Here is a 1153433-nt window from a genome sequence, read left to right as displayed (position 1 = left end):
AATTTATAAATAATTTTTTTAAATTTATCAGTTGTAATTTCTAATAAGATATCTACATAAACCAAAGCTCTTTGAGGTCCTCAATAATTTGAAAGAGTAAAAGGAGGGTCCTGAGATCATTTTGCATTCTTGGTGGGAAGGGTGGGAAACCCAGGTGCCTGCCCTCGCACTTTGGCAGCCAAAGCTGCCCTTGGAGGCTACCTGTACAGATGCTTTCATTAACCACTCCAGACCATCTAGGGCAGGCACATGACCTAAGCTGGGCCAACTGGACTTTCTCTTCTGGAGTTTTAATTCTCAAATGAAATGAAACCATGACAGAAGATATTCATTCTACTTTTTGAGACGATCTGGAGTTTCCTGGTTCCTCTCTCTTCTAAGTCTGATTTCTCCAGCCCTCTTTTCCATCCTATGAAGTACCTTATAGCAGGACAAAGCATTTCTTTTTCCCCCTCCCGATTTTAGCCAGCACAGGATTCTGTGGCTTGCTACCCAGAATATTCAGTGATATATTAATTTCTCGTTTTACCTTGGAAATGGCTTCCTTTGTGTTTTCTCCGTGCAGAAGTTCTGCTTTTTACATCTAATCCTTTGTGTCTTCATTCTGAAAGCTTTGTTCTTTGCCTCAGGGCAGTGACCAAGAGAGTTGCAGCCTGCTCCTCTAGTCAATCTTTTTTTTTTTTTTTTTTTGCGGTACGCGGGCCTCTCACTGCTGTGGCCTCTCCCGTTGCGGAGCACAGGCTCCGGACGCGCAGGCTCAGCGGCCACGGCTTATGGGCCCGGCCGCTCCGCGGCATGTGGGATCCTCCCAGACCGGGGCAGGAACCCACGTCCCCTGCATCGGCAGGCAGACTCTCAACCACTACGCCACCAGGGAAGCCCCTCTCTAGTCAATCTTAACGAGTGGGATCCAGGCTAAAAAACAACCAGTGTTGGTGAGAAACATGGCTGCTAAGGCATTTCCTGTTCATCACGGTTAAATTCTTCTTCACCTGGAGGAGCCCAGGCCATTTCCTGTTTAGCCAATTAAAGCCCGTTGTTCTGTTTTAATTTGAAGTATGTGGAAACATTCTGAAAACTAAAAGAGCCTCTAAAAACAACATGATGTTTTGTTGTTATCATTATTATTATTATACAGTAAATGCAGAATCAATGGAACCTCCTGGAATCAGAAAACCAGAATTATTGTTCTAACTTTTCAACTCACTCAAGGTATGTCATCGAACAAGGACTAGATGGTCTCAGGAGCCCTTCCAGCCCTAAAGTTGTATAATTTAAAGTTTAGCAGAGCATCACTAGCTATCACTTCCCTCTCCACACCTCCCTAAACAAAAAATCAATACCACCTTTTCCTAGCGGCACTGCTGGGTAGTTAATAGGTCCACGCAGAGTCCCAAACCTGAGCAAAGTGCCCTCACTTCTCTGAGTGTCAATTTTCTCATCTGAAAAATGGGAATGATGATATCAAGGCATTGTTTTGTGGATAATGAGGTAGCGTGCATAACCCATTTAACACAGCCTGTAATAGAACAAATGCTTAATGAAGCCTATCCACAATGTACTATAGCTACAGCAGAACGTAATCTCCACGGATTAGTCATCCTGTCACTGAATACATTTTTGCAGACAGCTTGCTATTTCTTCTTCTGTAATTCTAAATGCAAGTTACCTACAACTCGGAAAGAGTTAGGCTAAATTTATCACTTTGCATAGAATCAGCAAAAACAGTAATAGGATGTACTGTCAGTGAGTAATGGCATGTATTTGTAAAGGATCAGAGTTTCTTGCAAAGAAATGGAAGGATTCAGAAGCCCATCTAGAAAAACGCCTTTGCTGCTGAAAACTGATCTGTTTGCGAACCTTCAGTCCATCACTTCACTGAGAGGTGGCTCAGGAAACAAACCAAGAGAGCATCATGGGCAAACAGCTCACATTCAAAAGGAGCTGCCTCTTTGTCTTTCTTGTCCCCTGTTATGGACTCAATTGAGTAGCCCTGCCCTCCCCCACAGATTCATATGTTGAATCCCTAAGCCCCAGCATTTCAGAATGTAAATATATTTGGAGATAAGGTCTTTAAAGAGGTAATTAAATTAAAGTGAGGTCTTTAGGGGGAGCCTAGTCCAATATAACTGGTGTCCTTACAAGAAGAGGAAATCTGGACACAGACATGTACACAGAGGAAAGACCACATAAAGACAGAAGAAGATTGCCATCAAGGAGTGAGGCCTCAGAAGAAATCACCTCTGCCAACCAGCTCCTGATCTTGAACTTCCAGCCTCCACAACTGTGTGAAAATAAATCTCTGTTGTCTAAGCTAGCCAGTCTGTGGTTTTTGTTATGGCAGCCCTAACAGACTAATACAATCCCTAAGGCCTAGAAAAGTGTCTGGCACACAGTAGGTGTTTAATAATTATTTGTTAAATGAATACAAGAGTAAATGGAACAGTTGGCAGCCAACATCCAGGTTTTAAAGAAAGCTAATCCCAGACCATGTCCAGCTACACTAGATATTTATTTACAGCCAGCAGAAAACAGCCACACAGGCAGGTCTGGAAGTTCAGCCAACTTCCAGCTCTATCCTTCCTGAGACTCAGAAGTTACTTTGCACAAAAAGTCTCCGGGGCAAAGGTAACATTATTCCAGCAGAAGAATCTGTCTAGCATCCACTGGAGTCAGGACCAGGGCAATCTGGGAATCAAGAACATAAAAAGAAGCAGCTGCTTCTCATCTCTGAAGCAAAAGATGCCAATTTTATTGTCACGTCACTGAGTCTTGTCCAACTAGAAACCTCTCAAACTATTTGGAAGCACCCATGGGCATCAATGGAAATGCAACATGAGAGCAGTCAACTTTGATGACTCCCAAAAGCACCACAGCTTAACTGGTAGCTTGCCATCTTTTCTAAAAGTCTCCATTCCTTTTCTTTTTCCCTCTCATGGATGTGGATCCTGAGGCTAGTATGGTGAAGCAATCTGCCTAGGTCCTAAATTAGTGAGCGGCGGTATCAATTAAGCTGCTTTCACAGGCAAATAAAAGCAGCAATGATTCAAGCAGCTGTAAACAATTAGGAAATTTACTGGTTCACAGAACTGCAAGTCCAGAAGTGATATATAATTTAGGATTACTCTATCTAGATGCCCCAAAGTATGCTCAAGGATTCAGATTCCTTCTGTCAGCCATTCATGGTTTCAGTGTTACCCTAAAGATAGTTCCTTTCATGGTCATGAGAGGGTGGCTCCTTATTTCACATTTAGTAGTCAAAAAGAATCACTTTAAGAAACTGTCCCTAAAGGGTAAGCAAGAACGTTTTTAGAATTCCCAGCAGACTTCACCTCATTTCTCAGTGGCCCAGTTTGGGTTCACATGATCAACCAGTTCTTGGCAAAGGAGGATAGGATTGTCTTAAGCCAACCAGGCATATTCCTAAACCAGAAAAATGCTGCTTTCTTAAGGAGGAAGGCAGAAAGTATGCGAGATAGGCAATCAACAATGTCCACGAGGGTGACCCAACTGGAGTTTGAACAAGGTCTATCTCATATGAATGGCTATGCTCATTCCTGTCTACCATGTTACTTCTTATCTGAAAAAACTTTAAAACTTACTAGCCAAGTAAATGAAAAAATGGTTTCCCATTGTTAAACAACTTTTTTCTTACACAAGAATGGCAGCATGGTTTCTTTAGTGAATTTCTCACTATTAAAAGAGGCTACAGTATAGAAAGTTCTGATTTTCCTAGAACTTTCAAGAATAACTCAAGATCCTTCTGTATAAAAACCATCTCCTCCCTTGCCCCAACCTTTCGTACATTAAATGTAATTGGGGCGACTCTAGAACACTAGAAGCCACTATTTTATTACAAAGAGTATTTTGCTGCTCATTAAAGTAGATACAGTACACTTAAGGAAAGCTCAGTAAATTATCGGCCCGGGTTCTCAGGAGGAGACCATCATGACTGCCAACCTCGTGCTCTGACCTGAGGGGCATCCCTGGGGGGTGTGGTGGGGGCATGCTGGGGAAGCTCTAGATCCTTCCTCCAGAAGTCTTGGCACTGGAGGCTGCTTTCTTTGAACCCAGCACTCCAGGAAACTGATCCTGATTGTTTGGCTCAGACAATCATGACCCTCTTTAGAGTTTGCAGCAGCTGACAGCAAGTGAGACAAATGAAGAAATTAGAACCATACGCAGGCTTCACCAAACCTTGAGCCCCAGCCCAGAAGGGCCCACTGAGAGAATCCCACATACAACGCACAGCACTTGAGCACCTATCATATCAGGTTAGTCTCAAAAGTGTGGGCTTCCATAGAGCAGCGGAACACGGCTCAGGAAGGAGAAGGGGGCAAAGTCCCCCAAAAGATAAAGGTGCCACAAGCAATCCCAAATCCAGACGAGAACCTAAATCCCAATTCCACCCTCAAAGCAGCGTCTTCCCCTCAGTTCTTTTATTCTATGAATGGCTTCACCATCTGCCCATCACTCAAGCTTGAAGCCTCACAGTCAGGATGAGGGAGTCCTGTCTCTCGTCCTCCATTCCTAGTCAGCTGTCAAGACCTGTCAGTTCTATCTCCTTGACACCTCTTCTTTCTGCCTCTTCCTCTTCATTCTATTTGCTGTCACCCTAATTCAGACCCTCATTAACTCTTGCTTGGATTACTGAAATGGCCTCATAACTGGTCTATCCACCTGCCATCTCTCTGCTGTCCGAACCACTCTCCTGATTGCTGAATTGCTATTCAGACAGCACAGTTCCAATTTTGTCACATCCCTGCTTGAAAGACGTCAGTGAGTCTTCTTTTCCTACAAAAATAAACCCCAACCCCTATCCTAGCATTTGAGATCCTCGGTGTTCTGACATCCCCAACTTCATCTTCTATCCCTCCTCTGTTTACAATCATTCATGCAGGGCTTCTCAGGATTGCTCAAGCATGCTTCCCATTTCCCTCTCCAGCCGCTACCCAGGAATCAGCCTGTACCTGGAACCCTTCAAATTCCCATTTCCAGCTGCCATCCACCCTCTGAGATCCAGCTCCCATGCCAAGGCCTTTGAGGTCACACTTACCAGTTGTGACCTTGCCATCCTCTGAAAATCCAGAAGGCGTTACCTTTCTCTTATTGCATTCACACTTCTATTTTTCAAATATAAGCCATAGTTTTCCCATTGTATTCAACTCGTTTATTCATTAATTCAACAAATATTTATTGAGTAGACTATTACTGTTGCTATAGACACTAGGGATACAAGAATGAATGCACAGAATAGGCAAAAACCCTGCTTAGAGGTTACATTTTATTAGAGGGGAAAATAATAATATTAAAAAGAGAAATCTGTAATATATTAAATAGTGGTGAGTGGTAAAGAGGAATGATAAAGCAGGGAACCCTTCACAGGAAGGGTTTGACATTTTAGGTACAGTTGTCAGGAAAGCACCAACTATGATGGTGACTTGAGTGAAATTCTGAAAGAAGTGAGGGAACCAACCATGCAGATATCTTGGGAGGAGAGCACGCAAGGCAGAAGGAACAGAAAATGCAAAGCCCTTGAAGCAGAAATTTGCCTGGTATGTTCAAAGAAAAGAGATGAGACATGAATGGAATGAATCAAGGCTGAGTAACAGAGTGTCCCTGAATACAAAGATTGTGTTTGAAGGAAAAGATGGACATACAGTAGAATCTCCCTCCAAAGTAGACATGAAACGGTATTGACTGAATTAATGAATATCTTCATTCATTTTTTCATTTTTATGCTTACACATGGACTCTTCTTTTTTTCCTTAAGAATTCTCATTACTTCTTTTCATGCAGGCCTACAGGAAATCAGCTTCCTCAGTTTTTTATTTGTGCTGAAATGTCTATTTCATTTTCACGTATAAAGGATATTTTTTTCAGGGTTAAGTATTCTACGTTGCCATCATTTTCTTTCAGAGACTTAAATATTCTTTCCATTGCATTCTGGCTTCTGTGCTTTCTGTTAAAAAGTCAGCTGATTACCTAATTGAAGTGATATTGAAGTTTGATCCTTTCGACTCTGGATGCTTTTCAGATTCTCTCTTTTTCTTGTTTTTTTCAGAAGCTTATCCTGAAGTGTCTAGATGTGCTTTTCTTTATATTTGTTCTGCTTGGGATTCATATACATTCTTGCATCTTTGGGTTGATATCAATTATCCATTTTGGGAAATCCTTAACCACTTTCTCTTCAGATATTGTGATGCTCATTTTTTACCTCTCCTTTTCTTGTAAGATGGCAATTATACATATATTTGGTGTTTTTATTGTCTCTCATGTCTTTTATGCTCTTTCCCATACTTTACATTTTTGTTTCTCTCCACTCTCAATCTGAGGTTTTCTATTTACTTATATTTTCCAGTTTACTAATCTCTTCACCTATGCTCAATCAGCTGCTAAATTAATTTTTTAAATTCTTAAATTCAGTTATTGTGTTCTTTGGTTTTATAGTTTCCATTTGATCCTTTTTTTAAAATAGATTTCGGGATTTTGGTGAAAGTTTCCATATTGTCATTTATTTTCTTGAACACATTAATGCCAGTTATTTTAAAGTCTATATCTGACTAGTTCCAATTTTGGATCACCTGTATTTCTGTCCTATTAGTCATTTTTCTCTGTGTCCTATTTTGGATAGGACTTACAATGTTTGATTGAATGCCAGATATTGCATATGAAAAACTGTAAATACTTTGGATGATGTTATTTTCCTGCAGAGATGATGTTACTCACCCAGTCATATGGCAGGTAGCCAAATAGGACATGTTTCCATTAATTATTGCTGCTAAACAAAACCACTCCAAAAGTAAGTTGCATAAGAAAACAAGAATTTATCATGTTCATGATTCTTGGGGCCAGAAATTCAGGCAGAATCCAGCAGGGATACCTAACATCTGTTCCATGCTGTCTAGGGTCATAGCTGTGGTGGTTCAGATAGCTGGAGATGATTGAGATAATCAAATAGAACCATATGTCTGGGGTCTCTGTTCTTCTCCATGTGGTATCTGCTAGGGAGCTGGCTCCTTTACTGACATGTTTGTTCCCTGGGCTGGGATAGCTGGTATAGATGAGAGTAGCTGGAATCACTTTCCACACATTGTGGTATCAAGGTAGTAGGACATCTTGAGAAGCAACTGGCTTCCCAAAGAGTGGGCATGCCAGTAGAGAACATTCCAAAAGGCCCAGGTGGAAGGTACAATACTATTTTGTCTTAGCCTCAGAAGTCCCAGAGAGGGACTTCCCTAGTGGTCCAGTGGGTAAGTCTCTGTACTCCCAATGCAGAGGGCCTGGGTTCGATCCCTGGTCGGGGAACTAGATCCCACATGCATGCCGCTACTAAGAAGTCCGCATGCCACAACTAAAAAAAAAAAAAAAAAATCCCACATGGCCCAAAGAAGATCCCACGTGCTACAACAAAGACCTGGCGTGGCCAAAATAAATAAACAAATAAAAATAAATCTTAAAAAAAAAAAGTCCCAGAGAGTCACTTGTATCTTTGCATCAATTGACGGAGCAGTTTCAAGGACAGAAGAGTGGTGAAATTGGTGAAGTAGACTGTCTCAGTCCCATTAGCAGTCTCAAATCTAGATTTCAGACTTCGACAGTCTTCTCGGTTTCTGTTTGCCTTTAGTCCTAGGGTCTAGCACTTCAGGGGTCCTAACTAAGAATTTGGGATATTTAAGAGGCCCGTCTTCCTTCACTGTGCCTGGATTATAATCTGTGTCCCCTCAGTACTGAGAGGCTACCAAAACTTGGTTTTCATCCTGTGAATTTCATTCAGTTTATTACCTACTGTCTTCTCCCTTCAGCATCTTAACTTCAGATTCTTATTGTCTCAAGTCATGACTGCCTTCATGGTCCAAACCTGATTTTTTTCTCTTTAACACCATGAGATTTCCAAGAGCTCTGCCAGATCTCTGCTTCTTTTGGCATTTCTCTACCCAGCTTCTCAGCCCCTTACCCTGCAAAGCTTCATGAATAGGCAAATGCTCCCCAGGGAAAAGTGGGGCACAGAATTATTGTGCTTACCTCATTCAGTTTCCCTTTCCTCTCAATCTAGGCCCCTCACCAATTTTTTTGAAACAGATTTTTTGTGTTTTTCTAGTTGTCTTGATGGTAGGTTTGGGCCACTACCAGCTATACCACCATAGAGAGAAGGGAAGTCCATAGACTTTTATTTGAATGAAGTGTCCTGGTTCACCACTCGTACCGGTGTATGTTATGTTCCTGATTATCCTATTCTCCTATCTTCTGACATATTTTCATAACATGGAATCTTCTTGTGCTTTTACCCACTCTTCAGTTTTGACATGGACCACAATATCTCTGGTCCACCAAGACCATGATGTCCCTTGTGCATGATATGGACACTGTCTATGCTTCTTCTGACCTCCCCAAACAAATACCTTGCTAGGAGACATCTAGTCCCCAGCCTTAAGTTAAGATAGAGATTCCTTCATAGCGCACCATGGTAGTGAGCAGGATGAGGGTATAAGCCACCATTAGTGTCCTTCACATCCCACCCATGGAGGTAGAAAACAATGAAACGTGTCCCAGACTTATCTAGAAGACTGCTTTGTGCTCTTATACTCTGATTCATAATTCACTGCATGGCTTTAAGGTTGCTGCTTTGCGTAACTACCAAAACAGAAAAAAATCTAACCTGTCTAATAATAATGAATTGAGTTTTAAAAATCCCATCCATACTCACCCCTTCCTCTCTCCAGAGTACAGTAATTTTTGTTCTAGGTTGCTAAATATATCAACTGATGAACCACTACCCATCTGGTGGTATGAAAAGGAAAGTAAATGTAAAAAACAGAAGAGGCAAAAGAGCCTCAGCTTCCTGCTTCACCTGTTAGCATTCTTCCCTGAGTGCTAGGCTTGCCAAGATTGATGTCAGATGCAGCCTCAGAACTCTTCTCGTTAACAGAAAAGCATCAGGGCCTCAGAGAAGAAAGTCTTTCCTTAGTGACACCTCCTGCAGCCAGATCCAGTTAATGTGTGTGTGTATGTGTGTGTACTAGTGGTTTGGTAGATGAGAAAGAACTTTCTGATGATTTTTAAATTAAGTTTTGTAGCTTAAGGGCTTTTTCTAGAAGAGGGTAAGACTTAAGTTAGTCAAGGGTTAGTGCTAATGGACACTTCACAAATAATATTTGAATGAATGAGTGTGAATAAATGAATGACTAGTAGAGCTATGCGTGCCCCCTTTAATGGAAATCAAAACACAAAACAAAACATCAGTTCTCCCAAGACTAGCACAGAAAGGAGACCGTCCGGTTGGGGAGTGTGGGAGGGTGGAGAATATCCATTTTAACCTTTTGTCCTAGTTGTAGAGTCTGCCTTTGATTTCTCACAGCATGGTAGAAACAAGGGCCAGTATGATTAGAAATGATTTTCCTGAAGTTGGGGGACAACAGAAGAAAAGTGAAAGAAGCATGAGATTAGGTATTCTGATTGGCAAGACACAGTGTTCCCTCTGCTTTCAAAAGTTAACATTAACACATGATCCTCACCAAAAAAGTGCTTCCAACTACCTACTCTGCTTCCATGTTATAAAGGGCATTTTTAACCACTGCTACCTGAATTTATCTTCCCAAGTCTTCCAAATTCTTCCCAGATATTCAGTCAACAAACATTCATTGAATGCTAACTCTGGGTCGGCACTATCTAATGACTAGTTGACAAAATGACAAAGACACCCTCCCTGCTCTCACCTATCTCCCCAACTTGTGCCAGACAGGCACCTAAACAGAAAAGTCCAGCCTAGCATGGTATGTGCTAAGAAAGAAATATGCACAGGATGCTATGATAGAACAGGTGAAGAGGACCCAATACACTTTGGGAATGGGACTAGGGAGAATGGATCAGAAATTCTGGAGGAAGGATTGGCTGAGTTCCATCTTAAAACATCAATGAATAATCACCTGATATAGGTTGGAGAAGGAAAGAAAATAGGATCCCAGGCAACAGGCACAGCATGAGCAAAGGTAAAGAGGTTAAATACAGCAAAACATGTGAATGTAGCTATAAACAGGTCACTTTGCTTTAAAAAAAAAAAAAAGAGGAAACTTGAAAGGACACAACAGGCTTAAGGGGTAAGGGGGTCTTGGGAGACCTAGAAAGCCACGTAAAGGAGTCTCACCTCAATCAGGTATTCGAGAATCATTGAGTGCTTGCAGGCAGCAGAGAGATGTTATCAGACATATTATTTAGATGATCCACTCCACATATCAATACATTTTGGGGGGGTATATATGCATTTCTCTAAGAAATTGGCCCATAGCTTTCATCAGATTCTGAAAGGCATCAATGATGCAAAAGGATTATGGACACTGGTATAAGAAGTAATACTAAATATGAACATGCATCAGAAATGTGTGATCATATTTTAAAATATTCAGATGATAGGACTCACCCCATGCTTACTGAATCAGACTCTGGACATGGGCTTAGAAATCCATGTATATTTTAAAATCTCCTTTATTAGTGCTGATAGGCAGATAAATTCAAGAGCCACTGGTCAGGTCTATGAGGGCTAGACCTTCACTTTTGCCTACCGAGGACTCATCCATATGCTTCCATTTTCTGTTTCCTGTCACTTAGTCACAACATAAGTGACCTCACCCCTCAAGAGAGGTCCTAACTCCACATAAGAATGTGGCCTTACTCTTGAAGATTACAATATAGTAAACATAATTGAATAATTTTCATGCAAGAGCCATGACCCACCTTGAGTAATGCAATGGAGTTATCCTCCTGAGTGACCTGTGACCCATGCTAATTAGCAAAGGGTACTCAGCTTTTCAGTGACCAACTTGGGAGTAGTTTTAAGCATCCATTTCTAAGGTGTTCACCTAAATAACATGAGGACAGTTGTTATTGTAATTAAAGATTCAGGCATATAGTGCAGAGTCACTGAGTTTAAGCAGCTTGAGGCTGTATTTTTATAGACACTATAAGTAGATGGGTGAGGAAAAAAAGGGGCCTCAAAATAAAGTATTTAGACAATGTTATGCAAAAAATAGCTGAAGGAATTTGTTTCTGCCAATATCTCGAAGCTATAAATAAGGAGTTAGGAAGCAAAAAGAAGAAACTAGGGTGTAATGCTTCTGAAAGGTGCTTAGCTTAAAGAGATTTTTTTCTTCAAAAAAAATATCTACATAGGTCGTAGATATAATATTCAGTGAAAAATCGGAATGTTCTCTTCCTTACCTAAGGCAGGGGGTGGAATACATACTCATTTATTGGAAAAACTAGGTTTACATCCATTCATAGATAGTCTAAGATAGAGCTAGGCCAATGGTTTGGGATCATGAAGAAAAACACATTTTTTTCCACATCTACCAAAAGTACAAATGTCTACTACCCTGTAGCCCTGATCTCTCTTCCCATCTTCAGGAGCAGTTTCACACACCATGACCATGCAGGCAATTATTTCTACCAAGTGGTTCATGGCATGAATCATATTCTTGGTAATGTCTACACACTGATTGATCCCTTGACACAGAGTGGCTTGGATTTAGAGGTGGGTTCATTTTCCCACTAAATTCCCCAGGCCAATGAATTCAACCCCATTTTAGGACCACAGGAAATTGATAATTTTCATCAGCCATTGGCACTCCCACCAGTTTGGATAGCAAACAGTAGCAGAAGGTCTGGTGGGATTTGACATACTATAGTTAGTGGAAATGTTGTATAAACTGGAAGATGAAATGTTCTTACAAAACTGTAATCCAACATTTGGAAAGACCACTTAAGAAACATGACCATCTTAATGAAAATTTTTTAAAAATTAAAAAAAATAAACATGACCATCTTCATCGAAAACAGAAAAGTCTCAAAAATAGAGCCAAGAGGAGCCTCAGGAAACATGACAACTAAATGTAATGTGGTGTCCTTGATGTGATCCTAGGGTAAAAAAGAGACACTAGGTAAAAAAGAAATCTGTAATGTATGGGTTTTCGTTAATGGTAATGTGGTAATGTATCAATGTTGGTTGCATACAATGCAAGGTGTGAACTGGATTTGGGATGTATGGGAACTCTCCTTACTAACCTTCTCCCTTTTTTCTTTTATAAATCTAAAGCTATTATAGAAAAATACTAGTAAGAAACATGACCATCTTCTTTAGTAGTAAAAGGTAGGTTTTTGGCGCTGTAAATTTCTACGGCCTTGAGAATTTAGAAAAACATTTCTCATCCTGGTATCAGTGGAAACCCAGGAGTCCATGGATAGCCTCCAGGGAATCCATGAAACTCCCACCTCCATGAAACACTTTTATAGTACATCAAATATTGTGTGCATATATATATATATATATATATACACACATACATACACACACACACACATATATATACACATATATATGTGTGTGTGTGTGTATGTATGTGTATATATATATATATATATATATATATATATATATATATATGCCATAGATCATAACTTTGATGGAATCTCAAAGGCATCTGAGACCCCAAATAGTTGAAAACAATTGCCTTCTCATCCCATAGTAGGATAAAACCTACATTTCTAAGTCCCAAATGTCTTACTATGGTGCACTCACTCTAATTTTTGTAAAGGTGCTGCTTTGTCTTCTTACTGGCTAATATTTGAGGTCCCCATTAGCCAGGGTTGGAATCTTTGCATGTTTTTTTAATTATTTTCAAAACTGTGTTTCTCTTATTGTTAGTGAATTTGCATATACTTAACATTTTTTAAAAACTGAGGTATAAATAACATAAAATAAAATTCACAAATATTAGGTATACATTTCCTTGGCTTTTGAAAAGTATACACACTGATATACCCACCTCCCAAATCAAGGTATAGAAAGATTTCCATTACTCCAGGGAGTTTCCTCATAATGCTTCTAGATACTTCTCACCTGTTCCCCAACCCAGAGGCAACCACTATTCTTACCACCATATATTAGTTTTGCCTATTTCAAACTTGACAGAAATATTTTCCTAATGGTGCCTTTTCATGAACAGAAACTTCCAATTTTGATGAAGACCAATTTTTTTTATAATTAGTAATTTTTTTAATCCCCAGAAATTTTTGCTGTATCAATTTACATTCCCACCAACACTGCAGGAGGGTTCCCTTTTCTCCACCAACACTGCAGGAGGGTTCCCTTTTCTCCACACCCTCTCCAGAATTTGTTGTTTGTAGATTTTTTGATGATGGCCATTCTGACTGGTGTGAGGTGACACCTCATTGTAGTTTTGATTTGCATTTCTCTAATGATTAGTGATGTTGAGCATCTTTTCATGTGTTTATTAGCAATCTGTATATCTTCTTTGGAGAAATGTCTGTTTAGGTCTTCTGCCCATTTTTCGATTTGGGTTTTTTGTTTTTTTGATATTGAGCTGCATGAGTTGCTTGTAAATTTTGGAGATTAATCCTTTGTCAATTGCTTCATTTGCAAATATTTTCTCCCATTCTGAGGGTTGTCTTTTCATCTTATGTTTTCCTTTGCTGTGCAAAAGCTTTGAAGTTTCATTAGGTCCCATTTGTTTATTTTTGTTTTTATTTCCATTTCTCTAGGAAGTGGGTCAAAAAGGATCTTGCTGTGATTTATGTCATAGAGTGTTCTGCCTATGTTTTCCTCAAAGAGTTTTATAGTGTCTGGCCTTACATTTAGGTCTTTAATCCATTTTGAGTTTATCTTTCTGTATGGTGTTAGGGAGTGTTCAAATTTCATTCTTTTACATGTAGCTGTCCAGTTTTCCCAGCACCACTTATTGAACAGGCTGTCTTTTCTCCATTGTATATTCTTGCTTCATTTATCAAAAATAAGGTGACCATATGTGCGTGGGTTTATCTCTGGGCTTTCTATCCTGTTCCATTGATCTATATTTCTGTTTTTTGTGCCAGTACCATACTGTCTTGATTACTGTAGCTTTGTAGTATAGTCTAAAGTCCAGGAGCCTGATTCCTCCAGCTCTGTTTTTCTTTCTCGAGATTGCTTTGGCTATTCGGGCTCTTTTGTGTTTCCATACAAATTGTGAAATTTTTTGTTTTAGTTCTGTGAAAAATGCCAGTGGTAGTTTGATAGGGATTGCATTGAATCTGTAGATTGCTTTGGGTAGTAGAGTCATTTTCACAGTGTTGATTCTTCCAATCCAAGAACATGGTAAATCTCTCCATCTGTTTGTATCATCTTTAATTTCTTTCATCAGTGTCTTATAGTTTTCTGCATTAGGTCTTTTGTCTCCTTAGGTAGGTTTATTCCTAGGTATTTTATTCTTTTTGTTGCAATGGTAAATGGGAGTGTTTCCTTAATTTCTCTTTCAGATTTCTCATCATTAGTGTATAGGAATGCAAGGGATTTCTGTGCATTAATTTTGTATCCCACTACTTTACCAAATTCATTGATTAGCTCTAGAGGCTTTCTGGTGGCATCTTTAGGATTCTCTATGTATAGTATCATGTCATCTGCAAACAGTGACAGCTTTACTTCTTCTTTTCTGATTTGGATTCCTTTTATTTCTTTTTCTTCTCTGATTGCTGTGGATAAAACTTTCAAAACTATGTTGAATAATAGTGATGAGAGTGGACAACTTTGTCTTGTTCCTATCTTAGAGGAAATGGTTTCAGTTTTTCACCATTGAGAATGATGTTGCCTGTGGGTTTGTCATATATGCCCTTCATTAAGTTGAGGTAAGTTCCCTCTATGCCTACTTTCTGGAGGGTTTTCATCATAAATGGGTTTTTATCATAGATGCAAAAGCTTTTTCTGCATCTATTGAATGATCATATGGTTTTTCTCCTTCAATTTGTTAATATGGTGTATCATATTGATTGATTTGCATATACTGAAGAATCCTTGCATTCCTGGCAGATAAACCCCACTTGATCATGGTGTATGATCATTTTAATGTGCTGTTGGATTCTGTTTGCTAGTATTTTGTTGAGGATTTTTGCAACTATGTTCATCAGCGATATTGGCCTGTTGTTTTCTTTTTTTGTGGCATCTTTGTCTGGTTTTGGTATCAAGGTGATGGTGGCCTCGTAGAATGAGTTTGGGGGTACTCCTCCCTCTGCTTAATTTTGGAGGACTTTGAGAAGGATAGGTGTTAGCTCTTCTCTAAATGTTTGACAGAATTCGCCTGTGAAGCCATCTGGTCCTGGGCTTTGGTTTGTTGGAAGATTTTTAATCACAGTCTCAATTTCAGTGCTTGTGATTGGTCTGTTTATATTTTCTATTTCTTCCTAGTTCAGTCTCAGAAGGTTTTGCTTTTCTAAGAATTTGTCCAATTCTTCCAGGTTGTCCATTTTATCGGCATATAGTTTCTTGTAGTGATCTCTCATGATCCTTTGTATTTCTGCAGTGTCAGTTGTTACTTCTCCTTTTTCATTTCTAATTCTATTGACTTGAGTATTCTCTCTTTTTTTCTTGATGAGTCTGGCTAATTGTTCATCAATTTTTTATTATATTCTCAAAGAACCATCTTTTAGTTTTATTGATCTTTGCTACTGTTTCCTTCATTTCTTTTTCATTGATTTCTGATCTGATCTTTATGATTTCTTTCCTTCTGCTAACTTTGGGGTGTTTTGTTCTTCTTTCTCTAATTGCTTTAGGTGTAAGGTTAGGTTGTTTGAGATGTTTCTTGTTTCTTGAGGTAGGACTGTATTGCTATAAACTTCCCTCTTAGAAGTGCTTTTGCTGCACCCCATAGGTTTTGGGTGGTCATGTTTTCACTGTCATTTGTTTCTAGGTATTTCTTGATTTCCTGTTTGATTTCTTCAGTGATCTCTTGGTTAGTTAGTACTGTATTGTTTAGCCTCCATGTGTTTATATTTTTTACAGATTTTCCCCTGTAATTGATATCTAGTCTCATGGCGTTGTGGTCGGAAAAGACTGTTGATATGATTTCAATTTTCTCAAATTTACCGAGGTTTGATTTGTGACCCAAGATATGATCTATCCTGAAGAATGTTCCATGAGCACTTGAGAAGAAAGTGTATTCTGTTGTTTTTGGATGGAATGTCCTATATATATCAATTTAGTCCATCTTGTTTAATGTATCATTTAAAGCTTGTGTTTCCTTATTTATTTTCGTTTTGGATGATCTGTCCACTGGTGAAAGTGGGGTGTTAAATCCCCTACTATGATTGTGTTACTGTCAATTTCCCCTTTATGGCTGTTAGCTTTTGCCTTATGTATTGAGGTGCTCCTATGTTGGGTGCATAAATATTTACAATTGTTTTATTTTCTTCTTGGATTGATCCCTTGATCATTATGTACTGTCCTTCTTTGTCTCTTGTAGTAGTCTTTACTTTCAAGCCTATTTTGTCTCATATGAGAATTGCTACTCCAGCTCTCTTTTGATTTCCATTTGCATGGAATATATTTTTCCATCCCCTCACTTTCAGTCTGTATGTGTCCCTAGGTCTGAAGTGGGTCTCTTGTAGACAGCATATATACAGATCTTGATTTTATATCCATTCAGCCAGTCTATGTGTTTTGGTTGGAACATTTAATCCATTTACATTTAAGGTAGTTATCGATATGTATGTTCCCATTACCATTTTCCTAGTTGTTTTGGGTTTGTTATTGTAGGTAGGTCTTTCCTTCTCTTGTGTCTCCTGCCTAGAGAAGTTCCTTTTGCATTTGTTATAAGGTGGTTTGGTAGTGCTGAATTCTCTTAGCTTTTGCTTGTCTGTAAAGGTTTTAATTTCTCTGTCGCATCTGAATGAGATCCTTGCTGGGTAGTCATCTTGGTTGTAGGTTTTTCCGTTTCATCACTTTAAATATGTCCTGCCGCTCCCTTCTGGTTTGCAGAGTTTCTGCAGAAAAATCAGCTGTTAAGCTTATGGGGATTCCCTTGTATGTTATTTGTTGTTTTTCCCTTGTTGCTTTTAATATTTTTTCTTTGTATTTAATTTTTGATAGTTTGATTAATATGTGTCTTGGCATGTTTCTCCTTGGATTTATCCTGTATGGGACTCTCTGTGCTTCCCAGACTTGATTGACTATTTCCTTTCCCATATTAGGGGAGTTTTCGACTGTGATCTCTTCAAATATTTTTCAGTCCCTTTCTTTTTCTCTTCTTCTGGGACCCCTATAATTCGAATGTTGGTGCATTTAATATTGTCCCAGAGGTCTCTGAGACTGTCCTCAATTCATTTTTTTTTTTATTCTTCTCTGTGGTAGTTATTTCCACCATGTTATCCTCCAGGTCATTTATCCGTTCTTCTGCTTCAGTTATTCTGCTATTGATTCCTTCTAAAGAATTTTTAATTTCATTTATTGTGTTGTTCATCATTGTTTGTTTGCTCTTTGGTTCTTCTAGGTCCTTGTTAAACGTTTCTTGTATTTTCTCCATTCTCTTTCCAAGATTTTGGATCATCTTCAGTATCATTACTCTGAATTCTTTTTCAGGTACGCTACCTATTTCCTCTTTATTTGTTTGGTCTAACGGGTTTTCACCTTGCTCCTTCATCTGCTGAGTGTTTCTCTGTCTTCTCATTTTGCTTAACATACTGTGTTTGGGGGTCTCCTTTTCGCAGGCTGCAGGTTTGTAGTTCACATTGTTTTTGGTGTCTGTCCCCAACGGCTAAGGTTGGTTCAGTGGGTTGTGTAGGCTTCCTGGTGGAGGGGACTGGTGCCTGTGTTCTGGTGGATGAGGCTGGATCTTGTCTTTCTGGTGGGCAGGTCCATGTCTGGTGGTGTGTTTTGGGGTGTCTGTGACCTTATTATCATTTTAGGCAGCCTCTCTGCTAACGGTTAGGGTTGTGTTCCTGTCTTGCTAGTTGTTTGGCATAGGGTGTCCTGCACTGTAGCTTGCTGGTCATTGAGTTGATCTGGGTCTTAGAGCTGAGATGGAGATTTCTGGGAGAGCTTTCACCATTTAATATTCTGTGGAGCCGGGAGGCCTCTGGTGGACCAATGTCCTGAACTCAGCTCTCCCACCTCAGAGGCACAGGACTGACCACTGGCCAGAGCACTAAGACCCTGTCAGCCACATGGCTCAGAAGAAAATTGAGAAAAAAAGAAAGAAAGAAAGAAAGAAAGAAAGAAAGGGAAAGAGAGAAAGGGAGAAAGGGAGAAAGAAGAAAGAAAGAAAGAAAGAAAGAAAGAAAGAAAGAAAGAAAGAAAGAAAGAAAAGAAAGGAAGGAAGAAAGAAAGAAAGAAAGTTATTAAAATAAAAAATAAAAGGAATTATTAAAAATAAAAAAATTAAAAATAAGAAAGAAAGAAAGAAAAAGAAGAGAGCAACCAAACCAAAAAACAAATTCACCAATGATAACAAGCACTAAAAACTATACGAAAAAAAACAGACAGACAGAACCCTAGGAAAAATGGTAAAAACAAAGCTATACAGACAAAATCATACAAAGGTGCATACACACACACTCACAAAAAGAGAAAAAGGACTATATCTATCTATCTATCTATCTATCTATCTATATATATATATAAAGGAAGACAGCAACCAAATCAATAAACAAATCTACCAGTGGTAATAAACTGTAAATACTAAACTAAGATAAACATAAAACCAGAAACAAATTATATGTAGAAAGCAAACCCCAAGTCTACAGTTGCTCCCAAAGTCCACCACCTCAATTTTGGGATGATTCGTTGTGTATTCAGGTATTCCACAGATGCAGGGTACATCAAGTTGATTGTGGAGATTTAATCCACTGCTCTTGAGACTGCTGGGAGAGATTTCCCTTTCTCTTCTTTGTTCGCACAGCTCCAGGCCCCTTTGGATTTGGACCCACCTCTGCGTGTAGGTTGCCTGAGGGCATCTGTTCTTTGCTTAGACAGGACGGGGTTAAAGGAGCAGCTGATTCGGGGGCTCTGGCTCACTCAGGCTGGGGGAAGGGAGGGGTACGGATGCAGGGCGAGCCTGAGGTGGCAGAGGCCGGCGTGACGTTGCACCAGCCCGAGGCGCACCGTGCCTTCTCCCGGGGAAGTTGTCCCTGGATCCCGGGACCCTGGCAGTGGCGGGCTGCACAGGCTCCCAGGAGGGGAGGTGTGGATAGTGACCTGTGCTCGCACACAGGCTTCTTGGTGGCTGCAGCAGCAGCCTTAGCACTTTATGCCCGTCTCTGGGGTCCGCGCTGTTAGCCGTGGCTCGCGCCAGTCTCTGGAGCTCCTTTAGGCAGTGCTCTGAATCCCCTCTCCTTATGCACCCAGAAACAATGGTCTCTTGCCTTCTTAGGCAGTTTTAGACTTTTTCCCGGACTCCCTCCCGGCTAGCCCCCTTCAGGCTATGTTCACGCCGCCAACCCCAGTCCTCTCCCTGCGATCCGACTGAAGCCCGAGCCTCAGCTCCCAGTCCCCTCCTCCCAGCCCCCTCCCGCCCCGGCGGCCGAGCAGACAAGCCTCTCGGGCTGGTGAGTGCCAGTCGGCACAGATCCTCTGTGCAGGAATCTCTCCGCTTTGCCCTCTGCACCCGTTGCTGTGCTCTCCTCTGCGGCTCCAAAGCTTCCCCCCCTCCGCCACCCACAGTCTCCGCCCACGAAGGGGCTTCTAGTGTGTGGAAACCTTTCCTCCTTCACGGCTCCCTCCCACTGGTGCAGGTCCCGTCCCTACTCTTTCGTCTCTGTTTTTTCTTTTTCCTTTTGCCCTACCCAGGTATGTGGGGAGTTTCTTGCCTTTTGGGAGGTCTGAGGTCTTCTGCCAGCGTTCAGTAGGTGTTCTGTAGGAGTTGTTCCACATGTCGATGTACTTCTGATGTATTTATGGGCAGGAAGGTGATCTCCGTATCTTACTCCTCTGCCATCTTGAAGGTCTCTCTCTCCAATCTTTTCTTAAATGCTGTTGATTTTGATATGTTGACCTTCCCTCCCACCAGCTTTATTGAGATATAAGTGACATATAACACTGCGTAAGTTTAAGGTGTATAATATAATGATTTGATGTATGTAATATATTGCAAAATGATTACCATAATAAGGTTAGTTAACACATCCCTCACCTCACATAGTTACAATTTGTGTGTGTGTGTGTGTGTGTGTGTGTGTGTGTGATGGGAACTTTTAAGATCTACTTTCTTAGCAACCTTCAAATATAAAATACAGTATTATTAGCTATAGTCCCCATGGTGTACATTACATCTCCAGAACTTATTTATCTTATAACTGGAAGTTTTTACCTTTGACTACTTTTCCCCATTTCCCTACCTTGCAGCCACCTCTCTATTGTCTATTTCTATGAGTTTGTTTTTTTCTTTAGATTTGACACGTAAGTGAGATCATACAGTATGTGTCTTACTCTGACTTATTTCAGTGAACATAATGCCCTCAAAGTTCATCTATGTTGTTGCTAAGGCTGAATAATATTCCATTATATATAATATCTATACAGAGGGACAGACAGATACAGATATATAGATATATATTTCATTTTCTTTATCCATTCATCCATTATTAGACACAGTTGTTTCCATATCTTGGCTAATGTAATTAATGCTACAGTGAACATGGGGGTGCAGATATTTCTTTATGATAGTTGATTTCATTTCCTTCAGAAATAGACTCAAAAGTGAGATTGCTGGATAATACGTTAGTTCTATTTTTAATGTTTTGAGGACCTATACTGTAGATTGAGGTCTGCAGCTGCAGTTGCCCACCATTTCAAGATAAAAGAATTGAGTGTAAGGACCACTGTAAAAAAAGAAAAGAAAATTCGTAAAGCTATCACTGCAGCTATGCCAGCAGGTGTGAAAACCTTGCACTTTTTATGAAATATCTTTTTATCTCGTATTGAAAATGCAGCTTTTCTGTAGGTGCAGGATTGCTATAAGAAAGGCATACCTATAGACTCAACACAATCTGAGAAAAAACAAAGTCATTACATGGTAACTTAAAGCAAAATGGAAGGCGAAGGATCTAAAGCTGGAGAATTTAACGCCAGCAAAGGATGGTTTTAGAAAGAGGTTTGGCTTTAAAAAAAAAAAATCAAGACAGGAGAAGCAGCCTCTGCCAACAGAGAGGTAACAGACCAATTCCCTGACGCCGTGAAGAAAATCAGTGAGGAGAAAGGATATCTGCCTGAACAGGTTTTTAATGCAGATGAAAGTGCCCTGTTCTGGAAAAAAAATGCCACAAAGGACATTGATTAGTAAGGAAGAGAAGTGAGCACCAGGATTTAAGACAGGAAGGAATAAGAGAAGTCTACTGTTTTGTGCAAATGCAGTTGTGTTTATAATCAGGACTGCCCTTACTTATAAAGCTGCTAAACCCCAAGCCTTGAAGGGAAAAGGTAAACACCAGCTGTCACTCTTTTGGTTGTACAAGAAGGCCTGGATGAGAAAACTTTTTCTGGGTTGGTTTCATCGATGTTTGTCCCTGAGGTCAGGAAGTACCTTGCCAGTAACAGATTGACTTTTAAAGTTCTTTAATACTGGACAATGCAACTGGCTGCCCAGAACCCCATGAGTTCAACACCGAAGATGTTGAAGTGGCCTACTTTGCCCAAGGTCTCTAATTCAGCCTCTAGATCGGGGGTCATAAGGAGCTTTGAGGCTCATTTCACACAGTACTCTATGGAAAGGATGGTCAACGTTATGAAAGAGAACCGTGGTAGAGAGAACATCATGCAGGTCTGGAAGGTTTACACCACTGAATATGCCATAGTTACTATAGAAAAAGCTGTGAAAGCCATCAAACCTGAAATAATAAATTCCTGCCAGAGAAAACTGTGTCCAGATGTTGTGCATGACTTCACAGAATTTACAACAGAGCCAGTTGAGGAAATCAGGAAAGAGATTGTAGATGTGGCAAAGGGGGGTTGGGGGTGTGTAAAGGGTTTAAAGATATGGATCTTGGAGAAATTCAAGAGCTAACAGACATCACACCAGAGGAATGAACAGAAGTCAACGTGGTGGAGATGGGCACTTCCAAACCAGAGCCAGATGATGAGGAAGAAGATGCAGAAGAAGCAAAGGACAGAGGAGACAAATGGACATTTAGACAATCCAGCAGGAGGGTTCTGGTTATTCAAGACTGCTTCTGACTTCTTTTATGACACGGACCCTCCCATGATACGGCACTGAAATGAAATCAGATGGTGGAAGAAGGACTGGTACTATCTAGAAACATTTTTAGTCAAATGAAAAAGTAAAGAAGTCAGACAGAAATTAGGACGTATTTCCATAGAGTTACATGGAGTGTGCCTGCCTCTCCTTTCCCCCCTTCTGCTCCTGAATCTCCTCCACCTCTGCCACCACTGAGACAGCAAGACCAACCCCTTCTCTTCCTCCTTCTCCTCAGCCCACCCTTGTCTCTGGTGAAGAGACAAGGATGAAGACCTTTATGATGATCCACCTCTACTTCACGAGTAGTAAATAATTATCACATCATACAGTTAATAAACGTATTTGTTTGTGTGTGTGTGGATGTCTTCAGGTGAAAATCTAACAACTGTTCAGCAAGAACTGTATGAAGTGTTTCTGCATCATCATCATCATGCCTAAGTATCCATGTAGAACATATGTGCAACACTTGTATTGAAGTGTGTGTGTGTATATATACTTAAAAAAAAAGAAAAACACTTACCTGTGATGATAGGGTGATACGTAGTTTCTCCAATTTTGAGAGAGAAGCATACTGTACAGTAAGGTGATTCTCTGAAAGCCAAGTTATAAGGCAGTAAGAAAACTAACATATTAATTTTATATTAAATATCACTTACCTTATGTCTATGCAAGGATCTGCGGAGTTGCCTTGCGCTTGGTGGGGATCCCGTGAACCTGAGGGAGATTTTTCTTAACTTTCTTGTCTCGCCTCTAGCCTTTGGTTGGCCACTGCCATGCACTCAGTGGAGGTTCAGTGGATCTGGAAGGGGGCTCTCTGTGTACTTCAGGAGGGATCTCTCTCAGCTCCCCTGCTTTTCCCTCCTACCCTCAGTGGGCCACTGCCGTGCACTCTTATGGTTTTCTACATCTCAGGATGGAAGGGATTCACTCAGTGTTCCTGCCCTTTCCTTAGATATTGGTGGGCCACTACCTTCTACCCAGTGAAGATCCAGTGTGCCTTAAGGGGATTTCTCTCAATCCTTCTGTTCTGCATTCAGCATTCAGTTTCCTGCTACATACAACTGGTGAGGATCTCATGGTAAAGAATTGGTAGATGGGCACAAATCAACATGTGACTGGGCCACCTAGGAATTTGAACCCCTCATACCAGCCCACACATGGCCACTAAAAGTTTATGAGCAGCACACCTGGTTTCTCCTTACCCCACTCTCTGATGGAGTAACATTCTGGTCTTGCTAGAGTGCAAGCAGCCATGGGATACTCTTCTTCTGGGAACGGATGATCTCTTCCTAAGATTTAGTTCATTTAACTTTCTTTGCATCTTCATCTCTCTGTCAGGCTTTAAATTACTAGGATATTGTAGCTTATTGGACTTGTACTCATTGCAAAGATGAGTGTGACAATCTTTTGCAACTTTCTACATCCTAACCAGAAATGGAAGTTAATTTTTCCATTTCAAAGTCTTTAGAGTCAGATCTTTCCTACAGATTTTGAAAAGCACATGCTTTCTGCTACCCTCTGCAGTAGAATCAGATATGATCCTCAATCCCAGTGTTTTGCACTGAAACTTCTGCATTAGGAGCAAAGAAAATGCGACTCAAGGGAACTATTATTATTACTTACTCACTTACGTACTTTACTTTTTGCTGGGAATACATGCTGTTAGCCAAGCAGTCATCCTGAACTGAACCAACCAAATCTTTGTGTTATGATGATATCTTTCACACAGGTCTAGGCTCTCGCTTTTCCCTCTGTACATACTTCAGATGGAAGGTGTTTAGGTCCATGTCCCTTCATAAGTAGTGCCCTTTCTACTCTTTTCTGTTAAATTGCTACTTATTTCTTAAGATCTCACTTAAATGCACATCTTCAATGAAGTCTCCCTCGAGATATGCTAAACGACTACTCTGCAACACATCTACCCTTTCTATATTGTTAGTGTGATCCTTACTGAAGTATATTATGCACATAATGCTAAAGGAAAGATGGTACCTCCTTTTTTTTTAAAGATTTTTTGATGTGGACCATTTTAAGCTTTTTATTGAATTTGTCACAATATTGCTTCTGTTTTATGTTTTGGCTTTTTGGTCGTGAGGTATGTGGGATCTTAGCTCCCAGACCAGGGATTGAACCCACATCCCCTGCATTGGGAGGCAAAGTCTTAACCACTGGACTGAAGGGGAAGTCCTGGTACCTCCTTCTTAAAAGTGCCAATACATGGTCTGGAACTGGGTCTCAATGACCTGACAGGTACATAACTCCCCTGGAGTCAGGATAAAGGGTGGGATCAGTGTCATACAAATCATAGAACCTAAGAGGGAAAGAGGGCTGTGTTCCCCTAAAGAAAAACAAGCTGATACTGGAAGAGAAGACTCATCAGCTGCCAGGGAGAATGATATTTAAAATGCTTTTTATTAAAACTTAATTGATGTGGATATTGCCAGAAGGAAGAAGACAATATTTGAGAAGGAAGCTTTATTTTAACTCCCTATTTCAACCTAAAGACAAGATATAAGGCACATGTCATCTACAACAAGTTTTTCCAACATCCAACAAGAGGGCTAGTACCAATACATTTGTCCCTCCAGAAGAATAATATTCAACTTTTTTTTTAACCACTGAAGATGACCCTTCTATTTTGCCTCCATGGACCCCATTTTAAAAAACATTTTAGCTGCCAAATTGCAATTATTATGATTTTTTTCTAGATAGCTTTTTATTGGGTTAATTGAAATTTTCTTTCAGTAGCCATTATCATATATTGAAATATCTTGTGAATATGCAGCAAACATCTCTAAAATGTTTATAACATTTGATTTGCCAATTTTATGTCTATGATTTATCCTAAAATAATGGTCATGGGTGTGAACAAAGATTTATCTTTAAGAATATATACCACAGCATGGATCACATTGATCAAATGATGATTACAATATTTACCACATAATTGTAAGAAACTTAATACCTAAATATCCAACAGTTAGGAATTAGGTAAAAAAAAAAAATGGAATAGTCATTCAATGGAGTTCTATGCATCCATTACAATTTGATTGTTCGAGATGATTTAATGTGTGGAAATATGTTCACTATATATTAACTTTTTAAAAGCATGTTATGAAACAATATGTATATATGGATCTTTGTGGAACAGTTAAAATAGCCTCCAAGTCCCCTCTTCATAGTTTAACTTTTTTCATTTACTCTAAGATGGAATGATCTGGTCCTATCTGATTAAATATACATTTTAAGTTGGTTTCACAAGTAAATTTAGCCAAGGAAACCAGGTTATTCGCAGTTCAGTTTGGAACAGAAATCCAAACTTGGCAAATAATTTACATATTGGCAAGAGCATGTTTTCTTTCTTAATATAATTGAAGCCACCAGGAAAAAAAACGATAATAATTGGCACCCAAACTTCATTTTTGTCCTGAGCTACCTCAACTATATTCCATTAAATGAGAATAAAAAAGATCCCTCAAAGTTCAGCCAGAAAATTAAAACTCAACTTTGCATAATTTCCACTGATGGATTGCCCATTCCTGGATGCTAGGATGATTTCATGATGACAGACATTAAAACACAATTGCAATTGAAAACAAGGGGTGCCTGTGACACTAGAAAAACAAGTTTGTTAGTATTAACATCCTAAACATTAAACTAAGAATGTTTCCTCTTGAACAGGCTAAGGAAAAGATTCCTAAAATAAACCATTTTGGAAAAATATTGACTAATAATAATAGCTAAGAGTTATATACTTCTTATTATATACCGTGTGCTATTTTAAGAACGTCTTATTGATTAACTCATTTACTCCTCATGAGAACCCGATAAGGTATAGACCAGTACTATTCTGAGGAAATCAAGGCAGAGAGGAATGGTAATTTCTGTAAGGTCACAGAACTACCAAGAGGCAGAATCAGGATTCAAACCCAGGTAGTTAGCTGTGTTCCAAAACTATGACCTTACATAGCACACTTGGGCAGTTCATCTAAGTGAGATCAAAAGGAAATAAAAACCTTGAATCCACTGCAGTAGGGACGTGTCTTCACTGTATCCTCCAAAGCACAGTTGAGCCTCAAACAGTAGGCAACGTAGCCTAATTTGTTCCCCCTATGTTCTGAGTTCCTGCAAATCAGAGAGTCAGTACAATGTTAGGGGAGACCAATGCAGAATGACTCAGGTGTCCACAAATAACTTCTGGTTTTCTCTTGTCATGAGTAGACCTGGTGGAAATGCTCAGATGATAAAGCAACACCATCTTTGATTTATCAAGTAGGTTTGCTCAAGGTATTTTTGCACCCTATGGCATTTGTTGAAACATCTGTGAGGCTGGGTTGGACTGAATTTAAAAGCTGCTTCTCATTTGTCCTCACACTTGGGAATGAGTTTACACCATCATCCGTCACATTGTGAGGCCAGATTGTACAAAGCAGCACTGTCACAACCAAGTTCCAGTTCGGAACCTGGGACTTGGCAAACTTCTTTCTGTGCCTCCTCTGATGATGGCCCTTAGACATGCCTTGTCTGACTTCAGCCTGACTTCTTTCTCTCTTGCTTGGGAACAAGAAGTAGGATTTTTTCATCGTCATTCCTTCGGATGCACATAGAACAGTGCTCTATATACAGTAGTTGCTCAGAAACTATTTGTCAATTAATATTCTGAAGTCACCATTTTAGCCACCATTCAGATGGACAAACTAAAATATTGAACATATAACCTGACTGATGTCTTAAAACAAATCAACACCCCCAAGCGCAATTGGGCATTTGCTTCTCTGCAGATACGTGAAGCTGGTGACTGATATCCTTTCTCTAAAAATGTCCAAAGAAAGAGGGTTGAAGGAAGGGGAGGAGAGCCCCCAAAAGGAGGGAGGATAGGGTGGAATGAGGTTTTTTACTGTCATAAAATCTTACTACAGCGGTCCTGAGTCAGGGAGCTGCATTCACGCCTGGAGCCATTTGTAAATTCTTTTGAGAAATGCCAGTCTAATAAATGCTTTGCCAGCCAGTAATTCATGAGCCCTATGCAGCAGTTGAAACCAAAGGGGGTAATGGCCACAGCTGTCAGGCTCCAGATGCTCTGGGGCCTGGCCCTGCCACGTTGTCCCAGCGTCCATGTGGAGGAACGCTGAGAACTGGGCATATCACCACTTTTCACCCTGGCCTGCTTGCAACCATACCAGCTGCATGTGGCCTGGGAGATGGCTGCTGCTGGCAACACCATGTTCCCCAGGAGGCTGAGTGCTGGGCTGCAGCCAGGCTGCAAGAGTTGGACCTCCACCCAGCGCACGTGGTCCAACCTCATCTTCCAAACTCCCCCAGAATCTCCACACGAGCTTTGTGTTCCCCAGCACATCGAATCCTCCTTAGAACTGACATCTTTCTGTAGTCAACAGAAAAGATGAAATGAAAACCACGCAGATGAAAAGTCATGTTATTTATTAATAATGTCTCTCTTTTTTTTTTCTTCTATAAATTGGAAGGAAAAATTCTTTGGTGACACTCTCTATAAAACAATCTATCTTGGATGGTAAAACCCAGACATAAAGTTACACAGGTCAGTGAAGTAAATCAAGATCTATGGCTTTGTATTTTCTCACAGGCTCTCTCACCCACACACACACTTCAGGGCTTAATTGCACTAACTCATTAATTGTCTGTAACAAATGGGGAAAACACTTCAGAAAAGACCTGTGGTGATACTACAAAAACATTGGCAACATATTAGAAAACTGTCCCAAATGTACATCGTATACAAAATAAGGTATACTTTTTTTTCTTTACAACTTGTCACCTAAAATAGTTCCAGTTTTCCATATCTTTCTTCCACCCCTCAACATATCCTATACATATTTTTTCTCTCAAAATAAATATACAAGGTTCATTACATGGTAACCAGGTCATCTGCATGGCCCTAATTTTAGTAATAATTACAACCAAAAGGAAAGGGATGTATTCCTATAAGAGGAGAACAGAGAACTACTGCAGAAATCAAATGGCCTTTGAGGCCTAAAAGGCAAATCATTACAAAAATAGAGTGACGGAAAGGCTAGCTTGACTTGATTTTAAACAAGGGTGAGACCCTGCTAATCTGCCGGCTTTCTTGATGGTTCCCACTCATTTCTTTTCCAGAGGATATTACAGCCTCCCTCACCTATTTAATTGGGCAAAATCTGGGTAGCTCATCTAGGTTCTTGATAAGGAACATCCTGGAACTTTATATTAGTGACAACTACAGTCAATCCCTGCTAAGTAAAAATCATGGAAATAAAAATCCTTTGATTTTTGGAAAGGGGGAAAAGGGGAGATGGTTTTCAGGAGTCACCTTTATTATCAAGAATATATTGTAGGGACTTCCCTTGTGGTCCGGTGGCTAAGACTCTGCACTCCCAATGTAGGGGGCCTGGGTTAGAGCCCTGGTCAGGCAACTGGATCCCACATGCTGCAACTAAGGTTTGCATGCCACAACTAAAGACCCCACATGCTGCAACTACAGATCCCACAGGCCGCAACTAAGACCCAGCATGACCAAAAAAAAAAAAAAAGACGATACTGTAAATAGCAGCTTTTCTAGCCACAGCTTCTGGACAGTGTTGCTGAATTGATGGGTGAGATGGTGTTCTTAGGATGCTCGATCCCATTCTTTTAAAGTAGGATTGGAGTCAAGGAGTAATTGACTGTGTACTTGCTGAAGTTCTAAGACAGAAGGAGGCAAGTTCGGCACAGTCTGGTATTAATACTTTTCACTGAGAACTCAAGTCAGAACAACTATGTCCCCTTCAGTCACGCCTGAGAGAATGAGGCCAGCAGTGAAAGCTTTCTTGGTTAAATCTGGCCAAGAATGACGAAGCCACCAGAAAGGTTCTTGTCCATCCTCACTGCCAATGGAAACAAGGTAAAGGAATTCAGCAACGGAAGCCCTCATGTACTGGCTGTGCATCGATGATCTTAACTATTAGAAGACAGGACATTCTAATTTGAGAGTTCATGGTAGTAACTGGTCCTTTTTAAAATTGGAGCTCTCAGAGACCTAAGGGAACATAAGACACTTTCAGGTCTGGGAAGTTTGCCTCGGCTTTTGCATCCATAATTCAGCTGGTCCAGCAAGTCTTATTCAGATTCTAAGCTGGTGGCCTGCCTTCTCCTTACTCCCACCCTTTAAACAGGTTTGATTAATATTTCTTTACTTCTTAAATCAAGAGCTCTCCCCGCCCCCAATAGTATCTAGATCTATTCACATTCATTCAGCTCACCCCTGATAATTAAAGTTCAGTAGCCTTTATGAAAGGCTACCAGCATAATATCCCTTCAAGTACCCAGGTTTCCAGAATCGTTAAAATAAAGGCTAACATAGCCTACTATAAATGAAAAACAAAAATCACTCCAAAATAAAAATGGAAGGAAGCAATCGAGATTGATCCTTCTTTGAGCACCATTCGGAACAAGAAAAAATTAACGTGTAATGCACATAAAATTCCACCTAGCGGATATTCCACTTCTTCTGAAGCATCCTATTGCAAAGTGTGTCAATATGATATGTCCAGGTAGGCCTACCTAGCTAGGTTATCTTTTGTGACATGACTACAATGATTATTTCATGGATTTTTCTCTACAGCCTCAATTTTGGGTCATTTTGTTGTTTTCAACAAAGGTGATATGGTTCATGTATATGTAAACTTGATTTGTATAAGCCTTTTTGCATGAACACCTAAGTCAGCTTTAAAAAAATTGTTTTTAAGATCATATGTCCTAATGTGGAGCTGGAAAAAGGTATTGTGTGGAAATCATAAGTGGCCGAGTCCTCTATGGAATTTCTGCATTAAATTCATTACGTGGTTGGCAGGCACTGTACTCTCTGGTCTTGGCTTCTTCCCAGTTCATGTTGGCTGACTTCGGGACTCCTGGTTATCTTTGAAGTTGACTGAGATATAACTCCTGACGTCCTACAGAGATGGCTATGATTTGTCAACTTGCTGCAGTGAAATACAACTCTTGCCTAAGTGAATTAAAATTACATCTTACTGTTGGGCCTTGCTGACTTGCTAAGCATTGTTCTATTCCCAGATGTAGCTTCAAAATGGGAAAAGAACATACTGGCCAGCATTCCAAAGAGATGTGCTCTGAGAATGACATAAAATAAAACTGTGGAGATTTCAAGTGGCTGAAAAGTATGTCAGACCCTGTTCTCATTTATAATTACCATTTTTTTTCTTTCCCACATAACATACATTGTTTGTGGAGAATATGCCCTGTGAGTTTTGTGACAGTAAATCGGGCAAAACAGTTCCCTGAATCCATTCATGTGACTGACTGGTACAATGAAGGACACAGATCTGCAAGTCAAGACAACATGAGTTGTAAGTCGGCTTGGGGGTCATTTAACAAAAACATCACATTCATTTTTGCAAAGGAGAAAGATACAAGAATAATTTGGCAAATGTAAAGAATTAAATACAAATTTGCAAAGGCCAGATGAATAAGGATTAACTGCTAACCCTTTAAGTTGCTGAGTGTTGCAACTTAAATGGCATGAAACCTATTTGGGCATTTTATAGAAGGAAACGAGTGCAAGCACCATGGACCTAAGAATTATTTTTCAAAAAATACTTGAGATAGTCAAATCCACTTAGCAGAAAATGTCACATGTATGAGAGTGGGCTAAGGCTGGGTCAAATTGGATAAGAGAGAGATTCAGGGAGCTCTTCTGAGTCACCAGGCTGCAGAGAAAAGCCTGTCTTTCATTGAAGTTCATTGCCTGTGCACCACTCACAACACAGAATCAGGACACGTGGGCTCTGGTCCTTGCTGTCACTAGGTAGCATATTGAGTCACCTCTCCAGTGCTCAAAGCTCTCTCCCTCCTTGCATTCTCTTTGAAAGTTCCTTTCTCACTTCCAGATGTCTACAAAACAAGGATGAGTTAAAGTCTCCTGGATTTACGGTTTCCACTGACCTAAGCCAGGCACTTGAACATAATTCTGTGATGAGACTTTTTTCTAACCCAATGCTGGAAACACATTTATGAGATGCATGAGAGTTTAGGGGTTAAAAAAAAAAATTAAAGTGCTTCTTGTTTATTCAACATAAGAGGACCCAATAATGTCTTTCTCTTCTTTATTCTTTCTTGCCTCTTCCAAGTAGAAGCAAGCATTTAATCTCAGAAGTCTCCATCTTTTATAATGGAGTTAAGGGATATATATATTTTTTTCAGTTTGTAATTGCAATTTTATAATGATCAGAAGCTCAAAGCAGCATTTCCAGGGATAGAAATGTTCTTTTTAACAAGAAGCACGACTAAACTACAGATTCTACAGATTTAAAAATTAAAATGAAATAAAACAGTATTCACATTTGTTTCTGATTATTTTGTTTGCCAGATTCTTGCTCAAAACACTGTTTGGCTAAAAGTGGTATCAGGGTCCCAACGGTGAGATACACCCTCCGTTTACGTCTCAGCAATCCTCAAATTCAGTGGTGGGAGTTTCAACATTATTACTTCTTCTTCAATAGAGAAGCTCCTGAAACGAGGTTTTCACAACCATGAAAAGAGCTTGTCTTGTGACTCCTGCTGAGCCAACGATATACTCATTCTTCCTTTGCCTTGAAACCAAAGCCTTTCCCCAGCCCTAGGCAGACGTATGTCAGTGGTTGAATGTGTAATCTAACCCATGCCTGTGAAAAGCACTAGGTTACTATTGTGGGTCAATACTTCCATCTCACTAATATGCTGGTGGATTGTTTGCATGGTTCCTTGTGTAAACTGAACACTTCTTAATTACACTAGTATTTTCTTGGTACTAACTTCCCGCAACCCTGCAATGAAAAAGATGATCATCTTTATCTCAAACATAAAGTTTTCAGTTAGAACTGTCTACCTGGAGGTCATTACACTTATTCTCATGCAGCAACATTTTAGAGATAAAAGTTCAAGTGGATCTGCAAATTCAAAAGGGAAAACAATTTGCTCTGGCAAAGCTGAGTCATGAACTTGTCTCAGTTATGCTTGGCTATTTCTTGACATGGGGTAGAGTGACTTATGGTTTTTTCCATGAAGTCCGAGCTTTTCGAAACTGCGGGGCACCCCGCGTGACCGACGGCGATGCTGTCTGTGGAAGAGGAGCAGCAGCTTTGAAATATTCACAACCAACACAATTTTGATTAAAGAAAGAACTCTGGTTTTTAATAGTTTTGATCATTAAAAAAGTTTAAACCTGCATAGCAATCATTTCAAAAATAATTATTTAATGTTCCATAATTAAACTGTACACAACCTAGTCTTGGGACGTAGAAGCCAGTGAGGTGAGGCTGGAGCAGTCCTGTGCAGTCCCACGAGTCAGGAGTAGAGTTTCCATTGGCCTTTTTATTTTCCTTTATTTTCTTTTTTTGTCACTTTGATCATCTTAGTTTATTTGGATACTTGGCACAATCTAGCTCCGCTGCTGGGCGGATGTGCACGGGGAAGAGAGAGCCGCTGACCCCAACCTCTGGCCCTTCTTGCTCCCCTCCCCCGACTCGGCCAGGTTCCTCAAAGTCGCTCGATGTCTCGGTATTTCTTCCGCAGAATAGAGACCTGGTCTTTAAAGAGGACGGGGTCGAGCCTCATCTGAGAGTGGATCAGCGGCATGTAGCCAAACCAGCTGGCAAACGTATTCATGCAGCTCTGTCGCTGGGCAAAGTGGTCAGGGTCAGCCCAGCGGGAAGCCCGAGAGGTCTGGGGAAAGGGAGACAAAGAAGGAAGACGATGAGACAGGTGCCAGGTGAGATGCACACACGGCCGGAAACGAAGTCAGGCTTACGGGCACACAGTAGGGCTCAGGGTCTGGCCTGGCCACCACGCGGCCCCATCCACGTGCCTGGTGAAGATGCAAGCATGGATCCAGATTTTCAGCCTCGCCAGAAGATTTTCCCGAGACCTGCCACGTTTCCCAGTGCCCCAAACATACAAAGATCCATAGGGACTGACACATTCTCTGGTCCGTGAAGGACCTACCAACTGAATCGCAACTGCTGTGGTCACTAAACATAAAACTTTTCTTTGCACTTGGGAGCAAATGCGATGACTAATAACGTATTTATGGTTTCACAGATAATTTTCTGAAACCCCCCTGTTAATTTGGTTGATTCTGAGTAAGTAGAAAGATGGCTGCCGTCTCTTCAGCTCTCCATGTTGACCCTAAGGTTGGTTAAATATTTTTAGACCATTTAAATGACTGACATTGATTTAAAAGAATGCCTTAAGTGACTTGAGTGCTGAAATTTAAATAGATCAACTAAGCATAATGTCTTTAAAATCGTGTTTTTATGAAACAAGGAAAAGGTGGGCTGCCCAATTATGTCAAAAAACCCCCACAAACTCATTTATGTCAATAGGCCACTGTTGAATGGTGTGTGTGTGTGTGTGTGTGTGTGTGTGTGTGTGTGTGTAATGTGTTTGCATCCTCATGCATTGTTAGAAAATACTTTCACAGGAAGGTATGTTTTGCTGTGAGAATCACTCAGAGTCACTTTAAAACCACAAGTGTCAATATGCTTGAAAGAAAGCATCAAAGGTAAATACAAATGTCAAGTTATCTTGGAGCAGCAGAACAACAAACAAAACACTATTTGTAAAGTGTTTTCATGAGCTCATTTGAGCCTCACAGCAACCTGGCCGAGTTATCTACCCAGGTAATAACATCTCCACCGTACAGATGAGGAAGCAGGTTCAAGGAAGTTAAAACTGTTTGTTCAGGGCTAGAAAGGGGCAGAACTCAGGTTTCATTCTTTGCCTTTTGTACTAGAGGAACTCTGCTTGGTAAATCAGAGAGAGTATCAAATTAAGCTGACCAGTTGAGTCCATATCAGAGCCGAAAGTCCCAAAGGTACGTCCACTTTTCTCCTGATTTGGGATGAGCCTGCAGGCCATTTCTGATTGGCCCACTTATTCCCAAAGGGCTAGACCCACTACATCCCGGTGAGTGCTCACATCCGCAGAGGGAAACACTGTCAAGAGCCTAAGCTCATTCTTATTCTCTTACAAATGAAAAAAAAAAAAGAGTCCAAGTGAATCATTCAAGTCTCTTTTTTGCCTCTTGATTTTAACATTTTGGGTCAACCAACATATTACAGAAGATATCTTTCCTGTGTTATAAAGGCATAATTTTAGAGCACGATATCCATTTACTTCACCAGTCACACAAACATTCAATAAACTAGTGTATATGATGGGAAGAAGGGGGCAAATAGAGCATATATCTAGCTAGATACGTCTAGTTAGACCTAAGCCTAAATTTAGATTTGTTCCAAAAGATGTGTAAAGTCACTAGAAATATTGGTTTGGTAGAATTAGGCAAATCTATGAAAAGAGTAAAAAACCAACCCCTAAGAAACCATACGTTATGAGTTCCACCCCTAATTTGTGTATAACCTCAGGGGAGTCCAGAGGACTCTGAGTTAACAATATTAAACGAATGGTGTAGCTTTAAATGAGATAATAAATATGAATATGCATGGGTACTCAATACATTTTGCTTGAATTTGAAAAGTCTTTTGGTGTTAAAAATGACAAATTCTTGTAAATCCTCTCGCCTGTCCTTTTAGTAGTTAGAGGGGAATAGAATTTTCCACTAGATTCTTTGCTTTGTCCAGTACCTAGTACCTAGACTGTACATATTTGGTAAATATTAAATTATTAAATTTTATAAACTTAAAATCCTGTAAATTTTTTGCTTTTACTAAATTCGGTGAATGAAAAACCATCAATTGTGTTAACATGAGGCCTGGTAACATTTTCCTCTGCAAAAGCTGGATTTATATGTGATTTTCAATAACTGTTAGAACAAGGTACATGGAAAAGCCCCCAAATTGAATTGATATAACTACATAAGTATGTCCTTTTAGGTTGACTCAAATCCTGCTGGATTCTCCATGATTTCACTTGGGTAGATCTAAATGGCCTTATGGTTTTTGATTTTGTACATAGAGTACTGGGCTCTGTCCAAGATGAATAAAAGGACCTTGGGGTGTAGAAGAATAAATAGTGGAAGAAACAGAGGCCGGGATTCAACTCCAAGTTGTCTCTAATCCTGGGTGACTTCTGGCAATATGCTTAAATTCTCTGGGTCCTAGTTTTCTTACTTGTAAAAAGAGAAAGTTAGATTATATTTCGCTGAAAGTATTTTTAGTAGTAATCGTTTGTGACTCAACACTGTATTTTACTTTGGCAAACGCTTTCATACGCCTGACCTCAACGCTGTGAGGTAGATGTCACCATTTCCATTTTAAAGATGAGACAATTGAGTTTCGGAAGGTAACTGACTTGCCTACAGCAACTAAGTGCTGGCTCTAGAACTGAAAATCAAGTACTATGACTCCTCATCTGCCTCCACAATGCACATCCAACTCAAGAGCAACCATTAGAAGGCTGTGTTGAGAGCATTATTAGCTATTCACTCAATAAAACACCTAAAATAAACTTGCATAAATTCTCTTTAGGTCTTTAACTCTGGAGAAGAGACGTCTTTCTTATGCCACCTGGTAGGTCACATGAGCACTTTTATTTTTTTATTCAACTTTTATTGAAGTATACATGTTGTGTTAGTTTCAGGTGTACAGCAAAGTGATTCAGTTATACAGATATATATTCTTTTTTAGATTCTTTTCCATTATAGGTTATTACAAGATATTGAGTATTGTTCCCTGTGCTAGACAGTAGGTCCTTGTTGTTTACCTATTTTATATATAGTAGTGTGTATATCTGTTAATCCTGAACTCCTAATTTATCTCTCCCCACACCCACTATCCCCTTTGGTAACCATAGTTTGTTTTCTATGTCTGTGAGTCTACTGCTGTTTTGTAAATAAGTTCATTTGTATCATTTTTTAAGATTCCACATATAAGCAATATTATATGATATTTGTCTTTCTCTGTCTGCCTTACTTCACTTAGTATGATAATCCCTAGGTCCATCCATGTTGCTGCAAATGGCATTATTTCATTCATTTTCATGGCTAATATTCCATTGCATATATATATATACAATGTCACATCTTCTTTATCCATTCATCTGTCGACGGACACTTAGATTGCTTGCATGTCTTGGCTTTTGTAAACAGTGCTGCTATGAACATTGGGGTACATGGGTATTTTTGATTTAGAGTTTTCTCTGGATGTATGCCCAGGAATGAGACTGCTGGATCATATGGTAACTCTATTTTTAGTTTTTTAAGGAAACTCCATACTTTTCTCCATAGTGACTGCACCAATTTAGACAGCTCTTATACTCTGGACATAAAGATACTCTTGACTTACATCTTCCCAATTACCCACATCCAAACATACACTCCCTCAGAGCTTTTGGATGTGGTTTGTTTCCTGATATCTTCTCATTATGCTTCCTAGAGGAACAGTGAGTCCTCATTACCTCAGACTGAGTCACCAGTGAGCAAAGCAAGGGGGGAGAGTTCTCCTTCTCTTACCTGCCCCATCATTGTCTCCTTATACTGTTTCTTCTGGGTCACTTTGATTGGAGGCAATTTTGTCACAGCAGACACCAGGAAATTCATGAGTATGTCCTCACAGTTGGCCAGTTGGTCCACCATGTTCTTCAGGCTGGCTGGCAGGTAATGGGTGTAAAGGTAGTGATAATATCTGTACAAACCAAAGACAGGTTTCAGCAGGGGCCATCATTATAAAATAACAGGTGGTCCTCTTTGACCAAAACCACATACTCATTCTTTGAATCCTTAAACATATCATGGTTGATGATGATGATGACAACTGTCATTTATATGGTGTATACTCTATACCAGGTAATGTTCTAAAGTACTTTACAAGAAATGCCTCATCTAATCCTTATAAGAAACCTATGATGTAGGTACTAGTATTATCCCTGTTTTACAGATAAGGAAACAAGGTACAGAGAAACACACAGATGGAGCTATTGCTTGCCCAGGCTAATTTTAATATCAGGCTGGTTGGTTAGAAACCGAATACTCAGATGGCAAGAGAAGTTACTTACACGTGATCCACATATCATTACAAGTTGCTTTACAATTTTAATTATTGGTTTAATCAGAACTGTATTCAATACTATCCCATAACTCTGAGTTCAACAGTATAACCATTTCATTTTTTCTGGCCTGGAAGCCATGTGTTTCAACACTGTTAGAGCAAAACCCCAATCAACCTGGTGGTCAATCATTATGGAGAACCCACAATTTATTTGAATTATTTCTCACCCTAGTATTTTTTTGGAGGCATATATAGCATATATTTATTGGAAAAATCATTTGAATGGATTTGATTCACTGAATGGTGGTGGCGGGAAGAAAGAGGTGGAGTCTTGAGATCAAGATTCAGTCACCCTAAATGCTTATACCTTGTGCATTTCCAACTCCATCCTTGAGAGGACAGGAGTCTCTATTTTTTACTAAAGAAGACCAGGTTAAGATTGGTGTGTTCACCTTACTAAGGAGGGGATTTCAATAATGATTGAGTCAGGAACATTAGCCTTCTACATTCATGAATTTGGCCATCTTACCTGAGTCTCCTAGCTTTAAAGACCAAATCTATGCAAACAGCTCCCAAATTTATATCTCCATCCCTGACTTTTTCAACACACTCTTTTAAATGTCCCTACATGCCCAAGACTGAACTCCTGTATTTTCCCTAATACCTACTCCATCTACGCCTTTCCCCAGCTCTGCTGATGGCTTACTACTCTATACTTCTAGCTCTTCAGGTCAAAAACCCTAAGAGTCATCAAACTCTGTACCCAATCTGTCAGGACATCATGCTGGAGCATCTTCAAAATATGCCCACAATCTGATCACTACCTTCCCACCTCTGTTGCTCACTTCATGACCCAGGCTCCATCATCTCTTGCCTAGATAATGTCAGTCACCTCCTAATAAGTCTCCCTGCTTTTCCCCTGGCCCCGTTATAGTCTATCCTCACCACAGCCTTCACAGTAGATGCCTAAAACATAAGAAGGACTGCTCTGCTCACACCCCTGCACTGGCTCCCCACGTAACTTAGAAGACGGTCAAGTGCTCATGATGGAAAGCCGGGTCCTGCATCCAGGATCCCATGACCTCTCTCACCTGCTTGCCCCTCACTCCACACTGGTCACATCAGTCTTCTGGATATTCCTCCAGCATCCTGTCTCAGGGCATCCTTTCACACTGTTCCCCACGCCAGAGCACTCCTCCTACAGGTATTCTCCTGGCTGACTTCCTTTCTCCTTTCAAGTCTCCACTCAAATCTCAGCCGTTCACCCCCAACCTGCTCCTTCTCCACCTTTGCCCTGCTCTGCTTTGTCTTATCTCCTAATATATATATATATTTTTTTTTTTTTTTCTTTTTTTTTTTGTGGTATGCGGGCCTCTCACTGTTGTGGCCTCTCCCGTTGCGGAGCACAGGCTCCGGACGCGCAGGCCCAGCGGCCATGGCCCACGGGCCCAGCCGCTCCGCGGCACATGGGATCCTCCCAGACCGGGGCACGAACCCGTATCCCCTGCATCGGCAGGCGGACTCTCAACCACTGCGCCACCAGGGAGGCCCTATATATATTTTTTAATTTATTTATTTTATTTATTTTTGGCTGCGTTGGGTCTTTGTTGCTGCACGCTGGCTTTCTCTAGTTGCAGCGAGTGGGGGCTACTCTTCATTGAGGAGCATGGGCTCTAGGCACGCACGTCTCAGTAGTTGTGGCTCGCGGGCTCTAGAGCGCAGGCTCAGTAGTTGCAGCGCACGGGATTAGTTGCTCCACTCCATGTGGGATCTTCCTGGACCAGGGCTCAAACCCGTGTCCCCTGCATTGGCAGGCGGATTCTTAACCACTGCACCACCAGGGAAGCCCCTCTCTTAATATATTATAGAATTATTATGTATATTGCCTCTCCCCTTGTTAGAACACAAAACCTGTATGGGCAGATAATTTTTTTCCTGTTTTACTCAGCGGTAAATCCTAAGCACCTAGAACAGTGTTGGAGGTGCTCAGTTAAGCGTTTACTTTGTTGTTCTTCTACACAGTCACTCAATACACCCTGAGTACGTCTCCACACCTCAGAGTCACTGAAGATGCTGCTCTACCATAGTTTCTAAAGATGCCATAAGCCAAGAGGTTTTACTGATTTCAAAGATACACGTTGGCCACATCAACAGAATTGAAATGGGGATTTTCCAAACTAATTTCCATTAAGGTTGTTAACAAGATTTGGCCCAAGTTCCCATCTCTGCAGCAGCCAGAAACTAATATAAAAAGCAATACAGGACTTCCGGGTAAGATGGCGGAAGAGTAAGACGCGGAGATCACCTTCCTCCCCACGGATACACCAGAAATACAGCTACACGTGGAACAACTCCTACAGAACACCTACTGAACGCTGGCAGAAGACCCCAGACCTCCCAAAAGGCAAGAAACTCCCCACATACCTGGGTAGGGCAAAGCGGAGAGATCCCCACACAGAGGATCAGTGCCGAGCGGCACTCACCAGCCCGAGAGGCTTGTCTGCTCGCCCGCCGGGGCGCGCAGCGCTGGAAGCTGAGGCTCGGGCTTCGGTCAGAGCGCAGGGAGAGGACTGGGGCTGGCGGCGAGAACTCAGCCTGAAGGGGGCTAATGTGCCACAGCTAGCCGGGAGGGAGTCCGGGAAAACTCTGGAGCTGCCGAAGAGGCAAGAGACTTTTTCTTCCCTCTTGGTTTCCTGGTGCGCGAGGAGAGGGGATTAAGAGTGCTGCTTAAAGGGGCTCCACAGACGGGCGCGAGTCGCGACTGAAAGCGCGGAGCCCAGTGACAGGCGTGGGACGCTGGGGCTGCTGCTGCCGCCGCCAAGAAGCCTGTGTGCGAGCGCAGGTCACTGCCCACACCGCCCTTCCGGGAGCCTGTGCAGCCCGCCACTGCCGGGGTCCCGGGATCCAGGGGCGGCTTCCCTGGGAGAACGCACGGTGCGCCTCGGGCTGGTGCAACGTCACGCCGACCTCTGCCGCTGCAGGCTCGCCCCACACTCCGTGCCCCTCCCTCCCGCCCGGCCTGAGTGAGCCAGAATCCCCGAAGAGGCTGCTCCTTTAACCCTGTCCTGCCTGAGCGAAGAACAGACGCCCTCTGGCGACCTACACGCAGAGGCGGGGCCAAATCCAAAGCTGAGACCCAGGAGCTGTGAGAACAAAGAAGAGAAAGGGAAACCTCTCCCAGCAGCCTCAGAAGCAGCGGATTAAAGCTCCACAATCAACTTGATGTACCCTGCATCTGTGGAATACATGAATAGACAACACATCATCCCAAATTGAGGAGCCAGGAGTCAGTGCTGTGCCTCTGAGGTGGGAGAGCCAACTTCAGGACACTGGTCCACAAGAGACCTCCCAGCTCCACATAATATCAAACGGCAAAAATCTTCCAGAGATCTCCATCTCAACACCAGCACCCAGCTTCACTCAACGACCAACAAGCTACAGTGCTGGACACCCTAAGCCAAACAACTAGCAAGACAGGAACACAACGCCACCCATTAGCAGAGAGGTGGCCTAAACTCATAAAAAGTCTGCAGACACCCCAAAACACACCACCAGACGTGGACCTGCCCACCAGAAAGACAAGATCCAGCCTCATCCACCAGAACACAGGCACTAGTCCCCTCCACCAGGAAGCCTACACAACCCACTAAACCAACCTTAGCCACTGGGGACAGACACCAAAAACAACGGGAACTACGAACCGGCAGCCTGCAAAAAGGAGACCCCAAACACAGTAACATAAGCAAAATGAGAAGACAGAAAAACACACAGCAGGAGAAGGAGCAAGATAAAAACCCACCAGATCTAACAAATGAAGAGGTAATAGGCAGTCTACCTGAAAAAGAATTCAGAATAATGATGGTAAAGATGATCCAAGATTCTATTTCCCAGATCCAAAATCTTGGAAATAGAATAGACAAAATGCAAGAAACAGTTAACAAGGACCTAGAAGAACTAAAGATGAATCAAGCATCGATTAAAAACACAATACATGAAATAAAAAATACTCTAGATGGGATCAATAGCAGAATAACTGAGGCAGAAGAACGGATAAGTGAGGTGGAAGATAAAATAGTGGAAATAACTGCTGCAGAGCAAAATAAAGAAAAAAGAATGAAACGAACAGAGGACAGTCTCAGAGACCTCTGGGACAACATTAAACGCACCAACATTCGAATTATAGGGGTTCCAGAAGAAGAAGAGAAAAAGAAAGGGACTGAGAAAATATTTGAAGAGATTATAGTTGAAAACTTCCCTAATATGGGAAAGGAAATAGTTAATCAAGTCCAGGAGGCACAGAGAGTCCCATACAGAATAAATCCAAGGAGAAATACGCCAAGACACATATTAATCAAACTGTCAAAAATTAAACACAAAGAAATCATATTAAAAGCAGCAAGGCAAAAACAACAAATAACACACAAGGGAATCCCCATCAGGATAACAGCTGATCTCTCAGCAGAAACTCTACAAGCCAGAAGGGAGTGGCAGGACATAATTAAAGTGATGAAGGAGAAAAACCTGCAACCAAGATTACTCTACCCAGCAAGGATCTCATTCAGATTTGATGGAGAAATTAAAACGTTTACAGACAAGCAAAAGCTGAGAGAGTTCAGCACCACCAAACCAGCTTTACAACAAATGCTAAAGGAACTTCTCTAGGCAAGAAACACAACAGAAGGAAAATACCCACAATAACGAACCCAAAACAATTAAGAAAATGGGAACAGGAACATACATATCAATAATTACCTTAAATGTAAATGGACTAAATGCTCCCACCAAAAGACACAGAGTGGCTGAATGGATACAAAAACAAGACCCATATATATGCTGTCTACAAGAGACCCGCTTCAGACCTAGAGACACATACAGACTGAAAGTAAGGGGATGGAAAAAGATATTCCATGCAAATGGAAACCAAAAGAAAGCTGGAGTCGCAATTCTCATATCAGACAAAATAGACTTTAAAATAAAGACTACTAGAAGAGACAAAGAAGGACACTACATAATGATCAAGGGATCGATCCAAGAAGAAGATATAACAATTGTAAATATTTATGCACCCAACATAGGAGCACCTCAATACATAAGGCAAATACTAAGAGCCATAAAAGGAGAAATTGACAGTAACACACTCATAGTAGGGGACTTTAACACCCCCCACTTTCACCAATGGACAGATCATCCAAAATGAAAATAAATAAGGAAACACAAGCTTTAAATGATACATTAAACAAGATGGACTTAATTGATATTTATAGGACATTCCATCCAAAAACAACAGAATACACATTTTTCTCAAGAGCTCATGGAACATTCTCCAGGATAGATCATATCTTGGGTCACAAATCAAGCCTTGGTAAATTTAAGAAAATTGAAATTGTATCAAGTATCTTTTCCGACCACAATGCTATGAGACTAGATATCAATTACAGGAAAAGATCTGTAAAAAATACAAACACATGGAGGCTAAACAATACACTACTTAATAACGAAGTGATCACTGAAGAAATCAAAGAGGAAATTAAAAAATACCTAGAAACAAATGACAATGGAGACACGACGACCCAAAACCTATGGGATGCAGCAAAAGCAGTTCTAAGAGGGAAGTTTATAGCAATACAATCCCACCTTAAGAAACAGGAAACATCTCGAATAAACAACCTAACCTTACACCTAAAGCAATTAGAGAAAGAAGAACAAAAACATCCCAAAGTTAGCAGAAGGAAAGAAATCATAAAAATCAGATCAGAAATAAATGAAAAAGAAATGAAGGAAACGATAGCAAAGATCAATAAAACTAAAAGCTGGTTCTTTGAGAAGATAAACAAAATTGATAAACCATTAGCCAGACTCATCAAGAAAAAAAGGGAGAAGACTCAAATCAGTAGAATTAGAAATGAAAAAGGAGAAGTAACAACTGACACTGCAGAAATACAAAAGATCATGAGAGATTACTATAAGCAACTCTATGCCAATAAAATGGACAACCTGGAAGAAATGGACAAATTCTTAGAAATGCACAACCTGCCAAGACTGAATCAGGAAGAAATAGAAAATATGAATAGACCAATCACAAGCACTGAAATTGAAACTGTGATAAAAAATCTTCCAACAAACAAAAGCCCAGGACCAGATGGCTTCACAGGCGAATTCTATCAAGCATTTAGAAGAGCTAACACCTATCCTTCTCAAACTCTTCCAAAATATAGCAGAGGGAGGAACACTCCCAAACTCATTCTACGAGGCCACCATCACCTTGATACCAAAACCAGACAAGGATGTCACAAAGAAAGAAAACTACAGGCCAATATCACTGATGAACATAGATGCAAAAATCCTCAACAAAATACTAGCAAACAGAATCCAACAGCACATTAAAAGGATCATACACCATGATCAAGTGGGGTTTATTCCAGGAATGCAAGGATTCTTCAATATATGCAAATCAATCAACGTGATACACCATATTAACAAATTGAAGGAGAAAAACCATATGATCATCTCAATCGATAAAGAGAAAGCTTTCGACAAAATTCAACACCCATTTATGATAAAAACCCTGCAGAAAGTAGGCATAGAGGGAACTTTCCTCAACATAATAAAGGCCATATATGACAAACCCACAGCCAGCATCGTCCTCAATGGTGAAAAACTGAAACCATTTCCACTAAGATCAGGAACAAGACAAGGTTGCCCACTCTCACCACTCTTATTCAACATAGTTTTGGAAGTTTTAGCCACAGCAATCAGAGAAGAAAAGGAAATAAAAGGAATCCAAATCGGAAAAGAAGAAGTAAAGCTGTCACTGTTTGCAGATGACATGATACTATACATAGAGAATCCTAAAGATGCTACCAGAAAACTACTAGAGTTAATCAATGAATTTGGTAAAGTTGCAGGATACAAAATTAATGCACAGAAATCTCTGGCATTCCTATATACTAATGATGAAAAATCTGAAAGTGAAATCAAGGAAACACTCCCATTTACCACTGCAACAAAAAGAATAAAATATCTAGGAATAAACCTACCTAAGGAGACAAAAGACCTGTATGCAGAAAATTATAAGACACTGATGAAAGAAATTAAAGATGATACAAATAGATGGAGAGATGTACCATGTTCTTGGATTGGAAGAATCAACATTGTGAAAATGACTCTACTACCCAAAGCAATCTACAGATTCAATGCAATCCCTATCAAACTACCACTGGCATTTTTCACAGAACTAGAACAAAAAATTTCACAATTTGTATGGAAACACAAAAGACCCCGAATAGCCAAAGCAAACTTGAGAACGAAAAATGGAGCTGGAGGAATCAGGCTCCCTGACTTCAGACTATACTACAAAGCTACAGTAATCAAGACAGTATGGTACTGGCACAAAAACAGAAAGATAGATCAATGGAACAGGATAGAAAGCCCAGAGTTAAACCCACGGACATATGGTCACCTTATCTTTGATAAAGGAGGCAGGACTATACAGTGGAGAAAGGACAGTCTCTTCAATAAGTGGTGCTGGGAAAACTGGATAGGGACATGTAAAAGTATGAGATTAGATCACTCCCTAACACCATACACAAAAATAAGCTCAAAATGGATTAAAGACCTAAATGTAAGGCCAGACACTATCAAACTCTTAGAGGAAAACATAGGCAGAACACTCTATGACATAAATCAGAGCAAGATCCTTTTTGACCCACCTCCTTGAGAAATGGAAATAAAGACAAAAATAAACACATGGGACCTAATGAAACTTAAAAGCTTTTGCACAGCAAAGGAAACCATAAACAAGACCAAAAGACAACCCTCAGAATGGGAGAAAATATTTGCAAATGAAGCAACTGACAAAGGATTAATCTCCAAAATTTATAAACAGCTCATGCAGCTCAATAACAAAAAAACAAACAACCCAATCCAAAAATGGGCAGAAGACCTAAATAGACATTTCTCCACAGAAGATATACAGACTGCCAACAAACACATGAAAGGATGCTCAACATCTTTACTCATTAGAGAAATGCAAATCAAAACTACAATGAGATATCATCTCACACCAGTCAGAATGGCCATCATCAAAAAATCTAGACACAATAAATGCTGGAGAGGGTGTGGAAAAAAGGGAACACTCTTGCACTGCTGGTGGGAATGTGAATTGGTACAGCCGCTATGGAGAATGGTATGGAGGTTCCTTAAAAAACTACAAATAGAACTACCATATGACCCAGCAATCCCACTACTGGGCATATACCCCGAGAAAACCATAATTCAAAAAGAGACATGTACCAATATGTTCATAGCAGCCCTATTTACAATAGCCCGGAGATGGAAACAACCTAAGTGTCCATCATCGGATGAATGGATAAAGAAGATGTGGCACATATATACAATGGAATATTACTCAGCCATAAAAAGAAATGAAATTGAGCTATTTGTAATGAGGTGGATAGACCTAGAGTCTGTCATACAGAGTGAAGTAAGTCAGAAAGAGAAAGACAAATACTGTATGCTAACACATATATATGGAATTTAAGAAAAAAAAAATGTCATGAAGAACATAGGGGTAAGACAGGAATAAAGACACAGACGTACTAGAGAATGGACTTGAGGATATGGGGAGGGGGAAGGGTAAGCTGTGACAAAGTGAAAGAGCGGCATGGACATATATACACTACCAAACGTGAGGTAGATAGCTAGTGGGAAGCAGCCGCATAGCACAGGGAGATCAGCTTGGTGCTTTGTGACCGCCTGGAGGGGTGGGATAGGGAGGGTGGGAGGGAGACGCAAAAGGGAGGGGATATGGAAACATATGTATATGTATAACTGATTAAATTTGTTATAAGGCAAAAAATTAAAAAAAAAAAAAATAAAAAAAAAAAAAAAAAAAAAAAAGCAATATAAGATGACGTCCAAACTCCTCACTTGTGGTAAAGAGCAGCTCCCGTCAACACCATGGAGTAGTCGTTCGTCCACTTGGACGTGTAGCCCCACCGCTCCTTCGAGTTGTCCCAGAAATGGCTGCGTGCAGGGTACCCTACAATCCTCTCGGGGAAGCTCTGCCACACGGTGAACGCAAAATCCACCTGCAGGCAGAACACAAGCCAAACAAGCAATCAACGGTGTTAACAAATGTCAACAAAACATCACCTTCCCCCTGCTAATTCGTAATGTGAAATCCCGGGACTGTTGCGAAACATTAATTCCATGTCTTCATCAGCAAATTAAACTGACTGCTTGACATTTGGCCCCATAATTATGCACATTTTAATGTTTTCTGTTAAAGAAACTTCAGATTAGTGTGGAAATGAAAGAAGGAAAAAAAATACTTTGGTGGATATGTCCTTTAGAAATCCAGTCTACCCAAGCTAAAAAGTCAAAAAATCAGTTGCTTCCCCCACAACCTCCAAAAGATAAGTGACCACTGATTGATGGGAGGCATAAATGCATCTGTTTTATAAATAGGAGCAGATTTTCTATATACATCTACAGTATGAATATAGAGCATACATCATCACCAGCACACAGCAAAGCCAGAGTGACAAATCAAAGCATCCACTTAAGAGCCAGAGAAAAGATGTTTAAAAAGCACGCAGGTTCTAACAGGAATACAAAGCAGATATCATCAAGAACAGTAATTCAGGCCTCTCAGGTGTGAAGATGCTCAGTGCATCTTAGAAAACACATCCATAGTGAAAAATCACTAGGAATAAGTAGGGACAGGCCAAGATTATTTTTAAAGGAAATGCAGTGAAATGATTTCCTAATGCTCAAAATAACCCAAAGCAGGTACTTCTGAACCTGCTACAAACTAACCTGTGTAATTAGCAAATAGTCTGTTTTCAAATGTATAAACTCACTTTTGACTTTCTATGATTCTTTGATGAATGACACATAAAACAACATACAGAAAGTAAAAACAAAACAAACCCCCCCAAAAAAACCCAGTAACAGCAAACCACCATATAATGGTCATAATTGTGTAATGCTTATAATACAACAGGCATGGTTGTAAGAACTTACATATTTTAACTCATTTCATCCTCACTGTAACCCTGTGAAGTAGGTCATTTTAGAGTGTCCAGTTTACAGAGAGGGAAGCTAAGGATATGGAGGTTCAAATAATTTTTCTGAGTTAGTAAGTGGCAGAGTCAAGATCTGAACCCAAGCCATCTGGTTTCAGATTTGGTGTGTACTGTTATCACAGCTTCCCTTCTAGCTCTGTTGCTACAGTGTTGAAAACAATTTATCTTATACAGGTTACACACGCACCCAACAACCTTTGCCCTATCTCTTCTTGATAAGCAATGCAAACGGAATTTTCATTTATTCCACAGATATTTCAAGTCTTGGCACTGTGATGGTGGCTGGGTGGCTGAGTGATGTTGGCAAGTCCAGTTCCTGACCTCCCAGGGGTTCAAAAGCAGAGCAAATAACTGTGCGCAATAGCCCAAAGGTGGAAACAACCCAAATGCCATCAACTCATCAATAAATAAACCAAACATGGTATATCCATTCAATGGAATATTATTCAGCTATAAAAAGGAATGAAACACTGATGCGTATGCATGCCACGACATGGACAGACCTTGAAAACATTATGCTGAGTGAAAGAAGCCACACACAAAAGGCCCCATATTGTGTGATTCCACTTACAACAAGTGTCCAGGATACACAAATCCATAGACACGGAAAACAGATGGGTGGTTCCAAAGGATAGGGACTGGCTGATGAATGGATACAGGGTTTCCTTTTTGGGTAAAGAAAATGTTTCAGAGTGAAGTAGAGGTCATAAGCATACAACACTGTGAAGGTATTAAATGCCACTGAATCGTACACTTGAAGATGGTTAATTTTATGCTATGTGCATCTTACCTCCATTACAAGACAAAGCAAATAAGCCTAGATCAGTATTTCCCAAGCTTTCACCATATGCATAACCATCATCGCTCCTTTTCCCACATTCCCACCACATATTCGATAACTTAGTTAATATTTTTCTTTAAACAGTGTACTCTTTTTTTTTTTTTTTAAGCCTCATCCTAGGTAAACATGTCAGTGAAATCCTAGGTTTGGGAAGCACTGGCCTGGGTGATCTGGAAGGGTCCTTTTATCTCTGAATTCTTGGGGCTTAGTTAGAAGACATGATTTTTGTAAACAGCCATGAATTTAAATTTTTATGGAGATTTAGTTTGGTGCCCTGACTCAAGATAAGAAAGCCTTAACAATATAGCTTTTTCCCCAAAGCTATAATACCTGGGGGGAAAAAAGTAGGGTGTTGGGACACACATTAAGGAAGGTGGTGGGGTAAGGGGCGTCTCAAAGTTAAAAGATAGCAGGGGAGTGGACGGTATTTGCCAAAAAACTGAAAGTAGGTCGTGATAACCTGCACATCATCACTGGCGTTCAATACTAATGGTGCCAACTGATGGGATAGTACATTATGCAGCCCGTCGTCAAAGAATCAGCCTGGCTGTCAGCACTCTCTGGCGTTTTCCATTATCCTCTGAAAAGGAGACGCATACACCGATGGGGTGTTTTCATCACATGAATTCCTTACTATCTCAAAGCCATTTCAAGTCATTTCAAAGCAACTCAAAAGTAAATTCCAATAAAACTACGATTCTTGCGATAGTTCTGCTTTCACGCAGCTCATTAACACATCAAAGGAGGCAAAGGTCAGCTTATGGCCTCTTCTCTTAAAAACTAACATCGGTTTTCTTTTGAGACTTTGAAGCAACCCAGATAAATGTAAATAACTATAAACCAACTCTATCTAATACCCTTTATAAGACACTGTTTAAAAATCTATCCTTAATACTACAGAGAGGCATTTAAACAAGCTAAGAATCCTTAGAGAGGAAATAAAATGAAACAACATCTATTCACCTAAAAAAAAAGAGAAAAGAGAAACCCTTGTCCTCCACGTCAGGCAACACGACTGCTCCACTGTTCAGCCAGAAAAGTAAACAAACCAGACGGCCAGCCTCTTAAATTTCCATCAACCCACACTGACTTCTAATTGCCCCACAGACAGCACAAGTTCTTCCCAGCATGCACTGAGAGGCTGCAATTGCTATTCTCTGAAAAGAAATTCACCAGCACGCGGCTACATCACAGCAGCTGAAGGTTATTTCACCGTGGGACAGACAGAAACAAATCTGAGGGTGAGATCAATTGCTCTATGCCCAGCGGAAGATGAGAGAGCCATCAATGCTTCAGGTCATAGGGTAACGATTCAGGTATATGCTGTAGTCTTGACTATACGTTTCACGTGGCAACGTGCTGCCTTTCCTCTGTTTGCTCTCCGGGATCCACTCTCCGATCTTTTTGCCACGCCCCACGCCTGAGACAATGGAACTCTGTGGACGGCATAACCTGGCCATCCTTGCCAGCTGGTGGCCGACTGGGTTAGGTCAATGGGAGTTGCTGGCAGGAACATGGAGGTGGGACAGAGAGAGGACAGTATTTCTCCCCTGCTCCCCACCCCAGCTTTGGCCCCAGAGTTCTGGTAGGTGCCACACCCCTCCATGGTCATAGCTCTTGTAGGGCAGCTTCTTCTCCCTAGTTCCCCCTCTCAGGGACACCAGAAACACTGTTGCCTTCCTTCACTTCTTCAGGCCTAGAAGTAGGAGCTGCTTCCAGCTCGTGCCACTCCCCAGGTGCCTCTCCCTCTCCTGTGACTTCCTTTAACCCCACTCACCTCCCTAAGTCATACTAAATCCCTTCATTGGAGTCACCTGATTTGAACTGTTTGCTGCCAGGACTCTGGCGGCTACAGGCAGGAACTGTGGAATCAAAGTACCTGGCAGAGACCAGAACAAAGACATCCCTCAATAAATACTTGTTGAATGAATTTGCTCCGGGGATGCCAGCCTCCATTGCAGGAAGCAGGAGAAAAACGCAGGCTGGAGCGACCCGTTCCTTGTCTTCCACTGCAGTCATTCCCTCTGAACGTTAAGCATCTCCCCCCTTCCCCCCACCGCTTTCTCCTGCCGACTCACACGTGACACAACTGGCTGTGTGCTCACACTTTAATCTGCGCAGCACGCACCCCTCAACATCACTCATTCACCAAGTATTTATAGAGCTTTGGCTGCATAGAAAGCCTTTGACCAAGGGGAGGCCCAGGGCATTTTGTCCTGGGGTGATTTTGGTTGCCCTTACACAGAACGTCTGCTCATCTCCATTTGATGGAAACCGGAAGCATCCATGGAATTTGAAGAGACACAGAGACCGCTAGCCCAAGCTACCATGAGTCCTGGCTATGTGGGCAGCAAGCCATTAGAATCAGACTGGCATCCAGGAAAACGCCTGCTGGTTAAGTGTCGACATTTAAATTGAAAAGAAAATGATTATGAATAAAAAGGAATAAAAGAAGGGGACCAGGATAAGTAGCTAAGTCTCCAAGCTTTTTAGCAGCTACCATGAATAATGTATTTGCGATCTACTACATTTTTGTGTAACTGTCTTTGGTCCCCTCTACGGTTTTAAGTGCGGTTTCAGAGATCAATACTCATTCGAGTTGTAAAAATTGGTTTTCTAGCATAGCTATCTTTCCTCTTCTCTCCCTCCCCCTCACACATTGCTCTGTGCAATCTTATTTTTGGCACAAATACCTGAACATCTGAAATAGCAGGGATCTCCATCTCAGCCTTCAAGTGAAACCGTTTGCTCTCGTGTGGGTTGATGAAAATGCACACTTCCAACCAAGATGGAAAAGCTGCCTTTAGAACCCAGAATAGTGTTCCCCAACAGAGTCAACACACGCCCACACAGGCGTTAGAAGAATCAGGAAAGATGGGCTCCCAGAGCGTGGTTTCAAGAAAATGCTACACAGGTGCCCCTGCCCGCCTCCCCTGGGTCCCACTGCACACCTGCCTGCACCTGCACTGTTTAAAAACAAACAAACAAACAAAAAACAAAAGGAGGGCAGGATGGAGGGGTGAGGTGAGGCACAGCCTTGCAAATGAGGAAGCGATTAGCAGAGGAAACAAAGGGGAAAATGCTCTCATCAGGGTGCCAGGTGGCGGCAAGGTGCTCACAGGAACCGGGTTGATTCAAACCGACTCTGCAGGAAGTTTTGAAAACCGTTTTGGGCTTGGCCAAGGCAAGGGCAAAAGAGACGCCGCCGGCACCTTGGGGTTTGAGGCGACTGCCCGCAGGGTCCTCCGCCCCTCCTTGCTGAGGCTGCTTACCTCCGTGGTTGAAAGCACAGTGTCCTCGTCAAGGCTGAGCACGGCGTCTGTGATGATGTTGTCATAGGGCAGAAAACGGCTGCTCATAACCTGGGAGGCGGGGGAAAGCAGGCAGGAGGGAAGGAATCGGGGAGAAGAGAGGTAAATGGATAGTCTTGTTTTCAGGAAAAGTTCCCCCATCGTCATCTTCACAAAGGATGCTCCACCACCATGTCACCTCTCAACATAGAAGGCTTCCATTTCCCATCTGTGGAGACTCATTTGGTTCTACCATTACTGGGCACCTACTGTGTACAGACACCTTGCTAGTCGAAGGGAGTACAGAGGTGAGTAAGATACATTCTCTGTCTTGGAGGAGTTCATAGTCTGCAGGGAGACCAAGATGACCAAGAGAACAAGACGCGAATGATCAGTGCTCGCCTGATACGAGAAATGCCGGGAGACCAGAGGATGCAGCAACCAGCTGCTTGGAAGAGCAACGAAAGCCTCAGAGTCACGTTGAATCAGGACCCTGATGGCTAGGAATCCACTGGGGATAAATAGAAATGAGGCCTAAAAGACAGAGGGCTCAGTAGATGCAAAGGCACAGAGGGGAGAGCCAGCCCTCTGAGGCCAGGGAAGAGTGGATGGACGGAGCAGTGATTCCAAGTGTGGGACACACACCACTGGAAGGCCAGGTCATTTTAGGAGGTGCAGAGACAAACATATAAAAATTCTACTCTTGGGCTTCCCTGGTGGCGCAGTGGTTGAGAGTCCGCCTGCTGATGCAGGGGACACGGGTTCGTGCCCCAGGTCTGGGAAGATCCCACATGCCGCGGACCGGCTGGGCCCATGAGCCATGGCCGCTGAGCCTGCGCATCCGGAGCCTGTGCTCCGCAATGGGAGAGGCCACAACAGTGAGAGGCCCGCGTATCGAAAAATAAAAAAAAATTCTACTCTTTATTAATTTTAGCTCAGAGAAGCAAAAATATATACACATATATATTAGTAGCTATAGCAATAAAAGGTACTAGTAGAGTCATTCAAAAATAGTTTCATTAAAGTGAAAAGTAAGCTGATTTAAAGAAAAATACTAAACAATAGAACACATGGTCCATGGGTTTAGGAAAATTGTGAAGGTTATATAAAGTTTGGGCAGCACCAGGATAAGGCATGGTGAGGTGAGTGTACGTGTGTGTGTGTGTCTGTGTGGGTGTGGGTGTGGGTGGTGAGGGTTTGGGGGATGAGGGGATCAGTTGAAACACTGAGACCGAAGAGACTACCCTATGACAGTCCCAGCATGAACTTCTGTGTTGACGTTTCTGTAGAATACCTAATAAGACTGATGATATAAGAATAACTAACATTTTTTAAAACATTTACTCCGTGTCAGGGAATGTTCCAAGTTCTTATTTATTTATTTAGGCTGTGCCGGGTCCTAGTTGCAGCACGCAGGATCTTCATTTTGCGCCACGCGGGATCTAGTTCCCCGACCAGGGATCGCACCTGGGCCCCCTGTATTGGGAGCGCGGAGTCCTACCCACTGGACCACCAGGGAAGTCCCGGAAATGTTCCGAGTTCTTTATGTACATCATCTCATCTCATCTGTGTAACCACCCCGTTTTATAGGGGAGACAACTAAGGTACAGAAAGCTTGTGTCTTGCTTCGGATGGACCCACCGGCACGCCATCCCAGATGGTGTGAGTCTACAGAGCACGTCAGCCCTGTGCTGTACCTGTCTCGGGGCCGAAAGGACCTCAAGACTGACTGTGGGCACACATGGCAGTCTCCCATTCACCACTTCCTCTGGAGGGTACATTAACTGTCGTGCATCCTCTCTCAATTCCTACGCGGAGACTGAGAGAGGAGACACTTGCCATCAACTTTCAAGGCACAAAGGCCAGGGAATGAAGCAGCTGGATGCTAGAGACAAAGGGAAAAGGGAGGCACTTAGCCCGGCTGCCAAGGCTCACAAATCTAAGGACCCCTCCCCACAGCCCCCCAAAGAAGCCCAAGCTATATCTATATCGGGGAGCCAGCTTATCCGCAAGCCTCATCTCAGATTTGGTTTACATGCCGGAGAAGCTACTGGAGGGCTCACATCATTAAAGGGTGGAAAATGCCCCCTAGAACCCATCTGTGGGAGCTCAAGGGATACACCTACACTCCCGGCTCTGCTCCTACACATCTGCCACCTGGGTCAAGTGGTTTTTTCTCTCTCTCTGTCTTCCAAACTAAAATACAAAAGCGATCAGCAACCCCCTATACACAGGGCTCAGAAATCTCAGCCTGAAGCAATTCTCCTGACACTGTTTACATGTCCACTAACTAAGGCAGAAGTTATTAGTTGCCAGCTTAGCGATGCCCTGACCTTTCCCTTGTTAAGCCTACAGGGGAGAGCTGCAGAGACAAGGCCTATAAATTCAAAATAGAATTTTCCAGCCAAAGCAGCAAACACATCAATTTTAAACTCAAGGCTAGACATGGAAATTTAAAATGCGGAAGGAGGAGGACATATGACTTCTTTCCCCGTTATGGGCCCAACCACTGGGTTTAAAAGGATCCATTTCCTTTTTCTGAACTTGCTTCATCAATAAGAGTTAAGAGCCCATAAGTCAGCCACTTCTAAATCTAGTGTAGAAACTAGAGGCTCTCTTTCAAATACCCTGCCTCAGCTACGTTCCAAAAGTTCAGTGGATTAGCATGAAAGGAGCCAATGTACTTACAAAGTCAATCCTGAGGGAGCTGGGTTTTCCTTGTTAGCTCACTTAAGAAATACTTAGCTACCATGTAACAGCCCAAACTCTTCTAGAATGAACAAACACAACGAGGAAATGACCTAGGCTCAAGAAGTTCCCTGTCTCGTAGGGAAGATAAGAAATGTTCATAAGTAATAATACAAAGCACAATAAGAGCTGACATTTTTCAAGCACCTACCATGTGCATCCACACTCCTAAGCAGCAATACATTTACATGTACAGTGTCAAACCATTTGATCCTTTTAGCTAACCTGTTAGGTGTTATGATTTCTTCCATTTACTGAAGGAGGGATTGAGGCACACAGAATGAAATAACTTGCCTTAGGTCACATAGAGGAAGTCTGACCCCAAAGCCCATAATACAAACCATCACTTTACAATGCCCCCCGCCCAGAAGAGGAGCTGACATTTACTGAATCCTGAGTGTATAACAGGTACAGGGCTGAGCACCTGTGATGCAGTATCTCATTTCATCATCAAAATGGGCCCAAGTCTTAGCCCAGGTGCCCTAGAATAGAGAGTCTAAGGCAAGACTTAAGTGCAAATGCTTTACCAGGTGGTGCAGTCCCAATGAGGGAAAAGGAACCACATGACCCACTGGATTCATTGGTGAAGGTGAAGTCTAGGACTCAACGAATGGCCAGAAGCCCAGACATAAATACGGCTGGGAGAATGGGAGGTATCTTATAAGACACACCTGATAAAGCCTACAAGAAAGGTACTATTATTATCATCATCATCTTAGAAATAAAGAAACTGGGATGACTAGCTGGGAATGAGAGTATAAAATCAATCAATGAGTCTGTGCATAAAAATGCAATACTAACCATAGGAGTCAGAATGGCTCCCAGTCGGTCGGTCCGAATGGATCCTATTTGAATATCCTGACATATTCAGAGAGAGACTTATCTACCAGAAGGAGATCTAGTCACCCATGGAAGCATAAAAAAAACAAATAATTTCCAAGTTCAAAGTGAAGAGAACCCATCTGAACACTGTTCAGGGCCTCAGGCATTGGAACTGGGGAGACAGATATGTGGGGTTATAGGCAGGAGATTTTTCTGTGCCAGTCCCTTTTGTGAAACCATACCTATTGGTGAGATGAATTCATAAGGGTAAGACCGATGCCAACAGGCACGTGATTATTCTCATTAAGTGCTTACCAATCAGCTCTCTGATAACATAGCTTGACTCCAGTCCTATGAAGGCTGTGACTGTATCTGTCACACTCACCACTGCATTTCCTCATGTTACCCAGCACACAGTAGGCAGCTTACACTGGAACTCAATAGATAATGCATGGATCACCTTGTCCACGCACGTGACCGTTACAGTTCTCAGTGCATCCTGTTGAACTATATGAAATGGCCACTTGTAGCCACCCAAACGATGATTTCAAATGGTGCAATCTAATACCTTGGTCATTCTTATTCTGGCTCAAAGAGGGTTTACTTAGTGTGAGACAATCTCTCATGACCTAACTCTGGGGACTGACGGAGGAAGTCTCTTAGATGACAATTTCAGTGTCATTTAATAGAGACTAATTTCCTCACAGTGGATAAGATCTACAAGAAAGCCACCAGCAGAAGCTTGAGAAAAAAGAATTCACCTCTGGCAGCAAAGAGTGGAAGATATTTCAAAGAGGAGGGCGCGGGCTTCCCTGGTGGCGCAGTGGTTGAGAGTCCGCCTGCCGAGGATCCCTCGTGCAGAGGAGCGGCTGGGCCCGTGAGCCATGACCGCTGAGCCTGCGCGTCCGGAGCCTGTGCTCCGCAACGGGAGAGGCCACAACAGTGAGAGGCCCGCGTACCGCAAAAAAAAAACCAAAGAGGAGGGAGCATGTGAACCAGGGCTTAAAGAATATATGGGAATTTCAATAACAGAAATGAACAGTTGAGGAAGGATGGTCAAGACTCATAGCAAATGGGAAAGACAACACTTAGGGGTAGGAAGGGACACAGTGCTGTTAACTGTGATGAAATCCATAGAGGAAAAGCAATGAGAGAGAAGACTGGGAAGGCCGGCTGAGGCCAGATTATACACAGCCTCTGATGTTAATTGAAAGCATTAGCAAAAAGACTCCCTTAAGGGCCATGAGATGATTAAGAAGATCATTCTGTTCTAGGCAAAATGAACTGCAGGAGGGAAGCAGGGGCCAGCTAGGCAGCCAGCACCCCTGAGAGTCTCTGATGGACACCTCAAAACAAAAGTAAGGTGGAAATGTCCTTTTTAAGATAAATGTTACGAAGAACCACTATTCTCAAAGACACAACCGACTCAGATTAATCAGCTGAGCAAACGTGATGCATCACCACCACCATCAGCAGCCTCATCTTCAACCTCATCACGTCCAGAAAGATTATCACTGCCAGGCCCTGAATTTATTTACTCCTCATAGTAACCCATGTGGTATGTGTTATTATTTCCATTTTGTAGATGATGAAACTGAGGCTCAGAGAAGGAAGGTATAGTCAGGGTCACATATCTTCTAAAGAGTTAGTATTAGGACCCAATTCAAAAGCCTACAGCTGTCACTATGGAAAACAGTATGGAGGTTTCTTAAAAAACTAAAAATATAGCTGCCATATGATCCAGCAATCCCACTCCTGGGCATATATCCAGATGAAACTGTAATTCAAAAGGATACATGCATCTCTATGTTCATAGCAGCACTATTCACAATAGCCAAGACATGGAAAAAACCTAAATGTCCATCAACACATGACTGGATAAAGATGTGATACACGTGTGCACGCGTGTGTGCACACACACACACACAATGGAATACTACTCAGCCATTAAAAAGAATGAAATAATGCCATTTGCAGCAATATGGATGGACCTAGAGGTTATCATACTAAGTGAAGTCAGTCAGAAAGAAGAAAACAAATACCATATGATAACACTTACAAGTGGGATCTAAAATATGACACACGGACTTCCCTGGTGGCGCAGTGGTTAAGAATCCGCCTGCCAATGCAGGGGACACGGGTTTGATCCCTGGTCCCGGAAGATCCCACATGCCACAGAGAAACTAAGCCCGTGCGCCACAACTACTGAGCCTGCGCTCTGGAGCCCACGAGCCACAACTACGGAGCCTGTGTGCCACAACTACTGAAGCCTGCGCTCTAGAGCCCATGCTCCACAACAAGAGAGAAGCCACCGCAGTGAGAAGCCTGCACACCGCAACGAAGAGTAGCCCCCGCTTGCCGCAACTAGAGAAAGCCCACGTGTAGCAACAAAGACCCAACACAACCAAAGATAAATAAATAAATATCTTTAAAAAACTTTAAAAAAAAAGGACACAAATGAACTTATCTACAAAACAGAAATAGACTCACAGACATAGAGAACAGACTTGTAGTTGCCAAGAGGGAGGGAGGTAGAGGAGGGAAGGAATGGGAGTTTGGGATTAGCACATGCAAACTATTATTTATAGGATGGATAAACAACAAGGTCCTACTGTATAGCACAGGGAACTATATTCAATTTCTGTGATAAACCATAATGGAAAAGAATATGAAAAAGAATATATTTATGTATAGTTGAGTCATGTTGCTGTACAGTAGTAATTAAAACATTGTAAATCAACTAGACTTCAATAAAATAAAAAAAAAATAGCCTATGGCTGTCAAAGCAGAGGACATTCAGAGACAGGTCTGGTTTTGGAAAAACAGTCCAGGCCAGCACTTCCCAGGAGGAAGACGGCTAAGACCAACACCCATGGTGCCCCACTGAAGACACAAAGATTCCACACTGATTCCACAGTGAAGTCCCCTCTGGTCCTACCTTGCTTTCTCCTTCAATCACGATGACAGGCACGGCAGTGGCAGGCCAGCGGTGTTTGGCTGGGAGAGGCTTGTCACAATTCCATAGAACTATGATCTGAAAGGGACAGGGGGTCATGAGATGGCTTGGTAAGGCTAGATTTACATAGGCCTCCAACCCAAAGTTTCTTCTTACAGACAGAGAGAGAGGAGATGGGGATATAAACAAGGCAGGATGGCAGACCTCAAAACTGAATTTAAAGTGAGTCCACTCCACTCTGTACACCTGAAACTAACACAAGATTGTAAATCAACTATCCTCCAATAAAAATTAAAAAAATAAAAGCGAGTCCACTCCTATACAACCCTCAGAACCCCCTCACTCTTAACAACCAAAGAGAGGGGACAAAAGGAGTAACTTAAGGAAAACTGTGTCAAGGGGGTAGGACAAAGCTGGGGAGGAAAGAAGTCATTTCAGGGTTGCTGGTTTTTAACAAATTGTTTTCCTGAATTCTGATGTGTTATGATGACGAGTAAGATAACAACCCTGATCCAACTGAATAAAAATGCACACTGAACGTGTGCTATGCATTCACGCTACACCAGGCAACATGGGAGAAAGAAGAGAATTCAAGATAGGACTGGCGTGAGCTCATGTTCTGGATTCTCCAGGATGGCTGCTGATTTCCTGTGATCCTGTGATTTCCAATAAAAACGACATTTAGCTCCAAAATGCATACTTCCACGTGATTCCATTCTTTTGTCGTGTGTAAACCTTCTTGTGTAATTTACAATTCAGAAGAACCACCATTAAGAGTACGAGAGCGATACTAATTTGGAAAACATTATTACCATAGGTATCATCTTCCTTTCCCAATTTTATAATTAGTCACGGTGGCCGTGAAAGAAAAGTTGACGCCTCCTGACACCAACGAATTGGTTTCTGCTGTGGAAACTTAGTTTTCTGTGGCCTTTCTGATGTTCCTTTATCACTGACACGTAAAAATGAAATAATGTGCCTATGTATTCTTTTTTTTTTTTTTTTTTTTTTGCTGTACGTGGGCCTCTCACTGCTGTGGCCTCTCCCGTTGCGGAGCACAGGCTCCGGACGCACAGGCCCAGCGGCCATGGCTCACGGGCCCAGCCGCTCCGCGGCACATGGGATCCTCCCAGACCGGGGCACGAACCCGTATCCCCTGCATCGGCAGGCGGACTCTCAACCACTGCGCCACCAGGGAGGCCCGCCTATGTATTCTTTAAAGAGTGTATTGGTATATATCGGGTTGGCCAAAAAGTCCGCTCAGGTCTTTCCGAAAGATGTTAGAAGAACCCAGATGAACTTTTGGGCCAACCTAATATTTAACTTTATCCCAGGGCCAAGATCTCTTTGTAACCCACCCCTTACCTGTACCAGATTTCACTTCCAAGAACCTCTAAGCTGATGAAAAGGGCGTAACGAGGCGTGACAAAGGAAAGGGGAGTAACGGGGCCCGACGTGAGAGGAGTCCCCGGGGGGTCACAGTGTGTAGCCAGGAAGGAAGGGGGAGGGCTGGGGGTCTCTGGTCCACTGAGCAGGAGGGGGCAGGCACCATGGTCAACACCGCCACTCACCTGAGCACAGTACTGGGATCTGGCTGCAGCCACAAGGAGTTTCAACACTGGCTGGGACTGAGAGACCAGGGGGGTCACCGCGTGGATGACTGCAGTGAATTTGGAGGGGGGCTTTAAACCTGAAACAGAAAGGGCAGAGAGGCCTGATGAAGCACTGAAAAACAAGACTTAGGAAATTAGTCCTCTCTGCTCCACCGCCCCGCCCTGGAGCTGATGTTCCCTTCTAGTGTATTTTTCCTCTGCCTCTTGTGTCCTGACCGAACAAAAACAAGGTGAAAAGCTCCTAGTTAACTGCTGCCTGAGTCTAGGGAGCTGGATGATTTACAGTTCAATGCCCATTTCCAGATTCTTCCTTTGATAGTCGTTTCCTTCCTCCCTTGGGGATGCATCTTTGATCTCCCTTCTGCTTCTTAGGCACCCAAAGTCTAATTACGCACACACGCCACTACTCACCACTCTCTACCCAAGAAGGGGTCTAACTCTAGTTACTTACGTCTTAGGATGGATTTTTGTAAACGTGCTCTCTCTTCCAGGATATTTGCATCTGTCTTACTCTTAATTGTATAGTTAAGGGGTTTTTGCCTGATGGATACTATTTCAGATAATAACTAGCAAGTGGTAAAGGTTAAAAGAACAACATCCAGAGCGTGAGTGTCTATGTCTGAAGCTCAGGTCCACCACTGAAGGGTGGTGGGGTCCTGGAAAAAGTACTTAACCCTCTGTGCTTCCACAGCTGTGAGATGGGGCTGATAGCAACAGTATCAAAGTTATAGAGTTGTTATGAGCATTAAATTAAATGAGTTAATGCACACAGAGCACTTAGAACGGGACCTGCAGACAGCAAGTACTCAGCACGAGCTTCCCGCTATCAGAATCACCATCACCACTGTGTCAGAGTAGAAGCTGCTCTACGCCCAAGAATCTCTTCTTTGTGTACCAGTGACACAGCCTAGAGGAAAAGTATGTGCTCCAGACCTCTGCCAACTGTGCGCTCTAAGGCCCGAGATGGAAAGGTACTATAAATGTACAAAAGAACAACTGCCACCAAAGAGAAAGCAGTGAGATGGCTTCTCCCGCAAAATGAGTTTTTCCATGAGAACCCACTAAGAAATTGGAGACAGGTTAAAAAGGCTCCTAAGGGCTTCCCTGGTGGCGCAGTGGTTGGGAGTCCGCCTGCCGATGCAGGGGACGCGGGTTCGTGTCCCAGTCCGGGAAGATCCCACATGCCGCGGAGCGGCTGGGCCTGTGAGCCATGGCCGCTGAGCCTGCACGTCCGGAGCCTGTGCTCCACAACGGGAGAGGCCACAACAGTGAGAGGCCCGCGTACCGCAAAAAAAAAAAAAAAAAAAAAGGCTCCTAAAACTTCATTAGTGTAGAGCCACTAATTTCACATTTTAGTACTTTAAAGATGAACAAGACAGTGCAGGGACATTCAAGTTAAGCTTGGGTAGTGACTGGATAAAGGTAAGAATCAGACTATATATATCTCAAAGGATTATACGAACATTTTGCAGGGCAAATTATACCATCCGACTAGTACTTTAATTGCATGTTAGAAAGAAGCTAGCTTTCCCACTATCTAGATACACATTCAAGGCTTTGCCAAGTAAGAAGAATAAATATGATGGAGGGAGTTCCCTTTTTTAGCAGTAAGGACAAGTCAGTGCTTTAAGACTTTCCTCTAACAGTTTAAGAAGCATCAATTACACACTTCTAATGTGCTAACTCTGCTAACTCCACACAAAAATCAGGAGTCTTTTTGCCATATCGACCTGAAAGATGCTTTATTATCCCAGGGTTTCTCAAATTTGGAACTATGAATGAGGAGAAGTGTCCAAGAGGTTACTAACACCAGAGCGAACGGGGCTCCAAATACGTCTATATCTATGGTGGTAACGGCCTTTTGCAAAGCTTCGTCCCCTCTGCTAGTTCCCTTTTCCCCATAATGACTAGACTAAAAGCTGCTTGAGAACAGGGCTTGTATCTTCTTTGACTTTTTATTTCTACCACCTAGCATTGCATTAACATGGCCCAGAAGAGGAGCATAATAAATGTTGAATGAAATGACTACGTTTCTCCCCTATTATATATTCTTAAATCATTTTCCTTTCCGTTTATTAGTTTGATTTTTCTTTGGTCTGAGACAGAGAAGTTGGGATTGTGGAGAAAAAAAAAAAGTAGGGAGAGCTCTCCTAGCTCCATTTTATATAAGATGCGACTTAAAATTATAGTGAACCCATTGTCATGTTCAAAATGATCTGTAATTTGGGAAGCCTATTTCTCAAAAAGAAATGACTCTGCTAAATGTAAAGTACAGCGGCTCAGGTAAGAAAGGAGTTTTTCACTTTGCAATGCTCTGCTGGATTTATAATTCTTGACCTTGATACACCGTTTAGGACAGGGCTCTAGAAAGCAGTCTCCAACACAGGATGTTACAAAGACACTGCGCTGGAATCGAAAAATCAAGGGACTTTAGTTCTGGATGACACCTGGCGGGTAAACCAGAATAGCTCCCTGGAAGGCACTCACTTACCTAAATTAGCATAGTAGTAAGGGAAATCTCCCAGATAAGATGAATACTGTGGTAGGACGAACAATCCTCCAGGATGTTTGTTCCATATTAAACTGTTACGGGATATGTGCTTGAATATTCTGTCCTGAATAATCTAGAAAATGAAAACATGGCACATGGTGAGAGGAGACTGACAGTATCAGATGAGGAACACAGTCAATCCAAATTTGAGGGCTGATGGCACTCAAAGTAGTGAGTCTCCTCCCCCACCCCCAACCTGATTCTTCACTGAAACAACCCGATTCTTCACTGATTCTGACACAGAGCGACAGAGCAATGGAAAAGAGTGAGAGAGAGAGAGAGAGAGAGAAAGAGATGAATAATGGCTAATCCAGTTTCCTAATTAAACTGCAGTTTCACCATAAATTCTATCTTGTCTTTCTATAATAAGTCCACGCTCATGTCAAATTAGAGTGTGTAGAGAGTGTCCCTGATGGCTGAGATGTAGCAGTGCTTCCAGAGCCACATCAGGAAGATCTGTTCTCAGGACACAGAGACGTCCATATAGAGACTGAGCTGGGAGCATATGGAAGGCACGGCACATTCCCGAAGCAGCTGAGGTTTTGATCTGTTCCTTTAATTCAGGAGGCAGATTTATTTGCTTGACATATCTTATTGTCCTTTCAAATTCAAGTGTAGGACTTTGGGGTACTAGTTAGCTGAAGTTTTTCTACCTTTCATCTCAAAAAGTAGTGACTTAACAATTGCTCAAAACATCCGACATAACAGGACAAGCACCATGGCATATGGAGAGTAATGACAGCCAAGCTAGTTCATTAGCTTCTTTGGACTTGAAGACCTTGCAGATCATTAAATTCTACATTTAGAGTCAAACATTCTCCCATCCCGAATCATTTGTCAGATGAATGTGATTAGTCCACTTTACAGTGGACTTTCAAACTCTTGTAATTATACCATCCACTCATTAAGATATGATTTGGCAAATAATTAACTTGATACAGAATTTCATGTTTTCAGCAATTTTTTTGTACTTAAAAAAAAAAAGCCTGGCATATATCTTTAGAGATTTAAAACCTAAATCATCATTTTCCAGGTCCCCATTTAATGCAATGTGATTTTAAGTACAGACCATTTTAAATGGAGTTGTATTATTTGCTAAGGTTATTACCACCCTCATCTCATCCCACATGGTGACTAGACAAGTAATAAAATCAGCTGCATTTATCTTTGCAAACCTTATTGTGTTTATATTTCTTAATGAGAGAGAAGGAAGCAAGGAGGAAATGTAGAAGAACTCAAATATCTTAGTTCAATGATTTCTGCATTTTCTCTTTTCCCCAGATCAAAACTGCTCATTTTATATGGATTGGCAGAGGTTTCTAATTAGGGGAAGATTTTAGGAACCTTGCTCAAGTGTTAATGTTTGCTCTTTGTGGTTCAACAGAAATGTGTTAAAATTGTTAAAATTGTCTAGGCATTAATTGTAAGAAAATTGTCATGGTTGTGAAGGGTTTTTACATGGCTAGCAATTTCACTTTGTACACCATTTATTCCAGTTTTTAATTATTTGTACCTTCCAATTCTACTGTCTACTTATTTTCCTTTATAGGTTTTCATTTAGATCCTCCCTTTTTTTGCTTTCCAAATTTATGTCTCTTCTAGCATGTGGTTGCTTAAATAAGTTTGGATATCAAGACACAGAAAACATTGACAATGGATGGTGTCATAAATCCGACTTACATACAAGTGACATGGAACTCAGAGATGTCACAAATTGGGTCCCTATTCACTTTGGGTCTCTGGGTGGTGTGATTCTCAATGTCATTGACTCTTTTTGATTCAGTATCACAACATTTCATCTTTTTGAAGTCAAGTATATGATAAGTTATAGTATTCCTCTGAAGTATCAAAAAGCATTTTATATTCTCTTCAAACAGGGCAATATCAGCAGAGGTATAAGAGCAATAGCAAATGTTGAATTTAACTCAGGTCAAGCAATTGGCCACCTTTATGACTTACTATCCTCATACGTAATAAGCAGTAAAATATCACATTAATTATAACAACGTTTCAGAATCTGTTAGGAAAAGTTGCCTAAATCTTCATACTTAAGACTTGATTTTTTAAAAAAATCTCATTCCTGTGTTCATTTTCTAGGCATGGATTTTTCCATTTCTATTTTTACACAGCTATACTATCACAGATATTATATATTATAGATCTTTCCATACTATTAATAGCATTCATGGTTTACTTATCCTAAATGTCCAATAGTGCAATTACTTCCATGCAAAGCAATGAACATATTTATGAGTTAAAACTTTCCACATTTAGGACCAATGCTTTAGGATTTTGTCAAAGGGTATGAACACTTTAAAGGCTGTTCATATGTATTACCAAATGTCTTTCTGAAAGGTTGATATCAATTTGCCTTACCAAAAGATTGACAGAGTATGGATCTCATTTCACCAAATAGAAAGGTCATTTTGTCCCTCTCCTAATGTCCAATTCTCCCTATTGCTACACTGGACAGCTCCCAGGAGCCTTTCAGGGCCCTTAGTACTCACTCTCAAATGCTGTGAACAAAGACATCATATTGAAACGTTGGACACTATAAAGAAAATCAACACATACATACACGCAAACACAGGCACAAAAAATTTACACAAAATTTTTTTCCTTACAGCCCCAAATGGCACCCTCAATAAGGCTGATATTTCTTATTAACACGAATTCAAAGGGAAGAATGACAGGCTCCTTATTTTTCATTTTTATGTGCCATCTATTTTTAAAATAATGGACAATTGATTATAGGTTCCAGTCATTCTAGGTGGCCTTGACTCTGTCTTTTTTTTTTTTTTTTTTTTTTTTTTTGCGGTACGCGGGCCTCTCACTGCTGTGGCCTCTCCCGTGGCGGAGCACAGGCTCCGGACGCACAGGCCCAGCGGCCATGGCTCACAGGCCCAGCCGCTCCGCGGCATGTGGGATCTTCCCAGACCGGGGCACGAACCCGTGTCCCCTGCATCGGCAGGCGGATTCTCAACCACTGCACCACCAGGGAAGCCCTGACTCTGTCTTTTGACCAATACACTGTTGCCTAATACATGCAGCACTACCATATGCCACCTCATTCCAAACCAAAGCAAAATCTCCTATTTCTATTCTCTCACTGATTTTAAACTTTCATTATACAATAGCATCGATAATACTACGGTCTGAATGTGCGTATGGTTAGATAAGTGAAGAGAGAAACAGAGAACCCTTCATAAAAGTTGCCTAAATCTTCATACTTAAGACGATTTTTTAAAAAAAATCTCATTCCTGTGTTCATTTTCTAGGCATGGATTTTTCCATTTCTATTTTTACACAGCTATACTATCACAGATATTATATATTATAGAGCTTTCCATATTATTATTAGCATTCATGGTTTACTTATCCTAAATGTCCAACAATAGTGCAATTATTTCCATGCAAAGCATGGAGCTGTTTTCATATGTCATTACAATTGCAGGCCGTTTTCTTTTGCTCAGCCTGATTCTGACTGAGCTCCTAAGGTTCAATCCTTAGTACCAGGTTACTGTTGTGCAGTATTCTGACAAATAATGGAATCCAAGAACACTGTCTTTGCAGTATTTGATCATTGTCTCTATCATTACTTCTCAATTTGCACCAAAAAATGAGCTCCGAAGAGCCTAGCTCTTATTAAATAGCTCCTTAATTCCAAGAAGCAGAATTAGGAAGCTTCAAGCAGACTAGAAATACTAGGCAAATCTCAAGTAGGAGAGAGTGCAGCAGAGTTGAATGTACTAACAACTTGACCCTGGCGTTGGAAAGAAAGAGGTGTCCTGTTTCCAATGGTATCTAAGCACTACCTACAACTCTAAGGCTCATAATCACCAAAGAGCAAGTAATTCCCTTCCTGTGACTCAGAATACATCAGGTAAGGAAGAAAGAGTCTCCGGGTAGAGCACCCCCAAAGCAAGGGATCTTCAAATGTATGTTGTCCAAGGGTAATGCTGCATTACCCTGACCATAGGCACTCCAGCAGGAACTGAAGGACATATTATCTCAAGTAGGAATTTCTGATTTGTGATAGTTAACTCATTCTTATGAACATATTGACTGTTTATCTGGGTATGTGGATGGCATTTTCTGCTATTTTTCTCTGCTTTTCTGTTTACATTGGATCCTGGGGTAATCTAAGCTCTGGATTAAAAAGGGAAACTGGATGGTATCTCTCATGCAATTCAGTTGAGAGGTCAAATTGTTAAAATCCAATATTGGAACTATATGAGGAGTTTTTGTCAGTTGCAATAAATTTGAATGAAGTACATGGTTAGAATGTTCTAAAAACAACTGTGCTGCAGGCCGCGTGGGTCCTTGGGGGCATAGGAGGGTGTTTGCCCCACCCACTTGGGCCTGGGGAGCCTGCTGAGCTCCCAGGCCGTTCCCGTGCCCTCCAAGGTTCCCCCTGCCCCCAGCCACATTGGTCCTGGGGGCATAGGAGGGAGGCCAGGGGAGATCAGGAGAGGTAGGCAGGAGGGGCCAACTGGGATCGGAGGAGCGGGAGAGGAGAGAAGGGCGTTTGCCCCGCCCACTCAAGCCCAGGAAGCCTGCTGGGCTCCCAGGTGAGGTCCCCTGTCCTCTGAGACCAGGGTGGGGGGCACAGCTAGGCCCCCTCTGTTCCTTCAGCCTAAGCCCAACTTCTCACAGGCCCCAGGGCCTTTTCCAGCCCTATGGGTACTGAGCATTGGCCCCACCCACCACCCAAACCTCACCCTTGCTTAGGCCCCACCCTCCACAACCAAGGCTTCCCCCAACTTTTTTTCCCCCTCCTCCTCTTTTTCACTATTGTGGTACTACTGTACCTTTCGGTTGTTGATTCACCTATATTTTTATTTTCATACGCTTTCTAACATATCTGTTAGTTTCCTAGTCTAATTTTATTTTTTATTTTGTTATGTTCTCCTTTTTTTTTTTTTTTTTGCCACCCCACAAGGCTTGCAGGATCTTGGTTCACAAGCAGGGGATTGAGCCAAAGCTCCTGCGGTGGGAGCTCTGAGTCCAAACCACTGGACTAACAGAGAACCTCAGACCTCAGGGAATATTCATCGGACTGAGGTCTCACAGAGGTCCTCATCTCAGCATCAAGACCCAGCTCTACCCAACAGCCTACAAACTCCAGTGTTGGAATCCACAGGCCAAACAACCAATGAGACAGGAACACAATCCCACTCCAAAAAAAAAAAAAAAAAAAGAGAGAGAGAGAGAGAGGGGGCAAAAAAATATGTCACAGATGAAGGAGCAAGGTAAAAACCTACAAGACCAAATAAATGAAGAGGAAATAGGCAATCTACCTGAAAAAGACTCCAGAGTAATGATAGTAAAGATGATAAGGATCTCGGAAATAGAATGGAGGCATGGATTGAGAAAATACAAGAAATGTTTAACAAAGATATAGAAGAACTAAAGAACAAACAAACAGAGATCAACAACACCATAACTGAAATGAAAAATACACTAGAAGGAATCAATAACAGAATAACTGAGGCAGAACAAATAAGTGAGCTGGAAGATAAAATGGTGGAAATAACTGCCAAGGAGCAGAATAAAGAAAAAAGAATGAAAAGAATTGAAGACAATCTCAGAGACATCTGGGACAATGCTAAAAGCACCAACATTCAAATTATAGGGGCCCCAGAAGAAAAAGAAAGGGTCTGAGAAAATATTTGAAGAGATTATAGTTGAAAACTCCCCTAACATGGGAAAGGAAATAGTCACCCAAGTCCAGGAAGCACAGAGTCCCATACAGGACAGGTTTCCTAGGACAAACCCTAGGAAAAACACACCAAGACACATATTAATCAAACTAACAAAAATTAAATTTAAAGGAAAAATATTAAAAGCAGCAAGGGAAAAACAAAAAATAACATACAAAGGAATCCCCATAAGGTTATCAGCTGATTTTTCAGCAGAAACTCGGCAGGCCAGAAGGGAGTGGCAGGATATACTTAAAGTGATGAAAGAGAAAAAACTACAACCAAGATTACTCTACCCAGCAAGGATCTCATTTAGATTCGACAGAGAACTCAAAAGCTTTTCAGACAAGCAAAAGTTAAGAGAATTCAGCACCACTAAACCAGCTTTACAAAAAATGCTAAAGACACTTCTCTAGGTGGGAAACACAAGAGAAGAAGAAGACCCACAAAAACAAACCCAAAACAATTAAGAAAATGGTAATAGGAACATACATATCGATAATAACCTTGAATGTAAATAGATTAAATGCCCTAACCAAAAGACACAGACTGACTGAATGGATACAAAAACAAGACCAATATATATGCTGTCTACAAGAGACTCACTTCAGACCTAGGGACACATACAGACTGAAACTGAAGGGATGGAAAAAGATATTCCATGCAAATGGAAACCAAAAGAAGGCTGGAGTAGCAATTCTCGTATCAGATAAAATAGACTTTAAAATAAAGACTCTTACAAGAGATAAGGAGGGACACTACACAGTGATCAAGGGATCAATCCAAGAAGAAGATATAACAATTATAAATGTTTATGCACCCAACATAGGAGCACCTCAATACATAAGGCAAATGCTAACAACCATGAAAGGAGAAATCAACAGTAACACAATAATAGTAGGGGACTTTAACACCCCACTTACACCAATGGACAGATCATCCAAACAGAAAATAAATACGGAAACACATACTTTAAATGACATAATAGAACAGATAGATTTAACTGATATTTACAGAATTTCCACCCAAAAGTGGCAGAATACACTTTCTTCTCAAATGCACACGGAACATTCTCCAGGACACATCACATCTTGGGTCACACATCAAGCCTCGGAAAATTTAAGAAAATTGAAATCATATCAAGCATCTTCTCTGACCACAACACTGTGAGACTAGAAATCAATTACAGGAAAAAAAACTGTAAAAAACACAAATACATGGAGGCTAAACACTGCACTACTAAATAATCAAGAGATCACTGAAGAAAACAAAGAAGAAATTAAAAAATACCTAGAAACAAATGAAAATGAAAACACGACGACCCAAATGCATGGGACGCAGCAAAAGCAGTTTTGCTTTTGAGGGAATTTTATAGCAATTCAATCTCACCTCAAGAAACAAGAAAAATCTCAAATAAACAATCTAATCCTACATTTAAAACAACTAGAGAAAGAAGAACAAAGAAAACCCAAAGTCAGTAGAAAGAAAGAAATCATAAAGATCAGAGCAGAAATAAATGAAATAGAAATGAAGTAAACAATAGCAAAGATCAATAAAACTAAAAGCTGGTTCTTTGAGAAGATAAAAAAATTGATAAACCCTTAGCCAGACTCATCAAGAAAAAAAAGAGAGAGGATGCAAATCAATAAAGTTAGAAATGAAAAAGGAGAAATCGCAACTGACACCACAGAAATACAAAGGATTATAAGAGACTACAAACAACTATATGGCAATAAAATGGACAACCACGAAGAAATGGACAAATTCTTGGAAACGTACGATTTTCCAAGACTGAACCAGGAAGAATCAGAAAATATAATCAGAACTATGACAAGTAATGAAATTGAAACCGTAATTTAAAATCTTCCAACAAACAAAAGTCCAGGACCAGATGGCTTCACAGGAAAATTCTATCAAACATTTAGAGAAGAGCTAACACCGATCTTTCTCAAACTCTTCCAAAAAATTGCAGAGGGAGAAACACTACCAACTTCATTCTACGAAGCCACCATCACCCTGATACCAAAACCAGAAAAAGATATCACAAAAAAAGAAAATTACAGACCAATATCACTGATGAACATAGATGCAAAAATCCTGAACAAAATACCAGCAGACAGAATCCAACAACACAGTAAAAGGATCATACACCATGATCAAGTGGGATTTATCCCAAGGATTCTTCAATATATGCAAATCAATCAATGTGATATACCACATTAACAAATTAAGGTATAAAAACCATATGATCATCTCAATAGATGCAGAGAAAGCTTCTGACAAAATTAATTCCCCATTTATGATAAAAACTCTCCAGAAAACGGGCATATAGGGAACCTACCTCAACATAATAAAGGCCATATATGACAAACTCACAGCAAACATCATACCCAATGGTGAAAAACTGAAAACATTTCTGCTAAGATCAGGAACAAGATAAGGATGACCGCTCTCGCCACTATTATTCAACATAGTTTTGGAAGTCCTAGCCATGGCAATTAGAGAAGAAAAAGAAATAAAAGGAATACAAATTAGAAAAGAAGAAGTAAAACTTTCACTGTTTGCAGATGACATAATACTATACACAGAGAATCCTAAAGATGCCACCAGAAAACTATTAGAGCTAATCAATGAATTTGGTAAAGTTGCAGGATATAAAATTAATGCACAGGAATCTCTTGCATTCCTATACACTAATGATAAAAAATCTGAAAGAGAAATTAAGGACACACTCCCATTTACCACTGCAACAAAAAGAATAAAATACCTAGGAATAAACCTACCTAGGGAGACAAAAGACCTGTATGCAGAAAACTATAAGACACTGATGAAAGAAATTAAAGATGATACAAACAGATGGAGAGATATACCATGTTCTTGGATTGGAAGAATCAATATTGTGAAAATGACTATACTACCCAAAGCAATCTACAGATCCGATGCAATCCCTATCAAACTACCAATGGCATTTTTTACAGAACTAGAACAAAAAATCTTAAAATTTGTATGGAGACACAAAAGACCCCGCATAGCCAAAGTAGTGTTGAGGAAAAAAAACGGAGCTGGAGGAATCAGACTCCCTGAGTTCAGACTATACTACAAAGCTACAGTAATCAAGACAATATGGTACTGGAACAAAAACAGAAATACAGATCAATGGAACAGGATAGAAAGCCCAGAGATAAACCCACACCCCTATGGTCAACTAATCTATGACAAAGGAGGCAAGGATATACAATGGAAAAAAGACAGCCTCTTCAATAACTGCTGCTGGGAAAACTGGACAGCTACATGTAAAAGAATGAAATTAGAACACACCCTAACACCATACACAGAAATAAACTCAAAATGGATTAGAGACCTAATGTAAGACTGGACACTATAAAACTCTTAGAGGAAAATATAGGAAGAACACTCTTTGACATAAATCACAGCAAGATCTTTTTTGATCCACCTCCTAGAGTAATGGAAATAAAACAAAAATAAACAAATGGGACCTAATGAAACTTAAAAGCTTTTGCAAAGCAAAGGAAACTACAAACAAGACAAAAAGACAACCCTCAGAATGGGAGAAGATATTTGCAAGCGAATCAACTGACAAAGGATTAATCTCTAAAATATATAAGCAGCTCATGCAGCTCAATATTAAAAAAACGAACAACCCAATCATAAATGGGCAGAAGACCTAAATAGACATTTCTCCAAAGAAGACATGCAGATGGCCAAGAAGCACATGAAAAGCTGCTCAACATCACTAATTATTAGAGAAATGCAAACCAAAACTACAATGAGGTATCACCTCACACCAGTTAGAATGGGCATCCTCAGAAAATCTAGAAACAACAAATGCTGGAGAAGGTGTGGAGAAAAGGGAACCCTCCTGCAGTGTTGGTGGAAATGTAAATTGATACAGCCACTATGTAGAACAGTATGGAGGTTCCTTAAAAAACTAAAAATACAATTACCATATGACCCAGCAATCCCACTACTGGGCATATACCCAGAGAAAACCATAATTCAAAAAGACACATGCACCCCAATGTTCATTGCAGCCCTATTCACAATAGCCAGGTCATGGAAGCAACTTAAATGTCCACTGACAGACGAATGGATAAAGAAGATGTGGTGCATATATACAATGGAATATTACTCAGCCATAAAAAGGAACAAAATTGGGTCATTTGTAGAGACGTGGATTGATCTAGAGACTGTCATACAGAGTGAAGTAAGTCAGAAAGAGAAAAACAAATATCGTATATTAATGCATACATGTGGAACCTAGAAAAATGGTACAGATGAACCGGTTTGCAGGGCAGAAATAGAGACACAGAGGTAGAGAACAAACGTATGAACACCAAGGTGGGAAAGTGGCGGAGGGGTGTGGTGGGATGAATTGTGAGAGTGGGATTGACATATATACACTAATATGTATACAGTGGTTAACTAATAAGAACCTGCTGTATAAAAAAAATAAATAAAATTAAATTAAAAAATTAAAAAAAAAAGAGAGAGAGAGAGAGAGAGACATGTAGCACAATGTTCACTGCAGCACTATTTACAATAGCCAGGACATGGACGCAATCTAAGTGTCCGTCAATAGATGAATAGCTAAAGAAGATGTGGCAGATGTATACAGTGGAATATTACTCAGCCATAAAAAGAAATGAAATTGAGTTATTTGTAGTGAGGTGGATGGACCTTGAGTCTGTCATACAGAGTGAAGTAAGTCAGAAGGAGAAAAACAAATACCGTATGCTAACACATATATATGGAATCTAAAAAAAAAAAATGGTTCTGAAGAACCTAGGGGCAGGAGAGGAATAAAGACACAGATGTAGAGAATGGACTTGAGGACACAGGGAGGGGGAAGGGTAAGCTGGGACAAAGTGAGAGAGTGGCATGGACATATATACACTACCAAATGTAAAACAGATAGCTAGTGGGAAGCAGCCGCATAGCACAGGGAGATTAGCTCGATGCTTTGTGATGACCTAGAGGGGTGGGATAGGGAGGGTGGGAGGGAGGCTCAAGAGGGAGGGGATATGGGGACATACGTATGCGTATGGCTGATTCACTTTGTTGTACAACAGAAACTAACACAGTATTGTGAAGCAATTATACTCCAATAAAGATCTATTAAGAAAAAAAAAAAACAAACCAAAAAAACTGTGTCTCTAAAGAACTGCATGGCTCAAATCGAAGGGGAAGGCGGCTTTCCAGGCACAGAGATGAAAGCAGCTTGACTTAAGATCCTATGCTGATGAATATAACACATCCAACTGTTATTATAAGATAATTGAGTACTGCTAACTTAATAGGCAAGAGACCAGAGCTATGCAATAAACCATATTCAAAAGAAATGTAATTAATGAGATACCATCTTTCATCTGGCGAATTAACAAAGCTGTGTATGTGTGTGTTTTAATTATGATTCTGAAGGCTGACAAGGATACAGTAAGAGAGGGTGTCCCCCAGATGGCCTGTGAGAATCTAGATTGATTCAACCTCTTTGAAGAGTAATTTGGCAATACCTAACATGAGTCTTAGTCATGCCTGGACTCTTGGGTTGAGTAATCTCATTTCAAGGACTCCATCTAAAGAAATAAAGACATAGTCTAAGATACATGTAGAAGGGCATTGGTTGGATAAAGATATCTCTATCTCTAAAAAAGAAATAATTAGAAACAACATTAATAGTCAACCATAGCAGATTGGTTAAATAAATAGAGGTTCACTAGGGATGAAATATAGGGTGAAAAAATGTGGTCTGGGTGTATGGCCAAAGATGCATAAAAGTGGCATGTGAAAACACTGAGGAAAGAATAACTCAAGAAATATATCAGGGGAATTCCCTGGCAGTCCAGTGGTTAGGACTCTGTGCTCTCACTGCTGAGGGCCTGGATTCAATCCCTGGTCTGGGAACTAAGATCCCATAAGCTGTGTGGTATGGCAAAAAAAAAAAAAAAAAAAAAAGGAAATGTATTGGAGCAACTGCAGGAAAATTTGTCAAAAAAAAAAAAGTTTAGCTTTTTCAACACACACCATATATAAAAGTAAATTGGATTAAACAGTTAAATGTAAAAACTTAACCATGAAAGTACTAGAAAATACTAATGTGTATGTGTGTTGCACATAAATAAAATTATGGGTCAAAAAGTCCTTTCTAAACAGTAGCAAATGGAAAAGCTGCAGATGAAAAGATTCCCCATGATAAACAAAACAGAAAGCCTACCACAAATTGGGGGAAAATATTTGCTACAAAAGAATCAAAGGTTAATCTTTTAAAATCTAATAAGCTCTTAAAAATTAATGAGAAAAGTGGGACAACCTTGTGGCCATTTCTATTTCTTTCTTTGTGAGCTGCCTGAGCAAGAAACATACAAAAAATATTCATTCTTACTAAGATCTCAAGAAAATAATGATTTATCATTTTTAAGGACATAATGTCCAATATGGTGAAAGTGAAAAAAATAAATATAATTAAAATAGGTTCTCTCATATAAGCTGGATGGAATATAAATTAGTTGAATTCTATTGCAGGAAAATTGACAGTTCATATTCGAAATCTTAGCATTTGGCATATTGTTTGAACCAGGACTTTGAATTCAAGGAATTTATCCTAAGGAAGTAATCTTGAATCTGCACAACAACTTGGCATTGAGGCTATTAGCTTCAATGATGTATATAATAATGAAAAACCAGAAACAATTTTAATAGCCTCAAACTGGGGATTACTTAACAGAATAAAGTGACATCATGAATGGAATATTATATAGCCATTAAAATAATTGTAGAAAAATCTAATGAGATACTAGGAATAATTATTAAGCAGAAAAAACAGGTTATAAACTAAGTATAGAAAGACTCCTCTTTAAATTAAAAATGACAACATATTTATGCACTTGCATAGAAAAAAATGAATATGTATGTGTTTATGTGTGTGTATATATGTCAATAGTGATTTGTATGGGTAGATTATTTTATTTTTGTGCTATAAGTATTTTCTATTATTTTCTAAAAGGAATATGCACTTCTATGATAAAAAGCACTCATTCTAAAAAGCAAACAAACAAACAAAACCCCCAAACAAGTGACATTCAACTTTCCTTAAGAAGGGCCTAGGAAGGGTCTTAGACGGAAGACAGGATCAAAGAAAAGGTTTGAATTTATTACATATTCAAATCTGCTGCTATGTACAGAAGTAAAAACCCAATCAATTTTCATTGAGGAGAGTGCTTTTGGAGGAATAAGAGAAATTTGCTTGTAATAAGGAAGCCCTTGGAAGGCATTCTACCCTGTCCCCTTTCATGGGGGGACCTGGGTCCTAAACAGCCCTTTTCAATTAGTTCCAGGATGAAAACGACACACCCCATTTACAAGAGGACACTGTGATAGAGCCTGGCCCCACAAAAGCAGGAGGCCCAGGCTAGGCTCAGGGTAGGTAAGCCCCACAGTGTGCCTGGGGTATGACCAGAGTTGGCTCTGGTACCCAGGATGGCAAGACAACAGCAATGGCACAAAACAAGATGACTTCAGTTTTCTTGGTATTTTTCAGACTTAGCATAGTGTATACTCCCAATTACATTAGCTTCTGGAGCAGTAATAACTTTTCCAAAGAAAATATTTCAAAAGTGAGGCCACAAATGCCCCTACTTCACGTGGCGGACACCTCAGAATCACCTTGATGCTGTGCTTCACCTGAGGACCTCTGCTCTCCCTCCTGTAATTCATGAGCGTGCAGATCCAGAAATCTTTTCTCAGCTCTTTGTGCTACTTTGGTGTAGCCTCAGGCCAATGCTATCTGCTCTACTTCCAAAGGTTTTAATCACCTCCATGCTTCCCTTTCCTTTTTCCTCCTGCCTTAAAAAAGGCAACTCGAAGATGGGCACCCATCTGTCTAGAATCGTTTCTGATCTCGTAAAGTTTAACACTTTCTGTACCAGATGGGTGTAATCCTGATTTTCTTCTTAACACATCCTTGCAGCAATGATGCTCATTGGGTTGCATAGGTCTTGAGAATAAATTTGGCTGTATCCTAATGCCATTGGACTATAGTACCCAGTAAACTATTCATATGTTTAGAACGGGAGAAGATTTTCCCCTACTTGGTCACTATCTGTTTCCTAAGTGGGCTCCAGAAATATGCCTTCAAAGGGTGCCACTGAGTGTGAATGACAGGAGGACAGTCATTAGCTACCTGTCTCTGAAATGATGTAAGACAGAGCCCATCTCTGTGTCAAGGAGTGTAATTTCTCCTATGTCAGCTTTCCTCATTGGAGTTTGTCAAGAATGGAGGTCTTCGCTTGGGCGCGGCAGAGCAGGTAAAAAGGGGTTAACTGACACATTCAAGTATAGAAGGTTCGGTTTCGCCCCATTTGACCAATTACACGTCACTAACAGCAAAAGAGAAGGCTGACAGAAACAGATAAAGGACCTTTATTCAAGACCAAGAACCAAGTGGTCTCACTTACCTCTAGTGTAGTTAATACAATCTTCTCAACTGAAGAAAAATAAGCCTCCCACAAGAATTGTGTCTGCTGTCTAAGTGCTAGGATTTTATCCTGATGAATAGACCTGATTGTAGAAGGAATCTGTAACACAAGGTGAACACATAATAACTATAACCGGAAAACAGTAAGATGCCATTTGATAAAAAAATAACCCACTTAGATTAGGCTTTTATTCTTCATCGCATTCAGCTTCTAGCATACAGATCTACTAAAAATCACCAACCCCTAAATTGAAAGGCCCTTCAGAGGTGTCAGCTACAAACAGCACTTACTGGGAATCAGCTTTAAGGACCTCAAATGCACGAGAGTTAGAGCTCGCTTCTAAGATTTGGTAGCAGCTTATCAGTTGCTTAGGGTGTTCCTATAGTAGTCTTTGCTGTTTTTTCTTCTCAGATTCCCACACATCCTTCATCCTGCCCATGGACAGCCAAATTCTACAGAGAAGGAGCTACAGCCTTGCAGCAAGGCTGAGAGACATCACCCCCCAAGCACTTCTAAGACACACCACGCCAGGGACTACAAATGATCTACAAAAAGCCTTTTTAGGGAAGGTCTCTGAGTCTCTCCATTTAATATGCAGCTGGGGTAGTCATTTCTATGTGCATGTATCTCCTACCTCTCCCTGAGAGCTTTCTGCTCCCCAGACTTCTCTTTTTGGCTCCAGCACTCACCCCAAACTAACACAATCTGTCATACAAGTTTAACCAGCACTGCTCTCTACCAGGCTGCACAATTTTAAAGGGGGGATCTGTGCCCTGTCCATCCTGCTACACATTTTATAGCTAGGAGAGTGGCTTTTATGTATAGGTACACCTCAGAGATACTGTGTGTTCAGTTCCAGACCACCACAATAAAACAAATGTCACAATAAAGCGAGTCACACAAAGTTTGTTTGGTTTCCCAGTGCATATAAAAGTTATGTTTACACTATAGTTTATTAAGCATGCAATAGCATAATGTCTAAAAACACAATGTAAGTACCTTAGTTAAAAATACTTATTACTAAAAAAACCCCACTAACCATCATCTGACAACACAGGGTTGACACAAACCTTCCATTTGTTAAAAAAAAAAAAAAAAAGCATCTACGAAGCATAAAATAAGCGAGGTATGCCTGTAGCAGTTATTCAATAAATAGAAGTGGAATTGAACATGGCCATCTGAAGCCACAAAAGGGACATCATTATTTTCACTAGCAGTATACCTCAGTGGTTAAGCACAGGAACATGGGAGTTAGACCACAGTGGGAGTCTTGCCTCTGCCATTTATTTACTGGCCCTGCTTCCTTGGACAAGTTACATGATCTCTCAAAGATTTCATTTCTTCACTTATAAGATGGGGATATAGTACTGACATCATAAGGGTGTTATGAAGATCACATAAGTGCTTCGCACAATGCCTAGCACATGGGAAGCTTTATTAACAAAGTAATTATTACCACTACTATTATTATTGACTTAAGGGTGATGATATTCAAAGACAGACCAATTGCTTAATGTCTGCATGTGAACTTGCTTGGGTCTGGAGCCCTGAAATGTACTTCCTGGGTGTCTGGTGAGTCTCCTTGGTTTGCTCCCTATCTTCACCTATAGCCCAAAGGCTATTTCATTTATGGAGTCTATACTTAGGGGAGATGCCTTGTGATTAGCAACTGTCCTTTTGTGCTCACCTCTTTCTGCATGCTTGCCTCCCTAATGTGTAATTAATCAGACAGGCATGCAAGCCTGGACTAAAGCAGGAATGCTCCGTTAGCTGCTTTAGTAAGAAAGTTACCCATGGCATTGTGACTAAGACTACATCTGAATTTCCAGTGGTGGCGAAGGAAGAGGAGCTTTTTTTTTTTTTTTTTGCAGTACACGGGCCTCTCACTGTTGTGGCCTCTCCCGTTGTGGAGCACAGGCTCCGGATGCGCAGGCTCAGCGGCCGTGGCTCACGGGCCCAGCCGCTCCGCGGCATGTGGGATCTTCCCAGACCGGGGCACGAACCCGTGTCCCCTGCATCAGCAGGCGGACTCTTAACCACTGCGCCAACAGGGAAGCCCAGGAGCATATTTTCTGATTCAAGACCACACTTACGGGAAGCCACAGAACTGCTTCACAGTATCTACATAAGGACAAGTTCACTTGCTTTGGCAATGTCCAGAAGCAGATACTAAATCTGCAGCCCCAAAGTGTGTATCTGGATTCCCAACACTGAAGCAACATGGAGGCAACAGGTAAAGGAGAAACATTAGCCTGAAACCAGAGCTCAAGGTCAAGTGGAAATAAAGTATTCTTGAAGAAGGTAGAGAAACCATTCAGATCATGGATCCTTCCTAAGCCAAAGAACATTTATTTTTATTTACTGAGAAAATTACTCAGATTGCCCAAGAAAGACTAGAAAAAAATTACCCTCCTCAATTTTCATAATCATGCCCTCTTCTGAATGTCAGTGGTATTTTCTAAGAGTCATACAGGTAGACTGTTTCATCATGATCATGAGGAACCAGTCCATCAGAAAAATGTCAAAAGCTATCATCACTATGTGCTCTCCAGCAAACTGAGTAGGCTGTGGTTATGAAGGCAGAAAGGGATAGCACAGATAAGCCTACCAAGACAACCCCTCTCTTCTATTAGCCACATCTTGATGTTACAACCTCAAGTGAAATATATCCTACCCATTTGTGCATATGATACAAGTGTCTGACAGCACTCTTCCAAGTGCTCTGGAAGATAATTCCAATTGATTAAAAAGACAGAGTTCCAAATTTTAATGGCATTTGGCTACCAGTTCTTAATCTGCTTGTCCCGAGAGACAGGTATGGGAAAGTGATAAATTAATTCCAATTTGGCCGGATTGTTCAAAGTTGCAGTGAAGTCTTAATAAAAGGTCATGCATGGTAACGGAACTAATGGAATCTACCAAGATAGATATAGGAAAGCAACAGTAAGCTCTCTTGGTGACATGACAAGAATATATGCAAATAAAAATACCTGTGCTGTTCTAAAACAGGAAATGAAAAATGGTAACATAACAAAAACATTTTGCAGAGCAGATATTTGGGCTGGGTGCCAGTTCTTTAAAACCACTGTCAATGACAGTGCAGTCATCATTCAATATGGAGGCAGCTGTGCAAAGACAGACTGCATATGAGAGAGGAAAACGCCAGCAAGTTTGAGTAGGTGCAGAAAGAAAAACAAAATCTCCAGCATCAAGCCAAAATGTTGCCTCAGAAGGTGAAATGCTTCTGGGGAATCAACTCTGCTGAAATGGTAAAGACCAGACAACCACAATTCAGTATCCTGGAACACACTCTGTTCTCAAAGACAAACTCCCAACTTAGTCACATCAAATTCACAGGAGCACTGGTACATAAATGGAGAAATTATGGCTGGTATCTTCTATTCCCTTTCTTTCCTAAATTTCCTTTAATAAGCATGCATTATTTTTTAAAAATCATAAGAGGAAGGAAAAAGGCAACATGGAAAAGAACCACATCTATCACTTTTGTTTGGCCTGTCATGAGTGAATATTTTAGGCACACATCATCTCTGTGTGGGGAGAACTCTACTAGATCACGTGTCCTCCTCTTGCTTCTGAGATCCCAGGGGCCTTGGAAATCACAGATCTGAGTACCAGACACAAGGCATGTTTTAAGAGCTGCATTCAGCTTGGCTTGACTAATTCATGGCCTTCTTGGTTACAGATATTCCACTGTTACTTTAGGGAGAGTACTGAGTTATTTCACCAGCCAGTTAGCAGACTGGCCAGCAGCACAGAAGTAGAATCAATGATAGAGTTAGAAACTGAATTTCCTGAATATCGAAAAAAGGACATTAAAAAATATCATTTTACAAATATTTGTAGTAGTTCAAGATAAAGTACAATGCCATGAAATAAAAGCATTTAAATATTCCATCATTTTAGAAAAAAGAGTATGGCAATTTATGTTTGAAGCTAAAACATTTTTGCACAAAGGGTCTTTAGAAATCCTCAGTGACTGACTATTCCTGCCCCAGTATTTTTCTGTGAGTATCATATTCACCTTCCCAGGCAGCTCTTGAGAAGTTTAAACTTTTATTAGGCATCCTTGTGGAAGATTGGTTGATGTATATGTGTGGATTTATTTCTTAGCTCTGTATTCTGGTCCATTAGTCTATATATCTGTCTTTATGCCGGTACCATACTGTTTTGATGACTGGAGCTTTATAATATATTTTGAAATTAGGGACTATAATGCCTTGGTTTTGTTCTTTTTCCTCAAGATTGATTTGGCTATTTGGGATCTTTTCTGGCTCCATATGGATTTTAGAGCTGTTTTTCTATTTCTGTAAAAAACAAATGCCATTAGGATTTTGGCAGAAATTGCCTTCAATCTGTGGATCACGTTGGGCAATACGGATATTTTAATAATTAGTAAGCCTTAATTCTGCAATAGAAGACAACATGGATGAACCTTGAGGACATTATACTAAGTGAAATAAACCAGTCACAGAAAGACAAATAATTCATGAGTCCACTTATAAGAGATATCTAAAATAATCAAATTCATAGAATTAAAGAGTAGAATGGTGGTGACCAGGGGTTGGGGGACGGGAAGTGAGAAATTACTAGTAAGTGGGCATAAAGCTTCAGTTAAGCAAGCTGAATAAGCTTTCGAGACCTGCTGTAGCACATTGTACCTACACTCAACCATGAGTACATGTCAAAATTTGTTAAACGAGTAGATTTCATATTACATGTTCTTACAACAATAAAATTAAATGGGAAAAATCTAAATGGCCAAAAATACATTTTAAAAAACATACATTTTCATTTGAGGCTGCTCTTTTAAATATACATCTTAAAGGTAACACTCACTCACGTACCCAGACTAGATCATTTGAGCAATGATAACACTAATTATAAGAATCAGCCCTAGAGACCTCTCTCTTTCTGAAAATTAATCTGAAGGCAGATACGGAATTGGGAAAGGAGTACAAAGTGGCGACAGGATGGTACAAAAACTCTCTGGTATAATTTCTAAACATTTTGAATATTGAGGGGGGGTAGATACACACCTCTTCTCAGTATCAAAGTTCAGTATGGTCTACCTGCAACTTCTCCTTCTCTGAATATATTCCCTGGACCTGAGCAGATTGTGTGTTGGGAAGTGAACGATGTCATGTTAAATGACTTCATATTCACCATGACACAGGCAATTTTCTCCTGATAAAATTTCTTTTACAGAGCTGACCTTGTGGATTCATCTTCTTTGAAAGTTTGGACAGGGGCAACAATAATCCACTGATCTGTTGAAGGCCACCACCACCCCTTCCTTACCTGTAATAACAATCTCTCATCACCTATGACGGCAGCTTGGTTCCAATTAATCACTTCAGAGAATGGCAACTCCCATCCATTGCTGAGCATCACAGGGACACAGGCAGCCTGTGCAAAGAAGGGGACTTCGTGAGTGTAAGGAATATGGCAGCAGGAACCCTTCCAATCAGAGGTGAAATTGGTACAAATTCAATTACTGGCATGAATCCTGGACTGCTGAGGTCAGAAGAAAAGTGGGCTTTTATGAATTATCAAGTCACATGAAGTCTGTCTGTATCCAGCTGAGATTTTACTATTTGCAAGTCTTGCCCTAGAATGCGAAAACCCCATTTCTATTCTTTTTTTTTTTTTTTTTTTTTTTTTGCGGTACACGGGCCTCTCACTGTTGTGGCCTCTCCCGTTGCGGAGCACAGGCTCCAGACGCGCAGGCTCAGCGGCCATGGCTCACGGGCCCAGCCGCTCCACGGCATGTGGGATCCCCCCAGACCAGGGCATGAACCCGTGTCCCCTGCATCGGCAGGCGGACTCTCAACCACTGCACCACCAAGGAAGCCCCATTTCTATTCTTGTACATGGTTTGGCTGACCTTACCTCTATGGAGGCAACTGGCCTCCGTTGAAGAAGTTTTATTGACGTAACAAAATCGTTCACCAATAAAATCCTAGCATAAACCCCACCTTGAACATGAACAGCCTTGTCAGTATAACTGCCACAGCCCACTTGCAAAGTGGTTCACCCCAATGTCCTGAGCAACAAAGAACAGCTCGGCATTCCTGATAAAGCGTTTTGTGGACTAAACTGTTACAGGGTGCTCACCTTTCCCTAGCCATGTAAACATCTGAACTTTGTTCCCTTCAGTGTGGAGGGATCCCAACCTCTGTCGTACCAATTTACTACCCACACAGTGACCTAAGAGCCGAGAAACCCCAGGCTAATGACAAAATTCTGGTTGCAAATAACTCAGAATCCAAAGCAGAGAACAATTTGCTCCATGCGACGTCCCAAGAGGCTAGGGGAATGTCAGGAATGGGATGTTTCATAGAATGTGCCAGAAAAGACTTTCAAGAGAAGGAAGCTCTCCTGTCAGAGGACACGACAGAATGCTGGCCGTTAAGAAGCACTGCGACAGAAGCACAGGTTCAGCCGGGGCAGAGGACAGAGGAAGAAAGGACACGGTAGCAAGGGGTCCAGGAGCTGAGAGAGGGGGAGGGCATGCTTTCTCGCCAACAAGGAAGGCTGGTTGCAACTTCCAGGTGGGAAGTGTGGAGCACTGTCTCAGCAGGTGAAGGCATTTCTGCAAAGTGAAGGTTAATAGCAGAGACCCAGCAGCTCCAGAACCTCTGAATTTCAGAGCCTGGGAGGAGCTGGGCTGAGTGACTGCCTCTACCTTGCAGGGTACCACGCTCAGCATTTAGAGGAACTGAGTGACGACTGAGATGGGGACAGGACCGACGATTTTGCTCTTGGGAAATACCACCCATCAGCCATTTTCATTGCTTTGAGACTGGCTTCCAGGAGGAGGGCTGAGTCTCCGTGGAGCCCAGGTCGGCTGCCTGTTTGTAAACACTTCTCTGAAGAACCCACCCTCCCTTGAGACTCCCGTCGGATCTCCTCATGTCCAAAGGCAGGGAGTAAATCCTCCCCCCGCTCCCCCCACTCATAAAATTGTTGCAGGTTTTCTTGGGAAAAAAGATTTCAGGTGTTCAAGGCAAACCACACATTCGGCTTAGACCCCAGGAGAAGTGCTGCGGTTAAACTCCGCCCCAGTCTGACGTTGAGTCCTCAGCCCTGTTCTGGGGAGGATCAGGGTCTCTTACCTGCAGAGCCTCCAGGAACCTGAAAGACCCAAGCCTGCGACCACGAGGAACCAGACAGAAAGTGGCATTGTGCAGCATTTCCCGATAATCATACCTAGAAAAAGAGGAGGGGCCATCAGCAAACAAAGACGCGTTAGGAATGGGGCAGGGGAGACGGTCGGGGGGAGGGATGAATCAACACACCTGGGGTGGGTGCACACCTGCCAGAAATTACCCAGAGCAACTCGGGTGATACACAGGCAAGTCTCACTTTTCCAGGGCGGGAGGTGGGCAGGGTTGTTGCATGAAGGAGAAGAAATGTGAACCATCACATTGGACAAAGCAATTAGGGCCTTTTGCAAACAGTACGTAAAAGACAAGTCTGATGGTCCCAGCAAAATTTTGGCTTGCCCAGCCTTTGCTTCCCAAATCAGATTTTTGTGTCGGATAAAAATAGGTTGCCCCCATAAGCTTAGAAAGTACTCACCGCTAGTTGTTCTTTTTTAATGCCATGTCATTCAGTAAAACGAAGGCTGCTCTTGTTTCCTACCCCATGAACCCATGCTACTAAAACCTACTCAGGAAACCTCCATTCCAAGCACAAAACATTTAGTTTCTCCTTCATGGCGGAGTTTCTACTTTTAACCAAGAACAAACATTTGGTCACCCCAGACAAACACTCCTGTATAAGAATGGTTGGCATGGGGCTCCCCTGGTGGTGCAGTGGGTGAGACTCTGCCTGCCGATGCAGGGGACACAGGTTTGTGCCCCGGTCCGGGAAGATCCCACATGCCGCGGAGCGGCTGGGCCGGTGAGCCATGGCCGCTGAGCCTGCGCATCCGGAGCCTGTGCTCCGCAACGGGAGGGGCCACAACAGTGAGAGGCCCGCGTACCGCAAAAAAAAAAAAAAAAAAAAAAAAAAAAGAATGGTTGGCATGGAGGTGAGAGAGAAGGAGCCAGCCCAAGAAATGGGGAAAGAGGAATAACAGGAAAAAAAAAAAAAACAAAAAAAAAACCCAAAACGGTGGGGCCTGTGGGAACCTGGGCAGCAGAAGAGATGATTCTTTCCTCAAACACCATTTAGTTGTATCACACTGTTTCTACACGTGAAAAAATGCAAAATGTAATATGAATGTCACCTGTCTCTTTATACCGGTGAAGTACAGGAAAGGTAACAAGCATCTCATTTTATTCAGGGCTAGCACTTTAAAAATGATTTCCAGGGACTTCCCTGGCAGTCCAGTGCTTAAGACTCTGCACTCCCAATGTAGGGTACACGAGTTCAATCCCTGGTCAAGGAACTCAGATCCCACGGGCCGCACAGCATGGCCAAATTAATTAATTAAACTAGAAATCTGTTAAAAATAAATAAATGAATATAAATAAAAATGATTTCCACAAATACATTCCTAAACACACAGCTGAAATTTCATTTGGAACTTAAGAAAACTTGGGAAACTGGAGATGGCTCAGGTCCTGTGAAGGCCCAGTTTCTCAGAGCCAGGATGAAATCACTCTCCTTTTTCAAGAGCCTCCCAGGCTCGGCAGACAGGTGACTTTGACAGTAGCATATGTCACCAGCACTTTCTGACTCTAATAGTCTAATTTAATCATAGCCTGAAGGCATTGGATTCTTCCCTCCTCTTTTGGGGATACTGATATATACATTTATATTTTTCAAGTCCACATCTATTTTTATATTCTCACACAAAGTAGGCATATGTGAATAAGCCAATTTTCGATTATAAACCCATCATTAAGAAGAGACATCATGCAAAGGACCATTTACTTAAACAAGCGTGTACAACTAATTTGCACAAGGAAAGGTCACCGTGAATGGATTATCTCCATTGAGAGTAAAATTAAAAAAAAAAAAAAGAAAAAAAAAAAACCCTTGCTACATTAATTAAACTGCAAAATAGACCTCAAAGTAGAAAACATTTTTAAGAGGGCTCAAATCTAGCTAAATGAAAATAATAATAAATTATGATAGTAATGGCTTCTCTTCCTTACCAAACATAGGGAAATAATTGACAAGTATCTTCAAGTTCAACTGTTGATAATGTCTGAATATCTACCTAATCAGTGGAGAAGAGTGAAATACGTACATACACAAAATATATATGTATAAAGTTTAAACTGAAACTTTTTTTAATATAAAAAGGTCAAATATACTTGAGGCTACAGCAAAGTTTAATAAATGCCCAGAATAGAAAGCCCTGAGGGGCCAGAACAGAAGGCCCCACCTCCTTATCATTAGGCTGCTAAAATGTAAAACCCTATTAATGTGCTGGATTGTAGCAAGTTTCAAAGTTGCCAGTTGCAAATTTTACTTTAGGGAAGGAGTGGGCAAGAGGAAAGGCAGAAAACTTGTAGGAAAAATTCAAATGACAATTATTCAAGCTGTTGATTTTTAAGTGGTTGTATAGGAAGATTTGCTGATGTAGTGAATAAAGCTTCATGATTGAAACTTGTGTTCATTCACGTAATAGGTAACAGAAGATGGGGGACAATCATTCTTGCTGGAATCAGGAACCCACTAGGTAAGCTGTGAGATTAAGAACAAAATGATGGGCTCTCTGGGCCTCAGTTTCCTCATCTGCAAAATGAGTCAGTTGGACAAGATGCCTAAAGATGGTTTTGAACATTCCATTCTTTATGTTATCATTTTTAGGTAAGAAAGAAGAATGTCCCTTTGAGTGTATCCCACTGCTCCAAAAGTTTCCATAACTACTGTAGGTATGTATGTATGTGTGTATATGTGTCTACAGAAATCTGCTCGTGTACACAATGTGTAATGTGTGTATTTATACTGACACACAAAGACATACAGAAACATAATCACTCATAACCTGAAACAATGATTTTTGGATTTCTAATCATGCTCAACCCATGAACCAGCCTCATTCTTGGGCTCTAGTGACAGTGAGCCTATGAATTACTGTGTACTACAATGGAAGAAGTAATGATGCCTGCAAAGAGGACAATCTTTCTAATTGAATCACGTATGTATTTGGTACCCTACCACTCAGCTCTCTGATGTTCTCCCACGCCCCACGTCTACCTCCTTCTAGGCGCTTAAATTTGTTCATTTATTCAATCATTCTTTTAAGAAATACTATGTTCCAGGCACTGTTCTAGTCTTGCAGATGTTGTGTAGAGAAGATGCTTCTTCAGCTGCTAGATCTACCAAAGACTCATCGGATAACTAGAAAAGACTGATGAGGACTTCAGGTGTAACATCTCCTGAGGGCATTTGTATTAAGTACACTGTGGAAGCCTGGCCTTCCAGAATGACACACTAAGGAATTCTGAGGACACTCTTCCCAGCAAAACAATTTAACAGGTACAAATTATAAGAGCATTCATTGAAAGTTTCTGGAAATTGTCCTAAGGTCATGATGACAAACGGAAAAACATTCGTTCAAGAAAATCTACCAAATCTCAGCAAGAACTGAGAATGTCTGGAGCCTCTGAGCCGAGATCTGTTCCATCACCAACCCCCATCAGCTCTGCCTAATAGAAGTTCTAACATAGGTGAGTACAGCTGAGAAGACCGGTCTCCCTCTACCCCCAGCTCCTATAGAGAAAGTGAAAATACAACCTATAGGAGAGAGAAAATATTTGCAAATCATAAATCTGACAAGGGACTTTTATCCAGAAAAGGTAAAGAACTCTTACAACCCAACAATCAAAAGACAAATAATCCAATTTAAAAACAGGCAAACGGGGGCTTCTCTGGTGGCACAGTGGTTAAGAATCCGCCTGCCAATGCAGGGAACACGGGTTCGAGCCCTGGTCCAGGAAGATCCCACATGCCGCAGAACAACTAAGCCCACGAGCCACAACTACTGAGCCCACGTGCCTAGAGCCCATGCTCCACAAGAGAAGTCACCACAATGAGAAGCCCGTGCACTGCAACGAAGAGTAGCCCCCGCTCACCGCAACTAGAGAAAAGCCTGCACACAGCAACAAAGACCCAACGCAGTCAAAATAAATAAATTTATAAAAACAGGCAAAGGATGTGAACAGACATTGTTCCAAAGAAAATATACAAAGTGCCAATAAGCACATGAAAAGATACTTAACCATTAGTCTTTAGGGAAATGCAAATCAAAACAACAAAATATCACTTTACAGCAAGTAGGATGGCTATAATCAAAAGGACACATGACAACACGTGCTGATGTGGCTGCAGAGACATTGGAACACTTGTATATTGCTGGTGGGATGGTAAAATGGGGCGGCCACATTGGAAAATGGTTTGGCAGTTTCTTTTAGAACTAAAAGTGGGCTTAGCACCCAGCAATTGCACCCTTGGGCATTTATCCCAGAGAAATGAAAACTTATTTTCACGCAGAAACTTGTCCACAAATGTTCACAGCAGCTTTATCCTTAATAGCCCCAAACTGGAAACTATCCAAATATCCTTCAATGGGTGAATCATTCAACCAACTGTGGTACATGTATAGCTTAGAATACTTCTTAGCAATAAAAGGAAATGAACTACTGATACACACAACAACCTCAAGAAAATTATCCTAAGTGAAAAAGCCAATCCCAAAACGACATATTCTGAATTAGTCCATTTATAGTGTTCATGAAATAACATAATTACAGAGATGGAGAACAGGTTGGTGGTAACCAGTGGATAGGGACTGGGGAAAAAGATGGGGAGACGACAGGTCAAGTGAGGGGGACAGTCTTTTTAGAGACTAATTCTTCCCTATGACTTAAGCTTAGAAATATAGATCACATCAAAATCATAAACTTCTTAAAAAAAAGAAACAACAAACATATGAGATCCTAAGCAAGAAGGTAAGTAGATGAGGGAGGCAACTAATCTCAGAGAACTTTCAGCTTTATTAATAATGGTTTTGTTACCCTTTTCAGATGGCCATTAAGTCCCCCGCTGTATAGGTGATGACACAGAAGACAGAACAGTTTCCATAAACTACTTCAATGAAAAATGCAATAAAAATAACATGACCCTGTATTTAACCTAGAAACCAAACCCGTTCTACGGCCGAAATAATTCACTACAACAACCTTAAATTTGTAGTGAATAATGTACGGGATACACCCCATTTAAAATGGGCCATACAATAATGCATAATTAAAGCCCTTCCCCTCCATATGAAACTTTTTGGGGGGGGCTGAAAGCAATTCAGTGCAACCAGCATATGGGTGGAGGGCGATGTGGCATTAGCACTGGGGTCCTCAAAGTACACTCTTCCAACTAGTAGCATCATCTGGAAAATTGGTAGAAATGTACATTCTCAGCCTCACCCAGGCCTGCTGAATCAGAAACCCTGGGGGAAGGGCCCAGAATTCTGCGTTTTAACAAGCCCTCCAGATAATTAAGATACACCCTAAATTCTGAGAACCACTGGCACGGTGGTTAAGAGCTTAATGATTAAAAGCTTAGTGGTTAAGCAGCTTTAGACCCAGCCAAACCTGGGTCCCAACCTTACCTTGGCTATTCATAAGCTAAATGATCTTGGGAAAGTTTTTTTTTTTTTTTTTTTTTTGTGGTACGCAGGCCTCTCACCACCGTGGCCTCTCCCATTGCGGAGCACAGGCTCCGGACGCACAGGCTCAGCAGCCATGGCTCACGGGCCCAGCCGCTCCGCGGCATGTGGGATCTTCCCGGACCGGGGCACGAACCCGTGTCCCCTGCACCGGCAGGCGGACTCTCAACCACTGTGCCACCAGGGAAGCCCTTGGGAAAGTTTTTAATTTGTCTAGATCTTAGTTTCCTGGTTGGCAAAATGGGGATAATACTTCTACTGTGAGGATTAAATGATACATTTTAACTAAGCCTGGGCACATTATAAGTAATCCATAAATGGTAGCTATGATTGGAAGGGAGGTGACCGAATATAATGGAAAATACAGCCAGTTTAAGTAGGAAAACCTGGGATGAAGAACTTGGCTTCTGGACCTACCACTTTCTGTGTGCCCCTGTGCAGACTGTTTAGCTTCTCTGGGCCTCAAAGATGTGAAGAGTAAATGAGATTGCGTGCATACAGTAGAAACTGCAAGGCACTGCGTGATCGTAAATTTTTGTATAAACTACAGCGGTTCAAGAGGAATACAAACGTTTCAAAAACGTAACAAACAAACGGAAGAGGAACGGATTCCCCAAGACAGAGCCAGGGAGACGTGTAGAGCAGACCCTTGAAAATAAAATGAAAACAGAAGCTGTGAATCACAACAGCAGTTTCTAATTGAAAGGATTTTGCCTTATTATCAAACACTCCATAGCCACGGACGATGCTGGTGCAGTGTGCCCACGGGTCCCGCTGTGCTTCCCACAGTTCCTTGGTAGGCTCAGTTCCATGTGAGCCTGCTTTCTGCTAATCAGAGGATAGGGAAGACGTGAGCCAGGCCCTCCTCCCTGTAGCCACACAATTCTAGTCTCCCCCTGATGCTGCTACAGTTTGTCTCACGTATTGATTTATAAAGTGAACATCTACAGCTGATATGCTCCCTCTCAGCCCCCATCCTCATAAGTACTTAATCTTCTTTGCTTACCCCCAGGTTAGAATCACATCCCTGAAGAAAAAAACAAAGAATGCAAAAACAACTTCTGACTGTTGTAGCTGCACAAAGTGCTCTGGGATAAGGGAAATAAAATAGCTTCCTTGGCACCTCCTCTGTGTTTTCTTTCATTCATTCAACAAACATTAGTTGAATGCCTAATGCCTAGTACCATGTGTCAAATACTGTTCAAGGAACTGATGGTCCAGGGAGAAGGCAGATGTGTTATCAAACGATTGTCATTCGGTGAGGGAAATGGGAGGATGGAGGCAAGGGCTGGGAGTTATGTAGAAAAGGGAAACAACAGGCACAGCTTGGCTTTGGTGGGGAAAGTGAGAAGCAGGGATGCTTCTTGGAGGACGGGAGATTCTGAGCTAATATTAAAGGAAGAGCGAGAATCAGTCCAGCAAAGAGCTGTGAGGAGGCGATGGGCATCTCTGGGGGTAGAGGTAGCAGAGCAGGAACAGACACACCAAGGTGAGACACACTGCCCAGAGTCTGGGGTGCCCCAGACGGGGAGGAGAGATGAGGCTGCTGGCACAGGCAGCGTCCCCCTGGGAGGATCTCCTGGACCTCAGACATGACCCTGTGCAGGTGGTCATGAGTCCCTGAAGGGCTCAAGCAGAAGAGTGACATGTCACCAAAGGAAAGCTCAGTACTTGATACAAGTCAACTTCACAGGCAGACATGAAGTTCACACCGCCCGATAACCTTGCCAACGTAGGTCACAGCTGTGGAGCCACCAGGGCTCCAGCTCCAGGCTTTCTGATTCTAAAGGGCCTTTGCTCTGTACTACATGATACCGTCTCCTCGGCAGCTCACACAAATGGAATGTCTGAAAGTTATGTTTCTTACATGGTGAAGTCCTAAACCTTTCACCTACTTTCAGGCATTGGCAACAAAAGGCTAGCATTTAAAAGGACTCTTTCTCCCCTACTCAAAACTCCACCCCATGTCACACCAGGAGTTCAGTCCAAGACGGTGCTCTGGTATTTAATATCTATGTTGCCTTTCTTGGACTATCACAGATTTGACGCTTAAAATTTCAATTATTTTTGAGAAAACCCCAAAATCCATAGCATGTAATAAAATGAAATTGGCCCAAGGCACAGATTTGAACTGAGAAAACCAGGAGTGGGAGCCAATCTTTTGGCTGGAAAATGGGTCCATTGGCCACCATTCTATCTCTATTTGTTGTTTTGTAAATTACACACAGAAAAGTATAGGCCCCAGTGGTTTTTGTGAATTCACGGGATTCACTGAGCCTCAGTTTCTTCACGCCACCTGCTCATACAGCGTCTGCGCCCACGAATGAGCTACTCTATGTTCCGGAGTCAGGGAAATGCAGATGGATTATCCTAGTGTGTGGCGCTGGTGACCATAGTGACTGCAGACTCAGGGACTCAGTAGCTCCCAGCGGGAAGGCCCTCGCTATTTGGAGATGGTGAGATTCCGAACACAGGCCACTCTGCCCTGAGCACTGCCGGCTGCTCGAACCTCTGGGGCACCCGGTCAGGCCAAGGATCAGGAAATGATTTCTTTGTGGTGCTCCTCTGAATGACCCTGCCGATCCCAAGCTGTCCACCCTTTCACACTTCCTGGCTTTCCACTTAAGACCATCTTCTTTTTATGCCCATTTAAAATCCATTTCAATATCGGGAAGGGAGGGAGGAACAGTGCGTGGGCTCTGGCTGGGGCGGGAGGCCCCAGGGGAGGTACTGACTCTTTCGCACACATCATCTCATTTAAGCCTCACAGCCACCCCAGGAGGTGGATATGGTTATATCTGCTTTTCACAGGGAAGAAGAAAGAGTTGGCTGGATCCTTGGAATCAAACACTGCGTCTGAACACACTGGATCATAATCCCATATCAAGTCTAAACTCCCCCACCCCATCTCTACCCTAAACATCCACTGACAGCTAAGAAGTGTAAGCCTGGACCAGGTGGTAACCCTCACCTGCACATATTAATGAACTTAACATGTACCAGGTACACCATGCAGAAGACCACGTCGGTTCCTGCCCATTGCATAGCAGCTCAATGGCTAATATGTAAAAGCAAGTGACAAAAATAGGACAGCCATTAATGATAGCAATTATAATAATCATCCCCCCAATGATTACATGTTTCCCATGGGTGGGGCAACAACCCGTGTTCATTCCTGCCCTTTCTCTCTACAACCACACATGAAGGGGCCCCATTTTACAGATGATGAAGTTGAGTAGCAGAGTTGTACTTTGTGGGGCTTGTACCAGAAGGGCTCTGTTGTCTCCCAGAGCTGCCTCGAAGGAAGGAGTAACTTCCCCAGAAAAGGGGAAAATGAAAGATTTTGAATATATTGTGCCAGGGAACATGAACCTCAGGAAGCGATCGGAACGAGGCGAGATTTTGGAGCACCGGCTTTTCTGCTCGGCAATACCAAATTTCAAAGTGCTCTGAGATAAACGCAATTCCAGAACGTGTGGGTCTAAATTCTCTGGTTGGAAATAAAGCATTTCTGAAAGTGCTAAATAAGGGGCTCTCTGGGTACAGTGGGGGAAAGGGAAGGGAGTGACAATTAAGGAGCCAGCAGCAGCCGTGACCTCAGATGGATAAATGGGTCCACAAGAGGCACACCAAGGTCCTGACTGCAGGACCTAAATGTCTGGGAAAGACCCGAGGGCAACTGGGAAGCCCAAGGTCATTATCTTACCATTAACCTTTCACCAGGCTCTGCGCCACGAAGACAAGCCAGCCAAGTGCAGGGGGGCCAGGAAGTGTGGACTGAAGCTGCAGGGCCAGCAGCGTGGGGTGTCAAGCCTCGACGGTGACTCCTCGGGGACAGGCCGAGTCCCAGGGAGCAGCCTGTGGACAGGGTACTTCCCCACACACCCTTCTTCCCTTCCACCCCAGAGGAAACCTTCCCCGATCCCTAAGTCTTACCCAGAGACCCTCTTGCTGCTCACATGGCACCCAGGATTCCCTGTCTACTACTCCCTCTGGATCCAGTTGCCCATTTTCTTGTTTCCCTTCCACTGGGCTCCAGGAGGGAGGACCATGGTCCTACTTTCTGCTGAACCAACACCTACCCCCAGGGCCTGGCCTGCAGGAGCCACTCAAAACGTAGGTATGAAATAGATGAAAAGTGCTCAGTGTCCCCTGGTTTGCAGGGGGGCGGGAGGGGCTGTAGAAACAATAGAGACACAAAGAAGAGCCATGAGCCCTTCATTACAACCATCTCTGCTTAGCTAATAACAATACGTGTGGCTCTTGATTATGCCAGCCCTTCCTAGGATGATCTTCACTCCTGTGTTTAGGCTGAGCCCAGCTGACTTAGAGCATGGAAAAGAGTGTCTTTTATATATAGCGCCTTCCTTTTGTACATTTTGTATCCCTTCTCTGTCTTTATTTCCAAAGGCCTGGCATCTTGTTAAAGGTTCTGTCCTCTGCACACTGATGAAGGTGGGGGGGGGAATGTGTGTTTCACCAGCCCTGCTAAACAGCATTATTTGCAAATCAAGTTAAATGTATGCACAGCACTATTCAAACTGAACTGTCTCCTGGCTTTCCCCCACGTCTGAGCTAAAAGAAAATAAAACCGGAGAACCTCTTCCTGGCTTCTGCCATGATAAACACTGCATCGGTGCAAAGGCGAAGACTCCTCATCCCCCAAAGAAAACTGGGCTCACCCCAATGTTCTGACCCCTCCCCTTCTTGAGCCAAGACATTCTTCCCTGCACAGCCAGCCTGGGTCAGCACTGGGATTAGGAGGATGTTTGGAATTCTTGCTGGGCTGTTCCCCTCACCAGAGTAGACACTGCGTAGGGGCCATCCGGTGTTGAACCTCACATACCCTGCATTCTTGGTCAGTGCTGAAGCCTTTCATCTGCTCCTTGCACTTAAGTGATTATAAAATACCTTGAGAATCCAATTACACACAGCTAAGGAAATGATGCTGGTTTCAGCTACCCTCACTTCCCATCTCCTTTCCTACCTTTGCCATTCCTGGGCTCCACCTTCTGACTTTGACAGTCAGGGCCAACGCATCTCTGGGCCTTCTGCACTGAACAAGCAAACGAGACCTCAGAAATGTGCATAGGCAGCGATGGCCCGTCCTCAAAATTTACAGGACACCAACATAATATGAAAGCTGCATGAAGCTAGTTGTCTATAGAAAGTTTAATCTCTCCCACCTGGGTATGTGAGTATATAATTGTACAGGTGCATACGTGCCTCCATGAGACATCAAAATCTGTTATGATGAACAATCTGATGCCACATATGGCTTACTGACCAGATCAGCCTCCATGAAGGGTTTGGTCACTGGAGATTGGGAAAGCCCGTAAGTCTAGATTCTGCCATTTCCTTTGGCAGAACCACAACAGTGCCCTGGGAGAAAGAGTCTGTGACACTGAGTCACCTCTGCCTCTCCTCCAGCCAGCTCTGCTCAGCACTGTTCACCTTGAGAAGCAGCTAAGCAGCTAGCCAACTCCTAGGTGGCCTCATTTTGGGAAGAGGTTGTGGGACGGAGGGATAATTTAAGCATCTGATGGGAGAGAGGTAGACCAGATGGCTCTTAAGATGCCTTCCTGCCCTGATATTTATTTGCTGGATAAGTGAAAGTTGAGCAGCTCCTATGTGCCAAGTGACGCACTGAGCGCTGGGGAAACAAAGATGCAGAAGCCCCCCAGGAGCTGCCCCCTACTGGGTTTTGTAATCCCATGGGAACCAGAGTCTCCTTATGCCCCTACTTCCTGTATCTCTTTAATTCTACTCCTCCTTTGGGTTTCCACGTGAGCAGGGCAACAGGAAGCATACTCTCGTTCTTAATAGTTTCAGGTCAGAATAGGTTCAGTCTTATCCCCCTAAAATCCATTTTCCATAAAGCAAACAAAGATACCATTAAGACGTCACTCCCAGGCTGAAAACCCTCCACCGACTCCGCATGGCACTTAGAACAATACCCATGTCCCTTGCCCTGGCCGACAGGGCTCCCTGAGAACTGGCTTCTGCCGACAGCTCTGACTGCTCCTCTCCTCACTCACCGTCTACAGCTACACTGTCCTTCTCTCCGTTTCTAGAAACATCACACACATCACCGTCTCATGGACTTGTACTTGCCGTGTCCTCTCCCTGGAATTTTTCTTCCCCCAGATCTACCTCAAGATGCACATCAGCCTTGAGACAAACAGTCCTTCCTCAGAGAGGCCCTCGCAGACCAGCCTATGTTCCCAGCACTCACTGTCCCAATTCCCCATTGCGTCTCTGTCCTAGGATTTACCACTGTCTGAATTCACGCACATGTTTGTCTTTCTGGCCAACTGTTCCTATTCACTGCTGTGACCCCAGCCGCTAGACTTGTGCTTGGACCATAGTCATTTTTTAAGCAATAGTTGTTGAATGGATGCCAGATCTCCTTATTCCTCAGTGAATAATGCCTGTGAGGTCATAAAGTGTCCAAAAACGCTGGCCACATTCACAAGGGTAAATCTGTAGGACAAGTTTCTAAAAGGATATAGGACAAGTTCTCTCTCATCTTTGCTTTATGCAATATCAGCCTGATGTCTCTGGTTAACATTAAGATTCATCAACTTCTCCAAATGCCATCTGCTATGAAAGCAAGATCCCATTAAAAATGTCTTTAGAAAAAAATTTTTTTTAAAAAGGAATGTCTTTAAGAGATGTTTATGTAGAGTGATAGGATGAAGCCTACATAAAGTAACACCTAGAAAATATAGGTTCTGGTCTTGACTTTGTCACTGTTTGATTTTAAGCAAGTTATACTCTGGTTCTGAATCCATGCTTATTTATAAAATGGGACAAACATACTAGTCTTGCCTACCTAATAATGAAGTCTACTGAGATGTAATGAAACAGTATAGATGAGAGTATTATGCAAATTAAAGCACATATGAGTATCAATAAGGATTAAGCAAGCATATTTTTGGAATGGCCTTTGTACATATGAGGCATAATGTAGAGGATGTCAACGGCCTGTTTCTTTTTCTTCTTTTTGAGTCTCAAATTGTTATGTCCTCTCTCCCAAATCCATTCAATGCTTCAGAAGTGCAGATCATTTTCCAAAAGAAGCATCTGGAACAGCTAATTTGTTGCCAAAGCCAGTGATGAAACACACATGATCCTGTGGGGCTGAAAGGCCTGCCATGATTCCCAGTTTTCCACTGTGTTAGTTTTCAGCTATTAACCACTCTGTTTTCAGGTGATGAATTTGGAATGAAGATGGCTCAGAACTCTTGGCTACAGGGCCCTTAAAGAGACAGCAATTCTGTCACATGGAACGTCTTGTTGCTTGGTTTCCATTAAGGAATCTTGGCTTTTAAATAAACTGTCAAGTAAAACTTGGCATCAAAACACAAAGTGGTAACCTCCTTTGCAGAGGAGCTGACAGCTCAGCTGTGTGTCAGATGGATAGCTGCTAAGGGTCAGCTCCAAAGGCGACTGCGTCCGCTCTGGAAGGGAGAGGGTACCACAAACTGCCTTCCTCAGGATTAAGTTAAAGCAAAATTTAGGGATGATCTTAATGGAAAGTGGACTCAGTAACACCAATTGACCATATTCCTCTCCACGAGCGCTGGTTTTGGAATTATAAAAGTTTTTGAGGTGCGAAAACATAATTGGAAAACTTTTTTTCCTTGCTTAAAGGGCTAATTGATTTCACAGGTGTTTAATTATCATTTGCTGTGAGATAATACCTTGTAGTGCCATAAAAAAATGGATTTAATTTTCGAGTGCTTGCAAAACCATTGCCAAAGCCAAGTTAGAGCTAAAGCTAGATAATTATTCTATAAATCAAACACAGTGACTCCTTTCTTTGAAATTTTTAATACTTGGGGATAATGATATCTGACAACCTTGAAACTAACACGAAAAGGATTTTCCTGCCAAGTGCCAAAAAGCAACCATTGGAGCATTGCAGGCAGTTTGGTTCATTAATGGTGACTCAGGCAACCTCAGGACCCTGCCTGTGGGCTTCCGAAACATGCCAAGGTTTAAGGCATTGGTGTGTGTCAAGACACAGTACTCTCTACCAAGATCAAATGGCCAGACGTCCAAATAAGGTCTACAGCAAAACAGAAAAGAAATCCAAAACCACCCTTCGCACAAAAACTGCCTAAAAGCCACTGTAACTCTCTGAGCCCAAACTCAGAGCCCTGGAATGTGGAAAGTAGAGGTTTTACAACTTGATCAATAAATACCTTCCTATGTTAGGCTTAAGGCACAACACTTGTGCTTTCTGTAATAATAAGGGAGAGAAATCATGAAATCAAAAGAATGTTAACAGCTGGAAGGTACCACAAAGATCGCCCAGCACAAACACCCAAATGAAGAAAGCAAAGCCAGGAGAAGTCAAGTAACTCGTCCAAGATGACACCACCAGGGGCAGAAGCAAGATAAAAAGGACTGTTCTGAGAAGCAGAACAAGGAAGAAAGAGCCTAAAAATGGATTTGGAGTCCCATTCTCATCCAAAATCTAAAAATAAAAGAAGGAAACTTTTTTAAAGGCAAAAAGAAAAAAAAAAAAAAAACAGGTTTCTTTCTGTAAGAGGAGTGGCTATTTCTCCAACAGAGCCCAGTTTCCGTGGAAGTGCTTCAGCTGCCTTAAATAACCGTATGGGGATTTTAGTTGGTGCCACGTTTCAGATTTTTCTTTCCTCCAACTTTTATTCAGAAGCTGTTGAAGTCATAACATGTTCCATTAGATTAAGTGTGCCTAAATGATTTAAGAAAGCTGGGCAAGCTGGCTGGGTGCACACACACAGTCAGCATTATTTACTTTATTTAATGCCCGTGTATAGAGTGTGTGCACCGCCCAGATCACTCACTGTACAGCATGGATTTTCAGGCAATTTGAGTTGGCCTTTACAGGTTAAGGTAATATAAGGCAAGATGCAGTATAACTGGTGCCATTCCTGGACACTGTACTTTGGTCCTCCTAGTAAAAACCTAAGCCAAAGGCATGCTGGCAGAAAAGGCAGGGGAAAATGTGGGTCCCAGAATAGTCTGAAAGGGATAGGATGGAAAAGCATTCATAGGGACTGGCTTGGGATTGCAATGGAAACTCCTGCAATCAAGAAAAATGGTGATAATAATTATAGCTAACATTTATTGGGCTTATTGCACACCCAACATTCTGCAAAGCACTTTACGTCTGTTTGGCCATTTGCTCTTCCAAAAACCCTGTGAAGTAGGTAACATTATGTCTCCTACTTTATAGAAGAGGAAATTGAAGATTATACCTAATTTATCTAAACGTACTTAATTAGTAGGCAGGTGGGATTTGAACTCAGGCATTCTGACTGCAGGGCCCAAATTATTATATATTATAGCACGCACACTGCCTCCTTTCTATAATGCTTCATGGAGATGTCCCAGGGACCAGCCAGTGAGCTCCGTCTTGAGGGACACCATGAGAACCACTATGGAATCTACTGGACTGATTTATGATCTTCTAACCAGAGATATGCCTGGTATATCTCTGAGCCGGATCTTTTATCCAGCTCAGAATCAGAAAGGATAACCTTCCCGAGGTCAGCCCACATTTAAAGTATTACTCCCAGGTCCTAAGGAGTAGGTAGAACAGGTGAGAAACAAATTGCTGCTCATAAAATATTTGCAAATACCCTGAGAAATGCAAGAACATATAATGCTACAAATATTTGGTCTGCAAGAAGGTACTTATTTAGGGAACTAGATTGAAAGATGAAATCAGTAGCCCTCCATGCCATAAAAAAAAAATTGCTGTTCATTTGCTATATTTTATCCCAGACAAGACCACTTTTGAACACAGAAGCCTTAAGCCCTCTTTCTAAGAAGTTATATAATTTTTACTTTCCCAGTCCATTGTGGGGCTTTGGCACCAAGAACTATACCATGCCTTGTAGTTATCTTAGAAGCTTGAGTGGAGCCTGTACTACATGTGTGGGTCCCTGAGGCCACATGAATAGGACAGGGAAGAGAGAAATCCTGTCAGAGACACTGGCGTTTCATCCACTCACTTGTGTACCCATCCAGCCAGCCATCCACCCATCGAACAATAACATTTATTGTGAACCTATAAGTACCAGGCATGCTACTGTCAGGAGTGGGGAATTCAATGGTGAGCAAAAATAAGAATAGTAACTTTAATGATGATGATGATGATGTTTCTTTACCTTATGCAATTGACAGTCTTTTTTGGGAGACTGATATTAAATAATTAACCATCATAAAATCAACAGCTGTGGTGAGTGTTCCAAGGAGAGACTAGTCGTCCTATGGGAGCACATGAAAGAGGAAGTTGACCTAGTCAGGAGAGGGGGACTAAGCTGAGGCCTAAAGGATAAGTGTCGGTCAAGCAGGACTGGGGTGGAGATGAATTACTGCGAGCGGTGTTGATGACAAACTGTCAAAGACCATCAAGAAATGGAAAATACCTTTGAGCCAGCAAAGTACACACACCACAACTAATTGTTCCAACAAGTGCAACACAGACGAAATCCATTGGATGGTACGTAAAACACACGTTGGGGCTGCTGGCTGCCTGGACAAATGAGTATTCAAGCCTGGATGTCTGGACAGATACTCACTTTCTGTTGAGCACGCTGACCATATTATTAGCACCCCAGATTCCACACACCTGCCGAGCAGTAGCTGACTGCAGCAGACCTTAACCCACGGTACAGGTAGGAAAGCTGCGGCAGGAAAGAGGCTTGACATCTTGATTGGAGCTAAGCAAAGATTCTCAGGATCATGCCAGTTCATTTCACCTGCTCTGCCCTCCACCCCCAGGACCTGCCAACTCACCTGTTTCAGACTTATTTATGAGCCCTTTTTCCTGTTGTCTCAACATCCTACAGGCTCAGCAGAGATGGTGCTGAATCCCTAAATGATCACATTTTCACAGTAATTAAAAGCCAAATTCCCCAACTCCCTAAATGCAACGAGCAGCTTGAATGCCTGTGTTTTGCCCTAACACTGAACATCTCTAAGGTGAAGGAAAAGCCTGAGAGAAAGGAATGAAATGACTTAATTGCCGAAAGAGGCAGCCTTGGGATGCGGTAGAAGGGGCCCAAGAGGAAAGGAAGCTGGAGCTTCTGTCGGGACGACCTGCTCAGGAGCACCCAGGAGCCCTGGCTCCAGCCCGTCCTCAAGTGCCGACCACTGTGCTGGCCCGGGACCCACTGGCCCGAGAGACCCTGAGAGGGCATCTCTCTGCCACAATGATGAGTCCTTCCTGCTGAATTTAATAGTTTTTAAGGCGAGAGGGGTGAACGAGGCAATTTCAGTTATTAAGGCATTAGTTTGGATTGGAGCCCGGAACAAAAGAAAAGCCACAACTGGGTTCACCCAACAAAGACACTGTTTCCATCCATCTGCCTCTTAGACTAATTTAGGGATTACAGCGCTTGCCCACAACCTCCGACAAAGCAAACTCAAGATCGTATATCGAGGCCAGACCAGAGCAAACCACTGCCACCTGTATCTTGAAGGCTGCTAATTCCTCAGAAAATACATTAGAAGAAAAAGTTGGAGGAAAAATATACATGTATATATATTTAAATATCACAAAACACATTTCCATTCTTTAAATCATAGTCTCTCCTAGAAGAAAGCTGACGTGAGAGTCCAAGGAAGGGCTCTTAGTAAAAAACATAAAATATACTTATAAAATAGTACCTTCACATGTAGAAATAACAATAATGATAACGCTATAACAACTGCCACAATTTTTAGCACACTCATATGCTAAGCCCTGTGCTAAGTACTTTACATACAGCATCACCATCTCAGGGTCACAATCTGAGGTTAATACTATTATCCCCATTTCATAACTGAGCACGGAAGCTGAAAGAGTTCCAATAATTTGCCCAGAGTCACACAGCCAGCAGAGAAGGACAATTAAAATCCAAACATGGTCTGTCTGCTCCTGAGGTATGAGAAGCTGCCGGGCTTCACTGGCATTTTGTTCTGGCAGTTCTTGATGTCTTAAGAAGAGGCATAGATGAGATCTTTCAAAGTATTGAGAACTGAAGATATTTCAGTGCTCATTCCAATGGGTAATTCAAATAAAGTACCACTAGACCTTAACATACAGAATTGACATGTATGCAGACATTTAAGTGGCTGACTTCTAGGCTTTTCGGATTGTTATATTCCAGATAAGTTAATGCATTCATAGTCTGCCTTTCACTTCTGTTCTGATAGGGTGCTAGGTACATGTGCTCAGTTGTCTGAAATCATCCTGAATGGAGAAAAGCCAAATTAAGCTGCAGGTCCATCCAGTTTACTTGTCACTGGGAAATCCTCTAGTTGTAAATAACTCAGTGATCAAACATACAGGCACAAAACCCAGCTACCTGTTCACAGCCTTCCCCTTGGGAGGCTGAGTGGAAACTCTGTGGAATAATAGTGAGGAAGAATAAATTAGCAGCTACTTAATTTTTTTTTAAAGAAAAAAAACCCCTGTAATTGAGAGTGATTGACCTTAAAATTTAAATCGAATTAAGACGGTATCATCTTCTTCTTGCTACTTCTGATGTTGAAATTTGGAGGGGGTGGTGAGGGGAGATTCTTTTGGATGGAGATGCTAGATGAATCCTTGTAAAGCAGCACATTACAGCTATACCCACCTGAATTCATGTTCAGACATCTGCATCCCCAACACAATAGCAGCGGAAAAGCAGCAGAATGAAAGAAGTGCTACCCACTTAGCGCTCAGCCCAGGGACCTGCTGGGCACCCTTTGCTAAATCTACTTACAAGTGAATTCATAATTCACACAAGGTATCCAGGCATGGAAGCTAAGACATAAATCATTTATTGACAAAGGGACCATTTGTCATTTTAAAATAATTATGTTTCTTTAAGCAGAGTGACAAATTCCATCTTCCCCAATTTACTTATTGAGCCTTACAGGCAATGTAAGTCCCGACTTGTGTGTGTGTGTGTGTGTGTGTGTGAGAGAGAGAGAGAGAGAGAGAGAGAGAGAGAGAGAGAGAGAGAGGACCACAAGGAGATTCTGTTTTCTCCCTGAAACTTTTATCTTAAGAACCCACGATCCCTAAGGGCAGACTGAAAAATGGGTGTGGTGCCCACATCTCCTTCAGTTGTCTTGCAGAGAAGGTATTCTCTACATGCTGCAAATTTGGTCAGGATAATATTCACAAGGAACAACTAAACAGTGAACACTGATGTTAAACTACAGATTTTAACCTTTGGACACAAGTGTGAAACCCTTCCCTTCAAACTTGCAAAACCCACACAACAGAATGTGTGTCATCCTGATGCAAATTTAGACACTAGAGATGCAAAATGTGTGCTCCACAAGCAAACCATGCTTTACCATTAATTCTCTTGCCAGCAGGATAATAACATGTGGTAGAAACCCCAGTCTCAGCTGCTTTTAAAGAGACTGGAGGCAAGTATTCACGGCACAGGGCATCACCGCCCATTAAGGATGTAGCCACCCGATTCAACCAGTAGATGGGGCACGTCCACATGCCAAGGGTCCCCACTCAACTCCCCTGATCAGGAGGAACAGGTCCTGGTTCCTCCTCCTTAGCTCCCAACCAGATGGTCAAAATGATACCAAAGAGGGAAAAGGAGACCCTATCTCATCTCTAAAAGAGCCCTTTGATTATTTCCCTGACTTCTCTTTCACTTTTATTACAATATAAACAAAAGGGGTAGTGACTACTGAGATGGAGGGCGGGGGGAAGGGAGTTGGAGTTGGCCAGCTCAGAAGAAATGCACTGCCCACAGCGCCTTGGATATAATCTAAAAAAGCTCATCAGTCGGCCAGTCACTTACTTTGGAGCCATATTTACTGAGTGCCTACCATGTGCCGGCCCTGCACTGGGCAGGCTGCTGGGTCTACACTGGTGACTCACTCAGAAATGAGATGTGCTCCATGGAGTTCATCATCTACCGTGGGATACAGACCCTGAAGAAATGCAAATGGTCATGTGTAGCTATAAACCCTGATGGGGGCTAAGGAACAGGGAGCATTAGAGTGACTATGGGTAGGAGGTCAAAACTGAGTCAAGGTTGGGTGGTCAGGGAAGCCCTCTCTGAAGAAGCAACACGGACATGGCCTGAGAGCTGAAGAGAAGGCAGCTTCCTAAAGGGGGTGTAGGAAGAACAGTTCTGGAAGGGGGATGCGTTTGTGCAGAGCTCCAATGTGGAACCTTCCTGACACACTCAAGGAACAAGGGAAACGGAGCCAGTCTGGGTGGGGTGGAGTGGGGTGGAGGGGCAAGTGGTGGTAGAGGAAGGAAGGTAAATGACACAACCAAAGGCATTTTTCTGACAGGGCAGTGGGTGGTCCCGGTTGTGATCATACTCATATACTACACACACACACACACACACACACACACACACACACTTATATAGTGCTTCATTTTCCAGGTGCTATTTCAAATCCCTTACATATATAAACTCCATCTACTTCTCAAAGTAACCCTAAAAAGTAAGCACTATTACTAACATCCCCTCTTCAGAGACGAGGAAACAGAAGCACAGAGAGGTTAAGTGACTTGCCCACAGTCACGCAGCTACTTCTGTGCCAGAGCCTAGATTGGAACCCAAGGCATCTGACTCCAAAGTGCATACTCTTAGCTTCTATACTCTAATGATTCTCAGAAGCATCATTTTATTGTGATATTTCTGTATGACTACATATATTTTGCTATGAGTATGATAAGACTGGGCTTTTTTTTTTTCCTTTTGTATTTTTGGGTTTTTTTGGTTTTGCTGGCAGGGAGGACTGACGTGGCCCCAATAAGAAATCTACAACTTGGCAATGAATATACGGCCAGACAGACTTATCATATCCTGATAATCAAGCACAATTGTGTACCCCGACTCCTGCCAGATGCCAGCTTCCTCTCGAGTCTGGGTTCTGTACACAGGCTCCCCAAAGGACTGTAAATCAGTGGCGCTAGATATCTCCACAAAGTTTCAAACAGATGTTCACCCAGTGCTTACTCGCCCAGGCTCCAGATGGCTCCGGATTCTGGCTTCTTCCTCCCGCAGACCCTCAAATCACAGTTCAGACAATGTCAGTAAGGCAGGCTGAAGAAGGATGAAAGAAGTGGATCTAGTGGAGTTCTTTAAGAAGCCCCGTAGAACCCGGCCCGGCGGTATTTCATGCATGCACAGGAGGAGTCGTAACCTGAGGCAGCATAAATCACTGCCAGCCTTTACGACCTGGATACAATTTTCCGAATGATGAAGTTGTCATAGGTGTTGCGGAAGAAGTTTGTGCTGCCAGTCAGCCTGGGTCTGTAACAATTTATGCCAACCTCTTCCATAGGCAACCAGTTGCAGAGAATTTTACTACACTGGCACAATAGCAAGAGGATTCCATACCTACCCATCCTCTCAAAAGGGAGAGGAGTAATGCTGAAAAATGTGTTCCACCAAAATGTTTAAAAAAAACAAAAAATCCTTAAGAACATGTTTCAACCCTACCGCAAAAAACACAAAAAGCAGGAAAATTTTTAATTCCATTCTTTCTCAGTCCAAGGAACAGGTTTACATGCTTTGCTTTCTCCCTCAATTAAAAGTATCCCTGACATTATCTAGTAATTGATGCAAATGGATGATAAGAAAGCCCAGAGGACAGCGCTGGGTTGCCAAGCCTTGCAGGTTTTCTTTAGGGCAGTCTGTAGAGATTCCCTACTTTCCTCGCACTTCTCCAGAGACAAGGACTTTTCAGAAGACTAGAAGCTGGGGCTTCTCTTACAGATTTCATGCCTCTAGCATTAATTATTCATCTGCATAGAAGCTGAATTACCATGATGGAAGCCCAAACGAACATCTGAGAGCCAGCCTGAGTGCCTGAGATGTGCTGGTCCGCCCCATGCAAACCTTTGTGGAGTCTGTTGGAATCCCTTGTAAATTTCACTTCCTATTTATGTGACTTTTCATGGAGGCCAAGAGGCTCAAATCAAATCTCTCTCTATCCTCAAGCAGTGGTAGACAGGAGCCTATCAGATCATTTTCCTTTCAGTGGTGTCTAGGCTTTGTGATGACTGAGCAAGAAAAACATCTAATGGGCTTACTCAGAAATGACTTCTTTCTGTCTTGTACTTTACGAAAACTTTCTTTCATCCCTCTTGGACCCTAGGAGGATGAGTATTTCATACCCATTGTTCCCTATCTACCACATTCTACAGACAGAGATAATTAAACGTAAGATTATTTATTTCTGACTGTCAAAACTCACAGCAAGGCTTATGAGGAACACGCATTCGAAATTCATCCTATCTAGAAATGACGGCACTAATGGTATAAATCGTGTAAATAACCAGGTGTCTGCACACACTGAATGTCTATAAATGCACTTGGGCTGACAAATGTTTACACTGGATTATACGCTTTAATTTACCCTCCGTTGCCGGGGATGAGGGGGTGGGCAATGTCACATTAATAAAGGAAGGGGGTATTATGGGACTTCATTACAAGGAAGTTTCCCTTCCTTATGTAAAACCCAAATGCACCAGAAGTTAAGTAATTTAAAACTGAAAACTAAAAACATGTTATTTAAATATAAAATATATACTTTTCATTTAAGCAGAGAGCCTAGGGTGAGGATGGTTGATTAAAAAACTGAGGCCCAGGGACGTTAAGTGATTGCTCAAGGTCACACAGCTGGTGAGGATCACAGCCAGGATTCAGTCCAGCTCCAGAACTCAGAATTAACTGCTACCGAGTGCCCCTGCTTGCCCAGCTCACCGACGGAACAGAACACTGACCGAATGGAGGACTGCTATCAATCTTACGGCCCCTTAGAAATGCCCAGAGGGCTCCCCTGGTGGCGCAGTGGTTGAGAGTCCACCTGCCGATGCAGGGGACACGGGTTCGTGCCCCGGTCTGGGAGGATCCCACATGCCGCGGAGCGGCTGGGCCCGTGAGCCATGGCCGCTGAGCCTGTGCGTCCGGAGCCTGTGCTGCGCAGCGGGAGAGCCCACAGCAGTGAGAGGCCCGCGTACCGCAAAAAAAAAAAAAAAGAAATGCCCAGAAAATCAACTGAGCCCAGAGGTGGTCAGTGCTTGCTTGGTAAAGCCACCTTTCAGGTGTAAAGGATAATTATTTATTCAAACCCCAGCTATCAATCAAAGTTACATACACCCGTATTTTGATCCGTTTTGGAGGGTATTTCTCAATAGTACATGATTAGCCATTCTTGGAAATGATTCTGTGGGCTGGTAGAAGTTTTTGTGGGACAGTAGATCTTTCTGAAACTATTTCTAGGCTGTATGAATCTTTGTCTGGGAATTTGTTTCCCTGGCCTTCCAAAACATGAATTGCATTTTTGTTTTGTTCACAGATAACTTTTTTTCTTAGTACCCTTGGCAATGAAACCTACTCTGAAAATACAAATGACCCTGAAAATGTCCCAAGGGCATTCAGTTTACTTTCCTTACCTCGAGTCCACTCCTTCTTTCAAAAAGAAAGCTTGGGGAAATTTAGAGCCCAGAAAAATGGGTGGACAAAATGATGTTATTTAAAAGCAAAATCATTCCAGTGCCGTGTGTGTGTGTGTGTGTGTGTGTGTGTGTGTGTGTATGTGTGTGGTGGTAGGAGAGAGGAGGGCGAGTTGAAATGGGGGGTGGGCTGGGTTGAGGGAAATGTCCATCTCCATGGGCAATTCAACTTGGGGGCTCCATGGAGACAAACCAATTAGTATGGATTGTCAAAGTGTTTTGTATGAATTGGCTACCTGCCCATTATGAATTGGAATGGGATTAACTAGCTCATTCCAAACACTCCACCGAACAGCAAATGGTCATATGATAATGATTTCCAGTCACTAACACCCTGGCTGGATTGGAGACTTGGGAGTTTTACCTGTAACAATCTTCAGAGAGACTCATTCCTCCAAACCTACCCACTTTCCCTAAACACATCTTTTTCTTTTTTTTCCCCTCTCCTAGCTTTTATTTTTTAAAAAGTCCTCTTGCTAATTGGGAGGCTGTATGTTCTTCTGCACATAAACATACCTATTAACCAACCAACCCAGTAATAAGCAATTTGTATGCTCTAATATATAAATGTGTCGGTCCCCTCTACTTATGGTCTTCAAAGCCCCATGGTGAAACACAGGACCACCCACTTTGCAAGTTTAATTCCACCCGAGGTTCTAGAACCAGTCTACCTCTGAGAGAGAAGGCCTGAGCAGCTTGGATTCAAGATTCAGGGATTCAGCACATGACCGATGCCATTCGCCCCTTTAATTATTTGTCTCAACTTCTTATAACTGGACTTTTCCCTTGTTCCAGACACCAAGTCCATACTTTATCTTCCCGGCGGAGGTACTTGGCTCCAAGGACTATCACTAGCCAATAGCATCTCTGCCCACACTCTTCTCCAGGCAAATGGGGCCCTAGACTACAGTGAACAGCCTCATGGAAAAGAGCCCAAGGTGGATTTCAGCCCAAACATACGTGGCATCTGTGGGTTCCAACACCGGGTAATTGTTGCATCCTTCCCTGCATCCATTTCCCCTCTGGGGAGCTACCCACTCACTTTGGCATGGATGGGACTGATCTCCACTCGCAGCCTTAAGGCAGCATGTGATGTAAGTGTAAGCCACCAGGGGAAGCACAGGAGCCGAGCGGGAACCATGGTAGTTCCCATGGTAGTGGGAACCAGTACAGTGGTAGCAGCTGGACTGACCATTGCTGCTGCAGGATTTGCAGGCTGTTACGCTTTGCAAGCCATGAAGCATTATGGAGCCTCAAGTAAAACTAGTTTTTCGAAGTCTACCAAAATCTGCCTTCAGTGGTGGCTATTACAGAGGTGGGTTTGAACCCAAAATGACAAAACGGGAAGCAGCATTAGTACTAGGTATAAGCCCTACTGCCAATAAGGGAAAAATAAGAGATGCTCATAGACGAATTATGCTTTTAAATCACCCAGACAAGGGAGGATCTCCTTATATAGCAGCCAAATCAATGAAGCTAAAGATTTACTAGAAGGTCAAGCTAAAAAATGAAGTAAATATATGATGATTTTTAAGTTCTTACTCATTTATGTATATGAGTACCAGCTTTTTATAATAAAATGCCTCAAAGCTACACATTTTAAAAATTAGCATAAGCTAAATCAAAGCCTAGGTATAAATTTGAGGATTTAAAATCAGATTATAGAATATTTGTAGGTCAATACTCAATAATTATGGATAAATGCATGCCATTTGAAGTGTTGTTTATTACTCATTTGTCAAATAATTTGGTACCTATTTCAAGATAAAGTGAACAAGATAGTCTCTTCCTGAAGGAATCCCCAATCTGATGGGAGACTGATTAACTGACAGTTAAAATACAATGTGATAAATATGATGGAATTAGCACAGGCTGTTATAGTAGGGGCTCATCTCATTGGGAGAGAAGGCTGTTCAAGGTACAGAGGACACCCCCAGCCACTTAGAACCTTGAACTTAAAAGTGAATTTAGCCACAACTTAACCCAAGAAATTGATCTAGCTATGTATTTATCACTTTGTCAGTGATAAATCTGAACTGTTTCAGATTCCATACATTAAAAACTGTAACAGTATGATAAAAAAAAAAAAAAAGTGTAAGACGACAGCACATTCCCCAGGCCACAGTTTTTTTACGTAAGGCCTGGGAACCACTTAAGCCAAAATGGCTGCTTCCTCTGGCTACGTTCTTTTAATCAATGTGATAGTCTATGCGACGTAGGCAGTTAAAAACCATCTATCCCCTTCCACACATCCTCACTACCAAGTGGTACGTTACAATAAAAACATGTTCCAGGGCAAATTCTAGAGTCCTGCCAAAATTCTAGCCCAAGAAGCAGGGCCTGATACTGGGGTCAGACGGCGTTAAAGCTCTGCCGACAGGTGTGCTCCACTCGCCTGCACCTGTCCTGGGGCCCTCAAGACTTCCCCAGTGCCAAGTACCTGCCAAAAAAGCTCACTTTTTGCACAACTCTGTGCTCCCTGCTGTGTGGGGTCTGCCTGCCGGGCTGGACTTCCTGCCAGCACTCGCAGGCTCCCGCCCAGCGTCCACCCCACTCCAGTGGGTAAGGCTTCCCTCCAGGCCCAGACCCTTCCGTCTGCTCCGTGAACCCTGGTTAACCCGTCTGTGCCTGCTTCCACACCCAGAATGGGGAAGACCTTGAGGAAAGGAACGCGGTCTGCCAATCCACAGTGTTCGTATAGAAATGCCAATAGGTGAAGAAGCTGGGTCTTGCCCATAAACAGCAGTTCGTCTCTTCAACTCAGAGGACTGGAAGGATGAGTTACAAGCTCACCTCCAAGTCAGGGCTGGCTAAAGGGCAGTTCAGGTCCTGGAGTAAAGGACGTATGCGGATATTCTGGTCTCAAGTGTTTGATGGAGTCAATTACCAGAAACTTTTGAAATCCTTCAAAACATATACCTCCCACTGGTAAACCATGCCTGGAAATTACAATAAAACAAACAGTAAATTTGGGGGTTTTTTTCATGGAAATATTGGCTTTTACTGAAGGACAGCTTAGCAAGAACAAAGTCCATTTTCAAAATAACATTTCATTTTATGGTATCTCTATCTCAGTGTTGAACATTAATACCAGTATATAGGTTTTGGATTTAAAAATAATCCTATTTGATAAAGAAATTGTTTCTGTTTGGAAAAGGAAGGTAGAGTTTAAATTATTTTCCCACAAAGATTCATTTTCCCTCACACTAAAAATACGTGTGTATATATATATATATTTTCTTTTTTTTCTCCTTGAAATAAGGTTATGGTAGGTGAATAGTGCTTTTTTTTGTGGAGGGGGGGTACGCGGGCCTCTCACTGTTGTGGCCTCTCCCGCTGCGGAGCACAGGCTTCGGACGCGCAGGCCCAGCCGCTCCGCAGCATGTGGGATCTTCCCGGACCGGAGCACGAACCCATGTCCCCTGCATCGGCAGGCGGACTCTCAACCACTGCGCCACCAGGGAAGCCCGAGTAGTGTTTTTAATAATGTTGTTCTGAGAAAATCAGATCAAATATAATAATCCTTTAGACTATGAACTAATTTTTTAAGATTTAGGGAAAAAACCCATTTACCATGGGATATAAAGCAAGGAAATACTATAAAGTGATACTACTACCCCTATTACAGGAAGCAATGGACCCCAAGCTTGAAACAGTACTAATTTCGAATGAGAATATCATTTCTTATCATTTCTGTACTTTTAAGACTTTGTCTCTTATTTAAAAAAAAAAGTAACAGGTTTAGGACATGAAAAAACTTCATTTAAAGATGACCCAACTATTCATAAGTTATTTTTGTGATAGTTCACTTTTCTTAACATGTAAGCAAAACTAAAAGTGAAGCAATTTGTTGTGATAATGCAACATATCTGTCAAATCTCAGGGTAAAATGGGATGCACAGTCTTATTAAAAATCCATCTTGGGGAATTCCCTGGCAGTTCAGTGGTTAAGACTGGGCGCTTTCACTGCTGTGGGTCTGGGTTCGATCCCTGATTGGGGAACTAAGATCCCACAAGCAGCTCGGCATGGCCAAAAAAAAAAAAAAATCCATCTTGGACCCCTAAGCTTCCCCTCTGATTTTCCAGGTGTGGCTCTTTTATTTGAACATCTGAGAACTGCTCCATTGGTGCATCTGCTCACATTCAACATTTGTTGTCAGTCTGTTCTTTGCAAGGGACTCTTCTAGGTATAGGTGACACAAAGGTGTCCTCTGGGAGCTGACAATTGATGTAACAAGCGGGCATCAAATCGAAAGAGGGAGGAGAGGCTTAATACTGATATTTCCATCTTGAATACACCATTTGTTTCCAAATTCTAGCACCTTGCCCAGTGGTCGACACCGGCTCCCAGAGAATGGCTCCTGCCGACAATGAGTTCATGTAACTAGGAACACATGGCTCACCCATAACCAACCTTTAACTCGACATTTATTCTCCTGTCCTGCAAGTTGCTCCAGAGTGTGGGCTGCCTCTTCCCACTGCAAGTGCCAGGAGATACACAAACCAAATTCACCGTTCCACAAAGCAGCAAGAGATCACTGAAAGCAGGGACAGTGTCATTCTCTTTTGTGAAGAGAAAAAGCATCCATCTTAGGACCCAGTGGGTCCACCATAAAAGCTTCATTAAATAAATGAACAGAGGGACAAAATGGAATCTACTCCAATGATCCAATTAGAAACGTCACGTTAGTATTATGTGCAGTATTAACGGAAATGCCAACTGAGTTTCCATTCTACAAAAGGGTGAAGCAACAGAGGGGAAAAAAAGGGAAAAGGACAAATACCAGCTGCTTTTGAACTCCAAGGCTTGAGCTCAAGCTCTAGCTTCTTTACGGTATTTTCATAGGCACGGCCCGTGTCTTACAGAAGTATTTAGAAGTATTCCCTAATTTGTCCTCCTTTAGTTTGTAACTGGATTCCCATATGGTTTCCTGACATAATCAAGAAAGCATCAGCTCCAATAGTGTTTTATTTTATAGTACAGTTATTTGAACAGAGGACCACTTCTGAATATGCCCCTGTCACAATTAACTCCAAGGCAGGAATGTAGTACCACTGCTTTATGTGTAAATGCATATATTGGAATACTCTGGATAGGATAGGATCAAGTGACAGGACAGCTCTTCCTTCAGAAAGCTCCGTAAGAAGCCCTCATCCTCAGGTCTGTGAGGGGCTTTTGCACAAATCTGTTTCGGATCAGTCCCTCAGAGATGTCTAAAATCTAATTAACCAATTAATTTGCAAATATATTCTAATGTATTCAAGGGAGATTTTCTTGGGTGTTAAATTATCTGACAGTGAACCATATGCAGTACACAAGAGCAGGACCTCCCTGAAATAGCACAGGTTACCCCAATGCAAGAATGACTATGCATACTCTGTCTGGTCCACACAAATTTCTATCCCCTAATGAGAAAATGAGTTGGCATTTCCTCCATCCTGATTAGTTTGTGTACACTTTGGTGAAGCATTGCTAAATGCAATTGTGAGGCAGTCTCCACTGGGGTAGGGCTAGGGTGGGCACAGTTGCCTGGGGCTGAGAAATTGGAGAAAGAGGATAATATGGGTAATGTGTTTATCTTACTCTGTTTTCCTGGGGTGGGTGAACGGAGGTTTAAGTTATAGGAAAAATACCCTCTGTCATACTGGGAATGACTAACTGTTGGTAATTTGCATGCAGAGCTCTATTCTCTAACAAAGCAGCCACAGCAGGTAACATGGTTTACTCAGACAATGAACTTGTAATTTACTGAACTTGTGGATTAAAAAAAAAAAAAAAAAAGATGTTCTTAATTGCTACCTTGTGACATTTTGTTCAGCTCAATGACTGTATAGCTACAGATAAGAATTGAGAATAACACTATCAAATGTTACCAGGATTACCCAATTTACAAAATGAAGAGTATCTCAGATGCACATATCGTTACTCAAAAATATGGAGTGTGGATTTTAATATGTTTACCATGAGATGTTTGGATAGCTGCTAATTGCGCAGCATTAAAAGAAAAGCTGGGTGAGCTTGTTGTTAATGTTATTGGTATTTTATTCAAAAGATAATTATTTTTAATACTAGCAGTAAGGAAATGAAAGAAGTGGCAATATCATGCGACGCAGTCTGGTATCTAATTTATATACTAGAAATTCTTCTATTTGCACAATTTCTAAGATCTCTAAAAACCTGCAAATCAAATAATGGGCAAAGAGAGAAAAACTAAAAGGAAATGCATGTCCAGTTTAGGGATCAGGAAGCCAAGATGGAATTTTATATAACAGATTCTGAATTTTCTACAACAAGAATTAGGGAGAAGTTAGAGGGAGGGCTTCAGAGTTCTTAGAAGAGACACTTCAGTTGGTGAGTTCAAAACAGTTCCCTAAAAGAGTGATCTGTGAATGCAAAACTCTTTTTGAAGGGAAAACTATAATTTCCACTAAAATTGGGAGTTAAGGAACTGGAAAAAATAGCAAGCACAGTTAGGACCAATACTGATCTCTCTTCTCTCTCTCTCTCTCTCTCGCTTGTAAGGAGAAAACTAACGGGATATTTACAGATGTGCCAATAGGATCAGAGTGATTCTTGACACTCATACAGAGAACAGCTCAGCAATATTCAAAAGAGATTCATTTGGTATTTCTGGTTTGCATATCTGGTTTGTTTCTTTGTTTAGCATGCCACCAAAACTTAGCACACCTAGACTATCTTCCTTCATCCTGAAAGACAGGTAGCATGGCACATAGAAGGTTACATACAAGTGGCCTGGGAGAATTTCTCAGGTATCTCCTTTGCTTGAGACACTTTTTTTTTTTTTTTTTTGCGGTACATGGACCTCTCACTGTTTTGGCCTCTCCCGTTGCGGAGCACAGGCTCTGGACGCACAGGCTCAGCGGCCATGGCTCACAGGCCCAGCCGCTCTGCGGCATGTGGGATCTTCCCAGACCGGGGCATGAACCCATGTCCCCTGCATCGGCAGGTGGACTCTCAACCACTGCACCACCAGGGAAGCCCTGCTTGAGACACCTTAATCCTCTTCACCCTTGTCAACCTCAACCTCAGCATTAATTTAAGTGTAAGTCAGTCAGTGAGTAAATTTGGATATAATGAGTCAGTCCAGCTTGTGAGAAATTCCTAAATTTTGAATAATCACTTCTTTTAAATAAGAACTGAGCAGAGAGGTACAAAATGGTTTTGATAGATTATTGAATAATGCATGATGTGAATGGATATATACTGTCGAGTTTGTGTGACAATTTCATTTTTCAATGCTGTTCCCACTACAGCCTTAAAAGAAGAACCCTATCCTTATTCCCCAATTATCCTGGGCAGTCAGCTAAATGAGCTCTCGTATGGTCCCACCAACTGATCTGCTGACTTTCTTATTCACGTGTCCATAAACATGTAAGCAGTCCTTCACTGACAACATGAACTTCAAAAAAGTCTCTCATCCCAAAGAGGGGACCCTCCTACCTACACTGTTGGTGGAAATGTAAATTGGTGGAGCCACTATGGAAAACAGTATGAAGGTTCCTCAAAAAACTAAAAATAGAACTACCATACGACCCGGCAATCCCACTCCTGGGCATATATCCAGAGAAAACTACAATTTGAAAAGATACATGCACCTCAATGCTCACAGCAGCACGATTTACAATAGCCAGGACATGAAAACAACCTAAATGTCCATTGACAGAAGAATGGATAAGGAAGATGGGGTACACATATACAATGGAATATTACTCAGCCATAAAAAAGAATGAAATAATGCCATTTGCAGCAACATGGATGGACCTAGAGATTGTCATACTGAGTGAAGTAAGTCAGACAGACTTACTAATAATACAAATACAAATATCATATGATACTGCTTTTATGTAGAATCTAAAATATGACTTAAAGAACTTATCTAAAAAGAACTTATCTATGAAACAGAAACAGACTCACAGACATAGAAAACAGGCTTGTGGTTGCCAAGGGGGAGGGCTGGACTGGGAGTCTGGGATTAGTAGATGCAAACTATTATATACAGGATGGATAAACAACAAGGTCCTATTGTATAGCACAGGGAACTATATGCAATATCTTGAAATAAACAATAATGGAAAAGAAAAAAAAAGGTCTCTCATCCAAATGGGTTCCAATATGACGATCACAGAAACTAATAAATATCAATACATTCCTTCTCCATCGGTCCCGAGTGTCACATCACAGATTCAGGTGACTGCATTTTAAAATTTACTTTACCCAGTTTTTAACATTGCTTTATTTCCTGAATTCCTTCTTTCCAACGGTCCAGTAGGAGATCTGACAGCAGGGTCAGCCAGCTGTTCTCTTCCCTACGTATGGAAGCTACTAGAGGGAAAGATTTTTAAGCTGCAGTTTTGTGGAAAAAAGACTGTTAAGATGTTGGTCAGGTTTCTTATGCATGAGACATCTAAAGACACTGTCAATAGGAATAGCTGTACTCTTCCCTATGCTTTGCTATTAAGGCTGGGAATCAGCCGCCTCGGATGTTTAGCTAGGGTTAGGGAACAGAGGAGGAAGAAACCTCAGTCAGTATCTGGCCCCTCCAGCCTCTTGCTTCTCAAGCAACAGCTGTGATTTCAGAGCCCTGATGGCTCATTCCACATGCATAACTGTTTTAGGCAATGTTCCAACTGTGTTCTAGTAACTTGCCAGGGTCATCCTTTTATTTGCTATATTTCCATGATGCTTAAGTGAGCAAAACAATCAGTTGCCAAGTCCTGCCTTTAGGGGAGAGGAGTTGAAGGGAGCAGAAAACAGGACAGGGAAGGATATCATAGGACACTGGGAAAACATGGGATCCCAGAACCCGGGACTCCAGGATTCCTGCTCAGCAAACGCCCTCCGGCCCTTCCGCCCGCACAGAAGTGCACAGTGGCCGTGGGCTCTGCTACAGCAGGTTGAATCCGGCCTTAAAGTCAAACCTCCCAGGCAGTGAGAAGGGCAACTGGCTTGTGTAAAGAGAGATGTCAAAGACGGTAAGCACCTACCTGAAGCTTTCTTTAGAACAAAAACAATTAAATTCATGCAGTGAAGATTCTGAGCACCTACTGGTGCCAGGCACTATGCCATCTCGGCCCACCAACAGAGATGAATGATATTCCTGCCTTGTCCTAGAGGAGTTAAGAGTCCAACCATCTACCTGTTAATCAGACAGTAACAATAAAGGGTGATTAAGTCCTATATGCCGGAAATGTACTCAGGGCCCATCAGGTGCTTTGAGAAGGAGAAGCATCTAATTCATGGCAGTGGCGGGTGGGTGGGTGGGGAATGTCTGTATCCGGCAGAAGTGACACTTGAAGTTTAAAAAATGACAGGATTATTGGGACAGAGGCAGGCAGAATATGCACGTGCAGGGAGACATGTGGAAGGAGAGTGCAAAAAGAGCACAAGAAAAGTGAGGACTTTGCAGCAGAAACAGGTAGAAGCAATGAGCAGTTTATCTCAGAAACATTCAAATTCATTTTAAGATTTTAGACCCTAGACCCATAGGCTAGGGATGGATTCTTTAAAAATGCCCTACACAGATGGCATTCCAATGGGAATTTTGAGAAATGCATCCCAGTCCTTGTCTTGTTGCTAGAGTTTAGATTGTTTGCCATTTTGTAACCGAGCAGGACCCTATGGGGCCTTCCCAGGACGGACCCTTCCCCCATATCCTCTGCTTTAGCTCCTCTCTGAAGGACCTAGATAATAGTATCTGATGCACATTTCCTGAGTTGTTTTACAGATGCTAAACTCACCACCAAATGGAAGAAGTTAACTACTTGATGACCACTGGAGCCTAAGGATAGATAATGTTAACCCCTGTGACACCTCCCTGTCACCTCACCATCAACCAATCAGAGAATTGTGCGCGAACTGATCACACACCCTACGACCCCACCCCCACCCCCCTCACCTGGCCTTTAAAAATGCCTCCCTGAAATCCATCAAGGAGTTCACGTGTTTTGAGCACTAGCTGCCCTGGACTCCTGGATTGGTGCCCTGGAATGAAGGCTGCATTTTCCTTCACCACAACCCGGTGTCAGTAGATTGGCTGTACTGTGCACAAGCAAGCAGACTCAAGTTTGGTCCAGTAACAATTTCTTAAAGAGAATTTTCTATCTGCTAGTAGAAGTAAGGGCATGGGTTAAATAATAATAATGAAAATAATAATGATGAATGTGGGTCATGTTAAATTGCGAAAGATTTTAACATTTGGCACTTTCTCTCTGGGTCTTTTTCCCTGATATAGAACCCAATAGGTAGTAAAATACTAAACTCTGCCACAAAATTAAACAATTACTGGTCACCAGTAATCTTGGAGATGCTTTTATCAGTTTGTCATTCATTCTTCATTCAACAACTATTTATTGAACATGTATTAAGTCCCAGGCACTGTTCTAAGGTATCAGATCTATAGCAGTAAAGAATAGCAACAAAAACTGTAAAGGAATATCACAAGCAAACATTCACAGAGAAGGGAGCTCCTAGGCTGTGGGAAAGAGGATAACATTGAAATAAGAAAACTACACGGCCAGTCAGTAGTCTACTTTGCTATATATAGACGCTCCGCGTGTGCCACAAACTAACCAAGGCCCTGGGTATGTCACAGAGGCTGGGTTTAACCAGCCCTAATGACCCAGTGAATAGAAGACCCTGGATCTTAATTACAGAGCCTCTTTTGTGGCTTGTTCTCCTTTTAGTCACTTCCCCTTTGCTCAGAGCAGACTTCACTGTTTGCAATCACCAGAGGCCAGTGTAGCTGAACCTGCTAGGCCTTCCTGGCCTCCTAGGGGAAGGTCAGTGAATTAATGAGGAACTAGATGTAGAGGGGCAAAGTTGGACCCACTGTCCCAAACAAAGCCCCACGGAGGGGACGGGAGGGGAGGGGAGGAGAAGCAGGCCGTGGCCAAGTCGACACAGAACCTCTGCAGGATGTGGAGGGCTCACTGGCCACATTCTATAAAACCAAGACTTGCTGTTCTCACTACAACGCAACTACAGCTAAGCTGAGGTGAGAAAAAATAATTAGGTCCCCAATCTGCATTAAAACATTTTTGCAGGATTCTGTTCTTGAAGTGGAAAACTGTTCCCACAAGGTCTATTTTTAACCGGTTTATTTTAAAGAGATCAGAAAACCTTTTCGTGTTGAAATTTCTCAGTGGGCAATTTTACAGTAATGCTACCTAAATCCAGCCTGACAATGACAAAGCAGAGGAAATGAGTAAATGTGCTAAGTGTGCAGAAATACCCTCACCCTGAAATCAGGACAGGGCTCAGAGAGGCCATGAATACAATATGGTGATGTGTTTCATTTCTGGTCCAGTTCAGTTATCGGAATACTGAAGAAGTTAAGCAGAATCTCCTATTTTGGGAAGCTACTAGTTCATAATCAACTTTTTCATTTAAACTACAAGTTAACTTTTCCCCCCAAAGGAGGCAAAGGTAGCATTTCAAGTAATTGATGACACCTTGGTTATAATAAACTGGGGTCATACCCCTAGTGATTTAATCTTGTGGTATCAGTTAATTTACTAAGAGAAATATTTAACCTATTAACCAGAATCTGATTTTCTATTAGAGGCACAGAAACATAGTTCAGGAATGTGATTATCCTGACTATATGCTTCACTAAAAAAATCAAAAGAGGAACCCACTGGAAATAAATCATATTGTTCATTCATTCACCAAATATTCAGTAAGCATCTACTGTGTGCCAGGCACTTGAGATACACCATTGAAAACAAACTCTGGCTCGCAAGGAGGCTTTATTCTAATTAATGATGGACAAGCTACTTGTGATTCAGTTTAAAGACTCTCAAAGGGCAAATTTGAGGAGAATCAGGGAAGGGGAAAGAGGATTTTGAAAACTGTAGACAGAAAAATCCATTGTTCTGAAGGTAATTGGCCCAGAGCCCTCCATTCCTCTCACAGTCACACAAGTGAAGGTTTACAATCTTTCAGTGAATCCATTTTAGAACCAGAGAAGTATGAACAGGCACTAGAGTATGGAAAGTGTGGGATGCCAGTCAGCTTGGCTAAGCTATGCTGCAGTAACAAACGACCCCAGCACCTAGATCAATGGCTTTCAACAACATGGCCAAGGGCCGTCAGCTGAGGGCTGTGTTCCATGCCTTCACTAGGCGACCCAGGCAGCTTGCCTCTAGGATGCTGTTACTGCCTTCAGGTCAGAAGGAACAATGACAATGGTGGAATCATTCAATGGCTCTTAAAGCTTTTCCTCATAAGTGGCACAGGGGACTTGAGCTCACATTTCATTGGCCAAAACAGCTAACACAGCTAGAGGTCAACAGAGCAAGAGTATATTATTATCGCACAGGCAGGAGTGGCTAACAAAGCGATCAGTGATGGGTTGGTTGTAGCATTCATGAGTGTAGCTGGCGACTCAGAAAGACGTAGAAAATATTTGCAGCCCTTCAATTTTCCCAAACTTGTGATTACTACTAAATGGTGACCAAATCTTCTAAAAGGAAATAACTCCCTTTCACATCATAATTCCTCACCAGACCAGAGGCACACAGATTGTAGAATGAAACAAAAACAGACCCTGGAGAAGTTGGAGGAGACTCATTTTTCCTTCTTTGGTTAGATGTCAAACAATTTCTTTTCCCCCTCAATTATTCCTTTCCACATGAAGGAAAAGGAACTCAAGAAATTACAGTGTGAAAGATGGCATTTTACTTTGCAGCTAGTAAATTCTTCCTGAGATCCATGTGATACTTTACATGGACATGTGGAAGGCGACAGGGCTGGGAGACACAGACCTCTTGAATTTTCATTCTGCAGCAATTAAATGGAATTATAACACGGGAAAGACATACCTTAGCAATTCAAAAGGGCATCCTAGGCCTTCCAGTTTCTTAGCAACACAAGAAATAAAAACTTCAGTATTCGGTATTCAGCCACACTGGTTCATACTCAGCATTAAAATTTTTGATGCTGATTTCAGTTCCTGTGAGGCTTGGCAATGGTGATTCTATGACACTAAAGAAATCTAAGGTTGTCTTTTAAAAAAAAAAAAAAAAAAAAAAAAACCTCTCTGAAAGTGAGAATGAGCAAGTTCAAGAGCATGTACAACCTAGAGCTAAGGGATATTTCATAGTTTTTCCTAAGAAACACAAAACAGAACTAGAAATGGTTCATTTCAGTCTCTGGTCACTCCTGAAAAGATGTGGTCCTAAATAAGATTTGAGTTGATATCATTTTACCTACCTTGGAAACAGAGAGCCTATCACTTATTAAAAATTCATAAGCCATATAGGTGTTCACTGGACAATTCATCCAACTTTTCTATGTGTTTGAAAATTTATAAGTGTTAATTTATAAATAAAATGTTAGGGGGAAAATTGTAAGTAGGCCTAGAACTGAATCAGCTTTTGAACTCCAAAAGCAACATTCTCTATATAGAATCATGAATGAAATCCCCTTGCTATGTAGGAATCTGATAAGTTCTCTAACTTAAACCATTAATACTATTCTACGAGCCAAGTCTGACCATGCATGTATTCATAATGTATGCAGCCATCCATCCAAAGAGCATTTTGAGTCACAGCATGTACCTAGAACCATGCTCACCTGTTCTAGGTTCCTTTGCCAAAAGTCAACATGCCTAGCTACCAAGTCAGTGAATGGCCAATTCACCAAAGATAGCATACTAAGTGAACAATTTTCTGCATTCACCAAATTTCTAAACAACTTGTTTCTTTAAGCTATTTATGGAGCCTGCAGTAGTTTTGACATGATGGGATGGGGTGATCTCCAAAACTTTAGATTTCTGAAGTTGGTGACACATTTCCATCTTGTCTTCATAGCATTAAAGGAATGGTCAATTCATCAAAAGCTACAGATGATTTAGTTTTCTTGTGGATGTTTAATATCTAGGAATTATATTCCATAGTTACTAACCATTATTAATAACGAACTAGTAAAAAAATGTGTTTTTTAAAATATTGCTTTGTTTTGACTCTTACATGATGAGTCTTTTTGTTTGCTGGTTATATTGACATCTTAAACTCTTTAGGAGTCTTTTACCTAATGAACCTAAGCTTTCAAGTTGTGAATTTTTTGTTTTGAATGAGGTGAGGCCTTTAGGAACATATCTTCTGCATAAAATATAACTACCTAGTGGAAATTAAATGCAGATTACTAGAATGTACACCCAACAAGGGCAAGAATATTATGGTCTAGTTTAGGGGTAGTGAACTATGGGTCACATGTTACCTGTTTTTATAAATCAAGTTTCATTAGAACACAGCTAATAGTCATTTATATGCTGCTATGGCTACTGCTGTGCAAAAGTAAATAAATTTTAAAAAAAGGCATAGTTGAAGAGCTGTAATAGGAATAGTAAGTCCTGCAAAGCCTAAAATATTTGTTATCTGCACTTCAAAGAAAAAGTTTGCAATGGCAGGTCTAGTTCTTTACTGTATCCATAGCTTCTGAAGCAATGCCTGGCTCATTTGGGGGAATTCCATAAATACTAGTTGAATGAATGAATGAATGACTTGGTTTTTAATGCAGGCTGGCCAGTCTTTACCACTCATTTCAATGTTCACTGTCTCATAGCCTCATGGGCTGGTAAGAGAGGCTGGTTCTTCATGGTGATACAGAAGTGAAGCAGGATGAGTCAACTGGGAGAGCAAACCACTTCTGTGGTTCCAGGACAGAGGCCAACCCTAATGCAGAGGATTGGTTTGTAGCAACGTAGAAACCAACCCACATTTCTGCAAAGACTATATTGGGGAACTCCAAACACAACTCAGCTGTCTGGTCTCTAAGAACCCAAGTCACTGCTTGTCATTAAGAAAAGAGAAGAAAATGTTGGTTGGCCAATATTTCTTTCCCCTTCTGAAGGTTGGCGGTGATTCTGTGGTTGAAGTGATGAGCAGCCCTAAAAAGAGGGAAACCACAAAACCATGCCCAGTGCTTCTCCCAAACTGTAGTTGCTGCTGCAGACAAAAAATACAGGTCTTCTTCCAGAGATTCCCTGGTATTGTCCTGGCATAAAGGAGCCTCCCCAAACATTATTCCGATGAGATATACTATTAAGAAATCAAGCAGTGATAAATCTAATGGGAATTGTTTGCCAGGTAACACTTAACCTCAAGACCTAAGCCTATGAAGGAAACTGTAACAAGACAAACCCAAATAAGTTGGATTTATATTGTCGTTATTTAGCTTATTTTAAATGGCTAGTGGCAGGTTTGTTTGTCTGTTTGTTTGTGGGGGCAGGGGGGAAGGCAATATCTAGCAGGCTGCTTTAATTTCCTATTGTCTTAATGTCACGGATATTAAGACCTTCCACCCTAATCAATACCCAGTTCCACCAACTCCCAATGAGCCTCAGTAAAATCCCCAGAGTAGAAAAAAGGACATGGATCATTACTTTGCAGCTTCAGAGGTTCTGTAAGCCAACTCATTTCCTCTGAAGCAGGGTTACTCAATCAGTCCTTTGTGCCTGTCAGTGTGCTAGGTGCTCTGGGTATAAAAATACGATATGGCATTACACATTATAATTTTTAAAGAGGTTTTGCCATCTGGGAAATATCAAGAAATAAAGCAATAAAGATAAAAACACTCAATATTCAGTGAAGGGTTCTAACCCAGTTAACCCACTCCGAAGTCATGCATGTTATCTTCAATCACTATATATATATAGATAGATAGATAGATAGATAGATAGATAGATAGATAGATAATTTTTAAGGGGTGTTTACTGATGTGATTTTGAATTTTCCTTTTAAGTACTAGAAATATTTCAAAGTGGTCCTGGGTACCCAGCATTTAGAAAAAACAAAAATCAACTCAAGGTTTCATTTGTTTGGCATCAGCTCATAGTCAACTTCCACTTCCTTTATAAACTTCTTTGTGGCTTTTGTGCCACAACTCCTGAGATTACAACTCACTTACAGATAATCCCAGGAACTGCTCTTCACCAGACAGTGCTTATCCTCAGTGACCCTGGATGGTGCTGCCAGTGAAAGCAACAATAAAAGCTCATCAAAATCATCACAGCCGTGAAACACCCATTGGCAATTCTGTATGGCTGGAGCTGATGCTTGAGTCAATTCAGTCCCTCTTCTTGTGAGGACCTAAAGGGCTAGGATAGGGAGGGTGAGAGGGAGGCTCAAGAGGGAGGGGATATGGGGATATATGTATGCATATGGCTGATTCACTTTGTTGTACAGCAGAAACTAACACAGTATTGTGAAGCAATTATACTCCAATAAAGATCTATTAAAAAAATAATAAAGGTACTTCTATTGATACCACTTCTCTTCCTAGCTTTCTGAGATCCTTTGTTACCTTGACAGTACACAACTAGACAAACCCAAACTAGAGCTATCCTCAGGAAAGTCCCCTAGCTAAGCAATGGTTTCAGTGGAGTACACCCTGGAGAGGTCTTTTGAAGGGCGGGGAGCTATGTGAACGGCTTTATGTGGTTGTCTTTTCAGAGACCACAGACCAGCTGCAGTCTAGGCCAGATGCTACTTTCACAGCGTTAGCAGGTAAACTGCAGTCAGACTAGAATGTTAAAATTTTGAATTACACAGGGTAGTTTCTCTGTAAGATGACATCAAAGTTTTCATGCCATAAAGGTGCAAATCTGCTTCTGTCTTCACAACTGTGAGCTTTACAGCCTCTCAGCCAGCTTAGGAGTAGCACTGGGGATTCTGAGAGGGTTGGAGGGAGGAAGGAAATCTTTGCTCTGTGTCTTCAGAGAGACTCAGGAGCTTCTGCTCATGGAAGTAGAGGTTAATAAGTGACTCTAATTGAAAAATGGCCATATACTTGAAACAAGATTCTGCTCTGAAAATTCCTTAAATCTGTTTAAGCATGAAGCGAACAAAACTAAATATTAGCATACCTCCCTCCCTCTTCTCCACCCCATTCCTTAGCATCACTCCTTGTTCCATAGCAGGTAACAGGAAGACAAAGAGGAGTCTCACATCCCCAAGAGCCCCCAAAGAAAAATGATGGGGGGGAACGGATCAGCAAGTGCCTCTTTGGTGTCGTTGCTTGGTAAAGAATGAAATCAGCTGCAAGTCAAGTCTACCCCCAGCCTGCATAGCTGTTGGCATTTGTGCCTACTTGGAGGCAGCAGAGGTAGATGAGTGTTTTTCTTAGATGCAGTCATCAACGCCAGATGTATTGATACAAGGGGCAGTCAGCTTCATACCACCTGTATTAAGCACATCTTTATGCTGGTACTTTTGGCATCTGGGACCTGGCGGACACTGGAGGGATTGCCCCTCCCAGAGCTAGCTAATTCCTAGAGACAGTAAAACAATCAGCCCAGAACCCACACCTCCAACGGCCTCCTCTATTAGGCTCTTACACCCTATGCCACTAGTCCCGGGCCCTAATCACTCCAGGGCCAGGTACCAGACAACTAGAGATAGCGCATATGCTCTGGAGTTGGCTGAAATTATTCAAACTAGCCAATCCTAAGCCTGTTTACTCTGACTCACCCCTTCCTTCCCATAAAACCACAACAAAAAACTCCTGTCCGGGTTTCCCCCTTGTTCCCTCTCCCTCCTAACCAACTCGGGTGCTTCCCCACATGGCCCTGAGTGGCAAGGCATGTCCCCACCCCTTGGGGATTGTCAATAACAAATTATCTTTTCAACAGCAATCATCTCCTGATCTGTGGGTCTCACCGTACCCGAATAATAATAAAACCTACATCTGAAAACACCACCCAAAGATGAACAGCCACTAATTACAGTAAACACACACAGCCAGTTCACATCATGCTTCAAAATTACAATTGTGTCATTAATGTATACCAGCCTGCACATTTTCCTTTAATTAGCATGCTGGACATGGCCCCACCCCCAAATTCTCTGTTCTCTCTACTGCACTGAACTGAAACTACCTGAATTCCACTAACACTTAAATATTCACCTGCTGGGTTGCTTTATTAAATAAGCACTCAGGAGCGGTGTCTGTTGGGGAAGGTGGTAGGTGTGGCACCAAGCTATATGCTGTATGATTAATAAAAAAGAAACTTGCCCTTACATCCATTCTTCTCTCCAGCTTTCCACAGTGACAACATGGCTCAATTTCCCTTGATTAGCACAAGGATTTAGATTCACTTTTCAAAAAGTGCTAATCAGCTTCAGCTTAAACAGATCGAAATGCAACACAGAAGGGGCTTCCCAGTTAATATGGGGCCTGCTGAGGTTTTTTTTCCCTTGAGTGCTACATGAGAGATGAATCTAAAAACACAGCTACAGATAGGGGATTTTGAAAGCTACCCGAAGTTCAGAAAATGGTGTCACGGAACAGACTACACATCAATATACTCTTCAGACTGAAGAGTTAGCTGATGTAATGACCCACTTGGTCCTTAATCCAGTGCTGGGAATGGTAGAATGAACTTAAAATTTTGAGTCCATTGGACCTGGTTTCAAATACCAGTTGAAAGTTGCGTGACTATGTACACATTCAACTGTGTGACCTCTCTTGAGTCTCAGCTTTTATGTTACATGATGGATCTAATATACACCTCATGAGGCTGTTATGAGAGGATTATATTTGTTAAATACTAGGCATTTAATATAGAGATTTTTTTCTAAATGGCAACATTCTATGTAAAATTATAACTTTCAAGTGAGCTGGCTTCAGAATAAACTTCCTTTGATGTGTCAGCGATTAAACCCTTTTGGGTATAGAACCAAATGGACGACCTTATACTGCACTGAATTCAGTGTGCTGGTGAATGCCAGTCACTAGAGTTTCAGTGTTAGTTTCTTTCCATCTCAGTGTGAGCTCTAGTAGAAATACCACCCAAGTGACTTGTCAGTCAATATGATTCCACAAATATTTGGTGGCTACCGATTGTGTCCTCCATATAAGAATGAGTGGAAGCATTCCTACCCTCAAAGACAAAGCAGCTAGGCTGTTGACTTAGTACACATTTACTAAGCCAGCACCATGCGGAAGGATGTGACGGATTCACCTGCAAATTGGCTGAGCACAAAAAAAAATGTCAAATTCCGAAGGAAAGTTATCCCTAGAGACAGAAACTATATTTATCCAGTCACTGGGCAAGACCCTGTAGATACACCTAGATCACTGCCTTTTGCTGTCTTCTCATTCTGTGTTCAAGCTGACCAAGCCAATTATGTTCATCTCACTTCCCAGTTTCAGAAGGTGGGCTTCTTACATGCTCACCTGGATTAAATGGGCAAAATTAACTCAAGGGTTTCAATATTTCTACTTAGAAACACCATATGATATAGGATAGAGGTTAAAACTCTGACGGTTAAAAAAAAAAAAAAAAAAGCTTAGGATCTGAAGTTGCTTCACCAGAGTTTAAATCCCAGTTTTGCAACTTACTAGTTTGTGACTTTGAGTATGTTCATTAATCTCTGTGCCTCCACTACACACTTATAAAATAGGAATGAAATAAATCACTGGAAGCACGCTACCGATAACACAAAAAATATAATATTTGCTTAACTGTTCAACCAAGAAAGCTTCCTTTTCATGAAAAGCGATCAGCTTTGTCTTACCTTTGTAATGCATACGAAATACTGTTACGTTTATTTTCCAGGGCATACCTTAACTTTCTAAGACACCTATTGGCTAATAATTCTTTAGATAGAGCTATAGGCTCATTCAGAATGATATTGATATGACTCACAGATGTTTCTTTATCTTGCCTCTACTAAGAAAGACCATGTTACATTCAATCTTCCAGAAATATTGTAAGGACTTACCGCCAAGCAGAACATGATTTCAGGGACATATCCAATCCCTTTCTTATTCATTTCATTCAATAATTTCTTTCTCATTGCTCAACTGACTTCTCTTTTTGATTAAATATCCACAATTTGAAGGATAGTGTCAAAAAATTGATAATAAGACTATTCTACACAAATATAATGCCACTTCTCAGAATACTTATTTTTAAGAGTACTAAAAGCAAAAATTCTGCAGACTTGTGATACCTAGATAAACATATTAAGTTAGTAGAAATACATGTCAAGTCATTTTCATGGCGGTTATCATTTTATGCTGTAATGAACTATCTCAAGATTACAGTGATAATAAAAATAGATGATGTAATAATAGATTAAATAATACAATTACATTCATATAGATTCATGATCCTTGTAGATGGAGAGAGCATGAGTCTCAGAGCTTTTAGTTGCTTAACAGCTTGGGAAATAGTTTGAAGAAGGTTATATTGGATTGGCCAAAAAGTTCATTTGGGTTTTTCTGTAACATCTTCTGGAAAAACCCGAACGAACTTTTTGGCCAGCCCAATATAATATTTCTCATTCTGCAAGATCCTAAAGGCCATCACCACATATAGTCACACCACCATATTTATATATTCTAAAGGGCAGTATGGGTTAGTTAAGGGTGCTTTAAATGGTCTAGAGAAAACTGAATGCTTGCTGGAACCCAAGGTACCTAGCCCCTCTTTGTTCTCAGGCCTTAGCTAAATGCCCTTGAACTATGGCTTCTAAGGAAGACGGAAGCTGATGTCTCTCTTTACAGTGGACTCTGTTTGGTTTCCCTTTTTCTCTGCTTATCCAAGCTCTGTCTTTCTATCAGGGCCTGCTCAAGTCCCAACTCTTCCTCTTTGCCTTCCTTGACTGCCTTGGACCCTGATATCATGTTTTGCTTAAATTCTGGTACCATCTGTTGTCACTTAGCATTTGCTTACCTTCTGTTCCCTAAACTACTAGGTAATTCAGGCTGCCTAAGCCCATTCTCTTTCCACTATCAATGACCCAATCCATCTCCAGAAAAATGTATGCAAAGAATACTTTGCATTCAACTGTCCTGTATTATAGAATGCAATGTGCCAAAAATATGAAATCATCTTTAGGTCTAACTGCCTAAGAAAGTTCAAGCAACGTCACCATGCCGCTTGAGAACATACAATGCCCAGACTATTCAATTACTCTGCCAACTCGGAAAAAACCTACAGCTAGACTCTGTTACATAATGTACAATTTTTATATAACAAAATAGTGATTTCTCTTAGAGGACTGTTTGAAATAACTTTCAAAGAATATATGATTTAAAATATGAATAAGGGCTTCCCTGGTGGCACAATGGTTGAGAGTCCACCTGCCGATGCAGGGGACACGGGTTCGTGCCCCAGTCCGGGAAGATCCCACATGCCGCGGAGCGGCTGGGCCCGTGAGCCGTGGCCGCTGAGCCTGCGCGTCCGGAGCCTGTGCTCCGCAACGGGAGAGGCCACAACAGTGAGAGGCCCGCGTACCGCAAAAAAAAAAAAAAAAAAAAAAAAAGAATGAGAAACACTGTCTCACCAAATTTACTATGAAATTTGGGATGCATCTTTTACACTAACAGGTACTATATGCTGTTCACAAAAAGTATCTTATTTCAGTCTCTTCTGTGCTGACTTACACAGAGTAGAGATTCATTACATAGTTGTTAAGTATACACCAAAAGCCTGAGTTATTTGCCAGTGATAACGTAAAGTGTGAATGATCAAGAGTAGTTGATTTTGCCTTCCACAGGACCTTTGGTACTATCTAAAAACATTTTTGGTTGTCACAACTGGGTGATGGGAGGGTGTTATTGGCATCCATGGGATAGAGGCCAGGGATGCTGCCAAACATCCTACAATGCACAGGGCAGCCCCCATAACAACAAATTATCCAACCCAATATGTCAATAGTGTCAAGGTTGAGAAAACCCTGTCCCTACCTTTGCCTGAGATTATGGATATTAAACTCATAGGAGGCCAGGTATTGTTGACTTTACAACTGACACGGTATCCTGAGAGCTCCATAATAATGAAGCGAGTGTGTAACTTATCAGTGAGGACCAGAGAGTATAGTGAAGTTTAGAGTAAGCTGGGTATACCCAAGGTTTAGGTCTTTCCATTATTCAGTTAATTACAACAGCCCCTCACGTCCACCAATGAAGCTGAAGGTGTGAACAAGTTCAAGGTAACAGGTCCTCCACTATCTCATCCTGTCCCATAAGATCCAAAGATTCTATCTAAGCATTAAACTTCTTTTTCTTTTTATACAGATTTTCTTTTTGTTTCACTGCAGGCACTACTACAGAAAACTGATAGCCCTTAGCTTGAAAGAGAACCAGACATCACAGAGGGCAGTTATTGTTTCCTCCTTACCCACAGCTCTCCTTCCTCCAAGCTCCACCCAACGCCATGCTGCACACACATCCTGACCTCACGCCCACAACCTCTTCTATTCCCAGACTCCATCAAGTTTCTCAGGAAGATTTAGCTACTTGGTGCTTATTTGCCCACCAACCGAAGTAAAGAAATTTCCATCCTCACCATCTTTCTTGAGCTCTGTACACACCAAAAATCCCTACTTTCTTTTGAAAAGAGGTTGCTTCTCCTAATTAGAGTCAGCTTTGCTAATAAAAATGACGCTAAGGCATTACCAGCAATGCTAAAAGAGGCAGCACTTAAGCAGGTCAGTAGGGGTTTTCCTAAACAATTTGATTACAACTTTAACTGCTCTAAGACACATGTAAAAGTCTTATCATTAAATTTAAATAGCCTGATGATATGCTGAACAAGATGATGAGAATGGCAAATAAATTGCTGTAATCTGCCACACTGTCACTTACCCTGCTCTTCAGCAGCTGTAATTGACTAATAGGATAATAAGGTGGCAGTTTACAAATCTGAAAGCTATACTCCTTTGCTGGAAATGCCCTTGAGGGAAAAAAAAAGGCTCCAAGTCAGGAAGACAGAGTGGGTGTGATCCACATCATGGCCCTGGATTCAATATATTTAAAGATGCTTCTCATACGAAGTCAAAAGACGTCGCTGAGCACTCTTGTATGTAGCAGAAGCACCAAATGCCACAGTGTCTATTTTGCTTTTCACCAATCCAGAGATAGAAAAATATTCAGAAGGGCTTTCCCCCATCCTAGGGACCCTGGCTGAAGGCACTGTCCTGAGCAGGAGTGAGGGGCGGGAGAGGCCTTCTTGGCACAAGTTCACTGATGGCAGAGGCTGACCCCTGACAGTGCCTTCTGGTTCCAGTTTAATCATCTCCTGAGCTTTGGACGCTCAGTGGAAGATCCCAGTAACCTCAAAACTGCACAGCCCACTACTAAGTGAGGCCCCAGGACTTGTCAACAAGGTCTCAAATGCACCCACCTAGGAAAATGCCCAAAGTAAGTGACTTTTTTTTTTTTTTGGAGCAGAGGAAGTTTTATTGCAGGGCCAAGCAAGGAGTATGGGTAGCTCGTGGTCAAAAAAACACGAACCCAAAGTAAGTGATCTTATAAGGATACTTTTGATGGGAGGATTCTGGCCAGCAAAAGCCAGCTTAAGTCTGGTAAGAAAATTACTTCTACTACCACTCCCACTTCTACTACGGCTATTCAGAGAATACGTGTCAACTGGGAGACAGTGAGGAAAAGAAGCGTTAGGAGATGACATCAGACATCATCTTGTAGGCCAGGGAGAGGATGTGACACTACTGTGAGTGAGATGGGAAGCCATTAAGGATTGTGAGCAAAGGATGGGAAAGAGCTAACTTATCTTTGAAAAGGTTTCCTCTGGTGGCTGCTGGGTGGAGAAGAATTGGTAGTGGGCCAAAGGTGGTGGAAGAAGCAGGGAGGATAATTAGGCGGCTGCTGTGGTCTGAATGTCTGTGTCCCCCCAGAATTTTTGTTGCAATCCTAATGCTCAATGTGGTGGTATTTGGAGGTGGGGTTTTTGAAAGTTGAATAAGGTCAAGAGGGCAGAGCCCTCATGAATGAGATGAATGCCTTTGTAAAGAGGCCCAGGAGCTCCCTGGCCCCTTCTGCCACGTGAGGACACAGCAAGGAGCCTGTGAGTCAGAAGAGGGCCCTCACCCAACCGTGCTGGCACCCCGACCTCCAACTTTCAGCCCCTGGAACTGTGAGAAATAAACGTTTGTTGTTAAGAAGCCGCCCAGTATGTGGTATTTTATTCTGGCAGCCCAAACGCACTAAGAGGCCACTGCAAGGGTCACGTGAGAGGTGACCATGGCTGAGACGCGGAAGGAAGCCGTGGAGATAAGAAGTGGATGGATTCTGGATGTCTCCCAAAGCTACAACAAACAGGATGTTCTGGTGAGTTAGATGTGGTTTATGAGAGAAAGAAAGGAGTCAAGAACAAGATCAAGGTTTTTGGCCTGAGCAAATTAAGAGAGAGCTGACTGGCTTTTTTACTGAGATGGGAAGACAGCAGAAGTGGCACATCTGGGAGGGTGAACAGGGGCTTGGCTGGAGCCGTGTTATTCCAAAATATAATCTTCTATGTTCATTATTTATTTATTTATTTGGCTACTAGGCTTTTTCAAACTCTTTTCCCATTTAGGTTATTACAGAGTATTGAGCAGAGTTCCCTGTGCTATACAGCAGGTCCTTGTTGGTTATCTATTTTAAATAGGGCAGTACATGTACATGTCGATCCCAATCTATCCCTACCCCCGACCCTTCCCTACTGGTAAGCGTAAGTTCGTTCTCTAAGTCTGTGAGTCTGTTTCTGTTGTTGTTGTTGTTTTTATTTGCTGTGCCACACAGCTTGTGGGATCTTAGTTCCCCGACTAGGGATCAAACCCAGGCCCATGGCAGTGAAAGCGCCGAGTCTTAACCACTGGACCGCCAGGGAAGTCTCATAATCTTCTATGTTTGAAACTGTGTTCCCTGCTTCATTTCTGGACATTCCTGGAATAGTATCTGACACATTAGTGCCACATTTATACACACACACATATGCATATATACCTATGTGTAGATATTTATATGTATGTATAGGTATTTGTCTGTCTGTACTGAAAATGAGCATGGGTTGATGGATGGTTGACATACTCTTCTTTCCTCTTTCGTTGAGGGGGTCATTTCTTTCAGAACAAAAATGTCTATGATATACCATCTTTCTTATCTATGTGAACTTTCTGCTAAATAAGTAAGAGCAGAAGTCTGATGAAGTAAAAGGAAAAACATTAGCGTTTTCTAATCTTTCGAGAGAGGCAGCACAGAAAAGCCACTTGGACAGAAGCAAAGGTCTCTGAGAACCACCAAAGCCATGTTGTTCATACCACGGGGTTAGATCCACCTGTTCCATGCCAAGGCCATATGGGACGCTTCCAGGGAGAATGGCACGAAGAAACAAAAGGTCTCTGGAATCCTCTGGGGGTTGCTGGGTGCAAATGGAATTTGGGCAGTGAGGCAAGAAGCTTCCAGGCTGACCTCCCTGGGGTACAGCAACATCAATTCAAGAGACTGGCACTCACGCGGGCCGATCAATTCCTACAGCGCTGCCTCACATCTGAGCCTGTCCCTAATCCCTGGTGCCTTCTGTTCTCACCTCAGCATGGAACTAACCACACTTCGAAGCCGTAAACCTCTCACCACGCTGCTGTACTTCTGGTTCACGTTTGCTGAAAGCAGACAGTGAGCAGTAAATGCCTCTCGGACTCCCTCCCTCCATGGCGGGTGGGCTGGAGTTCTGGATGAGGCTGGCGGGAAGGAGAGCAAAGCAATCGATTGCAGCACACGGTTACCAATTCTATCTCTTTTCCACATCCATCCAGAGGGACAAACACAAAGACGACAGCCCTATCTGTACTTACAGTCCTAATACTGCCTGCCGCCTTCATTCCCACCCCCAAGTCCTTTGTAAGTAATACAGGAGAAATACGTTCCTGTCTGGATGAATGTAAAGTGACTCTGAGTTAGTTATCCTTCCCACCATGACCAGGGCCCTGTTTCAAAGCACAGACCGGACAATGTATGTGTCTCCTCCCCAAGGCTGCCACTTCTGTCTCTCGTCGTTAAAGAGACCTCGGCTGATCCTGACTGGGGCAAACTAAATGCATTATAAGAAAAACGCTCCAAATGATGCTGCCTGTTTTATCATGGTGTCCAGTTTAATCCCCGCACCGCATCTGGGGAGGGGAGAGGACCGCCAAGGGAAGCGACAGGAAGCCACGGAGAAAGGAGCTAAAAATAAACATGGAAATGTGTAAACGGGAGCGTTTAACTGAATCTAAACAGGAAGACTGGATCAACCAGTGAATGCAATGTCTAGAAGCTTCGTGGGCTTGCTGTATCAAATTGGCAAAACCTCTGGGCGGGTGAACTAATCCTCTGTTGACGGGAAATCTGAGATGATCAAAATGGTTGTAAACCAAGGAAGGCTGTGAAGTTACAGGGAGTGATTTGTTGTTGTTGTTGTTTTGGCCACGCAACATGGCATGTGAGATCTTAGTTCCCCAACCAGGGATGGAATCCGTGCCCCCGCAGTGGGATCGTGGAGTCTTAACCACTGGACCCCCAGGGAAGTCCCACAGGGAGCGATTTGATAACGTCCTGGCTGGCTTGGCTCGGCTCTCATAGAGACCTGTGTGGAGGTTTATCTGTGATTTGGGAAAAACACCCCACAATCTCCCTAAATATCAGATGTTGTCTATGGACATAAACCAGTCATGATGACAAGAGTTATACAAAGGCTCCCATGTTTTGGTTAACACATATTGTAATCACCGCTATCGTTACTGAGTGCCTGCCCCTGGCCAGGCATTAGTCTAGGGCGGAAAGAATCAAGCCAATCTGACTGGCATGGCCAATGCAATCAGATTACAAAATGTAGTGGGCCCAGCAGAGTCCACTCACAGCCAGAGCAAAACAGAAGTGGTTTCCAGCACTCAACAATCAACCAGTAAACAACTTCACGCAAGACTGGAGGGATGTCCTTAAGACCCATTCCGGTCTTAGTGTTATATGAAAATGTTAGTGTCCGTTAACTACCTTCCAATAATAATGCAAATTACAGCAAATAATGAGAATGTTTACCCACCACTCTAATAGGGACTGGTATTTCAGAGTCTCCCGGAATAACGGAGGCAACAAGAAATCTCCCGAGTCTGGCTGCTTTGTCTTTTCTTCTTTTCCTGCTGACCCACTTCAAAGCTTTCAGGCTGGAAACACTAATCAAGTTCTTGTTTGCTCGAGTCAGTCACGCTCCTTTTGCTTCCTGTCTGGCGCCTCCACTCGCACCCGAAGTAATGCTCATTGCCTCTACACTTACACCTGTAGGGGTTCACACGGACATGCCGAGACACAGCTGTTTACACTACCCTGGGCTGCCTGTCTTACAGATCCCATGGGTTCCAGCCAGACATTAGATGGGCACTTGGGTAAAGCAGTAAGATTTTAAAGTATGAGGAGGGTCCTGCGTTTATATTGTATCTGGAACATCCACAAGAATTGGTAACACTTGTTGGGCTTTATAAGAAAATTCATATTCCAAGGGTTTAAATGGAAAGTCACATTCACGCACGCACACACTATGCAGGAATGTATGTGCGTGTGAGCACACACAGCCACGCCAGTAAGAGTGCACATTTTTAAAAATTTGCACCCCCCAAAAAAATCCCAGATCACTTTGTAATGCAAATAACCATCTCATATTTTATGACAAAGTCTTCTCGTTAGGATATTAACATCTAAGCATCTTTGATGCGTATGATCACACACCTACAACTCTCTGACACATATTTGATGCTAAAATTCAGATTCAGAGAAGGGGTTAAAAAATGGCTGAAGCGAAAAGAAAAGACAAACAAACAAACAGAAACACCTCGGGATATGGGAGAGAGTATACGTGGAGCAAAAGGAGAAAGCCAGCTGGTTAGCTGGCCTTTTAAAAGGTATCAGGGAATTAGGCTCAAGGCCATTAATCCTACAGTTTTCACTCCTATGCCAACTCTCACCGCTTACATTACCAAGCCGCCATCCAGATTAAAAAACGGTTTTCCACAAGGATTTCTGCTGCCCCAGGAACCCTCCTCTCTACCCTCCCCGCCTGCTGTTCCTCACACAGCAGCAGAGTGGAATCCAAAAGAAAACGTTTTATGCCGAGGGATGAGGATGAACTCTGTGCAGCACTTCCTCCCTCCTCTGGTCTCAGCCCACTAGTTCCTGCCCCCGTCCCCTTCGAGGACGATGTTCCATCTCCTCCCTGCTCCAGGAGTGCCCTCACTTGCCAGCTCTTCCAGCCCTGCTGGGCCACCACATTATACTTTCTCGACGGGGAAGAGACTAAGGTTGTGTTTCTACGGCACCAAAGCAGCAGCCAGTTAAAAAAAGTTCAGCCGGGACTAGGTGTTCTCTCCACGGTAGACAAAACTAGCTGCATGTGGCTTTTTTGCCTGTCACCTACAGCCTGTCAGAAACCCCCAATAGCGAAACGAGAAGATTAAACCATATCCAGCAGGGCACAGAGCACATGTATCACCCACCTGAGTGGAGCTGATTTCAAAAGTAGCTGGTCACCAGGTAACAGGGTGTGGTGACCTTACGTGCTACATCCATCACATTCCAAGAGTGTCATCTTGGCCAGTCGCCTGGTATTTTTAAGCCTCAAGTTCGCTACTCTTTGAATGTAAGAAGCTACCTCCTAGGGTGGTTGTAAGAATAATATTGAGCGTGGGGCTTGGCACAAAGGAAATGGTCTCTGAGTGGCTACTGCTGTTGATATACCCATTTTATAGGTGAAAAGGAAAGTCATTTACCCAGGAAGCCAATCCAAGAATGGGCTCCCAAATTTGTCTCGACTCCAAAGCACAACATCCTATTGTCTCCCCATGAAGCCATATCGTGAGGAGAAAGACCAAAAGTGGAGGTATCTAGGTTTTACAGCCAAAGTTTCAGATGGGCCAAGTACACGCAAGCGGCTTCCATGATTCCATTCTGGAGTCTCTCCTCTGATTTCCTTCTCAGAAGCAATGTGTGGGGAGCCAGTTCTTTGGAGGAAGTGCCTCCCTAGGGGATACCAGGCACACTGTCCCAGACAAAAAGCCATCTTGAGGATGTTCTCAACATTTGCTCTATTTTCTAGTTGCAGTCTTGCAAATTTGTTGGCCAGAAGGGGTTAGGGACTTTAAAGCCATGGAAATGCTGAATTCAATAGAGGTGGCTCGGAAATGCAGTCTGTTTAACAGAATCTTAGTGTCCTCACATTTGGAGGTGTGATTTTAATCACATCTTTTTTGATTCTGCTATTGTTAAGTTATGCCTCTATGTCAAGTTGAATTCGAATTCCCTCCCTCTCTGCCACCTTTGTGGGTTTCATAAAACGTGTGAACGGTTGAAGGCCGCATGAAGCTCTGTAAGTTAGAACGTTCAACATCCTGAAAAGCATGTTACAGGCCTTTCCAGACAGAGCTGGATTGAAGGGAGGAAAAAGAAAAAAAAAAAACAAACAGGCAAATGTAAGCATGAATTCCAATTCTGTTTGTTATCTTGCAGCAATTTGTTTATGGTAGATGATTTCCACATTACCTACTAAACTCAGTCTGTAGAAGTAAAATAAAAATGAATGAATACTGCTCTCCCAAGCTTAGAAAATGATACCAATCAGGTCGGTAAATAGTCAGGAAACTACAGTGTTGCCAATTCCTGATTTGTTTTGATTCAAGAAACTGGCCCCCAAATGCTTTCTTTTCCTACCCTCCAAATCTGTAGGTGGAGAAAAATGAAGTGATTGATAATAAAGCTTTTACTATTGTTTAAAAAAAACCACACAATTTGAATAAAAGCCCATTTACTCTCCTATTTTTTTGGACTACATTTATTCCATCTGAGAAGCACACGTTTACACTGGAGAGAAGATGGTCTTCAGAATAAGCACTTACTGGGATGAAATTTACATTCTCTGTCTAAACACACAACACCCGCCCCATACACACTTATTTTAAACTGACAGTGAGATATGTTGTACTCACATTTGCAAACACTAAAAAGCAAGTTTTTGAAAGAACAGTTTTGCATCTGTAGAAGCTGGCAGAAATAGAATTTTCTAATGCTAGCTTTAAGATTTTGGGAAACATAATAGAAAATTGACCTATTTTAATAATAAAGCATTCATAGCATATCTTCCTGTATTTAAGAGTCAGCTCAGTCTCAGCCTATCACTGGAAAGGAGTGCGATCTGGGTGCATAAATAATTAGGCAGTCTCAGAATGAGTCTGCAGCTGCTCTAAGATGAGCTTGCTGACGTGTTCACAGGGCATCAGTTTCTCTTAGAAGTTGCTTTCGAAAGGATCAGCTGGGGTTCCTACTGGGTTAAAACACAAGTGTTCTGAGGCAGCGTGTGTTCAATAGCTACATAAGTCAATTAATCCAATCTAGAGGGATGGGGGAGACCAAAGATGATGTCTCAGAGGTAACACAGGCCCGTGTTTTGAAGAAGCAGCAAGATAAATGCAACCAACATAAAATCAAAGCTTATCAGCTGTCGGGGTTTTGTAGTTGATGCCTCCTTTTGGGGTTAGAGAATCAGAAAAGCATATGTCTGAGGAGAATGGTCCTCCCTACGTGGCAATTTGAGCATAGAACACTCTATGTCAAAATATCTTACCTTGTACTCTGGGTGCACTCCCTAAGACACAGTCTAAATTCAAACTGGAGTTACAAGAAGAAGAAAGCCCTTAAATGCACTGGTGAAGTTCAGGTCAATCACAGCAAAATGGACCGAGTTTCCCGCTCCATGATAGGTGTTGGCGTAAGAGATGGATGCACCATGATGACTCCAGGAAGGTCCTCGCTGTCATGGGGCTCAAGTCTTATCAGGATAAGCCAACACATAACCCATTCATTTCTACCCAATGTGGTGGGCGCTTTGAGAGATGTGTTCTATGGGAGCAGGAGGGGGAGGAAGTCCCACCTGGAGATGAAGGAAGATGGCCAGAGATGACACCTGAGTTAGGCACTGGTTTTGAAGCACCCAGCTAGGCAGAACAATGTTTGCTGTCATTCTCCAAAGGCACAGGATTCGATAAATGGTGTATACTTTTCACACATAAAAAGCATATGAGGAAGCTCTTTTTTTTTTTTTTTTTTGATACGCGGGCCTCTCACTGTTGTGGCCTCTCCCGTTGTGGAGCACAGGCTTCGGACGCGCAGGCTCAGCGGCCATGGCTCACGGGCCCAGCCACTCAGCGGCATGTGGGATCTTCCCGGACCGGGGCACGAACCCCTGTCCCCTGCATCGGCAGGCATACTCTCAACCACTGCGCCACCAGGGAAGCCCAGCTCTTTGTTTTTAAAAGCAAGTTCAAAACAACTGCATTGTATTGTTATTGTCTGGCAGAGAATACCTGGGCATGGTTGTTTACTGAGTTCATTCCAATTCAAGACACAGAATGCCTGGGATACAGGGCTGAGCGTTGTGGCTGATGCCATGAAATTCATTGTTGTAGGCTGGTTTTCCCCACAAGTCTAATTCTGGGGTAGGAATCTATTCTACCCTGCAATCACTCCCATTACTGACAAACAGGGAAAACCACCATATATTGCTGACTTGCAGCAGCCAAGGTGAATGACCTCAATCGCAGACGCCTAGGTTAGCTGGAGAGCCAACCTCCATGACACGGTCTGCTGTTTCCAAGGCCCCTGCTCTCACAATCCCTGTGTGATTCCTTTCCGCAACAGATTTGATAGCTCCTAGAGCGAGGGGTTAGGAAAAGCAGATGAAAAATAAACGTTTATATTAGTATGAACTAGTAGCTACCATTTATTGGTAGTTACTTTTCCTCGAGCCATTGTTGCTTTAGGAAGTAGGTAATACCTTCCCCAGATTTACTGATGAGGTCCAGAGGTTAAGTTAACACATTCAGGACATAGAGCCAATGAGCAGAATATCCATGGTTCCAGCACAAGTCTGTCTGACCTCAAAGCCTCCTATGCCATTGGCAGCATCCTCTGATTCCTACCAAGGCAGACGCTGTGTAAACTCTGCAACGACTCAGTCCTGTGTGGAAGCCCAGAGGACCCAGTAAGAAGTCTCAGTGAAGCCAGAATTCTGATCTGCAATAAATGAGATCTAGCAGGGTTGGGTCCAGCATTCTCCAGGGCACTGCTTAGCAAGACCAGAGCATTGATTTTTAGAGTACCTGGCCATGCACTGTTATGATAATTTAGCTCCCCAGCAAAGGAGATGGCAAAACATATCGAGAAAACACTAAAATAGCCTGCTACAGCCTCCAGTCACCCTACCGCAAAGGCGAGGGGAGAGACCCCATGGGTGAAACAGTGCATTTTGCATCTTCCCCCACTCATGTTTTCCTTTCTCCTCTATTACGGTCAAGGACCCTCTCAGCTTCTTGATTTAGCACACAAATCTTTAAATAGAGTCCTTGTTATTGCCAGACAGGGAGAGGGACCTTACAGATACACTCCACAATCTGGGTGCAGGGGATCTCTTTCTTTAACCCCTTAGGTGTTCCTTGATTTTCCCATCAAATCTCTAAACGTATAAAGGAAAGTCCATTTTTTAACTCTACAAACAAGAGAGATGGATCCAGAATCAGTGTACATCACTACTGAGATACACAATCTTCACTGTCATAAATCATTCATTCATTCCATCCATATTTATTTAAGCTCTTAATATGAACATGACACTGTGTTTGTCTAGAAACCATGCCCTGCACAAAGAAAGCATCAAACCATGTATCTTTTCTTCCGATATTCACCTATTTGGGGAGTGTTTTATTATGTTCAGGTATATTTGAAGGCTCAAACTAAAGAGAAGAAGCAGTAGGAAGTTGTCAAGGCAAAAACTCCTGTACTCCTGAAGAGATTAAGGAACAGACCAGGGGAAGAGAGAGGGTGTTAATTTAGCTCCAAGGATTCCCCAGACACCAACAGAACACACTCCCCTGATGAGCCCAAACTCCCTGATGAGTGATGGGATGAAAGCAAATATTCTCATTTTTCACTTTAAAAACTATGTTTATTATGAATATATTAGAGCATCTTAGAAATTTCCCAGATCACCCCCGAGTTAGAATTGACCCTCAAAAAACATGGAAACAAAGATTTATCACGGATTCAACTAAACATGAATCAAAATGGCATCCTTGAAAGGAGTCATACAGTGTAAAAAATTATTTTCAATCCCCAACGACCTGTACTGAAACTCTCTTCTCCTCCTCCTTGTTGGACACTTGCTTGCACAGAGAAGTCAGTCTTACAAACTTGACATAAGACAGTCTTTGTCAAAATACCAAATTAAATGGCACCTCTCATCAATAATCTAAAGACAGGCTCAATCCCAACATGTAAGTATTCCTGGGTTTGGAAAGGCATGAGAAGGAACTAAAAATAATAAAGGAGACTCTCACCTCAAAAAAAGTCAAACTGTAAGAGTTGTTCTAATCACAGAAGTTGTAAACAAATTCTTAAATAATGCCCTTCTCTTGAACTGCATTTGTATCATTCAAAGGGCATTTAAAATACTTCCTAGGGACATGGGTTACTCCAGGGACAGTAATTGACCTGAGGTTCTTAGAATTTGTTTTTTAAACTAACTATGACACAAAGAAAGCTGATTTATCTTGTTCATATCTCTTCAGGAACTTCTGGTTCTAAGAAAACCAGTTGCATCAGCTTTAAGCCAACAGTATAACTAAACAAGCCTGCAAAGACAGGCTCTTACAGAGATCTGGAAACGTGAGAATAGCTTCTCAAAATATGAGACTGTGTCCTATTTCCAGGACTGCAATTATCTGGAATCGGAGTTCTTATTCTAAAAAAGAAAGGGAGGCAAAAAACCAGTTCCTGTAACAAACCTGGTGTGTCTAGGCCCTTTTTCGCTAATTTAGTTTTATTTTTAGTCATGCAAACTTAGTTTAGCAAAGAGTGAAGGTAAAAGCAGGCAGCTATGATGCATTTTAAAGAAAAATGGATGAGTGTAAAGAAATCTACCATTTACTAGGTTGTATGTAACTTTGCAGAAGTCACTTAACATCTTTGAATTTTAGTGTCTTTGTATGCAAAATGGGTATATCTGTGAAGACTGACATGGATATATTCTTTAAAATATCACAGTGCCTGGTACATTCTAGGTATATGAGAAAGTGGCTTGAATAGAATTAAATCAGCACTCAACATTGCTGGCACTTCTCATGTTCCTTCTCTATAGCTGATGTGATTCCCAAAAGACCGGCATCATCCCCTCCAGCCCACCAGGTGGTTTCAAGGATGTCCTTTGGGACAAAGTTCTGTGATCAAGAAGTTCAAGGGAACACTTTAGCCTGGAGGAAATGGGTGGGGAGGAGAGGCAGAGGAGAGGGGACTAGGAGAAATGGGGAAGAGGAGAAGAGGAAGAGGGAGGGAGGGAGGGAGGAAGAGGAAACGTGCAAAAATGAATTCTCTTATGGTCAATTTCCACTCACTTTATTTATTTATTTATTTATTTATTTTATTATTATTATTTTTTTCTGTACGCGGGCCTTTCACTGTTGTGGCCTCTCCCATTGCGGAGCACAGGCTCCGGACGCGCAGGCTCAGTGGCCATGGCCCACGGGCCCAGCCGCCCCACAGCATGTGGGATCTTCCCGGGCCGGGGCACGAACCCGTGTGCCCTGCATTGGCAGGCAGACTCTCAACCACTGCGCCACCAGGGAAGCCCTCCACTCACTTTAAATAAGTGAAATGCACTCAGTTCCTCTAGGTAGTGGTTATAAGGGGTTCACTTTGTGAAAACTGGTCAGGTTGAACATTTATGATTTGTGGACTTTTTTGGTATGCATATTATGCTTCATTAAAAATGCTTACTTTAAATGTCTTTCAAAAAGAACTATAAGAACATGCTATCTCCTAGCTCTGGGCAAAGGAGAAATTAAATAAAAAGGCCCACAAATATAGCACTTGATCAAAGTGCACTTGTAAGAACTCTGGGGAACAGAAGCCAGAATTCAAGTGCAAAAAAGACCTAGATGCTAATCCAGCTCTGCTGGGTGACCTTAGGCAAATTAGCATTTCTGAGCCTCTGTCTTCTCTTCTGTACAATAGAGCTAACAATGAGTTCCTTAAAAAGGCCTGCAGGTATGAATTGGTAGACATTTCCTTCCCTATTCCTACCTACTCCACTCCGAAAAATCCTCCAGGCCAGAGTCCAAACCAAGTCTTGTCATCTTAAGATGGTACCTGACATATGGTGGACCACTTAATAAATCACTGATGAAAAGGGGACTGATAACCAGTTTCTTATCTTCTAGGGACCTATAGTCTAGAACAAAGTAGCAAGAAGAAGAAAACCATGCAAACAATCCATTTCTAAGGCCCTCTACCAGCTGGTGGCTCCCATTTTCTACAAATCACAATCTTTCCAAATAGGCTGGAGTCCTCACATTGCTCTGAAAAGGCTACACTTCGTGCTCACTACCTTTGCTTTTATAAAACCATCTCTCCCTGCAGGAATGGCTTCCCCTTTGCCATTCTTTATTATCTCTGATTCTCCTGACTCTCTTCCTAATTCTTTCAGCAGTTATTATTATCTGACCATTCCCCACCATTCAGTGTCTTACCTTTCAATTTAACTTTGCATATTTGTTTTCTTCACAGCATGTAGCACGTGGTAAGAGCTCAACAAAGATTAAATTCTGATTGACTTAATTCTTGGACTTGATTTAATTTTGAAACATTGGTTCAGAACCCATCTAAATAGTGGTTTATACTAAATCCCTGCTTAGTCTCATGTCAGAGGAGTATATAAACCAGGAATGGCAAAACAAACGACAAGACTGATGCCTGTGACAGACATAAGAAACAGACTTCTTTCCCATTGAATTCAAAAGTCCTCAGAATCCTTCTCAACACAGCGTTCAGTAAGCCACTACCAATTAACATGAGTTGCCATCCGTTAAAATCCATTAGTCATCCCCAGGGATAAATATTCTCCCAAACGACAGCTCTCCAAGATCTTATAACCTCAAAGCACATTTCCAAAATCTGTTCTATCACATGCACTATTTCCTATGTAATTCTTTAGAGCCCCGAACATTCATATTTTGTGTGTTAAGCTTTATACATTTTATACATACAACTGATATACCTCAAAACCAAAAAAAAAAAAAAAAAAAAAAAAAAGATAAAAAAACACATGGGGGCTTCCCTGGTGGCGCAGTGGTTGGGAGCCTGCCTGCCGATGCAGGGGGCGCGGGTTCGTGCCCCGGTCTGGGAGGATCCCACGTGCCGCGGAGCGGCTGGGCCCGTGAGCCATGGCCGTTGAGCCTGCGCGTCCAGAGCCTATGCTCCACAACGGGAGAGGCCACAACAGTGCGAGGCCCACATACCGCAAAAAAAAAAAAAAAACAAAACACATGGGCATCTGAAAAATTAATGAATGGTAAATATTTTACTGGGAAAACACCTGTCTCCTTGGGAAAGAACAGTGTACATATGTTTTATATCTATTTTAAGGAGAATGATGGTGATGTTAGGTGTCAGATCTATTAGATCAGAAGGCAAGGGTCATGTCACACAGGTCTTACCTGAACTCACAAACCCATCCTATATTATCTGGCTAATACAGAACTATTATTATCCAAAATCTGGAGAGTTCCAAGTGCAGGAAACAGAGAAAGAAAGAGAGACTGCTTGTTTTAGCACATCTCCTTCATACCTCAGTATGATGACAACCCAGACCATGCCTGACCCTGCACATTCCCCCATAACAGCCCTGAATTCTCTGTTAAAGGACATAGCATTCCTCACGGAATTCTTTCTTGACATCCTCCACCCTGCACACTCACCCTCACACAATTCTCAGATCAAACAAGGCGGCCTTAGTAAATCAAATGCTTTCAACATAGGCAAGTCTACCAATATCCAGATTCTTGCCCAAACACAAGCAGGTAACAGTGAATTGTTGGCCTTTTAATAGCTAAAACAATCAGTCCATGTAAGGGTTTAGCAATTTTCACCATCAACAAATTTTTCAAGCTTTTGAACACCATAAAATGCTTGCTCTAGGTCGTGTGCAAGAGTCGTGTGCAAATAGTTGGGGAACAATCCACAAAGCCTCTGTCTGTTTCAGGATGGTGCCCATATCTGATAATAAGAGTGTTTCCTGCCCATCCTCTGACTTTTGTTGTTACTGGGAACACCATTACCTTAAAATAACATTCTGTAATCGCTTACTGCTGAGCACACTGGCACTTTCAGTAGTGACACTTAAAAATGAAAAGCTCTATTAATTATTAATAATGGAAAATGAGATACTCTGAATGAGAAATATTCTCTCGCTTTGCTGTTTTCAGTAGCCAGTCATTCTACCGTATTACATATGAATTAATAAAATGTGCTGTGAAGTTTACTGTCATACCACACTTCATTTGGTAAAAATCCATCCTAGGTCTTCTTGATGAAATTCACATTTTAAAAACAAATGAGGGCTTCCCTGGTGGCACAGTGGTTGAGAATCTGCCTGCTAATGCAGGGGACACGGGTTCGAACCCTGGTCTGGGAGGATCCCACATGCCGCAGAGCAACTAGGCCCGTGAGCCACAACTACTGAGCCTGTGCGTCTGGAGCCTGTGCTCTGCAACAAGAAAGACCGCGATAGTGAGAGGCCCGCGCACCGCGATGAAGAGTGGCCCCTGCTCGCCGCAACTAGAGAAAGCCCACGCACAGAAACGAAGACCCAATACAGCATAAATAAATAAATTAATTAATTAAAAACAAAAAAACAAAAAAACAAAAAAAAACAAATGAACTGGGAAGTATTTCTCCACTATTAGGAAGCTCTCACTTTTTAAAGCAAACTAAAGCTTGCTGATCAACCTGTTAGTAAGTTCTGGTATTTATAAGCCTATAAAATACACCAGTTGCCTATGGGTTTTTCACATTTGAACAGTAAGATAGCATTAGCTAGAAAACATTTTGGAAGAAGGTATATACCTACTTCCTCATCATCTGTAACATCAAGGGACAATCTTACCAACATGGATTACATTTCTTTTTCTGAAATATGGTCTAAACTTTAAATAAATTACTTTTTGGTTAATATTAGCCAAACAATGTTTCCACTGATTTAGACAACATTTATATGGTATCCACTAAATACTGTGCACCGAAAAGTCTCTTTAAGCAAATAAATGTTATCAATAATATGGAATTAAGGGGAATGATATTTGTTCTCTTAAGAGAACTACTTTCCAAAACTGAAAAAAAAAAAACATATTTAAAGCCACTGTACATCTCTTACAAATCAGTTTCTTAAAAAACTCATTATATAGGGCTTCCCTGGTGGCGCAGTGGTTGAGAGTCCGCCTGCCGATGCAGGGGACATGGGTTCGTGCCCTGGCCCGGGAGGATCCCACATGCCGCGGAGCAGCTGGGCCCGTGAGCCATGGCCGCTGAGCCTGCGCAGCCGGAGCCTGTGCTCCGCAACGGGAGAGGCCCCAGCAGTGAGAGGCCCGCATACCACAAAAAAAAAAAAAAAAAAAAAAAATCATTATATAATAGGGTCAGACAAGAATAATAACTTAGAATTAGTTAGGTAAAGGAAACTGTGGCCTAAAGAGCTATTTACTGCCCCAATTCACAAATAGCTTAGTTGGTGACAAAGAGGAGCAGTCAATGCCCAGGCTTCCTGGGTCCATATCTGGCCCTGCTTTTCAAGGAACTCTTGCTCGGCCTAAATTTGGTTGTTTGGTGAACTTGAAATAAATATAAAACCAAGTTGGAACAAAAGCCAAAAAGCCTTTTTAGAACCTATTCATCACTCATCCAATTCACTAAATGAAACTAGTACCGTGCCTGCTGCTCCACAAGCAGGATCAAATATATTTATGTTTATAATTTCTTAAAGACGTCGGTTCACCTTTTATTGCCTACTACCTGATCTCCTGAAATACCAGCGTTCTCATCAGTAAATGGATTGATACCATTACAAGGATACTCTGCTAGAAGCCGTTGTTGCTGTTGCTTTTCGTAAATGAAACGGATAGTTTTACATTTCTAATGGCATCTGAATGGCCTGATTTGGCATTTCTTAATGTCCTACTCGGTGTAGAATAGGTCACGCTAACACGTTTTGTTCATTCCTAGTCATGACAGCAGGTTTATCTACAGCAGCCTCTGTAATTCGTACCAAATGAGTTGGGTAAGGAAACTTCATAAAAGCAAAAACACATTTTTAATAAAAGCCTGCTCGGTTCTCAAATCAAACAGGTCTCCATCTAGATCTAACAACATAAAGCGTAGCCAGGGGTGCGGCACAGGTCTTAGAAAGGAAGCCGCCGTCCTTTTGTTTCAGGCTGGTGAACCCAGGGGTGCCGTCAGCACTTCCGTTCTTTTGATCTGCTGGTAAAGGCCCTTTCACAGCCCCTCAGGGGCCCCTCCAAAGACAATAGAGTAATAGCAGAGTTGTGAAAAGTAATAGAAATGTATTTAAACCTTGGCATTTTATTATCCTTTAAAGACTCTATAGTTCTACTCCAAATGTTTGGGAAAGAGGTATCTTCTAACACCTTTGTGGGAAGGGGTGGATTTCTCATTGAAGGGGACCCACCAAAGGCCAAGTGGCAGACATGACTTTGATTTAAAGGCCTTTGAAATGCTCATCTTTTTTGCTCTCTGTCCCTTACACTGTTCAAGTTAAACAGGGGGAAAAAAAAAAAGGAGGTGCAGGTTTAACAAAGCCCTACTGTGGTGCTGGCCAGGGAGATCTCCAATAAATTCCTGTTGACCAGGTGACCCAGGAAAGATGCTTCTCACAGGCTCCAGAAGAAAGGGAAGGACAGGTTTCTTCTTCCTGTAACCATAGCTCTCAGAAAATGTACTCACTCGGTCCACAGATACTTATTGAGCTATTTCTCAGATGCCAGGCACAGTTCCGGACCTAAGGGATACAGCTGTATCCTTACAGGATGAGGTCCTTACTCTCAAGAAGCTCACATTCTACTGGGGACAGCAATTCAGGGAAGACTTACTAAAGCACATTGAACATATCAAGGTCAGTTTATGATTAGGAGAGACAGCAATGCTTATTGTCTAGCTAATATTTTATCATTAAAATCACAGATTATCATGATTATCACAGATATAAAATCACAGATTATCACACATATAATCACAGATTATCACAGGAAAAATCAAAATGGAATCAATAATTTTCAAGAGCAGGCCCGTGACGTGGGAGGAAGAATGCGCTTGGAGTGTTTCAGGAAGAGGGACCAGTGTGGCTAGAAAATCATGAAGGCGGTGTGGGAAGAGTGGAGATGAGGTGGGGAAGGCAGGCTGAGGTCAGGTCTCTGAGGGCCTTGTCGACACAGTAACGTGACTAGATTTAATTCCAACTGTGAAGGGAAAACTCTGGAGATTTTAAGCAAGGTAACCACAGGACAACAAGGTGAGACTAGGGTTCTCCCCTAACCATCTGTGTGTCCCTAGCACATCCCCTTACTCCTCTGCCCTCCGTTTCTTTATGGTCAAGACAAGAGTCGTTGGAGAAAACTATCAGAAGTCCCTTTGCTTGTTCCTTCTGTGACCATTAAGCTTTTAAGAACTGAATCACTAGCCAAATCCTGACATTTACTGCAGAGAGAAATTCCAACCACATAATATACCATACATTGAAAATGTCTCATACTGGGATGCTAAATGAAAATTTTAACTACAGTTGGATAATGTTGACTATTAAACAAGTTAGTGATAAGGACTGAAAAGGAGCATTAAAATGAATAACCACTGTCAATGTCATGAGCAATAAGGAAAGACTGAGGACAGTCACTGATTGGCGGAGACTAAAAATACATTAAGACTAAAGACAGTGTGGGATCCGGGACTGGATCCAGGAACAAAGAGAGAAGGAGGGGGAGGGGGCTGGAGTTGATGGAAGGACTTCCCTGGTGGTCCAGTGGTAAAGAATCCACCTTCCAATGCAGGGGATGCAGGTTCGACCCCTGGTCGGGGAACTAAGATCCCACATGCCCCAGGGCAGCTAAGCCTGCGTGGTCACAACTACTGAGCTCACACGCCTCAATGACAGAGCCCGTGTGATGCAAACTACAGAGCCCACACGCTCTGGAGCCCGGGCACCACAACTAGAGAGAAGCCCAAGTGCTGCAAGGAGGAGCCCTGCATGCCTCAACGAAGATCCCGCATGCCGCAGCTAAGACCCGATGCAGCCACAAAAAGCAAAACAAAACAACAACAACAAAACGGATGGAATCCAAATAGTCTGTAGCTTAATTAATAGTATTGTACCAATGCTAAGTTCTTTGAATAATTACACTACGGTTACATAGTATGTTAACTTCAGGGAACGCTGGGTGAAGGATACACTATTTTTGGAACTTTTCTCTAAGTATAAAATTATTTCAAAATAAAAAGTTAAAAAAGGAAAGGCTGATTTGCAGTCCTATTCTTGATGGTGACTTATGTCTCAAAAACTTATTTTTATTTCATATGTTTATAACTTGAGCCTGTTAATCATTTAGAAAGAAAAACAATATCACAGTTGGATGCTCCATTCATTTGTCATCATTCGTACATTGTCACCATTTCTGTGATCATTTCCCTTTCCTGGAAAGTCCTCCTAGAGAAAGTTTAAAAATGGATTTATTTACGAGATGTCCAGGATGGGGCCTAATACGTGTTTCCCACGACAAGCATAATCTGCATGCCATTTCCTCTAAGGAGGGTGTCTCCACAGTGGATTAAATGCCTTGCCAGACTCATATCATTTTCACAAGCCCCAGAAAGACCTCACAAGTCAAGTCTTGGGAGGTCAAGATGAACTGCTGATGAAGATAAAATCACTCCCAGGAGAAAGAAATATCAGAACGAGAGTGTATTCCACTAGTTGGCCACCTCCTCCTGTGACCCATTTGTCTACTAACAGGCTCTCTTTCCTCTCCAGAACTCCAGGGAAGACGGTCCACCTGGTGTGGGATCTGACCACAGCTTCCAAAGACAACACACTCACTCTGAGAGCCTGAGACGGCGATAAACACATCCACTTCTGCTTTCTTGCTACTTGGAATTACAGCCCGGCAATAGATACGTTGAATGACTGTGCCAGCAAGGGAGAAAAGTCAGGAAATACAGAGAGGGAGGAAGAGGAATTGGTGGAGGTCAATAAAAGGAAATAAACTGAACTGAGAACCAACTATGTGAGAGCCCAGCCAGTCTCTGCTTCATGTATGTTACACAGTTCAACTACCACTACAACCTTCTCAAGTATCATTGTCCTCATTTTATTGATGAGATGTCGGGGGCTTGGAAAAGTCTAGCTGCATGACCAAGTGTTTTGACTCTCCGTTGAGAACTCTTTCTGCAAGATCATGGCAAGATTCACAAGACCCTGGACTAGTGAAACAATACAGTCCATGAGTGCTCTGGTGTGTGTTTGAGAAATAACTTTGCTGCTAGGTGCATGTAAATGCAACCAGAAACAGCCTCGTGAGGCCTACTTCAATCTGTGACAAGTCAGGCTACAGGGATGGAAGGTACTGGAAGGGACCGGGGAAGAGCTTGGACTCTGGAGTCAAGCTGCCCGAGGCTGATTTCTGACTCCAAGACTCACTGGCTGAGTGACTCCGGCCAAGTCACTTGTCCTCTCTAAACCTCACCTTCCTTTTCTCTACAATGGGCGCCCCAGTAGTGCTCATCTCTGGTTGCAAGAGGGTGCTCAGGCCACTGCCTAGCACACGGTAAGTTCTTTATAATTATTAAGTTCTGTCATGGTTGAATTTCCCCCCTGTGTAATCAAACCAACAGCAGGAAAAGATCAGAGAACAGATAAGCCTTAAATAAGACTTAGACATGGGCCAAGCCTTCGCATTCCCTGGTAAATGGTGGGGCAGTCAGGAAGCATGTTCCACTGACCATCAAAGAACATGATCATCCACCCACAATAACATGAGAGATGAAACTTACTCAGTCTGGGTGGCCTGTTCAGACTCCCCATCCAAGGAGTAATTGAGTCTAAAGACCACAAATGAAGCACTTAGGAGGACAAAAGTCTACAGCTCTAAGAGGGAAGAACTAAATCGGACTCCAGGTTCGATCTGTTTCTTTGACTTTAACCTTTACTTTTCGTTGCTTCTATTGTTATAATCATTCGTAATGGCCTGCCTCAGGGTACCCTGCCCCTCGGCCTGAATGTTAAACTAAATGTCTCTGTTCAGCTCACAGGGAGACAATCTGACCCCACCCACCTGTGGAAGGCTACAAGAAATAAGAAATCAACACATCCCCTCCCCGAAGCTGGCCATTCCAGGGGATATTTTCAAAACTTACGGCCTTTTGACTTTACTTCCTCATCTCCTCCCCGCTCTGTGCTGTAAAAGAAACTGGCCTCCAAACGCTGATACGATGGTTTATGGGAGACACCAGTCTGCCACCTTCCCTGTCCGCTGCCTTTCTGAATAAAGTTGTATTCCTTGCCTCAACACCTCGTCTCCAATTCATTGGCCTGTCCTGCGGCGAGCAGAGTGAGCCTGAACTTGGTAACCCAACTACCATCAACAGAAAGCAGTAAACACTCAACAGCCCTAAGCCAATCAAGAGCCAAGAGCAAATAAAGAAACTTCTTAGAAAACTGGCCTTGGGGAGAAGGCAAATGGTGGGTCCAAATTTTACATTTCTCCTATACTTTTGGGGGGAGCTTGTACACAGCACTCTCTTTAACATCTCTTTCTTCTTCAGAACTCAGTAAAGAGTATCAGGATCTAGTTAGGTTCCAGGATACCCAGCGTCCCTCAGATTGAATCCAAGTAGGACCCTGCAGAGCCTTCCTGGGTACAAGCCCCACTGTGTCCCCTGCTTCTAGTTTGGCCTTCCCTGGATTTCCAAAGAACAGACCAAAGCAGTTATTGATTAGAACAATAGAGTCACAGGCCTCCTGGTTCTTCCTGAAGGGATATAGATAACAATCTGATGAGTATCTTTGAGTTGTTCTATAGAAACTAAGACCCCCAGCCAGTGGAGGATAGTGATCACACACTGACCACAAGCAGGTAGACCCCAGACCAGCTGGAATCAGAAGGTTGCTAACTGAAATTCCAGAAACATCACCCTGTTACCTCATTACCAACCAATCACAAAACTCCAGGGGCTGATCGTGCACCCTGTGACCCTCACCCCTAATGTTGCCTTTAAAAACCCTTGCCGGAAAGCCATCAGAGAGTTCAGGTCTTTTGAGCATTAGCTGCTCGTTCCCCTTGCTTGGTGCCCTGCAAATAAACGCTGTACTTCCCTTCATCACAACCCAGTGTCAGTAGACTGGCTTTGCTGTGTGGAAGATGAATGGACACAACTCTGGTTGGTAACAAGATTTCCATCTGTGCTGGTTGGCACAAATACGGTTTTAATACCACGTTATTACACCTTGTTTTAGTACTCAGTTTGATGTCTTATACAGAGCAAGCACTCAGTAAATCTTGTGGGTCCGACAAATAGTATTATTTTATTTTTTAAAGACAATGACAATCTGCAATACCAACATACCTTTCTCACTGGGAACTACTACTAAGTGTTTAAAAATAACTAAAACTAATAAGTGTTTAGTTATTTTGAGGATACCTCTATAGAAATGCAGAAGAGAAGAGAAAAGGAGAAGGAGGAGAAGGGTAGGGGGAGGAAGAGGAGAAGGAGGAAGAAGAGGAGAGAGGAAGAAGAAGGTTGTTTTTTTTTTGGCTGCGCTGGGTCTTTGTTGCTGCGTGCAGGCTTTCTCTAGTTGCGGTGAGTGGGGGCTACACTTTGTTGCAGTGCGTGGGCTTCTCCTTGCGGTAGCTTCTCTTGTTGCAGAGCACGGGCTCAAGGCACGCCGGCTTCAGTAGTTGCAGCACACAGGCTCAGTAGTTGTGGCTCGCGAGCTCTAGTTGCTCTGTGGCATGTGGGTTCTTCCCAGACCAGGGATTGAACCTGTGTCCCCTGCATTGGAAGGTGGATTCTTTTTTTCTTTTTCTTTTTTTAAACAGTGGACCTCACGAAAACTTGTTATTTTCCAATTTTTATTTTTTATTTTATTTATTTATTTATTTATTTATTATTTTTGGCTGCGTTGGGTCTTCATTGCTGTGCACAGGTTTTCTCTAGTTGCAGCGAGTGGGGGTTACTCTTCGTTGCAGCGCGCAGGCTTCTCATTGCAGTGGCTTCTCGTTGCGGAGCACCGGCTCTAGGCCCGCAGGCTTCAGTAGCTGTGGCTCGTGGGCTCTAGAGTGCAGGCTCAGTGTTGTGGCACACAGGCTGAGTTGCTCCACAGCATATGGGATCTTCCTGGACCAGGGCTCGAACCAGTGTCTCCTGCATTGGCAGGTGGATTCTTAACCATTGCGCCAACAGGGAAGTCCCAAGAGGGTTGTTTTTTAAACACACGAAAAAGAAACAAAGATTAATGAAGATAAAATGGTATAATAGAAATAGAGACAGATCAGGCTCCTTGATCAACAGTGGCACCATGTTGCAAGAGAGAGACAAAGACCGAAACTAAGAATCCTTCCCTAGGAATGGTTCAGCCCTACACAATGCAGAATACTGCACAGAAAACCTTATAGGACTGTATGTCATCACCATTAGAGATTACCTCTAAGAGTAATCTAAAGAGATCACCTCTTCCAGATCCACAGATTTCCCCTTTAAAATTGTATATTTTGGGGCTTCCCTGGTGGCACAGTGGTGGAGAGTCCACCTGCCGATGCAGGGGACACGGGTTCGTGCCCCGGTCCGGGAAGATCCCACATGCCACGGAGTGGCTGGGTCCGTGAGCCGCTGAGCCTGCGCGTCCGGAGCCTGTGCTCTGCAACGGGAGAGGCCACAACAGTGAGAGGCCCGCTTACGGCAAAAAAAAAAAAAAAAAAAAAAAAAAATTGTATATTTTGGGACCAAAGGAGGGGGCAGGAAAACTTTTGCTTTTTACTTTATTCTTTTCTTTACTCTTTCATTTGTTTATTTTAACGATCAAGTAGTACTTTTGTGTTTAAAACTTAACTAAAATTTTATATTTAAAAATAATTAAAAAGAAAAAGTGATCTTCCTTTAAGGCTAGATGAGCTCTTGAAAGTGATTAATTTCAGTGGCTTCATTTACTGAGGAGAAAACTGGGGACTTAAGAGAGAACAAGCTGGGGCTAGGATGCAGGCCTCCTAATCTTGGGCTCCGTATTCTCTCAGCTTCCTGTCCACATGGACACCCTCGCGGTGCTGGGTCGCAGAGGCCAAGGTGGAATAGCAAAGTGTAATGAGTTTATTCTGGTTAGACTGGATCCTGACCCCAACTAGTGAATCACTTGTCACTGTACAACATGGCCACCAGAAAGTATATAAATATAGTGTCCCAAGTCAAGTCCGATCTTAAGAAAAATTCCTTCCCAGAATGTATATAAAGACCCAAACTGGTATTTCTATTGCTAATAACATAGTGAAAACTATGAGATAAGTTCCGGATAATTACAGCCACAGCAAAAGAACTAAGAGAGATAATAATAAGTGTAGGTGGTAGAGTTCAAGCTGGTAAACTCAGTATTTGTTAGAAGATGTCAGGTCATCCAAGGGAACCCCTGCCCACATAAGGGTCCTGGCCTCCCTTGCTTGCTTGTTCCCTCACCAGGAGTTAACACCAAACCAGAGGGAATATCTCGGTAACTACAGCTTGGGCTCACTTCCAGTCCCAGGGGCCTCAGCACATGATGGACATTCAGGATCTCTCTCTCAGATGTTTCCACTATGCAGGGACTCTGGGCAAAATCTCCACTTCTTAAACCACATGGAGGATCCTTTTGGCTGTTGCCATGAGTTGAGTATAAAATCCATACTGGAGACCCCTCACCCAACACAGCCCCTTTTCTGAAGGACACCAAAGAGATCCCTACATAATCTGGCCCTAAACTGGTTCCCAGCCAATTGATATATCAAAGCCAACAGTATAGCAAATCACTATTTGAGATAAGGCCTGAAATATTCCATTTTGGCTGAATGGAAAACCTAAAGCAGAGATGCTGTGGGCTGTGTCAAAGCCAGTTGTTTTTTGTTTTGTTTTGTTTTGTTTTTTGCGGTACGTGGGCCTATCACTGTTGTGGCCTCTCCCATTGCAGAGCACAGGCTCCGGAAGCACAGGCCCAGCGGCCATGGCTCACGGGCCCAGCCGCTCTGCGGCATGTGGGATCTTCCCGGACCGGGGCACGAACCCGTGTCCCCTGCATCGGCAGGTGGACTCTCAACCACTGCGCCACCAGGGAAGCCCCAAAGCCAGTTTTATAGCCAAAAACCACTGTCTTCTGTGGATTTCTTTGATAGAAATGGCTTTTTTTGGCATTTTACTTTTTTCATGGAAAAGATGTTATTCTGGAGGGACTGAATGATACTACGTCTTGACACAGGAAAGTTATTTATACATAAATTACAGTAACTTTACCCATGTTAACGAGGCTGTCATCCTCTTGTGTGATTTACGGCAATCTTGTAATAGAAAAGCTTCATTTCCTTGACACTTGGGTGGTAATGGGACCGATAATTCCATGCTGCGAATGTTTTCTCCTCTCTTCAACTGGAGGTGTGTTAAAATCTAGAGTGCAGTTTTAGGTCAGAGTAATTCTGATACCTGTCTCCAGGGCCTGGAGCGTCAGCACACGTGCACGTATACACACACATACACACACACACACACACAAAGACACAAAGACACAGAGTTACATCCATTACCCAGGAAACCCAGCTAGGCCTCTTCTTTCTTTTTCTTTAAGAGATTTATAATTCTCAGGATAGAGGCCTGCAACTTAGCTTTTGGAATGACAATATATACATAGTTAAAATGGCATGACAAGGTAGAGAGAAGTCTAAAATGACAGGACTAAAGCTGGAAACGGCACTTTTAACAAAAATTCAGATTTCTGTCTAACTCTTATGAACAACATTGTTTAAGAGAAAACTATTTCAGAGCATAATGGCTAAGAGGGAATACAAATAATTCAAGAACATCTATCAAAATCAAATCCTCTCTCTCTGGACATCACCAACATAGTAATATTAGTAATTGTACTGATGGCAAGGAACTAAAAGGAGAAGAAAAGGATTTTCATAAGCTACCACGCTGTAAAGACTTCTTTTCATAAGTAGCTTCCTACTGCTACCATCATTTTTTATCTTTATCCTAATACTCCTAGGAAAATCTAAAAGCCTACCTATGCTTCTTTAATATTTTCTTTGTTAAGATGCCTTCATAAAATTCTCACCCCAAATTTTGGAGGTGGATGGTCTAATACTCATTTAACAGAGCTAATGGGATAGCCTCAGAGACTCAAAGCTCTCCTTGGACCTGGCACGATTAACATATTTGCACATTCTCATGAGCATATAATACCAATGTCGCTTCTGTCTGTCCAGCAGAATGGGCTCTAGTAGGTAGAAAAGAGAGAACAGGCGATGAGGGTATGCCTGGACAAGCAATCATACATTCCACCCCAGAGGTATCCTCCTGGGGGCATTGTAGGTGTACAGCACCTAAGTTCCCTCATTTCTCTTCCTCACTCACTGCCACTCACTAACTTGGCAGGCAATGAGTGCCGAACATGCTCTGAGCCCTTGCAGACATGCACAGACGACCACAGCCTGGTCAGCACAGTGTGAGGATCTGGCAGCAAGGATCTTGCCCTAGTGAACGTTAGTGTGGGGGTCCTGAGCCCTTTCCAGGATGCTCCTTAAGCCACCAGCGAACACTGCTATCTGCCAAATGACTTCCTTTCTGAGCACCAGAACCTCCTGGAACACAGCTTTTAAACAGCCTGAGATGGTGGAACACAAGAGACTTCCCTATGCTAAATGTGAAGTTGGTATTTCCTATTTGCCAGCAAGCTTACTTCTTAGGATGTATATTATACTCAACTTTCTAAAATTTCACAGTGTGTTCTTTCATTCCACGACAGTGAGCGTCTGCCCTGCATCACGCACAGTTCCAGGTCCTAGAAGTAACATTAGGCACACTATCGGTTTCTGCCCCCAAATAGCTCCATCTATCTTCAAAATAGCTCCATCTATCTTCACCTAGAAATACGGTCCAGTGTATACAGTAACGACCATGCCGCACAGGTATAAGGAATGTGCTAGTCTCCAATGATGGCCTCCATCAATTCCTCCCTTCCCTGAATACATATGCTGACTTTCCCTTCTGAAATAAAGTCTATTACCCCTCCTAGTGAATCTGGGTGGCCCTGTGACTTGCTCTACCCAGCAGAACTGCTGCAAATATGACACCGTCTGTTTTGAGTGTAGCCCGTAGGTGGCCTGGCACTTCTGCTTTTGCTCTCTGGGAATCTGCCTCAGGGGATTCAGCTGTCATGTTGTAAGGAAGACCAAGTTCTCCTGCTGGAGAGAAAGGCTGCGTGGAGGTGAACCAAGGTGCCCCAGCTGAGCTACCAGTTAAACACAGATGAGTGACCCCGGCTGACACCCCTTGAAGTAGATGAACAATCCAGTCAAGGCAGAGGATTCTGAGAAGTTATAAATTGTTCTTTCAAGCTACTAGGTTTAGGAGCATCTTATTACTCATGTGAATAACCCCTGACATAATACATTAGGTACACTGTGGAAGTAGAATATGAGAATAATATCCATCCTTAAGTGAACCATCTAAAAATCTTGAGGGAAAACAAATCTGCAGGTTTGCTAAATTCAGTGCAGATACTTCTACTGTGGAGAAGACCCTTGTTTTTGCCCTGCATGTGCTTGGAGAACCAAGAATTCAACTTCATAGAAAAATAATAAAATACAAGAACTTCTCTTGACTTTCATGCTCATTAAAGTGAAAATTAAGAAGATGACACCTAAAAATGTCATGAAGAACCTAGGGGTAAAACAGGAATAAAGACACAGAGCTACTTGAGAATGGACTTGAGGATATGGGGAGGGGGAAGGGTAAGCTGTGACAAAGCGAGAGAGAGGCATGGACATATGTACACTACCAAACGAGAGAGAGGCATGGACATATGTACACTACCAAACGAGAGAGAGGCATGGACATATGTACACTACCAAACGTAAGGTAGATAGCTAGTGGGAAGCAGCCGCATAGCACAGGGAGATCAGCTCGGTGCTTTGTGACCACCTAGAGGGGTGGGATAGGGAGGGTGGGAGACGCAAGAGGGAAGGGATATGGGAACAGATGTATATGTATAACTGATTCACTCTGTTATAAAGCAGAAATTAACACACCATTGTGAAGCAATTATACTCTAATAAAGTTGTAAAAAAAAAAAAAGAATTTTAAGCCCCTGAAAAAAAAAAAAGATGACACCTGACCTTTAAAGAAATAACCACTTAATATGTATTTCAAATCCAAATTCTGAATCATGTTAAAATGACTCGCTCTATGTTATTTAGAAGGTCAGCTAATATGATCGTTTATAAACAATGAATGTAGGTTTTGCATATTTACTACGTGTCAAGAAGTGATTTTTAAATCCTGGTTTATTTTTCTCAGATTAAAATGAGGCAAGATCACTCCACCTAATGCTGACAGTGAACACGGTGGGGGTGACGAGGGAGGAGAAGACACTGGGGCCCCGAGGTGAATGGGTGAAGGGGAGACGGAGAGAAAACAGAAGAGGGAAAAATCTAATTTCTATTTTTTAACAGCATCAGCGAGATTTTAACAGCAAAATTAATCACCAATTACTAACACATTCCTAAATCCTAGAGTGTTCTTTCCCTGCATCATCTCCCAAGCACGGGCCAGCTTTTCACTTAACAAAGAAAACACTACAGAAAATAATCATCATACAAAGTCTCCTGGGAAGTAAGAGGGACCACTGCTTTCTTGTTCCTTATTGCAGTTCGCGTTTCCAGCATGATTTCATATACCCCAAATGCCTTTACTTTACATTAGTCACTCTTTCCAAATGCCTGAGGAAGTAGGGTCAGCATTATTATCTTAGGGTTACTTGCAGGAGGAGGAAACAGACCTATGGCTATTAAGATGACTTGTCCACGGCTGTCCTGGGGTACCAGAAGTGGCTGGTTCAGAATAGAGCCCACTTTGCCCCTCCACAAGATTAAGCAACACCCCACCTTTAGCATGACTCTATAGGGCGCCCCCCCCATCCCTACATCATATAAGATGTAACATTTGGAACAAACATGTATCTTCTAATTTGTGGAACTCAGGATCACAGTAACAATAAAGGTCATCCTTTAAAGTGTTATATCACAAAGGTGATTTCTATTTTCCCTTCTCTGTTCAAAAAATGCACTTACACCTTATGAAGTAACATCCTGGTTGAGGTACATTTCCTGATGATAATGACCACTAAAGACAAAGCCCAGGAAGCAGCAACCCCTCTGACCAGTGTCCTTAACTACACAGGAGCAGCTACTCAAAAAGCCTTGCTCTTTCACAGTAAATACTAAGAGCTGTTCCTCTTATCTGAGGATTCTGGTGCACCTCACAGACACTACTCATTAAGTCTCACGAGGCTGCTCTATGAGACGCATAAAGGAGCATCCCATTCACAGTGGGAGAGAACAGCAACTCGTTGTTATATACTTGACAGGGTAACAACAATTTCACTGGAGGATGTCATTATGAACATTACCTAGAAATCTCTCATCTGGATGCCTTTGTCCGAGCATCACTCCCCTCACTGGTAAAATGAGAATAATAACGCCCATTTGGCCAACTTCATGGGGTTAGAGTGAAGATCAAATGAAAGAACAGACGTAAAGGTGCCGAGTGAACTCTGATGTTTGGACAAATCAAAGCATTATTTCTATCATCTAAACCAAACCTAGATTTCAAGCAGAAAATGCCATCTCCAAACACTGTGCCCTAGACAGGAAGCCTTTCCTCCAAACAGCTTGGGCATTATTTATACCAATGCGAATCCTATTTCTAAGTCTGTGATCACAGTCCTATAGGGTACAGAAGATGAAGAAGAGAAAGCAAAATGAGAGTCAGAGCACACAGACACAACAATTAGCCTTGATTGGAATGTTTGCATATACTCAACATTCCAAAAAGTTTGTTCATCTGCCTGGAAAACATTCACGTTCAAAGAAACCGAACTATATGCTCAAACTCCGTATAGGATTATCTCCCTTTATTCAGATCTGTTTTCTTTTCTTTTTTTTTTTTAACCCCAGTTATAAAAATTGCAGCTTCAAGAGTTTCACTTAAAGCCCTGTAAGAACTGCAAATGTTCAACTGTCAATTGGATTTGCTGCTGGAGGAGATAATCCATTTGGTTCAAAGGCAGCAACTCCTGGAAAGGAGACATGTCTTCCGGAAACTCACAGGTGACCTAAACCAGACAGCCCTTAGCACTTCCATACCCAGCACTCCTACCTGCAATTCCCAAGGTCTCCCTTCCTAAAGAAAGGAGATGCCTCCATCCATTTGAAGAGGTCAACTGATTTCTAACATCAATTAATAGCAATTAAAAGAACAGAGGGGCATGATGTTGTTACTAGAGTTGGTAGGTCGCCAAGTTTCAGTTTCATTTAGAAACTTTTGCTAAGTAACTTTCCATGAGCATGAAAGTTATGGTGGACAGCTACCTCTTTGGCTGCTCCAATAACTGATCCCCTTGACTATGATCGAGGAATTCTCCACTGTGAGAATCTTTGGGATGGGGGCAAGTTTGCTTTTCTTTATGGAAGCAGGAGAAGGCCAGCTTCTCTCTCCCCTTGCCTTCCTTGGCCAGGTAGGGTTAGAAACAGAACCTACCTAAGGTGGCCAATCAGGTGGAGCTTTCAGGAACCAGTGGTGGCACAACCTAGCACCCAGTGTGTCTCGGCCGTCTCTGAGAAGGACATAGTCAAGTTTCCAACCAGTATTCCAAGTCCTCACCACCCTGTCAATGTTGTGAATAGTCCAGTATTCCTCAATAATTTCTTTTTCTGGTGAATTCGCCCACAGTCAGTTTCTATGGTTTGCTGCAAAGAATCTTCACTGGACTTTCCAGAGGATAAAGAGGCAACATTTGCTAAGGCTAATGCTAGATGGAGCTTTGGATTATCAATATGTTTAATTGACATAGAGAAGCAACAGGGAGTGTAAGGATGACCCCTTCTCTGCTCCCTCCCCCAGGTATGATCTGAAATAAAATTTGACTCAATTGGTAGTTCGGGCATGAAGCACCCCATTAGAAAGATTCTGATGTTGCATCTTGGGGGCTCAGAGGGAATGAGTTCGACAGTCAATCAGTGGTAGGGGCCATGTAAGAGGAAGAAGGAAAATGTAGGGAGTTGCATTCGCCATCACTGATGTCCTGGAAAGTACTCCCAGAGTGGGAGTTAAAACAGCTAGATTCTGGTCCCAGCACTGCCTAACTTGTACTCAAAGGAGGCTCTGGGATCAGAGGAACTGACATCCCATGGGAGTATGTCAGAAATGCAGAATTTTAGACTCTACCTTAAATCTACTGAACCACAACGTGCATTTTAAGAAAATAACGAGGCAATTCATATATAGACTGCTTTGGCCACAATTCTTTTCTCTATTTCTACTGTATTAGTGACATACTTATTGAATGCCCCCTCTGTGCATGGCACTGGGCTACAGCTACTTCAAGAAACTGATCAATCCCATCTATAGCTCACAGATAATTAAGAGATTTACTTTGTATGTCATCAGCTACCCTCCAGAGTAGTATACTGGGGCGGAGGGGTGGGAGGTATTTTTGGCTGCTATAAAAGCCAACGGGAGGGCTTCCCTGGTGGCGCAGTGGTTGAGAGTCCGCCTGCCGATGCAGGGGACACGGGTTCGTGCCCCGGTCCAGGAAGATCCCACATGCCGTGGAGCGGCTGGGCCCGTGGGCCATGGCCGCTGAGCCTGCGCATCCGGAGCCTGTGCTCTGCAACGGGAGAGCCACAACAGTGAGAGGCCCACGTACCGCAAAAAAAAAAAAAAAAAAAGCCAATGGGAGCGATGCTAAATGAGTGGAATCCCTTTAGGTTGTATCATTAACAGAAGCTAAAAGGAAATTATCTGCTTACACCTTTATGCAACATCTTCCAAATCTTCTGAGCACAAAGACAATCAGCAGCTGTCAGTAATTACGGTGCCATGTGGGTACTACTGACCTCACACTGGCCTCCATGGTTACATCATGTGCTTCAGAGAAAAATAATTAACACTACAGGCCAAAACAGAGTAAGTAGGAAATCCAGAGAAATACATTGTCTTCTACACAACAGACTTAGAGGGAAGAGAAGCAGGGGGGGAGGGAAAAATCTGGTCCCGTATGGTTCAGAAGGACACGAAACCTAACCCAAGTTTGATAAAGATTAGGCAAAAGTAACATCACTTTATTCTGCATATTGGAGTCTGCCAGTTCAAAGGGGATTTTAGTATCAGAGCTAGGAGTTATTAACAAAGCATATAAGTAAATGGCTCTTAAAATGTATCCAATTTTTGATATGTAATGGGCTTATTAAAGGATGCCTAAATCTCAGCAACCTATTTCCTTAATAAACTCACAAGTAGGTGTTCTGTTAGTTTTTGACTCTTAAATGATTTTCATTATAAATATAGAGACATGTTCCCATGGAGGAAAATATCCCAGAAGATAGATCTGAAATCTTTTAGGTAAGAAGGGACTACGTTAATGCCATCCCAATGCCACAGTGGATAGCTTTAGACTAGAAAATGAGAATGTTTTTGAAATGTTTTACGATGCCACCCCCCTCCCCCCAAGCTATATTCTACAGATTTCCCCACATGACAGAAGGCTCTAAGAGCTATGAGGACAGGAGCTATATCTGTCTTATTTGTCACTCTTTCCATGGCATTTAATATAATGCTTGGCACCTAAGTGTTGAAAGAATGAATGGCTCAATGAACAAAACAAAACATAACAAACCCACAACTTATTATCGCAAGGGGAGACTTGATGTTGTATTTCAAAGCTGGAGAAGTTTGCAGAGAAGAGTATCATTTCTCCAAAAGACAAATGGTACCATAACCTTGCAGCCTTTTCCAGTTACAGAAGGCACATGACTCCAGGTCTATGAGAATACATCTGAGGTAGTTTGGTAGCTTAAAAACAAGACACTGCTTTCAGCCCTAGTATCCTGCAATAGCCACGTCACATGTTGTTTCTTTGAGCTTCTTCATTTCAAAGTTAAGGAACCTGAGACCCAGAAGGTTAAGTGATCTGCCTCAGGTCTTGGTCAAGTTCACAGAGGAGCCTGGACTAGACCCCATCGTGGCTGCTGCTGGTTCCATCTTCTTTTCACTCCAGCATGTTGATGCCCTCACTCTAAGAGGCAACTGTGAGCCTCTTCATAGGAAGAGTTTATAACCTCGGTACAATCCCAGTGCAACTGTCAGGGCAAACTTCGACCTCTTTCTTTAGATCACTTGGGTAGTAGAACTTCTCTTTCTCTATTTAAAGTATTTTAGAGACATCTTTTGGTCCCCAAATGGATGAAAACTGACCATTGCTTTATGGTTTGTGATCCTAGGGATTAGAACTCAGGTGAGTTCTTTTGAAGATGGACCAGGTAAAACCCCAGACAGGGCCTCCACTTCAATGCCCACCTAACTGACTGCTCTTCAGACAAGTTTCCCCTACTTTCTTGTAGACGCCATTTCATCATTCAAGCTTCATCACTAATGCAGAGAGTCACAGCTAGGTGCAGGGATGGGGGGGGTGGTGCCTGAGGATGGAATCCACAGAAAGTCATTAATTGCCAAAATTACCGAGTAAATTCAAACACCTAAATACATCAGCTCATAAATACAGCTGGCCTCTACAAAAAATTGGGGTGGGGGGCAGGGGAGAGAATGAGGGGTCACTGAAGCCAAGGGGACAATATAGAAGGTCAAACAGAATGAGGAAAAGCAAGGGGGTGGATAGTCCAATTCCACAGATTTAGAAGATCCACACCCAACAAAAATACTTACAGACTAGGCTTTGCCAATAAACATCTTTATTTACCTTCTATTTGGATGGATTTCTAAATTTTCCTAGAGTCCGAGTTATTGAAAATAACTGCACTGCTGATGTCTCTTGGTTAAAGACCTGCCAAAAATTCTAGAAGAACACAAGCAACTAAAGCCCTGAATGTCATAACGTATTTCATCAATCTCACCTCAGAGGCTTTACCAACACGCAAAATTCCAGCTGTTTACATGTACAATTTATAACTCTTTCAATGAGCCCTCTTTTGGATTCTCTGCCATGTGGGAGATGTCATAACGATATGATAACAACCTTCCCCTTCATGAGAACACATTTATAAAATCACACAAAAGAAATGCAGAGCTACAAACACTGGAGGCCTGTAAATTTCACTCCCAGACTTTCTTAGCTCTCCCTCGTCTGGCTATTATCTTCCATGAAGTCCCAACTGGCAACAAAAACACTGATGTGTGTTGCATCCAAAAGGTTTCAAACAAAACCAACACAAATCCATCGCATTGTTTTAGGGGTCTTCTCTCTTCTACTGCTCGGTTTTCCTGCTGAGCAGTTCAGGGAAAGGCTCAACTTAATCCTCACGTTCACCATATTAAATGTGACCCTGAATTCTTTAAGCTGGATTTTTAAAACGCATTTCTCTGCAAAAAGTGCTCTCTGAAAAAACAAATCACAATTTCTTCTTACAAGTAAACATGGCATTCACTGCATTCAACAAACTTATCATGCCAGGTATCCACCTGGGAGAAATCATAAATTAAGTAAACTGTAATCCCTGTCTCAGGGAGTTTATCCTCTCACAAGGGAAGATGGGCAGAGGGAACAGTGTCGTTTAAAACAATGATTATAGTCATAATAACAAAAAGAATGTATACATTGTGGAACAGTGGAGTATCCTCTTAATCTGCTTACGAAAGGGGAAGATACTTCTGTCTGTCATCGGATTCATTGCAGGGAGAGCTCTCTTCAGGAGCGTGTGGCCTGGGCGATGACACAGAAAGTCCTGTGCTCTCGGAAGGGTCCCGGGCTTGGTTTAATGCTCTGCTGTGCCTTAAAACGCGTAAGAATTTTTGAACAAGGAGCCTGCATTTTCATTTTGTGCTAGACCCTGTAAATTATGTAGTTGGTCCTGCTTGCAGGCTAAGACCTGCAAACATGTGTCTCTCTCTCTTACGAACAGCTCCCTTTCATACGAGCCGCAGCGGTCAAATGACAGAAGGCATGTCTGGGGCAGAACAGGGCATGTTATTTGTTCCGTGGAGCCTCCAGTGGAGAAGGCAACTTCCTCCTATGGAACAGGCTTGATATGAATGCCGCTGCTGATCTGAACTGAGTGGGCCTAGCCCTTATCATAAATGTCGTAGACCTCCGGAGTTGACAGAGAACCTCTAGGACCGTGGCCTCATTTTGGAGGTGAAAAGCCAGACGTTGGGGTGACTCATCAAAGAATGAACAGTTAGTTCCAGGAAGACAGGATAAAACCAAGGCCGCTGGATGAGAACTGTTGAACTGCCTGGCACACTGCTGGCAAGTAGTAAATATCTGGCTGAACACGTGTGTGTATGCATGCATGAATGAAGGAGCAAACAAAAAAGGCAAGAGAATAAATTATTTCTCAGGAGGCACAGAATCTAAAAATTCGGATGTTTCCTTTACTCAAACTTTCTTGAAAATCTTGTGTTGTTGTCTTTTTTTTTTTTTTTTTTTTTTTAATCTTTCAAGGAAGGAATGCCTCTCTGGAAAAATACCGAACAGGGACTGTAAAATAACAATGATGATAATAAGAGTAATAACATTTATTTAGAACACAATTGAGGGAGGCAGAGAGATCTCGCTGACAACCGGCTCAGATCTCACATCCAACAGAATTTAGCAGTAAGTCTCCTCGCCTGGTAACCTTCAAATACGTGAAACCTCAGGCCAGGGCCTGAGTGTCTGCCGGACGTGACAAGAGAAGCGTGTGCTCTTGACACATTGGTCGATATTTCAAAAATAAAACGATTAAACCAATGCGTTACAGAGGAGGAATTTTTTTTTTTTCCTTTTTGTGGTACGCGGGCCTCTCACTGCTGTGGCTCTCCCGTTGCAGAGCACAGGCTCCGGACGCGCAGGCTCAGCGGCCATGGCTCACGGGCCCAGCCGCTCCACTGCATGTGGGATCTTCCTGGACCGGGGCACGAACCCGCGTCCCCTGCATCGGCAGGCGGACTCCCAACCACTGTGCCACCAGGGAAGCCCAGGAATTTTTTTTTTAAGAGAAAAGTCCAAGTGATACCATTTCTTTATGAAGCAAGCACTTGTGACGTTGACTAAAATGAGCGTGAAAAGGCCAAGGACTTTGAGTTATGCTCCCATTAAAACAACCCAAAAAGCCCAAGGCCAATTCAAAAACTGAAATAGCTGAGCCCCAGGTCGATTAAAGAAGCTTCCTTCGTGGTGGGTCACTTGAGCAAAGTCTGAATCCTTCCTGTTCCTTGGCTTCATCAGTTGGGGTCCTCGTGGACGCCTATACCTTGTACATCACCGGGAAGAGGAAATGAGCTCATACATATGCAGTGCATGGAAGAGCGCTGGGTATACAGTAAGTGCTCAATACATGTTGTCTGTTTATGAGGTAAGCCCGGCCAAGTAGTGTTCCGTATTGTAGTGCCTCTGATGCTGAGCTCAAGAGAGAGTTCCTTCAAAGAAGGTGGAGAAACACACACGTAGTGGAGACACCAGACACAAGCTCAAAAAAGATGATCTACAGGCAGGTGACCTAAACCTAAGACGCATCCCTTTCTCTGAGCACCTCCCCCGATCACTCCATGAACAAAATAGGAATATGAGCACCTACTCCATGCTATGCAATGTGGAAGATGCCAGGGGGCACAGCAATAAACCATACACATTGTCCTCCCACTGTCATGCTCACAGACTAGCCAGTAAAGCAGTTAGTAGACATGGAGTGGGAGTATTTGCTTAGTATTTGCTGAATGAATGAACTGATGGAAAATAATGACCAAAACTAAAAGACCAGTCAAAGAATTATAAGTAGGCTTAAATGGATTTTTCTGGTAAGATTCATGCCAGATTCCTCAGAACTGCTCCTGTCAGGGTCAGAGGGGGCGAGGTTGAAGCAAGTGCACCAGAGATGAAGATCTGTCCAGCAATTCCTAACTGCAAAGCTTGGACAGCCGTATGCTTCTTTTAAGATGGGTCTCTATCTGTAGCTACGTGTTTGATAGGAGTGTGGAAAGCTGGCCAAATGGGGGATCTTATCCTTAATCCGGAAGTGCAAGACTGCCTGTCACTCACTGTCACCCCCACCAGTGGGCCAGTCAACATTTTTCTTGAGGTGCTCACACACCCAGAGGAAGAGACGAAGCACCAAATGAAAGGTGGGGGGTCGGAGGGAACCATGAGTGACAACCATCATTTCTCCCCAGGCTATGAAGACAGATTTGGGCAACCGAACGCAATTAATTCTTTTACCCATATGTTCAAAAGAGTAGAACCTTTATCCACACAATCAAGGTGTCAAAGACCACACAGACATCTTCATTTGGAAAATGGGTAGACTTATCTCTGAAGAGACACATTTGGTCCACCCACCAACCAAAAATCACTTCCAAAAATGGATTAGGGCTAGAAGATATGGGAGAAGAGAAGAGAATATGATGGCAAAATGTCTATCAAGTTTTTTGTTTTTATCTTTTTTTTTTTTTTTTTTGCTGTATGCGGGCCTCTCACTGTTGTGGCCTCTCCTGTTGTGGCGCACAGGCTCCGGACGCGCAGGCTCAGCAGCCATGGCTCACGGGCCCAGCCGCTCCGCGGCATGTGGGATCTTCCCGGACCGGGGCACGAACCCATGTTCCCTGCATCGGCAGGCGGACTCTCAACCACTGCACCACCAGGGAAGTCCATGTCTATCAAGTTTTAAAGATATATTTCTATATTTATATAAGCAAATGACAAGTTGACAAAGTGTTCTCCAACAATCAAGCAGACTAATATATGGATGCATTTCCTGGACACACAGCAGAGGAGACATGTTTAGGAACTGGGTAGACTGAGATATTAGGAATTGATAAATCTTTAAAGCTACATTGAAATATATGGGGGGGGGTGGCTGTCATGTGCATTGTGTAAGGGAGGGAAGGAGCTGAGGAGGGTGGGAAGGAGAGAGAGAAAAACCAAACGCCCAGGAGTGGTTAGCAGCTAGATATTAAGATGAATTTTACCAAGTTTACTGGTCTTTCAGAAACAAACAAACAAAGGTATAGAGAGGCTGAAGACATCTATTTTCAAAAATATGCTTCTAAAGGAGCCTGACCCTGGATGTATCAGTGAAGAACGGCTACATGCTGCAAAATCCCATCCCTTTGTCATACCTCTTCCTTTATTGGGACATCAGAGCAATATTGAATAATAGTATTCACCCCTCAAGGTTTCCTTGGAGGATGAAGTCAGAATCCCAAAGCTCTACATCACCCCATCTGGGTCCTAGATTTTTGACCACTTGAAATGCTCTGTAGCTAGTTTGTAAACTGGAGCATTGAATCTCAAACTTAAGTAATATGGACCACATTTGAAGAAGGAAATGCCCATGTGGAAAATGCATTAAGTAAATGCATTCCCTTAAATCATTTTTATTGAAATGTTACTCCTTATACACAAATACAAGATATTAAAAACCAAAGAAATTTTAATTATTTTCATTTGAAATCATGTTTTGCTAAAACGTGATTGGTCTATGGTGAGTTTTACAGTAGAAAAACAGAGCTCTGGTTGGGTTCTGTATTTAAGGTTTTTGGGGTGCTTTAACTTCCTTTTACATAAGCAGTTTTTGTTGAAGACAAAACTTCAAAAGAACAAAAGGAACTTCAAAGTTTTGTTGGCAGGCTCAAGATAATCAGACTTCAACTTCCTCAAATGTAGACCAGAAATCATGCTGATTTTTCTGAGCAGTCACTTGGGTAAATCTGAAGAGGTGTTTTGTTCAGATGAAGATAAGGCTAGTTTTGAGGCATTGAAAGATGCATTAAATGGTAGCTAATCCAATTACTGAGTCTGGGAGCAGAGGGAAAAAAGCTACAGCAGACACCAGCTAAGACTGCTTCTAAGAAATGAGGCAAGCTGCTACGTAAAAATGGGAATCCCACTCGTAACACATACATGGTACTGACTGCCTGGATTCAACTGTACAAAATAAACATAAATAGTTATGAAATCCACAGCTTTGCTCAGTCCTAGGAGCATCATGATGACCCAGAAAATGCTTTTATGACTGTCCTCAGATTATGATCAAAATGAAAAAATGAAATAAAGGAACTTGGGATCACATACGTGGACACCCAAAATCCAGTATGTGAGACCGAGAGCTGGGGCAACAGCACAGAGAGGCTGAGGAATTTGTTCAAGGACACTCAGCAGGTTTACAAAACTAATACTCCTAACACTCTTCCCCTCCCCTCGCTCACTCAACCCCAAGCACACTGGCCTTCCCGCTGTTCCCTGACTATACCACTCTCTTGTCTGCCTCAGGGCCTTTGCACTGGCTGTCCTCCCTCAGTTGGTATGTTCTTCTTCAAACTTCACAAGAGTGGCACCATTCTACACTCATGTTCCACCTCAAAAGCCCCACTCAGAGAGGCCTCCTGGCCTTAGTAGATCTAATCACTTTCTAGCACATCATAAACCTATTTTAATTTTCTGTATAGCCTTCATTACTCAGGTATTTTTTGGAATTTTGGATTTTATTTTATTTATTTTTTTTTATACAGCAGGTCCTTACTCAGGTATATTTTAATCTAAGCATTGGCTAGTTTATTTATTCTCTGTCTACAGAATATAAGCCCCGTGAGAGCTGGGCCCTTCTTGGTCTTATTTACAGCTGTGTCCCATGTGCCTAGACCAGGTGTGACCCATTGTAAGTAATCAATGAACACTTGTTAAATGAACAAATGAAGGAAGGACTGCATGGCACAGGGCATAGAAAGATGATACACCTACCCCTTCTATTCAACTCTGCCCACAACCCCATCCTAAACGTGTCACATCACACTTCTCATTTTGTTTTCAAATGACCAAGTGCAGACTCCCGCTCAGAGGCTCGGTGGGGAGGGGGGGTCCCCACCACCTGGCCTTGGCTCCCCCTGGAGCTGCCCCCTTTCCAGTGCCATGGACCCCCCACTTCCTGGCTCCAATTCTGAGAACCTCTGCCACAATCCTGCCAGCAACACTGCCTCTCCTGACTGGGATTCTGGACAAAGGTTATCTTGTCCATCCAGAACAGTCTGTGCTTTCTCCAACATGCATTGCTGCAGCACAGCATCTTGCAACCGCTTCTGTCTGGGACACACCTGTGCCCTTTCAGAGCCCTCTCCCCACCCCCCGACACAGGAAGAGCAGGATCGTGGGGGGGCTTGTTTTGTTTTCCTCCATCTGTTTGCCCAAAGCGAATAACATCTTTAAAAAAAAAAAAAAAGCTCTTCTACTTGCCTTCAGGAAGAGCAAGGAAGAATGGGTCTAGAGAAGCGGAGGGACAGGGCGGAACGAAGCTGGCTTTCTAAGAGAAGGAGGAGGCAGGCAAGCCCCAGCCGCTAATAAGGAGAGACGGAAGAGCCTGGGGAGCTGCTCAGGTGCAGGAAGAGGTCCCCAGGGCTTCAGTGGAGACCAGGAAGCGACTGCCCAATACGCTTCAGTGGGGACGCTCTGGAGGCAGCGCTCACTTGGGAAATCCCCTCCAAGGAATGTCACACTCCACGTCCCTTCCGTCTCATCTTGATGACCCTCTTTGCCTTGTCTATCTCTTCAAAGGGCTCATGCCTTTCAGCTTCTGGCTACAGAATGAAAGCTGGTAGGCTTTCAGCGAGTAAGCCAGCTGGGCGCTTAGAAAACCCAGAGCTCCACAGGGGAAAGGCAGGTGTGGGGAGAGATAAACGAGGAGTTTGGGATTAACATATACACACTATTACATATAAAACAGATAAACAACAAGGACCTGCTGTGTAGCACAGGGAACTATATTCAGTATCTTGTAATAACCTATAATGGAAAAGAATCTGAAAGAATATATATCTGTATAACTGAATCACTTTGCTGTACATCTGAAACTAGCACAACATTGTAAATCAACTATACTTGAAAGAAAGAAAGAAAGAAAGAAAGAAAAGGAAAGGGAAGGAAAAGGAAGGAAAGGAGGAAGAAAGAAAACCCAGAGGTCTTCCCCACTACAGCTCCCTCTGCAAGTAAAAGGGTACTCGAATCAAGCGCTGAGGGACGAGACAGTGGTCTGCATGCTTTTACTTATTTTGTTGTTAATTTTTAAGACACAGAACCTTTTCCTCCACAAAAATGTTAGAACTCAAGATATAAAACCAACTAAGAGCAGAGGTTGGGAGCTGCAAAGCCACTCCAGTCCCTTCCTCCTGACTCGATCCTACACATGCATCTAACCTAGAGATTCCTGAGGATTCAGCAGAACACAGCTTGCAAAGCATCGTTAGGGAGAAAGCCTAGGAGCTTTGTTATCAAAACAGATCTGGGCTTGAAAATCCACTTTGTTGCTTACTGAACTCTGGCTGCCTCAGTTTCTTCATCTCTAAAATGAAGGCCTGCGAACCTCCTAGGACTGTGATGAGAATTAGATAGTCCTGGGCGTTAGGGAGACCCACCCCCTGGGGCGGCTCTCAGGAAACACCGCAGCAGTTGTAAGGGCAGGGGGCCAACGCGTCACTGCCACCGTTAGGCCCCCCGTTTCTACTCACTTGTTCTTCCATTCCCCAAACCCAAGTGTTTCTTCTGCACAAAATCCTGTTTAGTCACGTATCACTCCTACAACCCCGGGGCACCCAAACTCTGCTGTCTTGAATATCTCAATGCAAATATGTATTTTGGTAACTCACAGCTTTATATTTTTTAATGTTTAGACCTCTGCAACAGTCTCTTAACACAGGAAATCACAGGTACAGAGAGAACCTGAGTTGTCAAAATACTAGGTTGTAAACTTTTAGGGCAGGTATTTAATATTTAATGAAAACCAACCTCTACGGTTCAATGCTATGTTCAAAGCCCCCTGTTTCCAGTTTACAGAACACCAGGTGGAGGGGAATGAATGAACCGCTGTTATCAACTCTTGCCTCAGACAACAGAAGGGCTAAGGAAAGAGAGGGCTTGTTCTTTCTTCAGTTCAGCCCATCACCCCACAAAAACTGTGTATTTGGAAAACTGTGCGCCCATATTTGTTCAGGTAGAATGGTAGCCTGACTCGGCAACGTAATTCCACTGAGACTTGTGCGAGGGAAACAAAATGGATGGTTGGTTGATGCGGGGAGGGGATTACCTTCAGGACTGGAATTTCCCTGATTGCCTTCTGCTTGGAGTATCTTCTCAACTAATGCCTCCAATGGAGAGTGGATCCAGAATCTCCAAATCACACTGCCACAGATGCCATATGGATTTACTTGGGATTCCTCACATCCCAGCCACCTTGCTAGCCTACTAAACCTCCACTGATAAAGAAGAAACTCCAATGGAGAAATAAACCTCCATCTGGTCCACAATGACCAAATCTAGAGAAAACCAAGCTCATCCCAAAAAAGGCAACCCAGAGCCCTGACATCACGGTGATTTACAAACAAGACACAACAACAAGAAACGCCACTTTAGAACTGTCGACCTTCTCAGTTCTTTTTCTGTGAGATAGTCAATTTTCTTTATTGTTTAAACTGCTTGGAGTCGGACACTCTCTTGCGTGTGGCCCAAAGCGTTCCAATACACTCACTTGAGCCAGCGTCTGCCACACAGATCAATAAACAGCACCTTGACTGCAGTTATGACTACGATCTTCCTCCATCTCTTTCTCTGCTTCCTTCCCCCACTGCAGCTCCCTCACCCGACATCCCACCAGAAACACCCCGTTTAGCTCATTCAAAACACTTTTTAAAAAATTTATGCTTCTTTGGCGGTTTTTTTTCCTAGAGCCGCTGCGTGTATTTAATATGATTAACAGCTTTAGTCATTAAACAGCACTCTCTTTAAGAGGATTGCACGAGATTACCCTCAGGGTCTTGGGCTGAAATCACTGCACAGACTTGGCTGTACACAGCCAAGGTAATGGAAGTTCATCATAATGTAACAACTCCACTCAGTACTTAAAATAGTCGACGACACAATCCATAAAAATATTCTTCCTAAACTAATCAAATCATTAAAATGTCAACTTCCACGGCAGACACTCCGCGGCGTGCAGGCCCCTGGCCCAGAGTCAATGCAAATGCAATCTTGCTGAACCGTCCTGATTTATGAAGCCTGTGTTTCTTCACGCTGCCCCCTCCCTGTGGCTCAACTCTGCCTGCCTGAGTGTAGCCGTCCCAGCAAGCAAATCAATGGGCTGGAGGCCAGAAGCCACCAAGCTAAGCCAGCTCTTGTCAAGCGGCTCCCTCACTAGCTGTTCCCGCACAAGAAAGGCTATAAGGTTTCCCCCCATACTCAACGGGCTTCAAAGCATTCTGCCATTTGTTTAAAATCTGAGGCTGAGACGAAAAACAACTCTTATGCACTCTGTGCCAGACTGAGCACTGCAGAGAGAGAGAGAGAGAAACACACATGGCTTGTGGTCTATAGTTTATTAACAGAGCCTGATTAGGACAATTGCTTCCTAGGGGCTCAGTAATCAGCCTTGTATTTTCAAGGCTCTCTATTGCAGCACTGCTTACTCTAGTCAGAGATTGCCTATTTCAGAGATTGACTCTCTGAAACAATACTGATCAAAATAAACAGCTGGTTTAGTGGTCCTTCTCTTCTGGAATGACAGTACCAGAAACCTCCACAGGAAACATCTCCCTTGCTTCACGCCAATGCAAACCCAATGCTTAACATTTGCACGCTGCCTCTATGGATATCCAAAATAATTTCTGGACTGTGGTGCCGTGCAGACTGGTTGCCCTCGGCCACCTGGGGCTCCTTAAATTAAATTAATTAAAATTAAAGAAAATTAAAAACTCAGTTTCTTCATCAGACCAGCCATATATCAAGTGCTGGGTAGCCCCGTGTGACTTACAGCAGGTGTGCTGGACAGTGCAGATTTTGGGAGCAGGCCCAACCTCTGGAAATCCTCTATCTGTTTCAAGGAGGTACACTCAGAATTATTTTTATTTCACAATAAAATAAATTTGGACCCACTGTCCACTGGCATCCTTTAACCTAAATGAATGTTAACGCATGAACACAAAAAAGTAATTCAAGATCTAGAGATCAAAGAAATTTGGGAAATATTTATTGAGGTCTCATTATCTGCAAGGTCCTGGACTCTGCCTATTTTACAGCTTCAGCTCCCAGAGAAACCCATCAAGTATTCATCAGTACTACCCAAGTCCAAACTATTTGCTAATTCCCAAAAAAACTATCCCCTCATTTTTTTTTTCAGGCTGTTTCTTCTCATTGGAAGCCTCTCTTGCCTGTGAGAAGTCAAGGCCTCACTAAAACAAAACCTATTCTATGGACCGCTCCATAGGAATTAGCCCATCAATAATAATAGCCATAAAAATACTGATAATATTTATCAATTCTGCCAGGCTACATACTTTACAAGGATAATCTTATTTAATCCATACAAACTACCCTGTGAGGCAGGTACTATCGTTATTTCCATTTGACAGATGGAAAAAAGTGAAGCCAAGAAAATTAAACTACTTGCCCAAAGTCCCAACGCTAATAATAACGGAGCTGGGATATGACCTCCGGGCACTTGAACTTCAGACTAAATTCTTCACCAATACCCTAAACGCTTCCTTCCTTGTGGTACCTATCTCAAAATTCCTCTTATTATTGCAAGTTGTGTACATACCCGTCTCAGTCCCATCTCCTTCCCTGAATCATAAATTCCTCAAATGCAAAAACCACATCTTACTCATTGTTCCCCTACCCAGCACACAAGAAATGGAACACAAGGAAGAAAAAATTGTGCAGTAAGTGAATGAAGGGAGGAATGTTTCCATTTGACTACTGGATTGTGAATGCAACTTTCAGAATCTAGTTCTAAACTACAAAGTGGTATCCCTTTTCCATCGCCAGAAATGATTCTTGGGTTGGCCAAAGATGTCTCAGCTGTCCTCTGAACAATTTCCACGGTTGCACCAATAAGCCACGACATTCTATGAACGACACGTGCCAGGATTTACCAACTGCCAGATTCTGGGTGCCAGCCCGAGTGGCATCCAAGACATGATGCTTATTTCAACTTCATCTCCCTGGGGGCCCAGCCCAGGCAGGGAGCAGATGACAGCAGGCTACCTGCCTGGGCTGACGAGGGAGATGAGGTCGGGTGACATTCACGGGGGCAGGAGGAAGAAAACACGAGCCCAGAAAGAAAACTTAGATCGGGTTGTAAAACCTCAATGGCTATGGAATTTTGGGGAGAAAAGAACAGCAAGCCGAGCTAGCATTCCTGGAATGGAGAACTGGAGAAATAGTCCCTTGGGGTCAAAGCACGAGGCAGCCTGGAAGAATGTTCCAGGTCATTTCAATTCAGATGACCTTTACTAAACACCTACAGAGGGACAGTCTTGGGGTCTGGGGAGCAGCCCTTTAAAGGTGAATTAAAACATACTGTGTCTTCAAGAAGAAACCCATTAGTCTAGCAGGGAGCCCCACATTAAGCCAACCCACAGTGATACAAGGTGGATCTTGATAAGGCTTCTAATGAGGCATAAAGAAAAAACAGAGATGGTAGATAACATCATTAGTTCAGAATGAGGACTTCTGAGCTGGGGAACACTTCACGCAGGTAGAATCTGTCTGGGTCTTGAAGCATCAATAGGAGTTTGATTGGCAGGTACAGTTGAAGCTTCTGGTGGTCTGATCAGATCCCCTTTATGTTGGGCCCGTATAGTCATCCCTGTGCTGTGAGTATAGGCTGCTAATGAATGTCCACATCCCTGCCTGCACCCCTGGACAGTCTCTCTCCCTTGTCTGCTGTATAGGTGGTATACAGGTGAATATCAAATGCCCTGGTAGGAAGTCTGGATTTTTATTATGCGGAATGCAAAGCCACTGTCAAGTTTTAGAGAAGGAGAGGGAAATTGGTGTCTAACTTGCCAAGTTTGAATGCTGAGACTTGGCCACTATTACCTAAGGAAGGGAGAAAAGAAAGACCTTGGGCTGGGCTCATCATTTAAAAAAAACTGGTGGTCTGGGCAAACTCCAGGAAGGCTGGATCTAGGATAGCGGCAACGGGACCAGGAAACAGGTTGGATTCTTAAGGGTCAGCTGCGGAAACAGCAACATGCCTTGCAAACTAGTCACTACGGTGGCAGTAAGCTAAGGCCTTCACCACACACAGTGCAGACAGGGCTGATCATAAACGACCCTTTTTCAGCCCAAAGCCATACGGCCCTCCTAAGAGGGCTGGCACAGAAGGGCTCTGTTTGTCTCCATTTCACACCCTCGTACGAAATCCTCCCTTACTGCAGAATGGGTCATTCAGAAGGCTTCACACACAAAACTCACTGTCCCCTTTCTTCAAGGGACCCCTCATTTGACAATGAAAACACAGGGTAGAAATCACAAGGTCAAGTCTCCTGCCACCTGATGTATGACACAGGTAAGAAAGGTCACAGCGGCTGAAGAGTCTCAGTCCTCCCCTGCCCTGTCACTCACACTGCTAACGCCACCCCCGTCACACCCACTAGCTCTGCCTGCCATTTACTCTGCCAGGCACTGTGCTGATCCTACAACCCCAAATCCTCCCATTCAATACCTATCATCCTAGTTCCAGATGGGACACCTGAGGCTCACAGAGAGTAAATCGACTGTTCAGCCGGTCAGGACACAAACGCAGGGCAAACTGTTCCACAGCCCATCATCTTTCCACCTCCTCATTGCTATCCAAACTTACTAATTTTAACACGGAGGACACATTGATCCCTTAAACCCCAAGGGCTCACCTCTTTAAAACTCAGCTCAAGGTTCACTCCTTCTACTAAGTCTTTAGCCCAAGTGAATCACACTTTTCTCTTCATCTTCCCTGTGCACTTGTGTCCAGACCATAATCGTACTACCTGTACACTTGAGGCATTTATTCATTTACTATAACTCTCCTGGGTCTCTTCCCTATGAGACTGTAATGGCACGGGTCAGACCCAGCCCACGTCTTTTATATCGCCAGCGCCTAGCACGGTGGCTGATATGAGTAAATGATAAGAAGACTTGTACACTTAAAAATCCACCAAGTTCTGCTGATGTAACAAAATTTACATTTGCTAAAATGTCAGATGGCTTGGGGTCTACTCCTAGCCCTGGGCATATAGCAGTCAAGTGATCCTGGGAAAATATGGAGCATCCCCAGATCCGCGGATCATTAGCAAATGAGTTTACTGGGTTAGAAACTCTCTGGTAGTTACAAAGATCCTTTCCAATCTATAGTCGATATACACATTTATGTTAAAACAAAACGGTCCATATGTAATTCTCTAGCAGCTCTCTTCAATGTGTGAAATATTCATGGAGTAAGGAAGCATTTATCCAGGCAATTTTTAAAAATGGTCTTGCCTAAATCTTTCATACAAACATGATATTCTGCCCTGAACCATCCAGATTTAAACTATGAATACCCCGACATGCCACTGGAACTGCTTTGCAGATATAGCTCTCTTACTCCATCTTTATTTAAAGGTAGAGGTAAAAAAATTCTCCGTTGCTCTTAATGTTCTAATACTAAAGTAGAAACCGTCTTCTCTCAAGTTACATTGGTTAAATACATGTAACGACAACATTGAAATATTCACTAGAAACGTACCTTCTTTATGGCAACCAATCCCTAAATAGCCCCCAAAGTAAGGCTTCCTATTTCTGAAGAACCAAGGGATCTGCTGTACTTGGGTTTTCTTTTTCTCCTGTTTCCAGAGTATCATACTATGCCCAGAATATTCTCTTTCCTGGAAGATCACCTCCTTGTCATCAGAAAATTCTGCCAAGATTTACGACCAACAGGGAAAATAGATTGAATATGTAAAAGAGTTCTTATAAAATAAGAAAGATAGAGCCACAATAATAGAAAATTAGGCAAAGGACATCAGGAGGCCCTTCGCAAAAGAAAAAACGTGCATATGGTAAATAAATATAGGAAAAGATGTGCAATCTCACTAGTAATCACACACATACAAATTAAAGCAAGGGAGCTTTTTCAGTCTAACAAATAGGCAAGAATTTTTTTTTTTCCTTAAGCTAACTACCTGATACCAGCAAGGGTCGGGGTAAACAGAAATTTATAAACTGCTGGAAAGAAAGTGAATCGGGAGGTCATTTGTGGAGAAATAGCCAAGGAGGTGCATAAAAAAATGGCTCTGTTTATTATAATCCCAGCATCGATTATAGCAATGCATACCTCAAATAACCAAATGACCAACAATAAGTACTTTGATAAATTCTAGTTCATCTATGCCAAGGAATACTACATAGCCACATACCAAAAAAAAGTTTATAGATGTATATTTAATAGAATGGAAAACTATGGTAGACTGTTGGGTCAAAGAAGCTAGGAAGCAGTGATTCTCGCAAAAGAAAGTACTCGTGTGCACGAGCCCACGTACAGTGTATGTATCTGCATATGGGCACACATATCACAATCAACAGGAATATCTGAGCGATAAAATGATAAGTGATTTTTATTTTTACCATTGATATTTACTACATGTGTAATAACATATTTGGTTTCTAATTTGCCTTGTGAAATAACCTCTCATGGACCAGTAACTGGATAGCTAGGGTGTGATATCCCCATATTATTGACAGAGATAACAAAACCAGCAATGGTATCACCATTCTCTGGGCCAGGCCTACGGGCAGGGCTCTAAAACAGATCATCTCGTTTATTGTCCCCACTTGATTGATAAGGAAACCGAGGCGTGGAGAGGTCATGATGAGGCATGTTGGCAAAGTGAGACATGGGTGCCAGCGGTCCCAATCCCTGTATTTCACCTTTCCTCAATCAAATCATCACCCTCCCTCTGGGACCTCCGATAGCCCTTAGAGACCCTGGAGATTTTCCCAAGCTGGACTCCACGGCTTCCCCTCAGAGGCCATTTGGACAGAGGGGGCCACATTTAATGGATCTGGGGGACCCCATCCTCCTCTTTTAGATGTTGGGCTTTCCCAGAAGATTCCAGCGTCACAGAATATTTGGCAAGTGTCAGTCGATGTATAAGATCCCCATGTCATGTCTGAAGAAACGAATCGAATATTAAAAAGTGTGACTGGGTTTTAGAGGGAGCCCAGTTTAATCTGGACCTGTTTGCGAGGCACATTTGATTCGCCTCTCTCTGTTTCCCCTTTGGCATTAAAGTGCAAGTAATGATTTTTTTACTTGACATCAGTGCTCTGAGCAAGAACCAGTAAAAGGGAATGCAAAACACCAGAACACAGGAATGCCATACAGAAGTGCTGTGCGGTGCTCAATCCCAGCACTCTCATTGCCCCCTGGGGCCTGTGCCTGAAGCCGGTCACACAGGAGGTTGGTACAGACAGGCCAGGGCCTGCAGAGACACAACCAGGAACCCGAAGAACCCACAGGAGCCGGCACGTAACTTGGAATCATAAGGGAAGCAGACGAAAAGCTTCGTCAACAAAAACAGCCGAGCCCTGGCACGAGGACCAGGAGCAGGCCTGCAGCTTGTCTCAGCAAACAGGCATGGATCCAGGGGAGGGTGGGAGGCCTAGGGCTTTTTAATTATTAACGTCTTGTGTTCCCATGTGGACTCCGCCATTGGCCCTTAGGCCACCTGGCATGGTCCTGAGGGAGTTTCCCTCCTCCTCTTTGGGGAAAGTGAAACTTATACTGGGGAATAAAAAAGAATTGACTTCTGGTCCCTCCTTGAGAATGCTTCCTTCTTCCACATTGCTTTTCACAGGGGACACAGTGGATGCTTTTGAAGCCAATTTCAGGACGTTTATGGGACGTATTTTTCAGAAGTACACACAAGGCTACCTGAGCCAAGCACTGTTATAAAGGAACCTCCTAAGCTTTACGCAGGGATCTGTTCTGTCTTGTTTAAAAGGACCATAATAAGTGATTAATTCCCCTTAGGATGTGCAGGAGAGGAAAAGGTAGACATGATTATACACACAATGCACATAAACTAGGAAATAAGCCACTCATAATGGGTAAATACACTTGCATGCCAGCGATAGAGGGGTAAAATGTTCTGCATTCAGTGGCCTAAAGATCTCTCAGTTAGTTCAGGGTTTAAACAGATAAATTATACTTGATATTTTTCCAGAGTCACCCTTTTCTTTCATTCGATTTCTTGTGAGATAATGTTCATAGGAAAAATACACAACTGCACCTTATAATTTTCAACAATCAGCCACTATGAGTTAAACGCCATCACCTCTATTTAGAAGGGAACGTTTCTCTCTTGAGCACTGGCACAGTCAATTGTCTTAGGAAAGCACAAATCATCACTAAGTTCTGAGACTTTCTGGAAGGTGATGACACGTTTACCACAAACCTCCACATGATGTTTTCAAGATCCTCCACGAAGCAGTGTGTTAGGTTCCCAGGTCGTCGTGTCTTGATCATTAACTTCAATTGCATTTTGCCTGCTATGTGAGAAGCACTGCCCGAAAAACAATCATGATAAATAGAAAAGGAGTGAGCGCCCCCATTCTTAAGGAGCACGAAGTCCACTGGGGGAGACAAGATGAACCAGCAAGAACACAACCCCTACTGGAACCATAAAAGCAAGTAATTACGTCTGAGTAATTAGCCTAAGTCGTGCTAGGAAGGCAGCAATTATCTTAGTTTCACTTCGGAGGGTAACCAGAGTCCCCATTCCTCCCTTCCTGGGCCTCTCATTTGAAGAGGACTTTTCCCAGCCGCCCTCAGTAGAACAAACAATTGGAGGCTGTTTTTCTGTCCCCCGGTGATGTCTGAGGGAATACCTCCACCCTCTGCTTCCCTTGCCCTGTAATCAATCAGCCAGCACTCTAAGATCCTGGGGAGCCATGTGTTTTATCAGATCCGACCTGCTTCCAAAAAGGATTTAAGGTAGCTTACGACAAAAACTCAGATGCCCGGGGCATTTTTTAAAAAAGAAAAGAATAAAAAGAGATATCTAAGTATGTATATGGTAAGAGGAGAAAGAAGAGAAAGATGCTCTGAACTAGTGACAAACGGGTTGGTCTTTCTGGGAAGCACCAAATTTGGTTGAAAGCATTCTGGCAGCCACAGTGGGGTGGGGAAAAAAAAAATCATTCCACTTTTCCTTGCCTAAAAAACAGAAGCTGTAACAGTTTATGAGACGCAACTTTGGTTAACCTTAAATGACAGAGAACAAAGTCAACAAATGTCCACGTCGCTCAAGCAGCAGCTTTGAATTCCTACCTTTTCGGATCGTGGACTCTAGTGAGAATCTAAGCAAAGTTCTAGACTCCTTCCCCACAGAAGCTCATAATCATATGATTTTTCATATACTCTCAGGGTTCCAAGGACACAGACTGAATACTTGCTATGGGAGTTCTCTAACACTTAAATTCACGTAAGAAATGCTCAATATTTATTCTTCACTGAATGCATAAAAGGGCCCTTGAAGCCAGACATGTTGAAGTAACCCTGTGATAAATGTTTTCTTCCACCTGCCATGTCTAGCCAACAATAGTTTATAACCATAAATCAGAATCGCTCTGCTTGAAAGGAGCCTTAGTAAAACCCGAATAATTGGTCTTGATCTTGTTTTTCCCCCTTCTTTATCTTGGGACTTGCTTGCACTCATATGCTGCGATGTTTTTCCTGTTTAATCTACTTATGTTTTTGAGTTGCTGGTTTTGAATTATTGGCTCCCACATATTCTGCATCTTAAATTCTCCTAATTTACTGTGTAATGAAAACACCCATGCACATTTGTTCTCAATTAATACAGACAAATTATTCCCCAGTGGAAGACAACTCCACTACAACTTGGAACTGGAAGACCAGATACGCCTGAATTTTAAACACTGTCTAACGGCACTAATATACTTTGTTGAGTGTTTAAGAGATAGGTTAATGTATCCTTGGGAGATAAAGATCCCAAACTCTCATTCTCACCCAGAATGAGATGATTGTGCAAATTCCCAATCAATTTCCCAATTCATATTATCTTAAATGTCAGCAATTTATATACAAGACCATCCTCAGAAGAAAGAGAAAATTAATCTGGATAAAAGAGAAGTTAGTCGGGCCTGGTTGAACAATATTTAGGTTGAATAACAAATATCCATTTGAAGTCAGCAGATCCATCATAAGTCTACATACTTATAGCTTAAGAAATATTTGAGAGCACCTGAAAAATCACAGCGACCCAAAGAGACAACTGACATATTTATAACTTGAGGGTAAATCTAATGTCAGTACCTGTTTTTTTTAATTGTGTATGTATTTTATACAAATATATACACACACATATATAATTGGTATATATGCACTATATATATACATATATATATGTATATATATATATTTTTATATATGAATGACAGAATTATCAAGGTAGACAAACCTGAATATTTGGAAATTATTCTCTTGGGCTTGCTTATGAATCATTTGTGAAAAAAATTACAAATTGAGATTAAACTATTTTATACATAAGTAATAACACCATAGAAAGTGCCCAATAATATAAAATTCATACTAGGTTATATGGTAAAGATTTCAACCTGGTAAGAAAGAATTCTTTACTAATTAAGACTTTGGGGGGATGTTTGGAAAAGAGAAGAAGTAGTAGTAACAGTTACTTATTCTTGAGGATCTGCTGATCTGAGAAACTGTGTTAAGTACTGTACTTAAAATACGTCTTTAAGTCCAACCAACATCACGATCCCAATGGGAAATAAAAATATGTCCATTGTGTAGACAAGGTAACTGGGGTTCAGGGAGGGGACACCAGATGGCACCTAAGTATCTTTCTAAAATTTCTACCAAGGAAATCTCTAATAGGCTCGCCATACACTCTACATGTCCTTGGAGAGGCCACAGGCCTTCCAACCAGCAGGTCATTCACATCCCTGGTTCTAAGCCCACCGGTTGTAAAGGCCAAATGGGGGTTTACACCAAGGACTTTGTTCAGGGTTCAATACACTTTAATTACATCAGATAATGCCTGCTGTTCCCATTTTTCCCAGAAATGGGGGCATGAGTCCAATTCCTGTTTATTTAAGCTCCTGTCTCAATGAGCCTTCACTGTGTCAAAACATCACAACACAACAGCTAAACGCAAGTGGCCACAATAGGAACAAAACTGGCTGGGGCCAGCAGCACGTCTCAAGTCTGAATTGTCCCTTTGAAGCTTACATCAGCTTAACCTGATAGAACCAGGGATGAGCACACTGGAGTAAGAAATGGTTTGAAAAGACAGACACAGAAAAAGGCAAAAAAAAAAAAAATCAGTATATTGGAACTTTAAATGGATGGCCTATGAATTGTGCTCAAAGATAATATACAAATTCACCTTGACTGTTTTAGTAGAAACCATCCCAGAGCTTTTAACCAGACAGGAGCATAGCTTTTCTCATATGTTTAATAGGAGAGTTTTACTGGCTCTTTCCACTGTATCCATGGAGAAACAAAAATGGAAGACGAAAAAATGTGGGTTTTTTTTAACTTTTAAACAAAGGGGGCAATTGTATTTGGGGGGAGAAATCGAATGTTAGACCTTAATTAAGGGTCAATTAAATCAATATCAGAAATAATAGTATCAGTACACATAAAAAGATGACTCCTAGTTTAAAACATCTAATCTTATTTGAGATTATTTCCCTATGGAAACCTTTCCTGAGGGTTAAGCAGTCCCTCTGTAAAGGCAAAAAACAGAAGAGGTAACATTTTAGAGTATCATTAATGACCGATCATTTTAAGGGAAGAACCGCAATGCCTTGGCAACCATAGGAATGGAAATCTTTCTGAAATGATTTGCATGTTTCCCTCCTTCCACAGCCCTCCTTCACAGTCCCTCTTCCATATGTTACACAAACCAATTTAAAATGTTTAGTGTCTGTAGGCAAACTGATAACAGTGCCGTGGGCCTCCGGTTTCTGTGTTTTCCTCAAAAGAAATTTCATCCTTTGTGATTCAGTAACCTAGCACCTACTGTGACATGTACGTTGGATCGATTCTTTTATTCTTTTGTTCATTCATTCATAGGCACTAGACCCTTGGAGTATAGAGAAGAATGGGCCAGGGCTCTGCCCTCACAGGGGATACCTACTGCCTATGGAAAAAAGACATGCAGCAAAAACCCGTGGAATGATGACTGTAAGAGACAGTGCAAATGGCAACCCGCAAGCCATTCTTCTGCCTACTCCTGATTTCTTTCAATTATGCTCTTTATATAGGCCACTTCCTCTGCTGACAGTGCACTTAGTAGATGACTAGGGTCTACATCAGAGATCTCCCAATTACAGCCCAGGGCCTGTTTTGGAACAGCCTGCAAGCTAAGAATGATTTTCACGCTTTTTAAATGGTTGGGGGAAACAAAAATCAAAAGAAGAAGAATATACGAAATTCAAATTTCAGTGTTCAGAAACAGTTTTATTGGAACATAGCCATGCTCCTTCGTTTACGTGTTATCTGTGGCTATCTTCATGCAGCAAGGGCAGAATTGAAATAGTTTTGACAGAAAACATTTGGCCCACGAGACCAAACACATTTACTACGTGGCTTATTAAAGAAAAAAGTTTGCTGACCCCTGATCTAGATGGCTTGGACCTTATCTAAGATAAGAGTAAATTAATCAATATCAGAAATTATTAGTTTAATTATTAGAACTCATAAAAGTGGGACTCGCAGTGGCTTCCGATGGAGTGTATGTGGTAATCATCCTAGAACAAATATCCCCCATAAGTCAATCTTAAATAACCCTTAAAAAAAATATCCATCACCACATTTTGTCTTGGAGAAGTAGCACAAGCATTAGTTGTATAGATTATAAAATATGAGATACGAAAACGTTATTTGAATACAAAATTAGTGTCATATTACCTTTACAATATAGTTGGTTCACACCTGCAGCACCTATTCAGCAAACATTTACAGAATAAGTACTTCATTCCAGATACTCCGCTAAAGAGTAAGGATAGAAGATGAGGTTGACACAGTTCCTTAAAGGAATTTATAATTTATCAGGAAAACAAAGCCAACTCAAAAAAAAAGTGGGTGAGAAGATGCTGTACAATAAAGCCTCAGGATCCTTTTCCCTCATTTCAATTCTGCATTGGCTGAGATCTTCCTTGGTGGTCCAGTGGTAAAGAGTCCGCCTTACAACGCAGGGGACGCGGGTTCGATCCCTGGTCAGGGAACTTAGGTCCCACCTGTCGCGGGGCAACTAAGCCCGCACGCCACAACTACTAAGGTCGTGCGCCTCAACTAGAGCCCACGTGCCACAAACGATGGAGCCCACGAGCTCTAGGAACCCGCGGGCCACAACTACAGAGCCCACGTGCCCTGGAGCCTGCACGCCACAACTAGAGAGAGAAAACCCGAAAGCCACAACTAGAGAGGAGTCCGCATGCCACAACGAAAGATCCCACGTGCTCCAGCTAAGACCCAACGCAGCCAAAAATAAAGAAAATAAATCAGTCTTTAAAAAAAATTCTGCACTGGCTGAAATGAGGTAAGCCACTGAAGGCAGATCTGTCTGCACCAAAGAGGTTCATCAATTTTACAGTAATATAAAGGTTATCCCTCAGCTGACATATCACAAGCCATATTTAGTCAATGACTGAATAACACAGTTAGAAAACCAAGGATGTAATCGCTTCTAATTCTGGCAAGGATGTGTGTATTTTAATTAATTTGCCTTTCTTCTTGTCACTCACTTTTCCCACTGTGTCCCAAATAACAATTCCTTCTTGTTTCCCAGGACATCCAGGGATTTGTAGACTATGGTCTTATACTGAGTTCTAACCCAGCTGGCCCTACAGCTGTCACTTAGCCCAGCTATACAAATACATGTACTGCTGCTTTACTCCACCCTCATAAAACCATCCAACTAGCAAAACTGGGCCCGGGTCCCCAGGTTATGGGGAGAAATGGTCATTCTGCTCCCATGATTCTGTGAAAGGTGTTTTCCAGTGCTGTGAACCCCCAAAAAGCTTGCAACCTAATCAATGCCCTGGGTTCCCGGCTGCCTGCTCTCTCTAGCTCCTCCTGGCTGAAATCCATCCTGTGGCCCATACTTCTGGTGACAATGGATCCTGGAAGCCCTGAATGCTCACGGCTCAATGTGACAAATGACCAGCCCCAAATGATGCAGATGAAGGAAGTCTTTGCTTCCAGTTCAGACTAGTTCGTTATGCAGCCATGTAGTGGGTCATTCCCTGCACTGGTTTATCACCATTTTTTAATTCAACATGTATTACAACACTGATGGACTGTAATGCTTTCATTATTTTAATAGTAACAGCTACCACTCATTGAATGTTTATTTTGTGACTGGACCTCTCTTAGGTGCTTTAGAGTATTAACTCATTTGAGTCTCATAAACATCCCATTAAGAACCACTGTTGTCCTCATTTTACAACTGAGGAAACTGAGGCTGAGGTTGGCATCTTCATGATCACCCCAACATCCATTTCTGGCCTCCATCCTCCTTTCTAGAAGAATTCCCACTGTGTGTCTACTCTTATCCCCAGGCCATGTGCTTTGGGGGAGACTAACTCAGCTCCAGCTCTGACTCCCCTCAGAGTATGGCTCGCGGCTGGGTGAGCCTGTCATGGTGCTGCTCTTCCGCTTTCCAGTGAGGGAAGTCTGTTAAGGGGCTCCAGGAATGGTCTCCTTGCTCCTAAGAGGAGAACCAAGGAGGAAACTTCCAGAAGTTGCCACGTCCTGATGAGAATCAGCTTGTGACCAAAACAGGTGTGCTGAGATGGCCACATGGAAAAATGTAAAGTACCTAGAATCCTAGGATATGCCTGAGCCACAGAATGATGAGAATCAGCTTGTGACCAAAACAGGTGTGCTGAGACGGCCACATGGAAAAATGTAAAGTACCTAGAATCCTAGGATATGCCTGAGCCACAGAATGACCTGTACTTCCTGTTAGGGAGATTAATATCCATCCTCACCAAATGATACAGACACTGAATAGACCAGAGGGTCAAACGCAGGCCTGAATCTGGAGCCTTACTTTAAAGCCCACCACAGTGCTCATCGGGGTTATAATTCAAAACTCCATCACCATTCTGCACACTCCCTGCATCTGGGAACTCCTGAAAACAAATGTGCTGCCAATAGCGTACCACTGCCCAACCCAGCCTCCCCTGGAAGCACAATCCATCCCGAGGGTATCCTGGACATGGCCAGTTCTCTTGTTATATATAATCAACAATACTCGAAGAAGATGGAGTCCTAAAATAACAAACGCAAAAGTGGCGAATTCAGAAGCACATCACAATAATGTTAGAATATCTGCTGTTTATAGATAATCTGAACCCCCCTGCATCTCTTTTAAGTGTGCTTATTAATAGATAATGATGCTACAGAAAAAGGTCCCAAAATGACAAGCATGGATTTTTTTAAATAGCAAAACAGAGAGTAAAAATAGTATTTCCTCACTACTGCTGAGAGACCCCAACTACCATCCCGTGAGCAGGCACAAAGGATTGCAAGGAAGTATTTTTTTTTTTTGTTCCCAGATTGAGAGTTCATTGAGGGCTCAGAACACTAGATAAAAAGAAGACCCACTCCAGAGCCTGTCATCATGACATTTCAGGTCACTAGGAACCAAGAACAGATTCTGAAAGTTCCCAGCATCAAAGTCAATGGTTGTCAAGGGAAGTTCAATAAAAATAATCCCATTAGAATGGCTTCAGACTCTCAACAGCAATGCTGGAGACTAGAAGTCAACAGAGAAATAACTTCAAAATTCTGAGGGAAGTTATTTCCAATCTAGAATTCTATATCCAGCAGTCTAGTGTGAGGGTAGATTATAACCTTTTCAGACATGAACGTCTCAAAATATTTCTGTCCCATACATCGTATCAGGAAGAAACTGGAAGATGCATTCCATCAAATTGAAGGGATAAACCAAGTGATCTAGGAAATGGGAAGTCACAGGACGGCAGGTCTAGAGAGCAGCTAGTCTGCGTGGGAGCAAAGCAATGGAAGGTTCTGGGACGTGGGCCTCTAACAAAGAGGTGGACTTAATGAATTTTTCTGATGTATTTGAAATATTAAAGGAGAGTTACGCTTATGGGAGGGAGTCTGGGAATGGACCAGTGATTGAAAACTAAGCAAACTGAGGCAATTATTAACTCTAGTAATAAATTATATTAGGGAGAAATTATAATAAATTTAAAAGTCACAGGTAAATAGTATTTACAGAATTATAATAATACAGAACACTTATCTAACCAAAAATGATGATATATCTAAACTAGGCAGATGGGCACCAGGGGAAAGAAAGGTCTTAGTCAATTCAGGCTGCCATAACAAAATACATAGATTGCATGGCTTAAATAATAGGAATTTATTTCCCACAGTTCTGGAAGCTGCAAGTCCAAGATGAAGGTGTCAGCAAGGTAGATTTCATTCTGAGGCCTCCTCTCTTGGCTTGTACACAGCGACCATCTAGCTCTGTGCTCACATAACCTCTTCTTTTTTAAAAAAAATAAAATAAATTTATTTATTTATTTATTGGCTGTGTTGATTCTTCCTTGCTGCGTGTGGGCTTTTCTCTAGTTGCAGCGAGCAGGGGCTACTCTTTGTTGCAGTGCGTGGGCTTCTCACCGCGGTGGCTTTTCTTGTTGCAGAGTGCGGACTCTAGGCGCACAGGCTTCAGTAGTTGCAGCACGTGGGCTCAGTAGTTGTGGCTCACGGGCTTTGTTGCTCCATGGCATGTGGGATCTTCCCGGACCAGGGCTCAAACCCGTGTCCCCTGCATTGGCAGGCGGATTCTTAACCACTGCGCCACCAAGGAAGCCCCACATACTCTCTTCTTTTTGCAGGTGTGGGAGCAAGGAAGTATTTTAAAACAGAGAAAAGGGTTACCTTTGCTTTCTCACCTTCAGATTCTAAAGTGGGAGGCAACTGCATTCCAAGCTAGGGTTCCTTACCAATGGGCATCAATATACACGCATACGGAGAAAGACAAGAGAGAAAGAAGAGGGTCCGGGAGCAGAAATACACTGAAGAGCGGTCTCACAACACCCGCCTCCCTGGGGCAGGCACCACTGGCTGAGAATTTGAAACTGTTGGCCACATTTAACCCTACAACCAACACAATTTCCACCCTGACAAATGCAGTGGCAAGCTTGAAACACGCTGTTTCCCTTTTCTCAGGCTGTAACAACACAGTCATAATTTGCGTTTTAACGTCAACCACCTGACAGTTCTGGAAAAGCGGTTCTCTCTGCTTTGTGTCTCAGCGACAACAGTGTGTTAACAGTCACAAAGACTTATACCCAGAGTGCAGAGTACGAAAAGCAGAAGATCCCAGGCGTGCACGTCTTAAGAGTATTCTGCATCACTCCATTACTGCTAATGTTTTCCGAAGACTGCTAAGATGCCAGGATGAAAGCGGAGGAACTGGTTAAATCCACTACTTCTGAAAAAATTGCACTCTTCAACCAACAACATAGTGCCACTAAGTTAAATCGATGCCAGGGCCTTTTTTTTTTTTTTTTTTTTTTTTTTGCTGTACGCGGGTCTCTCACTGTTGTGGCCTCTCCCATTGTGGAGCACAGGCTCCGGATGTGTAGGCCCAGTAGCCATGGCTCAGGGGCCCAGCTGCTCCGTGGCATATGGTATCTTCCCAGACCGGGGCATGAACCCGTGTCCCCCACATCGGCAGGCAGACTCTCAACCACTGAGCCACCAGGGAAGCCCAAGGGCCTCTTGATAAAAAGCCAGTAACTCCTTCAATGCCAATGAGTTCGTGCTGCCCCCTGCCCAGAAGAGAAAGGCTGCTCTTCCTCAGCTGCAGGTCTTTCCCTACAGGGCCTTACAGGGTAGACAGACCTTGAACCTTGAAATGGGAAACGAGGTACCCTTGGCACAAGCTTGGCCCTGCCCTGTGGAAGTCACTTCCACTCACTTGGCTTTAGTTTCCTCCCCCAGAAGATCAGGGATCCAGTTCACTCTTACCAATCCGTGACTCTGGTATGGACCATTACCAAAGCTGTGGAATGAAAAATCCAGACCTTTATTGAAAGGGTAAAGGGGACAATTCTTAATAGCCACCATGCAATGTCTTAATTGGGACTGTGTCTTACTGTAAAATTGTGCCTGCAGGGTCCTACTCTTGTCTGAAAAGGATGGAGGACTTGACCTAGACAGGTATGTGCATGTGTGTTTAGGAATGAGGGGTGAGGGTGTTACAGAAATGCAGATTCCTCAAGGTCCCCCCAGGTAAGTCTTTAAGACAGCAAAGCCCTGTTTTGCTTATATACTCACAGACATTTTAATGGCGCACTACAGAATTTCAGGAAATGTGAGAATATCTGTACTTCTTTTTAAAATTTTTAATGGAGGTTATGGGGTGGAGGGAAAGAAAAAGGTTCATTCTTTTCCTTCTCCTTTGCCCAGTCTTTAAAGAAGATAAAAATACTCATTTCCAGCTCAACATCAAAAGCATATCTGTGCAGTTCAAGATACTTAACTGTGTTTCTGTTGAAATGGGCTTCTTTAGAATAACGCCTTTAGATATTGAAATGATCTTATCTTAACCGACTATTACAGTCAGCTCATTCTAAAAATAAGAACTAGTAAATGTGGAGCTCGGTGGTGATTTTGGAGAGCAGGGGAAGGGAACAGCTTCTAATTCCTTTAACAAGACCAACCACTACCTCAAGAGTTCCTGGTAACACGTTTCTTAATAGATGCACTTCATTTTCAAAAGTTTAGAGACATTAAAATGGGGACTAAGTTAAAGTAGAGGGGAGGCATCCCTCAAGCCTTTTCTCAAGTGAAAAGTTCTTTGTGAGCAATATCCCAGGCTCATAGGAAAACATCCAGATTTTCAAGTACACAGGAGAAGGAGTGGAGGAAAGTGAGAAGCAGTACTGGGGTGTGTGGATAGGGCTCAGGAAATGAAATACAGAGAGATGTCTTCACAGTTCTCTACATGACCCTAAACTTCCTACAAAGAACCTGACTTCCAAAAAGAACCAAACCTGTGTCAACTGTGTGTCTCACACTTGAATTAAACACAGATCACTGCCCATCATCTCCAAGAGTTAGATAGTGGAGAAACATCGATACCGAATCCACAAAAGCCAAAACAAAACTCGGTCATCAAAATAGTTTCTGAATCAAATCTGGACTAAACACTCATATTTCCTTGTATTTAAATCAGTAATTCTAATATAATTATCAGACTGCTTACCTGCTTTCCAAATTAAAACAATAAAAATAAACTAAACTCTAAAAATATTATATCAGAGCAACACAATAATCTTTGAGTTCATTGGTTAGCAAATATTCACTGAGCATTTAACTATGTACCTACAGGCTCTAGCTTTAGTCCCTGCAAGTAGAACTGAACCCCTTTTTTTAATTTGCCCAGTCAAAAATAAATAATTTACTGGAGTTTAAATTATTCAGTTAAAAATAGATCCAAAGATCCACTTTTCTTCCTAAATACACCATTCATTTCCCTTCACAAGTCTTGCACTTACTATCTCTGGCTTCTCTGTTAAACATCCTCATATTAGTCCACGTGGAAGTCTCTTCTCTGAAGCCACCAAGAACCAGAAACAGGATGAGTTCATCTGAACTCTTTTGTTCCCCCATTACTGCCTTTTATCCAAGGGTCTAGTTCTAACTATACTATCAGCCGGGGCCTATCAGCCACAAGGCTCCAGATGAATGCTGAGGACGTCTAACGTTTGACACCTCCTCCAATTAGCACCTCTTTGCACCCGGGAAACAGACTGTGCCTGGAGTGAGGGCATGATGGCTGAAGACGGGCTCATGCCTGGGAAAGTTGCTCTCACTGGGGAAAGCCATCAGGGGGCAGGCCATTTTCCTGGAGGAGACACAGAACTCTCGTGCCTGTACACAAGCCTGCCCGGGCTCCTGCCTCCTTCCCTGGCCTCGCCTCTACCCATCATGGCTTTGGGCATGGAGTATCCATCACTCCGCTCTGCTTTAGCCTCCCACCAATAAAGATGTTGCGGGCTTCCCTGGTGGCACAGTGGTTGAGAGTCCACCTGCCGATGCAGGGGACACGGGTTCGTGTCCCGGTCCGGGAAGATCCCACATGCCGCAGAGCGGCTGGGCCCGTGAGCCATGGCCGCTGAGCCTGCGCATCCGGAGACTGTGCTCCGCAATGGGAGAGGCCACAACAGTGAGAGGCCCGCGTACCGCAAAAAAATGTTGCATCCTCTGTGCTTTTGCTAGCTAGTGTTCCATACCAGATGTGGCCTCAAGCTATAGCCATGGGGCGGGGCCCTACGTAGGGAGGGGGGAATGGAACGGAGGCAGTTACCTACACCATCCTCACATCTTCACTGCTGTCATCACCATCACCTGTGGATGCGATGCTGATTAAACACCTTTCATTATCTTCCTTAAACTCCCAACCACCCTCTTGCAAAGATTCTTCATCTCCATTTCACAGGTGAGACGCTAGAGGTCATAGAGAGCAAGGGAAAGAAGGAGGTTGAACTCCTATGTGTCTGATTCCAGAGCCCAAGCTCATAATGGATGAATCACAGTGTTTTTCATAATACAGTTGTCCAGACCACCCTGAATCAGGCCCCGGAGGCTGGTGTTCGAGGTTAGGAGCCACACTGAAGAAGGCTGAATGTCTGGCTAAGTTCCTCTCCCACCTCTGCCCCAGAAGCCCAGTTTCGCTACTTACTTTCTCTATAACCACGGTTAGGTTACTTAACCTCTCAAAGCTTCCACCTGACCTCACAGGGTTGTTAGGACCAGTCCGTTCGATAGAAGACTACATTTAGCACATCAGTACACATGAGAAATACCTGATAAAATACAAAACGTAACTTATGGATTAATTTGCAAATTGAATAGAACTGGGATTTTTCATGGTAAAACTGAAAGCTATTTTGTACAAGTAATCTAAACGCACCCACAAACATTCTACCCTCACGACGCCTTTACTTTCTTCAAAAACTTACAAAAAGCTCCAAACCTAATGGACCCTTCCGGCTTTTACTCACCTAGACCCAACACAAATTACTGACCGCCATCACCATCTCATCTTACAGGTACTCAACTGACGTGAGATAGAAAAGGAAACGAGAGAAAAGAGTGAATCTTAGGAAACGGTTCTGTGTCTTTCGTACATCGTCATGAGTATGTGGATCTGGGCAGTGAGGAACTTTCACCATGCATAATAGATGGAGAAAAATGCGAAGGCGGGTGTCTAAAACTAAACTCGTTTAATTACAATTTGATTTCGACTGAATCGACTGCCCGAGGCGGCCATCTTGGAGACGTGACAACGAGCATCCCAGATGCCGTGCCAGCCAAGGATGTCGAAGCAGGGACATTAGACATTTAATTTTGGATACCGCTGCTTGTGAGAGGCCTGCGGCAAACTATGCAAGTGTTAGTGCGCCAAAGGGCTACGGCGGATTCTTTGCTCTTTCAAATAATAATGAAGAAGACTTCCACAGTGGTGAAATCTGCCTGGGACGTTCTATGCTCCGCCCTGGCCCTGGTGATTCTAGCAGTGAGAGAAACCAAACAAGGTGCAAGACTCTGCCTGACACTCACAAACTTTTTTTTTTTTTTAATGGGGAAATAGTCTTTTCTGTGGTACTGAAGACACTCCAACTTTGACCAAATTTCAGGGCATTTAGTTGTCCAAAGCATTTCTTGATTTTGAAGCAGATGTCAAGGAAGGAGCATATGGAGTTGTGGGGAAAAAAAAAAAACCCTAGCATACAGGCCTGAGGATAAATAGTTATCTCTGATATTAATCACTGACTTCAATATGCTTCGCAATTAAGATTTATAGTGAATTTAAGCAAACCCAGCATAGAGAAATCTGGATGTACCAAAAGAATCATTATGAGAGGAGCTGACATGTTATGAGTCTATACCTGTGAATTCCTAAAAGCTTTTAAAATGAGTTTTTCAAATTGGATGCTACTTGCAAACATGCAACCTACATGCACTTATTGCAAAATATCACATATAAAGAGATTCTTCAGTAATCTTCTGTTGGGAACAAATATTGTTGCGGAAAATAAGCGTCAGTCTTGCACCTGAAGGATGGCTAGAACTTTCTCGGGAGTGTATCCAAGAGAAACTGCAGGTTCCCTACAGCAAGATGTACCTGGACTAGTACCTTTACGTGGTAGGACCTCAGCCTTAAAGGGGTCTTAGCGATCAATCTCCTAACTCTTTGTGTGAACTATGAATTTCCCACTAAGTATCATCCAGAAGTTAGGGATGCAAAATCTGTCTTGGTGAGATCTCAGATATTCATTAGGAATGATCAGCGCAGAGGGGAAAAAAGCTAGCAAGGTAATCATTTCCTTCTGTCCGTTGCCTCGAAGTTTGTCCATTTATATAGTGTCACGTCAAAGTCCTTATTTGTCAGTTTTGGTCACTTCTTTCTCCCTCAATCAATTACCAGGTCATCTTGGTCAGAGGATCAGCTTCCTGAATTGAAAGAACTACCACCTCCTGGTAGAAGAAGGTACTGCAGGCCACACAGTGGCTCTACTAAGCCATTATCCATTTGGAATACTCTTCTTTCTAGGAATCTACGCTATGAAAAGCAGAAACTGCTTGCGTTGCTTCTGTGAATGTGGCGAATCAAATTTAGCCACTGCTAACTACTTTATTCCCAAGAGTACGAGGTGTGTGGATGTTTATCCCCAAATATAAATTCATTTTATTATATGCAACCCATCTCCCCTCCCCACCCCTGGGGAGTCAGGTTCATTCGATGAAAGTTTCAATAATTTTGACGAAATGGTTATGCTGATTAAAGCTGGTGAAAGCTATTAAACATGGAATATTAATTTTAAGTACAAACCATTGTGCATGCTCCAAGAACCTGCTCTGGGGAACTAGAGTGCTCCTTATCATTTGTTTACTTATATACTTTAAATACTTCCCCTCTCTCCTTTTAATTTACATTATCTTTGAAGATAGCAATGTAAAGCAAAGATAAGCTTCCATCTAGACAACCCTCCCAGTTGATCAGAAATCCAGAATTAGTAGAATTCCAATCAAGTGCTTATAATTCTTGTCTGCTAAGTGTTTATAAGGCTCCCCTGAGGACAGCTATCACACTGGCTTCTAAACTACTGTATGTGAAAAAGAAAGAAAAAATAACTACCATAATCATACAATCTTGGAGAAGGTAGAACATTGGGTGCCAAGAAAGTGAAGAACTGTCCAGTGGGGCAACAAGGAGATAGTCAAAGCTGATTCTATAAAATGCCAATTATTAAGACTGGGAGGCTGAGTTACACAGACCTTTAGTATGATCATAACAAACACTGCCCTGTACAACAAATTTTATATTGCTTTCCTTTCCTCCTCCCAGAAAGGTGTGTATGTGTGGAAGTTTTGGGGGCAGGGGGTAGAGGGTGAGGGAATAGATGTTAGTTCACCAAAACAGGATTTGTACTTTGCCTTCTGATTTAATTCTTCTTTCCAAATGCAATGAAAGGAGGCAAAGGACCCCTTAAAGGATCCCAAACCCCTCCATTCAGGCAGGGTGTGAATTTCACACAAATAGAAATCTTGGTTTTACTCACTGGTACATTCCAGGTGCCTAGGAGAACGTCTCCTGGCACAGAGTGGACATTTAATAAGTACTTGTTGGATAAACAAATGAAGCAAAAGGAAGAGCCAAAAATAAATGATTTCACGCTAACTAACTCTCAGTACCCTTCATGTCGGGCTTGAGATATGGGGTGTTTGAGAGTTAACCAGACCACGGAAAGATCAACAGGCACATCCTCTGGACCTTGAGGATAAAGGTAAAACATGGTCCAAATGACGTGCTGCTTTCTTCAGTCTTGAGTACAGAATGATTTCGTAGTGCATTACATAATGTCTGATGTCCTAGGCATCAGTCAGCAGCGTCAGAACATTAAAGATCACGCAGGCTGGGCCTCCCTGGTGGTGCAGTGGTTGAGAGTCCGCCTGCCAATGCAGGGGACGCGGGTTCGTGCCCCGGTCCGGGAAGATCCCACATGCCACGGAGCGGCTGGGCCCATGAGCCATGGTCGCTGAGCCTGCACGTCCGGAGGCTGTGCTCCGCAACGGGAGAGGCCACAACAGTGAGAGGCCCCGTGTACCGCAAAAAAAAAAAAAAAAAAAAAGATCACGCAGGCTGATTGCTACTGTTCAATTAACAACCTGGAACCAAATGGTGAGGCCCATTTGAGGACTCCCTTAGCAGAAGAGCACTAAATATCTCCATTCAGTTCTTTAATGGATACATGAAAAACAAGGGGACATTCATTCTAAAGACCACCAAAAATGATGCTGGCATTTTCGGGTCAGAAGCCTCTGGTTAAATAAATAGTCTCAAGGTCTTGCAGATTGATAATCATGCAATTCGGAAGCCCACATACAACCTTTGGAACTTAAAGGATAGTTTTCTAATACATATGGAGCAAGAATCTTTTTCTTCCTCTTCCCTTCCACTTATTCTCAAGTTAGATAGAAACTGTGAAAGCGCTACCACGTTGCCAGCTATGTAACTGGATCAATAAATATTAATCAGTGAATCTCTTGAACTTTTTCTCTAATACCCCAAAAGAAGTTACTTTTTTAGAATTAAAAAAAAAAAGGACTTTCTGTAACTAGTTAATTTTTAACCCTCAGTATGTGTTAACTATTCACACAGATAGTTCAGATATACGGAGTAACTAGAAACTTCGCCAACCATGAACAAAAAGGGCAATGTCCAAATTTTCTATTGGAGGAATAACCAAGAAAATTATTTCTTCTTCACCGAGAACAGGTCTGTGGCAGGAAAATCTTCGCAGAAATCACCTATTTTGCTAGCCAAATCATCATGAACAGGTCTATTTCATATTAATTCTCTCCAAAAGGTAAAAAGTAATGATCCAGTGGGTGGCGTTGAGAATTCTCCATACCAGCACATTTGTCAACTTCATATCATCCTCACCGTCAGTTCCACAAAGCAGCATCCAATTCCAACACGGAATGAGATTTCTGCCTTATATATACTACATGTGTTCAGAATTCCAAAGTTTAAAAAATCTCCCCTTGTTATTCAGACTATTTTCAATCAGTCATAGCCCCAACTGACACGATATGACATCTAATATTAATTTATCACTACTATACAATAAACATGTCTCACTAAGTGCTTTACTTACATGATCTCATTTAATCTTTACCACAAGGTATATTATATTAACAGCCTCATTTTGCTGATAAAGAAACTGAGGGTCAGAGAAGTTAAGTAACATGGCGGAAGCCATGCAGCTAGTGAGTATGTGGACTGGATTTCAACTTTGGCATTTGTCTGATTTCTGAAGTCAGGCTTTTGACTACTCTCATATACTAAGGCTAACATATGCCTTTCCCTTCTTACATAAGACATTTATTCTTTCCTGTATTTAATCAAATCTGAAATATACCAACTCCATTGCTATTTAAATGCAAACAAATCATTCTCTATTTGGATCAAGGGAAAGACTAAAACAGTAACTTTTCTTTAAGACTGAGGATAATATCCACTGATAATTTTAATGATAAAATCTATTTTTCTTTTCCTTATCTCTTTTTCATTTTTCAACCTAATACAGTTCACTTTGTCCCCTTAAATAAGGTGTTCTACCACTATTGGGAAACCAATTTTCTCTCCAGACTTTATTGCAATATTATCAGGAAACTGGCTACTTAAACAGCAGGTAATCTTTTATTTCATGCATAATTACCGTGCACTACATTTTGATTTGATCCTAATGGCCCTAAGTACATTTTAAACAAACCCTCAACCTGCCCAGATGAAAAACATTTTGCTTCCTCTGTTGCACTTGTGTGGCAATGATAATTAACGCATCTCGGGAAATTCGAGCTACATCTGATTAAATCATAACACACCATAAAGGTCTTTACAAATAATCCTTTGAAGAAACCAGCTGAGAAAATCATGAAAAGAAGAATTATGAGAAAGGAAGCTCATTACAGTTTTGTGCCTGGCACTTAAAGGTGACCCTGCCAAGGTGAGTGTTTTGAATTCAGTTAACTTTCCCAGAATGCACCTGAATGTCTGAGGGAGGAGGGCTGACTGGGTGACCAACTCTTCACTCACAAACTCCACATTTCTGTTCAGGGACCAGCTCCTATTGTTACGTCTTTGGGCCAACAGCCAATGAAATGCTGCCCTTTCCTCAGACCAAAAACTTAAGAAACATCAGTTATTAAATTAAAAACAAACTAACAAAGAACGACCCTTTCAGAAAAGGAGACCTCTTCAGGCTTCCATGCTTAAAATTTCAACGTGGTTACCTTGGGGTAATATGATCAAAATGGAAACATCATAAAATATAGATAGGAACTGAACAAACCAAATTTGGCGGGGGGAGGGGGGGAGCCTAACCCAGAAATTAAGCCTAGATGTTCCTGCCAAAGTTCAAAAGTCAAGTAGGATGAACACTTAGATAATTCAATAACGGACTGACTACTATTGTTATGGTTCTTGCTGATTATAACCACCACCACAACAGCCACTGCACTTGTCAGTTACTGAGCGCCTACTCATGCAGTCTGCTACTTAATCTCCAAAACATCACTGAGAGTTACTATTAACTCATACAGAGTGAACTAAGGCAGAGTGGTGGTAAGCAACCTCCCCAAGATGATCCAAGGAGCAACAAGCATCATTGCTGGGGTTCAAACGCAACCTGCCTCATCCCAAAGCACATGCTCCTAATTAAACACAACCTGTTCCGCCTTATGTAAAGCAATAAATATTTGACTATACACTACCTACCGTATACAGCTGTGCTCAGTAATCTGGATGGAGCATCACTATAATATTGAGCACAGAAGGCGCTCAATAACATTATGTGGAAAGAATAAATATGTACTCCTTCTCGTGCCCAAAACTATTAAGCAAAAATAGGTTCTATACCATGATGGTGTACAAAGAAAGAAGGAAAATGCAAAAAGCAGACCTGGTGCAAAAGTGTTTACCATCTTTCTCCGGCAGATACGACTCTTACAAATGAAACAGTTAGGGAACAAAACAAAGCAGCCACATTTACTACGGAAGGCCTTGGGGCAGGGTCCAAGCCTTCTAGGAGAAGCCCCATGATTTGGGATCCAAAGTGAAATGCAAACAAGCAGGATTTTGTTGCAAACAAGCAGGATTTTGTCTCCTCCCCACGGACCCCCAACCAAGAAGTATCTTTCGCACTATTCTATGAGAACTCATAAATAATAAACAAGTACATTTTACTCAGGGATGTTTCTTAACTGAATTGAACAGTTTTCCAAAGCAATCTCTTCCACCTTTTGTTCGTCCAGAATTGTCTGGCAATCGGTGTGTTCAGTCCTACAAACTCAAAATGTCAGCCATCGTGCGAGACCTTCCTCATGACATAAAGTGAAATGCCTCACGTTAAAATATGCACAGAAATCCCAGAAACACCAATTCTCTTCCTTCTGAGCCCACGGTGAAATTCCAGCTTAATCTTTATGGAAGTGTTTTAATATATAGTTTAAGAAATCACCTGCAAATACTGAAAAATCCATGAAAATCTTGCCTAAATTATGCATGCTTGCGAGTCCCCACCCTTCATATGTTGTGACAGACCCAGGCTGTATGGGGCTCTGTGTGTGTGTGTGGGTGTGTGTGTGCGTGTGTGTGTGATGGAAACCTTTTTAGCTATAGCTTATTGAATCTTTCCACCTCCTACAGAGAACTCTGAAGAAATGCACAGTTTTTTTCAACATTCAAATGAGTGTGAATCAGAATGGTTGTTCTCCCAGGACTCATCTTTTATGTGGAGTGTAGGGTCACTGACAGGATTGAAATGGATCCAAGTTTCCTTGATTAGCTGATTTTTAAAAGGCTGGAAGCAGCGAGCTACAGTGTGGAGAAAGAACTGGTCCTAGTCTCTGCTTTACTGCAAACAAGCCAGGAGAATTTTAACCATTACTTAAACCCCCCAAACCACAATTTCCTTTTGTGTCAAATGAGGAGATAGAGCCAGACGTTCTTCAGGCAGAATTCACGTACTAGTTGCCTGCAGACAGACTGGTTCAGCCATGCCTATCCCTAAGACCTTTTTATACTGCAGCGCTATAAAGAGGTTGTATCCCAGAGCTCGCAAATTTGGGGCGCAACAGAAATTCCCAGAGTGCTTATACCTGGGCTCCACCCTCAGAACTTGGGATCCACTTGGTTGGAGGCAGGGCCCAGGAATCAGCATTTCAGCAAAGGCCCCACATGATTTCAAGGTGTGTGGTCCACGGACCACACTTTGGGAAAGAGTGGGTTAAAAGGAACGAAATTGAGTTATTTGTAGTGAGGTGGATGGACCTAGAGACTGTCATACAGAGTGAAGTAAGTCAGAAAGAGAAAAACAAATACCATATGCTAACACACATATATGGAATCTAAAAACAAACAAAAAAGTTCGGAAGAACCTAGGGGCAGGACAGGAATAAAGATGCAGACGTAGAGAATGGACTTGAGGACACGGGAGGGGGAAGGGTAAACTGGGACGAAGTGAGAGAGTGGCATGGACTTATATATACACTACCAAATGTAAAACAGATAGCTAGTGGGAAGCAGCCACAGAGCACAGGGAGATCAGCTCGGTGCTTTGTGACCACCTAGAGGGGTGGGATAGGGAGGGTGGGAGGGAGGGAGACGCAAGAGGGAAGAGATATGGGAACATATGTATATGTATAACTGATTCACTTTGTTATAAAGCAGAAACTAACACATCATTGTAAAGCAATTATACTCCAATAAAGATGTTTAAAAAAAGGGGGGGTGGTTTAGTTGAAATTCTTCATGATCTGGGTGCATACATCATGATTTAGCAATTACAGACCTGGCTGAGATTGATCAAAAATTCCTTGCAAGTCAGATTTAAGTGAAGTGAGAACGCATACGAGAGAGGGCACACGCAGAGGATTATACTTGGAGAACAAGGGCTCCAATTCTGCCACTTTCTGTAACTTATAAGCAGTGTAATCCTGGGTTATCTCAGTTTTTCCAACTAAAAAAAATAAAGGTGGTAAGGCTTCTCTCATAGGATTCTAGGAAGGAAGGATGAGGAAACTTGAGGGATTACCTAGTGTGGTTCCGGGTTAAGAGAAGGTCCTCAAACCCTGTTACGTCCTCTCCTGCCCCAACTCCCTCCAGAGGCACTGCGCTGCAGGGACCTGGCCTGTCCCAGCCACCCACGTGTCCGCCCAGCTTGCCCTCAGCTCCCAGAAACAGCAGAAGGATCTTAATTCATCTCGTTTCCAAAGTGAGTAGCCTGCAACCCACCTGCGCTTATTTCAAACCAGACCACTTCACTCACTATAGAAATTCAAAGGAAAATGCATCTCTTCCACCCCTCCCACAAACACTACTCCATCTCCTCTGCCCCCAGAGCCTGAGTCACTGGGGAACATTCCTGGAGTGGAAATTACAGTGATAAATTTTGGCCAACCCGTAAAACACAGCAGGGGTCCAAAGTCACAGAATAGTTCCTGAGGCATGTTTCCTGATCCAGATCATACCAGGGCATACCCTTCTCGGAGTTAAGGGGATCACAGAAACCTAAAGGGAGAAAGGCAGTTCTGAGGATACATTAGAGAAAAGGTCTATTTATATTCAAAGGATATCAGTCTTTGAGTTTATGTATCAATGAAGATTAAATCCAGAGTTTATAAGCTTTTCATGATTATTAATGGTTTAACTGCAAGGAAGTAAAGAAGCCATTCGATTAATATCAGTGATGAAGAGCTAAAGAAGGTGCAGCATCCTCCCTCCCCCGCCCTCCATTCCAGAGAAGCCCACTGAATGACTGGCGGTCCTGTAGATTGTAGATGCCTAATAATCACCTGGGTTTGACTCTTTCTGCAAATGCTACCCCCTTTCTTGGATTTTTTTTTTTCCCCAATAAGCCATCCTTGAGGTCTGTGCCAATATGTTCAGAATCACCAAGAGGACCGTTCATAACGTATGACAACTTGAACAACAGAAAAATGAAATCGAGTTTGGCACTGGTAGAGGCTCCTAGATTTCCAGAGAATCCACTGTGCCAGATGCACAATATTTTATAACCTCTGCCCATTTATTTTGCAGAGCAATAAACATTTTAGAGGAATATGTACTGGTTTTTTTTACACTTGAAAAGCAAATCTGTGGCAAGGGTGCCGGACACAAAATTAGTAAGTAATAGGTAGACACAGGAAAGGTCAATTGCTGGGAGAGAATATAGGAAACCGCTCTCGCTCAGATGGTAGGAGGAGGTGAAGGCATGCCAGGAGAGCAAGTTCATTACAGTCTAAGTGCCTTTTTTCCGTTCTGGGGTGGGCAGCACACTCTCACACAACAAACACGTATACGCATATTATAGTGGCAAATGCACAATCAAATGCCGATAACTTTTCTTCAATAGTTTTCATATGTTTCACCGGAAGCCAAAGAAAGATTCTGAAAACCAAAAACAGACGTGTTCCGACGTTGCCTTAAGGCTGAACAGTATTTTTTTTTTTTTTTTTTTTTTTTTTTTGTGGTACGTGGGCCTCTCACTGCTGTGGCCTCTCCCATTATGGAGCACAGGCTCTGGACGCGCAGGCTCAGCGGCCATGGCTCACGGGCCCAGCCACTCCGCGACATGTGGGATCTTCCCGGACCGGGGCACGAACCCGTGTCCCCTGCATCGGCAGGCGGACTCTCAACCACTGCGCCACCAGGGACGCCCTGAACAGTATTTTCAGACGCAAACTCTGTGGCAGTGTTTGGGGAACTTGTAGGGACACCGTAAAATATTTTCTTTCCATGAGAAATTAAGTGCTGGTGCTTCTGCACTGAAGTGTGAAATCTCTCTGGACACTTCTCCTTGAGTCAGTGTGGACATCCTCAGGAAACCGATGCCCACACAGGATACAAGATAAAATGACAGGGGAGTGAAAATCGCCAGTAAGCCCCTCCCTTTCCACTGCAACTGCCATATTGGAAACCCTCGTGGCTCGGAGGGCACTGGTTGATCCTAACGTGGTTCTAAGCCAAACTGTATGAGAATATGTAATGGGTGTGGATAAATAGGTGAAAACTATGGCATCTTTCATCTTTCCATCCCCAAATGTGCTTATGGCTATCTGCAAATCAATGGTTGTTATGCTAGTTTAATATGGGGCCTTTACACCCTGTCTACAAATACCTCTGAAAAAAAAAGATACAAGCAAAAACTGATTTTCGAACCTAATTACTCATAGGCACGTGGCATATGTGGTTTTATTTAAGCCACATTAAAGATAACTCACATGAACTATTGGAACAGTGGAAACAAATAAGTTACCCGACAGGACCCTAAGTAAGCTTTTAGACCGGTGTAGACCAGCTCCAGTTGTTTAGTCCCTCATTAAATAAAGTCTTTACCTAAAGATGAAAAGTTGATCATCCTTCCTTTCCCCTCCCAACTCACTGGGCCACAAAACTATTCCCATCTTCAAAAACAACTGGCATTGATTAACTAAATACATGAGAGATAACAGATCAGATCTACATTGACACTAGGAAGGCTTTTGGTTTATTTTTGCTCACATGTCATAGGAGTCAATGAACTCAAAATATACAGCTGGAGGCAAGGCATTTAACTGATGGTTGCCTGAGCTGGGCTAGCTTCTTTGACTCTCCGGATGCCACCTCCAGCCTTCCCGAACCCTTTTCTCTGTCCTGCTATCCTCCCCCACCTTTCCCCATCTGCTCCGTGGCTTCATGGATCTGCCTTTCTGTTACTCCAATTTGGCTGACATCACAGACAACCATCACCATGATGTGGCTTTCACTTCTCGATGCTATCTCCCAGATGACCCTTGATTCCATGGTCTAAAAGCCAGTTTCACCAAATCCAGGGCTACTTATAATGTTACAAGAATAGATTTCTTCTTCCAAAAGCACTTGGGCTTGTTATAAGGCACATCCACTAACTCTCATCATACACAATGATCCAATTTTGACATAAAATCTCTAAAATAGAAACTTGGTTAAAAGCTGAAAGTGAACCTCAACCTTAGGAGGTTATAGATGTATCCCAGTGATAAGTGCTTTTTACACACAACTGGCCTCTGGGTATTGATTTCTGAGTTCTGAGGCACGCACAGTGTTTGAATGTTCTCAGTAGTGGTAAGTCTTAAACCTTCTGAAGACAGACTGTTTTGCTTTGGAATGAGCCAAAAGCATCCAGGAGACAAATCTGGTGAGTATCCAGCTGGGGAATACCATTTGGGTCAAAGCTATAAAGTATCAAGAGTGATTTTCTGGTATGGTTTGAAAATTAGCTCTGAAAGTCATTCCAAAAGAGGCATTCCAGAAATGTATATTGCAATAGCATCATCAATGGAATAGAACATGTTTTATCCCCTAAATTGGCTACTAGATGGATAATACTATTTCATGCCTCCACTCCTTTAAACATGCTATTTGGTCCCTTTGCCTGGAATACAAGCCCTTGACTCCACCCTATTTCCCCCAAATATCTAAATGTTTCTCTTCCTTCAAAATCTACTCTAGGAAGCTCTCTCCGAGTCTCAGTCTGACTCAGATGCCCTACATACATCCATGCTCCCATGGTGCCACCCTCTCTGCCTCCATCCCCTCCCACACTCCCATCCTCCCCTGTAACATGCAAAGCAATATTTAAAGGACATGAAAAGCACTGGTTTCCTTTTCTGCCCCCCACTACCAAACTGTCAGCTCCTTACAAATAATGGCTATATTTTTGGGTACCTGACAGTGTGATGGCTTCACATGGTGCTCCATAAATGCCCGCTGCCCAAATACATCCATTTGAAAACCTCCTCACTTTAGTTTTAGTTTCACCTCATGTAATTTGGCAAACTTGTCATCTGTAGTTCAGTGTCAAGCCAGGAGTAATTTTACAAGAAAGACTCTGACAGTGTTGCCCCTGAACCCATATGTTACTATTTTTTCAAAAATAATCTGAATGCTAGAAAAGAGAAAAAGGCTAATAAAGAAAATAATAACATGAGCTTAAAACAGTGGGCTCGGGGTTAAAACACACACACACACACACACACACACACACACAAACCCGAATTCATCTTCAAAATGGCATTGGTAACTTGGAGAAATAGTTTCTGCAAGAGTCTCAAGCAAAAAAATATTCAGACCTTTATCAGAGCTATTTTTCAACTCATAGAAAAAGATACCCCATAAGGCTTACTATGAAGCATAATTCTCAGTATCAAATTCAATCTCTCCCATTAAGAATCTCATGTGAATCACCTACTACTATTCCTCTTGTAGCTATAGAGCCAACAGAAATCAGTGTTTGCATCAAAAGATATGTGTAAGGATGCTTATACAAACTTAATTCATAAATAGCCTCAAACTGGAAACAACCAGAATGTTCATCCATAGTAGCAGTGGGCAAACACACTGTGGGATATTCATACAATGGAATACTGCGCAACAAGTACAAAGAACGAACCACAGTAAACACAACTTCATGGATGAATCCCCACAGACACAATGCTGAGTTATTGAAGTCAGACCGAAAAGGTATGAAGATACATACAGTAAGATTCCATTTGTATGAAATCTAAAAACTTAGGATTTGGCACTTTATGTAAGTTTATACTTCGATGAAGGTTTACATAAGTATAAGTTTGTTTAACAAACTCAAATGGGAGACTTTACCCTAAAATAACACAGTAGGAGAAGGGCTGGCAGAAGAGGGAGTTGATAAGAGCTCCTGGTGGAGGTAAGGAGAGAAGCATGGGGAGCCTCTTGGGTGAGCTGAGTGGTGCCATCCGAAAAGGCGATGTCAGGGCATTGGTATCTCAGGCCTGGTCTCTGAAGGAAGAGTGGCCCCAGATATTGAGGTTCTAGTGTTTGCATCGCTCGGCAGAATCTTTTGGAACTGGTCACTCATGGAACTCACCGTTACATAGTACATTAAGGTTTCAGAGGACTCTTTATCCTGAGATTTTTCATATAGATGATCATATATCCAAGTGCCCCTTCAGTATGGCAAAGTAGTAAAAGAAAGTGCTAGTGGGAAAAGAAATTTCTTGACGCTGAGATGAAGTTCGAATGAGTTAGTTAATTTGAGAGGTAAAGATGACGTGGGGCTCACAACAGACCACAAGCCATTTTACGTCTGTAAATCTGATACAAAGAACACATAAAAAAGGGGCAAGGAGTTGATGGTAGAAGGGGTAGAATAGTCCTTGCCTGAAATGAAACACTCAGTTGGGTTTTGGGTCCTTTCAGTCATTGACTGGCCTTGGTCATATGGAGGATCAAGGGAGAGGTCTGAGATCCATGTAAACATCTCTGTACTCAACATTCAAGATCAATGGCCTGGTAGGTACATAACAAAGGAGACAAATTTAAGGACCCAAACAGTGAAGCTAGTCCCTAGGTTTTCTTTCTTCAGCAAACTTAGCTCCCCTTAAGCTATACATAACCCAGGCATTTAACTGAAGAGTTAGCGAGGACGTAGGCAGAGCTGATAGGGTTTCATTTCAAGGAAAAGAATTCCTGACACGATAATTAGTAATTAATAGTGAAGTTGCCTAAACTCAGTATCTAGGATCTTTAAAGGAGTATCTGTTTGGATGAAGGGGGCAGAACACATACCCAAAATCCACTCCGTCCCATGACGTTAGGAGCCTCTCTGCTGATGACAGGTGTAGGTACACTGTACCTTACTTCATGGGCAATGTCGCCAGATTTGATAACAATACAGGACGCCCAGTGAAGTGTGAATGTCTGGCAACCCCTTGCTTACCTATTTCTGAACGACCACATCTGGCTCCAACTAAAACCACATCATTATGCTCACATTTTACATGTATACTTATTCTAAGTGGTTACAAAATAAAAACTGAGTAGTGAGTTAATGACTTTTTCCCATCCCCTTCAGCCAGTACATCACCCCTTTGGAATTTTAATGCAAATGCTAGGACACAAGAAAGAATCTAGAGGTCACATTCCATATGTAAAAGTACTTCTTATCTGGAAGTTTCTTCCTTAAAAAAAAGAGTCACGGGCCTCCCTGGTGGCGCAGTGGTTGAGAGTCCGCCTGCCAATGCAGGGGATACGGGTTCGTGCCCCGGTCTGGGAGGATCCCATATGCCGCGGAGCGGCTGGGCCCGTGAGCCATGGCCGCTGGGCCTGCGCGTCCGGAGCCTGTGCTCCGCAACGGGAGAGGCCACAACAGTGAGAGGCCCGCATACCGCAAAAAAAAAAAAAAAAAAAAAAAAAAAAAAAAAAAAAAAGAGTCACAATTTATCTAAACGAATGAGGGAAAAAAAACAGACTGGGTTTCTGTATGAGGACGTGGTAGGCGGAGTGGGGAGAGGTTTCCTCCTCTGGATGACATATACAGGAAGGATCAACTAAACATTCCCAGGACATCCCAGAAAGGTTCATCTGTCTTCAAGTGTGTTGTAGCTGCATGATTCACACTTTCAGTTTTGACCCACTGGTACTTGTTTGAAAGCAGTGATTACCCCCTAGAAAAGAGAGATTCTGGAAAGGCTCGGTTTTGTTTGGGGTCTACCTAACACTACCACGACTGGTCTAAAACTAACACTAACATCCACAGATGGTGACACAGTGCTGTGCAATCAACCAAGCCACTTCGGGTCTGATGATCCCTCTCCTTTGATTTTCACACCAATCTGCGATGGAGGCAGGATCAGTGTTGTTATTACCATTTTCCACACAAAGAAACAGAAGACCAGAGCTGACAGTTCTGCTGCGGGTAACCAGCAGAGCTCGGCATGAACCCTGTGTTAATTACTCCAAGAGACATGACTTTTCCCCCGTCTCATGCAACCGTCCCCCAGGCCCTTAGCCCCAAGAGGAAGACAGTACTATGTTGGGTTAAAAACCAATTGGGGGCTTCCCTGGTGGCGCAGTGGTTGAGAGTCCACCTGCCAATGCAGGGGACGCAGGTTCGTGCCCCTGTCCGGGAGGATCCCACATGCCGCGGAGCGGCTGGGCCCGTGGGCCATGGCCGCTGGGCCTGCGCGTCCGGAGCCTGTGCTCCGCAACGGGAGAGGCCACAACAGTGAGAGGCCCGCGTAATGCAAAAAAAAAAAAAAAAAAAAAAAACAATTGGGATGGGCTTCCCTGTTGGCGCAGTGGTTGAGAGTCCGCCTGCCGATGCAAGGGACACGGGTTCGTGCCCCGGTCTGGGAAGATCCCACATACAGCGGAGCGGCTGGGCCCGTAAGCCATGGCCGCTGGGCCTGCGCGTCCGGAGCCAGTGCTCCGCAACGGGAGAGGCCCGCATACCGCAAAAAAAAAAAAAAAAACAAAACACAAATGGGATCATTTAGTCTCCAAGAGTCCCATCCACTATTTATTTGTCTTCATTATTGATAACAATGGCACATTATTATGATAACTGGAGGCGGAGGGGGGGTGGGGAACAGTCATGGTAAGGCAGGTAGCAAAAGTTCTAGAACTGAGTCCACTTCTTGAAGAATATTTAAAAAGAACAGGGACTTCCCTGGTGGCGCAGTGGTTAAGAATCCGCCTGCCAATGCAGGGGAGAGGGGTTCGAGCCCTGGTCCAGGAAGATCCCACAGCCTGTGCGCCACAACTACTGAGCCTGCCCTCTAGAGCCACAACCACTGAGCCCACGCACTGCAACTATGGAAGCCCCTGCACCTAGAGCCCGTGCTCCACAACAAGAGAAGCCACTGCAATGAGAAGCCCGTGCACCACAACGAAGAGTAGCCCCCGCTCGCCCCAACTAGAGAAAGCCCACGCGCAGCAACGAAGACCCAACGCGGCCAAAAAAAAAAAAAAAGAAAAACGTACTCTAGCCAGTGGAAGCCCCCAGAGTATCCTGGTAGAAAGATACTGAAAAAAGGAATAACAAAAACATGACAAAGACAGCTCCCCTCCACAGTTTAATAACTAGACCAGGCAACACACAGTTAACACTAAATGCATAATCTCCACCACAGAATGTTCCAGATTTTGATCCTAATCTCTATCTTTGAATGGATAAAGGGACTCTTTTCACCTTTCCAAAGCTCTGTAATAGAACAGTGCCATGGGGAAACATACATACAAAACAACATTTATTTGGACCATTGTACCTTTAGTGAGTGACATACAAAAGCTAGAAAATAAATTCCCATTTAACTAAATTGTTTCATTCTATATATGTCTATGTCCCAATATTCCCCCCATCCCTCCCCCAAGCCCCATGGGTTAATGCAGGTGTTTTCAGTGACGCATTGGGACAAAAGTCTTTACTATGAAACTTGTAGATACCAGGGACAAGGTAGCAAAGCTGTAATGAAGAGACCCCCATGGTGTAAATGACTGGTTTCCCATCTAAGATAGCTTGGGTATGTTATTAATTCATGGTGAGCCAACACTCCATACCAATGTCCAGAGGGCTCAAGATACTCCTCACAGAATTCTAGATTGCTAGATTCTGCCTTGACTGATGAAAGGCAACTGTCTCACCAGCCTACTCTCATTTTTCCTGCGACGGTAACAGAGGAAGAGGGCAGGGCAACGGAGAAACGGTGGAGGAGGGAAATGACCTGGGGTTCCTCCTGGTCCTTCCCCCTCACCTCTCCCCCTTCCCCACTCTCAGGATGCAATCCACTTCCAACTCCTGCTGAGTCTTCCTGCTGAGTCCATCCCCATCTGCCACTGCTGTCGCTTCCCACTTCCTGTCCCCGTCACTGCTCTCCTGTCCTGCACAAAGAGCCGTCTAACTGGCCTTCCAGCCTGCTCCTTCCCTTCTACAGACCACTCTCCAAAAAAGCAAGCAGAGAGGGGTTTTTTGATTGAATTAAATATTGAGGTTGTTTTGAATGTTTTTATTTTATTTTCTTTCATTTATTTATCTTTTATACAGCAGGTTCTTCTTAGTTATCTATTTTATACATATCAGTGTATACATGTCAATCCCCATCTCCCAGTTCATCCCACCACCACCACCACCACTCCCGCCACCTTCCCCCCTTGGCGTCCATACGTTTGTTTGCAGAGAGATTTTTTTAAATTAATTAATTTATTTATTGATGGCTGTGTTGGGTCTTCGTTTCTGTGCGAGGGTTTTCTCTAGTTGTGGCGAGCGGGGGCCACTCTTCATCGTGGTGCGCGGGCCTCTCACGGTCGCGGCCTCTCTTGTTGTGGAGCACAGGCTCCAGACGCGCAGGCTCAGTAGTCGTGGTGCACAGGCCTAGTTGCTCTGTGGCACGTGGGATCTTACCAGACCAGGGCTCGAACCCGTGTCCCCTGCATCGGCAGGCAGATTCTCAACCACTGCACCACCAGGGAAGCCCCTGAGAGATTTTTTTTAATGCACAACAGAGCATGGATACATCCCCTGTTGTATAACCTTCAATGGCTCCCATGCACGCTGACGCTAAAGTAAAACCTCCTTGAAGATCCTGTGCAAGGAAGCCCAGCTTACCTCCCCATCCCCATCCGGTGACACCCTCTAGTGATCACCGTCCCAGCCACTCCATTGGAGGTCTCTGACTACCCCAAGCTCCTTCCTAACCCAGGCTTTGCCCGTGTTTTCCCCCACTGGGAATATTCTTCCCCTAACTCTTCAGAGGTCGACTCATCCTGAATTCCCAGCTCTGCTTAAACGCCAGTCCTCTCAGAGGCACATTTTAGTGTCACTGTTCTTCCCCCAGTGTCCGTTGCTAGCGCTTTTCATATCACGACACCGGTGAGTTTCTTGGGTATCACAGCAGAATTTCTAATGAGAAGGTTACAGTGTCCGATTACTAGGTTTAAATTCCAATTTAAGATGATTGGTATTTTCTAGCTCCCCCAGGAGAGCACGAGCTCCATGAAAGCTGAGATAGTGGTATTTTTCACCAGTGTTTCACTGCGAACCTAGCCCGGTTCCTGGGACATGGTGAAGCCCTCCCCAAATTTTAGGCCATACAAAGCCAACTACTGAGCACCTATTTCACTTTGGGGAAGACCTTCAGAGATGGGGGTTCTTTAACCAACGTGCACATTGATCCCACCGCTAAAATCTTCACTACAAACCGTACACACGGCTTTCCTGTTTCCTCTGTTTTCCACCATTGGGCCCTCTACCAACTTAATACATGGAAATCCCACTCGGAAACTTTGCTCAACAACAACTCTTCTCATTATGTTTTTCCTGTCCTCTGGGTTCTGGCCCACTGGTCTGTGTTTTAACCCAGAGGGTCTTTCATTAAGGAAGGTTGGTTTTTTCCAGGGTGAGTTCTTGAGTGGAAACTTCGCTCTGGTTTTCCAACACTGTTTTCACAGCAGAGGCTGCTCTCCTCTCTCTTGTCAACAAAAAGGCCAAACCACAGTCCCCAGACAGCAGGACAAACACACACTCCTGCCGGGAGGGCAGCCCCATGCGGCGTGTGCACCAGGGGCGGTAGTGGCCCGAGGGAGCAGGCGGCTGCTTTCCTGTGACTGCGCTGTCATTCATGCAAAAGCCAGCCAGCCCGCGAATGCCTTCAGGGCTTCCTTTCAAAAGGGTCACTTGCGTGAGTGTATTGACTGCACTAACACAGCTTCTCGCGTAAAGATGCTTCACTCACGTCTCAGGAAAGAGACCTCATTTTATGCAAACCCACTTTAAAATCTGCCTTTATAGGAAAACATCTGTGGACATCACAATCTTCAACCAAGGCTCTCTCTTTACATGAAACCAGCAGCCCTGGGAACTTTAAGCACTTTATTTTTTTAAGACTATGAATTCCAACTCTACTCATTCAGAAACTACAGTCTTCAGACAGGAGGAGGGCTGGAGCTAATCTCTGTACTGTCTATGAAGAAAGGATAATGCATGAATAAGGCTGTTCCAAGAATAAATAAAACACTTGGCAGAAACTATTTTTAGGGCTCCTCTTGTACTTTGGAGCTACCCATTAATTTATAAACACTTGATTACTAATTACCAAAACTTTCAATCTATTCATTTAGCCAGGACCCAACGGAGCAAGGCAATCAACTCTGAGCTTGATCCCATCAGCTGTGTATGTTGGTGACTTGGACCTAAAAGAAGTACTTTCCTTCAGAAGGCAAACTGCATTTCATTTTTTAAAGTTTAGTTTAGTTTTTTTTTTTTCAGACTTAATCTGAATGAGATTTCCCTCTGCATTAGTTTTCTATTGCCACTGTAATAAATTACCATAAATGTGGCGGCTTAAAAGAACCAATTTATCAGCATGTAGTCCTGTAGGTCAGAAGTTCGGCCCTGGCCTGTGTCTTCTCTGCTGAGGGTCTCACCAGATGTCAGTTGGGCTACCTTCTCATCTGGAGCCTGGGGTCTGCTTCCAAGCACAAATGGCTGTGGCAGAATTCACTTCCTTGTGGTTATAGGACTGAGGTCCCCCCTTCCTTGCTGGCCATCAGTCAGGGGCCATTTTCAGCCACTAGCAGCCAGGCCATCTGCATTTCTTGCCACACTGAGAGGGGCATTTCTTGTCCCCTACACCACCTACTCCCTATCTTCAAAGCCAGCAAAGAAGAAGCTCCCTCAGGTTGAACCCCTGTCATGGCATGAATCCTATCTTGAAGAAATGTCCAGTCCCTGTTTAAGGGCTCATCTGATTAGGTCATATTCACTACCAATAATTTCCCTGTCTTAAGGTCAACTCTTTAGGACCTTAATTACGTCTGCACTTATCTTTTCAGAGCAGCGCCTCCATTAATGTTTGATTAGATAACTAGGATGAGATAGGTATATACTGGGGTGTGGAAATCTTGGGGGCCATTTTAGGGTTCTGCCTAACCCCACTTATTCAAAAGTTATGATGCTTTTCACAAGATGAAAAACAAACTTAAATTTGCTCCCCAGTCAGCACCATTCTCCTGCTCTTGACTTAAGTGTTCTTGACACTTCAACAAGGCCAATAAAATAGTTTTAAGACACCATTCCCCCCATCAACCCACCGCAAACAAGATTTGTAGTCTCTTTGAAGGCAGCTGACAAAGCCTGTCTCTCTTTTCTATTCTCCACATAAGTAACACCAGTCAGGATGGCGAAGAAGGAGGAATGACTATCAGCCTTAACTATCACAATAAAAAATACCAGAAAACTCCAAATGTCAACATGCAAACTCGGTAATAGTAGACCCCATGGCACATGCGTGTTCTAAACATCTCCTAGCAGTTATAACACCCTCCCTTCCCCTCAAAAAAACCAGAGACAGTCCTACTACAAAACATATTCAACATTATAGCCGTTAAAAAAATTTAACACCATTTTAATAAGACCTTTTAGAGGAATCTAATGATTTAATGTATGTGTTTACTGCAAAAGGCTACACAAATAGATGTGTTATTTTTTTCAGAGCTAATATATTTAAGCAGAGGTATTCTGAGTCATGATGATACATCCCGCCTGGTTCTCCATACTCCGAATTTATCTATCTTTATTCCGTATATGGTGTCTGTCTGTCTTCTCTGGCTCCCCTCCTACTGTTACTTTCAGAGAGAATGTAATTGAGAAATGGAAAACTCAAAAACCCACTAGTCACCATGCAATGACTGAGCCCCTATTATGTGCCAGGCCCTGGTCTCGGTGGTAGGGATAGATTAATTCACATAATAGATTACTACCCTACTTTTATGGAGCCCATGTTCTAATGGGAAAGACAAATAATAAGCAAGTAGTAATTAGGAAAAAGGCAGGGGTAGTGGCAGCAGGGGCTGGAGATGTTGTTTTAGATGTGCTCTCCCCACGCTTCCCTTTTCCTGTGCACACAGCTGCCCTTTCAGTCTCCCTGCCCCATGGTACCAGGGAGAAGGCCTCTAGCAGGCACTGATCTTGCCTGTGAATGCCCTGTAATTCAGTCCCTAAATTAGGGAGGCTTCCCCACACAGAGCACAGGCACAGTACAATATTCACAGATCTCTCTATTGGTGGAGATCTCTAGAAATAAGACCCCAGGAATAGAAAGCGTTTCCGGTGTGGCAAAATCGTCCAAAGAGAAAACACATTACAAGTGCGTCTACGCATTCAGAATGCTCTAAGGATACAGGGATCCTAGACCTTCAGGGAAATGGGCGAATGGGAAAAAAACTGAGGTCATTTGAAGGAAAACATTAGAAGAACTTTAGCTGAAAAAATAAACAAACTCGTTCATGAGCTACTTTTCCTAACTTTATAAACTATGTAAAGATGAAGGGATGGGGTTGTAGCCACACTGGTTACATTTGTTTTATGTAAGTCAAAATTTATGTCACATGAGATGACATCAATTGTTGGTGCCTTGGCTAATTTGTCATTTTTATGATTGAAACAAATCTCAAATGTTAGAGTCGACTCACAAATCACTTTTCTATGATATTGGAATAAGTTCTATTGGAATCAGACTACTCTTCCTCAGCTTGAACAACAGAATTTGAAGCCATGTCCTAATTTCAGTGATTCTGGACCGGGGATTTATTCTTTTCCAGAAACTACTGTAGGCTTGTCTTGCTGAAAAAGGAGAGTGGTGGCTCCTGAGTTTAGGCTACTCCTTTCATAGTGGTACTAAACCCTTTAGGACTCTTCGTAACCCTAAGTATTCTAAGTGAAAATAAAAAAGGAACCAATCAATAGTCGAGTCAATATCCCACACCAGCTGCAGGAATAACAGGGTAGCAAGGACTTTCTGTGATGCATAAAACAAACCCTACAATTAGGTATGTACACATGTACACACACACACACACCTTTCTCAAAGCCTCTTCTTTCTGCCCTTGATACAAGGCCTAGAAATGGGTCTTTCTCTGTGCCCTGCGTGCCACTTTTCTACAAAGTGCAAACTTCCTGGTGTCCCTGGCTCACCTCAAAAATGTCTGTCTTTACCTCTCCCTTTATGGAGAATAACTTTAGGACTAAAAACAGAAGTCCATGAATCCAGGACACACTGGAAGTATAGTCTCTACGTGGCCATGTCTCTCCAGTATTGTGCGATCCATACCCAATACTTGAGTGGAGAGGAAACTCTCATGAAAGATGGGATACTAGTTTCAGAGAAAGTTGTACATTGATCATAGGCTCGTCTTCTGAAAACTGGCCACAAATTTTTATGATCAACAGCTGGTAAAATGCATCCCAACGACATGGAAACATCTGGCAAACGGTTAATGGGACAATCAGTCACAAATCTTGAAGTTGCCACAAACAGACCAAACTTGCAAATGTTTAGGATGCAAGACCACTATATTTTTAAAGTACTCTTTCATAAAGATTAGGCTTTGGATTTTCAATGTGATCACAACTCAAGTAAAGCTAAAACCAACAAAACTGCTTTCAGAAATGCAATTTTGAGCGGGTTTGGGGCACAAAGAACACTTTCTTTTTTTAAGGTTTCAGAACCTGAGATGCAAGGATAAAATGTTAGTCACAACCTCTCCTCACCTATCCCATTCTAAATAATAGTCTCTAATAAACTTAAAGTCTATACATATTGAATATCTCTTTCTACCTTAAGTGATGTATGAGGTGGTTTTTTTAGCAAATTCCTCCCTGGAGTTGGAAGCAATAGGAATCTGAAGTAAGAAAGAACTATGAATGGAATGATTGATTTTTATCGTCAAGCCTCCTTGGGTTGGTCCTATTTTGATGGCCAACTTTTCTCAGACACTAACCTGAAACCACTAAGAGTTAAAAAGAAAAAAAGACCTTCAGTGACCTCCACACGTGGGGAAAACCCCAACTTCTCCATCTCTTTACACAGCCTCCCAAGAAGCAGATTGGTGGTCAGGGGGGTGAGGGAGGACAGTGGCGTCAATCTGCACAGGTGCTAGCCCTTTAGCAGAAACTGTTCCAGGTGCTGGCCCAGGACAGCACAAGCATCTCGTGCACACGAAGAAGCACAGCAGGTAAAGGTTTACAAGGCAAGCAGGGCCAAACCCCAGAGTCTGATTTACCAAAGTGAACAAAAGGGAATCTTCCTTAAAATAACTTCCTCAGGGGACTTCCTGGGCGGTCCAGTGGTTAATACTTCGCCTTCCAATGCAGGGGGTGGGGGTTTGATCCCTGGTTGGGGAGCTAAGATCCCACATGCCTTGCGGCCAAAAAACCAAAACCATAAAACAGAAGCAATATTGTAACAAACTCAATAAAGACTTTTAAAATGGTCCATATCAAAAAAAATGCCATTGAGGCATATTTAAAAATAATAACTTCCTCAGGGCGGACACTTAAGTCAAAATCTGAGCCAAATTCCAGGCTTTAATGTAAGTTAAAATTCAATTTTAAAATATTTCATGTTTAACTTGTTACTTTTTATATAACAGGAGGTCATCCAGGACTCATTTTAAACTAAGAAGTTTCATTGACGGAACAGCACTTACTTAAGGGAGACTTTAAAGAGGGGAAGGACAAGAGCTGGGGATCCGGGTTCAGATACCGGCTCTTTCATCAGTATTTGAGCAAACTGCTAAAATCCTCTATGCCTCAGTTTATTCACCAATAAGACAAGTCTATAACTAGGATCTATCCGACATGGTTATTGCATGTAAAACACTGAGCAGCATCACATAATAAATCTACAACAAATAGTAGCTCCCATGACGACTCCAAAACCAAAATCAAATTTTCTGAATGAGAGCTTCTCGAAGTTTAGAGTATACAAGGCAGGCACGGAGAGCCCATCAGTAAGTGTGGATTCCGGGGCCCAGCCCCGGTGATGCTGACTCAGGAGATCGGGGCAGGCGAACAGGAGTCTGCAGGTCTAACAAGGATCCCAGGGGGTTCTGTCCCCAAAGATACTCAGGCCACACAGAGACAGGCTGCTCTCCGGGGAGATGGTGGCAGCTGCCGGGAACTGGGAAAAGGCAGGACGACCAGACAGAGGGACACCAGTGCAGGCCTGAGGCTGCCCTCCTCCCCACTCTCCGTTGCTCACTTCCAGCCCCACCACAGAGTCAGGAGCAGTCCCTCCAGAGGTGGCTGCAGGGACAAGCGGCCACCCAGAGGCAGGAGAGGGGCTCCCCCCACCCCCGAAAACCAATGCGAGGCGCTTGCTCGCATATAACTCCCTCAGTAACGGCGAAAAAAGGACAGGCATTTTTGTTTAACATCCTTATTGGAGTATAGTTGCTTTACAAGGGTGTGTTCGTTTCTGCTGTAGAACAAAGTGAATCAGGTATACGTATACACATGTTCCCATATCTCCTCCCTCTTGCGCCTCCCTCCCACCCTCCCTATCCCACCCCTCTAGGTGGTCACAGAGCACCGAGCTGATCTCCCTGTGCTATGTGGCTGCTCCCCACTAGCTATCTATTTTACATTTGGTAGTGTATATAAGACATGCATTTTTAACCACTACAACTCTGAAGTAAGTTTACCATGATCTCCCTTTTACAGAGGAGAAAAATGAAAGTTTTAAAGAGAAGTTAAATAACAAACCACAGCAGAGGCAAGACCTGGCAGGTTCCATTGGATCTACCGCCAAACTATAGACAAAGAGCCCATCTCCCCTGCTCCCACCTAGCTCTAAGCAGCATTACTAGGGTCCGGAGAACATCAAAAACCTCCTAAGGGGTCTCCCCGCTTCCGCTCCCCTCTCCCGGTCTTATTTATTCATGTTGGTTCATTTTGGCTTCCATGTTTGTTGTCTATCTGCCCCCACTAGACTATACAATCCCAGAGAACAAAGAGCCGGCTCTATCCAGTTCATCCCTGTGGCCCCAGACCTCAGAACAGAGCCTGACACACTCATTCAATAGTGCTTTTGAACTGGCCAACTCCAAAGCCCATTCTGTTCGGTGACCATTCCTCTTGTGTGGAAGAACCACTTAAAGAAGCCCTGTTGAGCAGTACTTACAAACCGCCAAGTCACCCACTCAACCACTCGAAAGAGAAAAGTCCAATCAGGAAGTCAGCGACCAGCATCAAGAGTCATCAGTCTGGGTGAGAGTTGTCTACTCACATTTGCAGTGCCCAAAAACAAGAGACGCCAGGCCCTGCCAGAAGACGAATGATGTTTTCCCACCTCCACAGCTCACGTGACACCAATGATGTTACAAATTAAACACATATGCGCAAGGGAAAAATGGGGAAAAAAAATCAAAGGGCCCCCCTTGGAAACCAGGTGGGGTCTCCCTCTCTTTCTGTAGAGAAAGTAATATTTTCCTGCCCTTTAAGATGGTAACAATTAAGAAGAGGAGAGCGCTTCTGTTTCAAGACAACACATAAGAAACAACAGGCTTTATTTTAAACAAATTCCAGAGAACTGAGACCACCTGACAGCTGGACACAGCATCCATCCAATCAGATTTAACCATAAAGGCTGGAAAAGGAAAAGTAGACTCCTCAGCAGAGGAGACATCTTGACACATTCCAGCCTCCTAGAAAGTGAGTGTTTATACATATTCACCTAAATATATGCTTCCTCTGACAGCAAAATGCTCAGTAGCTGTTGTACCAATTCCAGCAGCTAGTTCTGCAATACTAAGATGGCGGAACTTGAGTTAGATCTACAGAGCCAGCCCTGGAGGATAGAGGATCCATTTGTGTCTTTGCTGCCCACAGCCTGATTGCCTAGAGGTCTGGGGCACACTAACATGCTTTATCACCTCCCCTTTTCTCATCTCTCATTTTGTGGGATAACATGACTCCTGAGTGACTACCCAATTTGACTTGTTCTGGACGCAATGAACTGCATGGAGAAAAAATTCTGGAAATCGCTTCAGAGGCCATTTTTATCCAACCTGCAATGTGAAAGTGGCCCTCAGGTGTTGAAAGGCTCTAGAGGTGATGTCAGATTAATAACCACCACTCCAACACAAGGGTCCATCCTGGTCAGGAGTTAGACTCACACTTTCTCTAAATGTCACTCCAAATATGTGTGAATGATGTTTATTAGGCCTATTTTACAGATGGGAAAACCGAGGCACCAAGAAGTTAAATGATCGACCCAAGGTCCAAACACAGGATGGGAGAAGGTTTCAACTTCAGTTCTTCCAGACCTCAGTGTCTTCAACGTACAGACAGGTTCTTCAAGCCTTCTCTTAGTAAGACTCACTAAATCTTGAGTCTAATAAAGAGATGGTTTGGCCCATCAGAGAGGAGGGACTGAGCCAGAAGACCATTATCAGGGTCAACGGCCCAGTCTGCCCCCCCAGCCACCCAACGTGACACTTAAGTCCCACTACGAGGAAGCAGTTGTAAGCTCTGACTTGCCTGTTATTCCTACTCAGAAAGAAAGGATGGTGGCTGGTGCAAAACTTTTGGCAAAGACAAGTGTCTTACCTATAATACATGTTGGCAGCTGCCCAGAGCAACTCCTCCCTCCTCTAGAGTTTCATCTCCTCACTTCCCTCCAACAGCAGCTAAGGTAAACCTGGCTGAGGTCTCTCAGGAAGGAAAGTCTTATAGAAGTGCAAAGAATTATGGCCCCAGCTTCAGAAGCCTCCCAAACACATTATAAACTTTTCCTTATGCTATTGTGGATATGAAGGTGTGCATTAAACATTCAGGAGAGCCGCTCTGGGTACATAATTAGGGAGAGCAAATATTTGTTCAAGTCAGCCTCAGTGGGACCTCCTCTTTTTGAATAACTACAGAAAAATTGTTTTAAGTAGATAGATCCAGGATACAAAGGCTTGGCCCCAAATCTTCCCCTAGCCCTGATGACTCCACTCCTCAGAGACCCAGGAATCTTTTTTTTTTTTTTTTTTTTTGGCGGTACACAGGCCTCTCACTGTTGTGGCCTGTCCCGTTGCGGAGCACAGGCTCCGGACGCGCAGGCTCAGCGGCCATGGCTCCCGGGCCCAGCCGCTCCACGGCATGTGGGATCTTCCCAGACCGGGGCATGAACCCGTGTCCCCTGCATCGGCAGGCGGACTCTCAACCTCTGCGCCACCGGGGAAGCCCCCAGGGATCTTTTTAACAAAGAGGAGGCATCCAGGACTCATGCACTAGCCCTGCATTTTTTCCCCAGGCCTTTGGATCATCCCGCTTCCTGCAGAGCCACCGTTGACACTCTTCACCGTCACCTACGCTGCAGACCCTTTGTCTCCTGACAAGATAATTAGTACTAGCCAGATAACCACTAATGCAGAGGAATTGGAGATGGCGCTCATTCCAAGGTAGTGGGGCTGCCATGACAATGAGCCTGGATGGACGTGGGGACAGACAGCTGTAGACCCAGTGTCTGCAAGTCTCTTCTGCCCGGAATTCTTTCTTATCACACAATGGTGATATTGTCAAGCAGAAAAACACTTTTTGCTACTTGACTGTCATATCATAAAGCTCAGTATTTCAACTTCACAATAGACAGCATCTTGCTGATTTCACTTCAGACGAGTGGCGAAAATACTTCCCTCCAACCAGAGGGGGACATGCCAAGATCAGAAACCAAATTACTTTTATTCTTGGGGAGACAGATGTTTTCTACAGATAACTCGTTGGACAATTTTTAAAGAGGGGGGGGAAGAGCAAGAGGAGGAAATATTTCTCTTTCATTTTCATATTTCTTGCTTTTCCCTTCCTTTAGTAACTCACTTGATTAAATGAACAGGGTGCTATGATCTGCTCGATTTGTCTCCTGCTGGCTGACTAAGTTATTTAAAAAAAAAAAAAAACTTGGAGAAAGAAGTATGCATGCACTCGCATGCAAGTCTATACAAGGAGAGAGAAAAGAGAGAATAATCACTGATACAGGAAACACCAGCATTTCTCCAACTACAAGAACTAATCCAGACCACTCAGAAAGTCAGTAGCAAAGGCACGGTACTGTGGAGGTATAAAGTCTCACCCTTTCCTAGGAGAGAAAAGAAAAAGCTACATTGAGGCCTTCAAGAACTAATCCAGACCACTCAGAAAGTCAGTAGCAAAGGCACGGTACTGTGGAGGTATAAAGTCTCACCCTTTCCTAGGAGAGAAAAGAAAAAGCTACATTGAGGCCTTCGGTGCAGGTGCCTGCTAGCTGTTACAGCCCTGGGCTCAAGCAGCTAAAACTGTCCAAAGCAGACACCTGTGCCTCTGGCCTGTAGGGCATACAATCTAGCCAGGCCAGCCCAGATATTTCTGGACTTGAAGAGTTAATGAACAATGCACACACAGAGAAGGAAAGACTGGACGATCAGACTCACAGCACAAAAGCAGATTTTCAACTCTGCAGAACTCCAGAAGATGGATAGATTCACTGCCTATAATAGACATTAAATTTATCAGCTATTGTGGCAGAAAGTGTCATGGCTTAAAGCAGTATTTCCCAAAGCATTTCATAGAATACATTAGAAAGAGAAACAGGGATCAAATATATTTGGCCCTGAAGCCTTATCTGGAGACTCAAAATCCATAATAGCATATTTAAGGCTGAGAAAACTTCAGAAAGAACCTGCGTAATTGCAATTAACCTGGCTTTCCCCAAACTTCTTTGGCTACTGAATCTACTACCAATACCCTGGTTATCTTGCAGAGAAGCTATAGGGAAAATGAGTGTCATGACTGGCCTGGTGGCCCTATCCCTCCATTCCCATCCCAAGCCTTCAGTCTGCTAATGGCACCCCACTAGCATTGCTTCTTTCCATGGATTGCTGCTAGAGGAAAGACTTGACTCCTAAGGTAAGATACTGTTCAAAAACTAGAAAGTTAGAAAGCTTCCATGCTCACCTCATCAAATACCATTTTTAAAACAGACCCTATGACTGTGTTGCCCGTTGGGGTAGCCACTAGCCCTATGTGGCTATTTACATGAAATTAAATGAAAGTTAAAAATTGAGCTCCTCGGTTGCCCTAGCCACATTTCAAGTATTCCATATCCACATGTGGCTAGTGGTTACCATGCACATTTAGAACATTTTCATTGCAGAAAGTTCTATCGGAGAATGTTACTCTAGAAGGACCAACAAATCACAGGTTTCAAAGTAAAAGAGCAGGTTTCGAAAATCTTCAATTAAAAGACTCTAGATCAGACTTTATTTAAAAGAAATGACTGAACACAACCCAGCCTTATCCCTGGAGCAATAAGCTATTTTAGTCAATCTAGATCCACAGAGCTAGCTAGTCTAACTTGCTAAAGATAAACACTCCCTTCCCAGTATTTCATACATCTGGTAGTGACAGAGATATTTCTAACCCAGTTGACAGTCAGATGCAATCAGTTACAGCCAGAGCATTTTTCTACCAGTTTAAAAAGAACACCCAGCAAATGGTCTGAATCCTAAATCTGAACACTACTGAACATCAGCTGTTTGGACATTCATATTCAATTAAGTGAATTTTGCACAGCGTTAAGAAATAGTCACAGGTCCAGAAAAGCGCTACGCAGAACAGGAGATAGAGAAGGAGAGTCTAAGACCTGTGGCCAAAGTAACAGAGGCCAACTCGGAGAAAGTGCCTTAGCCCAGGCTTGGGTTCTAACCAGCCCTTTTGCTCTTCCACCCACTTAAATATTTCACCCTCATTTTTGAGATCTTAAAAATAGATGGAGCTTTTATTCTGGTCAATCAGCACAGTTAATGGTTTTCCACACCCCAGCACTTTTTGACATCAGACTCTAACCCACTCTAGCTCAGCTCCCCAGCAGGGGCCAATCAATATTTCCTTTCAATGCTGACCATGTGTTCAGGCATCTTTGTTCCTCTCTCAGAGCCAGACCTTCTTTAGAAAAGCCGGCATGGTATGAGGATTCTCTTATCCAATCCATGTTTCCTGCTGACAGACAACTTGTTGGTAATTCATCAATGATACCCCCTTGGGCTTATGGATTTTTCTGGATTGGTGACCTGCTGGGTGTGTGGCTGGTTCTCAATATGCATGGTGTGGTTTGGGACACACACAAGGGAAATGAACGACGTGGTTGGTAGGGCAACTGTACAGTCTTCTTTCTTGATCAAGCACTGTAGAGTTGAGGCATCCCCAGGAAAAGCTTAGCTTTTCGCCTTTCAGATTTTCAATATGCTTGTCCTTTTGCCTAAATTACTGGTCTCTCTCTGGCAAACTCCTTAGTCAGTCTAGCATGACTTTAAGATCCAGTTTCCATGTTGCTTCTTCAAAGAGACTCCTATGTGTCTCAGCGAATCTTCTCTACTTCCTACACGTTATCATGACACATTTCACACTGCCTTGGAAACACCTATGAGTGCCTTCCCCACTCACCCCTTCCACTTTGTTATAAGCTTCATTACTTTCAACTGCCATCTCCCCTAAGAAACATAATACAGGCGCAGAGTAGGCACTCAATGTCTGCTGTATGAATAAATGAGTGAATGTACTGGGTACCTGGAACACCAGTGGCAGATTACACTTAAGAGAATATTTCCAGAATAGCAATATTTCCAGTCCTAAGGCTCTTCCAGAACCTTGCCACTTGTCATCAATAAATGGAGTCTATTGCCCCTCCTCTTGAACCTGGATGGGACTTTGTAAGTACCTGGATGACTATAACGTGGCGGAAGCAACACTGTCTACTCCACTGGTAGGTTCCCTGGCTCCTTCTCTTAAGAAGCTCACCCTTGGAAACTAGCCACCGTGTGATGAGGAAGAGGAGACTACGCGGAGAAATCACACAGAGGTATTCCAATGGAGACAACCCCACCCAACTAAATTCTCAACTACTGGCTAGTGGCTACCATATTGGATAGTACATATCTATCCCTAGCTACATAAACAAGCCTTCAGATTTGTACTGTTCAATATGGTAGCCACGAGCCACCAGTGGCTATGTACATCTAAATTAACTAAATTAAAATTTTAATTCCATAGTGCACTAGCCACATTTCAAGTGCTCAATAGTCATGTGTGGCTAGTGGTTGCCATACTGGACAGTGGAGATATAGAATCTTTCTATCACTGCGGAAAGTTCTATGAGACAGCACTGTTTGAGATGATTCCAGCCCCAGCATTTGAGCTCTTCAGCTGAGGCCCCATATATCAAGGAACAAAGATAAGTCATCTCTGGTCTGCCTCGTCTTAATGTTTGACCCACAGAATCCGTCAACATAATAAACGGCTGTTTATGCCAGTGCATTTTGGAGTAATTTGTGTTGCAGTCATAGTTACTGGAAAAACAGTCTTTCTTCTTAGAACTTCTGAAACCCTTGGCAAAACTCCATTACTCCTGCATTTCTTAACGCAGGACTGAAAAGGGGAAAGAGAAAAGCAACAGGTAAGGAGCCAACAGTCATTGTTGAAATGACTTATTGTAACATAACTGAACACTGAGTCTCTGTCACTGACCCTCAGCCTGTTCTGAGCAGAGCGGTTAACATTTTGTACGAGAAGCAGCTAAAATTTCCAGCAACCTCTGCAACCTCTTCTGGCTGCAGACCTGCACACTTGCACTCTGGCACACTTCTCTGTGGTCACATCCTGCTCTTGCACACACCCAGAGATTAGGATGCTGAAATGCCTTCAGTTGGCTCTCCACAGCCTGGATTTAGGCACTGGTCCTTCCCGGTGTGTATGGTGGTCATTTGCGGTTTTTTGGGTTTTTTTGGTTTTTTTTTTCAAATCAGCATAGCCCCATGGGATGGGATAATCCCCTTCCCAACATGACCAACTAGGATACACCGATAGATTATACGTAGATATCTACGCCCACCTTTGTTCAAGAAGGATCTGCAGTTTACCATAAATGCACAGATACAATAAAGCCATATTCATTAATACAGATCAAGGTAGATACACTTTTCCTGTTAAGGGCCTGAGCCATAGTCTGCCAACCCCTTATACCAACGAAAAAACAAAGGGTTAATGCCATTACCTCAAACAGAAATTGCTTTGGGAAAGCGATCAAGAAAAATGAAAACAAACAAACTGGCTGAACTGACATACATGTTTTCCATCATTCAGTAGAGGCAGAGAATAGTAAACAGCCTATTCTGGCCTTTGAAAGCATTAGCTCAGATTAGATTGTTCTGATTATCATTTATAAGTTAGTAAGCGCAATTCCTGTTCCATTAATATCCCAATGCAGATGAAGCCACAAAATTACAAAGCCCTTTCCCCTCAGGTGGCAAGTCTATAAAAAGAAAAACTGTTTGGATGGTTATTGGGTTAATCAACTGTCCAGACTGTTTTTACCAGAGACAAGGGAAACCTTAGGGTTAGGTGAGAACTTTGACAGGTGATCTGGGGCCAACCCAATGTCCTCACTTTGCCCTCACTTTGAGCTCATGGTCTTCACCCAAAGGTACACACTGGCCAATCTGTGAATACAGCCATCCCAGCCTGATGCTGTTTCCGGGACATCCTAGTGGCCTGTGTGATCGCACAGGATCCAAAGTCACAAAACAAAATGCGCAGGAAGCACTGTTTAGCTCATAGTTCTGTACTCGTCTGGCTCTTTCCCACGGTAAAGCTTATGCCCTCCACGGATGGCTGTTCTCAAGACCCAAACTTAAAATTTTAAAAATGCAGTTACAGTGGTTCTCCTCCTTCCATGCAAGGAGCTCCCCAGAATGTAGACTTGCATCAGTGAGTCTTCCCAAGTTGCACAGAATCTCACCTCCCGCCTCGGTTTCCCTCACCAAGCCTTTCCCGGGCCATTTGGCACACTGTCAAGGTGGCATTATTCCAGAAGGCTGTTCAAAGGATACACACACACTGCCATCCTGAAAGGCCCTGCTTGGTAAAGCCCACTCTTTATGACTGCTGAGTTTGGATTCCACAAACAGCTCTTAAAAAGAGATAATAAGCTATTCCCTTAACAAGCTAATAAGCAACTGTCAGCCAGGATGGGTGTTTGTCACTCCCCATCTCCCACTCCCTTGCCCTGAACCCCTGTGGTTTAATACAAAGCTCTGTTTCCCCAGGGCTCAACTCTATTCCCCAAGGAGCTCCCAGGACCCCCCCCCATCCCCACTGACGTCATCCTGCCTGGGCAGCCCTTCCCTGTAGCATCCTCTGTGACTGGTAGTCTTGTGCTTTTGCAAAGCATCTTCCTTGAGAGCGGAAACCCACGGCCATTCATGCATATGGTAAATTCTGCATCTTTAGGGAGGGAGTTTGTTCCCGTTGGTAGAATCCTGCTGATCTTGCAAATAAGAACCATAAACACGAAAGCGGTGCCCTTCACACAGATACAAGACAGCTGAACATGGGGGAAGGCTCCTAGGCCTTAGTTACCAAAGGCTAACTGGTGAAACCCCAAGTCAGTCCCAATGAGCCCATTTTCATGAAACTGAAGCAGAAAGATGACAGGCACAGAAGTCAGCACTGCATTCCAATCCCAGTCCCACTACCCCCTAACAGGGTGGCCTTGCCCATTATCAGCCAAACCGCTCTCTTCACTTGTTAAAAGGAAGGTAATATGACTAACACCCCAAGGGTTCTGAGAAAGCAGGGTACATCTGTCTTGCACAAAACAATGCCCGAGACATAGCACGTCCTAGGGAAATATTCATTCACTTCCTCCTCATCCTTTCAGAAATTCCGGAATGAGAGGCTGCCACACAGATTTTGAAGGAGAACGTGAAAAACCGACAGTAACCCAACAGTATCATTATTTATAAAGTTGGTTGTTCTACTTCAGCGTTTCACAGAATTATTAATAAATAACAGAGCGCCTCACTCTAGCGCTGAAAATAACCAGATTCTGCACAAAACGGTCCCCACAACCTGAAAGGATGAAAATGTCATCAAATTAGGCCCAACCAACAAGCAAGTCAATATTTGATTCCCACTTTAAAGAGGGATGATGCTGGGTAAACTGGTATGAGATGGCCCACAATTTAACCCCTACACATGGACCGTGTAGGGACAGGAGCTGCAGACGGTACAGGAGGTCACAAAGCTGGGTAACCCCAGCCTGGCACGCCTTCTTAACCCAGACTCACACTATTTATCGTTCTTGCACATTCATTAAATGTGATTAAACAGTCGAATCTAAAATATATCTGTGCTTTAGTTTTAGATCCTCTTTTGAACTCCTAACGCCATTCGGATCAACCCTCCCACACACAAAACATATCCTTCACTTGCTAAAAATTTCCACTCTAAGGCAAGTGGTTAGAAAAACACATGCATCTCAAATGTTGTGAGGCTCACACCAGCCTAATCCTCAATGCTATTTCAATTCAAAGAACCAAAGTGAAAGGATTAGTTCATGGGGCGGTAGGCGGGGGGCGCCACTAGGTTTTACGCTTTCGGGCCTTTTCATCTGGATTCCTATTGTTTTCCTTGCTCCAGCCTTCCTGCCTCAGTCAATAGTTCACCCAAATAGTACTTTTGACCTCTAGGAAGAAAAAGGAAAAGAAATGTTCTTTAAAAACTTCATAAAATTTTTTTATTTTTCACAGCCAGAACATAAACCTCAGAGCTGAGCTTCAGAACGCAACGTAAAGCTAAAAGGAGATTTTCACTACATATTTCTTTTATATATATAATATATTTTAACAGAGTTTTATTTTTTTCCTGAATAATGCACCTCTGGGGTTCCATACTCATCCAAGCACATGCAAACTGTGTTTGTATCTCATCAAATGTTACCTGAATCTCTCCTGTCCTTCCCTCGTTCAATGCCAAATGATACTTTCAAAAGAGAGAAAATTATAAATAGGTTTGTGTGTGTAAAGAGAGATGATAGAGAGATAGAGTTATTATAGAAGTGACGGAGAGATGTAGATAGATAGATGATATATAGATGACTGATAGATAGGTGATAGATAGACGGATAGATGGATAGATAGACAGACAGACAGAAAGAATCGGTACATCAGCCTCGGAAACGTGAACCGTTACATCCCACCCAGCAAAACCTTGCAGTGAATTTGGATGTACCAACAGAGGTTTCAAAGTGAACAATTCCTGTCTGCCTTGAGGATGGCTGAGTCAAAAACTGCTCATCATCATGGACGTGTCCTTTCTCCCAGGACCAAACAAGCCGAAATTCTGGCAGACACGCGGATGCCTAGAGCTGCTAACATCGAGTCCGTTTGCACATCTGTCTGTGTAAACAGAAGTGGCCCGAGGTGATCTCTTGTCTTCCTGGCTCAGAGGCAATGTCTTAGCCGGTGTAGCCAGGCGCTGTTTAACTTCTGATTGGTCAATAACATGCCCCAGCAAGCAATAAATACGCCCTGACCCTGCAGCTGCCTTTCGCACGACACGCATCATTGATCTTCCGGGGCCTTGGAAAACAGCCAATCTGAATAAAAGCTAAGCAGAGGCCAAGTGCCATTTTCCAACGCCTCCTTACAATTCCTTAGTAACTGTAACTAGAAATAGAGCACTTGGCAAGTCATCGTATCATGGATGTTGGAGTTAGATTATTATCTCCAAGGAGGGGAAGGTCGGGGAGAGGAGAGAAGGAGAGACAGACTGACAGAGTCTATACACACAAAGAAGGCGATCTGACCCCCACACAGCAAAATCCCCCAGTCTACGGACTAAAAAGTGGGAGCTCAGCATATCCTAGAGAAGGGGCTCAGAAAGGACGGGTTAAGGAAGAAGAAACAGAACACACAACCCCCCAGACAACAGAGGCGAAAACAAAACAAAAAGTGGAGAAACACACAACAGGCCCAAGATGAACAAACTATATCTTTTACTAAACACTTTTTAAAAAAAGTTTGTCTCCCTCAGCTAGAATGCAAACCCCACAAAGGGAGGGATTCGCGAGCACGTGTGTACATATGTGTGCATATGTGTACGCACATGCATGTATGTATGTGTGTGCGTGTGCGTTTTACTGTTGCATCTCCAGGACCTGGTGCATAGTAAAAGTGAAATAACTATTTCTCTGTTTGTTTGTTTGGTTGGTTGGTTGGTTTTTTTTGCGGTACGCGGGCCTCTCACTGTTGCGGCCTCTCCCGTTGCGGAGCACAGGCTCCGGACGCGCAGGCCCAGCGTCCATGGCTCACGGGCCCAGCCGCTCTGCGGCATGTGGGATCCTCCCGGACCGGGGCACGAACCCGTGTCCCCTGCATCAGCAGGCGGACTCTCAACCACTGCGCCACCAGGGAAGCCCTGAAATAACTATTTCTTGAATGAATTGGCAAATACAGGCAAGAAAAGACAGGGTGGGCAGAATTAAAGCAAACAAGGAAACTGGTTTTGTCTGGGGAAGAAGGAGCGCCGACCTCCACAGTTTTCAGCCATGAAAGGAAGGAACCTGAACGTGAAGCACAGTGTAGACAGCCAGCTAAGCTCGGCCCACTGCTCAGTCCCTCCACCACTTTTGCAATCACTATTCTTGGTCCTTGCATCTGGGGTTCCTTGTTCCTGGCTATTCTAACCACCACCATGGCTGTGAACTTCCCTTACATCACAAACCCAGGAAATTCCTCTTGATTTAATCTCAAGCAAGTCACCCCCTTGCCTGGATGCAATGAGTTCACCCACATTCTCCAAGTAATATGCAATCTACAGTATTTATTGCTCCAGAGATGTGAGGATTGTAGACAACAATCTCGCCTAAGGAGTTAGGGTATTTTGATTTATGGGATCTGAGATCAGAATTTTTCATTCACCACAATACTGAGAGCTGCGGCCACTTCCTGAGCACCTCCTAGGCCACCACACTCTGCAGGTCCTTTACCAAACACTATCTGTTCACTCCCCACACAGACCCTGAAAGACGATATTATTATCCCACTTTTAGACAGAGTGGAGGAGACAAAGCCCTAAAACAAATGTGATTTGCATAAGATCCTAGAGCTGGAGTGGTGGAGTCAAAGCTTAAGGTCAAAGCCTACGGTTCCCCCCCCCCCAAGGTCGGCTGTCTTTTGAAAGCCAGGGGTTTGGGTACAAGTGGCTGTCCCAGCCTCACAGACCATCAAGCACTGAATAATACTTCTCGTGATGGAAGGGTATCCCAGACTTGTTTGTAGCTAGGAAGACTCTTGGAGATTAGTCTAATGCCCTCCCATGAAGGCTCAGGAAAGGGAGCCCCAGAGGGTGCTCATTCCCAGCATCTGTGCCCACCAGTTTCTTGGCTCTAGATCCCAAGCTCTTTCTGCTACAACCGAGCAATGCAGGCAAAAGCATCTCAACAATGATAGAAGCAGCAGCCGCCAACTATGCTCTAATAAGCATGGGCCAGACTCGGTCCTAAGTATTTTTCACACATAAGCCTGACTTCACAGTAATTCCATGGCATATGAATTTTTTATTCTCTAGGTTTTACAGAGGAGAAAACCGAAGCAATAAGTGGCCAAATAAATGAATGATCTAAGGTCACACAAACTGGTAAATGATAGAACCAGGCTTTTTTTTGAGTGAAATTTTCTTGATTTTAACACATTTTATTTTTGTTTTTTACAAACTCAGTCATTCTAAACAAAGCAAATAAAATTCACTGTCCAAGTTTTATCCTTTATCATTTCACGTTCTGAGACAAACTGATACTTTAGGTCAGCCGTTCTCCCTCAGGGGATTTGTGAAGTCAAAGCTATTTTCACAATATACCAGACCTTATTTTTGTTAAAATGTACTGTGTTCATCGTTGCTATCTAGATGAATTGACAAATATGTACTTAATGATTTTTACAGTTCACATTTTCAACATGGTAAACACTGAGGGTTATAACCCACAGAAACAAAAGCTCTGCAGAGACTCCAGTAAGCCCAAAAGTATAAAGAAGGCTGGAGACCAGAGAAGTCTGAGATTCAATGGTGTAAAACAAACTGCTCTTATTTCCTTGTAAAAGAAAAGCATCAGCATAATTGTCTTCCTCTGTCAGTACTGCTCCTAGTATAGATTCAACTACTCATATTAATTAACTTTAGTCAGGCTAACTAACTTCTATTTCACAGAGAAAACTGAGGAGTAGGGATGACAAACTGAGAACTGTCTGATATACTCAAGCATTTGGCAGAAGATTAAAGCTGTGAGCCAACGTAACAATCTCTATAGCTACACATCCCTTTTTCATCTTCTTAAAGTGATAGAGCCAGGATTTAAATCCGGCAGGCTGGTCCTGAGCTGAGCCCAGGGTCTTCACCACTAGACCTATTGCCTTTGAAGATACTGGTCCTCTCTGCATCTTTTCTTCTATACTACGTGTAAGTGAAGATTGTAGGCTGAGTGCAAACTCGTCAATGGGTAAAGAAGCATCCAGAAAAACAGCACACCCTACGTTTCTTCGTTCGTGGCAGAGAACCTCCACCTTACAGATTTAGTGGCTAATACACAGCACAAATGAATATGCTCCAAATGATTATCACCATACAATGGCCTATGACAGATCTCCCTCAAGCAGCCATCTCTAACTGACAGCATACAACATCACATCCCTTTTACGCTGTAGGTAAGAACACAGTTAAAATAACGTTAACAGGTACTTATTGAGGTGTAGCCTTTGTACAGGTGCTTAAATCCTTTCAGGTGTGTACAGAGTGGTTCCCCATTAAAGATTATAGGACTATGAAAAGCAATTTTTTTTCCCCCCTGCGGTACATGGGCCTCTCACTGTTGTGGCCTCTCCCGTTGCAGAGCACAGGCTCCAGACGTGCAGGCTCAGTGGCCATGGCTCACGGGCCCAGCCGCTCCGCGGCATGTGGGATCTTCCCGGACCGGGGCACAAACCCGTGTCCCCTGCATCAGCAGGCAGGCTCTCAACCACTGCGCCACCAGGGAAGCCCTGGAAAGCAATTTGTTATGCCTCTTAACATCTCTCCTACTTTTTAGCCATGTGCTACAACTCCCAGACCAGTTCGTGCCTTGCAAGGAATGAGCCTTGTACAAGTTGTGGTCTGATTAACCCCAGGAACTTTCCACCAGTTCTGAAACAATGTCAACAATGGCGGTGGGTGGGGGTCCCTCCACCTTTCCTGCTTCTGTTTGGAATCAAATATGTTAGAATCATTAACATCTCAGCTGCAGAGAACCTCAGAATTCATATAGACCTCTGTAGTCTGCAAGTACCTACAACTAAAACAACTAAAAGGGTGTAGTGTCTGGATTCAGAAAACCTGGGACCAGATGCCAGCTCTGCCCTTGTGGGATGTCACCTTCCTTTGTCAGAGCTGTGCCAAGTTTTGGTAAAATGGATATGATACCTATTGCCAGAAGTGCTAGGTGTCTCAAAAAAAAAAAATAATGGGAGACAATCGCGGTTCAATGGAAGAAAATATTAGAAAAGAGTCAGATGATCTGAGTTCAACTTTCATGTTCTCCTAACCCACATCAATGTGCAACATGGGGTGATGCCATTTAACCCGAGTCTCGGTTTCATCCTCTGCAAAAAATGATGCACATTGTTTTAAGAGTTGCTTTGGGAAGAAAGAGACTAAAACCCACTTCTCCTCAGGTCAAGTCAATGCCATTTAGATTACAGCTGGCCTTGAAGTTTGTGGTCTGAGGCAAACTAGAGAGCACATGCCCCATTAAAGGGGCCCCACACAAACGAACTCATCTACAAAACAGAAACAGACTTACAGGCGTAGAGAACAGACTTGTGGTTACCAAGGGCGGGCTGAGGAGGGGAGGGATGGATTGGGAGTCTGGGGGTTAGTAGATGCAAATTATTACATACAGAATGGATAAAAACAAGGTCCTACTGTATAGCACAGGGAACTATATCCAATATCCTGGGATAAACCATACGGAAAAGAATACAAAAAAGAATGTGTATATGTGTATAACTAAGTCACTTTGCTAGACAGCAGAAATTAACAGAGCACTGTAAATCAACTATACTTCAATAAAAAATAAATTTTAAAATAGTAAAGGTGCCCCAGAAGATTACTGCCACAGCGAACTGCAAGCCCAGGGCTGGTAAGCCTTCCAATTTTTCTACCTAAGCACTGAATCCAGATTTCTACGTGAAATCTCCCAATTATTAGAGTTTGCAATTAATTCAATTTTTTAAAATACTGAACAGACATAGAAAACTTGTCTGCAGGTTACAGAAGAATCGCAGCACATTCTGAGGATAACAGCACTAAACAACCTCAGGAGATCCTGAGCATCATTTTTTTTTCTTTTTTTTTTTTGCATTACGCGGGCCTCTCACTGTTGTGGCCTCTCCCGTTGAGGAGCACAGGCTCCGGACGTGCAGGCTCAGCGGCCATGGCTCATGGGCCCAGCCGCTCCGTGGCATGTGGGATCTTCCCGGACCGGGCCACGAACCCGTGTCCCCTGCATAGGCAGGCGGACTCTCAACCACTGCGCCACCAGGGAAGCCCCCGAGCATCTTTGATAATTTAGATTAAAACTGCCCCCCCACTCAAGGAAAACACCCCCATGCAAATCAATACTCAGAAAAGTTTGCCCCCAGTTCCCTGGAGCTGCGTAAACCCCCCAAAGCCCATCCACGTCCCCCCAGGTTAGGACAGCATTTTTCCAGGGTTCTGACTCTTGCCCAAACAATCTAGAGCAGAAAAGCCAGACTAAAGGACTCCCCAGTCTTACTCTTAAAAATAAAGCCTCAAAGGACTAAAGAATAATTCCAGAGAAGCGTTCATTTTAGAAAACACTAGCAAGAGAATCTCATAATTTAAGATTAAACATTTTAAAGCATCACTAACTCATCACTGAGCCCTCAAATTAACCCGGTAAAGTGTATTTTTGTAATTTGCTCCAATGAATTGAACTTCATTTGCCCAGGTTCCTTTTCTAATAATAGATGCAAAGGGTCCACAGAGACAGAATGTAAAAGCCTTCAGTGGGCTTTAGAATCAACCAATCCGCATGTCAGAGCTGGGCCTTCAGGTATCAACTGTTTCTCATAAGCCTCAGTTTCTCACCCGTGAACGGTGCTAATAACAACTACCATGCAAGAGTTGGTAGAATTAAATCATGTATGGCAAGTGCTTGGGTCAAAAAACATTTGTGGGGCTTCCCTGGTGGCGCAGTGGTTGAGAGTCCGCCTGCCGATGCAGGGCACACGGGTTCATGCCCCGGTCTGGGAAGACCCACATGCCGCGGAGCGGCTGGGCCCGTGAGCCATGGCTGCTGAGCCTGCGCGTCCGGAGCCTGTGCTCCGCAACGGGAGAGGCCACAACAGTGAGAGGCCCACGTACCGCAAAAAAAAAAAAAAAAAAAAAGAACCATTTGTGATGGTTGTCACTTTGCTGTTGTTTTAACTACAGGCTGAGCTGGTTCATTTATGTTTTGCCCATAATAGTGCTGTTGAAATTTTTATTATTATTTTTACATTTATTTAGGTAATCATGAATAGAAAATGTATTCACATGGTTCAAAAATATCCAAGTATAGCGGGAAAAAAATTCCTTTCCAATTGTGTCTCTCATCTGCCAGTCTGGCCCCTTCCCACCATGGAGAATCACTACCATTCGTCTCTTGGATATTAGAAAAAATATGTCATCTTCCCTCCAACCAATCCCATGACAATTATAGCATATTACACTCTAGATACAGACTTACTTGTTTTCACTTACTGTATCATGGAGATTTCTACAAACGAATACATGATGATATTCAATACCATTTTTCTATGACTACACAGTATTCCACGGTATAAATGAAGCACTTATATACTTACTGAGACACACATTGAATAGGTTATTTCCAATCTTCTGTTGTTAAAAACAAAAGTATAGTTAAAAAAAAAAAAGTTGTTTTAGTCAAGTTACTTAATTTCTTCCTGCCTCCACTGTCTTGTTTAGAAACGGAGACACTATTAATCCCACCTCACGGAGTTGTTTTAAGAATGAAATGAATTTAAAATGTACAAAATCCTTCGTTCCTGAAATCAGGTAAGGGCTCAGCAAGTGTGGCTTTTCTTAATCACATAGGTCATCTCATACCCATGTAAGTATATCTGTAGGATAAATTCCAGTAGTGGAGTTACCAGGACATTTAAAAGGAAAAGGGGAAGGGATGTTAATGGTGCAAATCCCAGAAGACTGGCGAAATCAACATGAGAAATGAGGTGTCCACTGACTTCGCGGGGGGGAGAAAAAAGCCAAAGGTTACAACAGGGACTTCAGAAGTCTACAAGTCTTTTCTGGGGAAAGTGGCTCTTGAACTGCTTTGGGAGAATAACCTCACCTCTCAGATTCTAAAGTCTTCTCTGTTCTTCTCATAAACCACCAAAGTGTCCTGGAAATGCCCGATTCTTGGCAGCCAAGCTACTTTTCCCAGATTACCTCTCAATCCAAGAGGAAACATAAAAAACTTGGCCAAGATCACCTGTCCCTATTTTCAGTACTGGAAAATGAGGCTGTAGGAGTTTGGTGGCTCTGGGCCACAGAGTTCAAGAAAAGGACATGGAGAAAGAGTGAGTCACAGCAAGTAATGGCCAGACACCGGCCAACATCTGCAAGCTCAGCAGCTGCAATGTATACTGTCTACACCAACACGGGGTCCACAGCTGCCTGCACAAAAAGCACATTTAGTCCAACACAAAGGGAGGGACAGGGTGAAGAGAATGTCAAGTTCTAGAAGTTACAGGCAGGCTTCAGAGCTACTGAAGGCAAACCCCTGAACAGGAGAAGCTACACGAGGGAGAGGTTAGAACAACCTTTGCTCCGTTGTGTTTTCCATCTGCCTAACAAAAGATGGATGTCAGGGGCTTCCCTGGGGGCGCAGTGGTTGAGAGTCCACCTGCCGATGCAGGGGACACGGGTTCGTGCCCCAGTCCGGGAGGATCCCACATGCCGCGGAGCGGCTGGGCCCGTGAGCCATGGCCGCTGAGCCTGCGCGTCCGGAGCCTGTGCTCCGCAACGGGAGAGGCCACAACAGTGAGAGGCCCACATACCGCAAAAAACAAAAACAAAAACAAACAAAAAAACATGGATATCAGGGCTTCCAGTGGGCAGGATCCGTGTATATTTGCAGACTTGGCTTCCTTTACTCCACCTCTTGCCCGCCCTGCCCCCAACCTCTACTTCACCTCCCCCCAGATCTCACCAAAATAACAAGGGAAAAACAGCACTTGGACCACCAGCTGGGAAGAATTCCAACTTCAGCTGCTGACAAAGAAAACCAACATAAATTCTGTTTGAATGTGTTACACAGACATCCTGAAATCCATCTCACCTAGTTAAAAGGAGGAGCTTTAGAGCAGTTACTCCTGACATTACACTGAGGACCATCAGGAGGGTATTTGCAGAGCCCATCAGCTTGCAAGGAGCCTTCCATTACCTTGGGCTGAAGGCATCAATTCTCACGAACAATGGAGGTGCCTCCAAGTGTTCTCGCAGGCTCTATGGAACCTCATGAAAGTTTTAAGAACTCTCTCAGCTCACATCTCACTTCTTCTCACCCTGTCGCATCTCAGGCTTCAGTTCCTCTTGTTTCCAGAAGCTACTTCCACGGCCAACTCTCACGGTGCCAAGGCTTACAATAACACCCCGATGGAAGAGGCACGTTGATGAAAGCTTTCTGTGGGGTAATTCAATTCTGCCCAGTAATACGATGCTGGGAGGACAAGGTAGAGGAAGGGAGAGAGGAGGGGTCAGGAAAAGTGAGAGCCATAAAGATGCACGAAAGAAAATGTATGCACCATGGGGGACAGACTTACCCGCCCAGTGATGGCTATTTGTCATTTCAGCATGGCAGCCACTCACCACAAGAAAGTGTTATGATGCTCAAGCATCACCTCCTCAGAGAGGCCCTCACTGGCCACCATAGCCAAATACCCTCGGATTCCTTCTCCCCACCTGCTTTGTGTTCAACATGCTACCTGACATTAAAAGTACACTCCCCCCAGGCTTCCCTGGTGGCGCAGTGGTTGAGAGTCCGCCTGCCGATGCAGGGGACACGGGTTCGTGCCCCGGTCTGGGAAGATCCCACACGCCGCGGAGCGGCTGGGCCCGTGAACCATGGCTGCTGAGCCTGCGCGTCCGGAGCCTGTGCTTCGCAACGGGAGAGGCCACAACAGTGAGAGGCCCACATACCACAAAAAAAAAAAACAAACAAACAAAAAACAAAAGTACACTCCCCCTGATCTGCCTATTCACCGTGCCCCTGCCTAGTATGGACGCCACGGAGGGGCATGAACCGTGCCTGTCCCATTCATACTCTATCTCCAGCGGCTCGAAGACTGCCAGGAACAGAGGAGGTGCCCAGAAACATTCATGATTGAACAGCTGAAATTAGACGACAGCTATTTTATTAATTTTAAAAACTGTCTATACAAGGAAACAGATTCTCCCCTGAAGCCTCCAGAAGGAAAGAGCCTTGCTGACACTTTGCATTTAGAGTTCTGACCCCCAGAACTGTAAGAGAATATATTTGTATTGTTTTTTAAAAAATTAAAGATTAAAATTAAAAAACTGCCTATAAAGTGAAACTTCTATAAATCAAAACCCATTTTCCCACTGCCATATTATGGTGTGGAGAGGGGGGAAAAAAAGCACTGAGCCAATCCTGGGGTCAAGTCAGCCTGGCCTTTCATGTGAGATATTTCACTTAATTCCCAGGACTCTCTGAGATAAGCATTATTCACACTGTTGCAGATCAGGAAAACTGGGGTTCTGAGTAGCTAAGACAACTTATCCCAAATTACATAAGTGGAAGGTGACATTTCTTGTCTGATTCCAAAATTCCCTGTGCCTCTTACCTCCCACTTTCCCCCTTTTCTGGCTCAGAAGGCTTTTGTTTGCGTTTCAAGGGATCCGGTTTCCCTCTGCCAAGCTTCCGAGACACACAGTTAATATTCACTTAAGGATAAATTCCAAACTGCATCTATGATCTCACTATTTTAAGGAACCCTTTTAATCACTTCAGAAAATGGGAAGAGTCTGTTTTTATAAATGATTCGGGAAGGGAGGACGTGTGTCGTCTTTAGAGTACCAGACAGGACAAGAGAACATCAGCCGCTGGCAGCCCTGGTGCAAAGGGAGATGCTCACGGACGCAGAAGCGGGGCACAGGGGACCGCTTCAAAGACCTGCTCTCCGTCTCCACATTTCTCCTCACACAACTGCCACCACAAACATTATTTCTTGTCTTTAAAGCGCTTCGTTATCATTTACCAATAAAGGAAAACTCATAGATGTAAGTTTTCAAAAACTCTGGCCAAAAGCAGGGAACCATTATTGAAGTGCATGCCAGATGCTGGTTTTAATTCCAAAGCAACCCTGCAATCATCAAGCGTTATTAAGAAGGCTTGCTGGAAGCTTCTGCTGCACACAGAAGACATATGACAGTGTTTCTCCTGGGCTAAGGTCTTATTCCTGAAGAAGTCGTTGTGACCTCCCGGTGTGCCACAGGTATCAAAAGGCACTTGGGGAACGACCCTGCTTCTGGGGAGCTACTATGTCTAAAGCTAGAGGGAGTAAGCTGCTGGTGCCTGCATGTTCAGTCCTGAGTCCTTTGCTAGCACATCGGGCGGGGCCCACAGCATCCTTCAGGGCTGTGGGCTTCCCGAGCCCAGAGAACAGATTCCTACAAGGCCACTTGACAAGGCAGTCTGCAGTGGAAGAACTGTGCCCAGCTGGAAACTCTAGCTTTGGTGGCAGCACAGGGCAATTAAGAACAGGGCTTGTAGGGTAGAGCCAGCTGGCTGAAATCCCAGCTCTGTATGTCACCACTGTTATACCTGGGGCTTCGTGCATCACTTCTCTATCAGCCTCCTCATCTCTAAAATGGGAAGATAAGAATTACTACCTCACAGGGCAGCCTGTAAGAATGATGTATATAAACTGCCTGCCAAGTAACAAGCACTCAATCTAATATTAACCAAAAAAATAATAACTATTTTTCTCACAAAAGTTTTATCCCAGGAGCTATTTTTTTTTAACTTACCCTTATTGCTCTGACTTCAATTTTACCCCAAATAAAAGCCTTTTCCTAAATCTGATGTTGGCAGGCTGGTGGCCTGATTCTTTCTAGCATCGCTAAGAAGGTACCTGACCCTGGTTCTTACTCTTGTCTCTAAAATTACCCTGGTTCTTATTCTTATCTCTAAAATTGTGGGTGAAGAAAGTATAAGCCATCTCTTTGTGCTCACTGGTTTGAGACAGACCCTATTCTCACCTGAGTTAGGCCTTACTGACCTAGGAAGAGAGAACTAGAGTAGATAAGCCATTCACTAGACCCAAAGAGAAAAGCAGAGAACATTTGATAGTAGGGTAGGATATGGCACTTAGAAAGGAGGGAATGGACTTGGAGTCAGAAGTCAGGAGAGTGTGAGCCTACAACCTAAAACCCACGAGCCACATACAGGGTTGCCAGTTTAGCAAATAAAAATACCGGATGCCTAGTTAAATGTGAATCTCAGATAAACAACGTGTTTTTTAGTATAACAATACCCACTAATTTTTAAAGTATAAGTATATCCCATTAAATTTTTAGTATATCTCAAGGACTTTATGGGCCATACTAAAAATATTCATTGTTTATCTGAAATTCAGATTTAACTGGCCATCCTGTATTTTATCTAGCAATTCTAGCCAAATAAAGATCTTGAATCTACCTGATGTAGTAAAAAGGTCATGGATTTTGGAGTTAAACAGAGCTGTGTGTGAATCCCAGCTCGACCACAAACTAAATGTGTAATCCCGGCAAGTTATTTGAACTACCCTACTCTCACATTCCATATCTGTAAATGGCAATGCTAACACCTCACAGGGCTGTTCTATAATGTACATGAAATAAAGATAATGACAATAACTACTAATATGGCTGCTGCTTCACTGATTAAGTGCTCAACCAATGTTAGTTTTCTTTGCTCTTTGAGCCTCAAGTCTTTCCCTCCATAAAATGGGCTTAAGGGTGTTGGTAATAGAATTCATATATATTTTCTGGTAAGAATGATACTTTAGCCTTCCTCCCACAGATCTCCAGAAATCTTAATAACTAATTTTGGGGCGCTTGACAAAATATCCCCTTTCCCACTCAACAAAAGTAACTTTTGGTCCGCCTGGTTGTGATAAATGTATTTGATGGGAAATTGTCTTGAGTTTCTTCTCAGAAGTTCCCATATTCTCCCCCTCACATCCCCTAAACCAGTATTTCTTTAAAATGTGGTGTGAGAACGTCAGTAGAAGAAACACCAGTGGTTACGAAGGACTTTCCTGGGTCCCAAATACAGTCCTACCAAATCAGAGTTTCTGGGGCGGACCCAAAAAGCAACCTTCCTAACAGCCCTCTTGGGTGATTCTTAAACACACTGAAGTTTGGGCACCATCGCCCCAAAACCTCAACCCTGAGCCTAGGAGCTCTACCAGCAGATTCACCTTTCCCAAAGTTTACATGCTCAAGGAAAATTAACGGGCCCTGAATATTCCATGAAGGAGGGCAATGGAACATTCTAGAATGATACAGGAATGGAATTTTCAAAGCTTTTATATGAGGAGCAAATCAGCTCATCTAACACTCTGTTTTGGAGTATTTATGTCAAATTGACATTCTAATTTCAAAACCATATATAAAACTCTATTCGATTATTTAGCACTGTACAGATTTTACATAACTCTTGAAGTTACTGACTCAATTCATTTTCCTTCAGTCTACGAGACAGATTAATCTAAACTGAATTAAGACAGGCAACCAGAAGTAATGTCACCGTGGCCAGTAAAGAGTCTTTAAACTGCTGGATCAGTAAGCTGCTTAGGGTCCTGGAGAGAATCAGATGCCACATCTGCTCAGCTGTCGTGTGCTTTCAAGAAAAGGATTTAGAAACCGTGTTCGTCCACAATGACAAAAACTCAAGAGAAGGGGTGATGCTTAACCCAAGCTTTTGCTTTTAGCGCTTCCCCCCCCAAAAGAGAGACGATGAAGGTGACTAAGGTACCAATATTTCAAGTTATCTCAAAATGAATAAATGCTTCCACATTACTGTAATGTAACACTTCCAATAATTCAAAAACAAATATTTCTAAAATACCCTAAATTATCCCTGACATCAGGTTGCTTAGGGTGGAGCAGAGAATGAAAATAAAGAAACAATTATAAGATATGCTAAGAAGTATTAAAACGAGGGAGTTGCGGTATCAAAAGGGACAGCAAAGCCGGACGCTGGGGAAAAGGAATATCACAGAAGATTTCCCCGGGGAAGGTGATGTCTAAACCAAGAGGGAGGGAAAAGTAGGTGTTATGGGTTGAAATGAGTCCCCCAGAAAGATGCTGAAGTCCTAACTCCAGTACTTCAGAAAGCGATCTGTTCAGAAACAAGGTTGTTAGAGATATAATTCGTTAAAATGAGATCATACTAGGGTAGGTTGGGCCCTTAATCCAATATGACTGGAGTCCTTTCAAGAAGAGGAAAAAGACAGAGAGAGGAGAATGCCATGTGAAGGCAAAGAGACACAAGACACAGAGGGAAGATATCCATGTGAAAATCATACAAACCAAGGACACCTGGAGATACTAGAAAGACACGAGAAAAGAAGCCTAGAGGCTTCAGAAGGAACATGGCCCTGCCAACACCTTAACTCTGGACTTCCAGCCTCCAGACCTATAGGAGAACAAATGTCTGTTGCTTAAAGTGTGTGATACTTTATTATGACAACCCTAGGAAACTAATAAAGTAGGAGTGAGCCAAAGGGGATGGACGGGCTCCTGGCAGGGACAACAACAAAGGTAAGACATGGAGGTAAAGGAGAAGATGGCCTTAGTTCCAAGGGATCACAGGAATTCAGCTTGGTGGGGGGAAGCAAAGGCAGGCAGTGGCTGGAGGACACTGCCTGGGGCAGTAAAGTCCATCTTCTGCGCTGTGTCACACCAATCAGAAGGCTCCACTCTAAGGATTAAACCCAACCTCCAGGAGGGTGCACAAGAAGCATGAAAATGCTGCCAGTAAAAATTAACCGACAACTATAAAACACCACCAAGATGGAAGTGTGCTCTCAAAAATCATCAGTACTGGAGCTTCCCTGGTGGTGCAGTGGTTAAGAATCTGCCTCCCAATGCAGGAGACACGGGTTTGAGCCCTGGTCCGGGAAGATCCCACATGCCGCAGAGCAACTAAGCCCATGTGCCACAACTACTGAGTCTGCGCTCTAGAGCCTGTGAGCCACAACTACTGAGCCCGTGTGCCACAACTACTGAAGCCCGCACGCCTAGAGCCCATGCTCCACAACAAGAGAAGCCACCGCAATGAAAAGCCTGTGCACCTCAACAAAGAGTAGCCTCCGCTCGCCACAACTAGAGAAAGCCCACGTGCAGCAATGAAGACCCAACGCAGCCAAAAATAAATAAATAAAATAAATTTTTTTTAATAAAAACAAAATCATCAGTATTTACTGCTGGTAAAAGCAAGTTTTCAACACAATCACAAAACCTGAAGTGAGTGACTGGAAGAGACACAGCAGCCTTTCAGGGTTCTGTCTCTTTATCTGGGTGCTGGTTCCACAGATGAGTTCACTTCGTGAAAAATCATGAAGATGAGTCCCTGTGACTTGTGAACTTCTCTGTATGCATGGTATGTTTATAAAATTTCCAATGAAAGAGGGAAAATGCAATACATAGCATCCTGTTCCCCCAGATGGACTGGTATGATCCTATTTATAAGGACAAGATGTCCACCATCTTGACCTTAAGTTACTTCTATCCGTTTGTCTCCTTGAATCCAAATCTCATCACCTTAGGATAAATTTTAAACCTCCAAGACATTACTAAGTAAAATAGCCTCCACTCTCCTTACACATTATCCTCTCTTTTGTAGGCTAATTAAAGAGCATGTCTTGGCTGGCCTGGGTAAATAATAGAATATTACTTCATATTTAAACAACAGATCTCACTTTCGAAAGGTTTCGTCTCTTGCAAAACCTCAGGTTTTAGATGCAATGGAAGCGTTATTTGATACGTGTTTTTACCTGGGTTGCTAAAGTAAACAGTAATAAAGCCAAAATTGGGTCCTTAAGAAAGCTGAGGTCAGGGCCAAAGATTCAGGATTCTGCCTCTATCCCCACTCACCTGGATGGCAAGCAAACACCCTCACCATTGCTTTAGAAAGTAGATGAAAAATACTTAAACTGAGCCTGCAGTTTAATGAACAAAACAGGTATCAGCTAGAAAACCTCCTAATTGGAAGATTACATTTCTAGTTATAACCCCAAAATGTCTTTTGCAAATTACCAAAGCAACTCAAATCTGCACAATCTTAATTTAAAGCAACATAATTTGAGACCGCGAGGAATCTAATTGCCAGCTAAGCGACTGTTTCCAACCATAATTGGCTTCACACAACCCTGCACACAATAGTGTACACACATGCCTAAACCACCGGAGGTGGGAGGCCTCTGGACTAAGCACAGGGCTGCCAAAAGAATCTTTGGAAGAATGCAACAAAAGGAATGATCACTCGCACATCATTTTCCACGCATTGGCTTAGAGCAATTTCACCTTCCAGAATGCTTCCCTGAAATGTCAAAAAGGAAATTAGTGCAGTTCGTTGCACAAGGAATTTTTTTCTTCTTGCAACTCATGTCCACGCTTCTTGGAAATTCTCAACAACTTGTAGCAGAACATTATGATATACACATATACCAATACAGACAAATCAGTTGAATAATGTCCCCCGAAACACATACGCTTCAACCCCAGTACCTTAGAATGTGATCTTATTTGGAAATAGGGTCATTGTAGATGTAATTAGTTAGGTTGGGATGAGGTCATACTGGAGCAGGGGGAGCTCTTAATTCAATGTGACTACTGTCCTTATAAAGAAGAGGAAATTTGGACATGGACACACACACACACACACACACACACACACAACACCATGTTAAGATGAAGGCAAAGATTGGGGCAATGCTTCAATAAGCCAAGAAACACCAAAGATTGCCAGCAAACCACCAGAAGCTAAGTGAAACATATGAAACTGATTCTCTCTAACAGCCCGCAGAAGGAACCCTGCTAACACCTTGATCTTGGACATCTGGCCTCCAGAACGGTGAGGTCTATGTTGTTCACGCCATCAAGTTTATGAATCCTGCTACGGCAGCCCTAACAAACTAACACAATGTACGTCTACCAAATTTTTAGCTAAAAATCTTCGTGTGCCCGTGTCCTATTTGTCTGTGCACGTATATAGTTACCCACCCGTGAATAACCTTAAGATTACTAACCTCTTGGTTGTCTGATGTGCAACAGTTGTGGGTATATGAGGTTAATCACAGGACCCGGGAAGTTCTGACTCACAATTCCCAAAGGCTAAAGTTCCAAATGTTGTCATGCAGCCCTGAATTCACTTCAGCTCTGGGAAACCTCAAATCCCAAAGAGAAACATGATCTGGTATTCTCTCGCTTCTTTCCAATACAGATGCAGGTATAATTTAATAATAGTGCCCTGCTTCCCAAGTGCAATTAAAAATGGCCTTCATTACTCCTCTGAATGTGTTTTATAATACTGCAATCCATGGTTCAATAAAAAAGCAACTACTGTACCTATCATGGCAAAGCTATGAAAAGTGATCAATGTGCCTTTGGTAGCTCCAGAGGCAGAGGGAAAAAAAAAGAGACTTAAAGAAATATATACAAAATAATCTAGTCCAATGTGAGTGGCTTTAGAAATCCATGTTTCTTCATTTCTGAAACCTATGATTTCCCTGACTTTAATTAATTCCTTTCTCTTTCACTTAGGAAGGAGTAAGGTCAGGCAGTAACAAAAAAGAGGAGACGGAAATGGGAGAAATAGATTCAAATGTCTATACAGAGGGGGCCCCAAGTCTTGAGTACATGTAACTCCAAGGAGTTCTCTGAACTGCTATGCTCAAAAAAAAAAAAAAGCGTATGTGCATGTGTGTGTGTGTGTGTGTGTGTGTGTCTGTGTCTGTGTGGAGAAAGAGAGAGAGAGAGAGAGAGGAAGAAAAAGAATGTGAATCAGAGACATGCTGGTCAGAAGAGGAATAATGATTAATACGACTAACCCAGCATTAAATTGTTAGCAGAACCGCAAGTAAATGGTGGGTTCTACTGCAGGAAAGATTCATTTCTGTAATTATTCATCCAGCATCCCCTGGACCCAGAAAAGGACTCCCTACATCTTCATAGGGATGGAATGGTCATCTCCCAGGCCTTAAGGTCCCCAGAGTCTTTATCTTTCTTTGCCCCATCCCCAACCATTCTTAACAAGGTGATCTGAACAGGCTGAAGGTTTCTGTGTGCCAGGCACTATTTTAAGTACTGGATATGAAATATTGTTAACATCCCCTTTTTAGATGTGCAAAGGTTAAACAACTTCCCCAAATTACTTACCCTGGTTAGTAAGTGGCACAGCCAGGACTGGAACCCAGGCATCCAGGTTCCAGGTTCTGCTCTCTTCACCACCACCACCACTGCTTTCTAGTAAACAGTGGTTAAATAACCAAAAGCCATACATCCAATGCTTGAGGAATGCTTTTTATAGTCTCGTGTTTCAGACCTCTGACTAGTCCAACGTGGAAAAGCTACTGCAGTAACGCCAGCTAGTCAACCCAGTTCATCAATTTGGGGGGTTATTCACAGTCTCTGCTTCTCTTCCACCTCTACTGGCACTTATTATTTTAGTGTTCTCCCAACGGCTTCAGGAAAAAAAAAACACTTATTTTGTTTTTATAAAGGAAGAAAACCTAAAATCTCTATTTGGGGCTTTATTTGTAATCCTTATAAACCCGCTTGTCTGGAGAGAATCTTAATAAAATTTTATTTGGAGATATTCAACAGATGCAATCATCTGGTCTCAGTTCCTACAGCCACAGAAAATGGAAACATTTCGCTCTAACTATTGAGTTTACTGACACTGTTAGAGATTCTATTTACAAATCTCCCCCCTTGCTAGATTTAGAAAGAGACAGCTCGAGGTCTTTTCTCTATACAACTTTGCTTTTAACTTTTGTGTTACATTTTGATCCAGACCTAGTTATTGATGGAGGTGTCCAAGGCAGAGGTGGTTTTAAAAGCAGAGTGAAATTGGAGCTGTTTTAATTGTGTTATCTAAAACACACTGCAGATGCTATGATAATCCTCTACAAAACAATGCTTGGCGTTATTATCTGATCAAAGATACAAATATAGAGCATCTTCAAATTTTCAGCTACCCAGCATCATACAAAGGAACGAGGGCAGGCTAAGCCTGGCTGTCACAGTCTTCTTTGATTAAAACACAGCATATGTCCTTCAGCATTAAGCACTGTCTGAGGTTATTTCGGGAGCGTGCCTGATCGAATAGTATTATATTATGGGTTAGCATGGCTGAGGGGCAAGAGACCTGGATTCGTGAGTCATAGAATCTGGGTGTTCTTAGGTCCTCACTTTGCTGTCTCGGTGACCTTCCAAGCCACTTAGCCTCTCTGCACCATAGCTCCCTTGCCTAGAAAACAGGGATGGTAATACCTACCCTCCTTCTGACTTGAGGGGGTAGTTCCACAGATCAAATAAGGCAATATATGTAAAAAGTACTTTGCAAAACGTTCAGCATCAGAGTTATTACTGAGCCATGTGGGGAAGACAGAGTTAAACCAAATCTACACCCTTTAATGTAGCCTAACTTTTCAGTGATAAATTGCTGTACATTTTACAGCTTCCAGTATATTTCTGTATGTTAGAACACTATTTATGAGTTCATTTCAAAGCTTTCTAATTTCAGTTAGACTCGGTGGAAAGCTTACACATTAAAATTTCTCTATAAATCATTTATTGTGAAAATATGAACTTTCATTAAAAAATTTTTTTAAGAGGGAGGCTTTAATTGGTAAGGACTGCCTAACTATACACTTTGGGTTGCTTCTAGGAACATATTTTTCATATGGAGGGCAGTTAATAAGGTATCACAAAGGTTTTGTTATGACCACTAAAATATGAGATCTTTAGGTGTCTCTCCCCAAAGTCTTATGAAACTACTTCCAACCAGAAAACCCTCATTGGGTTAAAGTTATTTGGTAGCTAAGTTATAAGATATATATATATCTAATCTCTCTTTTGGACTAAACGTTTAGCTAATAATTGTCAGGAAGTTTTCGACATGAAAAATTTATGACAAATAAAATTTCTCTGTTAGAAGTTCAGGTACTGAGATATGAACACAGTCAAATGGACACTTCTGGAAGATGGCCAATTTTAAGAACATAAAAATTGTCACCCTGAGTCAGACCAAAAGTCTCGTTTCTATCAGACTGTATGGCATCAAATGGCAGACAATGGCATCAAAAATATACTTGTACAACAGAATTGTTTGCCCATGCGATGATGGACTCAGAGGCTGGGGTGTTGCCTGGATGTTGCCTGGATGTTGAGAAGCCATCAATGGGCTTTGCCTAAATCATCCCTGAACACACGCCCTGGCATTTCAGACGGCACAGGTACTTGGGATAATGAGCTTGATATGTCTGCTACCCAGTGGGCAAAGCCATTCCATTTCCCTTTATTTGAACTAAAACTACCTCCTTCCAGTTTAAAGAGGTGCCCTTTCGTTCCAGCATCCTGGGACTTGGTAAGAAAGTCCACGTTCCACCTGCCCATACCCTACAGATTTCCCTTTATCCTACCACTCTCCTCCTACTGCTCTCAAGTCCTCATCTTTGTGCTCTTTACTTTATCTGGAAACCACATCATCCTCTTGATCACTTTAGTTGCCCTGATCAACCCATTTTAATGAATGTAGAGAGAGATCTGGGTTTTCCACCTGAAATCAAATAGACACTTGGCTGAAAACCAAGAATTTCCATAAACCTCCCAACTCATAAAATTCCAGGTAAACTGACCATCAGTGAAACCTCAGTCACGGCTTTCATATTAGGTACAGATTGTGTTACCTAAGGGCAATAACTTCTTTGGTATCTGTGAAGCTGATATATATGAATATATTGATATAATGGGGGAAACAGAAAGAAAGAAGAATGGAGGAGGAATATAGAAAAAAGGATACATGCTTAAGTTCCCCTAAGATTAGCTCCCAAGGTTAACCCAACAGTGTCTGTAATTGTTGCTCATTACTTCAATAAGTTCAGAGATTTATTACTTTCTGGAATGCAGCTGGGTAGATTAAAAGAAACAACTAATTACTTTTCATGGCTGAAAGAGTGTCCTATCATTTATGGAGGTAAACACCTGGGGGAAACAGTGAGGGTCAAATACTTTGAACCCTGGATCATTCATAGCATGAGGCTTGGCACCCAGGCATATTTTGATATGTGAGAACTGTATCAAAAGTCAAAAGGCAAATGAACGAAGGGAAGGAAAAGAGGAACAGATGGGTAGGGGATTCAATATGTCGCTTCCATCTGGTGTCACAAACCAAGTCATAAGCCGCACGAAATTTCAGGGTAAGGTCCCATTATTTCCTGGAAAGTAACTGAATGTGACATAAGTGTTTGACATGTTTCATAAAAGATCAAAATAGTTTCGCTACTTAGGATGAGTTGAGGTTAGGTTGGCATTTGTGATCAGCTAAGGAAAAAGGAAGTTGGTGGGCAATAAGGCAAATAAGGAGAAACTTCCTTAAGAGAGATTTTCAGGCACTTCAAATACAGTAACAAACAAGCAATGGGCTACATTATAAATAGCTCAAGAACGCTTATTAAGAAGGAATGTTCCTGACCATTGGCAATTAAGTACGGTGCTGCCACAATCCACACCATGGGAGATAGCAACAAATAAGTCTTCCCTGGCTGGCGTAGAAGAAAGCTCAGTCAGCAGAAGGGGAGCTTCAGATAGGAATGCCTTGACTCCCTTGACCATTTGAGATGCAAGAAGTGGACCGATGTAAATGTAAACTGAATCGCAGCCTACGAGGAAAATAGGATGGTCAACCTTCAAAAATGAATGAGCACCAAATCCAGATGCAGAGCGGTACCTAAAAATTCATCACTCCAACTCTGCCCCAAATGCTCCCTATATTTTCTGTCTTTTTTCAAGACAAAAGATTAAAACTCAAGAGTTAGAGGAAAAAACTAAAAAGGAAAAAAGTGATGGTAAATTTGAAAGAAAAAGTGGCTGTAGCGTAAGTAATACAGATCTCCAGTAGCTTATCAGACTCAAGACTTCAGCAAAGAAACAGAGCGGCTCATTCATGATGATGCCAGCTCCGGAATTCGCAGTGCCATTTCTTCCTCTCTGCCTGCATGTTTGTTCATCGTCCCATTGCGGCTCCATACCAGGTACTAAGCACTTAACTTGTGCCAGATGTTAGGAACACAGGTATCTGACATGAGGCTCACCTTCAGTGGACCAGAAGTCCAGCATGGAAGTCACTCCTTTCCCTCCTCGTCTCTCTAATCTACCCTGTCTTATTTTCTGGATGCCTCATTAAGAAATGACAACGTGGAAGAATTTTCCAAATAAAAACAGGGGTGTAAATACCCTATTTAACCACCGTGGTTTTTCTTGACTGCTTTATGATCAACCTTTCTAGGATAGCTGACTTCTTAGGAATTGGTTAGAAGCAAAAAAAAAAAAAAAAGAAAGTGCCTAGCAGTCTACAGATAAAAAATGTGTTTGATAGTAAAGTGCAACTGTTTTCCAGAAGGCAGCATTTCCTTCCTACCCAAAGGAAGCTTCCACCTCATACATTCATCCATCCAGTCAGCCATGTTTGTCATTCATTATCCATTCATGCAACCGTGATCTATGGCGATTCTACGACATATGTTTCAGGCAAAGCACAGGCTCTAGGGATAAAAGGACTTGAAAAAAAGGAAGAGAGGGAGGGAGGGAGGAAGGAAGGAAAGCAAAGCAAAGCTTCCCGTCTTCATGGAACTTGGAGTTTAACAGAAGAGGAAAGATGTTATTCAAATAGTCATACAAATATAGGATTTTAAAGTTCTGATGCATGCTACAAATGAACAGGCCAGGAAACTATGCAGCACAGAGCAGGGTAACTGGGCTCATGTGAGGGAGCGGGGAAGGCTTCTGTTTGAGGGACTAACAGAAGAACAGGGGGTGTGTCTGGAGAACCGAGAAAGAGGAAGACTGGTGATAATGAGCTGGAGAGTCAGAGGGGAACCAGGTCACACGGGGCATGTCCTTGCAGGACATAAGGAGGCTGCCTTTCATCTAAATAAGCAGGAGGGGGACGACAGATATTAATATGTTTTAAACAGTACCATGAGAAGTCCAGATTTATGAGTTCAAACTTTATCTTGATGTTTGTACATGTATGAGCGTTTCTATGTATGTGTATTAATGAATCCTTGTATGTGCATGCAATATCTCTAAAAGGATACAAAAGAAACTGATATTAGTGATTGCTTCTGGGGAAGGAAACTGAGAAACTATAAGCTAGGGTAAAAGAAAGGCTTCTTTGTCATTGTACCCTGGGGACAGAGTGGGAAGGAAAAGAAGTCAGTTGCTATAAATATTTTTCACTGAATTACAAAGAGGCACAGGACTGAGGTGGGCAAACGTAAAACAAAATAAAATGAAATAAAATAGAAAATAAAATTAAATTAAAAATAGCCAACAACAACAAAATCAACTCCACATCCGAAGGGACCAGATCCATCACTGACTGATGTTTGCTGCCTTAACTATGAATAGAACGGCAAAGTGCAGAAGCAGATTTCTAGGTTGTGAAAGCAGCCAAGGACCTGAAGAGCTGACATTCCAGCCAAAGAATGTTGTGGAATAAAAACAAAAACAAAATAAACCAACACCAGGTTTAAGATAACGGAAAGAGCTTGATACTATCTATGCAAGCCCCACTCAGATGTGCCTTGAAAGACGTCTGAGGGAAAAGCTTAGAAACTTTCTCTGAGGTGCTACTTTCAACAGCTTTTACCCTCTGGACCAGAAAAGACCCAAATAAGCAAAATAGGAGGCACGGTAAATGCAGGCAGAAGACTGTAAAAGGAGAGCGAGGAGATGGGTTTGCAAGGTCAGCAAGTCACTGAGCGGCTAAATGATGAGGCTGTGAACCTCCAGCAGAGCAGTTTGGGGCTCAGAAAACAAAACGTGGTAAAGGAGCCTTGTTTTTTTCTTTCTCCCATTGTAGTTGCTGTTTTCCCAGAAGTACGACTTCAATCAAAGTTTTGACAATTATGAAACATGTCAGCCGATAGTGAGAATTCATCAAATGTGCCATAAATGACAAGACATGAGAAGCCGAATCCTGAAACTGGATGGGCTTCCAAAGTCCCTGACAATCACCGCCATAAATCATCCAGGCACATCAATCTTTGGCTGGAAGAAGTTTTCAGAGAACAAAAAATGCAAGACAAAAGCACATGCCAAAAAGAGGTGCCACACTCTGGACGGGAAAGGATGACACGTTAGGGTCAGGATTGTCTCGTGAATCACAGAGGTTACAGTGACGCAGAGGCTAAGAGCGACCACTCGTCCCCGTCACCGTAATGAAAATACATGCAGGTCTCCACCTGTGCGCAACAGGCACGGGGACCCCTTGTAGCCAAGCCCTACAATCTTCTCGGGATCCACGCTGGCTCTGCTAAGAGGATTCAGCCTCCAGCTCAGAGAGGATGCCCACTCCCCTGTCCAGGACACCCTCAGTGCTCAGTTGAAGTGAGGACTGGAGGAGAAAACAGGACAGCCACCGTATTTATTTCATTAGCACCCCAAGATGAAAAGTTTGGGCTGTTACTTTTTATTTACTCAGTCTATAGTATAATCTTGAAAAAGACTTTCAAAGGTAACAATCTCTTCTAGACTCTTCTCTTTCAACTCTGCTTTTATTTCTTTGAATGCAATTAAACACAACAAACCTGCCTCCTACTTATAGGTTTTTAAAGTATGTATTGAAACTGTCAAATTTTCAAAAGGGTAAAAATAAACTTCTGAGATCTCTCCTTGAAGGACACAATACATTCATCCTCCCCCTCATCTTAAGGCGTCTAACCCGTGTTAAGCCACTAGGGAAGAATGCCTCGAAGAGTAGCAGCATCTTGACTTTCATTTGATTTCCAGCTCTGCCATAAATGCTGTTACAGTCAACTTAATTGTTGGCGGGGGAGGGGGGGTCTTTTATCTTTGGGGGGAACATGGTGAGAGCTACTAAAGACAACAGTTAGCCGCTGATTCATCGGATTCTTGGGCTACGTCTAACACCTTCAACAGCCCATTAGTCACACATTCTAGACAGTGCCTTTTCTAAGCCCAAGAGAGTTTATCTGGAACACAGAGAACAAGATCTTCTCAGGCATCAGATTGCCCAAGTAATGACCCAATGCAAGCCACAGGAATCTGGGTTACCAAAAAAAGGCACTTCCAGCCCCAGAGAGTAGGTCATAAACTGACTTTTTAATAATATTTTTTAAAGAGAGAAACTACAAGCACTACTCAGGGGTGGTATTTTGAAAGAACCTCGAGTATAAAGAATAGATTTACAGTGATGCATCCCCTGGGTCCGTCTGTCTCATCAGAAAATTAAGAAAGGGCAGGTATCTATCTTCCTCACACTTAAAGAGTTTACAAAGTGGTTTTTCATATCCTACATTATCTCATGGAATGCTCATAACAGTCCTAACAAAGTAGCTACATTCTACAAATGTCGAAGAACTGAAGTTCAGTGAATTGAATGGCTCTGGTTCAGGTAAGGGACACAGTCAGCCTCAAGCCCAAGTCTTCTGATTTATCCACATCCTCTTCTCCTTCTACAAGTGCTTGCTTTCAGTATCGGCTTACATGAAATGTAGATCCAAAAGGCAAGCATACAAGGTTTGACCGTACAAGGTTTCTGCTGAGCTGCCACCTTCTGAGAAGCACTTGCCACGGCATTCTGAGCCCTTAGCAATTATCTGAAAAAACCACCTGCCCCATCAGCAGTCACCGTGTCCCCACACTGACACAAAGTCTCCAATCTCCAACCACCCGTACTTAGTCTAAAAAAATTTCCCAATGCATTATCAGCACTCAGATCAGTTCTCGCTCACTTAAACATAGTAGCCAAACATGGCAAAACTGCAAGAGCTGAATTTGCAGTCATCCTCAGCTCCCTTCCTGGCTCTCTTGGGAATTATTACCTTTTATTAGTGCAGTCTCAGAGTTTACAGTTACCAACAATATGCAATTAACAATACATATTAGCCAGGCTGTTTGATGCTTGAGCTTACTTTTCCATTAATAGAAACACTGCAGTTTCTAAATGAATTATAGTTGGAATTCGTGGTTGCCAAAGTGAGTTTTCACCTACAAGTGAAAGTTTTACAACCAATTATACAGCTGTAAGGGGAGAATAAGAGGGAGAGTTGTGGCCCCAACCCTCAAAGGCCCTTGTGGTGAGGACAACATCTAAAGCACGAAAAGTCTACAAAAATGGACAGATGGTGGCTGCCCCAATGCTCGGGCCCTGAAGCAGCCGCTTTCCTCCCAGAGCTACCAATACTCCACTCATGGCCCAGAGCTGCTCAGACAAAGGGCAAGGTCGCATCTGGCCTCGAGGAAAAAGAAATCCTTAATAAAAGCACACTTCCAGGTTAACTGGGAGAGTACCAGGAATCACCAGAAAACTGACGCATGAGTGAATTCTCAATGGAAAATCTAACATGCTCCATTCACCAGATGCTGTGCTTTTTACAGAACATAGGAATCTGCCTACTTTATTTAGGGGGGGAGTCTGAAAACCTAGGGTCTTCCAATTTTCCTAAATGAGAGAAGAGCTTAAAATATTTATTTCCCTATATATATGGCTGGTTGGTGGATAAATCAACTACAAGAAGGAAAAAAGAAAAAGAAAGTTAAGGCATAAAGCTATGTGTTATAAAGTAAGATGAACTCACCATAATATATACATCAATATTCATTAAAAATCAAAATACATTCAGGCCATGTCAGACAGACGGTATGTGCTAAGCAATATCCAAAAAGCTTTATGAAGCCAGTTTTGGAGTTTAAAATAATAAACTTTTATAGAGATGCATTTGTAGATTCAACACTCATGAGTATAAAAAATACAACTTCAACAAGGAATCCTCTTCCAAGGGCAATGACGTATACAGATAATTTGTGATGGCAAAGGTGGACTCAGGTAAAGCTGCATTCAAGGCCTGGCACTCCTTCACACATGAGTTGCGAGACCACCACGGAGTAACTGATTCCTCTAAGGGGCAGTTTTTCCATCTCACAAATGAGACTCTTGACAGTGCTAAATTCCTGTATTATACCATGTGGCCCAAAGTAAATGCCGAATAAATCCCACTGATTACTCATCTGGGGATAAACTTGACTTGAACATCCTAAGACAAGGAGCCAGTAGCAGTGATCCTTAGCAAGTCAACATGCCCAACGTCTCTCCCTGCTCTTGACAAATTCCACCCGGTACTACCTTCAGCTGAAAAGTAGAGCTCTCAGAGTGCAGGGCAACCTACTGCCTGTTCCTTATTGATTTTGAGCACAAATATTTTCCCACAAGTACTTGTTTACTCCCCCCTCCCAGGTTAAATTACAAGTTCAACCAAACTCTTGAAACATATCATTTAAATTTCACTGAACAATTTTGGACTCCACGCAATGTGGGTGGCCTAAATTCTGCACACTGTCAAAACTTAAGAATGATGTTTATCCAGAAAATTCCCAGGGATATTTCCTCATGAAAGTTGCCAAAGTATTTAGCTCTCAGTCTGATAATGATCAGATTTAAATCCGGGCTTTTCTCTCTGAGACCCTTAGAACATCTTCCTCATGTTATCACCCTCAAATAAAATAACTACAGTGTGGTTCAGGCAAGTCAAAGATGTTGTGAGAAGGATTTTCTTTTGCTCTGTGTTGTCCCATACTCACAGAAGCTAAGGATGTAAAAACCTGGGCAGGGCAGATTCAATATGCTGAGAGAAAATGGGAAAAGAAACACTGAAGTGACAAATACATAGCAGGATTCAGAAAAGTGTTTATACCATATAAACAATAATTAAACCAGGGAGGTGCAAGTATTCTCTTGTCAGGAATATCCTCATCTAGATCCCAGGTCTATAGTTTAGAAAGAGAGATTAGAGGGTTCTCTGGGTCTTGGATTCTGTTTCTAGAAAGTATAACTCCTCTTTCCTCCTCTCCCTCTCCCCAACTAAAGGGAGAGCAGGGGGATGAAAACACAGAAGGAGGAGCAAAAAAGAGATACCTGACCACTTTCACTTTTCAATTTGTAAACATCCTTCAAGGCGACCAAAGGCTTCCCTTCTCCCCACGGCATTTGTACCCATGGAGGAGGATGTATATTCTCCTGGATTTGCATCTTCAAGTGGTGCAGGGGGCATAACTAGCCAGCACTGGTCAGTATGAATATCGATGGATGAGGAAGGTCCAAGGGTAGCATAGCTGAGAGCCTAGGGACAAGGATGGACTGGAAAGGTCCTGCCCAGTCTAAATGGGGAACAGGCAGAGGAGGAAACAGCAGCTACGCAGCTCCAGCTAATGGCTGATGAGTAAGAATCTGGGCCTGGAGTTGCCACAGTTGCTAACTTTTCGTCCAATAAAAGATAGACATTTAGATTTTTTTATATGCAAAATTTCAGTAAGGCAGCAAATAATTCAAAGTTAAAAGGCTTTAGAGCCAATAATACTCCTCTGTGGACAGCCCGTCTATGACTTTTGAACTATAGTGCCTACCCGCCTCCCCCCCCCCCCCCGACTAGAATCATCTTCATCGGACCACCCAGGGTGTAAATAAGAATTTATTTTTTATACCTCTCCATACCTGACCCTCAAAGAGATGTGAAAAGTCTGTCTCACATAAGGTTAAATTAATCTTCCTCCCTTCCTTCCTTTTCCTTTATTCACGTATGAACCCTTTTTTGCTGGGGGCGGTAAGAAGAATGAGGATCTACTGTCTTCACAACTCTCAAGTATACAATACACGACAATTAACTATGGTCACCATGCTGCACGTGAGATCCCCAGAACTTATTCATCTTATAACTGAAAGATTCTCCCTGTTGACCTGTATCTCTTCATTTCCCCCCCAGCCAGCCCCTGATAACCAAAATTCTATGTACTGCTTCTATGAGTATGACTTATTTAGAGTCTGTGTATAATGATACCATACACTATTTGTCTTTCTCCATCTAGATTATTTCACTTACCGTAATACCCTCAAGGTTTATCTATGTTGTTGCAAATTACAGGATTTCTTTCTTTTTCATGGCTGAATGATATTCCATTGTATATACAGACCACATTTTTACCATTCATCCACTAATGGACACTAAGGTTGTTTCCACATCTTGGCTATGATGAAAAATGCTGCCACAAACATAGGAGTGTTGACATCTCTTTCAGAAACTGATTTCATTTCCTTTGGGTATATAACCAGAACTGGGATTGTTGAGTCACATGATAGTTCTGTTTTTCATTTTTGAGAAACATCCATACTGGCTGTATTCCATAATGGCAGTACGAACTTATATCCCACCAAGAGCGCACAAGGGTTCCCTTTCCTTAAGGTTAAATTTCAACGTGACCTTTGACGCTTCCTTAGGATTCAGGGCTGTGCTGAAGATGACGGTTAAATTTTCAGAAATTTTACACAAGATGATTGTTGTGATATTAGTAGCTTTAAACTGACCAAGATGGGAGTATTGGCACCACTCAAACTGGCAACAGTACAAATTAGGGCTCCTCCTCAACCTTAAAGCCAAGTTTTGAACAAAGACCAGCCACCACTGCTTATGATGTTCTACCTAAGGGGCCACAGTCTTCAAGTGACTGGCTGAGCAAGGAGGTTGAGGATAAAATAAAAGTACCAAGTTAAATGGAATACTGATATTAAATAAAGTAAACCGTTGGGTTTCCTTTAATTCAGTGGTCCTCAAAGCACAGTTTCTGGAGCAGCAGCAGCAACATCTCCTGTGAACTTGTTAGAAATGCAAAATCTCAGGCTCCACCCAAGACCTAGTGAATCAGAAATTTCAGAAATTTCAGGGCGAGGCCCAGCAACCTGTTGTAAGAAGCCCTCCAGGTGATTCTGGCGCCTGCTGCAGTTTGAGAACCACTGCTTTCGGACAATACAGATTTGTTTCAGGGTCTGTGCTCACTTTCATGACTCTAAGAATATAAGTATCTTTAAAATCCCATCAAAGTTTCATAGTGTCTTTCATAGACAATGAGAATTTAACTGTTAAGCTAGGATGAAATTGTATTCCCTGGTATATAATTTAATTAATAACGAGGCATCAGGTGTAAAATTTGCTCTCAAGTGACAATTCTATGTACACTCCTTTCCACTTCAATGTCTTTAATTACGAAACATATCACTTTAGAAAAATACAGCACAAATTCAGTTTTCAGCTTATTACAAGAAAGTTTAAGGCAGGGGTTGCTACCCATCTGGCTGTCAAGAGTCCTTCCAGAGGTTAAGTAACTTTAGGTATTTGTACCCACTGCAATTTACCAAATACCTGCCCACTTCTTGTTCTTTTATAACAGACCAGTCTACGTATTTGTAAAGACTGCCTGGTTGCTGTAACATATGAGGTTGAGACTTTTGCATTCAGGACTATCCCAATCCTTCTGCTGTTTGTAAATTCAGTATTTTTTTCCTGTTGTCCCGTACTCAGAAATCTTTTGTAACAAAAAGCAATGTTAAAATGGTATTAGTGATCATACTACATGATCTGTGCCAATAATGTTCAGGTCTTTGTGTCAAGAACATTACCAAAATGTGTATATTCAGATTCAGGGCGTGGCTTCTGCCTCTGAGTAACTCTTCCTTGATTCAGTTTCTCATTTGTTGAAAGAAAAGTTTGTATCTGATTACCTTCTAAATCAATTCCAGTTTCTACGATTCTACACAAAATGCATGTATTAGCAAACTCCATATGCAAGCTGGGTAGGTGCTGAGTTGAACCAACACTCTATAATTTTAATCACTGACAGTTACAAAAGAGGTGGAGAGAATCTAAAGATTAATTGGGAATAAGAGGCAAACTAAGTATAATAGTAATAATACAAATAATAAGGCATGAGCAGAGGAAAGTTTACTCCAGTAAGATTTATGCAATATCCACTATAATGGATGTAAGACTCAGATTATTCCGATGTTAGAATATTACACCCACAATGTACTGGGTTGTTCTTCTAAACAGTGCATTTTTAAAGCAGCAGTTCTTCATGTACTTTGTTAATTCTTGATACAGTTTCTGGAAGTGACCTAGTTTAATTTCAAATCCCTTTGGAATCTTGCTGTGAGTGATTCTGAGACAATCCCCCAAAGGTACTATCGTTCTTTTCAAGGAAGCTTTGCATCAGGGACATGTTTCCTTGGTTACCAGCATCACAAGCATATGTGCCATTTCAAACACTTCCTTCCAGCTATCTTAAGACAACATTTCTGGAACCTGAGCAGAGTCTATCTTCTCCTCAAAGAGAAGAGTTATAAAGGTCGACAGCAGCTCTCAGAGTTCTAGATGGTGGGCTGCCTGGGGCTACGTTTTTAGGCACAGAAACAACAGCAGCCCTGACAATGATGGAGAAGCAAAAGGGCATTTAGATCACACAGATATGAATGTGACAGTGCCTCGGCTTCACATACACTCCCAAAGTCACTGCAGTCCTGATGACATGCAGATTCACAGAACAGAGTGGCACTGGACAGAATTCTCCCTGGGTTCCCGATGGGGTCTACGTTTCCAGGCTGCTGTGACATTCAGGATAACTACCAATACGCATAGGGGACTGCGCCAAGGACCCCTCTGATCCTATCCTTGCCACGGGCTCCAGAGGCGGGAGAAATAATTCCACCAACGGCCAAAGCATGACACTCATCATGCTCTGTTTGGACACAGGGAACTCACTGCTGAGAGAGCAGAGATCCAGCTGCCACCAGAAAAGTGGAGATAGAAACCAGTCCCCGCCCGCCAGCCATAATCCTTAGCAGCAAAGAGTGAGTTTATAAAGCTAAAAAGCTTTCAAGTTTTAATGAAAAAGCTAAGTTAGAAATTATAAACTACACCATATGCTTTGGGAAACATGGTTTCTGGCAATATATTTAGCATCATGTTAAAATAGTGTTACAAAAGGGACTTAACAGAAACAGAGCATGAATTTTGGAGGAGGAAGGAAAGAATAGAAAGGGAAGGGACATTTTTTGAATACCAACGCTGGGCAGGTTAGAACTGAGCTCGGGTGTTCATCCAGAGTGTAACTTAATCCTCAAACCGTTCCGTGCAACGTGTATTGCTATCCCCACTTGCAAACGGGAGGCTAGAGCCCAGAGGCCCTAAGTCACCTCCAAGAGTCTGTGAGTGGCAGCACTGGGAAGTAAACCGTGTCTGAAGCCATGAAAAGTCAGTGTGTTTTCCAAAACCACACTATTGAGAATCTGCCACAAATCCACTGACAATACAGCTATTGTAAATTTCAAACATAAATTTGCCTTTTTTTTAAGCTCAAACTTTGTAAACGAGAATACAGTGCTTGTCATTTCTTCCTACTCTAGAATATTTAGAGGAATAAATAGAAAAAAAATTTATTTCCAAATGGAAATGCCCTCCAGAAGACAAATGAATGATTTCGGATAGAACGTCTACGAACTCAATTCAAACACACACACACACACACACACACCCCCAGCAGCAAATCCAAAACTCATAATAGTCACAGTTTTTCAGTGCAACATTTTAAAATGTATCCTCATCAGAAACATGATTTCTTTCACCACATAGCTATGGGAATGACCATAGCTGGAATCGAAACTGAACACTTCTCTAAATTCGTAAACATTCTGTATTTGGATTTCGTTCAAGTTTTAAAACAAAAACAAAAAAGTTGACGTGATAGCTCCTTTAGGAATTTTCTACTTTTTCAGCATGAGAAGTTAAATTTGATGAATTCATGAGAACAGATCCTATAACCTCTTTGTGACCTAGGGAGAACTTACCCACCCCTCTCCACTACCACAATCTGAGTGTAGCCCTTATCTCATTAAGCCTTACAAACCAAAGCACTTAAGCAGTTATGACCCATTTTACTATTGTTTCTCTTGCCTCCCTTACTCTGTCTCTTTTTTTTTTTTTTTTGTCTCTGCGGCTTCCAAATCCATATTCTTAAATCCCAACTCACTCCTAAATTCCACTTTCACAATTCCAGAAGGCTAATAGACATTTTCATCCCCACATCCCCCCTGGGCACTTTGAAGCTGACATGTCTCCAACCATATGATCTGCCACCAAATTCCTAAGTGTCCTTAATGACACCACGGCCCAGCCAGTTAACCCAGCCAGAAACCGCAGAGGTCCCGTCCCTCTGATTCCCTCCATCTTTTTCACTCCTCCACGGCCTTTCCATTCCACTGTCTACATATCTCTCGGTGGTCTCCCCTTTTCTGCATCCTCCCATGCCTTCGTTTAGAGCCTCATTCATCTCCTGCCTGGGATACTGAAATGGCATCACATCTTGTCTCTAAGTTGGAGGCTTTCCCCACTGCATTCCATCCTATCTACCACCAGAGATATAACTCTAAATCACTCTTCTGATTCACCAGACACTCTACAACAGTAATTTCATTGGAGTTGCACAGGGTAGAATTATGGGAACATTTCCTTTGGGGATCAATTTATTATATAATGTTTCCATTTTTAATGGACAAATATTACTTTTGTGATCACCAATAAGGACAAAAAATGTACACACTGAATAAGGGACTGGGTCCACAATGAAGTTAAAACTCTTGGGCCTTACCACCTCACACCAGGAAGAATGGCCATCATCAAAAAATCTACAAACAATAAATGCTGGAGAGGGTGTGGAGTAAAGGGAACCCTCTTGCACTGTTGGTGGGAATGTAAGTTGATACAGCCACTATGGAGAACAGTATGGAGGTTCCTCAAAAAACTAAAAATAGAACTACCATATGACCCAGCAATCCCACTGCTGGGCATATACCCTGAGAAAACCATAATTCAAAAAGAGTCATGTACCACCATTTCACTGCAGCTCTATTTACAATAGCCAGGACATGGAAGCAACCTAAGTGTCCATCGACAGATGAATGAATAAAGAAGATGTGGCACATGTATACAATGGAATATTACTCAGCCATAAAAAGAAACAAAATTGAGTTATTTGTAGCGAGGTGGATGGACCTAGAGACTGTCATACAGAGTGAAGTAAGTCAGAAGAGAAAAGCAAATAACATACGCTAACACATATACATGGAATCTAAAATAAATAAATAAATAAAATGGTCACGAACAACCTAGCGGTAAGACAGGAATAAAGCCGCAGACATTAGAGAATGGACTTGAGGACATGGGGAGGGGGAAGGGTAAGCTGGGATGAAGTGAGAGTGTCATGGACATATATACACTACCAAATGTAAAACAGATGGCTAGTGGGAAGCAGCCACATAGCACAGGGAGATAATCTCGGTGCTTTGTGACCACCTAGAGGGGTGGGATAGGGAGGGTGGGAGAGGCACAAGAGGGAGGAGATATGGGGATATATGTATATGGATAGCTGATTCACTTTGTCATACAGCAGAAACTAACACACCATTGTAAAGCAATTATACTCCAATAAAGACGTTAAAAAAACCAACTCTTGAGCCTTGAACACAAGGCCCTTAACGCTGTGTCTGTCAATTACCTCCTGGGGTTCATCTTCCCCACTCCACCACCCACAGCCCTGAGGCACACGCCCGCTTCTCCAGGGCTCTTTTGAACTTGCGAGACTTTACTGACTCGGCTCCCTATTCCTGCAATACCTCTCAAGTGAACTTTTATCTTATTCCCTCTTCTTAACTTCCTGTGTGTCCCAAATCTGCTTTATCACAGCCAGACCAAGTCCATCAGAATCTGGGGGAAAAACCTCGCAATCCAAATTTTGCTCCCCACGTGATGCTTATATTCAAGCAAGAGTAGGAAACAATGGCCTCCAAAAATGCTCACGAGAACTTGGGAAAGGGAATTTAAATTCCTATCTCAGCATCACTTTACAGGTCAAATTTCCTAACTTTATGATCAATACAGGTGGCTCTCTTCAGAATTTTCTCCAGAATAACCTGAGTAAAATGCCTGTGTGGAACAACCCCCGCTGACCTCAGGATGCACAGGTGTGTGTTAGGTAAACGCATGAGAGGTGGCCATGAGCTTGCATAGGCACACACGTGAACACACACGTGCACACACATCTCAAGACCAAAAGGTCTGCCCTCAAGCACCTTACGATTTTCAGATGAAAAGATGCTTAAAAGCATCCCCTCTTACAGCAAACCAGAAAAAGGAAATCTGTGTTTATTTTCTCTTACACACGCATACTTTAATGATTTGACTGCTCCTAGGCAGCCTGCGCACATATTATTGAGTGTGCTCTACCCAATTTTACACATTAGTTAAAATCAAATATGAGTTCTCCACTGAAAACTGAAAGGCCCAAAATCTATTCTCTTCTCCGTAACCAACTGGCTAAATATCCTTGGATGAGTTAGTTTTTATTTAGTCTTTCAATTTTACTCCTTTGAAAGAATTCCAGATCTCTCATTATATTGAGAAGAGATTTTAAAGGAAGTAAAAAAAAAATAAGCTGGAAAAGCAGAATTTGAGTTCTGGGTCCCCAAATCACTTTGTTTTAATGAAGAAGAAGGATAGATAAATCCTAACAGTATTTAAAACATATAATATGTAAAAAAATGAAACAAACAAAAACCTTGCTGAATAACGACAAATTACAAAAAGAACGACTTACATTGGAGGCTTATTTGTTCCCTTAATGGATTAAATATGAATTCAGTTTAAACATATAAATAAATTCAGTTTAAAATAACAGATGTGGAAAACAAACTTATGGTTACCAAGGGCGGGGGTATAAATTGGGAGATTGAGACTGACATATACACACTACTATATATAAAATAGATAACTAATAAGAACCTACTGTATAGCACAGGGAACTCTACTCAATACTCTGTAATGACCTATATGGGAAAAGAATCTAAAAAAGAGTGGATATATGTATATGTATAACTGATTCACTTTGCTGTACAGCAGAAACTAACATAACATGCAAATCAACTATAATCCAATAAAAATTAATTTTAAAACTTCAGTTTAATAAAAAGTCAACAGCTATCTGCATATTTGTGGAGTGCTTCATTTGTGCCAGGGCCTGTGCATGATGCCCTAGAAGGGGCTGAACCAGCACGTCAGGCTGGGGGAGGGGTGGAACTCAGAGCTCACCACATCCAGCTGCCCTCTCTGTGTCTGACTCTCTTATTTCAACACAGCCTCCAGGACTTCCCCCTGCTAGCAGCTGAATTAAACCCGGTAGTTTGAGTTTTCATTTATGATCAGCCACATCCCCTTCTTCCAAAGCTGTATTCACCGAGGACTTACCTGTACATAGGATACCTAACACTCATAAGAGCACTGACCTTTTACTGAGCATTGGCTGTGCCCAGGACCCTGTGCTTGTCTTTACTCCTTTTGACAACTCTGCAGGGCAGAGATTACTTCTCCTTATTGCTGAGAGGACATCTAAGAAGTAAAGCTGAGATTTGAAGCTAGCATTGTCTCATTTTAAGCCATTACACTTTGTTTTGTCCACATGGGCTGCTATATCAGAATGCCATTGATTGGGTGGCTTATAACAGTGGACATTTACCTCCCACAGTTCTGGAGAATGGGAAGTCCAAAATCGAAGTTCTAGAGGGGTTCAGTGTCTGGTGAGAACCCACTTTATGGTTCATATACAGCTGTGCTCTTGCTGTGTCCTCACATAAGCAAAGAGGCAAGGGATCTCTCTGGGGTCTCTTTTATAAGTGCACTAATCCCATTAACAAGTGATCCACCCTCATGACCTAATCACCTTGCAAAGCCACACCTCCAAGTACTATCCCACTGGGAATTAGGTTTCAACATGAAATTTGGGGGGGGCACACGTTTATAGTACTCTTCTTTGAACTATACCAAAATGATCCTAGCACATCTGCCCACTCACTGCCCCCATCCATTTCAGAAAAGGACCCTTTGAACACTGACCATGACCTGAACATGCAGTTCCCCCATCTTAGCCTCCTTCCTTTGAAAGGGACCATTTGTTCCTTGCATAGAACTTGCTATAGTCTGAAATGATCTTGATAATTTATTAAATTATCTATCTTCTCTACACACAAACATACACACACACAGAGCAAGACGAAGAATGAAGGCCCCTTTAGGGCAGTGATTTTGAATGCCTAGTTCACTCTCCTATATCTCACTATCTGGAAGGCTGGGCTCAATAAATACGTGTAGAGATGAATAAATAACTCATCAGGCTTTGTGGCATTATCTCATTCCAAACGGTGGAAGTGTGTTTATATATATATATTTTGTTTTTTAATGTACGTTGGGCTAGATATGCTCAGATAGTTTACGTGCTAATTCTTTCTTTCACTCTAAGGTTAAGCCTATATTCTGTTTCCACATTAAGAACTAGGTAGTACAAAGAAAAGGCCACCAACTGGTAATATCAAGTCAAAATGCCAGAAAAAATGAGAATTTTTAAAGTAAATGATGATGAACTGTTTTCACTGAACACCCAAGCAGGCACCAGTAATTCACATGAATTCTGAGTGAAGGTGAAAGAGTTTGAAACTTCCTTCAGTTGGGCTGGTGAGATGGGACACTGACTAAGCAGGCTTGACGGTCTTTTTCCAAAAATAAATGAACACACCAAAAACACAAAACCCCTCAAGTAGGAAGGCAGATAATAGCACTTCTGCTATTGTTGTTTACTATGTTAGCATTTTCATTTTGCATTTTCATCCTGAAGTGTGGTTACATTTCAAAAATCCTGCGAAAGCACAACAGCCCCCAAAATGCATAGTCTACTAATACTGAAACTGCTATTTGATGAAGAAGCTTTCTGGTTCATGAAAATCTCAAATGAGAAGTAGAAAGAGCCAATGCTTGACCTCTGAAACCCTCCTTCTCGTTATGGTGAGAAACCAGATTTTGGTGTGTGTTTGTTTTTATCATTATTTTTAACAAATTGCTCTATAGTCAAAAAAACCCTGCTGGCCTAATCACCAGTTCTCAAACCACAGATTCACACAAACCCTTATAGCAAGTGTCTCTTCCTACAAATGTCTTCGTTGCCCAGAGATGGGAACCCCAAGTGTTATTAACGTGATGGAGGGTTGTAGCAAACTATCTTTATGTATCTTTATGAAACTACCTGTTGGTTACCTTGGGAGATGGGGGTAGGAGGAGATGGTGGGCACGTGTGTTGGAGTTACTGATTATTTCAAACATCTTCCCTTCATCACCTCCTTCCCTTTGTCTATGTTTTGCTTTGTTTCCATAAATTGGATCACAAGCCTACTGGACCAGGGCCACATTCAACTCTTATCAATGGAGGCTTCCTTTTGGGTTTCCTTCGAGATCACCCATATTATGGTGTTCTTTCAGATCCAGGACCACAGAAGAGCCTGTGAGGCAGCCATCCAGAGTCCAGCCCTTCTCTCCTCCAAGCTCTTGTAGCTTCAGTTAAAGTTCTTCCCACATTCTGCCCCATTTCCATGAGTTTTACCTCCTCCAGCAGACAAGAAGCTCATTTCTCACAGTACACAGGACAAGGCCTGAGAAAACGTCTGTGGATGGAATGGCCTGTCCTTGTTCAATAAGGAGCAACAGCCATTGTTGACATGAGTTCTGGCGGCTGAGCTCCTAAATTTCCAACTGTAGGGCATGTCCAGACTCAGGCCTGACCCAGACTCTAGGAGAGGGTTCAGGCTCCAAGCCACAAGTTTCCCAATCTGTCAGCTTTGGAGTCAGGTTATTGCAGGGAACCCCGTTCTTGTGCAAAAGCAAGCATTGTCAGTAGATGGACATTAGGAAAAGTGCACACACACGTTGTTGCAAATGTATAAAAAATGAAGCCATTTCTAAACAGTACCTGATTTATTCTAACTTCTTTATCCACATCAAATTAAAGAATGACCAAAAGTATCTGTGCGAGGCATTCCACAGCTAGAACATTAAAAAGGAGACCTCAAGTCTGAAAAACATTGCAATTTCCTCCTTTAGGCAGAAGGGAGGTGGTATGGTGCAGGGTGAAGAATCCAGACTTTGAAATAATTCAGTAACGGTCTCTAATTCCTACACAGAACCAGTATGACTTGGTCAAATTATGTCTGCCCTCAATTAATCTTTTCAAAATCCAGCACCTACTGTGTGCCAGGAAGCTTTCTAGGCATGGGAGATACAGCAAGGAACAAAACAGATAAAGTCCCTGCCTCAAAACAATAGGGTAGGGATTAAAATAGCACCTATCTCATTGGACTATTATAAGAATTCCATACCAAGTACTACAGGTGAAGCCCTTAGAACAGGGTCTGGCACATGAATCATGCTCCCTCAGTGAATAGTAGCTGTTATTTAAAGCAGGAAATGTCAATTTCTACAAGCTGTAGGAAGTATGCTGGATGTATTTAAAAAAAAAAAAAAAAAAAAAAAAGGATACATTGGCCAAATGTCACGTCTGGCACCACTGAACCCAGGGTTGGGTGAGGAGATCTGGCCGGCTGCATGGATGAGGCCTGTCCTCTCTCTTTCCCCAGTGTTTGCCCTGTTAAAAAACTTACTTTCCCCATTAAGGGTGGGGACACCCCTACGGTCTTTGATACTTAGGGCACAAGAAGAAATTCTGAGAAATTGTGGTCCCTGCATCACCAAACATCCAAAAGTCATCTGCAAAGGTGCTCTGGGTATGTGTATCAATGACCCTTCTCTTGAGCCTTTCACTCCAATCCCAAAGGGCTTGTAAGTGTCCTCCAAATCTGCCGTGTTCTTTAAATCCACCATGCCTTTGCCCAGCTCTTCCTGTGATGAGGTATGCACTTCCCTGTTCTCCATGCCTTGATATACCTGGTTTAATTCCAGCCATCCTTGAAGACCAAGTTCATACAAGCACATCTGAAGACTTCCTGAACCACAAGACAGACAGTTGGTTCTCTCACCTCTTCCCATCTGATAACTTATCACAGCCCCACCTACTGCATTATTCTCACTTGGTTCAGGTCCATTCTGTCATTAGACTACTCTGCTCAAATGCTCAATATCAAATTTAGGGCAAAGGGCCCACCTCAAATATTTCTTTTGCTCACTTATTCAGAAAATATGTATTGAGCTCTGACTCTATGGCACACTCGGTTCCAGTATGCCGGGTATATGGTAATATCCCCAAAGGCCTGGCCTATGGAACTGCCATCCTAGTGGAGAAACTGTTCCTCACCCCTCTTTGCCCATCACCCTTCTCACCAGATCACCCTGACCACCCACAACAAGAATTCCAGGCATGAGTACCAGTTGTGTGTGGCATGTTTTCATGAATAAATAAATCACCCTCACTTTTAGGTTCTTTGAAGTGTGAAGCAAACCCAATGCCTAGAGCCATGACTGTTCCCCTGGGCTGTCACCATAAAGTCTCACCCTCTACATCACTGCCTTGGTGATTTGGTGCCATTTTTAAAACAAGGGGACACTTTATCCGTCAAAAATCAAACTCAGTGCCTGTAGGGCACAGGGAAGAATTATTGCATAGCAAAGAGATGTTCCCAGACAAGATGAACTACACTCACAAGGGTCCCATCCAGATTTTTCTTCTCGAAGCTTCCACTGGTTAACACCATCGGATAGGACTTTTTTTCTCACACTGAATTCCCTTGGTACCTTTACATGGCCCCCCTGCATCACACAAGCCTTCACTTATTTATTTACTTATTTCACTTATTTACATACTGCTTCAGCATTGTGCCCGGCTCTTTCACACATGTGTGTATGTCTCTTGCAACTCCACTGGGGGCTCCACGATTACAGAAACGCCCTCTGCAGTCACGACACCTCCCACAATGTGAACATACAGCAGGTGCTCAATAAGTGCTTGTCACATTTCATACTGAGAAATTATTCCTTACACCTCAGCTATCATGGGGGAGAGGAAGCCCAACTCTACACCCCAAAAAATAGGTAAAAGTCTAACTCACTTCCAAAAAGGGAATGACAAAATTTCCAAGAAGGAAAACCATCCAAAGAATAAACAACATTGGCCACGTGGAGCTTTCCACGATCTCATCAACTTTTTCTAGTCTGTTAAAAGCCAACATATCACTAGTTTACATCTGTTCCTCGTGGAGTTGTTGTGATTTCACATGGCCCTTCAAAAATTGTGCTTCACTGGTCTCTCCTTCTTACCTTAAAATAATTGCAATCAAGCCTCAGGATTAGTGTATAATGCGGACTGAAAGGGACTGTTTTTATTTTTCCCCCGCCTTTAACTAACATTTCCTATGTCCTTACTATGTTTAGCAACTCTGCAAAACTACTTGTGTGATCTCATTTAACATCAAAATAACCCCCATGAAGCGGTTCTTCTACTGATCCCATTTTACAGCTGATACTATGGAGACTCAGAGAGGTTAAGTCACAGCTGAGAACTGTCCAATCAAACCAAGAACTGCTGGCCCTAGAGCTCACATACTATGCCAGGCATCAGAAAACTCTGGCCTGAGGAGCAAATCCAGCCTACCACATGTATTTGTAAACAAAGTTTTACTGGAACATGGCAAAGCTCATTTGTTTATATACTGTCTATGGCTGCTTTCATATACCAACAGCAGAGCTGAGCACTTACGACACAGGCTCGATGGCCCACAAAGCCTAAAATATTTACTATCTGGCACTCTGCAGAACAAGTTTGCCAACCCCTGGTCCAGGCTACATTGGCAAAGATAAAATGTTTAAGTCATAGCAATCTCCTAAAAGTCTCAACACGTAGTTCACAAAGTACAGAGCTTGCAATAAAAACGGAAGCTTTCCAATGACCTTAAAAATCTCGAGCGGGAACAGTCTTTGCGAGTCATCTGCCTTCTGTTTCTGAATGATAAGTTGAGCCTGGCATTAGTAAATGCCTTATGACTCCAACTCCCATTTAGAAATAAATATACTCGGAGTATCAGAAGTATTTATTGCTTGCAGAACTGTCTGGTAACAAGGAAACTGCCCCATCGGCCAAAGAGCAACAGAAGATTTATCCATTCCCTATGCAAAGTAGTATACTTAGACCTACACAAACTACGATAAGGAAGCACAAGTTCAACATAAAGGACAGATGGGATGCTAGTAGTGGGATGAACCTTTCTTCATGCAAGATCTTAAACCAGCAGAAGTTAGACAGAGAGAGAGTCTACATTATCCCCAAACATGCAATCACAGCATGAACAAAATAACGTGGAACGTGGCACTGCTTTGCTTGTGATGAAGGCTGTAATGTAACTCTGCCAGGAACCTCATTCACCATCCTTTTCCCCTTACCAATCAGCCTCTCACCCTGTGCTGTCTGACTGTGAATGTCACCGTTGGGACTGGAAGCTCAGTCCCTCTCTCCCCATCCACCACATGTAATGCATATCTCAGTCCTTGTACCAAAAGCCATCCCTTCTTTCTATTTCTGCTGCCTTCCGGCTTAGATATCCTTTTATTATTTTTTTTTTTAGCCAAGCCAGGGTCCTGGGGTCCTATCGCATCCTACTCTGGTTCCTACTGGGTTGCAAGTTATCTTCTAGAACTGTGTCCAGTTTCCCATTCACGCATCTTCCTGACTCCTCACGGGCTACCAAATGAAGGCAAATTCTTGACCCTGTGAATTCAAGGACTAATAGATAAAGTTTAGTGACCTACTATGCATGCTTTAGGCCCATCAGTAGAAAGCTAAGGCCAGCTGGAAAGCTTAAAGTGATGCACAGGAAAAAATATATTAAAAATTAAAAACTAAAATAAAGCGATGCAGAGAGCTGGTAGTTCACGCTGACTGAGCTTTCACCCTGGGCCGGTCAGCTGTGTGCACTCCACAGGCAGAAACTGACCCTGCCTCCCATCAAAGGACTGGAATATCCACTGTGTGAACGAGGGCAGGGGGACTGGGGGGCAGCGGTAAGTGACGGGGCAGGAATTCAAACCAAGGCGACAGAGGGACTTCCCTGGCAGTCCAGTGGTTAGGACTCCGCACTTCCAATGCAGGGACACCAGTTCGAGCCCTGGTCAGGGAACTAAGATCACATGCCGCATGGCACGGCCAAAAAAAAAACCAAAACCCAAGGCAGCAGACTACAAAGGTCACCCCTCACTCCACGGCCCCCTGCCTCTGCCACCTCTAAATTCCTTAATACTTTGTACTCCTCTGAAGTGACTTTTAGAAAAATTAAACCTAGAATTACATTTATATACTTCCCTTCCAAAATTGAAAACTCCTGGAGGGTAGTGGTCTAGTTTTATTAATCTGTGGACCTCCTCACATACCCAGCCTGGTACCCAGCTGGAGCTACATGCGGAACAAAGGGATATTCCCTCCTCCAGGAAGTCTAATGGGTGAATCAAAAAGAAAAGATCACTTAGAAAATCCATCAACAGAATACCCTCAAGAGGTCTTTCTTTGTGGTTTGTTTATACCCCAACATATATTCCCCAGGACTTCCTGAAAATAATTTTGAGGAAACAAAAAACCATGAAAAATTAGCTGCCAGATTTGGAATGGTGAGTTTCTGTGGAGGAGGAAAAACTAAAGGAACAGGCACATAGAGCGACTAGATGTCCTAAGGAGAGGAATTCATTTCACTCCAAAATGGGCTAAAGCCACTGCTCTCAACCCTGGTGGCACACTAGAATCGCCTGGGGAAGTTTTGAAAGTTCGGAGAGCTGGGCCAGTCTCAGACCAAGCAAATCCAACTCTCCGGGAGTAGACCCCGGTTATCTGTGGTTTTTAAAGCTCTCCAGGGAGGTCCAATGTGCAGCCGAAGTAAAAACTGCTGGAGTGAAGGGAGTTTCATGGGAATCCTGGCTCCATAATTGCAAATTATGTGACCTGGAACAAGCCATTCCCCACCCATCCTTTTTCTTCAACCCCGAACAATCCCTTAACCAGCTACAGGACCTCAACTCAGATTCCCCTCATTTACCTCATTGTAACATGAGGGCTAGTACTTAACCCTCGTGCGGTTATTGTCGGCACTGAATGAGGATACATCAGACTTCTCAGAACAGCGCCCAGAACACGGAAGGCACTTAATAAGTGTTAGCTATTTTAATCAGCAAAGGTATAAAGGGTTTACAATACAGTCGGCCCTCCATATCCTCGGGTTCTGCATCCGTGGATTCAACCAACTGAGGATCGAAAATATGTGAAAATTTAAAAATTCCAGAAAGTTCCAAAAAGCAAAACTTGAACTTGCCATGCACCGGGCAACTATTTTCATAGCATTTACCTTGTACTTATAACTACGTACATAGTATTTATATTGTGTTCAATATTTTAAGTAATCTAGAGATGATTTAAAGTATACAGGAGGACGTGCATAGGTTATATGCTAACACGACACCACTTTATATAAAGGACTCAAGCATCCGCAGATTTTGGTATGCAAAGGAGTCCCACAGATACTGAGGGATGGCTGTACCTATCTCACAAGCTGAGGACTAACTACAAAGGATTTGATATTTTAAAAATGCTTAATAAATGTTATTCTCTTTTCCCATTCTTAATTCCACTCACAATTATCTCTGAATACCTGATCTAACTTGGGGGCCCCGAGTATAGAGAAACCTAGCTCCCCAGCACTCACCTAGGGTTGCCAGATAAAAGACAGGGGCATATTCAATATGATCAAATATAATAAATACAATTAAAAAATCATTCGCTGTTTATCTGAAATTCAAATTTACCTAGCTACACTCTATTTTTATTCATTAAATACTACATTCACCTGTTATTGAAATTTAGGCTAAAATTGAGGTGGGGAAGCAGAGTCTAGTCCATGGAGACACACACACACATGCAAAAAAATTCAGTACCTTGAACCTTTACTGCTTCACTCCCTAGTAGCCAAAAGACACGTTACTACAATATATGAGCAACAAGCCAGCTCCCCTACATCGGGCAAGTTAATGCATTGTTCAGATGAACAAAATGCAGGAGGAAACTATTCAAAGGCAAATGACAGCCACAAGGGAGAAAGCTTTCCCAAACTGACCCCTCTGTTGTTTTTTCTTAATAATTTTTTAGTTTTTATTTTTATTTATTTTTGGCTGCATTGGGTCTTTGTTGCTGCACTCAGGCTTTCTCTAGTTGCGGCGAGCGGGGGCTACTCTTCGTCGCGGTGCACGGGCTTCTCATTGCGGTGGCTTCTCGTTGCGGTGGCTTCTCGTTGCAGAGCACAGGCTCTAGGAGCGCAGGCTTCAGTAGTTGTGGCACGCAGGCTCAGTAGTTGTGGCACGCAGGCTCTAGAGTGCAGGCTCAGTAGTTGTGGTGCACGGGCTTAGTTGCTCCGCGGCCTGTGGGATCTTCCCAGACCAGGGCTCGAACCAGTGTCCCCTGCATTGGCCTGCGGATTCTTAACCACTGAGCCACCAGGGAAGCCCTGACCCCCTCTATTTTGCAGTCACTTATCTTACCCATCAATCAAGTGAACTGCAGATATGAAGAGAAACTCTAGCCTCCTGGTGGAACACACTGCAACCATCCCACAGGGCAAAAGCTTAATTATAAATTATTTAGCCTGTAAATGATGCAATATCAAAACCCAAAGCCATGTTATGGACTTTGAGAGTTCTGTGCAATACAGACCTCTAATGTGTCACATGTTTTGTTTTATGTTTTATTTGTTTTAACCCTCCCTTTTAAAAAAGCTAAGTTTATTTTACTTTTTCAAAGCACGTTTCTTCTATGAGAAAAAAAACAGAAAAAACAGACCCACCAGAAAACAACATTCTTGAAACCCATTTCACAAGGTATTTATTTTGAATTCCCAGAGCAAAGTCTCTGGGGAAATGTTAAGTTCTGAACTATGTCCACTATAATATTGGTGGATATGGAAGAAACTAAAGATTAAAATACTACACAAGAAGTTAAGAAGCATTAAGCGCCAATGAGTCAGCTAGTTCTGTAAGAAATGAATTAAATCAGTCACTAGATTGCTCATTGATGATCAGAAACAGCGAAAGCTCTCCTGCAAAGGCATGATTTCCAGTTCACTTGGCTAATCCCATCTGAACAAGGATTCAAGGAATGAATATTATTTATCCAATGGCAAGCTGCACAAATTAATCACACCCAAGCACCATGCTGGCAGCCTAACACAATAATTTCAGACCATCATCATAAGCCAATAACAAGAACAAAAGCTCTGTTATCCATCCCCCCCCCCAAAATGGCAAGTATCAAAAGGTTTAAATTATACCCCCTTAACCTCTTTACAGACAGCTAATTAGGACGGTAGGTCACATGAAAATAACTTTCAAAGAAGAGAAAGATAGAAAGGTAGAAGTTAATTTTTATTAACAGTAAGAAAAGTAAAAGGTCAAATGGACACATCATTCACCAGTCCGGACAAAATTCACATTAAAAGCCAAACTGTAATGAGCACATAGCGTCAGCTTTACACCCAGTTTACTTAGGTGAGTTACCACATATCCTAATAACCTAAATGAGTTCGATACAATCTGATTCAATTTTTTTTTTCTACAAACAGTAGTAAAACTAACTTTTCCCTGGACAACCAGCAAGATTCAGACAGCGACCCATGGGATCCAGAAGCCAGCGGTTGGCAAAGTTCTGACTTCGCAAGGTGGCTAATAATACATTGTACAGAGACAGCACAGAGGGAAAGAAGGCCAGGAGGACAAGAAATGCCCCATGAATGATGCCCCGCATCCCTGGCGCAGCTGACTTGAATGCTGCTCTTATGAGGCTGCCAGCTTTGAAAGTAAAAGGGGGGTTAAAATATGTATAACTTAAGCCAGAAAGAAGGGAGTTCTCTGTCTGCTGTGCTCGCTAAGAGACAGAGGAAGACACTGCCAAAGAACCTTCATCTTCACGTGGGGCAGCTTTGTATTCCTTTTGGCCCACGGAGATACAGTTTATAAGGCAACCACATCGGCTTAACATGAAGTGTGTTAACTGGAAAAAAACACAGCTGGTAGGTGGAGGAGGCCACGTGAGCACAAAGGGGGCTCCCTGGCGTCCATAGAGGAGACACTGGGCTCCAGGGCTCAGCATGTCACTGTCCCGTGCGAAACTCCCCTCTGGAAACCAATGCTCTAAGTTCCCCTATACCAGTGCTTCCCCTCACGTTCCACCGACTGGAGGATGCCTGGCAAGCTTTCCTTTCATTCAAGGTCAAGACCAATTCTGTATACCTATTCACTTCCAGGTAAAATGCATTTCGCTGCCCTCATGGGCTGAACACCACCAGTTTTGTGGAGGAAAGAAAGACGCTGCTGAATAAAAGAAGGAGGAGGGTGGGAGTGAGAAATGCTGTTGCTAACTCTCCAGCTACTGTCAGGATTGGAAAAGGGTATTTTCGGCTACCGTTCTGTTAACAGGTGACTTGGGGTAAGAAAATGAGCTTGAAAAATTGGTAACACTGAAGGGGAAAGGCACAAGCACCAGACTGAGTATCTGTGAGGCATACATATATACACACAAAAATATTATATATATTATTATATGTAATATAGCTATATGTAGTTTATATATATTATACATAACATTATATCTATTATACTAATAGATGTAGATATATAATATTACAGATTATTCCACTTCACCTATACATATATAGTATATTTACATAAAGTATTATATATGATAGTTATATATATCACGTATTATTTTATATATAATATATATCATATATAATATATATTATTTTATACACACACACACACACACTTTACACTCATTATCTCATTTCATCTTTACCAAAACCCTCTGAAGTAGAACAATCTGTAGTTTTATTGGGTTGGCCAAAGAGTTGGTTCAGGTTTTTCCAAAAGATGTTACAGAAAACCCGAACCAACTTTTTGGCCAACCCAATACCTTTGAGGAAAGCAAGGCATGGACTCCATCCTGCCTGCCTCTAAAGCTTGTGCTCTTTCTCTTACTGACGGTTCTCAATTTTCAATCTGCCTCCACACCAGGGGCAGGCACTCTTCCATGAAGAGACAGAGAGTAAACATTCTAGGCCGTGCTGACCGTGAAGTCTCTGTTGCAAGGACTCCTCTCTACCACTGTCCGGGGAGATCTGCCAGAGAAAACAAGTCAAGGAATGTGCATGCCTGGGTTCCAGTTAACCTCTATGTATGGACACTGCCGTTGGAATTGCAGGTAACTTTCACATGTCACAAAACGTTTTTCTTCTCTTGATTATTTTAACCATTTCATAATGTGAAAGTCATTCTCAGGCCACAGGCCATCGTTTGCCAGCCGTGCTCTACAGCATTCATAGATAACATCTGGAATCATTTCGGAGAAGATAAAGAGAAAGTGAGATTATACTGCCCTAAGACTTAGATGAGAGAATCGGGGGAAGATGTCCTGTGTTGTTTAACGTTGTTGAAAACCTCATTCCCACGTCAAGTGTCTTCTCCACCACACCACACAGAGAGAATGTAAAAAAACCCCAGCCGTGGACACTGGCAGAGAAAGGGTAATCCACACATGCAGATATAGGGATGTTTAATTAAAATGAACTCAGTTCATATACTAGCGTACAATTTCGAAATTCACCCTTTTTTTTTTAAATCTCTGAAGAATCCTATACATTCAGTTTGCTTCCGGGGCACAATTGCCTCTCCATCGTGATTCTGATGGGAAAAGAAGACTGAATAAAACCAGCTGAAAATCACAAAAGTAAGAGATGATTTGGTTGAGCAGGGAAAACAAAGTAGAGAGAAGATCATGTGACTGGGCAGGAAACCAAAGGCGACCCTGGCCAGAGATTAGCAAGCTTTATTACACTACGTCTAACAAATTTCCAAGTTAGCAAGGACAGGTTGATTTCCTAGTTTTAGAGTGTGGAGGTAACTTACCAACTAATCGATGTATTTCCTCCCATGATTTTTCACAAAAACAGAGTTCTGCTGGCTAGTTGCTGCAGATAAACCTAGTCAGCTATAAACAGTACACTAGCAATATCAGTAAGATCAATCATGCACTAAATTGCTCCTGAAAATATACTGTCTCTTCCGCCTTTATTTCTCCGCATGGCTGGCCTGCTGGTTTCTGCTATGCATTCCCAACATAAAGTGTAACCACGTTTTGAAGTCAGACATGGCCTTGCCATTGGCCTTTGGAAAGGCGGTTACCATACCGCATGCTTCCTGAAAAGTAAATGTATGCTAGCGGGTGGGAGCATTTCAAAGTGTCAGAAACAATTGTGAGGGGAATAGAAGAAATGAGACTTTGAAGCGAGGAGTCTTTGCCCTCTCTGTGTCTTTCTAGAACAAGGTCATATGTGAATCATGTCAACTAACCCTTAGCATCATCCAACCTTTAACAATGGGAAAAGAGGGAAAAGAATCTAAAAAGGAGCAGATATATGTATATGTATAACTGATTCACTTTGTTGTACAGCAGAACCTAACACAACATTGTAAATCAACTAGACTCGATAAAAAATTTTTTTGAATAAAAAATAAAGAAACAATGAGAAAAGGATTTGCAAGTGAACATGATTAAGGCTACTCCCCAGAACCCAGAGACTAAGGTACCACAAAATGTTAGCCAGTAGGGAATATGGTCAATTTTTATTCTTTGTCAATCAGATTGAAATGATTGGGAAAGACTGTCCAAGAAAAATCCTCAGGACATTCCCTCCTGATACTCGGATTCTGATTTTTTTAATTTTTGCACTTTTTACTTTCAATCAATAGGTCTGAACAACAAGACAGGGACAAAGATTTAGCTTTTATTTCAGTATCTGCTATTCAATTTTTTTCTTTTGGGGTTGCTTGTACTTCTACAGTTTTTCTCCTCTGATTCAGCCCTAACCCCAATAAACTCAACAAGCACATCAAATGAACCTGAATTCCTGGGAGGATTTTGCATACTTTGAAGACAACTGGGCTCACATAAGCATTGTACTCACAGAATGCTATGTGTTAGGCCCCAGAACAAGCTTCAACTCTTTGAGGTTAAAATAAAAAAATCTTTAAACCCCATTTAACATTCACCTCTCCAAAGGAAGTACTGAGCCAAAAGATTCTCACTTTGTTTTGGAACATTTTAAATGATGTCCCAACGCAGTTTAGATTCATGAGATTAGGCGAGTAAAGAAAGTTAATAAGAAGCAGCAAATGTTATTAAATAGTCTCTATTTAGGACAGAGGAGGCCGATCTGTCTGTAATGAAGGCTACACAAGAGCTTAAAAATAATCTGCCTTCCCCCGGGGGGGACATTAGTCCAGGGCTAGGGTACCTCCTTTGTGTTTGGAATCTGAGGAATTTGGGAGAGAACCCTGGACCGTCGCAGTAGTGGGGGAGCCTTCTTTGAATGTGGCTACAATGGGGCCAGCTGCCATTCATGACCTTGATAAGCCACTGCATCCGTCATCCTGCCAGGCTCCATGCTTCTCTCGTGTCGCTGGGATGGCGGGGAGGAAGTTCTCATTTGTTGAAGCCTGACACATCCCTAATAGCATTTCCTAAGCAGCCTCTAACACAACAGTTATAAAAGCAGCAGAAAGCTCTGGCTGGGAAATGGTCCCAGAAGGCAATCTGGCCATCACACAGGGTCTCCACTGTCACCGAAAAGTTGGAATGGAGGCCCTTTCCGAGCCCTTTCATGATCTGCTTTTGTATCTGCAAAGGTCTTCCTTCAGTTCCTAGAAGAAGGAGATTTCCCTGAGGCCAAGGCCACGCCCAGAAGTTCCTTTCCAGGGCACAGCCACTCACCTCAAGGACAGCCATCGTGCCCTAGACATTATTTTCTGCTCTGCTGAAGGACACCTGGCTCTTACAAAATAACACAAGGATCTCTCCATGGGTTCAGGGAGGAAGAATCAGCGTGGAGACAAAGTACCGTTTTCCACATTTATCTTGCAAGGCCTTCTTTTCACACTAATTTCTTAACTGGTCTTTTCAAGAGATGGACACTTTAAAAATCAGCTCAAGACGGCTAGAGACAGGAAGACATCATTGTCTTCCCATAGGGGGCTTTCACAGTCTTTTGAATAACAGAAGAAGTGCTAAGCTGTTTTCTTCAAGCAAATAATTCATGGTTTCAGTTACAATTTATTTATTCTCACAACCACCCGATTGGAAGGTACTATAATTGCCCTCATTTTACAGATTAGGGAACTGAGGCACAAATAGGTTATTTGCCAAAGGCCCTGCAGCTTGTAAGTGATGGAGCCAGGATCTGAATCCGTTCTGACTCCTGATCAACGCTCTGAACCACTCTACTTTGCTAAACCAGCTATAATGGTTTATTCTATTACTGTACAAGTTCCAATCCTTCCTCCCTTCCAACACGAAAAAGAAAATATCATCTTCAATGAAGCCTGGTCTAACCATTAGCACAGTGGTCCTCAGTGGGCCCTGGGGATACATGACAGCCTGGAGATATTTGTGATTGTCATGACTGGGTAGGGGCCGGAGTTCTACTGGCAGCTAGTAGGTAGGGACCAGGGTGGGAGAGGGGGGCTGCTGCTAAACAGCCTACAGTGTATAAGGCAGCTCCTACAACAAAGAACTGCCCAGACCAAAATGCCAATAATTGCAACAGTCAGATAAGAACCCTCGTGACACACATCTTTCTTCTCCCCATTCCTTTTCTTCACCATAGCCTTTAAGTCTGTATGCTATTTGCACCCAAAACTATCTAGGAAAACATCTCTCTTAGCAAGCAGGCTTTCGTGCTCTTCCCACCCCAGCCCCCCAAAACTGATTCATCTAGGGCCATTTCTGCATTTTTACTCTGCTCATTCCTCTTGTCTAACTCCTGTACAGGCTTCAAAAGCTACTTCTTTTCCATCCAGCTTGTGGGATCTTAGTTCCCTGACCAGGGATCAAACCTGGGGCCCCCTGCAGTGTACACACGGAGTCCTAACCACTGGACCACCAGGGAATTTCCATCAAAAGCTATTTCAGGGCTTCCCTGGTGGCGCAGTGGTTGAGAGTCCGCCTGCAGATGCAGGGGACACAGGTTCGTGCCCCAGTTCGGGAAGATCCCATGTGCCGCGGAGTGGCTGGGCCCATGAGCCATGGCCGCTGAGCCTTCGCGTCCAGAGCCTGTGCTCCACAACGGGAGAGGCCACAACAGGGTGAGGCCCGCGTACCGCAAAAAAAAAAAAAAAAAAAAAGCTATTTCAAGTGAAGTTCTGCCTGAGAAGACAAACCCACAGCAACTCTTTCCTTCCCCTAGATTTTGCACCTCCGGTTTCCAAGTTACAATGCACCACCAGCTCATAGGGTTGATAATAATGATCGCTGCCATCGCACTCCTACCACGTGCCCCAGACTTCGAACAAACGTTTGATATATATTTAGATACATATAAGATAACCCTGAAATAAAGATACCGTTATCTCTGTTTTCTCCACAACTAAAACTGAAGCTAAGAGAAGTTAAGGGAGTTCAAAGGCTTCATCCTAAAGAAGTAAAATGGGCTCCTCCACTGGAAGCGCGAGCAGGCTTTCGTGCTCTTTCGAGCTCTTTCGAGCTCCTTCGGGCTCTTCTTCCTTCTACTTCGCCATTCTCTTTACTTTCCCCTATTGCATGTATTTTTAACAGCTTTATGGAGGTGTAATTGACATACCATAAACTGCACATATTTAAATTGAACACTTTGGAAAGTTTGACATATATACCTGCTCATGAAATCAACTCCAAAATCAAGTTAATGATCTATCCTTCACCCTGGAAAGTTTCTTCCCAATCATCTCTTTACCATCACCCCCAGCCACTCCCAGGCAACCGCTGATCTACTTTTTGTCATTATAACTTAATTTGCATTTCCCAGCGTTTTATATAAATGGCATCATATGGCACATACACTCTTTTTTTCCTCTGGCTTCTTTTATTCAGCATAATATTTTGAGAAGCATCCATGTTAGTGTGTATCAATAGTTCATTCTCTCCTATTGCTGGATATTATTCCCTTGTATGGATATGCCACAGTCTCCCCATCCAAATGTTGAGGGGCATTGTGCTGTGACTAGTTTAGGGTTACTACAAATCAAGTTGCCACAAACATCTGTGTATAAGTTTCCATTCTCTTTTAAATTCATCTGCATCCAGAGAAAAACTTTGCCAGATCATAAAATCGTATTAAATTTTGAACCCTTTTTCTAGCATAAAGAAATGGAGATGAGAAACAAAACTGTGCTCTCTTACTGACTGCATGTTGCAGAAATAGCTAGGAACTTGTTCTTACAGGTAGATGGCCTCTCTTGTCATTTGGACCCATCCCTTAGTAATAATTTAACCTTATTTCTCTTTCCTGATGTATAAAATTGAGATAAAAGGATTTCCTTCATAGGGCTGCTGTAAAGATTAAATGATGATGATAATTACATATAATCGTAACCCTGCACCCAATGTATGGTAAGTAGTCAATAAATATGGGATAAGATTACTGTTAATATGAGTATCTATCGCAAAAAATGACTAAGCCTCATCTCACCTTCAAATAGGAATTCTTATTATTTCTGCCAAATTTCTCTAGACTGATTTTACCTTAAGTGATCACTCTACCACTTCCAAGTGGTAGACAGCAAACAAAAGACGATCTAACACAGTGCTTCTCAAACCTTTTATAAACCATGTCTCCTTTGGGGGAAAAAATACATATTTAATAAAACTCTCAGAAGAACTGACACTTTGTGCCTAAAAACACATCCAATGGAAGCCTTTTTCCCAGGTCTAGTAGGACAGTGAGAACATGTTGCAACCTTCAAACAAGTAGCTCTCTGTGAGTCACCTGATTATTCACTCATCAGCGAGGAGGAAATGAATGGATTTAGCGAAACCCACCTAGCCCCTAGGAAGACTGTGATAAATGCTCCTTGCTACTTATTTACTTAGCCCGCCCCCCCTCCCCCGATCTACCCAGCCCCTACCATCCACCCCTTGTACCTGTACGTGTGCAGGCAAGTCTAAAAAAGGAGTGTTCGGAAGAGAGGCAGTTGGCTCCAGGTGAAGAAGAAACACGTTCTGTGATTTGAGCCTGGGTGTGCATCTGCCAGGAAGCCAGGAAAGGATCCTGCTCTGGGCAGTCTGGCCCAGACAGACAGTAAGCTTCCCACAAAGAGAGGACAGGCACCTAATTCAACATCGATGTCATCCGAAAAAATATGGTAGGATAGGGCAGATTGTCAAGGAGTTCTATTAGAGAAGAGGGCCTGGAGGGGGATGTTATGTGAGTTTCCAACCTCAGCTGGGAACGTAGCGCCTGGTGGGCTTGGCGGCTGGAGAGCTCAGGAGGCCAACTCAGTCAGCCTGGAGGAGAACAGCTCCTTACATGAAAAGTCAATTATGCCCTATTACCAAACAGCCCTGGAGGTGCGACTTAGTTTCCCCCAAACCGGCTCTGGGATTTGGAGCAAGAACATCCTCAAGGACACTCTTCTTTTTTTTTGTCTTTTCTTTTCTTTAATTTTTATTGGAGTATAGATGATTTAAAATGTTGTGTTAGTTTCAGGTGTACAGCAAAGTGACTTAGTTATACATATACATATATCCACTCTTTTTTAGATTCTTTTCCCATGTAGGCCATTACAGAGTATTGAGTAGAGTTCCCTGGGCTATACAGTAGGTCCTTATTAGTTATCTATTTTATATATAGTAGTGTGTATATGTCAATCCTAAGCTTCCAATTTATCCCTTCCCCCACCTTACCCCCTGGTAACCATAAGTTTGTTTTCTACATCTGTAACTCTATTTCTGTTTTGTAGGATGCTCTTCTTTCTGATTACAGCGTGTAGAAGGCTACGGGAACCACTTAATGCATACGCAGCAGACTAGTCTCTTCTCCCAGTATATCTCCACCCCAAAGCCCTGCCTTCTCTAAACAACCTCTCCTGACACCATGCCTACATTCCCAGTTCGTGCTCCCATCACAACATCTAAGGCCTCTCAGAGCATTTATCATAGCAATAAGTGTATATATTTATCTGTATAATATTTGTATAATCATGTGATTACTGTCTGTCCCCCAGCTGCACTGTAAGCTTTGCTCACCACTAAACCTTTAGAACTCAGCTCAGTTCCTAAGGCATATAATAGATGCTCAATAAAAATGTGGTAAATTAATGAATGTAATGGGTTGAATTCACAACTTCCATTCTTTTGTTCTGCACCTGAGCCATGACAATTAGGCACTCTTCCCACTGAGTACCTAGGACGGCCAAGCACCCAGGTCAGTGCCCAGAACACGGAGGAGTTCACTACATCTCTGGTCTCTTGAAATAATCTAAAATGATCTGCACCTGAGCAAACCACTATCTCTACCCAGAATGTTCAGTGGCTTTGGGAGAATATTCAGTGAAGATAACCTCTCTCTCTACACTTCTACATCACATAACCCCACACACTCACACATACAGACATCAACACACTCCAGAAACATCCAACAACAGGAGGAAAGATGGATTTTGGTCATTTTTGCGGCAAGCAAAACTGGCAAAAAAGCATCTACCAAATTGGAAGTAGGTGATAAGGGAAGAGTCTAGCTGCAGTTATAGGAAATAAGGAGGGAAAACTTGTTGCTGTGCACTAGGTATCTTCCAAATTAATGTTCTAAGGTTTGAAAGCAATTTATCTTATCTTGTTCAGCAGTCATCCTAACTATCAGTCGAGAAGTAGAAGTAGCCAACTTTTCAATAAGAAGCTGAAGTATCACCTAAAAGCAGCCCACACTTTGGCAAAAATTGCCAGCTTCAGCCATAAACTTACAAACGTGCTTCCCTTGACTGCAAAGATGTAATTCTCTAACAACAAGTCTGTAGTCAGACAAAGCGTGGACAAATTAGGTAGCAGGAGTTCTCATTTATCCTCACATCTCCTCATATGGAGAGAAACCAATTATCTCACTGAATGGTTGAAAAGAGGCTGACATCTACGACTGTTTTGAGTTTATTTTGCGTGAGAATTTCTAGAACTATCATTTCTCTCTAAAGAGGATTATTATATCTACCTGATACAGAATACTTTTAACAGAAGATGGTCAAAGACCCATAAAAGTTTCCATTGAAAAGCTTCTGATATATGTGTTTATAGCAGGATATAGATTAGATAAATATACTGCATATATATTCAGATAGATAAATATATAGATAAGTATATGGGTAGGGACCAACATGAATAGAAATAGATATTGATGGATGGATGAATGGATTGACTAACTGACTGACAGGCAAGTAGACAAAACTAAGAGGTCGGAAATTTATGTGTATTGGCCCAAGGCAAAAGTGAATTCAGCCTGCCTCAACCTAACCTCCAAAGTTTCTGTCTTTCTCCCCTCTGCTTCTCTGCATCATGGCCCCAAATACCCCTCTTTCCTCCAAGCCACCAGACTAAAATTCTCCAGGAAGATCAGATAAAACAACCTTCATGTACACACAAGTGGCTCATAAAATGCTGGAAGGATCCTAAACAGAAACATACCTACTTTGGCCTGGCCAAAGCGGGAATCCCTAAACCTGGTATTTCTGTCCCATGTTTCAGAGCCACTAGGCTTTTAAGGGCAGAGGAGAGAACTCAGCAGTTCTCAGTAACAGAGTTCTAAGGATGCAGTCATTCTTAGTCACAGAGGATGCTGACAGTACTGCGGTCAACTTGGTTGACTGGGAGCTCCAGTTTGATAGAATACCCTTCCCCCTATGGTCCAGTTACAGCTGGCCGTATGACGAGCTTGTGTGAGATCTGAAAAGTAGAAATGAAGTCCGGTCCATGACTCTGAGGAAGTCGACGGACAGATGGAAGGTGCCTGGTGGGGCCCGGCTTGTTCTTGCTTCTGCTCTCACACCCTTGTCTTCCCAGTTAATGGCCCTGCTGAGCAACAGTGGCCCCAGCACATCACTAGGCACCTGACTGCAGACCACTGAGATGGCAACTACACGGACACAGAGGCAATGGCTTTTAGAGAACCCTCTTGGGCTTCCCTCTTATGATCCCTTTTTGAGACCAGGTAGAACTTTCTCTAAACCCTCTGACTACCCACCACAAGGCCTTCACTGCCCCCCAGTTCCTCTCGTATTTGAGAAAGGGCCAATTTCTATTAAAAAATTCCTTAATCCCCTAACACTGACCATGGTTCTGCTTCTTTGTCTGAAACTTGTTTGATAAATAGGATAATACAAAGAAGAGACCTCAGCCCACAGCCCCTGTGCCAACTACTGATCCACTTATGAAATCACGTGCAATCTCATGCACCTGGGACACAGGGACCAAAAAACTATTCATTAAAAAACATGTTTCGGGCGGAAGAGTAAGACGCGGAGACCACCTTCCTCCCCACAGTTATACCAGAAATACAGCTACACATGGAACAACTCCTACAGAACATCTACTGAACGCTGGCAGAAGACCTCAGACCTCCCAAAAGGCAAGAAACTCCCCACGTACCTGGGTAAGGCAAAGCGGAGAGATTCCTGCACAGAGGACCGGTGCGAACCGGCACTCACCAGCCGGAGAGGCTTGTCTGCTCGCCTGCCGGGGCGGGCGGGGCTGGGAGCTGAGGCTCCAGCTTCGGTCAGAGCGCAGGGAGAGGACTGGGGCTGGCGGCGAGAACTCAGCGTGAAGGGGGCTATTACTAACAGCTAGCCGGGAGGGAGTCCGGGAAAAGTCTGGAGCTGCCGAAGAGGCAAGAGACTTTTTCTTCCCCCTTTCTTTCCTGGTGCGCGAGGAGAGGGGATTAAGAGTGCCACGTAAAGGAGCTCCAGAGACAGGCGCGACCCGTGGCTAAAGGCGCGGACCACGGAGACGGGCGTGGGACGCTGGGGCTGCTGCTGCCGCCGCCAAGAGGCCTGTGTGCGAGCGCAGGTCACTGTCCACGCCCCCGTTCCGGGGAGCCTGTGCAGCCCGCCACTGCCGGGGTCCAGGGAACCAGGGACGGCTTCCCCGGGAGAACGCATGGCGCACATCGGGCTGGTGCAACGTCACGCCGGCCTCTGCCGCGGCAGGCTCGCCCCGCCTCCGCGCCCCTCCCCCCCGCGCCCCGCCCCCCCCCGCGACCTGAGTGAGCCAGAGTCCCCGAAGGGGCTGCTCCTTTAACCCTGTCCTGTCTGAGCGAAGAACAGACGCCCTCCGGTGACCTACATGCAAAGGCGGGGCCAAATCCAAAGCTGAGACACAGGAGCTGTGAGAACGAAGAAGAGAAAGGGAAATCTCTCCCAGCAACGTCAGAAGCAGCGGATTAAAGCGCCACAATCAACTTGATGTACCCTGCACCTGTGCAATACATGAATAGACAACAAATCATCCCAAATTGAGGAGCCAGGAGTCAGTGCTGTGCCTCTGAGGTGCGAGAGCCAACTTCAGGACACTGGTCCACAAGAGACCTCCCAGCTCCACATAATATCAAACAGCGAAAATCTTCCAGAGATCTCCATCTCAACACCAGCACCCAGCGTCACTCAATGACCAGCAAGCTACAGTGCTGGACACCCTATGCCAAACAACTAGCAAGACAGGAACACAACGCCACCCATTAGCAGAGAGGCTGCCTAAAATCATAAAAAGTCCACAGACACCCCAAAACACACCACCATACGTGGACCTGCCCACCAGAAAGATAAGATCCAGCCTCATCCACCAGAACACAGGCACTAGTCCCCTCCACCAGGAAGCCTACACAACACACTGAACCAACCTTAGCCACTGGGGACAGACACCAAAAACAACGGGAACTACGAACCTGCAGCCTGCAAAAAGGAGACCCCAAACACAGTAAGATAAGCAAAATGAGAAGACAGAAAAACACACAGCAGGAGAAGGAGCAAGATAAAAACCCACCAAGACCTAACAAATGAAGAGGAAATAGACAGTCTACCTGAAAAAGAATTCAGAATAATGATATTAAAGATGATCCAAAATCTTGGAAATAGAATAGACAAAATGCAAGAAACAGTCAACAAGGACCTAGAAGAACTAAACATGAATCAAGCAACGATTAGAAACACAATAAATGAAATTTAAAATACTCTAGATGGGATCAATAGCAGAATAACTGAGGCAGAACTGATAAGTGACGTGAAAGATAAAATAGTGGAAATAACTACCGCAGAGCAGAAGAAAGAAAAAAAGAATGAAAAGAACTGAGGACAGTCTCAGAAACCTCTGGGTCAACATTAAACGCACCAACATTCAAATTATAGGGGTTCCAGAAGAAGAAGAGAAAAAGAAAGGGACTGAGAAAATATTTGAGGAGATTATAGTTGAAAACTTCCGTAATATGGGAAAGGAAGTAGTTAATCAAGTCCAGGAGGCACAGAGAGTCCCATACAGGATAAATCCAAGGAGAAATACGCCAAGACACATATTAATCAAACTGTCAAAAATTAAATACAAAGAAAACATATTAAAAGCAGCAAGGGAAAAACAACAAATAACACACAAGGGAATCCCCAAAAGGTTAACAGCTGACCTTTCAGCAGAAACTCTGCAAGCCAGAAGGGACTGGCAGGACATAATTAAAGTGATGAAGGAGAAAAACCTGCAACCAAGATTACTCTACCCAGCAAGGATCTCATTCAGATTTGATGGAGAAAATAAAACCTTTACAGACAAGCAAAAGCTGAGAGAGTTCAGCACCACCAAACCAGCTTTACAACAAATGCTAAAGGAACTTCTCTAGGCAAGAAACACAACAGAAGGAAAAGACCTACAATAACGAACCCAAAACAATTAAGAAAATGGGAATAGGAACATACATATCGACAATTACCTTAAATGTAAATGGACTAAATGCTCCCACCAAAAGACACAGATTGGCTGAAGGGATACAAAAACAAGACGCATATATATGCTGTCTACAAGAGACCCACTTCAGACCTAGAGACACATACAGACTGAAAGTAAGGGGATGGGAAAAGATATTCCATGCAAATGGAAACCAAAAGAAAGCTGGAGTAGCAATTCTCATATCAGACAAAATAGACTTTAAAATAAAGACTACTAGAAGAGACAAAGAAGGACACTACATAATGATCAAGGGATTGATCCAAGAAGAAGATATAACAATTGTAAATATTTATGCACCCAACATAGGAGCACCTCAATACATAAGGCAAATACTAACAGCCATAAAAGGGGAAATCGACAGTAACACAATCATAGTAGGGGACTTTAACACCCCACTTTCACCAATGGACAGATCATCCAAAATGAAAATAAATAAGGAAACACAAGCTTCAAATGATACATTAAACAAGATGGACTTAATTGATATTTATAGGACATTCCATCCAAAAACAACAGAATACACATTTTTCTCAAGTGCTCATGGAACATTCTCCAGGATAGATCATATCTTGGGTCACAAATCAAGCCTTGGTAAATTTAAGAAAATTGAAATTGTATCAAGTATCTTTTCCAACCACAATGCTATGAGACTTCATATCAATTACAGGAAAAGATCTGTAAAAAATACAAACACATGGAGGCTAAACAATACACTACTTAATAACGAAGTGATCACTGAAGAAATCAAAGAGGAAATTAAAAAATACCTAGAAACAAATGACAATGGAGACACGACGACCCAAAACCTATGGGATGCAGCAAAAGCAGTTCTAAGAGGGAAGTTTATAGCAATACAATCCCACCTTAAGAAACAGGAAACAGGGCCTCCCTGGTGGCGCAGTGGTTGAGAGTCCGCCTGCCGATGCAGGGGATGCGGGTTCGTGCCCCGGTCTGGGAGGATCCCATATGCCGTGGAGCGGCTGGGCCCGTGAGCCATGGCCGCTGGGCCTGCGCGTCCGGAGCCTGTGCTCCGCAACGGGAGAGGCCACAACGGTGAGAGGCCCGCATACCGCAAAAAGAAAAAAAAAAAAAAAGTAACAGGAAACATCTCAAATAAACAACCTAAACTTGCACCTAAAGCAATTAGAGAAAGAAGAACAAAAACACCCCAAAGTTAGCAGAAGGAAAGAAATCATAAAAATCAGATCAGAAATAAATGAAAAAGAAATGAAGGAAACGATAGCAAAGATCAATAAAACTAAAAGCTGGTTCTTTGAGAAGATAAACAAAATTGATAAACCATTAGCCAGACTCATCAAGAAAAAAAGGGAGAAGACTCAAATCAATAGAATTAGAAATGAAAAAGGAGAAGCACAACTGACACTGCAGAAATACAAAAGATCATGAGAGATTACTACAAGCAACTCTATGCCAATAAAATGGACAACCTGGAAGAAATGGACAAATTCTTAGAAAAACACAACCTGCCAAGACTGAATCAGGAAGAAATAGAAAATATGAACAGACCAATCACAAGCACTGAAATTGAAACTGTGATAAAAAATCTTCCAACAAACAAAAGCCCAGGACCAGATGTCTTCACAGGCGAATTCTATCAAACATTTAGAGAAGAGCTAACACCTATCCTTCTCAAACTCTTCAAAAATATATCAGAGGGAGGAACACTCCCAAACTCATTCTACGAGGCCACCATCACCTTGATACCAAAGCCAGACAAGGATGTCACAAAGAAAGAAAACTACAGGCCAATATCACTGATGAACATAGATGCAAAAATCCTCAACAAAATACTAGCAAACAGAATCCAACTGCACACTAAAAGGGTTATACACCATGATCAAGTGGGGTTTATCCCAAGAATGCAAGGATTCTTCAAAATACGCAAATCAATCAATGTGATACACCATATTAACAAACTGAAGGAAAATACCATATGATCATCTCAATGGATGCAGAAAAATCTTTTGACAAAATTCATCCATTTATGATAAAAACCCTCCAGAAAGTAGGCACAGAGGGAACTTTCTTCAACATAATAAAGGCCATATATGACAAACCCACAGCCAACATCGTCCTCAATGATGAAAAAGTGAAACCATTTCCTCTAAGATCAAGAAAAAGACAAGGTTGCCCACTCTCACCACTCTTATTCAACATAGTTTTGGAAGTTCTAGCCACAGCAATCAGAGAAGAAAAGGAAATAAAAGGAATCCAAATCGGAAAAGAAGAAGTAAAGCTGTCACTGTTTGCAGATGACATGATACTATACATAGAGAATCCTAAAGATGCCACCAGAAAACTACTAGAGCTAATCAATGAATTTGGTAAAGTAGCAGGATACAAAATTAATGCACAGAAATCACTGGCATTCTTATATACTAATGATGAAAAATCTGAAAGTGAAATTAAGAAAACACTCCCATTTACCATTGCAACAAAAAGAATAAAATATCCTGGAATAAACCTACCTAAGGAGACAAAAGACCTGTATGCAGAAAATTATAAGACACTGATGAAAGAAATTAAAGATGATACAAATAGATGGAGAGATATACCATGTTCTTGGATTGGAAGAATCAACATTGTGAAAATGACTCTACTACCCAAAGCAATCTACAGATTCAATGCAATCCCTGTCAAACTACCACTGGCATTTTTCACAGAACTACAACAAAAAATTTCACAATTTGTATGGAAACACAAAAGACCCCGAATAGCCAAAGCAATCTTGAGAACGAAAAATGGAGCTGGAGGAATCAGGCTCCCTGACTTCAGACTATACTACAAAGCTACAGTAATCAAGGCAGTATGGTACTGGCACAAAAACAGAAAGATAGATCAATGGAACAGGATAGAAAGCCCAGAGATAAACCCACACACATATGGTCACCTTATCTTTGATAAAGGAGGCGGAATGTACAGTGGAGAAAGGACAGCCTCTTCTAAGTGGTGCTGGGAAAACTGGACAGGGACATATAAAGGTATGAGATTAGATCACTCCCTAACACCATACATAAAAATAAGCTCAAAATGGATTAAAGACCTAAATGTAAGGCCAGACACTATCAAACTCTTAGAGGAAAACATAGGCAGAACACTCTATGACATAAATCACAGCAAGATCCTTTTTTGACCCACCTCCTAGAGAAATGGAAATAAAGGCAAAAATAAACACATGGGACCTAATGAAACTTAAAAGCTTCTGCACAGCAAAGGACACCATAAACAAGACCAAAAGACAACCCTCAGAATGGGAGAAAATATTTGCAAATGAAGCAACTGACAAAGGATTAATCTCCAAAATTTATAAGCAGCTCATGCAGCTCAATAACAAAAAAACAAACAACCCAGTCCAAAAATAGGCAGAAGACCTAAATAGACATTTCTCCACAGAAGATATACAGACTGCCAACAAACACATGAAAGAATGCTCAACATCTTTAATCATTAGAGAAATGCAAATCAAAACTACAATGAGATATCATCTCACACCAGTCAGAATGGCCATCATCAAAAAATCTAGAAACAATAAATGCTAGAGAGGGTGTGGAAAACAGGGAACACTCTTGCACTGCTGGTGGGAATGTGAATTGGTACAGCCACTATGGAGAACAGTATGGAGGTTCCTCAAAAAACTACAAATAGAACTACCATATGACCCAGCAATCCCAGTATTGGGAATATACCCTGAGAAAACCATAATTCAAAAAGAGTCATGTACCACCATGTTCATAGCAGCCCTATTTACAATAGCCCGGAGATGGAAACAACCTAAGTGTCCATCATCGGATGAATGGATAAAGAAGATGTGGCACATATATACAATGGAATATTACTCAGCCATAAAAAGAAACGAAACTGAGCTATTTGTAATGAGGTGGATAGACCTAGAGTCTGTCATACAGAGTGAAGTAAGTCAGAAAGAGAAAGACAAATACCGTATGCTAACACATATATATGGAATTTAAGAAGAAAAAAAATGTCATGAAGAACCTAGGGGTAAGACAGGAATAAAGACACAGACCTACTAGAGAATGGACTTGAGGATATGGGGAGGGGGAAGGGTAAGCTGTGACAAAGCGAAAGAGAGGCATGGACATATATACACTACCAAATGTAAGGTAGATAGCTAGTGGGAAGCAGCCGCATAGCACAGGGAGATCAGCTCGGTGCTTTGTGACCGCCTGGAGGGGTGGGATAGGGAGGGTGGGAGGGAGACGCAACAGGGAGGGGATATGGGGACATATGTATATGTATAACTGATTCATTTTGTTATAAAGCAGAAACTAACACACCATTATTAAGCAATTATACTCCAATAAAGATGTAAAAAAAAAAAAAAAAGTTTCTACAGCCCCACACATATGACCCATCCAAACACTAGAACCATACTGAACCCCTGCAGATCTTCACAGAGTAACGTCATCATCCCCGATGGCTCTCTACCAGGCACCAAGTGCCCCGAGACAGCTAGGTTTCTAATATTTTGCACCTCAACAACTCTTGAGTAATAACGCATAAGTGACTTCCTTCTTACGAATTGTTCCTACCCAAAAGATACATCTTTCTCACGTTCCATTTAGTCAAGTACCAATAAGTCCATTTATCAACATGTCTTAAACCAGTGGTCACAAAGTGGGTTCCTGCAAGCTGATTCTGGCCCACAGGAATGTTTGGTTGGGCCCTCCGACTTTTTCAAATGGTTGAATTGGTTCCAATTTTTGGAACTTGGGAGATTCCCCCTAAAATTCCACATTTCCAACCTCTCCTTGAAAGACCTGATGATCCTGTCCCCCTCCTGCCCCAGCCCCACTTTCCTGCAGGGCTGCCATCTCACTTCCCACCCTGCACTCCACTCACAGCACCTGCTAGGGCCTTGAGAACATTCCAGATTGCAGCCACCGACCTGTATTCTTAAGAAGCCAGTACTCATGGGCCTCGGAGCTCAAAGAGGTAACCTTTATACGATGTTTGAGTTTTCTCAGTTGTTTCACCCTAGGATGTTTCTCAGTTGGTGACTTATGGTTTTGAGTAGTCTCTGCAGAAAGGGCCATGTACCTTTTGGGTTGCTGGGAAGGCCTACAGTTTCCAGGCCCTAGTATAGCATAGCCCTCATGTCAAAGGAGAGGTGATTAAGAGGTACATACCTTGAGCAATTAAGGGGCTGTATCAACACATCCAAGAACAAGATGTACCACCACCCAGCTCAGCTGCTGCAGGTGAAAATCACACCGTCAGAGTCTGTGAAGCACGTCTGCTATTCTTCACGGAGGAGAGCCATTTGAGGAAGATATACGTATATCTGCTTGTTATTATTAAAAATACTGCCTAGTATCATTTTCTCTTTCTTTACGTCATAAGAGGGTGAAAGGAAAAGCAGAAATGGCTACACAACAGATGTTCTCAAGTGAAAGTGATTTGCAGGCAAGATGCCTGAGCCTGAAAGGAGAAAGCAGTGGTACTGCAGACACACACAGAAACTCCACAAAAAAGTCCGTTTCTGCAAACTGTGGCCGGCAAACTGGGGGTAATCTACCTCCCTCCTCGCTGCCATGGCTGCCTCATCTAAAATCAGTCATTATAAGAGCACTGCAGTAAGAATGAATTAAACCCTGCCTGCAAAGCACCTGGCAGAGGGGCTGGCACACACATTCAATAGAGGCTCAGATTACTGTTATTGTTTTATTATTATCAACAAAGACAATTCATGCCAAAATCAAAAGCACGTTCAACCAAAGCAGGGGATTCCTTGGCAGCCACTCCAGTGAAACAGAGACGTTTATAAATCAAGAATCTTTAAGCTGGGGGTTGTATGCGATGCAATTTGGAAATTGTTTGTGTTTGGTTCATGAGTAACCAGCAGATACATCTCCTAGAAAATGTGCTAATAAAACTATCCATCTGTGTAGAATCATGGTGTGGTTCATTACACACCTAAACCCATTTCATAACCCTCAAGGTTCAATACCCCAAGCTTTCTACCCAAATGTTCAAACATAAAATAAGGTAAATTCGCCAGGACTGCCTCAGCTCATTGTGGGGTGAGGGGCAGGATTGGCGAGGTCTCTGGGGTAGTGTGAAAAGCTAAGAGGGAGCAAGCTAAGTAAGATACTGATATGTTTAGTTGATCAGCCGAATAACATTCCAAGGTTTTAAAAGCACAGGCTGGTTTCTAGCAAAAAGTCCAATAAACTGAGGTGTTCATCTACATAGATTTGGAGATCAAATAGTATTTCCATTCTGTCTCCCTCAGGATAAATTAGTAGTAACAAGGACATTATCCCCATTTTACAGGACAAAAATCTGATCAAATGCTTTGATTGGATTTTAAGATTTCAAAACTCCCAAGTGTTATTACCTTGATAATGAAAGGAAAAAAAATTCCACAGGAAACATGGAGAAGAAAAAATAACTTGTAATGGTAGAGCTTTATTAAAAAAAATTTTTTTTTCATTTAAAAAACAACAACAACAAAAAACAATTCTCAGGTAGCATTCATTCATTCTTAGAGGTTAACTGAAGAGACAGCTACACACATTCATTGAATTTTTTCTAGCTTCCTGGTCATGATGGTCTCTACATCTCCACAATCCTTCCGTGGTTGACACAGAGTAAACTTGGAGTTGCTAAACTACTCCATTGAAGGTCATTCACTGACTTGCTCAATATTCAGGCAGAGGTCTAATATGGGTCAAGCCCTGGCAGGCCTACAGTTCCAACATTAGCTGTATTTGCAGGAGGGAGGCCGACTTATAGACACAAACTTCCAACACAGAGCGAGTCACGCTTTACAAAACGCTCCCTCAAGGGCTCAGGAAGCAGAGGAGGAACTGACCAGGTCAGCCTTACCTGGGGCATGACCTCAACACTCAACAAAGTGAGGACATTTGACCTAAGTCTACATGAATCATCAGAATGTTACCAGCTGGTAAAAGGTGGGGATTTTTCAGGGCATTCAAAGCAGAAAGAATAGCATGTTACCAGCCCAGGGATGTGAGACATTCATGAGTAATAGAAGTAAAGGCGACCTGGGAAGAATGGGGCCAATTTAGAAAGAACCATTCCTCAAAGTTTGATTTTTTTTTCCTACAGGAAAGGGCCAGGCACAGAAAGCTTTTAAATAAGGAGCTGGCCTAATTGGACCAGTGTTTTCAGGAAGGAAGTTACTATATGTGGATTGAAGAAAGCAGGGAAACTGTATGCTAGATTGTGAAAAATAAGAATGTACAATTTACGCTGCTTACCATTTTTCTGTTACTTACCCATCCCCTCCAGGCCTAACCACCCCATAGCTATTACTAGGTTACTATAAATTCATAAACTCAAAATAATATGGATGCCTAGCTTTCTGGAACATCAAGGGTGCATGCAAATCTAGAAAACAGAAGCAGAAAATGTCTCATCTCTATCTTACAGGAAAAATTCAATGCTAACATTTGACCAATGATGGCTTCTATAGAGTTTTGGGGTTTTTTGTTTTTTTGCTTTTTTTAATTTCAGTTACTTTGAAAACTTGCCATCACTGACAAGCACAGATTAGGTAGATTTTCTTTTTTTCTCTGAAACAGACTAAAGATGGTAGAGATTAAGCAACTGGCAGTTATAGTAAAAAAAAAAAAAAAAAAAATCAAGTTCCCTTTTAAAACAAAGAAGTGCTTATCTGCTTAGTAACTATAGTGTTAATCAAGGCAATCACACATCATTCAAAATGATCACAAACCGGTATTTTCCACTGCAGTACATGGAGGGTTTTGTATGAAAGGTATACACCTCAACAAGGCTTACAATGTTCAATGAAAGCAGCTACTTAGTTATTTTTCTACCTGTCACAAAAGTGGATGAGGCATTTCCTAAGCTGAAGTGCTAATCATACCATAACAGTTTGGACAGATTTGAAACAAGGCAACTGCTGTGACCACCAAGTTCACTACATTTGCTGATGTTCCCACCACAGGCAGATAGATGTTTTGCTCTTCTGGGTCTTGAAAACAAATTGCTTGACTTTTCTGTGGGAAGATGGAGGAGGCTGTTTAACCAAGACAGACTAAAAACCCTCTTACAGATAACCCTGCAGTATTCGCTACAAATTCTGGCCTTCAGTTTCCCACTGGCCTCCCTTGTGAGACCACAAGCCCAATTCAGGAGACCATTTTGCTGCAGATTTTACTTGAAGGATTTACTTCTCAGTTCTTACATTACTATTATTACATGGAGACAAACAGCATACACTTAAAAAGCCCGAGCTACAAGCTTTTAAATATGATTTAAAATATGCCTGCAGACGGAGTCTTTGAAAAGACTCTCAATTCCCCAGGATTCAAAGAATAACATTCCAGAGACTCTGTAAAGTGGATGCAAGGAGCTAAATGGTAGCAACCAACAGACCAGAAAGACCAGGACCACCATGATTTCACAAAGTTGTGTCCATTCTCTATTTCTTCTCCAGCTTCAAGTCAGAATATTTTTAAGAGTTTGAATTCACAGTCTTCACCAAATAGATCTGAGAATCTGGTATGTGTTATAAAACTGCATACTGTGTTAAGGCATTCAGCGGGGGGAAAAAAAGAACCTTGACATTTGAACTTACTCCTTGGGGATTTGCTAAAAAAAAAAAAAAAAAAAAAAAAGGTGGTTTTAAACACACATTTTGCAAGCCAAGCACAGCCGAAGATAAGTTTTTAAGAATTCGAGCATATTGGTGTATAGAGAAAATTAGGAAGATAAAATTTGGTGGGTGGGCCTTTTTTAATACTCCTCTTGTCCCAATTCTTCCAACTGGACGGTGGAGCTGCAGAAAGGGGCTGAAGCCCTTGCTCTATCACTAAACATCCACCTGACCTTGGACATGGGACTGAAATCTCTCTAGGTCTCGCCTGTCACATTGGGAGAGAAGGAAAGCTCATAAGAAGGAGGTGAGAGGAAACTGGACTGAAAGATTCTAAAGACCACACTAGGTCTACATCTAGTTCTAATAAGCTTACTGTCCTGAACTGTCTTAAAAGTTTTTCTCCACCACATCCGTTTGAAAATTAGATAATTTTATGGATGTGCTAATCACCTACCTGCAGATGGAGCTGAACTTTCTGAAAAAGTTTTAAAACTAAAACCTAATACCGTAGATGCTCTGCCATCTAATATTTGTTGGACAACTGTCTGCTCATAAATGATGAAGCCACGTGGGGAAATTGTAACTGCCACCTCTAAGTCTCTGGTACTTTGTTTTACGACACAGTCATGAGAATTCTCTCCCTCCGCGCATGACCTTGAGAAATCTCCTCCTTCACTGACTTTGGGTTTAGCCAGGTGACTTGCTTGGACCCAAAGAATGTAGTGGAAATGACATCGTAAGACTTTCAAGCCTAAGCTGTGAGAAGCTTGCAGATTCCACTCGTTACGCTCTTGGGACATTGCTGCCACGTGGACCAGTCGGAGGCTTTCCTCCTGGAGTCTGTATACTCCTACCAGCACAATGTCTGGCTCACAGCAAGTGTTCATGAAAATGGCAGTTCTGACTTAAGATGTAGTTTACACTAGATGGAAGAAGCAAGGAACAAAAAGAGAATGAAACAGGCCACACTAGCAGGATGAACTGGCCAGTGTGGACCCAGCACATCACTGAGCCTAGTCTTAAACTAAACTATGCCCATCACAGCTAAGGAAATCGGACCGAGACAAAGGGGTTTCATCTCAGACTGCGGCAGCAATCTGATCAATACTAATTGGAAATTATGGGCATTATCCTCCCCCAATTACTAAAATTGCAAAGCAACTATCCGGAGATCTTATCTCAGCAGGGATAAGGCCAGTTACATGCTGGCTGCTTTTCAGAAATTGCACGTTAAATCAGAGACCTTATCCTGACATGGGCTACTTCTGCTAAACTCTCTTTAGCTTGCTACCATTTGTGTTGATCACAATGTTATCATGAGCCCCATGCTGTAAGCATTGCAGGGCTGGATCAACAGAGTGACAACTATGAAAAGGAAGTGAATCATTTCTTTCCTCAGTGTGGAAGGTGAGCGTAAATCACCAGCTACAAGAAGTAGCCACCGAGACTTGTTTGCAGAGCATTTTCTGTAACCATAACAATGGCGACTACAACTTTCTGACTACCTGAGATGCACCCCCCCCCATGTATTCCCATCTGTAGAAACACACTCTCATTTCATCTTTATAGAGACTTTCATGGAGCTATCAATTTCATTTTGTAGCTAAGCAAATAGGTTCGGCAAAGTTGCATGGGGCTGGACCCCAGGTCTGGCTGACTCCAAAGTCTGGGTTCTTAACGCGGTCAGCCTCTTCCTGGCATCTTGAAAGAAAGCTCAAAAAGGTAGATGCACTTCTGAAATCGTACCTGTCTTAGAGAAAGATCATACTGGTTTTTATCCACATGTTATATAGTTTGGATAATGCAGTAACATTAAAGATAAACAGAAACTAGAACTGATAAACTTGCATAACACCTGTATCTGAAAAAAAAATTGCCTCTTTTATAGGTGGCAGAATGTGTTCCAAAAACATGTTATTCCTAGTGCATTTGCCTGAACACCAACAGACACTGCTTATAAAACAATTTTTTAAATAATCTTGAATGGTAAATATTTTTGATATTCCATGGACAAGAAAGAGATTTGTCTCAAACTTCCTAGAAGAGTTGTTTGCATTATTACTATTACTATTATTGTTTTGCTGTTGTTATTTGTTCAGTCCAAGCCAAAACTGTAAGAAGCCTTGCAGCTTCCACTCCTGCCCTCTTGGGACACTGCCACCATGTAAACAAGGCCAAGATAGCCTGCTGGGAAGGACTCCCCACGGATGCCCCCCGCCAGCACTCTATTTGGTTCCTAGCAGGTATCCACTAAATGGCAGTTCTTACTCAGAGAAACACAGGTTGGAGTCGCTGGAAGAAGCAAACAGTGTGATGAAACGAGAGAATGAGAAAGGACACACGAGTGGGATGGAAGTAAGCCACGGAGATCTCCCCATGGGAGATCTTGCCCAGGACTTGCCTTGGTCAGGATGTTGTAGCTTAGGTGAACTTACCACGTGTAACACTTTACACAAAGCAAGGCAGCAACCCATCATCACTTTCAGCTTAAGGTTTCTTCAAACAGAACCAAAGGGCAGCCTCACACCTGTGACCACAGCATCAGTCCCTAACAGCTGCCTGCTCAAGTGATGTTCAGCCCAGTTCCCATCTGTTCCTGTTTTGTCATTCTGATTCTATTTCCTCCTCTCTGGACTGGCTATCTCAGAACTCCTGCTGGAGGCCCATCTCGCAAACCTAGCACCCTTTCCCACTTGCAAATCATAAAATTCTCCTGTGTAGCTGAAAAGGGAGTGAAAATTACACTTCGGCAAAGTCCAGGCGGTAGAGTGAGAATCTGGAAGGACTACAGGTTGGGAGTTAGTGGAGACAGACAGGAAAAGAGGTATGGAGAAATCAAACGGACACCAAGAACGGACAACCTACGGCCAAGTTCACTGTCAGGAAAAAACTTCACAGAAGGGTTGAAAGATTCTTTGTAGCGATGTCACAGGCGTTTTTGAAAGGGTTATTTTAATCTACCACTCTGTACCATGCACAGGACTTGGAAATGATAAGACCCAGGATGAAAGCCTACCTCTGGTGATAATGTAATAATTCAATGATCTTTCCCTACAGGTTAGCTATGATCCAAGCCCACTACAAAGGTTTGTACTATATTAGCTAATTTAATTCTCACAAGAACCTTATGAACTAGATGATAGCCTTACATATCTGTTATACCCATGAGAATGTAGCTTTAAAGGAAAAACATGATCATTTACATACTGTCACTTTTGTCAAAAGTAGATGTATCTGGGGGGCTTCCCTGGTGGTGCAGTGGTTGAGAGTCCGCCTGCTGATGCAGGGGACACGGGTTCGTGCCCCGGTCTGGGAAGATCCCACATGCCACGGAGCGGCTAGGCCCGTGAGCCATGGCCGCTGAGCCTGCGTGTCCGGAGCCTGTGCTCTGCAGCAGGAGAGGCCACAGCAGTGAGAGGCCTGCGTACCGCAAAAAAAAAAAAAAAAAAAAAAAAAAATCTACCAAGATATTGGAAGTTCTCTCTCTCCTTAGGATTTTTGTTTATATAATCAATCCCCTCAAATCAATCAGTGCTTGGCATAAGGATATTTTAAAGCAAATGTAACTTAAAATTACTTTTCTTTTAGAAATCTTAGAAAGTGAGATTAACTGGGGATTACCCAAGAGTTTGAAAAATCAAAACTGAAAATAACTGATTTAAGAAAAAATGAAACTGATCTCTGAAGAAAGCCATACTATCGGGGAAAGATTCCATTTTTGGATTCCAGTATCAATACAGATATAAATAATCTCTTAAACTTCAGGACTTAAGTCCAGACTAACTCTTTTATGGCTGCTAAGTGCAAATTCATTGGAATCATATTTTATCATGTACAAATAATATATTGGAACCACAAGAATGGTACCTATCAATGCAGTTAAGTGGAGAAAAAGACACAAAGGCTGGAACTTTCTGGTAATCTCCCTTGACGTAAATTAAACTGAAATTACTTACTGCAAATGGAGGCTAAGTGTAACTGTTCTCTCCAAACCAGCTAGAAAAGGGATCTCAAGAGGTCCAAGCACTAAAAAGGGCAAAAAGACTTTACGTAAAATATCCAATCTAAATATAAAACCATATAAAATATTAAGCATGTGATTTGAATGTTCCTGAGGCTGTTTGAAAACCTCCATTTGAGATCTGACCCTTTCAGACTAAATGCTAATTTATTTGCTTTGAAGTAGCTTTTATGAACAAAACTGCCTCTCATGTTAGTCATCTAAGTGGGTGTTGCCAACATACTTAAGGTGCAAAATTTTAATACATAAAAGTAGTGTCAATAAAAAGTGACTTCAGTCTGCCAAAGATCCCGTCCGTCACTCAATTCCTATAAATTGGTAGGTAGTGCATTTTGCAGTATCTGTCAGCATTCCCATCTTTAGGATGGAATAAATAATTGAAGAATAAATAACTGTGCCAGAGCTTGGTCTCAGGGGCCATGTTTATAGATTGCCATCTGATGATAGTACCTTCCTTGAGACAATGTATTCATATGGGGTAAAATTATAGTTCTTTGTGTGCGTTGACACACTGTGATGGTACAACGTCCCTTACTATCGTCTGGATTACAAGGCAGGAATTAACGATAAGGTGAGTTTTTACTGTTAAAGTCTCCAAGACAGAAAGAGACAGCTTTGTTTGCTTGTGTTTTCCCAAGAAAAATAAGTCAGGTGGTGACGATTACCATCACAAATGGTGGAAGGTAAGGCTAAGAGAAGGACTGTTTTGATGAACAAATGATGACTCAGGCTAAGAATAACTCCATTGGCAAATGACACGGCTTCTGCCCGCTACAGGAACGCTTCTGATCCCTGTCCTATTCTGTCCTTCCATCCGTTCATTCCACAAATATTCCACAGAGGACTAATATTGTACTTGGTACTGGGGTTTAAAACCTTATCAAGACGGACATGTTCCTTTTCTCTACAATTCTAACAGGTCTCTTTGGGTGGAGCGTGTGATAATGATATTCTTATCATTGCTTTTAATAAACAACAGTTCCCATTCCTTGAGCATCTGTTGAATAGAAGGTATTTAAATCCGGAGAACAATCCTGCCCCATTTTACAACTAAGAAGCTCTGACAGGTGAAGCAACATGCCCAAGGTCCTACCTACACAGGTAAGTAGGTAAAAAGAAGCCAGGATTAAAAATTCAGGGTCTCGGGCTTCCCTGGTGGCACAGTGGTTAAGAATCCGCCTGCCAGTGCAGGGGACACGGGTGCGAGCCCTGGTCCGGGAAGATCCCACATGCCGCGGAGCAACTAAGCCCGTGCACCACAACTACTAAGCCTGCGCTCTACAGCCCATGAGCCACAACTACTGAGCCCAAGTGCTGCAACTACTGAAGCCTGCGCGCCTAGAGCCCGTGCTCCGCAACGAGAAGCCACCGCAATGAGAAGCCCGCGCACCGCAATGAAGAGTAGCCCCCACTCACCGCAACTAGAGAAAGCCCGTGCACAGCAACGAAGACCCAACGCAGCCAAAAATAAATAAATAAATAAATACTTCCCCCCAAAAATATATATATATATATATAAATTCAGGCCCTCGCCCAGAATGCAACCCCGCCTGTCGCCACCTACCCTCCTAGCAAAAAGGAGGAAGGAATTAATCAGAGCTCGCTTTGGGCAGGTATGAGCCTCCCCACCTTGGTTTCCTCAGCCATAAAATGAAGTCAAGAAGCATATCCACCTCCAAGGTGTGTGGAGATCAAATGAGTTGAGACCCGTTAAGTTCTTAGACCAATTTCCTGACATAAGTAAGTACTCAGAACACGTTAACCGTTATCATTGCTTCAGGAAAGCAGAAAAGCTTCAATGGCAGTGAACAGCCTCAGAATAGAGAAGAGACGCTTGCATGAAACAGTTCTAAAATTCGTTCAAGACATCAGAAATCACATCCTATGCATGAGGGAAGGGATGTGGGAACAGATGTATACGTATGACTGATTCACTTTGTTATAAAGCAGAAACTAATAAAAAAAATAAAAAATAAAAAAAAATAAAAAATAAAAAGAAATCACATCCTATAATTTTTTTCCCATTCCACAACGCCTATAATCTGCTCTTCATCATTTAGCATTTATTCTATATTGCTTTACATTGTTACCTAATTGTCTGACCCAGCAAGACTCTCACTTACACCAAGGAAGAGACCCCTTTTGTTTCTCTCCCGCCTCCCTGGTCCCCGGTGACCAGACCCTCAGCACTTCCTGACATCACATTAATTATTATTTGCAGTGAAGAGTCAATTATGGAAAACAGAACGGGAAGAGATCAAAAGCAATGTGGAAATTGGTTTATTCTAGAGATGGATCTGGCTATACATGTTTTCTGTTCATCCAGCCTAATCATACCAACATCTGTTCCCAAGCATGTCAAGATTTGAGCAAGGCATCTGAAAAGATCTTTCCAGTCAGCCTCATAGCGTGATAAAGAAACGGAGAGGAAAACACTTAATGGAACACTAACCCAAAGGGACCTACTAATGGGCCTATGTCAACTCAAGGCAAGAAAGGCTACAGAGATGAACTGAAGGGCTCCTACCTGCCATTGCTCTGTCAACATCGCCATCAAAGACCTGAGTGGTATGTTGACTAAACTGGAGGGAAGCCTGAAGCTGAGAAAGAGGAAATGGATGGATTTCAGGGGCAGAATCCAAAATTATCTCATCAGACGGAATTTGGGGGCTTATCTATTTAGAAGAAATTTAATCTAGAAATGTATGTAGTTAAGTCCACCAAACAGGAAAGAAGTGGATATGTTTAATTAGTAGTCCTTGTAGAAGTCTTTCAGAGATTTTAGTTGATTACAACTACACTATGAATTAGTGAGCTAAGGTTACCTGCAAGCTAACTGATTCAAATTTTAGGTTACCCGAAGAGAAAAGAAGCAATACTCCCATCAATTAAGCACGAGGTGGTAGGCGTTCATCAGAGATAGATAAGCACTTAAGATCCAAGATCTAGTAAAAATAATTCATTCAAGAGAGAGGGAACCACTCATATCCAAGGCCTGTCATATGTTTTTCTAGCTTTTGCAGATGAATAAGCTCCCAGAAGGTAAATCTTACTAGAGTTCCCATTCAGTTCCTCCATGTGCATTCATATGGTTGATGCACTGAATTCATCAGGTAACAATTACCAGGAGTCTCCTCCTTGGAAGGCAAACAGAATGATTCCATAGGAGCCTAAGGGCAGACTAACACAGACTCCTAAAGCATTTGCTTCGTAACCTTCTCTAAACTGCAGCAAATTTTTCTCACTCTGTAAGAAACAACCCCTGGATATCCTAAAATAAAGTTGACTTACACACAGGCCTGGTTCCACTGTGAGATTTACAAGAAGTTTCACTGGGAAAACTAAAAGATAAATTAGCTATCACTCGGAACACTGTATTTGCGGTGATGTTACATCTTTTAATAGTGTCTGCAGTTAAAAGTACGAGGAGGCACAGTGAGTTTTTACTGTTAGACACAGAGGAAGTGGGAGAGGTATGATGACCAGCGAAATACTCTGCCTTCTGGACCAGGAAGAAAGATTACTTTTGTGGTTTTATAAAATGTGCTTAGTGGGTAAAATCACATCAAAAAGAACCAAGATTAAAGTCTGATCCAACAGGTAGAAGGAAGGAGAGGAGAGGCCCAGGATACATGGAAAAAGTGAAAAACCAAAAAGTGAAAGTCTGAAGCCAATAAAGAAAAATCTACATTCATACTCTTCAGCTTTTTAACCAATGCAAAAAAAAGAAAAAGCTATATTTGTACATGTAAAGGATAAATAGAATCTAGCTCAGTCCCTCTAACATTATTCCATTCTACTAAAAATTAATTAAATGGGAAAGATTTAGAACCCATATGAATTTTTGAGACCACAAGGAGGAATTTCAGAAAAATGAGTCAATGTGTATAATGACATTAATTATAACATATAGCTGATATTTATTGAGCAACTACCATAGTCAAATACTACATTAAACATTTTGTATGGATTTCCTGGTCCAATCTTTCAAGCAACCCTTTAGGGCAGGTACCTGGAGATGGGGCATTCAGACAGGCCTGACTTCACTGGGAGGGAGAAGGGGCTCCAGTGCCCTTAACCTTCCCCTGCAGAGAAGGATTTAATACTTCAGTTCCCTCCGACAGATCCTCGCCTTTGCGAGCCTCTCATTCCCCGGGCCCAGGAGGAGATAAAGCATAAAGGAAAAAGGGGAAGGGAAGGAGGGTGGGACGGGGTGAGAACCAAATGGGGAAATGCCCTGAGTAAACGCTGGCATCAGGGCAGGAAGGGAAGGAAGGTAGACGGATGAGACACGATCTAAGCCACCAGTAGGAAAAGTGCATTTTTCTGAGATAACCACAAAGTTCAGAGGTTGCTCTAGACACGGTAAATCTTTTAGCGTCTTCAAAAGTCATTTTCTGTCCCAGACATTCAGCCTTTTTGCTGTTGCAAAGAGAAAAAGACCAGCGACCCGTGCAAGTGTCAGGAATGCATCCAAGGGAGCCCCAGCGAAGTTGCAGGGCAGCTATTGTGCTTCAGTGAAGTTCAAAGGAAAAGACCGGCCGGGGGTACTAGGGGGCGGCTGGTCTGCAGCGGGAGAGGAGGACGCAGGAGACCTGGCGGAAGCAGAGCCCTGCGCACGCCGGTCCCCGCGCCACCCAAGCCACCGAGAAACGGACAGCAATTCCAGCGGGGAAAGGAGACCGAAAGAGAACAAGGAGGGAGAACCGGTGCAGAAAAAGAAAAAAAAAGAAAGAAAGAAAACCAGTCCTTGCCTTATGGAGTCAAGGCTTTGAATTGAGAGAGCCCAGTGCCACTTTGGGATCGGGCCAGGGGTGTGAGGCTGAGATATTTACATTGCTCCTGGCTGGCAAAAGAGACGGGCAAGTCGGGGCGGGGGGCTGGGAAAGAAAGAAAAAAAAAACAAACTGTGCTCTCTATTACATATTCATGACAGCAGCTTTGCTAAGACTAATGGAAAGCATATAAATCCCTTTACAACTTTGTTAAATGCAAAAAAAGATGGATGAGGGTCACAGCATGCTCTGGGGCAAATTGGGAGGAATATGAAAATCTGGACCACAGGAGGTTGGGCTTCTCGGGGAGAGGAGAGCTGGCTAGGCGTTTTATTTCGACCCATTCCAGTAGGTGTGTATACCAGTCCCATTCATTTCCAGTGACTACAATAAAACACGACTGGGATAGTGCGGTTTCAACTTCCCCACACTCTTAAAGGGCATTTTTTTTCCTCCTAAAAGTTTTTTTTTTCCTCTCAAATATAATGGCATGGTTAACATTTGACAGATGTTACTATTTTAAGTTAGGCTTAAACTCAGGTCCCAATTCTTGTAACAGATCATCTATCTTGACCAAGAACATGGAGCTCCAATCATCTTTATCTGCAACATCTTTCCAGGGGCATCTGCAAAAGAATCTTTCACAAAGCACCCAAAGTCTTAGGCTCTGAGACACCAGGCTGTGCAGTGTTTGCATCTGACAAAGGAAAGAGCCAGGGAATTCTAACTTGAATCAAGACTTGGCTGGACCCAAGCGTCTGTACTTTTAGGAACCTCAGTTGTGTTGAGTCTCTACTCTAAAGTTTCCGCCATACGAAAGGAAAAGAAGCCAATCCATACATCTTAAGGAAGCCTCAGGAGTACACTGGGAGGCATGGGAATGTTTATAATGAGGGGATGCTGTATACTAAGTAACAGTACTAAGGACCCAAGTTTCTCGATATTTAAACAAAGTTCCTTTGAAGAAGGAGTTGGTATTTGTACTGTATGTGGCAATTATTCTGTATTCTTTTACATTTTATACACTGAAAAGAGAAAATAAATACAACCAGCATTATGCTTTAGGTTGGGGGTAGATTTATATATCTCCACTGTCATAATTCAGGATCAAGGGAAGCATATTTCTGAAACAAAACATAAAATCATTCCAAAAGATTCCCGTAGAAAAGTCACCAGTTGATAATACAAGAATTGTAAGATCCCTAAATCCACAAAACACAAACTTGGCTGCTTTTAAATGTAAATGTTAGGTATCCTGCTTTCAAGAACAAATTTCACTTTCTCCTTTACATTCCCCTTCTAGAAGGGAAAGGAAATGGTGTCAATGGTGGAGTTTTGAACACCATCCACTGTAATCACTTTGGACTTTCATGCCAGAGAAGGTAGATATGATTGGCTGCTTTGGATGAATTTTAACAACAAATGTAAACATAAAGAGTTTTCAGCATGTCCCTCTCTTTCTCTGTTACTTTCAAAGGCTTTGTATGCACTTCCATTATCACTCAGTAATTATTCCTCCTGTGAATGTGTCTGTCTCAACCTCTCTCCCCACAGCATACTCTCCATCTTTGAGCATTTGGAGGCCAAAAGCTGTGTTATTCACCCTCATGCCCAAGAGCAGTTTGAATGCCTTGTAGATCCTGCAGGAGGCCCAATCCCTGGCACAGAGTAAGTGCTCAAAAAACATGAGCTACTATTATTATAAAGAAGTGTCTGATGAACGAATGTCCAATAGAATTTTTAGGAGCTAGAGATGCCTCTCTTTTAGAAAAATTAATTATTTCCTGAAATTACTTTTATCTTGCAATTAGATTACAAAAGTGACTGTGCAACCAAATGGAAATTATACTGTAGTTTTTGACTTCCTATAGGCAGGAAGTCAACAATTATTAATAGGAAAATTAAAATAGAATAATAATAAAAATAATTAAAGACTTCATATAGATTTCACTCTGGGGGTTGTTTCTATTAAAATGTTTGGAAAGAATGTTCCAATTTTCCCCCTTTTAAAACTAGAGAGAAGGGAAGGGAGACGAAAAAATCCGTTTCCAGACAGAATTTTCAATTAAAGAAACAACACCTAGAAAAGTCCAAGGCATCACAGTTAAATAAACAGGTTCATTTTTCTTCCAAAAAGTGCATTTTCAATTTTATTTTGAAAAATAATATAAACAAGTGATTCCGATGATGTCTGGAATTCCTAAGAGGCAATAAACTGTCTTTCAAGGTAGTATGTTAGGAATGTGAAGGGTTGTGCCATACAAGAAAAAGGTCACCCATGAGCAGTGAGCTTCCAGCTTCAGGCTTTCACAAGTTGTCCACAACTGCCACCAGGCTCTGCACAATCCCCTAGGGCCCAGCTCAGAGGTTTCCCTATCGAAGATTCAGCTGAGACCACGCTGGACAAAATCCCACCAAATGGGGACGAAATGCATAAAGCCATAGGGCCCAGTAATGCCGTTGTAGATGGAGCTCTATAAACTTTAAGAGCAAAAATAATGAATCCTTACTCATTATTTTTACTTACTATTCAAGACTCTGTCCTGGGAGATCCTTAGAGGCAGGGTTACCTTGTTGTATTTAACCACTGTAGCCCTAGTGCAAGGCATGGCATAGTGAAGCTGCTCAATAACACAGAACTAATGACCAAAGCAAAAGAAATCACAAAATCAAGCAGAATTCAGCAGAAGACTTAGGTCTTAGTTATGCTGAAAAGCAATAAAACCATAATTAACATAGAGACTCTAGTAATAAATAGCAAACAAAGTGATAATAAATTTACTTCACAATTTAAAAAAATAATAGGGTCACTTTTCTAGCTAGTATCTCTGTTAGGTCCATACCTGAGAAAAAATTCCATATATTTTTGTTAAGAACTCAGCACTGTCACATTAGCAACAATTAAAATCTGTACCTATAGCCTATAATCTGATTTCACTTGTGTTTTCTTTAAAAATTAGAACACGGACAAATACCAAAATGTTTCTGTCATAAACTGAGTGTTCATTCTATGCACTACTCGCAACATATTTATAGATTACTTTTAAGTCATCATATTTTGCATTTCTTTATAGTTTTATCACCCAAGGATGCTTCCCAAATCACCCAAGACATGATTTTGTCTTGCCCATTTTTAAAAACAAAATTTGTCACATCTTTTAAGTCCTTTTGACTCTACAAGTTTCCCTTCAAACCCTTTCTGATCTTACTATTTATCTGTTGAAGGATGAGGGGCATTTGATTAAATTTTTAATTTTTAAATTTTCATAATAAGCCTTCCTAAGTCAAGACCATTTTAGAAAAAAAAAAATCTCAGTCCCAAAGGTCGTTATGGAAGGCATTTTACATAATAAATAAGTCATTTTTCTAAAAATGGAGAGTGAAGAAGAACGTAAAGTGAACAAATAGTGACCTCTGGTTACAATACACATCATATCAAACCATGTTGGAAAAATTTAAATCACTCCTTCTCATAAATAGGAAATGCTGAGTGATGGATGTGTTTAGCTTTTTTAAAAATTAAGAATAGGAAAACCAAGCATGATACATTTCCCAATGCATAGAAAAAAACAACTCAGGAGTGAAGTGAAGGACACACTGAAACATGGATTAGACTCTGAGAACATAAAGAATAGTCCAAATGTATTCAATTCAATGTTAAGAACCTACTATGTGCAAAAATTTGCTGCTAAAACAAGAGTTAAGATCTTAAATTCCATGAAGAAAATTTTTAGTTATGCTAAAAGCACACACACACTTACTGATTCATATTTTTGCTATAAAAGTTGTCATATACTATAAAAATGCTACTAAAAACTTGTCCCTCGGAGTCAAGATTTTTCATGAGCAGAATGAACACCATTAGATGTATTGAAGAATCAGGGGAATACTCAAGTCATTCAAAAAAAAAACCACTTTCATCAAATCCAATTTTGCACAGGAAAAATAATTTTATGGGTATTAAAAGCAACATACTGAAAACCTAGGGAAATCTGACCTCCCCATCTTAAAAAACAAAGAACTATAATCCAAAGAAATTGAGCAAATGAAAGATACTAATTTTTCCATCATGTCCACAAGTCTGATGCTAATTTCCCTCTGTGCCTTAAGAGTATTAATTCCTTGAATAAAACTTTTGGTAAAGCGCAGAATTCCTTTTGATGTCAAAAAAGCAGAAAGTTCAAAGGTTACCCTGCCACTGAACATTATGACTCATCAAAAATCTGAACAGGAAACCCATTTCTGAACTTAGCCATACGAGGGATTGCAATCCCAAAGGGAGAGCCGCTGGTCATTGTTTGGCCCGCTGGTGGTTTTGTACTTTACTTAAGGATTTATTCAGAAGGGTGACAATCACCAAGGAGAAACATTCTTTCGGATACAAAGAATCGTAGCCATTTCTTCTAACACTTCCCCCCCACTCACTAATTACTTTCTCAACATTCTGGAAGGCTAAAAGGGTCTAGTCGAGTTGAATAGCCCTGGGATTTAGCCCACATTATAGTCTCTCTTGTACTTTACACCCTTCCAAAAATTAAAAAAGTAAAATAAAGCATGAGCCACATTGGGTATGGGGTTGGGGGGCAGTCAGAGGGGAGTGGGCACAACAAGATTTACATGGAAATAAAAAATTACTTCAGGGGCCTCCCTGGTGGCGCAGTGGTTGAGAGTCCGCCTGCCGATGCAGGGGATACGGGTTCGTGCCCCGGTCTGGGAGGATCCCATATGCCGCGGAGCGGCTGGGCCCGTGAGCCATGGCCGCTGGGCCTGCGCATCCGGAGCCTGTGCTCCGCAACGGGGGAGGCCACAACAGTGAGAGGCCCGCATACCGCAAAAAGAAAAAAAAAAAAAAATTACTTCAGCAGACAGGAAGAAGAGAAATGGCTAATTATATAAAAAATAGTTCCATTTACAAAAGGTTACCAGGGCCCATAAACTCAGCGAAGCCAGGTTTTGGCAGAAAGTGATTCATTCGTTTATTCAATGAACATTCACTACTGCTTTCAGGCACCCCACAAGGCACTAGGTAAAAAGATAAAAGTGGTCTCTGTCCACAAGGAGCTAGAGGATTAATAGGAAAAAGAGAGGACTAAACAGATGATTTTAATGTAATTATAATACTGCACCAAAAGGGCTAGGAGAAGCAGCAAAAGTAGGGTGCTATGGAACCCCAAAGAGAGGGGTCTCGAACCCAGTATGGATGAACAGAGGAAGGCAAGAAGCACTTTCTCAGGGGTGCTGCTATAGCTGAGTCTTGAAAGAGATAAAGGTGAGAAAAAATTAGGTTGGGGTGAGGCAAGTGGCAGAGGCTACAGCAGGCCGTGGAAACAGCAAATGCTATGATCTGAATTGGAAACATGAATATCAGTGCCTATTCGGCAGATAGCCACCAAAGCAATGCAGAAAATCGTATGGAGGATGTCACCACTGGTTCAAATCATCTGTGCTTCCTCAGTTATTCAGCTGACAAATGTCACTCACCTGTCAATGCCATTTATCAATGAGAACTTCACGCCATCCTGAAATGTGATCAAATAGCTGCTTCCCTGAAGTACTGGGTTGGCCAAAAAGTTCGTTCAGGTTATCCTGTAAGATGGTATGGCAAAACCCGAATGAACTTTTTGGCCAAGCCAATAGTCATACATTTTTTAAGCACTGGGACATCTATTATCTAACATCACTTTTTAGATACAATATATCAAGTCTAAGTTAACAGATGAATTTTTTAAATAATTGCCTTTTCTTTTACCTCCCTATAAACTGGATCTGCTATCAGCGAAACACACTGAAGTTCCCTTGAAGGCCTGATGGAGACTGAAACATTAGTCTTTAAGGGGAGATTGGTTTTAATCAAATACTTGCCCTTTTTTTTTATCACTTGTTTAAATGGTATTCTGCAGGCCTCGGGCATAATCAAAAAGGATGAATTTTCCTCTGAAGGTACTTTTAAAACTCAATGATAATACCTTCAAAAGTGCAGGGATTTCTGCCCCCAAAAGAACCTGAGCAATGGAAAACTTAAAACTATATTCTTAAATATATAAAAATCATACCTGATATGTAATAATAGGGGCTGGAAAAGGGGTTGAGGTCAAATGCAGAAGTTCATACAATCCCAATGAGCTGTGTAATACCCAGGAAAACGAGGCAGAATTCATTAGGGCACATCCTCCTTTACAAAATACAGAACAGCCTCATACTATGGGATACACAATAGCCCACTGAGGAGCCATAGATTTGGATTCTTTTTTCTTTTAAATTTATTTTAGGCTACACTGGGTCTTCGTTGCTGCATGCGGGCTTTCTCCAGATACCGTGAGCAGGGGCAACTCTTCTTTGCGGTGCACGGGCTTCTCATTGTGGTGGCTTTTCTTACTGAGGAGCCTGGGCTCTAGGCGCACGGACTTCAGTAGTTGTGGCACACGGGGTCAGTAGTTGTGGCTCACGGGCTCTGGAGCGCAGGCTCAGTAGTTGTGGCACACGGGCTTAGTTGCGCCACAGCATGTGTGATCTTTCCGGACCAGGGATCGAACCCATATACCCTGCATTGGCAGATGGATTCTTAATCACTGCGCCACCAGGGAAGACCATAGATTTGAATTCTAATTCTGGCTCTTCCACTAATTAATACATCATCTCTAGGTCTCAGCTTCCTCACAGTCTTACTCTTCAATAGGTAGATGAGACCACTTGTCTTTTTTGGGGGGGGGGGTTCTAAAATTAAATTGATAATAATAGTAGTTGAGTTGGAGCAAGAGCCGGCGACAGTGAGTGCATGGGAGGAGAGGAGCTTCAAGATGGCGGACGAGTAAGACGCGGAGATCACCTTCCTCCCCACAAATACATCAGAAATACATCGACATGTGGAACAACTCCTACAGAACACCCACTGAACTCTGGTAGAAGACCTCAGACCTCCCAAAAGGCAAGAAACTCCCCCACGTACACAGGTAGGGCAAAAGGAAAAAGAATAAACAGAGACAAAAGTATAGGGACGGGACCTGCACCAGGGGGAGGGAGCCGTGAAGGAGGAAAGGTTTCCACACACTAGAAGCCCCTTCGCTGGTGGAGACTGCGGGTGGCGGAGGGGGGAAGCTTCGGAGCCGCGGCGGAGAGCACAGTAACAGGGGTGCGGCGGGCAAAGAAGAGAGATTCCCGCACAGAGGATCGGTGCCGACCGACACTCACCAGCCCCAGAGGCTTGTCTGCTCGCCTGCCCGCCTGCCGGGGCGGGCGGGGCTGGGAGCTGAAGCTCGGGCTTAGGTCAGAGCGCAGGGAGAGGACTGGCGGCGTGAACACAGCCTGAAGGGGCTAGTGCGCCACAGATAGCCGGGAGGGAGTCCGGGAAAAGTCTGGAGCTGCCGAAGAGGCAAGAGACTTTTTCTTTCCTCTTTGTTTCGTGGTGCGCGAGGAGAGGGGATTAACAGCGCCGCTTAAAGGAGCTCCAGAGACAGGCGCCAGCGGCGGCTAAAAGCGCGGACCCCAGAGACGGGCATGAGACGCTAAGGCTGCTGCTGCCGCCACCAAGAAGCCTGTGTGCGAGCACAGGTCACTATCCACACCTCCCCTCCCGGGAGTCTGTGCAGCCCGCCACTGCCAGGGTCCCGTGATCCAGGGACAACTTACCCAAGAGAAAGCACGGCGCGCCTCAGGCTGGTGCAACGTCACGCCGGCCTCTGCCGCCGCAGGCTCAACCCGCATCCGTTCCCATCCCTCCCACAAGCCTGAGTGAGCCAGAGTCCCCTAATCAGCTGCTCCTTTAACCCCGTCCTGTCTGAGCGAAGAACAGACGCCCTCAGGCGACCTACACGCAGAGGCGGGGCCAAACCCAAAGCTGAACCGGGGAGCTGTGCGAGCAAAGAAGAGAAAGGGAAATCCCTCCCAGCAGCCTCAGGTGCAGCGGATTAAATCTCCACAGTCAACTTGATGTACCCTGCATCTGTGGAATACACGAATAGACAACGAATCATCCCAAATTGAGGAGGTGGACTTTAGGAGCAACAATATATATTTTTTTTTTTCCTTTTTCTCTTTTTTTTTTTTTTTTTTTTTTTTGCTGTACGCGGGCCTCTCACTGTTGTGGCCTCTCCCGTTGCGGAGCACAGGCTCCGGACGCACAGGCTCAGCGGCCATGGCCCACGGGCCCAGCCGCTCCGCGGCATATGGGATCCTCCCAGACCGGGGCACGAACCCGTATCCCCTGCATCGGCAGGCGGACTCTCAACCACTGCGCCACCAGGGAGGCCCCCTTTTTCTCTTTTTTGTGAGTGTGTATGTGTATGCTTCTGTGTGTGACTTTGTCTGTATAGCTTTGCTTTTACCATTTGTCCTACGGTTCTCTCTGTCTGGTGTTTTGTTTATTTGTTTGTTTGTTTTAGTATAGTTTTTAGCGCTTGTTATCACAGGTGGATTTGTTTCTTGATTTGGTTGCTCTCTTCTTTTTTTTTATTACTTTAAAAAATTATTAATATTTATTTTTTGTTTTAATAACTTTATTTTATTTTATTTTTTATTCTTCTTTCTTTCTTTTCTCCTTTTTATTCTGAGCCGTGTGGATCACAGGCTCTGGTACTCCAGCCAGCTGTCACAGCTGTGCCTCTGAGCTGGGAGAGCCAAGTTCAGGACACCGGACCACAAGAGACCTCCCAGCTCCATGTAATATCAAACAGTGAAAATCTCCTAGAGATCTCCATCTCAACGCCAAGACAGAGCTCCACTCAATGACCAGCAAGCTCCAGTGCTGGACACCCTATGCCAAACAATGAGCAAGAAAGGAATACAACCCCATTCATTAGCAGAGAGGCTGCCTAAAATCATAATAAGGCCACAGACAGCCCACAAACACACCACCAGATGTGGACCTGCCCACCAGAAAGACAAGATCCAGCCTCATCCACCAGAACACAGGCACTAGTCCCCTCCACCAGGAAGCCTACACAACTCACTGAACCAAACTTAGGCACTGGGGGCAGACACCAAAATCAACGGGAACTACGAACCTGCTGCCTACAAAAAAGAGACCCCAAACACAGTAAATTAAGCAAAATGAGAAGACAGAGAATCACACAGCAGATAAAGGAGCAAGGTAAAAAGCCACCAGACCTAACAAATGAAGAGGAAATAGGCATTCTACCTGAAAAAGAATTCAAAATGATAGTAAAGATGATCCAAAATCTTGGAAATACAATGGAGAATACAAGAAACGTTTAACAAGGACCTAGAAGAACTAAAGAGCAAACAAACAGTGATGAACAACACAATAAATGAAATTAAAAATTCTCTAGAAGGGATCAACAGCAGAATAACTGAGGCAGAAGAACGGTAAGTGACCTGGAAGATAAAATACTGGAAATAATTACCACAGAGCACAATAAAGAAAAAAAAAAAGAAAAGAATTGAGGACAGTCTCAGTGACATCTGGGACAACATTGAATGCACCAACATTCGAATTATAGGGCTCCCAGAAGAAGAAGAGAAAAAGAAAGGGACTGAGAAAATATTTCAAGAGCTTATAGGTGAAAACTTCCCTAATATGGGAAAGGAAATAGTTAATCAAATCCGTGAAGCACAGAAAGTCCCATACAGGATAAATCCAAGGAAAAGCATGTCAAGACACACATTAATCAAACTATCATAAATTAAATACAAAGAAAAAATATTAAAAGCAGAAAGGGAAAAACAACAAATAACATACAAGGGAATCCCCATAAGGTTAACAGCTGATCTTTTAGCAGAAACTCTGCAAGCCAGAAGGGAGTGACAGGACATACTTAAAGTGATGAAAGGGAAAAAACCTACAACCAAGATTACTCTACCCAGCAAGGATCTCATTCAGATTTGACGGAGAAGTTAAAACGTTTACAGACAAGCCAAAGCTAACAGAGTTCAGCACCACCAACCCAGCTTTACAACAAATGCTAAAGGAACTTCTCTAGGCAGGAACACAAGAGAAGGAAAAGACCTACAATAACAAACCCAAAACAATTAAGAAAATGGTAATAGGAACATACATAACGATAACTACCTTAAATTTAAATGGAAAAATGATCCAACCAAAAGACACAGACTGGCTGAATGGATACAAAAACAAGACCCATGTATATGCTGTCTACAAGAGACCCACTTCAAACCTAGGGACACATACAGACTGAGAGGGGATGGAAAAAGATATTCCATGCAAATGGTAATCAAAAGAAAACTAGACTAGCAATTCTCATATCAGACAAAATAGACTTTAAAACAAAGACTATTACAAGAGACAAAGAAGGACACTACATAATGATCAAGGATCAATCCAAGAAAAAGATGTAACAGTAGTAAATATTTATGCACCCAACATAGGAGCACCTCAGTACATAAGGCAAATACTAACAGCCATAAAAGGGGAAATCGACAGTAACACAATCATAGTAGGGGACTTACACACCCCACTTTCACCAATGGACAGATCATCCAAAATGAAAACAAGTAAGGAAACACAAGCTTTAAATGATACATTAAACAAGATGGACTTAATTGATATTTATAGGACATTCCATCCAAAAACAACAGAATACACTTTCTTCTCAAGTGCTCATGGAACATTCTCTAGGATAGATCATATCTTGGGTCACAAATCAAGCCTTGGTAAATTTAAGAAAATTGAAATCGTATCAAGTATCTTTTCTGACCACAATGCTATGAGACTAGATATCAATTACAGGAAAAAATCTGTAAAAAATACAAACACATGGAGGCTAAACAATACACTACTTAATAACCAAGAGATCACTGAAAATATCAAAGAGGAAATCAAAAAATACCTAGAAACAAATGACAATGAAAACACTATGGCCCAAAACCTATGGTATGCAGCAAAAGCAGTTCTAAGAGGGAAGTTTATAGCAATACAATCCTACCTTGGGAAACAAGAAACATCTCAAATAAACAACCTAACCTTACACCTAAAGCAATTAGAGAAAGAAAAACAAAAAAAACCCGAAGTTAGCAGAAGGAAAGAAATCATAAAGATCAGACCAGAAATAAATGAAAAAGAAATGAAGGAAACTACAGCAAAGATCAATAAAACAAAAAGCTGGTTCTTTGAGAAGATAAACAAAATTGATAAACCATTAGCCACACTCAAGAAAAAAAGGGAGAAGACTCAAATCTATAGAATTAGAAATGAAAAAGGAAAAGTTAACAACTGACACTGCAGAAATACAAAGGATCATGAGAGATTACTACAAGCAACTATATGCCAATAAAATGGACAATCTGGAAGAAATGGACAAATTCTTAGAAATGCACAACCTTCCAAGACTGAACCAGGAAAAAACAGAAAATATAAGCAGACCAATCACAAGCACTGAAATTGAAACTGTGATTAAATATCTTCCAACAAACAAAAGCCCAGGGGCTTTCCTAGTGGCGCAGTGGTTGAGAGTCCGCCTGCCGATGCAGGGGACACGGGTTTGTGCCCCGGTCCGGGAAGATCCCACGTGCTGTGGAGCAGCTAGGCCCATGAGCCATGGCCGCTGGGCCTGTGCGTCCGGAGCCTGTGCTCCGCAACGGGAGAGGCCACAACAGTGAGAGGCTCGTGTACTGCAAAAAAAAAGAAAAAAAAAAGCCCAGGACCAGATGGCTTCACAGGCGAATTCTATCAAACATTTAGAGAAGACCTAACACCTGTCCTTCTCAAACTTTTCCAAAATGTAGCACATGGAGGAAAACTCCCAAACTCATTCTATGAGGCCACCATCACCCTTATACCAGAACCAGACAAAGATGTCACAAAGAAAGAAAACTACAGGCCAATATCACTGATGAACATAGCTGCAAAACTCCTCAACAAAATACTAGCAAACAGAATCCAACAGCACATTAAAAGGATCATACCCCATGATCAAGTGGGGTTTATCCCAGGAATGCAAGGATTCTTCAATATAGGCAAATCTATCAACGTGATACACCATATTAACAAATTGAAGGAGAAAAACCATATGATCATCTCAATAGATACAGAGAAAGCTTTTGACAAAATTCAACACCCATTTATGATAAAAACCCTCCAGAAAGTAGGCACAGAGAGAACTTACCTCAACATAATAAAGGCCATATATGACAAACCCACAGCCAACATCATTCTCAGTGGTGAAAAACTGAAACCATTTCCTCTAAGTTCAGGAACAAGACACGGTTGTCCACTCTCACCACTATTATTCAACATAGTATTGGAAGTTTTAGCCACAGCAATCAGAGAAGAAAAAGTAATAAAAGGAATCCAAACCGGAAAAGAAGAAGTAAAGCTGTCACTGTTTGCAGATGACATGATACTATACATAGGGAATCCTAAAGATGCTACCAGAAAACTACTAGAGCTAATCAATGAATTTGGTAAAGTGGCAGGATACAAAATTAATGCACAGAAATCTCTGGCATTCTTATACACTAATGATGAAAAATCTGAAAGTGAAATTAAGAAAACACTCCCATTTACCACTGCAACAAAACGAATAAAATATCTAGGAATAAACCTACCTAAGGAGACAAAAGACCTATATGCAGAAAATTATAAGACACTGATGAAAGAAATTAAAGATGATACAAATAGATGGACAGATATACCATGTTCTTGGATTGGAAGAATCAATATTGTGAAAATGACTCTACTACCCAAAGCAATCTACAGATTCAATGCAATCCCTATCAAACTACCACTGGCATTTTTCACAGAACTACAACAAAAAATTTCACAATTTGTATGGAAAGAAAAAAGACCCCGAATAGCCAAAGCAATCTTGAGAAAGAAAAACAGAGCTGGAGGAATCAGGCTCCCTGACTTCAGACTCTACTACAAAGCTACAGTAATCAAGACAGTATGGTACTGGCACAAAAACAGAAATATAGACCAATGGAACATGATAGAAAGCCCAGAGATAAATATGGTCACCTTATCTTTGATAAAGGAGGCAAGAATATACAATGGAGAAAAGACAGCCTCCTCAATAAGTGGTGCTGGGAAAACTGGACAGCTACATGTAAAAGAATGAAATTAGAACACTTCCTAACACCATACACAAAAATAAACTCAAAATGGATTAAAGACCTAAATATAAGGCCAGATACTATCAAACTCTTTGAGGAAAACATAGGCAGAACACTGTAGGACATGAATCACAGCAAGACCCTTTTTGACCCACCTCCTGGAGAAATGGAAATAAAAATAAAAATAAACAAATGGGACCTAATGAAACTTAAAAGCTTTTGCACAGCAAAGAAAACCATAAACAAGACGAAAAGACAACCCTCAGAATGGGAGAAAATATTTGCCAATGCAGCAACTGACAAAAGAGTAATCTCCAAAATTTACAAGCAGCTCATGCAGCTCAATATCAAAAAAACAAACAACCCAATCCAAAAATGGGCAGAAGACCTAAGTTGACATTTCTCCAAAGAAGATATACAGACTGCCAACAAACACATGAAAGGATGCTTAACATCATTAATCATTAGAGAAATGCAAATCAAAACTACACTGAGATATCATCTCACACCAGTCAGAATGGCCATCATCAAAAAATCTACAAACAATAAATGCGGGAGAGGGTGTGGAGAAAAGGGAACCCTCTTGCATTGTTGGTGGGAATGTAAATTGATACAGCCACTATGGAGAACAGTATGGACATTCCTTAAAAAACTAAAAATACAACTACCATATGACCCAGCAATCCCAGTATTGGGCATATACCCTGAGAAAACCATAATTCAAAAAAGTCATGTACCACAATGTTCACTGCAGCTCTATTTACAATAGCCAGGACATGGAAGCAACCTAAGTGTCCATCAACAGATGAACAGATAAAGAAGATGTGGCACATATATACAATGGAATATTACTCAGCCATAAAAAGAAACGAAATTGAGTTATTTGTAGTGAGGTGGATGGACCTAGAGTCTGTCATACAGAGTGAAGTAAGTCAGAAAGAGAAAGACAAATACCATATGCTAACACATATATATGGAATTTAAGGAAAAAAATGTCATGAAGAACCTAGGGGTAAGACAGGAATAAAGACACAGACCTACTAGAGAATGGACTTGAGGATATGGGGAGGGGGAAGGGTAAGCTGGGACTAAGTGAGAGAGTGGCATGGACATATATACACTACCAAATGTAAAATAGACAGCTAGTGGGAAGCAGCCACGTAGCACAGGGAGATCAGCTCCCTGTGCTTTGTGACCACCTAGAGGGGTGGGATAGGGAGGGAGCGAGATGCAAGAGGGAAGAGATATGGGGATATATGTATATGTATAACTGATTCACTTTGTTATACAGCAGAAGCTAACACACCATTGTAAAGCAGTTATACTCCAATAAAGATGTTAAAAAATTTAAAAAGTAGTTAATATTTAGGGGGCACTTATCCTGTGCCAGGCACTGTGCTAAACGCTTTCCATTCTGTATCTCATTTAATCTCACAAAGCAATGATAATAAAACATATACTATTATAGAATCCCATTTTACCAATAAGGAAATGGGGCGGGGGGCGGCGGTGGGAGGTGGGATATTCTTAGATAGTTAAGTGACATGAACAAAAGATGCCAGGTCAGAATCTTTACTACACCATTTGATATCCAACACGCTTAACCACTAAACTCAAGCCTTAAAGTTCTAAGTGATACAGGTAATCAGATTCCAACTGATTTTTAAAACACATCATTTTCCTAAGAAAGGAACATTTTTGCAGTTTTTTACATAAGATTGACAAATACAAAATTCAGTGTTCTTTTGGAGTAAAAAGGTTCTAACCCAAAATTTCCCACAAAACTCACTTGGTTTTATCGCCAAGCAGATTTCTTCTACACAGGTATCTGCTTATAAAGCCTAGCGCGCTTTGGAGCACACCACCGGATGGTCCTCTAGGATGCCCTGCCTTCATCCCCATTGTCTCCAGATGAAAATAGGTATTGGGGGGGGGGGGCTTTCCCCTCATGAAGTGTTTTCATCAATCAGCCAAAGTAGGGAGTGAGGGAGCGAGCATCTAAGTGACTGTGGCTCTTCCCTGACAGTCTTTGCACTCCTGGGTCCCAGGAGGAGAAAAACGGAAAGGAGCTTACAAAGAAATCACAACTGTCATGTAATGAATTGACGCAGGCGTGCTTTTAATAGCCCCCATTTAATTGTACAGTGATATCTTTTGCACAAGCCCTCCCACCACTAATGTATTAACAATCTCTTACTCTGTCCTGGGGGATTCCAACTGCTCCATTTTCTCCCCTTTCAGCCCAGCCTCTACACTACTTGCCTTCCTCTTAACACTGTCACAAAAGCTGAGAACAAAACAAAACATTACAGGATTCCAGCCAGGTATTCCTTAGGTGTATTAAATGATGTCATTAACTTCCAGGGGAAGGGGGTAGTTCTTGAAAAGAGGAGTGTGATTAATAGCATAAAAATGATAGAGGGCTGCCATCATAGTCCTGGGGACAAGAAATGTTAATTTTCAGTTATTTTAAAACTATAACATCATCAAGTCCATTATAGAGAAATGAGGGCTATATCTGACCTCAGACTAAGGCAAGTGGATGGCTTTTCTCACGCGAAAGAACATGACAGGCCCCAAATAGCAAAATGCATTAAAAATAGTGAATGTCTTAACGGAATCCTGTTGTGTCCAGGGGTGTGTTTATTTCTAAACCTTCACATCATGCCCCATAATACAATGCAAAAAAGGACAATCTCATGTGGTAAGTCTCACCATTGTCCTAAGAAGCATTGTTCTTCACACCCGGCAGAAAAATATGTTTCTAAAACTAGACGCCATGAGAAGACGTCTTAAGATTACAACTAGAAATCTTCTGACTTTATTATTTGAAACATTCTACATTTTTTCCCAATAAGACCTATCTGCTCTTTCTCAATCATACCAATATGAATAAAACTCTCCAGAAAGAAAACCATTATAAAGTCATAGTAAGACTGAGTATGCTAAAACAGGGATCTTTTGTCAGAGGCCTATGGCTTCTTTTAGCAAGGAAAAGATGGGCTAATTTTTTAAAATGTGGGTGTCAATATTCTCTTCAACCAAAAAGTTCCAAACTTACAGAAAATGCAGTGCAAGACACCATTTGCAGCTAAATGTAATTACAATACTGCATAATGAGCTGACCACATTTTTAAAAATCCAGCTTCAAATAACTTTCTCACAAGTTGTCCCTATCCACATCGCCAGTGACATGTTTGCTGGTTCTCCCAACTTCATTTTCATTTCATTCCAAAGTTCTTCTGAAATTGAAAGCAGAGAACAAAGAATTAAGTTGGTGGTGAGGGAAGGAAACCTGAAATCTCAGAAGAGTGAGGTTAGCACTAATGATTAAACTTCTCATCCAATCAGTGTTTTAATCTGTGTTACCAGGATATGCAATGGAGTACAGTACTTATGGCTCAAGAAATTTTTGTACCTCCTAGAGCTGAATGGCAAGACCAATCAGTAGTAGAACTGGTGGAATTTGGCAGATGGAGAGAAAGACTTTCTCCCTTACAGTAAGTATATAATTTGATAAAATTCCTTGTGGTATAAAACAATGCCTTTAGGCTAAACTCTGAACTTGAGTCATCTAAGAACCAAGTTTGAAATTTAAAGACTTCTGAATGAGCCTGGCACACAAAAAGCACCTTGCATCCATCTCCCTGACCTGACTATAGGCTCAAAGACCGTGGGGATCAGATCTTTGTTCAGCAGTTCAACAACCAAGCAAGAAACTAAACTGGGCATGTTAAACAGAATTCAGCCATCGTCAAGGCTGCCTGACAGAGCATCAGGGTCACGGGTGAAACCTTCAAGACACAGACGCCCAGAGTCCAGCTCCTTGAGATGCTGAAATCCTTGCACATCAGTATTTTGCAAAGTCCCTGGATGACTCTGAAAGCACAGCCCAGGCTGAGACCTGGGGTGTGGTGTTAGTTACGCGTCCAGGTTCCAGAGTCCAATCTGAGCTGGGGTCAAATGCTAACCCTGCCTTATTCTTTGAGTGACTCTGGGCAAATCATTTAACAAGTCTAAGCCTCACTGTCCTGTAAAATAGAGACTGGCCTAATATATACCATGCGGAGCCTTTGCAAGGATTAGATGAGATGGTGTGTGTTAAGCACAGTTCCCTCCCGATGATACACACTTAGCGTTTAATCCATGTCAGGTATTTAGGCTGGGGGCCCAAAGGACAGGGCCTTCTACAATCCACATTGCACCACAATAGATGTTAATTGAAAGGAACTGAGATGACATTCTATCGCTAACGAAGTGTGGGTGTTTCAACCACTAGGCATTATGCATCAACCACTAGCACGCCTCATGCAAAGATCTTGGAACAAATTGGTGAAGGGTTAGGAGAAAATGTGTTTTGAAAGAGGTGAGTATATCCGACTTACATCTTCAAGTTAACAAAACGACACTTGGAGGTCAAGTTTATACAGTATGGAGACACGGATGCTGAGGCTATTAAAATAACCTATTAGCTTAAATCCTTGGTGACAGTTCTCTCTCCCAAGGAAACAATGGGAGGAAGGGTGAAGAAAAAGGGTAACACCTTCAGAATTGGGACACTACTGTGTGTCACCATTTTATTATTAAAGTCATACACCATAGCTTAACTATGACACCATGACAGTCTACACTTTGAGCATCAGTCAGAAGCTTCATCGGAAAGTTCATGTTTCCTTTATATTTATGGTATTCAAAGGGTTTTTCTCTCTTCTCTCCTCCCCCTCGCCTCCCGCCTTTCTTTCTTTCTTCTTGGTATTCTTACCTGAGAACATATTACATTCACAGCCGAGTGGAAGACAACACCATTTCTACAACAGAAGTCACAGGGAAAAATAATTTGCTTAACAGACATTCACTTTCCTGCAAACTTTAATGAAAGGCATCTATTATATAATTGGGAAATAAAAGACACATGCTCACATACACTTATGTACACTGTGTTACTCAGGTGTGTATGTGACTTCACTAAGGCAAAAAGCAGTGTTTTTACTTAAATAAAATGAATCTTTTCTGTTGCAAAGCATTTAAAACGAAAAGGCTTATCTGTCCTGCATTTTCACCGCCAACAAATTTGGGGTCACTCTATATCTCCCCTGATAATCTATTTTAAAGGAACAGTTCAATCACCAGAAAAATAAAAGAATAAAATTCCTTAGATGAATTTGACTTGTAAATAAGGAAAGCTATTAAATGCTTAGTGTGTGTTTGGAGTCTATCATAAACACTATAAATAATCGCAGAATGTACAGCTCATCTGGCTCTACCCAGTGAGACTGCATTATTTTGTAAGGAACAATGCCATATCTGGCAAATTCTCTGGCACCTAACCCTTATCTCTTTAAAAATAAAATAAAAGGTGGGAGGAGTGAGGCTGTCAATCATTAAAGAGTCTAAGAACTTAAGCAACTCTTGTATAATGATTATATATTGTTCATTACATGGCTAGTTACGGTTATCAATTACCTAAAATTTTGTGAAAGCACAGACCAAATTTTTTTCACACCATCAGTATTTTTACAGAGTTGGAAGCCTCTTTAGGTAAACCATTTTAAGAGCCAGAGTACAGAAATAATCCATCCTGAAAATGCCTCCTATTCTAAGCTCCTGGCATAAAGCTACTGTGTCCAGTGATTTCGTATTAGGGCCTTCCACACATAAAGGAAATGCTCTGAATCCTAAGGACTAATTGCACATCCGCAGACTTCCCCTTTCCACAGAGCTTTTTAATTGGGTACTTTAAGTTGCCAAGTATGTTCAAAAATGGTATTTCAAATAAGCACACAAAGTAACTGCCGATCTAGAATTGGAATATTCAGCCTCCCTTTGGATGAGAAACTGATGCTCTTATTTTAAGCTATTCATTCTCCAGTAGATGACAACCGAGAAACCAAGTATAAAGTCTATTTAATTCACCCGCACTCACAATAATATGAATGTTTCAGTATCATTTCAGTGCCAAAAGGTAAGGTAAAAAAGGGTTAGAAGTCTAGAATTAGAAATCATTACTCAAGCTGGATATAAGTGTATGTACTATATAATAGATATATGTATTTTATTACTTCCTGTAAGCAATTAGTTTAATAATAGACAGAATGGGATAACTATTTAGGGGCTTAATTTTGTGGTAGACTCAGTTATTTCTGAAGCCTCCCTTCTCCAATAAAACCCTGGGCTTTGACTCAAAAGAAAAGGGTCGATATCACATACAAGACTCTGCAGCATCACACAACCACATAAAACTGTCACTGTGAAATACTGCGCTGCATGATTTTGTTACTGCTTCTTTTATTCTTGCAGCAATGGACACACAACCTCAGAGGATGAATTCACCACTTCAAGGCTCACGCCCAGCAGTGGATAGGAACAATAAAAACAGTCTTGGGAACAGGAGCCCCCAGGGATATAGGCACTACCATCCAATCTGACAGCAAATCCACCTCTGAATTAATAATTTTTATACTTCCCAAAATCTGAGGGTTTTTTTCTCAGACAGGAGTACTCCTCCGTTCCTAGAAAGAAGCCCAACCCTGAAATTAAATCCAATGCTGCAAAATCATTGAGCAAATTCCTTTCATCAGATATTCGTATACTGAAGCTAGCACTTTAGCTTCAGATATTTTTTTTCTTGATGTGGACCATTTTTAAAGTCTTTATTTAATTTGTTACAATATTGCTTCTGTTTTATGTTTGGGTTTGTTTGTTTTTTTTGGCCACCAGGTATGTAGGATCTTAGCTCCCGACCAGGGACCGAACCTGCACCCCCTGCATTGGAAGGCAAAGTCTTAACCACTGGACCACCAGGGAAGTCCCTTAGCTTCAGATTATAACTACAGTTTTCAAAATAATTATCAGGCATTGGCAGGGGTCTTTACCCAAAGATCAGAAAATCTGCAAACCCTCTCAAAATGTATGCAAAAGTTTGACGTGCATTTTTTTGAAAGGAAGGTTTTAGAATCTACAGAGTGGTCTGTGACCTGAAAAAAAAACCAACACCTGATATAACATTGTTTCTTTAATGATGGGGAAAAAAATAATAAATATAGCTATACCAATTGAACAGACTATCAAACAGGAAGTGAATATTTCCTAATATTCAGACCAATGTGTTTACCTAGAGAGAAAACTAGGTAAACTAGGTAAACACATGACAAACTTTTGTCATCCACACTATAACAGAAAAAAAAATGTGTTTAATAAAAGATAAGTTGGATTCATGTGTTTAATTGGGAAGCTTTTGTTCTTATTGTTGTTATGTATTAATGTACAAAGGGATTCTTTATTGTATGAGTAGAATTTTAAAAGCTGGTAGAAACAAGCCCATTCTCAGGCTTATAAAACAAGCCTTTACAGATAATTATGTTTCATTACTCTTCATTTTATGGGGATTGTATTATACAAAGCAAATACCAGATGCCTATTTGTTTTATTCATTTCAGGGAAAAAAGAAATCATACAAGTACCTCTGCGAATAGAACTGCTTTTAATTAAACACAATGTACAAGGAGCACATAAAAATTAATATTGTTTGAAGCCAGCAGGTAGAAAGTAAATGCATCGAAAAGCAACTGCAGAAGAGCCCCCTCCCCCGCTTTGCTGAGCTGAGAAAGAAAACATTCCCCGGCTTCTTACTTGGGAGTTGAAATCAGCAAGAGATACTAGAGCAAAGTCATTCATAGGCTTGTTTGGGTAAATTAAAGCCAATGTTCACGGAAACATAAAACCTGGAGGTGAAGGGGGGAAAATGGCACCTGTATTAAACCAGACCCCACATTAGCCCTCCTTTTTGAAATCAGGCAGGTCTACTCTAAACCATTTGGATACAGCTGTTGAGATGGAATGAACCAGGTTCATTTCTGCTCCATCAGAAAAATGCAAAGTGATTTTCAGCACGGTTCTGACTTAATCTACAAACACCACAGAAGGACATGTCAAACAGTGGCTGCTATCTGATTAATACAGCCATGCTTAAGAAAAAAAAAAAAAGTGGAGAAGACAGAGAAAAGGACAGTCAAACTAAAATTTGACAGTTTCTTCCTGACCCCAAGACATAAATCATATCTGTTTAACTGTCAGTTCTAATCAGAAAGTGAAAATTCAGCATGTAGCATTTTAGTCCCACAATGAGAAAATTTTAACTTTTTTTTCCATTTGCTTTTGCTTTGTTTGCTTTTGATCAAATCAGAGTAAGACCCACTCTCTACCCTGGTCCCAGACTTTGATATCATCTAACCAGTTATGATTTGTACTCACTTGAGCCAAGAGAAAATAAACAGACATTTTGAAAGCACTATGTGAAGTAGTGCTAGAAACCTTTTCCAAATCACACTTATTTAAGGGGTCACACCCCAAATTTCACTGTCTGCAATTCTGAATCTCAGAGCAGTCCTCATTCTGGGAAAGCTTTCCTTTATTCTTTTACACGAGACTTACGTCTTTTCGGTTAATGGACTTTGGTCCTTTAGTTAAATTGACAAACTAAACTGTGTATTATTTTTATATTTAAAAAAGCAATTAAAATCCTAAGGCTTTTTAACCTTTAAAATAGATTTTTAAACAGGTATGGACAACTGAGAAAACAGAACATTTAAACTAGTTATCCCCCCCAAAAAAACTCATTATGTTAAAAGTATACTTAGTATACTCCTTTTTCTCAGACCAAGAATGGAGGGTGAATATACAGAAAGACAGACTGTGATCAGGAGTCAAATGCCACATTTTATACTCTACTGTAACCTAATCAAAGAATTATTTTCACAACGGAATACCTTACAGCTGTTAAAAGGAGGGAGAGATTTATAGGTACTGACATGGCACAATGCTTGATATATAATTCAGTGATTAAAAAAAGAAATTACAAAGGAGGAGATATGTGTGTGTGTATAAAATAATCCTATTTTCAAGAAAATAAATAATATGTCACCTGCCTAGAGGAAAAGAAATATACACTCAACCGTTCAAGATGATATATGAGTGTGTTACAGGTAAGTTTCACTTTCTATAACGTTTGAACTTTGAACAACGCTCAAATATTATTTCTGCAATCTGCAATCACACACAAAAAAATTTCCCAAACGTTCACTGGACTATGGTTTACGCTGTACCCTTGGGTGGCTCTCTCTTAAAAGTTAAATGTAAACTCGAGCTTCTGAGATAAGAACCCTTAAGAGCTAGAACAGCTTGATGTGAATGGCAGCAGGAGGGGTGACGTAGGGTTAGGGAATCGGGGAACAGGAAGAGAGTGTGTGTGTGTGTGCACGTGCACACATGTGCACACAAGTGAACACAGCCTTCACAGGGGGGGAGGGAGGGTTACTGAAAAAAGACTGACTGAAAGGAAGCAGCAGAGTGTAGGGCGGGGTGTCTGAGACTGCAGGGGGGGCTTTTGTGGACAGCCACAAAGAAAGGCCTCTGATGGTCCCTTGTTAACAGCTAGAGAGTACCCAGGAAAAAGAGGTATGTAAAATCCACCCTCGTCAAGTGGGAGTGCGAGGTGCCAGGAGCTGCCCTGCAGAGACGTAAGTGGCAACAGAAGGCCTGTAAAAAAGAACGAAGTAGCCTAAGGATGAACCCTGGAAGCTGCAGCCCACCTGTGGGAAACTGCCCCTGGTGGATGAGGCCACAGAACTGTATCCCTGGGCCTCCTCTGTATGGTCCCTGCTATGGGATTAGATTCCAGGAAAGCTGATGGCAGTGGGGACTGAGGTTCTGGTCCTGGTCCCAGGGCCCAGGACAGTTGGTCCCTTTCTTGGAGGGGGCAGTCGAAACCCCAAAGGCGTGAGCAGAGGGCTCTTTTCTCTGTGGAGCTGCCTGGAGAGTCCGCCACACGTCTCCACAAGGACTTCACTCTCTTGGGCTGCCCTCCAGGAGGAAGTGAGCTTTGAAGCAATAGAAACTATACCTGGCCAAGAACTGAGGCCTTAGACAATAGAGTGCAGTTCAAGGTCCATAAAGCAGGCTTTTCGGGATACTACAGAATTATGACCGGGAACCTACTCATAGCTCAAATGACAGTCAAAGGCACGAGTTATTTCAAAGCTGCAAATCGTCGCCTGATTTTGGTGAATCTCTAACTTTATTCCTATTATATTGAACCTCAAGTGGTTGGCGGGGGGAGGAAAGTCTTGTAAACTTATTTTTTCTATTCAACAGCCCCTGTGGGTTGCTTATTCCAAACAAAATGAAAGAAGTCTATTAAGTTCCAAAAGTCTTTCTCTCTGCACTTACAGGCCACTGTGACCAAAAGACACTCATTCGACAAATATTTCTAGAGGGGCTACTGTATGCTCAGTGTTGTGCTAATACCAGGGAAACAGATAAAAAACAAATACACAAGTCTTGAGATAAGACTTATGGATTTAAGTCCAAGTAGAACGTAAAGTATGAAACATCCAAATAACTTTGTGATCAAAAGATGTTTGGAGTCAAATGGCAGCGAAAGAGCCTATCAGGTATTTTTCCACCATGAAACGAGGTGTTATGTACTTTGATCCCAGTAAATTTTTTGGTCTGGCCCCTTGATCTACATTTGAAAAAGACAGATACTAAAGGAAACTAAAACTAAAACACCAAAAACTAAAAAATTTCTTAAAAGATGAAAAATTCCAGAATATGCCATAGTCTTACCTCCATCTGTTTGGGTTCTGGAATTTTTAAACCAAAGAAAGGACTACAATGGGCTACCCAAATGCAGTAAGATTTAACAAAACACCTATCAATCCAACTACTGCAGTGGGGGGTGAGCTCTGGGGTACAGAGGAGAATGAACCAGCTATACCCAGGAATACACCTAGAGAGACAAAAACTAAATAATTATAATGCAAGATCTTAGAATGATCTAAGATTGAAAACTGTCCCAATCTAAATTCCAGAATCTCCCCAGGTCCTAAATGACAGGACATAAGGAGGCCCCTCAAAGCTTACAGACACCTAAAATTATACAGGGTGAGAGAATAGAGGGGGGGAAAGAAACTTCACAGAGTCCATCCACACATGATGGAAACAAGCCCTTAGATTACCATCTCATCTGCTGTGTGTGGATAGAGCAATGCTTAATCCAGGCTTCTGCTGATGAGCCTGGTGATAACCAGGGAATGCCCTGGGCTGGCTGATTTATGCTCCACTATCTGAAAAATCACTAGGCCACTTTTATACCCGCAAGGGGAATTCAAATGACAGGCTTCAAATGACAGGTCTTACACCAGTCCTGAATCAAGGAGCAAACTGAGAAAGCTCCCAAGTCACGGTACCTGGGAATTCCAAAAGCAAATATTTCAGACTTTAATAAGAGACATGTCAAAAAATCCAATTAATTCACCTCATCTAATTAAATGAGTTAATTGGAAATACGATACGGTACTTTTATCTCAACTGCTACCTGAATCTGCAAGTCAGCTTATGGGAAGAAAGAGGGGCAATTTTTATTTGGGGAGGAAGAAATGAGACGACAAGGAGACGGGGACAAAAAAAAAAAAGCATCTGATTCTTGGCAGAAAACAATATCCAACACTGACACAGTAATGTTCCCAGAAAAAAAAAAAGCATTTTGAATATTTCCTCCACCTACAAATAAATACAGGCCTAGTGTCGCTACTGTACGTAAAATACACAACTGCTTGCTGTCCGCAGTCAAGCAATATCATGTTTGAGATTATGGTAGAAGGTCTCACTTGACTTACACTTAATGAACTGTTCCCTAGAGTCTCTTTTGCAAAAGCTGTTAGGGAACACTCTATATGATTCTGTGATTTACGCCAAGGATATAATCCTGTTCTAACATGCTTTTGGGTCGGGGGAATGTGGTAAAGTGCCAAGGGACAGGATGCGACCCGCAGTGTATCTCCATAACAGCAAGGCTTGCTCCAGTGTGGAATCCAGTAGGAATCAGATCACATCTGGATTTGGTGGCAGAAACGGTTATTACAGAACAGCTCTCACAACGTGTTCGTTCCTAACTGCAGCTGTGTCTCCCGAGAGCAAGAATGAAAATATAAATTACAATGTGTCTGAAACCTCCCATATCTTCAGAACACAGGCTAAAATCTCCCTAACGTTAACCCGGACTGCTGTTAGACGTTTATCATCAAGGGGAGGTAACACACTGCTTCAACTTAGCATGCAGAAAGGGTCCAGAGGTCTGGGTCCTGCTGCAGCTGATAATGCCCGTCCTAAAAAAAAGCCATCAATTGTTAACAGTCATGCAAATTGCAGAAAGTAGAAAGTTATTCACTGTTATCGCTTTCCGATTTGCTAAGTACCCCATCGTGATGGGATCGCTCTTTCGCCTCCTTGCATTGAGAGAGAAGAAAAAAATCGTATTATCTTCTCTGTCTCATGCAGGTTTAGCTCAGAAAGTCATTTCAGGTGATGCCACTGGCACATCTGCCACTGTTTTAATGTTTTTTCAAGAGGCAGGAACAAGGAGACCCACGTGACTGCTCAGCTTCTCGGAACAGGTGGGAAACATGATATGTACTTTGGTAAAAGGAAAAAAAATGTTTTAAAGACATAAAGTCATATTAATAATTTGCACCCCCAGTGGAACAACTTCTGGGAAATGAAAATCTATCACATTTTGGCAACAGTTACAACAGGTGGTTGGAATTCTGAGCACTTGCCAAACCACCTTGAACTTTTATATGACTAGCAAGCTAATGTATCACACTGTACATTATAGTTATAATGAGCTGTAAACAGATAGGTCCAATGGAAGAAATGAAATGAAAACAATGATAAAGAGACACAAATGGTAAATCTGAAATTGGACAAGACTAACGGGGTTTAATGGAACAGGAAGATTAATGACAGTAACAATGGTTATTGCCTGAGTACTTACTATGTACCAAGCACCGTTCTAAGCATCTTACACGTAATATCATTCACTTAATCTTCACAGTAACAACCCTACGAAATAGGAGTTATTATTATCCCCATTTTATAAGTGAAGAAATGGAAGCAAAGAAGTAAGGTGCCCAGCTAGGGGCAGAGCCACCATTCACGTTCAAGCCCCTAGTTTCCAGAGCCTGGGTGCATGACCTCCGTGCCATACTTGGCTGGAAGTCAAGAGATATGTGCTCCATTCCCTGTTCTGTTGAAACCAGCTATACGACCTTGGGCAAACTGCCCAGCTTCCCTGGATCTCTACTTCCTTATCTATATAATACAAGAGTTACACTAGACCGTTAAGGTCACTTCCATGACCTTATTTCTCCTCCCTCCAGATAAAACTGACACCATGATAGCATGATTGAACACCAGGCTCCTTCTCAGACAAAGGACAGATGCATAGACATACACATGTGTGCACAGACCTGACAGCCCCAATTGGTGATGAGTTCACAGGACTCTGTGCAGGAAAACCAGTTAAGAGAAACTGAGGCCACGGAGGCTCAAAGAGTCACCAACACCCCCTAGAATAGCTACTTCACTTGGAATTTAAGGGTGCTCAATCTCTGAGCTTATTTTTATAGAAACTTAAGATTTATTCTGACAGTGTTATTTACAGTAGCCAAGACATGGCAACAACCTAAATATCCATCAATGGATGAACAGATAAAGGAAATATGGTATATATACACAATGGAATATTATTCAGCCTTAAGAAAGAAGGAAATCTCGCCATTTGGGACAAGACAGATCTTGAGGGTATTATGCTAAGTGAAATAAGTCAGACAGAGAAAGACAAACACCATCTGAACACCACTTACGAATCCAAAAAAGAACCCCCAAACTCACAGACACAGAGAAGAGATTGGTGGTTGCCAGAAGCGGGGTGGGGGTGTGTGTGTCTGGGGAGTCAACAGGTGAAGGTGGTCAAAAGGTACAAACTTCCAGTTATGAGATTAATAGTCCTAGAGATGTAATGGTGTCTATAATTAACAAGAGAGTAAGTCTTCAAAATTCTCATCACAAGAAAAAAAATTTGTAAAAATGTGTGGACATTAACTAAACTTATTGTGGTAATCACGTTACAACATATACATATTGCTAATATATATTTACATATCACTTGCAATATGTATATATAAAATATTTTACAATATATCTATATATAACATATCATCATTTGGCAATATATATGAGATATATATGTATATATAAAATCATTATGATGTATACCTAAAACTAATACAATGTTATATGTCAATTATACCTCAATTTTTAAAAAAAATTTATTTTGATACCGAATCCTTTTTGCCCTCATTTATCCTACTTGGGTCACTCCTTAGACAAAGCTAAGTCTAAAATAAGTGCAGCGGCTTCCCTGGTGGCGCAGTGGTTAAGAATCCGCCTGCCAACACAGGGGACACGGGTTCGAGCCCTGGTCCAGGAAGATCCCACAGGCCGCGGAGCAACTAAGCCCGGGCACCACAACTACTGAGCCTGCGCTCCAGAGCCCACGAGCCACAACTACTTTAGCCTGCAGGCCTAGAGCCCGTGCTCGGCAACAAGAGAAGCCACCGCAATGAGAAGCCTGCGCACCGCAACGAAGAGTAGCCTGGCTCCCCGCAACTAGAGAAAGTCCGCGGGCAGCAACGAAGACCCAACGCAGCCATAAATAAATAAATAAATAAATTTATAAAAAAAATAAAATAAGTGCAGGAAAATACTACTCTTTCTTTGAACTGCAGTAAACATTGAGGTACTTAAATTTTATCTTCATATAAAATACTGTTCAATTTTTTAAAAACATGTAATATAACTCTACAATCTAAATACAGAAAATATTATACATTTCCAGTCTTTGAATCAGTAAAAGACTGACTGCCCTACATTTACAGGTTTGCAACATTACACTTGCATACTTAAAAATGCAGTTATCATAAAAGGTATTGCTTAAAGGCAGCTTTTTTAATGCAGTGTGAATTTTAAAGGAGCACGTAGCATATAAGAAATGGTGTTTTCAAGAAAAATTTATTCTCTGCCTCTCAGTAAAGCTAAAGTATTTCGGTATTAGATCCCCTCTGATTAGATTTTCAGATTGGTTCAGATATACAGACCTAGAAATCATTTTGGAAAATGACCTTACCAAGCTTCGTAAAAACATAAAACATAATTCATACTTAATCAAGTGTCATACGATTGCCACCAAATCTGAATCCATTTTTAAGACCTACTAGGAAGTCAAGTAATTGGGATCCAGTGCATTCTCCTTTTTAATCTATACACCTTGAATACGTTTATGGAATATCCATACAATTCCACAAGCTAACTGACACAAACAAGCCAGGAGATTTTAAGTGCAGGAAATGAAGGCCAATGGGAGAAACAACTGAACACCTTCCCTTTGCTTTTTTTCCCCTTTGCTTTTTAATTAAATGATAAATCTCAATATGAATTCATTAGAAGCCTGATAGCTCAATTAAGTTATGTTACTATATACTCTGGGGCAATGCTTCAATATCAGTTAACAGAGTTGGGATGTAACCTGAGCAGGAAATGTAAGCCAAAAGTTATATTTGACCTACCATTTGGGAGAAAAATTGCAATTAAGGGGGCACAAAAAGTCCCAATATCTACAGACTGTTAAAATTAAATGACAAAAAGACCATAATGGTTTCTCCTGTAGCAATACATTCTTTAGATTCACAGTATGCAGTAAAGCCTGTCAGTTCATTTTAATTTGGTTTTACCGATATCATATCCAACAGAACAGGAAAAAAAGAAAAAGAAAGAAAAGAAACTACCTTGGGAGAAAAGAAAAAAAAAAAAGGTTATTGGAAGAAACATCCACTTTGAAAATGAAAAGAAACTCTGGGTAAATCAGCAAAAGATGAACTTGGAGGAAACACGGGAAGGCCTGGGCTGTAAACCAAAGACAGTGACATCTACAGAACCCATACTTTGTATAGTCAACAGTATTTCGATCGGCTAAATAAATGTAATTTTTTTTTCATTTATCCAGCAAAAACTGAGTGCCCAGTATGGGTGGGTCAGGCATGGTGCTAGGCTGTGAAGACACAGCAGTGAGTGAGTTCAATGTCACTTTCCCCACAGAGCCTTCCTCCCCCCCCCCGTATTTAAACTGTAACCCCCCCATTCCCATTCTCACTGTGCATCCACATCACCTGGTGAGCTATTTAAAAACCTGAACTTCATCCCCAGAGTCTGATTGGCCAGGAGTAGGGCCCATGCCCCATTTCCAGAAGCTCCCCAGGTTGAGACCCACTGCCTTCACCCCTTTCCATATACTGCTTTTCTTCCCAGCATCAAACACCTTCTAACACAAGCCATAACTGACATGGTAAAAGCCTCCAGTCATTAGACTGGGACCATCTTGGGGCAGGGATGTGTGTCTGTTTGGTTCACTGTTGAATCCCCAGTGCCTGGAAAGAGTAGGTGCTTCATAAGTATCTGTTGAGTAAATTTAATGAAAAACAACATGAATTCTCCCCTCAGGGCCCATACAATTACTGAGGAGAGAGAAAAACAGAGAGTTAAATAAATGGAAAAAACCACAGCCGTGGCAAGTATTAACTGTTCTATAAGGGCCCATTAACAGGAGAATTGTGACCAAGTCTGGGGCATCAAGGAAGTGACACTGGAAGAAATGAAATGAAGCTGGGGGACAGTTTTCTGAGAGAGAGAAGAGGGCATGTGGGGAAAGGGAGGAGGAGGAGGAGTGAGGCTCTGCCAAGGCGTTGGGGATGCAGAGGCAGGTAGAGCTGGACCAACCCCACCTTCGTATCATATGAATGAATTAGGAGAAGCCTCCAGGGTGAGTTCAACTAGGATAGTGGCGTGGTCCTATTTTTATCAGTGGTGCTGTGGACGACTTCCACCAATCTGTCAAGGTGCTGGAATATATATAGGACATGTGAAATCCATTCCAGATCTCTACCCATCAGTTCCCATCCTGGGCATCCCTAGAAATGCAGAAAAAGCAGGACATGCGCCACAACATACCTACCAGGGCAGCCTCTAAGCAACAGACTAGACGCTCCTCCTTCCCTTAGGGACGCCTCCCCCGCTCTAATTCCCAGCCTCCATATTCCACACCTGGGGCCACTCTTTCCCGGAGCCCAGGGCCCAAGTCATCTGGAGCACTAGTCCGTCCAGAATCACTAGTGTCACAGGCCCACATGACAATACCAGAAAACTTTATATTTCTCATTAAAGTATTGATATGAATTATAAAACCCCAGAAATCTGAGTTAGCCACAAATACCAGAACTCTGATGCAAACTCCAAGGATGCAGCTACCCCTTGTATCCGGAGCCCTCGGGGAACTTGCTAAGCTTGGTAGATAAGCTTTCAAACGGAGAGCTTATCTTAGGGGCACCAAAGTATTTTTAGTTTAACCATAGGGCTCAAAAAAGTTATAAAGTTCATTATTTGTTCCTCTACTTTCTTAAACAAAGGCCAGCATACATAAGAGACGGCTCACGGTCAGCGCTGTACCGTGGTATAGTTTATCAAATATTTACAGAAGCTCTGGTTGGTGACAGGCGTGCTATTAGGGTGGCGGGACTCAAAGGCATGCTTCTGGGGAGTCCGCAGGGCACACTCGGGCTCTGGGCCAGCTGCTCTTAAATTGCAGTGCTGGGGCTTCCCTGGTGGCACAGTGGTTGAGAGTCCGCCTGCCGATGCAGGGGACGCGGGGTCGTGCCCCGGTCCGGGAGGATCCCACATGCCGCGGAGCGGCCGGGCCCATAAGCCGTGGCCGCTGAGCCTGTGCGTCCGGAGCCTGTGCTCCGCAACGGGAGAGGCCACAGCAGTGAGAGGCCCGCGTACCGCAAAAAAAAAAAAAAAAATGCAGTGCTTCTTTACTTCTTCTGGGTGTTACACTTTATCACTTCCTGGCCTGCTTCCTTCCATTTGGGTGGCCAACCGTCCCTTCTTCCCAGCTCTGCCTGCAAGAGTCTCTCTTCTTTTTTTTTTTTTTTTTTTTTGCGGTACGTGGGCCTCTCACTGTTGTGGCCTCTCCCGTTGCAGAGCACAGGCTCCGGACGCGCAGGCCCAGCGGCCATGGCTCACGGGCCCAGCCGCTCCACGGCATGTGGGATCTTCCCGAACCAGGGCACGAACCCGCGTCCCCTGCATCGGCAGGCGGACTCTCAACCACTGCGCCACCAGGGAAGCCCAAGAATCCCTCTCTCTTTAAATTGACTGCTTTGAATCTGCTGTGGGCTGAGAAACCAGATTACCACGCTGGTTAGAACGGTCTCTCCTCCAGTAAGATTAAATAAATTCTAGGTGAGAAACACAAGTGATACCCTATAAATCAATCACACTATTCTTTACGTGTGTGGGGTCTTCAAGACATCAGTTCCAGCTGTGCAGAAGCAGTACGATGCCGTGGTGAAGAACACAGGTTCAGAAGTCAGACGACCCTCGGTTTGTGTCCCAGCTGTGTGCTCTTAGGCAAGTCACTTTTAAAGATTCTCTGAACTTCGTTCTGCATCTCAAATGAGTATCTTCCTGCTAGGGTGGACGTACAGATTAAAGAAGATACTGCCCGTTACCCAGCACACATTACACTCTCAAGAAATATTAGTTGCTATCATCTTCATCAACCGGGCTCAAATATGTCAGTGCCAACAGGATATGGCTTAACAGTGCCTGCCACAGGCAACTTCCCCTAACCACAGTCCCATTTCAGGAAGCAACTTTAGGCTGTTCTTTGCAAAAGGATGGCCACCAATTCAATCAAGAATGACAATGTGACAGGGCAGTCTTTCAACTGATGAGGTCACCACGAGACCCAGAGACGTGGCCTGATAGGAATGGCTCTCCCCTGAAGGAGTAAGGATCCCCAGTAAAGCCAATCAGGCTGGTTTCCTCCAGGCCTGCAGGAGAGAATTCAGGAAAGACTGGCCAGTAGTTGGCAGACACACCCCGCGACAGAGGTGCCAGTCTGGGGAGAGATGAAGGTCCAGAGCGGGAAGAAAGGAGCAGACCCAAGTTATTGTGCTGGGTCCTGAGAACTTACTGGAACAGTTCAGGTCCAGTTTTTGTTCCATGTCCCTTCACAATAAATCCTGTGACTTACGGTGGCCTGAGTGATATTCTGCTCTTTGCAACCCAAGGGCCTGTCGAACCAGCCCATTCATACGAGGTAGCCTTCCAAAGATCACCCTCAACCGATGAGGCACAGAAGTCACTTGCAAAAGCAATAACCTGCATTCCTAGAGCAGTCATCCAGGGAACTTGGGGGATGCAGAGTCAAGGCAGTGCCTGACTGCCCCAGAGACCACCCTGCACCTACTCCCACCTTTGCCCCAGGCCACCTGCAAGCTCCAAGGCCCCATCTAGGTCTTTCCACAGCCCACAGAAATAATGGCTAGCCTTCCAGGGCATCTACCACAATTTTCTGGGGAGTAAGTATCAAGAAAGAGGTGAGCAGTTATTTCTGTGGCTTAGTAAAGAGCCAAGTTATGAAACTAAGCAAACCTCTGTGGTTGATTAGAAAATGGCAGGAAGGTGATTTTTAATAAACACCACCACCTTGTAGAGCACATCAGTGTTTACAAGGCTTTGCATTACAAGCAGTTACCCACTCTACCTCCTTTCAATCTTACAATGACCCTGTGAGGTGTTATGATCCCCACTTACAGAGTGGAAAATGGGGCTGAAAGGTTGAGCACCTAGTCCAGGAATGTGTGTGGGTCAGTGACTTCCCTGGTCCAGGGTCACTGCCCTCTCCTAAAGGGCTTCACAGAAGACAAGAGGGTGCACAAAACGAGGAAGTGTTTCTCCACAAATCTCACTGCTGCTCAAAGCAATTACAATGGGAAGAAAGTCTAACTAGGCGTAAATGGTTTGGTTCACTTTGTTTCCTGTCTTGGTTTTTTGTTTATTTGGGGGTTTTTTTCTTTTTTTTTTTTTTTGGCCACTCAGCAAGGCTTGTGGGACTTTAGTTCCCACACCAGGGATTGAACCTGGGCCCTTGGCAGTGAAAGCGCCAGGGAATTCCCTCTGTCTTGGGTTTTTTTTGTTTGTTTGTTTTTGTTTTTTTATCCCATCAGACAAATGGGTTTCTCCTGGCTAGGGAATTTTTTTTTTTTTTACATCTTTATTGGGGCTTCCCTGGTGGAGCAGTTTTATTGGAGTATAATTGCTTTACAATGGTGTGTTAATTTCTGCTTTATAACAAAGTGAATCAGTTATCACTTAGAATAGTACCTTATTTGCACTTAAAATCCCAGACCTGACCTGGATGCCCCAGAGGTAAAGCCACTTGTCTCAATTCACCTCCAAAGGACCAGACTCAACAGCCAAAGAGAAAAGAGAGGAGGGCTTTGAGCAGCTGACACAATTAACTTACAAAACTGACACCTACCCAGGTTAGGCCCACAGATTCTGAGATCCCAGGAGAGGCTGCAGAAGGCAGGGAGGAAGCGGTCTGCTCAGTAAGAGACACAGGGAGGTTTCTGGCTCCAGCAAAAATGAAACTTCAAAGGGAACGGAGCTGTGGGAACTTCAAAGACCCCCTCCCCCACCCACCCCCGACGCAGGACCAATTAACACCTACAGATGTTTATCTAAGCAGTCATTTCATGCCGGCTACTTCGCTAAATGGGTGCTCAGACTCACCTCAAAAATTGCTATTCCTCCAAAATGGATTGGTGGGGGGGGGGGGTCAGGAGAGAGGAAGTGCTGTGTTTTCTGAGAGAGAGACCTTAGTCAAGAAGAAAACAAATCCTCAATACAGTGAAATTCATCACAGACTTATGTATAATAAAAGAAAAGATGGGAAACAAATCTCTTACTAAGAAAATGCAAATCAACTACGGTACAGCCATGAGTTACTAAAAAGAACCGTGCAGCCATTAAAAATCCTACTTTAGTATTTTAATAGGATTTTCCTCTTTAGTAGGAGAGGAAGAGGCTCTGAGATAATGTTAAGAAAAAAGCAACATGCAAAAAATACACTTAAAGTCGGACTTTAACTTTATAAAACCGACAGACTAGAACGGCCAGGAGTTTGTTTTGTTCACTCCCGGAGGCCCCAGCTCCAACACCTATGTGTCTGGCACAAATAAGACACTTAAGGAAAATGTGTCAAATTCATTATTTACTATTAATTAAATAATAACTAACATATCTATACAAGGTACGTGGATATGCAGACATAGAATGACATAATCAACCGCAGAGGTGTATATGTGAGTTATAACAGGCCAACTACTGAAGTTTAATAATAGTGGTTAGCTCTCACTGTCAGGACTAGAGAAGAAATTTCTTTTCATATTCATCTCTTTTGCATTTTCCTAATTTTCTGCAGAGGCTCTGTACAGTTTTTATAATTTTTTAACCACTGTTTTTCTACAGGGAGCCTCAGGGCCTGGGAGCAGTGGTATGCTACACTCCAGAAACCTGGCCCGTTTTGTCAGAAATGGAATCTTCCAGTGAGTCTCCCATTTCTACAGGGTCACACCTTATACCTGGGGCAAAGGTCACTCCTGCACCACCTCATGGGTTCACTGACATCTAGTACAGGGCAAACCCTGCAAGGTGCTATCAGGAGGGCAAAGGTCACACATGATTCACTTCCTCACTTTTCTGAGAAGAAATCTAGGGGGAAATGAAAGGCAGAATCTACATAGTCAAAGTTATAAGGTTCCCTGAACGGAAGAGATGAAGGAGTTCGATACTTAAGTGTCAACTCAGGGCTGTCTTAATCACATCTCTTAGCCAGATTTTTTCCTTGGGAAGCATGTTTATAAAGGAAAGCAGTAGAGGAAAAAAAAAAAAGATATGACGTACAAACACCCAAATCACACTAAACTCACTGATAACAAAACTGTGAACAGGTAGAAATTTTGTTTGATTCTTTAAGGTGGTAACATTTTTTAGAGGAAAGAGCATTGTCTTTGACATCCAAGATGCCTGGTTTGAACACCACCATTTCCTCGCCAGATGTGACCGTGGCTCCTAACTTTACCCTCTCCAGGCCTGCACTCCTATCTGTAAAGTGGGGATTTTACACACTGTTGTCGACGAAAGGCTTAAATGAGCTAATAAAGGTGACTTCAGATAAGACACTGGACAAATATCTTGCAGTTTTGAGGGAGTCCCTGTGCATTAAAGGAACTTGGGCACAGACGGAAGAGCTTTGAAGGAAAACCAATCGGTCATTAAGCTCATGGTGTTCACATCCAAACACGAACACTCTCAGGAGACTGCAGTATCTAGTGACCGCTGAGCCTGACGGGTTCCCTCCGGAGAGGCTGTGTGGGAAAGTGACGGTCATGAGGGAGCAGCGGGCCTCAGAGAAAGGAGAGGAATGGGAACCAGGAAACCTGGACTGTAGCCTCCGCTCAGCCACTTACAAGCTGTGCAGCCTTGACAATCCACCTCACCAGAGCTGGCCTCAGCTTACAAACCTGTAAAATGGCCTGACGAGACACCTGGCAAGGTGGCTGTGAGCAGAGCAGCCGGGCCCTACCAAACACAACCTTTGGTGTGACCTTAGTGTACTCAAGGTCATTGTCAGCAGGTGTTTCTAACAGCCGGTTCTGGGGAGGCACATCCACAGGCCTTTGGACAAAGAGAACAAGCACCACCTGAGGGTGTGACAGCTCCCCTTTTGGCCAAGTCGGTGCCACCCAAAGCTGCTGTTCACAGTCGGGGGACCAATGGTGGCCTCCCACTGGTGGGGCCTGCCCAAGCCTTCATAGCAAGCCATCCTCTGAAGGACAAAATCCTACAGGCTCCCAGCTCAGGTCACAGATTCCACTTTCACCTGTCATTTTTTGAACTAGACTCAATCAACTTGCAAACGTCCCTAGAAGTAGCCCACGAAACCTCAACCTTTAGGGATTCCTTTAAATGAGGCTCTCAGGAGCCCTCCAGAAAGCAAGTTCAGAGAAGGTGAGAAACTTGGGGGCGGGAGGGGCACAGAAAGAATTAGAACCTCAGTGCAAGAAGACACATTGCTGACTTCAAAATTTGTCTAGGGCTGGCCCTAGCTTTATTTTAAAACAGTGCTTGGGCTTCCCTGGTGGCTCAGTGGTTAAGAATCTGCCTGCCAGTGCAGGGGACATGGGTTTGAGCCCTGGTCCGGGAAGATCCCACATGCCACGGAGCAACTAAGCCCGTGTGCCACAACTATTGAGCCTGCGCTCTAGAGCCCGCGAGCCATAACTACTGAAGTCTGCATGCCACAACTACTGAAGCCTGCGTGCCACAACTACTGAAGCCTGCGTGCCACAACTACTGAAGCCCGTGCGCCACAACTACTGAAGCCCGCGCGCCTAGAGTCTGTGCTCCGCAACAAGAGAGGCCACCGCAATGAGAAGCCCGCGCGCCGCAACAAAGAGTAGCCCCCGTTCGCCACAACTAGAGAAAGCCCACGCACAGCCACAAAGACCCAACGCAGCCAAAAATAAATAAATGAAAAAAAAAAAAAGAGCACATATGTGTGTTAAAAAAAAAAAAAGCTGTGCTTATGTGGTTTATTTTAGAAATGCTTTTGTGCTATCAAACACCTGTGGGGAAAAAAGTGCTAATATTTTACATTTAAGACCTGAGAAGCACTATTTCCAACTTTCATTCCTCCAAGGCTCCCTGTTGGATCACAAACTCGCTCAAGGTGTCTGGGAATATAGTTCAGGAAAATGGGGAATCAATACATCATCATTTACTTGTGCACATTTTCTTTTTGCTATATAAATGCATCTGAATTCAGCTTAACATTCAGTGAATTCACAGCCTATTCCCAAAATTCACTGGAGCCAAACTGAAAAGTGCCCAAAACTCCTACTTAGACTAAACAGCACCGGGGACCTCCACCTTAGCTGGCAATGAAAAGAAATATGTAAGCCCTAGAGCAAAAGTTCTCAAGTCTGACGATGCCCTTAGTAGCGGCTGTGTGTCAACCCCTAAAACTAGATGACAAATTATGCATATATGTGCTTTCTTTTTTCACAAAGTTGGTCCAAAGTCTTTATCAGCTTCCCAAATGATTCCAAGAGAAATCCCATAAGAAACACCATCAATAAGGACCTTTCAGTGGCTGGAGAGCTTTCAGGTGTGTCTGTAATTAAAGATGGAATACTGTAGGTCAAGGAGAAAAAGTCAGAAGGCCTGCTTTCTAGGGCTACCCCTGCTACTAAACAGTTTTCTGACCTTCAGCAAATCCCTTTAACAGTCTATCCCTCAGTTTCCACATCTGTAAAATGAGGACGTTTGGAAGTTGTATGATCACTTACCTTCAAGACCCTTAAAAACACAAGGATTGTGAGGTACAGCTTCAACAAACACAGGAGAAGGTGTCCAAAAGGCCTGCACAGAATCCTGCCTGTTCCCAGAAGAGCTGCTTAAAATATTCTCCACCGCTTTCCTCAAAGGGGTCAAAGATAGAAGCCACCTCTCATTTCCTTCTTTTTCTTCTATTTCAGAAAGTCAAATTTGAAGTTTCACAATAATGCCCTTTGAAGGGATCTGCACTATGAAGTTCATGCAAAAATACAGTAATTCTGTAAGGCTGCGTAAGAAGCTCAAAAGATGCAAAATAGAATTTCTCTAAAGCCTTACTACAAATCATGTGATTACTGTAGCAACTTATTTTAGCCAGTGTCATCTACATCTGTTAATATATGTAACTGATGAAAATTAATTATGGGTGTCATAAAAATGGATGTTTTAATATAATCCTGGAAGTCTGGGTCGAAAATATTGCTCTATTTCAAGAGAAAAGTCTTTTCCTTCATTCCATGCAGTTCTTCTATACCTTTAGTAGTAAATGTCTGATTTTCACAAAAGTGAAGTTGAAACAGAAGTCTTCAACTAAACATTTATTGTCATATAAGGCTAAATTTCGCTAAAAGCAACTTTTTTTTAGTTGATACACTTGTACATATTCTATAGTATTGTAACTCAGCCATGATACCATAAATTTTCAATCTAATTATCAGACCCCCTAAGTCCAAAGCAAAGTTATATGTGGTTGCTTGTGGCAGCAAATTAAACGGAAGGCTTTTCATAGGCACTTGCTAATAAAGAAAAGAAGTAGATGAAAACTGATCCTGTTTTTATAAGCCATTATCAAATGAACGCTTAGAGAACCCTAAAGCAGTCGAAAACCCATTCCACCAAAGGATAAACTAAGGTTCAAGGTGATGAATCAAAAGTCACACCATGAGACAGTATGAGAAGTCAAACTTAGATGACTTCTATAGACCTAACTGTAATATCCTCCGCTAAAACCCTGGGAAGAGATTAGCATTTGATTGAAGGAGTTCTGCATCTGACACACACACAGCTGACTTACAGAAAACATCAGTATAAGTAGCAAAGTATAGTAGTTGTGCTTACTTCAGAGCACAAGACAGGCTGCCTGCTAGGTGAGCATTCTCACCACATTTCAGAGCTCATTCATTCTTCATATCTTCCAAAGTCAAGGGCAAAGGCAAACATGTTTGCAAGCACCATTTCTCAGAGATAAAGCGTTCAGATAACCCAGAGAGAGGAAGGAGTTAAAACTCCAGGTCAAGCAGGCCGATGAATATAAACGTTCTGCAACACCATCCCGTCCTATGAAACAAGGTTAGAGCTGTAAAGTATAAAATCCAGAAGTGACTCTGAAAGAAATCCCTGCTCAGGAGAAAGAGGTAACTTGCTTTCCTCACTAAATGCCACTCTTCAGATGAGACTCAGTCCTGAGGGCCTGACCCCTTGTGGTCTTTAAACATAAACCAGAACAAGGGCGTGGGTGTCTGATTTCTTGAGGCAACGACAAAGAGGGCAAAAATTAGTGAAATTTAATTAGCAAAAATTAAAGGTTCTTGGAAACCAACCCCTCCTTCCCTTATTGCCAAAAATCTCTAGAAAAACCTTCCGCAGAGAATGCAGATGATTTATTTTGGGACTAGGAGAGTAAAGCAGATATGACTGTTGTATCGGATTGAGGGTGTTTCCCAAATAAATGTATAATTCAGATTTCTTAAGATCTCCCCTCCAGTTCCTTTAGAGGAGTGAAGACCATCATGATCCTTCTACAAAATTCGGTGAGACTGCTTTAGAAGACAATGAAAGGTCAGACTTCATCTCGAGTTACTCCACCATAAACCAGACAAAGAAATTCCTCAAAGGCTATGAGCATTTTTTTCTTACAAGCACCCACAGGAATAGGTCGATGTAAATGTCGTGTAAACAAAGCGTTCATTACTAACCACAGTTTGTTTCTTTTGTGAGAAAATTTTAATCCATGGCAACTGCACCCAACATTCACACATAACTGCCCTCAAAGCAGAGGAAAATTTAGATTCATAATTGACCCTACAGCCTCGGGCTTTGCTTATGCTCGAAAAGCAAGAGGTGTTGGGGTTTGGGGAATCCCAGTGTTTGATACTTTCTCCTTCACTGTCTATGATCAAGTACAGGAGGACTTGAATTTCTCTTCCAATCACTCCTACAGAGGCCCAAGTGTCTGAGGAAATCCACAGACAACAATCAAACCTTTCATTTCAGGGTCCTTTCCTCACCATGCCCCTTCCTGTTCCCATCGGTTCTGCAAAGCGTTTCCCCTATTCTGCATTTCATGAATCAATTGCAAAATCCGCCAACCTCTGCCAGCTCCTCTTGTACTCAGCTGAGAGGCTCCCCTTCCTCCCTGGGTAGCACAAGGCTGCTCTGGTTTTTAACTGGCGTAACGTGGAAATGCACTGTGGAAGCTCACTAACTCTTTCACAGCCAGACAGAAGTGAGAGAGTCTGGGGCTCCCACCCCATCGACGAGAAAACGGACCCTCCAAGCTCAGGTTAAAGCCGATTCGTAGAAACTAGCTTTGACCCCAAGCCCAGTGTGTCAGTTACTGTCACTGGGAAGGAAAAGGAAGAGTGAGAAGGTCTACAAAGTCTCCAACTCAGTTACTTAGCAACTGGACAAAACTTGCTTCACTCCAGAGGGTAAAGAGGCATCTCACAGCGCATTCAGAGAGTAACAGTCTCCGATTTACATGCAAATTGATAAAGACAAAAGGGAAAGGGAAATCTAAATTAGCAACTGGAGTTTACAGCAGAGGGGCTGAGGCCCAGATTTTTTAAAAACAGCTTCTCCTAGGGAGGCAGGATATATACATGCCAACAAACACACATGAATGAATGCATGCATGCATGCACGCATGCAAGATCACAGGCCCTAACCAGTTTACAGTCTCCCTTCATAAAAGTCAATGCCACCTGGGAGTAGGAAAGAGGCAGGCGCAGAAAGTTTAGTAGCTGAAATTAAAGGACTTCCACTGCTAACACAAATTTAAGGTTTGCGGAAAGATGACAATTGAAGGGTGGGAAAATTCCGGGGAAAGCTGCTCCCCCTGCTCGTGAGAAAAGCAAATAAAGCATCAATCTTGGGGTAAGGTTCCCGGACTGTGGGTGGATTCAAAGCCTCTCGGGTCCCTAGACCCTCACAAACACCCTCCTGGATCCACTGGTGAAGTGCAGTTTCCAAACTCAGATCAAACCCACACCCTTCATAGAACACACATCACTCTGAAGGTTTTCCAAGCAAGAGGGAAACATGGTCACCTACTTGGCCCAGGAAAGTGCTCCAGGATTTTCCGTTAGCCCAAGGAGCTCAAACTCTGGGTCCTCAGCTCCAAGCTACACATCAGAAGCAGGCTGCTCAGTCCCAGGCTCAGAGCAAAAGGAAGAGGACCCGAGGAGGGGGGGGGGGGTCCCCTGCCCCACCCCCATCTCCCAACTTCACACCTGGACCAGGTAGGCAGGGCCCAGGGCTGACCCGCTGAGGCCCATCAGCTAAGCCACTTACTTCTCATACTCAGTGTTGTCTCTGTCACAGCGAGAATCCTTGTGCTTTTGCCAGTCTTTGCCATGCTTGCAGGTGGTGAGAAGCACGACGTCTTCCCCATTATGGACGTGATATAAGGCATTCCTGGTGTCTGACCCTATCCCTGTCAGGTACCTCTTCCCCTTGAAGACTAGCATGTACTTCCTGAGAGGAGGGATAGTGTTAAACTTCAAAAACCCCCTCTCCCCTCCTGTCCTGGGATGATCCTTAGAAAAGAGGGGAATAGAAACATCAAAGTTGGGTCGGAAGTTTTCAGTACTGATGCTGGCTTTGGCCAGCATCGCCTGGCCGATGTCAAACCCCACATCCTCGGTGTAGTCAGGCCAAGTGCCAGAATATAAATTAAAAATTAAATGATTCCTACCACTGTTCCACAAGTGGAGACTCTGCACTTTGGATCTCAAATTGTGCACATACTGAGGTGACAACTGGTCTCTGTCTAAAGTATCCAGACTCAGGACAAAGAGGCACGCCTGGCTGGGGTCCGAGGTGTAGAACCTGGAGCCCTCGATGGCCGCTAGAATGTTTTGGTAACTTTCGGCGATTTTCTCCCCTTTTTGCTGCGGGTATACGTAGACTTTGAAGCCGTTTTTCTTGCAAAGGGTGAAATCGAAGCAGGACTCCATGCGGCACTTCTTGCCTTTGTAGATGCTCGAGTTGGCGTCTCGCTTCTGCCGTGGGGAAATGTGCACACTGGAATCCTCGTTTTCCAATTGATCCCAAGGAACGAAGGGGCGCAGAGCGTCCGGGAAGCGGGGCCAGAAATGATCCGGACTCGGGTGGTGCAAGCCATTCCGACGGCTGTGCTCCTCTCTCCGGCTGTGGCTTCTCGATGCCCTAAACTGCAAGCCTCCGAAATAAAACAAAAGGGCGAGACAAGAGCCAGCTGAGAGCAGGATGAAATAGCGTTTTTTGGCCTGCATGTGTCCTGCCTGGGTCAAGAGGATTGTAAATAAACACAAGAATCACCCAAGTTTCCCAATCAACACTTTCAGCTCCAGTCCGCCATCTTCCCGCCTGTAAAGACTTCAAACTCTCCGCTCCCACCTTCTCTGGATGCCTTTCCCCAAGCCGTGGACTGATCCAGCGCATGTGGGCGATTTCTTTAACTTTCTCCCCTTCGGTCTTTCATCTTTGGGTTGCACAATAGACGGGAGAGAGCGGGGCTGAATATTTCGCACCCAGGGCGGGCGAGCAGCGGACTGTAATTCTCTTGCATGCAACAAGACGGAGGAAAAGAAAGAGAGGGGGGAAAAAAAGCTCCCGATGCCCAATCAATGACAAGACGAAGTGATTTCCTTGCCTCTCGGATTCCTCTCGGCGCCGTGGAAAACGAGCCCCGGGAAAGCAACTTCAACTCATCCACACTCCGGCGCAGAACACTCCGGTTCCAACAAGTCAGCCGATCTCCGGGTTCAGCCGGCTAGTGCATCTTGCAGCTGGGGCGCCGTAACCTCACAAATCCCTGCATCTCTCTTTATTCCCTTCTGCAGTGGCTCCGAGACTCCGGCGGTGTTTACTCCTGCGCTCGCGGGGCCGGCCCCCGGGACGCGCGGCAGCCCGGCAGAAGGCGGCGGCGCTGGGAGACGGCGGCGGCGCTGGGTGACGGCGGCGGCGCGTCCTCCCCGCGGGCAGTGCCGGCCCCGAGCGGCGCTTCCCAGGCCCCCGCGCGGTTGCTGCCGACCGCCGCGTTCGGTCGCCGAATGTTACCCGGTTCTGAATGTTACACTTACACATTCCATTCCCGACACGACAGCGCTGACCTCATCCATCCACGCAGCCCTCGCTGCCATTGGCCGAGCGTCACGTCCGGGGGGGGCGGTGCTTCCGCTGCGCCCATTCATAACCCCCGGCCACCGGCAGAGGCGCCGGCGCGGCGCTGGGGGTGCGGGCGGCGTGTGGGCCACGGGGCGTCTCTGCTGGGGCCCGGCGGGCGGAGCGGGGGGCGGCCCAGTGCGAGCCCCGTGGCCCCTCGGCTCGTCCCGGCCGGGACTCCGGCCTGGGCCGCACCGCCTCCTACTGCTGCGCCGGGAACCAGCGCCTCCCAGAGACGCCCGCTGGCGGGGAACCGGGGACTGGCCGGCGCTTCCCGGGCCCCGCTGCCCTGGGCGCCCTCGAGAATCCCGTCTCCTCGGCTGCCTGTCGGCAACGCCTCCCCGAGCGGGCGGCTGGGAGTGTTCGGGTTCCTGGGGAAGGATGCTCGAAAATTGGAGCAGTGGGGCGAGCCCAAGGGATGCGGGAGGAAAGAAAGACTTTATAGAAAGCGACCGCGGACCTTACGGATGCATCTCCCCGCCCACCTTCGACTCTCTGAGGCCCCCAATTTTTCCTTTTTACAAAACATCAAAACAGGTCCCTTATTCCCTACATAGCCCATCCTTTTTCTCTCTCTCTCTCTTTCCCCAAGGAGACACCTCAAGCCCCAAGAATAAAGAGGAAATATTACAATCAAGAGGAATCATTACAATCCTTCCTGTCTGCCGGTGCCCTGAGAAGACACCTATCCCAGATCCTCTAACTTTCCGCGCATCCTTCCCTCGCTTCCCGAAGCCCCTTGTCTGTTCTGTAGAAAGCTTCCAAGAGCTCAGTCACAGCGGAAGAAAAGAGATTTTCTAATAGCTGAGGAGAACTCTGTTAATTTAAGCTTTTCCCAGCACCTGGTGATGTTATTCTCTTCTGGGCGTGGTGGGGTGGTGGTTTTTAAGGAGCTGTCTCTTAGGGATGGATGACTAGTAGGACTGCCAGCTGTCCCAGCTGTAGATGAGAAACTTGAGGCAGGAAATGACCTTCTTTACCATTAGTACAAGATGGTTGGTCCGCCCTTCAACTGCCCTACCACACCCCAGCCCCAAGCTCCCCGCAGGGAGCCTCACTGGACAAATCAGATAAAGAGCTGGAGTCCTCTAAAGGTCTTCCAAGACCACAAAGATGTGCTCACTCCCAAACAGTATTTCTGGTCCAAACCAAGCTCTCTGGCCTCAGAGCCTGAATTCTGCTCTACGGAGAACACCTCCCACCCTTTTCCCCAGCCTAAGTCACGGGGGCCTGGCCAAGCTGGACAAACAGTTGCCTAGGGCAGCAAGCTGTTTAGTGATTGTTTATTATGGGAGTGACTGAGAGCTAGGGACAGACACTTCCCAGCTCTCCCCAGGCTGCAAAAACCTCCAGTGGGTGTGGACAAAGGGCATGGTTATAACAAGGCAGGGTGAAATGATCAAGTGGAAAATTTTAGACATTTGTTGTTTCAGATTTGTTTTTAATAAAGGGGAGAAGGGGCCTGGGTGGGACATCACTGTACATTCCTGAAGTCTCTCCCTATCTCTGGCCTGCCAAAGATGAGGTAGCTTTTCCAGATTTGACTTGTACCCCCTGCACAATTTGGACAGGCCTGGGACAGAAATGAGATTTCAGTCATCTTCCAAATGCAATGACAATGATGCAGATAAATGCAGTGATTGAAACCACATGTGACCCAGCCCCCCCCCCCCCCCCGCAGCCTGGGGTGCTGAGAGCAGCCATGCAAGGCAGGGGTCCTTCTGTTGAGATCAGGGTGCAGATTTTCTCAGCCCTATGGAATGGGGCTGTAGGGATTGCAGCCCCTCTATATCCTGACAGTTGTCCTGTGTGATCTTAGTGGGAGGCAGCTACTGCCCTTGCTCTTTTGCATCTCTTTCTGCTTCGACACATTTTTTTCTTGTCTTGCCTAACCACTACTGATTCCCTCATCCCACACCCCAGGGATACCCAGCCCTACCGTCACATTCCATAGTGGTATATACTGTGAGAAAAACGTTGGTACTGAAAATGAGAGAAACTTTGGATTCAGACCCCAGATCTGTCATTCACTAGTGCCTTGGGCATGTGGTTTAATCTCACTGAATTTCAGTTTCTCGTTTAAAAGGTCAGAATAATAATATTTTTCTGAATCTGGAAACTGTAAATTGCTCTACATGTGTAACATTTTTTGCCTAAGTTCCACATTTCAAAAGCCAACTGGAGGGCCTCCCTGGTGGCGCAGTGGTTGAGAGTCCGCCTGCCGATGCAGGGGATACGGGTTCGTGCCCCGGTCTGGGAGGATCCCATATGCCGCGGAGCGGCTGGGCCCGTGAGCCATGGCCGCTGGGCCTGCGCGTCCGGAGCCTGTGCTCCGCAACGGGAGAGGCCACAACAGTGAGAGGCCCGCATACCGCAAAAAAAAAAAAAAAAAAAAAAAAAAAAAAAAGCCAACTGGAATCTTAAGTAGCCCCTTATGGAAAAGAATCTTAAAAAACAAGAAAAAGTGGGTATACGTATATGTATAACTAATTCACTTTGCTGTACACCTGAAACTAACACAACATTGTAAATCAACTATACTCCAACAAAAATGTTTGTTAAAAATCGTCTTATCGGGCCTCCCTGGTGGCGCAGTGGTTGAGAGTCCGTCTGCCGATGCAGGGGAAACGGGTTCGTGCCCCGGTCTGGGAGGATTCCATATGCCGCGGAGCGGCTGGGCCCGTGAGCCATGGCCGCTGGGCCTGCGCATCCGGAGCCTGTGCTCCGCAACGGGAGAGGCCACAACAGTGAGAGGCCCGCATACCGCAAAAAAAAAAAAAAAAAAAAATCATCTTATCCACAAATCCCCAACATGCCTCAACAAAATGAATGCCCCTTTTCTCTATTACTCTGCCCATTTATTCATTCTTCTATTACTGCCCTTATTGCATTAGAATTATTATTTATATGTCTATCCCTCATCTAGACTATGAACTCAACAGAAGTATGATCTGTATGTCTTATTCAGATTTTTGTCCCGAGCACCTAACCTGATGCCTGGAACAAAGTAGATGCTTCAATAAATGTGACTGCAAATGTGGGGGGGCGGGGAGTAGCCCCCTATGATGGCATCATATTGCATCTCCCTCTGTTTTATTTTCTCCTGAGCCCTTCTCATTAGCTGAAATCCTTTGTTTGTTTGCTGTCTGTATTTCTTCACTGTAAAAGGAGCTCCCTAAGAACAGGACCCCTATCTGTCTTTCTCACTCCTGAATCCCCAAAGCCTATGGTAGTTCTGGCACTTAGGTGGCGCTCAGTCAATGATTTGAATGATGAATGAATTACTAAAACTCTACTTCACCTCAGCACCTGAACATGCTTGAAGAGAAAGCCCTCCATCGTAGTCTCTCAAAGCAGGACTGAGTCTCTTGTTCAAGGTAGAACTATTACAAACCAGGCAAATCAGTCCATCGTAAATCCTTTAACAACGTATGTCAGATCATGTAATTCCTCTGGTCAAAGCCCTCAAGGGATCCCTATCTCAGAATATGAGCCAAAACCCTCACAAGGCCCTGTAAGGTCCTACAGGATCTTCCCTAACTGCCCCCACCTCTACTCACCAGACCCCTTTCACCTCATTTCCTGCCAATAACTCTCTCCCTCCATCCCAATCTACTCACTCTTCTCCAACTAGGCTGGTTTCCTTGCTGTTTCTTATACATGCCAAACATGCCCCTGCCTCAGGGCCTTTGCACATGCTCATCTCGGCTAGTATGCACCCCGGTAGCCACACTACATACTCCCTCCCTTTTTTAAAGTCTCTTCTCAATACCACCTTACAGCTGAGGGCAGCTTTGACCTTCCTAAATAAAGTAGCAAGTCCTCCCCAGTTTTCCTAACCCCTCAATTGCTTTATTTTTTATCCTTAACACTAATTGACACCTGTATACTATATATTGACTTGTCATTTTATCATTTACCTGTGCATCTAGAATGTGAGCTCCATGAGGCAAGGACATGGATTTTTAGTTCACTGCTATATTCCCAGCACCTATGACAGGGCCCATCACTAAATAAGTATTTGTTGAGCTAATTAATTATTTGATCCAATTGTCTGTAGGGCAAATGGAGAATATTCAAGGCTAGAGTTCTAGTATCACACACACACACACACACACACACACACACACAAAGCTAAAGCTATCCCAGTGATTCAAGCCTTGCTTAATTTCCTCTTTCAGGAATAATTTTTCCCCAGGGCTGACTAAAGTCCTGAAAGCAGCATGGCACACATGAAACCCAGAAGATGTGGATTCTCATCCTGGCTCTGCCACTTACTTTGTAACCTTGAATGAGTCACTTCTCCCTAAGTTTTGGATTCTTATCGGTAAAATCAATAGTAACTGTAATATAATGTATATTGTGCTCAGTTCACTGGGTTACTGTGAGAATTAAATGAGCACAAATGGATAATGGATGAGAAAGCCCTTTGCAGTCCACAATGTATATGGCAAATGTAAGATTTGATTGTCACACTCCTGGACAATTATGGACACTGGTGCATGAGATCATGTTTGCAAGTCAACAGCATTACATACATGAAATATCACCCACCAAACACTCAGCACTTTCCAGATGCTTTATAGACTCTGGAATGGTCACTGACTATTATACACAAACAGGAAAAGGGAAGAAGGGAAACTCACCAATGGACAAAAAGCAAAGAAGACTTTTTTTTTATAATGCATGAGGTACAAATGCTTTTCAAGGGTCTATAATTATATCTGCTGTAGGAAAAAATAATTGACTCCAAAATGTAAAAACAAACTAAAATATTGAAATTAAAAAATGCTTAAATTCTCTAAAATGTAACTTCAGGTTGACTGTCAAGGCAACCCAATTATCATAAAGTTATACATAATTTTTATTTGACGTGGGCACATTTTAATGTGTTGGTGATGTGTGCTGGGTGGGGTCTCTAACAGTAAACATTCCAGGTTCCCAGAAAGGTTGGGAAAGTCTGCTGGGTATGCGCTGATTGGTTATAGGAGGTGGGAAAAGACAAGCAGGCCAAGGAAAATTAAGGCATCGTGGAGGAGTGGAGAGATTCCCAGCCAGGACGGGAGCCCGGGTTCCAGTTCCTTCTCTGCCTGGAACTCAAGGAAACCCAGAGTAGGTGGTTTCTGAATGCCAGGTCTTAAGTGTTTCATCTGAAGAATACAGAGCAGGACTTGGTGATACCTTTCCACTTGAAACAGTCAAGGCTGCCCTGTGTAGACCAAGGGCATAGAAGAGAGAGGGGAGTCCCTTAGGAGGGAGGAATGGGGAACTCCACTGAGAAGGGAAGGAAAAATGGAGTGGACGTGAGAGGCTCTTTCAGGCCTCCTGCCGCCTGCCTGGTAGGGCAGCCAAGCAGGAAAACTAACCAAGGGTGAAACAAGGGCAATTTTAGTGAGGATGTGTCAAATCCCGAGCCAGGTGCTTTGTACACATTGTCTCTGAGACCCTCCCAAGGTTCCTAGGACACAAGTACTATCCCTATCTCCTATTGCAAATGAGGAAATGAAAACTCAATCCTGGGAAGGGGCTCCCTGCAATTCATTCATTCATTCATTCATTCATTCCTTGAATGAATATTTATTAAGCAGCTACCCTGTGTAAGGTGTGGTGCCAGGCACTAAGGGTATTTGTCTATAGTCCTTTGTCATTTACAAAGCATTTTCATGAGAGGAATTTTGCTTGAGCATCATCAGAACTCTGTGAGTTAGGAAGAGGGTATTATCCCTATTTAGCTAGTGAGAACGTAAGGCTCTAGTTCGGGCTCTCTCAGCTGGGGGACTGTTACTATTTTGCTGAGCATTAATTCTTTATTGCAGGGGCATGGGCTGTGCATTGTAGGATGTTTAGCCACATCCCTGGCCTCTACCCATTAGGTACTAATAGCACCCCCCGCTCTCACCTGCATCGGCAGTTGACACTAAAACATCTCCAGACATTGCTAAATGCCTCTCCGAGACAAAACCACCCCTTGTTGGGTGACCCATTATCCCAATTAAATGATTTACCCAAGGTCAGCTGATCTCCAAGTGGAGAACTTAGAATTTGAGCCTCATCTTCCGACTCCATGCCAAGGCTTTGCCCCAACACTGCAGCTGCCTTTAGATAATCTAACTGATCTCCCTTCTGCAAGACAAGCAGATCAAAAAACCTCATAGGCATTCATTTAACAAACTTTTATGAAGAACTTCATATGTGCAAGGCAATACGCTAGGCACTTGGAATCTGCAGTATAAAAAATAGGTGGGGTGTCTGCTCTCATTCTACTGGGGGAGACAATAAAATAGCAAGTAAATAAATAAGCAAGATAATTTGAGATAATTCTAAGGAGAACATAATGGATAATTTAATGGCATAGATTAAGATGAGGAAGAGCAAAGAGGCTCACTTTAAATGGGATAGTCGAGGGCTTCCCTGGTGGTGCAGTGGTTGAGAGTCCGCCTGCCGATGCAGGGGACGCGGGTTCGTGCCCAGGTCTGGGAAGATCCCACATGCCGCGGAGCGGCTGGGCCCGTGAGCCATGGCCGCTGAGCCTGCGCGTCCGGAGCCTCTGCTCTGCCACGGGAGAGGCCACGACAGTGAGAGGCCCGCGTACCACAACAAAAAAAAAAAAAAAAAAATGGGTTGGTCGAGAGGGATAAATCAGGAGCTTGGGATGAACACACACACTACTATATATGAGACAGATAACCAACAAGGACCTACTGTGTTATAGCACAGGGAACTCTACTCAGTATTCTGTGATAACCTATATGAGAAAAGAATCTAAAAAAGAATGAATATATGTATAACTGCATCACTTTGCTGTACACCTGAAACTAACACAACATTGTAAATCAACCATACTCCAATAAAATAAAAAAAAAATTTTAAATAGGATAGTAGGTGAGGAGGTAACATTTTGGCTGATTCCAACTGACGAGGAAAGAGCCTTGGGAAGAGTATACCAAGCAAAGTGTCTGGCCAGTACCCAGGTCCTGAGGCAGAAGTGAGTCTATTTTCAGCAGGCATTAGAATCACTAGATGGGTTGGTTCAAACACAGATTGTTGGGGCCCATCCCCAGAGTTTCTTTTTTTTTTTTTTGCGGTACACGGGCCTCTCACTGTTGTGGCCTCTCCCGTTGTGGAGCACAGGCTCCGGACGCACAGGCCCCACGGCCATGGCTCACGGGCCCAGCCGCTCCACGGCATGTGGGATCTTCCCAGACTGGGGCACGAACCCGTGTCCCCTGCATCGGCAGGCGGACTCTCAACCACTGCGCCACCAGGGAAGCCCCCCAGAGTTTCTGATTCAGTAGAGTTAGGGTGTGGCCCAGGAATTTGCATTTCTAACCACTTCCCAGAGGAGGCTGATACTGCGGATCTAGGGACCACGCTTTGAGAACCACTAAGTTAGTGCATCAGCGGAAAGGCTACTGTTTCTGGAGTGTGCTGAGTGCAGGGAAGAGGAGCAGTAAGGAGGTCAGAGAAGTTGCAGGAACTTTAGCATGTCCTGGCACTGCAGGCCAGGCACAGTATTGGGATTTTATTTTTGGAGGGGTGGATAAGCTTTGGAGGATTTTAAGCAGGGGAGTGATATGATCTGATTTCCATTTTTTTTTTTTTTTTTTCCGTACGCGGGCCTCTCACTGTTGTGGCCTCTCCCGTTGCGGAGCACAGGCTCCGGATGCGCAGGCCCAGCGGCCATGGCTCACGGGCCCAGCCGCTCCGCGGCATATGGGATCCTCCCAGACCGGGGCACGAACCCGTATCCCCTGCATCGGCAGGCGGACTCTCAACCACTGCGCCACCAGGGAGGCCCCTGATTTCCATTTTTAACAGCTCCCTCTAGCTGATAGTAGGGCAAAAGCGGAAGCAGGGAGTCAAGTTTATATATCTATAACATATTTTTGAAAGTCTTTATTCCTTACGGTAACAACTGTTGTAAGCCAGGATAGCAAGCCAGGAGAGAAGGGGAACGTTAAGTCCTGTTTTCATGATACAGAAACAATGACAATCAGAGTCAAGCCCATAAGCCTAATCGCTGGACAATTAGCCTGTGATTGCTAAGTAGGCAAGATAGCCTGCCTTAGTATTTATCAAAACTGCACATTTAAATTGAAAATTTTCTCCACGATCTTAACTCTAGTGCTTGATATAGTCCAAGTCATATATATTTATATTTAGCAGTTTCGTCCATGTGTGTTTCACAACTTGGAACTGGCAGCTATTTTCAGTGATAGGACATCCTCTTGCTGGTGAGTGTTTTCTGAGGAACAAATGGTGACAAAGGAGTTGCCCTTATCTCAGTCTGGATGCCATCCTAGGAGCCTTATAAAAGTTTTACTCACCCCTGGTGGAAGGCACAGATGCTCTACCTTGCTGGCTCGTCTTGGTAGCTTCTGTTTTCTCCCAAGACTTTCATTCCTTTAACAATTCATGTGCTGCACAGCCCAAACTCCAGGAGGAGAAACAGACATGGAAAGAAAGAATCACAATAAAAATGGCTCCAGGGTATAATTTAGAGGAGGAAGTTGATAAATTTGTGTGGGTCCCTATTAACATTTGTACATCCATTTATAGATGAGTAACTGAGAGAAAGTGAGAAATGGAAATGTCAACTATTGAAGGTGATGAAATCAAGAAGATACCCACAATTCAAGCCAATTTTCCCCATTAGATTGTAACATTCTTTGTTATGCAATAGTCTGTCAACATTCTCTTCACTACAAAAAAAAAAAAATTCAACTCCTGATAACCATTAGAATCAAGTTTGTCTTCTATCTAACAATTGAAAAATTTGTATCCTCTGACACTTCTATGCTACTCATGGCGCATAATTATTGATGATTGCAGTGGTAACCGAGAGAGACCCTGTAGGATCTTAAGGTAACTGCCAACTCACTCGAGGAAGGTTAAATTATGTCCAGTTCTATTTCAGTGATTTAAATGCATATCATGATTGTCAAAATCATTTAAAGTTGGTGGTCCATGTATAGTATATGGGGTAACTTGTAATTAGCATGGTCATAATATGGACTATAAAGCTAGCTATTTGAGTGATGCTCCAAGGTCATTCTTTGGTCAAATTTCCTCTATTTCTATGAATCCTGGATTCTTGAGGTCTTAAGAGGAAGTCTCCAAGCCAGTTTCAGGGAGCCTGTAGCCTTTCTAAATAGGTAAAAATACATACATACATCTACCAAAGTCTGCATGGCTGGGGACTGCCCTCTGACCTAGATAAACCATCATTCTGAAAACTTGCCATCTAAACAAAGAAAATCATTCCTCAAATTATACACGGTACATAATGTTAGGTCCACCCCAGTATATCAACCTCTGAGCAATTCTACCTCTACTTCCGTCTCTTCAGACACTTTAATTCTTCATTTCCCAGAGACTGACCCCATTGTAGAAGTGCAGACAGCTCAGGAACGTTAACAAAAAAGGTATGAAGAAGACGCATATTTAAATATATTTCAATATATTTATATGTAAATTTCAGCATAGGCTTTGTCTCTTTGAAAATCTGAATATTTAAATGTCACAAAAGCAAAAGCAGACTAAAAATATACATTCTGGCTTTAATTAAGCCTTGAGAAGGGAATTGCCCATAGAAGCATATTCTCACTTTCCCTAATTGTTCTCTTCTACTGGGAAGGAGCCTCCCCTTGCTGCTGGGCCAATAATTCCTCATCACACAGGAAAAACGCTGACTTTAGTCCCGTTTAAGAGTGGATAAGCCTGGTTCCTTTCTTGTTCTTTTAGGCCTGTGGAGGCTTGTTGTTGATGGGAACCCCCAGCCAAAGATTGCTCCAGGTGCAAGGCAGCCGGCCCTGCTGTTTTGTAAAACTGCCCCTCCCACCTAGTTACAGCCCCTCACCACCACCCCAACAGACAGCTTCTCCATCTAAGCTGAGATCTGACCTGTCACCTGCTCCTTGGCTTTTCTGATCTTGGAATCCTTGCAAGAGGAACTGCCAATTGCTGTAAATTACAAGCTACCTTGACGAAGAGAATGCTAATCCTTTGGGGGCTTAGGAAGAGACCACCAATCTTGTTTCTGAGGGTGAGAACACTCACATCCATTGGAAGTGGTGGGACACTCCACTGCCGTCCTGACCACCTTTCTTCTGAACAACAGGGGACCCCTGGGAAGAGGGAAGGGCCCCCGTGAATGACCTACAGCTGGTCCATCGCCCAGCTCCCATTTCATGGACATCCTCTCTTAAGAAACCTTTCTGATATTTCCCTGTCTGGTCTAGTGTTGTCATGGTGTTATATAGCAGTTCAGCTATGTACATTTCTATTTGTGCAGAATATTCACCTAATGAGCTGCATTCCATTGGGGGCAGGAGGGTAGAGTGGTTAAACTCAGGAGCTTTGGAACCTGACCACCTGGGTTCAGTCATGATTCATCTGCACCACACTGGCTGTGACTTAAGGCAAGTTAATCAAGGGCTCTAAGACTCAGTTTCCCCATCTGCTCTCCCAGATGATAATAGCCACTTCAGATGTATATGAAATAATGCACATAAAACATTGAATAGAGTACCCGGGACCTAGGAGGGGGTACTTAGTACATGTCAAATGGTACAATGGCCTCCTACTCTCCATCCCTTCCCAGTTCTCCAGCAGCCCCTTAGAATTAAAGTGACTTGGTTTCACATTCTCTTTTTCAGCAGTTTTGTCTTCCAGAATTTGAATTAATGTCCTTCATGATTAAGATTGGCATTTCAGCAAATCATGCTGAAGTGTTACAGTGGCTGTGAAGGGACATGTCCATTCATCCATTTATCCATCAATAACGAATATTTATTGAATGCCTACTATGTCCCAGGGAGGGCACTGGGGGTGTGCCATGTGAATACAACAGGCCAACTGTTAGCCCGGAGAGACCGTGAAGGCTGCCCAGGGAGACACACAGTAAATGAACTGATTAAGTGCGTTCCAGAATCTAGTGCTGTCCAGGATATGGAAAGTGCATTGAAATGGAGATGCTATTTAAATAGAGTGACCAGGAAGACCCCCCTGGGGAGGCATGTGAGCAGAGACATGAAGGATTAGATGGAGCCTGTGCTGCAGGGAGGAGGTGGGGGAGGAAGCTTTCAGGCGGGAGGAAGAGCAGATGCCAGCGAACCAAGCTGCCTTACTAGGAGCAGAAAACAGGACCGAGTGGCTAGCGTCTTGTGAACAAGACACCAGCTCCTGTCTTAGGAGGCTGTTGGTGGTGATAGGTTTGCCAGTTTCCCACATAAAAAGGAAGACACTGAGACTAAGAAAAAGTAAGGTGAGACATTGAGGGCAATCAAGCCCATATCCTCCAATTACCGCATTTATTAAGCCTCTCCTTAATGCCTCCATGGACGGGCTCCAGAAGTCAAGCTCAGCATTTTAACCTTTTATTGTGTTTATTCTTTTCTATGCCCATCTCCTAGGATGACAGTCCCAGGGGAAGTGAACTATGTCTTATACATCTTCGTAACTCCAGGATCTAGCACAATGCCTCACCCTTAGTTGGTGCCTTAATAAATGTTTGTCGAAGGAATGAATCGTCACTAAATGTATTCTACTCGATGTTGTCAGGCAATACACTAAGTGCTTTAAATATATTAATTCAACTAATCCTCTTTACACTACCTAAAGGTATGTACTACCATTAGTGACATTTTACAGAAGAAATGAAGGCACAGAGAGGTTAAGTAACCTGCTCAAGCTCTTACAGCTGGGACGTAGTTGAGCTAGGATTGGAACCCAGACAGCCTGGCTCCAAAGCCCTCACTCTTAATTTAGTCACACGCAGTGCTTCTCAAACTACCTTGCATGAACATCACCTGGAAAACATGTTAAAATACACATTCCAGGACCCCACGAGCAGAGTTTCCAATTCAGTAGTCCTGTTAGTTATCTATTGCTGTGTAACAAATTAACCCAAGATTAGAGGCTTAAAACAGCAAACATTTATCATCTCCCAGTTTCTGTGAGTCAGTAACAATCAAGTTCTCTGGCTCAGAGTATTTCATAGGCTCCAATCAAGATGTGGGGGGCTGGTATTTCAAGGCTTAACTGGGGGAGACACAGTTCCCTGCTCACTCATGTGGTTGTTGGTGGACCTCAGGTCTTCACTGGCTACTGACCAGAGACATCAGTTTCTTGCCCCATGGGCCTCTCCAAAAGGGTGCTCACAATATGGCAGCTGGCTCCCTTCATAGCAAGTGAGTGAGTGACAGAGCTCATCCAAGACTGTAGCCAAGTCTTTCTGTAACCTCATCTAGGAAGTGACATCCCTTTGCCTAGTCTTAGAGATTGCCTACAGAGGGAGTATGGGGTGGGACCCAAGAATTTATATGTCTACCAAGTACTCAAGTGATGTTGATGCTGCCAGTAGAGGACCACACTTTGAGTAGCACCAGTACACTAGAGTGGAAGGAAGGTGGGGAGAGAAGGAGGGAGGAAGGAAAGAAGGAAAGGAAGAAGGGAGGGAGGAAGGGAAGATGAAGGAAGGACAGAAGGAAGGAAGGAAGGACAGAAGGAAGGAAGGAAGGATGGAAGGAAGGAAGGAAGGAAGAAGGGAGGGAGGGAGGAAGGGAGGGAGAAAGGGAGGAAGGAAGGGAGGAAGGAAGGAAGGAAGGAAGGGAGGGAGGGAGGGAGGAAGGGAGGGAGAAAGGGAGGAAGGGAGGAAGGGAGGAAGGGAGGAAGGAAGGAAGGAAGGGAGGGAGGAAGGAAGGGAGGAAGGAGGGAGGGAGGGAAGATGAAGGAAGGAAGGAAGGACAGAAGGAAGGAAGGATGGATGGAAGGAAGGGAGGGAGGAAGGAAGGGAGGAGGGGAGGGGGGAAGGGAGGAAGGAAGGAAGAAGGAAGGGAGGGAGGAAGGGAGGAAGAAGGGAGGGAGGGAGGAAGGGAGGGAGGGAGGGAGGAAGGAAGAAGGGAGGGAGGGAGGAAGGGAGGGAGGGAGGGAGGGAGGAAGGGAGGAAGAAGGGGGGAAGGGAGGGAGGGAGGAAGAGAGGGAGGAAGGGAGGAAGGGAGGGAGGGAGGGAGGGAGGAAGAAGGGGGGAAGGGAGGGAGGGAGGAAGAGAGGGAGGAAGGGAGGAAGGGAGGGAGGAAGAAGGGGGGAAGGGAGGGAGGGAGGAAGGGAGGGAGGGAGGAAGGAAGAAAGAAGGAAACAAAGGAACCAGCGAACACTATCTTTGACTGGATCATATATTACAGTGACACAGGGCCTTCTCCCACCCTGGCCCATCCTCACTGCCACCTGTATGCCCTAGGCGCCTGTCAAAAACTGTCAAGAAGGTAACAATGAACCTAGAAAACCACATGTCCACTCTGTCACTCCTTGGAAAAGGATGGCTTGGACCAAAGTGGATAAATCCTTGTCTTCCACTTCCCGTAACTCTCATCTACAGGAGATACAAAATATTTCCCGGATGGCCCCCAACCCTGCCTAGTGAGTTCCAGCCTCACAGAGCAAAGAGGGGCCATTTTGAGAAATTCTCTTTCCAGCTTCCTGCTTTCGAGAAGGTATAGTAAAGAGGAATGAACTTCAAGTGCTTTTCCTGATGAAATTAAACAGGACCCTCCAGTTGGTCTTCCCTTGGAGCTACTTCTCTGCCCTTGCTTCCCCTTCCCAACCACTGGCTGCGCTGGACCCCCTGCTGCCTGGTAGGGGGGAGGGGGAGGGGAGGGGGAGGGGCGGCTCCGGAATGCTGGCCCCAGCTCTCGCTCTCACTGGCAACTCCAGAAACTTCGTGCAGCACACTTCCCCTTCCCCGCCTGGAAGGAGGAGTGTTTGCTAGCTGAACAGCTGCTCAGGGTACAGGGAGGCGAATGTTACTAAATATATGTTCTCATTGTACATTGGTGTGTCAAGAAAAATTCTCTCTCCATGTTCTCCACTTGGGTGTTCTTTAAAAAAAAAAACTCCTTAAGGGTACAGTGCACCCCTTAACTCCTGTCCCCACCCCCTGACTGAAGAATCCAACTGCTGCCTAATTCATTTTTCTCCCCACACCCTTAAAATAAATGCCCCCTTGTCACATTCTGACACCTTCTGGTACATTCCACCAGTCCCACTACACAAACCACTTGGGTCTCTGGGTCTCTTAGCCTTCCAGGCTTCTTTCCAACACCAGTCTTTCTCAGGGTGGAACTCGGGGTAACATGCTTGAGATTGCCAGGGAAGAAGTCTCTTTAAAATGGAGGCGGGGGCTTCCCTGGTGGCGCAGTGGTTGGGAGTCCACCTGCCGATGCGGGGGACACGGGTTCGTGCCCCAGTCCGGGAAGATCCCACATTCCGCGGAGCGACTGGGCCCGTGAGCCATGGCCACAGAGCCTGCACGTCCGGAGCCTGTACTCCGCAACGGGAGAGGCCACAACAGTGAGAGGCCCACGTACCGCAAAAAAAATAAATAAATAAATAAAAAATGGAGGCGGGTTATCCGTGGTGTTAGTGCCGTCTGTCCTTTCTGTCCAAATCATAAATCAATTTCCAGAAAACTATAAACGTATTATATGTACTACACGTGTGTGTGTGTGCTGACGTAGGGCCTTGAATCAGATCATTAATATTATGTTGATTGAGCTGTTTCTATGAGGAAGCCCAGTTACTGATTTTTTTTTTTTTTGCGGTACGCGGGCCTCTCACTGCTGTGGCCTCTCCCGTTGCGGAGCACAGGCTCTGGACGCGCAGGCTCAGTGGCCATGGCTCACGGGCCCAGCCGCTCCGCGGCATGTGGGATCCCCCCAGACCGGGGCACGAACCCGCATCCCCAGCACCGGCAGGCGGACTCCCAACCACTGAGCCACGAGGGAAGCCCCCAGTTACTGATTTGAATGTAGCCCTGAGATCCTCCCCTTAATTGAAAAGAAAGTGACTTGCACCAGTTGGTCTTTTAAGCTAAGGTGGGAAATTGATTTTCAAATATATGAGGCCCAGGCTCCTGAATATTCTCTTAGCCGCCAATATGGAATTGACTTAGTCCCACAATTGTTCCCACTCTTCCCTTCAAACCAGTCCTTACCTCTTCTTTCCTTTACTCACATTGGAAGCCAGAATTCCCCTGCCTACCCAGCACATACCTGAATGCAAAAAATTTTTGTTGAATGAATGGCTAACTGGATAAAGCCATATTCTCAAGAAAAACTAATTAAAATAAAATGGAGTAGATATATGGTTTATGCTGTCTTGCTTTAAGACCAACTCATTTACTGAAATCTGACCAAAAATGGATCACTTCAGCAATGTTTACTCATGCTGTGGATGGAATCTGTTTTGAACGAAAGGCTCCGTTTATTGAATCCCCTCCATGTGAAGTTAATCATTTCATCTGACACCACACATTCCTGTCCATGTCTCTGTAGTAATGTTGCTCCCATCTTATTTCAACTGTTGATTTAGACAGTAGAAGTCTCAGAAGGACTGTTAACTTCATAAGGACACGGCTGATCTATTTTTCACCTGTTTCCTAGACACCTAGCACAGTACCTGACACACTGTTAAGTGCTCATAAAATTCATGTGGAATGAGTGAAGGAAGGAGTGAGTGGATCCCTAATTTAATGTAATGTACATTTACCAAGAGGTTTGGGAAGAAAAAAGAAAAAATTTAAGTTAACGGTTTGGATACAAATACATCTTGAAAATCAATCAGCTTGATAAATCATCTTCAAAATGATACAGGCCAATAGGAGAATGGGATTTTCGTTACAATAAGTTGATTTTCATTCACTTTTCAGTGCTGCTTATAATCAGGAAAAGGAGGCACACATCTAGAATTGCTATCTTATTTCTGTAAGCCCATTTGCCTTATTCTCAATAGGTTTACTACTGTCGAGGTCTCATTTTCAAGACTAACCCCTTCACCCAAGTATTCAATTTACTTGGCTCTAGGGAGAGGTCATTAACTATCCCAGAATGAGTGTCCTTACAGTAATGAAGCGGCCCCATGTCCAAGCAGCCGACATCAAGTTCTGCAACTCAGTCATCTTTTTGGCCCCTTCCCAAGTCTCCTGAAGGGGTAGGGCTTGGAGGCAACCTGCTGAGGCACAAGGCTGTAGGTACATGTGTGCTTCTTCTGGCTTCATGGCCAATATCATCAATAAACTATTTCCCACTTTAAACCTCTTAAAGGTTTCTTTTGTTGGAGACATGACAAGATGAAATTTACTATAAAACTACACTGCCAAAGAAAACCAGTTTTACCCTTTAAAACCTGGAATGATTGTTTCCTCCAACAACTCTGAGGTCTGAGAGTGATTGAGCAGCATTGATATCACCCATGGGAGAAAAGGGAGCCTTTATCTCCTCTTCCTCTTTCTCTTCCAACTACTGATATGTGTCTAGCCACCAACAATGTGAACACACTTCACTGGCAGAAGGGATCTACATTTCTATATATTTCTTGTCCTCCTGCAGGGACTACTTCAGTGACCTACAGGCAAACAGTAAATGATATATCTTTTAAAGTTTCTAATTTTGTGGCTGAAATGATTATAAAGAGCAACCTTTAAAAAGCAGATTAACAAAATATAATAATAGCAGGGGAGGGATTATACTTTTTCTTTCTTTGGCTAGTTTCTGATGTAAGGGACAGCACACTCAAACTCAAAGTGGTTTAAATAAAATGTCTTATCATTAGCTTCTCACTTAACGAGTAGTCTAGAAATTGGCTTTGGTTGGTGAAGCAGGTCAGCAATATCAATAAGAATCCAAGGGGAAGGGAGAGAAAAACAACTAATCACATACAAAGGAAACCCCATAGGAGTTTCAGCTGATTTTTCAGCAGAAACTTTACAGGCCAGAGGGAGTGGCAGCATATATTTAAAGTATTAAAAGGAAAAAACTTATAACCTACAATCCTCTATCAGGTAAGGTTTTCATTCAGAATTGAAAGAGAGATCAAGAGTTTCCCAGAGAAGCAAAAACTAAAGGAGTTCATCACCACTAAACTGGCCTTACAAGAAATGTTAAAGAGACTTCTTTAAGTAGAAAAGAAAAGGCCACAACTAGAAATAAGAAAATATACAAAAGGGAAAAATCTCACTGGTAAAGGCAAATATATAGTGAAAGTAGTGGATCAGCTTCTTAAAAACCTAGTATGAAGGTTAAAAGACAAAAGTAGTACAGTCAACTATAACTACAAGTAATTAAGGGATACACAAAATAAAAAATATAAAATGTGACATCCAAAACATGAAACATTGTGGGGGGTAGTAAAAATATAATGCTTTTAGAATGTCTTCAAACTTAAGCAAATACCAGCTTAAAATTGAAGACTATATATACAGTTGATATATATGAACCTCAAGGTAACCACAAACCAAAAACCTACAAAGGATACATAAAAAATGTACGTACAAAACTCAAGACTCCATCAAAAAACAAATAAATTAACTCAGTAAAGTTGCAGGACACAAAATAAATATATAGAAATCTTTTGCATTTCTGTATGCTAACTACAAACTATCAGAAAGAGAAATGAAGACAACAATCCCATTTACAATTTTATCAAAAAGAATAAGATGTCTAGGAATAAATTTAACCAAGGCAGTGAAAGACCTGTACTCTGAAAACTATAAGACATTGAGGAAAGAAATTGAAGATGACAAAAATATATGGAAAGATACATCATGCTCATGGGTTGGAAGAATTAATATTGTTAAAATATCCATACTACTCAAAGCCATCTACATATTCAGTGCAATTCCTATCAAAATACCAATAGCGGGCCTCCCTGGTGGCGCAGTGGTTGAGGGTCCGCCTGCCGATGCAGGGGATATGGGTTCGTGCCCCGGTCTGGGAGGATCCCATATGCCGCGGAGCGGCTGGGCCCGTGAGCCATGGCCGCTGGGCCTGCGCGTCCGGAGCCTGTGCTCCGCAACGGGAGAGGCCACAACAGTGAGAGGCCCGCATACCGCAAAAAGAAAAAAAAAAAAAAAAAATACCAATAGCATTTTTTTCACAAAAGTAGAACAAATAATCCTAAAATTTATATAGAACCACAAAAGGCCCCAGATAGCCAATGCAATCTTGAGAAAGAAGAAAAAAAACTGGAGGTATCATGCTCACAGACTTGAAACTATACTACAAAGCTATAGTAATCAAAACAGTTTAGCACTGACAAAAAAACAAAACACATAGCTCAATGGAACAGAAGAGAAAGCCCAGAAATAAACCCATGCACCTGTGGTCAGTTAATTTATGACAAAGGAGGCAAGAATATACTATGGGGAAAAGATAGTCCCTTCAATAAGTTGTGGTGGGAAAACTGGACAGCTACATGCAAATAAATGATATTGGGCCACTTTCTTACACCATATACAAAAATAACTTCAAGATGGATTCAAGACTTAAATGTAAGACGTGAAACCATAAAACCCCTGGAAGAACACAAAAGCAGTATGTTCTCTGACATCAGTGTTAACAATATTTTTTTTGAATATGCCTCCTCCGGCAAGGGCAACAAAAGCAAAAATAAGTAGGACTACTTCCAACTAAAAAGCTTTTGCCCAGTGAAGGAAACTATCAACAAAATGAAAAGGCAATGTACTGAATGGGAGAAAATATTTGCAAATGATATATCTGATAAGGTGTTGATATCCAAAATATGTTAGGAACTCATACAACTCAATATCAAAAACAAACAACTGGAGTAAAAAATAGGCAGAAGATCTGGAGACATTTTCCCAAGAAGACATACAAATGACCAACGGCACTTGAAAAGGTGCTCAGCACCACTAATCATCAGGGAAACACAAGTCAAAACCACAATGAAATATCACCTCACACTTGTCAGAACAGCTATCATCAAAAAGACAAGAAACAACACGTGTTCGTGAGGATGTGGAGAAAAGGGAACACCTGTGCCCTGTTGGTTGAAATGTAAATTGGTGCAGCCACTATGGAAAACAGTATAGAGGTTCCTCAAATATCTGAAAATAGAACTAACATATGACCCAGCAATTTCACTTCTTGGGTATTTATTTGAAGAAAATGAAAACACTAATTTGGAAAGATTTATGTACCCCTATGCTAATTGCAGCACTATTTACAATAGCCAAGTTATGGAAGAAATGCTTGTCCATTGATAGATGAATGGATAAAGAAGATGTGATATATATGTATATATGTGTGAGGACCTGTAGGGTATTATGCTGAGTGAAAAACGTCAGAGAAAAGTAAATACCATATGATTTCACTTACATGTGGAATGTAAAAAACAAAACAAACAAAACAGAACAGAAATAGAATCACAGATACAGAGAACAAACTGGTAGTTGCCACAGGGGAGGGAGGTTGGGGGACAGATGAAAGAGGTGAAGGGGATTAAGAGGTACAAACATCCAGTTAATAAAATAAATAAGTCATGGGGATGTAATGTACACATAGGGAATATAGTCAGTACTGTGGTGATTTCATAATGTATAAAAATGTTAAGTCACTATGTTGTACACCTGAAACTAATAGAATCCTGTATGTTAATTATAACTCAATTAAAAAAAAAAGAATCCAGGGTTTCTCCAGCTCCCAATTTGCCATCTTTAATGTGTTGGTAAAGTCTGCAATAATGCCACAGTATGGCTACACCAGCTCTAGGCATTTTGTTCTCACATAACCCAACCAAAAGCAGAAAGAAAGAGGAGCCACAACAGTTTCTGTCTGTGCCACTCTCTTTCTTATTAAAGAGGAAAATTACCCAGAACACCCCCTCCCCAGCATTCTCTTTACATTTCATTGACCAGAAGTGGGTCAATGTTACCAATCACCAGCATAAGAGAATACAATGACCCTGGTTGTATTAGTCTGGGTTCTCCAGAGAAATGGAATCAATAGAGAAAAAGAATATATATGTGTATATAATTATATATATATATTTATATATAAAGAGATTTATCATAAGGAATTGGCTCACGTGATTATGGAAGCTGACAAATCCCAAGCTCTGCAGTCAGCAAGCTGGAGGCCCAGGAGAGCTAATGGTATAAGATCCAGTCTGAGTCCAAGTCTAAGTCTGAAGGCAGAAGACCAATGTCCCAGCTCTAAAATAGGCAGAGAGAGAGAATTTTCTTTTACACTGCCTCTTTGATCTAGGCAGGCCATCACTGGACTGGATGAGGCCCAACCACACTGAGGAGGACAATCTGCTTTACTAAATCAACTGATTCAAGTGTTAAATCTCATTCAGAAACACCCTTATAGACATACCCAGTTGAACCAAATATCTGGGCACCCCATGGCCCAGTCAAGTTGACACAAAATTAACCATCACAGCAGCTTAGACTAAGAATAATCCAACAGAGCTGAGCCTACTTTTCCTAGCATGTCCCTGCTCAATGGACAAACAAAATTTGGATTGTGTTAACAAGAAAGAAAGGTGGGATATTGGACAGGCCACAGATAGTTTATTTTGCAGTTGTTTATGTGCTTATGAAAATTAAGCTTTTAAAAGTGGGTTAATAGACACCAAGGGGGGAAAGTGGCGGGGTGGGGGTGGTGGTGGGATGAATTGGGAGATTGGGATTGTCATGTATACACTAATATGTATAAAATGGATAACTAATAAGAACGTGCTGTATAAAAAATAAATAAAATAAAATTCAAAACTAAATAAAAAAAAAAAGTGGGTTAACCACAAACCCCAAACAAGTTTGGATGACAGTCGTATGACTGTCTCTCTGGGACATCATAAAACAAGATATATATTATTGTAGAAAATTCAGAAAGTGTGGATAAGCAAAAAGATGATAAAAATGAACTGATATTCCATTATCAAGTGACCACCAGTGTTAAAATTTCCTTGCATACACTTCCAACATTTTTCCATTCATATTAACACATCTTTAAAGAAAAGTGAGAGCATATTGAACAATACTATTTTGCAATTGAAATCCTCTCCTACACTGTACTTCACACAGTTCTCCATATTGACCTATACAGCTGTACTGCATGATTTTTTTTCTTTTTTTGCTTATATAGTTGTTCCACATTTTGCATAAGCAATCCCTTATTGGACATTTAACTTATGAAGATGTTTCTACATAAAAAGGGACCCTGTGGTTCAGAACTTTGCAATATTCAGAGTTTCTCATACTCTGGTGAAGGCTCCCCATTTATAGCAGTGACCCTGGTTCCAGCAACTGGGGAATGCACAATTCTAGAGTGTTCTTTCAATTTCTTTGAATACCTTCTTCCTTAGTGTGACATTATCAGTTGTGTGTGAACTGCTCCTATCCTCAACTAAAGTTTCCAGAGCATTAATAGGATTGAAGACCCATTCCCTACAACTGCTCCATACCAACTCTTGAGGCAATGGCAGGGGAACCTGGCAAAATGCAATACTGTTAGCAGGGCTCATAGCGAGTTTCTAGAACAGGTACTTCTAGAAACCTGGATGGCATCCTCTGAGCCCCAAATTACAAATGGCTAGTCCAACACTTGCTACATTCAACAGCTCTTCAGGGCTACTTTCTGGAACCACCCTAAATTCTCCCCTTCCATCACAACCATTGGAGCCAAATGTAGTTTTTAATCCTAGGAGCTGTAGTGGATAGATTTACTTAGACATATTTTCATTACCAAGACTATAGTTAACGTTTGGGTGATTCCATAATGTGACCACCTATCAGGTCAGTATGTATTTATTATGTATTTTGAGGTGAGAGAGATTACCTGTCATGCATAGCATACATTACATTAGTTAATTGGAACTGTACAATTTTATCTGAATAATTTCCACTTTGACAAAATTGGCATTTTCATCACCTATTTATTACATTCTCTCTTTCTTATGTTCTTACTTCTCTTTCTAAGATTTCTTATGAATATTAAAATAGGGTCATAGAAGTCAAGCACCTAGCTCAGTGCCCCATGTAGAAAGCACTCAGTAAAGGATATTTCCCTTTCCTTTGCTGCTTTTGTATGATGTTATAGTTTACAAAGCATTTTGATGTACATCATTTGTTTGGTCTTCTTGACCCTGAGAGGGAGGTGACACACTCTAAATCCATTCCATATATGAGAAAGTATTTAAATCTAGCTGCGTCAGTCCTACTTCCTTTTTTAGATCACAAATTATTTCAAGACAAATACCTTCCCTGTATATCTTTCTTTCAAATAGCTCAACAAGTGAGGGTTCAATGAATGACACATGGCAACCGTGAGACTGTTTTTTCCTATTGAAATCCACCTTAAAAGGGGGTGGCCGTTGCTTTTTGCCTCCAGAAATTTTGCTGCTGATAGAAAAAGACAAAGTACCCTTTCTAATGTGAATTTATGGAATGAATGTCTGCCCATAAAAAATTATTCTCCAGCTTGGAGCAATTAAAGTGGTCTCTCTCCTCTCCAAATTAATGTAATTAATACTACAGTCCTGGTTGTTTATCATGTCTTGATAATATCATAAGGGAATGAAAATATTGGCTCTTTTATCCCTTTAAATAGCTGAGATAAAACTGTTGGAGCTCTAATGTTACAACAGCTGTTTCTCATGTCCCAGAATATAATTGGTTGGTACTGAGGTTACTAAATTGTAAGAAATTGACTTTGGTTTTATGCTTGCCTACTTCTGGAGAAGGGAGAGATGGGAAATGTTAGCTTTCTCTTGTAATGAAAAGACAAAACCTTCCCCAATGAAATGGCAGCTTCCGGGTCTCATCTGTACAATTTTCTTGACTAACGTACTGTCTTTGGGTTTGCTGGATAACACGGCTGGGAAAGCAGGACCATTCTAGCTTTCCTCGTAATTGGCTCGCAACCCAACACAGCTGGTCAAAATGCATCAGGGCTTTCCCACGAGGGCCTCTTTCTGGAAGTAATTGTAAAGTGGTCCGGTCTCCCACGGCAAACTCAGTGTGGGATTTGAGATCATAATGATCCCAAATAATGTGTAGAAGGGCGATTATTTTATCTGAATATCTTTATTGCTTAGGGACATCATTCTCAAAGTGTTGTCCCTGGATCAGTACTATCAGCATCACCTAGGAACGTGCAGATTCCCAGGCCCACCCTAGACCTATTGAATCAGAAACTCTGGAAGGGGGTGGGTCCAGCAATCTATGGTTTAACAAGCTTTCCACGTGATTCTGATACACACTAAACTGAAACCCACTGGCTTAGAGTATAACCAGGTTTTCCTGGTTTGTGACAGCCCCCCACCAGCTTATTTATCCCTTAACCTCCATCAGCGTCTCAAGGTATGGAGCACACTCCTTTATACCAACGTCCCGAGAGCAAGCTCAGTCCCTCACTCACTGTCGCTCTCATTTCCTTGTTAACTTCTGGAGTCGCAGGGCCCTGCCTCTCAATGTTTACTGGACACACGAATCATAGGGAGATCTTGTTAAAATGCAGATTCTGATTCAGCATGGTGAGAGTGGGGCCTGAGATCCTGCATTTCCAACAAACCCCCCCAGTGACGGTGCTGCTGGTCCAGAGACCACACAGAAATGACTGGCGAAGTGATTGGAGGAGCTGGCAGTCTAATTGTGAAATCAAGTATACACAGGAACAAACTAGAAACAATCCTGAAGGACTTGCCAGCTGGTCAGTACAAAGTAAGAGATCTGAGCAGTGAATATTATAAGAGTTTGTCAGCTTGGGCCTTGAAGGAGCTTGGACAAGGATCTTTCTTCCCATTGCAGAAAGGTTCTTCGTATCTGCTTTCTTCCTCCGTGTGTCCCTGGGACCCTCCTTCCTCCTCCTTCCTCTCCTGCCACACGACACCCTCCTCCTTCCTTTCCCTCCCCCTCCCCACCCCCACTCTGTTCACCTGCCAGGTCCTTTCAAACTGAAGCTGGCTTCTCTGTTGATGCTCACATCAGTTCTCAGGAACTGAAGGGCCTGTCCCAGTACCAAAACTATGGAACGGATCTAATGGGAAAGTCACAAGGTGAAACTTAAGGGGAAGACCGAACTTTACTACCGAGAGAACTTTTTCCAGTTGCAAATCCAGATGCTCACCATTGAGTTCTGATTTCCCTGGTGTTCTCGATCCAATGAGGTATAGCTTCTCCATCCTTTAGGCTCTCCCCTTAGATTGGAAAGAAATCAAGTATGTGTTGGATTTTTCCAGCAGCTTCCAGACTGGCAAGTTTCCTTTAACCTTTGAAAGTTAATTTGAGGTTTCCATTTGAGAAAACCTGGTGGTTTGCACAGCTGATGTCATTGCTCCTGGATCTGGCTCCGATAGCCCATCTGCGACTATGTAAATTGGGGGAGGGGGAGTCACTTTGATGCCTGCTGTGAAATAATGGCAGGAGACTTGAGGAGATGTGAAATGTAAAGTAAAAGTGTGATCAGTTAGCAAAGAAGAAAACCCAGGGCTTCCTGTTTGAACAAATTCCTCGACAGTTTCTTTCTGCCTCCTCTCCTCCATTTCTTTGGTAATAAGGGTTCTTCCTCCACCAGAATGTGCATCCCCACTTCCAGTAGTGCTTGTCATTGCCCTATAGACTTTGCGTTATGCAGATGGTAGGAGAAGCATCAGCTTAAATGGAAGAACAGAGGTTCTCCCTCTGTGCTGTTTCTTATGCTCTACAAACTAGCACAGTGCCATCCAACAAATATTAAGAATACACATGAGGGAATCAAAACTACAATGAGGTACCACTTCACACTGGTCAGAATGGTCATCATTAAAAAGTCTACAAATAACAAATGCTGGAGAGAGTGTGGAGAAAAAGGGACCCCCCCACACACACTGTTAGTGGGAATGTAAATAGGTACAGCCACTATGGAGAACAGTATGGAGATTCCTAAAAAAAACTAAAAATAGAGTTGCCATATGATCCAGCAATCCCACTCCTGGGCGTATATCCAGACAAAGCTGTAATTCAAAAAGATACGTGCACCCCAGTGTTCATCGCAGCCCTATTTACAATAGCCAAGACATGGAAACAACCTAAATGTCCAATGACAGATGAGTAAAGAAGATGTGGTACATATACTCAATGGAATATTACTCAGCCATAAAAAAGAATGAAATAATGCCATTTGCAGCAACATAGATGGAACTAGAGATTATCATACTGAGTGAAGTAAGTCAGAAAGACAAAGACAAATACCATATGATATCACTTAAATGTGGAATCTAAAATTTGACACAAATGAACTTACTTATGAAACAGAAACAGACTCACAGACATAGAGAACAGCCTTGTTTTGAAGGGAGAGGAGAGGTGGAGGAGGAATGGATTGGGAGTTTGGGATTAGCAGATGCAAACTACTCTATAGAGAATGGATAAACAACAAGGTCCTACTGTATAGCACAGGGAACAATGTTCAATATCCTGTGATAAACCATAATGGAGAAGAATATGAAAAAGAATGTATATATATATATATATATATATAACATTTTTCTGTACAGCAGAAATTAACACAACATAATAAATCGACTATACTTCTATAAATGTTTTTTAAGTTTAAAAAAAGAATACACATGAGGGGTAGCTGCAGAAGTAGTAGAGAGCATTTCTCTTGCCCTTGGAGCTAATTTTTTTTTTCTTTTTGTGGAATGAAGATTAGAGAGGAAAGTTAAGTATCAACATTAGGCAAAATGAATCAACAAGAAGAGGTATGGGACAGATACCTTCTTGGAATGGAGGAATCAGAGACAGGGTGAGAATGGAGGTGAAAGTTGAGCCTTGAATGATAAGGAAGGAGGCAGCATGGAGGGGTGATAAGAACATGGGTCTTAGAAGGTGTTTCCTGACTACCCAATAGCAAATGAGTGACTTAGGCCGGCTACAGTCAATGAATATCCAAGTGAGATGGTGTATAGCAGTACGTCGTAGGTCAGGAAATAAGCGCAGGAAATAGAAACCACCCTAGGTATTTCAGGCAGAATAGGACTTCAAGTAGGGAAATAAGTGGGTACAAAATTGCAGGAAGGACAGCAGGAACTGAAAACAGGGGCCACCCCTAGGCTTCAGGGCTTCTCTTGCAGCTGCCACCTCCAGTTCAGGAAGCTGCAGGAGAGCACTTTCACCATCACAGCTGCTCCACAGCCTCAAATCTCATTCCCAGACCAGCTTCCCTGGTCACTGCATGAACTCCCATTTGATGATCGTGTGCATCACCCAATGCCAGCCCTGAAGAGGATGGTACTTCTCCCTTCCACTTTCTAATCTCACAAGAGTACCTCTCATTGACCGATCCTACATTGCAAGTAGACTTAACAACAAAGAGAGACTGGGGAATGTAGTTTTTAGCTTTCTGCCCATGTGACAGAAGGTAAACTGGAGATAGAGGTGGTAGACAGGGAGGCTAACACTATCTAGTGTAAGTAGTGGAGTGCAGAGAATCAACAAATGCTAGTCTGCATTAGAGGAACAAGTCATGTTGGGTGAAATCAGCCCAGAGATTGGTGTCAGGGTTTTGGCAGATAGAAAATATTTCCTTTAAGCTGAAGGGAACTCCAGTGATAGAAGGAAAGGACCATCACAAGAAACTAGCAGAGAAGGAAACAGAACTGCATATTTCTCCCGTTCATCCAATGAAAACTAACAATAGTTTTCCTTTCTCTCTGGCTAGGATAGTGAAAATAATATCACAGCTTGCTCATTCCCTGAAGCTGGACCCCACATCTTTCTCCTGCTTACCCCCAGAAAGGCTGAAGCCCGTTTCCATTAGCGCTCTTCCAGGCTCTATCAGCTGGGACTTTCCCCTTCCTGCTCAGCCCCCTAGGGAGATAAGCACATTTTCCAGCAGCTCTGGAGTCATGGCTGCTTACAGAGACTGTGCCAATCTAAACAAGTCCAGCTGGAAGGCACTGCTTCCAAGCTTTCCTCCCCCCTTCCCTCCACCCAGCTGAAACCACAGGGGCTTTGGAAACTCATGCCCAGCAGAAGCAAGAGAAGCAAGTCTCATTTCCCTAGGGAAGAGCACAGAGCTATCAGAATGGCCCTGGTTCTGTTCTTTCAAAAACTTGAACACCTTGAAAATAGCACGAGAAGTAGAAGAATAAACAATAACTGAAGTGGAAGAATAGATAGTATTGATACACGATACTGTAAAATGAGAGTGCAGCCAGAATGTTTTCACTCTTTCACCTCAACCTACCCTCCGAAATCAGGGAATTTGTCTTACGTATTGCTGCTTCCTTGTGCCCAGATCAGTATCTGGAATGTAATGGGCAAGACTCTTGTTGAGATGGAGGGCGTTGTTTTGCAGAGAGGTTAGCGCTCAGCAAATATTCTGGCACTTAGAATTTGCTCCCCTGAATTCTGTAGCCTCTTTTGCAGTTTGGTTGGTCTCTATGATTAGTTCTGGCCAATAGGCTGTGAGTGGAAATGACATCTGTCGTGCCTGGGCCAGGGCAGTTAAATCCTCTGAGCTTTCTCCATCTTTCTTTTCCTTCCCTGCCGCAATCTTGGAAACCATGTCTTGATCCAATGCAGAAAAACTCTGACCCTCTGAGTCACTGGAGGCCTCCCCCTGCCTCACTGATCTGTATCAGATTTAACATGAGTGGGAAATAAAGTTTTACTGGGCTAACTTACTGAGGTTTCAGAGCTTATCTGTTATTGAAGCATAGCCTAGACTATTTTAACTAATAGACATTGAGTCATTCATACGTTAATTCGACAGATATAATTGAGCGCTCCAGAGTGTTAGTCACAGGGGCAAGAGGACATTTAGAGATTGGCATAAAAGATAAGAAGCTATAGAAGCAAATTCTGAGATTGTGAAATTCAAGAGATGTCATCAACACTTACCTGACTCAGGCTTTATGAAAGTCTTAGGATTTCAGTAGCTATCTGTATAATGGAATAGAAATACTTAGTAATTTGAGACCGCCATATGCTGAAAGAAGACTCAAAAATGAAAACAACTTTTCTACATCTTTATGTACCTTACATTTTACAAAGGCTGTCACATGCATGATCCCACTAGATTCTTCTCCATAATCCTGTGAGGATAGCAGGTTAAGTGTTATTGTTCCTATTTTACCATGGTGAAAAATGAAGCTTAGACAAGGGAGGGCCAGATAGCTCATTTGTGACAGAATCTAGTCTCAAACAAAGGTCTTCAGCTTTGAAGTCGATGTTCTACATACCAAACTGCATCCCTATAGACACTCTGATATTTAACTTTTCATTATGCAAAACTACAAGTGCAGAAACTGAGATGTAGGTTAAGGGGACAGGAATGAGGTCCAAAGAACTCTGGTGATAGTTTTTTTTTTTTTTAACATCTTTATTGGAGTATAATTGCTTTACAATGGTGTGTTACTTTCTGCTTTATAACAAAGTGAATCAGTTATACATATACATATGTTCCTATATCTCCTCCCTCTTGCATCTCCCTCCCTTCCACCCTCCCTATCCCACTCCTCTAGGTGGTCACAGACCACCTAGCTGATCTTCCTGTGCTATGTGGCTGCTTCCCACTAGCTATCTATTCTACGTTTGGTAGTGTATGTATGTCCATGCCTCTCTCTCACTTTGTCCCAGCTTACCCTTCCCCCTCCCCATATCCTCAAGTCCATTCTCTAGTAGGTCTGTGTCTTTATTCCCGTCTTACCACTAAACCATAATTCAAAAAGAGTCATGTACCAAAATGTTCATTGCAGTTCTATTTACAATAGCCAGGACATGGAAGCAACCTAAGTGTCCATTAACAGATGAATGGATAAAGAAGATGTGGCACATGTATACAATGGAATATTACTCAGCCACAAAAAGAAACGAAATTGAGTTATTTGTAGTGAGGTGGATGGACCTAGAGTCTGTCATACAGAGTGAAGTAAGTCAGAAAGAGAAAAACAAATACTGTATGCTAACACATATATATGGAATCAAAGAAAAAAAAAGGTCTGGTGATAGTTTTGATGTAAAGAGTAAGAACGTTAGTTCTGATTCAGTGAGTAATAGAAACCATATGGATCGTAAATGGAGCATCTTCATAGTTAATTTATCTTTGCTAAGCTACCTGACTCCATGAAAACTATTAAGGATGTGAGCAAGAGAGAAAGACCAGATTTGGACATTCAGATGTAGAGAACCAAGCCCAGGGAGCAGAATAAAGGAGGGCTAGGAAGAGTCATGGTCCTGGTCATCCTTTATGAAGTTTCTAGAAAATTTTGGAAAATAGCCTCTCCCTGGGACAATTCTCAGTGGCGTAAGTCTTAGGATGACAACTCCAGCTCCTCTTACCATGAAACAATGCCTCTTTAGGCTAAGCAGCTGATAGCCACACTAATCTGGTACCCCCAACTAACGATTCTCACTACATATTTGAAAGTTTTAGAAACACATGAAAATGGTGGCACCCAATTAGGAAATTTTTTTGCAGGTCAGCCTCAGAGGGAGGCCATGCATCTCTTCCAGGTCCTTGAACCTCTTATTCCCACTGCCAAAATTAACAAATGCTAGAAGCAGACTCTGACTATTCAACAATGGATAATCCATGAACTGAAAGGACATTAACCTTTTAAGAATCAACCTCAGCATTAATTCTGCATCTAAATCCTACTTTTATCTCTGTGCGGAGTCTATTTCAGCAACTTTGCTTATATTCCTCTAGAAGTTTCCTCTTGCCTTATATCATCTAATGCCTCTCAATCTTTTAAATCCTAACTCAAGTTTCTCTTCTAGAAACCTTCTCCTGACCATCCCTGCCCACTAAAGACCATACATTTATCCATTCAATTCATATCTATTGAGTGCTTGCTTTATTGGATAAACTGTGCTAGGTGCTAAGATCCCTATGGTAAGTTGGATAGTTTACATCCATGGGCTGGATTCCAGACCAGGGTGTTTGCTTCCTGCTCTCTGTTTCTACAACAAATTCAGTCACTCCTATATTGCCCCTTACTGCTGACATGAATTCTTGGCTACCTTTGCACAGGTAAGTTCTTTGATGGCATGGACCATTCCTGTCTTGTACATTTCTGATTTCTGCAGTGCCAGGCAAAGAAGTAGGCTGCTTGATGAATATACCTATTGATGTATATAAGTGACTAATATTATCTAGTGTCACATAGCTTGTAGGGGAGAGACAGAGAGAGAAGAGAGTGAGGGAAGAACAGGCATGTTGCAACTTGGTCTGCCTAGAGCACAGATCCAGAGATTTGTTAGAATGATGAATAATCTATCACAGGCAACCAGCACCTGATTATTGCCAATCTGATTAAGGAAGTATGATGGGGAACGGGGAACCTCTTCTGGTTGAATAAATTACCTTATACTACTTGTTTAAGCTTACCCATAGACATGACACTATGAAACTCATGGCATTTTTAAAAAACGAATTCCCAAAGATTGACTTGAGTTGTATGTTTTGGGAGCATGCTCAAGACCTGTGATTATCTGCACATCTGATATGGGGAATTACCTGGGCTGGGCAAAACCAACAGACACACAGTACCTGAGAGTTGCAAATCCTCTTCCTTTTAGATAATGTGCTTTCAGAACTTCTTATCTACAGAATTAGTTATATAGGATCCCAAGTCAATTTGCATAACATTTTTTTCCACAAAAGTAAAAAACATTTGACTATGGAATGAAGGTTATTTTTAAAGCCAGAAGAGAACTTTAGGGTTAAACTCATCCCAAACCCTCATTTCACACATAAGGAAACTGAAGCATAAATAACCTAAATGTCTCACCAAAGACCAAACAATCGATTGGTATCAGAAGCTGAATAAAAATGTAGAACTTGGACTTCCCTGGAGGTCCAGTGGTTGGGACACTGTGCTTCCATTGCAGGGAGCATGGGTTCAATCCTGGTTGGGGAATTAGGATCCCGCATGCTGTGTGGTATGGCCAAAAAATAGAATGGAGAACAGTATGGAGGTTCCTTAAAAAATACAAATAGAACTACCATATGACCCAGCGATCCCACTACTGGGCATATACCCTGAGAAAACCATAATTCAAAAAGAGTCATGTACCAAAATGTTCATTGCAGCTCTATTTACAATAGCCCGGAGATGGAAACAACCTAAGTGTCCATCATTGGATGAATGGATAAAGAAGATGTGGCACATATATACAATGGAATATTACTCAGCCATAAAAAGAACCGAAATTGAGTTATTTGTAGTGAGGTGGGTGGACCTACAGACTGTCATACAGAGTGAAGTAAGTCAGAAAGAGAAAAACAAATACTGTATGCTAACACATATATATGGAATTTAAGAAAAAAAATGTCATGAAGAACCTAGGGGTAAGACAGGAATAAAGACACAGACCTACTAGAGAATGGACTTGAGGATATGGGGAGGGGGAAGGGTAAGCTGGGACAAAGCAAGAGAGTGGCATGGACATATATACACTACCAAACGTAAAATAGATAGCTAGTGGGAAGCAGCCGCATAGCACAGGGAGATCAGCTCCGTGGTCTGTGACCACCTAGAGGTGTGGGATAGGGAGGGTGGGAGGGAGGGAGATGCAAGAGGGAAGAGATATGGGAACATATGTATATGTATAACTGATTCACTTCGTTATAAAGCAGAAAGTAACACACCATTGTAAAGCAATTATACTCCAATAAAGATGTAAAAAAAAAAAAAAGAATAAAAAATAGAAAAAAAAATGTGATGCTCACCTGTGCCCTTTATATGACATATCACAGTGTCCTATGTCAGGAAGTAGTGCCTGCTGGCAAAGTGTGCCTTCTCTCTGTAATTATCAATACCCAGGCTGATAGAGGTCAGTGGTGTACTTCTAGAAATGTGGAGTATAGACTTCAAAGAATCTATAGCAAGGAGGGTCCAAATCAGACCTATTAAGAATTCATCTCCAACTTCCCAGAGAGGGGAAAGGTGAGAGTGGGCCAAACAGAGAGGAAAGGATGTAGAGTTGAGAAAACGGGACAATATCCTGAAGTGCTATAGGAGACAGAAGGCAGGAAATCATGGGGAGGACCAAGGTCTATGCACAGCCATTTCCCAGATCCCCTGGTCTAGATTAGAGACCCTTGTTTAAATGTCCCCTTGTGTTTGCTTCCTGTGACTGATATAAAAAATTATCACAAACTTGCTGGCTGAAAACAACAGAAGTGTGTTCTCACAGTTCTAGAGGCCAGATGCCCAAACTGTTGGCAGTGTCCATTCAGGGCCCACCCAGATAACCCAGTGTTGTCTCTTCATTTCAAGATCCTCGGCCTAATCACATCCGCAAAGACACTTTTTTTCCAAATAAAGTCACATTCACAGACACCAGGGATTTGACATGGACGTCTTTGGGGAGGGAGGCAGTTTGTGGACCACCACACCCCTTCACTTGGTTAATTATTATTATTTATTTTTTATGAATTTACTTATTTAGTTAGTTTTATTTTTGGCTGCATTGGGTCTTCATTGCTGCACACGGGCTTTCTCTAGTTGCAGCGAGCGGGGGCTACTCTTTGTTGCAGTGAGCAGGCTTCCCATTGCGGTGGCTTCTCTTGTTGCAGAGCATGGGCTCTAGGCACACGGGCTCAGTAGTTGTGGCTCGCAGGCTCAGTAGTTGTGGCGCACGGGCTTAGTTGCTCCGCGGCATGTGGGATCTTCCCGGACCAGGGCTCGAACCCGTGTCCCCTGCACTGGCAGGAGGATTCTTAACTACTGCGCCACCAGGGAAGTCCCTGGTTAATTATTTTTGATAACCTCCACCCCCACTGTGAGGGTCCAGGAGGACCTAAGCCTTAAGTCTTGTCTGCTTTATTCACCATTGCTTCCAAAGCACCTGGCATAGTAGATATTTGATAAGTGTTTGGGGAATAAAAGGAAGGAGGGAGGGAAGGAAGGAAGGAAGGAAGAAAGGAAGGAAGGAAGGAAGGGAGGGAGGAAGGAGGGAGGAAGGAAGGAAAAATCAGAAGAGGAAGGGGTGAGCAAAGAAGGGAAAGAGGGAAGAAGGAAGATGGGGGGCGGGGAAGGAGAGAGTGAGAGCAGAGAGAGAGAAAGGAGAAGAGAGGAAATATCTCCAAATCTCACCAATTCTTTTTTTTTTTTTTTTTTTTTTTTTTGCGGTACGCAGGCCTCTCACTGTTGTGGTCTCTCCCGCTGCGGAGCACAGGCTCTGGACGCGCAGGCTCAGCAGCCATGGCTCACGGGCCCAGCCGCTCTGCGGTATGTGGGATCTTCCCGGACCGGGGCACGAACCCGTGTCCCCTGCATCGGCAGGCGGACTCTCAACCACTGCGCCACCAGGGAAGCCCCTCACCAATTCTTATGAGACGTAGTTAAAGGTGAGAAAAACAAGGAAGAGTTTTAGAAGGTGAACGTCAAAATTAGTAAGTGATGAAGCTTGAATTTCAATTGAGGTATTTGAAATCCATTGTTTTCCAGTACAAAGCAGCTCTTGTAGATGCTAGGGGTTAGGTTAGGGTGGGAGGGATTGGATACACAGAAGTGCGCGGCATGCTTGCCCAGAAGCAGTCCACAATCTACTGGGAGACTAGGTCCTTCATGCAGATGGTAGTGTGACAGGTACCAAATAAAGAGGGCCCAGGTTTTGAAAAACTTTTAATGCCTTCGGATTTTATTTTATAGAGCAACCTTTAGACAAGGTTTCTAGGCATAAGCAGTAATATTTAAAATTTGCTATTTTGATAGTAAACAATAATTTTATAGCTATTGTGTAACTTCGAGTCCAAATATCTATTATGACTCATACTCAACTACATTAGCCCATGGGATTCTCTTAAGGGGTAAATTATATATTTGGCATAAATCCAACCACTGGAAAATACCCACCTCAAAATGCACAATTATGTCATTCCTACAATGCATTTCATGGATGAAATGGAGTCTTCAAATCAGAATGTTCTTGAATGTTGACTGGCATCTGTGAATTATATAAGATCAACACATCATTCAATGTTAACCAGTATCTTGAGCATTCATTCGTTCATTCATTCATTCAATTATTCCATGATTATTTTTTTGAGATCCCATTGTGACTTGCTCTGGGAGCTAGAGATACAGTTTGACAAGAATATGGTCCTTGCCTTTAAAAAGCTCATAGTCTGTGTTAGTCGGGTTCTCTAGAAAGCAGTCGCAGTGACAAATGTAGGGGTGCAAGAGGTTGACTGGACAGTAATACCGTGAGAGTTAAAGGGTGAGGAGACAGGACTGGGAAGGGAAAGCCTTCAGCCCAAAGAGCAGGTGTGACATCTGTGAAGGGAAAGAGGGAAGAAGTATGGTGAGGCAGAGAGCGCCTGAGACCACCATGCAGGTCTGACAACGCTGGCCAACTGGAAGACTGCCCGCTAAAGGAGTCCGGGTTGGCCCTCGTACTGCTATTATGCGCAGTCATTGGCTGGGGCTGCCAGAAAACGTCATGGTCTCAGCTTGAAAGCTGGGGCAGATCTTGAAGGCATTAACAGCTGGAGGCTGTCAGCTAACTGCACTCCTCCCGGTTAAACAGCAAGTTCTTTCCTGAAGGGGGATCAAAGTGACGCAGTCTCATGGCTGCCACATAATGTGATGAGAGGGAAGGCAAATAAACAGGTAATTCAGATCCAGTAAGGGTAATGACAGGGTGCCATGGGAGCTTAAAGATGGAGCACGGAAGTTGGACTTGGGAACAGAAAAACTTCCAAGAAGATGTAGTTTTTTGGTATTTTTTTAACATCTTTATTGCAGTATAACTGCTTTACAATGGTGTGTTAGCTTCTGCTGTATAACAAAGTGAATCAGCCATACATATACATATATACCCGTATCTCCTCCCTTTTGAGTCTCCCTCCCTCCCACCCTCCCTATCCCATCCCTCTAGGTGGTCACAAAGCACCGAGCTGATCTCCCTGTGCTATGTGGCTGCTTCCCACTAGCTATCTATTTTACATTTGGTAGTGCATATATGTCCATGCCACTCTCTCACTTCGTCCCAGGTTCCCCTTCCCCCTCCCCGTGTCCTCAAGTCCATTCTCTAGGTCTGCGGCTTTATTCCTGTCCTGCCTCTAGGTTCTTCAGAACCTTTTTTTTTTTTTTCATTCTATATATATGCATTAGCATATGGTATTTGTTTTTCCCTTTCTGACTTACTTCACTCTGTATGACAGTCTCTAGGTCCATCCACCTCACTACACATAACTCAATTTTGTTTCTTTTTATGGCTGAGTACTATTCCAATTTATATATGTGCCACATCTTCTTTATCCATGCATCTGTCGATGGACACTTAGGTTGCTTACATGTCCTGGTTATTGTAAATAGAGCTGCAATGAACATTGTGATTCATGACTCTTTTTTTTTAACATTTTTATTGGAGTATAATTGCTTTAAAATGGTGTGTTAGTTTCTGCTTTATAACAAAGTGAATCAGCTATACATATACATATATCCCCATATCTCTTCCCTCTTGCGTCTCCCTCCCTCCCACCCTCCCTATCCCACCCCTCTAGGTGGTCATAAAGCACCGAGCTGATCTCCCTGTGCTATGCGGCTGCTTCCCACTATCTATCGGTTTTACATTTGGTAGTGTATATGTGTCCATGTCACTCTCTCACTTCATCTCAGCTTACCCTTCCCTGTCCCCGTGTCCTCAAGTCCATTCTCTAGTAGGTCTGTGCCTTTATTGCCTTCCTGCCCCTAGGCTCATGACCTTTTTTTTTAGAGTCCATATGTTTTTTGTTTTTTGTTTTTTTTTGCGGTACGCGGGCCTCTCACTATTGTGGCCTCTCCCGTTGCAGAGCACAGGCTCCGGATGTGCAGGCTCAGCGGCCATGGCTCACGGGCCCAGCCACTCCGCGGCATGTGGGATCTTCCCGGACCGGGGCACGAACCTGTGTCCCCTGCATCGGCAGGTGGACTCTCAAACACTGCGCCACCAGGGAAGCCCTAGAGTCCATATGTATGTGTTAGCATATGGTAGTTGTTTTTTTCTTTCTGACTTACTTTGCTCTGTATGACAGACTCTAGGTCCATCTACCTCACTACAAATAACTCAATTTCATTTCTCTTTATGGCTGAGTAATATTCCATTGTATATGTGCCACATCTTATATATCGATTCATCTGTCGATGGAAACTTAGGTTACTTCCATGTCCTGGCTATTGTAAACAGAGCTGCAATGAACATTGTGGTACATGACTCTTTTTAAATTATGGTTTTCTCAGGGTATATGCTCAGTAGTGGGATTGCTCAGTCATATGGTAGTTCTAATTTTAGTTTTTTAAGGAACCTCCATACTGTTCTCCATACTGGCTGTATCAATGTGCATTCCCACCTACAGTGCAAGAGGGTTCCCTTTTCTCCACACCCTCTCCAGCATTTATTGTTTGTAGATTTTTTGATAATGGCCATTCTGATGGTGTGAGGTGTGACCTCACTGTAGTTTTGATTTGCATTTCTCTAATGATTAGTGATGTTGAGCATGCTTTCATGTGTGTGTTGGCAATCTGTATATCTTCTTTGGAGAAATATCTATTTAGGTCTTCTGCCCATTTTGGATTAGGTTGTTTGTTTTCTTGGTATTGAGCTGCATGAGCTGCTTGTATATTTTGGAGATTAATCCTTTGTCTGTTGCTTCATTTGCAAATATTTTCTCCCATTCTGAGGGCTGCCTTTTCATCTTGTTTATGGTTTCCTTTGCAGTGCAAAAGGTTTCAAGTTTCATTAGGTCCCATTTGTTTATTTTTGTTTTTATTTCCATTTCTCTAGGAGGTGGGTCAAAAAAGGATCTTGCTGTGATTTATGTTGTACAGTGTTCTGCCTATGTTTTCCTCTAAGAGTTTGATAGTGTCTGGCCTTACATTTAGGTCTTTAATACATTTTAAATTTATTTTTGTGTATGGTGTTAGGGAGTGTTCTAATTTCATTCTTTTACATGTAGCTGTCCACTTTTCCCACCACCACTTATTGAAGAGGCTTCCATTGTATATTCTTGCCTCCTTTATCAAAAATAAAGTGACCATATGTGGGATCTCTGGGATTTCTGTCCTGTTCCATTGATCTATATTTCTGTTTTTTGTGCCAACACCATACAGTCTTGATTACTGTAGCTTTGTAGTATAGTCTGATCTGGGAGCCTGATTCCTCCAGCTCCATTTTTCTCTCTCAGGATTGCTTTGGCTATTCGGGGTCTTTTGTGTTTCCACACAAATTGTGAAGTTTTTTGTTCTAGTTCTGTGAAAAATGCCATTGGTAGTTTGATAGGGATTGCATTGAATCTGTAGATTGCTTTGGGAAGTATAGTCATTTTCACAATGTTGATTCTTCCAGTCCAAGAACATGGTATATCTCTCCATCTATTTGTATCATCTTTAATTTCTTTCATCAGTGTCTTGTAGTTTTCTGTGTACAGGTCTTTTCTCTCCTTAGGTAGGTTTATTCCTAGGTATTTTATTCTTTTTGTTGCAATGGTAAATGGGAATATTTCCTTAATTTCTCTTTCAGATTTTTCATCATTAGTGTATAGGAATGCAAGGGATTTCTGTGCATTAATTTTGTATCCTGCTACTTTACCGAATTCATTGATTAGCTCTAGTAGTTTTCTGATAGCATCTTTAGGATTCTTTATGTATAGTATCATATCATCTTCAAACAGTGACAATTTTACTTCTTCTTTTCTGATTTGGATTCCTTTTATTTCTTTTTCTTCTCTGATTGCTGTGGCTAAAACTTCCAGAACTATGTTGAATAATAGTGGTGAGAGCGGGCAACCTTGTCTTGTTCTTGATCTTTGTGGAAATGGTTTCAGTTTTTCACCATTCAGAATGATGTTGGCTGTAGGTTTGTCATATATGGCTTTTATTATGTTGAGGTAATTTCCCTCTATGCCTACATTCTGGAGGGTGTTTATCATAAATGGGTGCTGAATTTTGTCAAAAGCTATTTCTGCATCTATTGAGATGATCATATGATTTTTCTCCTTCCATTTGTTAATACTGTGTATCACATTTTGCATTTAGCCCCATGATCTATTTTTAGTTAATATATTTTTATGTATAATGTGAGGTATGAACTGAAGTTCATTATTTATTTTTTACAAACTGCCAATTATTCTAGCATCATTTTAAAAAAGACTATCATTCTCAATGGAATCACCTTTCCCCCTTCATTGTAAATCAACTGACCATATAGGTATATTTCTGGACTCTATCGTATACCACTGGTCTATGTGTCCATTTTGCTACCAATACCACACTGTTTTGGTGGCTTACCTTAGTAATTCTCAACTGGAAGTGATCTTGCTCCTCCAGGGAAAAATTGCACACCTGAAATTTCTTGCTTGACTTCTTCCCTTTCCTGTCCTACTTTCTCCACTTCCTTCCTGGTTTGTCCTGGGAACACAAATTAATAAGTCATTCACACAAATTCCTTATCTCTGAGTCTTTTGGGGGGAGCCTAACCTAAGACATGAAAACAGTACAGCACCCAGAACATTGTTATTACTCAATAAACGTTAGCTATTATGAGTATTGTTAATTTTCCTCACCTTTTACAAAAGTGAGAAATTACACCGTTTTGCAGTTTTCCTTTGGGCAGGAAATACTAAATGGTATTACTAATAATAATACCTTATGGTATTATTTAACTATCTTTGCATAATATTTATACTTAGTAAGTCACTAAGTATTACTATCTTTGATTAGTATTACAAGAGTGGTGTGTCTTCATTCTAACTACCTAATGTGTCTGTCTTTAACTTTTGAAATCTTAAATCTAGATTACACAAATCATGATTTCAGCATAAGGACTACAAAAATAAACAAAGAACAACCATTGACAACCTAGAGAGATCATGGCAAAAACAAAATACAGATTAAGACTTTGAAGTATCAAGAATCAATGCCAAAGATACAAGATGGGGAGTCCCATGTGTGGCTGGGAAATCCAAGGAGACAACAGACCCTCTATAACTGTGCAATGGAAGCCAATCCAACCTTAAGGTGTCTGACCTGGCACCTTCTCAAAGACCCAAGAATAAAGGGATTATACTTAGCACCAGTTCAGATGTAAAGATCATTCCAATTTTGGTCTTTACAACCTAGAAGAGATATAACAAAGTAGAAAAGGTTCAGAAAAGAGCAAAGAAACACGTAATTGGTAAGTTGAACCTCTGAGGAAAGGTTAAATGAGTTTGGATTGTTTACCCAGAGAAAGAAAGGCTGAAGGTCTACTTAATATCTGTCTTGAAGAATTTAAAGTTGGTATCTGACCAGATAGTTTACATCTGCAGAAAAGTAAATGAACTCCCCCCAGCCTGCTGTGTAAATAATTTGAGTTAGGATGGAATAAGAAATTGAGATTCAAAATAACAAGAACTTCTTGATTCGGGAGTAATTAAGGTTTGCAAAAATCCACTACTAGTAGTGGAATTTCTTTTCCTAGTGATCTGTGAAACACAGGCACATTGCCATTCATGAGCATAAATGGATGTTTTTTGAATGGTGGCTGAAAACCCATGAAGGGTCCCATCACTAATGTGACTAGATCGGTTTAATCTCATCTGTGGTTGCACCATCTGCTGTTCAGACCAGCATTTGATCAGCTGGGGGCTCTGCCAGCCTCCCTCAACCTTAGGCGGGCTGAAGAGAAGCTGAGAGGATCACCACCCTTAACCATATTTTTCACTTACTGGCTGTATCAGTTAGTTTTCACTGCATAACAAAATACACCAAAACCCAGTGGTGTAAAATAATTATTTATTTCCTCATGTGGGTTTGGGTGGCTTGGCTTCAAGCTGTGGCTGCTGCATTGGCTCTGCTTCATAAATGTTCTCTGTAGAACCTGCATGAAGGGCAAATAGCAACCCAGGGGAAAGCACTCCTGATGGTGATAGGTGAAGTACAAAAGGGCAAGCAAGCCCCACTGCACAAGCACATTTCAAACCCTTGCTTACATCATATTTACTAACATGTCATTGGTCAAACTCAAAGCCAAGGAAAGGAAAGTACATTGTGTCTTTTGTGGGAGGCACTGCAAAGATACAAGATCAAGGGTATGGATATAGCAAGGAGTAAAGTATCGGAGCCAATAATCTTATCTACATCCTCCTTGCATTGGCTGAACTAAGCTTCATTCCTCATATTGGCCATAGAAATGACCTTGTCCCTTGATATTGCTTTAGAAGGGGGATGACTAGAGGCCACGCCATGAGCTAAGGATTACTCTAGGCTAGAGTGGTATCTCTATCTTTCCCCGTCCTCCAAATCCCCCCGCAGCAGAAATTCATCCACCTCCTATATTTTTAATCTGGATTAATGATATCACAATCTACCCAGTCATCCAATTCAGAAACCCAAACTTCAACGTTGATCCTCCTTTTTCTTCATCCTTCATACAATTTGTTTTAAGTCCCTTTAATCTACATCTGAAATGACATACCCTCCCACTCTCTCTGCTACCTTCCTCACTGAGATGTTCATAGTCTCTCATTTGGATTACTGCAGTGACCCTAATTGGTCCACCTATCACTGTTCTTCACCATCTTGGTCCACCTACTCTACTGCAGTCAATTTCCTTTGAAAAAAGGAAATTAGGTCATGTCAAAACCTGCTTAGGCAAAAGTCAAAGGACAGATTTTTTTTTAAAGGACAAATTCCAAAATCTCTACCATGACATTCAAGGACCTCGAAAATCTTGCTCCATCTCCAGCTTTATCTCATCTCAATCTACCTGTACTCCAGTCACACCCGGGGACCACACATTCTTTAACCATGCCAGTCACTTCAACAAATTACTCTATTTGTCTCTGCTAGTCCCTATGTTTGGAATGCCCTTCCATACATCCTCTGCCAGACCAAAATTTCTAACTATTATCATCAAACATCATTGTCATTTCAGAATTCATCACTTTCTTCTCTGTGTTCCCATGGTGCTTTGTTCATCATGTCATCCCACTACAGACTTCACATAAACGTGCATGTATCGATTACTCACAAAAACTCCAGGAAGAAAGAAGTGCATCAATAACTCCCGCACAATGCAGAACACTTTTCAGAAAGCACTTAGCCTGGAAGCTGTTCTTTCCCTTCCTGAGACCTGGGGTGTTCTACAGAACCCCTCACATCACTAAATTTCAGTACTGACAAGGAATCTATGTGGCTGGAACAGACAGTAATGCAGAGCGGACACTGGAGAATAGTGAGTATCCTACAGTCCAGCACAACACACGTTTGGGCAACAGCAAATTAGGAACAACAAAAGCTTGGATTGTAGTGAAATATAGTGAAGTCTTAAGTGAAGACTTAAGACTTGAACCTTGAGAGCAATGACAGAAAAAGAGAATAATTTTCTGTAACAGTATGTCAGCCTTGGAATAAAAAACTAAGCAAATGGTCTAGCATGGGACCAGTTTTAGGCCCACCGAAGGGACTGAGCAGACAGATATAGAACCTGGAAATAAGCTGAAAAGAACTAGACCCCACCATGATGGTGACATCCCTTTGGGTAACACTGTTAGCAAGACTGCTCATACTCTAATTAAATTTTAATTAGCTCTGCATACTAGGTATGGCTTAGTTATTAAACTTTAATACTGCATATACATGTATAATCAACATGCATATATTTAATTAGTACCTATTTAGTAAATTACATCGAATCTATTTTAAGTTGTGGGTCCAACCTGACTACTTAATCCTTTTCATTGATTTTTATTAAGTCCTGGGTAGAAAACTGTTGAATTTTACCAAAGTTAGAATGGACTCAACTCTAAATTAAAATAAGAACCTAACGGTTAGAGCACACAGGCCAGATACATCATTACAGGGGTGGCTGAACAACGGTTTTCTTGTTGGGGAGGCCACATGTAATGATAGTTCCTAATACAGTATCTTAAAGTTCTTTATAGTTCAATTTAGTTATGAGAGCTGCAAAACCAGGCATCACATTGTATCCACTGTAGACCCTAGTGCGGTGTCTGGCACACCATATGTACTCAGCCAGTGCTCACTGATCTAAATTGTATTGGTACCAGAAGGATGCCCACTGATGCTCCCTGGTCTGGGATGAAAATGGATGTGCTTCAGGGAGGGTGATGCTAGGCTCCTCCTTGGACCAAAGCCTTAGGGAGTTGCTATATTGCTACAATGGAGCACGGTGTGGGGAGGGTGCATATGGCAGAGAATTCATTACTTTTTCATAACATACCTTAGCACATTTCTAGTCTGTCTAGCTTCTGGGAGGATGAATAATGAAAAGGAAATGGTACGTGTCCGAATCAGCAATGTCCATGCACACAGAGTTGAATAAAGGGAAGCAGCCTGGAATATTTATTCTGGTTTTAGATATTTTTTTCCTTTGCATTCTTTAGTTAATCCACCTAGCTGAGCGAAATTATGTGTCACAAGCATAGAAGTAAATTGAAGCATTTCTATACTGCGCCAAATACTTTTTGTGTCATATAGCATACTTTTTCCGCATAATATATAGCGCTAATACATGATTTATTTTCTGCCTTATGTAATGAATAATCTCAAAGTCACTATCCTGTTTTAGTGGAAGGCAGGGGGAGCTATAAAATGGGACTAAACTGGCATGGAATTAGCTGAGGAATCCGCTGTATCAGTCATTCTAGCTCAAGCAGGGTCGCTCTGCAGCTCAGTAACCATAAAAAGACCCATTGATAGCAACTCCGTTCATGGCAGTGGCACTTTACGCAGCAATAATAATAACATACAGTCACTTACACCAAGCCCAAGCAAAAAGTTTGTGGTATAAGATAACATCAGATTGTATCAGTGTGAACATTTGGCCTAATATCTCTTGCTTGGACCCAAAAGTCAGCCAACTTGCTTTAAGATGTGAATACCATTTTCTGTGGGTGGAAGGACAGAGCTGAGATTTCCTTTTGTGTTTCAGGGGTTTGTTGGAGGAACACTGGCTAGCAAGGATCCACATGGGCCAGAGCCCTGGATGTTTTGAAAAGGCTCTAGGGATGTACTAGAAAAAGAAACTCTTGTACTCAGTATTTTTTAAGTAGCTGAAAGTAAATTAAAAACAAATACTACTGGGCCTCCCTGGTGGCGCAGTGGTTGAGAGTCCGCCTGCCGATGCAGGGGATACGGGTTCGTGCCCCGGTCTGGGAGGATCCCATATGCCGCGGAGCGGCTGGGCCCGTGAGCCATGGCCGCTGGGCCTGCGCATCCGGAGCCTGTGCTCCGCAACGGGAGAGGCCACAACAGTGAGAGGCCCGCATACCGCAAAAAGAAAAAAAAAAAAAAAAAAAAAAACAAATACTACTATACTTATCAGTTCCTACATTCCCCAGGATATCCAGATTTGAGTGTATAATTCAATTTAAGAAGACTTTATTGTGCACCCATCATGTACAAAGGCACTGTGCTAGACATTCATGGAAATACAGAGATAAAATTACCATACAGAAGAGGGAGCTTACTATAAAATGTGGCGAAATGCTGGGGAAGACATGAAAAATGCTTTGCTAGAGAGTTCTGAGTAGAGTGGCAGAATACCCAGTGGAGAGAAGGAACAAAGATTCAAATAGCCATTGGTCATTTGCTCTTTACAGGCATCAATATTTGACATGAATAAATAATATATTTTGTCAGATAAGCTATGAGAGATAAGTATGGTTGTTTTATTTATTTTTCTTTTGCGGTACGCGGGCCTCTCACTGTTGTCGCCTCTGCCGTTGCAGAGCACAGGCTCCAGACGCGCAGGCTCAGCGGCCATGGCTCACGGGCCCAGCCGCTCCACGGCATGTGGGATCTTCCTGGACCGGGGCACGAACCCATGTCCCCTGCATCGGCAGGTGGACTCTCAACCACTGCGCCACCAGGGAAGCCCAAGATCAGTATGGTTTTTAATCTACAGAAAGGGGAAGAAGAGGACATTCCAGATGGAGGAAAAAATATAGGCGATGACACAGCAGCAAGAAAATTCACTTTAATACTGGGGAAAAGCATGGTTTTGTATGATTGGAAGAGGTTTCATAGAGCAGGCATGGCTAGGTACACTGAAGTCATGTTTCGTCAGGACTACAAAGTCAAGATGAGAAACATATTTAATTCAGGAATAGCAATCAAAATTAGTAAAAGATGTGATTTGAATAGGACATTGGGAAGATGAATGTATTCTTGGAGTGAAGTACATGGCTTTGGACCAGAGAGACTTGGCCTCCAATATTAGTTCCACGAGTTATAAACGGAATGATTCTGTGCATGTAACTTAATCTCTCTAAATCCCAGATCATTCATTAGTAAAATGGTGATAATAAGTCCACCTTGAATGTACAAATCCATGGACCTGAAGAACGCCAACTCCAGAGTAAAGCTACCTTAAGCGAGGGAAGGTTGGAAATTGGTCTGAAGAAGATACAAAGGGAATTGGTCTGAAGAAGATACAAAGGGAATTTTAGCTTTTGCTGAAGAAAATACGGCAAAAGATTAGCACTGTCAATCCTAGGTGTTGAGAACATTTACATTACTATCAACTGTTCTAAATGCTTGAAATACTTCATAAGTAAATAAGCCCAACTTACAGCCATGGTTGCTGGACATAATACTTATCAAGTGTGTGACACAAGTCCTGGCATAGAGCAAGGTTTCATAAATGAAAGCTATTTTATTGTTGTTTTTACAATGTTATAATGAGGTCGGTGGAATAGAAAATATAGAATGAAAGAGAAGAGAATAAAATCTGTAGAAAAAAATCATGGGGCATGGAGGACTTCCACTTATAGCCAAGATGGAATAACAGGGACTAGATTTGTCTTCCTACTTAAAACAACTGAAAAAATGGGCACATATATGACACATAGTTTTTCAAGGCAGTGGACATGAGACACTGAAGGGCAGTGTTCTCAGAAAGATGGGAGACAAATGAGGTGAACCCTATGATGGCCCCAGTATATTGCTTGGAGAGAGTTTCCAGGCTTTGGAACAGGAAAGGAAAAAGAACTCAGGAGGACCCCAGTGGTCTTCCTGAGTTGAGGAGACAAAGATGAGGGTACAGGGCGATCAAGCCCCCAAAGCTCTCGAGTTTTCATGGGAGAATACATGAGAAGAGAGAACCCTGAGGGTCTGTAGAGGATATCTCTTGCATATTCAGCTGAGTAATGATCACTACCCAAGGCTGAGAAAAGAGCCATCCAAGAGGATCAAAGGAAACGGTCCTGAAGATCTCTCACAGGGCCAGGAAGATTGCGTGCTCACACCAGCAAGAGCAGAAAATGTCATAATTCACAAGGCATAAAGCAGAGTACTCAGAAGGGCTTTACTTCTCTAATGGAGAAAAATTAATCCTGGATTAAGTGTTGCTCTGTTTTTCTGCCAAACAAAGCTTTACAGCAAGACCCAAAAGAATGAAACCGTTTCCAATTTCCAAGTAACTTAACTGTAATCCAGAACAAAGCTCACAAATATTTATGGGAATATAAAAAGAAACAGAACCCAACAAGGTAAAACTCACAATATTTAGAGATTAATCTAACAAAGGATGAATACCTGCATACTGAAAATGATAAAAGGCTGCTGTGGTTCATTTAAGCAGACATGATAAATGAAGAGATATACTCTGCCTGTGGATCTGAAGGGTTGGCATTACAATACATCTATTTCCTCCAAGGTGGTCTTATAGATTCAATACAATCCCAGTCAAAATCCATAAAATTTGTATGGAAATTCAATGGACTGGCTTAGGGCCTGTGCAGATGGGGAGAGGCAGCATGTGGAAAGGAGGGCCTCTGGACTGTGGAGTTCTGGAGTTTGGAGCCCTTTCTCCAGGATAGATTACTGGAAGTGGGATGGCAGGGTCAAAACAGAACAATTAGGGCTTCCCTGGTGGCGTAGTGGTTGAGAGTCCACCTGCCAATGCAGGGGACACGGGTTTGTGCCCCGGTCCAGGAAGATCCCACATGCCATGGAGCGGCTGGGCCCGTGAGCCATGGCCACTGAGCCTGCGCGTCTGGAGCCTGTGCTCCACAACGGGAGAGGCCACAACAGTGAGAGGCCCGCGTACCGCAAAAAAAAAAAAAAAAAAAAAAGAGAATAATTAAAACATGCCCTGAGCAGAAGCAAGAAGAACTACAATCCTGCAGCCTGTGGAACAAAAACCACATTCACAGAAAGATAGACAAGATGAAAAGGCAGAGGGCTATGTACCAGATGAAGGAACAAGATAAAACCCCACAAAAACAACTAAATGAAGTGGAGATAGGCAACCTTCCAGAAAAAGAATTCAGAATAATGATAGTGAAGATGATCCAGGACCTTGGAAAAAGAATGGAGGCAACAGAGGTCGAGAAGATGCAAGAAATGTTTAACAAAGACCTAGAAGAATTAAAGAACAAACAAACAGAGATGAACAATACAATAACTGAAATGAAAAATACACTACAAGGAATCAATAGCAGAAAACCTGAGGCAGAAGAACGGATAAGTGACCTGGAAGACAGAATGGTGGAATTCACTGCTGCAGAACAGAATAAAGAAAAAAGAATGAAAAGAAATGAAGACAGCCTAAGAGACCTCTGGGACAACATTAAACACAACATTCGTATTATACGGGTCCCAGAAGGAAAAGAGAGAGAGAAAGGACCAGAGAAAATATTTGAAGAGATTATAGTCGAAAACTCCCCTAACATGGGAAAGGAAATAGCCACCGAAGTCCGGGAAGCGCACAGAGTCCCATACAGGATAAACCCAAGAAGAAACACGCCGAGACACATAGTAATCAAATTGGCAAAAATTAAAGACAAAGAAAAATTATTGAAAGCAGCAAGGGAAAAATGACAAATAACGTACAAGCGAACTCCCATAAGGTTCACAGCTGATTTCTCAGCAGAAACTCTACAAGCCAGAAGGGAGTGGCATGATATACTTAAAGTGATGACAGAGAAGAACCTACAACCAAGATTACTCTACCCGGCAAGGATCTCATTCAGATTCAATGGAGAAATCAAAAGCTTTACCGACAAGGAAAAGCTAAGAGAATTCAGCACCACCAAACCAGCTCTACAACAAATGCTAAAGGAACTTTTCTAAGTGGGAAACACAAGAGAAGAAGAGGACCTACAAAAACAAACCCAAAACAATTAAGAAAATGGTCAAAGGAACATACATATCGATAATTACCTTAAACGGGAATGGATTAAATGCTCTAACCAAAAGACACAGGCTCACTGAATGGATACAAAACCAAGACCCATATATATGCTGTCTACAAGAGACCCACTTCAGACCCAGGGACACATTCAGGCTGAAAGTGAGGGGATGGAAAAAGATATTCCATGCAAATGGAAATCAAAAGAAAGCTGGAGTAGCAATACTCATATCAGATAAAATGGACTTTAAAATAAAGAATGTTACAAGAGACAAGGTGAGACACTACATAATGATCAAGGGATCAATCCAAGAAGAAGATATAACAATTATAAATATAAATGCACCCAACATAGGAGCACCTCAATACATAAGGCAACTGCTAACAGCTATAAAAGAGGAAATCGACACTAACACAATAGTGGGGGACTTTAACACCTCACTTACACCAATGGACAGATCATCCAAACAGAAAATAAATAAGGAAACAGAAGCTTTAAGTGACACAGTAGACCAGACAGACTTAATTGATATTTATAGGACGATCCATCCCAAAACAGCAGGTAACACTTTCTTCTCAAGTGCACGCGGAACATTCTCCAGGATAGATCACATCTTGGGTCACAAATCAAGCCTCAGTAAATTTAAGAAAATTGAAATCATATCAAGCATCTTTTCTGACCACAACACTATGAGATTAGAAACGAATTACAGGGAAAAAAATGTAAAAAACACAAACACATGGAAGCAAACAATACGTTACTAAATAACCAAGAGATCACTGAAGAAATCAAGAGGAAATAAAAAAATACCTGGAGACAAATGACAATGAAAACAGGACGAGCCAAAACCTGTGGGATGCAGCAAAACCAGTTCTAAGAGGGAAGTTTATAGCTATACAAGCCTACCTTAAGAAACAAGAAAAATCTCAAATAAACAATCTAACCTTACACCTAAAGGAACTAGTGAAAGAAGAACAAACAAAACCCAAAGTTAGCAGAAGGAAAGAAATCATAAAGATCAGAGCAGAAGTAAATGAAATAGAAACAAAGAAAACAATAGCAAAGATCAATAAAACTAAAAGCTGGTTCTTTGAGAAGATAAACAAAATTGATAAACCATTAGACAGACTCATCAAGAAAAAGAGGGAGAGGACTCAAATCAATAAAATTAGAAATGAAAAAGGAGAAGTTACAAAAGACACCGCAGAAATACAAGGCATCCTAAGAGACCACTACAAGCAACTCTATGCCAATAAAATGGACAACCTGGAGGAAATGGACAAATTCTTAGAAAGGTATAACCTTCCAAGACTGAACCAAGAAGTAATAGAAAATATGAACAGACCAATCACAAGTAATGAAATTGAAACTGTGATTAAAAATCTTCCAACAAACAAAAGTCCACGACCAGATGGCTTCACAGGTGAATTCTAACAAACATTTAGAGAAGAGCTAACACCCATCCTTCTCAAACTCTTCCAAAAAATTGCAGAGGAAGGAACACTCCCAAACTCATTCTATGAGGCCACCATCACCTTGATACCAAAACCAGACAAAGATACTACAAAAAAAAAGGAAATTACAGACCAATATCACTGATGAATATAGATGCAAAAATCCCAAACAAAATACTAGCAAACAGATTCCAACAACACATTAAAAGGATCATACACCATGATCAAGTGGGGTTTATCCTAGGGATGCAAGGATTCTTCAATATACGCAAATCAATCAATGTGATACACCACATTAACAAACTGAAGAATAAAAAACATATGATCATCTCAATAGATGCAGAAAAAGCTTTTGACAAAATTCAACACCCATTTATGATAAAAAGTTTCCAGAAAGTGGGCATAGAGGGAACCTACCTCAATATAATAAATACCATATGTGACAAACCCACAGCAAACATCATTCTCAATGGTGAAAAACTGAAACCATTTCCTCTAAGATCAGGAACAAGACAAGGATGTCCACTCTCACCACTACTATTCAACATAGTTTTGGAAGTCCTAGCCATGGTAATCAGAGAAGAAAAAGAAATAAAAGGAATCCAAATTGGAAAAGAAGAGGTAAAACTGTCACTGTTTGAAGATGACATGATACTATACATAGAGAATCCTAAAGATGCTACCAGAAAACTATGAGAGCTAATCAATGAATTTGGTAAAGTAGCAGGATACAAAATTAATGCACAGAAATCTCTTGCATTCCTGTACACTAATGATGAAAAATCTGAAAGAGAAATTAAGGACATACTCCCGTTTACCACTGCAATAAAAAGAATAAAATACCTAGGAATAAACCTACCTAGGGAGACAAAAGACCTGTACGCAGAAAACTATAAGACACCGATGAAAGAAATTAAAGATGATACCAACAGATGGAGAGATGTACCATGTTCTTGGATTGGAAGAATCAATATTGTGAAAATGACTATACTACCCAAAGCAATCTACAGATTCAATGCAATCTCTATAAAATTACCAATGGTATTTTTTACGGAACCAGAACACAAAATCTTAAAATTTGTATGGAGACACAAAAGACCCCGAATAGCAAAAGCAGTCTTAAGGGAAAAAAACGGAGCTGGAGGAATCAGACTCCCTGACTTCAGACTATACTACAAAGCTACAGTAATCAAGACAATATGGTACTGGCACAAAAAGAAAAACATAGATCAATGGAATAAGATAGAAAGCCCAGAGATAAACCCACGCACCTACGGTCAACTAATCTATGACAAAGGAGGCAAGGATATACAATGGAGAAAAGACAGTCTCTTCAATAACTGGTGCTGGGACAACTGGACAGCTACATGTAAAAGAATGAAATTAGAACACTCCCTAACACCATACAGAAAAATAAAATCAAAATGGATTAGAGACCGAAATGTAAGACCGGACACTATAAAACTCTCAGAGGGGGCTTCCCTGGTGGCACAGTGGTTGACAGTCTGCCTGCTGATGCAGGGGACGCAGGTTCGTGCCCTGGTCCGGGAAGATCCCACATGCTGCGGAGCGGCTGGGCCGGTGAGCCATGGCCGCTGAGCCTGCGCGTCCGGAGCCTGTGCTCCGCAATGGGAGAGGCCTCAACAGTGAGAGGCCTGAGTACCACAAAAAACAAAACAAAAACAAAAACAGAACTCTTAGAGGAAAACATAGGAAGAACACTCTTTGACATAAATCACAGCAAGATATTTTTTGATCCACCTCTTAGAGTAATGGAAATAAAAACAAAAATAAACAAATGGGACCGAATGAAACTTCAAAGCTTTTGCACAGCAAAGGAAACCATAAACAAGACGAAAAGACAACCCTCAGAATGGGAGACAATATTTGCAAACGAATCAATGGACAAAGGATTAATCTCTAAAATATATAAACAGATCATGCATCGCAAAATTAAAAAAACAAACAACTCAATTGAAAAATGGGCAGAAGACCTAAATAGACATTTCTCCAAAGATATACAGATTGCCAACAAACACATGAAAGGATGCTCAACATCACTAATTATTAGAGAAATGCAAATAAAAATTACAATGAGGTATCACCTCACACCAGTTAGAATAGGCGTCATCAGAAAATCTACAAACAACAAATGCTGGAGAGGGTGTGGAGAAAAGGGAACCCTCTTGCACTGTTGGTGGGAATGTAAATTGATACAGCCACTATGGAGAACAGTATGGAGGTCCCTTAAAAAACTAAAAATAGAATTACCATATGATCCAGCAATCCCACTACTGGGCATATACCCAGAGAAAACCATAATTCAAAAAGACACATGCACCCCAATGTTCATTGCAGCACTATTTATAATAGCCAGGTCATGGAAGCAACCTAAATGCCCATCAACAGACGAATGGATAAAGAAGATGTGGCACATATATACAATGGGATATTACTCAGCCATAAAAAGGAATGATATTGGGTCATTTGTTGAGACATGGATGGATCTAGAGACTGTCATACAGAGTGAAGTAAGTCAGAAAGAGAAAAACAAATATCGTATATTAACACATATACGTGGAACCTAGAAAAATGGTACAGATGAACCACTTTGCAGGGCGGAAATTGAGACACAGATGCAGAGAGCAAACGTATGGACACCAAGGGGGCAAAGCAGCAGGGGGTGGTGGTGGTGGTGTGATGAATTGGGAGACTGGGATTGACATGTATACACTGATGTGTGTAAAATGGATGACTAATAAGAACCTGCTGTATAAAAAATAAATAAAATAAAAATTTTTTAAAAATGAGGAATAAATGCCTCAAAAAAAAAAAAAAAAAGAAATTCAATAGACCTAGAATAACCAATTCTTTCAAAATGAAGAACAAACTTTACACTTCCTGGTCTGAAGACTTATGAAGTTACAATAATCAAGATAGTGTCAAATTGACATCCTTGTAGACAGATTGATCAATGGTACAAAATAAAGGGTCTAGAAACCAAAAAAAGAGAGATCCACACATGTATGGTGAATTGATTTCAATACAGCAGTGAAAGAGTTTTGTCAGAGTTTCCAGCAAATGGTGTGGAACAACATACCATCCACATGCAAAAGAAAAAAAGGAATTTTGATCTATATCTCAAGCTATATACAAAAACTGACTGAGTATAGATCGTAGACTTAAATGTGAAGCCTGTAACTATACCACTTCAGGAAGGAAACACAGGAGAAAATCTTTTCCACCTGGGTTTAGGCAACAATTTCTTAGATACAATACCAAAAGCATGATCCATAAAAGAAAAAAGTAAATTGGATTTCATCAACATTATGAGCTTCTCTTCAAAAGACAGCATGATGAGAATGAAAAGACAAGTCATAGACTGGGAGAAAATATTTGCAGATCATATAGCTCCCAAAGGGCTTGTATTCAGAATATATATAAAGAGCCCTCAAAATGTAATAATAATAATAATAAATTTGTTTAACAAATAAATTAACATTTTAGCCAAAGATTAAACAGATGCTTCACAAAAGAACACAATGGCAAATAATCACAGGAAAAGATCAATATCATTCTAAAATGTGCAAAATAAGCTTTAGTGATAGAAAGCAGATAGTTATCTGGGGTGCGGAGGACAGAGACACTTGGGAAGGAGAGCCTGAGGCAATTTTTATGCGTTATGGTTCTGTTCACTATTTTGTGTGTTTCACTGAATATACATATGTCAAAATTTATCAAGTTAGACACTTTAGGTGTAGCTTATTGTACCTCAGTGAAGGCATTGCATAATTATAGGGAATGTGCTCTTATTGGCAGGAAAAGAAAGGAAGAAAACAAAGATGACTCCCAGAAAATGTCAAGGTTTCAACCTTGGGTGACTCCATAAAAGAGAAGGGCGGAGAAGAAACAGATTGGTAGAGGATAATGATTTCATTTGGGACATGTTGACTTTGAAATCCTGATAGGGATATACAGGTGGACTATATAGGTGGAATCTAGGTCTAGACTTTTGGAGAGTCTTGGGCAGCAGATAAGGATGGCAGAGACCCTTTAAAAAAGTGATTATTGGATTCCTGAAAATGGATAAGATTTCTAAGGGAAAATGGAAGTGCATGGAACTTTGAGGAATTTCTACAAATACAGGGTAGAGGATGAGAAAAGAATAAAAGTGACATGAAAGCAATGGTTGGTAAGGTAGGAAATGTAGTAGGAAACGCAGTATTAAGCGAGGTCACAAATTCAAGGCCTGAGAGGGATTCAAAGATTTAATGGTCTCTAGTATCAACCACATCATTAAAGTTGAGGAAGATGAGGACTGAGAAAAAGTTGTAGGTTATCAGTGTCTGAGTTTAAAAAACAAAACCAGAAGAAAACCAAAAAACCCTGCTTGGATGGGATACTAGAGACAGAAGCCTGCTTTTGAGGGGTTAAATACTGAATGGGCCTAAATAAACAGGTATGTATAACCTCCATTATTTTTTTTATTTTTATTATTTTTATTAATTAATTAATTTTTTTTGCGGTACACAGGCCTCTCACTGTTGTGCCTCTTCCATTGTGCAGCACAGGCTCCGGACGCGCAGGCTCAGCGGCCATGGCTCACGGGCCCAGCCACTCCGTGGCATGTGGGATCTTCCCGGACCGGGGCACGAACCCGTGTGCCCTGCATCGGCAGGCGGACTCTCAACCACTGCGCCACCAGGGAAGCCCAACCTCCATTATTTTTAAGAATATAGATGGCAAGTAATTTGTGGAGATGCAGGGTCAATGTAAGCAGTTTTTTCCTAGAGTTTGGATAAAGTGAGCATGTTTTAGAGGGGGGAGAAAGCAGCAGAAGGAGAGATGGTAGATATAAACCAAGACAAGATACTACACAGTGTTTCTCATAATTGGCTACAATCAGAACCACCTGGGAGAGCTTTGAAGACACACTGATGCCTTGATGAGTCAAATCAGAATATCTGGGTGGAGCAAAACCCAAGTGGCTTGAGTCATCTCAAGCCAGGGAGCAAGAGTATGGCTAGGAGATAGGATGAGGGGAAAGGGTTTTCCCTTCCAGTGTTACATGGCCTCTCTTGGCCTGGGAAGCCAAGGGCTCTTCTTCATGTAAGGAGGAGGAGGGAGAGGAGACACTTTCTATAGCTCTTACCTTCTCAGCTTCCACATATAATTATTATTTGGGGTCAAGTTCAATGCAGGGAAATGTGAGCCCTTCAAAGAGAAAGTGTAATTTTAAGGCATCTCATTTTGTCCTTTCTCTGGATTCTGAAGGTCATGCCAGCCAGTTTCTGCTTTAACTGTAACAAAGTTAGAGCCAACAGGGAGGCCCAGCCATCCACCACGGTCAGGGGTCACCCCAAGCAATGAAACTGTGCAGCTCACACTCGTCCCTTCTCTCCAGCTTGCAGAGGGTCAGGCTGTCTTGTCTTGCCTTAAAAACCCCGGGCTACTGCGCATGTTTTGATCTTTCCGGTTTTGAGTGATTTTTAAGCTCTTCCAACACTGTAAGCTGATACTTTTTTGTTGTTGGCAGGTGACTGCTGCCTTGCAGAGATGCAGAACAGGATGGGGAAGGGGTGTGGGCTTTAACTAAGGCTAGAGTTCAAGCCTGTGTTCTACCTCTTACAAGCTGTGGGCAAGTGTTTTAATTTCTCCAAGCCTAGTTCTAGGTCTTTATCTATAAAATTAGAAATAAATAATGCCTAGTTTTGTGTTTGTGCATATATGAAAATTAGAGACTTTCTATCATCTATTTATCTATCATCTATCTATCCCCTAATGGAGGATTTGAAGCATAGTGACATCGTGGGTACATTAAATACTAGCTGTTTTTATTATCCTCTTTCGTGTTTTGAAATTTACTTAAAATCTCTAGACCAGTAGTTCTCAAAATGTGCTCCCCAAATCAGAAATATCACTATCACCTGGGAACACATTAGAAATGCAGATTACCTTACTCAGACCTACTGGGTCTGAAACTCTGTGGGTGAGACCCAGGGATCTGTGTCTAACCAAGTTCTCCAGGTGGTTCTGATGCATACACTAAAGTATGAGAACCACTCTTCTAGATTATCGGGCTTGCAAAAGTAAATGGGTAATGAAAGGGGTGGGGCTTGTCCTTGGGCTTTGGAATTCTCAGCTGTGCTTTAGACAGCTGAGGTCTCTGCCTTATAGAACCAGCAATAATACACACGACACTACATAATTCTTAATTGTTAACCTGGCATTGATTGAGTACTTGCTTTAGGCCAGGCATAGGTTTTACCCAGTGGATTTTAATGCCTTTTGTGATTTTCTGATTGTTTCCCTTGCATTACCTATATTTCCAAACTGACTTCCCTGCTCTCAGAGGGCAGGGTCTTACACAGCATTCGCATATGTCATTGGGCCAAATACATTATTGCCACCTGCTAGCTAACTGATAGGGTCTGGGGGACTTTTTGTCTTTTTCAGAAATGGGAAAGTTCTGAATAATAAATCAATTACTTTTTCCTTTTATGTTTTGAAGCATGATAATAAGTGACACAGTCGAGTTCAGTTTTTTTTTTTTTTTTTAACCTTTATCCTCTCCATCCTCCTCCTAAATCCTTCCTCTCTATTGACCTTTGGGTTTGTCCTTGAAAGATGTCCACTGGTGTAGTATCTTGGTTTCTGGGTTGGTACGTTGGGTTTCTCAACTTCATCCGATTTCAGTTCCGTGCAATAAATAATAGCCATTTTAGCTAGAATTTTAGCTATGAATAGCTTCTCTCCTCATTACTTCATCTTATATTTATTGCTTAAAATGATAGATTGAAAGTCATCACCTAGCAACTGGCACATTTTTCTCTTGTGGTCTAGTTACTTGTAATGATTGACTATTGCGATTGCTTCACTGGCTCGTCCTGGTCAAAAATGGATATAACGGGTCTATAAATAGAGGTCCATTTACATACTCATAGGATTATCAGTGCAACTTACTGAAATGAGTTCATTTGTACAAAATACTTTGTCTCTCAATTTATTTCTATCATCTTCAAAAGGAGTAGCCGCTTCAAGCCTATGTAGGATTTTATACTTACAGTACTTTATTAGTTCTGTTATCTCAAACCCCCGATCTCTCGTTGGAGACTGGCTTTTGTGTCTCTGTGCAGAAAGCAACTGAAAACTGAAAGCAAGAAAGAAGACAAAAATTTTTATATCGCTTCATGTTCATTTCTCGTATAGCACTCTGTCACAAAAAATTAATGCTTTGTACTTTAAAAGAGCCTTTCATCGCAAAACCTCAAAGAACCTTATAAATAAGTAAGCATATTATCTACATTTACAGGTTGGAAATGATGCACAAAGCTGTTAAAAGTGCATTGTGCATCATAGCCAAACTGAGGAAGAAGCTCCTTTTAATTAAATGCATATAAAATTAGTTGATTTGGTGTTTTAAAATATTTATGCTAGGTTCCACTATGCCTCAACAGACCGTGGATATTAACAAAATTACAATAATGGTAAGCCCAAATTTCTCTGGTCCTTCCTTCTATATAATTCAAGATCTCAGCTTCCTGTAAATCCCCTTGTGTGTATCTGGGGGTCCCCAGGGGGAATCCCTTCTGTCTCATGGACCAATGGCTTCCTCTCTTTCACTGAGCATCACTTTCCAATCAGGTGTCAGAATGCAGTTCTCCCCCATTGCCCTTCCAGAAACCTTCATAGAGTTAACTCCGCCTCCTAGGTGCCTGAGTTGCACAGTGTCCAGTGACCTTCAGTGACATGGGAAAGAAGGCCCTCTTCCCTTTGTGTCATATTCTGTTAGGAGGCAGCCCAAGGCAGGGCATCAGGAGCACTAGTGTTTTATAAGTGGCTTTGCTTCTCAAGGGAAGCAGTTGTATCACTTCTTACTTTTCCCCATGCAGAGCTGGGCTCAGAGATGTGGCCTGATGACAAACATCACGTTGGACTCAGAACCTTGCATCTTCCGTGGTCTTATCTGATGTTGAGGTTCTATAAAAATGTTATGTTCAACCACAGAGCCCCAAGGCCTGACTGAATTAGGTCAGGTCCTGGAGAATAGGAACTGCTTTTCTCTTGCCCACGGATCAGCCTCCCTGACTCCACAGCTGGGTGGATGTGGAGAGGCAGAGATTTGAATCTAGCATAGAACCTCAGCATCAGACAGGCTGGGCTGTGACCCGCATGGGTCAAGACAGCAAGAGCAACCTACACTCACATCAGAACACACACAAAAATGTGAACATCATCTGAGCCACAAACACGGCCACGAATCATTTTAATTAGAGGAGCGGGATGCTATGAGGAAGTGTGGCAAGTCTATGATTGAGTATCTGAATAAATCTTATCTGGAATGAGGGAGCAAAGGCGTGAGGCTGTAGATACAGAAGTTTTGCCTCACTTCCCGACAGCATCCAACGCAGAGCAAAGCCTCTCCCTTCTTCAGTGCTTCCCCAAATTACCCACCACTAGCCCAAATCTTAGAAATAAATCCTTTCTGACATCCCCTTACTATGACTCCCCAAGGTTCTCTAGGGTGTGCATTCTTGTCCACTCCAATGAGCAATAAACCCAATTGATCAATTACAGCTGTGTTCCTGGAGGTCTTTGGCTGGAGGACATTGACACCCAAGTGGACACAATGGGCTCCCTTGCCCTTTGGCATTTGGTTGGGTTTGACCAATGGGAGGAACCCGTAGAAGATGGAAGTTAAGAGGAAAATGAGGTCAGGGTATTTATTCCCCCAATACCCTCCCTCTTCACCTGGAGTCCTCTCAGTGACCACACAGTCTCGCCCTGAGACATTGCACCAGATCTTGCTGGTTTCCCTAAGCTCTGGCCACACCTTTGTATATAGCATCTGTATTAAAAATTCTTCAACTATTCAATTTGAGAGTGCTGTCAATTTTTTGCTGGATTCTTACTGGATCCTCCTCTTTACACTCTGACCCTTTTCTCTTAGGATGTGTTCTTCCCGAGATACATTTTAGTTCTCTTGCAAATAGACCTCTGGCTCGCCTGCTTCACCAGTTTGCCTGGTACATCCCAGATAGGGCAGGATCATGCTCTGAGAAGTTATCCTTTTGGCTGCTCCATCATGCTCAATTAATAGGTTTAGGAAGGACCTTCAGAAATTATTAAATTTCAAGATCAGCAGACTGGCAGGTCTTTCCTTTCTTTTTCTGACTGCTAGGTCAGAAAACTGCACACCAGTTGTGAAAATCAAGCCCCAGAGGAAAAAAATTAGGATTATGAAGACATCCATATGTAGAATAAACCCATTTTCACTATGGAAAAAAATACAAAGAATATTAAGCAAACCCATCAATGGCTCCAACCATGGATTACCTAAGAGAACAATCAACCTTAATGAACACATTCAAAAATCTTAAGCATTTTAACACTTTTTTCCCTTCTTTTTTAACATCTTTATTGGCGTATAATTGCTTTACAATGTTGTGTTAGTTTCTGCTGTATAACAAAGTGAATCAGCTATATGTATACATATATCCCCATATCTCCTCCCTCTTGCGTCTCCCTTCCACCCTCCCTATCCCACCCCTCTAGGTGGTCACAAAGTACTGAGCTGATCTCCCTGTGCTATGCAGCTGCTTCCCACTAGCTATCTAGTTTACATTTGGTAGTGTATATATGTCCATGCCACTCTCTCACTTCGTCCCAGCTTCCCCTTCCCCCTCCCCATGTCCTTAAGTCCATTCTCTGTATGTGTCTTTATTCCTGTCCTGTCCCTAGGTTCTTCAGAACCATTTTTTTTTTTTAGATTCCATATATATGTGTTAGCATACGGTATTTGTTTTTCACTTTCTGACTTACTTCACTCTGTATGACAGTCTCTAGGTCCATCCACCTCACTACAAATAACTCAATTTCATTTCTTTTTATGGCTGAGTAATATTCCATTGTATATATGTGCCACATCTTCTTTATCCATTCAACTGTCAATGGACACTTAGGTTGCTTCCATGTCCTGGCTATTGTATATAGAGCTGCAATGAACATTGTGGTACATGAATCTTTTTGAGTTATGGTTTTCTCAGGGTATATGCCCAGTAGTGGGATTGCTCAGTCATATGGTAGTTCTAATTTTAGTTTTTTAAGGAACCTCCATACTGTTCTCCATAGTGGCTGTATCAAGTTACATTCCCACCAACAGTGCAAGAGGGTTCCCTTTTCTCCACACCCTCTCCAGCATTTATTGTTTGTAGATTTTTTGATGATGGCCATTCTGACTGGTATGAGGTGATACCTCACTGTACTTTTGACTTGCATTTCTCTAATGATTAGTGATGTTGAGCATCCTTTCATGTGTTTGTTGGCAATCTGTATATCTTCTTCGGAGAAATGTCTATTAAGGTCTTCTGCCCATTTTTGGATTGGGTTGTTTTTTCTTTTTGAAACCAGTAACAGACTGACTATAAAGCTCAGAGTACACAGTAGACAAATTTCCTTTCAAGGAAGCTACTCCAGGAGGAAATGCAGATCCTGGCACAGTATTTTGAGTTTCAGCATGCTATTTCTTCTCCTTGTGACTTAGTTTGGCTTTATAATTGTTTTATCAAAAATGATACACTTTCTTTTTAAATATGTGATTCTAAAAAGCTTTCCTGCAGATGCAGTTGTTTCCAAATTACATGTTGGGGCTACATCTCTTTGCTCCTGTGGGAATACATCTTCACTCCCATAATGTAAGTCAGTATGAAAATAAGATTTGCTTAAAGGAAATTGTTTTACAGCCATGCTTCAGGAACATGTGGAGTCCATTAGTCAGACACAGCAATGTTATCAGAAGAATCCTGTGACCCCAAGGGCTCTTTCAGGGAGACCTAGGGATAGTTCTCGATGGCTTTAGAAGAGGCAATATGTACAGTTCTTGAAACATTTTAATTGTCATTTTAAAAGGATGAGGAAGACAATAAAAGGAATTCCCTACTTCTGTGTGTTACTTCCAGGACTCAGCTGCATTTTAAATAAACACATATATTATCTAATTAAAATAAACACATATATTATAGAGATTAAATTTTTGCATGAATTTAAAGATTAAACATGGGGCCTTCAACGAAATTTCAGGTTTGTAGTGGGTTGTTTGGCCATGCTCTCAGACCCTGAGGGAACATTTAGACTTTTATATCTGCTATTAGGTAATATCTACAAGTTATACCTGTTTTACAGAGCGTGATCAGTTCATCTGGGATTTGGAAATGGTCAAGTGACTTACTAGTTGTGTAAGGCAAGTTATTTGACCCCTCCAAGCCTCAGGTTTCTCATCTGGGGAAACAAGTATACACTGAGCTTAAAATCTTCTTGTGAAGATTAAATGCTACACATGCTGAAAGAGTTTAGCACAGTTCTGGGCCCAATATATCCCACTATTACTTTTCTTATAATTATTGCAGGTATTGTTAATCTAATATTTTGATTTAAAAACTAATATTCCTTAGAAAACATGGAGGGGACTTAAAGTGATCTTTAGGATGTCATATTCTATGGGTTGATGTATACTTTGCAAATTCTCTTTTCTAGAAATACATCAGATATTTCCAAAACAATAAAACAGATCAATTTAATTAATTATCACTTTTGGAGGAGTATTTAAGGCATGTTAATACAAAAATAAACCCAACCCTTACATTTCTGGTTAATTGAGATACCACTTCATACCCACTAGGATGACTATAATGAAAAATTCACACAATAACAAGCATTGGTGAAGGCACGGAGAGACTGCAACTCTCACGTGTTGCTAATGGGAAGGTAAAATTGTTCAGCCACTTTGGAAAACAGTCTAGCAGATCCTCAAAAAGTTAAACATATAGTTACTATATGACCCAGCAATTTCAATCCTTGGTATATACCCAAGAGAAATAGAAACGTATATCCACCCAAAAACTTGTGGATGAATGTTTCAAACAGTGTTATTCATAATAGTCAAAAGTGGAAACAACCCAAATGTCCACCAGCTGATGAGTGGATAAATAAAATGTTGTATATATATACAATGAAATATTTGGCAATAAAAATGGAGTGCTGATACCCACTACAACATGAATGAACTTTGAGAGCATTCTCCTAGGTGAAAGAAGTCAGTTATAAAAGATCATATATTGCATAATTTCATTCATATGAAATGTCCAGGACAGGAACATGTGTAGAGATAGAAAGTAGATTAGTAGTTGTAAGGGGCCGGGGGAAGAGGAGATTTGGAGTGAGAGGGGAGTGACTACTGATGGGTGCAGAGTTCCTTTTCTGGGTGATGAAAATGGTCTAAAATTAGGTTGTGGTAGGTGGTTACATAGCCCTGTGAATATATTTTAAGACATTGAATTGTGTACTTAAAATAGGTAAGTTAAATGGTATATTTAAAATGGTATATCAATTGTATCTTTTTTGCGGTACGCGGGCCTCTCACTGTTGTGGCCTCTCCCATTGTGGAGCACAGGCTCCGGATGCGCAGGCTCAGCGGCCATGGCTCACGGGCCCAGCCGCTCCGCGGCATGTGGGATCTTCCTGGACTGGGGCACGAACCCGCGTCCCCTGCATCGGCAGGCGGACCCTCAACCACTGCGCCACCAGGGAAGCCCATATCAATTGTATCTTAATAAGGCTTTTTAAAAAAGAAAGGAAAAAGCTCCCAAACAGATCTTGAATGTAGACTTTCTAGTCAGATTCCTCAACATAGGTTTCTAAAATAGAAAATGTATATTTGATCGTTGCATTGGTTTAGCGTAGCATTATACTGTACAACCAAGTCTGCAAGCCTGTTTGAACAAGTTGGAGACCGCTGAAAATTTGGATGGGCATGTAATGACCTGAGTTGAACCTTGATCAAAAGGCATTCTAGTCTAACTAGTGGTACCACTGGATTTTTAAAGTTTGAACTTCACTCCATATTAATGTTATTGTATATGATTACAAGTTCTGGGTGGATATATGTTTCTATTTCTCTTGGGTATATACCAAGTGTCAGCTCTTAGGAGTTAGGCTTTCTGTTCCTTATTTAAGATAGAAATGATGCTTTTCAACCAGCTCCCTTTTCCTACCAGACAAGTGGTATGGTATCGACTCGTAGTTAAAAGTGCAACCTCCTTAAGTGAACAACACTACGCCTGGCACTGCTCAAAACTTTTTTTCCAGTTTTTGCTGTTCAAGTATCGACTGAAACAGGCCTCTGTGCAGCTTACATGGTGTTAGGCATTGTCAGGGTGCAATGTTAGAGCTCTGGGCCACCCGCTGTAATGGGTTGCCTGTCTTTATGCAGGTGCAGGTGCCGAAGGGCAAGCTGGTGGATGAAGGAACAGAAGTACTTGCCTTAAAGGACCCAGAGGCTTAGCTCAAACCCAGGGCCCCTAGGACCTCCATCTCAACGACAAAATAAGTTGTCATGGTGCATTACAAGGCTCTATCTTTTAGAGAAGTCATCTGTTTTCTGTGATAGACTATTTTGGGATGTGATATTGACATATATATGTGTATATGCATACATATGAATATATAACTCATTTGGCAATTAAAAATGCTGCCTGTTGGTAATTGTAATAGCTTTAGATGGTTTGATGTATAGTGAAAAGGGTAAATTATTTTGAGTCAGGGAAATGGATTTCAAATCTGAGCTCTGCCAGTTAAAAGTGTTGGACCTCCTCTGTCAACAGGCTAATCATTTTACCTGTCTTGTAGGATTTACCTGAGGGTTTCAATGGGGCAGTGTTTGCCAAAGTGACTTTATGAAATGAAAGGAGCCCTCACAGTCATCTTGGTGGTATGGGGACTGTCTAAGGTCCCCCCTGAGACTGAAATCTCCTTGTTTTTGTGGCTCCCCAGGGATGATTGTGGACACTCAAGTCAGATTTGCTGATCTTTTGGCTGTTTGGGGGCCCTTTGATTATTGGGGGGTTGGAGGTGGTCAAGGCACCTGTCCTTGACTCACCCCTAAGGAGCCTGGGATATGGCATGGGTTGAGGGTATCTGAATGGGTTGTTCATTTAACAGCTCTTAACTGAATGCTACTTCGGTCTAGGTGCTTGGGATACAGTGGTTTACCAGACGGACAAAACTGCTCCCAGGAGCTTACATTCTAATGGAAAAAGAAGATCTAATAATCGATTAAATAAATAAATACATAATTTCAGAGAATTGAGAAAATAAATATAAAAATGAAGATAAAATAAAGATAAAAAGATAGAAATTAGGTATGGAGACTATATTCTCCTTTTATTTTGAACAATTTCAAATCTACAGAAAAGCTGAAAATGACTATTCAATTCACACCCATTTTCTCCTTGCCTAAATGCAGCAATTATTAACATTATGCCACACTTACTCTCTCCCTCCTCTACATGTGCACATCTTTGTATGTATGATATACACGTACGTATATACGTGGTCCTTGGTGTTGAACCATTTAGGGTAAGTTATAGACATCATGAAACTATCTCTAAATAGTCCAGCAAATATCTCCCAAGAATAGGATACTACCTGTATAACCACAAGGCCATTAGGACTCTCAAAATTTTTAATCCTATACAATAACGTTAATATGGAGTGAAGTTCAAAACTTCCTCAATCGCTGTTCCTCCCCGCCGGCACCCCCTAACTTTTTGTTTGTTTTCTCAACAAAACAGAAGGTTGAGAAATAGTTATGTGATGATCTGGTATGTGAGCCTTCTAGGCATGGAGAACAGCAAGGCAAGAGGCCCTTCCAGAAGCCCAGGTGGTGGATATTCATACAGGTTTATATGCTGCCATCTGGTGTAACCACACTGCCATACACTTTTCTCAAAACCTCTCATCCACCTGTTCCTACACTGAATTCAAACTCTTATAAATGTGAAAACTTGAAGCCATCACACGGAAGCACTTCCTGTCAGTCTGCAATCTAGGTTTGACCATGCAGGTGTGTTCAGGCAATTCCATGAATCTTTTCTTATTTTTTTATCTCCTTATTTTATAAAAATAAGTGGAAGCAATCAATATTCCGAGACTAGAGTTAAGACCTGTAATCTCCATCAGGATATAATGTAGTTAAGACCTGAATTGATACTAATAATGTCAAAGTGGTCAATCTTATTTTAAGCCAAACAATTCCATGTTCCATTGAGAAGGAAGAGAAGAAAATTTAAGATCATATACACAGTTATAGAACTGTTTCCTGAAAAAGTGAAGAGCAGTTAAGAATGCCATACTACTTTTTCACTCTTCTGGAAAGATGTACCAACTCACAGGGCCTACCACACGATTTTTCAAACAGTTAAGATTTTTTACACATTTCTCATATTGAATTAGTCAGGGTAACTAATGCTAAGTGCCACAGCAGACAACTCCTGAAATCTTGGCTTATGCAATACAGTTCTATTTCTTGCTCATGTAAAGTCTGATGCAGGTGGAGCATCTCTTTGTAGCCTCACCCTCTGACATGTGGCCTTGGGTGCCCAGCAGAGGACAGAAGGAGCCACCCTCAGCTGGACTCAGCTCTGAGCAGCCTTACGGACTGGGCAGTAGCGATCGGCCTCTATGTCAGCCCCCTTCTCTGTGGCTCCTGTGGGGAGGCTGGGCGCTGAAATGGCCCTTTGGACAGGGTGTCAGCCCGCTCTGTCAGACTGCTGTGCTCTGCATCTATTGCTCTTTCTCTTAGGATCAGTTGAGGAACGGGAATCCCCCTCCCCTTCTTACTCATGGCTGCTGGCAGGGAGAGACTGGCTGGAAATTCTTACCACTCGCATTTGTTTTTGTGGCACTTGAGCTATAGAAGGTGAGGGACAAAGGTTTTGAGTCATACAGACCTAAATGGCAGAGATAGTTAATACGCACAAACGTCCATGTGCATGTCCCACCCCCCCGGGTCAGTCCCTATCCATGGGCAGAGCCAGGGGACTCCTCCTGGTTAGTGAGTAATGGCTGTGAGCATTCCTCTTCCTCTGCTCTATAGGCCTGGAATCCAGGTCTTTCAGATACTAGAAACCACACTGTCAGCCTGGGTCCCTGGGGACTGTGACGAGTACTGCAGGAAGCAACCTGAGGTAGGCATGTAGGGTAAGTAAAAATTACTGTTTTGGTGCACTAAGCTGTTAGCATTTCAGATTTTACGACTAAGGCAGGGCTTACAACTTCATCTTGGCTCTGCCATTTGTTATTTTTGGCCTCCATTTTCTCCTCTGTAAAGTGGGGATAATATTACCTACTGCAGAGACTGTCTGGTATATGTGTCTGACCTGCATCCATTCCATCTGGGCAATGTTCCTCATCCTCCCACTCTGTGAGAGTCTTGTGGAACTGTCAATTCAGGCCAGCCAATTAGAGGGCTACATTCTCCTGGATACACAGACTGGGACAAGGGGTAGGTAAGTGACCCCAAAATGAGTCCACTTGGAGGACAGGCTTGGATAAGACAGGGTCTCTTTCTGTGTAAGCCTGGAGCTGTGAGATGCCATTTTTCCCCCTCAGAGAAGAAAGCAGATGTTGAGTAGAAAGTGGATACTGAGAAAGGTCCATCTAGCCCTGAACTTTTCAATACATCACCCAGTCAATCAATCAATCTCTTTCTCTCCTCTTTTCCCTTAAGGTAGTTTGAGTTGAACTTTAGTCACTTGCAACGGAAAGAGTCCTGATCAATGTCCCTACCTTGGAGAGTTATCACAAGGACTAAATATACAGTATCTTAAAGAGCCTGCCATATTACAAGCGCTCCAAACATGACTGCTGTCATGACTGAGGTTGGTTGCTAGGGGGCTCCAGTCACGAGCACATTATCTTGCTTATTCCTTATTCTCGGTCCTGCAGAACTGATGAGCTCATGAATTTGGGCCCCATAGAATTGTTTCCACCTGGTCACTCATAGTTGCTGTGCCCTTTGCTGCCTTTGAGGGACATGATAAGCTGCTATGTGAAAACCTTTATTGCATATGTTATAGGGACATTTTCTATGGCTTCACTCAGGGTCCTACCTAAAAAGATGCCTTAAGAAATTTTTCTCAGACTCATGTGGGAAGGAAAACTTGACATCCCCCAAGGTTGTCCTTCTCCAGTTTCTTCACTCTTATCATCAGAAAAGACTGAACTCATACTCCCAGGGGTTGGAGGCATAACCCTAAGCAAAGTGAGCACAATTTCTTTTGTTTTATGTTAAAAATTCATCTGACTTTTGTATACTTCTCCACTAGACATCCATGTTTATCTTTATGGTAGTTGTAAATCTTGTAGCAGGTTACTGTGATTGCCTCCAATGTTGACATGAAATTTATGGTTTCTCTTTAATAATGATGGTCAAAGTAGATAGGCTACAACCTACATCCTTGTCTTAATCTTCTAATTGCTGTACAATTTCTCTGGTTCTGATTTTAGTTTATTTATAGCCTTCTATTTTATGGTACATTTTCTTGTGAATTGCCTCAACTACTTTGTGGATATAAATGGGTTATGAATAAGTAAAAGCATTAATATAAACATAAAAAAAGAACTGACAAGCTTGAAATGATACCATATGAGGACACAGGATGTATACTTGGTTTCCTACAAATAGACATCTTACCCCCAACCTCAGCTGAACTGAACAATACATTGAACAAAAAGAAGGTGTGTAACATTTTAACAGAAACAGCACAAAACCCAGCATAGCTAATATTCTTGTTATCCACAGAAAATCAAAAGTCCTAATTTGAAGAGAATACATTAATACCGATTTTGGTGGACAGATGTTGGAATCAGCATTTGAAAGAGCATGTCTATTTGCTTCCTCTTTTTACCAAAGGCAATAAAGAAAAATATTTTTAACAGAAGTGCTCATTGTATTTTCAACTTCACACATTGGGACAGAAACTGTGCAATAGCCGTATCTTTAGGACATAGATCCAAAACTAAGTTAGCCGGTCTTTTAGACACCCTTAGAAGAACTGAGAGGCTCAAAACTGCAGCATGAGAGCTACAGATCTAATGCCTATTAATTTCCCTGTCTCCCCTCCTGAACAACAGTCTCCATGAGGACTGGACCTTGTCTGCACAATTTCCTGGTGTATTCCCAGGGCCTACAATGGCACTTCCCATGGGAGACACCCAGTAACTACTTGTGGAATGAGTCATGACTGTCTCCCCTCTTCCTGTGAGAGGAAATTTGTGTACTGAAGGCCAAGTCATTGCTGGCTCCATTTCTTCTGCTATCATCTCTTCTTCACCAATTAAATTCTGTATCATTACTTAAGGGAAGAGTTCTTAAAATGGGATGGGGTTCAGAAGGTCCTTGAACCCACTGAAAATGTATGTAAAGATTTGTATGTTGGGTACATGTTTGGACAAGAGCATCCATAGTTTTCAGGAGTTTCAAAAGTACTTCTGACTTTGAAGGTGTCAAGGACAGTTGATGCTAGGGATTAGTCATTTAGTACATACTCAGTTAATGTGCATAGTACATGCTCAATTAATGTGTGTATAGTCTAATGTGAGATTTTGTGTTTCCCAGTCAGAAACAGCTGAGTCAGCTGTGTGATCTGATCTAAGAAGTTAATCCCTTTAAATTCTCTTAATTTTTTCACCTGTGAAACGGGAATAATAATATCTAACAGAATATTGTGAGGATTAAGTGAGGTAACATAAAGAATACTTGACCCACGGCAAGCACTAAGTTATTAGAGCTATTGCTCTTGCTAGTCAATCAACTAAATTGTATTTCAGAGACTTATTATCACATACTCATGAGGACTGATTCTCATGCTATCAATTTCTGTTCTCCAAAATGAAACAAAATATATAAACAACTTTAAAAATATTATTCTAGTTCCATGCACCATGGAATGATTTTGGAATGTCATGGAGACAAATACAAAGGGAAAACAAGGGCAGGGATTCATCCCTCTTGTCCAGGTTGAGAGAGGAAGTCAAGGTGGCCAAAAGGGGAATCAGGGCTTTGTTAGAAACATTTCCAGTTTCTTCTTCTTTCCCTCCCACCCTCATCTCTATCACTGTACACATGCACACGTACACACCAACACACTTTCAGAAATATCATCTCCTGAGAGTTAGTGTACATCTTATGAGTCCTTCTTTAAAATATAGTTCTGGATTCAGCCTCTCTCTAACTCCCCTAATTTAATTTTTGAACAGAATGTCATCAAAGGAAGAATATCAAAAGCATCAAGTTTGATACCACTTATTATTTTTTTCAAATTCTTTGAATGACTGCTTTTTTTCCCTAGTTCCCATTGTGTCCAAGAATAATTTTTTAAAAGATTTCTGGCTTAACCAATAAAAATCAACACCTGTTCGTGTCAGTGAGGTTACCAACTGTGGTCTATGTGCTTGTGTGATTGCTCAAATCGTGGTCCAAGTTTTTGTTTCCTTTGAAAATCTCCTGTAACACTTGCGAGACAAAAACAAGTAAGATAAAAAGTCTTCTTTAGTCTTAAGAATGAAAATAAGGTACAGTGGAGTGAAGCTTCTAGATTTTTAAATGTGTGCATGTTTTTTTAAAAGCGAAGTTGGAGATAAGGGGGTACAAAGTTATAATTGGACTTAAAATGTTGTGCTACAAAATGATGTTGGAGCCCATCTATTCCAAACCCTTAATATTTCAAAACAGAAAATTAAAATCCAGAGATATGTGAGACTTGGCCAAACTCACATTACTGTCTCTCCCTCTCCCATCATGGCTAGTGGCAGGCCTAGGATGTGATAGCCTCATAGGTTGACTATGTAGTGGTTGCTACGTAATTAATTAATAGAAATCAGCAAATTTGTTTTTAGCCCATTTTCTGGCCCTTAGACCTTTATCACCTTCTAGGGGGCTCATCTTTTGCATCACTTATTTCTTGAGGGACTTTATACTCACCTGGTTGAGACAACATATTATCACCAAGCTAATGATTGATTGAGAACAGCATTTCCAAAAGTTCTTGTTCTATGAGGCATTAGTTAGTATTCTCTGGGGGAAAATAGTTGATGCTTGAATGAATTTTGAAAATGCTGTACTGAATAAATATATATAACTATAACCTACAAGCCTTTTCAGAAGTTTTAATACGCTAATGTGTATCATGTGTGTCTAGGAGTGGGGTAAATATATCATGTTTTCAGAGCTTACTTGACATGGAACATTCTTGCACCTCTCCTGAATCCCAGCATCAGAGAATGAGTGAGGCTTAAGTATTATCCTTCCAGAGATATTTAGACTTCCCTAAGGGATTCTTATCACCTATTTTTTGCTGAGCTCCTTATTTCTGTATCTTAGGATGTAAGATCTTTAAGGGAGGGAAAACGTCCTTCATCTCTAAGTCACCAACACTTAACGCAATACCACGCACAGATCCTGGTACCTAGAACAAACAGCACGAGATCCATCTAATGATTGCTCAATGAATAAACAAAAACGATTTCAAGCCCCATACAGCTTACTTTCTGGAGGTAGAATTTGAGCCATCAATGACAAGCAACCACATCACCCATGTGTTACTCTTCATTTTTTTGGATCATCTATTCCACAGTTCTGGGGCAAGACTTATTAAGAAACATTAATAAGGAAAATTATTAAGAAAACATATTGTATTGTCACAACCTTTTCCCTCCTTTGCTCACTAAAGAAAAGCTAATGTTTACTAGCTTTTGTGACGTAGAATCAGGGCAATAGGCATAGAAAAGCAGAGCTGGAAAAGCAAAAATGGGAAAATTACATGGAGAAGGACTAAGATTTAGTCGAGAAGAATGGAAATGGAAGGAAAGAGGGTGTCATGTGAGACGAGAACCAGAAGAGTCTGGTGGCTGGGAGATTTCTTGGTTGGCGGGCAGAAGGGAACGATTTGGTCTACGGAAGGGAAGCAGTTGTCTTTGGATGGATGATGAGGGTGGCATAAACAGGAAGAAGGACTTTGAAGGTATTTTCTGTACAGCACATACCCACACCCTGTCACACTTGCTGCTTTGGAGGTTTCATGAAGGGCAAAATAAAATCTGGAGATGTTTTTGTATATATTTTTATTCCCCTCTTGGACTTTCCTCTAGCGATTGGGCAACGGGAGACCTAATCCTATTAGGGTTACACTAACAAAAGGACAGAGACATGAGAGAAAAACAGGAACCGATCAAGTTTTCCATTTCTCATGAGACAGGGGACATCTTCACGTGTGAAACAACTAGACACAGTTCTCATTGTCCACTCCCACTTTATATCTCCCCCGTTGCTTACAAAAACAGAAGAACATGGTTGCCCTTATTAAATCTTATTCTTTTAGTTGATTTTATCCATATATACAAAATCATGAAAGGCAAGGAAAAGCTAGTTTACAGTGTACATATATCTATATGCCATAAAAATAGATTTATGTGAAAGAGAAAGTATTAACAATCCTAATGATTTCATAATCACCATAAGAAACCTCAACGGTGGACAGCTTTCTTTGGAACAAAAGATCTAGCACTGCAGAGTCCATTTACTAGGTCCCATGGAGGGATTTTACACAGTTCTGAATCATCTTAGGTCAACACATACTTTTGATGGTAAACTTCTCATGACATCACCATCCTTGATCCAAATATGGCCACCACGTTTACCCAGGCAAGTATGAGTTCCCAAAGCACTGAGATGGCAAGAAAGCTTTCTCTGGACCTACTTCTGGCTTGGGTTACCTAAAGCTGCCTAGGTAACCTGCTACCGAGAGCTTTCATCCACCTCTGAAGACACATCTGGCTTTAGTCTTTATTACGATGAGTTCATTTGCTTAACAAAGAGTTCGTGGCAGTTGCTAGGCTCAGTAGGAGGAAGGGGAACAAGGTGGGAAGAACAGGGCACCAAGTTTAATTTGGTTCACCTAACATTTGTTGAGCAGCTATTACGTACCAAGAGATGATGATACAAATACAAATAAGATGAGGGTCCTACCCTACAGAGAGGGAAAAGAAAGGAGAAGGGTAAAAGGGGTTAAGAGAGAGAGAGACAAATGAGAAAAGGGAGAGGGGAGGAGATGAGATAGAGGCAGAGGAAGGTCAGGTAGAGAAAGATAAAGAGAAGCACACAGAAAGGGAGTGCTAAGTTAAAGGCAGAGAAATGACAGAGGAAATGATGAAAAAGAGATAGAAAAAGAAAAAATAGCCAGAAATGATCCAAGAAAAGTCAAGACAAAGAGAATGTGGGGTTTGTAGGGCTCTAGTTTTACATCTTCTAAAGAGGTTCACTGACAAAGAAACTTGCCCCGTTTTCCATGTTCTAAACTTGTATGAATAGAAAGTGGGAGAAAATTGTACTTTTAGAGTTACAAGGTGTGTAGACAGATTTAGAAGGTTTATACAGTGAGCCAGTAAACTAAACTAAAAGGTTCTCACAGGTTTTGCTTTTGGAAACCTTTTCTGGGGGGAAAAAAAAACACCCGAATCCCCCAAAACTAGATTCATTGTAAACATGTAATTTAAAAGGGCAGTGGGTGTTTCCCTTCTTTTTCATGCAATTTACACATGCCTTTTCCTCTCTGGGAAGGAAGCATTTCTCTATTACCAGTTGAGGCAATTCATCATATTCAGCAAAGTCACAGTGGTTGTAAGTACTCATTATGATGTCTCCTTGAGACAAGGAAGGGTGAAAATGGTAGTTTAGAGCAGAAAATAATGGTCTACTGTTTATATTTGGTGCATCATATTACTCAGTGGATTTTTTTTTTTTGGAGAAAAAAATGTTGGTGTGTTTCAAATACGTGGTTGAGAGTGGAGTATACCCAGATGTTTGCTGAACTAAAGAGCGGCTCACTAATCCTGAATCCCTCAGGCAGGTGTTACTTGAAAGCATCCCAATTGATAAAATACAGATAGCTGACACTTGGTCATCACCTGAGAGACAGAGATGGAGGTGATGGGAAATCCATCAATCATGCTATGATAAGCACCTAAGACTCTCTCGGGGTGAGAGCAGGTTGGAGGGCCAAGATCTGTTGTCCCATCTCTTTCCAGGGTGTTACCAAATCTATGGAGGGAGAGAACTGTGTCTTTTGCCTAGCTGTGCTCAACACTAAAGAGTTCAATGGTAATAGCCATCATGCTGGTGGGATTTGGTGTTGGGGGAATTCTGTGTGCTGGGAGCTGGAGAGAGGCCACCAATTCATTCCACATATATTATTTCTCCAGGAAACACAGCATAATTGAGGACAATTTTCCACCATGAATTGCATCATTAGCTAACACAGGGAAAGTGAAATGCTGTTAACTTTCTTTTTTCTTCTGACAAGCTGATGAGCTGAAGAAAATAGAAAAGTTTAATGTAATTTTTTCCCAAGGATATATGTTGAAAATCAGAATCAAAACACTTTTACACGGTAATAGAAATCCCACATTTTAATACATTGCCATGCACGTAAGGAATCAAGTAATGCTGAATACAAAATAGTCAAATATACAAAATGATAAAGCAGATTTTCAAGACTGATAGAGATCATGCTCACAGATACAAGGGGGCAAAAATCTGTACAGTTTCATTTCTATCAATTTAAAAAGAAACATGCCCCTCCCCCAAAAGTCTTTTTGAGCACAACCCAAAACGCAAGGAAACATTAAAAGAAAATGTAAAGGAGACCCAAAGGGAATTGGCAAGTTGATAGCTGCTTAAGATATGGAAACTGGTAGTTCAAAATTGCGGTGTGCAATAATTCTTATGTTTAGAGAAAAAAAGTTTCTAAACATTGTATGCCCTGGGGACACAGGGAACTAAAATGAACATCCAACAGAAAAGGCACTCTTATTTTACTACATAACGAGCTTGTGTCCTCCTTAAGTCTAGTCTTGGGAATTTTTCTAGGGTGCATAGAGAAAAAACCCACAGTTGTGGGCAATGAATAAGGAAAATACTTATTTAATTAACCACTGTTAGGGGACTAAGAATTCAGACTGCTGGTTTAACTACTCACTTAAGGAAGCTATAAAAATGTCTACCCTCTACATAGGCTTTTGTGTTATGAAATGTGCTTTTATAGCCATGTTTGTTAGTGTCTGTAAAACAGTGAACCTTTTTTTTTCTTGTTCAGATTTTTTCCCCTCGTATGCAATCAAGAGCACTGGTTTTATATTCAATTCACATTGTGTGATTTTTCTTCCTCTTTCTTTCTAGCACAAAGACCAATGTACAGAAGCTCATAAAGGAAGTTCAATGTGGCTCTCTGCTTCCCGTGACCTTCAATTTGTCAACTTCATTGGTCTTCTTCAACCCGGGGATTGGCAATCTTCACCTGCACTAAGCCCAGCCCAAACTTCTCTCTCTCAGCTTGGTCACAGTGCTCTAAACCTTTGGAAGGTGGAGATAAATGGACATCCTAGCCATGGGCTCTTCAGACCAGCCCCCAGGTATTGTGTGTACATACGAAGTGTTTGAGTTACCTTCACCTTTTCTATAAGTTGTACAAAAACAAATACTTAAGTTCCTTCCTTAGCATCATTCCTTCAAATAAAGTAATTTTGTACACCCCAAAAAAGGTTGATTGATACTTTATCATTTTACTTTTTAAAATCCCAGAATGGACTTTCAGTAATAATAGCTATAGGGAAAGGCATAAAATAAGGGGAAGGACTCACTGATAAAAGCCCATATCCCCGTTCACCATGATGAATACGCAGATATTGGTGGTACAGGACAGTTTCTCCGCTTAGCTCGTTTTGGCCTCCAAACAACCCTGTCTGCTAAGATGGAACAGGTAGCATCCCAAATGGATGAGCAGAGGCCCAGAGAGATGGGCAATTTCTCTTGAGTGAAAGTATTTTTGAACTCAAAACATCTTCCCCTTTATCAGAGCAGTGCCAGTCTCCACAGAGCCCTAAGAATAACTCAAGTACAGAAACCACAACAGATCAACATTTTCTTTTCTCAGGTACTTTTGACTGCTAATATGTAATTGTGTTACGATACTGATATTTTCTAAAATTTTGTGTACGGCTATTTAATTTGGTGCCTAATGATATTAAATAGTCGGATTAACTGGACCTACAGTAAGTATGATGTAGTGACACAAGAGTTTTAGTGGAATTCGTTTCAAAACATTTGTGCTGGTTTGGCTTTTCAGCAGACTAGTTGCTTCCGTGCCAATCACAACTGAGACTTACAGGGCAAAGTCAAGAACCTGGCATTATTCAGCTCTCTGTAATGTGAACTTTCACGAGCTAAACAGAGGTCTCCTCAAATATGGCCTTGTAAGGATAGCATTTTTCTACTGGTGAAGGAAATGTAGTGGTGGAGGAATCATTCAGAGCCCTAGAGAGGCTTCCAATTTCCTTTGAGTGAATTTAAGCAAGTGGAATCCTGACTACCCCAAGTGGGGGTCAACACTCACTGAAGAGGCTACTGCTTCTAGAAAGAGAGGGTGACGTGAGGTGAGAGTGGAATTATAATGAAAAAGACAAAGGTTCCAGTGTTCAAATATGAATACTCCCCTGCCCCCCCATTTCTCTTTAAATTTTCCACCTATAAACAGGGGCTTTTTGATGTGAAAGTGAACCTGGTTATGTACTTCAAAACCTCTGCAGCTGGTACGCAGGGAAACATTTTTGGTCTCCTCTCAAATGCATCAAATGGGAACTAGGTATAGACATTGTCGAAAGCTGCAACAGAGTTAGTGGGTAGCTCCCAATGCAAACATATAAATGTAGTTGATTGTGTTAACAAAAAACATACTGAAAATACATATAAAGAATTAGAATTGATCTAGGGAATCATATCATCAAGGACCAAGGTGGTACTCAAGTCAAATCACAGTTTTGGAATTATGCTTGAATAGGGAGTCTATTCAGAGCTTCAAAAGGTGTCTTTATGACATTTGTGCTATTTGAGAGGGAGGCCAGGCTGACCTCTGGGGAGATGCGAGAAGACCAATGTCAGCTGGTGGAATGGAACAGGAGCAACCACCAAGGTGTTTAATGGCCAGTGATTTTTCTTCAAGGTTATGTCACAAAATCAGTTCCCCCACCCTGAGAGAAGTAATGATCTAAATAATAAGAGTCTCATTTTAGAATTTTCTTGGAGTAAAGCATTTGAGTACATTTTCAGAGAAAATGGGCGTCAGTGGTGGTGAATAGATATGACCACACAAAACAGGTCTGTGTGCTTTGGCACGTCAACCCAGCTTCGAATTCCACGTGTAGTAGCTGTGTGTGTGCTGATATGCCAGGGCCACGTGAAAGCAGCCTGTTTATTTCCTTTGATCCAAATGATTGAAATTTAAAAGGCTATAAACAGTGCAGAAGGCAACCAGCAGGGTCTTCGGTGCCTTGAAGATTTCAGGTGTTAGTATCTCCTATGTTGGCTTAATTTAACAGTCTCCTTGTTTATGTCAGACGGCTGCTTCTATCAGTGCACTTCAGGCAAAAAGGCCTGGGTTTAAGAGCCTTTCTAAGGCTCTGTAAATGTTTGAGGTTTGGAAAACAACAACAAAACAAGCAATGAAACAATGAAACCCCTGAACCACTGGCTCCCCAGTATGAAAAGGATATTGTATAATCAGACTTAATGTTTAAGTATCCGTAACAATGTCAACCAGTCACCTGCAATTCAATGCAAGTCATACGGTTACCTTGAAATTTTATGAGGTGTATGTTGTTGGTGCCTTCGAGTGCTTGATATAATTGTGGAAGGAGGCTCTGAAGTAAGAATGCTTGTAGCTCTGCAAGGTTTTAAGACAGCCCTACATGGAATGGAAGCTTCAGATTTACAAGGCCTTCTATACCCCTTTTCTGCTGTGCTGTGGAAGTAATTTCTCAGTCAGTGCTGCTGCCCAGGAGGTCTAAAACCAGCCCCATACTCAATGGCACTTCTCCTCTATATTTGTCACGGGCCGATTTTCACTCTAAAAATGTTAGATCGTAGTGCTTGACCCACTGCCCAGAATTTTCCCTGCAGGGCCAAGATGATAGGCAGAAGAAAACCAGGATACCATCCTCCTAGCCATCCTCCCAAATGAGAATCTCCGGGGAAGGCTCTATTTTGTTCTTTTTGAGGGCTGGTGTAACCTCCCTGTGCACTTGGCTAATTTCTCCTCAAGCTTCCCACAGGTGGTTCACCTTCAAAAGAAGCCTCCTTGTCTCCTTACTAGAGTTACGTCACCAGAGCAAAATAATGGAAACACAGCTCCCTGACCTTAAAGCTGTGCTGTGGAGCCAGGAATCATTCACACTGATAAAGCAGAATTCATGATAGTTCTCTGGCTACAGGATTAGATGTACATCTAAGGAGACCAAGGGGCAGGACCCACTTGTCTTTGAAACCGAGTCCCCAGCTGTGCCCTGAGCTGTTGCATCTCCTGGGCTGTGCTCCCTCCCGATCTCATGCCCCTTGTTTTGATTAGCGGCACTGACCGGCCACCCCGTGGAGATGAGATTCCCTGTCCCAGTGTTGTCTGGGCACCAAGCTTTCACCATGATCAAACTTAAGAAGGAATTCTCAGTCAGTCCTGGGGAAAAAAGGTGATGCCTATGTTTCGCTGTTTGAGTTCTTTATAGAATACTTGAAATCTACCCAAGGAACTATGTGAAAAGAAGAAAGAGATTAAAAGAAAAAAGAATACAAAACAATGCAAGAAAATAAAGTGGAAGGGGTTGTGGGAGAGGTGAATAAAAACAGCCTTTAAGGCAGAAAGGAATTGATGTCATTTTCAAAGGTTAGGTTTTTAAAAAGAGACTACGGCAGCTTTAGGTCTAGTTGTCAAGTAACAAAATTACTCTAAAGAACGTAGAGGAAAATATCACAAAGAATGAAGCTGCTAATGCACTGGAAGAGGAGGTTTTGGGAAAACGAAAGTGCTAAGGGGGTCTTGAAAACTTTTCTTCTGTGAGACTTCTATTGTTCCTATCCAAAATCAATTATGTGACATTTGCAGACAAAGAAAGCATTTGCAAGTAACAAGGGGGTACATCCACTAGAGGTTTTAATCCTCCGTTTATATTCTCACGTCAGGTTGATAATTCCTTTTCCCCTTGAAGTTTAAAAATGAGGCAGAATTCCCTCAGAATGAAGGACTATTAGCCTTTGGGCAACTGAGAAGTGACCCTGGAGGGGACCCGGGTTATTTCCCCATAATCGGGAGGTGGAATCGATGCTGTGGTTACACACTTCACAGAGCCTGAGCAGGGAAGTGAAGATGCCATTACCCACAAGAAAGCTGATAGGGTCTCTGTCCCCCTAGGTATGTCTTAAAACTACTCAAGTGATTTGATTTTTACCCTAGCAGAACCACCGATGCTCTGAGTATTTAAATTCACTTCTGGAGCTGGAACAAACTTATCCCCTTGGCAACCAAGAGAGTCTAATAATTATTCGTTTCTGTTCCTTCCCAAGACTGCCTTTCCTGTGCAAGTGAGGGGCCCAGCCTTTTAATAAAAAGATTCAGCACAGGTTCAAGTAAAAGGAAAAATAAATGCATCAACAGTTTAGAGCCCTTAGACATCAAAGCATTTATCCCTTACCTCCCCATCTCCTGCTTCCTACTAAACAAAACTCACCACAGCCATCTCTGAGGTTCTGGGAGTAAAATGTCCTACACACATCTTGGCAAGAAGGTTCAGCACAGCAGGAAATAACCATGGGTCATTGTGGGTCAACACAGAACAAAGAATCCCAAGGCTGTGAAGGAAATCGTTTCTCCATTTTGTTGGTTTAGCTCATGACTGCTCAGATTTTATGCCACCACGTTTCCAAAACTATGCCCCCAGATGATTTCAAACAGAGGTTGACAGTTTGGAAAACAGTAGTTCATATGCAAATATGTGGTACGTGCCAGGAATTAAGGCATTTTTAGAGAAGCCATCTTCAATGGGGCTCTTTCATTGTCTCCATCTTTGCCCTTTCCTATCTCCATGTTTACCCATCATCTTTAAATAATTGTCCAGCACACTTTTGACTCAAAAAAAAAAAAAAGCTAGGAAACTCTACTTATTTAATGGTTTGTAACATATTTTGCAAAAGCCAAAGTCAGTAAGGATGAACCACCACCATTTCATGAACATCTATCTGCACCACAAAGCATGTCCAGTTTTCCAAGAGTGTTAACAGTTGTTCTCAGAATGTCCCTGGCTAAACGAACTCATTCCCAGATAATATCTCAGCACCTGGCAGTAGTTCTTTTGAATTCATCAGGCCCGATTTTGTGTCCCTGGGACTAGCTATAGAATTGGGGCTTCAGAGAATCCAGCATGATGATGAATTGCTGTTTCTGCATAAAGGATGGGAATATAGGTGACCAGGGTGGATATCAATCAACTGAAAGTTGCTTTGGGTAGCTCCTACCAGCTAAATCTGGGTGCTGGGAGGGTTGGCTGTACACGATGCGTGCAAATACATGGCCTGACACTGTCCACTACCTCTTTCTCTGCTGTCCACTTCCTCAGGCAAGGGAACTGTGCATGTCCATTTCCCCATGTTGCTCTGGCAGGGGATGAATGCTGTCTGAATTCAGTTTTCATTGTGGAAAAGGTGGGGTGGGGATAGTGTTTGGAAGGAGGAGATATCATAAGGGCAGGGAGAGTCTACCTTGTACACTGTTGTTGCCCCAGCTCAATGCTTGGCACATAGCAGATGCTCAATAAACACTTGCTGAATAAAGAAGGGAAGAAACGAAAGATTGGAGGGAGCTCTGGAATTGGAACCGAACCTCAGGAGATGGACAGTGGAGACTGAGGTGTCCAGAGGTGTTGGCAGCCAGGGTTTGACTTCCTAATTCTGGATTTGTAAAGAATTACGGTCTGCTGGGGGCCTGATGGTGCCTATGCCGACCCATCAGAGGGCGAGATTTGGTGGCGACTGGAGCTTCTCTGAGTTCCCTCTTGGAAGCCCCCTTCTTTGGCACTACAGCCCGCAGGCTTGTGGTGAGTCATCCTGCTGGGTGAAGCACCCAAATCACATTTGGATCTCTCTTTCCTTCCCTGTCAAGTTTCCAAATCTCAGGTGGGGTAGTTTTCTAATGGGCTGTGCATTTCCTGATACCCCCAGGCGAGGCAAGATGTGGGGAGAACAGACAATGAGTGTGTGTCTGGTGACCCTCTAAAATGCCAAGCTTGCTTGGGCTGGCAGGCTCCCAGGGTTGTTACATGTATTTAAAGAAAAGTCTCCGACGTCTGCCGGTCTCAGGCTGGGACTGTGGGCACACAGAACTTACTTGGCTGAGTTTTTGATTCAGTCAACTTTACATTTTCAGGAAAAAAAAATGCTAAAGCATGATGTAGGGTCAATCAATATGGACATTTCTCTAATTCTTAAAGACAAGCAATAGCTGGGTTGACTGGTTTCCCAGGACTGTGCTTTGCTGTAAAACATAGTACAAAAAAATTAGTTATGGGTATAATCCCAGAAAGGATTAAAAAGGACTAGTAGGTTCTCTTCTGAGGAAGAAACCTAGTGTGGGGTTGGAACCTCTTGCTTCTCTAGACATGCAGGGGGTCACTTGCTGTTTTTTCTCTTCAAAGAATTGTGATCAGAACTTGACCTAGAGAGGTTTCCAAAGTGTTAAAGGCAGACCACACCCCGGGAAACTGCATTCTGCTGTCTTTACCACCAATGCACCTATGCTAAGATTAAAATATGGCCACACCCCCATTTTGGTTTTTTGGAAGGAACTCTTCTATAGAATGAGAGATTACATACATTGGCCAAATAGAAGCCTCCTGTGTTTGAGTGTGTGTATGTGCTCGTGGTAAGTTGTGCCCAGGTAAGAGGAAACTAGAGCTAAATGATCACCATTCCCCAGGCCCACCTTTACCTCCCTTTGCTGCTGTAAGAAATCCAGTTGTTCAGTAAAGTGTCAAGAGGTTAAGTCTAACAGTATTGTGGCCATATTTACCAATCTACCACAAACGATGGAGTATATGCTAGGAGTGGAACCTCATCTTGGACAGTCTGAGCCAGAAACAGGACAAGATTTATAAGAAAGAAGAAAAGACTTGTTTTCTTACATGTACTGAACATGCTGATTCATTTTGGTATAGGGGGTTCTCATGTAAAGTGCTTAAGAGTCGGACAGAATACCTTTAGATGTCACAACTAACACAATCGAGACATGTTTACATTCCTACCAGGGCATAATATTGTGAACACTTCCACTGAGATTGCAGAACTGCTGAAATTTTTTTCCTAACGCATCATGCCGTCTGCGCACATAATAAAATAATCCAGTAGTTGCCATGCTAAAACGGGACTTCTAGTGAAGGGCACAGACAGCTCCCCAAAGGGAGCTTGAGTTATGCACAGTGATGAAAACTGGAAGCAGTTTTCCAGCTAATGGTCTGCCAATGACCACTTGGAGCAAGTTGGCACTGTATATTATGCACCTCATTTAAAAATCCATAGCAAACTAAGGTTTTCCAAAGCCCATAATCTTGACTGAATGGGTGTTTTTTCAGTTAATCTGGTTAATCTGTCAATGCTCCAAGGATATCTTCTGGCAGTGCCATGAGTTGTTAGTCTTTCTGTGAGGAACAGGCCATGTTCATATCGACTGGCAGGACAGCAGCTTGGAAGGCTAACCGCGTTTATGGAGAACCCTCAGTTGAGGCTGCAAGAGGAAAAAGAAGAAAACACGATGAACTATTTCTGTATATTCCCATATACTGGTATGTAGCAATAATCAGATTCAAACAAACCTTAACATCCTTAGGTCAAAGAGAAGGTGCTATTGGAGGTAACGGTGACTCAACTTCAAGATGAACTTATGGTGGCTTGTATTCTTGGAACGTCCTTCCTTTTTTTTTTTTTTTTTTTTTTTTTTTTGCAGAGCGTGGAAGATATCCATCTCAGGGATAGGAGAAGTTGCACGGAAGGAAGGGGAAAACTGGATCCCTGGAACTGGCATTCAGCCCTATGACAGGGCTGTGGTTTGGGAAACCATGTCATACATTATGGGGTTCCATGCATTTACTTGATCTGGAACAAGATCAGACTGGGAATGGTGTGGAAGCATTTTGGGGTGAGGGTATAGTGTGTGTGGGGGTTCATTCTTCATTAAGAAGCTTTCCCAGGATAAAACCTAGAAAAACATATTGGAAGCAGTATGGGTGGAGGTCCTGAGTTTGCTATACTTGAATGGCAACCCTGCTTCTGACCTTGGGAATGCTGGTACAGATACATTTGTCTAATTTTTCCAACTTTATTTTCTAATTTCCTTTCACTTAATCTCAGTATTCCCTACAGATCCTTATACACAGGTCCTCATTCATTAGTTAATAAAAGAGCACAACTGAATATTTTGCTCAGAAAGATTATCAATATGAGCTTTCTTTAATACACAGAACTATTGGGCAATGGAGAGTAAGCAAGAGTTCTTGATGTTAAAAAAAAAAATTTACCTAGGTTTTAAAACTGGCTTTTTAAAACACGAGAGAATGCACAATTTATAAGCAAATGTTTCATTAAACTTACTATTTTTGAGACAATACAAAAACAAGAGTAAGGTGCTATTTAAGTGCATTCAATATACAATAATATACACTACTGATAAGGTAATGAAAGTAGAATACTAATATATTGCTGATAGCATTGTAAACTGGAAAAATAATGTCTATTTATTTAAAAACTATTAAAAATTCACATTCATTGACTCAGTGTTCCCATTCTTGGAGTGCATTCTAAAGGAATATTCTAAAAAAAATGAAAGAAGCTATATGCACAAATATGCAACCCAGAGGTTATTTATAATAGTGGAAAAATTAGAAGACAACCTGTTTCCTACTGTTGAAAGCTTAGGGTAAGTAAATTATGGTGCATTAACAAGATGGATGATTACATGGCCATTAAAGTAATAATTATGATGATTATGTAGCAACATAATGAACAGTGAACAGTTATGATATACTACAATACAAAACTTACACATATGTATAGAAAAGAAATGTAAGGGAAAGGTGAAGGCTTTAGGATTTTTATTATTGTTGTCATAATGTTTTACACAAGAACAACAAAAGTTAGGTTCACAAGGGTGCAGCTTTGACCCATAGGCATTGACCAACTAAAGCATCCACAGTTAGTTTCATTCACTAATACTACTAAGAAAATAAATATTTATAATTTCATTAAGAAATAACAGTCCAGTATTATTAAAGGGGATTAGAAACTGACACAAGTAAAAGTCTTTTATCCAAGCCAACCTGTAAAAGCGAAGTACAGCTGGAATAACAGATTTCTAGAAATCTGATACCGTATACTATCACCCAGACTTTGCTAAAATCAGCTCTGGAAAATGTGTGAAAAGAATTATTAAAAATAACCTAAATTTAAAAAGTAAAATTCAAAAGTGAATAATGATAATAAAGAGTAAACACCAATTAATTACTCTACTTTGGATCCTGAGTCAGGAGTTGATGACTAGGTTTATCACAGCTGCTATTTCTCCAAACTACCATGTCTTCCACATGAGCCTCTAAGGCTGATGGAAAGCAGATGTGGGGCTTCCCTGGTGGCGCAGTGGTTGAGAGTCCGCCTGCCGATGCAGGGGACATGGGCTCGTGCCCCGGTCCGGGAAGATCCCACATGCCGTGGAGCAGCTGGGCCCGTGAGCCATGGCCACCGAGCCTGCGCGTCTGGAGCCTGTGCTCCGCAACGGAGGGCCCACAACAGTGAGAGGCCCGCGTACCGCAAAAAAAAAAAAAGAAAGCAGATGTGTCTAACTTTAGCATACAATAAGATTTATAGCCATAGACATGAGTTGAGCCTATTAGGCCTTAAAGGTTTTTCACCTGTGGCTCCCCAGTACGGTTCTTGGGATAGGTAGAATATCCCCATTTTGTGGATGAGGAAATTGAGGCCCAGGAGTATTATTTGCCCAAGGTCACACTGCTAGTGAAGGTCAAATCTGTACTCAGACCTAGGTCTGTCCCATTCTAGTGACATATAGGAGTGACAGGGACAAGTATATCAAGTATTCAGAGTATTTCCCATTCTCCTATCTTCTAACTAGGATTCTGTGGTTATCCACAAGCCCAATCAGCACAACAAAGGGCCCTAGTGGGCAGGAAAAAAAGCTGGTGGCTAAATTAATTTATATTAGAAAGATGGAGATATTAGAAAGAACAGAGATACTCCTACAAGACTTGAATACACGCAGGAGGAGAGGCCACAGAGAGACAAACTGGGGGTTTGTAGAGTGACATAGGAGATTTGGGGTGATGGCTGCCACATGTGTGGGCCCTTTGGAAGAGGGATGGCCCAAGAGAAGAGTACGGATGGCATAATACTACCTTGACCCATCTTTCCACGGAATCAGTATTCATTGCTCTTGGATGCTTTTGCAGTTATTTATGTTTCCTTTGAATGTGTCACCAGGTTGAGTTGGGCTTTATGTGGGATCAAGAGGCCCCTGTTTACTCAGGTTGTATGTGCAGGGATGTGCCTAGTATAAGGCTTGGACCATTGTCTTTCTGTCACGTGTACAGTGATGGCTCTGCCTTTATCGCTTGGCTAGAGATTTTTGTTATGTGTAACAGGAATCAAGCCTTCAGGTATGTAAAAGCTACATGAGGTCAAAATGTAAAAATGGCAGTTTGTATTAGATGGCTGTGGCTCTTTATAGTTTTGTTTTGTTTTTAGAATTGAGGTATAGTTGATTTACAATACTGTGTTAATTTCAGGTGTACAGCATAGTGATTCCGTTTTTTTTTTTTTTTTTGCAGATTATATTCCATTATAGGTTACTACAAAATTTTGAGTATAATACCCTGGCTCTATATAGTAAATCCTCATTGCTTACTTATTTTATGTATAGTAGTTTGTATCTGTTCATTCCATATTCCTGACTTGTCCCTTCCCCCGACTTCTCTCCCCTTGGTAACCATAAATTTGTTTCCTACGTCTGTGAATCTGTTTGTTTTGTATATACACTCATTTGTATTATTTCTTAGATTTCACATATAAGTGATATCATATAGTATTTGTCTTTGTCTTATTTCACTAAACATTATATTCTCTGGGTCCATCCATGTTGCTGCAAATGGCAATATTTCATTCTTTTTTATGGCTGAGGAATATTACATTGTACATATATACCACATCTTCTTAAACCAGCTGTCTGTTGACGGGTACTTGCGTTGCTTCCAAGTCTTGGCTATTATAAATACTGCTGCTATGAACATTGGGGTGTATGTATCTTTTTGAATTAGAGTTTTCTTTTTTTCTGGATATATACCCAGGAGCGGGATTGCTGGATCATATGGTAGACCTCTTTTAATTTTTTTTAAAGGAAACTCCATGTTCTTTTCCATAGTGGCTGCACCAATTTACATTTTCACCCACAGTGTAAGAGGGTTCCCCTTTCTCCACATTCTCTCCAGCATTTAGTATTTATAGACTTTTTGATGATAGCCATTCTGACAAATGTGAGGTGATACTTCATTGTAGTTTTGCATTTCTCTAATAATTAGCAATGTTGAGCATCTTTTCATGTGCCTGTTGGCCATCTGTATGAATTCTTTAGAGAAATGTTTATTTAGCCCTTCTATCCATTTTTTGATTGGGTTTTTTTTTTGATATTGAGTTGTATGAGCTGTTTGTATATTTTGGATATTAACCCCTGTTGGTTGCATCATTTGCAAATATTTTCTGCCATTCCGTAGATTGTCTTTTGGTTTTGTTGATGGTTTCCTTTGCTGTGCAAAAGCATTTAAGTTTGACAAGCTCCCATTTGTTTACTTCTGCTTTTATTTCTTTTGGAGACTGATCTAAGAAAATATTGCTACGATTTATGTCAAAGAATCTTTCACCTATGTTCTCTTCTAGGAGTTTTATGGTGTCATGTCTTACATTTAGGTCTTTAACTCAGTTTGAGTTTATTTTTGTACATGGTGTGAGGGAATGTTCTAATTTCATTTTTTTACACACAGCTGTCCAGCTTTCCCAACACCACTTGTTAAAGAGATTTCCTTTTCTCCATTGTATATTCTTGCCTCCTCTGTTGAAGATTAATTGACTGTATGTGCATGGGTTTATTTCTGGGCTCTCTATTCTGTTCTGTTGATCTATGTTTTTGTGTCAATGCCATGCTGCTTTGATTACTGTAGCTCTGTAGTATACAGCAAGCCTGTATACTGAAGCCTGAAAGGGTTATACCTCCAGCTTTGTTCTTTTTTGTTAGGATTGCTTTAGCAATTCTAGGTCTTTTGTGGTTCCATATAAATTTTAGGATTATTTGTTCTAGTTCTGTGAAAAATGGGGTGTGTTGATAGAATTTGCATTCAGTTTGTAGATTGCTTTGGGTAGTATGGCCATTTTAACAATATTAATTCTTCTAATCCAAGAGCATGGACATCTTTCCACTTCTTTGTATCATCTACAATTTCCTTCATCAATATTTTATAGTTTTCACCACATAGGTCTTTTGCCTCCTTGGTTAAGTTTATTCCTAGGTAGTTTATTCTTTTTGATGTGATTTTAAATGGGATTAGTTTTTACTTTCTCTGGTATTTCATTATTAGTGTATAAAAACACAGCATCTTTGTATATTAATCTAGTATCCCAATACCTTGCTGAAATCATTTATTAGTTCTAATAGTTTTTGTGTGGAGACTTTAGGGTTCTCTGTTTAGAGTATCAAGTCATCTGCAAATAGTGAGAGTTTAACCTCTTCCCTTACAATCTGGATACCTTTTCTTTCTTTCCTTCTTTCCTTCCTCCCTTCTTTCCTTCCTTCCTTCCTTCCTTCCTTCTTTCTTTCTTGTCTGACTGCTGTGCCTATGATTTCCAAAATTATGTTAAATAGAAGTGGCAAGAGTTGGCATTCTTGTCTTGTTGCTGAATTTAGCAGGAAGTCTTTCAGGTGTTCACTGTTAGGTATTATGTTGGTCATGGGTTTGTTGTAAATGGTAGATGGCTCTGGCCCTTTAAAGGGGGAAAAGTGTGATCTTTGAGATGGCACAATTTTTGAGTTCCATCCTCTGGGCTCCACCATCCCAGACTCCCTCTATCTCCTCATATGTACTAGGTTATTTGCAGTCTTTGCTCAGCCTTTCCTCCTGCCTAGGATGCCTTGTTTGTACATCCTGGAACAGTAGTGAACACCTACTCCTCTGTTTGTCAAGATTACTTCAAGCATCACATTCTTTATGAAGCCTTCTCTCTCGAAACAGCTGACAGCTTACCCTTGGATGCCAGCAAGGAATCGTAAATGTTTACCACCAAACCCACCATAAACACTTTATTTTAATGTATCCATCTCTCCTCCTAAAGTTTTTGAGGGTGGTACCATGTCTTACTGTTATATGTCTTCCTAATGCAAAGTGCAGTGCCATGTATACAGAAAGTGCTTAGTAAATAGTTGTGAAATAATGAAGAAAGCAGTGATGCTGGAGAAGGAGAGATTTTTCTCTTTTTCAGGGCTTAATTCAATACCTAATTTTAGTTGAGATTTAATCCTGTAGTCAGGTCTGCATATAGAGAGAGGACTGCTCCTGTTTCTTTCTCTACATCTAAGGACTACTCAAGGGACATGTGCATCCTGGAACTGGCCGTGTATGGATTTGCAGCTAACAGTAAAAAAAAAAAAAAGCTCTTTCTCAAATCTTTTTTCAACATTACTAGTTTAGGCATTCTGGGAACCAATCACATCTTTAGTCTAACAGCATCAGGGTCCAGGATGAGTAGGGCAACATTAGGGTCCAGTGATTAAGGATTGTGGGTTCTGGAATCAGGTGGATCTGGTTGATATCCCAGGCTCACCACTTACCAGCTACATGTTGTTGAAAACATGAATTTCTTCAAACCTCAACATCTTCACCTTTAAAATGGCGATAATTATCCCCACCTCACTTGGTTGCTGTAATGATGAAATAGGCTCATAGAAAAAATGCTTTGCATGGTGTTTGGCAGATAGTCAATATCTGCTAAGTGATGGCTTCTTATTTTTATTACTGCCCAAACGTCCCAAAATTCCCTAGAGAAACTAGAGATACAAAGAGGTCAATGTACTAATGCCACAGCTGGGGGCCAGGAAGCAGAAACAACACAGTCCCGAGGCCAAGCCTTTGCCCCCTCCAGCGATGGATAACACTCCTCTTGCCTGCCAAGGCCACAGTCAAGGCACGCTGGCCTCCACTCTCACACAGATTAGTGCAGACGCCAACAGACAGTTCCGTGATAAGAAGAGTTCACACCAGACAATTCAAAGGCAGGAATAAGCTGGCCTGGGAGGCGAAGGCCAGCTTGGGAGAGGATTCATGAACAGACCTGGGACTGAGCGTGTCCAGTGCCACCTCCCCTCACTCCAGTCGCCGGAGTGTGTTTGGGAAAGAAGAAAAGATAGTGTGTGCAGGCAGCCCCGTCCCTCAGGGGTTAAGAGAAGAAAGAAGACCTCATCTCTTAAGAGGGTTGTTTAGCGTCTTCCATTCCAACAGAAGGGCCATATCTTCTGTCTGAAAGTGTCTTTCACGTGCCTTGTGGTTGAGGACTTCAGGGTAGGCCTGAATGCACTCTGACAATTCATAGCAGGGGTGAGATGCACATTCCAAAGGGGTGAGACCCACAGTCACTTCCACATAACAGTCAATAAGAAGCAGAACTAACATTTATTGAGCAGCTATGATGGCCAACTAAGGTTCTACAGGCAGTCACTCATGAGTCCTGACTGCCATCTTTGAGGCCTGAATTGCACTATCCTCATAACACACCTGGAAAACATGAGGCTAAGTTCATTAAATTGCCACAGCCATCCTGCTGGAATGCCCAGAGCTGAGACTGGAACACAGATCTGTTCTCACCACAGTGCTTTCCTGACTCAATAGGAAACATGTGTTAGGAAAGCAAGTTCCTAAACTCCAACAGGAATGTGGGAGACAAAGCAAGTAGCTGTTTGTATAAAAGAAAGCTCATCAAGTGTGAACCTAAATACAACGTGCCCTAAGTAAGAAGTTTGACCTAGAGAAAGCTAGTACATTTCTATCTAACAGTCTAAAAGCTGTTCTATGTTTAGAGCAGTGGTTCTCAACTGGGTGCAATTTTGCCCCCATCTGGCAATGTCAGGAGACATTTCTGGTTGTCACAGCTTGGGGGTACTACTACCGGCATCTAGTGGGTAGAGGCCAGGGACCCTGCAAAACATCCTGGAATGCATAGGACAGACCCGCACTTCAAAGAATTAACCAGCTCAAATGTCAATAATGCTGAGGTTGGTTTAGAGGGTAGAGGTCCTTGGTTATCTTCCATTCCTGGTTGTGAGCCAAATATATCACTCCCAAAATAGGCCAAGATAAAACCAACTTAAGTGTGCCTCTTGTGTATACAGGAAATAAGGCTAATTTCAAATCTCACTCCCCTCTTCTCTTCATCATTTGCTCATTTTATTTGATTTTATATTCAATGTAATCAAAACCTCTAATACTAAATCATTTCTAACTTTTAGAACCCTCACAGGCATACCATTATACGAATCAAGATGGAATGATTTAAACAGGTACGCTCAATTAATTAATCAGTATGTATGGAAGAAGTTAGGAGACAAAAGAAGGACAAAGGAGGATTTATGTGGCGATAAGACTGAACTCTGCGAACCAGCCCTTTGGTGGGAGAAGTCACAGTGTTCTCAGTTGCACTGGTTTCACTGCTGCCACTACCGGCCCTCTTGATAGTTTGGTGGGGGCAGGGGGTGGGGGTGGGGGCGGGTGAGTGTTTGAATGTGACTGAGAAATCAACGCTACCCCTGACTGCATGAAGATGGAAGTCAGAATCTCAGGCAAGATGGGTGTCAGGGTGGCAGAGAACTTGGGTTAAGGACAATAAAACAGATGACGCATGCAAACTAGTCTGTAACGTCTCATAACCCCTCGGAAACTGGAAACCGCAATGACCCTGTGATGGCTGATTTTATGTGTCAACGTGACTGGGCCATGGAGCGGCCAGAGAGTTGATTAAACATTATTCTGGGTGTGTCGGGGAGGGTGTTTCGGGATGAGATGAACATTTGAATCAGTAGGTGGAGTAAAGCAGACTGTCCTCCCTGATGTGGGTGGGCCCAAGCCAGTCAGGTGAAGGCCTGCGTAGAATAAAGGCTGCGTAAGGGAGAACTCACTCTCTATGCCTGTCTTTGAGTTGGGACATCGGTCCTCTCCTGCCTTTGGACTTGGATTTGGACTTGAACTGACATTTCTGCTGTTAGCTCTCCTGGGTCTCCGGCTTGCTGACTACAGATCTTGGGCCTTCCCAGCCTCCAACACTGTGTGAGTTGCTCCTTATAATTATCTATCATCTATCTATCTATCTATCTATCTATCATCTCTCTAGATAGATAGATCGATAGATACATCTCCTACTGGAGACCAGTATCTCCTATTGGTTCTGTTTCTCTGGATAACACCAACTAACTCAGTCTACAGACCACGAGGACCATAACAATATGCACTATTACTAACCAAGTACTACGTGCTGAGCACCATGCTCAGAGCCTGTCTGTTTTGCAGCAACCCAAGGACGTAGATCCCGCGACCTCACTCTACAGGTGAACAAAGTCAGGCTCGGGGAGATAAAGGAACTTAGACAGGCTGCAGTCTTCAGGCCAGGCTGTGACCCTCAATCTGGTTATGACATGTCAGGGGCCTGTTGATTCCACAAGTGCTAAGAAGACACAGGAGGTCCCAAGGCCCCATGGGAAGATTTTCAGGCAATCATTTATACCCAGGTTGGGTAGGAAGGCTTTGGCCTCCATCTCCCACCTTCTCGGCCCTGCATTTTATTGTTTCAATTAGAATGTAATGGGCTTCTGACACTATAAGTGGAGTCTTTCTGGAGCTGGCTTTGCTGTCCTGATCGGCTTGGGCGGCTGCCTCTCTCTAGGGGATTTGTGGGTTCATGAGATGAGTGAAACTGGACACACACACACACACATACACTGAGAGACAGAGAAAGAATGCATTTGTGTGCAAGCTGCCCCTTTTCTTTTCCTCAGCCCTAGGGGGGGAAAATAAAACAACCCACGGACACTGTATTCGTCCCCTTCCTGTTCTACTACAAATGAAACTGCTAGTCTACAGTCTACACTATGAGGCTCAAAAACCTCTCAGAAATCGACTCTGGTTCCTGTGGGTTGAGTCTCTGGATTCCAGAGTTTTAAGAACTTGGCCATTTCGGTCTGAGGTTCTCAAAATTGACTGCATCAGACTCATCTCAAGGAGTTAAAAATTTTTATTTTGCCCAGCCTCTCTCCATTTCCACTGATTCAGAGTGTCCAGGGGGAGGTCTAGAAATCTCTGTGTTTAACAAGTGGCTCAGTGATTCTCACAAAGCCAGCTTGGCACAAATACGTGGGTACACCTACATCTTTTCCCCAGGACTTAAATAGTAGTTATCTGTCCTTCAGACAGAGAAAAGTGTGCAGACTGCGGGGGAAATTTGCTTTACAGTCTTGTTCACTTCATGAAATAAAATACCAAGAGTCCTGGATATGATATAGTGCAGTGATCCAAATACTGGGTTTTAGAGTGAGGCCGACAGGAGTGGCAAGACCCGAGCAAGCCATCCAACCCATTCAAAGCCTCGGGTCCATCATCCCAATATTGTTTAGTTTCTATAGGCTGATTCATGCATCAATTAATCAAAGAGGTAAGCAATATTTATTCCATTGAGCATTTACTAAGATGCTCCCCATTGCCTTGGGGGCTGCAAGGCTTGGAGAGTTTCATATTATTTTATTTTTTTTATACAGTAGGTGCTTATTAGTTATCTATTTTATACACATTAGTGTATATATGTCAATCCCAATCTCCCAATTCATTCCCCCCCCGCTCCACCACTTTCCCCCTTTGGTGTCCATACGTTTGTTTTCTACATCTGTGTCTCTATTTCTGCCCTGCAAACCGGTTCATCTGTACCATGTAAATTTGCATTTCTAACAAGCTTGCAAGGGACACCCATGTCGCTAGTCTGAGGACCACTCTTTAAGCATCACTGCTCCTAACCCCAAGCTTCTTCAGGCAAAGAGTATGGCTTATTCTTCTCTTTCTGTACTTGTGTGGTAAAAGCCTAGAATAGCAAAGGGGTTCTTGAAATCTTTGTTGAATGAATGAATGAATGTATGACAAACCTACATGCATGAGGTTAGCAGTTTATCTTAAAGTAAGGGCAGAATTTCTTTGGGGGCCATAGTACTGTTCTCGAATGAGAATGGATTTAGGAATTTCAGTGTATGCAAGCATCTGAACTCTATAAATTCTCTGTGATAATTCAAGACACCTATTGACCTCAGTCTCAGAGCATGATTTCTCCCAGGAAAATGGCAAAACCTCACCCAGCTTTAGGGTCAACTTGAACTAGGAGCCTGCTGACAACAGTGGCTGCCACCTTGCACCACATGAATATGAGATGATGCATTTCTGGGAGAAAGTATCGTAGGCCAGATGCTCTCAGCAGGGATGCGTTTGTATAGCCTATTAGTCAGAGGTAACCCCAGTGATTCCATTCTCTGCACTGGACAGAGGCAAGCTTCTCAAGTTATTAAATTCTAATAGCCACTCTAAAGGCTCACAGAACCTTCCAGAAGAAAACTCTGTCCACTGGCACAAATGACAATGAATCTCATGAGAGGGCATGAAAACCTTGACGCTTAATTCAAGTTGCCACTGAAATTCCCCTCCATCTCCACAGTGTCAGACCGGCTGGCAGATCGTATTCTGAGGAATGGTTTCCTAATTCCTCTCACTGCTTCTGTACCCCACCTGACTCAATTACAAAGCAAGGCACCTTTCATGTTTGTCGACTGAATGAATAAATCAAGTTCCTTTTCCTTTTTTTTTTTTTTAAAGCTCACCTCTACCCCACTTTGTCTTTCTATTTAATCTTACTTTCATCTCAAGGGCCTCTCTGTTGACCAATCCAATAGCTTCTCCACTAGAAAAATGTTCTCTAAGATTCACTTCTTTAGAAAAAGTATGTTCACAAAAATTCTCCATATCCTGCAGCTTTTCCAAGAAAAAGAGAAAAGCCTACTTTTTAAGGCATATACAAGATATACTTAGTGTTTCTCCTTTTGCATGGCGAGTCTCAAGGGGCTAACGTGCCTCTTTCTGAAATAAAGCTACACAAGCTACATAAATATGAACAAATAATGCCGGGGACAATGACGGATTTCACCATACAGAGTCTTAAGAGGGGAAGGGTATTTTAGAATAGTGCTTCTCAAATTTTAATGTGCCTAGGAGTCACTTGGGTATCTTGTTAAAATGCAGATCATGCAGGCCTCACAAGCTCTCAGGTGATATCAGTGCTGCTGGTCTGTGCACCCCACTTTGAGTAGCAAGGCTGTAGAGTTCCTTCATCTAGAGCAGCGCCGTCCAATGGAGCTTTCTGCAATGATGGAAATGTTCTAGATCTGCTTTGTCCAATATGGCAGCCATTAGCCACATGTGGCTATTTTGAGCACTTGACATGTGGCTAGTGTCTCCAGAAAATTAATTTTAAATTTTATTTGATTTTAATTCATTTAAATTTAAATGGTCACATCTATGTAGTGGCTACCATACTAGACAGCTGCTTTGCAGCACTGGAAACTGAGACTGAAAGAGTTAGTTAAAAGAGTTTCAGAAAGAAGAAAGCTGAAAAGCAAGGCAAAGCCACAATCCTTAAACCCACACTGTAAATTTATTCTGATTCCCACCCTCCTCCCTTTCTGCTCTCTGTAGGGAGGGTTCAAGGCTTCCCCTCTGTTTTCCATCATGTTCCCAGAATCTCTCTCTAAACAAAATAGTCATTAGGAAAGGCTTTATAAATGTTCTAAAGTGCAGGAGATTATCTCGTTTACATAAACTCTTCTAAGTTGGCAAAAACAAGCAAGACGTCTTAGGAGAAATAGTTCTTTTGTTAGGGGCCCTTTCACCCTGGGGTATGTCTAGCAGAATTCTGAAGACAGGCTCCAAGGTTATTTCTTTGCTGTGTTTTGGCCCTTTGGCCTGGAACACAGGAACAAATGCAAACAGTCCCAGGCATTCTAGAAAAGTTCAAAAGGAAGGAGAGCTCAGTTCACCTTGAGTTCCCTCAAATGAGAAAATGCTGAGGGTGGGGAAAGGGTAGGATTTCATTTTGTCTGAACTGGATTTGTCAGCTCTCAGCATGTTACAATCTACATTAGAGTTAAAGAGGTTTGAGGATCTTCCCTGGGCTGGTGAGTACTAATTTCCATTGAGGAAAAAGTTACGAGGCTTGGATATCTTAATGATAACAGATAAGTTCTCTGTGCTGGCAGAGCTGCAAAGCATGTTGCTATGAAACTGTATGGATTGGGCTATTTCTTTTGCGTATACGGTTTCCCCTTAAAGAATCCACTTGGCATGAGTTGCAAACCTGCTTGGGGACCCTTGTGATTAATTACTTGAACTGGCTGGTGGCCATCAGCAGAATCTTGCAATTTACCAAGTTCTACACAGAATTATGAAACTGAAGGTTTAATGGGATTTCAGGTACTAGAGCCCAGATGTCCAGGACTATGATGTTTGAAAGTATATGGCTCACAAGGCTATAGGGCTTAAACCTTATTTATTTTTTGCTTAGTGAATTTCCCTCTTTCCACCTTTATGTCATCTTGGACCAGTCACATGCTAAAGTCCTCATCTTGACATACTGCATCTAGAGAAGACATTCACGTACCCACACCTGTAGCCAGTAGCCTGGAGACACGCGTGAGCCCCACCTTCCTGTCCAGGATCTTGGGATTACGTTTTAGCCAAGTATATAGTAATTATATAGTAATTATATAGCCAAGTATATAGTATATAGTAATTAACAGCCCTAGCTCCACCTTGCTGCTGTGCTAGAGCTTAACTTCCAGATTGCTTTCACGCATTCAATTGTACTTTATTCTATCAGGGTCCAGGAGAAATGGGCTGGCACAGGTGTTATCATCTCCATTTGGATGAGGAAACTAAGGTACACAGAAGAGAAGGGATAATAATAGTTAATATTTGTGGAACCCTTACGTGCCAAGAAGTACTGTTCCCATGGGGTTTCTGTGCATCATTTCCTTTAAACCTTATAACACCTTTGAGGTTGATATGATTATCAACTCTACTTTGCAACCCAGAAAACTAAGGCGTACAGCGATGGGGTCACACTGCTGAGAACTGATGGAGCCAGGACGAAAGCTGGTACTCTGGCTCAGGTACGATGTGCTACCTCCTCCCAAGGAAGTATCATTGGCATCACAGATGAGACCTGGAGTCTGCTGGTGCTAATGGAGCATCCATTGAACATCATTCGCAAGACAGAAGACAAATTCCAGGCACATTTTTCTAACAAGAAGTGCCCTATATTCTTCTTCCCTGTTCTCCTCCAGAGCAATGCCACCTCTTGAATGTTCTGAGGCGAGAAGGGGGATTCGGTTGAACGGCACCCATTCAAGAAGAACACTTGGCCTAATATTCCCCGCCCTTTACGATCACACTTCAGCCCATCCCTGCAGACTTATCCACCCTGCATTCCAGTCACAGTAACGGATGGAATTTGTCCTATCCTGCCTTTCCTTTGTTTACATGGTCCCTACTTCCTTCCTCATCCTCCAGCTCCTATTCTTTCTTTCTTTTTTTTTTTTTTTTTGCGGTACGCGGGCCTCTCACTGTTGTGGCCTCTCCTGTTGCGGAGCACAGGCTCCGGACGCGCAGGCTCAGCGGCCACGGCTCACGGGCCCAGCCGCTCCGCAGCATGTGGGATCTTCCCGGACCGGGGCGTGAACCCGTGTCCCCTGCATCGGCAGGTGGACTCTCAACCACTGCGCCACCAGGGAAGTCCTATTCTCCCTTTCTTACCAGGCCAGCCACAGGCCACTTCAACAAGGCTTTATATATTCCCATAAAGCATCTCTCTCCCTGTTCAGAACCTCTGCAAGACTTTGTTGAATGAATGAGCAAATGAAATGAACAACACTTTTTGATCACTGTACCAGGCATATGCAAAATACCAGCGATATAAAGATGAATGGCCCTTGTCATTGCCCTCAGGAAGTTTCCCGTCTATGGAGAGATCTGTACACAGGAAAACCACTATCACATAACGTCCTGCATGACATTACAGAAGGAAGGGTGCTCATCACTGTTTACAGATATAGCTGGGAATCCTGCCCAAGCCTCACCCGCCCTCCTGGTTAGGGAAACTTCATGTGCGAAGGGCTTGTATTTTATGCATCTTTGTTTAGCCCCAAGCACTCAGCACTCTCTAAACTGAGCAACTATATGATGCCTAATAAAGGCCCGTCAGAGAAGCGCTGGAGTCTCTCTCACTAGGTAGGAGGGGTCTAGAAACCTTCTCTTCTTCTGTCTTTTCAGTGGAAATGCAGAAGAGGGAAGCAGGCCCTTGCTGCCCCCCATGGCGGTCCCACAATGGTGCTGGCCCAGACAGGATGGGGGCAGAGGAAGCTGCCGGTGTGTCCTTAGGGTCAGTGAGCAGCAGTGGCCCAAGCCATAGCTCTCGTCTGTAAGGGGCCAAGGGATGTTTAATGTACTGCCTTAAAATTATCATTTGGGCAAGTCTTCCTAAAACCTACTTCTGTCTTCAAGAGTTGGGAAATTGTTCTTCTTTAAAAATCACTATTTCAGAGCAGTTATTCTGATTACTTATTATGTGACCTCTTATAAAACTCTGTGCACAAATAAGCTTTTTTATTAGTTACTATTCTCAAAAGGATTGTGAGGGAATCACGGGCAGGGGCCCAGCCCCTTGAAAATCTCTCTAGAAAGTTGGAGTTTGCTTTGGGGGTACTGCAGCAACACTGCATTCGTATTTGTAACGTTTATTGGAGATAGGGTGGGTGGAATGGCTGTTATCGCACAACATTTCATATCTTTCCAGAACCACCAACCTGTACTGCCCTACAATTTTAAGGAATCACTATGGGATAATGAAAGTAAGTGATTCTTCTACTCAGTAGTTTTAAGACTGGTCAAGTTATTTAACCTCTCTGAGCCACAGCTTCCTCATCTGTAAAAGGAGGGAATTCATGTGTGGTTTACAGATGTTTTTGTGAGAACTACTATATTTCATTGAATCCAAAATGCAATTTTTTTAAAGTACCACTGAGAAAGGAAAAAAACCCACTGCTCATGGAACTATGAGACAATGCTTTTTTGGACAGTCCCGCACAAGGCATGATATTAGCCTTTAGTTTCTTTGAGATTTCTTTCATTGGCTCTGAAGAACCTGGCAATTTCTCTGACTTTAGGTACAAGCTTCATGTATGATGGGCAATCCTTTTGCATGCATCCTAGTAATAAAATCAACACACCTTCATCTTCTTGTGGTATCTTTCTATAGGTAGTGTAAATCTCATGATTGCTGCTTTTTAAAAATATATGAAATTGAGGTCATTCTTCCAATCAAACATTTGCCTCGCTAATGGTGCTCTATTTCTGTGACTTTGAGCATTAGGGATAAATTTTTGCTTCAATGCCAAATTATACTGTAATATTTCTGAAGACATTTTAAAATACCAATTAAACTCAACAGGTGAAGTACTAGTAGTATATGTAACTTGAGTGAAGTGATGAAAATATGAACAGTCACAGCCAAATTCATGCACCCAAGACTGCCATATGACTTACAGTGATTACAGTGTAAAATGTTCAATTCAGAAATGTTAAAATATAAAAAAATAGTACATCTCAGAAGCAGTGAAATACAGTAAATAAAAGAACATATATTAGGGGTCTTGTGCCTACTAGATGCTCAACAAATCTCAAATACCTGTTCATTTAATAATGGAGAATGGTGGGCTTCCCTGGTGGCTCAGTGGTTGAGAGTCCGCCTGCCGATGCAGGGGACACGGGTTCGTGCCCCGGTCCGGGAAGATCCCACATGCCGCGGAGCGGCTGGGCCCGTGAGCCATGGCTGCTGAGCCTGCACGTCCGGAGCCTGTGCTCCATGACAGGAGAGGCCACAACAGTGAGAGGCCCGCGTACCGCAAAAAAAAAAAAAAAAAAAAGGAGAATGGTGAATCTCAAAAGAGTGCAGGGAAGTTGAACCTCATATGGTTGCAAAGGATAAAATACTGGATTGAAATCTGACTCTTTTTGGATAAAATTTACATTTCAGAAACTACAAAACCATGAATGATCTCCATAGAAATCAAAGTACTTTTCCAGGAACAATGTGAGAGATGGCTGCAAATTCTTGTCATGGCCCCTCTTCCTACCTCCCGTTGGGGTCTTTTTTCCTACGTCTTTGAATCTGGGCCAGGTCTGTGACTGCTTTGTCTAATAGCATACGGCAGAAATGGCACTGGACCAGTTCTGGGCCTAATCTTTAGGAGAATTGGGAACTTCTGCTTCTTCCTCCTTAGAACCCAGCTGCCATGCTATGAGTAGGCCAAGGAGCTACATGGAGAGGCCCACGCAGAGGAGAACTGAGGCTCTCAGCTGAACCTCAGCTGAGCGAGCAGCCAACTGCCTTGACTAACTTGCTAGTCATTTGAGTGTGCCATCTTGGATGTGGATCTCAGCCCCAGCTGATAGCACGTGGGGAGAAAAGACAAGTTCCCTGCTGAGTCTTGCCCAAATTGCAAAATCATAGCCAAGTAATGACTATTGTTGTTTTGGGCCTCTAAAATATGGGGCAGTTTTTTATGCAGCAATAGATAATCAAACTTCACTACCTTGTTAATTTTCACAGATGCTCTGAGCAAGATCTATTCAAGAACCTTAAAGAAGCAGGATGTGGAAGTGAATCTAGATCTTCTGACTCTTGGACTGAGGCCCTTGAATAATTATTCTATACACTGAGGTTATCAGGGCACAGCAGGGCTTGTAGGGCTCTGACTGTCTTACTCGTTAGTTCTCATCTGACTATATGATGAGAGGGGTATAGGACTTAAAATTCAATTCAACGTCTTTATTCTCAAAATTTGTAGATCATAAATGATTTTTTTTTTTTTTTTTGCGGTACGCAGGCCCCTCACTGCTGCGGCCTCTCCCACTGCGGGGCACAGGCTCCGGACGCTCAGGCCCAGTGGCCACGGCTCACGGGCCCAGCCGCTCCGTGGCATGCGGGATCCCCCCGGACCGGGGCACGAGCCCACGTCCCCTGCATTGGCAGGCAGACTCCCAACCACTGTGCCACCAGGGAAGCCCCCATAAATGAAATTTTAAACACAGTCCTTTCCCTTCACTCTTAAGGAGTTCTTTCCATCACTGGAAATCCTTAAAAGAGTTGAGTTCTGGTGGGTTCAGGAAAAAAATAGAGAAGAATTAAAAAGCACTCAAGAGGGGGAATGTTTCAGTATCTCCCCCCTCCCCACACAATCTAAAACCTTACTTGGAATTTGAGAGTGGAGTTCGTGAATTAGATACAAATGTGTTTGTGATATTCCCAAGTTTTTTTAGATATCTGGTGGTGGCCTCAAGGAATAATATCCTAGTGGAAACAAGCAAGAGTCATGGGGACTCATTCATCTCAGTCATGGATTATTCAGAATGGAATCCCAAGATGACACAGATTACCTTGTTGACAGACTAACACACACGGAGTAGAATCAGTCAGTCCTTGTGTCAGAAAGGCTTCACGTTGAGATAGAAGTCTGGCTGACCACAATGTTACTTTAAGCAGCAACCAAGTATATTTCACACTGCTGTTCACTTTCTATGCTAGGACATCAAGATCTTTTGTCTTAACATGTAGCAGCCTGTGTGCCGAGGCTGGCTATGGTGTCTGCAACATGTTAGAACTGATGGTAAGAGTGTGTGCCCTTAGTAGAGACATCTGCAGTGCCATCTTCAGCTAAAGAGGCTTAAGGAGACAGATCTTCTTTGTTTCAGGGAAACTCCAAATATCACTGAAGCAGGAAGCTTTTAATAGACATACATGAAGGATGTTACTACCACAGGATGTTAGAAATATGCTACTACCATATGGGTGTTAGAAACTTGGTGTTTATTTTGGAAATCAAGAAGGGGAAGGAAAGTAAACTTAGTGTTGAATTCAATATAAATTGCTGGTATTTATCTTTGCTTTAAAGCTATAGCGCTCATGAAATTGTGATTCTTTCCTATGACTTGCTGGTTGATGACAAAGCTACCATTTCTTAATGAAATCAGTTGTGTAGGAGACAGTGCCTCACAGCATACGAACAGAATAAGTTAGAGAAGTGTAGAAAGTGCAGTGGAACAATGGCTGGAGATGGAGGTGGAGGTTTGATAGGAACACCACTCAGATGAGAGGTCACACAAGAGGTCAGGCTGTTACTGCAGTTGTTAGAAGTAAAGAGAACTTATCTGAAGCACTAAAAAAACCTGAATAAGAATGATCAAGCTAGGGGCTTCCCTGGTGGCATATGGTTGAGAATCTGCCTGCTAATGCAGGGGACACAGGTTCGAGCCCTGGTCTGGGAGGATCCCACATGCCGCGGAGCAACTAGGCCTGTGAGCCACAACTACTGAGCCTGCGCGTCTGGAGCCTGTGCTCCGCAACAAGAGAGGCCGCGATAGTGAGAGGCCCATGCACCGTGATGAAGAGTGGCCCTCGCTTGCCACAACTAGAGAAAGCCCTCGCACAGAAACAAAGACCCAACACAGCCAAAATAAATAAATAAAATTAGTAAACGCCTACCCTCAACATCTTCTTAAAAACAAAAGAATGATCAAGCTAGAGAAGTATTACTTCTCTACACATGAAAAATCTTTCTGTTATTTTTTATATAAACCAAGTTACAGCCAAATTCCTGTATTTCAAAAGTTAGCATTTGGCAAGTTCAATAATCTAGAACAGGTGTCGGAAAACTAGCACACCCATAAGGCAAATCCAGCCCACTACCTGTTTTTATAAATCAAGTTTCATTGGAACATGGCTGTGCCCATTCGTTTATGTATTGTCCACGGCTGCTTTTAAATTACAGTGGAAGCGCTGAGTTGTTGCTACAGAGATCGTATAACTCACCAAACCTAAAATATTTGCTATGGCTCTTCACACAAAAAAGTTTGCTGACTCCTGATGTAGAATACCAAAATAAATTCAGTATTAGTGAAAAGGCTTTAAGAAGATTATATACGGCAAGGAAAATAGCTGTTACCAAGTGGCCTCTACTGCATGGATATACATGAAATACCCTTTCATCCTCATTCAGACAAGTTCCATGAAGTAAGCAGGATAGAAAGCAGCGAGGACCCACAGATGGTACCATTTAGTAGGAGCTGGTAGAGGGCTGAAGAAACAAAAAGTACTGCATTGCAGCAGTCGGGGGCCATTTAGCATAGGGACACATGTACCGTAGCTTAATAAACTTATTAAGACATCTATTTAATGCTTAAAGGAGGAAGTTTCAATCATCTCCCAAACTTTTAAGTATTGGAGCTTATTCTGAATGTTTCTTGATAAATGCAATATCAGCCATGTATGAATGTGGTGTGAGACTTCAGGAAACCAGTGATATGAGTTTCTGTGCATAACGAGTAGTATATGTAACTATTCCTTCACTGTATACACCCCCTACATCAGTTTTTCATTTCCAGTGCCTGTGCTCAGCATTCATCTCTTAGACCCTGTGATAGTTTTATTCTTCTGCTCTAACCTATTCCAAATGCCCTTACCGCATGAGTCTCCCCTGCAGAACTACCTGTCTTGTTCATCAGCACACGCCAAAGGAATATCCACTATGGGCAAGAGATTGTGCTAGATTCTGAAGGGGACTCAGAGCTGGGTAAGATGGTTTTTGCCCACAAAGTGCTTCAAATATTAGGGAGGAAAGACAATATACTTGTACAGTTGACCCTTGACCAACATGGGTTTGAACTTATATGTGGATTTTTTCAATAAATAATACAGTCAGCCCTCTATATCCGCAGGTCTTGCATCTGAGGATATGGAGGGCCAACTATGGAACTTGAGCATCTGAGGAGTTTGCTATCCGTGGCAGGTCCTGGAACCAATCCCCCACAGATACCAAGGGATGGCTATGGAAAAATAAGAGTATAAGATATTAGTTGATGCAAAAAAAAAAAAAGTGATCGCTGTTGCATAAATTGGTCCTGAGAGGGTGGAATTTGAACCAGGCCTTGAAAGAAAGGGGAAAAAGGCGGAAAGGGCATTGTAGGATGTTAGCAATGCCCAACTGCATTCAAGGACTCTCTGGGGCTCCACTTTCCTCACAATGTAAGTTCCAGGGTAGGAGGCTGTATCCGGGGTTCTCTGTAATCACTACACATCCCATCCGTGCCTTCCACAACATCCCTCACAAATAAACTCTCCTCTGATTTTGGGGCACGCTGTTCTAATACCTAGAAAAGCTTTCTGTCCCCTCATGCTTATCTGAACTCTATTTATGAGTTGAGGTCCAGCTTCTCCATGGGGCCTCACCCCATGGGGCTCTATTCCATGGGGCTTGGACACACATGGTCCTCTGTGCAGGACTAGCATACAGCTCACACCAAACACAGCTCACGGCCCACGTTCTGCAAGACCAAAGTTGGTCTCTCTTCAACGGCACAAGTGTACCAATTACAGACTTGGGTGTTAAATTGCTATAGAGTGCGCCTAAGTGCTTATCCTCAAGTTCCTGACTTATTCCACTGTACATCAGTAATACACAATTCACAGCCTGGCCCTGGTCTGCAGCCCACACTTTAAATAGCACTGCTCTGGCGTAACTTCATCTCTTCTCATGAATCTTTAAAGCACTTATCATCCTTTTTAGGGTCTGAAAACTGGTGGCATGTAGGCCAAACTTTAATTAATTGCTGACACGCAAACATGAAGAGATTTATACTTCTTTGAAAAACTGGTAGTCGTGGCCTCATTGTCCCGTATTCTCAAATGACAATAATTGGCTGGAGCTGAGTGGAGCTGCCTCCTTAGGTGCGCCATGAACACTCCAGTTTTCCAGAGTGCCCATCACACTTCTGACTATTCTCAGGACAGTGCACCTCTCTCTTTCCTGTGTTTGCCTGAGCCCTGCAGGAATTTGTGTTGGCCACACTGCTCCATGATGTGCATTTTGCCACTTTAGTTCTATTATTGCATGCTCTAATTGCTTGCTGTGTGTTTGTCTTGTGTCCCCATCTAGATGCAAATTCCTGGAGGGGAGAGACTGCGCCCTGTATCTCTTCTCAAGTCTCTCTCAGTAGATAGCACAGTGCTATGTACACAATGAGCATGTGCTTAATACTTTTAGAAAAACTGAACGAAGGCATGATCTATTCTGCCTAGATTATAAATCTAAAGTACAAATCCTAAATCAAATATACAAGGTAGGGCTTCCCTGGTGGCGCAATGGTTGAGAGTCTGCCTGCCGATGCAGGGGACGAGGGTTCGTGCCCCGGTCCGGGAAGATCCCACATGCCACGGAGCGGCTGGGCCCGTGAGCCATGGCCACTGAGCCTGCACGTCTGGAGCCTGTGCTCCGTGACGGGAGAGGCCACAACAGTGAGAGGCCTGCGTACAGCAAAAAAACAAACAAACAAATATACAAGGTAATTTTGTTAACACTCTCTGGTGGAGTAAAGGCAGCTACATACTCTTTGACACTTTCTCTCAATGAGAGATGGGCATCTATTTCCCCTTCTCTTGAATCTGGGTTGGCCTCCAGCTGCTTTGAACAGTGGAGAATGGGATGATGATGCTATGTCAGGTCTAGGACTGGCCCGTAAGAGGCGGGCAGCTTGGTCTGTTGAGAAGTCTCACCGCCCTACAGGAGAGACCACGTGGAAAAGTCTTGAGAATCTATAGAAAGGGGAAGGGCCCAGCTGAGCCAAGTCTTCCAGCCATCCCTGCCAAAGCGTCCGGAAAGCGAGTAAATCTATCTTGGACCAGCCCTGCCACCAGATGAATGTCACATAGGAACCACATTCAATGCCATGTGAGGCTGAAAAGTCACCTAGCTGAGCCTTGCTCCAATTCCCAACCCTGAGAAGTGTGAGATATAATGAAATGGTAGTTGTTTTAAGCCACTAAGTTTGGGTGTAGTTTGTTACATAGGAACAAAGAAATGAAACAGAATCATCCCCATTTCTACTGTTCATCTGACAGCATCCTAATATTCAGAATTCAAGTCCTTATCTTTTGAAAACTGTGGCATACATTAAAAGTGCTAATGCTTGTCTGGCACTCTGAGTAAATGGTGGAGGCGACTCATGGCTGGAGGGAGCGGACTGGGAGTTCTGCTGTTGAGAGAACCAGTGTTTCCTGATGTACACACCACTTGGAGTGGGCACTTGGTTATATGTAATTCCACTGTCACATCCTTCAGTAATGGACACGGTGAGTGATATCTTCTTCTCTGAAGCAATTCCACTGGGCTATTAATTTTTTATTTTATATTTTAGAATGATATCTATCCATTATTTTGATCTACATAAATAATCTGGCCATGATTTTGTATTTTACGACTTTGTCTAATAGGCTAACAGTCTGTGACCATCAGATTGTGGAATATGAAATTTGAGAGCCTCTAAGAAATGTTTCCTTTCAGTTGCCAGATCCTAGAAATCTAAGGGTCCTTAAGAAGTGTACATTTTAATTTATTTTTTAACTTGTTGGTCACGACATGCAACATAAGGGATCTTAGTTCGCCCACCAGGGATGGAACACACACACCCTGCATTGGAATCATGGAGTCCTAACCACTGGACCACCAGGGAAGTCCCAAGAAGTGTACATTTTAAATAAAATCTTAACTCCTTCCCAAGAGCCCATTTTTAGTTCATCAAGACATTTTTCTTCTACCATTCTTATCGTGTTGTAAAATCAGTTTCTCAAAGAACTCATTCTCAACTATTCTCATGAGTTTCCCAATTTCCTGTTGCAAACCCTGGGAACCAATTGGCAATACTCATGATTCAAGCACAGAGAGACAAGATCTAGACTTGGCAGAGATTGGAAAGGTAATGGAAACAGTTGACAGTTAATTCATCCATTCCTGGTAATTTACCCCCATTAAACAAACAGATCAAAGCCTTCCCAAAGAACACCTTTTCTGTATTTTGATATGGTCACTTCGCAATCATGTAAGCAGTGATTATGCAAATATGCAAAGCCTGTTCTTATGCCAGAGGTTTAAAAAGCAGGAGGGGTAGGAACATATTGTACACAAAGAAGAGGTGACACATTGAATATGATGATATAAAGACCTCTGGAATTATTTGCATACGATTTCCTACAAAAACCCCAAACCAAGAGGGAAAACTTCCTGAAGTTAAATTGAGGTCAAAGAAGTGCTCATGGGAAATTAGAGACTCACAGTGAGAAGAAATAAACGAACAAAATATTTTTGTCTCCCTTACAATGTATTTATGGTCTGGCTTATGCAATAACAGAAACATCAGTTCAAACCTATACTAACTAAAACAATTTCTGCCCACAAGTGGTTCAGAGTCTGGTGGGGAAGGAGGTAGACAGAGAAAGTAACTAACTATATTCCAATGCGAGACGTTCTATGAGTGGTGTAGAAAACATAAGGAATAATTAATTGCATCCAGGGGGTGGGAAGAGGTGTTTAAGCTGAGGCTGAAGCGTGAGTAGGCTATCTCCTTATACAGCTAGAGGAACAGCATTACAGGAAGAGAGTTTTGCTTAAGCCAAGCTATGGAAGAATGAAAGAACAGAGTTGTTTCCAGAAGGGCAAGATGTGAACACGATATCAGATATGGCTTAGTCATAGGATGGGTTAATTGAGTGAGGGGTGGCTTGCAACCTCATCTGATATTTGGAGCTGAATCATGAAGAGACATGTATGCCTGGCTAATGTGTTTGGATTTTATCATGTAGGCAATGGGTAGTTATGTACCTTTTTAAAGCAGAGGGTGTGCCATGATCATATTTATGGTTCAGAAACAGCATTCTTTACTGGCACTGCTGACAGGATGATCACGTTTTTGCCTTCGTAGCAATTGTCATAGCTGCTCTTTTACATCTGTTGGAGTGACTATTTGGTTACAACTAATTAGAGAACAGAGTGCCATGCAAACAAGGTCCATGTTTGCTTTTGCTCAGGACGCTCTCCCTAGCATCAAGTGCAGTGCCTGGTACATAGCACAGGTTCAGTGATGACGTCGAATGAATCAAACTATTGAATATTAATGCAGGCCAAGCAAAAGACGACAAAGGCCTGAATCAGGGCAGTACCAGGGACAACAGGTAAGAGAGAAGAGCTTTGACAGACATTTAAAAAATGAAAATCCTGGAGTAACTCTAAGAAATATGGCAGGAGAAAGGAGGGGAAATCAAGGGAGACTCCAAACTTACTAAGGTGGCTAATTGGGGTAGAACAGTTATTAAATAAGCAGGGGGAATCAGGACCTTCAAGATGGAGGAGGAGTGAGATGTGGAGATCACCTTCGTCCCCACAAATACATGAAAAATACATCTACACGTGGAACAACTCCTACAGAACACCTACTGAACGCTGGCAGAAGACCTCAGACCTCCCCAAAGGCAAGAAACTCCCCACGTACCTAGGTAGGGCAAAAGAAAAAAGAATAAACAGAGACAAAAGTATAGGGACGGGACCTGCACCAGTGGGAGGGAGCCGTGAAGGAGGAAAGGTTTCCACACACTAGAAGCCCCTTCGCGGGCGGAGACTGCAGGTGGCGGAGGGGGAGAGCTTCGGAGTAGCGGAGGAGAGCACAGAGACAGGGGTGCAGAGGGCAAAGCGGAGAGATTCCCGCACAGAGGATCGATGCCCTCAGGCACACACCAGCCCGAGGGGCTTGTCTGCTCACCCGCCGGGGCGGGTGAGGCTGGGAGCTGAGGCTCGGGCTTCGGTTGGATCCCAGGGAGAGGACTGGGGTTGGCGGCGTGAACACAGCCTGCAGGGGGTTAGTGCACACGGCAGGCCGGGAGGGAGTCCGGGGAAAAGTCTGGAGCTGCCGAAGAGGCAAGAGACCACTGTTTCAGGGTGCTCCAGGAGAGGGGATTCAGAGTACCACCTAAACAAGCTCCAGAGATGGGTGCGAGCCGCGGCTATCAGCGCGGACACCAGAGACGGGCATGAGATGCTAAGGCCGCTGCTGCCGCCACCAAGAAGCCTGTGTGCGAGCACAGGTCACTATCCACACCTCCCCTCCCAGGAGCCTGTGCAGCCCGCCAATGCCAGGGTCCCATTATCCAGGGACAACTTCCCCAGGAGAACAAGGCGTGCCTCAGGCTGTTGCAACATCACGCTGACCTCTGCCCCCACAGGCTCGCCCCGCACTCCGTACCCCTCCCTCCCCCCGGCATGAGTGAGCCAGAGCTCCCGAATTAGCGGCTCCTTTAACCCTGTCCTGTCTGAGCGGGAACAGATGCCCTCAGGCGACCTACACGCAGAGGCAGGTCCAAATCCAAAGCTGAACCCGGGGAGCTGTGCGAGCAAAGAAGAGAAAGGGAAACTCTCCCAGCAGCCTCAGAAGCAGCAGATTAAAGCTCCACAATCAACTTGATGTACCCTGCATCTGTGGAATACATGAATAGACAACGAATCATCCCAAATTGAGGAGGTGGACTTTGGGAGCAACTGTAGACTTGGGGTTTGCTGTATGTGACTGGCTAGTTTCGATTTTTATGTTTATTTTAGTATAGTTTTTAGTGCTTGTTATCATTGGTGGATTTGTTTATTGGTTTGGTTGCTTTTTTAAAAAAATTATTTAAAAATTTTATTTTAATATATTTATTAATTTTAATAACTTTATATTATGTTATTTTCTTTTCTTTTTTTCTTTTTTTTCCTCCCTTTTCTTCTGAGCCGTGTGGCTGACAGGGTCTTGGTGCTCTGGCCAGGTGTCAGGCCTGAGCCTCTGAGGTGGGAGAGTCAAGTTCAGGACACTGGACCACCGGAGACCTCCCGGCCCCACGTAATATCAATTGGCAAGAGCTCTCCCAGAGACCTCTGTCTCAATGCTAAGACCCAGCTCCACTCAACGACCAGCAAGCTCCAGTGCTGGACACCCCAAGCCAAACAACTAGCAAGACAGGAACACAACCCCACACGTTAGCAGAGAGGCTGCCTAAAATCATAATAAGGTCACAGACACCCCAAAACACACCACCAGATGCAGTCCTGCCCACCAGAAAGACAAGATCCAGCCTCATCCACCAGAACACAGGCACCAGTCCCCCCAACCAGGAAGCCTACACAACTCACTAAACCAACTATACCCACTGGGGGCACACACCAAAAACAATGGGAACCACGAACCTGCACCCTGCGAAAAGATCACAAACACAGTGAGTTAAGCACAATGAGAAGACACAGAACTATGCAGCAGATGAAGGAGCAAGGCAAAAAACCCACCAGACCAAACAAATGAAGAGGAAATAGGCATTCTACCTGAAAAAGAATTCAGAGTAATGAGAGTAAAGATGACCCAAAATCTTGGAAATAGAATGGAGAAAATACAAGACACATTTCACAAGGGCCTAGAAGAACTAAAGAGCAAACAAACAATGATGAACAGCACAATAAATGAAACTAAAAATCCTCTAGAAGGAATCAATAGCAGAATAACTGAGGCAGAAGAACGGATAAGTGACCTGGAAGATAAAATAGTGGAAATAACTACTGCACAGCAGAATAAAGAAAAAAGAATGAAAAGAATTGAGGACAGTCTCAGAGACATCTGGGTCAAAATTAAATGCACCAACATTCGAATTAAAGGGGTCCCAGGAGAAGAAGAGGAAAAGAAAGGGACTGAGAAAATATTTGATGAGATTATAGTTAAAAACTTCCCTAATAAGGGAAACAAAATAGTCAATCAAGTCCAGGAAGCGCAGAGAATCCCATACAGGATAAATCCAAGGAGAAACATGCCAAGACACATATTAATCAAACTATCAAAAATTAAATACAAAGAAAAAATATTAAAAGCAGCAAGGGAAAGGCAGCAAATAACATACAAGGGGATCCCCATAAGGTTAACAGCTGATTTCTAGCAGAAACTCTGCAAGCCAGAAGGGTGTGGCAGGACATATTTAAACTGATGAAAGGGAAAAAACTACAACCAAGATGACTCTACCCAGCAAGGATCTCATTCAGATTTGACGGAGAAATTAAAACCTTTAGAGACAAGCAAAAGCTAAGAGAATTCAGCACCACCAAGCCAGCTTTACAGCAAATGCTAAAGAAAGTTCTCTAAGCAGGAAACACAAGAGAAGGAAAAGACCTACAATAACAAACCCAAAACAATTAAGAAAATGGTAAAAGGAACATACATATCTATAATTAACTTAAATGTAAATGGATTAAATGCTCCAAACAAAAGACACAGACTGGCTGAATGGATACAAAAACAAGACCTGTATATATGCTGTCTACAAGAGACCCACTTCATACCTAGGGACACATACAGACTGAAAGTGAGGGGATGGAAAAAGATATTCCATGCAAATGGAAATCAAAAGAAAGCAGCAGTGGCAATTCTCATATGAGACAAAATAGACTTTAAAATAAAGACTATTACAAGTGACACACTAGAACACTACATAATGATCAAGGGATCAATCCAAGAAGATATAACAATTGTAAATATTTATGCACCCAACATAGGAGCACCTCAATACATAAGGCAAATGATAACAGCCATAAAAGGGGAAATCGACAGTAACACAATAATAGTACAGGATGTTAACACCCTACTTTCACCAATGGACAGATCATCCAAAATGAAATAAGGAAACACAGGCTTTAAATGACACATTAAACAGGATGGACTTAATTGGTATTTATAGGACATTCCATTCAAAAACAACAGACTACACTTTCTTCTCAAGTGCTCATGGAACATTCTCCAGGATAGATCATACGTTGGGTCACAAACCAAGCCTTGGTAAATTTGAGAAAATTGAGATCGTATCAAGTACCTTTTCCGACCACAACACTATGAGACTAGACATCAATTACAGGAAAAAATCCGTAAAAAATAGAAACACAGGGAGGATAAACAGTGCACTATTAAATAACGAAGAGATCACTGAAGAAATCAAAGAGGAAATCAAAAAATACCTAGAAACAAATGACAATGAAAACACGATGGCCCAAAACCTATGGGATACAGCAAAAGCAGTTCTAAGAGGGAAGTTTGTGGAAATATAATCCTACCTTAGGAAACAAGAAACATCTCAAATAAAAAAACTTAACCTTACACCTAAAGCAATTAGAGAAAGAAGAACAAAAAAACCCCCAAAGTTAGCAGAAGGAAAGAAATCATAAAGATCAGATCAGAAATAAATGAAAAAGAAATGAAGGAAACGATAGCAAAGATGAATAAAACAAAGCTGGTTCTTTGGGAAGATAAACAAAATTGATAAAACACTGGCCATTTTCATCAAGAAAAAAAGGCAAAAGACTCAAGTCAACAGAATTAGAAATGAAAAAGGAAAAGTAACAACTGACACTGCAGAAATACAAAGGATCATGAGAGATTACTACAAGCAACTATGTGCCAATAAAATGGACAACCTGGAAGAAATGGACAAACTCTTAGAAAAGCACAACCTTCTGAGACTGAGCCAGGAAGAAATAGAAAATATAAACAGACCAATCACAAGCACTGACATTGAAACTGTGATTAAAAATCTTCCAACAAACAAAAGCCCAGGACCAGATGCCTTCACAGGCGAATTCTACCAAACATTTAGAGAAGAGCTAACACCTAGCCTTCTCAAACTCTTCCAAAATATAGCAGACGGAGGAACACTCCCAAACGCATTCTACAAGGCCACCATCACCCTGATACCAAAACCAGATAAAGATGTCACAAAGAAAGAAAACTACAGGCCAATATCACTGAGGAACATAGATGCAACAGTCCTCAACAAAATCCGAGCAAACAGAATCCAACAGCACACTAAAAGGATCATACACCATGATCAAGTGGGGTTTATCCCAAGAATGCAAGGATTCTTCAATATATGCAAATCAATCAATGTGATACACCTTATTAACAAACTGAAGGAAAAAAACCATATGATCATCTCAATGGATGCAGAAAAAACTTTTGACAAAATTCAACACCCATTTATGATAAAAACCCTCCAGAAAGCAGGAACAGAGGGAACTTACCTCAACATAACAAAGGCCATATATGACAAACCCACAGCCAACATTGTTCTCAATGGGGAAAAATTGAAACCATTTCCACTGGGATCAGGAACAAGACAAGGTTGCCCATTCTCACCACTACTATTCAACATAGTTTTGAAAGTTTTAGCCACAGCAGTCAGAGAAGAAAAAGAAATAAAAGGAATCCAAATCGGAAAAAAAGAAGTAAAACTGTCACTGTTTGCAGATGACATGATACTATACATAGAGTCCTAAAGATGCTACCAGAAAACTATTAGAGCTAATAGATGAATTTGGTAAAGTAGCAGGATACAAAATTAATGCACAGAAATCTCTTGCGTTCCTATACACTAATGATGAAAAATCTGAAAGAGAAATTAAGGAAACACTCCCATTTACCATTGCAACAAAAAGAATAAAATATCTAGGAATAAATCTACCTAAGGAGAAAAAAGACCTGTATGCAGAAAACTATAAGACACCGATGAAAGAAATTAAAGATGATACAAATAGATGGAGAGATATACCATGTTCTTGGATTGGAAGAATCAACACATTGTGAAAATGACTCTACTACCCAAAGCAATCTACAGATTCAATGCAATCCCTATGAAACTACCAATGGCAGTTTTCACAGAAGTAGAACAAAAAATTTCACAAGTTGCATGGAAACACAAAAGACCCCGAATAGCCAAAGCAATCTTGAGAGAGAAAAATAGAGCTCGAGGAATCAGGCTCCCTGACTTCAGACTTTACCAGAAAGCTACAGTAATCAAGACAATATGGTACTGGCACAAAAACAGAAAGATAGATCAATGGAACAGGATAGAAAGCCCACTGATAAACCCATGCACATATGGTCACCTTATCTTTGATAAAGGAGGCAAGAATATGCAATGGAGAAAAGAAAGCCTGTTCAATAAATGGTGCTGGGAAAACTGGACAGCTACATGTAAAAGAATGAAATGAGAACACTCCCTAACACCATACACAAAAATAAATTCAAAATGGATTAAAGACCTAAATGTAAGGCCAGACACTATCAAACTCTTAGAGGAAAACATAGGGAGAACACTCTATGACATAAATCAGAGCAAGATCTGTTTTGACCCACTCATAGAGAATAGGAAATAAAAACAAAAATAGATAAATGGGACCTAATGAAACTTAAAAGCTTTTGCACAGCAAAGGAAACCATAAACAGGACGGAAAGACAACCCTTAGAATGGGAGAAAATATTTGCAAATGAAGCAACTGACAAAGGATTATTCTCCAAATATACAAGCAGCTCATACAGCTCAATATCAAAAAAACAAACAACCCAATCCATAAATGGGCAGAAGACCTAGATAGACGTTTCTCCAAAGAAGATATACAGATTGCCAACAAACACATGAAAGGATACTCAACGCCACTAATTGTTAGAGAAATGCAAATCAAAACTACAATGAGGTATCACCTCACACCAGTCAGAATGGCCATCATCAAAAAATCTACAAACAATAAATGCTGGAGAGGGTGTGGAGAAAAGGGAACCCTCTTACACTGTTGGTGGGCATGTAAATTGATACAGCCAGTATGGAGAACAGTATGGAGGTTCCTTAAAAAACTAAAAATAGAACTATCATATGACCCAGCAATCCCACTCGTGGGCATACACCCTGAGAAAACCATAATTCAAAAAGAGTCATGTAACACAATATTCCTTGCAGCTGTATTTACAACAGCCAGGACATGGAAGCAACCTAAGTGTCCATCAACAGATGAATGGATAAAGAAGATGTGCCAAATGTATATAATGGAATATTACTAGGCCATAAAAAGAAATGAAATTCAGTTATTTTTGATGAGGTGGATGGACCTAGAGTCAGACATACAGAGTGAAGTAAGTCAGAAGAGAAAAATCAATACCATATGCTAACACATATATATGGAATCTGAAACAAAAAAAAGTTCTGAAGAACCTAGGGGCAGGACAGGAATAAAGACGCAAATGTAGCGAATGGACTTGAGGACACAGGAGGGGGAAGGGTAAGCTGGGATGAAGTGAGAGAGTGGCATGGACATATATACACTACCAAATGTAAAATAGATAGCTAGTGGGAAGCAGCTGCATAGCACAGGGAGATCAGCTCGTTGCTTTGTGACCACCTAGAGAAGTGGGATAGGCAGGGTGGGAGGGAGATGCAAGAGGGAGGGGATATGGGGATATATGTATACGTATAGCTGATTCACTTTGTTATACAGCAGAAACTAACATAAAATTGTAAAGGTATTATACTCCAATAAAGATGTTAAAAAAAATAAGCAGGGGGAAGAGGAATGGGCTTTTTTTTGTTTTTTCTGCGAAGTGAAGATAATGAATTTGGTTCTCACCATGTATTTGAGAAGGCTCCAGGACATCCAGGTGGAGATATCACGTGGGCAGGAGGCAGAATGTCATAGTGGAAAACACTGAGAAGCCAGCGGATTTGGGCTTTGTCATTTACCAGCTATGTGACCTAGAGCATGTCATCAGCATCTCTTAACTCAGGTTTCTAGCTTATGAAATGGAGGTGGTAAGAATCTCTGCTATAACTAACTCAGGATGATTTTATACTAAGCTAAAATTTAAAAATGCATGAGAAAATGTATTTTTAAAAATGTATTTTTAAAGGATAGAGAGCTTTATGAGGACTCATTATTATTATCATTACCCTGAAAGACTGTAGTGCACCCCTTAATAGAGCTTGGTACTAGTCAATTCAACATCATAGCTTTAATGTCTATGGGCCACTTGAGTTGTTAAACTACAAATAAGTCCCTCTCTTTTGGCCAACAGCCTTGTGAATGGGTGTGACAGCGGAGTAGTCTAGGCACATTATCAGTAGTGGAAGAGCCTCTCTCCCTATGTCTTCTACTGAGAGTGACATATTCCACTTTAAAGCGGATGAGGAGATGTTACTATGAGGATTAGGAGGTGTGCTCTGTTGCTGGTAATGAAAAAACAACTCATGCTCAAATATATAGATTCTCCTGACAGGCTCTGGATTCTTTAGTGTTTTTTCAGAAAGTCAAACACACATCTCTTATTTTAACACAGCCTTACTTCTAAAGCTGCCACTTTCTTCTTCAGCCAGCATCCAGGACTTCACCCCTTCACATCCCAGGCCCATGGATTCAATATCTGGTTCAAGGAGGGGTGAATCACTCCTATGCTACTTACTGTAGCTACTGGATTTCCCCTAGAAGACACTGACCCACTGAGTATCCAAGAGCTGAAAACATCTCAGCATTTTGATTTTAGGTCAGTTCTAAGGTCCTGTAAGAGTCTGGTGGAGAGGAACAGAAACAGTCCTCTGTTCAGATGACTGACTCCAAGACTCCTAAAACCAGACACTCTTATGTGGAGGTACGTTTGTTGGAGATGGTCTTCTATCTGGCTCCTGTCCCCAAAATGAACTTTAAGCATGGATTCCTTGTGGGATGGAAAAGTTGAGTCTCTGAGAACAATCAATAGGGCTATATCTGTTACCTGTCTCAAGTCCTTTGATGTGATATAAAAGCAATAATGTGCCTGAGAATGAACTCATAAACAGTTATTCACTTTATAGCATAATAAAAGTACGGCAAGATTGAACTGGGATTTAGGCAAAGAATTGGGCTGGCAGTAAGGAGATCTGGTTTTTCTTGCCAACTTGCTCACTGTGTCATCTTTAGTAAATCACCAGGTGGCTCCTGACCTCAGTTTTTCTGCCAGCAAAACATGAATAGGATTGGCACGGTATAGTAGGTAAACAGGGAACAATAACAATTGCAATATGTAGTGAAAGCTTACTATGCACTAGGCTCTCTTCGTGAGCTTAGGATACATCAATGAACAGAACAGAAAAAAAGAATTTTTGCATTCATGGAACTCATATTCTAGTGAGGACAAAGACAATAGACAATACACATAATAGGTAAATTATTTTGTATGTGGGAAATTGATAGGTGCTATATTAAAGGAAAACAGTGTGGTTAAGGTGGATTTGGAGCCAGAGAGTAGATGGGAGTGTTACAGGCTCTGGAAAGGTCTGGATTGTACCTCTGGCTACTGACTCCCCACATTCATAATACGTAAATAGTAATGTACTCAGATCATAGGTTGTCGTGATGATTCAGTGAAGTAAGGGAAGAAAAAGCACTTAGAATTCAAATGTTACTATTATTATCTTTAATGTCTAATCTCAAATACTTTGATTCTGGAATCCAGATTCTCAGATAACAAGCGCTATAGGGACAAAGGGCAATATTTTAAAATTACAAAGAAAACCAAAGATATAGTTTAGCCCAGGTGGTTTTCTTCAAGATATGGCCAATTATGGGAATAAAAGCGATGCTTGCTGAAACAGGAGTATCTCTAAGGTTCACACAGGACAGACATCTGCAGGCTAAGGCTACAGTTTTAGTTAGTTGCAGGAGTAAAAACAAAGCAAAATAAAACAAAACAAAACAAAAAAGGATTTATCCACTTTAAAACAAAGCTTTAAAATTTTATAACAGGCCTAATGAGACTCCAGAGGCTCTTTGGAGAACGACACACCTGAACAATAATCAGAAAAGGTAAAATTGCCTCCTCTGGGTATTGACATGAACAGATTTGCCTTTTTCTTTGTCATGCCAGGAACAGAGCGCTTCTGGCAGAGGTGTGAATTTCAGTGCATCATCCCAGAACTGCTGACCTCTGTGGGAACTGTTTCAGTCCTTTGATGTTACTTATTGTTGAGCAAACAGTATTTCTGGCACTAAAAACATTTTGGGTTTATATCTGTTTCCATTAATCTTTATCCAATGGCATTATCATTGCTCACCTGTTACAGATATTTCTCAACTGAGACTTCTTGAAAGGGCAGAGGATTGGAGAGAGCACATACTGAAACGACCAAAAGATTTTGTGGCTTCCCCCCTGCCCTTTGCTTACAGAGGTCACAAAATCACTCATGGGAGAAGACTTTTTTTAAATTAGAAAACAGTAAAAGTAGTTCTCCTTGGTCTTCGTCCTGTATTAGGTGAACGGTACACATCTGGAGGCTAATACTACCAAAACCCAGGCCTCCCTCTCTCTCTCTCCCTCCTTCCTTCCTTCCTTCCCTCTCTCCATCCTTCCCCATATGTTAAGTGTTTGTTATGTTCCAGGTGCTATGCAGGCACAGACGTAAAACCTAAGAGCTCATAATTCCAGGGAGAACCCTCTACCTCTGAACATGAGGCTGGGTTGTCCAGAACCTAAAAGAAGGTCACTCTATTAACCTGACAGAGAACTTGGCCCAGCTTCCGAAATGCCACCAGGAAAGTTGTGCTGCCAGGGCTTTTGTGGCTGCCAGAGAGGATCCTGGAGCAAACCTGGGAGGGAGTGGGCCTGGTGCCCTGCTGGGGGCAGCAGGATCACTAAGTTCAATAACTGCTTGCAGGGGAATAGGGTTAATGGGCCAGAACCTTCCTGGAGCTCAACTAAATCCCCCAAAGAGCATGTTAAGTGAGTTAGGAAAGTTTATTTCCACTCAGCAAAACTTCCTACAGGAAGGGACTCCTGAGAAGCAAGTTGGGCCCAGATATGCAAGGAGTACATCTTCAGAAGCTCCTGTCTGCAATGAGCTTCCAGTTCAAGTCATACGTGTCAAGTGCCAAGTGCGGGGGGCGGGTTACTCAGAGCTTGACCTCTAGCTCACTAAAACACTGAAGCAGGTCTGTAAGAAGAGATGATAAGATTGAATGCAGAGAAGTAACTTGGCTAAGGATGCACTGAATTACAGCCTGTTTAGTCTCCAGAGTAACTCTGATCACCTCTTCAGACTTTCTCGGAACTGGGTCTCCAGATACAGACTTGACTCAGCCAAATTTCTGGGTCCCAGTAGTCATATGTGTGCAGTAAGAAGACAGAAGAGTTCACATATAAGGAATGCTTACTCTGGGTCCGGCGCTGTCCAAAGTGCTGGTGCATACGAAGTACTTTGTATTCATTATCTCATTTAATCCTCACGTACCATCTGTATAGGAGGCACCATCATTGTCCTCACTTAACACGTGAAGACACTGAGGAATAAGGAATTTCCAGAAGAATTCATACACTTGAGAACCTGATGAAACAGGATTCAAGTCTTGGCTCTCTGAAGACTGTACTATTGTCACTACACTGCTGCCTGGGACAAGCCCTCTCCCTTCTGCGTATAATGATGACTGACACCAAATAAATACTTCAGCAATGAAAATTCTAGCAGAATATGGATAAGTAAGTAGGGTAGAAGATCTAAACCAAAAGCATCAGAAGAATTCTGTCTTCATCAGAAAGAAAGCCCTCCGTTGACAGCAAGCTGGCTTCTTGTATGTTTCTTTAAATCTCAACCTTGAAAGACCTTCCATCCTTCCATCCATCCATCCATCCATCCACCCACATATCCAACTATTCAATAAATATTTACAGAGGATCCACTCTATGCTTTGTACTGTGTAAGTTGCTGGGGATATAAAGTATATCACAGTCCTTGCGCTCAAGAAAGTCATCATGGGGGTGGGGGGAGAAGTCTTATAAAAAAGTAATTAGAATCCAGTGATATCCATGTTGTAACTGAGGTAGAAGCAACATTCTATGGCCAGCTTGGGGAAGTCAAGAACTTCTAGAGGGGGTGACCTATAAGCTGAGAATAAGAGCTGCTTAGAAGAATGTGATAGCTTTGAATGTGTGTGTGTGTGTGTGTGTGTGTGTGTGTGTAAAAACTGAGGAATAGTGAGAGGGTAAATCAGTGGAACATTCCAGAACTGGTAGCATTAGGAGTGGAAGTCAATGAACTAGGAATTAGAAGAACTTGGGTTTTCCTCCTGGGCCTGGTATACATGAAGTATGACAATGGGTAAGTCACTATGCCTTTCTGAGACTTATTTCCCTCATATATTAGACAAGAATATTGATGTATGGTTTACCTCACACTCACAGGGATATGACTGAACATTTATGAAGCTTTAAGAACATCTTATTAATACAAATTATTATCATAAATGAATTTATCCTCTCCATTCCTCAACGGTCCCTCACCATATAAGGACAGGTCTCAATCTTAAGTGAAAGAAGAGTGACCCATGGCCAACAAATAAGACTTAAGAAAAATGTACCTCCTGTACCAGGAGATGTCCAGATTTTTTTCTCCTTGACTCCTTTATGTCTTCCCAAAGTCTACACTATACCTTATCATTAACTAGGGGTCATTTTGCTTTTTACATTTGGCCTTTTCTCCCTTTCCTCACTTCACACTGGACTTTTAGACCAGCCCTTCCTACTTCCCCCGGTACCATTTTCATTATTTTTGTTCCTATGGTGTTGACTATGATGACTAAAGGCTGAAAATCTACAACAAACTCCAGGAACTTAATGAGTTAACCTGGGGTGGGTTCGGACTCAACTGAACATATCAGGATGAAAGCATTCAGAAAATAAACTCCATATCCTCTCTCTGGTTTCCCCTTCATTACAGACACGAGTACATCTAGGGTTGCCCTATGGGAGGACTTCCCTGGAATAAGAGAATATGCACAGCTGCCCTCCTATGCCAGTAATGACTGGCATCTGAAGTTCAGAGCTGAAGCTCAATTACCTACATTTATTGCATCAGATGCTTCTATCCCTACGAGTTACGGGGTACAGAAACACTACACCTCCTCCTGGGATGAAATCTGTCTGTGAGAGGAGAAATATGAATTTGCCAGGTAGGAAAGGAATTAGGAAAAAAAAAAAAGAAAACTGAGAGTAACTGGTCTGGAAAACAAGTGTTCTGTAATGGTTACATTGACATATCTGAAAAGCTGCTAAGGAGGCGGAGGATAACGATGCTGATGGTGGCCTCTGTCTAATGAGGGCCTCTGTGGGCCAGGCACTACGCTAAGCACTTTACTTGAAATAATCACTCAGTCCTCACAACAACCCTATGACATAGATACTATTCTTGTCACAGTTTTAGAGATGAGGAATACAGAGGCTAAATGACTTACCCAAGGGACTGCAGCTAGTAAGTGATGGAAGCAGGATTCTAACCCAGACAGAAGTGTCAGACACATGGCCTCCTAGACCAGCTACACATCAAGATCATTTGGGGGAGCGATTCAAACTACTGGTTCCTGAACAACCCAGAGGATATATGGAATCAGAATTTCTGGGGATGCCATCTGGGACTACGTAGTTTCCTAAAAGCGTCCCTGGCACTTCTGATGTACAGCCAGGTTTGAGCCCCTCTGGAAGACACATGCTTTGTATGACCTGAAGGGACGGATACCAATACTGGGATAGTGCAAGGAGCCAGGTTTTGGCTCAACGGAAGACAGGAGTTTCTAACAGGGATGACCTGAAGATGGCAGGTGCCGCTTTGGGAGTGAGTGTGCTTCCTCTGTAGTGGGACTGAACGATCACTCAGCCAGCACAATATAAACATGGTGATATTTAAGTCATTTCCAATCTCAATAGTCTACGATTTCCAATCACTCATTCATTCAACTGATATTCATTGAACATAAACTGCAATCCTCCTCTGGTATCCGTGCGGGATTGGTTCCAGGACCCCTGAAGATACCCAAATCCATGGATGTTCAAGTCCCTTAGAGAAAATGGTATAGTACAGTCAGCCCTCCATATCAGCAGGTGGTTGAATTCACAGATGTGGAACCAATGAATATGGAGGGGCTACTGTCTATGTTGGGTACTGTGCCAGGCACTGTCATTCTACTAGTAAAAACTGAAGGCAATCTAGGTTTTCACTTGCCTCTCTGACCATTGGTAGTTTATAGCTTTTTAATTTGAAGTAGCTGTGAGAAGGTGGTCCTGTACCACAGCTCAGAATACATTAAGGAGATGTCTTTTGCCCTCAGTTTTTTCACTCATGGATACATTTATTTGTTTAGCAACTACTTATTGATTGGCTACTTACCCACCCAAATTTGTGTTCTTCCTTCTACATACCTTTTATCGGGAGTAGCTGCCCAGCCAGAGACTACATGTCCTAGTGCCCCTTGCAATTCTGTGTGGTGAGGTGACTAAGTTCTTTCCACTAGACCGCTAACAACAATGATGTACACACCTCTAGCCCAGGTCCATAAAAGCCTCCCATGAGGCACTCCTTCACGCTCCTTTTCCTTTTGGTGGGTTGTATGGAGAAAACCTCCAGGGAGTCTTTGAAAGCCACTTATTGATGATGGCAGAATCTCTGTTGGCCTGGGTTGCTGAATGATTGCATGGATGAGGGCCATCCTGCCTACCTGACAAACCTGCCTAGGACCATTATCCTTGCAAGAATAAAAGTTTACGGTGCTGGAGCTTTCATACATTTCTTTGGTTGATGTGTTACAGCAATTAGCCTACCTTTATACAGGTCTGTGAACATGACAGACTTAGTTCTGTGTCTCAGGATTTGCAGCTGTTTGGGGGAGACAAACTACAGTCAAGGTGTGAAAGGTAAGCTCCCCACAGTAGCACATAACAAGGGCATCTAAGCCATCATCCTGGGGGATCAGAGAAATGCCATCCAAGTTGAGACTTGGAGGGTAAATCGAAGTTCATCAGAAGAGGAGAGAGGAAGGGTGTTCCCATCAGAGCAAAGCCCAGGGCAAGAAAGACCATGGTGTGTTTGAGGAAATGGAACAGGTTCAGTAGGACTGCAGAGGGTCAGAGGACAAAGTTGGGGAGTGGAAAGGTATGTTGCTAGACGATTCAGGTCATCTGCCAGATCGGCAGAAGAAAAGAAGCATGTCGTGTCCCTTCTGAATGCTGGGCTCAGAGGTCCCAACTTCATGGCAGGAACACCTTCCAAGGCAGTCTGTGCTGTAAAGTTCCCCCTTCTCATTCCTGCTCAGTGTGAAAGCAGGAAGGTGTCTGCATGGATGCGTGTGCATGCATGTGCATGAATGTTGGGGTTGAGAAGGGGAGGCAAAGAGAAAGAAGAGGAATACAGTTGATTCAGTCATTTTTGAACTGAGTCATATCAGAGACCCAACAGAGGGGAGAATGTTGCCTCTCAGGGTGTTGCCCCTGATGCTGGATGAAGGCCACGGCACAGGGAGATTTGTGCGGGTGGGATCACCAGCTATGGCAGGCTTGACAGAAATGAAGAGTACCAGCTCAAGTCCAGTTTAAACAGACAATATCGAAACCCTGCCAGGAATAATCTGAGCAATATTTTGCAAACTTTAATAACACCTCAGAGAAACTGATCAGAGCATTTGGCTTGGTCATGCATTATTGCTTAGCAGGACCCATGTAATGGCAGAGAGGAATACATCTATTTTTTTCCCCATTCTCAAAGAATAATATTTTTTCTTCCTCCCAAACATAGAGGAATTTGGTGAAGTCTAAATGTATTTGTTTTGTTCCTTATTTCAACTTCTCTATAAACTACCCATAGGGTTTTCGCACCTACTGTTAAGGTAGTCGGTTTATTGCCTGCAGTATCATCTCTTATTGGAAACTGTATTCTAGAAACTGGAACTTTCTTTGGTTGGAACCTTAATTTGTAGCTTTGATGTCCACTTGCTAGGCACTGACCATGAGAATTAGGCGGAAGGTTTTCTGGCTATGCGAGTAGTGGGAGGGTTCCATATATTATTCCCTCGGGGGACAAGAGACACTGACAGCTTTCTGGATCCATGTTGCAGAAAGAGTACGAGATGGTTTTGGAATCTGAAATAAGGTGAAATCCCAGATCTACAACTCGTGAACTGGGTGACTTTGAAGAAGTGGCTTAAGCACTCCAGGCCTCAGTTTTCCCTCACCTGCAGAATAAGGATGTCCCTAAGCTCCCAGGTAAATTAGAAAGATCAGATAAGGTAAAGAGTGTCAAATGCCTGGGATCGTACCTGCCTTTTGGGAGAATCCTATCAAATGGCATGTCCCATCCTCTTCTTCCTCCTCCAAAAGGCAGAGAGGAGAGGTTGTGAGGCCCTGGACAGCGCACAAAGGCTGTTTCCAGGTTACCATATGAAGCGGGTGGCAGGGAGGTGGGTTTGTTCAATGTTAAGGTGCATCCCCTAGGGAGAGGGGTATCTGAAGAGTCCAAAGGACAAGTCAGACTCAAGTAAATAAGAGCCTTCTAGAGATTGCAAGCTAGTTTTTAATAGAACCAGGTCCCTTGGCAGCGTTGCTTGAATTTGGCTCAACTTCAGGACAAATTTGGCCTCACTTTGGGAATAATATTAAAGAAAGATGGGCTGAGATATTTTTATCCTAAATATATTTTATGAAGAAAACAGAACTAGGAAAAAACTGGTGGGGGAGGAGGTCAGAGAGAATTATTTTCCTTTAGGTGGGACTGGTGGTTCCCGATTGTTTTGGATGAGTAGTCTATACATGAAAGGGACTGGAACATTCTTTCTCACTCATTAGTCCTTACTGGGATTCTGTTTCCTTAAAAGGGCTTCCCTGACTACCCCTCTCCCCAAAGGAAGCATTGTCTACCTCCTTACCTTACTTTTGTTTGTCATAACATTTATCATCCTCTGAATTTACACATATTGATTTGGTTTTGTGCTCATAACTTGTCTCCCCTAGTGAAATGGACCTGTGATGGCAGGTTCTGTACCTCACTTGTTATAGTGCACGATGCCTGATACAGAAATACTTACTGAATGAAGAAATGAACAATGTGATACATATTGTGTATCGTGATTGCTGCTTTTATTTTTCAAGGTTAGTAAAAACAAAATTTAATTATTGCTATTAAATAAAACATTAAAAATAGATAATTCCTCCACAAATATAGTCCTTTTTTCTTGGTTTATAAGTACTTTAGAAGCAGAATTGATTTTTGCCCACTTTTTCTTACATTAGTATCCACAAAAAGTTCAGTGTTTGGCCAATGAATTCCAAGTGATGTTTAGATAAATCCACATACGTTGTAGATTCATCCCATTTCTTAGTAGTCAGAAGCTATTATCCAAATAAGCTGTCATTTCTACCATCATTTCCCTTAAAATCTCCTCAACTGTCTCAGATATATAAACCTTACATTTTAGGGTCGGTAAGATGTCACTCTCAGCCTATTAACAAATAACGAATGTATTATAAACACTTTAAATAAATGTGATTACCACAAATCTACTTTTTCACATGTGTCCTGGTGTCCGTAGGGTTTAAACATTTTGATGAAGGAAGAATCGTTTCTCATCAGGCAATCAAATGTGAGTCTCACTACAAAATGAAAGGGATCTTAGCAGCGGGAACGATACGGCTTCATAAGATACTTTATACTTCAGAGTAAAACTCATTCTACTCTCAGTTGTTGGGGTCACATGTGAAGAGTGGATGGGGGAGGGGGGAGGGCGCACAGGCACAAGGACAGCATGACTAGTACTGAATGCCGTGACAGTCCACCTGGGAAACAGGCAAACAAACACCCAGGATTCACAACTCATCTGGGACTCTCGCCATCCCCTGTAAGGTGGGATGTGTTGTGCCCCCCACTAAGACATTCCCTCCTTTATGCTCTGCAAAAAGGACCAAGAGGAGTCTCTTCTGGGAAGACAATGTAACAGCAACTGCAGGCCTCTGACTCTGGAGGAGGCATCCTCTGCTGTGGACTACATGACCCACTACAGACGAATCCCTTCCAGCCTCTACAAACTCAGTAGCAATAGGGCCTACCTTCCAGGGTTGCTGTGACAGGAAATAAGCTGATGATACAGTGCCAGGCACTTATTTAAGTCCTCAACCAATGAATGTTAGCAGTTACGAAAAGCTCTGCGTGGTGACTAATTCATACCCTTAATCGATTCCTCCACAAATTCCTCACTGCAACAAAATCTGTTTTATTACAAAATTGAAGTACAAAAGCCCCACTGAGCAGCCGTGTCCCATTGGCGAGAGAGTCCTAGCAAAGACGAGGGGAGGTGGCAGACCCGCGCCTTCACAGCATTACAGCGATTATACCCTGCATTATTAAACTCCGTGGTGTCCAGCTCAACTGGCGAAATAACAAGAATTAAATACAGCCTAAATAGTAGCACTTTCCCTCATCCGTGAAAGAGTGGCACTTGACAATGAAGCTCTCTAGCTAAACTAACGAGTGCGAGGCCTAAATTTGGGATGGGGCAATTCTGAAAGAGTTGATCACTGCATCTAAGATTATGTGTGTTCTTATGAACTGTTGAAACGGATGAAATAAATATAAAATGGTAGATTATTATTAAAGACACAATTATGGGAAAAACCTTGCCTGGGCTGCCTTAGAATGGTTCCGCATCGCTGCATGAAAAGGTTATTGAGAAGCGCTCGCAACTCATGCCCACAAATGGCACCACAAACCATATCCATCTTCTGTAAGAGATATGGCATACTGAATAGAACAATTTCCTTCATTACCAAGTTTGATCCTTAAGATGAAAAGACAGATTTTAGGAGGCTGGGACCCTCCGTTATGCCTCAGTTGGATAAAAAACAAAAACAACAAGACAACAACAGTGGTTCACAGCACAGAGCCAACAGGGAGACCATGCAAAGCGATAATGCAACAGTCAGAAATTTACCTTCTTGGTTTCTAATCAGTTTCTGAGAAGGTCAGAGGGCAGAGCAGATTAGCATTTGTGCTTTGACATAAGACAGACCCCAGAGCTATGCCACTTTTAACCTGTGTATTTTCAGACATTTTCTTGCCTACCCTAAGCCATGCTTTCCCCGTCAGTAAATTTAGGATGGTAGTCATAGAACCTTCTGCATAGGGTTGGTGTGAGCCTCTGGGTTAAATGTTTAGATGAATTATTCCATTTAATCCTCGTGCTAACTCCACTATAAGTGTTCTGTAAATGGTAGCCACTTTCCATAATTCCATTCTGCCTCTGCAAGTTGAAAATTTTGTGGTCTTGGGCAAATGACTTAACTCCTAGGTATAGCTGTCTCTTCATATGGAAAAAGACGATGACTAATGCTTGTATCTACCTAACTGAATTGCTGGAAGAAATAAGTTATGTACAGTGTGCTTATCAGACATATGGTAAGCCTTCCACATGTTAGATGTTATCATTGTTACTACTATGAATACTGCAAGTATTTTAAGAATCAATGAAGCCCATAAAAGAGGGGTTGGGGGAACAAACTTTCCTGGGTTGTGGTCCTAAGAGCTGGGTTGTGTGGTACAAGTGATCCGATGGGAGCCCTGGACTTCCTGTTTGTCCCTCCAGCCCCATCTAGGGTCCATGGCTGTGCCAAGAGGAGCCAGCTGAGGTGACATCACAACAGCACTCAGAACCTCTCTCCTCTGGAGGAGCTGGAGGGCGGGAAGAAAGAGGCAGAGGCTGGACACTGTTTGCTAAGGTCTCCAATTTTGTAGGACCTTGACTGGGACTTGTGATGTTATTGCTCAATAAAGTATTTTTGTCACTATTAAAATCACACAAATATAACAATTAAATATCAATATTAAAAAAAAAAACCAGCAGGGCTTCCCTGGTGGCTCAGTGGTCAAGAATCCACCTGCCAATGCAGGGGACATGGGTTCGAGCCCTGGTGCGGGAAGATCCCACATGCAGCCCGTGCACTACAACTACAGGGCCTGTGCTCTAGAGCCTGCGAGCTGCAACTACTGAGCCCGCGCGCCTAGAGCCTGTGCTCCACAACAAGAGAGGCCACCCAATGAGAGGCCCATGCACCGCAGCAAAGAGTGGCCCCCGCTCGCCGCAACTCCAGAAAGCCCGCTCACAGCAACGAAGACCCAATGCAGCCAGAAATAAAAATGAATAAATTCATTTAAAAAAAGCCAGCAAAATATTGGTAACTATGTCTTGGTTTTGTTTTGTTTTTTCTTCTCCCTGACTCTCTTCTTCCTTTCCTCCCTCTGTTCCAATATACTGGGAGCTTCAAAGAAAAGAAGTAGCCAAGGCCTTTCTCAAATTCTGATGGGGCTTGAGACCACCTTTTTTTGTTTAATCAAAGTTTTCCTTGGCCAGGATTTGAGCTGCCTGCATCTGTGATTTGGTGATTTGCACCCCTCCCCACCATCAGAAAACTAAGTAGTAAATGAGCTCTCCAGTGAGACACATATTGGTTCAAATCCCAGCTCTGAAAACGCTAGCTTTGGCTGTTTCCTCACCTATAAAATGGGGGTAATAATAATACCCTGATCACAGGACCACTGAGAAAGTCACAGGAGATTAAGCATCTGATATCTTAGCAGTGCTTGGCACACAGTAAAGGATCGTACATGCTAGCCAGTATTATTTGTCTCAAGCTTTAGCATTCCAGCATCAGAATGTACTCTAGCCAGTTAGGATTTTCCTTTCTTTTTTTTTGTTGTTGTGGTAAAATATAAATAACATAAAATTTATCATTTTGACTATTTTTAAATGTATCCTTCAGTGGCATTAAGTACATTCACATTGTCGTGCAGCCATCAGTTCCTCTTATGTTGGGGGTAAGGCCCCTGAGACTCTGAATCACATCTGATGACTTGCCCAAAGTCACACTGAGTCCTGGAACCTATTATCTCCCATCCCTTCAGAGTTCCCTAGATTTTGGAAGGATCTCTTCTTCCTCTCATGCGGAACCAAGTTTTAGAATGAACAACAAAGTTGGGCATAGAATTAGAGCATTCATTCCATCATAACATTTATTCCATAAATATTTATTTGAGCATCTACCATGGAAAGGACACATGCAAGAAATCTGGCAAGAGTTCTCAGTTATAACAGAATCTCCCTATAACAGCCCTACTGGTATCTGGTTGGTAGTAAGTTTTTGTTCTATAAATGAGGCCATGGAAATCCAGAGAGTGTTGGTAACTTACACAAGTCCACACAGTTGGTAAATAGTGAAGATGAAATCTAATACTAGGGGAATATACCTCCAAGATATTTTGGGTGAATATGGTGACAGGGCTTGTTAAGTTTTTTTAGGGGTAAGAATTTTTTTCCTTGAGCCATAATAACACAATAGTAACATAGTGCAGTACATTTTTTGTTACCATGGGGAGAAGAAACAGACTCTCCTGTGAATTAAAGGTACCTGAAGTGAAAGAGGAATTAGGTCTCATGTTCACAGACTGAGAAGATTCTTGAATCATCACATCAGGGTATTCTTATGCCTTGGGGATGGGAATGTTGATGGTGGTGTATAATTTGTTACACAGGAATGGATAACTCATACAAATTTTGAGAGCATAGAAATTCATCTTTGGAGTCAGATAGTTCTAAGATTTGCATTCCAGTTTGACCAGTTAGTTTTGTAGCCTTGGGCAACTTATTCCACATCTCTAAGCTTCAATTTCCTCATCCACAAAATGGAGATAATAATAGTACTTATGCCTGAGTTTTCTTTTTTTTTTTCTCTTCCCAGAGTAGATAAAGTGATGCTTGTTAAACACAGTCCTTGGCACATGGTAAGCCATCAGTATTTAGGAGTTATAATTATTATTGCTATGATAATTTTTTAGAGCTCATTGGGCAAATATTTGACATACTGATTCTTCTTAAAATACCGACTATAAGCCTTTGTCAGTTGGATTATGCAGAAGGAGTCTTTTTAGGAGGAAGACAGGCTCAGAGGACACAGGTTTTGCCTGCTATTGCCTGTGGTGCCGAAAGACATGCCAAGATTAAAAAGCCCTAACCAACCAGCAGCCAACCGAGCTTTTCTCTCCTTGTCCACAAAATGCTGATGAACAACATTTTGTAATGTCATTAAAATTACACTGAAGAGTGAGTCCTCCATCACCCCACCATTCAATCACTTTTTCCTTCGCCAGTGGGAGCCAAGTGCTCAGCTTTACCTTCCCCTACAAACAATCACCTGGCCTCCAGCTCCTGAGACCCAACCCTGGGATGGGTTACTCACTGATTTTAGGGGCCAGAATCCAATATTTCTCTCGAACTTGTCTCTTTATGGTCTGCACGGAGGTCAACAGGAGCTACACATTCATTTTCTAAAAAGATATTTTCTGATGTGAGAATGGCTAGACACTTTTGCCTGCTTCCCATTCTTTATGTCCAAGTTTCTGTTCTTTTTGGCCCAATGGTTCATTCCATCGCTAACCTAAGGGCATGTTTAGAAGATGACTCACCGTGAAAACCACAATTTTCTGCAGTCACCACCTTCCGAACAAGACTCATTAAGGAAACTTATCTCCCACAGCAGGGTTCAGAGATGAGTGACCCCTGCCCACATTGATACCCCTGCCTTTTTTTTTGAGAAGAAGACCATTTGGCTCACTTCTTAGACAAAAATGATAGGTCACTCCAGACTTATGAAAATACACGTTTTGATGTGACCTTTCATCAGGTGGTGAACAACTTTCTCATGGAGAAGTTTAAGATGACTGCATTTTGTTGGAAACAATCTTGACTCTTTTTTTTTTTTTGCGGTACGCGGGCCTCTCCCTGTTGCGGCCTCTCCCGTTGCGGAGCACAGGCTCCAGACGCGCAGGCCCAGCGGCCATGGCTCACGGGCCCAGCCGCTCCGCGGCAGGTGGGATCTTCCCGGACCGGGGCAAGAACCCGTGTCCCCTGCATCGGCAGGCGGACTCCCAACCACTGCGCCACCAGGGAACCCAATCTTGACTCTTAATAAGCCCTATGGGGAGATATTACTAGGGAAGAAGAGACTTGACTGTTGATCTTGGCTTGGCCACTGGTTAGCTATGTGAACTTGGGCAGATCACTACATCTCTGTGAGTCAATTCAGTTTCTTCATTCATTAAATGGGGAGAATAAATACCTGTTTCACCTAGTTTTCATGGTTTTTATAAAGATCAAATGATATATATATATATATTAACATATGCCATATATATATATGGCAACACGTAAAGATTCCAAAACAGTGTTAAATGAAGAAAAGAAACTATGGAGTTTATAACACTATCATTTGTATGAATTACAAATATTCACACTGAAAACAATAGTATATATTAATTATATGTCAAACGCACTGCAGTTTTTGCTTAAGTGGGTGGGGATAGAAAATGAAATTGAAAAAAAAAAAAGAGAAGAAAACCCCACAACTGTCCCTTGAAAGAATTGAAAAAATTGTGTGCCACGAGCCAAGTAGTACAGTTAACTCAACCCTGTGCAGCTGAGGTCCAGAAAGAAAACCTGCAAGCCCAAACTCTGATTCATTTTTGTAAAAACTATATATCCAGATGTACGTATACGCCTTAAAGATCAAAAGCATTGCAATGAAATTTTACAGTGGTTATTGCTGGGTGCTGGACTGGGACATGACTTTTATTTTCTTCTTTTGCTTATCTGTATATTCTAGACTTTCTAGACAATGGACATTTACTCCTTTTGTACAAAGGAAAGCAACTTTACTTAAAAGTCCTAAAGACATGTGTCATGTTTGCCTAGCTTAGTAACCTGTACACATGCCCACGGTGTGGAGCTTTGAAGTCTTGTGTCTCTGAAAGATGACCTGCAGTTCTTGTTTCTGGTTGTGCTTCTCATGAAAACGGAGAGGGGTAAAACTTTAAAGAGCTGAGCACTTGGCAGTCGTATTTACCAAGAGAAAGAATTCTGCATGGAGACAGAGAGAGAACAGCACACTGGGCAGTGATTTTCTTTCACTGGCTCCCCAAGAAACTCAAGCGTATATGGTTAAAAATATTGTCTCTAAGAGCCACTGGCTTTATTCCCCTGTTAGAAATCCATCAGCAAGGGACACGTGAAATATCTGCCCTCCTCCCATTCAGGTATCAAATGAAGCTATTGACTTTTGTTTTCAATCACTGGGATTTGAGAGCATTTGCAGTCCTTTCCATGGGGTGGCCCTTTCTGTACATTTTGCAGGGAAAAAAATCCATTCACACTTATATATAAGATGAGTGTGTTATGAATAATGATTATTGACAGCAGGCATTAGAATTCCTCTGAGGGAGGGAACAATCCTTGTTCGATAAAAATTGTTGATGAGCTCTACAGGGTAGAAGGAGACTAGTAGTTAAAACCACAAAAGTGGGTGATAAAATATCCTGAAGGAGATAGTGAGAGAAATTCTGTTTTGTTCCACAAAGTATAGCAAAAACTCAGAAAGGAGAAAAGAAAATATATAGAAAGGAGCCGAGAGGAGGTATAAAGGTCTGAAGAAATAACCAGATAATAGCCTGGCATGGGGTTTTATAAACAGGGATGTCCAATGATAAATCTGAAGCTGTCTGAGGTCTACGAAGAACTTCTCTTCCCTGCCTCACATTTTAGGTAAGGTTTATTTCTGGAGATAGGAGATGAGGTTGAGTTTTATATCAGGGAGGCCGCAAGTGAGGAAGCAAGAGCACAAAGTTCGAAGCACCCCAAGGACACTTGAAACTCCTTAGACTCCACAGCTGTCCTGACTTTCACACCCACCCTAGCTGGATCTTCAGAGTGACCACAGATGGCAAGCTGTTTATCTTCTGCTTCACCAGGAAAACAAACCCAGGGCATGCCCAAATAGGAGGACAACTTCCTTTGGGGGGAACGGGACTAGTTACCAAAGATTACTAAGGAGTCTCAAGTTTCTGCTCTTAAGACACTGTGAGGCCAGAGGAGCTTTCAGAAGAGCTTCTCCAGTAACAGTGAGCAGCTTTAACTGCCTGGATCCCCTGTAGATTATTATTATAGAGCTTAAAATACTAGGCACAGCAATAATGCACTCTGGATGCTAAGGGAGAGGGGGAAAATGACATCTACTGTCCCAGCCACGTTACATAGCTCATCTTATTTAACCCTTATTATGATCCTGGGAGGTGAGTAGTATTATCCCCTCACTTTACACAGGAGGGAGCTGAGCTCAGAGAGGTTAAATCACTTGCCCAACATTTCACAGAGTTAAGAAGTGATGGGACCAGGATTTGACCCCGTCCTGTTTGCAAAGTCTAGTCTCTCTACTCTGTTATCCTTTCTTCTGAAGGAATAATCAAAAGCTATACAGCAGCTGCCTTCTGGGAATACTTAATAAAAAAGGACTGACTGACAAAACCATTCTCTTTTGATGTTTCCATAATTTCTGGTGATATGTTCGTGCACTTATCACAGAATCTTCAACTTGTAAGGGAAGCCTCAGAGAGCCTCTAAACAGGGAGATCTTTTTGGGATTGGGGTGGGTGTGAGTGGGGTTTAAGCTGAATTTTGGTTGAGAAAAAAATAACCCAGGCTAAGGGCAGTGGGAATCCACTTTAGGCAGAAGAATTCACACAGGGGAAGGGTGAGAAGTGGCTGGAGGAGGCAGCCAGTGTGGAGGAGGAATCGGCAGAGCTAAAGAAGGGAGCACGGACAAAGGTGGGCGTGGCTATCCATGTGTTTTCACTTCCAGGCAGGCTCAATTCCCTTCAGCTAAGCAAGTGTGAATTTATCATCTGCTCTGCATGTACCAAGCACTGTGCTACATGCTGGGAACCCAAAGATGAATATGGTAAGAGGTGCATGACCAGTAGGAGCTTGGTCTAATCAGAAAGTAGAGTGGATACTGTTGGTGGCCTCCAAAGTATCCTTTATCCCTTCCCCCTTCCCACAAGGACATGAACTTTCCAGTCTTGGAGTCTCAGCCAGGTATCACATTCCCATCTCCTTTGTACTCATGATTGGTTTAGGGATGGCACCAGTCTTTCACTGATTCAACCAGAGAAAGCTCAGAGCTTTTGTCTTCTCATGAGGGGAAGAGAAGTTCTTTCTTCCAATCTGGATATCCATGGGGAAACTTGTACTAGGAATTGTGGCAATCATTCTGATACCATGAGGGATTAGTCTGAAGGAAAAGCCAGGATGATACGGTCAAGAGAAACAGAAAAGTAAAGCCCAATGATCCCATGAACCTCTGGATCAAACTCCACCTGAAAGCTGTATACCTCTTTTCATTTATGTGAACCCATATAATCCAATCTGAGTTGGATTTTCTGTAACATGCAGTAAAAACAATCCTTTAAGGAGATATAAAAATAGATCATTCCAATATCAAGTGGTGAGTGATATAATAAAAATATAAACAGAGTGATGTCGGATTTTAGTGGAGAGGCAGTGACCCCAACTCTGGGATACAGGGAAGGATTTCTGAGGAAATGATAATTTAACTGAGCCTTGAAGGATGAACTAGAATTAGGTGGGGAAGGAGTTTCAGGTAGAGGGGACAGCATGAGAACAGGCACAAAGGCACAAACTACATGATGCTTGTGGGGAACTTCAAACAGTTTGGTATTACTAGATGATAAAGGGCAAAGCTTGGCTGGCTGGCAGTGTGACGGGGGAGAACTTTGGGTGTCACTCAGTAGGTGAAAAGGAGACAAGGTTTTAGGAAGGGGAGTGATGTGTCCAGATTTACATGTGGCTATAAAGTGGAGGAGACAATTTAAGGAGGCAGGGAACTCGGTTAGCGGGGAGTAATTCATTCACATCCACTCATTCTGCCAAACGGTGGTAGGCACTCACATACAATGAACGATAATTACGGAAAACATAGTCCCTGTCCTTCAGGAACTTACTGTTGGCTGAAATTATTACAGAAGTTCAGGTAAGAGCTGGTAGGAGGCAGAATAGGACAGTGTTTCTGGAGATGGACAAGGACGTTTCACCAGTGGAAGACATGACATTTATATCCAGTGGGAACTGTGCTTACCCTAAATATGGCCTAACTTCAAATGATTAATTTTTTTCCTACACGGAAAGCTATTATTCCACTTTTTGTTCATAATACAGGAATCACATGGTGTGAGTTCTACAGTAAATATTTCTATCTTGATTACTCCACATGGAATCCTGTTCTTACTTTTGGCTAATCTCGTATGAACCTTGGCTCCAACTATGAAGAAAGGAAACAACTGTTAGCCCAGGATCAGACTGGTGGCCAACACTGATGGATTGGTGGTTGCTGCCAGAGGGTGGTGTTGAGAAGAATGATGCCTCGGATTGAGTTTTGATGTCTGCCCTGGGCATGGGCAGGATCTGATGGCAATCATGACTGTTTATTTGCTAATCTGGCCTTAGCCCACTCTTTGTTTTGGCCACTATTTGATAAAATGATTAGTGAGTAGGTGACTTTTTTTTTAAACATCAGAAGGTGTACACCCTCTTCTAAAAAATAAGTACAACACATGTAAGCCAATTAAAATATGATCGGTGCTAAATGACAAAAAGCCCCAGAAAGCTGTCTTATTAAAACACTCTTTTAAATTAATATATACTTCTCCTTAAAATACTCAACTCACTAAAATAAATCCATTTTAAGATAAATACAGCTGTGAGTACCTCTTTATTCATGAGAATCTCTTCACGTTCAAGGATCATTTGCTGAATGGAATTGCCCCTGTTGTCAAAATACTACTTGAACTGACAATTATTTCATTTTCTTAAATAAAAAGGAATAGATATGTATATATGTATATACACACACACATAACTTCCTTCCGCTGCAGTTCCTATTCTCCTAAATCACTTTAGATACTCTATACAATAGTACCTTGTGAAAGATTTTGTATTCTAGAAATTAAGAAAGATAATTCAAATAAGGGTAGCCTCTCCCTAACAAAAGACATGCAGTAATTCCAAGATTTCTTTCTTTTTCTTTCTTTTTTTTTTTTGGTCACGCGGGGTCTTTGTTGCTGCACACGGGCTTTCTCTAGTTGTGGCGAGACGGGCTACTCATCGTTGCGAGGTGCGGGCTTCAGTAGTTGCAGCTCAGTAGTTGTGGCGCACAAGCTTAGTTGCTCCGTGGCATGTGGGATCTTCCTGGACCAGGATCGAACCCATGTCCCCTGCACTGGCAGGCGGATGCTTAACCACTGTGCCACCAGGGATTTCTGTGTATTGTCTGTAAGATACTAGGTTCCCTTTGCTCTTACCTTAAGCAGCAGCTTAGTCCCTTAGAATGATCTGAGATGAAGTGTAGACTTTCAATAGGATTATTTTTCAAGGATACCATGAACTTCTGATGGAGTCACGGGTAGAAGGCATTAGAGGCATGGCGTGCTGTGGATCTCATCATTAACTGGGTGACTGGGGGCAGGCAGTGGCCTCTAGGTGACGAGGGTGATTCCACACTCCAGGTTTGGGGAGGAGGGGCTTGATGGAGGATAAGCTGAGCAAAACTCTCCTCCAGTCTCTTAGCTGAGGCTGAGTTCTGGGCCTTTGGGACAGGAGGCTGACTGGGAACTCCCCGGATCACATGAGGAGGGTGTGTGTGTGGCTGGGCGGAGCACTCCAGAGCGTGCCAGCACAGGACCCAACGGTCTGAGCCCTGGGACTTAGAGTAAGGAGGCTGAGGGAAGGCGGAAATAGCATGGAGACGGCATGCCCTGTGTTTGAATCCTGGCTCATCAAATATTGCCTTAAGCAAGTTATTAAACTCTTTTGAGACTCACTTCCCTCACACTGAGAATGGGAAAAATCAGAGGGTTACATAAGGATGAGATAGAATATTTTATATCAAGTGCCTGAAACAGTATTTGCCATGCAGTGGGCACTCAACCAACGAGAACAAGCTAAGCTTGTTCAGTTTGGTGAATACTCGCCCCCCACCCAAATATTCCAAGGCTTAGAGCACATAAAACAAAGAGATCAAAATTCAGTCAATCAACTGTGTTTTCCTGCCAAGCTGGGCCAAGCTCTAGAGAGTCAAAGACAGGGTCTGTCCTCCCCAGCCCTACAATATTTACCACGTGCCAAGTACTGACTTAAGGACTTCTCACTCAATCCTCACAAGCCTATTATTATGGTCATCGTTTAAAATGCATAAAACTTAAGATTCACAGAGGTTGAGTAACTTGTCTGAGATTGCAGAGCTTAACCCTACCGTAGAACTGCCTCTTCTTTGCTGTCACAGATAAACGCACAGGGTCTGACTGGGCCAGGGGCAGGCTGGGGTGGTCAGGTGGTGGTGGCTCAGTGGCAGAAACCAGGAAGGGCTTCATGGAGGATGTGATCTAGGATTATTCCTTAAAGCCTTTGAGTTTGGTCTTAAAATTATGCCCGATGCAGGTGCATTTTGCAGCAGTGGTTAAGAAGCTGGGCAGCCACATATAACACAGAGGGCCACTAGGTGCTGTGAATGACAGCAGGGTCCCCGCTGCTGCGACCAGGGCATCAAAACTAGCCTTTCTCTGGTTATTAATAAGGCGATTCTCTGACTTGAAACGAGGTGGCAGAAGCAATCTTGCACCTGAAGGCTTCTTGCCTGTCGAGTGTTCGCTAGATCGTTGTACCCCCTGCCCCCCTTCTCTGTGAGCACTGAAAACCTCTTGCTTTTTTGGTTACTCCTGCTTTAGAAGTTCTATCCCCAACTCCTTTCTCGGAATGGAAATTTAATCTTCAAAACTGTTCTGCACTGCTGGCCCCGGAATTAAAAGCAAGCACCTTCAATGGAGAAATTAAATTTATTTGATATACCTGTACATGTATAAAATTGGATCCAGCATCCATTTGGTTTGCAGGCTCACAGAAAATGCTTTAGGCTATACTCTGAACTTAATACCTAATTCGCAGCTGAAAGGGGGCCAACCTCAAAGACCCTGTCTCCCACTGATACCCAGCAAGGTGATCATTAGCTGAGAGAGGGCATCATTTTCTGGCAGGGCTTCTCCCTATGTGTGCGGTGGAATCGACAGCCAAGGAGCCTTCCTTGGGGAACTAAATATTCAGTTGACTGAATTTTCATTAAAAAAAAAAGAAAGTGATACCTGGGGGAAAGATACTTCAATTATAAATATCTATTTTTCATTTTACAGTCTCCTTTCTGAAGCTTCTAGTCACGCCCTGCCTGGGCGTGGCAGAGGGCAGACCTGAGGTTTGCATTTGCATATGTCTTGGCTTTAAGAGGAGGCGGAGTACAATAAAGTTTGTCCCTTTCAATCCTCTCCATGTTCTGCAATTTTGCTGCTACGGTAACTGTCATTGTGTTTTCCTCTCTAAATTCATTGAGGACATTTATGTATCTACTCATGAAGACTGGGGGAAATGGACAGCGAACGGGGTCAGTGCTGGTGGCTGGGGGGCTTGTATTGATCCTTGGAGGACCAGGATGGAGACAGGGGTTCCATCTGATGATCTGGTCTGATTCCCTCCTGTTACAGATACGGCCTCCCCCGACGTTCCACAAAGGCTGGCTGGCTTGTGCAACGTCCCACAGCTTGCTCTGGGCAGAGCTAGGAGTCACCTGTCTTTTCTCTTTGCCCAGGGCCGTGTTCCTCTACCTGGACCAGCCGTCATCCAATCTCCCTGTCCAGTCCAGTACCCTTCTCGCTGCCTCTATTGGTTCTTTCTGCTCCTTCTCCTTTTCCCTCTCTCGATTTTCTCATGTTTCTTTCTCCTTCCCTCCCTCCTTTCTTGAACGTTTTTCTTTTCTTTCACTTTCCCCTCTTTTCTCTCCCTTCCTCCTTCTTCAACACCCTCTCCCTCTCCCTCCCCCATCCTGCCCCTCCTTCCTTTCTTTTACCAAATGCTGACTGACTGCTTAAAATGGGTTAGTGCAGGCTTCCCTGGTGGCGCAGTGGTTGAGAGTCCGCCTGCCGATGCAGGGGACGCGGGTTCGTGCCCCGGTCCGGGAAGATCCCACGTGCCACGGAGCGGCTAGGCCCGTGAGCCATGGCCGCTGAGCCTGCGTGTCCGGAGCCTGTGCTCTGCAACGGGAGAGGCCACAGCAGTGAGAGGCCCGCGTACCGCCAAAAAAAAAAAAAAAAAAAAAAAAAAAGGGTTAGCGACTGGACGGGGCACTGGGACCACACTGGTAGCCCAAGCAGCCCCATCCCCCATGGAGCTGGAATCTGAGCCTTCAGAGTTACAAGGCATGTCCCGGCTTTACCCTCTGTGGGACCCTGGCTGTTCTGCCCATCTCCACAGGAGTCCTGGGCCTGTGGGAATTCCTGCAGAATGTGGCAACGGGGTGAGGAGAGTGTGGCAGCGCTGTTGAGAAGTGAAGAGGGATGCCATGCAGTGAGAAGCTGAGCACAGACATGTCGTGGGCAACTTTGATGGGGGACAGCTGGCAGCCACTGGAGAGGTAAGAGAGCCCCTGGCCACTGCAGCTGCTTTGGTGAGAGACGGAACACTGCCTGGACATTTCTTTGTGAACCAACTACAGATAACACACATCCAGATGTACCCAATCTTTTGTCCAAACTAGTTGGGTGTGGTTGGTATTTCAGTGAGAAACCTTGTGGAAAGGCAGAGAACTATGAGCTCTCCCTCTTCATGGATGTACAACCCCGGGCAAGCCACGTGCAAGTTAATCTTATGTGTCAATTTGATAGGGTCACACGAGGTACCCAGATATTTGATTAAACTCTATTTCTGGGTGTGTCGGGGAGGGCGTTTCTGGATGAGATGAACATTTGAATCAGTGGGCTGAGTAAAGCAGAATGCCCTCCCCGGTGTGGGTGGGCCTCAGCTAATCTACCAAAGGCCTGAGTGAGAAAGAATTCTCTCTCTCTCTGCCTGTCTTTGAGCTGGGACATCGGGCTTCTCCTGCTTTTGGACTCCAGCCTTGGACTGAATCATCTCTCATGGTTCTCAGCCTTTTGGACTTAGACTGGAACTTCACCATCGGCTCTCCTGTGCCTGCAGTTTGCAGACAACAGATCTTGAACTTCTCAGCTTCCATAATTGTGTGGCTCAGCTCCTTACAGTTTGTATGTATGTATGTATGTATGTATATGTATCCATCCACGCACGATCTGTTTTTCTCTCTCTTTTTTCTATGGGTTCTGTTTCTCTGTTTTTCTAGAGAACCCAGACTAACACATCATATTTCTAAGTTCTGAGTTACAGAGCTCAGTTTGCTCAAGGCCAAAATGGGAATCGTGGCAAGACATATTTTGTATCATTTCTGTGCAAAAGGTTAAATAAATTTTCAACAGTCAATTATAAACTATCATGTTCTGCATCATGATTTTTAAATAGAATGTCCTACTTGTTTTTGTATTTATGAAGACATATCTTTGTATCTTATGGCCTAGCAAGTTGCCTTGTAAACAGTTGGTCCCCAATTTGTCTTTGGCAGCCTTGCTGGTGACAGCACGTATTTGGGGAAGTTTATGTTCCTGATGTCACTGCTGCTGAGATGAGAACATGTAATAGTGACGTATTCTCTGTGCCTCACATAATCCCTGACATTTAGCATGTGTTCAGTTAGTTAATGAACAAATGAATTAACCAACTAACCTATCCCACAACCAAGGCCAGGCCCCAGAAAAGGAAGATAAACTGACCAATGTGTATAACACTAATAGGCGACAGAGAGGTGATTCACATGAAATCAAAACCCACTTATACTTAATTCCAAAACATTTATCAAGTATCTGCTATGCACCAAGAAGAAAATGCCCAGAATGGGAAATACAATACTTGGGCTTATAGTTTATAACTATCCTTTCTGTTAAAAAGTTCTTACATTTCAATCCTGTGGAAAGGTTCTACCGTATCCAAGAAAATTGTCTCAAACACTTTTTAGAAATAGGTGACGTTTAAACAATGACAGCCGCCACCATCATAACGATAATAATGCTTAAACCATAGTCTCCTGCAAATGAAACAGATTCCATCTATGGGAAAGCTGGCCATACCTGTTGTGGATAAAAGATGAAAGACGTACAGGAGGCTGGTGGGAATGGGGGCCAGAAACCACTCATTTGAGAATGTAACTTAAGTTTTAAAAAATCATTCTAGTCAATCCCCTATGTGTCAAGTGTTAGGCTGCAGTGACTATTTCCACCCTGGGGTCTTTCAGGCCAGGATTGCCAGAGGGTGAAGGACGGTTGCAGAAATGGCAGTGACGGAACACTCCACCCTTCCAATCGCCGTTATTACTGCTAACGCTGCAGCCTCCTTGTTGGAAACAAGAAGGTTCCAGAGACTATGATTCATGCTGCATGGGAAGAGGCAGTGAGCTATGTGGGAAGGGATTTAAGTAATACCCCCTATGTCATCATCCGCCTTGCCACACCAGGCTCTTTGGAGGCAGTAATTAATAACACGTTTCTAAATTGTTTCCATTCCCTCTGTCCTGGGGGCTTGCTCCTTCCTCCCTCTCCCGGCCCCATTTCTTCCCATGACAAATGAGTCATCAGAGTCCCTCTGCTTCCTACATGCTCACACCACATAACAAGCTTTTCAAACACACCGGTGCCCAGTGCAGAGCCTTGCTGTTCCTCAAACTTTCCAGCACACAGCTCAGGACTTGTCTTTCCTTAGTCTCCTTGGCCTGTGTTTTTCCATCTTTCTAGGGCTCCTCTCAGACTCTGAGATCTGCCCTCTGTTCCTCTCCCAGATTGATTTCGGAGGCTGTGATTGACAATGGATGGTTCGTTTCCCCTGTCCATGCTCATCCCCTCCCCCAAACTGATATCTCCTGGGGATGGTCCTAGGGACCAGGTAGCTCTATGCCGTCCCTTTGGTTTCTCAAATTTCTTCCCAATGCCTTCCGAAACATTTTCTCAATTCTAATTATCATGATGTGGCACAATTTGGTTGAGTCGAACGGTGCCTTTGGAATCGTGACACCCGCAAAAAACGTTAAATTAGTAAGCTCACAGAATCACCTTCAAGTTGATCGCTTAAACTCATCATTGTGATGAAACCAATACAGATGGGGGAATGGGCTTCAGAAGGAGGAAAAACCAAATACCCCTGAAGCTTTAAAGAGACAGGTGTGTGCCATCTCCTTTATTTCTCATTTTCCTAAGAATTATAATTTGTGCTCCATTCCCATGGTTAAAAAAAAAATTTTAAAAAGATTTCCAAAAAGAGAAAAAAATAATAAAATGAAGTTACCCTAAATCTTATCTTCCAGGAAAAGCTATTGTTAACCATTGAAGATCCATTCTTTCAGAATTTTTCTGGATATAGTGGATACAAGATAAATAAGTAACTGTACACATACACATATATTTAATTATATACAGAACTTATTCTTCATAACTAGTGTACACATATGTGGTTACAAGTTATAAATGAGTTATACTTTAACAACTTTTCACATTTGCCATGAGAAGATATTTCCTAAATGAAACTATTCCTGTTGTTCCGTTTTCTAGGCTAGACCTCAAAAGTTAATTTATCCTATGAAGCATAAGAAGTTTAGAATAAAATGGACAAAACAGAAAACCTGTTTTCCAATTTTAGTTTTGCCAGTCCCAAATAAGGTCTTGTGACGGGTCAAGTTTCAGGCCAAAGTGTGCAAGACTAATAGGTATGAAGCACCCATCTCCCCATCTTTAAAATAAAGATAATAATTCAGATCTCAAAGGCTTGTAAAAATTCTCCTAAGTCACTTATATGAAAATGGCCAGCCCCCCATTATCCCATCTTTAAAATAAAAATACTAATTCAATATCCCAAAGGCTTGTAAAAATTCTCTTAAATCACATACATAAAAGTGACCCGCGCCTATCAAGTACTCAATAAATAATTACAAAATGTGCAGCAGGACCTCCTTAACTCAATATATTTGCATAAGAGATGTTCTTTTTAGCCCCAGAACCTACTGCCCAATGAATCTTTTAGGATACTTTGGATTCAAGCAGAATGCAGGAATTCAACCCAGAATTCCGCAATAGCCTGGCTCCCACCTTTGTCTAAGTCCCTTCATCCCTCATTTCCTAACAGGTCACTAATGCTGAGCCCTGCCTGAGCTGAACTCATCTCACACCACCCTCCTGTTTGCTCAGACTCCAGACACACCGGCCTCAAGAAACGACTGCAGATCCCGTGCAATCACCTCATTCGAAAAGGCCCTTTGCTGCTCTTTGTCGTGAATGTAGCCAAAACAAAGCTAAGTACCCACCGTGTTCCAAAGTCACCCATGTAATTCCTGCTCTGTTCTGGGGAGGCTAAATGCCAGAGAAGTGATATCTTTCACCCAGAGCAGCCCATGACTTAACCAGGTGCCTTCTGCCAGAAATATGGCCAAAAGTCACTATGATAAAAAGAACCAGGGCTTCCCTGGTGGCACAGTGGTTAAGAATCCATCTGCCCATGCAGGGACCTCAGGTTCGAGCCCTGGTCCTGGAAGATCCCACATGCTGTGGAGCAACTAAGCCCGTTCACCGCAACTACTGAGCCTGTGCTCTAGAGCCCGCGAGCCACAACTACTGAGGCCCGCACGCCTAGAGCCCATGCTCTGCAACAAGAGAAGCCACCGCAATGAGAAGCCCGCACACTGCAATGAAGAGTAGCCCCTGCTTGCTGCAACTAGAGAAAGCCTGTGTGCCAGCAACGAAGACTCAATGCAGCCAAAAATAAAATAAGTAAATAAATTTATTAAAAAAAAAAAAAGAACCATTAACCCAGCCCAATTAACCAGTGACCTTTCTGAAATACCGAGACTGCAGAACCCAAGAGATACACAGAGACCTTTTCTGACTAATGTTGCCTTTTTGAAAATACAAATAGGTTGTTACTGTGTTCTAAGAATTTCTTTATCTTTCAAGGACTGGCTATTTTCTTGTCTCTGGCCAGGTCAGACTGTCTTCACTTCTTCAACAGAACTCCTCACTGAAATGATCAGATGAAGTCTCCAAGTATAAATCACAGCATCCCTGGATTCATTCCGTACAGGGGACGATGCTCAGGGGTTAGCTCGGATTGTAGGCCATGCCCTGAGGGTGATCTTGCTATCAGCTTGATCTCATGTTTCGCAGTCCCAGGTGGATACTGCTCAGTCTTGGCCTCCTTTCTCAAGGGTCTGGCTGGTCCAGAATCACCATCTGGAAACCTGTCACCCATGGGGAATGTTAAGACCAGACATGACCTTGTGAGAATGCATCGAGTCAAATGTCAATTTTCTCCCCGTGTTCAGAGTCTTTTGGACACTGATCCCGTTTTTATTATGTACAGAGCCACTTCTAAATGAAATGCTTTCCTCTGACCTTGCCTACCATTCAGCTAAGAGTTCCCCGACAGGTTGCTTTATTCTGGTGTGAGGGATTTTTCCTTGCTACAGCGGACAGAAATAGCCTAACTACCTGGGCAAGCAGCTATTAGAGATCCCTGAAAGCCTATTCACTGGGGCCAGGCGGACGAGGAGTCTGAACCTTTCTTCCTGTCCAGTGAAACACACAAGCATTTGCAACTGAGGAAAGAAAAGGAGGTGAATTCGCCCTGTGAGCTGGAATCAACTGGGCCATTCCCAGCCTGCAAACTTAAAAGAGAACCACGGCAGAACAGGAAACGGAATGCTGTTTAGTCATTTTATTTCCCCCCCCTCTGGGACTACTGCACTTCTCTCTTTATCTGTGACATGAAAGATCAGCCTGTGCTTTCATTACAAACCACTTTCCTCATCTGGAGTTTTCTTTTCTTTTTCTTTTTTTGAATTTTATTATTTTTTTTTATACAGCAGGTTCTTATTAGTTGTCTATTTTATACATATTAGCATAGGATGTTTGAAGTCTTTATCTTTGGCTTGTCCCACCTTACATGAGTTTTCGTCATACTGACAACTGGGAAGCGAGGTTATAGCCATGTGACTCATTCCTGTGTTTCCCTCCACAAACTTTTTTTGAGCACCTACGACATGCCTGGCACCATGTCAGTATACTAGGTGCTAACTAACACAAGAGACTTATTTTATTTAAAATATCAAAGAACATTTTATTGGCTGACATTACACCAGGCTATGTGCAGCCTCACAGATGACATAGATGATATATGACCCCCTCGTATAATTTCTAAATTGAAGCAAGAGTGAGGAGGGTGGTGAGAAAGTAAAAAACGAATTGTCCTCTGAAATGTTCGTACCCAGTTGGCAGGAATGTTTGAACTATTATCAGACATTTCATCCTAAATCAGGATGTGGGAAAGTTGATGTTGGCAATATCATGGCCATATTAATAACAGTCGTGATGACACCACATGACCTGGCAGGTGTCCCCAAGAGGAGGAGGAGCATTGAGAAGTGAGGGTTTAAGAAGGCCTCTGTAAGGCTCAAATAGACCAAGTCCATCTGCCAGGCTCCTGTACACCCAAACTCAGGAAATGAGTTGATTCTCATTTTAGATGCATTCTATGAAATCTGGCTGGTCACTTTTAAAATCCTAAGCAGATCAGAAATAGCAAATTAGTACACTTCGATGCTTACAGGAAAATGACAGCTGTCAGCCTCACAGGGAGAAAGGGAGGGAAAACTAAAAGGATAAAATGCAGACACAAGGTCTACAAAAATACTGCAGACTAGGGATGCGGGGACATAGTTCTACCATGTCTTATTAAAGATGTGATGATTGTTACAGCCAGTACTCTAGTGGAAGAACCCAGGAGCCCATGTTTAACAGGCCAGGGATGTAATCAATGTATTTGAGGAAGAGTTCCATCTAGAATGGTTAAGATTGAAAAAAAAAAAAAGCTTAATGCAGTGGTTCTTAACCAGGGGATGATTTGGCTCTCTGGGGGACACCTGGCAAAGTCTAGAGACATTTTTAGTTGTTGCAATTGGCTGTGGCGGTGGGGTGGGGAGAGTGCCAGTGGCCAATAAGTAGAGGTCAGAGATGCTGTAAAAACATCCTATAATGCACAGGACAAGCACCCCGCCGCCATCACACACAGAAGGATATTCTGGCCCCAAATGTACGTAGTGGTGAGACTGAGAAACCCTTGTTTAATACAACAAATTCAATTATTTGAAAAATTCACTTATGTGGCCCATCTCAGTCGCTAGTGATGCAGGAAAAGGAGGCACCGCTGCATGTTATCTGTCAAGTTCTTTAGACCTGTCAAGGCAGCTTTGATCTTCACAGTAATCTTATGAGATAGCTGAGGGAGCTGGCACAGCTTCCACTTTAGAGACAAGAGAGCTGAGAAACAGGAGGATAAATGATGCTCCCGGTGAGGTGATGAACAGATGTCCTGACTCCTCATCTTGTGCTTGTTGCACACAACCACTGCTCTTTAGATCTACTTATTTCTAGAACAGAAAGGGAGAATCAAAGTAGTACCACTTGCTAATATGTATCAAATTTAATTTTAATAAGTCAAAACAAAGTCACGGGACGTAGGTTCACATACAACAGTTCTTCTGTTCCCTTGCTCATTCGTTCTCCAAAAGCTTGTTGAGTGAGGTACAGGTGTCAAGCACTGTTCTAGGGCTGCACACACAGTGGTGAACAAAACAGACACCTCTCGTGAAGCTGGCAGGTCACAAGCATCTTACACTTGCTCACTAAACATGTTGTGGTGAGTCTGGATAATATTCTCCAGCAATCCCAACAAAGCCTCACAAAATCCCAATTCCTTTCCCCATGTCTTATACACCTTGCGCTGGAGTCACGCTGATGATTTCTAAACAAGCTTTGTATATCTATGTGCCTTTTCCTCTTCTTCCTCCTGCCCCTGTCATCCAGCAAACGCGTACTCATTCTTTGAGATCCAGAATAAATGTTCCCTAGTAGCAGAGCTAGCAGCTGTGTCCTCTGGGCTCTCATATTATTCTGTAGGTTTCAGTATCATGTTAATTACTATGAGTACTGAAACTTACCTGTTTGTGTGTTAGCCTTCTACCCTTAGACTGAGTACCTTGAGGGAGGTCACAGTCGTGCTGGATTCTTCCCTTTGCCCGTTCCAGTGCCTTCTCCACCCTGCTCTGTGACCTGGGAGACTGACCTCTGTGAACTACACCCGTGAGCTCCCTTCCCCTCTGGCTTCAGGAGGGATCTTCCGATGGGTAGCACCAGCAGGAGTTTCAGGGGGCAGGAGAGGAGTGACCTTGGAGTTTATCTTCTTCAGCTCCCTCCCCAGCAGGCCATTCTGAATCGGCTATAGCTCACTGCATCTCCCAGGGAAGGCTCAGTCATACTGGCCTCTCTCCAGATTCCAGGACTCACCCTTGTTCACTGAGGCCAAGGGGTGGTAATGGCTCCCCACTGTCACGATGCCCCGGGTACTGCACCATCCCTTGCAACTTTATCTAAACCCAGTCCATACATTCGCAATTAGCCCTTTTTCAAAACTCTCCTAAAATTCTAGAATTTAATTGAGCTATTTCTCCCCTTTTATAATAGTCTTACTCATTTTAGAATCCTAGGGTCTAACAGGTACCTGGCTCAAAGAAGATGCTCAATAGATGTTTGCTAAGCGTGTAAATGAAGGAATACAGATGTTACCAAAAATTTACTGTCAGTCTTAGAATTTTTTATTTATCAGAAAAGCTGCTCTCATCAAAGGCTTCACTTTCTTCAGAAGCAGAGAATTAGTTTTTGAACTTGACTAGGCACAGTACCACTTATTAGCACTGCTGTTCTTTGTCATTTTCAACTTTACAGGAAACAGAAACGAGGTGACGTCTATATTCTCCCCAGAGCATCCAACAATCCTTCCTCTGAATTCTTCATTACTAACCTCAAACACAAAACAAAATCAAAGCATGAAATTTGTGTCCTAACCAACAAGCCCTGGTCAGAAAGTTTCTACCTCTGAGGATACACATGATGACAGCTGAGTAGACAAGAGAGGGAAAAGTAAATGAATTCAACGAGCCTCTCACATTTCAGCAAAAGTTTTCACCCAAAGTGAATATGACACATTAAATGAGCACCAGCCTCAAAGACCTTCTTTTGGAGCTTCATTGGTAGCTGTGTTTTCTAAGTTAGCAAGTGCCTGCTGTTAATGTGAAAATCGGTTTCAACTTTATTTGGCATCCCAGAAAACACATTATTTTTTGTAGCTATTATCCGTATTTAGCCTTTACCATGCTGTCAGTGACTTGGAGAGTTAATGGTAATTATAGCTTTGACCATTTAAATATAAAGCTTTTGCAGTAAGTGAGAGGTCTTATACTGCAAACTTTTCAAAGGTTATCTTTATGACAATACTACAAAACAGGTATTATCCTGCCATTCTATGGACGGCAAAGCTGAGCCTGGGGCAGGCTGCCTGTAGAGGTGGAATCTGAATCCAAGAACACGGACTCAGAAGTCATGGGTAGAAACTGTCTTTCTCTGAATAAAAGCCACTCGCCCTTAGTATCAAAGAGAGACATGTGGATATAGGTACTTTTGACGTTTCAATCCACCAGTCTGTGCAGGGAGACCAAGTCCCTTAGTTCTGAGAGTGGGTTTGGGATGATAAAAAGGAAGAGGTAAGGAGAAAAAGACTTTAAAAACATTTTTAATTTAAAAAGTCTACAAATAATAAATGCTGGAGAGGGTGTGGAGAAAAAAGAACCCTCCTACACTGTTGGTGGGAATGTAAATTGGTGCAGCCACTATGGAAAACAGTATGGAGGTTCCTTAAAAAACTAGAAATAGAATTACCATACGACCCAGCAATCCCACTCTTGGGCATATATCCAGAGAAAACCATAATTCAAAAAGATACATGTGCCCCAATGTTCATAGTAGCACTATTTACAATAGCCAAGACATGGAAGCAAACTAAATGCCCACTGACAGATGAATGGATAAAGAAGATGTAGTATATATACAATAGAATATTACTCAGCCATAAAAAAGAATGAAATAATGCCATTTGCAGCAACTTGGATGGACCCAAAGATTATCATACTAAGTGAAGTCAGACGGAGAAAGACAAATATATGATACCACTTACATGTGGAATCTAAAAAAATGATACAAATGAACTTATTTACAAAACAGAAATAGACTCATAGACATAGAAAACAGACCTGTGGTTACCAAAGGGGATACCAGGGTGGGGAGGGGAGAGATAAATTAGGAGTTTGGAATTAACATATACACTTTACTATATATAAAATAAACAACAAGGACCTATTGTACAGCACAGGGGACTCTACTCAATATCTTGTAATAACCTATAATGGAAGAGAATCTAAAAAAGAATAAATATATATATATGTATAGCTGAATCACTTTGTTGTACACTTGAAACTAACACAATATTGTAAATTATAATTCAAAAAAAATTTTTTTTTACAAATTTCCAAAGGCAACATTTGTCCATGGCAGTAAAACCCCATTTATATTTCTGTTAATAGTCTAAGAATCTTCCCCTCCAAGGGAGAGAAAGCCTAAGGCCCACACTGACTTGACTGTCTCTTTAAATGTTACCCAGCACCTAATATATTACAAAGACACTACACTGCAGAACAGATGGAAGAGCATAAAGCAGATGCAGATCTGAAGTCTAAATAGAGATGAACAATTCTTTGGTTAACAACAAGAAAATGAGGTGGTGGCACAGACAACATGGAAAAGAAGCAGTTTATACCAGAGAGAAATTACTGGGAAACGCACACATTATCACAACTGAACAGAGGAAAAAGATTATATCTTAGCATTTGAAATGACATCCCCTTATGTCTTCCTGGTGTACAAAATAGGCTTCCATGGGATACTCAGGAGGAAAGTGGAAGGAAATCTTCCTCCAGAAGCACAGGCTCAGTAGTTGTGGCTCACGGGCCTAGTTGCTCTGCAGCATGTGGGATCTTCCCACACCAGGGTTCAAACCCGTGTCCCTTGCATTAGCAGGCAGATTCTCAACCACTGTGCCACCAGGGAAGCCCTTTTTTTTTTTTTTTGGCTGTGTTCCAATAAAACTTTAAAGCCATGGGTAGGTAAAATGGTTGTATACAAACTACCGGGGTTTCAGGGGACTTCTAGAATTGTGTTCAGTTATTATGAGTATTTTCCATACCAGAGGGAGGCACCCAAATAATCTTAACCAAAGATTAGATGAAGAAGAGATGTGATTTCTCCCGACCAGTTTTTAACTTAATTAGTTTCATTTTAATAATTTTAAAACATTTACTGTATGGACATTGCCAAATGTATATAAAAGTGGTGAGAACAGTACTATGAACCTACATGAACTAAAACCCAGTTTCAATAAACATCAATGTCTGCCATTCTTGTTTCATCTCTTATTCCCTCTCCACTTATTTTTCTTGGTATTGTAAAGCAGTCTTGATAAAGTGCTTTTTTCTTAGTTTCCTTATGAAAGGTGCCTACTTCCTATAGTTGATTCTGGGAAGAACACTTGTCAATTCTTAAGCACAGAATCCTTCAAAAGGAAAGTACTAGTCAACCAATGATCATTTTAATTCTTACATGTGGACACGTAAAAACAATGGCAGAGGGTGTGGAAAGATGAGACTCTTACTGTCAATGCAAGAGCAGAACAAACCCGGGCAGGAAAATTGGTGCTTTTAGGCCTCTGGCATTGTTTTAAGTATTAGCTATTGGGAAATGTGAAACCCTTCAGATATGCGTTTAACTGAAGTCACAGAATTCTGTTCTGAGGCACAGAGACATGCATCGCAGAAAAAAAACAACAACAGTGAATCAATCCACATGTTTCAGGGCTGGCTTTTTATTGCAGTATTATCCTAAATACAACCAAAAGATGTGTATGGGGGGGAAGATACAGCTGCTAGCTTCTAGGAAGTTAAGACTTCCAGAGTGCGGACAGTGCAACTGCAGGAGAAAGACCCCAGCAACCATAAAGTGGAGCACGTGTGAAAATGCAAGGCAAGAATTGTACATGTAAATGCTTAGGAGATGCAGAATAACTGGTCCCACTCGGAGGCACACCAGCGAGGTGGAGAGCAGGGGCTCAGCCGCTGAGACAGGGGAGATGGGAACGGAGCTGGTGCACTCAGTCAAGGCGCTGACAGTAAACGCATAAACAACCCTTAAAAGGCTTGCGGGAAGTGAAAATGCACCGACCACTCCTTTCCTAAGCCCTGAGGAGATGGTTTTCATCATGTAATTTGAGACTTCCTGTACTTTGTGAAAGGTGAAGCCATCTTCTACTGCAGTGGAAAGAGTCCTACTTTCTGTTGTTTCCTAACGTAAGTTTCAATTTTATTTTCGGTTTAAGTCCAACTTTCTTGCTTTGTTAAGAACACCTGCAAAACTCATGATCTTTTTTTTTTTTTAACATCTTCATTGGAGTATAATTGCTTTACTATGGTGTGTTAGTTTCTGCTTTATAACAAAGTGAATCAGTTATACGTATACATATGTTCCCATATCCCTTCCCTCTTGCGTCTCCCTCCCTCCCACCCTCCCCATCCCACCCCTCTAGGTGGTCACAAAGCACCGAGCTGATCTCCCTGTGCTATGCAGCTGCTTCCCACTAGCTATCGGTTTTACATTTGGTAGTGTATATATGTCCATGCCACTCTCTCACTTTGTCCCAGCTTACCCTTCCCCCTCCCTGTATCCTCAAGTCCATTCACTAGTAGGTCTGCGTCTTTATTCCCGTCTTACCCCTAGGTTCTTCATGACCTTTTTTTTTTCTTCTTAGATTCCATATATATGTGTTCAACACTATCTTCTTATGTGTTAGAGTTAGCTCTCTATCCATAAGGCAAACGGTTCCTTGTTCCCACCCCTGTAGCTTCTGTTCTATTGGCGCCCTTGCCACCCTTTGAGGTGTCTCTAATACAGGCACTGACACGTCCTCCTCCACCTCCTGTTCCTCCCAACTTCCACTAAAGGGTACGCTCAAATCCTGGGCTTCTGGCCTTGTTTTACAAAAGTTTCCTCACGTTTCAATTTAGTGACATAAATAATCATATTGGAGTAGTCTTTTGGTTTCTAAAGCCAAAAAGGGGAGACAAAATTGTCTTTAGAGAAAATATTCTGCAAGCCCTGGTGGCCCATCACAGAGTCTTCAAGACATTCCTAGCTGGTTGTTTTCCAGAGCTGGTTAGCATCAGCGCTAGAGTGAAGAGAATATGTTGCCATATACACAGGAGTGAAACAGGTGAAGGCAGAAGGCCAGGAGAAGACGGAAAATGAAGTAAAAGTATGAGAGTGAGAACGGGAGTATCTGATACTGTGACACGGGCATCCGCATTGCTTTACACGTGTCCCCAGAGAGGTTCTGGGACACACCAAAGCTTACCTTCCGCTCAGCTTTTCCCACCTGGTGGGAGAATTGCTGGAGAAGGGGATGATGGAGAAATTGTGTGGACCCGACGGCTTCACAAGGTGAGGACTTAAACTGAGACCTAACTGTCCTTTGTAGAAAAGAAAGGACCACCGACAGAATAAGGTTAATTCCGCAAGTACCTCCCATGACTTCTCCTATACTGCTCCTCACATGGCCACTGTTTAAGTTTTATCACCCTGCTAAGGGCAGGGCTCAGGTAATGCAGCTCCGTTACTTCCGATGGTGACCACCCGAGGGAGTGGAAATGTCCTGCAAGGAGGTATTATCAAAATGAGACTGTCCTGAATTTAGTTATCCTGGCACTCTCATCACTACTAAACTTGCTAAGTATTCCCAGCTCTCCTTCGGACTTGGCCATCTTCAAAATGTCCACAACATTGGCTCATTGATGAGGACTTGGCCAGACAACTCCAGGTGGCTAATTGGTAAAGCAATATCTCAAAAAGGATTTGTCTTTAAATCATGGGCATTTGACATTTTTATGTAGGTTTTAAGAGATATTAAATACATTTTCACCAGACATCCATTGAAGCCATATGGCAGCCTTGAATAAGTAGTACAAATTGGGCATAACAGAGCATCATTTATTGAAGAATGGCAAGACATACTGTTAAGGGCACATTTTACAAGTTGGGGCTAGAAACTCAGGAGTCTAGGCAGTAGAGAAGACTACTTCTACTCAGTCCCTTTAAGGAGGGGCTGAGGACAATACAAGGGCAGACAGAATCCAAAGAGCAGGGAGAGAAAGAGTTTCGAAACCAATGCTCCAGATTCCAAGAGGAAAATCAAAGACATAAAAGAGTGTAATGACTGTATGTCCTTGCTTTCACCCAGTACATCAGCTGGAACTAGAGGCCCTCTCTTTGGGTTCATTCAGTCATTTAATTCAACACTTACTTAGAATCTATTAATAGAGCAAGTCATACGGATCAGACCCGTAACAGGTTCATGGACACTTAAGTGCTCCGTGAATGGGCATCCGGGACTCTCTGATTCTCCTAAAGTGTATGTAAAATCTGTACAGAGGAATTTTTCTTAAGAGCATGTTCCACAGCTTTAATGAGATTGAAATCCTTGTGACTGAAAAAAGGTTCAGAACCATGGAGCTCCCTGTCCGAGACTGTAAGACATCATACAGTGCAAGGCACTGAGGTGAGAGTGACTGCCCCGTCCCCTGCCACAGCCTTTAAAGTAAAAGGCATAGACCCTGTTTATTCTGAAGAAAGTGGCTAAGGAGACCATAAACTCCAGAGAATTCTTCCAGTCTTACAATGCTTTGATTCTAAGAAAATAATTTTTACTATCTGTAAGATCAAAAAATGTCCTAAAGAAACACAACCACAAGGGGAAGATAAATAAAAGCCATTAGAAATGAGATGTTCTGAGAAGGCTGAGGCCATCTGGTTCCTATTATTCCTAAGTGAGGATACATCATTTCACGAGCTTGAGACAGAGGTATCACGTCACCAGCACGTGGACAGAGTGGTTTGCTGGGAAAGACGCAGAAACGGGGAGAAGAACGTTCTCTGTTCATCCTCACCTCTGGCTGTTGAGACAAAACTCTCATTTGGCTTTTCAGCGCATACTTCCATCCTATTTTTGTTAATGAGTTTGAAATCTATATGTAATGTATAGATATTAAATCAAAGTTATCTAGGCCTAATTTTAAAGAATTGAGTAGCTCTACAAGGTCTATAAAAAAGAAAAATCCGGGCTTCCCTGGTGGCGCAGTGGTTGAGAGTCCGCCTGCCGATGCAGGGGACACGGGTTCGTGCCCCGGTCCGGGAGGATCCCACATGCCACGGAGCAGCTGGGCCCGCGAGCCATGGCCGCTGAGCCTGCGTGCCCGGAGCCTGTGCTCCGCAACGGGAGAGACCACAACAGTGAGAGGCCCGCGTATCTCAAAAAAAAAAAAAAAAAAAAAAAAATCCTACAATATCCCTCCTTCCTAACTCCTCCGTCCCCCAACTGATTATTTTGGCATTTATTGGGTTGGCCAAAAAGTTCATTCGGGTTTTTCCAGACCACATTATAGAAAAACCTGAACAAACTTTTTGGCCAACCCAATACCTGGCTATCTCTAAATGATATACTTACATTGCTACTGAAATTTTCCCCAAACTTTAAAAATGTCCATTTCCCACTATGAACACAGAGGACTTCTTAACTCTCCTCCCTCCCGCCACTTCTATCACCCTTGCTATCCTTCCCATCACCCCTCCAACCCCATATAGGAATTTTCACTCAATCAATATTCAGTGTTTACATTACAACACTATTTAATGCCATCCAAAACTGAGGATGGAGTATGTCACAGTTCCTTTCCTGCACGACTACTGTTTTCCCGAAAGGTAGCAATTATCTTGTTTTTCAGTTCGTTTGGTTTTTCTAAACACTTGTCACTAACTCAGCCCCAAACTGTTCACCACTGGTCTAAATACCCTCTGAAGATGTTTCATACTTCAGGTATTCTGTCAATTTCCTCTTCTGGAGAAGCTGCTCCTGGATCTTTGCTCTCACCTGTGTCTGGTGTACCCCATTCCCAGAGACTGTTTTACCCTTTTCAGGAATAAAGCTTCAGTCATTGGCCAGGGCAGGGGTGTGAGAGTCTCCTGCATACAACGAGTTGGAGAGGGGATCTGGGGATCTGATTATTTTCCAGACTTTACATTGATCTTCTTTAATTTAGCTCAGATATGAATATCTTGCTCTGCTAATATATTTACCACGTGACCATCTGCTTTCCAGCTTCCCAAATTTGTGTTCTGTCATCTTCCCTTTGTTTTTCATGACGGGATCCATTTAAGCCCTTAACGCTTTTCTTCACTGATGGTTGTTTGTTTGTTTGTTGTTTTGTAAGCAGGAAACAAATGTAGAAGTGTATATTCGCTCTGCTGCCACTGTTTATGAGTGTTTTATTTTTTTTATTTTTTTAATTTTTTGTGGTACACGGGCCTCTCACTGTTGTGGCCTCTCCTGTTGCGGAGCACAGGCTCTGGACGCACAGGCCCAGTGGCCATGGCTCACGGCCCCAGCTGCTCCGCGGCATGTGGGATCTTCCCAGACCAGGGCACGAACCTGTGTCCCCTGCATCGGCAGGCGGACTCTCAACCACTGCGCCACCAGGGAGGCCCTATGAGTGTTTTAGAAATCAATATTGATTTGCCTGAGAGCCCAGGCAAATATTTTAAGTAGGCAGTTCATCAATAGCTATTTGTAAGACAATAACCAACATATGCTTATCTGTAACTTATAGGTGAAGAAGATGAGGCCCATCCTGCTTCAAGTAAGTCATTTGCTGGACTGATATAAATATTGAACACGTTATGCCCCAGTCCCCTTTTCACTTAACCTTCCTAATTTTAGGTTTCTGTAGAGCATTGCCTTCTTGAAAGTCTATGGCTGCTGTCAGGTCCCAAATACCTGAGAATTGCCTCAGGCAATCGATACCTCTGTCATGCTCTATTACAGCTGATCAATATGGACAAGGATGCAATGAGGTGGAAGCAAGATGTTTTATTCAATCAAGTTTTGGGTCTCTTTCATTGACCCCAGTACTTTGGTAGTGTTTACAAAACTTTTATACTCTCATCTGGTTTATTTCAGCTAGCACAGTTGTTTTCTTTGCATGAAACACCTGCACATCCTTCAGAGTTTCAGAGTCAGTTCATCAGCATGAATAGGTCTGGATCCTAGACTCATCTCTGCCCTTGTTTGTGTGATCTGAGGTAAATACTATCACGATAGGCATCTCTCATCTATGTAACGGGAGCTGTTAAGACTCACTGGTCAGCTGGGGTCAGCAGACATATTTAACATGGTTGGCACAATCAAGAAATTTTTTTTTTTTGGAATATGATTGTCTTTAGTGGTGGTTGGGGGTGGGGAAAGAATGCCACAGTTTTCTGTAGTAATCACTACTTCTACTATGGTAACATCACCAGGCTGCTTCACAAATTCCTATGAATTTTCCGCTCCCTAAATGTACTTGAGGTTTTTTTTTTTTTTTTCCAGTACGCGGGCCTCTCACTGTTGCGGCCTCTCCCGTTGCGGAGCACAGGCTCCGGACGCTTAGGCTCAGCAGCCATAGCTCACGGGCCCAGCCTCTCCGCAGCATGTGGGATCTTCCCAGACTGGGGCACGAACCCGTGTCCCCTGCATCGGCAGGTGGACTCTCAACCACTGCGCCACCAGGGAAGCCCTACTTGAGGTTTTTTACACCATGGCTGTTCTCTCATATCCCCTTTAGCGCTAACCTCCTTTGAGTTTATGGACACTGCAAATAATGTTAGCCAAAATACCCCAGAATCCTGGGGACAGCAGAGGTAGACTAGCTGTACAGCCACCTAAAATCAGCAGGACTACGTTAAGAAATAAAGCAACCTTCCTCTCCTTCAATATGTTTGTGGGTTTTTCTTTGATCAATGCCCAAGAACTAGCTGGTTCCTCTTTCTATATATTTCCATTTCCTGAATGGACATTAGTGTCAGAGATATCATTACCACCCACTATCTCTTCTCCTATCTCACTCTATGTGTTTGCCATATTTAGATTATGAGTACCCAGAGGGTAGGATGTTCTCGTTTGAGTTTTTTCATCTTCCTTTTCTAAATGTTTATTTGGATTACAATTTTTTTGCATTGTACACACAACACATTAAATGGAAACATTCCTCACTTTTATTTGGTCTCTTTTCAAGAGGTTAGGGAGTCACAGAACTCACTGTGTGCTGAATTAGTACTTTCTGGAGTTTGGCCATTAAAAGGAAAATTAATGACACATATGAGAGAGTCTTTCTTAGCAGTCTCTGCACATCCTTGACAATCTTCTAGAGCATACACTTGATCTTATAATCCAAAAGACAACAACAGTGACGTATTTCTTGGATTAAAGAGAGGAAGAACACATTGCAAAGGAACAGAGAACAAACAAGGATAAAGAAAAGATAAATTATACAATCAGCAGGCCAAGGGGTCATTGCATCAGCTGAATGTAATTATTAGGTAAATGGGATCACAGGCGTTTAAAGTTCAAACCAAATGGAGCAGGGGTAAGTTATCACATCTCTAATTATCAGACTGAGAAACCCTGATTCATTGGTTGGAATTCTGAGAGTTGGCCTGAATGCAAGGAAAAGAGTGTGAAAGAGTGCAATAAACATAATTTTTGAAGATCTCTTATGTCATTTGTGTAGTAGCCGTTTTTATATGTTTCCTCATTAAATTTTATTTCAGGGGAAGACCCTGTGATGACTGACGGGACAAAGAAGATGATCAATTAATCAGCCTGAGCGATGAGGTTCCTCCAGGAAGGCCCTGTGATGAACTTTGATACCAGGTAATGGTCATTGTGAAACAGACGTTAATATATGGCCTTTAAAGGAATCCAGTAAACATCCAGGACCCCCCAACAACAAACTGTAGTAAGCAATGCAGATACACAGATGGGAAAATAGAGAACCTGCCTCAAGGAATGTGTCCTATTGAAATAGGGCTGAGCATCATGAAAACGGGTATAGCCTTGTCTCCAGAAGGTCGTCATCAAAGTGAAATGAACAAGGCCTGGATCCACGACACTAAGAGTGGCTGTGATGTATGCAAGGCTTATAGTGCACCCAACATTTTCCTGGAACTCTCCATAAACTATTCCATTTCATAACAACAATCAATAATAGTTAATATTTATTTAGTACTTACTAAATTCCAGGCTGATATCATCTTGCTTAATTCTCACCCCCATGGTCTGAGGCAGGTATTATATTTTCTGCCTTGCAGATGAGGAAGTACCTTAGGGAAGTTAAGGAATTTGTAAATGACCGAATGAGCATGTAGGTATGAATACTGCATGACATGGATCTATGGTTGTAAGAAATGAAAGTGTGGATTTAGAAGAATGTGAAGAAAAATAAAGCAGGAGAGTTTGGCCACAGACCAAGTAAACACAAAGGACAGTGGTTAAATGATTACTGTGTGAGGCTGCTTGCACATGAAGTTGGCACTCTTCCAGAATTGATGTCTTTGATGGAGTAACAGGCCCCTATATCAAAGAAGAATGTGTATTCCACCCACATTCATAAGGATTTTTTTGTTTTATACATTATGAAATATACTACAGACAGTATAAAATGTAGAGTCTAATAATAACAAACACCTGTGTACCTCTTAGCAGCTTAAGATACAGAAAACTGTGCACAAACCCTTCCCTGAGCTCATCTCCTGTGCTCCCCTCAGATGTAACCAAGATTCTGAATTTTGTGTTATTTCCTTATTTTTCTTTAGAGTTTATGTATGTATTTTGTACACACTGTGATATTTAAAATAGATAACCAACAAAGACCTACTGTATAGCACAGGGCACTCTGCTCAATATCCTGTAATAACCTAAATGGGAAAAGAATTTGAAAAAGAATAGATACATGTATATATATAACTGAATCACTTTGCTGTATACCTGAAACTATCACAACATTGTTAATCAACTACGCTCCAATATAAAATAAAAATTTTTTTTAAATTAACAAAAAAGAATAGTGTTTAGCACATAAAAAAACATAAAGTTTGCCCATTTATAAACTTTAAGGACATTTCATATAAATGGAATGATACTATATACGTATTTTTCTGTGATTAGCCTTTTTGTTCAATACTATTTATCCACGTGGACACAAACAGATAATAAGATCCACTGGTTTTCCTACTGTGATAGGCAGACATTATATGAAGATGCCAAGATTGGTTTATCCATTCTAAGTCAAAGGATAATTGGGTAATTTCCAGTTTTATGCTATTAAATTCAAAGCTGTTTTGAACATTCTGGTGCATGTCTCTTGGTATACAAATTATTCACTAGGCCACACTTCTCTAGACTAGAACCTCCAAAGCTGTTTTGAATACGTATAGTGATAGCTAGCCTCCTCATTTTGTTCCTGGTTTTAAAGGGGTTTCTGAAAGTATTTCACCATTGAATATGATGTTCGCCGTAAGTTTTTTGTAGATATACTTCATTAGGTTAAGAAAATTCCATTCGTTTCCTAGTTTGCTGAGAATTTTTATCATGAATGGTTGTAAAATTTTACTGAATGATTTTTTGATACGTATTGAGACGACATATGATTTTCTCCAGTCAGCTGATACGATGAATTACATTAATTTTCTAATAATGGACTAACCTTGCTTCCAGGGGTAAACCAAATTTATGATACATCATTTTAAAATCCATTGCTTAATTTGGTTTGCTAATGTTCTTTTTACCTGTTAATATTCTAGATATTTGAATTGTGTATAATTTTATTATCTTATACTGTCTGTGTCAAGTTTTGGATCCACGGCTAATACTGGCCTTGTAGAATAAGTTTGGGATTATTCCCTCTTTTACTATTGTCTAAAACAGTTTATGTATTTCGGAATTGGATATTTGGCATAACTCATATGTAAAACCTTCTGGTCTAGTGATTTCCAGTAGAAAAAAAATTTAATTACTGATTTTATTTCTCTCATGATAGGATCATTCAGATTTTCCATTTTTTCTCAAATGAGTCTTGATTATTTATATGTATTTTTAGATTGTCCATTTTACCTAAATTTTCAACTTTATCTGCATAAAGTAGTTTATAATTTTGCCTTATCTAATTAACTTCTTGTGCATTTGTAACTACAGACTTTATATCCATTATGTTGTTTATTTGTGCAATTTTGTGTGTGTGATCAATCTCATTAATTCATTATAATTTTCAAAAAGTAATGGTGTTTCTATTTGTGTTTTCAATTTCATTGGTTTTTGTTATCTTAATTTTTCCCCCCGTATCTCTGGGTTTACTCTGCTGCTCTTTTTCAAATTTTTCAGTTGATGACTCACTCAGTACATTTTTTCCTCTAATATAAGCATTTAAGGCTATAAATTTCTCTTTAAGTATTGCTTTAGCTTCTTGTCACATATTTTCTGAAGTATTACTTATATTATCACCTAATTTACACAGTTTCCATTATGATTTATTCTTTGATCCATAGGTAATTTATAAGTGGGTTTTAAAACTTCCATACATATGCATTTATCTTTTTATGACTGATTTGTTTATATTCTGTGTGATCAAATGGATTCTTTAACATTTGTTGAGACTTTCTTTATGCCCTAGAATATGATTAATTTTTATGAATTTTCTGTGTCTCCCTCAAAGGAATTTCTACTCTCCAGTTGTCAGAAGACTGTTCTATATATGTCCTTGAGGTCAAGCTTATTCATTGTGTTGTTCTAGTTTTCTATATTCTACTATAGGACTTCCTGGTGGCACAGTGGTTAAGAATCTGCCTGCCAACGCAGGGGACACGGGTCCCCTGGTCCTGGAAGATCCCACATGCTGTGGAGCAACTAAGCCTGTGCGCCACAGCTACTAAGCCTATGCTCTAGAGTCCATGAGCCACAACTAATGAGTCAGTGTGCCACAACTACTGAAGCCCGTGTGCCCTAGAGCCCGCGTGCTGCAACTACTGAAGCCCACACACTTAGAGCCTGTGCTCCACAACAAGAGAAGCCACTGCAATGAGAAGCTCGCACACCACAACAAAGAGTAGCCCCCGCTCACTGCAACTAGAGAAAGCCTACACGCAGCAATGAAGAACCAATAGCAGCCAAAAAATAAATAAAATTTAGAAAAATAGTAAAAATTCCCTACTATGATGTGGAGTCGTGTATTTCTCACTGTAATTCTATAGACTTGTCTTTACAATTTGAAGCTATACTATTTATTACAGATAAATTCAACACTATTACAGTTTCCTGAAGAATGTTAACTTTTAAGAAAATTCAGTACACCTCCTTATCTCTAGCATAATGTTTTTCGGCTTTAATTCTGTTTTTGTTTGATATTATTATTATATTAATGAAAGCTTCCTTTAGGTTAATGTTTGCCTGGAATACCTTTTTCTCACCTTTACTTTCAACCATTCTGTGTCTCTTCTAAACAACACATAGCTGGATTTTGTCTGATAGTGTGTGTATGTGTGTTAATCTAGTTTGACAATTACTGTCTTTTTAGTAGGGAAGGATAATACAATTGCATTGATTTTGGTTACTGAAATAACTGGATATATTTCCACAACTTTATTTTGTGGCATCTGTTCCACTATTTCTATACTTCTATTATTACTTTTCCTTCTTGACTTCTTGAGGATTTTTGACGTTTTTCTCTCTCTTTGCAGTTGTTCTTCCACAAGTTTAGAAATCAGACTACATGCAATCTCCATCACTTGGAGTCATAGAAAGCAAGTCTTCTGTGGCGTGGGTTTTATTTTTCCTAATTCGCTTACTGAGAATGTCACCCTTTGGACTCCTGGGTTTTTGTGTTTTTGTGAAGGACATCTGATGCAACCTCCCAACCTGCTCAGAGTCCAGGTTTAAACTCCTGTCCATCTCTCTTCACATGTGCAAAGCTCTAAAACTTAGACCATAAATGCCAGCTTCAGGATTTGCTTACCCCTGTGAAGTAGAGCTTTCTGGATGTTCTTAACTTTGTATCTCTATATCTATCTGCCTATCTATGGAGATCTATCTGCCTATCTATGGATCTATCAATCTATCATCATCTAGCATGCTTAAGTGCAAACTGGGAGGGTTTTTCTCTAAATAGCTGGTCATTCGTCTTGCTAGAAATGAAAGACCATGCTTTGGTTCTTATGCATTCATTTCCTTATGTTGTTTTGACAGGTTTATGCAGGCCTGGGACAATGGGGAAAAAGTAACATATTTGTTTTGTATGTCTCCTATAAAATTTGCAGAATTCTACTCTCAGATGATATTATTCAGAGATCAAGGAAACAAAAAAGATTAACCCTAATAAAATGCTTTCCCTTCTACTATGTATATTATTTTCCTATACTCACTTTATTTAATCTTTATAATGACTCCACGAAAGAGTTATTGTTATCCTTGTTTTATACATGAGACCACATTTTCAGACTACTAAATTACTGAATTGGGATTCAAACTCTTGCTTATTGAATTCCAGAGTCCATGCCCTTTATCCTGACTCCTGCTGCTTTTCCTCAAGTAAAGAGCTCTGAGGGATTCTTTCCAGAGCTGGTAAAAACAATTCTGGTTAGTTCTTCACTGGTAATTTTCATAGCAAACAATGCAGCTATTTACCCAGCGTTGGTTAGAACTCTGCTAATTGCTAGCACTCATTCTATTAGCAAACATGGTATTTATTGACTCCAGAAAGAGACCAGATTGTGGGAACACATAAACGTGATAACATAAACAAATGCTGTCAAAGCAAACCTTTCTTTGGGTCCTAACGTCAAGCAACTTTTATTTTTAATTGCCATTTTTACTTTTGACCAAGTATCTCATATTTCATACTCTACAAACCTCTGCGAGTAATTAAGCCTTGCGTGAAAACCTCCTGATGTTGGTTCACATTCTCATTCTCATTAAATACAACGTATTTGTTCATGCAAGAGCCCATGTAGCCCTTCAAGCTAAGCCTAAAGTACTACTGGAAGCAACCTTGCCAAAATGGATGACCCAAGAATGCCACAGATAAGTTAATCTTATTTAATCTCTCTGCTTTATCACTGCGGAATTTACCACGGGCAAAGGGTTGAGCAAAAGGCTCCCTCTCGCTGTCTTTCCACAGGTCCCCCTTTCCCTAGCTGAACTTGAATGTCTAAAGTGGATCCAAGAGAGCTCCAGCATGTGGGCAGCATAGAAAACAAACCATAAAGATGGTACATGGGTCCATTTTCATTGGTCACTGGCTGCCTTACCAGTGGAAGAGAACCATTTCTACTTAAAACCAGGTTGAAAGCAACATCTCCAGAAACAGCTTACTCTCAAGCCGTACGGGAAGGGGTTAAAGTTTGGATCACTATAATTTAGAGTCAGCGACCACAAATGCAAAACTAAGTCGGGCAAGTTTTCTATTCTGAGGCTTCATACATGACCAAAGAGACGAACATGGCAGTATAAAGTGAAGGGAGGCAAAGGTGCATTGTTTCCATTACATGTAGCCACGTGTATCTGCAAAGTGGCTCATGAGATGTTGTCACAGTCTAGGATATAAAAGGATCTAAATCCTTCCTTGTGCAAGGTTTGCCCCCAAATACAATTTAGAGAAAGCAAGGTACTAGCATGTTCTCCCAGTGGGTAGCTCCAGCTCTCTTATTAAAATGAAATGGGTGTGTTTACGGAATCTGGGCATTCAGGAAAAAAATTAGGCAATTCTGTGTAATTTTCCCCAAAGAGTTGAAATTGAACGAAAATCAACTGCACATCTGGGTCTGGGGCTGCTTCAGCCTCCAATGCAAAAATGAAGATGAATTCCAAGTGATCAAAAAGCTCAAAAGTGCTCACCCCGGACAATTTTTTCCCTCCTTGGGATGGAAAGCATAACAACTGTTTTTCTGAAACATAAATTACAATCAGCTGGTGTTATTTTTATTATTTTAAGACCTTCTACTGATTAGACCAATGGCTCTTTATTACTAATTGAATACACATGAAAAGAAAAAATCCTAACACCTTCCCATGCTTTTAACTGGAACGGAAATCTAGACCAAATGGGGGTATGCCCTTGTGTATTTTAATATTAGACAACAATCATATATTAGCAGCTTCTCATTAATGCTTATGATTAACAGTAATAAGAAATGGTTACAGGAGAAGTGATGCAAACACTATATCTTTTTAAATGATTTTAACCACTCACTTCTGGTTCACATTTGAATTATGCTTTGAACTGTAGCCAAGACTAGGGCTGTTGTATACAAAACTGAAATGGTTAATTCTCCCACCACTTCCTTGTTCTGACATTGTGGGGCGCATTGTCAGTGCTTTATATACCTAAGGGGGAATATGTAAAAAGTCTGTTTTAACACCGTCATCTGGACATGCGTATCTGATGCATTTTGCTGATTTCCATGCAGCAGAACTCTGTTTTCCTCGTGTGTCTGAGATTTCTGTGTCTTTTTTGGGGCAGCTAAGGGGAGGTGGGCAGTTTGGTGCTGTGGGATTCGCTTCACCAAAGAAGTGGTTGGTTAAGCAGACACGCTGAGCACAGACAACCGCATATGTAAACGCACAGACACACGTGACTTAACCTTGGCAAATTTCTTGTCTGCAAATGATTTCCTTCTAAATGACACTACTGAGATTCTGAGTTGACCTTTGTACGTTCTCTCCACGTGCACAGGGGACTGGCCCATCTTGTCATTTTCATGATGGCGACGGGAGGAACAAAATAAATGCTTGTAGGCTTTATTCTGCCTCGAGTGCCCAGATCAACCACGAAATCAATAGCCACAACATTTTCTTTAGCTGAGCAAGGAATTCCAAAAGCAAATCCCTGTGTAAATGACAGCACAATGTCCTCATTCTTAGTCAAAATATACCTTTCAGTTCAGTTGTTAGGGTGTCATGGCAAATGCAAAGCATTTTCCTAGTGCCATTTTGTAGCCGAGCCACTCAGAGAGGAGCACAGCCCCTCAAAGTGCGCTGAGCTCATCTCTGATTAGCTGCACTGGCCACTCTGTGCTACAAGAGCAGGGATAAACTTGAGTTTGGGATAGAATCAAGGACAAAATTATCATCATTCATGCCTCCCGCTGATTTCACATTACAGGCCTCAACAGAAATATGGCGAAGGTAGTCAGGATGCTGCTGTCGGTATTTAATGACCCAGAGGGGATTGTGACTCTGCACGATCAGACTTAGGAGAAAGAGAAAGCTGTAGGTCTGCTCCCAAAAGCCAGCTCCAAGCAGCAGCAGAAGGGAAAGAAAAGGCTCAAGCATTCTTCAGAAACGAGAAGAAACCAGTTTGAACCTAGCTTCTAGGGAACACACATACATGGTGACAGGAGGTTATTTTCTCATTAGGCAACTGAGACTCATCTCGACTGTATTACTATATACGTATCGTGCCTCAAGCACTCTGGTGGGGAGGTTCTGTAGAAATAAGAGTTCTTAGTAATTGCCGGCTCTGTCAGCCAACCGCACAGCGGCAGGTCGCTCCATGCTTTTAGTTTCAGCAGCAGAGGTGCACATTCTGGGGCCCCAAGCAGACACTGCAAGCCTGCCCTCCTTTGTCCTATGTTAGTGATCGCATCCTAATCATATTCTTAGCAGCATCTTATGTTTACCTGGGCACCTTATATTGTTCAAACTCAACATATTCTCTAAATTCAGTTTCAGAAACAGGCAGCGGTGGTAGTGGCGCAAATATCAGAATTTCTCTCACAAATGTGGAAAGTGAGGCACAGATTTTTTTTAGGGCCAAGGAAGCGGGTAATTCTAGAATTGAAAGGGTCCTAAGGGAACTCATTTCAGCCTCTAATTTCACAGATTAGGAAACTGAATGAGAACGATCCCATGGTAAGTTAGTAAGAGAGAGAGAACTGAGGCTCCACAAAGACTTGGAATCCAGTGCTCTTTTAAAATGCAGCATCCTATCCTAGCTAAAATAACACACTGTCTTAATTACTATAGGTCTATAATAGTCTTGATATCTGATATCAGCTTTGTTCTCTTTCTTAAGAGCGCCTTGGCTACTCTTGGTGCTTTACATTTCCCTGTGAATTTTAGAATCACACCTCAAGTTCCACAGCGAAATCTCCTGGAATTTTGATTGGTATTGTGTTAAAACTATAAATTAATTTAGGAAAAATTATATCTTTACTATTTTAGGTTTCCCAATCCAAGAACAGGTCACATCAATCAATGTATTTATGGTTCTTTCATTCCTCACAATAATATTTAGTAGCTTCTCGTCCATTTTTAGTTAAGTTTCTTCCCAGGTATGTGATATTCTTTGATGCTGTTGTAAATGGTGTCATTTTTCAAATTTCATTTTCTATTTGGTTATTGCTAGTGTATAGAAAAAATTAACTCTTGTACATCTAACTTGTTTCTCACAATCGTATTAAATGCATTTACTGACTCCAAAAAAAATAAAATAAAATAAAATGCAGCATCACACATGGCCAGAGGGGTGGTCTCCTGCTTTCAAGGGCCTTCCTGTGTGCAGTGGCTGTGGAGCTAGGGATACAAATGCTACGTGACAGTGACTCCATCTTGCTTGCCATTTTATTGTCAATTCCTAGCATAGAACCTACTCTGTGATACGTACACAATACATATTAGGTGAATGAATAAGTGTCTTCTAATAGACCCTAGGCATTTTTAGGAATAGATTGCTGACGTTTGGCATACAGGCAGAGAGAGAAAAGGGGATGTGTAATCTACATGCCAGTCGTCTCTGTAAATACAATACACCTAGAAATAGTTTAGAAACCTGCGTTGGGGGGCCGGGGGTTCTGAATCAGGCCATGAAACAAGCTGGCAGAGTTCTGAGTAGCTTCAATCATCTTAAATGTAGACTCCCTCAGGCTGACTCAGTAGACCCCTTACTGAGTATGATTCCTGGGATGGTTAAAAACCCTTCCCCAATTTCTAAACCCACATCTCCTCTACCCTCCCCAAATGTGCTCATCATCCATTTTTTTCTACATGAAAGGCTATGGTTCTCACCGGGGGGTCATTTCAAACTACATCTCCTCTCTCACCATCTAGTAGAGAAAGCCACTGTTACATACAGGAATTGTATCCTTCAGGTGCTTTTGGCAGAAACAAGGTCAATACCACTGAAGAAAGACTTTAATGACTCTGTTTTAAGGCAAGTTATCTGGAGATGGGGGTAAGCAACTGGAGCTGAGTGATATTAGGATGGTAACAGCTTGATTTGCCTTGATTACAGTTCATCAGGTCCTTTCACTTCCATTTTCTTATCTGACCATCTTGACCCTATGGTATAAGTAAAAACAACTTTCCTTTTTTCAGAGTGGAAATCAAGGTTTGGAGTGGCTACATCACATGCTCAAGGTCAGACATCTAGGAGAAACTTGCACTCAGGGCTTCTAATACTAAGTCCACTGTTCTTCCCATTTTTCTAAGGACGTGAAGTCCAAGGCAGGCAAAGGCTCTCTCTCCCTTTGATCTCTCCTATGTAGGCTAGTGCAGGTTGTCTGCTGAGCAGGTTAAAAGCTGGGCCCCGGCAGCTGTCTCTTTCTTCTATCAGCTCAAGAACTTTCATCCAAAGAATGAGAAACTTCTGTGTAAACCCAACCTGTCAGTCTCCTAAAATTTATTTCTCTTGTCTTTCACACATACGATATTTTGCTCGAAGCCTACAGAAATTGGCGAAGTTGAAATTCCAATTAACCCTGGCAGTAAGTGCTGTAACTATAGGGGAGTCTTTATTCTTTATGAAATGAGAATGAACCTCAAATGTTATTGGAATCTGCCGAAACTAGAGAGGGTTCAGGATCTGGATGCTTTAGTCGACACCACCCAGTCATTCCCTCTAGAAATTCAAGGAAGAGGTGCAGGTTTTCAAAGCAAATATGACTGTTTTTTTATCACGCAGGTTATTTTCATTAGCTATGGTTCTCTGCAATATTTTCATTTCATTTTTACATCAGCCAGATACATATTTTTATTTTTTTCTTTTTCCTTTAGGCATATCATTTCAGGCCAAATTAGGCATCAGCTAGAAGGAGCTGGACAATTGCTCCATATTTAATTGGATGGATTAAATATACAAACAAAAATTTCACTGGGCGCAGATGTATCACAATTAAAACCTAGTTCTAAGTGTGGCTGCATGTGGAATTTCACTTTATCTTGATACTCGGCCAGGAGTCATGGAGAAAAATACACAGTACTCCTTCTCTGGTACTTTACTTTTAGAGATAATGTTATCTTTGGGTAAAGTAAGATATTGCTTTCCAGACGCATTTAGAACTTATTCCTGATGTCAGAACCACACCAGGTATGCAAAGGATACAAAATCCAAAGTAAAAGATCCTTATTCTCTAGGTGTTTATGAGCTAGTTTGGGAAGGGTAGATACATAGCCCAAATATTCTATTCCTATGTCCATACTTATGAAAGATGCTGCTAACCCATCACTGCATTCTCCTCACAGACTCCACAAGCAGCCTTGTAATCTTTGTCTAATCAGCCACACCCAATCCGAATTGACATGTGAGATGAAGCCCACTGGCTACACCTGAACTAACTGGTGAGAGGAAGCTAAAGACAAGAGTAAGAACCACCAAGCACGGAACTCTAGGGAAGGGAGGTACATCTTAGACTCCAGTGATGAGCCTTCTGTAAAGAGAAAGGGTTTCCCCTGGGTCTCCTTAGTATGGCTAGAGCTTGGAGAGATGGAGGGAAAGAGAATGAATAAAGACTTCAAATAGCCAATGTATAAATAGAGGAGATGAATATGGAATACAGACATAAATATGGAATAGGGCTTGCCCTGGGGTTGGAGAGTAGGGTTCTATTCTCATTATCTGGGAGTTTGATTCAGAAAATTCCCCTATTCCTGAATGTTTCTGTTCATAAACTGTAAGCATGGAGACACAGTGCTTTCGGATCTGTAGATGCCTGCTGGCACCCTAAAATAAAACGTATCACATTCTGGAAGGTGTGGGAGCTCAGTTTCAAAGAACAAAGATGACTATGAGTCATAGATTTCATGTCAAGAAAATGGGTAAAATAAAGGTGACTTTAAAAGACTGCCAAATCTTCTGTCCACCAAGCTTATAAAATGAAGCCTTTCCAAATATACTCCTTTAGATTCATTATGGTCAACACTGATGATCATTTTTTGCCCCTCTTTATGATAAAATGAAGAAAGCTCCAGGTTTCTTGTCCTTCTTAAGGACAGATGAAACAATAAGCCAGTCTCTCTGTGTTTTACAGTTGCGGTGTGTACCTGGTTTGAGGCAGAACTGCCTAGGATGATCTCATAACTACCCTTCAAGCAATATGATTCCATAAAATTTCACACTGAATTGGACAAGGAGCAGCATATCCTGTTTTGAACATCTGCACAATTAGATTGACAAGGGAGTGATTCTGATTGCCTGATGTATCCCTGTTCCCTCCAATCTTCATCCGTAAGGAATCCGAGAAAGTCCCTCTTACTCTATCTAGACAAAAATGGAGGGGACTTCGTTGGTGGAGTAGTGATTAAGAATCCGCCTGCCAGTGCAGGGGACATAGGTTCGAGCCCTGGTCAGCAAGATCCCACATGCCACAGAGCAACTAAGCCCGTGTGCCACAACTACTGAGCCTGCGCTCTAGAGCCTGTGTGCCACAACTACTGAAGCCCACGCGCTGAGAGCCCGTGCTCCACAACAAGAGAAGCCACTGCAATGAGAAGCCCGCGTACCGCAACAAAGAGTAGCCTCATCTCTCTGCAACTAGAGAAAGCCCGTGCACAGCAATGAAGACCCAACGCAGCCAAAAATAAATAAATAAATATGTATATTAAAAAAAATGGAACATCAAGGCTGACTGGAAATGATGGTATAAAATTCATTAAATTCTCTTCCATTGCCAGAGGTGACATATGGATACTCACATCATTGTTTTCTAGAAAACAGGCTATAGGAGAATCTTGGAGAAGCAGTGGATAAAAATTCATCTGTTGTTGGGAACTACATGACCCCAGGCAGAGATAAATGATCTGGCCCAAGTTCCCTCTAACTGCCATCTGGGTGCAGAGTCTGGGTTATGTGGTACCATATCCTGTTATATTCAGGCAGGCTCCTCCTGATTTCCTATTCAGTTTCTCTGCTCTTAGCCATGTTTGTTCAGGAATGGTCACAGGAAAGAGCCTGGAATATTGGTTGCATGGGTGGACTTCTGGACTGGATCTCCCAACTCAGAGTGGTTTGTAAATCCATTTTGTCCAAATTATGCTGTGGGCACTCATGAGTCTTGAATCAACCTTCCTTGAGAAATCTCCTAGTCCCCATGTTATAGTGGTCATACTAAATTTGGGGAGGACACAGATTTTTTAAAAAAGCAGTAGGTAAGCAGAAAAAGCCATAGAGCAGCTTGAAGGTTTGTTGTATTTAATGACCTCTGAATGTTGCCATTAAAAAAAAAAAAAAGAAACCAATGCTATTTTCTCAGGTTACTGCAGCATCAACAGATTTTCCTGAAACCCTTTTCCCTATTCTATGGCCATCCTTCCAAAAAAGACCCACTAATTTGGAATGGCATGCTTGAAAAGCTGTCCTATCACTGATGATGTGGCATAGTGGAAGTGGCCAGTCTTGGGAGACAACAGAGCTTAGTTTCGATACCAGATCTGCCTGTTTCTAACTACATGTCAGTAAACAATCTGCTTAAACTTGTTCAGCCTTGGCTTTCGTGTAAGCTGGTAATAAAAATTTACCAACGTCACAGAGTTACTGCAGAGACTGAATGGGACCTAGTCCCATATATGGCACAGAGTGGATGTATAAATTGATAGCTATTACGATTAGAAAAATCTGATCCTGTGACAACCCTTGTCTGATACTTGGTGAAGGACACACCATGGCTGGTTGTATAAATGTAGTGCCTGAGTTCAGTGGGTTGGGGGGAAGCATATGTTAGAAAGCTGTGTTGGACTCTTCTGAGTGAGATGCAGTTAGGGAGGGCAATTTTCTTGTCTTTTTTGGGGCCTTTTCGTCTCTGAATGTGGTTTCCTGTTTCTCATCAACCCCTCTGCTGAAAACCATCCAACCTTTTTTTTTCTTTCCAGTATCTTTAAGAAAAATAATAAAGGCTTACACTACCACACCCTTCTTCCACTGAGTCTGAGAGCATGTTCTTCCATTGCCCCTGAGGTGATGTGTCCGAAGCTGGCAGGGTTCTCCTGCTCCTTTTACCTGGGAAGCCAGAGTGGTGGGACCAGGAAGCTGTGAGTAAGAAGAGGATGGATCCAAGGAGGAAGGAAGAAAGCATGAGAGTCAGTTGGATTTGTGACTCTTGATCAACATCTATGCACCGAAAGAACTGGATAGATTCCGTTGAACTTTGGACAAGTCAGACCAAGGATCCACAGTCTAAGTGCCCTTCATAACATCTACACTTAGAATCAAAATTTGCTTTTTCTGGTGGATATGCCATCAGGATATTCCAATCTGTACCCACCATGTTGAATATAGCTAGGAAGGTAGCCTTGTCTCATGTACTTGAAAGAGCTCACTCAAGCCCTTACTTACTTACCTGGTACTTACTATCTCTATGACCTGACTTTTTTTTTTTTCCCTCAGCTGTAATACTGAGTTGTTCTGTGGATTAATTAGGATACTACATGTGAAGCATTTCAGTGCCTAGAATATAAGGAACGATCAGCAAACTTAGTACTTGGAAACCAAGAAACTAGGAAGAATGTTGTCTAAACCAACAATAAAATGAAAAACGAGAAGTCAGAGCAAAGAGCTAAGGTCAGTACAAGGAAAGAGTTTCCCGATGAAGACAGTTGGGATGGTGCTGGGAGTCAGAGGGAAACCCCGAAGGGGACATTCATCACCTCTCCCTCCTGACCAAACACCTGGCACCCCGATTTTATTAACCTGTTTTACTCATGATACTAATTTGTAATGAAGAGCACAAGAAGAGAGAACTAGGGGAAAAGAGACACTTATGAGGCACATCTGTAGTGGTTTTCCTTGTTTGATGACTTGGTTTTCTGTTATTGTTGTTTACCTCTTTTACTGTTTGCTTTCCTTATTGTCCAAGAGAGATATTCAGAAAGTGTAGGCCTGTGTGAAATCATGACTGGGTGGGCTTTCAAGAACTTGCTCGTTCATGGGAAAGCCCCTCATAAATCATACGGCCTGTACAGTCACATTCCTCCCAACATTCACCTGGCTTTGGCCCATAGGGTAGAAAACTATCATGGAAAACTGTCACTTTTCCAGATTCACTTAAATGCCACGTTCTTGGTAGAAACGAGTTTTCCATTAAAAACAACACTGTCACAAGAAGCCAAGGACTGACTGTCCTAAAGACCAAGTTTGGGCCTCTGAGCAGCAGTACATTTTCTTATCATGAAAAAAATGGAAATGATTATAGGTGATGCTAATAATTATAGCTACTAAAATGACGTCAGCTCCTGTGCGAAAAATTTTATAGCTGTTATCTTTAATCCTCCAAACAATGCTGCAAGGTAGATATTATCTCCCTTTAAAAAATGCGAAAATTGAGGCTTAGCGACATTAATTAACATGCAAAGGTCACAGTTAGCTTCTAGTAGTGCTGGTCCACAGGACACTTTTCTTTGCCATCTGCCTGTGATGACCTTCAGAAAGTCAGATATTTTCCAAGTTATGAAAATTCAGATTTTCATTGCTTTGGACCCTCTTCCCCACCAATGTTTTTTTTTTTTCTTTTTCCTTCCAGAATTGACACTTGCAACCATTGGGGACTAGAGCTCTAAGGCAGTGATTTCAGATTTCTTGAAGACCATCATAAACTAAAATTAGCTCATAATAATTAGCAAGAAACAAATGCTTCTTAAAAAAGCGTCCATTCACTTAAAATGATTTTTAATTTTATAATGACTAGTATATAATCATAGCAGAATAGAGCTATTTAGTTAGAAAAAATAACTTCAAAGATGAGAGCCCATTTAGTGTTTATTTGCTCTAGGGTTCTAATTACTTTGAAAACTACCAAAACTTTGTATATGATCACTAATAGCATTCAATAGCAGCTTTGAGGGAAACAGAACCAATCTTTTTTTTTTTTCCAAGCTCCATTAACATGGAGGAAATCAATAATAAATGATAAATACCAGAGGCACGTATTCACTATGTCATTATTATTTTCCTGCTCTGTTGCCGGTTCAGGTCTCTTTTGCCAGGAAAATGAAAAATAACACCAAACTTGTCTTCCTGGTCATTTTCCAAATGAGGCCAACAAAACGGGACTTGAGGAACACTAATCGTGGTATTGTTTTTGTGTACTCTATCAGCAAATCCTGGTAGCTTCAATTTGGTTTCATTACATTTCCAATCTATGCGTGTGTCAATTCATCTTCTTTTTTGCCATAGTTAAGATTTATGCACTTTATTAATCACCTCGCGACAGTCGTATCAGCGGTTTCATTTAGCAGAGTAAACCAGTCAAACCCCGGCAGACTTCTGCGGGTATCACATGGCAAAGTCTGGATTCCTAGCAACTTGAATTACTCTTGCCAATATGAGATTTTTCAGAGCCATCCATCTTAAGGCCATTTAATATATCACATCTGCCTCTGCTCTTTTCCTAATTGATAAGTTGAAAGAGAGACACCCACTAGATCTTGCAAATGTCTCCACGAAGCAGCCTTGGGACAGAGGTTCCTCAGCAGCAGCACCTTAAAATGGTAGTTTGTTAAACGTTCTGTTTTCCAAATGTAATTTAAATGATATGAGGGGGACTTCCCTGGTGGCGCAGTGGTTAAGAGTCCGCCTGCCAATGCAGGGGACACGGGTTCGAGCCCTGGTCTGGGAAGATCCTACATGCCACAGAGCAACTAAGCCTGTGTGCCACAACTACTGAGCCTGTGCTCCAGAGCCTGCAAGCCACATCTACTGAAGCCCGTGCGCCACAACTACTGAAGCCCGCGCGCCTAGAGCCCGTGCTGCGCAACGAGAAGCCACCGCAATGAGAAGCCTGAGCACAGCAACGAAGAGTAGCCCCCGCTCGCCGCCAACTAGAGAAAGCCTACGCACAGCAATGAAGACCCAACGCAGCCAAAAATAAACAAAAAGTTAAATGATGTGAGGGGCCTAGGTGGCATCCAGGGATCCCACATTTTCCAAAGAGCTTCCATAAGCAACGGCAACCTTTCATGCATTCACTGCATGCTCAGGTGGTCTAAAAAGATGATATTGCCAGGTGTGATGGTCCAGTCATGCACTATGGCTTCCTAGCTTACAGTAGTGCTAACCAGATTCAGGGGTTCCTAAGTGGCTGTCACCGACTGTAATTCTTCGCCACGCTGTATTTTTTTTTTTTTCTTTTTGCGGTATGCGGGCCTCTCACTGTTGTGGCCTCTCCCGTTGCGGAGCACAGGCTCCGGATGCGCAGGCCCAGCGGCCATGGCTCACGGGCCCAGCCGCTCCGCGGCATATGGGATCCTCCCAGACCGGGGCACGAACCCGTATCCCCTGCATCGGCAGGCGGACTCTCAACCACTGCGCCACCAGGGAGGCCCCACGCTGTATTTTTAATGTTATCACTTTTCTAATGCCAACTCCACTCTCCCTAAAATTCTGAAAGGACACAGTTCTCAACATATTTAGTATGGACTCAAATCATATTCACACACTCTTGATTAAGTCCCAAGAGCACGTCTGAGTTGCTTATCAGCTTGCTTGGAGATACAGAGTACAGAGCTGGATTCCAAATGTAGCTCTCAGCAGAAAGAAGCAATCTTAACATAATTAGTCATTGAAGAGAGGTGTCTTCTGAGTTTTTCTAGGTCTTACTGTTAATTTGATCACACAGAAGGGTTTGTGGGGGGCATGTCTCAAACTAAATGACTCAAATAAGGAAGATTCAATGACTTGAAAGTTCTTACAGTGGATCAGCTAAGTAAAAATTGTGGCCCTTATATTATAGCATGGCACACGGGACCAAAAATCAAAAACGACCAATTTGATATTAAGAAAATTTAATGAGAAGGCCAGAGAAGAAAATGGGTTACTACAGTGCAATTTCTACAGACTTTCCAAGGCAGTTGTGCTTCCAAAATCTTGGAATTAATAGCACACAAAATTCCTCAGCCTCACAAGTTTATAAAGCAGCAGGGTGTTTAGCAAAGAGAGGGCTAGACTGAAAATCAAGAGACCTGTAGTTTAGCTTTGACCTTGTACTAAACTGTACAGCTTAGGCTGAGCCATTAAGCCTGCCATACAACAAAGGGACTGGAACAGACTGGTGCCTACCAGTCACCCTCAAAAGTGGCAGTGGGCCTCCTTGCCCTATTTTTGCTTTTCAGAAAAAGCCTAACAGAAATCATACATTTATCCATGATAAGATAACACAGGAAAATTTAAATGTTACATTTATCTGATTTTTCTTTTATATTGGGTTGGCCAAACATCTTACTGAAAAACACGAACGAACTTTCTGGCCAATCCAATATCAGCTGAAAGAGGGAACACTAGGTATTCCATGCTAATGCAATACTTTAATTGGAGGATCATGTTTTTACTTAGTGGGAAATCAAGTTAATTGCTACTTAATAAGTGCAAATTGTAAAGGGAATCTTTCAAAAAGTAAAACTCACAGGGAAAAATAAGTTTTAATAGAAACTTGATGGTGGCCAGTTTAGAAATGGTTTCACAAAAATCCCTTCCAGCTCAGGATTTCTATTACTACAAATCTGTAGAGATTAAAAAAAAAATTTTTTTTTTTAGTTCTTTCCATGTCTTTCGACTTTCAGCACAGAACGTTTTTTATTTACTAAATCTGTGGCTTTATAACTCCTTTCCCATTCAGTTCTATACATACCTGCAGTGAGAGCATTTTAACCAAACCTCACAATTTCCTTGGCTTACACACTCCTTGCTTCACTGGCCTAATTATTTTAATAAGCGGCTTAACTGAAATGCTGGCTTACATTTATATTTCAATTTAATTGTGTACAGGTCCTAGTACAATGAAAACCTTGAAAGTCTTCCCTATTTGTGACAGTGTTTTACTGCGTCTAGCTGTTAGGGACACTAATAAAGTAACTTCATTTTATTTCTATGCATACATCTTTTCTTTCCTTTTTTCTTGCTTTTTTTTTTTTTTTTTTTTTTGGATTAACAATGGAGAGGTCCCAAAGTTCTATCATTTTGGCTGTCTAGATGAAAAGAGAATCTCCATCCAGGCCTGCAGGAGAGCCTAGATCTGGCTGGCGAGAATGAAAAAACTAGCAGCATTCCTTGGGTCAGCCATATGGCTCGGGGTGCCTGGGTATCCCTACTCTTTTTGTTCCCGCCATTTAGCAATTTTCTCAAACAGGAACAAAACAGGAAGTGGAAAAAAGAATGACATGGAAAGTCACTTACTAATCCTACTCCCTGGGGAACGGAAAACAGAATTCCCCTCATGGTCTAATTATTCTTTGGTATCTTTAATGAAACCAAATCATGAGAGTTTCCAGTGTCTGGCTGATGTTTCAGAGGCCTGATTTCCACGTGTCCTTGGCTCTGAAAGGAAATATCTGCTAACTTCCTGAAGTCTCCTTATTATCATCTATTACCATTTAGTTCCCAGAAAAAATCTTTGTCATTTTTCTAAAATGGAAGGAAAAATCTAGAGGAACAAAAATGATCTCTGTAAACTGTCATGTGTTTTCGCTTGCTTGAAACCGAAATAGCGTGACTTCAGCATTTGGTTTCGGAGCCACTGGCTCTTTGGTGACCACTTGGTAGGCACGTAGCAATCTTAAGCATGACCCCGCTTACCAAGCAAAAGTGAACATACATGTCTCTTTTCACCCACGCTCCTGCATGTAGGTCTATAAAAGAAGAAAAACGCTATAGAGAGATGCTTTAGATACTGAATTCTATTGCCTACTATAAACTGCGGCATACCAGAATCAGGGGATTTTGGTAAATCCGTTAAAACACATTCTGGAATCCTTGGCTCGCAAGCCGTATTTACAGAGTCACAGAAAAAACAGCAAGAATACCATAATAGCTACTTCTATTCTGCACTACTATTAGGCCAGGCTAGACTTCAATCTTCATTCCATTGAAAAAACACAAAAAACCAAACCCTTACAAATTGGGCATTATTTCATTTTACTTATGCAGGGTTTGAAACTCAGAAACATTAAGCACCTTCCCCAAGACCACACAGGTGCCAATGGCAGAGCCCAGCTGAACGTTTTCCAGGTACCTTAAGGATTTTGCAGACCCATTCCCCTCATTTTACATACGAGATGCTGAAATCTAGCCATAAGGTATTTAGACACGGTAAAATAGTCTGAAATGTTAAGGATTTGTATACATCCAACTCTGATGATTCATGATAACTGAAGAGAATGTTACTTTGATGGTTAGCTTCTCGTGGGCCAGAAAAAAAGTCTGTTTTGCTCACCTTAGTGGTGGCACAGACTAGGCATTTAATCAATATTTGTGAATGAAAAGACAATGTATACAACTGAAAACAGAAAATATAGAAGTCAATTTATATTTGGTTTGGAAATACATGTTCTTCTTAGCAGATTTATCCTCTTAGGAAATTATAACTTCTTCAGGGTTACCACAGCCAGTTTGCTCTTTTTCCTTTCCTTTTCTTTTTCTTTTTTTTTTAACACTTTAGTGAAAATCAGAGCCAGATGTGTGCTGCTAGAAGCCAGATGAAGATGTGAAATGCAAAACACCCCCATGTGCAGTGAGATTATAGGTCCCAACTGTGATATTTTCTGGGGCCCTGGGGCTCCAAGCCCTCTCCTCCAAGCAATCCCAACTCCCTTCATAACCACTGTATTGGCCCACTCGGGTCTCCATGCTGGATGGGATGCGGCAGGGAGGATGGAAGGGGTGTCGGATGCCAGTGGGAGAAATGACGTGCCTGCCCCTCGCTACGTCTTCACACACAAGCCAGCTCTGTCAGACTATTCTCCCGCTCGATTTCCTTGGCATTGAAGGCACATCTCAAATCTGATCGTAAACTCCCACTAGAGGAAGCTGCAGCGCAACCTACTCAGTTGAACAGAACTGGCCCCCAATCTGGGGCATCCTGCCTGCTCAATCTGAGGGCAGCCTGCTTTCATGTCAGACACATCTGCCTGCCAGGTTAGGTGGGGAAGATGCTTGCTCAGCAGTGAGGCATGAGCTGACATTCAGGGACTTGAGCAGAACCTGCTGTGCAACGTTGGAGAGGAAAGCTCTTCCTTCCAGACTGACAGCCAGCAATACCATTTTCTTGTTCGGTGAATGCAAATCTTTTCATTTCTACCCCAAAGCGTGGGAGCCTGGCTATACATTTTGACTCTCCCCTGAGCTGAGCAGGCTGAAAAGACTGACATGGGTTTAACAGACATGATCAACTTAGGTGGGCACTGTAGTTGGCAAATGGAACGTAAAGTTAATTGTTTCACTAGCGGAAGAAGAGATTCAGAGGTTTTCTTTGCTGGTAGAGCTGAGTGTGTTTCAGGCACAGTGATGCTTGGCTGAAATTACCAGTAGTTCCGTGTCAGGAGGGCCTGTTTCTGAAAGGTTTTTTCCAATGTGACATTAATAATTTATGAATAGGCCAGTACACAAAACTGTATCTGTAAGAAGAACTGAGGGGTAAGATAAACAGGAACTTAACTTCTTAATAAAAGGTGAAGGATGAAAAAGACCAAAAAAAAAAAAAAAAAAGCACTTGTGGGTAATATGTGGAGTATAAATATTATCTTGTATCTACCATCAATAATCAGAAAAAAAGAAAAGAATCATGTAGGATCATGCCATAAAAGGTGACGCTTTGTGTGTTCTTTCTCCTCTGATCTGCTGTGAGCATCTGGTTGGATCTGAGTACATTAAATCTGATTAAAGTTTGTTTTTTACAATTGTTTAGACTCATCTAGTTAAGGAAGGCTGGGATGCATTCTATTCTATCTTGTGTATTGTCAACAGAATTGTCAGTGAAGTTTGGAATGTGGGATCTTTATTATGTAATTATGTGAGAGAGAAAGAGGGAGAACCCAGTTTTAGTTTGCAGTTTTGGCAGTTGGAAAAAATAAAACAGACTTTTTATTTTTTACTTGAAAATTGGGCCAACTGGGCATACACGTCATCTAGACACAAAAGAAATGGAGTTTGTCTCGGTCAGTTTTTGGCATATTGATTCGCTTAGACTTCTCCATCAATTAGATACAACATAACGTGAAATAAAGAGAGAATTGGATTCCTCTAATCAGCTGAATTACAAGGTTAGAGTTCTAAATTATTGCTTTGTTGTTGGAGCAGCAAATTATTGGTGAAAGGATATTTTTACTTTTATGCATCCATTTAATCTCTGTTTATATGCTTTTCTAATAGCTATCAGAAAAATGCTGTGATGCAAATATATGTTGCAATTAAATATATACAGATTACATTTTTTCATCATTCTAAATCTTAGAGAAGCTTTGAAGCTCTGAAATTACCAACACTCCACTTGCTGGAAAATAAAACCATGTCCAAACCACACAATCAAATCCCAAATCCCAAATGGATAACAAAGGTGCATAATTCCACATATGAAAGTATCAGATGTTAGAAACTCAATTTAGTATTATAAATCCACATCAATTTTTATTAAATAACAACCTAAGTAAGAAAATAAATGTAAAATCCTAGCATACAACGGACTACTTACTAATGGTAACCCCAGCCGTCATTTATTGAACATTTACCAAGCAGTTCACACCAGGATAGGCGCTAAGGGGAGGGGGGCTACCCACTGAAATAGAAGACCAAGTTCTGGCTCTTAATGAACTCAAGATATAGGTAACAAAAGGAAAGAAAGAGGGAAAAAATGACCATAACTGGGAATTTCTATGGGCCAGACATTAGGCAGTTACACATATACGTTTTATCCTCAAAATAAACCTACCAGGTAGGTGTCACCAAGCCCTTATTGCTGGTAAGGGTCAGTGTGTCTCTCCCTCATCACATAGCAAAGAGCTACAAAGACCTTATCTCCAGCTTCATCTCTCAACACTCTCCACCCCTCTCTGAGCTTCCTGGCACTTGTTTTTTCTCTGTTTCTCCAATGCATTTTCATCTTTGAATTTGTGTTCAGAATGCCTCCTTTGCCATATGAGGTTGAAATACCCCTTCCTCAGAGAAGGAAGCCATCCTTGAACACCCAGGCCAGGTAAGCCTGTTACACGACTGGCACTTAAAATCTGTTAATTCCCTATTTATTTGTAGGAACATTTGATTAATGTCTCTCTCTCTCTCTCCCTCCCTCTCTCTCTCTCTCTCTCTCTCTCTCTCTCTCTCACTAGACTGTAAATTCCCTGACGGCACAGAGCCAAAGTTTAGAAGTGAAGCTTGCCCTTTTTCTAATGCCATTCAGCCTCTATCGTGTATTTGTCACCTGCATTATTCAAAAGCATTTGCCATCTTGTGCTGTATAACAAAAGAAGGTAAACAAAGCTTGGGTCTTGATGCCCAATTGTGAAGTGTTGGTTTGTTCATTCATTCATTGGTATTTTCATCATGTATTCATTTAGTCAATAAATATTTGTTGACCACCTAGTCTGTGCTAGGAACTCTTCTAGCTGCCTGGAATACAACGATGAATAAAACAGAAAAAAATCCTTAGGATGAATGACATTTAGTCAAAAATATGCTTGGTCTACAATCTTGATCCAGTTTCTAAGTGTCTGCTACGTATAAGACTATGTGTATAAGGTTGCATGACAGACTGACATGCAGACTAATGGACAACTTTTAATTCATATAAATACGTTAAATATGAAGTCTATAAAATGATGAGGTGGATGTAGTGAGAAGCCTTCCATAATAGATATAGTCAAACGACTGCGGTGGCTTTCAAGAGCCACGTATTTATTCTGTTCATGTTCTCGTGGCTCCACAGGTAACTGGAATGCCTATTTGACAGTTCCTGTCATGGATGGTTTAAAACCACAAAAGAAAACTGAGGTTATCACCATGCAGTTGCTCTGCAATTTGTCCGTAACTTGATGATATAACTAACTGGTCCTAAGAATATCCAAGGAAAAATAACTCAGACTCTGATGGTCATTCCAAAAGAAGAATTACCCAAATGTTTAAGCCATGGCCATGTCACTGGTATAAGGAAACCACCTTCTAAAGGGACAGATGTCACAGGGACAGCCAAACGAAGAAATACAAAAGGACCGTAAATCAGACAGGAGAGTAATTCAACCTTATCAGTAAGATAAATGCAGATAAAAGTTGCTTGTCATTTTAAAGCTAATTAGAAAATATTTAAAAGGAAAAAGAAATACCTAGTTTGTAGAGGCTTTTTCAGGAAGGTAAATGTTTTACATTTTTGATGGGAGGGTAAATTTTTATAAATTTTCAGAAGGGCAGTTTGTTCATATGTGTATGTAATATGAATTCTTTAAAGTGTTCATACACCTTTTTGAGTGCATAACTTCACTTGGGAAAAAATAAAATAATTTTTATAATATGTTTATTTTTAATTGTAATAATACACAACCAGAAAAAGTCAAATGCAGTGCTTATAACTGACAAAAGCATTCTGCCCACTGCTGCCCATCTAGTGAACTTCCTTCCTGTCAGACACAACCACTTTTAATATTTTAGCTCTTTCTTGTAGTATTTACATCAACTGTTCATACACTTATACCAAGGGATTCCCTTGCAAAGAACCTAGAAATAGATTTTTGGTAGATCTAGAAATATTACCAGGTATGTGCAGCCTGTCATTATTTATAATAATAAGAAAATCAGAAGCAACATTCGCTTGGATTATTTGAATAAATGATGGCCTAAATGTGCAACAGAATAGTAGGTAGCCGGGTATATTTAAATGACATGGCAATAAAATAAACATAAAAGAAATTATCTTTAGATAGAGGCTGGTACTCTTCTGAATTTCCACATTCTCTTCAATAAATGTATGATTACTTATCAACAGAACAATGAACACCATTTTAAAAGGTGAAACTTCTATATTCTGTAATCTAGAGGCTTTGATTTCATGTAAGGTAGTGTGGGGTAGTATGCCAGGAAAGGGTTGAGGGAAGTGCAGTTATCATAAGGTATAATTGGGAAAAATCTTTGCTTTTGGTTCACTTCTGTGTGAAGGAGACATTAATAGGGGCAATGATATAACATTTGCATGAAAAAGGAAGAGAGTTTGACTAGAGTCTACTTTAGTCATGGAGTGTGCTGTGTGTGGAGGTCTGGACAGGAGAACTGACAAATATATGGGGTACCAGAGCCTGGCAGATACCCAAGTAGGCAAGTGGTCAAATTCTTCAAGGTTGGTGGGACAGGAAGGGGTCATGCACATCCAGGCAGAGTCCAGAGAAAGGGGTGGGTCAGATTCAGCAAAGTATCACCAGCAATGGGGTAAAGGAACAGGGATCATCTGGGAGGGTCTCGAGGCTTATAACCACGATGAAAGATGTGGGTCACTCAGGGCCCATCAACCTTAACTGTGAAGATGCTTAAGGGGAAACTATGCCCCAGTCAAGTCAGTAAGCCAGAGAGAAAAAGACGAATATCATATGATATTGCTTATATGTGGAATCTAATTTTTAAAAATGACACAAATGAACTTATACAGAAAACAGAAATAGACCCACAGACATAGAAAACAAACTTATGGTCACCAAAGGGGAAAGCGGGGGAGGGAAAAATTAGAAGTTTGGGATTAACGTATACGCACTACTATATATACAATAACCAACAAGGACCTACTGTATAGCACAGGGAACTATCCTCAATATTTTGTAATAACCTATAAGGGAAAAGAATCTCAAAAAGAATAGACATGTATATGTGTGTGTGTTTCTATATACCTATATCTATATAACTGAATCACTTTGCTCTATACCTGAAACTAACACAACATTGTAAACCAACTATTCTTTAATTAAAAGAAAGTTTTCATGAAAAAAAAAAAGAAATTATGGGATGACTTCACTGGCAGAACAAGGTAGAGGAGGAACAGAGGCAGACAAGGAAGAGCTGCCCAGTCATGTGCTTTGAATGAGAGGAAAAGGGCCTTGGTCTCATTCAACATGAAGTAAAGGCTGTGTGCGTAGAACCATTTTGAGAGTGTAAGAATAGTGATTGAGTTCAAGGAGCTGGCAGTTGGAAAAGTTCAGATGAAAGATCATCACCCCAAAATGTACCAAAGTGGCTTTAGGAGATGTTCTGAAAGATGAGCAACAATCTCTTTGTAGCCTACAGATATGTGGCTCTAAGCTAAGTACATATAAGTCAATTTAAATAGATTTTTTTTTTTTTTGGATGGGGAAGCGTAGATTGATTCAATCTCTCAAATTTGCATAGTAAAAGTTGCCTCAGAGCTGGGCAACTGGTTCATCTCATGACCACGTGGAAGTCATGTATATCAGGGTGAGTTAGGCAATGCTGCCCTGAAACTCAATGACTTGATATAAATAACAAAGGATTATTCTTCTTTCATATGACAGCTTTACGTGAGTAAGGCAGCTTTCCTCCATCACAAACTCACAGATCTAGGGACCCTCCATCTCGGCAGGCTACCATCTTGAATACAAAGCCTCCACTGTTGCCCAGGGAAGGGGCGAGAGAGAGTGGAGCACGACGCAGGGAGCTGTGTGGCCCAATTTGGAGGTGGCATATACATGCCACTGGGCCGGACCTAGTCATTTGGTCTTAATGTAAGTATAAGCACAGCTGGGAAATGTAGTGTTTTTGTGTGCTCAGGAGGAGAACTGGGATAGAGGTGGTTCTCAACATCTGGTCCCAGATCAACAGAATCAGAATCAACTGGGATTTTGTTAGAAAGGAAAATTCACAGGCTCCACTGAAGACCGACCGAATCAGTAGTTCAGCAATCAGTGTTTCGACCAGCTCTTCAGGTGATTCTGATGCACACTGAAGTTGGAGAATCACTGGGGGAGGGGATCATGTAGTCAGTCTCTTTCACACCTTTTTTTGGACTACCTACTATGCATTTATTTTTCTAAAATTGGGGTATAGTTGGTCTACAATGCTGTGTTACTTTCTGCTGTATAACAAAGTGAATCAGCTATAATGTATACATATATCCCCTACCTCTTGGGCCTCCCACACCCCCCATCCCAGCCATCTAGATCACCACAGAGCACTGAGCTCCCTGTACTACACAGCAGGTTCCCACTAGCTATCTGTTTTACAGATATAAAAATATCTGTAATATATATATTACAGATATATATACATATATAACAGATATATATACATATCTGTTATACAGATATGTATATATGTCAATCTCAGTCTCCCAGTTCATCCCACCTCCCCCGCCACCCCATCTCCACACGTCCATTCTCTACGTCTGCATCTCTATTCCTGCCCTGCATATAGGCTCACCTGTACCATTTCTCTAGATTCCACATACACACGTTAGGAAAACTGGACAGCTACATGTAAAAGAATGAAGTTAGAACACTCCCTAACACCATACACAAAAATAAACTGAAAATGGATTAAATACCTAAATGTAAGATGGGACACTATAAAGCTCTTAGAGGAAAACATAGGAAGAACCCTCTTTCAGCCTTTTTGGCCAATTTTTAAATGTTACAGATTACAGATAAACAGTGCATCTTCATAGAATCGTGTATGACTCTGAGCATTTATACACTTACTCTGGTGGGAATTAAACTTACAGTTTCTACAATGTGCAAATTTAAACATATCTTACCAATTATCAACTTAATACAGTAACACAGAATGTTTATGAAGAACAGCATGTGTTTGTGAGCATTCTTTTACGGAGTCAAATAAGTTTATGCACTTCTAGGCAGACATTTATTTACTTGAAGGTTAAAACATGCCTGACAATGGTTGAACCATTTGCAGAAACTCAAAACAAACAAGCCAGAGTAGAAATGCTAATGACAAATTCGAGGCAGGATCAGATAGACTGACATGGGAATGAAACCCTGGGACCAAAATGACATGAAAACCTTGAAGAGAAAGAGAAAGTTTGGAAATGCAAAGAGTGAAATGTGGTGGGACCATGGGATGTGAAGAATTAGCAAAAAGCTGTAATCGAGGTGGAGGACCCTTACCATGTGAAATGGGTTCCAAGTGTGAACACTGCCACGAGTGAAGAAAATGAATAAAAATACGGAAAGCTGTGATGGAAGTGGTTCTCTTGACCCACTGACGGAAACACTTCCTGTGTTATTAAAATGCTCACTGGGGGTGTGTCATTCAAAGCGGAAAGCTACAGATACAAAAGCAGCTCAGTCATCTTCCACCCATAAACGTACCCCAGTAGGAATCACTGACCAGTATTTAATCTCAGATACCTATAAGATGCTTCAAAAGGTGGAATACTGGATTCATTAAGTGTGGTATCTTAGAACAATGAGATTGTTCATTTGTTTAGAATAAACATATGCATAAACTAACTGCATTCATATTTCATTAAAACTTTTAAGACCTGCTAGAAATGCCATGATGAGTATAGATATTTTATCTTTTAACCAGTTTATAAATTATAAAAGCAATGCACGCTCATGGACAAAAATGATTCAAACAGATGGTTACTGAATGAAAAGGAAACACTCTCCTCCACGTTTCTACACTGCCTAGACATAACCATTGCCACTAGTTCCTTATGTTATCTTTAGAGAATTTTTCTACAGGTAGGGAGTCCTTGACCTGTATTTTAGGAGCATCTCATTTAAAATAGGTACCTTAGGGACTTCTCTGGCATCACAGTGGTTAAGAATCTGCCTGCCAACGCAGGGGACATGCGTTCGATCCCTGGTCCAGGAAGATGCCACATGCCACGGAGCAACTAAGCCCGCGTGCCACAACTACTGAGCCTGAACTCTAGAGCCCATGAGCCACAACTACTGAGCCATTGTGCCACAACTACTGAAGCTCGTGTGCCTAGAGCCCTGCTCTGCAACAAGAGAAGCCACCACAATGAGAAGCACACGTACCACAACAGAGTAGACTCCACTCACCGCAACTAGAGAAAGCCCACGTGCAGCAATGAAGACGCAACGCAGCCAAAAATAAATAAATAAAATTTATGGAAAAAAAAAAAGGTACCTTAGCTGTCAAAAAGAAGGCAAAGACAACACATGCAGAAAATGAAAAACTGAGAAAATTTTTAAGCTTAAATTTTTAAAAACGGAGAAAATTTTTAAAAGCTTAAACGAAGACCAAGAATAAAATAAGTATATGAATACACAAATGTTGGAACATGGTAAAGCTCTTCACAACATTTTCTAGTGCCATAGATTTGAGCGTTTTTGCTGGGGTGGATTCAAAGGGCAAAGGACCAAAGGGTGAAAAATTAAACATCTATATTATTCATGGAAGCCAGAGGAGGGGAAAATGAATGACCTCCAAGGAAGAAGTGGGACCATCCTCAGTTGTTAAATTTCTCAGGTCACATCTTGTAATGTAAATGGTGGCATCTTGAATCTGTAGCCACGTTCATCTAGTCCTTTGCACCTTTATTTATTTTTAATTTTTATTTATTTTTTTTGAGACAAACATTATTTATTAAAGAATCTAGCTGAAAAGATAGCAATTCACCAATTCCTCTATGATCCTCATGTTATGCATAGGCATCACTCTTCAAACTTTCCAAATGGCAGATGCCCAGATCCGACTCTCCAAACTAAAGAAATCAAAATCTCAGGGAGGGACCCTGACGTGTTCATTTTTAGAAAGCTCCACAGATGCTTCTTTCTAATGGGCAACCAGGATGGAGAGCTAGCATCTTAGATACTTGAAAATCTATCCCTGGATTAAATCTGAATGATGACTATGTACATGTTACATGCTTACAACAAAAGCAGACAATATATACAGCTACACATAACACACCCACATCACAACTGGTTTTGGTGGATCACAGGATGTCATGTTATAGGCCTGCATTGAGGGCATCTTAAAAAAAACACCCCATGAAATCCACTGCCATATTTAGTATGGACTCAGTAGGGATGTTAATTAAGAAGTTAACAAGTTATCTGGTGTCTCCTTATGAGAAATCAGAGGAGGACTTTTGAGGCCTCAGAACTAGTTGTACTTTCGCAGAGAAAGTGATATATTTTTCTGTTTTAGACATCATGAATCAGGTAACTACTCCTATCCTCTCCTGTACTTTGGCTCCTACAACAAAGTTCGAACTCCACTTTGTGGCCCGGGGCTAGTCCATCTACAGGGTCTCATGCCACACATTTTGCGGACTAACCCCATTCCTTTTTCCACTGTACCTTTTAATTCTCGTCTTTCCTTTTCCTATTCTTCTTTCATTAAAAAAAATATGTTGGGCTTCCCTGGTGGTGCAGTGGTTGAGAATCTGCCTGCCAATGCAGGGGACACGGGTTCGAGCCCTGGTCTGGGAAGATCCCACATGCCACGGAGCAACTAGGCCCGTGAGTCACAACTACTGAGCCCGCGCATCCGGAGCCTGTGCTCCGCAACCAGAGAGGCCGCGATAGTGAGAGGCCCGCGCACCGCGATGAAGAGTGGTCCCCGCTTGCCACAACTAGGGGAAGCCCTCGCACAGAAACAAAGACTCAACACAGCAAAAATAAATAAATTAATAAACTCCTACTCACAACATCTTCTTAAAAAAAAAAAATGTTGTGGGAAACAGCGGAGCCCGCGGAAGGCGGTGCCGACGGCCCTGTGAGAGCGAAGTGGCCGTGTGGCCACCATATGCCGGTGGCCCAAACATGGGCGACAACGGCTGCAAAGCTCGCGGCCTGCGGCCCTTCACCTCGGGGGTCGGGGGCGGCGGCCCGGAGGCGGCTGTCGCCGAGCAAGCTTTGGTCGTGCCCCCCTTCGGAGTCACGCGCCGCCACGGCTCCATGTTCTATGCCGAGGATGGGGATCTGGCTCACGAGTTCTATGAGTAGACAGTGGTCACCAAGAACAGGCAGAAGCAGGCCAAGCGGAGGCGGGTGCATGAGAACCTGATTCCTCAGGGCATCGGAAGCTGGATACCCCCTCGCATCCACGTGGATTTCCCTGCGATCCTCTATGAGGTTGGGGGTGAACCTGGGGGGTGGCAGGTATAAACACCTCCTGGCCCCAGCAAGAACCCCCCAGGCTCCAGGTGTGGCTTCCATCGAGGAACCTAGGCTGGGCCCACAACCCTGAATAAACTCCCCTGGCCCGGAACCTTCAACGGTGAGCAGGGCCGCCCTACAGTGCTGGTTGGGTGTTGGTTTGTATGTGGACAGGAGTTGGCCGGTGGCCGGCGAGGGCTGACGGCGGAGTTCCCAGTCCCCCTTCCCCAGCAATCCCTCTGAGGGGCATGGCAGGGCATGTGCTGGTCGGGAACGCCTGGCTCCTGTGCCCTTGCCTGGCCTGCTTTCTTGCAAGCTTGCTCAGGGCCCAGCGCTGCTGGAGGCTACAGCGCTTTACAAGCAAGGTCTGCCTTCTTCCAGCCCCAGGGTGTGGGAGCTGTACACAGTGGGAACTGCCTTTCCTTCTCGTTGGAGCATTTCAGCCATTTGCTACCTCAATTCCTCCTGTGTTGGTCCGAAGCTGGAGGCAGAACAAGCCTGATTCTTCCTGCCTACCTGCCCGTCTGTTTCCCCCTCACCCCCAGATGGATGGACAGGCTGTTAATAGGTGTGGGAGGCTTCTCCCTCTACCCCAGGCTGGGCTCATCCCTCCCCACTGCAACTAGCTGTTGGCCCCCACCCCAACTGAGAGGGCACAGGATGGGGACCAGGAAGGGCTCTGGATGCCTGTGCCTACGGGGCATTGCCGCATCCCACCTACCATGTCCAACCCCCCTTGCCCTTACACATCTGCGACCCTGTGGTAGGGACAGCACCCTAGGGCTGCTGCCAGTAGCTCTGAGGAGCCCAGCACCCCTTGCCCTACAGCATACCCATCCCTTCAGGATCAGTAAGAGAAAAGCACTGGAGCCCCTGGGTAGGGACCAAAAGGAGAGAACAATCATAAAGGAATACTTAAAACGTGAACACTTGTAAACAGTCCAGTCCATGATGTTGGGGGCAGAGTCTGATTTCTACAGAGAAAGGACTTTTGAAAAGAATTCCTTACCGTGCAAACTCTATGTTTTAAGCGTGTGAGGAATGGCTTGGGGAAGGGTAGCCCTCAATCGAGGAAGGCTGTTGTGTTATTTGTTCAATAAAATTACTTGTAGACCCTGGCCATGTAGCTCTCAGTATATGTTTTTCTTTTGCTTGCGAGCACACTTGAGGCAGGATTTCTCAACGGGTAATAACTCATGTCTTTTGATGGCACTGCCTGATTTTGCATCACTGTCATGCAACCTCTGCACATGTCTTCCAGTTCGGAGTGGAGGGCCTAACTTGTCCATCTTACCTACGCGAGGGGCTGCTATCCCTTTATGGGAGGAAGACAAGGTCTGAAGTTTGTTTCCCAAAGAGCAGCTAACTGAAGACGCTTTACCCGAAGGAACACCTACAACCGTTTTGCTAGTGCCACTTGGCTGTGGTAATCGTGAAGATCCTGATGAGGCGGTTAAAGGAGAACTGGACTTTTTAAGTGCAGGTGGCTTACACTGTGTCCAAGAAGTGGAGTTTCCTTTGGTATCAGTACAAAATTGGCCTTTATTACTAATATGCGCTGCTTGTTCTTTACAGAAATTTATATGTCTATCAGCTGCATTTTCATTAAATCTCCTCTGGCAATATGGACACCGAATATAATCAGGATCATAAAAAGGTGGAGGAGGGGAGGAAGTGTGCCACCCTCTTTAAGGGCCTGACCGAGGCCTTTAGCTGCTCTTATGGTGGCAGTGAACTCTTCATGCTTTCTTCTCCAATGAGATGGCTCCTTTGGTGGTTCAGGCCTGGGTTTAAGAGGCTTTACTGGTGGAATATCCATTCCTTTAGCTCTTTGTCTGCTTGAATCAAAAGTCTTCCGTTTTTTAGTGGCAGTTTTCTGGCAAATAGGTCCATGTTGTTGTTGCTGTTGTTTTTTTGCTGTACGCGGGCCTCTCACTGTTGTGGCCTCTCCCGTTGCGGAGCACAGGCTCCGGATGTGCAGGCTCAGCGGCCATGGCTCACGGGCCCAGACGCTCCGCGGCATGTGGGATCTTCCCGGACCGGGGCACGAACCCGTGTCCCCCGCATCGGCAGGCGGACTCTCAACCACTGCACCACCAGGGAAGCCCCATGTTTTTTTAATGCCACTGGAAAGGATGTTCTTCCACAAATCTCGCAAGGTAACAGTTCTCCAACTTGGACACTTCCATTCCAGTGACTCCATAGCGCCACCGCCTCAGGCTCCGCCAGACTCCTCCGGCAGCACCCACTGCCGCCGCCCAGCTCCGGCCCTAGCCTCCTTTATTTATTTATAATGTATTTATTGAGTCTCTACTGTGTAACATTAGCTCTGATCTCAAAGGGCTTATGAGAGAAAACACAACGAGCATAGATGAAACATTTGGAGAGTAAGAGGTGGTATATAAAAAGAGATAAATTGAATATAATCAAGTGATAGCCTGCATAGTGCCCTGAGCAACACAATTAAATTCAAGCCATAATCCACGTTCTGATTTTAAAAGTTTCCTACAATTTCTCACTTTCCACTGTAACTAATACCTGGAGTTCAGTAATGTAATTTATCAATGACTATATTTCCATTCTCAAAGAGAACTCTGTTGTTCTTGAAATGCGTGTATGTGTATATGGATGCATACTTAAAAATACCTGTTTGGTTTTGGGGGAGGGAGGGTGGATTTGATTGCATCTAGTGATTGACTCTTCAAATTTAATACCTCTGGGAAAACATGCCACAGGATCATAACACCTAGAGACAGAAGCCTGAAAAGTCAACTAGGTCAATCCCTTGCCACCAGGTAGGATGGAACTTCTGACCGATTACCTAGCCAAAAAGTTATGGTATACATAACCATACATCTTTTACATATTTTCTTCCTGCATATATTGAATCAAAGAACAACCAGGCCTCTGGTATTGGAGCATTATAAAGCCATATGTGACGCTCACTAATACAAAATGCCTGGAAGGAAACTAAGTTAATACATACGGCAGTAAATTTACAAATGAAGGCTCATCCATCATCAAAGACCCAGAATGTGCACTGCCATGACATAAAAAAGAACTTATGAGAAATATCTGTTTTCATTTGTGCATCATTCCCCTCAACACAAGCAACTAAGAGAAAGACATGTGTGCATTTCCTGGACTTGATCTGGGGCATGCAACACATTTTACGAAGGGATTAAAGGGCCCGAGGTCTTTTACACAAGACTATTATGCCAATTCCATGTCAGAGACAACTTATATTGTGGAGTCTTCAAAAGAAAACTACGTATGCATGATGCCAAAGCCATAAATATTATTGGAGGTTCTTAAAAAAAAATTACATGTAAGGGACAAAATAGAAGACAGCTCTGGAATGGAATCTTGTGGTTCTACTCCAAACGCTGGATGATTTCCTCTTCCAGGAGAAAGAACATGCAGCTCATCCTCCATTACCCCACATATCTGATTCGAGGAGATATTGACAAGAGAGTTTTTACAAGAATTCTATGATTCACAAAGTCAACGAGGAAACAGAATCCTCCCATGCCTTTGACGTTGGCAGTACCTTCTTAGGATCTCAAAAAGAAAGTTTCTTTCCCTTCCAATTTTGACCTTTTCTATTTGGCAGATGTTAATTTTTTTTTTTTTCTGCCTGTGTTTCTAATGGAGCTTGAAATTTACACGGCTTTTTGTTTACCTCCTAATTTGTGTACCGCCATCATCAACATTATCAGCATAGGTCTGGGAATAGGGTTTATTTACTGCTTCTGTTGAGCCAGCAAATGGAGCAATGCAGAAAGGACTGTTCTGCTCATCCCATTTCAGTGTAGAGTCTCCTTCCAGTCACAGAAACAGCCTTTACTGAGCAGCCAATAACCTTCCTGGGTGCAAAAGTCAACAACCATCTTCTGTGCTTGTTCTTGATGACATTTCTGAGCTGTTTTAGACATAGTCGAGTATATCCTGACCCCTTGACCCCCCTCCTTGTTAACAGGTAACCCAGAAACTGAACTTCTCCCCCATTCATTTCCCTTCTTCAAAGAATCCCTTGTAGGCTATCTGGGTTCTCACTTCTTTTCCTACTCCTTTGTGAGATTACCTATTTCCAAGTCTTCAGATGCTCCATATATATATATATACATACATACAGAGAGAGAGAGAGAGAGAGAGAGAGACTGAAAGGGAGGTGACATCCAATTCTGTAAACCTCTGATTTTGCCTTGGCCTTTTCATTGGGTTATGCTTACTCTTCATGACCATATCAATTTCAGGTTAGGAAAAGGGGGAAATAACATTTCTCCCCCCAAGAAAGTATTATTGAAACTTCACAACACATCTTGAAAACAGAGTTTTGATTTTGGTTTTGAAGTCTTCCTGGTCTTTGGATCCCCCTGTTTTGTCCATTAGTCGGCTTCTATTGCTTGATTACCAACATTCATACCTTCCACATAAAGGGTTCTGCAATCAGGAAATACATTTGGGAAGTAGAGGGATCCTCATTATTTTTATGCTTCACCTTAAATTTTTAATTTACTATTTAAACTATTTTTCAATGTAAAATTCGGGGCATTAAATACATTTACAATGTTGTGGCACCACGAGCACTATCCATTTCCAGAACTTTTTCATCATCCCAAACAGAAGCTTTGTACCCATTAAACAATAACTCTCCATTGTCCTCCAACTCCCAGCTCCAGGTAACATCTACTTTTTGTCACCATGAATTTGCCTATTCTAGGTACCTCATATAAGTGGAATAATACAGTATTTGTTCGTTTGTGTCTGGCTTATTTCACTTGGTATAATGTTTTCAAGGTTCATCCAGGTTGTAGCATGTATCAGAAATTCATCCCTTTTTATGACTAAATAATATTCAGTTTTATGTACATACCACATTCTGTTTACCCATTCACCTGATGATGCACATTTAGGTTCTTTGCACTTTTGGGCAATTGTGAACAACGCTGTTGTGAACACTGCTGTACTAAGATCTGTTTAAGTCCCTGCTTTCAACAGAAGGACACTTTTGTTTTGCAAAGTTTTCATCCAGAAAAAAATGTCTAGCCAGGTCTCAATTATTAGTAATTTATCCTGGTCCACAAGTTGGATTTGGTGCTGCTCTAGTCACCTGTTTGCTTTCAGATCCATACTTTCCTCTTCTTTGCCTACTCTGTTTGCATGAAACTACATTTCCCAGATGTCCCTGCCCTCTGGCTTCCAGGCAGTTTTAGCCAGTGTAAGGCACTAGAAGGAGACTCAGGGGCAGAAGAAGGGAAAGGCCAGCGTATTTCTTCCTGGATCACTTTGCTACTGGTGGCATCTAGGGCAGGGACTGCATCTCCTGGCTCTAGCTCCCACTGGAATGGCCGACTGGGGTTCCGAGTTCTGCCAACCAACCCTGACTTCTAAACTCTGTCTCCTCGTTTATCCCTCCAGCCCCAGGGAAGGTAGAAGCTTCCCACTGCTGTTAACCTCTGGGTTGTCTCATTTTTGCACTTGTGCTGCAAATTGTCTTAAGTTTTCTCTTCTAAATATACCAGGAGTGGTTTCTGGGTCCCTGTATGGAACCTGAATGATAACCATTCCATTGGGAAAAGAAGTCCAAAGTTTCTCAGGATGCAGAACCGATGGCAGTGACTCTTAGCTGTCCTCAATGTATCATCCATTTAGTAGTATATTGTTTCCAAGCTAGACCTGTAGTTTGGTGCGGCCATGTGAATAAGTTCTGGCCAACTGATGTAATCAGATGTGTTGTGTGGCAGATTCTAAACCTTCTTTAGAAGTCAGCTGCTCCATACTCTTTTACCTTCTTCCCCCTTTCCTGCGGTTTGGAACATGGATGTGACAACTGGCATTCCATCCTGGAACATGAGGACGTGGGCCACATTTGGGGGAGAGCAGGACCCAAAGCCAGAGAAGCCTGAGTCCTCGAGAACTCTGTGGAGAAAAACTGCCATCCCAGGCCTCCTCTGCCTGCCTCTAGTTTTACATGAGAAGCAAATAAAATTCTCTCTTGTCTAAGCTCCTGCTCCTTCCAATCTCTCTATCGCAGCCAATCTGAGATCTAACCAATTCAAGACCCAAACCATGAGCTCAGTGTCTGTCCCGAACTGCTGATTCATTTCCCTATACTTTTCCTTAACAAACGAAAGCAAGGTCCTAGATCCTCTGGTCTTATTCTGAGTTTTGGCCTCTTCCTGTTTATACTCAGAATTGACCTATTCTCAACCACAAAGCTTTTTATTCTCTTTAACAGCTTCTGCTTTGCTTATTAAATTTTCTCTGAAAGGTAGGGGTCAGAGGCAGCTACTTACCAAGCCCATATCCAACCTAGAAAATGATTAGAGTCTGGATGTTAGAGAATTTTTAATTAAAAACCTGGGAACATTGTTCCTCGGGTATTAATAAAGCCAGCAAAATGGAGAATCAGCATGGCCTAATGCTGCAAGACAGACCGTTAGTGTCCTGGTCTCAGAGCCCTCTTCCCAGAGCTGATGGGCTGGAACTATACCTAATGGCTGCCAAGCACAGATAAATCTCACCTCTACTTCACCCAAGTGGGCGTCAATTAGAAATATGGACTTCTAGGATGGTGGTTCCCAAACTTCATTGTGCATGAAAATCACTTGGGGAAACTTATCCGAAATGAAGATTCCCACCCTTCTGCTCAGGATTCAGTTGGACTGGGGTGGGGGCCATGAACCTGCGTGATGAAAAGGACCCCAGGTGTCTCTAAGGCACATGGTCTATGGACCACACTAGGAGAGACCATGCTCCTGGGAAATACATGAAGACTATAAAACAGCCACAAGTGCAGAGAACTGTCATCAGCTGGGGGTGGGGCTGGAGCACATTCAATGATGCCTCCCACGTCCCAGGAGCTCTGGCAGGCATTTTCGAGATGTCGTCTAGTTTATGCTCTGATAACCTGCATAACTATCGTTATGACACTTGTTTTGCAGTGAGCACCCCGAGGTGCAGAGAAATTAAGCAACTTGCCTAAAGTTACAAAGTGGATTCAAAGCTGGGTGTGCGTGTGGGGGTTGGATCTAGTCTACCAATTCCTCTAGGTTTGCTCAGCACCCTTCCCCATCATGCTCCGCACTCCTAGACACCGACCTGCATGGACGGCACCACAGGGCCCTCTGCCCTCTGGCTTCCAGTTGGGCTGGGTCCTGCCAATGGGAAGTGCTGGGAGAAGACTAGGGGGAGAGAGGAGAGGGAGTTCAGGGTATTGATTCCCCAGCTGCCCTCACTGCGGGTCTCCAGGGTTGCATCCTTTGACCAAAGGCCACAGCTCTTGTCAGTGGCTCTTGCCACACGACTGTCCCCTTCTAAGTTCCTGTAACTATTCCGTCTTCTTGCCTTTTCCAGCCTAAGGCTGATAACTGGTACCCTCCCTCTCTTTCTGTCTAATTAGGATGGGTGAGTTTGTTGAGGGCAGGGTCTGTATCTTTTTTATCTTTTTACCCCGTGTCTAGAATAGTGCCTGTTTACATAGTAGAAAAATTTTAGTGCATGTTGACATGAATAAGCACTTTACTAGTCCAACAATGTGCTAAATATTCTCTAACTAGTAACTCATTTAATTCTTGTTATTTATTTATTTTCTTTTTTTGAGAACCAATGTTTTTTTTAAAAAAGAAAGCTATTGGATGTTTGTCCCAGAAAAATGAAAATGTTTATTCGCGCAGAAGTCTGTACACTAATGTTCACAGCAGCTTTATCGATATTTGCAATAGCCCAAGACTGGAAACAAGCCACATATACTTCATTGACTATAAAGTTAAACGAATTGTGGGACAACCATCTATGGTGTATGAGTCAGTGATAAAAGGGAACAAACTCTTCATACGTGGCAACAAGTCAGAAAAAAGCCCATCTCAAAAGGTTATATATATATACTCTGTGATTCCATGTAAGTAATATTCTTGAGGTAACTAAATTATAGAGATGGAGGAAAAATCAGAGATTGCCAGGGGTTAGGGGTGGGCAGTGGAGGCAGATGTGGCTATAAAAGTGTAGTACAGGGGACCCTGTGCTGATGCAACAGCTCTGTATCTTGATTGCAGTAGTGGTAACACAAAGCCACACCTGTGATAAAATCTCTCTCTCTCACACACACACACACACACACACACACGAGTGCTTGTAAAACTAATGGATTGTATAATACCAATGTCCGTTTCCTAGTTTTGATATTGTATTATGGTTATGCAAGGTGTTAGCATTGTGGGGTGCTGGGTAAAGGGTACACAGGACCTCCTTGTACATTTTTCTGCCACTTTCTCTGAATTGATAATTATTTCAAAATAAAAGGTCAAAAAAATGAAAGCTGGTATATTTCATTTCTTCATGTTTCCATTGGCAATAGAGTCCCACTATCCTACTTTTAAAATGGCATTTAGATTTTATTTTATTCTATAGAAAGTATGAATTAAAATAGTGTAGTAGATGCAGAGAAAAAGGTATAGAAGATGTCAAGCCTTTATCTGTTCCTGTCAATTTTAAGTTAAGGGGGGTCATGAGAGCTGGAATAGGGACATTTGAAGATGTCTGGAATTATACTTTCTTTTATATTTATTTCAGCAAGATTAAAGACAAACCCACCTACTTAGGAAACTTCACCTTTAGTCTCTTTCAAATAAAAATTCAGAATTATTCACCAATACGGGATCCCCTCTTTTCTTCCTCTTTCCCTCCCTTCCTCCCTTCCTCCCTTTCTTTTTTTTTTTTTTTTTTTTTCGGTACGCGGGCCTCTCACTGTTGTGGCCTCTCCCTTTGCGGAGCACAGGCTCCAGACACACAGGCTTAGCAGCCATGGCTCACGGGCCCAGCCGCTCCGCGGCATGTGGGATCTTCCCAGATCGGGGCACGAACCCGTGTCCCCTGCGTCGGCAGGCAGACTCTCAACCACTGCGCCACCAGGGAAGCCCCTTCCTTTCTTTATATGTATACATACACACACATTCACACACATATGTGTGTAGTGTATTCATTCATATAGTAGTAAAAAAAAAGCCACATTCGAAACCAAGAATACTAAATTAGTGTCAGGAGTGAAAATCTTTATGAATTTGAGCATTTGTTCTTCCCATCAAATCATATGCACCAGGGGTAAATATTTCAGACTTAGCAAAAAAATGCAATAGATGTGGTTGCTAGAGATGTTCCTTAAAAAGGTAAGTTGATCTTTCTACTTCACCTCTACCCCCAGCCACTGCCTTCTGCCTGGAGGAGCCATGTTGCTCTTCGAAATCACTTCTTATACATCCTGTCTGCTATCCCAAATAGTTCCAATATAACATGATTTCTATTAAAAAAAAGAGAATAAATTCATTAATTTCTTGATAAATGTAAAGCACTTTCCAGTTGCCGACAGAGTCTCTGCAGGTCAGTACCTGCAGGAAAGGAGAAGGGCTGGTCTCACATTTCCATCTTGGAGGAATTCCATCACCACCACCTCAGCTGCTGTTCTGTGCTTGGCCATGTGGAGAAATATAAGTGGTGTCAAGCCAGAATAGCCTCTCTCAACTTGTAAATTAGCAGATTACCAGCAGATCATCTGATTTTCCTCCCTGCTGTTCTCTCACCTGCATGCCAGCAGTGTTTTGAAGTAATATGTCAATACAGGGGCGTAAAGTGATTTATGTTCTACATAAATTTCTAGTTGGGGGTGTAGATGTTTATGACAGAAAGGATCTCCCTTAAATCCACAGCAGACATGTAACAGGAAGGAAATCTCTTAAATACCTCTGTTAATGGTTTGGTACCGGTGGCTCTTGATAAAGGGCCAATTACAGTTTTGAGATCTGTGTGATAGAATCTACTCTCTGTGGTTGCAAATTTTAACTTCTTTCTGTGGTCGTGTCCTACCAATTTGGTTCAGTCAAATCAAGATAAGATTGGGCTTCCCTGGTGGTGCAGTGGTTGAGAGTCCGCCTGCCGATGCAGGGGACACGGGTTCGTACCCCGGTCCGGGAAGATCCCACATGCCGCGGAGCGGCTGGGCCCGTGAGCCATGGTCGCTGAGCCTGCGCGTCCGGAGCCTGTGCTCCGCAACAAGAGAGGCCGTGATAGTGAGAGGCCCGCGTACCGCAAAAAAAAAAAAAAAAAAAAAAAAAGATAAGATTCCTTCGTAGTAAAATGGGAATATTATTACTTCATTTAATACCAAACTAAGGTAACTAAGTTTCCCTGCACTAATTCTGTGTCCGTCTGTGAGTCCAGTTAATGAAGAGCAGGAGTTGTGACATTAGCACAGCCTTTGAACCGAGCTCTGATTCTCACTGGGTGTGTCACCTCGGGAATCTGGATAAATGTTTTAAAATAGTTATTTTGCAATGAACCTCAATGTACGTTAAATGTCATCAGAAGGTTAGGAAAAGTCCTTCCAGAAGCCTCCCATTGGAGATGATGGGGCAAAAGCAAACGTGCACGGCCCAGCTATGGGGGAGGGTCTGAGGAAGGGAAAATTGCTGCACCCCCAAATGAACAGCCACTGCTCTTGGGGCTGTAAGACATCTCCAGAGGAGTCAACATCCCCTGAGAGGTATTATTATCAGGGTTCACCCTGAGAGCTGCGGCCCCAACATCAGAATCAAGAGATCTAACTTCTTAGAGATCTCTGGTAACATCTCCTTTTTGGTGTGGGTTACTCTCAAAATGCTGGGGCAGGTGTGGGAGAGACAGCCAAATTTCAAAAATTAAATGAAGGCACTGGCATTGCCAACTTACCTTTCTGCCTAAGGATGTAAAAACAAGCAAGCAAAAATTCTAGATCTAGTAAACATGGTCTGAGAATGAAGTTTTCTGTGAAGATGACAGATGCCACATCCCAAAGGGAGATGCCACGAGCCTTGCACATACCACACAAGGTTTGCAAAAGAGGTGTGAAGCCAGTTTCATTATCTTGACCCCTCAGTCATACCAAGAGCATATAAAGGTTGAGAGCATATGCTTAAAGATTTCTTTAAAACAAAATATCAAGTGTTGGTGAGGATATGGAACAACCAGAACTCTTATACACTCCTGGAGGGAGGGTTTATTATTAAAACCACTTTGAGACACTGGAAGAATCTACTAAGGCTGAATATATATGTACAGACTGAATTGTATTCCTCACCCCCAAATTCATACACTGAAGTCCTAACCCTTAGTATGTCGGAAGGTGACCATATTTGGAGATGGGATCTTAAAGAGGTAATTTAGTTAAAATGAGGTCATTAGGGTGGGCCCTAATCTATTATGATGGGTATCCTTATAAGGAGAGGAAATTTGGACAGTGACATACAAAAGGAAGCCCGTGAGAGAATACAGGGAAAAGACAGACATCTCCAAGCCATGAAGGAGGTCTCAGAGGAAACCAGCACTACTGATACCTTGATCTCAGACTTCTAGCTTCCAGAACTGTGAGAAAATAAGTGCTGTTGTTTAAGCCAGCCAGTATTTGGTACCTTGTTATGGTAGCCCTAGCAAACTAATACAGTCTACCTTACCCTACTCAGCAAATCCACCCCTAATATGTACCAATGGAAATGTATAGTTTTGTTCACCCAAATATGTCTGATATAATCTAGAACAGAACTTTTTACAGAGTAGCCGCAAACCGGAAACTACCCAAATACTCATGAACTGCAGAATGCAGAAATAAATTGTGATATGTTCACATGTTGACCAATTTAGAGAAATGAGAATAAACCATCTAAACCTGCAGACAACAATATGGATGAATCATCCGCACGTATAATGTTGAATGAAGAAGTCACACACAAAGAGTACATAATGAATGATTCTATTTATATGATGAACAAAAACAGATGATGCTATTCTTTACCATTAGACTTGAGAATTGTGTTACCCCTTGGGCAGGGGTAGCCACTGGAAGGGAGCATAGGGAAGGCTTCTGGGAATACAAGTCATGTCTTATTTCTTGGTCTTTTCTATATGTATATGGTCTTTTCAATCAAAAAGTTTTAGAAGGAGTTTTTCTATAAAAAAAGATGGGCACGAGTCCCTGGCATTCTAATTTGCCTCTCTTTGCTTGGGGGGAGAGAAAGGAGGGGCTGCTTTCTGATTCCAAGTCTAGAGAGGAGGCTTCAAGGAACTTTCAAACAACTTGACATATGTCTCTAGGAGCTCGCCGGACAAAGTAAGATAGCTAAAGAGCCAGAACCTGCGGTGTGCTAACGTTAACTGCTCTGCTGGCAGACTGAACAAAAGATTTTAATGGTAGAGACAGTCTGCCCTCATTTGTCTGTGCAAGGACTGGATCAGCATTTCCCCTGGATCAGATCTGGGCTATCCTGAGCGAGAGAGCTGGTGTGGAAGAGCTAAGATCTCCTCCAAGAGGCCACTTAAACAGGGAAAACACAACTCAAGCCAAGAAGCTGATGTGCTGCTGAACTACTGTGGCGTGAAGACACGTAAACTCGTGGAAGGACACAGATGCATTTGCTCTCATCAAAAGGAACGTAGATGAGTCACCTCCATCAGTGGGGGTGGTAGGGTGGTGTCCTCAGAAGAACCATCCAAGAGTAAACACTTCTCAACCCTCAAGAGCAAGGGTGGGCTTATGACAGTATTTGTCACGTAAGAACTTTCTCGACCACCATGCCTTCCTCACCCTGTTCTCATTGGAAAAAGGTTAGAAACCCCTAGCCAGCAAGGGAAGAAGTTGTATGTGACATTGGGCAGAGGAACGTGGCCTATTTCTTCAACACGTTCCACACTGGGAAAGAGAGGAAAACCATTAAAATTGGAATTTTAAGTCATAACTCAGCTATCAGACTCCTGGTAGAAGTGGTGGGCCCGGGAAAGATAGTTAAAAGTCACAGAGCAAATCCAGAAAGTTCTCATCACAAGAGAAAAAAATTGTAACTATGTGTGGTCATAGATGTTAACCAGACTTTGGTGATCCTTTCACACTAGAGACATGTATTTATTCATGTTGGACACCTGAAACTAATGTAATGTCATATGTCAATTATATCTCAATAAAATAAAAACCACAGCATAATTTTCAAGGGGGTCATAAATTAATATACTCATAAAACTTATACCTGGAACATTTATTTATGTCCCAGCAGTACACATCATCCTTGGGCTCTATCAACCCAACCTCCTCAATAATGGACCAATAGGAACTACTGGTTCAGTAGAAGTAGGAGTGAGTGAGGGGAAGCAATTGAGGGAAACCCTAAGGGTTTTAGTTTGGGTGATCAGAAGAGACTGATGTCCATAAACAAAATGCAGATGCAGGAGAAAAAAGCAGGTTTGGTGGTGGAGGCAATAGAGGAGTTCATCTTTTTTTTTTTTTTAATTGCGGTACGCGGGCCTCTCACTGTTGTGGCCTCTCCCGTTGCGGAGCACAGACTCCGGACGAGCAGGCTCAGCGGCCATGGCTCACGGGCCCAGCCGCTCCGCGGCATGTGGGATCTTCCTGGACCGGGGCACGAACCCGTGTCCCCTGCATCGGCAGGTGGACTCCCAACCACTGCGCCACCAGGGAAGCCCAGGAGTTCATCTTTGATGTGCTGAGTTTGAGGTACCTCTGGGCTATGGTGGTGAAAGTTATCTTTGGACAGCTGGGAACTCAGACATGAAGCTTAGAAGTGGCTGGACTTGGAATCATCAGTGTACAGGCGGCAGTTGATGTCTTAGGAGTAAATGTGGTTTCCCAAGAAGAACATTAGGAACAGTATTTTCTGAGGAGTGGTTAGCAGAGTAGTCAGTAAAGGCACTTGCAAAGTAGGCAAGGAAAAGAAAAGGGTGATTTTCCTGAAGCTGAAGCAAGAGAGTGTCCCCCTGAAGAAAAATGAGATCAACAGTGGCAAAATTCTACAGATTTCAGGGAGAAAAGATACTGAAAAGTATTTGTTAAACCTCAGAGGACTCCAGTGATCTTAGAGTTACCATCTTGTGAAAAGAAGTTGGGTGCGAAAGCCAGAAAACAGTGGACTGTGGAACAAATGAGACGTGAGAAAGTACAATCCATATGGACTGTTCTAGAAATCTAGTTACATAGGGAAGGAGGCCAGAAGTTTAAACACAGAAAGGGTCAGGGGAAGGGGTCCTTCCCTTTTTTGTGCCAAAGTCTCCTTTGGCAGTCTAGTGAAGCCTATGACCCTTCTCAAGAATGTTTTTAAATGCAAAAGGGAAAATATGTAAGATTACAAAATAATCAAGTTATATTAAAAAACACATACCAAAAGCTCTTAAAATTTTATGATAGAAGTATACAGGTGTTTCTTTATCGATGCTTTAAACGGTAGGATTTACTGGCAAGAATAATAACTACCATAATTTGAAAGTGGTGATGAGCGCAAATGATATTTCAAGGTATCTTCAACGAACTGCTATGTGATTAAAAATTACCTGTGATTCTAGTGACAAAGTCACAAGAACTGCTAAGAGTAGTGAGCTTTTGTACTTAGAGTCATAATAGAAAGAAATGTTACATTTCAGTAAAAATAAAATTAAGTGTAATTCGTATATTGAATTCAGCATAAAATTAAGTGTAATTTTATTTGATTGAAATATATTTCATATATAATATTTATTCTACATAAAAATAATATATATTATGTATCTCCAACTTCATCAGCCCCACTGAATTCTAGCCAAGGTTCCCTTGGAGGAGGGAGGGATCCAGAGACCTCAGGTTAAGAGCCTTTTACTAAGGGAAGAGAGGTATTTTTGTTTTAAAGGAGAGAAATTTTGTTTATGATAGAGTGGAAGGTTTTAAGTCTTGCTCTGGCAGTATGGCAGGATAATGCAGTGAAGTAGGGATGGGCTCTGGAACTAGACTCCTTGAGTTTAAATCTTGGCCCCCTGTTTATTAGCTGTGTGCCATTAGGCTAGTTATTCAACCATTTAACTTCTTTATACCTCAGTTTCCTTATCTGTAAAATGGGGATGATAAATAGTAACCCACCTCACAGGTTGTTGTGAGAGTTGCGTAAGAACACTTTGGCCAGTATTACCTTGACCACCTTCCACTCACTCAGTATCCCTTGGCTAAAGGGACACCTTCGGTTCTCTGAAAGCGCAACATTCTTCCTCGCTCAGAACCACTGCATATACTGTTTTTCTGTCTGGAAGGTTCTCCCCACTGTTCTCAGCATGACCGACTCCTCATCCTTTGGGATTCAGTTTAAATGTTACCTCCTTAGAAAGGCTTTTCCAGAAGCCATCTCTGGAATAGAACTCCCACCATTTCTCTGTCTCCCAGCAGCCTTTGTCCCAATTTGTAATCGTTTTGGTTAGTTGTTGTCTATAATGAGCTCCATAATGGCTGGAGTTGTGTCTCCCTCGATCCTCTCTCTAGCCCCTGTCCCTACCACATAATAAGCTCTCCATAAATATTCATTAAATGATCCACCAGCCAGGGAGCAACTGAAGATACAAAGGAGATCCTCAGCTATATTCATGCTTGTGGACTGTGCTTCAGTTTTCGATGTGGGTATGTATTTTTTTAGTCTGTTCTCAGTCTTGTCCTGGAGCTGGTGGAAAGCCAGACATATTGCTTGCATTAAAATGTTTATAAGGCAGCATTTAGTCTTTCTTCTAACACTAGGAAGATCCCCTCTCTGGTCAAGGCTGAACCAAATTAAACAAGAGAAGAATACCAGATTCTGCGCTGTGCTATGACAGTTCATGTTCACAAAGTTGGTGCACAGGACAGCCACGGGCAATTCTTTCACCGAGCCAGTCTTTTGCTATCACTCTAATTTTAGGCAATGTGAAGTGATGAAAGAGATATTGATCTAGCATTCAGGAGCCAGATCTCTAGTTCTGATAGTTCATGCTTAACTGGGTGATTTTAAGCACATCAACCTCTTTGAGCCTTCGTTCTTTCGTCTAACAAATGGCAATTTAAAAATATCTGCTGTGGCACAGACTGTTAGCTATGCCCCCAAACCCATTCTTCCCTTTACTCTGAGTACAAGCCTAGATGACAATTCCAAACTACCCCTGAGGCTGGTGTGGTTATGTGATTAAGCTCTTGCCAACAGAATATAAGCACAAGTGATATTTGTCACCTCTGTTTCTTGCTCAAGGCCCTTTACTTCCAGGTGGGAATGGAAAGGACTGGAGTAGTAACAAAAATGGTATATCTTAAGGACAGACAGCAGAACTGCTGACAGCCTGGGCCCCTAAATGACTGTGTGGAACAGAAACACCTCCCGACTTGCAGTCTTCAGCTAGGACTGTTAAATAAGAGAGAACTAAGCCACTAACTCTTTGGAATATATTTGTTACAGCAACTAGTGTTTCTGTAACACACATGTCCTACCTACTTTACAGAATTGTGAAAGATAGTAGTTCTCATGTATAAGGAAGAGCTTAGGGAGGTAGAAAGTGCTATAAAAATTTGTCGTCATCAATATTTTCTTCCAGCTTTTTTGAAATATAGATGACACATAGCATTGTGTAAGTTCAAGGTATACAACGTGATGATTTGATACATGTATATATTGCAAATCATTTTATTAACACAGAGAAAACAAGTGCATATTAGAGTGCCTGACCTATAGTAGATATTTAAGGTTTACCTGTTGAACAAGTAAATGAACATCTTGCTGATGAAAAGCTTGAGATTAAAAAAAAGAGACTATACAACACAAGAGCATGGGAAAGGTATTTGTTTGCTCAGGGAAAACTTTCAATTGATTCACTTGAGCTCACACAAGTAAAGCAAAAACCTCCTGGATATGTACTTTTTTTCAAGAAGGTTGCTTTTCTTTTTAATACTTGTTCCATCAAAAATAATTATAAGATATTAAAGGACATTTTGCAACAAGGAAAATATGCCCTTATTCACACCACCGTAACACACTCTTTCATTTTCACCCACTGGCTTAGAACTTTTATCTACATGTCAATTTTTCATAGTTGTAAATCTGTTTCTTCTTCTTATTTTTATTTTTTATTTATTTTTTTTTTTTTGCGGTATGCGGGCCTCCCACTGCTGCGGCCTCCCCCGTTGCGGAGCACAGGCTCCGGACGCGCAGGCTCAGCGGCCATGGCTCACAGGCCCAGCCGCTCCGCGGCACATGGGATCCTCCCAGACCGGGGCACGAACCCGTATCCCCTGCATCGGCAGGCGGACTCTCAACCACTGCGCCACCAGGGAGGCCCCTTCTTATTTTTAAAAGAAATTTTAATTTGTACTTGGTAAGGAAAGCACAGGTTTGGTAATTCTCCACAAGTGATTCCAACAAAGAACCACCTAATATTTCTAACAGTTCCAATTTAATTTTGCCAAGGGGTTCCATTCTTATTAAAAAGCCTAACAGGGAGAGGAGGTGATTTTCATAAGAAAGTACACAGGGGTGTTAGTTCTCACTACAATTAGGGTGATAAGGTTACAAATGTCACCATCTTTCTACTTCGTTTTAAAAGCTTATCTTGTGGGTCTTACAAAAATTAAATGAAGGGCAAATGAGTATATATGGATCTTATTTAAGGATAACAATGAATTCAGTGATGAATTCCACAAATGTTTCTTGAGTGCCCACTATGTGTCAGGGAGAATGTGGACCATACTGACACAGTCTCTACCACTGAAAAGGTTAAAGTATGGATGAAAGACAAGAAGACACATTTCGGTGAGCTCAGAGGAAGGGTGAGGCCATTTTCTGGAGGAAATGAGACCTGACGTCTGGCTGGAAGCTAGGCAGGCAAATGGGGAGAAGGAGGTCCAGGTTCGCTAGACACATGGACCATAATGAATGATGCTCACGAGACTGCAGGTTATTCTACCGCACTGGACACTAACAGAGCACACTGAGGGCGAACGGATGAGAAGGGAGAAGTAAGCAGAGGTCAGATCGTGAAGAGGACAAAAGCTTCGTCAGAGCAGTGCTGGTGTTTGTTCAGCTCTGCCTAGGGCAGCACTTGGCACATACAAACATGCATACGTTCCATCTGTATTTGTGGAATGAATTAAGCCACATTATGTTATGCAGTTGACCATGACTGGTCATAGTCATTGGACTCTGGTTTCAAAGGGAGAGTAGTACACCCAGGTGGGAAGGGACAGCTAGTCTCGAGAGAGAGAGACAGAGACTGCATCTATGTTGGCCCTTACTGCCATGCTGGGTATGCCACAGGACCACTGCTCGCTTCTCAGTGCTGGGACCCTGCTTCATTTTTGTTGGTCCTGAACTGCCTGATGCTAAACAGCAGGGGTGAGGCACACTGAACCCTAATCTGAGAAATGCCTCCTTATTTCACCTTCATCTTTCGATGGCAATGGGAATGCCACCAATGTAGCCTCTTAGGACATGCTTGCGAAGCAAATGCATAAATGCCATTTCCAACTCCTATTCCTAGAAGCAGGGAATAAGGGTGGGTGGGAGAGAGATGGGGAAGTCACAGAAGAAAGAAGGGAAGGTTGAGGAGAGAGACTGAAGACTTCTAATTGTTTCTTTTTTCTTTTCTTAAATATCCTCAAGGTTTTAATTAATTAATTTACTTATTTTGGGCTGCGCTGGGTCTTTGTTGCTGCCCGCGGGCTTTCTCTAGTTGTGGCGAGCGGGGGCTACTCTTCATTGCGGTGCGCGGGCTTCTCACTGCGGTGGCTTCTCTTTGTTGCGGAGCACGGGCTTCAGTGCTTGTGCGGGCTTCAGTAGTTGTGGCTCGCAGGCTCTAGAGCGCAGGCTCAGTAGTTGTGGCGCATGGACTTAGATGCTCCGCGGCATGTGGAATCTTCTCAGACAGGGGATGGAACCCGTGTCCCCTGAATTGGCAGGTGGATTCTTAACCACTGTGCCTCCAGGGAAGTCCCCTAATTGTTTCTTTATCCTTGATTCTAGTCTTTATTTTTTGAAACTCCTCTTAGTTGAAACTGAGCATTAATGATGTAAATTAACCAGAAATCTTAGTCTCTAGGGAGATGAATGGATTAATAAACCAGATCTAGCAATACTGAATTATTTGTAGGCAAACACTGATTTGACGAATGAGAGCCCAGCAGGGTGGCTGACTTTGGAAACATTTTGCTACTGCTCTGCTGGGCATGCTGAGAATGCATGATGCTGGCTGACTCCATGGGGGTAGCGCATGGATTCAGCTGCTGAAGAGCGAGGTGAAATTAAAGAGAGAATGAAATGTGTGATCTGATTTAATCACATCTGCTGCTTCAATTTCTCAATAACAGCACCCTGCTCCACTGTGTCAAATCGGAGAATGAAAAGCAATATATATATATATATATATGAATCATAGCTAGAAGATGGATTAACTCTCTAATGCCTGCCAATCCATTTCAGGAATCTAAAATGCAAATGACAACTGAGTTTTTCTTATAAAGAATTTGGGAGCAATTATTCCTGGACCTGGATCGGCATAAAATTACCATAAACTGAGGAGTAAGCAATGAAATGTCACCTCCTAAAAGAGACCAAAACCTCAGGACCCAGGCTAGGGGATGGCTTGGGGAACATTATGTATTTTATGTTTTTTTTTTTTTTTTTTTTTTTTTTTTTGCGGTACGCGGGCCCCTCACTGCTGTGGCCTCTCCCGTTGCGGAGCACAGCCTCTGGACTCGCAGGCTCAGCGGCCATGGCTCACGGGCCCAGCTGCTCCGCGGCATGTGGCATCTTCCCGGACCGGGGCATGAACCCGCGTCCCCTGCATCGGCAGGCGGACTCTCAACCACTGCGCCACCAGGGAAGCCCTATTATGTATTTTAATACCCAGGTCATCCTCTGCTTCTCTTCTGATAACTGAATGAATGCATGCTTCGTGTTGCTTCAGATTTCTAGTAGGATGACAGCCACCAAGTACAAGACCCAATTCAGCCTCTTTTAGGAATGCACATTTGTGAGGAGTTTAAAAGTTATAAATCTGTACTGGAGTTGATATTTAGTGGAAATCATCCTCCCATCCCCAACCTGCCCTCTCACAAAGGAGCTGCTACTTTAGGGCCTCTGGGCTCTATACCGAGTATCAAACACAATACACAACGTCATTCTGCAGGACCTGCATGTTTCCCTGGCTAGTCAGATACTTTATGGCAGCGAGGTCCTAAAGGTTAGTAAGGGGATTCATCTAATGTAAAATCGTTATTGTGGTTAAATGTTCCACTTTTCTGGTGTGGGGAGATGCCTTCTACATGATTCCATTTAGCAGCAGAAGATAAATGCTTAGGTCTAATTAGCTTCCCATAGGCAGTTTTACATCCCATTTACAGTGAAGCAAATCAAAGATGAAAACAACTTAGACAATAGCTATTTTGGTCCCTTCCATAGAGTAAGCAGGCAGTGGCGTGCAAACATGCACACGGGTGATCCCCAAAGATGCACAGCTAGTTCAGAGAAGATTCACTTCAAAAGACAGACTCAGGGCCTCCCTGGTGGCGCAGTGGTTGAGAGTCCGCCTGCCGATGCAGGGGACACGGGTTCGTGCCCCGGTCTGGGAAGATCCCACATGCCGAGGAGCGGCTGGGCCCGTGAGCCATGGCCGCTGGGCCTGCGCGTCCGGAGCCTGTGCTCCGCAACGGGAGAGGCCACAACAGTGAGAGGCCCGCATACCGCAAAAACAAAAACAAAAACAAAAAAAAAAAAAAAAAAAAAGACAGACTCAGTGAAGGGCATTTTGTAGGGAAGACATGAACAGACAGTCCAGAATTCTAATGTAATCAATTGTTCAGAAGCATGGACTTTTGATATATTTTTTTAAAAATGACCTCCTAAAAAGTAATTTCTACTGCTAGAGATCTGAGTAACCGAAAGTTCTCCTCGTTCCTCTTTTGCTTCTGAAAACCCAGAGTGTGTTAGCCATCTTGGTAGCATTTATAACACAGTCTACTGTAATCCTCTGATCTCATCTCCTAAGACTGGAGGCCTCTCGAGGGCAGAAAGCCTGGCTTGCTCATCTTTGTCATCCATTTCCAAACATATGGTGTAGTACCTCCATGGCACAGGTATGCAACAAACAGGTGTGAACTGCACCATTCGCCACTTCAGGCAGCCTCACTCTGGAGAGCAGTCAGTTATTTCCCAGTTTATGGAAGAACAAGGGATAAATGCCACTGGAAGGAGGGAAAGGTTGGTGGGCAATCAAGTGAAGTTATATTAAAATTAATTTTCTGATTTTAAAAAGATCCGCTGAATGGGCCCTTTACAGACCTTGAGTGAGAATTTATAAACACAAGATGTTGATTTAAAACAAAGGCCCATTCATTTTGCCACGTGGTACATTTCTTTAGCACCCTGAAGAGCTGGAGCAGTCTTAGGGGTTCCTGGCCCTGACCTTTTGTTGTCTGATTGGCAAGGGTGGGCTGTGGTAGGAGTCCCTGGGCTGCTTCAAGATCCTGGCACCTCCTATTCAGAAGACGGATCTTCAACTTGAAAAGCTGTGAATGCCAGAGATGTCTTTTAAGGTGTGCCAGATCTATTTTCAATTTCCAATATGTAGAGTGAGAGTGACATATTTTTATCCATTTAAAGAGCCTTATGGAAACTATAGACTTACAAACAAGTCTATAATAATATAGGAGATAATTAGTATATGTTAATCATCCCCGATTATATTTTAGCTTAAGATAAGCTGGTCTGCGCTCTTTACCCTCTTTTTAGTAGACAAAGCAACGGATATGACGATGCCTCGCCTCTTCTTGAAACCTTGCGGAGACTTGTCCTTACTTTTAGAATAAAACCAAAATCCTGACCACGGCCCTGCAAAGTGCGTGGCTCTCCATCCTTGGCTACTGTCCACCTGGCTCACTAGGCCCTTCTGCTAATTTCTTCAGTTTACCAAGTTCCTCCCAGACTCTGGGCTCTTCCTACAGGCTGTACCTCTATTGTGTTGCCCTTCTCCCCGCTTCTTTGCTTGGTTAACTTGTTTATCATTTGGGGTTCAGATGACTGGCCACTCCCTTACGAAATCCTTTCCCTCACCCTGTAGTCTCGGTTCCCCTCTGTACACACACTATCACATAGGCACTTCTTCACAACTGTCATTTCATAGCTATTTGTGCAATTCTTTCTTTAATGCCCACCTTCTGTCCTATATTTTAAGTGTCAGGGTAGCAGTGAAAAGGTACGCCTCGTTCATTGTTGTGTCCTTAGCACCTGGTCCAGCACATAATAGGTGCTCAATAAATAATTACTGAATGACAAAGTATCTTTCAACTAGCGCTGACTATAGACTTGAAGCATCCGGCATTGCAGTGGAGTGTATGGGGGTGGGCTCTGGACTCTGAAATCAGCTTCAGTAAGAGGGACAAGTCATTTCAACGCCCTGAGGCTTGTTGTCCTCATCTGGAATCATAATGACATGGACGCTACCTCTGAAGAAAGTGAATACACGCAGTGCAGCTTGACAATGACGCTCTGCACTGTTCACAGTCACACTACTGTTAATATTGCTCTGTGTATGGCTCTAGCCATGCTTCCTATTTCTGGGGAAAAGTCTCACATGAAAGCAAGCTTCCGACCTTCCTCCTTTCAGAAATCTAAAGAGAAGCAGGAGTAGGGAAAAGCCTAACTTTAGTGCTGAACCAGGTCACCTAATAAAGCCATTTACAAGCATCCAGAAACCTCAAACTGAGGGAAGACGTACAAATTCTCATTCTGAGAGTGGAGCACAGTTGTTTGGTGACAAGTAAGAGGAAGGCATTTTGGGAAAGTCAAATAACATCGCTAAATCGGGAGGCCGGGCTCCATGGGTGGGTGGGGGGAAGGAACTGGGCCCCACACGGAGTCCCCTTCCCCACTGTGGACACAGCGCCCTCTAGGGCCACAGCTGGGGGAAAGCGAGGACAGTTGAATGGTTACCCTTCGCTAGTTTTTCTCTTACATGGCTTATTTTTACTTTTAATTTTTTTAAAATTGTGAAGTGTCATTCATAAAAAGAAGTTATGAAAATTGTTGTGATTAGATTTCACATATCATTGAATTAAAACTTCAGATGCATTAAAACTTCAGATGTATAATTATTTGACATATCATTGAATTAAAACTTTAGATGTATTAAAACTTCAGATGTATAATTATTTGTATAATGTATAATTTGTATAATGTATAATTATTTAAATTATACATTTAAATATATAATATATATATATAATATATAATTATTTTAAACCATTGTCATTAAAAATTAATATTACTATTAAAAATAACAGTAAAGCAAATACCAATGCATCAGCTACTGATCTTAGCAAGTAGAATGTTAGCAGGACCTTCGAATGTCTGGAGGGCATTTTCCTGATTCCATCCCCTCCCTTCCACCTGTGAGCATCACTATCCGGTACTTGTGTTCACTGTTAACTTGCTTTTTAAGAAAATACCTCTACCACCTATGTATATATCTCTAGTCTAAGTAACGTATTGCTTAGCTTTGCCTGTTTGGAAATGGATGTGAGCGGACCATACTGAATGTCTTCTGTCGGACTCTTGCTCAACTTTGTTTCTGACATTTGTTCACACTGATGCATGTGGCTAATTAAGATTTACTTTCCATTGTACAAACGTACCGCAATTTATTAACCATAACCGCAGAGGGATTGTGGGCTTATTTCCAGTTTGGGGCTATTACTTGAGTTTTTTGTGGACTGACTCTGACATCTAGGGGAGAGGTTCCGGAGGCAGGGCAGTCTGCTGGAAGTAGAGAGACTCATTTTTACGCAACCATGTGGAATATGCAGTGTGGGAAAATAATGCACATGGCCCAACCACACAGAACTCCTGTGAAGTGGGGATGTTCTCTAACCCAACTGTCACCAACGTGGTCATTCATGAAGAAATAGGACGAACACTCTGGAACTAGACAGGCTACTGCTCCAACTCATGTAAATTCCATCCAGCTCACAGGGATACACAATTCATGTGAAATACGAGATGCAGCCACACGAGGTACACAGAATAGTGGGTAGAGTGAAGTGTACCCAAGATACGGAGAGACGGGTCTTGATGCAAGAGTCCCCAGGCTGAGTCTACATGCTGAGAGTCCTCAGCATGTAGGAAATGCTGAGTAAGGCAAAGCTCTCCTGCTGGGTCTACTCAAGAAACTGGCTACTCTCCATTCTCCTGAGGCTACTGAATGACAAAACTTATTATGTAAATGCATATCACGCAGCCCTCAAATTAATAAGAGTGCCTGGGAATGCAGAGAAGTCACCCAAGGCACCAATGAAGAGTAAGTTATCAAATAGGCTCCCAACAAGGAATTAAAAGAAAAGGTTCTACACCACAGACTATAAATACAATATAAACCCAAGGAAATAAACATATGAGAAAATAGTAGACTTTGGAAAAAATTTGCCATAAGAGAAAGACAAAAGTTTAAGAGAGTAACTACTTTGTATTCTCAAGGTAATTACTCAAAATACAAACTTGCTAAAAAGAGAGGTCATGAGGCAACAAATGGAAATAAAAAGGGATTTTATGAAAAGAATACAAGGAAGCAAATAATTCTATTGCAGAATTTAAAACTGCTAAAAAGCAGTGAAGAGGAGAATTGTTCCTGAATTAAATGGAATTAGACTAATGAAATAGGACAGTGGTTCCAAACCTAGATGATCACAGAAATATGGTGTGGGGGGGAAGCAGGTACTTAAAATATATACTCCTAGGGTTAAATATAGGAGATTTTGATTCAGTGGGCCTTGGGTGAAGCTAAGAAATCTGTACTTCTAAAATTCCCTGAAGTGATTCAGAAAATCAATCTGGTTTAGAAACTATTAAGGTGAGTGCAAACTTGAGACACTCACCCAGAATTCAGAGAGAGAAAAAAAGCAAGTGAAAATGACTAAAGAGAAAAAGATGGACTGGAATCATGGACACAGTATATGTAGCATATGCATAATGGGAGTAAATGAGGAAGCAATCGGAACCATTGCAAGAGAACCAATTTCAAAAACGTAAATTGCCCTAAACAGAGTGAAAAATACAATCTACAGAATGGGAAAAAATATTTGTAAACCATGTATCTGATAGGGGTTAATAGCCAAAACATAAAGAACTCATACAACTCAGTAAGAAAAAACGCAAATAACCCAATTTAAAAATGGGCCAAGGATCTGAAAAGACATTTCTCCAAGGAAGATATATGAAAGGCTAAAAGGTACATGGGAAGCTGCTCAGCATCACTAGTCATTAGGGAAATGCAAATCAAAACCACAATGAGATATCACCTCACACCTGTTAGAATGGCCACCATCAAAAAGACAAGAGAGGGCTTCCCTGGTGGCGCAGTGGTTGAGAGTCCGCCTGCCGATGCAGGGGACATGGGTTCGGGCCCCGGTCCGGGAAGATCCCACATGCCACGGAGTGGCTGGGCCCGTGAGCCATGGCTGCTGAGCCTGTGCGTCCGGAGCCTGTGCTCCGCAACGGGAGAGGCCACAACAGTGAGAGGCCTGCGTACCGCCAAAAAAAAAAAAAAAAAAGATAACAAATATTAGTGTGGATATGAAGAAAAGGGAATCCTTGTAAATAATGGGGGGGGGCTGTAAATTGGGACAGTCGCTATGTGGAAAACAGTATAAAGGATCCTCAAAAAATTAAAAATAAAACTACCATATGATCCAGCAATTCCACTTCTGGGAAAATACTCAAAGGTAACAAAAACACTAACTAGAAAAGATATCTACACCTCCATGTTCACAGCAGCATCATTTACAAAAGCCAAGACATGGAAATGACCTAAGTATCCATTGATGGATGAAGGGATAAAGAAGTTGTGGTATATATAAACAATGGAATATTATTCTGCCATAAAAAGCAAGGAAATCCTAACATTTGCAATAACAGAGATGGATCTTGAAGACACTATGTGAAGTGAAATAGTCACACAGAGAAAGACAAATACTCTATGATCCTACTTATATGTAGAATCAACCCCCCCCCAAAAAAACAGAGAAAGAGATCAGAATTGTGGTCACCAGAGGCAGAGGGGGGAAAGGGGGTGGAGAATTGGAGGAAGGTGGTCAAAAGGTACAAGCCTGCAGTTATAAGATAAGTAAGTACTAGGGATGTCATGTACAACATGATGATTATAGCTAACACTGCTGTGTGATATACAGGAAAGTTAAGAGAGTAAATCCTAAGCATTCTCACCACAAGGAGAATTTTTTTATTCTTTTCTTCTTTCTTTTTATTGTATCTATATGAGAAGGTGGATGTTTGCTGAACCAATTGTGGAAATCATTTACAATGTATGTACATCAAACCATCATGCTGTATGCCTTAAACTTATATAGTGATGTATGTCAATTGTTTCTCAATAAAACTAAAAAAAGATAAGCTAGAAAAAGGATAATAAAATGGATAAATGCAAACCAAAAAAATGGATACTGAAGAAAAATCACTCTGAAATGAGAGAAAAAAAATCACTGAAGTTTTACTGTGGACTTTCTGAAAACTGATAAATATTTAGATCCACTGAATATCAAGTCTAAAGAAGGAAACTTTCCCAAATCCAGGAAAAAGAAATAGATCCTGTATAAAAGAAAAAATATATCAGTCTAATTTGTCTATGTGGTTTTCAGGGAGAATGGTTACGCTATGCTTCCCAAATTCTATCATCAGTAATAAATGAAGGCAAGGAGAAGACATTTTCAGCTGGGAAAGGGCTTTAGAATGCTGATGTGTTCTGTACGGTAACTGAGATGAACCAACAATACGGGTGTTGAGGAATGTAAACACTGTTAAATAGCGTTGTTTCTAAGGAGAATGTAAACGCTATCTCATTCTTGAAACAAGAGGTCCGATCATGTGACAATGAACAATTTAACTATTGCAGGGACTTCCCTGGTGGTGCAGTGGTTAAGAATCTGCCTGCCAATGCAGGGGACACAGGTTCGATCCCTGGTCCGGGAAGATCCCACATGCCGCGGAGCAACTAAGCCTGTGCGCCACAACTAGTGAGCCCACACGCGTAGAGCCCGTGCTCCACAACAAGAGAAGCCACCGCAATAAGAAGCCCGTGCACTGCAACAAAGAGTAGCCCCCGCTTGCTGCAACTAGAGAAAGCCCGCGTGCAGCAACGAAGACCCAATGCAACCAAAAATAAAACCAAAACCAAAAAAAAACCCAAAAAAACAATTTAACTATTGCAGACTGAGGTAAAAATCTAAAGTAGAATAACAGAAACTGGGGGAAGGGGTGGTGTGTATCCGGAGCTGGAGGAAGGAAAGCGTGGGCACTTTTCATCTGTACGTGGGGTGAGTAAGTAGATATTATTTCATTTTTGACATTAATAATGTGAGAAACAGAGGTTTAGAACATAGCTTTTAAACATGTGTCAATATTATTTAAAAATTTGATAGTAATGATCAAAAGAACTTTAAACAAGTACCATACCTTCCAAATTCCTGGAGTAGAATGCATGGGGGGGAGGAATCAAAGATAAACTCATAACGTAGAGCAAAACTAGGCACATCCATTTAAAAAAGGAAAAAAGGAGGAACAAAAGGGACCCCCAAAATGGAAGTCAGACGTAAGCTAAGAGAACAGAACAAAATAATCGACTTTTATAATCATACATATTTCTGAAAGTCTGAAAGTCTATGCACCAAAAGGTTAACAGTTGTTCCTGCATGGTGTGTTTAGAGTAACTTTAACTTTAAAATTTTTGACTAACTAAATTTAAAAAAAATTTTCTGGCAGCAATTACATCTATGTGATGAAAAATAAAACATACACCGAAAATTCCTCTTCATTCATCTGAATGAACACTGATCACGGAGGACCTCATTAAAACTAGATATGACCAGCCTAGCTGCCATGGCTGAGATTGGCATTTGCTGTGATTGTGTGACTTGTTTCACTAATCTGACTCATTTCCCCAAACAGGATGCACAGGTGGTGTGTTCATTTATTTAGTCACAACACTAATTAATTTTACCATTGTGCTCTTCCCTGGTTTTCTCAACATAACCACTGCAATGGTAGGAAAGCACCCTTGGGTGTTGCTTGTGTGCGTGTGCAGAAGGTGTGGGACCGTGGCTCCTAGCCCAGTGAGACTGGGTCCTCAGCTGTGGGTCACTCCCTGTAAGGATGTGAGGGCTCACTGGTGACCGTTCAGCCCCTTCGCACCACACGCTTCTATGTGCCCTCCAGCTTCAGCTCTTATAATTGCCCCAGCACAAACCTCAAATTCCAGCCACACTGAGCAAGTCATTTCTCGAATCTTGCTGCCATGCCTGGACTGCTTTGCCACATTAGGGGAAAATGAAGGGCCACTCCTAAGGGTCCACGGCCCCTCTGCCTATCCCCTGATTCACCTCGTGTATTGTGACTGCTTTAGTCATCTGCTGAGGAAACGTCTGTCTCACCACGTGGATGCCTGCTGCCAGGGAAGTATGGTGTTTGCCTTCCCGCATTAGCACCGGGCCTACAAAGTAGAAAGTGCTCAACAGACACTGCTGCATGGGGAGCTTCTCTGAGCTGCTTTACTTCAGCTCCCAGCCCCGCCTCTTCCCTTGCTCACACCTCTCTCTTCTCGGTGGGAGAGATCCTGAAACCCAGTCCCCCTAAAACTGAGTGCCCTCCATCTGAAACTTTATTCCTTTTCTTGTCCTGCCCCTGTTCCCCTCAGGACTGAGGAGCATGAAAGAAAAGGGGGACTGAAACCGAGCAGGACCCTGTTGGGGGCTTCCTGGATACAAGCCCCTCCACTTCCCACGCTGCTTGTTTGCCATTCTCTTGAGTTCCAAAGAACAGACTCAAGCAGTTAATGATTAGAACAACAGAATCACAGGCCTCCTAGTTCCTCCTGAAGGGATAAAGATAACAATCTGATGCATATCTCTGAGTCCTTCTACAAAAACTAAGACACCCACCCCTCAGCTGGTGGAGGATGGTGACCACATGCTGACGAGCACAAAGGCCCCAGGCTGGTTGGAATGACCGACATTCCTGAAATGCACCCTGTTAGCTCACCACCAACCAATCAGAAAAATGTCCAGGGGCAGTTCCCGCACCCTGTGACCTCACCCCTAATGCTGCCTTTAAAAACCCTTGTCTGAAAACCAGCGGGACTTTGGGTCTTTTGAGCATTAACTGCCCGATCTCCTTGTTTGGTAAATACATGTTGTACATTCCTTCACCGCAACCCAGTGTCGGTAGATTGGTGAGTGAAGCCAAGTCCGGTTAGGTAACAATTTTAGGGTCTAAGAGGCAGCGTCTGGCAAACCTTGTTCTCTGAGCTTCTGAGCTCCACAGGGACACTCTCTCCTGGAGGAGCACAGATGAGATTTTTATGCAATGAAATCAGCTGGCGAGAGTTCAACGGCATGGCTGCTGTGCTCTGTGGCCGGCTCCACCCTCACTGAAGAGCCTAGCTACTTTGTCCTTCCTTCTCATTCACCTCCTACCCAAAGTCCCACCACTCTCCAGAAAGAAGCTGGCACCAGGCTTGTTCAGTTTTCTGTATCATGATCCCAAGTGAGTCTCCCCTGAAAGAGAGGGGATGTTCGCAAAGACCTGATGTTGACGTTGAATATTCCCAAGTTGAAGAATTTCCTCACCCAGCCCTATCTTTTACAATATGATCAAGCAATAATCCTTTTGTTTTACAAATTTACAAACAAAGGACAAAAAAGAGTGTCTTATTTTCAGGCTGGGTCAGGAGAGTATTGAATACAGTAGGATCTCACTTACAAAGCGTTAGAGTCACTAGGAGTCCAAGAGACCCTCTGAAGAACTGGGGTTTATGCATTTCGCCTTCCTCCCACCTCCTCTCTGATCACTGGTCCCCTCGATCTCCACTAGGTCACCTCTACTCCAGTCACACTGTACTCAGAGTCCAAACAGCCCATCACTGTGCCTCTTGTATGTGTGTGTCCCTCCCTTCATGCCCACCCTGCAAAACAACAGTCATCTTTCTAGATGTTGCCCAAATGCCAACTGTTCGGCAAAGCACTCTTGAATGACTTTGCCCACAGTTAGACATATAAACACAGTACTGGGGCAGCTCTTAGTATTATGTCATTGCATGAGAAGTTATCTGTTTCTACATCTTCATTTATGTTTTTATTCAACTAGATATTGGGTAAGTGGCACGGGTGGGTGAGCTCTTTGAGGATGGAGCCTGTGTCTGTCATCCCTGGGACCTTAGATCTCAGCTCTGCACCTGCGTAAGTTATGAGCACAATAACTCTTTGGTGCATAAAAAATGATGGAAAGATAAAGCCCAGCTCTTTGATATTCAGGAATGACTATGCTCATTTTACAACAGAGAGGTGCCCGCCTTTGTGTCTAAGATAGGTAAGGAAGATACCACAGTTTCTTTCTTTTTTTTAATAGATTGCTCTTACTATCAGGAAGTTCTTCTCATATCTAATCTGAATTGCACCTCCCATAATTCAAGCTTCCCCTTGATCCTCCCTTGCTTTGAAAATGACAAAATGTTGCTCTTCACCACTCTTCTGATATTTGAAAATTATTCTAAAATTTTCTCAGCTAGTTCCAACTAACAAAAAAATGTGGTGTTGAGAATCTCAATTAACTTTATTCCTATGGAGGCCAGTTTCAAGGCTATATATCTTTTATAGATATTTTCTCCTGGGGACTGTTGAAGGCCTTTGCATCACATGCCACAGTTGCAGGACCAGAAGCTTCCTAGGCCTGGTAAAGGCACAGCCTTGGCTAGAGGAAGAGAGACTTCCTGGATCTAAGAAGAGTGTACATCCCCTGTCTCAAAGACCCTTTACCTATTGTGACACTTTTTTTTTTCTTTTTAAGTTTTTATTGAATTTGTTACAATATTGCTTCTGTTTAATGTTTTGGTTTTTTGGCCCCGAGGCATGTGGGATCTTAGCTCCCTGACCAGGGATCGAACCTGCACCCCCTGCATTGGAAGGCGAAGTCTTAACCATGAGGGAAGCCCCTTGTGTGACATTCTTGATGTGGCTCAGCTACGACCTCTGTAGCTGTCTTGTCCACTTGCATCCAGGCTTTTCCTCACCTTCCATTTGTGCACGTGACTCTGTGTCTCTCTACTGTGACACGTTTCCATACTCTCCTAATACCCAGGGGTTTGAGGTTGGTTTTCCAAGGAATTGTCCTTCTGCAATATCTGAGGGGCTGGCCACAAATTACTTTGTCCTGAGTCCCAAATATAACGTCAAATAGTACCTGGCAAAAGATTTTCAGGAACTACGAACTGTCCCACAACTTAGTGTATTAGGGGTTGAAATGTGTCTCCCCCAGATTCACATATCGATTCACAGACTCACAATCCTCATCAAGTCAGAGTGTGAGACCTGATTTGGTGGTGTCGATGGAATGATGTAAGATGAGATCAAATTGGAGTAGCATGGTCCCCTCAGCCAATACGACTGGTGTCCTTATAAAAGGGGAAGATTGGGCAGAGAGAGAGAGGCATGTGAAGACGGGAGTTATCCTGCCATACAAGAAACTACGAGAAGGTAGGAGAGAAGCCTGAACAGGCCCTTCCCTAATGCCTTCATGTGGCGATTTCTGTTGTTCTAAGCTATCCAGTTTTTGGCACTTTGTTACTGCAGCCCTAGTAAACTAACACAAAATGCGATATACTACCTGATTTCTTAGTTTATCTGGCTGTTCTGAAGGGGGCAAGCACGTTTCCCTTTAAAGTTTGTGTCAAGTCTTCAAGTTACATCACACTAATTACTCCCCTAGGGAATGATTAGACATTTGACATTGTCCTCTGCACTGAGGCAGAGAACACTAAGAATGCAGCAGCATGAGAGATTACTACACGCACCTATATGCCAATAAAATGGACAACCTGGAAGAAATGGACAAATTCTTAGAAAAGCAAAACTTTCCGAGACTGAACCAGGAAGAAACAGAAAATATAAACAGAACAACCACAAGCATTGAAATTGAAACTGTGATTAAAAATCTTCCAACAAACAAAAGTCCAGGACCAGATGACTTCACAGGCAAATTCTATCAAAAATTTAGAGAAGAACTAACACCTATCCTTCTCAAACTCTTCCAAAATATAGCAGAGGGAGGAACACTCCCAAACTCATTCTACGAGACCACCATCACCCTGATACCAAAACCAGACAAGGATGTCACAAAGAAAGAAAACTACAGGCCAATATCACTGATGAACACAGATGCAAATATCCTCAACAAAATACTAGCAAACAGAATCCAACAGCACACTAAAAGGATCATACACCATGATCAAGTGGGATTTATCCTAGGGATGCAAGGATTCTTCAGTATATGCAAATCAATCAATATGATACACCATATTAACAAATTGAAAGAGAAAAACCATATGATCATCTCAATAGATGCAGAAAAAGCTTTCGACAAAATTCAACACCCATTTATGATAAAAATCCTCCAGACAGTAGGCATAGAGGGAACTTACCTCAACATAATAAAGGCCATATATGACAAACCCACAGCCAACATCATTCTCAATGGTGAAAAACTGAAACCATTTCCATTCAACTTAGTTTTGGAATTTTTAGCCACAGAAATCAGAGAAGAAAAAGAAATAAAAGAAATCCAAATCAGAAAAGAAGAAGTAAAACTGTCACTGTTTCCAGATGACATGATACTATACATAAAGAATCCTAAAGATGCTACCAGAAAACTACTAGAGCTAATCAATGAATTTGGTAAAGTAGCAGGATACAAAACTAATGCACAGAAGTCTCTTTCATCCCTATACACTAATGATGAAAAATCTGAAAGAGAAATTAAAGAAACACTCCCATTTACCATTGCAACAAAAAGAATAAAATATCTAGGAATAAACCTACCTAAGGAGACAAAAGACCTGTATGCAGAAAATTATAAGACACTGATGAAAGAAGATAAAAATGATACAAACAGATGGAGAGATACACCATGTTCTTCTATTGGAAGAATCAACATTGTGAAAATGACTATAGTATCCAAAGCAACCTACAGATTCAATGCAATCCCTACCAAACTACCAATGGCATTTTTCACAGAACTAGAATAAAAAATTTCACCATTGGTATGGATTTTCCTTCTGGGGAAGGTAATTAAGCATCAGGATAAGTTAGCAAAGAAAGCTGGCTACCATCATTTTCTTGAAGGCTTAACAATGGACACACAGTTATCTTGTATGGGTAGGTTGTGCATCGTTTTTCCTGAAGTCATTAGCATGGTCAATACGATCTTTCAAAGTTCTTTTGGGGTCTATTATGTTTATGGTCATAGAACAGTCTTCATGAATGGAAGAAGAAGGAACCTTATGCTTCAGGAATTTTATCCATGTAGTCCTCATTTGAGAGTTCAGCTCTCTGGACTAAGGGACAAGACTACGCAACCAAGCGGGTCCCTAGTAATTGCTGGCTTGGGACCAGTAATCCACGTCATATGCCAGTTCTGCTTTTACACACCAGTGTCTCTTCCATGCTTTGAGTCCCAAGGTATTGAGTGATTTCAGACCCTGTTAGAGGCAGGGAGACCAAGCATGCTATCCTGACATGCTTTCATTAACCTTATTTCACCTTCTAGGCACCTCCTGAAGATTAAGCGATAAAACTTTTTATTCACTTAAGAACACACTGCCCATCTGAAGACAGGAATCATGGGCCATGAGATTCTAGATTTAAATGAAATCACAGGGATAGTGGATAACACCAGAAACACTCATCACAGTTAAGAGCAGTGCAAAACTAATGTACAGATTATAGGAAGGTGGCAAAACTTAAGAGAAACAAAACTAGCAAGCAGGCTCTGCTTTCAGGAATATATAAAGTTCTTCCCCCTTTGAAAGTGGATCTCCTCAGCCAGAATTGGATGAGGTGCATAGTCAGTGATTAGTAATCACAAGCTAATCACCACTTACTAGGAACATTTTCTGTAGCTGCTATTTAATTTTTAAAAAATCTTTATTTTTTATAGTTGTACCTTATTACCAAGGCAGTGAGTTTGTTTACTTTGGATTCCAGTGATGGGATGATGAAAAAGCTACTCTTTAAAAAAGACAATGACCCTTGATAAAGATGACATTTTCTCCTCAAAGCATTAAGACACTGACATTTTTAAATTGTGAGGAATGGGAGAGAAGTTGGGTTGCATTGTTGTTGCTTTTACCTTTTCTTATGGGATTTCTACTTGAAGGAGCTCAGAGTCTATTGAACACAGAAAGTTAACTACTGGTTAGGTATTTCACCAAGTTCTACTTGACAAACAGAAAGTCATTTCCACCTGTGGAGCGCGGCCTCCCCAGCTAGAACACAGCTCTACTGCTTGGAAACTGACCAGAGCGCGCCCCCCGCCCCCCCATCCCCCCCCCCCCGCATCGCTCCCCAGCAATTTCCTGACATCCTTGTGGTCTTGCTATTTAACACAAACAAAAAGAAATCTTTCAAAGCCCCAAAGCATGGTAATCAAGGCTCTGTACAATGTTGATTGTATCAATATACTGACACTGATACTCAATCTCTCCAGTTGAATAAAGAACCAGAAGCCACTTATCTTTAAACAAAAGTGTTCACCTCCCCTCTCTCCTACTTCCCCAAAGTCCTCAATTATAAAGAAAGAAAAAGGAAAAAAAAAAAAAAAAAAGCACAAACTGACACTTTGCCAAAGTTACTTGGGGTGGAAAAAAAAGATAATTCCTCAAAGCCCACATGGGTCAGGCTGATGAAAATCAGGGACTTCCTCACCTCTCTTAAAAAGCAGAACAGAACTCTGGTGTTTGCCCTGAAACCTTTCAGCTCTGGCTGCTGCTTTGAGGGGTGGCGGCCATGGCGTGGCCTTGCAGCCGTCTCTGCAGTCCATGCAAGCTGACACTGATGGAACCATGCGTCAGTGGTCCTGTTCCTGCTTTTCTGATGGGTCCCTGAGGGGCTTCTGAGTAACTGTGCCCGGCCTTCCACAGCTCTGATGGGACGTCCCTCCCTTTCCCCTCTTCATGCCAAGGTTAAGACCTGAGCACGGGGAGGGTGCCTCTTCAGGGGGGGTGGTTTGCAGCCCCCTGCCCTATCCTGGGCTCCTCTGAAGGATGTTTCCCTGAAGCCTGTCGTTCCACCGCGTTATGGGTGTGAACAGCGGCTCGACACAGACAAAATGATGTTTCTGAATAAAAGAATGTGCTACCCAGGAGGCATAACCAGTATTTAATTTGCTGCCTGTGTTCGATAGACTGTGAGCTCCTCAAGGGCAGGGACTACATCTCATTTGTCTTTGTAGCCTTGGAGACTAACACACGTTCACTTGTTCATTCATTTACTCCACAACTATTTACTAAGAGCAAGAGGTACCAGATGAGAAAGGCACAGGCCTCCACAAAGAATTAGACATTTCTTTTGCCCCACAGGTTGGACTGCCATGGAATCCGTATACTTTCTAATATGTTACAAGAGACAAAAATACACACTCAAAATAAATAATACAAAAGCAGAGCTATCTTCCTCCTAGGCTCACTGAATGTCAAAGATGAATGGGACCTGCTTTTATAGATAAGGGAGGAGGAGCTGACCAATCCCTGATCTTATGCTGTCGTCACCTTGAGGAAGGTGGTCTGTGGAAGATAAAGCACTTCACGTAGACATTTCCATTGCTCCCTGCAGCCCTCCTGCCCTCAGAACCCAATTTTTTCACACACACACACACACACACATTTATTTATTTTTAGTATTCTAATTTTCAAAAGTTCACATAATTCAAGGGTCTCCAGATAGGTTTAAATATGGATTGTGAACCCACATACCTACAGGAGTCAAAATGTAAAACAATTTGAGAAAGTAAACCAGGGGAAAGAATGGAGGCCAGAACAGAGCAAACTAGAAACACATGCTCTTGTTTCAGTTCTCTAGACCGAATTGATGGCTTAAAGCAAGGATTTTTCTTTTGCTTATGCTTTTGTTGGATGGGAACTCATCAAGAGCTCAGCTGGGTGGCCCATCTTTGATCCATGTGACGTCCCGTCATGGGGATGGAGGATGCATTTCCAAGATGGCTTCCTCAGTCATGTGTCTGGCACCCAGGTGTTCCTTGACCTTTGTCTTTCTCCCCATGATGTCTCTTCTAGGGCGTCTTCTTGTGGCTTGGGCTTCTCACAGCATGGTGAGCTCAGGGCAGTTGAACTTGTTATATGGTGGTGCACCTCCCTGAACAAGTGTCTCAAGAGACAGGAAGTAGATGCTGCCAGTTTCTGCCACATTATACTGGTCAGGGCAGTCACTCAGCCTTCTAGGGGAGGATACCCTGACACCACCTCTCCATAGGAGGAATGTTAAAGAATTTACAAATGTCTTTAGTGTGCCTTAGTCTGTTTCAAAGACCAGCCACTGGGTATCAGCTTGTTGCATTGGGGGACTGTGGTCCCACATGAAATATTTTTAAAAATTTAAGTAGAAGATGGAATAAATATTTTAAAATGTTGGCAATTAATTCAAATTTTCTGAAAAACTCTGTGTGTCAAACACGCACATTTGCAGATTCTGGCCGTGCCCACCAGTATGTACCCTGGGCTTAATGCACTAAACAAAATTCTTATAAAGGAGTTTTAGGAAAATACTGACATGTATTTTCTGCCTATAACTGAAAATGAAGATCTTAAGAGCGTTTTACCATCTTTGACAACAGAATTTTACTGAAAACACACCAGTAGGTAAATAACAGATCTTTCTATATAACTCTATCATGACCGACAAGAGAAAACTGAATGTCTCCTATTTTGAGAATTCCCTTCTCCCATTTCTATCTTGGCTGAATCACAGTTTGATAAAATATATGGTGATTTCCATTTCTTGTTGAATTTGACTGAGAACTAGAAACACAAGATGATGATACTGACCTCATGCCCCAAAGGAAAACAAAGAGAAGCTCAGAAACTAAATAAAAAGTCACTGATATAAACAGTCTAATCTCCACATTAGTACTTTTTAAACTTTAGTGACCGAATCACCTTCTGAGTCAGAAGAACTAGGCGATGTCCCGAGACTCAGCATTTTGAATCAAAACTCCAGATGATTCTGATGTAGATGGCCCCTATACTACATTGCTGGTACTCAATTACAGGGGCAGGTTTTGAGAGAGAGAGCAAAACTGGGCACAGGGCTTCCCTGGTGGCGCAGTGGTTGAGAGTCTGCCTGCCGATGCAGGGGACACGGGTTCGTGCCCCAGTCTGGGAAGATCCCACATGCCGCGGAGCGGCTGGGCCTGTGAGCCATGGCCGCTGAGCCTATGCATCCGGAGACTGTGCTCCGCAACGGGAGAGGCCACAACAGTGAGAGGCCCGTGTACCGCAAAAAAAAAAAAAAAAAAACTGGGCACAGCTGAAGTATGAATCATGCCTCCTTTTATGATTTGGTGGCCATGGTAGTAATGGAATTGGGCTCCATCTCCCGACTCAGTGAAGAAGATGTGCTAGGAGTAGCAGATTGGGTTTCTAAGCCTGGTTTTGCATTAGCCAGTTGATTGAGCTCAGGGAAGTCACTCCCCTTCTCACAGCCTCCGTTTCCTCTTCTGTATGATGAGAGGGAGCGACCCGGGGAATAACAATGGCCAGCACAACTACTCACATCCCAGGCCTGAGGTGAAGCCCACTCACACAGGCCACCTTGCTCTCCGCTCTGCCCTGGCCTGGCCTCCCAGTCCTCATCCACTCAGCCACATCCAACAGAATGGAGCTGACACCTGGGGTGAGACCAGTTCTGTAGCCCTGGCAGAGGATCCCTGTGGCCTCCTCCTGCTTGGGAGGCATATTACGGTTTGGGAGGGGAAATCAGGTGAAAAAGAAACCAGGAAAGGTAGTTTTGGAGGAAGGAGAAGAGTTTTAGGGGCAGGAATTGTCCGGAAATAGAAACGTGCAATCTGAGAAAGGTGGAGGTGGGTGTGGGGAGCAAACAGCCTGCCAGCCAGTCTTAGGCCCATCCTGGTTCTCACCGTGATGGAAGTCTAGGGGTAGCTGTCTTTAGCAAATCCCAGTGGCTATACTGCAGGACAGCTGGCTTCAGGAAGGGCAGGGCTGGGATAAGGGTGAGCAAGATTGTGGGTCGACACATACATGAACCTGGGAGTGAGGGTCTCCCTTACATTTTGCACCAGGCCTCTCATTTGCCTCACCCCAGTCCCAGCCCTGAAAAGGCTGTATTAGGGTGCTGGAGTTACAAGCTTGCTGTGAAGTTGTCACCTCTACCACAGACCCCTGGGGCAGAGTGGGAGTGGGTCTTGTAGAAGGGGAAATGCAGACAGATCAGCCCAGACTCCGCCAGGACTTCCAAGGATTTGATTTACTGAAGGGCGTTTGGTGTTAAGGGGAAAGGCTTTGGGTCTGTGTTGGGTTAGCTGTGCAACTTTGGTCAAGTTACTTAACCTCTTTAAGTCTCAGTTTTAAAATCTTTCAAGGGGCTTCCCTGGTGGTGCAGTGGTTAAGAATCTGCCTGCCAATGCAGGCGATATGGGTTTGAGCCCTGGTCCAGGAAGATCCCACATGCTGCAGAGCAACTAAGCCCGTGAGCCACACCTACCGGGCCTGAGCTCTAGAGCCCGTGAGCCACAACTACTGAGCCCATGTGCCACAACTACTGAAGCCCATGCGCCTAGAGCCCATGCTCCGCAACAAGAGAAGCCACTGCAATGAGAAGGCCCCGCTTGCTGCAACTGGAGAAAGCCCACGCACAGCAACGAAGACCCAACACAGCTAAAAATAAATAAATAGATAAATTTATAAAAAAATAAACATAAAATCTTTCAAATGAGAGTAAGATCACCTTCTCGGCAGGAATGCTGTGAAAATGGAGACTGCATACATGGCACCTGGCACACTGTATTCTGTCATGACGTGGAAAGTCTTCCCTTTTTTCCAGCCTCCATTCCACATGGAGTGACTGTCAGGAAACACAACAAACTAGGGACAGCAACCTTCATGCCAAAAATGGATGTGGAAATGCACGTCCTTGGGCAGAGGAAGCCTGGCAGGTCTTGACACGCACTGTTGACTTTCTGAGTCTCTACTGCTTTCTCTTTTAACTCCTCCTATCTTGCTAAGGTTGGACCTGATGGAAGGTGGAGGTACAATGCCAGGATCTTGCCCACCAGGAAAAATCTCCCAGTGCTGCTCTGAGGCCAAAGTTCCAGGAAAAACCATGACAAACTCTTGTGTCACAGGCCTGCTTAGTGAGAATTATAGCTACTATGTACTTACAGGATTAGCACGTGCTTGGCCCTGTGCTAGGCTATGAACATTACCCACCTCAGCCCTTACAACTCGGTCGGAGAGATATGACTATTCCCAGTTTACAGATGAGTGAATAGAGATGAATATGGCTCTCGACTGTAGAAATGGGCTAGGAATTGAGCCTTTTCCTGAGTTCTTAACCACTATTTACTATTGAAGATTCATCACTCTGGAAATGCAGAAAACCCAAGAAGAGTTCATGATTCTCAGACTGTTAAGAGATGCAGAGAGGAATTAGCACTGGTGTGTGAAAAATATAACACTGCGAAGCAGCTCAGACAGACAGTGAGCTCCTTGGGGGCAGGGACTCCTCTTCGTAGGAGCTCAACCACTGTGGGTCTGGATGTATAAGCAGATAAAATAATCATGTAGGCTACAGACAGAGATACTGTTGGGAACTCAAGGTTCAGGGAGGTCCACAGTGGTGCAATGGAGAAGGCCAGCTTCATGGAGGACAGAGTAAGGCCTGAGCTGGGATTTGGAGACGTCAGAAAGAGCAAGAAGGATACAAGAAACACATAAAGAAACACATAAACGGCGGCAGGATCCAGCATGAACCTAAGGTACTGAGACCATGAGGATGACGAACTGTTTAGTCAACTTGGCAAGTAGCCAGTTAAACCAACTAATAACTGGCTGGTTCTGGCTGTAAGACTGTATGTTATCTGGAAACAGGTCAACCATGGCTGTGAGAACAAGGTCAAAGGCAAACAATGCAGGCTGGTCCAGACATACAATGTAGGGAAGTGAGCTGGAGCAGGCTGGGCTGCAGGAAGTACACCCATGGCAGAGGATATGCAAATATAACTTAGAGCAGCTGTGAAAAACACAAGGAGGACGAGTCAGCCATGAAGAATGTGCAGGAGGAAGACCAGGGAAGGGGCTGGAAGGAACACACACTGGGGCTGACTCACCCTCTTCATCTGGTTTTTCATGCACCATAGCAGCCTACCTGCTCTCAGGGGACGCTTGGTGCATCTGTTTATTCTCTACAGTGAACTTAAGGAAGTCGTATTTACTAAGGGATAAGCCACAGGCTCGGCCACGAGGCTCAAAAACCTCCCTTTAGTAGAGTTGTCTAACTAGATACATGAAAAATTCCCTATGCACATATGTAATTTTATATAATACATTTTCATACAAATGTTAATATAATGTAATATAAAATTATATAAATAATTTTATCCTGGGCTAAAGAGCTAAGTCTAAAAAAATGGAAGAACATGAAAGATGGTTCTATCTTGAAGCTATTGGTTCCATCCTTACCCTTGCCACCCAACTGTGCCAAGAGTGTGATGAAATAGTACCAGCCAGTTCTGCTCTGCCACTGTTTAATTAATCTGTGTATTCCCACCAGGAAGGAAATGATTACTTGGTAATGACCTCCACATGGGCCTCAGGAACCCTAACATTTTCCACCAAGAAGCCCAGAGTGGTGATGTTGGGTGATCTCTGCCTCTAAGTTGTGGGACTGAACAGCTCATCCTTGCCCACACTGTACGCTGTAGAACCCCAGTAAGCCACATGGCATTAAAAGGCATCATGAAGAAGAGGGTTTTCTGGTTGTGACGGGAGGTCCTAAAGAATATCCCAGGTTTGCTGATTCACTGGGGGGACCAACAGGACTCAACGTACAGCTGTGCTCACAGCTAAGATTTATCCCATCACAGCAAAAGGATGCAGAGCAAGATCTGCAAAGGGAAAGGCCCCTGGGGTGAAGTCTGGAGGAAACCAGGCACTAGCTTCCGAGCATCCTCTCCCCTTGGAGTCACACAGGATGCTTTTAATTCCTCCAGCCATGAACTGTGAACCATGTGTGAAATGCTCTCTACCAGGGAAGCTCATTAGAGGCTCACCGCCTAAGGTTTCTCATCAGGGGCTGGTCACACAGGCATCCTTGGCTCGGCAGGTACCAAATTTCTAGATTCCCGGAAAGAAAGCAAGTGTTTAACATAAATGGTATTGTTTGGACAAATGGTTTAGGCACATGGGCCCTTCTGATCAGGGGGTTGTGGGGACTCTCCAGAAATCCAGTAGGGGCCAACCTCACAAGCCGGACCTTCTAAGAAAAGCAGTCTCAGTCCTGTTATGCTAATTTTTTCCCATACAATAGTCTATTAAGTCTAGAAAACTGTGTGCCATGGCCACCTCTGGGAGATTAATAACACACATTAGCACATGAAAGTGCTTTGAGAAGTACTATAGTATAAAAGACTGTTTTTAAATTTTAACCAACAGTTCCCAACCCTATTTGATCATTATCCTTTAAAAAAATACAGTACTTATCACATCCCTTTGGATACTAGCATTCTGCAGAATATGATTTGGGAAATCCTGGGCTAAGTGTGTGAACTTGCATTACTTCTCTGGCCTCAGCTTTCACCAGCTATTAAACACACTAATAACAACAGCCGGCACTTACATTGCTCTTACTGTGTGTAAAGAGTTTTTTATACAATAACTCAATCAAATAAGAGGTTGGACAAGGTAGCCTCTAAGCAGGGTAAAGCGGCACAGTTGGGGGAAACAGTGCAGACACTGAATTACTCAATGAGATCATTTCCTGGCTTTGCCAGTTACCAGCTGTATGACAAGTTCCTTAACCTTGGTGTGCCTTGGTTTCTTTATCTGTGAAATGAGAAAGTGCTTAATACACAGGGAGTGCTACACATGGGCTTGTTGACATATATATTTGTTTAAGTAAATGAAATTCTTTCCAGCTCAAGCAGTCTTGATCCTTTGCTCCATGCCACGAACCACGGACGGGCACAGACAACAGACTCTTGTGGCTTCAGAGACTAAGGGATCGGACAGTAGGATGAGGGTGGCCTGAGGAAACCAGGAGGGTCCCAGGTGGAGCTTGTTCCAGGTCCTAGGGAGCCATGACACCCAAGGCCAGTCAAAGACAAGGCCCACGCCAGGGAGTAGACGCAGACCACCACCAGCCAAGAGGCACTATTTCCTTGGAGTCTAGGACTGAGGCCAACAACTGTAAATAAAGCAAGACTCCAAACAGCCTTCAGTTAAACCTGGTGATTTTATCCATATGGTTGAAGAAAGGCACCTCGCAAGAAAATCCCCTCTGAATCAAGACTCAGACAGATCTACATGGTAGAAAAAAGAACAGGGAAGGATGCTAAATTGAAAAATGACAAACTGCCACCAAGAAAAAGCTAATTTTTAATATGCCTCATCACTTCTTTTTTCTCCCTTCTCAAGCTATCTTCAGTTGAGGAATGTTCTATATAACTGAATAATCCTTCATTGAGACATACGACGACTTAGCAGTGTCATTCTGGAACGTGAAGGACAGCGATACATTCTGTAGTGAGTCGACAGACACAGGTGGGTATAGAGAGTGTGGGGGGAGAAGACCCCTCAGTGCACCTGGGTGTGCTAACGCTGCTGCCTAAATAAAGAACTGTGCAAGGCCTTGGTAAAGAAATTAGATTATTATCTCTCTGAGGCAATCCTAGGTCTGTCATACCCCTGATTGTTTTCACAGGTAATTCCTTGTGGCCATTTTCCTAGGACTCATCTCTTTTTTGAAGTCAGAATCTAGAACATTCCATATACTTTCACTGTGCCATCCATGCCTCTCCATCCCTAACTAACACTGAGCTGAGTGCTTGCCTCACCATACAGGTTCAAAAAACATGTGTTGAATAAACGAAGCCATTCGTTCACAGATCCTTCTGTTTTAAATATCCAGCGTTTGCCTCCTTACCTAGCAATACCTGACGTGTCAAAGCCTGTTTCTCTCTGAATCCTGCCTGCCTCATTCGGGCAGGCAGTACCGATTCTAACAAGACTAGCACTTTGTGGGTAATAATAAGAGTGACCACTGTAGGAGCCTTTACTTTGTTTCAGGTGCTGCTCTAGCATCTTTACATATATCAACTCTTTATACAATCACCTATCAGGTAGGTCCTTTTATGCCCTTGCTTTTGCAGGTGCAGGGCGATGAAGCCCAGAGGTGAAAGGAACGTGCCCAAGCTTCCATAGCTAGGATGTGCAGATGCCTCTTCTCCAGCTGCCTCAGTCACAACCTCATAGTATTGAATATTTAGCATCCTGTTGTGCCTTATGGTCTAACCATTCACGGGTCCACAACAGTGCTAGCCTGGGAGCTAGCCTGGGATGCAGCAGGGGTGTTCCTCACACAATTCCTCAAACAATCCATAGAACAGGTAGAAAAACCTACAACAATGCAACTCAAACACTGAAAAAATAAAGCCAAGGGTTTTGTGGTCAGACAGATCTGGGTTGAGTTCCAAATTCTAACCTTGTCACCTTGGCCATGTCATTTCTGTCTCTCAGAGTATCAGTTTTCTCTCCATAAAATGGGAATTGTGGAACCTATTTGATGGTGCTCGTGAGAATTAAATGAGTTAAAGAACATGAAGTGTTCATTCAAGTGCCTAGCACAGAGCTTAATTAATACTGATACTCATCTAAAGGTTCATTTGATAACCATATAGCCTAAGATTTGCCTGAAGTCTAGTGGGTATTCTACATTATGTCTCAATTTGGGGATCCAATGCAATAGGACCCACACAGAAAGGCTAATTGTACTTTGTTTGCCTCAGAATGGATCTTCTTACTTCCAGGATGCAAGCTTTGTAAAATATGCATAAGTTGGTGTCTAGATTCTTAAACGTGGTACCAAAATAGCCATATTCACTATGGGAAACCTGCCTGCCTCTTACGAGCTAGCCCTTCCGTGGTTTACTTTTCTTGCTGTCATTCCTAGTTCTGATATTTTACTTCAGTTTCTTTAATCACATCCCATCATCTCCCTGACATCTCTCTGTGAAAATCTCGTATGTCAAGAACATAACCTGTTCTTTCTTGCCACATAGGAAAGAAGTCTTCAAAGCTCACTTCTTCCCCTCTGGCTTCATCTTCATGAGCTATATGCTTCTTCCTCTAAATATTAATACAAAAAAAGATTTTAATTTGGTAACTTTATATCCCTGTCATTGATTAAGTACAATGGAGGCATCAACCACATAACAACTGTGGTCAACACCTTTTAGGGTGTCTGTCTGCCTCACAATGACCCCAAGGGATATCTCTGGACAGTGAGGGGGACACATTACAGCCCTGCTGCTGGCTGTTGTTGACTGGATCCAAGCTGGGCCAATCAGAGTTCCTGTCCAGAGGATAAGGAATTGGGTTGGGAAGGGGCAGAGAATAATTGGGAGCAGAAAGGTGAGAACCGGAGAGCACTTGGGAGAGTTCTGAGGGCTCTGGCCACAGTCAGTGAACTCAAAAGGGGTGAGACAACACCTGCCAGTCTGTGGCTTGAGTTGTAGAGAGACTGTATAGAAAATGAAGTAGCTAGAAAAGGAGAAACGAGAGGTCCTGCTGCCTTTTTGCTCTGAAGCCTGTCAGAGACTTCTTCCCTGTGCGTATCAGGAACACCTCACCAAGCCCTGTTGTTTTGCAGAAGCCAACTTCAGCTTTCTGTTCTTTTTTTTTTTATTTGGTTGTGCCGGGTCTTAGTTGCGGCAGGTGGGCTCCTTTCTTGTGGCTCCAAGGCTCCTTAGTTGTGGCTCGCCAGCTCCTTAGTTGTGGCACATGGGATCCTTAGTTGTGGCATGCATGTGGGATCTAGTTCCCTGACCAGGGATCGAACCTGGGCCCCCTGCGTTGGGAGCGCAAAGTCTCATCCACTGCACCACCAAGAAGTCCCCAGCTTTCTGTTCTTTGAAACCACAAGAATCCTAAATCACCTAATGGCAAAACTGACTACAATTCGGGTTATGAACAATAATCCTTATGTGCATTCAACACTGTATACACATTTACGAACTGCTTATTATTATTAACATCTACTACAAGCAAGTACTAGAGCAAAGCTGCTGAAGCATCCATCCGAAGAACTAATAATTGGGTAGCAGCTGGAGGTTAAAAAGCAAGCCAGGGAAAGGGAGTGGATTTCCTGAAATGATGACTAATATGAGAAGTCATCAGATCACTGGCGATGATTCCATTTACAAGAGTCCATCAAGGTCGGATGATTATAGATCAGGAGGACAGTAGTGGGGAGTGTTTTCTTATCAGGAAAGAATAAAACAATGAAACAGATGAATTGCTGTTTTTAAGATGAAGATTACAAGAGCACAAAATACTGGCTCTGCTCAGGTAGTTCCGAAAAAAGAAATGGCTACTGTCTCCGTGGTTCCTAAGAAATATGCTTCACTCTTACAGATGCCAATAAAGCATTATGCAACCGTCAATTTAATAAGGAAGTGCCACCAAAGATTCATATTTAACAGAGGCCAAATGTAATAGACAATGGGGAAAGGTGGGGACCTGAATTAACTAACCATGTTTGAGGAAATAATTGAGGCAATAAAAAGATTAATAGGAAATCAGGCCATTCTCCAGGACCTAAGGGATTCTCAGTGGCATGTTTTAAAAGAAGAGCATTTTATTAACTCATCCCATTTTTAATGCACTAAGAAATGTAACTCAGGTCCCTGTCATCACTGCAGAAATGGGTACTGTATATAGTGAGACTCAAGTTAACTGCAGAGCTAGTGAATGACTGATAAAAAAGACATGGTCACATACTGCTCTCTGCTCAGTGTAGCCCTGCAGATATCTCAAGAACAACAGAACATTGTTCCAGATCAGAAAAATGCAGTAATTATGTTGCTTTAGAAAATCTGGAAAACCGAGGAGAGTGCAAAGAAGAAAATAAAAAGCACCCTCAAACCACCATCCAGAGATACCACTGTTAAAATATTGGTGTATTTCTTTTTTTTCCCCGTAAGTATGAATAATACACATTTATATGTTTACTGAATATACACTAAAAATAACATTTTAAACTTCTTGTATACGCTATTCTCATATTCTTTGCTTAATGTCTAGTGAGAATTTTCTCGTCATTGCATATAATTTCAATGCTGCACCACATTCAACTGTATGGTTTTTTCATAATTTAACCAACATATTAGATATTTATATAGTTCCCACCTTACCATTTGCTATGGACTAAATATTTGTATTGCCCCCAAAGTCATATGCTGAAGCTCTAATCCCCAATATGAAGGTATTAGGAAGTGGGGCCTCTGGGAGGAAATTAGGTCATGAGGGTGGAGCCCTCAGGAATGGGATTAGTGCCCTTATAACATGAGACATGAGAGAGCTTGCTTTCTCCTTCTCTCTCCCACTTATACTACTGCTACCCCCCCACACCCCCAATCATGCAAGGACACAGCAAGGAAGCACCTGTCTGCAAACCAGGAGGAGAGTTCTCACCAGGAACGGAATCAGCTAGCAACTTGGTCTTGGACTTCCCAGCCTCCAGAATTGTGAGAAGTAAATTTCTGTTGTTTATGTCACCCAGCCTACGGTATTTTTGTTTTAGCAGCACTAACTAAGACACTACTTTTTTAAACATTAAGAAAAAGAGAGTTGTTTATTTCTACCTCCTTTCCCCGCCCCTGCTCCATGATCCATTCTCGCCTTTTTCTGTCCAGCTCTGATGGGAGGCTGACTCCTGTGGACTGCGTTACCTGTGATCTCATGCCATCTTGCTCCTGGCTGCCTTTCTCTACTGAGAGGCACCAGCAGGGGGCAGCAGGCAAGAGGTTTCACTATCCTCTCGTTCTCTCCCTGCTTGGACTGGATGGTTCTGCACAGCCTACACCTCTCTGCTACTGTGTCTCCAGGCAGCTAACCCCTCTCCCATGGCTCCGGCTCTCCACAGACTCTGTGGATACAGTCTCTCCCTTTGCTCCCTCTGGCTTCTGCTGTTGTTAGCCTCTGGGTGACTAAACAACCCTTGTGGGTTCCTTTAACCTCTGCTATGTAATCGCTTCTTAATTATCTTTAGATTCTCACTGGATTTGTATTGAAAGTTTCGATGAACACCTGGTACACTCTATGGTATAACTCTATGGAATTCATTTATTCATAAAAAGCATAACAAAATCAATACTATGCAACCCTATTCCAAATATGGGAGGTTTAATGCAGGTAAAATACTCATACCAAACTTGTGAAATAGAGGAATGGTCTAGATTCTAGAAACTTCTTCCCTGACACTTTCAGAAAGTCTCACTCATCTAACTTCCCTCAGTGCTCTTCCCTCTGTAATGTTCACAAAGTGCACACTTTCCCCTTCCTCAAAGCCTCTGTTCATGCTGTTGCCCTAGATGGAGTGGTCCTCCAGTTTCCTCCTTACTTCTAAGATCAGGCTGCAGTCCTACCTCCTTCCTGAGTTCTTGGAGCCCACAGCCATCTCTCCTTAGATATACTGGAGCTGCACCGTTCATTATGGTAGCCAGTAGCCACATATGGCTGCTTAAATGTAAATTAAAATGAAATTAGAAACTCAGCCCCTGAGTCACACTAACCACATTTCAAGTGTTCAATAGTCACAGGTGGTCAGTGGCTACTGTACTGAGCAGTGCAGAGCTAGAATATTTCCATCATTTCAGAAAGTTCTACTGGACAGAGCTGTTCTAGAGCACCTAATTATGTACGATTCCAATGAGTATCAAATCATAAATACTCTTGTATTGTTCTCCAGTTGCAGAGTCAATGAAAAACAAGGAAGAGTCTTCGTTCTGAGTCCAAACAGTGCTGGCCACACAGGAGATGCTTAGCGGATACACATGCTGACCTAGGTAATGACCATGACTATTTCTCAGTAGAACATTAAAACACAAGAAACATTAAAACACATTCCACTCCATTAATAATGGAAGCAAGGGTATAACAATGGTAGAGAATGGACAATTTGCTGGTAGTTGTGGTAGGGATTCTTCTAGTCCCACAATAATACAGTAAGTCCCCTACATACGAACGAATTCCATTCTGAGAGCACGTTCATAAGTCCAATTTGTTCCTAAGTCCAACAAAGTTAGCCTAGGTACCCAACTAACACAATTGGCTATATAGTACCATACTGTAATAGGTTTATAATAATTTTCACACAAATCATACATAAAAACAAAAAAATAAAGAAAACATTTTTAATCTTACAGTGCAGTACCTTGGAAAGTACAGTAGTACCAGCTACATCACCACTGCTTGTACTCTTGCTTCTGGACATCCTGGACTTGAAAAAAAGATACTGTACTACCGTACTCCATACAGTACTGTACAGTAAAGTACACAAAAGCACAAGCACGTGTAGAGGATGCACGCACCTGACAATGTACGCCAGACACGGGAACTAACTTACGTGACTGGACATGCGAACACACGTTCACATCTTTGAAAGTTGGCAACTTGAAGGTTCGTATGTAGGGTGCTTACTGTAAAGGCAAAAACTCTGTTTTATAAAATGTCCTCCTTATGTACTCATGAAGAACCTCGAAACATTAGGAATGATGCTTTAACACGGTATATATCCTGATCCAGTGAAATCATCAAAAGGACCCAAATGCACAGCTGTCTATAGAAGCTTCTATACCATCCTCCAGACTTGTTCACAGACAATGAAAACCTGTCTTTAGGTGTCGGTACACTAAGGACTGTCATTCCGGTTGACAAAGAAACTGGCCTCTGTCAGAAGCAATGTAATGGCAGTGATAAAGCTATATATCTTATACGATGCCCTCTTGCTCATCTCGCTGGCTTGAGATGACTACAGAATTTTTAACAGGAATTCAGTGTTTGGCTGATTGGAATAGCCTTATAAAACACATACTTCATCCTTTTACTAATCTCTGGAAAGAATGTGTTCTTAGATGTGGATCTGCTTCCTGTCTACCATTTATTCAGATCCATGACAAATCTTTGCAAAAATCTCTCTCTGAATCGTAGAGCCACTCTATGAGCTAGATATTTTTGTTCTCATTCGATAGCAGAGAAAACTTACTTTCAGAGAGGATGTGACATGTGCCTCATAGGTGGGGAGGGACAGAGCTGGGATCACAACCTAGGCTCTTTGACTCTGAGGCTCGTTCTTTGGGTCACCTTGTGATAGTTTATCCTAATATCGACAAAAGTAATGCTGGGAGCGGGGAGCTGGCAGAGGACAGGGTGTGGTGTACAGCCTCACAATGTCGCTTTGTGATCTCTCTCCTCAGTACAGCCTCTTGTCCCTCTCAAAGCCTTTTCTGATCTTCATTTGAACAACCTTCATCAAAAGAGACCCGGGATGGGCGACCCAGTGAGGGAAGCACACCCAGGACATTGGAGCCTATCCCTGCAGCTCTCTCTCTTTTTTAGAAAAATAAATTTATTTATTTATTTTTGGCTGTGTTGGGTCTTCATTGCTGCATGGGGGCTTGTTGTGGTGCGCAGGCTTCTTCTCATTGTGGTGGCTTCTCTTGTTGCGGAGCATGGGCTCTAGGCGCGTGGGCTTCAGGAGCTGTGGCTTGCGGACTCTAGAGCAAAGGCTCGGTAGTTGTGGCCCAAGGGCTTAGGTGCTCCACGGCATGTGGGATCTTCCCGGACCAGGGCTCGAACCCGTGTCCCCTGCATTGGCAGGCGGATTCTTAACCACTGCGCCACCAGGGAAGTCCCCTGCAGCTCTCTTATTTGACATAAGACAAGACCTACTGTAAGTAAAGGTCAGGACTGCTTCCTGTTCAGGTGACTGCACCCCCCAACCCCCTCCCCAGCACCTTTGATACACATACTCTCATGATTCCTAAACCTGCATGTTCTGTGCCGAGCCTTCAGTGGAGCTCCATACTCAAGACACTGGACTGCTTTCTTCCATGTTTCAAAGGCACCTCAAACTTAACGTGTTCCAAACTGACCTCTTCACTTCCCAGTCCAGCCTCTGTCTCACACTCCCCCTTGCAGGCTCCTCCACCTGTGTAGCAGCTCAGACCAGCAGCCTGGACTCACCCTGGATTTCCTCTTGTCCACACCCAATCCATCACCAAGGCCTGTTGATCTTAACCGCAAACAGAGCCACCCTGTTGTCCCTGTTCAGTGGCCACCACCCCAGTTGTAACCATCACCTGTTCTCACCAGGATTTCTGCAAGTCACTGACCTTCCCAGTTCCATCCCTGCCCTCGTCCAATCCATTTTCCACACAGCTGCCTGCATGATCTTTCAAAAATGTAAATGAGACCTCATCACTCCTCTGCTTAAAATCCTTTAATGGCTTCTCATTACACTTATTGAAACTCTATTCCAAATCCTGACTGTGGCTCTGAGGCCCTGCAAGATCTGGCCCTTGCTGTGTCCAGGCCACGTGACTTTCCCTTGAGGTCCAACCTGTGATCTGTGTTCAGTTCCCAAGTAATGCTCACATCTTGTGTGCTCCAGAGTCTAGCACACGCTTTTCCATCAGCCTGCTTGTTCTTCCCTTACTCTTGACCTAGCGACCCTGATTTCTCCTTCTTGTCACCACTTAAATGTCACCGTTACGCCCCAGTCTAACTTAGAGCCTCTCTTTGCATTTTCAATTTTTCCTTCATTACCCTTGACACAACTTTACAGTACACACACACACACACACACACCCCTCATTTCCTGTGGATAGGACCCCAGGGAGGGATGTGCTAACTGAACAATGCTGCAGGGGGCAGTGCAGTACAGCTCCTTTGGAGATGCCTTGCTGGCACTGGACAATGGCAGCCACCCTTCCAAATCTAACGAAGTCTCATGTAACTTTTGCCGTAGATTGTTTCCAACAACCAGTGGCCAACTTTGTGATATTCCTACTGGCTTTCATTAGGTCCAGATAATTCGTAATTTCCTGCTAATCTTTATCCTTTGCTTCTTTGAAAGCAAATTTGAGTCCCTACAGAAAGCAAATCTGAAACCTTGAAAACAAATGTGAGTCTCTATAGAACTTGAAGTTTTACACCTGTGAAGATGTACTTTTTTGTTTTTGTTTTTTTTGCTTCAGTTCCAACACTCTCCCTTGCATGCCTTTTCTTTCTGTCATTATAGTGAAAACTGGTCACCAGATGATAAAATAAGTGGCAAGAAGAGAGGCCAAAGCAGGATAACTATAACAAAGGGAGGACAATTACCTTAGAATATGAAGAAAGACTGCTGATTGGTTGAAAATATTCCAGAGTAGTAGTCCCACGTTAACGGGCTGCGTGTACACTAAGGTGTGGTGTAGCAGCCCACTGGATGACAGAGTGGGGACGTGCTCAGAGAAAGGATAAAATACAGGTTAGTAATACTATATGGATAGTTATAGGTCTAAACAATCTTTTTAAAGGAAACATTTAAGAAAGAAGTAGTTATAATGAATCAGTGCCTTAGGGGGTTGCATTAAATGAGATGTGACTATATTTATATGCAGGTCTCTTTCTTTCCTCACATTTACTTCCCCCCCCCCCACCAGGTTCTAAAAATCACCTAGGGCAGGGACCGTTTCTACTCTGTTCCCAACTGTAACTCTAGTACCTGGCATGGAACTTGGCACAAACGAATGACGAAATATATTCACAGGGTAGCCACAGTTACAGCTACACACTGAGCATGGTGTCTAAGAACAGGGCTTTGGAGAGAGCCTGGGTTCAAACCCTCGCTCTGTCACTTCTTAAATTGTGTGACCTGGTTTAAGTCTCTTCAATTCTCCAAGCCTCAGTTATTTTATCTGATGAACAGGGATAATAATAGCTCTCATCTCATACAGTTGTTGGAAGGATATAATGACAGTGTAAATGGAGTGCTTAGAACAGAGCTGATACATAATAAACATAATGAGTGATATATTTTAGAATATTCATTGGGCTGAAGGATCCTTGAAGGCAGACACTGTCTTGGGCCTAGTACAGTACCTAGCATATACTAATGTGCTCAGTGAATGTATATCCAATGGAATACTCTATGAGCTGCCCTTATAAGGTCTGGGATGGAGTTCCTAAGCTGAAGCCATTCTCCTACCTTTGGAGACACCCAATCACCTTTTCCTCTCTACCTGGGCAGTGGGATTTCCACCATGGTAAACACTTTCCACACCTGAATCAAGGGACAAAGAAGTCAACTCTTTCCCAGGCTTTTCTTTCCAAGCCCAGGGCTTGAATAGGATAGGCTCCCCAGAGTCTAAGTAATAATTATTTCAATTATCTTTACTGTCATGGCACTTTGTATCTACCAGGAACTATTTTAAGGATGAGGAAACTCAAGTATTGGCAATTCTTAACCCCAGTGCTGGGTTAACTCAAGGGACCGGTTGGGTCCCAGTGCAACTGTCTTTCACAGTAAAAACTGCCAAGCCGTCATAAGTTCAGCTCTTATTACGCTGCAGAGAAGAAAACAAAAGAATGACTTAAAGATTAAAATTGTGCCTATTCCATTATGGAGTAACTTGTTAAGCTGTTGGAAACTCAACGTTCAAGCCCTTTAAACCCAGTTTTGTCTCCAGACCATTTAAGATAAAAAGCAAAACCCCCAAAACTCCAGGTGGAGTCAAAGTCTGTTTGTACTGCAGAAGTGAAAATGGCAACGTGTGTTATGAGGGACATGGTTTTTTAGCACAGAGCATTTTGCCACAAAGGGCGGGTGATTAAGGAATTCATATCTGTGGTTGTGAGATCACCAGAAAGTCTAAATAAAAGTCTATGGGCCTCTCCCTCCCTCTCTCTCTCTCTTAAAAAAAAAAAAAAAAGTCTACGGAGGTCAGGTGGGCATCACCGTCCTTTTCTATCCTCTCAGTGAGGTGGAGAACTGCTTTAACTGCACTTGTTTCTTCTTGGAAGAATTCAAGGTGGCATTTACCCCTTTCAGGTGTTCTAGAAAAGCGGATTAGAACTCCTAAGAACCAGTGCGTCAGCCTTCTGGAAAGGGAACATGATTCGCTCATGCCAAAAAGACTCTGGTGAGTCTTTTGTAGCCGCCCTACTTGTCCAGTTCCAAGGATTGCACTGTTTATCACTGAGTCCTAACACCTAGCCTGACACATAGTAGGTACTCAACAGAAGTTGTTGAATGAGTGAATGAATAAGTATGTTCATTCCATTTTCATACCCTAAAGCACCTATTATAATGTTAGACACAGTCTATACTCAGTAGGTAATCTGTCCAAAAATCTGACGGGAAAGATTGGGTAGCATTTACACCTTGCACTGTCCATTAGCATTTTGAAAAGGCAAGTAAAGACACACAGGTGGTTAAAACATTACCTCTGGCACTTTCTTAAGGTCTGAAGGGACTGTGGTGATGGGTATTCCTCACTTTCCTGCCCTAGCACACACAGACACATGTGTGTGCACAGACATACTCAAATATGGATCCCTCGAAGACCTCGACACGAAAAAACAACTATGTGCGCATTTGCTAATCCTGGCTTTGTTTATACAAACTCTATGGGGAGGAGTAATTATTCATGAGCCTTTTAAACAGATATAAGAGACATTTTTCAGTTCATTCTGAAAAATGTGATGAGCCCAAGACCCTGCTAAGAAATTCCAGCCTGAAGAACGAGATAAATAAATATAAATGAATTCATTTGACTGAGTGACATGTTCATTTAATTAAACCAGAAAATCATCTCTAAAAATGATTGTCCCTGACAAAGAAGCAGAAACTGGTCTTTAATTAATAAATTTCTAACAGTTCTTCTGTGGGCAGAGAGGGGTCTCCAGTGAAAAAGTAAGTGGGTAGTGGGGAGAAGTTGGGGAGAAAAAAAGAGGGAAAGGGAGAGAGGAAGCAGAAAAGCTAATGCATATCTAAAATTCAGAACTAGAAAGAAAATTACAGGCCATTTATTTACACCTAAATATATGTCAAATCCTGCTAGATCAAAATTACTATAGTAAAACTCTTTGTGTAACAAAACAAATATCCAAGCCTCAGGAGAGGATCAATTAATTTAAAAAAATACAAAATAGGGCCTCCCTGGTGGCGCAGTGGTTGAGAGTCCGCCTGCCGATGCAGGGGATACGGGTTCGTGCCCCGGTCTGGGAGGATCCCATATGCCGCGGAGCGGCTGGACCCGTGAGCCGTGGCCGCTGGGCCTGCGCGTCCGGAGCCTGTGCTCCGCAACGGGGGAGGCCACAACAGTGAGAGGCCCGCATACCGCAAAAAAAAAAAAAAAAAAAAAAAAAAAAAATACAAAATAATTTTAAGTCAGTGAAACTTATTCTACCATCATTTCATCTCTTCCTCCCTTCCATGGTGTGGTCTGAATTTTAGGGACACAAATAACAAAAATCAAATTTCCCAATACTTAGAGGAATAAATACCTACATATGTAGTTTACAGTAAACACGATTCATGACAACCAACCAACGTGATAGGAAAGGGATGAACTGAAAAGTATAGTCAAATGCTTCTCATATGTTTTCAGACTCTCCGTTTACTACCCTCATCAATGTTTAACGGTTTTTACTGCTAAACATCCGTTTCACTTCTCTGGCGTAACTTGGAAAGAGTGAGCCTTCAGATGTGTAAATCAAAGCCCCATCACGTCTTACATAGCAGACACTTGAAACCTTGAGGTCACTGTTAATAATTTTCCGTGCACTCATTTATGCCAAATCAATTTCAATTAAATCAATTAAAATGGCAACTAGCGAAATTTCACGTCATTGATCTAACAAGATTAAGATGACTCAGGATATTTGGGGGCATCAGGAAATGCTGGGCTGGCATCTCTGCTTCATTATGATGTCAAGTTGGGAGATAAACAAATTTGATTTCTTAGTGCCCCCAGATCTCAGGTACGCAGGAGGTAGCCCAGCAAAACCACACACCTCCCATTCCTAGCAGCCCCAACTAATGGAAAATGGGGGGTGGGCAGTGATAACTATGTGTCATAAGCAAGCTATTAAGAGAAATCTTTTATTTGAACAGTCTCAAGTGTTAACATTTAAAAATGCACCGGGTTTGGCTTCCCAGGTGGCGCAGTGGTTGAGAGTCCGCCTGCCAATGCAGGGGACACGGGTTTGTGCCCCGGTCCGGGAAGATCCCACATGCCGCAGAGTGGCTAGGCCCGTGAGCCATGGCTGCTGAGCCTGTGCTCCGCAACAGGAGAGGCCACAACAGTGAGAGGCCCGCGTGCGTACCGCAAAAAAAAAAAAAAAAAAAAAAGCATTGGCATCAAGAGTTTTTTATACAAGAAAAAATTGCATCTTTGAAAGAAGAGATACTTCACAGCAGGCAGGTAGGCTGGAAAGAAACGGCATTGGTTTTGAAGACAACTAGTTATCTTACCCACTGTGGTGATTAATTTTATGTGTCAACTTGACTGAGCCATGGGGTGCTCAGGTATTTGGCAAATGTTATTTTCAGTGTGTCTCTGAGGGTGTTTTTTGGATGAGATTAACGTTTGAATAGATAGACGAATAAAGCAGATTGCCCTCCCCAGTGTGGGTGGGCCTCAACCAATCAGTCAAAGGCTTGCACAGAACAAAAAGGCTGATCCTCCCTCAAATAAAAGGGAACCTCTCCTGCCTGACTGCCTTGAGCTGGGACATTGTGTTTTTTCCCTGCTTTTGGACTTGAACAGAAACACTTGTTCTTGGGTGTTCAGCCTGCCAGTTTTGGGATTGGAACTATATCGTTGGCTCTCCTGGGTCTCCAGCTTGTTGGCTGCAAATCTTGGGACTTCTTAGCCCCCATAATCATGTGAGCCAATTCCTTATCATCAGTCAGTCAGTCAGTCAATCAGGCAGTCAATCCATCTCTCTCTCCCCCTCCCTCTCTGCCCCTGCTGATATATATACCTCCTATACAATATTATATATCTATCTCCTATTGGTTATGTTTCTCTGAAGAACCCTGTGCACCCACTTTTTAATTGTGTGGCACTGCAGTTCTCTGGGCCTCAGTTTCTTTACCGTAGAATGGGGTTCATGATCTTTACCTTGCAAAATTACTCTATGGACTAAATATGGAATTTAAAATGCCAACTGTGCAAACAGGTGCACAATCAATATTAGCTCCAAGGTTCCCCTTTGTGATAAACTGGTAACCTGTGCCTCTGTACAGAAATAAAAACAGTATCTAACACTAATATTAGGTATTCATGATTTTGAAAATGGCTGCCAAACGATGAAACCTCCATGATTTCCAATATGAATACCTAAACTGTTCTTGGTGGAGCTGAAGCAAGTACTTTTCTGCCTCTCCTCCCCTCTTCTAGCTTTACTGGAGGTCCTGCCATGATAGCTTTGCCCTGATACCTGCTACGTGCAGGAAATAGTGGAGGCTCTGTGTAAAGTACCTTCTTTGTTGCCCTGTGGGATTGACTGCCCAGGAGAACTTGTTTCATTTCACCCGGGGAACTGTAGATGCAGGATTTCAGTGGTGTTGTCTCCTGAGAACTGCAGATAAAGGGCCACATGGGCTCCATTCCATTTTGGGCTTTAAGATGAGATACCCTCATGCACTCCAAGGGCTGAAGCCTCCCTCTGAGTTCACATGGTTACGACAAGCAAACTCATTAAGCCCAAAGGGAGTTTTACTCTGATGCTACAAGAGGGATGAGTACCTGGTGTACTGTGTGTGCTGAATCTACACAGTGTTGGGTCATGGCCCTCAAGCTTTCATAAGCGTAAGAGTCACCTGGGGATGAAGTTGTTTAAAATACTGACGCCTGGGCTCGAGAGCCTAACTTGACAGTTCCAAGGTAAGGTCCAGAAATCTACATTCTGAAGAAGCATGCCCCCAAAAATTCTGCTGCAGGGGCGTCATGGATTTGAGGAGGCAGACTGTGGTGCAGACGAGTGAAGGATGCTACTTTACAACCTTCTCATTCACTGGGTCTCGATCTACCATCCCAGGTTGCCTGGGCTCTTGAGTTGACTTCTCTCCATCCCCAACTGCCACCACCCTCACTCAGGCTGTCATCATCTTCTGCACAGATTAATGCAGCAACTTCCTGACTGGAGGTCTGGCCCCCTGTTTTTCCTTCTCCAGTGCATCTTCTCTTCTTTTGATACAAAAATCTGATCAGGATAGTGTCTGGTCCCAAACTCTTCAGTATCTCCCCACTGTCTCTAAATCCCTTAAGGAGAGCAACCAAACAAGGCATTCATATCACCACTGGGTCCCCTTCCAGCCTCACTTCCTGCTGGCTTGCTTCCCTTCTTACTCACTCCCCACCCTCTAATCATACCAGCCGTCCTCGTGTTCCTGGAACGCACCAAGCTTCCTTCTCAACCTTGACCTGAGAACAGGCTGTTCCCTCCCACCGGGACATCTTCCCAAGCCCCACTTGCCCTAGTTAATGCCTCTTCCTCTTTTGGATCTCAGCTTCCTGAGGGAGGTTTTCCTGATCCCTCAGAGTCAGGGAATTCCCTCTGCTTACTCACACCCCAAAGTGTAATTAACATCCCCTTTCACATCACTCATCATGTTACTATGATTCTTTCTTTGATGAGTGCCTGCCCCATTAAAACACAAAATCCATGTATGTGAAAACCAGGTCTGTCTTGCTTACTGAATTTCACAAACATCCGGTAAAGATGGACACATGGCAGGCACTCAGTAGTAAATCTATGATTTGTTAGTAAATATACTTTAATGGCCTGGTATACCTCTCCAAAGCTTTTATCATCTTGGCAATTTTATATCTGCTCTATGATTAAAGAGAAAATAAACACACCCTGCTAACTATAGCACCTAGCTTAGTTCGGAGGTCACTTACTCTTGGAAACTTTCCTGATACATTCCTTCTTTTCTTTTCTTTTTTTTTTTTTTACCATCTTTACTGTAGTATAATTGCTTTACAATGTTGCGTTAGTTTGTGCTGTATAACAAAGTGAATCAGCTATACATGAAAGGATGCTCAACATCACTAATCATTAGAGAGATGCAAATCAAAACTACAATGAGGTATCACCTCACACCAGTCAGAATGGCCATCTACAAACAATAAATGCTGGAGAGGGTGTGGAGAAAAGGGAACCCTCTTGCACTGTTGGTGGGAATGTAAATTGATACAGCCACTATGGAGAACATTATGGAGGTCCCTTAAAAAAACATTCCTTCTAAATCAGTTGACCTTCCTACATGATTCTAGAATTCTACACTTAACCTCTGTTACTCCTCATGTCTCTTTCACTTGGCTTCAAAGTCAAGGAATGTCACATTCATCCCTGTATCCCTAACACATAGCATATACTGCTGGGTACCTGGTAAAATCTCAATAAACATTTTTTAGATGAATTACTGAATGATTATTGCTACTATAAAGGGATAAAGAAACAAAAAAGGGATATGGGGCTTCCCTGGTGGCGCAGTGGTTGAGAGTCTGCCTGCTGATGCAGGGGACACAGGTTCGTGCCCCGGTCTGGGAAGATCCCACATGCCGTGGAGCAGCTGGGCCCATGAGCCATGGCCACTGGGCCTGTGCGTCCGGAGCCTGTGCTCCTCAATGGGAGAGGCCACAACAGTGAGAGGCCCACATACCACAAAAAAAAAAAAAAAAAAAAAAAAGGGATATGAAGAATGGATGGGTTATTTCAGAGATGAACTGAAGATTTTAATTCTTGGCTGGGCCATTCATAGTACAGTGTATGTATGTGGTGCCTTCTAGAATTGGCATGTAGAAACTTGGATGCAAGGAGAACCTCGAACATCTACACTATGTGGAACTTTACTCCAGGCACCGAGAATTAGTGGCCCCAAAGAAAAAAGCCACATAGAAAGTAGATCATGTACAATCTTAAGGACAGAAATTCTAAAGCACATAGATGGCACATTTCTCTATTTCTTCTTAGAAAAGCCAAAACAGCTCACTGCATCCTTGAAAATGGCTTTGATTTTCTCTCATCAGGTCCACATGCCATTGTCTTACTACAACGGCCTTTCTAAAGGCCCATAGGAAATTTGAATACCACAGAGCCAAGATTTCAGGGTCTAAACATACCCCAAAGAAATGAACCAATGTCAGTTGTGGAAAACCCATATATCATCTTTCTTCAGTGCAATATCAGTCATTGAAGATTCTCCAAATCCATAGTCAAACCACAAGGTGACATACAATGCAATTTCATGGCCATCTTGAATTGTCCAAACAAGAAACATCAAATATATACATGTTTTTGGCTGTGCCACATGGCTTGTGGGATCTTAGTTCCTCAACCAGGGATTGAACCTAGGCCCTCGGCAGTGAAATCGTGGAGTCCTAATCACTGGACCGCCAGGGAATTCCCTCAAATATATTTTAAATTTCATCTAGTACATTTAATGAAAAGACATCAATGGTAAAGAATTTCAAGGTTGGTGATTTCTGCAGAGGCAGACATGAAGCATTTGGAGTCTTTGTGGTGCCCTTACGGGAACTCTTCACCATGCAAAAGATGCATTAAAACATTGAGTTGTGAAGAAGTAATGACAAGGATAATTCCTGATAGAGCATGTCCAAATTAGAAAGATGTGTGAACACTTCTACCATACGCTAGTTAGAGGGACCATCGCAATACTCGGAATAAGCAGGTTGTTTCTCAGCCATGAAGACTGCAACAGATTAAAGGCAAGGGTTCACTTCAAGCCTCATTTCAAACAAAACACCTTCTTGAATGAACTGGACACAATGGACTCAAGAATGAAAATGAAATAGGAATGGATGCTAGCTAGGGTGTACCTGTCACAATGCTAACTCCTATTAATGAACTGATGTGTGAGCTTAATACTCCCCCAAAGAAGTCTGTGTTTACAAGCTTTATATTTAAAGACCTAAGTCTTTAAATATAAAGCTCATACCAAGGAGAATTTTTCTGAAGGCTCAAAGACCTGATAAAATTAGAAATATTCCTAGCCGCGAAATCTGTGTAATAGCGTGTGAAGACTTGGAAATGTATTGCGGGTAAAGCCCAAGAAGGTAGCAGGTTGAAGAAATGCTGTCTTGGAGGCAACTGGGAAAGGACATAATCAAATAACGCTGAGTGAAAAAGTGTCAGTGAAAGACCCCAGTGACAGAAGAATAATTTGCACACAATCCTATAAAATTATGAATCCAACGTCCTCACCCATTGTGAGCCCCTGGGCAATTAACTGGGCTTCAGGAGAAAAGGTTCATTCTACAGTCACTTGGCCGTGTCACTCAGGAGAACATTGAAGACTTCAAAATATTAGGCCAAACAACTCAAGGTAGGTGGGGTGGCTTATATATTTAAGAGCCCTTGCCAAAGGTTTACCCATTTAAGAGCCACTGCCATTGTTTTTACTCGTCAATACAAAAAGATCACAAAGGAATAAAAGATACTTTTGGCAATTCTGCTCATGGATAATGCAAAATGGCTTTGTAGTCCCTCTCGTTTATTACAAATCCATTTAAAAATTATACTGCAAGCACTGTTTTGAGAAGATGACGTTGAAAATGAAATAGAGCTGGTAAATAAGAGAAAAGGGCAACAATTACATTTAAATCAGCAAAATACATTTAAACAGAGGATCCACTCTCTGTGGGACACTGTACTAGGAGGTAGGAGAGCACAGCAACATCAGAAGACAGCTGTGGTTGCCCATGATCTGCAGGGGAGACAAAGAGACTGCAGCCCCCATGCTCTTGGACAAGCTCCTCCTCCTGCCTCCTGCCAGCTCATGTCCATCTGTCAACACTTTTATCCCTCAAGATCTAGTTCATGAGCTACACCTTCCGCAAGTTTTCCTTCCGAGTCTCCCCCCATTCCCAGATGAGGTTAAGTTCCAGTTCTGTGCCACCACTCTACACCTAGGCATCTCTACCACGGCATTGATATCCTATCCCTACTGCTAGATTGAGTGTTCCTTTTTATCCTTAGTACCTACCACAGAGCCTGTTGCTCACTGGATGGAAGACCAAATAGATACTCAACAGACACGGCGTAATGAAGAGACTATTAGTGTGAACAAAGTGCTTAGTGATGAAGAAGAGGGAATGATCGGTTCTGCCTGAGAGATAAGGTAAGGCTTCTCAGAAGAGGTCGTATCTCACCACGGCTTGGTCCTTTCATGAGTTTTGTTATACCATACTCATAACAGCTCTGTGAAATAGATCCTATCCCCCTTTTTACAACTAAGGAATCTCCATCTCCAACAAGTAACTTGCCCAAAGTTAATACATCTACGAAATGCCTTAGAATGGATTCCTATGGAATGCTAAAGCATTTGGATTGTATTCCGTAGGCAACTGGGAGCCATCAAATGCTTTTAGGAGGGAAATAACATTGTCAGAAATATATTTAAATTAACTCTGGCAATCGAAGTGGGAAGTTAATTAAAGGAGACTGAATGGGGCCGAGCAGAGACTGGAGGTCAAATAAGAACTAGTAGGTTATGCTAATGGCCTGGGAAGGAGCCAAAGAGGGATGATTGAACACAGTGGCAAGGATGGGGATGAGATGGGGAATGACTGGAAAGCCATTGTACACGCAGAATTCAGAGGGTTTGGTCACTGATTACACATGAGTAGGTGGGGAAAGGAGTGACTCTAAGCCTTCTTCATTTAGGTGATGGTGTGAGGAAGGCATTAATAACCTTGAAAAGTAACATAGGGAGAAGAATTGGCTGGGGAGATGGTGAAAAAGACGATGGGGTTGACTTTGGATATTTTAAATTTGAGATGTCTGTGGAATATTCAGAGGTTCATATCTTTTAAGCTTCATAGAGGTCTAAGATGTATTTGAAAGTAACTTTGAAGTAGGGGATGGTTAAAGCGATGGGAGTGGGGGAGACTCTTCAGAGAGCATGCAAAATAAGAAGAGCTGAGAGGACCCATCCCCAGGGGGCATCAACATTTGGGGAGTGGTAGAGGAAGGCGGCAAGCCACCTGCCCGAGGAGGAGCCACTAGAAACAGACGGGGAGAACCAAGAGAGTCATTACCACACTCATGGAAGAGATGAACACCAAGGAGGAAAAGCTTAAGGCTCTCCAATGATGAAGCAGAAAAGCCAAGTATGAAGAGAACTGATATGTGAGCATCAGATCTGTAACACCAGTGGCACAGCTGCATAAAAGATGTGGAGGAGCCTGGAAATTAAATAGTGTAATTTGAGAGATACTGGAAAGGGCCATCAGACATACCTCATGAACGCATAAGAGGGAATCCGACTGGCTCATGTTTTCTCTCCCAGGAGCTGCAATTATTATTAGATTTTCTTCCTCAGAAGAGAGACAAAGGAAGCATTTCTCACTGACAATTGGGGAAAACCATATCCTACTGCCTGTACATTGATGCTAGAATTTTTAAATTGAATTAATGAGTGAACTGTAAACACACTTGACCTAAACTTACCTTGAGACAATTTATTAGTAACTCCCAGGAAAGCAGGGCCCTCTTAAAATAATGGTGGCTCTAAGAAGTGCTAGGTAGGACATCTGCAAAGATGCAGTGATTTTCAGAAAATCTCCAGTATTTTTATATGTATTAAAGCCAGTCTCTAATGCTGTTATTCTATTGTTATTATCCTAAGAATACTGGCCTGGCAGTTTCTTATGAAGTTTAACGTATACTTATGATTCATCCCAGCAATCCCACTTCTAGGTACTTAGCTAATGAATGAAAACTGATGTTTATACAAACCTGTATGTGAATGCTTCTAGTAGTGTTCTTAGTAGTTGCCAATAAACTGTGGTATATCAAACCAATTCAATACTGAACAGTAAGCAAGAATGAACAAGTGACACACACCCTCAGCTTTGTTAAGTCTCAATGCATCATAGCAAGTGAGAGCAGCCAGACTTCATGATTCCCTTTATATGACATTCTGGAAAAGGCAAAACTAAAGGAACAGAAAACACATCGGTGGCTTCCAGAGGCTGGAGGTAATGAGAGGGGTTGATAACAAAGGGGTACCAGGGAGAGTATTTTTTGGAGTTATGAAACTGTTATATCTTGACGGTGGTGGTGGTTATACAACTGTATGCATTTGTTAAAACTTGCAGAACTGTACACTAAAAATAGTGAATTTTACTGTATGTAAATTATACCTTAATAAAAACAATGAGAGAAAAGAATACCAGCCTGGGAATTAAGAGATTGGGACCTAGCTTCAGTTATGCCAATGACTAGCTGTGTAACCACAGACTATCCTCTAACCTTCTTTGGGTCTTGGTGCCCAAAACTGTAAAGTGAGATTGGAAACTTTCTCAAAGAGTCTATTGCTGTGTTCTACAAAGACTTTCTTCTTTAAGCAAGGTGGTGGACCAGATGGCCTGTTTCAATTCAGATGGCCTACTTCAGTTGCTGAAGTATCATTGTGAGGGTGACTGGACTAAAATACTCAATCTGTACACATGGTTCTGAAAAGCCTTCTTGGGTTAGAAAATAGTGTTTCTAATTTGTGTCGTGGAGCTTTGGAAAAGTCCATCTGGTCATGTAATTCTCAACTAAAATTTTATACATATATTTGGACAATGTGGAAACAGCCCTTTGGGAAACACTAATGTTTAATGAGCTATAACTGGCCTTGGTAAACAATCATACTCTTCTTTTTTTCATTTTGTAGGCACTAATTAAAAAAGGCCTTTGAAGATGGCAGCATTTACTATCTTCGTTTGCCTTACCCTCCAGTTGGAACACTGTTTTCTACTGCTTACATTTACCCAACCCTCAGAGTTACTATTACATTTTTACACTATCCACGCATTTGTAGCCAAGAAAGACACTGAAAATGACACCCGAGGAGTGGTGCCATACTATAGTGTCCCTGGGGTTGAGGGAATAGTATACAGCTCAAAAGGGAAGATACTAAGAATAAAACAATAATCTTGATGATGATAACAAAAAGTTTACATTTTTGACCCTGTGAAGCAAGGGTCCACAAACTTTGGACTAGAAATTGTGTTTGTAAATAAAGTTTTATTGGTACACTACTATGCCAGTTCATTTAAGATTGTCTGTGGTTGTTCTCCCATGATGCGGTGGTTACAACAGACACTCTATGGCCTACAAAGACTAAAATACTTACTATCTAGCTTTTTACAGAATAAGTCCACCAACCCACTTTCACAGAGTATACCATGAACTATGCTATATAGTTTCCACATAAAATCTCGTGTAATCATCACATCATTGCTATGAAATAGGAATTGCTCATTTGGCAGATCAGAGGTGATGAAGTGTAATGGATAAAAGTTTGCTGTGAAGTCAGACAGACCTGTACTATGCTTTTTTACTAGTTGTCTGATATTGGGTCTGTTAATTAAATTCTCCATCCTCAGTTTCCCCATATGTAAATTGAGGCTAACAACAGTACTGATCATGGTAGGGTAAATGTCAGGAGTTGATGTGACAGCTAGTGCACTGCTTTGCATACAGTAAACACATTATACTCATCAGCTATATGAGAAATAGCTTTCAGTATCCCTGGGTGTTTTTCTTCCTAGAAATATCCAGTATTAAAGAGGTAAGGATGCCCCGCATATGCTCGATTATGGAGTAATTTGACAGACGCCAAAATAATTTGCACCACTTCTGTGTGTTCCACAAGGCACCTTTTTCCCCTGTCTCTCATGAGCTAAGCAGAAGGAAAGTATAATAATGACGTTTCCAGCTCTGTACTGCATTTCCCAAAAGACAGCTGGAGGTACCCTGACATGGCTGAATTTCCTGCAGGAATGTGCAAGCAAGTAAGACCACCAGATGGACATCCTGGCCACTCCACAGACAGGACACAGAAGACCAAAAGGCTGAATGAAGGAAGAACTACCTCAAAGGCACAGAAGGGAACAACAGTAAAGCAGGGCTAAACACTGATGATGTTGCTTGTAAATGTCAGGTAGTTACAGGGCCACTGTGAATAAAGGCAGGGAAATCAGAGGCCAGCATTTTAGCTGAAGGATGGTTCTGGCTTTAGATAATGAGCTGTTTCAGGAATTTTTCTCATGATTCATTGACAGTGCCTATAAACTGATGTATTTACTATGAATCCACCATATACATTTTTTCAAACACCTTATAGTTTTTGTCTTTGGTCGGTATCCAGAAGGAGGAGAGCAAGAAAAAGGAGGGCAGAGACTTCACCTTCCCCATGTTCAGATAACCCATAGGGGCTGGCTAGAGCTCTCCTAGTCCATTTGTGACTATCTTGGCCGTATTACTGTCATTGGGCTCCTGGCAACTGAGTGACAATGACTGGTGTAGAATGAAAAGTTTAAGACAAGTTTTAAAACATCAATTAAAAGTTGGAAAATTAGCCTTAATTATCTATTAGCTTATCTCTTCTAGAAACGCAGTAGAATGAGCTTTCAGATGGGTGTATCTAATTTGGAGGTCTGATTACAAACTGAGGTAACTGATTTGATGTGTGTATAATTTCTACAACCAAAAGAATGTTGTTTCCTTGAGAGGCGATTTCAGAGTTCATTTGTTTCATTTTGGAGTTGATTTCCAAGTTTGTGGTAGGTTCTTCTGAATGCCTCTAGTGGGGATAAATAAGACTTCATCCTTTGAGGATGGGGTTCCTCTTTGGAAATGGCAGCCTGATATTTAGCTTTAGATCTTGTAAATAAAGTGGGTAATCAAGCATGGAGAAACATGGTGGGTCCAAGATAAAGATTGGAAAAAACGAATCACTCAATTAAAAAATGAGTAAAGGATCTGAGTAGATGTTTACCCACAGACGATACAAAATGGTCAATAAGCACTTGAAAAGGTGTTAAACATCATTAGCCATCAGGGAAATGAAAATCAAAATCACAGCAACATACCACTTTACACATATTAGAATGGTTATAATAAAAAAGACAGACAATAACAAGTGTTGGCAAGGATGTGGAGAAATTGAGACCCTCATACACTGCTTGTGGGAATATAAAATGGTACAGCTGCCGTGGAAAACTGTCTGGCAGCTCCTGTAACTTACACTGGGAGTTGCCATATGACTCAGTAATTCCATGCCCAGGTATATAACCAAGAGAAATGAAAACAGGTCCACAGAAAAACGTACATTCAAAATAGCATTATTAATAAAAACCAAGATTCAGAAACAATACAAATGTCCAACTGATGAATGGATAAGTAAAATGTGGTACATTCATATGATGAAATACAATTTGGCAATAAAAAGAAATGAAATACTGACACATGCTTACAACATGAGTAAACCTTAGAACCAATATTCTAAGTGAAACTAGCCAATTGCAAAATACCACATATTGAATGATTCCATTCATAGGAAATGTCTAGAATAGGCGAATAGACAGAAAGTAGATTAGTGGTTTCTAAGGGCTGGTAGTTGTGGGGGGCCTTGGGAGGAAATGGGGAATGACTGTTAAAGGGTACTGGGTTTCTTTCTGGGGGTGATGAAAATGTTTTAAAATTAATTGTGGTGACGGTTGCACAACTCTGTGACAATAGTAAAAATCACTGAATTTACACTTTGAGGAAACTGTATATTCTGTGAATTACTGCTCAATAAACGATATTATAAAAATAAAGCTTTCATATAAATTAATGAGGTTGATTTAATTTTGTGGCTTCTATTACTGATAGCTAACTATGTCCTGTACTTACTGTCACACTGCACTGAGTGATGTATATATTTGAGCTCGTTTAACTCTTACAGCATCCCTATGAGGTGAGTAGATTTGCTGATCTCACTTTTCAGAGTACAGGAAACTGGAACACAGACAAATTAAGTAACTTCCCTGAAATAACACAGCAGTAAGTGCTGGGGCTGAGATTTAAAATTCAGGCCTGATGCTAAAATTCATTCTTTCTCCTTATTTCTTTTAAAACATTTTACTCTTTTAAATAGTTAACACACACATATTTCAAGACACAAAGTGACTTAAAAAGCATATGTCCTCTATCCATCTTCTTCTCAGTCCCATAGGTAGAGTTTGTATTAGCTTCTTGTGCATCAGCATTTTCTTATGTAAACAAAGCACATGCAGATATACATTACTATTTCTCCCTCTCTCATTCGCAAATGCAGTATACTCTCTACCCTGTTCTGTACCTTGTTTTTTCCACTTCACCTGGCACCTCAGAGATCCTTCCATATTACTATTCTTCATTCTTGCATTTATAACTTCCAAGTATACTCCAGTGACTGGATGTACCATAACTCATTTAGCTGGTCTCCTAACGATGGACACTTAGGTTTTTCCTAAACTTTTGTGATTCAGTTAAAGCTCTGAAATTGCCTCCAAAAGTGTAAGAAGGAAACACATAAGAAATAAAATCATTTGTGAAATAAGTCCCTTTCCTCAAAAACTGGCTACTTTGAAGGCAACAACCCTCATTTAAATGTACTAGTTGGAAAATATTTCTTAAAAACAAATAAAATTTAATTGAATTACACCAGAGTCACAGTCCTATGTGAGCTGGGAAAGAAAATGTATCTCTAGAGACCGGAGAGGTGAGTTACACTCTTTAAGGGGAAAGCTCATGGATTTCTGAAAACTAAGTAACATTCTAAGACACTTGTTTTTAACTTATTTAGCATATTATTTCCACTGATTAATATTTTCCAAGATGAGGAATCAAATATTCAATACCGAATCACATATCACCCCCTGGTACATTTCCATATGATATGTATGTTAAGCCATTCAGTTCACTTGGGTGGAATGGAGTTACAATTCTTATAATAGCAAACCTAGACCCAAAATCTTTTAAGACTACTCCAGCTGTCTTCAGAACTTCTATTATCAGGCACAACAACGACTTGTCAATTTTTGTTTCACTTTTTTAAAAAAGAAACCAACACTTCAATAAGGCAATAGATTTTCAAAAGCTGTCTGACATGAAATGAGTTTGAACATTAACATGGAAAGGACAAGCAATAAAAAAAGGTAGTATGAGTGCAGACAAAATATCCAAGAGCTAGAGAATGTGATCTCTTCTAAAGGGAATGGAATGAAAGAGTTCTAAAGGCACGGCTTTTCAAAGCTAAAGAAAATGACAACAACTGAATTGAAAAGGCTGAACTTAGCATTATCTTCCCAAAACACAAACATATACTTAGCTTAATAGAGTTGAGTACTATCTCAGGAAAAATCTTATATATTATGAATCTAGGGCAATGAAAGCTGTAGAAAATGATTTTGCAAAGCAAACACACTGCGGGCTGACAGTAGCAGAGGGGAAAAAAAAAGTCCAAAGTGCATGGGATGAGTTCAGGTCTCATTCTATGTATCACCACGGGAGGAAAACAAAAGAACTGAGGAAACCCCAGACGTTAAATAGAACAGGTCAGAACGACGCTTGTGACTGAAGCTTAAAAAATGTGAATGCATTTTCTGATTATAACCGTAATATGGATTTATAGTAGAAGATTTGGAACATTTTAAAAAATATAAAGAAAACAGTTAAAATCACCCACAATCTCACCACCCAAAGAGAACCATTATCAAAATACTGGCAAAACCATTTTCATCCCCTTTTCGGTGTGCATATAAAAATATGTTCTTTGTACAAAATTGGGCTCATATTATAAATAACATTTTATACATGGCCTTTCCCCCCTACTTGCTATTACTTCTTGAGTACTTTCCCATGTTGTCATATATTCCTTGAAGATATAATTCCAATGACTATATTAGATTGTATCTTCTGAATTCAAACAGAATTATCTGATTCTCTCCATATTGCTGAACATCTAAGCTGTTTCTCATTTTTCAGTTTTATAAATAGCACCGCAATGGACATTCTTGTGATAAACCTTTAAATCTCTGTTTACTTATTAAAAGAACTTAAAAGTATATCAGTACGTCAGATTCACATTGGAGTCACTCAGTGTATCTGTATCTGTAAATTTACCATTGGAAGTCTCTGGAGATCAATGCAAACAATGTCTATCAAATAAACAATATATTTTCATATCACTCGAAGTCTATATTTATCCTTCTAGAACAGTCATCTTTCAGGCAGTACATTACTTCCTCCAGGCAAACAGACTATTAATTGGTTAATCTAAATGCAATAACATGAAATTTGGCTGATCCAGATTTCTCCAATATCAGTATGCATGCAATTAACAGTAGTCTGCAGATGGAAAAATAACCAAGGCTCTCAAAAATATATATTTTATCATCCTTTCATTTAAAATGGTGGACAATGGGCATTAAAATAAAACAAATAAAGGGTTATAGTTAATGGAGGTTGACAGCAACCAAATCTTACCTAGACACATAACCTATAGTGTAACTTAAGGCTTTCTTCAAGATCCAGCTTTATTCTGTCACTTCCAGTTACAGGGCTTTTAAGTGATTTCAACATATTGAAATTATTAATGATTCTTGTTTAGAACTATATGGTTATAATAAATACTGCAGTTTTAAATTCCCTATAGTCTGTTTAAAAAACTATTCTATTTTTAAGATGATAAATAGGGTTCTCAAAATTTCTAGAGTGTGTGTGTAAACATATATATATATATATATACACACGCACACACACACACACAGACAGACACATACCTCTAAAATGTTTTTCTCTCAGTGAAAAGTGAAGTAAAGCAAAACACAACTAAAAAATCCCACTTATACCATGGCCATATGAACTATGGAATCACTCAAATTCCAAGGCCCCCTCAAAACCGGTAGTCAGACTAAAATAGCTGGGGCTGCACTGTACAGTTGTGAAGGCTGCACACTGTACAACTCTAGGTGGTGCCATCGTATACTGATGTATGTAACTGGTACTCTGGGGGTTGTACAGTGCACAGCCTATATAGCTGAATGTGATGACCTTGAAATTAGCTCAGATAATTGTTTGCTTATCCATTACTTATCTGTACATCCTTCCCCCTAGTGAGCTAAGAAAAAGAGAAGTTTTAGGAGGGAAGTGGCCTTTAAATCTGTATACTTTTTTTTTAATGAAAGAAAATTCTGCAAAAAACCCAAAACAAAACAAGCCAGTTTTTCCCTAGCTCCCTTCTGTCACGACGGTAAGGGTTTCTTTCCTCCCATCTCCCCTTCCATCCACCCACTAGGCAGCAGCAGGATACCTTGTGTGAGTAACTGCAGGTTTCTGACTTCTTCTCGCACCTTCAGCTGGAGCACCTGTTGCAAGATGTGCTGCCGGAGGCTCTCCTGGGCAATCCCCATTCGCTCAAGCTTTTTGTCTGTAAGTCTCAGCAGGGCTCGCCCTGCAGGGTTTCAAGAAATAAGAGGAAAAGCAAATGAACAATGGCTGGAAAAGGATTTCCATCTTCCTCTGGGCTGATCCTGCCATAACAGAAGTTTCCATCTAAACACAGACACTTTAGAATAGAGGGTCCTCCATTATGCCTGCTGACTGGAATGGATAGGCAGGATGGAAAAAATCCACAACTTTCAAAAAAGAACTTCAATTTTTATCTAATATTGGCAATCCCCAACTGACTCAGACATTGAGTTAAGTAAATCAGCAACATTTTAACCTGGGTATTTGGGTCACAGATTGCATGTTTCCATAGAAACAATGCTCTCTGTTGGGTGATGGGTTCTGAGGCTCGCCCATAAGAGCCCATGTCACTGATAAGCCAGCTGAAGACTTAGATGCTCTAACTGTGGTTACAGATAAACTCCGGCACCGTTTAACCACATTACAATAATGTTTCTGTGAAACATGCATTTGAAGGTCCAGTTTTAATTGGCAGGCACCCACCTCCCCTGCTACACCCGTGGTGCTAGGCTGGAGTTCCATCTTTGGCTGGTGGGAGCTACGCCTTAACCCAATCACTGGCCTAAGGCAAAAGTTCCAGCAGGGCTGAGCGTGGGCAAAAACAAGGAGCCTGGCAGCCTGGCATAGTTTCCTTTCAACCTCTTTCTTTTCCTGGGTGGTGGTGCGGTCTGCATGCTTCCCTTGCTACTGTGGTGTCCATCAAATTCCTGAATTCTCTCTACTCTGTGTTTGACCTGCACAATAAATAAAGAGAATAGCATGGCCCTGTACTCTCCCTCCAACACCCCCAGTCACCAGACCTGCAGGTCTTTTTTCATTCTAATTGATGACGAAAAGACAGAGTCCACCAGTGATCAATGATAAGTCTTAGGGTGTACTATGATATATGCTTCAGGAACTGAATTCTCTACCTCCTCAAAAAATAAACTCAACAGCCAGAAGGTGAGGTTAATGGGCATTTTAATCGAGGAACAGGGAAGCCTGTGTGGCCTCTGAGTAGAGACAGGTGAACAGGGAGAACCAGTTAAGAGCAACCCACGCTGTGCATACTTCTCTTTTACCTCCCTTTAAGCTTTGCTAAATGCATCAGTCAGGATAAGTTAGGGTCCATGCTGCAGTAACAAGCAACCCCAAAATATCAGTGGCTACAACAAAATTTATTTCCTGCTTGTTCTACATGTCAACTGCAAGTCCATCCATTTTGAACATTGTTGATCACTGTACCAGAGGGAAAAGAGAGGTGCTGGAAGGTGTCCTAGTATCAATGAAATGCTCAGCCTGGAGTCATTTATAAATTTTTGGCCAGAACTAATCACATGAACTTTCCCACCCGCCAAGGGTCTACACATGAACTCTGCTTCCATCACGTGCCAGGAGGGTGGTAGGGGGGAAGAGATATATTTGATGGGCAGCACTGATGAGAACCACACCAATATCGATTTGGCTCTGGACTGGTGCCTGGCAAGGAAGTGAGTGCAGGGAGTTGTGGAGGTGGGTGGTAGTCTGAAGCTTCAGTAAAATTTGCATGTGGAAGAGGAAAAAGAGGTGGGAGAAGGGGAACCTGAGGTAGCTTGGCAACAGTGGGCAGATCATGATGGCCATGAGAAAGGAAGCATAGGACACACACAGACTCAGGTAGTTCTGACCGTCTTCTGCGATAGGCAGAATGATGCTCTTTCTGCCAAAGACGTTCATCCTCATCTCAGGAACCTGTGAGTTTGTTACCTTATATGACAAAAGGGACACTGCTAATGTGATTTTGTTAAGGATCTTGAGATGGGCAAGTACTGGCATTACTCAGGTGGGTCCAATCTAATCACATGGGTCCTTATAAGTTAAAGAGCAACCCAGGAGAGCCAAAGAGGGGAGAGATGTGTCAATGGAAGCAGACACTGGAGAGATGCAACCACAAACCAAGGAAGGCAGGCTTCTACAAGGTGGAAAAGACAAGGAAATGGATTCTCTCCCACACCCTTCAGAAGGAATGCAGCTCTACCTTGATTTTTACCCCATAGGACCCACTTTGGACTTCTGATCCCTACAACTGTAAGATAATAAATTTGTGTTGTGTTAAGCCAGGAAGTTTGTGGTAATTTGTTACAGCAGCAATTGGCCTTGCAACTGGAACTTAACATGTTTTTAAGAAGTCAACTGAGGGACTTCCCTGGTGATCCAGTGGTTAAGAATCCACCTTCCAATGCGGGGGATGTGGGTTCAATCCCTGGTCGGGGAGCTAAGATGCCATATGCCGTGGGGCAACTAAGCTTGTGTGCTGCAACTACTGAGCTCATGCGCCACAACTAGAGAGAAGCCCACGCACAGCAATGAATGATGCCCCATCCGCAACAAAGATCCTGTGTGCTGCAACCAAGACCTGATGCAGCAAAATAAACAAATAAATTTAAAAATCAATCAATCAATCAATCAATCAATCAATCTATAGTCAACTGATGGCTTCAGATTTCCTTTGCTAACCCTTTCCTAATTTCTGGGCACTGGCATACTCAAAGGTGCAGAGCTAAGGAGTGGTGAGTCTGAGTCCCAGGCTTTCGGGACAGCCCTGCCTTCAAGTGTTCTGCTGTCAGACCTTGATCCTGAAGTGATGTTCAGAAAACACTGAATGGGACTTGGGTATCATTTACGTGGATAATTGGTCTCCAAATAGCAGATATTTAGCTCTTTATATAGGCCCTCAACTCAACAACAAACACTGCAAAAACCCATGAAATTCAGATTATCTAATTCTCTTCCTCCTCCCCTTTCTGGTCCTCACTATTTGGACTGTGGTTTTACAGACTGGGACATTCAGCAGCCAGAGTTGCTGAGGTGTTGGTAAGGTACTTGGGCGCTTTGGTCCCGAGAGGCTAGCTGGTCCATCATTAGTGCTCAGAGGGAGGGTTTTATTCCAGTGTGCGTGGTTCAGTTTCTTTGCAGACAAGGAAACAAAGATGTCCCCTTCCCCCAAGAACCTCCAGCTTCAACTGTTCCATCAATGCATCTGACTGATCAAAATGTGGATACATAAGCCCTATCAGAATTTTATCTCCTACTTGGGTTAATACCATCAGCTCTGAATGTACAAGTAACAAAACTCTACCAGTTAATAAAAGTTTGTGCATTTCCCACTGTGTGGTACAAACAATTGTACCTATCAACATTTCACCTCTTATAGGCTTGACTGTTCAAGTTGTTTCAGCCCTGAGACTAAAGATGTTCTTGCTGTTATTTTCATTATTTCCATTGATAGAAAGGAAAATTGAGAAAAGTTAAAGAATACTGAAAACATGAGAGCTTTTCCTAATTCTTACTACACCTTTAGGTGTGCTTTATCTTTAGCAGTAAGAAAATAGAAGTCTTAGGAGAAAGATTAAGGGAAATTATACAAGAGAGTGTCCTGATAAAACAACTTCTAGAAAAGATCGTCATCTGTACACCGAGGAATTTATGAACAAAATCTGATTTGCTGCCTTTCTTGGATGGTTTCTACAGACCCATTTAAGTCTGTGGTTCTGAAAACGCTTCACAAACATTAGATCATTTACAGGAGGAAACGTCCTAGCAATCTCCTGACCCACCACCCCCTGCTGACCACAAAATAAAGAGTGTCCAAACAAGTGTGGGTCAGGGAGGTGATAAGCAGTCAATCATCAATTGCATCTTTTTTTTTTCAATTTATATTGTAACTTTTTGTTGCTTATCATAAAAATCCAATTGTTAATTCAACAAACACTTTTTAAGCACTATGTCTTGTCACTTTGTTATTCATGCTGGGGATAATGAGGAACAAGACAGGGTCCCTCCTGGAGCTTTCAGACTGATAAGGAAGGCAGTTAACGATCAGTGTTTACAGGTATGTGATGGGTCAATCCTAAGAAAGAGCACATATGGGAGCCCAGAAGTGGGTGAGCTAAGCTAGTCTGGGTATCAAGGAGCTGTCAGGGAGTAAAGGATATTTAACCTGGGACTTAGGGAGTAAGTAGGAGTTAGACCAAGACTATAGGATAAAGCCAAGATTTTTTTTAAAGAGTCCAGTAACCATGTAGATGGAGGAGGCTGCTATGGTAGGCAGAAAATAGAGGAGTGCTATTACGGCTTTCACATTCACATGTGTTAACCCTCCTCCTCATCACAATAATAATAGCAAACATTGGTCAGGCCGTTACTAAGTGTTAAACACTGTTCTAAGAGCTTTACATGGATTACCTCATTTTCAACAATTCTGTGAAGACACTTTTATTATCTATAATTGATTAATAGCTACTAAACATAGCTAAAGGTCACATACCTACTAAGCTGCAGATCTGGGAGACAAATATACGTAGAAGCCATGCTCTTTAACCACCTCTCTAAACTGCTGCCCAGGAATCCTTCCCAGAGCCTGACATGCTCCCCAACCAGGCTTCTGCCGGTTCTCGTGTAGGGAGCATGAGGGCCAGAAAACGTCACTGTCTCTGAGGACTTAAAGGCAAGCAGTGCAAACACGGGCATAACTTCATGATGCACAAGGCTGTAATGGCCACCACCCTCCGGTCTTCCCACAGTGAAGAGTGACAGGAGACTGAGGGGTCTTTGAGAGGAGCTGTGAAACAGATTCACCCTTCCTTCATCACACGAGGTCTAGGTCTGTACCAGGGACTGAACACATTTCACGATGAAGAACCAGGAGGAGAAAGGTAACTTCCCTGCCAGTGGGACAAGTACAGATTCTTCCAGAGCCCACAGGAGGGGCACCTAACTTAGCTGAGGTCCTTGAATTAAAAAAACACAAGTAGGAGGGGGAAGGGCTCTGGAGGCACAGGAAACAGCTTCGGCAGAGACGGAAATGACAACCAAATGGTCCACTTTAGGGAACTCTTAGAAGCTTGACATGGCTGGGCGTGGAGCACATCATACGAGTCTCACATGCCATTTTGGGATGCCTACCTTATAGGGTAGCCAGGTTTAGTCTTTTTTTCCTTTTTCTGCCCAACCTGAAGCAGCACATCTGAGACACAAGATGATGTTCACCGTCATAAAACACTCATTTGTAGATTATGAATGCCTCGGTTTTTGCCTACACTGCATCCCTGCCTATTTCTGGTAAAAGGAGCTATGTTTTGCCTTTGGCAGGGAGGGCTGCTCCTCCTCAACTGGTGGGGCTTTTACTACAGGACTTTTCATTTCTAAAGGACTACATAATTTTCTTATTATGTTTACCCTTTATTTTCTGATTCCCTCCCACTCCTCCCATCATGTAAGGATGTTTCCAACCACCTAGCTAGAGCCTGACTCAAGGGAGGTACTGAACAAATTTCTTAATGCTGGGTGTGTGACCCAGACAGGGCAAATAAAATTTAGTAGAATTGCTATGGTTTCTAAGAGGGAAGTTCTCTTTCTTTCTTACTTAGATCATGTCCCAAGGGGCAATATAAGCTTAGACTGCCTGTCAGTGGCTGTCTCTGCCACCATATGGAGAGAATTTGCTAGAGAATTAAGCCAACAGAGAAAGCAGAGCTGAGAAAGAGAAACGGGGGCGGTGAGAGGAGGGAGGTGCAGGGGGGAGGGAGAGAGGGAGGTAAATAAGATAACATTATTTGATTTCCTAAAAACAGCCTTGCCTGAAGTCAGACACCCCTGGGTTTCTCATTTATATAAGTCAATATTGAGGGGGAGGGGGAAGGGTGGGGTGGGGAATGAGTTGAGCTCATTTGTACTACGTGTACTCAAGAGAATCTTGACTTAAGAGCCAAAGCTTATCTGTAATTGTCAGTTGAGCTGCTGTCCTGTCCTGCTTATCATCATTTCAAGAAAGCCCATCAGGGTGTAGGCAAGTAAGAATAATGAGAACCCACGGTAGCTTACTTTCAAAAAGTTAATCATTGGCAAATTTTGGTATTTTAATTATTATACAATGTGGAATACACCTTAAGTCTAACTGCATACTTCTGTATGTTTTGATGCACCTGGGCCACCTCCTTATCCAATTACACCTGAGGTTACAAACTCAAATGTTGTCAGGATAACATAACTGCGTGAAGAGGACCAATCTAAGGGACAACTGGGACTTGGTGGATGACAGTGGATGGGATATTTTGTTGTTGTTGTTTTTCTAAAATGTGCGATTCCAACCCATTTTTGCTATGCTAGAATACAGGTTGAGTGTTGCTACGGCTCCTATTTTTAAGTTAAGAATGAAAAATCCAGAAGTTTCATGAAACCTCCTAATTTAAAATTTGCCCTTTCCCCCCATATTATGAGAGCTAAACAAAGCATGTACATGGGTCATATTTGACTCACAAGTTGCCACTTTCAACATCTGACTTTTAACCTTTCCTCCCCCACGTCCCTCCCACTTGCAATGGAAAGGGATTCAGGCAACCTTGCCTTCAGGGTTTCAACTAACTTTTGGTATGGACTTCAGGTTCTGAGATTCCACCCTGTGCGGCCTGTTCTAGATTAACAGCAAACAAGACCAAGGGTGGTTGATGACTAGTCTGAACAGGCCTTCCGTTTTTTATAACCTAATGTGCAGAGCAAACCTATCTTCTTAGGTAACCCCCAACCCAGTGCCTGATTTCCTAAGGGTGACTGCAAATCACCAGCACCAGAGTGAACAGGACTCTGAGGTCAGCCAACCCATTGCTTCATTTCCTGGAGAGAATGTGCACAAAACCTTCCAAGACCAATAAGTCTCCTCTCACTTCTACCTGAGAAGGCAGCCCACTGCCAAGCCTGGTCACTTACTTGGCTACATTCAGAATGATTAGCAGTAAATTAAAGGCCCCTTCCCTGTGCTGAGGAAGAGAAGGGTTAATGGACATTTGCATTGTGATCACTGTAAGTAATTTACCATACTGATGGGAACTGTATATTGAATTTTTTAAACCAGTCTTGGGTAAAAAGACTTCTAAAATTTTTTTAATTTATTTATTTTTTACTGAAGTATAGTTGATTTACAATGTTGTATTAATTTCTGCTGTTGAGCAAGGTGACTCAGTTATACAAATACATACATTCTTTTTTATATTCTTTTCCATTATGGTTTATCCAGGATAAAAAGACTGTTTTAGACAATCTAGGTTTTTGGTTGAATATATTCAGGTGCCAATGATGTTAATAGGAGGAAACTAAAATAATGGTAATTCTCACACGAAATATAAAGTCAGAAAGAAATTTTACAGTGCTTTTCAAACAGAGGGGAAATATGGCTGTGCGCTATTTTTCAGCTCTCCAAGAAGGAATACACAGCTTCCAGGCAGTAAATTAAAGGTTAAATCCGTGATGTTGTTGGTAGCACACAGTTACCAAATCCCCTCCAAAAATTAATTTAAGAAAACCTTAAAACATTTTGTTTGGGGATTCCGTTTTAGTCCCTGGGAAGACTCAGTAATTACTTCCCTTGTACCTCAGAGCAGATTTTCCAAGTGAAGAAGTATAGTATCAACATAGCGGAGACTATAGCTAAAGATTTATGATATCATAAACCACCTTCAAGGTCTTTTCTGGTTTTGATAGGTAAACCAGACCTCTTGGTACATTTGCTTTTTTTATTTGTCAGAACTTGTATGCATTGTCTTGGGGATTCTCTGTTAACTGAATGTCACTAGGTGAGCAGCCCACCATGCATCAGGCATCTTTTAAAATTAATTACCAGGAAGCACGTGAGATGGCTGCTGACAGCCTCCTCCTTCGCCTCGATATTCCACCCATGGCCATAACAGCCCAACATGTACAGTGCTCATCTGCTGAAGAGGCAGGCACTGGGCTTGCTAGCCTCTCCGCACGAATTCATCTGAGCCAGTGACCCAATGCCAGAGGGATGTTTAAAAAAGTTTCAAAGCTACTTCGACTTTCTCTTCCTGATACCTAGAGATTCGTTGTTTTTCTTAAGCTTTTCAATGTTGGACTTTATTAATACCAGGGATTTCTTTGGTAGAAAGATTAACAAGTGAGTACTAGCCCAGCTCCAGAAACATTCAGCAGAAGAGATGGAAACAGTGGCTCCTGTCTTTGGGGAGCTGAAGAGTTTCCTGCAGATGTAAGATCAGCAGGTATTAAACATCCTAAAAGCAATTATGTGATAAAACCTATAACAATGACCATGAGGACCATACGATCTATTAGGAAAGCTTTGGTGAAAAAGAAAGAGGTCTTGGGTTTGGAGTTGAAAGTCAGGGCTGGATTGACCACTTATTTGCTCCACAGTTACTGTTGGGATGATTCACCTTTCTAGGCTTCAGTGTTTTCACTTGTAAACTGGGGATGAAATGATACCCTCTCCCCGATGCTGTGCTGATTAAGTACTCAATGAAGGCAATAGAATAGAGAGTGTCATTGCCATTTTTAGGAAGTACACCTAAAGAAAGCTAAGGGTCCCACCCAAAATCCTATAGGGAGTGCTGTAGTTCACTCCAAAACTATGATGGAAGCACCTGAAAGGATGGCATCCTGATGATGACAGTGGGTGTCCTTTCTCAGGAGGTAGTGGTAAAAAGGAAAAGAAAATTTGATTTAGTACATCCCAAATTTCAAAAGTCATCAATATGACATGCAAGTAGAGTGGGTCTTACCTGCTTGACCTTGTCTATTTGGGCACTACTGACATTTGGGGTTGGGTTTTTGCAGCATCCCTGGCCTCTACCAACTAGATTCCAGTAGCACCTACTCCCAGCTGTGACAGTCAGAAATGTCTTCAGGGACTTCCCTGGCGGTCCAGTGGTTAAGATTCCACACTGCCACTGTAGGGGGCAAGGGTTCAGTCCCTGGTCAGGGAGCTAAGATCCCGCATGCCACGTGTGTGGCCAAAAAAAAAAAAAAAAAAAAAAAGTCTTCAGATTTTTGCCAAATGTCTGCTGGAGGGCAAATTCACCCTTGGTTGAGAACCACTGATGTAGGTGTTTGCTTTCAACTAACTGATTCTCAAAATGCTAATCCAAGAGGCGTTCATGGGACTCAGGTAGATAAGGAGGCAAACCAACACAAAACATACTTTTGAGAAAAGCACCTACTATGTGTTAGGCCCGTTCCCATCCATTACTCCATTTAATCCACAAATCACTCTGGGAAGCATTCTTTTCTCCATTTTAAGGATGAGGAAACACATTCATGGAGATAAAGTTCCAAAGCATACAAGACAAACAAGGATCCCAATTCAGTTCTACAAGTAAAAATTTCCATGCATCTGATCTTGAAATGCCTCAAAGCCCATAACCACAACACTTCCAATGAGGTTTAACTGAAGGGTCCTCATGAATATAAGAGTAATGGAAGTGCAATAAGGTTCCCCTGTTTGATGTGACAAAATTTTGAGGAAACCAAGACCATAAAAATTGACACTGTCTGGCATTGCTTCAATGCTGAAGAGACAATAAAGGATGCACATCTACATAATGTTCCCTTTTGTCCTCCAAGAGGGAGTGAAAATAAGCTCACCGACAGGAATAAGACGCAGACGTAGAGAATGGACTTGAGGACACAGGGAGGGGGAAGGGTAAGCTGGGATGAAGTGAGAGAGTGGCATGGACATATATATACTACCAAATGTAAAATAGATAGCTAGTGGGAAGCGGCTGCATAGCACAGGGAGATCAGCTCGGTGCTTTGTGACCACCTAGAGGGGTGGGATAGGGAGAGTGGGAGGGAGACGCAAGAGGGAAGAGATATGGGGATATATGTATATGTATAGCTGATTCACGTTGTTATAGAGCAGAACCTCACACACCATTGTAAAGCAATTATATGCCAATAAAGATATTAAAAAAAAATAAGCTCACCGAACTTAAAGTCCAAAATTTGATGTCAACAGGTTACACCACTAAAAGTTATGCTGGAATAAGGTAAGCAGCACGATCAGATTCTCTTCAGTGTTCCCTTTATTCGTGTCTCCCTACATGTTCTGCCTTCTCATGTCTTCCCTCTCCACTTCTTGTCTGATGGGCCTCAAGGGTTGGCTCAGATCTTACTTTCTCCCTGGCTTCCCTCGGAACCTACAGGTAAAGTATAAGGTGCTGTTACAGGTGTCTCTTCCCCTACTTAAAGGTCTTTAAAGCGAGGGTGTATCTTTTCACTTTTCTGTTGCCAACATTCAGAATACTGCTTAATAACCTAGTGAAATAGGATTGGGACAGTGTCAAAATGAACTTTGTCAAGGGAAACTCGAGTTAGAGGGTGTGGTAGACTCTGAAGGGAACAGTCCCATGTTGCAACTGCAGGTACACGTGATGCCACGTCTGTAGTGCCAGTACCTTGACCTCGCAAAAAGACTTTCAGGGTTAAAACAGCCCCCTGGTAGCCCAGGTGAGTGATGGTGCTAAGGGCTGTGGAACTAGAGACATGCATGGATGACAGCTTTCTTCTCTCTCTTCTCTCATCCCAGGGATTACGATGCTGGAGCAGGAGGAAGGTGGGAAGAACAGAATGAAAGGGGAAGGGAGAGAGCTCTTGCTGTGATGAATCAGATCACCCCTGAAGACTGGCAGCACAGGGGAAGGGGGAACTGGATGACCCTGACAGCACGGACCAATGGCTTTATGACGGTCAAGGGCACACCTGTGGAGTCAGATGCTTGGGCGCAAAACACATCTCCACCAATTACAGGTCATGCTACCTTACACAAGTTACTTAACCTGATGTAAGTCTTCATTTACTCACCTTACTAATGAGCATGATAACACTACCTCTGTCCTAGGCATATTTATGAAGATTAAATGAGATGATACATAGAAAGCACAGTGCCTGGCCCATAAGCTTTCAACAGAAGTTATCAATGGATGACGATGATGATGACCAGTCCTAAGACTGAGGATTTGCTACAGGTGAGTTTCTGATGAGCCATGGGTCCCTCTGTTCCCACAGGTGAAATATACTATACATCCGCCTTACACAGTACAGCCAGTTTGTAATTATACCAATACCTACATTGTACACTGCTTCCCTCACTGTTACTCTCAGCCACTGCTTAAGGGCTCAGGTCACTTAGCTGTCCTTACTTCCTTTTTTAAAATAATTCCATTATTATAGGATGTATATCTCATATGTTTAATCTCTAATTGAGCTCTCTCTAAAGAACTGTAAGGTGCGATAAGACATTTCAAGAATTATTTGGAAGGAAAACAAAGCAATACCCACTTGGGTTTTCTCCAGTAACCACACACTAGGGTCAGTATTTTGGGACCAGAATGTCACATACAAGCGTTCTCTAACCTCAAAAAGTTTCATATCATTGTTGTAGGAAACACTTTGTTTACTGTGGGTACAAATAAAGACACACTATAGCCAATAATAGACTCTTTCTATAATCAATCATAAGTGATAATAAAAATGGACCCAGAGGAAGCTAAGAAAAAAGAGGAAGTTGAAGGAAAAGTGAGATTCTTTGGTACAACTTTCTCTTCTGACTTAGATTTGGCTATAAAATACTTCAGTTCAACATTAGTTAATTCATTCTTCTAGCAATAATATAATCACAACTTAGTTTAATTTTGTTTGTTTGTTTGATTTTGGGAAAGCAACCTGAACTTGGAGTAGAAAGCTTGGGCTAGTGCTATGAGCTGGAGCAGCTTACTTAAGGCCACTGAGTCACAGTTTCCTCATCTGTAAAATGAGAATACGGATTTTCAACGCTTTGAGCTTTCTATGTGAAAGTAAAATTAGGCAGTAAATTTGAAAGTGCCTAGCATAGTACCTGACTCAATACATTTCTTTCAAATTAGAGATTTCATAAAGGTGTGCCTTGTTTCTAGCATTACACTTACTATATTATAATATAATCATGAATTTGTTCACATGACTCTCTTCCCTTCCAAATTCTAGGCTCTTTATAAAGAGAATGTGGATTTCATTTAACTGAGTAGCTCCAGTGCTCGGCACGTGGTAGATATTTGTTCAAGTTTTACTGAATGAATGGCCCTGTGAGAAAGGGAGAAGAGATGGTATCATCCCCATTATGAAAGTAAAAAAACAGCCCAGAAAAGTGAAAGGACCTGCCCAAAGTCACATGCCTAGTAATTACCAGAGCAGAGACTAGAACCAAGACACCTGATTCAAATTCACACTGTGTCTAGAAAGGCTATCCCTGCTTTGGTTCAGCCTTCATTTAATAAACAATGATCTTGGGGCTTCCCTGGTGGCACAGTGGTTAAGAATCCACCTGTCAATGCAGGGGACACAGGTTCGAGCCCTGGTCTGGGAAGATCCTACATGCTGCGGAGCAACTAAGCCCGTGCACCACAACTATTGAGCCTGTGCTCTAGAGACCATGAGCCACAACACCTGAAGCCCGCGAGCCACAACTACTAAAGCGCACGTGCCTAGAGCCCATGCTCCACAGCAGTGAGAAGCCTGTGCACCTCAATGAAGAGTAGCCCCCGCTCGCTGCAACTAGAGAAAGCTCACGCACAGCCACGAAGACCCAACACAACCAAAAAAAAAAAGCCAACAAAACAAACAAACAAAACAATGATCTTCTAATGCAGCCATTAGGCGAGGTGCTGGGTATAGCAGTGAATACAATCCATATGGTCTCTGTACTCACAGAGCTGTAGTTTAGTGAGGGAAGTACACTACTATCTGAAGGATGAGGAAGACTGGTGAAGAGTAAAGTAAAAGAGGGTGGAGGCAGAAGAAAAAAAATGCCAATGCTCTATGTAGACTACTACTTTCAGTGAAGGCAAGAAGGCCAGCAAGGTGGGGTAGGGTTGTGGGACGGGTGGAGGCCAATGGCTTGAGATGAGGATAGAAGAGGTCAGTGGCTTGAGATGAGGATAGAAGAGGTCAGTGGCTTGAGATGAGGATAGAAGAGGCCAATGGCTTGAGATGAGGATAGAAGAGGTCAATGGCTTGAGATGAGGAAAGAAGAGGCTAATGGCTTGAGACGAGGATAGAAGAGGTCAACGGCTTGAGACGAGGATAGAAGAGGTCAACGGCTTGAGACGAGGACAGAAGAGGCCAATGGCTTGAGACGAGGACAGAAGAGGCCAATGGCTTGAGACGAGGACAGAAGAGGCCAATGGCTTGAGACGAGGACAGAAGAGGTCAATGGCTTGAGACGAGGACAGAAGGGGTCAATGGCTTGAGACGAGGACAGAAGAGGCCAATGGCTTGAGACGAGGACAGAAGAGGTCAATGACTTGAGACGAGGACAGAAGAGGCCAAAGGCTTGAGACGAGGACAGAAGATGTCAATGGCTTGAGACGAGGACAGAAGAGGCCAATGGCTTGAGACGAGGAAAGAAGAGGCCAATGGCTTGAGACGAGGATAGAAGAGGTCAATGGCTTGAGACGAGGAAAGAAGAGGCTAATGGCTTGAGACGAGGATAGAAGAGGTCAACGGCTTGAGACGAGGACAGAAGAGGCCAACGGCTTGAGACGAGGACAGAAGAGGCCAACGGCTTGAGACGAGGACAGAAGAGGCCAACGGCTTGAGACGAGGACAGAAGAGGCCAACGGCTTGAGACGAGGACAGAAGAGGCCAAAGGCTTGAGACGAGGACAGAAGAGGCCAAAGGCTTGAGACGAGGACAGAAGAGGCCAAAGGCTTGAGACGAGGACAGAAGAGGCCAATGGCTTGAGACGAGGACAGAAGAGGCCAATGGCTTGAGACGAGGACAGAAGAGGCCAATGGCTTGAGACGAGGACAGAAGAGGCCAATGGCTTGAGACGAGGACAGAAGAGGCCAAAGGCTTGAGACGACGACAGAAGAGGTCAATGGCTTGAGACGACGACAGAAGAGGCCAATGGCTTGAGACGACGACAGAAGAGGCCAATGGCTTGAGACGAGGACAGAAGAGGCCAATGGCTTGAGACGAGGATAGAAGAGGTCAATGGCTTGAGACGAGGATAGAAGGGCAGGCAAGTGTAAGATCATTCTTGGTCTTGGAGGCAAGATCAAGGATCCCATTACTTACTCCAACTGTGATGCGAAGTCAAAATACAGTTTTAAGCAGGGCAGTGACAGGATACAATTTATATTTAAAAACTCTCTCTGGCTATAAAAAATGTCCCAGTTGAGGGTCTAGGTGACATCTGGAAGGAGGGAAACTAGCTGGGAAACTGGAGCTGTTGTTGAGCCCATAGATGATGGTGGCTTCTACTAGAAGGTGGTGATCAAGATGTGAAGAGAGGACATATTTTGAATGTAGAACGAAAGGGTTTGGTGGTAGATTAGGTATTGAGTCAAGAAAGAAATGGAGAGCAAGAATCATCCCTGTGTTTCTTACTTGGTCAATAAAATAAAAGAAAGGGCCACTGCTGACATGGAGAACACTGAGTGAACAAGTCAGAAGGAAAAGCTCAATACTTCTGGTCAGGGCATGGAATAAATCTGAACTGCCCATGCCTATGAGATATTCAACAGAAATGCAAAATGGGCGTGGAGTACCAGCTGGGAGCTGCAAAGAGAAGTCGGGTCTGGAGTTTACCTTGGGAGCCACCATCACAGAGTTGACATATAAACCCACTGTCCAAGAGAAAGGGGAATGGACCGAGGAGAGGCCCTAAGGCTGATCCTTTGAGGACCTCTCGCACTGAGTGGGTAGATCAGTGAGACAGGCCAACAGGGAGACACTGCTAATGAATGGCTGGAGACAGGGAAAAAGTCAGGGAGGATGAGGTGTCAGAGGGAGCGTGGTTCAAGAAAGAGAAGAGACCATTTGCGCTGAACGCTGAGCAGTCCAGCCAGGAGTAGTCACTAGAGCATACCTTGCCGTGGAAGGCCCTTGAGGCACAGAATCCCTAGTGTACAGAGTACGTGAAGGGTAGAGTCTAACACGTCAGGTCATTCAATCACTGAGCTTTTCTCCTAGGTGAGGTATCTTTTGTTTTACTCAACAAAGGTAAAGGAGTTACATGGAAATGGATTCATAAACCTTTGACATCATCATTATCATCAATAATAAAAACATCAATAATTTATTGGACAATTATGATGGTCTGGGGATAAATGTGAATAATTTCTCATTCTTTAATTTATTCTTTGGGACAGTCCTATGGATAGGTTTAACTGTTATCCCTATTTTAAAAATGAGGAAAATGCGGCTTGAGAATGTTAGTGATACAATCACATAGATGGTAAGAGACAGCAGAAGTTTGAATTATTATTTTTCCAACTCCATAGTTCATCGCTTCTGCCCCTTTTGCTGCCTGGCTTGTCTCTGCATGTGAATAGAAGCTTTGGAAAGGGAAGAGAATCTCTTTTTAAAAATAGTTTAATTTCTAGACCTCACTAGAGTGCCCGCTGCATAGCAGGCCAACGATAAGTGATTGATGGAAGGGTGGGAGAGAAGGAAAAAATAGAGGGAGAAAGACAAAAGTAGAGACCCGATAACTTAGGCCAAATCAATTTCTGACAATAATTGGTTCTACTGAATGGGAGACTCTGTGCCATGTCACTTAGATCCCCCGTAAGACCTAAAGAACTCCCCACTGCTGGGAGTGAGAGTTGCCTGCTGACTGCTCTCAGCTGTCGGCCCTTCTGGGCAATGCCTTGGGCTGAAAAGAGCCACTTTGCCTGAGGTCACGACCCTCTTCCTGAAAGCAGCCAGGATCCACTGACTGGTGGGGTGGGTGGGAGGAAGGAGGTGTAAAAGTCCAGCTCCCAGCTAGCCCAGCCCCCCGTGAACTCCAAAGGTCAACCCCAGCTCCAGAACTGGGGCCGGTTGAGATCCTGTCAGGACTGAATCACAGCCTGAATTCTGCATCTTTCACTTTCCCAGCAGGTGGTGAATAGGAGGACACCACCCAACAAACTCCTAACATCCAGATCTCCTTCTCTGAGCCTGCTTTCTGGGGAACCCAAACTCTGACAGGGATTTACTGGGGAAAGGGGTGCCCGATCGAGTCTCTGACATGAACATGACATGTTGCCTGTGATGATTTTAAAACAGTCCAGGTGGATTCACTGCCCCATCCAGTACGCCTCTAGGTCACCCACCTCCATAGTAAGTAAGTAAGTAAGTGTGTGTGCAGGGAATGAAAATGAATAGTGGTCTCTGCAATACATAATTACTAAGATAAATCTGCTGCTAAAAATTGTATGTGTACATCATCTATTGATTTTATACGTGTGTCTCATTTTCCATAAAACACTGTGAGCACTATGTAATAATAGCGCACTCTGTATTTGAGCACTATGTAAATCATAAATACATATGTATATATGCAGATACACATATATTTTCATACACACATAAATATCTATATGCTTGACATGAATTATCGCATCAGATTCTTATATACAAACACAATTACTTCTCTGATTTTTTCAGATGAGAAAATTAAGCCCAGAGAGGTTAAAGATCCTGACAAAAACCTCCCAGCAAGAAGAATTGATGCTTTGGGTCAAATCTGGCACTCCCAGACTTCAAGCCCTGTACCACACTGAATATTAATTTGGCACTATTGTAAAAAGTTATTGTCAAAGTTATTGTAAAAAGCTGTGACTTAACAAGAGAATAGGAACAAATACAGACTCATGGATCCTTCATTTTACAAATTTAGATTTTGTATACTGGGTCTCCTTAAATCAGGAGACACCTGGATTGGATACACAAGTAAGTCAAATTCACAAACAACAAAGTCACAGGGAAATGTAGCACTGTCCTTTACCCCTTACGGAAGCTACATCTTCTCAGTAACTCAAATGAGCTTGCTACGATCGAAATGTTTTCCTTTGTATGCAGAGTAATGGAGCATAGCAGAATACATGCCTTCAGCTACAAAAATCTGTATATCAACACACACACTCCATCATGTTGTGACTGTGAGAACATACAGCCTCACAAGCCAGGAGACAGTCTCTGTCAAAGGAAGAGCTGAATACTGATCAGTCCATAAAAACAGAACTGAGATTGAAAAAACATCTTATAACTGATAAACGCATTGTTATCATAACATCAACAGCTTGGAGTCAACAAAAGCTATATTGGTTAAATTAAGTCTTCTACATAAAGATGTCAAATGTTACAACTTCACTATTACAGTAAAGAATAGCTTCAAAATGTGCCTAAACTGAAGAATAAGATGATACCAGCCTTAGAAATGACTTTATAGAATTGTCGATTCTAAAATCATAAATCTCTACTCAAGCATCAAATTTCTATTGGTTTGGGCTGCATCTTCCAGTGCCATGTCATCCCAATCCTAGCCATCTGAACCATTTTCATATCTTGCTTCTAACATAAGGAACACAAGTGTTTGTAGTGACTATTCCTAGATTTCTCCCTTAATCATAGAGTGCTATGAAATCTGGACACAGTTGAAATTTGAATCTATAACAGTTCTTTCAGATTTTCTTTGACAGTAAAGCAGTAGTCTTCCAGGCTTCTTTTTGCCTCGAGTCCTGTATATTTTCTGGATTGGATTATTACAGCTCTAGGCTCTCTTTAAAATACTGAGACGTTAAAAGTTCACGAGGACACAGAAGTTAGCCCCGATGAGAATTCACCTTTTAAATGAGCTAAGTCATAAGACTCATTGCTGGGAACACACACACACACACACACACACACACACACACACACACACTTTTGAGGACATTGGGATTGCTCAAATATCCACTAAATGTGCCTCTACATTTAACCTTGACATTTTATTTTCAGAATGTCTTTTCATCACTTAGAAATGTAGCCACATGATTTTTCAATCCAACTTGTAAGATGAAAGTAAGCCTTTCTTGAGCATGATTTACATTTCTTGTATTTGTTCCTTATAAATTATATTTAAGCCGAATATTCTGATTTATGAAGCTTCATTTCCTTGTCTTTCCATAAGAAAAAAGGCACATGTGTCCAAGATTAGAGTCTAAACAATCCACTGCCTTTAGTTATGAAAAACCTATGTAACATAGGGAAGTTTGAGGAGGAGAAGAAAATCATATGCCTACCAAAAGAAATAATTCAGTATTGCTAAATCAGTGTTGAAATTAGAAATGGAAGAGGCTTGTCAAATCAAAGCTTGCATTTGACACCCAGATTTAGCATGCCAGAGATGTTGGGTCACCAGAGGTGTCTCCAATCTTTTGATAAAGTGGAGAAACTGAAAAAGAACATTTAAGGAGCAAGGCCCTTAATCAAAGGCAAGTCCTCATAGATCAGAATATCAGACAGAAATATGTAAGACACAGGAGAGGCAAATGCAGAAGTAACACTGAAACATCAAGGAGATGAAACTTTATTTGAAAGTTTTCTTGACAGAGATGCAAGTCCTGTGTGGTATCTACGCTGACAGTGTCCAGGGATTAGGGTTTATAAGGGAACTGTTACAGCCAGAAGAGCCAGAGGGGTCAAAGGCTGAATGATATTATTGTGTGTAAAACCACAACCTTTCATCTATGGAATGTAACCTAATCCTTAGAAATCTCCTTCCCTGTTTCCCTCCTAGTAAAGAGCAACAGCTTGTAGTAAACATTCTTCTGAGTGTGTGTGTGAGTTGGGGAGGGAGGAGATATGGAAGTAGGGGCACTGGACTGATACAGCAGAAACAACAAGAAGCAGATGCTGGCATTTACCCAAATAATCAGAGCAGAATTATCTAAAAAATTATCTAAAAATTTTAAGCATCTTTAGATTTCACCATCTCACCTTTGATTAGACAAGTCTTTTGTAAGGCCTGGTCTTGTTTGTCTTTGATTGTTGTCCTTTGTTAAAAAAAAAAAATCTGATACTAGTAACTAGTTGCTACAAGCCATTTAAAAAGAAGCCTACCAGAAAACAGTGAAATGGGGTAAAAGGAACTTGCTGGTAAGCAATCTCTAAAATTTATCAGAATCCCTGTCGAGAGTCCGCCCACACACCCTGCATTCTGAATCGCGTACACAGCCTCTTTCCTGATTTATTGCATCTCTGCACATACTGGCGAGATGAGGCTAGCATCTGCCAGTGTAGGAAATACTGTATCTTCATGCCAGCCTGCCAGTTCCTTCAATGCAACTCCAAGAGTTAAAGAGGATTTGTTCATTTCAACCAGGTTGCCATTGCAACAGGGTTAATGAAAACAAAGATAAAGAGATAAAATGGGCTCTAACCTGTTGAGCAAATTGGCCTCTCTCAGTGGAAATGGGGAATAAAGTCTGCTACACATTTATGTTACACATAATATATCTTATGTGTGTGTGCGGGAGTGTGGTTTCTTTTTTTAAATGAAGATGCATACAGCAGAATGGTTAAGAGTAGAAGTTTTTTTCCCTCACAATACATACCTATATCGAGACATTAAGTCAAACACCTTAAATATATATATATTTTTATTTGCCAATTATACCTTAATAAAGATGGAAAGAAAACGAGTAGGAGTTCTGGAGTCAGATTGCCTGGGTTTAAATTCTAGCTGTTTCACGTATTTGCTTGGTCAATTTGAACAATATTTTAAGTTCCTTTATCATCGGTTTCTACATGTGTTTTGTTTGACTGGTTGATTTTCTGTATTTGTCCTGTTTTGTGTTCTCTAAGCTCCTAGGATCTATGGTTTTGTGTCTGCACTAACTTTGGAAAATTCTCAGCCTCCTGAAGAAAATTCAAATATTTCCTTGGCCTCATTCTCTTTTCCCTGCGGAATTCCAATTACCCATATTTGAGATCTGTGGACATCAAGGGTGACTGAGATTTTCTGAGGCTGTCTTGATTTCAGAGTACCTCAACTGTTAGCCTCAAAATACAGTCAACATAGATTTAACCCAGTTTCTACATTGCCATTTGAGATCTCTGTCATTCAAATATGTATGTAGTGGTGTACCTACAATCTTTAATGTCTATAAGGGTTACTACGGGAGTTTGGTACACATGTAGAATTCGAGGACAGGAATTCTGACTCAGTGGACCAGGGTTATATATATAACCAGGGGTATGTATATTTACCAAGCATCCTGAATGAGGCTGAGGCAGGTGATCTGGGGGTTTTATTTAAATAAACATCAACTCAACAAATCTCTTGCTATTTTCTACTTGTGGCACTCCAATAAGCTCTGTAAGATTAATGGCCCTCTGCTTGAACCTATACTTTGATTCATTCATCTTAAAATTGTCTTGGTTTTAATTCAAGAATAAACCTTTCTTACAACTCTCCTAGGATGGCTAAAATTGAAAGCACTGACAATACCAAATGTTGTCAAGGATGTGGAAAAACTTGAATTATCATGAACTGCTGGTCAAAGTGTAAACTAGAATAATCACTTTTGGAAACCTTGGAGTATCTATTCAGGCTAAAAGACCCAGGAACTCCATTCCTTGGTATGGAAGTGAGTGCTTCTTTCTATCAGAAGATATGTACAAGAATATTCTTAGTACCTTTAATCAAAAGAGCCCCAAACTGGAAATTATCCAATGTCCCTCACTAATGGAATAGAGAAATTAGGAGATATTCATACAATTAAATATTATTCAACAGTGAAAAACCACAGGTTACAGTTATACTCAACAATATGGAGAAACTGCACAGAGAAAATATTGAGTGAAAAAAGCCAGACATAAAATAATTTTAAAAATATGTAGAACTAATCTATGATAGCAGAGGTAAGAACAGTGGTTCACTCTGAAGATAGTCAGCTAGGAGGAGGCAGAAGGGACCCTGTTGGAATGATAGAAAGATTCTACGTTATGAGCTGAGTAAGGTTTACGTGAGTGTATGCACGTATGTAAAAATTTATTGAACTGTACATTTAAGATCTGGGTGCTTTACTGTGTGGAAGGAAGGAAGGGAGGAAGGGAGGAGGGGAGGAAAGGAAGGAAAGGGAGGAAAGGAAGGGAAGGGAGGAAAGGAAGGGAAGGGAGGAAAGGAAGGGAAGGGAGGAAAGGAAGGAAAGGAGAGAGAAAGAAAAAGAAAGAAAGAGAAAGGAAGAGAAAGAAAGAAAGAAAAAGAGAAAGAAAGAGAGGAAGAAAGGAAGAAAGGAGGGAAGAAAGAAGTGAGAGAAGGAGGGAGGGAGAGAGGAAGAAAGAAAAGATAAACCACTTTATCCTAGAATTCGAAAATTTGAAAAACAATTCTGAAAGCCCTTTGGTCCTTGCCACTAATGACTTCACAGATTTTATTAGGTTCTTTCTCAGCCATCATGTTCCAGACTATAAAGAAAGCTAGATGGAGTAAGTATTTCCTGTTAATAAATATTAACAATTGATGGAAATCGTTATGTGCAAAGAGATAACAAGTCTTACTGACATTTTTTTTTGTTTTGTCTCTATGGTGTTGGTCACGGAAAGTATTTTCCATGGATAAATACTACAAGGTTCAATGACTTCAGGAGGCTGGGGAATGTTGATTTAACTAGGTTACATAAGCTGGATTAAAACAGATTTAAGTATTTCCCTCTGACCAGAAAAGAGTCTTAAGGAAGTAAAATATACAAATCCTTCCCTGAAATGTCTGGCTCCAATATTTCCTATGAGGCAATTAGGTTAAAATAAACACTATGCATTCCTAAAGGAAAATAAATCATAAAATGATAAAATAAACTCAGGGGAAAACTCTGAAGGGAGAAAAGGGAGGTCAGCCCTGTATTTCTGCATTCATTAAACTAGGAAGGACAAGGTATGGACAAAAACCTCAACTTTATTTTTATTATTTTCTAAATAACCAACTAGGAATTCCTCCTTGCCTCATTGACAAATGTCACCAGAGGGACAGACAGGTGATCTGGGTGATTGCTGACAAGAGCTTCCTATGGCTACTTCCAGATTATTACTCTATTCTCATAAAAGAGATCCTTTTCCTTTTGGTGTTTATGCCACCCTCCAATTTCATCCTTACCTCTCTTATCTTTATCCACCTTCTCAATCACACACATCCCTTGAGGACTATGACACCTGGATTTCAGACTCAATTTTACACCAAATCCTACTCTCTACTGTATAAATGAATCTACTCTCCTACTATTACCCTACTTCAGCCACTCACCCTGATAGCCACACTCTGGACTTTGTTATCACTGTGAATTATTCATGTTCTTCAAGTTCAAGCTTCATCACCAACCTCCTCTCTGCCCAGTTGTTCTCTAACTCTGGCTATTCTGTCCTTCAACCTTATGCACACTCAAGTGTCTTCTACTTCCCCTTTCCCCACATCTATAAATTCCCATGTGAGTTCACTTTCTTACTCCAATCCTATACTCAACTGCATACAGACTCCCTTGACAATATCCTCAAATTCAGCATCCCTTGTACTTATGCTTCAAAAGACCAGCTAAACGCCAATCAAAGATCATACCAACCATCTGCCTTATCAACCTACACATTACTGGAGAGAAGTTGCACCAATGTGGACCACAGCCATTACAATCCAAGTCATAGTCTCCATCTTCACTTGGACCCTCAGACCTGCTCAACAGTTCTGTGAATCTGCACCACTGCTATTCCAAATTCTCCAGTATCCTAACCTTCCCTATCCAACCACTACCTACCATCACTGTTAGAAGTGTTCTGCTTTGCAGAGAAACCTGGGGGTTGACAGAAGAGAATTGCTTCAACTTTCTACTCTAACACCAACCAACAGACAGAGCAGTCAAATATTCACCTTCCACCTTCCTAAAAAGGATTCGGAAGAACGATCGTTGTCTGTTGTCTTGTTTTTTCCAACTTAATAGGCTGTTTTGTATCAACTCTATTCCATAAAATAGTATTATTGAATTTTCTAGGCTAACTGCTTTTAGTTTTGAAAGTTCCATTATTTGCTTATTTAAAAGAAGGTCCACTTACTTAATCATCAAGAATTCTTTTATTTCAAGCAAAGATCAAATGGCCATAGTGGCTAAAGGAACACAGGTAAAGCCTGTAAGAACTTAAAAAATTTAATCCCAGCATGGTTACTGATGCTCTAGGTGGCCTTAAGCAGAAATTTCAACTCAATATGCCTTAGTTCTTTCATTAAAAAGAACAAAGAAGATATTAATATTACGAACTCAACTCAGCTAATTGTTGAAGGGAATTAAATTATTTATGAGGCTGCTATGAAACGTAAAACCCAAGACATCAAGAAGAAATTACAAATGGGAAGGATGTAGAAAGGAGGAAAAGTTGTTAATCTCCACTGATACAGAAAGTTAATTTTTCAAATCAGCCTCCAGTGGGAATGCACTTTATAGGAAAATAAGTTTCAATCTTCCACAATGTTTTGACTCCATCATTGAGGAGATGAGTTTGAGAACAACTGAGATTTCTGCAATTTAGTTTTTGTGGCTGATACAGCAATGTCCTTTTCATTGAACAAATACTGAGTCCCTACTTTGTGACAGACTCTTTCTCTTGTTAATGCAACAAATATTTATTTAATGTCCTCTATGTCAATTGCTTTCATTATGGTGTGTTTGTACCCTAGGGTGTGGTAAGAAAAAGGCTCCATATTCATAATTTTTTTTTTACCTAAAAAATAAGACTCCATTATTTGGAAGCTTATGGTGTATTTAACCTATCCCCAAGAGAAAAGTGAGAATTCCACAGGCTTGGGGGATACCAGTGTTGCCCACATCCCTGGATCCTGATCAGTGTACTAGGACATACCCTATGTACATGTGCCAGGTAAGTGGCTTTGTAGCTTATAACATTTAGTTTTAACTAAACTGACTTAACACAAAAGAGACAAGAAAGTTAAATGGCTCTTGAAATCCAAGAAAATGGTGAAACTGATACTTTTTATTCCAATGAAAATTTTATTGGTAAAGGTAACAGTAATATACTATTCTGATAAGAATAGATGGGGGTTTCAGCTGCACCTGATTTATATAAGAAGCTGGACCTTGTGCCTAAGCTTGATACCATGATGGGATCGTCTTTGGATGGGTGGGTCTTACGAGGGGTTGAGTATAATTCACACACAGGGAAAATGTAAATAATTTGTTGTTTGTGGAATGACCATTGTGGTTTCAAAACACATCTGCAAATTCTTTTATACTCCTCCCATAAAGTCTGTGTCCCCATTTCTGGAATCTCGGAGGGCCTGTGTCTGCTCTGACCTTTGAGCACAGCAGAGCTTACTGCATGGTCAGAAAAGGCCATGTGGTTTATGCCTGGTTCTTTCGGGAAGCTGGCCCTGGGAAAAGCCTGTGCCACGTAAGGATTCTGAGTCTCCCTAAGACCTCATCAAGCTGGAATGAAGTAGAGTCAAAAGTCCAGCTGAACCCAGACTTCTAGCCAAGATATCAGACATATGAGTGAAGCTGCCTTGGATCATCCAGAACAGTCTATCTACCAGGTGAGTACCACTAAGGTCATGAGGGTCAGAAGATTAGGTCAGCCAAGCCCTTCCTGAATTCTTAACCCACAGAACCTGTAAGGTATAATAAGTGGTGTTTTAAGTGACTAGTAAGTTTTGGAATATTTCGTTAAGCAACAATAGATAACTGGCACAGTTCACTGTGTATATCTAGGACATACTCCACGGTGGGGTGGTCCTGTGAACCCTGCTATGTGACTTGCTTTGGTCAATGGAATGTTAGCAAATGTGACTCAAGCAGAAGATTGGATAGCACTTGTAAGATTGGGGTTCTCTTCTCTTGCACCTCCACCACTGCCATGAGAAGACAGCTGGGCCAGCCTGCTGGCAGGTGACAGACACGGCAGCAGGGCAGAGGTCCCATTCATCCCCGTCAAGTCTGTTCCATACAAATGAACAGCCACCCGGCTCACAGACAGGTGGATGAACCCAGCTAAAACCAGAAGGACTGCTCTTCAAATCTAGCCTAAATCACTAGGCTGTGAACTTGTGAGCTAAAAAAATATTTGTTTTAAGCTACTCTTTTGGAGGGTATGCATGTGCTATGTAATACCTTTAGTAACAACAGATAATCAGTAAAAGAATTTTTATTTCAAGCACTTTCCTAATAAAAACCACAGTTTCTAATCACATAGATTTGTGTGCTGTCTCTAAAACACTTGGGATATTCAAACCACTATTCTTTCTGGTGATGCCCTTTAATCCTCTTTCTGCCTTTCCTAATTCTACATATTCTTAACAGTCTAGCTTAAATTCTGTAACCCGAGAATCAATTTAGACCACTCCATCCCACGATAGCTTCACCTCCGGATTCCTGGAGAATTCACCTTTTGAACCATCTTCCTGACAATTAACTGTATATTGCTTTGCGATGCTACTTAACTCACAGGTGGGGAGAATGAAACACAAAAGTACTTTAGGAGCTCAGAAGGGTGGTATCTTATGCCATACTGCTTCTCACCCTTCTTCCCAGCCCTTACAGCACATAATCTAATATTATGCACGTAACAGGTGTTAAATGAAATAGAAAGAAAGCCAAGAATGTGCCATAGCTTTTGAAAGGGTCTCAGACAGGTAGAGACAACATAATACACATTTTATAACATTGCTTACAGTCGCTTTTTATTACTTCAAATTTGAAAGAATAATAGAATGTTTTATGGAAGATAATTGAGCGATTTGGTGCAGGGTCGGGGGGGGTGGGAGGGAAAACTTCTGAAATCTTGAATGTTTTCAGTGATTCAGAGGCTTTATGGGTAAAAAGATACTAAACAATTGCTGTCAGGCTTGACTATCTGCCAAATGACTGATCATAATGGCATAGTTGTATTTCCCAACTTGGAGGTTTTGCAAGTCATTAATAAACTGTGCAACATTTACCAGGTGTTTGGTTAAAGCATGGTTACATAAAGGGTTTGCAAATATTTATATTCCACAGAAATCCTCCCACTGTATTCAGAGTTAAAACAAAAGAATCATTTCCCTCTAAATGGTTGTATTTCTCATAAAAGGGCATTATATTTCCAAGAATCATAAAAAGAAGTGCTACTCTGCATCTTTTGTCTCAATTTTCTCCCCAGGGAAATTACCTTGGAAGAAAAGGGGGAGGCTGAATTAGAGCAAATAATCACCCCTCAAATATCACTGTTTAGTGACAATGTATCATATCTGAATTTTTTTCTTTAAAAAAAGGGAGCAGGGCTTCCCTGGTGGCGCAGTGGTTGAGAGTCCGCCTGCCGATGCAGGGGACATGGGTTCGTGCCCCGGTCCGGGAGGATCCCACATGCCACGGAGCGGCTAGGCCCGTGAGCCATGGCCGCTGAGCCTGGCGTCTGGAGCCTGTGCTCCGCAACGGGAGAGGCCACAACAGTGAGAGGCCCGCGTACCGCAAAAAATAAATAAATAAATAAATAAATAAATAAATAAATAAATAAATAAATAAATAAATAATTTAAAAAGGGAGCAATAGGAAATAACCTTTCAGCATCTGTTTGGAAAAAAATAAAGTCTTCTACATACCCCATCTATTTCAATTTCAACTCCAAGTAGAGGTTAAACAAAGTTATTAATTTATCCTTCCTCTTATTTTTGAAAAAGGAGTTTGAGTAGGACTTACCCAGTCCTTATATCCAGACATTAAAAATGAGAATAAAATATGCAATCCACACTGAAATAGATTTGTGTTGAAGGGACATGGTTTGGAGGTGGGGTGAGCAATACCTCCTGAGATCTATTAAAGGATGAGAGTAATCCCTTTCATATTAACCATAAAAAAATGGCACGCTTATATGACAGTATGAAATGGTAGGTTTGAATAACGCTACAGAGAATTTTCTAATTAAAAGTACATGTCTAAGGCTCAGTTGTCATTGCTTTCTTGACCCAGTGCAGGACACTGCCCAGACGGACCACATCTGTAATGTATGTGTCCTACATATAGTAGGACACCTAGCAGTGAAGCGGATTAATTCACAACTAAAACAATTAATTTACAATTTGATAGAATTTTTTAAAAGATGATCATTGGCTCTCAGTGGCTGTCTGTCACTTCCCTCATGTCAATTAAAACAGTAAATCTTGCATATGGAGACTTCTACCAGGATTAAATGGATGGATAAGGAGGTACCCACCAAAAGCCCAAGTGGAACTTCAGAGGTGAGCTTATTACTACAGTTAGCTTGTGTGAAAGCTCCCCCTTGAGGAGCTCAAAACAACTGCACAACTCAACTGAAAAATTACATGGCCACCTGCAAAGTTCAACTGAAAAATTCCATCGCCAGCTCTTGTCCTTCAGAAGAAAAGACTAGGCACTCTTTTAGGACAAAAGAAAAAAAAATCCTTTAGAAACATTTCTGAAAAAGACTATTTCACAAAAGGTTTTATTTTTTTTTTTTGGCCTCCATCTAAGATATTTTATTATTTAACTGGTATCTTTCATGTGAAATAAGACATATATAAAAAACTGTACCTCCACGTGTGCCCCGTCACCAGCCAAGACCCATCTCCTTCAACAAACTTGAGGAAAAACCACTATAAAAATGAAGATAACCCTGTTCTAAGCTAGTACTTTTTTGTGTGTAGATTGTTACCAATAATTAGTTGCTTTGTGTTCTGAGAATGATGTGAGGGAGAAAATACACTTCTTGATAAAAGGTTGCAAGTAACTGGAAAACATTTTTTGTGCCTGAATGAGAATTTGGAGAGTGCGCTTGTTGTTCAGTATGAGCACACCATAAACTTGACTCGTGTGAGGTTCTGAAAGAATTAGAAGGAATGAGGAGATTTCGTTGTAGCCTAGCGTCTTCAGTAACCATTCTCCTCTAGGATTGACAGCCTCCTTTCCCAAGTATGCGTTAAGAAAAAAAATGTCATGAAGAACCTAGGGGTAAGACAGTAATAAAGACACAGACCTACTAGTGAATGGACTTGAGGATACGGGGAGGGGGAAGGGTAAGCTTGGACAAAGTGAGAGAGTGGCATGGACATATATACACTTCCAAACGTAAGGTAGATAGCTAGTGGGAAGCAGCCGCATAGCACAGGGAGATCAGCTCAGTGCTTTGTGACCACCTAGAGGGGTGGGGTAGGGAGGGTGGGAGGGAGGGAGACGCAAGAGGTTGAGATATGGGAACATATGTATATGTATACCTGATGCACTTTGTTATAAAGCAGAAACGAACACACCATTGTAAAGCAATTATACTCCAATAAAGATGTAAAAAATAAATAAATTAATTAAAAAAAAAAAGAATGTGCTAACCAATCTGCCCACGTAAGTCAAATAAGCAAACCTCTAGGGCACAATGCACACTCAGAAGTGGCAACCCACAAGACAGTATCTGCCTGTTTTGTGCTAGAACTGGAGAGGGTTTCATCAGACTAACAGTGCCTGAGGCCTCAGATGACTCAAAGGGATCTTCCATTAACACTATCTCAATATTCTCATTTATCTAGTGTGGCTTTCCCCTCTTCCCTTTAAAGTTTTTGGAGACATGAAAAAATGCAGCACAATGAAGAAAAGACATCAATGCTCAGTGTTATAAAAGGAGAATAGGGTTTTCTTTCTATTAGATCAGGGAAATGCCAATCATAGTTTAATAGTTCCTCTTAAAGTGCAATCAGGGAGGCAGTTTGCAATATGCACTGTCCGTCTAAGTCATAGTAGGATGGCATTAAATGCTGAATGTAGGGAAAGACAGAGAGAAAATGTTGTATGAAGTGATGAGCTTCATAATTATATTATTATTAACAGCATCAACTATTCTTATTAACCATAATTGTAGTAAGTTAATCAGAACTGGGAAAGAGTTTAGGCCAAGAGGCATTAATATTTGATTCAGGGTGTGTTACTCAAATTCTGGCAAAGGATAATCAATGATGCTACACTTTTACTTAGTCTATCTCTAACATGCCCTAGGGAGTCAGCTGGAATCAAGGAGATCTTTAAACTCGGGCAGAATCAAATAACAAAGACTTGGTTTCATCTAAAATAACATTTAGGCCGTTGAACTGAATGTTGCAGCTGCCAAAATTCCAGATTGAAGGAACTGTCCTATGTGAAAAATCGAACCATCTCGTGGTTTACAGTTTCATTCATTTGGGCTTGATTAGCCACACAAGGGAATCACGGTATAATCCTTCAACCTCATTTAACCCCGTTAACTTTTCCATGTTTGTTGTTCCCTTCAATATCTCCATCCATCTCTTTTCTTTCATCCCTCAAACACAGTTAACTCCTATTTACTTGAAGAGTAATATATGTAAATCATTTGTGATTATATAGTACACAAATCTAACTTTGATGATTCCATTAACTTCATTTTGATTTTTCAGTCTTACAGACTATCAAAGGTGTTTTCCTTTGCCCAATCTTAGAAACAACTGTAGATGAAAGTTTCTAAGTATCATACTTTTGGGGACTTTTTAAAACAGAGTTAAATGGAATTAGGGTAATGAAGAGATGTGAACATATATGGCTGCACTAAAGAAGATCCAGTTTCCCAGAAGTGACAGTGAATTCCTTCTTTAAAGGAGCCCAACCTCCTTCCCACACGGGCTTGTATCTCCATTCTGCTAGAGCTGGCCATCTAGTAATTGCTCAGCAAATGTTTATTGAGTAAATTAATGAGCACTAATTTAAAGATAATTAAACAATTAGCAGGTAATGAATGAGTTGTAAATTAGCAATTTATAATAAATTACAAATTATTTAGTTAATCAGTAAATAATTAAACTTCAATACAGATAACAATAAAATATTCAGTAACTAAACAAACTGCTAGAATAAAAAAAGGAAGATTTCCCCTAAGGATTAAAGGTCCAAACTAGAGAATATGTGCAACAGAAATATTATTTTCAAACACTGTAAGATATAAATGGGCACTGAAACAAAATTAGATAAATTAGTGAGCAGTGCAATTCACCATGCCATCTTGCATAATAACCTGTTATTAACAAAGATTTAATATTCAACTGCTAAACGCCCGATTTAGAATCTTATGGTTGAAACACACTTGAGAGGTTTGCTATTCAAACTCCATTGTTTTGCAGATGCGGAACTGGAGCCCCATTTCGATGTATGATCTACCCAAGTTTACTTGGCTAGCACATAGCTGGCCTTCTTTCTAGTCAGCTTTTTCTTTTTTTCTATCTCTTCTGCCTGCCATTAACTCAATCCCTGTTTCTTCAATTCCTACCATGTGTCATTTTGATGGGCTAGACCAGTCCTTGTGAATTAAGAGGTAGTGGGTCCCAAATAAATGAGGGTATAATTGTAACAGCTATCCTTTTAAGCTATGAAGTTTCAAAGACAGGAGCTATAGTATCCATTACCTTCTGAACCGGACCTGGTTTTACCATTAGTGGTTCATACAACAATCATTTCTATTGATACTGCTTCCAAGCAGCGGAACAGACCTGTTCATTACCTAGCCTCTTCTTTTTTTTTAACAGCTTTATTGGGGTGTAATTGCTTTACAATGCTGTGTTAGTTTCTGCTTTATAACAAAGTGAATCAGCCATACGTATACACATATCCCCATATCTCCTCCTTCTTGTGTTTCCCTTCCACCCTCCCTATCCCACCCCTCTAGGTGGTCACAGAGCACCGAGCTGATCTCCCTGTGCTATGCGGCTGCTTCCCACTATCTATTTTACATTTGGTAGTGTATATATGTCCATGCCACTCTCTGACTTCGTCCCAGCTTACCCTTCCCCCTCCCCGTGTCCTCAAGTCCATTCTCTACATCTGCGTCTTTACTCCTGTCCTGCCCCTAGGTTCTTCAGAACCCCCCCTTTTTTTTCTTCAGATTCCATATATATTTGTTAGCATATGGTATTTGTCTTTCTCTTTCTGACTTACTTCACTCTGTATGACAGACACTAGGTCCATCCACCTCACTACAAATAACTCAGTTTCGTTTCTTTTTATGGCTGAGTAATATTCCATTGTATATATGTGCCACATCTTCTTTATCCATTCATCTGTCGATGGACACTTAGGTTGCTTCCATGTCCTGGCTACTGTAAATAGGGCTTCAGTGCACATTGTAGTACATGATTCTTCTTGAATTATGGTTTTCTCAGGGTATATGCCCAGTAGTGGGATTGCTGGGTCATATGGTAGTTTAGTCTTTTAAGAAACCTCCATACTGTTCTCCATATTTAGCCTTTCTTTTTTAATGTGCTAAGAAAATCTAACTTAAATGTGCACAGCCAGAAGTGATAAAGAGGGAAGGACGGGGGACTTTCCTGGCGGTCCAGTGGTTAAGATTCTGCGCTTCCAATGCAGGGAGGTGGGGGAGTTGTTGGAGGGTGGGTTCGATCCCTCGTCGGGGAACTAAGATCCCACGTGCCCCGCAGCGTGGCTAAAAGTTTTTAAAAAAATAATAAATAAATAAGAGGGAAGGACACAGACTACAAAAACTTCCAAAAGCAAGCCAGCCAATTTCTTCAATAAAAAGCAGAAAAAAATGACAAGTACGGTTTTCCAATCAGAAGACAAGTTTTCCCACTGTAGCATCCAAAATAGGATCAGTAAAATATATGTTTTTCCATAGTTTCAAGTCCATCTGTCCCTGACATTTTACTAATTATCTCAAAAGAGTTTCATTGTAATTTTCCTTTCTCTACTAGTTCTAGTTAAAGGTAACAATATCTTTTGGTGAATAGTGTTGTAGCTTTGGTATTAAGTGATCTTGAACAGCCATGGTTGGGCTATAGAGATTATTCTAGAGTTCTCAATCTGCTAAAACAATCTTCTCCTTGGCTTCAAAAAAATTTCCCTATAGTTTGCATGTTCTGTAGCACAGAATGGCACAGAATGTTCTATAATAGACAAATATGACTGTGCCTAGCATTTAATTAACAAGGGCAGGATGAGGGCAGTAAGGAAGGTGGAACTGCCTTGCACTGGAGCAAAAAATGGAGTCTTAGGTGTCAGAGGAGCTGAGTACTGCCATCTACTGGCTATGTGGTCTGGGTCATTTTTCTTTTCTGAGTTTTACATTCCTCATCTGAAAAGAGATTCACACTGATATTATATTAACAGGGTTCCGAGGTTAGATAATATGTGTGAAATATCACTTTATAAATTTCAAGTGTGATACGAATATCAGTGGGAAATTTCTTATGAGTAACAAAATCTGTAAGATTCTGGGGACATTCTCAGAATAGTTAACTGAACACATTCAAGTCACTGTTTAGAGAAACAAAGTGGTCTTCCTTTTATATTCTACAGGGGCACTTTTTGTCTGTACTCAGCTCTAACCGCATCTTTCACTCTGTAGCCTCCTACGTTTGCTGGGAGAGAGACTAATCTTTGACCTGAACTTAGTAGGAGCATATTTTGCAAAACCAGAAGTAACTATATCTTATCCCCCTTTTTCTGTGTGCTCATCTGATCATCACTGTGAATTTACCACCCGATGGCAGGTTTGCAGTTAAGATCCTTCCCGAATGACTACAGCTGTCCCAATGAGCCCCTTCTAGAAATGTCTCGGCATCCCTTGAAAGACTGAAGGGCACTGTGGCAACATGCGACCTTTTGAAACTCTCATGGTATATCCTTTCCCTGGAGGGAATTCTAAGGCCCTCCTGTCTTGTGTTACCTGCTGCGTACCAGCCACTGGGGAAGGACACTGAAAATTTAATGAATTTAAGAAAAGCTGTGCAAGCTTCCCTTCTGGAGCAGTTTTGGGGAAGAGGGAGGCCGACAGAAAGAAACCAAATAAATTATGCTGCTCCCAAGTGTGGCAGCTATAGAGGACAATGACAGGGATTTTCAGATGGACTATTTTTCTGGTGCTCATTTACCTCCGGGGCTGATTTCACTACTGTGCTGGCCCCAAGAGGGGCAATGGTGAAGGAATCTGATCAACATTAGAGGTACCAACGCTAGAGACAGAAAATTGTGACTCTCACAACTGCACAACTGAGGGCTACTGACATGGAGAGTAAGGGCTTGGAAGTGCAGTGTTTTGCACGTGCCTGTGTGTGTGTGTTAGAGTATGAGGAAGAAGAATTCAGCACAGAACTAAGAATATAGGACAGGCATAGCCAGGGAGGGGAGGATGGGGTGTTGAAAGAGAAGCATATGGGACCAGATAAACAATTTATCTGGAAAGTGGAAACATACACAACATCCAGAGAATAACCATTAACAGACAAAGAAAATATCTTGCATTCAGCAACTGACATAGAAATGCATTTGCCATATATTTTTAAGTGGAAAAGAGAAGGCTATTCCACTAAGGTAAAATGCCATTTCTTATAAATGTGTGTGCAGCGACAACAAGCTGAAAGGACGCACATCAAAATGCTTGTAGCAGTGATTATTTCTGGATGTTGGAATTAAAAGGGAATTTTACATATTTTTCCTTTGTGTGTGCATTTTCTAATTTTTCTATATTGAATATACAAAAAGGAAAAAGTAATACATGTTTTTGAAAACTATGGCTTCTACATTTCTTTTATAACCATCAATGAGAAAACATATTTGGGCAGAGGAAGGAAGGAAGAGGTTGGAATAGGGGTCTGCAGGCTATAGCCTGTGGGTCAGATCCGACCTGCTGCCTGTTTTTGTAAATAAAGTTTTATTGGAACACAGCCACCTCATTCATTCACATGCTACACAGGCAGTGTTCAGTACTTGTGAGAAGACCATAGGGCCTGTAAAACCAAATGGCCCTATCTGGCCCTTTACAAAAAAAAATTTGTCAACCCCCTGGGTCAGAAGAATCCTTCCTTTGATATTGGATGATCCATTGGCATTATTAGCTGTGTGAGCTTGAGGGAGTCAGAACCTCCCTGTCCACTTTCCCCATATATAAAGAGAAGGATAACTCTGCTTAGAGTCATTAATGCATAAGAGGTGTTTAACGCTGTTCCTTGTATGTTAGGAAACTCTCAAATATATTCCTCTACCTGTTATTAACTACTTCTTTTATAGAAGATACATCATTCCACTATTATCTAACGCAACTGCCAATTTTGTTAGTCAAAATTGCTCCATATTAGCAACTTCAGCTGTTCTCATTTCTTCTGTGTCAGTTATAATCTCTGAGATAGTACCAATGTCATTAAGGTAGTTTGGGGTTTGCTAATTTGCCATGAAGGGCTGGGATTCAATCTAGCACTGTTGCACCCAAGTCCAGACATTTGAACGACTGAAATCATAATGCTATATTTGTATTACACTTTGTTACTTGTGAAACACAGGCAAACTAGCATAAAATGTAGCTATGGTGTGACATTCTGTATTTCTGCCCTGCTACCCTGAACTGAAGCTTCTCAGATAAAGACTATTCTTTCCACCCTACAAAATAACACCTGTCTCTTGAATTGCAGTGGGTTCAGCAAGCTTCCATGACATGGTGACAATCACTCTTGGCACTGAGTGGAGATCCAGAGACAGCCTGCCAAAACGTCTTTGGGAAGACCTGTCTGAAGGAAACATGGGTCTCCGGATCCTGCAAAATTTTGAGAGTCTATCATTCAAATACATTTAAAGATGGCATTTGGGGGCTTGGTACAGATTCAAAATTGGAATTTTTTAAAAAAGATGGGGCTTCTCCAAGAATGAGACAGGAAGAGAGACTTGATTATCAATGGAATGTAATTATAAGAAGTTGCAGATAGGAAAGGATAGGATGAGTTTCATGAAAAGGAGGCAAATCAGGAAATTGAAGGACTAATCAAAGTATTCTTATCAATGGAAATGAAGAACGGCTTTAAATTCAGGGCTAAGTCTATCAAAGGAAGAAGAAACTCAGTTTAATCCAATCAACACTTATTAAATGTCTATTTTATGCCAGGTACTGGGTTAACACAGCTATAGGTGGTAAGATAAATCAGATGCTCTTTCTACCCTAGAGGAGTTACTGGGCTGGTGGAAGGGAGATGAATGTGTAAGCAAATGATAAGTCTTATAATATTAACAATAATAGCTGTCATTTGTTGTAAAAATATGTAAAGAAAATACAGAATGAGAAAAATGAATTCTGCTTGGAAAGGTCCAAGGAATGCAGGAAAGAGAGGAATAACTTGAGTTAGGCCTTGAAAATTACTAAAAGTTCACTAGGTGAATATTGGGACAAGAACGAGAGCGGTCTGCTGCGGTTTTGGAATAGGATGGATACAAGGAATGGCTAAAATGAAGATGAGGAATGATTATGCCAAGCTTAAGGATCTGGGCTTCATCCAGTAGGTTTTATTTATATACATATATACATATACACATACATACATCTACATATACACACATATATACATACACACATATTTCATTTTTTCTTAAATGCACGAAGTGACCCGCTTGAGTCTGGTTTAAAATGACAAAAGAATGATTTCCTAGAGAGCCATAAAGTTGGATCATGGGAGATTGCGTAGCAGAAAGATGGAAAACCTAGACCACAGAGATGCGAGTAAGAATCGTGAGGGGATGTACACAGGATACAGCATGTTTTCAAACTGAAATGCAAAAGTGGAGGCAAAAAGTCTAAACCCAGAAGAAAGGGAAAAACAAATGAATAAAATTCTGGTGTGGGAGGAGGAAGGGTAGGTGGGCAGGGAGGAGAGTATAGTTAGGGCACTGGATTTGGCACAGAGATTTTTTTTTTCCCTCAGAGACATAAAGGAAACAGTGAAGGAGGGGTAAGAACGCAGATAATATTGCAGGGAGGGATGTTGAGACAATTCATCACTACTGATCTCTACTCTTCGAGTAATGAGAGGGATGGGGGCTTCGTGGAAAGGGAGTTAGGCATGGAACCACCTTTGGTGACTGGGAAAGCGAAAAAGCTTCAGAATCCACCTGGGCCAACAACTCATACATTGGCGATGTCTCATCCACACATTTGTTTTTTTCCCAAGACTGCTTTGAGCTTATCATTTCACTCATCTAGAAAAATGCTTTATCACTGATGGGTGTTGAATGACACTCAAGAGAGGAAAATCGAATTTCCTCAACCTGACACTCAGGCCTTCTCCAATGGAACTCTCGATCTACCCCTCTGATCTATCTCCACCTCCTTCACTGTTCCCTCCTCAGGATTCAGAAACCCAAATGCTTTCAGGCTCAGGCAGGTCTAACAGCGTAAAAAGAGGCATGGTCTGAGGCAACAGGGAGTGGTGAGGTTCGTGGCTCGGAAGCTGTTATATTTTCTGTTAAAATTCTATCAGGGACTTACCTGGTGGCGCAGTGGTTAAGAATCCACCTGCCAATGCGGGGGACACGGGTTCGAGCCCTGGTCCAGGAAGATCCCACATGCTGCGGAGCAACTACTAAGCCTACGCACTACGCCGTGCGCCACAACTACTGAGGCTGAGTGCCACAACTACCGAAGCCCATGCGTCACAACTACTGAAGCCCACGCGTCACAACTACTGAAGCCCACGTGCCTAGAGCCTGTGCTCCGCAACAAAAGAAGCCACCGCAATGAGAAGCCTGTGCACTGCAACGAAGAGTAGCCCTGGCTTGCCACAACTAGAGAAAGATCGCACGCAGCAATGAAGACCCAATGCAGCCAAAAATAATAAATAAATAAATAATTTAAAAAAATTCTATCAGGATCAAACAAAATATGTAAATACAATTTGATATTTCAGGGACTTTCTCTTTTAAAACTGTACACGAATTCAGCCTCCTCCAAGCAGGTTTCCTAATAAACCAGACTCATAGATAAGAGTTCCTTCTCAAGTCCTCTTTGGTATTTACCCTAACCTTCCTTTGTGTATCACTCACCTGTACTTGTATGATGCTATCTTTCATAGCACAGAGGTCAAAACATGAGCTTTGGATTCAGATGGCCCTGGAAAAATCCTTGACTTTGCCACTTTTAGCCTGGTATGACATAAGACAAGATACCTAAGTTTTTTGAGTCTCATATTTCTCATTTGTGAAATAGGAATAATATTACCTTATGGGGTTATTGTGAAGACAAAAATATATGCAAAATACTTACTGGAGCGCCTGGCATGAAAACACTCAAATATTTTTAATAATATATGGTTTTCCCTAACATCATGATAATTTTCTTAATTATCAAGAATCAAATCTTCTGAATTCTTTACACTCTGAGTTACTAGAGAAATGTCTTGGGAGTATTTGATGCTAAGTACCTGCTTGGGAGATAAGTTGATATTTATTTGCAATAATTAGACTACTCAAAAAGGCATGGGGTAAAGCAAAATTTTGGTGGGCTGGGGAAATTGAAGTTGATAGTTTTTAGAGCCCTAATTAGAGAACTGAGATACTCTTAAACAGTGAAACAAGAACTACACATACATATGTATATATATGCATATACACACACACATATATACATTTGTATCATTCTTTACCATTTGCAAAGTAATTTCTATACTCTGCTTCTTACAAACCTTTGTATGGAGTCCATAGTTATAGATCACCACCAACAACAGTAACTGATACCAACTTTGTAAGGTACGTTATCATAATTTTATTTTAGAGAAAGGGAAACTGAGGCTCAGAGAGGTTAGACTTGGCCAAGGGGACTCATCAGTGACTCATCAGCAGAGGGGACTCCATCACAGGTCTCCATACCCCTGCTTTCTCTAATCTTTCATAACTTTCCAAGATATGAAGCTTGTCAGGAGCAATTAAACACTTAACAGCCACATCACCCTAAAATAAATATGGGAGTTGGAAAACACATCTAGTGGAACTCTGAATGAGGAACATGAGAGTCCACACACAAACGGCCTAGAATGACACTGGCCAAGACCTCCTGAGGACAATAGTATTTCATGCAAACAGCGCCACAGGCTCTTAAATAGAATCAGTCCCGTGTGTGGGCTTCAGTTCCCTCTGTTGATGCACAGCATCACACTCATCACCATAAACAATGCTGTCTGAAGGAGGAGAGTCATCGGTCCACTTAGCAGGTGGCCTCTAAAAGGGCTCATTTCCAATCCCCCAAAAGCACGCAGCAATACAGGCTCTGCGCATACAGCCTGGGCTCTGTGCGGATGGATGGGAGATCTGACTCGACAGGAGGGGAGTACACAGTATAGTAATTTTCAAACAGGGATTGGGAGCGAAACCAAGGGGAGGGGATCTCCAATTTTACAATCTGATTTCAGCATGTGCTAAAAACACGCAAAGTAAAAAGCAAAACAAAACAGGGTAATTAACAAAACCATCAGGAGAAAAGGAATCAAATTGATACAGAAGCTGAAAAGCAAACAGGGACTTCTCAGGACAGGTTGTGCTTCATTGACTTAATTCCTCTGACAGGGTAAAAAGCTCAGGAGCAAAAGAAGCTAGACCTTTGGTCATATTTGATTTAGTATAATGTGACATTCTCATAGGGAACTGGAAATGTGGAATAAAGATGGGGAAGAGAAGGAGAAGCTGGATCTGGTTGCAAGTAAGGAAGTATGAGATCGAATTGGTGGCTATAAACCTTCACTCTGCTCCTGGAATTGGGAGTGGAAAAACACGCTCACTGAGAGGGAGTCTTGTCCGTTTCAGGCCCCTACTCTGATTACTTCTAAGCCAGGCAACCTGCTGGACTGTCCCTAAGAATGGGTCTCCTGTTGTCCCATAGCAATGTGACTTAGCTTTTAACAGTTCCTGGTAATCCAAGAACTTGTGTGCCCTTGCACAGCTCAGTTTAGCTCCGAGACTCTGTTTACTCATGTGAATAACAGGAGACAGGAGGAGGTGCCTTCTAGTCCGACACCATGGAACCAGTGGTGTCTTGCTTTTCTGTCCGACACCATGGAACCAGTGGTGTCTTGCTTTTCTATCTCACTGTGGTGAGCACGGTGCAGAACCCATGGTGGTCCTCATTAAATGCTTCTCACTTACTAAACACAGACCAATAATGAGGATGACAGGTAACGTTTATTGAGCCCTTACAATGTACCTGGCACTGTTCTAAGTATGTTTTAACTCCTTTCACCTCCCAAAAGCCTGTGTGGTAGGTCCTGTTGATGGTAAGTGCTCAGCCTGAGTCGCCCACTGAAGTCTGGGCCTCGCATCCTCACCTGTAACAGCTTGCAAGATTGAGAGCTACAATTTGCTAACACTGAATGGTCCCAGACAGTTCTAGGTACTCGACAGGCGGACAGTTCTCAGCAGACCACATAGAAAACCTCCAAGAAACAACTGGCATTATGCAAGATGTCAGGGGTTTTCTAATGCAGGACTGCTCCAGGGTTACAACTTTGGTAAGGCAATTCCTTCTGGCTGGCACTGGCATTTCTCAGGTCTCAGAAGCCTTTGGTGTGGGTCTGCTATCTGGTGCTGGCCAGGAAAAGGGTATCTTGTAAGTGAGAGAGGCACTGGGATAAGGGTTTAGAAAGCTAGCTCCTGACCCCAACTCCCCATTTCCTGGCCGTGGGACCTAGGCAAGCCTTTTCCTTTAGTCTGTTTCCCACACTATAAAACCTATAAAGGTGATGAGGAGGGGAGGGTCATCCAAGAGAAAACTGGTAACCATAGCAACCCCCCACCTGTGAGAGGAGCCTTGATTATAATAATTCTACAGAGAGCAGTCAGTAGGTGATACAAGGGCAGTATATGAGGTGTATTTAAGTCTATGCTGCTGGTTAAGAAAAGTATATTCCTTCTGTTCTTGTTCTGATCTGTGAAACAATGCATAGTTCATTTGGTGACAACTTCCATTCTTATCCTGCCACATACCAACTCTAATATTAAATAAATGATGTACTTAGAATATCAATAAATGTCTCCAAGAGCAGCAGTTTCCTTAACTAACTTAACAAAGCAGCGCTGATCTGTGATGAAAATGGGAGAAATAAAAACAATGCATGTTTTTCTTAAAGTGAAATGTACTTCATTTTTAAGCCATGAGGGGTTTTTTTTTGTTTAAAATTCCTTTGGTTTATAAAAGGAGAGAGTAGTTTTTAATTGAAAAAGTGGTGAGAGTAGTTTTTAATTGGAAAAGCTATTAATGAGTAAAATATAAAAGGGCCAACTGTATGCTATGGCAATGAATATTTTCTGAAATTTAACTCATCTGTGAAATACAAGTATCTTGGATGCACAGGTGTAGGCTCAACAAGCAGAATCTCAATAAGACAAGAGAACTGTTCTTTCGTCAGCAGTACATCTTCCAACAACTGGCTGACTATACCTTTCTTTATAAGAATGTTCTGGTATCTGATTATTCTTCCAGTGAAAAATGCATAAAGTGGATTTTCAAACTCAATCTCATTATCTATAACTATATATTATAGATAAATGAATAGAAAACTCTATCTATTCACTTAACTACCTTTAACCTAAATGATCCTACAGCTAGTATGGAAAGATGCAGAATGACATTTTCATTTTTTCCTTTTAAAAACAGTATGTCCATTTTAGAAAATCTGGAAAGCACACAGGCTTCTAAAACCAGCTTTGAGATATAACTTGTTTACAATCAATTTCACAGATTTGAGGTGCCAAATAGATAACTGTGACAAAGATACGAAGCATTTTCATCAGCACAGACAGTTCCGTGGCTCCTCTTTGTATCAATCTCCCTTCTAGAACCCTGCCACACCGCCCCCCCAGAAGTAACCACTGATCTCACTGCCATCACTGTAAGTTAATTTTGTTGTTTTAGAATTTCATATGATCGGAATCACGCTGTGTGTGTTCTTTTCTTCCTAACTTCTTTCTCTGAGTACAACGTGACATTCATTCATGTTGTCATATGCAACAGTAGCTGGTTCCTTTGTATTGTTCTGCATTGTTTCTGGTGTGAATATGGCACAGTTTGTTTTACCCATTCTACTCTTGATGGAGGTAAGCGTTGTTTAAAATTTTTGTCTGAGTAAAGCTCTTTCGGATATGAGTGGACTGGAATTTTTATGAACATATGTTTCCGATTCTCTTTAGTAAATATCTGAGAGCAGAATGGCAGATCATCTAATAAGTGTGTGATTAACTGTGTAAGAAATTTAGTTTCTGCATCTGGTGGCACCATATTCACTCACAACAACAGTGTACAAGAGGTCCAGTTGCTCTACATCTCAGCAACACTTGGTGTTGCCAATCCTTTGAACTTCAGCCATTCTACTGGGTGTCAAGTGATATCTCACTGGGTTGTATCTGCATTTTCCTGATGACTTAATATTGCTGGGCATATTTTCATGTGCTTATTGGCCATTCTTTTACCTTCCTTGTGAAGTGTCCAAATATTTTGTCCACTATTATTGGTCTGTCTCTGTTCCAGCTAAGCAGGTCTTTGGGGTTCTGTATCTCCTGCATGTGCCCTACTCCCCAGATTTCAGGGGGGTGACTTGCGTTATGACATCAGCTCTCTGATGGGTCCAAAAAAAAAAAAAAAACCCACTGGTTTTCAGTTTGTCCAGCTTTTTTTTTTTTTTTTTTTTTTTGCTGCACCGTGCAGCTTGTGGGATCTTCGTTCCCCAACCAGGGATTGAACCCCTCGGCAGCGAGAGCGTGGAGCCCTAACCACCAGACTATCAAGAAACTCACTGTGTCCAGCTTTTTCTTGTGGTAAGGATCAGAGTGATGACATCCAAGCTCTTTACATATCAGAGCTGAAATCAGAAGCCTTCTGCATCTAATGAGATGATCATATGACTTTCTTCACTTACTCTTAACACGACGAATCACATCGATTTTCAAAAATGGAATCAACTTTACATTCCTATGCACACGTGACCATGATGTAATATGCTTTTTGTCTATTGTGAGATTCAACCTGCTTGTATTTTGTCGAGGTTTGTAGGTTTGTGATCATGAAGGATATGGGTCCGTACCACACCATTCTTTTTTTTTTTTTTTTTTTTTTTTTGCGACACGCGGGCCTCTCACTGTTGTGGCCTCTCCCGTTGCGGAGCACAGGCTCCGGACGTGCAGCCTCAATGGCCATGGCTCACGGGCCCAGCCGCTCCGCGGCATGTGGGATCTTCCCGGACCGGGGCACGAACTCGTGTCCCCTGCATCGGCAGGCAGACTCTCAACCACTGTGCCACCAGGGAAGCCCCGTACCACACCATTCTTGTAATATCTTTGTCAGGTTTTGGTATCAGGGTTAGTCTGGTCTCATAAAAGGAGTTTGGAAGCGCTCCCCCTTTCTCTATTTTCTGAAATAATTTGTGAAAATTTGGTTGCTAATTCTCGACTGTTTTAATTCATTGGAAAAAGCCTTCTGTGCTTGAAGCTTTCTTTATGGGAAGTTCTGATTAAAAGTTTAACTGATTAAGAGATCCACAGCTATTTAAATTGTCTAGCTTTCTTGAGTCAGATATTAAGTTATAGTTTTTAGGGAATTAGTCCATTTCATCTCAGTTGTTAAGCATGTGGGCATAAACCTGTTCATAATATTTTCTGCTCTTTTAATGAATGTAGAAAACTTAGTGATATCCCCAATTTCTCACTTGATGCTGTCTTTTTTCCCCTCATTCAGGCTATCTAGACATTTATCAATTTTTATTGATCTTTTCAAAGAGTCAGTTTTACCTTTGTTAGTTTTCTTTATTGCCTGTATGTTTTCTGTCTTACTGATTTCAGCTCTTTGAGATTAGTATCCTTCCTTCTCTAACTTCTTAAGGTAAAATTTTAATTAATCAATTTCAACTCTTTCTTCTTTCTTTTCTAATACAGGCATTTCATGCTATAATTTTCCTCTAAGTTTTGTAGCTGTACCACACAAACGTTTGAAATATTAATGTTTCTCCTATCATTCAGTTCAAAATATGTTTTAGTTTCTCTTGCGATTTTTTTTTCCCTCTCCCATCTGGTTACATGGATGTGCACTAAGTTTCTAAATATTTGGGATCTTCTTGATTATCTTGGTAGTGATTTCTGATTTAATTCTGTTTCGGTCAGAGAATGCACCCTGTGCCACTTCAGTTTTTTCAAATTTACTGAGACTGATTTGTGCCCTGGCGTATAGTACATCGTGGTGAATAAAGTCCCCTGAACTGCAAAGTACATACATTCTGAAGCTGTTGGGTACAGTGTTATGCCTGGCATGTGGTTGTGGTCACATAAATTTTATAAAACAAATGAATTAATTATGATTTAACAAGTAAATGAAATGAATAGGAAGGGATTGGTCAAGGGGCTAAAATGAAGCTACAGTTGACCCTCGAACAATGAGGGGGTTCATCCGCCTGCAGTACTGTCAGCCCTCCGTATCCATGGTTCCCCTGCATCCGCGGATTCAATGAACCATGCAGTCCTATTGCATTTTCCATTGAAAAATATCTGCGTATAAGTGGACCTGTGTATATCAAACCCACTTCGTTCAGGGGTCAACTGTATTTAGAGAGAAAGGAGGTAGCCAGTGCAGCTAGACTGAAGATGAGAGGATGACTGTAACTGAGGAAGCAAATATCCAGAGGATATAGGGGACATCTGGTTAAAGGAGAGGCAGAAAAGGTTGTTTGTAGAAGGGAATAAGAGCATGCTTTCTGAAACAAGAGGCAGGAGAAGACAGATGGGTAGAGGGTAAATAGTTTTAGGGAAATCCCATCAAACAGCGTGTAAGTTTTCAGTGTAGCAGAAACCAGACCTTTACTAGCGATGAAGAAAGGAATTGGGAGAAAGCATGTTGGTAGAGCCACTCAACAGGCCGCTGGGATGAGGAAAAGGCTGGAGGACGGCATCATGGCTCCATGGAGGCCTGGCACGTGAATCTGTACTGGGGGGAAGTCATGAAGGGCTTTCTTCAGCAAAGGTTTCTATAACCCAGGAACCTAAACAGGATCTAGGGGCGGGTTTCAGTAAAACCTCAGCAGAACTTTCTAATCATTAAATTTTTCAACTATCAACTTCATGGGACAAGTTCTATCACAGGGCTTTTATCCTGGGAGCTACAGGATGGGTTACTTAATCCAGAAGAGGAGGAGTAAGAAAGGCTTTTGGAGGAGGTGGTATCTGAACTAAAGCCCGAAAGGAAGTTGGAATTATCCAGGTAAAAAGGTGGGTTTGAGGATGGTAGAAGAAAGCATGGCATTTGAGAGCCCTGCAGCTCAGAGTAGGAGGGAGTAAGGAAAACCAACCACTGTAACTGCCACCATCATCCAAAATCTTGGACCAAAACAAACAAACAAAAAACAACAGTTTGCTTTTAAAAATTATGAAATGCTGGGCTTCCCTGGTGGCGCAGTGGTTGAGAGTCCGCCTGCCGATGCAGGGGACACGGTTTCGTGCCCCGGTCCGGGAAGATCCCACATGCCACGGAGCGGCTGGACCCGTGAGCCATGGCCACTGAGCCTGCGAGTCCGGAGCCTGTGCTCCGCAACGGGAGAGGCCACAACAGTGAGAGGCCCGCGTACCGCAAAAGAAAAAAAAAAAAAAAAGAAAAAAAAATTATGAAAGGCTCATCCCTGGAGGTGTCTGAGCAAAGGCTATCTGGCCATCTAGCAGGGATGTTGGAAAGGACACGTGGGGAGACACCTGACTGAAGTGGTAGGGGGACACTCGTTCCCCACCCTATTTCTTCATGGAAGAACTTCCCTGACTAACACTCCTGGCCTCTCTCTCCTCCCCTCTGTTTGGTGCCCTTGGAAGCAGGAAACGGGTTTGCCCAGACCAGCCTCATGTTCTGTCCTGTCTTATGACCTGGGTGCCTGATGCAGTCTGCTTTCTCCCAGGCGGTTAGAGGGGCACTTCCCAGCTGTGCCAGTGACTAGAATACCTCATTTAGAGGGAAAATATTCTTAGCAAATCAATTCATCTGAAGACCTAAAGGATATTCTCCAAAAAAGCTTTATCAGGAATGAAGCTGATATTCTGATCTCCATTCGTATTTCCCATTGAAAGGCGTATTTTTAAACTGACCCCATAAAACCTCAGATGACATCTGAGGTCACTTCCAACATTCAGAAATCTATTATCCTGAATCATCAAGACAACCAAATTCAGCATCCTAGGTTTAAGAATGCTGAGGAGTATAGAGGTGATGTTAGTAAGCTTTCTATCAAAGGGTGTTAAAAATGAAGAATAAATGCTGTTATTGGAAAATTAATATGTGGGAAACTCATGCCCTGATGATGTCAAAACTCTACTATGCAGATAGAAAATGCTGCTCGAGATTCAATAAAAAATGTAGAGCAGTTCATACAAAAGAGAAATGTAACAAAACACAAAGATATACAAAAGTAGAACACACTATCCAGAGGGAAAACCAATGAAGACAAGAAAATGTGCAGATGAAGCACTGTGGTAGTTCAACAAGCCCACATTTTATTGGGCTATACTGGGTTCCATGAGGTAGTGTTCTCACAGGTACAGCACATAAAATAATTACTCCACTTCTTTGGACACTTGTTTACTACACACCCCACTGACCTCCATGGGTAATTCTAACTGTGATAAAAGACTAGGAAGACAATAGCAGAAGGGTAAATGTTAGCAAATGCACAGAGCCCACAATCCAAAGGTTTCAAAAAGATAAAGAGGTTTCCCCTTTATTCAATAGCATAAGCGGAACTGCCAGATTTCAGGGTGCTACATCCCAGAGGAATATTTTGAAAAGGGGAAAGAGGTACAAATGGGCAGTGTCTGAAGCACAGAAAGAACCAGAAGTATTCACTGATTTTGTAGGAGACCACTGAGAAATATGACGAGTCAATACTGACCACCTGCAGGGGACATTCACAGGGTAAGTATTTATTCCTGCCGACATCTAAAGGATTCCCACCTGTGTTCCACGAAGCAGGCCATGTGGAAACCTTTTACACATTCAAAATAGCTTCTAAAAATGCACTTTGTATTCTGGGGAGCTCTGAGTGCCTCACCCACGAAGATAAGTCTTTAAAGTTGGGAGGGGAAAGAACCCTTTACAGAGGAAAGGCTTGATGCTGAAGGAAATGAGTTGATTTTAGCAGCCACCACAGGAAGAATACCAGGCACAGCCAGGGGCTGAAACTGCCTCAAACCTGAAAAGATTCTTAACTGTGCATAAAAAAGAATCCGAACATTGCCTGTGAGCTTACACCTGGCCCCAGTAGAGCTTCCTCATCAGCATTCCAAGCCCGGCCTCAGAAAGCTGGGGAAAGAATCTTGCAAGCACAGGAAAATAGACAAATTTCTTTCCTTCAACCCTAATCTGATGATTTAAATCTATCTATCCTAATGCCTCTCAGGTGTTCTAACCATCTTATGCCTGTTAAGAGCACTTCTGCAGGGAGTTACCACTAGTAGCATCTCTTCTGATTTAACTCATCTGCCATAAAATAGCAGGTGCCTTCTGGACACAATGAAATTCTCATAGGAAATTTGCACAATGTTTTCAATACTGGTGTGTTAAAACATACCATGAGTTTCCTTAGACTTTGGAGAAACTGGAGGGAGGAGGGGGGAGTTTGTTTAGAATTTAATGTATTTTAAACAAAGGCATCAGAAAGATGTTAATGTAGTGGAATTGTTGGTTGAAACCAATTTAAAAAAATGAAACAAATACCAAGGTTAAAGGGTCATTTTCAAAAGAAGTTAAAATCGTGACTCTCATCATATACAAAAATATACACATGTTTAAGATTTTGTGGAAACTGATAAGATGTTACAACCAACACAAAGGAGAAGCCAAAGAGCAGACACGTGTTCAGATCAGGAGGAATGAAATGAATGTGTAAATGGGAGACAAAACTCACCTTTTCCACAGTGGATTGGGAAGCCAACTGAACCTCTGTGGGATGGAATTTACACATCTACCAACAAGAATTATTTTATACTGCTATCACTTACCTACAACTTACAGCGGTGTAGACCAGCTTCGTAGAATGAGAATTAGATAACCCGAAATGATGTGTGCTATTGAGGATGCACAGTTTTCTATGGAGGCACAATTTTTTCTCTACACACATCACTGACTGTTTTATTTATTGCTGTATTCCCCAAACCTGGTACAGGGTAGATGCTCCCTAAATACTTGCTAAACGGATGTCTACTATGTATCAGGCATAAAGCTAAACCCTTCACATGCATCATCCCCTTTAACCTTTCCAACAACCCTTTAAGATAAATATTATTCTCAGATCACTGACTTGAAACTAGTTTGTGTGATGCTGCACGGTTATTGCTTGTCAGAGGTCGAGGGGTGGAGAACAGGGGCGGGTGGGAGGAGGAGGATTCGCCTTAGGTCTGTAATCAGAAAGCCCATCTTTTCTTTCTTCCTGATTCTTTTTTCCATTCAATATGTCTTTTTTATTTATCGTCATGGTCCCACGCGCCTCTAAATTAAGGGATTGTTTATATGTTACAGAGATATAACATGCTTCCCTGATGAGCATGATATTGGAGACCCTTGCTTTAAGACACATAAATGAACAGCAGTACTCAGGAGAATCTAAGCATAAATAAGAGACATATGGACATCTTTATTGCGGCCTCGCAGATAAGCACAGGATACTTACCAGCCCAGCTCCCAACCCCCATCCTTAGGTGCTCATTATAATTTTCAGGATAATAAAGATGGATGAATTCATCAGTGTTTAGGTGTGTGGTTTGTTTTCATAGAAAGTGCAGCAGCACTTAGGAAAACAGCAGCAGCTAACATTCACTGCCTGCTTACTGTGACCATGAACTACTTTCAAACTCTGAGGCGGGTACTATTATCATCTCCTCTTTACAGGTAAAGAAAGCGGGAGTACACCAAGTCACCTTCACCGAATCACAGAGCTAAGCTGCAAGTCTGGGCTTTGACCTGGCACTTGTAACCCCCTCCCGGCCCTCACTCTAAGACACTCTACTGTCTGCATCGGCTGCGGAGGCTCTCTCTGCCATCATGTCTTGATTTTTCACAATCCTCTTTGCCCAGTTTATCAGAGCCTACAAGGGTACTAGGATTCCTGCAGCAGCCAGCATCACAGGGCTGGTAACTGCAGGCTGGCTTCAGTCCTGAAAGCCATCTTCGGGCCACTTGGCACCTGTGATCATTTGGGTAGTTTACATTCACCCTTGGAGAGGAACAGGGGACAAGAGTGGTCTTCTGAGGCCTTGAATAGGTGAAGGTCAGAAAGATGTGTGTGTCAAGTGTTAATCTGAAATCATTCTCTCCTAAGTCCCCCAACAATCCCCTGCTTTCTTTTCTTGCCAGAAAACAGGCTGCCCTCAGAATGAAGTAACAGTATGATTTTAGACACCTCCAGATGAGTTTCAACATGAAGAACAGCACGGTGCTAATATGTAGAAGGTATCAATACATGATTAACTTAGTGGTTTGTTTATAGCATTTCATTTAATCTTCACAACGACTCTCTGAGATAGGTATTGTTATTATCATCTCCATTTTGGAGATGAAGAAGTGAGGCTGAATAACCTCTCTAGGTTAAGCAGCTTGTCCAAGATCTCAAGAAGGCTGCAATTTACCAATACCAGAGGTGTTTGCGGAGACCAAGTATGCCACCAAAAGCAATGTGACAGCTGTTTGCAACACAAGGCCACTTAGCAGAAAGCTTTAGGAAGTGGTACCATTTACTCCATAAGCATTGAAGCAGGAGATCTTTATTTCTGACGGGGGTGTAATGCTCATCCTTTTCAAACCATTATAAACGCTTACCCTTCCCTCGAGGGTATCACAGAATTCCCACCCCTAACAAAAGGTAACACTACTTTCTAATAAGATCATGAAAAAGGTTTTGCCATTACTATCACACAAGCATTAAGAAACAGACATTATCTGATGAAGGTTACCATAATCAGCCAAATGGTTACTAACGGGTTGATAAATTTTAGGGGTGGAATAACTGATCCTGTATGGGATTTTCTTATATCCTTAAGGGAGGGACTAAGAAAAAGAATCTAGACACTTGGAATCTAAGCTAAGTTCTGACACTGCCTTCAGGATTTCAGGAATTTCATCCAAATGGGCCATTATCTCCAGTTCGGAGGAGAAAAGAAGCACAATACGGACCATTTCTAGGCTTAAGTTAGGAGGATTTCACTCTCTGTTAACTCACTTTGAGCTACACCTGTGTGTTCCTTACATATTTAAACATTACTAACTTGGTCATCAGGAATCTCTGATAATGTAGCTCAGCGTTATTTAAATGTTATTTAGAGACTTCCCTGGTGGCGCAGTGGTTGAGAATCCACCTGCCAGTGCAGGGGACATGGGTTCGATTTCTGGTCCAGGAAGATCCCACATGCCGTGGAGCAACTAAGCCCGTCCACCACAACTACTGAGCCTGAGCTCTACAGCCCATGAGCCACAACTACTGAGCCCACGTGCCACAACTACTGAAGCCCATGCACCTAGAGCCGGAGCTCTGCAACAAGAGAAACCACAGCAATGAGAAGCCCGCGCACCACAACTAAGAGTAGCCCCCACTCGATGCAACTGGAGAAAGCCTGTGTGCAGCATCGAAGACCCAATGCAACCAAATAAATAAATAAAAATAAAATAAAATAAAATAAAATGTTACTTAATATTAGAAGCCTTTTTTTTCCAAATCAAGTTTTCTGTGCAATTTGAATATGTGAAACAGACACACCCACCTCAACCCAAAGCATGTCCCTCTGGCAGCCTCTAGTACAACCAAGGGCGCCACGGAACGCACTTTGAAAACCACCCATCTAGTCCTGCTCTAAGGAGGTACGATCTGCCCCAGATTTTGAAGCTACAGGGTAAGAACTGAACTGCAAAAATAAATGCTTTCTGTTGGATGTGACCCTTTTCAAAGTGAAAAGGGAGTGAATATAGAGAGGTTAGCATTTCTGAAGATGCAAAGTATGAGTTTGGAAAGGGCTTGGCATCAGGTGTGCTGAGCTACTCGACAGCAAGTCCCTTTCCCACTAGAGGGTCAGTTTTTACTTAGAAGAAAGAAGAATCTGGACTGGAATGAGATCTTCTCAACACTTTTTCCCACCTTGAAGCACAATTTTGGTGCACAGGGCATGTTCCTCCATCCTATCTTTCATTATAGGGTTTGCAGAAGAGGAGGGTGGGAGGAATGGTACCCACGATCAAGCAGAATCTCAGGGCAGGTGGGCAGGCGAGGTCTGCAAAAGACCCCCTTACTCTGATGGGCTCCCACCGTGGACCTATCCACTCCCCCTTACCCACTCCATTCTCCAATTGAGAGACACAATCCTACAGGCTTTTACAGTTCATTATGCTGTCATATTTCCTGCTGCCAAGCACTTCTCAACTTCCACATATAATACTCGAAGCCCCTTGATTTAAAGGGAGTCTTAATTTGTGCTTTGAGGGTATTCATCTCAGGGGCAGTGAGTTAGTATTATTATATTCAGCCCAGAACTTTCCTATTTAGAAACCTTTTCTTAAAACATCTACCTACAGACCCTGTAACCAAATTAATTTGAAGGATCTCCTCCCTTTCTTTACTCTACGACTGCTACACTCTTATTTTCTCTAGGATCCCCCAACCCCTTACCCTGATTACCACATACTTTTATACTGGACATTCAAAATCCATGGTTCCCTGTAATAACCACTTATGCTTGTTAAGTAGCATGGCATGCCCGGATCTGGAATTTATCGTTCCTTTTAAAGTAAACCCATGCCAGACAATTTCAGCAGGGAGATGCTTTTTCATTTTAAGGGTGTGGGAAAGGCCACTGAGATGGGAAGAGGGAGAGGGAGTGAAATATTTCGGATACTGCATACTTTACCAGTTATGTCATGCTGTTTGAATGACTCACTGTAGATCTGATACTGATTCGGACAATGTTTCTTCAGCCACTTGCAGACATCCTGCTGAGTCCACAGAGCCACCGGTTTTGACAGCTTCACCGTAGCTGACTATAAATAAAGAAGGAAAAGAAGATCTGTTAATGCCAGCCTCATGCCTAGAAAGGCACTGCTGTTAGAAGTCCTATAGTGTGGTAAAGGCTACAGGCTGGATTCCCTGAAGATAAATATCTGACTCTTGTCTTCCTCTGAGCCTCTGCAGACCTTCTCCATGCCCCTGAAAGCCAGAAAGAAAAGGTCCAGGTGCAGAAGGCCATGAAAACTACACCTATTCTCAGATTCTCTCTACTGGGAGAAGTCCCCAGGAAGTAGTGTTTTCTGATGATTCCTTTAACAACAAGACAATTAGGTTGCTAAGCAACTGACTAAATTTTAGGGGTGAAACAGCTGCCCCCAAGTGGCCTTTCTCTGTATCCCAAGAAAGTGTCCATTTCTCACTATCCTCTGATATCTCTAGGACCTAGGATAACTGGCCCCAGCAGGTGCTAGTAATTACTTTAGGAATGAATGTTACAGGATTTAGATACCTACATACAAATAGCTCCTGAGAGCTCTGGATTTAGGGTGGTCCTGTAAAGTCTAGGAATTATTTATGCACAGTAGGTAAGGAAAAAGTCAATTCCACCAGCACGTGGGGAATGGTAATAAGATAATGAGTGTAGCTAGACTTCATGTAGAAGCCAACTAGCCAGAGTCATTTATTGCTCACTGGATCTTTCAGGGAGGCTCATGAAACAAAACGGAACACAAAGGCTTCCCTGGTGGCGCAGTGGTTGAGAGTCCGCCTGCCGATGCAGGGGACATGGGTTCGTGCCCCGGTCCGGGAAGATCCCACATGCCGCAGAGCGGCTGGGCCCGTGAGCCATGGCCACTGAGCCTGTGCATCTGGAGCCTGTGCTCCTCAATGGGAGAGGCCACAACAGTGAGAGGCCCGCATACAGCAAAAAAAAAAAAAAAAAAAAAACCACAAAAAAACAAAACAAAACAAAAAAATGGAACACAGAGGTGCAAAGGACCCAGCCTTTGACCAATGGCAGGTTAGAAATACATTCATTCATCAACAAGCATCAACTGTGCCAGATGCTGGTCTGCCTCACAGATCCCAGGGACTTGGCTGAGGCTAAGTGAGAGCTTAACTAACTAGCTATAATCTTTATCATTCTGGATCAGTGTTTGCATTCTGGATCAGGATTTTAATACAAGTAAGTTCTCTAAAGGATGTAGGACAGTACACAGACCTGGGCTTAAATATCACTGACCTCACTAGGGATCATTCTCTTTCACTTCTCTTCCAATCTCTCAGATTATGTGAAGGGGAGAGCCTTGACTTTGTATGAGTGTGATTTAACATCTTCCTAACACCTGCTAACATGATCTTTTACAAAGAGAGGGCTTCCTTCAGCCTCGGAACTGTCATTGGAAAGCAGAATTTTCATCTAGCATATAATAACTGCTGTGTTTTACTTTTTTAATAATTAAGGTTACCTTTATTTTATGACAAATAAATTATGGCAAAAATACATTGTATTTTCTGTAGTAATACCTAGATTGCTTTTAAAACAAATTTGAGTTAACAAAACCTGGGTCATTATTTACAACTGCCAAGATACAGAAGCAACTTAAATGTCCATTGATAGATGAATCGATAAAGAAGGTGTGTGTGTGTGTGTGTGTGTGTGTGTGTGTGTATATATAATGAAATACTACTCATCCATAAAAAAGAATGAAATTTTGCCATTTGCAGCAACATGGATAGACTTTGCGGGTGTTATGCTAAGTGAAATAAGTCAGAGAAAGACAAATACTGTATGATATCACTTACATGTGGAATCTAAAAAATACAACAAACTAGTGACTATAACAACAAAGAAGCAGACTTGCAGATATACAGAACAGGCTAGTGGTTACCAGTGGGGAGACGGAAGAGGGGAGGGGCATGATAGGAGGAGGGGACTACGAGGTACAAACTAATAGGTATAAAATAAGCTACAAGAATATATTGTACAAAACGGGGAATATAGCCAATGTTTTATAATAACTATAAATGGAGTATAAGCTTTAAAAATCGTGTCTCACTATATTGTGCACCTGTAACTTACAATATTGTACATCAACTATACTTCAATAAAAAATGGGTCAATTTCAAGAAAAATTAAGGAAACAATAATACAGATGGTAACAGTAAAAACAGTGGAAGTGAAATGCAGGCGATTCAAGTTTAGAAAACAGTGTTCAGGTGTTATTTTTTATTAGTATATTTTGAATTGTATGATCCTTTGGGCCATCACTTATAAAATCATTACAAATGAAACATCATTTTTTACTCTGTGCTGTGGTAATTTTTTTTCTTTCACTCTCAGGAGTGGCAGACTGCATTTTTCCAAAGATGATTTTATATATGCACATATACATACATACACACATACACATCTCCTTTTCACTGACTGTGACTTTCATTCCTCCGATATTTGGGGTTGATGTTGTCTCCGTCTGCATTTTGACAGGGTTCATGGAGGGCCTAGCCAGTGGAGTACAGCAGAGTTGGTGCTATCTGTGACTTCTGAGCTACATCAGAAAAGATACAGAGCTTCTGCCTGGCTCACCCTCTCTGGCACTCACCTTCGGAACCTGGCCACTATAGCATGAGGAAGCTCTGACCATATGAAGAGACCAGGTATAGGAGTTTTGGCCAATCCCCCAGCTTAAAGTCTCAGCTGACAGCTACCACCAACCCTATCAACTGTCAGACAAATGAGTAACCAAGCTTTAGATGATTCCGGCTACCAGGATTCAAATCTTCCAGCTCAGACTTCCAGACGCCATGATGCAGAGACACACATAATCCACGAGCATCATGTATTGTTGTCTTCCACCATTAAGTGGAAGTTGGGGTAATTTGTTTTGCAACCCTAGTAACTGGAACACTCAGTGAGGATACAATAGTTATGACTGTGCTCCCCGGAGTGCCGTGCACTTAACAGATGCTCTACAGAGCCACGGTGAACAAGCGAATGAATTAAGGAAATGAAACCATTCTCACTGAGCCTGAGCTCACAGACCTGCCTTACTTTTTTTTTTTTTTTTGCGGGTACGCGGGCCTCTCACTGTTGTGGCCGCGGAGCACAGGCTCCGGACGCGCAGGCTCAGAGGCCATGGCTCACGGGCCCAGCCGCTCCGCGACATGTGGGATCCTCCCGGACCGGGGCACGAACCCGCATCCCCCGCATCGGCAGGCGGACTCTCAACCACTGCGCCACCAGGGAAGCCCTGCCTTACTTTTAATCAGCAGCGAATTTCAAGTCTAGCCCTCGCTGCTCTACCCCGACTGTGTGCTGCTCACGTGGCTCCTAATCAGACTTGTCCGTCTCTCCCTTCCACTCTGCATACTCTAGTCACAGCCTGCCAGCCATCTTCCCTCTAATCACTGCATACAACCATTTCAATTGCTTTCCTAATTTTGATGAGAAAGAAGGGCCTCTGGCATGGATGGTGCAAATGAGTGCATGTTTTGTTGTTGTTTAGCTCTTTCCCTTTTGCTAGTCATCACTTTTCCCTCGCATGATTAGGAAGCCAGAGTTTCAGCTCTTTTAGCTAGGAATGCACTTCCCACCATGTTTCACAAGTCAGCACCTCTGAATCTGGCTCCTTCCTGCTCTAAAAATTTTCCTTCAGATTAGCTGAATGAGTTCTTAGCTGACACATCATTGCCCTGAAACCCCTTGCAAGTTTCTTGCAAGGAAAGCTAATCACATCTTTTGAAAACCCCTATAAACCAGTCACAGAAGGCTGTAAATTAGGAAGGGAAAGGCAAGAAGATAAATTGCTTATACATCAATATACCAAACTTCCTGGGAGGTCATTCTTTAACTTGCTCATTTCCTAGGAAATGGAGCACCCTCAGCTCCAAGACAAGTCTCATCAACTGGAGATTCAGGGGGAGATTAATCCAAACACACCAAGTCAACTCAGAATACATCCTCACCGGCTTACCATGTACTCTTGTGTTATAAATTTCCTTTTATTATAAATCCAGGTGTTCTGAGGCTAACAATCCAGGTGTTGCTTTGCTTTGCCTTCACAATATACTCTTACTCAGCAGTAATTTGGTGTTACATGCTTGGACAGCAATAAACACAAAGCTTCAGGTACAGATTTTTAAGACCACACAAACCTACGGGGATATGCCTCCGTGTAAACAGGCATAACAAATACAGTGGGGAGGGATACAGATTCCTACCATTAATAAGCCCTGTTTGTCTCTTACTCAGATAGTGATACATGTATCGGCCCCATTTATCAACTGATTCTTAGCCTTGGCTCTAATATGAACTTGTTATTAGTTTGCTACACATTAACATTTTTTATCTGAATAATTATTTTCTTAACATCTTTATTGCAGTATAATTGCTTTACAATGGTGTGTTAGTTTCTGCTGTATAACAAAGTGAATCAGCTATACATATACCTCTATCCCCATATCCCCTCCCTCTTGCGTCTCCCTCCCACCCTCCCTATCCCATCCCTCTAGGTGGTCACAAAGCACAGAGCTGATCTCCCTGTGCTATGAGGCTGCTTCCCACTAGCTATCTATTTTACATTTGGTAGTGTATATATGTCCACACCACTCTCTCACTTCGTCCCAGCTTACCCTTCCCCCTCCCTGCATCCTCAAGTCCGTTCTCTACGTCTGCATCTTTATTCCTGTCCTGCCGCTACGTTCTTCAGAACCAAGTTTTCTTTTTTTAGATTCCATACATACGCATTAGCCTATGGTATGTGTTGTTCTTTCTGACTTACCCCACTCCGTATGACAGTCTCTGGGTCCTCACCTCACTACCAGGACATGGAAGCCACCTGAGCGTCCATCGACAGACGAATGGGTAAAGAAGATGTGGTCCATGTATACAGTGGACTATTACTCAGCCATACACATTCACTTGTGAAGAGCCACCATGGACTTCAGCTGCCCCAGTGCGTGCTGCCTTCTCTATTCTCAGAGCAGACTTTTGTTCTTTCTGCCTCAGCTGCTCACCTAGCAGCCCAGGTCAACCTGCGCTCCTCTGCCTTCTGTCATGATGCCCCCAACCCCAAGAGCACCCAGGCTTGGGGAGTGAATGCCATAACCGGGCTCTTTCCTTTCTTTCTTTCTTTCTTTTTAATCAAAGTAGAGTTGATCTACAATGGTGTGCTAACCTCTACTGTGCAGCAAAGTGACTCAGTCAGCCATAAAAAAGAACAAAATAACACCGTTTGCAGCAACATGGATGCAACCAGAGATGATCATACTACGTGAAGGAAGTCAGCAAGAGAGAGACACCTACCGTATGCTATCACTTATCCGTGGAATCTAAAAGATGGCACAAATGAACCTATGTACAAAGCAGAAACATAACCTGGTTTCTTTAAAAGGCTTAGACCTGATTTCCACGGGCCATTTGGAACAAGCATGTGTTAAACGCACATCAGTCTATTTATCACGTTGTCCCACTGGGAGGTGCAGAGTTGTCCCATCTTCGTAGCTCCAGAGTGTTACTTCAACTCTCCTCCTTTCCTCTGCCACCCAACACTCATGCCTCTCTCCGCACCCAACGTTAGATAATTTTCTCGAATATGCTGCATTTTATTTCCCCCCACAGAAGGAGCCTAAACCGAAATAACAGTTTGTAAAGCAAAGAGATAGTATTTCATATTCAGTAGAAAATAAAGAAAAAAAATCTTGCCCAAGGCAAATATCAGAAAAAACACTGGCCCTGTTTCTTTCTGTACACTCAGGCCTGCTACATCATTCTCTGGATATCCATCCCTGGAGACAATTTTGGTTTGTTCTGCTGCCCCTGAAAGAGGCTGGAGGCAGTTTGCTACCTTAACCTCCATGCACTGTAACACCAAGAGGAATTCTAGGCATTTTCTTTCTGAATTGGTCCTGGCCTTTCTATAGACAATCTGAATGTGTATTTCAGATGGCTTCACGTTCTGTTTTTTCTTTTTCTTTTTTTAGCATCTTTATTGGAGTATAATTGCTTTACAATGGTATGTTAGTTGCTGCTGTATAACAAAGTGAATCAGCGATATGTATACATATATCCCCATATTTCCTCTCTCTTGCATCTCCTTCCCACCCTCCCTATCCCACCCCTCTAGGTGGTCACAAAGCACCGAGCTGATCTCCCTGTGCTGTGAGGCTGCTTCCCACTAGCTATCTATTTTACGTTTGGTAGTGTATAGGGGCAGGACAGGAATAAAGACACAGACATAGAGAATGGACTTGAGGACACAGGGAGGGGGAAGGGTAAGCTGGGACCAAGTGAGGGAGTAGCATTGACATATGCACACTTTCTGTTTTACAGAGACCTCACTTTATGCAAAAGACACATTACATTCCTGAGGGAAAAGTTGTTTGCAAATTACTTTTTTTTGCAAGTAATTCCTACTTTAATTTACCCTTATTCAATAATTTCAGCTACATTTTACAGTAACTTCTGATTTGTATTTAACTGGAGAGAGTTCTCAAGTTTTAAGTTCTTTAAGGTAAACCTGAAGCATTTCTGCTAAGTAATAAAAAATGCTTTAAAGAAGTCTGATATTGAAAGAACATATCAATATTACAAAGTGCTTTTAAAGTTAAATTTTATCTTGTAATTCAATTATCCCTTGTTTTGCAATATAAATTCTCTTTTAATTTACTGTGTTTTGATTTATAAGAGAATGCTGAAATTTTAAGTCCCCAATAGTTGTACAAACTCTTAAGGAGCTAAGCTTACATGAAGCCCAGCGGGTTGATTGCGAAAAAGCAGAGAAAGCAAAGACTTGTTTATTTCCACTGGCAGGACAAAGCAAGCTTTATGGCCAAACATCAGGAAGTGGGCAACATACTTGCAGCATCTCATTATAAGCAAGCATTTGCAAACTCTAAAAATGCTTCTTCCTTCTCTTACCATCTTGTAATGTTTTTTCTTTAGTTCTAAGTCTTCTTTTTATTGGCTTCTATTGTGTCATCTTACTCAAGATTGGAAAAAGGAAGGAAGAGAGGGGAGAGGAACACACACACACACACACACACACACACAAACAATAACCCATTAATGTATATTTTAGCAGCTTTTATGCTCATTTACCAAAAAAAAGGGCCTCTAATGATCAAGAAGGATGGGCTAGTTCACAGAATACTTGGCATTTAAATTATATAATTTTAAAGTACTAATAACGCCCTCTTCTGCGACCTGAACTCTTTCATGAGAAAACAGTGGTTAGACAAATTTTAAAAGGTATCTCTTCTATTGTATTCTATCCCCAGGGAAGTTTATAACATCCACCTGGTCACTTTTGGGTTCAAACCAAAATGTCTTAGGATGAATGACGCTCTTAAACATCTTGTCTTCTCAAGAGAGGGTATCTCGCTGCTAGAAAGTTTCCAGGTAAAAGCTGAACACCTTTCCTCTTGGATGAATGAAAGATGCATTTCATTCACATTTTCTAACTTTGACCACTGCTTTAATATCACCTGGATCACTTTATGCTTCCTAATTTGTGATGCTCATCTCTTCTGAGCAGGATGACACCTCTAAGTAGCAGTAGTGGCTAAGCAACTTCAGTACTTCTTCCAAGTACACAGTGTGGCCCTGATTAGTTTCTTCAACTGTTTTCCATACGGCAACTGTTTTAGACCTTTCACTTTCCAGTCTCCTCCACAGGGCACTGTAGCTTGTTAATATTTCCTTCAAAAGGCAGTGTCTTAAATATGATGAATGAAATGTGTTATTAAGCCTAAACCTTCATTATTACTGAGTCGTATCATTGACTATACAGGACTTAGGGGAAAGTTCTAAAACTTTGCATCTTCTTTAAATGAATTTCTGTCAAGCTACAGCTCTCTTATACTGAAGGTAGATTTTTGTGAACCTCAATTTTGCAGGTTTCAATTCATCATTTGAGATCCTTATTAAACAGGGTACTTGGTTATTCTCCCATATCTGCACCATCCATGTAAAGAAAAGGTCTCTGAGGTCCTCAATAACTTTAAAGACTGTAACAGGGTCCTGGGATTAAAAGTTTGAAAACCACTGTTTTTAAGGCATCATCATGGTGGTGTCATTAAAGTAAAAAAAGACCTTTGGCTTGACATAATTGTTTTCCCTTAATTTGTCCATATTGAATTTTTTGATGGTTTTTTTCCTTCCTAAATGCTCAGAATCATAGAAACTGAAAGTTTGAAGGAATCTAAATAGTCAGTAGGTTCAAGTTTAAACCCAAGGCAAGAGTCCAATACACTTTAAGACATCTATCAATAGAATGGTGACTAGTAAACCTGGGCCATGATGGATGTATCAAGGGTGTGTGTGTGTAAACAACTTTACTTGAATACATAAAGAGCAAATGTCAATCCCTTAACTGAAAATAATTACTACATTTTTCTTTTCTCTTTTTTTTTGAAGCTGCACAAGATCTAAAGAAATCTGGATCTAGATCTGAGAAAGTGATGATCTAGATTCAAGACCCTCCCTGAAAGTTTACAGCATTAGAAAATGCATCCTGTGAAACACACCATTATTCCATTGCTATAAGCGTTAGTGGTTCAAAATGGTCCTTTGTGTCAAAGTCAGACTTCCATCATCTTTCTCACTGATTTTTTGAGTCCTACCTCTGGAGCAATTCAAGACAAATCTCACTACCCACTGCACTGATTTCCAGTCCACACATCACATTGGTGCTGTCCGTGGGATCACGTCTTTTAATTGTATGTCTCTCTCTGTTGTCTCCCCAGAGTAAAGAATCAAATATACAACTGATCACTTCACAGTTCCATATGCATACCAAGGAAACTTTTCTAGTTCAACCTGGCCAAAAATGAGCTCCTGTTCTTCCTCTCAGAACTGTCTTCTAGGGCTTCCCTGGTGGCGCAGTGGTTGAGAGTCTGCCTGCCGATGCAGGGGACATGGGTTCGTGCCCCGGTCCGGGAAGATCCCACATGCCGCGGAGCGGCTGGGCCCGTGAGCCACGGCCGCTGAGCCTGCGCGTCCGGAGCCTGTGCTCCGCGGCGGGAGAGGCCACAACAGTGAGATGCCCGCGTACCGCAAAAAACAAACAAACAAAAAAACTGCCTTCTACAGCTCATCTGAGAGAAATGCTACACTTCCCGTTGCTGAAGCCCCAAATCTTGGATTCATCACAGATGCCTCTCTTTCTCTTGTATTCCACACCTCATCTGCTGGGAAAACTTGAGGGGTCTAACTTCCAATACATCCAGACTCCAATCTCTTCATCACCGACATTGCTACGATCCTGATCAGAAACACTATTATGCCACATCTAGATGACTTCATCAAGGTGCCTAATGCACCTAACAGGTCATTTTGTTTTTCCCTTGCCCTTATTTTAAATCTTTAAAACATTTAACACAACCTTAAGCAATCTGAGCACACAGCATCTTTGATGCCACCTTTACTACGACTCTTTCCTTAATACATGTGCTCCCACGATACCAGCCTTCTTGCTGTTGCTCACAAATGCCAACTATACCCACTCCTTGTTTTGCCTGAAATGGTGTCCTCCCAGATACCCACACAGCTAATTCCCTCCCTTCCTTCAAGCCTTTGTTCAAATACTACCTTTTCAATAAGTCCTACTTTAATCTCCCTGATTAAAAATGCAACACTCCTCCCTCCGGCTTCTAGCACTCATTAATTACCCTGTTCCACTGCTTCCTTCTCCATAGTAAGTATCAGCTCACACACTACAGAGCTAACTTATTTTGTCTTTTGTTTATTATCTGTTTCTTTCCACTGGCTTGCAACCTCCACAAGGGCAAGGATCCTTTTTATTTCACGAAGAATCCCACACTTTAGAACAATGCCTGGCACATAGCAACAATAATTTGCTGAAGGAATGCAACAACGGTCTGTCCATCATATATCACGGCTCCTATAGCCTTGAGTGTCAGAAAACTGGTTCAAGTCCCAGCTGTGCTTTTGACATTCACAGGTTGAGAGTAAAACAGGCTTTCCTCCAATTAGATTTCTCTCATATTGAGCCAAAAATGCAGAGACTTTCCAACACTATAATTCTTAGCAAGATAGCTCGATCCTCACTATTTTTCTTTTTTTGAATGACATGACGAGTGATATAATGAAAGAACTTGGCATTTGGAATCATGTGGACCTGGACTGAAGGCCGGCTCTGGAATTCACTAGCACTGTGACCTTGGGAAGGTCACTAAACCTTTCTCAACATGCTCCTCAATATGCTGGAAATAATTCCTATCTTGTCCTTGGTGTAAGGATTAGAAGTAGTTTATCTAAATGCTTAAAAGTGCCTGCCACATATGATGTACTCAGGAGACTTATCTTCGCATCCCTTGCATGGCATCAGTACACTCTCCTGCTGGATTCCCAAGCCTGACTTGGGGAAGCAAGAGTGCAGTGAACACAGACAGTCCTCGGAGTTCAGCTGACGTGAGCTGAGTTACAGGCGTTGTGAGATGGTGCTAGGTGTACTGAGCTGAGACCTGAAGAAAAACAGCTGATAGGAAAGGAGGAGGATGAAAAGGCACTAGTGGAAAAGGTAGGTATAGAAGCAGGGCGAGAGTGAGAACATGTAGAAGGAAAGAAAAGAAAGATGGAAAACTAAAGATACCAAATTAGGAGACACAAGGCAATGGTCCTCCTTATTCAGGCCGGCTTTGCTGCAACTACACAAACAACACCTCATGTCTTCCAAGAGGTTGTCCAGCGGTTTTTCTCGGACTCACAGTCAGCTCCTTCTTGTCTCCGGGGACAGTCAGGCACAAAGTGTCCTAAGTCCACACCAAAGATATGGCCCAGATCCCCCAGGCACCTAGCTATTTATAAAGGTGCACATCTAGATGTGTAGACTCTACCACTTACAAGCTGTGAAGCAGATGCTTGCATGGAATGCTGGTTAGGATCTGCTGCATCCCAAATGTGCGCTACTGGGTATCAGGGTTTCTAACAGTAAAACCTCATGGAGGGGGCTTCCCTGGTGGCGCAGTGGTTGGGAGTCCGCCTGCTGATGCAGGGGACACGGGTTCGTGCCCCAGTCCGGGAAGATCCCACATGTCGCGGAGCGGCTGGGCCCGTGAGCCATGGCCACTGAGCCTGCGCATCCGGAGCCTGTGCTCCACAGCGGGAGAGGCCACAACAGTGAGAGGTCCGCGTACCGCAAAAAAAAAAAAAAAAAAAAAAAAATCTCATGGAGGGAATAAACAGACATGCGCAGTAAGTCAAGAGGAAACAAGATGCCTCTGGCATCCCAGATGGCTCTGGTTACCAAGGCCTGCCTTTCTTATCAGCCCAGATTGTTGCACCTGTCAAGTGGAACACGAAGGGAGAGGATCACACTGTACCGTGTGCCTGCTCACGGTACAGTGGGAAAACCCACCACTCATCCACCCAGATAAACCCACCCTACAGGGGAGAGGCTATGCCTGCGAGGTGCCAAGGCACATGGACACTCGGAGCACGTATCCATGGGTGAATGCTGAATGAACAAAAGCAAAACTGAAAGCAAACAGGAACCAGAAAATTGGTTGTTGATCATCATTTCATATGTTTACAAAATTCCTTTGGAACAACAATGTGGTAGATTGATAACAAAAATGTCCTCAGTGCAAAAAAAAAGACCTTTTGCAATAAGACCTGAGGTCCTTAGGTCACAAGGTAGCATCTATTTCTCCATCTCTTGAGTCTAGGGGAGGGAGAGAAAGGAGCTTGTGGCTTGCTTTGATCAAAAGAACAAGGCAGCTGTAAACATTGCTATATTTAAAAAGGATAACCAACAAGGACCTACTGTATAGCACAGGGAACTCTGCTCAGTAGTATGGGGTAGCCTAGATGGGAGGGGAGTCTGGACACATGTATACGTATGGCTGAGTCGCTTTGCTGGGCACCTGAAACTACATTGTTAATCGGACATACTCCAATATAAAATAAAAAGTTAAAAAAATAAAGAACAAGGCAGAGGTGATGATGGGCCAGGTCAAGAGGCCCTCCGTGCTTGGGCATTCTTCTTGTTCCTCTGAAACTGCTAGGAGAACAGGCCTGGTGAAGTTGGAGCAAATCAGGCTTGGGAATGTGGCAGAGGAGATTAATGCCATTCTAGACATAATATTAGGTACATTTTTGTAACAGCATATGGGAAGAATTGTTTTAAGTACTTTAGATAAATTGTCTTTAATCTTCCCAACAATCTACAATCCTCCCAACAATCTACAAAGTAGTTATTATTTTCAGTTTATAGAGAAACAGGCTTAGAGGGGTAAAGTAACTCATCCAAGGTCACACTGCTAGTGAACTCAAACTCCATGCTTACTCCATACTATCACTCTGGCCTGATGGACACAGGGGGAAAATGTGGATCATGATATCACTTTGGCTTGATGGATGTAGGGAAAAGAAGATGTGACTTATCTTACTGAGGTTCTCAGTGCTAGACTTCTGTGACTGAATCAATGAAGATAAATCTGATGAAAAACAACCCTGCCTTTGTCATAAGCTGGGTATGCCAAGCTTAGATCTGGGATCAGCACCAGTCATAAGACCTCTAGTCCAGGGCTCTTTCCATTCTCCTTATTATGGAAGGAGGCACGTATTTTGCACTGTACAGTGGGGCAACGCTCATCTCTGCCTCTCAACTACATGACCAATAAAATGTGAATAAAAACATCTCTCCCCATCTTACAAAGTTGTTGTGAAGATCAAATAAAATAATCAAAAGGCTGAGTGTTCACTTTGGATGATTTTACAGGAAAAGAGAGGGCCGACGGGTCTTAGGGAAGTTGAGGGTACCATGCTATTGGCACTCAGGAGAAAACAAAAGCACTAAGAAAATGCTGCTGCAACTGTATTTAGCAGGGACAGGATGGGGACTTGGGATTGGAGAGCCTAAAAACTCTAGAATCTGTTAGGGTAGGGGCCAGTCTATGTAAAGCTTCTAATACTAGTGTTAATTGGCTTTAAAATTCAAGTCTACATAAAGGATAGTCATTCTCCAGGTCCATGACTTCTCAGTGGCAAAATAATTTGTCTGTATGTTCAACTGAGCCACGTGACAACTTAAGTCAATGGGGGCTGTTATGGACTAAGTGTTTGTGTCCCCCAAAATACCTATGCTAGGGCCTAACCCTCAGTGTTACTATATTTGGAGGCAGAGATTTTATGGAAGTAATTAAGGTTAAATGAGGTCATAAAGTGGGGTCCTGATCCCACAGAATCACTGTCCTTGTAGAACAAGAGACAACAGAGAGCTCTTTGTATCTCTCTCCACAGGATGTGGACACAGCAAGAAGGTGGCTGTCTCCAAGCCAGGAAGAGAGCGCTCACCAGAAGCTGCATGCTGGGACCCCGATCTTGAACTTCCAGCCCCCAGAACTGTGACAAAATAAATTTCTGTTATTTGAGCTACACAGTTTGATGGTGTTTTGTTATGGCAGTCCAAGCTGACTAATAGAGGGGCAAACTTTAGTTCAGATAAACGGGTCAGGTGGACAAAATAGCGTGACAATCGAAGATTGATAGAGCTTTGAAAATCTTACTATTTACATATAACAGGGAAGAGAATAAAATGGAGGTAAGATGCATTATATGATAAAAGCAAAAACATTTCCTTATATATTTACATATTCTTTTAAAAAACTTATTCATACAACTAAAGAAAATTTTACCAGGATTTATCTCATTAACGCAATTACTTTTATCTTTATAAACTATTCTTCCAGAATCCATGTCCATGCACGTGTTTTTTTTTTTTTTTTCTTTTTGCGGTATGCGGGCCTCTCACTGTTGTGGCCTCTCCTGTTGCGGAGCACAGGCTCCGGATGCACAGGCCCAGCGGCCATGGCTCACGGGCCCAGCCGCTCCGCGGCATATGGGATCCTCCCAGACCGGGGCACGAACCCGTGTCCCCTGCATCGGCAGGCGGACTCTCAACCACTGCGCCACCAGGGAGGCCCCATGCACGTGTTTTTAAGGACACATTTCCCTCTGAACAAAAAATTATGCACCTTTACTTGCTTACCAATTTAGGTCATTTTTATACTTCTGTAGTCATACTGTCTATTTGTAACCTTCTTGTTGCTATCAAGGAAAGCATGCACATGGTTTTTTAAAAAGTTATACAAAAGAGCTTATAGTGAAAAATACAAGTTCCATCTCTTCTCACTGGAAACTATTATTTCTTCAAAGTTGAACACATACACAGTCTAACTCAAATACCTCCCTTCTCCAACCCCAGTTGCAATTTCCAGGGCCAACCTCTTAATGGTCCCTCTTTCAGTCTCTTTAATTCATCACACTTACAGAATTACCTGTGGACTCCCCGATGAGAAAGATGAGGAATTAGCACACATAATGCTACCTTTCTCCTTCCTTTTCCTTGGTTTGCTTTTTGTATTATTAACTTTATCTCTTAATTAGTTATCTTTGTAGCCTTAATATACTTAAATATAGGATTTCCCAAATAAGCTCCCTTTAATTTTTTTCTATGGCTGTTAATTTCCTTCGTCTTACATTTTCAACTCTTATTCATCTCCTTCCAAGTCCCACCTTTGTCATCTATAGTATTATTTATATATTGTCATGCTTAACAGTGTATACTTTGCTCTACAACCTCTATTTGATCTGCTATATTATGACTGCAGATTGATTCAAAGTTAAAAAAAAGAGTAACCAGCATTTACCTTATTATGACTGTGTAAGGACTGTTCAAATGTTCAGCCAATTAGTCTGGTATGAATTCTTTTTTCTTGTATCATATTCTCAGCAGTCCAATGTCATATTTGCTGAAAATCTCAAAGAAGTTTCCCAACGTGGAAACCAGACTTTCTTCTCTTATGTGCCAGCAGTTGCTTAAGTTCATTCCACAATTTAGTATGCTGTTCCTACATACCATCTGTATTTTCATCAACATTGGGGTCAATAAACTATGGCCTCTGGGACAAAATCCAGACCACTACCTATTTCTGTGTGGTCCACAATTTAATTAATCATGCTTTTTATATATAAATGGTTGAAAAAAACCCCAAAAGAATAGTACTATGTTATGATGGGTAAAAGTTACCTAAAACTCAAACTTCAGTATGCATGAAGTTATACTGGAACATGGCTATGCCCATCTGCCTTCGTGCTACAAAGCCGGAGAGAATGATTTTGACAGAGACCAAATGGCTTGCAAAGCTGAGAATATTTACTACCTGGTTCTTCATAAAAAAGTTTGCCAACCCTTGTTATAAACGGTGAGAGATTTTTCTTCAATTTCATCTGCCCAATCATCGACTAAATTTTAAAATTTATTTCAAAAATTGCATTTTAATTCCAACGGGCTGCCTTATTCTCTAATGTGTTCTTTTTTCGAAGCTTCCAGGACATTTTTTAAAAAACATCTTTATTGGAGTATAATTGCTTTACAATGGTGTGTTAGTTTTTGCTGTATAACAAAGTGAATCAGCTATATGTATACATGTATCCCCATATCTCCTCCCTCTTGCGTCTCCCTCCCACCCTCCCTATCCCACCCCTCTAGGTGGTCACAAAGCACTGAGCTGATCTCCCTGTGCTATGTAGCTGCTTCCCACTAGCTATCTAGTTTACACTTGGTAATGTACATATGTCAATCCTACTCTCTCACTTCGGCCCAGCTTATGCTTCCCCCGCCCCGTGTCCTCAAGTCCATTCTCTACGTCTGCGTCTTTGTTCCTGTCCTGCCCCTAGGGTCATCAGAACTATTTTTTTTTTTAGATTCCATATATATGTGTTAGCATATGGTATTTCTTTTTCTCTTTCTAACCTACTTCATTCTGTATGACAGAATCTAGGTCCATCCACCTCACTAAAAATAGCACAATTTCATTTCTTTTTATGGCTGAGGAATATTCCATTGTATATATGTGCCATATCTTCTTTACCCATTCATCTGTCGATGGACAATTAGGTTGCTTCCACGTCCGGGCTATTGTAAACAGAGCTGCAATGAACGTTGTGGTACATGACCTTTTTTGAATTATGGTTTTCTGAGGGTATATGCCCAGTAGTGGGATTGCTCAGTCATATGGTATTTCTATTTTTAGTTTTTTAAGGAACCTCCATACTGTTCCAGAGTGGCTGTATTAATTTACATTCCCACCAAGAGCACAAGAGGGTTCCCTTTTCTCCACACCCTCTCCAGCGTTTATTGTTTGCAGATTTTTTGATGATGGCCATTCTGACTGGTGTGATGTGATACCTCATTGTAGTTTTTTTTTTTTTTTTTTTTTTTTTTTTTAATTTTTTTAACATATTTATTGGAGTAGAATTGCTTTACAATGGTGTGTTAGTTTCTGCATTATAACATAGTGAATCAGCTATACATATACATATATCCCTATAGCTCCTCCCTCTTGCATGTGCCTCCCACACTCCCTATCCCACCCTTCTAAGTGGTCACAAAGCACCGAGCTGATCTCCCTGTGCTATGCAGCTGCTTCCCACTAGCTATCTGTTTTACATTTGGTAGTATATATAAGTCCATGCCACTCTCTCACTTCGTCCCAGCTTACCCTTCCCCCTCCCCGTGTCCTCAAACCATTCTCTACGTCTGCATCTTTATACCTGTCCTGCCACTAGGTTCCTCAGAACCATTTGTGTGGTTTTTTTTAGATTCCATATATAATATGTTAGCATATGGTATTTGCTTTTCTCTTTCTGACTTACTACACTCTGTATGACAGACTCCAGGTCCATCCACCTCACTACAAATAACTCAATTTCATTTCTTTTTATGACTGAGTAATATTCCATTGTATATATGTGCCACATCTTCTTTATCCATTCATCTGTCGATGGACACTTAGGTTGCTTCCATGTCCTGGCTCTTGTAAATAGAGCTGCAATGAACATTGTGGTACATGACTCTTTTTGAATTATGGTTTTCTCAGTGTATATGCCCAGTAGTGGGATTGCTGGGTCATATGGCAGTATTATTTTTAGTTTCTTTTTTTTTTTTTTTTTTTTTTTTTTTTATGCATATATTTTTTAATTTTCTCCCATTTTTTTTTATAACAAATTTAATCAGTTATACATATACATATGTTTCCATAACCCCTCCCTTTTGCGTCTCCCTCCCACCCTCCCTATCCCACCCCTCCAGGCGGTCACAAAGTACCGAGCTGACCTCCCTGTGCTATGCGGCTGCTTCCCACTAGCTATCTACCTCACGTTTGGTAGTGTATATATGTCCATGCCGCTCTTTCACTTTGTCACAGCTTACCCTTCCCCCTCCCCATATCCTCAAGTCCATTCTCTAGTAGGTCTGTGTCTTTATTCCTGTCTTACCCCTATGTTCTTCATGACATTTTTTTTTTCTTAAATTCCATATATATGTGTTAGCATACAGTATTTGTCTTTCTCTTTCTGACTTACTTCACTCTGTATGACAGACTCTAGGTCTATCCACCTCATTACAAATAGCTCAATTTCATTTCTTTTTATGGCTGAGTAATATTCCATTGTATATATGTGCCACATCTTCTTTATCCATTCATCCGATGATGGACACTTAGGTTGTTTCCATCTCCGGGCTATTGTAAATAGGGCTGCTATGAACATTTTGGTACATGTCTCTTTTTGAATTATGGTTTTCTCAGGGTATATGCCCAGTAGTGGGATTGCTGGGTCATATGGTAGTTCTATTTGTAGTTTTTTAAGGAACCTCCATACCGTTCTCCATAGCGGCTGTACCAATTCACATTCCCACCAGCAGTGCAAGAGTGTTCCCTTTTTTCCACACCCTCTCCAGCATTTATTGTTTCTAGATTTTTTGATGATGGCCATTCTGACTGGTGTGAGATGATATCTCATTGTAGTTTTGATTTGCATTTCTCTAATGAGTAAAGATGTTGAGCATCCTTTCATGTGTTTGTTGGCAGTCTGTATATCTTCTGTGGAGAAATGTCTATTTAGGTCTTCTGCCCATTTTTGGATTGGGTTCTTTGTTTTTTTGTTATTGAGCTGCATGAGCTGCTTATAAATTTTGGAGATTAATCCTTTGTCAGTTGCTTCATTTGCAAATATTTTCTCCCATTCTGAGGGTTGTCTTTTGGTCTTGTTTATGGTTTCCTTTGCTGTGCAAAAGCTTTTAAGTTTCATTAGGTCCCATGTGTTGATTTTTGTCTTTATTTCCATTTCTCTAGGAGGTGGGTCAAAAAGGATCTTGCTGTGATTTATGTCATAGAGTGTTCTGCCTATGTGTTCCTCTAAGAGTTTGATAGTGTCTGGCCTTACATTTAGGTCTTTAATCCATTTTGAGCTTATTTTTGTGTATGGTGTTAGGGAGTGATCTAATCTCATACTTTTACATGTCCCTATCCAGTTTTCCCAGCACCACTTATTGAAGAGACTGTCCTTTCTCCACTGTACATTCCTGCCTCCTTTATCAAAGATAAGGTGACCATATGTCCGTGGGTTTAACTCTGGGCTTTCTATCCTGTTCCATTGATCTATCTTTCTGTTTTTGTGCCAGTACCATACTGTCTTGATTACTGTAGCTTTGTAGTATAGTCTGAAGTCAGGGAGCCTGATTCCTCCAGCTCCATTTTTCGTTCTCAAGATTGCTTTGGCTATTCGGGGTCTTTTGTGTTTCCATACAAATTGTGAAATTTTTTGTTCTAGTTCTGTGAAAAATGCCAGTGGTAGTTTGATAGGGATTGCATTGAACCTGTAGATTGCTTTGGGTAGTAGAGTCATTTTCACAATGTTGATTCTTCCAATCCAAGAACATGGTACATCTCTCCATCTATTTGGAGGCTGCGACATCTGTCACCCCATTGATCGCCAGGGTTGATTCGGCTGATCTGGCTGGCTAGGCGGGTGTCCCCTTCCTCCCTCACCGCTCCATGTGCGTCCCTCCCGAAGCTGCGCGCTCGGTCGAAGAGGACGACCTTCCCCGATAGAGGAGGACCGTTCTTCGGTCAAGGGTATACGAGTAGCTGCGCTCCCCTGCTAGAACCTCCAAACAAGCCCTCATTGTAGTTTTGACTTGCATTTCTCTAATGATTAGTGATGTTGAGCATCCTTTCATGTGTTTGTTGGCAATCTGTATATCTTCTTTGGAGACATGTCTATTCAGGTCTTCTGCCCGGTTTTGGACTGGGTTGTTTGTTTTTTTGATATTGAGCTGCACGTGCTGCTTGTAAAGTTTGGAGATTAATCCTTTGTCAGTTGCTTCATTTGCAAATATTTTCTCCCATTCTGAGGGCTGTCTTTTCGTCCTCTTTATGGTTTCCTTTCCTGTGCAAAAGCTTTTAAGCTTCATTAGGTCCCATTTGTTTATTTTTGTTTTTATTTCCATTTCTCTAGAGGGTGGGTCAAAAAGGATCTTGCTGTGATTTATGTCATAGAGTGTTCTGCCTATGTTTTCCTCTAAGAGTTTGATAGTGTCTGGCCTTACATTTAGGTCTTTAATCCATTTTGAGTTTATGTTTGTGTATGGTGTTAGGGAGTGTTCTAATCTCATTCTTTTACATGTAGCTGTCCAGTTTTCCCAGCACCACTTATTGAACAGGCTGTCTTTTCTCCATTGTATATTCTTGCCCCCTTTATCAAAGATAAGGTGACCATATGTACATGGGTTTACCTCTGGGCTTTCTATCCTGTTCCATTGATCTATCTTTCTGTTTTTGTGCCAGTGCCATACTGTCTTGATTACTGTAGCTTTGTAATATAGTCTGAAGTCACGGAGCCTGATTCCTCCAGCTCCCTTTTTCTTTCTCAATATTGCTTTGGCTATTCGGGGCCTTCTATGTTTCCATACAAATTGTGAAATTTTTTGTTCTAGTTCTGTGAAAAATGCCATTGGTAGCTTGATAGGGATTGCATTGAATCTGTAGATTGCTTTGTGTAGTACAGTCATTTTCACAATGTTGATTTTTCCAATCCAAGAAAATGGTATATCTCTTCATTTGTTTGTATCATTTTTCATTTCTTTCACCAGTGTCTCATAGTTTTCTGCATACAGGTCTTCTGTCTCTTTAGGTAGGTTTATTCCTAGGTATTTTATTCTTTTTGTTGCAATGGTAAATGGGAGTGTTTCCTTAATTTCTCTTTCGAATTTTTCATCATTAGTGCAAGAGATTTCTGTGCATTAATTTTGTATCCTGCTACTTTACCAAATTCATTGATTAGCTCTAGTAGTTTTCTGGTAGCATCTTGAGGATTCTCTGTGTATAGTATCATGTCATCTGCAAACAGTGACAGCTATACGTCTTCTTTTCCAATTTTGATTATGTTTATTTCTTTTCCTTCTCTGATTGCTGTGGCTAAAACTTCCAAAACTATGTTGAATAATAGTGGTGAGAGTGAGCATCTTTGTCTTGTGCTTGATTTTAGAGGAGATGGTTTCAGTTTTTCACCACTGAGAACGAAGTTGGCTGTGGGTTCGTCATATATGGCCTTTATTATGTTCACATAAGTCCCCTCTATGCCTACTTTCTGGAGGGGTTTTATCATAAATGGGTGTTGAATTTTGTCGAAACCTTTTCTGAATCTATTGAGATTATCATATGGTTTTCCTCCTTCAGTTGGTTTATATGGTGTATCACATTTATTGATTTGCATATATTGAAGAATCCTTGCATTCCTGGGATAAACCCCACTTGATCATGGTGTATGATCCTTTTAATGTCTGTTGGATTCTGTTTGCTAGTATTTTGTTGAGGATTTTTTCAGCTATGCTCATCAGTGATATTGGCCTGTAGTTTTCTTTCTTTGTGACGTTTTTGTCTGGTTTTGGTATCAGGGTGATGGTGAAATCGTAGAATGAGTTTGGGAGTGTTCCTTCCTCTGCTATATTTTGGAAGAGTTTGAGAAGGATAGGTGTTAGGTCTTCTCTAAATGTCTGATAGAATTCACCTCTGAAGCCATCTGGTCCTGGACTTTTGTTTGTTGGAAGATTTTTAATCACCATTTCAATTTCTGTGCTTCTGACTGGCCTGTTTATATTTTCTACTTCTTCCCGGTTCAGTCTTGGAATGTTGTGCTTTTCTAAGAATTTGTCCATTTCTTCCACGTTGTCCATTTTATTGGCATATAGGTGCTTGTAGTCATCTCTCATCATCCTTTGTATTTCTACAGTGTCAGTTGTTACTTCTTTTTCATTTCTAATTCTGTTTAGAGTCTTCTCCCTTTTTTTCTTGATGAGTCTGGCTAGGGGTATATCAATTTTGTTTATCTTCTCAAAGAACCAGCTTTTAGTTTTATTGATCTCTGCTATTGTTTCCTTCATTTCTTTTTCATTTATTTCTGATCTGATCTTTATGATTTCTTTCCCTCGGTTAACTTTGGGTTTTTGTTGTTGTTGTTGTTCTTCTTCTTTTCTAATTGCTTTAGGTGTAAAGTTAGGTTGTTTATTTGAGATTTTTCTTGTTTCTTGAGGTAGGATTGCATTGCTATAAACTTCCCTCTTAGAACTGCTTTTGCTGCATCCCATAGGTTTTGGGCAGTTGTATTTTCATTGTCATTTGTTTCTAGGTATTTTTTGATTTCCTCTTTGATTTCTTCAGTGATCTCTTGGTTATTTAGTAGCATATTGTTTTGCCTCCATGTGTTTGTATTTTTTACAGTTTTTTTTCCCCCTGTAATTGATATCTAGTCTCATAGCATTGTGGTCAGAAGAGATACTTGATACGATTACAATTTTCTTAAATTTACCAAGGCTTGATTTGTGACCCAACATATGATCTATCATGAAAAATGTTCCATGAGAACTTGAGAAGAATGTATTCTGTTGCTTTTGGATGGAATGCCCGAAAAATATCAGTTAAATCCAACTTGTTTAATGTGTCATTTTAAGCTTGTGTTTCCTCATTTCTTTTCATTTTGGATGATCTGTCCATTGGTGAAAGTGGGGTGTTAAAGTCCCCTACTATGATTGTGTTACTGTCATTTCCCCTTTTATGGCTGTTAGCATTTGCCTTATGTATTGAGGTGCTCCTATGTTGGGTGCATAAATATTTACAATTGTTATATTTTCTTCTTGGGTTGATCCCTTGATCATTATGTAGTGTCCTTCTTTTTTTTTTTTTTTTTTTTTTTTTTTTTTTTGCGGTATGCGGGCCTCTCACTGTTGTGGCCTCTCCTGTTGCGGAGCACAGGCTCCGGATGCGCAGGCCCAGCGGCCATGGCTCACGGGCCCAGCCGCTCCGCGGCATATGGGATCCTCCCAGACCGGGGCATGAACCCGTATCCCCTGCATCGGCAGGCGGACTCTCAACCACTGCGCCACCAGGGAGGCCCTGTAGTGTCCTTCTTTGTCTCTTGTAATAGTCTTTATTTTAAAGTCTATTTTGTCTGATATGAGAATTGCTACTCCAGCTTTTTTTTTTTTTTTTTTTTTTTTGTGGTACGCGGGCCTCTCACTGTTGTGGCCTCTCCCATTGCGGAGCACAGGCTCCTGACGCACAGGCTCAGCGGCTATGGCTCACGGGCCCAGCTGCTCTGTGGCATGTGGGATCCTCCCGGACCGGGGCACGAACCGGTATCCCCTGCATCGGCAGGCGGACTCTCAACCACTGCGCCACAAGCGAAGCCCCCTTGCTGCTTTTAATATTTTTTCTTTTTAGCTAATTTTTGATAGTTTGATTAGTATGTGTCTTGGCATGTTTCTCCTTGGATTTATTCTGTATGGGTTTCTCTGTGCTTCCTGGACTTGAGTGACTATTTCTTTACCCACGTTAGGGAAGTTTTCAACAATCTCTTCAAATATTTTCTCAGACGCTTTCTTTTTCTTTTCTTCTTCTGGGACCCCTATAATTTGAATGTTGGTGCATTTAATGTTGTCCCAGAGGTCTCTGAGACTGTCCTCAATTCTTTTCATTCTTTATTCTGCTCTGCGGTAGTTATTTCCACTATTTTACCTTCCAGGTCACTTATCCATTCTTCTGCCTCAGTTATTCTGCTACTGATTTCTTCTAGAGAACTTTTAATTTCATTTATTGTGTTGTTCATCATTGTTTGTGTGCTCTTTAGTTCTTCTAGGTCCTTGTTAAACGTTTCTTGTATTTTCTCCATTCTATTTCCAAGATTTTGGATCATCTTTACTATCATTACTCTGAATTCGTTTTCAGGTAGACTGCCTATTTCCTCTTCATTTGTTTGGTCTGGTGGGTTTTTACCTTGCTCCTTCATCTGCTGTGTATTTCTCTGTGCTTTCATTTTGCTTAACTTACTGTGTTTGGTGGTCTCCTTTTTGCAGGCTGCAGGTTTGTAGTCCCCGGGTTTTTTTGGTGTCTGCCCCCAGTGGGTAAGGTTGGTTCAGTGCCTTGTGTAGGCTTCCTGGTGGAGGGGACTAGTGCCTGTGTTCTGGTGGATAAGGCTGGATCTTGTCTTTCTGGTGGGCAGGTCCACATCTGGTGGTGTGTTTTGGGGTATCTGTGAACTTAGTATGATTTTAGGCAGCCCCTCTGCTAATGGGTGGGGTTGTGTTCCTGTCTTGCTAGTTGTTTAGCATGGGGTGTCCAGCACTGGAGCTTGCTGGATGTTGGGTAGAGCTGGGTCTTAGTGCTGAGATGGAGATGTATAGGAGAGCTCTCAACAACTGATGTTACATGGGACCAGGAGGTCTCTGGTAGTCCAATGTCCTGAACTTGGCTCTCCCACCTCAGAGGCTCAGGCTTGACACTAGGCCGGAGCACCAACACTCTGTCAGCCACATGGCCGTTCTGGCATCAGTGGTCTCGGTCTTGCCCCTGTTCAGCCTCTGGGCCTGTGCCCGGTCCAGCAACACCAGGCCACGTGCCCTTGGGAACAGGCACCGCACAGTGACTCCTGAGTGGGGAAGTGGACGGGGAATGAGCCATCAATGAGGATGGGGTTTGCTTGATAGGTGGTGCAAGCCAGACTCCTTGTGAACGAGTCTGGGACCAGAGACCTCTGGCCTCCACCACACCCTGGTCAGGATTTTTTTAAAAAATGAATGCATTTTTATAGGGATGCAATATGTTTTTGAGTATCTTTGAAGACACTAAAATAATTTTTTACAAGGAGGTTTTTTATTATTCAAAAGTTTCTTTGCACACATTTGGCTTATTCTGTAGATTTCCTGCAAATATCTGGTTTATATCTTTTTCTTTTAATTAAAAAAAAATGAGGCAATGGAGACTAGGCAGGGATTTCTGTGCATTTGCACTGGGCTTGATGCCTGAGTAGTCTACTACTCAAAATGCTCCCCAAATGCCAAAACGAAGATGACCTCACTCTGGAGTGCTAATACCCACAAAATATGCTCCAATTCATCCTAGACACATAAAAAAATAACTTAAGAGACAGACTATTTTTTTGCTTGAGGCATAAACATCTGGCCATTGGGCTTTCTTTCTGCAAGCAGGAATGGGCAAGGAAAAGACTGTTTGATGGACACTGCTTTACTGATTCCGCATTTTATGTCCTGTTTTTCACTCCTGTCCCCCAGTCTAGAACCTCTTTGAGATTTTACAGTGAAACTCATTGGCCTCTCTTCTCCTTTCCTTTCTCATTGTTATTGCCATCTAATGTTTATATTCCCGTACTATTATCTTTAAATGGTATTCAGCAGGAAGAGGACATAGACATCTGTGCTCAGTTTGTGATCAGTATGGACGACTGACAAATTTACTTATTTTTAAAAATTGTTATCAGGATAATATTTTATATATACAAAAGAATATACATCACATATATGCACACATAGTAGTCTGCCACTGAAAAGCGAATAATTCAATCATTCCTCCATTAATAGACAAGTTATATTGTTGGACGTTTTTGCCACAACATATTTTGAAAACCCAACCTCCCCCTCCCCTACCTCTAGCTATTGCCCCCCCATTTTTCCATTCTCTTCACAGAAACACATCTTAAAAGAATTGTCTGGGGTAACAATCTGTTTCAGCACCTTGTGCTGTCATTCTAGTCGGGCTTTCCTCTCTCCTCTTCCAACTGAACATGCTCTTGTCATGGCCACTGAGGCAACCAGGGGGTAAGTCCAACATCACTTCTTCCAACGTCGCACATCCCTTCATGTGGCCTCTTGGTTGCACCCGACACCATGAGACACACTGTGATGTTGAAATACTTTCTTCTTCTGGTTTCCATACATCTCGCTCTAATGGTTTTCTTTCTACTTCTCCAGTTACTTCCCTTTTTGCTAGCTGCTTCTCCTCTGATCCACTCCTAAGTGGTCTGTTTTGGAATTTGATCCTGTAACCCCTTCTACTTTCTACTTTCATCTGTACTTTCATCTGTGGTAATTTCAAGTCCTATTGGCTTTAAATATTGTTTATAAATCAGTGATCCTGAAGTTTTATACTTCTTCCTCAATATCTCTAACTTCAACTTATTTAGACAAACTGCCTATATGATGTCTCACTTGGAGGTCCAATAGGACTTTCAAACTCAACATGTCCGAAACAGAATTCACGATTTCCCTCAAATCTGTTCTCCTGCCAGTGTTTCTATGTCTTGGGAGATACTGACCCAAAGTCCAGTAATCCTCCTTTCATTCCTTAGCTTTCACTTATTCCATCCCTAATACACAAATACGTACAATCCATACCAGGACTGTTGAGTCTGCATGGAAAATGTGTCCAGGACCCATATACTCAAGTTTACTCTTTCCAACCCCAGAAGATAACCATTTGTCACCTAGACTCTGGCAATAATTTTCTATCTCATTTCCCAACTTCCACGATTGCCATCTATAAACTATTCTCCATAGCTCAATAAAGACAAACTCTTAAATGTGTAAATCTGATTGAGTTCTTCATTGCCTTTTCCTTCCACTTATAATAAAATCTAAACTCCACCCTCCAGCCTGCAAGGCCCTTTCCTAGAACATCTCCAACTCTTCTTTGCCTTGGTCTTGATGTTCCTAGACCAAGACCTTCTCATCTTTCCGCTCCTCCAACACACAGAGCCCATCCCTATTCTAGGGCAAGTACTAAAGGCTAGCTATTCTCTCAGCTGTTCTCATCACTAGCATTGGTTTGTCATTCAGATCTCAGTTTAAATGTCATTTCCTCAGGGCTGACTTCCTTGACCATCAGACAATAACTAAACCCCAAGATATTTTTAATGCATTATAGCCCTTCTTGTTATCTAATAGCTTTCCATTTACTTGTTTACTACTATATTCCCTGCACCTAGCACCCAGGCACAAAATAAATACTCTTTAGACGAATAAATCAAACATGAAATATAGAGCTATCTCCAGAGTCTGGACTGAATCTTGATTATGATGATGTATAAATTCTAGAAGTGAGATTACAGAATTATGCTTTATCTCCTTGTGTCTTTGCATAGGTTAAAAAAAAAGACTATCTTTTTTTTTTTTTTTTTTTTTTTGCGGTACGCAGGCCTCTCACCGCTGTGGCCTCTCCCGTTGCAGAGCACAGGCTCCAGATGCACAGGCTCAGCGGCCATGGCTCACGGGCCCAGCCACTCTGAGGCATGTGGGATCTTCCCGGACCGGGGCACGAACCCATGTCCCCTGCATCGGCCAGCGGACTCTCTACCACTGTGCCACCAGGGAAGCCCTACAGACTATCTTTTAATGCAGCTTTAAGGTCACAGCAAAGCGTAGTGGAAGGTACAGAGACTTCTCGTATACTTCTGCCCACACATATGCACAGTCTCCCCCATTATCAATAATCCCCACTAGAGAGGTACATTTGTTACAACTGATGAACCTACATCAATACATCATTATTATCCAAAGTGTCCATAGTTTACATTAGGATTCACTCTAGGTGTTGCATGTTCTGTGTGTTTGGACAGATGGATAATGACAGGTATTCACCAGTATAGTACCATAAAGGGTAGTTTCACTGCCTTAAAAATCTTCTGTGCTCAGCCTGTTCAACCCTGCCTCTTCCCTAACCTGGCCACCACTGATCTTTTATACTATCTCCATAATTTTGACTTTCCCATAATGCCATATAATTGAAATCATATAGTATGTAGCTTTTTCAGATTAGATTCTTTCACTGGATACTATGCATTTAAGTGTCCTCCATGTCTTTTCATTGCTTGATAATCCATTTCTTTTCAGAGCTGAAAAATATTCCATTGCTTGCATGTACCACAGTTTCGTTTTGTTTTTTTAAATCCGTTTACCTACTGAAGGATACCTTGATTCCTTCCAAGATGTTTGTTTCCAAGTTTTGGAAATCATGAATAAAGTTGCTATAAACATCTGTGTACAGGTTTTTGTATGGACATAAGTTTTCAACTTCTTTGGAAAAATGGCAAGGGTAGCAACTGCTGGATCATAACTGGTAAAAGTATCTTCAGCTTTGTAAGAAACCACCACACCATCTTCCAAAGTGGCTATTCTATTTTGCATTTCCACCATCAGTGAATGAGAGATCCTGCTGCTTCACATCCTTGTCAGCATCTGGTGTTGTCAGTGCTCAGGATTTTGTCCATTCTAATAGGTATGTAATGGAATCTCACTGTTGTTTTAATTTTCATTTCTCTGATAACATATGATATGGAGCATCTTTTCATATGCTTATTTGCCATATGGATATCCTCTTTACTGAGCTGTCTATAAAAGTCCTTGGCCCATTTTTAAATTGGGTTTTGTTTTCTTTTGGTTGACTTTTAAGAGTCTTTGTATATTTTGAATAACAGTCCTTTATTACATATGTCTTCTGCAAATATTTTCTCCCAGATGGTGGCTTGTCTTTTCATTCTACTGATAGTATCTTTCACAGGGCAGAAATGTTTATTTTTAATGAAATCCAGCTTATCAACTATTTTTTATACAGATCATGCCTTTGGTGTAGTATCTCAAAAGTCACTAGGAAACCCAAGACCATCTAGATTTTCTCCTAGCATCTAGGAGTATTACAGCTTTGCATTTTACATATAGGTATGTGATTCATTTCGAGTTAATTTTTACGAATGGTGTTAAATCTGAGTCTATAAGTTCATTCTTTTCAATATGAATACCCAGTTGTTCTAGCACTATTTATTGAAGAGACTATCTCTGCTCCATCATATTGCCTTTGCTCCTTTGTCAATCAGTGGGCTATATTTGTGTGGGTCTGCTTACTTTGGATTTTATTTGCTCCTCTTTTTCTAGTTTCCCCAAGGTGGAAGCTTAGATGACTGATTTTAGATCTTTCTTTTCTAATACCTGCATTCAATGCTATAGATTCCCCTCCAAGAACTGTTTTGATTTCACCCTACAAATTTTGATTAGTTGTGTTTTCATTTTCATTTAGTTCAAAATATTTAGTTTCTCTTGAGATTTCCTCTTTGACTAATGTGTTTAGAAGTGTGTCATTTAACCTCTAAGTATTTGGGGGATTTTCCAGCTTTCTTTCTGTTACTGATTTCTAGCTTAATTCTATTGTGGTCTCAGAACAGACATTAAATTATTACTATTCTTCAAAATTTCTTAAGGTGGGTTTTATGGCCCACAATGTGCTCTATCATGGTGAATGTTCCATGTGAGCTTGAGAAGAATGCATTTTTATGTTGTTGGATGAAGTAGTGTATAGATGTCCATTATATATAGTTGACTGATGGTGTTTGAATTCAACTATCACATTACTGTTTTTTTTGCCTGCTTTTTCTGTCCATTTCTGATAGAGGGATGCTGAAGTCTCCCAATATAAGAGTGGATTTATCTATTTCTCCTTGTAGTTCTATCAGTTTTTCCTCACACATTTTGATGTTCTCTTGTTAGGGGTGTACACATTAAGAATTGTTAGGGAGACTTCCGGGGAAGATGGCGGAAGAGTAAGACATGGAGATCACCTTCCTCCCCACAGATACACCAGAAATACAGCTACACGTGGAACAACTCCTACAGAACACCTACTGAATGCTGGCAGAAGACCTCAGACCCCCCAAAAGGCAAGAAACTCCCCACGTACCTGGGTAGGGCAAAGTGGAGAGATTCCCGCACAGAGGATTGGTGCCGACCAGCACTAACCAGCCCGAGAGGCTTGTCTGCTCGCCCGCTGGGGCGGGCGGCGCTGGGAGCTGAGGCTCGGGCTTCGGTCAGAGCGCAGGGAGAGAACTGGGGCTGGCGGCGAGAACTCAGCCTGAAGGGGGCTAATGCGCCAAAGCTAGCCGGGAGGGAGTCTGGGAAAAAGTCTGGAGCTTCCGAAGAGGCGAGAGACTTTTTCTTCCCTCTTTGTGTCCTGGTGCACGAGGAGAGGGGATTAAGAGCGCTGCTTAAAGGGGCTCCACAGACGGGCGCAAGCCGTGGCTGAAAACGCGGAGCCCAGAGATGGGCGTGGGACACTGGGGCTGCTGCTGCCGCCACCAAGAAGCCTGTGTGCGAGCGCAGGTCACTGTCCACGCCCCCCTTCCGGGGAGCGTGTGCAGCCTGTCACTGCCGGGGTCCCGGGATCCAGGGACGGCTTCCCTGGGAGAACGCACAGTGCGCCTCGGGCTGGTGCAACGTCACGCCGACCTCTGCCGCTGCAGGCTCGCCCCACACTCCGTGCCCCTCCCTCCCCCCGGCCTGAGTGAGTCAGAGTCCCCGAAGCGGCTGCTCCTTTAAACCTGTCCTGTCTGAGCGAAGAACAGACACCCTCCGGCGACCTACACGAAGAGGCGGGGCCAAATCCAAAGCTGAGACACAGGAGCTGTGAGATCAAAGAAGAGAAAGGGAAATCTCTCCCAGCAGCCTCAGAAGCAGCAGATTAAAGCTCCACAATCAACTTGATGTACCCTGCATCTGTGGAATACATCAATTGACAACAAATCATCCCAAATTGAGGAGCCAGGAGTCAGTGCTGTGCCTCTGAGGTGGGAGAGCCAACTTCAGGACACCGGTCCACAAGAGACCTCCCAGCTCCACATAATATCAAACGGCAAAAATCTTCCAGAGATCTCCATCTCAACACCAGCACCCAGCTTCACTCAACGACCAGCAAGCTACAGTGCTGGACACCCTATGCCAAACAACTAGCAAGACAGGAACACAACGCCACCCATTAGCAGAGAGGCTGCCTAAAATCATAAAAAGTCCACAGACACCCCAAAACACACCACCAGACGTGGACCTGCCCACCAGAAAGACAAGATCCAGCCTCATCCACCAGAACACAGGCACTAGTCCCCTCCACCAGGAAGCCTACACAACCCACTGAACCAACCTTAGCCACTGGGGACAGACACCAAAAACAATGGGAACTACGAACCTGCAGCCTGCAAAAAGGAGACCCCAAACACAGTAAGATAAGCAAAATGAGAAGACAGAAAAACACACAGCAGGAGAAGGAGCAAGATAAAAACCCACCAGACCTAACAAATGAAAAGGAAATAGGCAGTCTACCTGAAAAAGAATTCAGAATAATGATAGTAAAGATGATCCAAAATCTTGGAAATAGAATAGACAAAATGCAAGAAACAGTTAACAAGGACCTAGAAGAACTAAAGATGAATCAAGCAATGATTAAAAACACAATAAGTGAAATGAAAAATACTCTAGATGGGATCAGTAGCAGAATAACTGAGGCAGAAGAACGGATAAGTGACGTGGAAGGTAAAATAGTGGAAATAACTACCGCAGAGCAGAAGAAAGAAAAAAGAATGAAAAGAACTGAGGACAGTCTCAGAGACCTCTGGGACAACATTAAACGCACCAACATTCGAATTATAGGGGTTCCAGAAGAAGAAGAGAAAAAGAAAGGAACTGAGAAAATATTTGAAGAGATTATAGTTGAAAACTTGCCTAATATGGGAAAGGAAATAGTCAGTCAAGTCCAGGAGGCACAGAGAGTCCCATACAGGATAAATCCAAGGAGAAATACGCCAAGACACATATTAATCAAACTGTCAAAAATTAAATACAAAGAAAACATATTAAAAGCAGCAAGGGAAAAACAACAAATAACACACAAGGGAATCCCCATAAGGTTAACAGCTGACCTTTCAGCAGAAACTCTGCAAGCCAGAAGGGACTGGCAGGACATATTTAAAGTGATGAAGGAGAAAAACCTGCAACCAAGATTACTCTACCCAGCAAGGATCTCATTCAGATTTGATGGAGAAAATAAAACCTTTACAGACAAGCAAAAGCTGAGAGAGTTCAGCACCACCAAACCAGCTTTACAACAAATGCTAAAGGAACTTCTCTAGGCAAGAAACACAACAGAAGGAAAAGACCTACAATAACGAACCCAAAACAATTAAGAAAATGGGAATAGGAACATACATATCGACAATTACCTTAAATGTAAATGGACTAAATGCTCCCACCAAAAGACACAGATTGGCTGAAGGGATACAAAAACAAGACCCATATATATGCTGTCTACAAGAGACCCACTTCAGACCTAGAGACACATACAGACTGAAAGTAAGGGGATGGGAAAAGATATTCCATGCAAATGGAAACCAAAAGAAAGCTGGAGTAGCAATTCTCATATCAGACAAAATAGACTTTAAAATAAAGACTACTAGAAGAGACAAAGAAGGACACTACCTAATGATCAAGGGATCGACCCAAGAAGAAGATATAACAATTGTAAATATTTATGCGCCCAACATAGGAGCACCTCAATACATAAGGCAAATACTAACAGCCATAAAAGGGGAAATCGACAGTAACACATTCATAGTAGGGGACTTTAACACCCCACTTTCACCAATGGACAGATCATCCAAAATGAAAATAAATAAGGAAACACAAGCTTTAAATGATATATTAAACAAGATGGACTTAATTTATATTTATAGGACATTCCATCCAAAAACAACAGAATACACATTTTTCTCAAGTGCTCATGGAACATTCTCCAGGATAGATCATATCTTGGGTCACAAATCAAGCCTTGGTAAATTTAAGAAAATTGAAATTGTATCAAGTATCTTTTCCGACCACAATGCTATGAGACTAGACATCAATTACAGGAAAACATCTGTAAAAAATACAAACACATGGAGGCTAAACAATACACTACTTAATAACGAAGTGATCACTGCAGAAATCAAAGAGGAAATAAAAAAATACCTAGAAACAAATGACAATGGAGACACGACGACCCAAAACCTATGGGATGCAGCAAAAGCAGTTCTAAGGGGGAAGTTTATAGCAATACAATCCCACCTTAAGAAACAGGAAACAACTCGAATAAACAACCTAACCTTGTACCTAAAGCAATTAGAGAAAGAAGAACAAAAACATCCCAAAGTTAGAAGAAGGAAAGAAATCATAAAAATCAGATCCAAAATAAATGAAAAAGAAATGAAGGAAACGATAGCAAAGATCAATAAAACTAAAAGCTGGTTCTTTGAGAAGATAAACAAAATTGATAAACCATTAGCCAGACTCATCAAGAAAAAAAGGGAGAAGACTCAAATCAATAGAATTAGAAATGAAAAAGGAGAAGTAACAACTGACACTGCAGAAATACAAAAGATCATGAGAGATTACTACAAGCAACTCTATGCCAATAAAATGGACAACCTGGAAGAAATGGACAAACCCTTAGAAAAACACAACCTTCTGAGACTGAGCCAGGAAGAAATAGAAAATATAAACAGACCAATCACAAGCACTGAAATTGAAACTGTGATTAAAAATCTTCCAACAAACAAAAGGCCAGGACCAGATGGCTTCACAGGCGAATTCTACCAAACATTTAGAGAAGAGGTAACACCTATCCTTCTCAAACTCTTCCAAAATATAGCAGAGGGAGGAACACTCCCAAACTCATTCTACGAGGCCACCATCACCTTGATACCAAAACCAGACAAGGATGTCACAAAGAAAGAAAACTACAGGCCAATATCACTGATGAACATTGATGCAAAAATCCTCAACAAAATACTAGCAAACAGAATCCAACAGCACATTAAAAGGATCATACACCATGATCAAGTGGGGTTTATTCCAGGAATGCAAGGATTCTTCAGTATACGCAAATCAATCAATGTGATACACCATATTAACAAATTGAAGGAGAAAAACCATATGATCATCTCAATAGATGCACAGAAAGCTTTCGACAAAATTCAACACCCATTTATGATAAAAACCCTGCAGAAAGTAGGCATAGAGGGAACTTTCCTCAACATAATAAAGGCCATATATGACAAACCCACAGCCAACATCGTCCTCAATGGTGAAAAACTGAAACCATTTCCACAAAGATCAGGAACAAGACAAGGTTGCCCACTCTCACCACTCTTATTCAACATAGTTTTGGGAGTTTTAGCCACAGCAATCAGAGAAGAAAAGGAAATAAAAGGAATCCAAATCAGAAAAGAAGAAGTAAAGCTGTCACTGTTTGCAGATGACATGATATTATACATAGAGAATCCTAAAGATGCTACCAGAAAACTATTAGAGCTAATCAATGAATTTGGTAAAGTAGCAGGATACAAGATTAATGCACAGAAATCTCTGGCATTCCTATATACTAATGATGAAAAATCTGAAAGTGAAATCAAGGAAACACTCCCATTTACCACTGCAACAAAAAGAATAAAATACTTAGGAATAAACCTACCTAAGGAGACAAAAGACCTGTATGCAGAAAATTATAAGACACTGATGAAAGAAATTAAAGATGATACAAATAGATGGAGAGATGTACCACGTTCTTGGATTGGAAGAATCAACATTGTGAAAATGACTCTACTACCCAAAGCAATCTACAAATTCAATGCAATCCCTATCAAACTACCAATGGCATTTTTCACAGAACTAGAACAAAAAATTTCACAATTTGTATGGAAACACAAAAGACCCCGAATAGCCAAAGCAATCTTGAGAACGAAAAATGGAGCTGGAGGAATCAGGCTCCCTGACTTCAGACTATACTACAAAGCTACAGTAATCAAGACAGTATGGTACTGGCACAAAAACAGAAAGATAGATCAATGGAACAGGATAGAAAGCCCAGAGATAAACCCACGCACATATGGTCACCTTATCTTTGATAAAGGAGGCAGGAATGTACAGTGGAGAAAGGACAGTCTCTTCAATAAGTGGCGCTGGGAAAACTGGACAGGGACATGTAGAAGTATGAGATTAGATTACTCTCTAACACCATACACAAAAATAAGCTCAAAATGGATTAAAGACCTAAATGTAAGGCCAGACACTATCAAACTCTTAGAGGAAAACATAGGCAGAACACTCTATGACATAAATCACAGCAAGATCCCTTTTGACCCACCTCCTAGAGAAATGGAAATAAAGACAAAAATAAACACATGGGACCTAATGAAACTTAAAAGCTTTTGCACAGCAAAGGAAACCATAAATAAGACCAAAAGACAACCCTTAGAATGGGAGAAAATATTTGCAAATGAAGCAACTGACAAAGGATTAATCTCCAAAATTTATAAGCAGCTCATGCAGCTCAATAGCAAAAAAACAAACAACCCAATCCAAAAATGGGCAGAAGACCTAAATAGACATTTCTCCACAGAAGATATTCAGACTGCCAACAAATACATGAAAGGATGCTCAACATCTTTACTCATTAGAGAAATGCAAGTCAAAACTACAGTGAGATATCATCTCACACCAGTCAGAATGGCCATCATCAAAAAATCTAGAAACAATAAATGCTGGACAGGGTGTGGAAAAAAGGGAACACTCTTGCACTGCTGGTGGGAATGTGAATCGGACAGCCGCTATGGAGAACGGTATGGAGGTTCCTTAAAAAACTACAAATAGAACTACCATATGACCCAGCAATCCCACTACTGGGCATATACCCTGAGAAAACCATAATTCAAAAAGAGTCATGTACCAAAATGTTCATAGCAGCCCTATTTACAATAGCCCGGAGATGGAAACAGCCTTAATGTCCATCATCGGATGAATGGATAAAGAAGATATGGCACATATATACAATGGAATATTATTACTCAGCCATAAAAAGAAACGCAATTGAGCTATTTGTAATGAGGTGGATGGACCTAGAGTCTGTCATACAGAGTGAAGTAAGTCAGAAAGAGAAAGACAAATACTGTATGCTGACACATATATATGGAATTTAAGAGAAAAAAATGTCATGAAGAACATAGGGGTAAGACAGGAATAAAGACACAGACCTACTAGAGAATGGACTTGAGGATATGGGGAGGGGGAAGGGTAAGCTGTGACAAAGCGAAAGAGAGGCATGGACATATATACACTACCAAACGTAAGGTAGATAGCTAGTGGGAAGCAGCCGCATAGCACAGGGAGATCAGCTCGGTGCTTTGTGACCACCTGGAGGGGTGGGATAGGGAGGGTGGGAGGGAGACGCAAAAGGGAGGGGATATGAGAACATATGTATATGTATAAGTGATTAAATTTGTTATAAAGCAGAAACTAACACACCATTGTTAAGCAATTATACTCCAATAAAGATGTAAAAAAAAAGTTATCATGCAGGAAAGAAAACTAACATTAAAGTTACAGGGACTATATTTTCTAAACCTTGATATTAATAAACACCTTTGCAAATGACAAAAAAAAAGAATTGTTAGGTTTTCTTGGAAAAAGGATCCCTTTATCTCTATATAATATAGAGATATATCTCTGTCCCTGATAAATTTCTTTGCTCTGAAGTCCACTGTGTCTGAAATTAATATAGCTATTCCTGCTTTCTTTTGTTGAGCACAGTGTATCCTTAATTTATTTTTAATCTGTATGTATCTTTACATTTAAAGTGAGTTTCTTGTTGACAACATACAGTGGGTCTTATTTTTTCATCCACTCTGATAATCTGTCTTTTAATTGGGACATTTATACCATTAGTATTCAAAATGATTATTCTATAGTTGGATTAATATGCACCATATCTATTACTGTTTTCTATTTGTTGCACTTATTCTTTATTCCTATTTGTCTTCCATTCTCATGACAACTTTTTTGGTTTTAATTGAATATTTTATATGATTTCATTTCTCTCCTTTATTAGTATAACAGTTATACTCTTTTCAAAACATTTTTTAGTGATTCCCTTAGAGTTTTCAATATACATTTAAAACGAATCCAAATCTACATTCAAGTAACACTATACCACTTCACGGGTAGTGCAAGTACCTTATAGTAACAAAGTAACCTAAATTCCTCTCTCCCCTCTCTTGTATCATCACTGTCATTTATTTCACTTACACATAAGCATATATGTACATACATTTACATAATTGACTATACCGTTGCTGTTATTATTTTGAACATGTTAATCTGTTAGATCAATTAAGAATAAGAAAAATAAAAGTGTTCCTTTTACCTTAATTTATTCCCTCTCTGGTCCTTCCTTTCAAATGTAGTTCTGAGCTTCTGACCTATGTAAGTTTTTCTCTCTCTAAAGTTCTTTAAACGTTTCTTGCAAGGCAGGTCTATGAATAACAAATCTCAAATTTTTATTTGTCTGAATAAGTCTATTTCTCCTTCACTTCTGAAAGATAATTCTGCAGGGTACACAATTCCTGGTTGGGTTATTTTTTCTCTCAACATTTTAAATATTTCACTCCACTCTCTTCTTGCCTGCATGGTTTCTGAGAAGTCAAATGTAACTCTTATCTTTGTTCCTCTATAGGTAAGGCATTTTCCCCCCAGCTCTGGCTTCATTCAGGATTTTTTTTTATCTTTGGTTTTCTGCAGTTTGAATATGATATACACAGGTTTAGTTTTTTTGGTGTTTATCCTGCTTAGTGTTTTCTGAACTTACTGGATCTGTGGTTTGGTGTCTGACATTAACTTGGGGAAAATCTCAGCTATTATTTTTTCAAGTATTTCTTTTTTCCTTTCTTTCTTTTTCTGGTATTACACATATGTTGAACTTTTTGTAGTTGTCCCACAGTTCTTAGATATTCTACTATGGGTTCTTGTTTCTGTTTGCTTCTCAGTTTTGGAGGATCCTATTGAGATATCCCCAAGCACAGATTCTTGCCTCAGCTGTGTCCAGTCTACTAATAAGCCCATCAAAGGCATTCTTCATTTCTGTTACAGTGTTTCTGACCTCTAACATTTTTTTTTGGTGGCTTGTTAGAATGCTCATCTATCCACTTACATTGCCTATCTGTTACTGCATGCTGTCTACTTTATGCATCAAAGCTCTTAGCGTACCAATCAAAATTGTTTTAAATTTCTGATTTGATAATTCCAACATCTCTGCCGTATCTGAGTCTTTTTCTGATGGTTTTTCAATCTCTTCAAACTGTGATTTTTTTTTTTTTGCCTTTTAATATGTCTTGTTATTTTTCTTTGATAGCCAGACAAGATGTACTGGGTAAAAGTAACTACTATAAATGGCCTTTAGTGATGTGGGTGGTAAGATGTGTGGGGAGGGGAAGCCTTCTACAGTCCTATAATTGGAGCTCAGTCTTTTAGTGAGCCTGTGCCTCTGTACTGTGAACTTCATACATTCCTCTCAGTTTCCCCCACCTTAGGTAGAGCAGGATGCTTAGAATGGGCTGAAGCTGGTTATTTCCTTTCTCCCATATAGAAGGCTAATGGGGACTAGAGTTGGGTATTTCCCTTCCTCCAGGTCAGTTAGGCTCTGAAAATACCCCAGCAGGTTAGGATCCTGTTAAATAGTTTTTCCCGAGGGAAGAACTTGTTAAGAAGAACAGAATGTGCTCTTGTATTTCAAAATGGTTCCCTTCACCTTCCCTCTGCTCCATGCACAAGGGAATTTGTGTCTGATATTCATTGTGAGAGCCTGGTAGACCTCCAAGAGGTAAAATTCACAAAAAGTATGTTATCTCCCAATGACTGGGTCCCCAAGGCGTTTTTATTTCTCAGACTTGTTCACACTGAGTTTTCAGCAATTCATCAATTACAGCCCAGGTTTCTTTACCCCAGCTCTGGTTCACATGGAGGTTAATGCTCTGGTTAGATGTGGTTCTCTGTATTCACCTGTTGGTCTCTCTAATTAAGGGGGCAGTAGTTTGCTCTGTGACTTCACTTCTCTTGTGGATCTAAGAAGAGTTATTGATTTTTCAATTTGTTCAGGTTTTTCTTGTTATTAGGATGGAGTGGTGACTTGCAAGCTTCTTACATGCTGGATCAGAAATCAGTCTTTCTTGTGTCTTTTCCTGACCCAATTTGATGGTAGAGAAAGGCTTTGGTATAAGACAAAGGGGAGCAATGAAGCAACACACAAAGCCAAGAACAGTCTTGTGCATCTGAATTTGAAAATCATGAGGGCTCTGCCCTGATTTAGTCATTCATTCATTCGAATGGATTTACTGGATACTTAATTAGCACCTCGCACTGTATAAGGTGTGGGGTGAGCACTGACTGACACAGAAGAGGCCTTTCATAGTACACTTTATATTCACAAGTATATTCACAAGTACATGAGCTTGAAAGACCAAGAGATCTAAATAAGGGAGACTGGATAACATCACAAACAGGCACTCAGACTGACTCTGTTCAAATGGAATTCCAGGGACCTAGATTTGCACCTAGGTTTTTCCATACAATAGCTACTTAATTGTAAGCAGGTGACAATTTCTTTATGCCTCTGCTTCACCATAACGGAAAGGAGGATAATATGCTTATCTCATAGGTTTGCTATGGTGATCTGATTAGAAAATAAACTCAAAACATGATATTTATTCTGTTACTTCTGACAATTATAATTAATAAATGATAGCCTCTGCCATTATTGTTATTTTCTTACTACTTCTACTGTCTCTATAGCTACTACTCCCACTAAGGCTACTACTTACTGTAATGAAAGTGTAGGTCAGGTGCAAACCAGGATTAAACATGTTTTTAGAAACATTCATTGACAGCTGCATAATAATCCAGATTTGTTATTTCTCAGTGGCATAATTTACCCAGATCTACAGGAAGGCAAAAATGCAAAGGATTTCATGGTTGCCATTCCATAACTCTCTTCCAGAAAACAGCACGAAAAATTAAGAAACATGGCATCATATCTTGTTGGTTTCTTAGATCCAGGCATGAAGCTGGCAGTTATTATTCACAAGAGAAATCTTAGCTTTCTCTGTGATTGGCCACAAATACCCAATTAAACATGAATCCAAGCTCCCAATCAGTACACACATGCCTTGGCCAAGAGAAGCATTTTCATTTGCTCAGTCTTTCTTCTAATCTGTCTTGTCTTTTTGGTCCATGTGGCTGTCAGACCTTCTCTAGGGAGGATCATTCAGGGCCATAAATAGAAATCTGGAATCTCACTGAGCAAAGCTTACTCGGCACATGAATATTATTTGTAAAAATGAAATCTGGGATCTTATGGAAGCGCTTAACAAATCCAAAACAAGAAAAACTCTCCCACTCACCAAGCATCATCCAGAGTCTGTAGGAATGAGTAACAACACTAAAAGATACACCAAAAACGCAGTTTCCTTACTTAACTAAAATCAAATTTCCCCACAAATCATCGATAATCCTCTTCCATGTTTTCACGTTTTCTATCTCCTGTTTATTCCCTTTTAATAAGTTCCCGTTTTCATTTTTTTACTCCAATTTCATTTTTCCCCTTGAATTTACACAGGTTGTTAAATTAAAAAACCTTTCATTCTCTGCCTTTGCATGCTCATTATTTTCCATTTCTTTTCTGGGGCCTAATTCTGATCTTTTAGCCATTTGGCATTTTGAGCAAGTACAAAAAGAGGCTGGAGGTTCAAAGGTATATTCTGCATTTCTTGACCTCTTTGATTTGAAAGCACGTTACCTTAATAAAAAAAATGTCTGGGTTACACATTTGATATACAGACCAGAGAGAACTGAGTGCAGGACATTTTTTTGAGCCTTTAAAGAAAAGCCCAGAAAAGGATTCTGAACTAATTTTCCACTGATTCTCTGTTCCTCCATTATATTGTTTTTCTGTACCTTTTATACATCTGTGGAGCCCTTCAGAGTCATTTGGGATTACTGATCACGAAGCAGCAAAAATCTTTCATACTGCAAGCAGGATGATTCCAGCCTCTCTCTCAGCTACCCTTTCAATCATATTATTTCTACTTATCAAATGTATTTTACTCCATAATTCTTTTTAGAGTCAAACTAGTTTTCAAGTTACTATTACTCATTGAAAAGTGACCATACAAAAGTTGAAAATCTGTACATTTTATGTGCTCAACACTTAATTTCATGCTCTGTTTGTCCCATTGTTCAAAGCAAATAGTAGTTAAGTTTTCAGCTGTGTGTGTGTGTGTGTATTCAGTTCGTGGCTCCAGTATTTTTACAATATTAATATATTGCTTTTAAAAAAAGTCTGCTAGAATAGCACAGGGAGATCAGCTTGGTGCTTTGTGACGGACGGCCTAGCGGGGTGGGATAGGGAGCGTGGGAGGGAGGCTCAAGAGGGAGGGGATATGGGGACATATGTATACATATGGCTGATTCATTTTGATGTACAACAGAAACTAACAGTATTGTGAAGCAATTATACTCCAAAAAGATCTATTAAAAATAAAAAAAAGTCTTCTACACAGGAAAGGTGTCAAATAATAATTTATAACTGTCACTTGATAACACTGGCTTTGTCGTTCCTATTTGCAAAGTGTTCTGATTTCCACAGTTAACATATTCAGTAGCACTTCTACATTTTTCTTTATTTTCTACTTTAAATAAGTCAACTGTACATCCAGATGACAGAGGACTGAACAGAAGGGCAGCACTAAAAGCAGGGAAAATGCCTCTGCATAATTCAAATGATTTAAAAGCCACTTAAAACAAGCAAACAATTATTAATAACTTTGGATGACTATTTTCTGTCAGGTGCGTACCAAGTTTTTAAATATGCTGCTAGGTCATACGGTAGTTCTATTTTTAGTTTTTTAAGGAACCTCCATACTGTTCTCCATAGTGGCTGTACCAATTCACATTCCCACTAGCATTGCAAGAGGGTTCCCTTTTCTCCACACCCTCTCCAGCATTTATTGTTTCTAGATTTCTTGATGATGGCCATTCTGACTGGTGTGAGATGATATCTCATTGTAGTTTTGATTTGCATTTCTCTAATGATTACTGATGTTGAGCATTCTTTCATGTGTTTGTTGGCAGTCTGTATATCTTCTTTGGAGAAATGCCTATTTAAGTCTTCTGCCCATTTTTGGATTGGGTTGTTTGTTTTTTTGCTATTGAGCTGCATGAGCTGTTTATAAATTTTGGAGATTAATCCTTTGTCAGTTGCTTCACTTGCAAATATTTTCTCCCATTCTGAGGGTTGTCTTTTGGTCTTGTTTATGTCATGAAGAACCTAGGGGTAAAACAGGAATAAAGACACAGACCTACTTGAGAATGGACTTGAGGATAGGGGGAGGGGGAAGGGTAAGCTGTGACAAAGCGAAAGAGAGGCATGGACATATATACACTACCAAACGTAAGGTAGATAGATAGTGGGAAGCAGCCGCAGAGCACAGGGAGATCAGCTCGGTGCTTTGTGACCGCCTGGAGGGGTGGGATGGGGAGGGTGGGAGGGAGGGAGATGCATGAGGGAAGGGATGTGGGAACAGATGTATATGTATGACTGATTCACTTTGTTATAAAGCAGAAACTAATAAAAAAATAAAAAATAAAAATAAAAATAAATAAAAAATAAAAAATAAATATGCTGCTAAGTGGCCCCTGCTAGCTCTCAGAGGTTTAAAAGAAGAAAACCTCAACACAATGAATTTTTAATACCAGGCGGAAGGCAAATGGCTAGATAACTTTCTAAAGAATACTTGGAAGATTCATTCACTCATGAAATATTTAAGCAAGTATCTATGCAAAGCGCTATGGAATGCGCTAGTGAGAAAGAATGAAAAGACCTCTGCCTGCAAATGGCTTACATTCTAGCATAAAAGACACACTCAACAAATCAACAGTGAATAGTGATGAGTGCCATGAGGACAATAAGGCTGGATGAGGAGAGAGCACGGGATTAGGATGGCCAGGAGGAGCACTGTGAGAGATGTCTATTTCAGATGGGGGGTCAGACGTATTTCCTATCACAACTGTCACTAAAATAAAAACTGAATTTTTTTTTTTTTTTGAGGTACGCGGGCTTCTCACTGCTGTGGCATCTCCCGTTGCAGAGCACAGGCTCGTGGCTATGGCTCACGGGCCCAGCCGCTCCGCGGCACGCGGGATCCTCCCAGACCAGGGTAAGAACCTGTGTCCCCTGCATCGGCAGGCGGACTCTCAACCACTGCGCCACCAGGGAAGCCCGAAAACTGATATTTTGAAAAAAATTAACATAAATAAACCTCAGCATGAGATTATGAAAATTAACAATGGTGTTACAACATTGGTTTTATTGAACAGTTTCTACTTTTCAATAGAAATGTGTTTTCCAGTAATAACATGGCCTCCCATCTGCTCTGAGGTCCCATGTGATATTGACCCTCACAAATGCTCCATCCCCGTGAAGTATTATGATTTGCAGTGTCCTGTAACCACATAATTACACCGACCAATAGGCACACAGGACACTGTACTGTTTGATGGGCTGGGTATAAAAACAGAAACTAACAATCAACAACTCATGAGGGGGGATTGGAGGGGATTCATTTACTCAATTCATTTATTTGACATTTAATAAGTGCTTACTACATGCCAGGCACTGTGCTATCTGCTGGGGACACAAAGATGAAAAATGATGCTTGAAGCCAAGGGTTTCAGAAGAGAGAGAAACATAATTGGGTACGAGCAGTATATAGTAGAAGTGCAAGGAGAGAGAAGTGCAGTGGATGATGTGGGCACCTATGGAAGTACATCCAGCCCGCGGCCCGCATAAGCGAAGGTGACACGGAGTCAGAGAGGAGGAGTAACAGCGGGTAGTTTTAGAACAGAGGCACGTGAGGATATCGGTGCGATGAAAAGGAGAAACCAGAAGACTGAGAAAGTTGGAACATCCTGGGAAAGGAACACTATTGATGAAGAAGTGTAGAGGAGGATGGGAGAAGAGCTGGGGTAGACCACGAGTGATGAAGTCAAGAAGAGTGATGTAGTGTGGTTCCCACATATAGTAAGAACGCCTGTGTGCACACACTCATGCATTCTCTCAAGCTGTGCTGGGCTGAGTGCTGGTGAAGTGAGAGTGAACGAGACCCATTTCTATGGTCCCAGCTGGCAAACCTGACCTGATTGGTACCCAACAGAACATCCCAGGTTCATCACCCATCACTTCCCCAGAACTATTTCTCCAGCCCCTTCTTTGCTTCTGTGCCCTGGTGCATAATGGCTTATTTTGCGACGATGTCACTTTCACTTTCTTGACATGAAAAATTCCTGCACACCTTTCCAAGCCCCAGGTCAAATGCAACCTCATTTTGCAGGATTTCCCCAATTCCCTCTCCTGCCTTGTTCCCATGGTTGTTGGTAACATTCTCCCACTAGAGTCCCTTTCCCAGTGGGGTTTAATTATCTGTCTACAGGTCTGCTCCCACACACAACCGTGAGCATTTCAAGGGTACTCCCAGTTCTGTCCATCATTTCTACCCTTCATAGCTCCAACACAAGGTCTGCCATATAGTAGGTGATTATTTAAATGTTGGCTTTTATATCATTTATTATTCCAGCAGCCATTTAACAAAGGCTCAGATACCTGAGACAGAAGACATTATACTATGGCTATTTTATTTTTAAAAAGTATACATGGTGGGCTTCCCTGGTGGCGCAGTGGTTGAGAATCTGCCTGCCAATGCAGGGGACACGGGTTCGAGCCCTGGTCTGGGAAGATCCCACATGCCACGGAGCAACTAGGCCCGTAAGCCACAACTACTGAGCCTGCGCGTCTGGAGCCTGTGCTCCGCAACAAGAGAGGCCGCGATAGTGAGAGGCCCGCGCACCGCGATGAAGAGTGGTCCCCGCTTGCCACAACTAGGGGAAGCCCTCGCACAGAAACGAAGAACCAACACAGCAAAAATAAATAAATTAATTAATAAACTCCTACCCCCAATATCTAAAAAAAAATAAAAAAAAATAAAAAAATAAAAAATAAAAAATCTTAAAAAAAAAAAAGTATACATGGTAATTCTTGAAAGCATTTTCACTGCAACCATTCAAACAGTACAGATGTATAAAGAGCCACACACTGTTTTCATACTATTTTCCCAATTCCATTCTTCTCAGCAGAGTTAGCAACGATCATCACTTTGAGGTACAGCCTTGCACACATTTTCTTTCCTATGTATTTTATACCTGCATCTATGCAAAACAGGAATATATGGTTTTCTGTGAGCCCTGCCCATCCCTATGAATGGGATATAGTACCACGTGCATTGCTTTTCAATTTGTTTTTACTTAATAGATTTTAGAAATATTTTCCACTCTAAAACATATAGATTCACCTCATTATTTTCAACTGCGGCACAGCATTCACTAGTAAACAGAGACATGCAAAGGAGAACCATGATTGAGTTCTTACTCAAGAAATATGCAAGTATTGAGAAAATTGATAATATCCATGGAGGAAGTGTGCTCTCTCACACTAGTTTTGTTTTTCTGAAGTGCACATTAGTGTGTTTCTAAATGTTTACAAGGTGCAATTCCACTTCAAGGTCTCTGTCTAGAAGCAGCAGAGATACGTATGTATAAAAGAATACATGTAGGTGTGCACATGTGTTGCTATGGTATTTGTAACAGTGAAAACTTGGAAGCATCCTAAATGTCCATAAGGATTTAATAAATTATGGAACACCTGCACATTGTTTTGTCAGTTTTGGGTATGTGGTGTTGAAAGAATCTAACTTTACTCTGGTCCCATGTCTGTCCCTTCCTAAGGCTGCTTTAGTTCAAATCTCTCTCATTTCTAATATTTTCAAATACTGCAATTCAGGATTATGTGTGCATCTGATAATGGGATCCCTTTAGAGACATCACTTATTTCCAGAGATTTTAATAGCCTTGTCTTGTTTCTCTTCCTACACAAAATGAAGGATATGGTTATTCTGGTAAACTAGTACAAGCCTCTCCTTCATTCTGACACCAAACCTGAATTTGACAATAGTTTTTGCCTTATTATTGATAACAGGCACGTGTTGAATGTTAACTACATTTAAGGTACCGTGGAAGGGATAGTGATAAAACACAGAGATACACCAGTTTCACACACACCAGATACTCTTAACTGTGCCAATGATGGATCATTAAAAAGGAAACAGGTAGAATGTTTGCATGCTTTTTTGTCTGTCCATCCACCCACCCCATTCATCCATCCATCCATCTTAGAATGATACAGTGAAAGACAGATTAAACAGAACCCTCCACAAAATCAAACAAGAAAGAGAAAAAAGACAGACACAAGCTTGACACCATGGCTGAAGATAAGGGCAATGAGAAATGAGAACAATTTTCAAAATCAAAAGCAGAGGCCAAACCACCACTTGGAAATACAGAAGAAAACTGCTGGTTCCCTCCAAATGCCAGGAGAAAAGGTTAAGTTCTATAAGAAATAAATTAAAAGGGGAGGAAAGTGCTGAGTCTAAAGACAATCTTCAACTGGTATAGGGTATAGATGGCTCCTGTCCAGACCAAAACACTGGAACTTCACAGGTGGTGGCATAAAATTTGAACCTTGAACCTAGACAGACTCACAGAGCAGATGTAGCCCAGCCACAGGCAATGGGGAGAAGCCCGGGCAGGCAGGGCAGCAAGATGCTAGGTGTCGGTGACACAGTGGCCCAGGTAGGCATTAATAGGTCAGGAGGTGTACAAGAAAGAGAGCAATCTACCCGGGAATCACAGGGAGCAATGGCACATGTGAAAGCCAGCGACACGTGGGAAGGCGAGCAGGTGGTGAGTGGGCAGGAGAAGGCAGGGCTTCCACCGCCTCGTAAGGGCTCAGAGAAAGAACATGGGCTCTGGGAAGGCAGGCCAGTCACCAAGACTGGGTGCCCTAGCCTTGCAGGAACTGAAGGACAAAGGGGAAAATCCAACCAAGAAGAACAGAATAGTGATCCTATTTACCACCCGTACCAGTGTACAGTATGGGGCTGTGTCATGGCCAGAAGGATTAAGCCCGGAAAAGCCCCAGTGGCAAGACCTGACCCCTGAGGACGAGTCCTTAAATTCCCCATGATTAACGACCACTCATCATCCCAAGCCCTTGGCCTGGGGTAGAACCTGGGAGTGTGGTCAAATGGCTTCAGCTGTGGGCATCAGAGGGCTTCCAGGGCAAGGGGCCAGGCAAGTCATCATACTCAGTTAGTGCGTTTGGCAGGAACAGAAGGGAAAAGTGTGGTTCTGGCAACACTGCTGGATTTATGAGGCCTTAATTAGATTACTGGATCAACCTCTGCCCAGCAATGGGCGTCCTTGGGGAGGTCATTTAATCTCTCTGTGAGCCTATGTCTGAGTTACCCCATTAAAAAAAAATGAAAATCATATTTCAGAGGCAGCTTACAGGAGAAGATTTAAAGAGCCATACTGTTGCTAAAAGGATTAGGATTTCAGCTGATCCTTCCATCATATACGGCCCTCCACACTCTGGCCTTGCAAGGAGGGCTGGGAGAAGTCCCCTCAAATAACCGTTGCTAAGGAACGGACTAGCTTCATGTCTCTGATAGGAGAAGAAGTTAACTTTGCCAAACCTAAATTGGTTGTGTTGTAAGATACTTTGATACAACTGAGCTGTGTACCTTGAAGAAGCCTGCAAAAGAGAAATAGGGACAAAGAGATTTGGTATTTCCACTGGCCCATGAGAGCTGAATCAGAACCATACCGAGAACACTTCATAGAAAAGATGGCTCCAGAAAAAAAAGGTATCAAAGGTTGACAACAGTCAGAACCAGGGAAATAATCAGATTAAGTAAAGAGAGCTATTCATATTTGGTAAAGTGGTATTAATTTGGAGTCTAACCAATGGAATGTTGACTATTTAGCTAAGAATAAATGGTGTTTCCCCAAAGTTTCCAAAGGCAAGTCCAGAAGGAACAAAGAAAGTCTTTCGGAAGTGGAGTAAAGGATACACAGAAACAATTCTATTTGGTATTATCTGGCTTCTTTATTTGGAGTGAATATGGCGCCTGTTAAAGTCTCCTGGTGGGCTGCCCTTCTAAGCCTTGGGGACAAGATTTGCAAATGGCATTGTCTAAAATTGGAGCTAATAAGAATCGCTTACAAATAGGGGTTGCAGCACCATGGATGGACCTAGAGAATATCACACTAAGTGAAGTCAGACAGAGGAAGACAAACATCATACGATATCACTTATGTCGATATGTGGAATCTAAAAAATAATACAAATGAATCTATGTACAAAGCAGAAACAGACTCACAGACATAGAAAACAAACTTTTGGTTACCAGAGGGGAGAGGGGAGGGGAGGATAAATTAGGAATATGGGATTAACAGATACATACTACTATATATAAAATAGATAAGCAACAAGGATTTACTGTATAATACAGGGAACAATATTCAATATCTTGTAATAACCTATAATGGAAAATAATCTGAAAAAATGTAACTGAGTCACTCTGCTCTACACCTGAAACTAGCACAATAATGTAAATCAACTAAACTTCAATTAAAAAATGAAATAAAATTAACAAACAGAAAACCAAAATAAATGGAGGATGTTAAACACTCAAAGATTTATCCTACCATAAGAAATAGTTTGGGAACACCCCTAAGTTCTGTTTAAGATAACCTGGAGTTTCCCAAGGAAATTATAAACAGAAAGTAATGGATGTTATGCTTTGCTGTACTGTCTTAACAGAATGGTGTGGTTTTTATGGAGAGAAAGCAGAGGTCAAGTCCATGGTTTTCACTGTGTCTGGTACTACCCAGTGGAGAGGGTTCTCAACATCCTTAGCCGCAACCCTGGATGAAAATTAGAATGATCTGGAGAATTTTACAAAGAGCAATGTCTGAGATCCACCCCAATCAAAGCAAAGTGGAATCTCTGGGGGGCAGATCTAGGAAGCAATGATTATACTTCCGGGTTGAGAAATGATACACACAGTTGACCCTTGAACAACACAGGTTTGAACTGTGTGGGTCCACTTACACACAGATTTTTTTCAATACATACTACAGTACTACATGATCAGCCGCTAGTTGAATCCACAGATGTGAGTATCAGATTCGGAGGGCCCACTGTAAAGTTTTCCTCTGATTTTTGGCTATGCGAAGGGTCGCACCCCTAACTCCCATACTGTTCAATGGTCAACTGTATACCTTCAGATGGGTTGAGTGGAACTCATAAAACTCGATGGCTTTCTAACGACTCAACTTCCTTTGCTCTGGCACCATGATGAACAAGCAACCTTCTTGTGGTTATCGGATTTTCTAGGTTGACTCTTGTTCTAGAGGCTAAAATAAGGTGATCAGCTGACCTGCTAGCCAGTTAGTTGTTTTTAAGTCAATAAAAGTGACTTATTTGTCAACTGTCTTGTTATTCTGAAAAGTCCTACAGCATCTCCAGAATCTGCTTAACTAGAGAGGAAGGGATATACATAGCTTCAGATACGTACAAAACAGAGGCTAAGACCTGGATCCTTCCCGACTCTTAGGTGTTGCCCTCAAGAGAGCATGTAGTAGCCTCATCAATCTCACAGAACTTTAAAGGCAGTTAGTGTATTTCAAAAAGGAAGAATTAATTCTATTTTTTGATTATGGCAAAATAATTACATACAAACAAGATGTGAGGTATGCTTTCTTGATTGTCTTGGTCCTCTGCATCTAGACAGACCAACATCCCTGTTTGCCTAGGACCAGGGGTTCCTGGAAGCTGAGATTTTCAGCTTTAAAACAGACAGTCCTGGGGAAATTATCCCTTAGGGGTTCCTGGATCTCAAGACTTTCAATGCTAAATCTGAGATGAGTTGGTCCCCATGCATATCCCTAGTTTTCTAAGATGGAGTTACTTTCTAAAAGAGGTGTCATTGATCGTTTAGTGATAACTACAGGGGAAAAAGCAGATTAGAGGAGGAATTACAGATGTTCTCGATCTCACATCCTCACACCAACAATGAGAAACCAGCAAAGACTCCACTGCACAGCCTGAGTTAACACCTAGCACAGGGGGTCTTCAGATGAAATCTAGATACAGGATTGAAAACAGTCATAGCTCAGGAGTTGGCAACATGGAAAGAGGAAACAGGAGTCCCAACACAGGTCTGGGAGCTTGAAGAGCATGGGGAGGCCTCAGACCAGGGCAGCCAGCTGGTTCCATGTCATATAGAATCAGAAGCCAAGACAACTTTGAAGCCATGTGGCCACAGCTAACATGTGTTGAGTACTTAGACTAAGACATTTACAAAGATTATATAATTTAATCACAACTCTATGAAAGAAATCCAATTACCATCTTCATTTTATATATGAGAAAGCTGAAGCTATTGGTATGAGTTTTATTCACCTTTGTGTTTCTTCCATGCCCAGCCCAAAGTAGGCACACAATAAATCCCACAAAAATGTTATTAACCGCACAAAAAACTTCTCAGTGTGGGAAGTATTTTAAAGGACAATAAAAGTCTTTTGCTTTTTCGGGTATTCTGCAAAATGGTTGTCATCTGTTTAAGCAGGCCTGTAACTGACCATCCTTTACAAATTACTTAAAATAAAGATAAGAAGGGAGAAGTATTCAGATTAATATTATTAACCCAACACTCAAGTGAAATGAAACTACAAATGATGTGTTCTAGCTATCAGTAATAGTGAGAGAGAGAAAGAAAACAGAATGGAGTGTCTGTGTTAGGAAGGAAAATTAAACTGAAAATTAGATTTCCTGCACACAAATTTTGACAAAACTTAAAGGAAATTAATCAACCACTTTACACTTGCTTTGCTGATCACAGAAGGACTCTGACTCCACTTGACATAAGCAAATAAAGATGGTAACACTTGACATGTAATTCTTGGCTCACTTAATTGGGCAGCTTCACAAACCATTTTTGGTAATGAATTGTTCCTAGTAGGAATCACAAAAGAAGATACCAGGATGTTGGAGAGAGAAAATGACAGGACTGCGTTTTCTTGAGTTACGTATTCAGAGACAATGGGCCAATCATCAAATGCTTCTGACACCTGTCTATAGTTCCTCATTCCCCCATGGCTACACCTGGGCCCCTTTGGACCCTTACAACTAATTATGGCCTGGGGATCCTAAGGTCAGACTGCCCAGGCTCAAACCAGCACTCGACAGCTGTATGACCCCGAGTGGATCATCTTAGCATGTCTCTGTCTCCTTGTCTGTAAAGTGGGAGTAACTGTACCTACCTCACAGGGTCGTTGAAAGATATCAAGTGGCGTAACCCATTTAGAGTGCCTGGGGTAATGTTTACTCTATGGAAACATTTGTATGAAGGTTTTTTTTTTTTTTTTTTTTTTTTTTTTTTGCATGGTACGCGGGCCTCTCACTGCTGTGGCCTTCCCCGTTGCGGAGCACAGGCTCCGGACGCGCAGGCCCAGCGGCCATGGCTCACGGGCCCAGCCGCTCCGCGGCATGTGGGATCCTCCCAGACCGGGGCACGAACCCGTGTCCCCTGCATTGGCAGGCGGACTCCCAACCACTGCGCCACCAGGGAAGCCCTGTATGAAGGTTTATTACTATTATCATTTCAAAAACTGTGCTACATCGACTTCCAAGTTAGGATCTCTGACCTGGGAGATCCATACACCTCGTATGCTCCCCTGCAAAAGGAAATGTGGCCACGATCTTCGCTACAATGTCAGCTCAGCATAAAGTAGGTAACATCAAGCTATCCAGACTGCAGTCGCTTACCTTACAGGCTTGTTGAACACCCGGTCTAGGACAGCTCTGCGCTCAGCAGCTCCTGGCACCTGCAAACCCTTGTGAAGCATGGCCCAGGCCAAACAAGCTAGTTGGTAAAGATCCGTTTGAATCCTGCCCTATCAATTATGGTCTGAGACAACAATACAGAGTAGATGGTTCTCAATCTATTTATGACTCAGGGTCAATCTATTTATGACTCCGGGTTGCTAACTAGACTACACATTCCAATCACCCTGATGCTCTTCTAAGTCAAGAGCCCAAAAAGCCCCTCAACTTGTGGCTTTCTGAGGTTCATAAGGATGTTCACTACAGAACACTTTATCTACCCAGTGGGACACTGAGACCTGCTTCAAGCCACTGCCTCTTTTTCCAATAATCTCACTCCTGTAAACCACAACTCTTACTTCGTGGCAACTAATATGATAGTGTGTCCGCAGTACAAATGTGGAAATGAACAATAACAAATAGCAGAGTACCCTAGCACAGGAAGTGTGTACACACACACACACACACACACACACACACACACCTGGGCCAGACTCCTAACAATATGAAATAATTGTAGATGGTGGGCAAACAGCTGCAGTAATGAAACCAAAAAGTGTATCATCAAGATTTTTGGCAGATTCACCAGGCAGTAATATGAACTAGCAAAGAGGGCTGGGTCTTTGTCAGCTGCCTCTGAAAACCTACCCGTCTTCACAGGCTCACAAAAACTCCCCCCTATTGGCAGCCTCATCCTCCTTAAAAATGCCAGAATGTCTTTTGGCTACCCTGCTATTGTTTCCACTGGCTCAGAAATGCCTTCGGAAAATAACTCACCGCAAAGGGAGATCCAAGGAGGCACGTGGTGCTTCCCAGGGCTTTGCTGATATGAAACAATAGTCTATTTCTAATCTGAAAGCTTTTAGCGGGTTCAGAGTTGGTGTTATAACCTTCTCATCGCCTTCACTCTTCGCCTCAGAGGCGCCTGGCAGAATGCTGGGTACAGAGCAGTCCAGGTGAGCTGAACTCAAATGTAGCTTCATTGCAGCAACAGACCAGATATTTTCCTCCAGTTCCAACTCTGTCACTGAACTTCTGATGAACACACTTCCCTAACTAGAGGGATATGCAGGACTCTAGGTAGCCTATCCACGGGTGTATCATTCTTGTCACTGTGCAGAGAAGCAAGGAGCAAAAAGCAATGACCAAGCTGAGCAGGCACAGCAAAGCGGCTGATCTTTTTTTTTTTTTTTTTTGCGGTATGTGGGCCTCTCACTGTTGTGGCCTCTCCCATTGCGGAGCACAGGCTCCGGACGCACAGGCCCAGCGGCCATGGCTCATGGGCCCAGCCGCTCTGCAGCATGTGGGATCTTCCCAGACCGGGGCACGAACCCTCTTCCCCTACCTCGGCAGGCGGATTCTCAACCACTGCGCCACCAGGGAAGCCCAAAGCGGCTGATCTTGCCACAGGACTAGAGATGCAGAGTGAAAGTTGTAATCCAGGGAGAGGCTGCAGCTCCATTTTGCCACATCAGATTCTGCTGGACTGCAGGTTTCCCATCATACTCATCTCTTCCCTGCCTTTATCCACACTATTCTTTCAGGAATATCGCGGCCTAATGCGTTTCTCCCCAGCCACCAGGCAAACCAGACTTACTCTTCTGCCCTCCTACCACACAGCAGGCAGAAGCGGGCATCTTCCTCTGACCTTTTCAAACTGCCGGGAACCATCCAGATGCCCTTGGAATTGACTGCCTTGTTGTGTTCATTTTTGTGGCTCTGTCTGATCCACAAGAGAGGGTGAAGCTCTGCAGCATGGCTATCATTACTCTGCAAGATTGTCAGAAGAACGCTATTAGGTTTGTGTTATTTCCTCCCTTTTATAAATGAAAAAAAAAGTTCAGGGAGATTCAGTTTGCTCACTCTGACACACTGTTGGTTCAGCTTCCTTTGTGGACAGGCAAAAACAGCTAAAACCTAAGTATGCCCATCCTTTAACCCTGCACATAGGGAACTAGCCCACTAGTGTACACATTTGCCCTGACAGTCATGTGCTACAATTTTTATATTTTTATTTAGCATTAGTTGGAACTGAAATTACACTTGGAAACAAGCCAAATGTCCAGTGACAGGGAAATGCCTTAATAAATTATGGTAAATGCATAGAATGGAATATTCTTTACTGGTTAAGAGATAAAACTACATATACTGACATGAGGATTTCTCAGTGCTGAGAACAGTAAATATTTGTTAAATGAATGAATAAATCTCTAAGATATATACAGTGAGAAAAGCAAATCACAAAACATATACATAGTAAGATTTATGCCAAAGAGCTATTTACACATATGTAAATACTAGAAAAGAAACAGTGGTATGGAGATACATCACTTTTTACTCCATTTTTACTTTTTTTTTTTAAACAGTGGGTTTATGTTCATGTATTGCTTATGCAATTAAAAAACATGGGAAAAGAGGTTTACCTAGATGTTAGAACATAAGAAAAAAAAATGTTGGATTGCAAAGCAGGAGTTGGACTTAAACTTTGGAAGCCCCGGCTCTAAAGAGTGAACTTGGAGTTCGGAGACTCAGGTTCTGGTTCTGTCAATACTGACCTGGATAACCTTAGCAGAGTCGCCCAACCTTCAGAAGGTTTGCACCTGTCTTTAGCCAGAAAGTAGGAAACTGATGTCTATTCTCCAAGTCAACTTTGAGAATAAATAAGATGATGCATGTAACAGCCCCTTAAAGACTATAAAGCACTACCCAAATGCAGAAAATACTATTTATCATTGTGATTATTATTATTATTATTTATTATTTTTTTTTTGCGGTATGCGGGCCTCTCACTGTTGTGGCCTCTCCCATTGCAGAGCACAGGCTCTGGACGTGCAGGCTCAGTGGCCATGGCTCACGGGCCCAGCCGCTCCGCGGCATGTGGGATCTTCCCAGACCGGGGCACGAACCCGTGTCCCCTGCATCGGCAGGCGGACTCTCAACCACTGCGCCACCAGGGAAGCCCAATCATTGTGATTATTACTCCCATAAAGTACTCACAGTGTCTCACACAGATAAGGCATATAATATAAATTAGAAAAATGAATGACTATTAGAATATGTGAATTTAGTCTTCTGCATTAGCTCTCTTCAAAGGGTTCTTTTGATCTTTCAGGGATATCTCATCGGGAAAAAATAAACAAAAGGGTCTGAATCCCTATTTCATCTGATCTAAGATGTCACTGATTTTATGACATGCATTTATTTTGGGTACCACTAAGACAGAAGAAGAAAGATGATCAATAAACTATGTCACACAATGATGCCTGCTTTTTGGAAATGTGAAAATGTGAAAGGAGATGTGAAATACAGTATCTAAATGAAAGGCTTCGGGCAAATTAGCTGATCCATTATACATTGTGTTTCTCAAACGAAATTACTAATTTAATAATAAAGCATGGTTCTCGCATACCATTGCTGTGTTGCAGTGCCTTTTCCCCTTTGGATGTGCTGGCCACAGCATTTTTTTCATGTTTTAAAAATGATAGAGAATAGATAATTACTAGTGAATGCTGACCTTTTCCTTATCATGAGTAATCATACTATTAAAAGCATCATTTGGACCTGAATTTGGTATACAAATTATTCAATTACCTAGTCTGCAGTTGTAAGGACTTTTAGCAGCCACCATTTTGGGTGAGAGCAGAAGGACATACAGTCCTGGGCAATTTTATCTTGCGCTATGTTGCAAAAATTTTAGTTGCATCCAAATAGTACTGAAGTAGTGGCTGACCTGGTACTTCCATTGAAATGTTTCATGGCACCAAATTATAACCAATATGTTACTACTGATAGCACCTGAGAGAAGAAACCTGATAAAAATACCCTTACAAAGCCAAAACTGAAACTTGTCATTAAAAAATAAAACCAGAGGTTAAGCAAAAATAACTCTTCCTTAAGATGTTCAGACTTAGTGTCCATAAAATTTGCCCCTCATCCTAAAGTATCTATCAATATTTGTTGCTTTTGCTTTGTTGCTGGTGGTGGTGACCATGATAGAGATGGTGGTACAGAAAATGGTGGTGATGACAGTAGTGACCTAGGTACCCAGTATCTTTCTCAAAGCAGGGTGGTAGAGTTACCTAAAGGATCTTTATTGCCTAAAGACAGTGGGGTATAGACAAAAACCCCAAACTGAATTTGAATCCCAATTTTGTTACAGCTATAGAGTTACTGGAACACCACTGACTCTATTTCCTTATACATAAAATGCGAATAATATTAAGCACCTTTCGGATTGTTTTAAGGATTGTGGTGATAAGCCTCAAGAGCCTGTCACACAGATGAGTTTCAATAAATGGAAAGAAGAGGAGGGGGAATTATTGTAATACTTATTCTGTGGTTTTCCGTTAGGATGCCCTAATAGAACAAAGTCGCTGATTATATAGTAAAATAGCCTGTATAGCTTTCTGACTCAGAACAGGAAGGTGATCTGACATACTGTAGAAATTCCAATCTTAACCACAGGTACTGTCTTACAGTGGATTTTGACAGGTGCCAAAAAAAAAAAAAGGGACTTAAAATAGCCTCAGAACAATCAGTCCCAAGAGGAGTTCAGGATATTTCCCATTTTTCCTATTCTCAGTCCTTCCCTGGACTCCAAGGAGGGGGACCTTACACACTGACCTCTTGCTTCCAGTCGGGGTCAGCCATGGGAGGTACCAGTAGAAGACAAGAGGGTGGGGAAGGGAGAGGACAAGATGCTCCCTGCATCTGAGCAGTCCTGGAAGTGGCTGGTCCTCACTCAGGTGGCCCTTGTCTACAGCTTCAGCTCACACCTCTGAAGAGCCTTTTCTGTAACATTTATTCTCAAAAATCCTAGTCGAGTATGTCATCTGTTTTCTGCCTTATTGATGGAGAATCCAAAAACAGAATGTTCTGGCCATTCGTTCTGTACTTACAAGCACAGCAGAGACCTTAATACCGTGCAGTCCCAGAGGACCTAATTTTATACATGAGGAAACTCAAAAGGCTGTAAGAGTCACTGATGTTTGAGTCTTTGATTCCCTGCCTCCCTGGCTCTGTCATTCCCATGCTTCAGACCTTCCCGGTAAAAGCCCCACTCCGATTACGGCATACGAGACCCTTTGTGATCTGGCTCCTACTTCCTTCTCCAGCTTATCCCTCACCCCTCCCTCACCTGCATCCTACATGTTAACTAACCAGGCCAAACTAACTGTGATTCTCAAACTTGTCACACACCTTCACACACACTGGTTCTTCTTCTTCACACTGGTTCTTCTGGAAGGCACTGCTCTCACCTCTTTTCCTCACTAACCCCTGCTCATTGCTTGAGATACAGCTGGCACATCACAGCCTCTTAAGTTTTTCCCACCACCCCACACCCAGTCTCCTCTATACTCATACACTACTGCACACTTCAAACACATCCAAAATCTGTGATGACACCGTTGACTGACTTGGCTGTATCCCCACCCAAGATGACTAGTCACTTGATAGAACTGTATTTTTTTATTCTCAGCCTAACAACAATGAAGTCATTAATGTCATCATCAACACTGTTATCATAATCATAGTCATAATCTTTGTCATCATCACTGTCAGCCAACAGGCTCCTAAACAGTGTTTGTTACGTGTCAAACATCGTTCTTTGTGCTTCTGAGATATTAATTCATTTACTGTTCCCTTCAACCCAATGACACAGATGATAATTTCACCCCCATTTTACAGATGTGGTAGCCGAGGCATAGAATGATTAAGTAAATTGACCAGATCATATAACTAGTAAGTTGCAAAGCCAGGACTGAAATATAGGTAGTCTATGTCTTAAGTCCCTGCTCTTAATCCCCATCCTGTACTTCCTTTCAGGGGTACTTAATGAAGGTTTGTTGGATTATTTCATAAATTCTAGTGAGTTTACTAGATGTCAAATTGGATATTGAGAATATATGGCTAAGTCTGGTTAGAGAAGACTTTTGGGAAAATTCCATTTGAGGCTTGAGATCCACTAACGACATCGCCATGTGATTTTCCTCCCTTCTCATGAGAAGCAGATGGGACTGAGTTAAAACCTATCCTTCTGAAGTTATTCCAAAAAATTGCAGAAGAAGGAATACTTCCAAACTTATTCTATGAAACCACCATCACCCTGATACCAAAACCAGACAAAAATATCACAAAAAAGAAAATAACAGGCCAATATCCCCAATGAACATAGATGTAAAAATCCTTAACAAATACTAGCAAACCAAATCCAGCATTAAAAGGATGATACACCATGATCAAGTGGGATTTATCCCAGAGATGCAAAGATTTTTCAATATACACAAATCAATCAATGTGATATACCACATTAACAAATTGAAGAATAAAAACCATATGAGCAACTCAATAGATGCTTTTGATAAAATTCAACATCCATTTATGATAAAAATTCTCCAGAAAATGGGAATAGAAGGAACATACCTCAATATGATAAAGGCCATATATGACAAACCCACAGGTAACATTATACTCAACAATGAAAAACTGAAAGCATTCCCTCTAAGATCAGAAACAGGACAAGGATGTCCACTCTCACCACTTTTATTCAATATAGTTTTGGAAGTCCTAGCCATAGCAATCAGAGAAGAAAAGGAAATAAAAGGAATCCAAATTGGAAAGGAAGAAGTAAAATTGTCACTGTTTGCAGATAACATGATAGTATACATAGAAAATCCTAAAGACGTCACTAGAAAACTACTAGAGCTCATCAAAGAATTTGGTAAAGTTGCAGGATACAAAATTAATATAAAGAAATCTGTTGCATTTCTATACACTAACAACATAATAGCAGAAAGAGAAATTAAGGAAATGATCCCATTTACTACTGCATCAAGAAAGAATAAAATACCTAGGAAAAGCCTACCTAAGGAGGCAAAGACCTGTACCCCAAAAAGTATAAGACACTAATGAAAGAAACTGAAGATTTCACAAACAGATTGGAAAGATATACCATGTTCTTGGATTGTAAGAATCAATAGTATTAAAATGACCATACTACCAAAGGCAAACTACAGATTCAATGCAATCTCTATCAAATTACCAATGGCATTTTTCACAGAACCAGAATAATTTTGCAATTTGTATAGAAACACAAAAGACCCTGAATAGCCAAAAGAATCTTGAGAAGGAATAACAGAGTGGGAGGAATCACTCTCCCTGACTTCAGACTATACTAACAAAGCTCCAGCAAAACGGTATGGTATTGGCAGAAAAACAGACACATATCAATGGAACAGAATAGAATGCTCAGAAATAAACCCATGCACTTATGGTCAATTAATCTATGACATAAGAGGCAAGAATATATAATGGAGAAATAGTCTCTTCAATAAGTGGTGCTGGGAAAACTGGGAAGCTACATGTAAAAGAATGAAATTAGAACATTCTCTAACACCGTATACAAAAAGTAAACTCAAAATGGATTAAAGACCTACATATAAGACCAACTACTATAAAACTCCTAGAGGAAAACATAGGCAGAACACTCTTTCACATAAATTGCAGCAAAATGTTTTGGATCTGCCTCCTAGAGTAATGGAAACAAAAGCAAAAATAAACAAACGGGACCTAATGAAACTGAAAAGCTTTTGCACAGCAAAGGAAACCATAAACAAAACAAAAAGACAACCTATGGAATGGGAGAAAATATTTGCAAATGATGCAACCAACATAGGATTAATTTCCAAAATATACAAACAGCTCAATATCAAAACAAACAACCCAATCAAAATATGGGCAGAAGACCTAAACGGACATTCCTCCAAAGAAGACATACTAAAAAAAAATAAAAATAAAAAAGAAGACATACAAATGGCCAACAGACACATGAAAAGATGTTCAATGTCACTAATTATTAGAGAAATGCAAATCAAAACTACAATGAGGTATCACCTCACATTGGGCAGAATGGCCGTCATCAAAAAGTCTACAAACAATAAATACCGGAGAGGGTGTGGAGAAAAGGGAACACTCCTACACTGTTGGTGGGAATGTAAATTGGTGCAGCCACAATGGAGAACAGTAATGAGGGTCCTTAAAAAACCAAAAATAGAGTTACCATATGATCCTGCTATCTCACTCCAGGGCATATATCCAGAAAAAACTATAATTCAAAAAGATACATGCACCCCAAAGTTCACTGAAGCACTATTTACAATAGGCAAGACATGGAAGCAACCTAAATGTCCATCAACAGATGAATGGATAATGAAGATGTGGTGTATGTATGTATGTGTATACACACACACACACACACACAATGGAATATTACTCAATCATAAAAAATAATGAAATAATGCCATTTGCAGCAACATAGATGGACCTAGAGTTTATCATACTAAGTGAAGTAAGTCAGACAAAGACAAGTATCATATGGTGTCACTTATAAGTGGAATCTAAAAAAAAAATGATACAAATGAACTTATTTGCCAAACAGAAATAGGCTCACAGACACAGAAAACAAACTTATGGCTATCAAAGGGGAAAGGAGGGAAGGGAGGGATAACTTAGGAGTTTGACACTAACAGATACACACTACTATGTATAAAATAGGTAAACAACAAGGACCTATTGTATAGCACAGGGAACTATATTCAATATCTTGTCATAACTTATAATGGAAAAGAATCTGAAAAAGAATACATATATAAAACAGTCACTTTGCTGCACACTTGAAACTAACACAGCACTGTAAATCAGCTATACTTCAATTAAAAAAAACAGAAAAAAAAGGAAGCAGATGGGACTGTAAATTCACAAATTATTCAATGTTCTCCAGCAAGGCACTGCTAGGATCTTCCCTTCCTAGCAGTCCCTTCCCAGAAGACTAACTAGATCTGTAACAAGGTGATCAGGGTTAATGTAATGCTTTCAAATTTCCTGCAAAAATTCCTCTCCCTTTGTAGAAATCACTCCTTCCTTTAAGTAAAAAACATCTGCCACTCGGTATCCCAAATGGTGTGCAAAGGCTGTGTCTGGGTGTCATATTAAACTTGCTCCCAAAGCACAGAGAAAACTGACTTGTCATCAGCGGTCCATCATTCCTGACTTTAGGGAGAGTGAAAGAAAAGAGGAGTCAAAGCACATTCCCACTAGTGGGAATGAACACCCACCGGGGATGGCACAGTCTCAGTTGCATGTTGCAGGGGTGCCCTCTGCTATCCGCCACGGACCATGCAAATAAGGGAAGATTCTCACCTTGACGCAGAGGGCAGGAGCAGTGTGGGCAATTTCTGGGTTTTGTTCTGCACTCTACTCTTTTAGGGAATAAAGAGAGAATGCATAGATTTTGGATGTTTTCTGTCCCTTGGTGCCTGAAATTTTCATCTTACGGTGATAAAGAATCCAAGTTGAGTCTAGCCCAGAAAGGCTAGAATTAAAGACATTTTTAATTTTACCAAACCTGGCGACAGTTCCAAAGCTCTGAGACTGCAGTTCAGTCCCCTACATGGTTGATTTTATCATCATTGGAGTATTTAAGAGCCAGACAGGAATCATGTGGAGGGCCTTAAAGTGGCAGGGAAGGAGAGTAAAGATGCCTGGCGTTGCTTCCATCTCAATTCAACAAATCTGAAGAGGTGGCTCTAGGAACAAGATAATACTAAGCCCGTTCTTAAAAATTACTAAAAATAAATACTAAAATTATTTCATGTCTTCATTTACATCTTTGCAGTTCCAAATAGCAAAGATTTCTGCCAAGAAACCTTAGTGCTCAGAAAATGGCATTTGTTTCTCTAGCTCAGCGGTTCTCTGCCAGCTCTTGAGCAATGCTCAAAGCTTCTTCCCACTTGCTGGCAAGACTACAAACACAAGTCTTCTAGAGAACCTGCCACCACTGGTTCCCACCCAGACACATCTGTTCCTGTGCCTGCACACTTCAGCAGCCCTCTCTCATCACTGGATGAGTTCTAGCCTCGAGCTGGAGCACAGTCTGACTTTATGGTCTGTTTGATGCCCAATTCACGATGGCTGCTTTATAATCCTCCAACAACAGCACCTGCTTATTCTCTGAGATGCACAGTTAGCAGCGGATAAAGATCCTTTGCTGTAACACAACCCAGAGATATTTAACTCAAATTACTTACTTTTCTCACTTCCTTATTTTGAGCCAGTGTCTCTCATTTTTCTAGTCTTTCCCCTTTATATGAATGGTTAAGACAATCCTTTGGTTTCAGTAACAGTCGAAAGTCTGTAAGACCCAATGAACATTAGGAACAGGATACACATAAGGATTTATTCCCAGGTCAATTCTACAATAGGTTGGTTCTAGGGATCCAAAATTCTGACAGGAAAGCATTACTATTACCTACTAGGATAGAAGAGATCAAGTTCTTTGACTCATAATGCTCAGCAGTGACTGCCCAAAAGGAGCCAGAGAGTGGAAAGAATGGGGTCTTGAGAAGCAGATGTAAAAGTTCTGAATATTGGGGCCACCGTCTGTAGCTGTATGGCCTCTTAGTGTGAAGTTTCCTTAGATTGTGAGTTAGAGATGAAACTCCGTATACCTCACCAAGTGCTGATTAACTGAGATAGTTTTTGAAAAGCACGTGGTATAGAATAGGACTCAGCTCTTGGTTGAACTCTCCTCTCAATTATCATCTGATTCTAGAGTTAAAAAGAACCAGACCCTACTCTAAGCCTAGCGTCACACAGATGCCAATTCCTCAAAAACCTAAGAACCTATGAAGAATTAATATATGCTGACCCTGTACCTCTAGTTCTCAGTATGCCTTCATTCTTATTCCAGTCATCCAATTACTTAAATATAAATCCTTTTCTATCACATTAATAAACATTTTTTTTAAAGACAGTAAGCTCAACGACTACCAGAATATTAATTCCTTTGAGGCTTAAATAATTAGCATGATGGCTTGGCCAACATATTTTCTTCCAACAGGGTGTTCCCCTTACAGGAAAGCTGCTGTTCCATTTTTCAATCGGGACTGGAGGAGAGCCCTGAACTATCAGGCTTAACTGCAGAGTCATCAAAGACAGAGAGGAAAACACAGGGACCCAGGAAAGAGCCATCATGGCTTTGTTGAGAGCAATCTTGTTTCCTTGGGCCACAAAGTAATGAACCTGGTGCATAAGCCAGAAAAAGGTAGGGAGTATATGTGGATTTTATTTAAAACATATAAGGCACTTTATAAGTAGTCACTAATCCTCATGGCAACGCTAAGAGGTACCACAATGATTCCCATTTCGTGGTGTGGCAACTGAGGCACAACAAAGCTAACTTCCCTAACATCACGCAGCTTGCAAATGGCAGAACTGGATTCCAACCCAGGCAGTCTAGCCCCAGAATCTCTGCTGTTAACCATTATGCTGGGCTGCCTCTCCACTTCAGTTGTGTGTGCGTCTCTTCCTAATGACCAGCTGCTTGGGGCAGTGTCTGTCACCCTTGGTCTCTACCGCACAGATCTACTTTTCACAGTCCTGTCTCTCTCTCTCCAGCACTGAGTAGGAGCTCTAAGACCTCATTAGGGAAGAGCCAACACTCCATTATTTGAAATTAAGCTACCCCAGCAATGACAACATGTCACAGTTACCCAAGGCCAGTGTCAGCAATTTCCTACACCACACCTGGGACACCAAGTTCAAGACAAATGGATTGGGTAGGTTGTTTTCCCTGTCACTTAATGAGCAGTTCACAGTCAACACACCTGTAATTCTTTTGGCCAACACTGTGCACTGGCTCCCCATTTCCCTCAAAGTGAAAGCCAAGTCGTCACAGTCGACCACAGGACTATCCTCGTCTGTCTCTGCACCTTTATCTCACTGACCACACATCCTACCTGTCACCCTGAGCTCACTCCCCTCCAACCACGCTGGCCTCCCTGCCCTTCCTCTCACTTGCCAGGCATGCAGGGCCTCAGTCTTTGCAGGAGCTGCTCTGCTCGTCTGGGGCGCTCTCCCCTCGTGTCCTCACCTGAAGCTCACTCCTCAGATGTTGCCCTCTCAGCGAAGCCTCCTCTCAACCATGACCCCAACCTGTAGAATCCTTCCCTTACTCTTTTTTTTGTCCCCTAATACTCACCATCTTCTTGCATAATTGCTCCCAGAAGGTAATTTCCTGCAAAGGCAGATATTTTTATCATTTGTGTTCACTGCTGTATCCCTACAGGTGATCACTGCTACAGCCCTACACACGATCACAGCACCCCTTACTCTGCAGCTGTGCAAATTATCTCCTGAAAACAGTATAGAAGAGAATGAAGATAGAAGGGAGAGAGGTATAAACCCCATAGCAGAGTCATATTTGGATACAATAGCAAGGTCCTTAAAGAACATGAATAATAGCACACACACAAATCTTAAAAAAAAAAAAATTCAGCATATGCTTTGGGAAACTTCAACACCAGGTAATTTAATGATTCTCGAGGCAAGAGGAAGCAAGTGGTTCTCTGTCCCAGGCCTGCTTCTGTAGGCAGGGATGCTGTACTTGATTACTGGTGCTATGGAGTTCGGCAGCATGCATGCCATGTGTCCTCGGTCAGGGACAGTGGCAGATGATCATCATCGTGAGCAAATCAGAAGGTCACAGATGAGAGGAGTAATCCCCCTGGACAGCATTAAGGGTGGCCTTTAATTCAGGCATTCACCCTCTCAACACTTTCTGACACATCTCACTGTATGTCAGAAGTGTGTCAGGACTCACTGATGCCAGCATGAAGAGCCACGTTAATCAATCATTAAATAACTCAATGTATTCAATATGGTAACAGAGGGACGGACTGCTGCAGTAGCCTCCAGGTTCCCTCACACTGGCCTGGGCCCCCTCCAAAGCAATATCCACAGAAGCAACCAGGGTGACTTAAAAATGGAAATAAAAAAATGTAAGCCTGCAGCCATCGCACTGACTTCCATTACACTTCAGATCTAGACTCCCGACCTGGCCTGCAAGGCTCTGTGTGGTCAGCCCCATGTACCACTTAGGTTCCATTCTCAGAGCTCTCCTCCAAGCCCATAGGACTGCAGTTGGGCTGGCTATCCCCACTTCCATGAGGACCTCTATGCCTCCCTACATACAGTCCCCTCTACCTGTCCTGGCTTTCCTCACCTTCTTTCTCCCCTATCAATCTTGGCACGATGGTTCCTTCTCATCTTTCAAGTCCCAGTTTGAACGTTGCTTCCTCAGGGCAGCCTTAACCACACAATTTAAAGTGAGCTCCTGTTGTTATTCACTCAGAGCATTCTGTTCTTTTTAGCCTTTAAAGTAATCTGTAATTAAGTATTAAACTATTTTTTTTACAGCACACTATAAGCTCCAGGAAAACAGGGGCTATCTCTACGTTGACCATTTGAATACATAACACCTACACTATTTATGGCACATAGCAAGAGGTTGAAAATGATTGTTGAATAGCTGGCTAGGTGGTTGGCTTGGCTGGAAGGAAGGAAAGAAGGAAGGAAAGGAGGGAAAGGGGAAAGTAGAAAAGAAATAAGTTTTAAGGGATAAAGGAATGCTAACAAAAAAACTAATTCTCCATAGGAATAGGAAGTAAGACCTTGACAGGCCTTGCAGAAGAGGGTCATTTTGATCTGTTTTTACCAAAAAGCTGAAGTCAAAAACTTAGCCAGCCCTCTGCTATAGGGGGGCACAGGGATTAAGTGGTACAAACTACTATGTATACAATAAGCTACAAGGATACACTGTACAGTACAGGGAATATAGCCAAAATTTTGAGTAGCTTCAAATGGAATATAATCTATAGAAATTTTGTACTATGTCGTACACCTGAAACTAATATAATATTGTAAATCAACTATACCTCAATTTAAAAAGTGGTTTTTTGGGCTCAAATTCTGTGGTTTATAGAAATTATACATCAGAATTGTATTTTTATTTCCACTTAGAAGTTAACTTTACAAGCAATTTGTTAGGATTATATGGGTTTGACATGAATTTCACAATATTTAATAACATTTATTTTTAATCATCTCATTATGATTACTCTGATTGTTAGCATTATTATTACATAATTGGCTAACAATCTTTAGTTAGCAAATGCATACCCTCTGGCATCATTAATAACATTTTTGCCTCAGTTTGTTGAGATGATCCTAAATGATCCTACAGATGCGTGAATGAGACTGACTTACATGAGTGGGGGAAAACAGAGGTACGATCAAGGGTTACATCAAATATAATAAAGCTCCAAAATATATAGCTCGGACAATATATCAAATAGGCAGCCAGAAAGAAGAGAGATCCGAGGAGCTTCCATAGACAAAGCAGGATCTGCAGTGTGCCTTGGAAGACACTTAGAGATCTGCTTACTTGGAGCCAGGCAACGTTCCAAGAGTTACGCATATTAACGTATTTAATTCCCCCAACAACTCCATGAGGTAGATTACAGTTATTGTCTCCATTACAAATGAGGGAAGATAAAATAGCTAATTACTGGACGAGCAGGGATTTAAGTCCAGGCAGTCATACCCCTCCAAGAAGGTTGCCCAATGACATGTGTTAAATGACCATCCATTGTTTTCATTCCCCCAAATTATCATCAGTAGAGTATCCTCCTAATTCAATAGGCGCAGGATCCCATAGCTTCAAAGACATGAAATGAGCATTTTATGCAACAAAATGATACCCACGCTCCAAAAACAAGCATCACCAGTCATTTCAATTTTCTCCCTAGAATAAAGACGACTTTCTGAGGCAAAGATTTTAACTTGTCACAACTCACTTCACTTCATACACTTTCAGCTCCAACTTTTACTGAACAGCTACCAAATGGAAGATAAGGAACATAGCTATATGTTTCATTGCTTGCTTTAAAGCTGTCCAAGGATCAGTAATTCAGGACACCCATGGAGGTCACCTCACCCTGTAATAAAAGCATTCTGACACTTTTGCACAAAACTCTTGCAGAAGGGGTCTAAGAAAGACCCCCCTGAAAGTCTGCTCTGTGGTGAACAGGGTTTTCATTGGCTTTTTGAGTATTATTCGCAGGGAAATCGTAAGGAAGAAAAGGTAAACACATTTCACATTCAGTAAAATTGGCAATTAGAGAGCAGCGCAGCAAAGTAAATTTTTTTTTTTTTTAAAGAAGATGTTGGGGGTAGGAGTTTATTAATTTATTTATTTAGTTTTGTTGTGTTGCGTCTTTGTTTCTGTGTGAGGGCTTTCTCTAGTTGTGGCAAGCGGGGGCCACTCTTCATCGCGGTGTGCGGGCCTCTCACTATCGGGCCTCTCTTGTTGCGGAGCACAGGCTCCAGATGCGCAGGCTCAGTAGTTACGGCTCATGGGCCTAGATGCTCCGCGGCATGTGGGATCCTCCCAGACCAGGGCTTGAACCTGTGTCTCCTGTATTAGCAGGCAGATTCTCAACCACTGCGCCACCAGGGAAGCCCGCAAAGTCATTTTAAAATATCCTATCGGGCTTCCCTGGTGGCGCAGTGGTTGAGAGTCCGTCTGCCGATGCAGGGGAAACGGGTTCGTGCCCCGGTCTGGGAAGATCCCACATGCCGTGGAGTGGCTGGGCCCGTGAGCCATGGCCACTGGGCTTGTGCGTCTGGAGCCTGTGCTCCGCAACGGGAGAGGCCACAACAGTGAGAGGCTCACATACCGCAAAAACAAACAAACAAACAAACAAAATCCAATCTTTGCCATCCATCTCAATTTAAAAAAAAATTCAGGTACAAATATAATCATGTTACCTTTATGCAGAATATGATGAGCCTCATGAATAAGTTATTAGAGAGACATGGAAGAGATATAAGGGCATTAAACAAAGTTATTTAATAAAGTAATAATCATGTCAGAAAGCACATCTGCTATTTGTAACAATCAAGACAATAACTGAGAGTGTTTGAGGTTAAAACACAAACCATCAGCAACATCTTAGTAATTCACGGCACTTGACATTTTAAAGAGACACTATTTTGCATTACATTGTACTTTTTATGGAGAAACATACCACTTAGATTTATAAATCGAAAAGGACTGACATTATAAGAACCTAGTCTTAAATCACTTTCTACATTTATTGTTCTGCTTGTGTCATCTAATGTGGTCATTTACAATTTGCTTTAACAAATAAGAACTTCTGTCACTCAACTCCTGCCATATTGAGACCAAGATTGCCATCTAGTGAATTTCATTATAACATTTTATTTAATGGTCAGTGGCCAACTTTGATTTTCTGTCTTTGATGATGAGATTTGATTACTACAACTCACAACTAGATCATTAATATTAACAAGTTTTCTAAATAGCTATAATAGCTACCCTTAACAAAGAAAAACTACATACACTCAAGAATATACACAATTCAAATAGACAACATTAAAGAAACTCTTATTTTTGAGGGCTTTCGAAAGCCCAGATGCTGTGCCAGGATCTTTTGAATACTATCTAATTCTTAAAATAACTCCATATTGTAATTCTTACCCCCATTTCATAGATGATAAAACTGAGGTGCGGCGAGATGGGCCTGCCGAAGGTCACCAGATAGATTCAAAGCCAGATTCATTCATTCAGCAAATATTTCCTGAGTGCCAACTCTGGGTCAAGGATTGTTCTCAGTACTGAGGACACAACAGGAAACAAAACAGAGAGAGTGCCTAGCTGCATAGACGTTCATTCTGGGCATAAACAGTTATCATGTCATATAGTACCATAGCATGGGCTATGACGGTAAGGGAAGAGGGTGGTGCTGAGATTGGGAGACCATCTCTAGAGAGGAACACGTGAGCAGAGACTTCAGTGATATAAGTCATGAGGCTGAAGTGGTCATGTGAATAGCAGAAGAATGTGTTGAAGTATGTTCGGCAAGTGGACTTCCCAATGATCTATGGCTTTCCGGATCAAGTACGAGGTCGGAGGGGTCATTGTTTCTTGTTCCATACACCACGGTCGAGGGAGGAACCGGGCCCAGAGGGGTTTGGGGAAGTGGCCCAAACCCAATGATCTATGATATTATTTTTTACGATGGAGATACAGTTGACATATCATATTGTATAAGTTTAAGGTGCACAGTGTGTTGATCTGATATATTTATATATTGACCTACGATATTCTATTACCAGTAAATTACATATGTATTACTGGTATAGCTTTATCGTTCACATATCACTGTCCCCTGACAACGGGAGACACATTAGTTCAGACAGCAGTTGAGATTCCCTTGCAAACTCAACAGCGCATACCTCCTGGGGAGCTTTGCCTCTTTCTGGCTGTCAAGACACATCTGTCAACCCTGAGCGTTCTACTCGACGAGGGGCAAAGATGGCGAGAGAAAAACAGCCTTTGCCTTTGGAGGGGTGGTTGGTTACACACCCTGAAATGTCACTTCTTTCTCTCCTTCCCCGCTCTCTCTGAGTCCTCCACTTAACAAATATCTAAAGAATATTTGCTCTGGGCTTGGGAATATGGAGACCAAGGAAACCAGACAACAAATCCCTGGTCCTACAGGACTCTCACGCGAACGGATCTACTCAGTGATGCTTATGGTGGCCCTGACCTCCCTGCTTGGACTCTGCTCGTTTGTCTACAATTGCATTAGCACAATCTGTAGACCCAAGCCCTGGCTTCTCAGTTGGACTGTTCCTCCGCCAAGCGCTCTCACCAGCATGATCTCTGTGTTGCTCTGGTTAGGCTAGCACCGAGGTCAGCATGAGGACATGGAGGCCGTGGCTCCCTATCAGGTAGGACTGAACGACCCACTGGCCTGAGATATCTACTAACGGTAAACAAGATGGCCCGGGGTTGTAAACACCACCTCCTCTTTCACCCCATCAACACTCCTGGGGGAGGTAACACATTAAATCAATTCACACCAAAGCTGCAATGACTTACTAGTCACACAGAGATGGGGGTAGAATGGAGAAGGAGGAAGAAGAAACTAAGTTGCCTGATTGGATGAGGAGAGAATCAGAGAGGTCAAAGGAACCAGAATAAAGCCTAACCTTCCATATCCATAGTTCCTTTTTTAAACTTGATTCTGGGTTATGATCTTTGGGCTGTGCAAGTCGGTACACAGTATACACATGTGCATAGATACTTGACATATACATATTAAGAACCGAATAATTTTGCCTTGAGCTAGGCAATGTTAATGAAATTTTATGGGCAGTTCCAGCAGCTGGCAGGCATAAATAACTTTGGATTTTCTGATTTTTTTTAAACTATCCAAGATCATTAAATTTACCTAACAGTGGTATGGTAAATCCATATTTAGTTGACTGGTTTCTGTCCTCAATCTCCTCACCTGTGAAACAACACCTATATATCACAGAGTCACTAGGGGATGGGATTAAAGAATACTTTATCAGTGTCCTGGCATGAAGCAGATGATACAAAGGGGTAAATAAAGAGAATTTAATGCAGGTAGTTTTGGTAGGCAGAATAAAGGCCATCAAAGATGCTAACTTTCTAATCTCTGGAACCCTGGAACTGGTGAATATGTCACTTTACTGGGCAAAAGAACTTTGCTGGTTTGGTTCCTGTTAAGGACCTTGAGATGAAGAAATTATCCTAAACTACCTGAGTGGGACCAATCTTAAAAGTGGAAGACAATGGCAGAAATGGGATATGAGGATTCAACCTGATGTTGCTGCCTTTGAAGATGGAGGAAGGGGCCACAAGCCAAGGAACATGGGTGGCCTCTAGAAGCTGGAAAAGATAAGGAAACAGATTCTTTCCTAGAGACTCCAGAAAGGAATGAAGCCCTACCCACACCTTGAGTTTTGTCCAGTGAGACCTATGACAGACTTCTAACAGACTATACATTGTTATAAGACACAGCATCTGTGGTCATGTTATAGCAGCAAAAGAAAATGAACACAGTAAGAAGCTTAACAAAGGTACAGCAAGGCTTAATGGAACCAACAGGGGGAGGGGAAGCACCTCTGTGCCAGCAATGGTGGGAGGCAGATACCACCTCTAGGCCTGAAGGGGAGAGAGCTGCAGCCAAAGGAGAGATGCTGCCCAACAGGAGCCCTGGCCTCAGACAGTGGAGTGCAGCCACCGTCGAATCAAAGCCTGGTATGGGGCAATGGGAGAAATCAACACTTCCACCTCATTCTCCTCCTGCCCTTTGGTCTCATGCTGCTGTTTCCCAACTAGAAGTCAGAGGTCAAGGGAGCCTGTGTGATGTGGTCCTGCCAGGGTCTGAGTAGGGCAAAGATGGGTGAGAGTGGACTTAGAAGGCAAACAGAATACCTAGCACAAATGTACATAAAGGACCGGGTATGTGGTAGGCTTTCCCACCTAGACAACCCATTCCACCACTCTGGGGGTGTTAGTGGCTCTAGATTTTGGTTATTGCTGTTCTCCAGCTATTTGACACAACTGTGATGCAGCACATAATACGAGACTTGAGTGCCAATATCCTCTGGGAAATGTATCCAATTCAAAAGACTATAAGTTTTGTGAAGGGGAAAGTTTAAGGGAAGAAACACTAAGTATAATGAATAAGCAGAGAATAAGGTCTAGAAGGGGCTGGAAGACAATCCAGGCCACAACTCAGCATGCATCAATGGTACCTTCCTCTATTGATATTTCAGAGTTCACCTAGATGCATACGGTTTAAAGTAGTCTGGCTTCTGCTATTCAGGCTGGGAGTGGCCAGCAATGTGGTGGCTTAGCAAAAAGGAAGAACTCCAAGTCTAGATGCTTCATGTGGCTTCTGGGAGCACTGAAAGGAAGGAATGAAGCTTTACTGTGCTTTAAACTAATATGTATTATGCATTATGCTAAGCATTTTCACAAATACTATTGTATTCTACTTGCCCAAATGACCTTTTGAGGCAGGTATTACTGGTCCTCCTTCAGAGAAGAGGAAAATGAAACTCAAAAATGAAACATAAGTTGGTCAGAGGTAGTGTCTGATAGAACTGAGATTTGATGAGAATCTTTTCTATTTTAAGTCCATTTTTCTGTCCATTATAACACGGTCCAGCATGGCTTCAAATCATGGCTTCATGATTTGAGAGACAGACCTATCACATGCAGCAGTTTTCTATTCCTGCAATTTGATTAATTTTACCATGTGGCTATACTTAATATAATCCATTAGTTACCCTGCAACACCAAGATATTGACTATGAAGTTCAACAAAGCAGCTGGTGAATTAAAATGAAAGTATGTTTACTTCTATAAGTAAGCATAGTAAAAGGGGGTTTCTGGTATCAAAGGCATCAAGTCAGCACATGAATAAAAAATATCAAGAATATCTAATGTGGGTTTATAACTATTATCAATAATCATGATCTTTACCCCAAACACATTTTGTTCCACAAGATACAGTTAATAAGGGATGTATTATGTACATGCTCCAACCACTCACTTTACTGTTATTTTTTTTTAAATGACAGGATACATGATCTAAAGTGTTTGAAATTTACAATAATAAATACTTCGAAATAAAGTTAACCAAGAAGGTGAAAGAGCTCTACACTGAAACTACAAAACATTAATGAAAGAAATTGAAGACAACACTAATAAATAAAAAGGTATTCCAAGTTCATGGATTGAAGAATTAATATTGTTAAGATTTCCATACTACACAAAGCCATCTATAGATTCAAGGCAATCTCTGTCAATAGTCCAATGACATTTTTAAAAGAAGTAAAAAAAAAAGACCCCAAATAGCAAAAGTAACCCTAAGAAAGAAAAAAGAGGGAGGTATCACACTTCCTGATTTCAAGCTATATTATAAAGCTGTAGTAATCAAAACAGTATGGTATTGCCATAAAAACAGACACACAGACCAATGAAACAGAATCTAGAGACCAGAAATAAACCCATGCATGTATGGTCAACTAATACTTGACAAGTGGGCCAAGAATATTCAAAGGAGAAGACAGCCCCTTCAATAAATGGTGCTGGGAAAAATTGGATATTCACAGGTAGAAGAATTAAACTAGACCCTTACCCTACACCACCAACAAAAATTAACTTAAAATGAATTAAAGACTTAAACATTAAGACCCCAAACCATAAAACTCCTAGAAGAAAACATTAAAGAAAAAATACTCCCTGACATGGGTCTTGAAAATTACTTTTTCGATATGACACGTAAAGCACAAGCAACAAGGTAAAAAATAAACAAACAAGTGAGAGTACATCAAATTAAAAAGCTTATGCAGAGCAAACAAACTGAAAAGACAACCTACCGAGTGGGAAAAATATTTGTAAACCATGTAGCTGATAAGGGGTTAATATTCAAAATATGTAAAGAACTCATGCAACTTAGCAAAATCATCATCATCAGATTAAAAAATGGGCAAGGACCCAAACAGATAGTTTTCCAAAGAAGATATATTAATAGCTAAAATGTACATGAAAAGATGCTCTACATCAATAATCATTAGAGAAATGCAAATCAGAATCACAATGAGATACCAACCCACACCTGTTAGGATGTCTATTATCAGTAAGACAAGAAATAACAAATGCTGGCAAAGGTGTGGAGAAAAGGGAACCCTTCTGCACTGTTGGTGGGACTGTAAAGTGGTACAGCCATTTTGGAAGAGTATGGAAGCTCCTCAAGAAATGGAAAATTAAACTGCCATATGATCCAGCAATCCCACTCCTGGGAATATAGCCAAAGCAAAAGAAAACATTATGCAGACGAGATATCTGCACCTCCAAGTTCACAGCAGGATTATTTACAATAGCTAAAAAATGAAAACAACCTAAGTGTCCATCAACAGATGAATGGATAAAGAAAACATGATATGTATAGACATCGAACATTATTCAACCATAAAAAAGAGGAAATCTGGGCTTCCTTGGTGGCGCAGTGGTTGAGAGTCCGCCTGCCGATGCAGGGAACACGGGTTCGTGCCCCGGTCCGGGAAGATCCCACATGTCGCGGAGCGGCTGGGCCCGTGAGCCATGGCTGCTGAGCCTGCGCGCCCGGAGCCTGTGCTCCGCAACGGGAGAGGCCACAACAGTGAGAGGTCTGCGTACCGCAAAAAAAAAAAAAAAAAAAAAAAAGAGGAAATCCTGCCATTTGTGACAAGCATGGACCTTGGGGGCATTATGCTAAGTGAAATAAGTCAGACAAAGAAAGACAAATACTCTATGATCTCACTTGTATGTGGAATCTGAAAAAACAAAACCAAACCCACCCTCAAACCCATAGAAAAAGAGGTCAGATTTATGGTTATCGTAGGTTGGGGGGTGGGGGAAGGGACATTGGATGATGGTGGTCAAAAGGTACGCAGTTCCAGTTATAAGATAAATAAGCACTAGGGATGTAATGTACAACATGATGGCTACTGTTAACACTGCTGTGTGGTGCATAGGAAACTTGTTAAGAGAGTAAATCCTAAAAGTTCTCATCACAGAGAAAAAAATTTTTGTTGTTTTTTGGGCTTTTTTGGGGGGGGGCGTGTATCTTACATGAGATGAGGCATGTTAACTACATTTATTATGGTAATCATTTCATGATATATACAAGTGAAATCATTAAGGTGTAAACCTTAAATTTATACAGTGCTGTGTGTCAATTACATCTCAATAAAACTGGAAACAAATTTTAAAAAATAAGGTCTTTGCAGACGTAGAGAATGGACTTGAGGACATGGGGAGGGGGAAGGGTAAGCTGGGGCAAAGTGAGAGAGTGGCATGGACATATATACACTACCAAATGTAAAACAGATATCTAGTGGGAAGCAGCCACATAGCACAGGGACATCAGCTCAGTGCTTTGTGACCACCCAGAGGGGTGGGACAGGGAGGGTGGGAGGGAGACACAAGAGGAAGGGGATATGGGGATATGTGTATATGTATAGCTCATTCACTTTGTTATAAAGCAGAAACTAACCCACCATTGTAAAACAATTGTACTCCAATAAAGATGTTAAAAAAAAAAAAGTACGTTTCTTGTACAGGACATAATTGTGTCTTCCTTTTTTATTCCATGTGAAAAATCTATGTCTTTTAAGTGGTATATTTAGACAACTTGCACTTATTATAATTATTGATATAGTTTGCTTGAAATGTACCATCATACTAGCTGTTTTCTATTTATTCAATTTCTTCTTTGACTTTAAAATTTTTACACTTAAAAAAAAATAAGGTCTTTGAAGACAGGTGCTTTATATAATGTACCTAATAAAAATACTGAACGATACTCCAACAGGACTCAGAATCACACTATAGAATACTGAAGTCTACAAACAGTAAAACACACTAATCTTAACTGTACAATGCAGTAATATTTTTTTACATATGTATACACCATGCAATCACAACCTAGATTAAGATGGTGGAAATTTCCATCACCCCAGGAGGTTTCCTCTCATGTCCCTTGCTCAACCAGAACTTGTCACACATTTTCTTTTCCCCCAGTCCCTAGCCCCAGGGTAACTGCTATTCTGGTGCCTCCCTCCACCCTTAGTTTTGCCTTCTCCTGAACCACACACAACTGAGATAATAGAGCATGCACTCTGGTGCCTGGTTTCTTTCCTTTAGCACAAAGTCTGTGAGGTTTATCCATATTGTTACATACATCAGTAGTTCACTCGTCTTTAATACTGTGTAGAAACTATACCATTGTTGGTTTTAGTTTTTTCCTCCCTTCTCTGATTGATGGACACCTAGGTTATTTTCAGTTGGTAGCTATTTTGAGTAAAGCTGCTATGACATTTTTATACAAGTCTTTGGACACATTTCCATTTTCTTGGGCAAATACTTAAGGGCAGAGTTGCAGAGTCATGAGAGTTATTTAACTCTACTTAAAAAAAAAAAAAAAAACAACTGCCTAACACTTTTCTGAAGAGGTTGTAGCCATTTACACATTCGCAACGATGTGTAAGAGACCAGTTACTCCACACTCTGGCCAAACGCTGGTATTGGCAGTTGTTTCAATTACAGAAATTCTGGTGAGAAGGTCATAATATCTCGTTTTGTTTTTAATATGCATTCCTCCAGTTAGTAATGATGCTGAGCTTTTTCATATGTTCATTGCAATTTCAACGTCAAGTGCCTGTTCAACTCTTTTGACCATTTTAAATAGGGGTATTTGTCTCTTTTCTCACTAATTTATAGAACTGCTTTAAAAACTTGGATATAAGTCCTTTGCTGGATTTCTGTATTGCAAACATTTCAACAAATCTATGGATTATCTTTTCATTCTACTCACTATGCTTTTTGATGATCAGTTCTTAGTTTTAACGACATCCAATTTACCATTTTTCCTTAGCAGTAGTGCTTTTGTGTCTTGTTTCAGAAATCTTTTCCCACCCCAAGATTATGAAAACATTCCCTTTTCATAGAACGTTTACAGTACTCTAGTAGAAGAGACAGACACTCAAAGGCCAGCAATTTCAACCAATTGTCTCCTACCAAGTTTCCTCTAAACCAACTACGAAAGATGAGCTTCTTCCCCTTTAAAGATCTCCAGAGAAACCACCTTGACAAATTTCCTGCAGTAATCTGTTCTGGTGCTTTAAAACCCTTCCTATCAGGATGTTTTTTTCTTTGTATCGACTGGAAATTACAATCCTGTTCATGTGATGGATTTATAATGCCTTTAATTTTCACATTAAAAACTAATTTAAAACATTCTTAGCTCATAATGTCCTTCTGCTCTAAGTACAGACGTAATGGCCTTTGTTTTATTGTGTTTTTTAAAATATTAGCTTCTTCTTTTGTTTGACACACTGAAAGGAAGTAACATGATTTAATTGTTCAAAACACCAAGCAAATTGTTAGGTATTATTAGGATACTGAGGTCCTGGTGAACACTGGGGTAGGGGGATGGGAGGGAAAGGAGGCAGCTCTTTTCTCCAGAAACATCCTAGACTTCAGATTAATATAGGGGAGGAATGGTCCTTTTCCATAACATCATTATGCACAGATCCTGCCTATGCTTTCCTCCTTGCAGATAGAAAAAGGTTTTTTATGTTTTTGTTTTTTTTGAGTAAAATGTTTTAAGTCCTTACTACATGGGCATCTTTAAAAATAAGGTCTCTGATATTGTTGATATAGTAAATCATTATCATATGTTAACATTTTGCAGCTACTCAGATATGAGTCATGTAACTTTCCTATTTAAGATGCTAATCAACTTTGCTCAATATGAACTGGGGAGGGGGAACCCATTTACTGAGATTTGGTTCCCCTGTTCTTGGTAATTAGTTTATAATTGTGGATCATGTCTATCATTTTCCTATACCTTAAAGCAGCCACTTGCAGAAATTGAAAGTAAAAACCACAAAATGTTATTTGTGTTGATAAAAGATTGCTTCATTTTCATCATCTAACTCCGTAAAGGACAAGGAAACAAAAGAGAAAGCAAAATATCAAAGGAGAGCGGACAAAACTGTGTGCCCAGGAATCACAACGAGGCCAGGATGATCTTTTAAAAATGCACATCTGAGTTAGGATTAGCTTCACCTAGCATTAACAAAAAATTCCAAAGACACTTTCTCTGCTCTCTTCCTTTTCCTCTCCTTCTCATAAAAGTCTGGAGGTTTGCCACTCAGGACCACTGTGTAAGCTCTTGGCCTTGATGTCCTCAGGATCTGACCCTGGGATCTGTGTGGCCAGGATCCTCAAGCATCCTCCAAGGCCACAGCCAAGTTCCTGGAAGCAGGGAGGAGCAGGAAATGAAGAAGGTGGGCATGCCCCAGCTGTCTCCTAGAGAAGTCTCCCAGGCACTTGCAGCCCCTTTGCCAGAACTTAGCAACATGGCCACAAAGTGCTGCAAGTTTGGCTAGGAAATGAAGGCTCTGCTTTGGGCAGCCATACCCAGCTAAAATGTTTAATATTAAGGAAAGGAAAAATGAATATGGGAGAAACCTGGCAGGCTCTGCTACACCAATAACGTCATTCTACAAAGTAAAACCCACCACCACCTTCCCCTTGCCCCAAGCAACATATCAAAGCCCTTAATATGAACTACAAGATTTTTCACTGACTGGCCCCTGACTGTCATCTTTTGTCACTCTCCCCATCCTTCTCCACCCTCCAGTCATACTGGACATCAGTTCCTTGAATAAGTGAGTTTTCTTTTTTCCACTTTCCAAGTTCTTAGGAAACTCTTCCCTCTTTGCCTTTTCAACTTCACCTGAGTCACTCTTCCTCATCCTTTAAGAGTCTGCTTAAATGTCACGTCTCTTGGGATGCTAACCTTTCTTGAGTGTTTTCCCTTGCTTTATGCTACTGTAGCACCATATCTTAAGGCTTATCCCTCATGCAATTTCTTATTTAATGTCTTTCTCACCCATCCAACTACAAAATCCATGAAGGTAGGGACCTCACCTATTCTGTTCATCATTGCATTCCTGGTACCTAGGACAATATTTTTATTTTATAGGTAAAATTTACATATAATAAAATGCATACACCTTAAATATAAAGTTGATGAGTTTTAAGACGTGTGTTCACCCATGTAACCAATACCCTAATCAAATATAGGACATTTCCATTCCCCCAGGAAATCCCCTCATGCCCTCTTCCAATTAATCCCTACCCCTTATGGCAGCTCTATTTTATTTTCTATCACCATAGATTGTTTTTGCCTGTTTCCATACTTCATTTAAGTGGAATCATACAGTATGTATGCTTTTGGGCCTGGTTTCTTTCAACAAAATGTCTGTAAGATTCAACCATGTTGCCATGTGTACAAGTAATTTCTTCTCTTTTAAAGCTGCAGAGAACCACTGTGTATATATATATACACCATAATTTGTTTATCCATTCTCTGGTTGATGGACATTTGAGTTGTTTACACTTCTGGAGTATTATGAATAAAACTGCTATGAATATTCATGTACAAGTATTTACATGGCTGTATGTCAATTTCTCTTGGAAATACTGAGAGGAGTAGAATTTCTAAGTCACTGGGCTAGTATGTATTTAACCTTATATTTACTATATATTTAACTTTATATTTACTATATGTTTAAGTTTGAGATGCTGCCAACAGTTTTCCAAATGTCGTTGCAACATTTTACATTCCCACTCACACTGAGTGAGAGTTCTGATTGCTCCATATCCTCAGTGATTTGGTGTTCCCGATCTTTTTAAAGTTTTGACTATTCTAGGAGTATGATATTGTTTCTCACGGTGGTCCTAATTTATATTCCCCTAATGATGATGAATATATTTTCATGGGCTTATTGGCCATTTTGTTTTGTTTTTGTATTTTTTTTTTTTTTGGTGAAGTGTCTAAGTCTTAGCCACTTAAAAAAGTTGGGCTACACACTACCAAACGTAAGGTAGATAGATAGTGGGAAGCAGCCGCAGAGCACAGGGAGATCAGCTCGGTGCTTTGTGATCGCCTGGAGGAGTGGGAGGGGGAGGGTGGGAGGGAGGGAGATGCATGAGGGAAGGGATGTGGGAACAGATGTATATGTATGACTGATTCACTTTGTTATAAAGCAGAAACTAGGGCCTCCCTGGTGGCGCAGTGGTTGAGAGTCCGCCTGCCGATGCAGGGGATACGGGTTCGTGCCCTGGTCTGGGAGGATCCCATATGCCGTGGAGCGGCTGGGCCCGTGAGCCATGGCCATTGGGCCTGCGCGTCTGGAGCCTGTGCTCCGCAACGGGAGAGGCCACAACAGTGAGAGGCCCGCATACTGCAAAAAAAAAAAAAAAAAAAAAAGCAGAAACTAAAAAAAAAAAAAAAAAAAAAAGTTGGGCTGTTTGTCCATTTTAAAACTGATGTGAATGACTTCTTTATATATTCTGAATACAAGTCACTTGTCAGATACATGCATTGTATATACTCTTCCCAGGCTACGCAAACACAGTGTTTAACAGTAAGAATTTAATAAATATATTTTGAATTTTGACAAAAAATTGTAAATTGTATATATTTAAAGTGTACAACATGTTTTGATATATGTATACACTGAAATGATTACCACAATCAAAATAATTAGCACATTCATCACATCCCATAATTACCATTTTCTTTTTTGGTGTGTGATGAGAACATTGGAGAGCTATGTTCTTAGCAATTTTCAGGTATATAATACGTTATATAGTCACTATATATAGTTACTAAGTATAGTCACCATGTTGTATATTTGAGCACCAGGACTTATTCATCATAAAACTGAAAGTTTGCATCCTTTGATCAATACCTCCCATTTTCCCCTGCCCCTTAGCCTCTTGTAACCACCACTCTCCTCTCTGAGTTCAACATTTTTTTTCTTTTCTTTTTTAGGTTCCACATATAGATGAGATGATGCAATATTTGTCTTTCTGTACCTGGTTTATTTCTTTTCACAAAATGTCCTCCAGGTTCATCCATATTGTCACAAATACCAAGATTTCCTTCTTTTATAAGGCTGAATGATACCTACACACACACACACACACACACACAATGGAATATGTATATGTATACACACATTTTCTTTATCCGTTCCCATCTATCAACAGACATGTAGGTTGTTTCTGTATCTTTGCTACTGTGAATAATGCTGCAATGAACATGGGAGTACAGATATCTCATTGAGAGTGATTTTATTTCCTTTGGATATATAACCAGAAATGAGACTGCTGGATCAAGAATGACTTTCTTAAACATATTAAGAGACAAAAGAAAGATGGATGTGTGTCAAGCCTTATCATAACTTAAAAGCTCAAATCATAGGCTAGCATAAGATACTACACTAAAATGTAATGTAGTGCAGAAGACATCTGGGTATACCACCATATTAAATAGAGGAGAGAAAAATATAAAAACGGAAGACCTGAGTAACTTCAACTGGAAGGCTTAACACCAGTGATTTGTTAGAAGTCAATGCAGCTAATGTACTGGCCTGAATATTTATGCTGACACTGGATAGTTCAGAAAGTATCATTTTAAGCAGAAAATTAAGAACATTTGCTTACCAGCTGACCAAGGGAGAAACTTTGGGGTCATCTTGGAATTCTCCCTCTCCTTCATCCACTTACCCAGTCAATCACCAAGTGCTAAATGTACTACTTTTCTCTCAAATCGCTTACTCTTTTCCACTCCCACTGATACTACCTTATTTCAGACCCTCATCAGCTCTTACCAGCAAAAACCTCTGAACATTTTCTTCTCTCCTCTTTTTGCTGCTGCTCATTTCCCATGACTCTATTAAACAAAGCCCAGGTGCCAGGATGTCAAAAGAAGCTCTTCATCATCTGCCTCTCCTGCAGAATAAGAGGCCCCAGACGTGTCCACATCCTAATCCTCGAAATTTGTGAATGTGTTACCTTCCATGGCAGGCACTTTGTGATTTAAGTGGAGGGAAGATGATCCTGCATTATCCAGCTGGGTTCCATGTAATACAGGGGTCCTTTTAAGGAGGAGACAGGAGTATCAGAGTAGAAGAGAGCTGAAGGTGTTTCACTGCTGGCTTTGAAGACGGTGGAAGGGGCTGTGAGTCAGGGAATACAGGTGCCCTTTAGAAGCTGGAAAGGACAAAGAAATGGAGTCTTCCCTAGAGAAGGAACACAGACATGAAAGCGCTTTGATTTTTAGCCCATGAGACTTATTTTGGACTTATGACCCCCAGAACTGGAAGACAATAAGCTTGTGTTGTTTTAAGCCACTATTTGTGGTAATTTGTTGCAGCAGCAATACGAAACTAATCCAATAGTTTCTCCTGCCTTCACTTTATAAACACCAGCTGTAGTTATGTGCTAACTGTTCCATGCACTTCTATGAAATCCCATTCCATCTGTTGGATGTTTGGGATATAAGGCCCATGAGGGCAGCCCGAGGTGTATGGGTTTTTGTTTTTGCTTTTGTTTTTAAAAATTTTTATTGGAGTACAGTTGATTTACAATGTTGTGCTAGTTTCAGGTGTACAGCAAAGTGAATGAGTTGTACATATACATATATCCACTCTTTTTTAGATTCTTTTCCCCTATAGGCCATTACAGAGGATTGAGTAGAGTTCCCTGTGCTCTACAGTAGATCCTTATTAGTTATCTATTTTATATACAGTAGTGTGTATATGTCAATCCTTATCTTCCCATTTATCCCTCATCCCCACCCTTACCCCCTGGTAACCATAAGTCAAACATATTTGTTGAATGAATCAGTAAAGGACTTCAGGCCTGTACACATGATATTCCCTTGGTCTTGAATGCCTTTCTCTTATTCACCTGGTTAATTCCTGCTCAATCAAATGTACTGACTCTGTTCTCAGTTTTCCCCCAAGGAATTGGTCGGTCTTTTCTATGTGCTTCTTCAGCACTATTCATCTCTTTATCTCAATTATTTGTGTGCAAGGCTGACTACAAGTTCATGAGGGCAAAAACCACCCCCTCCTCTGAGTGTTCAGCACATCTCACACCAAGCAGGTTTAAGACATGTCTGATGCGTGGATACCTTCCACACACCCCGAATCATGTATGGTGAGAACAAGGGTTACCCGTGCTGCAGTGTCCCATCTGTGTCCTCAGAAGCAAATCACAGAAACGTCCCTAGGCTGTTTATCTGTAGGTTGAGGATATGACAGTACATACATTATGGAGTTGCTATAAGAATCAAATGAGAAGTGTCCAGAAAGCTCATGGCACAAGTGCTTGACAGACAGTAAACGTTGGTTGTCAACATGCTTGTCACTAGCAGAAGATATGAAAGGATGTGAGGTGAGCTTAGGCAATAACGTATCAAATGGGAAGAGATCCAAATGTGTCAACAGATTGTCACGGGATGTGCCCCGGTGGATATAGGACGGACCTGGCTTTTGGGCATCAAGCAAGCCACACAGTGCAGGAGTCTCAGAACCCCAAACTCCAAAGCTTTGGCAAGTGTAACATAACGGCATTCGTGTTGTCTCCTGGTCTAAAAAAACAGTTCCAAATATACTGACTCTGTGAAATATTTCTTTTCTTCCAAGTTCGGCTGGGTGTGACTTTTACATGATCACTTCAGCTAAGAAACAAATCTGTACATGATGACCAGCTGAAAACAGGTTAATAAATTTTGACACCAACTGGAAAATAATTAATCTTCAAAGACTTGTAGGTATTTCCAACCAGTTATTTACCAGATCCCTTTCTCTCTTTACAATTGTTAAGAGAATGGGACCTGGATCTGGCTGCCTGGCTCAATTCCATGTCACTGATACTTAACTTCTCTGTGAAACAGTTTCCTCATGTGTAAAATAGAGCTAATACTGACCTCTTAGGATTTTAGTAAGAATTGAGTGCGATAATAAATACAAAACACTTAGGAAAATGCCTGACACATTTATGTGCTCATTAAAAGTTAACTATTGGGCTTCCCTCGTGGCGCAGTGGTTGAGAGTCCGCCTGCCGATGCACGGGACACGGGTTCGTGCCCCGGTCCGGGAAGATCCCACATGCCGCGGAGCGGCTGGGCCCGTGAGCCATGGCCGCTGAGCCTGAGCATCCGGAGCCTGTGCTCCGCAACAGGAGAGGCCACAACAGTGAGAGGCCCGCGTACCGCAAAAAAAAAAAAAAAAAAAAAAAAAAAAAAAAGTTAACTATTACCATCATTATTATGTTTTGAAATAATACAATGTGCTATATCAAGGGTATGATATAGGCCATCTGCTTTGGACTTAAGAGACTAGAAAAATGTTTATAAGAATCACAAGCATTTTGGAATATTTATTTCCTCAAAAAAAAATAGGTGACTTTCTGAGCCTCAACATACTTAATCGAGAGTTTTAAAGTTTTTAGATATGTAAAATAATGGCTGAACTGAATGTGAGAAATCTGGAAAGAAATGCTAATGAACTACAAAATGTTAGAGCAGACATCAATTAAAGACCAGAATGAAATTTTCAAAGACAGAAACAGATGGAGATGATGAAAGAAAGGAATGAAGTCAGGAAACAGGAAGACTGAAACAGAGACTAATTAAAGAGAAGTGGAAGCAAATAATTAATGCACTGAAACAAGGGGGCACCAGGGGCTGCAGGTGAATACAGCGCAGTGAACACGGACACCATCCTCGGGCCCAGCGGCCTCCGATTCCAGCAGAGACAAAGGCTTTGCAGGCCATTTAGTGTTTCAATGACCACCGGTCACGGACACCATCTCTGCTGAAGGACCCTGTTTACACAGCTATATGCTACTCCCTGGAATAGGGGCTCATTAGCATGGTACATGAATGGTGGAGAAGATAGTGTTTTCAATGAAATATTAAAATGTATCATGTGCTACATCACAACACTCCTAAAGGTACACAGGCAGCTGCAGGAAAATCACCAAACCAAACTGGGGGATCCGCTGCTTTGAATTTCTAGTAACATCATAACTTCATCCTTTTTTTCTTCTGCCCAAACCTAGGATGCTAGCTGTTTAATGGTAATAAAGATAGCCTACCCAAACAATTCCTGGAAAAGGTTGGTGTTCACACCTGGTATTCCCATGGCTAATGGTGTTTAACATGTAGAGATGATACTGCTAAAACATATCTTGATAGAAAGAACATAGCCCAAGGATTTACGTTAAATAGAAGTATGTTTATTCACTCATTCAACAAATATAGACAGGCAGCCAAAGAGGTGTGAGGGATAAGGTAGAAACGGTCGATTTAACTAGGAAAGAGGTAGACACAGCACCTTCCCTCTGAGAGTCAAGTTTATCACGCTGTCAAGTTCCTTTTACACCCCTTCACTCTCCAGTGAATACACACTGGCTCACGTACAAAAGGATGTGATGGAGGCTGGAGCATCAGGATAGGCTAGATTATATGGCAATGACTCCCAAATCCGAGTGACTTAAACAATGAAAGTTTATTTCCTGACCATTCTACAAGTCAAGTACAGCAGCTCAGCTCATCAGAGTTGCTCAGGAACCCAGGCTGACAGAGGCCTCATCCTGATATGCTTTCCATGATGACCACACAGATGAAGGGACCACTTGGTCCAAGGCTGGTCATTAAACGCCCCAGTCTGAAAGTGGCATCCATCACCTCCACTCAGTCTTCCTGGGTAGAACCACTCAACCGGTAAAAAGCAGAGAGTTCACTCATCCACGTGCCCGAAGGAGAGGAGGGTCTAATGTTGTTAACTAGAACTAGTGATCAACACAGTGGATGACCATAAGGCATGAGAGGAAATATGGAAATATGGAGTGGACAATTAACTTGGTCTACTCCCAGCTCCAAGACTGACTAGCCCCCTGCCCACAAACTCCCTAAGCCAAAATTAGATGGCAATACTCTCTCTCCTGTCTACCTCGGATGGTGGGTCCACAGCTTCAGTGAAGCAGTGGGATGTGAAAAACCTCTGAAAGCCTACACATGCTCTAGAAATGTAAAATAGTGTTGAATATGAGTTTCACATGTCCGAGGAGGACATGGCTGGCCAGTGCTTGAGAAAAACTGAGAAACACTGGAGGTTGCCAAGAGATCAGTGTGGATAAAAGCACAAATGACTTATGAGTCTTGGCCACAGACTCCAAGGACAAGAGCTTCAAGAATTTTTTCCTATTGGGTAATGAAAAAAAAAAAAAAAAGAGTGTTGACTTCCTTGACCTCTGAGTCTCCTTCAAACAATCAACAAGGTTGTAGCCAACATCCAGAGAAGACTGTCCTTAACATGGCTCCGTGGTCCCCACGCTGGTACAACCAAGTACCCTTTTATGCTGTCTCTCACCACACGCCTCCTCTTCACCCACACCAGAACGGATGCTGATCTGGGCCCCAGGACGCCTTTCATGCCCCTGAGTTTTGCTCTATCCTCAAACACCTTCCTCCAGTTTTCCTTCCATATGAATCTTTCTCAATTGTGATAAGAACAATGACTGGAAAACAGGGATGGCTCCTTTTGGGGAAGTCCTTCCTGATTCTTTTAGCTAAAAACAGTTACTCTTTCCTTTAGCGTGAGAATTATTTTACCTTGTTTTCATACTTATTTTGTTCTTACTTGGATTAGAGTTATTGATATTCTTGTTTCTCCCCCATTAGTACAAAGCACTACAGGATGGAGTGTCTTGTTACTTAGCTCAATGTCTATCACTGTCCACCATGGTGATCTGTATCAAACAAATGTGGGATGGAGCACCTCTCTAGCCACTTTTTCTGTCATTTCATTTTCTCTTGTCCTTCTCAAATGGTCCCTGACTGATGAGCATGTGGTACCTTAGAGCCAAGCTAGCATGATCGCTTTTCTTGATGGGAACCTTCCCTTTACCAAACTCTCTTCATCCAAACTTTAAAAGCTGTCAGTCTTCTATCCCATTCTCCACTGTCTTGCTTTCTATAAAACTAGCTGTTCATCACAACTGCCTGGGAAGCCTTCTGAAGTATATGCAGCCCCAAGACCTATTAAAGTATCATCTTGTGGCTGTGCCTGGGAATCCATACAGCTTGGACACTGGCCCCCTGAGTGATGTTTGGGAAGCACCTTTACAATGTGTCTTCAGGGATGATAATGGTGCCTCCCACAGACTACAAGTTTATTAGCCAAGACTTGTGCTGCTTAGTCTAGTGCAGTGCTTCTCAAACTAACATACATATGAATCACCTGGGGAGTTGTTAAAATGCAGACTCTGACTCAGTAGGTCTGGCAATGGGGTCCAAGCTTATGCGTTTCTAACAAACCTCCAGGCTGCCTGTGTGGTCCGTAGACCATGCTTTTAATTGTTCTGTTAGTTTGCTTATTGGGAGGCTACTTTAAAAGAGTATCTTCCAGGGACTGTTATAATAGACAAAAGCAATCTTTTATTAGCTTGAATATTTAAGTTCAAATTTGTAACATCTCTTATTATAAAGTCAGCCAATTCAAAAGGTCAGCGAGGCTGTTTTGAGGAATGCAAAATTTGAACTCATGTAAGACAAATGCATATTAGCATTTGTATTTAGTTTATTTTTGCATGTTTCCTGATGAATGCCCTGATTCATAGAGACAAAAGTAATCATCATCATTTACAACTATTTAGCAGCTTGACTTACAATGTTTGTTAGGTGTCAGTGAAACGGAAATGACAGGAAAAGCTTTTCTCCCTAATGTCTGCCTAAAAGTCAGGGCAAGTTAAAGCACTAATGGTGTGTAGTGTATTCAAATCTGGCATACACTGAAGGGCATGTTTTCATTACAGTTTTCAGTGAGTAAAAATGTATGTAAAACTAAACTCAAAGCAAATATCTGTTGAACTCCTCAGCCGCCTCTGCAATTTTGAGGAAGACGGCTTAAAAAACCACACCTTGATCCTAATAAGTGGATCTTGTAGGCTTTTTCAGTATTGAGTTATGGCCTCTGCAGAGGATGATTTTGAAAATAGAGTAAGTGCTAAGAATAGCAACACTTAAAGGTCTCAAATTAAAAACTGAGAGTAGCACCCTTGTCTGATTCTCTATGGCAGGCCAAGGATGGAGGCCTGGTTTCCGGGAAGTTTCAGGCTAAGGATCCCTCTCGCCCCTCACTTCTTTGGTGAAGTTCACGCCAAAACAATACATTTGTCAGAATAAACTACCAATGTGACAAGCACTATAAATAACCACGAAGAGCAGAGAATGTCTGTGTGTGAGGAGAAGATATTAAAAGCATCAAGGTAACAATTTTTTATGTTCAATGGATGGTTCTGCCTCAATATTAAAGAACTCGGTGGCTTTTAATGATGAAAAAATTATGCAAACATTAAAAAACAATTTTATGTAATTACTTCGAGTTTGCTTTCATTTTACAAACAGCAATTTAAAATAAATCCATTAATGCTGTCAGTGGGGATTTCTCCCAAGTAAAAGGAAATGTATCAGTGTGCTGCTGTTTGGTTTAAAACTAGAAAATAAGCTCTTCTTCCAGTAGTGCATTATAAAAGGAAATTAAGAAACTTGAGTGATTATTTCTGTGGCTGGGACTGGGTTCTTTCATGGAAAGGTATTAGAGTCATCTATTCATTGGACAAACGTTTATGAAGAGGATAGCTATGCTCAGGGCTCCCTTCCCATTAGCCAACAGCACCCGTAAGGCTCATCTTGTCAAGACCTCCTTATGACCCTCTAGAAAACTTCCAATAAGGTCAAACTTTATCCTCAAGGTGTGAAGAGTCCATGGAGGGTTGGCTATTTGTTTCAAGATGATGTTGCCTTTCATCATTTGACAAAGTTGAGGAGACTAGACCATGTTCTAAGGTTAAAACGTTCAGTCAGATATCAAGCGCCACCTGGCGGTGGGAGGGGGAATCACAACACTGCCGCCATCTCCCTCCACCTCTCATTCTCAAGTCAATCCTCCTCTGTAACCACCACCTCTTTTTCTGCCCCAGGTAAAATCCAATTAAAATAATTGCTTAGAGCAGGACTAAAAGATAAAATCATCACAAAATGGTTGCCTAAGGTGATTTTGAAGAGTCTGAAAGGAGCAGTGACACTAACTTTGCAAGTTGGCCATACTGGGTGAAGGCAGTAGCCCAAACCTCCTTCTCTAACTTTATTTTCCACGTGCCTCAAAGCCTAAATCCTCAAAGACAGTATCTCAGATTAACCATCCCATAGAAATAGCCTGTGTCACATGATTTTCTTGGCTTACCTCTATCCTCTGCCACCATTAAATCGGCCTTTCCCTAACCCCTCATTCTCCTTTTTCTGTTACCATATTATGAAGTTCATATTCACCATCCCTTCATCTATATTCTGAGGCCATAGCTGAGAGGGAAGGAAAGGTCATTACTTACAAGGCAGCTCTGCAGCAGCCTCTATAATGCACAGCAAGAAAACACAGTCCTGTCTGTGATCTGCCCTTCCTAGACCAGGCACTCTAGAGAAGCCCAGATAGGAGCAACACAGTAATAATGGGTAGATTCTCTTTACTGAATACATACTTAGTACCAAGGCCATCTAATGCTCAAAACAACATTATAAGGCCCACCCATAAATGAAAGGTGACCTGGCTGTTAATCATTCTGTCTATTCTCTCCAAATATACACAGCTGGTGAGACCATATGGTGGGTGTGCCTTTGACTTGCTATTTCTGAAAGGTTTAGGCTGATCTGGGAAAACTCATGGCTTATCAGAGGATGCAGTGGTTTGAATAGTGGCCACCCAAAAGCTATGTCCATGTCCCAAATACCTGGAACCTGTGAATGTGACCTTACTTGGAAAAAGGATCTTTGTAGATCTAATTAAGAGATGATGAGATGAGATGATGAGACCATCCTGGATTATCTGCTGTGAGCTCCAAATCCAATGACAAGTTCCCTTATAGGAGAAGAGCACAGGGAGATTTGAGAGAGACAGAAATGGAGAAGACACAGACTCACAGAAGATCAGGCAATGTGAAGATGGAGCAGAGAGACATACGACCAAAGTCAAGGAAAGCTAACGGGTACCAGAAGCTAGAAGAAGAAACAGATTCTTCCCTAGAGCTTTCAGAGGGAAGGCAGCCCTCTGCCTGTTCCTCTAAGATCTAGGACTTCTGGCCTCCAGAAATTTGAGTACATTTGTTGTTTTAAGCTCCCCAAATTGTGGTGATTGGTTATAGTAGGTTCAGAACACAAATACAGAAGGTACACATGAGCTTCCTCTTTGTGAAAGACTAGTTCCAGTTAAAACTCCTGCCCTACCTGGCACTAATTGGGATAGGGTGGCACAGAGATGGAATCTGAGCTTGGGTTTTGGTGAGCAGTAACAGAGGCTGGACCGGTCTCAGGGCCCACTTTACTCTGAAGTTATTTAGAATATTGGTCATTCAATCTCTTCTCCACTCTTATGAACAGAACTCTGAGTTATTTTCAGGGCAGCAATGTGCAAACTGCACTTCCCAGGATCCTTTGCAACTAGACACATGACTGAGTTCTATTCTGAGAGAGAGAAGTGGAAGTCATTGGGTTGCCCTCCAGGAAAACCACTTTTTTTTTTCTTTTTGCGGTACGCGGGCCTCTCACTGCTATGGCCTCTCCCGTTGCGGAGCACAGGCTCCGGACGCTCAGGCTCAGCGGCCATGGCTCACGGGCCCAGCCGCTCCGCGGCATGTGGGATCTTCCTGGACCGGGGCACGAACCCGTGTCCCCTGCATCGGCAGGTGGACTCTCAACCACTGCGCCACCAGGGAAGCGCCCAGGAAAACCATTTTTAAAGGGACGGACTCTTCCGGCAGTCACACCTGCCTCTTGGGTCTTACCCCTCTTCTAATCTGGCATGAAGATACGTTGAGTAGAACTAAAACTATGCAAACCAAAAAGCCTTATGCTAAGGAAGGCAGAAGAGAAAGACAGAAGGGGCCTGTCACATTGAAAATATTATACATCGTGTCAGTCATGTACTACATACTCTGGACTTCACAGCATCTGAGAAAAGTCAATCATATACTTGAGCTGCTGTTTAATTGGGTTTTCTGCAACTCATACCCAGATCCTAATATGTCCATCAGTTTAGAAAAACAATTTTTTTGGGAACTCACTCAATTACTAGATCTCCCTACATCAAGATTTGAGGTGAAGTCACAGCCAAAAATGAGGAATTACTTTGCCTCCCATTTTGCAGTTAATGGACTATCTTCCTTGGGCCCCTGTACGGGATCTGAGTATTCCTTCGTGCTTTGGCCATAATATCGTCCATTAGCACTCCAATCTCATTATCATCCCTAAAAAGAACTTTTCACTAAAAGTCAGCTCTCTTACTGCTCTAGTCGCTAATGGAGCTCAGTACCTATACCCATGGGCACACCTACGGTTTAGGTAAAGAACACTGTCGAACAGAACACTGGTCCCTATATTCTAGCACGATGGACCAGAGGAGGCACAACATGGGAAAGAAAAAGCTCTGTCTTTGAAGGCTGACACCCTGTCTTTCCTAGACATTTCCTGAACTCCTAACTCCTTATTTACTCCTGGTCATATCTACACACTAATCAGTGGCTTTGCTTTGTTATCTTCAGTTTGTTTAATATCTTGATTAGTCATGAAACTTAATAACTTACTCATTTTTCTATGGCCCTGGGTACATCAGAGCTTTGAATTCCTACTTTGGCTCTGGTCTCTAGTGAGTAAAACATCCCCTGAACCCCAATTCAGGCCAGACTACAGACCTTCATGGAGGGGCCCATTCCCTCCTGACATTCTCTGGCTTGCCGGCTGTTCTGTGTCTTCCATGTATCAGCAAAACCTCCCAATTTCCATGCGGAAAAGGGAAACTGGGATAGATCAATCCTGCCACTATGTCAACAATGTTCACAAGAACTAGAAAAAGCTATACAATCTCTTAGTCTGGGTTTTTTCATACCATAAATGCATGGAAAAAGCACTTGGTAATGACTTGATGCATGAAATTATGTGTACTTGATTGTACAACACTGTCGCCAATGTTGGCTGATAGGTGCTAGGGTCATATTGCTCTGATAGTTCCCCAGGCAGACATTATTTACAAGAAAATCAGTCACAGCCAATTTAGAAAGTGTTAGCCTTTACCTTAGCCAACCAAATAAAAGCTTCTAATGTTCGATGACTACATACGTATGGTGGAAAATGTGACCAGCAGGATAATAGGAAGTCCAGAGCTGTTCAGGATGCTTCAGCCATTGGCTGCTGCTACTTACCATCTGCCACCAAGGAGCTGTATGGGCATGGTGCTCTCAGTTGGGTGTAGGTATGGTGGTTACAAATGAGCGAGCCATGCACTCCTCCAAATGTTCAGAATGAGAATCCATTTCCTGTGGCTTAGAGACCCAACTTTTGAACACAAAGCATCAACAAGCTAGCTACAACCTACTTCATTTTCCTCAGTCTTCACTTAACACTGGAGGCATTTCATGAATTCTATAATGCAATCACACTGACCACCTCATCGGTACCTTGTACTTTCCCACCTTTCCAGATCTACTTGTGTAATTCACCCCCAGAAAGCCTTCCCTACCTATTCTAATGGTATTCCTTTTATTCAAGGCTTAGGTCAAGTGACACGTTCTCCTCTCAGTCTTCTAGGTTAGAGGTGATCTTTCCCTCTTCTGAACTCTACCTTGTATTAAATTATAACCACATAAATACATGTCCCATCTTAACTACTAGATGGTAAACTCCTTAAAGGTGTATGTAAAACACAGACAGCTTCTACCGAAAAGCACATATTATTTTGATGCCAAGCATGGCATGATCATCATCTCATTTACTCCCTATTATTCCTAATTTGTAGATGAAAAAACTGAGGCTTTGAAAGGCTAGGTGATTTGCTCAAGGTCCCAGAGCTAAGTAGGATGTGAACTACAATACCAACAGTAAGAGTTAATTATACACTAGCTGTTATATGGCATATAGACTTAGACCCCAAAAGAAGTGGAAAATCAACCTAAACTTCTAATTTATGAGAGAAGTACTCTCTAAGGCCAGATCTTACTTTCTCTCAAAAGGAAGGTGAAGCCTGCTTGGTTAAACTAATGCCCAGATTATACCATCTTCTTCCTTTTTTAAGAATTAATGAATGAAAGACTTAAGTAGCCTTCTCCCAAAGGTGAGTTTTTTTTTTTGCTATCTATAAAGTCCCCATTTTCACAATTAATAATAAACTTTGACTTGTTAATGACATTTCAATTTATCTAATATTTCTGCGTGCCTAAAAAGAGAAAAGAAGGAAGATATCTTCATGTCATCATGTATTTTTGCTTCAATATGACTTGTACCATCATCACTTATTCATATTTGTTTCTCTTATTTTGGGTAGGAATTGTTTATTTGCATTACTGTTAAATATGGGGCACTTTTGGGCACACAGCAAGTGCCGAAACAATACATACTATTTTCAACTGAATTCCTGGGAGCAATCAACAAGGTAGGCAGAGCATGACCAAAGTGGAGATATGAATGAAAGGGATAAATGCATTTTCTCCAAACTCATTTTATTCTTCAAATTTGAACATAGTTCCAGGCCCAGGCAACATTAAAAATGGAACTCTAATGGTACAACATGATTGAAAGTCTGGTATCATACCATAGTGATGGATCAAATTTCTTATGAAATCTGCTCTGTAATAACATTTCATATTCTTAATAAAGTGCTGGTCTAAATATTGACAGTGAGTTGCCACTTGGGAAGCAAGTAGATGATAAAAAATATACTAAGAATATTAGCCCTCTTCCCTTAAGTTTCAATCACTGTCTGGTAAGAGAAAAGCATTACTTTCTTGGGTGATTCTGAACTGATCTTCAACGAAGGTACGAAAAGATCACAAGTCTAGTGAAATGTGCATCTGTATGTGTTTGTATTTTATAAATGCCAAATAAGTGCTTAAAACTTTAAAAGTTCTTGTGTGAATGGATTTGGCCAACTATCCAAAGTTTAATAATATTTAATCCACAGGGACTGACTCACAGCCAAAACAGTCACCTTGTCTATCATGATTAAACCCACAGGCTAGACCAGGTAGTGGCTGGGATAACAGGGGGAGTGGGCCTGATAGGCTGGCACCTGAACTTCAGCAAAATAGCTTGAGGGTTTCAGAAATCACTTCCCAAGGAACAGAAACTGTATTGTGTCTTCACGAAACTAGCTTTGACCCTTGGAGGGCAAGAATGAATACATCTATACATGGTCTGTTTTTGAAATGGCTCTATTTCCAAAATGTAGAAATACATGATTTGGTAAAAATCCTAAGCATAACTGCTCCAAAACTCAAAACTGAACATTATACACACACACACCCCCTTCTGACACTATTTCTATCAATAAAGTCCAGATTATGTTTATTATTTTTTTTTTTTTTTTTTTTTTTTTTTTTTTTGCTGTACGCGGGCCTCTCACTGTTGTGGCCTCTCCCGTTGCGGAGCACAGGCTCCGGACACACAGGCTCCGCGGCCATGGCTCGCGGGCCCAGCCGCTCCGCGGCATGTGGGATCCTCCGGGATCGGGGCACGAACCCGTGTCCCCTGCATCGGCAGGCGGACTCTCAACCACTGCGCCACCAGGGAAGCCCATGTTTATTATTTTTAACTAAAATGTAACATCATGAATAGCTTTAAATTAATTTACATGTAATTTAAATACTTAGATTCTTTGACTTCTGCCCTTAACACATGTCTTAAATATCCAACAGTGACTACTGTCTTAGATTTTAAATCTTGATGGAAAGGTGATGTTTATATAATAATGCATTATTGTACCCTTAAGTAACATTCTATATAGTTAATGTGTAACAAATTATTTCAATATAATATTAAGGGTGAGAGTTATCTGTGCAAGCAAAAGTAGTTACACATATATACACACACATAATATACAGCTGATCCTTGGACAACATGACTTTGAATTGTGCAGGTCTACTTATATGTGGATATTTTTCAAGAGTAAATAGAGTAAATACTACACTACTACACAGTTGGTTGAATCCATGGACATGGAAGACTATACGTTATAGGCAGGTCAACCCCCAAGTTCAAGGGTCAACCGTACAAGATTTTTTCCTTTTCATACCCCCTCATTTTAGTGGGAGAGCCACTCTCCTACACATGTGCGGGGCTATCACTTTACAATCAATAATCTTTTAGAACAGTGGTTCTCAATTTTTACTTTACATAAGAATCTCCTGGGAGGCTTGGTAATCAACACTCTTCCCACCAAAAAAAATTCTGCCCCAAGAAGGCTTAGGGTAAGGCCCAGGAACCTTCACTGATAAGCACGTCATGCGACTCTGGTCCAGATCGTACTCTAACAAGGAGGTATTTCACTCAATTGTTTAGTATCACAATCATTCTTTAAAAGGAGAAGGGCACCTATACATATTTCTGGAGGTTTACTTTTATAAAATTCCATTACTGCCTATGAAGTATATATAAAACCCAATCTTGAACATTGAGGAAAAGGTTCCTCAAGACAATTCCAGGAAGAGTCATTCCTATGACAAAGTGAAAGCACCCCTTCTGCCCATTATGCAGATTTGGTCACAGTCAGCAGATAAGGGGGCATCATATGTTGGAGAGTGGCACCTACTGGTCAAATTTAGATATTACAGTCTAGCTCTATGAGGCATTAAACGCCCAAAGCCTCTCTATCCACTCCCAAAACAAGCAAACAAACAAACAAAAAAAGCCCAAAAACAAAACAAGAAACAAATGAAAAAAAAAAAACCCAAAAGCAGCAGCTGGGGCAGGGAAGCACTATTTCTTCATTTAACAATTCTTCACAGAGTTCCTATCAAAAGCTTGGGTCAACAGTTAAAAATGCTAATAACTCAAAATATTCAGTAGATAGAATGCATTTCCTCCAAGCAAAGACAGTATGAATGTGGTTACTTTTCCATGGATTTTAAAACTATGAAAGCTTGAAATTCCTCTTGAAATTCAAGTTAAAATGTATTAACAACACCGTTGTCATTTAAAAAATAAACTGACTGTGACAGCCTGCGATATTATATTTTTCTTCACAAAGAACCTACTGGAATTCAAATATTATCATTGACAACTCATCTAGAACAGCAGAAGGAAATTGAACTATTAACGAAAGGGATGTTTCAGTGCAACAGTTTCACCAAATTAGAAAAGAATAAACAAATAAATACAAAAACTCAAAAGCTGTAGAGATAAATTTAATTTGGTTACTTCCCTGGAAAGCACTCGGAGTGATGGGAATAGGAAGGGGAAAAAAAAGATCAATTTTTATTTAGAGGAACTGACAGCAATTGAAATTGAAATGTTCATATGAAAGAGAAAACCATTAAAAACTGTAGGTGATTTGACAATTCCACCTTTCCCCCCCACAGTTTACGGTGTTATTTTAAGCAACATAATATGAAGTGTCTAACAGGTCAATTGACAAATTTAGAAACCTCTCAATGGTAAAATTCAAAAAAGTGCTTGAATAGACATTTCATGGATTGGACAATCTAGGTAGATTTGATAATGCAAACTTCAGAGCAATGTTTGCTGAACCTCTGCTATGTCAGTTATCATGGTGGGGCCCTAGCAACTCTATAGTTCTGGTTGAGGAAGTACTTTCTTTCTTAAAACCCTACATTCCAGCTTTGATAGCAAGCTCTAAAGTAAAGGGAAAAAAGACAATTCAAAATATTTCTCAACACAATGCAACACAAAAGTCACAACAGAATAAAAGTCTCCACTGGGCTTTACAACCTCATGAAGGTCAGTAGGAAATGAAACAGACACAATTTGGTTGTAGTTAACTCATTTACTATTGTGATGTCTTCAAAAGTATCCATTTGTTTTGTAAAAGCACACAACAGGGGCAAATCCACATCTGCACTGAACATAGCTTTTGTCTTTCTACAAACACTTGTTGCCACTTGTAGGACAGACATATAAATCAAACTTGCCCTTTCTACTTATCAATGATATCTGAGCCTCCAATTCTAAGTGAATAAGTAAATGAGTAAATAAATCAGTAGCTAAACCTTTCTAAGAGAATAAAGCATTGCAGTGGACTTTTTTTTGCCTTCCAGCTCTGCATCCATTCCCCTTCATCTGGAAATAGGATCTATATTTTCCCTGGAGACACCTCTCTAACACTTCCAGGCCCACATTTCAATTGGACAAGTGAATACAATCAGAGTGGTTCCTTAACTTGGAAGACGTCGGCAAGAACTTCCAGGAAAGAGACATTTGTCAACTGGGCATGACCTGGGGATTGCCACATACAGAGAGACTGTTGTAGAGACAAAACAGACAAAAGAGACCTAAAAGATGAGATTCATGACACTGTGAGCCCTGTCTCTGCCAGGGCTGAACTATAATCTTTTCCTTCTGTGTTGTGAGCCCATAAATATTTACCCCATCATTTGACTGACTAATTGCATAAGAGAGTTTAAGGTACTTTTCTATCACTTATAACTGAACAAATCCCAGAGAATGCAAACATATCAGATTGCATTGAAACAGGGCCACATCAGATACTCAATAAACAATATTTTTAAGATTATAATAAAGGGAGGTGAAACCACCAGTCGGTGGGCAGAAACACTGAGTTTTTCAGTTCAGTGCTGAAATACTCAGCATGGCATTGAGTTCCTTATGATCTAGTCCCAGTCATTTCCAATGAAATGAACCAGAACATTGTTCCCGGCTTCCTAAGATCCATCTATACTGATCTACTAACCATATCTAAACATACCCTACCCTTTCATGCCTCTTTGATACTGCATCTTTGATACTGTATATGTGTATCTCCTTCACGAGACTTTGAACCCCTTGAAGGCAGGAACCAGCTTTATTTCCCTGCCTTGTCAACTGTCTGGGCATAATAAATACTAAATTGTATTCATGTAGTTCAGACATGCACTAGTCATTTGATTATTTTCTCTTGTAAAACCAGGGCCCATGAAAATTTTAAAATCTGCCAATCCCAAATGCAGCTAGCCCAAGGAGGAGGAAATTTAAATATTTTACAAATAAAGTATATAAATAATAAGGTAAAGATGAACAGAATTGAAAAATCTTAAAGGAAAAGGACTTTGAGTACATCTATTAAGAAATATTAAAAGTCCGAGGATGCAGTGAGTACATCTATTAAGAAATATTAAAAGTCCGAGGATGCAGGAAAGGTTGGGTTTATAAATGGCCAACAGAGCTCACAGGGTACATGTGAAGCTGTAAAAGTATATCTACCTGGGGCTTCCCTGGTGGCGCAGTGGTTGAGAGTCCGCCTGCCGATGCAGGGGACACGGGTTCGTGCCCTGGTCCGGGAAGATCCCACATGCCGCGGAGCAGCTGGGCCCGTGAGCCTTGGCCGCTGAGCCTGCGCGTCCGGAGCCTGTGCTCCGCAACGGGAGAGGCCACAACAGTGAGAGGCCCGCGTACCAAAAAAAAAAAAAAGTATATCTACCCTGTTAAAGGGGACACTTCAAAAAACAGCCCCCACTACCGATACACAAACCACAAAATACATATATATTCCTATATACATATTACAGTAAAGACCAGGTCAAACCCAGCAGTCAGCTATAGGAAGTACAGAACTTGGCTGCTCCAGAGAGAAAAGAAAATGCCTGCAAGGCAAATAACTCAGGGACAGAGAGTTGGGGGTTGCTGAACTTCAAATTTGTAGGCTCTCTGCTACAGTGTTTGAAGCCAGCCAGCTTCTGAAAGTCACATGGCATGTAAAGCTAGTTTTTAAGCCCCATATTACTTTCTAATTTTTGACCACGGAGGGCCCTAAAATGAGCCATGGGACCACAGTAGGAATTTTAAACACGTGTACAGTGCTGTATGTTTACCAAGCGCTTTTGTATTATCCATTTTCTCAATACCTTCTTGGAGCAAATGTGGAGAAAGGTATTATGATGCCCATTTTCAGACCAACTTTACTACAGGCTCTGGACAAGGCAGAAGGGAGCCCCATGTGTCATTCATTTCCTCACTGCCATTCATGCACAGCAAATGTTTATTGAGTACCAGTCATTCTCACTCCATCCCTCTCTTCAAGGCTCTAGGATGAGGAAGGTTAACAAATTGTCAAAGATGTCTTCATACTCCTTCTGTCTATAACATATTTAAAATGGATCACAAACTGTGCAGGCTGACCATCTGAACCACTGTCCTCTTTCTGCATATGAAATACTGATTTGGTCAATTTAAGGTAATTAACTACAGACAACTGTGTGTTATGAGAACCTCTGATAACCACCATTCTACTGTTACTATGAGTTTGACTTTAAAAAAAAATTCCATATGTAAGATCGTGTGATATTTATCTTTCTGTTATTGGTTTATTTCACTTAGCATAATGTCCTCCAGGTTCATTCACGTTATTTCATACGATGGGATTTCCTTCTTTTTAAAGATTGAATAATATTTCACTTTATGTATATTTTACCACTGACTTCTCCAAACTTTTCGTATCTCTATCATACAGTTATTGGTTCTTGCCCCTTATCTTATAGGGATTACTTATACACTTTATACCCTAGTATTATGTATTGCTTTAAACACCACATTACAATTGCTTTTGAGTTATTTCATTTACATTGGTTTTGGCTGTGGCGATGACATCTCAATTTTGTAAAAATGTTTTGGACAAAAGTTTTACGTTGTTTGTAACAGGCTGCTGACATGAAACATGTGTAGTTTGCTCAGTGCAGGGAATCCTAGGAGTTCTGGGAATATAGAAAGCTGTCCTTGGTACAGAGGAAAGCTTAGCTCTTAAGAGCCCAAAGGTTTCCATTTCTCCTTCCTTGGACCATAAACGTTCTGGTTCAAAGTATCTTTTCATGTTGACTCATTTTTCCTTAAATCTTATCCGCGGCTCTTTGCTATTGCCGACATTTTTCTTTGCTTCAGACAAACTGTTGGTATTTTAACAGGATTTGCGGAGAGGCTATAGGATTTTACAAGTTCCATATTCCAAGACAGTTTCAAGAAAATCTAGAGCCTTCTTAGGCTGACTCTTATTTTCTTTATATGGGTGAATATCCCTCTCCACAAATGATCAGTGGGGAAGAAAACAGTGTCATTTCTGAATGGTTCCTAGCTCAAAGGGGGTACTAGACACACTAGTCACCCAAAGGAACAAAGGAGCTGGGAAGCAAAGGGCAAGATTGTCTGAAGTAAGTCCAAACACATATAAACCAAAACCACTTCAGGTGCACAGACAGATGCCATCACACAGTGGTTACATCAGTGCTCCGGCGTCAGGTTCAAGGGCCAATCACAGGTCTAGCTCTTACCTGATTGACTGGGAAAATTACTTAACTGCTCTACATCTTAATTTCCTCATTTGTAAAATGGGGATGGTAAGAGTGCCATCCCCTTAGGGCTATAGGATTAAAGGTTATGATGATAATGTCTAACAATAGTTCTTGGTACATAGTGATTGAGAAACATTTAAAACAACAAATGGAAGGGACGTATATCACACCCGTAAGGGCATCCTATAGAAATTCCAGATGATGTATCATCCAGGTGCTTACAGAGCACAGGATTATTAACAACCACCAGGGATCATCGTGTCTGCTGGGTGCCTGCCCAACAGGATATGACATGCCATATAAAGTATCAGAATCAGTCACACACATACATTAGGTGGTTTCCAAAGGCGATATGGCTTAGACATTTGAGACTGTTATAAAATCGACCAGAATTTATTGGTAATGTCTTAGCTTTTGAATGGCTAAGTTTGTAAGAATTATTTTAGTTGTAACTCAATCGAATTTAAATTAGCTTATGTCTACCTATTCATCCTTGAAATGGGTCATAGGAGGGAGGTGATTAACACACACAAAACTGGGAAATGTTATTTTCATTCATGATTGAATCTGGGGCATTAAACAATGCTATTCAGGTTCAGTTTCTCTTCTCCTTTCCAACAGGCAAAGATGGTGGTCAACAGCAGCCCCAGACTGACTTCCTACCAGCTTAGCAACCCCAAGGAAAAGGAGGCCATTGTCTCCAATAGCTTTGGCAAAAAAGTCTTACATGGATTTCCAATTGACCTAGTTTGGATCAAATGCCCACATCTGAACTAATCATTGTGGCCAAAGAGATGGGGAACTACTAGGCATAAGTCATATGCCTACCACCATTGGTGGGGCACAGCTGGGTCCACCAAACCACATGGAACAGGTTCCCTATAGGATTGAAGGCCTGTCTTACTACAGAGAGATAAGCCTTTCGATGGGAAATACAGTCTTGTTAGCTCTGGGGCCAATATTTGTATCTTGATAAAGTAAAAATAGCCTCTTTTACCCCATTCCTCCTTCCAGTATGTTCCCTAGGCCTGAAAGGTTACAGAATGACAAAACTTACTTAGCACTGTATTTCAAGCATTTAGCACAGTGCTCACCTGACATTCCCTAAGTTATGAATAAACTTGTGCTAAACTGCAGGTAAAGGGAAATCACTCAGTGACACAAGAGCGTGTCACCCTTCTCAGGCCTCACTAGATAACACATACAGAACATTCCTTGGATGAAGTTTTTTGTAACCCACTGTCCCACCATCATTCTGAGCACCTCCAGCCTCTTGAAGAAAGGCTTCAGGAAGTGTGCCCCGAGCATCGTTCAATGCTACCAGGTCTCCATAGGGCTTCTGAGCTGGGACACATGTTCCTGGAATGCACGGCTCTGTCTTTTTAGCTCAGTATCTCCAATGTCAGGCACAAGGGCCTGGTGCACAGCGTGTGTTCAATAAATGTTTGTGAAAGAAACAGGTGAGCTCTTAAAGAAAGAAAACGTGGAAACTGAAGGCTTATGATGGTGGCTCCCAGCAACAGAGCTAGATTTGAAAGGCAGGAGAGATGGGAATGCATTAAACAGTCAGCAGAGGGGGACAAAAGTCAATGGTCTGGGACTGAGGTCCAGCCTGTTTATACCAACAGACAAGCAAGCCCATCATGTGGGAATGAAAGAAATCCAACTTCAGGATGGCACTGCTCTGTTCCCTCAGTTAGACTCTCAGTGGCTAAACATCTTTCCAGAGGTTTCCAGGGGTTCTCCATACCCATAAGTTAACCTCTCCACCCCCTACTAACCTCCCCACCCCCTAGGAAACTCCTCCAGCACCACTCTGCACATAATATGATCTACCACTTACTGAGCACCTACTGCATGCCAGGCATTTTGCCAGGCACCAGACATCTTTAGATATATTAGTTATTAATAAAGAAGAGTCAAAATAACTAAAATACTTAGATGAGCCTAAGTGATTTCAGAATTTCAAAGCAAGTCTGGATGACATTCTTATATTCTTTCCCCTGCACAAAAATCTGAAGTCCTCTGGGACTGTTCTCCTAATCAATGTAGTACCATATACTTATGTCCATTCTAAAGTACATGGAGCACAGTTTTATTCTTTTTGATGATTTGTACAGGTGCAGTGGCTGCACCTTTGCTTTCAAGTGTCATACACTATTTGATGATGGTGTGTGAGCTAAGGGATCCTGATGCAAATTGGGTATTCATCCTTATAATTACACGGTTCTGCGTAAAGATGGTCTGCTTTATGGTATGGCCTTAACGATCATGCTGCAGTTATAAAAAGGAGAAAGAGGTCCCCAGATTGTCTAAAGCTGTGTACTTTTAAAATTAGGACTTGCATTCACTGGTCACAACTGAATAAAGTGACTTAACTTGTAGTCTGTGTATTCTAAATAATTTGACTAATAAAGTCACAGCAACATCATTTGTGCTCAAGCTATCAGTACATTTAAGTTCAACGCATTGAAAACGATGTAATAATTATGTTGGTACTTCTATGAGTTATAATTGCCTCTTGTAAGATAACTGATAATCTCAGGTAATTGTCAGCAATATGAAAAAGCTCTTCTTTGGTCCCACACGAGATATTCCTCTAGGGAAGGCATTAGAGAGCTGAGGGGGGAGTTGAGGAAGGGGAGGGTGAGCATTCCTGGTATGATTTGCTTCGTTTAGTCTCTAAAATAAATACATTGCTAGAATCTAATGATTTAATTACCTCATATGACAACCATATGCTAAAACACAGCACCAGCTTTCAGTAAAGAAAAAGTATATATAAAAATTCCTTTTCATCTTCAAGTTCCTGACTTTTCAGAAAATGTAGTCAATTTAAATCATTTGGAAGCCTACCTGAACGTTTTTACATCTGAAATATCTGAACTGGCAGGCGTGGCGCGAGATCACACTGCACAGGTGTGAGATACTTCAAAACATGGCCATCACTACTGTCAAGGAAAGAAAAAGCGCCCTAACACATGCAAGCCAATTTTTCAACATACTGTTAGGATGAGGATAGAGGGAGTTAAAAAAAAAAAAGGATCATTTAAAACTATAAATGCCCAGTGGGATCTATACACTGACACATTTAATCCAGGGAACTTACATGAATTACCTGTTCTGAAAACATAGAACCTATTTGTGAAGATTCAGGCTCTTGATGGTAAAATGTTAAGAGAGAAAGGACTAGATATGCAGGAAAAGTAATCAGGAAGCCAGGTGACTTATGTTTCTCTTCTGGAAGACGCATCAATAAGATGTCTGAAGACAATCACTTACATTTTTGCTTTAACCAGATACCAAAAGGTCAGAGTGGCTCGATGTACTGTTTCTTAGACAACATTTTTTTCATTGATTTAGAAGGGAGAAGAGCGAAAAGATAGTAAAACTCCGATCAGCCTGAGAGAAAGGTTAAAGCCATTCCTTTTTCTATCCATTCTGGGGAGTGATCCATAAAAAATCATTAGGACAAGGGTAAACCTATTAGGTAGCACAGATTCACCACTGGTCTCGTCAATCCGTATTTGCTCAGGCACTAAAGATTTGTTGGACTTAAATGTATATTAAGTGTATACGTATAAATTTCTCTTCCTTCACGTCCTCTAGTCTGCGTCTATGGGAATGCCTGCCTGATTCCTCCCTTTTTGTCTAAACTAGCATCATTGTGCATGCTGATCTAAAAATTGTAGCTTTCCCCCCTCTCCATTTTATCTGTTGCATTGTCCAATTTTTCACACGTTTCTAAACATCCATCATGCAGCTGTTATCTCTAGCCAGCACTCACTGTCTGTCACATTTCCCTTGATCCTCCCTTTGAGCTAAGCTCCTTTAACACCGGCTGCCAGGTCTACTTCCCTCATCCTTGGGCTGAGCAGAGGTGGAAGAGCACAGGGTCCCTAACTCTCAGAGGCTGGTTACATTAGGCAAACGATTTTGTATTAGAGACCTGTCAGAGCTGGCCTGAAGGAAGGTGCATTTGAAATCATTTCTCTTACTGAGAGAGAAGTGTTCACTGTCATATTTTCTTCCATTCTCGCTTTTACCTTTCACTTGACTTCCATATTTATTCTCCAGCCGCCTGCATATTTGACAATGTTATTGCTGATAGTGTTATACAACCGGATACGCACACGTATGGCTGGAGTGACTGATGCATGACCTTCAACACTTTCTATGCTTTATACCCACATCTGGGCTCCATCCAACTGATGATCTCTATCCAGGGCCCTTATTTTCCTTAATGGTACTAAAAATGCTAAGTGATAAAGCCAAGAATTTATTAAGCTTCTTGGGCTTCCCTGTTGGCGCAGTGGTTAAGAATCCACCTGCCAACACAGGGGACACGGGTTCGATCCCTGGCCTGGGAAAATCCCACATGCCGCGCAGCAACTACGCCCGTGCACCGCAACAAGAGAAGCCACCGCAATGAGAAGCCTGCGCACCGCAACAAAGAGTAGCCCCCACTCGCTGCAACTAGAGAAAACCTGTGTGCAGCAACGAAGACCCAGTGCAGCCATAAATAAATAAATAAGTAAATAAGTGAATAAAAATTAGCAGTTAAAAAAAAAAAGAATCTAAGCTTCTTTCTTCCCAGGTAATTAAATTCATATCCTCGTCACCGTCTACTTTTGTTGGCATTCAGCCAGACCCAGAAGCTATAGAGCAAACGAAGAGAAGCTGCCCCCTTCATTGTGTGCATGGGGCAGGGGGACGGAGTGGGGGGTATTTTTGCCTAGTTTTTCAAACTCACTTTGGATTACGCAATAGGGAATCTTGTAGTGACTGACAGTACGTTACTTGTCGACGGAAAAGCATCATCCCAATGAAGTACTGGTTACCTAACAAGGTCTATAACCTATATGGTAACCAACCTAGCACAATTTGCCCAGTATTCCCCGAATTATGAACTCTCGGGGGTGAGAACTGTGTCCTCCCCTAAGTCTGGAGTGTTTATGGTGTCCAGCACTGTGGTGGCCACTCCGTAAACGACTGTCTGAGTAAAAGAGGGAGGGAGAGGAGAAGAACTTAGGAGGACCCAGGCTCATCACCCAAATATTTCAGTTTCCATTTTAGCGGCCACTCCTCACGGCTTGGCGGGCAGAGGGAGTTTTTCAGCAGTCTTAGGGGAGACTTAAGCCTCTCAATGTTAAGTTTTCAGTCACTTAGAAACTCACGCCTCAAACTAAATTACCACACCAGAAGTCTGATACCAAGTTCAGCACTAAACAATCATCTTCCGTCAGCAAACAGGAGCTTTAATGGTTTCCGTCAAAGAGGAGGAGAAAGGAATCATTTCAAGAGACACTTTTCCACAAAATTGTGAATGTTTCATCTATTTGTGACAACGGCAGATTAAGGAATTTCGTATCCAGTTTAATTGTAAGCCTTGTCAGCAGGGCTTTCCCGACTTGTTTTATTGAGAAACAAATTCGTTTCACCAGATATGAAACGAATCTGAACAAAATCAACACAGCTTAATGGAATAAATAATTTTTAAGGTTCTTAATTCATGTAAAGGTTTTTCTTTACACGAATAATAATAATAAAAAAGACATGGAGTTGGTCCTGAGGGTATATATAAAGTAGTCATGAGAAGGCCATCCCACGATAGATGATGCTGGTGTAAACACATTTTATACATTTACCCACACAATGGACTTTGTTTAGCTCCCTCTACTCAATAAAATACACAGTGTTCCTGGATGTTTTGGTCCTTGGAGGTCATTCTGATATTTCATATTTCTCTAGCTGAAAATGCAATTTTATCTGGCTTTACAAAATGTACTTTTTTTTTTTTTTTTTTTTACACAATTTTTTTTTATTAGTTTCTGCTTTATAACAAAGTGAATCAGTCATACACATACATCTGTTCCCACATCCCTTCCCTCATGCATCTCCCTCCCTCCCACCCTCCCCATCCCACCCCTCCAGGCGGTCACAAAGCACCGAGCTGATCTCCCTGTGCCATGCGGCCGCTTCCCACCATCTATCTACCCCACGTTTGGTAGTGTATATATGTCCATGCCTCTCTTTCGCTTTGTCACAGCTTACCCTTCCCCCTCCCCATATCCTCAAGTCCATTCTCAAGTAGGTCTGTGTCTTTATTCCCGTTTTACCCCTAGGTTCTTCATGCCATTTTTTTTTTTTTAAATTCCGTATATGTGTGTTAGCATACGGTATTTGTCTTTCTCTTTCTGACTTACTTCACTCTGTATGACAGACTCTAGGTCTATCCACCTCATTACAAATAGCTCAGTTTCGTTTCTTTTTATGGCTGAGTAATATTCCATTGTATATATGTGCCACATCTTCTTTATCCATTCATCCGATGATGGACACTTAGGTTGTTCAAAATGTACTCTTTAGATAGATATCTAACTCATAAAATATATTTTGTACCTGAGAATTGTTGGCCCAGTTGAATCGAAAGAGAGGCACAACACGTGTGCTCTGTGATGCACCCAAGCTTTACAATTAGCTTTGGGAACCACAGACCTCTCAGAGCTTGCTGACTCGGCACATGGTTTATTGAAGACTGTGACGAGGGGGAATGGGGGTGGATGCTCCCTCAACCTCCTGTGGAAATGGAAGTTATCATTTGCCTGTGGACAAAAGATACAAGTCTACTGAGAGGTCCAGACTTCCAATAGTCAATCAAACTGAGCAAAGCAAGCACCAAGGTCAGGGTGGCTGAAACGAAAGCAATTAATATCAGCTCTTACCATCCACTGTGACAGGGTGCAGGTTTCCCCCTTTTCATGGCTATCACACTTATCCTCGTAAAACAAACATGTCATCAGAGATGATCCCCAGTGCTTAGAGAATAAAGCAAAACTTCTTACTCAGCATGTTTTGCCTCTCTCTCATTTGGTTGGATACATCTGCCTGGCAAAGCCCCAACCTTAGATAAATTCAACTCTGTCTATGCAATACCCTCAGCTGCCCAGCTGAATAAGGCTAGAGAATAAAACACGACCCTGGTGACTGGTTACCACTGAAGTTCAAGGCCAGTAACTTAAGAGGACCTTAGTGCTCCTGGGCATCTCCATTATGTGTCCCTAATCCCATCAGTCACCCACTGCCTTCCAATGTCCATCCTCACTGGTGAATGGAATTCTAATTCTTACTTCTGAGAACAGAGCAGCCAGCAGAACAGAGCTCCCCAACCCTTCCTGCTCATCCTCCCACCTGCCCATCTTCTCTACAGGCCCACCTGCTTTGTCTTCTCTCTTGTAACTCCAGGAGCTCCTACTTGAAACCAAGCCTTCCGTTCATATGCTAGACCCTCGTGCCTACTTCGAGTCGTCACTTGGCCCTTGTCTACTTTTTTTTGTGTGTGTGTGGTATGCGGGCCTCTCACTGCTGTGGCCTCTCCCATTGTGGAGCACAGGCTCCGGACGCGCAGGCTCAGTGGCCATGGCTCACGGGCCCAGCCGCTCCGCAGCATGTGGGATCCTCCCGGACCGGGGCACGAACCCATGTCCCCTGCATCGGCAGGCGGACTCTCAACCACTGCGCTACCAGGGAAGCCCTGTTGTCTACTCTTTTCCCACTTCACTTCCCTCTTCTCTACCAGATCATTCCCATCAGCACAGAAATATCTTTTTATATCTCTACCTCAAGTCCCCATATCCACCTCCTGTTCCCACTCCATATCTCTTTCCCTCCTTTAGAATAAAAGACCTCAAAATTGTTGTCCTTTCTCTTGTTCGCCAGATCCTCAGGGCCCATTCTCTCCAGAACTCACTCCCACCAGGCGTTTTACCCCCATCACCCCACTGAGACAGCCCTTCTGGGTCACCAATGACTGACTCCTATTGTCAATTCTCAATCATCAAACTCAACACATCAGGAACATGTGACTCCACCATCCCTCCTTCTAGAAGCACTTTGTTTCAGCATCTAGGACAAGTCTCACCCCCCGCTTCCTTCCTACCTCACCACCCGGTCCTTCTGACGCCTTCCTGTTTTTTCCTAGTCTCCCTGATTTCTCAATATTGGTTGTCCCAGCATCCAGTCCCGGCAGCTCTTTTTTTCCTAAGAAAACTCACCTGATCTCAAGGCTTTAAATGCCACTTATACACTAATGCCTCCTGAATTTATACCTGCGGCTGGACTTCTCCCCTGAACTTCAGACTCTCTACCTAAGCTGCCTGTTCCACCCTATCTAACTAAACATAGCTAAAGGAGAATTCCTGATTTTCATTCTTACCCAACAACCCTATTCCTCCTGCAGCTCTGATTCAGCTAACAACTGTGACCTTCTAACTGCTCGGCTCAAATCTTTTGTGCACGCACTCATGTGCGATCTATCATCAAACCATGAAGCTCTACCTTCACAATACATCAAGTGTCTGACCACTTCTCACCATCACCACTGCTGCCCAGCTGGTCCACCCCTACCTCTCCCCTGAGTTATTAAAACAGCTTCCCAAGTGGTATCCGTGCTTCCCTCCTGCTCCCCCTACAATCTATTCTCAACACAGCAGCCAGTGTGACCCTTTATAAACAAGTCAGACGCTATCAAAACCCAATGATGCTTTACTACCTCACTCAGAGTAAAAGCAAAGATGCTCTCCACTGCTACCCAAGCTTTACATGAGCTACGACTCCCACCAGGTCTCAGATCTTGTCTCTCATCACTCTTTTCATTTTCCTTCTGTTCAAGTCACCCAGGCTCCCTGCTGTTTCTCCAGGCCATCAAGCATGCTCTGTGTCAAGGTCTTTGTATTGTGTTCCCTCTGTTGGAAACTTTTTCCCCAGATATCCACTTGGCCAGCTCCTGCATGCCCCTCAGCCTAGCTTGTGAGAGAGGCCTTCCCTGGCTGCCTCATATTATCCCCCTACCCACCCTCCCTGGCCCACACATCCTTTTCCCTTTATCCTGCTTTATAATACTTTTCTATGGCAATTATCATTTCACATTATACATTTACTCACGTGTTAATTGACTAAAACTCTTATTAGAATGTAAGCTCCATCAGGACAGACAAGGACTATTTTGCACTGGTCTGTGTTCCCAACACCCAGAGCAGTGCCTGACCCATAGCAGAAGTTCAATAAACATTAGCTGAATAAAAGAATGACCTCACTTCACCAGCCGTTTCTAACATCGCGTCCCCGTCATACCAAACTGTGCCTTTCCCAATGATCCCACACATGCACGTTCCATGGACTCTGTGTGCTATTAGCTGTCCGTGAAACACTTGCCCTGACTCCTTGCCCAATGGATGGACAGCTTGAAGTGTCTATGACATGTCAAAAATGTCTCTGAGGGCTTCCCTGGTGGCGCAGTGGATGAGAGTCCGCCTGCCGATGCAGGGGACATGGGTTCGTGCTCCGGTCCGGGAAGATCCCACATGCCGTGGAGCGGCTGGGCCCCTGAGCCATGGCCACTGAGCCTGCGCGTCCGGAGCCTGTGCTCCACAACAGGAGAGGCCACAGCAGTGAGAGGCCCGCGTACCGCAAAAAAAAAAAAAAAAAAAAAAAAAGAAGAAAAGGTCTCTGAAACCTGCCCTGCTTCAACCAGCCTCTCCTGCACTCCCAAAGTCGTTGATCACAAAACATCTCTATCCACAGTTAGGTTTGTAAATCCATTTGTTCGTATGTTCAAAGCAACACTGTCCAAGCAACTGCTAACCCCACCCCATAGTACGGAGCTGACAAACATCTGCTCTGGGACACAGCTTTGTTGACATCAGTGAAAGTTCCTAAACTCAAATTAGAAGTTTATAAACATTGAAGAATATAATTGCATTTTACTGAAGTTATCTTGCTTTTCTGTGTCCTTCACAACACTGAATACAGGGACCAAGTCTTATTTGCCCTAAAGCTGGTAAAATCTGAGTGTCTGGAGATTGGATGCTATCAACAGATATTAACGAACACTGGAAGCTTAGGATCATCCTGCTGTGTTACGTGGGTTACCTCATTTATGCCTCTGAATAACAATATGAAGAAGGAACCATGAGCTCCCTTTACATTTGTGGAGCGCAAGGCTTAGACAAGTGAAATAATTTTGCGCAAGGTCACACAAGGGCAATGGCAGAGCCTGGTGTTGAACTGTTTGTTTAACCTCTAACATCTGGCTCATGATGTTATGTTGTCTCAGAAGTGTCACCAGGAACACTAGGGAAGGTTCCCCAATCTGAATCACCTGAGACACCTGAAACTGCTGGGTCTTTGGTTTCATCCCTAGAAATTCTGTTTTGGTAACTATGGGATGAAGCCCAGAGAGCTGGATTTTAATAGGCACCCCAGCTGATTCTGATGCAGCCAATTCACTGACCAGATGATGTAGCAAACAGGAAACAGCACATCAAATGGGAAGATGGGGAGGAATTTAATGAAGGGACTAATTATAAAGGTGTGGGCAAAGGTCAGGTAGAGTTGAATAGCAGCAGAGTGTTGTTAAAACCTCCAGGCCGAAAGGGAACAGCTACCAGAAGTTTGCAGAATTGGTGTAGCCACAAGAGAAGACAGCCTGGCAGGAGCACAGACTTCGGTCAAGGGCAAAGGTGGTCAGGAACCAGAGATCAAGAGAGTCCATACTGGACAGACTTCTGAGGTGTGGAGCAAAGTGGACAAAAAGAGAGGTATAAGGTCTGGAGGACTAAAAGGAAAACATTCTTTACAACAGGCATTTGAAGATCAGTTTCCTATGGAAAGAAACACTGGTCCAGTAATTGCACTGGGTGTATCAGGCAAACCTGCTGATGACACCCAAATGTCTTCCTCAGATGCATCCTTCGCTCTCGGCTCCAAACCCACGTAACCACCTGCCTGCTCAATACTCATATGCCACAGACACGCCACGCCCAAAAGGAACATGCTCCCAACCCCCAACACGTGGCACGAGTGCATCCTCCTGTGTTCCTACTCAGGGAACAGCAGCCCCTTCCACCAGCCTCCTGGCCAGGATCTAGGGATCCATCTCTAACTCTTCGCTCTCCCTTCCTTCCAATCAGCTGATGGCAAATCCTTTATTCCCTGCTTGAGCTCTCAGATCCGTCCCTTTCTGTTCTTTTCCGCTGCCACTGCCATTGCTTGAGGCCACATCGTCTTGGCCTGGATCACCGCAGGAGCCTCATAATTGGTCTCCCTGCTTCAAACTAGTCTCTTCAGAGCTGCCAAAGCCATTCTTTTCAAAATGCAAACCTGATGCTATTTCTCCCAGGCTTCGCATCCGGCAGTAGCTCCCCACAGCATACAGGTAAACTGCAGACACCAAGTGTGAACACCATGTGTTTCCTTATTCCCATTTCTTGCAATTTTGCTAATTGAGAGGAAAAACTATTGACTTCTGTATATTTATTGTGGACAAAGCCTTTGTTAATTCTAGTACTTTATCAGTCTATCATGCATTTTCTAGGCATACGATTTTATAATGAGCACAGATGATATAACTATTCTTTTTCTATTTATATCAATTTTTACATTTCGTTCCTTACTACATTAGAAGCTCCAAAACGATACTGAATACTAATGGTGACAGTAACCACCCTTGTCTAGTTCCTGCTTTTAACTGAAATGATTTGAATGTTTTGCCACTTAAGACATTAGCCACTGATTTTTTCTTTGTAAACAGCCTTTATTTATGAAACTCCCACATATTCTTACTCAAACTTAAGTTTAATATCTGCTGAAGTTTAAGAACTGCCTTTGGAAGCATTTTAATAATTTTTTTCTTTGTTATAGAAATGAATTATACTGATAAATTTCCTGACACTGAGTATCCTTCTGTTCTTGGAAAAAGCCTACCTAGTCATAGCATATTATTCATTGACACAATGCTAGATTATTTGATATTTATAATCACATGATATTGGTCTGTAGTTTTTGTTCTTTGTATTTTTTTAAATCATATTTTGTTATTAGTGTTAGATTGTCTTTCTTTATAGCCCACAATAGTGTAGTAATATCGGGATTAACTGCTTTTTTTAAATTGTTATTATTAAAAATTTTTTTTGGAATAAACATTTTTAGTTACAGGTATACAATATAGTGATTCACAATTTTTCAAGGTTATACTCCATTTATAGTTTTTAGAAAATATTGGCTATATTCTGTTGTACAATATATCCTTATAGCTTATTTTATACCTAAAGTTTGTACCTATTAATTCTCTACCCCAATATTGCCCCTCCCTGCTTCTGTCTCCCCACTGGTAACCACTAGTTTGTTCCCTATATCTGAGTCTGCTTCTTTTTTGTTATATTCACTAGTTCAATCAGACAGAGAAAGACAAACACTGTATGATACCACTTATATGCGGAAACTGCTTTCTGATATATAGAGAACTTAGTTGTATAGTGGCCTGATTCTTGTGACTTTTAAATAGGTGACCTTTTACCATGTTTCTAATATCTTCTACAATAATTAATTTATGCAAACTGTCTTCTTCCCAAATGAATGTATAAGCTTTCTGGTTTAAATTTAAATTTTGAAGTTATATCCAGTTAAGTTCATTCCTTTTGGTACACACGTCCCTAAGTTTGATGAATGCACAGTCACGTACTCACCATGACAGGTGTGAGTCTTCCCATTTCCTCTGGACAGACAGGTGGGGATGAGTCTTACACACCCCACTGCCCACACTTCTGTGCAACCAGGGCTGCCCTCCGGCAAAATGGTGAGAGACGAGGGAAACAGTAAGGGGGTGACCTCCCCCATCGCTCTTTGGACCGGGTTGGGCAGGGGTCCCTTTTTCTGATTTTTCTGGCTAGAGACCATTTTCTCTCAAGGTTTTAGGTGGCTGAACCTCGCTGAGGCCCCACTTGGTGCCACAATAAGGCCACCCTTGAGGTGAGGATGAGGCTGAGAGAGAAAAAGAAACAAGAAAAAAAGATTTCTCCCACACTCTTTGGTTTGTAGGAGGCCCTCTTTTCCTGGTCCTCTGGCCAGAAACAGGGTTTTTTCCTCTTAACCTGTGGCCATGGACCCCCTCTGCACGGTTCAGGTTTCAGCTGGGATGAAAGAGGAAAACCAGCAGCCTTACCACTGCACCAGCGGTTCAAGTGCTGACTCCCTCCCCATTGGTCTGTACTGTTACTGTTCAGAGGCCTCAGGCAGTTCCTTTCGGTCTCTTGTCCAGAACTTCCAGCTGAAACCACTGGGAGAAATAAGCTTGGTGGGGCTTCTCTGACTAGGCCAGCCCCAGAAATGACCTATAATTTGCATCCTAAACATTTCTTTTGGGATCTCAAATTTATTGTCCCAAGGGTTTACACTGTATCCTCTTACAAATCTTTGAATTTGTTCTCTACCTGTGGTTTTTATCTCCTTTCTTGTTCCTAATTATACACATTTTTGCTGTCTCTCTCTTTTTCTCAACTACAATCAAGAAGAGGTTATCGATTTTAACGGTCTTTTCAAAGAACCAGATTTTGGACTCACTTAACTTTTCTACAAGTTATTGTTTTCTGCTTCAACAATTTCAGCCTTTATCTTTACTACTTCTTTTTCTATAGGTTTTATTTTTATGTTCTTTTTCTAAATTCTTAAGACACACTTGAAGTTCTTTTACTTTACTTTGTAAATATTGATGTTTAAGGGAATACATTTCCCTGAGTTCAGCTTTTGGTATGTCCCATAATTTAACTGCTTTTGAGGTAGTTTGTAATTCAAATTTCGGCTTCTATTTTGATCCAAGGATAATTTAGAAGAATTTTATTAACATAATTAAGATGGTTTTGGTCATCACTTTAGTACTGATTTCTTTTTTAAATTGTTTATAATTACTAGATTATGATTAGAGAACATGGGCTATGAAAATTTTGGGCTAAGAACATAATCAATTCTTGAAAGTATTCCACAGACATAGAAAAATACACATACCTTTCCCCTTCACAAAATTCAAAGTTAAATATATTCAATTTTATTATAACACACAGTTTGCCGGGTCTGGGTCATGCTGAAAGATATATAGCAAGATTGTACACTAAAATTTTACTAATATCAAGTTCTTTTGCATTTTAATAAGTTCTGCTTTTATTTTTCAGTCTTGTTTGATGTCTCTATGCTTATGACTAATATAGCTTCCTTTATATTGTGCCTATAATTAAGTAATGTCCTTATCTATCCTATTCAGTGCTTTTAACCTTGAATTCCCATGTTTGATATTTTTTTTCATTGTAATAGTTAATATTTATTGCCATTTAATATATGTCAGGCACTGTTTTAGGGTCTTTATTTAATGACTGTTGATCTTTAACACTGAATGATCTCAGCCCCAAAGAATTAAAATTGTAAGTTTAGTGTTTTGCAGTTCTAAGACCTGTCAACTAGTGTGTCATTGGAGTTCTTCCTTCCTAGAAATTTCTCTTATATAGAAACTATTATATGATGCAGTTGACAAACACAGGGAAGGGAGTATGGATATGAAAACTCTATGATCAGCCCCTAGACCATTAAAGATTCATTATTTTATAACATAAAACAAAATTGTGTTTGTTTCTGCTGTCTTTCATTAGTGTTTTGTTTAGGCACAGAGGGTAGGGCAACAACTCCTCCTCCTCCCAAAGCTCCAGGCTTTACCTTTTAACACCTTATCTTTTTTTTCTTATTAGTTATTCCCATAAGTTTGATAGTAAATCACAACTTCTATTTTTCTTGGTATCTCTTTGCACATTCCTGTAATTTAAACCATTTTTCAGCTCTGATTTAAAAGTGCTTCATGTTGCTGGATTTTGTTAACTGAATCTGTATAAAATAAGGGAGCTCGTCATGTTCATCATAAGCAACTGATATACTTAATTTTATTCCTTGTATCTTCATTGTTTTCTTTTTACTTTGTTTCCTTTTTTTTCTTTTCCTTGTTTTTCTTGGCTTGAACAAGTTAGCACTCACCGCCTCCTCCACACGCATGCCACTTCATTGAGAAGGTCTGCTTTTCTTGACACAATTAAGAAAAACTGAACGTAGACTTATTTTATAACCTTAAGGCATTTTTTCTTAATTTTGTGAGGTATGATAATGATATTGTGGCTATGCCTTTAAAAAAACAAAAACAAAGAAACAGATGTCCTCATCTATTATAGAAACATCCTGGAATATTTTCCAGTGAAATGATAGGATGTCTGTTTACAATACCCCAATGTCCAGGGACAGAACAGTTAGAGCAATATGTAAAAACTAGGTGTTTGTTGAAACTAGGCGTTGGGTACCTGGGGTCCATTTTACCACTCTTTCACTATTTTGAGTATGTTTGAAAATTTCATGTCAAAAAAGCTAAAGTAAAATCTTTTTATTTACACAAAGGCTTTGTATGTTATTACTGAACTTCCTAAATGTTTGTATCATTGTTTTCATTAATGTCACTGGCAATCTCCTCAACTTCCATAGCACTTGTTCAGGGGTGAGCAAACTTCTTCTCTAAAGGGCCTCAGGCTTTGCAGGCCAAGAGGAAAAACTGAGGATATTGTGTACAAGAGAGAAAGTCAATTTCCATAAATTCTTCATTGGCTTAATTCAAAATATAATAGTAATAACTGAGTATAATTTTTGTAACACAGGTGTGAAGTCTACTAATGAGAAGAACAGAGTTATTTTGGGGGGGTGGGTAACAATTTGTTTAATCGGGGTTCAAAGTTAGCGTTCCCTATTATCATGGTAAAAATGGGGCCTCCTCTTCCTACGGAGACTTTCTTTGCTTCCCTGAAATACGGTGATCTTTCCTGGGAACTCACCAGAATGCGCTGCCGGCATCTTTCTTTTGTCACTTCAGTATTGCACTCACAGTGTTGAAGAACTGTTCACTTAGGGAAGCAGATTGAGAGCCTTGGCTCTAGGGCACAGCTTCCCGGGTTTGAGTTCCAGATGAATGACTCATTAGCTCTACCCATCTACTTAACCTATCTAGAAGCTTCAGTGGCCTCTTCTACAAAATGACTATAGGACCTCTTTTACAGGACTGTCGTAAAGATTAATTGAGCTGATAAATGTAAAGACTTAGAAGAATGTATGACACATTGTAAAGCACTTGATATGTTATTTTTCTTTTGAATTTTTCTCAACCGTTTACAGCTGTAAGATCGTTTGTAGCTTGTGGCCATACAAAAACAAGTTGGTTGGGCCAGATTTGGTCCATGGGCTGTAATTTGCCGACCCCTACAGGAGTTGCTACCTATTCTCAGTGTTCTGCATATCTTTCCTCTCTTTGGGTTCTGGGTCCCTTTTAGGTTATCTTCCTTTGCCCATTCAAGGTTCTCTTCACCCCTGAGGCTCAGGTCCAGCAACTGAGGCCCTTAAGCAGTAATCTGGTAGGAGGTAGGACAATGGACTTATGGACCAGCCATGGCTAGGCTGGCAGTTGCCATTCCCAAATGTGGCGGACATTTCCACGGTTTGCCAATACACAGCTCCTGCCATCTCTGGCACAGAAAGGATTACACTCCCCTCAACCCCCAGAGTTACTTGTACCCGTGTGACTTGTTCTGTCCAATGAATACGTGCATCACTTCCGAGTGAAAATATTTAAGGGTCAGTGTGCAATTATTCATCTTTCCCTCCTCCTGCTGTAGTAACTACTGACTTTCCAGATGGTGGCACCTCAATCAGCCCAGGTCCCTGATGTAGAGACCTCTGGTGATGGGCAACGGACATGTAATATGAAAAAGAAATTTGCTGTATTTTTGTCACTGACATTTGGGGGATTTTTGTTACAGATTAAACCGAGACTACCGGACTAATACACCATGACAAGGAAGTACATCTCCTCCTTGTGTCTCTCAGCGGGAGAAGCTGGTGTTCTCCTGCTCACATGTAAAGGAAACACTCAACCTATGTATTCTCATTTCTCATCACAGGTCCCTATGGCTCAGGAGGTCCTCCAGGAGACAGTTCCAGGGATGGTGCTGTCCTTAATCCCAGAGTCCACAGTGCTCTGCAGATTCAGCTCTCTCCAGGAAGCAAGGTGTCCTGATATTCCCAAGGGCTTTCCGTCACTGCACCCCAGGCTTGACTTGGCTCCCGACTTGGCTCTCTGGTCCTGGACTCCAGCAAATCTCCAGGGGCTCCTGCCTAGCCCATAACTCCTCCACTCAGGACAGATGCAAGGCAATTAGGTTGCAACCAGGAAGCATGGTGGCAAAGAACCTGATTCTGTGCCATCATTTTCCCAGATAAACCCCAAGGTAAAGTTTACAAAGTCCTTCTAATCTGGCTCTTGTCTTCACTCTATCGTCTCTCTCAGCCTTCCATTCATTGCACTCCAAGCTTTTGCCATACAGTCTGCTTTGCATCCTGTCTCCCTTACTGTGGCAATGCTGTTTGCATACTCTTTCTACCTACTCACCTCCAGCCCCCCTCCCACAAATCTATCAGCATTATTCTCAGTTCCATGGTTCTTTCTAAATGCTCCCCTATTACAGTATGCCTCCAACATGAGAATGTTCATGCTATGCTGTAATCGACCATTTATTTTATAGCCTGCACTTGGCATTGTGTCTAGCCTGTGCATGAACATACATTGCCTTTGATCTCTTTGGAACTCTAGAATCTAGTCTTGAAGACACTGGTAAATAAGATATTCTAGCACAGATAATGCAGAAACAAAGAAAGAACATACATGAAAGGGTGGATTTGTTTTGCTTGGGGAGGGGGCAAAAAATGATCAGAAAAATGTAGCTAACTAAAGAAAATTAACAACTTAATCATAACATGTGCAACATGAAGTGATGCAGCAATGATAGAAGTTTGTGGCAAGCATAGATAATATACATGTATTTACTGTATGCCTGTCTTCTATAAAAAGAAAAAGGCAGCTTAAAACAAAAGGTACAATAAAACTTTAATAGGGGTAAAAAGCCAAGAACCAACTCATAAAAGGGAGGGGGGAGACAGAAAGGACTAACTGTACCAGAAACCCTTGGGTAAGTTGTAAAATCGTGTGACAGAAGTAGGAGAGATAAGAATATTAGCCTGCATCAAGCTCTGATATGACAATGGGAAAGGGATGCTCTCATTCTAGGAAATGGTACAGAGTCTAGGCATAAACACTACCAGAGTGGATAAACCAATCCAATCACTGTTGGAAATCTCTTCTAAGATTGCCAGAACTCTAGCCTCAAGCCTGGGCTCATCAAGCAGTTTTCTGATGGGCTTCCAATCCCTGAACCAGTGTCTGGGTCTCAATCGTGTGCCAGTTGCCTCTACCCCAGGAAATTAATGATGTTGCATTCTGGTTTATGATCAGTCTCTTGTATGCTTGACTACTGTAAGTCAACAACCCAGAACCTGTTCACCTTTGTTTAAACTAAGAATATATGGTTTCCAAAACCTTGACACATCAAGGTCACACTATGCCTTTATCATTTTAACCATGAAAGAAGCCACAAACGAAGTGAACAAAAGCAAACACATGTGGAAACTAGCATAAGCCGTGGGCTGTGGCTGTCCTCAGCCCTGAACATCTTCTTCCTGAAGGTTTGCTATTCCCATCCCTACCACTGAGAATATCACACTGCTTCATCTCTTCTGACTCAAATTCTTCCTATTCCCTAATCACCAATCTAAATTATAACTCTCCGATGACTTTCTCTTAGACCCCAGCTCATGCAGATCATCTATAATGTCACCACAGTTGCACAGAGTTAAGCAGACAAGCACCGCACAACTCTAGGAGATTTACTTCATAGGCTACAGTTGTGCAGTGCCCGATTGCACAACCATACACAGCAGCCCTTCCAACTGCCCATGCATTTTTTATTTGTATTTTTCCTTTTACAGATTATAATTCCCTTTTGCAAATCCACATTTCAAGTGAATCTGTCTTATCTTCACAGGTTGGAAGGTCCTTACAGATAAGTTCTCCCCATGACATACGGAAGGCACTAACTGAATATTTCTGAATTTATACAATTATTTTCCATTCTACCAAAGGGTTAAAAGAAGGAAAACGCTAATGCATATCAAGGACATCTTCTGCACCAAGCAAGTAAATTAAGCAAGTAATGTAAAACAATGAGCCCTTCATACACTGCTAATGGACCTATTCTTTGGTAAGGCTTCTGTTTAAGTTATTTTGGCATTAATTCCAAGTTATAAAATGTGTATACCCTTTGACCCTACAATTCCACTTCTAGGAACCCATCAAGAATTCAACTGTACACAATAATGCATGTACAAAGATTCTTCTTTTAGAATATTTTGTTGTAAGGAAAAAATTAGAAACAACCTTTATCAAGAGGAGAGTAGTTAAATTATGGTATATCCAATGGAGTGAAAAATTGGGAATACTTCACCTAAAATAGTTAAGTAATTCAATGTACGACAGTGGGGAGGAAACTTGCACAAGCCTCTTAGATAGCCTCATCCACCAGAGGGCAGACAGCAGAAGCAAGAACTACAATCCTGCAGCCTATGGAACAAAAACCACATTCACAGGAAGACAGATAAGATGAAAAGGCAGAGGGCTATGTACCAGATGAAGGAACAAGATAAAACCCCAGAAAAACAACTAAATGAAGTGGAGATAGGCAAACTTCCAGACAAAGAATTCAGAATAATGATAGTGAAGATGACCCAGGACCTCGGAAAAAGAATGGAGGCAAAGATAGAGAAAATGCAAGAAATGTTTTAAAAAGATCTAGAAGAATTAAAGAACAAACAGAGATGAACAATACAATAACTGAAATGAAAAATACACTAGAAGGAATTAATAGCAGAATAACTGAGGCAGAAGAACGGATAAGTGACCTGGAAGACAGAATGGTGGAATTCACTGCTGCAGAACAGAATAAAGAAAAAAGAATGAAAACATATGAAGACAGCCTAAGAGATCTCTGGGACAACATTAAATGCAACAACATTCATATTATAGGGGTGCCAGAAGGAGAAGACAGAGAGAAAGGACCCAAGAAAATGTCTGAAGAGATTATAGTCGAAAATTTCCCTAACATGGGGAAGGAAGTAGCCACCCAAGTCCAGGAAGTGCAGAGAGTCCCATACAGGACAAACCCAAGGAGAAACAAGCTGAGCAGGACAAACCCAAGGAGAAACATGCCGAGACACATAGTAATCAAATTGGCAAAAATTAAAGACAAAGAAAAATTATTGAAAGTAGCAAGGGAAAAACGGCAAACAACATGCAAGGGAACTCCCATAAGGTTAAACAGCTGATTTCTCAGCAGAAACTCTACAAGCCAGAAGGGAGTGGCATGATATACTTAAAGTGATGAAAGGGAAGAACCTACAACCAAGATTACTCTACCAGGCAAGGATCTCATTCAGATTCGATGCAGAAATCAAAAGCTTAACAGATAAGCACAAGCTAAGAGAATTCAGCACCACCAAAGCTCTACAACAAATGCTAAAGGAACTTTTCTAAGTGGGAAACAAAAGAGAAGAAAAAGACCTACAAAAACAATCCAAGAACAATTAAGAAAATGGTAATAGGAAAATACATATTGATAATTACGTTAAACGTGAATGCATTAAATGCTCCAACCAAAAGACACAGGCTTGCTGAATGGATACGAAAACAATACCCATATGTATGTTGTCTACAAGAGACCCACTTCAGACCTAGGGACACATACAGACTGAAAATGAAGGGATGGAAAAAGATATTCCATGCAAATGGAAATCAAGAGAAATCTGGAGTAGCAATACTCATAGCAGATAAAATAGACTTTAAAATAAAGAATGTTACAAGAGACAAGGAAAGACACTACATAATGATCAAGGGATCAATCTAAGAAGAATATATAACAATTATATATATATATATATATATGAACCTAACATAGGAGCACCTCAGTACATAAGGCAACTGCTAACAGCTATAAAAGAGGAAATCAACAGTAACACAATAATAATGGGGGACTTTAACACCTCACTTACACCAATGGATGGATCAGCCTGTCCATTGGGCATAGAAGGAAACTACCTCAACATAATAAAGGCTATATATGACAAACCCACAGCAAACGTCATTCTCAATGGTGAAAAACTGAAAGCTTTTCCTGTAAGATCAGGAACAAGACAAAGATGTCCACTCTCACCATTATTATTCAACATAGTTTTGGAAGTCCTAGCCACAGCAATCAGAGAAGAAAAAGAAATAAAAGGAATCCAAATTGGAAAAGAAGAAGTAAAACTGTCACTGTTTGCAGATGACATCATACTATACATAGAGAATCCTAAAGATGCCACCAGAAAACTACTAGAGTTAATCAATGAATTTGGTAATGTTGCAGGATACAACATTAATGCACAGGAATCTCTTGTATTCCTATACACTAATGATGAAACATCTGAAACGGAAATTAAGGAAACACTCCCATTTACCATTGCAACAAAAAGAAGAAAACACCTAGGAATAAACCTACCTAGGGAGACAAAAGACCTGCATGCAGAAAACTATAAGACACTGATGAAAGAAATTAAAGATGATACAAAGAGATGGAGAGATATACCATGTTCTTGGATTGGAAGAATAAACACTGTGAAAATGATGATACTACCCAAAGCAATCTACAGATTCAATGCAATCCCTATCAAACTATCAATGACATTTTTCACAGAACTAGAACAAAAAATTTCACAATTTGTCTGGATACACAAAAGATCCTGAAGAGCCAAAGCAATCTTGAGAAAGTAAAACAGAGCTGGAGGAATCAGACTCCTTGGCTTCAGACTATACTACAGAGCTACAGTAATCAAGACAATGTGGTATTGGCACAAAAACAGAAATCCAGATCAATGGAACAGGATAGAAAGCCCAGAAATAAACCCACACACCTACAGTCAACTAATCTATGACAAAGGAGGCAAGGATATACAATGGAGAAAAGACAGTCTCTTCAATAAGTGGTGCTGGGAAAACTGGACAGCTACATGTAAAAGAATGAAACACTCCCTAACACCATACACAAAAATAAACTCAAAGTGGATTAGAGACCTAAATGTAAGACTGGACAGTATAAGACTCTTAGAGGAAAACATAGGAGGAACACTCTTTGACATAAATCACAGCAAGATCTTTTTTGATCCACCTCCTAGAGTAATGGGAATAAAAAGAAAAGTAAACAAATGGGACCTAATGAAACTTAAAAGCTTTTGTACAGCAAAGGAAGCCATAAACAAGACAAAAAGACAACCCTCAGAATGGAAGAAAATATTTGCAAATGAAGCAACTGACAAAGGATTAATCTCTAAAATTTACAAGCAGCTCCTGCAGCTCAGTATCAAAATATCAAACAACCCAATCCAAAAATGGGTAGAAGACCTAAATAGACATTTCTCCAAAGAAGATATACAGACTGCCAACAAACACATGAAAGGATGCTCAACATCACTAATCATTAGAGAAATGCAAATCAAAACTACCATGAGGTATTACCTCACACCGGTCAGAATGGCCATCATCAAAAAATCTACAAATAGTAAATGCTGGAGAGGGTGTGGAGAAAAGGGAACCCTCTTGCACTATTGGTGGGAGTGTAAATTGATACAGCCACTATGGAGAACAGTATGGAGGTTCCTTAAAAAACTAAAAATAGAACTACCATATGACCCAGCAATCCCACTACTGGGCATATATCTTGATGAAACCATAATTCAAAAAGAGTCATGTACCACATTGTTCACTGCAGCTCTATTTACAATAGCCAGGACATGGAAGCAACCTAGGTGTCCATCGACAGATGAGTGGATAAAGAAGATGTGGCACATATATATGATGGAATATTACTCAGCCATGAAAAGAAATGAAATTGAGTTATTTGTAGTGAGGTGGATGGACTCAGAGTCTGTCATATAGAGTGAAGTAAGTCAGAAAGAGAAAAACAAATACCGTATGCTAACACATATATATGGAATCTAAAAGAAAAAAAATGGTTCTGAAGAACCTAGGGGCAGGAAAGGAGTAAAGACGCAGATGTAGAGAATGGACTTGAGGACACGGGGAGGGGGAAGGGTAAGCTGGGATGAAGTGAGAGAGTGTCATGGACATATATACACTACCAAATGTAAAATAGATAGCTAGTGGGAAGCAGCCGCATAGCACAGGGAGATCAGCTCGGTGCTTTGTGACCACCTAGAGGGGTGGGATAGGGAGGGTGGGAGGGAGACGCAAGAGGGAGGAGATATATATATGTATAGGTTTAGCTGATTCGCTTTGTTATACAGCAGAAACCAACACACCATTGTAAAGCAATTATACTCTAATAAAGATGTTTAAAAAAAAGAGTAAAGCATAATACATTCCACCTTAAAACATTATTACGCTCCGTACAAACAGCCTAAAAATGTCACTCATGTCTGCTGTACTGCTTTAACAGCAAGAGGTGCCTTGGCATTGCTGATCATATATAGATATACCTGTCAAGACCTGCTTTGCATTTTCTCAGAGATGGAATCACGAAGTCCAGGAATAGAATTCCATTATTATTCAGCAGCAACTAGCTGCTATCACAAAAATGAGGATGCCTCAAATTGACACTTTCTCAAAGACAGTTCTATGTTCTCTTGGCTGGCATGGAACCCGAGTAATAAACATAGAAGAAGAGTAGGGTTGAAGGTCTACCTAAGACCAGGGAGGCTGAACCATTCTGACTCCAGCTACAATCATCCATCCCCAGAGAGTCCTGCCTTGCTGCAAACCACATGGAGAGTTGGCTTTAACACATTTCATCTCATCTATCCCACTGGGCCAAGAGACACCCTGGACCAACTTCTCAGTTACAATGAATTCCTTTGTGTCTGGGAATACTCCCCATATGCCCAACACAGAGCCAGAGGACCCTAGGGAAGATGCTGCTGGCCACCAAGTCTGCATCTCCACTGATTTGCCAGAGGTGCATTGCTAGCTCATACTGGGCCAGACTCTCTCTCTCCCAGAATTTAAAGTGAGAAATGAGGGCATCAAATCAGCCTCAGCACATGGCTGAAACTGGACAGTATAAGCTCAGGAGCTGTGGGTGGCCATGGGCTGCCACGTGGACTGGGAAGCACAGAAACCAGCTGCAGGGGGGGAAAAGGCGAACAGAGTATTATATACAGAGAAGCAGAGAGGAGAGCTGGGTTTCTCATGACTTTCTGGCTGGGATCATGCATTCAACAAATATTTACTTTGCACCTAATATGTGCCAGATGTCATTTTAGAAGACGGAGGACTAGAAGATACACTTCATTGTTGCAATAAATTCTACTTTTTACTTAAGTTAACTGGCGGGGATTTCTGTTTCTCGTAACCAGAGACCTATAACTAACACAGGCTCACAAATGCAAGAATCCTCTATCTGTGGAATGTTTTATACTCTCAACTGTTCCAGATGCCGGCTCCACTTATTAGGTGCTCAACCCATCTACCTTGTCTCATAACTAACTTTATAAACCTCTTCTATCACCCTAAGGTGACTCCAAGTTCTTCCAGGAGAGTGGTTCTCAACCACCATGACACAGGTCCCCAGGGCATTATGATCAGTGATGAGGTAGGTCATTACTAATTTTAACGTTATAATGAAGTGCTAAAGTTGGTTAGTGCTTTATGATTGTCCCTACCCCCTGAGCAGATTCAAGGTCATCTGTAATAAAGTCAGCTCCACTTGCCTTCCCACATGCTTTCTTGTGGAAGAGAACTCTGATAAAGCCAGCATTCAGGGAATTGCGCAGAACCCCAGGGATGTACATAGATATGTTAGTTATGTGAAAATCATCCCTACTGTTTGTCAAGGTAGATGGAAAGAATCACAAAGACTGTCCCATTCACAGAATTCTAAACATATCATAGTTGCTCAATAAACCACTGTAGTTGCTATTGCTGGTGCTCCAGAAAGGAGCCTTTCTGTTCCTTAAGCCTGCACCACCACAACTGGCCACACAGTCAATGTCCAGGTGTGCACTAGGCCTTAGCTGCTGAAAATACTTATCTCAACCCAGAATACACGCAAAGCTTGGGTAAAGCCAAAGAATGAGGTCTAACAAAGGTAAAGACAATGCAGTTAACATGTTACTTTTCGGTTGCATTCCTTTCTCATGGGAAATGCTTCTCCCTCAGGCCATAGCACCCTGGTAGGCCAGTGACTGGTCCAGAGGTGGGCAAGTGACTAGAGAGGTTGAGATGACAGAACAGGGGTCTTCTTACATCTCAACTAACAAAATCCTGTAAGCCTGGAGCTACAAGAACCTGTCTTTCCCAGAGTAGGAAGCCAACCCAGAGAAACACGTATATGTGTGTGATTTCATTAAATCCTATGACCTAGGGAAGTAGATAGCTATTAAGCTCACTTTGCTGATGAACAAACTAGGACTCTAATTGTCCAAAGTCATCTCAGTTTATGTCTTCCTGGTTTGCCCTCTTCCAAGTAGGTATATAATGTTTTATATGAATCTGTAGCCAATCTGAAAATGCCTCTCCATGAGACCTTGCTTAGGCAAGTCTTTGGGCATCACTGACTTGTATTTAAGTGCTTTTAAGGTTGGGGTCAAGCGAATCTGAGCTGTAAAGGACCTGGTAAGTATTTTAGGTTTTACAGGCCACAAAATCTGTCAAATCTACTCAAATCTGCTATTGTAGTGTGAAAGCAATCACAGACAACATGTAAATGACCGTGTGTGGCTGTGTTCCAATAAAACTTTATTTACAAAATAGGCAGTGCCATTGAAAAACAATACATACATGTATATGTATAACTGAATCACTTTGCCGTATGCCTGAAACTAACACAACATTGTTAATCAACTACAATCCAATATAAAATAAAAATTAAAACAAGATAGGCAGTGGGAGAAGGCAGGATTTGGCCTGTGGGTAACAGTTTGCTGTTCTAAGCTATAGATCACCAGGCAACTAGATTGTCAATTTCTTTAGACAAATTCCATATGTTAAATATTGTATGTTGTTTTGTAATTTCCCCATGACTAAACACACACACATTTCAGTAACTGAAACTGCCAGACATATGCAAAATACACAAATGTACTAATTGACCAAGTTGATAAAGGTGTTAACTCATGATTTTGAGTTTGTTTTTTTTTTCTTGAAGATGAGTGTGTCAAATATCTCATTTGCAATAAAGCAAAGAAAGTGAAGGTGAGCAGGCAATGCTAGAGGGTGGGCATATGTCCACTGAAAAGGGGCAGTCCATTTTACCCCACGTAAGGATGAAAGAACTATTAAGTTAGTGAGAAATAGGTTACTCTGGCTGCATGGAAAAAGTGTTAGGGACTTCCAGACAATAGCAAGAAAATGCTCTACCGAAAGATATTTTCTTTGAGATCCGTAAAGATCATCTCATTCTCAATAGGAAAACAGGTCCATCTACTGCCATTAATTTTCCAAACAGTATTTGTTTTAAAAATTAAATTTCTTTATGAACTAAATGTTTTAAAATATCCCTGAAATGATAACATTTGCTACAAATATGAATTAGTACTTAAAATACTGTACTGAAAAAAGAGTACACTTTTAGATATACCTTTTAAAGTTCTGATTTCTAGGGAAGTATGGTTCGAAGGGCATTTGGAGAAGGAGGCAGCACTTTGATTTCAACTTCCAACATCACTGTATGGAAATACCAGGGAATGTCCCAAGTCTTCCAGAATTAGAAAACCAGAGAACAAAGAAAGGCAATTTTATGACAATCACTTTTATGAGGTTACTTAAAGATCCAAGTGCAAGTTAATTTCCAAGCCTATACACATTTATGTATGACAGGTTGCCTGTAATTCCCATTTAACAAAATGAATTTTATTTCTATTATGAGGAGTAATTTGCCCTTGAGGGACAAAGTAGTCTTGTGCATAACATATAAAACAGAACCATGGCTTTCCCAAGGTTGTCAGTATTTTCCTTTCTGCCTGTACTCCTCTCTTGCATCCAAGATCGTCCCTAGGCTACGTCTAAACACCCAGGCATCTTTGCACAAGATTAGGGAAAAGGAAGACAAAGTAAAGAGAAAAAAAGGAATGGAAGAGGTGAAGGAGGGAGGGAGGGGAAAAGAAAGAGGAAGGGAAGAAAAGAGGGAAGGCAATGTACTGTACAGCATGGTGACTGTAGCTAGAAGGTAAGTAAGTTCTGGGGATCTAATGCACAGCTTGGTGATTAGAGGGAACAATGCTGTAGTACATACTTGAAAGTTGCTATGAGAGTAGCTCTGAAATGTTCTCACCACACAAACACACACAAAAAATAGTAATTATGGGGAGTGATGGAAGGTGTTAGCTAACCCTAAGGTGATAAGCATTTTACAATATATAAATGCACCAAATGAATATGTTGTACATCTTAAACTTACACAATATTACATGCCAATTATATCTCAATAAAGCTGGGGAAAAGACATTGTATGATACACATGAAAGTTGTTAAGAAAATAGATCGTAAATGTTCTCACCACACACCAAAGGAAAAAACAAAGTTAACTATGCGAGGTGATGGATGTGTTAACTAATCTTAGTGTGGTAATGATTTTATGATATATACATACATATATCAAATCATCACATGGTACACCTTAGACTTACACAATGCTATAGATCATATAAAACACATTTTACTTTTTAAAGAGGGAGGGCAGATGAAAGAAAGGAAAAGAGAAAAAAGAAGAATTAACCAGTAAATTGGGCTCACTTTGATGGTGAGAATGCTTAAGTGTATACAGAAGTAAAAATATAATGCTATACACATGAAACCTATGTTATAAATCATTGTTACATCAATTAAAAAACAAACAGCCTAAGAATGAAGAAAAAAGAAAAAAAAAAGGGACTCCCCTGGTGGCAGAGTGGTTAAGAATCCTCGTGCCAATGCAGGGGACATGGGTTCAAGCCCTGGTCTGGGAAGATCCCACATGCCACAGAGCAACTAAGCCCAGGTGCCACAACTACTGAAGCCCGTGCACCTACAGCCCATGCTCCGCAACAAGAGAAGCCACCGCAACGAGAAGCCCACACACCGCAACGAAGAGTAGCCCCTGCAGACCGCAACTAGAGAAAGCCTGCATGCAGCAATGAAGACCCAACGCAGCCAAAAATAAATAAATTAATTTAAAAAAAAAAAGAAAAAAGGGTAGTCCTTGTAGGCCTAGCAAACACACACACACACAAAACAAAAAAACACCAAAAAAAAAAAAGCTTGTCCCCTGCTTTGGGCATTCCCAGAGTCTATGCATTTAGTCCTAAGCTCACTACCTCTTCACACTCATGACACCAACTATACCTCTATGTGTATAACTTCCAAATCTCTCATCTCTGTCACTGATTCCTCTCCTGGTCTTTCATTTCAAGTCTCTAATTATCAGCTGAACAGCTCCCTTTAGAAGAGTTACCTTCTTCCTTAAAAAATGAAAAAGAGAATTAACATATGACCCAGCAATCAGAATTACCATATAACCAAGCAACCCACTACTGGGCATATACCCAGAGAAAACCATAATTCAAAAAGACACATGTACCCAGAGAAAACCATAATTCAAAAAGACACATGCACCCCAATGTTCACTGCAGTGCTATGTACAATAGCCAGGTCATGGAAGCAACCTAATTGTCCATCGACAGACGAATGGATAAAGAAGATGTGGTACATATATACAATGGAATATTACTCAGCCATAAAAAGGAATGAAATTGGGTCATTTGTAGAGACATGGATGGACCTAGAGACTGTCATACAGAGTGAAGTAAGTCAGAAAGAGAAAAACAAATGCTGTATATTAACACATATATGTGGAATCTAGAAAAACGGTACAGATGAACCAGTTTACAAGGCAGAAATAGAGACACAGATGTAGAGAACAAATGTAGGGGGGAAAGCAGTGGGGGTGGGATGAACTGGGAGATTGGGCTTGACATATATACACTAATATGTATAAAATAGGTAAGTAATAAGAACCTGTTGTATAAAAAAATAAAAATAAATAAAATGAGATGCCAAAAGAAAAAAAGAAGAGTTACCTTCATGTCAAACCCTAAAGGGAACAAACAATAACACCTTCTCCCTTGGCCAGCTTCCCTTTTCCATGCCCCGATTTCAGTTCATGGTGGAAGCCTCAGGGATCTTGGCTCCATATCCCTCAACAATAAAGACTCTTCCCCATAAGACATTTTTGCATCCATTCCTCACTCTCCATCCCTTCTGACCACATTCCAAATTTGAGGCACTCATCAATTTCTAGAATGGTCTTCATAATCCTCTTTCATCACTTTACTGCCAGCATCTCCCCCATTTCAAACCAATGGGGCTAAATGAATCTTTATTCCATCAGTCTCCTGTTCAGAAAAATCCTTTGGGGCCCCATCTACCTACAAGCTCTTGGGTCCGATATCTGAGGTCTTTTACCATCAGTTTCCAACCCACCCTTCTCATCTCCCCAAGACGGAAACCCTCCATGATCCAAGCTAGTCCACTGGTTATTCTCCAAATGGCAATGCTCATCCCCACTTTTCCCCAGTCATATATTCACATTTAATCATCAGTTATGTGCTAGACGTGTGTTGGCACAAAAATAGGTCACATTTCACTTTCATAGTTAGACAATATTTTAGGTGGAAGATATTAGCTACACAAAGTTTAAAGGTATGTTTGACCAGAGATAGATTAGTTCTAAGGGTGGGAGGACCTAAGAGAAGCCAGAAATAAAGAGGAATCCCTTCCTCTCTTTGAGGCTTTGGTTAAGGAATGCAGTCTTCCACAAAAACCTTCAGGAAAGGGTGGTGAAGGATCAAAGGATGCACCGTAGAGCCAAAAGCAGCAGTAGCTTGGGCATGGGGGAGAGCACACCAGAGGCACCTGTCTCCAGGGTTTCTGGGTGAGAGCGACACTTACTTATAACTAAGAACAAGCAAATCACAAGGGCTTCCTCTTCTTTGGGTTTTCCAAGCATATGATGTTTATATTGGTCAGGACTGCAAGTTAGTCGAAGAGTGTAGAGAGTTGCTCTGGAGATTTCACCCCAGGCCACACGCCATGAAAAATCACATTGAAATTCAAGTACTTGATGTCCACTATAGAGTACCAAGGAGGCAAGGACAGCATGATAGACAGCCAAGACCACACAAGCAGAGCTATTTGCCCTCCTCCCCAATCCTCCTTCCAGGCTAATAACATGGACAAAAGTCAGTCAGTAGCTTGCAACTGACTACTTCACCACTTCCTCAACACATCCCACAACAGCGCCCCCTACACATTCTAGTCACTCACTCATTTTGGAAATATTAAGGAGAAAGGATGGGGAAAGAGGTTAGATTTACTGAGAACATGCTTTGTGCCAGGTATTGTGCTAGATGCTTCCATATATAATGAAGAGAAGGAATGAAGAAAGAAAACAGAAAAAGGCAGAGTGGGGACCAGAAGTAGAATGAAAGCCAACAGGAGGTGAATGAGGGCCTTGGTTCTGAAATCGTTTCATGCTAGCCATGACAGACCTCCCTAGAGCAACTGATAAAATGTAGATGCCCAAAACCTAGTCAATATAGATATAAATTACTCGACTGGGGTGAAGCTCTAAACCATATAAATACATATACACGTGCACACATATACAAATGGACACACATACACACTTTTAAATAAGCAGCCTGGACAATTCTGGTATTGTGCATACCCTGGATTATGGTATCTACCACTTCCTCTAGACCCCATATTCCCTGTCCTACAAATCTTGACACACCATTTTCATATTGAGCAGAACCCTGTGGGGCTCCTGGACACAAAAACCTTTCTGTGTCCCCCCATTTCTTGATTACAGGAAGTAAGCTTCATTCAGCCTCCATGACCTTCCCTGAGTTCCAAAGGGCAGCTTCAAACAGTTGTTAATTAGGGAAGGGAGGGCATGTGGAGAAAAGGGAGAAACAGTCAAAAGAAACAATAGTGCAGGCTTGGGGCAGGGTCCTGTCCCCCTCAAGGGATCTACATAACAATATCTTTGAGCTGTTCTGCAGATACTGAAGACGCCACCAGGTGGAAGAAGTTAAAGGTATGGTGCCCACAAGCACGTAGACCCCAGACCAGCTGGAACCAGGTTGATGATGCTGACTCCCTCACCACCAACCAATCAGACGACTGTCCACGAGCTGATCATGCCCTCTTTGAACCATTACTATAAAACTCCTCACTACCCCCTCCAGGTCACAACACACAGTTTTGAGGGCATTAGCCCGCTGGGGCCCACTTTGCTTGGCAAGTGTGATGAGATCAGAAGCACAGAGTTGGGTGAGAGCCGAGGACAAAGGGACTCACCCATGCCTTTGGTGCCCAGGGAAGCCTCCTGGGCCAAGCAACATTTAAGGTGAGACTTGTAGCACTGAACTATCAAAACAAGGGGTGGGAGGGGGAGAGGTTTCTGTAAATCCCTGCCCCGACAGGAAAAAATCTCAACCAAAATAACAGTGCATCAACAATTCTTCCCAGCAGCCCACACCTACTTTGTCCATATGATTCCCATCAGCTCCCAAGGTGTCCAGAGGAGGCCCACTGGGGGGGAAAGCAGACTTAAGTCAGCAGGCTGTCAAGGGAACAGATGAACAGATCTGCTTGAGGGCCAGGCAGCAATGGAGCAATAAATTAGCCCTATAAAATACTTCAAATTTAAATGTGTAATCTTTCCTATTTCTACAGAGGGCATTTTTTTTTTTTAAGAAGGCAAATGAAATTATAATGTTGGACTAAGCGGCAAGCCCTTCTGCACCCCCAACCCAATCTCTCCATTTAGGCAGCTCAACTCATAACCCATTTGGGAGTGGCCTTATCATCCAAGGTGATGTCATCGGCTGTAGCAGCTCTGCAATACGGGAAAGGACAGAAGGAATGCCATTACACAGACTCAGTGGGAACCCAGCCCAGCAAGCTCTTGGCGCCTGGAACAGAACAGAAGGCCACATCGGTTTGCTTTACAGTAGGCTCCCAGCAAACACAAAAGCAAACTCAGGCATTTTATTAGGGATACAAAGTTTTCCCTCATCCAAGATCACTGAAAATTATTTTTCTTCTCTTTGCCTTTTTTCAAATGGCAAAAGCCATATTGAAAAAAACATGTTTATAGGGTATGCAGATTTTTAGTTAGGACTCGTTCAGGAGTTTAAAAAAGAAAGAAAGAAAACAAATAATAGAAGCCCTGAGCCAGGTAACAGGAAAGTGTAGAGACAGCAAATATTCCAGAATGTATTTTCTCCAGGCACTTTCTATGTGAAAATATGTTTCAGAAAACACCCAAGAATCTGCTGAAAGTCTCTAGACCAGCGGTCCTCAACCTTTTTGGCATCAGGGACCGGTTTCGTGGAAAACAATTTTCCACGGATTGGCCGGTGGGATGCTTCAGGCAGTTACTCGCTAGCCCGCTGCTCATCCCCTACTGGGTCCAGATCCTAACAGGCCGGGGGTTGGGGACCCCTGCTCTAGACAGCCTATTGCCTGTGCCTGAAATACCCATCCCCAATTTGTCAGCCAGGTCGAGAATGACTGCAGTGAGGCTTTCCCTGGTGTTCCCATGGCAGAGGTGGTCTCTTTCCTCTATGTTATCCCAGACCTGGTCCCTAGTACCTACTTTCACTACTGCAGATATGATATGGGGTTACCATGACTCACTGACACTCCTGACATCCCACTAGATTATAAGCTACCAAGGGCCAAAGCCACATCCACTCACCCAAGGGTCCCTGCACCTGGCGCAGTACTCGGCGGGTTATACTCATGCAGGTGGAGCAAAGTGTTTAACAACCATCTATGCTGCTCTCTGCTACGAGAACTGTGGTCTTTCTGGGTCTTATGAAAAGCATCATCGTGATAGCACATCAACTGAGATTCATAGATTGATACAGTATCTTGTATATGGCCCAAGCTTGGAGCATTTCTAATGTTTTCCTATATAAGTCTAAAACATGTATTTTCTTAATATTTTTCACTGAAATGATTCCCTTCATTAGTTTTCACCTTGTCCTAAGCAACAATAATCAGGAAACCATGATTTTGGGGGCAAATCCTATTTTGTTCAAACACACAATAAAATATTGAATTCTTAAACTGAGCATTGTTCATCTGTACACCACCCCTAATGCCCTAGCACGCAGTAATAGAGTGGGTCATGTACCCCCTGCAAGAAATCTTGGATTAATAAAATATTCAAGCTGAAAATGTCACTAGAGGTTCCAAGCCCAAACAATTCATAAACAGATAAGGAAACTGAGGCTCAGGAGGATTTCTCTTTCTTTCTCAACTGATGAAGTTAGTGAGTGGCAGAGGCTGGACAAACATCCAGGGCCCCAGGGCCTATTTTAGTCTTTCTGCTCCAATGACTGGGACAAATATGCGAAAGAGATAAGAGCTTTCAAACATGCAAAGTATTTTCACAAATATTTTCAAAATACTTTAAAACATACCCTTCTATTAAAAAGACTGAAAGAAAAGTTCTAGTGGGATAATGGATACATTATTTTTTTTCCTTCCTAGTATCCTAATAACTTACAATGTGGTCCCAGTACCTTAACAATGAAAAAAAAAATACAAAATATATAATGGTTAATTTCATGTGTCAACTTGACTGAGTCACAGGTACACAGATATTTGGTCAAATATTATTCCAGTTGTTTCTGTGAGGACATTTTTTTGTTTTTTTTTAATGTATGTATTTATTTTTGGCTGCGTTGGGTCTTCGTGGCTGTGCGTGGGTTTTCTCTAGTTGTGGTGAGCAGGGGCTACTCTTCGTTGTGGTGCATGGGCTTCTCATTGCGGTGGCTTCTCTTGTTGTGAAGCATGGGCTCTAGGCACGCGGGCTCAGTAGTTGTGGCTTGCGGGCTCTAGAGCACAGGCTCAGTAGTTGTGGAGCATACACTTAGTTGCTCCTCAGCATGTGGGATCTTCCCGGACCAGGGCTCGAACCCGTGTTCCCTGCATTGGCAGGCAGATTCTTAACCACTGTGCCACCAGGGAAGCCCTGTGAGGGTGTTTTTGATGAGATTAACATTTGAGTCAGTAGACTTGAGTAAAGCAGATTGTCCTCCCTAATGTAAGCAATTAGTTGCATCAACTGAAGGCCTGAGTAGAAAAATAAAGCTGACCCTCTCATGAGTAAAAAGGAACCTTTTCCACCTGACTGCTTTGAGCTGGGACATCAGTTTTTTCCTGCCTTTAGACTCATACTGAAACACTGGCTCTTCTTGGGTGTTGAGCTCACCGGCTTTTGGACTGGAACTATACCATCAGCTCTCTTGGGTCTCCAGTTCGCCGACAGGTATTTGGTGACTTCTCACCCTCCATAATCATGTAAGCTGATTCCTTATATCAATCATATGAATACACACATATATATGTATGTATATGTATACACACACACAAGCGACCTATCTGTTCTGTTTCTCTGGAGAACCCTAATATACCCTCCTTGATGTAGGTGGGCCTCATCCAATCGATTGAAGGCTCTAAGAGCAAAGACTGAGGTTTCCCAAAGAAGAAGAAATACTGCCTCAAAACTGCAATACATAAACTCTGCCTGAGTTTCCAGCCTGCCACCTGACCTGTGGATTTTGAACTTGTCAGGCCCCACAATCATGAGTGATTTCCTTAACCAATCAGTCTCTAGGGTAGGCAGGCAGATGCCAAGGTAGGTAGGAAGTAGAAGATGTGTGGGAGGATGGATCTGTAGCTATATAACCTATTGGTTCTGTCCAGAGAACTCTGACTAATACACCACATTTTTCCATGTCTGTGCATTTGCAAGAGGAAGACTCAAACCTAAAGATGACCAATCAGGGATTTGGGTAAAAAAGTAATCACTAATTCAACAACTGCAAAAGAGCCAACAGTCATCTGTTGTTTGTTAACATGGCAAATGTGAGAATAAAGCAAAATAAGCAACCTACCAAGTACACAAATCAATTCATGATACATTAGTTTCAATTACAACTTTCTCAGGGCACACACTGAAGAATTCCTTTCCTGATGTTGTCTTTACACTTGATTTTCCATTCTTAGTTTTGTTTAAATCACTAATGAAACAACTAAGACATTCTTACCCACGTTTCACAGTTTGCTTACAGTATTTCTCTCTCTTTGAGTGGGTGCCAGAAAACAAATATACTAAATTCCCTAAAACATTCCCCTAAAACAACAGTATTCCTCCTCATCATTCCCCCGCCCCAGTCCCAAAGAAGCCAGCTGGATTTCTTCTAGTGCATCTCTTTGCATTACAGACATACAAAAAAAATGTCTTCCTCCACACTACCACAGGGACACTAGATATAAAGTCTTTTCTTAATGAATCAAACAACTTAATGAATTCTACAACCAATATTCAAAAATATTAATATCATAAAATTTAAATAAGACGTCTCTACTACCCTGCAAATCAGCACACTGTACATCTCTCCCCTCTGACTAAATAACATATTGTGCCAATGAAGTACAAACCAGCTCTGTTATGTGCTTATCATTACATTTCCTGAACAGAGAAACAAACCATAAGAAAATGTTTATTATATGGTAATTAGCTTGGCCACAACCAATGCAGCCCCCTTCTCACTGCAACATGAAATTGGGCAATGGGTATGACTGGATCCTTGAGCGTTGTGTCAACTCACTACATATTAAAGTGATTTTTAAATGATTTTGGGGGCACAATTACCAATCCTTGATATTTAGTGATTTCTAGTGAGTACCTAGTCATTAGTTACGTTCTACTAAAGTGGCTTAGAAAAAAAAATGATGAAATCACATCCTGAGAATGAGGAACTAGAAAATGTCAGAGTGAAATAATTATGGACAGAGCACTGAGCCAAAGGTATAAGATTCAGATTTGGGGTCCTCACTCTTGGGCCTCATCAGTATTCTTATCTTTAAAATGGGGGGAATAGAAATCTACCTACCAGTCACCTTATGGGGAAATGTTAAAGATTTAACGGGGAAACAATTCCATTGAGAGTATGATTTTTTAAAATATTTTCAAAGATCCAACATTCCTCCCTTTGAAAATGTCACTCCCATCCCCTAAGCATAGTCTTCTAGAATTGTTTGTTTTTTTTTTTAGAATTGCTTTCAACAAAAAATTTCAAGGACAGGGGCTTCCCTGGTGGCGCAGTGGTTGAGAGTCCGCCTGCCGATGCAGGGGACACGGGTTCGTGCCCCGGTCTGGGAGGATCCCACATGCCGTGGAGCGGCTAGGCCCATGAGCCATGGCCGCTGAGCCTGCGCATCTGGAGCCTGTGCTCCGCGGCGGGAGAGGCCACAGCGGTGAGAGGCCCGCGTACCACAAAAAAAAAAAAAAAATTCAAGGACAGTCAAAAGCACCTTTGTGAAACCTGTTCCCCTCCCTTGCTTCCTCCAGTATGTATACATGTCATTTACCAGTTGGCAATGATTTATGTACTCACAAATATATTTTTTACATTTTAAACTTAATATTTATGCCATCATGCTGCATATATTACTCTACAATTTGATTGCTACTCACCTTTATGAGACCTACGCATTTTGAGTCAGGTAACTCCAGTCCAATCATTTAAAATTATGTTTAGTATTCCTTGTATGAACAATTCATTTAGCTGGTCTTCTGATTATTTACGTTCTTACTTTTTGTATTATAAATAATCCTGTAATTAACATTTATGTAAATGTCTTCTTTCACAAATCAGTTTCTATACAAAGATGTAAGATGTAATCTCTGTTATAGCATGTGCACCTTTAATTTTGTCAGCTGTAGCTTACTGGCTTGTATGTACAAACAGAATGTGTATTCCTTGTTAGTCCAAGCTTCTAACTCTACTACATCAAGATTCTTTACTGGGTTGTTCATATTTTCTATAACTTTTCTAATACTGGTCCACCTAGGGTCTCAATTACTAAGAAAAGTTAAATCTTCCTTCTACGACTGTGAATTTGTCAATTTCTCCAATTTATTTATCTACTTTGAGGCTGTTTTATTAGGTGCATGCAACTTCCATACTACTAGTGAATTGTTCCTTCTATCATTATATAGTGACAAGGATGACTGTTAGACCACATACAATCTTTGGGGAGATGGCTGTAAATGGTCTGTTCCATGTGGGTGATCAGCAATTGTGAAATTGAGCTAAGACTCAATGAAGAAGTTGATCAGGTTTGAGAGTGAAGTACTAGCAAGCTCATACTGCATGCTATCCAACCAGATGTGTCAGGAATAGAGGTGAAATTCCAATTGACATCTGCCTGACAATAATTTAGTTGGGTCCCAACTAAATTATATTTGGGAGGAGACTTAGTTATTGATTCCCTAATATCTCAAAAACTCCCTCCAGAGTAGATTTTGGTTCTGGGACTTGTCCCAAGGCTATTACTGGCACAAAACTAATTTGGGAATTAATTTCTCAGCTTTCAGCTCCTGGAGCACATGGGAATTACAAATAGAAAATTCCAAGTTCACAGGAAGTCAGGTACATAAATTCAAGTTTTTTTAGGAAGACTTTTCTTTGCCTAACCAGAACCCAGCTGAAGACAGATACACTTCCTTTTGCTTTCTTGTACTAGTGGGAAGACTCTTGAGACCATTCTTGCTCAGAGAACACAGCCTTTTCATCGTTCTTATTCTATGTGTGGTGGGGGAGCAGTTCCGACTCTCTCACTTCTTAACTCCACGCGTTTTAAAACCCAAGTGTCAACCTTCCACCAAGGGCAGCACAGTGACCCCCCCAGATTCTCACCTCCTGGTTTTTAGTCCCCTTCTTGTTTCTAGCATCTGGTGATTTCCTTGACCCTGCTTAGAAGCTCTGCCAGGCATTGATTAGGAATTTTGTTATATTTCATCTAGCATTTCTTGATATTTGTAATGGGAGGGGTCTCAGTTTATCTACCGTGCAATTCTGCTAGAACTAGAAGTGGCGACACAAGAAAGGCACTTCAAGCAGCACCTGGCTCATGATAACTGCTATATAAGTGTTTGCCGTAATTAAAAATGTTCTCTCCTCTCCCTTTCTTTGCATCCAAGTAACATAACACACGTAGCGATTCTAGTGTGTCATGCTCGCTGAATAAATACACAAAAACATGCCTTTTGATATCAAGTAAATTTCTGTAAAGTAAATCTAGTGGGGTTTTAAAATTCCATTTTAAATTGATTATGTGCTCTTTGTTGAGGGAGGGCTCCTATAAATAATACATTTTTATTTTAAAGCACAAATTGAATAAAACCTCAAGTGATCATATAAACTAATGCCATGTCATCAACTGTGAATTAAACGAGATACTATTCAGAAAGTTAGTGCTTTTTAACAATCATCCTATGTATTTACGGTGAAATAGGGGTCAACACACTGCAACTCAAGCTGGGGAAGCATCCCCTCATTTGCTCAGGGCCTCACCTGTGGAATCACATGATCATATATTCTGTTACAATTTTTGAAATTTGCTAGGGTAAAGTATCTCTTCCATAGTCACTTAAGATAATTGGCTCTTTCTACTCGCACCCTCCTCGGTCACATCTTCCTCATGTTGGGCAGTGTTAGAAAATCCATAGACATTTTGGGGATCCAGCTAAGAAGGAGTTAAGGCAGAACAAACTTAAGTTTGGGTTTAGTAAGAGGTATTTATACAGTCTCTACAATATTACTTGGTTAACGTGATTCCATGTATAGCTAAGTTATTACTAGCTGTCTCAGTGTCGAATGACTTCTAAGAATACTCCTACTACCCTCTCACTCGCATGGACTCAAGTCATTTGGAACCGGAAGTGCACGAAGTAGAAGCAGCAAGCTTTGAAATGTAATGAAGGGGTGCTAGTCCCCTTCCTAGCAGGATGCTAGTCTTTAGAAAATTCTTCCACTTTTTAGACATGGAAAGCTGAAAGCTGAGAATCTAGCTCTCATAGACACCAGGTCAAAAGAGACCTAGGTAACAGACTTGACAATATGACATAATTAGACCTTATTTTTTTTCTTGTTTGGAGGAATCTTAGGAAATAGATTTTATCATGATTCCTGTCTTAGGGCTCAAACCTATAGTTTTACTACAACCAGTAAGTATGTTTGTATGACAGGTCACATGATACCCATTTCCAATATCCGAAATACCAAGAAATTTTGGTCAAACATACTAGAGGAAATATTGAATTATCTTTCTATTCTTGCTATAGAAAATATTATAAAATCAATGTTTTAGGGAGAGGCAGTCAATGAACAAGCAGTCAAAATATAAAGGGAAAAAAAGTATTATGTATCAGTTAATAAAAACTTATTTTTCTAGATTTTGTGATGTTTGTGATATCTGTCAGCTCTGCCAAATTTGTAGTTTCTGTATTTACTATTCTAAAATGATAATCATACTCTATGAATTTTTATATTTGAAATTTTATATCGAAAGTTCCAAAACTATCTAAGCATCAGACCCTACAAAACCTACCCCAAGGACAAAAAATAGAAGCAACTAGACTAAAAGTGAAAATTTAAGAACATATTTGATGAAACAGTGAGATTTAAGGTCCAATTTTAAGAAAAGTTAAACTTTCGATAATGCATAGCAAATAAAACCTTTTATTTATCCATTTGGTAAGAACAAATTGTTAGAAAAAGCAAATTTCTATACTTTAAGTTATATCTACCTTGTTCTTCTGTAGGATTAATTTAAAATAGGAATTAAAACCATTCATAAATATCTCAAACTTTAACTCTGGGATTATAATAACCATCCTAAAACTGCCTTCTTTAATAAAAGAAGTCAAATGTTAAATTACAACTCTCAACCTGACTGGAAGTAAAAATAAATTGGTGTATTAAAGTTTATGGTTCATGGGACTATCTGATTAATAACCTTTGTTCAGCAAGCTATAAAATATTAAGCATAAATTCCTACTCAGTCTACAAATATAGAAATTGATACTCAGTAATCAAGTATAAAAGATGATTTAGAAAAGTAATGTTAAGTAATGTAGGTATAAAAAAAAAGTAACGTAGGTATGCAGCATTTCTAAAAAGAAATACCTTCCTTAAGCAGCCGCATAGCACAGGGAGATCAGCTTGGTGCTTTGTGACCGCCTGGAGGGGTGGGATAGGGAGGGTGGGAGGGAGGGAGACGCAAGAGGGAAGGGATATGGGAACAGATGTATATGTATAACTGATTCACTTTGTTATGAAGCAGAAACTAACACTCCATTGTGAAACAATTATACTCCAATAAAGTTGCAAAAAAAAAAAAGAATAAAGTCAACAATATAAAAAGAAAAAAAAAGAATTTCAGAAGATCTGCAGTCAGAGAAATTTGGGTTTAATTCTGGCTGCTCTATAACTCACAAAGTATATGACTTGAGAAAATCATTTCCTCCTAGCTTCATGTCCATTATCTGAAAATGGGGAGATTAATAAGACCTACCACATAGGGATGCTTTAATAAAATAATGCCAGTAAAGTTCTTAACACAGTACTTGGCACAGAATATGTAGTCAGTAAATAGATAATAGTGATAGAAAACATTTAATAAACATTAATTATGTGTTAGATACTGAACCAAAACCTTATTTACATTTGTTCATTGAACTTTTATTACAAACTTGTAGTTGTATTATACCCATCTTACAGATGGGAACACTGATCCCTAGAGAGAGCAAGCATCTTGCCCAAGGTTCCATGGATTATAGGTGATTCAAAAGGAAGCAGTCCAATAAAAAAAAAAAAAAAGAAATACCTTCCTTAAAAATTCAGGACAGATGAGAAAGGGCTTGACTGCCATCTAATATAATATACATTAGATTTTTCCTCCTTGATTTTTATGTCAAAGGCTTACAAGTTGCCAAAGAAGGGATGCAGCCTTTCCTCTGTTATGTTCCTTTTGATGTAATTACAGTAAGTCCCAGGGGAAATGTCCACCAGGCACTTGAAAATGAAGGAAGCAGCCTCAGAAGAGAAGTCAGGCCTGCAGATCAGGCCTGACAGTCATCTGCACAGACACTGCCAAGAGGGAAATTGTATGAAAACCAGAGAAGGGCTGTGACAACTTTGGAAATCACTATATTTGAGGGATAAAGTTAAAAAGTAAAAATAAAAAAGATTGGTGTAGGGCTTCCCTGGTGGCACAGTGGTTGAGAGTCCGCCTGCTGATGCAGGGGACACGGGTTTGTGCCCCGGTCTGGGAAGATCCCACATGCTGCGGAGTGGCTAGGCCCGTGAGCCATGGCCACTGAGCCTGCACGTCCGAAGCCTGTGCTCCGCAATGGGAGAGGCCACAACAGTGAGAGGCCCGCGTACCGCAAAAAAAAAAAAAAAAAAAAAAAAAAGATTGGTGTAATCGTGGTTGTTTTATAGAGGACACTGCTATATATGATTAGTCAGTAATATTTTATAGAAGGTGAAAATACCAAAAAATAAAAATAAGAAAGGATATAGCTAAGGAAGCCAGTCACTTCCAGAGAACTCAAGGGTTTAAAGACACTAAGTTTAAAAGCGAGCAGACTTTCATAAGTTTGGTGGTGGATTCACCAGTGCTAAATTTACTATTATTCACACATACATACTTTATATGCTATTGTATATTTATCAAATATTACATATATTTTTTAAGAGTGGAAATGCATGCAGGTATCATTTTGAACAGCAGCTAGAGTTGCTATTCCCTTTTAAAAATTATTTTATTATTAAAAATTTTTAATGAGGCATAATTGATTTACAATATTATGTAAGTTTCAGGTGTACAGCATAATGATTCACAATTTTTAAAGATTATACTCCATTTATGGTTATTATAAAGTACTGGCTATAGTCTCTGTGCTGTACAATCTATCTTTGTAGTTCATTTTATACATAGTAGTTTGTACCTCTTAATCCCCTACCTCTATTTTGCCCCTCTCCTCACTGGTAACCACCAGACTGTGGTTTCTATGAGTCTTTTTAATTTTTGTTATATATATTCACTAGCTTGTTTTATTTTTTAGATTTCACATATAAGTGATAACATACAGTATTTGTCTTTCTCTGTCTGCTTATTTCACTTAGCATAATACCCTCCAAGTCCATCCATGTTGCTGCAAATTTCATTCCATTCTCATTAGCAGCCATCACCATCCAAGCCCAGAGCATAAAGCTGAAGGCAATTTCCCGCCCTGCTCTAACCAAGGGATGGCTCCAAGGAGATCCTTTCCAGGAAGAAAGTGGAGAAACCCTTTAAATGATGAAAATAACCAACCCCTACACAACTCGAACTTCCTCATATTTTTCTTCCCCGAAATAAAATCTAAAAATGATCTGTGAACAAAGAAAGCTTCTTTCCCATAAACATTTGGATTAAACATTTTCTTCCTTGGGTGCAAAAGATCTGACTCCAACTTGCATCTTTATAACTTATTTTTTGCAGGCTTCTGCAAGTCTTCCCTCTTTTTTTTTAATTTACTTTTTATAGAGCAGGTTCTTATTAGTTATCTACTTTATACATATTAGTGTATACATGTCAATCCCAATCTCCCAGTTCATCCCACCACCACCACCGCCACATACACCGGCCCCCCTTTCCCCCCTTGGTGTCCGTACGTTTGTTCTCTACATCTTTGTCTATTTCTGCCCTGCCAACCGGTTCATCTGTACCATTGTTCTAGATTCCATATATATGCGTTAATGTACGATATTTGTTTTTCTCTTTCTGACTTACTTCACTCTATATGACAGACTCTAGGTCCATCCACGTCTCTACAAATGACCTAATTTCATTCCCTTTTTATGGCTGAGTAATATTCCACTGTATATATGTACCACATCTTCTTTATCCGTTCGTCTGTCGATGGGCATGTAGGTTGTTTCCATGACCTGGCTATTGTAAATAGAGCTGCAATGAACATTGGGGTGCATGTGTAATTTTCAATTATGGTTTTCTCAGTGTACATGCCCAGTAGTGGGATTGCTGGGTTGTATGGTAGTTCTATTTTTAGTTTTTTAAGGAACCTCCATACTGTTCTACATAGTGGCTGTATCAATTTACATTCCCACCAACAGTGCAAGAGGGTTCCCTTTTCTCCACACCCTCTCCAGCATTTGTTGTCTGTAGATTTTCTGATGATGCCCATTCTAACCGGTGTGAGGTGATACCTCATTGTAGTTTTGATTTGCATTTCTCTAATAATTAGTGATATTGAGCAGCTTTTCATGTGCCTCTTGGCCATCTGTATGTCTTCTTTGGAGCATCCCTCTTCTTTGCCTATTAACTTTCTCACCAGTAAAACGAGAAGGCTGGATGATTCCTAACGTCCATGCCTATTAGGACCACTCCTTTTCCCTATGTTTTCTGAATTTTCCATCAAGGCACACAAGCCTTCTGCTTCCTGAGAAAAAGCTGCAAATCTTGGGGTTCCACTGGGGACCATCCTCAACAAAATGGCAGAGTTGGCTAGCAACTACCATGACTCACAGAAGTGCACTAATATGCACTGCTGTAAATAACTTCACTGTGCTAAACCCCAGATGTTTCTGATAAATATTAGCCAAGTAAGCCCAAGAGGGAAAGGAGTCATTGACAGAGAAGCACTTGTGTCTTAAAGTCGATGTGTAAGTGGTAAGAGACACAACCCATATTTGCATTCTGGAAGGAAAAAGAGGTCAGCGTCTCCAAAACTAAATAATTGCTTAAGCGGATTAAACCACACACACACACACACACACAGGCACACACACAAATAACAATGGAGAAGACAACCTTCGTCTCTAAATTAAACCCAATAATGTAGACCAGTTACAAGTACTGAGCACTTTGTGATACATTCTAGAAAAAAACATGAGCTAAAGGAAATCACAGCATCAAAATGAGATGGGATCAGAAGCTAACTGCTGTCTATTACAGACAAACACAAAACGGGGCACTATAATGTCCTGACATTGGTAACAATTGCTGGGACCCCAGGGGAAAAGCTTTAAAATCTTCAAATAGCAGTTTAATTTTAGTTCAGTAGTTCAGAATGAAAAGGGCACGGATAATCTCCATCTGTTGAGAAGAAAAGTCATGATTGATACTGAGTATTAGTTAAGCACACCCGTCTTTGTCAGGGGTTGCACTTGGCTTGAAGTTCAACAAGATGCCTGCCTGTGAAGAGCTTAGGTTTTGGGCAAACATCACTGCATTGTTCCCAGATGCCACCTGGACTAAACTGATTAGGCTAAACTTATGCTGCAGTAACAAACATTCCTCACACTCTTCGGACATAATGAAAGTTTATTTCTTGCTTATACAAAGTCAGTGCCAAGTCAGATCCTGGGCAATTGTCCTCTTCATTGTGATTTGGTGATTAAAGTTCCTTTGACTCTGTGCTCTGCCATCTGAGCATGTGGCCATCACACTCCCCAAAAGGGAAGAGGGACTTGGAAGTTTTCACCAGGGTTTTTGCTGCCCCAGCCCGTCAGGGCAGCGTGTTTCTCTCACAGGCCACCATCTAGAACTAGGCATTCTGGGAGATTGGGAAGTGCAGTCTTCCAGGAGCCCAGGAGGAGAGAAGTGGATGCTGGTGAACACAAGGGACAACTATGATGACAGCACTAATAAACAGCAGAGATACCCTCATATCCCTACAGAAAGTTAATAAGGCTTCAAAGCTTAAAAACTGTCAGCTAGATCTCTCAGCAGAAACTCTACAAGCCAGAAGGGAGTGGCAGGACATACTTAAAGTGATGAAGGAGAAAAACCTGCAACCAAGATTACTCTACCCAGCAAGGATCTCATTCAGATTTGATGGAGAAATTAAAACGTTTACAGACAAGCAAAAGCTGAGAGAGTTCAGCACCACCAAACCAGCTTTACAACAAATGCTAAAGGAACTTATCTAGGCAAGAAACACAACAGAAGTAAAAGACCTACAATAATGAACCCAAAACAATTAAGAAAATGGGAATAGGAACATACATATCGATAATTACCTTAAATGTAAATGGACTAAATGCTCCCACCAAAAGACACAGAGTGGCTGAATGGATACAAAAACAAGACCCATCTATATGCTGTCTACAAGAGACCCACTTCAGACCTAGAGACACATACAGACTGAAAGTAAGGGGATGGAAAAAGATATTCCATGCAAATGGAAACCAAAAGAAAGCTGGAGTAGCAATTCTCATATCAGACAAAATAGACTTTAAAATAAGGACTACTAGAAGAGACAAAGAGGGACACTACATAATGATCAAGGGATCGATCCAAGAAGAAGATATAACAATTGTAAATATTTATGCACCCAACATAGGAGCACCTCAATACATAAGGCAAATACTAACAGCCATAAAAGGAGAAATCGACAGTAACACACTCATAGTAGGGGACTTTAACACCCCACTTTCACCAATGGACAGATCATCCAAAATGAAAATAAATAAGGAAACACAAGCTTTAAATGATGCATTAAACAAGATGGACTTAATTGATATTTATAGGACATTCCATCCAAAAACAACAGAATACACATTTTTCTCAAGTGCTCATGGAACATTCTCCAGGATAGATCATATCTTGGGTCACAAATCAAGCCTTGGTAAATTTAAGAAAATTGAAATTGTATCAAGTATCTTTTCCGACCACAATGCTATGAGACTAGATATCAATTACAGGAAAAGAGCTGTAAAAAATACAAACACATGGAGGCTAAACAATACACTACTTAATAACGAAGTGATCACTGAAGAAATCAAAGAGGAAATTAAAAAATACCTAGAAACAAATGACAATGGAGACACGACGACCCAAAACCTATGGGATGCAGCAAAAGCAGTTCTAAGAGGGAAGTTTATAGCAATACAATCCCACCTTAAGAAACAGGAAACATCTCGAATAAACAACCTAACCTTGCACCTAAAGCAATTAGAGAAAGAAGAACAAAAACATCCCAAAGTTAGCAGAAGGAAAGAAATCATAAAAATCAGATCAGAAATAAATGAAAAAGAAATGAAGGAAACGATAGCAAAGATCAATAAAACTAAAAGCTGGTTCTTTGAGAAGATAAACAAAATTGATAAACCATTAGCCAGACTCATCAAGAAAAAAAGGGAGAAGACTCAAATCAATAGAATTAGAAATGAAAAAGGAGAAGTAACAACTGACACTACAGAAATACAAAAGATCATGAGAGATTACTATAAGCAACTCTATGCCAATAAAATGGACAACCTGGAAGAAATGGACAAATTCTTAGAAATGCACAACCTGCCAAGACTGAATCAGGAAGAAATAGAAAATATGAACAGACCAATCACAAGCACTGAAATTGAAACTGTGATAAAAAATCTTCCAACAAACAAAAGCCCAGGACGAGATGGCTTCACAGGCGAATTCTATCAAGCATTTAGAGAAGAGCTAACACCTATCCTTCTGAAACTCTTCCAAAATATAGCAGAGGGAGGAACACTCCCAAACTCATTCTACGAGGCCACCATCACCTTGATACCAAAACCAGGCAAGGATGTCACAAAGAAAGAAAACTACAGGCCAATATCACTGATGAACATAGATGCAAAAATCCTCAACAAAATACTAGCAAACAGAATCCAACAGCACATTAAAAGGATCATACACCATGATCAAGTGGGGTTTATTCCAGGAATGCAAGGATTCTTCAATATACGCAAATCAATCAACGTGATACACCATATTAACAAACTGAAGGAGAAAAACCATATGATCATCTCAATAGATGCAGAGAAAGCTTTCGACAAAATTCAACACCCATTTATGATAAAAACCCTGCAGAAAGTAGGCATAGAGGGAACTTTCCTCAACATAATAAAGGCCATATATGACAAACCCACAGCCAGCATCGTCCTCAATGGTGAAAAACTGAAACCATTTCCACTAAGATCAGGAACTAGACAAGGTTGCCCACTTTCACCACTCTTATTCAACCTAGTTTTGGAAGTTTTAGCCACAGCAATCAGAGAAGAAAAGGAAATAAAAGGAATCCAAATTGGAAAAGAAGAAGTAAAGCTGTCACTGTTTGCAGATGACATGATACTATACATAGAGAATCCTAAAGATGCTACCAGAAAACTACTAGAGTTAATCAATGAATTTGGTAAAGTTGCAGGATACAAAATTAATGCACAGAAATCTCTGGCATTCCTATATACTGATGATGAAAAATCTGAAAGTGAAATCAAGGAAACACTCCCATTTACCATTGCAACAAAAAGAATAAAATATCTAGGAATAAACCTACCTAAGGAGACAAAAGACCTGTATGCAGAAAATTATAAGACACTGATGAAAGAAATTAAAGATGATACAAATAGATGGAGAGATGTACCATGTTCTTGGATTGGAAGAATCAACATTGTGAAAATGACTCTACTACCCAAAGCAATCTACAGGTTCAATGCAATCCCTATCAAACTACCACTGGCATTTTTCACAGAACTAGAACAAAAAATTTCACAATTTGTATGGAAACACAAAAGACCCCGAATAGCCAAAGCAATCTTGAGAACGAAAAATGGAGCTGGAGGAATCAGGCTCCCTGACTTCAGACTATACTACAAAGCTACAGTAATCAAGACAGTATGGTACTGGCACAAAAACAGAAAGATAGATCAATGGAACAGGACAGAAAGCCCAGAGTTAAACCCACGGACATATGGTCACCTTATCTTTGACAAAGGAGGCAGGAATGTACAGTGGAGAAAGGACAGTCTCTTCAATAAGTGGTGCTGGGAAAACTGGATAGGGACATGTAAAAGTATGAGATTAGATCATTCCCTAACACCATACACAAAAATAAGCTCAAAATGGATTAAAGACCTAAATGTAAGGCCAGACACTATCAAACTCTTAGAGGAAAACATAGGCAGAACACTCTATGACATAAATCACAGCAAGATCCTTTTTGACCCACCTCCTAGAGAAATGGAAATAAAGACAAAAATAAACACATGGGACCTAATGAAACTTAAAAGCTTTTGCACAGCAAAGGAAACCATAAACAAGACCAAAAGACAACCCTCAGAATGGGAGAAAATATTTGCAAATGAAGCAACTGACAAAGGATTAATCTCCAAAATTTATAAGCAGCTCATGCAGCTCAATAACAAAAAAACAAACAACCCAATCCAAAAATGGGCAGAAGACCTAAATAGACATTTCTCCACAGAAGATATACAGACTGCCAACAAACACATGAAAGGATGCTCAACATCTTTACTCATTAGAGAAATGCAAATCAAAACTACAATGAGATATCATCTAACACCAGTCAGAATGGCCATCATCAAAAAATCTAGAAACAATAAATGCTGGAGAGGGTGTGGAAAAAAGGGAACACTCTTGCACTGCTGGTGGGAATGTGAATTGGTACAGCCGCTATGGAGAACGGTATGGAGGTTCCTTAAAAAACTACAAATAGACCTACCATATGACCCAGCAATCCCACTACTGGGCATATACCCTGAGAAAACCATAATTCAAAAAGAGACATGTACCAAAGTGTTCATAGCAGCCCTATTTACAATAGCCCGGAGATGGAAACAACCTAAGTGTCCATCATCGGATGAATGGATAAAGAAGATGTGGCACATATATACAATGGAATATTACTCAGCCATAAAAAGAAATGAAATTGAGCTATTTGTAATGAGGTGGATAGACCTAGAGTCTGTCATACAGAGTGAAGTAAGTCAGAAAGAGAAAGACAAATACTGTATGCTAACACATATATATGGAATTTAAGAAAAAAAAATGTCATGAAGAACATAGGGGTAAGACAGGAATAAAGACACAGACCTACTAGAGAATGGACTTGAGGATATGGGGAGGGGGAAGGGTAAGCTGTGACAAAGTGAAAGAGCGGCATGGACATATATACACTACCAAACGTGAGGTAGATAGCTAGTGGGAAGCAGCTGCATAGCACAGGGAGATCAGCTCGGTACTTTGTGACCGCCTGGAGGGGTGGGATAGGGAGGGTGGGAGGGAGACGCAAAAGGGAGGGGATATGGAAACATATGTATATGTATAACTGATTATATTTGTTATAAAGCAAAAAAATAAAATAAAAATAAAAAAAAACTGCATTGTACAATATAAAAAAAAAAAAAAAAAAAAAAAAACTGTCAGCTACTCTTCCCAACAACCCTACTCCTCCCCTTTCTCAAATGGCCTCTTTTCACCAAATGTGTAAAACAGTTAACAGTAGGCAAATATGATTGTCAGTTGCAGGGCGGGGGGTGCGGTGTAAAAAAAAATTAGGCCGAAAAGAAAAAAAGTTAAGATGAGCTATTTCTACCCAAGTGCTTTCATGCTATGTCATTACCCTCCAAACTGAACAGCCTAGTCATTTGGCTCAAAGTTCAATGATAACATGGCAAGGATAATAAAGTTGTAGCAGCAGAGGCAGGGAAACCAGAGATACAACCTCCTAGAGGTAAGGACCAATGAAAAAATCCCTTGGTTTCTACATATTTTGTACCCCCCCCCACCAACACACACACACACACACAGGTACACACCACAGTGTGACAGATGTGACCGCTGATCTATAGCTGTAGCCGAGACCTCCCTTGGAAACCTGGATTCGAAAGTTTAATGGCTTACTTGACACTTTCTCTGGGATGTACCTCAGAAGTCATAAAATACGGTCAAAATGAAACTTCTGATTTCACCTCAAATCCTCCCCTTTCAACATCCTCCCCTCCTTGCCATTTTTCTCCATCTCACTAAATAACACCAACGTCCAGGTATCTGCTCAAACCAGGGACTTCAGAGTCATTCTCGATTCCTCCCTTTGCCTCCCGGGTTACACCTAATCACATCTTACCACTTCTGCCTTCAAAACAAACTTCAAGTTTGCCCACTTCTCTCTACTTCTACTGGTATCACCCTGACCCAAGACACCATCTCTCATCTCCATCAGCTCCAGTATCCACTTCCTAGTCTCCCTGTTTCTCCTCCTGCTTGCTTCTAACAAACCCTCTGAGAAGCAGCTGGGATCTTCTCTTTGTAAGCCCCTCCCCTGTGTGAAACCTTCCATGGATTTCTCCATTGAACTAAGTAGAAAATTCAGGCAAAACCACAGGATCTCTCCAATATCATCTTGAGCCATTTGTACACCTGCCACATTGGTCTCTATCCATTCCTCGGCAGGAGACATTCTTCCCTACCTTGCACAGGGTCCTTGCACAAGCTGTCCCATCTTTTGGCAAGGCTGTTCCTTTCTAACAGGTAGATTTCATTTCAGAAAGCAACCTTCCCTCCCTTTTTTCCTTCCCTCCCCAATCCTCTACTCTAACTTTATTTTCTACCTCAGTTTCTCAGACTGTGGCTGGTTTCCTTCCAAATATATATTAGAACTTGTATCATAGCACATATTTGAGACCCAGTTTCTACTTCTGTCTTATTCAATATAGGTATCACCAGAGAAGGGCTCTAACAGATACTTTGAATGCTGAATGATATGTGCATTTTAAGGAGATAAGAGCCATTCTCACTAAATAAGACAGGGTTAACTATACTTTTTATACTATGTCAGTGTCCTGTACCCTGAAAGTCACAAACTAAACTCCCTATAGAAGCCTAGCAGAAAACATCACGAGTGAAGAGGGCCAGGCATAGACCGAACCCAAGTGGAGAGACTGCTCATCTAAAAGGGGCAGCTGCTGACAACTCCAGCTGGTACCAATTTAGGCTTATCATTTCCAGATTTTTAAAAAATTTTCAAGTGAAGTGGGAAATCTGAAGCATTTAAATGAAGAACTTCAGGGGTTTTCCACTGCTGAAGAATTAATTTAAACCTTAAGTTCGTGTGGGCAAACAAAACGTGTTGGTAGACCCAATATGGCTGCAGGCAGCCAATTCGAAACCTCTGCTGGAAAAAAAAAAAAAAAAGCATTATCTCTAATCCATCTTGCCAAAATAATATCTGACAGTAATGATGATATTAAGAACGATGCTAGTAGCAAACTCAACAGCATGCTTACTACAGGCCAGGAGTCGTTTTGAGCACTTTATATATAAATTCCAATGATACTAACAACCACCCACTGAGGTACATACTATGATTACCCGTACAGATGAAGACACTGAGACAGAGGAAGGACAAGAAATTGGCCCCAGGTTGTACAGCTAGCATGTAGCAGGGTAGAATAGGGACTGTACCCTAGGTCCCAGAGTCTATGCTCTTTACTGTTATGTACGGAGCAATCAAAATAGTGAAAGTGCATATCCTCTATAAAAACGTTCTGCCTGGCTCTATTTACAATAGCCCGGAGATGGAAACAACCTAAGTGTCCATCATCGGATGAATGGATAAAGAAGATGCGGCACATATATACAATGGAATATTACTCAGCCATAAAAAGAAACGAAACTGAGCTATTTGTAATGAGGTGGATAGACCTAGAGTCTGTCATACGAGTGAAGTAAGTCAGAAAGAGAAAGACAAATACTCTATGCTAACACATATATATGGAATTTAAGAAAAAAAAATGTCATGAAGAACCTAGGGGTAAGACAGGAATAAAGACACAGACCTACTAGAGAATGGACTTGAGGATATGGGGAGGGGGAAGGGTAAGCTGTGACAAAGCAAAAGAGTGGCATGGACATATATACACTACCAAACGTAAGGTAGATAGCTAGCGGGAAGCAGCCGCATAGCACAGGGAGATCAACTGGGTGCTTTGTGACCACCTAGAGGGGTGGGATAGGGAGGGTGGGAGGGAGATGCAAGAGGGAGGAGATATGGGGATATATGTATACGTATAGCTGATTCACTTTGTTATAAAGCAGAAACTAACACACCATTGTAAAGCAATTATACTCCAATAAAGATGTAAAAGAAACAAAAAACAAAACAAAAAAGAAAAAACGTTCTGCCTGATAACAAATCCAAGCTTTGATGCCTTTCTCTCTTCTGTTTGTTTGTTACAGTTCTGGCTACCTCCAAGAAGTTACTACTATCCAGGCATGTATAGCATTAACCCTTTTTTGTCTATTTAGTACAAAAGGAGAAAAGGCTGGTATCAGATTTCTCCCCAAAACCAGATTACAAAATGGGCAAGTCAGACAGAGCCTTTAGGAGCTAAACTGCTTAATTACGTAAAGAACAGGGAGGCAATGAAGTTCAGCTTTGGTTGTGGCATTTGGCCAAAATTCTGTTAGGATTTGGCTTTAGCCTTGGTTTTTGGCAGGCCAAGTAGCCAAATGCCATTTCAGCTCTATTTTTGGCAACCTTGACCTTGTGCACAATTAATGATCATTTGATCACGTAGGTTACTTACACATCTGATCATCATAGCTGCTAATAACACAGATGGGGATGTTTCTCTGGGCTTACTAGTGCCATGTGAAAATTCCCTTTCCAGTAAAAGGAGGCGTTGTACATGTAACTTGGAAAATCTCCTGGTTTGTTTTTTCTATTAAAAGTTTATCAGCCAGGTGAAAATTAAATGCACATTGATTACAAGAATTCATTTAAACAACAAATAATTGTGCCCCTATGAAGTGCCAAGCATGGTTAGTAGTCTTAGGGATAGATCAAAAAAACAAATCAGGTCCCTGCCCTCACATAGTTTACACTCAGATGGATGACATAAAATAATAATACACGTAATAGATAAGGAGATGATACACTGTTTTAGAAAGTGATGGGTGTGTTGAGTGGGAATAACAAAAGAGCCGGGGATGAGAGGCACTGGGAAAGAGGTCATTATTTAAATTTTGATACAACAGCCCAGAAAACCTCCCTGAGGTTATGTGTGAGCAAAGATTTTAAGAAGATGAAGGAGTGAGCCTTGTGCATCCTGAGAAAAAGACATCGCAGGCAGAGGGAACAGGCAGTACAAGGGCTCTGAGGTGGGAAGATACCTGGTTTAATCCAGGAGCAGCCTAAACATGGAAGAGTATAGCAGCAGATGACACGAGTGACTTGCCAGGGAACAGCTCATGCTGGGTCCCGGAGGGCACCAAAGGACTTTGGCTTTTAATTTGAGGAAAATGGGGAGTGATGAGAGGAGTCTGAGCAAAGGAACAACATGATCTGACGGGCACATTCACAAGATCATTCTGGCTGAATTGAAAATCATGTTTTACAGTGAATATTGTGAAAACATCTTTGAAGAAAGAAAACCACAGGGATGGCAACAAAATTCAGCTTGATCTTGAGAATTTTTAAAAAGCATCTTCTTTAAATACAGCCCAGGGATTTTGCTGGTGGCACAGTGGTTAAGAATCCGCCTGCCAATGCAGGGGACGCAGGTTCGAGCCCTGGTCTGGGAAGATCCCACATGCCGTGGAGCAACTAAGCCCATGCGCCACAACTACTGAGCTCATGTGCCACAACTACTGAAGCCTGCGCACCTAGAGCCCGTGCTCCGCAGCAAGAGAAGCCACTGCAATGAGAAGCCTGCTTACTGCAACAAAGAGTAGCCCCTGCTCGCCACAACTAGAGAAAGCCCGTGTGCAGCAATGAAGACGCCATGCAGTCAAAAATAAATAAACTTATAAAAAAAATACAGCCCAAAGCTTTAGTTTATGGGATTGTTTCAATGAAATTGCCTCATGAGCTTCAACTAAGATGGCAAGTCCAAGAGTTGAAGTCTTTATTTCAGTCAGTTATCATCAGAGAGGATGAAGGCTTAATGACTTGGGAATATCACCATTAGCACGACCCTGCAGTGGCAGAGCTGGACCAAAATGTATGTTGCTCCTTCACTGAACTCAGTTGAAAGGGTATATTTTCAGTATCATAAATGTGCAATATAAAAACCACAGGAGCCGACAGCTCTGAGGAATTATTACACTGCACTACAATGCCGATTTTTAAAAAAAATCTGCTTGGTATAACTTTAAGTTGTAATAAATAGGTATTCTTACTAATATTTCAGGTTTATCCTTGTATGACAGACATCTCTTCTATGATGATAATATTCCACTTCAGCCAAATAATGACTGAACACTCAGCCATTTGGCCAAAATGCATATTTGGTATATAGTCTGGACCAAATGTTTGTGGCCCCTCCCAAATTCATACGTTGAAGTCCTAACCCTCAATGTGGTGATATTTGGAGAAAGGGCCTTTGGGAGATGCTTAGGTTTAGGTAAGGTCATGAGGGTGCTGCCCCAGGATAGGAGTAGTGCCCTTTTGAGAAGGGGAAGAGAGACTAGAGCTCACTTTCTCTCCACCATGTGAGGACACAGGCAGAAGGTTTCCATCAGCAAGTCAGGAGGAGGGCCCTTGCCGGGAACCACATTGGATGGTACCTTGATCTTGGACTCCAGCCTCCAGAACTGTGAGAAATACATGTCTATTATTGAAGCTACCTAATCTATGGAATTTTGTTACAGCAGCTCAAGCAGACTAACAGATATGTATGGGCACATGGGAAAGCAACATTTGAAAACAATTTCTTTTTTTTTTTTTTTTTTTTTTTTTTTGCGGTATGCGGGCCTCTCACTGTTGTGGCCTCTCCCATTGCAGAGCACAGGCTCTGGACGCGCAGGCTCAGCGGCCATGGCTCACGGGCCCAGCCGCTCCGCAGCATGTGGGATCCTCCCGGACCGGGGCACGAACCCGTGTCCCCTGCATCGGCAGGCAGACTCTCAACCACTGTGCCACCAGGGAAGCCCTGAAAACAATTTCTAATTCATAAATCCCTGGCAATAATGTTTTAGGTGTTGCTTGGTACCTGGTGGTCTGATTTTCAATTTAAGTCAGGAGTTCCTGATCATTTCAGGAGAAGCTGCTGCTTTCTATTACCTTCAAGTTTTGACTTCAAGGAAATGGGACAGAAATCAGGGTAGTCAGCTGATGCTTACACTGAGGATGGTGAATAGCTATGGGTGGGGGTGAAGGAACCTCGCCCTCTGAAATCTTGGCCGACCCTGGAGGTAGCAGAGAGATCACTGGTCCTCATCTGCAGGTTGGAGACTCTTGGCCTAAGTGAAGTTTGGAATGCCTACCACAGACTACAAACAGGTATTTGCCTAGTCTAGACTTTGAGGATGAAGGGTAATGGAGTAGCTATGGAAGTATCCCTTGCTCATCCTGTGGACAATGTTCCACTTGCACCCACCGTCCAGAAAAGCATTCCCTGCCATTGACAATTGTTACAGGATCCAGCAAGATGTATCCTTCTGCTTGCTTGTAGAGAGATTAAAGAAATAACTATGAGGCAAAAGCAAGGAAGACCCAGAGGCAAGGGACTTCTGGGTCACATCAACTAATTTCATTTATCAAATCAAAAGTGTATTCTTTTTTTTTTGCGGTACGCGGGCCTCTCACTGCTGTGGCCTCTCCCGTTGCGGAGCACAGGCTCCGGACGCGCAGGCTCAGCGGCCACGGCTCACGGGCCCAGCCGCTCCGCGGCATGTGGGATCTTCCCGGACCGGGGCACGAACCCGCGTCCCCTGCATCGGCAGGTGGACTCTCAACCACTGCGCCACCAGGGAGGCCCAAAAGTGTATTCTTTATGATGCGCTGCACCCTGTAGCAGGCACTGATGCTGTAGCAGTGAACAAGACAGTCAAGATCACTGCTCTCAAGGAGCTTACATTGTACTGGAGACACAGAAAATAAATAGGCTGATTTCAGACAGGAAGAGGCTCTATGGAGGACAAACAGTGATGTCAGAAAGTGTGGCTCGAGCGGTCAGGCTTCTCTGCAGAGGGACCTTCGACCGAGACCTACCAGTGGTGCAATGATCAAGGGGGCAAATACGGGCAGGCTGGATGGCAAGTATGGATGCACTCAGGAGAGCACGGCCCTGGTACATTTGAGAAACAGAGAGACGGGTGTGTCTGGAGCTCGGACAACCAGAGCGAAGCCTGATATGAGGGGGAACTAGGGAGGTCAAGCATGGCCAAAATATCTTGGGTTCTTACCGCGGGAATGAGTCTGGATTTCTACTTTAAGTGCTAGGAAAAACCATGAAGGATGCTAAGCTGGTGAGTGGTATCCTTTGATTCAAGACCACCAGGTGAAGAATGGATCACAGGAGGGCAGGAGTGAAGTGGAAGCCAGTTAAGAGATGATGAGGTCGACCCGGGTGATAGCAGTGGAGGTGGAGCACGTGTGGATTTCAGATCACGCAGTGGCGGCAGAATGACTGAACACGATGTGCTGATGAATAACTGATCTCTACACAACAGAACTGGCTGTGCAGTTCGCATTTTTTTTTTTTTACATAATGGAATACTCTAGTTTTCTCAATGTATAAGTGATGCCAGGACAGTTTAAAATGCTGTATTACTTATTACCATGTTTTTTTCCCTTTACAGCTATTAACTTTTGGCAACTTATATCCAAATAGAACATAAGCAGTAGCCATCTGTATACTTATAGAGAAGAAAGAAGAGAAAGCAAGGTATTTTAAAAAAATGATTCCAAGTACCCTGTCCACCTCTCACCCTCCCCCAACACTGCTCCAGAATGCTGGGTGTGCAGTGTCTAAAGCTGAGCGGCCCAGCTCCTCCCATCGGCTGAGGCACAGCCGAGCCAATGTGGAGCAGTGAAGATGTGCATCTAAACCACAGGGCCCCATGTAAGCATCTCAGTGAAATGCATCCACTTCCTCAAAGTCACGTGGGGACTGCGACATCCACCATGCAGAGCCATTTACTATCTGGCCCTTGACAGCAAAAGTTTGCACACCCCTGTTCTAAATGGTCACCTGAGTCCAAGTATTCATAGTTCAACAGCAACTATGACATAGAATACCAGGGAAAGCAAAGATACACTTAAAAATCTTAATAATATGGATTTTATAAAACGTTTTACCATCTGGTGTGTATGTAGAGAGAAAGAGGGTGACACTATATGCTCAGAGATGGTGTGTGTCTGTTGAACGACAGTGCCCCTCACCAGGAGCTAGCTAGCATCAGCCTTCTACCCATGTGTGCAAAGGCCCAACCCCGCTTTCTTCCACCACCTTCTGCTGTTCATCTTACTTGGCCTCAAGCTTCTCTCTCAAGTTCTACTTTATCTGCTTCTTGAGTTCTTCACTCAGCTGAGTTGACCAGGGCTTTTAGATACGGCTTTTCCAGCATCACCCATCAAGGACTGGGAGTCTTTTCAACACAGCTACAGAAGAAGCTCACTGCTGTCCTGTGTACCACCTATGTCTGTCTCTTTCTTAGGTACAAATTATACCTTTGCCTTTATATAGACGCATACAATTCTGAAATCTCTCAATCAGTTCTGACTGTTATGGTTCTAACTGCTGCCATGGTTGAAAGGTTTCCATATTATCTCCAGCATTTCAGGCTGGAAAAGAAAAGTATTTGGGCAGAGTGCTACCAGACAAGCCACCCTTAGAACTCAAATGCCCTTTCTTCCAGAGGCTTATCTTTGCCGTGTCAAAACTGTCGATGGAATTGTAACTGGGCTCTGATCCACCCACTGATAGGGGTTCCACCTCCCCCGATGCAACTTTCCATTTTGCATCCTCAAACGGCATGTACTACAGTCCTGGTACACAAGAAAAGGAATATTAACCAAATGGCTGCAGGCTCTTGTTGTTTTGTATAAGATTTGTCAGCACAACAGAGAGGAAAGCAGTGGCCATGGGTCAGAATTACTGTTTTAGGCTAGGCTATGCCACTACTAGCTTCAAGATTTTGGAGAAGTCATATATTCTCATCCTCACCTATGAAATAAATCAGGTAGTCAGATGTTCCCTAAGGTTCCTTCTTGGTTGATTGTACCATGAAACAGTGGCTCAAATACATGCTCTATTGTTGCACTTTTCAGAGCTCAACACTTTGGTAATAAATGCTTACCTTTTCAAATATGGGTTAATGGTAGTTTCTTTCTTTCCAAGTGCCCAGTGTATATATGGGGCGGGTTGCAGGGAGCTGGAACTCACATAGCATGAAGTCATTCTGGCTTGTCTCTCTTATTCTGACCCCTGACAATTCTTAACTAAGGATGTGCTTATTATGTTTCCCATGCATTATGTCCTTTCCTATCATTGGTGACATTATATTGGGTTGGCAGCTTCTTTTGGAGACACTCTTGATCCCCAAGCCAAGAAATACAGAGAGCCAAGAATTAGATCATTCTATCCCCAAATTGCTACAGACCTTCTCAGAGGCAGCTGAGCCATGTAATTTGATCAAGGTTAAGTACAATCCACCCTTCATCTGTAACCCAAGTCAAAATTCTTTGAACTTTCCATTTCAGTCCCAGATTACTGCTTCTTGCCCACTCTTACAAACGTCCACCAGCGGCTCTCCAGTCAACTCTCATTTATCCACCTGTGGCTTATCCAAAGCACCTGGCTTTCTCCTCCTCCTGCCTCCAGCACAAAATTCCAGGCCAGCTCCTTTAACTCAGTGCCAAAGAAACACAAACTAAATCTAATATTAGCCTAATGAGAAAAGGCTATCTGCTGCCAAAGATTCACAGAATGCATCCCAAAGCCAAATGCAGGCAATTATTCACTGTTTTGGATGCTGGCGCTGCTTCTCCCTTATGTAATACAGCAATAAAGATCTGCTGTTTTTCTATCCAAGAAAGGAAGAATACGGGCAGCATTTTAACCTCTTCTTTCACCTAGTTGGCCAGATTCTCAGTATATCAGATTATATTTTCTTTTCAAATAAATAAATCATTTGTACATTTAATGTTAAAGGAGTGAAAAAAAATCATGGTTTCAGGGTCATTATACTTAGATGTGAATTTCATCTTCCTCCAATTTTTAGCCAGGAACTAAGTTTTGGCAAGCCATTCAAATTCTTTGTTTTCTCAGCTGCAAAACAGAGATTTTATAAATAAAAAGGGGGCAGTGACACATATAAGAGGGACACACAAAAAGCCACCAAGACTCTTGATCATTACTCTGATTCACCACTTTACAGCCTCTGGAGAATTAGCATTGTTGGCAAGAAAAAATAAAGATTAACCTTATGAAACCCTTCTTTCACAGGCATGAAAACACACGGTAAGTTTTCTCATAAGCACCTAGAAAAGCAAGCCTAGAAGTGAAGAGTTTCTAGTTTCCCAATGCTGTATTTAGGCCACTTGTGAGGACACATTCCAGAGTTCCAAGGTGAACAGCCAGGATACTGTTTGCTGATGGGCTGATCTTAGTCCATAGCCCGAGTTGCCATGGAAACTCAAATTCCAACCATCAGAGCATTTAGGGATATCACTTTCAAAACAGACTCCCCTTTCCACATTTTTCTCATGATTGAAGCACATGTCCCCCCAGGCCCAAGGACAAGGGTCAGATCACACAATTCCATCTTTTCATCTCACTCACTCCTATGCCCAGAAAACTTCAATGGCTTCCACAAACCAGAGCAGCCTGTCAAACAGAACTTTCTGTGATGTTCTATGTCTGTGCTATCCAAGACAGTAATCCCTAGACACATGGAGAACTTTTAAATTTTGCTGGTGTGACCAAGGAAACAATTTTTCATTTTATTCATTTTTTTTTTTTTTTTTTGCGTTACACGGGCCTCTCACTGTTGTGGCCTCTCCCGCTGCGGAGCACAGGCTCCGGATGCGCAGGCCCAGCGGCCACGGCTCACGGGCCCAGCCGCTCCGCGGCATGTGGGATTCCCCCCAGACCGGGGCACGAACCCGCGTCCCCTGCACCGGCAGGCGGACTCTCAACCACTGCGCCACCAGGGAGGCCCATTTTATTCATTTTTAATGGATTTAATAGCCACACATGGCTAGTGGCTACCATATTGGATGGTGCAGATAGAAAATAAATCTACGCTCCTAGCATTCAAATCCCATACGACTGGGCCCCAACCTACTGTTCCAACCTCATCTTCCGCAACACAAACCTGGACTCAAGGAGACTGTTGCTGAGAGCACCTGAGGATGTCTGTGGCCACACCATTGCTAAGGACGCCTTCCATTCTTACTACTGCATGTTTGAATGTTACCCATATTTCACAGCATAGGTGCATTTCTTCCTCTCCTGGAGTACCTACCCTCTGGCAGCCCCATGCCTACTGCTCTGGAAGGAAGGGTTCATTAACCTCAGGCCTGTCCGGGAAGGACCCCAGGGGCTCACAGAGCTGCTTCCTTGAAAACTGCTCTGTGGACCACACCTGGTCTACAGGACCAGTGAGATGGCCTTGGGCCCACATGACTAGAATGGTAAAAAGAATGGTGGGAAAAAGAGGCTGTGCCTTCTGTGAGTCAAGGAAGCTCATCCTCACCTTGGGTCTCATCTGTGGCAGTTGTAGGCGCCCCTGTGTGGGTGAAGGAACAGAAGCAGCTGTGTACCTTCATACCTTCTGGCCCCCTGGATGAGACGAAATGCTATACGTACTATCTCTTGCCGGGTATCCACCTGTAAAGCTAAGTCAACATAGTTTCTGCATTTTGAACTTATAACTGCAGCTGTGGTATGGCATGCATACTCTCTGAATTCCTAAGTCCTCACTGGCACTTAGCACTCCCAATGGTAAATAGCTTTTGCAAATCCACAATTCAATTGAATCTGTTTCTTTTTTTTTTTTTTCCAACTAGACTCTATGCTACCTAATAATAAGGCTTAAAAGTGAGCTCGGGGGTCCAGCTCCCTGGCGGTCCAGCGGTTAAGACTCTGTGCTCCCACTGCAGGGGGGGCACGGGTTTGATCCCTGTTTGGGGAACTAAAATCCCTTATGCCATGCAGTGCAGCCAAAAAAAACAAAACAAAGTGAGCTTGGTTCTCTATTGATTTCTCTTTTGTCTATAAGAGCTGATGGCAACTCATAGCACCGATAACCTCTTTCTGGAATCAGGGCCCTAGTCTTTAGAGTAACTGGGGCCAAGGGTGCCAAATCACATTTAAGATAAAGAAACAAAAAGGATGATTTTTCCAAAGATATGTAGTGATAGAGATATTTTTTAATTATGAAAGCAATGTAAATTTCAGGGTTAAGATGGTAGATTAAACTTGTGCTATACAATCTCCTCTCAGGCTCTAAAAACTTAAAGATACTAGAAAATATATTTTTAAATTTATATAAGGCCAAAGAGACATCTCTAGGTGCCAGGAGCCCACAGCAATGAGGAGGACTGAAGCACAGTATGCCTGCTGGAGATCTGGAACAGGGATTGGTTTCAAAGCCCAACTTGGCCAGACCAAAAGTGGCAGAACCTACAGGTGTGATAGCATGCTAGAACCAGGTTCCTGTGTGAAGTCTGCAGATGGGAGAGCACATCTGGGGGGACTTGATTCGTGTAGTGCGTCAGCAAAGAGAACATCAAATTGAAACATAATTAAACACCTGGTCAAAGCTATTACATCCCAAAAAGTTCAGGAAGAGACAAACACAAAAGCACCTCATCAGTGCTTGCTTCAGCAGCACAAAGACTACAAAAAGCACCTCATCAAATGGCCTCCACAACCCAAGTCATTCATAGTCCGCATGATAACTCCTCCTTGGCAAATAACCAGCAAGCGTTAGGAGCCACGGGAGGAAAGACACCACCCTCAAAGGCAGAATACAGACTCAACAAACAGGAAAAGTCATGGATGAGCTGTTTAAGTTAATGGGACAATCTGAAAAGGGCTTTAAAATAAATATACTTGAAAGGGTACATATCTTTAAAAAAAAAAAAAAAAAAACTCAAGTGCAGAAAAAGAAAGTTTTCCCCATAATCACAGCTCCAGATGTAAACTGCTGCTCAAACTGTGGAATGAACTCTTTCAGACTCGGTGATGCCTTTTTACAGAGAAAAGATATTTTTATGAAAATGAGAACGTTTTACTGTGTGCAGTAACTTGCCCTTCTCCCTCCTCTCCCCACTCTAAAATAGCAGCATACTCATTTTCCCACATAAACACTGCTACAGACGAATGTCTGTGTCTCCCTAAAATTCACATGCTGAAACCTAACCCCCAATGTGATAGTATTAGAAGGAGGGGCCTTTGGGAGGTGCTTAGGTGATGAGGGTGGAGCCCTCATGAATGGGATTAGTGCCCTTGTAAAAGAGACTCCAGAGAGATTCCTGGTCCCTTTCCACCATGTGAGGACACAGTGTGATGACGACTGTCTATGAACCAGGAAGCAGGCTCTCATCAGATACTCAATCTGGTGGCACCTTGATCCTGAGCTTCCCAGCCTTCATAACTGTGAGAAATAAATTTCTATTGTTTATAAGTCACCTAGTTTAAGGTATTGTTATAGCAGCCTGAATAGACTAAGATAAGTACACATAGGTCTCCCTCACCCTTATAAAGGGAGAACTCTATTCCATTCCACGAACACACAGTTTCTTGAGCCAATGTCCTATGAAAGGATATTGTTTTCATATTATAAACATTGCTAGAGTGACCATTCTCCTGCAGCCATCTTTGCACATCTGGATGATTATTTCCTTAGGACAAGTTCCTAGAGAGGGAATTACTGGCTCAAAACTTATACACATGTAAAATGTTGATAACTCTATCAGACTGTCCTCCAGAAAATCTGTACCAACTTACACTACTGAGTGGCTTTAAGTGCGTGCATTTCTAGCCAGAGATTTTTTAGGGTAAGTTTAGAGTAGGTCAAGTTACCAGGGATTCAATTCTTTACCCAAGGAAAAAGGATGACTCACAACTCCAATAACCCTCTAAGTGCACCAGGAGGGCACATTTCAGTGTGTCTGTACATGCACAGAACATGTTCACATTGTCTGTGGCTCAGAATCTCCAGGGTATGTGACACTGCAGGTCTGCAGTAATCAAGCTCTTTTTATTTTGTCCCCCCAGCAACCACCATTGTCATCAAGACCTGCATGAAAAAATAAATACTTTGTAGCAACAGCTCCTCATCTGTTCACTCCTAAACATGTCAATGTGAAGACATTCAGAATCCCCTCTCAACCCTGTTTGGGGGTTTCATTGTAGGTGATCTGGACAAACTCAGATGAGTGTGGTTTCCAGCTGTATGCTATTCCTGAGGAAAGGTTCATTATGGACAACTACATTCTCAGTGAAGTAGGTTTTCAGCAAAGCAAACGTAAAATGATCTAGAGGCAAAGGCAGGTGCTACTGACATGAAAATTCAGGGTTTACTACAATTGCACACATTCCAAATAATTCAGAAGTTATCCAACCTTATCAGGTTTGAATCAAACTTCTTATATCACCAATCTGTTGTGCAAATAAAAGAGAATCTGGACATGTTGAAAGGTGAATTAAATCAGGCAAATGTCAATAAATTGTTTTCTTTTTCCCCACTCTAATTTTTAATATTTTAAGCATATCTTTGAAAAGATCCTACTCAGACAAACCATTTATCTTCCTAGTTAAAGAAGACCCTTAAGACATTTTTTTTCTCACTCTTTCAAGATGGCACCACTGGCTGATCGGATTTAGATGTCATAATAGGGCTCACTTATTCCCACCTCCTCTTACAGACCAAACCTCAATAATCAACCAGTTTCCTATAAGGTGCAATTTCTCTCAGCTACCATATCTAGTGCAAAATATCTGCAATATCTTCCTTGCTAATCATTCTCCACTCCCTACAACACAGACACACAGACACTCATTATGTCATCAGTTTTTAATTATCCACACTAAAGAAGGGAAGGAGCCATGGTAATTATTCAAAACTATAGATAAAGAAGAAAAATTCACATCTGATTTTGGAAGGCATTTTTTGCAGGGAGTGGTGGTTATTGTATGACAGCCAAGTGACCTTTCTACTTAAGGTTTTTCTTGGATGATTGCAACATTTGCTTTCCAAGGCATGCACATATTCATCCACTCAACAAACATTTGAAAGGAAATTCCTTTGAAGGAAATGCACGAGGGAGAAATCAAATAACCACACGAAGATTAGTCATCTCAACTTCCAAGGGGCAAACTAATATACACCTCCAACAAGAGCATCTTCACTGATTGCAGACAAAAACCCATACAGTGCCAGTTCCATTGCAGAAAACCTTTGAAAGACGCTGCTCTTACTAAAGAATCATCCATCCTCCCAGTTTACCAAGGTGTGTTTTATACCAACATCTAGGCTAAAAGACTAAAAGAACAAAGTATCCTGCAACAAAATAAAACAATTTTACCTTTCATTAATTAGGATCTTGTTTACTATTGTCTACCTCATAGAATTGTTACAGGGAGACAATAAGCCAGTATATCAAGAGTCCTTCAAACAGTACCTGGCATATATGTATATATTTAATAAAATATTACTTGTTATTGTGATTGTCAGCAAAAAGCCCCCTCATACTCATGCAGCCAACTGGGCCTTTTACAAAACACTTCCACATACATAATATTATTTCATCTGTTCAACCTAATGGAGGATGGAGTTTTTCTGATACCCATTCTATAGGTGAAAAATCTGAGGCTTGAAAAGTCACAGGACTTGTCCAATATCATAAAATGACAAATCTGAGCCTGGCAAACAAATCTTTCAGCTTTAATTCCAAGGCACTCTTCCCTGTAGCTCATTCTATACCATCCTCAGAGCCTCATGCGATGAAACTGACCACAAATGTGTTTCCATTTCACTCTAAAGGGTATGTGGTCAATATTTTCATTTCTCATTACCTGCAATCAAGGAGCACTGTTTCTTTAACTGAAGATACAATGCTAATTAATGAAAGCACCATCAGTTCTTATCTGGGGCTGGACCACAAAATAGCAAAGCTGCAGCTTCAGAATCTCCTTAACTTACTGGATTATTACCTACCTTAGCTGTCTCGGCTTCTGCCTGCAGTCGCTTGGGGGTTCCTTTTTGGTCAAGCACCTTCTGGAAATTTTTGTTTTTAATAGAGTGAGAATCAACACCTTCACCTTCAATTTGCAGTTTAATACCTTCAGCACGGGCAGGGTGATCAATACCCCGTGGATTCAAACCGCAGTGGAGAGCTAGGAAAGAGGAAAAAATCTAAACTCAGAAAACAGATCCTATAAAGGAGGTGTCCATGAAAGACAATATTTCATCTGGCCTATGTGGGAAGATACAAGGAATCACCAAGTTGAGAGGTGGGGGTCATAATTATGGGAAACGATTTGGTGAAGCGGGAGCATCGTATGGTGGGAAATCCTGAGCTTTGAAGTCAGAAAGACTAGAGTACAAATCCAGGAACCATCAGTTCCAAGTTGTTTGACCTTGGGCAAGCAACCAACCCCCAAATTACAGAAGACAATACCAAATCAGGCAACTTGGGTACTGCCTTCCACACATGCAATCATTTCAACCCCTGCAGTTTAGTGTGTATCTCTGCTTCCATCTGGAAAACTGCTCAGCCCCTCCCATTTCTGAATCTTCTCTATTCTTCAAGCATCCACTCAAGTCCACCCTCTTACAGTCATTCAACAAATATTTACTGAGCACTTACTGTGTGCCACTCCTGGACCAGGCCCTGCAAGCACGGATTTATATACGACAGATGTTAGCTTCAAAGAACTCACAATGAAATAGAAGAGGCAGACAAGAAACAAAAGAACTAGTGGTTTTAAAACAGTTACTACTCCTCCATGAAAGAAGGAAAGGTCAGAGTGGAGGGTTTAAGGGAGCTCAGCCTAGTAGCTTCCTATTTTCACCTTATCTCTCCACATCCTTTAATGCAGATACCCTCACAAATAAAATCTAAAGCTCATACTGAGTATATTTATTCATTCCACATAGGAGTTCCTCCTGGGTACCCATGACTATCAAAGAAATAGCGGGGAATGTTATAGGAAACATACATTCCCCCTGGAGGACATCCATGACCCAACGGGTGTGTGTGAGTGAATGTGCACACACTTATGTACATATAGCTGGTATGTGTGTTTTGAGGTCTCTGGTGGAGAATTCTCTCATCTCCTTGTGACCCTCAAGCCTTCAAATGTAGCTAAACTTCCATCCTTATCCACTTCCCCTTGGTCTCAGAGGATTTAAGGCCAGAACCTCCAATCCCCTCCCATCTCCCTCGAGACTCCACTTCATCAATAATCTCCTTTTACCCAGGATCTTCAGTCTCCCCCTTTCTCAGCATTCTTCCCCGTTACAGGACGTCTGTGATTCTAAAATTCTTCCCTTTACTTAGCACCCCAGGGTTTCCTTTTCTCTTGATCAGGCTTGTGAAAGAATATTTTACACCTGAGAGATGAGGGAAGCCTTCCCAGAAGTAGTCAGGCAGGTGTTCTTTTCCCCACTCTCCACTTCTCCCTTAACAGGTCCCATCCATTCCCAGCACTTCTGATGCAATCAACCTGACCATGACTATCAAATTTTAAATCCAGCCCAGAGAGACCTCTCTCATGAGCCTCAGATGTAAGACTGTGACTCAACATCCCAATGTCAGTGTATCACAGATCTCACACTTAACATGTTCACACTGAACCTTGGTTTTTCTACCAAAAAATATTCACTTTCTCCTGTCTTCAGTTACACAGAAACTGAAGAGTCCTCCTTGACACACTCTCTTCATAAGTCACCACATCCCTCGTATCTATCACCAGAGCCAGTAAGCACTACACTCAAAATGCTGCTCCCATCCACCTACTTCACTCCACACCTCCACTGCCATCACCCTGGTCCAAGCTACTCATCTCTGTCCCCCAGAATGTGACCAGCCCAACTGCTTTTCCTCGCTGAACCCCCGCAATCCCATTTAAAAATGTATAGGTTAGTTCAAGAGACTTCTGCTACAAAACAGAAACAGACTCGCAGGCTTAGAGAACGAACTTATGGTTACCTGGAGGGGAGGGATAGTTAGGGAGTTTGGGATTGAAATATATACAACTGCTTTATTTAAAATAAATAGCCAACAAGGACCTACTGTACAAAAAATGGATGGGGGACAAGAGAATGATATAGATGAGATGAGATTGGCCATGCGTTGATAATTCTTGAAGCTAACTGGTGGATTCATGGGGATTTATTATACTACTCCTTCCACTTTTGTCTGTTGAAATTTTCCTTAATAAAAAAGTAAAAAAAAAAAAAACTTTCGAATGGCTTCATTTTACACCCAGATCATTCAAAAATCTTTAACATGGCCAACAAGGCCATTCATAATCTGTCCCCTCTGGACTTTGTATATAATGTTTCTTTGCCGGAACTGTTCTTCCCCATTCTTCACCTAACCCCTACTTATGCTTCAGGCTTTGGTTTAAGTACCAACTCTTCAGATTTGATCATGTGCCTGGAATGGCAAGTAGTCAACATTGTACGAATGATCTTAAAAAACTTATTGTACAAAGATCCACATGCATGTGACCCTATTTAAACTATTTTATATCAAAGTTATCTGAATTTCTCTTCTAGCCTTTAAGCTTCCTAAAACAAGGACCAGTCTATTTCATGGTGCCTCGTAGGCACTCAGCATGTATTAGTTCATGCCTCTTGCCTCGATTTGTGGTGCGTCTCAAATAATCTTCATGAAAAACTCTGAGACATAATTATATTCATTTCACAGACAAGGGAAATGAGGCTCAAAGGGTTATAGTCATAAAAAGTCATACAGATGTCTACTGAAGGTCACAAAGATCATGTATCATTTAGGTTGCAGATGATTTCAAGTTTCAGATGAACAAACCCAAAATAGATTAAGCAGTAAGGAAAATCATTATCTTTCAGGAGAGGAAGCCCAGTAGTGGGAAAAGTTCTGAGTTAGCTGATTTCCAAGTTCAATGGTGCCATCAAGGACTCTTTTTCATCTTTCTATTTTGCTATCCATAACATCACCTTTATCCTAAGCCTGGGTACCCACATGGCACTAGGGCTACAAGCTTCTGGTTCTCATCTAGCAATAGAGACAGCTTGATTGACCATAGTTTTCTTCCCCAAATCCTTCTCCAAACTTGGATCTTTTCTCATTGGCCCAAAGTGAATGACACACATCCGTTAGTGAACTAAAACCCTGGCAGTAGAGATAGGATTACCCTTAAACCAGCTGACCTTCACCTAAAGTCAAGTCCCCAAAGAGATAGGATTACCCTTAAACCAGCTGACCTTCACCTAAGGTCAAGTCCCCAAACCACATTGCTGTTACTCAACAAGGCAGGGGTGGAACAGATGCTGGAGAACCAACCGCAATGCCCAATTCAGGCAGTGGTAGAAAAAGAACAAAAACCTATGACAGCATGAGGCTAATTACTTAGTATCAATCAGCTTCCCCATCTCCAAAGATCAGCCTACTTACAATGAATCTTCAATTCAACATACTAAAATTGCGATTATTAAAAAGAGGTGAGCCTGTGTCGGGAGGTGGCGGATGGGCATGGGACAGATTTAGAGATTAGTGAGGAAAAGAAAAAAGTGTGTATCTTTGATCTTACTCCAGCATGATTCCCAGCTGCTTCCTGCCTTGAAATTCATGGCCTAGGAATATCACTGAGCTGCTGATAGCTTCCAGCACCTCCTGTTCTCCTCTGCCATCACCTCCCCACCCATCAGACTCTTGTACTTCCCTCACTTGTGCTCATGTTGGTCCCTCCTCCTAGAAGAAAGTTCTACTCCACCTCAACCTTACTTCCTTCTTTGGGAAGTGAACTCCCACTCAGCCCATGTGTCTTTTCAGACTTCTTCAGAAAGCCTTCTAGGAGCTTCTGACATCCTGGTGCTTCATCCCCTCACTCTCTGAGGATGTCTGTCTAATTGACCTGTCTGCTTCACCGACCACAACTGCCAGCTCCATTTCCACTGCCCAGTCCAGCACTGGTCACATAATAGGCAGTGGAGAAACATCTGTTCAGCTGCTGAACGAACCACCAATCTTCTGTCTTTACACAACTATGCCTTCATCAAAAGGTATCTTTTCTCTGCTAGTAAATACTAGGTGTACAAAATGTAAGATCTCTAGACATGAGATGGGTTATGGCATCTGGACTTTCTACACATGTCACGTTCTTCCCACATATATTTTAATCCTCCACAGCTGTTCCTTCCTCGCCTGCAAATCCTGCAGTTGATTTAGGTTTTTGTGTTTGGGTTTATTTGTTTAAAACCATTTCTGACAGGCTGTGTTTTGTTTACCCTGAAATTTCACGTCCCTAATGTTTACAAATCAAGCGACTTTTAAATGGCCTCTTACATGCCGTGACCTCCATCTCTCTGTTCATCATGTAAAAGGTGCCCCCATTTGCTTTCTCTTTTCTATCCTCATCTCTACCCTTTCTTGTTTTCACTGAAGTTATTTATTCAATATAATGGGCTCAGCAGCTCACAGGTCAGCTTTGAGATCTTCTTGTTTCCCTGATCTTCCCAACCAGTCTTGTGCCCTATGGATTTCTAGTTATTGAACTGACACGGCAGGCTGCTTGTGGTCTTTACCTGAAGGGCTGCCACTGTCGCTTTAATGTTAAAGTTACTGATGGTGAGCTCTTAAAATGAGGAGTTAAAGACCAGATTTTACAAACGTTGCTCTTTTAAAAACCTAGAGAAAATTCCTCATGCAAATACACGTTTTAGCATTGTTCTGAGATGCCAATTCGAAGGCACCATCCTTTTTACATGTGCGAAAACCCACTCCCTCAGAAATTGAAAACCCTTGCACATTGCTGGTGGGAATGTAAAACGGGACAGCTTCTGTGGAAAACTGTATGGCGAATTCCTCAAAAAAAAGAAATAAAATAGAATTACCATTTGATACAGCAATTCAACCAAAGAATTGAAGTAGGGACTCGAACAGATATTTGTATATTCATGTTTATAGCAGCATTATTCACAATAGCCAAAAGGTGGAAAGAACCCAGATGGCCATCGATGGATAAATGGATGAACAAAATGCTGTATGTATGTACTACGGAATATTATTCAGTATTAAAAAGGAATGAAATTCTGATATACGCTACAATAGGGATGAACCTTGAAGACATGATGCGAAGTGAAATAAGCCAGTCACAGGACGAGTATTGTATGATTCTACTTATGAGAGGTACTTAGAACCGTCAAATTCATAGAGACAAAGTGGAACAGTGGTTACCAGGGGCTGGAGGAGAGGAGAATGGGGACTTATTGCTTAGTATGGAGTTTCAGTTTGGGTTGATGAAAAAGTTCTGGAGATGGATAGTGGTGATGGTTGCACAACAATATAAATATATTTAATGCCACTGAATTGCACACTCAAGAATGGTTCCAGTGATCAATTTTGTTATATTCTACAATAAAATTTTAAAACAAAAAACCAAAAATGGACTCCCTCTCATTTCACCTCCCTATTGCCTCTGTTAAGTGGAAAGTTCCAAAAGTATTTTTAGTCTTCTATCATCTTATTGTGATTTTCAGGTATAACACGTTTTTTGCTTTCTTTTTAAAAAATATAATAGATAATAATAGCTCAATGGTATCAGATTACTTTAAAATGTTCTTGGAAAGGGCATGTTCTCCAAAATGGGCCCCAGCCTGACTGGCAGAAGACATGCTTCACTTGCTGGAAGCGAGCCTGGGCCTTCCTGGCCCTGACCTCTGAGGGGTCCCATTCCGATGGGACTTAGGTCACAGTAACAGACTATGCCTAAGTGCCAGGCTTCATTTCATCTCAAGATGATTCAAGAAGAGCTGAGGGATGTGCTGGCATCACAACATTCATTTGTAAGAACAAGTGGATTGTACTTGCCAAGAAGTCATGCAGCTTCCCAGTCCTTTCAGTCCCCACCCACGCCACACTCTCCCTGTAGTGAGACAAGGGACAGAGCCTCATTCAAATTGAATGGTCCTTTATTCCCAGCATCACTGTGAACAGAGATGCTGTGCAAACACCCCCAGTGGTGCTGCTCTGGCTCCTGCCCCTACATTTCTACTGACACATAGACGCTGCTTGCAGCTGCTGAGATGTCTTGTGCTTCTCTGCTTTGCCAGAATTGATCTTTTTCCATAATATACTCTTCCCTTCCCTTATTTGCATGGATAACCCTTCAGGAAATAAGAAATGCTCTTTCTTCTTTCCCCTGTGAAGCTTTAACTGATTTTGTAAGCCTCCTAAGCAATGTTGACAACGTCTCTTTTTCTTATTAAATCTGGTGTGTGTGCGTATACACCATGCATTGCAAGTATTTATTAACATGTCTGCCTACCCTATAACTAGGAGCCCCATGAAACAAGTGACTTCTTATTAAGCTTTACAAGCCCAGTGCCTAGCCAAATGACTAACGTACAGTTATGCTGAATCATTGCTCACAGAATGAGCAGAGGTATGACGAAAAGATACTGATTTAATCCTACTGACTGTCATTCCCTTCTTATGAGTAGCTTAGATCTTTATTTTTCAAAAGAGCAAATAAGAGTTGCTTCCAACCTAATTGGATAATTCAAAGATATGGTAAATCACAGAACCATAGAGCTGTCCCAGAACTGCTGTTTCACTTGACTGCCTTCTGCAGAACAGAAACAGTGTTAGTCATCTATGTACCTGAAAAGACTAAGCTGCATGTATTTGGCACCTCATATATGTTGCTAAATGAATACATGACCTTATGATGCAAATATACTCCAATCCCCATCATTAGCTATTAGAATTGAGATAGATTGTTTATCATTTCATGTATATTTCTTGCTCATAGCTAGAGAAAAAGTTCCTGGAGGACATGGCCCTTGCTTCATACATCTCTCATATATAATATTCACATAGCAGACACTCTCCAAATATCTGTTTAAGTAAGGGAAGTGCCTTATTCGTTATATTCCTGATTCAAATCCGGCAGAACTCTACTCTCTAGAAGTAATCCGGGCATCACAAAAGGCCTCCCACCCTTTGCAGGAGACACTTCTGGTGGCTAAACATTCCCAATGCTCTCCTCCTTGCCACCTCCCACAGCATGTCTACAAAGTCAAAACTCAATCCTCCAGCCTCCCTTGCAGCTACAAGTAGCTGCTGACAGGTTCCTGCCAATGGGACTTAAACAGATGGATAAAAAGACAGTCCTGGAACTGACAAAAGAGAACAGATGTTGATACCGCCCTTCCTTCCCTCTCTCTGCCTTGAATGCTGATGTGTTATCTAGAGCTGCTATAGACCTTCTGTGACAATAGGGCTCCAAGCATGAGTGAAAGCCAAGAGGCTAACAGCCACACTGGCTCTGCCATCATTGGGCTACTCTATGTTCGTAATTGCCTCCCTCTGGACTTGGGGCTCTGGGAGAGAAATAATCCTAGTTGTTAAGCCACTTTGAATCAGGTGTTCTCTAACATTCAGATGAACCGTTCCAAACTAACATATGATTCCATTTTAACCAGTTACATATGATTGCTTAGCTCTTCCTCATGGAGAAAAATAAGAAAACTGAAATCCTAGCAAAATATTACAGTCTGGGTTTCAAAACTCCCATTATGACTTAGAAAGCTTACCTAAGTATAATACCTTAGCAAGGAAGATGTACATTAAGAATACATGTTGTGGGCTTCCCTGGTGGCGCAGTGGTTGAGAGTCTGCCTGCCAATGCAGGGGACATGGGTTCGAGCCCTGGTCTGGGAAGATCCCACATGCTGCGCAGCAACTAGGCCTGTGTGCCACAACTACTGAGCCTGCGCGTCTGGAGCTTGTGCTCTGCAACAAGAGAGGCTGTGACAGTGAGAGGCCCGTGCACCGCGATGAAGAGGGGTCCCCACTCGCCGAAACTAGAGAAAGCCCACACACAGAAACGAAGACCCAACACAGCCAAAAATAAATAAATAAATAAATAAATAAAGATGATAAGAATACATGTTGTTATCAAGAAAATTATCATCAGAGGTAGACTCAGTCCAGGTCTTCCACTGTGAAGACCTGAGGGCAAAAGTCTTAATTCATCTGGGGGCCTTTGGTGCCCAGAATACTCACAAAAACTTTTGCGTGAACGAATAAGGATGTGTTCATGAGTGTCAGGTCACTAATGTTTTAACATGAAAATAAAGCAATGTACCAGAAACATCTCAGGAACATAAGCTTGGATTAAGCTAGTGGACAGGAAGCACAACGTCTGTTTGGGTAAAGGAACCGGTCCAGTGGACATCTTCTATGGCAGGGGTGAGCAAATTTCAGCCCATAGGCCAAATCCAGCCTACCACCCATTTACATATGACTTGTGAGCCAAGAATAATTTTTACATTTTTAAAGGGTTGGGAAAAAACCTAAAGGAATATTTTGTGACCTAAAAATATATGAAATTCAAATGTCAGTGTCCATAAATAAAGTTTTATTGGAACACAGCCATGTTATTTATATATTGTCTATGACCACTCTTTTGCTACAATGGTGCAGGTGAGTAGTGGTGACAGAGACCACGTGGTCTGCAGAGACTAAAATATTTGCTAGCTGGCCCTGTACAGAAATAAGTCTGCTGAGTGAGCCCTCTCCTAGGGTACAGTGGAACCATGTTCTGGAGGACCCTGCGGTCCAAGAACCCCAGCCCCCTTCACTTTATCATCAAAGAAGAACTCATGGATCTTTGAGGAACTCGCCTCTGACTTATTCTGCACTCCCCCACTCCCAGGCAATTTAAATAAGCTAAATTATGTTTGATTTTACCATTTGGGTCAGGCTATGAGGAGACAGAATATGACTTCCAAACCTCTCCTTGGTCAGCTAAATGTGGTTCTGCAAATATATGTCAAAGCTTAATATCTGTAAATACAGGATGAAGTATTTTTCTCACCATCAAAAAGAACATGGTGGTGGGGTGGTGGGGTGGTGTTGGGATGAACTGGGAGATTGGGACTGCCATATATACACTAATATGTATAAAATGGATAACTAATAAGAACCTGTATAAAAAAAAAACAAAATAAAATTCAAAAAAAAGAAAGTACTTGGCATACAGTAGACCAAAAAAATTAAAAAAAGACAGCTATTATTTATCCCAATGCCATCTTTTTTAAAATAAATTTATTTATTTACTTATTAAAAAAAAACGTGGTAAAACACAAACTTCCAAACGGGTAACTCGGCGGCATTAAAAGAGGACATGCTCATTCCCAGCCAGTCTGGAAGGGACCAGTAATAGACGCATCCCTTATTCTAACGAGAGGAGGAAGACACTCTGCTGATGACAAGAGAGGGAGGGAAAAAATACGGAACGTGAACAGTTGGACCCCCAACGCACACTCTATTGTCCTCACGATTTGGCCTGACGACAGCCTTGACAGCTACCGTGTGGTCGCCAGAGCTGGGCCTGGATGACTCCATCTCAGCCAGGTGTTCAGACCATGTGTGGCTATGTCAGGACACTGCCTGCTCCGAGCCACCTGAAGCACACTCACTCCAGCTCATGTGTCTACAGAGATGATGTCTTCTTTGTAAAATACTTTAAGGGAACCTTCAAGTATTCCCAGAGACTACTTAAGGGTAACAACCACAGCAGATATTCACCACTCCTACCCATGATACCTGGACTAGACAATCTAAACACAGAAGACGTTTAGATAATGCTTAACTTACACACTTCACCATCAGTAGAGTAGGGGAAGGCTCTGGACAACCTCTAAGGCACACAGACATTAACTCTTCTCTTTCGTGAAGAGAATACAAAGGCAGATATACTCAGAAGTTCTATGAAGCTTTAGAGGATTCAGGTATCAGCCTGATAAAGAAATAGGTGGTCTACAATGGTGACTAAAACATTTGTATCCATGATACTGTAAGACACAGATTTCATATTATGAACCAGTGCCCAAACACGTCTCTATCTATATATATGAACTGAACCAAGTTTTCATAAAACACATGATCTACTCTGATTTTTTTCCTCATGAAAGGCTGAGTGAGTAGACCAGACTCCCACCCTCCCCAGGCTATAATAAGGTACTCCAAAACCCACAACGGGGTGGCATCATAGAAGGCCAGGTAGAGAGCCCAGACTTTCATCTCTGTCAGCAGGTAAGGAGGCCACCTCCCCACCCCTGCAATATCATTTGAGAAACGGGGAGGCTAGACTTCCAGTCTCATCACAGCAGGCAGCCCCTCCTTCCTGGGCTGATGTTGAGGAAGGCTGGTGGGAGTCAGGACTTTCACCACCCCCCAGTGATAAATAACTAACAGGCCCCACCTCCCAGGTATCAACTTCAGCGTGGGGAATGTGGATTTCAAACTCCACTTGGCCAGAGTGGCGTTAAAGAAAGCCGGCTAGGGCTTTCCCAGTGGTGCAGTGGTTAAGAATCCACCTGCCAATGCAGGGGACATGGGTTCGAGCCCTGGTCCGGGAAGATCCCACATGCCGTGGAGCAACTAAGTCCGTGTGCCACAACTGAGACCGCAAGCCTACAGCCCGTGCTCTGCAACAAGAGAAGCCACCGCAAGAAGCCCATGCACTGCAATGAAGAGCAGCCCCCGCTCGCCGCAACTAGAGAAAGCCTGCACGCAGCAACGAAGACACAACGCAGCCAAAAATAAATAACTAAAAAATAAATTTGTTAAAAAAAAAGAAAGCCGGCTAAAACAGAAGGTTTAATTAAGATTCAGCATCCCATAACATAAAATGAAAATGTCTAAGTTTTGATTAAACAAACAAAAAAATCACTCATAACCAAGAACCAGGAGGTTCTCATACTGAATGAGAAAAGACAAATCAATAGATGCCAACACCAAGATAACAGACCTCAGAATTATTTGACAAAGATTTTAAAGCATGCCACATAAAAAATGCTTCAATGAGCAATTAATACACACACACACACACACATACACACACAACAGAAAGCTTCAGCGAAGAAAGTCTCCAAGAAATAAAAGACAAAGAGAAATGGAAATGTTAAAAGTAAAAAATATCCAAAATAAAAAGCTCAGTGGACTGGTTCAAGAGCCGAATGGAGGAGACGAAGGAAGATTTCACTGGAAAGGGTAGAGGGAGCTTCCTTGGCAACGCAGGTGTTCTACGTCTTGCTATGGTTACACAACACTATACAAGTATCAAAACTCTAAACTGAACACTTAAGATATTTGCTTTCTCTTGGATATAATCTTAAAAATGTAACAAAATACAAACACTCGATATACTTTAAGAATTTACAAATGTTTTTGAACCCTGTGCTTTTAGCCCTATCCCTCTGCCCTACCCAACACACAGCTAGCTACACGTTGATTCAAGCCCAAGCTCTATACTTACTTGTTATATATATATAAGTAGGACAAGTTATATTACCTCTTTTCCATAAAATGGAAATACTAATATTACCTTATGACTCGCCACACATTGTTCTTGTATTGACAATACAAAATTAGTGAGATAACACATATGGGACACCTGACACCTACCACATGCTCGATGAGCATCCATGCTCCATGTAACATCCTGCCCTCCTCCATCACAAGGGGGGAATATTAGGCACTAACAATTTCAACAATTGTTAAATAGGCAAAATGGTAGTCATGTAACTTTAAAAGAACATAACACAGACTTGAAAAGTAGGAGTCCTAAGTGAAAAGGGAAAACTAAAGTGAAATTAAAAAAAAAAAGTGAAGAAAAGCCGGAAGGAAAAAAGGACAGTTGTTCAAATATATAAACAACCTTGGTGAGAGTTGAGAAATGAGGTTAGAAATAAAGATAAAAGCAAAGAGCTGCACCTTGTAACATACTCTCTATGGGTGAGCTGACGGCATTCTCTGTCAAACGAAACTAATGGAAAAAAAGTGTCTCTAATTGTTTAGAAGGTCTTTACATAGTACAGTCTGGTATCTTGGGAAGAGAGGAGGAAGCAGTACAGAATTGACACATGGAGGACATTGCATCCTCTATCACTAAGGTATGAATTAGTAGAAAGAGGGAACTGGAAATGAGAAGGAGAAAAAGACTGAAGAGATACGAAGGCACTTGTTTAAGGCCACCATGAAAATGGCAAAGGGGAAATGAAAACAAGAATGCTTTCACATCACATACAATGCTGTTCCCACCACACCATGCTACTCTGGGGAATAAGGGTTTTTTTCTCTCTACATCTTAATTATTCTTTAGCCAGTAAAATCATGGGCTTTGGAGTCCAATAAATCTGGTTCTGCCACTGACTAGCTGTGTGGTCTTGGGCAACTTACTCAGCTTTAAGGTGGGGTTATCTTACCTATAAAATTGGGATAATCATAACTTTTTAACAACGCTTTAGAAAAATTCGATGAAAATGTATTTAAAGTGCTTAGTTAATGCCTGGCACCTTACTAAGTGCCCCACAAATGGTGACCACTGCAATAAGTATTACTTCCTTCACTCTTGTTAATATCTTCATCATATTGGTTTCTTCAAAAGCAAATACCGTGACCCTTGGATTACACATCTGCATGCACGAGCATGCACAACTCCACTAAAAAGAAAGGGGTAACGGGTCAGTGTGGTTAGGAAAGGAAGAGGATAAAAGGTCAGAAAGGCTTCAGAGAAGAAAAAGCAGCTTTCAAATTCTCTTGCAAGGGTCATCCTGGCAACTAAGGAAAGAAAGAATATTTCAGGCAGAAACATGGGTTTTCTGTCAAATCAGGGAAACATGAAAAAGGTGTGATAGGTTCCAGTCTGACTTGATGAATGTGGGTGTTCTCCTTCCCCGGTGGGGTGGAGCGTGATCATCTTAACAGGCAATTTGTTTGCTCATATTCTCTATTCATAGTAACGCTCAGACGAAAGGAACATTCGAGTTTTAACAAGCCTCATCCCTCATTTCACCTGATCTTCACAAATGTATTATATGCTATGTGTGTGTATATGTATGGACTTGTGTATGAATATATATACACATAAGTCAAAGATTATATTATCTAAAAGATCAAAGAAGAGCTATAACAATGGAGGAAATGGACAGAATGCAGCTTAAGGATTGAGAATTGGCATTTTAAAAACTTGTAGTGATCTGAGGACTAAAAGTAGCTCAAAAGTCAATAGAGCCTTTAACAGGCATACAACTTGCCAGAGAATAATTTTAAAAAATTTTCATTTTAAAGGATCTCAAATTTACTAAGAAAATGGATAAGACACCATCCAAATCGGTATCACAAATTGCAGCTCAGTACTCCTTGGTCAATCCTTTGAAGGCACGTTGTCCAATATGGGAGCCAACAGCTGCATGTGGCTCTTTTAGTTTAATTATATTTAAGGACAGCTTGAAATTTAGTTTCTCAGTCACACCAGCCACACTTCTATTGCTCAACAACTACGTGTGGCTCTGGCTACCATATCGGACAGTGCAGATCATTGAACATTTCCATCATTACAGAAAGTTCTATTGGATAGCACAAATTTGAAAAAAAAAATCAGTGTCTTTCTTCCTAATGTCAAAATCAATTTGTTTTGTTCTGTAAATGTTACTCAATTAAGAACTGAGAAAACAAGAATTTGAAAATGATTTCTGGCTTTTCTATATTTGTATTAGTGATTTAAATAACCATATCTACATTTTAGGAATAAGAAAAAGATTAAATATAATGCCATAATTAGGAATATTTTTAAAACTTTGCACTTTGAGAACGAAGATCCCTGTAACCCGTCTATTGCTCTGACTTTCATACACATTTCAGATAGGCTTGTGTAGACTGATGTTCTTGTTTAGTTATTTTAGACAACTGTCAGATCTTTGAATAAACTATCCCCCAACTAGTTGCCTCTGTTGCTACAAGACAGGTTTTTTTTTCCTTTTTTAATAAGCTTTTAGAGACCCAAGATTATCTGAGAAAGACAAAGATAAATTAGGAATCAAAGATAAATCAGCTCCGGCAAAGCTCACAGTCTACTCAAACAGTGGCTCCCAAATGTCTACCCAGAGGAGAGAGAGAGATGAGATGAAAATTTCATTGGTCCTCAATGAAATGAAAGCAGCCTCTTGTGAGTTTTCCACTGGACACATGTTTTCAGCAAAAAGGCACGTCCTTATTTTCATATTGTCTTCCCTGCATTTCCTGGTGTTGACTCCTTATCTTCTATGAAATTAGATGAGAGATGGTAAGTACCACAGCATCTGTGCACATAAGTTTTAATGTCTGTGCACATAAGTTTTAACGTCAGCAAAAAAGTTATAGAAACTGAGTGTCCCCATTTTAAAAAACTACTTGTCTATGAAAGCTAGAGGATTGGATATTTCTATGATAATGACCAAAAATAAGCAGGCCAACAGTTATCTGCAGATGATATGAGGATAGGAGAGGGTGGGAATAAACGTTGCTGAAAAAGTAATGATGAGAGGCTTCAAAAATGAGAAGGGGGGCTTCCCTGGTGGCACAGTGGTTGAGAGTCCGCCTGCCGATGCAGGGGACACGGGTTCGTGCTCTGGTCCGGGAAGATCCCACATGCCGCGGAGCGGCTGGGCCCGTGAGCCATGGCCGCTGAGCCTGCGCATCTGGAGCCTGTGCTCCGCAACGGGAGAGGCCACAGCAGTGAGAGGCCCACGTACTGCAAAAAAAAAATGATGAGGGAAATGATTACCTCCAACCTGCAAAAAAAAAATCAGGCAAGATTTCATAGGCACTTGGTATTTCAGACAGGGTTTGAAGAAGAGGTGAGGTCTGCACTCATAAATCAGGGGAAGGTGTCCAAGCAGAAGGGCCAATTTAAAAGGAAGTACAGGGACTTCCCTGGTGGCGCAGTGGTTAAGAATCTGCCTTCCAATGCAGGGGACACGGGCTTGAGCCCTGGTCAGGGAAGGTCCCACATGCCGTGGAGCAACTGAGGTCGTGCGCCACAACTACTGAGCCTTTGCTCTAGAGCCTGCGAGCCACAACTCCTGAGCCCTCCTGCTGCAACTGCTGAAGCCCATGCGCCTAGAGCCCGTGCTCCGCAACAAGAGAAGCCACCGCAGTGAGAAGCCCAAGCACCGTAAAGAAGAGTAGCCCCTGCTTGCCACAACGAGAGAAAGCCCACATGCGGCAACGAAGACCCGGCACAGCCAAAAATAAATAAATAAATAAATTTATCCAAAAAAAAAAGTACAGATTAGGGAATTTTGGAGCATTTACAAGCAGGAACAAGTTTTTTAAAATCTAAAGTACATGAAAAGAAATCTTGAAGATGAGACAGGATAATCTGAGAGCAGATTATAATGAGTTTGAGGTCTTGGGTATTAGGGCAAGAGGTCTAATATTTTTTCACTAATCAGATGGAAAGTCAAGGTTTTGAGCAGGGAGAAATTGAGCTAATGTTGTGTTTCAGTAACATGGAGGACTATGAGATTATTTGCGTGTTGATATGCAAGCGGCCTTTGAGATACAGTTTAAGTCTCATTAAAACCCTCTCCCCTATTCCAACACATACCTGTATTGCCTCACCTGAACTTCCAAAGCTTTCTTTCGTTACCCAGGGCACTATGCTACCACTTCTTTAAGTTACTACGCAAAAGTTAGGCATCAAATAGATCATGTTCTTGTTAATTATCAACATCATTACCTGTGTCCCTTTCAATACTGGGCTCATCATAAGGGCTAAATAATGCCTGCTGGTACAAGTCAACACATACCCCATAGCCCTTATGTCCCCACCTGTGAGTCCTAGAGCTGAACGCTGTTGGGTGTGCATGCTGTGGACATGTTAGTCACATACATGCACGCTGCCCTAGGAGACAATGAAAACAAAACCACAAGAGAACGGCAGAGAGTGTGACTGCGTGTTTGAGAAGTGATTTATATTCCCACTTAGCTTTTCAAATCAGACTATGCTTCTAAAATATTTTAGCAGTGTCTTCATTGGTATAGATCTTCTTGGCTGGTATACAAATGAAAACAACGCTAAAGAATACACTCTGAAAGATTAGCAATTCATTTTATGGTGTTGTAAATTATTTCTAAAGATGCTTCTAGTCAGTTCTCAACATGACAGCCATTAAAACATTGTAAACACCAACTGTTACCATCTAAATCTCTCCTTAAGATTAGAGAGAAGCGGGCTGGATCAAATACATAAGGCTCAGATCAAAGAAAGTTATCAATCCAACCATTTGCCTCCTCGGAGGCTGCTACCAAAAGCCATGAGAAAGATGGCACCACTCTAATTTCATGTTTTCCAGTTTCAGCTGAATCCTCAAGCTGCCCTGTCTTCTGTCTTCTCCACACTCCTCCCAGAAGTCTATTAACATGCTCAAGTCTTGCCCTGTATAATAATCCTCCCCCAACTCTGTCATTCACATATTAACAAACTTCTCCCTTTTTTCCCTTTCCCGACAGTAAGACTGTTAAAAGTACACTACTGTTTATAGTTTAGGCAGACCTATACGGGCACTGTTATAAGCACTTAACCTGCTAGGGTGGATCAGATTACCGTCTGATAAACATTCACTCCCCTACCCTTGGAGCAGAATATGTCTCTAAACAATGACTTTCGTCTTGACCACGTAAGTTAATTTGGCCAATGGATGTGAGTATAGGAGACGTGAGCAACAGAAGTCAACATACTTATGAAGTTTTCTTTGCCCTCATATGCGCTTGTTATAAGCAGAGAAAAAGCATGCCTAGAGGCCACTGCCCTTTCAATCTTGACCCTAGAATGAGACATACAGAGCAGAACTGGCCCCAACAGCCTAGTCAGCCTCTCTTGGCAGAGAGGTAGAGAGAACCAGACCCACAGGAGTCTGACAGCCACAACAGGATCCTTCTCTTTATCCTAAAGCCAATGGGGGGCCTTTAAAGGATGCAGCTCCTAGGGAAAGTCATCTCCATCCCATCCAGATGCTGTTTGGGGTCCCTTTAAATCCTTCAGCATGCAGCATACTGTTATAGAAGCATGCAGTGCAACACAATAATTGTTTATGCATTTACCACACCATCAATGCCAACTTGTCCCCCTAAAATGGTAACTCTAATTCAGGCTAAAGACAATAGTGACTAAGCTCTGGTAATGTCAGTGAGAGCTTAGAGGAACAGATATTTGCAATGAGGGGTCTCACCCCTTTGAACACATGACCTGAATATTTCTGAGACAGGATAAGAAAAACATCCAATGCTAGGGGAGCAATCCACAATAGCCATGCCAATCTCAGAGCAGATCCTGACTGCTTGCTGTGCAGGCAGCAGAACTGAATCTGGGAAGCAGCTGGTGCTAGAGGAGGTGGCTCTGCCAGCTGCTACTAAAATAGACCAGAGAGTAGCAGGCATTTCATCAGCCATCAACCCTCTGCCCCCATGTGCTTGGCTGACTCCTTGTTATTGAAGCCTCCACTGAAGCATCATCTCCTCAGTGAAGACATTCCTGACCACAAAATCTAAATAGCTTCCCAGGCAAACAAGACCTCATCATTCTGTTCTGATTCTCGACACACAGCACTTGGTGCTCTCTGATACTGAATGGTGTGTGTGTTTACTGTCTGACTCCATCAACGAAAAATTGTAAGTCGTGAGAAGAAGGAGCCTTGCCTATGTCATTGTTATAACCCTACCACAGGGCCTGGTACATGGGCAGCACTTGGTAAGTAACTGTTAAATGAATAAATGAATGAATGAGAATGGGATGTCCTCTTTTAGACACATCCTTCCCTTTGGTATTTGTTCTCCTCTGCAAGGCTGCTGCAAATGTTCCTGTTTAACAGTCATCTTCGAAGTCCACAAACATATGCAAGGTTTAATGTGTATTGTGTCTCTGCATTTTTCTAGCTTTCATTAGACAATCAAAGGATCCATATCTGCTATGGGACTAAACTCTCCCCTCACAACCACCAAAATAAATATGTTGATATCTTAACAACCCCTGACTATATTTGGAGACAGGACCTTGAAAGAGGTAATTAGGTTAAATGAGACCATAAGGGTGGGCCTCAATCCAACATACCTGGCATCCTTATAAAAAGAGAAAAAGACTGGAGGGATGTGTATGTACACAAAAAAAGGCAATCTGCAAGCCCAGGAGAAAGGTCTCGAGAGAAGCCAAACCTGCCAACATCTTGATCTTGGGCTTCTAGCCTTCAGAACTGTGAGAAATTTCTGTTTAAGATATCCGGTCTGTGGCATTTTGTGATGACAGCCCTAGGACTCTAATATAATATCCCTGTAAAGTTGAGAACACCAATAAGAAGCTCCTATTTATTTGAGCAACTAAGTAGGCTATATTCCTTACATATATTGCCTCATTTCTTCATCCCCCAAATCCTGCTGAATGAATAGAATTGCTCCCATTCCACAGACCAGTAAATAAAGTCGGACCTAAACCCAGTCAATAGTTCATCTTAGCTACACACTAGAATCACCTGGGGAATGTGTAAAATCACTCTTACCTGGCCAACCAGGAGAGATCCCAAGTTAATTGGTCCTCAAAGAGCCCAGGCATCTGGTACTTCTAATGATTAACCAGAATTAAGGACCACTGAGTAAGGCAATCGCAAGCCCCCAAACTTTGTGATACTCTGGTTATGGACCTCCCCAGGTTCTAACGGCAGCTACTACTGCTGGACGGTCAAAGGGTTCCCGCTCGTGGTATGCTCCGTGAATCTTGGTTATTTGTCTCAGTCCACCTCCATTCGCCCCATTTCTACAACAGCCCACTATTTGCCTGGGGATAATGCCCTCTCCCTCTTCCTACTCCTTATGGTTCGGGTGGGATTTCGCCAATTCCTGAGCATAAGCACAGGCACTGGCCCTAAACCCATCAGCACTTTCCATATCCCTGACCACATGACCTATGCTGTCCAGTCAGAGAGACCTCTGCACTTGTGTGGGAAAAGATGGGTCCCCAGGAGGCTGTGAGGCAGGAAATGCTATGGCAGTCCTGACCTCTCAAGATGAAAGCCTGCCTAACACATAGGGCTAACACAGCAGCAGAGGAGCCAACAGAAAGAAATGGAGTTCAGGTGACACAACTAGAGACCTAGCCTTGGGAAAGGTTTCATCTATATAGATCTACACCCAGGCTTCTTAGTTGGGTGAGCCAACATATAGCCTCTTCGTACTCAAGACTGGTTGAGTTGGGTTTTCCGAGATTGCAATTCATATCGTGTGTGTCATGTCAAACACATGCCTAGCCTCAGGACTAGAAGGGTCTTCAGATATCAGTGGAGTGGTTTTCTAACTCTGTGTGTTGGGTAAGGAATTTGGATTTTATCCTGAGTTCAGCAGGATGCTCCTCAAGGGTTTTAAGCCAGCAAACTGGTGTTTCAAGATTTTTCTAAAAAAAATTATACCGTTTCTGTATGCAACACATTTGGGAGGCTCAAAACTGGAGTCAAAAAAATTAGATGACAGGCTCTTGGGCTCTCCTGGTGAGAAGAGATGAAGACCTAACGTAGGACAAACGTAGTGAAAATGAGAGGAGAAGGGTTTGTAAATCATTTAGATCAGGGGTTGACTAGCTTTTTCTATCAGGGGCCAGACAGTAAATATTTGCAGCTTTGCGAACCAGTGTTGCAACTGCCCAACACGGCCACTGCAGTACAAAAGCAGCAATAAATACATAAACTAATGAGCATAACTCTGTCCTAATAAAATTTTATTTAAGGCAATGGATGGTCATTTGCCAAACCCTGACTTAGACAGTAAAAAGGGTCAAACTCAGTAATTGACTGGATGTGAGGAAGGAGGGAAAGGAAGAGTCAAGGCATTGCAGCTACTGGGTTTGAGGATCTTTATGTTCTTAGTGTTTGGCCCCAGAATCATAAATTCATTGAGTCGTTGAATGTCAGAGGGTAGAAAGTCATTAAAATTATATAGTTTAACCACCTCATTTTATTGGTTATGATATTGAGGGCAGGTGCCTCTGATGTAGCAGCTAGTTAGCAGTGCAGGCAGGACCAGAATTTCTAACTGGTTTCAGCCATGCCTCTATTGTACTGCACTCCTCTCTTCTGTGCTTCTAGATAAAAAAAATTTCCCTCTCTGCCTTGAGACCACCATGTTATATATAATAGAAATTATCATCTATTTAATAAGTAATACTAGACATCTATGATATGTCCCAGGTCCACTGAGAGACTGTCTCCCATCTAGAAACCTTAAAATCTTATCTTTGTTATACACATTTTCCCCAAGCCATTTTTGTGCTTCTGATTTTTTTTTTAGATCTGATATTTTTTAAGTGGTTGTTAAAAATACGTCATACTTCTCTGCTCTAAGGATTATTCACTTTCTAATCTGAACAATGTTTTATGTTAAAAGCATATAAAGAATTTATTCAAGCCAAGAACTAAAGCACTGCTTATTCAGCCTCACGACAGGAAAAGAATAAATCACAGACATGCATTATCAGAATATAACCACAGTTGACTCCAATTGAAGAACAAAAAATCCTACTAAAAGCCAAGTAAAATGTCTTAGGCCTGCTATGCAAAACCAAAAACCATACAAAGAAAAAGGCTAGAAGAAAATATGCCAAATACTAACAGTGGCTGTCTTTTGAAGTTGGGTCCATGGATAATTTTTTCTTTCTACTTTCCAAAGGGTATACATAGTAAGTGTCTAATTATAATTACTTTAAAAGGTTAATTTGAAAGGTAGGGAAATGTTGCTATGTTGCATTTTTTTAAATTCTTGAATTTCTAATAGTATCTTGCTCTAGGACAGTAACAGAATATAGTAAATTATGCAAAAAAATTTAAAAACCTTTAGGCTTGCAACAAACTATACTTTTAGGTCTAAAGAGCTGATAAAGCTTTATAACTGGATAAATTATTTTTTTCTTCATGCCTATTGAATGATTCTTCTTTAAGTATTTCCGGACACCATATTCTCCTATTATCCTATTTTCCTATACAGTTCCTTTTTTTCTCATCTCCTGACAAACCCGACATGGTTGGTCAACTGAGTCTAATTTCAAGTTTTTCTGAACAGTTATCTTTAAACACAATTGCTGGCTTCCCTGGTGGCACAGTGGTTAAGAATCCGCCTGCCAGTGCAGGGGACACGGGTTTGAGCCCTGGTCCGGGAAGATCCCACATGCCGTGGAGCAACTAAGCCCGTGCGCCACAGCTACTGAGTCCGCGCGGCTCGAGCCCGTGAGCCACAACTACTGAAGCCCACGTGCCTAGAGCCCGTGCTCTGCCACAAGAGAAGCCACCACAGTGAGAAGCCCGTGCACTGCAACGAAGAGTAGCCCCCGCTCGCCGCAACTACAGAAAGCCCGCGCGCAGCAACGAAGACCCAACACAGCCAAAAATAAATAAATAAATAAAATTTTAAAAATATTAAAAAAATAAACACAATTGCCTCATTCTCATCAGGAGCGAGGTTTTGCTCCCTTCTTGCTTCTTTCAGGGACTCCTGATCCTACTGGTGGCTCCCTGAGACCGGGAACCCAGATGTCAAAACGAAGGACAAAGGCATTATCAGGGAGCAAGTGGCCATGCCAACAGGTGAGTCCTTTTGGTTCAACAGTTGGCTCTTCATAAAGGCCAGCTCAGCATCATCCAGCTCTCCTCAATTTCCACCCCAGTGATGAAGAACTGGTGGGAAGATGCAGAGAGAAAGAGCGGAGAAAAAGCTAGTCAGGATGGAAAGAGGCAGCTGTGGGTGACCTGTGGGGACATCTCTCCATTCTAAGTTCAAAAAGACCCAGTCAGCAGAAAGGAGCAGATGGGAAAGTCTCTAGGAAGCAGTCAGCAGAATGTGTGCTTAAATCAAGTTTCAAAATGCCGCCATCTGAACACACAAGTATCAGCAAGGTCCTAAGAGGAGCAGCTCTGTTAACCCAGCCAGCACTTTTCCACTTGCCCTTTTTCAGGCCAATTTATGGTTGGTGCCACTTCAACACCAACTCCTGATCTCAAATATAAAATATACTCTTGCCCCAAGAAGTTCCGTAAACAGGAAACCCTCTCTTTTGGGGTTGAATCTATGTTGGTTTGCGTGACTGCCTTGGTCAAATCTGAGGACTACACATGCACTACAACACTAGGATGGAAGTTAGGACATACAGGCTTTTTCCTACATCCTATCATACATTGTTCTAAAAGCCTGATGTGCTGAGCGAAATATGAATTCATCCCACAATTGTTTTCTGAGCACCTACTTTGTACCACGTATTTTTCCAGGTGCTCAAATACATCCATGAAAAAACAAAGATGACAACTGTAGTGGAGGGAAATTTCTGGTTAAAAGAATCCTCTTCAGAGATGGAAATTACTAGAAAATCTGCATTTAGGTTGCTAACTTTCTTAAAAATAATAAAATATAACCAGACATTGAATCTTATCTGGAAGTTAATGAGTAACAAGGCATATACCCAGCAATCATATATTGGAGTTTGAATATTGGGTCTACTGAGTAATTAACCAGCCCAATAAAAAAAAAAAAGACCTAAAAATCCTGACATAAAACGACCCACTCCCATGTCCTAAAAAATATCCAGCCAGTTCTTCTTATAATGAAAACCATGAATGACAGGCCTAATTTATACACAGAGAACTTTCTAATTTTTTTTTTTAACGTGGGCTATGTGGGCAGAGAGCCTAATATCTACAAACATCTGACAACGTTCAACTAAAAGACCAGAATGAATAGAAAGAAAAGCATCCTGGAAGAAATACAGAGAGTGAAGTAAACCTCAATTGAAAAAAATAAAAATGTTAGCACTAATATCTTTTCATATTTTATTGAGGATATTACATCCACAAAATAAGATTAGGATGCTGTAAAAACTTCAGGAAGCCAAAAAACATCTCTGGAAAAGTTAAAAATGATAGTAGAAATTGTAAATGCCACAGAAATTTGAAAGATAAAATTAATCTACCAGAAAACAGAACAAAAAGAACAGAGATGAGAAATAGAAAATATAGACTTCAAAAATAAGAACCAGTCCAGGAACTTCATCATCTCAAAAATAGCAGCCAGAGAAATAAAGAACAGAATGAATTGAATAAAAGGAAATCCAATAAATAATTCAAAAAAATTCTCAGAAACGAATGACATGAGTTTCCACTTTGAAAAAGCACTAAATACACAATGCAATGGAAAAATATAGACTCACACCAAAGTGCATTCTCATGAAATTTCTCAACACTAGGGATAAAAAGATTAAATAATTTCAAGAAAAAAATGTGTATTTCATACCAATGATCAAGAATCAGAAGGCTTCAGATCTCTCAAAACCAAAACTGGAAACTAGAAGATATTAGAGCCTTCAAAATTGTGAGGAAAGACAATCTCCAACTTACTTTTAAAAGTCTAATCAAGTTATCAGTTAAGTACAAGGGTAGAATAAACACTTTTTCAGATATGCAAGTTCTCAAAAGTATGCTTCCCATGTACCTTTTCTCAGGAGGTAACTGGAGGATGTGCTCCATCAAAACCAAGGTGAAAACAAAGTAGGGGATAGATCTAGGATCCTAGAAGAGAGAATATCACACAAAGACACCAGGAAAGGCAACCCAAGAACAGTGGTGAAAGGAAATCCAAACATGACAGCTCTAAAGTAAGTCTAGAGAACAACTAGACTTATTTAAAACAAGTCAGAATTCTTTGGGGAAATTCTCTTCAATGAGAAGAGACTGACAATACCTAATATACGAATGTATTGGGAGGAGATTTAACAGACAAATTTTTGTTTGGAATTAGCGATAAGTTTATAGGACACTAAGCAAAAACAACACATTTTAAGCAATTTTTTAAAAAAAGATCATGACATTTTAAAATTATGTTCACAAAGCTAATAATAATAAAATCTAGATTTTAAGTTTATAAAGTGCTTATATCACACTTTCTTGCACATAGTAAGTACTCAAAGAATTTAGACACTATGATGATGATTTTAACAATACATACATACACAGGCTTCATTCTCAGCTTCTTTTATTAAGTGGCCTCAGACAAATTACTTACCCAATGCCTGTTTCCTCATACACAAAATGAGAATAAGTACATTGTAGTAGGCATTAGAGAAAATGGTTATAAGCCACACCCTTGGTATAAAGTAAACATTTAATAAATGGTAGAGAACATTTATCTGTCTATACCTGTATATAAAATATCTGGGTACATTTCATCATCTGAAAATGTAATCCTAACATAAATATTTAACACTTAGAACACAGATACATAGTAGTGAACATAAGAACTGCAATGATTCTGAATCAAAGATTACTTAAAGATTTTAGAACACTGAGAATAAAAATGGCTGGCAGAAAAAGGAACGAAGCTGTGCTATTTGCAGAGACATGGATGGACCCAGAGACTGTCATACAGAGTGAAATAAGTCAGAAAGAGAAAAACAAATATCATATAATATTGCTTATATGTGGAATCTAGAAAAATGATACAGATGAACTTATTTGCAAAGCAGAAATAGAGACACAGATGTAGAGGAAAAAAATGTATGGATACCAAGGGGGGGTAGGATGAATTGGGAGATTGGGATTGACATATATACACTACTATGTATAAAACAGATAACTGATGAGAACCTGCTGTATAGCACAGGGAACTCTACTCAATGCTCTGTGGTGACCTAAATGGGAAGGAAATCCAACAGAGGGGATATATGCATACGTATAGCTGATTCACTTTGCTGTACAGCAGAAACACAACATTGTAAAGCAACTATACTCCAGTAAAAATAAAAAAAGATTAAAGAGTAAGAAATACAGCTTTAAGTATATTACCTAAAGTTATAAAAGTTAACCAATAAAAGGAAAAAAAAAGAATAAAAATGGCTGAACTGCTTCCACTGTATAACAAGAAGAAAACATCAATGAAACATGAGGGAATAACTAGACAGACTAACATTAGGGAATAACTAGCTAGATCAAAATAAAACCCCGGAAGAACAGGATGGGTAGAAAACTTTGTTAAAGAAACATACTGAAATTTACAAGTATAAAATGCCTTGGCAATAACCAAATAAAAGTAGTGCACATTAATCAATAAACTGTAATAAAAGTTGATGGGCATAACTAAAGAAAATTTTACAAGTGTGAGTTCTACAATTAACTTGGATCCTGTCCTCCTCTTGCACAGACCTCTCATGCCACCTAATACAGATATACCTTTCATTATAAAAGGTAAGTGTTTTCTATGGCTCTGACCTTGACAATGACCATCAACAAGTTACAGGAACAGAGCTGATAGAATGTGATGGTACCTTGTGAAACATGGGCAGAGTTATGTATTTGTTGCCCTCTCAAGGGCTCCCTTCATCGCCCTCATTAGTGCTGTATCTAAAGAAAATGAGATTGATCACTGTGCTTACATTTTTTAAGAAGGAGGAGGGAGAATAAAATGCATTAATATTTTATCAAGAATTAAACAGCTATTAAGATTTCCTACAATGACTTACGTTAAACCAGATATAACCAGTAACCTACATAAAGCCCAAGAAGAAATATGAACTCTCCCAGGGTGTATCTACTGGGTGTATCAGGGTGGCCTACTTTTTTAATGGCAACAGAATGGGCACTGAAGTCATCTGAACTTGGGTTTGAATTCTTGCTCCATCACTTACCAGCTGCTGATTTGGAGGAAATTATTTAATCTCTTTGGGCCTTAATTTTGGCATGCAGGAAATGAATATTAACCACCATCTTATAGGATTATTGGGAACAGGCACGGTATTCAAAACCACCAGTATGGGGGCTTCCCTGGTGGTGCAGTGGTTGACAATCTGCCTGCCAATGCAGGGGACACGGGTTCGAGCCCTGGTCCGGGAAGATCCCACATGCCGCGGAGCAACTAGGCCGGTGAGCCACAACTACTGAGCCTGTGCGTCTGGAGCCTGGGCTCCGCAACAAGAGAGGCCGCGGTAGTGAGAGGCCCACGCACCACGATGAAGAGTGGTCTCGGCTTGCCACAACTAGGGGAAGCCCTCACACAGAAATGAAGACCCAATACAGCAAAAATAAATACATTAATTAATAAACTCCTACCCCCAACATCTTAAAAAAAAAACCACCAGTATGGCCTGAACCCCCATCCATCAGAAGAGTCCTTCGCTATCAACCACCAGTACAGCTGCACCAGGGTACGCTGGCTAAAGAGCAACCCCAACTGCTGGTATCAGCAGGTGCCTAATAAATGCTGGCTACTGTTACTCGTAGTTTCTTATTTCTGTGCTTACGATTTTTTCCTTTCTATGGTAAATAGGAAGAATTTTCATACCTGAAAAAAGTGTTTTTAAATATTACTTTAATGTAACTATTTAGAAGATATGGTTATAGAGACTCAACAAAATACTAGGAGAGAAAAAGAGGAACTTACCACTTGAGCCAGAGATTAGGTGCCTCCAGAGAACTACATGACCTCAGGCCCCATTCTGGCTGCCTTCATCCATAATTGAAGAAAAATTCTGGATCCCTCTTAGACCACCCACTTCAAATTAGGCACTGCGCCATGCCTTCCAAATCATGGCAGCAATGACAGAAGCCATGGTGAAAAAGACTTGAGACACCAAGCTCTAAATCTAAGCTCTGCCGCTAATGAGTTGTGACCCTGGGTAAGGGAGACTTCACATCCTTATTTATGAAATGGGAACAAGAGTGCCCGTTCCAGCTGCCAACAGGTCAGCTGTGGCTCAAATGAGAAGCTGTACTTTGGAAGGCACAGGGTGCTGTGTCAAGCCAGGGCAGTATGATTACGATGATGATGGCCTTGGGGTGAGCCCCAGCAAACGCACGGGTGCCAAAGCTATCAGCTATTGAGTTTCAATTAAGAAACCCTGGCCAGGCAAAGCAGTCAGAGGGAGGCAGGGGCTTCATGGGGTTGTAGAGAGGCACTTAGCAAGCAATAGAATGAACATCAGCAAGGGAAAATCACTCTTCCTTACCATTAGAGTCAGGGACAATGGCCTCAGCACCCTGGAAACCTAAATCTTATGGCCTTTAAAAGCAGAAAGGGGGCAGGAGACAGAAGGAAATGGAGACGATGTTCCCGTCTTGGCAAAACTGTGAAATTGGCCAAATTTATTTTCAGCATCTTTTCACCTTTCCTTTCTGACATCACTCCTACTTGCTGTTATTTTCCTGAAACCCTATACCCTGGCTGTAGGATCAGAGTGCCCTTGTGGTACCTGCTGGCTGGCCTGTGCACCCAACCCCTGCTCCATCCCCGCCCCAAGGCCTAAACTCTCCAGAAAAGGACTCATGTTCCGAAAATTATACCCTCCCAACATTTGAGAATTAGGAGTCCTCTGATTCCATCCTTGTCCTACCTGGAGTTAGTTATTACAAAATAAACTCACATACAAGAAATTGTCAGTGACCCACATGTTCTTATAGATCATCCTTTAAAAATTTTTATCAATATAACTGACATAACAGTATATTAGTAGGCGATTGTTGAATAGTCTCACTTTTAAAGAAAATTCTGAAGATGATAATGTCTTCATCCAGTATTCCCCAAAGTGTCCTAACTAGGAAATTGGATGAACATCTTTTGTTTTTAATCAAATTCCAGCTTTACCAAGTACTAGCTGAGTGAGTTAACATTTCTGTGCCCGTTTTGTTATTTGTAAATAGGGCGGATAATGGTACCTACCTCACAGGATTCATGTGAAGTTTAATGAGCTAATATATGATAAGTAGTTATACGATGTGATAGGCACTGTTCTAGGTATTAATTTTTTTTAATAGTCATGTTTTTATTTTAAAGTTACAACACTCCTATCTGTATCACCCACCCTTTCCAGAAAGAACAACTTCTCCAAGAGATAATACATCTAAACTCCGGATGGCCCTTGCTCTAACAGTTATCTCTTTTATCCTTTGTATCTTCAAAATCTCTCTCTCTACTGGGTCAATGTACACACAATCTAGAAACACTCTCAAATATTTCATAGCTTAAAAAATAAAGGCTTTCTTTGAACTGCTTCCCATCTAGGTTAGACCCCCGTCTTCTTTCTTCCAGTTTCTCACCATATCTACAACTCCTTTGACCTTGATCTCTCCTTGCCATAACTGTTTCTACCTTCTTTCCCCTTCCATACATTTTCTTTCCATTTCTATACATTTGCATCAAGAGTTCTTCCTTGACACCCCTGAAGTATTATGATGTGGATTTGCCTTCCCATTTCATCCGAATGCCAACCCCCTGGGCACTTCCCAGCACACGTCTTGCTGGCTGTCCTAGTGCATGAGGTGATGCTGAGATGCTCCACTCTGAAATGGTGCCCCTACCTCCACTGGCTGCTTCTTCCCATCTCCTTCAGCCTCTTCTTCCTCATCCCATCCCTTAACACTGCAGGTGCCTGGTGGTCATGCTCTTCTCACAGGAGATCTCCCTCTCTCGCCCACCTATTCTCTTGCCTTAGATATGTACACATAAGGATGTGAGAAGCACAACATGTGAACATGTGGAGGAAAGGCCTTCGAGGTAGGAAGACCAGCATAAACTACATGGGAGTGATTCCAGGTGCCCTGTGAGCCAGAAGACAGCTGATCACTGGGCCCCTTAAATATTAGGGAAGTTTCCTAAGGGAAAAGGGGTGGGAGATCAGCCTGGAGCAGGAAGGCTATGACACTCTGGGAAGGTCCCTGACTGCTTTAGAGTTTGAGCTAGATTTTATTGGCAGTGCAGCACCCCTGAAGAGTTGGGAGCAGTTAAGTGGCTGCCGCACCCTATAACTACACGATCTCAAATCCTATGTTTTCTCCCCTATGAAATATTTCTCACATCTGCTCTTCCGTTCCTTTGTTTTCCGTTACTTTATTATCACTTCAGCTTCCTTGTTTTTTCAGTTTCTCCAGGCTATGATCAAACTTTCCACAGCAGTTAAATGATTTAAAAAAAAACCCACCTATAAGGACTTCTCATGGGGAGTTCAGGGCAGTGGGAGGGCCATTGCTGTGGGCATGGTGGCTCCCCTGGTTGACAGCAGGGCCCTCTACACTGCCCACCCTGCCCATGTCCATACCGTTTTTACTTTTTCGAAACCCGAGCCTTGAATATGAAGCAACTGTAAGCCCCATGAGGGGAAGATTCGTGGCCTTACATTCTTTTATATCACTCGGTGGATCCCGTTTACAGAGCTGAGCTTATCACAAGTGCACGATGAATATTTGTTATTCAAGTAAAATAGAAATGCACACTAATTTGTGTGGGGCACATAAGTGAACGTGGAAAGTCTCATGGGAAAACAACAGCCACAGCAAAACCCCAAAGACCTCGGGCTCCTTACACAGAGAGAGGGAAGCTAAAGTGTAGAGAGCCAAGATCAAGATAAATGCCTTCTCAGAGATTTGATCTAAAAACCTGGAATAGTTTTCCCTATTGTAGAGCCCAAATAAGCAATGTTTTGTTTATTACACTGTTTTTCTTCCCCCCTTCAGTTACTAATGTTCCTGATAGACAGCTACTAAGCCAGAACCAAACTACCAAATTAAAACAAAACCAGAAAGCAACACAGGATGGTGAAAAAGCATGGACTCTAGAATATGGCAAAGTTGGCAACAAAGCCCTGTCCTGCCAGGAATTAGCTGTGCAGCCTTGGAAAAATTATCAATACTTATCTTCTCTGGACCTGAAGTCTCTCAGCTATTGGCTGGGAAAGCCACCTATCCCACTGCATTATGAAAACTAATGTTTGGAGAATGGCCATCAAGAAGCTGGCTCAGAGTAGTCAGAAGTAACTAACAAAAAGATATTAGTTCTCTTGTTTACTCAACAAATAGTTGTGCGCTGTGTGCCAGACATAGTTGTAGGCACTAGAGGTTTATCAGAATTTAAAAGTCAAATGGATGTTCTCATGGAGATCATCATGCTCATCCTTAGTCCCTGAAGAATAAAAGCCCCTGTCCCCTTTGCCATGAAAAATACACATAATGTCCATATATATATTGTGCATATAGTTTAAGGGGGTCAAGGATCCCAAGAGACCTTCAGTCCCCTCTTGTGATCTTAGATTAAGAATCCTGTCTGCATACTAGCATCTCCAAATATGCTTATTAAGAATGACTCAGGCCATGTGTTAGATTCAAGGCCCCATTTCTGACTTATTAAAAAATACCATCCAAGTGCCCCAGAAGAATCTTCAAGGAAACACTACGTAAGCAGATCTGTCTTCAGAACACCTGCTTTTCCTAAGTTTATCCACGGTATTATAGGACTATAAATCAAACCCTGCTAGAGACTGGCATATATTAGATGCTCGGTAAATACCTGTGAATGTAAAATGAAGGACATTCTATTTCCAACCTACAGTAAGTCAATCCTATACCTACCTAAATTTCCTAGATGACCCTTAACACCAAACTCCAGACAAAATCAAGTGCAAAGTACATCTACTGAAGCCTGGTTAGTATTATATTTTCACCTCCATGTAATGCACAGGCACCTTCTCAAATGAAAAACACGAAAACCCTATACTGATATTTTACAACCTCAAACGGGGTAGCATAGTGTTAAGGCAACCACGTATCATAGGGATTCTGTCGCTATCCTAAATTCCAATATCCCATCCCACGGTCCCAGAGACCAGTGGGAAATCCTCATGTGTCCATACCCAAATTATACCTCCAAGGCCATGTTTTGCATTTGGAAGCAATTCTGTTATCAGGCCCTCTACCCAATTTGTGGCTGAGCAAAATGTGGTCTTTGGGAGCAGTGTGGTTTACCTGCAATGATGAAGGGAGAGCTCATGGCCCAATTCTCAATCAGAATCACACACAGCTGCAAAACAAGCCTGGCCGCTGCCATACTCAAAATTTAAATCACTTTAGAGACTGGGTCAACTAACCTTTTCTTAGGCTTCATAAAATGGAGTCCTTGGCGCCTGTGACGACTCCCCTTGGTGGGCAAGACCAATTCCTTCCAGGGACAGGTTAAGTGTTTCCTGCTCCAGTTAAACTCACTTTCCGTGGCCTCTCAAACATGGTCTTCCCTTTCTTGTCTTCATGTTCTTACCCAAATTTCCTCCAAAGGTAAGCCCTCCCTCATCTAGGCTGCTTTCCTTACCTGTTTTGCCACAATAACCAAAAAAAAAAAAAAAAAAAAAATCAATATCCAGAACTTGATGGCAAATTCCTGTTACTGTGCATTATAAAAGGGAATTTAAACAGCTTTCTTTTGGATGCAAAACCAGTGGTATTTCTAGGCTATATCCATCCTTGAAGTCTGGACTAACCTGGAAACCAGGGTGTATATCTGCCATTGCTATACTTGAGTGCTCTTCTGTAATATAGGTCAAGGAACCCACTTCTGGAAAACTGTTTCCTTCTAATCCCATCCAACCACCTGGTTAGTGTCCGTTCTCTTATTCTTGTGAGGTCCTCATTATCAGCAGAGGATTCGTAGAAAAAAAAAAAATCCAAACTGAGGAAAATACGTGTGAGACACAGTAACTTTAGAAAAGTTTGACAGTTTCTTATAAGTTAAAACACACTATGACTCCAAAATTCCACTCCTAGCTATTTATACAAGAGAGATAAATATGTTCACAGAAAAACCTGCATGCAACTGTTGACAGTGATTTCTTCACTATTACCCCAAACTGGAAACAATCCAAATGTATGACTGGTGAATAAACTGTGGTACATCCATCCAATGGAATACTACTCACCACTTAAAAGGACTGAATGATTGATACATGCAACAACATGGATGACTCCCAAATGCATTTCACTAAATGAAAGAACTCAGATTCAGATGACAACATAGTACATGATATCATTTATATAACCTTCTGGAAAAGGCAAAAGTATAAAGACAACTCAGAGCAGTGTGTGTCAGGGGTTGTGAATAGAGTAAAGGGTAACTAAAGGGCACAAGAAAACTTTTTGGGCTGTAGGAACGGAACTTGATTGTCTTGGTGGTTACAAGACTGAATACATTGTATACATTTGCCAAAACTCAAAGAACTTCAAAAGGTAAATTTTACTGAATGTAAATTATACCTAAATAATCTGATTTTTAAACTTTTTTAAAGTACTAATATAGAACATGAAGAAAAATCTTGAAATAGGGACTCAAGTTTCAAAACTTAATAGTGAAACAGTCTGAATGATCCTTTATCTTGAAAGGAGAAACGGAGAAGTTTATCTCCCATTTAACCAAACTTATAGTTGTAAATGTGGGTTAATTCTTAGAACAAAAACCAAAAAAAAATCAATCGTTTGTTACATAATTCCTGCAACAAGATTTATGTCAGCAGGACAAAATGTTTTTCATTTCATGTTTGACTTTTCACAGCCCATTTATAAAGATCATTTTTTCCCCAAAGTATTTCAGGGCATCACTTTTCACCAAAGACTTCTCCTAATCCTTAGGTGGTCTAATATTTTTCTTTGGTTCCTACCAAAACAGTGTCTTAGGTCAATTTTCTCTTCTTTAATGGTTACCTGGCCTAACTCAGCCAAATCTTAATTGGGTCACAGCTGTGTGATTCCGTCAGTTTTCCAATGTCACTTTTTCATAAGAGTCCATGAAATTTTTTCCTCTTTTGCATGGCCTGAAATTTCTCTTTGCAGTCGATTTACATACACATTGTATGACTGGGCAATTATCAGACCATCTAAGAGAGCCCAGCCTACAAAACTGTGGGTGTTAAGTGGACAGTAAATTTTTGGTGGGGAGAGATTATTTAAGTGTTGAGTCTCTAATGAATAAATACACTCATATTATGATCACTTTTACTTTTCGCCGCTACCTCATAACTTCAGGGAATTACATAATGAATACCATTCCTTTCTTAGCAACTACAATTATACCAGACACTGTACTACCACAGGGCCATAAAAATGGCTTAGATGCTTTCTTAAACGTGGCAGGAAGGAAAGACAGCAGCAGCACCGTCATCTTGTCCAATATTTGCTTAGTGTTTATTGAGCAACTACCAAACCAGGTCCTAAGAGCTTTGATACTGACTGAACCCTCTCAACACGCCTACAGGGTCATCACTACTAATATCCCCATTTGACAGATGAGCAGAGAAGTCTCAGAGCTGCTCAGGCCCACAGCGCAGGCCCTTCGCAGGGCTGGGGCTCACACCCAATCTGCCTGCAGAGCTCGTATGCTTACAGACAGCACTGTGCGTACGACAGCTCCCATGGTGAGGTACCAGCAGGCCTGAGCTCATTCTGTACCTATGGCCAATCCACAAACATCAAATCCCTGAAGACGTGGTGTTTACTGGACCGAACGGCACCAAACACCTTCTAGAGCATCAAGGGCAGCCGAGAAGCAAAAGAAATGAACTTGCCAGCTGGCTCCTCCCAGCCCCAGGTGCCCTTGGAAAAAGGCTGCAGGAAGAAGGCCGTGGGGCGGCCACCCCTGTCACCTGACAAATGCCACCCCTGTGTGCTCTTCCCTGGGGGGGCGAGCTATACGAGCAGCTTCGTGCATCCACGCGTTAGAAAAATCAGACTAAATATAGCCAAGTTTGCTCTCATGAGCCAGCTCTGAGCTGCTACATCCACATCAGAAAACTGGGGAAGAATCAGTTTGATTTACAGCAGAGCAGCTTTCCTTGCTTGCTCTTGTAGCTACAAAAGGACCATGGGCAAGATCCAACACGGCTGTAGGGAGTGCTGGAAGTCTGGCCAAGCAGATAATCGAGCCCACAGGGAAAGGAACGTACCAGGTGTGAGAGGAGCATCCTCATTGACTTTCCTGCCCATGGAGGGCTAAACGACCACAACACCAGGACTTGGGGGGTGGCACACATTCCACATACAGCCCTCTCTGTTCCACGCCCTTCCCCCATTCCCCACCCATCAGTATTGTACTCAACAGCTCACTCAAATGCTATCCCCTTGGTTAGGCCATCCCATCCTGTCCAATTCAGAACCAAATGCTCCATTTGTTCTCCGACCGCCCACGTTATGTTGCTTGTACTTTTATTTAGCACTTATATCATGCAGCCTAATCTGTCTCCAGCCAAGTGGAGGCGGGGGACGGCTAAGCTTCCTTCTTAGTGGCCCCCCCAAATCTAGTGGAGTTCCTTGCACACAGGAAGTGCTCTCCTGCTTATCAACAGCAAATGCAAAACCTGCCTGAATGCCAGGAAAAGGGAGTTTGCAATTTTCTTCATTAACCGCACAACGTCTGACGCTCAGTCCCCAGAGTTCAGACACAGGTTTCAGATCCCAGGCTGTCCCTGCTGCGATGTGTCCCACGGCATATTACGGATCACAGCTACACCGGCAGAGGTTCTACACCACCTCCCCCTTGTTAGCACCAGCCCTAGTTCCTTCTGGCCCAAGAGCACAGCAAGACAGACAAGAAAGAAGGGTGGGCTGAAAGGAATTAGCAAGGGCGTGGCCAGGTAACAGCAGGGTTAGACTGAAGCCCTGTCTGAACCAGTTAGAGGTCACGGAGAAGAGCTGGGAGTGGCAGGAACTCCTGCCGCAGCAAGTGCAGAAGCAGGCTTGGGACCCCACCTCACCCTCACGCACAGTCACTGGACGGGAGTTTTCCGCGAAGGCTTCATATTCACCATTCTCATGTCCTAAAACAGAGTGATGGATACAAGCTGCTGCTGCAGGACAGTCAGACCTCGTGGGCTAGAGAACAAAATAAATATTAGAAGAAAAGAATAAAAGACCCTGGGTGAAAAGTGAAATGAAAGAGAACCGAGTAGCAGGTAGTTGAACACTAACACAGGGATGCTGCACGGAGCTGAGAGGGAAGCGTGTTGACAGTCGCGCTGCTTTTACAACAAGCACTCTGCAAGTGAACGCAGCTGGGAGTTCTTCTTGGCGGGGTGTATAGGGGCTACCACAGAAATCAGATGCACTCCTTAGCCTACCCATTCATTCATTCAGTCTGCCATTCATTCATCGATTCATTTGTTTAACAAACCTCACATGGAGTCTACCATGGGCCAGGCATAAGGCACCGTGCCTGCCCTCAGAAAGCACCGCCAAGCAGAACTGCACGTAAACCTTGTTCTCAACATGGAAATGCAGTTAGAAAAAACTGGAGGCAGGCTAGTACCAGGACAGCCACCGTCCTCCTTACGTCCCGTGTCACAGGGGCAATCTAAGAGAATGGCACTGCTGGTCCCTCTCCGCCCTCTATGGGCTCTCCTCTGGCGAGGAGACAAGTGGTGACGTGAAAGCCTGTGAAAGGGAACAGTGCATCTGGAGTTGGGGGCTCTCCCTCTGGGTCCCAGATGCCTGCTGCAGGAGCCCATCTTCTCTCTGCTGTCCAGGCTGCCAGTGTTACAGAGGCAGGCGGTCCTGTGAGGGGTAAACTCGCTGCTGGGGTACAGTAGTAGCAAACCCACTTTACCATCCGGCCCAAAGTCAGGAAGAATAACCCCTGCACCCTTGTAATCAAGATGACGTCTTTATCCCCCTCTGTGATTGTGACTCAGTTCCGAATGCCAGCAGGGTACAGAGTCATCATTTACAATTGCTTCTCTTTGCCACGAGGTTCCGAGGTATCTTGTTTTCCCTTTTTTCCCCAGCCGCTGTTACGATTACTTATCCTTACAATATTTTGGTGATGGGAAGTTTTGTTCTCTTTTACAGGAGAAAAACTATAGAACTTGAGCACTGAATGACTAATCAGAGGCCATTTGATGAGTCAGTTTGTTCACTTTCGATGTAAAATGTGGATCCCTTAGCCCAATGTCATTCAGAGCACATAGCCTACAACTGGAAATCTTTTTGGAGGGTGGTGAATATTGAGACTCGTCTTTCTGCCATGGAAGAGGAGTTATTATTATTCTATTAGATCTGGAACAGAAACACTATGTACAAAATTTATCCACTCCATTTTCTTATACAGCTGAGGATGAAGCAAGGAGGAGAGGAAATGTGGACCAGGAGTAGGAAAAGCCTTCTCTTGCTCTGGGGCGTTTATACGTCACTCATGAAACAATTACTGAGGTCCAAATAAGTGCCAGACACCAATCTTGGAATACAGAGGTGAATACAATACTATGCCTGATGAATCCACTTTTTTCTTCTCCCTTCAACCCATTAATATTAGAAAACAGTGCCTCAGTGAAGACAACTTTCTACACAATCTGTCCATGGAGAAGGGATTACTCTCGGTTTCTACAGGCTACCTCCTTTCTAGAGGTCCTAGTTCTCCAGCTATTTGGAGTAATTTCTTATAATTTTTTTAAGACAATGGATGCCAATACAATCCCAATCTGAATGCAGACCATAAGGTGGTCTGTGGCTGGAAAGCACAGCTTTAAGCTGCCCATAAATATAAGGCTTAGGTCACAACCAGGTTAGGGAGTAGACATAGGATGCTGTAATTAATTCAAAGAAAGCCTAACCCAGGGTAGCCACAAAATAACTCCAAGCTACAAGTTTAGCAAAGTGAATGAGCCCTCTTTTTCATCTTAAACTCCAAGTTACAAGTTTAGCAAAATGAATGAGCCCCCTACTTGCTTTTAACACTTTTACAAGTTCAAGCTTACTTAAGAAAACAGGTTACACATGGTAAGGGAAAAAAAAAAAACTTCTAATTTGCTACTAATTACAAAGACTGGCATGAATAAGTGAAAATTCAGGATACAAAACAGGTTGCAAACAGTACCGTTTTTTTTTTTATAGGAGAAGGATGGGAGTGCAAGTAATATTTACTGAGAATCCATGTCCTAGCCACTCTTAATCAGCCCTTTCCTTTATTTAATCTTCAAAACTTTAGTGGGACCTAAACAGTAGTGTGCCCATTTTTTCCAGATGCAGAAACTAAACCTCAGATGTTAAGCAACATGTATTATATTTCCTATTCCATTTCCTCTGGCAATATTCCTTATTCTCTAAATCAGTGTTTCTCAGTGAGCTTGGGGAAACTGGCTGTTCCTTGGTTTGGGGTTGGGAACTTTGTACGAGACAGCCATGCACTACAGGACACTTAGCATCTCTGGCCCATGGGCATAAAATTATTAATACTAGCCCCTGCATATCTCAAACATGCCCTAGGAGGACAATGTCCCTCCTCAGGTGAGAGCCACTGCCTTCAAACCTCTCAAAAGTTCCTTATTTTATGGCATTTGGGCTCCTAAGAAAGCCCCATGCACCCTTATGGAGTCAGTTACAAAAGCTCCATGGATTTATTTCCCATGCATTTCATGAGCATTTATTGAGTAGCTATCATGGGTCAGGTAGTGTACTATTGTCTGGGAGTATAAAGTCAAAGAGTACATGGTCCCCACTCCCCAGGGGCTGTAGTCTTAGAGTCTAGTGAGAGACATTAAGTACGGCAAGTGTTAAATATAAGCACAGGTGCTGAGGAGACAATGCAGGAGGCACCTCCCACAGACCAGGCAGAGCGCTCAGAAGGCAGAGGGAAGGGAGGGTTGAGACAGGTTCCCAGAGGAGGTGAAGTTTTCCCTGAGCCTTGAAAGGCCAAACGAGAGTAGCTAGGAAGGGCCAAGTTCAAACCAAGAAAGCTGCCTTTGTAAAGACCAGAGATAGGAATATTTGCAGTCAAAGTTTAAAACATTCCCTTTATTCTTCAAGTTGAGGCCTCACTGGGATTCAAACTCAGGATCTCCCGTTTACTAGACAGGCACTTTAACCAAACAAGTCACTGGAAAATAAAATAAGCTCTCCACAGTCCAGGCATACTTCCTTTCAAAGCCTTTGTTTTCGTAAGGTCTGGCTTCGCTGGTATAATAACCCATCAGACAAGAAATATGACTAATTCTATACTTCTTCCAGCGAGCAGGAAATTGCTTTCAAGTACATCATGGACTGGCAACCAGTGGGGGTGCCCTTCACTTGAGGACACAGAAGAGTGAGGAAGAGAAGAGATAATGTCATCTGAGGGGCGAGGTACAGAGGTGCCAGTAAGTCAACTTGCCCTTAGGCCAGAATGAACTTTATCTTGTGTTTTTTTTTCATCTAAAGTCTCGTCTCTGTTACCATCAACTGTAACAATGCAAAAAGCCAGATTCTCACCCTATTATTACATTTGCACAGAAAACTTTGTTTTTTCAAAGCCATATATATGAGATTTATATATGTGTGTATATAGATTTATATATATATATATATAAATTTAACAGCCAAATATAGAAGAACAGTAAACGTAGGTAGATAGGTGGATAGAAGTGCCCAGCTGGGGATCTCTGAAGCTGAGACAGCCCAAAAGTAACAGTTTCCTGAATTACTGGGGGCTGACCACAAGAGCTGGGTTATTGCTACTTCAAGTTGTTAAGTAATTACCAAGAGAGCAAGGGTCAGATTAGTTCAGTTGCTCTCACCTGGGGCGGGTAGGGGAGAGGGATGCCAGCAGACCCTTGTGGTTCCTTCTTGCTTTCAGCCTCCAAGGAACAGGCTCACTTCCCCTTGGCAAGGAGTCTGCTGCAGCTGGCGGGCATGCCCTCTTTTTCCAACACCAGCTTCCCCTCTGACCTGAGCCACACTCAGAAGCTATAATTCTGCAGATGAACTTAAACTCCCCTTTAGTCCCATGATCATTTCAATTTATCATTCAGGCACAGTGTGACTGCTCGTTTGACATCACAAACACGTCTGGCCCACATATTTTTTTCCCAGAAACTACCCTCAACAAGAAAGCCAGTCTTCCAAGGTGAGAGCATCTGAAATGAAAACTTGGGATCCCACACAAACCGCCTGTCCCTGCTTTCAACCAGGCAGTTCAAAGGTGGCAACATCATAGAGCCCCAAACTGCAAAGCCAAAGGCCAAAATTATAGGAGGAAAGCAGAAGGTGGGCTTCAAAGAAAAGGATTCACCCCAATGGAAGAGGCTGGCTGTCCTTATCCCTGGCTGATTCCATTTCGTTTCTGTAAACTTTGCTAACCTCGGGAGGGCTGTAAAAAGAGACAGGTGTAGGGACACCTCCACCCTCTGGGTACATCTGCTGCTAATCGCTGCTGCGTACACACGACGAGGGGCCCTCGACCCAATAGCAGTCCATGCTTCCCGATGACGCACCTGGCGAGGGTCTTCTCCCATGTGTGGAGGCCAAAGTGAGCATCCTCAACCTCGAGGCCACCGAGCCGGCCCTGGCGGGATGCGGCAGCGAAAAGGGCACCTCGGGGCTGAGACCTCCAAGCGCTCTCTCAGGCTTTCCCCCCATATCCAGCACATCATTTCGCAGTAGGGACACTCTTCGCCTCCAACCCGAGAGCGCTGCGCATCTACCTGTCTTTCCAAAGTAACTGAATAAAGCACCTACTGGCCCTCCGTGGCTCAGGTGAGTGCCAAGAGGTGTAAGAGGAAAGGGCCCGCTTGCCACCACCCACTTTCCTCTCCTCCCCACGTTCCCCAAGCTTCATCGGGGATGTGTGTATCGGGGTGCGCGGGTTAAGAGGGGGCTTAAAATGCCCAAGCGTCCCTTACCTTCCACAGCCATTCTCTCAGAGCGTCCCTAACGCATGCATAATTTTCTGGGCCGAGATACTCCTCCTGCCCCGCGCTCCCCTCCCTCCTCGCGCTTTCGCCTAAATATTCTGCGCTCATCTGCTCCCGGACCAACCTGCCGCGGTCACGCAAAGCGAGGCTGGCGGCTCCCGGCTCGGCGCAGAGCAGCCTGGGAATTGTAGTCCTCTCTCTTTCCTCCGACCCGGGAGACCACCCCGAGTCCTGAGAAGGGCGCGGCCCCGCCTCCACACTGGGATGGCATCGCCGGCTTCATCGGGCCCAGGCAGAGAAATCCCTCTTGGCGGGGCGGGGCGGGGGGGGTTCTCATGAGTAGACCCGGGGACCCTGGGAGGTAGCTGGGACTACATTTCCCAAGATGCCGCGCGCTGGATTTCTTTCCGCGCCAGGAGCAGAGACCCGTGATTGAGCTCTTCCCTGTTGATTAGAAGCGGGTAAGCACCTGGCCGGGCTCGTGCGGGAGGCAGGAGGCGGCGGGGTTTGTGGTGTGACCTTCTGGGCTTGTCGCTGGCCTCCTTGGCCACCCAGTTAGTGAGGGGAGCAGAGCCGCCGGCCGGCTCTGTTTTTCCGTCTGGGCCAGAGAGCCGCTGCCCAGCGTGCGGTTGAAACTTGTTCTTCTGAGACCTGGGAAGTGGGTTAGGGGGAATCTTGCGAGGTGATACAGCTGTATTCTGATCCTCCAGGTGGCTAAACACTTCGCGTAGGGTTGGGGGATGGCCTAAAATACCCGAACAGGTATCACCCCTAAGGGGTTATTAGAAACAAAATCTGGGAACCAGGATTCCACCTGAGGCTGTCAGATGATGGAAACCTGTGTGGCTTCCAAGACAGGAGGCTTTCAGCTTGGCTGGTCTGGGAGCCCCTTGGCGGCCAGTGATAGGGCCTAATAATTAACAGCATCGGAGAGTGTTCTTTCAACTTATGAACTGTCCTAACTGCAGGTGCTGGGGAAGCTATAAGCAGACAGGAAACAGAATCACGCCGAAGGCAGTAGAATTCCAGAGCTGGTAAATACTGATAAGGAATGAAGTTCCCAGACTTTTTTTCCCGTGTGTGGAAATACAGATGCAATTATCGCTGGTAGAGGTGAGGGCATGGCCTTGGGAACAGATCAGACTCAGGACTCTAGTAAGATTTTTAAAGGCCTGGAGCTCAGAACTGCATATGGTCCCCCCAGCCCCCGGCTCTTCTGCCTCGACCCCATATTTAATTTTTAAAGAAATTACTCTGGAAAATAACTCCAAGGAAATACAAGGATTCGATTCTTCCTGTCATGATGACTCCTTAGATTTTCTTTGTCCCTCTTGGTGATAATTTTTTTTTTAAACACTGAACAATTTTGTTTCTGAGCGCATATGTGCACACCTGTTTTTGTGGTCGCTAAGTATGTGCTTAGTCCTCCTGTTGGGTTACATGGCCGTGTCTGGGTACTTTTTAAAATACCTGTAACCAGTAAATGCCCTTGGTGATGCTTTAACTCTGAGTTCATGGAGCTGTACGCAATTCAAACCCAAGCCTTCCATCCTTGGTACAGTAGAGAGAGTCCTGTTCAGTGAGACATGCTTGCCATGGGCAAAATAAGTTAAAATAATGATAATATTAATAATACCGACGCTGACAAAGTGCATCAGAATCTCTGGAGGTAGGGCTTCCATCCCCAGCACTGTTTTTCTTTTTTCAAGTACTTCAGGAGATTCTAATCTGTAGCTTCTATGGCACAATCTTGTTAAAGGGATAGCGACCAAAATACCTGGTACCTGGGTAAGAAGGAAAGAGGGGGCATATTTGGCATTCCTCTCTGTTTCCTGCTCTGTTAACCTGTCACTGAGTCTTGTTGCGTCTTCCTGAGTGTGGGCTCCTCTCTACTCTCTCTGCTGTATTTAAGTAATGTCAGTGCCTCCACTGGTTCCACGAGGTCAGGGATGGACTCTGGTACTGCTCACCTTTGATGTTCCAGCCACCAGCACTGTCTGGCACATAATAAATATTTAATACATATATTATGTGTTTATAAATAATGCCTGACTGAAGGAGTGTGTGAATAAGCTACCTAATGACGATTAGGTCTCCATTTTCCCCCATGAAACTGCAAGTTCGTATTTCACTTTTGTTTGTTTTAATGTTTCATACTCTTAGAAGTAGATATTTTCATCAATTCAAAAGTGACCTAGAGACAAGTTAATCTAAGCCCCCTCATTTCACAGTTAAGGCAGAAAAGTTGAAGGGTTTGCCCAGATCACACCGTGGCCAAACAGTGTCCACAACTGGTCCAGACCAAGGCTCTTTTGGCGAGGACAGGGGTGGGGTGGGGGAAGATTTCTGTTGCTCTAGACACAGCTCAGCTTGGTTTGGTGGCTTAGCTTTAAGTCAAAGAGGCTGGGGCAGCTTTGTTCCTCACTGCAGGTTTGTGGGTAGGTTGGCTGAAGGAGGAAGCCATTCTCCTAGTGATGACAGAGAAGCAAGAGGGCAAAAGGAGGTGTGCAAGACTTTTTAAGGCCTGGCTCTGAACTGGGGCACTGTCGCTTCTTCCCCCATATAATTTGTCAAAGCAAGTCACATGGCCAACCTCAAAGTTGGAGTGTGAGGATATATACTCTGGCCATGAAGAAGCCATGGCAAGGATGCGAATGCAGGGAAGGATGAAGAATTGGGTTAACTCCTCAATCTCTACAGTGACTGTGTATTAGCCTCCTGTGGCTGCTGTCGCGAAGTTCTGTAAGCTGGGTGGCTGAAAACAATGGAAATCAACTCTTTCACAGTCCTAGAGGCTAGGATTCTGAAATCCAGGTGTTGGTAGGGCCATACTTCCTCTGAAGGCTGTAGGGAAGCGTCCTCTTTTGCCTCTTCCTAGCTTCTAGTCTAAGTTGCTAGCAATCCTTGGGGTTCCTTGGCTTGCAGCTACATCACTGCCATCTCTGCCAACATCGTCACATGGTGGTCTTCCTCATGAGTATGTCTCTGTCTCTAAACCTCTCCTATGAGGACACCAGTCATTGGATTTAGGGCCAACCCTGATCCAGTCTGATTTGACCTTAATTTGATTACATCTACAAAAACCCCATTTCTAAATAAGGTCACATTCACAAGTATCTGGGGTTAGGAATCCAACATATCTATTTGGGGGACACAATTCAACCCACAGCAGACTGGAATCTTCTACCATCTTTTATAAACTAGAGCAGTTGTCCTCAAGGTCTGGGTGCTGAACCCAGATCATGAGCATCACCTGGGAGCTGGTTAATTAAAATTCTTGGGCTTCAACCCAGACCTACTGAATCAGAAACTTAGGGGTTTAGGATCCAGCATTCTGTGGTGTCACAAGTCTGCCAAGTGATTTTAATTCGTGCTAAAGTTTGAGGACCACGACCAAAGAAGACATTAGGACCCAGACTTTGCAAAGAGGTACATTTAGCCATTGTCCTTAAGAAGGAGGGAGAAGTGGGACCCAATCCCGATTGGGTGCCAGCCATTGTGTATCTGCATGTGTGTGTTTCTGAGTACAGAGGGGTGCTAGAATAAGCCATGGGGGCATTTTGCTGGTGGCAAAATGACAGGGGGGAGGTGCTAGAAATAGAGCAGGTTTAACCAACTCACTGAGTACTAAGGATATAATTTTAAGGAATCTAGGTCCTATTTGCCTCCTGGAATACTGGAGTTGTATAAGCAGTGTTCTTATACTCAAGAGTCATCACAGTGAACCTTCATTTTGTGTGGGTGTGAGAAAGATGGGAGGGGTCATCAGGGCTGGCTCCTGAGTCTGGCATGAGCTATGCTGGGAAGAGAATGAGAAAATGTAGGCAAGGCTTTGAACAGTGTTCAATACGTTTGTGGAAATGATTATTACCGAAGACCTGTTGCTGACTCCACAGTTCTGTCTTCAGCCAGTTCTGGAAAAGTATGACCCTGGGAGCCCTGTGGCTGTATGTGCCACAGGTGAATACAGCATTTCAGACGTGGGGCATGGGAAGTTAATTTACAGGAGAGCCACATGTAATGTTCAGCTAAACTTAGCAAAGGGCTGTCAGAGCTTAGGTGGGGTTAGATGCTCCAGTAAAAATGGAGAGTAAAAATAAAAAATGGGCAACGTTGCCCCTGAAAATGCTTTACACTGCCTTTGAAATATAGGAGATGTAATTTTTTATATATACAGTCCTGCAGAATAATTTCCTAGCACACCGAAATTGGAAAACATAAAGAAAACACTATTAGGAAAGCCTTTAAGCAAATGTCCGTATATTTAAAGTATTCTTCCTTTAAAATAACAATCAAATTCCTAATTGTGAATGGGGCAATGGATAGACAGTGCTGAACTCTAATATCTTAATATACTGTTTGCTTTTGTGGGGATTAAATGAGAGAACTAAAGCTCCACCTTAGAATAGAGGCAGTTTTCTAAAGAAATGGGAGTTTGTTCAATAGATTTAACCTACCTATATGAATCAAACACTAATGGAGCAGTTATGATTTGCCAGAAATCCGTCTAAGTGCTTTAAAAACACCCCGGCATTCTGGCTTTGCAGGCCGTGTGCTTAACCACTATACAATCTCACCTTTCTAATTCTTCACATATTGTGTTTCCACCATATGCAGTTTTGCAGAGTGCAGACCAAGGTCAAAACTTGGAGCTGGATACACTGATACCAGGTGTGGACCCAAAGGAACCACTCCACGTGCCTCTTCTTGAACGGTGGGCAAGTAACATGGCTAAAACTTCTGCAGCCTTTTCTCTGTATGCTTTTCTTATTTTCCCAGAGGCAGAAAATATAGCATATTGTGTTGTTGCAGGAGGAAAGAATGGGGTTGCGCCTCATGCTTAGAGAGGAGAAGAGTCTATCCGTTGTCAGAAAGTAAGAGTCGGGGGAATTCATGCAGTCAGAAGCCAATAAAAGGCACTGCAGTTGCTGAGGACAGATTACTGTCCTCCTGAACCTGCAGGCATGATCTAGGGCTCAGCCTTAATGTCTGCCACACTCAAAGAAGTTAAAGAAAAATGGGACGTAGGCGATGATTTAGATTGCACCTGGGAGAGAAAGAATGCAGGACCCAAGATGTGCCTTGTGAGATAAGGCCAGCATTAGCATAGTGCAGACTCAGGCTTTGCCTTCTACTTGCTTTTTCCAGCCCGTGGTAACTGTTAGAGAAGAATTTGGTCTTTTTTTTTTTTTACATCTTTATTGGAGTATAATTGCTTTACAATGGTGTGTTAGTTTCTGCTTTATAACAAAGTGAATCAGTTATACATATACATACGTTCCCATATCTCTTCCCTCTTGCGTCTCCCTCCCTCCCACCCTCCCTATCCCACCCCTCCAGGCGGTCACAAAGCACTGAGCTGATCTCCCTGTGCTATGTGGCTGCTTCCCAGTAGCTATCTACCTTACGTTTGGTAGTTGAAATGTATTTCTGTGAGGTCTGGTTTCATTCAAGAGCCCCCAAAGCTGAAAATGTGAATTTTATGGGAGTGGGGGAAACTATCTGCAAACTTTTGCCCCACAGGTTTAAATGCTAATGGGGTAGTATCTGTTAAGGTGTCTTAATTGATGCAGACTATATTTGTTAAGGCAATCTCTGCCTTCCTCATACAACCCTTTTATGGACCCTTGGGGGTCCTTCGATCTCATCCCCTGGGCTGGTCTTAGGCAGAAAAGCAAACCCAACTGCAACGCCTCCCCAAGGCCCTGTTTCCTTATAGTGCTCCCTTATGTGTGCTGTATGTTTCATTGACTGTCTTTGGAGGCACAGTGATGGAGTAGAAATACCCTGGACCCTGGAAACCTATAGATCTTAGTTGAAATCTGCCTCTCACCACAACCAGCTAGGTGAACTGAGCAAAGTAATTAACATCTCCACCTTGGTTTCCTTATCTATGAAATGGATAACAATATATCCCTTTCAGGGCTTTTTGAGGATAAGTTATCTATCTTTCTAATATTCACCCCGAAGTTCATGGCTTAACATAATAAACATTTATTATCTCACCCAATTTCTGTGGTTCAGGGAATCTGAGAGCAGCGTAGCCGGGTGATTCTAGCTCGAGGTCTCTCGTGCGGTTGCAGTCAAGATGCTGGCCAGGGCTGCAATCATCCGAAGGCTTGACTGGGGCTGGAGGATCCACTGCTGTGGTGGCTTCTCACACAACTGGCAAGTTATTGCTGGCTGTTGGTAGGAGACCTCAGTACCTTGCAGCAGGCACCTCTTCATGGGACTACTGGAGTGTCCTCACAAAGTGACAGTGGCTTCCCCCAGAGAGAGGGATCCAAGGAAGGAGCCACATGTCTTCTGTGACCTCATCTTGGAAATCATACGTCATCACTTCTGCCTATTCTACTTGTTAGAAGTGAGCCACTTAGTCTAGCCAACTCTCAAGGGGAGGGGAATTAGGCTGTGTTTTGAAGGGAGTGTCTAAGAATTTGTGGACATATTTTAAATCACCATAAGAGATAGCATAAGTAAGATTCTTCGAATAAGTGTTTAGTGGATGCGAGGCTTAAATAGTATTTTGTTCTTCATCTCTCCAGTACCTACAACAGTGCTTGGCAAATAGCAAGCATCCTAAGTAGTGAGATAACATTATATAATAAGCTAAAGTGACTGCTTGCCTTGTGTCAGGCTTTGTGCTAAGCATTTTCAACGGAATAGCTCATTTCATCTTCACAATAACCCTGGGAAATGGATGCTACTCTATTATTATCCCAGTTTTACAGATGGGAAAACTGAAGTATGCACAGAGAAGTTAAGAAATTTCGTGGATGTTAACAGATGGAGGGGTGTGATAGAGCCAGGAATTGGTCTCAGATAGTCAACTCGAGGATGGAGCTTTTAACCACAAAACTATGGGTCTTCCTACAATTCAAGGCCTGTAAAACCATTCATGTGAAATATTCCCACCTTTGAAATTTATTTGTCCTGGACTACTTTGAGAGTGGGAGAAAATGATACTTGAATTGTGAAGTCTATATCTTGGGGCACTTCTTCTCAGATCTAGAATGCCCTAAAAATTCCCAGCCAAGATTTCAGAATGTGAAGCCCAGGAATTCCTACCCTACACTCTTCCTTTCTCCACTGTTGGATAAAACACTTCCACGGCCCTCTCCTTTTTTCTGTCCTGCACTTTACGTTTCTCCTTTTTTTTTTTTTTTAAGATTTTTTTGATGTGGACTATTTTTTTAAAGTCTGTTGAATTTGTTACAATACTGCTTCTGTTTTATGTTTTTGGCTTTTTGGCCACGAGGCATGTGGGATCTTAGCTCCCTGACCAGGGATCGAACCCCCACCCCCTGCATTGAAAGGCAAAGTCTCAACCACTGGACTGCCAGGGAAGTCCCTAGGTTTCTCCTTGGAACTTTTATGTTTGAAGGTCTTAAGGCTAAATATAAGTTTGAAAACTGCCCAACTAGAAGATCTTAAAGATCCCTTCCTGCTCTACAGTTTTATGATGACGTGACTCCTCCTTCTTCCTGCTTCCTTATCCTTAGAGAAATTAGTGACCAAGTCTGGTCAATTTGTCCTCAACAACTACTCTCTTGACTCCTTTTTTCACCCCTTAGCCACCGTCTTCATTCTACACCTGATGAGAACTGGAATTGAAACATTGTAGCCATCCCAAACAGAGCTCACATCTCCAGTCATTCTTACCTCCAGACTATTTTGTGTCCAGTGACCACATAAACCTCCAAGATTATCCTCTTTGGTTGTGAAAACCTGTTCTTAAATAAATCCCTTCACTTGGTTGTGTAGCAGTCCTCACACACGGTGCCACAGATATTAGTACATATCAGTAGTAATATGTACTACTTTCTTTTTGGAGAAAGTAGTCTTAAAAGAAGTAGTTTTCTTTTTTTTTTTTTTTTTTTTTTGAGGTACGCGGGCCTCTCACTGTTGTGGCACAGGCTCCGGACGCACAGGCACAGCAGCCATGGCTCACGGGCCCAGCCGCTCCGTGGCATGTGGGATCTTCCCGGACTGGGGCACAAACCCGTGTCCCCTGCATCGGCAGGCGGACTCTCAACCACTGCGCCACCAAGGAAGCCCTGAAGTAGTTTTCTTTAGTGATAGAATTTCCTAAAGATTTTGACATGCTAATATGCAATGTGAATCTTCCTGAGAGAGAGAGAATGTGACCCAAGAGGTTTACTCTCTTGGGCTTGTTGTGGACGCAGGTCAGGAAACTCTCTTGGGTTGTCTATTTGAAAGCTGTTTCTTATTACCGGGCCTCTTACCTGAGACTTCTTTCTTAGTGATGAGCCCCTACTCACTGTGCTACACCTTCACAGGTGATATTCCAGAAAGCCATTCCTCAATAACTGTTGCTCTGTTTCTCCTTTACTGCCCAACCCTCAGCCTCCCCAGAGCCACCACTTCAGAATATCAAGATGTGTGTGTGCATGTATACATATACATAACTTTCTTTACTGAAGGATGGGGTAATTTTATGAGGGAATTGCCCCATAGAGGATTTTTAGGGTAGAGAAACTACTCTGTATGATGCTGTAATGATGAATACACATCATTATACATTTGTCCAAACTCACAGAATATACAACACCACGAGCAAACCCTAATGTAAACGATGGACTTCGGTGATAATGATGTGTCAATACAGGTTCATCAGTAATAACAAATGTACCACTCTGATAGGGAATGTTGATAATGAGGGAGGCTATGCGTGTACGGGGGCAGGGGGTATATGAGAATCCTCTGTACTTTCTGCTCAATTTTGCTGAAGCCTAAGGAATTACTGTGCTTCATAGTGTGAAGTTTTGGCTAGGAATGTGTGCAGCCTAAAACTGCCCTAAAAAATAAAATCTACTTAAAAAAAAGAAAAGAAAAAATGGAAAGCCAAGTACTAAATATAACTTCTTCAAGGTCCAAAAGTATGTGTGTGTGTGTGTGTGCATTAACTAAGAAGTCAACCCTTCACCAGATGGGTCCTCTTTGAACACACCCACGATTTCTAATCTGACTTCCCTATCCCTGGTTTTGCCCCTCTATCCAAGAGAGCCTTATCTTCTAGATGTCCCCATTGAAATTCCATTCATGTTCTGGAAAACCCCAACTCCTACCCATTGGGTCCTTCCAGGATGCATTGTGATTCCCCTCATTAAGACATTCCCCCAAGTCCAAGTTATTAAGTCCAAAATAGCATCCTTGGGTTTTTATTTGGTCAATCAATGATTTCTTCTGACAACCCAACAAGCGGCAGAATGGTACAAGGGAAGGGTCTTGGTGCTCCCAGTTTTACAGCATCATTCAGGTCAGCATTTATCCTCCAAGGTGTATCCCCTTTGGGGTTTTCCTAAAGATACACCTTAAAAAAACCTATCAGATCTATTAGACAGCACATAGCTTACCCTACAGTTATTTTAATTCTCAGAGGGAACACAGTCCCTTTAAACCCTAATAAAAAATATTTTTAACTGCTTTGTAATTTGCAGTATAAATTTTTCTTCCTTTGAAGGCAGCAAATTTCATTATTATGCAGAATAGTATTACACACCTTTTATACTCCTTTTTAGTTTGTATCATTTTGGACTTGATGCATAAAGAAAGGAGACATGTGGCTCCAGAAGACTGCCCTCTTAGTCATATAAAGGGAACATTTGAAGGACCATTCAAGCAAGTAAGTAGTCAGGCACTGTGCTGGACACTAGAAAAGGAAACATGAGTAATACAACTTTCCTGCTCTGAGTTTACACCTTAAAAGGCATTTATTCATTCATGTGTTGAATGTCAAGTGCATTCTGAGCACCTAATATGTGCCAGGTACTATATTGGGTGGTGGGGAATGTTTTTGACTGGGTTCCATGGAAACAGACTCTAAGACTGAGAATTGTGAATTGTGCGTGAAGATTTATTGGGGAGTATTCTTGGGAGATGCACGTGAAAGAATGTGAGGATGGCAGGATGGGTCATGGAGAAAAATGGATATTCAGTGAGGTTGCAAATGAGGCCTCTTCCTATCCTACCAGGAACTCTGGAGCTGAGATAACCCTTTAGAGATTCCCTAAAGTGGCAAGGAGGCCGGGCCGTTGTGTGCCATGTCAGCCAGTCATTGGTGGCCTAGTGTCTCTAAGAGGGTCTGTAACTATGGGTCTGTAACTATGGCCCAGTGTCTCTAAGAGGGTCTGTAACTATGGCCCAGTGTCTCTAAGAGGGTCTGTAACTATGGGTGTGTAACTATGGCCCGGTGTCTCTAAGAGGGTCTGTAACTATGTAAAACAAGCCAGTTTTCTGCAGCCTAGGGCAGTGCCCAGCAAGGGACATGGCTTTGAGCCATCAGTAATCTATATCCCCAGGAACTGGGAGATGGGAAGAAATCTGTGTGAGAACACAACATCCACTGTTGGGTTACAGCAGGAACAAGGATCCATTCATGTCCTCAGGGAATTGATAGTTTAACTGATGAGCCATAGCAGCAAATAGGTGAGTGCAAGCGCAGATAGATTAGTACAAGAGTAAAGTGCTCTGAAGACACAGGGCAAGAGCATCTAGCCCAGTCTTAGGCATCCTAAGCAGGATTCCCAAAAGAGGTGATGGCAATGATGATGTAAGGAATTAGGCATGTGAAAGGCAGTGAGTGTGGAAACTGTTAGAAAGAGTCTTCCTAGTAAAGAGGACAGTGTGTGCAAAAATGAGAACATGGCATGGGGGAACCTTACATAGTTAGGAATGGCTGGAGTGAAAAGTGCATTAGAAGTGGTGCACAGCGAGGCAAAGGAGCTGAGCAAGGGCTTGAACCTGAAGGTTGGACCTGAAGGAGCAAGGACGCCATGTCCAGCAGTTGGGGACTTGATCATCTTGACAATTACAGTTTCCAGCAGGGAGTTACATGATAAAATGCACAGTGTGGGAAGATCATTCTAGCTGCAGTGTGGAGAAAGGAATCGAGATAAAAAAGCAACACAGGGTCCCCTATGAGTGACCGTGTAGACAGCTAATTTGTTAATTTCTGGTGAAAAATGATAGTGACTTAAAATAGAGACATGTCAGTTGCGATGGAGAGAAATGGTTGGATTTGAGAGAGATTAAGAAGGCAGAATCCATAAGACTTGACTGATTGGATATGGGTCCTTAGGGGAAAAGAGGAGTCAACCTCAGATATGTCTTTGAGCCAGAGCAGTCTGGCAGTGGTGTGAAGGATGGGTCTGTGAGAGTGTTGGCCTGAAACAAGGGAGCCAATTAGAGCCGTGATAAACAATGTATTTTTGTACAGGGGCCCACTCAGAAGAAAAAAGAAGTTTCTGGCCGTACTCATTTCGTTCAAATGAAAATAACGTTATAAAATTCTGTGAAAATAATATTGTATGTTGTTATAATTTAAATTACCTTTGTTAGAAGAATATCAGTGAGAAAATTGGCCCTGCTTTTAGCCACTTAAATATTAATATCTGGGCCAAGTTTAGACATAGCACCACGGAGCTTGTCATTTTTTGATTCCTTTTTGTGTGGTGCTTTGGACCTCACAGAGAACATTCTAGAGTGTGTTCTTTTTCTACCCTTGATGCCACCTGGCAAGTAGGAATTATTACATTTCTAATATATAGAAGCAGAAAATGAGCCTCAGAGAAGTGAAATGGCTTCACTTCCCATGTGGCAGAGTTGGTTCTAGAATGTTCATCCATTCAGTGCAGAGTTTCCTGAGGTTGTAGTCACTTCTTGCCAAGCATCACACAAGGATAAAATCAGTGTGCCTGCTTCCTGCTTTTTTCAGCAACCTGAGTCTCTCTACTGGCTGCAGGATTGTCTGTCTTGTCAAGAGCAGAGAAACTGAGCCTGGCAGAGAGATATTGCCAGGGTGCCCCAACACTGCCGCTTTTTCCTGAAGGTGCTGGCCACTTGAGCATTGTTGCTTCCTGACCACATTCAGGCCACTTCTGGGTGTCCTGCCCTGGGTCATCCTATCAGACTTTTGGTTACTTGGAGCACAGAAGTTGGGAAAGACAGAGGTGGTTTCTACAGATGTAGATTCCTGGGATGTATAGGGTCTAAAAACCTTCCAACCAAGTAGAACTTGGTTTCTGGGTTGCATTTGGTAGCCAAATGAACTAAATGTAGCCCAAAGAGCCCCACCTGCCAAATCAGTGATACTGTAACCTCCAGGTAAGATGACTCAGCCCTTAACTAGAGCAGAGGTGAGGAAAGGAGGAGAAGGGAGGGAGGGCAGGGGAGGAGAGGGGAGGGATCTATTCTGAAACTGTCCCTCAGGCGGCACTCCCTGGCTACACAGTAGCCTCCTTTTTGACAATCACTTGCAGTGTTAGGTTTTCCAATACAATGAGAAGGGAGCTTGTTTCTTAATCTGGCAATTTAGAAATTAAATATGATTACAGATAAGCTTGAAATAGATTTACTGAATATAAACACACACCTACAGATGCAGGCATTTCAGGTTTATTCATTAGTCTCTTCACAAGCACTTTGTAGTCTTTTTTTCCCCCCAGCTTTATTGATGTATAACTGATATATAACACTGTGTAAGTTCAAGGCATACAACATGTTGATTTGATACACTTATCTATTGCAAAATGATTACCACCATAGAGTTAGCTAACACCTTCATCACATCACATAATTCATCACATCACATTTCGTTTTGTTTTTTTTTTTGCAGTACACGGGCCTCTCACTGTTGTGGCCCCTTCCATTGCGGAGCACAGGCTCTGGACGCGGTGCAGGCTCAGCGGCCATGGCTCACGGGCCCAGCCGTTCTGCGGCATGTGGGATCTTCCCGGACCAGGGCACGAACCTGTGTCCCCTGCATCGGCAGGCAGACTCTCAACCACTGCGCCACCAGGGAAGCCCTACCATTTCGTTTTTGTGGTGAGAGCATTTAAGATCTACACTCTTAGCACCTTTTAAGTATGTAAATACAGTATTATTACTATAATCACCATGCTATACATGGTGATTCCCAGAACTTATTTGTCCTATAACTGGAAGTTTATACCCTTTGATCAACATCTCCCCAATTTCCCCCAGTCCCCAGCCCCTGGTAATCTCAGGGGCTTTCTCTACTCTCTGTTTCTATGAGTTTGGCTTTTTTAGGTTCCACATATAAGTGATATTGTACAGTATTTCTCTGACTTATTTCATTTAAAATAATGCCTTCAAGGTCCACTCATGTTGTTGCAAATGGCAGTATTTCCTTCTTTCTCATGGATGAATAGTATTTTTTATATTTTTACAGTAAGTCCCCTACATATGAACCTTCAAGTTGTGAACTTTCAAAGATGTGAATGTGTGTTTCGCATGTCCAGTCACTTAAGTTAATTAACACGTCCGGCATACATTGTCACATGTGTGCATCCTCTACAAGTGGTTGTGCTTTTGTGTAGTTTACTGTACAGTACTGTATAGAGTACAGTAGTACTATATCTTCATTTCAAGCCCAGGATGTCCGGAAGCAAGCATAAAAGCAGGGTGATGTAGCTGGTTCTGCTAAGAAGCGCCAAGCAGTAACAATGGAAACAAAAGTGAAAATAATTAAGGGAGTGGAGCAAGGCCGTAACCCTGAATGGGGTTTGGAAGAACCTTTGCCCGCAGTTTGTTCACGGTTTTCATGGATTTGAGAAGGTGAATGAGGAGTTCAAAGTGGTCTTCAGCAACTTAGTGACCCTCAGTGAGAAGCTGGAACTAGATCTGCAAGAGGACGACTTCATTGAACTCCTTGCTGTGCAACACAAGAGCTTACTAATGAGGACCTGATGGAATCGGAGGCCCAGAGAAAGGATGAAGAGAGACAAGAGGAAAAAGAAGTAACTGAAGAACTGAAGAGATTCTCGATGCAGGAAATGGCACGGGGATTTTCTTTATTTGAGGAGGCACTGTTAGTTTTTAAGGCACAGGACCTGAACGTAGAAGGGTACACGAAGGTTGCAGCAGCCGTTCAGAATGCAATTCAGTGCTCCCATGTCATCTATGATGAGAAAAAAAGAGCTACTACCCAGACATCACTGGATCGTATGTTCAGGAGGGTCGATAGAATTGAATCCAGCAAGGAACCAGAACCTGTGCCATCAGCGTCAGGCGTGGGTGAAATTGCAGCTTGCCCTCCATCTCCTATTGCTGAGGACCCTTCAGCTCTACCATCTCCCACCTCCTCTCCCTCCTCCAGTCAGTAACTCTTCTTGCCTGTTCACTCGGTGCCAGCCCCTGTATGCCAGCTGTTGTACCGTACTACTGTACTTTTCAAGGTACTGCACTGTAAGATTAAAAATGTTTTCTTTATTTTTTTTGTGTGTTTGTTTTTTATGTATTATTCTTGTGAAAACTATTATAAATCTATTACAGTACAGTACCATATAGCTGATTGTGTTAGTTAGGTACCTAGGTTAACTTTGTCGGGCTTATGAACGAATTGGATTTACGGACGTGCTCTTGGAATGGAACTCGTTCTTATGTAGGGCACTTACTGTATTTCTATTTCTATTTGTATATTTGGAGGAAGAGAGAGGAATCATATCTTCTTTGTCCATTTCTCTGTTGATGGACACTTACGTTGTTTGTTTCCCTATCTCGGCTACTGTGAATAGTGCTGCAATGGACATGGGAAAACGCTTTGTGGTCTTGAGTGTCATGCACGGTTAGTGCAAAGTTTTGGTTTTTGTCACCTTCCTTACTACCTTCTCTGAAGTCTGCCTCTATCCTGAGCAGCCTTAATTTACTTCCAGAGTCCCATGATATTGTCCCTGAAATGCGCATCAAATTGAGCAGAGAGCTGCCTTTAGCATTATAAATACTGGTTGTACAGAATTGCAGAATGTCTCTAATTTTAGTTGCAAAAGTAATAGTAATAATATAAACAGCTACTATTTATTAAACATTTACTATTAACCAACTCTGAGCTATGTGCTTTACACACACTAACTCAATGGTATGTTGGGATTCACTTCTATTACAGCATAAGGATTTTTCAAATTTTATAGCAACAATTCAGCCATTGTAAAACCTCTTTTTTCACTGCCTTTATCTAGTTCTTTGAATTCTACACTGTGCAGGACTCAAAATGCCAGTTTTGTACCATTATCTATACCCTCTGTGAAGTAGGGAAGATGCCTCTTCTTATACTTTTACTTTTCACACGGAGACATCAAAGTACATTGCCTTCCAGTTTGTTTTTCCCATACAGCCCCTGCTCTTGAAGATTTCTTCTCTCTCCCTAGAATCTTCCTTAAGGACATATCTCAGGACAAGCAATCTTCCAAAGGCAGCAATTTCCAATAATTCCCCCTCCCCACCCCAGCACATTCTTATAGGTATAGGCATATTTTGACAAAACCCTCAACCAAACAGCTGTCTCATATGGCTGTAGAAGAGGTAAGACAGGCTGCAGATGCTGTGTGGTTCCCAGCACGGCTCAGACACCTCTCGCACTCTGCTCTTGAGGCATATGCAGCACTATAATAGGAATAATCTTGAGTGCACTCTAATTTGTTCAATTTAAAATCAGGCTGCTATGAATCTTATTCCGCAGAAATGTGCGTGCAAAAAATGTCACACTGTATGTAAAAAAATCCTAAGGAAACCACCTGAAAAAGCGACGAAATAATAAATGAGTTCATCAAGGTCACAGGATACAAGATTGATTGACAAAAATCAATTGTAATTTTATATACTGCCAATGAGCTATTTGAAAATGAAATTTAGAAAACAATTCCATTCACAGTAACACCAAAAGAATAAAATACTTAGGAATAAATTTAACAAAAGAAATATAAGACTTATACACTGGAAATTGATGACAGAAATCAAAGAAGACCTAAATAAATGGAGAGACATTCCATGTTCGTGGATTGGAAGATGTTAATTCTCTACAATCACTATCTAAGTCCCAGCAGGTGTCCTTGCTGGAACCTCTGTTCTGCCTTCATGAGAAGCTCTATGCTCCCCTTCTCCTGGGCCATCCCATTAACTAGAAGCTGGGCCAGCATTGGTTTTGTCCAGATGCAGATCTTTATGTTTTGTAAAGTTTGAAAAGCTTCAGTTGAAATTGACTCCCCGTGATTTGTTATGGTCAAATGAACTAAAAGTAGCTAAGTGAGGTCTCTGTACATCCTGAGTGAGCAGATATCATAACCATCCAGGGTCAGAACAGCTTGAAAAATACCATTACTCAAATGAAAGGACAGCCACAGATTGGATTGAGAAAAAATTCTCAAGTCATATATCTCATAAGGGATTTTGAATAGACTTTTCACTAGAGAAGATATATGAAGGGCTAATAAGTACATGAAAAGATGCTCCACATCATCAGTCATTAGGGATATGCAAATTAAAACCACAAGAGATACCACTTCCTATGCAGTCGAAAGGCTATAATAAAATGGAGACAAAAGCACGTGTTGGGGAGAATGTGGAGAAACTGGAACTCTCACACATTGCTGGTAGAGATGTAAACTGGTGCAACTGCTTCAGAACACAGGTTTTCAGTTTCTTACAAAACTACCATATATCCCAGCAATTCCACACCTGTGTATCTACCCGGGAAAAATGAAAATATGTACACAAAAGGCCTTTTAAATAAATGTTCATAGCATTTTTATAACACAAAAGCCCCAACCTACATTCAAATATCCATCAATTTGTAAGGACATAAACAAAATGTGGTCTATCTATATACTGGAATACTCTTCAGTAATAAAAATAATTGAAGTACTTATATATGCTACAACACAGATGAACCTCAAAAATATTATGCTAAGTGGAAGAATCCAGAAACAAAAGATTACATATTATATAATTCTCTATGTATGAAACATCCAGAAGAGGCAAGTCTATGGAGATATAAAGCAGATCAATGGTTGCCTGGAGCTCAGATTGGGAGCAGGAATTGACTATAAACAGGCAATGGGAGTGGGGAGGAGGGGGTCCACGGGATGATGAAAATGTTTTCAAACAAGATTGTAGTAATTTTTGAACATCTGTTTAATTTACTAAAAATTATCAACTTGTACTCTTATAATGGGTGAATTCTATGACTCATATCTCAATAAAGCTGTTAAATAAAAATAACCAGCACAGAATGGAAAGTGGTGGGTATAGATAAATCAAGTTTGGCAACATATTGATAATTTTTGCCACTGGAGTAATGAGGGATCATTATACTTTTCCTTTTCACTCTTTGTGTACATTCAAAATTTTCAAATAAAAAATGAAAAAGAAAAGATTAAAAAGGGAATGTCACACTTCTTGCTTCCTTTAAATGGAATGAAATCCGATTCACAGTCTTTATATCCCAAGGCTGGAGGAAAATCCCATCTGTCATCATAGATGCCCCTGGCCAGGGTTATTCATCAATCTGGGCTGTTCATGTGGGGCTCCAAAAAGTCTTCAGGCCAGCAGGGGCTTGGTGGTATGACTGTTATCTGGTATGAATGGATTTTAGAAAAAGTTAGCAATGTCACATTTAGGCCATAGCTGGAGCAGGCATCTTTTCTGAGCTCTGTGGTATCCATGTAGAGGGCCAGCCTCCCGAGGTCCCTTGTAGACACCGGATCCTGGTCATTCCCTGCTGAGTCCTGTGCATTCATCCCCAAGGAGGGGTGGGGCTTTTGGACATACCGGGGTGAACCACAAACCTGTGTGTTCTTCTGGGTTGTGAGAGTAACTTCTCCAGGCTCACCCCGCTCTCTTGTCCTAACGTCTTCCCTGGATTTAGCCTTTCCTAATGTCCAGGAAGGGAGTTCATCTTGCAGTCACGTATTTATGTTGTGCTAATGCATCTGAGGTATGCATTAGGTATGGACTAAAAAATATTCTTTGATTTAAAAAAGTATGTGTGTATAAAGTACAGAGACTAATGCACAAAGAACTCTCATCTTTTCAAATGCATCTTCAGCATGCAAGCCCTAGTGCATTCACTCATTGAATCATTCATAAAACAAATGTTTATTGAGCCCCTCCAGGTAACACCAGGCACTATTTGCTGCACCGGAAATGTAACACTGAACAAAGCCCACAAGGGCTCTGCTTTTATGCCACTTAGCTTTCAGAGCTTATGATTTCAAACTTTAATGTGCGTAAGAATCCCATGGTGATCTTGTCAAAGTGTAGATTCTGATTTTGTAGGTCTGGAGCTGCTTGAGATCAGCATTTCTAACAAACTCCCAGGCATGGTGAATGTTGCTGGGCCACCAAACTTGCTTTGAGTTGCAAGGTTCAAGGGTGGAAAGCAGGAAAATATGGGAAAACACTAAAGTTGATTTTTCGTAAGTTTCCATATTGAATTATTTGCAGTGAGCTTCTTATCCGTGCTTAGGGATGGTCATTGCCATGCTCTGCCCTGAGGGACCCTACACTTGTCACTTGGACCCTAAGTGAATTATTTCTCTCTTTTGTCGTGGAGACCACCCCTGGCCAAGCAACCTACCCAGACCACACCTTCCAACTGTCCTGCACTGTGTGTTCACACCCAGTGGCTTCTCTGATTAATTCATAGGTCAGGACCTGTGTGTCAAAATTCCCTTAGGGATCTGATCCTGTTTTGCACTTCAGAGGCCCATCTGACAGGTATCAAAGGTGTGTCTAGATCTTTGGAGCTGCACTTGAGCCTTTTCTGGTCTTATATTTTAACTCTTTCCTGCTCTCCACTTTTAGGTTATGGTATTAATGAGGAGAGAATGGGGGGAATAAAGGAAAAAAGTGCCTTTGTGTTCTGTTTATTTTTCATATGCCTTATTTCCTTTGAAAGCAATCTCTTGGTGTTTGTGTGATTGTTGCACAAGACAGGTTAATTCTCTGCAGGCCACCGGTTCAGTGTGGAGCACCTATGTGAATAATTCAAATACTGGTTCTCCTGGTGTCTCTAGCAGCTGCAATAGGGGTTAGGGAGATTGTGAGACTGTCCATGGGGATAAAGATGTACCATGAAATCTGTGTGTAGAAGGAGGCTTCTGGGAAGACTCTTGCAAAGGGGACAGACTCTGTAGCTTATCTCCTTGGACTTCGACTTGTGCCCTTTCACCCCTCTCTTCTCTTTCTCTCTGGAACATGGAAAAGATCCTGGAGATTGAGTAGTGCCCTGCAACCATGAAACTGAAAGCTTTAGACTTAACAGTTTTGGAGCAGGAAGGTAAAGAGCATCTGGGACCTTGAGGGCATCTTCAGCTGTTACACCCATTCTGGAATACCCACTTTCAAATTCCTGTTTGATCTGGATACTCTAACCAGGGTTCCATGACATGAATTGGAATCCGCTCCCTAAATGATACATATAGTAAGAAATTTATATTTTGTTCTATGTGTAATTGAAAATCATCAGAGGGTTGTAAGCAGGAGAGCTATATGGTCTGATTTATATTTGTACTCCTATGTACTATATGGAGACTAGACCATAGGTCCTACCGGGGACATCAATTAGATGATCATTGCAGTAATTCAGGAGAGAGATGGCACTAGCTTAGACTAGGGTTATGAAGGTGGAAAGACAGAGTTTGAGTGTGCTTTAGAAAGTTTTTTAAAAAAGGAAACAAAACTGAATACACAGTAAGATAATAGTGGCCAGCATTTATTGAGTATCATTATGTGCAAGACAAGATTCTGAGCATATTCCATAACTCACTCATTTAATCTTTACACTAGTCATGTGAAGCAGGAATTATTTTTAACTGCATTTTATAGGTAAGAAAACTAAAGAGTAAAAACGTTAAGTCATTTTCTAGTAAGTGATGGAAGATGCCTTCCTCCCTATGTCTGTGTTGGGGGGGGAGTTCTGTGTATGGGTTTGGGGGTGTAGATATAGAAAGAGTCATCCTAAAAAAAAAGACTAGAAGAAAATATACCAAATATTGTAGAAGTTTTATGTGTGAGCAAGAGGATTACATACAACTTCTTCTTTATACTTTTCTTATTCTCCTGTATTTCTATAGTGAACATATGCTAGTTTTTTATATAGGAGGATAATTAATAAACAAAAGATATTCTGGTTTAGATTTGTGGTGTTTAGCAGTAGATTTACTATCATATCAGCTGTGTTTAAACAAAGAGAGAACGGGTCATTGTATAGTTATCATGGCCAAGACAGAAATGAAATCAAGCTGAGCTGTGGAAATTAAGTTGTGGAACAGGTTAAGTTTCTAGACTTCTAGGACATGATTATGACTTCCTCATCTTAGCCAGTCATCTGTCTACTAATTGATGATGTCTTCTGGAAATAGTCCTATTCAAATAACCAAACTTTTCAACTTTTCCAAACTCTGGCATTGTAGGGAAGCAGCTCTTTAGCACACAGTCTGCCTGTTTGTTCAAATGTGCTCCCCATGTCTGGATTCTGTATGCCAAGTTGGCTTTCTTTAAAGAATTTCCCTTGTCTGACTTGACATCATTTAGTTTATTCATGTTGGAGAACCCTCAGGGAAATACTATACCTGTGTTATATATGTGTGTATGTGGATATAAATTGCAGAACAACAAATCATTAGGTGAATTTAAAGTCCTAGTCCTCGAGCTGTTCAAAGGTAAACTATGCACCCTGTGCCAGAGTCAGCAAATGAGAAGAGAGCAGTCAAAATTCAGCTGAGGGGTAGGGAACCTCAAAATAAGCTTTTAGACTCCAAATCCTAAAAGTGTCAGGAGCCATCTTTTTAAAAGTCTAGATTCTAACCTCTCTGCAGGCATTGAATGTTTATTTCATTTCTTAGAATAGCCCAGTCTCTCTATCCTCAGGCTCCTTTACATGTCTACTGTTTGCCCAGTTTTTAGCACTAAACCGTGCACTTCAATACCCTGAATATATTAGCAGAAACAAATGCAACCTAAATGTATCAGAAGTAGAAAACAAGAGATGGTAAAAAAAAAAAAAAAAAGGACTCAAAACTCAGAGAGCAAACAACTGCTAATTGACCATTCATATGCATATATCTTTTTCATAAGGATTTGAGAATGTTGGAATATATGCTCCTTGTTTTTACATAGAAAATTTGAAGGACATAAAATCCATTATATACTAAGGAGCTCATATTAAAAATTTTAAAATAAAAGTCTAAATAAACCACCTTTTATTTTTTAAAAATAGCTCTCTGTTTCATTACATTTTCTGCCATCGCTAAGATTTGACCAATTGTTAAGTGAAGGCAGCTATCAGATTATGTAGTCAAATTAGATGGAATGTCAGTGGGGAAGAAAATGATGAAGAAAAAGTGTTCATTATACAATCAAGAAGCATGAAAAAGATTAGAATAAAGAGGCTTTAGGATAGAATTGACTGAGGACCAGAGAGGGTTTTTGATTTTTATTTTTTTTAATTTTAAAATAGGTATGGGAGCTTAGTTTAAGCTACATGACAATACCAGTGTTTGGATAAAACGAAGAGCACAGATTTCAGCTGAGCAAGGCACTCCTTCCTAAATGGACTAATTCTGATAAATCACCAAGACATGGGGCTGCTAGATTCTAGACAATGAATTTATACAAAAGGAAACAAAGCCTCATAGACATTTTTATTATAGATGTTCTCACTATGTCATTACCAAGCTATAAAACAAGGGAAGAACTGAGCATAATTACAGCCTCTCTCAACAGAGCAAGGAGAACTGGTTTGAGAAGAGCCCATTGTAACTCATTGACTCGGGGGTTCCCCCAGGAGGACCATAAATCAGGTTCAAGAACAGGAACTATATCCATGCTGTGCAAAGTCTTGGGTCTGATTTGTAGATAAGACTTGGGTTAAAAAAAAAAACAAAGAACGACTTGGGTTATCTCATGTAGGCAATGGAAGAATGATCCTAAGTCCAGAGGCCAGTGGTTTGTGATTTGCTCTTTTTTCTCATGTGATGCAGGGTTGCCTTAGGAAAGGCCACTAGCTTTGCTAGGAAAGGCCACTAGCTTTGCTGAGCCAGTTTTCTTACTCATAAAATATGGTGTTGTAACTATGTGAACTATAGGGACCTTTTCAACGTGAGCATTCTTTCTTTCTCTTTCCTCTAAAACCTTAACTTGTATTCTTTACTCCAAATCCAGGGCAGTATTATAAAGTTTAATTGCTGACAAATGAAAAGTGAAAATCCAAACATTGGAAGAGAGGCTTGTAGCCTGCTGATCCCTGGTGTGATGAATTATATTACTCTTTGTCAAATATTTCACTTCCCCTCCTTGAAGAACCGCTGCTTGTGTGAGGTTTATATGTCTCTGCCCTGTTGAACTCAGGAGTGGCTATGTAAACTTCCTTTCTTTAATGGGGTACAGATGAAGATAACATGTGTCACTTCCAAGATGAACATTTTAGATTTATCATGTTTCTTCTGTCTGTATGATGGCCATAGATTTATTGGAGATAGAGGATGTTCTGTTACCCTGAGTCTGGAATGACCAATGTTTGGAGCAGTAATGATCATGCATTGTAAGCAAGAAATAAACTTTTGTTTGTTTTTTTTTCTTTTTTTGAATTTTATTTTATTTATTTTTTTATAGCAGGTTCATAATTAGTTATCTGTTTTATACATATTAGTGTATACCTGTCAATCCCAGTCTCCCAATTCATCACACCACCACCACCACCCCGCCGCTTTCCCCCCTTGGTGTCCATACATTTGTTCTCTACACCTGTGTCTCTATTTCTGCCCTGCAAACCGGTTCATCTGTATCATTTTTCTAGGTTCCACATATATGCGTTAACATACGATATTTGTTTTTCTCTTTCTGACTTCACTCTGTATGACAGTCTCTGGATCCATCCACGTCTCTACAAATGACCCAATTTCGTTCCTTTTTATGGCTGAGTAATATTCCATTGTATATATGTACCACTTCTTCTTTATCCATTTGTCTGTTAATGGTCATTTAGGTTGATTCCATGACCTGGCTATTGTAAGTACTGCTGCAATGAACATTGGGGTGCATGTGTCTTTTTGAATTATGGTTTTCTCTGGGTATATGCCCAGTAGTGGGATTGCTGGGTCATATGCTAATTCTATTTTTAGTTTTTTAAGGAATCTCCATACTGTTCTCCATAATGGCTGTATGAATTTACATTCCCACCAACAGTGCAAGAGGGTTCCCTTTTCTGCACACCCTTTCCACCATTTGTTGTTTGTAGGTTTTCTGATGATGCACATTCTGACTGGTGTGAGGTGATACCTCATGGTAGTTTTGATTTGCATTTCTCTAATAACTAGTGATGTTGAGCAGCTTTTCATGTGCCTCTTGGCCATCTGTATGTCTTCTTTGGAGAAATGTCTATTTAAGTCATCTGCCCATTTTTTCATTGGGTCGTTTGTTTTTTTAATATTGAGCTACATGAGCTGTTTATATATTTTGGAGATTAATCCTTTCTCCATTGATTCATTTGCAAATATTTTTTCCCATTCTGATGGTTGTCTTTTCGTCTTGTTTGTAGGTTGCTTTGCTTTACAAAACCTTTTAAGTTTCATTAGGTCCCATTTGTTTATTTTTGTTCTATTTCCGTTACTCTAGGAGGTGGATCAAAAAAGTTCTTCCTGTGATTTATGTCAAAGAGTGTTCTTCCTATGTTTTCCTCTAAGAGTTTTATAGTGTCCAGTCTTATATTTAGGTCTCTAATCCATTTTGAGTTTTCTTTGTGTATGGTGTTAGGGAGTGTTTCATTCTTCTACATGTAGCCGTCCAGTTTTCCCAGCACCACTTATTGAAGAGACTGTCCTTTCTCCATTGTATATCCTTGCCTCCTTTGTCATAGATTAGTTGACTGTAGATGTGCAGGTTTATTTCTGGGCTTTCTATCCTGTTCCATTGATCTATATTTCTGTTTTTGTGGCAGTACCATATTGTCTTGATTACTGTAGCTTTGTGCTATAGTCTGAAGTTAAGGAGTCTGATTCCTCCAGCTCCATTTTTTTCCTTCAAGACTGCTTTGGCTATTCAGGGTCTTTTGTGTTTCCTTAAAAATTTTAAGATTTTTGGTTCTAGTTCTATAAAAAAATGCCATTGGTAATTTGATAGTGATTGCATTGAATCTGTAGATTGCTTTGGGTAGTAGAGTCATTTTCACAATGTTTATTCTTCCAATCCAAGAACATGGTACATCTCTCCATCTATTTGTATCATCTTTAATTTCTTTCATCAGTGTCTTATAATTTTCTGCATACAGGTCTTTTGTCTCCTTAGGTAGGTTTATTCCTAGGTATTTTATTCTTTTTGTTGCAATGGTAAATGGGAGTGTTTCCTTAATTTCTCTTTCAGATTTTTCATCATTAGTGTATAGGAATGCAAGAGATTTCTGTGCATTAATTTTGTATCCTGATACTTTACCAAATTCATTGATTAGCTCTAGTAGTTTTCTGGTGGCATCTTTAGGATTCTCTATGTATAGTATCATGTCATCTGCAAACAGTGACAGTTTTACTTCTTTTCCAGTTTGGATTCCTTTTATTTCTTTTTCTTCTCTGATTGCTGTGGCTAAAACTTCCAAAACTATGTTGAATAATAGTGGTGAGAGTGGACATCCTTGTCTTGTTCCTGATCTTACAGGAAATGCTTTCAGTTTTTCACCATTGAGAATGACGTTTGCTGTGGGTTTGTCATATATGGCCTTTATTATGTTGAGGTAGGTTCCCTCTGAGCCCACTTTCTGGAGAGTTTTTATCATAAATGGGTGTTGAATTTTGTCAAAAACTTTTTCTGCATCTATTGAGATGATCATATGGTTTTTATTCTTCATTTTATTAATATGCTGTATCACATTGATTGATTTGCATATATTGAAGAATCCTTGCATCCCTGGGATAAATCCCACTTGATCATGGTGTATGATCCTTTTAATGTGTTGTTGGATTCTGTTTACTAGTATTTTGTTTAGGACTTTTGCATCTATATTCATCAGTGATATTGGTCTGTAATTTTCTTTTTTTTATCGTATCTTTACCTGGTTTTCGTATCAGGGTGATGGTGGCCTCATTCAATGAGTTTGGGAGCATTCCTCCCTCTGCAATTTTTTGGAAGAGTTTAAGAAGTATGGGTGTTAGCTCTTCTCTAAATGTTTGATATAATTCCCCTGTGAAGCCATCTGGCCCTGGACGTTTGTTTGTTGGAAGATTTTTAGTCACAGTTTCCATTTCATTACTTGTGATTGGTCTGTTCATATTTTCTATTCCTTCCTGGTTCAGTCTTGGAAGGCTATACCTTTATAAGAATTTGTCCATTTCTTCCAGGTTGTCCATTTTATTGGCATAGAGTTGCTTGTAGTAGTCTCTTAAGATGCTTTGTATTTCTGCGGTGTCTGTTGTAACTTCTCCTTTTCCATTTCTAATTTTATTGATTTGAGTCCTCTCCCCCTTTTTCTTGATGAGTCTGGCTAATGGTTTATCAATTTTGTTTATCTTCTCAAAGAACCACCTTTTAGTTTTATTGATCTTTGCTATTGTTGTCTTTGTTTCTATTCCAGTTATTTCTGCTCTGATCTTTATGATTTCTTTCCTTGTACTAACTTGGGGTTTTGTTTGTTCTTCTTTATCTAGTTCCTTTAGGTGTAAGGTTGGATTGTTTATTTGAGATTTTTCTTGTTTCTTGAGGTAGGCTTGTATAGCTATAAACTTCCCTCTTAGAACTGCCTTGCTGCATCCCATAGGTTTTGGCTTGTCATGTTTTCATTGTCATTTGTCTCTAGGTATTTTTTGATTTCCTCTTTGGTTTCTTCAGTGATCTCTTGGTTATTTAGTAATGTATTGTTTGGTCTCCATGTGTTTGTGTTTTTATGTTTTTTCCCTGTAATTGATTTCTAATCTCATAGCGTTGTGGTCAGAAAAGATGGTTGATATGATTTCAATTTTCTTAAGTTTACTGAGGCTTGATTTTTGACCCAAGATGTGATCTATCCTGGAGAATGTTCCATGTGCACTTGAGAAGAAAATGTAATCTGCTGTTTTTGGATGGAATGTCCTATAAATATCAATTATATCTCTCTGGTGTATTGTGTCATTTAAAGCTTGTGTTCCTTATTAATTTTCTGTTTGAAAGATCTGTCCATTGGTGTAAGTGAGGTGTTAAAGTCCCTCACTATTACTGTGTTACTGTCAATTTCCTCTTTTATAGCTGTTAGCAGTTGTCTTATGTATTGAGGTGCTCCTATGTTGGGTGCATATATATTTATAATTGTCGTATCTTCTTCTTGGATTGATCCCTTGACCATTATGTCATGTCCTTCCTGTCTCTTGTAACATTCTTTATTTTAAAGTCTATTTTATCTGATATGAGTATTGCTACTCCAGCTTTCTTTTGATTTCCATTTGCATGGAATATCTTTTTCCATCCCCTCACTTAGAGTCTGTATGTTTCCCTAGGTCTGAAGTGGGTCTTTTGTAGACAGCATATATGAGGGTCTTGTTTTTGTATCCATTCTTTAAACCTGTGTCTTTTGTTTAGAGCATTTAATCCAGTCACGTTTAAGGTAATTATCGATATGTATGTTCCTATTACCATTTTCTTAATTGTTATGGGTTTGTTTTTGTAGGTCCTTTTCTTCTCTTTTGTTTTCCACCTAGAGAAGTTCCTTTAGCATTTGTTGTAGAGCTGGTTTGGTGGTGCTGAATTCTCTTAAGTTTTGCTTGTCTGTAAAGCTTTTGATTTCTCCATTGAATCTGAATGAGATCCTTCCTGGGTAGAGTTATCTTGGTTGTAGGTTCTTCCCTTTCATCACTTCAAATATATCATGCCACTTCCTTCTGGCCTGTAGAGTTTCTGCTGAGAAATCAGCTGTTAACCTTATGGGAGTTTCCTTGTATGTTATTTGTCATTTTTCCCTTGTTGCTTTCAATAATTTTTCTTTGTCTTTAATTTTTGTCAATTTGATTAGTATGTATCTTGGTGTGTTTCTCCTTGGGTTTATCCTGCCTGGGACTCTCTGCGCTTCCTGGACTTGGGTGGCTATTTCCTTTCCCATGTTAGGGAAATTTTCAACTATAATCTGTTCAAATATTTTCTCGGGTCCTTTCTCTCTCTCTTCTCCTTCTGAGACCCCTGTAATGCAAATGTTGTTGCAATTAATGTTGTCCCAGAGGTCTCTTAGGCTGTCTTCATTTCTTTTCATTCTTTTTTCTTTATTATGTTCTGTGGCAATGAATTCCATCATTCTCTCTTTCAGGTCACTTATCCATTCTTCTGCCTCAGTTATTCTGCTATTGATTCCTTCTAGTGTAGTTTTCATTTCACTTATTGTATTGTTCATCTCTGTCTGTTTGTTCTTTAATTCTCGTAGGTCTTTGTTGAACATTTCTTGCATCTTCTTGATCTTTGCCTCCATTCTTTTTTCGAGGTCCTGGATCACCTTCACCTTCATTATTCTGAATTCTTTTTCTGGAAGGTTGCCTATCTCTACTTCATTCAGTTGTTTTTCTGGGGGTTTATCTTGTTCCTACATCTGGTACATAGCCCTCTGCCTTTTCATCTTGTCTATCTTTTTGTGAATGTGTTTTTTATTCCACAGGTTGCAGGATTGTAGTTCTTCTTGCTTCTGCTGTCTGCCCTCTTGTGGATGAGGCTATCTAAGAGGCTTGTGCAAGTTTCCTGATGGGAAAGACTGGTGGTGGGTAGAGCTGAGTGTTGCTCTGGTGGGCAGAGCTCAATAAAACCTTAATCTACTTGTCTGCTGATGGGTGGGGCTGGGTTCCCTCCCTGTTGGTTATTTGGCCTGAGGTGACCCAACCCTGGAGCCTACCCGGCTCTTTGGTGGGGCTAATGGCAGACTCTGGGAGGGCTCACGCCTAGGAGTACTTCCCAGAACTTCTGCTGCCAGTGTCCTTGTCCTCACGGTGAGCCACAGCCACCCCCCGCCTCTGCAGTGGACCCTCCAACACTAACAGGTAGGTCTGCTTCTCTCTCCTGTGGGGTCACTGCTCTTTTCCCTGGTCCTGATGTGCACACTACTTTGTGTGTGCCCTCCAGAGTGGAGTCTCTGTTTCCCCCAGTCCTGTCAAAGTCCTGCAGTCAAATCCTGCTAGCCTTCAAAGTCTGATTCTCTAGGAATTCCTCCTCCCATTGCCGGCCCCCCTGGTTGGGAAGCCTGACATGGGGCTCAGAACCTTCACCTCAGTGGGTGGACTTCTGTGGTATAAGTGTTCTCCAGTTTGTGAGTCACCACCCAGCAGTTATGGGATTTGATTTTATTATGATTGAGCCCCTCCTACCGTCTTACTGTGGCTTCTTCTTTGTCTTTGGATGTGGGGTATCTTTTTTGGTGAGTTCCACTGTCTTCCTATCGATGGTTATTCAGCAGTTAGTTGTGATTCTGGTGCTCTCACAAGAGGGAGTGAGTGCTTGTCCTTCTACTCTGCCATCTTCAACCAATCTCTAAACCTTTGTTTTAAGCCGCTGTAATTTTGGGAATCAGTTGTTACTGCAGGAAAACCTAGCCTCTCCTGAGCAATATACCTGCATTCTAGGAATGGCCAGCTGTAAAAGTCAGTTCTGATTTCTTGACTATGATTTCGACAGAAAATCACTTACAAAGTTTTAAGAAGTGTCTCTGTTTTTTCTGATCTTGATTTAAGCACTGTTATTCATATATCTATATTTATATCTATATAAACTTTCTCATTTATGTATGTTTACTTATTTATTTATTTATAAATTTTCTGCTAAGGCCCATATGAAGTGCCCTAGTATAGGCTCTGAAAGACTTCAACAATTTAGTTTCCGGTTACTCTATGATGCCTTTAATTTTCTTCCATGGTCAAGTGTTGCCTCTGTGCCTTTTACCTATTTATCCAACAAATAGTTTTTGAGCACCTACTAAGTAACTGGTGAGCAGTGGCATGGAAGTGTGAAAAGACAGACCTAATCCCTTAGTTTGGCTCTCTTGAATCCCCCACTAGCCTCAAAGCGACAGGCACAAGATACTGTAATAAATGTGATGCTAAGGAATGCATACGTTATGGGAGCACTTACAGTGAACATTTTAAATCGGAACTCCGGCACTGAGCAAGGCTTTCTAGAGGTAGCGATGTCTAAACCAAGACCTGAAGAATAAATCGTAATGAGGCGAGTGACGAGTGTTTGTATCTGTGTGTGTGTAGGACTGCGGAAAGACAGTTTGGAGAATTAAGTGTGGTAGGGGTATACTGGTAAAGAATGTTCCAGGAAAGGAAAGCGTGCATGTAAAAGATGTATAGGGCGTCCAGCTGGCAGATATTAAGGGGGGCATTGTCTGACAAGGAAGGAGAAGTCAGATCACAGGGGAACTTGTAAGTCGTATTTAAGACTTAAGATTAATCTGAAGAGTCAATGGGAATCACTGAAGGGATGTAAAGAAGATGTTTCCTCTTCCTCTAATACTCTCTCCACTTCTTCCCTCATCTTATCCACTCAACAGCCTCTTCCTCTTTAAAGTCAGATGGAACTCTACGGACTCTTCCCAGGCAGGTATAGCTCCTTCCTATCTAACTTATCATTTATATGTACATATCCCTGAACACATTTATTTTGTATTGATTCACTTTCATGTCTTTCCCACAACTTAAGATCTAAAAGTCTTGAGCTTGTCTTTGACCAGCTCTGTATGGTAGGCAGAGATCTCAGGTGACCCTCAGTGGCCTACATGCTGTATGATCTCCCTGCCCCCCACCTGAGTGTGGGTGGAAGCTGGGGCTAGGATTAGATATCACCCCTGCAATTAGGTTACTAACGAGTTAGTTGACTTTGAGTTAACCAAGTGGGAGATTATCCTGGTTGGGCCTGACTGGCCTGGGAGCAGATACCCAAGTTGTGAAGTGCCTGCTGGAATCACGTGGTAAGGGTGTGTGTGAGCTCTACTAGCGGAAGTGAATTCTGCCAGTAACCAGTGAGCTTGGACGAGGACCCCAAACCTCAGACTAGAATCACAGCCCTGGCCAACGCCTTGATTTCAGCTTGATGAGACCTTTATGGGGAACCCAGCTAACTCAGACCCGGACTCCTGAGCAATGGAAACTGTGAGACAATACAATGTGGTGTTTTACACTGCCGAGATTGTGGTAATTTGTTATGCAGCAAGAACACAGTAGTGGAAGATTGATACACTGTGTGATTGTGTGACTTTAGGAAAGTTACCTGCCTTCTCTGAACCTCATTTCCATCATCTCTGAAGTGAGCATGATGATTATATCCCCTCATGAGCTGTTGCTGAAATCAAATGAGATAATATATGCAGAGTACCTAGTATTGTCAAAATGGATTAATTATCCCCTCTGTTGCCTCAGCCCCACCAACACCACTGTCTGTGTGAATGGTTTTTCTGGAACATTCTGCCCTGGTTGCCCCTTCAAAAGCCAGCACAGGCATTCAGGCTGCCATAGGTGTCATTTGCCAAGCAACCTGTCCTAAGGGCCAGTGTTTTGATGAAAATTCCTACTGTAATGCATAAGCATGAGGAGTCTGGAGTGAAATTGCTGTGGGATCCTTTGTGTGATTAACGTTTCAGCTGTTTATGGAAGCTTTGCCCTATCATTTCCTGTTTTAAAAAATTAATGTGCTGATTTCTTTATTATTAAAAACCAAGAAGGGGAAGTTCAGCTAGAGCATAAAGAAATAGTTCTGTATGATTCAAATAAAAATTTCTGTATAGGAAGAATATTTGGAACACCCTTTTTATTCGGATGCTCCTTTAATCCCTGCAACCTTTTCTTTTGACGTCAGTTCTCTCAATCCCAGCTCCTTGCCCATTGCCTATTTCACCCCTGAATTTGGAATAAAAGACATTTGAGTCAAGAGCATTGTGACTTCATAACCATGACAATGGTATTGTGTTTGACAGTGAAAGCCATTGAATCAGAGTTTTGAGTCAGAAGGGACTTTACAGGCCATGTAGCTTGACACTCTCATTTTACAGATGAGAAAACTTAGGTTTAGGAGTTTCATTGGCCAAGAAGACACAGTTAATTAGTGACTAAATTTTCTCTGAAGGAAACCGGATCTCCTGACGTACTTTCCTCAAGTAACCTGACCCAATTACTTTCATTTTATATGTATAGAAGTTTAAAGCCTGCTCCTTCAATATAAGGATCAAATCTTGCTTCTTCATGAGCCAACATCATGGTGTAGACATCGTCGTGGACCCTGATGGTCTGTAGTCTGCTACCACCTGAGCTTCCACAGGGAATGGAAGGCCTTCTTAAACCAGATGGAAACATCCAGTTCAATAAGAAGGAAAGATTTAGATTTAAGGGGCAGAAATATCTCAGTTGTGGCAATGAACTCTCAAGTGGGATTGAGAAATAATGTTCCTTAGAGATCATCAGTGAGAATGTAGATTTATGTATCCATTAGATGGATTTAGGCATTAGCTCCTTGGACTTACCCATTTTTCCTCTCTGCTCCCCCAATGTATTTCTGATGACTAGTACTTATATACTGAAACAGTTTGGGTTCCCTTTTTCCAAGAGGAAAAAAGAAATTCTGTTGCAGAGCCTAATCAACCTGAGATTGTAGTAAAGCTTTTGGCTGGATGAAGCATTTACTGTGTGTGCAGAAAACTTACCATAGCAGACCTGAGACCACCATCCTTAGGAAGTCCTGCTTGCAGTATTGGCCTTGGCTGGCAGCTGGGAATTTGATGGCAAACAGATCCTTACACTGATGTTAAATGGCCCCTAACTGACAAGAGTGGGTCACTGTGCCTAAACCGTTTGGACAAACGATATTATAGAGACTGAACACCTGCTTTCTTTCTGGGATTCTGGAGTTTTGGTACATGTCAGGCAGTGGGTACTTATATTCCCAGGTCCCAGTAAATGCATTGGTTACTGAGCTTCCATGGTGGACAATACTGTAACCACACATTGCTGGAGGACGTAAGCATGTCCTGTGTGACTGCACTAGGACAGGCCCCTTGGGAGCTAGCATTTGGTTTCCTTCAGACTTTGTCCTATCGCCCTTACCTTTGTTGATTTTGCTTTATATTCCTTTCACTGTAATAAATCTTAGCTGTGAGTACAACTGTATACTGAGTTGTATAATTCCTCCTAGCAAATCACCAAACCTGGGGCTGACCTTGAGACTTCTTCTCTTCCTTAGGGGGGATATACCTAGAGTCGCCTCTCGGTATCCATGGGGGATTGGTGCCAGGACCCCCATGGATACCCACATCCTTGGATGCTCAAGTTCCTTTTATAAAAGGGTGTAGTACAGTTGGCCCTCCCTACCCCTGGGTTCCTAATGTGTGGATTCAACCAGAATTCAGGCAAAATTTGATCGTTGGTCAAATCCATGGATGTTGAACCCACAGATGTGAAGCGTCAACTGTATTTATTTTATTTTCTGAAAGGCCCCCCTATCACTACTAGAGCAGTAGGCTCTGACTTCAGGGAGCTCAAGTTCAAGAGCCAATATGAAGTATGACAATCCACTCTAAACTACGCACATATAATGTCGTGTCTCTTTTATACCCATCATTTCCCTTTGGTTTGCCCATCTGCCCTCTCCACATCCTGTATTTTTTTCCCTTTCAGTTTTTACTTTACTTTTTCTTTCCTTTTCTCCATTTTCTGTGGGTTCTGTCCGTATCATCTTACATCTTGGGCTGTGAATTTCATGATACCAGAGACAAAAAAAAAAAAAAGCAGGTTTAGCAAAAAAAAAAAAAAACAAACAAAACCCAAAATATTAGTAATGGAGACCCCGTTTTTTTGCATTTATTATTTGTCTTCTAATTAAAGGACATTGCTTAACATTTTTGTCATTCTGTTTTCTAATTTAATAAATAGGACTAATCTGACCTGTTTACCTTGCAAAGTTACAGAGGGGATCAAATAATTTTTATGTAAGAATTTCCAAAATTTGAGCCACATAGAAATGTTGAGACTTGGTATTCTCCTGGAGCTCTGCCCAAGTGGATTGCATGAGAAATATATGCTGTTGAGACATGGGTCTTCTCTCTCTTTGTTCATAAGATGACAGAGAAGAGAATATAAAGATTCTCAATGAGGAAGGGCCATAGGAGTACTTAGTCCTGAGAAAAAGAAGATTAAAAGAAGGTTTGATTATTGACTTCAAGTATTGGAAGGACAGCCATGAGGAAGAAACAATAGAATAATTCTGTATGACTCCACAGAATAGAGTCAGGACTAATGGGGAACAAATAGAGGAAGAAGAAGAGAGACCTGGCTGAGGCACTGGGGAAGGATTACCAGGAGACACTAGTCATTGGGGCTGTTCAAGATCAGGCTGAACCACAGTATCCTGCATGTTGCACATGGAATTAAACATTGGATTCATGAATGAACTTCTTTAGTGAACCACCCTCACAATTTTTGCTCTAGTGTTCTCTGTACTATTATTTATTAAATCTTAAAATTTATTTACTCAATTTTTCAGATAAATTTATTTTAAAATTTATTATTTATTTTAAAACTATATTTTGCACATTTGATGTCTTGGTTATTTTATTTAATGGACATTAAAATACAAAAATGACTATGAGAAAAACGTATCTGTCAGTGAATGCAAAACTAGATGCCTTCCAAGCCTGATATTCTGTGGACATTCCTAAGCCAAATGAAAGGCAAGAGCAAAAATGAAACTATAGCCCTGGGACCCTGATTTCTATTCCTGTGAACCTTTTTGTCGCTTGGCATCACACAGCCTTTCTCGAAAAGAAGGAAGGTGTTTGATTTGTGGAGCTGAGAGTATTACCACGCCTCTCCTCAAGGAGAACCACTTGTGCATTTGCTCATCATTCTCTCACAGCCCACCAGGGATACAGGTGCAAACCAGGACTAAAGCAAACTAGGATATATGGTAGTCCTACCTTTTCCTCACACTTGCCGCCGTGGTTTTGCACCTTCCAAGTAAAGCATCTGCCCTGAACTCCTGTTCTGTTTTCTAGCGATGCAGGTTTAGATCTCCCTTTGTCTCAAATGCACACTTGGTCTGCAGGAGTTATAATCCTGCCCCCATCACCATGGCTGATGAGAGCAGAGAAAGATGCCTGACCCGAGATGTATCCATTTAATTCTTGCTGGAGTTTGGAATTTCAACCTAGGGACATATAGTTACTAGGGTTGTTGTAACAAAGTACCACAAACTGGGTGGCCCCTGAGGAGAAGCAGTGAATAATTTGTTATAGAGTCTGAGTAAAAAGCAAGCTGTAACTATATATTCAGTGAAGAATAAACAGTGGCTAAAATAGAGGAAACCATACTGCTAACATCTCAAATATTATAGTCAGCCAAAGCACATGCCTGAAGCAAGTGACCTTTATCAATTGAGCCTGTAGACAGATGTAGAAATTTTGTAATACCTTTTGATATCTTGAGTGTACCTTAGGTAATTATATAATGAATGTTACTTATTAGAGAAATGAAAGCCATGTTTAATGAGCAATGCTTCAAAATGGATTGATAAGACAGAAGTACTTCCTTAAATGCAGGGCTAAGTTAAGAACTTTGCAGAACTTAAGTTCTCTTACTTTTAAAGTTCCAAATTATATCGAATATTTTTAACAAGGGAAGTGGTACATTTTAACTGATATATACAACTGTCTTAAGATTTGTCATTGAATAGTTAACAAAAGGATGCCTTCTGTAGATATAATAATATCATTTATTAATTCCTACTTTGCAATTTTCTTTCTATTTTAAAGCCAGTACATTTTTGTTGCTTTTTTTTTTTTTTGGTAGGTTTTGAAATTTTTATAGGCCAAAGCCACGGTGCTCTTGGTGACTAGGTGACTAGTGGGAAAAAAATGGATGTCTTTGTATCTTAATCTTTTATAAAAATTTAACCATTCTATAATTACATTTTCCTTAACAACTACAAAACATAATTAAGAAGTAGTATAGGTATTTAAACTGCTGCAGTATTTGCTCTCAAGAAGTGTCTAGAAATAACCCTATATTTCCACAACATGAATAGTTCTGTAATTTAAAGGCTACTGTTAATAGCTTCTGAAATACAAACTAATCTCTCATTTTAAAGAACACTTTATGATAAAGTGCAACTAAACAACCATATTTCATAATTAGCTGACTTACATGGACATCAGTATATCTTATTCAAACTTGAAAGGTGTTCAGAAGCACAGCATACAATCAGCCTGCTTATGTAGTTTCTACCTTTTGACATAAAATAAAAAAACAAAACAAAACAAAATGAACCACTTCCGTGATAGTGAAATAAGAGGAAAATAACAGTTGTAGGTATTATATTTCCTGCTTAAAAATAAAAGGCAATTTAAAATATTGCCATTTGCAGACATTTCTACTTTTCCTAAATTAGGTTTCATCCAAAGATTCGGCTCACCATTGCTCAGAAGGACGTGCTCCATCAATCCAATACAATTACATTAGATAAATCTCACAGCATCTATCAGGGCTCAGCTCAGGGCCTAGCCTTGTGGAGTTTTCTACCCTCTCAGACCTACTATGACATTTGTGTTTCATTTAGCTCATGACTAGGTACCATCTTATATTATTTTCCAACTGACTTCTGTTGGAAAATACCTCCCATACCTTCACGAATGGTAAGCCTCTTGAAGAGGCATCTGTTAGCTTGTTTCTGAGTTTGGAAAGGAGCCTCACTGGGCAGAAGCATTAATGCTGTGAATTTTCCTACATACACTATCAGATATTTGCCTTGTCTTTAATAGCTCAGGTGGCCACACTATTCTTTCAAGTCTGCTAGTCTATATCCAAGTAAGTTGAATTAGTGCTTATTGATCTGATGTGAATTAATTCTCCTCTTTTCTAGAGCCTTCAATTATTGGTTGAACTCCAACTACATTCAAAGTACTATTTTCTCAAAGAGAAAAGACATCTATAAAGTTTAGAATAAAGGAGCTGAATTGAATAAATGTAGTTTGTTTCTTTAAAATAAATAAAGATATAAGTTTAATTCCCCAAGTTCCTTTCCCTCCTTAAATACCTCTTACTGCTTTTTTAAATTGAAGTATAGTTGATTTATAATGTTGTGCTAGTTTCAGGTGTACAGCAAAGTGATTCATAAATATATATATATATATTCTGAATAAATACAAATCTAAAATGTAAAATTTGGGGACAGACATTAAAAGCAATAGTATTCTGTGCTGGTGAATTTAAGGTGATGGAAGTTGAAGTATGTACTCTCACACGTAGTTGCATATTGTATGATCTTTATAAACATTGACAATGTTTATCAGAAGCCTTGCAACTTTTCCCAAGAGGCAGCTTGGAACAATAGTTAATTCAAATGGTGAGTTCAAAGCCCGATTCTTCCACATACTCCCAGTGTGACTTTGGGAAATTACTTAATCTTGCTGCCTGTTTTCTCATCTGTAAAATAAGGATAACAACAGTACCCCCACCTTAAAAGGATAAAATAAATAAGCCAATATTATTAAAGTTAAGAACAATGCCTGACAAAGAGTATGTCCTATATAGTCTTCTAAAATATCTTTTGACACAGTATTTGCGCTTATAGAAACTTTGAGAAAAAAAAACTCAGAGATGAGAGCAAGATTCTGGGATTACGTATGAATACTTAAATACATTTTAAATGTCAAACAAGATAGAAATGGTTAAATTCACTAGGGTATATACACATTAGAGTATTACACAACCATTAAAAAATTAGATTTTCATCGAATGTGGAAATGGAAAAATTCTCAGATATAATGTTACATTTTAAAAGAAGTATGTAAAGCAGTCTGTGTATATTTTGATCCTAATGCTATTAGAAGGCACATAGGAAAAGTTCTAGAAAGAGATATCAAATGTTAATGGTGATGAGCTCAAGGTACCAGAATTAGGAATGGTTTTTAAATATTGTTCTCCATCTTTTCTACAGCTTCAAAAATGTCCAAAAATATATACTTTATTCTTACATTTAAAAATAGCAGGAAAAACATGTTTAAAAAATAACACAAAGAAAGGAAAAGACCAAAGATTTTTTTTTTTTCCCCATGAGCTGCTGGATAAATGTACAGAATGGGAGTCTTGAATACTTTCAAAGAATAGCCACTTTTAAAGAAAGAGTTTTAAGTTCTAATTAACTAGAGAGTATATAGATATATGTATATTTACTCTCTTCCCCTCGCCCCCCCACCCCCGCAAAAAAGAAGCTTAAGCGCTGATACTCCCTGGTCAGGAGGTGAAGCAAAAGCTGATGAGTTTTAGATAAACTCAGCAGTAACCCAAGTCAGTAGACCAGTAGGAACGAAAGCCAAGTTTCAGAGAAAAAAGACAAACTACAGACTGATGATCTTGGGAGTTGGTAAAGTAATTTGCATAGGCTAAATGTTATTACAAATCCCACACCTGGAGGTACTGGCTGGTACCTGCCAGTCAAGTGACAGAGTTCCCTTGCAGGCCTGGGGAGTCACTTATTCCACTCAACAAACTCCCTTTCCTGGACATGTGAGTTATAAGCTCAAATCCCCAAGTGTCTTCATGAAAATGTAGCTTCAAATGCTTTGAAAATTTTTCTCCTCTCATTTTCTGGCTTGGAGGAAGAAATATGCCTTCATGGTGGGTGTCTAAGGAATATTTACTACCTACGCAATTCCTACCTGGATTTTCTTAAAATAATAAGAAAGAAAAAAAGGTGCTCTGAATGCTTATAAACCTGTCCACTGCATCAAAGAACATGTAGAAGCAACTGGGTAGTGAACATAGTAATTACTGCTGTATTTCAGTAAATACTGGTGTATTTCTCTCATTTTTACAGTAGCTTTCTGCTTATAATGCAAGGACCCTGGAGAAATTTACATAGAAAAATGTTACAGTTAAGGACATATCCTTTATATAGGAGATAGGTACAAGATACATCCTCAGACACTTTTAAAAAGAAAGTGACAATTGATAATTCCTTTCATTTGAAAGGAAACATTCTTAATTTATAACCTCTAAAAGAAATGGTCTTTATTATACTGCAGAATATTCTAAGTGTATATCATGGCTCATATTTTATGCACACATTTTTTCAGTTGAAGGAATTTGCCATAATTCAGCTTTAACAGACTCTGTTCTCAGCTGTAACTCAGAGCATGACATATATCTGTTGTCCAACTATAAATCTATGGTTGTTATTATACTTTTATGAATCTGATTCATACAGAAAACATTATCCCTGCTCTTTAATTAAGGAGTTAGGAATTTCCCCCATTTGAACTCCCAGCATTCTGTACACTTTATTGCATCTTTCCCCAAGAGTCCCAAATGAGATAGTTGGATTACAGATCCTTAGAAGAATAAAATCCATAAGCTCTAACTCAGGGATGGATAAGTAGATTTGATCTAGCTTCAGAACTGACTTTGATGATTCAAATTGCATTGAGTCTGTTAGGATTGGCTCAATCATTAATATCTAAGTTTTTAAAGCTGTAATTTTTGGTATTTGCTGGTTTCAGGTTATTAAGATGCAGTCTCTTGTTGTTTGGCTTCTTATTTCTGGGAAGCCCTCCAGTCTCTTACTTGGGTTCTACTGAAGCCAAGATTCTGTTTGACTCAAGATTTCATAGGACAAATTCAGGTACGGAGCCAAGAGAAATCTATGTATGACATGTTACATTAAATGGTGTTACTTTTGATATAATGAGGTTGTAGATATTTATTTGTACATATGTGTAGGTGATTTTACACAAATACATAGAAATTACACAATTCTAATTGGCATTGTATCTTTAGTTTGGCTGCATATTTAGACACCATGCATTCCCACTTCAGTCCTGATTTTCCATTGTAATGCTACAAATGAACACAGCTTAATAATTACAATACTAGCTCTCAAATACCAGCCCTGGAATAAGGGTTTTACAAAAGGTCCCCCACTGAATGCTCGTAACTAACCAGCAAGGTCATTGCTATGGTTATCCCATTGACAGTTGAAAAAACTGAGGCAATGAGAGGTTATGCAACTTGCCCAAGATCACAGAGTCAGAAAAGGAAAGAGCTATGAATATGAGCCCAGGCAGATCTTGCTCTGGAATTCATGATCTTGAGCATTCTACTATGCTGCCTGAACTAATATAACAGTGTCAGCACACATTTATTGAGCATTTTAGACCAGCACTGCTCTGCCTTATCAGGGAAGAGAAAATGTTTAAGACAGCATCCTTGACCCCAAAGAGCTTGCAGTTGGGTCACGAAACAAGAAGTGCACACAGGGAAAACTTAGGGAGAAGTATGTGTCATGTTAATAACATTTATTGAATGATTGCTCTGTGTCAGCTGCCGTACTAACAACTATAACCACGGGAGGGGCTAGTTTTTTTGTGTTTTTTTTTTAAATTTATTTTATTTATTTATTTTTGGCTGTGTTGGGTCTTCACTGCTGCACACGGGCTTTCTCTAGTTGCGGCGAGCAGGGGCTACTCTTCATTGAGGTGTGCGGGCTTCTCATTGCGGTGGCTTCTCTCGTTGTGGAGCACAGGCTCTAGGCATGTGGGCTTCAGTAGTTGCAGCACGCGGGCTCACTAGTTGTGGCTCACAGGCTCTAGAGCACAGGCTCAGTAGTAGTGGTGCACGGGCTTAGTTGCTCTGCGGCATGTGGGATCTTCCCGGACCAGAGATCGAACCTGTGTCCCCTGCATTGGCAGGCGGATTCTAAACCACTGCGCCACCAGGGAAGCCCTTAGGGGATAGTTTTTAATCTCTGTTTTACAAGGGAGGAAACTGGAGGTAAGTAACTGAAGTTCCACAGCCAGTAAGTGGTAGAGCTGAGATTTGAACCTGGAGAGTCTGAATGCAGAACCCCTGCTCTTAACCACTCTTGTCTACACTGTAGTGTACTGGATGTGAACACATCTTGAAGTATATGCAATGGATAGCAGCAGGAAAGTGCTACAAGAGCTTAGTGAGGGTGGGAAGGGTAGAGAGTCCAGTTAATGAATTACTTAGCTAATTGATTAGTTCAATGTTTATTGGTTGTCTTCATTGTCTCAAGCCATACTGAAATGCTTCTGGCACTCTGAACCCAGTGGGGTCTCCTTTCTTTCCAGATCCCCGCACATTCCCTGCCAAGAATGCCCTTCAAGCCCTGCCTTCCTGTCCTTCAAGCCACACACCAATCTCATCACTTCTACCACCTCTACGACTCCGCCACCACCATTGTGTGGCTGATACCCATTCACGCTTAGGGCTAGGCTTAAATCCCAAACCCTCTGGGAAGACTTTCTTCCCCTCCAAGACTTGGGTGGGTGCAGTCACCTGTCATCCCACCCCATTATACCATCTGCCACACTGTGGCATGCTTGCAGTTTTCCTTGTCTATCCATCCCCTTAATGCCCTGCTCTATTGCACCCTTCTCCCAGCCAGCACTCCCTCACCCATCCCAGTAACAGTCTCTGAGCTTGTTGAATGCAGGAACTGAGTCTTACTGCCTCTGTTGAATCTCAAGCTCCTAACACAATACTTGACACATCATAAATGTTTTATAAAAAATTTCGGATGAAAGACTGGGTTCTATGTGCCAGGCACTGTATACATAAAACACATATTATGTGGCAGTATTGACTAAACATTTATTTTCATCATCTCATTGAGTTCTCGTAATAATCCTCTCAGATAAATATTATGACTTTGATTTTACAGAGGACGGTTCTGAGGCTCCAGGACAGTAAATAACCTCCTCAAACTCACATAGTAAATGGGTAGTTAGAAGTTAGGTCTATCTGACCCTAATCCTGTGTTACAGACGAGCCAGTAGTTGCTATAGAGGTTCTAAAAGGCATAATGCTGTTAGACACATAGATGATGCAAAGGAGTAAGAAATCATCTCTACTCGTGATGGGTGGGGAAGACAGCAGTATCTTCACAGGGAGGTGACACACAGGCTTGATCTTGAAGGATAAGTCTGCCTTGGTTTGGATGAGAACAAAGAGTGGGATGGGCAGGTGCACACGTCATGAGTTTTGAGATCCCCGTTTGTTTCTTCAGGGAGTGGTGAGGAGGCTTCTTTAACAGGAGCAGGGGAAAAGCAGCCAAGTGTAAGGGTGGAGCCGACCTAGTACAGCGAGGAACTGGCAGTATTGGAGGAGAGACTGAAGAACGAACCCACCTTAATGCTAAGAGGTGGAGCGTGAATTCCTAGGGAAAGGGTGGCGTTGTCAAACCCTGGAAAGGATGTTAAGTTTAGTGTGAAGTCAGGTGGGACATCAGATGGCAAATGGAGGGAATTAATTCCCTCTCTCCTGCGTGAGAAACAGTAGTCCAAAGCCTTTCACCCTGTTAGCAGCTCTTCAAATCACATGCCGTAGACAGCTGAGTAGAGACCTGAAAGTAGGGGAGAGAGTAATCCCAGCGTAGTTCAGACACGCCTCCTCTTTCTTCCCATTCCATTTCTGCAATGCCTGCTATGTTACGTTGCTCGTATTGTATTTGTTATTATTATTTATAAGCTAGACACTGCACCCCCTACATCCTTTTATTTGCTTATTTTGTTTAGTCCTTCCCCTATGAAGGGTGTTATTCTCTCCACTTTCTAGATAAGAGAATGGAAGACCAGAGAGGCTAGGTGACTGGTCCAATCCCACAGGTAGTGAGTAGCAGTTAAGAATTAACCCTTGTATACCTGACATCCAAATCTATGATCTTAACCAATATTACAGAGGTAAGAAACAAAAGTACCAAATATTCAGTGCTTCCTCTGAGCCAATCACTTTATGTAGATCATGCATAACATAGGGGGCAAGATATTTACTCTTTCTAACCATTTAGTCATTAATCCTGAAAGAGCAGAAAATGTGTCTAAAATTCACATGCTGTATTCTCTGCAGCGGTTCCTTCCCTCTGTTGTCTGCACCTCATTTTCTAAGTCCCCATTTAGAAGGCATGGGATATTTTGATGATTTTTCTCAGTTATTAGAAATTCTCTTTTAGAATCTTCAAGCCCACAGAGTCTATGAGAACAACTTCATGTAAGAGCTTTAAAAATAAATATGTGGTGCCAGCTGTACACTCAGCTTCCTTTTAATGAGAAATGGACAGGTTATTATGCTATTACGTGGTACATGCTATTCCTGGAAGCCATCTTAAGCTGTTCAGGATAATGTATGTCTACACTGCCTCGGCCTCTTTGTTCCATAGATGCTATTTTCTTGAGTTTTATGAACAGCAAATGGCTCCTTAGGAGAACATTGTAATCGCTCAATCTGGGTTTTCCAGCAGTCTTGGTATAAGGATGATAGAATGCCCATGGGGCAGTGCCAGTTTGAAAAGGATGATTAACTCCGGATTTCCCATCCTTAGGACATTGTGAATGGCTGGATCAAGGCCTGATGTGTTCCAGATGATGTATGAGTATGTACAAACATGCAGGCTTTTATTACGAGAAAGACTGGGAACAAAAGAGTACATTATTCATTCGTTTAATCAACTAATATACAGTGAGAACCTGTTCTGTATCAGGTACTGTTCGAGGTGCTGAGAATATAAAAGTGTCTATCCTCAAGGAGTTTATATCTTCTGAAAGAAGGCACGCAGTAAGTAAACAGATATATTACATTCTAATCAGGAAAAATATAGCAAGATAAGGGAATAAGGAGTGATATGGGCGAGACATGCTGTTTTATGTAGAAGGAGCAGACACAGGTCTCCCTAAGGTTGCACCTCAGCAGAGACCTTGAGGAGGTGGTGGAGTAAGACTTGAAAATGTCAGGAGAAGAGTGTTTCAGGCAACATGGCAAAGTTCCTGGAATAGGCGTATGTTTAAGGTGTAGGAGTATGGATGCCCTTGTGGCTGGAACAATATGAGTAAGGGAGAGTGTGGTAGGGGATGTCATCAGGAGGAAGCAGGCGAGAGGCAGAGGAAGGTTACAGTGCAGACCAGTAAGCCTCACATAAGCCTTGACAAAGAATTTACATTTTATGCTTGTAGATTGAGAAACCACCGCAAGTGTTTGAGCAGAGGAGTGGCATGATCTGACTCACCTCTTTAAAGTCTCCTTCTCCCTGTAAAATAGACATAGAGGGAAAAAGTAGAAGGAGCAAAGCTATAGGTAGGAGGCTGTGTTAGTCTAGACAAGAGAGATGCTGCTTGGACCAGGGTTGTATGGTGGAGATGGTGAGTGGGCATCAGATTCTAGATATTTAAGAAGGAGAGTTAACTGAATTTGCTAATAGGTTGAAAGTGAGAAAAAAAGAGGAATCAAGATTTTTATTCCTGCACACCTAGAAGAGTAGAAGTATTATTTAGTGAGATTCTAGGAGACACAGACTGGGGAGGTGGGAGAATTCTCTCTGTTTGGGTCATGTTCAGTGTGAGATACTTGGTTAACATCCATGTGGAGTTGTAGAGGAGGCACTTAGGTAGTAATTTTGAAGGTCAGGGAACAGATTTGGGCTGAAGGATTAAATTTGGGAGTCATGAGCTTGTAGTTAATCCATGAGACGAGATCAAATCATCTCAGCAAGTGTTGGCAGGAGGATAAGTTCTTAAGTGGTCTCTTTTTTTTCTTTTTTTAAGATTTTTTGATGTGGACCATTTTTAAAGTCTTTATTGAATTTGTTACAATATTGCTTCTGTTTTATGTTTCGGGCATGACGCATGTCGGATGTTAGGTCCCCGACCAGGGATCGAACCCATACCCCCTGCATTGGAAGGTGAAATCTTAACCACTGGACTGCCAGGCAGGTCTCTTGAGAGGTCTCTTTAAAGGGTTCAGTTATATTATCAACTCGGTATAAAATCTCACACATGTGTTGCTTTTATCCCATCCCTTCAGAGGGCACAATGCTCCCAGGCTCTTCCTAAAGTGATTTAAGGTTAAGTACCACTTAAGCTAACTGTAAATTTTGTTTCTAAAGTTCTTAGAGATTTAGCAGAGAACAACCAAAAAGACAGTATACCTTGTACATCAACAGAGCAATTCTGAGCAGCTTTCCTGCTCTATCTGTTCTGAAATAAGTCAATGTGGCCCGATCGCATGGTGGTGCATTCAGAATGCCCATTTCTCCCAAATATCTACCAGTGTTACAAATGTGTTTCTGGATTCTTTCAATGGTAATGGTAGCTACTGGTCAAGGTCCCAGTGCCATTTTGCCTTTTAGTGTATGGCTTCATCCTACATGTATATTTAGTAAAGCAGAGGCTTGAAAGGAGGAGAGCTGCAGATACTCCAGCTAGGGGTATCCACTGATGTCCCATACTGGGGAAGGTAAAAAAAGGAATGCAGAGTAAATCACACTTCTGGAAGTGAATGGTGGATACATGCCTATTTCACATGAAGAAAAGATGTTGCAGTGATTGTAAAAAGGAGCATATGTACTATTTCTATACCAAGTCCCATATATGGAATCTATGTGACATGGATGAGATTCAGAGTGTTTGATTCAGTAGGATGGGGAGATACAGATATAGAGAAAAGATATGTCCACTGGGCTGGAGAAGGCTACAGACCATGGTGGAGCTGCCAGAAGTTGGAGAAGGTCTAGCCAGGCAGGTATATAAGGGCAGGTGGACAAATGATGGTAGATGGTCATGCAGTTGATGGATGACATCACATTATAGAGGTGCTCTGACTGCACCAAAGCCTGGCAAAGGAGGCATAAGAAGAACAAAACTGGCAGAAGTCAAAACTGGGAGGTCTAGCCGTTTATAGCATGTAAGTAAGTAGCCACAAGCCTGGGCTAGAGCCAGGATTCCGGTTTCAGGACATGAGGAATGGAGACCCCCGGCCATCAGAACAAGCCCAGAAAGACCATTTGATTTTGGCCTTACATTTACTTAGAACCTCACATTTAGAATTTTGACTTTATCTCTTGTATCAGAGTTGCAGCGGGAAATAGATGATACTCTCAAACTGGATACTTTGGGCGGAGCTTAATGAAGGGACTATTACCAAAGTGTTGGCCACATGTAGGGAAACTCACGAGGGATAGTGCAGTGCCCTGGAGCTAATAGCAGTGGGGAGTGGTTACCATCCCTAGATCTGAAGGGGGTGGAGGGGGAATTGTAAGCAAAACTTGGAAGCAGAGAAGCTGTGAGGCAATATATTTCTAGCCCCATCTCATCATCCCTCCAACCCCCACTACTTCTACTCATTGGCAAACCCAACAGGAAGCCAAAGGCAAGGGAGCAGGTTGAGTTGTCCATACAAGCCAGACTCAGCACAGAGTAGGGTGGAGGAATGAAGAGTAAATTTGCAGGGACTGAGAGACATCATCCGTCACTTCTCCTGATGAGGACACATATAGGTACCATGATCACACTGTAGGGTCATTTGTTATATCATTTTATATCTGAGTCCCATTCCTGCTACATTTCTTATAATGTATTTTGAATTGATTTTAGAAATTAATTCTATAATTTGCTTGTGACTGTCACAGTATTATTGTGTTGAACTTTTTGCAGGTTAAAGGACCAGTTTGTTCAAAGTAAACTTTTAAAGAATAACACAGCTCTAAAACTCTTTTCTGGAGTTTAGTGTGTGTGCACATGTCTACACATGCATTTGCATGTCTGTGTTACTTTATAAATATGTGGGAGCCTCCATCTTTCTTAAGCATAAGGGCAATATTGGGTCCCAGCCTCAGAGAGACTGGCTTCCTGATCTGGTTTCCAAGCAGATGAGCAGGTGTAGGAGAACAAGACAGGAATCATTTGTCAGGGCAGAGTTGAAAGATAGGGGTCAAAAGGCCGCATATCGGGGCTTCCCTGGTGGCGCAGTGGTTCAGAGTCCGCCTGCCAATGCAGAGGGCACGGGTTCGTGCCCCGGTCCGGGAAGATCCCACATGCCCATGCCGCGGAGCGGCTGGGCCCGTGAGCCATGGCCGCTGAGCCTGCGCGTCCGGAGCCTGTGCTCCGCAACGGGAGAGGCCACAACAGTGAGAGGTCCGCGTACCGAAAAAAAAAAAAAAAAAAAAAGCCGCATATCAAAAGTGGGGCAAAGGACCAAAACTAGGCTAGAGTAAGCTGACTCGAAGTTTATTCTTGCGTCCTGAAATGGGACTCTTTAAACACTCTCTGATGAGGTATCAAATTGTTCATTGGGCCTGGAGAATAGAGCTGAGTCTGCAGGAGGGTACTCAGTGGCTCCAAGTACAGGTGAGAGAAAGGATAGGGACTCAGAAAATGAAGCAAGTGCTTGCAGAAGCAATTCATGTCACTACCCTTTTTCCCACAGGTAATTGCTTCCAGCTGATGCTCACTTGTGCATATGGTGCTACCCAGATAGGAGGAGAATCAGATTTTTCTTAATGACACACTAGTTTACTTAGCCTGTCTCCAAAATTACAACCTTCTAGAACAGAGACATAAATTACATACTGAGTGAGCCTGGTAGAATCTTTTTTATTTGAAAGCTGAGTTTTCTAATACAGTGATTTCCTGAAGTTTCAAATAATTTTCAAAGTATGGAACCTGAATTCCTTTTTAAGGCCTTATGTGATACCTTTAACTTTCAGTCATAGCATTTAAATGAAGGCAGCTATGATTTTAAAATACAGTACATAATGATAGGTACACAGAAATATTATGGATTTTTTCGTAAGTTATTTTGCATGATACTAGCAGGGAACAGCAGAATAAATTATATTGTTTTCCTTGAATTTGTACCATGTGGTTATTGCCTTAATTCTGACTACAATGTTATTGCTTGGTAAAATGCTTAATTTTACCAGAATTAAATCTTGTTACTTTTTCTACCTCCATAGTTGGTATAGCTGTTGAGATTATAACCCTAAATAATTTTCGACAGTGATGTAATTTTAAACTAAAATATTATAAAATTTAAAATACTCCTTGGTACACAATTATATTGTGAAACATATTAAGACAGTGTTCTTGCACTTTCAGTAAAATATGTCCAGAATGCTAATTTTATTACTTTGTACGAGCTCTCAGATGATGGAATATGTAGGCTGTTTCTGCACTGAAAAAAAACTTTTTGTTTTTGCTTTTTATTTTATTTATTTATTTTTTAAAACATCTTTATTGGAGTATAATTGCTTTACAATGGTGTGTTAGTTTCTGCTTTATAACAAAGTGTATCAGTTATTGTATAGATTTTTTAATAGAGAATGATTTAATTATGACCATTTGTGTGTCTCTCAGTGGCTGCACCTTGGATTAAAAGTTTTATTTTAGCTTGATTCTGATTTCTGATATTTCAATGACTTATTTAAACGAAAATGATTTATTTAAACTAAATTCCTTGATTTTTGATAATCTCCAATTAACTGTAATTAATTTCAGGATCTCAGGGTAGAAACAGACTTTAAAAGTAATCCAGTTGACTCCTGGTTCTGATGCCAGACCTCTTCTTCAATATTTCTGCTTGTGTTTATCAAGCCTGAACTTGATTTCTTTTCTTAATAAAAGACTCACTTCCTTTCAGGGATTTTCCATCTTGAAAAAATTTCAACTGCTTGAAAATATTTCCTTATGTTGTTTTACAGCCTATCTCTATTTGGTCTCCAGCCCTCAGAAGCATCAGAGAAAGTCTAATCCCTCTCTCCATGACAGCAGCCCAACCACAAAATTACACACAGCCATAAATTCCCCTCCTCTCGGCTTCTTTCGCTGTGTTTCCTCTACTTTAGTGCTACACATTCCCTCAGGCCCTCTTTATATTTCAGTTTCAAAATACCTAACAAACTATGTTGGAAACAGCAGATAACTTTACTCCATTATTATAGAAGGTATCAGGTTCATGAAGAAATATCATTTAAGTTAGATACAAATTTGTCATGAAAAAGAATTATAATATTTTTTCCTAGAGAGATAAAATTCAATGAATTGCTATGTTGAAATTGGGCAATGTAACTTCCAATATTTATCTTTCAGTGATGTTTTATTGGGCTATTAAAACTCATACTTAATTCAATAAATTGGATTTTTTTAAAGGCCTGCTTAGATTCACTTGGTATATTTATGGACCACCAGCCATTGAACATGGCATAATCCTGAAATTCTTAGCTCCTTAACTATCCCAGCATATTACTAATGCAATAAATAATTTCACAAATTATCTAGTAGCAAGATCTGGCTTTTTGAATACACTGAATTTAAAAGCAAAAAGCTCCAGATCTACATACATAATTATACTGCATGATCATTTCTATCCCTAATTCCTTAATCAGAACAGTCATTAGCAATGAAATAATAAAGGAACTTGGATTGTGAAGGAAATAAAGATTAGCGATGCTAAGATCAGATAGCTGGTTTTAGCAAGTCAGGTTGAAATTGGCCTCTATTTTATTATTCAAATAAATAATGCAACTACCTTGTCATAAACCTTTTCAATTTTAAGGATAAAGCACTAGGTATTTGTTTTCTTTGATGCACGTTTTGCAAGTGTTAAAATCCATTTGAGTAAATTTTAAAGATCTTGGCTTTATTCAATGATTCATGAAGCAAACAGCATCTAATCTAGCAGACAGAAAGGAGCTCCAAGGAGCTGTACATAATGAAAGACTTTTATAGGCAAAAGGGAGTGGGAACAAGGAGTTTATACTGGACAAAAAAGTGGGTTGGTTATTGCAAGGTCACTTTTCTTTAGGGGGTGGCAGGTGTCTATCAGGCAGATTACCTGACTAGTGCTGATCAGGTGATTCCTGATTGGCTGGTTTAAGATTCCATTTCTGGGAGAGCCAAAACTGTAATGAAGCCTACATTTGGTGATAAGTGACTCCATTTGGGGCCTGTTGTCTTGTTTTTAATACATGAAATCCATGGGTATCTAAGGGATTAAACTATTATGCATTTTAACAGAATGACCTATCAACTCATCCCGAGTCAGGGGCAGTGATTTTGGGGATGTCCTTGTGAAACTGGTTTTTGGTAGATTCAAAAAGGTATTTCTTTTTTGGTTTGTATGGCTGAAGTCCCTGAAGTTCAAGAATTTTAATTTTAACTATTCAACTGAAAGCAGTGCTTTATGACCTCATATGGGTTCCAAGTAATTCATTGAGAAGAAGCAAAGCAGTGCTTGGGAGAACTATAAATAAAAGTAATTAAGGTTCCTAGTAAGGCAAAGATTGGCAAAGAAGGCTATAGCAGCTCCCACCTCCAAGACAGTCTGTGCTCTGGAGGATGGTTAGATTCACTGGGCCTACGTCTACATAATGCAAAACGCATCCCTGCTATTTAGATTTCTGCATGGTACATAAATATTAATAAAAAATTCCTGCCCTTAAATATTACATGTCGCAGTTAATATTCTGTATTCTCTGTCTAGATATCTGCTTCTCAATATCTGCTGTTAGAACTTTATTAATAAATTTGAAGCCTTGTTTTCCCTGTGTGTGAATTTTATCTGAAACACTAGGTTCAAACTAATAAGGGGAAAAAAATATGGGCCATTTATTTATCGATGGAAGATAGGAATGTACCATGCACCCTATTTTGCAATATAAGATATTACTGAGATAAATGTTATCTTGGATGCAATGTGCTTCATCTTCTGTTTAACATAGCAGAGGAATGTTTCACTGCCTCTTGGGGGTACAGAGGTTCCCCATTATTGAAGAGCTAGTTCAACAAGATATCTAGGATGCTGAAGAGCCTCCTGCATTGGAGGGAGACTCAACAGCAGGGAGACTCAACTCAGGCAGTGCCGTCAATGTGGCTGCCCATTGCAGTCCTCTTGGGAACTTTATAAAATACTGTTGCCTGGGTCCTAGCACCAGGGATTCTGAGTTGATTGATTTGGGGTAAGTCTTGGTCATTGGGAATTTTAAAAGTGTCTCAGGTGATTTTAATGGGCAGACACAACTGATAACAGCTGTTCTAAAATCACTTCTCACTGAGATTAGAGGTCACTTCTAATACGATTCTATAACTTAAACACCAAATCCAGTTCCATGAGTTTCAAAATATGCTCCCTACAAAAACCCTAGATCTGCAAATAATCTATACAAAGAGATTCTGTGGTCAAATAAACTTGGGAAGTGTTACATATCTTATCATGCTCTAGGAGAAATTAAATTTACCTTGCCACGTTAAAGACCATGGTAGAGACACTTGTCTTATCTAGTGTTTCGCAGAATTTTTAATCAGGTTTCTCATTTTTTTCCCAGAATTTTTAACCAGCTTTCTCATTTTTTATAACAGCTGTTATCATCCCCTGAAACTAGCATTCGTTGGTCTACACATTGGTTATGATGCTTTGAGTTTTGTTGATTTATTTCTGAACTCTGTGTTTAAAAAAGAAATTCCCACCTAGCTGCTTATCTATACAATACACCGCAAAATTCACTAAGCTATTTTTGGTCACATGATCTATATTGGTAATTACTATATCTGTGTGGCTGTTGAATACAGTGCATGTTGGTAAGACTCTCTCTGGAGATACCTCTTCTCTGGGGCTATTCCCTGTAAACCTGGTGTTTGTTAGTGCAAAGGTCCTGGTAATAAGGCTATTCATCTTTAGTGCCCCTAAAGTGTGACAAGCAGGGGCGGGCTACTGCTCTCGTTTGAAAGTTACTGTCTTACCAATGACTTAAATCTCCTTTAAATGGACTCCCTCTGCAGCTTGAGTCATGGATTCCTTGTCTTAAAATGCTTTTCTCTGTCTTAAAATGCCTTAAAATCTTGAAAGCATTATGGAATGTGTTTCTTTGGCAGAGAGGAGAGCTGGAGGACTTGGGATGTAGAAAGAGTAGGACATGGAGTGATCAACGTTTTGTGGAGATAGAGCCAAGAAAGGGGAGTTTTAACTCGCAAATGAGGGTTAGATTGACGGGCTGGCAAATTGGCCTTGAGGCTGGAGACGGCAGCAGACATGTCGTTTATCATTTCTCCCTGGGTAGAGATGAAGATGTGACGAGCATACACACCAAAGAGCAAGACTGCCCATGCTGCTTACTTCACATCTCAGGTGTCGTTTTATTTGCTTTCTTGGCAGAATGCCACCGTGGCCTCCTCCTGCACTCATTTTCTTTCCCTGGCTTCTGGAACTGTGTATTCTCATTCCTTTGGCCTTATGGCTTTAACTTCTCCTTCTGGTCACCCCCAGGTTGGTGAAGACCCTCTAGCTCTTTGCTCATATGGTGACCTATGCCCACCCACTTCCATTATGATACTAGCTCCAGATAATGGAAAGTTTCATTAGTTTTCTCTTAACCATATTATCTTTATATTAAATGTCTAACTAAATAATATGGCTTTATATTTACTGTCATACCCTTAAGAGTTGGAAGTGTACTGCTTACGTGTGTCTCCCCAGATCATGGTAGACACTTAACAAGATGTCAACAAAAGTTTGTTAAACTAAGTTGATTGATTAATCCCATAAACACTCAGGAACTCCAGTAGGGAAATGGAATCAAAGCCAGCAAGAAACATCACCAAAAGGAATAGTGATTTATGTTTCTAATGTATACATACCTTTTGTCACCTAGAAAGGTCACTCTTTTTGATTATGGAACTGATTAATATTTATTGTAGAAGACTTTTAAAATAAAGGAAGGAATAAAGAACATAAAAACAATGCAAAAACCCACCACCCAAAAGTAACAGTTGTAAATAATTCCAAGTGTTACCTTAAAGGTCTTTTTCTATGCATAGGTAGGGGTCTATCCATGTAGCTATCTAAATTATACTTACAAGAGGATTTGGATCATGCTGAAAAAATGGTTTGTAGCCTCTTTCATTCAATATTATTGTCTTTCATTTGACAAATATTTAGAGGACTTAGTATCATGTACCAGGTACTATTTTAAGTTCTAGGGATATATTAGTGAACAGTATCTTGAAGGTTTTCCTGAAAACTTGATTTTTAATGACTTACTATTATTTCATATTTTAGGTTAACTATAATCCATTTAACAAATTTCTGACTGTTGTTACCATTTCACTATTATTTTAATCTTGCAACAAGTACCCTTACTCATAAATCTTTGTGTTCTTCTCTGATCACTCACTTAAGATAGAAGAGTAGTTATTGGACATGAACTTTTTAAAAAGTTGTTTAGAGGGGCTTCTGTGAAAGGTTGTAATAATTAATAAACCCTGCCCCCCAAACAATGTATGAGAGTGCCCATCCTGCCACCCTCACTGGTATTAACTTGTACTTTCACTCTTAATTATATTTATCTGCTTATACATTGCCTCATTATAGAACTTTTTTATTCTAGTACGTCTAACATTCATATTCTTATATGAATAAGTAATCTTTGTTTTTCCATTTTTTGTTGATTTTCACTGAATATGACCACTGACAAAATACAGATTTTAAAGGAAACCCCTAAAACCTTATTTTGAGGATTTTCTTTTAAGGATCTAAGTTATCCAATTGCCCCTCAGTATCCACAGGGGATTTGTTCCAGGACCCACCATGGATACCAAAATCCCTGGATGTTCAAGTCCCATAGCCCTCTGTTCTCTGGATCTGAGGTTTTGCCTCCCTGGATTCAAACGACCACAGTACAACTGTGTTGTACTGTATGCATTTCTTGAAAAAAATCTGTATAAGTGGACCCTCACAGTTCAAATCCATGTTGTTCAAGGGTCAATTGTACATTAGCCTCCTGGCAAAGGTCCTGGGGTTTTCCAAATGGTCTCTTGCTGATTGCCTTCCACGGTTAAAATATTCAGTTCAGGTGCTCGCATTTAGTAGAGGTACATTAAGCAAAGCAGATGTTCAGTGAAAGTCAAGTGTCCTTCAAAGAGTAATAACAGCATCCCAGGGGCTCCCTTTGAGTGTGAAACCTTCTCTGAGACTCAGCATAATAATTTGTCGGGAGAATCCCGTCGCATCAATCTGCATGAAAAAGAAAAATCCAGCTTAACCTAGATGAACATATCTGACAGTACTGTACATTGTGGACTGCTGTCTCTGGTTTTAGAATATTAATGGAAAAGGTCCAGGTGTTGTCAGAAAAAAAAAATTTAATCCTAGTCACTAATTAATAAAATGCTCCAATTTCTGAAGGGAAATTATCAACTTATTGAAAAGAAGACGCATCCAAGGACAAGAAGTGCCATTCATCAAGGATTTCTAAGTGAATACAAAACAATCTAAATGGAGTGCTATTTAGTTTAATTAAAGGAAAATAAAAAATAACTGTGTATTTTTTTTTTATCAATGAGGGTCACCATGTCAAGGATGCAATAGGAAATTAAAGGAAGTTCGGCTGGTCTCAAGAGCAAAGCATCTTTGCTTTTGGTACAAAAGTGGATGACTCCATACTTTGGCTGACTCTAACTTTACAGCTTCTTCTTCTTTTTTAATTTTTAAAAAATATATTTATTTATTTGGCTGCATCGGGTCTTAGTTGTGGTGTGCAGGCTCTAAAGCACTCAGGCTTAGTTGCCCCGTGGTATGTGGGATTCTAGTTCCCTGAACGGGGATTGAACCCACATCCCCCCTGCATTGGAAGGTGGATTCTTAACCACTGGACCACCAGGGAAGTCCCTACAGCTTCTTTTTATTTGTTCTTTTCTTTCCATAGTTTGCTTCTTTGCTTCCCATGAACACATACCCCTTAGAACTTATAGAACTTGTTTTTGTTCCTGTTGCTTCTGCCATGCAATCCGGAAGTCAAAGAGCAGATCTGCATAGAGTAAATCAGGGTTTCTGAACCTCAGCACCACTGGATGGATAGCTCTTTATTGAGAAGGGCTGTCCTGTACGTTGTAGGACTTGAAGCAGCATCCATGGCCTCTGTTCACTAGATGCCAGCAGCACCCCCTCCCCTAGTTGGGATAACCAAAAATGTCTCCAGATGTTGCCAAGTGTCCTTTGGGAGGCAAAATTGCCCCTGATTGACAACCATTAGAGTAAATGTAGCCCAGTCTTCCTTAAGGGTCCTCTGCTTCAACTCTTGGCAGGCCACCTTCCATTCTCTATCCAACAGCCATAGTGGTCTTTCTGAAAAATAAAATCCTGCCACTTCCCCCCTTATGACATTCCAGTTGTTTCTCATGGCACTGCAGTAAAATCTGAATTCTTTGCAGCATCCATTCAGGCCCTCCTTGATCTTGCCCCAGCCCACTTTCTGCCCTCATAGGCCACCCCACAGCCTTCTACATTTATCCTGGTAAGTTACCACCTCAAAGCAGCCTTTCCTGTCCACCTACGAATGGAGCCCCTCCCTTCTTCCAGTCACTCTGTTATATCTGGTTTATTTTCTCTATAAGCACTATTTTTAAAAAAAAAATTATTTATTTAGGCTGCGTTGGGTCTTCATTGCTGCGCGGGCTTTTCTCTGGTTGCGGCGAGCGGGGGCTGCTCTTCGTTGCAGTGCGTGCTTCTCATTGTGGTGGCTTCTCTTGTTGCGGAGCATGGGCTCTAGGCACATGGGCTTCAGTAGTTGTGGCTCACGGGCTCTAGAGTTCAGGCTCAGTAGTTGTGGCTCACGGGCTCTAGAGTTCAGGCTCAGTAGTTGTGGCGCACAGGCTTAGTTGCTCCACAACATCTGAGCATGGATCTTCCTGGCCCAGGGCTTGAACCTGTGTCCCCTATATTGGCAGGCGGATTCTTAACCACTGCGCCACCAGGGAAGTCCCTATAAGCACTTACTGCAACCTGAGATTGCCTGGTATCTTTATTCATTTACTAATTTATTGTCTTTTCCCAAGCATAGTAGAATGTCAGTTCCAAGAGTGCAAAAGGAATTTGTTTTGTTCACTACTCCTTGCTCAATGCCTACGACAAACCTAGTACTTTATAGGCACTGAAAAAATATACTAAGAATGAACGAATAAATAAATGGGTACCAATAGGCAGAGCTAGTGACTAGGTATTTGTATTTTCTCTTTTTCCATATTCAAATTTAGTAATTCAGTAATATTTCAAATAGTCCAACAGGCACAGAGAATAAAGTAATCATCCTAATGTATCTACTATCCAGACAATGTGATCTAGAGGTGCAAAGGGTGAAGTGTGCCATTATGTATCTGACAGAGTCCGTGTGCATATGTATACAATATTTTACAAACAGTTTGAGACTTTTTCCATCTATGTAAATCCATACTTATGGTTAACTATTCATTGAGGGTGGAATGCTGAAAAGAGTAAGATTCATTTCCCACCATCAAGGGGCTCACAGTCTGGTGGATGGGCAGTCACGGACAAGGAGACCATTAGAATAGTCTGATAAGTGTTTCAATGTGAAATGAAGCATTAGGGGGTAGGGGAGCACTTAAGAGAAACTCTGGAACAGACAGGAGCTGGAGTGTTATGTGTTGGAAATCATGGAACCCTGACTAGAGCCTCTAGAACCCTGACTAGGGCCCCTCAAAGAGCCCTCTGATATATTTCAGCAGAGAATCACTCCACGTGGTTAATGAAAGTAGTGTGCTTACATAGCCTGCCTTACCCAGTGAAGAATAGCTGTTGGCAATTGGCTGTGTTCCATGGCCCTGGAAGCCTCCAGATTTGGAAAGGCTTCAGTTTCCTCACTTCTTTTGCTTTCCATGATTGCTTTGATATATGTGCAACTCCTAGAGTCCCCTACTTCCAAAAAACCTTCTGAGCCAGTGGGGAAAAAAAGTTTGTTTTGTAGAACTTCCAAACATTTGTGGATTGCCATCGATTGCTTTTTCACTGCAACAGCTGGGCAAATGGGTACCATCTGATAGTAATATAATATTGATATTCTGCCCTCAGTGATGGGTTCAGTACAAATATTGTGCCCAAGCATTTCCTTTCATTTTTAAGTATGGCACTATTTAAAGTGGGGGCAGTGGTATTTTCAGATATTTTCCATAATTCCAGAAAATGTGGCTAGGGCATTAAGGTATGGCTAAGTAAAGGGAATCCTATAAAGAGTACTTAAAAAAAAATTGGGGGAGAGAGTTTATGACCTAGTAAGTCCAGCTCATTAGTTCTTCAGTTGAATAGTTGCTCAATGTGGTTTAAATCGATCAGGTATTTCATGGAACAGCAACCAGGACAGTCAAGATTCTCATAATTATTACATCGCATTACCCAAGAACTCAAAAGGCAAATATCTCTCAGATTAATTTATTATATGAGAGGCAGTTCCTGCTCTTCTTGATTTGGGGGTAGGTAGAAGCCATGCATATTGATTTCAAATATGTCAAAGCCATTGAGATGTTGTTAATTTGGGAAGACAGACACAGAAAGGAGCTCAGACAGAGGAGTTGAGAGTTTTCTATTTCTCATCTGAAGATGACTGGATAATCATCCTGAGAATAAGTGTCTTCCTATCCTTCTGCTTCAAATTTTAGCTATTCAAAGTAGAATATGAGAGTGATTTGGCTTATTATTCCTTGGTTCCCTGTCCCTTGCCCCAACTTTTTTTTTCTTTTTTTGACTTCTGTGTCTCGAGTAGTGCACCAAGATGATTTTTCTTCTTTGTTTTTGTTGTTGTTAGTTAAATTTGTGCAGGGTTTTCTTAAACTGCCTTTATGATACCATGCCTCCCACATGGGCAAAACAGTCACACTCTCTGCAAGGCTGGAGTAGGGAGTCATCAATAAGGAACTTCTTCCCCAAGGATTAAAGATATCCACTTTCTAGTCTGTTTCTACCCCTGTGGACACAAATGTCAAAATCCGTATTGCTGGTGGCATTTAAACTGGTATATGCACAGAACAGGAAGCATAACTGTTTACGATTAATCACTCTGGGCCACCAGTCAAAATATTTTCTGTGCAAAAATGCCTTTTCCTATTTTGTACCAATTAATATTGGACGGAACTCAAGAGTCACAGTTAATCTGTGGCAAAGCTTTTATTTGCTGTCAGGCATACAGACATGAAAAACGCTCAATGCAATATTTTAACTAGTAAAAATATGCTGAGAAGTGTATTTTTCTGAAGTAGATTTTTATTACACTTCATTACATTTCCAAATTTAATGGACACATATATTATGCCCTATCACCATGGGAACTGCATAAAGACAGGCTTTTTATAGGCTGTTGGATGTAGTTATAAAACTCTCACAAAGACAAAATTGTTTCTAGTAAGTTTAGAAGAAGCTGTGCTCATTTACAGTACGTATAATTTACTGCAGAGCTTGAGGCAATAGAGAAAGTCTTTATTTGATTTAGAGACCAGCACTTCTTTTTATGAAGCTCTTAAGTTTTAATTATTTCAGGTCTATGTTCATGAAGATACAGTTTGGCTTATTAAGAAAGTAAATAAAAAAACACAAACTTCCTATGACTTAAAAAAGACAAAAACTTTTATAACTGTTTATAAAGCAAAAGACTTTAGAAAACAAAAGTTTCCAAACATACGTAAAAGTAGGAACTACAATGAATCCCAATATGCAACTTCAATAACCATCAACATTATCTGTACTTATTTTATCTATACCTCTGCCACCACCACTTCTTTTTTTTTTTTCGGTATGCGGGCCTCTCACTGTTGTGGCCTCTCCCGTTGCGGAGCACAGGCTCCGGATGCGCAGGCTCAGCGGCCATGGCTCACAGGCCCAGCCACTCTGCGGCATGTGGGATCCTCCCGGACCGGGGCACAAACCCGTGTCCCCTGCATCGGCAGGCGGACTCTCAACCACTGCACCACCAGGGAAGCCCATGCCACCACCACTTTTATGGTTGAAGTATTTTAAAGAAAATCTCAGACATTATATCATTTTACTCTCAAGTACTTTAATATGCATCTTAAAAAAGGAAAAGGGCAAGAAAAATGTCTACATAGCTAACAGCTTTCTACATTCAATGAAAAGTATCATAAAACAATATGACAGATATCAAGCATATAGATCATATCAGGGTTACTTCGCTTATTACAAACTAGTAAAACATGAAAAGATAAAGGATTTTCAGATTTCCCCAAAAGCAAAATCTGGCTCTCCACTGTTTAAAAGGGACATACCTAAAATTAAATAATTTCAAAGGTTAAAAATATAAATAGGCATTTCTCCAAAGAAGATATACAGACTGCCAACAAACACATGAAAGAATGCTCAACATCATTAATCATTAGAGAAATGCAAATCAAAACTACAATGAGATATCATCTCACACCAGTCAGAATGGCCATCATCAAGAAATCTAGAAACAATAAATGCTGGAGAGGGTGTGGAGAAAAGGGAACCCTCTTGCACTGCTGGTGGGAATGTGAATCGGTACAGCCACTATGGAGAACAGTATGGAGGTTCCTTAAAAAACTAAAAATAGAACTACCATATGACCCAACAATCCCACTACTAGGCATATACCCTGAGAAAACCATAATTCAAAAAGAGACATGTACCAAAATGTTCATTGCAGCTCTATTCACAATAGCCCGGAGCTGGAAACAACCTAAGTGTCCATCATCGGATGAATGGATAAAGAAGATGTGGCACATATATACAATGGAATATTACTCAGCCATAAAAAGAAACGAAACTGAGCTATTTGTAATGAGGTGGATAGACCTAGAGTCTGTCATACAGAGTGAAGTAAGTCAGAAAGAGAAAGACAAATACCGTATGCTAACATATATATATGGAATTTAAGGAAAAAAATGTCATGAAGAACCTAGGGGTAAAACAGGAATAAAGACACAGACCTACTTGAGAATGGACTTAGGATATGGGGAGGGGGAAGGGTAAGCTGTGACAAAGCGAAAGACAGGTATGGACATATATACAGTACCAAACGTAAGGTAGATAGCTAGTGGGAAGCAGCCGCGTAGCACAGGGAGATCAGGTCAGTGCTTTGTGGCCGCCTAGAGGGGTGGGATAGGGAGGGTGGGAGGGAGGGAGACGCAAGAGGGAAGGGATGGGGGGACAGATGTATATGTATGACTGATTCACTTTGTTATAAAGCAGAAACTAAAAAAAAAAAAAACAAGATACAAAGATATGAAGGTCATTATCGGAAGAGTTAAAAACACACCTGAAAGAGTTAACTGTGTCTACCTCCTGGTTGCGGGGGGAGGGGGGGATTGGAGATGGGAAGTCAAAAGCAGTAAAGTATTGTTTTCATTAAAAAAAAGGTTAAAAATAAAAAGCTAGGCAATTGCAATTCAAAAAGCATAGGACGATATAGGCAAGATAGAATTAAGACCAAAAATATTAAAGTAGATTAAAAGGGATATTTTATAATACTAAAGGCTGAAAATCACAAAGAAGATGCCAAAGTTATTATTATTACCCAGTTCTCTGATAACACAGCAACAACATTTGAAAAGCAGAAACTACTAGAGATGAGAAATAGAGACACACTAGAAATAGGAGATTTTAACACACTTGTCTCAATCCTGGAGAAATCAGAGGAGAAAACACTAATAAGGATAGAGAAACCTCAACTAACATAATCGATAAGATGGAGCTAATAACTCTGTATTGAAGTTTGAACCCTGATAACAGAGGCTATGCTTTCCTTTCATGTCAGAGTCTTTGGAACTGAAATTAGTGAAAGCTGATGGGGGGAAAAAAGTCATAGAGTTTGAACCATGCCTTAACATTCTGCAGCACTTTCAAAGTTAGAAAACATGTTCACTTTTTCTACTCAAAGTTATTTATGCATTTTCCATGTTCCATTCACATGGTTCCATCCCAAACAAGGATTTATTCGCGATTTATGGTTTTCCATATTAAGAGTCAGCATTGGTGCTGATTTTTACATTAGGCCGAGCTTGAAATGTTTTCCTCAAATGTTTCCAGCTTTAACCTGCAAGGAACTATCCAGTTTAGCCTCATAGGCACTTTCTGCCTTTTTTAAATGCCGGGAGAGCACTGTGAAGACAAACAGGGAGATTGTTTCCCCTTCAGTCACAGTCCATGCCTGACAAGTACACGGGGCTTCGTAATTAGACAGGTAAATGCAGGTCTTTTTTTTTTTTTTTTTTTTTTTTTTTTTTTTTGCGGTGCGCGGGCCTCTCACTGCCGTGGCCTCTCCCGCTGCGGAGCACAGGCTCTGGACGCGCAGGCTCAGCGGCCATGGCTCACGGGCCCAGCCGCTCCGCGGCATAAGGGATCCTCCCGGACCGGGGCACGAACCCGCGTCCCCTGCATCGGCAGGCGGACTCCCAACCACTCCACCACCAGGGAAGCCCCAGGGAAGCCGGGAAGCCCCCCTCCGGCTTATCTTTTAAGACTCAGTTCAAACCTCCCTCTCTGCCCGTTGGCTTATCCATTTCCATGGTTTCTCCTACCTTGTGTATCAGATTAGGTGACCTAGTTTTTAGGCATCTTACAAAATCCCACTAGTTGTTCATTGCTTTTGTGTCCCAGTGAGCAAAGGATCCCCATTCACACCCTGGGATACTGTAAGATAAAGTTTGTCTTTCACCAGTTCTCACCTGCCAGATGAGAGAGGACCAACTCCTAGGCTCTAATTTTCTAATTTTCACCTGGTTTATGAAACCAGAGCAGGGCTCTGACCTTAATCGTTGCACAAAGTACATCTTTGATTAGCTTCCTAACAACTCTTTTCCATTGACAAGGAGGTGAGAGCGTGAGAAGGTTAGCTGGGCAGTTAAAAAAAAAAAAGGAGGGGAAATCATTCAAGGGTCAGGGTCTTAGTTAAACTTCAGTTGTTTTTAATCCAGAATGTGTACAGATGATAACTAAAGTAAAGGAAAAACTCAAATAAAACCCTACCTCCATTTGTTTACAAAGGTGTCATCAGAAACAGCCAATATTTTGTACTTTATGCCTTTATCAGAAATATTGTTGTTTACTCTATTCCTTCATTTCCTTCTACCTCTCTCTTCTACAAATGGATGCACTAATGTTTCGTTGGCTAAAAATATAAAATTAAATGGCTCCAAATGGGTAGTGCCTAAATCTGTAACTTTACCCTCATTTTCATCAAGGCCTTGAAAGGAAGAAGGAAAATCTAGGAGCATTAAAACATATAAATACTCATCCTTGTCAGAGCCTTCTAGGCATATTCCTTCAACGAGGCAACCAATTTTCAGTCCAGGTGACTATATTCATCTCTAAGCCAATTCAAACGAATTTAACAGACAGAATTTTATGAGATTCTGTCCCAAGCTTCACCAAGGGCCAATGATGAAACATCTACTTCATTTCCTTCAGTCACTGATTTTCTAATTTGTTGGCAAAAATCTATGACTTCAGTCTAACGTGATATTTTCTTTGTAAGCTCATCTTATCTTTTGCTTATGATTCCCTTGTGTTCTCACTGTTTAAAGATATTTCATCTTTTTATATTTGTTTCATTATACTGCTGAGGTAGAGTTTCTGAATTACAATAGCTGGCTCAGCCATTCTTACCTGCTCTGTGGAATGATACCACGTCTGTTTTCCTCTAATCGTATGGTGTGTCTGGAGTGCTTTGTTTAAAGACAATTATAAGCAATTCAACTGATGTTTGCTCATTTTCTTGTTACATTAGGATGCATATCATCCAGACCAAATGCTCATGTTCACATTTACTCTACCCCCCACCTGCATTTTGCCAATACTTATTTTTCAGTGTTTCCAGTATTCTTATTGTACAAGTTTATTTTTCTCGTTTGACTTGGTAAACAGGAGTTGAAAAATGACAACCATCATTCAGCTAAATTTAGAGTCATAATAATTTAATATTCTATCTTTTTACTAGCAGACCTGTCGAATGTAGAGTTTATACTTCTCCCTTGGTATATTTGTTCAATGCTTTTTTATTCCATTTTCTTTTTTTTGCCTCTTAGTAGCGTTAATTTTATTCTGGATTTTTACTCACATGATCAATTCTCACCATATCCCCTAACAGACCAGGTATTTTTCCTCTTTCTTTTGCTGTCCCTCTCTGTGGGACCATAAAGCAAATTATAGACATTAATTTTTATGACATGGAGACCAAAGTTAAAGAAAACTGTCAACAAAAATTACACAAATGACTATAATCATTTGCTCTGATAAAAATTTGAGCTTTTAAATCCTGGCAGTTTTAAATTCTGTCTGCAAGTATGAAAAATCTTCACTTGGCACAAATTGGGCCTTGTAGGAAAATACTATGCTTTTAATATGGTAAGTAATGGAATTCAGAGAAAAATGAAAGGGAGGAAACTCATCCACATGTAGATACCATGACTGACAGACCTTGTGATCTAAAAGTTTAAGGTACACTGCATGATGAGGGCCTTGAGAATTGGTTTTTAATAAAAATACGTAGTAATTAAGATACTCTCAATGTATAGAGTCTTTCTTTGAAAAATCTCACCAGTTGTACACATGATCTCTTGCTTCTCAGAATGAGGCAAATAAAGGTGGAGGTTTGCCCAAGGGGACCATACACGCTACCATACAAACAACAGGGTATAGTTAACAGGGCTGTGATTGGCCAGAGTCTTTCCTTTGGTGGTTGGGCTTGACCTTCTCCCCAGACCATTGCATTTTGGATATGAGAATATGGATGTCTGGTCAGAGAGCTGCCAGCCATTCAGCTGGGCTATGATACAGAGTATAAATGTAGGTTCAGGGGCCTTAAACACATGGGTACTTAATTGGGGGCCCATTGAGAATCATTAAACATATTGAATGAGAGTATCACATGGTCAGAGAAGCTAAACCTTTCTTGATGCGTGTTCCCATCCCCCAAACAAGTTAGGTTGGGGTTTCTGTATCAGAGTTCAGTCAGTGAAGCAGAATCACTACACACACACACACACACACACACACACACACACACACACACACACACACACATTTATTTTAGAGATTTGGCCATGTGCAATGGGGAGAGCTGGTTAAGTATTCTTCTAAGGTTGCTGTCTTTGCACCTGCTACTAGAGCTTGAAGTCCAAAGGCCAGGAAATCCTGAAGGGAAGATGGATGTAAAGTGGAGTCAAGAAAGGTGAAGCTGGAACCCATAAGCATGAGCTAGAGCTCACGAGGATAGACTGAAGTCTGTGTCCATTCTTGTTACCTTTGGTCTTGGTGGGCTGAATGCCCCTCTGATCTTGGCAGTGTGAATGCTCTATAGAAGCCAAGGCCCTTTGTCATGGGGAAAAACACCCATCCCTGGCCCATTAGTCAAAGATGTTTCTAATAAAGAGATTGGCTCCATTTTTGTCGTTAGCTAACAGTTTCCAATCCCCATCACTCTCCCTTCCCCTTTGCCCCACATCTGGGCAGGCTGATAAGAAAGCCTGGATACTTCCTCCTTTTGTAGTTGTGGGAATTTCAAACCACATAAGCCTCAGCCCGTGTGTGGGACCTATCACTCCAGCAAAGTTGGAGGATTCAGGGAAAGGTGGAGCAGTTGAAGAACTAGCCACTATCTCATGCCAACAAGGTGATCGGTAACAATGTGTATGGGCTAAGAAAGGACTACCCTCCAGATCTCTCGTGAGAATCTCCCTCGTGGTCCAGCCTAACCTGAAACATACAGGAGAAGGAATGTTGGGAAATGTTGTTCAGCCCAGCCAGCTTAACACATTGCAAAGCCACTATAGCTCCTCTTTGATTTTTTCCTTTTTTCTGATACCCGCAATCATTTACTAACTGACATAATCCAATATACATGATGTATAGTTCTCAGCATCTCCTCTTTTTTCCCCTTAAATGAAATATTATTAAAACATTTAGCATAAAGTCTTACACATGCATAACACTTAAAAGTTAGCTATTATTATTCTATTATCACAGAAAATGACATGAATTTATTATCATTTTTCAGGACTGAACTTTCCCATCAAACTAGAGAAGGCTCTTGACTTCTTTGGCCTTGACATCCTCTGAGGGTAGAGCTCTTCGAAAATGTGGAGGGAATTTGCACCCATCTGGTATCTTGCTGTGGTGCTGCCCCAGGGGAAAAAGATTCTTATTCCTAACAGAAGCAGATTTCCAGCACAAGAAATCCATGGACCCAGGTATCCACTGTCCATTTTAAGTGTGTTTTTCATTGGATGTGTAAATCTATGAGTTTATTACATTCTCCTTCATCCCCCCCTTTTTTTTTTCAGAGTTAAAACAGGTTTTATTATGTATACAGCTCTTCTACTTGTTTTTCTTAAGTCCTTCATCCCTTTTTAACTCGGCCCTTGGTTCTCCTTTCTGCCCTCTACCCTGGTTTTCCTGGTATAAGACTTAGTGTGCTTTGGGTTTTATTTTAAAGGGTCTAGGTCTATTAATTTTCTCAAGTACATTTCAAGAGCAAAACTAGAAACTTGGAAAAGGGAAACTAATGTGCAGGGAGTTTAATGAAATACTGGCAGCAAAATAATCCCTTCGTTTAGCTGGTTTACAATAGCAAGCATGTTGAACAATATGGAGAAATACAAGTGTTATTTGTTAGAGGCTGTCTGTGACTCAGGTTGCATTTTAGGAAAGCAGGCTCTGAGATGAAGATCAGCAGTTAGGGCTTTTCTTAGGAAGTGCTCTTGGGATCAACCTATGGAAGGAATGAGAAAGAAGCAGGATTGCACAGAGAGAGATGCCAAGCTGAGATGTAGTCTCACTGGGAGCCTGAGCCATCCCTAAGGGGTGTTCTGTTCTGAAGATGGCCTGGCCCTTCAGAGCTGTCCCTACTTGGGGTGAGAGGGCTGACCCTTTATAGGCCTGTGTTAATCAGTCATTGGATGTGGGCTGTTCTGGGATTGGGAAGAGGTTCCTGACCTTGGGTGAGTGTCTCTCTTCAAGCTAAGGCGATCCCTGGAGGGTGCTGCAGTGGAGAACTGTCTGCCAACACCATCCCTAGCAACTGGGGGACTAAGACCTTTATTCCTGAAGAGGAATCTGAATGGTGCATCACCGTATCCTATATTCTCTGACAGGAGTGCTTATGGAAGGACAGTTTTCTAGAAATGCTTTTCTTTTGCTATCCTATTTTGGAAAATTCTCCACTAACCCAATATCCCATACCTACACCATTAGTAGTTAAGGCAATAAAACCATAATAAAAGGTGCCTTTAATATTTTTTTATGAGTCTCATTGTCAATGTCATATTTTTCTTATAATGTCTTTATATCATAGTCCTATAGCCATGTCAGTATGCTATCCTTGAAAATTGTTGAAAAAACATGACTTTTATAGACTCTGCCTGGGAGGAGAGACCGTTTTCTGTTCTCTCTTAGTTATACTTCTGATCCCAGTCAGGTTTGGATGAGCTCAGTGGATCTCTAGAGCCTGAATAGAGGAGATAAAAATAACTGGAATAATCTTCCCTCCGCCCATCCACCTGCATCTTGTTCTGATCTCTTCTCTGCACCCTGTAAGGATGATCCATGGGGGTTACATTTCCCCACCACCCTTTCTGGCTTCTTCTCATTGGGTTCAACCACAGGGAGACAAGAAGAAGGAAATGAGCATGTGAAGCGGGAAGACACTGGGAAATTTCTTCCCCGTAGCCCCCATGTATCAGTGCACCTCTTTGGAAGTAGCTGTATCCTGTGATTGCAACCCAGCCAGGCGGTCCCTCCTCTAGGTTCGAAGCTCTCACTAGTTCAGCTCTAAACTTGGCCCACCAAGTGCATGGCCAAAGTGGCAATTATTTTCTGCAATTTTTAAAAAAAACATCACTAACTTTGTTACACATTTCCCAGGAGATCTGCCCCCAGAAACCTGGTCAATTAGATGTTGTTATCGCTTAGGATCAATACAACACCTGTGAGGGGTTTTTTGTTTGTTTGTTTGTTTGTTTGTTTGTTTTGCGGTACACGGGCCTCTCACTGTCGCGGCCCCTCCCGTTGCGGAGCACAGGCTCCGGACGTGCAGGCTCAGCGGCCAAGGCTCTGCAGCATGTGGGATCCTCCCAGACCGGGGCACGGGATCTTCCCGGACCGGGGCACGAACCCGTGTCCCCTGCATCGGCAGGCGGACTCTCAACCACTGCGCCACCAGGGAAGCCCACCTGTGAGTTTTTATATTCTACCAGATACTCATATTTTCTAATTAGGATCTGTTGTTGGAGGATGATAGTAATAAACCCATAGGCAGCGTAGAGGGTTGGCTGTGGACCCTGAGGCAACAGCTTATCGTCATAGCAGAGCTGAAAAGGCAGGTACCAAGAAAACCTGGAAAACCTCCTGCAAAATGAGTGAGGATGCCTGCCAAGCTCAGGGACTCTGACTTCTGTACACCTTTCTCTAGGCTGCCTGCAGCCAATCCTCTCATAGTTTGAGCAGGTCGTACCCTCTCTCCCCCCACCTGCCAACTTTCTTCACCACTGTTTGTCTCCTGATAACAGCTGTTATTATTTAGTGACAGTGAATGATTGAGAAGAACACATATAACGGGATGTTAGTGACTCTTTTCTCCCCTTCTAGCCCACAGAAAGAGAAGCTGACACTGTTGCTAAATTTCTGAATTCTCTTGAACTGGAAGAGTTAGGAGTTATTGATTGATCGATTGATTGAAGGATAATTGATTTACAATATTGTGTTTGTTTCAGGTGTACAGCATAGTGATTCAATTTTTTGCAGATTATATTCCATTATCGGTTATTACAAGATATTGGGTATAATGCCCTGTGCTATACAGTAAATCCTTGTTGCTCATCTGTCTTATGTGTAGTAGTTGTGTCTGTTAATCCCATACTCCTAATTTATCCCTCCCCACCTCCCTCTCCCCTTTGGTAACCATTAGTTTGTTTTCTATGTCTGTGAGTCTGTTTCTGTTTTGTATATGGATTCATCTGTATTATTTTTTAGATTCCCCATATAAGTGATATCTTATAGTATTTGTCTTTCTCTGCCTGGCTTATTTCACTAAGCATAATATTCTCTAGGGGATTTTAAGGTTTGGTTTTGTTTGGGAGGATTAACTGTGGGTTTCTCCGTGGAGGAGGGAGACAGGCCAGTGCTTGGTTGGGCAGAGCTTGAGTGACCGCTGAGATGAAGAACATGGTCAAGGACCTGCTGTGTCCCACTGGGGAGAGGGAGGATGTGGAATCAGAGTCTGGGGTGGATAACTCCTAGGAAATGGCATCCCTGAGCTTGCCCAGGGCCGCCGTGCTTGGGAGGACAAACTGAAATACTGAGTCAGCCCAAAGTATCCCAACAGTGCTGGAGGATTTGAGAGAGCTGATGTTTATTTGTTTGTTTGTTTATTTATGTATTTATCTATTTAAATGCATAGAGGAAAAATATACTTTGAATATTAAAACTGTGGTTTTATGGCTATGACTTCTTTTATATTAAATTTGTTGATTTGAAGAACATCCCAAGGAAATAATAATATAGGTCATCCCTAGATGTATAAAAGCCTAAAGTGGGGAAATATTGAGTAGTTCAGGGCCACAATTATAGAGGTAACATCCACAAAGCCCTGGACCCTCTCTTACTATTCTTGCCCCAAATTCCGAAGATTCTTCTGTAATAGCAGGAGGTGAAGGGAGCCAAAGATTTACTGAAATTAAATTTCTCTCCAACCGGGTAGGTGGAAACTTAGAGCAGATATAATCTGATTTAGAAAAATAAAGCAGGTGTGCTGCATATTCTATCATGTGTTCTGTTAATTTGCTCTGTCCTCTCTCAGCCTTGCTCTGTGGCCTGCATGGCTGCATCAACAGGCTGACTTGCTCTTTGGCTTTCATTGGGTCCATCCAGGGTCAGATTTAGGGTGAAAGGAGTGAGGTCCCCAGGGCGTGGTGATGGCCCCCTTAGATTTTGTGCCTAGTCTGGGCCTTGTATTCAGCAAGAAGAGTCAAGATGGAGGAGAGTGAAGCTGGCACATTTATTCCCCCACCCTCGCTGCTGGGTTGCTAAGGGCTGGTTGTATTCTTTCAGAGAGGCAATCGTTCCTATCTGGCAGACCTCTCCATAAAGTTCCTCTTCCAGGTTCCCCTGAGCATGGCCCTCTTACTCCTTTAAGTGTATTTTTGGGATGGGGGTGGGGACAGGGAGAAGGACCTGGGGGTAATAGCTGGCTCTCTGCTAGAGACCTAAGGTACTGTACCATTTTTTTTTGTTGTTGTTGTTGTTTTGCGGTACGCGGGCCTCTCACCGTTGTGGCCTCTCCCGTTGCGGAGCACAGGCTCTGGACACACAGGCTCAGCGGCCATGACTCACGGGCCCAGCCTCTCCGCGGCATGTGGGATCTTCCTGGACCGGGGCACGAACCCGTGTACCCTGCATCAGCAGGCGGACTCTCAACCACTGCGCCACCAGGGAAGCCCTACTGTACCATTTTTTATTACCCTGGAGGACTCCTCTCTTCCTCATTACAGTCCTATAGAACTGCATGCTTCCTTTTAGGGGACTGAATCCTGCCCACACCTTTAAAATAGTCCCTTTATTAAAGTCACCCATTTGCTTATATAAGTGGGCCTCTGTTTCTTGCTGGGACCTGACGTGATATAGCATGTAACTTGTCTTGATCCTTAGACCTGTGATCCAAAATTTAACTCCTTCACATTTAATAAATGAAATAGTTTCCTTAGTATTTGTCTTCCCCCCTAGTTTTCTGGCTCCCTTCGTAGGAAGGGCCACTGAGTTGTTACCAGTGTTTCTACAGAGCCTAGCAATATGCTCAGCATATAATAGGTTCTCAATAAATGCTTTCAGACTAATCTACTATCTCGGCAAAATCTAGGTCATAATTTCTGCTTCTAAGAAAAAAGTCAAGGCTTATTGGATGACTGTCTGTTTGAAGAAAAATCTTGCAATAGAGGAATAGATGGAGAAAGGAGAAGTGAATCTGTCCTCTGTCCCTGCCTCTACAATACATCATGGATCTCCCTGAGCCCTTTAATTTTTCCTCTGTCATTTCTTGGCTGTCAACACCCCTGTCTGGTGGATATGGCAAAACAGCTTCCAGTAAGCAAACTTCAGGAAAAAAAATTAAAAAGCATGATAAGTACAGCACATGCTCATTTCTCCTTAATTGCTTGATCTTCCATCTGTTGGTCTGGGATAATATTGACAGAGGATTAAAGACACTACACCATCTCCTGAATCAAATGAGAGCAGTCATTCTCAAATTACAGAGCATGACGTTTTTATGTTTTGCAACATCAAGAGGAAAGAGCATTTAATTTATTTTAATGTGGTTAATTTGAAGCTAGATTAGATCATCTAGTTAACTCATAGGTTCTTGACTTTTAAGACCAGACATTGTTTAGCATCTCATTTTCACAGTGGTAGTTGCTGCTGTCAATATTGGCTTATGTCTAATTAATAGGGAAGCTTACCTGGAATCCCAGACACAAAATCTATAAGCTAAAAGCGAGAGCTAATATGATTTTCAGAAGAGAATCACCCTTAAATAAGAAGCAGCTGCGTGTTGCTTCAAACTAAACACAACTTTGATGCTTGAATATTTCGATTCATTTTTATGTATGGAAAAATGTTATTTTAAAACCTACTTTCTCCTGGTGAAGACTAGATAGAGTGATGGAAATTTTCAAAAATGATAAAAGCAACACTAGTGGTCAGTACTTGAGATCATTTATATGGTGCCTGGGGAAAGGGAAAAGATACTTTTGATCTGATCTTAGTGATAAGACAAGATGACATTTTCAGCTGGGCTTGGATGGGTTCTCAGCTGGAAGTTCTTGCTTCTCCAGGGAGGGGATTCATTGAATTTCTAAATCAGATTTGGAGTTGATAATAAGCCATAACAAATTGCAATTGCAGTTTTCCACCATAGTTTATAGACTGCATGATCGGGAATGAGATTGGGTAGATAAAATATTTCAGTGGCTTAGACTTTTGAGACTCTTGAAGACTTCAGTACTTGAAGTCTAATGTAGTAAGATGTGAAGTTCAATTTTCTTCTTAAGTGATTTTGGGAGCTCTTAAAAATACTTCAGCCACTTGCTTAGTAGAACTTTTATCTTAAATTGGCACCCAGCCACAATTGTTTACCAAACTCAGGATTCATTTAAAGCTTAAATATTGGGAGATAGTTTTCACAAGGTCACCAGCTCCCCCAGAGGTCTAAATTCTCTCCGTGATTAATTTTCACCCCCTCTATCCTTCCACTCCCCACCATTGCCCTTAATCTTATTCTGGAATTATCTGTTTTTCTCTGATTAAAATTATACAGTATCATTTAACTGAGTCCAGACAGATCATGAAATGAATATATAATATATTTTAGTTCACCTTGACTATCCTCCAGATATCTTTGGATGATTGTTCTAGATTATTCATGTTTCCTGAATGCTAGTTTTCCTGCAAGCTATGGCATTTTGATTATTGCCTATTATTATTGTATGCTTTAAAAATGCACTGAAATATGTCTGTCTTTAATTAGCTCATCTCTAATTCTTTATGTTTTTTTCTAAAGAAATTATTTAACATGCTCTTCATTTCAAGCCCAATCATGTGAAGTTCTTTGTGATTCATCTTTTACAGATAGGAAAAAATGAGATACTTAAGTTGGACCCATAACCCTTCCAAAATAGGATAGGAAATACTTAAAGGATTTAAGTGTGAAAAGCCTTTTCAGCTGAGCAGCAGAAATCTGAATGCAAGCATCAGTATTTGTGCTTTAAATATGGCAGGTTGTATTGGTTACATGGCTCTGAGAGCCGGGGAAAGGTTTTAAAAAGATACACAAGATTAGATTATATAGGAAGACTTTTATTCTGTAGAAGAAGTATGTGTGTATTACACTTTGCCTAGAAGCTCTTCATTTTTGCTAAAAACACGGAAGCAAAGTCAATTGTGCAAATCAAAACTACAATGAGGTATCACCTCACACTGGTCAGAATGGCCATCATCAAAAAATCTACAAACAGTAAATGCTGGAGAGGGTGTGGAGAAAAGGGAACCCTCATACACTGTTGGTGGGAATGTAAATTGATACAGCCACTATGGAGAACAGTATGGAGGTTCCTTAAAAAACTAAAAATAGAACTATGATACGACCCAGCAATCCCACTCCCATATACTGGGCATATACCCTGAGAAAACCATAATTCAAAAAGAATCATGTACCAAAATGTTCATTGCAGCTCTATTTACAATAGCCAGGGCATGGAAGCTCCTATATTGTTTTAATCTGAACTATCATGTTATACTTTTATAGTTGCAAAATAATTTTTAAATTATATTTTTATAATTAAACAAAGCAACATTAATCTCTTATATCAGATATAACCGATGGTAAAATTTTGTTATCTTCCAGTCTTTTTAAAAAAAAATGGATCAAACAATAAAAAGATTATTGTTTCAACTTTTTTCACTTAATATATCTTGAGTGCTTTTATATGTCATTAAATATTCCTTAAAAACATTATTTGAAATTATTTAGTGTTTCCTCATTTGAGTTTTTTGTAATTTAGCTATTCCTCAGGTATAGAACATTTATTAGATTGTTTCTAGGTTTTCTCAGAAATAAAAAGTGCTTCCATCAAAATCCTTGGACAGACCTCTTTGTTTGCATCTCTGTTTCATTAGGTCAGATTTCCAAAAATGGGATTACTGGGTCAAAGAATATGGAGACTTGATTGGCATTGCTGTGGACCTTCATGGCTGGGCATACCAAGCTTAGTGGCCTCGGATTTTGTATCATAGTAGGTGCATGAGACAGCGAGCCTGCAAAGTGGCCATTATTATATTCTTCCCATAGGACTGGGTGTGTGTGAGGTCCAACCATTGCTCCATGGTCTGGCCTCAGGCAGTGAAGCCGTGCTGGAGATGGAGGAATAATTCACATGAAAAACACAGAAGTATGTCCTTATAGCAGTGTGGTCATGATACTGGAATTTTTGGTGACTTGGTAGAGTGTACAAAAACAGAAAATCTCTACTTTGACCTTCCCATGACCTGGCAGGACCCATTTCTCTCAATACTCTAACTAGCTTTCTGTTAGACTATAAATTCTTCAATTTATTTTAAAATATTTCCTTAACCATTTACATCTTTTACTACCTGTTTTTCAAAACTTTATCAGCATGGAACTTGTCATTTTAAAAACAAGTTTGCAATTTGGTGAGAATATTATTTATTATTTGAATACTTCTTGGATTATATATGAGGTTGAAGTTTTGTTCATATGCTTATTAATAATTTGTATTTGTGAGATTTGAGTATTTAGGATCTTTATCTATCTTTTTCTTTTCCATTGGAGGTTTTTCTTATTGATTTATAAGAGCGAATTATATGTCATAAATACTTATCTTTCATCTGTCTTAAACATTGCAAATATTTTCTGTTATTTATTTATTGATTTTATTTATAATATTTCATGATATATGGACATTTAAATTCTTATGTAACAAATTCTACTAAAATGTTCCTTTGTGCTTTCTGCTTTTATGCTTCTAATATCTTTCTCTAATATCTGCTACATAATCTATTTTCTCTGGGTCTTGCTTATTTTTTACATTTCACTCTTTAATCCACTTGGATTTCACTTTGATGTATGTGTGAGAAGAGTCTCTAACTTGACATATTTTCTTCCAAATAATCCATCTTATTACTTCCATCCCCTACCACCTTTGCCCAGGGACCTGGATCACAGGGTAGATAATTCACTGAAAAAGAAGAAGTAATTAAAAAAAGACCACCTCACCTAATGCCCACCATGCTAGAGAAGAGATGCCTCCCTCGCTTTTGTCATTCAGAGACTCACTGAATATGCCATTGAGTTTTCCAAAAAGAAAGCTTTTCAAGTTGCCCCGAGTCCTCATTAATTCTAGACCATAAATAGTGGTACTTGGTTCCTTTATGCAGCTGAATGTTATTTTTCCTGGTGTAAGATGTGATTTTTTTTTCTTTTGTTTTAACTCCCATCATCCCCCATGATACTGTTTTCAAAAGAGGTGGATAAAATTGACTTCCAGTTTCCCCTATGCTCTGGAATAGAAGCCACGCTTTTATGATAAATGGCACACAAAAAAGGCAGCAAGAGTTGCTTGTACCGAAATGAGAGTTGCTTCTGGCTCTGCTTTAGTGACTTTGTTCCACATTTCTTTCTGAACTCTCAGACAAAAGTGATAATAAGAGTTTAATCTCTAGACCTGTGCCATCAGCTGTTTACTTTCCTTAGACTATTTTGATTCCTACAGGGTCTCAATATCAACTACTAGAAACAGCAATTTCACGGTAGTTCTTCCCTAGGGTGGAAATAATCAGAGGGGAAAAATCCAAGGTATACCATATTTTCCAGCTGTGATCCAGGGTATTTTTACCATTTTGAAAAGACTAAGGGTACAAGGAAAGCTTAGTAGGAGTGAAATGAAGGATGGAAAGAAGGTATTCACTTCACTGGAACTCGGCTATCCTTATGTTGTAGTATTCAATATCCTGTAGACGCTGTCCCTGATCTCTCCATTTTTCTGGATTTTCCTCCCTACTTCACTGTAGAAGCCTGCCAGGGGCATCATGGTACATGCTATTAGACTTATGCAAAGTTGCGTGTGTTACCCAGAGGTGTAGAACTCATAAGAACTAAGTGTTCCTTCAGTGGAATCCTTCTTTCATGTAGGTAAGGAGTAATGTGGCCAGAGGGAGTAGTGAGGTCCAACAAAAGAGCTTTTCCAACTTTTTTTAAGCATTAAAACCATTTTTTCCAAAGTCTTATGAAAATAATACTTTTTAATTACTACATGATGCTTGGGATACAGATAATACCATATTAACATGTTGGTTTAAACCAAATTAAATCTGGCTCCCGGCCTCTTCTTGCCAAAACTGATGGAAGGACCACTCTTTCCTCCTCTTTCTCTGTCACTCTTATATTTGACAACAATTCTGATATGACTGTGGTCATCCTTCCACAGTGGCCACTGATGCCTTGACTCCTTGCCATAGCCCCATGGTCCATCTGGAGAGAAAAGTTTCTGCCCCTTCCACTTTTTTCTTTCCATCTCAGCCAATATGTGTTCCTATAAAGAATGTCACCAAGTTGCAGAAAAGACCACCTAATGCATGCATGTGGGATGTTCATTTTTTTTGGGGGGGTGTTGCATTTACCAATTTGAGAAACATGTTGATGTAGTTGTCTGTCTATTACTTGTTGGACTGTTACATAACTTGTTTCAGAACGAAAATACATACTTGTGAGGTTTAATATTCATTGACTATTAAGCATTTATGCTGCAAAACTCATTCCCATGCATCTGTTGCTAATACAAGCTTTTTTTATATATGAAAATCAGAATATAATCATTCTCAAACTGTTTTAAAATGGGCCAGCCAAAAGGCAGAATATTTCAAAGTGCAGACATCAATTAATATCTTTAATTTCTTTTAAAATAGGAATTGGACTCTCTGAGTCTAGTTAACCATTTTTGGAGCTATCCTATTCAAGAATATCAAAATACTTTAGAACATATTATCCTGCCCTTTGAAAATGTATCTGTGTAGGACAAAATTTTCATACTATGGGTCAATTTAAGCAAAGTATAGGAACAGCCTTGGTGCTACTCTTGATAAGAGAATCTGACCTACCAATAGTTTTCCTCATATTAAAAAATATACATCACCTGCAGTGGCTTGAATTGTGACCCCCCCATGTATATCTGGAACTTATGATTATGAACTTATTTTATTTTGAAAAAAGATGTTTGAAGATGTAATTAATCTTAGGGTCTTGAGATAAGATCACACTGGATTTAGGATGGCCCTAAATCCAATGACATGTGTCCTTATAAAAAGAAGGTATGACGCAGAGAAACAGAAGAAGTATTTCTCCCATATGAAGAGAGAGTCAGAGATAGAAGTTATGCAGGCATAAGCCAAGGAACACCAAGGGTTGCCAAGAGCTGCTAGAAGCAGAGGTTATGGATTCTCCCTCAGAGCCTCCAGAAGGAGCCAACCCTTTTGGCTGCATTTGGTCTTCGTTGCTGCACGCAGGCTTTCTCTAGTTGCGGCGAGCAGGGGCTACTCTTTGTTGTGGTGAGCGGGCTTCTCATTGTGGTGGCTTCTCTTGTTGTGGAGCATGGGCTCTAGGTGCACGGGCTTCAGTAGTTGTGGCACGCAGGCTCAGTAGTTGTGGTGCATAGGTTTAGTTGCTCCACGGCATGTGGGATCTTCCTGGACCAGGGATTGAACCTGTGTCCCCTGTATTGGCAGGCAGATTCTTAACCACTGGGCCACCAGAGAAGTCCTTCTGCCAGCATCTTGACTTTGGACTTCTGGTCTCCGGAACTGTCAGAGAACAACTTTCTGTTGTTTTCAAACACCAAGTTTGTGTAATTTGTTACAGCAGCCTTAGGAAACCAGTGTCACTTATTCCTTCCTTTCTTCCCCCTTCCCTTCTTTTCTGCCTTCTTTCCTTATCTCATTTATTCTCTCAACAAACTTTGTGTGCCTACTATGTGATAGGATAGACCTACTATGTGGTCTAGAGGAATTGGGAATATAGCAATAATAAAAAGACACAGCAACATTGTCTTAAAAACATTCATTTTATTACACCATTAACCATTTTTATTATACAAGGTCTTTTTTTTTTTTTTTTTTTTTTGCGGTATGCGGGCCTCTCACTGCTGTGGCCTCTCCCGTTGCGGAGCACAGGCTCCAGACACGCAGGCCCAGCGGCCATGGCTCATGGGCCCAGCCGCTCCGTGGCATGTGGGATCTTCCCGGACCGGGGCACAAACCCGCGTCCCCTGCATCGGCAGGCAGACTTTCAACCACTGCGCCACCAGGGAAGCCCCTACACAAGGTCTTTCGTAATTTTCTCTTACCGTGAGTCCTTGTGGCCTCTTCTCCATTCACATCAGCGACTGAACATGTTCCTGACAAATGTCACTTTAAATGTGAATGCTAACTTACTTGACTTTACATGTGCCAGGCGTTGTTCTGGAAAAGTTGTACTGGTTCTCAGTACTGATCATACTCTCCAGTAAAGGCACTGGCTAGTCTTGGAAATGGGAGCCTTTGTCTGCACCCACCCTGGTGCTCTCCATGCTCTCTAGGCCCTGGTTGTCCAGCACCACCCACTGTGGCCCCTGGTCGGGGTTTCCCTTCTCCCACTCTGCCCATGTTAAAATTCCTTCCATCTCCCTTCCCATCCTCACCAAAACTTCTACTCTCTCAGCGCTCACGTTCTTTGTATCTTCCATCTTACCCAAACTTCCTGTACACCTTACAAATACAACATGATCTGGGTTCCATCTCCTACCACGCCCGCCTTGCTCACTACGCTTCAAGTGCCACAGTTTCCTTGATGCTCCTCGAAGATTCCAGTTATGGTTCTGCCTCAATGCACAGTACTTGTGTCTTCTCTGCCAGGAAGGTTCTTTCTGAAATAATCACATGGTTCATTCTTTCACTTCATTCAAATCTCTCCTTTTAAACATTACTTCTTCAGAGAGAACTCTGACCACCCTACTCCCTAGGCTACTTTAATTGTCTTCATTGCACTCACCATTACTGGGGGTTAGAACATATATTTACTAATGTGGTTTTTCCTGATGTAGAATGTGGGTTTCAGGACATCATCTGCTGCATTTCCAGTCCCTAGAGCTGCATCTGGCACATAGTAGGCATACATATTTGTGAGTGAGGGAATGAATGAAGTGAGAGCCAGCTAATGGGATGAAACAGTGAAATCCCAGGACAGCTGTTGCCCCTCCTTGTAACACAGTGGCACTGTGGTAGCATATTCCTGGTGACTTGTTAAAAATCTGCATCATCACTAGCATTTACAGTAGGTAAGGCCCTTTCACAAGTCCAAGTACCATATTGCTCAAAACAACCTGCATTTTTTTTTGCTTTATAACAAATTTAATCAGTTATACATATACATATGTTCCCATATCCCCTCCCTTTTGCGTCTCCCTCCCACCCTCCCTATCCCACCCCTCCAGGCGGTCACAAAGCACCGAGCTGATCTCCCTGTGCTATGCGGCTGCTTCCCGCTAGCTATCTACCTTACGTTTGGTAGTGTATATATGTCCATGCCGCTCTTTCACTTTGTCACAGCTTACCCTTCCCCCTCCCCATATCCTCAAGTCCATTCTCTAGTAGGTCTGTGTCTTTATTCCTGTCTTACCCCTATGTTCTTCATGACATTTTTTTTTCTTAAATTCCATATATATGTGTCAGCATACAGTATTTGTCTTTCTGACTTACTTCACTCTGTATGACAGGCTCTAGGTCCATCCACCTCATTACAAACAGCTCAATTTCGTTTCTTTTTATGGCTGAGTAATATTCCATTGTATATATGTGCCACATCTTCTTTACCCATTCATCCGATGATGGACACTTAGGTTGTTTCCAGCTCCGGGCTATTGTGAATAGAGCTTCAATGAACATTTTGGTACATGTCTCTTTTTGAATTATGGTTTTCTCAGGGTATATGCCCAGTAGTGGGATTGCTGGGTCATATGGTAGTTCTATTTGTAGTTTTTTAAGGAACCTCCATACCGTTCTCCATAGTGGCTGTACCAATTCACATTCCCACCAGCAGTGCAAGAGTGTTCCCTTTTTTCCACACCCTGTCCAGCATTTATTGTTTCTAGATTTTTTGATGATGGCCATTCTGACTGGTGTGAGATGATATCTCATTGTAGTTTTGATTTGCATTTCTCTAATGAGTAAAGTTGTTGAGCATCCTTTCATGTGTTTGTTGGCAGTCTGTATATCTTCTGTGGAGAAATGTCTATTTAGGTCTTCTGCCCATTTTTGGATTGGGTTGTTTGTTTTTTTGTTATTGAGCTGCATGAGCTGCTTATAAATTTTGGAGATTAATCCTTTGTCAGTTGCTTCATTTGCAAATATTTTCTCCCATTCTGAGGGTTGTCTTTTGGTCTTGTTTATGGTTTCCTTTGCTGTGCAAAAGCTTTTAAGTTTCATTAGGTCCCATGTGTTTATTTTTGTCTTTATTTCCATTTCTCTAGGAGGTGGGTCAAAAAGGATCTTGCTGTGATTATGTCATAGAGTGTTCTGCCTATGTTTTCCTCTAAGAGTTTGATAGTGTCTCAACCTGCATTTTTATAGCCAAAGAAACTGAGATTCAGTGAGGCCAAGTGACTTAGCAGCTAAGGTCATACAACTTGTTAAGGAGCAGCTGGAATTCAAACCTTGGTGTCTAGATTTCAAATCCAGGGCATTAAAAACAACTACTACCACCACCATAGCAAACAAGAAGAGTCTTACCATGACAGCCTCTTTCTGAAAGTGGGAGATGTTTCTGTACTGTACAGATGGGGGTTGACAGTGGTATTTCATGTGATGGTGGTCTGGTTATCACTAAGTCATCATACAGGGCATCATTTATTTCTTCAGTGCTTGAAGCATATTCCTAATGATTGAGCACAAGTCCTCATGCCTTCTGGGGCTGATGATATCACTGCATCTTCCATGGGTGTATCATCATCGTAGCGCTGTCCCACTCATAGACAACAAGAGTGGCAACACTTGATAACAGCAGCTAACATCCACTGACCACTTGCCATATGCCAGAGACTTTGCATCCATTGCTTCTAATGCTTACACCCACCCTGAGATATTACTTTGTGCATCTTATAATTGAGAAATCAGACCTGGAGGGATAAGGAAGCTCTTCCAAAGTCACAGGAACAAAGCAGCATGGCTATTATTTTAATCCCAGTCTGACTCTAAGGATGTACTCCTAACCATTGTTTTAGAGTTTCAAACCTTTAGAAGCAGACTCAATACTGGTCACTGCAGATGCTGACACGATACAAGTATTCATACCAACAGCCCCTGACAACTACAACTTAATATTCAATGACAAAAATTTTCACAGTATATACCCAGACATGCATACTTCATGCTTAATGAGTATTTCTTAAAGTTCCTCTTGTAATTATAATTTGGGGAGCTGGGCTGCAAAAATGTAAAGCATATATCAATTTGTAGATTAAAATTCTCCTATTTTTTTCCACATTGCATAAAAAAGGAGTCATCCTATTGAGTATGTGCAAGTTTCAGAGAACGAATATATTTTGGCCTAAAATATATCAGGGTTCAATAAAACTTGCCCAGAGAAATGTTTTGACTTTTATTGTTGCTCAAACTCTGTCTGCTCAAATCAGATAAGGAACTTAAGCTGTTTATAATTAGATCCCCGGCCCTGTTATTAGATCTCTTGGCAAACTTTGATGAGGCAGAGAAAAATAAGCTTTTTTTCTGAGGTAACAGCCTTTGCATAAATGGGAAGAGATGCCTGAATAAACAGAAGCTGAGAACATCGTAGTGGGGTTTGACAATGAAGAGTTGGGGTCTAGCAATATGACAACATCTTGCTTATTTGGCAGTTTTTTTGTGTTCCATTACAAAAACAAAGCAACAGGAAATGAAGCCTTCCAGCTACCAAGTCATGTTCTCAGGGACCATGGTCATCATTTTGGTTGTCAACCATACCCATCTTGAGGGACGATGCACAGATTATATGAGTATCACCTGAGGAAGAGCAGAATGGGGGCTTCTTCCATCATCTCCTCTTTGTCTTCACAACCCAAACTGATCCACCTCTTTCCTTATCTTTACTGAGTAGTATAAAATGTTCTTAATTTTATGGAAACATTTGAGTGAGTTACAGAGAATCAAAATAAATTATCATATGTTACTTATGATTCCTGATCTAGACTTTCTATAATATTTTCACACTAAAAAATATAGCTAACCTTACAGCAATTTCTCTTTAGGCTAAATTTTATCCTGGAGTTACAAAGTACAGGGTTAGTAGAAATAATTTGTACACGATTTCTGATGTTCTGCTTTCCTTTGCTAGCTTTAAAAACCTTGAATTTGAACTCTGTGTGTGTGTGTGTGTGTGTGTGTGTGTGTGTGTGTTAATGTAAGTACCCTCTGCAACTATGAGGCATATCAAATCAATGTGATCAGAAAAGTCCAGCTATTTGTGTTCCAACCCCAGAGATGGACTGTTAGGTTATTGTAGTCAGGACTTTCTATTTCATTCCTTAAGATCTTAGAAATCAGGTTACTCTTCTGAAAGTATGGCTTTAGGAAATGGGTAACATTCAACTCTTTCCAGACACAAAAGTGAAAGATTTAGACCAGACCTGTCTAATAAAACTTTCTCAGCGATGGGAATGTTCAATATCTGTGCTGTTCCTGTACAATAACCACTAATTGCATGTGCTTATTGAGCACTTGAAGTGTGGCTGGTGTGACTGAGGAACTGAATTTTTAATTTAATATAATTTATTTCTAATTTATGTAAGTATAAATAGCTACATTTGTGGCTAGTAGTTACTCTTTGTGCTGATTTAGATTGTTATCATTCCCATGAGCATGTGTGTTCCAAGGCCAATAATTAGAACTCTCATGCCCAAATGAAGTGAATGGTCAAATCTAGTTTTTGCAATGAAGGTACATCATGGAGGCAGTTTGTTGAAAACTATAGGTCTGGTTCTTTGCAGGACTCTTACATAGGTCAGTTACTCCAGGTTGTCTTCATTTTCATCTCAGCAGCAGGGAAGTCTCCATGTGAATGTGATTTCTATGGCGATTTGCTGTTAGAAACTCTCCTAGACTGAAATTTACTTGCACCTGAGCTTTTTAATCAATATGCTTTACACTTATCTGATTTGGAATCCTTTCACATAACGATTATATCCTGTGACTGACCACCAAAAGTCTTCCACAGAAAATAAGTAAACAACCTTCTCAAGGTGACAGTTTTTCAAATAAAAGAAAGATATTGCTGTTTGGGATCAAATAGAAATTTGATGTGTTAGTCTTTAGGGCTTCCTCAGGTGTTTCTGGTTTACTCTCTTCTGGCTAAGTACTACCAAGCCGTGCTCTGGTTGGATGGGGCCATGTGATCATTCTGGCCAATGAGTCATGAGAAGAAGTTACGCATGCCACTTTGGGGTCAAGTATTTAATTGTTGATGCAAGATACTGCAGAACTCTTTTTCCTTCGACACAGCAACTGGCATTGTTCAAGATGGTGCCTGTTCCATCAACTTGGGACTCTGAATGACTAAGATGAGCAGGGACTTCTTGGAAAGTTGCAATGGATATATGATATGGAAAAGAAATAAATCTTTGGTATTTGCAATCAGCAGACTGATACATGTCTAAGTAAAGTTGTGAATAGAAGATAGTTCAAAATAACAATGGAACTAGGAGAGGGATGAACTATCTGAAGTTGAAATCAACTGATCTCATGTTTGTCAAAACCTGCTTGACACTGGATGAGGACATCAAGAAGGCTTGGAAACCTTTGGGAATCAGGCAATTTGTGGAGCCTTGGATAAAATGCTTTCTAGACAAATATCAGTGACGTTTCTATTTGTAGAGTGAAAAAGGTGCTTTTTGGGGGCCCAGCAGTTTCAGAATAAGTTGTTCCCATGTTAAAGGGCCAGGCAGAAAACCCCTTGATCTGTGGCCAAAATCAGTTGAAGAAAGGATGCTGAGCAGGTAGAGTTATATTTTGATCTGTGTTTCTTAGTTTTGAAGAGGAAACTGAAAGACGGAAAGAAGATAAATAGCTAGAGGCAGGATGTTGGCATCCTACCATTAACATTAAGTATACAATATTAATTTTATACTTAATTTCATACAATTGCCATTTCTTATCCTGGGGCCTAGGCTTGAAATTTGTGTAACAATTCTCATATTGGGAAATCTAATAGACTCTAAGTCATATGTTGATAATATCAGGCTCTTTTTCTATTAAACCCCAGTTTCATTAATATGACCTCTTAAAGGAATCACATAAATTATTCTTTTCAATAAAACAGTCTTAAAAATTATTTTGCACCACATTTGGTTCTTCAGGTCCAACACATTCTTAATTATTAATTACAATCAATAATACTAATTATTAGTATTAATTATTATAATGCCATTGTTAATAGTGCCAATTATAATAGCAACAATAATAATGATAGTAATTAATGGCTTCTATTTTAATGCTCTTTCTATTCCCCTGGCACTGTAGTAAGCTTTATATATGAACTGTCTCATTTAATCCTAACAACACACTAATTTATATTTTACAAAAAAGGAAATAGTCTCTAAAGTTTGGGGAATGTGGTGCAGGCCCAGTAGCTGGCAAGTGGTAGAACTCCTATTTGAAGCTGTAGTTGAATGAATCCAAAGACTGTTTTCTTATGTTATATAATACACCATTTTTTCAGGGCTAAGCTTTAGAATATCAGCTTTAATATAATGTGTACCTTGATTGTATTTAGTTAAACCTTTTACTCAAAGGCATCACCAATTAAAAATAATTGAGAAAATAATCTTTAAAGAAAAAATTAATTGTCTGTACCTTGTCAGATGAATTCTCTCATGGCCCGTTATCATGAAAAGGTATAATGCTTAAAGAAAATGTGAAAGCCAAAATAAAAGTTACAAACATAAGTTATGCAATATATATATATATATATATATTTTTTTTTTAATGAGAAAGAATGCCAAAGCCACAGCTTATCATATGTTACCTATGCAGCCTTCAAAGGAGGCCCCGGGTGCATCAGACCAGGGATAGGCTTATCTGGGAATTTCTATGCTTTGTATGCAATGCTCAATTCACATCTAATGGATAGCAGACAGGTAAACTGATTTCTTGCACTGCTTCTGGGCAGTTAAGAGAACTGGGCAAGTTTCTATACCTTACTGGATATCATTTTATTCATTGATAAAGTACAGGTGTGGTCTGAGATGACTCTAAGCTCACTCTGGTGCTAATGGTCTCTTACATCACGAAACTTTTGTTTCTGATAGGTTCATGCATGGGTCAGCCAAGAATTTTCCTGGGGTACCAATTTATAAGGCATATGTGGTGGATTCATATTGTGTTAATTTGGCTAATCCAGAACTATAGTTCCCAGAATTCCCTTCGTGTATAGCTCTGGGCTAGGTGAGCCACAAGAGATGTTCTGCACAAGATTTGGAAGGTGGAAGTGAAGCAACAGCAATACTGTACCTCTCCTACATACAAACCTTCAAGTTGCGAACTTTCAAAGATGCCGACGTACGTTCGCATGTCCAGACACGTAAGTTAATTCCCGTGTCTGGCGTACATTGTCACATGTGTGCATCCTCTACAAGTGGTTGTGTTTTTGTGTACTTTACTGTACAGTACTGTATAAAGTACAGTATCTTTATTTTAAGCCGAGAACGTCATCTATGACGAGAAAAAAAGAGCTACTACCTAGACATCGCTGGATCGTATTTTCAAGAGGGTCGATAGAATTGAATCCAGCAAGGAACCAGAACCTGTGCCATCAGCGTCAGGTGTGGGTGAAATTGCAGCTTGCCCTCCGTCTCCTATTGCTGAGGATCCTTCAGCTCTACCATCTCCCACCTCCTCTCCCTCCTCCAGTCAGTAACTCTTCTTGCCTGTTCACTTGGTGCCAGCCCCTGTATGCCAGCTGTTGTACTGTACTACTGTACTTTTCAAGGTACTGTACTATAAGATTAAAAATGTTTTCTTTATTTTTTATGTTTTTTTAATGTATTATTTGTGGGAAAAGTATTATAAACCTATTACTGTACAGTACTATATAGCCGATTGTGTTTGTTGGGTACCTAGGCTAACTTTGTTATACTTATAAACAAATGGAACTTACAAACGTGCTCTCAGAATGGGACTCGTTCTTATATAGGGGACTTAACTGTATTCAGTTTATGCTCAGGAGGTCAGCGCATGGTCTGAAGTGCTGTTGCAGCCCGTGCGTGTTGCCATCTATCTGCTGACACACCTTGCTGGTGTGTGGCAGCTCCAGCCAGACTCCCACTTTCAGTTTCTCTGACTCCTGGGTCAGGTGTAGATTTAGCTGCATGAAAAAGGGCACCAGCTTCTCCTTCAAATCATTCCCATGATCCAGGTTGGAGGCTCAGTGGCAGTGCCAGCCTGATGCAGATTCGCGTCCATCCTCCTGGGTCCCAGCCCATTCCTGCAGGGCTCCTTTCGAGCTTGCTTCCCCTACTTCACATCCTTCTTCCGTCCCCAAATGCCAGATGGCTGACTTCCCTTGCTGCAGAAGCTGTAGCTCAATAGATTCTTAACCCACATTTGTCTAAGATTAAATCCCTTCAATAAATCTCCTATTATATAAATCTAGTGGTTCTACTTCTCTGATCTAGCCCTGGCTAGCACAGACTGCAAAAAGAGCTCAGGGAAGCTAATTGGATGGAGAAAAGAGAATCTAGCAGAATTCTTATCAGAGAAATAATGTATGTGATTGGAAGGAATTTTTGTTCAGCCACTTGGGGGACTTTAATGGGAGAACTGGGATAACAATCAGTATTTACTAAGTTGCCTTTGGAGAAGGGGAGTCTAGTTCAGTTCAGGACTTTTCTTTTTCTTTTCAGTGGATATGAATGTTAGGGGGCCAGGAGGAAATTGCTTGGAAGGCAACAGAGAATACGGATGTTATTACTGGTGTTCCTGCTACCCTCTTTCCCCATGCAAAGCTCAGAATCACCCCTAAACACATATTAAAACCTATTTTAGAAATATCAACTTGAAGAGATTCCAAGTTATTAGGCTACCTGAGGCAACGTCATGTCTTGATGTGGCTCTGAAAGCCATGTACTATTTCTATGCTACAGATGCCCTAAGCCATGTGATGACTTTTCCAAAAATGGCTGCACCTTCTGCAACCATCAACAGAGAGGATTTCCACCTTTTTTGTTGAGAGAATGAGCAGTCAGTGCTACTCCCCTCCCTAAATCAACTTCTATGATTTCAAACAAATTATACATTTCTTTACTAGTTAAAGGCACATTAGGCACACTTGGGGCCTCACATACAAGGAACATTTTGCTTCTCGCATCATAGGTTTCAAAGTCCTAAAAAAATAACGTAGGAATTGTGAGGTTCAGGCATCCCTAACTGCATGGTGCTAATTCATTCTGCAATTTACTCTTTGGTTCTGTCACAGATACAATATAAAAGAAGCTTTGAAAGACTGTGGAGGGGGGAAATTCACAAATTTAATCTCAGTAACATACATTAAAAATAAACAGAATGATGGCGAATCATGATAGAGATGTGGGCACTCATTTTCTGTGTGATTGAAGGATTCACCATCAGGGGTGCATGGCAGTCATAGACACATAGGGTAATCTCACAACACTTGACAAGCATTATGCACCAGCAAGAATTGTTTTGCCTGTGGAAATTGCAGTGGCCCCTGTTCTCTCTTTCCCGGCTTTTCTAGAATACCCCTTGTTAATAGGCTGACTGAAACTTTCTAAGCATCTCCCTCAGCCCATTCATCAAATGTGGATGAAAACATAAAGGAATGGAAAAGCAAGCCATAGTGTGCTGGCATTCATGTTCCATGTTCTTTAATAATAATAACATTCTCTTTTTTACTAATATTTGGCACTTTTTCACATCATTTTTGCCTCTGATATCTCACGTGGTGGTGAATTTTTATGTCAGCTCGGCTAGGCTATGGTGCCCAATAGTTTGGCCAAACATCAATCAGTATTGCTCTAAAGATAGTTTTAATTTTATTTATTTATTTATTGAATTTTATTTATTTTTATATACAGCAGGTTCTTATTAGTCATCCATTTAATACACATCAGTGTATACATGTCAATCCCAATCTCCCAATTCATCCCTCCACCACCACCTCCACCACTTTCCCCCCATAGTGTCCATACGTTTGTTCTCTACATCTGTGTCTATTTCTGCCCTGCAAACCAGTTCATCTGTACCATTTTTCTAGGTTCCACATATATGCGTTAATATACGATATTTGCTTTTCTCTTTCTGACTTCACTCTGTATGACAGTCTCTAGATTCATCCATGTCCCTACAAATGACCCGATTTCGTTACTTTTTATGGCTGAGTAATATTCCATCGTGTATAGGTACCACATCTTCTTTACCCATTCATCTGTTGATGGGCATTTAGGTTGCTTCCATGACATGGCTATTGTAAATACTGCTGCAATGAACATTGGGGTGCATGTGTCTTTTTGAATTATGGTTTTCTCTGGGTATGTGCCCAGTAGTGGGATTGCTGGGTCATATAGTAATTCTATTTTTAGTTTTTTTAAGGAACCTCCATACTGTTCTCCATAGTGGGTGTATCAATTTACATTCCCACCAACAGTGCAAGAGGGTTCCCTTTTCTCCACACCCTCTCCAGCATTTATTGTTTGTAGATTTTCTGATCATGCCCATTCTAACTGGTGTGAGGTGATACCATACTGTAGTTTTGATTTGCATTTCTCTAATAATTAGAGATGTTGAGCAGCTTTTCATGTGCTTCTTGGCCATCTGTATGTCTTCTTTGGAGAAATGTCTATTTAGGTCTTCTGCCCATTTTTGGATTGGGTCGTTTGTTTTTTTAATATTGAGCTGCATGAGCTGTTTATATATTTTGGAGATTAATCCTTTGTCCGTTGATTCATTTGCAAATATTTTCTCCCATTCTGACCGTTGTCTTTTCATCGTCTTATTTGTAGTTTCCTTTGCTTTGCAAAAAGCTTTTAAGTTTCAATAGGTCCCATTTGTTTATTTTTCATTTTATTTCCATTACTCTAGGAGGTGGATCAAAAAAGATCTTGCTGTGATTTATGTCAAAGAGTGTTCTTCCTATGTTTTCCGCTATGAGTTTGATAGTGTCCGGTCTTACATTTCGGTCTCGAATCCATTTTGAGTTTATTTTTGTGTATGGTGTTAGGGAGTGTTCTAATTTCATTCTTTTACATGTAGCTGTCCAGTTTTCCCAGCACCACTTATTGAAGAGACTGTCTTTTCTCCATTGTATATCCTTGCCTCCTTTGTCATAGATTAGTTGACCATAGGTGCATGGGTTTATCTCTGGGCTTTCTATCCTGTGCCATTGATCTATGTTTCTGTTTTTGTGTCAGTACCATATTGTCTTGATTACTGTAGCTTTGTAGTATAGCTTGAAGTTAGGGAGTCTGATTCCACCAGCTCTGTTTTTTCCCCACGAGACTGCTTTGGCTATTCGGGGTCTTTTGTGTCTACATACAAATTTTAAGATTTTTTGCTCTAGCTCTATAAAAAATACCATTGGTGATTTGATAGGGATTGCATTGAATCTGTAGATTGCTTTGGGTAGTATAGTCATTTTCACAATGTTGAGTCTTCCAATCTAAGAATATGGTATATCTCTCCATCTGTTTGTATTATCTTTAATATCTTTCATCAGTGTCTTATAGTTTTCTGCGTACAGGTCTTTTGTCTCCCTAGGTAGGTTTATTCCTAGGTATTTTATTCTTTTTGTTGCAATGGTAAATGGGAGTGTTACCTTAATTTCTCTTTCAGATTTTTCATCATTAGTGTATAGGAATGCAAGAGATTTCTGTGCATTAATTTTGTATCCTGCAACTTTACCGGATTCATTGATTAGCTCTAGTAGTTTTCTGGCAGCATCTTTAGGATTCTCTATGTATAGTATCTTGTCATCTGCAAGCAGGGACAGTTTTACGTCCTTTTTTCCAGTTTGTATTCCTTTTATTTCTTTTAATCTCTGATTGCCGTGGCTAGGACTTCCAAAACTATGTTGAATAATAGTGGTGAGAGTGGACATCCTTGTCTTGTTCCTGATCTTAGAGGAAATGCTTTCAGTTTTTCACCCATGAGAATGATGTTTGCTGTGGGTTTGTCATATATGGCCTTTATTATGTTGAGGTAGGTTCCCTCTATGCCCACTTTCTGGAGAGTTTTTATCATAAATGGGTGTTGAATTTTGTCAAAAGCTTTTTCTGCATGTATTGAGATGACTATATGGTTTTTATTCTTCAATTTGTTAATATGGTGTATTACATTGATTGATTTGCGTATATTGAAGAATCCTTGCATCCCTGGGAGAAATTGATTGTGGAGTATGATTGTTTTAATGTGTTGTTGGATTCTGTTTGCTAGTATTTTGTTGAGGATTTTTGCATCTCTATTCATAAGCGATATTGGTCTGTAATTTTCTTTTTAGTAGTATCTTTGTCTGGTTTTGATATCAGGGTGATGGTGGCTTCGTAGAATGAGTTTGGGAGTGTTCCTCCCTGTGCTATATTTTGGAAGGGTTTGAGGAGAGCTGTCAGCTCTTCTCTAAATGTTTGATAGAATTCGCCTGTGAAGCTATCTGGTCCTGGGCTTTTGTTTGTTGGAAGATTTTTAATCACAGTCTCAATTTCAGTCTCAATTTGCTTGTGATTGGGTCTGTTCCTATTTTCTATTTCTTCCTGGTTCAGTCTCGGAAGGTTGTGCATTTTTAAGAATTTGTCCATTTCTTCCAGGTTGTCCATTTTATTGGCATAGAGTTGCTTGTAGTAATCTCTCATGATCCTTTGTATTTCTGCAGTGTCGGTTGTTACGTCTCCTTTTTCATTCCTAATTCTGTTGATTTGAGTCTTCTCCCTTTTTTTCTTGATGAGTCTGGCTAATGGTTTATCAATTTTGTTTATCTTCTCAAAGAACCAGCTTTTAGTTTTATTGATCTTTGCTATCATTTCCTTCATTTGTTTTTCATTTATTTCTGATCTGATCTTTATGATTTCTTGCCTTCTGCTAACTTTGGGGTTTTTCTGTTCTTCTTTCTCTGATTGCTTTAGGTGTAAGGTTAGGTTGTTTATTTGAGATGTTTCTTGTTTCTTAAGGTAGGATTGTATTGCTATAAACTTCCCTCTTAGAACTGCTTTTGCTGCATCCCATAGGTTTTGGGTCGTCGTGTTTTCATAGTCATTTGTTTCTAGGTATTTTTTGATTTCCTCTTTGACTTCTTCATTGATCTCTTGGTTATTAAGTAGTGTATTATTTAGCCTCCATGTGTTTGTATTTTTTACAGATTTTTTCCTGTAATTGATATCTAGTCTCACAGCATTGTGGTCGGAAAAGATACTTGATACAATTTCAATTTTCTTAAATTTACCAAGGCTTGATTTGTGACCCAAGATATGATCTATCCTGGAGAATATTCCATGAGCACTTGAGAAGAATGTGTATTCTGTTGTTTTTGGGTGGAATGTCCTATAAATGTCAATTAAGTCCATCTTGTTTAATGTATCACTTAAAGCTTGTGTTTCCTTATTTATTTTCATTTTGGATGATCTGTCCATTGGTGAAAGTGGGGTGTTATAGTCCCCTACTGTAATTGTGTTACTTTCGATTTCCCCTTTTATGGCTGTTAGTATTTCCCTTATGTATTGAGTTGCTCCTATGTTGGGTGCATAAATATTTACAATTGTTATATCTTCTTCTTGGATCGATCCCTTTATCATTATGTAGTGTCCTTCTTTGTTTCTTCTAATAGTCTTTATTTTAAAGTCTATTTTGTCTGATATGAGTATTGCTACTCCAGCTTTCTTTTGATTTCCATTTGCATGGAATATCATTTTCCATTCCCTCACTTTCAGTCTGCATGTGTCCCAAGGTCTGAAGTTGGTCTCTTGTAGACAGCATATATATGGGTCTTGTTTTTGTATCCATTCAGTAAGCCTGTGTCTTTTGGTTGGAGCATTGAATCCATTCACGTTTAAGGTAATTATCGATATGTATGTTCCTATGACCATTTTCTTAATTGTTTTGCATTTGTTTTTGTAGGTCCTTTTCTACTCTTGTGTTTCCCACTTAGAGAAGTTCCTTTAGCAATTGTTGTAGAGCTGGTTTGGTGGTGTTGAATTCTCTTAGCTTTTGTTTGTCTGTAAAACTTGTGATTTCTCCATCCAATCTGAATGAGATCCTTGCTGGGTAGAGTAATCTTGGTTGTAGGTTTTTCTCCTTCATTACTTTAAATATGTCCTGCCACTCCCTTTTGGCTTGCAGAGTTTCTGTTGAAAGATCAGCTGTTAACCTTATGGGGATTCCCCTGTGTGTTATTTGTTGATTTTCCTTTGCTGCTTTTAATATTTTTTCTTTGTATTTAATTTTTGATAGTTTGATTAATATGTGTCTTGGCGTGTTTCTCCTTGATTTATCCTGTATGGGACTCTCTGTGCTTCCTGGACCTGATTAACCATTTCCTTTCCTATATTAGGGAAGTTTTCAACTATTATCTCTTCAAATATTTTCTCAGTCCCTCTCTTTTTCTCTTTTTCTTCTGGAACCCCTATAAGTCGAATGTTGGTGAGTTTAATGTTGTCCCAGAGGTCTCTGAGACTGTCCTCAATTCTTTTCATTCTTTTTTTTTTATTCTGCTCTGAAGTAGTTATTTCCACTATTTTATCTTCCAGGTCACTTATCCGTTCTTCTGCCTCAGTTATTCTGCTATTGATCCCTTCTAGAGAATTTTTAATTTCATTTATTGTGTTGTTCATCACTGTTTGTTTGCTCTTTAGTTCCTCTAGGTCCTTGTTAAACGTTTCCTGTATTTTCTCTATTCTATTTCCAAGATTTTGCATCGTCTTTACTATCATTATTCTGAATACTTTTTCAGGTAGACTGCCTATTTCCTCTTCATTTGTTAGGTCTGGTTGGTTTTTGCCTTGCTCCTTCATCTGCTGTGTGTTTGTCTGTCTTCTCATTTTGCTTAGCTTACTGTGTTTGGAGTATCCTTTTCCCAGGCTGCAGGTTCATAGTTCCCGTTGTTTTTGGCGTCTGTCCCCAGTGGCTAAGGTTGGTTCAGTGGGCTATGTAGGCTTCCTGGTGGAGGGGACTGGTGCTTGTGTTCTGGTGGATGAGGCTGGATCTTCTTTTTCTGGTGGGCAGGTCCATGTCTTGTGGTGTGTTTTGGGGTGTCTGTGGCCTTATTATGATTTTAGGCAGCCTCTGTGCTGATGGATCGGGTTGTGTTCCTGTCTTGCTAGTTGTTTGGCATAGGGTGTACTGCACTGTAGTTTGCTGGTCATTGAGTAGAGCTGGGTGCTGGTGTTGAGATGGAGATCTCTGGGAGATTTTCGCAGTTTGATATTACGTGGAGCTGGGAGGTCTCTTGTGGACCAGTGTCCTGAACTTGGCTCTCCCACCTCAGAGGCACAGCCCTGACGCCTGGCTGGAGCATCAAGAGCCTTTCATCCACATGGCTCAGAATAAAACGGGGGAAAAGCAGAAAGAAAGAAAGGAAGAAGATAAAATAAAATAAAGTAAAATAAAATAAAATAGTTATTAAAATAAAAAATAATTATCATGAAAAAAAATTTTTTAAGTAATAAAAAAAAAAAGAAACGGACAGACAGAATCCTAGGGCAAATGGTAAAAGCAAAGCTATGCAGACAAAATCACACACAGAAGCATACACATACATACTCACAAAAGGAGAAAAATGGAAAAAAATATGTATCATTGCCTCCAAAGTCCACCTCCTCAATTTGGGATGATTCGTTGTCTATTCATGTATTGCACAGATGTAGGGTACATCAAGTTGATTGTGGAGATTTAATCCGCTGCTCCTGAGGCTGCTGGGAGAGATTTCCCTTTCTCTTCTTTGTTCGCACAGCTCCCAGGTTCAGCTTTGGATTTGGCCCCGCCTCTGCGTGTAGGTCGCCTGAGGGTGTCTGTTCTTTGCTCAGACAGGACGGGGTTAAAGGAGCCGCTGATTCGGGGGCTCTGGCTCACTCAGGCCAGAGGGAGGGAGGAGCACGGAGTGCGGGGCGAGCCTGCGTCGGCAGAAGCCGGCGTGACGTTGCACCAGCCTGAGGCGCGCCGTGCGTTCTGCCGGGTAAGCCGTCCCTGGATCACGGGACTCTGGCAGTGGCGGGCTGCACAGGCTTCCGGGAGGGGCGGTGTCTCTTGCCTCTTCGGCAGCTCCAGACTTTTCCCCGGACTCCCTCCCAGCTAGCCGTGGTGCACTAACCCCTTCAGGCTGTGTTCACGCCGCCAGTCCTCTCCCTGCGCTCCAAAGGAAGCCCGAGCCTCAGCTCCCAGCCCCGCCTGCCCCGGCAGGTGAGCAGACAAGCCTCTTGGGCTGGGGAATGCCGGTCGGCACCTATCCTCAGTGCGGGAATCTCTCCGCTTTGCCCTCCGCTCCCCTGTTGCTGCGCTCTCCTCCACGGCTCCGAAGCTTCCCCCCCTCCGCCACCCGCAGTCTCTGCCCGCGAAGGGCCTTCCTAGTGTGTGGAAACCTTTCCTCCTTCACGGCTCCCTCCCACTGGTGCAGGTCCCGTCCCTACCCTTTGTCTCTGTTTTTTCTTTTGCCCTACCCGGGTACGTGGGGAGTTTCTTGCCTTTTGGGAGGTCTGAGGTCTTCTGCCGGCGTTCAGTAGGTGTTCTGTAGGAGCTGTTCCACATGTCGATGTATTTCTGATGTATCTGTGGGGAGGAAGGTGATCTCTGCGGCTTACTCTTCCGCCATCTTGAAGCTCCTCCCCGTGCAGGATTGATCTAGGTACCAGGGGTTACCATGTCAAACAGGGCAGCAAGGTCCCTGGTGTCATGGATTTACCTTCTAATAGTAGAATAGAGATAATAAGTATTTTTTTAAAGAGACAAGATAATTGTCAATAATGATAAGCGATATGAAGCAATAGAACAAAAGGAGGGACTGATTTCAACATGGTGATCAGGGAAGGAGCACTGAGGTGAGGTAGCGATGTTCTCCATGAGCTGAATGAAAAGAAGTTGCTGATGCTGTGAGAATCTGACACCCTGCAGAGGAGTAAGCAGACCCACACTCCTAAGTTGGAGCAAGCTTTGGAGAGTTGGAAGAACAGAGAGAAGGCCAGAGTGGCTGGAGTATAAAGAGTGAGGGAGGGCTTCCCTGGTGGCGCAGTGGTTGAGAGTCCGCCTGCCGATGCAGGGGACACGGGTTCATGCCCCAATCCGGGAGGATCCCACATGCCGCGAAGCGGCTGGGCCCGTGAGCCGTTTCCGCTGAGCCTGCGCGTCCGGAGCCTGTGCTCCACAACGGGAGAGGCCACAACAGTGAGAGGCCTGCATACCGCAAAAAAAAAAAAAAGAGTGAGAGAAAGGGAGAAAAATGATGAGACTAAAGAATAGTTAGAAGCCAGATGATGGAAGGCTTGTAAGCTATGGTACAGAGTTTGGTTTTTATTCTTTGGGCCACTCCTGGAAGTTTGTATTTTAGAGAGATCACTCCAGGTGCACTGCTGAGAATTGAGGACGGAGGGGCAAGAGTGGAAACAAGGACCATTTAGCACATGATGGCTGTCGTTCAAGAGGAAGATCATAGTGGACCAGACTGAGATGGTCCCTGTGGATACGGAGAGATGTAAACAGATTTGGCTTTTGAGATCGGGCTGCCAAGACATGGAGATGGATTGGATGTGGTAAATGAGGGCACCGAAATTGTAGGATGGCTCCGTGCATCTAGGGTTGAGCAAGTGAGCAGATGTGTGGCCGTTTGCTAAGAGGGGGAAGCTGGGACTTTGGGGATGGGATAAATCATATTCATATAAGTATAAAAATACAGTATTTATTGAATACCTTTAGTTTTATAAAAGTTGAAATTTGTTTTGGTTCCCATGACCTTTAATGAAGAAATTAATAGCAGACAGTGCCTTTGGCAGTGAATGTGTTGCTTCTACGGTGGATAAGGTCCTTGCAAGAAGTTCAGTTTTGTTCCACTATCAGGGGTGTTCTCCATGGGAAAGTCCTCCCCGCGGTTGCGAATTCTATTCCCAATTACACAAGGTCCCATTTTTTGACATGGAAAGAAGTGGCAACGCCCACTGCAGTCACCCATAGGAATTTGGCTTTCATTGCCATGAATTGTGCACTTCCATGAATCCTGAAGATAAGAGTCGGAAAAAAAGAGTCAAAACTGAGGAGAAGTGCCTGGCGTCTCGCTTCAAGGCTGAGCCTGTGTCCACATTTCTCAAGCATGATTCTTACTCTTAAACATTGGGGAATGGCTTTTATAATGAGAAAAAAATTACCCTGTACCCTCAATGTCAATGTTTACGTTTCAGCCATTTGGGTTCTAAGAAACAATTTTTTTTTTCCTTTAAAGGGAAAGAAGTTATAACTGTCAGTATCTTAGGGAAGATTGAACCTTTTACTGGTCTTAATGTCAGCCCATAACAGCCTTCACAAGGTAGGATCTCACTGTCTGAGTTGACGAGGTTTGGCCTTTAGGTTTTTGGTGATGGATTCTCCCTGGGTGAGAAGGTTAGGAGCCTAGAACCCCATTTTCTCACTGTATGTTCCTCACTTGGAAGTCTGCCATAAACAAATTTTGTATATTCAGCTTTTCCAGTGTAAAGATTTGTGTGTGTGTGTGGGCATGTTGAAGCTAGACAAGGTTTATGAAGAAACTTGTTTTTCATTTGTTCAGAGAAAACTTTTGGTTTCAAACAAGTGTCCCCTGATTAGCGCACGGTGGTCCATCCTGCAATGTCAGCGTCACGCCAGCAGATGGCAGTCACACCACACTGAGCTTTGGCATTAGGCAAAATTTTAGAAGCCGGGAGTTTCTCAGGTTCACAGGGGGAGGGTCTGATGCACTCTGTGCCTTGGCGGGAGGGGTAACATGTATGGAGACTAATTCCAGGGAATCCACTACATAAATCTATAAATTTGGCCTTGACGCTGAAGATATACTTAGTTGGAAAAGGAAACAAAACTGAGTAAAAACAAACAAACTTAAATCTGTCAAAATGAGCTATGAGGTGAACATCCCAAGGTCTTGGGCTTATTCTGGGCTTTGTTTTACTGTGACATGGATCCGTATAATCATAGTCGAGGAGCTAGCATGCAAACATAATGGCCAAGAGAATAAGGCTGGGAACAACTGCAAAAATATTTTATTTTCAGGAGAATTAACTGAGCTCTGGGTGGCTAGACAGGGTAGGGAAAAACAAAAGAAACTTGGAAGTGAAATGAGAAATCTTAGAACTTTTCTTTCTTCCATAAAGAGGGTATTTCCAAAGGAATTCTTTATTGGAGGAATACTGCTGTTTCTCTAGCTAGAAAGGAGACGTTGCATCTTTTGCTGTCATACCAGCTTCAACTTCATCAAGCTTTCCTGAATTCCTGCCGCCACAACCCAGCTGGTTTGGGTCACTCTTCCTTTCCCACCGGTTAAGTGGTTCCCTTCTTTTTTGTATAAGGTGTGCTGGCTTTGGGACAGATGTAGGGGTTACATGGTATTAAGAGGGCATTCTTATTTCTCCACCTGCAGTGTGGTTTCTGTGTCTGCGGAAAAGGCACATTTTATCTCTGTTTATGTTTGTTTTCTGGAGTGTGTCTCACCTAGGATGTTGTGGGAACAGGGCTCTAAGGCAAATAGCCACATCCATGGTTAAGGAGAACCCTTGAATCTCATGGCAATGGACTACATAGGTCAGGAATTTCTGCAAAGGTTTCTTTTCCCAGAGAGCTACTGAAACCAGGACTGTTGTTTCTGATGCAAATTTTAAAGGAGATCCTAGAATAGCCAGTAACAGAACTCTCCACAAATTGTGATTAAAAGTGTACAGGTTTAAGCCCAAAGGTATCAATAAGAGGCAGCGGCCTTCTGGCTCTACTTTCTAAGTTGGTTGAGGGTTCGCTTATTTTCCATTTCAGTAAGTGGAGAGTTACATGATCATCCATCTGTATCTGATCAGGGATTTGGATACACTCTCCACCTGGGCTACAGACAGTTGGGGGTGTATTACCTGTTAAGAATTTAAAAACATAACCACACTGGCTCAAATCAGTCAGCTTTTTAAATTACCACCATGCCCAGCACTTCCTAAGCACTGAGAGTGAAAAAAGAATCCTTTTCTGGTCTACTTTTCAAGCATTTGCCATGATCGCAGCCGAGTTTCAGTAACATATATTTATGCTTCAAATTAGCACATTCAAATGACCTCTTTAATAAAACACTGGGCTGTATATGAAAGTTAATTCAGAGAACTCCCATCTCTGCAGTTGGCCTCTGACACATGTGGACTCAGCTACCAAGTTCATTTCCAGAAGAAGGTCAAAATGGTTTATAATCCTTGGAGCTTCCTCCCTGTGCAGTTTGTATTTCCAACTCCCATCATGCTGTATATTCCTGCATTTAAACAGTGCATTTGAAATAAACAAAGATAGCAGTATGTGATTTGTCTTTCCTGATTTATATATTTTCTGGTGTGAAGAAACCAGACATAAAAATATTTGCAAGCAGCCAGAATCAGTTTAATGATGTACTGACAACAGTGAGTTTCAACATTGTTCCCTGAAGCTTGCTGCACAGAAATGGTGAAAAAGGCTACTCACTATGCAAAATGTAAGGAATTTGGACATTTACATAGAAAAATGAAGCAAATTCAATGAAAAATACCCACAGAAATAACAAAAGATGTTCATCTTACACTGCTGGAGAAATAACAAGGCAATGTTTAAATGTCCTAATCATTTTCACCAAGTTCTAGACATTAGTTCTAAAGCAGAAGAAAAATAGAAGTTTTTACTAAATGTAATAGAAATATAAGATGAATTTCTGATGAAAATATGTTAGTCAACACTTTAGTCAAAACCTTTTTCACTATGAAAAAATTTGGAATAATTCAAATTGATGCCAAAGAAATAAAGACATGGACTGTATGCATTTTCTTTTATTTTTTTAACATCTTTATTGGAGTATAATTTCTTTAAAATGGTGTGTTAGTTTCTTCTTTATAACAAAGTGAATCAACTATACATATACATATATCCCCATATCTCCTCCCTTTTGGGTCTCCTTCCCTCCCACCCTCCCTATCCCACCCCTCTAGGTGGTCACAAAGCACCGAGCTGATCTCCCTGTGCTATGTGGCTGCTTCCCACTAGCTATCTATTTTACACTTGGTAGTGTATATATGTCCATGCCACTCTCTCACTTCGTCCCAGGTTACCCTTCCCCCTCCCCATGTCCTCAAGTCCATTCTCTACATCTGCATCTTTACTCCTGTCCTGCCCCTAGGTTCTTCAGAACCATTTTTTTTAGACTCCATATATGTGTGTTCGCATACTGTATTTGTTTTTCTCTTTCTGACTTACTTCATTCTGTATGACAGACTCTAGGTCCATCCACCTCACTACAAATAACTAAATTTCGTTTCTTTTTATGGCTGAGTAATATTCCATTGTATATATGTGCCACATCTTCTTTATCCATTCATCTGTCGATGGACACTTAGGTTGCTTCCATGTCCTGGCTATTGTAAATAGAGCTGCAATGAACATTTTGGGACATGACTCTTTTTGAATTATGGTTTTCTCATGGTATATGCCCAGTAGTGGGATTGCTGGGTCATATGGTAGTTCTATTTTTCGTTTTTTAAGAAACCTCCATACTGTTCTCCATAGTGGCTGTATTAATTTACATTCCCACCAACAGTGCAAGAGGGTTCCCTTTTCTCCACACGCTCTCCAGCATTTATTGTTTGTAGATTGTTTGATGATGGCCATTTTGACTGGTGTGAGGTAATACCTCATTGTAGTTTTCATTTGCATTTCTCTAATGATTAGTGATGTTGAGCATCCTTTCATGTGGTGGCAATCTGTATATCTTCTTTGGAGAAATATCTATTTAGGTCATCTGCCCATTTTTGGATTGGGTTTTTTGTTTTTTTGATATTGAGCTGCATGAGCTGCTTGTAAATTTTGGAGATTAATCATTTGTCAGTTGCTTCATTTACAGATATTTTCTCCCATTCTGAGGGTTGTCTTTTCGTCTTATGTTTTCTTTGGCTGTGCAAAAGCTTTTAAGTTTCATTAGGTCCCATTTGTTTCTTTTTATTTTTATTTTCATTACTCTAGGAGGTAGGTCAGAAAAGATCTTGCTGTGGTTTATGTCAAAGAGTGTTTTTCCTCTAAGAGTTGTATAGTGTCCAGTCTTATATTTAGGTCTTTAATCCATTCGGAGTTTATTTTTGTATGTGGTGTTAGGGAGTGTTTTAATTTCATTCTTTTACACGTAGCTGTCCAGTTTTCCCAGCACCACTTATTGAAGAGGCTGTCTTTTCTCCATTGTATATTCTTGCCTCCTTTATCAAAAATAAGGTAACCATATGTGCGTGGGTTTATCTCTGGGCTTTCTATCTTGTTCCATTGATCTATGTTTCTGTTTTTGTGCCAGTACCATACTCTCTTGATTACTGTAGCTTTGTAGTATTGTCTGAAGTCCAGGAGCTTGATTCCTCCAGCTCCGTTTTTCTTTCTCAAGATTGCTCTGGCTATTCACAATCTTTTGTGTTTCCATACATATTGTGAAATTTTTTGTTCTAGTTCTGTGAAAAACGCCATTGGTAGTTTGATAGGGACTGCACTGAATCTGTAGATTGCTTTGAGTAGTATAGTCATTTTCACAATGTTGATTCTTCCAGTCCAAGAACATGGTATATCTCTCCATCTGTTTGTATCATCTTTAATTTCTTTCATCAGTGTCTTATAGTTTTCTGTATACAGGTCTTTTGTCTCCTTAGGTAGGTTTATTCCTAGATATTTTATTCTTTTTATTGTAATGGTAAATGGGAGTGTTTCCTTACTTTCTCTTTCAGATTTTTCATCATTAGTGTATAGGAACGCTAGAGATTTCTGTGCATTAATTTTGTAGCTTGCTACTTTCCCAAATTCATTGATAAGCTCTAGTAGTTTTCTGGTAGCATCTTTAGGATTCTCTATGTATACTATCATGTCATCTGCAAACAGTGACTGCTTTACTTCTTATTTTCCAATTTGTATTGCTTTTATTTCTTTTTCTTCTCTGATTGCCAGGGCTAGGACTTCCAAAACTATGTTGAATAATAGTGGTGAGAGTGGACATCCTTGTCTTGTTCCTGATCTTACAGGAAATGCTTTCAGTTTTTCACCATTTAGAACGATGTTGGCTGTGGGTTTGTCATATATGGCCTTTATTATGTTGAGGACAGTTCCCTCTATGCCTACTTTCTGGAGGGTTTTTTTCATAAATGGGTGTTGAATTTTGTCAAAAGCTTTTTCTGCATCTATTGAGGTGATCATACGGTTTTTCTCCTTCAGTGTGTTAATATGGTGTATCACATTGATTGATTTGTGAATACTGAAGAATTCTTGCACTCCTGGAATAAACCCCACTTGATCATGGTGTATAATCCTTTTAATGTGCTGTTGGATTCTGTTTGCTAGTCTTTGTTGAGGATTTTTGCATCTATGTTCATCAGTGATTTTGGCCTGTAGTTTTCTTTCTTTGTGACATCTTTGTCTGGTTTTGGTATCAGGGTGATAGTGGCCTTCTTGAATGAGTTTCGGAGTGTTCCTCCCTCTGCTATGTTTTGGAAGATTTTGAGAAGGATAGGTGTTAGCTCTTCTCTAAATGTTTGATAGAATTCGCCCGTGAAGCCATCTGGTCCTGGGCTTTTGTTTGTTGGAAGATTTTTAATCACAGTCTCAATTTCAGTGCTTGTGATTAGTCTGTTCCTATTTTCTATTTCTTCCTGGTTCATTCTTGGAATGTTGTGCTTTTCTAAGAATTTGTCCATTTCTTCCAGGTTGTTCATTTTATTGGCATATAGTTGCTTGTAGTAATCTCTCATGATCTTTTGTATTTCTGCAGTGTCAGTTGTTACTTCTCCTTTTTCATTTCTAATTCTATTATTTTGAGTCTTCTCCTTTTTTTCTTGATGAGTCTGACTAATGGTTTGTCAATTTTGTTTATCTTCTCAAAGAACCAGCTTTTAGTTTTATTGATCTATGCTATCATTTCCTTCATTTGTTTTTCATTGATTTCTGATCTGATCTTTATGATTTCTTTCCTTCTGCTAACTTTGGGGGTTTTTTTGTTCTTCTTTCTCTAATTGCTTTAGGTATAAGAGTAAGTTGTTTATTTGAGATGTTTCTTGTTTCTTGAGGTAGGATTGTATTGCTATAAACTTTCCTCTTAGAACTGCTTTTGCTGCATCCCATAGGATTTGGGTCATTGTGTTTTCATTGTCATTTGTTTCTAGGTATTTTTTGATTTCCTCTTTGATTTCTTCAGTGGTCCCTTGGTTACTAAGTAATGTATTGTTTAGCCTCCATGTGTTTGTATTTTTTTACAGATTTTTTCCTGTTATTGATACCTAGTCTCATAATGCTGTGGTTGGAAAAGATACTTGATATGATTTCAATTTTCTTAAATTTACCAAGGCTTGATTTGTGACCCAAGATATAATCTATCCCAGACAAGGTTCCATGAGCACTTGAGAAGAAAGTGTATTCTGTTGTTTTTGGATGGAATGCCTATAAATATAGATTAAGTCCATCTTGTTAAGGTTTCATTTAAAGCTTGTGTTTCCTTATTTATTTTCATTTTGGATGATCTGTCCATTGGTGAAAGTGGGATGTTAAAGTCCCCTACTGTGATTGTGTTACTGTCGATTTCCCCTTTTATGGCTGTTAGCATTTGCCTTATGTATTGAGTTGCTCCTATGTTGGGTGCATAAATATTTACAATTGTTATATATTCTTCTTGGATCGATCCCTTTATCATTATGTAGTGTCCTTCTTTGTTTCTTCTAATAGTCTTTATTTTAAAGTCTATTTTGTCTGATATGAGAATTGCTACTCCAGCTTTCTTTTGATTTCCATTTGAATGGAATATCATTTTCCATCCCCTCACTTTCAGTCTGTATGTGTACCTAGGTCTGAAGTGGGTCTCTTGTTGACAGCATATATACGGGTCTTGTTTTTGTATCCATTCAGCCAGTCTATGTATTTTGGTTGGAGCATTTAATCCATTTACTTTTAAGGTAATTATCAATATGTATGTTCCTATTACCATTTTCTTAATTGTTTTGGGTTTGTTATTGTAGGTCTTTTCCTTCTCTTGTGTTTCCTGCCTAGAGAAGTTCCTTTAACATTTCCTGTAGAGCTGGTTTGGTGGTGCTGAATTCTCTTAGCTTTTGCTTTGTCTGTAAAGGTTTTAATGTCTCCATCGAATCTGAATTAGATCCTTGCTGGGTAGAGTCATCTTAGTTGTCTGTTTTTCCCTTTCATCACTTTAAGTATCTCCTGCCACTCCCTTCTGGCTTGCAGAGTTTCTGCTGAAAGATCAGCTGTTAACCTCATGGGGATTCCCTTGTATGTTATTTGCTGCTTTTCCCTTGCTGCTTTTAATATTTTTTCTTTGTATTTAATTTTTGATAGTTTGATTAATATGTGTCTTGGCATGTATCTCCTTGTATTTATCCTGTATGGGACTCCTGCGCTTCCTGGACTTGATTGACTATTTCCTTTCCCATATTAGGGAAGTTTTCAACTATAATTTCTTCAAATATTTTCTAAGTCCCTTTCTTTTTCTCTCTTTTTTCTGAGACCCCTATAATTTGAATGTTGGTGCATTTAATATTGTCCCAGAGTTCTCTGAGACTTTCCTCAATTTTTTTCATTCTTTTTTCTTTATTCTGCTCTGCGGTAGTTATTTCCACTATTTTACCTTCCAGGTCACTTATCCGTTCTTTTGCCTCAGTTTTTCTGCTATTGATTCCTTCTAGAGAATTTTTAATTTCAATTATTGTGTTGTTCAGCCTTGTTTATTTGCTCTTTAGTTCTTCTAGGTCCTTGTTAAATGTTTCTTGTATTTTCTCCATTCTATTTCCAAGATTTTGGATCATCTTTACTGTCATTACTCTGAATTCTTTTTCACGTAGACTACTTATTTTCTCTTCATTTGTTTGGTCTGGTGGGTTTTTACCTTGCTCCTTCATTTGCTGTGTGTTTCTTTGTCTTCTCATTTTGCTTAACTTACTGTGTTTGGGTTCTTCTTTTCACAGGCTGCAGGTTCATAGTTCCTCTTGTTTTTAGTGTCTGCCCCCAGTGGCTGAGGTTGGTTCAGTGGGTTGTGTAGGCTTCCTGGTGGAGGGGACTGGTGCCTGTGTTCTGGTGGATGAGGCTGGATCTTGTCTTTCTGTTGTGCAGGACCATGTCCGGTGGTGTGTTTTGGGGTGTCTGTGGCCTTATTATGATTTTCGGCAGCCTCTGTGGTAATAGGTGGGGTTGTGTTCCTGTCTTGCTAGTTGTTTGGCATGGGGTGTCCAGCACTGTAGCTTGCTGGTTGTTGAGTGAAGCTGGGTCTTAGCGTTGACATGGAGATCTCTGGGAGAGCTTTTGCTGTTTGATATTACGTGGAGCTGGGAGGTCTCCGGTGGACCAATGTCCTGAACTCGGCACTCCCACCTCAGAGGCACAGGCCTGACACCCAGCCGGAGCACCAAGACCCTGTCAGCCACATGGCAGGCTCTTTTTGGCCCTCGTCTTCCAGTTCTCAAGCCACCGCACGTCAGCCACTTCCCTGCCCTCAGAGTTTCCAGTATGCATTTTCTGAAATTTATTTTGAAATGGGATTTTTATGAAACTTTGCCCAGTTTTAGATTAAGTTGTTTTTAATGTCTCTTGTTTCATGTGAAAGAAACTTTATGATATTAAAATTAATTTTAAAAAGTGTTCTTCCATCAACTGTCAGTGAACTTAGATTGACCAAAAAAGTCTATATTGTTTTGAACATAAATATGTGAAAAAAATAATTTTGACAAAATCATTGACTAATGTGTAGAACATTAAAACTAGAAAAACAGGAACTCCAATTTATTGGTACTATAATTCATTAATACAATGTTCAATATGTAAGTATACATTTTTTCCCTTTAAAAATACAGCAATGCAATTAAAATGATTAATCCATTACCTTTTTTCCTTATGTTGTTTCCTTATGTTTCATATTTATTTTGGTTTTTATTTTAAAAATTTAAGACATTATATATGTAGTGTAAGCCCTGATGGTTGGCTTTTCTTCTGGTAATGCAAGTGCCTAACTTAAGCTTTGATTGCTGAGGCATCCACTTCAAAGTTGGCTATCTAGAATAAACACATTTCCAGCCATGCAAATGGATAAAGAGCCAGGCCACCTCCCCACACTGAAGCTCCTCTGTTTCAGAGACCTTGGTTGATCTCAATAATGGGCCAATGGACCACTTGTTTTTTCTCTTCCTGTGCTTTAAATTTCAGCTCTTATATTTTAAATTCACCAATAAAGAGTTGAGACCACAAAACCCTAGGCCCCCACCATGTCCCCCAATAAAAGCTAACCCCCTAGGCCCTGTTTGCTCTTCTCTCTCTCCCTCTCTCCCTCCCTTTCCCCCTCCCCTCCGCTTCCCTCCCTTCCTCCCATAGTCTCTCTCTCAATCCCCCACCCCCCACCACAGCCTCACTGTGTAGCCCCAGGTATGCCATGTGCTTTCCAGGACCTGTGAGTAATAAACCTTTTTTCCAGTTTCCTGATCATTATTGCTGAGGGCATCTTACAGTCTTAAGAAGAACCACAAGAATCGGTCCAACCACAATATTGGTTATGGATAGGCTGAGGGCATCACAAAACAACATAAAAAGTTCTATAAAATAAAAAATTCATTCTGCTTCTATTTTCTGACCATTATTGTTTTTTCATTTTGTGCCATGTTACTCAAAATAATTTCCTCATGTCAAGGAAGAGGGTGTTAAAAAATGATCCTCTGGATGGCAAATATGCTAGGTAGAACATGCTGGCCTTTCACCATATTTATTGGTTATTTATTGGCTGTGCTATAGTAGCAAAGAAACTCTGAAATCTCAATGGTTTAAACCAATTAAAATTTGTGGCCTTCTAGCACAAAGTCAAATATGAAAGTTCCTGATTGGATGGTACTTCTTGGTGGTTCTCTGCCAGGAGAGACTCGGGGACGCACCATCTTGAGCCTTTACCATGTTGTCACTTCAAAGTTGCCCTGGTCCTGTCCAGCTAGCTGATGGGGAAGGAGAAATAGGGGTGAGAGAATGTTGAAGATTAGGCAAGATATTCTATGGACAGGTCTGGGAACAGCACACATCACTCTCATCTGCATTCATTTGCCCAAATCCTGCCATCTGGTACCAACCTAACTTCAAAGAAGCCTAGGAAATACAGTCTTCCTGTGTGACACAGAAGAGGGAAAAGGATAGGTGGAGAGTCAATTCTGTCACTCCATCTGTGTTCAAGCTGCTCTTTCTGCATCTTTCTACCATTGCAGTAGCTTGTTAAATGGTGCCTCTGCGATCTCTCCCTGTTCCCAGCCATGTAGATTACTAACAGTCAGTGGTTTTCAAATCAAGCAAGTGAACTGCTCGTTTTTAAATAAAGTATTCTATGCAAACCAATATATAAAAAATAGTTAAATACATAACTCTTCTTGTTGGAGTAGGAGTGGGCCGTCAAAAACATTATTTAATTGCCCTTTTTATTAGCTCACACATGCTTCTCCTCCAACACACCCCAGCCATTCCTGGGACCCTAAGTCATCTTTGTGTACTTCTTGGGCTCTGAGTAACAGAAGTGGAAAAGCATTTCAGTAGGTAAAGTGGGACCACTGATGCTTTAGAACAGGAAGTATTGTTTAAAGAGATTAAAGTTCAGACTCTGGCATGTAAGGGTGCCACACCCTACCCAGTATTTGAAACTTTATCCTATTCAACTCTACTAATGTTCCTTAAAAGTATCCTACTCTTTTCAACCTTGATTCCATATATGCAACCTTTTAACATGGTTTTCAATGTTGAGCTTGTTGAACTTTTATTTATTCAACACTGAGTGCCGGGCAGCAGTAAACTATGATAGAGACTCTGCATCAGGGGAAAGAATTCTCTTAGTATAAAAGTAAATGAAAAACTCTGAATACAAAGCTGAATGTATGATGCGATATTAATAATATAGAGAGAAGTTCTTTCTCTATATGTAAAGTGTATTTTTCATTTCAGTTATTGTATTGTTCATCTCTGTTTGTTTGTTCTTTAATTCTTCTAGGTCTTTGTTAAACATTTCTTGCCACTTCTCGATCTTTGCCTCCATTCTTTTTCCAAGGTCCTGGATCATCTTCACTATCATTTTTCTGAGTTCTTTTTCTGGAAGGTTGACTATCTCCACTTTATTTAGTTGTTTTTCTGGGGTTTTATCTTGTTTCTTCATCTGGTACATAGCCCTCTGCCTTTTCATCTCGTCTGTCTTTCTTTGAATGTGTTTTTTGTTCCACAGGCTGCAGGATTGTAGTTCTTGCTCCTGCTGTCTGCCCTCTGGTGGATGGGGCTATCTAAGAGTCTTGAGCAAGTTTCCTCATGGGAAGGACTGGTGTTGGGGAGAGCTGGGTGTTGTTCTGGTGGGAAGAGCTCATTAAAACTTTAATCCACTTGTCTGCTGATGGGTGGGGCTGGGTTCTCTCCCTGTTGGTTGTTTGGCCTGAGGCGCCGCAACACTGCAGCCTACCAGGCTCTTTGGGGTGGCTAATAGTGGACTCTGGGAGGGCTCATGCCAAGGAGTACTTCCCAGAACTTCTGCTGCCTGTGTCCTTGCCCCCAAGGTGAGCCACAGCCACCCCGCCTCTGCAGGAGACCCTCCAACACTAGCAGATAGGTCTGGTTCACTCTTCTATGGGGTTACTGCTCCTTGCCCTGTGTCCCGATGTGCACACTACTTTGTGTGTGCCCTCCAAGAGTGGAGTCTCTGTTTCCCCCAATCCTGTCGAAGTCCTGCAATCAAATCCTGCTAGGCTTCAAAGTCTGATTCTCTAGGAGTTCCTCCTCCCATTGCCGGACACCCAGGTTGGGAAGCCTGACGTGAGGCTCATTACCTGCACTCCAGTGTGTGGACTTCTGTAGTATAAGTGTTCTACAGTTTATGAGTCACCCACCCAGCAGTTACGGGATTTGGTTTTATTGTGATTGCGCCCCTCTTACCGTCTCATTGTGGCTTCTACTTTGTCTCTGGATGTGGGGTATCTTTTTTGGTGAGTTCCAGTGTCTTCCTGTTGAGGACTGTTCATCAGTTGTGACTGCAGTGCTCTTGCAAGAGGGAGCGAACGCATGTCCTTCCATTCCGAACCAATCTCCTGTGTGTATAATTTTAAATCAATTCACAGAGAGTCAACCTGAGGGACTTGGATTTTATTTTGCAGGAGATAAGGAGACACTAGTTTTATGCACAGGAATGACAACTTTATATTTGCCTTTTCTTTTTTTTATTACATTTATTTATTTATTTTCGGCTGCGTTGTGCCTTCGTTGCTGCATGTGGGCTTTGTCTAGTTGTGGTGAGTGGGGGCTGCTGTTCTTTGTGGTGCATGGCCTTCTCATTGCAGTGGCTTCTGTTGTTGTGGAGCATGGGCTCTAGGTGTGTGGGCTTCAGTAGTTGTGGCTCGCAGGCTCTAGAGTGCAGTCTCAGTAGTTGTGGCGCACAGGCTTAGTTCTCTGAGGCATGTGGGATCTTCCCAGACCAGGACTCTAACCCATGTCCCCTGCATTAGCAGATGGATTCTTAACCACGGTGCCACCAGGGAAGTCCCAATATATTTGCTTTTTTCATGTGTGCCATTTGCTGTGTTTTGAAAGAGGTCATTCAGGGAGGCAGAGTACTGGAAGTGGAAGGACATATGGCTGAGGATGGAGTATTGAGGGGCTGTCTTAAGGAATGGGGCAGTCAGAGGACACAGAATCACCATTATTAGGGAGAAGGGACAGTAGAGAAGAAGCCTCTGGTTCATCCTGGGTTACAGTGTTGAGGCCACAGAAACTAAGCAGAAGGAGTTTCTCCAAGTTCCCCATTTTAGTCATATTTCTACTTAAGATTTCCCTCTAGATTCTGCATATATATATATATATGCATGCCATATTAGAATATATAATGGACCTCTAAAACAAAGAACACATTTACCCACCATTTTACACAGGGTTACACAGCACACCAGCACTTTGGCTTCCCAGGCATAGCTAAGCTCCACTTACAACCCTCAGGCCAAAAATTCTGTTGACCTGGACTCTCCAGGATAGAGCTTCAATATTGACCATCCTGAAGTCTTCCTAGGTTGGCGCTTGGGGGAAGTCATGAACTTGAAGCCACTCCCCCCCCCCCCCCCGCCTATTGTTTTGTCTTTGTTTATCTGATTTAATTAGGTAAATGCTGTGCAAAATGTCTTTAGCAGCTAGGTGAAAGTTAGCTTATAAGTAAATATCAGTTTTCACTTTAGCTGTAGATGATAAAAGATAAAGTGCTTTACCTAATTTGAAAGAGAACAGTTGCACTGAATGCAAAGCAAGTCAGATTCTGTATTTATTTTTTTCACTGAAAGAGAAAAAAATTGGCTAGGAATAAAACTTTAGTGGCTTGTTTGTGGATAAGGCACCCCATTTTTATCTGGAGTAGACTAAATTATTTTTTTCACACAAAGTGAATAATGGCTAGATTTTTTTTGTTAATTTTTATTTTACTTTGGGGTATAGTTGATTTACAATGTTGTGTTAGTTTCAGGTGTACAGCAAAGTGATTCAGTTATACATATACATATATCTTTTCTTTTTCAGACTCTTTTCCCACATAGGTTATTACAGAGTATTGAGTAGAGTTCCCTGGGTCCTTGTTGATTATCTGTTTTATATGTAGTAGTGTGTGTTTGTTAATCCCAAACTCCTAATTTATCCCTCCCCTTTGGTAACCATAAGTTTGTTTTCTAATTTTGTCAGTCTGTTTCTGTTTTGTAAATAAGTTCATTTTTATCATTTTTTTAGATTCCACATATAAGTGATATCATATATTTGTTTGACTTACTTCACTTAGTATGACAATCTCTAGGTCCATCCATAGTGCTGCAAATGGCATTATCTCATTCTTTTTTATGACTGAGAAATATTCCATTGTATATATGTACCACATCTTCTTTATCCATTCCTCTGTCAGTGGACATTAAGGTTGCTTCCATGTCCTGGCTATTGTAAATAGTGCTGCAGTGAACATTGGGGTGCATGTATTTTTTTGAATTATGGTTTTATCTGTATATATGCCTGGGAGTGGGATTGCTGGATCATATGGTAACTCTATTTTTAGTTTTTTAAGGAACCTCCATACTGTTCTCCATAGTGGCTGTACCAATTTGTATTCTCACCAACAGTGTAGGAGTGTTCCATTTTCTCCATACCCTCTCCAGCATTTACTTTTTGATGATGGCCATTCTAAGCTATATGAGGTGATACCTCATTGTAGCTTTGATTTGCATTTCTCTAATAATTAACAATGTTGAGCATCTTTTCATGTGTTTTTTGGCCATTTGTATGTCGTTTTTGGAGAAACATCTATTTAGATTTGCCCATTTTTTACAGTTGGGTTGTTTGTTTTTTTGATATTGAGCTGCATGAACTGTTTGTGTATTTTGGAGATGAATCCCTTGTCGGTTGCATCGTTTGCAAATATTTTCTCCCATTTTGTGGGTTGTCTTTTCATTTCGTTTATGGTTTCCTTTGCTGTGAAAAAGCTTTTAAGTTTAATTAGGTCCCATTTGTTTATTTTTGGTTTTATTTCATTACCCTAGGAGGTGAATCCAGAAAGATATTGCTCTGATTTATGTCAGAGAGTGTTCTGTTTATGTTTTCCTCTAAGAGTTTTATAGTATCTGGTCTTACATTTAGGTCTTTAATCCATTTTGAGTTTATTTTTGTGTACGATGTTAGAGTGTTTTAATTTCATTCTTTTACATGTAGCTGTCCAATTTTCCCTGCACCATTTATTGAAGAGACTGTCTTTCCTCCGTTGTATATTCTTACCTCCTTTGTCATAAATTAATTGTAGATGTATCTTTTTTGAATAGCCATCTTTAGAAACCATAAGATTTTGAGAGAGCAAGGGAAGTAGAACCTAGTGAGTCTCCAAGAGAGAACTGAGAAGTATAAATGGGCCGTTTTCCTACCAAATTCCAGTGTCTAAAGTTCTCGCCACTGTCTCTTTCCTGGAACATTGGAAAGAAGCCTAAGGTTTATTTCCTTTTTTTTCCCATTGGTTCTTGAGACTCGCCATGTGCAGGGTTGCTCAGCTGACATGTCTGTGGGAAGGGGAAAAATGTCCTTTACAAAGGAATCAACTTTTGTGGTTACACATTTGGGGTTTGGGTAGACATTGGCGAATTCCTTCTGAAATCTGAAACTTCCTTGAAATTCTCACCATTATGTTAATTTGTAGAAAATTGAGATCTTTAAAAAGCTGTGCCTCCCTCAAAAAATACATAAATAGCTTTTGAAGCCACACAACACCATCCTATGTATACATACTATATGATATATCATGGTTCAAATTTTAATGACAGGAAATAGCTTCTTTAGATTTAATGCTAAGATATGGGTTTGGGTGTTATTACAGGGTCAAGAAATAGATACTTTCCTTGTCCATAACCAGTTGTGACTCTGTATTATGTTTAAAATCAACACAAACAAACCAACAAACCTATGTTCCACTGGCTACCCTTTTGTATTAATTGTAAAATCTCTTGACAAGAACTTAGTAGAGGAACTCAAAGAATAGGAGAGTTCTTAAGCTGCCTATAATGATTTCACTGTACTGATATGCTTTTTCATTTCTTATCAATCCATCTCTCTGTCCATGGATAGCTGGGGAGGTAAGGATTTATTCATGAATAATTTAGTGATGGGGGAGGATATATAACTGTCTATGCGTTTATCTAAAAGGTCCTGATGTTTAAGATGAAATATCTGCCTTTATAATGGGAATAGAAAGGGAGGAGATAAATAGCACAGGGTGAAATAAAGAGGGTCTGGACCAGGATAGTAGCAATGGTGATGAAGAGGGAGAGGCAGATTAAACTGCTTGCAGGAGAAGAAAATCACAGAAGGTAAGAGTTTGGTTTTGAGCCCTGGTATCCTGATACTTCTACTTTCTATGGTACTAGTTGTACAATTCGTGCAGTCCAAGTTTTTAAAATTCTCTGAATCTTAGTTACCTTATTTGTAAAATGGGATAATAGTGCCTACCACTTAGGGTTTTTGTAATGGAGTAAATGAGATAGTTTGAAAAAAGTTATTAGCATCCAGCGCTTCAAACATAGTAATTCAATACATGTTGGCTATTTTATTAGTCAGGATTCTCCAGAGGAACATAACCAATAGGACAGATATTATCCTATTTATTATAAGGAATTGGCTCACACAATATGGAGACTGAGAAGACCCATGATCCTCTGGAGACCCGGGAGAACTGGTGGTATAGTTCTAGTCTGAGTCTGAAGACTTGAAAACAAGGAGAACTGGTTGTGTAAGTTCCAGCCCAAGTGCGGGAGAGACCAGTGTTCTAGCTTGAAAACAGAGAGAGCAAATTCTCCCTTCGCCGTCTTTTGTTCTATTCGGGTCTCCAGTAGGTTGGAGATGGCCCACCTGCGTCAGGGAGGGCAATCTGCTTTACTCAGTCTCCCTCTTCAGATGTTCATCTCATCCAGAAACACCCCCACAGATACACTTAGAATAGTGTTTAAACAAATATCTGGGCACTCCATGGCCCAGTCAAGTTGACACCTAGAATTAATCATCACAGCTATTATAAGTACTACAGTACTAGAACTAGGTGAGAAGTCACCTAGTATAGTTGAATTCATATGAGGTCTTAAGCCACATAGCCTTCCATTTAAATCCCATTACTGCCTTTTTCTATCTGTAAAACTTTGGTCAAGTTGCTTAATATCTCTGGTTAAATTATTCATTGACATATGTCAAATCAGAGCAGTTTTCTTGAGGGTTGCCTGGCAATAACACCATCCTTCCTCCTGCCACCCCTCTCCTTAAAGCTATATTCACCTTTTGTAAAATGTCCACCTCCATCTTTACACTCCAGGAAAGGTCACTGGTGCTATTTCCAACAAGCTTTAACCTGTGTAAAAATGCTAGGATATGTATTGAAAGATGGCCTTTTCCTTTTACCGCAGACCCTTCATTTTAGACGTCTCACTATATTACATACGAGCCCGCATAGACCTATTGTATGCTTGTAACTCATATAATATTTTAATCAATTTTTTTCTATCATATTATAAATCTGCTAAGGATACGGACGCTCTCAGATGTTGTTAAGGAGAGTGTGAATTGTGCTAACCAGTCTTTTCCACAAAATAATGTATGTATTCTTTGACCTAGGCAATCCCATTTCGGGAAATATATCCCACAGATAAAAATAGCCTCTAAAATGCAAAGCTACAGTTAATGGTATTTTCTGTATTGTTATTTGTAGTGGCAATAGGAATAACAGACTGAATATCTATCAATAGAAGGAAAATTGACTAAATTATAGTACTCCATAATACAGAATATAATGACCAGAGGGATATCCATGACATATTATTAAGAAGAAAAGCAAGCAAGGAATCCATATGCATAAGGTGATCTGATGTTTGGAACATAATTAAAATATTTTATTTCTATATGTTTATATCTTTGTGTGAACATGTGTATTTATTTTGAATATAATTTTTTGGATCATAGAGAAAGGGGTGGAAGGAGTCACACCAAACCATTAACATTTATTACTTGAGGGTTGAATGGAGTAGAAATGAGGTAGAGTGAGATTGTTAATCTTAGATTTGATTGTTCTAAATATTCTTAGATTTGATTATTAGAACAAACTTGCATTACTTTTTCAATTGAAAAATAAATCCTGTCAATGAAAGAAAAAATAAAGCTTGCACTACTATCTCATGAAATTATAAACCATCTACTTGGGAACAAGCTGTAATACACATAATGAAGAATGAAATGGTAATTAGCAGGACTCGGATAAATAATCTTAACTTTGGAGTCAGAGGATGCCGGCAGTGATTGGTCTCCATGACGAGATTTGAGAAACTGGGATTGCTACCTGCCTTCAAATGTAGTCACTCCTAGAGGGTCTTCTGGACCCTCACTTGTGCTTTTGAACTTGATTACTATGTGGGGTGACACATTAGGGAGTTCACACCTTGACAGGCATTAGTTTATTGATTTTATTTAACCAATATTTATTTAATGAAATTCATAATAATAAATATTATTTTAATGATATTTAAGTAACATTTAAATAATATTAATAAGTATGGGTGTCAATAATTTATTAATGTTATTATTAACAATATTAATAGTGAAATTAATAAATTCATTAGCCACCTAAGAGAACAGGGCATGCGGAAATGACATTCAAACAGCTAAGTGTCAACCAGGTGGTAATCATGGAAAGAAGGTATTGGAAGGATCCCAAAATTACAGCAATGCCCCATTCTGGTGGAATTCTTCTGTAGGGAGTGGGTTGGAGGAGATATTAGAAAGTCATAGGTGCTCTCAGAACATAGGAAAAGGGACAGGAGAAGCATGGAAAAGAATGATAGAGGCCCTCTAACCCTTGAGGGAGATCATCCAGCTTAGGGAATGAGAGCTGGGGGGAGGGAAGAAGAGAGAGCAACAGAGGTGAGAGAGAAGTTGGTACAGGGTATGCTTGGGCAGCTAAATCAGTGAGACACTTTGGGCAGGTGAGGGATGAGCAGAGAAGAAGATAAATGCCAGGAGGTGTGGAAGGGCCAGCAGGACACGGGAGGTCATCCAAAACAAATATGCCTCATTTCAGGTTTGCCTAACATTGGCCTTGCTTGTATTTAGTTTTATTCACCAGCCAAGTCAATTCCTAGGGATAATTTATAAAGTGAGAAAGTATGAATTAACATCTTCATTTACATAATTATTTTTCATACCCAAGATGTCTTAAGCATCCAAAAAGTTTAATGTATCTCTGTGTGTATAATGCTTCAAATGATATATTTGGATTTCTCCTTCTAAGAGGCTTCATTCTCCTCTGGCAAAACAGAGCTTCTTGAAGGAAGGAAAAGAAATACTGCTCATCATAAAGTCATAGTAAAAATATAAGGGACTCAAGAAGTCAGTGTTGTAACAAGGATAAGAGACCCGCAGGAGGACAAGAAAACCTAGTTTTGACTTGAGACGTCATGAAGTAGCTTTGACATCTTATGTAAGCCATTTAAATAATTGAAGTCTTTGTTATCTACATCTTTAAGATGGAAGGTGAGGAAATCTATGATTTCTGTGGTTTTGTGTGATACACAATTCCATTAGGCAAGGGGTTTTTTTTTTTGAAACTGATGGACAGGATTGGAGGGAGCAATGGGAAATGAAGACACAGACTTCAAAGTTATGGAGAATTAGTAGCTAAGGGTTAAAGTTCGGAGTCTCACTGACCCCGGTTCAAATTCTGGCTCTACCATTTATTAGCAGGTGACTTTGGGGAAGTTTCTCTGTGCTTATTCCCCCATAAATAAAACTGAGGATAAGGACAGGTCTCTAGCTATCAACGTGGTGAGTGTTAAATGAAATAATACATGTTATGTGCTTCATGATACCTAATGACCTGGAAGTGTTCAGAACGTGGTAGAAAATAAAGTGAGACATTTCAGTTCATGTAAGAGACATGCTTTGCTTTTTCTTTTTTTTTAAGTAATGGTTTTCCCCTCCAGATGGAAAAAAAAAGGGTTTTGAGCATCTTGGCCATAAAAACACAGTGATTTAGCAATACATAGTAAACATATCACTTCACAACAGGAAGGAAGGAAGGAAGAATCAAGAGTTGAGCAAACAAAAGAGGAATATTATCCAGACAGGGAACTAACCAACTCAATGACTAAAAATACTGTGGGATTGTCAAGGAAAGTGAGTTGTTCCTTGGGTCAGGAACCCTGTGATTTATAAAACCCAGCACATCCCCCTTCAGGAATGTTCTGTAGTGACCCTGTGGTCTCTCCATTTCCAGGACTTCCCTGCTTTTCTAGCCTCATTAGGGCTACTGATTGAGCCCTGTGCAAGTTTTTCTGTGAGGGTGTTGAGTGAGAGAAATGACCCTCATCACCACCATCGCATGAGGCCTCAGGTTCAATATCCTGTTAAGTGCTAACAACACCTTCTTCATCATAACCCTGTCACGGGCTGACGCCAAGAGAGTAAATCCTTCCCTCTGCAGGATTTAGCTCATTGTGAGAAAATGAACGTTTCAGATACGGCAGCATTGTACATGAATACAAACTTTTGGGCATGGAAATATGTGACCAACCAATGTTTTGGCCAGATCAGACAAGCAACCAATACTTACCCATTGTCTCCTCATTGTCTGATATACTGAAATAAGCCACGTTCCCTGCCCAGGATGTGCTTACAGTCCAGCAGTGGCACACAGGAAATGGTGTTTGGAAGGAAAGAGTGACCTAATGGTGACAAGTTGAGATCATTGATATAAATTCCTATCCTCCGGAAGTCCACAAACTGACGAGAGGGCCAGAAGTGGAAGGGGAATGATTCTATAATACATGAGTTATAAGTACTGATACAACTGGGCAGAATGGGGGAAGTGGATATATAGAAGAAACCTACTGGAAAGTCCTACTGTGTACCCACGGGAAGCAGGTGGAGAATGTCTAGGCAAGTTTGGAAATCTTATTGGAATACTGAGAGAAAAGATTGGGTACCAAGTTGGAATCAAATTTCTTTCTCCCATTTCAACAGCTTTTTTTTTTTTTTTTTTTTTTTTGCAATTAAGAGGGTAGGCCTTTTTTTTTTCTGATTTTGCCTACTTACCCTGATAATGTTTTTAGTTAAAATTAACATGAGTGAAATTATGAAGGCATGGCACAAAAGCATCCAGAAATCATCTGAGCTCAAAATATATCTCAGAAAAATTCTAATCAAAATGCTGGTTTTTATGGTGACATTATTCTATCATCATTAATGGTCTTAGACTAGCAGGTCTGGCCTTCCACCTTGACCTGGTGTCTCCTCGATCTACACAAAGGATCATAGGCCGAGAGTGGAGGCAGCTCCATGTCAGAGGCCCCAGGAGTGTCCCTGTATGAGCCGTCACATGTGGGTACACACGAAGGAGCAGGAAGGAGAGGAAAACCCTGCCTTTCCGGTAAAGGGCATATTTGATCTTTTCCAACCACAGCTGAGGACAAGGCAGGTTTCCTGGAAGAAGCTCAGGGGAGGGAAAAGGAAAATTAGAAGGCTTCATCTGAAAAGTTGGGGCTAACCTTGAATTCCTAATTGCCGCAGGTCTTAGAAGCATGTCTGTCTGTGGTGTACCAGCCTTCAGCTGGGTGGCTCCTGGATCATGTCTCCTTAGTCAATCCAGCCGATGGCACCAGCACCATCAGCTTCCTTCCAGGAAAGCAGTGCCCATCCTCTCTGGTTTTCTGTTGAGTTGGTCTGGCCCTACTTAAGAGGAAAATAATTGGTATTCTTTACTCCTGTGTCGGGCAGTAATTTCCCTTTGAGCCACCCTTCACATCAGGGCCAGCCTTCTGCAAAATTATGCACCAGACAGTTTGTTTTTAAGCATTTCTTTTTTTCTCCTGGTGCCATCACTCACCCTATCCTTCTTCCTTCAGCCCCAATTTCTGGGACCCTCTGATTTTCCTATTACTGTCAGATATAACGGCACCCTCATCACTGCGGTACCTGCACTTGGTCTGGGAACACTCCTTCCTTTTGGAATTGTCAACTTGCTTTAGAAGTTACCAGTCCTTTGTCTCATTCTGCCATGTGCCAGACACCATGTCAGGTGCCATGGCTACAACAATAAACAAGACATGGTACTTATGCTTATGGAGTACACAGTTTCACGAGATAGGCAAGAATATCCAGTCTCGCCGCAAAGATGCAAAGGCATGAGACAGCGTAAAACATTGGAAGGAATGTCACTGCGGCAGAGCATGGAGGCCCCTAAATACATTCTGGGATTTGTTCTGGACAGGCCACTAGACAAGTGAACTGTAAACACAGGGATGAGTGTGAGCTTTATTCTGAGAGCTGTGTGAAACCCAAGGGAAAGTTATGCAAGAAGGTGTCAAGATCAGATGTGCAATGTAGAAGTGTCTCTTTTTTAGGTAGAGTCAGGGAATAGGGCTACCTAGTTTAAGTCAGAAATCCATGAGAGATGGGGTAGCTAGACTGAGGTAGTGGAAGTGTGGGTAGAGAAGAGAAGACAGATTTGAGAGATATTTAGGAAAGAGAAATTGTACATTTTAGGGATTGCTTATGTCATTGTTTGGGGAGAGGGAGGTGAGGCATCTAGAATGGCTCTAAGGATTCTGACAAAGGTTGGGATGCCTTCCCAAAGATGTGGAATGCACAAAGCGTTGTTGATTGAAGACTCTTCTTTTGATGGTAGTGGGTGTAGATGAGGCTTAACCCAAGCTCAAAAATGTATTAATCAGTTCATGTGTTATTTTCTTACCAAAGTGGCATCAGATTGGTTTTATTAAGTTAAAATAAATATCTTTTTTTTATTACATTCTTAGAGAATTTTGTTAATGCTGGCAGTTTTAGAGACCATGGTAAAACAATTGAAGAAATGTCCTTCTTTCGGCTGGAGGGTGTGGTGGAGCAGGGTATGGAGCTGCCTGGAATCATTTTGTATTCTGGGCCTCTGCTCACTGTGTTTCCATGTGATCCTGTACTCCCTGCACACTTAATTTTTCTCTGACTTAAAAAAAAAATCTCTAATTTCTATCCCCTCTATCCTTTAATTCATTCTTTTATCCCTTCCTGGGCCAGTATTGCCAAAAGCCTGCCCTCTGTACAAAGTGCACTAGCCACAGCACAAGAGACCTCCCAGTTATGTGTATCTGTAATCTAAAGGGGAAAGAATGAAGATTTCTTTCCCATGGACTCAGGATTCAGATAATCTCACTGCTGCCCAGAAGACATTTTGGGAGAGAGGTGATGACTGAACCAAGTAAACATTCCCAAATCCTTGCTATTTCCGTGACACACAAGCTCAGTGGTGTTGATAAAGCTTAAGGAAGCGAGCTACTTGGGAAATAAGAAAAATATTTTAATGTTTAAAAGCTCCGTGCCCCCTGGTTCCTTTGTTTCTATTGGTACAGCTCTTAAAAATATTCATTCTTTCTCTCCTCTATTTCTTGATCTATGGGTATCAAGTGAAAGCCTTAAATTCCCCATTCTCCTACTCCCACAATAATTACATTTCATTTGGATGTGAGGGAAGAGAAAGAGGAACAGATTCTTCCCAGCAGTCAAAGAAGGAATAGCAATGAATGCAAATAGAAAAATGTTTCATAAACAACATGGAACCAGAAATCTTGCAGTTTTTGTAGCTTACATGTAATAGACAAATACTTCCACCATTCTTATGACCAGGCATCAGGCTACCTAGCGCCCTTCATCTATCTTGTTGTGCGAAAGAACACATCCACTTGTTATGCAATGTGGACCTGGGAAGTGGTTTTGGATTGGTTTTGGCTTCTTTGAGATGGTTTTGGATAAGATTTTGTTATGAAAGCTAAACACAAGTTGTGATTGCATGCTATAAGAATGCCCCGTATTCATTGGCTGTTCAGTCTCCTAAACCCACACTGAAATCCTGTAGAACGATTGATGTCAGAGGCAATTTAGAAAGAAAAGGTTAAGAGTTAGCTACTGAAAAATGAGGAAATGGATTTGGGACTTGATTCTCTGGATGAGCAGTGCAGTTGCTAAGATAATGGACCATGCTCAGTTCTGCTCGGCGGAGGCACCTCCCTTGGATGTGTTTATCCAGGTGGCATGCCGGGACCCGTGCAAACTCAGTGACATAATCGGGGGTAAGCCTGGGAGGGATAGTTCTCAAGACATTCCAATGGAGTTAAAGGTAGGGGAGAGATGTCACATTTGCTGACTCCCATTTTCCATCCTAAATAGAAAAACAGTGAATTGCTAGACTGTTGTATAGAAATATGATATTCAATAATCAACAATAGCTGAACATTGAGTGGGAGAAAGAGGAGGGCATATTCATTTGAAGAAGAATTTTGGAGAAATCTTTCGTTCTTCTTAAATTCTACCAGAATTACCATGACACTAAAATAATAAGACTGTGATTTTCTTGAGAGCAATGGTCATTTATTGTATCCTCAGCAACCAAGACATTTTCTGGTGTATAGTAGGTGTTCAATAAATGTTGACCAAATGAATATGTGATCAAATGCTTACATTTATAGACAGACATCCACATATCACATTCATAATATTTACATTATGACACCTACAATAATATAAATTTCTTCCACCCATTATCTATAACAAAAAGTCAGCCACGTTTTTCTATAAAGGGCCAGATAGCCAAACTTTTTAACGTTTTCAGGCTGAGAGGTAAAATTGAGAATATTATGTAGGTGCTTCTGTAACACAAGGGAAAAAAAATTTCCATTATATTTTACTGATGAAATTCAAAATATAATAATAATTGGGTATTCTTTTTTGTAATGGAATGAGAAAAATGGAATTTTCTTGAGGGGTAAGATTTCATTTAACTGATGTCCTCTATCATCAAAATATTTTGCAAATGTTCATCTGTTAATGTTGATGTGTCATGAGACTTTAATTATTTCATTCAGAGTTTGAATTTTATATAATTTTTGCATGTCACTAAATATTATTTGTCTTTGATCATTTTTTTCCTACCATTTGAAAGTATAAAGGGCGTTCTTAGCTCTCAGGCCATAGAAACACAAGTGGCCCGTGGGCTGCACTTTGCTGACCTCTGATATATACCTACTGGTTTTGAAAAGTGGCTTGTTTATTTATTTAAAAACCTGTCATAGAAAGTTGCATTTGAAAATTTTCATCTAATTACATTATTTGCAAACTCTCACAGAGCAGAAAAGTCCCTACATGTGACAGTTTTTTCTTTCTTTCTTTCTTTCTTTTAAATACTTTCATGTGAGTACTGGACTGAGAACCATACCAAAAATAATTCACTTTGATATCCTCTTGGTTAACCTGATAGCTTCACTCCTAAACTGAGTATGATTCTTGGCTAAGATGGGCTAGAGGACAAGGACTTCACAAGAACTTCCTCTCCTGGGATAAAAATACAGTGACAAGGACAGAACCCTCAGGAACTGCCAAGTCCTCTGGATGCCCAAATTTGGAGTTATTTTTTCATGTTGTCCTTTTGGTCGGAAATGCTTGAAATCCCTCTGTACCTTGCTCCCCACTGTTACTTCCAGGCTGTCTCTCTTCCTTCTCTCTCAGAGCCCCAGTTTCTTGGAAGTGGGTGTCTTTGACTTCATTATCTGTCACCCTTCCCTGTAGCTCTCATGTCTCTACCTCCAAATGTCTTCTCCTCCTTCACTGTGTCCTCACCTCCTGGCCTCAAGTATTTCTCCTTAAATCACCGCATAGGATGGTGGTGAAGGGCAGAGAATCTGGGATCAGATTGACTTGGTTCAAAGCCTGGTCCTATCACTTACTAGCTGTTCTCCATCTCTTAAACTATGGGTATAAAAAATAGTACCTACCTTGTAAGGACATTGTGAGGAGTAAATGAGATTGAGAAAAATGACAAATTCTTAGAACAGTGCCTGTCACAGAGTGAACACTCAATATATTCAGAACCTTCACCATCATTGGAAGGTATCTGGTTCTTGTCAGTGTTGTTGACCCTCTGAATTAAGGACCCCTGGAACAGCCCAGGGTCTAGGCCTATTGATATCTGAGATAACTACTTCCAAATGGTTTAAAATAATCTCAGGTGGGTCTCTGTGAATTGCAGTAGAAAGAATAATGATCCAGACTTCTCTGTTCTTATTTATTTGGTCTCTTGAATTTGGTAGCATTTATCATTATTGACCTATTTCTCCTGCCTGAAACACATTGTTCTTTAGGCTTCTGTGACTCACAATCCCTCTCTTTTCCTGCCACCTAACATACTATACCTTGAGCAACTTACAGTCTGATTTAGTTAGCTGCCTACATGACTTTCCATTTGGATGTCTAATAGGCATACTAATCATAACATAGACAAAACAGAAGTATCCCTCCCCCTACCCACCTACTATATCTGTTCTCTCATAAGGTTTTGCTGTCTCAGTAAATGTCATTACCATATAACCTGTCATACAGGCCAAAAATCTAAGATGTGGGAGTTTTGATTATTTTGATTATTTTCTTCATACTCTACATACAACCTCGTATGTTTTTCCATCAAAATGTGTCCTGAGTCTGACCACTGTTCACAGATCTCACTGCTAGAACTTGAGTTAAGTCTCTGTCGTCTGTGGTCTGTTCTTCTACAGTGACCTCCAGCCTCACTGATCTCCATGCCTTCAAGTGGGCCCTCCCCTCCCATAATTCTTCCTTCAGAGTCATCATTCTAAAATACAAATTAGATTTCATCACTTCCCAGATAAAACTATCCAATGACTGGTCTGGGAAGATCACATGCTGCGGGGCAGCTGAGCCTGTTTGCCACAACTACTGAGCCTGAGCTCTAGAGCCCACGAGCCACAACTACTGAGCCCGCATGCCACAACTAATGAAGCCTGTGCACCTAGAGCCTGTGTTCTGCAACAAGAGAAGCCACTGCAACAAAGAGTAGCCCCTGCTCACCACAACTAGAGAAAGCCCATGTGCAGCAATGAAGATCCAACACAGCCAAAAATAAAAAGACAAGTAAATAAATAAATAATTTTTTTTTTTTAAAAAGTCAAACTCCTGGCTTTGCCTACTAAGCCGTTCAGGATCCAGATGGTCCTCACCTCTCAAACTTCTTCTCATATTTCTCAACCCAACTACGAAGATCCAGCTACCCTTGCTTTCTTTTTGCCCTATGAACAGATCAGCCTTATTCCCTTCTCAGAGCCTTTGCACGTGATCTTCTTTCTCTTTGGAACAATCTTCCCCGTCCTTTTCCCCACCCCTCACTTCGCACCCCACCCCACCCAGATTTCTGCATGGCTGCTTGGGACTTGTAATTAAGGACTAAATACACATCTCCTCCTAAGAGAGAGCTTCTCTGACGACACTAAATAACCCAGCATCCACCATCACTCACCACTACTATTTTCCTATTTTAACTTCTTAATGGTATATAGTAAAACATAAGTTACCGGTTTGTTTGTTTTACATAAAATTTTAGTCTGTTTTCCCAATGAAGATGTAAGCTCCTCAGGTGGAAGACTCTGTTGTTTAACTGTATGCCTGGGTGTCAGTTAATATTTGGAGTCTTGATGTCAGATTCAAGCCCTTGCTCTTAGTTGCCAGGACTCCAGCTCTGCTGAGCGCATAAGTGTCTGTTGTTCCCTTTGCTTTCAGAGATCACTCATCCAGCTGAGATCAAGGCAAATGCAGGTGCTACTGTTATTTACCATTTTTATGTGGGAGAATCTTTATACATCCTTTTCCACCTTCTTTTTGGAAGTAGAAGATATTTGGAAATCACACAAACTTTGAAGCTGGTTAGATATAGGTTTGTATATCAACCATGGCGTTAGGCAGATATTTTCACCTCTTAGTCTCAGTTTCCTCTTATGTGAAATGGTGATAATCTTTCCTATTTTTCAAAGTTTTATTTTATGTAATAAATAAGCAAATTTCACTGCATAAAGATAGCAATCAATATCATTACTCTCATTCTTTCTTTTTTTTTTAATTAATTAATTTATTTATTTATTTTTTGCGGTACGCGGGCCTCTCACTGTTGTGACCTCTCCCGTTGCGGAGCACAGGCTCCAGACGTGCAGGCCCAAAGGCCATGGCTCATGGGCCCAGCCGCTCCGCGGCATGTGGGATCTTCCCGTACCGGGGCACGAACCCGTGTCCCCTGCATCGGCAGGCGTACTCTCAACCACTGCGCCACCAGGGAAGCCCCTCTCATTCTTTATTAATTTGTTTTTCTCTAATTATCTTAAGAGTGTGGATGCCAGAGGGATTGGGCTTTGATCTGGTCTGTGGACTTCAAGTTCCTTTGGCATCAGCTTGGTCCTGTGAGATGCTGTGAATCAACCTTCGCTCTAGCACTACCTTTCTCTGAGCCACCTTCTTTGCTTAGGGCTGGAAACAGGTACAGACAAAAACACAGTGAACTTAGAGAGAACTTAGTGCAGTCCCATATACTTATTTCTTGGGTTATGTTGAGCAACTTACACTTTAATTTCTTTTAATTAGTTAACTTTTATTTTCCTTACCTGTATAATGAGACCAATAGTTGTAGGCCTTACATCATGGTTTTTGTAGTGAACATCTCTGAGTTTGCCTTATGAGAATTGACTCCAGTTCTCCTGGATCTTCCTTCCAATCCCACTCCCATTTCTTGTCATCCACATGGTTTCTTCAGGAATAGAGAGAGTTAATTAACCCAGAGGGGTGGGCAAGATGAACAGAACTTTTTTTGCCAGGATTTTTTGAATTGATAAATGCAAAGAAAGTATCTCTCCAGGGACAGACATTTTAAGATAAAAATATTTGGAGCTGTTTTCTCCCTGCCAAAGGGAGAAAACTTGTCTGCAATAAGAGGGAATAAGTGACACACGCAGAGAAGACCAGAGAGGAGAGATACGGAAAAAGACGATGAACTTTGAGTTGCTTGTTCTAATTATCCCTAAAGCCAGGCTGCATCTGTGACCTTCATTTGGACTGTTTATTTAAACTTCTTTGTAAGTTTTTAGGCAGACTTTATCCTTTTTTGCCTAAATGAGTTGGAGTCTTATGTCTTTTTTTTTATTGGAGTATAGTTGATTTACAATGTTGTGTTAGTTTCAGGTGTACAGCAAAGTAAATCAGTTATACATATACATATATCCACTCTTTTTTAGATTCTTTCCCCATATAGGTCATTACAGAGTATTGAGTAGAGTTCCCTGTGCTATACAGTTGGGATTGACATATACACACTACTACATATAAAATAGGTAACTAATAAGGAGTCTTATTTCTGACACTTGCAAACAGAGGATCCAGAAAACCATCAGCCTTGTGGCCTTTGGTAAGTTATGTGCCTTTTCTGAGCCTTGGTTTCCTCAACTATAAAGGGCACAATACTTACTTTCATTTGAACACCAAACATGGTGTCTGGCACATGGTTGGTGGTTCATATTAGGTAGCTATTAGTATTATTAACAATGTACAGCTGTCAGTGATAGAATCTCTCTGACTCACCTTCTCTCTCCCATTCTGTCTTATGAACAGGCTTTCAAAGGGAAAGCAAACTGAATGGTATGCAAGAAGTTCCATGAAGCAGAAAGTGTTTCTTACAGAGGCTTCTGGAAAGTTTACACCATAGTCAGGCTAGGGAATTAATGGAATTTGGAATTAGTAATGAGAAGAGATTAGATTAGTGAGACGGATGTGGTCAGAATTTCTCAAGAGTTCTAACTACACTGTCTCCAGGGTACCAATTTAAATAATCTTTTTTTTTTTTTGCGGTACGCGGGCCTCTCACTGTTGTGGCCTCTCCCGTTGCGGAGCACAGGCGTCGGACACACAGGCTCAGCGGCCGTGGCTCACGGGCCCAGCCTCTCCGCTGCATGTGGGATCTTCCCGGACCGGGGCACGAACCCGCATCCCCTGCATCGGCAGGCGGACTCTCAACCACTGCGCCATCACAGAAGCCCTTAAATAATCTTGATCACTTTTTAAGTAAAACTTTTGATTGTTACCCTGAAAGCAGTTTTTTCCTTATTTAACAGTTGCCATTAACAGAACTAATAGGAGACAGAAAATGAGGGAAATGATAGAGTTGTGAGCCAGCTGTTATAGAGATGAGGAATATAAATAGGGAACCACTTCCTCCTCACCCGTAAGTAAGAGAAGAAGAAGTCAAGTTGTGATAAAATATTAGTTTCAATGTAACACAGGCAATCAATCCATGGTTTTTAAAAATTTAATACTTTATTTTTTGGAGCAGTTGTAGTTTCACAGCAAAATTGAACGGAAAGTACAGAGAGTTCTCATATTACACACAACCTCCCCCATTATCTACATCTGACATCAGAGTGGTTTATTGGTTACAATCTTACTTCACTTGGTAACATGCATTTAAGTTTCCTCCATGTCTTTTCATGGCTTGATAGCTCATTTCTTTTCAGCATTAAATAACATTCCATTGTATGGATGGATATAGCACCATTTATCCATTTTCTTACGGAAAGGCATCTTGGTTGCTTCCAAATTTTAACAATTATTAATACAGCTACTATAAACATCCATGTGTGGGTTTGTGTGGACATAAATTTTAGATTCATTTGGGTTAATATCAAAAAGCATGATTGCTGGATTGTATGGTAAGAAAGAGTATGTTTGGTTTTATAAGAAACTGTCAAACTATTTCCCAAGGGATTATATCATTTTTCACCCCCATCAGCAGTGAATGAGCGTTTCTGTTGCTCCATGTCCTCGCTAGCATTTGCTGTTGTAGTTGTCATCAATTTTCTGAATTTTGGCCATTCTAACAGGTATGCAGTGGTATCTCGTTTTTAATTTACATTTCCCTGATGATATATGACGTGGAGCATCTTTTCATACACTTGTTTGCCATCGTATATCTTCTTTTATGAAGTATCTTTTCAGGTCTTTGGCCCACTTGTTAAATCAGGTTTCTTGTTTTCTTATTATTGAGTCTTAAGAGTTCTTTGTATGTTTTGGATAACAGTCCTTTATCAGATGTGTCTTTTGCAAATATTTTCTCCTAGTCTGTGGCTTGTCATCTCATTTTCTTGAGGTTATCTTTTTAATCCATGTTTCAAAATTGAAAATATAACTATTTATCTCAATGCACTTGCATTGGTGTGCCTTGGGTTTAAGAACATCTCAAGGCTGTATGTAATCTTCATCACTGCTCCACCATCCACCTCTGATTCTATGGACAATTGTTTATGGGCCAACTCATGCAATCCACACAGTCACCTCGACTATTACTCTCTCTCTCACTTAACATATTTGCCAAAATTAGAGTAGCCAGAAATATCTTCATCATGAAGAATAGTACAGCCTTAACTGATACCAAGCAGGACTAAGTTATAGCACCTGTTTTTTAAAGTCTTTATCAACATAGGACAATTATGAAATGAATTGACTTTATCTCCTCCTGCTGCAATAAAGACAAATACAAGCATCCTTCTTTTTGCGGATAACCTTGTCATATTCTCTAAGAGTGAACATAAGAAGCAGCGTAGGTCTATTGGCATCTTACTTCTATAAGGAGCAACTCAGCATAAAATTTTGCAAAACAAAAAATTCATTGTAATTGGTAGACATTCTATTTTAAGTATCCTCAGGCAAGAAGTCAATCTATTATGTCTTTTGTTAGGGATTCAGTCACTCTTGGCCCACAAGTGGATTTATTATCTTATTCAGGCATGCATTTTGCTCTTAATTCATCCTGATGGCTCCTGAGAATCTAGTTCTTAAAATGAGATGTTGCTAGTTTATGTATTGATGTTCTTTTATAGATGAGGCCAACAGCTGGTCACACACACATACCACACACACACACACACACACACACACACACACATTACTATGAGCTAAAATGTAAGCAAGGCTGAGCCTTTTTATTTCATGTTGCCTGGTGTTGAATTGTGGGGTTTCAAACAAATATGTATGCTTGAAAATATCAAACCTCTACTTTCGGGAAAAAAATAACTTTATCTTTAGATAAAGTGCTGTTCTCTCTGCACTATTATAATTAAATTTTAATGCATGGCATATTTCCATTTTTACCTCAGCTGCCAGGAAACAGAACATCATTCACTGCCTGTGATAGAAATTGATTACTTAACTTGGCTGTAGCCCGACAAGCCTCAATTGCCTCTGTGTCCTTTGGATAATTTTTTAATTGCTATTTATTATCAGCAGCGTGCTTAATTTTTAGTCAATTTAAATGATTTCTGAAGACATTACAATGCATTCAATATCTTCTTTCAACAGAAATATATTGAGTACTGTGCAAGTTATTGAGTTGTCTCTCAGCTTCAAACCCACCCTTTAGTACTCAGTTTTGTACTGCCGGCTGGGGCTGGGACTGTGCAAACCACATTTTGGTTGGGTTCGCTGGCTCCACGTTAGACTCCACCAATGGTGGCATCAGAAGGAGACTGCAAGTCTCGAAGAGGAAGAAGGGATATCCTCGTTCCTCCCAGCTTCCAAAGGGCTTCCTTTCTGTTCTCTGTTCCCAGTAGTATCACCCAAGCAATACTTCTTCACCCCATAGCAGTTGTTCCTTCCCAAGGCAACAGCTGGATCCAATGTGCCGTTAGTTCTTTCAGTGTGAAAAGAGCCCGTTTCATCACACTTGCCATCTTGCCAGTCCCAGCCTCCAGCAGTCCTTCTTCAAAGATCTGGGTCCCAAGCCCACCAGGTCACTCCTCAGAGCTCAGAGACACCAGCCATGAGAGCCCCCTTCTCACAGCCCTGAGTTTCAGCTCTGCAAGGACTCTCTCCTAGGTTTCTACATTTAACATTTCCAACATCTTCCTTATTCCCTGTGCCAGACAGGTGGTATTTGTTTCCTGCTGTGGTTACTTCTAGGACACTTGAGAGTTCTCTTTGTACCTTTCAGGTACCTACTTAACAACTTAACAGTACTTAGCACCTCTTGATATTAAATTCCCTCTCATCAAATAACTGACGTAATTTCTGATTCCCAGTTGATTCCTCTAATGCAGGTACCTAGTGTGGATCAAACATTGTTCTAAGTGCCAGGGAATGGTCATGACCCAAATAAATCTACTGCCTTCATAGCACTGATCTTCTTTTAGGGTTAGACAGGCAACACACATAAATAGGTATTATGATAAGTATTTTCCACTTTTTCACTATTATGAAACTGAATGAAACCAAGTAAGGGGAAGGAGAATTACCAGGATGGCAGGAAGGGGCTGCTGTTGTGTGGGGTGGTAGAGAAAAGGCCTCTCTGGGCAGGTGACATTTGAGCAGATTTGAAGGAAGTGTAGGATCAAATTATACACTATGTGGAGCAATAGAGAGTAGGAAGTGCAAAGGTCCTGGGGGTGATGCATGCTTACAATAGTCAGGAAATGGAAAGACCAGTGTGTTTCTAGCAAAGGGAGCAAGTGGGAAAGTGGTAGGAGATGAAAGCAGAGAGGAGGCAAGAGTCTGGAAGACCAGGTCCTGCAGGGCCCTGGGAGTCAGAGTAAGGATTCTGACTTTTCATCATCGTGAAATGGTGAGCCGCTGGAGGATTCTGAATGTAGGAAGCGCAAGCTAGTCCTCAATGATCAAAACCTTACTGAGCATCAACTTGGGGCCATGCATTTTTCTAAAAGCAAGTAATAGGGTAGTGAACAAAACTGGTTTATTCCTGCCCTTCTGGTGGCAATATAGAATATGTCTGATAAGTGCTGTGCAGAAAAGTAGAGCAGGGTCAAGGTGTAGGGAGTACCCAGAGGAGAAGAACATGAAGGGAGCAAGGGAAGGTAGGAAGGCCAGGTAGAAGGCAATTGCAGTACTCTGGGCAGGAGTTGATAGTGGCTTGGACCATGATGGAGATGAAGATGTGTTAAAAGTGTGGTCAGATTCTGGATATATTTCTTATGTAGGGATGATAGATAGATGATAGTAGATGATAGATGATTTACATGGCTCCCTGTTGCTCTTAGAATAAAGTACAGGTCCCGATCATGGCCTACCAGATTTAGCATGGTCTTGTCTCTGCTTACGTTTCTAACCACCTCTCTCCACTGGCTACCCCATTATACACTGCTCGTTCACTCTACAGAACATGTACCAGGTCCTCCAAAGAGCCTTGCTCCCACTGGCCTCTGGCCATTTACACATGCCAGTCCCCCTCAACACCTTATTTTACCTGAATAACTCCTTCCCCTCCTCCTTTAATTCATGGATTATATTTCCCCTATTCATAGAAGCCTTCTTGTTTTCTGGAGATGAGGTTAGGTGTCTCTCCTATGAGCAAAACCCCAAGGCTGGCTTGATCTTCTACAGCTAATCAGACATCTAGAAAGCTGTGCACACTCTTTTTCTTTTTAAAAAAAATATTTATTTATTTGGCTGTGTCAGGTCTTAAGTTGCGGCATGTGGGATCTTCGTTGCGGCATGCGGGATCTTTCTTTGCGGCACACGGGCTTCTCTCTAGTTGTGGCACACGGGCTTCTCTCTAGCTGTGGCATGTGGGCTCAGTAGTTGTGGTGTGCAGGCTTAGTTGCCCCGTGGCATGTGGATCTTAGTTCCCTGACCAGGGATCGAACCCGCAGCCCCTGCATTGGAAGGTGGATTCTTAAGAACTGGAGCACCAGGAAGTCCCTGTGCACACTCTTGTTGTAATCAAAACTGTGTTTGTTTAGCCACAGCATTAACTCTGTTTTGGCTTCAGAGCTCTTGGTTGAGGGAAGAGTTGAGGAAAGATCTCTTTACACCACGAACACCAAACTATAGGACCCAAAGCAATAGAGGTGCTTGGCAGGCGTCATACCATCCAATGAATACTTGACATAGACACTCCTCAATGTGTTCATATTTAGAAACAAGCTTATAATAATGAAAAATAATTAGAATTGAGTTTTTTGTTTGGAACCTAGTGCTTTGCCATTATGGCCTTAAAATGCCCTTATTTTCTCAAGATTTTAGTTTATTATATTCACTTTTTTCAAGGTCTTGTTTTTACTCCTTGATTGTGACCATACAACAGCTTTTATTTAATTGCTCACAGCACCCTGTAGAAAGAGCTATTGCTTCTTCTATTAAAACAGCATGCAAAATATATCACATGCTCATTTCCCAAAATATGGAGTGAATTTCTTTAAACCTTGGAAACACTTCATTTCCATGAAATAAATCTTCCCAGACTGGTAAATTCCCTGAGATTATCATAACAGACTTAAGTCGAACTGAGAAAGGGTTTCTATTTTGAGAGAACAGTGCTTTTGGCAGTCAGTAGAGCCTTCTGTAGACATCTTTTTGAGAACGGGATAACTCATCTGAATTCATCACAGCCAGAAATAAAGATTCTTGGTGCCTGATGTAGGTGCGTTACCGGAAGGATGGTAAGTCTGGCTTAGTATTGCTTGCAAAAATTATTTATGGTTGGCACTCTCAATGTGTTTAAAAAAACTTTTCACGTTTGGTTAAATGTTTCTGTCTTTTCATTATTTATTTGAAGTCTGCCTTCAAAATGCTCAAAATAAGGTTGTTGTTGGACAGATCTCTATCTGAAATCCAGGAAATAGTTTTCATTTTGGCCCCAGTTAGAACCCACATCATGTATATTAATGCAATGTTCTCATTTTAAACTACTTTTTGTTTCTCTGCTGCAGTCAGGCTTTTATTAACATGCTTAAACCAATAAATCCTCATCTGTACTGGAGTGAGCTAATTGTGTCCTTAATGAAGAGGGCTGAATCTCATTTGTCAAATTTATGTTTGCACACAGCCTGCCTCATTGAATGCAGACCAACTTAAGGAAGAGGAGTATCTTTCCAAAGAACTATGTTGAATGAGTACTTCCAAAAATATTTTCCATGCTAATGACATTTTAAACAACTTAATTCTGTAAATTTTATTTTTGTTGGAGGTATGCAAACTCTTCCTACTAGAATATTTACAAAGTTACTTCATGATATGCCATTTTCTGTTGGTTAGAATGTGCATCTTACCCACAAAACTCTTTCTTATATGAAAAATATATCATCATTATCTTGTTTTATTACTTCCCCTTAGAATGACTTCTCTGTTCTTCTTTGCTTGGCTAAATCCTGTGCCCCTTTCAATCCAGCTAAAATCTCACCTTGCACCCTTACCTAATTTGGGCAGAATATTGTGGAGATCATGGAGATTTCACTACTAAGTGTGTCGTGTGCTTAACTGGGGTCAATACAAGCAAATATTTCCTGGATGTCAAAGATTCCTCCACCTATAAGAATGACTTTAATTTATTGTTGTCTTAATGGAAATTGTAGGGTACTAGAATAAGTTTTATTTGTTTGCTTCTGCAATAATCCTGAGATTCATTGTAGAAGACATTGGTTGCTTTGGCCTTTCCAGAAGTCTTTTACCTTTATCCAGGTAATAGCACTCTGATGTACAATACCTTCCAGTGATGCCTCCAGCTCTGAACATATAGTTGATCAGAATAAATGACGTTCAATTCATAAACTCTTGTTACACCTGTTGGCCAAGAGAAGTCTTCATCGCGTTAGACTTGGGGCTATGAGGATATTACCCTTGAGTTCCGGGGACCATCATGATGGGAACGCATACTTGAAAATTAAGCCATTTCAGAAGAAAGAAGGCATATGGGAGAGATCACTTCCTGGCAGTATTGAGTACCTGAATCCAAGTGTGCCAGAAACTAGAGACGCCTAGGTTTTGTAGTTACATAGTCAATAAATTTCTTTTATTTCTTATTTATTTATGCTTTTGCTTATACAAAATTGGGTTGTTTTGATAATTGCAGTTGGAAGAGCTCTGAAAAACTATTTCAGTCCTGATTTTATAAATGAAGAAATTAAGCTGAGAGAGATTTAGAAAACTGCAGAACTAGTAACAAGTAAAACTGGAATTGCTAGTCAGGTATATCTGCCTCTATGGTCCATTCTGTCTCTGCTCTACCATGTTGCATTATAGTTTTCTGGTATGTTTTGGCTGGTATGTTTTGGCTCCTGTGCTGATATGTTTTGGCTCTTCCAAAAGTTTTCATTTATTTATTTTTTTGATGGATAAAGTCCATGACTTGCAGTTGTATCATTTTCTACTAGTATTTTGGAGGAAGATAATATGAGGGACACAGGAACTTTCGTGTTCTGAGTACTTATAATAGAAGCTCCATTAATACCATTGAGTTTTCCAGTGATTGACACTCATTATATGCAGTCTTTCTCTGGGTTCAAAGAACCATGGTTGAAGTCAAGCCATTCTTGTTCATAGAGCAACCTACTAGTCTCTGAGTCTGTGTTGCTTCAGTGTCTATTGTTCACAATCCCTGTCTCCATCAAGTTGCATTATTTTCAGAAACACAAACGAGTTGGCCCATCACAAGGACACTTACATTGGAAATATTGGGAAAATAACGGCTATTCCTAGGCTGGATCAGAGACAATGTTGAAAGAAACATCTAAATTTTATCCCTGGAATTGTCACTGCATTTCAGGGTGGCCTTGGATAAAATTATTTTTCTAGGTTTCTCCAAAGGGAAGAGAATATAGGGGTGGGGGAGGAATAACCAAACAGTTCTCAAAGTATACATGTATTCTTTGCAGTGTTAAGTACTACATTCCCATTTTCCTGAAATTACTGTGAACTCAGAGGCCAGATCTCAGAGAGAGCCTTTTGAAATTCTAAAAATAGGTCTTTTTTTTTTCATTTACAGCTAGAAGAACAAAAACAAAATCAAAACAAATAGAAAACAGGCTTGGTGCACAATTCTTGCCTGTGAATGTCCCCATTAGCTCAGTGTATGTGTTTTTGTTGGCCTTTGGAGAAGACTCGAGGTCTGTTATGGTTTTGTTGATGGCTAACAGTGTTCTTGGCGCCGAGTGAGATATAGAAGAGGGTACCAGATCCGCCCAAAGGCGCTTGCAACCTAAGTTAGTAAAATACACAACTCGCTATTAGTCTTGACCTTGCTGGAAATTGAGCTTAAATATCAGTAGTACTAAATTCCGGAATATTTCTATTTATGCCCCTCTGGGATGGGCATGAATGACACTGTGGAGCAACTGTATTGCCTGGTATGCTTCCTTTCTTCCATTTTTAGCATCTCCATCTTTCTTCCATGCTCCAGGGCTTTTTCCATGGCTGAGTCAAACACGTACATGGTCTCTTGGCATCCATTTGCTTGGATGTAACATTCACCTTCACTTTAGTTCATTATAGTCAACTCTCATTTTTCTCCACCTACTGCAAGTGGTAGGAAACAGTGTTGGCCCAGATAGATCCTAAATAATTTTTTTATGTGGGAACAATTTTTCTTCTTATATATATTTGTGTGAACACCCATGACACTTCAAACAAAACAGTGAAGAGTGTGAAGACCCCATTAGACAGGGATTGAAAACTGTCCAACATCCTCTGCCCATGTAGTTTTTTTTTTTTTTTCATATTGGTAGGGAAGGAAAATATTACACTTCAGACTCCCGGATGTGCATACCTTTGGGAAGGGTGGGTGAAGTAGGAGAGGTAGTGGGGGGAAGTGGAGAATCACTGGTGGGGCAGAGCCTGGAAAAAGGAAGCAGGAAATTCATAATTTGAAAGATAATTTTTTCAAATGGCTGGTCTCAGGTTATTGCCAAGGAGAAGTCGGTATGAGAAAGAATAAATTAAAAGAGCTGTTTAAGAGTTAAGCAGATTGTTGATCTTGCCTCTAGTCCATATATAACCCCTGCTTATAAGCGATCAGAAGTGTGCTGGGTTTGGTATATAAAGCTAATTGAAATCTGCTGCTGAGGATTAATTTACATCAGTGAAACAAAGGGACTATGGCTGCATGCAATAGCATGGATGAATCTTTCTTTTTTAAAACTATTCCCATATTGTTATTTTCATCACAGTTAAATATATCTTTAATAATCATTTTAGAATGTAAATTCTCACCTATTTAAAAAAATTTTGGAATGGATTATTTGAGGTAGAATCATTGGATCAAGGGATATGAACATTTTAAGACTTGATATACTCTAAACTTTTCAGAATTATTAAAATTAATTTACATTTTCATCAGCTAAATTTGATGATACCTGAATTGCTTGGATGAATTTTTTAAGATTTAATTTTATTTATTTTTGGCTGCATTGGGTCTTCATTGCTACTTGCAGGCTTTCTCTAGTTCTGGTGAGAGGAGGTTACTCTTCGTTGCGGTGCACGGGCTTCTTGCAGTGGCTTCTCTTGTTGTGGAGCATGGGCTCTAGGCATGCGGGCTTCAGTAGTTGCAGCATGTGGGCTCAGTGGTTGTGGCTTGTGGGCTCTAGAGCAAAGGCTCTGTAGTTGTGGTGCACGGGCTTAGTTGCTCCACGCCATGTGGGATCTTCCTGGACCAGGGATCGAATTCGAGTCCTCTGCATTGGCAGGCGGATTCTTATCCACCATGCCACCAGGGAAGTCCCTCGTTTGGATGAATCTTATAACCATATGTTGAGCAGAAGAAACCAGACACAAGAGACTAGAGACTGATTAATTCTATTTAAGAAAAGTTCAAAATCAGGCAATTAGTCTATGGTATTAAAACTCTTGGAGGGGTGGTGACTGAAAGAAGGGGTGATAAAGTACCCTGGGATGTTTGAAATGTTCTATTTCTTGGTCAGGGCGATGGTTGATTGGGTGTGCTCCCTTTGTGAAAATTTATCAAGCTTTAACCTTGTAATTTGTGTATTTTTCTGTCTATATTTTGTACTCACTTTTAAAAAGGTTACTTAAAAATTGTTTATGTCTATTAGAGAGATGTTTGCATGCATATGTGTTGTTTGGAGCCACTTCTGCTAAATTGTTGAATTTGCTTGTTTTTCAAATTAGTAGCTGACTGACATTTGATTTCTGGGAAGTATTTGTTAAGTAAATAATTTCCGGTTAAAGAAAGGAGCCAGTATGTCTTGGACAGTAGCCTGATGGTTACCTAAGTATTATGGGTTGGTATGTGCCCTTATCGCAATCAAAGGCAGTTAAGCCAAGAACCGAGTGAGCTTAGGGTGCTGTTATGAGTTCAAGAGCAGAGCAGTGAGGCTAGATTATGGCAGTTTCATGGGAGATGAACAATGATTTGTCCTCCATTGTTTCTCAGATCCTGAGATGTGTGAGAGCTACTGTGACCCTCCTTCACTCCATGGCCAACTTCTGTCTCTCTGTCTCTCACTGGAGGGGAGTAGGCACTTAAAAGACTGTGGTTGACCTGGTATAAAAGAGATCAGAGAGAGAAGAAATGATATAGGAATGAGAAGGGAGAGGAGGGAAACAAAAGGGAAAAGTGAAGTAAGCCAAGAGAGATGATTTGAGCTCATCTGGAGGTTGTAAACTTTAAAGAAAGACCAACTAATAATGACAAAATAGTAAGGTCGTCACACTATCCTATTTTTAAAAAACACGTTCCAAATATACTTACTATATGTTAGGAACTGCCTCCATGCTATATGCCCTATATAATTCCATTTAATTTGTTTTTAATAAATTTATTTATTTTATTTATTTATTTTTGGCTGCATTGGGTCTTTGTTGCGGTGCGCGGGCTTCTCATTGCGGTGGCTTCTCTTGTTGCTGAGCACGGGCTCTAGGCATGTGGGCTTCAGTAATTGTGGCTCGTGGGCTCTAGGCACGCGGGCTTCAGTAGTTGTGGCACGCAGGCTTCAGTATTTGTGGCACACGGGCTTTGTTGTTCCGCGGCATGTGGGATCTTCCCGGACCAGGACTCGAACCCATGTCCCCTGCATTGGCAGGCGGATTCTTAACCACTGCACCACCAGGGAAGTCCCTAATTTTAATCTTATAAAATTGAGGGATCAGGAGGATTTTGAACACAGTATGTTAGACTCCAGTCTACACATGTTCTTATTCACTAAAGCAAACCCTCTTATTCAGAGTCCACTGAGTCAGAATAATGATGCAATGTATTAAGTACCTACAGCATCTCAAGGACCTTTATTTCATCTTTTATTTTATAAAATCTTATTGTAGTAAGAAACGTAACTTGAGGTCTGCCCTCTTAACAAATTTTTGAGTATGGAACACATTATTGTTGACTACAGGTGCAGTGTTGTACAGCAGGCCTCTAGAATTTATTCATCTTGCTTAACCGAAACTTTATGTCCGCTGATTTGTCACTCCCCATTTCTCTCTTCCCCTGACCACTGGTGACCACCATTCTGCTCTGTGATTCTATGAATTTGACTATTTTATTTTATTTATTTATTATTTGTTTGTTTGTTTGTTTGTTTTTTGTGGTACACGGGCCTCTCACTGTTGTGGCCTCTCCCGTTGCGGAGCACAGGCTCTGGACATGCAGGCTCAGCGGCCATGACTCACGGGCCTAGCCACTCTGTGGCATGTGGGATCTTCCCGGACCAGGGCACGAACCCGTGTCCCCTGCATCAGCAGGCGGACTCTCAACCACTGCGCCACCAGGGAAGCCCTATTTTATTTATTTTTAAAAAATTATTTATTTATTTACTTGGCTGCACCATGCGTTATGTGGGATCTTATTTCCCCAACCAGGGATCGAACCTGTACCCCCTGCATTGGCAGTGTGAAGTCTTAACCACTGGACTACCAGGGAAGTCCCTGAATTTGACTCTTTTAGATACCGCATACAAATGGAATCATGCAATATTTATCTTTCTGTGACTGGCTTATGTCATTTACCGTGATATCCTCAAGGTTCATTCATGTTGTCACATATTACAGAATTTCATTTTTTAAATGCTGAATAATAGTTCATGTGTATAAATACCACTTTTTCCTTATCCATTCATCTGTCAATGGACATTTAGGTTGTTTCCTAAATGTTGTTTCCACATTTAGGCTGTTTTCCATAGCGGCTGCACCATTTGGCATCCCTACAACAGTGTACAAGTGTTCCAGTTTCTTTTGTACCTCTACATTTGTCTCCACCAACATATTTCATCTTAAATAATTTGGTTTTGTTCCTTCTGATCAATATGTGCCTATGGCTACATGTGGTTCCCTGTTCCCATTTGTATCTGCTACTTGTAACTGGCTGTGACCTTATCATTTGGGATTCTAGCCAATGGCAGGACTGCATGGAACCACTCCAGGCCACATGGAGCCTCTGGCCACTCTGCCCTGGGCTCACTCCTCCTCACCATCCATCCTCCCCACCAGGGCTTGCCTGGAACTTTACCAGCTCCCAAGGGTAAAGATAGGTCACTGGGCAGATGACCATGTGCCTTTAACTGCTGACCCTGATTTGTGTGTACTGGCTTTGAGAGAGGATTCTTGTGGCTTCTTTTTACTCCAGGTTTATATTTAAGCAAAGATTAGATTTGCTGCACTCTTCTGACTGACACATGAAGGGTTGGGTGTGCATCATTGGATAGCATCCCACAAAACCAGTGGGCTATAGAAGTCGATTGGTCCAAGTCCACGTGATCAACTTGAGCATTCACATTTGAATGACTAAAAAATTTTGTAAAGGTCAGTTAAAGGATCATCACAAGTATTTGAGTATCCATGAGCTGCAAGTATTATGCCGGGTAATTTTGGGGATACAGAGGTGTGATGTCAAAGGCTGGAATGAAAGCAACTGAGATCAGGCTGTCATATACTGTACTGAAAAGCAAACTGTGCTGAATGAGGTAATTAGGAAAAGGAGCTACCGATGGGCACATGGTAAGATGGGAGACATAGTCACTTTAAAGTACAGGTAAAGTGATCTTTCCATATGCCTATACGAATGATCACTTCTATGTCTTTGCAAATCAGATACAATGATAATTGGTGGTTTGTGTAGAGTATGTCTTCACTGGCCAGATAAGTTAGGACATGCTAGTTTAAGCAAATGCACGCAGACTTTCTCTAAATAGGATCTTTCTGAGCTTTTTTAAAATGATGCTTTCTAAACTCCAAGAGAGAGATGAATTTTCTAGTATCCCACATGTTTTGCACCTTAAAAACATTTTTATATGAGATATCTTCTGGCACTAGTTTTTAGAAAGTCTGGAGATAATGGTTTGACATTTTCCAAGTCATCTGCCTCTCATTTCATGTTCTTCTTTCTTTTAAGTCTGAAGGAGAAAATCTAGGTAGTGTAATGTAGTGGAGAAGGGACCAGAGAGTAGCCCAAGATCTGGGCTCTTCACTCAAGGTTGTTTAGGTTTCACCTACTAGGAAGATAAATCCACCCCTGCTGTCCTTAAAAAAGTGAACCTACTTGAGACTCATTGACCCAGAGACTGCACCATCCAAAGGTTTTCAGGTCTTCTAAGCTAGGGAACAAATCCAGCTGTAAACCCTTTAGGTGCATTCCCAATATGCATTTTTCTTTTATTTGTTCAAAATGCTCAGCTCTGAGCACTTATCTTGTGGTTCATTTTGTGTTTGCCCAGAACAACGCCCCACAAATGGAATAGATCAGTGTTAGAAAAGTTCTGAAGGGATGTGACAGTTCAAGTCTCCTATTTTACACGTGAAGAATCTAAACTTTCTCTGGAGTTTGACTTTCCCTTGGACTATAATAGTAGTTAGTGTGATAAGGTCACTTGATTGAGAGTCTGTGCCACTTCCTATAGTGGCACACAGAGGCCCTAGGAGCTCTCTGAGGTTTGAATCCCTTGACACAAGGCTAACCTATGGGAAATGCCCAGGGGAGATTCCTCAGTTTCACCCAGATCCTCTTACTCTTCTCAGACATAGTGATTAAATATAGTTACTCTTATCTCTTGGGGAAAAATACTCAACACAACCAATTAAGATTCAAAAACTCCATCGGTCTGTTAGGGATTTACCTAACTGTCCCAGAACTACAAACCTCCCTCCTAAACACAAAACGAAACAAAACCTATTAACATATCTTGGATTCTATTATATCAAGGGTCCCAGGAAATGATTGAGTTTAACACTTGAGGGTTTCAGAATAAGCGCTGGGGAAAATGCATGGTGTCTGTAAACCTCAAGCAATTTAACTGTGGCTGCCAAGGCATCCACAGAAAGAGTTTTTCAATTGGTATATTTATACTTTCTTTACTTAGTATTGATTCTAAATAAGGATAAAACCCATCCTTGATGGGAAGCCTATGAGTAAGAACAGATGAATTAAAGTTTGTTTTATCTTCCCACTTTCCTTTTGCTGTAGCCAAAAAAAGCCTTCCTTTTAGAGGCAAACGGGATGTATTCTAGAGGCGCTGCCGCTACTTTCAGAACAACTAAATGATGAAGTGTTAGGACAGTCCAGGGCAACAACCGGAGTGCTGGGTTGTGGTGCAGGTCCAGGGCTTTGGAAACTTTTCATCTGTAAAACTGGGGAGAAATAGACCATCTTGAAGGCCCACAGTTCTGTGAACTTCCTCCACTACATACTGTATATTGATGCCCAGGCCTGCCATTTTCTAAACCCTATATTCCTCTTAAAACACCTGCTTTGGAGCCACTGATAAAGCACGTGCTCTCTCTCTCTCTCTCTCTCTCTCTCAGGTCTTGCAACAGACTTATTTCACCTTATATATTTGCTCATTGATTATCTGTAGGATTGAGAATAATCTCTGGGTAATTTCCCTTATGGCAGAAAATGAGTGGAGAGAATGAATGACCAAGGTATGATTGTTTAGACATCGTCCACTCATAGTTGTGTGTGTGTGTGTGTGTTATATACAAACACCATTAAGTCAGACCCACTCAAATAGGAATTGTGATGATTCTCCAAAACTACGGTAGGGTTCGAGTTCATCTGTGCTTTGGGTATGCAGTAAAGTTTGTGAATATGCAGAGAGATCATGTCCGTACTTTAAAGAACAGTCTTTTCCAACACTCTGGCCATTCTGCCCCTACCTAGGTATAATCCGCCCCTACTTGCAGCCTGTTTTCTAAGTCCTGGCACACAGCTACTCTGCCCTGTGAGGTGACACTGCTGGGGCTTGGCTGATACTTTTTTACTTCCCGGAGTTCCCTTTCCTCTCTTTCTTTCCCCTCTGTAATCCCGCTTATCTTATATGGTTCATTTAAAATGCCCTGAATAAAGTCACCCCTCATTCTCCACCACCTGGATTGACTGTTTTCCTTCCAAGAGTTCCAGAGCTCAGGAGCTCCATGATAATCTGTTCATATCTCCAATAGAGTACTTATTTCATTCTGCCTTATATCATAGTAAGATGTTGAAAGAGGGATAGTAAGAGGGTAGAAAAAGAACAGACTTTGGAAATACAGAGGAGATTTAACTCTGGAAAACTCTAGCTGAAAACTGTCAGGCAAGTTATTGAGCTTGTTTGAATCTTAGTTTTCTTCTCTCTAAAATGGACATAATAACCACTTTGTCAGCATAAAATGAGCTAATATATATAATGAGTGTAACACCATGCTTATTGTGTGGTGGGTGATAAATACAGGCTGTTATTATCAATAAAAATGATATAAGAATTTTATCTTTTTGCCATTTTCTTAGTGTTTTCACTTTTGGAAAACTGTATCTGTTTGACAAGTGTTTGTTGAATAAAGAAACAACTCCCTTGACATATTTTAAATTCCTGTTATCCCTATAGAGCTGCTACAAATTTCATACAATCCTCCTAAATGAATAAAGAACAGAAATGTTTGATGAGGTACACAGTTTTTCCAAACTATTGAATTTATTCACCAATATAGCAGTTCCATGAGGCAACACTTGGGATTGATTTATTAAATCGTCTTCAGACGATTGTCTTGAGAATTTCCTGTGCAGTGTTCAGCAATAGCAACTGATAATTATTGATCATCAGTAATTATGCCTGGGCCCGGGCATAGGGTTTTAGACGGATGAGTTAATACAAGCAACACAAGCAATAGTTTTATGAGGCAGATAGTAATATTGTCCTCATTTTACAAAAAAAATGAAAGTAAAGCCCGAAGAGATGGAATAACTAGTCCAGGTTCATAGAGATAACATGGCAGCTACTGTATTCAAACCCAGGCACCTGACTCACCAATCCGCTGCTACTACTAATACCAGGCGAGACTTTGTCCCCAGGCAGTTTCCACTCTAACTGAATAAAGGCAATCAGTGCAATGTAACACACTCTCCAATCCAAGGAACTCTTAGGTGATTTGGAGCACATAGGAGATGCCATCAGAAAAACAATGGATTTGCTAGGCATTCTGCCTTTTTTCCTCCCAGCTACTTCCTCAGTTAGACTAGAAAATTTCTTGACTAGTTATTGGTGGGTTTCCCCCTCACTTTCTCATAGAACTACTATGATTCGTTTAGCTGGAGGTTTCAACTGAGCGGGAAAGTCAGCCTTTGGTCCTGTTTACTCATTGGCTATGTATAGGAATTACATTGGTCATTCAAAGAAATCAAACATTTGATTGTATTCAGAACAATACTGCTTCTGGCCTCTGAACTAGATAACACTTCTGCTATCTCTGGTTCCTCTGATACAGTTCTGCGAACACTGCAGCAGCTATTCTCAGAATACTTTCTGCATGAACTCTGATTCTTCTAAGTGTGGCTATGGAAAAACCAAAGAGAAAAGACAGAATTAGTATAGGAGCAGCAGGCTGGCCAGACTTAATTCAGATCCTACATCTACAACAAGTTTTCTCAGAGCCACTTGAAGAAAGCATTAGGAGTCCAAGGAGAAGGAATGGTCAAACAAATAGGTGTCTTTCTCTCACCTGTCTGAGGCAGAACTTGGTTCAGGTTCACAGTCTAGCAGTGGACACTTGTGTGCACAACTAGGGCCGCAGAAAGCCTGGTTGTACAAAGTAGATGTGCACACAGTGGCAGAGAGCTGTGGAAATAATGTCCTCTTTCTCTGGTTCTCCATAAAGTGAAATAGAAAATGGAGAGGCAGGCATGACTGGGAGTCTGGGTGGAACTTCTCCAGCTCACTTCCTGCTTGGTGGAATTGCCTTCAGTGCTGTGTACTTGCCCACAGCCTGGAGAAACCTGCAAGCAGTCCCTTGGCCTCGTGGGAATTTGTGTAACCTGTTTTGCTAAGTCTAACTAAGGCACGGTGTGCAGGTAGATAATGAGAATCTAGCAATTAGAGCTAAGTTTTCTGTACTTTTTATGTTCCAGGCACAATACTAGTCTATTTAATGATCTTGGCAACCCTGTAAGTGCTTTTATTATTCCCATTTTACAGGTAAAGAAACTGATGATGAGGGAGATTAAGTAATGTGCTCAAGGACATACAAGGTACATGGCAGAGCTGGGATTTCCTTCAGCAGTCCAACTTTATGTCCTAAGCCTTAATCATCACGTTCCTGGATATCCAGTACTTCCTAACACAGGTAAGTGGAGCCTCCATTTGCAAGTAGCTCTAAGAGCATACAAGCATACTATGCCAGGGATCCAGAGGGGTCTGGGAGTGCTAACTGTTAGAAAGTGAAGCATGTACCATCCTGGGATAGACATGGTCCTTTGGTTTTGGGGGGATAGGAGAAGCCAAATATACAGACTTCAGCATCAGTAGTGGCTGGGAGCAGGTGTGTGGTTAGAAGGACTTGGAATAGTGTCTTCCTGGTGATCCAGAAACTGAGTTTTGCAGCCTACTGATGAACCCATTTTGAAGAAAGGCTGTGGTGATTTTCTTTGAGCCTAAAATTTCTTGCTCTCTGCTCAGACAGATAGGCATCTTTCATCATTTTAGTGCTCAAATCCAATATTGGTATCAATTGAATAGGAAAACGGTAGTTATTTTTCATTCAATGGATGAGTTTAAATAGATATTTTTGTTTTGTCTCTGGGAAACTATAATGAAATTGAACTAGCCTTCCAAATGCAGGTTGCACCATGTAATTAGGTGGATAAACATGGCTGTAGAAGTTAGAACTGCATGAACCTTTAACAAAAAGCAGAGAAAAGAATATTATAGGCATTTATTGGTGAGGATATAATTCTGACCGTGGCCAAAGGAACAATGTCTCCTTGACGATAACTTTACCTCTAGCTTTAGTAAATATGTGACTTTGTTTACTGCCCTGAAAGAGTGTGTTTTCAGTTGAAGATAGTCATTATTCATTTTAGCTTTTGACATCAGAACTAGAAGGCACTGATGTAAAACCTCTTATTCATTTAAGTTTGCTTAAGGAGTGCCTTGATTTCATGTGGAAAAGAAGCACAATTTAGGGTACAAAACAGAGGCCTGACTCTAGTGTTTTATATACGAGGTTTAGGTCTTTCTTTGAAATGAGGGAGAGTCTGAAAAAATGTGATTTCTTTCTATGTTGTATCTCTTCCAGCCATTTTTAGTGAATCGCGTTGCACAGTGTTTACTCAAGTCATGTTCCTCCTGGGTATTTTCGCCCCTTTGAGCCCCCTAGTCGTCCTGTCAATCATTTTATGTGTTTTAATGTGTTTTATGTAGTTGGCATGTGCTTCACAGGTAATTATGAAAATGACAGTGCAATAACACCCTTGCACAAGTATCTTTAAGCATTAGTGAGTAGGCCTGTGGGAGAGAAACTGAAAGGCGAGACCACTGGGCCAAATTATAAATGCATTTGAATGTGATGAACATTATGAAGTTACATTGCAAAAGGGCTCCGTTTGCACTCTTGCATCGAGTGCATGAAAGTGTCCGTTTTCCTGCACTTTTGTCATCACCAGATATTATTTTTTAATTTTTGTACATCCAATGGGTGAAAAATGTCATGTTAGTGTTGTTTTAATTATTTCTAGTTCCTCGGTAACCACAAGGTTGAATATCTTTTAATATTTATTGGTGATTTGCTCTCTTCTTTTTTTGAACTATCTGTTCAAATCCTTTGTGCGTTTTCCTAGTGGTTTCAGTGCGTTATTCTTAGGCTTATAAGAGCTATTAATATTATGAGTATTGATATTTTTTGTAAATATTTTCCCCCACTGTTCCTTGTTTTTTGAAGGCCTTTATGATGTCTTTCAAAGTATCTAATTTGAAAGATTTAGTAAAATCTACCAATGTTTCTATATGTATTCTTTGAGTTTTGTGTGCTACTTAGAAAGACTTTCATATCTATATATATAGATATATATAGATATATATCCTATAGTTTTTCTAGTGCTTTATGTTCATAATTCAAGCCATAATTTATTAATAGTCTTATTAGCATCTGTTTCCTTCTAATGCTTTTTGAAACTTCTTTTATACATTTAAGGCTTTCATTTGTGTATTTAATGAAATATATAGCTTTATTTTTTTTCAAATAGATATCTACTTTTTCCAACTGCCATTTAAGTAGCACATAATTTTACCTCTAAATTGAAGCATCACCTTTATCACATAATACATTGTTATATATGTTCATTTCCAGACTTTTATATTCTGTTCCAATTTATTTGTCTATTCCCGACAGTCACCCCAATGTTTTAATAACTGTCACTTTATATTTTGATTTGGTACATTGAGTTTCGTTTCTTTTGATACAGAATTTTTTGGCTATTCTTGGAAGGTACTCTTTTTGTTAGCTTTGGGAACAGCTAGTAAATATCTTGTTGAAAAATCTCAGTGGAGTTTTGGTTGAAACCACATAGTATATGTAGACCCGCTAGAGAAAAGAGTCATTTTTCTAAGCAAGGGTGTCTCCTTGCACAGGAGGTCTGCCAGCATGTTATCAAGAACTGGTGCCTCTAAAATGTTTGCATTGCTCAACACTCCCAAAGTTAACACTGAAGAAAAATATTTCTCTTCTCTCCCTTAATGAATGTTAAGTCTAAACCCTGCCTCATTTCATCTGCAAAATGAAACCAAGATCCTAGGATGTCTGCCTGGGTGAGTTCTGGACATGTCATTTGAGAAGCTTTGCCATCTGGCTCTAAAGGTGATTCACAATGGGATTCCTGCAGGATGTCAAAATGTTGGAAAAATTATGAAAACCTGGGACTAGATTATTTAGATTAGATTCATCACATTTTCAGTGAAGACCAGTTTTATTGGATTGTATAGCTTTTATCTAAGGCTGTGCACACATGACTCCGAGAGTGCCACCCAATTCAGTTAATTCTCATTCAGGAAAATTATTAGTAAAATTCAACAAGACAACCTACAAATACATTATTTGACATTATATACACCAAAATTATTAGATAAATTGATAAACTTTTCACTTTTCCTTTTCTTCCTTCCAACAATGCCTTATTTTCTTTTTATAAGATTGGAGAAAATAGATCCAATCTCCAAAGTGTAGTTTTTACTTATTATAGTGTTGTGAATTTTATAAATTGCAAGCAAATCTGAATGTTGAAACAACTTGAGTAAATAAATTTTTGTATCTCCATGTAACATAGTTATTATACAGCATTTTGAAACAATGAGAGATGGTTTGTTGTATGTAATAGCATGAAAGGTTGAAGCTATATTATTGAATAGAGGTGAATCAATCTGTTGGAAGCATATAGGATATGATCCATTTTTATTTAAAATAATTTGTAATAATTTCTATTAAACACCACAGACATATTTAAAGAAATATGAAAAACAAGCACTCATCTTGGAGTTGGGAAGTATAAAATTATAATTCTACCTTATACATATTTATATCATTTTAAAATTTTACAATGAGCATATATAAGTTCTATAATGAAAAACAATAAAAAGTTTCATTTTGGAAACCACAATTTTTAGGTATTTATTAACGGTCTTACTTCCTAAAATAACCTTTTATTCTAATCATAGATTATTGAGAGTTGACTGTGGTTCAGAAATCATGTTTTCTTCTGCTACAACACTATCTGTAGATCCAATTCAGAAATGTTAGTATTATTACAACTTCTTGAAAGATTACTAAGTGCCAGCCACAGAACTGTGTGTATTACATCACATCATTTAATCTTCAGAACATTCCTTTGGGCTAGATATTGTCCACATTTTAAAGTTAATCAAAACTGAATTTGAGAGTATAAGTCATTTGCCAAAGTCCTTCAACGAATTAATCAGCATAGCAGAGAATCAGACTTTAGCTTCTGATTCCAACTATGGCTTCCCCCAATATCCCACAAAACAATTTCCATATGGAAATTCATAAACACAAACTAGAGAGACTTTTCAGAATTCAAGGCCACAACCTTTCTGTATTTCTTTTGTAGATTAACTTAGTAAGTTTGCCCAACAATCAGAATGGGTAAAGTGCATAGCTGACACTTTGGAAAATAACAATTTGCTTAGGTCTGTAGCCTTCAGATCTGTTTTCTTGGTGAAAAAATCTAAAGCCAAGCATCATCATCTTTCTGTTAGTTTGCTAGGACTGTGGTAACAAAGTGCAACAAACTGGGTGTCTTAAAGAATAGAAATGTATTATCTTACAGTTCTGAAGGATAGAAAGCCAAGATCAAGGACTCAGCAAAGTTGCTTCCTTCTGAGAACTGTGAGAGACATTCAGTTTCATGCCTCTCTCCTCGCTTTTGGTGTTTTGCTGACATTCTTTGGGGTTCCTTGGCTTGTGTAAGCATCACCCCAATCTCTACCTTCATCGTCACATGCCTCTGTCCCTGTGTGCCTGTCCGTGTCCAAATTTCCCCTTTTTATAAGGACACCAGTTATATTGGATTAGGACCCCACCCTGCTCCAGTATTGCCTCATCTTAACTAATTACATCTGCAATGACCCTATTTCAAAATAAAGTCACATTCTGAGATATGGGGGTTAGGACTTCAGCATATAAATTTCAGGGGACACAATTATACCAATGACAGAGAGTAACTTCCTTCTCCCTGAGCCTGAGGAACATGCTGCAGGATCCTCTCTTCACATTCATCCCACTGTCTGTGGGTGAGAGCATCACAGTTCTGTGCGTAAGTCCTTCAGTATTCTCTATTTTCCTTCACTGTTTAGACACTTTGAAGAAGACATTTGATTTGAGCTTCTTGTTTATACTGCAGTCTTTGCTTAGGCAACCTGATGCTAGCTTTGCATGGTTACTTGGGAGGTGCTGCACATTTTAGATTAGTTTTCCAGGCTTTGGGGGTAAAACTCACTTCATTTTTCAAAACCATCCCATTCATACTTCAGAAGAAATGCAGACCTCTGTATGCAAAGCATTATACTTACTGGGGCTTCATACATTTCTGAGGCAGGACCCTCATCTTAAAAACTTACAGTGTCAAACATATATATATATATTTGTGTGTGTGAGTTGCAATCTCCTAGAGTAACATAGAAAATAACTAGAAGCTTTGAATTGGAATTGGCACTAGTCAGTAATTTCTTGTACCTAAATAAAAAACCCATGATCTTTGAATCAGGTTTTGTGCTTAGATGTAGCTATGAGGATGTTAAAAAAAAAAAAAAACCCAAAACAAAAAACTCATGGTGGCAGACACTGAGACACTGCTACTTTCCTGCATATTCCTTCTCTCTGCTTCCAATTAATGCAACCCACTTTTTAGTAGAGAAGCAACACTCTCTATTTTCCTCTAAGGAATTCCTTGTAGCCAAACCTTTCCTCACCATATGACCTGGTTTTGGCTAAAGAAATGTGAGCAGAAGTTTATTGGATAGAGCTTTTGGAGGAGCTATTGTTTTTGTTTTTGAGGAGTTGTTTTTGGTTTTTGGTGGGTTTTTTTTTTATTTGTCTCAAACTGTGACACTATCATTCTTATGGTTGTAAGATGCTTGTTCTACCTTCATCTGAGCTGTAGTCAGAAAGACGAGGGAAACATAAAGGGCAACAGCTACATGCAGCTAAGAAAGCTGGAATGAGCTTTGGTGTTTGAGGGCTTTCATGAGCATCTGCGACAGCCCTGAACTTCCCTCCTCTGGACCCTGTTAACATGAGAAAAATAAACTCTTACTGGTTAATATGCTATAACTGGATTTTTGATACATGCCATTGAGTTCAATCCTGACTGATGCATCAACCGTCTCATGTTGGACAATAGTGTGCCACCAGCTTGAAAATGCTTCTGCTGTTTCCAGGAGGGGCTCCCATCAGTGGGCTCTCACTGTAAGAGTGGCAGCTACTATGACTTCCAACCGATAGCAGTGGTGACCGCCTCCAGAAGTCTGGCCCTCTGCAGCAGCTCTGGGAAGCAGTGGATCTTTGAATTCCTTGTCAAAGCTTTAGTGTCTCTCACATGTCTCCAGCAGGCTCCAGGCAGATGCTGAGTCCATGTTAAAAGGTCAGCTCAAGGTGTTTTTCCAAGAATCCTTGGAGAGCATGTACCTGTTGAGTTATCTCCTATATTAGTTGGACAGCACATAAGTCTTTCAAAGAAAAATTCTCGTAGGGAACTTCCTGAAAACTCTCTGGAACTGGTCTGAGAAAGTAAACTGAAATCCCACATGGTATCATAATTTTAGTGTTTATCTACTGAATTTTGCATTTTCCTGAACCCAGCACATCTCCTAATGCATGTAAGTGGGAATTCATAGTCTTTAGTTGTTTACCATTTTTCTGGAGCATCAGGAATTAAGTAATTAGTAGGCCTGACAAGAAACTCATTTTCTTCTTGTTATCCTTTGAGACATAAGGACATGGTTGGCAGGGGATGGGGGGAGGAGGAATGGGGTGTGACTACTGATAGTCCTGAGGTAGCAAGATTACTTTTTGGAGTGATGAGATTGTTTTGAAACTAGATAGTGGTCATGGTTGCACAGTTGTTCGAATCGACTAACAATCATTGAATTGTACACTTTAAAAGAGTGAATTATATGGTATATAAATTATATCACAACAAAGTTGTTATTTTAAAAACAAAGTCAAGAGTATCACCACAGGGCTTCCCTGGTGGCGCAGTGGTTGAGAGTCCGCCTGCCGATGCAGGGGACACGGGTTTGTGCCCCGGTCCGGGAAGATCCCACATGCCGCAGAGCGGCTGGGCCCGTGAGCCATGGCCGCTGAGCCTGCGCGTCTGGAGCCTGTGCTCCACAACGGGAGAGGCCACAACAGTGAGAGGCCCGCGTACCGCAAAAAAAGAAAAAAGAGTATCACCACAGAGCCACTGAATGAGAACTTTATGGTGTGACTTGGGTTCTTTATATGATTCTGATTCATATATGTCACACCGTTCTACCCCCGAGGGATGGAACTCCACACAAGTGCACATACACATGCACACACATATACCTATATAAAACACCAACTACTGTGCTAGGGTTCTTTTAAATGCCTTTGCTTTCTTGTCTGGTTTCAGCCTGTAGCCTCATGTTCTACAGATAGAATGTTGCAGAACATAGTCTAGGCATCATCAAACGCGACCATGAAATACTGCCCATGAAAACTTTATTTCTACTTTTCCACCATTCAGCTTCTTAATACACTGCTCATGAGAAGTTATTTTGCTTCATGGAATTTGAGTTGAAATTTAAGAAAAAAAATTTGAAATGCCCAAAGGGTAGAGTTTCTATGACTGTCAAGAGCTTTCTAAATTATGGGACACTCAGAGAAAGTGTAATAACCTCGTGAAATTGGCTATTAGACTACGTTTTATTCATCTTTGAATTCCAAGTACTTGCCTGATGTGAACTTGATGATCAATAACTCTTTTGAAATGGGCTATTTCTATTTGTCAGAAGGGAAAACGTTAGATACTCTCTTAACTAACCTCCCTCCATCCTTTCCGCCTCCCCAAATGAAGTGACTTGAACAGGGTCTCTTGCCTTTTTTAATCGGCAAGTTGTGGCTAGAACCAAGGTCTTGCGTCTCTGCAACTGGTGCCATTCTTTCATCTTCATTCCAATCATCAAAACACAGCATTGTTAAACAATATTTCATTTAATGGTGAAAAAGTGCTGCGGGATTAGGGACATCCTTGGTGACAAACCAGATCTTAAGTTTGGAAGATCCTGGGAGTAAATGTTCAAGAATGGAATTATATTTCAGCAGTTTGTGGCTTAGAATTTAGTATTTTTATGTTGACTTCTTTATATTAACTGGATTTCCATGACTCTGTCCCCTTGGATTGCAGTTGTAATTATGTAGCAGTTAACATCTTCTTTGGGCCCAGCACATCCCATAATTAGCTGTGTTCTCTCCACAGCGTATGACTCAACCCTATGTGGTTCTTCTATATCAAAGGCAGGGTGGCCAGATTTTTTTTAACCACAATAGTTGAGCATGTAGTGGCAGATGGCTGCACAACCCAAGTGCATTGGGTCCTTTTGAAGAGTAACCTCACCAAAAACAAACAAACAAACAAACAAAACCAAACCCTGAGATTTATTTTTAAAAAAAGGAAAGAACCTTCTTGGGGATGTTTCCAAACACTGCATCATTTAAAAAGAAAAGCATCTCTCTCTCTCTCTTTTTCTTTTTTTTTTTTTTTGGAAGAACTAAAATAGAAATAAATGAGTTAGAACTTTGAGGTCAGCCTTGATCAGGAAGGAGGGCACTTCCTGGTCTCTAATCAGAGGTCTACAGAGGCTTACTCCTTTGAGCTAGGGCACTGGCTGTAATGTAGTTTGTAGTGGGAAGAACATAGGACTGAGGTCAGGAGACTCAGTTTCTTCTTTGTTCTGCTGCTAATTAGGTATCTGAAGCTTTCTGAGCTTTGGTGAATCCAACTACCTGAGATCATTTATGCAACACCACTCTTGTAAATGCAAGATCTTATATTATTAGGCCAGTTGAAAAATAGAGCACCTCAAGCTCCCTCTGCACATACACATTAATCTACATCTCCTTGTGAAGAACCCTAGGGAAGGAAAAGACTCAGTAGCTGCCCTGGTAAACTTATTACAGGCTTAATGAAACTCACCATCGGGGAATTCCTTATTATATTAGTAATAACATATCAGAATGTAGAATGTTTTATTCACCAGAACTCCATAGGGAAAAACAACTATATTTGTGAGGAAAAGCACTTAGAGTGGAAGGCTGGACTCCATGGGCATAAATATGAGCTTTCCTGCCCTGTACCACTTAAGGGAACAGATTTTCTTGCCACTCCTCAGAGGGAGGGTAGAGGAAGAGGGAGGAGGGTGATAAGGCTCGTATGATGATAGGGGTGCTGCATGACGTGCAAGGTGACACTGCCCATAGCCCTCAAATACTGAATTTTCTCAAAAGTGCATAAATGCTGGTGTATGTGTGTAAAGATGGGAACAGGTAATTAGAGAAGTTGTGAAGGAACCCTATTTTACACTCACATTAATTCTGAATAATATCAAGCTTGGGTATAGGAAGGAAGCAGAGAGAGATAAGAGCCAAACTTGGGGATTGGCCGGAAATTTATGAGAGCTCTGAATTTCCAGTCTATGGAATTGGACTTCAGATCAAAGTCAACAGGTCTTTAAAAAGTATTTATAACTTAAATATACCAGCTAACACCTATGATTTGTGCACTTTCCACATTCCAAATACTGTGCCAAATGCTATAGTGCATTTCATACATGCATGCATGCAAAATGGAAAAATTATTCCTTTAAATCTTTACATGAGCCCTGTGAAGTGGGTACTACTATCTCAATTTCATACTTGGAGAAACTAAGACTCAGAAAGTTTACATAAATTGTCCAAGGACATACTTAGATTCCCAATATGTGTGAATATTCATTCATTAATTATTCATTACCGTAAATATGTATTGAGCACTTTCTCTGCTAGACATCAAAGGGTATACAAAGATGATTCTAAAGTGAATCTTGCCACCGTGTACTTATTTTTAATCATCTAATAGGAGCTATAGGATGAGGACAGGGCCATGTTATCGAGACAAATAAGGCATGGGCCATGTGAGAGGTTTAAATGCTGGCAATTTCAGAGGAATCAAAGGTCTAATTTCCCCCACCCCTTGGTGCAGTCTGAGTCCTTTTCTCTTGTGGTGCTGAAGAATAGCTAACTTATTTTCTAGATGTGACCCAAAGTTGTATGTTCTCTTGTTCAGTTATCATCAGTCATGACAAGGATTCCACCTCTTCATTAGTTCCAATACTTTTATCAGTCTCTGTTGAAAATCCTTGAGGTCATGGGCTGTGATCCCCTCAGAAAGCATGCTGCATTTCACCCTGTACACTCCCCATCCAGCGTTTTTCCTCTCTTCCAGCTCCCACCCTCGGTTCTTGTTTTTCTCTCATCTTCCTCCTTATCTCTTGGGCAGCATCTCTCCTTCCTCGGGCTACCACCTCTATGCATTCCCTTTCCAATCCTGCCCCGAAGAGATCTTAAGGACCTATTTTCCCAGCAAAGTAGATCTCTTTAAGGTAGAGTTTCCTTGTTTGGGATTTCTTATTTTATTACTAATAAGACAAACTTTTCTTCATGTAGATTTTTTTTTTTTTTTTTGGCTTCACCATGCGGCATGTGGGCTCTTAGTTCTCCGACCAGGGATCGAACCCGTGCCCCTTGCATTGGAAGCAAGGAGTATTAACCACTGGACCACGAGGGACGGCCATAGAATTTTTTTCATGAACTTCTAGACCCACCTGAGCCTTCTACTCCTCAATTGCCCCCTACCTTCTGAGGCTTCTCTGAGATTTCCTTTCCTCAACCTCCTTCCTTGATTTCAACCATCTTGATATTCTACTGCTTATTAGCTCATGATCTCTCCTAAATATTGGATAGGGGGTGTATGGATAGTACGGTAAACACAAATCAGCCAAATATTTCATAAGCAACTTTCATAAAAATTTGGAGGGAAAAGCTAGAGGTGGCCTGCAGATTGCTTTTTATTTAATTTTCCCTATATCATCAATTCTAAAGTAAAGTTCACTTTCCAGAAATAAAGGGCCCTTTCTTAATATATCGGTGTGATATTATAAAAACAATTTTCTATGTTGGAGGTAGTACTGGCCCTGAAGTCAGAGAGACTGTAAAAATCTCAGCTCTACCACTTCATAGTTCTTTGACTGGACAAAATTATATTCAACCGCTCTGGGTCTCAGTTTCCTCATCTGTAAATTGGGATGATAAAACTATATATACTTCATAAAGTTATTGTAATGGTCAAATAAGATAACTATGTATTTAGAACACAGTAGGTGCTCAATAAATGGAGGCAGTTGGTTAGACTGGGAATCTAAAACCTGTTTACTAAGGAAAGCAACTTTTGCAAAAATATAAAAATTCTTGAATTCCCACATTCTCAATGACTTTTACACACCAATATTAAAAGGTAATGAATGGGTTGGCTACCCTTTGGTTTAATCCAGTTACAATTCTGTAGATATATAATAGGAGTGTTTATAATTGAGTTACAAACTTAGAGAAGCCTAGGGTTGGCATTCATAGCTGAAAAAAATATCCCACCCCTGAGTCTAGATTTCATATCTCTGTAATTCATTTCCTGAGAAGCCTTCCAACTATGTGATTTTCCATAGCTGTAGGCTTTGTTATTATTATTTAAGGACTCTGTTGGGCAGTTCTGGCAGCTGCTGGCACAAGTGACTGTACATGGTGAGGGCTGGGCTCAGTATGTAGGGCGGGGCTTTCTGATTCCAGGGGAGAAGATTCTTCATAACAACAAGGTAGATATGTATCTTATCTGGGATATAAGATCTATGTGAGAAAGTAAGTAGGGGTCCACAAAGAGAGTGTGCTCACAAGCTGAAGAGTAATGATTGAATTTAATAAAAATTTCTATGTACAGTAAAGCTCCATGTTCATGTTTGTCTTTTACATAAGAGACTACAAGGTAAAAACCTTTTGAACCAATTTTTCTAACTTTTACTGGCTTGAGATACCTGGTATCTTACAAGAAAAGAGTAAGGTAAAGTGATCAAGGAATAACAAGTAACTGCCATCATTTATTAAGAAATTATTATGTTCCTCCTATTTATATAAAGTAGATATTCTTAGTTTCCATTTTATAGATGAGGGTTGTAAGATTTAGTGACAGTAAATGATTTGCCTAAGGTTCAAGAACTAAGAAGTTATTTCCAAGAATCCATCCATTCAACAATTTCCTTCCATCCAAAAATATACACCAAGAATTGTTTAGTGATATCATTTGCCTTTATTTTGTTCTAATAGTTTCAAAAGACATTTTACCAGAGACATATTTAGGAATGCTTAATATGGAAGAATCCAGTTTGAAAGGCGTGAAGATTTCTTAGCTTTTTCTATAGAAGAGAGTAGCTGGCCAAGATAGCTTCTAAAATCCACTTCTATGGAAAAAAAATTTCTTTTGATTCTACAAAGCCCAGTACCTCTTAAAAGCACAAGAAAGTTAATAATGAAAGATACATATTCAGTCCCAGAATACTGGAAGTCTTTAACAGATTCAAGAGGAGATAATGCCATACAAAATGCAATCTGATTCTTTCCAGAATTTAGCTCCCTTGAGGGTGTGAAATCTTATCTTTCTCTACTTCAAAGTGCTAATCACAGTCTTTGTGCTGTGCCCTTCCATTGAATTTTATTGAATGACTAGGACTTATACATACCAGACATCTCCAAAAGTCTTCTTTCCATGTCTCTTTATGATTGAAGCATTTTATCCCCAAATAAACAAACAAACATGAAACAGAACAAGGGTAAACACTTCTCCAAACATACAGCATAGACCAGTACATTAAGGAAAGTGAGATGATGATTATTTGAAATTTAACTGTATTAAAAGATGGGACCTCCCATTATTGACTGATGACTGCTTAGCGAGATTTTCTATAGGTCGACTCCTTTCCCATGATGGTTATTTCCATTTTATTGGCAAAGAAGTGGAGGCTTATATGTAATCGAGTGCCTAAAAACATACTGCAGGTTGATTAGATAGGCAGGATTTAAATCCTTCTACTTAACCAACTAGGTTGACTCTAAACTCTATTCCTTCTGCTGCATTGTACTCTCTCCTAGAACTGAAAATCAGTCCTGACGTTCAGGGTAACTTCCTTATACAGAGATTGCTCAGAGGTAATGCAATTAAAGCAACACTTAGAGGTCAATTTATAGCAATTAGTGTTTATATTAGAAATAGATAAGATCTAAAATCAGTAATCTGAACTTCTTCTTTGTGAAACTAGAAAAAAAAGAGCAAATGAAACCAAAGCAAGCAGAAGAAGGAAATAATAAAAACAAGAGTAGCAAGAGGGAAGAGATATGGGGATATATGTATATGTATAACTGATTCACTTTGTTATAAAGCAGAAACTAACACACCATTGTAAAGCAATTATACTCCAATAAAGATGTTAAAAAATAATAATAATAATCCTCGAGAGGTATCTGGACCAGCAGAATCAGCCCACACAAGAGCTTTTTAGAAATTCAGACTCTTGGAACCCACTCCCTCCCTAGTACGTCAGAATCTACTTTTAACATCATCTCATGGTGATTTGTATGTAGACTAGTGTTTAGAAGCTCTGCCCTAGAAGCACACAACACGCGTACAGACGCACACAGCATCTCACAAGGTGTTTCTTTAGAGGATAAAACAAGATTGTGCCTTTTCAAATAAGCCTCTTTCCATTCTTGGTAGTGAAAAATATTTGGACTGTTTTGATTTCCATCAGGAATATGGCAGAAGATCAAAAATTTGTGCTTTGGATTCATCCACTAATTTATTCTGCCAGATTGCTTTTACGTTATCAGTGCTGAGGAAATTAAGTCTCGCTGGGACAGTTTCTCACTGGAGGCACCGACGTTCACAGTCTTTCCTGTAGAAGGCGAAGCAAATGGGCCTGGACATAGATATTATGCATTCTGATAGCAAAGCAACAATCTTTCATGAGCTGCCTTGGAGCAAAGTGGGAAGAGTTCTGTGTTAATTTTTTAATGTCTTTTTAATTAAAAGTGTCAAGCCGTACTCCCTGAGTTTCACTGAGAGAACTGGATTCTTCTCTGTTATCCTCCTTGAAATGAAAGCCAATTGAACGAGCCATTTATTATTTTTTTTTTTACTCTTTTTTTTTTTCCTGGTTTCCTTGTTTCCAGTTTTTCTATTTTTGGTGCATTTCAAGGTGAAACCCGGTCATCATTATTTGTTAACTTTGTTAACTTTGCATTTAAAGTCATCTTGGAACACAAAATAGATACCCACCTGTATCAGTCAACTGTGGCCACAGTAATACAGCATAATGGCACAAAACATCCCTAGCATTCAACAACCAGCATTTGTTTCTCACATCATGTCTGCAGAGGTGGGGGCTTGGCTCAGCTAGGAAGAGCTTGATAAGGGCAGCTACCTGCTGTGGCTCTGGTGCACGGGTCTCTCATCTTCCTCCTGGGACCAGCAGGCTGGGCATGCTCTTCTCACAGAGATGCAGAGGTCAAGGGAGCAAGCAGAACCATACAAGAGTTTTTATTGCCTCATATCAGAACTGAGCACTACTGTCACCACTGCTTTGTTCTGTTGACCAAAGCAAGCCACGTGGCCAAGCATGAAGTCAGAGGGCAAGGAGATTTATTCTCCTTCATTTATGGGAAGAATTAAAGACATATGATAAACAAGGTATGGATGGAGGAAGAGGTCTAGAACAGGGGCCATTGCTCCAATCTATACCATCTACCACACTTCCTGTCTTGTTTTCCTGAGATTTTTGAGATTCAGAGATTCCCAGCCTCACATTTCTGATAGCAATAGGCATCCTGGTACATGTAACATGATAGATATTGCGTGATTTCTTTCCCACATGCTGAAAATGGATCTACTTAATGCTGTGAGCTCGATTTATTCCCAGTCCTCTTTTATGCTCATAGTTAATGTGACATTATAGAAAACTATGTCATACTACTTACAAAATCATTTCAGTTACGTGATATTATGGATTTTTTTCCTTGCCTGATAATATAGCCTTTCCGAGATGGCACATTGGGGAGAATTGCTGAGTGTAAATAGTGGTGAATAATTCAAATGCCAGCCATGAATCTATTGAGAAATAAGCTCGAGATAGAAAATTCAAGGAATTCTTCTATGTATTAACAAGATTAAAATCCTACTTTTCAACAACTCTTTAGATTATAAAAAATCTTCTTTAATATTCTGCTTTAAGTACCATGTGAAGAAAATGTCTTCCATAGTTTGGGGAAAAGACTGGCTTTAAAGTAAAGCAGAATGATTGTCTTAGGTGCTATGATTTGAGGTCTCAATATCTCCCTCATTGTCCCCAGGGTCTCAAATTTCACCCTTAGAAAGTTACTCTTTGGGCTAAGATTTTATTGATTTTAAAGATATTTACCACCTATAAGTGACCAGCACCAGTGGATGAGATGGTTTCTTGGTGAAGACCGTGGGGATCCCCAGAACCTTTAAACATGTAGTGATAGAGGATTATAGATCCAAGGATGCTTCCTGTTCTCATGTACCCTGTACCCTAAGCTAGTATTAAGGAGTTAAGTCCTTTATACTGTAATTCAGGATAATGGAGTAGGAGGAAAAATTATAATGCAAGCTCTGTAGGGTAGGAGAGTATTATTTCTAAATTCAGGAACCATAGTTACCTTTGAAGATTTGAAGAAAGCTTATATAAATTATATGAAAAATACTCCTATGAAATTTTACAAACATGGATCTCCTAAAACCCATTCATGGGGCTTCCCTGGTGGTGCAGTGGTTGAGAGGCCACCTGCCGATGCAGGGGACATGGGTTCGTGCCCCGGTCTGGGAGGGTCCCACATGCCGCGGAGCGGCTGGGCCCGTGAGCCATGGCCGCTGAGCCTGCGCGTCCGGAGCCTGTGCTCCACAATGGGAGAGGCCACAACAGTGAGAGGCCCACGTACCGCAAAAAAAAATAAATAAATAACCCATTCATGAATTAAGAACCCATGGAATAAAGATGAGGATTTTTAGAGGCCCCTAATGCCTCCTAGGTATTTCTCTATGAGCACACAAAGCTACTCTCATTCCTGATACCCTGTAAGGAAATAATTTATAGAGATATGACTCATTTGCATTTATGAAGTCCAAGGAGATAAAAGTGACCTGATTCAGGGCCAAACAATATGGGCAGGGAACTGATGTTTCATTTATGCTGCTGAATATATTAAAACAAGTCAGGCTTCAGCTTATAATTATAATACTTATTCATAAATGGTATTGATTGGCACTTCATCTTAGGAACACTTGTCTGCCTGAGTTATATTTCGAAGTTCTCCTGGTGGTGATACTTTGAATAGGTGGTTGAACATCATGCCTGCTTGATTTGGTTAATGGGCAATGATGGACCTGCTCATTGGAAGATGTGTCAAGACAAAATGGATATATGTCTGCAATTGCTACCAGTAAGGTGAGCCCTTCAGGGACTTCTGGGTGCATGCACCAGTTAATAGAAGAAAACAAAACATGACCTAGGAAGCAGTGTGGTAAAGTGAAAACGCTGTGGCCTCAGGGTCAGAAAGATCTGGGTTTGAATTCAGCTTCACCAGTTGTTAACTGTATGATCTTAGGTTGGTTATTTAATTACACTGAGCCTCAGATACTTCATCTGTAGGATGAGGCTGAGAATACCTCTTTTACAGTTCTGTTGTGATAGTGCATGTAAAGCACTTAGCTTCAGGCTTGGTACAAAGAAGATGCTCAATCTTTGTTCTCGCCCTCTTTAAACATAGGACACATTCTAGATAAGTATTGTCCGATAACGGATTAGCTTCTTTGACTGAAAGATCATCAAGAGGGTCTATATTGGACAGCCTCTGTACAGGGAGCATCTGATGGGGAATACTGAGAATGTGAGATGCCAGGAAGAGGAAGCAACAGGATTAAAGGAACTTGGGATCAGCCCAAGGGGACCTCCCTAGTGATTTTTTTCTTCAGAGCCAGTCCTGAGTTTTCCCCCATCTCTTCAAGATCTGCCTATTCCCAACCTTTAACTATCCCAACTGTTTGGTTCACACTGGTCCAGAAGGAATGATGTTGAAGCATGACTGATTTTCTCCCCACATTTTCCACTTTATCTGCAGAGGAGAGCTGTGTAACCTTCTCTCTGGAGGAGTTTTAGAGAATTGGGAATATAATCGTAGCAAGGAATTTTATATTTTCCAAGGCTAGGATTTCTCAACATCAGCAGTATTGACAATATGGACTGTGTAATCCTTTGAGGTTGTCCTGTGCATCCTATGCAAGCATGTTTAGCCGCATCGCTGTTCTCTACCCACTAGATGACAGCGGTGCCCCCTGCTCCTGATTTGTGACAACCAAAACTGTCTCCAGACACTGCCAGATGTCCCTTGGGGAGAAAAATTGCCCCCAGTTGAGAACCACTGTTATAGCCCAACATTTTATTCAATAAATGGCTATTCCTCTCATGGTTTTTCACTTTTAAATTAACCCATGGCTCCATATATATATATATATATATATATATATATATATATATATATATTTTCATCTTTATTTATGTTGCATAGATGTTTAACTAGAAACATGAGGGTGAGTAAATCCCACTTAAATTGTGGTCAACTGGACTTTTAGTAAAGCCAGACTTTGAGCTAGAAAATGTAGGAGAATCCAGTACTGTCTTTTCATGGTGGATTATAGAGTTAAAACTTGAATCATTAAGGGCATTTTGTGTGTGTGTGTGTGTGTGTGTGGTACGCGGGCCTCTCACTGTTGTGGCCTCTCCCGTTGCGGAGCACAGGCTCCGGACGCACAGGCCCAGCTGCCATGGCTCACGGGCCCAGCTGCTCCGCGGCATGTGGGATCCTCCCGGACCGGGGCACAAACCCGCGCGCCCTCGCACCGGCAGGCGGACTCCCAACCACTGCGCCACCAGGGAAGCCCCCATTAAGGGCATTTTTGATGCTCTATTTGCTAGAAATTTAAGAGGTTAGACAATGACTTTTAGATTCTCCTGCCCCTTTTAATTTGACCTTGGACAAGCTAACTTTTGGACTCTGAGAATGAGGACAGTCTCTGCAGAGGGATTATTGTCCTCTGAAGGGTACCTCCATGCTACTCCATGGAGACTGAGGATAATATTGTTTTCTGAATCATGCCTGCAGGAGCATTTCAGACAGGCATGAAATGAGACAATGCATGTAGAGGATCTTGCTCTATATCTAGCATGGTACTTGCTAATGAATATTGATTCTTTTATCATTATCATTATTTTTATCACCATCACTGCCCTGGTTAAACTCTAGTCCACTTACAGTTAAACTGTAAGTGTTTGTTCACTTGTTTGTTTTAGCTTTTTTGTCTCTTGTCTCTTTGAATGATAAATTCACACCTTACATTAGATTACAATGGTGAGTTTATTTTGAGTAATTTAATTAGTAATGCAAATGTAGAAGCTTTATATGGTTCCATCCAGTTTACAAAAATTACAGGAGTACACTGAATAAACACTTGGAAATTAAATAGTCAAGACCCAGAAGGTATTTCTTATGTCTTGTCAATGGCCTCCAAGGACAAGCAGGCAGTTTTAGCAGGAGCAAAGAGAAAAAAATAAAAAGTCATCATTGCTAATTGCTAGAATAATCCCAGGTGTCTCTGTGAGCATCAGGGCAAAAATAGTTTCTTTTAAAGCAGCCCCGAGGGAAGCTCATGGGCTATGGTAGCTGGAATCTCCTCCAAACCTGTGTTTTGCTTCTTTAAAAGGGCTCTATTTTCTTTAAATCCCTGGATTACACAGTTCCATGCTGAGGCATTGTGCTGGAAAATTACGGCACTGGATCAATGGTAATGGAACCAGGTACTAAGAGATTGTTATAATTGGTACTTAAATGGGGTACAGACTATGAGGCCTCAGGCATTATTGCCGACTGAAGGGACCTGTGAGGAAATCTGGATGCTCAGGTCCTTTCCTCTGGACTTGAACAGGGAGGAAGGAAGTTGTGGCTGGGGAGAAGGGGTGGGGGGACACAAAACTTGTTACATGTACTTCATCAGGACACAAAGAGGGTTTACCTGAAGCTATACCTGTTAGTGGATTAGCAGTTTAGCCCGGGCAGTGTGCGTGACAAAAATAATGATAATGATAAATAGTCAATATTCCTTAGCAAGTACCGTTCTAGACACAGTGCCAGGGGATCTAGGTACATTCTGTGATTTCAACCTCGCAAAAGTCCTGTGAGGACTATTACTAGCTGTCATTGTGCAGATGAAGAAACAGCAAGATGGGAGCACGAAGAAACTTGTTCAAGTGGTAGAACTGAGTCTCAAATTCAAGAGTAAGTCCAGTGCTTTTAACCACTTCTCTATTGCGTGTCTCAAGATGTAGAGCATCATGCAGATTGATCTAGAATCAGGTGTGGAGGGGTGTTCAAAGGGTCAGAACAAGCCAAGATCAATACCAGCAAAACAGGTGTCATGGTGATGCTCACCAGAGGCCTTGTGGCGAGTTCTTTCTGAGGAAACCTAAGGCTGCTCTGTGAAATAACGTGGGGACTCTGTATTTTCAAGAGTGGAAGAATGGATGAAAGCATGTCCTGTTTTCCCCAGAAACACATCTAGTGGCCTGATACTGTAAAATTTAGCCAGTCTGCTTTGTGTAGGATAATATTTAGGTCCAAACCCACTTTTTACTGAAATGCTCCATGACTAAGTTTCCTCCATACGTAAACACATCTATTTTCCCTCATGTCTTCTCTCTGGAGCTGTGAGAATGGTTAGTGGGATCATATTTGTGAGAAATTCTTTGATTCACTTTGGGGAAATTATGCAAATACGTAATGTGATAATCTGCTTTGTACTACTTAGAGAGAGTTAACTGAAGAGGAAACTTAAATGATTAGGGGCCTAAGTAGATGATTTATGAGTAAGGGCTATAAGAGTTCTAACAAAACAAAAATCCCTATAAAGGTTGTTATAGGAGAAAAATGATGTAGGTTGGGACAAAGGCTTCTAGGTAATATAAACAGGCTGAAATTGGAAAGAAATTAATTTTGTCCCTTATGACAAGTATCAAAACATTCAGATTAATGGTATATTGAGTACTTTTATAGAGAACCTTATACCCTCCAATCCTGGAGGACCTGAAAACAAAATATGGCAACATACAACATATTTGGAGGTAAGGAGGGTGGAGGTGGTGGGATATAATGATTAATGCTTTGGGGACCTGGTGACACGAAGTCATTGACTGCTAAGGTTAATGGCAAATACAGTTTCTGTGACAGTGGTGCTCAGATTTAGAATATACTATAACATACCTTAAGAGTTAGAATGCCTCTTTCAGACCATCTATGATTTATAGACTCACATGTTAGCAATATATAATCTTAGACAGACAGGGTAGAGTATTTCCATAATGCATACTCTCAGGAGTGTTGGGCAATTCTGTACCAGTGTTCAGAGAAAGCCTAAACTGTGTAACTCTCTTCAGGGAAATAGTAAAGCAATACTAGACAGGAACTTGTGAGCTGGGTCGTGTTATAGCAAGTGGACAAGGTGCCCTGTGTCCTGACTAGTTCCTGCCATACATGTGATTTGATGCTAAAATTTACAGGGAATTATGAGTTTAGGAAAAAGGTGAGCATTGGTTATGGGAGCAGTAAGTTGTCATTGTAGCAAGGTGAAAGAATGCTCATGAAGTAAATTAAAGCAAGTATCAGCTCTTTTGGGATCAAGATCTGAGATGATTCATTTCATTGCAACAACTATCTATTGAGAAGCTACCCTATGCACAGTACTATTCTAGGAACAGAGAAGGGAGCGAAATGAATACTCGTGCCCATGGTCTGGTAAAAAAGGTACAAATTGACATTAAAAATGATCCTTGAATAAAAGGCAGAGTAGAGCAGTGGTAGGAATGGGAGGTATAAATGGGAGGAGAGGATAAGAAGGAATTCATATGAAATGAGATAATTTATGATTATTCTTCAAATCCCTCAAGAGGTGAGGATTAGCAAGCTAAAAGGGATTTTACAATGAAAATTTTTCTGAAATTAATTTGCAAGGTAAGTAAAGCTGCCTTGTTTTAGCAATTACCATGAAAAACTCTTTTTCTAACTTATTTTTGGTTGTATTTCAGCCAGGATATAAGACGTGAAAGCACAAGTTTATATGGATACATGCAATATTTTTCATACTAGAATAGTGACTGGTTTTAAGAATGTTATTGTATAAGCCATAGACATATATGTGTAGACTTTGGAGTCAAAAAGAACTAAGTTTGAGCCTCAAATCTGCTGCTTTGTAGCTGTGTAACTTGGGACATTTAATATTTCTAAATATCACTTTTCTTTTCTCTGAAATGGAGGCAACCATGAAGAGTGTGTGTGTGTGTGTGTGTGTGTGTGTGTGTGTGAACTACTCAGGCACAGTGCTGGAATAAAGCACTATGTAAAAGGAATAATAAGTAAGATTTGGTAAGATTGGTAAGATTTGATGTGTTGCCACCAAGACTGGAGTGTCAGCAGTCCTGTGCTGGTAAAGGTTTAACAATTAGCTCTTTGGGGGAAAAAACCCATGATGTGTAATGTTTGCCAATTCCCATGATGTAAATACTCCTACCATGGTCCATTTCAGACTAACAACATGATGTCACTGAATGCAGAGTTAGAAATTTATGTGCATAATTGACTCTTATTCACTGGTGCAAAACAGGTTCAGCAAAACACTGTATGTCAGAGTAATGGAATTTAAAACTAAATAAGCTTGATGGTAAAATAAACTGTCAACAATTGAGACTGTCTTGTCCGGATCATTGTACCAGAATATACCCTGAAGGAACTATCAACTCTCCTGGGAAGAGAGTTATTATTAATTCAGTAAGAGAAAATAAGTTAGATCAGGTACCATGGAAAGAAAAAACTTACTTCTCTCTGGGGCTGGTGAGTAGATAGGCTTGGCTCTAAATGGGGAAGCTGAATGGAGCCTTCCAGAAGGTGTGGGTAAGCTCGTCTTTGCAATTGGAGGCAGGCTGGCACTCGGCAGGAAATTGTGCCAGTTTATCTTATGTCTCTAAGACTGGATTGTGCCCAAGGGCTTTTAAGAGTAGAGATTTCCTGGAATTATCTTTAAGGTATGCTGTTATAGTTGTTTTCCACTCTACAACATGGTAATCTAAAGTAATTGTTGTGTCATAGTTGTGAAATGAGTTAGAAAGACTAGGATCCCCTTTCCATAGCAGGAGTAGTTTTGGCTCCCGGAAACTTCCAAACCAAATATAACACTCAATTACTGACTCCATCTTATTCCATGTTCAAGATATAGGGGTCTTTCCTTCTTGAATATCATCCCCTCTTAAGCTAGGTCCATGGCTTTTATATGCTTCTCAAAGGGGCACATAGCCCCAAAAGATTAAGAACCACTTATGTGTATACTACATATCTTGTGCTTTTTTACTGTATTAATTTTTAAAAATAACTATTGTACTGTACTTCTTTTCACTATGAACCATCTCAAATTCTCTTTGGCAAGAGGGTTATAAATCATGCATGAAAGTGGACAAAGAGTGCTGAATGATGATTATTTAATTGACTTAAAATTTCATGCTAGTTCCTCAAAAATTAAACAAGAATAATTAAGTGACCCAGAAATTCCACTCCTACGTATATACCCAAGAGAATTGAAAGCATATGTTCAATCAAAAACCTGCACAAAAATGTTCATGGCAGCATTATTCGTGCTAGCTCAAAAGTGAAAATAACATAAATGTCCATCAGGGGCTGAGTGGATAAACAAAATGTGGTATATACATACAATAAAATATTATTTGGCCTTAAAAGGAACCGAGTACTGATACATGCTAAAATATGGATGAACCTAGAAAACATTATGCTAAGTAAGTCAGACACAGAAGACCACTTAGTGTTTGCTTCCATTTATACAAAATGTCCAGAGTAGGCAAATTCATAGACAAAATGTAGATTAGTGGTTGCTAGGGGCTGGAGAAAGGGATATTATCCTGTTACTAGGTATGGGATTTCTTTGGAGAGCGATGGAAATGTTCTAGAATTAGAAGAGGTGACACTTGCACAATAAAAACTACTCAAGTGTACATTTTTATTTATTTTAGCTGCGTTGGGTCTTCGTTGCTGAGCGTGGGCTTTCTCTAGTTGCGACGAGCGGGGGCTACCTTTCATTGCAGTGCACGGGCTTCTTGTTGTGGTGGCTTCTTTTGTTGCGGAGCATGGGCTCTAGGCGCATGGGCTTCAGTAGTTGTGGCTTGTGGGCTAGTAGTTGTGCCTCGCGGGCTCTAGAGCGCAGGCTCAGTAGTTGCAGCGCACGGGCTTAGTTGTTCCACGGCATATGGGATCTTCCCAGACCAGGGCTCGAACCCATGTCCCCTGCATCGGTAGGTGGATTCCTAACCACTGTGCCACCAGGGAAGTCCCTCAAGTGTACATTTTTAAATGGTAAAGTTTTGTTATGTGAATTATATCTCAATAAAAATGAATGTGCTAACTCAAGAAAGCAAAATAAAACAAACCTAAAAACCCACATCTATGGTGGTATTCCAAAGAAGCACAGTGTCTCTCAATTTCTCCCTGGAAGGGGCATGACTTCATGCTTTCACAGCTGCTGCTTGAGAGTCTGGCTTTCAATCAGCCTGCATCAAAGGCTGAATGTGATCCTCCCCTTTAGGATACTGAAGGGTCTTGTCACACTCTCTCAACTACTGGGAATCACTAAAAACAATGAAGACAGCTTGGACAATCACAAAATTTTGAGAGACAGACAGGAGCTCAGCTGAGCTGATTGAAGTGTTTCATCTCCTACATGAGACCAGTCCGTCAAGACTGGGAGAGATGGTTGTTTTATCTAATACACAGAAATAAACACATTCAGTCCTGAGTTTCTTTCAGCTTAATCCCCCAGGAATTTAACCGGTCTATTAAGACCACAAGAGTTAGAAACAGAAATCTTTTCATGCTGTCAGTATCATCTGGGGATGTATCCTCGGTACTGATTTATGTAGACCTGAGCAGTGGACACCGATAAATTAAAAGTATTCCATCACGCTTCCATTGGGATGCAGCCTTAAACCAACTCAACTGCACTCCTGGACCAGACCCGTAGCTATAGTAATACAGGAACGATGTCTGTTTTGTTCAGTGATATTGCTCAATCGTGCATTTCATCGCTGGCCACATAAGAGATGATCAAAATATTGGTCAGATGAATGTGTGAACCAAATAAAGGAGGAGAAAGTGCCTCTATAATTCATGATTCATCGCACCTTTTAAAACTTACAATGCCAACTTAATCATCACCTTAGTCTCTAATCAAGGCTTTTTAAAATTTATTTTTAGTTTTTAGTTTTCTTCAGTAATGTGATAAAGGGAAAACAGGAAAAACAAGGTAGGACTGAAGGAAATGAGTATGGATTTCTCTCCCTTCTAACACAGAATAGTATTCCTCTTGCATTCCTAACAGATTAAAGTCTTCTTTGAGGAAATGAGGAAAGCCAAGATCATTTAACTTTAATTTGGTCAGTGGGGACTTTGGCAAATGAAGACGTATACATTTGGTCCCTTAACCAATTGTTGAGCAGCTGGTGACATACCTGTTTATTCATTCTCCTTTCAAACAGGTGTTTGATATTTTTTTAGAGGCAATCTCAATAACAGATGCAGATAAGATACAAAAAATGTTTATCTTGCTGATTGAAGTATTTAAACATTGAAACTGAAGTTTTTCTATATCTGGAATGTTCTTTTTGAAAGCTTTATTTCATTAAACTTCCACAAGGAAAAATATTGTCAATTTTTATCACGTCTGTCTTCTTAATTCACTTAACTGTATGAAATCTGTATTTTTTTACTACTAATCTGAATGTTAATTTTTAAGATCTAATTTCAATTTTTTAAATAATACATTCATAATTCTACTTCTTGACTTATCAACTTTAGGTAGTATCTATTGATTCCTTAGTGTGGAAGATGAGAATGTAAATTCATGTAGTACTTGGATTTAAATTGTAGCTAAGTATAACATTTTAAAAACATAGCTGAAAAGGAAACTGTAAACAAGATGAAAAGACAGCCCTCAGAATGGGAGAAAATATTTGCAAACAAAGTAACTGACAAAGGATTAATCTCCAAAATATACAAGCAGCTCATGCAGCTCAATATCAAAAAAACAAACAACCCAATCCAAAAATGGACAGAAGGCCTACATAGACATTTCTCCAAAGAATATATACAGATTCCCAACAAACACATGAAAGAATGCCCAACCTCACTAATCATTAGAGAAATGCAAATCAAAACTACAATGAGGTATCACCTCACACCAGTCAGAATGGCCATCATCAGGGTTGAAAGGTGAGCGGGATTGAAAAAGACCATGAAAAATTATTTGCTGATCACAGAATTGTTCTGTTTCTTGATTGTGGAGATGGATTCATGGGTGTATGTATATGTCAGAAATCACCAACGTTTACTCTTTGATTGTGTGCAGTTCCTTGTATGTCACTATACGTTAATAAATCTGAAAAAAAAAAGAATGGCCATCATCAAAATATCTGCAAACAGTAAATGCTGGAGAGGGTGTGGAGAAAAGGGAACCCTCTTGCACTGTTGGTGGGAATGTAAGTTGATACAGCCACTATGGAGAACAGTATGGAGGTTTCTTTTTTTTTTTTTTTTTTTTTTTTGCGGTATGTGGGCCTCTCACTGCTGTGGCCTCTCCCACTGCGGAGCACAGGCTCCGGACGCGCAGGCCCAACGGCCATGGCTCACGGGCCCAGCCGCTCTGCGGCACGTGGGATTCCCCCAGACTGGGGCACGAACCCGCGTCCCCCGCACCGGCAGGCGGACCCCCAACCACTGCGCCACCAGGGAAGCCTGGTTTCTTAAAAAACTAAAAATAGAACTACCATACGACCCAGCAATCCCACTACTGGGCATATACCCTGAGAAAACCATAATTCAAAAAGAGTCATGTACCACAGTGTTCATTACAGCTCTATTTACAATAGCCAGGACATGGAAGCAACCTAAGTGTCCATCGACAGATGAATGGATAAAGAAGATGTGGCACATATATACAATGGAATATTACTCTGCCATAAAAAGAAACAAAATTGAGTTATTTGCAGTGAGGTGGATGGACCTAGAGTATGTCATACAGAGTGAAGTATGTCAGAAAGAGAGAAACAAATACCGTATGCTAACACATATATATGGAATCTAAAAAAAAAAAGGTTCTGAAGAACCTAGGGACAGGACAGGAATAAAGACACAGATGTAGAGAATGGACTTGAGGACACAGGGAGGGTGAAGGGTAAGCTGGGACGAAGTGAGAGAGTGGCATGGACATATATACACTACCAAACGTAAACTAGATAGCTAGTGGGAAGCAGCCGCGTAGCACAGGGAGATTAGCTCGGTGCTTTGTGACCACCTAGAGGGGTGGGATAGGGAGGGTGGGAGGGAGATGCAAGAGGGAGGAGAAATGGGGATAAATGTATATGTATAGCTGATTCACTTTGTTATACAGCAGAAACTAACACACCATTGTAAAGCAATTATACTCCAATAAAGATGTTAAAAAAATAAAAACATAGCTGAATATAAAATCTTTCTTTTAGCTTTATTGCTATTTTTCTGGTTATAGGAGTCACACACACTATAGTAAACGTTTTGGTTTCCTGCCCAGATCTCTTTTATTGGATCATTGCACCTATCCTCCAGCTGCTGTGAGTGCTGGCTGCTAACGACTGATGCCCTGATCCCCTGGTTATCCCCACACCAAACACTCTGGCGGGTCTTCCATGCAATGACTGCCATTGCCTCAGACCAAGGGACCAACTGTATGGGAAAGTAGGTGTGACTATGGATACATAACCATGGGATCACTGGTCCTACCACATAACTCAGGATCCAGCTGCTGCTAGCCTGACTGAGTGGTGTTTAGACAATTGAAGCAGCAGCTGGGCTGCCAGCATGATGATAACACCATCCTTCCAGTAAATGTATTAAAATAATGGATATTACAAGGTTTTGATAGGTAATAAACATGGGAGCAGAACTAGGAGGTAGAAATAGGAGTGATCTCATTCATTATCATTCTCAGTGTCCCACTAGGGCAATCTGTGTTTCTGTCCTAGCAACTTTAGGCTCTGTGGGTCTCAGAGAACAGACAGTTCCACAGGGGCACAGCAAGAGTCCCACTAAACATACAGCTATGGCTACCACTGGTCACATTACAATTTTTTTTTTTTTTTTTTTTTTTTTTTTTTTTGCAGTACGCAGGCCTCTCACTGTTGTGGCCTCTCCCGTTGCGGAGCACAGGCTCTGGATAGGCAGGCTCAGTGGCCATGGCTCACGGGCCTAGCTGCTCCGCGGCATGTGGGATCTTCCCAGACCAGGGCACGAACCCGTGTCCCCTGCATCGGTAGGCAGACTCTCAACCACTGCGCCACCAGGGAAGCCCCACATTACAATTTTTAAGCCACCAGGAGTCACCATAAAGGCCAGCCTATTGACCCTGATTGTTTTGGGGAAATAAGGCTGCTGCTTCATAGAAAGGGGCAGGAAGAAATATGTTTGGCAGTTAGATGACCCACTGGGACATCAACAAGTACTCTCATGGTTCTTTTAACTGTGAGGAAGGAGAATAACTTTGGCCTGAAAAGGACATTCCAAGGAGGGAATCAGGCCCTTTAGGAATAGGTCAGAGCACCGGTCAAGACACCTGTACCACCAGAAGAGCTGTCAGAGGAAGAGGAGATCTAATATGGATGGCGGATCAAGGAGATGATGAGTATCAGTTATGGTCTTGGAATCAACTGCACGGGGGGACATGTAGTTCCCACTCTTGTGACCAATCAGAATTCTGGGGAAGCTGTGCCTCGGTAGACTGAATTTAGTATGAGAAGGCAAAAGGTTCTGAGCGGTGCCAAGTATAGATTGCAGAAGATATTGTTGGTGTCTCACTCAGGTCTCCTTTTCATGATAGTACATTTGTGCCTCAGTTGCCATGAGGGTTAACTCCTCATAGCTCACAGCTGCTCCCCTCTTGAGAGAAATGCCCTCAGTTCATGGGAGCTACTTTGCCCAGGAATTTATATACACTACTAGAAGGGGCTTCCAGCCAAGGGCTGACTGATCCTCTGGGTATACAAAGGGCTGGAATCCTTACATCAAGGGAGGGCTTACTCTGTGTTGCTATTCATGCTCCAAAGCTCCCGTGGGATGAGAATGAGGACATTCCGGCTTGGCTTCTTTCTCTTTCCTATTCTGCTTCCTTCCAGGGTTCTTTCTAGGAGCTCTCAAAAGTATTTGCATAGGGCTTCCCTGGTGGCGCAGTGGTTGAGAGTCCGCCTGCCGATGCAGGGGACATGGGTTCGTGCCCCGGTCTGGGAAGATCCCACATGTCTCGGAGTGGCTAGGCCCGTGAGCCATGGCCACTGAGCCTGAGCGTCCGGAGCCTGTGCTCCGCAACGGGAGAGGCCACAACAGTGAGAGGCCCACATACCGCCAAAAAAAAAAAAAAAAAAAAAAGTATTTGCATAAAAATCCCTGTGACAAGACATATATCAAAAGAAGATATATGTTCACTGCAAAAATTCAGCAATACAGAAAAATATTTTTAAGTAATCCATAATTCTGCCTTATAATATTTAGCACTGATGATGGTATATATGATATCATGCTTCTGTATTTATTGAAACTCATATAAAATGGAATCATATTGTGGTATATGTGTGCATGCCTACATACATGTATGTAGTGTGTGTTTTTGTGTGTTCATATACAGACATATCCTATGTCGTGTGTGTCTTTTTAAATCAATAAATAAAACTACATCATCCTTTCGTACATATTCTCCATATGTATATACAATTATTGAACCAATTCCCTGTTTGTCCTGATAATTAGCTGTATAAGTACTATGATAAAAAATATTTATACATACATCTTTGCACACATCCAGTTATTTTCCTGGGATACATTTTTGGAAGTGCAACTGTTAGGTTAAAATGCACATAATTTAAGAATTTTATTTCCTTCTGGCAAATGCCTTCCAATGAGACTGACAGTTCCCCCACAGCTTTGCCAACACCTGGGCCGTGACAATTTAGTGCTGGATAAGCCTATAGATTAGAACTGACAATTTAGAGCAGAAGTTTTAAAATGGCCAATTGAATAGACTATTGAAATTATTAATCAATACTTCAAATAAATGCTTCAAATACAAAAAACTGCGCAAAACTATTAAGTGCTTACAGGTTTAGTGCTTAAAATAACTCCATTGAATTTTTATAACTTCAAGAGGTACATTTTTTACTATCCAGTATAACAATGAACAAACCATCTGTGAAACAGACTAACTTGCTTATAATATTTATACAACTAGTTAAAGACAATTTGGTCTGCCTGACCCATAATCTCTGTTTTTTCTATGTAGCCCACTATCTCCCACAGGTTATCTTGAGCCTTAAAATATTACAGTATAAAAATAAAGTCAACAGGGGCTTCCCTGGTGGCGCAGTGGTTGAGAGTCCGCCTGCCAATGCAGGGGACACGGGTTCGTGCCCCGGTCCGGGAAGATCCCACATGCTGCGGAGCGGCTGGGCCCGTGAGCCATGGTCGCTGAGCCTGCGCGTCCGGAGCCTGTGCTCCGCAATGGGAGAGGCCACAACAGTGAGAGGCCCGCGTACCGCAAAATAAATAAATAAATAAATAAAGTCAACAAAGAAAAAGATTTGATGAATGTTAATTAGGAGGCTGCTAATATCAGAAATATTAAAGGAAAACATCCCTATGCGTTTCCCATATGACCTGTTAAACCTTTCCCCGTATTACCTGTTACCCTTTTCCCTAAAGGTAATCAATGCTTTAGTGGGTGCTCACAGTCAAGTATAAAAATGCAGACCCTAAATAGATAAGGTCAAAAGGATATCACTCCTAATGTGACTTTAGACTAACACGGAGGGGCAGAGATTTCTTTTGCTTTCTTTTTTCTTTTTCTTTTTTTCCCCCCACCCCAGTGGAAATTAAAAGAGACTTGCTGCATTTCCTTGACAGGTCTTTCCAAGACGGGGATTTGGGGAGTAGGAGACCATCCTTTTTATTTGCTGGAGTTTTCTGAGCCGCAGTCCTCATGGTTGTGTCTGCTGAGGCTGAGGCTGGGGTGAGCGGTGGGGGAGCAATGACACAGTGGCATGACACCTCCAGGCAGGAAAGGGAAGAGGTTGTCCTCTGTTCCTGTGGCCTTCACATGCCAGGGAAGAAATCCAGATGAGGGAGCTGAAAATTGATAACTAGGTTGACTGCAGGGTGTCAACAAAGAACAGCATTTGGGGACTGTGGGGATTAGATCAGCCTAGCAGTGGGGTGGGCAGCCGAGAAGGGGGTCTACTCTATTGAGGAGAGGGGTCAACTACATGAAATCCAAAGAATCTATATCAACATCAGTATCAGTATTTCTGAGATGCTCACCTAAGTTGCCTTTTTCATCTTGTCCTGCTCCAGCCAATCAGAGGGGAGGGGATGAAGAACTGCCCTGTTAGCAGACTTAGAGCCTCGTCACTTTTCCAAATTGACTGATAAATCATTTGATGGCACTGAATTTGCTGAAAGCAATGTAGCTGTAGTTGCAGTAATGAGGAATATGTGTGAGTGGGTGCAGTAGAGTGGAACATGCCCAAGAACAAATTATTTCATTTATAGAAATAGTTTCACTACTAAACAGTAAGTCTTGTCTACCTCCCTAACTTTAAAATATCTGATCGGTTCCAGGGGCAATACTAAATTTAGTAAAAGTGAAGAAATTTCATGTTATTTTATGCAGGACGTTGAAGTACAGGAGATGGGGGGAGGAGTAATTGAAGATGCGAGTTGAATTTTGGTTATGCGACGTGAATTTTCTTTAAGAATTGGCTGTATGATTCAGATGCTAGCTTGAAAGTGTTCTTTTTGCAACGTTTTAATCAGTGTAACAATTGCTCTATTGTAATAGATGCTTTGTGAGGGAATAACAGGGACCCCAGATCTTATAGCTGGGATTGAGATAGAACTTTATTGACCCATCACCTAAAAACCATAACTTTACCCACAATCCAATATTTGAAGAAAGACAGGAAGCTTCACAACCTCCCACTCCACAGCACACTCAAAATTTGATTCTATTCATAGATGAGGTAGAGAACTAGAGAGGAAGAGGCACTATTTATGGAATCCTAACAAGGAGAGGATTCCTGCCTGAAGAGAGGCAGTTTGGTTTAGCAAATTTACAGACAAGTTGGAACATGTAATATTGTGGGTCATCTAAAGACTATGCAACTCGTCCAATTCATGTGATAAGTTATGAGAAAGTGTATTTATTTCCATGCATTTTTACAGGTGTGATTCACTATAGCATTTGGATATGAGAGATGTTCATTTTTCTTTAATCAAATTAATTCTAGGCCCAAGTTTTTATTCATCAGGGCAAAAAGAGATTCCATCTCATTATTTTGGAGGAGGAAGAGGTGAGAGATGGATAGAGGGTATTTTCTATCTTTGGATGATATACTAATCTAAAAGAAGTACAGCTAGCTGAGCAATGGGTTAAAGGCCAGGTCTTTATTTCAGGGGGCCTCGTATAAGGGGAAATCATCATTGCTGACCTCCTACACAGTGGGCAGAATGAGGCAAACCCTCTGCTCTGGGTACTTAAGGGGCTTAATATTCCAATGAGGAAAATGAGACTTACATACATGTGACTAGATAATATAAAAGTAATTAACTGAATAACCCCCAATATAAGGGCGTTAAGGGTATAAAAGGTAACTGCCTTCTAGATGGGCTGGTATGATTGGCCTGGGCAAGACAGGTCTATGGTATATGGTGGAAAGGTTAATGTTAGTTTTTAAGACAGAATGATGTGATATGTTATTTGTTCCCATGAAGCGAATGAGAGGCACTTTTCCCCTTGCCTAGCCCAAGAATGCAGACACACTTTCCTGTTCTAACAGAGGCTTTGGCCTCAGTCCAGGAAACAGAGCTTTCCAGACCTCCCGAAGCAATTAACTTCCCTTTTCACTCTTGTATTCTTTTTTTTTTTAACATCTTTATTGGAGTATAATTGCTTTACAATGGTGTGTTAGTTTCTGCTTTATAACAAAGTGAATCAGCTATACGTATACATATATCCCCATATCTCCTCCCTCTTGCGTCTCCCTCCCACCCTCCCTATCCCACCCCTCTAGGTGGTCACAAAGCACCCAGCTGATCTCCCTGTACTATGCGGCTGCTTCCCACTAGCTATCTATTTTACATTTGATAGGGTATATATGTCCATGCCACTCTCTCACTTCGTCCCAGCTTACCCTTCCCCCTCCCCATGTCCTCAAGTCCATTCTCTACGTCTGCATCTTTATTCCTGTCCTGCCCCTAGGTTCTTCATAACTTTTTTTTTTTTTAGATTCCATATGTATGTGTTAGCATACGGTATTTTTTTTTCTCTTTCTGACTTACTTCACTCTGTATGACAGACTCTAGGTCCATCTACCTCACTACAAATAACTCAATTTTGTTTCTTTTTATGTCTGAGTAATATTCCATCTTTTATTAGGGATGTGCAGGCTCATTGAAGGAGAGAGGAGGGAGGCTGGACTTGAAGGGTATTATGCTGAGTGAAATAAGTCAGACAGAGAAAGACAAATACTGTATGATATCACTTATACATGGAATCTAAAAAATACAGCAAACTAGTGGATATAACAAAAAAGAAGCAGACTCACAGATACGGAGAACAAACTAGTGGTTACCAGTGGGGAGAGGGAAGCGGGGAGGGGCAAGATAGGGTAGGGGATTAAGAGGTACAAACTATTAGGTATAAAAGAAGCTACAAGGATATATTGTAGAACACAGGGGATATAGCCAATATAGTTTACAATAACTATAAATGGAGTGTAACCTTTAAAACTTGTGAATCACCATATTGTACACCTGTAACTTATATAATATTGTACATCAGCTATACTTCGATTTAAAGAAGAAAGGCCCAGGGACAGATGGAGTTAGCTCCTTAAGACCAGAGAACTATGGGGGTTTTGAACTGAAGGCCTTGAGCCTTGCTGCGTTTTGTGCAGTGCGCTAGACGAGGGACACCTACAGATGCTGCGGAGGTGACTCTGAGTCCTTGAAGGCAACAGTGAGGGTTGGTTAAGACAACTGTTAAGAAGAGCACCTCTGATCTTGTCTTTCTTCCCCAGTGCTAGTCCCTGACTGGGCACGTGTCAGAAACAGCACTTGTACTTGAAACGTGATGTAAGGGCTGGAAAATGGGAAGACCAGAGCCCCTCATCTCTTAACGCCTTTCCAGGCAGCTTCTACAATGGGGAGTGGACTATTATTGCTGACAGAGAAGCAAGGAAAAAGTCCTGTGCACATCCTACTTAACCATAATTTTACTACTTTCTTCCCAGCCAAGTTCAGAGGAACCCAAAAGAGTTGGGGCTCAGATTCATGACTCTTATACTGCCAGTAGTGACATGGGCATAGCCAAATGAGGTAGATCTGGATTTGAAAAAGGAGGGGAAAACGTATGAACATTCTCAGAACAATAAAACGAGAGTGCATTTTAAATGGTGCCTCTGGGGATTAGTCATAAAAGGCTTCAGAAATCCAGAGGACTGTAGACACAAATGGAGATTTCGAGGAGAGGGCATCTGGATTGTCCTCTTTCCATTTTCTTCAACAGCTGCCTCCATTTATAAATGGAAAACTTTAAAGAGGCAGATGTCAGTGAGATAGTCAGGCAATAACTAGCTTATTTGCAATTGCAAGGCTCCAAAGAGAATTGCTGAAACCTAAGCTCTCCATACATTCAGATAAAAAGTTTTTAGAATGAAATGGAAAATCAAAACTCTATTTGAAGAAACTAGCTTTGAGGATTGAAAGTAAAAGTGGACTAGCTATTTCTCAGAGCTAAAAGGATGGCTTACGTTATGATGCTGTGACTGAGGCCAGGGCAATAGAGAGGATTTGATTTGATAGCCACAGCCCCAAGGGCTGGTACCTCAGTTTCCACTTTTATGCATACTAACCTCTTGGGCTCTAAGCTGAGAGAAAACCTCAGTCAGGATGAAAGAAGCACTTGTAACTGCATCTAATCTTCCCCACTTCAGCTGAATATGTCTCTTTCTACTTGATCCTAAATCTTGACACACTTAGAATCAACTGGATTCCTTCTAACTCTGTAGTCCAGACCAATTAATGTCTGGCATTGGACCCAGGTATCAGGGCTGGGTAACTCCAAAGTGAGGCCACAGTTGAGACCAAATACTAACTCGTCCCATCTTTTGCCAATATCATCACTCATATCTTCTAGAATCCCAGCCCAGAATGTATGCCAACTATTCAAATGATAATTTTTGCAGATTTCAGTATTATATTTTTTAAATAATAAGAAAACAAAAAGGCAGATTGAAAGATACAACATGTTGGGAGTGGGTAAAGGGGAACTTTGCACTTTCTGCTCAGTTTTGCTGCAAAACTAAAATTGCTCTAAAAAATAAAGTCTATTAAATACATGTCTTAAAATCTTGAAAACTGTGGTTGTCAGTTTGGGCTGCTATAACAGAAATACCATAAACTGGGTGGCTTGTAAAGAACAGAATTTATTTCTCACAATTCTGGAGGCTGGGAAGTCTAAAATCAAGGCATTGGCAGATCTGGTGTCTGGTGACGGCCTGCTTCCTAGACAGCCATTTTTTTTTTCATGTAACCTCACATGGCAGGAGTGAGGGATCTCTCTGGTCTCTTTCATAAGGGCCATTCTTGAGGGCTCTGCCCCCATGACCTAATCACAGGGCCCACTTCCTAGTACCATCACCTTGGCGATTAGGATTTCAACATACAAAATCTGGGGAGATATTCAGCTCATTGCATTCCATCCCTGTCTCGCCCAAATTCATATCCTTCTCACATGCAAAATACATTCAACAGCCCCAGAAGTCTTAACTCCTTCCAGCATCAACTCGAAAGTTCAAAGTCTCATCTAAATATCATCGAAATCAGATATGGATGAGACTTCAGGTAGATTCATCCTGAGACAGTTCCCCTCCAGCTGTGAGCCTGTGAAATCAAGTTATGTGCTTCCAGAGTACAGTGGTGGGACAGGCACAGGACAGACATACCCATTCTAAAAGGTCGAAATAGGAAAAAAGAGAGGAATGACAGATCCCAAGCAGGTCTTAAATCTTAAGCTGTGAGAATAATCTTCTTTGGCTTTACGTTCTGCTCAGCAGCTATACGGGACCAGAGGTCCTGCCTTCTGAACTGAGGTCTGTACCCCACCAGCTTTGCTCTGCAGGGCTTGGGCCCTCAAGGCTCCAAGTTGCCCTGCCCTCGCAGCTTTGGGAGGCTCCGTACCCCTGGCTTTGCTGATACACCCGCCCACACCACAACTCTCAAGGGTTGGACGTATTCCTGTGCCTGTGGCTTTCAGGGCCCGGAATCGCACACTGGTGGTTCTACTGCTCTGGGGTCTGGGAGATGACCCTGCCTCCAGGCTCTACTGGGCATCACCCTGGGTGGGGGTGCTCTCTGTGGTAGCCCCATCCCTACAGTGTTTTTCTGCCTGGATGGTACACCTGTGGCTCTGAGCAGCTCCATCCTTGCAAATCTAGGTTGAGGTAGCCATGGCCCCTGCTCCCCAGGTAACTGCACTCTGTGCCCGTGAGAAGGCAGTGCCACCAGTGTCTGCTGCCTGCACCCTCCAGGGGGCTCACTGCCATGCCCTGTGCTGAGGTGGGAGCCGAGGAGGAACCCCTGGCTGGAGTGTAGGGAGTGGAGCCTGTGATGTGAGGTGACACCTTACCAGGTGTCGATGAAAAAATTAATCAGCCAATCGAAGAAAGAAATGGAGAATTTTATTTGAGCCAAATTGAGGATTTGGGAACGATCCCTCAGAAAGCTCTGAAAACTGTTCTGCCTGTTAGAAGTCAAAGGACAGTTATGTAAGTTTTTTGAGACAGAGGGCTGTACATTAAATGATGTATTATTGACAGTTTACACAATCCAGATCTAAGCGTCCTCATGGCCCCTTGCAAGATCAAGAAGGAATATTATCTTTAAGGGGTTGTCTTGTTGGTGCTAAGAGAATGGTTATGGTTTATAGTTGAGCAGGTATTTCTGCTGATGGGGAGGTTTGGTCCATGCACAGTGCAGATACACAAAGCACAGTAGAGGGGAGAGAGGAGGCCAAATGGCAGAGAAAATTTTTATGTTTAAATTTTTATTGTCTTGCCATAAAATATTAATTTTATTTCACACAGGCCAAAGAGCATGGAGGTCCCGCAGGCACTGGTGGCCCTTCCTTTGAAATTGTTTTCATGAGCTTTGGATCACCTTGAGGAGAAGGGGGGTCATTCTTCCACTGAACTATAGCTCCTGGATTCTCTTTAGAGGACTAAATCGCCTTATCAGTTGGTCGTTTGGCCACACCCTGAAAGTTGTCTCTCAAATAGACCTTCTCAGTTTTACAGTATGGCTAGGCTGAGAATTATCTGTACCTTTAAGTGTCACTTCGTTCTGATAAACAATTCCATCTTTAAGTCATCTCTCTCTTCCCCCATTTTACTATAAGCATTCAAGAGCAAACAGGCTGCTCCTTCCACATTTTCCTTAGGTATTTCCTCAGCCAAATACCTAGTTTTATTGCTCACTTGCTTCATTGTGGAAGTTCTGTGTTGCACAGAACACTAGGGCACAAACACAATTCAGTCAAGGTTTTGTATAACGAGTTTGGCTTCTCCTTCAGTTCCCAATAACATGTTCCTCATTTCCATCTGAGACCACATCAGAATAGCCTTTACCATCCATAGTTCTACCAACGTTCTGTTCTTACTGAGAAGACTGAGGCTTCCTCTACAGCTCTCCTCTTTTCTTTCGGGACGCTTACCAGAATTGCCCTATTGTCTATTCACGGCAACGTAGGCTTTTTCAAGCATGAATCTCAAAACTCTTCCAGCCTCTACTCATTACCCAGTTCCAAAACTGCTTCCACATTTGTAGGTATTTGTTATAGCAGCACCTCACTCTCACCACCAATTTCTGTCTTAGTCAGTTCAGGCTGCTGGAACAGGAAGAGCATGACCACCCCTGTGACCTACTCACCTCCCCAAGGCTCCACCTCCTAATACCATCACATTCAGAGTTAGCATTCAAAATATGAATTCGGGCCTGGGGGGGAACATAACATTTAGTCCATTGCAAAAACCAAAAACAAACAAACAAAAGAAATAGAAATAGGTAGGTTTGCTAGTACTAATCTAACGTCAGTGTGTGTTAAAGGTGCACCTTAAAGGAAACCAGCCATACGTCTGCCAGCTCAGCTCAGTGGCATCTCTCTGTCCTTCTTGTTTTACCGATAGTGTATTTACCAGCCAGCTCAGATTAGTTCCATGTACTAGATAAACTCAGCTTCCCCAGAGCCCAACTGATTGTGGACTGATCCTTCTGACATCTCAAAACAGGGTTCTTCTCTCTTTTTAACATCGGTAACCCTGTCATGGGTCACCCCATTAAGTCCCTCCTTCCTGTCTGAATCAGCTCCCAACCTTCATTTGCTGAGGCCAGATGACTTACTTTCTTCCAGGCCAAAGGGCCAGATTGCCTCACCTGGAGCAGGTTAATAGCTCCACCCACTTTGGGGTACAGAGGTGCTCCCAAAGAATTCACTTCTGTTGCCTAGCTGATCTTGGGTGGCCTCGGCCTGCAGCGGCTTGAAGCAGGATTTTGGTTCCTGGCCAGAAATTGAAATCAGGCCATGGCAGTGAGAGTGCTGAATCCTAGCCACGAGACCACGAGGGCCAGTGGCCAGTGACAAGGCCTCTGGCCCGTCGGCTTTGTATCAAAGAGTTTCCATGGAGAGAAGGAAAGTAGTGAAACAAGTAAAGTGTTTATTAGGAGGAAAAAGAGTACGTGTGAATAGGCACACATGGGCAGACTCAGAGAGAGTCACGCCCTCCTGGCAGTTTGAATCACTTATATGGGGCATTTCTTCCAGGTTTCCTTTGGCCAATCATCTTGCTTTGCCTGGTTCTGAGTCCGTATTTGGCTTATCTCAGGGTCCTCCCCTCTATGCACGTGCATCCCTGAGGCAAGATGGATTCTAGCAAAGAGGCCTATGGGTAAGTTGACATCACCTACCATGGGGTGGTGCCCCCTTCCCTTTTTGACCCCCAAGGAGCCCTTCTGTGCATGTGTAGTCGGGAAGGTCTCCTTGATGTCAAAAATGAAAAATATGTGGTCTCTTTATCTTTTATCTGGGCAGAACTCATCTCCTCTCTGCCCCACCATTACTGTTATCTTAAAGGAAAGATAACACCGGAGGAAAAGTCCAGCTGTTTACCCTGTTCCTGTTGTTATTTCTGTCTGGAAGTGTAAACAGGATGCTGGCTGTAAATGTCTAACCTGGAGCCCATCTATCTCCTGCCTTATAGCCACAACAGATATGATATGTGACAATGACAGCTGCTCAGAAAGGAACACGGCCCAGGTTTGGGAAATCACTGGAAGCTGTTTATGGTATATGCTTTGCATATTCAACTCTGTGGATGCCCCTGAATGAGAGAATATTTCAATATGGAAACTTGACTTTTGCTTTTTTTTCCTCTTTTGCTGCATTAGAAGGATGGAAAAAAAAATTATCCTTACCTTCAGGGAAAGTTTAAACTTTAAGCTCTTCCCACCCTTAAGGAAAAGAGGAACCCAGATTTTTCAGTTGCTAGTGATCCTGGCTTTGGATTTAATGAGCCATAAAGGTTTAACGTGGAAAAAACAATAGCAACAGAGGAGAACTGAAGACTGGGCAGGAAGAGGAGAGAGAAACTGCCTCTAGAGAAACTTGAAAAGAGAAGGGGCTTTTCCCCTGATTAAAATATGTCAAAGCATGGAAGGGAAGTAGACAAGGAATGGGCCAGGTTAGCTGATGGGCCGGTCCCTGAAGCTTCATGGCACCCAGGAGCCCCCATGATGAAGAGGGTTCATCATTAGGTGAGCGTGGTAGGGTTGGTAAATAAACTCCTGCATCTATACCTTGCCAAGTGGTGATACAGCTGAATTAACCCCTGAGCTAGGCCCATGGTTTATGACACACAAGTTGGCATTTCACATTTATCGGTTCTTGGTAGACAGTAGTCTTTGGTGATTGGAAGTAAATGGAGGCCCAAACCTTCTACCCTCCAACGCCCTCCAACCCCCCCAACCTCCCAACTCCCTCACCCCCTCCCACCTCTCCTACCCACTCCTACTTCCCCTGCCCACCCCCCTACCCCAGCACTGCCAACCTCTTTGCTCCCAAGTGTTTGTTATCATGAAAGCAAGACTTAAGAACAAGGCAGAAAAGCAATCACTTTGCATGAGGGATTTAATCCAAGATGGAAAAACAAGATCCTGATGGTAAAATAAGCCCCATCTTCTGGTCCATATTTAGAGATAGGGTCTTTACTGAGGTAATTAAGTTAAAATGAGGCTTAACCCAAGGGCTTGAGTTCTTATAAGAAGAGATTAGGACAAAGAGACTTGAGCACAGGAAGTGAGGGCACAGGGAGAAGGCAGCCATCAGCAAGCCAGGGAGAGAGGTCTCAGGAGAAACCAAACCTGACTTTCTCCAAGCTCTAGGACTGTAAGAAGATAAGTTTCTGTTGCTAGCCATCCTGTCTGTGGTATTTTGTTATGGCAGGCCTACCAAACTAATATAATTTCAAATTTCTATAGGTAGCTTTTTCAACTTACAATGAGCTCTTTTTTCTTGAAGTGCAAAGGAAACATGGGTCTTGTGGAAAGTACAAGATTACTCACAACCACCAGTCCTAATATTTGCTGGATACATCTTGCTGGGCCAGAATCCTTTTCTTTTGTGGTATCTGGGACCCTTGAAGGGGAAATATTTCTTCTCTACCCATTCCTTTCCATGAGAAGGGATGTTTTGCTAAAAATTCCTTCTATCTTAGGCTCCCTCATTCCCTTTATTTCTCCCCCAGTAGGAGAGTGAGTTATCTGACTGGTGAGTTTGGGAGGGGAAGTAGGTATGAGTATCCCAGCTCCTTCCTTCCTCCTTGTCATGGAAGGCAGTCTGCCTTCAGAAAGCATGTGTTCTAGTCCATTATATTGGGGCACCGCTGCTTGGAGAGGCTATGATTATGAAGTGCTGTCTGTTACAGAGTGGGTAGCAGCAAGATCATTGTTATTGCACACCTTTCCCAGTTATTGCTGTGTGGCAAACTATCCTAAAACTTAGTGGTATAAAACAACAATTGTTTTTATTAAGTTCACAGGTTTGTGGGTCAGAAATTTGGACAGGACATAGCAAGGGCGACCTGTATCTGCTTTGTGATGACTAGAGCCTAAGGTTGGCTGAAATAGCTAGATTTGACTCAGCTGGCTTGACTGGAGCCATATATTTTAAACTTTGATTCTAGCCATCATCTAGATACTCAGCCATATGTTTTGGACTTTGATTCTAGCCATCATCTAGATCCTCAGTTTTTCTCCACCAGGGCTAGAATGGTCACGATTTTCACTGACATATCTTTGCCTGGGCTGGGATGGCTGAAACAACTAGGGCTAGCTGGGCATCTCTACCCCTCCACATGGACACTCTACAAGGTTAGCTTGGGCTGCCTCACATTATGGTTGTCTCAGAGTAGTGAATTTCTCTGAGACATTGTGGCTGGCTTTTCCCAGAGTGGGCGTTCTAAGAGACCAAAGTGGAAACTGCAAGGCTTCCTCTGATCTAGTCTTGAAAGTGCCACAACATCACTTCTGCTGTATTCTGTTGGTTACAAATGAGTCACAGAGTCAGCCAAGATTTAATAGGTAAGGAATGGCTACATGAGTTAATACCAGGAGGTGGTTCAAAGGTGGGAGGGAGGGGTGTCTTTTTTAGAAATTAGCTACCACAGTGCTTAAGACTGTTCTTAAATTGGTAATTAAGGTGCTACTGGCATCTCCATCTGTCTTATTCTTTTGTTATACTTTCTATTTGATGCAAAACTGAGGCCAGGAAAAGTGAAATGTTTTTATTGATCTTCCCAAACATCAGCCACAGCTATCATCTGTCCTTGCAATATGGCTTGTATCAGAAATATCCTACTTATAGGCAACATTCAAAAACGCTCTGCTTGCATGCAAATAAGAGGATGTAAATAGATGCTTGGGGGTTGGGATGTTGTCTAACACCATATGTTAGACACAGATTAGCATCACATCCTAGTTAAGGAATAAATTCTAAAGACAGAAAGGAATTCTGAAAATATGATTGCTAAAACATCCTTGTCATTCCCAAATTCAAATTTAATCCTGCCTCCTTCTGAGCCCAATGGCTGTTAGGGCTAGAAGGCAGTTAGAGCCTGGAGGATGTGAATGAGAAGGATTTTGCTTTCCATGTTTTGGACGTCATGAAAGCCCAGGTCCAACACAGACAAAGCACTGGGATGAAGATTTGAACCAGGTCCAGATCCTGGGACGTTGGGTCACTGTTGGTCTATCACTTATGATTATCTGAGGAAAAATTGAGCAGATGAACTGAATCCACCCCACTCCTGAGATTGAAAGGCTTGAAGAGACTAAGGAACAGCTAAGTTTCCTCATATAATTAGATGGGAATCAGAAAATCTCCTGGCCACATCTACTCCCACGGGAGCAGGGTCCACCATGCCACTTAGGATAGTCCAGTGGCTGGTCCCAAATGAGCAAAGAAAAAATACACACTAGAAGGTTCCCACTGCCCAGAGACGGAAAGAACAAGCAGAATAGCAGATGGAACCCCTGCCCATGCAAGAGCTGGTAGACGATGTGTATGCAACTTGAATAATAACAGTTAAAAGCAGATAAGAAGATTCATTGCTGAAGAGAAGTGATTCTGGCAACTAAGTGACATTATTTTTGAAGTAAAATATCAGTGGATAAATTGAAGGAGAAATAGTCCTTACTGAGATTTAAATTAGAGGTTGGGAAAGATCAAGTGGAGAAAATCTTGCGACTACCTAGTCAAACTACAAAGAGATAGAATTAAAGAGAAAAAGATGAGACTTAATAGTCACAGGAGACTTAACATGTAAATAATAAGAGTTCCAGAAGGGAAAACAAGAAGATCATGCAGAAAGGCAATAATTAAACAAATAATAGAAGAAAAATGTCCTAAACTAAAGAAAGACCTGAATGGACAGTGAAGTATATTGAGACAAGTCCTATTAAATTCCTAAAGTCCAAGGATAAAGAAAAAAATGTATAGGCTTCCAGGTAGAAAGAAGAAGTTATTTTGAAGACTAATTTTACAATTCAGGTTGGTATTGGACTTCTCATCTGCAGAACCAGGAGTTGCCAACCACAGAATGACATCTACAGATTGCTTAGAAAAAAGAAGTGCAGCCATGGTTTCTATGAGCAGCCCAAATGCTCTTCCACTAACATAATGAAATAAACACAGTTTTAGGTGTGAAAGGATACAACATGTACGTCCTCCAGGTATTCTATAGGAGGAACATTCTGGAGAATGGACCACAACTAACAGCAAATAACTCATAACACAGATTAGAATGAGGTATTTGAGAGGTGGCGGGGGAGAGATTGAACCTGTGAGTGGAGGTGGGAAGAATGGGGCATCTAAAAGTCTCATCCTAAGAGGTGCACAGGAGATGGAGGGAAGTCCTAGAGGAATAGAGCACTTGGCGACGGTTTTTGAGCTAAAATGAATATTAATAGAGAAATAATGGTCTTAAATGTAGCTTCCAGGAAAGGGAAGGGAACCATTAGTACCTAAAGTATAGTAGAGATCCCAAATTAATAAGTAGTTCTACTTGTAAATAGGCTGCAAATATAAAAAGGAAAAAAAGAAAGATGTCAAAATAAAATAAATTAATTAACAGAGTAAGATGAAAAATATAAAAAAGTATATTATATATATTGTGGTGTTTCATTTTGGTATTTTTTGGCCATGCAACACGGCATGCAGGATCTTAGTTCCCCGACCAGGGATAGAACCCATGCCCTCTGCAGTGGAATTGCAGAGTCTTAACCACCAGACCGCCAGGGAAGTCCCCTATATATTGTGTTAATTATCTACAGCTGCATAAATAATTAGCCCAAAACTTAATGGACTAAAGCAACAAAGATGTATTACATCACAGTTTACGTGGGTCAGGAATTTTGGAGCAGCTTAACTAGATGGTAATGGCCTGGGGTCTCTCATAATGTAAGGATATTGGCAGGACCTGATGTCATCTGAAGCCTTAAATGGGGCCAGAGGACTCACTTTCAAGATGGTTCATTCACGTGGTTATTGGCTGGAATCTAGTTCTTCACCTAACATCTTCAAGGCAGCCCTCTATGTGTAGAATGCCATTTGAGCCTCTGTTCCCTACCTGATTTGACTAGAAGTTTAATGGATCCATCAGAATATTTGCTTTATTTGTGAAGGGGTAAACTTTCCAGACAAGGTATTCCTTGGAGTTCTTAAAGGTTGAAGAGAAGCTGGAGCTTCACTGAATTTAGAAGTAGATTGTGTGACTATTTTGGTTCCTCATTGCTAATAAATGGTTGTATGATTATTTTTATCTTAACATATAATGTGGTATGTATGTGGAGAAGTAAACATTTAGTTCTTATTCACCTTTAATTGTTGCAGATTATTAATACTAATTAAAAAAACCCAGATATTTATAAATGGTAAAAGTAGCTTAATGAATGTTAAATAATCATTTACTCTCAAACACCCTCAAAATTACAAATATCTTTCTAAATTGTCAAATATTAAAATTGTTTTAATTAAAACAAAAGCAGGGCTTCCCTGGTGGCGCAGTGGTTGAGAATCTGCCTGCTAATGCAGGGGACACGGGTTCGAGCCCTGGTCTGGGAGGATCCCACATGCCGCGGAGCAACTAGGCCCGTGAGCCACAACTACTGAGCCTGCGCGTCTGGAGCCTGTGCTCTGCAACAAGAGAGGCCGCCATGGTGAGAGGCCTGCGCACCGTGATGAAGAGTGGCCCCCGCTTGCCACAACTGGAGAAAGCCCTCGCACAGAAACGAAGACACAACACAGCAAAAATAAATTAATTAATAAAAAAAAAAAAAAGCAAATTTTTGGAAGTTATGAAAATGTTTCTTTTTACTGATGAAAAATTGTATAGCTAGAAAATCAACAAGTGCATTATCTATACTATAATAAGAACTAATAGGAATATTATGTAAAATGACTGGATATAAGATACATATATAATAGGCAATGGATTTTCTCTATAATAATGGTAACCATAGATAAAAGTAGGAAAATATTCCATTTATAATGGTAACAAAAATGATAAAGTACTTAGGAATGAATTTAAGAAGAAAAGCATCAGAACTTAATAGGAAAGTTTAATAGAAAACTTATAGGAAAAAACTTATTGAGAGACATAAAAGGATATTCATGCAATTAGAAAGACATATCATATATTTTTAAATTTTCTTTATTTATTTTTGTTAACATCTTTATTGGGGTATAACTGCTTTACATTGTTGTGTTAGCTGCTGCTGTATAACAAAGTGAATCAGCTATACATATACATATATCCCCATATCCCCTCCCTCTTGCATCTCCCTTCCACCTTCCCTATCCCACCCCTCTAGGTGGTCACAAAGCACTGAGCTGATCTCCCTGTGCTATGTGGCTGCTTCCCACTAGCTATCTATTTTACATTTGGTAGTGTATATATGTCAATTCCACTCTCTCACTTCGTCCCAGCTTACCCTTCCCCCTTCCCGTGTCCTCAAGTCCATCCTCTACGCCTGCATCTTTATTCCTGTCCTGACCCTAGGTTCTTCAGAACCCTTTTTTTTTAAATGGTAACATTAAATAAATAAAAACATCAATGCTTCCAAAATAATATGAATTCCAATTATAATTGTAAAAAGAGTTTTTGGTAATTTCATAAAGGATGTTCTTATGGAAGAATAAATAGCAAACACAGCTAAGAAAAGTATGAAAAATAAATACCATGATAAGGATATTGCGTTGCCAGACATTAAAAGGTGCTGTAGAATTTTGGGATTTAAATAGGTAAATAGATCATTGGAACAAAATAGAGAATCAAAAAATAAACTCTAATATTTACAAATTTTGAATATATAATAACGTTGGCACTCTATTTCATTGGGGGAAAAGATAATTTATTCAACACAGTTGACATTTAGTTCATTTGGAAGAAAATGAAATGGGAGCCTCATATCATATATGAGAAAAAATTCCAGCTGGATTAAAGACTTAAACATAAAAAATTGTTTTAAAGAAATAAATAAGAATTTTAGCAGAAAATCTAGGGGCTTCCCTGATGGCACAGTGGTTAAGAATCTGCCTGCCAGTGCAGGGGACATGGGTTCAAGCCCTGGTCTGGGAAGATCCCACATGCTGCGGAGCAACTAAGCCCCTGTGCCACAACTACTGAGCCTGTGCTCTAGAGCCCGTGAGCCACAACTACTGAAGCCTGCGTGCCTAGAGCCCATGCTCCGCAAGAAGAGAAGCCACCCCAGTGAGAAGGCTGTGCACCGCAACGAAGAGTAGCCCCTGCTCGCTGCAACTAGAAAAAGCCCGCGCACAGCAACGAAGACCCAACGCAGCCAAAAATAAATAAATAAATTAATTTAAAAAAAGAAAAGAAAATCTGGGAAGTTACACATACTGCCTATGTGTGAGAGAGAATTTTTTAAACCAGGATAGGAAGTCCAGATAGTATAAAAGACAGACACATTTAAACATATATAAATAAGGCAGGAGACACCAAAGTCAATGGATAGATGATAGATTTGTAAAATGTATTTGCAACACAAATGCAGATAACAGTTTAAAATCTATAGAACACAAAGAATATATAGAAATCAAATTGACATGAAAACATAACTCAATAGGATTTTGAACAAAGGCTGTAAATAGGAAATTCTTAGAAAACCATATGATAAAATCCTTAAATACACAATTAATGAATGAACCTGAAGATAGGAAAGGAGATGGACGATGTAGAGAAATAAAAAATAAAGTTAAGAGAAATGATAAGTACTGAACAAAAAATTTCCCAAAATGTTTGATATGAACCTCTGTGTCTGAAATTTTTAATGAATATAAATATATGTGTAAAGTCTTTAGACAGTAGATGAAGTTAGATCTATATCTACTGGTACTAGGCATTTTTTAATAGCTCTTTATTGGAGTATAATTGCTTCACAATACTGTGTTAGTTTCTGTTTTACAACCAAGCTAATCAGCCATATGCATACACATGTCCCCATATCTCCTCCCTCTTGAGCCTCCCTCCCACCCTCCCTATCCCACCCCTCTAGGTCATCGCAAAGCACAGAGCCAATCTCCCTGTGCTGTGCTTCTGCTTCCCACCAGCCAACTATTTTACATTCAATGGTGTGTATATGTTGATGGTACTCTCACTTCACCCCAGCTTCGCCCTCACACCCCATGTCATCAAGTCCATTCTCGACCTCTTTATTCCTGCACTGCAACTAGGTTCCTCAGTACCTTTTTTTTTCTTTAGGATTCCATATATACGTGTTAGCATACAGTATTTGTTTTTCTCTTTCTGACTTACTTCACTCTGTATGACAGACAACCCTCAGAATGGGAGACAATATTTGCAAATGAAACAATAGACAAAGGATTAATCTCCAAAATATACAAACAGCTCATGGAGCTCAATATCAAAAAACCAAACAATCTAGTTAAAAAATGGGTGGAAGACCTAAATAGACACTTCACCAAGGAAGACATACAGATGGCCAAGAGGCACATGAAAAGCTGCTCAACATCACTAATTGTTAGAGAAATGCAAATCAAAACTACAATGAGGTATCACTTCACGCTGATCAGAATGGCCATTATCAAAAAAGCTAGAAACAATAAATGCTGGAAAGGGTGTGGTGAAAAGGGTACCCTCCTACACTATTGGTGGGAATGTAAATTAATACAACTGCTCTGGAAAACAGTGTGGAGGTTCCTTTAAAAACTAAAAATAGGCATTTTACATATATATAAGCAAGTGAAAAAAGGCCCACATTACATAGTAATATATATACTCTAATTCTATTTTGTTAAAAACAATAACAGTAGAAGTCCTATGGATGTATATATATGCATGTATAAATGTGATGAAGAAAATGGTTTGCAAGGACACACATGTGTTTGCATGTGTTTGTGTGTGGGGGAGGGCAGGGGAGTGTAATTGAAAGGGGTGGCAGCCAGCATATGTGCTCACCTGTTCTTTTATAATGTTGTCTCATGTTATAAGAATGTATTCCTCTGGATATTTGAAAAAATCAAATACTGAAAATGTATATATATTTATATTTCAGTTTCCCATGCTATATTAAAATATTAGATAAACTTATTTTATTTTATTTTATTTATTTTTTTTTTTTGATGATACAACACTTTGCAATTCATTTTATTAAGTCAGTATTACTCTGAATCCAAAACCATACAAAGATAGTACCAGAATAAAACAAACAAAAAACTATATATCCTTCATGAATAAAGACAAAAACTTCCTTAACACAATATTAGAAAACAGAATTCAGTGCTATATAATAAGAATTGTACCCCATGACCAAGTGAGTCTTATTCTAGGTACACAGGCTTGTTCAATATTCAAAAACTAATAATGGAATATTTTCCCTGAAGCTCAGGAACAAGACAAGAATGTCCATTCGCATACTTTTTTTTTTTTTTTTTTTAATTTATTTTTATTTTTATTTTTATTTTTTTTAAGTTTTTATTTTTTTTCTTTATTTTTTTTAATTTATTTTATTTTTTTGCTTTATAACAAATTTAATCAGTTATACATATACATATGTTTCCATATCCCCTCCCTTTTGCGTCTCCCTCCCACCCTCCCTATCCCACCCCTCCAGGCAGTCACAAAGCACCAAGCTGATCTCCCTGTGCTATGCGGCTGCTTCCCACTAGCTATCTACCTCACGTTTGGTAGTGTATATATGTCCATGCCGCTCTTTCACTTTGTCACAGCTTACCCTTCCCCCTCCCCATATCCTCAAGTCCATTCTCTAGTAGGTCTGTGTCTTTATTCCTGTCTTACCCCTATGTTCTTCATGACATTTTTTTTCTTAAATTCCATATATATGTGTTAGCATACAGTATTTGTCTTTCTCTTTCTGACTTACTTCACTCTGTATGACAGACTCTAGGTCTATCCACCTCATTACAAATAGCTCAATTTCATTTCTTTTTATGGCTGAGTAATATTCCATTGTATATATGTGCCACATCTTCTTTATCCATTCTTCCGATGATGGACACTTAGGTTGTTTCCATCTCCGGGCTATTGTAAATAGGGCTGCTATGAACATTTTGGTACATGTCTCTTTTTGAATTATGGTTTTCTCAGGGTATATGCCCAGTAGTGGGATTGCTGGGTCATATGGTAGTTCTATTTGTAATTTTTTAAGGAACCTCCATACCGTTCTCCATAGGGGCTGTACCAATTCACATTCCCACCAGCAGTGCAAGAGTGTTCCCTTTTTTCCACACCCTCTCCAGCATTTATTGTTTCTAGATTTTTTGATGATGGCCATTCTGACTGGTGTGAGATGATATCTCATTGTAGTTTTGATTTGCATTTCTCTAATGAGTAAAGATGTTGAGCATCCTTTCATGTGTTTGTTGGCAGTCTGTATATCTTCTGTGGAGAAATGTCTATTTAGGTCTTCTGCCCATTTTTGGATTGGGTTGTTTGTTTTTTTGTTATTGAGCTGCATGAGCTGCTTATAAATTTTGGAGATTAATCCTTTGTCAGTTGCTTCATTTGCAAATATTTTCTCCCATTCTGAGGGTTGTCTTTTGGTCTTGTTTATGGTTTCCTTTGCTGTGCAAAAGCTTTTAAGTTTCATTAGGTCCCATGTGTTTATTTTTGTCTTTATTTCCATTTCTCTAGGAGGTGGGTCAAAAAGGATCTTGCTGTGATTTATGTCATAGAGTGTTCTGCCTATGTTTTCCTCTAAGAGTTTGATAGTGTCTGGCCTTACATTTAGGTCTTTAATCCATTTTGAGCTTATTTTTGTGTATGGTGTTAGGGAGTGATCTAATCTCATACTTTTACATGTCCCTATCCAGTTTTCCCAGCACCACTTATTGAAGAGACTGTCCTTTCTCCACTGTACATTCCTGCCTCCTTTATCAAAGATAAGGTGACCATATGTCCGTGCGTTTAACTCTGGGTTTCTATCCTGTTCCATTGATCTATCTTTCTGTTTTTGTGCCAGTACCATACTGTCTTGATTACTGTAGCTTTGTAGTATAGTCTGAAGTCAGGGAGCCTGATTCCTCCAGCTCCATTTTTCGTTCTCAAGATTGCTTTGGCTATTCGGGGTCTTTTGTGTTTCCATACAAATTGTGAAATTTTTTGTTCTAGTTCTGTGAAAAATGCCAGTGGTAGTTTGATAGGGATTGCATTGAACCTGTAGATTGCTTTGGGTAGTAGAGTCATTTTCACAATGTTGATTCTTCCAATCCAAGAACATGGTACATCTCTCCATCTATTTGTATCATCTTTAATTTCTTTCATCAGTGTCTTATAATTTTCTGCATACAGGTCTTTTGTCTCCTTAGGTAGGTTTATTCCTAGATATTTTATTCTTTTTGTTGCAATGGTAAATGGGAGTGTTTCCTTGATTTCACTTTCAGATTTTTCATCATCAGTATATAGGAATGCCAGAGATTTCTGTGCATTAATTTTGTATCCTGCAACTTTACCAAATTCATTGATTAACTCTAGTAGTTTACTGGTAGCATCTTTAGGATTCTCTATGTATAGTATCATGTCATCTGCAAAGAGTGACAGCTTTACTTCTTCTTTTCCAATTTGGATTCCTTTTATTTCCTTTTCTTCTCTGATTGCTGTGGCTAAAACTTCCAAAACTAGGTTGAATAAGAGTGGTGAAAGTGGGCAACCTTGTCTAGTTCCTGATCTTAGTGGAAATGGTTTCAGTTTTTCACCATTGAGGACGATGCTGGCTGTGGGTTTGTCATATATGGCCTTTATTATGTTGAGGAAAGTTCCCTCTATGCCTACTTTCTGCAGGGTTTTTATCATAAATGGGTGTTGAATTTTGTCGAAAGCTTTCTCTGCATCTATTGAGATGATCATATGGTTTTTCTCCTTCAGTTTGTTAATATGGTGTATCACGTTGATTGATTTGCATATATTGAAGAATCCTTGCATTCCTGGAATAAACCCCACTTGATCATGGTGTATGATCCTTTTAATGTGCTGTTGGATTCTGTTTGCTAGTATTTTGTTGAGGATTTTTGCATCTATGTTCATCAGTGATATTGGCCTGTAGTTTTCTTTCTTTGTGACATCCTTGCCTGGTTTTGGTATCAAGGTGATGGTGGCCTCGTAGAATGAGTTTGGGAGTGTTCCTCCCTCTGCTATATTTTGGAAGAGTTTCAGAAGGATAGGTGTTAGCTCTTCTCTAAATGTTTGATAGAATTCGCCTGTGAAGCCATCTGGTCCTGGGCTTTTGTTTGTTGGAAGATTTTTTATCACAGTTTCAATTTCAGTGCTTGTGATTGGTCTGTTCATATTTTCTATTTCTTCCTGATTCAGTCTTGGCAGGTTGTGCATTTCTAAGAATTTGTCCATTTCTTCCAGGTTGTCCATTTTATTGGCATAGAGTTGCTTATAGTAATCTCTCATGATCTTTTGTATTTCTGTAGTGTCAGTTGTTACTTCTCCTTTTTCATTTCTAATTCTATTGATTTGAGTCTTCTCCCTTTTTTTCTTGATGAGTCTGGCTAATGGTTTATCAATTTTGTTTATCTTCTCAAAGAACCAGCTTTTAGTTTTATTGATCTTTGCTATCGTTTCCTTCATTTCTTTTTCATTTATTTCTGATCTGATTTTTATGATTTCTTTCCTTCTGCTAACTTTGGGATGTTTTTGTTCTTCTTTCTCTAATTGCTTTAGGTGCAAGGTTAGGTTGTTTATTCGAGATGTTTCCTGTTTCTTAAGGTGGGATTGTATTGCTATAAACTTCCCTCTTAGAACTGCTTTTGCTGCATCCCATAGGTTTTGGGTCGTCGTGTCTCCATTGTCATTTGTTTCTAGGTATTTTTTAATTTCCTCTTTGATTTCTTCAGTGATCACTTCGTTATTAAGTAGTGTATTGTTTAGCCTCCATGTGTTTGTATTTTTTACAGCTCTTTTCCTGTAATTGATATCTAGTCTCATAGCATTGTGGTCGGAAAAGATACTTGATACAATTTCAATTTTCTTAAATTTACCAAGGCTTGATTTGTGACCCAAGATATGATCTATCCTGGAGAATGTTCCATGAGCACTTGAGAAAAATGTGTATTCTGTTGTTTTTGGATGGAATGTCCTATAAATGTCAATTAAGTCCATCTTGTTTAATGTATCATTTAAAGCTTGTGTTTCCTTATTTATTTTCATTTTGGATGATCTGTCCATTGGTGAAAGTGGGGTGTTAAAGTCCCCTACTATGAGTGTGTTACTGTCGATTTCTCCTTTTATGGATGTTAGTATTTGCCTTATGTATTGAGGTGCTCCTATGTTTGGTGCATAAATATTTACAATTGTTATATCTTCTTCTTGGATCGATCCCTTGATCATTATGTAGTGTCCTTCTTTGTCTCTTCTAGTAGTCCTTATTTTAAAGTCTATTTTGTCTGATATGAGAATTGCTACTCCAGCTTTCTTTTGGTTTCCATTTGCATGGAATATCTTTTTCCATCCCCTTACTTTCAGTCTGTATGTGTCTCTAGGTCTGAAGTGGGTCTCTTGTAGACAGCATATAGATGGGTCTTGTTTTTGTATCCATTCAGCCACTCTGTGTCTTTTGGTGGGAGCATTTAGTCCATTTACATTTAAGGTAATTATCGATATGTATGTTCCTATTCCCATTTTCTTAATTGTTTTGGGTTCATTATTGTAGGTCTTTTACTTCTGTTGTGTTTCTTGCCTAGAGAAGTTCCTTTAGCATTTGTTGTAAAGCTGGTTTGGTGGTGCTGAACTCTCTCAGCTTTTGCTTGTCTGTAAACGTTTTAATTTCTCCATCAAATCTGAATGAGATCCTTGCTGGGTAGAGTAATCTTGGTTGCAGGTTTTTCTCCTTCATCACTTTAAGTATGTCCTGCCACTCCCTTCTGGCTTGTAGAGTTTCTGCTGAGAGATCAGCTGTTATCCTGATGGGGATTCCCTTGTGTGTTATTTGTTGTTTTTGCCTTGCTGCTTTTAATAGGATTTCTTTGTGTTTAATTTTTGACAGTTTGATTAATATGTGTCTTGGCGTATTTCTCCTTGGATTTATTCTGTATGGGACTCTCTGTGCCTCCTGGACTTGATTAACTATTTCTTTTCCCATATTAGGGAAGTTTTCAACTATAATCTCTTCAAATATTTTCTCAGTCCCTTTCTTTTTCTCTTCTTCTTCTGGAACCCCTATAATTCGAATGTTGGTGCGTTTAATGTTGTCCCAGAGGTCTCTGAGACTGTCCTCTGTTCTTTTCATTCTTTTTTCTTTATTTTGCTCTGCAGCAGTTATTTCCACTATTTTATCTTCCACCTCACTTATCCGTTCTTCTGCCTCAGTTATTCTGCTATTGATCCCATCTAGAGTATTTTTTATTTCATGTATTGTGTTTTTAATCGATGTTTGATTCATCTTTAGTTCTTCTAGGTCCTTGTTAACTGTTTCTTGCATTTTGTCTATTCTATTTCCAAGATTTTGGATCTGGGAAATAGAATCTTGGATCATCTTTACCATCATTATTCTGAATTCTTTTTCAGGTAGAGTGCCTATTACCTCTTCATTTGTTAGGTCTGGTGGGTTTTTATCTTGCTCCTTCTCCTGCTGTGTGTTTTTCTGTCTTCTCATTTTGCTTATGTTACTGTGTTTGGGGTCTCCTTTTTGCAGGCTGCAGGTTCGTAGTTCCTGTTGTTTTTGGTGTCTGTCCCCAGTGGCTAAGGTTGGTTTAGTGGGTTGTGTAGGCTTCCTGGTGGAGGGGACTAGTGCCTGTGTTCTGGTGGATGAGGCTGGATCTTGTCTTTCTGGTGGGCAGGTCCACGTCTGGTGGTGTGTTTTGGGGTGTCTGTGGACTTTTTATGATTTTAGGCCACCTCTCTGCTAATGGGTGGCGTTGTGTTCCTGTCTTGCTAGTTGTTTGGCTCAGGGTGTCCAGCACTGTAGCCTGCTGGTCGTTGAGTGAAGCTGGGTGCTGGTGTTGAGATGGAGATCTCTGGAAGATTTTCGCCGTTTGATATTATGTGGAGCTGGGAGGTCTCTTGTGGACCAGTGTCCTGAAGTTGGCTCTCCCACCTCAGAGGCACAGCACTGACTCCGGGCTCCTCAATTTGGGATGATGTGTTGTCTATTCATGTATTCCGCAGATGCAGGGTACATCAAGTTGATTGTGGAGCTTTAATCCGCTGCTTCTGAGGCTGCTGGGAGAGGTTTCCCTTTCTCTTCTTTGTTCTCACAGCTCCTGGGTCTCAGCTTTGGATTTGGCCCCGCCTCTGCGTGTAGGTCGCTGGAGGGCGTCTGTTCTTCGCTCAGATAGGACAGGGTTAAAGGAGAAGCCTCTTCGGGGACTCTGGCTCACTCAGGCCGGGCGGGAGGGAGGGGCACGGAGTGCGGGGCAAGCCTGCAGCGGCAGAGGTCGGCGTGACGTTGCACCAGCCCGAGGCGCGCCGTGCGTTCTCCCAGGGAAGCCGCCCCTGGATCCCGGGACCCCGGCAGTGGCGGGCTGCACAGGCTCCCGGAAGGGCGGTGTGGGCAGTGACCTGCGCTCGCACACAGGCTTCTTGGCGGCGGCAGCAGCAGCCCCAGCGTCCCACGCCTGTCACTGGGCTCCGCGCTTTCAGTCGCGACTCGCGCCCGTCCGTGGAGCCCCTTTAAGCAGCGCTCTTAATCCCCTCTCCTAGCGCACCAGGAAACCAAGAGGGGAGAAAAAGTCTCTTGCCTCTTCGGCAGCTCCAGAGTTTTCCCGGACTCCCTCCCGGCTAGCTGTGGCACATTAGCCCCCTTCAGGCTGAGTTCTCGCCGCCAGCCCCAGTCCTCTCCCTGCGCTCTGACCGAAGCCCGAGCCTCAGCTTCCAGCGCTGCGCGCCCCGGCGGGCGAGCAGACAAGCCTTTCGGGCTGGTGAGTGCCGCTCGGCACCGATCCTCTGTGTGCGGATCTCTCCGCTTTGCCCTACCCAGGTATGTGGGGAGTTTCTTGCCTTTTGGGAGGTCTGGGGTCTTCTGCCAGCGTTCAGTAGGTGTTCTGTAGGAGTTGTTCCACGTGTAGCTGTATTTCTGGTGTATCCGTGGGGAGGAAGGTGATCTCCGCGTCTTACTCTTCCGCCATCTTGATAAACTTATTTTAAAAATGGAATTCTAAATCATTGTATAAGGTAAAAATTGGGTATTAACAGAATTATTCTAAAAATTTCTGATATCACTCACAAAATATCAATACCTAATACTTGATTTTCAGCATACAAACATAAAATACTTTGCACATGAAAGTTTACAAATGAAATATCTTAAGGAGGAACAAAGGGAAATCTCTTTGCCGCTGTCTGGGCATGTAAGCACTCTGCCCTCACATAACCATCAGAACCCTGGGGGTAAGGAGGGATGAATATAGAATTCTCAAGTATTCTTTCTTGCTGTGGAGTTTACTCCATTCAGGCTTAATATTAAGTTTCTAAACCATATTGCATACATTTATTGGGAGGATAAAAAAAAGTAGTCAAATTGCATTTTTAGAATAGTTTAGTTTCTAAGATTACTCCAAAAGTTATATGATCTTAATGATTTTATATAATTATATTAAGTGACAGCTCCAGCCTAGCTCACAATCAAATTAAATCCAACTACATGTCAGGTTGTTGGATTCAAATCTCCATTTTACAAAAAGGAAACCAGTTCAGAGGTTTTAAGTAACTTATACAAAGACACATAGGTAATAAAGAGCAAGAGGAATTTGAATCCATACCTGCCTGAAACCTAGGCTCAGCCTGTATAGTTTTCCACTTACACCAACCTGCAGTGGGAAGTCAAGAAAAAACTATCAAAGCAACTCACAAATCCATCCATCCACGTCAAAGAACAGAAGATTGAGAGGCAGGGAGTGCAAAAGGCTTACATTGGTGTTTCTGGGGGTGCATGTGGATTGGAGGTGGAGTGTTGATGCAGGATAAGTATATAGAAGAGGTGAGAGGAAATTGACTTGGCCCAGGGAGATCTAATTGGCTTGGGAATGATAATTGTGGGTGACTTAAAAACTGGAGTGGCCTCCAACTAGTAATTTGCACTTCATCCTACCTTTAGTTCTTGTCCAAAGGGAGGGAAAAAAGGCCTTGAAGAACAGGAGTAGAAGGGAGAAGAAAGGAAGGGCTGGTGGGAGGTTGAGCCAAGGTTGGTTTCCTTCCTGACCTCACCCACGTTCTCCCACTCTTCCTGTCTGCACTCAAGTCGCTGCCCAGGCAGGGGCTACTAAGAAGAGCTGGGTTTCAAGAAGGCTTTATAGGAAACTGGAGGCTTAAGATGGAGCGTAAGCTCCAGGGTGACTCTTAGGGAATTTGTGGCTGGGATTCCTGGGAAGCAGTTGTCTCCTCTTGCCATCCCATTGAGTTATAGGGGCAGCCACAAGAGCCTCCTAAGTGGTAGGTGTCCTTTAAATGGTAAGTGAATGGATGGGTAACAATATGACCATAATCTTCTTATTTGCCCTGCAGGATGTGAATGTTTGTGACTTTGAAACCGCAGAAATGTGTCTTGGGGTCTCCGAGGAGCTCCAGTTCTTTATGTCTCAGTGCAGAAAGAATTCAATGAGAGGCAAAGTGATAGATAAGAAGTGATTTATTAGAAAAGGATGCTTGTGAGATGTATAGGCAGGCCGGCACGAGAGTGCTGCCCTGAGAACTTAGTGAGCTACAGTTTTATAATCAAAGGAAAAGTGGGGAGGGGGAGAAGACCACCTCCTCCCTCATTCTTGAGTAGATATCAAGCTTCTATCATCAGTTTCTCCTCCACGTTGGGCGGGGTAGTTTCTTGCCCCTGCATGGTCAAACTGGGACTGTCATGGCATAATGGAAATGAGCAAAAAGGCGGTAATGCATACTAAAATATGGTAAATCATTTCAGGTTTTAGTATAATGTCACCTTTTCCTTATATTTTTGTTTTTAGTGTGCACAGAGAAGCAGGTCCTAGGAATTATTAACTTACTGAGCTCACCGGGCAGGATGTGGGTCCCAATTCACCTTGTTTTATTGTTTTGGGGCATGTCTCGTGCTTCTGTTGCGTGGTTTTGTTGATAAACAAGCCTGCTTTCTTGAGTGATCATTAACTTACAGTGGTCTCCCGTACTTTTTTTTTTTTTAATTTACGATCCCTTAGTTGGATGAACTGTTTAATCACCTACTTTGTCTCTTTACTCTGTCCCTATCAACTTCGCAATTCTTTGGTTCTCTGAACACCAACTGGGTGTCTGACAATTCAATTCTATTCCGACACTAATTACCTGGAGTTAACATCAGACTTCACAGATCTAAGGGTTCCGTCCTAAAGACTGTTCCCACTTCAGATGCCAGCTGCAAGTATCAGATCCCAGGTTACCCCCACTTATGTCTGACTTGGTTACAAATTCAGGGGCTTCCCCCAAGTGCCTCCTCAGGTTCAACAATTCCCTAGGACAACTCACAGAACTCAGGAAATCATTTTACATACTATTACCAGTCTATTATAAAGGATGCAACTCAGGAAGAGCCCAGTGGAGGAGATGCACAGGACAGGGTATGGAGGAAGGGGCATGGAGCTTCCATCCCTTTCTAGGCATGCTACCCACCCCCAGCACCTTGACGTGTTTGTTCACCAACCTTGAAGCTCTCTGAATCCCATTGTTTAGGGGTTTTAATGGAGGTTTCATTATTTAAGGTATGATTGATTAAATCATTGGCCATTGGTGATTGAATGTAATTTCTTTCTAGCCCATCTTCTTTCTCTGGAGGATAGGGCCGAAAGTTCTAATTCTCTAATTTGCCTTGGTCTTTTGGGGGAGCAGTCCCCATTGCGAAGCTGTCTAGGGGCCCTGAAGAGTCACCTTATTACCATAAACTCAGCTGTGGTTTAAAGAGGCTTGTTTTGAATACCAAAAGGCACTCATCAGGAAATTCCAAGGGTCTTAGGAGCTCTGTGCCAGGAACTGGAGACAAAAGACCGAGTAAATATTTCCCATTATCCACAGTGACATATTCTGATATTAAAAATTGAACTTTGGGAGAGGGTGGTGACTCTTCTTTGTGACATTGCTCTATAACCTGTCTCCAAATAAGGTTACATTCTGATGTCCTGGGTGTTAGGACATATGAATTAGGGGGGGAATGCAATTCAACCCATAACACCCTCTTTGCTAGTGGTTTGGCTCTTCATGTGAGACGAACAATTTTTGAATCAGTCACTAAGGGCTATTATGGAGGATTTTGTGTGGAGACATAAATGAGACGTGATATGGACTAAATGTTTACGTCCATGGACCGTGTGGATGCTCTAAGGAGAAAGCACTATAAATTACCTTTTTCACTGGAAAGTCCCTTCTTGGACACACCATTCTGCCTAGGCTTGTTGTCCTGTTCTCATCTCTATGCCCCTTTCATCAACCTGCACAGTTTGAGACTTCATCCTCCCATATCCCTTGTTATTTACAGACACTGATTTGGCCCTACTATTTTTCATCAGTCCCACCCACATTTGCAGGATATATTGGAACAGAGTAATCCTCAGCAGTCTGTTTCTCAAATACTGATATCTTCCAATCTAGAACACAGATTTGTTCTATTCTATTTCTCTGTTGTGTTTAAAAACAATAGTCTATTTTTATCCAATGCCCAAGCCACATTTTAGCACAGACAAATCAGAATTTCAGAGGGTGGGATCCTGATTTTTTAAGCTCTCCAGGTGATTCTATGACACAGAGTTAGGAACCACTGATCTAATACAAAAACATGAGGAATGGCAGGGCTGGTGGGTGGGGGACGGGGCGGGGGCGCCAGGGGAATGGAGGTGGGAAGAGGAGTTGGCTCCAAGTACAAGATGCGTATACATTTCCCAAAAGCAGATATTAAGTCTCAGAGACAGTATGGTCTAAATACACATTATGACAAACATTTTCTTAATTGCAAAATAATTTAAATAATTGTTCCTGCCCACAGTGGATGCAACATCTTAGCTCATTGTAAAAAGAAGTTCTAATTTCTGTTTGTAATTGGATTCCTGATTACAGACTATACCTTGATAGCTTTTGGTACATGAGAAGAAAGCCAAGTTTGGAAGTAGTTACCCTTAGCTGCACAAAAAGTTTACTGGGGTTTAAAAATTAAAATCTTTTCATTACTTTTTTTTTTTGGCTGTTTGAAGTTTACTTTTGAATCAAACTATACATTTACATAATTTAAGGGGCCAAATCATTCTAGAATTATTTATTAAGAAAATAGCACCTTTGTTTTGTTTTTTAGATTCCACATGTAAGTTAAAATATCTTCTTGCTTTTCTCCTAGTTATTTTGTTTAGATCTTGGGTTGCTTCCTTTTAAAAAATAATATTGAGGTTGGGCTTCCCTGGTGGCGCAGTGGTTGAGAGTCCGCCTGCCGATGCAGGGGACACGGGTTCGTGCCCCGGTCCAGGAGGATCCCATATGCCGCGGAGCGGCTGGGCCCGTGAGCCATGGCCGCTGGGCCTGCGTGTCCGGAGCCTGTGCTCCGCAACGGGAGAGGCCACAACAGTGAGAGGCCCGCGTACTGCAAAAAATAATAATAATAATAATAATAATAATAATAATATTGAGGTAAAATTCACAGAACATGAAATTAACCACCTTGAAGTTTACATTTCAGTGACATTGACATTTAGAATATTCACGATGTTGTGTAGCCATTACCTAGTTCCAAAACATTTTTATGGTAGTGGGTAAAGGGAACCCCTTACCCACTAAGCAGTCTTATTACTTTTTGGTAAGAATAAATACTACATTAGTTCTATTGCCATGTAACAGATGACTCTGAAACATAGCAGCTTACATCAGTCTCACTTATTATCTCATAGTTTCTGGGGATCAGAAATCTAGACACACCTTAGACTTCAGCTCAGGGTTTCTCACAGGCTATAATCAGTGTCAGGGACTGTAGTCATGTCAAGGCTTAACTGGAGGAGGGTGGATTTCCAAGCTCACTCACATGGCTGTTGGTAGGACTCAGTACTCTGCAAACTGTTGGATTGAAGGTCCTGGTTCCTTGCTGGTTATTGGCTAGAAGCCAACCTCAGTTCCTCACCACATGGGCCTCTCTACAGGGAAGCTCACATCAGGACAGCTGGCTCATCAGAGCTAGGAAGTCAGAAAATAATAGAGGACTCTGTGAAAGAGAGAGAGAAGGAGAGAGAGAGGAAGGCAGAGAGAGAGAGAGAGAGAGAAGGAAACAGGGAAAGAGAGATCCAGCAAGATAGAGGTCATAGTCTTTTTAGAACCAATCTTGGAGGTGACACCACATCACTTTTGCTGTATTCTATTTGTTAGAAGCAATAGCTGGGTCTAGCCCACACTCAAGTGGAGAGGATTAAACAAGGGCATGAGTTACAACCATGCCAAGAGGTGAGGATCACTGGAGACCATCTCAGAGCTGCCTACCATGCTTTGGTATGGCTTTCTCCAGATCTTTTGATGGCAAATCTGGCTTCTCCAGATATAATGGTGGCAATTTAAGGATGTATTATTTAATTTTGAGTCATTTTTGGTAATTAAGGGGTGATTTTGCTTTTCCCATTGAGGCCTAGGTCATTTCTGATGTCTTAATACTAGATTAGTCCAAATTTTATGGCAGAGTGTTGTAGAGCCATAGTATTGACACTGCTGAAGGGACAAAGGAAGTTCAGATACCATCCTTCCTATTAATAGTGAGGGAAATAACTTAAGAAAGGAAATAGTGGCTTGGACTTATTTAGATTTTTGGTCTGACAGATGGCACCAAGACATATTGTAATCATAATAACAAACATTTGTTGACCATTGATGTGTAAGATATATATAGATATATAGATAAAATCTCATTTAATCCTCACAAAAACACTACAGGGTACCAGTTTATCACTACAACAACTGAATTCAACTAGAAAAAATCCATATACAGTAAGATAGGTATTATTATTATCCCTATGTAAAAAATAGGAAAATGAAGCCTAGAAACTTGGCTGAAGTCAAGTGAGAAAGTAAGTAGCTGGTTCTGGATTCAAGCCTAGACATGCCCAACTCCAAAGCCTGTTCTCTTACCTGCTCTGTTCTCTTAGTACCTACATATGGTACTTTGAGTTAGTTACAAGTAGTGTGAATACCACTGGTCCAACATCTTTTCCCTCTTCCCCCTAATAATAATATAAAATCCAATTGTCTCATTTTAAATGTCCCCCCCGCTTAATGATGTGGGAAAGATCAGTGTCCCTTACACATTACCTTCTCTGAGTGCCTAAAACATGATGAGTATTTTTAAATATTTATTTTGGTTTTCTAGCACTATGTGCATAGGAAAATGGGTTGGTATGCAATCCAATATTCTTCCTCTGCTTTGTTTGGCCAAAAAGCAATGGTTTTCAGGTCTCCCGGCAAGTATAATGAATATATTAAAAAAATATATATTATCCTGGAGCTACCTGAATCTATTATGTGTGGTAAGATTCCACATTCCTTCCTACTTGTTTTGTTTTTGTCTTTTTCTTTTTGCGGTACGCGGGCCTCTCACTGTTGTGGCCTCTCCCGTTGCGGAGCACAGGCTCTGGACGCGCAGGCCCAGCAGCCATGGCTCACGGGCCCAGCCGCTCCGCAGCATGTGGGATCTTCCTGGACCGGGGCATGAACCCATGTCCCCTGCATCAGCAGGTGGACTCTCAACCACTGCGCCACCAGGGAAGCCCCCGCACTTGTTTTTGTACTTCTCCAAGAGTTTGGCTTTTCTGTGTTTCTTTGTTACTCAGAAAACTATCTATGTCTCTCTGCCTTTGTTCCTCTTAAAACTCATCAAGATGTAAAGAAATTGGGTACCACGTGCACTAGGGATAACCATTAATTCTTCTAAAAAGATGGATCTTCCAGCATTATCATGTGTACAACACTGAAAATTACCCCAATGCAAGGTGTGCACATAACAATTTTCCCGTTTTTATTTTTTATGACCAGGAGATGTGAATTTGGCTAAAGAACAGAGAAACCCTAGTTGGGGGTTAGGGTCATGGAGGGAGGTTGAGATGAGAGTGATTTTTAATTTTTGCAAGGGTTGGTGGTGAAAGTAAAGAGGGTAGAAGGCTGATGCTTCAGTGGGAGAGTTTTTCCATCAGTGACTGCAACCCTAGATGTTGTCCACAGTCTTGGAATAAACTAGTACCTGAGCAGTCAAGGTGGGTTGCACATGATCCCGAGTCAGCTAGTTAAACTCACTCTCCCCAAAGTTGAATCCTGGGAAGAGGCTGTCCTTTAGTTCCCAGGGATCTCTAGACTCTGTGTGGTAGAGCCAACTGGGCTCATGGTCTGCATGCTTTGACTTGAGGATGGGAAGAGCCTTGATCGACAGAACAAGCAAAACTATAGGAAACAAAGGAAGTACAAACAGATCGGATTTACCAAAGGAAAAGGGTATGCTGCACAGGCAAGAACTCACATAAGTCCTGAAGCAAGCATTGGTCACAATGTTTTTACATTACCTGTAAGGGATGGTGACATTCCTTTACAATTCAATGCAATGTCTTCTATGTGTCTCTGCCTTAAAAGAGCTAATATCTGCTCATGGCAACCAGAAATATAATGTGAATAAAGATTATAAGCCAGTATATTCTCAAGTATTAAAATGTGTGTGAATTAATTGTGACTGAAGATTATGAGATGAGATCTGATTTGAGTAAAATATTGGCCTCAGCAATATCTGGCATGAGATGCAGGTTTGCTACAGTGTATTCTTCCAATTTCACCATCTTTGTTTCTAATCCCACATGTTCTATGGCCTTGCCTCTGAGTTACAATCCATTTAGCAGACAGTTGGGCTGTCAATTTGCTTAAGGCGTCTCAAGGTGTCTTTTTCAATATCTTTTCTCTGTCTCTATCTAGCCTTCCTTTCTTTTTCCCAAGACCACTTTGCTTTATTAATATTTCTTCAGGCTGCTCAGTTTGGGAAAATTGCATTCCTCCCAAACACTCCATGCAAATATCTATCACTGCATTTACCATATGTTGTTATAATTTCCTATTTATATGTTTACGTCTTCTAACTACTCTGTGGCTTATTCTTCTTTGTGTAGAGAAAAATAAATGGTGTTGAAAGGCTACAGACTGAAATAAGTCCCTTTTCTGAACAGGACTGGTTTCAGATAAATGAGCACAGGATCACGTAGCTGACTCATGTTAAATCATCTAAGAGGCCAAACACAAAAGGCCATACGTTGTATGACTGCATTTATACAAAATATCCAGAATAGGCAAATCCATGGAGAGAAAAAACAGGTTAGTGGTTATGAAAGGATGGGGGAAGGAAGTGGTGAGTGATTGCTTAATAAGTATGGGGTTCCATTCAGGGTGCTGAAAAATCCTGTAACCAGATAGTGGTGATGGCTCCACCACATTGCAAATGCTCTTAATGCCACTGAATTGTGCCCTTTAAAAGGGTTACAGTGATATATTTTATGTTATGTATTTTAGCAAAATTAGAAAAATAAAATAAAAAAGTAAACAAAAATACAAATATTGAAAAAAAAAAAGCAGTAAGATCAATTCCCATATGTCCCTGTGTGTTTCTAAGACTTCTGATCAGAATGTCCTCACTTCCTTTGCCTCCCCAGATTCTGAATCCTTGACCTTTTAGGATACTATGTGATGAATCCATAACCTTCAGACTCTGCACTATAGTCTTATTCTATATTGAGGTCGCCATGATGGGGCAAAAAAAAGAGAGAGGATTTTCATACAAAGAAAATGCAATTAAATATTATCAGAACCAGGTAAAAGTACTTATCAGGCAAAGCAGGTACTGTTTTTCTCCCTTTGTGTACAAAACTGTTTTAATTTACAAAGTACAAATAGTTGTTTGCCAAAAAAAATAATAATAAAATAATAGGACAAGTATATAAGGTGAAAAATAAAAATCATTTCAAAAAGTTTCCTCTGATGGAGACGAAGCTACATATAACCAAACTGCGATTTGTTTTCCTTTTCTGGGCATGCAAACTGCATTCCTCAGACTCTCATGCAGTTGGAGAAAGACTGTGTAAGTGTGTTCTGACCAGTGGGGTGTTAGTGGAAGTAACATAACCTTCTTCCAGGGCTGGCTATAAAATCCCCATGCAGTCATCGTCATGTTCTCTTTCCTTTCTGCAATGATTTTGGAGGTGATATGTGTGAGATTAAGTGGAACCACAAGTTAGAAGAAACCCGGATCCTTATGTCACTGCTTGGAAGGTGAGATACCAAGGGAGCCAGGCAACTTGCATAAGACTGTGACATGAATGAAAGGAAACCTATATTGCTATTGCATTAAGCTTCTTGCATTCAGGGCCTACTTGTTATCTTAACGTAACCTCTCCTATTCTGACTCATTTACCTCTCAATCTTACTCAACAGAGGTAATTAACTATATATCCAAATTTTCAATCAGAGTATAGAATATTTCTATGTCATGTCTTCTTCCTATTCCTTTAAGGTAGATTCCAGATGCAGTTTAGGTGACCCACTTACTGTTAGGAAGCCGTATTTTTTTCCTTAAACCAAGGAAGGGGATCCCATTCCTCTCACTAGGCATTTGCTTAGGAATGGATATGTGATATGATTCTGGTCAAGGGAAAAACGCAAAGAATTCTAACAGAAGGTTTCTTGGAAAGATGTTTCCATAGGTTATAAAAAGGTGGCTGTTCATCTTTTGTTTAACATTGTTAAAAACCTTGATTAGTGGTACCATATGTTGGCAAGTAGGGTGATTGTGAGAACAAAGTTTACATGCCAAGTAGAGGAAAAAGATGGGAGTAATCATTGTTATGACATCACTGAGCAAATAAATTAACCAACACTTAAGATATACGTCTCATTAACTTTTTGGCACGTGAGATAATAAAATTTTATTTTTTAGCCACTTTGAAATGTTTTTCTGTTACTTGCAGCCAAAAGCATCCTAAGACATGTTGATATTTTTGTTTCCTATGATTTTAATATTTCAAATAAAATTGCAGCAAATATCTTTGTACATTTATCATTGGTTAGGTAGTTGTATTTCTGGGTCAAAGAGTATAAGCATCTAAATCTTTCACAAATGATACCATCCTTTTCTCCAGAAATATTGCCTTCCCTTTGGCTTTTAAATTTTCCAATCTGGATATCATCAATCTATTTAATTTTGCTAATCTGATAAGCAAAATAATACCTCATTGATTTACTTTGTATTTTTTTTGTCATTAATTGAGTTGAACATGTTTTATGGGCTTAGTGACTATCTCTAGGGCTTTTATAAGTTGTCTATTCAAATCTTTTGACCATTTTTTCCATTGACATTCATATTTTTCTTATTAATAGGAGCTCTTAATTAAAATAGGACTATTAACCCTTTCATTGCAAATATTTTCTTCCAGTCTGTTGGTTATCTTTAACGTTGCTTAGAATATCTGTTCCTATATAGGAGTTTAACATCTTTATCTCATCATTGAAATCACTCTTAAATTGAACACCTTCCAGTTTTTTTTTTTACATCTTTATTGGAGTATAATTGCTTTACAATGGTGTGTTAGTTTCTGCTTTATAACAAAGTGAATCAGTTATACATATACATATGTTCCTATATCTCTTCCCTCTTGTGTCTCCCTCCCTCCCACTCTCCCTATCCCACCCCTCTAGTGGTCACAAAGCACCAGCTGATCTCCCTGTGCTATGCGGCTGCTTCCCACTAGCTATCTATTTTACGTTTGGTAGTGTATATATGTCCGTGCCACTCTCTCACTTTGTCACAGCTTACCCTTCCCCCTCACCATATCCTCAAGTCCATTCTCTAGTAGGTCTGTGTCTTTATTCCTGTCTTACCCCTAGGTTCTTCATGACATTTTTTTTCTTAAATTCCATATATATGTGTTAGCATACAGTATTTGCCTTTCTCTTTCTGACTTACTTCACTCTGTATGACAGACTCTAGGTCCATCCACCTCATTACAAATAGCTCAATTTCGTTTCTTTTTATGGCTGAGTAATATAACACCTTCCAATTCTTTATATCTTAAAATCCAAGTGTTGTTCTCAGTGGTTTTTTTAAAGGACCAAGAAATTTTAAAAGTGCAAAGACTCAAATTTTAAATTATTGACAAGATATTTAAAGGGCTAGGGCACCTGAAGGAAAGGGAATATAGTTTTGTTGAGTGCTTACTGTGTGCAAGGCATTTTCCTAGAGGCTTTAAATGGGATTTTTTTTCGATTTTAATCCTATGACAATCCTATAAATCGGTTTTTATTATTACTATTTCAGGAGAAGCTAGGTTAATAGCTTGCCGAAGGTCACATAGCCAATAAAGAGCAGATCTGTGTTATGGGTCCAGGTCGTATTAGTTTCTTAAAACTGCCTTTAACCAAGGTGTATACTGTTGCTGAGAATTACAGATGCTGATAAACATGTAAAACAAAATTCATATTTCCCACTTCCCACTTCTCCTTATGATACTCTTTCTTTTATCCCGAGCCAAGAATGGAAAGAACAGACCTATGTGACTCAAAGACTAGCCTTTTTCCATTGTACTACGATGCCTTCCTTTGAACTTAGAAGAAAAGAAAGTGGGATTTTTTTTTAACCTGTTTGTATCAAGCACTATTTGTCTGCAAAATTGAATCAGTCACCAACATTAACAGGAAGAACTTTAATGGTGTTTGTGGGCTAGGTCCATATGTGTTTGGAGACATTGATAAACTGGGTGATGGCTTTGTTTCATTTATCACCAGGCCTTATTTTTTAGGGACTTACCTTGCTGAATCCCTCCCTGTTGAACAGTCACTTCCTCCTGTCTCAGCTGTCGATCTTTGATGTCTAGTACTGTCTGGTATTATTTTTAAGATGAGAGCGTGGGAAGAAAAGAGGAAATGTGTCTGCATATTGCACCCACCTCTGATCCAGGAGAGCATTTCTACTTCTAATTTTGAGATGTACTCTGCCAGGGGTTTAAGCTTCTTTGCATACTAATCCCAACCTGAACCTTGTCTGGTAGGCTTTTCTTGAATAAACATTCAGCATAGCCAAAATAAAATAACCTTTCATTCCAAGACTAAAAGCCTTGAAAATAGGACCTGGAAAATCCCTAACCAAAGCTGCTAATCTTGAGAGCACCACTTAAAAAAAAAAAAATTATCAAAGCAGGTGGGGTATCATTGAATGGACTTGAGCAAGTCACTTAAGTGCCCCAGGTAATGTTTTCTCTATACTTAAAATGGAGGAATTGAAGCAGGGTATCTCCAAGTCACTTCTGTTGTTCAATCTCATTCTAGAACACCAGAGCAGCCCTAGACAAATTTAGAAAGTTGCCAGAGTTGTTCTTACACACTTTATCTTCTCTTCACATTCTTTTTTCTCCTTTGAGCACTCTGCCCAGTAGACACATGTCTTTATCTTACCCCATGAAGGTTTTAGAGTCTCTGATTCTGGGTTCATTTGCCCCAGTTCTCTCAAACATTATCTCTTGTTCTCAAAACTTTCGTATTTACAGTCTCCTAAGGCCTTTCTCCTTGGCATGAAAATGATATATTAACCCAGGCTAATCAGTTAATGGGTTACTTCTTCTTAGTCACTTGCTTGAATTCTAACAAGGACTTTCAACAAACAAAATATATTTATTCCAAAGAAGTGACCTCGAATTAGAAATCATAGGCACTTTGGTTGGGCCAGTGGGAAAGATTGAGGGTGAGGGTGGATACAGGGTCTTCTCAGACAACACTAGAAAACAACCACTTGATCTGTCTTGATGAACAGAACATAAATGCTTTATGTTCCTGACAGCCTTGAAAAGACTAAATAACGTGACATCCTTTTTCTATTTGTAAAGCTCAATATGATTTTTTTTTTTTTTTTGCTCTACGCGGGCCTCTCACTGTTGTGGCCTCTCCCGTTGCGGAGCACAGGCTCCGGACGCACAGGCTCAGCGGCCATGGCTCACGGGCCCAGCCGCTCCGCGGCATATGGGATCCTCCCAGACTGGGGCACGAACCCGTATCCCCTGCATCGGCAGGCGGACTCTCAACCACTGCGCCACCAGGGAGGCCCTGATTTTTTTTTTTAAACAAGGAGTTTATATACCTTTACGGGGACATGAGGACCAAAGCTTCCTATCAATCCACAGAAGCCTAGAGCCCAGTCAGGTGTCAGCTGATTCCTACGACAGCTCCATTAGGGGGTAGGGCAAGGGACCTGGCAAAATCACTGTGGCATCTCTCTTAATTTGAAGATTCTTAAGTTTTAGTCATTGCTTATGGAGACACATTCTTTTCCTGAAGAGAATTTTGAGTTCTCTGTGGTCAGGGATGGGCAGTTTAGTTCTTTTTATGCTCCATGGTGTCCAGCACAGGCAGGGAACATAGAATTGCTTAATGAATACTTGCTGACATACCATCTTTCTGGCAAAGAGACTGAAACAACTGTATAGTTATTACTTCATTTTTCTAGGATAAAGCACCCTCTGAAAATATCTATAGATATCAGTATCTTTATTTTGCAGAGAGAGGAAAACAAAAGGTTAATTGGCTTGTCTTGTGTCACAACTAGAGACTGTGACAGAGTTTGGATTAGAACTACATTTTGACAAGTAGGTAAAGCAGAAAATACCAGATCTTCTTCTGTGGTCGCTCTGCTGGCCCTTGTGTTATCATGAGCAGACTTTGAGCAAAAGGAAAGAATAGAGGAAGCCCTTAGAATGTGGACTGCTTTCTTAGGAGAGATGGAACCAGACAGGTTCTAGATATGCTGGATGCTAGTGTGGTAGAGGAGAAATTGATAAAATGATGGGCTTTAGTGTGGTATTTAACAATGCCATCCAGTGTCTTATCTGCTTACCTAAGAAACACTTTTTATGTGCCACCATCCCAAATTTTGAAGTGAAAGAGGCAAAGTCATGCCCCAGATTTGCCACTTCCTAGTTGAGAGATCTTTGAAAAGGTACCGGGTAAAGAAAGATTCCTGAGCTATTCATGTTGCCTCTGAGGCCGTACACTGTGGGGATCCTGGCTACCTCTGTTCCAGCCCCATGGTCCACCTTGCCATTTCTTCACCACACCAAGCATGTTTCTGTCTCAGGACCTACATGTGCTGCTCCCTCTCCCTGGAATGCTCTTTCTTCAGAGACCTGCATGGCTGGTCCCTCACTTCACCTGTACTTCTGCACCTTCTCAACGGCATTGGGCTTTCGTAATAGTCTGATCTAAAGTATTGTCTCTGCCCACTTCACACCTAGGGACACATACAGACTGAAAGTGAGGGGATGGAAAAAGATATTACATGCACATGAAAATGAAAAGAAAGCTAGAGTAGCAATTCTCATATCAGACAAAATAGACTTTTAAATAAAGACTATTATGAGAGACAAAGAAGGACACTACATAATGATCAAGGGATCCATCCAAGAAGAAGATATAACAATTGTAAATATTTATGCACCCAACATAGGAGCACTTCAATACATAACGCAAATGCTAACGGCAATAAAAGGGGAAATCAACAGTAACGCAATCATAGTAGGGGACTTTAACACCCCACTTTTACCAATGGACAGATCATCCAAAATGAAAATAAATAAGGAAACACAAGCTTTAAATGACACATTGAACAAGATGGACTTAACTGATATTTATAGGACATTCCATCCAGAAACAAAAGAATACACTTTCTTCTCAAGTGCTCACGGAACATTCTGCAGGATAGATCATATCTTGGGTCACAAATCAAGCCTTGGTAAATTTAAGAAAATTGAAATTGTATCAGGTATCTTTTCCAACCACAGCACTATGAGACTAGATATCAATTACAGGAAAAGATCTGTAAAAACTACAAACACATGGAGGCTAGACAATAAAATACTAAATAACAAGAGATCACTGAAGGATTCAAAAAGGAAATAAAAAAATACCTAGAAACAAATGACAATGAAAACATGACAACTGAAAGCCTATGGGATGCAGTAAAAGCATTTCTAAGAGGGAAGCTTATAGCAATACAATCCTACCTCAAGAAATAAGAAACATCTCAAATAAACAACCTAACCTTACACCTAAAGCAATTAGAGAAAGAACAAAAAACGCTTCAATGTTAGCAGAAGGAAAGAAATCATAAAAATCAGATCAGAAATAAGTGAAAAACAATGAAGGACACAATAACAAAGATCAATAAAACTAAAAGCTGGTTCTTTGAGAAGATAAACAAAATTGATAAACCATTAGCCAGACTCATCAAGAAAAAAAAGGGAAAAGACTCAAATCAATAGAATTAGAAATGAAAAAGGGGAAGTAACAACTGACACAGCAGAAATACAAAGGATCATGACATATTTCTACAAGCAACTATATGCCAATAAAATGGACAACCTGGAAGAAATGGACAAATTCTTAGAAAAGCACAACTTTCCGAGACTGAACCAGGAAGAAACAGAAAATATAAACAGACCAATCACAAGCACTGAATTGAAACTCTGATTAAAAATCCTCCAACAGGGCCTCCCTGGTGGCGCAGTGGTTGAGAGTCCGCCTGCCGATGCAGGGGATACGGGTTCGTGCCCCGGTCTGGGAGGATCCCATATGCCGCGGAGCGGCTGGGCCCGTGAGCCATGGCCGCTGGGCCTGCGCATCCGGAGCCTGTGCTCCGCAACGGGAGAGGCCACAACAGTGAGAGGCCCGCATACCGCAAAAAGAAAAAAAAAAAAAAAATCCTCCAACAAACAAAAGCCCAGGACCAGATGGCTTCACAGGCGAATTCTATCAAACATTTAGAGAAGAGCTAACACCTATCCTTCTCAACTCTTCCACAATATAACAGAGGGAGGAACACTCCCAAACTCATTCTACGAGGCCACCATCACCCTTATACCAAAACCAGGCAAAGATGTCACAAAGAAAACTACAGGCCAATATCACTGATGAACATAGATGCAAATATCCTCAACAAAATACTAGCAAACAGAATCCAACTGCACACTAAAAGGGTTATACACCATGATCAAGTGGGGTTTATCCCAGGAATACAAGGATTCTTCAGGATACACAAAACAATGTGATACACCATATTAACAAATTGAACAAGAAAAACCATATGATCATCTCAATAGATGCAGAAAAAGCTTTTGACAAACTTCAACACCCATTTTTGATAAAAACCCTCCAGAATGTAGGCATAGAGGGAACTTAACCTCAGCATAGTAAAGGCCATATATGACAAATGCACAGCCAACATCATTCTCAGTGGTGAAAAACTGAAACCATTTCCTCTAAGTTCAGGAATAAGACAAGGTTGCCCACTCTCACCACTATTATTCAACATAGTTTTGGAAGTTGTAGCCATGGCAATCAGAGAAGAAAAAGAAATAAAAGGAGCCCAAACCAGAAAAGAAGAAGTAAAACTGTCACTATTTACAGATGACATGATACTATACAGAGAGAATCCTGAAGATGCTACCAGATAACTACTAGAGCTAATCAATGAAATTGGTAAAGTAGCAGGATACAAAATTAATGCACAGAAATCTCTTGCATTCCTATACACTAACGATGAAAAATCTGAAAGAGAAATTAAGGAAACATTCCCATTTACCATTGCAACAAAAAGAGTAAAATACCTAGGAATAAACCTTCCTAAGGAGACAAAAGACCTGTATGCAGAAAACTATAAGACATTGATGAAAGGAATTAAAGATGATACAAACAGATGGAGAGATATACCATGTTCTTAGATTGGAAGAATCAACACAGTGAAAATGACTGTACTACCCAAAGCAATCTACAGATTCAATGCAATCCCTGTGAAACTACCAATGGCATTTTTCACAGAACTAGAACAAAAATTTCACAATTTGTATGGAAACACAAAAGACCCGGAATAGGGTAAGCAATCTTGAGAAACAAAAACAGAGCTTGAGGAATCAAGCTCCCTGACTTCAGACTCTACTACAAAGCTACAGTAATCAAGACAGTATGGTACTGGCACAAAAACAGAAATATAGATCAATGGAACAGGATAGAAAGCCCAGAGATAAACCCACAAACATATGGTCACGCACATATGGTCACCTTATCTTTGATAAAGGAGGCAAGAATATACAATGGAGAAAAGACAGCCTCTTCAATAAGTGGTGCTGGGAAAACTGGACACCTACATGTAAAAGAATGATGTTAGAACACCATACACAAAAATAAACTCAAAGTGGATTAAAGACCTAAATGTAAGGCCAGACACTGTAGAACTCTTAGAGGAAAACATAGGCAGAATACTTAATGGCATAAATCACAGCAAGATTCTTTTTGACCCACCTCCTAAAGAAATGGAAATAAAAACATAAATAAACAAATGGGACCTAATGAAACTTAAAAGCTTTTGCACAGCAAAGGAAACCATAAGCAAGATGAAAAGACAACCCTCAGAATGGGAGAAAATATTTGTAAATGAAGCAACTGACAAAGGATTAATCTCCAAAATATACAAGCAGCTCATGCAGCTCGATATCTAAAAAATAAGCAACCCAATCCAAAAATGGGCAGAAGACCTAAATAGACATTTCTCCAAAGAAGATATACAGATTCCCAACTAACACATGAAAGGGTGCTCAACATCACTAATCATTAGAGAAATGCAAATCAAAACTACAATGAGGTATCACCTCACACCAGTCAGAATGGCCATCATCAAAAAATCTACAAACAATAAATGCTGGAGAGGGTGTGGAGAAAAGGGAACCCTCTTGCACTGTTGGTGGGAATGTAAATTGATACAGCCACTATGGAGAACAGTATGGAGGTTTCTTAAAAAACTAAAAATAGAACTACCATATGACCCAGCAATCCCACTACTGGGCATATACCCTGAGAAAACCATAATTCAATAAGAGTCATGTACCACAATGTTCACTGCAGCTCTATTTACAATAGCCAGGACATGGAAGCAACCTAAGTGTCCATCAACAGATGAATGGATAAAGAAGATGTGGCACATATATACAATGGAATATTACTCAGCCATAAAAAGAAATGAAACTGAGTTATTTGTAGTGAGGTGGATGGACCTAGAGTCTGTCATACAGAGTGAAGTAAATTAGAAAGAGAAAAACAAATACTGTATGCTAACCCATATATATGGAGTCTAAAAAAAGAGAAAGGTTCTGAAAAACCTAGGGGCAGGATAGGAATGAAGACGCAAATGCAGAGAATGGACTTGAAGACAAGGAGAGTGGAAACGGTAAGCTGGGATGAAGTGAGAGAGTGACCTGGACATATATACACTACCAAATGTAAAATAGATAGCTAGTGGGAAGCAGCCACATAGCACAGGGAGATCAGCTTGGTGCTTTTTGACCACCTAGAGGGGTGGGATAGGGAGAGTGGGAGGAAGACGCAAGAGGGAGGGGCTATGGGGATGTTTGTATATGTATAGCTGATTCACTTTGTTATACAGCAGAAACTAACACAGTATTGCCAAGCAATTATACTCCCATAAGATGTTAAGAGATAAATAAATAAATAAAACCGTGCTCCCATCTGCACTCTAAAAAACATCCATGGCTACTCCAAATTGTAATGCATTCCCATAGAATGAAAATTCTCTGTAACCAACTGAGTACTTAATTCTCTGATTAAGGACAATTTGTCCTCCCAACTGAACCAAAACTTGCCATATGGCAGAGACACTGATATAACAAATCAAATGAATTTGTATTATGTTAAAATACCGTTCATTTTCGGAATAAAAAAAAGAAAAATAGGGCTTCCCTGGTGGTGCAGTGGTTGAGAGTCCACCTGCCGATGCAGGGGACACGGGTTTGTGCCCCGGTCGGGGAAGATCCCACTTGCTGCGGAGCGGCTGGGCCCGTGAGCCATGGCTGCTTAGTCTGCGCGTCCGGAGCCTGTGCTCCGCAATGGGAGGGGCCACAACAGTGAGAGTCCCACGTGCTGCAAAAAAAAAAAAAAGAAAAGAAAAGAAACATAATTAACAACCAATAAAAATATTAAAGGGAAATTTACAGAGAAAAATAGCTGGTAATCATATGCAGTTATGTTCAACCTTACTAGAAGATAAATGCAAATAAAATTACAGAGAAATCATTTTCACTCATCACATTAGAAAATACTTTAAAAAATTGTTAATATATGAGTTGTCAAGACTATAGGGAAACAGCCACTTTCCTACATTGCTGGTGGGAAAGTAAATGGGTAACATCTCTAGGTAGGACAATTTATTAGTAGCTATCAGAATTACAATTGCATATATTTTTGACACAGAAATACCACATCTACTATTTCCTCTACAAATATACTTGCACAAGTATATTCATTGCTGCCCTATTTGTAAGAGCAAGTGATTGAAAATGATACTGTTTCTGATTCTCCTGTGATTATTTTTCCTCTTCCATTATTGTCTTGGGCATTGTAACAATGCTTATTTTGTTGGTCTTTGAATTTCTGGAACCCCTGTGGATATGTGTCATTTTCTATTGTTTGTATTAATTTTTCTTCAGGTGGTCATGTCTCCTTATGTGCCTGTTTTTTGGTTTGGTTGGCTTTGGTGGTTGGAACTTTGCACTCGTAAATTTTTTTTTTAATTTTTTTTTAAATAATGTGAATAATATTTTTTTTTAAATAATGTGAACCCAAGTATGTTGTTATTGTCTCTAAATAAGATTTACTTTTGCTTCCACCAAGAGCTATTAGCAATTGCTATTAGCAATCTTGAATCATCTCAATGCAATTTCAAAAACTAAGAGAATGTGTCAAGTCCCTTTTGAGTCATATCACTTTGGATTAATTCTTATTCCTAAGATTCATCCCTTTGGAGTCCCAGCCCAGAGCCAGGGGATTCACTAGGGCTCCCTTTCCTTGGATGGTCTATGACTCCTCTTAACCCCATGAGGCTACAACTTCTTTCTCAAGCCTTCTCACAGCCCAGATAAAAAGCAGCCTCAAATGATGGGCTCATAGTCCTGGGTTTCCACTCCTCTCAGCTTCTGACCAAGTAATTCCTCACTCTCATTTTAAGCCTCTACTATCTTCAGGCAGGTATTTTTTTCCTTTAACATTTATCTAGCTTTTCTGGTTGTCCTAATGGTAATATGATCCATATTGTCTTGTCCATCATGACCAGGAACAAAATTCCAAAGAAACTCAATATTCCCATCAATCAATAAATTATGGTATATGTATACAAAGAACATTATTAGAGAGGATATTCTTTAGGTGCTGATGTAGAACGATCTTTAAGATACATTGTTTTGTAAAAAAGCAAAGTACAGAACAGTGGATACAGTATGCTATATTTAAGCATAAAACACCTCTGGAAGGATTCAAAATGATATTTGGATTGTTTTGAGATTGGGAAAGTATATGGCCAAGTCATAGAAGTGATAAGAAAATTCTTTACTGTTTATCATTTGTACATTTGAATTTTGAAACAAGTAATATATTACCTGTTCAATATAAAAGCAAGTGAAATAATAAATGATAAAAAAATGGGTAAAGCTATGTACATGAACATGTTCATCACTGTAACATTTATAATAGCAAACAATTAAAAACAACCTAGATGTTCGACAGTGAAAAAATGGTTAATTATGTCAGGTGCAAATGTGGCATATTCTGTGATGATGTTAAAAAAAATATGAAAGTTATATAGAAACATGAATGTACTACTTTCCTATTACTATATAGTAAATTAACACAAACTTAGCAGTTTAAAACATCATTTATTCCCCAACAGTGCTGTAGATCAGAAGTCTCACACAGTGTAGCTAGGTTCTCTGTTCAACTTCTCACAAGGCTGAAATCAAGTTGTCAACCAGGCTAAATTCTCATCTTAGAATTCTGCCTAATTCAGTGTGAAATGTATATTGTTAAAGAAAGAAGATAACAATGGCTCTTAAACAAATTCAGAGATATTCAATCTTACTAGTACAAGAAATTACACTTTTCATCTGTCAGATAGAAAAAGTTTAAAAAATTTGGTAATGCACCTGATTGTCAAGGGTGTATTTCCTACGTTACTCAAAATTACATTAAAATGCTGCATATGGCAATGCATATGAAAAGCATGATAACAGACAGGTAAAAATATGTGTATGTGAAAGAGATTAGAAGGGAGGGTACAAAAATGCTAATAGTCACATAAAAGAATTTGTGTCACTTAATTTTTCATTAATTTTGAGATTTTTTAAGTGAGGTTACTATTTTCTTGTATCATTAAAATTATATTTGAAGAGTAAGTACAGTAACTTTTTCCACCTCTTTCCTTTTGTCTCTCTTTGGGTTCATCTTGTTTGGGATCCATGGAGTCTCAGGCTGGCTAGAGATTTTGATGGCCTTTCCAACCTTCATGATAGTCAAATGCCCTTTCTTTGTTCTTAGTGGTCTCCAGGCATCAAAAGCATGCCAAATCCCATCAGTGCTCCAAGACAAGTGAGACTGAAGCCAGTTCTTCAAGCAGCCTCCAGAAAAGTTATATCATTGGATGCTCTGTACAACTCTTTCCCTCCCCAAGGAGAGGCAGGGATCTGGGGTTCTTTGCCCATTTGCCCTGTGCTGAACTGGGTGGAGGGGCTATGGCAGCTGTTAGTTCAAATTGCCATATTTGTTCTCATCTGCTCCCAGACAAAAGGAGTATGGCAGGTCCTTTTAGTGCTCTAAGGCAGGCAAGACAGAAGTCAGTCCTTTCTGCTGTCTCCAGAAAAGTTGGGTCGTTGGATGTGTGATCTTCTTTTCCACAGGGAGAAACTGGAAGCTGGTATTTTTCCTCTCCTCACTCTGTGCTGATCTGGGGGCAGGGCTATGATAATTGCTAGCCTAAATCACCATCTCTGATCTCAATAGTCAGGAGGTAGCTAGAGTATTCCAGGTCCCATCAGCACTTGGAGGCAAGCAATACAGAAGCCAGTCTTCTGGGAAGCCCTCAGAAAAGTTGGGTCATTAGATGTCAGGTTCAACTCTTTCCCTTCCCTGGGAGAGGCTACAAACCTGGGGATTTCCTCCTGATCATATAGTGCTGTTCTGGGGTCAGGGATTATAGAGAGAGGGTATCTCAAATTTCCTTATTGACTTCAATGTCCCTAGTTTCATGCTTGCCAAGGTTACAGGAGTCTTTGAACAGTTCCTGGATGTCTCACAAAGGGAATTTGTCCACATGTCATGATTGAATTAGTATGTTGGGTAAATGAAGAGGCCAGAGCTTTCTATTCTGCCATCTTACTTACATCACTCAATAATATACTTCTTATTGTTTTTCTTTGTCTCAGAGATTCTTAGCACACAAATTAAGATTTATTTGATGATTGAAGTTGATGATGAATATAAAGCACTCAATGCAGTATGGACCTCAACAGAGGTTAGCCATTTTCACTCCTACTATTTTCATTTTGTGAATAAAAGCACTGAGGCTAAAAGGGGTTAAGTGCAAAATAAGCAACAAAGCCCTCCCTCATGGATAACATTGGACAACCAAACTTCAATAGCTGACTTGGGACAAAAGACAATAGAGACTCTAGGAATAATTTTTATGTTCCCTTAGACTTGTGGACATTTTACTATTTATTGGTGTTCCCATAAAAGCAAAATAAAGATAAGGTAAAGTAAAAACTAAGTAGTTTATCAGTTAAATTAGTGGTAGGGCTGATGAGAATTCAAAGGTTTGAGAATTATCTAATGGTATTAGTTATCTATTGCTGCATTACAAATTATCACAAATTTAGCAGCTTAAAAAAACACACATTTATCATCTCAGAGTTTCTGTGGGTCAGGAAATTCAGGCACAACCTGGTTAAGTTGTCTGTTTCAGGGTCTTTCACAGGCTTCAGTCAAGGTATTTGTCCAGGGCTGTGGTCTCATCAGAAGGCTTGAATGAAAAAGGATCCACTTCCAAGGTCACATCCCAGCCTTGTTGGCAAAATCCAGTTTGTCAAGAGCAGTTGGACTGTGGACCTCTGTTCCCAGCTAGCTATTGGCTAGAAGTGTACCTCAGTTCCTTGCCACAGGTACTTTCCTAACATGGCAGTATGCAAATTGAGAAGGTACTAGAGAGATTCTGCTAGCAAGATGGAAGTCCTAATTTTATGCCACCTAATCTCAGAAGTGACAGCCCATCATCTTTTCCCTGTTCTCAGGGTTAGAAGAAAGTCACTAGGCAAGCCCACATTCATTGGGTAGGGACTGCAAGAGGATGTGAATACCAGGAGGCAAGGATCATTGAGAGACATCTCAGAATCTACCTGCCACACTAGTCTATTTTATTTTATTTATTTATTTTATTTTTTATTTATTTATTTTTTTTTGCGGTACGCGGGCCTCTCAATGTTGTGGCCTCTCCCGTTGCGGAGCACAGGCTCCAGACACACAGGCTCAGCGGCCATGGCTCACAGGCCCAGCCACTCCGCAGCATGTGGGATCTTCCTGGACCGGAGCATGAACCCATATCCCCTGCATCGGCAGGTGGACTCTCAACCACTGCACCACCAGGGAAGCCCTCACACTAGTCAATTTTAAATCATACTGGTAGGAATGAAAGAGCCTAGGTAAACAGAAAGCACTCCTGTTTGGCTCTTTGATATGCTCTTAGAACCTTAATAGATTTCCCTCATGAAATTAGCTTTTACTTATGCATATATATTCTGAGAATGTAGTATGGCTCTAAAACTTTATGGGTAACAGTAAGAAGACAAAAAGAAATAAAAGTTATCTATGACTAGTTAAGTTGTTTAACAGCATAAAATCGGGAGATCCTATTTAATGTTGGTGGGCCAATCTGAATAATGGATAGTGACACACTTAATCCAACATATATGTATTGAGCATACTCTTTTTGCATTTAATAGGGGCTAATATCTATTTGGAAAAAAATCAAATAGAATAGATTTCAATGTGTAGATTTCAATTATCCTTGCTGGTACTCTTCATACTTTAACTTTTACCAAGAGCCATTCTGCCTCCACTTACAAATGTAATGAAAATAATTTGTTCCTTAAAGTAGAAATAAAATTGACTATAAAAAATCAGACTCTGGGCCTCCCTGGTGGCGCAGTGGTTGAGAGTCCGCCTGCCGATGCAGGGGATACGGGTTCGTGCCCCGGTCTGGGAGGATCCCATATGCCGCGGAGCGGCTGGGCCCGTGAGCCATGGCCGCTGGGCCTGCGCATCCGGAGCCTGTGCTCCGCAACGGGAGAGGCCACAACAGTGAGAGGCCCGCATACCGCAAAAAGAAAAAAAAAAAAAATCAGACTCCATGCTGTTATTTCTCACTCCAGAAAGAGCTGTGCTTATTATAAACAATAAAGGGCTGTCTTCTCTCTAATCTGAGGGGATGTTCCAGCACAGCAAATGGAGACTAAAGCTATATTCAACAGCAGCCAAGGAGTTAAGAAGCTGGATATGAAATTGTTATTACCAATTGTTATTTCATTACCTGCAATGCATGGTTGGGATCATTTGAAGTAATGCCGGGAAATCCTCTACTAAAACAATCACGAGGTGGGTTGGAAGTTCATGCCTTTTGACCAGATCCACAGCCCACATCTGCCACAGTGAATTTTAATTAGATATTATTCCAGAGAGGAGTTCCTGTGCTAGTGTTAAATCAGAAAAAACATAATTCCACAATGCATTATTCATCATCCTGGCATAAATGAAAATAGAGTGGGCTTAGAGTAGGAAACTACTTTTCAGCAGGGAGAGGGCTTTTACATAACCAGACTACCAGCCACAAGGTTTAGGCCCTATACTCCAAAAATATATATGATAAAGAAATAAAAATTTTATTTCTAAATTACTGTTTCCATAGTACAAATAAGGCAATGGTTTTCCTTGAACCGTCTATAATTCCAATGCATTGCTTTTATTTTTGCTAAGATTAGGATAATATTAATGAAGCCATTGAGGGTATAGATATAGATCATCTTACCTAAAGTCTTGACTAGTTCCAGTATACATTATATGTCTTTGTGATCTGCCTCGTGCTTTGTCTTTAAGTTTCTATTGTGCCTTTCCAGGCAAAATGTAGAGTTATAATTGACCCTGAGCCAAGAATATAATTATTCAGATATGTGCAATTTTTTCTTCTTAGAATTTATCAGAGAAATAAACTTTTGCCAGTGAAGATAGAAAGCCATGTATATTTTTAAGACTGTAAGAGAAAAACCAGGAGAATTTGACACTTACTGAGCATCTACTATATGCCAACATTTTTTGACATGCATTCTCTCATTGAATGATCAGTCTTGCAAGAAAGCTTTATCCTCCCAGTTTGATAAATGAGAAAAAGGAAACTGTGGGACCATGGAAAGAAAACTAACATTTGTTGAGCAAGTGACTAGTAACGTGAGGAGCACTTCATATGTATTAACTCATTTCAACTTTATATACTCTTCCCCATGTTATAGTTACAGAAACTAAGGTTGGGAGATATTAAATAATTTGCACAATATCATCCAACTAGTCATCAATTGGACCTCATGTGCATCTAATTTCTTGTATTTTTCCCAAGTATATCACAGTACTTCAGCATACAATCCTTTAAATGTAGCTTCTAGCAGAGGTACTGAAGAATTTAGATGGCTCCCTGCCACCTCAAGAGGGGAAGATTGCTATTTATAAAACTATTGTGGGGCTTCCCTGGTGGCGCAGTGGTTGAGAGTCCGCCTGCCGATGCAGGGGACGCGGGTTCGTGCCCCGATCCCGGAAGATCCCACATGCCGCGGAGCGGCTGGGCCCGCGAGCCATGGCCGCGGAGCCTGTGTGTCCGGAGCCTGTGCTCCGCAACAGGAGAGGCCACAGCAGTGAGAGGCCCGCGTACAGAAAAAAAAAAAAAAAAAAACTATTGTGTTCCCCAACAAGGAAGGGCATCTTGGAACATTTCCAGACATAAATTTATCCATAATTAAATTAATTAAATTATTAAAAGTAAATATTGAAGTATCTTCCCTGGCTCAACTGTATGTTCCAAAATAGGACCAGTTACCAAATCTACTCTATTATACTTTCTCTTCTTTCTTTCTTCTTCTTTCTTTTTTTCTAAAATTGTTGAACACTTACTGCTTCACTATAATTTCTTTTTAACTCATCTATTTCCTGCTGTAGACTAGGAGTTCCTTGAAAGCAGATACCTCGGTATATTCTAGGCCTCTAATTCCTGGCACTTAGCAGATGCTCAATAAAAAGTGAAGGGATGACTGACTGCATACAAAGAAATTAATTAATCAACAAACATATGTAGCAACAGGATACCAAACCAGACTCATACTTAGTTCTAGCAAACCTCAGAATACTCTAGACTATGGCCCTCACACTGAAGGTGATGTGATGCCCCGAGGCTGCCTCGAGTTGTAGATTTAGCCTGGCAGGTACTCAGCCAGGATTCAGTTTAACTGAGTGTTACCCACCTCTGTCCCACCACCATTCAAGCTGCTCAGATCTTGATCTCCAATAGCTGAAAGAATAAGGTCCCTCTGATTCTGTGATTATCATATATTTCCCCCACTTATCCTTCATTCCTCTGTTCCAAACATGCATTTTATTTTGCAAAAATATAAAATGTAGGCTTTCTTTCTGCTCACTAGAATTTCTAGAGATAATGTGTAGTGGTTAAGAGCATGAATTTCAAGTCAGACTAAGTAGGTTCAAGCCAGACTACCATTTATTTATTCACATGTGACCTTCGAATGTCTAAGTTTCAGGTTCTCATGGGTAAATGGGGACGATAGAAGTACCTACCTCAGAGAGTTACTATGGAAATTATTTTAATGATGAACCAAATGTGAGCATGGTTCCTGACACATTATTTTTTAATAATAGAATGAGACTGAGAAAATATCTTTGCATTTGGCTATTCAGTTTATAAGGACTTAGGAATTAAAACCAAAAGAGAAATGAAATCCCCTTTATTCTCCTAAAAATGTACAGTTGATCCTTGAACAACATGTGAGTTAGGGGTGCTGACCCTCTGCACAGTCGCAAGTCCACATACAACTTACGGTCAGCCCTTCGCATCCACGATTCCTCCATACCTGCAGTTTTGCACCAGAGATGCAACCAGCTGCAGATCATGTAATACAATAGTATTCACTATTGAAAAAACCCACGTACAAGTGGACCCACGCAGTTCAAACCTGTGTTGTTCAAGGGTCAACTTTGTTAACTGAATAGTCTAGTTGCAAGGACAAGAATATCTACGGTTTGGCCCAGCTTCAGATCTTGTGCCCATTCTGGCAATGAGGATGAGAGGTTCTGGTCATTGGCCTGAGTCATGTGACCTCCTTAAGGGCTGGGATGGATGAGGGGGTAAGAAAGGGAGTACTGCCTTGCCCAAACCACATGGACTGAGAGTGAAAGAGGAGATAAAGGAAAATCAAGGTGCTGCTACCAGAAACAACTTTAAAAGGACTAAACCAACCATGGATGACCAACATAGGATGATATTACTAACCAAGAGAAATGAAAGCATCTCTGAATGCTTGCTTGCTCCTAAATTAAAATGTGGAGATATAAAAGAGACTTAGGCAAATTCAAGGCCTATTCTGATTGAATTGGAACCACAAAGGAATTTTTGCTCAAGAGGCTACGAAGTTGAGTCTAAGCATTGCAAGTGAAATGGACATAAGTAGGTATCCAAGTAGGTTAATCAGGGATTTCTTTTTTTTTTTTTTTTTTTTTTTTTCAGTACGCAGGCCTCTCACTGTTGTGGCCTCTCCCGTTGCGGAGCACAGGCTCCGGACGCGCAGGCTCAGCGGCCATGGCTCACGGGCCCAGCCGCTCCACAGCATGTGGGATCTTCCCGGACCGGGGCACGAACCCGTATCCCCTGCATCGGCAGGCTGACTCTCAACCACTGCACCACCAGGGAAGCCCAGGGATTTCTTTAATAGCCAATTTGGCTAAGAGAATTTCTTTATAAAGATTCTTTCTACCCCTCTCATAAATTACTTAGATGCTTACTTTAAACTTTCCACGTTGCCTACAGAAACACAGCCTTGAAAGGCATAGCTCCCCAAATTTAAACTATTCATGTACCCATAGGGGAATTATGCAATAAAAGACAGAAGGCATGCAAATAAAAAGATCAATTTTCCTATGCCTGTCTGTCCTGTTATATTTAAATAAAATCTCATGTATTCTCTTGTCTCAGGAAAGAATAAGCGAGAATAACAAAATTCAGAAAGACGTAAATTGCCAATACTTCCTAATGTAGCTTTGTTCTAGGAACTTTTGTAAAAGTCCTACTGATGGCAAGCTTCACATATTACTTAAATCAGGACATTTTGTCCTAAAGTTATTTACCCATGAGTGTGTATGTGTGTGTGTATATGTGTGTTTGAGTGTATATGTATTTATGTTTCCCTTTCTCTCTTCCCTCACATTTCTCTTCATAAGAAATTTCCTCTCTCTATAGTCATCTACCACTCAAGTCATGAAACATAGAGGAATGAACACAACACTTAGATGATGTAACTTTGTTTCTTAAGTAGAATGTCATATACCAGCAGTTGTTCAAAATATTCACACATACACAAAAAAATAAGCAAATGTAGAAGGTAATTATAGAGGTCACAGAAAATCTCTTTTATCTTTTTGTTTTTAAATGAAACGTACATTTTTAGGTCATGAATCAAAATAAAATTGTGCAAAAATCTTGGGAAGACCATTAAAAAGGACATGAAATATGAAAATCTACAGTTATAACTAATGAACACAATTAAGTAAATGGTCTTCCAGTCTCTCAATCGCTAAGCCAAGCACTGTGTTCCAGGATTTAAAATGAATAAGAAAACTATAGAAACTGACACAGCCACACATGCAAAGAAATCTCACTTAATTCTATTGTGTTTTTAAAACATGGATATTTGAGAGGTCAGTGCATCAGATAAGTACACTGAAACATAGCTTTTATTTATGATCACTAGAACTAAAGAAACTCTGGAGGAGTACAAGACAAGAAGAGAAAACCTGGATCCAATTAGAGATGTTCCCAGTTCTGGGTTAGGCCTGTTTTCTCTGGAGGGTCTACAAATCTACAGTCAACATTAATTCCAAAATGTATCAAGTCAAACAATGTATTATTAAATGAAAATATCACTGGATATTGTAGACTATCTTTGGAAAAATGTTTTATGAAAACACACCTTAATCATTTAGCTTGGCTAAGTCCATAATTAAACAAAAGTGTATCTATATCTTTCAATAAATCTTGACTCAATTTGGTAGCATTAGACTCATGTTGACAGCTTTCTTTCTAGTTGTAAAAAAAAAATACTATCACTATGAGCTTACTCTCTTACAAAAGCTTTTATCATTGGATTGTAAGTGGCCAGCTTCCTTAAAACCCCATCTTATTCCTTTCTTAAAGTCTCATTTAATATAATGTATATAATATATTATAGTATTATCTAAATATAAGTGCTTAATTATACCATTATGGAATAGAATAACAATAGCGTTGAAAAAGAGTTCCCACTGAGATTTAATTCAGGGTCATGGATTAGACATTGCACTCTTAATAATTCCCCATTCACCAGTATCACATTCTCAAAGCCTATTCCTTGTAAATCTACCTCAGTTATCACCTTCTCTGAAAAAACTTCCATGACCATACCCTTTACCACTAGAAAGATAAAGCTATTAAAAAAAATACCTTCAGTATTTTGTGCAATGAGATAAAGTGCCAGTGAACATGTAATCGGGTAATCACTCTCTCGTGCATGCCACCCTGTACAAACTCTTATGATTATACTTCTCACATTGTACTATAGTTGTTCGTTTAATGCCAGTCTATAGAATGAAACTCTGACTTACTTTGATCTGAATCCATGTTGTATTCATTTTTTTAACATCTTTATTGGAGTATAATTGCTTTACAATGGTGTGTTAGTTTCTGCTTTATAACAAAGTGAAGCAGTTATACATATACACATGTTCCCATATCTCTTCCCTCTTGCATCTCCTTCCCTCCCACCCTCCCTATCCCACCCCTGTAGGTGGTCACAGAGCACCAAGCTGATCTCCCTGTGCTATGTGGCTGCTTCCCACTAGCTATCTATTTTACTTTTGGTAGTGTATCTCACTTTGTCACAGCTTACCCTTCCCCCTCCCCATATCCTCAAGTCCATTCTCTAGTAGATCAGTGGTAGATGCTGCCTTAACCTGGCTGTCTTTACTGAGCCAGGGCACTTGTCTCCCAGTTGCTGTGAGTCTTGGCTGCTAATGGCCCATAGGTACCTTTCTCCAGAGCATTGTCTTTGGCTAATAGGAACCCAGAAATGCCTACGAGGAGAGCCCTCATTAAATGACTGGATGATTCAAGGGTACACAGTCTCTTGAACCAAGGTTGGACAAGTCTGTAATGTTCTTCATACTCTAGAGCTCCCCTAGAGATCAGGCTGAGACTAGAAGGTAATTATGGAGGTCACAGAAAATCTCTTTTCTCCTTTTGTTTTTAAACGAAGCATGCATTTTTAGGTTATGAATTGAAAGAAAATTGTGTGACTATTCACAACAGCCAAAACATGGAAACAACCTAAATTCCATTAACAGATGAATGGATAAAGGAGATGTGGTACATATATACAATGGAATACTACTTAGCCACAAAAAAAGAATGAAATAATGCCATTTGCAGCAACATGGATGCAGCTAGAGATTATCATACTAAATGAAGCAAGCCAGAAAGAGAAAGACAAATACCATATGATATCACTTATATGTGGAACCTAAAATATGACATAAATGAACCTATCTATGAAACAGAAACAGAATCAGGGACATAGAGAATAGACTGCTGGTTTCCAAGCATGGAAGGGGGTGGAAGAGGGTTGGATTGGGAGTTTGGGATTAGCAGATGCAAACTGGCCTATATAGAATGGATAAACAACAAGGTCCTACTATATAGCACAGGGAAGTATATTCAGTATTTTGTGATAAACCATAATGGAAAAGAATATGAAAAAAGATATATATATATATATATATATGAGTCACTTTGCTCTACAGCAGTAATTAATACAACATTGTAATTCAACTACTGTATGCTTCAATAAAAAGTAAATTAAAAAAAAGAAAATTGTGCAAAAATCTTTGGAACACCATTAAAAAGGATATGGAATATGAAAATCTCCAGTAATAAATAATGAACACAATTAAATAAATGGTCTGCCAGTTTCACAATCTCTAAGCCAAGCAGCTAAGCACCCACATCTCTGCTTAGCTTCTTCCCGTCTCCTAATCTGCTTCCCTCACTTCCTTCCAGGTTTCTCCTAGAAACACTTCATCAGTAAATCACTTGCACAAAGACCCCCATCTCAGGCTGTGCTTTTAGGAAATCTGACCTAAGACATAGCTCTAAGTGCACTGATTTCTATGATAAATTGACTTTTTCTCCTATTAAACTCATAACAGAAACAGAAATTATGACATTTGGCTCTTCATATCTAGTACTTAACTCAATGTGTGATGGATAATAAATACTTGAAAAGTTTGTAAATTTGAATTAATATATGAGTATATTTACCTCACTCCTTACTCTCATTTTGTACTGAATAGATAAGTCCTAGGAAAAGAAAGAGATGGGCCTAAGGATGATCATTGCCATTATCATTTAATACCAGTGTTTCTCTAAGACCAAATGAATATGAATTGTTGGTAGAAACCGTAAACTCTGAAGTAAGGGGGGATAAAGAAGCCCCTCCCCCAAATTCTATCCCTACAGGAATGCAGATAAACAGTGGGACCTCATCAACTGAATAGATTCATTAATGGTAGCTAATAACATATATCAAAACAAAATTTTCTTTTGTTTTATTTTTCAGCTTCCTCTGAGAATATTTTCCATTTCTCACTTTCATCCTACTCCCATATTAATTCAGCATTAGACTGGTAAATATCAAGCCAATTCTAGAAAATAAAGATGGGGCATTTTTCAGCTGTAGCACAGCATATCACCAGGGATGAAAACAAATGTGGTGTTCCAGTCTCTGCTGTATCCCTTGCAAATGATCCTTATTTCACTTCACTAAGGAAGTTAAGATTCCACCAGATGAATCAACAAGTCCATCCAGAAGGACAAGAACTCCCACATTAATCAAAAGCATGTGAATATATCTAAATTAATCTGAAGGCACAAGCTTCTTGATCCATGTTTCTGCTCCAGCCTACGTCTTACTAACAAAGTAGCAGGATTTCCATGGGTAGAAAATGGAATGATACTCTCAATATTCTACTTTTAATTCCTGTTACTAACTGATCATCTCAAATTTTGGTCAAGACAGCATAAAAGTAATTGACTCTTCACAAACACATTTTGTTTGGAGGTAGCAAGAGCCTTCTGTTGAGAAGAGGCTCATTGGGTTTCTATTATTCAAACTTGTGTCAAATAGGCAAGATCCGCCTCTCAACACAGCAACCCAAAATTACTCAAATGCTGTGTCTAAGTGGATTAACTGTTCAGGAACACGTGTGTTTGCTCAGCTCCTCTGGGAACCTCCAGCCATCAGCTGCCTCTCAATTACAGAGTTATGACCCAAACATATGAGGCAGGGAGGGAGCAGGGACAGGAATTCTAGAGAAAATTTGCCTTTAATATTGAATCAGTTGCCATTAAACCCAAGAAAGGTGCTGGATATGTTAGGTGTGTTATCTCATCTACTCTTTACAATAACCTGATGGAATTGTATTTTATCTTCATTTTACAAGTGATAAAACTTGTTTTTTTCAGATATTAAGTAACTTTTACAAAAGTCACATAGCTAGAATCTAAACAAAGGATTTTCTGTAACAAAGCCCATCGTCTTTTGACTACATCACTCTATGTCGGGTTAGCTAGTATACACTAAGGGTCTAGTGCTGAGCTCTTAAATCTTGGCATCTTTGTGACTTGGGAACTAAAAGGGAAGTTTCTGTGGACACTCCCTTTCTTAATGACACCACTATTTATAATTCCATCACTCTTCTGATATATTACTTACTAACTAACAACTGATAAAAGATTTGTTGTAAGAAGCAATTGTCTATGCTGAATAAGAGTGGGTACAGTCTTCTTTCAGGTTATCAGATGAGTTAGTCAAAGGCAGTAGATGCTTTGAGGGCATGCTAAAGCTTTGGAGTATGTCAGCAAATGAAGACATTCTTGGATTAAGCAAAATATTGGGTACCCTCAATGTTACGGACAAATGTCCATGGCACACTTAGGCATGTTCATAGCTCCATGGCTTCCCAATCCCTGGGGGAAGTTTCAAAATTATTGTCCAGTCTTCTGAGTCAGGAAGAAAGGGAATGAGGCTGGATTCTACTCTACAGGGAGGTGGAGGGGAAAATGCATTGCTGTCTTCTGTTTCCTTTGTGAAGTGATATACAGAGTTACCTACTAAGAGTGAAGGATATGAGACAAAGATGGGGAGACTTAGAGCTGTAAAGGCTAAATGGGTTTGGATTCACTATCTTGGGGAATGGGAGAAAAGACTGAAGGTGGCAAGGTTACTACAATACAAGGTCCAAGAGGTCAGGAATTTTTCTCCCTTGTATCTCCTAAGTGTTTGCACATAGTAGGTACTCAATAAATATTTATGGAATGAGCAATCTCAGAAGAAATTCTTGCCTTCATTTTATAAATGGCAGCATTCACAGTACAATTTTTGAAATAAATTCTATTAACAGTATTTCAATGAAATTGCTAGCATCTCACGCCATATCATCTGTCTCTCGTGTTCTTCATGATACCAACCAAAGAGTCTTTGTGCAGTCGAGATCTGGACAAAATGACTGTCAAGGGTGAATGAGAGGTGTAAAGATGAGCCTGAAGATTACTTGTATGTGATGGGTCCAGGTTTTGCCTTGGTGATGGTGAAGTGGTTTGTGAGTGTTGTAAGATGATTATATGTAGACGAGTCTGAGGTCCTTTGGGAACACTGCTGCCCACAGCCTCTTCCTTACCTCTCCTGTCTACAAGCACTGGCCTGCCCTTTACTTAGCACCTCTGAGCACCAGAGTTTCCCAGATGCTACATTTGAATTCTTCCTTTTCCCCTTCCTCCAGAGTTTCTTGGTGCTCCCTCTGTCTTTTCTCCTCCTCCAAGAGGAGCTTCTGACAGGACTACAGCGGATTGGTCCATCCTCCTGCCAACAGCTGCCCATCAGTTTTGGTGCTCTGTTTTGCAAGAAGTTCTAAACTTCTATAGGAAGTTACAGTACTCTCTTGGCCTAGAGATGGTGCATCATGATGGTTTTAGGTCTTGGGCCCTACATCCTCCTTGGTACCCCGTCTCATCAACGTTTCATGACCTCTGCTCCCTTAACTCACCAGTTCCTGTGTGTGTTCAGCTTCTATCATGTAGAAGTAGAAAGAAGGGGGGAACCGCAGTGTGGTGTATTAGTCAAGTTTAAGCTTTCAAACTGTATTTGCACATACAACGCTTTATAATCTCCATACAAAAGTCAAGTTATTAAATCTGTATAAGATATACACATGAGTAAATTATTGCAAATGGCATGACTCTCCAAGCTCCTCTTCAAAGCTGGACTAGGAAAAATTACTTTCATCCTAAACAATAACTTCATTTTTTCAATGTCCAGGATACTTCACTAATCCATTTCAGGTTTTCAGTATAATACAGATCTGCCCACATTTGTAAAACAAAGACTTAGCTGCAAGAGAAATCAGGAAAAAAGCAAGGACTGCATTTCCAAGTAACATGGAAAAAACATTAAATCAGTATTCATTTTAAACAAGTTTCTGCTAGACGGTGTGGGTTGAGTGTGATTACCAGTTCTGGGAACCCATTATGAAACAAGTAAAAGTTAAACATTGCACTGGAAAATTGATACAGTGAGTTGAGTTCATTTATCTGTTGAACAGCAAATAAAGCTCAGTTTTGGCAAGGAGAGTTAGGATATCTGGGGAGACGATTTTATCACAAGGATGTAGGTAAGAACAAGTTAGGTTAAGAAAAATAAGAGGTACAGAGATGGAACTTTACACAAACATTCAGAAAGTGGTGGATTTATGTTATGTCACTTTAGCTCAAGTGGAACTAAGTGTCTCAAAATTGCCTTCTCTGCATAGTTCCTGGTTATCATGAAGTATCAGCCACATTCTTTTTGTCTTCAGAAGGTCAAAGTAGGCAATGAGGCTCCTTGCAGTCTATACACATGGTTGCTTGTTCACTCAGCGTCTTGGTGTAAAATCCCCTCCCATAGTTCCTGCAGCTCCTGCCAGATCCTCATTTGGTTTCTCTGGCTCCTGTGCTAGGTGCAAATTTAGCTCCATATTGAAGGGCACTAGCTTCCCCTGCAGGATACCCCACCATCAGCGTTGCTCATGTAAAGACCACCATGTTGATCATGCAGGAGAATGTCACAGATTTTAGCCTGTCTTCATGGGCCTCAGTCAGCTTCCCAGGTTCTCACCCGTGCTCACTTCCCTCACTTCATATCGATCTTCCTTTTTAACTGCCCACCCTGAGGATTTCTGCTCCACCATCAGACCTGGAAGAAATCACCTCACCTCATGGTCTAACCATGTCCCACAACTGTGCAAGGGGCCAAGCTACCATAATAAACCCCTTATTGAGATATTAGTTTATATTTCAGAGAGGCTGTGCTTCTCTGATCAAACCCTGACTGAAATACAGGGTGAAATTATTTGAGTGGGGAAAAACTGGGGAACATAATTAGATAAAGCATCTTTCATTTCTCAAAAGAAAGAGGATGCCTTTCACTAAGCTACTGTCGCTGCTGAGTTCTCTGTGAAGCTCAACAAAAGTTAAATCTTTTCTATTTAAGACCTCCAGCTGTGTCCTGAGGATAAAACAATTTACTAGCAAACTATTTTCTTGACGTTCAGTGTGCTCATATAACCTTATCCATGTTATTGAAGTTACTAGTCACACACTTTTAAGTCATACACAATAGCTATATATTTATGTATATATTTTGTATGTTTTTATATTTATGGATAACAGTTCAAATATATTCAGTGCTTGACATTAAGTGATATCACCATTCTTAGTAGCTGGTGTTCACTACTTAAGATTTTGCTTTGTATATCACTTTTGATGTGTATATTTACCTATGACCTGATTTTTTTTCTCAAAACAATTCTGAGAAGTCAGAAAAGAGCCAGTAAATAGTTGTGATTTGATATATGAGGAGAGAACAAAAACCACTCTATAACTAGATCTTGCTTTATTTGTCTCAAACCTTCAGCTGATGCCCCAGAATTATTCATTGAAAACCTGTCTTCTTATTAATTCAGTAAGTACTGAGGGCCCAATAAGGGCCAGACACAACATTAAAGATTAGGGTTGGGCCTCCCTGGTGGCGCAGTGGTTGAGAGTCCGCCTGCCGATGCAGGGGATACGGGTTCGTGCCCCGGTCTGGGAGGATCCCATATGCCGCGGAGCGGCTGGGCCCGTGAGCCATGGCCGCTGGGCCTGCGCATCCGGAGCCTGTGCTCCGCAACGGGGGAGGCCACAACAGTGAGAGGCCCGCATACCGCAAAAAAAAAAAAGATTAGGGTTAATGAATAATACATGGAATCTATCCACAATGACGTGATGTTTCTAGTACAAGAGAAAACCATGTGAAGTAAAATTTCAGCATGATACAGTACTACTATAATGTGAGAATGTACAAGGAAAGCAGAGATCAACTCAGCTAGGAGAATGAGTAAAGAAGCCTTCACAAAGGAAGTGCTGCTTGAGTTAACACCTGAAGGACAAGAAAGGTTTTTTCAAGGTGAAAGTCTTACAGTCAGAGTTAACAGCATATGCAGAAAGTATATGTACGCAGTAGAGTTACTCTGGGAATTATAATAGCTCAGTGTATTGGAATATAGAGAATGGGCAATGAAGCTTGCGAAGAAGGCATAACTCAGTTCAGTAAAGGCTTTTGGGGTCATGCTAAGGAATTGGGGCAATGGAAGTCATTAAAATGTTTAAACTGGGAAAGAGTATGATTAAATTTGCAGGTCTGACACTTGGAAGAAGTGGAGTGGCTTCTGGTTGCTCATCCTTAGTCTTCTAGTGCTGGGATCCTGAGCTAGCTCAGACCACCAGGACCCCACCCTCTCTACCTGCCCCTCCCTTCCCGGAAGTCAGGACCCTACTGATTGGCCTTCCATCTATTGGACCCTCCATCAAATGGATATATTGCTCTACTGTCTATTAGGTTCTGTATCTTACATGCCCTGCCAGATATTTTGGGTCACAGCCTGCTTCCCCTCGTCCTCCCCAAAATGTCACACATGCTAATGGTTGGACCTCCATTATTGCCTGTGCTATCCTGGTGGATCTTTTTCATTTCTGAATACCAGCCATTCTCCATTTGTCCCATCCCAGCCCCTCAAAGTCCAAATCCTGGCATCTTGGGTTAGGCACACATTTTCCTCCTCTTACTTTGGATTCTTAGCAATCAGTTCTATCAGATGATCTTAACCCTGGCTAATTTCATACGTATGTAAATTGGCAGTAGTTAACTTCTTATTCTGAATAGAGTACTCACCTTGTGACTTGGATCCTGGACATGACAATGAGAATAATAAAGAAATCATATCCAATTAAAGCTACATTTTATTACCCCATATATCAACTATTGTTGATTCTTTAAAGTTAAAAAACCTTTTGCTGACTACTCTCTTGTGACTCTTAAGTTCTTCCTTAAAAGTGAATAAAGCCATAATCATATCAATGAAAAAACTACAATAATCTTTAGAACCAGAAAATATATGTGTATTTTGCAATAAGAAAAGTAAGAGGTCACCAGAACCAAATGACAAAAATTCAGTGTCTGACAGCTGGACAGCAGAAGCTAAAACAATGATAAAAAATATTCATCTTTTGAGAATAAAACTTTTCTCATAGTGAACTAATTACAGTATACTCAATACATCTGAAAGGTGTTACATTTTTAATATGTTAAAATGAATAAAATACAAAATAGCAAGAATCTAACACTAGACCACAAAACTTCCAAGTATCATCTAATCACCAGGGAGGAAGTATGATATTTTAATGAAAAAAAATCCCCAACGTATATTACCTAGAATTTTCATTTCAGCAATTGTCCCTTCAATATTGAGACCCTTTGTCTGTTCCAGAGGGATAATGACAGGTAGGATTTTACCTGAAATCCCCTCAAGTTTCCAGTACTCTTGGTCACTTCTTCCTCAAAATTCTTCCTGTTGCTTATCAGTGACACTTCCTCACAGTCTCAGTGTAAGTTTGAACAAAAGGAGCCATTTCCCAATGGTTGTAAAAATGAATGAAACATGAAAGGAAATTATACTTTATACAGTAGTAAAGGCACAGAATTTTAGTGACTTTTAAGATTCATTTCCCATCTTTTACACATGAGTTAACTGAAAATTAGAGAAGTTGTGTTAATTAGGATCAAAAGTGAGTCCAGATTTACGGGGGCATTAAACTTACACAACTTGGAGAGTCATCTTTTAAAAAATTGACATGACATTACAAATACAAAATTACATCCAGGACTTTGAACGTGGCTCAGGAAAGTTGGGGGTTAATATTCCAAACAGAACTGAACGAGATAAAAATCCAACTTAAAAAGGCAAAAGCCAAGTAAGGGTTGAACAGCCCAGTCTCTGGAAGTGCAGGGAAGCAGAGAGGCCTCGGGGACAACTGGAACCAGAGACATGAACTTCACCAGGATTGTTTCTGCCACTGTTCCTTTCTGCACGTTGGCTTTATTCCCTCTCACTGTAGACTAGCAGTCTTCAGAAGCAGGAAAACATGGCTACTGATAGTTAAGTTATGCATCATAGAGCTTCAGCCACTTCTGAGATGCTCTCTCTGGGCCAAGCCAAATCCTAGGGAGGGGCCTTAACTGGTGCAGTTGGCTCCAAGTCAACTGTTGTCAGAGAAGAGACATAAAAACATGGGGGCGACCACTGACACATGGTCAGCACAGGAAAGTATCTGAGCCAGTGAGAATGTGGGAAGGCAAAACAATCACTCCGTAAATGATGTACTCAACGCCGAACAGCTAGCAAGAGGTATATCAAGGATCATAATATAAAGGTCCATTTCCAATACAATGTTTTTTCTCTAATTCGTTATAGCAGATATTAAATTGAATTTTCCTGGCTCAGAAATTTGTTTTATTGTCAGAAAATTAACCAAATACCAAAACAAAACCAAATACAAAAATAACCTTAGTTTTTTCGCTCAAAAGCCACTTAAAGTTCTTCTGAATGATCATTATATCTGTCAGTTCTCATTAGAGATTTATTAATAGAAAATACAGGTCATTTGGGTAAACCATATATTATGTATTAACTCATACTAGAAACTGTCTTCTTTTTTCTTACTGCTATTCTGATTTGATTTGTTTACTTTTCTATGGCCTCTTTATCATAGATATAGGATGCATGAAAAAGTGCTAGTTGATTGTGCCCTGAGATAAATGAAATATTATTGTACAGTGCTTTGAAATGTAAATAGCATCACTACAAGCTATCACTTATTAAAGCCACATTTTTAGAACAAATAACATCTTGCTAAACATTTCAGACCAAAAATTACCTGTGTAAGGAAGTCGCTATTGATCTGCATTTCCTAGTTAAGTTTTCTCTATCAATTTATATTTCTTTGCCCTAAACCAAGTGCTTCAATAGTTGGAAAAATTAAAATGAGGGGAATTTTGACAAAATACATCACAATAGAAAGAAAACCCTGGCCTTTCTTTTTCCTCCCTCACTCAGTTTTATTTTTTTTTTATTTTTTTTTATTTTTTTTTTTGCCAAAAAAATAATAAATTTATTTTTAAAAAGTTTTTTTAAAAAGTGAAGGTATTAAAAGTAACATGCCTCATATGTTTGAGGACTAGGGTCAATACATATAAAACAAACTTAGAACATCGCATAAGGCTCAAAGTATGAAAACTTTAAATACTGAAGGACACTAAAGTAGAATGTATTTTGTTCACCCATGTTTTCACATTATTAGATCTCACAAGCATATAAATTTAACAGGATTGCAACAAATAAGTTTTTTCACTAGTCAATGATTTTCAAATGCATACAGCACTCAAGAGGGCCTTTGCCTCTAGGAACATCTTGCAAGTTTAACAAAACCTCAAGACCACCCACATTCACCCATGCTGTAGACCATGATGGTTTGAGTAGTTCTAAGTAGGACAACCTCTGAAGACCTACTTTGGTGGATATTAATATTTAATATTCCTTTTTAACATCACTGTTGAACTTCTTTGCCATTTGTTCGCACAGTCCTCCAGGTTTGGGCTCTTTCTGCTTCTACTTCATTCTGAATACCACCAGGTCTCTAGTTGCTTTGCAACTGGATTCTCTTTTTTTTGGCCATACCACACAGCTTGTGGGATCTTAGTTCCCCAATCAGGGATCGAACCCAGGCCCTGGGCAGGAGTCCTAACCGCTGGACCGCCAGGGAAGTCTCATGTACCCAATTCTTTAATATCTTTTAAAAGTGAACCAAAGATAGTTGGAGGGCAGAAGATGAGTTTTATGTATCTCTTTTATCCCACAAATACATCCAGGTCTGTGTACACTTAGGTTATGAAAGAAAGTAACTGAACTAAAACACCACTGGGGCTGCATCTTCCCTTAGTATTCCACTGGGGCTGCATCTTCCCTTAGTATTATATACCACTATCTTTCTTTCAATTCCCTCCAACCAAGACCAACTGATAGCTTCTTCCAGGAGGTTAATATGTGCAAATATCTGTGCCCTTGTTTTCTAACCTTACCCAAATGTATAAACTTCCTTCCCAACAGGACAATATCACAAAATATTAGAATGCCAGATATTTACACCCTGGGAATGTGATGGGGATAAGTATTATTCATTTAATACATAGCCAGCAAAGACAAGTCTAAACTAAGAAGAATTATTTTAAAGGTACTCAAATGTCTCAAATTTTAATAAGATCCTCTATAAACACATTTATTTGCTACTGAAAATTGAAACAGCACATCAAAAATTTTTATTGCAATTCAACACGCTGTTCTAACAATGCTGTGGCCAAGCCACCCAACCTGGTGTTCTTCACTTTCCTTCCACACAAGTTAATTTGTTTCACAAAGTGGAACTAAAATATATTCAAGTCATTCAAATGCAAGCTACATAGATTCCTTATAAGTTACTGTATTAAGGTAGAAAAGAGATGCAAGAAAAAAAGACTACACAGAACTTATAGGTTATCAAAATGTTGGTACACAATCTTTCCCAAGCTTCATAATGATCCTAAAATTACCAGCACGAAAAAATAGTACAAGGATAAAGTTTATGATTCCTTCGACTCCGTGTCATAATTACTTTAATACTTATTGTTGTCATAATTCTCATAATTATCCTCAGAAGTATCTCTATGAAACCGGCAAAAACGACAGCTACATCTAAATCTTTGCCCTCTTGACTGAATCTCAACATCATTCTGCCATGGTTCTCTTTCAGAGTCAGACCGAGGAACTCCTTTGCCGTAGCGTTTTTTAATGGATTGAATCAGCCGTTCCATCTTATCTCTCCGATCCGTTAACAGGGTCCTCACCCCTCTCCTATAGGGTATGTTTTCACCAAGTAACCGCCCAGTTGGTTGAGGTAGACATTCTGGTAGAATGAATGGCAATTTGATACTAGGGTTGAGCGTCAATTTACTGAGGTTCTTTATCAACACTTCAGACATAGGTTCAGAGGCAACTGGAATTGCCTGGGAATTTTCATCGATGGACATTTGAGGAGACTCCAGGGTCCAGGTTGGGTTAACCTCAGATGAATCCATTGGGAGTCTTTTCACAGCTTGAAGCTTCTCCTAGACCTTTGGGTTCCAGTGGAAGGTGATGCTTTAGACTCAAATTGCTACAAAGTAGCCTGGAAGAACTATAGAGCTGAGAAAGAGGGAGAAAAATCCAAGCTAACACCGTGGTGAGAGAAGTATCCAACCTCCCTCACTCAGTTTTAGCAGCATCTTTTCATCTTACTTTAATTCTTAAATTCATAAATTCCCATTGTTCTTGATTAGCTCTGGGAATTCCTCCCCGCTTGGATATATGACAGAAGTTGAAGGCATTGATGGAAAGGATTTACACAGTGCCTAAACTATACCACTTTACTTGAGATGAGAAAAGATGGAGCCTGGCAAATAATTAATGGATTTCAGTTTTCAGTTCTCTCCTACCAGGAAGGCTTTCTCTGGGTTAGGAGCTCAGCCTCATGGCCTGTTAGGGTATGACCAAGGCTGCATTTGTTTCACTATGCTAGGTTAGAGCAGAAAATATCCCAACTCAGAAGTGGATTTTGGGAGTACAAAGGTAGAAAAATAAAATGAAGGGTTGCTGACACCACACTAAAATGAAAGCATATGAACCATCTTATAAACGAGTAAGAGAAGAAAATCTGTTAGTACTCCTATTTGATTTCCTCACATGAATAAAATCCTGCCAGGCAGGCTCATGGCATGGGGTTCCCTACATGGAAGCACACAAGACAGGATACACGAGGAGAATGGATGACAATGTACACATATTAAATCTTTCAATCCATTGCAACTATATAGTGTTGTATATGATGATTTTCTCATTTTACAGAAAGAGCAATCAAGGCCAAGATTATAAAACTTGCCTATGGTCATATCTAGTAACGGGCAGGAGGGAAATTGAAACCCTGGATTCCAGGCTCTAATATCCATGTGCTAAAACACCCAGCTTTCCTGTCTCACTGCCATTTTAACCCCAGTTTTTTGATGCCATGGGCCTCTGGGTTCCATTTTTATGAATGCAGACATTTTATTCAGAATTATAACACCACTGAAAAATTTTTGTCAAGCAAGCACTCTGCAGAGTAAATATCATTAGGCCAATTTAATTTACTATTGCAGTTTAATTTATTATTGAATTTTCTATTCAACACAGTTAAAACATTTTAACATTTACTTTACTGAAATTGTATTCATCAAGATCATGTTTCTGTAAACCATACACTGAACATCTGATTTATTGGTCAGTCATTTTGTCCATATCAAATGTGACTGATTATAGCTTCTACCCGTAGGACTTTTCTTTTACGGTTATTATAATGGGGCTTCAACGACCTGCATTTAATTTACATGAATTCAGTCAGCTTAGCCAAAAATTAAAATATATCTAAGAGTTTCAGTGGTTTCTCAAATCCACCCACAAGGGATTTCCAAACATTAAAAGTTTTTATACATGATGAGGATAGAATTGAGAAGTGGTTCCTCCAAGAAGAAATTAAAGAATCAACGTGGGGTGTGGGCGAGGAGAATGCTGCTGAGAAACAGGTTATCAACATGATCTCAAAATATCTCGCTACTGATTCTAATTTACAAAAAGTACAATTTACTATGCAGTGGACAAACAAAACAATATCTTAACCAAGTGATGGAAATTAACATTAGGAATAAAGGGCAACCAGACATGATGTGCCTACACGTATGATAGCCTAAGAAGCACATGACATCACTTATTTAGCAATCACGCCACAAGAGTACATGCCCAGAATCATATTATGAGGAAATACTAGGCAAACCAAATTGAAGGACAGTCGGCAAAATAACTAACCTGTAATCTTCAAAACTATCAAGGTCAGGAATGGCTAAAAGAAAGGCTAAGGAACCACCCCAAATTAAATAAGACCAAAAAAATGCGACAGGGCTTCCCTGGTGGCGCAGTGGTTGAGAGTCTGCCTGCCGATGCAGGGGACATGGGTTCGTGCCCCGGTCCAGGAAGATCCCGCATGCCGCGGAGTGGCTGGGCCCGTGAGCCATGGCTGCTGAGCCTGCACGTCTGGAGCCTGTGCTCCGCAACAGGAGAGGCCACAACAGTGAGAGGCCCGCGTACCGCAAAAAAAATAAAAGCGACAGCTAAGTTCAATACACAATCCTGGGCTAGATTCTGTACTGGAAAAAAAAATTGCTTTGACTGATATTGAGATAACTGATGAAACTTTAAACACACCGTACATTTTATAAAATCAATGTAGCAATAAGAAATTTCCTGAATTTGATAACTAGACTGTGGTTATGTAAACAAACACCCTTGCACCATTGTAAAGCAATTATACTTCAATAAAGATGTTTAAAAAAAAAACACCCTTGTTCTTGGGAAATACACACTGAAGTACTGAGTGATAAAAAATCATGATGGATGCAATCTTCTCTCAGGTGGTTCAGCAAAAAGCTGTGTGTGTGTGTGTGTGTGTGTGTGTGTAGCACAGAGACTAAAGAAGCCAATGTGGCAAAATATTCAAAATTAGTAAATCTGTGTAAAGGCTATATAGTTGTTCTTTCATAAAATTTTTCCTTAAATTGGAAATTATTTCAACGTAAAGTTTTTCTTTTTTTTTTTTAAAGAACTATTTGAAGGCTTTAGAGGAACACTGACCAAATTTGGGAAAATTGTTAAAATCTAATGTAGAAAATAATGATAATGCTAGAGCGAGCAATTTGAAATTTTCACACAATTGTGGAAGTGTTGCAAAACATTTGAATTATTTACTTGCTGATTATGGTCCTTCTTTGGAGTTGCACGTTGCATATAGTATCCAGTTATACATACATATTACTGCACTGTACCAAGATTCTTTGTACTCTGTATTGATGGGCAATTTAGGGATTTTCCAGGGTAGCTTTCACTATACGTGATTTTCAACTTATTTTAGAACTTAAAACCAATTTTTAAAATGTTACTTCAGTGTATTTCTAGAAAGTCCAGTTTTTCTAGGTCAATTTTTACAGATCTGATTATTTAAGGATGCAGTTTACACCATGTTGGGGTTTGTGTTGATTTTTATTTCTGGTCACAGTGTGATGGATAGTCTCCTTTTTCTCTTCAGATCTGTGTTTTGCCCTTTGCTACCCTCCTCTGAATCTGGGAGCTGTGTCCAGAGCTGCCATGCCCTCTGGTTCCCAGCTGGATGTGAAAAAGGGGTAGACACTAGCAGGAGACTGGAAGGTGAGAGCCCAGTGACACTGGGTATTTATTCCCGGGTTTACCCCAACCTGGCCAATGAAACCTGCATCTCTCCACTGTAGAGGTCACAGCTCCTGCTGGGTGGCCAATCTCTCACAGTGACGCATTTGTCCTAGTTTCTAGTAATGGCCCTGTCAAATGCTGGCTGCCCCAAATATTACCAAAATAATCTGTTGATAAAGCAAAGCTGAGTGTTTTGCTTATCATAGGAAGACATATCACTCTGATAGAGTCCTAGCAGCAACTTGCAAGAGAGAGAACAAAGTCAGATATATATGAGGTTTCAAAGGTCTCGTTTAAGGTGGAATTTTCAACGTGAGGACTTGGTTAGCATGGGGCAAAACTCATGATATGATAGTTTGGGGTTGGTGGATATATAGTAAGACAAGGTTTTTCAGGTGAGTTAAATAATAAACAACTGCTTGATAAGCTTAGTTGAACTGTTATCCTGAGAAGGGGATATTTACTCAAGTGGGGATAAGCTAAACAGTATGGTAGTAAGATGAATGGACTTTCAGGAAGTTCCTAAAACAAACAATAAAGTTATTTGAAACTTCATCTTCCTGGGCATGAGTTGCCTGAAATAGCCAAGTCATATTAATGTAGACTGTAAGCTGTGTGGGTGTAGCTGGTGTCTGTTTTCAGCTCCCATCCTTTCAAGCCGTTCAAGGATGGTAACAGCTCCCCACTGGTCCCAGCCACATCCCAGTGCTCCGTCATCCTGTGGTTGGGTTTCCTTCCCTGACTACACCCTTGTCGATAATCTATCAAACTTTTTTCAATTACCTCATTTGACTGTTGCCATCTGTTTCTTATTGGGACCCTAACTGATAAAGACCAGTTATGACTTGGATAAACATTTGTTCATTTGTATATATTTATTAAGTCAGCAGCTCTCACAGATTTGCTCTGTTGCCCATTGTTAATCAATCACCTTGCTAGTCCAAGTCAATATGATCATGGTTTGTTCACTGAAGAGGCAGTGAAGTGCAAACCAGAGGAAGAGATGGTGCTTTGTGACTGAATCTCTAACACCACCTACAGAAGTGACCTCACTGATCTTTTGCACCAATGCTGATAGAAGACAGGAGACACTTAAACCACTCCAGCTAAATACTGAGAATTTAGCCTGCTCTCCTGCCCTGGTTTTGAAAACTGTCCTTTCTGCTTCTGTCTGGGTCTCATCTCCGTCATGATAATCTACCTAGTGATTCAAACTTCCTTTATTCTTGGCAGTCCTACCTGTCAAGAATTGGAGACTTAACCATAAATCCTAGCCAAGTACAAAGGTGGCTACCAGATGACTGTCTTGCCTATTGCTGCTGGCCTTTGAGGATTTCCAGCCCCACCTCCTCAAGTCTCTCTCTCCTCTAGCCACCTCCTGATGTGTATGTTTTGAACCCAGGGACACTGTCTAACCACACTACCTCCTCCCCTGCTGCTAAACTCTTTGGTATGGTATCTGTCCCCTGAATATCTAACAGAAACTAAAAGAAAGGTCGTATGTTGACTCCTCCTATATTACACTCACAAAAGCTTGAAAGAAACTAAATCTTTAAAAGAAACAAAGCAAAGAATATAAATGGATGTCTAAACACTTTTCCTGAATATGTACAAGCTATCTGATCTTTCTCCCCTCTACAAAGATTACTGTCATCTTTAATATACATCCCTCCCAAACACCCACAAGGGCTGTATTGAATTATTTAGTATGATTTAGCATGCTATTTGTTCTGTGCTAGACCTGTTTGGAATGAAATGGAGAAAAGGATATAAGACAGACACAGGAGCACAATTATAGGCAAATCACACTAGGTTTCATTCATCATTCTTTGCTTTCATGCGAGGAACTATTTTAGTTTAGTTATAATATGCATATTATATTTTTTCAGAGAGGTACAAAACTCATATAATACATATTCCAGTACTTACAGAGATAAAAGTGACTCGACACAAAAGCCTGTGTCACGTGCAGTTGCCCTGGCACTTTAAAGAAAGAGTGATCGTCTTTTCCTAAAGGAGTGTATGAGTAGGAAATATGAAATCTTCCTTTGGATGTCATATTGGACTTTGCTCTGAGAGAGCCAAGTACAGGCATACCTTGGAGATACTGTGGGGTCCATTCCAGACCACCACAATAAAGCGAATATCACAATAAAGCAAGTCACACGAATTTTTTGGTTTCCCAGTACATATAAAAGTTATGTTTAACTGTAGCTTATTAAGTGTGCAATTGCATTATGTCTAAGAGAACAATCTATATACCTTAATTAAAGAACACTTTATTGCTAAAATATGCTACCCATCATCTGTGCCTTTGGAGAGTTGAAGTAGTGAAGTCAAAGATCACTGATCACAGATCATTATAATAAATATAACAATAATAATAAAGTTTGAAATATTTTGAGAATTACTGAAATGTGACACAGAGACACAAAGTGAGCAAATACTGTTGGAAAAAAATGACACCTAGAGACTTGCTCAGTGCAGGGTTTCCACAAACCCTCAATTTGTAAAAAATGCAAAATCTGTGAAGCTCAGTAAAGGGAAGCACAGTAAAATGAGGTCTGCCTGTAACTGGAAAACTGGAGTCATTTCAAGGAGTCACGGGCTCCTCATGTATTGCTGGGGGACAGCCTTCCTGCTGAGAATATGTTTTTAATTCTTACTGAATAAAGTATACACTATACAGTCTAATACAGTGAATAAAATCTTTGGCTTTCAAGTTAGAAAACCTAGGTTTGAATTCCAGCTCCTATTCTCACTAGCTCTGGGGGCTTTCGCAAAATAATTTATTTCATTAAGCCTTGGTTACCTCAGTTAAAAATGGGGATAAAGGGGGCTTCCCTAGTGGCGCAGTGGTTGAGTCCGGCTGCCAATGCAGGGGACACGGGTTCGTTCCCCGGTCCAGGAGGATCCCACATGCTGCAGAGCGGCTGGGCCCGTGAGCCATGGCCGCTGAGCCTGCGCGTCCGGAGCCTGTGCTCCACAACGGGAGAGGCCACAACAGGGAGAGGCCCGCGTACCGCAAAAAAAAAAAAAAAAAAAAATGGTGATAAAGTCAGCACCTATTCATACAGTTATTATAAAAATTAAATGAAACAGTGCATTAAAACCACAAAGCATGATACCAGCATACAGTAAGCACTTGGCACTTCTTTGTCACTCAAGTTGCTGTTTTAATGTTGAACTTGCACTGGGGAATGGCCAGTTTTCACATTTAACCCTAGTATCTCCATTCAGATGACACCCAATAAATAACTCTTGCTAACTTCTTCCTACTCCACTAGTTGCTAATATCTAACAACCCATTAGGGATTTTCATGTGGAAGTTAACACCAGCACATCATAGCTACTGTATGTGAAATGAAGCTTATCATCTTCCACCTAAAAAGAGTTCTTCCTCCTGATTTACTGACTGTTAAAGTGGAAAAATTCCCATGTTCTCAAAGACAGCTAGAGTCATGAATCTGAGTTCTGAAGACTAATGAAATTGGAAAACAGAAGCAATGAACAGATCATTGTGCTTCTCCAGATAAATCCAGATCTATCTGGAGAGGCACAAAGATTTTATATATATATAAATGTATGTATATATATATTCATATATACATATATATACATATATATATACACACATATGTACATATATTACATATATATATAAAATCTGATCATCACTGTTAGTCATCATATACAGTCATTTCTCAGTATCCATGGGGGATTGTCTTCAGTACCCTGACAGATACCAAAATTCATGGATAGTCAAGTCCCTTATATAAAATGGTGTAATATTTGTGTAAAACCTACACACATCCTCCCATATACTTTAAATCATCTCTAGATTACTTATAATACCTAATACAATGTAAATGCTATGTAAATAGTTGCCAGTGTGTGACAAATACAAGTTTTGTTTTTGGAACTTTCTGGAATTTATATACATATATATATTTTTTGCTCTGCTGTCCATTGAATTTGTGGATGCAGAACCCACAGATACAGAGTGCTGACTGTATATATCATAACTATAATCCCTAAAAAGGGAAGGAAAAAAATCAATTGAAAGTTTTTCAAAAGGACAATCCAATTTAGAAAAACAAATTGATCAATATATAAATTTAAAGCCCTGAGTAAATTTCTTGCAGGTGTCTCAGAGTTCTAAAAACACCAAAACCTCTTTATATTTATATATTACTGTAAAGTTTACCATGATCTTTCACTTGTATTAACTCTTCCAGGATAGGAGTGTCTGATTAGTATTCTTGCTTTGTGTATGATAACCCACAGACAATACTTCATTTATTTATTTATTTATTTATTTTAAAATATAGAACCGATCTTTTAGTTCAGCTGTGAAAAAAATACTTTGTAAATTTAACAATATGTGGTTCTTTAGATAAATTGTGTGTAGCATAATTAAATTAGGGTTTTTTTAACATGTTTGTTGGAGTATAATTGCTTTACAATGGTGTGTTAGTTTCTGCTGTATAACAAAGTGAATCAGCTATACGTATACATATATCACCTCCCTCTTGTGTCTCCCTCCCTCCCTCCATATCCCACCCCACTAGGTGAACACAAAGCACCGAGCTGATCTCCCTGTGCTATGCGGCTGTTTCCCACTAGCTATCTATTTTACATTTGGTAGTGTATATATGTCCATGCCACTCTCTCACTTTGTCCCAGCTTACCCTTCTCCATCCCCATGTCCTTAAGTCCATTCTCTGCCTCTGGGCTTTCTATCCTGTTCCATTGATCTATATTTCTGTTTTTGTGCCAATACCATACTGTCTTGATTACTGTAGCTTTGTAGTAGAGTCTGAAGTCAGGGTGCCTGATTTCTCCAGCTCCGTTTTTCTTTCTAAGATTGGTTTGGCTATTCAGGGTCTTTTGTGTTTCCATACAAATTGTGAAATTTTTTCTTCTAATTCTGTGAAAAATGCCATTGGTAGTTTAATAGGGATTGCATTGAATTTGTAGATTGTTTTGGATAGTATAGTTATTTTCACAATGTTGATTCTTCCAATCCAAGAACATGGTATATCTCTCCATCTGTTTGTATCATCTTTAATTTCTTTAATTTCTTTCATCAGTGTCTTATAGTTTTCTGCATACAGGTCTTTTGTCTCCTTAGGTAGGTTTATTCGTAGGTATTTTATTCTTCTGGTTGCAGTGGTAAATGGGAGTGTTTCCTTGATTTCTTTTTCAGATTTTTCATCATTAGTGTATAGGAATGCAAGAGATTTCTGTTCATTAATTTTGTATCCTGCTACTTTGCCAAGCTCATTGATTACCTTTAGTATTTTTCTGATAGCATCTTCAGGATTGTCTATGTATAGTATCATGTCATCTGCAAACAGTGACAGTTTTACTTCTTTTCCAATTTGGATTCCTGTTATTTCTTTTTCTTCTCTGATTGCTGTGGCTAAAACTTCCAAAACTATGTTGAATAACAGTGGTGAGTGTGGGCAACCTTGTCTTGTTCCTGAACTTAATGGAAATGGTTTCAGTTCTTCACCATTGAGAATGATGTTTGCTGTGGGTTTGTCATATATGGCCTTTATTATGTTGAGGTAAGTTCCCTCTATGCCACATTCTGGAGGGTTTTTATCATAAATGGGTGTTGGAGTTTGTCAAAAGCTTTCTCTGCATCTATTGAGATGATCATATAGTTTTTCTTGTTCAGTTTGTTAATATGGTGTATCACATTGAATAATTTGCATATATTGAGGAATCCTTGCATTCCTGCAATAAACCCCACTTGATCATGGTGTATGATCCTTTTAATGTGCTGTTGGATTCTGTTTGCTAGTATTTTGTTGAGGATTTTTGCATCTATGTTCATCAGTGGTATTGACCTGTAGTTTTCTTTATTTTTATGACATCTTTGTCTGGTTTTGGTATCAGGGTGATGGTGGCCTCGTAGAATGAGTTTGGGGGTGTTCTACCCTCTGCTATATTTTGGAAGAGTTTCAGAAGGATAGGTGTTAGCTCTTCTCTAAATGTTTAATAGAATTAGCCTGTGAAGCCATCTGGTCCTGGACTTTTGTTTGTTGGAAGATTTTTAATCACAGTCTCAATTTCAGTGCTTGTTATTGGTCTGTTTATATTTTCTTTTCTTCCTGGTTCAGTCTTGGAAGGTTGTACTTTTCTGAGAATTTGTCCATTTCTTCCAGGTTTTCCATTTTATTGGCATATAGTTGCTTGTAGAAATCTCTCATGATCCTTTGTATTTCTGCAGTGTTAGTTGTTACTACTTTTTCATTTCTAATTCTATTGATTTGAGTCTTCTCCCTTTTTTTCTTGATGAGTCTGGCTAATGGTTTATCAATTTTGTTTATCTTCTCAAAGAACCAGCTTTTAGTTTTATTGATCTTTGCTGTTGTTTCCTTCAACACCCCACTTTCACCAATGGACAGATTCTCCAAAATGAAAACAAGTAAGGAAACACAAGCTTTAAAATACATATTAGACCAGGTAGACTTAATTGGTATTTACAGGACATTCCATCCAAAAACAACAGAATATACTTTCTTCTCAAGTGCTCATGGAACATTCTCCAGGGTAGATCATAACTTGGGTCACAAATCAAGCCTTGGTAATTTTAAGAAAATTGAAATTGTATCAAGTATCTTTTCTGATCACAATACTATGAGACTAGATCTCAGTTACAGGAAAAAAAATTGTAAAAAATACAAACACATGGAGGTTAAATAAAACACTGCTAAATAACCAAGAGATCACTGAAGAAATCAAAGAGGAAATCAAAAAATACCTAGAAACAAACCAAGAGATCACTGAAGAAATCAAAGAGGAAATGAAAAAATACCTAGAAACAAATGACAATGAAAACACGTTGACCCAATACCAGTGGGATGCAGCAAAAGCAGTTCTAAGAGGGAAGTTTATACCAATACAATCCTACCTCAAGAAACATGAAATATCTCAAATAAACAACCTAACCTTACACCTAAAGCAATTAGAGAAAGAACAAAAAAAACCCAAAGTTAGCAGAAGGAAAGAAATCATAAACATCAGATCAGAAATAAATGAAAAAGAAATGAAGAAAACATAAATGGTTTTGTATCATGTATCTCATCAAGTACTATTTTTCCAAGGCTCATCATATTGCTATATGAAAATCTGATCTGTAACTTATATTGCCATACTAAATTTCCTGGGGTTCATGAATCATATTTTGCCTGTTCATGCTCTAGTTGATGGACACTCAGGTTGCCTCTGATTACCTGCAAACTCTCTTACTTACTCCTATGGAGATTGTGTGAGAATTTCTTTGGATTATTCACTCAGGATCTTGGGTTATATGATATATTCATATGCAGCCAGTAATGCCAGATGGCTCCTCAGAATGGCATCACCAGTCTGCACTCCTATCAACAGAGCATGAGAGCTCATATTCCCCCACAATCCCTACCACTGTTCCTGTGAAAGATTTTCTATATGCTGTTTCTTTGCTCTTTAATTTCTCCTGCATAATGATTGGTCACATATTTTTTCAGTCTTCATTCTTTAGTTTATCATACATATTCCTTTTTAAAAATATCATACCAATCTCATATTGTTGCTAAGTAGGATTCTTAATATATTATTTGCATTTGAGAGATCAATGAGATTCTTTCAAGCATTACAATTTTGTGATTTTAAAAAAGATTATATTAGAAGTCTCTACTTTTTGTAGAGAGGGATTTACTTTTAAATTTCCCACATGCTGCCTGTCTAAATGCAACAGAGAAAGATCTAAAAATTCTAAAAAAATAACTAGGATAGGGATGAATGGAAAGTCAAGGTAGGCACAGCTATCATTTCAGAAATATATTTACGCACTTGTTTAATAAACATCTACTAAACGTATTATGTGCTGGACACTATAATGAATGTTGATACAGAGATGAGTAAGACAGTCACCTCCCTTAAAAACACAGGTCCAGTGGAGGAGAAAGGCATGTAAAAACAAATGAATTGCAAATATAACTACAGAAACATTAGCAAAGCACAGAGGACAGAAGTTTCTTCCATTTTATGACTCATTTTCCGGCATTAAACTAATGTGTTTATTATAATGATGACACATTTTCAGAGTCATATTAGCGGAGAAAGAGAGAAAAAAATAGAGATGAATCCATTGATTGTTGGATTCAGTCAACAAATATTTACTGAATGACTCTTTTTTTTGTTTGTTTTTGCGGTACGTGGGCCTCTCGCTGTTGCGGCCTCTCCCGTTGTGCAGCACAGGCTCCAGACGCGCAGGCTCAGCGGCCATGGCTCACGGGCCCATCCGCTCCGCGGCATGTGGGATCTTCCCGGACCGGGGCACGAACCCGTGTCCCCTGCATCGGCAGGCGGACTCTCAACCACTGCGCCACCAGGGAAGCCCCTACTGAATGACTCTTTTTGTCATTGTGCCAGGTGTCAGGGATACAAAAGTGAGCAAATGTTAAATGATAACCTTCACAGGACAAAAAATTATTGTCTGATTTTAAAATTCCCCAGAGCAGAATTTCACTATGATTCTTATATCACAGTGATCCAGAATGTTTAACACATTCCTTAATCATCTACGTTGAATATCAGAGATCATAATATGTGTGTACATATGGAGTAAGCACCTTACTTTTGTAGTTGTGTCTATCTAAGGCTAATTCCATCTTGTTTTATTAAGACTGAACAAAGATGCACTACAAAGAATAAATGTTTCCATAGGTAGGTGGTTCTGCTTGCATGCATAGTGACCTGGACCTCTTCAGGATGTCCCTAGGCAGAGATATAATGAATAAGGTCAGTCGTCTTCAGTAATCTTCTACCACTATAAAAGGCTGAGGGACTTCTTCCATGTGAGGGAGCTGGGTGCATGCAGATTTAATGGTGTGTGACAATAGAGCAGAGGTTGGTTATGAAAAGTCTATGAAGAATCATACAAACTAAAGGTGGTGTCAATTTTTAAATTAGATACAGTCATTTTTATTTCTGAGGCAATAATAGGGTCTTTGAAGCCCAGAGTTTCTAGGGAAGAGCAATTTGGGAGCATTTTTTCTTTAAATCCCCATGAAGAAATATATTGGACACTGAGGTTGCCTCCTGTCCTCCATTCTATTCTTCCTTCATTATGCAGCAGCCCAAGGTTTAGGTGGGACTGACTCCATCCCTAAATCAACTGGAATAATCTCATCCTCTTTACCATATTGGTTGGTTCATTGGCAGCCAGAGAGCCCTGCATGGATGAGCTGGGCTTTGAAGACAGAGTAGAATTTTGATAAGTGGAGAGCAAAACACAGGCAATAGTGAGGAAACAGGAATATGCAAGGTTTGTTCAGGAGCTGAGAGCAAACCTTTTAAACTAGAACAACATGTTATACTGTCTTTATCTCCCAGATACACCGAGGTGATTAAACTCTGTTCTAGGTGATTAAACTCTGTTCTTTCATTCAGTGAGCTATTACTGAATGGTGCATTGTACTGTATTAGACAGGCTGCAAAGAAAGTTGCCTTAAGATTGAGAATCTCCACTGTCAAGTTAAACACATTGATTTTAGAACTAAAAAGGCGTAGGACATAATCTAGCACAGTCCATTCATTTTCAAGTGTAGAAACCAAGGCGCAGATAGCTTAAGTTAAGCACACTGATTTTAGAACTAAAAAGGCCTAGGACATAATCTAGCACAGTCCATTCATTTTCAAGTGTAGAAACCAAGGCGCAGATAGCTTAAGTGAATGGAAGCAGCAAAACATGCATGGAAAAGTACAAGTTGAAAAAGTCATTTAAATTCTCTTACTTTAATTTCCAGCACTGGAAAAGCTGCAGGAATGGCTCAAGAAGCTGATTCAGGGAGAGAGCATATGCAAAGCACCAGACACAAAATAAATACTAAATAAATATTCTCTTTCATTTTCTTTATTCCCTTTGTTGATAAGAGTAGAGTAATTCTAAGGCAGACATAGAAATAACTCTACCTGGACTCCCAAGAGAGCTTCCTCCTGCACTGTACAGCAGTCCATTGTTAGAAATCCCATGGCAAGGAACCACAGAGGGCTCTACCTTTCACCAAAAAGGTGCAGCTATCTTCACAAACTGTTATCTTGTTGCCTTGTGCATGCATCAAGCTCATTCTCTTTTCTAGACCTGTGAACAAATTGATTCCTAATTCCCATCCCTTCAAGAATGTTCTTCCTCCTTTCCATCTATCCAGATCCTCTCTTTCACTCATTTGTTCGTTTAGACAATTAGTCTGAATGGAGTCAGTGAGTCAACAAACATTTTTTGAGCACTTATTACGTGGCAGGCACTGGGAGAGGATTTGAGATTACAGCACCAAAGAGAATAGCCCTGCCTTCAAGGAGTCTAGCTGGGGCGCAGTCTAGTTGGAGCACAGATATGCTCACTCCAGGAAAGTTAAGGGATAATGTTGCAGAGGTATGGGCATGATGTCTTGGGAGCATTCTTCTCTGCCTCCTATTATTTATAGAGGTGACCACACACAATTGAGCCCTATCATTGTATATACTGTGATTCCTATCATTGTAGTGATGCCAGGATGTGGGGTAGGTATAAGATATATTTAGCCAGAAAGGACCAAGGCAATCCAACCAAGCAGAATATGTCAAGGAGATACCTCAGGGTTATCTAGAAAAGCAATGGGTCATTCCCAGGGGTAGAGGATGAAAAATTCCTTCACTAACAAACTTTACAAAGGGCTTACTGCAGTGTTTCTAAGTCTTGGTTGCACGTCAGAATTATCTGGGGAGCATTTGAAAAATAAAGATGCTTGGACCCTATCCTAGACTTATGGAAGCAGGAATTGGGGGATGAAACATAGGCATATGGATTTCTGAGTGACATGTGGTTGGTTCTGATGATTAGTTAGCCGGGGGTTGGGAAGCACTGGTCTATTTTGTGCCAGATATTTGCAGAATACGGAGAATACAGACATGAATAAAACACAGCCAGTTCTATTCCAGCCTTACAAGACAAGTGTCAGTCCTAGAAAAGCTGATTGTAAGGTGGGAGAAACAGGCAAAGATACACAATCAACCAGATAAGATCTTAGATAGAGATAGGCACAAAGTGACATAGGAACACAGAGATGGGAAAGTCCAACTCAGTCCTGGGAAGGGGGGGAGGCTTCCTAGAGGATGTCACATTTGTTTTTTTTTTTGTTTTTTTACTTTTATTTTATATTGGAGCATAGTTGATTAACAATGTTGTGTTAGTTTCAGGTATACAACAAAGTGATTCAGTTATAAGTATACATGTATCTATTCTTTTTCAAATTACAGAGCAGAAACAGACACACAGACTTAGTTATGGTTACCAGTGGGGAAGATTTGGGGTGGGGGGGAGGGATAGTTAGGGAGTTTGGGATTGACATGTACATGTACTGCTATATTTAAAATGGATAACCAGCAAGGACCTGCTGTATAGCACAGGGAGCTCTGCTCAGTATTCTGTAATAACCTAGTTGGGAAAAGGATTTGAAAAAGGATGGCAGAACACTCCATGACATAAATCACAGCACGATCCTTTTGGACCCACCTCCTAGAGACATGGAAATAAAAACAAACATAAGCAAATGGGACCTAATGAAACGTAAAAGCTTTTGTACAGCAAAAGGAAACCATAAACAAGACCAAAAGACAACCCTCAGAATGGGAGAAAATATTTGTAAGCGAAGCAACTGACAAAGGATTAATCTCCAAAATATACAAGCAGCTCATGCAGCTCAATATCAAAAAAACAAACAACCCAATCCAAAATTGGGCAGAAGATCTGAATAGGCATTTCTCCAAAGAAGACATACAGATTGCCAACAAACACATGAAAGGATGCTGAACATCACTAATCATTAGAGAAATGCAAATCAAAACTACAATGCGGTATCACTTCATGCCAGTCAGAATGGCCATCATCAAAAGATCTACAAACAATAAATGCCGGAGAGGGTGTGGAGAAAAGGGAACCCTTTTGCACTGTTGGTGGGAATGTAAATTGATACAGCCACTATGGAGAACAGTATGGAGGTTCCTTAAAAAACTAAAAATAGAACTACCATACGACCCAGCAATCCCACTACTGGGCATATACCCTGAGAAAACCATAGTGCGAAAAGAGTCATGTACCACAATGTTCATTGCAGCTCTATTTACAATAGCCAGGACATGGAAGCAACCTTCTGTCCATCGACAGATGAATGGATAAAGAAGATGTGGCACATATATACAATGGAATATTACTCAGCCATAAAATGGAATGAAACTGAGTTATTTGTAGTGAGGTGGATGGACCTAGAGTCTGTCATACAGAGTGAAGTAAGTCAGAAAGAAAATACCGTATGCTAACACATATATGTGGAATCTAAAAAAAAAAAAAAAAGTTTCCAAAGAACCTAGGGTAGGACAGGGATAAAGACGCATAAGTAGAGAATGGACTTGAGGACACGGGGAAGGGAAAGGGTAAGCTGCGACGAAGTGAGAGAGTGGCATGGACTTATACATACTACCAAATGTAAAATAGATAGCTAGTAGGAAGCAGCCGCATAGCACAGGGAGATCAGCTCAGTGCTTTGTGACCACCTAGAGGGGTGGGATATGGAGGGTGGGAGGGAGACACAAGAGGGAGGAGATATGGGGATATATGTATATGTATCGGTGATTCACTTTGTTATAAAGCAGAAACTAACACACCACTGTAAAGCAATTATACTCCAATAAAGATGTTAAAAAAAAAGAAAAAAGGAAAAAGATGTCACATTTGAAGTGAAATATTGAAGTGAAACAATTTGAAGTGGAACATCTGTAAGATGTGATGGAAAAACCGGAATGAACTTTTTTGGCCAACCCAATATAAAGGATGTGTAGGTGTCTCCCAAGAGAAGGAGGTTTGGAAGGACTTCCCAAGCAGAGAAATAGGCCTCCAGCACCCACAGGGCTTAGCAGGCAGGTCAGATGATTCCTGGGAGAATCCTGAGTGCAAAGGATTAGGGCACTTACATGTGGAACAGGGTGTGTCTGAGGTGGAGGCTGTGATGCTGATCGATTGCATCATTGATTTATAGCTGTTTCCTATGCCATTTTAATTTCTTCCAACGAGACATTTATTGGGTGTCTTTGTACCTACGAGACAGTCATAAACAGAATTTGTAATGGAAATATACTAGAGAGGCAGCATATTCCCTCAAGCTTGAAGCCAAAGAAAAGCTTCCTGAGAAAGAAGATGAGAAAGTCTCAAGAATTAAATGCAGTTGTTATAAAAAGAGAGAAGGGGGCTTCCCTGGTAGCACAGTGGTTAAGAATCCGCCTGCCAATGCAGGGGACATGGGTTCGAGCCCTGGTCCGCGAAGATTCCACATGCCACGGAGCAACTAAGCCTGTGCACCACAACTACTGAGCCCACGCACCTAGAGCCCGTGCTCCACAACAAGAGAAGCCACAGCAATGGGAAGCCCGCGCACCACAATGAAGAGTAGCCCCTGCTCACTGCAACTAGAGAAAGCCCGCATGCAGCAATGAAGACCCAATGCAGCCAAAAAATAAATTAATTCAATAAATTAATTTTAAAAAAAGAAAGAGAGAAGGGCAGAGAGAGGCAGAGACATTTTGCAAATGTAGGATGAGGAGATGAGCACCAGCTCTGCACATTCAAGGACCGTCAGGTTCAGTGTGATGGTAGCACAGCACTGGGGGAGAGATGGTGGCCATGGAAAAGGCTGGGGAGGAAGGTGTGTGCCAAGCTGTTAACAGAATTCTTATGCTCTGCTGGAGTTTAGACTTCATCTAATTGGCAATGGGGAACCCTGGTTATTGTATGCAGGGCTGTGACAGGGTCTGATTTACTTTTCTGAAAGGTCATCCTAAGCATATGCATGTTTTCTTTCTCCAACAGAATCGTAAGGATGCCTAACAGGTGTCATATCCTGACATTTTTTTTGTTTTTGCTTTTGGGGATTTTTGTTTGTTTCACCAACAGTGCTTAGCAGAGTCAGGGACACATCAAGAGGTCAATAGTTAATGGATTCATTATTTGATTGAGAGGCACAAACTCCTACTTGAGTTAATATTGTAACATGGACACTATATCCTACGTGGTGTCTGATATTTAAAGGTCTTGGCAATTTTAAACCATGCTTCCTAATTTTAACATGCACACAAATCACCTGGGAATCTTGTTAAAATAGAGACTCTGATTCATCATGTCTTGGGTGGGGTCTAAGATTCTGAATTTCTAATAAGCTTCCATATGCTGCTGTTGTTGATGGTTTGGATTTCCACATTTTGAGTGGCAGGGATCTTAATGTTCAGTTGCCTTATGTGTAGACAGTCTAATGGTGGAGCCATCTATGAACACTAGAAGTTTCTACAGGGACTGTGGAAATGGAGGGGCTTCACCCTAAGAGAGTAAGACTCCTTGGCTAAGACCCCATACGTCTCCTTTGGGACTGGTTTGGAAAGCAGTGGCATGTCTATAAGGCCCCTTGGGTAGACATTGATGTTACTTGCCTTTAAGGGAATTTCTGATGCTGTTGCCAGTTTCTTCCTCGTACCTCCAAGTGCTGAGTTCCACAAGAAAATCCATTAGTAACAGTAGAGTTGATAATAGAACACCAGATCAAGTCAGAGGGCTCTAAAAACAGCATGCTATTGGCGTGTCATTTGTTTAGATCTATGTAGAAGTGAGCCTTTTTCTCGGAAATTTTCAAGTTTGAAATTTGATTATGGGCCAGTTCATAATTTCTTGATGTTTTCCTCTTTTCCTCTGTTCACTTTCACATACTCATTGTCATATTGTGACAATCTGGATGTCCCTCAGGCCTCACCATCTTGTAGGCATAAAAGGCAGCCACATAGGTCAGACTGAAGTTTGCTGCCTTGATGTCGCACATTACTATGAACAGGTGCTTGGCCTTCCTTTTAAGGCCCCCTGACCTTTCTACCGGCTCTCAGACAAGGCCCAGGCCTCCTCCCCACTCATCCCCTATGTTTATGTGGGTTGTTGCCTGCAATTCCATCACTCAGCAGTGGACCCCAATGGCTGCTCCATCTCAGAGAGCTCCCCAGGCCGCCGCCAGTCTCCTTCATGTCCACTCCATGCTGGATGTGGCCATTGCACCCTTGGACTGAAGCCTCCGCTCCCCTTGTGAGCCTCAGCTGGGAGGTATCCAGGGTAGCAGCAAAGACAGTGTCTCTGGAGACAGAACCCCACATCTCAGATGTGTAATTTGGGCACGTTGTTGGACCACACTAAACCTGAGATTTCTTACCTGTAAAATGAGAATAACTAGAGTTCTGTAATCTCAAGATTGTTGAGAAAATAAGGTAAGCCATTTAAGCTCCTAACACTTCATTCTTGGCACATAGAAAATTCTCAATACGTGTTAACCATTATTCTCGCTGTTTCTCTCTCTGTCATTATAATCCCTGCCTGGACAAGCTTCATTTTTATTTCACCACAACCCAGCTGAGTTGATAAGGTTTCTGTGACATGGCTGATGTCTCAGGGGTAACAGAAGGGGATTAAGATTGGGGGAAGTACAACTGCTATTTAATACAAAGACTCAGACATAATACATCTTCTTCTGGGCATATTATGCATTCTTCTTCTGGGGTCCCTTCCAGGGGCTTCCTTGCATCTCTACTGGTGACAGAAGACATCCTCCCTGCACGTCAAAAGAGTATCATTGAACTTATCTAGACTCCTTTGAGTCCAGACTCAGAGATCAATTTTTGCCATTCTGGGGTTCATTTTCTTTTCCACTCCCTTGAAAGGGAGCCTTTATCCTACTCAGTGTGTCACCTTACCTGTGCATAAAGACCAGTGTCTCTCTCCCTTCCCAGTCTTGCTCCAGGATTCACTCCCTTTCCTTTGTGCAGAGGATAACTGAACTCTGGACCCAGTCATTACTCCGTCTCTATTTCAGGTTCATGTGGAGAGAACCTCTTATAATAATAACAACAACAACAATTACTTTTTCTCATGTTTTCCTTGCCCTTCTGCCTCTAAAATGCTGTTTTTAAAAGATGTTTCTTATTTCACTTTCTGCTTCAAAGACCCCACTCCTGGCACTTAGGAAGTCAAATTCATATTAGCATATAAGGCTCTTTATACGCACAGGTCCTCTTCTGAAATGCCCTCTGCTCCTTTGTTTTCTCAGAAAATGTCCATTCAACCTTCATGGCCCAGCTTAAATCTGACTTCCTTTCTGGATTCTTTCTAGAACCTCTGGCACCCCATGTCCCCAGACATCAGCCAGTCTCCCTCCTCCAGGCCCACGTGACAGTCTGTACGTTTCTTCACCACGTTACACCATATAATACTTCACTTCCAGTTCTGCCTCCCCCTTTTTATTTTTATTTTTTATTTTTATTTTTATTTTTATTTTTATTTTGCGGTATGCGGGCCTCTCACTGTTGTGGTCTCTCCCGTTGCGGAGCACAGGCTCCGGACGCGCAGGCTCAGCGGCCATGGCTCACAGGCCCAGCCGCTCCGCGGCATGTGGGATCCTCCTGGACCGGGGCACGAACCCGTGTCCCCTGCACCGGCAGGCGGACTCTCAACCACTGCGCCACCAGGGAAGCCCTGCCTCCCCCTTTTTAAAGGGAGCTCTGTGAAAGCACAGTCTCTAGTCATATGAGTGGCCAGTGAATTTACCTTTACTTTATTGAGTTATTTTCCATCTACTCTTTTCTCTGATCCTTACTAAAGGTCTGTGAGATAAGTAGGGCAAGTATTACGTGATCTCTACTTTATATATGAGAAAAGGAGGTTCCCACAACTAGGTGGCTAGTCCATAGTCATCCCATCCATGTGATGGAAAAGGGAAGTAAACGTAGCCTGAGTTCTTTGGACTTTAATTCCATTGCCCCTTTTCACTACTTTTTATTGCTTCCTTTTAACAGAAACTAACCCTGGTAGGAAAAGGATAAGCTCTCAAGGAAGACAAGACCTGGGCCAAGGAAGACCGAGGGGAGATGGCAACACACAGAGAAACCACAGCTGCAGAATTACGAGGACCCGAAGGTAAAGTTGTTGAGTGTAATGAGAACCCTGGGGTGGACTGTTTGTTGACTGACTTTCGGACTTGAGGGAAGATGCTCTTTGACTAAAACAAAGTGAACGGGAGTGGGAGTGGGGAGACAGACATCACAGGTGATTACGCTTAAAATCTGGTCTCAAGCACCACCTTGCAGAGTGTCCATCATTCCTTTTCAGCCACCCTCAGGATTGCTGTAAGTGAGAAATAATTTTATAAGAGTCTTGAACTGCTGCTGAGAGTCCTTTTTAGAGCTGAAAGCAAAACAAACAAACATGAAGTCCTATGGAGCTGAGAATAAGCTCCGGAGAGAGTGAGAGCAGTGGAAATAGTTACTGGGATGAGGAAGGAGATCGCAGTGTACCTTGTCTCAAACCCCATGAGCTTGTCTCCTCAGCCACTTGCAAGTCCTGCGGGCAGTCTGAGCTCGGTGGCAGTCGGGGCGGGGGAGCGGGTGCAGGAGAGACGCCAGGACAGGAGGGCTCAGAGCTATTTCAGACTCGAGGCCAACAGCCACGGAGACTTCAAGTTACATCACCACTACTGTCTGGACTTTAGGCCCCTTAAGCCAAATGCGGTTTCCAGAAAAAGGATCCGCCGCATATTTGGAAGCCCATCAAGCAAATGTTGTCTCATCACTTTTGTGCATGAGATCTTTTCATTTGTGAAGAGTATATTATTTTGCTTAATTATGGGCTTTGAGGAGATGGCATAGAGCAGTGGAAAAAGCATGAGCTCGGAGTCAGAAGCCTGGGTCTGAATCATGGCTCCGCCATCCACCAGCTGCGGGGCACTGCCTGGGGGCGCCTCAGTCTCCTCGTATGTGAACTGAGAACAGTCTTGTAATAATTACCCATCTTATAGGGCAGTCATTAGGATTAGGTGGTTAATGTGTGTCAAGAATCTTGTATTGTGCTGCTATTCAGATATTTAATGATCAGTAGCTATGATAAAGAAAGTGTCTGACTTCTAACACAATGACCTTTGGCAAATGAGATTTCATTTTCACTCCAAAGTATGTGTATGGTGGTATGTTTTCCATATATATATATGACTTTCTTCTGCTTACAAAATACTGTTTATTGAAATTCCATTTCCCAGTGGAAATTGCTGTTATTTGGTGTCAAAATACCTCTCCAAACTCACATTTCCTAGGAAGTTTTCTTAAATGGAGTCTCACTGGTGCCCTCCTAATGCTTATTTTTCAGCACCTTGATAATTCATTTTTAAATACTTATAGTTTATTTTGTAATCATCTATGCCATGACTGATTATCCTTTTCTTTAAAAAAGGGTGCATCCAGAAAGCAGATAAGATCAGAAGCCTTTACCTCTATCACTCAGTCACTTACTGCCTCAGACTTGGCTCTTTATCTCAAGTATGGGGATAATATTTGACCTATGTATCTTACAAAGGTGTTTTTTTCTTCCTGAAAAAAAAAACAAGTGAACTCATAAATGGGAAAGAATTTTATAAATTATAAAAGATATGAAATTTTAATTTATGATGTGATTTTTGCTACAGACCCCTTTGCAGCAGATAGGAAAATTCTTTCTGCTGGGGCTACCTGCCTGATGCTGTTGATGTTCCATGCCTGGGAGTCACCTTGAGGTTACTTAGAGCCTCTCTCTGCCACCAGATGTTAGGAGATTGAGCAACTTTCTTGAGTAATTGTCTCCTCTGACTCACACTCCTTGCAGATCCCTTAGTGACCTGTGAGCCACCCAGGGTGAGCAAGGAATTTCCTCTCTAGAGTTGTTTAAGGACTAGCCCCAAACTTTCAACTTAGTCTTTTTTTACACCTCTTCCAATACTACCTACCTGAGTAGCCACAGAAAAAATCTGTGCAGTGGCTGGATTCAGTCTTGCTGATATGAGTACATGCTCTGGGAAGGAGAAACTCCAATCCTCTAATGAGATCCTCCTTAAAGAGAGATCCTCATATCTCCTTAAGGACCTAATTGGGATGGAAGAGCACAGTTAATAACTGGCGTAAGTGCCAATAAATGATCAGGAGATACCTTCTAGGTGTACTTCACCGTCTCCTTTTCCTTACTTTCTCTCTTTCTGGTTTTTCCTGTTTTTAAATCCCTTCTCTTTTCTTATTTTCCCTTTACTAAACTCTCTCCCAATCAATAGACTCACCATGGCATTCTCAGGCATACGTCGCTAGCTTCATTAGAAGTACAGTCAGCCTCGGTATAGAGGTTCTACATCCGCTGATTCAACCAACTGCGATTTCAGTCCGTGGTTGGCTGAATCCACTGTTGGTTGAATCCATGGATGCAGAACCCGCAGATACGGAGGGCAGAATGAACTATGCCATATTATATAAGGGACTCGAGTATCCTCGGACTTTGATATCTGTGGGGGGTCCTGGAATCCATCCCCCATGGATACTGAGGGACGACTGTACCCAGAGCACAGCAGTTGTAGAAATTTAGTCCAGGTCAGAGAGCCTCATACCTTGCTGTGTATTAGAGTTACCTGGAGACCTAAAAAAACACTGATGCCTGGGGCCCAACTGAATTAATATCTCTGCGGGGAGGTGGGCCCTGGGCCTAATATTTTTAAAAAGCTTCCAAAATGATTCTAACGTGCATCCAGATTACACTGGTTAAACATACTTGGAAAGCAAAGATACGACAAAGCTATACTAAAACTAAAATAAGATTTATGGCTCAAAGAGCTGCAATCATGTGGTTTGGCTACACTTGCTTGTTTCCTATCCGTCAAATAACAAGTGTTTTTTGAGAACCACAGAAAGAGGGGCTGATTATGCCCAGGCAAAGCTTGTAGGTGAGTTTCAAAGACAAAGTGAATGGCCACGAAACACTCTTAGAGCTAGTATTGGCTGGGTGCACACTCTGAGCTGTGTGCTACACTGGACACTTTTCATGCATTATATCATTCAGTGTCCTTAACAACTCTGTGGGCCATTATTATTCTTCCCAGTTTACAAATAAAGAAATATAGACACCAGGTGATTGCTTAAATAGCTCAAGATCTGACCACTAGTTAGTAGTGGAGCCAAAAAAATGTGAAAACAGGTAATTTGACTGCAGTCTTGTTTTTCATCAGCCTGTGATACCTCCTCTGTACATTGACAGATAAGATGAAAATACAAAAATTCCCCAAAATTCAGTGTCTCCCAATTTTGGCTGCATATTAGAATCATTGGGGGAGTTTTGTAAAAAAAAAAAATCCTTTGCTCAGGTAACACCTTGGACCAATTTCATCCACATTTCTCAAGAATGGGACCCAATCGTTTTTGAAGTGCCACAGGTGATGCCAGTGTGCAGACAAGATTGCACACTACTGGGTTAGAGGAAAGAGAACAATGCAGGTGAGGGTCCTCAGGGAAAGCCTCATAGGTAATGGGTTACCTGAACTCAGCATGAGACAGAATAATGCCCTACCCTGGCCAAAGATGCCTATATCCTAATCTCCGGGACACCTGAATATGTTACTTTATATGACAAAGCGGAAGTAAGGATGCAGGTGGAATTAAGGTTGTTAATCAGATGCCTATAAACTGGAGAATTAGCTTAGATTATCCAGTTGGACCCAGTGTAGTCACATGGGCCCTTAACTGTGGAAGAAGGAGGCAAAAGAAGGAGAACCAGAGAAATGACACCATAAGGACTTGGCCTACAGTTGCTAGCTTTGGAGGTGGAGAAAGGACTCAAAGAATGCAGATGGCCTTCAGAAGCTGGGAAAGACAAGGAAACAGGTTCTGTACCAGAGCATCCAGAATGAACACAGCCTTGCCAACACCTTCATTTTACCCCAGTGGAATTCTGACCTCCAGAACTGAAAGAAAATTAATTGGTACCACTGTTCATGGTAATTTGTTTCAGCATCAATAGAAAGTTAATAAAGTACCTTAAAAAGGAAGGGTTTAGAGAAATGAGAGTGAAAAACACCCACTTAACTGCAGATTCGATTTTCTGTATTAAATAACCTAGGTACTGAGCACCTTACATCTCTGCCCTCTACAATGCCTCTACAATGTAGGCATCTGTAGCTTACAGTTGAGTCAGGATTCAAACCTAATCCTTCTGGGCTCTGGATCAGTGCTCATTCCAGTTACCATCCTGTGTGCTTTTCCTTAAGACCATTTAGAACTCTGGTTGCTTTTCTGATCTTTCTTGAGCAAAAAGCAAGGAAGGGTGACATCACAAGGGACCTTATGGTACAGAGAAAAGGATTCTCATACAGGTTGCTCAGAGGAACAAATTACTGCTAATTACTGGGATGTTTAATGAAGATTGATCTGATAATTTTGTGCAAGAAGGATTGAAGTAGATGAAGCTGGGGCCAGGCAGATCAGTCAGGAAATTGGACAACAACTTAGGCTCCTATGGGTTTGAATTCTGAATGGCAGTGGTAATGGTGGTAGTAGAAGTGGAGAGGAGAGGATGAACCCAGGAAACCTGGAGAAGAAAATCAACCCAAGGGAACTTAACCTACCTAAGAAGAGCAGAGAAAAGGCGAAGACAACTTCAGGTTTTTAGTGTGGCAGGCTTAAAGGGTGGTTGATGGTGCCCATGACAGAATTGAGATGCTAGGAAAGAGAACAAGTTTGGAGAGTGGGATGGGGTAGGGTGGTGGTATATAATAAAGAATTTTACTGGCCTTTGTTCCTGGGAGACTCTAAATCCTTAAACTATCCCAACTGATGAAGAGTATCTTTTTTATGCTTATATAATTACAAATGGTAGGCTCCTAGATAGTTTTAGTGTAGGGTGTGGTCATAAGATAAACCAACCATGTTGATTAGTGTTGCAACTTTGAGTTATTTTGACTTCTGGGGTGTGGGTGTGGAAGAGGGCTAGAAATTGAGTTCAATCAGTCATGCTTATGTAATAACACCCCAATAAAAACTCTGGACAGTGGACCTGCCTTGTTGGTAAACACATTATTCATGTGCCGGGAGGGTGATGCATCTGATTCCAAAGGGGAAAGCCATGGATCCTCCCAGGACCCTCCCAGATCTTGTCACTAGGAGTATCCTTTATAGTAAACTACAGTCGTAAGTACAGCGCTTCCCTGAGTTCTGTGAGTTATTCTGGCAAATTATCAAACCTGAGGGGGTTGTAGGAACCCCTTCTTTGTAGCCAGTCAGAAGTGTAGGTGGCCTGGGGAACCCTGAAACTTGTGACTGGTGGCTGGGCAGGCTTGTGGAGGACTTTTCCCCTTAATCTATGAGGCCTGTGCTAACTCTGGCTAGTTAGTATCAGAATAGAATTTCTGCTCACCCACTCGGGGTGAAAACAGAATATGTGGACACTAACGCGACGTAACTATCTGTGGGCAAAAATCAGAGTTGTGTGAAATCAACTACCCCTCCACACTAGGGCAAATGCACAGAAGGAGAATGCAGAGAACATTAAATACCACTTTTAAATGCCCACGTCTTGATTCTTACTGTCTGATTGATTGATTCTTACTGATTCTTGCTGTCTGACTTCCCCAGTGCCTTTGGACCAGTGTGATACAATGAAATATCAAGAGTTTTAAAGATAAAATGGAGTTCAAAATCTATCTCTGTTACTTCCTTGCTATGAAATAGTGGGCACATAATTTATTCTCTTTGGGCCATAGCCCTTTATCTTTAAAATGGTAATATTAAGGCCTAATGTGTAAAGCTGTTAAGAGAACGAACATAAGATCTTGGCGCATGACAGATACTCACTGATTGCTATTTTCTCCTGTCCTTTAAGGTGATTTCCAATTGGAATGGTTCTTTGAGAGAGATTTTGTTTTATCCAGATTCATCAAAAGGAAGTCAAAGTGATTGATGTGGCTTCACTGAACACTCAAAGAACTGTCCAACTTTGGGGGGATAGATTAACTCAACCTCTCAAGTGTCAGTGACTGTTAGACTTTTGTCTTAAAGAGGGTCTTCCCATAATTGAAAATTTCACCATCTCTGCTAAGAACGCGAACAGAGAACATCTCTGCAATGTCTGCATCTGCTACCTTCGTGGTGCCTGCAATTGCTTGGTGCTGCATTTGTCACAAACCATCTGAGCTGCAGGTGCACTGTGTCCATACTCTGCATAGCACCATTGTCATAGGCACTCCAAAGCTTCAGTGGGGCCCAGAATGAAAGCCAGGCCTGTGGATACCTCTTTGTCTCCTTAACTGCCTTCTCTTGACTTGCCTCTCTTCCCGTTTTGGGGTGAAGTGGTTACAACTCTGAACCAAATAACCAGCATAGTTTTCTGGAAGAATACCCCTTTCTTTTTTCCCTCAAAATGACCACACAGAATAGCTGGGAACCATCCTTTTTATGAAGTTTTAAAAAGCACTTGTTTATATGCCATGTAATATGTTAGAAACTTACATGGGATGTCCAGATAAGCTTCTGAGATTTTAGTCTATGGATTATGTGGACAGAGAGGCTGAGCCCCAAAGCAATCATGTTGTTTAGGAGAAGAGACAGGATTTAAAATCAGGTGTGTCTCACTTTAAAGCCCTTTCCTTTACTAGAGGTTTATTAACTCACGTGAACCTGCTCCTGAGAAAGATAGCTACTTATTTCTAAGTGGAATCTGCCCTTATTTTTTAATTCCCAGACCCCGTCAAATTTTATTTTTTCTAGAAACTTTACTGTGAAATTCCCTATTCTTTAAATGTGGCTTAATCAACAGAGGCTATTTTCAAGTAATCAGGAAAAGGTATAGTGCCAGTTATACCCAAGTGTGAGTCTGCAGGCTTTACGTTTTTTTAATACCCAGTTTCAACTTCATGGTTTGGGTTTAAACAGAAATTTATTCTGGAGACTTTAGCAAAGCTGCTTCTTTTGCCATCTCCTCTTAGTAAGTAAATCCTGGATGTGTTCCTTGCCACGAGTGCTTAATGGCAGAATACATCATGCCACCGTCCAAGGCAGATTTTTTGAGTGGCATATTCTCCTGGCTGGAGGGGAAAATCTGATCCAGGTGCCACAAAAAGCAGATGGAATTTTCCATACAAAACCATTACTCTTGGATTCCTGGCTAGTGGATTTTGTTTTTCAAAAGTGTGACTTTTTCCTCTCTTGCCTCTTACTGTCATCCTATTTCAGGAGTGATGTTTGTCATCTTGAGCTAAAATCCAAAGGTGTAATCAGGATAGATCATTGGTAGGAAGTATAAGACTTGGGATAGCTGTGACTAGATTGGGCAAATATTGTACCCAGTCCATGCAGTAGATAATAATAGAGGTCTAATTAAAAAAAAAAATGGTGGGTGTCAGGGGAAATCAGCTGGTAGGGCTGTAAAGATTTAGTGAAATAATGACATAACAAGTGGGTTAGGGAGAGTTAACGAATTGGGCTGTTGAGATTTAATGAGATGATGTCTATTAATGGGCTGAAGTGCAGGGTTATGTTCCTAGCACGTTTTTAAAGGGCATTTACTGTGAGTTCCGAGGTCAGTGTAGAAGCAACGACAAGTTGGAAGATGAATCAGGGACTTCCTGGCTTTTGTCTTTTAGAACACTGTGTTCTTATTTTATTTTTATTTTTTAATTAATTTTTATTGGAGTATGGCTGCTTTGCAGTGTTGCGATAGTTTCTGCTGTACAACAAGTGAATCAGTTATATGTATACATATATCCACTCTTGTTAAAATTTCCTTCCCATTTAGGTCACCACAGAGCACCTTGTGCTATACAGTAGGTTCGCATTAGTTATCTATTTTATACACAGTGTATATATGTCATATATATATACTTATATGTATATATATGTAGTGTATATATGTCAATCCCAATCTCCCAGTTCATGCCACACCTCCTTCCCCTCTTGATAACCATAAGCGTGTTCTCTACATCTGTGACTCTATTTCTACTTTGCAAATAAGTTCATCTGTACCATTTTTCTAGATTCCAAATATGGCAACATTATACGATATTTGTTTTTCTCTTTCTGACTTACTTCAGTTACAAAACATTGTTTTCTAAGAACCTAAATGGACCCAAATCTGGGGATAACAGGAAAGCATGTAATAAATGATAGCGATTATTGTTATTGCTGTTGTTATTATTACCATTAGCATCAGTATCAAGAGACAGTTAAACTGTCAGTTGATAAGTGCAATGATATTGAATAGATACATGCACAGTGTGATTAAGTGCACCCAAGGAGGGAAAGCTAGTTGCTTCCCATCTTCATTAAGAGAAGCACAAAGTTAAACAAGAGTCTTAGTAGAGTTCTGAGTCTTAGGAGCTCTGAGTTCTTCCAGCTATGCAATTTAATGTCTCACAGCCTCATTTGGATCATTAAGGATTAGATACAATTATTTCCAAAATTGCCCAGTAAGAATTCTAGCATCCTACTCCTAATCCATGGAATCAAAGTCATTCTGGAAGGGTACTGGGAATGTGCATTTTGATAAATATGCTTATGATTAGGTTATGTCTGATAAACACTGGGTTAGAACAATCTAGAAAGGCCCACCTGCTCTAAAATTCCAAGTAAGAATTTCTATTAAAGAAACCATTTGTCCAGTTTGAATTTCAGAGTGAGTCCTGGAATTGGGTTCCATTGGCTGTGTGTGTCCGTGGGTATATGTTGTGGGGGAATCACTAAGCAATAAGATACTTTTAAAATTATTAAATCCGAGGTCATCACTCTCCAGGATGGTTTAGGAATGGCTGGACCAGGGCATGAGAGTTGAACAGATGACCTCATGTTGTCTCTTAGAAACCTATGATTCCATCAGGATGACACGGGTTTTATGCATGATCTGCCCTGTTTACCTCCTCTTTTCTGAAATCAGTGAGTCATAAAAAACCAAAATTGCTATAGAAATGTCAATTTGGAAGACGTCTTTGTTTTAGTTAGAAGGATTTTTGTGGAAATATGACTTAAGCTTTTGTGTCTCAAAAGATGAGGTGGATTTCCCTGGGAAAAGACTCAAGAAACCCAAGGAAATGGGAGATTTATTTGGTATTAAATACTTGGAAAAAGACGGAATCTCAACCCATTAGTCATAACCAAATGTCCAGTGATGGTGCTCCTCCTCTGATGACTCTTTTGGAAAGAGTAACGATTCTTTAAAGTGATCTTTCTCTTCCGCTCTGGGCTCCCACCCCCAGTCTGAGTTGTCTATTTACTTCATGGCTGAACTGTTCTTATAGTCAGCTCTTCTGCTTTAACCGTCTCTGGCCTGTTTCTGTTCCAATCCATTCTATACACTCCTGCCAGGATAATCTTCTTGAAATGCTGCCTTGCAAACTTCAATACCTTTCTTAAGACCTCCATGGCTCCTATTGTGTTTAGCTGTAAATATTATAAAACGAAAGATTCTCGGGTGGATAGGACCTCACAGTCATCACAGTTAGCTCCTCAAATCCAAACATCTTTGTCTGGCATTTAGGGACCTCTTATTTACTCCACATGTTAGTCAGGACTCTTGTTTATGAATGACAGAAACTGGCTTGAGTGAGAAGGAAACGTCAGTGGTTCACAAAAATAAATAACAGAAAGAAAACGTATGGCTAGAACCAGAGGCTTGAACATCATTAGGATTCTTTGCCTATCTCTTCTTCTTAGTTCTCTCTGTTAGCTCCCTTTCTCTGTGGGCTCTAATGGCTTTAGGTTCACATTTGTATAGTTTTTCATTGAACACAAAAAGAAAATTCAAGTAATTCCAAATGCACAAATCCTAAAGAAGGTATCTCATTGAATACCTTGGAGTAGCAATGGGGAAGGGTTGAGGCTGGCAGAAAGAGAGGCTATTAGTATCAGCTCCCATTGGAACTACGTGTTGAGTTTGGGGTGGAATGGGAGAGAGTAGTTCCTTAAAAGAAGGAGGTGCTTACCAGACTAAAAGGAAGAGTTAGGGGTAAATCAAGCAATTTTATCTGTAACTATGTGGGTTGAAATAAACTTCTACAAGCTTAGTTAATAGTACTCTTTGAATTTTTGTATAAACTACATGAGTCTAGACAATGTTTCTTCAACATGTTACGTACATTTTTAGCCTCTGTGACTTTTCCAATACAATTTCTTATGTCTAAAATACCCTACATGTTCCCTCTGCCTAGGTGTGTCTATAAGACCTAATGGAACTTACTGCTTCTTGGCCTTCCCTGAGCTTAAAAGATGACATTTGATGACTGTGCCATGTTTATACAAATCAATTGGCACTAAGTATATCCTGTCTGATATTAGCAATTGCTCTTTCACGTGTATATCCTGTCTTCCCAAATGGAGTATAACCATCCTCAGAACAGGTGTATTTAAACTCAGTTACAGAGATGATTGCTGCTGGCTATTATTATTGTTAAATCCCTATTTGATGGTTTACTAGATTTGAAGAGAGAGAGAAATTTGGCAAACAACAGCAAGAAAGTCAAAGAATTAGAATATAGTTGTATTCAATATCAACAGTCATAATTATAATAATTGAAGTGATAACAGCCACTGTTATGAACTTTGGCCAAAGGAAAAGAATAGTAAAAGTTTATCAGAGAGTTTGGCTGTCAGTTTAGGAAAATCTTCAAAGGTGCTAAGTATTTTGAAAAGAGCTATCTCCAGAGCTATCTCTGCATTGGTAAAGGAGTATAGAGTTCTCTGTTTTTCAAGTCCTTTCTTTCACACTCATCTCTACACCTGAGCATAAATACCTTTGTGTTTGACAGGGATGGTTTCACAACTAGCAAATTAAAATAACCTAAGACTACACTCTTGAGAGCAATGATGGTTTGCCACGGTGTCTCTTGTTTAAAACTGGGTATAAAGTACATCGTGTTGAATACTCTAATTTGGCACTCAAATATTTTTCAATAAATTTAAAAATTAGGTTTTCATCATATGAATAAAATACTGAAGATAGTCTATTGAATAAGATGCTTAGTAAAATAGGTAGAATAGGAAAGCATGGGTATATAAATTAAAACTTCATAGAATATTTTTCATGACAGGTCTAGAATAAGTATTTCAAAATTGTTTCTCGGTCTGAATCCTTTTTTTCCATAATACTAATTCATTAAAAATACTTAACAACTTGTGTAGGTCTCTGGACGGACCAGAGGAGATAGTGGGTCTGAACTCATGTGGATAGTTTTAACTCCCATCCAATCTTTCACATCAAGTCTTTAAACAACAAAATGGACTAAGTTTTGGCTTCCTCCTGGGAAGAACGTGCAGAGCTGGAGGATGTAGAGAGCTGGAGTGAGTGATGTTCTCAAACTTCTGACAAAAAAAGAACAGAACTAAATTCAAATCCATGACTTTTAAAAAACCCATTAGATGTACACCACCAATAGTGAACTCTAAGGTAAGTGATGGACTTTAGGTGACACTGATGTGTCAGTGTAGGTTCAATTGTCACAAACCTACCACTCTGGTCTACTCTGGTGGGGGATGTTGATAATGAGAGAGGCCATGCATGTGTGCGGGCAGGGAATAAATGGGAAATCTCTGCACGTTCCTCAATGTTCTGTGAACCTAAAACTGTTCTTATACAATAATCTTAATTAAAAACAGGAGACCTGAGGTCACAGAACAAATAACAGACCCGAAATCTAAGAAGAGATAGTGATTCCAGGGAGAGAGGACATACAAATATGTGTTTACCTGGAGTAGATGTAACTGGACACTAGTAAGAAGAGCTCTTAGTAGTTGGAAAATTGATGAAGGCTGTGTGTGGGCTGGTGGAACAGTGTGAGACTCCCGGGTGCTGCAGAAACTGGGGGGGTCTGCACCCTCTTGTTGGTTTGCAACCTCAGGATCTTCCTGGGTAAAATCTGAAATTGGCCCCCATACCTGGAGGGCAAGGAGAGACCAAAGAAAGAGGAAGATCACTCCAAATTGGTAGGGGGCAGGTTTAAGAAGCAAGGGAACTCAATACAAGTCTTGTCTTGGGTAACTACAAGATGAGTAGATCTCTGATCCCACCCACAAGAATCTTAAAAGCTTATGCAGAGGCCTTAACAGGATTTCGTCATATATTCAGTCCAGATGGTCTCAATGACACGTTACTCTTTCAAGACTGAGTCCCTGAAAACAGTCCCACTCTGAGAATGGTGGGCAGAGCGTATGTACCAAGGACAGGTGGGGTGGGGAGCCTCTGATTGTCCAGGTCCAGCTCTTAGGTCAGCTGGGGGTCACATCCTCTGGGCCACGTCCTCTAACACTTTTACAGGCTCTTTCCCCATGAACCCCACTGAGCGTTCTCAGAATAGATCAGAAAGAACGGTAAGATCTTAGAGGGAGGGGCAGTAGCCCTACAGGGAGAACAAGACACCCCACCCCAAAGAACAAAAGCATTAATCTGGGGAAAGGGTAAAACTGCTGGCTTTAGGCTATCAGGAAGCACTCCTTGCAGCTGAGGAAAGGGAACAGGAGGGGGAAAAATCTATTCTGGGGAGAAAGCGCAGAATTAAGTGCTGAACCCAGAACTGCAGCCAGGGGAGGGGCGGGAAAACTGAGAATGCCACACACCCCAGGGACACAGGCGTGCCTAAGGGCATTAATCAGAACAGCGGTGACTGCACTTCCCACCCCCGACCATGAAGCTAAGAAACTTCAAATGACAGCAGCAAAATACCGCTGGGCGAGGGTTGGGAGAGGAATGAGAATGTGCAAAGAGAACCAGTTTGAGGCACAACGCAAAGGGAACACCTGAAACTCAGGATCCAAGAGCCATTGCTCGGAGGTACATCAGCCACCTTAGAAACAAGTATCTATAGGGGTGGGAAACCTGTGATGCACTGCGTATAACCATAGCAACGGCAGCAACAAATATAAAACTAGTCCAATTACTAACTGGATTAATGGAAAGGCTTCCTTTACAATTCTAGCAGAAGGAAAGGCATGCCCATATCCAGGTATAAAAACTATTTACCGGGCTTCCCTGGTGGCACAGTGGTTGAGAGTCCGCCTGGCGATGCAGGGGACACGGGTTCGTGCCCCGGTCCGGGAAGATCCCACATGCCGTGGAGCGGCTGGGCCCGTGAGCCATGGCCGCTGAGCCTGCATGTCCGGAGCCTGTGCTCCACAACGGGAGAGGCCACAACAGTGAGAGACCTGCGTACCGAAATAAAACAAAACAAAACAAAAAAACAACTATTTATCTCAGTTCCAGTGACCTACCCAATATATTTGGCTGTAACAAAAAATCATGAGACATACATAAAGGCAAGAAAAATATCAGCACATTCTCAAGTGACAGAGTAATCATCAGAAAAGACAAAGTCAGTGGTTAAGACAGTATGAAACAGTATAGTACTGGCACAAAAACAGACACATAAACCAAAGGAACAAAGTAGAGAGCCCAGAAATGAATTAACACTTATGTGGTCAATAAATTTAGAGGCAAGAATATACACTGGGGAAAAGACAGCCACTTCAATAAATGGTGTTGGGAAAACTTGACAACTACATGCAAAAGGATGAAACTGGACTATTTTCTCACACCATATACAAAAATAAACTCAAAATGGGTTAAAGACTTAAATGTAAGACCTGAAACCGTAACACTCCTAGAAGAAAACCTAGACAGTATGACCTTTGACAGCAGTCTTAGCAATATTTTTTGGGATATGTCTCCTCAGGCAAGGGAAACAAAAGGAAGAATAAACACATGGGACTATATCAAACTAAAAAGCTTTTGCACAGCAAAAGAAACTATCAACAAAGGAAAAGGTCACCTACTGAATGGGAGAAGATGTTTGCAAATGATGTATCCTTTAAGGGGTAAATATCCAAAATACGCAAAGAACTCACACAACTCAAAATTTAAAAAAAACAAACAATCCAATTAAAAAATGGACAGAGGACCTGAATAGACTTTTTCCCAAATAAGACATACAGATGCCCAACAGGCACATGAAAATATGCTCAACATCAATAATCATCAGGGAAATGCAAATCAAAACCTCAATGAGGTATCACTTCACACCAGTGTAGCATCAACACATATACACTACCAAATGTAAAATAGTTGGCTGGTGGGAAGCAGCAGCATAGCACGGGGAGATCAGCTCTGTGCTTTGCGATGATCTAGAGGGGTGGGATAGGGAGGGTGGGAGGGTATATGGGGACATGTGTATGCACATGGCTGATTCGCTTTGTTGTGCAACGGAAACTAACACAGTATTGTGAAGCAATTATAGTCCAATAAAGATCTATTAAAATTAAAAAAAATAGTTGATCTAAGGAAAAAAACCAAAAAACAACAAGTGTTGAGGATGTGGAGAAAAGGGAAACCTTGTGCACTGCTGGTGGGAATGTAAGTTGGTGCAGCCATTATGCAAAGAAGTATGCAGGTGCCTCAAAAAATTAAAAACAGAACTACCATACAATTCAGCAATCCCACTTCTGGATATTTTTCTGAAGAAAACAAAAACACTAAGTTGAAAAGATACATGTACCCATATGTTTATTGCAGCAGTGTTTACACTAGCCAAGATGTGGAAGCAACCTAACTGCTATCAGTAGCTGAATGGATCAAGAGGATGTGGTATATATACAGGTGAATATTATTCAGCTATAAAGAAGAGTGAAATCATGCCATTTGTGACAACATGGATGGACCTACAGGATAATATTCTAAGTGAAATAAGACAGAGAAAGACAAATGCCGTATGATTTCACTTATATATGTTATCTAAAAAACAAAACAAATGAGCAAACATAACAAAAAAAAAGCAGAGTCAGATACAGAGAACAAACAGGTGGTTGCCAGAGGGAGGAGGATTTGGGGAAGTATGGGGATGAATGAAATAGGGGAGGGAGATTAAGAGGTACACATTTCCAGTTACAAAATGAATGAGTCACAGGGATGAAATGTACAGCATGGGGAATACAGTCATTAATAATGTAATATCTTTGTATGGTGATAGGTGGTAACTAGAGTTATCATGGTGGTCATTTTGTAATGTATAGAAATATCAAATCACTATGTTGTACACCTGGAGCTAATATCGTGTTGTAGGTCAACTATACTTCAAAACAAACTCAGAAATTCATAGGAAGTGAGGTCAGATTTGTGGCTACCAGACACCAGGGTGGGGGTGGGTAGAGGGAGGGGGAATTGGACGAATGTGGTCAAAAGGTGCAAACTTGCAGTTATAAAATAAATAAGTTCTAGGGATGTCATGTACAGCATGATTAACATAATTAACACTGCCATGTATTACACATGAAAGTTGTTAAGAGTAACTCCCAAGAGTTCTCATCACAAGAAAAAATATTTTTTTCCTTTGTCTTGTATCTATATGAGATGATGCATGTTCACTAAACGTATTGTGATAATCATTTCATGATGTATAAGTCAAATCATTATGCTTTGCACCCTAAACTTATACAGTGCTGTATGTTGATTGTATCTCAAGAAAACTAGAAGAAAAAAAAGACTGTGTGGTACTGGTGAAAAGACAGACTTACAGATAAATGGAACAGAATAGAGAGTCCAGAAATATACCCACAGAAATATAATCAACTGATTTTTGACAAAGACGCAAAGGCAATTAAAGAAGAAATGCTTGTCTTTTCATCCAGTCCTATGGGAACAAGTGGATGACCATATGTTAAAAAAAAAAAAGACTTCAATATATATCTCACATCTTATGTAAAAATTCACTCAGTTATCAAGGTTAATATCAACAGTACTTAGTCATGCTGATATCATTTGCACCTGGTATGATGTGAGAAGGGCCATTACCTATGTGATATTCTCTCCCCAAATCCATAACATCATCTATTCACGAGAAAACAGACAGACTGAAATTGAGGCATATTTTACAAAATAGCTCACTAGGGATATTTTATATTGGCTTTTCAATGATTCTGTTAAGTCTAAAACTACTTCAAAATTAAAAGTTTTGAAAAAGAGAAATTGACATGAATTTACATATTATATTTCCCTTGGAGGGGAAGCTTGAGGCAGACTGAACCCAAAGGAGCAGCAGGTAAGCCAATCAAACTAACGTTTGAAGGATTTATATCTGATACCATTAACTACCAAACTTTTCTTAAACTTAGCTGATGTATATGAGGCCATTTCATTTTCTGTGCACAAGAACTTTGTGGAAGACTTGGAACTTCTGAACGGAACGTGATGGCTGTTAGTTAACCCCTGTCCTCCGACTTAATGACTTCGGCACTTAATTTCCACCATATTTTCCACTCCCCGTATTGCAGCCTTGGGACTGATTCTCCAGGTTTGAGCCTCGTAACTTTACCTCTGCCTTTTGTTTCCCCAGATTTCTGAGTTTGTGTGACATTTACCTGGATCTACCCTTCTGTCAAAGCGGCCATAATGATCTGGTTTCACAAAGGTAAGGTTGATCTGTGTTACATTCTAAATCATAGAAAAGTGAGAGAAAAGAGAAACACAGACTGTGAAAGGATGGGGTATCATGGACCCTGTTCCCAGTAATATCCCCTTCTTGGGAACTGCAGCTGATGAAGAGAGACCCTCACTAGCCATGTACTGAATATTTACACCAGTCCTCACCTAGGACAACCAGAGTCTCTCTGCTAGGAATTTGACATTTTGAGCTAAAAGATACAGAAATATAAGACTAGGAGAAAGTGTAGGAACTTCTGCCATCAAGGAGCCCAGCGTTATCTTAATTCTACTGTTTCTGAGGCTTGGATACAACCTGTATTATTACCTGTAGCTGTTCTGGCAAATTACCACAAACTGGGTGGTTTAAAAGAACAGATATGAATTCTCTCATAGTCCTAGAGGGCAGGTCCAAAATCAAGATATCAGTAGGGCTGTGCTCCCTACAGAGCCTCTAGGGGAGAATCTGTCTGTTCCTTTCTTCCCTAGCTTATGGCTTATTGGCTTGTAACCACATCACTCCCATCTGTGCCTCTGTCTGCACATCATCTTCTCTTCTGTCTTTCCCCTCGATGTGTCTCTTATAAAGACACTTGCCACTGGATTTAGGGCCCGCCTGGATAATCCAGGATGATTTTATCGTCTCAAGATTCTTAATTACACATACGAAGAAAGATCCTTTTTCTAAATAAAGTAACGTTCACAAGTTCTGGAGATTATGACATAAACATATTTTGGGCAGGGGGCACCACTCAACCAAATATACCATGCTTCCAATTAATTTTTTCTTAAGTAGTGCCAGCTTCTATTACTTGCAACCAAAAGAACTTAGGTAGTTTGGTCTCTTGATACTAGTGGCAGTAGTTATAAGTTGTTTGTGCCATCTGTATAGTAAGCTTGACTTCAGAAGTTCTCCAACTTTAGTGTAGTAAAAATTACTTTGGAACTTGTTAAAAATGCAGGTTTCTGCCCGCCTTTCCAGAGTTTCTCAATAAATTGGTCCAGGAATCTTCATTTTTAACAATTCCCAGATGGTCCTGATGGTAAAAGAAAGGGAAAATTGTGAAAGCCCAGACCCATTCATGTCCCAGTCACATAAAAGCAAGAGGAAAAGCGATGAAAAATAATTTGAAAACTTTAATGAAGTTGTTTATATAGTAAAAACATAAAATCTTTTAAATAAGGTACATTCAGTTTCTCAGAGCATCTAATATTCAGATAATTTATATTTCATACACTTTCCAACATTAAACAATTGACTAAATAATGCATTTTCTATAAAATGATAATTCAGTTTACACAGGTAAAAGTATATTACAAAAATACTCTACACAGGAAGAATGGCAGTACCTATTAGGAAATGTTACAAATATTCTGTTAAAAAATATATTTTATCTCTTTCATCTGTCATAATAATAAACAGAATATATATTTTTTTCTTTCTAAAATTAAGTCTTACACAGTTTCCCTTCAGGATGGTAATATGTACAAACCTTATATCTGAATGAATATAAATAGCAAATACTATAATAGTGTTACAGATATTAGTAACTTTTACAGAAAAAAATGGCTTTCTAATAAAAGCCTCTAGTACAGCTGAATTCTCAAAGCTATTTAAGTTAGACATTCCCATGTTTAGTAAGGCACAATGGAGTATAGTTTCTTATTTCCAGTTGAATTACTGCAAGCAGTAACAAGAAAAAATGTAGTCAGTAGATATTGGACCAGATCTGTTAGTTGGGTAAATTATTTGGGGTTTATTAAACTCTGGGGGGAGATGTGAGTTCTTTCTCCACACCATAGTTTCTTTTCAGGCCCTGTGGCCAAATCTAGTCCTTGGTGATGAGAAAGAAATCATTGTACCCTCCTCAAGCGCCTGAGAAACAGTTTCCTCATTTATTGGATCTGGTCCATGGTGAGGAAACAGCTCAATGACCATTTCCAGTTATAAGCAGCTTATCTTTAATGATTGGACCTGGTTCCCTATCATTTCTAAAAATAGCTTCTGATATAATCTGTACATGGTGAAGCTGTGAAGGAACCTGATGGTCTTCTTCAGACTCTGAGTGACAGTTTTGGGGAAGTGGTATGTCTTCAAGTGCTTTAGGGCATGCATCAAGCCCTTGCGGGTGTCTTGGTCATCATTTCTTATTCTCCAGAGGCTGAGAAGCTTCAGGATTTGATCACTTGATTTGCACGTCTTCACTGTTTTCTCAATGTCTTCTGTCGTCACTTTCTTCCCCGGCAAGCTTTCCATCAGCCTTAGAAGCTGCTCGAAGGTGAGATTCATGTGCCCAATGTGCTTCTGCACGCTCTTTTCACAGAGTTCGATATCTGCATAAAGCAAAAGCCCAGAGACATTCACGTAATCCACCTAAAGCCACCGTAAAACTTCCCTGAGGCAAAAGGAGGTTCCCCAGAATTTCATAACTTTAAGGATAACCTCCTCCTTTCCTTTTGGGAGGGCTTAAGTAATGCTAGTTATTTCTGAGAATTGAGTTAAATATTATTTTGTGCTTCACGAGGATAATATGCTTCCTATATTCTAGGCATCCAACACAGCTCTGTGAAAAGCCCAAATTTGGAAAATAACAGTGGGAAACTACAGACACACCGTTTTCTAAGAAAATTTGGAGAAATTAAAAGTGTAACCTTTTAGGAAAAACACAAAGTTAGCTATTTTATAATACAGACTTCCATTAACTGATACCCAATATATGTGCTATTTGAAGAATTAGGTCCTTCAAACGGTCTTTAATAAATAGCACCAGGAGATCATCTGCACAAAGGAGGAGCCATGAAAACCCAATGATATGAGGCCAGAGAACAGTAGGATACACATGGCCTGGAGAATATTTCAGTAATGAGCTAGGACATAAACATAAGAGGGAGTAAATAACGTTTCTATTGATGACATGAGTCATTTATTATCTGTGGGCCCGAAGGCAAGTCTGTTCATCTTTCTGGGCTGAAATGTCCTCATTTATAAAATAGGAAATTCGGTCCCTTCCAATTCTAACAGTCTCTGATTCTCTCCTTCCCTCTCTTTTTGCTTCAGGGCTGATTATACTTTCAAAGAATACATTTTGTTTGCCAAAAACAGAAGACAAGTTTACTCTTTGCACAAGTGAAACCATTCAACTATTAAAGCTATTAGTCGCCTAAAATCTGTTGCCTCCGTTTCAGATGTTTGAGGCTTGAAGGTTGTGTAGGACTCTCAGTCATTTAACTACATGTGAAGAGCAGAATGGATTTCTCCTGGACACTGCCTGCATTATGGAAACGCCCCCTCATTTTTTCTGCCATGTCCTCCCAATGCTAATTAAAGTCAGAACTTTTTCTACTGTGTATCCTAAAGCTTATAGTCCACACTGGATGAAACTTACTTCCTTTTACACACACACACACACACACACACACACACAGTTTCTAAAGGAGATCCTCCAAGAAGCTCAAACACTTTACAGACCTTATCTCATTAATCCTCACAACAAATGCTATTAAAATGGTAATCTTAAAATAGGCTGTGTTCAGATGCAGAGAACAAACGTATGGATACCAAGGGGGGAAAGTGGCGGGTGGTGGTGGGATGAATTTGGAGATTGAGATTGACATGTATACACTAATATGTATAAAATAGATAAATAAGTAAATAAATTTTTAAAAATAAAAATAAAATAAAATAAGCTGTGTTGTGAGGATTAATGAGAGGATACCTGTAAGACACTTAGAGGCTCTCTGGAGAGAATTACCACGTAAATACAACATAGTTTCTTGGTAGAAATGCAAAGTGAGATCTAAAGTGGTTAAAGAACTTCTAGATAGGCCAGAAAGGATGCTCCTAAAACTGCTAAGGGGATCCAGAGTCAGATTTCCTGAGGTCTAGTCCCGCATTTGAAATGTATTATCTCTCCCTTTAGAGAGACACTTGAAAAAGAAATTGGGGAGTAAAGGAGGTGAGAATAAAACCTCACATGACTGCTCTAGGAATAGCGTATCCACTATCACTTGATGAATACGTTTTCAGTCCAACAATAATTCCCAAAGGGAAACATCATCCACACAACTAAACAGGTACATAGTCTTGTTCCTGTTGTATGACAAACAGATGTTCTGATTTCTGATCGAGTTGTTTATTTCAGGTTACCATACCTTGGATGATCTTCTTGACCATATCTTGGTCTTTATTTTGATGCTTCCATAACTTCAGCAGCTGGAAAGTCTGTTCTCGTGAGCCGTGTCGTCGTTTTATTCTCTCTATGCTCTCTGCGTTCACTTTGGTGCCAGGCAGGTTGTCTACCAGGACACTGAGCCAGTTCGGGGTAAGCTTTGTAGGAACAGCAAACCTAAAGAATGCCTCCTCACACAGGGTCATGTCTAAAGGAAGGTGGGAAAACCAAGGAGATTTACTCAGTAATTGGATCCTTGGATGTCTAAGGGACTAAAATAATAATAATAATAGTAATACTAAAAACCAACACAGTTGAGTTTTCCAGGATATTGCATGCTAAAATGAGAAGTTTGAATAAAATCAATCTTCTGTTGCCTGGTCTTAGTGGCAGATCACCAATCCAACTGGGTTTATGTCCTTTCTAATGTTCTTTTAGAGCATTTTGTTGGGGGGAGAGTTTAACAAATGTCTAATAAGAATGTATTATTGCTATAATAAATTACAGCAAAAATTCTATATATATATAGCATAATGTGTATATATATGTTAATATATACATTAACATATTTTAATGTAACTTAAATATTTTGTTAAAGGTTTAGCTGGTGTCTACAGGTTACTTCAAGATCAATGTCAAATCACTGTCTTTAAGGGAGCTTGAAAAGTAATCTGAAATAGTGTATTATTTTCTGCACACACACAGACACATAGTTTACCTTTGGGAACAAGGATGGATACAGATGTATAAGCGTACATTAAGTGGGAAAATAATCAAACACAAAAACATGTCATTTAGAAAAGAAGTGCAATGGCCTGAGTGTCTGGGTAGGGTTGGTATATCCCAGGGATTAATAGTTTGTTTCTGGGTTCATTAGGTCTGGTTCTGAATCCTGACTTTGCCATTCAAGTTCATACATTAACGTGAACAAACTTTATAGTATTTTTATAAAGATTAAAGCCCATATAGCAGAAGTGTCTGGCATATAGTAAGTGCTCAAAGAATGATAGAAATAAAAGTATAAATGAATTAAAGAGAATGTTAGAGGTCACCCTTCTTACTATCCCTTCCCTCGTTCCCTTATTTAATAAGAAAGCAGAAAAGCTGAATGACTTATCTAAGATTTTTACAACACAGTGAAAGAATGTTGGAACTGGCTTTGAATCTTCAATCTCCCAACCCACATTCCTATGTTTTATATACTTCTGTGTCGCACAAAAAGATGTTTGGGGAGATCAAGCTGATTAAATGCCAAAAGGTCGATCCTCCTTGGTGTGATGAGTCCTTGGTAGGAGGTCTGAGGTTAGTGTGGTGGTAGGAGTGACAAGGTGAGGACAGCAACCTGATTAGTGCCATCACCAACATGAGGTACATTCAGGTAACTTGAGCTTGGAGCTACTGACCTTTCCTGAATAAAGAGTTTAAGACAAGTACAGGAACTTAGAACTTCCATGCAACAGATGCAGTAATACCATAGGTAACAAAGCCAGTATTGCATTTTCTAATTTGTCATCTATGTATGTCACTATGCTTCTTTGTTGCCAGTTTATACTTTGGCTAATAATACAGATATTCTTAAAAGTGATAAAAATGTAGAGCTTAAAAAATTCTGCAATTTGGACTCTGACCATCGAGCCTTAAACAAAATCTTTACACCACCCCATTCTCCGTGGGTAACATTTGATTCAAGTGTGAAAGTCAGGGTTTGGAGCATGATTGTGAGAAGATGGGGACTTTTTGAAAGATTTTGAGTTGTGGCTTTAGCGATGATGCACAGGGAATAGTCTTGGTTGGTTAAAATTCAAGAAAGGGAAAATATAAGTTTGACTGAGAAGGGCTGGAGGGTCTTGTATTCAACTCAGAAGTGATACAAAGACTGATATTTTGAAACATAATTACCTATTCCACATTTGTGAGTCGATTCACTGCTTCCAGAACATATATTGTCATGCGTTGCATTTCCTTTCTGAGTTAGAAGGAGCCCAAATGCACTGCAATTGGTGTGCTTTCTACAGGGTGCTTTAGATGACGTCTCATTGGAGAAGAACCCATCTGGACATCTTCTGCAAACTGTATTTTGCTCCGGGGTTCCTACAGAAAATACCAAGCCGTTTAGCACATTCTTCTCAAATACTTTCGCCGCAGATACCATCTTAACAGAGTTTGGATAAGACTTTTCACTTGGTTTTTACTGCTACTATTATATTGCACAAAACTTGAGGTATTTTCATTTTTCACTTCATTAGACAGAACAAAACTTCTAGAGTCAGCCCCTTAGGCAGTCTCCCCTCCTTGTAATACAAACACAAATGTGTTTTGTTGTTACCTACAAGCACAAAATTGGGGAGGAAAGAAAAGAAGGGTATGATGTTCAATTAGTCCTGCCTGTGCTAAACTGTCAGTAAGATCTTTTTGTCAACCATATTCTCCACACAATTATTCCTGGGAAATCATGAAGATAACTGCCATGTAACTGCTGTAATATCATTCATTGAAATCAGTACCCATGGAATGCTGCATCGTTAAATTCCAATCAGTTCCTACTGAAGTTCCTTCTTTCCTGAATCCTAATTGTGAAGCAACTCATAAGTATGCTAACCTTGAGAAGTAAAAATTTACAACGTTATAATAAACTTTTGAAGGTGGCAATAAAGTTGACCGTAGACTCAAAAGCGTAAGCCGACAATTACGTAGTAAATGGAAGATGATATCCCATTTGCTTAAATTGTTGAGTCTGAAAAGAGCACAGTCGTTAAAATTCAGGGAAGGGTGACTGTAAGGGCATTTTATTTCATAGTGGAAAGATACTTGATAAATTTGGAGAAATCACTGGCAGGAAAACTTGAACCAGTCAACAACTAATGATGCTATTAAAAAGAAATATCTTCAAACCCTTGACTCTATGCCTGGGTAGATCATACATTACAGTGTACTTGCATATGAAAATACCTCCATCTAGTGTAAGCTAGTTGAACAGATTTAGACTTTAGTATTCAAATGTAGCTTTTACAGGCCAATTCTGGCTGACGCAAGATACCAAATACTAAAGGGACAAATGAAAGCTACAGAAAGTTAATAAATTTCATTTATTAAAATTTTCAACCTCCCATCTCATTGTATCCTTTACCAAAACCAGAAAAAAAGAGTACAATGGATCGGTTTTAGTTTCAACTCTGGCTTCTTTCTTTTCTAAAGGGATTGATGATGCATTGACGAATAAAAGCGACAGACGGTTGGCAGAAAAAAAAGAGAAGGGGGAACCATGCATGAAACCTTCCCATGTTAAATGCCATTTCCAGGGTTGCAGTGACATCATCTTAGGAACCACCTTACAAAGAGGTCCGTTTTTTTAAGTACTTTCTTGCTGCACTCCTCTCCTTAAATGGGATCCAACTTGATACCAAATTCTACAATATCGTAAGGAAAGGTATTTGGACAGAGATTCCATGGTATTCTTTCATTGCTAATATTCTGGGGATAAATGGTCTTGGACATCTGGATCCAAGTCTCCCTTTGCCAACTGCACAAAGAAGAATCTTGTCATTCTTCACATACATGTTGATGGCTTGAGTGTTCTCATGTGTCCCAATGAAGAAGTCATAGGTACAAGACATTCTTTCAGGTAATTTAGCCTTTAAAGTTCTTTACCAAGAGGAATCCAAGAATTATAGAAGGAAAGTTTCTTAATGTATTTGGAGGCTTTATGTAATGACCTTTCTGAAAACGACTCCCCCTCTTTTATGATTGATAGAACTTCTTATAAAAAGATGTATCCATCTAAGTAAATGATTTTGCCTTATTAATATCAACAGAAACATACAAAGTACAATCTGGCAAGCAAAATGTGAAATAGAATGGCAAGAGGAGTTTTGCTTTTCAGTAGAGAATTCACCATGCTAGCCATAAGCAATTACATAAGAATTACAGGACTAACAGGATGAAGTACAGTTGATCCTTGAACAATGGTGGGTTAGGGGCACCAACAGTCTGCACAGTCGAAAATCCCATTATAACTTTATAGTCAGCCCTCTGTAGCGGGGTTCTGCATTCACAGATTCAAGCAACTGTGATCATATCGTACTGTAGTATTTACTGTTGAAAAAAAATGTGCATACAAGTGGACCTGCGTAGTTCAAACCCATGTTTTCAAGGGTCAGTGTAAAATTTGGAGAGGAAAAGACAATCTGGCTTCAAAACAACAACAACAAAGAATGATTATTAAATACTTTTTAGAATAACACTACAGAATCTTGCCTTGTCTTTGGACTGGAAACCTTGTATTTTCCATGAGGAACTCCTTTGTAGGTTTCTAGGGAAGGAGCAGTAAGTAAATGAATAAACGTGTACCTTTGTACTGAGTCTTCTGGCTGCCTGCTTACTTCGTTCTACAAACAAATTTTCATGCGTATGTGAGAAAAATCCTTACTACTTCCATTATTTTTCAAAACTTTCTAGTTTCCAAGCTGCATAGCCCCTGCTTAATTAATTTTCCTACATATATAAATTACTGAATTGAATTAAATGGATCTGTTTCTGTTGGATTGGCTTCCCCCTCTACATCTTGGCTTAGCTTTTCAGTCCCGAAGTATCATCCAATAAAAGCTAAGAAGTGTCACCAATTTCTTCCTCAGATACTCATACTAGAGGCATTTTAAGGAACTGTCATGCAATTTGCACCTTCTGTGATTAATTTTATAAAATTCACAACTTAGGAAATTTAGTAGTTCAATTTTTGAATATGTTTCCTTTGTCGGCTTTTAAACCTAAAATGTTTATAATAATTTAGACTATATTACAACTTCTGAAAGTCAAAATAGTTATGAATAATTAGCATCCTCAAAACCAATGACTGTCAACCAGGGGTGATTTTGCCATCCAGGGGACATTTGGCAATGTCTGGGACATTTTTGGTTGTCACAACTGGGGGAAGAGTGCTATTAGCATCTGGTGGCTAAAGACCAGGGATACTGCTAAACACTCTACAGTGTACCAGACAGCTGCCCACAAAAAGAATTATCCAGCCCCCAAACGTTAGTAGAGCTGAGGTTGAGAAACACTGCTTCAGACTGTGTAATTGGAATCTATACCGATTACTGCTTCCTCCAGAAAAGTAAGTGAATACTCTTTAATTTTCCCAGGCCAGGAGAGCTTGCAGACTATACCGAAGCTTCGTGAATGTAGCAAAAAACAACAAAAAAAGTGGGTTTCAACTTTAAAAAGTTCAGTGCACACTGGCCTTAACCTATGCTCTTCAAAATGCAAAAAGAGAAAGTACTTTGTTTGTAGACAAGTACTTACTCTTGGCTTGACAATCTGCTTTGTCTAAGATAACGGATAAGCTCATTGAAGAGATGCTGCTACCATCTTTATCCTCCCAGACACTCAACTGCCATGCCAAAGGAAGAACTAGCTTCATTTTTCATAATGAACTGCATTTCCCCTAGCCATTCTCATTTCTTACATAATCAATTATAACTACTCATTGTTAGCACGCCAGAGCCTCATTAATATCAGCATAATTACTCTCTTGGTATCAGTTAACAGTTTTGATGTTTGTCAGAAAGCACTGCAGTTTGAAGCTCTCCACGCTGAAGTGAAACACAGAGGTATAGCTCAGCTATAAACGGTGCAACTAGGAGTGTGTCCCTTTAAGAAAGAGCAATCAATCATGCATCTCATTAGGGAGTGATTTGCTGCATTTGAGATTTGTAACTAAATTGCCCCTTAGTGGCAAAGTGTTCCTCTGAGGAATGGTTCTTTGGCAGCCATCCAGAGACATCGTGCATACCTAGCAGGTTCCATTACCTTTGCAATTTGCTGTCCTGTAATGTCACCAGGACAAACGTGTTCCCTTAACCTTTCCCTACTGCCTGACTTCGTGTGATGCTAATGAATTTGGCCGCATGTTGGAAGTGGATGCATACCAGCGTGTAGCACTCCAAATCCAGAGGGACAGCTCTTATGTTTCAGGCAGAACTCCAGCTCCAGGTAGCGCCCCTCCTCGCATTCGCACACGCGGTTATGGGTGCGATTGCACTCCTGCTTGACGTACTGCAGTTCCTTGCACACTGGGCTGCAGTACAGACACTCGTCGCTGGTGTGCCAGCTGTCTGTGTAGTAGTGGTCAGGACAAGGGGCACACAGGGTCTTCCGCCTTGCTGTGCAGTGCTGTTTTAGGGAGGTGCCAGGAGGACATTTATCACACATCAGCTGACGAGAGGTTTCGGGGTCATAATGAAGGTACTTTGGAGGAAAGGTTTCCTGGGTGGTCCATTTCATGGAGATGTCCAGGAACTGGAAGAAGAAAGGGAAATCGTGGCATGTTAGCATGGAAATGGGGTGGTTCTTCTGTACAAAAGCATCATTAACTTCAAAGAGTCCTTTAATACCTGAAGCCTCGTGCCCCTCCTGCCTACGGAGCTACAATCACAGAGAGTGAGTTCAGAAGCCATAATTCTTGCCTCTAAGTAGCTTAATCTCAAAGACCAAGATGGCAATAGCAGCAAAACATATTAAGTAAATCTAGCTCATAGATGGCTGGAGTGGAAAAGCTCATCAGAATAGAAATGATTACACTTAGATGCACCGCTAAATAACCCATGTGCCCCGAGTGACACTTTACCTCCCTGGGCTTCAGGATTATCGCTAGATTAGTGAGTTGGGTGAACTAGTGTTTCTCAGAACAGCTATACCAGAATCACCTAGACACCTTGGTAACATGTAGATTCCTGATATTTATATCCCTAAACATTCTGATTCCACAGATGTGAAGTCGGGGCTGGGGATTGAAAAATCTACTGCTGTGATTCCCATGTGTGGAGCCCATACTCAATAAATATAATTTATTCACTTGATGATAGTTATGTCCCAGGCTCTGTTCTGGGCAATTGGGATACAGTAGTGAATAAAATTGTCAATAAACTCTGTCTTATGGGATTTACCATCCAACTGGGGGAGTAAGAAAATAAATAACAAATTGCACATAAATTATACATTAGAAAATAAGTGTTGTAAAAAATGATCAAGTAAAAAGATTGGAAATATGGAGGGGAAGGTGGAGAGATGACAAACTTTAAATGGGGTGGTCACAGTAGCATATTTAGGACAAGATGATATTTTTCTTTTCGTTTTCCTGTTCTAAGATGTAATGATTCCAAACATATGGTAAATTAAACAGTTGGTGATTACAGTCATTCTGATCATTCATTCACTCATGCAACAGATATGTACTGCATGCCTACCAGAAAAATGCCAGAAATATGCTGGTGAGTAAGATATGATCTTGGGACTTCCCTGGAGGCGCAGTGGTTAAGAATCCGCCTGCCAACGCAGGGAACATGGGTGCGATCCCTGGTCCGGGAAGATCCCACATGCCACGGAGAAATTAAACCCGTGTGCCACAACTACTGAGCCTGTGCTCTAGAGCCCACGAGCCACAGCTACTGAGCCCACGCACCCCAACTACTGAAGCCTGCGGGCCTAGAGCCCGTGCTCCACAACAAGAGAAGCCACTGTGATGAGAAGCCCGCACACCACAATGAAGATCCAATGCAGCCAAAAAAAAGAAAAACGATATGATCTTTGTCTCTGTCAGCTGGTAATCTACTGGAAAATTCCTAGAATTTTAAGACATATTTCCTCCATAACATCATATGGTACAGTCTTGAATCTCATAGGTGAATGATGTCTAGAAAATTAAATGACCACCTCTCTTAAGGTTAATTGGGAAAAACTTCAGGGAGCAGGCAGGGTTTCAGAAGTTTCCATCCATAATGGCCGAAGAGCTGTGTACATAGGAGAAAGAAGGTTTTGCAGGCAAGAGTGCTCCTTGGGAAGGCAGCTGCACGTGGGCATTCTATCTTGTAGTCTAGATCTCAGAAGGTCTTCAAGGGAACACTGAAGTAGTTCTTCACACTAATTAGAAGAAAAAGTGTTGTTTGTGCGTAGGGGTGGTTTGTTTGGGTTTTATTGTTTGTTTCTGGTACAGGGATCAACACTGACTGTTCTCAGGCTTTGGGAAGGTGGCAGGCCAAACACAATAATTTTTTCCAAACTCTCTTCTTTGCAGAACTCAGGAAATCTCACAGAAACCCATTGACCTGGAAAAAGTGTGCCAAGCTAGGGAAACAGCACTCCCTTTTGAAAGAGGAATAACAAAGGTAAAGAAAGGCCTTTTTCATAAGCATTTGGGCATTTTAATAAGTAATTCTATTCGCTTCTTATTGGGACATGACAAGGGTCAGGGATGTCTGGACCTAATATGAGCTGATAAACCGGATTGAAAGAATAAAATATCTCACCTAGGGCCATGGACTTTTTAACTGAGAGCAATTTTCAGAGTCCTGTGATGTAAGGGACTCCTAAACAACAAAAAATAGAATACAGTGCAAAAACAGCGCTGCTTTGGTGGTATTTTCAGGATGCTCTCATGACCCGAGGGTTTTGGGGAAAAGTATGTTCTTGAATTTCCCTGGGGTTTTCTATTGGCTCAGATAAACTGGGTCAACATTAGGAGAAAGAAGTGGACCAGTAACAAGTGAAAGCTCTGGTTTGGTCTGGATTTTTCAGAAACAGATGGAATCTGTTCATTCAACACATATCTATTGAGCATCTACTGTGTACCAGGCATTGTAGAAGATCTTAGCATATGGTGGCGCACAAAACAAAGATGTTCTTCAAACTGCCCACAGTCTAGTGAGGAGGCAGGGAACATAGAAGGAAAGGAATAAATAACTACAAATAACAATCAATGTTTTGAAGGAAATGAAGCAAGATGAACTGACTTTATTGCTTCTTGGTCATTCGAATCATATTATGCTATAGTTTTCAAGGCCCCTGTGTGGGCTTGGCTCAAATATTTCTAAAATATTCAACACTAGGGAATGAAGTTTTCCTGATGCAACTCGCAAAGACACAGGAAAGCAGTGAAAAATGCTTTTTTTCTCTTGATGTTCACTTTCAGTTTCCTGAAAAGCCACTTTTAAGGGTTCTGTTTTTTCAAGAAGCTCAGCTCAGAGGCCCATAGGGATGCCTTTGTCTTGCTTGCTGTTGCTGAGTGAGCCCCATCCTGGTAGGGCTAGCAGTCCTGAGACTTCCCCCCGCCTGACTTCCCATCACCCCCCCCCTTTCTCACACCAACATGGCTCATTTACTCATCAGCTGACCCTTTTCTCTCTTACCAAGAAGTGATGAGGATGAAATGGGACAACCCCACAGATAGTGCTTGTGTTCCTCACTACAAGCAGCCACACAAATACAAGACCTGACCAAGAATACTGATGCAGTTTGTATTTTTCTAAGCAATTGAACATGACACTGTTGGTTTCCTGAAACCATGCTTAGGAAATTAGTTTCCATCTCTTCAAAATACAGGGAAGCTTAGGTGAAATGAATCCACAGAGAAAAAATAAATACATCAGGTTGACTTAAGGATTAGAGGGCAATTATAATGGTGAAGGTCATTTCTCCTCAGCTACGGCGTGGAATGATCGTATATATTTTTAAAATATCAGAAAGCCGTAAGGAACTGCAGACTTGTTTTCAGCAAGTTCCATTGGGCCTCTGTATTTTATTTGAAAATTTTCCACTTTGGTAAAAAGACAGAACTCTGTGTGGCCAATATTGGATACTGAGTCTCCCTATCTGGTTAGCCCCAATTCCTGCATTGAATTTCTGGAACCAGTTACTGGACAGAGGATGGGCAGAATTAATAAAGCTCTTCATCTCAGTCCTCTCTCTCACTTTCTTCTGCCTTTCCTAGAAAAGCAATGAAGAAGAAGCCAAAGGAGGACAGGCCATCTTAACACTGGCTCTATCTCCTTTGCCAGCTGATAATATTTAAAGTCTAAGAAGAGTTCAAAAATAAATTTTCTGTGAAGTGCATAACATAACCACTGAGGAATATCTGCAAAAGCTAGGACACGTACATAGGTGTCTCTGCAGAAGCATAAAGTTCTGTCTGTAAAAGAGGCCAGTCTGTTTTGGGTTACGCTTGATTTTTAAAGAAAAATTAAATGGAATTTTCTCTCCATTTTTTCTTTCTTCCTCTCTCCATTCCCTATCCATCCATCGTCTGGTGTAGACCCCTAATCCTTGAAGGGAATCCAAAAGTCCTCTAATCTAGTGCTTCCCACCAGTCCAGGAATCCTTCCTGAAGCCCTCCATGTCTCTTTTCTTGAAAGGACAGTTCAGGCTCCATCTATAGTAGCTTTGTCCCTCTCCTCACCTTCCATTTTTCTTTCATGTTGGACTGTGTTAAAGAATGTTCTCTTTCAAACCCAACCATCTTTCCTCATCTCTCAAATATTAGCAGGTGATGATAGTGGGTGAAGGTGATGGGTGGGCTGAATTAGTTGTTCTCTGAAGCATTTTCTGGCTCTACCATTTTTCTTTCTATCACTGTAATATTGACAGAGTTTAAGTAGCCAATGAACTTGGAAACAAATGTTTTGCTCTAACCCCCCTCCTACTTCTTGTTCCACTCTTTTATTTGTAAAACCCCTTTTTACAATACTTTGCTTTACTGTGCTTTGATTTATTGTGCTTCACGGCACAATATATGTGTTTTTTACAACTGAACATTTGTGGCAACCCTGTGTTGAGCGTCCATGGGTGCCATTTTTCCAACAGCACTTGCTCGCTTTGTGTCTCTGTGTCACATTTTGGTAATGCTTGCAATGTTTCAAACTTCTTCATTACCATTCTATTTGCTGTGGTAATCTGTGATCAGTGATCTTTTTCTTTTTCCCCTGGCCGTGCCACGTGGCATGTGAGATTGTAGTTCCCCAACCAGGGATGGAACTCGTGCCCCTGCAGTGCAGGCACAGAGTCTTAACCACTGGACCGCCAGGGACTTCCCTGTGATCAGTGATCTTTAATGTTATTATTGCAAAAAGATTATGACCTACTGAAGGCTCAGATGACAGCATTTTTTGACAATAAAGTACTTTTTAATTAGGGTATATACATTGTTTTGTAGACATAATGTCATTGCACACTTAATAGGCTACAGTATAGTGTAAAGATTCATGTGATGTGCTTTATTGTGATATTCCTTTGATTGTGGTGGTCTGGAATCGAACCCACGATATCTCCAAGGTGTGCCTGTACTGCAGAACTCTCTTATCAACCTCCAGTTTTCAGATTCACCCATGCCTTCCATTCCCTCTGTAAAACCAAGGGCTGCCCCAGCACACTGAATTCTTAGCCATGCCTTCTCCTTTAGCATTCCAACTCCTATTTGCTCTCTTAAAAAAGTCAGTTGTATGTTTGCTGCTGACTCTGTTGATGCTCATTGTATGTATGTGTCTGTATATGCTGTAGTTGTAACTATAGTTAGGAGACTCAAATATTATGTAAACCAGTAAACATGGGTGTGAAAAAATTATTTCTCTATGGAAAGTAAATTGAATGCTTGGGGGATGACTTGATAAAGATGAGGCATGGAAAAACAAAACAGCAACAACAAAACCCTACCATAGAATTTGAGGTAGCTGAGACAACTGCAAAAACAAAATGGGGAAAAAATCCAGAAGGATTATGTAATCAATTTATTTCAAAAATGTCTTTAAGTTCCAAAACTGAAATGGATGGGCAATACATTTTAGATAAGGGTTTTGTAAGAAAGACAGCATGGGACTCCAGGTAGCCAACACAGATTCTAAGAAAGGCCTTGACTATATCTCAAAATACAGGTAAATGAATGTTTATTTAAATGTTTTAAGTCAAAATAAAATATTTAATATATAGGTATGTCATTTTTATTATTAAATGCTTTAACTGATCTTTCAATTAATCACATAACTCTTAGTCCCAAACATAAAATTTCTAACAAAATTCCCCATATTTAGGAGTTATATGGTAGTGGAAAGAAAAATGGGCAATATGAAGGTAGAATTCTGTTTTGTCTATTCCATTCTAACAAACACACGTTAAATCTCTGTGCCAGGCGGTGAACTAAAAATTAATCTTTATAACACATTGTTTGGTACCTACTTTATGATGTTTTACCATTATCATTAAGTCTCCACAGGCTACAAAATGAGTCTTAGAATGACCAACCCTCCCAGGTCACCGTAATTAGTAGAGGCAGAATTAAAACCCAGGGCATGTGCCATAGAATACTATTGTTTGGCCATATACTTTAACATTTACTGAATGCTCTAACTTATGCTATAGCCTTCATGCATAGTCCAAAATAAGCCCTAAAATGCTAACTTTTCATTCAGATTCGAGAGCATAGTGTTAGGAGATCACGAAAGTGAGAAGATCAAGCAAAGCCTTCCCAAAGTCTAGATGAACTGATGATTTTTCTTTCTTTGTGCTAAGACTAGCTCTTGTCCAAAGTTACTGAGAGGGAAATTTCTTATATGACAAGTGAGTTCACTACAGCAGGCTACCAGTATATGCTTCTCCTTAAAGGATACAAGAACACACTTCCTCCAGCAAATTTATTTTTGCATGATGCAATGCAGCCAGTCGCATACCACTGGGCTTACTCTCTCTGGTATACAGCACCATGAGTGACCCAGTGGGTTTCCGTTTATGGAAAATTCATTAAAAGGAGCCCACACAAAGCTTGAAATAACTACTTGGTTTGGGAGTTCCTTTTGTGATCCCTCGTCATGATCTTTGCCACAGAAAACTATTTGAGGACTATCCAGAGTTAGCTAAACTTCTGGTCAGTTTGGAAACCATAGTATTTTACAGTTCATCTTAGCCAAGAAAGGAAACATTCAGGATATATATCATGGTGAGTTTCCTAAAGATCTCTTGTAGTATAAACTATAAAGCTTATTTAAAAAAAAAAACTCTTTTCCTATGAAGGTTAGTTTACTTGACTTTCTATAATCTTATATTGTAGTAACTTCTTTCCTATTTCCTCCATTCCTTAAATAATTTATTTATTCATTCATTCAGTGAACACTTATTGAAACAATTACTATGTTCTGGAACTATTGCTAAGCAATGGGGTTGAATAAGTTAATGTTCCTGTTTGCTAGAACATTCATCCAAAAGCCTAGGCTGATGTAAAATACTCATAAATCACTGCAAGACAATTGGAGGTAAAACAGAGGAAAAAGAGGATCAAGAAAAGGCTCAAACGTAAAATAGATAGCTAGTGGGAAGCAGCCACATAGCACGGGGAGATCAGCTCGGTGCTTTGTGACCACCTAGAGGGGTGGGATAGGGAGGGTGGGAGGGAGGGAGACGTGAGGGGGAAGGGATATGGGAACATATGTGTGTGTGTGACTAATTCACTTTGTTATGAAGCAGAAACTAGCACACCATTGTAAAGCAATTATACTCCAATAAAGATGTAAAAACAAACAAACAAACAAAAAGCAAAGGCTCAATAGAGAAACAGGCCAGAAATGAGGAGAAGCTGAAATTAGACAGTGGTAAGGAGGAGAGGAAGGGATAGGTATATATTAGCTGATTGCATGGGGAGGGAGGTACTAGAAAGAGCAAATAGAGAACATGCCCATGAATTCTGACTACTAGATATGTGGTGTTGCCCTTAATTACCAACAGCAGGAGGAAACAGTTATGGAGGAAGACAATGAACTTAGTTTTGGATCTTCCAACTATGAGACTCAAGTGATGATGTCGAGTAGACACTTAACTATGTGTATTGAGTATTCAGGATAGAAACGCAGCTAAAGACACAGATTTCAGGGTTATGAACACATAAATGGCTCTAGAAACAGAGAATAGGATGGCATTACCCAAGGATATTGTACATAAGCAAAAAAAGATTAAAATGTTAACCTTTGGAACCTACAAACATTTGCAAGATGGGATGAAAAAGGGGGAAAAAAGTAGGGATATCACAGAAAGTTTCAAGAAGAATGCTAAATGGATAATGTATAATAATATCTAAAAAGCGTACAGCTTTTAGATCCATTAGATTGATGTGAATTTACAGGAGCACTTTTAGCTGGAAACCTGCATCCCAGGGTTCCAAGCTCAGTTCGACCACCAGCTTAATAACCCTTGGCCGTTATCTTACCTCTAAAATGAGAATAATCCTTATTTTATCTATCCCTATACAATTGTTTTAAAATTAGTAAAGGGACACAAACTTGGTAAAGAATAAGATTCCAGACAAGAATGAGTCATTATTACATATGCTAATTACATAGGAGGTGGGAAATGGGGGACATTTTGAATCAGACTCATTTTAGGAGACATTTTGAAGTTTCTTGTTCAGTAGGGAGTAACACACCTAAAATATGCCATAAGTCAATTATCTATCCTATTCTTAATCATCTCCAGAAAAAGCATCTCTGACTTGTTTTTAAAATCAGTTTCAGTATCTTCCCAACTTGTATCACTTGCTTGGTCTAAGTAAAATATTTCAAGTCAGTTCCACAGATTTGCTTAGAGGACTCAGATAGAAAAGGATTTGTTTCCATACACCTTAAATGCTTAGCATGGTGTCTTATACATAGCAAGTATTCAATATATTTATTTTAATTTTATTCAATTCAATAGATATTGAGTACCTACTGTGTGTAATTAGGATTACTGGTGATTCTACAGACACAGATAAGTAGCCTCCATGTAAAGGATAAATTTTCAAGGACAAGGACAAAATCTGCAGCTTTCTCATCCGTAAAATCATAGTGATGACAGAATTTGCTTCAAGGAAGATTTTTTTTAAGCATCTTTCATTTTGCTTGGCATTTTGCATGTACTGTTCCATTTGTATTTAGCTTCTATTTTAAAGGTAAATGTGTAAAAAAGCAGGTAGCTCATTTGAGAGGTTTATCTCCTGCTGCCAGTTCCCCACCTGAGGGTCTACCACTGCTTAGTAATTTCCACAATAGCCAGGATTAGGTCTCTAGGTAAGGATGTAGAGCAAATGCATTAAATCTGTTCATCTACTAGGAACTGATTTGCTGCCAACAGCTTTTGCTAGGTAAACAGGAGAAAGGAAACACAAGCAATTATGATTTATTAGATGAATCACTGGGCCAAACTTTACACTCTTTTGCTCCCCTTGGGGCTGAAGAACTGTCTCCGGGTAAAACTTAACTTTAAATGCGTTTTTTTCGGTTCCCTTCAAGAAGTTTCCTTTAGTTGTTTGGAGGCTTTTAAAATTAATTAGCAGTACCTTGTTTATGTTTGGAATCAACCAGAATTGTCAGAACAGATTTGCTTATGAGGCTGGTGCTGCTTCAGAGGAGTTTTACAGATAATTAACATTTGATAGATTAACAAATAAATGAGAGAATCTCTAAGACAAAAGAACTTGTGATGCAGGTAAACACTTCAAACTTCCCGAGGGAGATGTGTAGAAATCTCCCACGTTTTGGATCTCAGATCTTAATATTTCTTCTCTTGGACTTGTATTAATCACCAGATTTGAGATATAGCATCAATTCTGAAAATTTCAAATCAACAACAGGGCTGGTTGCAATTTTCCTTATAATTATGTCCATTCAGGCCCACTTGACAAGCACAAGGGTGATATCACTAGTTCAGTTTTCCAGCTACAGTCCCTGGCATTTTGAGCTCAGAATGGGCAATACATTTTAGTATGTTGATATTTTTGAACATCAGTTTTTAAATTCCATTTTATATCTACCTTTCCTCAAAGATAATACATTGCTCACATCATCCTATGAGTCAATCTGGTTGCTAATGATCTAGATTGAAGTCCAATCAATATATGGTTCAAGGGCAGCTGGTGAGAGAAAGTTAGAAAAAAACAGCCATGGTGGTTATGAAATGGAATAGAAACTAGAAATGGAAATGGAATAAAACAGGATGTGATTTAAACATGAAGACATTTATCTTGTGCCTACAACATGCAAAACATCATACTGGAAGCCCTGGGTGATATGCTGAATAATAATAACATAGTATATTGTAACATTATTACATAATAGGCTCTATACTGAGCCCTTTCTTCACATGCTATTGTCATCCATCCCCTCCAACCACCTCTGAGGTGATAGTATTAACCCCATTTTATAGATGAAGAAACAGTCTCAGAGAACTTGAGTGACTTGTCAAAAGTCACACAGCTAGTACACATCTGAGCTGGGATTCAAATCCAATCTTGTCTGAACCTAAGCCTTTAACAATTGACTATTCCCCCTGGGAACCTGCAGTATTACTAAAGAGATAGGCATATAAATGATCACCTATGACACAATGTGAAATTCAGTAAGATCTATATTTTGTCTATCTGTCCATACATCCATCCATGCCATCCCATCCCCTATCTATCTGTTATCTATCTATCTATCTATCTATCTATCTATCATTTATCCCTGTGAATAAATTCTTCTCTGTCTTCTGTCCTGGAATGCAGTAGTTCACACAGCCTCTCTGGAAGATGGTCTTGTGAGACTGAGCAATCAGTTGCACTTTATACTAAGCAGCGGCTTCTCAGTGATGCACCCCCTTGAAGTTGCCTTCCTTCCTTTTTTGCTTACTCTTCTTTCACCCTCTCTTGCTTCCCTAGGATTGCACTTTTCTAATAAGGAGCTAAAATATAAAGCGTTTGCCTCATGCTGTATACCCTAATGGGTCTGGACTTAGAATTCAAGTCCAGTAAGGAGGCCAGGACATTTAATTTCAACAGAAAAAACAAAGACAAAAACATGGTGACCCCCTCCAGCTGAAGGAGGAGCTGAAAAAATACATTGCAATCACTTTGACCAAAGATATGACTCTGAGCCTCATCCCAGGACATCCTTAACCCCGGCAGAGAAGAGAACTCTGGTTGAAGGAACCCAGAAGCTTTGCTCTGCCTTATGGGTATTTTTCACTGGACTCAGCTGCTAGATGTAAGCTCCTACAGGACAGAAAAAACTTCTCAGCCAGGTCACCTTAGGGAAAATTACTTAACTTCTCTGAACCTCAGTTTTCTTGCCTGTAAAATAGATACCAATCTCCACATGAGAGGATTTTTGTGAAAATGAAGGTGGTTAGCATTGCCGTCTGTCCAGAACCTAGGATGATATAGAAATTAATATCTGGAACATGGTTGGTTTGCTGTGAAAGAGGGAAAGAGAAAAAAATGTTGGGGGTCATATACGGGCAATTAGTGGTCTCATGTGGAAGTGACTTCTATCATTTACACTCACAAGTCATTGCCAGAACTGTTCACACCCCTACCCCCTTCCTCCCCAGAGAAAACGAAGAGCTACCATCTTACCATGTTTCTGAAAGGGAGGAGAATGGAAAATGTTTACAAACAGCACTAACGACTACATCATTGTGCATTAACCATCGCTCATGCTTTCTAGTTGACCTTCATTTTAGCACGATCTAGTTGATTTCTTTCCTTTTTACTGGATGTTAGAAGAGACAGGAAACAGTGTGGGAGCAGAGGGATGTGTCTAACAGCCCATGTAGAGTTCCAGTGCAGTGTTTAATGGTCTTGCCAACCCACCCATTATCATGCTTATTTCACCTGAACGTTTGACACTTATTCCAAAGAGCAGTATGCAGTTGTCAAGTACTTCCTTGTGAATACAAATTGAAAACTCTGCTCAAAAGGAGTCTAAGGAGATTGCTGGTGACCATAATTATACCGCTTTAGTAAGTCCTGAGGGAATGTCTTGGACCTGGCTTCTAACTCTATGGGATATGAAAATACACACATTAATGGCTTCTATGCTAGCTGAAGACAAGAAGGACTTGTTTCAGAATGAAAAAATAGTTTTTGGTTTAAAAGAATAATCTGTGATCCTAAAGCCCAGATCTTGTCTTGCTGCTTAAAAGCAGGCGACATTTCAAAAGCTGCTTCCTCTTGTGATCTCATTGATTTAAACAGAATTTCTTATAAATGAAACCAATTGGGCAGAAGAAACTTTGACAATTGCAACAAAATAGATTTTTTTTTAAAATTTCTTTGGTATACTTTTTTCATAGATAACCTAGTCCATTTGATCTTTGTATGTCTGGAATATTAGCAGGTATATAGTAAAAAATTTTTGATTCATTTTTTAATGACAAAGGCTTAAAAGCAAAGCAGACCTTCCACACATCACCTGGTCCAACCCCCCTATTTTAGAGAGGAACAAAGTAAGACTCAGAGAAGTGAAGTCACTGACTGGACCTCAGAATCGAAGGCAAAACTGAGAAATAAGATCCCTTGCTTCTCGTCTGCTGCTGTAGAGCTCTTACTGTCATTACACCCCACAAGTGAATTCCTAAATTTCGTTGGTGTTGGTGTTGGTGGTGATGCCAGCTGATGGTGGAGGGGGGTTTTCTAAAGAATAAGGTCTTGATAGCCATATTTTCTAAGAGTAAAATAATTTTTTTGAACAAGAAAGTACCATTACATGGCAAGGGAGATTTGGGGATCAAAGACCAGAGAAGAAAACTGAATTTACTAAAGGCGGTCACAAAGCTTAGATGAATTACTAGCTTGTTTTAAATCGAAATTCATCTTGGCACAGATTTTCCTACTTTAAAGTTGATTATTTAAGAGGCTCTTATAGAAAATGCTTCCAAGGTGCAGACTAAATTGTAGTGAAAATCCTAAGGCTACTCTTTTTAGTTTTAAAGAAGATGCTTCAAGGAAATTAAACAATGTTTTCACAGTATTAAAACTATAATACTAAAGAGATTGACTTTTTAAAAATCCCAATAAGAAAGTAATAAATCAGGGCTTTTTGGAGCACACTACTTTTTTAGAAGTATGACCTTCAGAAATGACCTTTCATTTCCTCCTGCATCCTCTATCCATTTATGGTCTGGCTGATTCAGGTGCTTCTGAGAAATTAGGGTGAAAAAAAAAACCTACCCAAGCACCTGGAAAGTTATGTCACCTTGTAGTTGAGAGAAACCATTTTATTTTGTCTGTAGACTGTTCTGGCCTTTGGAACGTTCATTTAGCAAGGCCAGGTAAATGGGAAAGGGAGTGGGTACCACACAGCTTCTTACCTAATGTGTTGTAACACTATTCTTATCCCTACAACTGTCTAAAAGAATTCTTTTTTTAGACTTTCTATGCTAGTTACCCCAAAATAAATATTCTGTGGTAGTGAGTTCCAAAAACTAATTACATGTCACACAAAAATACCGTGTGTATTTCAAGTTGGCTATACCTCACTCTTTCTTCTTGCATAGATAGTTTACAGATGTTGCTAGGATTTCTGATTGACTAGTTCCTGCTCTTGTGGGTTGCTAAGTTTTATTTTGATTTTTGTTTTCTTTTCTAAACATGGCTGCTATTACTGTTCATATTTGCATTTTGTTTACCTGACTATCAATATCAGAAATGTACTCTGGAGCTGCTTCCTCCTTTCCTCTCTTGCCCTGTGAAATATCCTTCCCTATGGCTTACAAACAAACAAACAGAAAAAACAAACAAACAAACAAAAAACCCATTCTATGCTCATGACCCAGATTTTCTTATCTCAAGTCCAGGCTTCCCCTGTGCTCTGAACTTTTTTGAATCCAAATGCCTATTTGACATCTCCATTGGGATATTTTACGAATGTATCAGATTTATCAAACCAAGAATGAACTCTTGATGGGAAGGTCAAAAAGGAGATTCAGCTGAGGTTAGGTAGCACCTGCAAGGGTATACATATAAATCTGGTTCATTTTTGTTGCTCTCTTAAGAATGGACCTCCACGACGGTATTGGTATATATCTTCATTGTAGAAATGGACAAAAGAATATTTAAAATACTGGTCAGGTGGGTAGGGTGTTATATTTATATTTTGAAAGAGATCAAAGCTAACATTAAAATGTTAGATCTCCGACAGTAAGCTACATTCTGTTGGGATGTCCATGGAAATTGCTGGTAGGTTATACAAACACCCCAGCAAATCTCACCATAGCTCCTTTGACTCAGCAAACACACATTTAGTGTCAGGCACTGTGCAGACCTGGGGGCTATAAATGTGAATCAGAAGATAGTTTATGTTTGCAAAGAGCTCATATTTTGTTTACCACAGGTGTAGTACTATCTCCTAGAGGTTCTGGAAATGTGTGGGTGATTTCTGTTGTCACAGTTTCTATGTGCTGCTAAATGTCCCCAATGATCAAGAATAATCCCATGTCCCACATACTTTCAGATGTCCTATTGACTGATATAAGTGATCTAAGTTAAAAAAAAACAAACAAACCCATTTATCATTATATGAGCCTGGATTTGAACTCCATTTTATATATTTATACACACACACACACACACACATATACATGCACATATATACACATATGTAAATATATATAAATATATATACACAAACACGTATACATATGTATATACATAGAAAGTGGTTTTCGCATGATTTTTATACATATTGAATTTTCTAGGAATTTAACAACATAAAATTTGATAGAGGGTTGTACTTTGTTTTGTTTAAAACTTTAGTGAGATTTGTTCTCCATTCAAAAAATCACAGCACCAAAGCCAGGACTGATCATGGTTTTGAACCCCAATGTGACACATGTGCTCCCGTCTTTGTTCCTCCTAGTCTGTTCTTGGCAATTCTATGTAAAGATGCTAATATAACATTACTTCACTGAGTCTTCCAGTGAAGCTTATTTTATTATAAATTACTTTCTTTTTATTTCTCCTTTATAGTCTAGTTATGCCAGTATATTGATTTTTAAAAATTCTGTATGTAGGTAAAATATAGGAGCTCTAAATTTCATTTCAGGAAAGCAAGGGAGTTGTTACAAAGGGTTTTTTTAATAAGTGCATGGAAGGAGTCTGATCTGATGGAGAGCTGCTACTCTACAGGGTAAGACACTCAAATACACAGATAATGTTGGCATCTCTGTCCATAGTAACAGCATCAGGGGTAGCCAAGCATCGTTAGGTAAGGCGTTGAATAATGCAAACATAATTTTTTATAAAATTACTCTTTCTCTGAAATATACTTTCCAGTCCTCTTTTTGGGGGCTGCAAAGGAGAAACTCAGGCTAAAGGAAACACTGCTGGTCAACGAGATGCAAAAGGAAATAATGATTTTCACAGAAAGCTTTCACAAAAAGGGAACATGCAGGCAGGGGGGCTGAGAGTTGCTTAGAGCAAAACCCAGCCGGCAAGTTAGTCGATAGGAGAGCAAGAATATCTGAGTGTGTGCTTAGAGCCCCTTTGATAGACACTGCCATAGCTCTCCTTCTAGAACTAAGTGGATAAAACATCTGGCACAGAAAGCCTTCTTCCCTGACCAGTGGAATTTGACAACTGTGGTTTTAACCTAAGAAGTAAAATTAAAGACCAGATTGAAATTAAGAATTGTGCTGACGGTTCATGGGTGATCGAGGCCAGAAAGGTTGCTAGGGACAGAGGTTCAGGACTGTTGTGGACTGAGTATATGTTAGATTCTCCCCCAAACTTCAGAGTTATCATTCTCTTAAACAAACAAACAAAAAGACTAGACAGATATACTCAACCACTGGGGGAAGAGAAGGAAACCAAAACAAACAACAACAAAAGGAGGACGGACGCATCAGGCAGTTGTCCAGAGAAAAAAACATTTACTACCCCCCAGTGCTTCACCCTGCCCCCCAACCCCAAGCCCTAGTGTCTCACATTAATTCAGAGCTTAGCTTTGAGAAGGCCAATGGATGGTTCTAGAGCTCCATGTTGGGACGTTTCAGCCACCAGTTAAAATCTAGTCCTAGACCAGGATGCTCCTAGTCTAGGGAGGCTCCTTGAGCAACCATGAAAGAAATGACTTGGTGATGTGACCACCTCATCTCGCAGAGTAGGTCTCTAATTAGCTATATCAGTGAGCATTCCAGAAAGCCCATGACTATGGCATTAGTCCTAATGACCACACCCCCTCAGTGCTTGCTTACAGGCATAGCCTCTGCTCTCACAAAAAGAATCTAGAATTGTACTTTGCCTCACAATTTTACCTTCTTCCACTTCTTAGATTCAGGATCCCTTGATTTTATCTCCAACAGTGAAACATTCTATTGCTCCTTCAAGGTAATAGTTGGTGGCCATCTCTCCCTGCCATGAGCTTCGTCAGCACTTTGTTTACATAATTCACTTGGGTCTAGAGCATCCTACAGTTATCTGAGCATAAGCCTAGAAGCTAGTGTTAATATGGAAGAGGAACTTTATGTGGTTATCTTGCATGTGTGCATATTATTATCTCTATTTTATAGAAAACTAAAACTCAAGAGATGTAACTTGCCACACAATCTTTTATCAAGTAAGCAGTGGTACTGGTATTTGAATTCTGATCCACAATAACCAAACTCATAACCACTGCACTGCCCAGTGGTTATGAGGTCCTGGAAGGCAGGATCTTTTATGTTCCCAAGTCACCTAGTGTTTCTCCTTTTGTTATTCTTATTATACATCCAATATCTGCTTTTCCCATTAGGCTATGTGGTCCATGGGGACAGAAATCGTGTCCATGTTTTCCATTCTGTCCCTAGTGCCTAGTGGCATGCCTGGTACAAAGGACTAAATAGCTGTAATGCTTCCAGTTCTTAGAACTACATCTTAGTGTTTACAAAAGGGCATTTGGACTCTTCATGTGTAAGTACAAAGTATCTTTTTTCAATTATTTATAAAATAAAGTCAATCTCAGAAACTACAGAAAGGGAAAGGGAAATCATTCCTATTTAAAGTATTTACTGTGTTCAAGACAATAAAAGGTTTCTCTTTTGATAATGCTGTATCATCGACCATTAGTAGATGCTGTATTATCTAAATATATATCTTCATCCATATACAGACCAGATATCAAAACATTTGTCTACTTATTATTTTGAAACACTTATTATTAAGTATATATATTATTTAATGGAAATGCTAAAATTTAAAAGTTACTGATAATATGTTTATTATGAATTAAATCTTTGACAGCATGTAAAAGGCTAGGAAGAATAAAAGGGTACCCATTTTAATAGCAGAATTATTTATACTAGCCAAAAACTAGAATGATTAAGTCAATTGTGGTGTAGCCACACAATGGAATACTACACAGCAGTGAAAATGGATGAGCTTTTGTACATCCAACACTGGAGACGATCTCACAGTAGAACCTTAAGTGAAAGCAAACAGATACAAAAAAGTACATAAAGTTCATTTATATAAAGTTCAATATAAGCAAAACTCATCTCTGGCATTAGAAGTCAGAATATTGATTCCTCTAGCCACAGTCGTAGTGGTGACAGGGAGAAAGCCCAGGAAGCTTCTAGGGTGCTGGTAATGTGGTGTTGCTTGATCTGTGTGCTGGCTCACAAGTGTTCACTTTGAGAAACTCAGACACTTATGATTTGTGCAATTCTCTATATGTGCCCTGTTTTAATAAAGCTTCACTTCTTAAAAAGTTCTCCATACTATCCATATTGGTGGAGTTATTTTATATAATATACATATATACATACACACATACACATATAGGTATTATATGTAGTGGTACATAAGATTAGCATGCTTAAGTGTGGACTCCTGTTAATCTACTTTTTCTTTAGTGACTTTGCTATTTATTTACTTATTTATGTTGGTGTATCCCAGGAACTAATTGGAAGACTTCCTAGCCTTCCATTCACTCTTTGTGGGTTGGACATTGATATTCATGCAGTTACTGCAACAACTTCCAAAACACGTATGTGGCTTAAATATGGATTTTCCTATCCTTTCATGACTGTCTGATTCATGTCTTAATGCATTCCACACTCTAGTGACATAAAGGAAATAAGAATAATATATAATAATAATAATGTAGAATAATAATAAATGAATAAATATAAATAATAATAAATAATAATAAACGTAGAATAATCTACATACAAATCTTATTAATTTGATTGGTCAAAATCCAAATTAAAAACAAAAAAAGAAGCTAAAAGTTACAGACATTCCTTCTTTTCCAAACTGTATGTGTAAAATGACTTTTAGCTCTATTTAGTACTGAACTTCAATTATTTAAATATATTTTAGAACCTAATTAACATCTCACCAATATTTTCCACATTACATTGAAATTGAGAACTGAAATATCCCATTTTGATAATAAAAAGTTAGTAAAATGTTAAACTGCACAGTAAAGAATGTGGGTGCATGTATGATCTTTTCTCTGGTGCCACTTATTCAAAATTTCCCATAGCATTTGCTTAAGTGGGGAATGAGCCTAATGATGTATCATATCATATTCACTGCTTCCAAACTTTATTCTGATTACAGTAGTTTTAAGAAGACTGACATCTCCCAACTTATCTTGATTCTAAGAGACCACTTTATTGCTAATGATGATAATAATAATAATAATGCTCAGGTTAACTAAGCAAAGATGGTATGAACCATCTGAGATGAAGAAAGAAAATAAATAGAATGGATAAAAATCATTCAAATAAAAAACGGTCCAGAGCTCGTCTCTTCTCCAAAAACCCAGCAGGAACTTTCCAGTGTAAAGGGACACCCTAGGAGAAGCACAACCAGCTTGAAAGGGGTCTCCTGTTCCAACCTGACCCCAAATCTCTCCTGGGAGAGGAAGCAAATCGAACTTTTTCCCCATCAATCCTTGGGGAGGTCGGGAGACCGGGAGGCGAGAAGCCTCCCCAGGCGCCCGGGACACCGGTGCCCGCGTCCCCGGACCAGGGACTTACCACGAGCGCGCAGCACAGCAACTTGTTCATTATGGTCCTCGGGAAACCTCAGGCGCTCGGAGGCGGCGGCTGCGGGGTGAGCGCTCCGGTGCGTCTCTGCAGCCCGTGCACTCATCACGTTATATATAGTGTCCCGGCAACAGGAAGTATCGGCTTCACTTTGATCATTCATTCCCTATCTGGACCAAACTTTGCACCTTTCTTTTTTAGGAACCTTGGGCGGGAGCGGGGGAGTGGGGCTGGGGTCCAGGGTTAACGCTTTCAGAGCCAGGGCGGAAAGATACGGCGCGGTGGTGGTGGGGGGCGGCGGTGGGCGGTGCTGGGACGGGGATGTCTGGCCCCTGGGAGGCCAAAAAAAAAAAAAAGCCACCGGGCTGCGGAACAAGGCGGCTGCTGTCTCCGCGCGGCTCTGAGGTTTCCTGACCCCTTCCCGCCAGCGGCCGGCCTCCTGGCAGCCGTGGCCGGCGGTGGGAGGGCTGGGCGCACGCTGAGCAGCTGCTGTGCTGGGCTTCTCCACCCCGAGCGTCAGATTCAGCCAAGATCCGGGCGCAGCCTGCAGTGCGTCCCAGACACTGTATCCCACTCTCGTCTGATCCCCTTCTCAGCGGATTCTGAGCCCTCCAATAACAAGCCTTCTCATTCACGCACTGCACTGTCTCAGAGCACTGCTCTGGGAGTTTGCAGTCATTAATCTCCAAGGTTGCATAGACACGTAGAAGAAACTCCTCTAACTTGTCTGGTTCTAAAGCCCATGCTTTTCCCTCTTCACTGTTTGTTCCCCGGGGGAGTTAGAGCCAGAGAGAATCAGCCCAGGAAAACTTCCTGCCTAGGGCAGGAAACACCTTGCAAGCTGTGGGATACGTTCGCAGCTGTTTTCTTCATCAACACCATCATCATCAAAGGGTTATTGGTACCTTCTTGTCCTACCTACTGAACGTCTGGAGTCGCCTCTTCGAGGTCTTTCCACCGCCCCCAAGCTGTTGGCGGAGTCTGGTGCTTTTCCTGAAGTGTTCCTGTCTCCCCCATCCACTCCCACCAGCTGCTTATCTGAAAGTTGGACCTGATGACGTCTAAAGTGTAGACCCATTCTGAGGGCTTGCAGTTTACTGATTTGCTCTCAGGTTGCTACCAGAACTCTTTGCTTGAGGATGCTGAAAAACCACTGCAGAGCCAGTCTCCCCAACAGGGCCAAGTGTTCAGTTCTGTCTCCTGAGAAGGTCAATTTCTGCTTTTCACCAGAGTTCAAGGAGAGGAAGGTGAAGAGAATCAGAAGAGTGGCCCCAGGGCCAAGTAATACCGGCTGGGATCAGAATATCTGCCCTTTCAAACCCACATCTTTCCACCAGGAGGTCCAAGTGGATCCATAGACAAGAGTAGAAAATATTTAGAGGGAAAGGATTCAGGTCTTCTGCTCTGACTGTGAATTACAGAAGACAGAAGGTCTTATTCAGCTTTCTCTCTCCAGAGCATGGTGGTTTCTTAAGTGAACTAGTAAATGAATGAAGGTCAGGGAGTGGGGACAAAGTGGTATGACTCTAGACCTGCCCCTCAGCTCTTTTTTTTTTTTTAAGATCGATTTTATTCATTTTTAAATTTTTTGTTTATTTTTATTTTTGGTTGCGTTGGGTCTTTGTTGCTGCGCAGGGACTTTCCCTAGTTGCGGCGAGCGGGGACTACTCTTCATTGCGGTGCGCGGGCTTCTCGTTGCGGTGGCTTCTCTTGTGGAGCACGGGCTCTAGGCACGTGGGCTCAGCAGCTGTGGCTTGCAAACTCCAGAGCGCAGCCTTAGTAGTTGTGGCGCACGGGCTTAGTTGCTCCGAGGCATGTGGGATCTTCCCGGACCAGGCCTCGAACCCATGTCCCCTGCATTGGCAGGCGGATTCTTAAGCAGTGTGCCACCAGGGAAGCCCTGCCCCTCAGCTTTTGAACTTCAGTTGGACACCTACAATCTGAGTTGCTAGCACTTAGACTGACCGTGGGACTCAAGTAAACTTGAGCGTTAGGAGTAAAGCACTATGTAAATGGCAGTATTACTGTCTTTCTCAGGGTAATGCTTGTCTGGGATACTCTCTGAAGGCATTTTCCTTGAACTGTCCTATAAGGCTAATGTGCAGGAGTCAAGCCTTGGAGAAAACCGATCAAGGATTGAATTCCGCAGCGTTAACCCTGGGAAAGTTTTAGGACTGCCTAAGCCTCAGTTTGCTCATCTGTAAGATAAAAATAGTACTGCTATTACAGAAATGTGGGAAGGAGCAAATGAAAGCATTTTAAGAAGGATTCCATAAATGAGATTAATCACTAATCAATTGTGAGCACTAAATAAAGGAATGCATGTAAGATAACTCGGCACAGTGCCTGGCCCATGGGAAATATTGACTAAACTACAGCACTGATTGTTCTCGGGGCGTAAGTTAGATACCAGGCCTTAGAGCCAGACGGACTCCTCTACTTGCACCCCAGATCTACTACATCCTGTCTCTGTGACCCCAGGCAAGTTTTA

General features: G+C 41.4%; 5 protein-coding genes, 1 long non-coding RNA gene and 3 pseudogenes across 14 annotated transcripts; 4 read left to right on the top strand and 5 right to left on the bottom strand.

The window, feature by feature from the left end:
• Positions 1–32187: 32187 nt before the first annotated feature.
• Positions 32188–344194, bottom strand: EXT1 (exostosin glycosyltransferase 1). The gene is made up of 11 exons (XM_082601832.1): positions 342569–344194; positions 83234–83327; positions 81417–81524; positions 76077–76196; positions 61844–61976; positions 59311–59429; positions 57722–57817; positions 51196–51285; positions 45923–46083; positions 36460–36631; positions 32188–32714 (listed from the first exon to the last, which is right to left on the bottom strand). Exons 1-11 carry the CDS (start codon positions 343528–343530, stop codon positions 32529–32531), a joined length of 2241 nt encoding a protein of 746 aa, XP_082457958.1. The 5' UTR covers positions 343531–344194; the 3' UTR covers positions 32188–32528.
• Positions 105531–107740, top strand: LOC309792087 (mitochondrial import inner membrane translocase subunit TIM14-like; annotated as a pseudogene). The gene has a single exon. The product of its transcript is annotated as a mitochondrial import inner membrane translocase subunit TIM14-like (transcript).
• Positions 344195–526910: 182716 nt separating the features above from the next.
• Positions 526911–528554, top strand: LOC309791977 (tumor suppressor candidate 2-like; annotated as a pseudogene). Its single transcript has 2 exons — positions 526911–528028; positions 528369–528554. The product of its transcript is annotated as a tumor suppressor candidate 2-like (transcript).
• A 590-nt stretch (positions 528555–529144) lies between these two features.
• LOC309791976 (zinc finger C2HC domain-containing protein 1A-like) lies at positions 529145–565690 on the bottom strand (annotated as a pseudogene). Its single transcript has 7 exons — positions 565538–565690; positions 546992–547118; positions 546132–546218; positions 535157–535239; positions 533844–533898; positions 530165–530266; positions 529145–529946 (listed from the first exon to the last, which is right to left on the bottom strand). The product of its transcript is annotated as a zinc finger C2HC domain-containing protein 1A-like (transcript).
• A 32186-nt stretch (positions 565691–597876) lies between these two features.
• Positions 597877–850467, bottom strand: SAMD12 (sterile alpha motif domain containing 12; the record flags this gene model as incomplete). The annotated part of the gene is made up of 4 exons (XM_082601196.1): positions 850384–850467; positions 811100–811278; positions 648358–648487; positions 597877–598085 (listed from the first exon to the last, which is right to left on the bottom strand). Exons 1-4 carry the CDS (start codon positions 850394–850396, stop codon positions 597877–597879), a joined length of 531 nt encoding a protein of 176 aa, XP_082457322.1. The 5' UTR covers positions 850397–850467.
• LOC309792166 lies at positions 604805–614764 on the top strand. 2 transcript variants are annotated; one of them, XR_014291614.1, is made up of 4 exons: positions 604805–604918; positions 607887–607917; positions 608457–608895; positions 614342–614764. It is a non-coding gene; the product is annotated as an uncharacterized lncRNA (long non-coding RNA). The 2 variants fall into 2 exon arrangements; XR_014291613.1 differs by lacking the exon at positions 607887–607917.
• Positions 850468–850810: 343 nt separating the features above from the next.
• Positions 850811–1126475, top strand: LOC309791728 (uncharacterized protein). Of its 4 annotated transcripts, none has more exons than XM_082600767.1 (6): positions 850811–850856; positions 855013–855109; positions 990113–990260; positions 1105778–1105898; positions 1122118–1122192; positions 1126346–1126475. In XM_082600767.1, exons 3-6 carry the CDS (start codon positions 990170–990172, stop codon positions 1126362–1126364), a joined length of 306 nt encoding a protein of 101 aa, XP_082456893.1. In that variant the 5' UTR covers positions 850811–850856; positions 855013–855109; positions 990113–990169; the 3' UTR covers positions 1126365–1126475. The 4 variants fall into 4 exon arrangements, with proteins under 4 accessions (XP_082456893.1, XP_082456896.1, XP_082456894.1 ...); XM_082600770.1 differs by lacking the exon at positions 1126346–1126475 and adding an exon at positions 1124363–1124448; XM_082600768.1 differs by lacking the exons at positions 850811–850856; positions 855013–855109 and adding an exon at positions 913793–913966.
• On the bottom strand, positions 1085200–1085661 carry LOC309791912 (developmental pluripotency-associated protein 3-like; the record flags this gene model as incomplete). The annotated part of the gene is made up of 1 exon (XM_082601110.1): positions 1085200–1085661. The coding sequence occupies one exon, from the start codon at positions 1085659–1085661 to the stop codon at positions 1085200–1085202; it is 462 nt and encodes a 153-aa protein (XP_082457236.1).
• On the bottom strand, positions 1123409–1151014 carry TNFRSF11B (TNF receptor superfamily member 11b). 2 transcript variants are annotated; one of them, XM_082600763.1, is made up of 5 exons: positions 1150934–1151014; positions 1132297–1132666; positions 1128272–1128463; positions 1126356–1126580; positions 1123409–1124537 (listed from the first exon to the last, which is right to left on the bottom strand). In XM_082600763.1, exons 1-5 carry the CDS (start codon positions 1150961–1150963, stop codon positions 1124149–1124151), a joined length of 1206 nt encoding a protein of 401 aa, XP_082456889.1. In that variant the 5' UTR covers positions 1150964–1151014; the 3' UTR covers positions 1123409–1124148. The 2 variants fall into 2 exon arrangements, with proteins under 2 accessions (XP_082456889.1, XP_082456888.1); XM_082600762.1 differs by lacking the exon at positions 1150934–1151014 and having other exon boundaries at positions 1132297–1132768.
• Between the last annotated feature and the right edge of the window lie 2419 nt (positions 1151015–1153433).

The sequence above is a fragment of the Mesoplodon mirus genome (genome assembly GCF_964341445.2).
Source record: "Mesoplodon mirus genome assembly, chromosome: 16".
Taxonomy (NCBI): domain Eukaryota; kingdom Metazoa; phylum Chordata; class Mammalia; order Artiodactyla; family Ziphiidae; genus Mesoplodon; species Mesoplodon mirus.
This window is presented reverse-complemented; position numbering and strand designations above follow the sequence as displayed.

What these genes read in the sequence shown, in the direction of transcription:
- EXT1 (XM_082601832.1), bottom strand. Translation starts at nt 343,530, where the DNA reads ATGCAGGCCAAAAAACGCTATTTCATCCTGCTCTCAGCTGGCTCTTGT. An exon ending in ATGAGAGATTGTTATTACAG is followed by an intron (nt 76,197 to 81,416) that starts GTAAGGAAGGGG and finishes CTTGTGTTACAG; the next exon opens with ATTCCTTCTACAATCAGGTC. An exon ending in TGATTGAAGGAGAAAGCAAG is followed by an intron (nt 51,286 to 57,721) that starts GTAGGACCAGAG and finishes CCCGCCTCCCAG; the next exon opens with GTTATGAGCAGCCGTTTTCT.
- LOC309791728 (XM_082600767.1), top strand. Translation starts at nt 990,170, where the DNA reads ATGGCAGAGCTGGGATTTCCTTCAGCAGTCCAACTTTATGTCCTAAGC. An exon ending in TCCAGTACTTCCTAACACAG is followed by an intron (nt 990,261 to 1,105,777) that starts GTAAGTGGAGCC and finishes TCCTTTTAACAG; the next exon opens with AAACTAACCCTGGTAGGAAA. An exon ending in AGAATTACGAGGACCCGAAG is followed by an intron (nt 1,105,899 to 1,122,117) that starts GTAAAGTTGTTG and finishes TTGTTTCCCCAG; the next exon opens with ATTTCTGAGTTTGTGTGACA.
- TNFRSF11B (XM_082600762.1), bottom strand. Translation starts at nt 1,132,702, where the DNA reads ATGCTAACATGCCACGATTTCCCTTTCTTCTTCCAGTTCCTGGACATC. An exon ending in GACTCACAAATGTGGAATAG is followed by an intron (nt 1,126,581 to 1,128,271) that starts GTAATTATGTTT and finishes ACCTTCCTTTAG; the next exon opens with ACATGACCCTGTGTGAGGAG. An exon ending in GGTCAAGAAGATCATCCAAG is followed by an intron (nt 1,124,538 to 1,126,355) that starts GTATGGTAACCT and finishes TGCTTTATGCAG; the next exon opens with ATATCGAACTCTGTGAAAAG.